General features: G+C 41.6%; 5 protein-coding genes and 1 non-coding gene across 6 annotated transcripts; 4 read left to right on the forward strand and 2 right to left on the reverse strand.

Moving 5' to 3' along the window:
- The first annotated feature begins 57,844 nt into the window (after positions 1-57,844).
- On the forward strand, positions 57,845-57,949 carry LOC119818212. Its single transcript, XR_005286096.1, has one exon. It is a non-coding gene; the product is annotated as a U6 spliceosomal RNA (small nuclear RNA).
- A 66,188-nt stretch (positions 57,950-124,137) lies between these two features.
- On the forward strand, positions 124,138-125,817 carry Foxq1 (forkhead box Q1). The gene has a single exon (XM_038335358.1). The coding sequence runs from the start codon at positions 124,615-124,617 to the stop codon at positions 125,815-125,817; it is 1,203 nt and encodes a 400-aa protein (XP_038191286.1). The 5' UTR covers positions 124,138-124,614.
- Positions 125,818-179,057: 53,240 nt separating this feature from the next.
- Positions 179,058-183,671, forward strand: Foxf2 (forkhead box F2). The gene is made up of 2 exons (XM_038332342.1): positions 179,058-180,231; positions 183,508-183,671. Exons 1-2 carry the CDS (start codon positions 179,058-179,060, stop codon positions 183,669-183,671), a joined length of 1,338 nt encoding a protein of 445 aa, XP_038188270.1.
- A 177,076-nt stretch (positions 183,672-360,747) lies between these two features.
- On the forward strand, positions 360,748-362,397 carry Foxc1 (forkhead box C1). The gene has a single exon (XM_038335339.1). The coding sequence runs from the start codon at positions 360,748-360,750 to the stop codon at positions 362,395-362,397; it is 1,650 nt and encodes a 549-aa protein (XP_038191267.1).
- A 10,902-nt stretch (positions 362,398-373,299) lies between these two features.
- Gmds (GDP-mannose 4,6-dehydratase) lies at positions 373,300-909,787 on the reverse strand. Its single transcript, XM_038334108.1, has 11 exons — positions 909,557-909,787; positions 805,782-805,826; positions 799,053-799,140; positions 797,687-797,796; positions 680,172-680,364; positions 679,057-679,161; positions 651,691-651,818; positions 494,986-495,104; positions 476,105-476,201; positions 373,866-373,934; positions 373,300-373,690 (listed from the first exon to the last, which is right to left on the reverse strand). The coding sequence occupies exons 1-11, from the start codon at positions 909,656-909,658 to the stop codon at positions 373,628-373,630; spliced, it is 1,119 nt and encodes a 372-aa protein (XP_038190036.1). The 5' UTR covers positions 909,659-909,787; the 3' UTR covers positions 373,300-373,627.
- On the reverse strand, positions 904,247-904,645 carry LOC119816992 (40S ribosomal protein S12-like). Its single transcript, XM_038334109.1, has one exon. The coding sequence runs from the start codon at positions 904,643-904,645 to the stop codon at positions 904,247-904,249; it is 399 nt and encodes a 132-aa protein (XP_038190037.1).
- Positions 909,788-1,153,433: the final 243,646 nt, after the last annotated feature.

Raw genomic sequence — 1,153,433 nt, forward strand, 5'->3', positions numbered from 1 at the left:
GGGCTGGAGAGGTGACTCAGGGCCTAAGAGACTGGCTGCTCTTCCAGCGGATCCGTGGTTGATTCCCAGTACCCACGTGGTGGCTCACAACCATCTGTATCTCAAGTCCCAGGAAATACAATGGCCATTTCTAACCTCTGCAAGCATTGGGGACATTTGTGGTGCACAGACATGTATGTAGACAAAACACCCATACATAAAAACCTCATGAGACAATGTTTTTAAATGTAAGGAAACATTAGAGACTGGGGACAGAGTGGGCTCATGCTCTTCCCGCTGGTGAAATCCTGAATCACCAATGTTCTGGAATTGCCAATAAACTGGCATCTTGAACTGACTGGTGATTTGGCATCAGGAATGAGTGTCTGTGGTTGGTATTACCAGCCACTGACACCTGGCAAGTTCCACCCGGGTGCTGTCACTGAGCAAAGCATGAGGCCTTGTTCACAAGAGTTCACATTCTGTCTCCAAACAAAGAACGGCAAAAGCAACAGCTACATCTCAGATTCTGAAATGGCTCCAGTGAACAAGGGGATCCTTTAGACGTGGGCCACAGTCTCAGACCCTAACAGGAAGCGGCTGTCTCAGTCCAGTTATGACTACTCTCCTATGGGCGGAGTCGGCATAACAGACAGGACAGACGGGATAGGAAGTACAACAACCCTTTCCACCAGTTTGCTCCCAGCAAGCGAGAGCACTCAGATGACCCTGTTATTATTTTAGCCTCTGTTCTGCCTCCAACTCAAAGTTGCTGTGTCTTGAAACCTATACATCATGTAATTTGTTAAATGCTTAGACCTAACAGATTCATTTTCCCCCTTAAAATGTCATAATAGTGTACACAAGTGTGTGTACAAAGGCTATCATTATACTGCTTGGATTCTTGTAATTATTTAATTACCACAAGTGCTGTTTATGGGAAGTCTGTTAATATGTAAAGCTCTCAGGGTGGGGAGTCAGTCTTAGAATACATAGTACTATCTAAGATAACATGGTTCTGTATGGAGGGTTGTGGTCATGTGACTGGACACCCAGCATCACACTGCTGCTCCATTGTCGGGGGGGGGGGTCTTTGGAAGGCTTTTAGTTATGAGGTCTTTACTATCTACTATAGTTTAGCCTGGGAATGTTCTTCAATTGTGTCAAGACTTGGTCCTCAGCTTGGTGCTATTGGAGACAGTAGGACTTTTAAGAGGTGTAGCCTTGTGACAGATCTTCAGGTTACCAGGGGTGTGACTTCACTGTGGACACTGGTCTCTTTATCTCTCTCTTTCCCACTTGACCATAAAGTAACCAGGGATCTTCTCCGTATGTTCCCACTATGCTGTTCTTTGCTGCCATCTACCAAAAGTAGTGTGGCCAGTCAGTCATGGACAGAAAGCTCGAATGCTTGGGTACCAAAATGACTGCTCTCTTCTTAAGCTGATGCATCCCAAACACTACAACAGCAGACAGCTAAGCAGCACTGCTTCAAATCCTGAACTTCCACAACACGTCACCAACACTCTTAGCTAGTGTCTCTCCACAGTCCTCAGCTTTCTCCAGAAAATCTTCAGTGCATCTGAGAGTATAAGAATGTCCATCCGTAAGAGTGAGGTGGGATGGCACATACGTGTTCTGTTCAGCTGGCAGACAAAGTCAGGAAAGACAGATGAAAAAATTAATCTACAGCCCAGAACCCATTGTTCAGTATGAGTTTTGAGACACGTGAGGGCTATCACACACACACACACACACACACACACACACACACACACACACCACAGGATCCACACTCGGAAACTTTGGTGATCCACACAATACTTCAATAGCCAGAAATATAAAATGCTAGCTTCCAGGCCAAGAAACGTACTTGAATGTGAGTTTTTTAGTCCTTGAAGAAATTGTAGTGAATATTAGAAGCTGGGAAGCACATAGCAAAGTGAACACGCGCGTGGTTAACAAACCCAAGGAAGCAAAATTCTTAGCCAACGGTAAAATATCCACCCAAATTACATGAACAGCTTACCCAGCCCCTGGAAACTTCAGACAAGGCCCTTTCCAAACAGAAGCTTTAAAGGGATCATCTCTACCCCCATTTTTGTTTGCTTAGAGTGGCTCTGGCTTGGAGGCTCAGCGCTATCGAAGGCATGGCTGCCGCAGAGGAGCTGGTAAAGGGCTCTAGCAGGTCCAAGCATAGCAAACACATGCCCAAGTGTGGCAAACATGGAGTCAACAGGTTTTGTCCTTTGTCTTTCTTTCTCCCTTCCTAAGCCATTAAATTACACTTCTAAAGCTAGCCAGTAAGGTTATTCCCTTATTTGATCACTTTGTTATGCCTTACTTATTCCTAAGACTGATCATCAAGGTTCAACTATCAAAATATCAAAGTCTAACTATCAAAATCCATTATTTTAACTAACCTAATTAAAATACCCAATTGGAACATACCAACGTGTCCAAACTCATTCTAACACAGATCTCCCCTTTCCCCCTTTTATATTTAACACTTGTAACGCTATTTGCTGCTGTTTCTGCCCGATTCAGATTCAGCCACCTTGTCTCTTTGCCTGGTGTAATAAAAGATCTCTTTGTGTTTGGTTTGTGCTTGGAAATTGGTGTTTGGGTGTGGTCCGTGCCTAATCTGGGGCCCAGCAGAGAGCACCCTGCAGGACGCGGGTCCCTACAGCAAGGACATCTGGATGCTGCAGCCTTCCAATTTCTGCCACCTCCAGCATCTGGAGCCCCAGCACGTCACTCAGGGCCTCCTCCAGATTCATAAATCTTTGATAATGCAGTTTGCTCCATTGTGGTACTGGGAAGTGAAGTCCTTAAGAGATGATGAGGCCATTAAAAGAGATTCCTGTTTTTCTCCCGTGAGCTCTCACTATGTTGGGACTAGAACAGTCCTCTATTTGTCTCTCCACATGTGCTCATGTGCCCTTCTGCTGACCACTAGGAGGTCAGGTGACCCAAGGCCCTTACAAAGGACATACTCTCCAACTTCCCTATTCTAGAACCCCGAGCAAACACAAACTTCCATTCTTTAGATGCCACCAGTCTCAGGTCTTCAGTGATAGCAAGAGGAAATAGACTGAAACGTGGGTTGTTTCTTCAAACATAAATCCCACTAAGTGTCTTATAATTCAGCCCGTGTGTCCTTACGACACTCCAAAAATATCAGAAAACACACCAAATTCCATGCGCAAACTAAGTTTCACTTAATGTGGGTAACCAACCTGCTATTTGATTATTTGGGGTTTGAATGTCCTCTTAGTGATCTGTTTGTTAAATCTGTGTGAGCTGTTTGATCCACAGCTTTAGTGTAGCACAAGTAACAAAACTTGCGTGCATGTAATGTACAGAATGTGATGGCTTTAAGAGTCTTACACGCTGTGAAACGTTTACTATAGTCCAAGGAATCAATGCACTTACTATCACCCACAGTTGCATGCGCATGCAAGGTGAAGATACCTAGGTCAATGTCACTCCCTGTCAGCGGAGGGGCAGGTATACATTGACACAGAATAGTTCTGCATTGACCGTTTCCTCTCTTACCATTACAGGCTTGCCTTAAGTTCAAATTCTGTACTTACCCCCACGGGGCTTACTCTAAACTACTCTTTAAAAGTCTTTAGTAGCATCCTTAATTAGTGCTGTCATGAGCCTTGGCTCACTTTGTCCTCACAACACTCCTGCATCCCATTCCTCTCGATCTACCTCCTGCCTTCTCCAAGTGCCCTCAAAACTGGGCTCAATGCAGGCCCTCCCTTAGATGCTGCCTCCCTCCTCTAAGGCTGTGTGTATGACTGTATTGGTGGCACATCACCGTAAAACTAAGTCTCTCAGAAACTCTGGCCATAGGATGGCAAATCTTTCTGAGACAGGCACTACTGAGCCAGGTGGTCCTCTGACAAGAGCTTAGAAAAGTCCCAAGAAGCAGAAGAGCCCTGCGGCTGAGGTAAGAGGCCAAGTCAGCCCTCAGGCATTTGACCTTGTGGTCGCACCCAACCAGAGGTTTCTGGAGTGGTCTGAGACCACTGAGCCAGGTCACCCCTTCTCCCAACTATGTCATGTCTGGAAATAGAACCACCGACACAGCAGAACTGTGGTTAGTTCTGTAAACTTAAAGAAAAATAGCCAGACACCATGCCTGACTGTTTCAGTGTTCTTCTGCAGTACAGTAGGACAGGGTGGGGTCCCGAGGCCTCTGGTAAACTGAGGTCAGCCGGACATGACTCCGTTGAGCTAATTCACTGTCAGCGGGGCTGTGGTCACCTAGCATTTCAGCTATACCAGACAGTCAAGGTGGCTCTTTCACATGGTTGGCAATTGATGCTGGCTGGGGATTGTTGCTCAGCTGGAGCCGCGGACCAGACAGCCAGCACCTGGGAGCAGTTGCGTTCTCAGGCAGAGGTCTCTGAACCAAGGGGGGTCAGGTAGAACTAGAGTATCTCCTTCAAGTCACCAGATGCACTACCGCTTTCCATTTACCAAAACAGCTATACATGTCTGGCAGGAGGAGGTAAATTAAGACTATCATTCCTAGTGGGGGAGTGGGGAAACAGAGGTTTGGGGGAGTGGGGAGGGAGGAAGGCTTTGGTGTGACTATCTTAGGGTCCTTCGCTAAGGCTCTAGTATCTCTGAGAGGCATCTCACTCAGAGTCCAGCTGTAACACACAGTATTTAAGGATGTATAATCCCATGTTGGTCATGTTAATGCTCAGTCTTTACAATCCTAAAAGTCACTCCACATACTGCCCCCCCCCCCTGCTTTCCCTTGGAAACCAGAGCGTAGATGTGGTCTAGCAAGTGTCTCTGTCTTGGACAGACTCGTCCTGGGGAAGGGCCCCTGCTTCTGAGGCTCAAAGCACGCCTTTCTGACAAGGGTTTATCCGGAAAACCTTCACTTGTCCCAACAACTGTGTACAATTACAAACCCCCTCGATTAGGTGCTTAATCAGCAGATCAATGGCATCACAGTTTCCTGATGGGGCGTTCGAGGACTATGCCCATCCCAATTGGAAAGACACACACTGCCAAGGCTGGCATGCTGGCCTCTACACACCATGAAGCCACTGTTGTGTGGAGACTGGGCCTATTGTCTCCTTTGGTTTTCCCTCAAGTCTAGGCAGGAATGCCCTAAAGTGCTGCCTGCTTCTTGGGTATCCAGAGACAGAGAACTCTGTGGCCTCAGGGTCTAGCAGCACAGACCTGACAGCAGTGGCTAAGGGATAAGAATCGTTTGTACACTAAGACTTGAAACAAAGCAGAATATTATTACACTTCAATCTATTAAGTAAAAAACAACTTTGAAATTATATTTTCTTTTCCTCAACAACATGAAAATATCATTAAAATTTTTTGAGAACTACAGCATCTGTAAGAACGTGTACAGGCAGACTTCTTTCTTGTAACTATCTGCTTAATGATATAACTTCTGCTGTAGTATTAGTCATTATAAGTCACCCAGAGATTATGTAAATGCATAAGGAAATGCACGGAGGTCTCTGGAAACGCTATCATTTTATGTCCTCGAAGTTTAGTGTCTGTGTGGTCCTGGGACCCGTGCATACCGAGGGGGGGCTGTAGTAGGATCTCACTTTACAATTCCAATCAGCAGATAGCAGAAAACTCCCAGAAGGCAAGCTCCAACCTTTCAGCCTGCCAAGGAACTGCTCATACTTTGGCATTTCCTTTGGTCTCTTCCCATGTGTATTTGAACTTCACAAATGTCAAAGCTCCGAGAGAAAATGAAGATCTCTTCTGTGAGCAGAACGACTTAGGGAAGAGGTGAGAACTGCCTGGAAAACTGGCTCGGCCACATCCGAGCTGTTAAGTTTTACAATATGACGAAGACACGGACTGCAGACTGCTTCGTGTACATTAGATAAAGCATGTAGCTTTTCAGAAATACTTTTGATTTTGATTACGAGAGCACAGGGGAGACCTAAAAAGCACATTGGAAAAAAAATGTGCATATATAATTTTATGTCTTTTCCCGCATTCCACATATGTATCCCATATAGATCCTACTTAGATGTCTCCCCTGTGTAGATCCCATATATGGCTAACAGTTGGCCACTAAAACTTTTCTTGAGATCACTAATTGAATTTACTTAATATATTTTATAAAGTTTATAGATGCACTCGCTCAGTTTTGTCGTGATCTGGCTCCTCACCTGAGCCATATGTGGCGAATTCTTCCAGCTTCATGGCTCCCCCTGAAGGAAGCAGATGCCCCTTCTTTGGTCCAAGAGCTTATTCAAGCATTGGGTTGGGCTCCTGGGGCTTCAAAAACCACTTGAAGCAGCCTGTAAGTCCTGCATTCATACGCACGGATGTGCACACCCATCCATACCTGCCATCCGATTCTCAAAGGGCTTGAGGTCTTAGAAAATCTGAGCACACAATTCTATCAACCAAAATCTTCATTTGAGCTATTATTCTGTTGATATTAATAGAGTACCTCAATACAAAACCTGAAATTGGCTCAGCTTACATTGTTTTATATAGTTCGCTAAATAAAAATTTTTCTGTAACAGGTTCTTTCTATGTACCACAGGCTGCTCTTTATTACATATCCAAGACTTTCCTGGAATTTGTCCTTTAGCCCCATCTAGCACTGAACTTCTGAACCTCCTATGTCTGCCTCCTGGCTGTTTGGAGTAACAGGCATGTACCACCACACCTGGCTTAAAACATATTTTCTTTTGAAGATTTGTTTATTTTATTAATTTATATGGATGGTGTTTTGCCTGAATCTATGTATGTGTACTGCATACACTACCAATGCTCACAGCGGCCGAAAGAGCAAACACATCAGATCCCCTGGGACTGGGACTAGAGAAGGTTGTGAGCAGTCATGTGGGTGCTGGAAATCAAATCATGGTCCCCTGCAAGAGCAACAAAGTACCCTGAACCACTGAGCCAACTCTCCAGCTTAAAACATCTCAATCATGGAATTGCTTAAGAAATAAAGAAGTTCAAAGTAGAACAGACTTTGATATTTATTTATGGTATATATCTCGGAAAAAATTAATAAAATTCTTGTTCATTTGAAAGTAAATACTTATCAGGTGCAAAGAGGCTTTTAAACAATTGGTTCTCTTTAAAGGTTTTAAGCAAATCCATGTACTTCACTCCAATCATTAATTTATTTACAAATTCTTGCTTTGGTTGATAATTGAGGGAGAATCAGTTTGACTTCTGTGTAAATCACCACCCATGACATCACAGCTTGACATCAGTTGATTTGTGACACACTCAGAAGAGAGGACAAGGTGCTTATGTACCTAGATAACAGGCATTGTTGAGACAAATTCATGTCAGTACTGCATGGACTTGTGTTAAGGAAAATGGTAAGTGAAAAATATCGTTTCCAAAACTAGGCGCATTGTGTTAGTTAGCCAGGTACCGAGAAGAGGCAGGCTCTCTGCTTCTGCATATATGTGGATGGTCGGTGCAGGGGTCTCCCCTAGGCTATGCCTTCATTTCTGAGGTTCCTGCTACCTGGTACTATATGCAGTTCAAAATATTAAATATAAGCCGGGCGGTGGTGGCGCACGCCTTTAATCCCAGCACTCGGGAGGCAGAGGCAGGCGGATCTCTGTGAGTTCGAGGCCAGCCTGGTCTACAAGAGCTAGCTCCAGGACAGGCTCTAAAAAAAAAAAAAAAAGCTGCAGAGAAACCCTGTCTCGAAAAACCAAAAAAGAAAAAGAAAAAAATATTAAATATAAAACTCTGAGAAATAAGTAACCATGAGATTTTTAGAAAACTTGCATTGCAATACAATGTTCTAATCATTCTTGATTATTGCTAATCTTATTGTGTCCAATTATAAAGTAAACTTTGTCATAGACGTGTGTGAAGCAAAAAAAACATAGAAATGGAAAATATAAGACCATGTATCTGCAGCCTCGGGATCCACTGAACAGGGTGGCCCATATTCTTTGTGGATAGAGAGAATGCCGTGTTAGCCTGGTAATTTTGATCTGACACAGACCAGGTTTCAAGTTGGCTACCCTGGAATGTTTCCCAGTGCCCGCGTGCTTCCTTGACTTCTCTGCAGTTATTGGTATAGAGTCCTCCCTGGTTCCCCATCATCATCACCTCTTTGTGTTACTGACAAAAAGTGCTGTTGTCATCGTCTCCCATGTTTCTAATTCTGACTGTTCCTCCTTTCTTGGTAAGATCCATATGTTTATATCTACAGTAGATGCCAAATAACTATGCAGTCTGGATGAAAGGGAGAGAGCCTTTTATAAAAACATGAACAAATACAAAAATGTAGGAAAAGAAAACAAGCTTCAGATACACATTTTTCTTAAAAGTTCTGGTTCAGAAAAGGAACTCTGATTTTTGCCAGATTTCAGTCGGTTGTTTCCATGACTATGATAAGAGATTATGCACCTCAGCTGAGGGTTTAGTGTTCTGGTTAACAAGCTGGCGCACTAGGTACCAGATGCGTCCGCCGCCAACTCTCAGAGCACAGCGCACTTGGGAGTGATGGATCTGCAGCTACAAGCCCGCTCTGCACCAGCCTGTGGGGTCCTGCTGTCTCCATCTACAGGAGAGGCCTCCGCCCAGCAAGTGACTGGTAGACTTTTCATCTTCCTTGACAATTAATGCCGGAGTGTGGTGTGTTTGGGTTTCAGGGGAAAGGTTTAAGGTACCAAGGGAGAGTCAGTCCTGTTGCATCATAAACACTAATTAGCTGGCATTATTTCCAAATAGCCTTTGATTAAAGTCTTTGAGGTAGTGACAGGAAAGAACAACATGGCCCAAATCTTCATTCATCAAACAAAACAAAGTCTGAACAGGACAGTCATCACGTGGAGCACAGAGGCAGAAAGACAGATCCACTAAGTGTGGACCATAGCTCAAAATCCTCTAAAGGCAAGCTGGGGAAATGTCCAGGCTTGGATATGGTAGGGGACTCCAAAGCATCTAGCTTTAGAAGGGCTTGGAATCATTCCTCAAAGATCCAACAGAAGCTCCGTGTCCTCCGCAGAGGAAGCAGATGATAAAATATGGGCCGGACTGCAAGACAGGGTCTCCTGCGGGAATACGTTTACTAGCCCGAAGCAGTGCAAACTGCAACCTGCAGAAAGCTACAGCTCCCACCTCTGCCCTCCTCTTCGGGTGGCCCTGCATTATTGCTTGCTCTCAGCGTCCTGGTAGCCCAGAGTCCTCGGCAGCTGCTCCAACTCACATCCACTTGGTCCACCTTGTTCCATTCCTCTCCTCGTGCATCTCAGTAAGATCAAGGGCAACGCTGATGGCACTAAATTATCTTCTAATGCAAAAGCACTCAGTCCTGTGATTGCATTAACTGGGTGATCAGAGCGAGCTGAGCGGGGCAATAAAGACCAGGAGAAGAGGGTTGGGAGGGGCTCAGGCATTGGTCCAGGGATCTTTAAACAGAGTCGCTTTGCCTTCTGGTGGGACCTAGACAGGATCCTTGGGTTTAGCCCAGCGCAGAAGCAGGGGCGCGGGGGTGGGGTGGGGGCTTCTTTATGCCAGACACTGTACTTGGTGCAGAGGATGAAAAGGGCAGGACACCACCCACCTGCCAACTGCCACCTCCACCCCATCCCGCTCTCCTTTGAGCTTTGGTCTAGCTGAGTCTAACAGCTCCAGGGATGTAAGAGTTGAGAAAAGTTCAGAGGACATTGATCCAGGCCTTCCGGCCAGATCTTTAAGGGGCTTTTATTCCTGGCTGTGTCTGCCCACTGCCAGCCACAGCTCAGAAGACAGCTGTGCTCTGTGGCTCTGCATGCTTGCACTCCTCTCTGGGGCTGGTAGAAGTCCCTCTCGTGCTTCTGTCCAGTTCCCTGAGAAAACAACATCTGTCTTCCCAGGTTGTGTTTGCAGGGAGAACCTTCCTTGTTCCACATAGTAAGGCATTTCCGCACAACCAGACTCAGGCAGCTTCCCTAATGAAGCCAAAAAGAGTTTGTCCCAGTCCAGATAAATGTCTGATTCTGCAGTCACCTTAGTCAGAGATTGAGCATCCAAACACATTAGATAATATTAAGTCAAGGTCTCACAGTTTGCTGCTAGTGATTAGCCTAACAACAGTGTGTCCACAGTGGGAGCGAAATCAAGTGAATCTGAACAGTGAACGAAGAATCCAAAAAGGGTAACGCAATCACTGTACTATGTCCATGCCACCAAAACCGACACGCTATTCAAGACTCACATAAATGCCTCAACTGATGGCGGAATAAACACAGGCAAGAAGTAAAGTCATTGTGCCTCTGTGAGTGTTGACCATCAATTCACAACTGATGTGCTCACGGTGCGTTATTGGTGAGTCGGACAACAAAATGTGAAGTTTATAAAGACTCTAGCCCTTACCATAGACTACTTCCCTTAAAGCAGTGGTCCTTAACTGTCGGACTGGAGAAGACACTTTGGTTGGCATAGTAGAGGTTGGGTGAGGGTGCTACTGGGTTCTAGGAAGGTCAGAGATGCCATGTCAACATTCTACCATGACCAGGGCAGATGCCCACAGTGAATTTTACCCTGCTGAAAGAACCCCCAGTGCCAAAGACGAGGGAATAGACTGGTTACTTTTATCATTGCTTTGACAAAAAAAGATGACAAATGCAATAGAAGAGAGGGAGGGAGGGAGGGAGGGAGGGAGGGAGGGAGGGAGGGCGGGAGGGAGGGAGGGAGGGAGAGGAGGGGAGAAGAGGGGTTGGTTTGTTTTGGCTCCTAGGCTGAAGGTACAGTCCATGGTGAGGACACACAGGAATACGAGGCCGTTCACAATGAACTTCAGAGAGCAATGAATGCTGGTTCTCTGTTTGCCCCTCTGTTTTATTTAGTTCTTGATAGCCAGGCTATGGCTGCCTCTATCCGCATTTAAGGAGGAGGGTCTCCACACCTCAACCCATTCTCAAAAGCCCCTCACAGACATACCCACAGAATATCTACTAAGTGACTCTAGATCCTGCCAACTTGACAACTGGTATTATTATCTACCCCGGTGACCAGCTTGTTCCGGAGGATCCACCGGGTATGTACAGCACATTGCCCTCACCCTTGTCTGTGCTTGTTGATGATCTCATCTCCTCCAGGTCCCTTGCTGAGGCTGGTTAGTATTCAATATGGGATTGTCTGTAGGAAGACCATGTTGGCACTCTGAACCATGACTGGATGCTGGACAGCTTTCAGTTTTTAACTCTAGGGGAATGTATCTCAGCATTGCAACAAGATAGTGGAGTTGGTAGGCAGAGTCCCATAAACCTCACAACTTTCTAAGCCCTTGGAGGTGTCAGAAGGGACCCAAGCCAGAGTTGGGTGGGATTTTTTTTTCATTTGCTCAGTTCAGATCAATAAGTGGACTTGTTGCCTAAGTTAGAGACTTAACCACATTGGACACATTACAAGTGATATATAACAATCCTTTTTGAGGGACACCTGTGGCTCGACATCTTCAGATTCTCCTAACGAGTGTCCTCAGGTCCAGGTTACCATGAGCACATCAAGGATTTGATGTGCTGGCTACAGCCCAACAGTTAGAGCATTTGTGCTATGTACAGTGAGAACCGGGACAGTTGAAGGAAGACAATGTACAGAATCCATGTTGCGCAGATAGAAGCAAGCAGAAGTGTGATGTGGACAGAGAAGAAATCTGTTATGTAGCTTGTGAGTCTCTTGTACCAAGAACGATCACTGTCTTACATGTAGGGGTTTAAAGAACGACTTATAAATATGGAGAACTGGGTATGATGGTGCAGGCCTATGATGCCAAAATCCTGCAGGCTAAAACAAAAAGATGAAAAGTTCAAGGCCAGGCTGAGGTTCAGAGCAATATCAAGGTCAGCCTGAGCAACTCAGTGAGATCCTTCGTCAAACTAAAAGGCAGACAAACACACAAGGGGCTGAGGATATATCTCAGTGGTAGAATACTTTCTGAGCATGTCCTGGGCCCTAACCTCAACTCTCAACATAGCTAAAAACAACACAACAGTAACAACAGCAACAACAAATCTCTAGGAACTTTTGGCCATCATTTTTGAGCCCCAATATCAGAAGCAGTGTCCCCTGGTGCTGTGTGGCAACAAGACCATTTGGTCCATAAAAGTCATGTGTCTTATTAACATCAGCCCCCACCCCCTTTTCCCAATCAATTTCCCTTTTTCTCAGAGCTGAGTTGGGTCACCAAAAAGTCTATTTTTTAAACTTTAATTCTTACTCATATAATTTCAAAGTACCATAATAGTGACTGGGATATACTGGTGTGTCTACTGAAACCCTCCAAAAACCCCATGACAATCAAAGTGGGGGAATGGTGAACCTGGCGAGATGTGAAAATGGATGGAAGCCCAATGAAGAGAAGGCACTAGGACGTAAATGTCTACAGGTATAAATCCCCTAAATACCTTGACTTTCTCCTCTAGCTCAGAACTTGGTTAACAATGAGACAGAAACCTCCTAGTGGACCTAGAAGCAGGAAAGAATCATTCCTCGGATGACAGATTTTCCCCTTTGCTCTAGGTACACTCTGCCTCTTGCTGGACCAGCTCAGGGGTTACCATACCTTCCCCCATAGGAAAGAAACAGGGCCTAGAACCCACTGAACTGCTTCAGCCGAGACCTGGGACAGATCATTCTCTGTGCCCTGACCCATTCTGAGTGAGTCAGCGCAGCTGGGCCCACCCTATAATCAAAGAATGATTTATTCCTGGTCCCTGAACCCACAGCAAAACATTAGATAACAGCTAGCCTATTAATGAGAGATGAAAGTGTTATTTTTAGATTAGGTTAACCCAGAAAAAGAAGTTGACTCAATTTTGGCTTACTGAGATGACCACGATATGTCTATTAACAGCTCACCTGCTTGTGTGTTTGCAGGGCACGGGTTAACACGCATGAGTCTATTCTCCTAAACTGTGGCATTTCAAAATGCACATGAATAACAAAGGTAAATGAGAGTCGCCTCTGCAGACCAGTACCTTTCTCTTTCCTCTTAGAAAATTTTCTTGCAATCCCTCCCAAACACTGAACCTCTTTCCTCTTAGAAAACGTCTTGCAATCCCTCCCAAACGCTGAACCGAGCCAGGCCCGTTGATGGCACAGGCTCAGGACGTTCCCCACTCTGCTAGTGCTTCACACTGAGCGGCATCTGCTTCACTCCTTCAGTTCTTCCTGACGGTGGCAGATGACACACAGACAGGATGACACCGTGTATGAGCGATGGCACTGCTGGGTGCCGGAGTAAGATTTTAATTAAGAGCTCCTTCCTCAACTCCCACATGGAGCTAACCTATAAAAGGGGGGAGGAATAAGGAACAAGATTGTCTTGTTGGAAAACTCCCTTTCCTCTTTGCTTTAAGTATTTCAGTCTCTCCGAAGAGAAAGTAGAAGGAGCAACGAGCCCATTTTACAGATGGGAAGCTGGACTTGTACAGGCCACCGTCACAGACAATTTCATATTGGTCCTGAAAGGAAAGCCCAGTCTTTCTCACTACAGTGTAGCTTCAGTGACATATATTTCATTATCTGAATAAATTAAATGAAGCCAAAGAAAAGCAAACAATTCTAACTCTGGTATTGGTTATTGATGAGGGACTGTCACTGCCTGCTCAGTCAAACCTCTCTGCTGAGACAGCTGCTATGGTTGAACAAAATAAGAAATTAGGAGTCTGATGGCAGCAGCCAAGCCTGCCAGTACTTCAGGGTCAGTATTCCAGAGCAAAACCCCAAAGGAAGCCGGGCCGTGGTTGCGCACGCCTTTAATCCCAGCACTCGGGAGGCAGAGGCAGGCAGATCTCTGAGTTCGAGGCCAGCCTGGTCTACAAGAGCTAGATCCAGGACAGGCTCTAGAAACTACAGGGAAACCCTGTCTCAAAAAAAAAAAAAAAAAAGAAAAAAAAACCCAAAGGAAATAAAAAAGTCCGCCATTCTTCCTTGCTCTTCTCCTAAGCCACACACCAGATAAGCCAGAAGCAGAGGCTCAGAGGCTCAGCAGCTGTCCCAGCCAAGTCATGGAGAAGTCAAGAAGGAAAGAGACATAGGAAAGTGAATAAAGAGACCACACACACACACACACACCACATACACCACACACAAATATATACACATCCCACATACACTCACACACACACATCACACCACACCACACACATACACCATACACACATATATATGAAGGGGAAGCCTAGCCAATCACCTTGTTTTGTAAGGCGTGTCCCCCTTCGGCTAAAGGCATGTCCCCCTTAGGCTAATATTAACTTATAAAATCTTGCGGGCCTGTGGCCCGCCTGCTCTTTGTTTTTCCTGCGCTCCTCGCTGGAACCTTGGATTTGTAAGTTCCCTTTTCTTTCCTTTATTAAAACTGAAATATATATATATATATATATATATATATATATATATATATATTAAACCTAGTCTGGTGAATCATAACTGCCAATCAACCACGCACCTTCCTATATACACACCCCACATATACTCTCTCTCACACACACACACCACACAAAGACTAAAAATAAATATATTTTTAAAAAAATTGAGACCTAGAAAATTTTTTATAAAATGTAGACCTGACAAATCATTTTACTCACCTCTACTGAGAAAAAACACATGTGATAAAGGCATAAATTTGTGTAAAAAACAAATGATTTATATCATATACTTTATTCCTGTGTGTATACTCTTTCCTACTAAGACATAACCCTCCAAGGAGCAGTCAAAGTTAGAAATAATAAATTATTTTGAAGAACAATCATGTAGGAGTGAGCTACTTCCAAGCCCACAGGCTGCATGTGACCAAGAGAAACCATACATGCAAAAATCACAAACGTTTTGTAAATATTTTGAGATTCTTTTGCAATTAGTAACTGGACTGCAAGATTCTCAAAGCGTGAGCTTTCAGATGTGTTGTTCATGTCAGAGGCTTTTAATATGTTTTTCCTGTTCCTATTCATAATTGTCAGGCATCTTTGTCTTCAAATCTCCAAAATGCTATGACTAAGAAAACAGTTCTATGAAAGTAAACTGTTTAATTAAAAACATGAAAGTTAACATAAAGATTCTATATAGCATCATCCAGAACTGAGGCAGAGAAGGAACAACCCTGCTTCTTGGCGCTGTATTTCTTATGTTCCAGTGCTGGGCAGAAAATGCTCACAGTGAGGCAAGCAGAAGCACAAGGATTCCTTTAGGCATGCAGGAACTGAAGAGACCTAAGCCTGACCATCTCTCTGCAAACACGATGAATACCTGGGCTTGGAAACGTTGGCTCCAGGCACACCCTGCAGACTACCCTAAACAGCCACCACTTCAGAGTTGTCCAGTCTGGGCAAGTACTTGACCTCAGTTAACTAATTAACTTTTCTATTTATTGAAACAGTATATATAGATACAGCTGGCCTCGAACTCATAGAGACCCAACTGTCTCTGCCTCTAACTGCTAGAATAAAGGCTATGTAAAACCATGCCAGGATCCTCCATCTTTTAAATAAGTGTGCTAGCCTGAGTACCTGCTTCCAAGACCTGTGATGATCTAATGAGATCATGAATATGAAGAGTCTAGTACAGAGCATAACTCAAAGTCAGCGCTGACAATACTAGGCCTTGTTATTCCTAGAATATATACTGAATGGCAATGTACAACATGTGACTTGGGCAACAGTACAGCAGTACCAGAGAAGCCCGTTGTTGATGAGAGGTTCACTAGCAGAAGCAGCGTGCTATGTACATATGTCGGCTTCCCTATTCTGTGAGCTCTGAAATTCGGTTGCCTTAGAAATGGAATGGGCTTTAGTCCTCTATTTGAAAAAAAATACTAAGCATACTGCTGAGAATTTATAGGAAAATGCAATTAATTAAGTACCATCTGAGCCACCCACACTACGAAGAAGGATTCTAGCAACAAAGGGGCTATTATTGCCAAGTTCCTGACAAATGTAATTTTCTGAGTTAGTTGGTTTTTTTGCTTTTGCTTTGGTTTTGTTTTTATTTTTGTTTTCTAGCCAAGGCCTGACCAGAGTTCCAAATCACATAGTAGGGAAAGTACCCTTTTCACAGACAAAACAGCTCTCAAAGCTCAAAGGAAATTGAAAAAACCTTCAGAAATATATCTCCTGGACAGAGGTATCAAGACAGATGTAAAGTGGGAAAGACTGGTCACTAAAGCTTAGGGTACAATCCAGGAGAATGTGCAATCAGAAGACTGAGGCAAAAGGTTTGCCTGAAGTTTGAGGCCAGCCTAGGATAAGTATCAAAACCCATTTCAAAGCAAACCAAAACAAACAAAGAAAAAAAGAAGACTCTGCACATGCTCCACCCAGCCAAGAATGTAAGACGTGCAAGACGGGGGATGTGCAAGTCCAGCCCCTGGGCAATGAGCTGGCCTGGTTCTTGAGGAAAAGTCTGTGACGTTCACAATACCAAGAGAGGCAGCACCAGTGGATTTTCAGAATGCAGAAATAATTAGGGAAGAAGCAAAGCATAACAGGGATAGTAATCTCAAGGATTTACATAAAATAAGGGTCCAAAATAAAGGATGTCCCCAAAGAGGACAAATGGCTTCACTAGATCAAACCCAACCTCCTTAATCTAATAACACTTGGCATAAAGGCTTGTGAGAAATAGATTTACGTGTCCTGGGTTCCATAGAGTCTTTGATGGAATAATAAAGTGACATCAGTTTGCTATAATCTTCTATGCAGAGCAAATTCAGTCATGGAAGACATTGTGGTAAAAAATAGTAATCATGAAAGATAAGTGTATACAAATAGGTAGATAGATAGATAGATAGATAGATAGATAGATAGATAGATAGATAGACAGACAGACAAATAGATAACTAGATGGATAGACAGACAGGCAGACAGACAGACAGATAGATAACTAGATGGATAGACAGACAGACAGACAGACAGACAGATGATAGATAACTAGATGGATAGACAGATCAAGACAAAATGGTCCAGCACACCTGCACATTCAGAAGGCGGAAGTCCAGAGACTCTCAGAGGGACTGGGTTGTCTGTAGAGAACACTGTAGTCTGGTGCCACAGGTGGTCATGCCTGTGCAGGACCACCACCTTATTCAAAGTCCAAAAGGAGTGAAAAAGATGAGGTAGAACTAAGCAGGCGAAGAACAGATGGGAAAGATTAGGCTTCAGAACAACAGCAGAAAGTCACTGACCACCATCAACACTAGAGCAGAGAAAAAGACATTCTCACACAGACGCTGGAGGGGAGAAAACATAGCAACAGAGACATGGGAGTTCAGACGTCTATGGCAGGCAGGACTACGGGCCAGAGTCCACCTCCTTCCTCAAGCACAGGTGGAGTTGTGCTCATTATCAGACCTTGGACACTAGACAGCACAAGACAGAGATTCCACAGAGGAAGGAAATAAACAAGGTGGGCTCTTGGACAGTCCAAACAATGGAGGAAGAGTTTATGTTAAGTGACAATGCAGGAAGAAACCCAAGCAACCCAGCCATACCCCTGAGCCAGCTGTACATGTTGGGAATCCAGGATCATCAAGGTGGCTACACTTGCAGAGTAGAGCAACGGAGAAGAGAATCCTGGAGAGATTTCCATGGCTTCTCTTTATTGTCCCTGCTCAGTGGTCAAGAGATCTGCAGGGGAGAAAGGTTCTGAGCATATGAGGGCTCCTGTCTGCTCAGACTGACTGCTAATCCATGTGGGGAGGTGAGGACACCACCTGCAGTGGAAGGAAGAAACAACAGAAAGGATCTCATGTGTGCTGATGAATACCCAACGTTCCCAGTGCCAGAGTGGAAAGACCGTGGCCACAAAGTGAACTCAGAAGGGAAAAAAGCCCCAGATCAGAAGCTGCCCAAGTACCACCTAGCTAAGTACTCAAACACTGTTCAAAAGATGTGTTTCCATGTAACTTAACTGAGGTTAGGACAAAGCCCGATTATATTTAAAGGGATACAACAGACAACTGTCAGTCTACAGAGGCTACAGTCCCAGTGTTGAAGACACAGATGTAGCTCAGTTGGTAGAGCATGTGCCTGTCATGCATGAAGTTCTGGGCAATTCTTACGACTGCATAATCCCAGAAGGAGGTGGCAGCAGAGGAATCAGATAGAGGTTCAAAGTTAGCTACAAAGCAGTTTCAAAGTCAGCCTTGACTACATGAGACTGTCTCATGTAGAATTAACATTAATTGTAAAAATTATTCCAATGTGTGGCCATGCATGGAACAATGAACAGACATGCCAACTCACTGGGATATATAGTCAAAGATGGAAGAGTTCTTTAGAATGAATAGACCCATATATGACACAGATTAAAGGATTAGCACATTAGGATATTAAGCTATAATATATTCTATATATTTAACTGTTGGAGACTGTGGACCCCCAGACCCTGAATTTCCTGTGACCCCACCTGCCAGAGTAAACAACTTATTTTCCTGTGCTTGCAGCTGCTCTGAGAAAACAACTTGTTTTGCAGCTGCTCTGAGCATGAGACCCTCAGGAGTTCCTGATGGCAGGGGAGTGGTTTCTGGGCTTGCAGCTGAGAGTTAGGGTGTGGAAGGAGACCCTATATAAGCTGCCTTGGAACACAATAAAGGGAAATTCTGGGCATTCTTAGCGTTACCCATCTCTCTGTGTGTCTGTGTGTACGTGTTTCAATCTCCAGCACCTTGCCCCACTCACGTACCATGGTAGCGCATGGCATGTAGAGCAGGTGTGACGCTACACTTAACAAAGTAGAGAAAATTACACTAAAATCCATAAAAACATTTTTAAACATCGTAAGTTCTAAAGAATACCCCAAAGTTTGAGGTATCTCTATGACTTTTGAAAGGAAGAGGACAGCACCAAATGTCATTATTTAGACTGATTATACCCTTTGTTGTCTGGTAATAATTATTGGAGACCCTATTTGTAAACTGAGAGTATCTAGAATAATAGTTCTCAACCTTCCTAATGCCGCAACCCACATTTGTGACTCCCAACCATAACATTATTTTCATTGTTACTCCATAACTATAATTTTGCTACTGTTGTGAATCATAATGTAAATATTTTTGGAGATAGAGGCTTGCCAAAAGGGTCATGACCCAAGGTTGAGAGCTGCTGATGTAGGGTGACTAACATGGGATGGACTTAGCAGGACTGGAACAGAGGCAGGAGGCTGCAGTTAATGACCATCAAGGACTATTTACAACCGAAAAGCTTTTGGACTTAGAGAGATGGCATGCAGCCTCTTGGACATCTTAGCTGCACGAGCAAAGGTGCAGCATGAACCTTCCTGAAACTGGGTTATACTCCAGAACTGCTCCCACTTTCTACATAGATGACTTTGACATCTCTCTGTTGTATTTGGTTCTCTCCCTGACAGATTCAGGGTTAGACTCCACTATCTTTCCCAGGTTACAGATAGCTAACCCCATCACATAAAACTGCACTCTCTACTGATCAATGGGAGCTAATATAACAGTGTAGCGGAAAGTCTGCTCTCCCTCCTTGAGGCAGACCATATAGCCTTCCAGAAGCAATATCTGTACCTGTGACTCAAAGCGAAAATGTCAAGCACTCTCTGGGGTGGGTGATGCTCACCTTCCAGGATGCACTCATGGTAGCGCAAAGCCAACTTTGTTACATGTGGCAAAATCCCTTGGAACTCTAAATATTCTAAGTCGTTTGCCTAAATACAGGTTGTTGCCAAAGAGAAAGCTGATCTCCTGCAAGGTAAGAAACCAACATCATGAAACCTTAATGTCCCAACTGGGTGATGAGAAACATCAATCCGAGGGCATTGTGCAAAAGATATTGGGTGTGTTGGGGCCTGGAGTGTCTTGACGTTTCAATGCTACTCTGTGCCTGGGAATAATAAGATTATCACAGATCTTGACTTCGTGTTATGACCTGATAGAAATCCAACCTAAACCTGTCCTAGAGCATGTGATAAACCAGAGAAGCTTAGAGCTCAGTTGTCACCACCTTTTCAAATAAAGACATCTTAATTTAAAAAAATTATAAGCTAGACTTCTGCCAAAGATTCAAACAGAACATCAAAAGGGTATGGAAAGGTGTTTTTCTGGGACCATAAAAGATAGGTCCCAGATTGGGGTGCAGCTATATAAAACCACATGGAAGAAGCTCCCAAGAACTGAAACAAAGCGTGGCCAGAGTTGAAGCTGCTTCCTAGTGAGGGCACCAGTTCCATTTGGAAAGAGATTCAAGATACAAATGGTTGTGTATAGAAGCACACCTCTTCTCTCTGCTCTTGTGTCTTGTCTTTCAAAATTAGCCTGTCCCAGCATGTGGGAAAATATATAGTGCATGCTAATCTCAGATATGAGTCTGGATCGTGGAAAATGGCCAAGTAAAAAGTGGCCATTTTTTGCCACTGACAATACCCTTTATCCTTCTGTTCCTTTTAGAACTAACTGGAACTCAGACAAGGCTCCCAGCTGAAGGCAACTCAGACTTGGCTATCTCAGCATACACGTGCCATTCCCCCATACCTGGTAAAAGATGCAGGACTGAGAGGTGAGAAGAGGCTGGATTTTAGCTTCAGAAGTCTTGGTATGATAAAATCAATGAAGGCTGAAATTTTATCCAGTAATATACTGACAGTGACTTTTAAAAGGCAGGGTCTACTGGAAGTTAGGTGACTAGGGCACTGCCTTTGAAGGGGACATTGACACCCAGTCCCTTTCATTTCTGTTTACATCCTGGTTACCTTAGGATGAGCAACTTCCTCTGCCATATGCCTCCACCATGATGCCACTGGCCCAAAGGCAGTAGGGCCATGTAACCATAAACGGAAACCTCCATAACTATGGGCCAAAATAAATCCTTCCTCTTGTTGAGTAATCCAGGTGTTTTGTTATAACAATGGGAAGTTAATTAGTACAGGAAGGCTATGTAATGATTCTGTGCTATGCTGTTTTACACACACACACACACACACACACACACACTTCATGGAAGTAGATAGATATCTTTGGTTCATTCATTAGCGATATGTGTCACTTTCTCAAACATCATTTACCTATCATTATTTTAAACAAGGAAGCTAATGAAAAGCCATGACTTCTTGTATCTTTAAGGAGAGAAAAGGACCAAGATTCCAGATTTTTATCAGTGAATTTAAGTTTATTTAAATTAAGTTATTTAAGTTATTAAGAGTCTTGACATTGTTTTCCACAGTCCACAAACAATTGGTTGTCCCTATAGGAAGCCTACACCCATTTTATTGGCCATGTAGCAATAGTATCAGTTTGGCAGCCACTCATTGACTTTTCTGGCTGAGTGAGAGATTCTCCCATCTGGTAGAAACAGGGACTCAGCTGAAGAAGCCAGTCAACGTGCACTCTGAATAGGATAAACACAATTCACTTGAGCAGACCCTGAGGAAACACCAAGAGTCCACAAGAGATGCGTACTGATGGAGTATATCCACCCTCATCATCAGAAATGCTAATCCCAGGTCAAGTGGGAAGCAAGCCCCAGGGACAACTCTACCAGAAGTTAGGACACGTGGATAACAGCTCTACTATCCTCACTAACAACCTGGGGCTGCTAAGATCAAAGCTCCGAGGGGCTCTCCCCTGCCTCCTCTGTCAAGATCCTTTCAAGTCTGGATTAATGCATTTCAGGTGTCTCTTGCACTATCTGAGTCACCTGGCCACCATCTGTACTATGTGAAGATTACTACCTCTTTTTCCAAACAACAGTCCAGTAAACTCTCAATTGGACTAAAGCACCCATGATTGGCAAAAACATCCAGGCTGAGTGGGGAGAGCAGCTCCCTAGATAACAGGGCACAAAACACTCTCACACGCTATTGCTGTCTGTGAAGTCCTCAGTCTTGCTCACTAATGCCCAGAGAAGGCCTGGCTGACACAAACCAGTGCAAGGTTGGATCCTGCACAGGACAGGTGCCTGACCCTATCTTCACAATGTGGCGCCATAAAACTTTCTCAAGAAAACGTCTCAGAGTATTGGGGTTGGCCAGCCAATACCAGACAGCTGCTAACAGGACAGGCAAGCATGAGCAAGGCAGCCAGAGCCTCGAAAGAAACCCACAAAGAAATGAGCCTCAACAACAACCATCTGGAGGAATAGTCAAGAGCCTTTGACTAGAGAAACAAGAAGAGTTCTCGCTGGATACAAATACACATTATCAAGGTGCAAAAATCAAGACTGAATGATACTGGGCTAAGAATAATAAGTCATTTGAATGAAATACAGGATAATATAAATCTCTAATATTTAGATGTGATTATGTATGTGTGTGACAATGTATATGTATGATAGCTTCATAACCAAGTCTGGATTGTTTAATTAAAGAAGAAATGGACTATGTAGCAAAGGACTCTGTATCTAACTCATATCAGATGTCTAAATAAGGCGGGCGGTGGTGGCTCACGGCTTTAATCCCAGCACTCAGGAAGCAGAAGCAGGCGGATCTCTGTGAGTTTGAGACCAGCTTGGTCTACAAGAGCTAGGTCCAAAACAGGCTTCAAAGCTATGGTGAAACCCTGCCTTTAAAAACAAAAAACAAAAATAACAGCTATCTAAATAAATGTGAAACGGATGACAGAATGACATACTGAAATTGTCAATAAAAGAATTCAAAAGCATTACAAATAACTATTTTTCTCATTCTTACTAAGAGGGAGTGTTTTTAAGGACAACCATGGAAATTATAATCAAATCAAGCCCAAAATGCAGGACTAAGTAATAATTGACAATACCAACCAACATGAATTAATGGTGTTTATAAACTAGTTCCCCCAGTTCCAGCAGGATACATGCTTTTCAAGTACTCATGAGACATTTATCATGGTAGCCTATACCATAAAATAAGTCTCAAACAAAATGTGCTCTGAAGGCACACTGGGATTAAATTAGAAATGTACAAATGGAAAGTCCCTAAATCTTTGAAAACAAAATAGTATATGTTAACTCACAGATAAATAAGAAAAGAGAAAAAAATCATAAAAAGTATTTTGGAACTGAAAGAAAATAAAAATAGCTCATAAAGTTCTGAGATGCAGCTATAGCTGTTTTTAAAGGAACACTCACGGCATGGTCATAAATGCACAGAGAAACAAAGACAGGAGAGCAATGGCACAGCAGTGAACATGAGGATGAAGAAGAGCAGGGAAAGAGGCAGGAGAACCATGGAGCCGGTTCTAGCTGTTTGTAGTCAGAAGTGAAGGTGGATTTTCTGCAAGTGGTATTGATGGTCCTTCAGATGTGACTGGATGTCTACAGATGGGTGTCATGGAGCATGGAAGGGAATCTAGTTAGAGGGAGCGTGTAAGGGAGGTGGAGGAGTGAAGGGCTGTGTGGGAAGCTCTCAACAGTCAACAGTGGCGGGAGTGCAGGGTGCCAGAGAGGAAACAGGAAATGCAGTCTACTGCAGAGTGGATAGACCATCCTTGCCAGAAGAAAAAGTGTAATCTTCATCCAGCAGATACTGGGCATTTCTGAAATTTTTCCAGCAAATAATAACATAAGTAAAATTAAAGGCTGGTGATGACGTTCTGTAGTAAACAAGCCAGTGGCAAAGAGGAAATGGAGTAAGGGGGAGAGAGTCTGATTGTGCGCGTCAGTTAAAGAAATATCGTACAAGCCACAGACTCGAAAGCCATGCTGCTTCAAGAATTTCGTGGTAGTGGGTTTGAAAGAATGGCAGTGATTGAAATAAATGCTTACCCTTTGGGACATGCTAAGAAAAATCTTTCTCAAAGAAATGGAACCACTTAAGCAAATCAAATTTGAATTTAACCCACAGGGGTTTGTCATAATTGTGATATTCAGTCCCAAGGAGTCAGTGTTAACTGTCAGTTATCCAGCTTAGGTAACAAAGACGAAAGAGAAAAAAAAAATCAATGAAACAAGAAGCAAAAGAGCACATGCCTTTGGGATGGAACTAGTTTTGCTTGCGGGGGTTATCCAACCATAAGTTTTGTGCTTATTTGCCTTAATGTTTTTGTGTTGTTAATAAATATATAAAAAGGCAGAATATAGCAGAGAAAAAGTAATAGAGGTAAAAATCTGCCTAGAATCATAATTTTTTTAAAGAAGGGAGCATGGTGGCACATGCCTTTAATCCCAGCATTCGGGAGGTTGAGGCAGGTAGATCTCTGTGAGTTTGAGGCCAGGCTGGTCTTCAGAGAAAGTTCCAGGACAGTCAGGGCTACACAAAAAGAAACCTCATCTCTAAAAACAAAGCAAAACAAAGTTCTTAGAAAAGATAGAGAGGCCTCTAATGGTGAAAACACCAGGAACCACTTATAGACACTGAGGACAGGCTGTCATTCCCCTCACCTCACCTCCACCGCCACCAAATATTCTTGAAATCCAAGAACTGGAACTGAGCACAGCGATTACTACAGAAAATAAGTTACAAGGGTATTGGGAAATCTTCAATATGCCTAGATTTTCAAACACGGGGACCTTCCAAACGTGGTGACCTCACTGCCTTCGTTTTTAATGTTGTCTCGGTTTCCTCATCTGCAAAACCATAATTCATCCGTACCACATACAGCTGTTGTTGAGAAAACTCAGTCAGAGTAAAGTGCCTGCCTGCCACGCGCTCACCACGACGTCAACTGCCTTTAGCGGAGACAAGAACGTTTCCAGAGACACTGTGATTCTCCGTTTCACTGCTTGTGCGCGGCTGGTTTCTTCATGTTCTCAGAAACCGACAACAGTCACATTTCTTTGTCGTCCCCTCAGAGAAGAGACAGGGAGAGCTGTGTAATCCTAAAGACCATGAAGCAAGCCATGCAAAACATAATAGACCCAAACGCCATGTAAACAGCTGCACGGAGCTCACAAAGCCTTTGCTGAACCCTATAAAGAGAATTAAGGCAGTGAAGCTGCAATTATGACAATTAAGTTTAATGGAGGCAATTAGGCCAACAAAAATAAATGAACATTCTTCAGATACCTTTCTCGCTGTTCTTAGGATTCAGAAGAACAAAATAAATATACAATCCCAAAGCCTCCTTCTTACTCAAAAGGAGGAGGCTTTCCTCCCTGCTGACTAGTGTCATTGGCACAGAAGGAGCTAGGCAAACTGCTTGGAAGAGGAGTCATCGCTAGTCTCTCCCTGGTGTGGACAGAATATTTACATTTTGGGTGTGCCAGGCAAAGAGATGCTCACTGACCAATAGCGGCATGACTGTTCTGGGGATAACCAACTGCCTTCTGCTTGGATCTGAGACCCACAGAGTGGGAAGGAATACACACTTGATAATATAACACTAGTCAAAAGCTGGGGAAGTCACAGGCCCTAAGGGAAACTGGACTGTTGATACTTTGCTAAATGGCTATGTAGTCAAACTGTCTCCTAAACATTATGTTTTACCCATAGGCTACAGGTGTTCTGAGTCTAGGTCAGAGAAGCTTCTCCCCCAGTCCCAACAAAGGGTGAGGTTAATGCAGAAGCTCAGTGTTCATCCCTAAAACGGATACCTACATCACTCCCTTGAGGGGCCAGGAAACATCTCTGAAGAGGGTGTGGGAAGACTGAAACGCTGTCTTCTAGGTATGGCATAACCATTGCAATCGTGAACACATGCACTAGAAAGATATAGGACTAGGAAGGTGACTGGCTGGGAAGGAGGGCATCAGCAAGAGTCGGGGAGAGATAAGAGAGAGGAACAGGGATGATATGACCAAAACATTCTATTCAAACACAATTGTCAAAAATAATTTTAAAAAGAAGGAAGTTGAAGGTGTATGACTCCTCCCTTGGGGGTACGGAGCTGGAACTAAGAGAGCAGAGCGGGGGATATAGTTAAGAAATGGGCATTGAGCAGCCCAGGGCCTCTGGGTAGTGGCCTTCCAACTGCTGGTAATCACACTGTTTTTATGCCTGGGAGAGATGAATGCAAAGATGCAATATGGGAGCCCTGGACAGTTATATAGGGGGCCTCTGACATTAGCCACAGAGGCCACTGAGGACAGCCATAGGGACCTCTGACAGCTGACCACTGATGCCCCTTCTGATGGGATTCCTGTAACAGAAAAGGTCATTTTGGTTCAACTACTCTGCTTATTAACATCTCTCTGCTACTGTGCTACCCTCTCCAGAGTACCTTAGAGGATACTCATGCTGACACCAGTCACTACGCAAAGCCACAAAGAGTGATCCTTCCTTGTCGATGGCTAAGCTCTTATTGGCTGGACCTCAGGGACTTATGGGCCTTAATAAGCAAGAAAAGAAATAAAAGGGAATCTATGATCTTAGCATGTCATATCCAACAGTGGCACACTCTGCTCATGTCTAGAAACAATGGGCTTCCCTGATGCACGGGAGTGGTCCTGGTTTAAATTAAGCATTCAACTTGCCTGGGCCCAAGTCTCAACTCTGCCACTTAGGTGAGCTGGTTAACTTCCTATGCTTCAGTCACAGCTCCTCCTTGTGTGGTTGTTTAGGCAGTAGAATTGTGTTCTCAGTATTAGATATACTTCCCTTCCCAACTAACAAAAATGTACAAAATATACCTCCAGAATTTATCAACTCTTAAAATGTTGTAAAGAGGATCCCTGCTCAGCTCTGTGGATGGGGAGAGGCACAGCTGACTGCAATGAGCCTCCAGGAGGCTGTGTCTGAGCAGGAAATCCTAACCCTGACAGTAGACTTATACCTACCTAGAGTGAATGGGAACCACTGGTTTTAGGTGCCCTGCAGATGCAAACCATGAGCCACTGGAGACCAGCAGTTCTCACCAGTGCCAAACAGCAGTGTCAGAAGACAGTTCCTATGCTGACATCAATGGCATGACAAATATTGAATAACTGACCTTGGGGTCTCACTCGGGTTGTGCAGGCCGGGGATAGACTGTGTGGCTATGAAGCAAATGCAGATAGGACTTCTATCCGGCCCAAGAGGGAACTTAGTTTTGATACAGAAAATACTGCACTGTGGTCATGAAGGCATAAAATTCATCACTGCTTCATTGTTAGCTCTGAAACCCAAGCTGTCAATGCATTCTGATAGTGGGGTTGTTTATGAATATGCATGTCAATGATGAGTGCCTTAAATGTTTCCCTTCCTTAATTCTGGCATTCCCCTGCAATCAGATTGATAACCACCCTAATTGTCATCATAGAACCTTCATGTAGTAACTGATGGAAGCAGATGCAGAGATCCACAGCTAAGCACTGGTTTGAATTCCTGGAGTCCAATCAAAGAGAGGGAGGAGCAATAATATGAGCATGATGGGGAAACGCACAGAGACAATTGACCTGAGCTAGTGGGAGCTCACTGACTCTGGACTGAGAGAAGGGGAACATGCATAGACTCAAACGAGGCCCTCTGAATGTGGGTGGCACGTGCGTGACTTGGGCAGTTTGTGGGATCACTGGCACTGGGACCAGGATTTATCCCTAGTGCATGAACTGGCTTTGTGAAGTCCATTCCCTATGGAAGGATTCCTTGCTCAACCTATATATAGGGAGAAGGAGCTTGGTCCTGCCTCAACTTGATGTGCCAGACTATGTTAACTCCCCATGGGAGGCCTTACCCTCTCTGAGGAGTGGTTGGGGGTAGGGTGGGGAGAAGGTAGAGGGAGTGTGAGGAAAAGAGGGAGGGAGAATGGGGATTGGTATTAAAATAAAAAAGTAGTTTTTAAATTTAAAACAAAGTAAATAAAAAAATTCTGTGACAAAGGATGGCTCCTAAATGGTTCTTATTCCTCCTGCTCACTACCCTCTTTTGAAGTCTCTGATTGTCCCTGCATAAGTAGTACAAAAGCCACCCTACAACCCCAGTTGGCCCAGCCTGCTTTCTGCCGGGCCTCCCTCCAACAAGACACCTGGGAGCTAAGAAAACATTGATGTGCACTGCCAACCCTGAACCAAAGAAAATGGGGTCTCCTGACTTCCTCTAGCCTCTCTTGAACTTGACAACTGCAGGCCCCCTCAAGGCCTTCAGAACTTCTGCTCTTCTCCACAGGACTGGTGGAGGTAGTTAAATTCAATGCATTCTTTTCAGCGGAACCATCTTTGCTTTAAAACTCCCTCTAGCCTTTCAACCATCTAGCTGCACCCGTCATTCATCCGACTTCCGTCTCGGAAGGTTGGCCACGAGGCCTGGGACACTACACGACTCGGGTACTGAGAAGGCTCTGCTCTTTAACTGGTTTCAGTTGTTTTGTGATTTAATACCTAAGCTGCACCTGACTTTGATCTACTGTCAAGCAGCAGTGACTGAGTGTGGTAACCTCTAAGTCAGCATAAGATACAGTCACACTACACCGTGCTCCCTCTGTCTGGAATCTCGTTCTTACCCTCCAGCTTCCTTATCCCTGGTCCCTTGATACACTTCACTTTGATCTACTGTGCTGTGGGACATGAAGAGAAGAAAAGGAAATGCTGGGGCCTGGGAAAGAAGCCAAAACTAATCTGATGATACAAGAGATGTGAAGTGTGGCATTGATTGTCCTTGCAGCATAGAGTTCCAGAAAGAGGCTCCTAAGAACAAAAGTTGTAATCCACTGAAGGTATACAAATCACATGTAACTTATATGCATGTCTCATATAATCTGCACATTAGGGAATCATTTTCCAAAGCAGAATAACGGAGACTGAATAAATAATAGGAAAGGAGTTCGTTTTGGGTCATGGTTGGAGAAACCAGGAAGTCTAAGAACAATCGGCATGGCAGCCACTCGCCCGTCTGCTGTGGATGATGGAAAGGCAGTTGTGCATCTACAGAAGGGGAGACAGAGACACAGAGTACACATTCACAACTATGCGAGCACACATTTACAACTATGCAAGCACACATTCACAATTATACAAGCACACATTCACAACTATGTGAGCACACATTCACAACTATGTAAGCACACATTCACAACTATGCAAGTACACATTCACAATTATACAAGCACACATTCACAACTATGTGAGCACACATTCACAACTATGTAAGCACACATTCACAACTATGCGAGTACACATTCACAACTATGCAAGCACACATTCACAACTATGTGAGCACACATTCACAATTATACAAGCACACATTCACAACTATGTGAGCACACATTCACAACTATGCAAGCACACATTCACAACTATGTAAGCACACATTCACAACTATGTGAGCACACATTCACAACTATGTAAGCACACATTCACAACTACGCGAGCACACATTCACAACTATGTGAGCACACATTCACAACTATGCGAGCACACATTCACAACTATGCAAGCACACATTCACGACTTCACTCGCACTGTGTTGCTGTAATTGTTCTTTTTCATATTAGTTATCACTATTAACCTCTTTGCCTGGTTTACAAACCAAACCTTATCACAAGCATAACGTACACATGGAGGAAAATCATTGTGCATGTAAGGTCATAGTATCCACTGCGATTCTTAGACAATGTCCCCTGGGGAGAAGGAAGACCATATTGCTAGACATTTCCAGGAGGCTGAGGCAACAGGATACAGTCTTAGGGTGAGAGGGCTGGAGGGGCTGGGGAAAGAATGGCAGTTATAGGGATAGGGATGGGGCAGCTTCCAGGGCAGCCAGAGAGGGAAAGCCCTTGAGTCTCAGAGGAAGTGACATGACTCTCCTGCAGAATGGCATCTGGCTTCACCAGGGTCCTTTGTGTCCTTGGGCTGCTGGGGAGGAAGAGGGCGATTGTGAGAAACTCGGATGCAGCAGCTGCCCAGTGAGCAGAATCTGTCTTCAGTCTGGTCTGGAATTCCTATTGGGCACCTTGAATAAATGCATTCAGCAAATAAAATATGGCACTTCCAGGTAAGCTAAATGATGATTAAATGAAAATTTTAAACTTCTAATAAATATCCCTCTTGCACCATCTAGAATATGATTACACATAAACACTGTTCGTGGTTTATTTGAAATTACCACTTATCTGAGCATTCTATAAAAATAAAGTTTCTAGGCCTTGTAGTAAGATCAGCTGCTTTGGATCAGACATTCAAAATGTGAGCTTCAAGGAGATTTCTTCTCCAAACCATAACAATCCAATAACCATTATTTCAATACCATTCCTCATATCAATTCATCCTCCCCCTTGGCATCTAGAGAACTGCCTGTGTGAATACTCTCCTCTGTGCTAGCTCCCTTCACTAAAACAAGCCAACAAACACCAAAGTTCCTATGTGTGCAATAACATGGACCCCACTGTCGCTGCAATTCCCCCATGGAAAGCACCTACTCTTTTTTATGATTTTTTTCATTCTTTGAGATTATAATATAGTCCTATCATTTCCTTCCTTCCCTTTTCTTCTTCCAAGCCATCATATGTATCCCAAACCTTGCTCTCATTCAAACTGATGGCTCCTTTTTCATTGATTGTTGTCACACACACACACACACCCCTAAATATATAAACGCAGCCTTCTCAGTCTGTATAGCATTCCTTGTATTTATGTTTGTAGAGCTGATCATTTGGTATCAGATAACCAATTGGTGTGCTCTTCCTGGGGAAGACTATTGCCCCTCCAGCATTCTGTGGTTGCCTGTAGTTTTTTGTCTAGCGTTGAGGTCTTGTGGGCTTTCCCCTTCTGCTGCTACGTTTAAAGCGTCTAAACTTTGGGGAGACACCCAAACCATAGCACAGATAAATCATATAACTTGCTTAGAGTTCTGAGCTAGGAAGCAGAAAAGGAGAGCTGCGTGCCCAGACAAGGCTGATGCTAATATATTCTAGGCTGCTCCGCTGTGTAGTCTGGCCAAGACTGTGCCACTGACGTGAGTGGCAGTACCTAACGCAAAAGCAAAGCACAACCCTCCACTGTCCCAGTCATTTTCTCCTCCAGTGCTTGCTACCAGGCAACTCGGGGCAGGGCTCTGCTGTCCATGCAGAGAGTGGACGAGTGAAGCCATCCACCCACGCAGCTGACAGGCCTCTGTGTTCTGCAGGCTCCTGTTGGAGGTGCCCTCAGGCTCAGGCCAGTGTGATGTCCAGGCCAGGGGAAGGTGCAGATTTCCCTAGTGTTTCCCCCAGTATTGCTCTTAGAAATCCTCCTCCTCTGAGACCCACTTAGGTGACTAACACAACCGTAACCTGTGTGTCCGAAGAAAGAACCTGATCCACTACAACCTACATTTCAAATCCCCTTAAGGTAGTTGGCTGCCTGAAGGGTTTTCCACCTATTTGGAAACCACAGATTTGACAGTGGTGGTAAAAGGCAGACGTTCCCGGGTAAGATTTTTAAGAATTTCAAAGTATATGCTGAAGGAAGAAGGAACAGTTGGTCATTTCCTAATAATAGCAATAATAATACTCCAAATAATAATCTGCTGAAGGTCAAAGCCAGATTCCAACCCTTTGAAGCCCTTCACCCTTCATCTATGGCCCTTTTGATCTCCTGTTTCCTTTAAATCTCCGAGTGATTAGCAGCTCATTCAAAATGTATCTTCTATGATATCTCTTAATTGTTGGCTTGCTTAGCAACCACAGTAAAGATGTAAAGGGCCACTGATGTCAGCCTCCCATTCCTGCATCTCCCAGGTGAGGTGACCTCACTCTCACCTGGACATCGGTGTGCAGGTGCCTCACACTCCCCAGCCCACCCAGCACGATTGCTGGACCAGAGCCATGGACCTCACTTCATATGTTCTGGTCATGTAGCACCAACGATTAGGCATCCAAACAACTCAACTACAAGTTCCTGTCTGCCATCCAAGATCCTTCCCACATGGTTCCAAGCCTTCCACAACTATCTGTGAGTTTCCCACAGCCAGACTTGGCAACTATCCTTCCGCTATACCACGGCTGAGCTTTGGCTTCGGGATCTCCTTTTATGTTCTTGTTTGTTTGTTACTCGTCTCCTTCTTCATATCCTGAAGCCCTTTAGCTCTAGCGACCTGAAGTAAACGTGTGTGTTCTCCACCAGACCTGTCCAAAGAAACACTCTTGGGAAGGTTCTGGAAGTTCGTCAACACTCTCCTGGATGTTGTTTAGCCAGGAGAGTCACTGCTGGAAGTCTGCTGGGGCCTCTTGAAGTTGCTCTCAAGGCCCTCTCCTGTGGTTCATCCTCTGCCTTTGGCCTCTGGGTACCCTTACCAAAGTTCACATGTCTCTTTCTGAACCTGGCCAGCCTCCTTAAGCTGGACTGTGAATTGCTTTCAGGCAGGGGCTTCATCTCATCTCTGTACTCAGCACTCTAGTATAGGTTTCAGCCACGGTCTGTTCCATACAATACTTGCATTCTCGTGGGTAGAGGCCGGATTCATGCACACATTACACATGGGTGAGTTTCTTACATATTGGCTCCTATCAAGCAGCAGTTCAAAGCATTGCCAACTACTTACAATAGCCAAATCATGAAATCAACATAGGTACCCATCAGCCAGTGAATGGGTAAAATACACATGACAGAATATTATAGAACTGTAAAGAATAAAAGAACAAAATTAAGTCACCTGTAGGAACATGGACAGAACTAGAGATCATTATGTTAAAAAAAAAAAAGTAAGTTAGACTAGGAAAACTAATGTGGTTTTTCTCTACATGCAAAATCTAGATTTCTTTTAAAGACATTAAATAGAAGAGGGACAATCAGGGAAGAAAAATGGACCAGAGGTAGGGGAAAGAGGACAAAACAAAGCAATAGAAGCAATGGATATGATCAAAGCACATTATATACAAACATAATATTAAGACAAAACCCATTGTTTATTTAAGTAATATATGCTAATAAAGAAAAAGAAACAAAATAAGAACATTGCCAAACTTTATCACTGTGACCACAGAATGTGCTTCTTCTAAACAGACGCACTACACAGAAGTACCAACCTTCATTTGGACATGTCTGTTGGGTAGATATGGAAAGTTGAGACAGATCTGACAGGACACAGGATTCAGAGAGCTAGGTATGGAGCCAAGGTCTTCATAGAGAACTAAAGGCAATGACAAGCCTGACATGCCCTGCCTATTACCTCATCCAACCTCATCTCTACAGGACAGGATTTTTTATTCCCTTCTTATATGTGGAGTGGAGTTTAAAGGCAAATCCCATAAGTCTAATTTAAATATTCATTGGCTTATTTCAATAATAATAACTATTAATGGCCTCAGTTCTCCAGTCAAAAGGCATAAGCTGGCTGGGTAAATCAAGAAACAAAATTCTTAGGTGTGTGGATTGATATCCGGGTCTTTGGTTCAGTTCCATTGATCCTCCTGTCTGTTTTTATGCCAATACCAGGCTGTTCTCAGTACTCTGTAGTAGAGTTTGAAGTCAGGGATTGTGATGCCTCCAGAAGTTCCTTTATTGTACAGGATTCTTTAAGCTATCCTTGTTTTTTTGCTTTTCCATATGAAGTTGAGTATTGTTCTTTCGAGGTCTGTGAAGAATTTTTCTAAGGTTTGTTGGGCATTACATTGAATCTGTGGACTGTGTTTTGGTAAAGTTGCCATTTTTACTATGTTAATTCTACCTACCCAAGAGTATGGAAAGGTATGGGGCCTTTCCATCTGGTGTCTTCTTCCATTTCTTTCTTCAAAGATTTAAAGTTCTTGTCATACAGGTCTTTTACTTGTTTGATTAGAGTTACTCTGAGATATTTTATGTTATTTGTGGCTATTGTGAAGGGTGATGCTTCTCTGATTTCTTTCTCAGCCCATTAATCACCGTATAAAGGGGGGTTACTGATTTTTTTTTTAGTTTATTTTGTATCTTGCTACATTAATGAAGGTGTTTATGAGTTGTAGAAGTTCCTTGGAAGCATTTTGGGGGTCACTTAGTAAATTATCATATCATCAGCAAATAGTGAGTGTTTGACTTCTTCTTTTCCAATTTGTATCCTCTTCATTTCCTAACAATGGATTCCAGGGACTGTCCCCAGTGCTTTGAATGACTCTTGGGAACATATTTCTCATACTGGGTTGCCTTGCCCAGCCTTAATAAAGGGGAGGTGCTTAGTCGTACTGCAACTTGATATGCCATGCTTTGTTGATATCCATGGGAGGCCTGCAGAGGAGAGTGGATTGGGGTGGGGGAAATGGGAATGGGAGGGGGCTGCAGTCAGAATGCAAAATAAATGAATTAGAGAAGTAGATAAATAGATAGATAGATGATAGATAGATGATAGATAGATAGATAGATGATAGATAGATAGATAGATAGATAGATAGATAGATAGATAGATGATAGATAAATGAGAGAGAGAGAGAGAGAGAGAGAGAGAGAGAGAGAGAATATTCAGGATTATCTGGCTCATGTTCTGGGGTGTGGAGTGAACACATTCAAAGGTACAGGTAAGCAACAGTGTGCATCTCATGGGAGCCTCACGCTGTTGGCAAGGGCACTGGCAGCATAACAGCACAAGTGTGCTTTGCTAGAGCCTCTTCATGGTGTTGTAAGCCCTGAAAGCCATCATGGAGGCCTTGCCCTCATGACCTCATTACATCCCAATTCCCACCTTAAGGCCCTACCTCCAAAAACCTAGGATTAAGTTTCCAGTGCAGGAACAGTGGAGAGAACTTCCAAAACAGGGGGCACCTTTCTACTGCCTTATTTTTAGGGTAACAGCAACACACTGCTGGGCACAGGCTACCTGATGCCATACACACACACACCCAGTGAGCAGAGCTGATATCCTTGGGCTTTTACCTGAGGTACACCCAGTATGCCTGGTCATCTGGAGGTGACCCTTCTAGGGTCACCCAGCACTAGACACTACAATCATTGGTTTGGCACATGCTATTTAATCTGCATCAGCACTTGAGTCTGATCCAGATAATTTTATAGGACAACAAGCCTCTGAGAGCTTAGCCTGGTCTTACACACGAGTCAGTCTTTCACATATACACAAAGAATTTCCATATAAAATATAGGAAACCCAGTTAAATGGGAATTTCAAATAAACCATGAATATAGTGTTTATGCAGAAGCATATCCTAAATAGTATGTGATGACTATTAGAAATTTAATTTTTTCATTTGATCATAAATTTAGCTTACCTGGAAATGCCACATCTTTATTTGCTGAATGCATTTATTCAAGGTGCCCAATAGGAATTCCAGACCAGACTGAAGACAGATTCTGCTCACTGGGCAGCTGCTGCATCCGAGTTTCTCACAATCGCCCTCTTCCTCCCCAGCAGCCCAAGGACACAAAGGACCCTGGTGAAGCCAGATGCCATTCTGCAGGAGAGTCATGTCACTTCCTCTGAGACTCAAGGGCTTTCCCTCTCTGGCTGCCCTGGAAGCTGCCCCATCCCTATCCCTATAACTGCCATTCTTTCCCCAGCCCCACCAGCCCTCTCACCCTAAGACTGTATCCTGTTGCCTCAGCCTCCTGGAAATGTCTAGCAATATGGTCGTCCTTCTCCCCAGGGGACATTGTCTAAGAATCGCAGTGGATACTATGACCTTACATGCACAATGATTTTCCTCCATGTGTACGTTATGCTTGTGATAAGGTTTGGTTTGTAAACCAGGCAAAGAGGTTAATAGTGATAACTAATATGAAAAGGAACAATTACAGCAACACAGTGCGAGTGAAGTCGTGAATGTGTGCTCGCATAGTTGTGAATGTGTGCTCACATAGTTGTGAATGTGCTCGCATAGTTGTGAATGTGTGCTTGTATAATTGTGAATGTGTGCTCGCATAGTTGTGAATGTGTGCTTGTATAATTGTGAATGTGTGCTCGCATAGTTGTGAATGTGTGCTTGCATAGTTGTGAATGTGTGTTCACATAGTTGTGAATGTGTGCTCGCATAGTTGTGAATGTGTGCTAGCACAGGCTGTCTTTCGCCTCAAATATTTCCTTTAATGTGGTCACCCTTCTTGTAATGGTGCGAGATCATACATTAGCCACACAATGGAATGCATCAGATAAACGACAGCGGCACCCTGAGAAACATTAGACCACCGCTGACCTTTGGAAGACGAGCCAAGCGCAAGAACTGTTTACTTCTAGAGTTTTCCATGTAACCTCAAGTAACCAGACCTAGAAAGGGAAGCCATCAGCACCCAGACTGTGGTGGTATCACATTGGCTGGCGGTTGGTTTGCTTAGTTCTCTCTGCCCTTTTTATCACACCAGCCTGGAATTTTTCCAGTCTACTTCGGTATCTTGAATTTCTCTCACACACTCCTTACGGCAGCCCACACCTGTTTCCTTTACACACTTTGGTCTGCATGGATGTGGGGCCATATTTTCCTTTGCTCTTACTCATGAGAGAAAAATTAAAGTTGTAACAAGTATACAAATAAGACAAAAATTACAACCTGCATCCATGACTCAGATGCTGCTTCTCTGCCATCTCATCCCCTGCACCACTGTGTGCACCGCTGGTTGCTTAACTTCCTATGTGTGGGAAGAAGCAACAGGCTTGGGAGACCATGACATTCGTGTGATGCCAGAAGAGGAGACAGACCTTCAGCTACACAGTAAACCATCTATCATTTGTCCAACCCATTCATTAGCAGTTTTACAAGTTGATAAAAAGGCCTTCTTCATTTTTTAAAGATTTATTAATGTTTTGTGTGTGAGTGTTTTGCCTAAATGTAAATATGTGGACCATGTGTGTCTGGTCCTGTGGAAGTGAGAAGAACACACCAGATCCCCTGCAACTGGAGTTGTGGGTGACTGTGAGCTACCATGTTAGTGCTGGGAACCGAACAGGGGTCCTCTGTAAGAGTAACAAGTGCTCTTGACTACTGACCCATCTCTCCAGCCCTAACGTGTCTTTTTCAAGGAGGAGGAGGAGGAGAATGAGAAGGAGGAGGAAGAAGACTGATTTTTAAGCAAAGCTATGTTTCCTGCACCCTTCCCCTTCTGAGAACTGGTGCACATTCCAGATGTGTTTTAGGGAAAGGCAGGACTACATCTTAGGTGCAGCCCTGACAAAGGTGCCTGGAGTCTGAGACATGCACGGTGTTCCCTTTCAAGACACTGCCCATGGAACACGCTCCACCCAGACAGTCTACATCTTGGACTTGCTTTCCCATACAGAAGTGCCCCAGTTTACAATCAACTTCACAATGATGTGAAAGATTTTAGTCTTCAGTAGAAACCATATGTGGAGTTGGGGATGTGCATCTTTTCCCAGACTAGCAATGTGATAGGTAGACCTGTGAGTCCCACCAACATGACTGCACAGAGCACCTTGCAACTCAGCAGGGGCAGGGATCTGGGGAAGGGTTGGATAGGTCAGGGGCATTTTCCCATTCGGAAACTTCCAAGTAGGATTTTATCCTAGAGTTACATTGTACATTGTACATTGTAACTTGATGAGCAGCTACATCCAAACAGCATGGTCTTGGATCCCATTGTAATGACTACATCCTCTATGTAGCTATTTAACTTTAACATAACATGGGGTCAAAATGATTATGTGCTCTCAAATTTTGGTTCAGCTATGTGCTGCTGGATGGCCACTTTGGTAAAAACTGTTTATCCATGCCACAGTTTCTTTCTCAGATGGCATGCAGTTTTGAAGACAGTCATGAGGACCAATGAGAGATCTAAAAGTTTAGTATGGGGCCCATTTGGTGCATGGTTTAAAATATTCATTAGTTTTTCTTACATGACTCCATTCAAATCCCATTTTCTTTTTAAATTGATTTTATTGAGCTATACATTTTTCTCTGCTCCCCTCTCTGCCTCTCTCTTCCCCTTCAATCCTCTTCAATGGTCCCCAGGCTCCCAATTTACTCAGGAGATCTTGTCTTTTTCTACTTCCCATGTAGATTAGATCCATGTCTGTCTCTCTTAGAGTCCTCATTGTTGTCTAGGTTCTCTGAGATTGTGATTTGTAGGCTGGTTTTCTTTGCTTTATGTTTAAAAACCTCTTATGAATGAGTACATATAATAACTTTCTGGATCTGGGTTACCTCACTCAATATGTTGTCTAGCTCCATCCATTTTCCTGAAAATTTCAAGATGTCATTATTTTTCTCTGTTGTGTAGTACTCCATTGTGTAAATATACCACACTTTCCTTATCAGAACCATCATCCACTGTGATCAAGTCGGCTTCATCCCAGAGATGCAGGGATGGCTCAACATATGAAAATCTGTCAATGTAATCCATCATATAAACAAACTGAAAAATAAAAACCACCCAATCATCTCATTAGATGCCAAAAAAGCCTTTGACAAAATACAACATCCCTTCAAATCCCCTTTTCATCACAACGTAAGTCACACTTCATAGAAGGACATGTAAAGTCAGTTTTCTAGACTTCAATAGTTTTCTCTTTTAATAATAACTTCTCTGTGTGTAAAACAAAAACCCAACTGGCACTGTAGCCATGTAATGTGACTTTGAAATGATGATAAACAGTTATCTAGTCTGCTATTTGAGTGTTTCTATATTTGGGGTCTTACTGTAACCTTTGAGTTCCAAAGGCTCATGTATTGAAACTTAATATTCAGCTTGGTGTCCCTGGGAGGCAGTTTAGGGAGTCAGCCTTGGTGGAGGTCCTTAGGTCACTAGAGACTGTGAGACTCTAGTGTTCCCCTTGTCTTTTCTATTTCCCCCAATCCCTACCATGATGTTTGATCCATTGTGTAAGCTCCTGTGATGTGCTGCCCCACCTCAGGCCCAGAATCAGCCAGGTCACCTGACCATGGACTGGACCCTCTGAAATTGTAAGCTAGAGTGAATCTTGGCTCCTTTTCAGTGGAGGAGCCCAGGCGTGCGTTAGTGCAGGAGCTTCTACCCACAGACTCTGCTGGGATCGGAGCAAGGAGCTGAACGCTGCCCTGAGATGGTGGGATGCCAGTCCTTGGTAGAGCTGTGCTGGAGAGATCACCCTCAGCTGCAGGACTCCCAGACATAGAAGCCAGGGACCCTGGTTTTCAAAAAGGCACTCCTCAGCGTCCATTGGAGTTCACATCTGTTGGGACCAATTAAGTCCTGGCCTTCAGCTGCTCTTCCCTGTCTAGAGCCTTCTAATTGAAGTTACTAGAAGCTGTGCCTAGCCTAGAGGATCAGAGGATGGGAATTTCACCTGTTGGCCATTGACTGCAGGGTATTTAAGCCTCCAAGGTGCTATTAAAGAGGGGCTTTTGGTACCAATGTTTGAAGGTCTGTGTGTCCGTCTGTCTCTGCGTGTGTATTCTCAACCTCCAGCCCCTTGCCCGAAGCTCGCGAACTGGGTTCCAGCGCATAGAGCACAGACGGGGGCCGCAGTGTAGTCCAGCCCCCTGCTAACTGAACAGCTGGACCCTAATAATTCAATACGAGTGAAGCTGGTATCACTCTGTGGCTAGCAGCCTGGCTTTCAGTGACCTTTGCTCTCAGGATTCTTTCCAAGCACTATGGAAGACAGAAGGGGAATCTCTCTGTACTGCAAGCAGCAAACTGTGTAATCCACAGAAATGGTGCCTTTTCGTCTTCCTATTTTAATGAGAAGAAATGCCAGACAAATAAACCTTACTAAAATGTTAATAGATAGCCTGAGTAGGAACCAAACTGAGTCTCAAAATGTACATGTTCTAGGACTTCTGGATCCTTAAAAGGCCACCTTCATCTCACCTTAACCGTTTAATAAAGGAATTAACACTTCCTACCCCTTTGATTAGAAATCTTTGATGTGTCAGGATGTGCAGCTTGTAAGAACAGCGGCTGGAGAGTGGAGAGCCCACAGTGCGGAGGACAAATGCTAAGGAGGTTACCTGCTTCAAGACCACATTGTTTTTAAAAATAAAAGCTAAACCCTGTAATTAGAAACTAGAGCTGTGACTAAGTCTCTCAGAACAGCCAGGGAACCACAGGAATGTGTCTGTGAAACTTGCCCATGGAGTGGTTCGTGCTGTTGTCAGGCCCACACCCAGCAGCGCCAACTGCTCCAGAAGACCCGGCTGTCTGCGAGAGTATGAATCGGGGGCTTAACGTGAATCTTCTCCGGCAGATAAAGCAGCTAAGCTTTGGGTGGCTGAGAGGCTGTGTTCGCACCTCTGCACCCAGGGGCATGACAGCGATAGCTTAAAGCTGGCCGGATACCACCATCGAGACGGGCAAAGGGCGCTACTAGAACCTCCTAGGTCCTCCTCCCTCAGAGCCAGTTGATAAACACTTTCTAGCATACCTTGTCAGGTGTTCAGTTTGGTCTAACTAAACATTCCAACTTCCAGATTCTGTCTGGACCTGTTTCCTCTTCCTGATGACCGACCTCTTATGTTGAAGGGGGCTTTCAGTTATTTTTATTTAAATATATGCTTAGGATGATTCGGTTTACAAATTCTCTACTTTCGATATGACAAACAAAAAGCTTTTAATAGAAACTGTACTTTGAGTGTGAATTTAGACCTAGCCCCAGGCTGGTGATGTGGTCTCATTCTCCATTGTGACGCTGGTTAGTGGCCGTATGAGATGGTGCCCAGTCGGTGTGTGATGACAGGGAACTGAAACTCTGCAGCATGCTGCCGCTAAATTGTCAAGGACAGTAAATGATTTATTTTCCCTTTACACTGGGTGAGACGTGGCCCATCGTAAGTGGAGGATCCGCTGCACAGCTCATATGCACACGTATGAATATATGATATGTATAATGTACACACATATGCATGTATGTATATGCACATATATTTGAAATTAATAAATATTTCATGGGAGAATAAAGGCCTCATCTGAAGTGGGAATCAGAATACGCGAATAACCATGCTTGCTTCTAAGCATATTCAGTGAACTCTTATTCTACATCCTGCCTGGCTTTTTGCCCAGGTCTCTAAATTCCTCTCATCATTTTACTGTTTGGTTTGTTGCTTGTTCTTTTTTCCTTCTTTTCTCTTGTCTTTTGCACTTACTTTTTCCTCATTGCTCTAGAAAATCTGTGACATACATAATGTACTATCTGATGTGTGATAATAAATAATCAAGCTTTAAATGGAGCATAGAATCTAGGCACAGAGTCAGAGGGGCAGGGAGAGACGGTAGGCAGAGGCAGACACACCACACACACACACACACACACACACACACACACACAGAGTAGGATTTACAAAGGCATTGGTCAAGAAAAAGAACTATATGAGAACCTACAGCTCATACTCCCCAAAGTTCAATTATAGCAGAATATTACATCACAATTATTTAAGAAATACATAGATCTGACAGAAATCAAAATAAGGGAAGATACTACAATAAAATTGGAAAACGACAACAAAGTAATTAGAAACAAACTGGGGGGTGGTGACGCTCACCTATAATCCCAGCACTCAGGAGGCAGAGGAAGGCTGATCTCTGTGAGTTTGAGGCCAGCCTGGTCTACAAGAGCTAGTTCCAGGACAGGCTCCAAAGCCACAGAGAAACCCTGTCTCAAGGGGGGGGGGGGGGAGAAAAAGAAACAAAATATACCTATACAACAATTCCCTTAATAAACTTGGAAATCAAATTTAAAATGAACTATATCTAGAAGGCAATCTGATAATACTTTTACGAAAGCAAACATGGGAGAGTAGGGAGAGTTCTGAGAAAGTTAAAGCAAAAAAAAAAAACAAATAGAAAAGTCCAGGAAGTGCAAGCAATAAATATTAGCTAAGAAGTTAATATAAATGAGAGAGCAAAATAATGGGAAAGATAAGGAAATTGCAAAGCCATTTATTTGGGGTGACTATTCAGATAAATAATCCTTCATGAACCTGAGAGAGAGAGATTTAAAACATAGTTACCAAGCAGATTATAAGAATAACTAAATAGAACCTATGACACTTTAGTATTAAAGTTGAAGCTTTAAAAGTTTAGCAAATTTTCAGAAAATATAAAATGCTACAGCTTATAAAATAAGAGGAATAAATATAAAATGTTCCTCCCACAGGAAAGACTTGATGGTAAAAGGCTTGCCATTTAAAAGCCAGCTGGCTGCAAACTGAAGCTATCTAATGGCTCTTGGGAGTTAATTTTAATATAACATACCTATAGTATATAAAATATGGAATTTCACTGGCTTGCTCACCCAAACTAGTGCAGTTTTAACAACAAAACTAATAAAATTAGAACAGTACCAAAATAACTTTACAGATGAACGGCACTTATGAGTCAAATTTCTGCTAAAATTCTAAGTAAAAGATTCAAAATTAAATAGATATGAAGTCTTGAAAGAATACAGAAGAGTTCAAGTTCAAACCAAAAATGATGCTTAGCTAATTATCTCTGTGAAGGAAATTCAACAACTCAATTGTTGGCCAATGTTATCCAAGAGACTCCTAAAACATCTAGGTTATTGATGTTGTCCTTGGTTGGCCCCCCAGAGATGGAAGGTAACTCCCTATTGCTGAAGACATCATGCTCTTCAGACACAGGGCCAATGGGCCCCAGAGCTGGAACTGACCTTACAGCCTCCTCCCAAAGGACTAGTTTTCTTGGTACTAGAAAGTGCCATCCAAGCTTCCAAAGGAGAGAATCATCTGATAGACCTACCCAGCTCTGATGCCTATGAGTCACAACAACCAGCATAGTAAAATAATTCTAAGTGTGCAGTAGTGGCACAAATAACTTGGTAGTAACCAACAGCTCTCTAATTGGACTTAAAATCCACTCAACAAGAAATCTTGCCTGGCATCGAAATCCAGTCAACTACCCAGGGTTAGTAAAGTCATGGATCTTGGAGGAGAACCTACAACCAGCACTTCATTAAACCAGGCTAATGCCCAATTGCACTCTATTTGTCTTTATACCCACAGGTAAGTCTTCTCTCCTCATCAAGAAAACTCCTCTTAGCAAGAGATGGAGAGCTCTACATAAAATCACTCAGAACGCAGAGTTGTGGAGCCCAATCCCAACAGATACATCTGCAACAAAACTCCTACACCTCAGCCTCCAGGAAGCACTGTAAAAGAGCAGGCAGAAAGACTGTAAGAGCTAGAGGAGCAGGAAGTTTGCCCTGAGATTGTGTCTCCTAGGAATGTCAGAGGCTACACACATAAAGTTCCACCAACATTTCTGCTTAAAAATAAGTCGAACAAAACAGCAGTGGGCATGCCAAAGTGGATAGAGACTTCCACAAGGCCCTCAACCCTACTCAAAAATCTACAGGCAACTAAAGAACGCTGAGAGTCAGAGAGTCTTCCCCAGGGAAGAGCACATCAATTAGTTATTCAACTGCAAGTGGTTAGCCCTTAAAACATATATACAAATAACATTAATATCATGTAGTCTGAGTAGATTGTACTTAAGAATATAGGTGCATGTTACATATAGAGGCACATATATAAATATGCATGTAACGGCAACTAATGAAAGAAGAGGCCATCAATTCGAAAGAGAGCAAGGACGGGTATAAGGGGAGAAAGGAAAGGGAGGAATGGTAGAACTATGCTAAAATTTCAATAATAAAAGAAAAATGTCAAAAAGTGAAAGCTTTTGTTTAAAATAGAAATGAAGAGAAAAGGAAGAGAAAATCGAGTATCTGTCAGAGGGATGGCGGGATGCCAGTTTAAACGGGGAAAATGTTCAGTATGTAATAAGGAGCACTCCCATAAACCCAAAAGCATCCCTGAAAACGGGGAAAACTGAAGTTACTTCATTTAGCTGCAGAAGTCTTCAGGGTTACCCACAACCCCCAGCGCAGTCCAGCACAGCCTGATACCTGAAAGAAGAATTCAGCCCACAGGTACCCTGCAAGACTCCAGGGGAGATTCGATTCTGCACACACAAATCTATGCACAAGAATTCCAGAGGGGAAGCTATCCAAACCAAATCAATAATTTGCTAAAGTAAATACCCAAAAGTTAACACTTTTATGAGCTGCTAAATTCATGAAAATAGCTACTAGGGAAATGCTGTATTTGTCACAGGGGCAAAATCCATAAAACAATTTAAAATCCAATAAGAAACACTGTTCATGCTATGTGAAGAAAACTGTAAAAAAAAAAAAATCTTACTGAGTGATGCAAAACACGGTCTGAACAAATGGAAAAGTAAACTGTTATTGCACGACAAGGTTGAGTATTATGAAATGCCAGCTCTTAGTAGGAAATATAATTGAATCATATGCAAAAATAAACATCCCAAAATAACAAAGGCAAAAGTTTTAAGCTTGGTGAGTCAAGTAAAAGTGGGAGGCTGCCCTTACCGGCTACTAAGTCACAGCAGAAAGTCACTATAACCCCATAGCCAAAATAAGTAACATTGGCATTGGGAGAGATGGCAGATTATAGAAACAACATAGAGGAGCCAGGACCAGATCTCAGTTGATACGAAAGCATAATAAGGAACGCAGTTGGTGTTCCAAGGCAGTGGGGAGAGGCAGGTTTATTGAGCAAATGATGCTGGCACAGACAGCGATCCATCTGGCAGAGACATTTTGGGTACCCCTCACACTAGGCATGAAGCAAACACAAAAGAAAGCAAAAGCTTAAATGGAAATATAGTAACGTGACAATGATCCAGAGCAAGCTTCAGAAGGGTATTTCAGAGTGAACAGGTAGGTTTTTAACAAACAGCAGAGGAGGGCAGAAGGAGGTGAGCTCAGGAGACACAGAAATAAATTTTGTCTAGCTTGTATGTAATATAGCATAAATATAGGTATTTGGTGACAGAAAACGTTCACTATGTAAGGGGGAAAGACAAGTCCCTTCTTGGCATCCATGTGGGACTGTGCTCAGGACTTCCTGCAAACAACGGAATGTACAGGTGCTCAAACCCACTGTACAAAACCCCTGGTGTTCGCATCGAGCCCACGAAAAAACTTCCCTGAACTTCACCTCCCCTCTTGGTGACTTGGACTGCATCACACAACGAAAATGCTGTGCCGACTGTTGTTATTCTTAGACAATAATGGCACGAAAGGTCTGCACAAGTTTAGCACAGACACGCTTGCACTTAGAACTTTGAGTTTAGTTGAACCTGTGGATGGAAGCCCGGCTGCACAAAAAAAAAAAAAAAAAAAAAAAAAAACCATAAATGACAACGAATCCTCTGGCACCAAGTATCTACAATGTCTAAAGAGAATTATAGACAGAGAAAGGGAAATGTCTATAATATACGCAGAGCTTTCATGAATTGCAAAGGTAGAGACGCAGAACCCCCAAGTCAAACAGGCAGTAGAAGTGAGATGACTTCACAGCACAAATCCGGATGGGCAGCAATATACGAAAAGATGTTCAATTCCCCTGTGGTCAGGGAAATGGGTAAAGATCAGATCAGGTATTACTCCTAAAAGGGCATAGCGTCCCCATAAAAACATGGGGTGTGTGAAGAGCTCTCTTGTGGCCCTAGTGGAAACATCAGTGAGAGTTGGTAAAGAACTCGGGGTCCCAGCAGAAATGACAATGGAAGCTGGTAAAAGCTTTCATAGGGTTCCAGTGGAAATATCAATAGAATCTGGTAAAGAAATACATCATGGTCCTGGTATGAATGGTAGTGGAAGCTTATAGAGAACACCTCCCCTAAAGTCCTGGTTAGGACATCAGAGGCTGCTGTTCTGCCAAGCATCCTGGCAATGCCTCTCTGAAGATACCTTGTCTTCTTCAAACCTAGCAGCTCATGATCAGCAACCCAGTCTACGAAAACTCTTAGTGAATTACAGACTTTTAAATCAATCATAATAAGGCTTATAGTAGACTAAAATGAAAAATGAGAAGAGAAGAAAGAGGGGAAATACAGATATTAAAAGAGATACTTGTACAGGTTTTCATAAAATATGATGGCAAAATATTATACAGTGTATAAAGAAGAGCTGTAGATCTGTTTTCTAGATGGCACCCCAGATCTGGAACAAATCCAGATGTCTGTCACAGGAGAGTAAACAGACCGAAGCATGTATGCTCATAAAATAGAATGTTGTTCAGGGTGGGAAATTTATAATATTGCAACAATCTGGAGGGTTTTCAAGAGTATCATGCTGTGTGAAAAACACTTAAGACAAAAGCAAAAATCATTTTTTGTACACACACGCACAAAGAGAGAGAGAGAGAGTTCTAGATGCAATAGACCAATCCAATCCACAGCGGGAAAAATTCCAAGGTCATCCTGGGTGGGGCTGGAGAGGAGGTGACTGGGAAGGGCAGGGAGGGTCCCCCTTTGTATTCTGTGTCTCTGTCTAGGCAGGGAACCAGCTACCTTTATCAAAACTCATCAACTGATATGCTCAAGGCCTTAGATGCAGATTGTGTGCAAAACTTACCAGTGAAAGAAAAACAAAAACACTGCACACTAGATAATGACACGCCTGCACGCAGTGTTTAGGGAGAAGCACACTCACTTTGTAGTTTCCTTAGATAGTTATCAAAAGATGAAGACGGTTAAACAGAGAGATAGCTGGAAAATTAAGTACAGCTTGAACGTCCACAATAGGATAGAGTCCAAAATCCAAAACCTCTGAGCATAATACCATGAGCAGAATTGCTCACTACATAGGAAACTTCATTTCATGTTCAAAATTATTAAATATATTGTTGGTCAGGTGGTAGATGGTACATACCTTTAGTCCCAGCACTTAGGAGGCAGAGGCAGGTAGATCTCTGTGAAGTCAAGGCTAGTCTGGTCTACAGAGCAAGTGCCAGAACAAGCCCCAAAGCTACAGAAAAACCCTTTCTTGAAAAACCCAAATATATACATATGTATTGTTCAATATTGTTTTAGAGTCTTATGTAAATGATGTTTATGAAACATAAGGAAATTTAGTATTCAGACATGAATCCTAAGTCCAGAGATTCATTATCATGCATATACAGATATTCCAAAATTTAAAAAAAGTCCTTTGTGTTTGACTCACTTTGTCACTTACGGCTAAGGGAAGGGGGCTCCTTTACTGGTTCAAGGGGTATCTACCAAGAAGACGAGATATAACAAATGGTTGGATTCTCCTTCATAATACCATGTATACTTTTTGTATATTTGTAGAAACTCCCTGCTTAGTTGCATGAACACAAAGAATGAGAGCTGAGACCTAAAAGAAAGGTATGAGCAAAGGAACAGGAAATATGCAGGGGTAAGTGCAAGAACAGCAGTCGCTGTCTTTGTTTTACTGTGCAGTTAAACCCGTAGGCCTTGGCCTTTCCCATACCTGAGAAACCAGAGCTGGTTCCTGTGCTCTTGGGGACTGTCTGCACACTTGCCCTGTGTCTGTCTGGGTCCTAGTCTTCTTAAAAATTCAACCAGGCAGTTAGACACAATTTGGGTGACTGTCTGAAACTGACCAACCATGCACCCAGCCCATAGTCACAGCAGGTAAAGGGTTTTGGAGAGGCCAAGTCTCATCCGTGTTTGTCTCCTAATGGAGATTCTAGGATTCTGAGGCACAGAATAGAAGGGCAGGGGCAAGGACTGTCACCAGGCCTCTAGGCTCTGGGCAGGCCTCCAAGAACTGAAGTCAGTAGCTGAAGGCTGCAACCTGCTTGACTCTGCCCAGAGGAAATGTGGTATGACTCCCATCTCTGCCCTCCTCAGTAACACCAGCTTCTTGAGCTCCTAACTTAACCAAATCCACGGAGGTAGCAGCCTAGGGCATCCAGCAGGTAAAATAAACAAACAAACAAACTTCAAAGGAGTTGCAAGGAGGCCACGAGGCTGCAGGCTTCTTTCTAGACATAGGTATCTAGGAGAGCAAGACTGGTTTCTCCTATCCCAACCCCAGGGCATGGGGAGGAGCCAAGATGACCCACAAAGGCTATGTGGATCTTGGGTGGGAAGACCATCGCAGGCCTCTGTGCTTATTTGTGACTTAGGCCCTTCTACATCTGGGTGGGTTAGTGGTCTCAAGAGTGTTGCCTATGAGTGCTGTTTCCCAGATTGCGCCAGTGGGCTACCCCTAAGCCGGGCTTGGTTAAGGCCATATACAATTGCATCCACATACTATTTGAGGTAGCAGTACATGACATCTGTAAGTAATGGGTCCTTTTGCACAGGTGACACCCCATGACTCTTGTCCCTGCCAAGTGACTGAAATGGCTTTGCTTCAGCACTCCTCACCAACAGCAGCTCCTCTAGGTAGCCTACCCGGGTGCCATTTTCCTGTGGTTGAATAAACTCAATAAGTTAAAACAAATATCTCAAATGGCATTCATATCTTCTACCTAAAGTAGTTGTGAAATTGGAAGCAACCTAGAGTATTTTAGCCCTGCATCCTGATCTGTGTAGCATAGGAACAAAGACCACACATTCAGGAGGAAGACTGGCTGAAGCTCCAGCCGACTGACTGTAAATGTATTAGCGAAGATAAGCCCCAGCCTTAGCCGGACAAAGAAGTTAAAGATATTGTTGACCTCAGGGGCTGAGAGAGATTTAAACAGGATGATACCAGTTGGGGGATAGAATACAATTTTACTATTGCTGGTTATTAAACATTAACACTTTAAAATAATTCTGTTTTTTTTTAATAATTCTGTAGTTTTTCTAGAATGCAAAGCAGCTACCTAGATAATATGTTTCCACCCCAATTAATTACTGGCAGGAGGGTGATGGAGCTGTTTAGAGTAGCTCTGGCTCATTAGGTGAGATGTTCACAGATGAGAGTCATAGATAAGAATATGAGAGAGGAAGAGAGAAAGGAAGGAAGGAAGGAAGGAAGGAAGGGAGGGAGGGAGGGAGGGAGGGAGGGAGGGAGGGAGGGAGGGAGGGAGGAAGGAAGGAAGGAAAGAAGGAAGGAAGGACAGCTATGATGTCACTACAGGAAGGATAGTCTCTTGACCATAAAAATGATACTTAAACCAACTTGGTTTTTGTCTTACTGTGCAGTTAAGAGCAAGAATCCAGAGAAAGTCTCTGAGTTGCATGACCCTGTCACTTATTAACTGTTCCACTTATCTAAACATTTGCTTGCCCGTGGCCCTTGGCCATTGTCTGCCCTGAGCTGGCCCTGCCCCTGTCCCAGGCTATTCTATCTCTAACTGTGTGGAGTACTGTGAACAGCAGGGGCCCAGTCTTGTCCTTCCTGTACCTCAGAAGCCATGGGGTTCTGACTAGTAACTGTCTAGGTATTTTAAGCTCAAACCTTGAGGCTTTCTGATCAGTCTCTTGACTTTTTTGTCTCATCATCTAGAAAGCTCAGTCTCCAAGACCACACACTCTCCCCATTTATCAGTTTCCACACACTTATGGGGTGAACTCTGCCCTTTCTCAAAGAGGAAGTAACTTAAGAGGTTACAGGGTGCAGCTTTCTTCCTTGTTTAATTCTTTAGTGAAAAGGCACAGATGTCTATACTGTACTATATATATAGTATATAGTATATATATATACTGTACTATATAGTGTTCTCTATACTGTACTATATATAGTATATAGTATATATATACTGTACTATATAGTGTTCTCTGATTAAATGGAACATGGGGGTGGGGAGGGGGCAACATCGCTATCATGCAAAGCAAGTAAGGATGCCTTCTGATGGGTGGTAGTGGAGCAGCTTGTAGAAAAATGGCTTCAAGCAGATGCATGAAGCTCTCCCACTGGCAAGATATGGGGCTTGGCATCAGAGTTAGCTTCTCAAAGGCCAGCCATAAAGTCAGCTGGTCCTAGGAAGTATCTAAAGACAGACTCAGATGCAAAGACCAAGACTGGATGATACCATTATAATGGGATACAGTACTGAGCAAAATGCTGGCCTGCCAATCAAAACATCTGCTCCCTGGAGCTACAGGATGCTTCCCTTACCTGTATTTTAAGTCAGATGTTGATACTGTACTTTCAGAAGAAATTTACCCAACCTATCTACATGATATAGTAGCAGGAAAAAGCACTTCTATTTTGTTGGAATGGTTTGTGATACCTAAGTGTCCTTTGTGTGGACAGTTAGTATTGCAGGCAGTTTGATCTCTGCAAGAGAGAGAGAGAGAGAGAGAGAGAGAGAGAGAGAGAGAGAGAGAGAGAGAGAGAGAGAGAGAATAAAGTGGCCTGACCAAAGTTCAAACTATACAATTTGGTTTTAGGGTATTTGTTCCATAACATGACAGACTGACCTCCCAAGCAAATCCACCTCCTTATAAGACTGCATAAGGCTCCTTACATGCCCAGCTTAGTTTTGGTTCTAAAGTAGGTTTTAGAGATATATTTTGACCAGGTAGTGTCTGAATCAGTGGTTTGTAAGAAGGAAAGTGCCATGCAAATATGTGATCTTGCCACACCTCTTGGGTAGGAACACATGCATGCAGTAGGCCTGTTCCATCTGTGTGTAAGATGTACATTACACACATCTCAAGACTAACACCTAGCAAACTCTTCGTCAGAACTGTGTGAGTGTGCAGTTTCGTGCACCGCCTCATCACAAGTGGATGTTCACTAACTGACTTCAGTCCCGAGTGCAGGAGTAGCCATCTGGTTAGGAGCTTAGCCAATGCCTGAGCAAGTGCCAAGACATAGCCTGTGCTTCCTTAGTATGATAAGAAAGCCAACCGTGGGCACTCACTTGCCACTCCACATCAGCAAGGCCTGCCCACCTTTGTGCCCTAATAAGAGCTTACGTGTTTGATAGTCTCACAGTGTGCCAAACACTTGGGTCCAAGACCCGTACATAGTTTGTTCAGCACCTAGAGCATCCTTGAGAGAGATTCACAATTGTCCCTTTGAAAAGGAAAGACAGATCAGCTCCACATGGTGTCACACATCTGCAACTCTAGCGCTAGAGAGGCTAAGGCAGGAAGATGAGCTGTAGAGTGAGGCCCTGTCTTGAACATAGCAAGAGATGGAGCAGGGTGGGGGAGGGGGCATGGCAAGAAAAAGAGACAGAGATTCAGAGACAGAGTCGGAGAAACAGAGACAGAGAATGAGAGACAGAGGCAGAGAACGACTGTTAAATCTTGAATAACAGCTGAGGGCTCTTTCTCAGAACAAGTAAAGCAGTAAACTGGACTTAGAACTCAAAATATCCTATAGATGGTCTTTCAGTCTCTTCTGGGCAAAACTCTGGAGCCACTGAATTCTCTAGTCAGAAATCAGTGATGATAGTATCTTAGCAACCCATCTACTGGTCTTCTTTCTTAAAAAAAAAATGCAAGTGACAAACAATTCTGAATAGCATTACCCACAAAACACTGGAACATTGATTACACATTTAGAATTAAATGAAAGCTATATTTAACAGGTTTATGGAATTCATATGTTGGTGACAGGATAGACCAGTGCATCTCAAGAAAGGGAAAGGGGGTGGATTAGCTCCCCAGGAAGTACCCGCGGTGTCTGAAGATATTTTTGGTTGGTACAATTAAGGATGGAGATGCTACTAGAACCCAGTGGGCAGTGGAATACAGTGTTGCTGTTCAACATTTGACAACACACTGAAAACTCCCCAAACAAACAGCTTTCAACTCCCAAAGGACAATAGTGTTGAGAAATCTCAGGAAAGAGATAGGCAGATCAGTTTGCATCTATGAGGAAGATAGATGGATAGATGGAGTGGGTGGCTAGGTGGATGGATGGATGGATGGATGGATGGATGGATGGATGGATGGATGGATGGATGGATGGATGGGTAGATGGACAGACAAACGGATGGATGAATGGATGGACAGGTGAGTAGATGGATAGGTTAAAAGATCTACTAACAAGACTGTGAGAAATTTCTTTGAGTCAGAAGGCTGATTCACAGTGTTTTATCTTCAGTTTTGGTGTAGTGCTGTTATTCAGTGTCTTGCATGCCTTTCTAAGCAGGCGACCTTTCTAAGCATGATCAGTCGTACTGAAGAACAACAAAGTATCTCATAGCAACAACAAGAATAATCACCATCACACATGCTCTCTGAAAAAAGAGAGGAAAATGTAAATGATTGCTTCGAGACGCTAGAACTTTTAAATTAGAAAATGTGAAAATTTTCATGGAAATAGAAGAGCTGGGAAGGAGAAGCGACTGTGTTTCTGTATCTTTAGACATGCTGCATTTGAGAGACAGTGACCAAAGGGTCTCTGGGTTGTGCTGGGAGTCTGCCTGGCCTAACGGTGAGGCCTGGGTTAAGTGACTTTGCCTCATAAAATAAGGTGAGGTATAATTGAGAAAGAAACTCAACATTGACCTCTGTACAGATGTGTACACACATGCAAATGCCCTCCCACACATATGTGCATAAACACATGAGCAAATAACACAGCACACAGAGAACTGAAAGTATATTTAATTAATAAAACAAAAAGGTAAAGATGAATAGCTGGTGATCAGTGGCATCAATTTTCTTTTATCAATAGAAGAAAGAAAGAATGACCATGACCAATTGAAATATTTAATTAACAAGAAAAATTATACTTCACAAATGTCCATGATACAAGAATGACCAAATATTGAAATTTATTTTCTAATCTTTCTGAAACTTCCAGAATTTGCTGGTTGTTTTCCAATGAAAACTGACAAAGCTGCAAAGATAGCTGGTTGTCATCACAGACAGCCATCCCCATCAATAGCAATATGGGCCTTTCTGCTTTCCTATTTGGATTAGATCCTACTGCTTCCCACAGAACTTCCACAAGGTGTTTGGTGTGAACTTGCCAACAGATGCTTACATTCTAAAGGCAAGAGTACAGTGATTCCTTAGCAAATTTGATTCTGTGCTAAGGAGAAAAATGATAACGGGGACCTGAGGTGGCAGGTGTGACTGACACTCCACACAGACTGTACCACTCAGGGCAACAGTCACCACAGGTGAGAAGTGGCACAGAGTGGCTTGCTTGCTGCCTTCCACAGTCTGGCCCCAGCATTCAGCTACATAAGCATCCTCTGTAAAAGTTGCTTCACAGTCAGAAACCAAAATCCAACCACGAGATTGCAAAAGTATTTCTACAGTGTAAACAAAATCCAAGAGTCTGAGTCAAGCTTACCATCATCCTAACTATTCTTACAGCTGAAAAGGAAGTTGTGAGTCTATCCATGCAGGCACCCTGCCTCCTCCATGGAGGTGTGATGTCAAACTTACTGTGTTCAAAAATGGATAGGCAGTCTTAAAATTCATGTATGACATATGACTTACAGACAGATACATATAACTCAAACAAAGAATCTTTATATTTATATTGAAAATAAGTTATATAATAGCCTCTGCCCAGGAAGAGAATATGGTTTTAGCAATCATTGATTTCAGCCACTACTCATATGTGCGCATATGCAGATTTGAATATACATGGATATATATGTGTGTGAATATATGTGTGAGTTCATGCATATGTGTGTATACACGTTCATAAATACACATATACATATACATATGATATACAATTAGTCAATGGGGGCAGCATCAGCAAACTGAAGTGCATAAAACATTCTGTTAACTCTGATCTTTAAAACAAACAAGTATCAGAGTCATTGTTATTTCATCTCCTATGTCACTTCCTTTCCATACTTGAGACCTTACATTGTGTTGCCAATTTATGTTCATAGTTTAAAAGCATATTAACTAAGAATGGAGTATAAATTGGGTTAATAATAATAATAACAACAACAATAATAGATGTAGGTGTCATTAAGCTTGTTTGTCATTTTCCAGAAACAAGTCCTAGCTTTAGGAAAACATCAATTTCTTAGCCAGAGCAAGAAAAAGAGCATCCCTGTGGAGGCCTGGCTAGAGATGACAGACACGACTGTAGCTCATTCACCATCTTAACATGCAACCTCCAAGGCCCAGGGAGGTGGGCTATAGACCACTGGATTGTGGGGCTTGACTTGGCCAGGATCCCAAGGATGCTGACTACCAGACAGAACTCTAAGAGGAATCTAGAGGGCACTGGAGCCACTGGAGGTAACACTAACTCGGGGTGGGGGGAGGAGAGGAGACATGCCTCACCTGTTTAGGGTCTCTGAGCTGAGCCCTGGTAGTAAGAAGCCCAGGGAAGAGCTACCAGAAGTATCCAGGGTGAATCCTATGGTTCTTCTGTGCCGCTTCCCTCTGAAGAGCCTGATGGCTCTCACTTTCACAGCCATCAATCACTCAACAGCCATCAGCATTGATGGAGCATCAAACACCAAGAGTACCAGACCTGAGAACATCAAGGCATCAGATGCCAGCACTATTAGAGAGTTCCCTCCCAAAGCCACCAAAATGTTACATCTCCTTTCACCCAAGTTCCTCCTCCTTAGAGCTTGTAGACGAATGACAGAGACTTCCAACACATAGAGTGATCTTCTCTTTATTCAGTCTCAGAACAGATAGCACCCTCCACTCTACCCAAACCGTCTTTATATCTTAGCATGGGAACTGCAGCACACAATATGCGATGCCCCAACATCGGCTCCTTTCCAGCTCCCATGCTGTTGCTGGGTTTTTGACAAGAAACTGCCCCTGTAGAAGTGGCCCTGGAAGAAAACATTAAAATTCAGAACACCTGTACCATTCTGATCATACTGAATTTAAACACAGACTCCGGGTGCTCTTTGACACGGAAATAAACACATGCTTTCAATCATGTCTCCTCATCGGTTGACCAGCCAGGTTGAAGAGGAGAGAGGGAGGCACGCAGAAGATTATCCCCTACATTTAATAGTAGAACTTCCCCCTAGATTTCAGAAAATGCATTGAACTAGACCACCTCCACTGTGCCTGTCGAGTCAGTCAGCCTTCTGTTACCAAAACGACAGCTATAACTACAACGGAGATATTGGACGCACAAGAGGAAAGAGCTGTCTTGGCCCGTGTTTTTAGAGGTGTTGGCGCATGGTTGGAGGGCCTATGGCTTTTGGGTCTGAGTGAAAACAGCAAATCACAGTAGGAGCGCACATGACCAAACACACAACTCAAAGCAGAAAATCAAAAGCAAGGAACAGGAAAGGAGTGTCCACGGTTCCTAAAGAGGCACTCTACCAGGTTCCAAGTCTTACGGGCTCCATCACCCCCCAGCAGCACTCCGCTTTAACACAGCACCTTGGCGCTCCAGACCCTAACTTCAGAGGTTCGAAAACAGATTTATGCAGCAAAGATAATTTAGGGCTAAGGCTTCAATTCAGTGGTAAAGCACTTACCTGGTGTGGCATACCACAACTGACTCTGCCAAGATGGAAGGAGAAAGGTAATTTTATATGATCTATTCCCATTGTATATAGTTGTATTTGGTTTCTGAATCTGCCTTATTTAGACAAAAGGGGGAGATGTTGGAGCAGCCGGCCCAATCCCTGCATTCAGGGGCGTGGCTGCCCCAGGGGAGAAAGGTACCTTTAAAAAGAACCGGGTTGGGAAGAGACGCCCCTGTTTTTTCCCCCACTTGACTCTCTGCTTCGTTGGAGCTTTGACTTTGTAAGTATGCCCCTCTTCCTTCTTTTATTAAAACTGATTTATTCTAAAAGGACTATTTTTGGTTATTTCAAATCTCCCGCATCACTTCCTGACAGATTTGTTAAGTGTCTTCTGAGGACAAACATCCCAGGGGGACACTCAGGCCTAAAAATCCTGCTACTTCTCCTCTTTCACCCCACACAGTGGCTCACAGAGTGGCTCACTTGAGCCTTGGGAGAGATAACAATTCATCCCAGGTTGGGCTAGTCTTTACCCAAGAACACACAGCCTGTGGTCCAGTATTGTCCCACCTCACCAGCCTGAAGAGGCTACCCTGGGAGCTGCAGTGTGTCTTAGACTTCCCACGAGACTAGATACTGGGAGGACCAGCTTGCCTGGCCATACTCACCATCCCGTGCTTCTAACAAAAGTCCAAGAATGCAAGTTTCAAACCACAGACATTAATATACAAGTTTCTATCCACAAAGCTATATGAATCTAGCCACAGGGACCCAAACAAACAAAGCAAGCCCATCTCTTACCCTAAACATTACTTTGCAGATTGTAGAGAAGTGACGTTGGCTGTTACTTTAGAAGGCTATTGGGAAAACGTGGATTACATGACGACAAGGTGAGTTCAGAGACATTTGTAAACTCCAGAGTGAACCTGGGCCACAGGCAGGCAGAGCCCGAGGATGACATGGCTTATAGTATCATCATTGTGTAATCCGACTCTCTGTCAGCACTCTGGTTCTAGCCAGCTTCACTGACTTCCAAATAACAATGTAATCACTCTGTAATCTGTGTATTTAAGAAGGCTCACACGGGCACGGCCCTTTGCCATTTCCTTGAAGCCGTCAGCATGGTAACATCTAGAACAAATCTTCTTCCCAGGAAAAGGCTTTTCGCCAGGGTTAGCATCATCGTGAGGGGCAGGCAGAAGCCCTTCGTTCACTGCTTGCCTGAACTCAGAGCAAAGAGCTAAAATCCTATCAGGAATTTCATATGGCTTCTTGGGAGCCTGAGGCAGGAGAACTGCCAGCTAAAGGCCTTCCTGGGAAGTACAGTGAGTACAAGTCTAATGTGAGACTTGTAGCAAGACGTTGTCTCAGAGTGCTAAGTAAGAGGGCTGAGGACACAGCTAAGTGGTAGCACGTATCAAGCCTTATGTTTGGTCCTCAGTGCTGAAAAATACTTTATAATTTAAAAGGAAACACAAAGAATGTATACAGCAGATAGCACACCTCATTGGGAATCCAGACAGAAAGAGTCAGCTTCCTAGAGTTTTGCAGACTCACAGCGTAGATGGGAGGATGACCAAGTGAATGTGGCCACACTCGTCTCTCCCAAATTAATGTCCCGTCTCTCTGTCCTTGTATTTCGTTTGAACTTACCCTTCTAAGTCTCGGGATCTAAGCAGACAAGGACCGTTATCAGGTAGAAGCAGGCAAGTTTGTCCTTTCTCTGTCTAGCGCCTTTATCTGCAGTTAATTGGAACCCAAGCCTTTAGAGGTTGGATAAGCCGTGTGGGGCAAGAGCTCTCCTAGTCTGTTGACGAACCTCTCAGGAACCTCTCTTAAGGGAGATCTTCATGAAACAACGCCCTGGGCAACCGTCTGCCACCTCTGCACAGTTCACTCTTCAGCTTGTGAGATCATCACAGCTAGATGGAGTCTTTCAGAGTATTTCCAACCTGAAATCTCCCAGCTCCCTCAGAGAAAGGACAGCCCTGAAGGTGACAATGCAGGGATCTTTCAAAACCTTTCACTGATGTTTCTAGAAGCCTGATTTCTATATGAGCACAAGACCCACCAGTGTGTGTCCACCCTGCTCCTTTCCTCTGTGGAGGAGGGAGGCATGGCCAGTTTCTTCTTCTTCCGCACACTGAAGTGTCTGTGCCCTGCTTATTTCCCTCTCCTCGGTGGGAACTGGGGAGGTGACAGAGAGAACACGCTTCTGCGAGAACTTCATTCCCTGAAACTGGGACTGACCTGAAAGAAGTTAACTTGGTCAGACAACAGTAAGCTCCCTGAGGGAGTCTGTCACCAGATCAGATACCAAATCCCACCCAACTGACAATGGAGATTGAGCTTCACAGAGGTAGAATACAATTAGCAATGATATAATTTATATGTAAACTGTTGCCACACAAAAGAGAATCTAAACGTTTCTTCTTAGGAAGGGACTCAGACAAATCAATCAGACAATTGAACAGAACCTTGCAAAGGCAGTAGTGGAAGAGCTAAATCAGAAAGATGGGTTAGAGTCAGGGATAAAGATGGCGCACATCTACTAAGAAAGACGTCTTAAAACTTCAAGACACGGGCTGCAACTAGGCAAGACCAGCCCATAAAATATGGAGGACAGCTCGTAGGAAAAGAGCTACCAGGCCACCTCAGATGTTAGCCAGTGCCTGTCTGTGAGAGATGGAGGCTTGAACAGCATGCTCAGATAGCTTTTCTTTTCAATGTCTGCTCTAAGGAAAAATGCAATCTAGCCTAGAAAAACTCACAAGAACAGCTGCACATTCCATACAGGTGTGATTTTAAAAAAAAAAAAAGGCCAGAGCAATCATGATTGGTGTTTTTTAATGTATCACCGTTTTCATGATTAATATCTATTCCTTTATTGGTAGCATCATTTTTATTTTCAGTAAAGCAGAGTCACTTACTTCATATGTGATCTTTTCTGCTATAGCTGAGGTCTGGTTCATCATCATGTCTCAACACCTAGTAGAGAGAGCCTGGTGCATTCAGAGCTCCTGTAGTACCACATACACAAACAGCAAACTCTGCTGTAAAGACCAAGTGGTGTGCTCGCTTCACACATATACTAAAATTGGCATGATGCAGAGAAGATTAGCATGGCGCCTACGCAAGGATGACATGCCAATTCGTGAAGCGTCTCATGTCTGTGGATATTAGATGTCAAGCAAAGGATTACCAGACTACAATCCTCAACCCAAAGAAGCTAGGTAACAAGGAGGACCCTAAGAGGGACCCATGGATCTTTCAGGCAAGAGGAAGTAGGCGGGATGTCCTGGGTAAATGGGGGGGACATAGATGAGAGGGGATGGGGGATGGGAATATGAGGGATCAGGATGGTCGAGTTGTGGGCTGAATAGAGCAGGAGAGTGATGGGGGAAAATATCTTGATAGAGAGGACCATTGTGGGGTTATGGAGAAACCTGGTGCCAGGAAGGCTCTTGGGAACCTACAAAGATGACCCCAACTAAGACTCCTAGCAATAGTGGAGAGGATGCCTGAACTGGCCATCTACTGTAATTAGATTGGTGACTGTCCTAGTTGTCATCATAGAGCCTTCATCCGTACCTGATGCAGAGATCCACAGTCAAGCGCTAAGTCCAGTTGAAGAGAGGGTAGAAGGATATGGGGGGGGGGGGTCAAGGTCATGATGGGGAAACACACAGAGACAGCTGGTCTGAACCTGTGGGAGCTCATGGACTCTGAACAGACAGTTAGAGAGCCGGAAATGGACTGGCCTAGACACTGTGCAACTGGGTGACAATTGTGTAGCTTGGTGTTTTGTGGGGCTCCTAGCAGTGGAACCAGGATTTGTTCCCGATGCATGAGCTGGCTCTTTGGAGCCTATTCCCTGTGGTGGAGTGCCTTGTTCAGCCTTGATACAGCGGGGAGGAGCTTGATCCTGTCTCAGCTTGATATGCCAAGCTTTGTTGATTCCCTTACCCCATCTAAGTGGAAGGGGAGGAGGGTTGGATGGGGGTAGGTGCAGGAGGAGCCAAAGAAGGGAGTGGGAGGAGAGGAGGAAGGGGAAACTGTGGTTGGTATGTAAAATAAATTTTTAAAATGATAAGAGAAAAAAAACTAAGTGATATTCAGTTTTTATTTTGTAGATAAAGTAGTGTGCCACTCATCTCTGCCCTCAGGGTGTAGCTGCAGCCATAGTCATGTCTAAATGAACAAGCATGCTCTGTTCCAATAAAAATTTATCCATTATAATTGGAAGCAGACTGGATAGAACTGGACATAGTCTGCCTACTTCTGTTGTAGACAAAGGTATTTGTTCTCAGTGATTTGAAAATGGGGCAGTTAATCAATAGTTCCCTAGAAACACAGGGAAGAAACCTCTTGGGGCTGAGTTGGAGTAATTTACCCATCCTTATAGACCGCCACTCTGATAAACTGAAGGTAACAGAATGCCGGAAGCCGGAGAGCTTTGGAGTAATTCCTATTCACGCTAAAGAAACCACTGAGCACCATATGCAGGCTCTCTAACTCTCTTGTTCTGACCTTCATATCTGTGGCTTGGGCTTACATTCCATACTTCAGGGGCAGAACTTGCTGTACGTGTCCTAACTTCACCTTTGTGGGGAGTGAGCAGCATTCACCTTGAGAAGGAGGAGGTCCCAGAACTAAAAACACCAAGTCCAACCAAGTGGGATATTTAACCACACCGACCATTTGGCAGCATGCCAAGCTACTGATGCCACAGATCTGACAGTGCCCATATCAACTACAACCAGAGAAGCACTTCTCACCAAAGTCAGAACCACTCTAGGAATCCAAAAGATGACCAGGTTGAAAAGAAATACTTAGTTCCCGATTTAGTATGAATGCAAAGCAATTGGTCACCACTTGAGCTTGGGTTCACTGATGGAGAGGGCCTACACATTTCTTCTGGAGAATGGCATTCCTTTCAGTAATATTGTATTCAAGGCCCAGCTAAGAAACCATTAAGGATCTACTTCCTGTTGATTTCTCCCAAAGTACTACCATTAGGTTCCAAGGACACAGCACTTTCCCAGGCAATAGTCATTAAACATCACACAGTACATAGGACCATGGTCACTATAAACTTAACCCACTGCAAGGACCAGCTACGTGAGCCTAAGAAGCCCTTTCTGACAGGGCGCCTGCAAAGTAATCTATGCAGCTCACAGACAGGGCAACTGCAGCTGCGTTCAGCACTGCCCACCAGTATTAAGATTTTCATCCTGGTCATGGGGTTCAGAGAGGTGAGACCCTGAGCTTCCCGGGGCTGGGAACGGCATACACTGGGAGCTGTCCTGAGGCACCATCCAGAATGCCTGATAGCTGTAAGGAGAGAGATTTAATCCAACCTAAAGTCAAGGCCGGCTCCACAGAGAAAATAACACTGGCTTTCTCTGAAGGGTCTTAGAGTTTACCACCACAACAAAAGGAGGCTTTTGTAGGTGGACAGCCCCGCATTATCTGAAGAACCTAAAGAGTATTTTAAAGGCTGAATGATGTACAGTAAGTTTCCATATAGCCAAAAAGCAGATGTTAATTATAAAATAAAGTCATCAGTGATATACACAAGTCATTTTTCTATATCCACGTCAGAGTGGGGACCTCAGGACACAGATACAAACTATAGAAGTTTGAAGAACAAAGAGCCCTCCATACTGTCTGAAGCTGGAAACATCAGGTAAGTCTGTGTGTGTGGCCAGAAGCTGCATGAGGGTTCTGGAGAGATGGTGCAGTGGATAAAGAGCTCGTTCCACAAGCCAAGGTTCTCCATGATCTTCCTGGCAGCCATGCACATTCAGCACACTGGGAGCTCTGGAAAGTTCTAGATGAAGAAAGTCACCATTTCCCAAACTTGTGTAAGGTAAGAGCATTTTGTTTCCTAGTGTGAACTTCTTCATTCTGATCTTTCAGTCTTCATGGTACCAAAGATGACTTTTCTACTCTATACACTTATCATATATATTCAGATGTAAGACATGAGGGTTTCACATATTGCATAATGGTTATAATAACTGAGGTGATCAAAACATGTGTCACATTACAACAGGTGTAAGAGCCCCAGAACTTCTTAAGCTTAAAATTTGTGCCATGGGTCACCTTCTCTGTTCCCCTTACTCCCCAGCAACCATGGAGCCATGAAAGCATGGCATGAGTAAAGTCAACATCTGAGCATGCTCTCTGCAAGCCTGTGAAGTCACGAATAAGGCAGGAGTCTGGCCAGTGGCCAGTGAGGGTGGCCCAGTGCACAGCTGCTCATTTCACTATAGATATCCCAGGATCCTTCCCTGACACAGTCTGTGCCACTCTGGGTTCCTACCTCACCCTTGGCTCCTTCTTGACTAAGCACAGCTCTTCCCTCCCTGGGGTTTATTTAAAAATCACTGAATGGCTCAAACATCTCCACCCCTGTTTTCTTACCTCTCACTATGACTTTGCAAGTTTCCAGGCCTACAAAACTGCAGCTGTCTTTGCCACCTGCCCATGCACCTTGTAAGTACTGCTTATCCTTTATCCTCAATAACAGCAGTTCTCAACCTGTGGGCCGCGAACCCTTTAGGGTGTTGCATATCAGATATCCTGCATGTCAGATATTTACGTTATGATTCAAAATGGCAGCAAAATTGCACAGCTATGAAGTAGCAAAAAAAAAATATTTTATGGCTGGGCGGTCACCACAACATGAGGAACTGTAATAAAGGGTCTCATCACTAGGAAGGTCGAGAACCACTGCTCTGTAACATCCTTTGCCTCCCCTTCTACAACTCCATCCCTGCAGCCTGACTCCAGGCCATTACCCCTCATCCCACCACACACACACACACACACACACACACACACACACACACACTCACACATACTCACCTGTTTCTAGCGTCACCTGTCTCATTTCCCTAGTTCACCTCTGTCAGAATAGTGCTAACATCCATCTCTCCTACATGACATGACCCTAAGACATAGTTCCATATCTCCATATATGCCTTTAAGTTTGATTCACTGTCATACCTGCCCCCATGGGCATGAGTACCCTTACATCCCTTGTCGGGGTGCCACCTCTTCTCCCTACCCATGGGCCTGAGGCTCAAGTCAGTCCCACCTTCTTGCCAGCATTTCTCTGCTAAAAGCTTCATTTTCTGCTTTACTCCTAGGATACTGAGCATACAACACTGTGTACTGCCGTGTTTTAATCTTCAGCTCCTAAAAGATAGAGAACACTCTCTACCTTAGCTCCTGCTTGCTGAGCACAGTAGGAACACAATAGTGTTGACAATGGGCTCTGGTCCCATTCACTCTACAGGGCTCTGTTGGCGAGCTGCAGAGTAACTACATCTCAACAGTGTATGTACTCCTGAGATCACGACTGGGAAGAAAATCGTGCAAGAAAAAGAATGGTTTGGTGACCTTTTCCATAGATAATCTCTGTAAGTACAAGTGTTTCTGGTTTTCTAACTTGCTAGAAGACAAACCAATGAAACCTGGTGTAACCGACAGCAGCTCCCCGATTATGTGTTTGGGGACACCACGTTCCAAGAGCATTATGAAATTATAATAGCATCATTAAAAATTGCAATGCTATTTTACCTTTAACCACTTCCCACGATACTACAAAAGGCAATGCTTCTCCTTTTCCTCCGCGCAGGGTCTGAGTCAGGTGGAAGGTACAGAGCACTCACGGCTCTGAGCATCACTACAGATGTTTCTGCATCTGCTGTGCTGCTTTGTGGTCCATCCGGAACAGCTGCCATGGTCTCACTTATCGGAGCTGCAGTTTTCACTGTAGACAGTCAAGATAAAGTTAGGAAAATAACAGCTGTTGGTGTGGGTGTGGAGAAAGGGGAACCTTTACACTGCTATTGGGAATGTGACCGGTACGGTATCCTGGAGAACGCTATGGACCACTATGTGATTCAGGAATCTCATCACTGGGTGCACAGCCAAGAAAATCAAAGCAGTGTGCTGGAGAAGCACCTACACTCTCAATAGTCATTGCAGCACCAGTCTCAAAAGCCAGGATGTGTGCTTAACCCTTAACGTATGCTGTCCACCAGCGTGGCAATAAAGACATTATAGTGTGTATATCCAATGGAACATTATTCAGTCTCAAAAAAAGAATGAAGTTGAAACACTCAAAGCTCAGTGAAACACACCAGATGCCGAAAGACAGCTATCACTTACCTACACTAACATGTGGACCCTAATGGTCTTTCAAAGAGAGTTGTAATTACTAGAAGCTGTAAAGAGAGAGGAGAGAGAGACTGGACAGTAGACATCAAAATAAAGACAGGAGTATAACATCATAGTTCACAACAACTTGTTAAATGTTTTATGAAGAATACAATTAGGTGTGTAGCAGCTCCAGACACAAAGAACAGTAAATAAACAAGGAAAGAGAGACGTTAATTACTCCTGTTTGATCAATGTGTTATGTGCATTCCTGGAGTTACCACACAATACAACAAACATGTGTAATTATTACTTGTCAACTTAAAAATGAAAGATTATAAACAGAAATAGATAAGCAATATAAATCAAGCAACAGAATTTATGGGGTTACACTGAAGCAGCGGCAGCAGCAGCTGCAGCAAATATTTGCTGGACTGAATATCCTTTTGGAAACACTGAATTTGAATGTCACCATGTACGTCCATAGCCAGCATTCTTTTCTGCACTTTCAATGAGAAAACTAAGCCAGGGATAGAAGTTTACACCTAGAATCTTGGTCCTTGGAAGGCTGAGGCAGGAGGGTTAAAAGTTTGAGGCCTGCCTGGGCAACCTAGCATGACCCTGCTTTGACTAAGCAGAGAAGAAGAAGGAGGAGGAAGAGGAGGAGGAGAAGGAGGAGGAGGAGAAGGAGGAAGAGGAGGAGGAGGAGGAGGAAGAGGAGGAGGAGGACGAAGAAGAGGAGGAGGAGGAAGAGAAGGAGGAGGAGGAGGAGGAGGAAGAGGAGGAAGAAGAGGAGGAGGAAGAGAAGGAGGAGGAGGAGGAGGAGGAGGAGGAGGAGGAGGAGGAGGAGGAGGAGGAGGAGGAGGAGGAGGAGGAGGAGGAGGAGGAAAATAAGAAAGTCAAGGATTACAGAAATAGAAAAACTTTATCCACCATCACTCAAGGCCACCCTGGCAGAAGATGGAGCAGATCAGGACTCTGATGGGTCTGATTAAAGTCTTGGTCCTCACGAGCTTCTTGCAGGTATCAAGAACAACAAAATGATCCAGGTACATTCCCACTCTCTTGAGCCCCAGTGAACCCAATGGGCAGACTTGGCTGTATCTTTGCACAGGGCACACGTATGTCAAGAGGTAGACCCTTACTCAGAGGTTTCTTCTTCCCAGAGAGAACAGTGTGCACAAACATGGCTACTTTCTAACTCTTGGCTGACAGCAATCCCCCAAAGACACCTGTGGTGGAGGTGGAGAAGGCCAGCATTTCTGACAGAAGGAACTCCAGGCCACTCTTCACGATGCCTTGGAAGAGGCAGACTCGGTGTTCTGGAGGCCTCTCACCCTGCCAAATGACCCACAGAACTCATGCTTCATGAGCAATGTGACATCGCCTGTAAACTTAAGTTTCACTAGACAAAGCTAGAAACAACCACATCCACTCTGTATCAAAGCCCAAGACCCTGAGGTTATGAGAGAATAGCAGAGAGAGACCTGTGGCTTTCAGAACTTTGTCCCAAGGATTAAGCAACCTCCAAGAGGTAACAAATGCTTTGGATGAAGCCCTTAGGGAACAAATATACAGATATATAATCACTGTAAAGAGTCATGATATTTTCAAAGCAAATATCTCTTGTAAAGGAAATAGCTAAATCAGAGTATCGAGCTGAATCTTGACTGGGAAACTCTGAGTTCACTTATAAAGGGAACTCTGATCATAATGTCGGTGATTCACTTGCTGAAAGCAGGAAGCTTGCTTTTAAGATCTGGACATCTGTGTCTTCATTGCTACCCGAGTTAATAGTTCTCCCGGTATTGTTCCTTGTAGTTCTACAATTAACCTTTAGTCATACCATTTTTTTCTTACATAAGACTTACACAGATTGTACATAAAGTGTGTGTATATATACGCAAGGCCTTTGATCTGGAGCCGCCATCCACACAGGACTAATGCCTTATGGTTGTGAAATTCCAAGGAGACCTGAAGTGCTCTGTGATGTTGGAGACAGAAAAATCATTATGTTTTGCTGTGTTATGCCAAGTAGCAGCGCTTTCAATTTAATTAATGGTGGTAAATGACTCAGTTGAGTGATTCTTTTAAGGATGACTGTTATATTAAGACAAATAGATATATTCCTAGACCTGTTAAGTACAGTGTATAAATGGCCTGAGCATTTGATCAAATTGTATGGTTAATCCTCTAATTGCCCATTGAGAGACTGTTGCAGGAATAATTATCATACCTGGTCCTATTCATATGCATTGCTAATCCCTTTAAAAAAATCTTTGGAAGCTTTTTGGCTCTAGTATATTCTGAGGCTGACGTATTTGTAGGTTTGATAGACATTTACGGTAAAATACCACCCAGAACACACATGTGTTTGTTTCCAAAGTGTTTTCTGCGTTGAATATAAGACTTCAAAATGTTTGCCTAACTCATCTGGACTGGATGCTAGTGCTTCAGAGACGTTAGCCAGGCTTTTTGCTGCTCTGAAGGAACAAGAAGATAAGTGAGAAGCAATGAGGGTTATGTTGGTCTTAACCCAAGAGGGCCAGAAAAGGAGATGTGGGTAGGAGAAGAATAGAAAGATTTTAAGGAAACGTGGGGGCCTAGCTCTGGGGACAGAAGAATCTGAGCAACAGAAGCAATGAGCACAAAGTTGGGAATATTTCTGGGACACCGTTTCAGTCCACTTCCCAGTGCCGTAACGAAATATCCGAGCCTGAGTAATTTACAAACGAAAGTTATTTAGCCCAAGGCTCTGGAAGCACAAATGTTCAAGGTTGGGAGCCGCATGTGACGATGGCCTCATGCTGTTTTGACAAGCAGAGGGCACCCATGATGGAAGGTTGTGAGGAAGAAGGTGAGCGGGCATCAGAGAGAGGGGGAACAGAGGAGGTGACTTGCTTTTAAGCAACCCATTCTTGGAAGATCCAACTCAGCCTGAAGAGACAGACATTAATTTACATTAAAGGACCTACCTCCCTCCAGCGCTACACTGGTGGCCAGGTTCCCATGGGTTAGGATGGTGCCATCTGCATGCAGATCACAGCAGACAGCTTTCTAAAGACTCCCAAAGGATGCCTGGGGACAAGCAATAATGAGGACCACCTGCAGTGATCCCAAATTAGACCACATAGACTTTCTCTACTGTGCATGAGCCCCAGTGGAAGTGATCCCTCAGCGTGGGCCAACAAGGTGGCCAGAGAGGATGGAGTCCAGAGAGGATGGAGGCTTTCCTCTGCAGTGCCCTCCATCAGAGTAGCAAGGACGCATGTGAAGAAGCAAAGGTCTATGGGTAGCATGGCGTGGATATTTGAGACTCTTATTTGGCAGTCACTCTCTTGTCTTCTTTCCTGTTCAGGGGACATTTGATCTGCATGTTCTGATGGAGGCCCAAACTTTCCATTTGATAATATTAGTCCTTGCCACCCTGGTATCAACACACAGGAGAAGATTTGGGCCAGTCAGTCCAATCCTGATTGTGACACAGGAGCTTACAATGCAAGAAGAAAGGTGGAGCCTGGTACCATCAGACCAGAGATCCCCTAGCCTGCAGAAGTGTCAGTCAAGTCATCCAGGCTAGCAGAGGTGACATCCATCCTTGACAACAGGACTATAGGGAAAGTGTTGTGTCCACATAGCCTTGTACCCAACCAGAATGTCATTTTTAAAACTGGCCCTAGCCTTGCAGTCTGTGATACTAGCCCATATAGGAAGGCTGTTCTCTTCCTTTTACTTGTGAAAACATAGGTTTTCTTCTGGAATTAGTCTGAATTTATTCCTGCTGCAGCTGAGAACTGGGTGGAAATAAGGTAGACAGGCATAGGGAATAGCTTAGCAACCTGGGACTCTGCTTGGCTTTAGCTATTCACACACCATTCTTCTGCAAATACACTTGGCAGCCTGAGACCTTTACCTACATGTACTATACTTACACACTCCTCTCCTAACAATGCAGCTAGCAACCTTCAACCCCCAACAGGCATCAAGCTACATGCCCTGCTCTGAGCAAGGGAGTAAGTGTCTTTTCCCATTAACAATCCTCAGACTCAGACTGATTGCATTCTGTCATTCTTCACATATGCCCAAACCGTGTTCTCCAAGAGAACTGTGAGGGAAAACACAGTATTTACCATCATATATGTACAAATCATTTGGCACATAAATAATTAAAATGAGATGTATTATGGGAAGGGGTATGCGCAATAGGAAAATGGTTATATAACTTAATCTGCCAATCAAAATAAAGACCACCAAAATTATGCCCTTTAATAACCTCCTAACCACCATAAAATGAAGCTCCAAATAATGATGAGGGCCCTTGAGGTCCCTCACTCATGTGGGCTATTGTGGGCCTCAACAGTGTATTCCTTTATAATTGTTAATCACTTTAATTTGAATAAGTTTCCTTGCTCCTCTACAGCCTATGTGAATCTCTATTTCATTCTCAAATAGGATGCCAAGAACCTGGAAGCACCGGGCCCTGCCTCAGGTCACAGGGAGGGTAGATGGCCCTCAGAGAAGGGGCAAGTGTTGAACTGCTGATCTCCTCCATACAGGAAACTTCAGGCAGGAAAAGCCCATTCTTTTCATCCAGTCAAGCAATCTTCAGTGAGTTCCAGGGAGAAGGGAGCTCAGAGCCCAAATCCTGTCTTGCCTGTCTATGTTCCGGAAGAACCAGGTCTCAGAGAAACTACTAAGAGAGCTGCTTGTCCTCGAGTGCCGCTCAGGGCAGTGTGTGCTCCGTGCCTTGGGGGTCCCATCCTGCAGGTGTGAGCTCCCCGTTTCCCAGGTCCCATTAATTCAGATTCATGACAGAGACAGGGCCTTACTATTAAGCCCCCAAGCTTCTCCATTCCCTCTTTCCCCAATGCTGCAAGTTGCCCCTGCTTCAGAGTCTTCAGCCAAGAAAATAGAAGCTGCAAATATCATGAAGCTTAGAGAAGCCAAGACCCAGGGCAAGATCGAGAGAGCATCAACAAGGCCATCAGGGAGGGGCAGACTGTCACAGACGGATGAGCCTCTGAGTGAGGATGGAAGCCAGCATGTGTGAGGAAGTGTGCTGGATACTGAATACAATGCAGAGGGGTCAGGGGCAAAAATTGTTCTTTTCCCGGGGACAAGCACCAATCTAGAGGCAAACCACGGTCTTGCTGGTTCATATGAACTCTGACGTTTGCGCTAATTGCAGACTCTTGGGAGAGTTAGTGTCTCTAGAACAATTACCCTGGGCACAATAGCGATTAGGCTTCATAGAGTGTGTCATGTGAGATTTGTTGTTTTATTTTATCACATAACTGAGCCTGCCCTTGTTTGTTTGGTCCTCTCTTGTCTTGTAAATGTGCTTGTCTGTCCACAACTTAGAACCAAGAGGTAACATTAGTTCAGCACAATGAGGCCTATGACAGATACCTTCTCAGAGACTTTGTCCACACACACACACACACACACACACACACACACACACACACACACACACATGCCTGCCTAGTTCTGTCTCCTCCTCTACCCACTAGACTAGTTTAGAGAATGGAAATACATATAATGAGTAGAATACAAGAGGAAATTAGGAAAAAGTTTCAGATCTGTTAAAAGCCTAATATTATGTAATATGAAATGGATAGATACTGAGAAGAGTTGAATTAGGAATTATGCAAGAGAAAAGTATAGTCTGAATAAAAAGCCCTTTATCACAGTTATGACATTAAAAACTGCCTACAAAATGACATTCCAAATAACTAAAAGAAGAACAGAGAGTAGTGCTGTGTGGGGAGGAATAAAAGGCCTTCTGAGCCATTTCCCAAGCACCACAGGCCTCAACTGAGCAGCCTCTGCCATGGAGTTGACAGTGGGGGGGAGGGTAACTCGGCTATTCCCCATGTTCAGCTCAAATGACCATTTGACTTTCAGAACTTCTTTCATGCCAGCACATGGCTGTGCTTCCTAATGTACAGGGAATATATTCCAAGGCTTCCATAGATGTCTGAAACCTTAGATAAAATGAGACCATACAAATACTATATTTCTTCCTCTACGTGCATAACTGTAATCAAGTTTAATTTGTAAGTTTGGGTGCTAGAAGAGAAATATCTGCAACTAATTAAAAATGAAATAATTACAACAGAGATAATAATGTTGCGTGACTACGGTTGCTCAGATCTTCCCCTTGCCATGCTGTGCCTGGCTCCTTGGGATACAGTGCACCAATGCCTCCATAATGAGAGGGAAGCGGCATGCAGCTTTAGACTGCCGACCTCACAGGATGCCATACTCACCGCTGATCGTTTCTATAATTTTCACTTGAGTTGACAGAGATAATAAGACTTCAGGACATGGAACCTCTAAGGAGAAGCCATTGGACTGTGAACAGGCAGAGGGAGCCAGGAGGGCCAAGAGGCTAGGGCTGTGGACCAGCTGTGCACAGGGGTCCTTAAATGTATGGAAGAAACACATGGAAAAGGCACTGGCAGAGCCACATTCTCCAACTCCTAACTCCCAAGTCACTCAACCCACAGCCAAGACCTTGAAGACCCACCATACTGGCACAGGAGTGTCAGGAAGAGCAAGGGAGCAGAAGGCCCTGTTATTGGTGCTGGGCTGGGGCTCATCTCTGACATCATCAGCTCAGCCCCCTCAGTGAAGCATCACTAGAGGCATCACAGGGTGACCTCATTCTACCACAAAGTCCTGACCGTAACCACACAAGCTGGGGCACTGCCTGAAGAGCTGCACCAGCCCACACCAGCGCACCAGCAGTAGGGGGGCGGAGGATCAAGTGATTTGCTGGGGAAGCTGATGGGCGTAGGAGCCGATGTCCTGAGCTGGATTGTCAGCTCTGATTACACACTAACCATATGACCTCTAGGCGGGTTACTCAGCCTCAATTGCGTCACCTCGAAAATAAGGGTGACCCAGCATGCTGCCCCGATGCAGCTGTTGTGGCCATGACCCAAGATGAGTACCAGCCTCCTCCTTGCTCTTGGACAGCAGCTCTTTTCTTGGGGCCTCCATTGTCTTTCTAAATGAGGACTCCCAAGACAGTTGCTGCCATGTCCTTCCCAGAGGATGCCTTGAAGATATTGCACGGCTGGCCTACAGTCTACCAGGGTTTATCTTCTCATAGTAAGGCCTATAATGGAAACGAATGGGTTTTTTAAAGTCTTATTTTTCTCTCTCTAATTATCCCTTTGAAATAATATAACATTGCCGTGACCATGAGATCTGATAGGGAATTGTTATTTTGAGATAATGAACTTGAAAACTGATAAGAAAGTAGATTTCGCATCACACGTACATAAAAATGGCAGGTATGAAAGATAAAGTGCATGTTAGTCAGATCAGCATGGCTTGTCCATGTAAATACTTATTTCAAAATACCTCGGTATATACTAACAACTCTCCTTCATGTTATGACAGCCTGTTGACAGCTTCATTGCAACATGACCAAGAACTTGAGCTACGGTCACCCAGGTAAGCACATGCATATTCCTTGCTCCATTGAAACTGTGATGTAATGTGTGTTTGCCGTCTTAATCTGCTAAGTTTAGAATAGTTTATTGCTCAGCAGTAGCTAGCTAACTAATGCATTGCCTAATAAACCCATATGTGCATGCACGCGCGTGCGCGCGTACACACACACACACACACACACACACACACACACGAGAATTCCTTGAAATATTATTTCAACCAGACAAGCACGGTACATTCTGGAGGAGTTCCCCAAAGTTATCCTGAGAGAGGCTACATCCTGCCATGATAACCATGAGTCCCTCAGCCAAGAGTCTTCAGTCCCTGGTACCCAAGGTACACTTCTCTCACGTCCAACTCTATTGCATGCCAAAATGCATTCTAGATATAAAAAAAATCATCTTTGATCTTCCATGTGTTTATTAAGGGAGGAAAATTATCAAGAATCTCTTTGCCCTTACTAAAATAAAATATCCTTGAAATCATACTAGAGAACAGAAGGGGTACTCAAATGTTATGATCCATGGAAAACCTGATGCACATGTGACCACCTGTGAATTGACACAGTAGTGCTTGCTGGAGACTTCTCTAAAGTATTTGTAATGCTGGTTATTATTTTAAAAGAACCAAAGAGCAAAAATGGATTGTGACTATGTTAACTTCGATGCCTTCAAACATCTGGGAGACTTCATAAGTATTGAAGTTAGCAGCCACTCAGCATTTACATGGTGCACAGTGTATATGACCATTCATAAACGACTAAACAGATTACGCCAGAGATCTACCATGACATCTCAAGTTCTGCATCCACCATTTAGTTAATCCCAAAATTCCTTGCCATCATTATGTTGTGATGAAACACCCTTGACCAGCAAAATGATTTGTTTGCCTGTGTAAAATGATTCATAAAATAAAACTTTATTTCTGACAGGCTATAAAATCTCATAACTGAGTGATCCTGTGGGGTGATAAAACGTGGTAGGTACTAACAGTGATGACTATTGGCCATGCGCAGCAGAGCTCAGAGCAGAAAAGGAAGGCACAAACCATCACAGTGATTTAGTTTGGGGGAGATGGTCTGCAATATGCATGACTAATGGTTTTAAAGTAGACTGGCCATCAGTTAGTCTAGACTTTGCTTGAATGTGTATGAACATCTTTATCACGATGTGATTTAGAAAGGAGAAGGGCTGCCTAGGGATTTTGAGGGAAAAAAAATGAAGCACTCACTGTACTTTGGATTTAAAAATAAAATCATAAAAATTAAAATGTTACCAAATCAAACAAGGGTCAGATGATTGCTTTTTAAGAAAATTTCTTGTATTTGCCTCTGTTTAGTTAAGAGAAGAGTTGTTCTTTAAAATTCACTGAACTCTCAATTCCCTCTCAATTTGGAGTTGGATTCTCAAAACAGAGGAAGATAAAACATTTAGAGATATCTATCTCAAGGCTAGACAGTCAAATTGCACTTGAAATATGAGACCATAGAACCATAGAAAAATTTAACAGGTGTTAATCCTTTTAAATTCTCTTGGCAAACTGGGACTGAAAGGGAATTTCTCACAACTGATAAAGAGTCTCTGTAAATAAAAGTAAGTAAAATATTGGATGCTTTTCTTTCCATTCTAGTTTGAAGAACTCAAGGAAGCTGCCCCCATTGTCCCACTGAGGGACTTACTAGAAGTCCTTGCTGCTGCACCAAGATGAGAACAAGAACCGGAAGACAGAAAGGCTGGAAAGAAGCCAGGGCAACTGTCTGTTTACAAAGGATATCATGATTTACCAAAGTAACTGTATGAAATGCATCAAATAACCACTGAAGCTCTTGTGAAGATTCAGCAATAGCTTAACATACAAGTTCAACTTGCAGAATTCTGGTATAATTTTAATACTTGAATAAACAATTGGAAAATTATTTAAAGTAATTAACAGCGACAGCAAACAATATAAAAGTCGGAAGAAAACATTTTGCATTCAAAATGTGCATGGTTTTAGCACTGAAAATTGTACATTACTAATGAGAAAATTTTAAAAAGCAAAATAGATGAAGAAACATATACTATGTTCATGGATTGGGAGATTCAACATTGTAAAGATATCGATTCACCCAGAACTGAGTTATAGATTTATAATTCCAAAAGGATTTTATAGAAATTAATAGATTATTCTAAAATTTCTCCAGGAGTTCAAAGGACCTAAAATAGCAAATCAATCTAAAGACATTGGACGCTTTATAACATCAAATTTCAAGATGTATAGGAAATCAGAGAAATCGGGTGCCATAAGCAGATAAGATGGAAATTGGTTTTCATTTTTTCCTAAAAGTATTAAAGCAGTTCAGTGAAGAATAGTGACAACTGGTCACAATACGGATGGAATTGTACTCAACCTCTTTCTCATACTATCCATAAAATTAGTTTGAGATGAATTATAGCCCAAAATGTAAAAGCTAAAACCATGAAGTTTTAAATAAAAAAGGCATAGGAGTGTTCATGTGACTTGGAAAAAAATTTCATAGAAAAAAAATAACATTAAATTATTTTAAAACTAGATTTCATTAAAATGGAAGACTTCTATTCATCAAAAGACATAATTCAGAAAATGCAAAGGCAAGACACACAGGCTTGCAGTATATAGTTGTGAAGTATGTATCTGGCAAGGATCTGGGCTCAGCTCATATAAATAACACCAAAAACTCAATAGTGGGTCATACATAATTTTAAAATAAACCAATTTCACTAAGATACAATTATAACAATTGAAACAATCTTCAAAACTTAAGTTATTATAAATATAAATGGACCCCAAAAAAGTAAACCACAGTTTGAGGACTTTTCGGTGAGCTGGTCCAATAAGTGAACCAGAAGCAGAGAAGCAACAGGATTTCCTCTGCCAAGCGTATGTGATGGAGAAGGGAAGACAGGAACCGTGCAAAGTTGCAGAGGCTGGGGCACGGCACTGAGGATGCCATAGGTTCCCTCTGCAGCACAGTAAAAATACTTTTTGAATTGTTTACTTATACTAGAAGTCTAAGGGATGTGATGTACTGCCCTGTGAGCAGGGGTTGCTGCACATTCTTTGGAAGAACAGACATCAGTCAAGGGTGGGACTGTCAAGTGGGGTGGATTTAGGCCTAACAATGAGGGCAGAGTTAGTTACACAACTCAGCAGATTTAAGGGCTCTGTGTGTTTTCTCCTCGTGCCTTTCACAACAGTGCCCTGTGATAAACAGGCATTAACATGATCCCTGTGTGATAGGAGAACCTGAGATCACCAACCGTGGAAAGCTGGGGGGAAGGACTAGAGGGATTCCGGGTCAGAGGCAAGACTTGCAAACACTGATCTGAGAGACCAGGAACCATTGCACTGTACTGGTGACCTCAAAAGCCTAGTCTAAGTTGTAAGCATTGTCTTCGCCCAACAACACAGCCCACTGTGACTTCGGTGGCTTCATCACCTGTCCAAGAGCCACAGCCGCTGCCATGACCTCCATGGGCAGAGAAAGGTCAGCACTGCCTATCAAAATCCTGAGAAAAGTTCCAAATTGGGAGTTCCTAATGCAGGATGTGTAAGCTGTCCACAGTTCTTGTGACACCTCAAAGCTGTGAAACCATGATGCCAGGCCACGTGCAGGGGGCTGCTTTACTCACAGATCAGGAAGCTAATTTGCATGGGTCAGGTGCAACAGGCAATAAGGCTCCGGAAGTGTGGAGTCTTTTTAATGAGGGAAAAATATTCATCTGGAGGCCAGATCTGGGCACTGGACTTGCAGGGGGTTCAAACCTCAAACTATGTCAATTGTGACCCTGTGAGCTTCTTTCTCCTCACCTGAAGAATGCTGATTGGCCCAATACACTGTGACTTTGTAGTCTTTCCTTTAAAGTGATCTCTCTAGGTGAGGATGTAACTCAATGATAGAGAAATTGCTTCGCATGTCCAGAAGCCCGGATGTAGACCCCAGTGCTGGAAAAAAAATATACAAAAGGTGTATGCATCTCAGGCGCTAAGAAATCTGATCATTTTCTACGTTTCATAGATAATAGCTGCTCTGGTCTCCAACACCCAATGTAGATCTTATCCCTAAGAATGAAGGGCAGAGCTCCACCCTGCCTGAAATGGCCTGTGTTCTGTCGGAAGATAACTGCACAGCCACTAAGCCCCGTGAGGAGTGGCTAGATTAGTGGGGCCTGACAGTAAGATGTGGACCTCGAGGATTTGATGCCTGGTGGGAATGACTGCGCTGTCATCTAACAAGCACAGCAAACCCCTCATCTCCAAGAGCTCTCTCGCTTATTTCTATTTCTTAGACCAGGAAGCCAGGCACAGACTGGCTCACACAAGGTCAGACTGCAAATATCAAGCAAAGCCAGATTCAAAAACCAGAGCCCTGCCCTGAATGGTGATGCTTTTGTTACCTCCTAAACACCAGAAGAGTTAGCAGGTGCCGACAGAAAGAACAGTCAACCCTCCATCTTCAGGGTTCAACCACATCCAAGGTTCCAGCGAATCCCAGATGAAGGCCACTGATGAGTAGAAAAATGCCTTGTCCTGCCCATGCACAGGCTTTCTCTGCCTGCAACTTGTGCACTGCAGGTTAAGCGTTATTCCTTCGCTTTCCACTGATCCACAGGTACGTGAGAAGTAGGGTAGGTGTGAGTTCTCCAAACTGAGTCATTTTCTAGAAAGGATATGAGCATCCCGGGATGCTCTGGTGTCCACGGGACTCCTAGAACCACTCCCCCTGCCTACACAAAGACTCATAAGAAGTGTCCTCAAGACCTGAGCAGACTCCCCCAGAGTTCCCGATAGATCAGCCTGTCAAGGCTCAAACGCTGTGTATAAAGTGACAGACCTGGGAAACTCGCCTCTGACTTTCCAGTCCAAAGTCTTTACAATCCTTTCTGCATCTCTCACTGCATCCACATCGGCCCTACCCATAACTGATCTTAGACTTCAGCTTCCAGAACCATGAATAAATGTCTTTGTTTTGTTATGACAGACCTAGCCAATTAATCACCTCTAGTAAATGTCTTGATGAGCATTTGAAGTAAGGAATGGGGGTGGGGCTGGAGTAATATCTCAACAGTTAAGAGCACTCTTACCTGCTCTTCCAGCAGACCAGGGTTCGATTCCCAGCACCCACATTGCAACTGACAACAATGTATAGCTAAGTCCCAGCATCCAAATGACAGCTCACAACTGTCTGTAACTCTTGTACAGGTCTGGCATCCCTTATGATGCTACAAGGAAAGCAGGTGCCGGATCTGGGATCTTATGATTCCGGGGGAGCAGCCAAGCTCCTGGCTCTGTACCAGAAAGGTGAGCTGAGGGTAACAGGGAGTTGTTTGTGTCGATTCAGCTTTAGGACAGCTCTGGCCAGGCTTCAAGCTGACACATGGGTGAAGAAGGTCAAAACAATAACAAACATCCTTGGTCTGAGATCACAGGAATTGCTTAATTACACACTGCATTGTGTTATTACAGTGTTCGGTCTTGTCTCCTGTTCACCAGCTCCCGCTGCCTCCCCGGGTGTGGCCTGCAGAAACTTGCGGTCTGCCAAAGGGTTTCCATGTGTAGTCAGGTTCCCTGGCCTCGACAGTGGGGTGACCTGGCAGAGAACTGCCACCAAAGCCAGGGCCAGAGGATCTGAAGCTGAGACGTGGAAACCCAGGTTAGAACACAGAGGGGCCTTGGGCCACAGTCTCGTCCTCCCCTGAGCAAATGCTACTTTATCTTATTTTCTTTCTAAACAAAAATGATCACTTCTGTGCTGCAAGGTTGCTCAACGAGGAAAGAGGAACTGTTTCTCTTCCTATCGTTTGCTGTTTACATAGTGCACAGAGGTAGCGTCTGGATGTAATCTACGGGAAACCCCGTGCTAAACTGGAAATTCTGGCTTCTTAAGTAATCTGTTAGTGAAATTGTGCGGATGAATAGATTCTCTTTTCATTGACTGTCAGCAGAATATTTGCTATTGATGAAGTAACTCTTGTACCTTCTTCTGGCCTCTACTGGGACCAGGCATGCATGTGGTACTCAGGCATCCATGAGGGTGAAATATATATACACATAAAAATAAGCTAATTTTTAAAAAAAAATGAAGTAAGGAGCAGGAGAATGTTTGGAAGGATTCCAAAAGCTGCATCTCCCATGGGTCATCACTACTCACTTATTGATGTGCTGATGTTCCTAATACCCAGAGGAGCCCTGTGCACAGGGACTGTTCTCATGGTATGTGATAGTTAGAATATGAAATGTCTCCCAAAGCTTCAGGCATTTGAACACTTGTTCCCTGGTTGGTAGCACTGTCAGGAGAGGCGATGGGGAGGCACAGGCTTGCTGGAGAAAGTATGTCATGGGATGGGGATACAGTTTTAAGAGCTTAAATTCTTTCCCCATTTCTATCACTCTCTTCTTGGGTCTCATGTTTAAAGGTGTGAGCTCTCAAGCTTTCTGCTCCCGCCACCATGGCTGTCTCTTGTTGCTGTGCTTTCCAGTCACAGTGGACTCTTATCCTTCTGGAATCGTAAGTCAAATCAATTATCTCTTCTTCAAGGCGTCTTGGTCATGGTGTTCTATCACACCAACAGAAACTAATATAGAATTCCAGGCCCCAAACTGGAAATCACGCTGCTGCTCAGTGATAGAATTATTTTCTAAGGGTTCTTTTATGATACTAGTGATGGGGCAAAAAGAGGTGCTCAATGGGGCCTCACTCACAATGTGACGTAAGCCTTGAGGGTCACTGAATTCCCTTCTCTCATGTGGGATCTCCCCACACAGAGAACCTGTCGACAGCTAGAGCATCCTCCTGTCTTCCCTGAGCCACATCTTCCCCATCTCCTTCAACCTCTAAAGATGTGCTTGGCTTCACTTTTGCACCGCCCTAAGGTCCCCTCCACCCATTTGCAGGAACAACTTCCCACTGGTTGCATTCCAAAGGGCAGGGTAGCTTTGCTTCTGGAAAGATTGCTGGAAAATAGCTATTTTCCTCTCATCTGTGGGCCAGTGCTACACGGAGGCAACACCATGATTGTTCTTAGGCACCAAAGTTCATCCGCTTCTGAGAATACTGACATCAGCCCACATGAAGTGTAGCACGTCATAATTTGTAAGACAGGAGAACATTAAACCTTCACATGACCCAGTAGGGTATTTTTTTAATCAGGAAACGTGGTTTAGTAAGGAAGTATAATCTGTGTGTGAAGACAGAAGATCTGTTGACTCATGGCCATAGTGTGACCACCTTTCAGTCCATGAGATGGACCAAATTATACACAGCAATCAATTATAGCACGATTTGTTACATGGATTTTCACTGTGCTGCTTTTGTCTATAAACAAATACTCACAAGAGAGCCAGTCTATCACTTTCCATTGTGAGCGTCTTCTTATGTACATTTTTGTGTACATATCCATGCATGTGCGCCAATGCTGCAGGGAATTAATAAGTAGTTTTCAAAAGGCTCATTCTGATGTCTCAATTCTGTTTTTTTTCTTGTTCCTGGATATTTCTGGCCAGTGTCTCCTTTAGAAAGACCCAGACAACTCCGATTTAGCCAAATCTGCACCCATGATTGGTACGTTTGAGAATAAAGGGCCCTGCGGAAACGTCAGCCATGGAGACATAATGAATGCTGCCGAAAACAATGGCAGCAAGTGTCTCCTCTTGTCAGATGCACTTCATCATCCTGTGAAGTCCACACATCCAGGTCCTGCAGAGAGTTGCCAGTCACAGATGCTGTGGGAAGAGGAGTAATTTTTCCATTCGAAGCATGAATTACGAAACAGAAAGAGTGCTAACAGTCGAGGCACCATATGTGAACCTCTCAGAGCCATGCTTCCTGCTGAGCTGAAGCTGTGGCTTTCTCTGTGCACCCCTCAGCAGCATCCTCACAAGCTGTGGAAAACTCTTGTCATCTCAAATTGTCTCTTCTGCATGGATGGCAGTCTTGAAAGATGCTCACATGGAGCATTCAGTACCAGGAGAGAAGTATGTTCACAGGGAAAGAATGCAAATCTATATGATGCAAAACCTCCTCTTCCCTAACCCGAAAGTGTCCCTTTAAAAGCTTTCACTGTAGTTGGAGCTGAAACCAGCACCCCAAATAAGTACTTAGTTTAGTTGCTTCCTCTTAGCAGCTTCGCCAAATATAATGTGTTTTCATTTCAAAAGGACAGACCTTTTGAGTCGCCTGAGGTCTTTGGTGGCCTCAGGACAGGGAATAAACTTTCTTTATGCCTATGGTCCGTGTTGCTGCTGCTCTTAGGAAGATGCAGTCATGCAGAGGACACTGGCAGAGGCTCTATGCAGCTGGACAGAGCTTGCTCGCATCTCTTACAGCACAGTCCAGCACTGAGCTGACACCAGCTCAGAACTGAATCTAACCCGACACCTCTAGGTAGATATAGTCAGCCAAACCTGTATATGAGGGCATGCAAAAACTACCAGGATCACACTCGACACACACAGGCATACATGCTCACACACACCCTTGCCCACCCCTCTAGGCTCCTCCACATTCCTGCTCATGCTATTGTACTGGGGTACAAAAGCGGTCAACATAAGGGATGGGCTGAATTTAATTGTAAAAAGTCAAACAATCTACATGATACAGTCAAAACTGCAGCCCCAAGGAAGGTCAGTGGGAACCTTCTCAGGTGGGAGAATAAGAGAGGAGAAAAGTCAAACACCTCAACAAACCGAAATGGCTCTTTAACTTCTCTGGATTTTTTTTTCCATTGATCTTCCCTGCTAACACAAGTCTTACCAAAGAGTAATGCAGCTTTTCTCTTTGTCAGATGCAGCCAATATCAAAATATAGAACAAAGCAATCCAGATAAAATGGGACCAGGTTTAGAGAACACCCAGGATCCTGTAAGGATCAGTCTACAGAATCAACTTGATGGATTGTGGAACCACCTCAAAAGTTGAGGCACACTTCTGGGCATGCCTGTAAGAGAGTTTCCATTAACTGAAAGCAGGAATACCACTTTGAATGTGGGTGACACCATCCCATGGAGGAACCCACACTAAATAAAAGGGGAGAGAGGAGAAAGTTGTTCAGGCATCACCAAGCCTTTTCTTGACTTGCTGATCTAGCATGATGTAAACAGTCTGCCACATGCTTCTGCCACCATGCCTTCCCAGCATGATGGAACAAAACTGAAACCTAGAGCTAAAATAAACGTTTCCCACCTTTTTAAAGTTGTTTAGGGCAGGTATTTTGGTGGCAGCAATGCAAAAGTAGTTGATACAGAGACCGTGGTTGCACTTCTTAATACGGTCATCAACACATCACTTGCTAAGCCCATGATGGTCTCATGAAAGTATTCTACAGACATTCCAGTACTTGGTATCACTGGTAGCAGGATACACGGATTAATGAAGCCTTGAAGGGAATTCTGTCCAATCCTCACATTATCAGAAGAAATAGATGAGTTCCAAAGATTGGCAATGTTCACACAGGGTCACTCGTGTAGCTTGTGCTAAACCCGGGGTTACAGCCTCGGTTCCTGGCTCCTTGTGGACTCAGAATCCCAAATCACTGTGGCATGGCCTGGTATAGCCAGCCTGCAGTGAACATAGTCTTGCTGTCATATCTAAGCCACATATAGGTCACTGTGCTGCCCCGGGGTTCCTGGATGATAAGACACCCCTCACACTTACTGATTTCCAGGGTACCCATTTGCCTTTGGACATCTTTGGATGTTGCTAGCTTTCTTAGTTTCTATCACAGAACTCCTTTGGATGTCAGAACTCAGGTGATAAGTGTTCCCTTGTCCACGTGCCAGGCAATCAGAGATCACAGTGTCCCTTAGTTTCTCAGTCCTTCTCCACAAAGCCTCATATCAGGCCTCTTTGAAACTTTCACCCTGTGTCACTATGTTCTTAAACAAGGTGTCCATAATTCAATGTCAATACAATCTACCCTAGTATCCTCAGGGGATGCAGTCTAGGACCCCCAGTGGAGTCTGAATCTTTGGGTAGTACATACCCATTGCATTCATTAAATTTTTCCCGCTGGTAAAGCTAAACTCATGAACTATGCACAGTAAGATATTAATTAAATATAACTATATATTATGATAATAGATATGGGTAACCTCTGTTTCTTTCAAAATACATAATTTTCCATTCATTATTTCCAAACTTTGGTTGACCTCAAGGAACTGAAACCATAGAAAACCAAACCATGAACAAGGGGAACTATTTTATCCTAAAAGTGCTATTAGCTCAGAAAAGAGAGGCCACTCAGAATCATAGGACACATTCCTCCATGTCATCAAAGATGAACTGTGTAAACACATGAGGGCCACCTTCCACTGCACCCTGGGTTATTTTCACACTTACTGCTTCTAAGCCACCTTCCATTCTTGGGTCCTTTGTACACAATAAAGAGATTCTATATTTTGCTTGTAAAATTTCATTCTAAAACAATATAAGAACTATAGGTAATAATACTGTACACTAGACATTTTTGAGAATATTCTTTATGTGCTACATACATACAAAGATGGGCATGTTAATTTGCTTGATTGCACATGTTCTGACTTAGCCTTTCCTCCTCATTCAGACAGTGAAGTCCTTTGAATCTTGATCTTGACAGTTCTTTCAGTACAATTTGTCACTAGGCAGGACAGTGTTAAGTCTCCTAGCACAACAGCCGTCTCCCCCAGGTTACTGGCCTTCATGTTGACCTGCCCCTGTTGGACATGTCCACTGAACCCATAGAAAAGTACAAGCTAGCCAGGCGATGGTGGCACACGCCTTTAATCCCAGAACTTGGGAGGTAGAAGCAGGTGGATCTCTGTGCGTTTGAGGCCAGCCTGGTCTACAAATAAGTACCAGGACAGTCAAGGCTGTTACACAGAGAAACCCTGTCTTGAAAGAAACTGAAGGAAGAATGGAAGGAAGAGAGAGAGGAAGGGAGGGAGGGAAGAAAAGAAAGAAGGAAGGAAAGAAAGAAGGAAGAGAAAGAAATAGAGAAAGAGGAAGAAAGGAAGAAAGGAAGAAAGAAAAGAAAGAAAGAAAGAAAGAAAGAAAGAAAGAAAGAAAGAAAGAAAAAAAACAAGCACCCACCCTGACCTCCAGCCCACAAACCTTCGCTACATTTTGCATACAAGTGTATTGTCACAAGGGACTGTGCCAAACACCTTGCTGACCCCACCATGGGTGCGGCATTTCCTTGACCTGCCAGTCTGATGACCACATTCAGAGAAACTGAATTTGCTTTAACATGACTGTGCCTGGGAACCTAGACTTGAGCATGTGCCCCACTGCCCTGCCTCTGGCAAATATCGGCTGACAGGCCCTGCCCAGCTTGTCAACTCTGCCACAGAAGAGATTGAAGAACACTAAATAGCTCAAGGGTGGGGCCGCTCATAAATATATGGAGACCTTGAGATCTTAGGGCTACAACTCCCCCAAAGCTTGGGTGGCTATGTTTCCCAGAAGCAAAACAGCACCCCCCCCCCATATCCCAGGCCCCTGTGGGAGACGGAGTAAGTGGGGAGAATGTTCCAAGCTGCTGCCCAACACATCCATTCCATCCTCCCAGGGAGAGTCTTCTGAAGGTCCTTGAAATCAGGTCCTAGTCTTTACCAGGAAGCACTGTTTGTTCCTCGGGGTCCATTGAATCATGGTACAAACTCATATGGCAGAAGGACCTCAGCACAGTAACGACCCCATGCTATTCATCTCAGTCCATCCAGAGACTGGGTCCAGCCCTCGGTCAATGCATATGGCCTTTTCAGCATCCCTTTCCCCACAACAGGGGTGCGACACCCGGCTGTGTGTTGAGACACAAACTCCATCCCTTTGGGTAGCTCTGGGACATGTGTGAGCATGGTTGTCCCTGAGGAGACAAAATGTCAGCTCCATAAGTTGAATCCAGCCGAGTCAAAACAGCTAGGTTTTTCTGTGTTCTAGCACACAATAGTTGATGTTTGGAACAAAGGCCGACAGCATTGTGTATACTGTGCACTTTTCAAAGCAGAGCTGCGAGTGTTACTTAACCTAAGAACATACATATAACCCATTCCTCACAGCTTAAAGACCCAAACTCTAAGAGGCCGAGAGATTTAGTCAACGCTGTAAACACTAACATTCACTTTCCTTCATCAGAGATACTGTTTTTTTCATGACAGTGATAGGGAAGAAAACTGGGGAGACTTTGGAATTTGACTCAAATAGTCATGGGTGTTGGTGCCTACTGTGAAGTAGGTGTTCTTGGGCTGACTGCTGAAGTGTTCTGGATCCTCGTCTCTTTGCCACAGCATCTCAAATCCTCAGGATGGTAGAGTCGGAAACGATGCACGCAGAGTGCTTGGCATGAATGAAGTTATAACTACAACACCACGGAGCTGTTAGTTGTAGTCTTCCATGGTGAGCTTACCACAAAATGTATACACCATGCAGCAATGTTCAACTTAAAGGCTGGAACACTGTGGTCCCCATGCCTGACACCAAGCAGTACCCACAGAAAACTGCTAAAGAGTGATCAAGGGAACAGAGTCCAAAAACAAGAGGCCTGAGGAACCCTGCTTGGAGGGGGGCAATTGAACTGTGTAGTTATCAACACTTCCAAATGTGTATCACAGAGCCCATTCATCCGATACTTGTGAGCTGCCTGGAGCCCTGTTCTAGAGTTAGTGGCAATCCAGCCTCCCCCTGAGGTGGAGAGATTACAGTCAGGGAGACAATGACTTAGAGCCTGAAGGGGCCTCTATTACAGCACTTGCCAATTTTAGAGAATACTCTGAATATTTTTCGCATGGAATACTGAAGTTGAAAAAAGCGATGATGGCACATGCCTGTAATCCTAGCACTTGAGAAGGAGGCAGAAGGATCTCAAATTGGAAGCCATCCTGGTTTACATAGGGATACCCTGTCTTTAAAAAGTGAAAGGAAAAATGAGAAGAAATTAACTGCCTTAGAAAATGCTAATTCACTCTTGGTATGCCAAAGAAAAATAATAAATAGGAAGGAAGCTCAAACCCATGCTATAATATGGATGAAATTTGAGAGCATTGTGTTAAGTGACATAAGCCAGTCATAAAGATTAATTTTTTTTTTTTGCATGATTAAAGTCTCATGAAGTACCTAAAACTACCAAATCCAGAGACAGAAAGTAGAATGTGGTGGTCAGGGCCTGGGGTTGGGGTACCAGTACTTAGGCACACAGGACAGAGGCTTGAGGTTTGTAGTTAGGTACACATACTGAATTATACTTCACTGAACTATGTGCTTCCAAATTATTAAATATCAAGTTCTGTGCTCTACGGTTCAGTAGGTAAAGGCATTTGCTTCCAAGTCTGACTCCCTAAGTTGGATCCCCAGAACTCACATGGTAGAAAGAGAGGACGCCCACAAGTTGTCCTCTGATCTCCACATATGTGCTATGGCACCCATGAGTGAGCATGAGCACACACACACACATTTAATTTAATTTTTTAGCAATATAGTCATATAGGACAGTGCAACGGCAATCCCAAGAAGGAAGAGTACCAGTTCAGGGTCAGCCTGAGCTACACAGTGAGATTCACTCCCAAAGTAAAACCTAAATTAAGAAAGCAAACTGTTACACAGTTATTATTCTCTAATTGCCCCTGGATGGCATGGACACTTCTTGCACACTGCCACTTCAGCAATCCCCAAGCTTGAGTCCTTCCTGGCCAAGCCGTTCAGTCATAAATGTCGCCACTTCTTATCCACCAGAGTGGAAGAAGCTTCAGGAGACACTGCACTTTGTCTGAGGCAGTGGCTTCTCTCAGGCATTAGCTCTCCTGAGAGGTGAGGTTGCCAGGAGGTGGCTCAGGAAAGTCGGCACACAACAGACTCCAACGGCCCTCGGCGGGGTTCTGGCCAGACATTTGGCAAAGGTTCTCCTCGACTGGCATTCTTGCACAATCCCTGCTCTACAAAATGTTTTCTTAAAGTACCTCTGCCCATAAACGCAACACAAACAACTTGTCCATGAGTCATCAGACTTCAACACACGCTAAGTCCATGTAATAATCTTTATGTAGTTTGTTTCTTAGTCATTGTCTGCTCCATTAGGCAAATACGCAGCGTGCATTTCTTTGGAAATAATCAGGGCCTCCGCAGAAACTGCAGCTGTAAATAGGCCAAGCAATAAAGAGTTCTACAGTGAGCTTCATTAGAAGGAATTTTAAAAGATAAGAGCAGGTTTGCAGTCCCGGGAATGAAGGCGCTCCCCAAGTCTAGCTAGACAATGATTGTCTTTTTATGACTTAGCTGAACACTCAGGACAAACACTGATGTCTTCCAGCTGAGGTCAACTTTGCGTAGGACAAAAAGCCACAAGCCCAGTGGGAAGAGAATGGAGCTCAGCTTTCTAACATCCTTAGGCAAGCTTGACCCCAGCCACCCCATTGTCATAGGAAAATATCGCTAGCCCCAGCAAAGAGGCTGCCAAGGAAGGACAGCAGCTGTTTTCTTAATACACGCAAGCAATGGGGTCTGCTCCTTGCTTACAAGTGGTGGGAACAAAGGTGTGCTGCTTCCATTTCTTCTTTCACAGAGGGCCATTTACATAGTGGTTCAATTTAACCTTCCTGTCTCACTACTGGGAGTGTGACCCCTGCATCTACTTTCCTCTCTTTCAGTCCAGTGTTCAAGAACCTACTGATTAACGCAAAACTCCTCGCCCTGCTGTAGAATGGACTTTGTGTCATATGATTTTTTTTACCCGACTGTCAGCTCACGTAAACGTCTGCTGTAAGCAGGTTAAGCCATGATATCTTATGCCAAAGTTATCTGTGGGAGTTGTACCAAGTAACTTTTCAGCTTTTGATATTTTCAACTTACTAAGTGTTTGTTAAGTGGTAGCATCAGTAGATAAGATAGAAAGAGAGCCAGCCATGGTGGTGCATGTTGCCAATTGAAAAACTGTAATTCCAGCACTGGGGAAGCTGAGGAGGGAGGTAACAGATTGTTGAAGTCAGCCTGAGCTACTTCAGACCCTGCCTCAGGAGAATGAACATTTTAGAAAGAGAGAATTACAGTGGATTTCCATCGGAAAATTCAGGACCTCAAGGGAGACAGACACTGTCACCTACACAGTATATTCATTCACACGTCCATACCCTCATACTCATCTTTGACACACACACACATGCTTATACACACTCACACATTCATATATTCAAACACATCATTCACAGGCATAATCTTATGTACACTCATATACTCCACACAAAATTACACATGCTTGCACTCATACAACACACTGCACACACTGCACAGATAAACACACAGAGATTCACACTCCCAGGACTACATGACTTCCCCCACACACCACACACACACACACACACACACACACACACACACACACTAAGCTGTTCTGCTGGGCAGGGTAAGAAGCAGACACCTCTGAGACTAAGACAGTCCCTGACTGTGACACTCCCTTCCCCTCTAAGTCCAGACTGACCCCTGAGCCACCGTCCCTTCAGGCAGCACCTACCACCTGACTTGATATGAAACCCTCCTTATCCATGAGTCTTCCTTCTTGAACCTAGAAATCTTAAGACAGTAAATAAAACACAGATGAATTCACGTAGTAGAATGTGGTTTACTTTTATAAATCTATTGTGGAGAGAAACACACATTAATATGAGGGATGGGTTACATAAGGCTTCTTCGGTGTCGTTTTGGTCATTCCTGTGGATAAATATTTCATGATGGCATTAACCTTGATGTCATTACTACATCATGAGACTGGAATGGAACTTGTGGTTCTGATATAGTGTGCTGTATAGGTGGTCTGAGTCTCAAACAGACAGAGAAGTTATAACACCCAGAGCTCTTAGTCACCTTCCAGAGTTCCTTGCATCCAGTAAATCCTGGCATCTTTAAGTAGCATCACCCACAATACCCTTTGCTAGAAGAGCGATACAGCCCAAAATCATGCTGACATGCAACTGTCTTGTTCTTCTTACCTGCTCCTTGCAAAGAATAGGCTAGAGAGTCAAGAAACAGGGACCTCTGCCCACATCAGCAGATGGAAAGTAACCAGAGATAGAGGAGATTTCATGATTCCAGGTCAAGGGTGGGTCTCTTGGACCTCAGAATGATCTCTTGAATCCTTCTGTCTCACTGGCCAGACATACCTATACTCAGTCCCGCTCCAGTGGAGCCCCTAATGAGTACCCAGGTTTTCCTGTATCTCTACCAGCAATACACTTGAGCAAACATACCTCAGGCCTTTGTGAGATTAGACAAGAAACAGAGGTGGGTATTAAATGGAAGCTGAAGTAAGCTAACTGAAAGTCAAATTGAGGAAGATGTGGTATAATCTTGCAAGATGTCTGCTCGCTGTAGCCCAGTCTTCTCTTTCTGGAAATTCCTGGGTTCCTCTCATCCTTTCAGATTAGGCTGGCTCAAGGGAAGCTTTGGGTGAACCTTCTTTTTTTTCTCCTGAGCTCCTTCTGAACAATTGGTACAGAACTGACTGCACCACCTAGCAACTGCTGCTCGGTTGACCCACCACACTGGAATTGGAGTTCTGTGAAAGAAGAAATGTTCTCCATCTTCCCACTTCCTCTTCAGTGTCTTGTTTGATAGGTGATGGGAGAGTGGTACCAAGCAGAGACCCAAACCAACCTAACAAGAGGTACCTGATGAATGCCTGCTCTCAAACCCCAGCCCAAGGATGCTATGGGAAAGAAAAGTTGAAAAACGTACCTGCTTTCTCCTAAGCAGCTTATGATTTATAGGGGAGAAAACAATGGATGGGGAATGTTATCAGGCAAGAGAGGGCACGTTTGGATGGTGATTGGTTATAGATAAATTTCTGAGGCAACCCAAAAAGGAAGGAGAGTGGTTGTGTAGAGAAGCCATGGAATACTGATGATAAAGATCTCCCAGATTTGGATTGTGGAAGGGCAGGCTTGGGTGGAAAGGGAACGGTTGGAAAAGCAACATGAACTGGGAGGCAGTGTGCCCAGTGGTTGTAACTTTCCCATTTTGTGTACCTATCACAGAGTACTTGATATTGGTGGAGGAAAAAAAAAAAAAAAAAAAAAAAAAGTGTACCTACTTGATTTATAATTCTGGTGGCTGAGGGATCTAATCAGCATGGCACCAGCATCCTGGTGAAGGCCCCTCAGCTGCACCATGACATGGTAAAGAAGCCATAAAACACAGGCTAGCCTTGCTTTCTAACAACACACTCTCACAGGGTCAACATCCATTCCTTTCCGGAGGAGAAACCTCATGACATCACCATTTCACTGTGCCCCACCTCTTAAAGGTCCCACAACCTCAACGCTGTCACACTGGAGCCCAAACTCCCGGCCCCCAAAACATGAGGTGACACGCCACAGCCACATTACAGCAAGTGATCCTAGTGGTCCAGCCTTCCTTTCAGCCTTTAAAGTTGCTGTCTTACCCCATCAACCCTGTGAGTTTGTCCTTCCCTAAGGATGCGCCCTGCCTCCCTTTAGCTCTATCACATGGGAACATCATATTAACAACCTCAAGCTATGTGAGGATTAAAGGGAAGCATTTGTGTGAAGCCCTCCACATGATATTGAATGAAAGGCTCTCCCTCCGTGGTAGTGATGACTGTGTGCCATGTAGGAATGAGCTCTGAAGACAGAAGGACTCTCTCTGCCTGTTGATCCTGAGCAACTCATCAATGGCAGACCTGATCATGCAGGCCTTGGAGAACCAGCAATGATCAAACAATAATTGGAAGGAAACAGGAGGCCCTGAAGGGATTTTCTTCCCCCACAGAAAAGAAGGAAGTGGAACCTATCATCCTGGCCAAAAGCTCAGGTCATTCTGAGATGTTCAATGGCCTGCTCGAGCTTCAACACGTTCTTCCAAGCACAGCGGCCTGTCTCCTGGGAGTTCTGACAAATAAGCGTTTCTTATCTCACTAAACCTTCTGTAGTGCTGATTGCTGAGTGGGTTTTGTTTTGTTCCTACTAACAAAGAGCACTGCAGTGGGTCATTAAACTTTCTTCTCTCCTCACCTTATTTGACTCCATAATCTATACCATCGGTATCTCAGCTCAAATGATATGATCCTGGGCTTCCCCCACCTTACTTCTTCCCCTCCTCTCTCTCTGACATTGAACCCAGGGACTCACACAACTTGGCAAACACTTGCTACTGAAATGCCTACCTAGACTTCCTTCCTTCCTTCTTTCCTTCCTATATTTATTTTCTTTCTTTCTTCCTCAAGTACTTCCTTCTTTCCTTCCTTTCTTTTCTTTCCCTTCCTTTCTCCATCCCTCCTTCCCCTCTTCCTTCCTTTCCTTCCTTCCTTTCTTTTTTCTTTCTTCTTTCTTCCTTCATTCCTTCCTTTCTTTTTTCTTTCTTTCTTCTTTCTTCCTTCCTTCCTTCCTTCCTTTCTTCCCCTCTGCTCCCACCACTTCTTTCCTTCCTTGCTTCTTTCTTTTTTCCTTCCTTCCTTCCTTCTTTCCTTCCTTCCCTCCCTCCTTTATCTCAGCACTAAAGCTGCCCAGGCTAGTCTTGAATTCACTCTATATTACAAAAAGGCCTTGAATATGTGAAGTTTCTTGCCTCAGCCTCCTGGGTAACTAAGGTTACAGGACTGTGACACTAAGCTCAGGGAGTTAAATCAATCACCGGTGACATATGGATATAGAATTACTGTAGATACTGTTGTAGGAAAAACACAAACAGCGGAGCCTTCCCACAGCTTGCTGTTTTGAGGTCTTTTTTCCATTCTGTTCTGTTCTCTTCTCCTCTCCTCTCCTCTCTCTTTTCATACACCTGCTACTTCCTTTAAAAGAGGCACAAGTAGGCATTTTTTGTCTCCTCTCCTCTCCACATATTTCTTTTGCTCCAAATTTTCATGATTCCCCCACATCATGTGAGTGCTGCTGTGTGCCATTATAGCCTGCAGAAGCTCTCCAAGTACAGGTGGCATTCGCTAAGTCAACTGTTAAATTGGCTGTACGAAACCAGGCATGGTGAGAGCATGTTCTGAGTAATAGGTAGTTTGTTGTTGTTGTTGTTGTTGTTATTGTTTTGGTTTGGGATTTTTGTTTGATGTTTGTTGTTATTATTTTTTCAACCTGAGGCAAGGTTGAGCTATCTGGGAAAAGGAATATCAGTAAAGAAAATGTCTCCATCAGTTTGCTTGTGGGCAGGTTTAGAGTGCACTTTCTTGACTGATGGTTGATGTGGTAGAAAACAGCCTACTATGGGTGGTGCCACCTCTTAAACAGGTGGTACTGGGTGTTTAAAAGGTAGATGAGGAAGCAAGGAGAGCAAATAAGAAGACAGCACTCATCCATGGGCTCTGCATCAATTCCTGCCTCCAAGTTCTTGCCCTGCTTGAGTTCCTGTCTTGGCTTCCCTCAGTGATAGACTGTGATCAGAATGTGTAAGCCAGAAAGCCTTTCCTCCCCATGTTGTTTTGGTCACGGCAGCAATAAAAAGCAAAGTAAGTCAGGGTGTTTACTGATAGAAATTGACATAGTTTATAACCAGTGATTGATCTATTGTTTGATCAATTTCTAGACAAAGGAAAGTTCAAAAACTATTAATAGAGTTCGCTGTCAATCATTTAGTGGTTTAACAAGCTGTGTTTGTAATCTGTGCCATCTATAAACATGAATGTCAAAAATAACTGAGTATTTCTCATCCAGAGTTTAAAAAGCACTGTGTGATACAGAATTGAGTTGTGCATATCTTGACTGTTGCATTTGCATCTTTTCTGGTTAAAGAGTCACAAAAGTGCCATTTAACATTCCTATTAGAACTGTTTTCTAAGGGCTAGTTGGGACCCATCCACCAACATCTGCCACCCCCCAAACTCAGCTGTGGGAAGGGACAGCATTTTTGCATTTCAGTCCCTGCATGAGACCTGCATGGTAACCCACCTGCACTGTGGATTCTGCCTCTAGCCATAAAATTTCTCTTTCAAAATATCATCATATAAAAGAGATCTCTGCATACTCATGTCTATTAGTTGCACGGCCCACAGTGTCTAAAATATCAAGTCAACCTCGATGGCTCTCAGTTGACAAATGGATAAAGAGAATATAGGATAACACAGGAATAATATTCAGCCATAAGAATGATTATACTCATTATATCATTTGTAGAACCATAGATGGCTCTGGAGGATACTGAATATGATGGTTGATCTCAGTTGTCAACTTGACTGTATGTGGAAGTATTTAAAACCCAAGCAAGTGGGCACACCTGTGAGGAATTTTTTTGGTTGGATTATTTGAGGTAGAAGAGCCACCCTAAATCCAGATTGTTTGAGGTCAGAAGATCCACCCCAACGTGGGCCACACCTTCTGGTGTCAGCCCACGTAAAGGGCATAGACAAAGGCAGCTTGTGCTTTTCTTCCTGTCTGCCCTGACTCTCACTGGCATCTATCCTGACCTGTTTCTTCTCTGATGATAGAACCTACTTCTTTAGGATTCCAATAGGAACTGAAAACTGGCATCTGTCTAGGGCCTCCCTTGGACTCCAGAACCATCTGCATGGGTCTAAACTACTGAATTCTTGACCTTTCTTTCAGGAGGCAGGACTTGTTGGGATATGCATACTAGTCTGTAAACCACTCTAATGAATCCCTAACATATACACATACATGTGTATACATGTTCATATATTCATATATGTATATATACATATATACACACACACACATTTGTTCATTCTCTGAGTTCTGTTCCTTAGAGAATCCTGACTAATACATTGTTTTCAGTACAAGAGGCACAGAAAGAAAAAATGTTACATGTTCTCTCTGACATGTGGATGCTTTAAATATATATGGGTAGAACGGGGATTACTACAGGCTGAGAAAGGTTAGGAGGATAGGGGGAGCTCGTTGGATGACAGGCGCCACAAAACACAATTGCACTGAAGGGATAAAATCCAGTGTTCTGTCGCATGGATGGGGTGGCTGTGTCTCACAACAACCTATCATGGTGTTTTGTGAAGAGCTGTAAGACAGGAGCTTGAGGCTTGCAAACAAGGATAAAGAGAAGAAAATCAGCACCTTCATATATTCAGCCACATTGCATGCACGTACTGAACTACCTCACTTCCTCACAAACATGTAATTGTATGTATTAAAACGTTTAAAATAGTTAAGGGGATGGAGATAGCTATCTTAACTTCATCACTGTGCACTAATGTCACGTGTGCAGTCTACTTTTCATGCAGCCCAGCCACAGCATCATCACACTGTTATCTCAGAAGCTCATGGGTCCCCAGAGGCTCCTTTGTGGGTGCTGCTATCCCTTGATTCCTCTGTTCACAGGCTTCAGCGTTTGAGGATTTCCCAACAGTGAGAAGCCTCGGAAATTGGACACCAAACTAAATACCCATCTACAGACAACAGACAAAGAAAATGCAGCTTATATACACAATGGAATTTTTCTGCCATAAAAAAGAATGAAGTTATGCCATTTTTCTGGAAAAATAATGAAACTGAATATAATCAGATTAAGTAAATTAAGGTGGTCTCAGAAAGACAATATTATAAGATTTTTTTCTCATTCCCGGACTTTATAGGTATATAAAATCGTGTATGTACATATGGCATAAAAGTATAAGCAAAATTATCTAGCAGAACAAAGGGGACTAACGGGAAGGAAGAGGCACAAGGAAGGAGAGACAGCAGGATATGAGGGCAATATGCTCAAAGTGCAGTATAGAGGCCAGCGAGGTAAGAGGGCAGAGGCACTTGCTGCTAAGCCTGAGATGACCTGAGAGAGTTTGATCCCTGGGACCCACGTGGTAAAAAGACAGAACCGATTCCTACAAGACATCCTCTGGCTTCTACATGAATGCCTTGTCACATGCAATCTACCCACACATACACACACACCACAAATAGATAAATAAGTAAACAAATATCATTAAAAATACTTCAAAGTTTACTATCTATTTGCATGAGAACTTCTGTTATGTAACTCTGTATAACAAAATGAAAGAGACAGTGGCGCATGCTGAATAGCTGTCCCATTGTGTCTCCCAATCATGAGTCAGTCTTCCTGTGTTCATTCAAACACGTGTATCCTCTTGTCTTCAGCTATTGGGAGTGCCATGTGCAAGAGCATGCTGCAGAACACAAAAGGAGACAAGATTGTTCATACTGAGCTTAGACACCTCCTCATGCAACTCTGGGGGCTTGGGCTTAAGAATTGCTTGTTAGGAAAAGGTCTCAGGAAAGCATACATAATCTAAAGTGGCTGTCAGTGTGTGTCAAAATAGTTTTCCCATTTAAAAATGTAAGACTACTATCTCATATTAATAAGAATTCTACTATCTTTAATCTACAGTTCAAAATTCTGAAAAGAGAAACTGAAAAAGGCACTAGAAGTTGCAACCATCTCCTATGTATGAGGACTGGGATAATTAGTAATGTTAAAACATCCATGCTACCTAAAACAATATACAAATTCAGTACAAAACTAGTAAAAATTCCTGCAATAGTCTTCACAGAACTATGAAGAAAACATCCAAAAATCACACATGGGAATGCAGAGGACTTTAAATAGTCAGAGCAATCCTGAAATGAAGAATCAGTGCTGTGGGCATTATGGTACATGATTTCAAATCTCACAGAATCCTATGAACAAAACCAGCATGTCACTGGGCTAAAAACAGACTCACAGACCACTGTAAAAGATGAAGAAGTCAGTCAACACATCTTCAGCCAACTTATTCTCAACAAAAAGCTCAAAAACATGTTTTGCAGAAAGGGTGATTTTTTTTCAACAAATGACGCCGAGAAAAGTGAATATTTGAATGTATAAGAATGAAACTAGATCCATGAGTCTTGCTTTGTTCAGAAACCAACTCAAAAGAGATCAAAAATCGTATTATAAGATTCGTGACGGTGGAAGAAAGGAAAGGAAAATATAGAAGGACAACATATAGGCCTGGGAAACAATTTCCTGATTAGGGCTTCAGCAACTCAGAGAACAAGAGCAAAAATTGATGAGTGGGATTACATGAAATTTAAAAGCCTCTGTGCAATAGTAATCAACAGTGAAGAGCCAGAATAAAGAATATGGAAAGCATCCTTGCCAGCTATTCTTCTGAGAATTAATATCCAGAATACATAAAAAACTCAAAAAAAAATCTTAACAAAAGAATCCAGCCAATAAAACGTCAAATGTCCTCAAGACGTATTTCACAAAAAATAAGCACAAATGGCCAATAACTATAAAAAAAATTGCTATGCATATTTAAGCTATCAGGAAACTACAAAACTATCTTATAACAGTGAGAATAGCTCTTATCAGAAAAACAGAAAGAACATAATACTGGTGGGGAGGTAGAACCTTTAAACACCATTGGTGGGGGTATAAACTAGCACCACCACTCAGAAATTTGCATACGGGCTCCTCAAAAATTAAAAACGACTATACCACTATTGGACAGAAACATGAAGGAAATACAGAAGGTCACCCACATACCTGTACTTATGACAGCTCCACTCACAGTCACTGAAGTATCTCACAATGGACATACACACAAGGATAGCCTTGGTCAAGGAACTTTTGTATAATTGCTACTTCTGAATACTTTCAAATGACTTTTTGGTGTGGGAAGTCCTTCTGTAAATGTGTTGCTTTTATTGGTTAATAAATAAAGAAGCTGTTCTGGCCAGTGGCTTAACAGAATAAAACTAGGCAGGGGAAACTAAACTGAATGCTGGGAGAAAGAAGGTGGAGTCAGTGAGACCCATGGAGCCGCCAGCTGGAACCTTGCCGGTAAGTCACCGCCACATGGCAATACACAGATTAATGGAGATGGGTTAATTTAAAATATAAAAGTTAGCCAGAAATACACTTAAGCTATTGGCCGAACAGTATTGCAAATAATGTAGTTTCTGCGTGGTTATTTCAGGGCTGAGCAGCCAGGAACAAACAAGCAGCTTCCGACAACAACTCTTCAAAACGTTTTTTATTTTTTTTTTATTTTTTTGAGATTATAGTAAATTACATCAATTCCCCTCTCCCTTTCCTCCTTCTAAAGCCTCCCATCTACTTTCCCTTGCTCTCTTTAGAGTTCATAATCTCTTTTTTTTCCCTTGATTTTTGCTATGAATGTCTTAGTCACTGTTGTACTGCAGTGAAGAGACACTGTGACCAAGGCAACTCTTGTAAGAGAAAGCATTGAATTGAAGGCTTGCTTACAGTTTTAGAGGGTTAGTACAAAGCCGACAGAAATGGTGCTGGAGCAGTAGCTGAGAGCTTTACATCCTGATCCTTGGGCGACAGGTGGAAAAGGAGACCCTGGGCCTGGAATGAGCTTTTGAAAAATCAAAGCCCACCCCAGTGACACACCTCCTCCAACAAGGCCACAACTCTTAATCTTTCAGAAATAGTTCTATCAACTATGGACCATTCAATGGGGGTCATTCTCATTCAAACCATCAAGAGTGTGTGTGTGTGTGTGTGTGTGTGTGTGTGTGTGTAGTCCTTACACCCACAGATAAGTGTAGTCCTCACCTTTCAACAAGAAAATTACCCTTTACAATACGCAGAGGTCATTCTTTTAAAAACCACAACCAATCAAACTGCAGAGTTGTGGAGCCCAGTCCCAACTAAAACATCTACAACACAACTCTGTACCTAAGGTTCATGGGTTATTGCAGAAGAGGGACAGAGAGATTGTAACAGCCAGAGGAATGGGGAGTTTGCTATGAGATTGTGACTCCTAGGAATGTCAGAAGCTACACCCATACAGTTTCTTCAACATGGCTGTCTTTGAAACATTTTGATGACATTTATGTGGTAATTTTCTCTTGGAAGTCACTGGAGCCCTGGGTGAACAATACCCACTTAGAACCCTTTGGTCTCCAACTTGACCTGGGCCTCCAGCCACGCAATGTTGGAAAAGTAAGACGTGCTGTTTGTGGTCTTTTTTGTAGGTTTGATGTGTAGTCTGCACACATGGTTGATTCCATCACCAAACGTACCTGCAAGCAGTGGTCAGTATTTAGTCATGCCTAAAAAGCAACTAAAAATAACTTGTTTTCTCTCTGCTCATGGAAACTATTCTGAGAACTAAGTTGTATAATCACCAAAACCTTCCTTGTGCCAAAAATGTTAGGTTCACCAGCAGCAAGGGAGAGACTCCAGTTCTGGCACTAGAAGTGACCTGGAACCATCACCACCCAAAGACTGAAGACCTCCTTACACAGGAGGGGCCCCAAGATAGGTGGCTTGTGGTGGAGGAGGGGGATAAAGGGAGAGGGCTTGGAACTGGACCTCAGGACCCTCCCTCCCACTTTGAGTTGCCACAGTGAAAGAAAAAAATGTAACCAAACCACTTTAAAATTCAAACTGTAAAGTCTTACACTGAGCCATCAAATACCCTCCAGGTCCTTGCAATATATAAACATAGATAGCAATTTACCAACATTTAGGAAAAAGGAAATGTGGCATGTAGTCTCTCTCTCTCTCTCTCTCTCTCTCTCTCTCTCTCTCTCTCTCTCTCTCTGTGTGTGTGTGTGTGTGTGTGTGTGTGTGTGTCCTTTCAAACTAAACACAGCCCATGCACAGTGGTCTCAATAGCTTACCTTGTCCCTGCTCAAACATCTCAGATGACATGTGATCAAGTCCTACCTGCGGACCCACTGGATAGCCTGTCCCACAGCTTACTTCACCCTCTGAGCTGTCTTTTGGGGTACCTAATATTACAACCACTATTCAGATTAATACGCTGAAGCTTCCCAAAGGACACATGGGTACCCCTAGGGTTCTAAGTGACAGAACTAACACTTGAACTCTGACCCTTCTGTTTGAGCTCAAGCTCTGGATCACCATGATAGATTACCAGCATCAGTCCCAGACTTCCAGAAAACTCACCCCAGTTCTTCTGTCCACAACTTCTTTCCTTTGCCATGGGTCTCAAAAACTTCCTCGAAATGCTTCAAAGTATAATTCAGAAGTCCCCTTCCGTGATGGTTAAGATCCTCTGCTTCACGCTCCTACTATTACACACTGGTTCTTATTTTCTGGAACCATTTATATAATTTAATAAGATCAATAACCCAAAGGAGAGCCCAGCATCCACGCTCAGAACTGACTCCGCCTACTGGATCCAGTTAGGAGTGACAGCATGTCCTAGCCAAGTGTTTGTTCCCCACGTCAGGCTATTCCTGCTTGGATGCTCAGATCTCACACTGATGACATGCTTCACAGAAGCTACATACACCCATGCCCACCAGTTCCTATCTTCAGGGATTAACTGATGTTTCCCTTCTCTTGATCCCTCACACCAGACTGAACACAAAGGCCAGCATACACTAGTCACCCTTGGACATAACTGCTCTCTCTGTGTCCAGAAACATGAGGCTTACCGACTTTAACCATTAGAGAACTGTTCTCAACACAAGATAGATATTACTTTTAACCCTTTTGCCACCCCAGGGAAACCTGACCCTCACTAGCACACCAACAGACAGGCTAAGTATAGCCTCAGTAACTCTCGCCTGTTGCTTTTGGCAACCAGATAACAGGTTGTTCCTTTAAGACTGTTTCTAATGATTCTGTGCTTTGGGTCCTAAAAATGGAAAAGGAATCACTGTGGGGAACTTTGCTAAGCTTCTTTGAATAGACTGATTCCACTTGTTCATTGAATAACCTGGCGTCCACTCATATCTTGTGTGTATGTGTGTGAGTGTGTGTGTGAGTGTGTGTGAATGTGTGTATGTGTGTGTGCACGCACAGGGGCATGTATTTATGAACAACTAAATATACATTTGCACACAGACACAGTGCATTCTGGTTCATCCCTAAAGATGTCACTGTTTTGTAGGAAGGGCCAATGGCTATCTGACAGAATGATATAAGCACATATAGTCATTGAGGGCACACAGGGGAGGTGCTGACTCACAAACAGAAGCGGTTTCCCAAGGAGGGGGTTCTGGCCCAGATGTCTGCCTGTCCCTAATATCCATGTACTGAAATGCTGGCCTTCAGTGCAGTGGTGTTGGGAGAAGCTACTTTGGGAGGTGATGGCCGTAGGGATGAAGCCTTTCTGGCTGAGCCTTATAATGACTCTAGTGAGCTCTCCTGCTCTCCTTCCACTCTGTGTATTGGGAAGCAGGCCCTCGCCATACTGGGCACAGACCTACCATAACCAGCCTCAGGGCTGTGGGAAAGGCATGTCTCCTGTTGATATGCCACTGTGTATGATATTTGGTTGAAGCAATCCACACCAAGGCAATGGAGACACCTAACTTGTACCTCTTACAGCTTGCCAGAGGAAGGAAGTCTACTCAAAGCTAGTTGAATGAACTAACAGATAAATGAACAGCTACACAGAGGGGTGACGAAACAGATATGCAAACAAGGACAGTAACCTTAAGAGCAGTTGCCCAACTGTGCTGAAGACAAACAGAGAGCTGGTGACTGCACACCCTGGGAAACACTTTGTACAGAGAGAGATACCACTTACTTGTCCATTCTCTCCTCCTGCTGCCTGGCATGTAGATACAACGGCTACCGCTCGAGCATGCACAGTGGATTAGGATGTGGGAAATAGAAGAACAGAAAGCAGGAGTCTAGATCTTTCTGGCTTAGAGTAGCAGCCATATCCAACCTGGGTTGTCTCCTTTCATCTTGTGGGGAAACAGCAAACATTTTGGGGTTGGGTTCATTGTTAATTTGGGCCTTCTAGCCATTACTAGCAGGGATTATTGCTAATCTTGTTGCTGCCTGATATCGGTAACAACAATGTGGTCCACTGCTTTCCCCCTAAATTAAATATTTGTCATGTGCCGAATGGCACTGATTAGTGGGACAACAGAGGCTGCTCTGCACCATGGGGCATTCCTGTCTGTCCTCCACACCACATTTCACCCTGGGTGGGGGGTGACCACAATAGAAGGTCGTACATTTTGCAGCTGAATAAGCAAACCATCCAATCTGCATCATTCTGTTCTGGTTTCTCAGGGCCTATTTCTGGCTTTTGTTCTGCCCCATTAAATACTGACGAAAACTCCATCCATCTTCCAGCCCACACAGAACCCAGAACTTCACCAACCAGGGCATCTTCTCATCACTGAAGCAATAGAAACATCCATACTCTTCCCCCAATGACAAGGTCCTTCTTGAGAATGATATTACTTTCATTAATGACTGACTGCATTTGTTAGGGTTATTTTCCCCCTTTCTGCTATTTCTGACACAGATCAGAAGAAGGGGTCTTCTGGGAAGACACAGGATGAACAAAGCCCTCTTTGGCCTCTGAGGTACGACTCACACCACTCTGAAGCTAGCCCTTGGAGACCACGCTACGCTATCTTTCTGTGGATATTTGTGTCCAGTGGCTTCTACTTTCTGAACACTGGGAGCATAGAGTTTGCAAAACATCTTTGGTCTGAGCCAGCTAGTCTAAACACCAAAATGCCTGGGCTCTCAGACAACAAGGAATTTACCCACAAAGGGTTCTGCTCTCAGGTTCCTGGGCAAGAGCCACAGGAGTTTTCCCATGATTTTATGAAACACTTATCTGGCTGTGGATTAAATTATAAATGTTTAAATGTTAATTTATGAATGACAGCAATCACTGTGGAAATAATCATTCCTTATTGCTAAGGGGTCTTTCTACTCCTTATAACACAGAGCAAGGCCGTAAGTCGACCATGTGACATCACACTGAAGCAACCCAGACCTAACATGAATGCTCCCTGAAATCCATGTAAAAATTCTCAAGTTTCTTCCGATTTTGTTTTTGCTAGATGTCAAAGCAGTGCAATGATTTAGTAGAAAGAGGCAAATTTCAGTTATTAATTAAGTTATTAAGGATCCAGCACCTCTGGTATAGCCAAACATTGGCTGACTATTCTCATGGTAGAAATGGGCGTGGGATGCTCACCTCTGGACACTCGGGGAACAGATTGAGATGGCACCTGCGGGATGCTCAGATGAAGCCAGTGTGGTTTCCCAGGATTCTGAATCTGTTCCAATCACAACTGGGAAGTAAGAAAGCACAGCAGCAACAGTTAACCATCTGTTCTAGAAACTGAAAAGAAGGAATAGACCCTAACCCTACATGTGGATTAAATAATAGACTTTCAGAATAAAGCAAGCACTTAATAATAGAAATAAGTGTCGCTCAGTACTGTGTGCCTAGAACTGTGCTGGACACGCAATCCGTCCCATGGGGACATATTAGTATCTTTATTTTACAGATACAGGTACAAGACATGGTAATAGAGACAGCAGAAAGCTCGAGAAGAATCCAGAGACATAGCGCTAGGAGGAAAGACCAGCCCATTGACTACTGTGGAACTTCCCAGAATAGACAGACCAGCAGGGGCCTACAGGGTGAGTGAGTGGCAGAGGTGCTTTGACACTCCAGGCAATCAAGTGTCAGACGGTGGTAATTATAAACAGCTCCAGGAAAGAAGAGAAACTGTAAGGTGTTTAGCAGAAAGAATGAAGAGGCCAAATCTGGGAAGCCTAAAGCAAACAGGCAAATGAAGGTCTCCTAGTGGGCTCCTTTCTGTGTTTGAACTATAGTTTTTAGGACTCTCTGGACTTCATACAAGGCATATGCTTCTTCACCTGTTAAAAACAAAAGGGGGTGGCAATTATCTTATATATGCAAGCTTCCTGTGTTTATCGGATTCCAAAGTGGCCTGCCTGCTGAAAAGGTTAAGGACCCACCTGCTCCAGACATCCCCTGCCGAGAGACAGATGGCCCCTCCCTGGGAGGCTGCACCTTTGGGTCGGGCCCCATTGCTAGCTCAGGGAGCCCTAAAGCCACTTACTCTGGGAACATAACAATGGTTTGAACCTCAGCTGGGTGCAATGGATGCAGCACCCCTGATTGGGCTGTGGGCTGAGATCCCCCTCAGGCAGGAAAGCTGAGACCAAACTTGCCTGAACACTCTAAGAAGGCCAAAGTCAGATTTCTGGCCTCCCATTCTAGTGTTTCACTCCCAGACACAGAGAACGATAGGAGGCATAAAAGGAAACAAGTGTTCTGAGATGTTCCAGGCACACCTGCTCACCGCCACCTGCACCCCACTCCGCCTCGAGCCTCTCTCCTTCCTGCAGAGACTCCTCCTAGCACATCCGCCCTCTGCCTTACTTGCTTTCTCCAGCTCTGTACACAGGATCCCCAAATGCCCCGTGCACAATGTGAAGCTGTACGCAGAGTCGGATCAAAGCAGCCTGGACTCCCTTAACTCCAACTGAGTCCCCAACCTCCTCCCCAAAGTCTCTGAGAAAGAACAGAACAGAGAAGAGTGACTGCTTCAGAAGAGATCTGAGTCATTATATAGCAACATATTCTTAATTCTTTTTACAATGTGTATAGGGGGAGGTAGCGATTAAAAATGGGGCACCAGGACTGGAGAGCTGGATCATTGGTTGAGAGCACAGGCTGCTCTTCTAGAGAACCCCAACTCCATTCCCAGCAACCACATAGTATTTCACAACTGTCTGGTACCCCAGTCCCAGGAAATCAGACACCCTATTCTAGCCTCCAAGGGCACCAGGTACATGGCGCACAAATACACATGCAGGCAAAATACTCATAAATATAAAAATAAATACTTTTTAAAAAGTAAACCTTCATCATAAAACATTATAAAAAGAAAGCGCTGTACACTGTACCAGTGTCCCTGTCTCCAGCCCGATGAGATGGCTCAGGTCATGGAGCAAGACTCCTGCTGTAATTTCTAGCCAAACAAGCAAATGAAGTTTCAAGTTTGTTTGGTTGTGGATGTCACTGGCCCTGGGGCTAGTCTTTGATAACACCTGAATGTCTAGGACTGACCAGTTCTTTCTGACTCATTCCACCCCTGTAGAGCCTCAGGAATCCACACAACCTCTTCATTATCGATGAAGCAAGGATAGTGAGTACACACCTCTTACTGGAGCGGGCACTGATGTTCTCTCTGTTTCATGGAAAGGTGTTGCAAAACATCGCTTCTAATGTCTTCTCGCATGAGTCACAGAGGCAGGAATGGAGAAACACTTCTGAGTGACAAACAAGGAAGAGAGAGAAGGAAGACAGCGCTGATGATGGGTTCTTGGAACACGACCTCGAGTCAGTTTACATGAGCAGAATCTACGTGTAGATCTCTGCACAGGGCGTGCTGCTCAAGGACAAAAAAAAAGCCATTCGCTTTCTTCTCTGCTGATTAAAAAGATAATATTCACATAAAAACGGAATAATAAAGTTGGATCCCAAGAAGGGAACACTGCCAGCATTTTAAAATATTTTGTTCCACACATGTCTCTTCTACCCAACAGGTGGCTGCACAGCAATTCTGGCAGCATGTGGGTGCTATCCGGGAAGCCACATTTTCTATCAGTGATCAATGATATTTTTTCTCTGGCTCCCCTATTTTAAAACAAAAGCAAAGACTTACAGTGGTCTGCTCACCAGAGACCCTGAAAGCCACTGAGAATGGGGCAACCCTTTCCCAAAGCTGTGTCTTAACTTCTTTCTTCTTGCTAAGACAAAATATTCAGATGAAAGCAACTCAAGGAGGGAAGGGTTTATTTCGGCTCACAGTTAGGTTAAAGTTCTTTTCTTCTGGTGGGCTGAAACTCCAGGCAGCTAGCCACATTGTATCCACAACAAAGAAGCAAAGAGCAACAAATGAACGCTAGAGACCAGCTTACTTTCTCCACTCACACACAGTCCAGGATACCCCCACTCAGGGACTGGTCCCACCCACCGTGGTAGACCATCCCCCCCAATTGATGTAATCAGAACAGTCTCCCACTGGCAAGCCTAGACGTCCATCCATTGACTGACCCTAGCTCTTACGAATTGACAATCAGTACTAATCATTACAGCCCCACCATGAGACATCACTGTACTTCCATCCCTGACCTTATGTTTTAGGGACAGTTTCCTCTTTGCACATCAGCCACATCATCTGTTCTTTAGCTCTACTTGGTGTTTGGTGAGGCAGAAAAATGGATTTGGACTTTGTTTAGAATTCGTGAGAAAATCTGAGCCCTGGGAAGTCTCTCCCTGATCAGCTTTGCCTGCCTGTCTTCTGAGCAGTTTCAAGGTATTTTGAACCATCTGAGGTAGCTGTCATTTGGTAACTGACTTTGTCTTCTGGTGTTTTCTGTTGAACAGTACTGGGGTGTTGTAAAACAGAGGAACTCCTGGAGAAGGCACTGGGAGCCAACTCAAAGTCAAGGACGTCAGAGCCAGGGAGCCTTGCTCTGACATTGCTGAGCCAGAGGCTTCAGGGAGATACGGTTAGATCTTCTTGTCTTAGGTTTGCTTCCTACCTGCTGTCACCAGTGTAGGGCCTGTCAGCTCAAGGAGGGAGCCTGGCTTGACTTTCCAGAGTGAGGAGTGTCTTAAAGAGACAGAACCATATCTAACAGTGATGCCGTGCCTGTCACTTTGGAAGATCCTTTAAGCAAATGTGGAGAGCTGTTGAACTATTTGGGGGGATCCCTAAAGGTTTGGGGCTTCCTTGAGCTGTTGGGGTTCTGTGGGACCATTTGGAACAGAGAGACAAGGGTGTTGAGATCTGCCATGATTTATATAATCATGAAAGCATGAAGTCTTCACCCTCTTGGTACCCCCTAGGGGAGAAATGTGGATGTCTCTTATAATCTTATACTTTTGGTTGTGAGCCTAGCTATTAATGGCTGAGCCATCTCTCCAGCCCATAGTCTCTTATAATCTTAAAATAATCTCTAAAACAGTAATGGGGTAAAAACCCAGTCTCTGCCCCTGGATCTCCTGAAGAGAAAACTCTGGCACAATCTGGGTTGGGGCATAGGTTATGACCCCCACGTTTGATAGCATCACAAGTGTACCTCACCCTGTCTTCCTTCTGTGTATGTCTTCATAGATGAGTTTCATATGTCTGCCCTTAGCCCATTGTTTTTCAACTGGGGTGTTCATCCCTTTTCTTGTTAGTCAGAAATAACTCGTTGTATATTCCTTCTGTGTATGTCTTCATAGATGAGTTTCATATGTCTGCCCTTAGCCCATTGTTTTTCAACTGGGGTGTTCATCCCTTTTCTTGTTAGTCAGAAATAACTCGTTGTATATTAAGGGTAAACACTTCTGCCATTTTCTCCCATGGAATGCACTGATACTCAGTGTGCTTTCACTTATGTTCGTTATTAGTGCCGTGATGTGAGCAATGGCTGTGTTGCATTCACAGCTGAGTCTCAAAGTCACAAGCGCTGCCTCAAGTCCACGGTGCGCATATCACTAGTAGTCCAACCATGTCCAAGAGGATTGACTGACAAAGGTGATAGCCACAGAGAAAGAAGATAAATAAGAGAGAAAACAGGCAGATAGAGTCTTCTAGCAATGTCTCCCCTGTTATGGGAAAGCTTCCCTTTCTAGGGATTTTCTCTCTGCAGAACTTTCTCTGAGACTTTCCCTCCCATGTTTTCCACCGTCTCCCAAGAACTGGAGTTCTACGAAGTAGGGTCAATTTATAAGGCCCAAAATACTTTCATCCCCAAACTTAAACCATTCTTTCCACTACAGTGTAGGATTCTATTACTAAACTAACACCTCAGGGTATATGACTCCAAAATTATCCCAAGAGGCCCTGCCAGGGGTGCACAAGACTGCAGGCATGATGGCTCAGTCCCAGCTACCTGGACCACGCCAGACACCTGTAGCTATCTGTTGCAGCCCGGGGCCTGGAGTCTACAGCATCATGGCAGTCCCTGTGTTTCACAGGCCACTGAAGTGTCTGCCATTGTCTTTGGTTATGAATAACAGTGGAGTTACATTTGAACTGATATACTGGATTCATTCTGAGTAGACTCCCTAACATTAGCACTCCGAAAGTAAGATGAGAAAGGCCCTGTTTCTAACTCACTAGGAGGCTAACGCCTACTCTCCTTTACTGCTACCTACTACACGTTCCCAGTCATCCACACCATGACCTTGAGCTCTGCGGGTTGTGGTATACTCTTCCTGTGTAAAGCCCAGCAAACTTAGAGGAAGCAGGATTTCCCAGGTTGTTCACTTTCTTTAAAGAACACTGCTGACCCTCCGTCCTTAGAGTCACTAAATGAGATCCACATTGTCACCTACTTAGCAAAGGAGGAAACTGGGGGTTAGGTGATTGAGAAGTTTCTGCATCCACATATTGCCAGCGCCCAGGTATGTCATGCTAGCTGCAGCCCGTCCGCTCTCACCATGTCACACCTTAGCCTGCACCCTTGGCTAAGTACTCTGTGCGCATTTCCCCCTGAATCCTTCATAGTGGCACAACTTGATCCCTGCTGATGCAAGGTCACAAGAAGCTACTGCATATATTACCTCATCACTGAGGGACAGGCAGTGGCAGGAACCAGGGTCCAACACGGCCCCGCTCCTTTCCAACCAGACTCTCACAGCTAGGTCAATGGAACGGAGGCCTCCGCAGGAGCTCTGGAGTCTGCTGTGAAAGAAGACAAAAATATTTGCACTACTTTTGTGACCCAAAATATTCAACTGAGAAATACTTCTGAAACTTTCTTTTCCTTTTTCATTTTCAGTGTGTCTGCGCATTCATGCGCATGCTAGAACTGCGACCCAGGGCCTCAGGGGAGCAATGATGCTTTGAGTAGGATTCCAATAACTCGAGGGATATGAGCAAGGATTAATAACTAGGACACAATCAACGGGGTAAAGAGATAGCTATGGAATGGGAAAAAATCTTCGCCAGCTATCCAGGGAATCAGGATTAACATCTAAAGTATACAAAACACTGAAAAGAATTACAAAAGCAGAGAACAAAAACCTGAACGGTAAGTGGGTAATGGGACCGAATAGACACTTTCAGGAGAAGAAGTACAAATGAACACTCAATAAATGAAAACATATTCTCTGTGTTCGGGGAAATATAAATTAAAGTGTATTGATATTCCCTTTATCTGTCAGCGTCAATGAAGAAAACAAACCACAAATGTTAGTGGGGGTGGAGTGGGGTTAAGATACCCTAATTCATCCCAGCTACCTAATAAATAAATTGCAATGCAAATTATTCCAGGAACTATGGAAACAGGTGTTCCTCAAAAACAAAACTCATATTTCCTACATGATCCAGTCACACAGCTCTTGGGTTACACTAAAAAGAATCAAAGTCAGATTACCATGGAGAAGCCTGCACACCCATGTTCACCATGGTATCATTCATGGTAACCAAGCTATGGACTCGGCCTGATTCCTATCGAAGGATAGGTGGATAAAGAATAGGTGCATATAACACAATTAAATAAAGTCTCAGCCACAGCTAAGGTTGAATATGTGTTGCTTACATGAAAATGGGTAGAACTGGAGGTCACTGTGTTAAGTGAAATAAGCCCCACAAAGACTTGTATCCTGTTTTCTTTAAGATGAGGAATCCAGTTGGGAAAATACATGAAAACGCAATGGGTGTGCCAGGAAAGACAGAAAGAAGAGTGAGGGGTAAGAAAGAGTCACAGTAGTGAATACAATAAAAATACATTGTATTCATATATGGAAATGCTAAAACAACTCATTTTGTACAACTATTATGCAATGATAAAAGGAAAGAATTCTGGATAATTTTTAAAAATGAAGTTAACACCCACCAACTCATTATGGAATCTGAACTTCAGAGGCCCTGAGCTTCCAACCCTCTTCCCTAAAGGCTTCAACAAGAAGGCTGCCCATGCAGGGTATCCACCTCCCTAGAGATCAGGCTGCAGCTCAGCTCACTTGTAAACATTTCTCAATGCAAATCAGCCTGAGGACTGCACCCACCTAAGAAAGAAAAATCACCTGTTGCTTAGGAACAAGCATCAAGATGCTCCCAATAAGCCCACTCTCGTGAAGGATTAGAATAAAACTCTAAGAAGAGCCGGCTTGATAAAGCATACTCAGCCTGCCACATTCAAGGGCATGAGACATGCAGGGCTGTGCCTCTGTAATAAACGTACCAGGATAGCCAGCCTGTAGCCATCAAGTTGCTTTCAATGAAGTGTCCCAAGCCTTCTGGCATTTGGGCTGGAATTACTGATTTTTCTGAATATGATCTTTGGATTATCCAGTCTAGTCCTTATACTTAACATTTCATAAAACTAATGACCAAGTAAGCTCAGAGACTTTCTCAAAGGCAAATATTTGGTCAGTAGCAAAAATTGTTCATAAGTAAGGGGACAAGACTCAACTAATACCCTCATATATATTCCCAACACTCATATCTACTTTTATCTAATCATCCCGCATAAACATGCACATACACAAAAAGGTACATGTATGCATATGTGTGTGTTTGTATACATATGCATGTGAACATATGTGTCCATGCACATATGTACCAACCTTTGTTGACTGAGGTTTCTCTCCCATCAGATCCCACAACCATTTAGTCCCCAATAAGCACACAGAGGTCTACATTAATTATAAACTGATTGTCCTCTTATCTCAGGCTCTTCTTATTAACTAATTCTTACATCTTAAAATTAGTCCATTATTCTCATATGTGCTAGCCATGTGGCTTGGTACCTTTTTTGGCAAGGCAGTCACATCTTGCTTGTTCTGTGTCTGGCTTCCTTTGCATTTGGGTGATGACTGCAGACTGAAACTTTCCTCTTCCCATAATTCTCATTGCCATGCCTCTACTTCCTACCTGATTACTTTCGCCCCACCTATACTCCCTGATGCAGGACAATTCTGTATTCTGACAATAATGTTTTAAATAAATGCTGATTGGTCAGTAGCAAGGCAGGAAGTGTAGGTGGGACAAATAGACAGGAAGTAGAGGTGGGACAATGAGAACAGGAGTATTCTGGGAAGAAGGACATTCTCTGCACAGTCCTGTCCAGACACCAAAGAAGCAGAATGTGACCTGCCCTGCTGAAAAAGGTACTGAGCCATGTGGCTAACATAGATAAGAATAATGTGTTAATATAAGTTATAAGAGTTAATAAGAAGCCTGAGCTAATGGGCCAATCAGTTTATAACTTTGTAGACCTCTGTGTAATTTTCTTTGGGATTTACCTGCTGTGGGAACTGGGTAGGACAAAAAACCCAACAAGCAGGCCCTCATGTTACAACTTCCTGCCTTGCTACTAGCCAATCAGCATTTTATTAAAAAAAAAAAAAGTGACAGGATAAAAGACCACTGTCCCACAGCAAACCTATCCAGGTATACCTACTGTGGTGGCTCAAATGGAAATGGCCCCATAAGCTCAAAGGGAGCAGCAATATTAAAAGTGAGTCACTGGGGTGAGCTCCGTTGTTTTAAATACTTAAGCCAGGCCCAATGTCCCTCTATTTTCCTGCTACCTGAAGATCCAGATGTACAACTCTCAGCTTCTTCTCTACCACCATGTCTGCCTGCGTGGTACCATGCTTCCCACCATATAATAATGGACTGAACCTCTGAACCGTAAGTCAGCCCCAATTAAATTTTTTCCTGTACAAAAGTTGCAGTGGTCACGGTGTCTCTTCACAGCAATAAAAACCCTAACTAAGACATCTATTCACATATAAAAAAATACATATCTGTATACACTTAACCCCAGTGCCTCAGACTACACACTGCATGCTTTATCAAGCTCTTTAGACATCTAGGTAAGAATCCAGCTCCAGGAACATGGAGCTTATGAAGCTTATGAAGAGATATATTGTGCACCAGGAGGGACCCCAGTCATTATGATGGTTGATTTAAATTCTGAACACAATTGGATTAAGGAATATCTGGGAGACACATAAAGCATATCACTCCAGGAGAGCATTTCTATAGACCACTGTACTATGAAGGCTGTGACCTAATGAATGGTTTAATACCTTGATGAATTCTTAACATGATAACATTATTAGCAGATATATAAAAGATAAAAGTTGGGACCTAATGAGAAGTATGTTACTAGGGGTGTATCTAAATCTTGCTCGGACCCATTTCCTGGGAGTTTCTCTGTTTACTACCCAAAGTGACGTGACACAGTCCCTTAGACAGTGTTTGAAACTAAAGGGCCCAATGACTCTGTGTTCAACCCCCTGAAACCATGAGCCAAAACAAACCCTCATTCAAACCTCAGGCATTTGCATCACAACCACACAATAGTTAACTGATATAGGAACCTTTCTTTTTATGCTTGACACCTACTGATACAGTGACACCTACAGAGCTGTCAAATGACAGAGTAGGTAACATCCCAGGGACCCACACAGTGGCAGTGCCTCAGAGATTGCCCTGGGGGTGGGGAATAGGAGTGACATATGATATTTATTAGGAGCAGGGATCCTCCATTCCTTCAGCTCTGGTATCCATGCCTATCTCGCCATTCAGGAATGAATGAAATAATTTATAGTGATTGCCGGATGTGCCAGCAAATAATACGTGCTAAACTAGAAGAATGGTAACCAGCCAGGGCTGAATTTGCATGTGGTGGAGTCATGTACTATCCCACTTCTTCCTTTCCCAAAATCCAGGTCCCCAGTTTCCTTCTAGAGAGTGAGATTTGTCATCCTGCAGCACCAGTACACTGGGTGTGGTAGGCAGTCAGTACCCAGGCCACTTCCAGGAAAGGGAAACTCCAAAACTTTCCCAAAATGCACCTTGCCTGCAAACCTTTGCCAAAGAGCTACGAAGGGATCTGGGTGTTTCTTTCCTGGTTCACACCAGCACTCTGTCCTGCAACACCTTCCGCATGTTGCTGAGATGTTTCCTAAACATTCTCACTTTATCCAGGGTGGCTCTTCCCAACTGCGTCACAATGTCCTACAGGGCAATAATCAACCCTTGTCAGCTGCTGAGAGAACACACTTACCCAGTAGAGGCTCGGGTGCTTTGGGGTGAGGCCCTGGGCATCGTTTCAGAGAATCTGCAAAGTCATTGTTCCCCCAGAAGCTCAGTACAGTGTGGTTAACAGTCTGGACCAAACTACAGAACATCACAGTTTCTACTTCTTCTCATTTCCTCTGTCCAGGTCAAGAGCACAGGCATCCTCCACCGGAAGCAGCAAGGCAGACAGATGGCTTCAGAACAGCCTGGTCCAGGAGAGACTGGAAACTTCTGGGGGTCCGGCATGCCTGACATGTGCCTAGTGCAAAAGTTCAGGTACTGTCAGCCCTCAAGTCTAGGGATATTCAAAAGCAGGTGGTAAGACACTAAATAAATAGCCATGTTCAAGGAGCATTAACTCTGGAGAAACAATCCCTGTTAATCACTCTCTTGTTCTACACAGTGGTCTCAACCTTCCTAATGCTGTGTCCCTTTAGTATGGTTCCTCGTGGTTAACACATGACCCCAAGCCATACAATTATTTCATGGCTACTTCATAACTGAAGTTTTACCACTATAAGAACTGTAATATAAGTATCTGATCTGCAGCTCCCAAAGGGGTCAGGACTCACAGGCTGAGAACCATTGCTCTAAAATCGTATGCTATGCAGCAATCTTCAGATTGTTTCAAAAAACGCTATCCTATTTAATGGAGTCCCTACTATGACTCTTCCTCCCACAGAGGGGCTGCAACCGTGGAGAGACATGGCAATTTGACAAGTGTATGCTGCTAGGAAGAGTTAGAAACCCATGTTCATCAGGAAGCGGTCCTACATGTGAATTTCCCGTCCCTGCTCACCAGCATAGCCAACTTGTGCTTTCTTCTCCTTGTTAGTATAAACCCAGGGCCAACACCTTCCTTGGCATTGTTCATGAGGACTGACTGTGTTGAATTATGTGAAGAGGTAAACATAGTCACCTCTTGGGACAGGGTGACATCTCTCACTCTGGACATTTTCAGTTGTTTCTGATACTTTATTCTGCCTGTGTCAGCTCATCCCTCAATGGGATTTTTAGACCCTGAAGGTGTCCTCAATCAGTGATCCACCCACACCCAACCAAAGATGTTTTGTTTTTGCAAAGTTACACCACCGTCCTTCTAGGTGGCAAGATGCTCTCTGTGACTACTCTATGCTTTCTAACCTAGCACTGACCAAAGAAAGGCATTCAGTCTCTACACCTTCCACCAACCAGGTCTAGCCATCATTTAAAAGATAAAGAGAAGCTGGGTGGTGGTGGTGGTGGTGCACGCCTTTAACTGCAGCAATCAGAAGGCGGCGGCAGGGGCAGGTGGATCTCTGTGTTCAAGGCCAGCCTAGTCTACTGAGTGAACCCCCAACACAGTCAGGACTACACAGAAAAACCTTGTCTCAACAAACAAACAAACAAACAACATAAACAGAACATCAGAAAGGACTCACAATTATTTGGAGGTGACCTTGGTTCCAAAGGAAAACTGTAGCCCCTTAAAACCACATTTGTGTATTTGAGCTTCTCCCATGCGTTTCTCCAGGGTATGAGCCACAGTCTCCACTGAAAATGCTACTTTAAAGAATCCCCTATAGGAGCTACCAGCAGCATTGTAACAGGACAGGGGCTGTCTTTTTTTATCTCTACTTGCCATCGATGCAAACTTGTCTGAAAAGATTAAGAAAATCCTCTCTTGAAACATACACATGCTGACCTTTGAACCCAGTCTCCCTGTGAGTAACTAATGTCTCTGGCGTGTACCACAAAGCTCCTTGGCTATGTCGGTGCCCTCCTCAGCAATCCTCCCGCCACCCTCTCCTGTGATCAGCCCTTGCAGTACATCAGGGCAGTAGCTCACCCAAGCATCTCAGCGCCTCCCAAAACCCCTGGGCTCTCACCCACGCCTCAGTGTTGAAGTCCAGGGACTTAACTCTCAAGAGTCCCCACACACAGCCAATGAGGGCTGAGTCTCAGAAACCTTCCTGCAGAAAAGCAGACAGTTCTCAAATAGATTTCTGAGGCCTGCTTAGGACATCCCTGGACTACAGGCCCTTGCTTTGGCCCATCCATCACCATCCCCCGCTCCAAGCATTTGTGCTGTGCCGGGGGAACCCAGTGTCACCCTGAAAGTCAGGAAATGGGTAGTGAGAGCTTGCCATCTTCCTGGGCACTATTTTAAAGGTGGTCATGGAGACCTAACTGGGATTGAGATGTCTGGGTTTCATTGACACTTTGTCGGTAGGTGTAAACAACTAGTCAGGAAGTTTGAAACGGGGCTAGTCCCTAAGCCCGGGACTCCTAAACTTCTCCTTCAATGGTGAAAATCAAGTTTGGCTTTACTTTCCTCAAAGAACTAAGACAGAGAAGCCCAGAATAAACAGGTTTCATCTGGCCACAAGCCAAAGTGTGGCCACATCAAGGCTTAGAAGTTGTCACCACACCCGAGTTTAGATGGCTGGAGTAGCATTGAAAACATAGTTTCCAGAAAGTTGAGACCAAAAATCTCACACTAAACAAATATTTTATCTCAGGAGAGAAGGTTGCTTCTGAGTAGACTTGCAGCATGTCGGCAGAGGGAAGAGTACTAATTCCACAGTGCTCCAAAAATAAACAGCATAAAGATTGAGCAACTAATACTACACTTTACCAAACATATTAAAGATCTTGGGAGCACTCCAGAAGGACAAGGGTTACCTACAGACTTGTATGAAGAACCAGCCTGACTGCCCATATAGCTCAGAGCTGCTTCTGGGAGGACACCTACGCACAGGCTTATCGGGCATACCACCAAAGATCACAGCAGGCAAGGCTGTTCCGTGGTTTCTGAGGCATCGCTGAGAAATGGAGTTGACAGTAAGACACAGGCAAGCCTGACCTGCATAGCTCTGGCGAAAGTTGCTAGAAAAACAACGCCCTTGGTTGTGCACAGGTGTCGTGAACAAGGACAAAGAGACCTTTCTCCCCACTGTGCCCAAGGCGTAGAGCGCAGGTGGGGAACTACCGGGGACTGGAGGCAGGAGGCTCTGACTAGAGGACTTTCCTCCAGTCGCCGAGTCTTCTGCTCTCCGGTTTCCAAGTCTTACACAATTCATCTGATCTAATGAGAGGAAAACCTTGCAGAATTACAAACAAAAGGGCGCAAAAGAAAGTGCTTTGTAAAAACCGCTCTGTGCTCACTCTCTGTGCACCGGGACAGACACTCGGGTTTGCTGTAAAGGCCCTATGTTCACAGCTAATATCAGTCTGACTCATACATGATGAGGAAAGGAAGCACAGTCACTCCTCAGAACTGCCATGGTCTCAGACCTGGCAACCCCTAGGGCCCAGATTTTACAACAAAACTGTTTATGATCACAAAAAAATGCTCCTTAGATAAATTGATAATGCTGGATCTCTACCAAGAAAAGCAAAGTGAACCTGGAGTCGCTCGCCTTAGGAGAAGTCCAGGACACTCGGAATGGAATTATAGCAAACACTCTAAGATTTCAAGGAAATTTGGGTCCTTTACAAGCAATGGCCTGCTATTTGCACACACCTTGTCCTGTATACTTTAAACCATCTCTAGAAGGCTTACAAGGTATAATATGTGGTAAGTGCTACATAGCTGGGTTGCTCCATTGTGTAGGAAAGAATACCTAAGGAAACATCCGCATGTGTTTATTCAAATATGATTATTTTTCTAGAATAACTTTAATCTGCTTTTATTTAAACCCATAGATAAGTACCTATGGATTTGTGGGCCTGATTACAAGTAAATTAGACTATGACTAGCTTCTATGTAATCATAAGCCCTACAGAAGCATCCTTATTTTGTGGTTGATAAAGAAGTCGTTCTTGTTTTCCTTCAGGGAGACCCAAGGTTGCCTTGTCTCCAGGCAGTACCACCAAACCCAGCTTTACTCTGAGTGTAACCTTGACAGTAACACGTGGATCGATATGATTCAGGCTGGTCTCTTTCCTGCTTTTCTTGAGCAAGCTTTTTTAAAAGTCACTTAAAATTTTTTTCGATTAGATTTATTTAGTGGGTGATACACACATGTCAAGATCAGAGGGCATCTTGTAGGAGCTGGTTCTCTCTCTCCACCATGTGACCCCTAGTGATCAAACTCAGGTTATCTGGCCTGGCTATAAGCTCTTTCACCCAACCATCCCACCATCTCTCTGATCTGGCATCCCACTATTTAATAGAAGCTACATTTTATTATTGCAATTGATATTTTGACAATTACATGGCTAGAAATAATAGTTCCATTTATATAGAATGGAATACAACCTGCTGAGTCGCATACTCAGTAGTAATTAGCAAATTCAATGAAGTTTCCATATTATTTGGAAAAAGATGGGCCTAATAAAAAGATCAAGAGTTGAGGCTAGCACAGGGGAGGAGCATAAGGCCAATTTGGCCTCCCACACAATTCTTTGTTTTGTGGTTCAAGTATCTCTCCTGCCTTTTTTACAGTCAAAAGACTGAATGAAAAGCCAATATATAGTCATAAATTTCTGAGCCAACTGAGAGTTAAAACATTATCTTCCAAATAGAACAGTTCCATTGACTGCTGTGGAGAAATATCCAGAGTATTTTGTCGAGAGAAGCACAGAGGGCTATAACTATAGTGAGTATTTGACCCTGTATACAGGAAGGAAATTTCAATAATGCTGTATTTCCTGAATATTTTAAATGGTCTGTGTCCAAAGATGAATTCAGCCATCTCCACATTTATATGTTGAGGTGGCCTAATCCCCCCTCCCCGTCCATGCCTGAGAATGAGACCACATTAGATAAGACTCATGAGAGAAGTGATTAAGCTTAAGTGAGGTCTTGTGGCCAAGTGTGATGACAATATACCCTTAACGCCAGCGCTCTGGAGGCAGAGGCATGCGGATCTCTATGAGTCTAAGGCCACCTTTGTCTGCACAGCCCGAACTATCTAGTGCTACACTGAAAGACCTTGTCTCCAAAACAGATGGGGGGGGGGTCTTTGGGGTGAGGGTGGACTCCGATCCAATGTGGCTGGTGCACTTATAACAGAAGATAAGGATTCAGATACGCACGGAGGATGACCCAGGAACAAGACACCACCTGCAAGGCAAGAAACAAGGCCTCGGGAAAACCCAGCCCTGCTCACGCTTGACCTTGGACTTCCGGATTTCAGAACTAAGAGAAAATAACAATGTGTCCTTTAAGCTACTAGTTCTGCGGTATTTTATGTGACAGTCCTTGAAAACTAAAATCTGTCATCTAATCGTTTCCCACAGACAGATGAAGGACGGCGTAGAGAAACAAGGATGAACACAAATTTTGTGAATATGCCTCCTCTCACAGTTTTGACTGTAAAACCAGGTCAGTAATACATAATTATGAAACAAGCTGGGGAGAATGAAAAAAAAAAAAAATAAAAGGTAAAGCAGCAGCAACTACTGTTAACTGAATATCAAGCTGGCAGCTTAAGCACTAGCGGCTAATTATCTCAAATAACTTCAGATTTGGCAATTTGACTATGTGGCCAACGGAATCTAAGCCCTAAGGGCCAAACACAGCGAGGAAGGAAAAGCCTTGGCACTCCAACTGCTTTTAGTTAGCACACTGTTACTGATTTAATTGGGATGATTTCCCAAAATAATAATAGATAAATTGAGATAAGTAAAAACACATTCTACGAGATTTTCAAAGAATTAAGTATTATATTTAGAATTGAGATTTTATACACAGGAGTGATGAAGTAAACAGGCAGTTTTGCCGGCGTGATAGGCAACATGGAAAAAAAAACATGAAATCAATAAAGATTTACTCCGCAAACCTTTAGTTAAATTAAAAAAAAAAAAAAAGACTGTCTTAGTCTCTGTTCCATGGCTTTGAAGAGACACCATGACCAAGGCAACTCTTATGACAGGAGGCATTTAGCAGGGGCTTGCTTCCAGTTTCAGAGGTTTTAGTATTCGTTATCATCACGGTGGGGAGCATGCAGACAGGCGGTGCTGGGGCAGTAGCTGATAGCTATATCCTCATCTCTAGGCAGGGAGAGAAAACTGAACTTAGCATGGGATTTTGAAACCCCAAAGCCCACCCCCAGTGACATGCTTCCTCCAAGAAGGCCACCCCATTCCACCAAGGCCACACCTCCTGATTTTTGTAACGCTTTCAAATAACTCTACTCCCTGGTGACTAAGAATTTGGAGACGTGAGCCTATGGGGACCATTCTTATTCCCGCCTCCAGAAATATCATGTATGTATTGTTTCTAAGGAGAAAACTTTCTTCCTAGTACTGCCCACTGTAAAGCCCTAGAAGCACCAGCTGTCCCAGGAGCAGTGAACATGGGTAGAGCCCATATTTAGCCTAAATACACTTTGACTGTTAGCAAAAGGGCTAGAGGCTGAGTATAGTTCCATCAGTAAAGTGTTTGCCCCACAAGCACGAGGACCTGAGTTCATTCTCCAGAATGACATAAAGGCAAACATAATTTCAACACTGGGGAGGCAGAAACAGATTGATCCCTGGGGCTTCACTTGCCAGCAACCCTATCCTAATGTGTGAGTTCTAAGCCAGATGAGGGCTCCTGCTTTAAAAAACAACATGCCAGGCGGTGGTGGCGCACGCCTTTAATCCCAGCACTCGGGAGATAGAGGCAGGTGGATCTTTGTGCGTTCAAGGCCAGCCTGGTCTACCAGAGCTAGTTCCAGGACAAGCTCCAAAGCTACATAGAAACCCTGTCTCAAAAAACAAATAAAAACAAAACAAAAAACAATAACAACAACAACAAAAAACTCACAAGGTTGATGGCAGCTAAAGAATCAAACCTAAGGTAGATCTCTGGCTTCCACAAGTGCATGCACACACAGATACATGTACATGCACACACATATCCGCACATACACACACACAATTCGGCATATACACATACACACCATATAAATACAATAAGTAAATGCAAACAGTCCTTAAATAAATAGAACATATCAGGTTTGGCATGGTAGTATCATGTCACTAGGAACCCACAAAGGTTGAAATGGATTTATACCAAATGTATTAAAGGCCTCCTAGCACATGATGATGCATATATAAATGTGGGTGTACATGCGTGCGAGAGCGCACATGTGCACACATGTGTATGTTGCACGTGCACTTGCCACAGAGAGTGGTGGAGGTCAGAAGACGGATTTGCAGTTCTTTCCCCCTGCTGTGTATTCTAGGGACGGATATCGGGTCGCCAGGCTTGTTCTTTCACCAGTGGGCCATCTCACTGGCCCCAAATTTTTATCTTTAATAAGGCTTATACTTTGAGTATCTTAGTTAGGGCTTCTATTGCTGCGGTGAAACCCCGTGACCATAAAGCAAGTTAGGGAGGAAAGGGTTTATTTGGCTTACACTTCCACAATGCTGTTCATCATTGAAAGGAAGTCAGGACAGGAACTCAAGCAGGGCAGGAACCTGGAGGCAGGAGCTGACGCAGAGGCCACAGAGGGGTGCTGTTTACTGACTTGCTTGCTCAGCCTGCTTTCTTTTAGAACTCAGGACCACCAGCCCTGGGTTAGCACCACCCACAATGGGCTGGGCCCTCCCCTCCCTATTGATTACTAATTGAGAAAATGCCCTACAGGAGCTCATAGAAGCCTTTCCTTAACTGAGGTTCATTCCTTTCTAATGACTCCAACTTGTGTCAAGTTGACACACAAAACCAGCCAGTACAACTAACCCCTTGTCAACTGGACATACAAATGCTTCACTATTAAGCTACAATCCTTCTTTTCTTATTCACTCCCAAGACCTCATATTAAAATCATAAATAATTTTAAAATTCCCAGTCTTTGAAAATTCAAACACATTAAAATTTCAGTCTCTTTAAAATATTTAAACTCTTTTAAAAGTTCAAATCTTTCATCTGTGGGCTCCTTTAAATATCAAAATTAAACACCTATTCAAGAGTGAAGAAACCAGGGCATAGTCACAATCTGAACCAAGTTAAACCCAACTCCAACAGTATAAATAACTCCATGTCCAGTTGTCTGGGATTCGCTCATGATCTTCTGGGTCCCTCCAAAGAGCCTGAGTCACTTCTCAGGCTCTGACCTCTGTAGCACACAGCTTGTCTTCTCGGATCCACTCAGCGGCGGAGTGGAGTGTGTTGCTGTTCTTGGTGGTCCTCCTACGGTACTGGCATCTCCAAAATACTGACGTCTTCTGCTGCAACTGGGCTGCACTTTGACCAACAGCCTTTCAGAGTCGTTCTTTCTGGTGCCTCAACTTCTTAGCATGACCCCATCAGTCCTAGGCCTTCAACCAAGGCTGAACCTTCACCAGTGGCCTCTCCTGGCCCCTCACAGTGCCAAGCCTCAGCTGCTCTCCATAACCCCTTCATGCCTTTAAAACCAGTACTCCTGGGTGAGCCTTACGTATCAGAGTCCTACTGGCAGCACAAGCTACAACTTGGGCTGCCTCTGGAACGCAGCTTCTCTGTGCTCTCAGGAAACGCTTTCCAGGTTTCACCTCGGTGCTGCTGGCCTCCTCTTAATCACCTTTAATTTCTTAGCTCCAAGCCGGGCGGTGGTGGCGCACGCCTTTAATCCCAGCACTCGGGAGGCAGAGGCAGGCGGATCTCTGAGTTCGAGGCCAGCCTGGTCTACAAGAGCTAGTTCCAGGACAGGCTCTAGAAACTACAGGGAAACCCTGTCTCGAAAAACCAAAAAAAAAAAAAAAAAAATTTCTTAGCTCCAGCTGACCAGCATCAGTTGTCCCTGCCACGTAAAGGTTTCCCTTCAGCAGTTCTGGTGTCTTGTTAACCCCAGCTGATTCTTCAGGCCCAACTAACCAGAACCACAGAATCTTAAATCAAAACAACAAATGGCCTGAGAGAGTCTTTAATATTCCCTCTCAAATTTCACAAACCAGGCCTCCGTCTTCTGCACTGCTCTCAACATTCTTATCTTCTAAGCTCCTAGGGAATGTCCCACCGAGGTCTCAACACTCACTGACTTTTCTAGCCAAAGTTCCAAAGTACTTCCAAAATCCTCCCAAAAGACACAGTCAGGTCTGTCACAGCAATGCCCCACTACGCTGGTACCAACTTGACTTAGGGTTTTTATTGTTATGAAGAGACACCATAACCACAAAGCAAGTTGGGGAGGAACGGGTTTATTGGACTTATGCTCCCACAACACTGTTGATCACTAAAGGAAATCAGGGTGGAACTCAAGCAGGGCAGGATCCTGGAGGCAGGAACTGATACAGAGGCCATGGAAGGGTACTGCTTACTGGCTTGCTTCCTCTGGCTTTATACCAGCAAGGATTACAAAGTAGAGCCCTGTCTCAAAAACAAAATAAACAAACAAAAACTTAGGTTATAGTTCAGTGTCAAAGTACACTTGCAGGCCCTGGATTCAGTCCCCATCACTGTGAGAAGAAAAACAAACAGAAAAAAAAAAAACAGGAAATGCAGTGCGGAAGACATAGTCAAACAAGGCGCTCACAGACTGACAAATGCTGATCTAGATGATGATTGCTTGGTATTTTATTAAGCTTTTCTTTTCCATCCTCCCTCTTTCAAATATGTTCCAAATTCTTTATAGCAAGTATATAAATGGATTCTTCATAGTTGTAAATGCATAGATGATAGATAGATAGATAGATAGATAGATAGATAGATAGATAGATAGTTAGATAGATAGATAGAGATAGATAGATGGATAGAAATAATTTTCTTCACAGCTCCACTACAACCTTTCTTTCTTTTTTTTTTTTTTTTTTTTTTTTTTATTTTTTTTTTTTTAAATGTTTATTTATTTATTATGTATACAATACTCTATCTTGTGTGTATGTCTGCAGGCCAGAAGAGGGAACCAGACCCCATTACAGATGGTTGTGAGCCACCATGTGGTTACTGGGAATCGAACTCAGGACCTTTGGAAGAGCAGGCAATGCTCTTAACCTCTGAGCCATTTCTCCAGCCCCCTTTCTTTCTTTTTTAACTTTCTTTTTTATTTATTCTTTGTGTCTTTCACATCACGCATCTCATCCCATTCATTTCCCCACCCCTTTGTATTTGCCCTCTGCCCTTGTAATCCCCACCCTAAATAAAATAAAATGTAAAAGAAAAATATAGAAAAATCAATCTCCTCGTGGAAGCTGTAGTGTGACACAGTGGATCACACAGTAAATCCTTTTATCTATGTAACTTTACTTGCAAGTGTTCATTGCAGAGCCATTGGTCTGGTTCGAGGACTCTAGCTAGTGTCTGCTACACTATCAGTGCTGGGCCCCCACTGGGACTCCTCTTGGTTATGCTGCTGTTGCCCTGTGTCGTGGAGATCTTGCAGCATTAGGTCTGCAGGCCTGGTCCCTTCATGTGCTCCAGCAGATCGCAGATGTGGTGGATGTTGGGGTGGGTCAACTCATAACCCTGGTTCTGGGCCTGGGGAGTTGCAGGGTTGGTAGGCCCACCAGCTCTCCCTTGTCCTGACCGTCAGGATGAGCTCTGCTGTGTTGTCCTGGCTAGTTCATCCCTTGCAGCTGAGAGCAAGGGGCAGGACCAGTTCTGCTTTCACATCCTCAGGGTGGGCTCTCCTGCACCTACCCTATCAGGGCCAGGTCTACTGTGCTGCCCAGGAGTGGGGTAGGTACCACTCTTGAATACTGCAGCTGCTGAGGGCCAGGGCCAACTCTCCCACTCTTAGGACCTCAGAGCCAGTTCTCCCACCTGCCTCAGGTGTTGATGACTGCAGGGAGAGGGGGGACCGTCTCTCCCATACCCATGCCATCACATGACAGATGAGCAACAGGGACAGCTCCCCCATTCTCACAGCTTCGGGGCTGGCTAGCCCACACCTCCACCAACAGGCCACCACAACCTTTCTTACATCATCTGCTGAATATACTCTGTCCCTCGGGACAACACAACTATCAGGTCCCACCAGGTTTCCAAGCAGGAGGCTTGTGACTTTCTCTTTCCGGAATAGAGGTTGGGGTGCTGGCTGTCGATTAGGAGTAAATGGCCGAAGGAAACGGCTCATTCAACCAGGGACTTTCTTTTCCCTTTCCTGGTTTACTTTACACCTGGCTACTTTTCTGGGTTAGACCCAGAAAATCCACCATCTGGGATTCCAAAAACAGTCTCTCCCTCCAAAATGATCTCCTTAAACTCGAAGACACAAAAAGCACCCAAAAGAGTAAAATCTGGTGACTGAGGATATTATTAGTATTAGTGCTAGTGTTTGTATTATTGCTCTGTGTGTCTGTGTATGTTCATGTGTGTGCTTGTACATAGCTGTGTGTGGGTATGAACGGGCCTATGCAAATGAGTGTGGAGGCTAAAGGCGACTTCTTGGGTATCTGCTTTTTTTGTGTGTTTATTCATTTTAAGACATGGTTTCTCACTGGCCTACAGCTAACCAAGTAGGCTGCCTGGTGAGTCCTAGGGATCTACCTGTCTCTGCCCTACCTGTCTTTGCCACCAGACCCGGCTTTATTTTCACGTTGGTTTGGGGAACTGAACTCAGGTCCTTAGACTTGCATCTTACTGCCTGAGCCATCCTCACAGTCTATAACATCGGCATGCCAACACTCTTCTGAAAGGTGAGAATCACTTCATGAAGATGCAGGCCTCTTCCCATGATAAACATCAGGAAAGGTCTAATTTTTAACTTACTCTAGAAATAGCAACCTCAAAGTTAAGAGTTTTAAAGACTAGAGTTAACTTATGGCAAAGATACTCAAAAGATGTCTATTCTGCTTTTCAAATTAAAAGTTAAAAAAACATTAGACAGTAATGAAACTGGACTAAATCTGAGCAATGAAAATTCCTCAGATCTGGTCAGGATTGAAGGCTGGATCAATGCCCCCAGGATCAAAGCTGGGATCCTATTGTAATAAAGAAGCCCAGGGCTTTCTTTGTTTCCTGGAGAATACCTTCCCACACCATGCTACAGTAATTAGGACTTTGTCTCTAGGTTCCAGAATCAGGTCACTTTCTCAAACATCTCTAACTCTGTCTTGCCCTAGATAATCTATTTTTCATCTTTTCCCATTTTTTCTTTAGCTGTTTTCTCTCATCTCCACTTGCATTCTGCAAAACCCACCACCTAGAAACTGGGCTCAGTTAGCCCAGTAATTCCAGTTCAATGGCTCCCCAAGAAGTTCCCTGATAGTTGTAGTCCCTGGACATGAAGCACAAACTGGAGTTGGCCTCTGGTCCACCCTAGGCAGAGACCAGGATTCTTGGATTCAAGCATACCTCCAGCCGGAGGACCAAAAGGAGGCTGCTCAACCAAGACAAGACAAACAAATGGGCTTGGTACTATTTAAACGCCTTTGAAAAGAAGTAGGGGAAGGATATGTAAAGCCACCTGGGCCTTACCCATTATCGCCATGCCCACACTGGTTTCTGTACCAATGCTTTCAAAGTCCTCAGCATCTACAAGATAAACTATCCCTCCAAACTAGAAAGATGTGGCCAGAACAGAGAGCCAGCCAAGCACTGCCCTTCTTCAGTGTTTTCACGGAATCCAGGGGAACAAAAGGGGCAGGCTTTGTCTGTCTTTGCAGAGCCCCTTTTCGGCTAACCCAACTCCTGGTCCCCAAGCCTGGCCCTCTCTGAGCCCCAGAAACTACTTAACATTTCATCCTGGGACTCCTGGCAGTAGCCTTTTCTTTATACCTGAAGCTTCTCCCTTCTTAGTCAAATTATACTGCACATTTCCCTGGGGTCCCAGGTCTCCAACTGAAGGCTGTTTTAAGTTTACCTTCCCTTTAGATTCAATATGACTGCTGACAAACGTTAATAAGAAAAGAAACCCAGTCGTTTCCATAATTCTGGGCTACATGTGTTTCATGTCCAGGAAGTACAATCAGCAGGAAGCCTCTTGGGGACCCAATGAACCAGAAGAATTATGGGACTAAGTGAACCCAGTTTCTAGGTATTGAGTCTTGTAGAATGCAACTGGCCTAAAACAGAGGAGAAGAGAAAAAACTGTTGAATGGCTCTGTGATCTTTGTACTACAAGGCTCTTCACTATCCTGATACATAAAAGAAGATGTCAGTGTTTCCAATGGGAGTCTATACCAGTCTACTAAATAAATCATTGTTTTAGGGATTAAATTCTTTTCTTTCTAGATTAATGTTTAGGAACTGGGAGTGAGGTGGGCTACCCTACCTGGCAACCACCAGTGATCCCAGACTTGGAATCTCCTCATGGCCTTTCTGGGTCTCAACCCTCCTAGATATATCTCCTCCATGAAACAGGCATGAGTCCTCCTGTCCTGCCCTGCCTACCCCCAGAGTTCAAAAAAGGACAACCTTCATTAAGAACGTCTTTTATCCCTGGCCAAAGCAATGCCTTGCCTCCTTGTTGGGCTAATTCCTCTTCCTAACTCATTTCTCTGGCCAGGACCTGAGAACCATCCGTTCTCAGGCTAGAGCTAAGGCAAAACCCTAGAAAGTAGCTCCTTTGCGGGACTGGAGGGAGCCTTTCCCCTCCACCAACACACACAGTTTTAGCTGCACACCAGATAGTAAACAGTAATGCAATCCATAACATAAAATATCAGATTCCTCCCTGACTGTCATCCCCACGGCATTGTGAACGCCTTTACAGCTTCTTGACCGAAGATGAGAGAAGCTAGTGTATGTTTTCCACACAAATGGTGGGAAGTAATAAAAAACTTCAAAGATACGCCCCCACATCTTCGCAGCCTCGAAGCTATTTGCAACAAAAGCAGGAAGAAGGAGGAAGCTGGCAGTAGGCAAAGGGTCAGAAGTGCACTCTTCCCGGCCCAAGGCCCCCTTTTCTTGGAGTATTGACACCAAGTTGGCGCAGGTCCGGAGAGTCGTGGGGATAGAAAGGGCCTCCTTTCCTGTCTGACACCGGTGCCATAGAAGCCAAGTCAAATCCTAGAGGATAGTTGAAGACAAATGGAGGTAAACATTCTTTGCTCTTGGCTGCGGCCCCAAAGAACACACGCCCTCCTGTGCTTCTTGTTGATTGCCAACCCCAGGAGCTGTGAGGCTGTGGGCTCTGTAAAGAGACTCAAGTGCAGGCAGAGCCTGGCACCCTTCTCGGAACGCGGTCTTTCCCGCAGAAGAATGGGGCATTGCCTCTCTCCCCAGAGCCTCCAGCCAGGTATGACAAAATAAAAGTGAAAGTCGGAGGCTGGCTAAGGAACAAGAGGCATGATCAACCAAAAAAGGCTCATAATTTAAAGTCCAGGGTTTTTCATTGTTACAAGGGGGAAAGTTAGCCATAGAAAGAAAATCATAAGAGGCTCCAAGAAAAGGCCAATGCAAAGGCTGTTTAGTGAGGTTTCTGCAGTTAAACGATTCAGCCATCACCGGAGGGGTTTGCTTTCTTAAGAACACCCCTTTTGGGTTTTAGCGGCTCTTGCTACCAAAAAAAAAAAAAAAAGAAAGAAAAAAACAAAACAAAAAAAAAAAAAAAACGCACGCCGCATGCAGTTTAGGATGGCGGCCAGACCTATGCAAAGTCCCAATCCCTCGGCCCAGCCCTTTTAGGTGTCCTCCTGGGAGTACCAAAATGTGTCAGTTCTACGGGGTAGAGTAGCACTCTCAGTGAATCCCCAAGGAGCAGAAACCCCCGGGGTGGCCACTGGGGGCCAGGAGCTCCTACCTGCGCGGCGGGACAGGCGGGGCGGCCGCACAGGCGCACACCCTAGCCGCGCGCTCGCTCCCTATTGGTGAGACCAGGAGGGCGGGGCCGGCCAGACCCAAAACAAACAACCTGCGCCCGGAGAGACTCTGTGGCCGCGCCGCCGCGTGGCCTCGGCCTGGTGCGCGCCCGGGGTAGCGGCGGCCACCTTGTTCCCCCACCCCGTGACCGTGGGCGCCCAGGCCCCGCCCCCGCCGAGCCGCCGCAGGGTTATATTGGGCCGGACCGAAGGTGGAGGCGAGATTCTGCTGCGGCCGGCCAGCGCGGACATGCTGCCCGGGACGCCGGCGGTGGCACGGCGGCTGAGGACGCGGTGGCCTCGAAGATTGGGTTCCATGGGCTCTCGAGGTTAAAGAAGTCTTATCCTCAAGAGTAGCGGGTACGCCATCGGACGTCAGCTCGGTGCCTGGAGGACGCCTGCCTGAGATCTGGACGTCCAACGAAGAAATCTTTCTGGACGCCTGGACGGATAGCAGATGCTCCGGTTTCTTCCTCCCAGAACGGAATCCCGAGGTTGCTCTGACACCCGCTCCGCCTGGTGGCCCCTCATCCCTCGCTTTCTTTCCGCCTAAAATCTCTAAACCTCGGAGTAAGGACAGTACTGCACCAATTCTGCTTCTCCTACCCTCAATACATACAGCGCTCATAACCCTTCCAAAAAATAACATTCCAGCGGAAAAGGACTTTCCTACAGAAAAGTGCCTCTCTCAGAAAGAAGCAGGAGCGGTACCCCCAGCCCGTGAGATCGCCACCCCGCGCGCCACTCGCTTCCTACGACCTCGCAGGAAAGGGGTACAGCGCCGGACGAAGAAGCACCAGCGCCGGCATGAAATTGGAGGTGTTCGCCCCACGCGCCGCCCACGGGGACAAGACGAGCAGTGATCTGGAGGGGGCCGGCAGCAGCGACGCGCCATCTCCGCTGTCTGCGGCTGGCGACGACTCCTTAGGCTCTGACGGGGACTGCGCGGCCAACAGCCCAGCGGCGGACGGCGGTGCGGGGGATCTGGAGGGCGGTGGCGGCGAGAGGAGCTCGGGTGGCGGGCCCAGCTCCCAGGACGGTTCCGAGGTGGCCCACGACAGAGCGCAGGCCTCCGCGACAGGGCCGTGCTCGGGCAGCGTGGGCAGCGGCGAGGGCGCGCGCAGCAAGCCCTACACGCGGCGACCCAAGCCCCCGTACTCCTACATCGCCCTCATTGCCATGGCTATCCGCGACTCCGCGGGCGGACGCCTGACGCTGGCCGAGATCAACGAGTACCTCATGGGCAAGTTCCCCTTTTTCCGGGGCAGCTACACCGGCTGGCGCAACTCCGTGCGCCACAACCTCTCTCTCAACGACTGCTTCGTTAAGGTGCTGCGCGACCCCTCGCGGCCCTGGGGCAAGGACAACTACTGGATGCTCAACCCCAACAGCGAATACACCTTCGCTGACGGGGTCTTCCGCCGCCGCCGCAAGCGCCTCAGCCACCGAACGACAGTCCCCGCGTCGGGGCTGCGACCCGAGGAAGCCCCACCCGGACCCGCCGGGACCCCGCAGCCCACGCCTGCCGCCCGATCGTCCCCAATCGCGCGCTCGCCTGCTCGCCAGGAGGAGCGCTCCAGCCCGGCGAGCAAGTTCTCCAGCTCCTTCGCCATCGACAGCATCCTCAGCAAGCCGTTCCGTAGCCGCCGCGACGGCGACGCGGCTCTGGGGGTGCAGCTGCCCTGGGGAGCGGCTCCCTGCCCGCCACTGCGTGCCTACCCCGCGCTCCTTCCCGCGGCGCCGGGCGGCTCCCTGCTGCCGCTCTGTGCCTACGGCGCGGGCGAGCCCACGCAGCTGGCGTCGCGCGGAGCGGAGGTGCAGCCCGCAGCACCCCTGCTGCTGGCACCCCTGTCCCCCGCCGCCACCGCAACCAAGCCATTCCGAGGTCCGGAGACTGGCGGAGCGGCGCACCTGTACTGCCCCCTACGGCTGCCCGCGACCCTGCAGGCGGCTTCGGCCTGCGGTCCGGGCCCGCACCTGTCCTATCCCGTGGAGACGCTGCTAGCTTGAAGTGAGCTCTGAGCTCAGCAGAGGGCCTGGGGTGGGATGGGGACTCCATTTGTTGAGGAGGTTGCTATGCAGGCTCCAAGGCTGTGCACCTTCCACTTTCCAGAGGGGTTGTTTGTTTTTTTGTTTGTAAATCTCCTTCAGACGTGCCTTAAAGTTAAGCATTTTGACCCAAGTGTTTTAACTTAGTCCGGAACAGTTTCCTTTGTCTTTTGTAAGGAGGATCGAAGCCGTTCTTTTCTATTTTTTGGCCAAGCCTGTCCTTTCCTGCATAAAAGCTTTCCTCTCCCTCCTACTCCTACTATTTTTGTTGCACTTTCCACTGATTTATCTTCCCCACCCTCAAAAAAGAAAAAAGTACATCAGGGAACCACTCCATAGGATAAATGATATGACTACTGTTTGGGTTTTTGGGGCCCCGTTGGGTGTGCGTATGCGGTGTTCACAGGCATGACTGAATGTGAGAGAGCTGTCAGTCTTCGGACATTTTCTTTGCTACCAACCAATGCTTCACTGTGCCAAAAAAAAGGGGGAAATGTTGTTGGGTTTTGTAATTAAATTATTTATATATTTTTGGAACCTGAATTGAAATGTTGCAGGCAACGGCTACAGCTTTATTAGTGGTTACCTAACTGTGGTCTTCTTGGGCCAAGCAATTTCTTTAAAGGAGAAGTTAACATTATGTTTGTGGGGTGCCAGGGTCACCACCACTTGAAATCAAGTGTGATTTTTATTTTAATATTATTTGTGTCTGTGTATATATTCATGTATAAATTTTATGAAACCCAGGCATACTGCTTGTTTTTTTTAATAAAATTTACAACTGATCTACAAAACACTTTGTGGTGATAGATTGGGGTAGAGATTTTTTTTTTTTAACCACAAGTCCCTCCCAAAAAAAATAGGTTCAGAGTTGAGTCTCAGAAAACCTCATACTGGGATCAAAATATTTGTGGTTTCATTTTCAGATATTGCTTTATGATATCCAGGGATAGACCTTCTATTAATAGGGTTCCCTAGATCAAAGACATGCAGGAGTTAGCACAAGACATAGATCTGCCTGTCTCGCTTCCCTAAGACACTTTAAGCAGGCCTGTTGAACTATGCAAAGAGCCTGTAGTCAGGTGAACATTTTCAAGTCAGTTGACTGAGGCTTGAAACTGGATCTTGGCATAAAATTAATTCAACACACCAAAATTGTCTTCAGGCAATTTTCAGGGCAACTTGAATGTCAGTGTTTTTTATCAAAACAAAACTACCTCTTAGTGAACTAAAACATTTGCCTGGGTGTGAACACGTGGGTGTGGACATTGATTTCTTGGTAAGCTCAAAAGCAACAGGTCCCTAACAGTTTGTGCATTCTGGAATTCTAAAGAACCCCATGCAAGCGGTGAGAAATCCAGAGAGAAGAAACTTGGGCTTCCTTGCCATCCCTTCCATTCTTGGGTAAATAAGGCCTGTCGTATCCCTGACAGGAAGATGACCTGGAATCTAAACATTTCAAGGTGAAGAAAGCAATGAGCCTGTTGGAGGGTGCTCCTTCTGGCACAGGCATAGAAGAAAGATCATGCCTAAGTCTAGCTGACGAACAAGTCTTCACTGATTGGGGCTCTAGCTACTCCGTAATCACAGCAGTGATACTAACAGGATTTAATTGTTACAAAAGGTAGACACTTGCACCAGCAAAGCTGATAATGAGATGAGAAAATAAAGCTGAAACAGATCAACACATGAGGAAAGGGTGGGCAGGTTCCCTTCACAGCAGTCATGTTCGGCACTGCTCCCAAAGGGTCCTCCATGAGTTTGAGAGCAGGGGGCGGAGGTTGGTTTGCAGTCACCTGACTTCTACCTGCCTTCTCCCCAGTTAGGCGCCCTACCTGTGCAGTGTGCCGCTGTGCTACAAAAGCTGATTTGATGATCCTGTCCCCATTGATACTTAAACTCTTTTTTTCCTCAGATGGTATGTCTTTTGTCACTTAGTAAAATCGCTGTTTATGTCAAAGAATACAAAGAACAATTTCAAAGAGACAAGGAAAGGTGGTATTTTTTTTTTTAAATCACAACTGTTTCTCCTACCCTCAAAAGAAAACAATCCATTTGAATACGCCATGAGTCAACACACTGTGGTCCCTCCTAAGCCTTTGTCCCTAGGGACTGAAGGGTTTTCAAAGGAATTGTCAGAGTCCTGATTGTGTCTAGGTTGGGCTTTTCATGGTCAGTTCCATATCCCCTACCACGACTCAAAGGAGAAGGCCCCAGAATGTGCTTTTTGGGGTGCTGGGCTGCCGGAGCCAAGAGAACAGCTTCCCTGCAGGGGTAGGGTGGGGCACTGTGCAAACACTTTCATTTCAGGGCACACTACAGTTTTGCAAGACCGAGAGACAGACCTTCTGAGCTGAAGCTTGGTCACTTTGCTGGTAGGATCAGCTTTGAGCTCAGCAACTTCAAACCCTCACGGGCAGCATGGAGGAGATCACAGGGCTTGGAGTTTCAGAAGCAGGACCAAGGACATAGCGCATAGTAGCCTCCAGTCCTCTGTCTGCCCCCTCCCACAATCACCCTCCACCACCACCACCACTCCTGTTGCCCAGAGCCCTGCCTGCTGCTGGGCCACGGCCATGCATAAAACACCAGCTAGTCGGACACCGGTGCTGACCCACTGGAGCTGATCCTGAGCAGACAGAGCAGGACTAAAAAGGGTGGGTGCCAGGTTTGGTTGAGGAAATGTCTTTTGAAAGCTGCCAAGCCTGTCGGGACGTAGGACTGCTGGTAAAGGCTCAAATGGGTTTTCAAAGAACTGTCCTAGTTCCTGTCACCCCCAGACATCTCAATTCCCAAACTCCTAGAAAATTCCAGGCAGGTGAAAGACTGAGTCGTGCTGGAGGGAAAGACCCATGTCCACTCAGTCTTCCTACCTCAGCTGGCAGCCAGGGACCAAGCTTGTAGAGGCACGGAGGTCTCTGGAAAGTGACATCTCCTTCCAGTCAGCCGATTCAGTCTTCCGATCTCTTGCACAGTACTGTTCTGGTCAGTCAGAAGGTGATGAGCTTGACCAATGTTAGGCCAAGAGTGCCCAGTGTTTAGGAGTTTCTGTGGCCTAAGTGAGCTGGGCGGTGGGGGATGGGGGCTTTCCACTATTGTGAGATGGTTCATTCCAAAACCCCCAGCTTCTGGATAAAGAGCGCAAGATCCTTCTAGAACTGAGTCAGGTTCTGACACCTCCCCCCACTCCCATCCAGTGCCCCTCCCCACAAAAAACCAAGCACCCCACCAGCAAATAAAGATTCTGCTAGAAGCTCAACAAAGCTCTCTAGGGTTAGCCTTGCTGGCCTGTGAGCATCAACAAGCAAAACTGACTGTGTCTACTCTCACCCACTCTGAAGTTTCACGAATTACATTTTTCTGCCTCTGGGAATGTATATCGACATACAAAACAAATCCACAGACTATGAATAGATTCATTTTTGAATCTAAGAAAGAACACTCCTTTATTTATAGAAAAACAGTGGCCTGTGGGCTGGCTATCTAAGTATTCCACTCTGAACGACAGACCTGGAGATCGCAAATCCCGAGTTAGAATTCCTTTTACAATGACCCAGAGATTTCAGACCCAAACACACTTTGGTCTGAATTTAGCTGAACGACATGAAATTGTCTCAGTTCACTTCTGCAACAATGATGAGCAGATTTCCCAACTGTCAAGTGGTTCTCTCATCGCCAAAAACTTACTCTCTGCTCCTTTCCCCATACTGTCCTTTTTATCCCCCACAAAGTGGCCGCTGGCATCTTAGGCCAGCCCTTCACTCCACTGTGCATGCTAGAGCCAGCACGGATTTCTACTCCCTTCTATTGAGTCCCATGGGTACATTCCTGCAGACTGCAACAAGCAGAATTCTGCTTGAAAGAGGGTCTTCAAGGACCTGACTGTGACCCAGAAGTCCCTCCTCTCTTGGGACAAGCAACAGAGTAAGTGTGCCTTCCCCACAGTCATCCCATGCAAGATATCAAGCCAAAAGCAAACAAAAAACAAACTCGGTTGTACATTGAAAAGAAAGTAAAATGTCTCTCCTTTTGTCCAATTTTTAACTTAAAAAAAAAGCTAACTCAATACGTTTACATTCACAGTACGGGGAGGGGATGTCCACTGTCACCCAATGTAAAAGGATTTTGCTTCTCTCTGTTACTATTTTATTGTAATTCTTTTGACCACAAATGCTGAGCTTTGCCTCAGTTCTAGAAATTAGACTCTAAAGGGTCTTTCTGTAAATATTTCGTGCTTTCCAACACCACAATATTCCTCTCTTAAGTAACAGACTTTATAGTCCCCTAATGAGACCATTAAACTTTTGTTATGCTTTAACAACATAATTTGTTAATTCTTAATGTTGTCAACAAATGGCCCTAATAAGTATCTTCCAAGAAGACCGTGATCAAAACCATAGAGCTGTAACTCGCCCCAGATTTGAGATCTCTTTCAACTTGGCAAAGATTCCGGGGTCACGAAGCACTGGGGACTGTACAGCTCTCGGCCCCCATATCTTTTCAGCATTATTGAGATGGGCGAGTGATTAGAAGCAAATGTCATTCCTGTCATTGGTCAATTCCTGCACAGACTGGAAAAAGAACTGAATCAGCCTTTGCTTCAGGGGACCTACAGCGAAACATAAGCATCCACATGGACCGTGCTTCCCTTGCCTCTCCTAGACCTCTCTGTGGCTCAGGAACTTTCACTCTGAGAGCGTGCTGCAACCAGGCCCTTTTATCACGCCTACCCTGTGCTCCAGCTAATGTGCAGATTCAGTGTCCCTCGCACGCATTTGTTACTTCTGATAGCCAATTTCTAATGATTGGGGGAAAGGTGGGAAGATTTTACAATCTATTAATGTTCAAGTCTCTCTCTCTCTCTCTCTCTCTCTCTCTCATACACACACACCATGCAACCCCCCTCTCTCTCTCATACACACACACACACACACACACACACACACACACACACACATACGCACACACATACACACACACCATGCAAAACCCACTCAAGAAGGAGATCAAAACAAAAATTCTAAGGAGGCTCCATCTGAACTTCAGCTGGGTCACGCTAGGGAAGTGATCATCCCTGTGGCCTTCAGTAGAACCACAGCTGGGAGAGTCATGTCTTAAACGCTTCTCACCATTGGCCTCCATGGAAACTCCCACACAGTGTCAAAGATGATAGGCAGGCATTTCTTTCTTTTCCCTACACTCAGTTGATTTAGGATCAAGTGCATGTTTCAGTGCAGCAGTGTTTCAGAGTATGGCAGCATTGCAAGGCATGGCTGAAGCTCTCCCAGATACTACAGCATCTATAGCGACCATTAGCATAAAGAATACTTCCATTTTGTCATTCAGACTTTATACAATGTGTATTTAAGTAATATTTCTTCCCAATGCATTCCTGAAGATCCTAACTTCCCATTGAAGTCTCGGTTTGGGGAGATAGGCATAAAACACTGGCATGCTACTTTCAGGGGGCAAGAGGCAGAAGCTAAGAGACTTTGGGGCTGTTTCCAACAGACTTCATCATTTAGGACTCAGACACTAAGTTGAGAGACAAGTCGGTCCTTCCTTTGTTCAAGAGGCAATTCTCAGGACTAAAGAAATGACATACCTTAAGACTACAGGTAGCACTCAGAAGCCTGAGGACATGGAAATACATATGTCCATATGCCTGTATAGATGAACTTGAAAACGTACTAGTCATTAATTGTGAGAAACTTTAGGGAAGATAAATCTGGGAATTTGAGAAAAGCCCTAAGACCAGCCCACCTATTAATCCATATTTAGACTTAGGAAAATATATTCAAAGTTACACAATTGTACCTACAGAATGAACTACTCTGGGGGTACTGCTATTTTTCTGGGGGAGCCTGCATTTCCCTTTGGTATCTTCTGGACCTAGAGTCCTGGTTTGCCCTTCCTGGAATAGATATCGGACAGCTACCTCCAAAGCTGGACGTTGCCCCTTGCCCACAGGATGCCAGTCAATGACCAGCAGGACTCAAAGGTCAAACATGAGTGGTATCTCAGTCTGCTCCTCTGTCATCACCGGGCACAGTGCCAGAAAACCAGGATGCTTTGGGGGCTTTTATCCTCTTAGAAAACATCCTTATCCCAGTGGATAAGACATTTCACAGACATTTCAGTACCCCAGCTGGAAGACTACAAGTCCCAGAAGTCAGCAGGAGTATGAAGCCAAAATGGAGCTCAATGGCACAGAGCAGAGAATTCTGCTCCCGGTGCTCACAGTGCTCAGTGCTCAGAAGGGTCTCCAGGGCATTGAAAGGTGACATCAGTACAGTCCACATCCTTGATACCCTGAAAAAGGCCAAATCAGATCCACAACTGCCAGGAGCTAGGACGAGGGAACTCTCAGGTGGTGGAGCTGTTCTCCATGTTGACTGCCATGGTTGTTCTGTTACTACACACCCTCCTGACACTGAAGTCACTTAAGTAACATAAGTGAGGGTGCAAATTATGCCTCAACCACTCTGACTTCTGGGAATGATAATGCTTGCATGGTGCCTAAACCAGCCATGTTCCTTACTAACAGTTAAATTAAAGGAAATAACCCTTTTTTGTGGAACTCAGTAAACTGGGTCATTTTAGGGAGTACTCTGGAAGTTAAAACCAACTCTCCCACACCTCTGAAGTTAGACATGACTCCTCACAGCCCTTCCAAACTTGGGCAAAGCTGTACACATCACCTGTGCCTATTACTCCTCAGTACATGGGTAAGAAGCACAGACAGGACACACACTCTTCTACAATGGTGTGTGGGCTGAGAAAAGACGGACACAGGAGCAGAGCAGACCATCCAAATGGGAAGATGCACTGCTTCTGAAGACAGGTTCCTTTAAAACAAACAAAAGGGCTCCAGGGATCCTTCCCACTTCCAAAAGCAGATCAAAAGCCCAGAACCCTGAAAGTAAGGAAAAGAAGGACCTGAGCATGAAGCAGCTGGGCTCTATGGCACCCCACATGTGATTAAACAGCCTTATCCATTCCTGCTTTCAGAAGGGAGCCCCCATAGGAAAGGCATCATGCGGATGTGCCTCCCTCAGATTCCTGACCCTACCTGAACTCCAGTTCTGTAACCACAGGAGTCAGAATGCTGCAGCAGTGTTGAGCAAGCATAACACTTTTGACCCCTCAAAGAAGTTACACCTAGCTAGCAATCTGAAACAGAATAATTATTAGTTGTCCTATTTATTAGATGAACCCTTTTGAGTAATAGCCTCGGGGGACATTTATAAACGCAATAAAAGGCCTCATCACAGTCAAAAGCACACGGAAGTGGCTCATTCGAGGTTTTGGCTGAAGCAAACCCACGAGCCCAGGAATGTTTCTCTAGATGTGTGGAGGGCCTCAGCATCTGCTTCAGAAACCCTGGTTCAACTTAGGAGTTCAAATCACCTGCCAGCTTGGGCCCCCTATAAAATGTATGAGCCCCTGTTTTCCAAAATGTAACCTCAGCATGCCTTCTGGAAGAAAAGTGGGGTCTGCTGACACTGGCTTCCCTCTCGAGCTATGTCCTTGAACAAAGCTGAAATACCTGAGCTCAGATAGGGGCCCCAGCAGCCTATCTTGCCCAGTGAGTCACAGGAAATGAAAACCACTGTATCTTTAGTCAGTGTTGATTCAGTAGAATCCAGAGCCAGCCCCCAGCAGGGCCCATGGCTAGTTGCTTGCACTATGAGTCATGAAAGAGAGCCAAAAACACTACCAAAGCCCTTTCATACACTATCCTATTGGCCTCGCCAATCCAGCTCCACCCCAACCCCTCCCACGGGAACCAGTTTGCTATATAACTTAAGATGAGCAGAAATTCTACTTAAGGGGGGGAGTGGGCAGTGAGGGTGATTGACACTGGCAGCCACCATTCCATTAAAACATGTCATCCCCTTCTCCCCTTTGCTAATAGCAAAGCCCAGGAGGACTGATGTGCTGGCCCATGGGGATTCTTTTTCTTTTGTGCCAAACATACTACCCTACAAAGAAACCACAGTTTGCAAAGATCAGCATCATCTTGCTGGCAACCTTAAGCGTTGTCTTATATCCTTCACTGCTGGGCTTGAATGATGCATGATCCTTCTAGGAATTAGAAATTAATAGAATTCACAAAATCAATATGTCACAATCTGCCACACATAAGTCATGATGGGTCACCTCCCAGTGACCATTAGTCCCTGTGAATAATACTAGAGGGTGTAACTGGAACCAATGTCTCGAAACTCCTTGGACAGATTATCTTGCTTTTGCCCACAGTTTTCTCAAGAAAGAAAGCAAATGCCGGACATGGTAGAACAATCTAGTCTAGATTCAGACGCCACAACGATGAGGGTATCAGGGTGTCCAGATCAACAACGCTGCCATCAGGAAGCCTGTCAAACCCAGTTCCTGTATCAGCCACTACTCTGACTCCTCAGTCCCTCCCCTCCCTTTCTTTTTGTCCTTTGGGAGGATGATGCCACAGCCACACTATCACCTAGCATGCCTTTAGCTGTAAGTCAGGAGGATAAAGGACAAGGGGGATTGGTGCACTCAAACATACCAGCCCCAAATCTCTGCTCTGCCAGGCTCAGGAAACACAGCAGTTTGAAAAAATGCTACCCTGGAATGGTCTGCTAGAGACATCTGTGCCTCTGCACCTTCAGATAGCATCACCATACTTTCCTAGGAACCAGGAAACCCACCCCAGGACCTGTGGGGTTCCTCGCCAGTGTCAAAATGATAATAAGAATGTATCACCTTTCCCCCATTCTTCTGTTCCTAAAAAATGATTTGAGTCACTAGTGCATCTCCCCTGGGGAAAAAGGTAACTCCCTGATCAGCAAATAGTTGGCAGTAGAGCATGTAGTTCTCTGGGATTGGGTGCAGGAGCGGGTGGCTGGCTAGGGGTAAGTGCTACAAACGAAGTCATACACCCAAGCTTCTTGGCTATGGAGCTGGCGGCCAGGGAAGGCCAGCACAGGGAAGGGCTAAGGAGTCCCAGTTTTCTGACCAGGAATACAGATGGAATAGAGAGCCAGACTACACCCTGGGTTGCTGAAGAACTCCCTGGCCAACAGATCTGTCTTCCCAGCCCCTCATTCAGTTGAGGTGCCTTCAAAACAACCACTCAGAAAAGAAGCATGGCACCAATTAATCTAACTGATACAAGTTACAGGGAGGGAAGCAAGCCTGGAGTAGCAGCGCCAGGGTGACTGCTAAGTCACATGTCACTAAGAATTCATACTTCCAGAGCTGAAGGCCACAAGGACATTCAAGATTGTGTGAGATGCTTGCTTCACAACAAGCTCCCTGGTGACTAGGGGGCAGGAGGACATTGGCTAAGGGGACAGGAGAACCTGATTCCTTGACAAGTCTGAGTTGCCATGAATTAGGCATGTTGGCTCCTCTTAGTGTCTTCACAAATAACCCAGAGCAGACAAAGCAGTTGACAGCAAGCAATAGACCTTCAGTCTTCCCTACTCTGTCCCATTAACACAAGAGATGTCCTCTTAGTGACTGAGCATCCCTACTGGGAACACTGACTTGGAATAGGGTCTCTGATTTGTAGCCTCTGCCAATGCTCATGGTGCAAATATTCCTATGGTGGCCAGTGTCAGGACACCAACAGGGGATACTCACTCCTGAGCATTTGACAGCTAGACACTGGCAGCACTCTTTCTGGATGTTTAATATCTAGACACCCTGGATGCACCCTTCCTGCAGAGCTGTGGCTACACTGAGAGCTACTGCAGCTTGCCATTGATATGGATAGGGGTTGCAGGTCCTGAGTTAGAGGCCTGAGCCTCATCCTTTGCTGTCATCCGGAGGTAGATGTCTCTGAAATCAGACCACTGCAAACTGAATCTGAGCTCTACCTTGTAATAGTTGTTATAAACTTAACATTAATTCTGTCACCTCTCTGTGCCTATTTACTCCCTGGTAATGGCCTTACCGTGTTCTTGTAAAAGCTGCTATATGCAAGGCGGAGAAAGCGGAGTCTAGCACACAGTGGGCACTGCTTATGGCCAGCTGTGAGGAACAACTGGGGAACTAGGACGGCAGGAGGCATGGATGTTCCTGGCTGTCCGGGAGGTTCTGCATTCCTGCAGCTGGTTCATTCCAGAAATCATTCTGGAAGACAGAGAGAGACTGATAGCTTCCTTAAACTCACAATCTTCCTACCTCAGCCTTTTGAATGCTGGGATTACAGATATATATATATATATATATATATATATATATGTGTGTATATATATATACATATATATATACACACACACACACACACACACACACACATACATATTCTAGGGCTGGTCAGGCATTCAGCCATTTTGTTAGCAGTGATTCTAAAGTCATGAAATAATATATCATTGTGGATTTAATTTGCATTTCTCTGTTCAGTAGTGACCACTTTATCACATACCTATTGCTCATTTGTACGTATTCTAATAGGAAACAGCTACTCCAAGGTTTTGCCCATTTTTAAGACCAGGTTATTTGTTTTCTTACTGTTTAATTGTTAGAGTTTTGTGTACATTTTAATAATGGATGTCATATCTTTCTTTTGTATCTATGGTTTGGTCATGCATTTGCAATAAAATAAAGACGTTCAATTGAATTCTCCAAACAGGAAAGCCAAAGTTAGCATAAAGTTCTTCTCTGGTCCTTACCTCAGCTGTAAACCTTTATGAGCATCTTACCATGTTCCAGGCATATAGCACAGGAGCTAAGGTATGGGTGTGGCATGGCCCTGGCCCCAAGGCTCTCGCCGTAAACAGACAAGCACAGTATGGCAGCAACAGGGAGCTGAGAGAAGATACAAGGTGTGCAACTGAGAGGCACATCACCCTCATGGCGCCAAGCATTCTGAAAGCACTTGTATTCATGCTGACACCAGAACCATGACTAAGCTGAGCTGGGAGCAGAAAGAAACTCTTCAGGTGGAGGTAACAGTGTGAACAGCGGCATGGAGCCAGAAGAGAGCACACACAGGCAGGGGACTACACATTGTCTACATTCAGAAGCTGTAGAGCTTGACTTCTGTCATGGGAAAGGAGGCAATGGAGAGAGGGGGAAGCAAGCTACATTTAGAAGGACCTAGGTATGTACTCTGAAGATAATGCAGTCACCAAGGTGCTTATAAATGGAAAATGACATCAACCCCACAAGACTAACACTGGCTGCTCTGTGAATTACAGCGTGAAGGGGGACAGAACCAGAAGCAACCAAGAGAGGCTGTCACATGAACGAGGTGAGTCAGGATGATCTGAATCAACAGGGCACCATGGGGATAAAAAAAGAGGCAGGTTTCGACAAGTGATGGAGGTACATCCCCAGGACTGGGAGGTGACCGGACATGGAGGTTATGAGGAGGACACTGGGTGGGCAGAGAGACAGCCATTCATACAATCAAGGCACCGAGCAGCTGACTCTCTATGTGGACACAGGCACAGACAGTTTTTCAGAGCCGTCATGTCATGTACAAATCAAAGGGGAGCCGTATGAAAACATAATAATTTTAACTATCAATTACAATACTTTTTAAACCAGGAAGAATACAGCATTTTGAGGAAAGTATGGAATGTCTCTGGATGTCATCTGAGTCATCAATACCCTATGCTCAGTGCAAAGGGGGCTTTGGGCACATATGCACATGTGTGTTATGAGATGGGGATTAATATCCTTGCTGAAACTATGAAGACGGTGCTCCTGAGCGCTGAACAGAACAGCCAAACATGCAAGAGTTTAAGACCTGAGTAAAGGATGAGAGTGTAGCACCCTTAGGATCTATTCATAAATAAGAAACGATTGAAGGGCGAGAAGCAAGAAAGGAGACTATGAAACCAAGCAGAAACCGCATGATGAGAGGACTAGAGTCTCAGCCAGGAGTTCCTAACCAGGTCCCTATCCTTCATCAGTGAGTTTGATCTGCAGCAAGATCCACAGTGACCTTGGGGAAATTACTGCAGAGAAACAAGACAGGAGCAGAACCAGATGGGGAGCAGTTAAGGGACAGGCTGGGCTGGGGACAGGAGCAGGGAACGGGATGGACCCTCTCAGGAGCACTAATGCAGAAGGACGCAGGAGACACTGGGGAAGGGGATTTGGGAAGGGTGGTATTACTGAGGAAAATCACAGATATGGTACACTGGTAAGACAGCAGCAAGGGAGAGTTATCGCGTGGAGGAGGGGAACTCACAGGAGATGGACAGAGGGGCACAAGGGAGTCAGTGGGAGAAAATGAGAATCGTGACATGAATGTCTGAAGATATCATATGAAACTCTCCACTTAGGGTAGGGTACTCATCTAAAACTGTTTGGAAATGGATACTGAGATGAGGCAGGGGAGTAGCAACATCCAGACGCCTGAGAGGGGCAGCAGGACTAGGTATGGGAGACCACAACAATCAAGGAATAAGGTCTGCCAAGAAGAGGACTAAAATAGTCAGCAGTAGCCTAGGGTGGCAGCTGGGAGTTCTCAGAGCCTGAGTAGACCTCTTTCTTGACTCTCTTGGCCTTCTGAGCTCTCAATTTCAGACTTAGCTGTAGGTTGCCTTGCAGAGACGCAGAGAGAGCGCCCTTACCTTCCCAGGGCTCTCCAGGGGACCTCTTAGAACAGCAAGAATAGCAGTCAGGGGCAGGAATGGAGACTTGTGGAATCCTTAGAGCTATGGTTTCTATGACAACAGTTAGATAACCGACCTCATGAGGAGGCAGCAGGAAAACAAAGGAGACTGATACTCATTTCATAAGCTGACATAAAATTAAAGCTCCAGCAGAATGCAGTGACACGTGCCTTTCATCCCAGAACTCAGGAAGCTGAGGTAGGTGGCTCTCTGTAAATTCAATGCCAGCCAGATCTACAGAAGGAATTCCAGGTTAGCCAGGGGTACACAGAGGAACTCTGTCTCAAAATCTACGATGAAAATTCCAAAGGGAAAACCAAGATGCTGGTGCTCACTATCTGGTTGCGTTGGAGGAGGAGATAGGGTGAGAGAACAGCAATAAAATTTGGGATGAGACTATCCTGGTTAGAGCCGAAACCCATACTTGATGGTTGTTTGGTGCCACATGAGGTACTTGATCCAACCTGGACTTCTGTTGTGTTTTGTTTGGTTTGTTTTCATAGGTGGTGAGTACAAGATAAACCAAAGTTGTAGATCTTACAAGAGGCACAAGAATCACATTAAGATATACATACAAATTTTATGTGTGATGTAGTATGTGTCACAAACACACAAACACACTACACAGTATAGACTGCATGCTCAACAAATGGTAATCAGCATTAATATTAGTAATACTACACCCTTAATGAAGAAATCACTGCTCATCAAATCAACTTATAATTATACAAATTACACAATTTACCACGAGGTAGACACTTGGAAGAAACGGTCCTTCAGGACCTTTTAACTAAATTACCTGGAATTTGATCTACAGGATTATATTATTTATGCTGCAAATCAAAGCCGTGTAGGTCTCTGCCAACATGCATATCGCATCAAGCATGCCAAGAAATATAAACCTCTAGTGTTACTGATTGTGCAATTAACTCATTTGGTCTTTAAGGAAAATACCCAGCATACTTAAGGAACTATGGGAGGGACACCAGAAACTCTAGGCTCTACACGAGATGTCTTGAGCCTCCCATAGGAATTTTTGTCTGTTGAGAGAAGAGGATGCATTGAAGAAATACTGCTGATATCGGAATATTATAGAATCCTTTAATTTTTTTTAAATTTTTTTCCTCAGCAAGCTCAATGAGCCCAAGATAAGCAGATTCTAACTACCTGTTTTTCTCTCAGCAGGACTGTGCCTTTAGGTTCATACTATTAAAGCTGAAATAGGCCCCATTAGTGCTAAGACTAGGCATGTGAGTCCAATTTTGTTCACTTGTATTTCTTTGCCACCGGAAAATGTCCATCTCCTCCTCACAATCTTCCTCCCATTTGCCCTATGAGCCTCCTCCGAAGATGTGCTCAGTGTTCTCTTGACTGGAAAAAGACAGTTTTTGATCCCAGGAGTAAAAAAAAAAGGAAAGCAGCAAGCTGTTTTCTGAGCCTTCCCTGGCAGCCTGGAGCCTTTTTTTTTTTTTTTTTTTTTTCTGTTCTCAAGGGGCACAAAGCCTCGCTTGGGCAGCAGGCCACTGGAGCTAGCAGGCTGGTCTATAAGATTGCCAAGAGCCAATGTGATCACCTCCAGCCAGCCCCATGCCTCTCACCAGGAAAAATATCTTGGAAGCCAAACCTGACGTGCATATAGCAAAAGCATAAGGAAGGAAGGATATTCACAGCAGAAATGAAGGACACAGTTCAAGTCCTTGTGGGGGAGGACTCACCAAAGAGTGGCAAGAAACTTTCAACGCTACCAAAGGAATGGCAAGCCGTTCAACTCCATAATACTGTCAACTGATTTGAGAAGAAATAAGCAATTAGAAAAAAAATTGTGTCCTTTCTAACTAATAAAGTCTGGTGACAAGTCAGTTTTGATGACTAATTTTAAATAAGTAAAAAACCAGAAATGGACAAGGGCATAGTTTGATTTACAACAAACAAACAAACAAAAAAACCAGAAACAATTTGGCAACTAAGCAATAAACATGTGAAACAAGGTTTATTTTGTAATTAAAATGCAAATTTAAATGATAATGACCTGCCATCTGTGCCTATTGGCAAATACTTAAAAGTTAGACAGAACAGAGAGTTGGTGAGGCTTTGAGGAAACAGGCAGTTCACACAATGTTAATGGGGTTGTAAATTGGAGCAACCTTTTCGCAGGGCAATTTGGCAATATCTATTAAAATGTAAAATGCACATAGCCTTTGACCCAGCAATTCCACTGCTAGGAATTTACCCTCGGGGTATGATCTCTCAACTGGGCACCAGCACACTTAATACCAAGGTGTGTGCCCGTAGTGTTTGTGATCTCCCCAAATGGAAAAGAATTTAATGCCAGTTTAAGAAGCTGGTTAAATCCCTTTGGGTATAACCACACAGTAGGCTGCCAAGCAGCAGCGAAGTGCCTGGGAGAATCTCCAGGCTGCTGTGGAAATGTGTCTAAGAAACACGGTCATAGCCAGGTTGTGGTGGTGCACGCCTTTAAATCCCCGCACTTGGGAGGCAGAGGTAGGTGAATCTCTGTGAGTTCAAGGCCAGCCTAGACTACAGAGCAAGTTCCAGGGCAGGCTTCAAAGCGACACAAAGAAACACTGTCTGAAAAACCAAAATAAATAAATTAATTAATAATAATAATAATTATAAAAGAAACATTGTCATATGGGAAAAACAAGTGGCAGAATAATACATTAGCATTGAATGGAACAATGAATCACACGAAGATCTTTAACTGTAGACCCACAGATACAGCATGCAGTAAGGAACGTTTGCACACAAAGGACAATGTAAGAAACTTCTGAGAAAGGTTTAAGTTGAAGGTGCCTTTGAGTAATGGTAGGTCCAGAGAGATCTGGGGTGTAGAGGACTGCTTTCACCTTTACCTTCTTATTCTAAGCTTTTTAAAAATTGTTTTTAGCATGAGTATACGGTGATTTATCATTTAAATCGGGAAATTGAAGAAAACCAAAGGATAGTAGGAATGAGACAGAGGGAGTGAAGGCCTAAGAAAGTGAAGGAGGGAGGAAGGGAAGGAGAAACAAAAGGGAAAGAAGTGGCCTTTTAAAACTCCACCGTCTTGCCGAGCCTCCCAGACCCTGGCTGTGGCTTCTCTCATAAACCAAAACAAGGAAGGGCTCCACGGTCGGCTGTGTCCCTTCGTCTCTGCAAGTCACACAGGGATAAAGTCTCCTCCAGCTTAGGCCCAGGCTGACTCCAGGAAGCCAGTGTGTTTCCTCCCCTAATGCACAAATGTGTGTTTTGCCTGATGTTTTTGTCTCTGTGCCCAGATCCCACAGTGATAGGCGCCACTAGAATACCCAGACAGAGGAATGGCCTGCTTCTGAAGAGAGGGGTCAGGCACTTGGAAGGTCAAAAGGCTAACCTTCCAAAGGTCATGGAATGAGACCTGAGCTTGCAGCCCTGGGCCAGGGTAAAGTCAGGCTTTCTCGTGTGTGTGTTTGTGTGTGTGTGTGTGTGTGTGTGTGTGTGTCCGCCCAGAGGGGATGGTTGAACAAATTACTTTCTTTCCTTCCCTTAATATTCTAGTAGTAGTTGACCAGAAGCTAAAGTTAACATTTATTTGAGGTAGGTTTTATAAAATGCGGCATTGTCCAGCATTTTTTTAAAGAAGTAATTTTTTAAAAAAAAAAATTGAGAATCTGAGGGCAGAGATATGGCTCTCAACAGCACACTTGCCCAACAAGCATGAGGCCCTGGGATCCATCCCTAGTGCCACAGAAAGAAATAATCATAAAAGTTGAGCTGGTTGAGGGGACTGGTGATGTTTAATTTCTTTTCTATGGCAAAGGGAGGGAGTTTAGAGCCCCTCCAGGGCCAAGATTTGTAAAAGAACCAAAGTCCCCAAGGAAAGCCACTAGAACGCTGTCCCTTGCCCTCTTCCAACCAGCTTGTCCTGGGTCCTAGGCTGGCACTGAGTCCTGGGGCCATTCCCGAAGCTTACAGAATATTCTGCTGCTGCTCGGCAGTTTAAATATTAACAAGCATGTAAAGCTACTGGGGGTAAAGCCTGCAGCCTGTAATAAGAAGCAAGCCTCGGCTGGATTCTGTAATTACCTCTTGCGCAACTCGAAGACCCAGTCACGGCTTCTGAGGATTACACACTTCCAACTTCTCTGGCAGGAGGGCGGCAACTCCACCAGGGTTGCATAAGCATTTCATAGCATGATAATTAGTCATTAAGAAGCAGAACAAAGGGCCATTGGACCAAGGTGCCACTCTAACAGGGTCTGTATTTGCTTGTGGCAAAGGAGAATTTTCTTTTTTTTTTTTTTTTTTTTTTTTTTTTTTTTTTGCACACTATTCCCTACAGTGGGCGTTGTTGGAAAGGAAAAAAGGTTTGGGGGAAAGGTGGTGCAGAGAAAAGGAGGTGAACTCAAGATGGAAACAGAATCCAGACCCTAGGAATGGAACACTGTAACTATCTTTCCTCTGGTTACAACTGTTTAAATCCCATCAAGCCAGCATGCTCCCCTGAACCCTATTCCTGGGCTGCTGAGTGGGAGGATTCCACTTTGGGACCTCTGTGCTCCTAGCCTCTGGTGTGCAGCAGCCTTCCCTGGTCAGCAAGAGAACTGTCCTGTGTATCCATACAGTTAGGATTCATCCATCCAAGAAAATAGCCAAAAAGCAAACACTAAACTCCCATTGCCCTGATTCTTTTTACTGAAATCATTACACCCATATATCACCCTTCATCACTGAAGCTTCTTTGGGCAGTAGAAGCAGTTAATACAGAGACTCAAAACTGGTCAGTGTGCAGAGATTAAGAGACGGTGGACATCTTTATCACAGTTCTTCTTCCAAAGGCTCTGCCTGCAGGAGCCAGAGGTGATGGGCGACTATAGTGAAACCATGCTCTCCGGAGACAAGAAAGCAGTCACACACACGAACTGACTGTGTCCATGACTACACGCACAAGACCTTCACACCATCAAGTCAAACAAAGAGCCCAGCATAAAGTGGGGAGATGGCCAGGAAACCCCACCACTAGCTGAGAAACTTCTGGTAACTGACATCTGTTGGTAAAGGTAGAGTTAGCTCTCTTCAAGATGTGGCCATGAAAGGATACCCATGATCCAATAGGTGGCCCTACATGCACGCATATACCGGCAGCACTCAGTGGACTCCTGGGTTTAAGAAAAACAATATGGAGTTGAGAGGGGCTAGTCGTGAGAAGGGTGGGGGAGAAAGTGGAGTGGAGGGGCAATGGGGGGTGGAGCTGACCAGAGCACATTGTACGCAGGTACAACATTCTCTAACAATAAACAAAACAGGCTTCAAGAACCGCAAGTTTAGACGCCCACTCACTCCACAGAGAAAGAAACTGGGGCCCAAGTCTCCAGGTGGAGCATTTTCTCACCAAAACTCAGGGGTCCTCGTAGAGACACTTATCTCTCCTTGCTTCTCAGAGGTGCAGCCTTTCTCCAGGCCTGCGAACTTTGTCAGCTTTGGCTGCGTGGATCAGTGCCTACCTGCAGCCTCAACTTGTTAGCACACTTGGAAAAGCCCGCCCTGCCCTGCCAGGCCGGGAGATAACCACGGCAACAGTGCAGCCTGCAGGCCAGTGTGAGGATCACAGGGCACACCTGGAGAGACACCTAGCAGGTAGAGAGATTGGCCATAGGTAGCATGGTCCTGAGGATGGGATGCCCAGGGGGCAGATAGTTGAGTAGCATTTGGGCTGACTCAATGGAGCCAAAAGACGTGTTTGTCATTCAGTCACACCTGTCTGCATTTACCAGGGGAGGTGATGTCAGTTCCCAAAGGACAGAGTCTTTCACTTTCTGGACCAAGTCTGTGAGGATAGAAAGTGGCCTGGGTCACATCTCTTCTTCCTTTGCACCGAGAAACCATCACTTCACAGTGTGCCACTCGGTGAGAGCAACTGCAAGCTAAGAAACAGAGAGCATCTTCTCACATTAAATTCACTTCTAAGTGTTTTACTAGATAATGTCAGGGAGATACCACCAATGCAGATATCTCAAAATATCCCTAAGAACCTACACAGAGGTGGAGACAGGATAATTAAACAGCAGGGGAATCCAGTGGGTGAATTAACTATGTCCCAAAGGTGCCAATGAATAGATCAGCGTCAACCTATAGGGAGGGCTCTAGAAACATCACAGAACCATTTTCCACCGTGGTTTCCAATGAATTGTACAGAGGCATCTTCAGAAGCGTCTCTGCTCACATCATATCTCAAAACGTTGTTTGGTTTGGTTTTTGTTGTTTTCTTTTTCCTTCTACTCTAAAGTTGCAGAAGTCTCTGTTCACTTCCTGCCCCCTCCCTGGCTTGTTTTTCTCCTTGGCACTTGGAACCATCGATGTCACACACGACTTCCTATCTCTGCCTAGTGTCTGAGTCCTCACTTGAAGGCTCTAGGAAGACAAGGGTGCCTTTCAGTGTTCATTCTCAGCACTGAGGCCCCTACCTGGCACATCCAAGGGCACCCAGTGAATCTTAGTCCCTGAATTAGCACATGGATGGAGACAGGGCATTCATCCACTTGGAGACAACATAAACCCAGACCCAGGAGGCCGGGGGATGCACTAGATGAGAAAACCAACAACCGAAGCTATCCTGGCAGGTAGTAACAATAGTCTAAAGCTAACATGATGGAATTTAACAAGCTCTGTAAATCAATCCCACACTTAAGAGTTCAGAAAACAATTGCATAAGAACAAGATAAGGAAGATAATAGGCCTGAATAAGAGCCTGTACAGAAATGACAGGGTCTTGGGTGACGGCCAGCTCAATCCGAGTCCAAAAGAAATCAGCCTCTCCTGAAAGTGCAATTCCTGGTGTCATCACTAATGAAAATAACCACGGTCTCGGTGTGCAAGTGTGCTTGGATGCATGCCTTCTCTGGAAGGCACATCTTTGTGTGTAGCAAGGTTGTCCTCTCTGACCTGCTTTGGAGGAGCAAAGACGAGAAATCCTGTAAACGTCCATTAACAAGGAACAGACTGAATTCATAATAAAGCTCTGCCATGGGATCTGTTTTCATGGGAGAACAGGAAGACTCCTACTGACTCGCTGATTTAGACTGACTAGGGAAGGAGAGACCTAAGAAGAAGAAAAGAAGTGCCCTTGGGTGGTAGTGGTGTGCTCACTCTTGGAAGGCAGAAGTTGGGGGATCTCTGTGATTGAGGACAGTCTGGTCTACAGAGGGAGTTCCAAGACAGTCAGTTACACAGAGAAGTCCTGTCTCAAAAAAAATTAACTTAAATTTAAAAAGACAGAAAAGAGATGCCAACCTATATTTACACCTCTGTCTATTGGTGTGGACAGTCCTGGAAGCGTGTGGGGAACACAGAGAAGGGTCCTCCACCAGAATCCCCAAACCTACTCCATCAGAACTGATTTTGTTCTGAGATTCTCAAATAATTCCTATATACATTAAAATCTAAAAATGTACTGTTTTATTTTCCTATTCATGAATATTTCTATTATGATAACTATACCTAGAATAAGATTTATCACTTTAACACACAAAAAAATTCTGCTTTCTTCAATAGAGTGCCACTGGGTATTTCAACCACACTCCAGGGCAGGCCCCAAGGCCAAAGGAAACAGAACTACACAACATTGTAAGATACTAGACCTAACTGAAGACTAAATTCCATCAGCAGCCAGTGACACATTTCTTCTCTAATGGATAAGGAACAATTTCCTCTATGTACTACTCAAAAATGCAAAGAGATTGAAATATACAAAGATTTTTTTTCTGAGCAAAATGTAAATTGATATAAAAAAGTCATTGGACAGATTGGGGCCTAGTGATGTTGAGGCAAGATAATTATGAGTTTGAGGTCAAAATTGAGAGAAGGAAGTTTGAACATTTACAAATATATAGAAAATATATGACATATGTCTAACTAACCAATGACTCAATGAAGAAACCAAGAATCTAAAAGAGAAATCAAAAACTATCGAGAGGTAGAGAAACAAAATATACCAACACTTGATGGGACACAGGGAAAGTAAATTTATACCCATATGTACATCCATCCCAAAGAGGGAAAGACTTTTCAAACAGATGGAAGGGCTCATTTTGGGCCTTGTTTGCATTCCCTCTGAGTTTGAGGGCACACAGCCATCCTGGCCAGGAAGGCACAGCGATGAGAGCAGCAGGCACTGCACACACTGCATCTGCCATCAGGAAGCAGGGAGCGACCAATGCCGGATGAGCTTCACCCTCACTTTCCCTGTCTTCCCTTTCTCGTCACTCTGAAGTCTCATCCTGTGGGATAATGCCACCTACTTCCAGGGGAGTCTTTCCTCCTCAGTTGAACCTGTCTCTTAGTTGATTCCAAATCCAGTCAAGCTGACAATCGACATTAACCAACGAGCATTTTAAGAAACTGGGAAAGTGCTGGGTGGTGGTGGCGCACACCTTTAGTCCCAGCACTCAGGAGGCGGAGGCAGGCAAATCTCTGGGTTCAAGGCCAGCCTAGGCTACTGAGAGAGTTCTAGGATAGCCAAGGCTACATATAGAAAGCCTGTCTTGAAACAAATAGAAAAATCAGGGAGGCAGAGGCAGGCGGATCGCTGAGTTCGAGGCCAGCCTAGTCTACAGAGTAAGTTCCAGGACAGCTAGAGACACACAGAGAAATCCTGTCTCACAAAAAAAAAAAAAAAAAAAAAAAAACAGAAACTAGGAAAAGAAGGGCAATCTGAAAAGCAAGCCAAGGTTGTAATGAATTAAAGCAGGATTTAATGAAATAAAACTTAGAAAAACAATAGAATAAAAAGTTGTTTCTTTGAACAGTCAAAAAATTAATAAAGCTTTAGCCAGACTTATGAAGAAACCAAGAGATGACTCTAATTATTAAAATGAGGAACTTCAGAGGGAGCATTCCCACTGGGCTCTTCCCTCACACCAGGACCTGAGAACACTGAGAGTCCATGATCATTGACCTGGATGTCAGAGTTCACACCATAAAATTATAGATGAGTACCGACCCTCATGACATTGAAGATGAAGAATCCCCTCAACGTGGGAAAAGAAAAGCACAAATGGGACTTAATCAGAGAAGAAAACTTAACGGTTTTAGAGGACTCATCAAAAAAGGTGAAAAAAATAAACCACAGACTGGGAGAAAATATGTGAACTATGTCTCTGATAAATGTGTGAAATGGCAGATGACTATGCAGTGTATAATGAGAGACATACACGAATCCCGTCTTTCATATGGGATTGTAACCAGAATACACAGTTAAGCTTCACTACTTGCTAGTAATGAATCTATACCTTAAATGTGCAAAGTATTTGGGCAGAAATTTCTCAAAATATATGCAAACAGTGAGGGTATGTAGGAATGCCCACTCTCCCTAGCCTTTAGGAAAACATACATCAAAGTGACGTCTCATACTCCCCAGAACAGAACTAAAAGTGCAGACACAAGGTTAATGAGGGAGTGAAGTGAAGGAGTTAGAGCCTACATTCACTGCTGGTGAGGGTGGAAAATGATGGAGTCACTATGCAACGTCGTTTGCACAATTCCTTATTATCAACATAAAATTACCATGTCTGCCTGAGCAGTTCCGCTTCCTGGTAGGTACCCATGAGAAATGAAAGTGCATGTTCACACAAATACCTGCACATGAATGTCCGTATTAGCATTGTTCATAACAGCCAGTACATAACAGTAGAAACAACCCAAACAGCCATCCACTGATGAATTTAAAATGTAGTAACTGCATAAAATGGAATTTTATTTGTCTATAAAAAGAAAGAAAATATTGACACATGTTACAGTATGGAAGAGCCACATGCATTATGCTAACTGAAAGAACATCACACGTTGTTTGTGTCTGTGCCTATGAAAGGTTTAGCGTAAGCCAGTCCACGGACACAGGATGGTGGTCTTCAGAGCCTGGAAGGAGGAGAGAGAAAGAAATGACGACTAACATGCACCGTTGCCCACTGCTGCTCTTGTTAGGGTGTCTGTGCCTTAGAATTTTAGAGCCAAGACAGTTACACAACTTGGAGAAAAATAATAAAACCTACTGAAGTGCACTTTAAATATATCGATTATGAATGTGCCTCTCTATAAAAACTACAGTCCAGCAGTGAACATCTTTGTACATGCATTGTTACACACGGGGTCCTTTGTCTCAAGGACAGACCCCCAAAGGTGAGGTTGCTGGATCAAAGGAACATCAAGTTTCCCCCCTAATTTTACATATTGCCAAGTTATGTTCCAAAAGCAGTGCATGGATTCACACTCAACAGCACTCTGTTAAGTTTCCCCTTCTGAGTTCTATGTGCCTTAATCTAATTTTTGCCAAGCAAAGGGCAACAAAAGTATCATAATTCTAACTGCGTTCATTTTCTATTATACTTCTTTTTCATTTATGTTGGAATTCTCTATGAATTACCAAACTGCATTCTCTGATTTCCTACTATGTTGCTCATCTTAACAGTTTATGAAAGCCTCTACACATTGGATATCTTACCTTTTATCTTGTGCACTAAAGATCTAGCTCCCTTTTGCAAATGACGCCTAAACCTCTAAATAGGTGGACACAGTCGGGATGATTTGAGAAGGAAGGAATAACAAGAACTACTGTGTATCATCTCTGTCTTTAAAACTCTACTTCCTCCCCCATCCAGCTCCTTATTCAGCCCTCCAATAAGAAAGTTCTCTTCTCTCACTCCCCCCCCCCCCGCCAAAAAAAAAAAATCCTGGCCAGCCTGAATCTACAGCCCCTTGAGTTTCCTGCTAATTTTTATTTGTTTGTTGGTTGGTTGCTTGGTTGGTTGGTTTTTCCAGACAGGGTTTCTCTGTATAGCAGCTCTGGCTATACTTGAACTCATTCTGTAGACCAGGTTGCCTTGAACTCACAGTGATCCGCCTGCCTCTGCCTCCTGAGTGCTGGGATTAAAAGCATGAGCCACCATGCTCGACTGCTAAAGTTGTTTTTAGGATAATTAGCTGGGCATAGGTGCTTCTAACTGAATTCAGGCCTCTTGATTTGTGCCATCCGTCCAGTCACTGTGGCCAGAAGTGAGGGGAGTCAAAAACACTAGTAGTGCTGATTTCACAGATCTGAATAGAGATTGGACACAGCAGTTATTCACAATTAAACCCATTTCCTGAAACAAAAGGGGATAGGCTGAATCTGTTCTGATAGCACTCAAGAACACAACTTTCTCACACTGGAAAAATAAATCTCGAACTTTAAAAACTGAGGGCCCCAGAGAGGTTTTATGTAGCTAGTTTATATGTACCCATTTTTACTGTATTTGAAACAAAACCAAATTTTGTTATTCAATTAATTTAAAAGATCAACAATAAGTGTTTCATATTACTATGAATAAAATACTATATAGAAAATATCTGTTTTCTAAAGGAAAATGCTAGTGAGACAGGTGGCATTGTCTTATATTTTCACAAATCCCTGCACTTCTGACTTAATAGAAGATGGCTCCCCATCTTCTCTTTCATAACAGTCATGTGTTTAATTTCCTGGAAGGTGGTATTTCCCTTGAAGTTCATGAAGATCATCCAGCCTCACACAGTCTGCTGGTGCAGGGCAGCACTCACCGGACTTCTCAGATAACATTGAGTACTCATCTTCGGTGTAGATCAAAACACTTGAAAAATGACAGTTTCTGGATGGTCAGTTACAATATAGTACCTGGATTGTTTATGTACAGTTGCAATGGAATGTGAAGCCACACCAACAAACTTGTTAACACTGCCATGTAAGAATCGATGGGTCGGGACTGGACAGATGGCTCAGTGGTTAAGAGCACTGGCTGCTCTTCCAGAAGACCTAGGTTCAACTTGCAGCACCCACATGGCAACTCACAGCCACCTGTAACTCAAGTTCCAAGAAACCTGACACCATCACACAAGCACCAATGCACATAAAGTAAAAATAAAAGGTGAAGAAGAAATCTGGAAATATTGGCTCACCGAAGCATGTAGATTTTTCCATATCTGCTACATTTCAGGGCACAATTTTTAAAAATAACATTTGGTAATATCATCATTTACTTCAGCTGAGAACTACTTCATTTTCAGGAGTCTACCAAGCTGACAACAGTCATCACACATTTTCCAAAATTCTAGTTTGTATTAGAAAGTCAAAATTCAGCTGTCCTTGGCATGACAAGCTCGTGGCTGATTTTGTTTGTTTGGGTTTTTTTTTTTTTTTTTTTTTTTTTTTTTTTTTGAGACAGGGTTTCTCTGTAGCTTTGGAGCTTGTCCTGGAACTAGCTCTTGTAGCCCAGGCTGGCCTCGAACTCACAGAGATCCGCCTGCCTCTGCCTCTCAAGTGCTACGATTAGAGGCCTGCGCCACCACCGCCCAGCTCATGGCTGCTTTCTAAGGAAAAGTCTGCCAAATCCTGAGTCAGAATAATCACAATTCTTCGGTCACTGTGCTAGGTAAAATAGTGTGCCCTGTGAAAACAGCAGTTGCACCAACCCCAGTTTAGGTAATGGCGCTCCAGCTGGAGATGGCAGGTAGCTAGACACAGGAAAGAAAGGCACAGTGGGAATTCCCACTGTGTAACTAAGCATGCAAAAATACAGAGCACCAAGGGCTGGATTTCAAAAAACAACTTTCATTTCACTACCAAGACATTTTTAAAGAAAGCTGGCTTGGACTTCTTGTTTTATTTTCCATTTTTGCTATGAGCATGTAGTTATACAGAATCCAGCGCGGATTTGTCAAGAGGATGTGTGGGAAGGCACCAGCAACATGACCCTTCCTTTCTTCTGCACCCTCTGCACAAATGTCAACTCGATCCACCCAGAATAAACCGTGAGACTGAGAAACGTTATTTACTTATCTGAATAGTTCAGTACTATATGTTTGCTCCTCAGAAGTCCCATAAAGGAAACTTCCTTCAGTGACTCATTAATTTGGTACCAGCTAAATATAAACAAAACTGTAAGCTCAGACTCCATTTATAATCTAAAAGTACACTTTTTCAGACAAACTGCTAACTCAGACTTACGTTCTTAGCTGGAGCACTAATCCCACAGATCCCGGCACTGGTGGAAAAGGCCAGTGTCCCATCTTGACTGGCGTTTCCGCCCAGAGACGTTCAGCCAGGCCGGCTGTGCCAGCTTCGTTGTCTTCTAGGCTGCTGCATCCACTTAGCCAGCCCATGTGATTAGATGACTACAAGGCACAACCCTGTCGTCGTCGACCTATACAGTGCTCCTGAGGCTCTTCCGGTCTGGTCTACAAATCCATAACAAATAATTAGGGGGTGGGGAGGATGAAGGAACTCATCATGTCTACATTTCAAATACTGAATTTCTTCTTTCTTGACACTCTGAACATGTGGTCCAAAAATAAAGTCACAGTTCAACCTTCATCACAATACAGCTTGACTTTATTTTCTGTTAACATAAGACACAAAAAGGTAAAAATTTAAGATCTGTAGAACTGGGGGGAAAGTGCCTTTGAGCATAATTTTCATTTCTTACCTACAGTTTGACCCAGCAGCCTCTTCAGACTGAATTTGTGCCTTCGTAAGTCACAGAATTCTCTGATACATCACTTTATCCTTTTCAATGTCTTTTTTTTTTAAAGATTCGTTTATCTTTATTTTACCATTAAGAGTGTTTGTGTGTATGTATGTATATTACATACATGCCCAGGTTCCATGGAGGCCACAAAGTTAGATCTACAACTGGAATTAACAGATTCTTTTGAGCCTCCACAGGGTTTGAAGAACCAAACATAAGGTCCTCTACAGGAGCAGTGCATGTTCTTAACTGCTGAGACATCTCTCTGGTCCCTTGTTTTCAGCATCCTAGTGTACAAGTTATGAAAGAAAATCTTTCACATCCCTCTTCAAAGCCAATCACACATCAATAAATATATCGGAAATATGCTGTGAACCTCATTTCATTTTAGAACAAAATGCTAGACTTTAAAACTCTAAGTCACAGATGAAATTGTCAGTTAGGAAAGTTTTCCAGTAAAAACAGTATACTAAAACAAAAATATTGTTTCCTTTTTCTTTTTGTAAGATGTTTTACAAAATATCCAAAATTGCATTTTGTATTTCTGCATCAAAGCAAGGAAACTATTGGGATTTGAAAACAACAGTTTATGAGAACTCTGGTGGGCGCAGGTGAGATGCCAGGAAAAATGGGGGAATGTTGACAGCAAACCGAGATCTGACAGAGGGCACACACGGGCATTACAACCCCTACTAACACTGAAACTTCTGGAGAGCGTAAGAATTGCAAATGTTCCTTCAGCCATCAGAGGAATGATATCACCATGAGCCACGCAGTCTCTGGAAACATCCACTGCGCTGTCCTGTAAATGCTGTAAATGGCGAATGCTGTTCTAGCATTCCTTTGAAAATACTATCAACCTCAGACTCTCTGAAAGGGTCAGAAAGGCCCCAGACAGCTTCAGGCTGCATCATGAGACGTTTTCTTTCACCCCTGTGGCCCTAGATAAACTTGTCCTGAAGGCAGGATCCAGAAAAAGAAGAAAGTCTTGGGAGGGGATGTGGGCTTTCCTGCAGCCCTTGAGGCTTCTAAGCAGCCTCAGGAGCTTTGATTCTTTGAACAGGAAAAGTCTGCAAATACGCAAGAGCTGTTGGGCCTTCTCCAGCAGCCTCAGGCTGAAAAGACAGTCAACAACAGCCCCACTCTCCGGCCCTGCTTCTCCGCAGCTTTCCCCTCCACTCCCAGGGACGTGTGCAAACGGCACCATCAACCTCTCACATGTGCACACCATTCTGGAGATGGGTCATAAACACTTGAACTATCTTGGCTCAATAATGGGGACATTTTGGCTCCAGACTGTGCTGAACTTTGCCCACTCCAGAAATAACCCGTAAGGCATTCCCAAGGCACCGAGTGATGCAAACCACATTTATCCACTCACCATAGACAGAACACTGAGTGCAAAGCGGCTCACCCTAGAGAGAGGGGATACGAACAGTGCTCATGACAAAGAACCCCCCTTTCCTGGTGCTTGAGGAATGGCTCCGAGGCTCATATGTAGCTCTTGTGTAGCGTGGAGCGTTCCTTTTTGCTCTTCCTCAAAACATGGAATTATGGGTAAGGTCTGGCCGATGGCTGTGTGCATCCCTCGTTAGTTCTGCTACTAGTAACAACTGAGAGCAGTAACCCTGGTTCATCTCATTTGCCGTAGGTACAGCTGTGGAACATTTGCATTGACTTTACACGGACTTTTCAGATGGCACTGTTACTCAGGTCTGTAGTAAGCTGACAGGGCCTGTGTCTGACCTGGTAGCACCGAGCGCCAGGCCCTCTCCCGGTCACTCTCACGGGAGTTTGCTCTCTGGATCCATTAGCTCTCGCGGCTAGAACAACAGAGCGCAGACGCTGCAGTTTAAACACGTAATTTATTTAGTCCAAGATTAAGGCACAGGCAGGGCGCTCCTCTTGGCTCACAGATGGAGTCTTCAGTCTGTGTCCTCACCTGGTCTCCCTCCGTCTGGCTCCCATCTCCTCTTCTTCCAAGGACATCAGTCACATTGTGGGTAGAAGCCATCCCAGCCTGCCCTAATTGCCTATTACAAGACACAGTGTCCAGACTTAGGCATACTGAAGTGCTGGGTGTTACGGCTTCAACAGACAGATTCGGGGGACTCAATTCAGCCCCCAGCACTAACTAGTTTTGGGGCCCATTAAATTCTTCCAGTGTGTGCCAGACAGCAGACCAATCTACCCTGTTTACCTTATTATTGATCCCATGTGGCCAAGATGGCTCGCACATGGCAAGGGCCCTAGAAATACGTTTTTGAAAAATATGAACATTTTATAAATGCATACATGTAGAAATAACCAAAGATTAAAACCCCGAAAGTTATTCTTAAGCCTTCAATCGCTTCCTGAGTGGTAACTCAAAACACCTGTAAGAATAATCCACTTAATGTCTTTACCCTTATTTTAAAGGGAAGAGAACTGAATGAACGATCAAAACATCCTTTTCAGGGGCGTCTACAGAACCACTTACCACGTCTCCAAGCAAGTTTATCTTGGACTCTGCTGTGCACTGACTAACTCCTTCCACATCGATAGGTTACTCTGCGTGTGAACACAGACTCTCACAAACCACAGCATGTGCACATTAAAGGAGAATGCTGCTTCGGTCACAATTCCCCACACATGCTATCACCAGCCAATTTCATATGCAAATGAGCTCTTTAAAGCGCAAATGCTGAAGCAGGAAATTGAGCAAATCTGGGTCGATGAGGTTTTTTTTTTCTTTCTCTCCTTCTCTCTAAATAGAAAAACGGATGCTTCCCAAGCATACAGGAAAGTGGGGACATTTATATCCTCTATTCTGTGAACTCATAAACATCTGTGTTTGCATCTGGCATTATATGGCTTGAGTATCTCCACCAAAAGTCTTCCCCACACCCTATCTAACTGCGAGAAGGAAGAGTATTTCAGAGTGTAGCCTGGTGAAGGTCAAAGAAAAATTCAGGGCAGAGGGGAGGATTTGGTTCTCTGAATCCAACAGAATGAACTGGAAAATTCCAAAGTCCAGGATTTGTCTCTGCCTGTTTTAATTCTTAAACAGCAGAGTTCTGAAATGACTTCACTGAGGCCAAGAGAGAGAAACAGAAATAGTGACATTGTGTTGGCCTCAGTGGGTCACCCTTTGCACACGGCACAAACAATCTCTCCCACCACGTTTGGGGAAAGCACAATTTTAGGAAATCCAAACAACCTGTGAACCCACTGACTTCCAGATGACCTCACCGGCAACAATGCAGCTTGAAAGGGATTGCGGTTGGAGAGGGAAAAAAGGAAAAGGCAAGGAAAACATATGGAAGGGAAGGGTGACAAAGCTGCCCTACTTGAGGAGACCTCAGTTTTTACATCCCTGCCTTGATGGATCTGGGGTGGCTCTAAAGCCTGGCTGTGGCCCCCAAATGCAGGCCACCCTATCCACCAGATGGTACACAGTGGTAATCTACATCACAATAGCCCTGGGTCAGATCCCACCTACAAGGCACAGGGGAGCACCCTTAAGGTGTTCTGCTCTGTCCCCAACACTGCAGGACACACTCACCGTGGAGTCCCTGGGCCTCTCTGAGAAAAGAGGCATGACTGGTCTTCATCATGGATCTCATGGGTGAAGATCCAGGCCTAAGTTCTCACTGTGGGAAGTGCACGTTCTGTTTTTGGATTCAAATTGTGGACACCTGGAAAAGCACCAAGCCTCTGACTTTTTTCTTTTGGTTTAGCTGTGTTCTGCTTCAAACTTTCACCAGCATTTCAAAACCCAAGTGAAGAAGGCTGGAATCACCACCCTAAACTATGTGGTTCCCATCAAAATGGGGGAGAGAAGGGTTTTTGAAATAAGCCTTTTTACACAGAAGTGGTTGGCAGTGAGAGAAGGGAGAAGACCCCGATGAGAGTCGCTGAGGGTGCTAGAGCCAAGCAACAGAGCAAGAGATGGCATGGGTCCCTTCAGACTGGCCCTCTCTGCCCTCTCCTTGTGTGTCTAGTTTTTAAGGGACCAGGTGAAAGACAGTGACCCAGCCTGGGCCAACCAAAGAATAGTCCCACCCACAGGGGCCAGCATTGGGCAAGGACCTCAGAGTTAAAATGGCGTTCACTTCTCCTCTTGCGTGGCCCTGGGCTGATCACGCTCTCGTTACACCTCAAGGTACTTTCAGATTTCAGTTCTTAAAAGGTGGCCCTTTAGGAAGCATTTTATATTTCACGATAAAAAGATTATTTGTAATCTTAGAATTGCCAAACATAGACCTGGATACCATTTGAAATAAGATACACGATGGAGTTGGGCAGAAGAAAAGAGAACGCATGTACATTCCACAGTTAATCAGTGTTTATATGCTGAGCGGTTCGTCTGCCGTTGTTGGACATTTTGTGACCAATGGCCCACCCTATGAAATAGAATCATAAAACAATTCCCCTCATCCCCCTTAAATTATACAAATTAAACCAGATGGTTCCTAATGCCTCAGAGGTACCAACAAGACTCATTTTCATGAACTCTGACCTATTGTTCCAGTTGTCTTCATCTGTATGCCAGAGATGTTCAGGATGCAACAGCCAAAGGTAGGAGACTCAGCGTGTGTCAGTTCTCTATATCCAATGCCGCTGCACTATGGGTGGAATGCTTCCTCCACTAGTAGGAAACTGAATGCTGTCTCCTCTCTCCCTCCCCCTTTCCCATCTGTTTCCTTTTTTTCTCTTCCTTTCTCTCACCCTGTGCGTGCTAAGAATGTGCTCTGTCACTGAGCAATATCCCCAACCTCATTTGTCCCACTTTCTTTGAAACTTTTTCAACTTTGCACCCCGCAAAAGACAAAGACTAAGAACTAACGCTTGCTGTTTCTCAAGACATCTCCTACACTCATGTTTCAAATTACATTTTTTTCACTCATTCAAAAACAATTTCCAAATGTATTAAGATTTCCAAAGTTTCATGGGTCCCGAGAGGACTAAATCCCAAGAGAGAAGGAGGACACTGCCATTGTCAAAGAGACACAGGAAATGACTGGTTCCGTCTCCCTCTTGGATTAGGACTAGAGTTTCTCCTCAAATGCACTGTTCTTCGGCCAGAATTGAAGACATGTGTGTGTCTCAGGGCTTGTGCACTGCGACTACGCTGTGTTCTAGCCGTCTTCAAGGAAGCGTGGCGGAGGAAATTACTTGACCATGAAAAGTGACCTCACTGAAAACAGAGAGAAGATGGGGACGAATCCATCATAAGGTTTATAACAGGACGTCCAAGTAGGGCTAGGTCTGTTGCTCAGCTCTGGGGTATGTGGCTAATAAAAGCAAGTGCTGGCCAGCCCCTTCTGTTTGTAAGTGCCACGGGCCTATGATGTCACGATTCATTATGCTCACAGGGGCTATTTGCTGCCTTATAAACTTGTAGACAAGGAAATTGTTAGTGAAGAGAAAGCGGGGAGGGTTCCAAACCTAAAATGCAATCACTCATTCAGCAGTTTCCCCCAAGGACCACCAATCCATTGCTGAGGATGTTTCCAGCCAAAAGCGAAATCCTGTGTCCAGAGTAATAAACCTTCCTGCCCTAGTTCTATTTTGAAAACTTACATTGTGTTGGAGACAGGCCTAGGCTAGGGTGAAGAATATTCAGTGTGTGTCTGGTTCCCTATTCTGGCTAACATGGGAGCAGGGGAGGAGAGATGGGGAAGAAATAAAGGAACCAGAGCCAGAGATCTCCACCTTATTGGTTGCTTGGGTGAGAGGGTGCGGGCAACCTTGCGGATGTAAGCTGCTCTTTTCTTTGTAATGCTTTTTATCACATTTTTATTTTATTAATTTTGAGGGGACCAAGCACATGTGTCACAGCCCACACGACAAGGTCAGAAAACAACTTTCTGGAGTCAGGTCTCGCCTTCCACTGTGCGTTGTCTCTGGGATTGAACCCAGCTCAGGCTTCCCAGCAAGCACCTTGACCTGCTGAGCCATCTCACTGGCCCGAGGCCAACTCTTTAAAACTTGATGCAGTCTGGTGTTATGAACGGCCACCACACACTAAATGCTTTTCAAGACATGAAAGCCAAAAGCAGGCTTTGCACACGGTAGGCATTCCAAGTCATTTACCATGTGAGTGAGAGGCAAGAGTTCTATCATCCTTAGACTACAGCCCAGAATAGAGGCAACAAATCAGCTATAACCCTCTAGGAAAAATAAATAAATAAAAATGGATGCCCCAGTCATTGCAGGAGCAGTCATCTTCCAAGGGCCTTCGGGAGTCTTCACTAAGCATCAGAAGTACTATGGAGGGGCTGAGGCATAGCTCTGTGATGGAGTATTCACCTGATGTGCACAAGGCTTATCTTCAACCCCAGGCTCCACAAATGTATATGTGCACACGTCCGTGTGTGACATAACCAGATAGAGCCTGTTTACTCAGTTATAGTGTACAGTTACATCGTCTCCTCTCCTTTGAGAAGCTAGTGCCTTATATTCAATATCCAACTCTAGCTCTTTAAGTCAAAATATAAGAAAAAAAGGATTTTTATTTAGGATAATAATTGGTATCTGAATCTGTCTTAAACTCACTCTCAACATAATAGTTAATGTTGAAATGCTAGGAACAGTCTCATTAAACTAGGGGAACCATCAAATGTCCACTATCACCAATATCGTTTTTTCTGTCTAGACATTCTAACCATGCAATAAAACATGAAACAAAAGGAAAAGAGGAGGTACAGCACTTGGCAGCGTTTCCCAAGGCTTACCCATTTAGAGCAGCACTTCTCTGGAATGCTAACAGAAAGTTTCTTAACTGTGAGGCAACCCAAAGACTTGAATAACATGATACTTGCTGTGACTCTCAAAGACCAGAAACATTACTAGGAATTTCTCAACTTTTTCAATATTGAATTGATTTAAGTTTTTGAAATTCTCATCCTCTGCTGAACCTGGTGATGCAAGCCTGTAATGACAGCTACTCGAAAGGCTGAGAAAGGAGGATGGCAAGTTCAAGTCCTACCTGGGTTGCAGAGTTACTTTGCTGCCAGGTAATTGCACTATTTTTGACATTTAGACATTTTAATTCATTAGCTCCATAAATTTCTCTGTCTCCCATGATCTAAAACAATTGCTAAAAACAAATTTCTAATCAGAAAACCCGGGTGTGAATCCAGTATTTCTGCTAAAACTTCTTATCTAGAAATTAAGTCTTCTCGTCTGTGAGTGGAGATTTACTTTACAATGTATTATAAATATTACATTAGCTAATGCATGAACATTGCTGAATGCTGGTTGGTTGCTGCTCTAGAGGCGGCGGGACCTGGGAAAAGGTGCTGGTAGAGGAGGCAAACAAAAGTCTCATGCAACAGCCATCTTTATTCAAAGCATCAGACAATTTACATTCTAAGGGTTAAGAAGAGTCGAGTAAAGTTCTTATGAGCTCAAGCTGTGTACAATCGCAGGACAAGCCAGATGTGGCACAAAAAAAGAAAAAGAACAAAATGTGTTTTTCCATAGAGGCATATAAATATTTAATTGAATCCGCTACACCTGGGAGAAGCATGAGAACACATTCCAAGAACAATTTTGTTTTGAAAAACTGAGGACACAAAGACTCCTGTGAAATACCACTTTTGCTATGAAGGTTGCTATAAGGTTGAGAAAGATGTCATAAAATAGGTTCTTCCTTAACCATAGTTGCGAAGCTGGAAACTCGTATTACCACCAAAAGAAGGGTTTGACCACTTGATACAAATAAAATAGAATAATTTCTATCTCGTGGTAAAACAATTTCACTTCGAGGAAACAAAAGCATGGTAAAGATGTTTATTAGAATTGACTTATAGACATCAGATACTGATATAATATAAACTCCATCAATAGGATCCCAGTGATAACTCAAATTTCTAGTGTTGGACATGTGTCTTTGTGGGCTTCCCTCTAGAGGCATTTCCTACTGGGTAAGATGGTCTTGAGAGTTAGTGCTTTCCAACCAGAAACTGAAACGGGTGTAGGAATACCTAAGGCAAACTCACTCAGCCACTGTTTCCATCCTCACCCATATGGCTCACAACTGTCTGGAACTGAAGCTCCAATCAATGATGAAATGCTAGGAACATTCTCATTAAACCAGAGGGGCCAATTAATTATGCACTATCACCAATATCATGTACTGCCATCTAGACATCTTAGACAATACAATAAAACATGACCTGCATGGGCACCGCAATAAGGTATAGATGCCTATACATAGGCACATGGATACAGGCATACACAAAATTGAAAATAAATATTTTAAAAGTTTAATTTAAGGGACTGAGGGAAGCTTGATCGTAGAGTATATACTTAGCACATATAAGGTCCTGGGTTCAAATCCCAAAATACCCTGATGTGTCTGTGTGTGTAACCTCAATGACTTTCTAAATAAGAAGTCTATCTTGTAACTCTTTTCAAAGAAACGTTTCTTCTGTAAGTGACTGGATATTGAGAAGGGGGTCTGCCATTATTTTCATTACCTCCTTCCTTCCTAAGTGTGGAAGCCATTTCTCATGCGCCCTTCTCCACCCCCATGTCCAGGGAATTCCCTGCTTAATGATCTCTGTCTTAATGAACTCTGTTTCACAAGGTAGATGCTTAAAACTCACTTTCCTGGGACCCTGCAGCTAGAGGCTTCACATGCAACCAGACTATGTCCATCAGACCAAGCCCCACCAATATATGTTGGCGTATTTTGAGCAGCATGAGCAACCAGGCAGTACATATGTCACTACAGTTTCCTTTCTGGCCAGGGTGATCTCAGGACACTAGCACAGTGGCAACGGTGCGGAACAGTGGTGGAAGGGTGGAAGGCTTAGTGTGTGTGGTACAGTTGGTTGCTGTTCCTGATGCTGCTGACTCTTCCAAATTTAACTGTTTGGCCCTCTCAGGGATCCAGAAAATCTAAAGATGTCTTTTTGGTGAGTATCATTTCTGCAATCTAGACAGTGAAGGTTGCTTCTAATAAGAATTCTGGCTGGAAGTATAAATTAGGGTTAAAGAGGTTGCCTTATATTTAAGGTAGTAGATTTATCCCCAGCATCAAACACACACACACACACACACACACACACACACACACACAGACACACACATACACACATGAGACAGACAGACAGACAGAATTAAAAAAAGAAAAAATTACCAGAATATTTTAATTTTTGGCCATTGATTTTCAAGTTATAAAGTTCTCTTTATATGTTAGCTGGAATTTGAGAGAGTTCTCCCAAATGTGATCTTAAAGTATCTTTTTTTATCATCCCCTTGTTCTAAATATGTAAATGTAAATGTGGGGCTGGAGAGATGGCTCAGAGGTTAAGAGCATCCAGGTTCAGTTCCCAACACCCACATGTCAGCTCACCACTGTCTGCCTGTAACTCCAATTCCAGGAGTTCTGACACCTTCACACAGACACACATACAGGTACGCCACTGCACATAAAATAAAAATAAATAAATCATTAAAAGTAGATAAATATGTAAATGTACTGCATTGTACTGAGTGCCTGCCATTCATTTGATATTAATTTTTTTGAAATTATTGAGACTTCTCTCTTTGTGGCCTAGGATATAGTTATCTTTATGAGTATTCCTTATATGCTCAAAATAATATATCTATTCTAGCCAGGCGGTGGTGGTGGCACACCTTTAATCCCAGCACTCGGGAGACAGAGGCAGGTGGGTCTTTGTGAGTTCGAGGCCAGCCTGGTCTACAAGAGCTAGAGCTAATTCCAGGATAGGCTCCAAAACTACAGAGAAACCCTGTGTCAAAAACCAAAAGAAAAAAAGAAGAAGAAAAAGAATATATCTGTTCTCTCTTCGTTATCAGTGTTTTCAACACAGAGTTCAGCTGGCAAGCTCCATGTGACACACAAACTACTGCTTCAAAGCAGGAATCCTGGCTCTCCCCATCTGCTGCCTTCATCCATACAGGAAAGCTCTCAAACCTGTCAGGATAAGGAGTACCTCACGAGAGTCAAACAGAAAATTTAACTGTCCCTCTCTCTTGCTCTTACTCCACCTTGCCCCAGTTTAGACAGAATCAAGGATATAATATGGGATAAATTTCTGTCATTAAAAACAAAGAAACCTCATGTCTTCCGTTCTGTTTTCTCAGTATTATCCATAAGCTTATCATTTCCTGTATTTGCTTGTTGAATAGCTGCTTCCTCAAATGTGAAAAATTCCCACATCAGGGAGGGCCAACAAATCCACAGTAAAATTCCAAGACTTATAAGCCTGGACGAACATACAGGATTATGCAGTATTTTATAAGCAGTGAACTGTTGCTAGGAGACAGATGGTCCTTTGGTGGTGTTGGTGCCTGAGCGAGAGAACATGAGAGACGCGGCACTCAGGAGCGTTGCCCAGGCTAGGGTGGCCTTCTCAGTGACAGAGCTGTCCAGTGAACTCATGGTTCATAAAGCTGGAGTTGCATGGCCATGTTTGACTGGTCGGTCTTTTTCCTCCCTACCAGAGGTGAACAGAAACAGACTTCCCCAGAAATCTTACGCAGCACCTACCGTAGATGCATCAGGCTCGATAAGACTCATTGTCCATTCTGCATGTGTAAATACATGTTTTATTCCCATGAGAGAGACTTAAAGGAGCTGGACCATTCCCACCTCCGGAAGGGAGTCCTGAGCCCTGCTCTTGCCCGTGATGGATTAGATGAATTGTAAACTAACTTCTCTTGAACACCAACACTGGTCCAGAGAGAAATGCACCTCAAAACCCTTCCCACATCCTAAAAAGAAGAGGGCCTTCATTCCACTGTCAGGAGGCAGAACTTTTTTCTTTCATTTTTAATATTTTAGATGCAAACAATGAAACAGAACTCTCACTGATGCTACTGTACTCTTGCAGAGGACCCAGGTTCGATTCCCATCACCTACACGGTGGCTCACAACTGTCTGCAGTCCAGTTCCAGGGAATTCAGCAACCTCTTCTGGCCTCCATGGGCATCAGATAGTCTTACGTGTTGGCAAACACACAGATATGATCAAATAAATCTTTTTTTTTAAAAAAAAAAAAGTATTAGATTTTTGGAACAGTTTCTAGACTGAAGTGGGTTCTGTGGCTAACAAGGTAGAAGAAAAGAAAGAATGTGGGTCCTTGATGCTATCCCTGAGCTACCAGCATGATCTGATTCAGATCCCCTGTGATGCAAGCTGCATCCTTCGGGCCAGGGCTGCTTGAGTGAGGATTCCTATTGTTTGCAGCCTAAATCGCATCAAAGGAGACATTCTTGTTTAACTGAGCTGAAACTAGACACACCCTTTCAATTTGGGAAGCATTACTCTATATTCTACTTTAAGACCACAACAAAGCTTCACTTTTTTGGGTGACATGGTGTCACGGTGCTGTTCTGGTTGGCCTGTAACTCACTATGTAGATCACGCTGGCCCGAAACTCACAGGGACCTGGCTACTTCTACCTCCCAAGCTGAAACAGAAGGTGTGTAGCACCATGCCTAACCTAAGATCCCTCTTTAGCCTTATCCCACCCTTGTTTGCTTTATGTCTTTAATGAGAGTTGTGATTCTTTCTGAACCTGCTCCAGGTTCTCCCCCAGCATCCTGAGCTCCAGGCCTGGGTGCATGTATCAGCATAGTTTGAATAGTGCCAATCCAACTCTTCATTGTAATAATCCCGAGACTTGGCCTGGGTGCCTTCAGAGTATAGTAAATCTGTGAGTTCGACTGGATCAGAGAAAAGCAATTCTCATACAAACACATGCCATTAAAAAAATGGGCTACCTCACAGGAGTGACAATGGGAGAGTCAGGTGACCTCAAAGGATCTCAAACTCAGTGTGCCATGTTGGGGAAGTCTGTGGCAATGTCACATGCTTGTCATAGGGTGGATGCCCACATAGAAAAAGAAAAGCCTCCAGGGCAGACCTTCTCCTTGTTTACTCCTTTTTCATTTAAGTGGCACCGAGAGAGGAGAAAGACAGTCCAAGCTCCCTCAATCTTTTGACATCCTTTGAACAATTCAAGATCATTCGTTTGGACCTCTGAATACTGGGCTCCATTTGCATCCTATCTTCCCATAGCTGGCTCCTCTTAGTCAGCAGCCCTCCTGTCAACATGACCTTAGGTCCAGGACCACCAGCAGCATCTAACTGTCTAGCACAGCACTGTCCTGTGCCACCACCATAGCACTTAATGTCTCACTGCTCTGGACTCAATTTCTCTATCTGCAAGGTTGGACGTATTTCTTGGAGGACCCTCATCTTTCAAATTTAAGCTTTGAAGACAGAGTCCTTGACATCTTCCACGAGTATTTCCCCCACTCCTAAAACACTGCCTATCTGAGGGCAAGCACTTAAGATGCATTTATGGGACATAAGAGCTGGTGATTAATGAGACCTCATGGGCCTGGCAGTTCTTCACCTCTAATAACACTGTCCCCAACGACTCTGAATACACACACACACACACACATACGGGCCTCATTCTTTCCTGTTACAGAGGGCTTCCTTCCTCTGAGAAGCCAGAAAAGTCACGTGATAACTACTAAAAGTACCCTTAATGCCACATTCCAGGAAAAAGGGGGGGGGGGGCGAAAGGCAGAGGAAGACCCTCCCATACTGCCTTTGCTAAGAAGCCCTGAGAATTACTCTGAGTGGTAGATGCTATTCTGTGTCTGTACTTGGTCAACCACTAAAACAGTAGAGTAGGCAGGGTTTATATGACCAGCTACTCCAGGTCTCGTGGCTGGGTGATTGCAGGCAAAGCAGGATGGAGTTCTCCTTATGACTATGAAAATGCTGATACCTGAAGAAGAAGAAGAAAGAAATATCAGGCAAACCAAAGGAACATGGTTTCTGTCTCTGGGCTTCAGACCCTCAAACTCAACCAAATTTGAGTGGTGAATGTTCAGAAACTATAACTACATCTCTACTGAACATATTCACACACTTTTCTCATTTTTACTCCTAAAAGTGCATTGTAGCAATGATTTACAGTGTTTATGTTGCATTAGGGTCTGCGAGTCATCTGGCTATGAGTTACAGTTGGGAGGGTTGCATAGGCTAACTGCAAATACCGCACCTTCGAAGAGCTTATGCATCATAATTACACATACTTATGGCACAATGTTACACTGTGATACAGGAATACATTGCGTGATAATCAAATCCAGATAGGGTTTCCATCACCTCGTGTCTTATCATTTCCTTGTGGGGAAACCAAACTTCTCTTCAGCTGGGTGTGATGACGCACACCTTTAATTCCAGCACTCAGAAGGCAGAGGCAGGTGGATCTCTGAGTTTAAGGCCCACCTGGCTTACAGAACGAGTTCCAGGGCAGCCAGGGTTACACAGAGAAACACTGTCTCGAAAAAAAAATCAAAACAAAAATCTTCTCTTCTTTTTAAAGCATAGGCTACATCATTGCCATCTGTGGTCACTTTACCATGCAACAGGTTACAAAACTTATTTCTCTTATCCAACTGCAACTTGGCACCTACTGAGCAGCCTGTTCCCCTTCCCCTTTCTCCTCTCTCTCTCCACCCACTGTCTCTAGCAATCACTGTCCCATTCTTCACTCCTGTGAGGTCACCTTTTCTAGATGCTTCTTGTGAATGAGCTCCTGTGATGATCTGCTTGTTTGACTTATTACACCTAGCATAATGTCTTCCAGGTCTATCCATACAGTCACAAATGAAAGCATTTCATCCTGTAGGGATGCACAGTGTTTCCCTATAGATTTGTCCAGTGTCATGCACTTAAGTCAACTCCACATCTTAGCCTTTAGGAATAATGCCGCAGTGGATGTGGGAATGCAAGTATCTCTTCCACATACCGAGTTTATTTCCTTTGGAAAGTACCTAGACGTGAGATGACTGTGTTCTACAGCGGCAACTGTTTTTAGTTTTCCAAAAAAATTGTCGTAGTGTTTTTCGTAATTGCTATACTAAAATTCTCACCAACGGTGCACACTGGTTACTGGACAGCAATCTGTGTCTTTGTCTTTTTGGTGATTGCTGTTCTAGTAGAGTAAGGTTGGATCTCCTTGTGGTTTGGATATACTCCCCTGATGGTTCATGAGGTTGAGCATGGCTTCCTACATGTGTTGGCCATTTGCATTTTCTCTTTTGCAAAGTATTTATTAAAGTAATTTACACACTTTTAACATAACTGTTTATTTTGGTTTTTGTTGCTACTTGAGTTCTTAATCAGACATACAGCTTGAAAACATTTTCTCCCATTTTTTCAAGTTGCCTCTTTGCCCCATTGATTATTTCCTTTGCATTACAAAAGCTTTCTAGTTTGATAAGATCCTATCAGTCTTTTTTTTTTGTTTTGCTTTTGTTGCCTATTCTTTAGGTATATATGAGACTTGAGCATTTAAGACTCCAGGTTTCTCTAGGATGTAATGAAACTGTACTCTATGAATACCAGCATGTCTAGAAGATTCTCTAGGTATGAAAGGGCAGTGAAAGTTTTGTCCTTTCTTCAACCATCCTGCTCTCTTTCAAAATTTCTGATTAATAGCAGTATCGAGCTCTATTGACCTAAACGTTTACTTTGAATCTTCCAATGACTCCACTTTTCTAGTTTCAGAGGCAAGAAAGGTATGGTCCCCTCCCTTTTTGAGAGGTTAATAATAGATCTGACAAGTCCTTCTAGGTACCCAGAAAAGGGAAAGTGAATCTAATCATGAGGAAAGGCATTGCAGGTTGTCACAAAAAAAAATTCAACAATGGACTTCAGAATATTTTTAGCTCTCTTGTATGCATTTTCAGAGTTAAATCGGTAGCAGTCATATTTAAGAGGAAGGTGGGTTTGTTTAGCTGGAAGGTAAATTCAATGATGCAAGTGAACTTTTCTGCATTGTCTGAGCCACATGATTTTTCTCCACTCCCATCAAATGAAATTCCACATCAACCCAAGGCCCGAAAAGCAGACTGAGGATGAATTCATGACAGACCTATGAAATCCCATCTGAAAATACACACCAAGCAGCTGATCTTCCTCTCCAGCTGTTTACCTCACCCGCTCTCCCTGCTTCTGAAATCCCTAAGCCAGATACATTGTGTGGGAAATCAGCTTCTCCCAGGATCTTTCCAAGAGCCTCCCACTAGCAGGAAGGTTTCCACGGGGGTGGGGGAGAAGAGGCAGGCAGAAAGTACCCCGGTTTACTCTCCATCCATCATGGCTGAGCCAGCAAGGTGGCTTTCCCATCTTGCAGCCAGTACCCTTCCACCTACACAGAGCCTTTGGCTAGAGGTGGGTGTAGGGTGTCTCAACCTGTTTCATGTAGTAGAACATTCTTCAGAACACCAACTACCCTTCCCACCCCTTGGCTTACTTCTCTTTCTGACTCTAGGCAAAGACCCAAATGCATTTCTCTCTCCCTATGCTCTATTCCAAACTCCATGCTTTTGCTCAAATTGGCCTGCTTAGGCGCCCACACTCCTGCCCAGCACAGGCTGTGCAGAGTTAGTTTGTTTTCAGGTTATCAGACATGATTTCTTTGGGGGAGGGGTGGCAGTATCCCTCTCATTGATATGAAAAGATGACAAAGAAACAGCTCATAGTTTCCCAGATTCTTAACATACTTTGAATCCAAAGATTTGAAAAGAGGTGGGTGAATGTCTGTCTTTAAAGCTATGCCTGAGCAGTTAGACATGAAGACTTTGGCCTCCATCCTAAAGAGGAAACCCAAGCTTGCGCAGCCAGGAAAAAAAAAGGGGGGGGGGGGAGCTGAGATAAAGAAGGCTATCCCTAGTAAGAGTTATGTGAATAGTTTATTTAAGTGGCTATTAAAGGACAAAGGACAAATTAAAATATGCATATGAATGGAAGTTAAATGGTAGTTTAACCCTCCCTGGGGAAAATCCAAAGTCAATGACCAGCGGTCGACCTACCGCGGAGAAGGCAGTCTTAAAGAAGGCCTGGGGGCCTGAAAGTCTTAAAAAAAGGTCATTGAAGCTTCAGGTGGATTCCCAGCTCCACAGTCCCCAGCGCTTCCGCCTTTCTTTCCCTAAAACATTTGATAGTCTGCGCCTAAAATGAAATCAAGAGGTCGCCTTCTCTCTCCCTCCCTGCCCCGGTCGTTCCGGCCTGAGCAGCGCTCGCTGAGGTTCCCTCCTGGTGCCCCGTGAGTCCTGCAACTGCCCTGGCAGTATGGGCGTGATGGGGGCCACTGCCCTTCGCAACCATAGGCTGCGGTCTCCAGCAAGGCCGTCAACAGAGGAGCGGCGACTTACAGTCTGTCTAGTCCCAGCTGTGTTCTGCCACCACAGGTCCAAGTCTGAGACGAACTGCTAGCCAAGGTCAGCCTCAGCAGAGAAGGAAACGACCAATGGACCGTCCACATCTAGTTTCTAGGTTGTACCCGGAGGCCCCTTGAATTTCGATCGCACTGGCATCCCCCAAGGTCACTCTCCTGTGGTAGGGTTAGCCCTTATTCGCTGCCCGGAGCACGTCAGAGTAGTCGTATTTAGATAGTGAGCAGGAGGACTCGGGTCTCCGTCCCTAGCCTACAGCAAACGACACTGGATCACCACGGGTCACCCGGTCCCTTTTCCTTGACCTTGTCTGGCTGCGCACCTGCTCAGCTCGGCACCCTCCCGCCTTGCTTCCCCCCCACCCCCCGAGCTTGCCTACTTCTTAGACCCTAAAACAAGGTGCAGGAGTCTGGTTAGGGACTGGCACCGGAGACAGAACCCAGTTCTCCCCTAAGCACTTCGCGCTTCAGGAAATCCTTGCAAGGACCCGCAGCCACAGGGATCCGCCCAGATTCGACGGAATCTGCTTCACGTCAAGGCCAATCTTCACCCAGCGCTGCTGCGGAAAGGAGGAAGCACTAAGCTTGCACAAATTCGTTTAATAATCCCACAATAACTCTATCTTCACGTATAGAAAAGTAACCTCCACCCCCCCCCCCACCAAAAATCTATTCAAGGGCAAGCAACTAGCGAAATGTCCGGTGCGCAGAAAACGGAAATGGAGACGCAAAACAAAATCCATTTACCTGCGCCCTAAGTCAAGGCTGCAGATCGTAGAGGCCTGGGGTGAAGTGGGTGAGGAGAGTGGTGGGAGACAGATGGCCTTTTATATCCTGGCTGGGGCTGGAGACCCATTAGGCCCACAAGGACTTGGGGAGCTCCTTGGAGCTTGTGGACCCTGGGGACACCTTGCTACTGTGTTGCCTTCCACTAGATAACCTAGGAGCTTTCTCTTTGCATAAAATGGAAAACTTTCCGCCTCAAGTAGAAAAGATTGTTTTGCAAGTGCCCGAAGGGGCCCACAACCCCTCAGGGTTCCTGGAGGGTCTCCCACTTCAGAACAACTGTGGACACATTTTCTTTCCCCGGGCGCTTTCGCGCTTTCCGGGACGGGCCTCAGGAGCGAAGGACTCTTATAACGCGGGCCTGCTGTGCGTGGCTTCACCCGCTTAAACCATCCCAGGACCCACAGACCAAGACAGGGCAAGACCCAATGCAACTGAAGTTGCCGCGCAGGCTTTTCTAACGGGGGAAATTTTGCTTTGGAGCCGCTGACCTCCTTGATCCAGCGCAGCTGACACAACCACCATCACTCCCGCAAGACTTTGCACCCCTTTACCCGACGTGCGCACGCACGCTTGCACACACACACACACACACACACACACACACACTGATACACGCGGAGGCACTATGCCCTGATGCACGGTGCCAGTACACATCACCCACTTGAGGTCTCTTCCCGGGTGCAACGAAGGAATCAGAGAACTTCTGAGGTGCTTCTTGGTCCCAGCCTCAAGAACAACCATCATGCCTCTCCGGAACTGATCTGGGCATTGAGTTCCACTCACAGCCTAGAAAGTCCATTCCTTGACGAGGGAGCTCCTTAGAACACACCGATAAACTCAAACGTGCACTTGAGAGGTTGCTAGGATGGGGGTAATCCCGCGTAAGAATGAAACAGCATGACTTAAAATAAACAGAGTTTTTATTGGATTGGTCCAAAAGTAACAGTATGGATGTGTATATATTTTTACAGTCATTGTTTCCTTTTTATAGTCACCTTGGGAGGGTGCGTCCTCATTATCCCTTAATTTTTATTATTTCTATTTTACGGAAAAGGGGGTTAGGAACAGAAGTTTGGAGATATTTAGCAACGGATCCCAAATCAGAAAGATCAGGTGCAATTGGCAAGTTGTAAACATAGGTCTTCCTGTCACCATCCCAGAGTCATTTGCCCGCCAAGGATTTCACTGACCAGGAAGGAATGCGTGCTGTTAGTGGTACTGAAAGAAAGAACAAGCACACCAACAAGTAAGTATTAAATGTATGTTCAGAGTCTTGACCTGGGCCAAGGGGTCAAGGGGCAAAGCCAATAAACGCCTTCTCCCGGCACTTCTCACATCTCTTTAGCTTCTCTAGCCAAGGCTCTCCAACAGGCACTTTCAGACTATGGGGAATGTTCTTCGGGATGAGTTACTGCTTAGAGATGTATCTGAAAACACTACGGCTAGAAGGATGATTCCAAACAACAACAACAACAACAACACACACACACACACACACTTATAGATATGTTCTCTAGAACAGATCTGGCCTGTGCTAAAGAAAGCAATGGTGATGGGGGAGGAGGAACAGGGCTAGACGCAACTAGGTAGCCCTTTCCCGGTGATAGGCACACACACACTTTACTTTCAGTAAAGCACTCTCCCCGACTCCATAGCCGGCGTGAAGCCAAACAACTTGGGCTTCCTTTAGACGGAGCACCACAATGGAGAATTCTGCTTGTGCAATACACACAGAGACCGGTGTCCTACCCTGATTTTGAACTGGGGGTAAAGAGGGTGCGCTGCTCATTTATACCCAAAATGAAGCATTTAGTCTTGAAAGAATCAGATCCTGAGGTGTGATGTGTAACAAGAAGGGTGTGTTCATAAACAAAACCTCCAGAGATGCTTCAACTATTTCAACAAGAAGTGAAAATAGCAAAAAATAATTAAAGCAAAAGAGATTTTTTAAAAAAAAAAAAAGATTCTTCAGTGCGAGGGGTGTGTGTGTGTGTGTGTGGTGCTGTTAGGGGGAGTCGGCATCTTTGCCTACTCCTATACCTCACTGTGAATTCTTCAAAATATTGAACACAAAGGAACCAACTTAAAACTCGAGCTCTTCACAAAAGGATTTATTGTATGTGAAGTTTGCCGCCGGCCTTCCTTCTTTCCTTTTAAGAAAGTATCATTGTGGAGCAAAGCCAGGTTCATTCTCAGACACCAGGACTCAGAGAATAGCCAGTGGGATACCTGGGTCAGTGGGATGCTTGGGTCTCTGGTTCAAGCCCAGCATGCTGGCAGAGTCTACTCCCACCTGCCTGGAGCCTCCACTTTGGGTCTAGCCTGCCCCCAAAGGACCCTTCACCGTTCCGTTTCACCTTGCAGAATTTCACCAGGAGACAAAAGTTGGGGAGCCAAAAAGTTTTCCTCCGTCAAAAAGAGTGACTTGGTCACTCAGGTCACGGAGGACAACAGGAGATCAGATGGCTGAGGTCCAGAAAGGAAAAGGAAAAGGACAGTCGCTGAGAAACCCACCGCAACAGGTTTGGGGGTGGTTAGTTCGTTCTTCCTTAGAGTTGGCTGGTTGGTCCTCCATTTGTTTTTGGTTCACTGATTTGTTTACCGTAAGACCGGAGGAAAGTTCCTTGAGCTCCCCGTGAAATTTGAAAACAAAGCCCTAACCACTCCCGCCCCCTCCACACACACCGCTTCTGCGAACTAAAAGCTAAGGCAACTGAATTCCTCTGAAAATGGAACTGGAGAATGTGCGCTAAGGGGGCGAACCGAACGCGAGATAAGCTAGTATTTGATGGCACGTGTCCACCTAGGGATAGAACTCGCGGACCTCAGACTGGTGCGTGGGCCTGGCGCCCCCCTCCCACCACCACCACAACCACCCACCACCTGGCTCCAAGACCCCACAGGTGAAGCGAAGCAGTTGGCAGATCACTGCGTGCTGTCCCTCAGGATGCTATTTCCAAGAGCCTGGCGCCACCCAGCGGAATCAAGATGAACTCCGGGCGCCTCTCAGCACCTAAGATTTTAAAGCACACAAAAGCCAGCAGACACTCCTCACTCCTCGGAGAACTCCAAAAGTCCACGCCTAGAATTTGCAGCTCACTACCTCTACCAGCAATGACACTGTGATCAGACCCTATAAGCATGTCAGCCAGGCTATACTTTCCTCTTTGACCCCCAAGAAGCAAAGTGTGTCCTCCCAAAATACAAACAAAGAAGCGTTCGGAGTTGATATTACTCGGAGTAGGGGTATAGGTTGGCAGGCGCCAAGACAGAGTCGTGGGGAAGGTGGGAAAGAGGAGGAGGAGGTCAATAAATCATCTGGAGGGATTTTTGGCTTTGGTCCTTGTTTCCGAAAGTTTCGGAGCGGCTTTGACGTTGGGTACATAGTTATTCTCTTTCCAAGCTCGCCCCTCCCCATTGCAGGATCCCTGGTGTCCAAGGATTGTGTTTGAAAGAGAGGAAGCATTCTTGAAGTGGTGTGTGATGGATTGTCTAAACCCTTCTAAGATATTCTGGACGGGGGATTTTGAGGGAACTCAGCCTCGAAGATCCCCTGGGAAGAAGGGGTGAGGGAACAACGCCCACACGCAATCCAATCCGGAGCCACGTGCAACAGAATACAGGGGGTGGGCAAGGCCTGTCTGGAGAGGAAGGACTAGGGACAGGTGGAAACCCCTATACCCTTGGTATTCAAGATTCCTAGTCTTTCAGGCTGGAGTCGTGGGCGCATCGGTGTGATTTGGTAGGGGGAGGAGGCCCTCAACACCCTGGTGTCAGGAGAGAGGGATGGAAGGGGCACGGAGTTAGGGGACACCCTCAAACCACTCTTCAGATCTCATCGGTTTCTCTGTCACTTTGCTACCTGTGGTTTGCCTTACTGTTGTTGATGTCCCTAAGCCCAGTGGGAAACCTAGCCAAAGTAGAAGACTGGCGGGGGAAGAGCTTAAGGATGACCAAATCCATGCTAAACACCTAGGTCTACCAGGAGGACCCCAGAATGCCCAACATCAGGACAAGAGGACCCCTCTGGGGTCCTCCTGGTAGTACCAGAACCGGAGGCCACCAAGCATCAGGAGCCTCCTTCAGGAAGGGTTAGATGCACGCCCTATGTGGACCGAGAAACTGAAGGCTAGGTTGGGGCAGAAGGGACTGCTTAGGCCCAGCTCTCCCAGACTCCATTCTTTCCCAGCACTCCTTTCCCCTTGGGCCAGTCGCGCTAGTCCTTAGCCCTCTGAGACTCCTAGGACCAAGGGGCAAGTCGAAGAGGGACCGCTGGCCGGGCGACGGTGGCAATGGAGGAGGGAGAGTCCCCAGAAGCAGCACTTCAGAGGCGGCGTCTGGGCGCCCCAGGTCCCTAGTCGGCCTCTGGGCGCCGAGCGCGTTTTATTTATCCCTACAGAGGATGCTGGAGGACAAAAGAAATATTTGGACGTCAGAACTGATTTATATTTTTGGAAGAGCTACGTTTCCTTTTCTGAAGAGAGGCGAGCGCGCCCCATATCCTGCGCTCGGTGGGAGGACTGCACCGAGTTTTGATGCGCCAGGAAGTTCATTTGCGCGGAGGCTTTGGGCCCGGCGTCCTGCCGTGATCGCTGCCCTCCCAGATATTTATTTATTTGGGGGGAAGGGAAGGTAGAGGGTGAGAAGACCCAGCCAGACTAGAGAAGAAAACCCGGCCCCTGGGTTGGGACCTCCAGGGCGCTTCCGCGAGAGCCCGCCCGCCCACAGCCAGCCGACCTCCCTGCTCCGTCAGGGGCGTCTGGGGCCAGTCTTGCAGCCTCCGTGTGTTCGGTGGGTGCTCCTGTAGCAATCCCTCGCCCATTGGCCAGTGTCCTCCCGGAGGGACCACTCCAGGCTGTGCAGTGCCACCCGCGTGAGCCCTAGTGGCGGGCCTAGCCACCTTCCTCCCCGAAGGCGGACAGAAAGGGGAATAAGGGGGGTGAGAAAACTCCCAAAAGAGACAGAAGAAGGGTGTGCGAGAATTCCCAAGGGAAGAGACACCCAAGGGCAAGGTGGTCACCCTGGAGCAGGACCTGGAAAGAATGCAGTGGTCCAGGGCTCTTGAGAGCGCCTGCGCTGTACACTCATGCACAAGAAGCCACCAGGTTCCCACAGATTTCCAGATAATTTCAAAGTTAGATCTTGTACCCTAAAGTCGGTCGACTTTTCTCCCAGCTGCACAAGCGGGCGCAGAATCAACATTCCTACAGGCACTGCACTCATACTTGATTCCAGGGTGCGAAGTGCAGGCCCTCCAGCTTCTTTTCCATCTCCCCTCTCCCTCTGGTGATGATCCGGCCTGTGCCTGCACCCCTAAACACAGCCGGCTGTGGAAACCTAAATGGCATTCGTTCCTGGGGCGGGGGTAGGGGAATGTGGGCCAGAGGACTGGCTCCTGAGGACATTCCCACATTTCAGAGTGCATCTGGCCATCTAGAAAGGGATAGAAAGAGGCCTCATTTTTTTTTTTTTTTTTTTTTGCATGGGGGTCTGATAGATTAGCCCTTCCGCCTCCAAGCACCTCTGACCTGGCCAGCTAGGTCATGGAGTCATGCCTACAATCAGGCCCAGGAGCTGTGGAGCTGTGGAGCTGTGGGCTGATCTTTCAGGAAGGTGGGCTATAAAAGAGTCCTGCCCCGAGCACACTCGCTTGGAGAGCTGAAGGATGGATCCAAATAAAACGTGTCTCTGGGCTTTTGTGACAGAGGCAGCTAGGAGTTCTGAGCCAAGGAAAGAGAGCAGACTCCAGAGGAGGTGTAAAAGGGTTAGCTTCACCTCTTTTCAATCCCTGCTTTCAAAAGATCAACCCTGGTCCTGACCAATATTTTAAAAAGGTCTCCTCGGCAATGGCGGCGGCATGCAAGACTCTGATCTCAGCTCCACCACACAGCAATGAGAAAGCTATCTTGGGCGCTCAGAAACCTTCTGCCCACGGTAACTTAGCACCTGTGGGGCATCTTCGTAGGACCGGCACGAGGCTTTCCCGACTCGGGTTCAGGTTGAAGGAAAGGAGGGGTGCAGAACAAGCCGGCTCCCCCACGACAGATCCTAAATGCCCCTGAACACCACTTGTGTAGATGGGTCTCTCCCATCTCTACTGGTTTAGTCTAAACCAATTCATGTAAAACCCACGAAACAAAGGAAGCGTGCTAAGAAAAGATGTAAACCGCAATAATGAAGAGATTTCCTAGAATAAAATGTAGATTACAGAACAAAATCAGAGAAACCCAATTTTCGCTGAGTTTACATTCCCTTGCTGTGGGGCAGGGGTGGGACTCTATGGGCTTGGAACGGGAAGGGAACCCGCAGCCCAGATGGAGACAGTTGACCAACCCAAAAGCCCTGGACTGAGGACTGTTCTGAGCTGTATACTTCTTGGTTAGCGAAGCACGTAGGCTGATCTAGAATCATTAAATGAATCATACCTGTACTTCCCCATTTTTAAAAAAAAAATTAAGATTTTTTTGTTTACAGGAAATTAAAATCTATGAAGGGCTCACAAGAGAGAGGGACCTCCTGGGGAGTGGTACCAATCTAAACAAAACAAGGGTTCAACGATGAGACTTCTAACCCACTTGGTTGCTAGGGCTGGGGCTCAGGTAGGGCATCTCCCTAGTCTGTGCCAATCCCCAACCCAGCAAAAAAATAAACAACCCTTTCTGCTAACCAGAAAGGGATATTAAGGCAGGGAGAAAGAATCTGACCTATTTGTTATCATATGTGTTCTTACCCAATAGATTTGGATACATCCGTGGTTGAAACACAGAGGTTTCCGGCAAAAAATTGAAAAGAGCACTAAATTTGGAGTCTTCCCACCACTCCATCCCTGGGCAAGTTGCATCCCGTGTCCCTAGGCAGGCCCTGACAAAGAACAGATTAGAAGTGGGATCTCCAAGAACACGTTTTTAGAGAAGACCTCTTCCTGCCCAACAGCTTCTTCACTAAGCTTCCCACCTTTCTGGACTTGGGAAGGGGCAGTGTGTAGATCCCTAGAAAGAAGTAGGCTTCGAGTTTGCAGGTTCCCTCATTGACCACTGCCTGAGATCTGCTGTTTCTGACAGATTTAGAGAAACTTGGGACCCTGATTGATACCTGGATAATAAAAGGAATTCTTCCAAAGCCTCTTGTAACTTAACCAGTTGAAACTAAAAATACATCAAGGGTGGGTTTTTAATTTTTAAAAAAATGGGAGTTACATATAGGAGTATCTGTAACACTCCTAAAGTCTCAGGTATCCATTATCAAAGGACCCCATTGGCTCCTAAACTGGGAGCTAATGGCAAGGAAGGTTACTAAACCTTGCCATGGTTTTAAAAGGTTTCCCAAAACTTTTTTAGACCAGTTTAAAGCAAGTGCCTTGGGGCCTGAGATACACAGACTCTCCAGGTACAGAAAACAGAACAGGTGTATAGCTGAATGACCACAATACTAAGTTCATAGGAGGTCCCCCAACCTGCTGCCCACCTATGAAGTGACCTCCCCCTCCCAAACTCCGTAAACACTCACGCACAAACACAGTTAGGAACACTAAAGTCGGCCAATGGAGCTCCTTTAGGCCATCCTCTACACCCAATTCCTACTTCATATAAATAATTATTTTCAGACACTGAAAAGTTCTGTTTAATGAGCACATATTTACTTCCATATTAAATCTTATCATAAAATTAGTCCAGGCAAAATGATGAAAGAGAATGAGTGGGAAACCAGCATGAAATAAATGGGGACTTGCACCCCAAATGTTCAGTCATCAGTCAAAAAGAAATTCTTAGAAAGTCGAAACAACTTCAACCCCCAACCCAATCAAAACATCCCTTCCGGAAAAGAGAGACTTGTTTCTTTTTTTCTCTTGCAAATGAGCGGTCCACTCAGTTCTGCTTGGCGGTGTTTTCTTAGCTGACTCTGGGCTACAATCGGGCCATTTTCGGACACATTCCCATGTAGGTACCAGGGGTGCTCTGGAGGAAGCTGTCGACGCCTGTTCAGCTAATTTAGGTTTTCTTTGTCTAATTACTGTGGAGCTTAGGGAAAAGGAGCCGGGCTCAGGGCAGTAAACTGACACTCGGGCTCTGTGTGTGGTATCCAGGCAGGGTTTGATGGAAAAAGCCTGCTTCCACTCAACTTCAGGTCACTGTCTGGGGCCAGCCCCCTCCCCCCGCACCCGCCCTTTCCTCTGTTCCTCAGACCCACCAGCACTCTGCATCGTGAGCAGTCACTAGGTACTAGGACACTGAGAGTTGGTGTACCCCCACCCCCACCCCGGGGGACCAGACTCCACTCCGCTCCACAAGACTCTTTGTTGCATCTATACTGGGGTCCCTACAGCATCCTCCTTGCCCTCCCACCTTCCCAGCCTCTCCAACTCACAGCAACCCAGTCTTCTCTGGGCCGCTGCAGAAGCGTGCACGGCTGTGCCTCACGTTTGCTCCCCAGGTGGGCATCTTTCCCTCTGGGCCTAGCCACCAGCTCTTGTGTGGCCAGGCCTGCTTCAGCCTCCAGCTCTCTTTGCAGCCCCTGTCCGGGGTCAGACTACATTTCCCCGCACGTGTAATCCAATAACTAACTGTCGGGTCTCGTTGGAATGATTTCTCCCGAGGGCCATCTCTCTCTGAGCCTACTCTTACCGAGATGAATAAGCCACAACTGGGGGAGTGTTCTCGGATGAAGTGAGCTTGGTCGTGGCTCGGAATGGGTGGGGAGGGGGGTCGCACCGGAAGACTGACGCTGTAAGCCCACTTGCAGCCTTGCGAACCTTCAGCTATCTCCTCACCTCTGAGCCTCTCTCTGTGTCTCTGTCTCTCTCTGTCTCTCTCTGTCTCTCTCTCTCTCTCTCTCTCTCTCTCTCTCTCTCTCTCTCTCTCTCTCTCTCTCTCTCTCTCTCTCTCTCTCTCTCTCCTTGAAATGGAAACAAGTCAGTGGAAGGTGGAAGCAAATTAAAACTAATCCGTTCGACTCAAGTATCTTGAGTGTCTAAAAGTTGGCCCAGTTTTCTCCACCCAAACCCTAATGCTCAGCTTACAATACGTTCTTAACTGCCCCGGGGCCATAGCTCAAGGGCACCCAGTGCTTGCTCTCTACTCTGAACTCTCAGAAGCCTGCATGTCCAGCCAGAGAGAGAGACCCAGGATTGGCACGTTACCTTGGGACGTCTGGCACCCTGGCGTGTGGCTGAGGGCGGCACTGTCTAAATGAAGTTGACAGATGGTGTCAGTTCGGGCACTGGGAATCTTGGCTAAGGAGGCTCTTCCAGGGCACCGCCGCCCCAAGACTCAGCCCCACATGGTCCTGAAGATGTGGAGGAGGGGCAGGGTGGGTCCATTCTCGGCGCGTGTGGGTGGGTGTTTCTGGGGTAGGAAATGGGCTGCTGGAAGGGACAGAGAATGAATCGCTGAAGTAAGGGGTAATCGAGCCTTGCCAAGGTTAGGAGTTCTCCTCCCAGCAGAAGGGGAAAGGAAAAGAGACCAGAGAAGAATTAGTACAGCGAGTAGGACCCGAGAGAGTCAGGGAGGCGATAAGAGCCGGAGCCCGCCGCCAGGTCCGGAGGGGGAGGAGTGACGCGGACCCAGTGCGCCCTCCCCGGGGCGGGCGGCGCGGAGCGAGGAGGGGGCAGGGCGGGGTGGGGTGAAGGGAGGGAGCGAGGGAGGGAGCCAGGCGGCCGCAGGGAGGGCGCGCCAGGGAGGAAGTCCAAGAGACAGAGAGAGGAGCACTCCTGAAAGAAGACGACAGGCTAGTCCCCGGGGTCCGGGCTGAAGTCTCGGCTCGAGGGCGCAGCTGTCCGGCTACGGACAGCGTCGCCTTGGTGGCCTAGGAGGTAGTTGCGCAAGGCGCCGGCCGAGGCTCGGAAGAGGGATGCGCGGGGCGTTGCCTCCGACCCGCCGCCGCCGCCGCCCGAAGCCCCAAAGGAACTGAGAGGCTACTCCGAAGCGCTGGCCCGGAGTGGCCCCGGCTGCGGCGCGGCCGGCGTACTAGGGCGCTCGCCCGGCTTGTGGGCCAACCCGGCTCCGGCGCCGCTGGTCCCGGTCCGGGGTCCGCCCCCCAGGCCCGGCCTCGCTCCAAGCTCCCAGATGACCACCGAGGGCGGGCCCCCGCCACCCCCGCCGCGCCCGCCGCCTGCCCCACTCCGCCGTGCGTGCAGCCCGGCGCCCGGCGCGCTCCAGGCCGCCTTGATGAGCCCGCCGCCCGCCGCCACCCTGGAGACCACCTCGTCGTCGTCATCTTCATCTTCTGCCTCCTGTGCCTCGTCTTCTTCCAATTCGGTCAGCGCCTCGGCGGGTGCCTGCAAGAGTGCGGCGGGTGGCGGCGGCGCGGGATCCGGGAGTGGGGGTACCAAGAAGGCGACCTCAGGTCTTCGGCGACCCGAGAAGCCTCCCTACTCGTACATCGCGCTCATAGTCATGGCCATCCAGAGCTCGCCCAGCAAGCGCCTGACGCTCAGCGAGATCTACCAGTTCCTGCAGGCGCGCTTTCCCTTCTTTCGTGGCGCCTATCAGGGCTGGAAGAACTCCGTGCGCCACAACCTCTCGCTCAACGAATGTTTCATCAAGCTACCCAAGGGCCTCGGGCGGCCCGGCAAGGGCCACTACTGGACCATCGACCCGGCCAGTGAGTTCATGTTCGAGGAGGGCTCGTTCCGCCGGCGGCCGCGCGGCTTCAGGCGGAAGTGCCAGGCGCTCAAGCCCATGTACCATCGTGTGGTGAGTGGCTTGGGCTTCGGGGCCTCGCTGCTGCCCCAGGGCTTCGACTTCCAAGCGCCCCCTTCAGCGCCTCTGGGCTGCCACGGTCAGGGTGGCTATGGTGGCCTCGACATGATGCCCACAGGCTATGATACCGGCGCGGGTGCTCCGGGCCACGCGCATCCACACCACCTCCACCACCATCACGTCCCCCACATGTCGCCCAACCCGGGCTCCACCTATATGGCTAGCTGTCCGGTGCCTGCAGGTCCTGCGGGCGTCGGTGCGGGAGCGGGTGGCAGCGGTGGCGGCGGTGACTATGGGCCGGACAGCAGCAGCAGCCCAGTGCCCTCATCCCCGGCCATGGCGAGCGCGATCGAGTGTCACTCGCCCTACACTAGCCCTGCAGCACATTGGAGTTCGCCTGGCGCCTCACCTTACCTCAAGCAGCCTGCCCTGACGCCAAGCAGTAACCCTGCAGCCTCTGCTGGCCTGCACCCCAGCATGTCCTCCTACTCGCTGGAGCAGAGCTACTTGCACCAGAACGCCCGCGAGGATCTCTCAGGTAAAACAAAGCTCCCAGGCCCGCTGCAGCCTTAACCTAAGGACCGGAGGCTACTGCGCCTTCCGTCCCCCACGCTGGGGTCTGTTTAAGTGGGATGCTGGGGGGGGGGGGGGGCGGGGTGTTGTGCACCGTATTCCTGGCTAGGAGGAGATGATTTGATCTTCCAGCATTCTCTGATACTATGGGCTGGCTGGTGGGCTCCAGAATTCGCCGACTGGAGAAGGGTGTGCCAAGTCCTAACTTTCTTGGCCTACGTTAGGACACTGCAGACTTTTCTCCCAATTAGGCCACACTCAACTCTGAAAGAAGGCATGTGACTTTTGGAGACCTTGGTGGAGGAGTTGGGTTTGGTTCATTTTGTTCTCCTAATTCTTTTCAAAGTTCATTTTGCCCTACTTTAATTTCAAAAGTAAATGGCAGAGAGAAAAGGTTCTTACCTGAGCAAGTAATGAAAGAAGATGGCAGGGAAAGGGAGAGAAAAGCTGAGTCCCAAGGACATTGCCAGTGCCTGCCAGTGACAAGGGGCACCAACGAGAAGTCATTAAGCACACACAACACAGTGGATCGAGTTAAGGACACAAGTTTGTCCTGTGCCTCAGGGCATGGGTGGCCTGGTGTGATACCCCCAAGAAATGTGCCTAGAGGCCACTTGTAGTGTGGCTGGTTTATGCTGTGTGGGTTGCAAATTATGAAAATTTATAGACTTGTGAAAAGTGGTGAAGGGTGGGAGGAGAGGGGGGAGTGGAGGAGAGAATTTTGTGTTTGGCTAACTTTATCTAGAGGATAGCACTAGACCCTTATTAAATCCCCTGAGGCTCCCACGGGTGCAGTTTGAAATCTGGGAGCTTGTCTGTCAAGGGCAAAACCCAAAGGTGCTGTCTCCCACACACTTCCCATCCCAGTCAGAACAGTCACAGGCTGATGCTTACTTTCATATATTTGTGCCTGCATGGGCAACAGGAGCTTGGGGAATGGGGACGCCAAGAAACAGCAAAAGATCTTGGAGAAATTTCCCAAATAAGCCTTTTAACTGGGGGTCTCAGAGGTTAACCAAACAAAGACAGTCTAGGCAGGACCACACGGGAGAGGATTTTAGGCTGACTTAACCCACAGAGAACAGAGTCTTGTTCAATTTTATGGGAATTTCAACAAGTAACCAATACAGATGACCCTCTCTCAGATTCCCCACCCCACCCCCACCTCCCGCCCAACGGGCTAGCTGTTAGTCTCCCTCCAACACACTGAGCTGGAACCTATTCCTCCCTCCCACCCTCGCTAGGCCTGCTGCTCTGGGCCCATCCTATGTCCTTCCCTTTGGGTAGACCTAGCTTACCTTGAACCCAGAAGGTTTGCCAGCTGTCAGCAATCCATAAATAAATCTAGAAACAAACAAGCAAATGCCCCGGAAAGAGATTTCTGACCCTTCTATTAAATCCATGTCCCATGCCACGCACTCTGGGCCATGCACAAAACCCCCAGAAGTGCCCGGATATGGCAGCTTAGCTCTTTAGCTTGGACAGAATGAGAACTGTCCAGCTAATAGGGCAGACCACCTATCCGTTGTCCCCGTGCCTTGTTGTGAGCAGCCTTTCCCGCAAGCGATAGCTTAGGCCTACCTGACCCTGCTGCCCTTTCTTCATCGAACTTTGTCCTCCTCTCTTCCTAGACTAGTCTCCCGATTTTGTCACCTCCAGTAAAGACCTCATGAAGGTGGTTTCAAAGAGCCCCCGCATTGTAAATGGGGACCCTGCAGGGCTTGGTTCTGAGTGCTGCCCACACGACTGCGGCCCATTGCAACTGGAAGGTCCCGCAAGGCCAGTCACTGCTGAGGCGGTGGCCCAGGGACATCTGGCAGCCCCCAGCACATACATCGCCATGCACACAGCGCGATCCTCCTTCCGCCGCACACCCGCACGCGCCGTGCCCTCCACTTTCAAGACGGTGGCGGAGGCGGCGTTCTCAGGGAGGCAGTGGCAGCTCGATCCGCCGGGGCCGAGAGTAGTCAGCGCTCACTGCGAAGCCCTGCGGGCCCCACAAGCCCGGTGTCTGCGGTCCATCCGAGCACCAGCGGCTACCTGGGGTGTAGGCGCGACCTGTGGTGCTCGCTGGCGGCAGCGGTGGTGGTGAAGGATCCGGCCGTTCCCCGCGCGCACCTGGGCCGCTTCTCGGGAGCCGAGCAGCGCTGAGCGGTCCCTCGTCGGCGCCGAGGCCGAGCCACACCCGCCGCTGAGCGGCCGGGTCGCTCAGCGGCGGGTGGCGGGTGCCAGCCATAAGACTAACGCGTCGCCGGCTGCACTTAAAGCTTTTCTTCTGCTTACAGCCGCAACGGGGAGCAGCATGGGGGGGGGGAGGGTGACACAGGCGTGCGGTTGGTGCCGATCACACCAACCGGGTGCTTGGGGATGGCCTCCCTCACAAACACACATCCACGCGGCGAGATGGGCACTGAAGTCCCAAGCCCACTGCTGCCTACCCCAACCCCCCGGGGCCAAGAAAGCAAAAGCAAAAGTGGGCGAGAGACCGGATCAAGCTCTGGGCAGCCTGACACAGGCCGTCCCCAGGCTCCGCCGCCAGTTCCCTCGGGGACTCCTAGGGCCTCTAGATGCCCCGGTCAAAGAGCGCTTTTCAGCTTCCTAAACTTCAGGTTTATAAACGGGTAGACGAAAGGGTCCGGGGCCTTCAGACTGAGGATGGGTAGTGGGCTGCTCACACACACACACACACACACACACACACACACACACACACACACACACCTCGGGCTCCTTCTCCTCCAGGGTATTGTCTCTGTCATACTTTGTGGATGATGGGGACAGCCCTCTTTTTCCAGTGTCTTGATCCGAGACAGGAAAAAAAAGGCACAAAAACAGAGGTGAAGGCTGCAGAGGTGTTGGCAGAGTGCTTGTGCCCAGTGCAGCCTGGATCGGGGCCTGGCAGAGAGGTCTCCGGAGCCCGAGAGGGAAGTGGGAATTCATGAACAGATTACCTCTCAAGGGGGGGGCGGGGGTTACTTAAAACCAGGGCAAGAGTCTTGGGACTTGAGGGAGCTCCGAACAACTGGGTTTTTGTTTGTTTGTTATTTGTTTTGTTTTGATTGTTCGGTTTTTTTTTCCTTTCCTACCGGTTTTATAGCCATATACCCAAAGGCCACTCGCTGCTTTTGCACCGCCAGCCAAAATACCACACATTAAATTGAAAATTTAAAAGTAATACACCTCACCACCATCTGGGTGACTTTTACTGAAAAGATTTTTTTCCTCTCCTTTCTTCTTCCAGTGGGACTGCCCCGTTATCAGCATCACTCCACCCCAGTGTGTGACAGAAAAGATTTCGTCCTCAATTTCAATGGCATTTCTTCTTTCCATCCCTCCGCTAGTGGCTCTTATTATCACCATCACCACCAGAGCGTGTGCCAAGATATTAAGCCCTGTGTTATGTGAATGGACAGAGGCCTTGAAGGCTGCTCTTCCTCTTCTCCCCTTTCCTCCTCTCCCCTCCGAGAGGGGCAGCTAGGAACTGCAATGGACTCACATTCTGTGCACACGGACAGGACGGATAGCAGTAAGTAACACACCCGTCACTTAAACAAATGCCCAGGGGAGCCCTTCTCGCAGATATTTGCCCACCCATGGAAGAGGACACTGTTGGCAAGGCAATACCCCAGAGGAGGGACAGAGAGCGCATGTGATGGTAAAATGTTACTACGTGTAAGACGTAAACTTTCAGTTTTGGGTGGTCATTGCGTTCATTGATCAGGGTCTGAAAAGGTGTGTGAGTGTGTGTGTGTCTGTGTGTTGGTGTATGCTTTTCAAACAGGCAGTGCTAAAAGCACAGTATTTCAAGAAAGCCTTGTTTAGTTGACTGGCCCAGTAGGAGATTTTGCCCGCCCCACCCCCAACACTCCCTTCGGATACAGGTGCCAAAGAACATTGTGAAGAAATGAAGAACCGACGAGCCTAGTTTAAGAAAGTGGCTCTCAGTATTGTGACAATACAATATTTTTACAAGGTTGTTTTTCTACCACCATATTCTTAAAAATATTTTTTATGATCTTTGTATACTCACACTTCGCTTGTATTTTAAAAGGAGGGTATATTTGCACTTATGTATACTTTTACAGTTTGCCAAACTATTTTGATGTAAGATTTTTTTTCCAATAAAATGTGTTTAACAAATAGTTGTTTTAGGGACCCTTTCCTCTGCAGGCACCCCGTCATGGCCACACACCCCCAGGCAGCCTTGCAATTCTAGACTGCCCACCCTCAAGTTGTATAACTGACATGAGGCGGAAGGTCTCTGCTTTGAATAAGCCCGTCGGGTCCTGACTGTGGGTCTTCTCAGGGAGACTTCTGTCATTCCTTTCTCTATTCCACTCTCACTTTTTCTAGGCAAACAAAAACCAGAAGGTGAAAGAAACTTAAACACACACACACACACACACACACACAGAGAGAGAGAGAGAGAGAGAGAGAGAGAGAGAGAGAGAGCCCAAAATTTAAAAAAAAGCCGCCAAAACAACAAAAGCTGGCAAGATACTGAAAGCCAAGGGTTGGATCTGAGGAAAGCCAAGTTTTGTGCCCCTTTGGTTTCCTTTCCTGTGTGCAAGAGTTCTGCCCCTTTGCTCCTTTCTCTGGCTGGAAGAAGTGAGGGCAGAGCCCTGAGCCACCACCCGGAGCTCCACAGCCTCCCACCCTCCTATCCAGGCTGCAGTTTGCTTTGGGTGGTGGTCAGATCAAAGGGACTCAGAGAGAACAGAATGCAGCACGGGGGGGGGGGGGGTGTTTAACTGGCACCCTCCACAAAGGCTTCCACGGGATTGCACAGCTTCTCCATCCTTTCTTGCTGGGTTTCCCAACCCTGAATGCTACCCACAGAACTGGCAGGACACAGGATGAAATGGGAAAACAGTCCAGCGAGGCAGGCAGATTTATTTCCCACCCAGAACACCCTTCTGTTGGGAACCGAACAAATGTTCACCTTTAATCATGTTGCGGCAATTTTCTCTTCAACCCAGGGCTGGATTTTTGTTTTTACTTTTGCTTCTCGAGTGGGAAACTCTTTCTTTCAAATTCACCACCAGGTATTTATTTGTAACTAGGGTAAGTGGTAAAAAAATTATTTTTTAAGTATTTCATTGCATCTCAACCTGAGGTGGTTTCCCAAATAAAACATCTCTTGTTTCAAAACTCTTAGCCATATTCCTAACGCTTAAGCTCTTTCTTGTATTAAAAACATCATCACAGAGTTAAACACGTTTCTGCATTATCATATTTGCATTTAAATAAGAGTATTTTCTCCATCCCCCCCCCCCCTTTTTGTCCTTTATTCTGAGTTACTCGGGGGCCTGCTATAAATTATGAAGTCAGTCTCAGAGTTTGCTCCGACCACAGTGCTGTGTTTACATTCCTTCCAAGGCAGCCGGCATGGTCGTAATTTATATCCTAAACACTTGAACGTAACTTGTTTATACAGAGAATGACGGGACCTCAAACTCCAGGCCGGCCTGGCCAACCGCATCCGGAGGATCAGCGCGCCCCCTGGTGGAGCAGGAGACAGGTGCATGAGGATCTGGGCTCAAAAAGCGCTAAGAAGCCTTGCTTTCAGTTGCTCATCAGTACAGACATTTAGAGCACATCATCGTCGGGAATTATGCTTTCCGCTTTTAGGAAACACTTCTGGTTCTCTCTACTGTGTCCTTTTAATCCGCAGTTTTATCCTGAAAGCTGATGGAGACTCATTAACCCTCCTGACCTTATTTACTATCTGCTAAGATCTTGACACCTTTAAGCTGCTAGAATTCTCCTCGATTAAGGTCACTGTTTCCTTTTGAGTCACAATTGTTTCTCAGCTGCCCCTCCTTCCTAGACACAAGCACACGGACATGTTGGTAGTCATTTCTTCTCATTTTTTTTCAAGTTAAAAAGTGTCTAAATGTTTCTGAAATATTGGTAAGACACCCTAAAATCAGTGCTACGGTACTTGTAAGAGTGAAGATAAATAGTAACTCAATGAGGAGGGTCTGAATCCCTCAGTTCTTTGTATGCGTTGGGGACCAAACCCACGTGCTAAACCCTTGCTCACCAACCCACACTGGAAACTGTGTTTCCAGTCTTCAGAACTTCCACTCATTGGCAAATGAAAATGATACGCAAGCGGATACCTGACTATTTTGTGAAAGAATATCTGGCTTCTTATGTGTCTCTTTTTCAGTCAGAACTGTGTAAACGAGGAAGGAAGGCAGCAGGTGAGGATGCCCATGCCAGAGCTGGGCAGTGGTTGTCAGTAAGCCCCACACAATTACCCAGCTAATCCTTTCTGCTTCCCCAGGAGGTGGGAGGTGGCAGTGCGTTTCCATCAGCACAGCAAATACCACCGAGATGAGCCAGTCGCAGAGAGAAGGGCAATGTGACTCACGCTTTGGAAATCTCCGCCCATGGTGTTGGCAGGTGTTTTTAGCCCTGCCTGGTGTATGTAGTGTATGGTTGATGGAAACGTGTGGTGTGGTGGTGCGAACTGTTCACCTCAGGTACGGGGAATTACAAAGGAAAGGATGGCATCCCACAGACCTGCCTAGTCAAGCCCCAGCGATCAGAAGACCTCCCGCTTGGGCCGATGGCCTAAAGGCTGCACACCCGCAACCAACACCAGAGACAGCTCATGGGCCTTCGGGGGCCGGTCCAGATGCTAACTATAGCGCATAGATCTTGGTCGAGTTTACAGATATTCCTTAGGCCGTGGACTTCAGGGGTCTGGCCCAAACCCATCCAGGAAAGCTTTTTTTTTTTTTTTTTTTTTTTTTTTTATCTGACACTGCAGACAACAGGAAGGGCAGAGGTCTTCTTTCAGAAGCAGTGGCTCTCGTCCTATGGCCTGGAGGCTTTGTAAATAAGGGGACTGCTGGGATCCAGTGGGTTCAGACACAGCTCAAGAGCTGATGTTTCTCATAAGCTCTTAGAGATGCTGAAGGTTTCCAGAGACCCCACTCTGAAACCCATGGCTCTGGAAAAACATTTTGGATAGGTTTGCCTGGTCCATGTTAAGGCTAAGTTAGTATACATCTAAAAAGCTGGGTCTTTAAAAATACTTTTTCTACCCCAAAGTTATCTCCCTCATTGATTACTAGGAAGCACTAGATCAAATTTTGGAACCTATTCCAAAAAATAAGATCTCATTTTTATCCAAATATATAAGAGTATTTGTTTTAGTCTAGCGGATGATACAAAAAAAAGAGTCAAGTGGCATCCCTTCAGCCCCCCTCCCCCACTTTAAAACAGAAAAATCCCAGAAGTCAACACAGAAGACAGTGTTGGACAAGCGTCCCCAAACAGAAGGCGGTTAAGGAAAGAATGCCTCTACTTTCTGTACACAGTTCTGAGAATGTAATAGAGAGACGGAGAAGCAGGGGCCTCCTGAAAACAAGCACTGAGGAGCCCTAGGCACAGGGGTCAGGCAAGAGCCGGAGGGGGCAGGGGAAGGGAAAGGAGGGGAGAAAAGAGAAAAGAAGGGAGAGAAATGAAAAAAAATAAGACAAGAAAAGGAGAAGTAAAAGAAAGAGGGAAGGCAAATCAGATCAACAGGAGGGGAAGGGAGAGAGAAAAGAGAGGAAGCAGGGAGAGAGACAGGAACAGAGGGAAGAAGAGGTAAAGGGAGAGGGAGGGCCAGGCAAGGCTGGGACTGGTGGAACTGGGAACATACTTCCAGCTCCAGCCCATAGGAAGAGCAGCCCTGGGTCCGACTCTGTCTCCAGAGGCCCCTGCTGTGTCTGGTCTCCAGCACCAACCCCTTGGCTAATAGGGCAGCACACTTGTTTCTGTGGGCTTCTTCCTGGATTCTGAGAAGGGGGTTTTCTAGCTGGGTATGCTCAGATTCTCTACAGCTGCTGCAGGTTCTAGAAATTCAAGAAGAACATTTCCTTTAGGAAGCGGGAGTCTGGTTTTATGAGGACTTTGGTCTATCTGGATGGAACGCTAGATGGCATAAAATGGAGCAGGATGCTTTCTTAAAAGAAAACCTGCAGATTCAAGGTTTGTTTTTGTTTTCTTATATTTTTGTTTTTCAAGACAGGGTTTCTCTGTGGCTTTGGAGCCTGTCCCGGAACTAGCTCTTGTAGACCAGGCTGGCCTCAAACTCACAGAGATCCACCTGCCTCTGCTTCCCGTATGCTGGGATTAAAGGCGTGCGCCACCACCAACCGTCTAGATTCAAGGTTTATTAATTACTGTGCATCATGGGGATTAATTCAGAAAGGCATCAGCTTATTTAGGATGGAAATATATTTTTTTTTCAGAACGGAAATACATTTTTGCCTAGCCTGCTTCTGTGAAATACAGTCTTACTTAGCAAGGGAAAGTACCTACCACTGATGTAGACATGGGGCCAGGGAAGGCCACAGCACACAGTCTGCAAGATCCCTGGGGGAAAGAAAAGAAAGCCCTAAAAGTTCTTTTGGGTTTCAAAGGGCTTCAAGGCCACAGCAAGACAACCAATAAATAGCTTACTGGAGGCTTTGTGTGATAGATAGATGTTATAGATCCTGTGCATCCAGGACTTGGTCACCAGGCCTCTTGCCATAAATGCTTATAACAACTGAGTTCTGAGGGGCAGTTGAGAGCTAATGCCCGGAATACTCTACTCCCATAGAGGCCCTACCACATTGCTTTTAAATGGGCCAAGTCTGGCCAGAATGGAGGGAGAAGAACAGCTGCTTCCTCTCTCTCTCTTGCTCTTTCCTGCTGGTCATTAGCTACCATTCTGGTCCCTCCTGCTACTCACTCTTAAGTAGTTCCACCCAGCACCAATCATGCGTGGGCCATCAGGAGGCAGTGTGGATGGACCAGTTGAGCCAGGGGACCCAGTGATGGTTAACCCGCACAACCTCTCTTCCAGAGGAAGAAAAGCAGAGTCCTTTGCTCTGAGAACAGAATTGTTCACAGGGTTGAAGTAAGAGCTCCTCAGATTCCAAAGACATCAGGGAACATAACAGACATTCACCCTCGAGGATGGCAGCATTCTGAAGACACATCTATACTCACAGATGGCTAGCAGGCTGTGTAAGCCTCATGAAACTGGGGGCAGTAAAAATGGTACCCATAGCTGTGGCACCCTGAGGGTAAGGGTCATCTCCTCTGGTAAGGAGTAACCTCTATTTTTTTAGAAACTCTTTTAAAAAAATATTTATTTATTATGTATACAGTATTCTGTCTGCATGTATCCCCACAGGCCAGAAGAGGGCACCAGGCCTCATTACAGATGGTTATGAGCCACCATGTGGTTGCTGGGAATTGAACTCAGGACCTTTGGAAGAGCAAGCAATACTCTTAACCACTGAGCCATTTCTCCAGCCCTTTTAGAAACTCTTTGGCATGATCAGAATCTTACTGATATTTTTCTAAGTCCTTCAAGGATGGCCATTGACAGATGAGGAAACCTCATATGCTAAGAGTCCCGGGAGGTCTCCTGATTATGAGGTAGCCTTGCATAGGTGTATACCTGCCTAGCAAGAGCTTTCATGATCAGGTACCCATCAACATCCAACCCATGACAGCCGTGCAGCCAAGACTGATATTGGCTTCTGCACAGCCATACCCAGCAGGCCAGGCATGCTGTCCATTAGTTCATAGACTTTTTTTTTGCTTTAGGGTAAATTCTGCAGAGAAGGAAGCACCATCCCAGCAGGCTGTCCTTAATACATTACTAAGACTTTGTAAAGGCCTTGTGGGAGTCAAGAAAATACACTAATTTGCATCCAGGACATAGGATAGTTGGACAATGGGCTCAGTGACCTGACCTCACCTTCTTCTGGGCCTGCCAGGTGTCAATATGCTAATTGGTATGAGACCCTAAAGTGAATAACAGATGTAAGGTCTACATCCTCAATTCACTAAGATAGACCTTATCTGCTCTGGGAACCAGAGGACAACAAAGGTAACGGGGCAGGACATTCCAGACCGAGCACGCCAAAGCTACCACTAAGAGAAAATACACCCAGTCAGGCACACATGCACATGCTAAAGCACAGATATAAACATACTAGGATGCTCATACACACAAACACACTCATACATACACTCAGATGAAGATGTGTAGATACTTAAAACACATTTTGTACATATACAAAAATGCACCTTGCACACAGACTTATAGACATACCTGAACATGTGTATATACGAACACACTCCTATACAGACATACACACATACCTGGACATTTGTGCACAGCCATACATGCACATACTCGAAGAGGTACAGACATAGCTAGGTACTTGTGCACATTCAGAGTTGTAGCCGTACATACACCCACACCTTGGCCCCTGTGCACACGCAGATCCACTCACACAAAGACATGCAGACAGATGGGAACATTTATGCACTTATAGGGACACATCCACACATATTACTCAGAGGAAGGTATACAGATAAACCTTTTTCCTGGTTCTTGGACCACCACAATGGTCTGAATCCCCTGAAACTATGCGCCAAAAAATAAAGCCCTTTCTCTCTTCAAAATAAAATGAAATTTGGGGATTTGCTGGAGGCCAGAAGTATAATACCAACAGGTATATTGAGCAAAGCAACTCCAGGGTGAGTGTGGGATAATGCTTTTGTACACTGTAAAGATTTATCAGTTGTATTGGTTTAATAAAATGCTGACTTGCCAGTAGTCAGACAGGAAGTATAGTTGGGGCAACCAGACTAGGAGAATTATGGGAAGAGGAAAGGCAGAGATGCAGTCGCAAGTCAGATGCAGAGGAAGCAAGATGAGAATGCCTCACTGAGAAAAGGTACCAAACCATGTGGCTAAACATAGATAAGAATTATGGGTTCATTTAATCTATAAGAGCTAGTTAGTAATGAGCCTGAGCAATTAGCCAAATAGTTTATAATTAATATGTCTCTGTGTATTTATTTGGGACAAAATGGCTGCAGGACCAGGTAGGACAGAAACTTCTGTCTACAGGTGGGTTCTTCAGTCCCAGAGATGGAGGCTAGAGATGGAGGCTAGAGAAACTAAAGCAGGGAAATGCTATAGGTTGAAGGTGAGGGATGATGTGTCTGCCACAAGCTGGGTTTGTGCCCAAGTATGGTCAAAAGCGAAGTGGTTAGGTGGGAACTTGAGCAGTTGGCTTCAGGAGAGGAAGCTTCAATAGCCACCAAGAAATGTGGAGCTGGGATGTTTGGTGCCTTTCCATTGTTCAGAGACTCTCTGAGTGGCCTGGGTTTGGGAGAGGGAGAGAGAGAGAGAGAGAGAGAGAGAGAGAGAGAGAGAGAGAGAGAGAGAGAGAGAAAGAGAGAGAAAGAGGGATTTCTGGACAGTGCAGGGACAAGCTAGAGGTTCCAACCAAACACAAAGTTCCCTCAAGCTGTGTCATTAGCCTGAGTGGTAGCAAAGCTTATGTAGGCTTGGGGTGGCTAGTTCATATCAACTTGACAAACTATCATAGTGAGAGAAGGGAACCTCAACTGACAAAATGTCTCCATAAGATTGTCTGTGGATGGGGCTGGAGAGATAGCTCAGCTGTTAAGAGCACTGACTGCCCTTCCAGAGGACCCGGGTTCAATTCCCAGCACCCACATGGTAGCTCACAACTGTCTGAAAAAACCAGTTCCAGGGGATCCTTCAAACCAATGCACATAAAGTAAAGTTAAATAAACCATAAGAAATATCTTTTAAAAAAGATTGTCTGTGGACACGCCTGTAGAGCATCTTCTTAATTGATGTGGAAGGGCCCAGTACCCTGTGAGTGGTGCCACCCTGGACTGGTGGTGCTCGGTTCTATAAGAAAGCAGGCTGAGTAAGCTGTGAGGAACAAGCCAGTAAGCCCTACTCCTCCATGGCCTCTGCATCAGCTCCTACCTCCAGCTGCCCTTCTGGGTTGAGCTCTTGCCTTGGTTTCCTTTAGCGGATTATGACTCCAGGTATGTAAGCCAAATTAACACTTTCCTCTCCAACTTGCTTTTGATCGTTTCGTTTAATCATAGAAATAGTAATCCTACCTAAGACAAGGTCTAGCCTTTGCTCCTAGGGGTAGAGGCTAATGGGTTGGGGCTCCCAGTGAGCAGAGGCCGAATTTACAGTTAGGACACAGGCCAGAACAACCGGAGGGAAAGCAAGCAACCTTCTGACTTGACCGGGAGGAATCAATATGGATTCCTGGGTATGGAGGACAGGGGCAGAAGCAGAACATTGATCTGTATCCAGCCTGAGAGCATGGCCCCCACCCCTGCATCCCTAGGAGAATTCCACAGCTCCAATGATTGGATGGATCCACACAAGCCACTCTCCAGCTTTATTGTTTCTCAGATCAGATCAGAGGGTGAGTGAGTCACTGAGGGTTTTTAATTTGGAAAACAAGGTCACATAAGAAAGAAAGAAACCACAATTCTATTAACAATTATGTGCACAACAAGGGCAGGGTTACAACTTTCCTTTTTCTTTTCCCAAATCAGCACTAACATTAGAGGAGGCTTTAAAAAACTTCTGAGCAGGCTCAAGTCTCCTGAAACAAACAAGAGGTGACTTTGGAGTTGGGGAGGAGGAGGGGGTAAGGTATGGATAGTTTGACTCTTATGTTGTATTTGTTGCTGTCGGACACAGGTGAAAACACTAAACCTGGCTGAACTTACCAGGATTTTCAGATAAGTTGGAGTACAAAGACTCTCTGGGCAAAAGGCATTAAGAACCCAAATCAAATACCCCACATGACAGAGAACAAATATGATGTTGTTGATGAGTTGAAATACTCATAGCCACTCTGGGTTGTTACTGTGCCCTCCAAGAAAACAGGAAACAGAGGTCATGGCCCTCAGGGAAGGGTGACTAGAAGACCACCCTGTGTCCTTAACTTTGCAGTTTTGAAAATCAGCCCCAAAGCTCTGAGCAGCAGGGCAGTTTGCTTTGCTTCCCTGCCCCCTCTGGCTTCATGGCAGGCTTGTACTGTCACTACTGTGTTTGATATTGGACTACAGCAACAGATAGCGTGGGGGTGGGAGGTCCTGCATGCCTTGGAGCTGTGTGAAAGTCTATCACATTTCCTTCTCCCTAGAAGCCTGGGCCGGTGAGAGAGAGAGAGAGACCAACACTGTAGCCACAGCCCCATGGGGTCCCCAGCTCCACTGCTGCCACTTCCCTCGGGCCCAATCCTGCTCCCTATTGTATTGTGTTCCCACCCTCAGCACTGCAAAAAGCCCTCGGTGAGCCCAGATGTGTCCTCATACACCTATATGCCTGTGACTCGGCTCAGCAGTCATAGTCAGGAATCGGCTGGGAGTGCAGAAGCCCTCCTCTGTCCCTGGAAAAATCACCAGCGCGTTATTAACTTCTGAGGCCAGACACATGTTTCCCATAGATTCCTCCAAGTGCGAGTGGCCACCGCAGAGGAACATGGCCTTTGAGGATGAAGAGCGTGTAATTAAGACATAATCTCTCCCGCTTTGTAATATATGAAGCAGTAAATGGCTGCCGAGGTTGAGTCGAGTCGGAACGTCAGCTTCCCTGGGTACCGAAATATCTGCAAGCTGCGCACCGTGCGCTTCAGGCTTTCTTTGAAGGTCGGTGCCGCTTTGCAACACAGAGCAGCTGCAGACACACAGTCCAAAGCTTTCCTTCTGGGCCCCTGGGCTTGGTGTTGGTTGATGGAGATTTACACTGAGGCCCACCTGGGAGCCCAGCTGCACTGACAGCAGACACAGGGCAAAGCAGACTGCAGTGCTCTCTCACAGATAGCATGGGGGCTTTGCTTTGACGGGAGAACGGGCTGGTGGTCAGGGAGTTTTGATTGTGTAAACATACAGCTTTCCATCAGAGCTTCCTGCATTAGGTGCAAGCCAGAAAAAAAAGGCTTCATGTGGGGTTTTCACGTTTTCAGAACTCTGCCTTTGATAGGTCAAAAGCCCTAAGCTTCTTGGATCTTTACATTTTACATGGGGGAGAGGTTCCAACAATTTTACATTTATCCTTGCAGAGCTAACAAGGGGCTGTGGCTGACCACCCAAGAATATGAGCTGTGGTCAGTCATCCAAGAATATGGATTTACATATCTTTGGCAATTTGGAGTCTCTATACTGAGATTCTTGCTAGATAACATAACCTTAAACTCTGGGGCAAAAGCAATTTTTGAAAACTTTTTAAATTGTTTTGTGTTTGAGATGACTCTTACTATATTAGTCAAGCTGGCCTTAAACTCAGGGCCCAAGCCATCCTCAGGCCCCAGGCTCCCCACTGGGTGAGTCTGAAGGCATTTAGCTGTATCTATCTAAAGCTAATGTCTGGGAAGGAATATCACAACGCCCAAGACATTAACTCAAACCGTCCATCACACCTCGCTGACTAACCCACGAGAAGCAGATATTTGGGAAGGATGGATGGCTCAGTACAGCACTGTGCTTCGAGGGGCACATGGGCAGAAATCTGAGGCCACAATGAAGGGACAGTACATAGGACAGTGATTTGCTGTTCACTGCTCCATGGACATGGAAGAGGCTTCCTCAGGTTGTGTTTGTTCCACTCAGAGCATAGCCCAGGTACCAGCCGTCTTCTGGCTAATGGAGTTCACAGGTCAATCGCAGCTGTCATCCAGGACATTCTGAACCGAGTCCCCTCCAGGTCAGCTCCAGAAACTGTTAAATAGCTCACATGTTACTTCCCTTCAGCTCTCCTGGCCCCCAGCTTCTTTTGTCTTGTGAAGGGCATCACCATAGCCACCTCTGCCTCCCTTCCTTTTCCTTCATCTTAGAGAGCTTCAGTGTTGATCTTTAGAGTTATACACTTGTCGCTTTGTGTATAGGTGGTTGGGGTGGGGAGGGAAGTGTGCCTGTATGAACTTAGGCGTGGAAGTCAGAGATCAACATCAGATGCCTTCCTGAACTGCTCCCCACCTTATTTTTGAGACAGGGTCTCTTACTGAACCTGGAGCTCCCTAACCCTGCTAGGCTGGCGGACCAGCACGCCCCCGCATCTGCCTGTCTCTTCCTCCCCAGCACTAGGGTTACAAGGGTCACTACAGGGGCAGAACTGACTCAAAGACAGCTGCCTGGCTTTTTATGTGGGCATTGAGGATCTGAACCCCGGTCCTCATGCTTGCAGGGCAAGCACCTTACCAACTGAGCTCTCTCTCTAGCCCTCTTGAATGTATTTTTGTTGTTTTTGTTTTTTGAGACAGAGTTTCTCTGTAACTTTGGAGCCTGTCCTGGAACTAGCTCTCGTAGACCAGGCTGGCCTTGAATTTACAGAGATCCACCTGCCTCTGCCTCCTGAGTGCTAGGATTAAAGGCATGCGCCACCACCACCCAGAGAATATATTCTATTTTTAATGGTCACATAATGCCACATAGTAGATATATAATGTCTTATACACAAAAATACATATTGTGCAACCAAGTAAGCCTACCTCCTCCAGCATACCTTCCCTTACAAAATGATCCTGTGCCTGTGTGTGTTTCCTTTCTTTTTGAGATTAATGTATGTATAAGCCAGCATTTAGATGTGCTCCTAGATTCACAGTCAGGTTGCACCCTGCCCGGGTCATCATAACTTGCAAATGTCCTAAGCTCGCCAGACTCACTGCCGAGCCTAGCTAGTGGCACAGCTGCAGTGGAGACTTGGTGGTTTCCTCTCCAGTTCCTGGAGCCCACAGGAAGCTGTCGCTCATCACCACTGCCTGGCATCAAGAGAGAGAGAGAGAAAGGCAAGCCTGCAACTATGGTTTCTCCCGAATGCGTCTCACTTATGCCACAGTGAAGTCAAAGCACAGACAGTCCAACCACTCTGGGAATCGTCTACAAGTAAATAAAGTTAACTTTTTTGTGTGTGTTCTTATTTCGATATGTCCTAAAATAAAGTGTAGCTCCCTCCAGCTTTGCAGTTGATTTTCTGGATTCTCATTCAACCGCTGGGAAGACCCTAAAGCTCTTGTTGAGTAAGTGATGATGTTCCTCAAAAAGCAAATCACTTCTTCCAGGGTAGGAAGGGGTGACACTTCTGTCTCAACTGTGACCTGTATATGTGTTGGGACATTATTCCTAGGGAGCTCTGCACAAATGTCTATCCTCCCCAGAGAAGGGACCAACAACTGACCAAAGAAAGGATACACCAAAATTCAACTGACTTGCTGAACCAATGAATTTTATTAGAATTGCTTACAGAAGCATGGCAAAGGGTGACTTAGAGGAACAAAAATGACTTAGAGACAGCTGTGATAACAAAGCCCACATAAGCATGGGTCACAGTTCATGAAGACTGGAAATGTGGAACACACTGCACAGCCCAGAACAGCTCAACACGGTAGAGGGTATCTCTCCCAGGAATCCAGGCTGGCTTCACCTTGTTCCAGAAAGATCTGGTCTGAACCTCTAGCTAGCTCAGATAGTCTTGGTGTGTTTCGCTGTAGGTCTTACGGCTTATATATGCTTGAGGGGGGAGGGCAGGCTAGCAAATCTTGTCAGTTTCAGGGACCTCCTGAAACTACTAAGTTGTTTACTTCTTGAGCTTAATGAGCCTCCTGGCAGGATGGAATGCTTCACCTTCCTTGAAACAAACATCATCTGTCCCATGAGCTTCCCTCCAAGGTAGAAGTTTTTATCCTTGAGACTGTTACACAACAGGCTTGGGGAAGAAAGAAACACAAATCAAAGAAATTCCGGTGCCAGGGCGCTTGCCATGGGGAAGAGGTTTCCAGCAGCCGCCTTTCGGAAAGTTTGGCTGGCCTTTCAGAGAGTGGAGGAAGTCGGTGTACGGAGACCCTTGCAGCCTGCCTTGTTCCTCAGCTGCCTTCGGGCGTCCCAGGCCAACCAGAGCAGAGCCGTGTCTTGTGCAGCCTCTGTGCCCTGTGGTGGAAGGGGAATTGTGTGCTGAAGGGAAAACCTCAAGCCATGGTTTAAGGCTTCAAACACAGTTCTGTGGCTTTGGGTTTTCTTACAAGAATCAGAAAAAAAAATACACTTTATTTATGTGTACACGCAGAAGCCATTGGATTTCAGTATAAAATGACAGTCTGGGGAGGGAGGGTGGCATAACAAACTCCATCTATGAGACTATTAGATGAGCCCTGAATCATGGTGGTACCATTCAGATGGGCTGGGGCACATCTTTGGCTTTGCCCTTTTAGGGATGGGAGAGCACTGAGTTCAGGCCTCCTTGTTTGAGTGCCCAGCATCCAAGGCCCCGGGCCAGTTGGCTACCTGGAAGTGGAGACAGAAATTGCTGCTAAGACAATCTGACCTGTTTACCTTACCACAGACCCTTCAGGGGCAGGAGCTGCCTGAGAAGCCTGAAGGGAAGAGCAAGAAGAACCCAGGCCCACTAGCAGAACAGCCTGTCCATGTGTGTGATCTCACCCAGGCCTCCCTTAACTTTTAGCAGAGAGGCCTCGGGCATGGTATAGAAAGAAAGGAGTTGAAACTGAGAAAAATGAAGTGACTTACCTAGCCAGGAGGCAGCTTACCAAAGGTCCAGGAGAGGTCAGGCTTACTTATCCAGGGCTTAGATTTCCAAGGTGAGTCCATTGCCTCAAGGATCCAGAGAGGAAGAAGGTTTTCCTGATGTCTGAATGCCACTCTCAGCAAAGTCGAATGAGCCATTCTCAGCAAAGTCAAGAGCTCTCAGAAAGGACCCAGAAAGTGGCTTAGTAACTAAAGTGCACTTGCCTTATAATCTCGATGGCTTGGAGTCTATCCCCAGACCCCATGTGAAAAAACAAAACAAATCAGGCACACACTCTTAATCCCAGACTCGGGACAGAGGCAGGTGGATCTCATTGGGTTCAAGGCCAGCCTGGTCTACAGAGCAAGTTTCTGGACAGCCAGGACTATTACATGGAGAAACCTTGCCTCAGAAACACCCCTCCGCACAGAAACCCAAACAAAGAAAGAAAAACACAAGTATGGCAATGTGTGCTTGTAATCCAAGCCTTGGGGGAGACAGAGGTGAGGTGGATCCCTAGAACTTACTGACTACCCAGTCCCAAGCACAGCTTACTTGGTAAGTTCCAGGCTAGTGAGAGACCCTTTTGAAAACAGTGGATGACTTCAATGCTGTCTTTTGGCCTACACACACACACACACACACACACACACGTACGCATGCATGCGTGCACACTCATAAACACACATGAAAGCCTAGTGGTTCTCCGCCAGGTGTATTATTGTGTACAAGGAATATCTGTAAGTGTTGAGAAGATTTTGATTTTAATACCATAGGAAGGATTTTAAGGTCCAGAGAGGCCCCCAAAGTACATCAAGCAGCTCTCTACAATAAAGGACCACGTGTCTTTTTGATAAAAGCTGAGACACTCAGGTCTACTGGGGTAAAACATGCAAACCTTATAAATCCTTTTAAGAAGTGCCATAAACCAGGTGTGGTGGCACACACCTTTAATCCCAGAATTGGGGAAGCAGGGGCAGGAGAATATCTGAGTTCAAGGCCAGCCTGGTCTACACAGTAAATTCCAGGCCAGCTAAGGCTACACAGTAAAACCCTGTCTTAAAACAAACACAAAGAGTCAGACATCTTTAAGGGAACCATGGCCTTCAGGACTAAGTTATGTTCTCCATCTGGTTCTCTTGGTAAAAGGTGTACTGTTGTTGGTGCCTACCCCTGGAGAACTTATTGCCTAAATACATGTGCCATGGCTCCTCAAGCCAGGGCTTTGCTTTTCATGGTTTTAGTTATCCACAGTCTACCACAATCCGAAAATACTACATGGAAAATTCCAGAAATAAATAATTCATGTTTTAAATTGCACAGCATTTCTGAATAGCAGGATGAAATCTCCCACAGTCCTCTTCCCTGCTGCTTGGGATTTGAATGATCCCTTTACCCATCATATTCACGCTGTGGAGACTACCCAGTCGGAAGTCACTTAACATCTTGGTTACCAAATGGGCTGTGGTGGCTCCACAGCGATTTTATGCAGGCAACTTCATCTTATTTAACAAGAGATATGAAAAAGTCATGGTACTGGTGACTTTATCACAATTACGTTTTCCTAATTTTTAGTAGTGGTCATGTTGTTATCTTCTTGTTGTGCCTAATTGATATATTTATCTTAAACATGCCTATTTAGGAAAAACCATATGCAATGCTCAGGACTGTCTGCACTTTTGGAAATCCATAGAGGCTCAACCCCTGAGCACAGGGAGAGTGGATTCTCAATAGTCTCTCCCGAAAGCACCCAGTATCTCACTAAAAGTTGATACACAATGACCTGAACTGTCACATGAACATAAAAGAAGAATCTGCACATTTCAGCAAGAAAAAAGACAGGATACACATACAGGGCACGTCCTGTGCCCTGAGCACAATGATTTTGAAAACGCTGAGACCTCCAGGGGCAACAGTTGTGTGCAGCTATGATGAAGTGATGTTCCCAGAGTTCCCTGGGTTTATGATGGCATGTTAGCATCCCTTCTCAGCGGCAGCTAGTTCATCGTCGTCCCATCCCTTCCCAGATGGAGACAGCTCTAGTTGCACAAGCCCATGGGGAACTCAAGAGCAGTCCCAGCCCAGGGACAGCTCTTCCTCCCCAGATGAAAAAGGAGATGTTTGTGACATGGCCGTTCCCAGCTCCACTGCTCTGGGGCATCCCTACATCTGGCAATACCAGAAACCACAAGGCAAACACAGAATAATTCAAGTCCTAACAAAGGAACAGTCCAGAAGGCCTCCAGCCCAGGAACCTACTATCATTTCATATCTCTTCCTTAGACTATCCCATTCTAAAATCTTCAATTATGGACGGGCAATTTAACTACCTACCATATAGACATATTAATCCCGTATACCAATAGGTTAAGTTTCTCCACAGCTGTTTTTCTTCATTAAGCTAAAGTTCTGAAACCTCAATTATAATTTGAAAAAAAAAAGCAAAACAAACAAAACCAGGAAATGGATGAACCATAATGCCTCTTTTCCAGGAACCTGAACAATAGACATGAGAGGTGCAATGAGCCAGCAAGGCTGCCAGGCTCAGCTGATGGAAGCCGCAGTCACAGCAGCTGTGCGTATGCGGAAGGAAGCAGGCTGCTTTCCCAGAAACCCCGACTTCATGTAGAATCTCCTGACTTTCAAAGGCTGGTTCATTCATTAAGCTTTGCGCCAGCTACGTAAAAAACACATCTGCAGGCTAAGTGTAAACAACAGGCCGCCTCTCTGAAAACTGGTCTATAGAGTTTAGCTTCAAACCAAGATGAACAGGTTTGAATGTTTGGTGCTTTGAATAATCTGAAAGGAATGTCCTAAATACCATTTGTTAATTGCCCCATCTCTGAACTTACTAAGAGACCAGCAAAAGAATAACGTCCCAGAAGGAAAGATGGTAGTGAATCAGAGCTCCTCGTTGTGCTCTTTACCAGGAAGACATCTTCACTGCCGGAGATGCATGGATGCAATTAAAACCGTTAACGAGAGGATCTGAAGATTAGACCATTCTCAGGCAAGTCATGACGACACTATGATGCCATAGGATCAGGACTTCTGGTGCCAACCCAAGTGGAAGGAGCATCTTGAAAGGATTAGTGAATATTAAGAATAGCAGGACCCTCTTTTCAATGCTCATGCCATAGGGGTTGGAATTTCCCTTCTCAGAAGTGGCTGCTGGGTGGCTGCTACATCACATCCTCGTTCTGCAAGAGCTTCCCAGCTTCACCAGAGAGCATCTGCCATAACACAGGGTTCTAACTTTGCTGTTCATAAATCAAGCTCACTCATGGGCTAAAGTTTACCTATGCCTTATCTTCCCCATAATGTCTCATTATGAAGCCCAGGCTGGCTTCGAACTCATGACCCTCCTGCCACAGCCTACTGAGTGCGAGATCATAGCTCTGGCACGTGCCCAGCCAGTTTATCTGCTTTTCACTTTGGACATCTATGCCACAGACCCCAGAAAAGAGAGATGAGACCAGCACTCACTAGTTGCGCGGTGAAATTAGCATGGGTACCCAAAGATCTATGGAGCTGTCAAATAGTAAAGAGTTCAGTGAAGGCCCCAAGCAGCCTGCAGTAGCATGCACATGGGGGTGGGGGATCAAGACAATCAACTCTTGGAGCCGTGGGGTGCCTGACTCTGGAAAACCATATAGTTTCCTAAGGAGACCTCTGAAATGGGAAGGTGTGGCAACCCCGATGTTGTTGGCAGAGGTGTGTCCATGAAAATGGTCACCTGTTTCCACACTGGGGCAGATTAGGAGACCTGATTGACAGGATATCAGGGACAGTCACCTTCTCCATTGAGAACAGACTGAAGGTGAAGGGAGAGAACGACAGGCACTCATGGTGCTGGCCCTGGTGAGCCCTAGCAAAGACTGGGCAACATCTACACGCACTGCCCAGACCATAGATGGCTGGGAAAGTTCTGTCACCAGCCAGAGGAGTGGGTCCTCACCACCTTCTGAACGGTTTCAATGTATTTGTCCTTCCACAAAGCTGGGGACCAGAGCGCCTGTCAAGAAGCTTCAATGAGATGCTTTGGCCAGGGGCTTTTCCTATCACGTGGCCAACATTCAATGTGCTTAGTTCAGAGTGCACTGTGCTGCCAAAGACCAGCTGCTGGTCATATCCTTGTCCTGATTCTTCCTCAAAAGCAGAGAGTGGGTCACGTCCCTTCTGAATTCTTCCTGGTTGCCAGACTATAGGACAGAGCTCATTCCCAGAGCCTTCAGAGAAGGAATCTCTTCTGTAAGGATAGCCACAGGGCTGGAGGTTAGCTCAGTAGCAGTGTTTGCCTAGCACAGGTGAAGGCCTGGTTTCCATGTAGTCCCCAGTATTATAGAGAGAAGACAGGAAGTGGGGAGGAAGAAAAGGGAGAGAAGCAAGGAAGAAGGCACAATTGGTGTGTGGCAGGGAGGTAGGAAGGGAAAGAAGGAGAGGAGAAGGGAAAAGGAGATTATAGGGCCTCAACCCTCTGCTGGAATCTCAGGCCCTGAGCAAAGTGGTGTGTGATTAAAAGTCTCATTTGATAGTGAGCTTTGAGGCTGCTCCAGACTCACTGGGATCCTTGACAAATGTGACTGCAGGAAGTATCCACCTATTCCATGTTCAGTTTGTCTCCTGTCACATATATGTCAAGAACCTACCCTGTCTGAAGGTTATAGTTAGCAAATACTTGCATGTGCTAGGCAGTAGAGTGAAGATTTGATTCCCCCTCTTAACCTCTCCAACTATTACCTGGTGGCTTTTCATAGAAAAGGAAACACGGTTTAGCAAGAGCAAGGAACTTGCCCAGAGTCACAGAACTAATTCCACACCAAGCGGCTGCTCGGTCTACATCAGGGCAGCCAGGTCTGCAAAGCTCTGAGGCCGCTCTGTCCACCTGCCACGTGCCTTGGGGTTTGTTGAATGCTTATATAACAGGAACCTCTCATCATCGTCCATAACACAAGCCACACAGTCGTTTTGCTGGCTGAGAGTGGGTGAGGGTGCGGAGCCATACCCCACAGCGTGCGTGGGCGCCTTTGGATGCCTGAGTCGCTCCCAGAGAGGTAGCCAGTTCAGCCAACCGCGGCCTCCAGAGGTAACCAAAGAGGCCCTAGATGTTGAGTGTACCGTGGAGAAAAGCCACTCTCCAATTTCTGCTCCATGTGGCTTCTCCTGGTTGGAAAAACCAAGGCTGTTGGTGTCACCCACTGCCAAAGAGCAGAGCTGGAGCCCTGGGGGAGGGACCACCCGCAGGAGGCCTAATCAGCGGCAGGCTTCCCAGCAATAAGGACACGGGGGCACCATGATGAGACAGTCACCACCGTGAAATGCCTCCCACCCTCCTCTAGGAGACCACAAGAGCAGCGCAAGGGCTTAGGCAGATTCCGCGGCTGCAGTCCGGTGGTACAGAGGTAACTCCAGGAGGCCTGGTTCCTACCAGGAGGCCTGGGTCCCTTACGGAGCCCAGCTGGGGCCACTGCCAGCCACACACACACTCCAGGTTTCCTGACACAGCTCAAATTCACTCTTCCAGAACCACATTAAGGGCCACGTCCTTTGGAGGACCTATTCCTTAGGGGTGGTATCTTCGGCTGCTTTTTACTTACAAAGACTTGGAAAAGGGGTGAATTTATCTGTGCCACAGGGCTTAATTGGTAGAATTTGGCTCCCGTCCTGGTCCATCACATACAAACAGCAAGATGCAGAGAACCACACTGTAAAAGAAAAGGACTGCCGGGGTAGGGCTCAGTGGTTGCCACTGCATGGCAACTGTGTCTCAGATCTTAAGCATCTCAAACAAAAGCAGGTCAGCTCCCCAGCAGCCATGTGCTGCGGGCTTGGTTGTTGCTTCTGCACAATTCTGGGCATTAGGCAGTGGAGGGGATTTGGAGGTGGAGGATGGGAGTCTGGGTACCAGTTGTGTTTTAAGAATCTTTGTCTTGGTCTTTCCCTTTTTTCGCGCCCCCCCTCCCACCCGGCTCATGCTGGGGACTGCACAGGTGAGTCCTCTCCTGGGTGTGCTGGACCTGGGCCAGTCTTCATACACAGCTCCTGGTCTTTCCAGGGCCCGTTTGCCGCTCTTTGTCTGCAGTGCTGCCTTCCATTGTGTGGCCATTAAGAGCCTCTGACTTTTCTGGGGACTCCACAATCTAAACCTTATTACCCATGTCCCTCCTCACCCAGGGCCCTCACTCCTCAGCCTCCCTCTACCCAGGTGCCACACCTCACCTTCATCCTCTTGGGGACTGTCCTCTGGGCTCTCCCTCCAGCCAGCACCAGAGTGGTGCACTGTGTATCTTGTCTTACACTTGTCATACAGCTCTCAATGTCTTGTATGCCCCTGGTCTCAGCTGGACTGGAATACCTTCCAATCTGGGCTGCAGGAAGGTATCTGGCCCTCAAGTTCCCACCCAGTGCTGAAGGGCCAATAGTAAGGTAGACACAGGTGTCTAACTACCAAAATTGGTCCCCCACACAAACGTTTCTTTGTAACTGTTTTTTGTATTTTTTTTTCCAGTTTGATGAGGCTCCCCCTTTTTTTCTGCCCCATAGGCATGCCACGAGGCTGAGGCTACGTGACGTGTCAGCTAACTTTTTGGAGGCAAAGGAAGCCTCCATGAAGATGCAGGGTGAACTAGAAAACACTGAGGCTGTCCCCAAGGGTGTCAGTCATCCAGCCCACAGTGGTCTCAAAGCCCTTTCCTGCACCCTCAGGACACTTCCCTCTGACACATACCTGGGGCATCCCTCATGAAAACTGGAGACATTCTTCAACATTCTCGTCTGCTAAATAACCAGCTCCCCCATGCAGTTTAGATGAGGGTGGCTGGAGGGCTTGCCCTGCAAAGATTGGCAAATTTTTCTTTGTAGGAGTAGATGGTAGTTTCATGTTGCAAAAAAGTGGTCTTCATGAATACATAAATAAATGGCCTGGTTGTGTTCCAGTAAATTTTGTTTACAACTGTGGGCTGGCCAACCCCTGCTCTAGGGTGTTGCTTTTTGATTGGATCCTTCAAGTGAACCAGAGAAAATTGCTGGCTAAAGGACTTCTGATGCCCAGGGGGTGTGGTTTGGGGGATACACGTATCTCCATATTACGATGCAAATATCACAGGGTACGAAGCAAGCAACAGGTAACATAACAGAAATGAGTCTGCTTTCAACAGGTAGCATTCATTGACCACTTACCAAATGCTGGGTGCTGTGGTTTGAATGTCCCTGCCCCCCCCCTCCTCCTCTCTAGTCAAGCTCATAGACAGTCCCGTCACAACTGAGTTGAGAAGTGGGGCCTTTGAGAAGTGATTAGGCTGTGAAGGCTCTGAGCTCATAAAAGAACTAAGGACACACACACACCCTACTCCTGCCTCCCACCGACTGTCCTTCTCTGCCTCTCTGTCTTTCTTCCTGCCGTGATGTCTTCTGCGATGCTTATGTGCCAGATGCAGCCCCTGGATCTTGGACTTCCAAAGCTTCTGTAACAACCAAATGAACCCTCCCTATGGCAGGCGCCATGGTATAACACCTCAAAACAAATGAACACTCTAACAAAAAACTCGGGAGGAAGGTTGTCCTTTAATTTACATAACACCCATCTGAAATGCCCATGATACTCATCACCCCAGTTACAGACAAAACTGGAATTCAAGAGAAGACAGCTGGGGCTTCCCAGCATGCATGAGGCCCTGGGTTCAATCCCTAGCACCTCATAAACCAGGCATGGTGGTTCAGACCTGTAATCCCAGTACTCAGGAGGTAGAGGCAAAGAGATCAGAAGTTCAAGGTCATTTTAGGCTAGAAGTGTATGAAGCCAGTCTGGGCTAGAGACTCTGTCTTAACAACAAAAAAGAAAGATCAGAGAGGGTGTGTTGGGGGGTACAAAGAAAATAAAGGGAACTGTGGCTTGTTCACAGTAAGGAGTGGCGGCTGCAGGCAGGTCAGTGAAGCTCCCTCCCTTAGGCTGTCCTGGTGTCAGACAGAAACCAGGTGGGGCTCCTGCCCCGCCCTTCTCCCTCAGCATCCAGAGCCTTCTGAGGATACCAAGTTCATGGGAACTTAGCTCCTGTATATAATACAGCAAAGTACCATTCGTGTGCTCATCTTTCCATATCCCGGAAAGCATCTCTGGGTGGCTCACACCACCTACTGCCAAGGGAATACTTCCACCTTTAGAGATAATGATGTTTATCTTGATGAACATCTCTGCATGTTTCATTTGGGAGTATTTTGGCTGACTCTGGGGGTGTGAGGTTGGCTGACCCTGGGGATGTGAAGCTGTCTGAGTCAGGGGGTGTCAGATTGACTGACCAACGTTATGAAGGTTGGCTGTGTATAACTTCCTCACGGTTTCCTAGGATTTGCCAGGGGTCCAGGTCAGTTGGCTGGAACCAAGCCAGCCTCAAGGGGTCTTGCTTCTAGTCCTGGAGTCAGTTGGCAGGAGATCCTACGAAGACAGACAGAGGGATGGACGTTCAAGGCACCCAGGACCCAGACTGTGAAATTGTCATGATTCTGCTTGTGCTACAACTGAATAAGGGCTTCAGGGCACTGTGGCCAAGGTCGGTCTACAGCATGAGGCCGATATTTGGAAGCCGTGAAATGAATCTTAAAAATCTTCATTTGCTGCAAGTGTGCCCTGGCTCTATGACCCCAAAGCCCAGCTTGCTACTCTCTCTGCTTAACACCTTGCAGTTGCCACACGCCTTCCCAGGTGACTGCTGCCCTGGCCATTTCCTTAGCCATCAGCCAATCTGAGGATCCTTGGGCCTTGTCTGAAATCTGAAGGGCTCTTGTCCTTTAACTGACTTTACTTTGGAGGTTCTGGCAGCTTGCATTTTGCTGTTTTGCGGGGATGCTGCGGTCTGCAATGTGCCACAGAAGTGTGTAGACACTTGTATTGCATTTGGTTGAGTTCCTGCTATGTAGGCAAACTTGGGTCTGGATTTCGGTTACCTCTTTAGACTCCCAGAAAATTCGGCTCTTTCCTCAGCCAGCTGAAAAATAGACCAGGTATCTTTGCTGCCCTCTAGTGACGATGTTATTTAGCAGGATTCAATTTAAATGTGATTGTCAAATTAGAATAGAGAAATTAGGCTAGAATTTTAAATTAGTTTTTATTTTGAGGCACCAAGGAATAGAGGTTGATAGTCTCTAGTTCTTTCTCTTTTGGGGGTGGTAGGAATTGCTTTGAGACAGGAGCTCACTATGTAGTCTCCGTTCACCTGGAGCTCACTATGTAGATCGGGCTGTTCTAGAACTCACAGACATCCTCTTGCTTCTGCCCACCCCCCATGCTAGGATTATGGGCCTGTGCCATGTGCCTAGCCTATAGCACTGGCTGCTCTTCTAGAGGTACCTGGGTTCAATTTTCAGCTCTTATACAGTGGCTTACAACTGTCAACGTCATGAGCTCCAGAGGATCTGATGCCCTCTTCTGGCCTCCATGGGCACCAGGCTCCAAGCAGTGCACAGACAGACATATGTGCAGGCAAAAAAAAAAAAAAAGCAGGAGAGCGCGCGCGTGCGCGCGCGCACACACACACACACACACACACATATATGATAATCCCTTATTTCATTGAGAGCCCAACTATTTATGTTGAACCCCAGTTCTGGCACTTAAGAGCTGTGTGATCTTGGGAATACTACTTACCCTCTCTGAACTAGATCAGTGATACTTGCTTTGTAAGGCACATTTAATGACCTGGCCACATGGAAGTGCCCAGGACAGTGTGCACACAGTTTTAATTATAAAAACCACTGTTCAGACAATTCTTCCTTCAAAAAGTTGCAGCTTTCCTCATGGGTCATAGCATTGCTTCTGCTACCCAGCTCAAAGCAGATTGAGCTCTTTGGTTTGGCATATAGACAGCTGCCCCCAGTTCTGGATACCTGGCTCTACTCCGAAGCTCTGAATGCTGTTTGGAACCGCCTGTCTGATTTGATTGGCTGACAGTTTGTTTCACTTAAGTAGCGTGTGTGCAGTGTCATTCAGTTCACGGAAACATCTCTTGTGTGTTTTGCACAGATAAGACTCTCTTTAAAATGACAGATTTTAAACTTGGGGCTTTTAAAACCCAGGGCTTAGCACTCTTATGAGCAAAACCAGCTGAGCGTCCGACAACCCAGGCTTTTCCTTTAAACTGTCCCAGTGTGCACACATCAAGAATTGGGTGCCAGCGGACAGAATCCTCTGAGACAGTGCCTTGGGCAGGTGCATGGGACAGTAGCTTAAGCCACCCCAACAAGCCAGTACTCACTCTCTTAGTCACCCACATGAGCCTTATGATAAACAACTTCACAGCTTGTCTGCCAACCACAGTATAGAAAAGTCATTTCATCGAGAAATGCCAAAGCCCCCGAAATTCTTACACTAGAGAAACAAAACTCTCTGTGGATCTCAGAAAGTTGGAAGTCATGTTAGTGACCTTGGCTGTCTCAAGTTGGTTCCTAAGAGAGATGTGGAAGTTTGGGGTGAAGGTCTGCCTGTTAGCTTTTGCCCAGGATGCCATACATGGGTTGTAGCTGACCAGTCCCACTTTCAAGCCCTGCCCCAGCTGCTGGCTGCGAGGCCTCATGTATGAGCCTCCCTGACATCCTGTCCCATACCCAGTGACCTGAAACTGGTCTGCTCACCAGCACACTTTGCCTAGAGAAGCCCCAAGAGCAGTTATTTCTCTCAGGCTCTCCCCACCCACTTTGCGCCCTAGGGATATTGCTGGTAGGGCTATAAGCCGCTGCAGCCACCATGGAAAGCATGGTGACCCCTCAAAAGGCTTAACGCAGAATTACCACGTGATCCAGCAATTCAGCGTTGGGTACACATATAAGATAATTGAAAGCAGAGACTCGAAGACGTGCGCGCACATCCAGCTCAGTGGTAGAAATGATGCAAAGACTCCTTTATGGATGACTGTTACAAACGGGTGTGTGTACATGCAAAGGAATAGCAAATGCCACTTGGTGCTAAAATAGGAGGCATACCAACAAAGCTGGCACATAGTAAACCCTGATGTTTGTTAGACAAGCAAGTCACAAGGATCATACTCTACATTACACTTATTTGAGGTACCTAGAAAAGCGAAACTCACACAAACCGTAGAGGGGGGAGTGAGGAGGCAGGGGGAGTCAGTGTTCAGTTGGCTTGGGAAAGTAAGACAGTCCCAGAGATGGGTGGTGGCCATGACTACACAGCAACACAAGGCGCTGATGCCACCAAGCTGTGCTAAGATGACGAACACCGTTCCTCCTGGAGGTCTGTGCTGAAGGGACAGCCCTCTCCAGCCCACTGGGGGCACACGGACCAGGTGAACCTTGAGGTGCAGGGGGAGTCTGTCTGCTGCTTCTTGTTCCCGTGTAATAGCAGAATTATTTTCTAGGAGATTGGCCAGAGGAACCAGAGCCAAAGAAGACACTAAAAAAAGTAATAGGAACACCCTAGACAGACTGGATTCAAGAGCAAACTGGATTCAAAAGCTTGTAGATCTAAAAGGAAGCCAAGGGCCTGCTTAAAGTTTGAGTTTAGGAAGCCAGGAATGCAGTCTCCAAGTTCTGCGAGTCCCCAAGTCAGTGGTGGGGTGGGATGCACAGAATAATTTGTTTTAGAAAGTTGTTCCTGGGTTTTGCAGAGCAATAGCTGGAAGCAGTTTCCTTTTGCGGCACAACATCGCCACCTCATGGACAACATTTATATGACACAGCTAGCCTTTAATGCCCTATCTCAAAAGCGTTTCTTTTCAGAAAATCCATACAGGGCAGTCTCATATTTGCAAAAATAGTTATTTGGAGCAAAACTGTATTCTCATGTTGCCTTGATTTTCCTCAAGGCTGAAACATCTTTTCTTGCACTTGATATCAGGATAGGGTATGGGTACCAGTTTGTGGGATTGTTTCTATCTAACCTAAAACAAAAGAGAGGGGAGAGGGATGGGGAGTAGAAAGAGGAGGAGAAGGAACGGGGCAGGGGGAAGCAAAAGAGGCCACAAATCCTTTCTATGCCATCTCATTCCTATCTCTGCTCGCCTCTACCGTGGCTGTTCAGGAGCGTGGCTGTTATGACCTCAGTGACCGCTTCTCTCTAGGACTCATTCTTTCTACCCAAGCACCATGGAGCTGGCTCCATCCTGGCCCTGGGGCCATCTTGGTCCTTGACTTGCCTGAAGCAGCCTACCAGCCACTCTTTTCTGGAACCCAACCTCCTTGCCTTCAGCTCCCCTCCTCTTCCGGCTCCTTCACACCTCTCTTGGCCCTCACAGCTTCATGCTCTCCTGCCGTCTTGTTTCCAACTAACAAGTCCCGGGCACCACCTTGGGTCAGGTTTCATCCCAACATGCAGCTAGGGTCTTCTCTGGCTCCTGCCTTAAATTTGCAGGGGCACACTAATGGCTCTCCAACTTGTAGCTCCCGCAGCTGCTATATGGACATCTCTAATAGACAGCCCTCACATGTAAGCACTCCAAACCTGATTCCCACAGTCCTAAGAGGCTTGAGACCCCACAAGCAGCTTTCCTGCTAGCACAGCCAGAACACTTCCTGCCTTCCTATTTTTCCTTTCCTTTCCCGTGTCCCTCCCTCTCTGCCTCACCTCATCTAATCCACCAGAAAATTTGTTCAGGTTTATATGCAAAACTGACCTGACTTGCACCCTGTTTAGCCATTCTGTGGTGTTGACCACCCAAACTGCTCTGCTTCTCACATCAACTATCCACAGAGCTTACTCTGAGTGTCTAGTCTGTTCTCAGCCTGGCAGCGGGGACACCCTACATCTCTGCATAATGCTTACAGGGGCTTCCACTAGGGAAATCCAGGCCTTTGTTTTACCTTCAGGGGCCAATGCAGGTGCATCCCTCAGCAATGGCTCCCAGACCCTACCTTCTCTAGCTGCTACTGTTTCTAGGCATGCCGAGGTGAAGTCCAGGAGTACTGCCTGGTCACCCATCACCAACAGGCCTCAGAGCCACTGTCCCTGCCCATTCGACTTCCCGTATCTTTTTTCTTCCATTATTTTTCTATAGAACCACAGCTGCCACATTGCTGGCATGATACCAGCTCCTCTCTCCCAGCCTGGAGCCACCCTACCTGAGGCTGACACTTTTGCTTGGTTTCACTCATTGCTGCAGCTTCGGAGTCTGGCATGCGGCGAAAGCTCCAACCAACAGCAGCTGGCAAATTCGTAGGCATAGTGGGGTGAAAGGAGGCACGTGGTCTTTGAAGCCAAGTTATAGATTTGAGTCCCAAGTTCATTTTTATTAACTAAAGATCTTGGAAATGCAATACAAAAAGCATAAGAGATCAAGCTCCATCATTCAGCGTCCTTCAAAGTTTAAAATGTCTGCTCTCCACAAAGCACTGTTTGAGGAGCTGCACAGACAAGCCAGAGCGGGACAAAGTTTCTGAGTTCCATGTCTGATTCAGAACTCGTGTCTAGTATATAGAAGGAATTCCCAGGGCTGATTCTGCTTTTATACGTTTTAGAAAATAAGACTTAGTAGTCAGGGGAAGTCTCCTCAGGCTAAGAAGAGGGATTGCTTCTTCAGTGAGGAAACTGGGATTGAGGGCCTTATTTATCACAGTGACCAAAGGTTCGTGGTCCTAATCTCTTGCAAGAGTTTAAGCTGCCCAGTTCTCCAGCTCCTGTTCTAAGAGCACACCCCAGTGACGGCATTCTCTCTGGTCAGTGTGTGCGTGGTGCCTAACTGTGGGTGTATGTCATCTGCACTTTGCTAGTGACCCGAGCTGTTGGACAGCTTTTCATTTCTTAAGCTTTTATCCTTTCAGGTAAAAATTTTAAACACTTCATGGTGCTTTAGGCATGAACAAGTTGGCCTGGCTTCTAGTTTGGACAGGTTTGGATTTAGTCATGTTCTACAGCATCAGACACAGTCTGAACAGAGCTGGTTTCGTGGGTGTCCCTCACCCCCCAATGGTAGAGGGTCATGAGCGTCCTTTGATGGCCTACTGTCCCCTTCCGAAAATCCCTAATCATTTTTTACGTCCCCATGTTTTCATGTTACACTGGACCCCACAAATCATGTCCCAAACAAACCCTCAAACATAGCCCCACAGATTTGATTCATTTAATTCAGGCTCAATTGCATTCATTGGTATTAGGAGAAAGGGAGCCATGGGGAAATTTTGAGTTAAATCAAATTGAATAATTTCCAACTTATCAGGAAAACATGCAGTCTTGGTTCAGACCACAAACTAATGCTACTTCTCGTTGCTGGTAGCAAGTCCTTGCCGTCACCACACAGCTTTCTATGGGCTTGTCACACTACAGTTTCTGCTGTCAGGAGAAGCTGCAGGTAAAGCTCTTCACAGTTGTTTCCAGTAATGTTTGTCTCACCTGGAGTAGCGACTGTTCTGAACTACTGCCTTCAGAGGGCAGCGGCTTCTAGCTCTGCGGTTAACGTGTTCATTCCTTCTTTCCCTCTCTCTGAGCCTCACATTCTTCAAGGCGCTCAGGATAACTTTTCCTAGGATGGGGTATTCGGGTTGTCTAGGTTCATATGTATGTATGGCTTTCATCAGAATGGCTTACAGGCTGTGCTCTAACTAGTCCAACAATGACTATCTACCTATAGATGGCCCAAACGTTCAGTAGTCATTCAGTCTGCAAGACTGGAAGTCTCTGCTCTTCTTCGACCTACACTGGAATCCCAAAGAAGCAGGCTCTAAAGGCAATGCAAAAATGGAGTCACCAGTGAGAACAAGGGCAAGTAGGCAAAAAGAGCGAGCTTCTGTCTTCCACATCCTTTATGTTGACTGCCAGCTGGGGGTGTGGCCCAGATTAAAGATGGATCTTCCCTGCTAGGCAGTGGTGGTGCACGCCTTTGATCCCAGCACAGAAGCAGAGGCAGGTAGATCTCTGAGTTTGAGGCCAGCCTGGTCTACAAAGCAAGTTCTAGGACAGTCTGGGCTACACAGAGAAACCATGTCTTGAAAAATAAAACAAAAAAGTAGATCTTCCTACCTCAAAAGATCTGTACTTAAGGTCTATTGTCTCACCTTAAATTACCTGGATTAAAAGCGGATCTTCCCACTTTAAATGATTTAATTACAAAAATTCCTCCTAACAGTGGGAACAGGTGTGGTCTCAGACTCTTTTACTGGTTTCTTTTAGGACCCCACTCCTCATACTGAATCTCCTGGCCCAGCCTTAGTACATGGGGAGGTGCTTAGTCTTACTGCAACTTGATCTGCCACGTTTTGTTGATACTCATGGGAGACCTGCCCTTTCCTAAACAGAAACAGAGGAGAAGTGGATTGGAGGGGTAGGACAAAAGACATGGGGAAGGGACTAGGTGGGGGAGGAGGGACGGGAAACTGCAGCCAGGATGTGAAATAAATAAAATTATAAAAAATAAAAGGAGAAAAAAGTTGCTCAGGTGTACCCAGCTGCTTGGGTTAATTCCATATGTAATCAAGTTGACAACCACAACACTCATCAACTTGATGCACATTCATATCTCCTTATGCCATGCTTAATTTCCAAAATGAAAACAATAACCCGAACCAGGTCATAATCGTGCCTATGTAACTATTCCTTGTATAAATTTTAGAATAGGTGGCAACATCCCTTGAGGGACGTTCTTTCGGTATCTCAACACTTAAATATGATAACCAGCAATATTCCCTTAATTGATGTTACGTGACCTGGTAGAGAAATCTAGGAAAGAAAGCACAAGTGTCTGGACAAACACATTCTTAACACTCTTGTCCGTTACAGTCTTCCTCTTTGCAGCGGCCATGTGGCCTCACTGGCATCTGTGACCACCTTCCTTTACCACCCATTCTGCATTGGACTGCACACCAGGGCCTGCCCCTCCACCAGACTGGTTTATGAAGAATTTTGCTTTGCAGTTGCTCTTATAGCGCCAGACTATTTTCTCCTTCTTAGAGGTGAGTTTTCACCCATCAGAAGGGCTGCATTCATCGTTCATGACAGGATCCCCAGCATGGCAGGAGCAGCACGAAGAAGTGAGGGAAATCCATGTCTCATGTGTGGCGCAAGGTGACCCATTTTAGAGAAAATAATAGGGTGCATGCTTCTGGACAGACCATTCTTCATTTTTCCCACCTGGACGTCATGGACAACGTTGTTTTAAAGGCTCCAAAAGAAGTTTCCATAGTGCGAAGAGCTCACAACAGGCGTCCTCCAGGGATGTTCCATCTTCGCTTGTGCTGGTGTTTCTCCAGGGAACATGGGGTGCCACAGTGCAGTACACAAAGACTGTGCAAATTTTGACCCCACTGACTTCTTGCAGGCTTCCATTCCCTAGTCTGAGCAGCCAGTGGATTTGGCCGCTGTCCCTTGCCAGTCTGATGCATCAGCAAAGCCAACTGTGATTTCTCTCTTCTCTCCTTAATGAGCTGTCTGCTGGGCAATTTGTGGATTGCCTGTTCAACATATTTTCTGCATTTTTCACTTATATCTTCTTTCTTTTCTTTAGTGAGTTCCTTCCTTCACAATAAAGTTAATCTATTACAGTGTAAGTTGCAGATATTTCCATGAATTAAGTTTTCAAAGTGCTTATTTCCTCTACAGTGGTGCTTCTTCTGTACCTCCTCAAATAGAGGGAATTGGAGATTTCTGACTCCCTTCAGCCAAGATTATGAAATTATCCAATCAAATTTCCTTACAGCATTTTAGTTTCTATAGTTATGGTGTTCAGGAAAAGTGATTGTTATGGTAAAAGTAAAACAGCGTCGTTCCCTGAGTGACAGCAGTGGGCAGCGGGCCACAAGACCATGGCGGGCCACGAGACCACGGCGGGCCACGAGACCACGGCGGGCCACGAGACCATGGCAGGCCACGAGACCACGGCGGACCACTAAGGCAGCCAGTCCCAAGCAGGGAGCCATGTGGCAAGTGAGAGATAGAGACCTATTAGGCATGCTTTGCAGAGAAAGTGGGTATTTAGTGGGTTATGGAGGGAAAGGGGGAAGGGGAGAAGGGAGAAGAGCAGCGAGAAAGAGAGAAAAAGAGAAACAGAGAGGGGAAGGGGAGAAGTGGGGAGAAGGGAGAGAGGCAGAAGCCACCTCTTCAGGAGAGAGAGATGGAAAGGAAGGAACTCAGGCTGGCAGTTGAAGGAAGATCTGCTTGCCTCAGTGAATGGAGAGGGAGAGGGAATGCGCTGGGCTTGTTTCTTAAAGGGACAGGACAGACCATTACAGTGATGGACTATCATGGACCTATCTTGACAAAAATAACTCTCGCCAGGGTAGAGGTGTAGGGATTTAGAAATATAGTAAAGAATATAAAGACACAAATGAAAATAATAAAACATAGAATAGTATTGGGAGGGAGTTCCAGTGAGCACTGAAATTTCTCTCTAGTTTAATTTCCAATTGCTTAAAATACTCCTGACCCCAAAAGGTAGGAGTAAGACAAAAAACTGCACTAACAATGATACAAGGAAATGAGCAGACCAGTTGAAGGTTGCAGGCTACATCCATAGTTAAACATTTTGTTGCTAGAGCAAAGCAAGTCACACACACAGCCTAGACCAAAACATTCTGTAGGCAAACCACTCCCTTGGTGGAGTCCAAAGTTATCTCCATAAGAGAACTGAAGCCTTAGTTGGATCCTTAGACTTTTGTTTGAGGTAGAAACTTCTCTATTACTGAAATACAAGGTCTGAATATTAGCCACACCTGTTGACAACAACCTTGAGAGAGCAGAACTCTCTGAGCTGAATCTAGGTGGGACCTTTGAGGTAGAAACACAATGACCTTGAACGACTAGAGGTAAGTTCCAACTCTCTGACCTTTGGCCAAGGTGGAAACAGGCTCACATTTTGGGCCTCTATAACGGGCAGCCACTGTGATAAACTAGGCTCCTATTGGGCTCCACATATCAGACAAGACTAAACCAAAATGGAGCCTACTATGTCTTATACCACAGAATCAAGCTAAACAGTAAGCAGGATGGCAGCACCCCATAGACCAGCCTTGACACAAGGAAGTTTTGTTTCTTGAGTTAGTACAAGGAAACTCCTTCTGCCTTCGACTCACAGAAGAGACCTGTGGCCTCCTGGCCAGTCTTTACCATCTTGCTTTATTCCCACTGCTCTGCTTCTGTGCCCCCACTGTTCTTCCAGCAGCCAGAAGGATTTCCTGTTGGGTTTTATAGAAACAGAAACTTACAAAGCATCACAGAGAGTAGCCATTTAGATCTACAACTCAGTCTGTTGCCATTTTTGACCTTCAACCATAATTAATTCCTTAACTCAGCTGGGTTTTACTTTCTTATGAGGTCTAAATTAGCACGGCACCACACCTGTATTAGATACTTTTTTTTAACTCAAAGAGGACACAATGCACTTTAAATTTGCTTTCTGTTTAAATATTAAATTCAATAAAAATTGACTTTAGGTGTATAGAGGCTTGTTTTGCATTGTTTTTATAGTGCTGGGGTTGGAACCCAGGGTTCTGTTCATGAAAGTGCTTTACTGGTAGCCTGCATCTCCAGCCCCACCAGCTAGAATTTTGAGTCACCATCATCACAGAAAGGTTGAACAGTCCTGTCACCCCCAGACTCCTTAGCATGATCCCTTCGTAGTCAATCCCATCCACTCCCTCTCCAGGGCAGCCCACTAATCTCTTCTTCATCCCATTTGCCTTCTCTGGAATATCACAAAGGAGTGACGTGGCACGCAGTTAGGGGCCTGACATCTGTCTTGTCAGCTTAACCGTGCTGAAAGGGGGTACCTGGAAAAATAAAACACAGAGAGGCTTCTCTTGCTTCACCGTTGTGCTGACTAGTTTTTAATGCCAACTTGATACAGGCTAGAGTCATCTGGAAATACAGAACCTCAACTGAGAAAATGCCGTCAGATAGCATTTTACTGATTAATAATTTATGTGAGAGGGCCTCACCTATGCCTCCTCTGGGCAAGTGGCCCAAAGTTATATAAGAAAGCAGGTTGTGCAAGCCTTGGGGAGCAAGCCAGTAAACAGCATTCCTCCATGGCTTCTGCTTCAGTTCCTGCCTCCAGGTTCCTGCTCTGAGTTCCCTCAGTGATGACAGACTGTGATGTGGAAGTATAAGCTGAAATAAACCCTTTCCTCACCAGGCTGCTTTGCTCATGGTGCTTTATCACAGCAGCAGGAACCCAAACGAAGAACAATTTTGATGGTTCCAGGCCCAAGTTGGGTGACATCACTTCTGTAGTGGGGATATGGGATGGAAATGGTGTGTGTGTGTGCGGGGGGAAGGAAATGTGTAGGAGAACAAAATACATTGTGGCCAGGAGGGAGAAGAGAAAACAGTGGGCAGGAGGGAGAAGAGAAAACAGAATAGATTTGGGGCCCCACAATCTCCTCAAGAGCACACTCTCAGAAACAGGCTCAGCACTGAAGAGAGGGGGAGAAAGGGGAGAAAAAGAGGAGGGAGGGATGAAAGGAGGGAAGGGTAGAAGAAGGGAAGGATTGAGGGAGGAAGAGAACATCTCACTGGGCTGTTCCACTTCCCACGGTGGCACTCTGGGGTCCAAATCATTAGTATACAGCCTCTGGAGACACTCTGTATCAGACCTACAGCAGCCTCCTTCACTGGGTAGTTACAGATACAGTCATATGTGTGTGGGCATCATCAACCTGCTGCCTGTCATGACTCAGTTAAGATTCTAATGGAGAACATTTTCTTCCTTTGTACACCAGTGGAAGGGCATGCAAGGTGTTTCCTCTCATTATGAACAAAGTTGCTGCGAACTTCTAGCTACAGGTTTTCATTATAAGAGCATGCGTTTTCCTCCCTCTTGGGTGTGCCCCTGGGGATGGGGAATCAGCCTCTTGTATGGCAAATGGTCTCACCTGTATAGGAGGAAGCTGCCTCCGTTTTCAAAGCTCTTGTCCTCTCCTGCCTTCCCTCCTGGAAGGCAGCGAGCTCCTGTTGCTAGTTTTCCTTGACTCTTGAATTTCTGTTGCTGCATTGTTCTGGGTTTTTCTTAACTTATTCAAACAGCTAAGGTGTTTCACTTTGGCCGCAATTTGCATTCCCCTAATGGCTTGCGTTATTGGCTGTCCTTTCATGTGTTTATCTGCAGTGTGTTAGATCTTTGGTGAGGAATCCCTTCCAGTCTATGCCGCATGTCATTAGGTGTTTTTTTCTTTCTTTTCTTTTTTTTTTTTCATTTTTTCAGTGGACAGACTGTTTTTGTTATACACCACGAGATCTGTGAGAGTCTATTTCTGGATTCTCTGTCCCAGCCCATGAATCTGCTTGTCTGTCACTGGGCCAGGACCACACTGTTTTTATTGCTGTAACTGTTTTACTGTCGTGAGAGCATATTTCATTGGTCTAAGGGAAGTCTTCCCTTCTTTTTCGAAATGGCGCTCAGTTATTTTTAAATATTTTTTTTTCAGTTCAACATTAGCACAATTTTTGTTAAGTTCTCCTCAGATACTGGTGGGGTGTTGACCTGAAGTGATGTTAAATGAACTAGAATAATTTGGGGGCAATGATTGTTCATGATACTTTCCTTCTAGCAGAAGGACAGACAGACCACACCTTTTGTTAATATCTGCATTCGTGTTAGATGGCTATCTTCCTTTCAGGTGTTCATACATGCATTATTAAACATTACTAAATCATTATTAAATTAAATACATGCATTATTAAACATTATTAAAATATTATTAAATCATGATTAAATGATTAAATTCATTATTACATCAGAAGTGCAAACAGGACACACCAGCAGGACTAAGGTCGGGCTGAAGAGGCCGCAGTCAGGGGTGGTTTGTATATCTGCCTATCTCAGCTTTTGGCTCTTACAGTATTAAGTTTGAGGATTAGCACAGCAGAAGGCCCCAGTACAGTTCAGGCGCCACCTCTGGGTGCAGCCCATAACTCTTGGCAGTGAACGGCCTCTCTCTCAGCTCATTCTTCACTGAGGGAGAACTGACCACTGGCAGAAGGGAGCCACGCTGCTACTGTGGATTGGAAGCCATCCAACATTTGTGACATACTGAACACTTTTTGAGATTTCATATAAATGTGGCCCTATGTGGAGACCGTTTGAAAGGAGCTACTTAGTCTGATCTGCAGAAGAATTTGGGGGAAAAATACACAAGACCCCAGCATGCTGCTATAGGGATGTTTGAACTCCTTCCTTTGCACTCAAAGTGACAGGGCCCTTCCCAGGTCCCTCTGCCTGACAATTACTTGCACAGTCTGCATCTCCCTTTCAGGACACTGATTTCCACTAACGGCTATCTTAAAGGCAGAAAGTGGCTCTTACCCACCAGACTGCAAGTCTGTCATCGTCCAAAGACATCAATGCCTCAGCTTCTTTTTTAAAAATTTATTCTCCTCTCATACATTACATCCTGACCACAATTACCCTTCCCTCCATTCCTCCTAGCCCCCACCCCCATCCAACTCCTTCTTCGTTCTCCTTCAGAAGAATATCAACCAAACATGGCGTAACAAGTTACAGTAAGACTAGGCACACACCCTTATATCAAGGCTGGAGGAGGCAACCCAGTAGGAGGGGAAGGGTCCCAAGCAGAGACAAAAGGGACAAAGACATCCCCGACTCCCATTATTAGCAATCCCACAAGAGCATCAAGCAGCACGACGGTAACATATGCGGAGGACCTAGCTCAGACTTGTGGAGGCTCCATCAGTTTCTTCAGTCTGTGGTCCCCTGTGAGCCTGCTTAGTTGATTCTGTGGGTTGTGTTCTAGGGGCATCCTCAACCCCTCTGGCTCCTACAATCCTTCCTCCACCTCTTCTGTGGGGTTCTCTGAGCTCCACCTAAGATTTGGCTGTGGGTCTTTGCATCTGCTCCCATTGGTTGCCAGAGGAAGCCTCTCTAATGACAATTACACTAAGCATTAATCTGTGACTATAGCAGAATATCTTTAGGAATCATTACATTGACTTTTTCTTGCCATTTGTGTTTGGTTCTATCCTAGGTCTCTGGGCTATGCAGCATCTGGTTCCTGGCCATCCAAGCACTGTTAGGCATGGGCTCCCTCTCATGGTGTGGGTCTCAAGCTGGACCAGTCATTGGTTGGCCAATCCCACATATCCTGCAGTACCATCGCCCCAGCACACCTTACAGGCAGGACAAATTGTAGGTTGAAGATTTTGTGGCTGGGTTGATAGTCTGGAAGCCTTGCCTGTTTACAGAAGATGCTGGTTCAGGCTCTGCATCCCCCATTACTAGGAGTCTTCCACGGGGTCCCCCTTGTAGAGTCCAGGGAGCTTCCACTGCACCAGATTTGCTCCTTTGAAGAACGTTGGTTCAATGGCTTTTGCTTCCTGGAGGCTTCCGGGAACAGTTCAAGTAAGAATTACAGCAGAATTTGGGTAAGAGTCTCCACCACAATGGAAGTTTAGCTTTCTTATGAAGAAAGTGAAGGTCACATAGCTTAAACAGGAAGGAAGTGTACACGTTCCTTATTTTTATTTTATTTATTTATTTACTTATTTGTTTGTTTGTTTGTTTGTATCATAGTTAGCTCCACAAAACAGCCAGGGATCAGGCTCCTTCTCTCTATGGCTTTGCTCCCCTTTGGGTGTCTCACTCATTTTCATTGTCTGACTTGAGACTATGGTGACATACCAGGCATCGGAAGATGAACACAACGTTTGTTGTCCTGCTTTCTAAAGGTCAGGAATCTAGACTTGGCAGAGTGAGTCCCACCGACTCCAGGACCCTTAGGAACTTTCAGAGGTGCTGTCGGTGGGATTCGTTCTCATATGAAGGCGAAGGCAGGATAGGCTTTGTGTAGGGCTCGGAACTGAAGGCCCTAGCCCTTCCTGACTGTGGGACACAAGCAGCCTTCAGTCCCTTTGCCCAAGGGCTTAAGCTAGAAAGGCTCTGTTTTTCTTATATTAAAAGAAAAGAAAAGAAAAAAAGTAAAGGGAGCATGCTGATCTAAGGCACAGCAGGCTGCCGCAATAAACTCAGTTACATTGCCATGTGAAAACTGCGCGGGAGGCTAAGGACACACCCAGCTAAGGATGCTCTGAGATTCTGCAGAAGAGAGAAAGGTGCTAAGGGGTCAGTGGCAGTCCCACTTAGCCAGAGATGGTCATAGACTGGGCGTGGGCTGGGCCCAAATGAAAAAGTAACAAAAGAACTCCCAAATCTCAGTGGCCAACTGAACAAAAGTGAACGCTTGCAGAGAGTGTTTCCAACTTTGGCACTTCTCAGACTACTCCCTCTTCGGCTTGCTTGCTATGACGGGCTGCTTCATATAGACCAACAGTGGATGGTTGAGTGCTCCATCCCCTCCAGCAGGGAAGCTGTCCCAGCACTGACACCCAACTGCTCCTACCCAGAAATGGTCTCAAATGCTTCTGTTCAGATTTCCGTGACCAGAGTGACTGGCATGTCCCATCTAATCACATTGAACACATACTGCAATCCCCTACCAGTAAACTTAGAAGAAAAAGAGGGCCACAAGAGTGATCTCTAACAGAGTGTGATGCTATGTGGGGCTTCAGCTTACAACAGAACATTCTTGGGCTCTGGGGGAACAGGACAGCTTGGCACTTACAGTGGTCCCAGACCTGGGCTCTTGTCCCAGCCTGAATGCTAGCCGATGCTGCCACTGGGGGTTTCCAGTTTTTGGATTCAAGAGTATTCATTCATTTATAGCCAAGCTCAGTTTTCAGTCTGAATGAGTTTGTGAATTTGGAACTCATCCCAAAGCAGGAACAAAAAGGATCACAGATAAATTACATTGTTTACCCATCAAGATAGACCACCCACTTCCTAATTACTCGGGTGCTTTGGTGACTTATTAAGTAACTTAGTCAGAAGACCTTACACACAGCGCACTTCACATGAAAAGCCCTGGCAGGGGATGCCAACACAAACACCAACATTTTTTGTATTTTCTGCCACAGCTGTTGTTTATCAGCATGGGACCCAATCATCTTTTTTCCTAAATGAGAATCATCCACTCAAGGTTTTAGTCTCGGATCACGGTATCTTTCTTGTGGCATCATGAGGTCTAAACACTCCCTCCCCATTTCCCGAAGAAAACGCCACACTCAGTGGGTGCTCTGTCCCATGTCACCCTTCTTCTCGTCATCTTGGAGTGAACTGTGACTGTGAAGGGCATCTGTTCACATCACACTGATGCTCCTCTTCCAGGTGTGGCTACTTGTCCCTCCTCATCTGCCTCGAGGGTGCCTCTGTTGAGGGGGATCGATTTTAGCTGATTGACGGATCAACTGGGTCTGGGTGGTTTCACGTTTTAAGCTTGTTATTCATTTTCTTGAAAGTGCCAAGTAGATTTCCCTGAGTGCCCTCAACAGCAGGCTCCAACCAAAGGGTGATTTTGAGATTGAGGCTGATAGAAGATATATTACCTTCAATATGATTCCAAGTTTGTCCTAAGCACCTATCTCACACCTAGCAGAGAAGGGAAGAGAACAGAGAAAGCGTGTACAATGTCTGTGCTGGCTGCTCTAACACCTCTAACACACGCCACAGACTGATTTAAATATCAGACTGTTCCTTCCAATCCTGGAGGCTTGAAGTTCCCATCAAGATGTGGCTATGGTTAATGTCTCCAGTCTTCTCATCTAGACAGTCACATTCCCTATCCCACGCTCCATGAGCTCCGTGTTCTAATCTAATCTTCCTATAAGCACACTTGTCAAATTATACTAGATCATTTCCATAATGACCCGCATTTAACTTCATTTAACCTTAACCTATAAAGGTCATAATTTCACACACAGTAGTTTCTAAGATACTGGAGTAATATCTTCAACATCTGAATTGAGGGGTATACAATCCAGACCACAACACCCTCTAAGTCACATGATATCATGAAATGGTACCCACGATGGCCAGCAACGACCATGTAGCCCCAGTTAGGTGCAAGGGAAGGCACCCGTTGCCTGCAGGGACTTCAGGCAGCTGCTCTCTCTCCCATTGTGACAGATAGACATTGGCCACAGCAGAGGTTCTTCCCCACACGCCCACCTCTTACCAGTGGACTGTCCAGTGCAAAGAATTTGAACCTCCAGATGACTTCCACAGAATTCCACACCAAGTCAGTTCTCACACACACTTTCTCATTTGTGTCATGTGATAAAGCCTGTGCTGAAGAGTTTTTGTCAACTGGTCACAACCTAGACTCACCTGGGAAGAGGGACTCTCAACTGAGGGACTGCCTCCATTAGACTGGCCTGTGGGCGTGTCTGTGGGACCTCTTAGCTGACGATTGATGTAGGAGGGCCCAACCCAGGGTGAGTGGTGCAATCCTTAGGCAGATGGGCCAGGTCGTATAAGAAAGATAGTTGAGCAAGCCAGAAAGCATCATTCCTCCACTATCTGAGCTTCCATTCCTACCTCCACGTTTCTGCCTCTAGATTCTTTCTCCAAGTTCTGGCCCTGCTCTCCTTTGATGGCAGGCTATATAGCCTGGAACCCACAAGGCCCTTGCTTCCTAAGTTACTTTTGGTCATGGTGTTTTATTTCGCCAGTAGAGAGCAAACTAAGAGGAAGATCATACACAAGTGTCCAGATTTTTTTGATTCTGTGCTTAATGCAAGCTAGACTCTTTTTTAGCTATGTCCTGAACTATCAATTACTGTCCAATTTGATGTCTTCATCAAAAAAAAAAAAGAGAAGATGCTGTGACTCAGGGGTGCTGATACAAAAAAAAAAACTATTAACCCTACATAATAGCTAGGAAAGAATGTTCCAAATGCCTGCCATAATCCTCATCCTTAGCTTACAACCTTGAAAAAAACTTTAGTCCATCAAGTAGTGGAATCTTTCAGATACCTGTGAAATCCTAGCTGGTATCAAGATCAGCTATATGATCCCATTATGAACATAAGCTAAATGCCAGTCAAGAGGGCTCCATATGCACAAGCTCTTGTTCTAGCAGTCAGGAGACAGAGAACAAGTCTTAACAAAGTCACTGTGGCAAGTAGAGTTGGCAGGAGTCAAACGCTAACAATATTTTCACCATGGAGTTTAGGTTAGTCGTCGCTTTCCATCCCGTGACCCTCAGAACCACAAGGAAACGGTACCAAAATGATCTCAGTAAGATACGGCATCTGCCGAAAGTGATGGCCATCTATCAACTCAGGGTCCTCTCTAATCTGTACACATAGTAATTATGTGTGTATATGTGTGTGTGTTTTAAATGGAACTAGATTTATTGAGTGCATATTTATCTATAGTAAATCTCTTTGCCTTAATAATATATCTTATTTATTGTATATTCTGCCTGTTTATGAAGCTCAAGGACTTCTTAATATTTTTGGCAGATGGATGAATGGAGAGATGGTTAGATAGACGGAAACTGATGGGCTTTTACATAAATGGACTTATGCCATAAATAGTAAGTTTTAGTCTGTTTCTTTTCTCTTTGCTCCTCTACCTGTTTGTTCTCTGTGGCACCTCCTCTTTGCCCTACTGCAAGTTGAGGACCTGGCACACGTTCTTGGCACTTTGCCCACGTGGTGGTTTGAGAGGAAATTGCTCCCAAAAGCAGTGACACTATTTTAAGAAGTGTGGCTTTGTTGAAGTAGATGTGGTCTTGTTGGAGGAAATATGTCACTGTGGGGGTTGACTTTGAGTTCTCCTATGCTCAAGCTATGCCCAGGGTAATCAGTCAACTTCCTGTTGCCTGCAAAAGGTAGGACTCTCAGCTACTTCTCCAGCACCATGTCTACCTGTACACCACTACGTTCCCCACCATGGTGATAACAAACTGAACCTCTGAACTGTAAGCCACCTCCTCTATGAAATGTTTTTCTTTATAAGAGTTGTTGTGCTCATGGTGCCTCTGCACAGAAATAGAAACCCTAACGAAGACAGCCCACATTTGTCTACCCATCTGTGTCTATACACTGTCTCCCAAAGACATACGTAGAGGCATCTTGCTGTTTGTGTCATGTGTGTAGAGTCACAGCAATCACTTCTGCATGCCTCACTTCTTCCCCTCACACACAGAGAAACCCAGCAGGGTAGCTGACAGGACAGCTGTCTTTTGTTCCTAGTGGCTGCATAAAGCTTCATAGTGTGGCTGTATCACAATATATCTGTCAAAAGCCTTTTAGTTCACAATGCCACACAATTTTCTGTAAGAAGATAATTATTAAATATTTCATGATACATACAAATGCCTACAAGTAGGGTGTCAACTTCACTAGCTAGCAAACACTATTCTTATTTCAAGGCTTAGAGTTTATTTTTTTATTATTTAATGTTATTTATTCATTCATTTATTTATTTGGTTTTTGGAGACAGGGTTTCTCTGTATAGTCCTGGCCATCCTGGAACTGAGTCTGTGGACCAGGCTGACCTCAAACTGATCCATCTGCCTCTGCCTGCTGAGTAAGGAGCTTAAAGGTGTGTCCTACCACTGTCTGGCTCTTTATTACTTTCTTGAGATGAAGTATCACCATGTAGTCTGGGTTCCACTGGAACTCGCTGGCCTTGGACTCACAGAGATCTTCCCACTTCTGCTTCCCGAGTGATGGGAGTACAGGCCTGCGCCACCATACCCCGCCTTAGCTTAGCATGTGCGTAACTGGATTCCTTCTGGCAGAACCAAAGTTCTCTGCAGGAGCCACATGTGTTAAAGACCTGAAGACAGCTTGACTTTGGCTGATTCTGCAGAGGTAGGATGTTGGGACATCGTCTTACATAGCTCAACCTCTGTATCTAATCTAACATCTTTATGGGTATTGTAAAACTCTTGGAATGTGTGGCCAAGGCTTAGCCTCAACTAACCCTAGAGCTGAGAATGTTGTAAGGTGATAGATACCTGGAGCTTGTGGAAAAGGTTTCCTGGTGTCAGGTGTAGGGGCGCACACCTGTAACCTCAGCACTCAGATGGCTGAGGCGTGAGGATCATGAGTTCAAGGCTGACCTGGACCACTTGGCAAAACTGCTTCAAAAGCAAAAAGTTTTCCACTCTGCCATGGCCTGTCCCCATGGTCCCCCACCAATACGTTTGATAAATGAATTAATTAATAACTTTCTTTCATTCTGTGACAACAAAAGTTCGTGTCACACCTTCCACAGTACAGCACAACACAGTGCTCCGGGTAACATTAGTCCACCTAAGTCTGCATTCTAGGCCCTCCTACCTTATATTGGCTTTGAACAAACTATCTGATGTTGTCTTTGAGGACAGAACTATGCTTTCACGACCGTTTGGATGCGTTAATTGCTACCCTGCTTTGGACTGTAGCAGACCGCCTACCACATTACATCCTCCACAGTCTCATCTTTTCTTCTTTCTGTGTTTCCTGCTTGCCAAGCTCTGATCTTTCTCACCCTCTCCTTGGATTCCCTAAGCCTTCCATTTTTTAATGCTAGCAAAATTATGGGGCTCCAACACGCATCCAAAACAGCGATTATTCAAGAGCAGGCTGAGAGAAAGTTTGCATTTTCATACAGTCACTAAGGAAGGGGAAAGGGCTTCTTTGGGAACTTGGGCAAGACCACACGGGCAATGCAAAACTGTTCTGGCCATTGTTGAATTACCACCCAAGAACAGGCAGGGACACTCACGATGGAAGTTCTACTCCTTGCCTTGTCTGTTTCTGGCATACTTCTGGAATGGGAAAGCTGGTGGAGAGCCCTTGAGAATCCCTGGGGCTGAGCCACCTCCATGTACAGGGCTTCTCTTCCCGCTTTTAATGGGCCCCATCTGGAACTCATCATCAGGAAGCTACTAGACCCCCTTGGCAGAGGTCTTTTCCTACCTGGTTTTATTCCTGCAGTGGTTAACACTTCTTGCCATGTTTCCAGGGCATCTCTTCTTGGTCCTTTTTCCATGTAACTGGTGAACTGGAAACTACTTCTTCATCCTGTTTGGACAGGCAAACTTCCCCTCCTGTGTCTTCACTGCTTCCTACCTACAGAGAAAAACCCAACTTACTCTAAATCATCTGTAACATTTGTTCCTTAGTGGAGATAAGTAGAATTGGAGGGAAAATGCAGCACAGACCTGGGGCCTTATATAAATGTTTAGGAACAGAGATCAAGTGATGACACTTATGTTCGGTGTTCCCACAGTGGGAACAAACTGTGAAGAATTTACTAAGTGGGGGAAAGGCGTGCAAAATGCAAAGGAGAAGTGTGATGTGAAGAGAAGGTGGTAACAGGACAATCGCTCGTAACTGTCCCCAAGTTCCCCAGTTATGCCCCTGTCACAGGAGTGAAACCAGCATGTCCACAGCCAGGCCCCACACCCCAGGAGGAGCCATCAGAGCAGATACATACACTGGGAGGACCACTGAGACAAATGCATATGGAGCTGACCCTCTGGTCTCTCAAAGCCTTCTTAGTACAAAGGGGATGGCAAGCTTGGGAGGTGCCAATTTAATACACAGATGGAGTATAATAATAAGAATACCATTGCGAGCTGAGCAGTTGCCCTTCTAGGTAGACTCTTGGGTGGGATTGATGTCCTTGACCAACATATGTTTACGACTATCACACTATGGATATTATAAGAACTTTCCATGTGTGTGTGTGTGTGTGTGTGTGTGTGTGTGAGAGAGAGAGAGAGAGAGAGAGAGAGAGAGAGAGAGAGAGAGAGAGAGAGAGAGAGAATTAAGAAACTGAGCCCAGGGACTCCTCAACACAGAGAATCTAAAATTAATGGTGCTTTGTTCAAACAGTAGTGGTTCTACTAAATTGACTGTTATATCTGAATATAGATAGCAAGGCATGTCTTAAAATCACTAACCCTTAGCATTATTCACAACAAAATGCATCATAGCAATGGCAGCAAGGAACTGATACCTAGAGGCGAGTCCATGAGTTAATTCAGATCACCAACTTTATCATCTCAATAGGAAAAGCAGCTCACGTCAACTTTTACACTCTGTATACAGTCTGCATTCCTACATGATGCCAAGTCCAGCAGCCATGCAAGAGCTGTCCCCATGTGTAGATCCAGTCTTTCAAATTTTATCTTTCTGTCTTCTGAAATTACATCTAAAACCTATCTAGTGGAAAGCCACTTTGACATTTCTCTGAGTAACTGACAAGATTTCTGCCTTATTTGTTGTGATCAAAACCATGACCAAAAGCAATTTAGGGAAGAAAGGGTTTATTCTAGCTAATAGTTTGTAAGTCTGTTATCCAGGAGAGTTGGGGCAGAAAATCAAGGCAGGAACCTGGAGGAAGGAACAGATGCAGAGGCCGTGGAGAGGGGCTGTTTACCAGATTGCTCTCATGGCTTGCTCAGCCGGCTTTCTTGCTTCATCCAGGACCGTTTGTCTAGGAGCAGCACACAGTGGGCTGGTCCCTCCACAGTCCAATCTGGTGGGGGCCCTTTCTCGACTGTGGCTCCTTCTTCCCAAGTGACTCCAGCTTATGTCAGGTTGACATAAAACACACTGGCACAATTATAGTTCAGTAATTTAACTACCCCTTAAATGTGGAAGTCCATATTCTTCTTGGGAAGATTTAATAAAGTAGTCTTTTGTCTATTAGGTGAAGAGTAATAAAAGACTTACCTAAATATTGATGTTGTTGTCTAAAGAGGCTGCCATCTCTGTAATCTTATCATAAAAATTTAATCTTATGTTATGCAGATTTAACACAAAGTTCTTTAACAAACATGTATATCTGCCTTGAAGAGTTTTCACAGAAAAACACAGAGATATGTGGGAATGTCATAAACATTATGTGTGTGTGTGTGTGTGTGTGTGTGTGTGTGTGAAGTTTTGCCACTTAGAGTAAAAATGTTCCCCCTTTTTATCCTCAAAAGTATAAAACAGTATTTTAAAGTGGCTATTTTATACCTAAAATATTTAGTGAATTGTCCTTACAGAAATTAGAGACTCTGGATTGTTGATGGTCAAATGTAATTCATGATTATCTTAAAACTCCACTTCCTAAATTTTATTTTTTCCCAATTATTAGCCCTTGTTTATGTAAAGTTGTGCTTTAGAGATCTTTTTCTTTTCAGATACTTCCTGCTGCTTGGATTTGCAATGCCCCTCTGCATGCCCCCCTCCTTCTCTTCTCAGACCCAGGGGGATTTCATCTGCATTTCAGTCAAGTCTGAGACAACAGTTCTGGAGACAAAAACAAAGCAAAACCAGACAGAAGAGGGAATGGAAAAAGGAAAACAGAGTAGGAAAGACAGATGGGAAAAAGAAGAGTGAGGGAGAGAGGGAGAGGAAGAAGGAGGAGACAGAAAAAGAGAAAAAAATTGTTTGCTTGCCTTGTCATTGTACCTTAAGAATTATTTCATTAAGTAGAAAAGGAAAGAAAGGTTTTCAACTTCTTTTTAAGGAACCATGCCAGTTGTGGTGGCACACACCAGTAGGATTTACTGAAGGAGGCAGAGGCAGGAGAATCACGAGTTCGAAGCTAGCCTGGGCTACACATTTGCTGGGCAGTGGTGGTGCACACTTTTAATCCCATCACTCAGGAGGCAGAGGCAGCTGGATCTCTGTGAGTTCGAGGCCCGCCTGGAAGAGCTATTTCCAGGACAGGTCCCAAAGCTATAGAGAAACCCTGTCTCAAAAAAACAAAAAAAGTCAGTTTTACCCTAATACTAAAACCAGACAAAAATACTACAAGAACAAAGAAGAAAATTACAGACTGATATCCCCATTAAGCATACAAAATTTCATACAAATGAACATACAAAAATTCTCAAAAAAACACTGGCAAACTGAATCTAAAATCATATTTAAAAGGCTCCTTCATTCATCATGACCAAGTTGGCTTCATTCTAGAGATGCAAGAATGCTTTAACATATGCAAATCAATAAATGTTTTCCATTAAATGGACTCAAAGAAAAAAAAATCACATGATCATCTCATTAGATACACAAAAGGCTTTGTCTAAATCTGATAGTCCTTCGTGATAAAAGTCACAGAGAGGCTAGGAATGGAGGGATCATATCTGAACATAAAAGTGTCTACATACAACAAACTGTAGCTCCATCACAGTGAGTGGAGAAAAACTTAAAGTGTCCTCATTAAGATTAGAAATAAAACCAGAGTATCCACTGTGTCCCCATATTTAGTATAATACTTGAAATCTTAGCTAGAGTAATAAGACAAGAAATGGAAATAAAGAGGACACACATAGGGAAAAAAGTCTAAGTAACCCTAGTTACATATGATAGGATTTTATACATGAACAATCCAAAAGACACAAGCACACACATACACACACACACACACACACACACACACACCTCACACAAAACACACACACCCTCTTAGAGTGGATAAATACTTTAAACAAAGTATTAGGATACAAAACTAAAACAAACTACCACAGGTGCCATATGTATGTCTGTTGTCTGTGTTGCAATGCCTGCTACCTGGGGCCATGTTGATGCCCATGATCTATGCAACTACAGGGGGCCATGTTGTGGTTCATAGTCCTACTGATGCCAGGGTTATGTTGCTCTGAGGGCCATGTTGACATCCTTAGCCTGTGCTGCCACTGCTGAGGGCTATGGTGGTGTCCATGGCCTATGCTTTGGCAGGATCTCTGTGATCTGTGCTGCCACTGGGAGACCATGCTGAGGCTAGTGATCTGTGTTCCCACTGGCTAAAATGGGCAGGGAAGCTAGTTTTGCAATGGTATTGATGACTGTAGACTCATAATTGAGAGGGAAAGACATGGAGGGCTTCTGTGACAACCCCTACCCCACCTCCCAAAAGGTAACAGCCTAGACAGAAAGCCATTAAAGAGAACTTTTGGGGATTCTGATAGGATGCTGAGGCGTGGCTCTCCATGGTTGATGGCTTCTGGCAGGGGTTGGGGTGGGAGGGTCTCAAATTTCTTTGGCGGCCTGGCCACTGGGAGTTTTACCATGCTTCTTCCGTGAGTATTTAGGCAACATAAATTGGACTTTTCTCTTCTTCTTCTTCTTCTTCTTCTTCTTCTTCTTCTTCTTCTTCTTCTTCTTCTTCTTCTTCTTCTTCTTCTTCTTCTTCTTCTTCTCCTTCCTTCTCCTTCGTCGTCTTCTCGTCTTCTTCTTCCTTCTCCTTCCTTCCTTCGTCTCCTTCTCCTTCTCCTTCTCTCTTCCTTCCCCTTCCTCCTCTTCTTCCGTCTGCCTGCCTCTTCTCCTCTTCAAGTTTCCCTCTTCGTTCCTTCTCTTCTCCTCTTCGAGTTCTTCCTTCTCCTCTCTTCCTCTTCATGTTCCTCTTCTTCCTTCTCCTTCTCCTCCTCTTCTTCTTCCTTTTCCTCTTCTTCCTCTTCTTCCTTTCTTGGAGGGAGGCCACTATGGTGGGATGGTGAACCTGGGAGGACTGAGGAGTGAGTGTGATGGGGTACATGATGTGTAAAGAAAAGAAAAAATAGAAAAAAGCCTAAAACACAAAAATAAGTAGCTTTTTTATATATCAATGATAAGCATACTGGAAAAGAAATCAAGAAAACAATCCCATTCATAATAGCCACAAAAACAAATTTAAAAATATCTGGGAATAAATATAGCCAAGGAAACCAAAGGCCTCTACAATAAAATCAGAAAAATTTGAAAAAAAATTGAAGAAGACACAAAAGATTAAAAGATCTTTTATGCTCATGGATTGGTAGGATTAATATTATAAAATGGCTATTCTATCAAAAGCAATCTACAGATTCAATGCAATCTCATTCAAAACACCAAAATATTTCTTCACAGACATAGAAAAACCTATCTCAAATTTTATATGGAGAAACAAACACACAGACACACACACAGAGAGACGCACAAGCAAAAAAAATCAAACAAACAAAAAACATACATAGACAGCCAAAATCCTGAACAAAAATAACACTGCTGGAGGTATCATCATTCTTAATTTCAAATTATACCATGGAGCCGTAGTAATAAAAACAGCAGTGTACCAGCACAAAACAGGCACATAGACGGTGGAGTGAGTGAGCTAGAGGACCCAGATATAATTCCACTTACCTCTAGCAACATGATCTTTGACAGGTTATGGTTTAACAGTGATATGTTTGTGTGTCAAACCGACAAAGAATAGACAGGATGGCTAATTGGCTGTCATCACAACTGCAGACCTTAACTGAAGGAATTGCCTCCCTCAGATTGGCCTCTGAATACATATGTGGGACATTTTATTGGTTGCCAATTGATGTAGGAGGACCTATCCCATGAGGCACTGATACATTTCTAGGTAGGTGTTATACTCTATGCTATAGATATAAAAGGCAGCTGAATGTGAGTCAGGGCAAGGCAGTAAGCAGTGCCCCTCCATGGTCTGAATCGGTTCCTGCTTCTGAGTTTCTGTTTGAGCTTCTCTTGATAATAGACTCTAACCTGTAGGAAGAACTAAACCTTTTTCTCCCCTAAGTTGTTTTTGTTCATGGTGTTTTATCACAGCAACAGAGGTGCAAACTAGAGCAGTATGACAATTCTATAATTAATTCCTTCAATATTTATTGTTATGTATATGCTTGTCTGTACCTATGTGATTTCACATCCATCAAATACAAACAGGTGCCTAAAGGGGTCAGAAGAGGATGTCAGACTCCCTGGAATTGTGTTTACAACCAGTTGCAAGCTATGCAATGTGGGTCATGGGGAGTGGACCCAGATCCTCTGCAAAAGCAATACATTTTTGCTACTGCGGGTTTATCTCTCCAGCCCTTCTTTAATGATCAAGAAGTTTCCGAGTTCAGTGGCATAGGCCTGTAATGCCAACTATTCTAGAGGCTGAGACAAGAGGTTTATAAGTTCAAGGCCTACCTGGGCTAGCCTGGGCAATTTAGTGAGACCAGGTCTCAAAATAAAAAGTGAGAAGAGGACTCATGACATAGCTCACTGGTGGTGCACATACCTAGCACACATATGGCTCTAGGTTCAGTCATTAGTACCATAAAATAGAAAGCTCCAAATAACCAACGGAGATGGAGCCAGTTCGTGCAAAACCACTCAAGACTGAAGAGCAGGAAGAACTTACTGATTTCTTTTAAAAATCAGACAGTCCAGTGATGTAGGAAAGTCATCTGTCTATGTGTTACTTTCATTGGTTAATAAAGAAACTGCCTTGGCCTTTTGATAGGCCAGCCCTTAGGTGGGTGGAGTAGATAGAATTCTGGGAGGAAGAAAGCAGAGTCAGGCAGACACTATGCTTTTCCTACCCAAGACGGATGGTGGATAGACTCATACTGGTAAGCCACAGTCAAATGGCGATACACATTAATAGAAATGGGTTAATCAAGAGGTGAGAGTTAGCCGGTAAAAGGCTAGAGCTAATGGGCCAGGCAGTGTTTTAAATAAATACAGTTTCTGTGTAATTATTTCTGGTAAAGCTAGCCAGGAGCTGGGGCTGAAAAGCAGCCTGCATTCCTTTTTGCAACAGTCCAAGACTGATGCAAGCCCTGTCTCCATCACCAAATATAACCTTGAGTACATCCCTTAAGCACCCCAGAGTTTTTCAAGTGTGTTTGCATGTGATGTACACTTTTCTATGCTGAGATGCATGCTCCTCACATCTTGGTGCCTCTAAAATCAACATGTTATATTTCACAGAATACCAAATATTAATTATAGTATTTATTCTTCATTAATGGGACTGTCTTAGTTAGGGTTTCTATAGCTGTGCTAAAACACCCTGACTAAAAGAAACTTGTGGAGGACAGGAGTTGCCTTTTGTTGGCTTGCAACTCTCAGGCATCATCCCTGAGGGAAGTGAGGGTATATATGACTTTCATCACTCTACTGGTTTGCTTCTCCTGGCTTTTTTAGTTTTCCTTTCATTTTTATATATCCCAGGACACCTACCTAAATTGACCTAGACCTTGCCACATCAATCACTAATCAACAAAATTCCCCACAGGCTTGCCTCAGGCCAATCTGATGAAGACATTTATTTTTCAAATGAGGTTTCCTCTTCTCAGGGATCCTAGTTTAAGTCAAGTTGACAAAAAGCTCAATGAGAATAATTAATCCTTGTCAATTGACATACAAATACATCACTTTCTTGTTCACCTTAGAGAGCTCATTTTATATCAATATTGCAATATGGAATATACCAGCCTTTAAAAGTCCTACAGTCCTCAAAAGTTCGAACACTTTAAAATTTCAGTCTCTTTAAATACCCAATGTCTCTTAACTGTGGGCCCCTGTAGAGTAAAAATTAAGTCACATACTTATGCCAAAAAGGAAGATGCAGGGCACAGTTACAGTCATTTCAAGGTAAGACCAAAGTTCAACTGTGTAAATCTCAGCGACGGATGTCTGGGACTCACTCATGATCCTCTGGGTTCCAAAGAGTTTGTGAAATTTCACTTCTTTGGATCTGCCAATCACAACATACAAAGCTCATCTCAGAGGCTCAGAGGTTCCACTCCATAGCTGCTGTTGTCCTTTGTGGACATCCCATAGTACCAGCATCTTCAAAATACTGGGGTAACCTTTATCAACAGCCTCTCCTGAACTCTCTTCAGAGACTCTGGCCCTATAACTAAGTCTCAACTTCTCTCCTTTGATCCTTGGACTTCTATTACAACACAACTGAGTCTACATGTTCACTAGTGGCCTCTCACTGTGCCAAGCCTTAGCTTCTATGATCCCTTCATGCTTTCAAAACCAGCATCACATAGGAAACTCTTACACATTAAAAAGTTCATCTGCCAGCACAAAGTACAGCTCCCTCTGTACCACAGCTTCTTTTGGCTGACCCTGAAGAAACACTTCTCAGTGTCAGTGATGCTGTCTGTCTGTCTGTCTGACTCTCTCTCTCTCTCTCTCTCTCTCTCTCTCTCTCTCTCTCTCTGCTTCACTTTCTTGGTTTTTGAGACAAGGTCTCTCTATATAACTCTGCTGGTCCCATAACTCACCAGTAGACCAGGCTGGCCTCAAACTCACAGAGATCTGCTTCCCCAGTGCTGGAATTAAAGGCAGGCACCACCATGCCCAGCTGATATCTTCCTAATCACTGCTTATTCTTCAGTCCCAAATGATCAGTATCATATGTCCAAGCAAAGCAAAGGTTTAATTTTAGTTATTCTGGTCCCTTGCTAATCACAACCAGTTCTTCAGCTACAGATGACCAGAACTACATAGTCTTAAATAAAAACATCTATATGATATGATAGAGTCCATTTTTAACCTAAATTTTATTTATTTATTTTGCATCCTTTCCTCCTTTTTCCTTCCCCTATCCTCTTTGCACCTCTCCCCAATCCATTCTTCCTCTGTTTCTTCTCAGAAATGGGTAGCCCTTCTATGGATATCAACAAAGCCTGGCATAGCAGGTTACAGTAAGACTAAGCACTTCCGCTTGTATTAATGATGGGCAGGGCAACCCAGTATGAGAAATTGGTTTCCAAAAGTCTGTCAAAACATTAGTGGGAAGAGCCACTGTTCCCACTATTAGGAGTCCCACAAGTAGACCAGCTATACAACTGTCTCAGATATGTAGAGGTCTTAGGTCAGTCCCATGCAAGCTTGCTGGTTGTTGGTTCAGACTCTGTGAGCTTGTTTCTGTGGGTTTTCTTGTGATGTCCTGGCCTCTCTGGCTCCTACAATTTTTCCCTCTCTTCAGTAAGGTTCCCAAGCTTGGCCTAATGTTTGGCTGTGGATCTCTGCATGTGTTTCTATTAGTTACTAGATGAAGGCTGTCTGATGACAATTGAGGTAGTCACTAATCTATGAGTATAGCATAATATTGTTAGGCATCATTACATTGACATTTTTTCTCCTATTGTGTTTGGTTGTATCCTAGGTCTCTGGGCCATCCAGCCTCTGAGTCCCAGCACCTCAGCAGTGTCAGGGGTGGGCTCACTCTCATGGCATGGGTCTGAGACTGAGCAAGCCATTGGTTGGCCACTCCCACAATATCTGTGCCATCCTTAATTCAGCACAACCCACAGGCAAAACAGACTGTAGGTTAAGGTTGTGTGGCTTATTAGTGTCACTGGAGATAGCCAGTTCAGGTTATGTATGCCCTATGGCTAGGAGTCTTAGCTGGGTTATTCTTGTATTCCTGGGAGTTTCCTTTGCTTCAGGTTTTTATCTGACCATGAAATGCACCCCCCTTTATATTTATCTCTTTCAGGACTCTACCCCACCACTCACCCCAACCCAATCTCTCATGTTCCCATCCCCACCCACCCCCCAGTCCAACTATAAAATTTCTTCTAATTCCCCTTCCCAGAGAGATCCATGCATCCCCCACAGACCCTCCTTATTATTATCTAGCCTCTCTGGGTCTGTGGATTATAACATGACTATTCTTTATTTTATAGCTAACGCCCACTTATGAGTGAGTACATACCATGTTTGTCTTTATGTGTCTGGGTTGCCTCACTCAGGATTATTTTTTTTCTAGTTCATCCATTTGCCTTCAAATTTCATAATGTCATTGTTTTTAACAGTTGAATAATACTCCATTGTGTAAATGTACCACATTTTCATTATCTATTCTTTGCCCAAGAGGCATTCAGGTTGTTTCCAGGTTCTACTATGAACATAGTTGAGCAAGTGTTCTTTGGTATAATTGAGCATCCTTTGGGCATATGCCCAAGAGCTGAATCTTGAGGTAGACTGATTCCCAATTTTATAAGAAACCACCATATTGATTTCCAAAGTGACTGAACAAATTTGCATTTCCACCACCAATGGAGGAGTGTTCCCCTTGCTCCACTTCCTCTCCAGTATAAGTTGCCATTCTGACAGGTGTAAGATGGAATCTCAGAGTCATTTTGATTTGCATTTCCCTGATGGCTAAGGATGTTGAACATGTCCTAAAGTGTTTCTCGGTCATTTGAGATCCTTCTATTGAGAATTCTCTGTTTAGATCTGTGTCCCATTTTAAAATTAGATTATTTGAGTTTTGATGTATACTTTCTGGAGTTTACTATTTATTTTGAAAATAAACCCTCTGTTGGATATGGGAGAAGATTGTTTCCCATTCTGCAGGCTGTTGTTTTGTCCTGTTGACAGTGTCCTTTGCTTTACAGAAGCTTTTCAGTTTCTTAAGATCCCATTCATTAATTATCAATCTTAGTTTCTGTGATACTATTGTTCTATTTAGGAAGTTGTCTCCTGTGCTAATGCATTCAAGGCTATTTCCCATTTTCTTTTCTACCTGAGAGAGTACTAAAAGGACTCTCAGACCTTCCCTCTGAAACTTCACAAGCCAGGCCTTTGCTATCAGCTCTGCTCTCAGCATGATATTCTAAGTTCCCACACTCATTAAACTCTAAACACTCAATGGCTTTTCTAGTCAAAATTTCAAAGACTTTTCACAATCCTCCCCCCAAAATCTGGTCCTCTAAAACCACAGAACCAAAGGAAATATATAGAAACTTTACACTTTATCACAGTGGTGATAGCCAACTCACACCTGACATTTAGAACCTGACAGTTATTTGCTCGTTGAGACTGAATGCCTCAATAGTCAAACAATCTGGACCCTGGAATTACAGAAGTGTCTGAAGAACTGCTAGTTCTTATTCCATGGTAAAAGCTAAATGGTATGTCACTGTAACCCTGCTACAACAGCTGAAACAGAAGTACTGACAATTTCAAATGCAAGCAAGATAGCAGAGAACAGAATGTTGTTCAAGCACTCTTTTTAGGAACTAAAAATGATGGATCCATGATGGAAATCAGTTTTGCAGATTAGCATAAAACTATACATTCTCACCAACATGGGAAAATTGTCCTCCTTTGCATTTATCTCAAGGAAATAAACATTAATAACAGATTTATTTATAACCAAAACTGGCAAAAACTTTAAATGTCCTCTGAAGGGTGAATTGACAAATTATGGTATATCCACACAATGGCATTCTACTTACCAATAAAGAGCACAAATTGGTGATACATGTCATTACTGAAATAGGTTTGGTGTACTTTGTGCTGAGTAGAAATTCCAGTACTGGAAGATTCTTTATTATAGAAGTCTATTAATACACCATTCTCAAAATGATGGAACCATTAGGTAGAGAAAAAGTTAGCAGTTGCCTAGCAGACTGGGAGGCAGAGGAGGAAAGGAGTGTGTAGTAGATGGAACTGTAGGAAAAGAACAGGAGAGATCCACTTTGTGAGAGAAAATAGCTTGAAATTTGGTTGTGACAGTGTTACACCAATCTGTATATGGGATAAAATTGCACAAGAGTTATACACAAGCACATTCTAATGAGTGCAGCTAAAAGCTGCCTAAGCTCTGGACTCTGTCTAAGACTTATGGGCTATAACAATATGAGACTAATATTGGTTTTCTGACTTTAATTTTGCACCCCACTTATACAAGATTTATTGTGAGGAGAGGTGAGAGAAGATGGAGAGGGGCTACCCAGGAGTCTCAGAATGATTTTGAGTTTATAATTATTATAAAATACAAGTTAAAAAACTTCCTGATAAAAATATCAACAAGCTATCATGTCATCTGCAAATAGCAGTACTTTAACTTTTCCTTTTCCAATCTGTGTCCCCTTGATCTCCTTTTGTTGTCTTTTGCTCTAGCTAGAACTTTGAGTACTGTATTGAATAGATGTGGGGAGATATGGGAAGCTTTGTATTGTTCCTGAGTTTAATGGAATTGCTTTGCATTTCTCTCCATTTGATTTGATGTTGGTGGTAGGCTTGCTGTATATTGCCTTTATTATGCTTAGTTATGTTCCTTGTATCCCTGATCTCCCCAAAACTTTTGTCATGAAGGGATGTTGGATTTTGTCAAAGGCTTTTTCAGCACCTAATGAGATGACCTTGTAGGTTATTTCTTTCAATTTGTTTATATGGTAGATCACACTGACAGATTTTCATATGCTGAACCATACCTGCATTTCTGGGATGAAGCACACTTGATCATGATAGGTGATACTTTGATATGTCCTTGGATTTGGTTTGCCAGTATTTAATTGAGTATTTTTGCATCAATGTTCATGAGGGAAATTGGTTTGTATTTCTCTTTATTTGTTGAGTCTTTGTGTGATTTGGGTAAATCTGTCACATATATGCAGAGGTCCCAGGTCTATCTCAAGATCCAATAATACCACTTCTGGGCATATACTGAAAGGATGCTCAATCACTCCATAAGAACACTTGCTCAAGTGTGTTCATAGCAGTTTTATTTGTAATAGCCAAAACCTGGGAACAACTAGATGTATCTCAACCAAAACATGAATAAATAAAATGTGGTACATTTACACAATAAATATACACAAAAAATAAAAATAACTACTCAGCTGTAAAAAACAATGACATCATGAAATTTGCAGGCAAATGGATGCAACTAGAAAAAAAATCATCCTGAGTGAGGTAACCCAGACCCATAAAGAAAAACATGGTATATACTCACTCATTAGCTGTAAAGAATAACCATGTTGATGCCCAGGGAAGGCCTGACCTTTTCAGAGTGAATACAGACAAGGGGTAGGTTAAGGGGGACAGGATGAAGGGAGGCAGTGGGAGGAGGGGAGCTGCAGTCAGGATGTAAAATAAAGAAAAAAGAAATGTAAAACATATATCAACAAGCTGATTGTCTAGAATCATGAATATATAAAGCTGTCCAAGTTCCTTTCAGCAGAGCCACATGTAAAGAAAAGTGTCCCAGTTAATACGAACCTTGACACAGCCTGAAGTCATCTGAGAGACGTACTAACTGGGGAATGCCTAGACCAGGTTGCTCTGTAGGCCTGTCTGTGAGGGATCAGCTTGATTCTCTTAATTGATTTAGGAAGGCTCAGCCCACTGTGGAAGGTGCTGTTTGTTAGGCGGATTGTCTTAGGTTAAATAAGAAATCTAGCTAAGCACAAGTGAGAGAATGGGCCAACAGATCATTTTCTTCTGATTTCTGCCTCCTGCTTCCTGTCTTCAGGTTTCTGCCTTGAGTTCCTGTCGTGACTTTCCTCAGTGATGGCCTGTGACCTAGAAGTTTAAGCCCTACAAACCTTTACCTCCCCAAGTTGCTTTTTATAGTTTTTTGTTGTTTTGTTTGTTTGTTTGGCTGGTTGGTTTTTTGAGAGAAGCTCTCTCTGTGTAACGGCCCTAGCTGTCCTGGAACTTGCTTTGAAGGCCAGGCTGGCCTTAAACTCACAGATATCTACCTGCCTCTGCCTCCTGAGGGCTGGGATTGAAGGCATGCACCACCACACCTGGCTTCCCCAAGTTGTTTTTCTTTCCTTTTAGGAAAATATATTTATTTATTTAATGAATGTTCGCCTGCATGTATATCTGTTTGCCACAGGTGTACCTGGTGCTTGTGAAGATTGGAAGAGGGCATCAGATCCCCTGGAACTGGGGTTACAAGTGGCTGTAAGCCACCATGTGGGTGCTGGAAATTGAACCCTGGTCCTCTGCAAGAGCAGTCAGTGATCTTAGCCACTGAGTCCTCTCTCCAGATCAGAGTGTCTGTCACAGCAACAGAGAAGCAAGCTGGGACGAAAGGCATCACCTTGGGGACTTCAGAGGAGTGCTTGTTCTTTATGTAAGCTCATCAACTCCCACCAAGCAGAAGATCAGATCACCACTGTCCACTCAGGGCTGGTCCTAGGTGTTCCTCTTAAGAGTAGGTATTGTTCAGTTTCCCCACCACAGCATCAATAAAAGTCACGACAAAGACTCAAGAGGGTGAGGAGAGAAAGGTAGACCTTGGGGAATGAGGGGTAGGTGTGAGGTTGCATGTATGTGTGGGTGTATAGTGTAGATATGAATGTACGTGTGTGTGGTGGGGTGTGGAGGTAATGAGAGGGGACATTGCTAGTCATGGAGTTTCAAGTTATCTGTTTTCTCCAGAGCTGGCTCCTGTAGAGGCCAGTGCTACCTTGCACCGGTTCAAGATTCCAGGTACAGTGCCTTGATTTTCATTCAGTTTTGTCTCAAATCTATGGAGTGTCTTTTCACCCCTTCTCCCAAAGGAGACTAGGAGTGGAGCAGCACAGACTGTGTGATGGACCACCACAGGGAAACAAGCTCATTGTTTTTTTTTTTTCTTTTAGCTTTTCTTCCCATAGTATTAATTAAAGAACCAGGACCATGTGAGGCCAGCTCCCTGAGCTAGAGTGTTAGAAGAGTCACAGGCAGCTCTCTAGCATCCTGTAAGCGTCAGCCACTGTGCAAGGTGCTTCCCAGCCTCATCTTTTCTTCTCATTTTGGTTTTTCAAGACAAGGTTTCTTTAGGTAGCCCCAGCTGTCCCAGAACCCACTCTGTAGACCAGGCAGGCCTTGAACTTACAGAGACACGCCTGTCTCTGCCTCCTGAGGATTGGGATTAAAGGTTTGCACCACTGCTGCCCTACCCACCTCATATTTTTCAAGAGTATTACCTAAACTTACAAATCTTGATAATTGCCTGCTGTGGTGGGGCGTGGTGGATCACAACTTTAATCCCAGCATTTGGAAAGGTGGAGATAGGTGAATCTCTGTGAATTTGAGGCCAGACTGGTCCACATATCATGCTTCGGAATGGCCAAGGCTACACGCAGAGACTCTGTCTCAAAAAAAAAAAAATCTGACAAGAAAAAAAAAATGCCTGCGAGAATACTTATACCAGGAAAGAGGTTAGAGTCAGGAGTATAGCTCAGCATTAGACCATTTACACAGCTTGAATGAGAATCTTATTATCCTGGTTATCACAATACCAAAAAGAGAAATGGAAGCAGATGTTTGAAAAGGTACAGACTCTGCAAACAGCACCAGATGTGCATTTTCACATGCTGGAGTGAAGCTAAGTCTGGTATGTGATGTCATTGTCATTAAATGTGTTCTGCACTGGGCATTAATCACAATTACTGAAAATTTAATCCCCCCATCCATGTCGTGAGGTTGGGCTTCTTAAAATACTCAAAAGAGAAAGAAGGAAGCCTTAGTGTCAGCAGAGAAAGCACAGAGCTGTTTCTATTCGTCCAGTTAAGCATGGTGCAAACTGACGACCAAGGGTACAGCTAGACAAAATCCCAGGGAGCGTCTGCAGAAAGCAGGCTGGAAACACACAGCATTCATCAAATGAGCGTTTGGCTGAACTGCACAGTTAGGTCCAGCTAGGCTGAATCTGGCTCATAATCCACAGCAGAAGGTCTTGTCTGGGAGAATTTCATAACCAGTGGCTCTTAGATGTGGGGTCTTAATCTTCTTAGGAAGATTGCTCAATAAAAACCTGAGGTGGCTAAGTGCTGCTAACCCTTTGTCCAAACTTTTAGCTTTAGATATCTGTCTTTATCTTTGAGGATGAGGTGGTGACAGAGCTGGTGCTGGCAACAGCGAGCAGAGGCAGTGGTAATGGTGTCGACGGTGATAGTGGTGATGATGACAATGGTTGTCATGGTGATAGTGGGAAATAGTGCTGGTGATGACAGAAGGAATGATAACACAACCTTTTGTGGTAGCATTGGTGTAGGGTATGATTTTAGAATGAGACACAATGACATTCCCTAACTCTCCTTTCAAAGGTCCCCAGTCTCAGCATTCAGCAAGCAGATCTCTTTGAGTATGAGGCTAGCTTGACCTGCAAAGAGAGTAACAGGCCATTCAGTGCTACATAGTAAAACCCTGTCTCAGAAAAAAGCTCTCCCCACCCCCCCCCCCAAAAAAAACTAGCTGCAGAGTTAAATATCAAATTAAACAGATAAAGCCTGGAGATTTCCAATCAGGCCCCACCCTCCGTTTTCCCACCACTCCCTGACTTCCCCAGAGTTCAATGACTTCTTTGGATTACATTCGATTTTGTGTTTTAAGCCAGCCTACGTTTTCAAGACATTTGTTGCCAGCCTGGTTTGGCAGTCTGTAGTGAAGTTAGATAATGGCTCTGTCACACAGAGTTTCGTGTTCTGGTTATATGCTCTTTTACCCTACAGAGGAGCAGCCTATGTGGTCTTTGGGGAGAACATTTGAAATCAGACACATCTGTTTGAAGTTATTCTGAACATAGAGACTCCAAGCCTTAGGAAAATGGAAAAACAATTTTGTGTGGTTTTCAAAGAAGTTAAGGAGCCAAAATCACTTATGTTTCTTAATCCTCAGCACAGCCACTAGGGCCCTCAATCTTCCATTTAAGTCCTTTCCAAATCAGTTACTTCCATAATTGGATCCCTTTAATCTTTTCCCTCAGCTTTTCCCTCAGCACAGTTGTAGAGTGTGTAGATACAACACAAATCTCTGATTTCAACAAAACTTACTGGCAAGAACCTTCCAATTTGTTTTAAAATTTACATTTCAGGTCATTGGATCAAAAGAGAAAATACCTGGAGAGTGGGTACAGCTTAGAAATTCAGTGACCAGCTTGAAACAATTTAAATGAATTTCATTCTGAGCTAAAGTTTTTGTTCATTCTCAAAAAGAAAAAGCCGACTCAAAATGCAAGCACATTAAAGTCTCCATAGAAAACACTGAAAAGGAACTATGGTACAGTTGCTTTTCTTCTCCACATTTAGAAAAGATGGAGTGAAAGAAAGAGGAAAAAGAGGAGGAGGAGGAGGAAAACCAATATTGGAATTTTTGTGCAGTGAATTTTCTGGAATCAGGACATGGTATAAGTCTAATTTTCTAGACCATCTACTCCTCCTTTAACAAGACCAGACAATGCCTGTTGTTCTGGAGCAGGAGTCATCAAAATATCAAATATTTTATTTGGGACAGGAACGGTGGTGCACACTTACGATCTCAGCACTCGGGAGGCTAAGGCAGGGGATAGCAAGTTTGAAGCCAGCATAGGCTACCTAGTATGACCCTATCTCGAAAAAAAAATAGTCTTCCTTTACGAGAATACGGTCCATGGCTGTGCAGGAAATCAATCTCGTTCATTCATCTAACACCAAACGACCTCACGCAGACAGTGTTCTAAGTCCACACTGAGGACTCAGAAGAGTGGTGGTTTTCTCTGTGGAACCGACTCCTAAAGATGTCTTGCGAGATTCTCTTCCACCTTTACGTACACTGTCATGCTTGCTGGGCAGCTCTATGTAAATACCAGCTCAATGCAAAAGTCTCTCCCCTCTAGCTACAGTCTGAATGAAGTCTGTGCCCCAGAGGCTCATGTGCTGGATGCTTGGCCCCAGGGTGACTCTGCGGGGCTGATGGGACCTTTAATAAGTGGGGTCCAGTGGGGTTGGATGTGGTCATGGCCTCTCAGCATGGGCTCTGTTCTCATGGATAGATTACTGCTCTCTCTCAGGAGTGGGTTAGGGGTCCTGTTGCTAGTTTGGTTCTTTTGAGAACCTGTCATTCTAAGTATAATCACTCCACAAACTCAGCTGCTCGTGCCTGCTGCCCATTCCTTCTCTGCTTCTCCTCCATGCTATGACACACCATTAAGGCTGCAACACCAGTGTCATAGTGTTTGGATTTCCCAGCCACTAGACTCACAAGCCAAATGCACAGCTTTTTCTCCTAGGATGTCGTATCCAGCCTCGAGTCCTGGTGCTTTCTCTTGCTATGATAAATACCATGACCTAAAACAATGCATGGGAAGAAAGTTTATCTTATGCCTCCATGTAGTAATCCATGGATGAGGGAAGTCAGGGAAGGAACCTGGAGGCAGGAACTGAAGCAGAGACATAGGAATGCTGTTTTCTGGTTAATTCTTCATGGCTCACTCAGCTTACTTTTATTTTTATTTTTTTTTTCAGCTTACTTTTAAAAACAACTCGGAACCACCTACACAGGAATGACACCACCTACAGGGGTATGGCTTCTCCCACATCAAGCACTAATCAAGAAAATGCCCCAGAGACTTTCCTACAGGCCAGTCTGATGGAGGCATTTTCTCAATGGAGATTCTTTCTTCCCAGATGACTCTAGCTTTTGTCAAGTTGTCAAAAATGAACCAACACGCCTCTGGTAGTTTATCATAGCAGCACAAAATGGGCTAAGATAACCCCAAACACATTCCTCTTCTTCAGCCTTGCAAATAATAAGAACAGGTTAAAACTGGCTTCAGAAAAGAATCACCATAAGGACATAGAGAACAAGGGGTCAAAGACAGGGGACGCATGCAGTCAGTCCCCAAGGGGACAAGAAGTTGGAACTGGAGATCACATAAGAAAGGCCAAGTCACACTGTGTCCCTCTGGCATCCAGTTCACTAGTTCGGGTAATTTCTATAAAGAACATGTCATTAAAGTCAATATCATTTATTTTAATTGCTTAGGTTTCTAAGTTTCATATATTAGTCCTCAACTCTAGGATATTAATTTGTCTACTATTTTGGAATTTTCATATCTGTCCTAAATACTCTACCTTTTCCAGTCATTTTGCATTTATTCCTGCAAATCCTTTCAAATTTAATTATTTGCTAATTTTGGATAATCTGTAGGTATGGTTGATTGATTGATTTTTCCCTTGGCTCTGGGTCATATTTTCCTGCTTTGATACTGCAAGTGATTAGGTGTATCTAGAGTAGATTATATTCCTGTGAGAAATGCTAACATTTAATCAAATAGGCAATTAATTCCTATGTGATTTTCTCAAAAGAGACCCTCTTGACCTTGACCTTCAAACAATGTGCCCCCCCAAATTATGAGCCCTGACATTTTGCCCAATCTTAGTGTTGAGTTCTGTCTCCCATGTACATGAAGAAGGAGCATGCCATGGGAAAATTTGCATAAATTAATGTGACTGGGTCTCATGGCATATTTTTTTCTGTCCAGTTGTAATCTGCCTTTGGTTCACTGTTCTGTTTTTCGAAACACCAAATAGGAAAAGAATATATAAAAGACAGTATCTAACAGGTTAGTGGCAGTTTGACCAGTCCTTATTTTTGGTGTTTGACATTTGCAGTTTGTTGTAAAGGCTAGGTACTAACATCTCACTTGTGTACAATTGGCAGAGTTTCCCCCACTCTTTGGACAGTGTATTCACGTTGCTAATAGTTCCCTTTGCTGTATGTTTGTTTTTTTAATTTCAGATAATCCGATTTGTCAGTTCTGGGTTATTAAAGTTTTTTTCAGAAACTTCTTGCTTATGCCTATGATTTGATGTGCTTCACTGTATCAAAAACTATCAAATTATATAAGAATACCATAAGAAAACCTTCTGTTCTTGAACTAAGCCACTGTTCTTTCAATCTGCTATCAAATATTCAAATAAAGCCGTCATACTAATTCATGCCTGTAATCTCAGACATCAAGAGGCTGAGGCAGGGAGGTTACCATAACTTTGGTACCAACATGTGTGCCCTACACAGTGAATTTCAAACCAGTAGGAGCTACAGAGTGAGATCATCTTTCAAACAAAAAAGTCCCAGAGATTCACAGCTAAGCACTGAACCGAGCTCCCAGAGTCCAGTTGAAGAGAGGGAGGAGTGATAATATGAGCAAAGGGGACAAGACCATGATAGAGACACCCACAGAAACAGTAACCTGAGCTATTGGGGGCTCACTGACTACAGATTGACAGCGGGAGAGCCTACATAGGACCAAACTAGACCTTCTGAATGTGGGTGACAGTTGTGTGGCTTGGGCAGTCTTTAGGGTCACTGTCAGTGAGACCAGTATTTATCGCTAGTGTATAAACTAGCTTTTTGAAGCCCATTCTCTATGGAGGAATACCTTTCTCAGTCTAGATACTGGGGGGAGGGCCTTCATCTTGCCTCAAAGTGATGTGTCAGACTTTGTTGACTCCCCATGGAAAGCCTTACCCTCTCTGAGGAGTGAATGAGGTTAGGGCAGAGAGAGACAGGGGAGCAGGAGGAGGGGAGAGAGTGAGAACTGGAATTGGTATATAAAATGAGAAAAGATTGTTCTAAAAATAAATAAATAAAAGTTTAATGACAAGAAGTGTTTTGGTAGCTGGGCGGTGGTGGCGCACGCCTTTAATCCCAGCACTCGGGAGGCAGAGGCAGGCGGATCTCTGTGAGTTTGAGGCCAGCCTGGTCTACAAGAGCTAGTTCCAGGACAGGCTCTAAAAAAGCTGCAGAGAAACCCTGTCTCGAAAAACCAAAAAAAGAAAAAAGAAAGAAGTGTTTTGGTAAAGGGGATTTTATCAAAATTAATAAGTTTTGCTCTTTAAAAGACACATAAAGAAAACAGAATAGATATTCAGGATCGAGATGTCTGTTAAGTCCATTTGATTCATTGCCTTCGTTAGTTCTTTTATTTCTCTGTTAGGTTTCTGTCTGGTTGACCTGCCCATTGGTGAGGGAAAAGTGTTGAAGTCTCCTACTATTAGTGTGTGGGGTTTGATGTGTGCTTTGAGTTCTAGTAATGTTTTTTTAACATATGTGAGTGCTTTTATATTTGGGCATAGATATTCAGGATTGAGACGTCATCCTGATGAATTGTTCCTGTTATGAGTATAAAGTGTCCTTCTCCATCTCTTCTGATTGATTTTAGTTTGAAATCAATTTTGTTAGATATAAGTATAGCCAGACCCACTTGTTTCTTAGGTTGGTTTGCTTGGAAAACCTTTTCCCAACCTTTTACTCTGAGGTAGTGTCTGTCTTTGAGGTTGAGGTGTATTTCTTGTAAACAGCAGAATGTTGGATCCTGTTTTTGTATCCATTCTCTTAACCTGTGCCTTTTTATAGGTGAATTGAGTCCATTGATATTAAGTGATATTAATGACCAGTGGTTGTTAACTCTGGTGTTTTGTTTTGTTTTGTTTTGTTTTGTTTTGTGGTAGTGTTTGTGTTTCCCTTCTTTGAGTTGTGCTGGTGTGCTGGTGGAGGGTTGTCAGATGTCTGTGTTATTGTGGGTATTGTTGGCTTCCTTGGGTTGTGGTTTTCCATCTAGTACTTTCTGTAAGGCTGGGTTTGTGGCTACGTATTGTTTAAATCTGTTTTTGTTCTGGAATATCTTGTTTTCTCCATCGATAGTGAAAGAAAGCTTTGCTGGGTATAGTAGTCTGGGCTTGCATCCATGGTCTCTTAGTGTCTGCAGCACATCTATCCAAGACCTTATGGCTTTCATGGTTTCCATAGAGAAGTCAGGTGTAATTCTGATAGGTTTACCTTTATATGTTACTTGAACTTCTTCCTTTGCAGCTCTTAATATTCTTTCTTTATTCTGTATATTTTGTGTTTTGATTATTATATTGCGAGGAGATTTTTTTTTATTAATCTATTCGGTGTTCTGTAAGCTTCTTGTACCTTCATAGGAACATCCTTCTTTAGGTTAGGGAAATTTTCTTCTATAATTTTGTTGAATATATTTTCTAGGCCTTTGAGCTGTAATTCTTCTCCTTCTTCTACCCTGTTTATTCTTAGGTTTGGTATTTTCATTCTGTTTCAGATGATGGTAGTTTTTTCCTTCTAGAAGACTATAAAAGAAGACTGCTTCCCCACAGAGACCTCCTTCAGAGACTAGCTACCCCCCCTTCTGTTCTGAACTGCAGACATGTTTGGACATTCCTGCTTACTGTGCAGTTGTTATTGTACTATTAAAGTGAACATGATCTACCCCATGCCAGCTTTTCTGTACCTCTGTCCGTGTCTATCCTTTCTTCATTCCCTAATTTCTCCAGTCTGATTTCCAGGACCAAGCTGTGGGGTCTGAGGTGACAGGCACCCAAAGTAGGGACAACTGGATTATTCTTTGGTCAGATGAGGGAATAATTCAAAGGAAAGTTGATGTGGGAGAGTCTTCTGTTTGTGTTGATTTCATTCATTAATAAAGAAAACTGCCTTGGCCCATTTAATGGGCCAGCCCTTAGGTAGGTGGAGTAGACAGAACAGGAAGAAGGAAGTGAGGTAGATGGCTCAGTCAGATGCCATGCCTCTCCTAAGTGAGACGGATGCCATGCCTCTCCTCTCTGAGACAGACGCGATGAAGCTCCGGCCCAAGATGGAATTATGCTAGAATCTTCCTGTTAAGGCACCACTTCGTGGTGCTACACAGATTATTAGATATGGGTTAATCAAGATGTGAGTAAGAGGCTGGAACTAATGGGCCAGGCAGTGTTTAAATGAATGCAGTTTGTGTGTTGTTATTTTGGGGCATAAGCTAGCCAGGTGGCTGGGAGCAGGGTGGGATGAAAAGCAGGCCTGCCTGCAGCTCCACACTACAGAAGAAAGTGAACAAATAAATGTAATGATAAGAACAAAAATAAAGGAAAGAGAGAAGGGGAGCACAATTGTAAGCATTGGGTACTTAACAGTCAACAGGGAAATGCTATCCAGCTTGCGTCTTTATGAAATTGCTACATTTGACACTAGTCTCTCTCTCTCTCTCTCTCTCTCTCTCTCTCTCTCTCTCTCTCTCTTTCTCCCCCCCCTCTCTCATAAACACCTACTATAAGCAGGTCACCAAACCCACAGGGAGCCCATATCTCAGAGATGTACAAGGCTATCTCAAGATATGTTTCTTCTGGAGAGATGGCTCAGAGGTTAAGAACATTGCCTGCTCTTCTAAAGGTCCTGAGTTCAATTCCCAGCAACCACATGGTGGCTCACAACCATCTGTAATGGGGTCTGGTGCCCTCTTCTGGCCTGCAGGCATACACACAGACAGAATATTGTATACATAACAAATAAATAAAATATTTTAAAAAAAGATATGTTTCTTCCTCCTCCATTTATAAAAACCTACCCACATGATCCATTCAAAGACCACATTGTTAAAGGTGTGATAAGAGAGTAGTCAGAGAGGTGACAGGTTCCCAGCATTGAGAAGGTACCAAGGACTGTGAGGTGCTCCCTGAAACCATACTTTTTGATGGGAGGGCACAGATTCTCATTTGTATGATATTCCTGATGAAATGGGACTCTAACTTTGCTTTCTGGATTCCAAGAGAGACACCCATGGTTGTGACCAACATAGTTTTGTAATCCAGAATTGATGTCCATTGGAGAAGGACCTTGGGCACAGGACAAAGGGTCTCCTTAAAGCAGTTGCACACCATATAGTTCTGTCAACTTTGTAAAACCTTTGGGACACTCATTAAGATTCTGTAAGCCCATTATAAAGCTGGAAGTATGATACAATAAACATTGACAAAATGATGTGGGATGTCCTTCTGTATGTTTTTTTTTTTTGATGAATAAAGCTGTTTTGGCCAATGGCTTAGCAAAGTAAAGCCATTGAAGAAAATTTGAAATTTTCAATTTCAATTGAAAATTTCAAATTTCAAGGCAGGAAATTTGAAGAGATATGTAAGTCAAAGAGATACCATGTAGCTGCCGAAGGAGAAAGATGCCAAGACCTTCCAGAAAGCCACAGCCTTGTGGCAATACACAGATTAATAGAAAACAGGTTAATTTAAGATATAAGAGCTAGCTAGAAATATGACTAAACTATTAGCCAAATATGTAGTAATTAATATAGTTTCTGTGTGATTCTTTAGGTTCAGGCAGCTGGGAAACAAAAGTACAGTCTCCATTTACAACAAAATTTGGATAAATATTGGAATCCTTGTATACTGCTGATAGGAAAATAAAATGTTCCAGTTGCTATGGAAAATTACATGCTGATTCCTCAAAAAGTTAAATATTAAATAACAATATAATACAGCAATCACACTTCTGGGCATGTTATATACAAGGATTAAAAGAAGGTGATCAAGTAGATATCTGCAATATCCATACTTATAGCAGAACTTTTTATAACAACCAAATCATAGGTGCAACTTGTATGTATCTATCAATTAATGAATAAACAAAATGTGGCATATGTAAAAAATAGAATATTATTCTTCCCTTAAAAGTAAGAAAATTCTTACATATTCCATAGCATTGTTATGGTTTGAATATGAAATGTTCACCATCATTGCACTAAGTGAAATAAGTGGGTCATAAAAGGACAAATGTGTGATCCTGGTTATGTGAGATACCTGAAGCTCAGAGATAGCCATTTCCAGGTGTGGAAAGAAGGAATTGGGGGGTAGTGTTTGGTACAAATTTTCAGTTTTACAAAACAGAGAATGATCAGGATGGATGCTGGTCATGCACACCATTGTGGGTATATTTAATAAAGTTGAACTGAAGACTTAAAAGGATTTTACACAATCTTAAAGCCCAAAAGAAAAAAATCAGAAAAATCTGGTCTTGGTCCACTGCTGAGTGGGATGGATTATCTACAAGTTCTAAGCTGAAGGCTTGAGAAACCGATTTGATTTTATTTGTAAAAAGCAAAAGAAACAAAACCGCTTTTCTTTCCTGTTCGAATTTGTGTGATTGGGTTGAGACTTGTTAAGATCTGGATGCTGGTGGTCGTACTGATCTTGTACTCCTTGCTGCCCAAACCATTACCTCATGTCTGCTCTCATCCCCACCATCACCCTCCACTCTTTGAAATTGGATCTCTCACTGAGCTGGGAGCTATGATTGGCTAGAATAGCTAACTAACCCTTGAACTCTGGAGCTCTCTGCCCCACATCTCAGCACTAGTTTGTAGCTGCATGCTGCTTTTGTATGTATCATTGGGAACACAAACTCAGATCCCCATGCTTATATGTCAGGCACTTTACTGACTGAGCCATCTCCCTAAAGCCTATCAATTGGTTTTCAAGGTGACCTCAGAATGCCCCTAATTCATTATTAGAATTGATCAGTTGTAGACAAAAATTTCTGCCCTGCCCAGGCCCACAGCCAATCAGTTCCAAAGAAACACACAAAGGTTTATATTAATTATAAACTGCTTGACCTCTTGGCTCAGGTTCATAATTAACTAGCTCCTACAACTTAAATTAACCCATAATTCTCATCCATGTCTAGCCACGTGGGTTGATACCTTTTATTAGTGAGGCATTCCCATCTTGCCTCTTCTGCATCTGGCTGGTGGCTGCATCTCTGCCTTTCTTCTTCCCAGAATTCTCCCAGTCTGGTTGCCCCACCTATACTTCCTGCCTGGCTACTGACCAATCAGCATTTTATTAAACCAGTATGAGTGACAAATCTTTACAGTGTACAAAGCAATATCCCACAGCAATCAGTGGGGTCATTTTTTCATTTCAGAGAGTATTGGTTGTTAGGGCTACCAAATATAATATCAAGATTCAGTGGCTTACACAAATGGCATCTAAACACTTAGAAAATTCAAAATAAATAGAAACAGGGCACAGAATGTGAGTTTCCAGGGACTGTGGGTGGAGAGGAATGGAGAGTTGGTATTTAGTGAGTGTAGTCTCCTTATGCTTCTGAAAACTGGAGTCCAAGATCAAGGCTCGGGCAGGACCGGCTTCCCCTGAGTCTGTGTCCTTGGCTTGCACATAGAATCTTTTCCTGTGTCCTTATATGACCTCAGTGTGTGTGTGTGTGTGTGTGTGTGTGTGTGTGGTGTCTTCAATGTCTCTTTTTCCAAAATCATTCATCACTCAGACTGGATTAGCATCCTCTCTGTCACAGTTAACCTTAATTACCTCTTGAAGGATAATTGCCTCCGCAGTTCAGTCACATTCTGAGATATTAAATATGGCATAATCAGAGGATCTGGGGACAGGGAACACAGCTGAACCCATAACATGGGTTGATGACCCTGAAAATCTGCCTGTTCATATAAATCCGGGTTAACCCAGACCCACACCAGCTATTTCTTTCTTTTTGGATATTGAGGGACATTTTTTTCAAATATATCTATCTGAGTGTCCTCAATGAGTGACAGGCATTGGTGGAGCCTCTTCAAGCCCTACCAAGTCAAAGTCCTCTCTTGCTTTCACAGTCACATCTAAGGCTGATCTTATCTCAGGGCTTTGTGGGCACAGCGCCTTTGGATTACCCGGGGCTCTTGAGAAAGCTGCATGTGTCCAGAAGAGGCTGAACTCCAGCCTTCTTTTTGGTAACCAGATTGATATATGATACTCTTCATCATCTTGTTTTTCAGCTTCAGTCATATATTCCCCAAGTCCCTGGCTGAATAAATACATTGCATTAAGGATGGGGGTACTCCATTTGCATACCATTGGTTCTCCTCTGGGAAACCCGAGAGGTCTTTGTCTAAGACCTAAACTAATGATTCTTGCTGGGCATAATGCTTGAATTCTCAAATTAATCTTCTTAGCTTGATAAAGGGCCAAGAAGTAAGTGTAGACTCAATTCCAAAATGACCATTTCCTAGCAAGGCGCTGGCAAAGCCAACTATCTGTGGGACATGGGAAAGGGCCCTTGCTTCTATTTTTGTGGTCTCCCGGAGGATAAAGTGTTCCTTTCATGTACACTTTGATGTCTAAATAAAAGGGCGCTCTTACATCAGTGTGCTTTAGCATGTACATTTCATAGGGGACTCTCTGTCTCCATGGTCCCAAACTTCAGTGGCTCTGCAAGTCTTGGAAAAAATGACCAACTCAAATCAGGTAAGGAGCACAGCTGGGAATCAAGCCTTGCCACCTGTCCATCCCTTCCCTACCCCCATGTTTCTAGACTACCCCATCAGCCCAGAGGCTAAGTAGTTTGCAGCAAAGTCTCACCACAGAAAAAAGTAACTCCCTGGGCATCCCCCTTCCCTGGAGGATAGTATGAAAGCTGGGTCTGGGGCAAGTTTTTCAGGAAAGCAGGAAGTCCTTCCTGTGGGATGCAGGGATGAGGGTCCTCACTAGTGTATTTTTGTGAGTGAAACCTGGCGGGGGGCGGGGGAGAATAGAAAAACTGTTTGGGCCAAGGGCCAGAATGAAGTGAGGAACTCGTGTCTGCAGGAAGCAGGGCCTGTGTGCAGATGACATGGACAAATCTAAATTTGTCTACTCGAGCTGTCCCAAATGGGCTTTCTCATAGCCATCCCATTCTGGAAACAAAGGCCCAAGGCAGCAGAATCAGAGCTTGGGAGTAAAAGACTTAGGACCTGTGAAGTCCCACCTTCCTGTGGTTTCCCAACCAAGAATCACCTCCCTCAGATGCTTCCTATTTCTTGGGCACCCACTGAGTTCTTTTTCTACCTCTTCTTCCACAGGGTTCCCAGGGCCGTGAAAGCGGGCTGGGGAGGGGATTTGATGGAGACATCGCAATTAGGATGGAGTGTTCTGAGGCCTCTCACTCTCTGCCTGTTGACCAGCTGTGGCTTTCTGTATTTGTCCCTATTTACTTCAAGAGGTACTTTCTCTAATGATGTCTGAGCAAGATACTGATCTATAGCAGAATATCACTAGAAGTCATTTTGTTGCTACATTCCATTAGCAAAACATTAGTGTTTTTTGCTGCTGGGCCTCTGGCCTATATAGTTTCAGGTTCTTGGCCACTTGAGCAGTGTTGGGGATGGGTTCCCATAGAGTGGGTCTTTAATCTAATCAGATATTGATTTATTTTATACACAAGCTTTATGCCACTGTTGAATAGCACATCTTATATGCAGGTCACCATCATAAGTGGCAGGTTGGTGTTTATCTTTCTCCTTTGGTAGCATGCAGAGTATGCAATTATTCCTTTCTATTTTCACGGTTTTTGTTTTGTTTTGTATTGTTCTGATTTTTTAAATTTTCAAACCAGGGCTTCTTTATGTAGCCCTGGCTGTCCTGGAAATTGATCAGTAGACCAGGCTGGTCTCAAACTCAGAGATCTTCCTGCCTTTGCTACCAGGTGCTAGAATTAAAGGTGTGAACCACCACTGCCATGCTATTTTCATATTTTTTTTAAATTTCTGCTATCTGTTTATTTCATTTTTTTTTAAAAAAATGTAATGTTAGTTTGTCTGATGTGGGGTTGGTGAAGATCTTTTTTCCTTCTGTAGGCTGCCATTTTGTCTTGTTGATGATGTCCTTTGCTTTACAGAAGTTTTTCAGTTTCTGGGGGTCCCATTTATTAATTGTTTCTCTCAGTGTCTGGGGTTATATTTAGGAAGTGGTCTCCTGCACCAATGCATTCAAGTGTACTTTCCATTTTCTCTTTTATGAGTTTCAGTGAGGCTGGCTTTATGTTGAGGTCTTTGATCCATTTGGACTTGAGTTTTGTGCATGGTGATAGATATGGAACTATTTTCATTCTCCTACATGTTGATACCCAGTTATGCCAGCACCATTTGTTAAATATGCTTTCTTTTTTGCATTTGAAACTTTTTGCTTCTTTGTAAAAAGTCAGGTATTTGAAATTGTGTAGATTAATATCCAAGTCTTCAATTCAGTTCCATTGGTCCTCCTGTCTGTTTTTATGCCAATACCAGGCTGTTTTCAGTACTGTAGCTCTGTAGTAGAGTTTGAAGTCAGGAATTGTGATGCCTCCAGAAGTTCCTTTATTGTTCAAAATTGTTTTGACAATCCTGGGTTTTTTGCTTTTCCATATGAAGTTGAGTACCATTCTTTCGAGGTCTGTGAAGAATTTTTCTGGGATTTTGATGAGCATTGCATTGAATCTGTAGGTTGCTTTTTGGTAAGATTGTCATTTTTACTATGTTAATTCTACCTACCCAAGAGCATGGGAGATCTTTCCATTTTCTGGTGTCTTCTCCTGTTTCTTTCTTCAAAGATTTCAAGTTATTGTCATACAGGTCTTTCACTTATTTGGTTAGAGTTACTCCAAGATATTTTACGGTATTTGTGGCTATTGTGAAGGGTGATGTTTATCTGATTTCTTTCTCAGCCCATTTATCATCTGTGTAAAGGTGGGCTACTGATTTTTTTTTGAGTTAATCTTGTATCCTGCTACATTACTGAAAGGGTTTATGAGTTGTAGAAGTTCCTTGGTAGATTTTTGGAGTCACTTATGTACACTATCATATTATCAGCAAATAGTGAGAGTTTGACTTCGTTTTTTTTTTCTGATTTGTATCCCCTTGATCTCCTTTTGGTGTCTTATTGCTCTAGCTAGCACCTCAAGAACTATACTGAGTAGATATTGAGAGAGAGTGTGGACAACCTTGCCTTGCTGATTTCAGTGGTATTGCTTTGAGTTTCTCTCCACTTAGTTTGATGTTGGCTGTTGGCTTCCTGTATATTCCCTTATTTTGTTTAGGTATTTTCCTTGAATTCCTGCTCTCTCCAAGACTTTTTCATGAAGGGACAATGTATTTTGTCAAAGGCTTTTCTGCATCTAATGAGATGATCGTGTGGTTTTTATTTTTCAGTTTGTTTATATGGTGGATTACACTGACAGATTTTCATATGTTGAACCATCCCTGCATCTCTGGGATGAAACCAACTTGATCATGGTGGATGATGGTTCTGATATGTTCTTGGATTCGATTTGCCAGTATTTTATTGAGTATTTTTGTATCAATGTTGATGAATGAGATTGGTCTGTAATTCTCTTTCTTAATAATATCTTTATGTGGTTTGGGTATCAAGGTAATTGTAGCCTCATAAAAGTAGTTTAGCAATGTTCCTTCTGTTTCTCTTGTGTGGAACAATATGAGGAGTATTGGTATTAGTTCTTCTTTGAAAATCCGGTAGAATTCTGGGTTGAACCCATCTGGTCCTGGGCTATTTTTGGTTGGGATATTTTTGATGACTGTTTCTATTTCTTTAGCAGTTACAGGTCTATTTAATTTGCTTACCTGGTCTTAATTTAATTTTGGTAAGTGATATTTATCCAGATAGTTGTCCATTTCCTTTAAGTTTTCCAATATTGTGGAGTACAGGTTTTTGAAATATAACCTAATGATTCTCTGTATTTTCTCCATGTCTGTTGTTACGTTCCCCTTTTCATTTCTGATTTTGTTAATTTGAATATTCTCTCTCTGCCTTTTGGTTAGTTTGGATAAAGGTTTGCCTATTTTGTTGATTTTCTCGAAGAACCAACTCTTTGTCTCATTGATTCTTTGTATTGCTTTCTTTGTTTCTGCTTTGTTGATTTAAGTTCTCAATTTGATTATTTCCTGCTATCTTGTTGTCCTGGGTGAGTTTGCTTCTTTTTGTTCTAGAGTTCTCAAATGTTCTGTTAATTCACTAGTGTGGGATTTTTTCCCAGCTGTTTTATGTAGGCATTTAGTGCTGTGAACTTTCATCTTAACACTGCTTTCATTGTGTCCCATAAATTTGGGTATGTTGTATCGTCATTTTCATTGAATTTTAGGAAGTCTTTAATTTCTCCTTTTATTTCTTCCTTGACCCATTGATGATTCAGGGCATCAATCAGAGCATTGTTTAATTTCTATGTGTTGTGGGCTTTCTGGTATTAGTGTTGCTGTTGAATTATAATTTTAAGCCATGGTAATCTGATAAGACACATGGGGTTGTTCCAATTTTTTGTACCTGTTGAGGTTTGTTTTGTTACCTAGTATGTGTTAAATTTTTGAGAAGGTTCCATAAAGTGTTGAGAAGAAGGTATATTCTTTTATGTTTGGATGAAATGTTCTATAGATATCTGTTAAGTCAATTTGAGTCATAACATCTGTTAGTTCCCTTATTTCTCTGTTCATTTTCTCTTTGACATACCTGCCCAGTGGTGAGAGTGGAGTGTTGAAGTCTCCACTATTAGTGTGTGAGGTTTAATGTGTGATTTAAGCTTTAGAAGTGTTTCTTTTACATATGATGGTGCCCTTTTATTCTGGAAATAAATGTTCAGTATTGAGATTTCCTCTTGATGGATTTTTCCTGGAAGTAATATGAAATGTCCTTATTTTTCTCTTTTGATTGATTTTAGTTTGAAGTCTATTTTGGAAGATATTAGGATACTACACTACCTTGTTTCTTAGTTCTATTTGATTCGAAAATTTTTTTTCCAACCCTTTACTCTGAGGCAATGTCTGTATTTGAGGTTGAGGTGTGTTTCTTGTATGCAGCAGAAGGATGGATTCTGTTTTCATATCTAATCTGTTAACCTATATCTTTTTATAGGTGAGTTCAGTCCATTTATATTAAGGGATATTAATGACCTTAATGATTGCTATCTCTTTTTATTTTAGTTTTTGTTGTTGGTGATGTTATTTTGTGTGTTTCCCCCTTCTTTGGGATTTACTGCTGTGAGATCATCTATTGTCTGTGTTTTTGTGGATGTAGCCAACTTCCTTAGGTTGGAGTTTTCCTTCTAGTACTTTGTGTAGGGCTGGGTTTGTGGCTAGGTATTGGTTAAATCTGCTTTTGTTATGGACTATCTTGTCCTCAAACTATTCTCTCTTTTAATTTTTTTTTTTACTTTTTATTCTTATTTAGAGGAGAGAGAAAGAAAGAGAAGAAGAGGAGAGAGACAGAGAAGGGAGAGAGAGAGAGAGAGAGAGAGAGAGAGAGAGAGAGAGAGAGAGAGAGAGCACCAAGAGAAGACAGTGAGAATCTAAGATGGGGAGAGGAGGGAAGGGGTCACCGGGAATGGGCGTGGCTTGTCTCTTAAAGAGATGAAAACCATAACATTCCCAGTCAAACTATTTTTATAATAAATTAAGTACTCAATGAAATTTTTTTATAGAGCCAGTATTAGCCTTATATCCAACACACACACGTAGACCAAGCTTCTCCAATGAACACAGATTCAAAATGTCTCAATAAAGTACTGGTAAATCAAACTCAAGAGCACATTAAAAATATCATTTATTTATCATGATCAAGGTGACTTGATTCTAGAGATTCAGAGATCATTTGACAAATGGAAATCAGTAAATATAATGCATCACATGAACAAATTCAAGGGCAAAATCATGTGATCACATCAGTAGAGGCCAAAAAGTCCTTTGACAAAAGCCAAGATTTCTGAAGAGATACAAATGTGTGGACTATATCACAAGTCAGCCAAAGCGATCCTGAGCAAAAGGAACAATGCTGGAGAATCTTCACACCCGACTCAATTATGTGGGAGAGCAATAGACACATTGGCCAGTGGGATAGAACACCCAGATAAGAGGCCATGCAGCTACAGCAACATGGTTTTTGACAAAGATCCCAAATGTGCACATTGTAAAAAAGAAAATGGATCAAAGGCTATGAAGTAAGGCCTGAAACTGACAGAGGAAAAAATAGGGTGAATTCATCAAGATACAGACACAAGCAAGAACTTCCTCAATAGGATTTTAGTTCCTCAGGAAATCAGGCCAACGCTTGACAAACTGGAACTCATGAAATTAAAAAGTTTCTGTACAGCAGAGGAAACAATTAATCCCATGAAGAGACAACCTACAGAATGGGAGGAAATTATAGCTACTGTTAACCAGAGTTCCCGGGAAGATGTGACAAGGCTGAGTGACTGGAACTTCAGGAATTGTAGAGAAGTTGGAATGCTCAGGCCCAAAGCCAGAGTTTTGGACCATTTTCCTCATCTTACACAGTCATTGACTGCTCTTCTCCTGTGAAAAAGCAAAGCATCCAATGCCTCTGCAGGTTTGTTGATGGCCCACAGCTGTATTTGAGAATATATCATTTATGACTTTCTTTGTTCTGTTACTATAAAAGGTTCATGAAATTCTTATCTCACTGAAACATGGTATTTGGAACAATCTGAGTCTCTTATGAGGTTATGGTAATTAATATTTGGCTCCATAATAAATTATCTCCATTTCCCGCTTGATTTTAGAAATGCTTCTTCATGTCAACATAGCTATATTTCTGATATGGATTAATATTTACAATATGTAGATAACTTTTAAAAAACTAGACAATAAGTTAAACAATACTGTTAATAAATGGGTTAAGGAAATGAGCAACTTTCAAACAATGACATAAAACTGGCTAATAAATACGGGGGAAAAGTCTGATTTCACTAGCTGTCAGAGAAACACAAATTAAAATGATATTGATATCTATCTTACCTCAGTCAGAATGGTAGTCATTAAGAAGAATAGCGTATGTTTGTAAGGGTATAGACAAATAAGAACCCTATATCCTTCTAGCAGTAATGTAGACCAATATAGCCACTGTGGCAATCAGTGTGGCGTTTCCTCAAAAAGCTAAAAGTAGACCTACCGTATGATCTAGCTATACTACTCCTGGGTGTGTTCATAAAATATTCCAAATAATGTGTTGTGGGATGTCTTTCTGTATGCCGTGAATATGTGTTGCTCTTATTGGTTGATAAATAAAGCTGCTTTGGCTTATGGCAAGGCAGCATAGAGTCAGGTGGAAAATCCAGAGACACAGAACAAGAAGGGAGGAGTCTGGGAGATGCCAGCCAGAAAATATGGCAACAATCCATGAAACTCATGGCAAAACATAGATAAGAAATACGAGTTAATTTATAAGTGGGAACTAGCTAGTAATAAGCCTGAGCCATAAGCCAAATATTCATAATTAATATAAGCCTCTGAGTAATTATTCAGGAACTGGCAGATGGGTGAGAAACCTTCATTTACATTAATATATAGGAGATTCTTAAATGCCAATTTTTACTTCAGTACTATGCATGATAGCTAAGATATGGAAATAACTTGGGTGGTCATCAACAGATGACTAAGAAAAATGTGATATGCAATTCATGCACACGTAACATATATATATATATACATATATGATATTTTCAGTCATGAAAAATGGAGTTATATTTACAGAGAAATGGATAGAACTGGAGACAATCATATTAAGTAAATTAAATGAGTTTCAGAAAGATAAATATTGTATGTTTTTCCTCATTTGTGTGTCCTAGGTTTTATGTAGTCACATAAATTCATCTGTTATCCTAGTTTGGTTTCTGTTGCTGTGATAAAATATTGATTAAAGTCAACTTGGGGAAGAAAGGGTTTATTTGGCTAGAACAGAGGCTCAAAGCAGGAACCTGGAGGTTGTAACTGAAGTAGAGACCATGGAGGAACACAGCTTACTGGCTTGTTCCCCATAGCTTTTTCACCATGGCTTTTGATACAACACAAGACCACCACCTACACAGGGAAGGTACCGCCCACAATGGACTAGGCACTCCAATATCAATTAGCAATTAAGACAGACAAGTCCATGAGCTAATCTGATGGGCACAATCCTTTAATCAAGTTTTCCTCTTCCCAGGTGCATCTGGTTGATCACTGAAGCTCACTATGACATATGTGCGCACAGATGACATGAGAACAGACCTGAAAGTATGCAGAGAACTCAGGGAAGAGAGGAGAGAGGGTGGGGGTCAAGAAGGGGCATGGGAAATGGTTAGTGGGTGTTATGCTCAAAGTACACTATATACTTGCATGAAAATGCCCTATGCAACCCAGTTATAAAATTAAATGAAATGATCTTCTTTTCATGCATTCTTACCAGAATTTGTTATTTGTTTTCTTGATAGGGGTTATTCCAACTACGGTGAAATCGCTGAGCAGTTTTAAAATGCCTTTCCCTCATAGTTAAGGATGTTGGACAGCTTTTAAAGTATTTATTGAATTTTTATATTTCACCTATTAAGGACTGCCTATACTAGTTTTTTGGCTCATTCATTGACTAGATGGCTGAGGTAAAGTGTAAACAGCGTGTTCACACCCAAGATGGACATACCTCCCATGACCTTCCATAATGTCATACAGAGAAGTTGGAGAAATATAGCCAAACACTTTTTGTCCTTCTCTATAATGAGAGATGGCACCCTCAATAGAGTAAGGTGAAAATAGTCTCATTCTAATGTTAGGTCAAAAATAGCCACCTAATATTCCATTTCCTTGCTAGAACACTCACTCTTAGAACCCCCAAGCCACCATATAAGAACTCTAGTTCTTCCCATGCTGTGGCAGGTCATTTGGATACCCTTCAGCCTTCAGGCCGGCTGTAGTAGAGCTATGTCTCCCAGTTGTGACATAGTTAATGGCCATCATGAAGCAGAGTTACTGTGCTGGCCTACAGAAGAAGTTGGCCAGAATCACAATGAAATGAGCAAAAGAATTGCAGCAATAGCAAGGTTTACAGCAAGGGTAGGTACGACAACTTCTAACAGTCCCATGGTAGAAATGGGGAGGGTCATCAGACTCTCACCTGAGGTTCAAGCTGCCATTCTTTCTCCATCTGCACCCCACCTAAATCCCTGACTCACAGAGTCATTGGGCATAAAACCCCTAAAAACACTGCTTTAAGCTATTAGGTCAAGGAGTACATTCATATCTCAGTATGTATGGGAGATTGTCCCCAGCCTGCACCTCTGCCACCCATGTGTATCCAAAATCCACCAATGTTCAAGCCCCTCCCCCTACCTTTCAAAATAGTGTAGTATTCACACATGGCTTAGGCATCCTTTTTATTTGTTTGTTTTTGAGACAGGGTTTTTTGCTTTGTAGAAATGATTTGACCAGGACTCATTATATAACCCAGGCTGGTCTCAAGCCCATGTAATCTTCCTGTCTCTGCCCCCTGAGTGCTGGGATTATAAGTGTAAGCCATTATACCAGGATTTTCCCACACATTTTAAATCAACTCTAGATGGTTTAAAATACTGTAAATATTGTGTAAATCATCATTATATTTATATTGTTTAGGAAATTAAAAGACAAAAATCTATGCATTTCCCCAAAATGTTTTAATTACAATTGAATTTGTTGAACCTAAGTATAGAGGAGTGGTTGGTATTTGCCATATTCCAATAAATACTCAGAGTGGTGTCCAGCCTCCTTTGCTAGTTTGCTACAATTGCCATAAAAATTACCATAAGGGAACCTCAGCTGAAGAACTACCTTCATCACACTGGCCTGTCAGCATGTCTGTGTTGTATTTTCTTGGTCAATGATTGATGTGGGGGAGTCCAGTCCACTGAAGTGGTGCCATCCCTGGGCAGGTGGTCCTCAGGTGTATGGGAAAGCAAGCTGAGCGAGCCAGTAAGCAGTCTTCCTCTGTGGTTTCCAGTTCAAGTTTCTGCCAGTGAGTTCCTGCCTTGGCTTCCTTCCTTCAGTGTTAGGGTATGATTGGGACGTGTAAATCAAATAAACCCTTGCTTCCCCAGCTCCTAAAATTCGTATGAATACCACTGGGTGACTCAAACAACAGAGGTTCCTTTCTGTACATTGCTATGGCTTGAGTCAAAGGCCACAGTGTGGACATGGCTGGTGTCTCCTGAAGTCTTTCTCCTTGGCTTGCCCATGATATCTTCTGGATCCTGCTGTACCTGGAGACTGCACTTTCATTTTCCGGCTGCCCAGACTCAAATAATCACACAAAAAACTATTAATTACAACACTGTTCGGCCGATGGCTCAGGTATGTTTCTAGCTAGCTCTTACATCTTAAGTTAACCCATTTCTATTACTATATTTTACCATGAGGTTCGTGGTTTGTTATCTCACATCCTGCTTCTTGGGCAGTTACATGGTGTCTCCATGACTCCACCTTCTTTCCTCCTCTGTCTCTGCTTGGATTTCTCACCTTGCTATATTCTGCCCTGCCATAGGCCAAAGCGGCTTCTTTATTAACCAATGGTAATAAAACATATTTATAGCATACAGAAGGGAATCCCACATCATCCTGCTGTAGCTCCCTCTGTTCTCTCTCTCTCACTTGGGCTTTACATTTACAGGGACTTGGCATATAGCATCATTCCTCATCAAAAAACTTTTTTCTTGTCCAGTTGACACAGTCTTGAAAAGCTACATACATTCGTGAGTTTTTAATCCATAGAATTGTCCTTCACATTTCAATATTTACTCTGTATTTTTGTAACTTCATTTGTGCCGAGACATGCTTTTTTATGGAATTTTTCACTTATCAAAATGCAAATTCTCTTGTGGTTTTATTTTTTAAAATATTTATTTATTTATTATGTATACAATATTCTGTCTGTGTGTATACCTGCAGGCCAGAAGAGGGCACCAGACCCCATTACAAATGGTTGTGAGCCACCATGTGGTTGCTGGGAATTGAACTCAGGATCTTTAGAAGAGCGGGCAATGCTCTTAACCTCTGAGCCATCTCTCCAGCCCTCTCTTGTGGTTTTAAAAAAATAAACAAAAATTAAAATGATGTGCTTGTGTCTATTTATACATGTATATGTCTGAAATCTACAAAACTTGGAAGAGGGTCGTGAGAAGGGAAGAAAGCCTCCAACAGGCAGGGGAAGTAGAGAGTGTAGTGAAGACCGTATAATGAGATAGCAGAAAGGAGAGGAACCTTTTAGAGGGAAGAGGGCAGAAGGAGAAAGAAATGAATGACAGCAATGTGATACTTAAGATGAAGATGCTGTGTTGAAATCCATTATTTTGTCTACAAATCTAAAAAAATATTAAGGAAAAGACACTTGAGAAAGAAAAAGCGCATCAGTACTGGGTGGGTGGACTATTTATCACCTTCTCCTAAACTGTAGCTAGATGACCACAGACTTGACATTGACACTACAATGGGCATAAGTAGACATCTGGAGACAGTCTGAAGCAGGATCTATGCACACACTTCGCCAGTGGATAAAATTGGCTTGAACATCCATAGAATTGGTGTCTGTGGGGAAGGGTGGTCTTGGAACTGATTCCCTGTGGATACAAAGGGTCACTATGCTGTTAAATGACCAAGCCAGTGCTCACGTGAGCATGTCACCTTCAGGTGTTCTCTCTTTCTCACTTGGGCTTTACATTTACAGGGACATGGCTGCACAGAGCCTTGGCGCATTTTATGAGGACCCTGCATCTGGCTTCTGTATGGTCATCAAGTTGGGTATGAAGCAGGCAAGGTTAGGAAAGGGAAGTATGTGGGTCTAGACTCTTCCCCCAACTTCTGCCACCTGAGGTTTTTGAGTTATTTCATTTTCTCTTTATTTTATTTTTGTTATTTTTGAGACAGGGCTTGTCTGTAGCTTTGGGGGCCTTTCCTGGAACTAGCTCTTATAGACCAGGCTGGCCTCAAACTCACAGAGATCTGCCTGCCTTTGCCTCCCAAGTGCTGGAATTAAAGGCATGCACCACCACCTCCAGGCTCATTTTCCCTTGGTATGAGCATCAGCCTGTCCCAAAGTCTTCCCTCCTCTTCCAGACTCAGCCTCCAAATGAAGCAGAGACCCAGGGCCAGGCTCAGGAACGCCATCTTGAAATGACTCCAAACCACCTGAACATGTCCTGCACATGATGCCAGATTGTCACCAGGTCCAGACTCACCCTTCATAGCGTGCCTGAGAAAGCAGAGAAGTCCTGCCTTATCCTAGTTATTAGTGCTTTATAGCAAGCTTTCCCTGCTCAAAGTGTTCAATGGCTCCTGTCTCTTGACTGGGCTCCGGCTGACACATTGCCTAAGTGTATCTTATTTTCCTCATGAAACCCCACCAGGTTCATCCCAATGCAGAGGAGGGATGACAAGCCAGCAGCAGATGAGAAACCCTGTGGTGCTAGCCATAACTGTGTAAGTAGATTGGCCAGATAAGCTGCCTTGTGAAAATGGACTTGATCTTGACCTTTTGGACTGGGAACTCAGGAAGCAGACCCTGTGGGGAAGGGCAAATTCCCATTCACACAGGAAGGGGCTTTCTAATCACTCTAACTGCAAAGACTGCCAGGTCTGCCTCTGCCCGTACAAGTGTTGGACAGAGGAGGTACAGGCTGAACAGTTACTAGGGAGGACTTTATGGGGAATTGAGATGTGATAAATGAGATTTCTAAGAATCCACTACTCTAGGATAATAAATGAAACGCAGAGTGAGGAATTGCAGTAAGAAAAACTAAATGAAAATGTTTCCCAGGCCCATCTTTAATTCAAAATCAGAGTCTCCATGACATTCTAACATGGTTGTAATTGATAATGTCATTGTAATGATGGCTTTTCACCATTTTTTGTTGTGTATGTGTGTGCATGGCATATACATGTGTATGTGCATGGCATGTGAATGTGTGTGCAGAGGTCGATGCTAGGGGTCTTCCTATATAGCTCTCCACCTTACATTTTGAGATGGGGTCTCTTACTAAACCTGGAGCTCACTGTTAGCTGCTTGGCTGGCAAGTGAGCCCCCGGGATCCTCCCATCTCTATGAGTATGAGGACTGCAAGTGAGTGTCTCTCCACCCAAGTCTCTATGGGATGGAGGGCTCCAAACTCACTTCTTTACATAGGAAGCACTGTACCAACCAAGCCATCTCTTCAATCTCAGTTTTTAATACTTTAGAAGATATCCAGCCAAACAAAGTCATGGAAAAATAACGGCACTGGTGCTTGAAACACAGCAAACACAAGGAGAACACTTAGGCGACTAACTGAAAGACAGTTCTGCTAGAATTTACACTTTTCAAGGCTCTGCAGCCTAATTTTCAATCTGATCCTAAACACAGTTGCTGCATTTTTAATCTCAGAAATACTGAAGCTGTTTAATGTAGACATTTATTATGTACTAAAGTCACCAAGAGACTTTTTAAACAGTTAGAATTAGAGGATTTAGATTTATGGTTCTATAAATGTCTTCTTGGGCTGTGGAAGAGTTAGCACTACTGAAAACCTAGCTGTCAACTTCAAGCCCATGTTTACACTGCCAGATAATCTTCTTTTTTTAACCAAGAAAGAATGTTTTCATCTCACTGATTTAAGAAAAATTGCCTGCCCCTTACATGGAAACAGTGATAATTTTACATATATACAGTGCTTGTTTTTTGTCAGATTCTCTGGATTGGGGGAAACAATTTGTTTTCTTTGTGTATTTCCTGTATTGTCCAAGGGTTGAATGAGTGAATTTATCAATAATATAGCAAGCAGAGCAAAGCAATTAATGGCAAGTAGATAGCAAAATGTCAGTAAATCAATTTATAGTATCTGGCCAACTCTACTGCTAACAAAGGTGATGTCATCCAAACTAGGGCTTTACAAAATTCAGCAGAAACTGACTGAGGAAGCAGAGGCAATCAGCTGAATTTCCTGATTGAGTTTCTCTCCATGGGTGGATACCCAAGTGTCCCTTCCAACTATGGCCATTTTTAAACCATGGTATAAACACCATGAATCTCTGTTGGAAATTGGCCACCTTCTAGCTGCTCTCCAGTGTTCATTTTAATAGCCTTAACTGGTGTTTTCTCCTCTTTCTTCTACACAGATAAAAGGCCAGCCTGACCCAGAACTGGGGGCTTTAGAATAAAAGGGTGACTCATGATTCCTTGAGTCTACTTTCAATAAACTTAGATAGTACATGAATGTTCAGAAAACGTGGACAATGGAAGCCCAACTCATGAGGGTAACTCTACCAGGAACTAGGCTGGGGGCCCTTTGCATGATGTTTTGACCAAGAATCTGGATTTATTTTGACTGTATCATGTTCTGCGAATGGAAACAGAAAATATTCTGTTTCTGAATGGAAAGATGGTGAACTAGTTCATTTGCCAGAGACTATTTCTGGAAAGAATGTTCAGGCTGGTGCTGAGCAAGCGGCAGTGATTGTGAGAGACCAGCATCACGGAAGAGACATCTCCTGTGATGCAGTGGGACAATGGGTCAGGAGGGAAAAAATCCAGCGTTCAGGGGTTTCACCTTGAAAAGACGCAGGTTCTTCTTATGGAAGAAAGACTATATTGGAGAGGTTTCCTGCCATTTGAAAGCACCTGCCTTGGAAAGTGTCTCTGCAGGGGCTGCATTCAGAAGTGGATGAAGCTGTGCTCCAACAGGCTAGGCTACATCTTGAGCCAGCAAAAGAGCTTGGCAATACCATCCGCATGGTTTCACAGGCATAAACAGTGCAAGACTGGCAAGCTCGTGCAAAGAAGCTGAGTAGGTGTATGGAGGGTTGGAGTCCCTTCAAAGAGGTCCCAAGAGGCCATTGTATGAAACGGTGAAGGGAAAGCCTCGGCTCCAATAGAGACCCTAGAAGTTTGAGAAGCCAGATCATAAGACTTCCACTAAAGAGAGCTATGGACATGGAGTAGAGCCGATCTCAGAGAGACTCTATATGGACTGGAAATGGCAGAGCTGAAGCAGGGACTTCCTAAGTCACTTGGAGCCCATAATATCACAGTATGAATCTAATATGCTGGACATGGAAGAGTAAGATTTAGTGTTTGCCTTTCTGGGTCTTAGTTTTGCTTTGTTGTTAATTGGGACAAATGGTTAACAGGTACACGCATATTTTCTGTTTTTGTTTTTGCAGCTTTTCTAGGAGTCTAAAATTATTTTAAAAATGGAAATCACAGGCTAGAGCTAAATCAGCGGTTAAGAGCACTTGCTGTTCTGGCAGAGAACCAAGGTTTGAGCCCCAGACCCCCACATGGTGGCTCACAACTATCTGTAACTCTAGTTCGAGGGTATCCAGTGCCCTTGTGCATTGCATGATTGTGGTACACAGACATACATGCAGGAAAGGCACTTCTACACATTAAATTTAAAACATCAGCTTATGCGACCAATTCAAACAGGAAGTTAACCAAGACTCTAAAGCCTCAGAGCAGGTCTCGGAATCTGTATCTCTCATAAATGTTTCCTAAAGATTTCCTGTGGGGGACTCTGTGACTAACACAGGCAAGGACACCTTCTCATCTGCAGCATCACTGAAAACCTTCACACTATTTTGACAGTTCTGTTGGCTTTACGTTTCCCTCATTTCCCCCATTTTTTCCACCTTTGCATACATGGCCGCTCACCTCATTTGTGCCCATGGTGCTGAGCATACCGTATCCCACCTGTTGCGGTTCTGCTAATTGAAAGAGCCCCGCTGACTCTTGAACAAGATTCTGTATCTTTTCATGGATGTGGAGTGCCCTCTGTATGTCGCAAGCATATTTTGTTATCGTTGGTTAATAAAGAAGTGTAAGTGTAGACTGCTCTTTCATTCCCAACTGCTCAGACCCAAATAATCACACAGAAACTATATTAATTACAACACTGCTTGGCCAATAGGTCAGGCGTTTTCCTAGCTAGCTCTTATATCTTAAACTAACCCATTTCTGTTAATCTGTGGATTGCCACGAGGCTGTGGTTTACTGGAAAGGTTCCAATCTTCTCCTTTGGCAGCTACATGGCATCTCCTTAACTCCACCTACTCCCTCTGTAGATCTTTGTTCAGATTTCCCACCTGGCTTTATTTGTGCCCTGCCATTAACCAATGGTAATAAAACATATTTATACAGAGGGGAATCCCACATCAAAGAAGCTGCTTTGGCCCAAGGCAGGGCAGAATATAGCAAGGTGGGAAATCCAAGCAGAGACAGAGGAGGAAAGAAGGCAAAGTCAAGCAGATGCCATAGAGCTGCTGAAAGAGAAAGATGCCAGGACCTTAACAGTAAGCCACAGCCTTGTAGCAATACACGGATTGATAGAAATGGATTAATTTAAGATGTAAGAGTAAGAGTTAGCTAGGAATACACCTGAATTCTGGCCAAATCGTGTTGTAATTAATCTAGTTTCTGTGTGATTATTTGGGTCCTGGAAGGCATGAACCAAAGCAGAGTCTCCGTTTACATTTTATTTTGTTTAAAATTTACTCTGTATCACTTCAATAAAATGGTTTGTGTGTTATTTGCCTTTTGAATATTCATAGCGATCTTTTTTCTCCACTTTACTGTTTCCTTTACAACCACAAATAATCCAATTGATCGCACGCGTGCGCGCGCGCACACACACACACACACACACACACACACTGTCTCAGTTCTCAAAGATGACATGAGTACATCTCCACTGCCACACAGCAGCCATCTCTGCACCCCTGATTCATGCAGGGAAAACATGGAATCAAAACAACACACGGTGAGCCAAGCACTGGGTTACCTCTTGTCATAGCAAAAACAATGAGGCCTTACTGTATCACCAGGAAACACTTGCTCTCCTGCCCCAGCTCATTCTATTATTTGTGCATGTACTAAGTGTTAGGAGGGAAAGAGTTTGCCAAAATCAGCAAACACTACTTAAAAAAAAGAAAAAGCCCTGCTATTTGGCTCTGCAAAGCTTCTCTACCCAAATTCTAAAGGTATTTTTCCCAGCCCAAGAGCTGCCTTGCAATTGCAGGGCACCTAGGCGACAGTCAGGGGTCTGGCAATTCCAGAAACAGCTATGGCAGATGGAGTTATGGGTACCCAAAGAGACAAGGAGGCTCCTTTTCCAATTTCACAATGTAGATGCATATCAACAGTATAAAATTCTCTTCAAGTCTCAGATATAAGGAAACAAATTCCACAGGAAAACATATTACCCAGAATAGCCTTGATCAAACAAAAAATGACGTCATTATCAAGCACTGACCCACCCACCCACCTACAGGACAATTTGCCTGAAGAAGCCACAAAGGAAGAAGAGTTCCAGCTATAATACAACATAGGGAGAAAAAGGTCAGATGGCTTGGGCTATGCCTGTATGGAGGTCCTACTCCTGGAGACCGTGCCTTTCCCATCGCTCCCTTCCAGTCCCTCACCTGAAGGACATGCATGGCCTTGAGGATGGCATTCAAGGAAGATCTCAACTGGGATGAGACATTTTCTCCAAAAATTCTCTTCTACCACCAAATTTCCACTTTCTACTTAGCTGAAAGTGGCGGTGCCTCAAGTTTCACAGAGCAGACAGGGTAGTCCAATCCTGTCCAGCCACCAAAAACACGCAACTGATTTTTTTTACTGAGGCTTATGAGAGACTCCTTATCAGGACCATTGCAACACCATTCCACCTACAGACCAAAGGAAGAGCTATGAAATACAATGGGAAACTCAGCTTGAACATTTTGAAGAGACATTGCGAGGTTCAATAACCCATGCATGAGTGCCTAAAAGGATTTTAGTTCTGCTGACTGCCCACCAGAGTGTAACTATGCAGTACATGTCAAAAGTATCAGCTAAGCTAGACAGTCAGAAATCTTAAAATACGGCGCTAACAACTATGCATCCCCTTCCTGGACAACTAGCCTTGATGTGTCAGAAAGTACTAACAATGTTCTGTGGCTTCTGGGGATCAGAGTTGAAACCCTAAGAACTACGAGGGCCCAGGCAGAGCTAGGACAGCAGGGGGCAACATTGGCCCACGCTGATGGACTGTCCCAACACCTGCAGTGACTGAAGAAGTCCTTTGTCTGGTGACAATCTTGAGCGAAAAGAACAGAGCAATCATGGAAACTCCTTTCATCCACTAGAAACATGGTGAGATGTCTCTTTAGCCTCCTAAGATCAAGTACAGGAACAAGACCAGGCGCAGACTAGAACATTCCCCATTTCCCTAGTCAGTTTGTTCTTGCCCAGACTGAATAAAGAAGATGAACACAACAGGTGTCCGGGACTTACCCAGGCCGCTGCAAGTCAAGGTCACTGAGAGGCATCGAGTGGCCAATAGCGTGGAACACCTTGCTCTCCAGACATGTTACTGGCTGCCTTTTCTAAACAAGGAAGGTCTTGGTGCTCAGGCGTCTCCTATTTTAGTCAAATTCCTCTCAGGTGTCTGCTCTAGGGGATGAGACGTGAGAAGACACTTCAGTGTCTGAGGGCAGTGCTCTGCGGCTCTGCTGTTAGACTCCAGCAAGTCCCCATGCAAATCCCATATGGGCCGCCTTCAAAGTGGTCCCCATGTTGCTACCAGCCTGGGTCAGCTTTTGTCTCCTCTTTTTTCCTGAAATGCTGCAGAAGCCTTCCAGCTAGTCTGCCTGCCTCTGTGTTCCTTTCAGTCTCAGCTCCACACAGGCACCAAGGGGACCCCTGTAAAATGGCTAATTAGACCGTGTCACTGCAGTGTTCAAGCTGACACTGGCTTCCCACCGTCCACACTGCAAAGCTAAAGGCCACCTTCCAATGGGCTACAAAGCCTTGAGGTTTGACCCTAGCACCTCTCTGACCTCCTCTTTTCCCGCTGTTCTCCCTCAGTCTTCCCCAGCCATTCTCTCCTCTTCCTGCCTCTTCACAGACTTTCCAGGTATGGTCCCTCTTCGGAGCCTTTGCCCGTGCTGCTCCCACGGCCTTTGAGCCTCTCCCTGACATATTACCTTGCTCATTCCCCACCTCTCAAAGACACACTCATGACCCCCATCTCCATCCCCTTTATTTTACTTGCTACCGTGCATCAGCATAGAGCGAACATCGATTTCACTTATGGCTCTTGTTTAATATCTGGTTCTCTTAACCAGAATGTGAGGACCAAGAGTGGAGATCCTGTTTTTATCTTGTTCAGTGAAGCATTCCTAGAGACTAGAACAGTATGTGGTGTCCAAACAGCGCTCAGCAACTCTGACTCCTTTTGCTAGTGGAATAAATGAATCTCAAATGAATTGTATATAGCAGAATATGCATAGCAGAATAAAAACGGGCCAAAGGAGGCCCAAAGTGTTGAGTAACCCAAGCCAAGATGAGCTTGATCTTTCTGCTCCCTCCCCTTTCCTTTCTTCTCAGCACTGATAATTGAACCTAGACCCTCACAGACACTAAGCTCTATTCTCTGCCTTATTTTTTACTTTTTATTAATCTCATTAAACTATCCAATAAGTTGTCCACTGAGTAGCTAGGATTGTAGGCCTGCTGCCAGTCCCAAACAGCTTACGCTGTCAGTCAATTCCATTTTCTCTGTTTAACAGAGTGCCCCTGAGTGTAGCCTAGATCCTACCTTCATGGTGTGTGAATTTATGGTCGCACCCTGTCTTGTCCTTCATGAAAAGGTGTATCCTGGCTGTCATGTTCCCAGACAACCAAGAGTCACTTTCTGCACCTGGCTTCCCTGAGTTGCCTTTGGCTTACTCTGGGTCAGAGTAGCTTTGTTTAGCATTTGGTCAGAGGCTGTGCATATGCCCCTTGAACATTCCTGGGTCCTCTGTGTCTGACCCCACATCCTGGACTGATGCCCCGAAGGTGCAGAAAGGGATGGTGCTGTCTGATATCTGAGCTCGTCCTTTCTGTTGGAAGCTTGGTCCTACCGACAAATGAGAACAGGACGATTGGGCCTTGGTATTCTTGTCCTGTTGTCCTTCATGGGGAAGAGAGACCCAGCCTTCTAGATCAGGGTTTGAGGCAAGACTACATCCCAACTTCTTGGCTCTGCGAGCTCAGAGCTACAGAGACGGTTAGAGCCTGCCATAGTTGCAATGCCAAAGTCTTGCTCTTCTTCCCAGATTGTCATAGATTTCCTTGAATAACTGGCCTCCCTTGCCACGTGGCCTTGGAAACATTGGTGAAGCGTTGTCAAAGCAACTCGTAGTCATTTCAGTTGTGGGTGGAGTGTGAGCACGGGATCCGGCCCTCAGCACATCCACGACACATGTCGTGTCTCTCCACTGACGGCCTTCACGTCCCCACTGCCTATTCCCTATAAATGTGTAGCAAATTGGTGTGCCCTGTCTGTCCTCACCCTAGCATACCGCAGAAGCTAGATCTCTTCCCGCCAATCCAAGTGTGTAATTTGGTATCTATTAGTCTTTACCCTCTCTCCTACCCTGCTCTGCCTGTAATGATCTCCACCCTATCCTTTCTTCAGTAGAATCTTTGAGGTTTGTGGAGGACAGTTGTGATCATCCCTGAAGACAGGAGGATTTTAAGTTCAAGGCTAGCCTAAGTGTCACAGTGGGACAGAAACTTAAAGAAATATGGTCCCCAGGTTCAGAAACTTAAAGAAATATGGTCCCCAGTTTCCATTTTTCTTTTAAAATAATTTTCACCAACTAAATGGCTGTTGGGCTGAGGACTGGTCTTGATGACGCCTCACTCTGTCTTTCTAGGAGTCCTGGCCCACCCAGGATCCTTTGTGCCATCCACACTGACTCTGGGTGGAGTTCTAGAAAGAGAAACCTGGACCTGCCCCTACCTCTCTGCAGGGTACCCTCCCACCTAAAATTCCATAGTCACTCACTGAGGAGCTGACAGCCAGGTGTACACTGTCTACAGAGCTAACAGCCACATGTACACTGACTGCAGAGATAACAGCCAGGTGGTCAGTGACTATGGAGCTAATAGCTACTACCTCCAGCTGCTGGGGACTGGAGGCGCAACAGGACCAGGATTCTTTGGAAGATCTTGAACTTCTTCACCCAGACACCTGCTCCAGGATGCAATAAATTGCCACACCCCATCATGGCTGCCATCCATAGCACTTAAGGGAATTCACATGTCTCGCCAACACACCAGCAGAGCAACTACCTACGGATAATGCTTCTTCTCCTTTACATATACCTAAGGTCTCCAGGTGAAACAAAGAAAGTGGCTGGAAGAAACTCTCTGCCTCCACCCAGGAGATGAGGAGAAAGGAAATACCCACTGTGCTATTAAAAATAGTCGTTGACCCAGCAGAGGACGCTGTTTCAGTACCCATCACCCACATTGGGTGGGTCACAATCACTGTAATTACAGCTCTGGGGGTATACCTCCACCTTCTGGCCTCGGAGGGCACTGCATTCATATGCAACACACACATACACACATACACACACACACACACAAACACACTTAAAAATTGTTCTTCCAGAGGATGTGGGTTCCTTTCCCAGCACCCACACGGTGGTTCACAACCATCTGTAACTCCAGCTCCAGAGGATCTAATGCCTTCTGGCCTCCCCAGGCATCAGGTATGCAAGTGGTACACAGATTTGCACGTAGGCAAAATGCCTATGGACACAAAGGTAAAGAGAAACCAAATACATTTAAAAATTAAAATAAGATATAAAAATTTTATAAAATTGGCAAATACATTTGTGCCATGAGCACCAAGAAAATGGAGGGAAGGTTTGGTGTGCTAGTAATCTAAGCACTGCCAAGGCAAGGAGTAGCAGACCCTTTTGGAACTGAGGAATTGAGGATTACAGAGGAAATTATTTTAACATCATATGACCAGTAGGTTTAGCAGGCATGGGACTACAGTCTGGCATATCTGCCTCCAAAGCACCTGTCCTTCCTACTGTATATTCTTTGTCTTCCAGTGAGAAGAGTGGCTATTTAGAGGGTCCTGAATTATCCTCATGGATGTGAAGAGCCATTTATAAAGTACAGGCAGAAGCATCTCCTTTTTTTTTCCCATTCAACTAGGCAGCCTTATTTATTTATTTTTTTAAGTTTTTTGAGATAGGGTTTCTTTGTGTAACAGTTCTGGCTGTCCTGGAACTCACTTTGTAGACCAAGCTGGCCTCAGACTCACTCTGTTCTGCCTGCCTCTGCCTCTGCCTCCCAAATGCTGGGATTAAATGTGTGCGCCACCACCGCCCGGCCTGTAGTCTTTTAAACAGGCTTGAGGATTAATTATCAGAAAACCTATTGCATGGTTTGAGGTGGTCATGGAGGGCTGTAATTTGCCTTTATTGATCCTCTCACTCAGCTCCCATCCCCTCCAATCACCATATAGTCTGTAGTTGTTTCAAATTTAATTTTTACCAAGCACACAGCCCCTTCTGCTGGTTGAGGTTTAAAATCTGGAGTCTGAGGCTCCTGGCCTTCACTGTCGTTTTGTCTAGAGAAGTCAGATGCTGTGGCTGGCAACTGAACAGACTGGGATCTGAATGGCAGAGTTTGCTTTGCTCAGAACTCCATGGAAGCAAAGACCATACAGGTTGGGCGAGTGCTTTTAGTTTCCAAACTCAGACTTTGAAATGCTCCACAATCCCAAACTTTTTGAGTGCTAAAATGACAGCCCAAGTGGAAAATTCCACATCATAAAACTTTGCTTCATGCACAAAATTATTTAAAATATTGTATTAACTTACCTGCAGGCTATGTCTACAAGGTATATATAAAACATAAATGAATTTTGTGTTTAAACTTGGTTCTTGTTGCCAACATATTGCACTATGTACATGCAAATTATTCCAAAATCTACGAAAAAAAATCCCAAATCAAAACCATTCTGGTCTGCAGCATGTGGAATAAAGGGTATTCAATCTGTTTTATATAGTATTTTTAACCGACTACTGAACTGTCATTTTCCCTATGAAATACAGCTTTCTTGTTATTTAATTTTAATTCTGCCATATGCCTAAACCACAAATGGTCACAAACAAGCACTCTCGGGACCTCTGAGCCCTGAGTTTTGACTGCAGAGGAGAGTCCCTCAAATGACCGTGCAGTTTTTCCGTGACCCCAGAGAAGAGTTCTTCAGCCTTGCCGGGAACTCCCCTCTGCCTCTGTATAAGGGGCCCACCATCCAGAGCACATGGTCACACTCGGCTCTGGAGCTCTGGCCAGAAGCAAAGGCTGCCAATTGTACTGTGTCGAACTTAATTAAGTAATAGTTTTATGAGGTGGGTGGCAATCCCCTAGGGAACAACTTAAGGCCACAGGATTTATTGAGCTCTAACTGCAAGCTGACAGTCTCCAGCATGCACACAAGAGAGCCTGTGTTACCAGAAAGTTAACATTGCAAGAGGATACTCTCAAAGTAAAGTGAGGGGCCACTCTCTAGCTGAGGCCTCTGCTCTGCAAAGTGCCAGCACATCCAACAGGACTTCAGATGGATACCAGCAAGCGACATGCACTTGGACAATGAAGAGGCAGAGTTCAAGATGAAGGCTCTTCCTCAATACTAAGAGCAGGCACAGTGAAGAGGCAGTGTTACTCTTGCAGAGAACCAAGGTTCAGGTTCTAGTCCCTATGTCAAGTGGCTAATGACACTCCAGCTCCAGGGGATTGATGTCCTCTTCTGGCCTCATGAGCACCTGCACTCCTTAGGCACTCACAGACACACACACACACACACACACACACATACACTTTTGAGAAGTAATAATATAACCTGGTGGTGCTGGCACATGCTTTTAATCCCAGCACTGGGGAGGTAGAGGCAAGGGGATCTCTGTGAGTTTGAGGCCACTCTGGTCTACAGAGTAAGTTCCAGAACAGCCAGGGGTACACAGAAAAACCCTGTCTTGAAAAACAACAATAACAACAACAATGAACAATAATAATAATAATCTTTTTAAAAAAGAGAATACCTTGAGCAGCAGGGTTTTAGTGGGGTGGGGCCTGGAGAAAGACTAGGGACAAGAGTAGTCAGGCAGGGATGAGCTAATTAAGTTTGACTTCTCTAACAGAAGGACCAGAAGAAAGCCCCAGTTCCGAGTATGCCTGCATCAGGACTCCTCCACCAGACAGGTAAAGAGCAGGGGGGGGGGGGGGGGGGGTGGGGGCAGAAAGGGTTGGCACAGGCAACAGCTAAAACACAACACCCCTTTCACCACGCCTAGTTTGGGGAATCATTTTTGTGTCTTGATTTTAAGACAACACAAAATGCTGTGCTAAAATCCCAAGGAATTGCAAACCCAAAGTCAAAAAGCCACTCCCCCTGTGTAGGGCAGGCCTATTTAGAACTGCCTTTGATGCCTTGTGTTTCATTTTCTGTGTCCTTCCAAGAGGTTGGTCCCTCTGCAAGAACCCAGGAGGAAAGCAAACTGAAAGCTTGGCGGGTGGTTTGGTCCCTGGCAGTGCTTCAAAGCCCCAGGCTGAGAGCATCTCTATCATCCATGACCCACGACTTCGAAGGATGCTGGGAGCATTTGTTTCCTTGCAACTTGTATGGAAAAAAAAATGAAGGCTCTGTGTAATCTTCTTATTAATCAATAGAATTGCTACCCAGGTCAAAACAAACATATGAAACACTCCAGGCACACGTGGGAGGAAAGATGCGTGTTGAGGAATCCTTGGATTTGCTCATGTATTTAAGCCAGTGCACTGGTTGAGAGTCCCTTGGACTTTTGTAGGAGCTCATGAGTGTTGAGGCAGAGCCCATCTATTCAAGTTTGCCCAAGGCTGTATCCAGGATTCACTGATAAGTTCGTATCATTTTGAAAGGTGTCTCAGTTTGGACATTAAATTATATGGCTACCTAGACCTGGAAACCTGTCCTCTAATGAAGGCTCAAACATCTAGCAAGGCCACTCAAACTGGACCATGACCAACTGTACCAGGAGCATCTGAGGACCAACGCTACCTCAACCACAGTGCTCACAAAGAATCGAGTGTCTGTCTAGTACAGATGACCAGGGTCACTGTGTGTTTTTCTTTGGTTTGTGTGCCACCCGGCTCCTGGCTCACCTCTGATAGATGGTGTTAACCTGATCACAGGAGACATTTTCCAGGTCTATGACTTGAAAATTGAAGACTTTGTTCTCCCTAATTCAGCGAAAGAATCCTTTTTAAATTTGCCCACTTGGTGACTGTGGAAAACAGCACTCCAAAATTCCATTTGGACCCCATGGGAGATATCTCAGGGGCTGGAGAGATGGCTCAGTGGTTTAGAGTTACTCTTGCGGAGGATCTGGGTTCAATTCCCATAACTCACATGCTGGCTCACAACCATCTTCAGCTCTAGTTTCAGGGCATCCAATGTCTGTCTGGTTCACCTACATATTCACACACATAAAGTAAATACATCTAATAAAAATTAAAATTAAAAAAAAGTCAGGTGTAGTGGTGTGTGCCTTTAATCCCAGCTCTTGAGAGGCAGAAACAGGTGGATCTCTGTGAGTCCGAGACCATCCTTGTCTACAGAGAGAGTTCCAGGGCAGCCAGCGGTACATAGTGAGACCCTGTCTCAAAATAAAACAAACAAACAAAAAAATGAAAGAGAGATATCTTAAAGATAGACCTAGGGAGTTACTTCCCAGAAATTCTGAAGAACTGGACAGAACTCACATGGAAGATGGATGAGCTTGGTTTATGTCACCCTTGAAGGGCCCACCACACAGCACCCTGTCTTATTATGTCACCCTTGAAGGGCCCACCACACAGCACCCTGTCTTATTATGTCACCCTTGAAGGGCACATCGGGTGCCCACCACACAGCACCCTGTCTTAGTGACTTCTAGGAAGACCTCAGCTTCCCTGCGGTTGCCAGTGACACCCTGGAGCATGAGTCACATAAACAGCTTTCCTTTACTGTGACCAAATCCACTTAGAGGAGAAAAAGTAACCAGGTACGATGCTGCAGGCCTGCAATCCCCCTGCAGCTCAGTGGGCAGGGAGAGGAGAAACATAGGTTCAAAGCCTGCCTCAGCAACAGGGTGAGTTCAAAGCCAGCCTGATCAACTTAGCAATGTCATTTCTTTAAAAAAAAAATAAATATAAAGGACTGGGGATACATTGAAGCAGTAGAACACTTGCTTTGCTAATATATGTGAACTATCAGTTCCTTTAGCACACTAAATAAATAATGTGAAAAATAAAATGAAGTACCTAATGTTGGCTTATAAAAAAACCCAGGAAATATGTGCAACGCCACACTGGCATTCTAAATCTAGGAAGAGTCTGTAACGACCCTATAATAAGCAGCTCCTTTCACATGTCCTGGATCCAATTTCTTCCTGTGTGGACAGAGAGAGCAAGAGAAAAGCCCCATGACTGGTCATGAGCCATCTCCATTGTGAAGAAGGAAGGGTAGAACCCCAGAAACCTGGCGCTGTGCTATATAGTCTGCTATAGTCTGCCAAAGGTCGTTGCAGCTGCATCAGAACCAACAGCATTCAGCCATCCCTTGCCAGCAGCCAGCTAGCCACCAGACGGCCTGTAACGGTGGCGAGGAGCGAGGCGGGGGGGGGGGGGGGGGGGAGGGGAGTCTACAAGGCAGGTGACTGAAGAAGATCAAGGTGGCCATGCTACAACAAGGAGGAGCCTCAAGTATGAGAGAATGAACCAGCTACAACAGGACCTTTATAAGGCTAGCTATGCAGTCGGCTGGTTGTCCTGTGGTCAGAGCTGTGTTAATACAATCCCACAGGCCAGGTGGCTTCTAAAGGGTAAAAGTTTATCTCCCAAAGATACAGCCTGTATCTTCTAGAGGCTGAAAGTCCAAGGCTAAGCCACGGACAGAGGCGAGGGTCCTCTTCCTGGTCTAAAAAATGGCCATCTTTTCACTGTAGCCCCACCTAGCAGAAGGGACAACGGGCCTCTTTGATGAAACACCATGGCCAGAGCGATTTATAGAAGAGGTCCTTTAGGTTTGTGCTTCCAGAGGGCTAAGAGTCCACGAGAGCAGGGAATGGTGGCGGCAGGCAGCAGGCATGGTCTCAGGAACAGGAAGATGAGAGCTCACATCTCAACCACGATAACAAAGCAGAGAAAGCAAACTGGAAATGGCAAATCTTGAAACTCTCAAAGCCTCCAGGGACATCCTTCATTCAACAAACAGTGCCACCAACTGGGGACAAGTGTCCAAACACCTGAGCCTAGGGGAAATATTCTCCTTCGAACCCCGACAACCTCTAATAACCTCCCGAAATGGCCCTTGTCTTAGTCAGGGTTTCTATGGCTGTGATAAAACACCATGACCAGAAAGCAAGTTGAGGAGGAGAGGGTTTATTAGCCTTACACTTCAGCGTTGCTGTTCATCCCTCAAGGAAGTCAGGACAGGAACTCAAACAGGGCAGGATCCTGGAGGCAGGAGCTGATACAGAGGCTGTGGAGAGGGTGCTTCTTACTAGCTTGCTCAGGCCACCTTCTTATAGAACCCAGGACCACCAGCCCAGGCATGGCACCACCCGCCATGGGCTCAGTCCTCTCCCATTGATCACTAATTGAGAAAATGTTTTCCTGCTGGATCTCATTGAAGGCATTTCCTCAGCTGAGGCTCCTTCCTCTGACGACTCTAACTTGTGTCAAGTTGACACACAAAACCGGACAGTATAGCCCCAACCATCACCTTTGGTGTTAGGACTTCAAAGTAGAAAAGGAATAATAGACCCTGAGACCGTTGCCCAGATGCCACCCAGCTCAGACAGAAAGCAGAATGGTGGGCACCAGGGACTGGGTAGAGGGCATTGGGAACCATTTCAGTTTTGACAGAAATTGCCTTGGAGATGGGTGGTAGTGATGGAGAGTCTAAAGCATGAAGTCTCTAATGCCCCTTTTCCGAAAATACTTAAGATGAAAAGTTTTATATTATACATTATATAATTTTAACACTAAAGAATAAAAACTGGCCAATTCTTACCTGTCCCGGTTTTAGACAAACACATTGGCAAAGGCCGGGTGAATATCCATGCCCACTGCCCCTCGGGATTACACGCTACCCTGGGTGTTTTTACACCTCCTGTCCCAGTGCCCTTTTGGATCCCTTCCCCAAGAAGTTCCCACATGGGCCTCTTGGCCTGCACAGTACCTGCTGGTCCTGCCAGGACTGTGATCTCAGGGCCTAATGGGTGGGGACCCTGCCCTGGGTAGGCGGTAGGCTGCATGGGCTTTGCCCGTTACCTCTGTTCATCACTCACCAGTGCCAAGGCAGAGCAAGTGTGCCCAAACTCCAGAAGTCACATACTTCTGAGGAGTCAGAGAATTCCTTAAACTCCACAACTGCCCTGACCTTCGGGCCTGTGTGAGAAGCAGGAGAAAGTTCCACAGTGTGGAAATGCCTGCATTCCAGTCTCTGGGAGCCCTGCAGCCTCTCACAGCCTTGGGTCCCTTGTTGGCACAATGAGAGGACTGGAATCACAGCTTGGGGGAGGCTTAGACAGGAGTATTGCTGTCTTCAGGAAGCCTGGCTACATAGTGAGTTCTGGGGCAGCCTGGGCTACCTTGTCTCAAAAAAAAAAAAAAAAAAGTGGCGTTGATATGAGTCAGGGGTACCACTGAGCTTCCCAAACACAGAAAGGGTTTGTCCTGTTCTGTCCATCCAATCCCTGTAGGTTCCCTGGGGGAGTATTTAAGGGGGCCATGCCCAAGGCAGTGTGGCCTGCCTGGCTCCTATCTCCTACAAAATGGGATAGAGACTCAAGCTTGCACTGCCTGAAGATCCTTCAGGGTGAGCCTCTGGCTCCCAGATGTACCATCTTCTCTGCAGATAGACAGAGTGACCCTGCAGGCCCCTCCCTTCCTGCCAGCCTGCCTGGATCAGCACTGCCATTAATTAGGCAGTGGTTTTATGAGGTGAATGGAGTCCTCCAGGGCTGAGGGTGGAACGGTAGATTTATGGAGCTTTCCCGTTGATGCAAGGCCAGCTGGGTCTCCTAGGGGCAGCCCCGTGGGAGGCAGATATCTGCTGACCTTTCTTCTTTGGGGTGTCATGTGGAATGCACTCCTGGATAAGCTCAAAGTGGGGAGGGTAAACCGTGGGGATGGCAGCAAGCCTGTCCGTGGCCTCTGAAATCCAACCTTCTCAGAAGGAAGGCTGAGGAACTGCAAGCTCACAGTATAGCAGAGTGGTTGCCACTCACCTGGTATGCCTGAAAACCTGCTTGTGGTCAGCAATGAAAAAGCAGAAAGGGAGAAAGGAAGAAGGGAGTGAAGGAGGGAGGGAAGGAGGGAGGGAGGGAAGAAGAGAAGGAGGGAGAGAGGGAAGAAGAGAAGGAGGGAGGGAGGGACGGAAGGAGGGAGGGAGGGAGGGAGGGAGGGAGAGAGAAGAGAATAGGTAGGTTAGACAAGAATAGTTCTGCACTTGTCCGGGCTCACACTGTAGCGTGGGTTCTAAGTAACAATGGTCTTCATTTACCAACAAAATCAAAAAGAGGATGTGAGCTTGTCACCCTGTTCAGGCCCAGCCTAAACTGTGGTTCTCAAAGCAGCCTTCTTCCTACAGCATCTCAGACCAAGTGTAACCATGGGCACTCTAAAGAGAGGACAAAAGCTCACGAGTGGCATAGCATTTACATATCCGTGCTATTGTGGGGGCATATGTACACACTCGTGCACGTGTATTTAACTACGCATACATGCGACAAGCTTCCAGAGAGGGTAGGCACTCCCATGTGGAGAATGAAAGTGTCATTGCATTGGCTGTCTGCTCCTGTGTGATGTTAAAGTGTGGCGTTGAGTGTGTGCGCACAGTTTTAAATGTTATTGGGCCACTCACGGCTTTTTGGAAGCAAGCTGACTCAGGGCCAGTCTGCATGGGTCTGCCCTGAAAAGAACCATTCTTCTCTCTGTTCCTCCCCTGCCCCCTCTACACACCCTCCTCCGGTGAAACCTGAGTGTTTCCTTTCCCAGAAGGTTTGGAGAAGCTTTTTCACCCCGCCAAGCCCTGCGGCTCAAGCAGGCCCACGTGATTCCTGAATGGTAGACCCAGGTCCCAAGGTGGGAAGCCGTTTGTCTACAGCCTCTACCGCTATGGCCACAAGCCCCCAGCTGCTCTCCGGGTAGAGCACTATTGTTTAAACTGCCAATCAGATGGAAAATGCCTGGGATTTTGAGTTTTCACTTCCAGAAAAGTCTCTGAAGCTTTTCATCTGCCCAGAAATCACTGCAATTTGGGGATTCAGTTTAGGAAGCACCCACATTCTCTCTGTGTAAAGGAGCTCTCCCCATAAAAGCAGGCCACCAAACCCCAGGATTTCTTTATCTTTGACACGGTTTTTGCTTTCAGCCAGAGAGAGCCCCTCAGGGCTAGACACTCTCTGCTTTTCCCAGTAGACATCATGGTTTTGTTTCCTAAAATACAAGGTGGGCCCTTAGGATCTGCAAGGGCTTGCATCCAGGGTGTTCCAGGATGCCAAGACTGCAAAACAGCTCACATTCTTTATGGAGTAATACAGTGCTCGCATAGAACCTACACACGTGCACTCGAGGACCTTAAATCATCTTCAGATGACTTGTGAGACCTGGCACAGTGTAAATGCTAAACACGTGGCTGTTGCTACAGTACCATTTAGGGATGATGATAAGAAGTGTCCTGGTTCGGCTTTTGTTGTTATTGTTTTTATCAACTTGACCCAAGCTAGAATTATCTGAGGAGAGGTAACCTCAATTGGAGAAAAAGCCCATGACGGATTGCCCTGTAAGCAAGTCTGTGGAAACATTTTCTTGACTAATGATTGCTGTAGAAGGGGCTGACATAGTGGGATGTTGCTACCCCTGAGCATACAAAAGCAGACTGAGCAAGCCTTGAGCGAGCCTGTAAGCAGCTTTCTTCCGTGGTCTCTGCTTCAGTTCCTGCCTCCAGGTTCCTGCCCTGTCTTCTCTCTGTGATAGATTGTAAACTGTAAACTGAGGTTGACCCTTTTCTCCCTAGGTTGCTTGTACTCATGGTAGTCTATCACAGCAGTAAAAACCCAAGGAAGATAGAAATCGGTCCCAGATTTGTAGAGTACAGCTAGGACAGACCTGATCATGCTCTTGGGGAGAAGATCAAGGGAGCATTTGTAACTGTGGGCCGGAAGAGTCTTTAAGTTCTTAGAGCTGAATGAGCTGGGAACTTGGGAGATAACTATTAATCCCAAAGATAGGAGGAGAAAGACCACCGACCCAAGACATCATGGCCAAATTAATTAAAGCAAGCAATTAATTAATGTAAGCTTTTTAAATTGTGTACACAGGCTGTCTCCCTTTAAGGCAGGTTCAAGAGGTCACCATTGGATGTGAGGAAGACAAAGCTTTTACAGCTTGGGGGAGGTGGTTTCAAAATGGATTTGGTGGGCAAAATAGGCAGGATTAGAGAAACAGAACAAGTTAGTCCCTCCTGAAACAAAGAAGTGGTTGCAAGATGTCTATAAACAACTTCTTGAAACAAAGGCATGATTGCCATTCCTGGAACATGCAATACAGAGCCACTTGTGGTTAACGTTATAGGTGGGGCATAGCCCAATCTTTGAGAAACAGGTTTAAAAAATAAATAGGAATTAACCTCATTTGTTTTAATTATAAGATGGCTTTTAAGCCCAAGATAGAGGCAGGCTGCTTCTTTAATAATATTGAGAAAAGCGCAGGTGATGAAAGTCTGGTTTATAAGATTTCAAAGTGGGGTTTGAGATTCCCTTAAAGACTCTCTACTAGGGCAGTTTGTATGGCGTATCTGAAATAAGATTCTGTAGTGTCTGTTCAGCGGGAGCCAAATAATCAGCTGTGGTCAACAAGAGACCAGAACCACAAAGAGGAGCCTAATTTTTATTGGGACAGTTGATGTTGGAGCTGAGAAATTAGCTGTAATTAAGAAGAAATCAGAATCGCTGAGGTGAAATCTTCTAGGAGCATCTTCTCAGGGTCAGGACAAAGATGCCTGTGGTCCAGAGGAAGGTGAGATTGCATCTCATCTGGCAGCGGAACTTGCTAATGTGAAGAATTACCTATGCAGTATTGGTTTTTAATGCATGAAAGGGTCATGGAGGGCAGCTAAGGCTTGGTACTGTGTAGCAGGACTGGAATCCCAGAAGAAGACTAGAAGAAACCATTGATGAAGATATAGCATTAGTTGTAATGGAGACCCCAGCATATTGGAGGCCATAGGACCATGGAAAGCCTACCACAATGATAGCAGCTGTAGAGGAGAATCAGTCTGAGTCCTTGAGATGATTACAGGACTGTGGATAACATAGCCGGAGAAGTGGAGCTGCCCAAGACCATTTGAGCCCAGAAATTCATGAGTCCAGGCATTAGACATGGAGTTATTTATACTTCTGAGATGACTTGGGTTTTTACTTTGATTCTAACTGTGCCCTGGTTCTTTTCTATTGCAATAGAAAGTGTGAAACTTATTCCAATTTTACAAGAGCCCACAATTAAGAGACTTGGAATCATAAAGAGAGTAAACTTTTAAAGTATTTGAATTTTTAAAGAATGTGGGACTCTTAAAAGTTGGAATGCATTTTATATTGTGATATTGATATTAATATGATATTTTCGGGATAAGCAAGAAAGGGAAGGTTATGGTTTAATAGTAATTAAATTAAATTAGTGTGGCGAGCTGATAAGTGATGAGTTGTCCTGATTAGTTTTTTGTTTTTGTTTTTTGTCAACTTGATATCAGCTGGAGTTCTATGGGAAGAGGAACTTCAAGTGAGAAAATACTCCTGTCGTATTGGCCTGTAGGCAAGTCTACGGATCATTTCTTAATTAATGGCTGATGTGGAAGGCTCCATCCCACTGTAGGCAGTGCCACCACCACCAGGCAAATAGTGCTTGGTGGTAGAAGACAGCAAACTGAGCAAGGCTTGAGAAGCAAACCAGTAAAAAATAATCCCCCCATAGTCTCTGTAATCCCAGCCTCCCCCCATGCTGCCAAAGCTTGACCCCCTCCCCAGGAAAGGTAAAAAAAAAACACTCCCACAGGCTATTTAAACTGCACCCCAGAAAATAGACACATAGTCTTCCCTCTTTCTCTCTGGTGGTCATCCTCCCCAGTTCCCACCACCACCACCCCACGCCACCATTTGAGAGCACAGGTGTCCAATTAAACCTGGATATCTTTTAATTTGGTCTAATTTGGTCTGATTGGGATTAGTTGCATCAGTGGAGAGCTCGTTTTAGGAAATATTCCTAACATTTTGAAGGTCCTGCGGGGGGGGGGGGAGGGCGGTCCCCAGGGGCTCAAGGCCACGTGTTGGAAACACCCTTATCCCCTCTGATCTCCACCAAGCTAAATAGGCTTCCAGGCTAGATTGGCTTAGTCTCGGTTGGCTCCCCTCCCCCCCTTTTTGCTCTATGTTGGTAGGGTTTTGGAGGACCCATTCGTGTTTACTTTTGTCAATTTTGGGGCTTTCTGCTGAAGTTGCAATTGTGCTGTGAAAGTCCAATCCAAGTGACTGAGCCTAACGTTCAATTTTCACAGCCCCGTTTTGGCTCAAGAGTTGTTCCAGTGGACGCACTGTGACATACTTGAGCACCACGATTGGACATAGACTTTTAAAATGGGCGCTTGCAATTCAAAGCCAGATCTACTATTGCCCCTGGGCTGCCTCCTACAATATCTTTTTATATTGGGAAGTCTGATACTATCTGTCCCCAGCAACCTTGACAATGGGGTGCAGTAGCCACCAGAGGGAACTCTTGAGTTTACCGTTCTTTGTGACCTAGAAAATTTTTGTGGCTGTGGGGATAAATGGACAGAACTCTTGTGTGCCCACGATTTTTGGGCACAGCATTCTCGTCCCTCCCTCAGTAGCCAGAGTCTTGCAGCACCAGTTTTGGTCACCAGGGTCATGGCGCCAGATTCCCAGTCATCTGGGAATTGGCATCCTGATAGTTCTGCCTTGACCACGCATCCAGAGGCACTGGCCTCTCCCCGACTTCCTCAAACTCTGGTTACCCAACCCCCTTCCTATTGAACTACATTCTCCACATTCCTCCCCTTACCTACCCCTACCTACTCCCTCCCCAGCCAAACCGGAAGTTCAAGGTCAATTTCCTCCCTACCAACCTTCCTCCCCTCCCTACTGCATCTCCTTACCACCCTATGCCTCTAACTTCTTCTTGGACTCCCTCTACACACTGGACTAACCCCTCCTAATCACACCCCCCCTCCTCTCATACCAGATTTCACCATAACCCTGCCCTTCTCTGCCCTCTCCGGGAAGTAGTGGGAGCCTATGGCATTATTAAAGTTCATGTTCCCCTCACCTAGGAAGCCTGGTAGCTAGGGGCTCAAAGACAATGATTTATCTGTAGGGTGTCTGTCAGTAGCTATGAGAGGTGAAAGTCTGGGGCATGGAGCATGGCCTGGGCAGCAGCTAGATTCTACAAATATATTCTTACACATAGATCACATATTACATACATTATTATATATTACATACATGCATTATTTAAAGCCATCTCCAGTAGCATCCTGATCACATTGATTTCACACGCTCCCCTGTTGCATTCAGAAAACATGACGAATAGTGAGGGCTTTGTTTTGTGTTGGGCTTTGGGAGTTTTGTTTTGCTTTGGGTTTTTCCCCCTCCTAAACTCCATGTATTTTTAATATAGCCTCTGGCCACACCTTCATCTTACCTCCCTAACTCTGGCTTCAAAGCCAAGAATGCCTGAAGGTGAGAAGGGACCCTACAGACTGAAGCCTGAATAAAATATGTGCTTAGCTCTTTCCAGTTTTCTGGGGTAATCAAAGAATGTGTGAGGCAATGAAGCCCAGATACAGACAGTTTTCAACCTAGAATGTGTGGGGCCCTGAATTCAAAGCCTAGGAGAGAGGAGAGAGAGAGAGAGAGAGAGAGAGAGAGAGAGAGAGAGAGAGAGAGAGAGAGAGAACAGTGCTCACCGGAGGGTCATGTGCCACACACCCCAGGCCTAGGCATCTGTGGGGATTTCTTCTTGTGAGTTGTTGATCCAGATACGTTAATCTCTTTATTCCTGCATGCAACAGTTCTTTTGAAGAAAACATTTGCATTCTCCTAGAATGAATATTTTCATTTATGGACCATCAAGCGTGGTCCTAGGGGCAGTCTCATTTCTGAGCTCCTGGAAGTTCCTGCTCAGGGCCATGCATGTGCCTCTGGCACAACAGTCTCACGCATTGCTTATTTCTGCACTCCTGTGTCTCTCCCACTGAGCCACTTCCTGGAGAAAGGCACAATCCTCGCCTCTTATCCTCAGCGAGGATCGCTGGTGGCTAGAGTGATGGGTGAATGAATGGCTATGGATTTCAGAGTCAAACATTGGCTCTTCTTGGGTGGGTAGCAGATAGAGACAGAGCTGGAACACAAATTAAGCTCCGAGGTCCTTTCTTACCACCAACTGGAAACAGCCCCCGGGCCCAGCAGGACATTTACACCATCCCAGGTGGCCCGCTGAGATCACCATTTGTGACAACTTGCTACTGGACCCATAACACTCAGCTGGCCATCTGCCTGTGCTTTGCTCTAGTTTTATGTCACTGTATTGCCCACTATGACTGTGCTCGCCATCCTCGGCATAGTTTTTAGGGGGCATGTGTGGGGAGAAGCAGAAAGAAAGTGAGAGAGTGAGGGAGAGAGGAAGAAGGAGTAAGAGATGGGAAAGGTTAAAGTGGCCCCATATGCTCACATGTTTGAACACCTAGCCTCAACTCGTTGTGCTACTTTGGAAGGTTGCAGATAGGAGGCATGGGTTTCAGAGGTCATTCGGTGAGCACAACCCATTGGGGTTATAATTTGATTTTCTTCCAGCCCTAGCACTCTGTTTCCTGGCTGCCAAAGGATACCTTTCCCCCCTCAGAGAAGAGAGTCTTGATGCCATAGCTGTACTTTCTACACCATGAGCCCAAATCAAGCTTTGTTTCCTTGAGTTACTGCTCTAGGGAGGAAAGGAACCAATACAGAAAATTGACACCAAAAAAATCGGGTGTTGTGATGAACGGGGCCATGTGGCCTTTAGACATGGTTTGTAAGAAGAAAGTAGAAGAGTTTGGACCTTCAGGCGACGGAAGCCTTAGGATGCTTATAGAACTTAATGTGATGTTCTAGTGGGAGTTTTGAAGACCAGAATGCCCACAGAAATGTAAACAGTTAGTGAGGTTTCAGACGGAAATGAGGAGTCTAGTAGGGATCGGGATAGAGAACATCCATGTTATATTCTGGCAAAGACTCTGGCTATATTCCACCCAAGGCCTCAAATTTTGAGTAAGGATGAGTTAAAAATTGATGAACAAGGGCTGGTGAGAGCAATTAAGAGCACTGGCTGTGCTTCCAGAGGTCCTGAGTTCAATTCCCAGCAACCACATGGTGGCTCATAGCCATCTATAATGAGATCTGGTGTCCCCTTCTGGTGTGCAGGTGTACATGGAAGGAATGTTGTATACATAATAAATAAATCTTTTAAAAAAATGATGAACAAACTTATTTCATCAGGGAAATGTCATGACAGGATAACACGGGTGTTGCTGTGACTGGTTACTGCTAGATCAGTTTAGCCAGATTGATAGTGAGAATGGAGAGGGGAGAGCAGAAAGAAGTAAAAAGCACACACCTGGGAGCAGAGCCTGTTTAAAGGAGCAACAAGGTGGACAAAGCAAGTGCATAGACAGAACAAGACAGTTAACTGTTAAAGACATTATCACCATTAGGTTGCAAGCTTTGGACCAGGGAAGGTAGGAAAGCTGTCTCCAAAGCAAGGTCTTGCTCACTGAAGGCCGCCAGGGTGTAAAACTGCAAATTCATTTGAAGGCAGAGAAAGTGCCTTCCCTGAGACTTCTGCTTCCTGGGTTCCCTGGAACAGGATTGCCTTGAGAAACTTTGTACTGGGTTTCTCCAGGCTGGCACTCAAGGTCACAGGAGGTGTGGCTACATCATAGATTGGCAGCAGAACTGACATTGTCCCCATGATGCTGGTTTTGCAGGCAGCAGAATCTGAGAATCATAGATCAACAAGGCTTATATCAAGTTTCCAGAAAAAGATAAAGCCAGGCAGTGTGTAGCTGTTTTGATTTTTCTGAAAAAGGACCTGAGTGACCAGTGAAGGTGAAGCCTAAGATACAATAAAGCTGAGACGTGTTGGAGATCCTAGGAACGGAGAATGTCTGTTGAAGATACTGACTGGAGTCAGCTCAAAAGAGAGCTCATTTATGTTGCAGGACTCAGAGGAGCCCCAGGTGCTGTAGGAGCCCTATTAGGTTTGACTTGCTTTATTCCAGTCCTTCCTTGCTAAAGCCTTATTCTTCCCTTTTGGAATGGAAATATTTACCCCATACCATGGAATGTGACTTGCTTTTTATTTACTTATTCATTCATTCATTTATTTTAATTTTATCAAGGCTTACAGCTAAGAAGTTGTCTTGAATCTCAGAAGAGGCTTCAAACTTACAAAAAGGATTTTAAGACTATGGAAATGTTTAGAAGTTTGACTGAATGCTGGTTTCATTCTGAGGTGACCGTTAAGCTGTGGGGTTCTGGGTTGAAATGTCATGGTTTGAATAGTAAATGTCTCCCAGAGGCCAACATCAGAACACTTGGTCATTAGCTGGTGGTGTATGTTGGAAGGTTGTTAGCTTTTGAGATGGAAGGCGTGGTTTTTGAAAGTGGGTCTCCACTGAGGGATTTAAACCTACCCTGCTTCAAACCTGCACTCTACACTTCCTGACTGTGTACACACCACTGTGGGTGGCCACTTCACACTTCTTCTGCCACTGCCAAAAACTAGTCCCACTTCCATCTCTTGCCATAGCGTACTATTCCTTTAAACCTTGAGCCGGAACAAATCTTCCCTTCCTTCAGTTCCTTCTGTGGGGTCTCAGCAGTGGCGAGACAACAAATGAAACACAGTTTCTGTTTACAACAAACGCAACACAGTTTCTATTTGGGACAAGGCAGTAGACTGTTACTTGTTACTTTGTCTTGAAGCTCATTATATATTGAAATGCTTAAAGTTTGTTTCTTTTTCATGGCTGTGTGTTATATCCTTATGTATGTTTACTACAATGTATTTAGCCTGCCCCCATGGATAGATACTTAAAATATTCTCAGTTTTCTGCTATTATAACTAATGTGTTGGGAAATGTTATTTTAAGGGGTGTTGCTTTTGTTTCTGCTACATTTATTTAACTCTGTGAAGCTGTGATTCTTTGTCTGCCTAAAACACCTGATGGTCTAATAAAGATCTGGATGGCCAATAGCAAAGCAAGAGCAAGGATAGGTGGAGCTGGCAGGCAGACAGTATAAATCAAAGGAGAAATAAGAAAGAAGAGGAGCATGAGATCAAGGAGAGGAAGACATCAGGGGCCAGCTACCCAGCTACATGATAAACCATGAAGAAAAAAGTAAAGAAAGGTGTATGGAAATAGAAAAAGATAAAAGCCCAGGGGCAAAAGGTAGTCAGGATAATATAAATTAAGAAAAGCTGGCAAGAAACAAGCCAAGCTAAGGCAGGGTGATTATAAGTAAGAATAAGCCTCTGTATGTGATTTATTTGGGAGCAGAGTGGTGGGCCCCTCAAAAAGCCAAAATAGTAAAATATCACAGAACACTAATGTTCATATTCTTATGATATTATATCTGCAGGACATCTCTTTAAGGCAGGGTTGCTGGGTTGGAAGGCTGGGTGGGAATTGTCTAGATGCCCTCCATGGATACCCCTAGTTCCTCTAATCTATATATCACCATGAGGTCTACCAGCAAAGTTCCAGCAGGTCTATCTCTGGCAGAGGATCCATGGTGTCTCCCTCTCTGCCTTCTTCCTCCCAGAATTCAGTTCTGTCTTTCCCGCCTACCTAAGTTCTTCCCTCTCAACAGGCCAAGGCAGTTTCTTTATTAATTAACCAAGAAAAGCAACACACAGACAGAAGGACCTCCCATACCACTTCCTTATAATCAAAAAACTGAAGCCACTTCAGGAAGCTGTAAGTAGCCAGGAACTGTCAAAATCCACAAGTGTCAGCCCTCAAGGTTGGCTTCCTGATCCTCCCAACCCCTGCAGCCCCAGCAGAACAGGTTCTCTGCGCTACCCTATCATGGCTCTCTGTTCCTTTTTTCCTCAGTATTGAGGACTAAATTGGGCCTTCCATAAGTCATGTAGTGAGGAGACGAGCAGGCCTGATTTTCGTCCTGCCCGGCTTCTGCACGGGTAGCTTATACCCAAAATAATTACACGCAAACTCTGTTCATTTAAACACTGCTTGGCCAATTAGTTTCAGCCTCTTATTGGCTAATTCTCACATCTTACTTTAACCCATATTTAATAATCTGTGTAGCACCACAAGGTGGTGGCTTACCGGGAAAGATCCTAACCTGTGTCTGTCTCAGAGAGGAGAGTCATGGCAAATGCCTGAGGCATCTGCCTGACTCTGTTTTCTTTCTCCCACAATTCTGTTCTGTCTACTCCATCTACCTAATTTTCTGTCCTATTAAAGGGCCAAGGCAGTTTCTTTATTAACCAATGAAAGTAACACATAGACAGATGATCCTCCTCCATCAAAGTCAGTCAAGCACTCACCTATTAAACTGTATCCTCTGCCCTTCTTTTTACCTTTGATTTAGAAACAGGGTCTCAACCGAGTTGCCCAGGCTGGCCTTGAACTAACCCTGTAGCTGGCTTGGAACTTGCAATTCTCTTGTTTCAGCTCTAGAGTAGCTGGAACTTCAGGTCTGTGTCACTAGGCTGGCAAAGGCTCCATTCATAACTCATGGACCCACATTTCTAGCCTTTTACTGGGGTAGTGCCTACATATACATAGAGACCACACAAAGACCCAGTGCTTTTTAGAAACTATGGAATAGGCTAACACTGGTCTCTTGAAATTCCTTTGTGTCCTCCAGCAACATAAATCACTGATACAACAGTACCCTAAGTTTTCAGGTGCCTCTTTTGAAGGGAAACTAACTGTCTCCACCCTTTAGAGAGCCCTGTGTGCAAGCCACAGGAGGGCCCATAGACTGATTTCCTGCTGACTTTTATGAAATTTGGGGCTTCTGCTTGTCAAAGGCTCCTCTGATCTACTGGCATGTTATAGTGTCAGAAACTTCAGGGTTGGAGGTGAAGCCCCAAACCATCTGATCCAAAGGGAGTCTATACCTTCGAGACTGGGGGCAGAGCAGGGGTGGCCTGGGCAGCTCCTCACACACCAGTCAAAGCAGACAAACTTGGGCAGAGCTGACTGCCAAATAAATGACTCTCATTTAAAGAAAAATTCCCAAGAGGGCTGGGGCTATAGCTCAGTGGTAAAGCACCTGCCTAGCGTATGTGAGGCTCCGGGTTCAAGCTCCAGTATTACCCCTTATGCAAATGGACAGAGGGAGAAAGATGGAGAGGGAGAGAGAAAGAAAGAGATGATGTCTGGTCTAGGAGAAACAAAGGTTCACCTATAAAAGGAAGAAATGAAATAGTCTGGCTCTCTTCTTGGTACCAACAGTGCCACTTAGAAACTAACAGAGACCTCAAAATTGTCGCAAGCCATCCCTCTGGATTGCCAAGGCAGGATTCCAGGAGCTTGGGTGGTCAGTGAGCTGGGGCAGAGGCAAGCAGCCCAGGAAATGTGGAAAGAAGTATTTTCTCAGACAGAACACTGCCGGGGAATGTTACTCCTGTGGGACAATTACTCCATTTAAACTGGGGCCCAGAGGTGAAGGAGCCCCTGAGACACTGAGGAGGGCTCAGCATGGAGCCAGTGTGTAGACTCCCTGGAGTAGAGTAGTCTCCATCGCAAATAACTGTTTTTATTCGCACACACTGTTTTTATAGTCACACATTTGACTGTACATTGGTCAAACTCAATTCTGGGATCTAGTGCATCCAAAGTGGCAGTGGGTTAGGATTAAGGTCTTAGTCACCACCAAATTTTGTTTTGTTTTTTCAAATTATACTCCATGGTCACATCTTTAAAGAACTGGCTCTTTTTATGTACTCCATGATAGAGCAAGAGATTTTTAAACCAAATAAACAAATACCCTCCCCCCCCATTGATTATCTTAATTTATGAATACAATGGGCAGGAACTGATCAAAGAAGGCCCCGGCTTTTGGCTTTCTTGTATACAAACTGGCTTCTGGCTACAACCAGCCTGAAAATAGAGTGTGTTCCCTGGCCAGTGGGTCAAGGATATGAAAAAGGTTTACAGCCAAAGGATGTGGCAGGGAGGCCTATTAGACACCCATGACTACAGTCATGGTAATCATTTCCTCTTGTCCGTGAAACCCCAGCCTCAACATCTTCATCAGCCACACCCATAGCAAACGACGATCGAGTCTGAAAAAACTGTCTGCAAGGCAATGTGGGCTTAAACCATCTTCTGTGAACTCCCTGTTGCAGGCATCCCCTCCTCCTGAGACAGGAAGGCTGGACTTTCCAGAGTTGGTGTTGTCAGGAATTGTTGAGTTCACCTGAGTCCACCCTCCAGGAATCTGGAGTCCCTGACTGCCACTTGTATAAATGTTCCTTCAAGGAAGCCATCTTAGAGACTTTGGGGGGAAGAGAGCAGGGAAAATATGACTACATTGCAGCCAGACCCTGGCCATCAAGGTAAGCCTGAAGATCCTTTGATCAAACACACTTACCTGTCCCCATTAACTTGGGAGCCCCTAAGTGAAACTCTTGCAAGCCATTGACTCTCTCTGACTCATGATTTAAAAGAGTTTGGCCAACGGTTATTTTGCCTATTGCTTTGGGCCTACAGAGACACAGTGTTTCATGGCAGGAGTGTGTGGTGCAGGAGCCTGAGACCCCAGTGACCCTTCAAGCACACCCTCAATGAACTAAGGTCTTCCTATTAGAGCCCACTTCCCAACAGCACCAGAGAATGGAGAACATGCCTTCAACACAAAGACCTTTTGGGAGAGAATCAAGATACAAACTATAGCTGTTTTACCCAAAGAACACCGTGGAGTTCGCAAAGCCTCTCTTCTGCTTTTCCAGGATGAAATGTGTATAGCAAAAATATAGTCTATTTTTGCTGTGCCACCATCACCATCGCCATTCCCACTTTTCCCAAACCCTGGCTACCATTCCCCTACTTTGTGTCCACAAGTCACCCTCCCAAGTCAGGAAGCCCTAGTTAGCAGCTCAGCAGGCACAGGTCCCACCTTCTTCTGTGCGACACTCAGTCTGAAGGGAGAGACTGGGTTGAGAAACTGTTCTTGGCGGATGATGCTGCAGTGTTCAGATGGAGGACAGAATCTGGATAGGACTTTAATAACTTCGCGTCTCATATACTTCCACTCTCAGACGCGTCCGGATTGTGATCTGCAAGCCAGAGCACTAGGAAACTGGAGCAGGAAAGGGGAAGGCAGCAGGCATGCGCACTCCTGCAAAGCCGTGAGACATTTGGGCATGCGCACACCTGGAAGGCCTTAAGACGTTTGATCGCAACAGGGAGCGCTCTGTTTCTGAGTTCTGCATCATCCCATCACAGCTTCCCAGATGTATCAGGTTGCATAGAAAGTTCAGTAGTCCGAAGAAACGGAAAGCCTGGTCCAGTCCCCCAAACCTCACAGTATTGTATTTCCTACTCTGTCCTTGGGGGGGGAAAACACTGAGACCTCCTTGCAGGGCATTGTAGCCCACAAGGACATTTAGAAGTGAATTACGGAGAGTTCCAGGCACTTGGGGGCTATCATTCCCAGAGAAGCAAAGGACGTATTAATAAAACAAAGTATGGGAGAAAATCATTTTAAAAGAAATGTGTCCTGTCTCTTAATTTCATCATTGGCAGTTACTGATAGCACACGAATCTGGAAATTGTGAGAACATACTTCTGGTAGTGCTGGCCCCTGACAATCAGTTGCTAGAAAATAGTTCCTGTCTTATTATCTGAGGTGTCTGAGAATTGATGATGTATCACTGTGTCTACTGGTAACTTTGTGTGACCCATAGTTTGTGAATAGCTGTAGCCCATGATAAGTGGCTGTTTCATAAACCACAGGTGTCCAAATTAATGTGGCAAATGCACTTACTTGCTGTATACTGTCCCTTCTTTTCCTGTTCCTGAAAGGCCCCTGGCTTTCTTTAAAGAGGGCAACAAACCCAAGCCATAAGTGCCTTTCCTATCACCACTGCTAAGACGTACATTCTAAGCACAGAGAGTGTCCAGGAAGGACTTCTTGGAAGATTTCTTAATGAGAGCTAATTCAGTTAGGTAATGAACCCATTTTACCTTTGCATGACTTTTTTACCCCCGGCAAACATGCATGAACAGGCGCTCCATGCAGCTGCCCTGAAAAAGAAAGCAATGCATTGAGGATGTGCGATCAGAAAGACAGGAGGTGCTGGTTCTCTTCTGACGTAAGAAGTTGGCCACACCAGTCCAGAATGCAAAAGGAACACTTGTAAGTCAATTCTTTTTACTGGGGATTTTCTTTAAATGCACTGGGGCTCACTTGTTAACCCAAGAAATCAGAGTAACCACTTGAGAAAGTTAATTGACACTTCTCATGTCAGGGATCTGGCCAGTGTTCCAATAACCTCCCATCTTTCCAGATGCTGCCCCAAGTAAAACATGCTCGATTACCTGATAACAAACAGCAAAACTCCCTTCCGTCTAGGGATTCCTGCTCACCCCAGATGTGACCCCTGGCCCTTTGTCCTGTCTACAGGATGGACCTGTTCCTTCCAGAGCTACAGTCCTGAGTTCCCACCAGTCTTTGCTTTCACGATGAGTGTTTCTCCCGTAAATCTTAATCTCGTTTACTTGTGTGTCTCCCGTTTGGATGGAGCCTCTCACCGCAAGGTTGCCATGTCACTTGGCAGTGATGTTTTCTGCAGGTTTCTACCACTTTCTCTCCATTTGTCAGGAATAGGGTTTCCAGTAAGAGGAAGTCTCTTTTTGATGCAATAAATTGATGTAAAACGAGGAGAGGACAACTTTGGTTGGGATGTATTTGCCTAGATACGTTTTCCAGCTGTCTGACTCAATTCCAAGAGCTTGTTCTATCTCTCTGTGCATAAAATAAAAACAAAGCAAGGTCTGCCATAGAAATCAATGGCTTTTAGGAGTGAAAGTGTTTGAATCTTCATCTCAGCCATGATGGCATCTAAGGAACGGTCTCCAGAAAAAGATGGTGCACATGCCAGTGTGTGTGTGTGTGTGTGTGTGTGTGTGTGTGTGTGTGGTATGTAGGTACTAGTGTGGATTATGAGTGCAGGTGAGCATATACACATGTGTGTTTAAAGGCTAGAGGTCAATGTTGGGTGCTCCTTTTTCTATCTCTCCACCTTCTTTTTTGAGACTCACTGAACCCCACAGTTGTTAATTTGGCTATGCTGACTGGCCAGTGAGCCATAGGAATATCCTGTCTCTGCCACATCCCCCACTCAATGTTGGGTTTACAGTCCTGTGTCGCTGAACTCAGCTCTTACATGGGTGCTGTGGATCCAAACTCAGATCTTAATGCTTACAGGGTGAGCATTTGACTGATAGACATCTCCCAGCCTCTACTTCCATCTTTTCTACATTTATATATAATAGGGAGTGACGCATTAGAGTTGGATTTTATGAAAACATTGCTGTTTGATTTCTAGAGGAGAATAGATGGCCAGAGATTGATAGATGGGTAATTATTGAGATGAAGAAAGAGAAATGTGGGGAGGGTAGATGGGTGGGCGAGTGGATGAATGGATGAATGAGAAGAAAGGGTGTGACATTAAGTCATAAGCGAACTGAGAGACAATCTAGTTCAAGTCCCTGCCACTATTGTGAGAGAGTGGAAGCTAAGAGACCAAGTGTTCCCTCAGCAACAACTGAAGTCCGTTCAGAGGTCTATGGTTGATACTTTACCTCATCCTCAATAAACTTAGGTGACTTATTATACAATAGGAAGTACTCCCCAAACTTCTGTGATTCAAAATAATAGTTAATGTTAATGTCCATAGGCACATCTGTCAAGCAGGCAGAGGCGGGGCAGCTTGTTCATCTCAGCTGTCAGCCTCAGGAGGATTGTTTGAGACCACACCCATCCTCACTTCCATTTCCACGCAAGTCTTCAGTTTTATACTACGAGGAAAATTCACTTGGTCCCTCGATAGCTCTCTGGTGTCCCCTGAAAAGAGATCTGACACAGCCATTAGCCCTTAGAAAAGGAAAGTGATACTCTTTTGGAAGAGAGAATGTTCTAGAAGGAGAGAATGAAACATAACCTGCAGTCCATGTGTGGAACTGCCCACACTAACCATATTGTGTGTCACAAATACTGAGGGGGGGGGGGTGGGCAAAAGCTCGGTTCACCTAGTAAAGCTTTTAACCGCTCTCTCCAGGTGGCATAGGATTGATCCGTCATAATGGCTTAGAAAATCCCAGCCCACAGCCATAGGAAGCCCTTGACATCTGTAATTCTGATTCTTCATCATCGAGTCTGTAATAGTGATGCTAAGAGTTGGCACACATGATACTATGACCATGCAGAGAACTGGCTTGAGAGGATGCTGCACTTCTAAGCTCAACAGTCTTCAAATGTTCAACCCATGGCAGACGGTTCCCTGCTATTTACTGTCACCTGACAGGAGATGTCATTTTCATAGGCTGTGGGTGTTGGAACCAAGGTAGTGAAGACTAGGAAGAGCTGACCAAGTCCATACCAAGATAATTTGGGGTATCCCAGGGCAACAAAAATAAAAACTGCACTCCCACTGCCTGGACAAGCTTGGGTGCACATCTGCTCATGCTATACCCATATGGGTTGTCAGGTATTTCTCCTCTATGCCATCACTTGGAACCTCAGGCAGTGATGGTGTCCCATGCTGTGGCCACAGGATGAGTGACACACATTCTCCTCAGTCATAACAGCAGGAAGAGAGACATATGCCAGCACCAGCATGTCTCTGCTTGAACAGAATACCAGACATTTCTACTCCCCGAATATTAAGTCAAATCAGCCACAAGTCTCTAGCTGCCAGCAGTACTAGGAAGTACATGCCCCTGTGTGCATGTGACTTGCACATCTGTACTAAACCAGACCACTTCCGACCAGAGTGTGGTCCAGAACCCAAGACCCCTGCATTTCTTAGGGTCAACTTGGTGCTGAGAAAGCTGGGGTCTGACTCAGTGGCCTTCGGTGAGCTGCTTCTTATTGAGAGTCAGACAGAGTCTTTATAAATAACTGTAGCTTTCAAGGGTCCTTACTCCTTGCCTGAGATCACTGACATTAAGCTCCTACAGCAGCATCTGGTACAATGTGAACCCCATAAAACAGTGATGGAAGTTGTCATTTTAAAGTCACATGGCACCTGAAGGTTATCACTTTTGTGTCAGAAGTAGAAAGTGTTGTTAAGGTGATAGACACACTGGTCTCTTCCCTGTAGATCTTGGACTTGTTCAGAATAACCCACTGGAGCCAGGCATAGTGGGTCAAATTCTTGTCACCTCAGAACTCGAGGGGCTGAGGATTGAGTGCTCCGGGTTACAAGACCACTTGAGAAATTCTCTTAGTTTTTTTTTCTTGTAACTGTGATAAACTATTCTGACAAAATGACTTAAGGCCAAAAGGCTTATTCTGGATGACAGTACAGGCTACAGTTTGTCATAACAGATAAGTCCCAGCAGCAGGAGCTGGTCACATTGCATCTGCCACCAAGAAGCAGATTGTTGACTGTCTACATGCCTGTGTTCAGCTCACTTTCTCCACTTTATACAGTCCAGGATCCCCAGCCTTGGGAATGGTGCCACCTACAGTGGATGTGCCTTCACAAATCAATTAACATAATCCCCCACAGGCATGCCCAGAGAACCATCTCCCAGAAGATTCTAGGCCCTGTCAAGTTGACAGTTAATACTCTCCACTAAAACTCTGCCCCTTGTCAACTTGACACCCAAATACATCACTTTTGAGCCACAACCTTCCACCTCTTTTCCCCATAGGCTCATAACCATGTTATAATGTAAATGCATTCAGACCAACTTTTAAAGTCCCTGCAGTCTTAACAACCCCAACACTTTAAATAGTCCAAAGTCTCTTAACTGTGCACTCTTATAAAATAAAAAACAAGTTACACACTTCCAACATACGGCACAAAGTAAACATTCTTCTTCCAAAAGGGAAGAATTGAGGCATGAAACAATCACAACAAAGCTAAACCAAAGTCCAGCTGGGCAAACACCAAATCCTGCAACTCCATGGGTAGGTATATTGGGCTCCTGATGACTCTAACTAGGCTCCAAAGGGCTTGGGTAGCCCCACCTCCTCAGTGCTACAGCCCCCAGCACACATAAATTCTTTCCTGGGCTGGTTCTATCCCATGCTCATGGCTCTCCTTAGCACACACAGTCCAAGAATCTGAATACTCTGTTCTTTGCACTGACACCGTGCTGGGCTAGCAATCTGTCACTCAGTCAATAGAAAAACTGTCACCATAGACAGGCCAACAAGTCTTCTGTTATGACATTACAGTTTTATCAATTAATTCAGCCCATGTGCTCCTCCATCATGTAGTTATGTCCAGATAAATCCGTGGTAAATGGAAAATGTCTCAAGCCAAGAATGCATCTAACACTTCCTCTTGCCACACAGAAAGGCCTGGCAACCTATTGTATCATGGGGTCAGTTGCTTCCCCTGGAGATCATAGTGCTGAGGAGTAACTGCTGCCCACCGGCTACTCAGCATCACCAGAGAGGATGGGACCTTATATGGCAAGTGCAGGGAAGACTCAAATTTTAGTATGAGTGCTTCCATGTATGTCTTGATTTTATACCATCAACAAGTTAAACCTTGGTTGAACAGTAAGGTGGAAACAGTGTATTTATTAAGTTCTTCCTCTGTCTTGGGTCCTATTCTCTATGCTTGGATAATGGAAAACGTGTACACACACACACACACACACACACACAAATACACACCTGCCCTGCGGTGCTGACAGCCTTTGAGTAAGTGTGAGGTTGCTCAGTAAGTCCTTTTGGACATGTGAGGGGATGAGAACACATAAAAGTGACCTGGAAGCTGCCCAGCAAATGCTGAGGTTCAGCTCTGTGCACAGAGGCACCAAGTATTCTACGTAGGTAAAGATGGACTCACAGAACCTGTTGTGACTGGCTTACTGCTGAGTCCCTGAGGAAGTGCATTCCTTCCTTCCTCAGACTGAGTTCTCCTAAAAGCCACAGTGAGACAGGCAACATTTACCCTTCTAGGTCCTTCCTTCTCCCTTACTCTACTCCCCTAACTTAGCTCAGGAGTCTTCTCAGAAGCCTTGGGGGAAATATAATCCCCACACCTGACCCTTCATCTGGGTGTTAGACAGAATATGGGCATTCTGATTCTGCCAGTGTTTTTATAGTGTGCCTCCTTAACACAAGGGACAGCAATAGAAATACCATCAGGCTGGTGGAGACAGCACCATGGACTGAAGCCATGCTGTAAAATGTTGCAAATGGCCAGGTGGCTCTCTGAGCAGAAGAGGACCACACGTTCCACCTGCATGGGACCCTTGGCGTGCCTTGGAGGAGCCGGGAAGCACCCATTTGCTCACCATCCCCAGCATGTCCCCAAGCGTCATGCCTGCAGCACATTCCTTTCTGCTCCAGCTACCGAGAGTGGATTCTGTCCGGTAGGTGAACCCTGACAGGCACCAGACTGATGTTTGGGAGGGCTGGCAGGCGGACCCAAGGGATAGAAAGCTAAGACCTACTAACCCAGCGACTCCCAGGCTGCATCCAAGTGTTACACAGATAATTGCAAAGAAATCTGTTCTCTCACCTATGTAGGCTAGCCTCAAGAATGTGCTTTAGCGCACATTTTACAAAAGAAAACAACACTTCCAGCCTCCCCAGACTGACTCAGTGGTTCTGGAATATTCAAAGGCACAAAATTAGCTACCAACAGGGCCAGACGCCCTGGCAACCTCCTTTTGTCTGGCCCAGTGCCTCTCTGTCATGGAAGGGGCTTGCTTTAGGAACAGCGCTCTGGCTTCAGTTGACATGTTCTGGATTCAGATACAGAGAAAGGGGAGACAATGAGGAGCAGTCAGTGTCAACAGCTTCACTCCCGGTGTCCTTTTGCTGCATCTTTGGGAGCGGAGTCTAAGGAAAATCTGGGTAAGAAATGCTGTGTATTTCCAATACAAGATTTCTCCAGTATCAGGAATATCTTATTGATCTTGACAACTTTGATATGACTTTCATTAGTTATCCTTGGCAGTAGCCAATGCAATGATGATTCAAGCTAGAAAATATTTTAATCCTCTAAAGCCTTCAGTCACAGGAAATCAAGCAAACTGGGAAACGTTAATTTATATTCATGTTTGGGTTGCAGAGAGGGAAGAGTAATAAATTTTTCAAGCATAAATACAGGATGGATCTTGAAAGTTCTGCACTAATAAAATGAATCCAGGCCCAGGTGATCATATATGCCAAGCCTTACATGGAATCTCCACAAAAGCAACCTTACAAAAACAGAAAGTAGATAAATAGATGCCTAGCAAGCATCTAACCGTTGTTGGCTGACCCAGTAGAGTAAAGGTTCATTTTAGTAGTGCTGGTCTCTTGTTAAACACAGCTATTTCTTTAGTCCCAGCTGACCAGAAGTCATAGGTTGTTCATTCAATTATCATACAACCTGCCTCCACAGGGTCTTTGCCTGTCTCTAAAACTTAACAAATCAGGCCTCCACCAACTGCACCTCTCAGCATTATTGTCTAAGTTCACACAGAACAATTCACTAAACCCCAAACACCCAACAACTTTTGTAGCCCCAAGTTCCAAACAGTTCCACAGCCTTCCCAAAACACGACCAGATAGCACACACCTCAATGCCCCACTCCTGGTACCAGTTTCTGCCTTAGCCTGCTTTCTATTGCTGTGATAAACACCAAGGCCAAAGCAGCTTGAAGAAGGAGTGTGTTTTATCTTACAGCTTAGAGTCCATTGCTGAGGGAAGCCAAGGAAGAAGAAACTCAAGGGAAAAACCTGAAGGCTGGAACTGAAGCGAAGACTGTGGAGGAACACTACTTACGGGTTTGCTCTCCGTGGCTCACTTAGTTTGCTTTTGATACAACCCAGGACCACCTGCACAGAGGTACCACAGCAGCTAGTGGGGATGGCACCCCCCACTTCAATCATTAATAAAGAAAATGCCTCCACAGACTTTCCTATGCCTGATGGAAGCATTTTCTCAGTTAAGATACAATTAATCTCAATTAAGGCAATTTCCCAAATGCCTCTAGATTGTGTCGAGCTGACAGAAACTAACCAGTACAAAGAGGACTATGCTTTCTGACTTGAATTTGAAGGACAAAGGTCTCACGGGCATCCAAAGCGGGGGGAGGGGAGGGGACACTGACATCACGCAGCCTAGAGTGACCCAACAGTTACCTGAACTCGGCTTTACAGAATTGGAGTTATGGGAGCCAAATGAGAAGCAGAGTTTTGAACTGAAGCTCTCATGGTGAACTCTGTAAGTCTATAAACGTACACCACAATTCTGAGTGCAGAACATTTCCCATGCACTCAGTTTTCTGATCGTAGAGAAATAGCCCAAGTACAGAATACCCACGTTCATCTCTTGCCTGAGAAGTGAGAATGACTAAGGTATGGGTTGGGGGACTTCACTCTACAGATTTAGTCAGAAACAAGGCTAAAAAGACTGGCTGTAAGAAAGCGAGAAAGGCTATGGAGCGCTTGCCGACTGTCCAGATAGCCTAGGTGCTATGCCCAACACTTGTTAAAACAAATCACGGAGGTAGCCTATCCCTCCCTGGATGCATTGCTGAAGTTGTGCGACAGACAGGAATAGTGATTCCTTGTCTGCCTACTTTCCATTTTGGCCCATAGAGAACACATGCGGTTGTTTGTGGGTAAGCACAGTTTGCTACCTACCAGCTAGCGAATAGCCTCAACTGTAGTTTTTCTAGACTCTTGATGTTTGATATGAATGCACCAAACCTGGTAAATGCCTTTTCTCTTTCCCAACCAAAGCACAGATACAATACCTGGTAAGTACAGCAGTGAACTCTGCAGTCTGAATCTGTATCAGGCTCCATCTTCTCAGTGATTTCAGCAGCACAGGGCCACTCCCCTTTCACTCGGTGAGCATTGTGCTGCACTGCCTCATTGGTCCTATTGCTCTATTGAACTCAATGGTCAGGAACATGTACCTTGGGTACCTGGATGTGTTTCTGAGTTGAATGTTACACTATAAGAGTTTAAGGACTTGCTCAGCTGCACTGTTGTGTGCAGGGACTGATTCAGAGAGTGACACCTTTCTCTTTCTTGCACCTAATACTGGGAATGGCTCACAGCATTGCAATTAGACTAGGTGTTCCATGTGGGCATTCATTCTGACACATTTTCAGATGAGCCCATCAGCCAATTTTGAGGAGGGGCCAGATAAGGTGCTTGTGTGTAGCTCGCTACCTATACCATAACAAATTTAATGGTCTTTGAAGGGTCTATGACAGACCAGGATGCTGATAACAGCTGTGGAATCCTTGATGATCACAGTTGAGGTCGAACACTAACTCATTACAGTATTACAGTTAAAAGAAGTCTGAAGCATCTTGGTACAAGAAAGGCCAACAAATGGGCCTTCCGGAATAAAGACTTAGGCAGATAAAACACCCCCACAGTAGAGTACTGGAGGAGAGAAAGAAAACAATAGCAGCATTTGGGCGGTGGTGGCACATGCCTTTAATCCCAGCACTCAGGAGGCAGAAACAGGTGGATCTCTGTGAGTTCGAGGTCAGCCTGGTCTGCAAGAGCTAGTTCTAGGACAGGCTCCAAAGCTATATAGAAACCCTGCCTCGAAAAGAAAAAAAAAAAAGAAAGAAAGAAAACGAAAACAACAACAGCAAAGAGAGGGCTGGGAGCTGGCTCAGTGCTCGAGTGCTTGCCTACTATGCATAAGGATAGAAGTGTGATTCCCAGTACTGCAATAAGATTTTAAAAACATATTGAGGCATCCATCCTTTGACTCACAAATTCTTAAGAAAATAAGGCCCAAAATGTCATTATAAGAAAAGTTAATACACAGTGGAGTGTCATTCAGCCTTTTAAAAAATTATGAAACCATGAATTTTTCAGGCAAATGGATGGAACTAGGAAAAGTCATCTTGAGGGAGGTATCCCAGATCCAGAAAGACAAATATGGTATGTATTCACTTCTATGTGGATATTAGCTGTTAAGTCAGTGATAACCAAGCAACAATCTGTAGAACCACAGAGCCACAGAGATCGGGTATAGAGTGATGGATTTGGCAGTGGGATGCAAAGAAACCTTGTTAAAGGGGGGGGGGGGAAGAATAGATAGTTATGGATGGGTGGGGAGCTGTAAAGGGAAGATCAAGTGAGGAAGAGGAAGAGAGAGAGGGTTGTGGGAGGGAATATGGGAAGAGACAGCTAAAATTAAGGGTTATTTGTGGGCTAATATAGAAACATAACACAGTAGAAGCTTCCTAAAATATATAAATATATGAAGGCAATCTAAATGAAATTGTCAAGTAATGGGAAAAAAAGAGTCCTAAATGACCATTTCTTGTCACCAAATGAAGCTTCCAATACCAGAACTGGGTGGGTTTCGTGCAATTGAATTGTTGGCCAAAAGCAAACAACCCAGGCTGTTGTCAAGACTGCAGGTGGAGTTCTCCATCCAGCCCACTGATCAGCTCTGTCCTGCCAGTTGCTCCCCAATCACACAGAGACTAATTGTTAATTATAAATGCTTAGCAAATAGCTTAGGCTCATATTTAGCTGCTCTTCTAACTTAAATTAACTCATTTCTATTAATCTATGTGCCGCCCCAAGGCTTGTTTACCTTATGTATGTACATCCCACCCTGTTTGCTCTGCGTCTCCTGGTGTCTCTTCCAACTTCACTCTTCTCCTCCCCAGCATTCTCTCTGTCCCCCAAATCCTGCATAACCTTAAGCAGACCAACTTTTTATCAGCAATGTGAGCAACACACCTTCACAGGGTACAGAAGGATGAGTCCACCGTACAAGGCTATGGCTTGCTTTCCACAAACTGATAGCAAGTACCCATTGTTGAAGATAACACCTACACAACCCATTGAATATTGAGGAGTCAAACTGGTGCCTACATAGAGCCTTCATCCCTACTTTCTAGCACATCTGATACAGGAAAGAGAAACATAAATACCAACCCAGCCACAAACCCTTTTAGCTAACAATGCTGCCCTGCCTGCAAAATATGCTAGGGTAATGGTGGCAAAGCTTGTGGGAGTAACCAACCAATATCTGAGTTGAGGACCCATTCAAATGGAACCCATACTCGACACTGCTTGAATGACCAAGAACCAGAGACTAATAGCCCAGGGACCTAGAGGAAAACCAAATACTACTGTTCTACTATTGGCTGAAAGAGCTCCCTTTTTTCTTTTTTGGAAGGATTCGGTTCCCTGCTTCCAGTGGCTCTACTAAAGGTATGTAGCAACAAGATTACTCCTAATGGCATTCTGCCATACTCATAAATCACTGCCTTGCTCAGCCATCATCAGAGAAGCTTCCCCTGCAGCAGATGGGAACAAATACAGAGAATCACAACTGAACAATGTGAGAGACCTTGGGGACACTTAGCCTTAAATAGGATGTCTCTATCCAAGCCCTCCCCTCAGAGCTCAGTGAAGCCCAAGAAAGAGGCAGCAGAAAGAGCCAGAGGGGTTGGAAGACACTAAGAAAGCATGGTTCTTTAAATCAACATGATCAAAGCTCATGAACTCACAGAGACTGAAGCACCAGGCACAGGGCCTGCCCAACTCTGTACCAGGTCCTCTGCATATATATTATGGCTTCCAGTTTAGTGTTGTTATGGTATTCCTAAGTGTGTGAAGGAGTGGATCTCTGATTTTTGTGCCTTCTCTTGGGATCTTTCTTTTCCTTCTGTGTGCTTGTCTTGTCCAACTCCAATGTAATAGTTTTTGCTTTATCTTATTATATTTTATTTTTGCTATATTTTGTTATTATATTATTTGTTATTATTATCCTTTAAAAGCCTACTTGTTTTCTAACGAGAGAAAGGAAGGGAGTGGATCTGGATGGGAGGGGAGGGGAGAGGAACTGGGAGGAGTAGAGTGGGAGGGGACACTCTAATCAGGGTATATTATGTGAGGAAAAATTTTCAATAAAAATGGGAAAAAGAAGTTCCTTCTCTGGTATTGCAATAAGATAAAAATAAAAAAGTTAAAGCATCCAACCATTGTCTCAAGATCATAAGAAAATGAGTCCCCAAATGCCATTTTCTCTTTCATATCTGACATGTTCTTCCTCCCTCTTCATATTCTATATTGCATCAAACTTCAACCCTGCCCCTAGTACTCTCTTTACCTTTATTGTAAGTCATAGGCTATTTTCCTCAATGTCTTCCTTAGGTGCTTCAAAGATCTCATTGTAGAAATATTTTATTTCCTTGATTAGGGTTGTTCTTTGGTGTTTATTTTGTTTTGAGGCAATTGTGAATTGGATTGTGTCCTTGATGTCTTCCTCAGCATGTTACTGAAACAGAAAAGGACTGCTGTTTTCTGTATGTTAATTATTATCTCATCAATTTAAAGAAAGTGGTTAGCAAATCTAAGAGTTTTTGGTGGGGCTGTTAGGTTAGGTCTTGTATACAAAATTATGTCTACCGACACGGCCCTTGCTCTTTTGTACGCCTTTGGTCTCCCTTCCTGTCTTATTGCTCTAGCTAAGACTTTTAGCACTATATCAAATAAGAGTTGAGAGAGTGGACACTTTATTCTGTTACTGATTTAGTAGAAATACTTTGACTTTTCCTCTATTTAGCTTGATGCTGGCTATAGGCTTGCCATATATGACCTTTATTATGCTGCGATATGTCTCCTAAATTCCTAATCTCTTCAGGATATTCATCATGAAGGGATGTTGGATTTTTGTCAAAAGCCTTTTCATTGAGACTATGTAATTTCCATCCTTGAGTCCATTTATGTGATATATTACATTTATTGATTTGTATATACTGAACCATACTTGGATCTTTGGATGAAATAAGCTTTATCATGATAAATGACCCTTTTGATATGATCTTGAATTTGGTTTCCAAGTATTTTGCTGAGAACTTTTGCATTGTGTCTACCAGACAGATTGGTCCATAAATTCTCTCTCTCTCTCTCTCTCTCTCTCTCTCTCTCTCTCTCTCTCTCTTCCTCCCTCCCTCCCTCCCTCCCTCCCCCCCCTCTCTCTTTCTCTCTCTCTCTCTCTCTCTCTCTCTCTCTCTCCTCTCTCTCTGTATCTCTCATGTGTATGTGTGTGCAATTTTCATTTTGGGCTAATACTGCCTCTGTTAAAGAGTTTGTCAGCATGCCTTCCTTTTCATTTGAGAAGGACTGCTTTACTGGTCTGCTAGAATTCAGTCATCAGTCCACCTGGGCCTGGACTTCTATTATCTGAGAGAGTATTATTATTATTATTATTATTATTATTATTATTATTATTACTCCAGTTCCATTCTGACATTTGCTTCAACTATTTTTTCCCTTCGAAGTTTAGGTTTTCCCTTTAGTAAATTGTCCTGGTGAGGAAGAGAAAGCATAGTTCTCTTGCCAGTGTCGATTTGGGCTGGGAACCCTTCTGTTATATGACAATGTGAGGCTTAGAAATTGTGCCACTATCTTTCATTTTTCAAAGGAGTCTTTAAAATTATATCATAGTCTTACATAATTTATGAGTCAAATACTGAAGTTTTTAATGTATAGGACGTTTTGCTTACATGTATGTCTGTGTCTACTTGGAAGAGTATGTCTGATCACCTAGAACTGGAGTTACAGATGGTTGTAAACAGCTACATAGGTAGTGGAAAACACGCCCTGCCCCCCTAGAAGGGCAACCAGTGCTCTTAACTGTTCAGCCAAGTGTACCTCAAATACTGCAGTTTTTATTGAATTAAGTTGATGCGTAGTCTTAATTTCTAAGTTCATGAAGAGCTCTTTAGAGATAGACCATTGCAGAAAATACTCACAGATGAAGTAAATTCTAAAGCCTCTTTTATTTTAGCATGCTGACATTATTTGTTTTCATGACCACTCTCATATTTTCTAGATGCCCATTGAAATTAGAAGGATGGTGCTTCTACCCATCAGCTAATGACAACGCGATGTTGAATCACCAGGGTGCTAGCACCAGAAAGAGCAGGCCTGTACCCTTTGACGCTTTCACTGGGTATGTTTGCTGTTGTCTTTGCGCATCCCTGTGCTCAGAAGAGCAATGGGAGATAACAGCATCACAGCCCCCTAGGATTTTTGTGAGATAGTCTGCGGGATGACGCATGCACCCCACTTAGACTCTTCTCACATTGTTAATCTGGGGACCCCTGTGTGCATTATAAAGACAACACAGGCATCACGGGACAGGAACAAGGTGTGCCAGGACTGAAAGCAAGCAACTACTTAGCCTGGTGCTTTTAAAGGGTGTTCCTCAAATACAGCCAGGTGGGAACCCAGGTCCTTGCTGCTCTTCAGCCCCAGTTACCATGCTGAGCCTCTCATCCAGCCATAAAAGGACGCATTTGTTTAGGATGATAATCCCCGCATGCTTAAGGGCAGGGAATTGGAAGGGTTTTGTTTGCTTTGTTTGTTTGTCTGTTTTTAGACAAGGTCTCTCTACATAGTTTTTGTAATGATCTGTCCTGTCCCTTTAAGAGACAACACACACACACACACACACACACACACACACACACACACACAGCCAAGGCAAGCTGATCTTCAGCTTCCATCTCTTTCTCCAAGAGGCAGCTTCTGTCTCTCCCTTCTCTCCACTTCTCCCCTTTCCCCCCTCTCTCTGACTCTCTCTCTCTGCTCTTCCCCCTTCTCCCCTTTCTTTCCATAACCCGCTAAATAAATATCCAACCTCACTCTGCACTGCTTGCCTATCCATGTCTCTGTCTCTTGCCCACTGCGTGACTCCCTGCCCCCGCCTCCGGGGACCAGCTGCCTTTGAAGACCTGCGGCATGGTCTCGTGGCTTGTCCCATCCATTTCAGTCTTTCAGCCACCATGCGGCTACCTGTCTGGGACTCGCTGCCCTCATGGTCCACAGGCCACTCGGGGGCTCCCTGCCTGGGACCCGGCTTCCTTCATGGTCTGCCATGGTCTCAGGACCCGCTGCCCGCTAGCAGCCACTCAGGGATCTGCAGCGTGGTCTCAGGGTCTGCTGCCCACTGCCACTGCTCGGTGACCTGCAGCGTTTCTGCCAATGCCCCCCTAGGGGAACCCTGCAGTATTTTACTTTACCGTAACAGTTCTGACCATCCTGGAACTCACTACGTTGTCCACACTGGCCTTGAACTCACAGAGATCTATCGAGGGCTGGGATTCAAGAAAGGCCTGCACCACAAAGCTTGGCAAAGGGAATTCCAAGAGTATTTATTCTCAGTCTTGAGTAACAGTCATACTTGTGTCACTACGTTTAATCTTCAGTTGAGGACTGTAACTTATTGACATGCATGTGTGCGTCCATGCATGCCAACAAGGAACCCAGGACTTTATACAGGCTGAGAGTGAACTCTGCCAGGAACTGGGCCCCCAGCTGGGTTTTTTTTTTTTTTTAAACCCTTTCAAAACAGGATGTTAGAAATGTATCTCACCCTTTCCTTTAAGCCAGCACAAAGGGGGACCTCCTGGGTGGCATGTGACTTTTGCATATTCATGCCTTCCAAACACTGGGTTTTCAGGATTTGTCTTTTCTAACTGAAGATGAAATTGTAGAAGGAGTGGGCAGCTGCTGGCTTTCTGACAGCCACCATTTGTTTTTACAGTGTCATTTAGGGGTCTACACTTCAGGATGGTTGGTTCCTTTGATGTAGCAAGTTTATGGGCTTTGCCAGATTTTGTGTCTAGTAGGGGGCTTTTCATGAGAATTCTCAAGTGAAGATGCTCTAGGTTGCTTCTATGCCGTAGTGTTGACAACATGACCAGAGGGCCAGTGACAAAATGTTTAACATAACACAATTGAAACTTCTATAATTTATAGCTCAAATATAATTTATGTTCTTTTAATGTTTAGCTGATTCCTGCTAAGACAATCAGTGTGTGTGTGTGTGTGTGTGTGTGTGTGTGTGTGTGAAGGTGGTGTAATAACAAAAATCATTCCTGATTTGTTTAAGTGTTCCCCAAAGACCTGTATGTTGAAGGTTTGGCTCCAACACGTGGTGCCAATGGGAAGCGGAGCCTAGTTGAAGAAGTGAGGTCATTAGGCATGTGTCTTGGATGGGATGTTGTGTCCTACCCTGTCCCCGTAGTCTGTTTTCTATATCACCTGCTCCCATCAGCATAAAATGTCCTATCATGGGCTCAAAAGCAATAGGAACAGTGAGCATGGACAGAAACCTTAGCAAATGAGCCCAAATCTCTCCTCCCCACATGCTGATCTTCTCTGGTGTTCGTCATGGGGAAGAGAAACTACGGATGGGTGTGTGACATCATCCAGCAATTAAAGGAAAGACTAATGTGGGAACAGGCCTGTGTCCTTAGTAGAGATGTACATATTCCAATTCTTCACGTTTTTGTTTCAAATCCTAAATTTCAACTTAGAGACATGTTACACAAATCACTAGAGAAGTTCACTTTGTCATTCAAAGAATACTGAGTTTTGGAACTGACATATGACCAAGTAGGCATTTTTTTTTAGTTTTGCAAAAACTGAATTGTAGATTATGTTATTAATTGCCAATTATTATCTTGTTAAAATTTTCTGACTCATTGGTACTGCTATGTAAGATGATAATAATCACTTCTGTGCAAGGTAGGAATGATTTGATTTTATATAAATCAGAGTCTCAGAAAGAAATGGCAGATTTCAGGTATTTCTATGATTTTTCATATGTTTAATGAATTACAAATGATGTTTGTTTGAATGACCAGTTCATTTGATTGCCATTTAGATTTTTTTTCTTGCAAAATACTCTGTGAGTTTGTTGTTCTTATATCCAGAAGGTTGGTCTACAGCTAAGAAATAAACCAATCACAAGAGGTGCTGTACGTCACCTACAGGGCCTCTGTCACCACTAGACCCTTAGGAACGTGTGCACTGTAGAGGGTTTGACATCCTGGAGGCCAAGCCCTCCTAAAGGGAGGTGTTTTGCCCACAGATTTGGATACTATATCTGAGTGACTCTTCTCATTGATGTGATAAACTACTATCTAACTCTGCTGCCAAGTGCTTAGGGACAGAGCTGGCGAGGAAAAAGAGGAAAAAGGTTGTTTGAAAGACTAGAGAAATTGGTATTCACGTCTGTCACCATCTTGGCCTTAACCCTGCATTTTTATATCTTTGTCTGCCTGGTAAAGGTCAAAGCACTTTTTACTTGACGTAAAAAATGCTTCCCAGGGGAGAGGGTTGCATCCATTTCTGAAGATGATTAATGCTCTCAGGGCCCAGATCTGTTGCTGAAGAGTCTGGGCTACAGCTTCAGAAGAAAGGGGATGTGCTTTTGAGGCCATCTAAATGGCTTTGAGGAGGGTAAATCTCAAGTTGATTTTTTTTTTTAAAGAAGGAAAAGCCTGTGGTTTGGCCATGAGGAATGGTTAATCTATTCTAGACCCATGAGTAGGGACTTGGTTTGTGGGCAGGGAAGTATATATGTGGACAGGAACAATGAAGAGAATTGTGTGATCTATTGCTCGGATTTGTTTGCAAAGAACAGAAGTCAGTAGAGTTAGTTTAAGCAGACAGAGATTTGTGACAGGATATGAAATGGTTTTCAGACACTGGGAAAGACTGGAAAATCAGATTCCAGACTGATCCTTTAAGAACACAACCCAATGCCGCCCTGAAGGACTCACCAAGCTGTTGCTTCTTCTCTAATTCAGCAGGCATCAACTAAGCAGGCAGTGACAGCCAGCACATCTATCCGCAGAACCTTACCACCTGCCAGAACAAGGCACCTGACGGTTCACTGGCATAATGCTGAAACCTCCGTGAGTAGAAAAACCGCAGTGGGTGATGATGCTCCAAAAGCTGCCCTGCCTGATGACTGCATCACCAGCAAACAACTTTCACGGGCTGGGCTTTCAACCCCCAGCAAAGCCAACTAACAGATGCAGCCATCACGGTGTGCCTTGTGCGCCCCTGAAGAAGCCAGATGCCAGCAAGCCATGCTTGTCAAGAGACATAAGATGTTCACTCTGCTCCTGCTGTCATGGTGCCAAGGTTTGCCCTTCAAAGGTCCCTCAAAGGCCCAGAGGGTAGCGGTATTTGTTTGCTTGTTTTAAAGTTTTTGTCTAAATCTTGGTGCTATTGGGAAGATGTGGAAATTTAGAGAGCTAGGATCTGTCAGGTAGTCATTAGAGAAATGTCCATGAAGTGGGGACCCCCCTCCTTACTTTCCTTCTCACGTTCAAGTCATGAGCAGCTTCCTTTCCCACATGTTCCTGCTGTGGGACACTGTCATACTACAGGCCCTAATGCAACAGCCAATCCACCATCTCCTGAAAACCCCTATTTAATAAGTTGGTTATCTCAGACGATTGTTACAGTACATGGGACTGTCTAATGCAATGGTCCTGAGACATGGGACCAAATCACCAGGGAGTCCCAGGTGCAAGAGATACGGGGAAGTATTGTAAGAACGCTCCAGGGCTCTGCCTCTCAAGGCATGAGGCACACCAGAAGGATGTCATGGCTGCTGATGTATTCAAATTGGTCACACCAACACTTTCCTCGTGGTATCTGTCACAGCTAATCTTGGCTGTCAACTTGGTAGCATCTGGAATAGACTAAAATGTAAGCTCCCGAGACTGCCTGTGAAGGTTTTCCTTGATCAGATTATCTGAAGCAGGAAGACCCAACCTAAATGTGGGCAGCACCTTCTGGTGACAACCCGGATAAAAAGACACGGAGAAAGGAAACTGTGCTTTGCCTGTTTTCTTCATCTCCGCTGGCAAGTCCATCTATACTGCTGCTGAGGCCGTCCTTCATCGATATTAAAATGAGCTTCTCTGGGATTCCAGCACAGACGGAAGACCAGCAGCTCTCCAGGACCCCTCCTGGCTTCCAGGACCAGATTGGGGCCGCTGAGCTATCAGGCCTCCAGGACTGAACAACTACTGGATTCTCATCCTCTCTATTGTGAGAAAGCCACCGTTGGACTACCAGACCACATCCTGATAGCCACTCTAATAAATCCCCTTTTAATGTATAATAAATATACATTTTAATGAATGTATTCATTTTATCAGGTCTGTTCTTTTAGAGAACCCTAACACAGTATCCTTAAACATGGAGCATTAATTGTCACTTATTTAATAAAAATTGGTGCTGGGCAGTGGTGGCACATACCAGCACTTGGGAGGCAGAAACAGGCTGATCTCCCAAGTTGAGGCCAGTCTGGTCTACAAGTAAGTTCCAGGACAGCCAGGGTTACACAGAAAACCCCTGTCTCAAGAAACAAAACAACAACAAAAAGAAAAAGAAAAAGAAAAAGAAAAAGAAAGAGAAAATTGGTGCTTATTTCTTCTCTTGAGACCAAAGTTCCATCAGCCATTATTTGTTTTTCTTAGAAGTTATTCATTATAGTCTGTGTTCTGTGTTTCTAGTTTATATATAATCCTTCTTGATATGTTGTAGATAAACCCAGATCTCTGCTCTTCTTTGTACAAGGCACCAATCTTATCCTGGGTGCCCCCCACATGACTCCACCTCACCCTAGTTACTACACAGATGTCCCCTGTCCACATATAAACTTGAGGGTTGCATTTCTAGCATGTGAACTTGGGGAACACATCCAAATCCTAGCAGTTCTGTTCTTAAATTTATTTATTATTATATATCTCCATTGGCAGGTGGAAATCACTAGAACATTATGCAATGCTGGAAGATCCAGGACCACTTGCCACCATGCTGGGGATCCCAGGCCAGTGTCTAAGAAGTTAGAGCAGTTACCCCACATGGCCTCAGGCCATCCCTGAGTGACAGTTCCAACAGCTATAGACACCCAAAGAAGGTCTGATGAGGTAGAGATCTCGCACAAGGCAGAGCTTAGCTAGATGTGTTCCTCAGGGTCAGATATGGTACTCGACCTCAAAGCTCATAAACCTCCCTGGACCAACAACAGTCACAGAGTCAACAAGGGACAAATAGTGCACTTAGAAGCAGTGTGTCCCCTCCAGACAGAGCCACCAGGCTGCATGCCCTCTCTCACTCATTGTGGTGTGGTATTGAGTTTTATCAACAAAGCATCAAAACTGAGGGTGCTCTTTTAAAATGCAGGGTTGGGGTGAAGCCCAGCCAGCAGTAAAGTCTTAGAGCAGCAGATCTGAGATCCTGGGTTCTCAGCCCAGCATTGCAATAACAGAAACAAGACAACAAAAACAAAATTATTGAAATGGGGTTAGATTCAAACAGATGGGTGGACTCGGTTCACAGAGGTAAAGGTGGAGCAGGCAGGCATTGTGCTTGCTGGTGCCCACACCCACTTCCTATCTGATGCTATCTACAGACGTCTCAATCCCTCTCCCAGGCTGGTAGGGGCTTCCCACAGCGACTGTCACGTGGGGTGCAGGTGCAGTACTGCCTGATATTCTAAGGTTTGGAACAGAAACTCAAGGCCTAGGTTTTTTTTTTTTAAATAATGACTCAGAATGTTTGGAAATTCTAGTGGATCCAACTAAACATGTCTGCAGAAAGAATGTGACCAGCGAGGCTGCCAGGATGCAACCTCTGGGTGAGAAGCCTGTCTCCTCAGAGGGCAAGGCAGGACCAGACCTGCTCACGGAAAGCCCCTAGCAGACTTCACAGGGAAACTCTACTCCACAGAGGCTGACAGCCTAGCACTAACTCAATCCACAGAAGCCTCAGCCTCAGGACGCATGACAAGCCAGCGCATTGCCTTGTAAGGTCGTATCTGCTGTTTCTGGTGCAGATGTGGCTGAAAATATATGAGACAGGGAGCAAGCACACAGCTTGATGTTCCTCCGCACTGGCAGACACCCTGCACCACGCAGGCTGCCAACAGCCAGGAGCTGTACAACTCTGAGACCCACAGAAGCAATAGGAGCCCTTGCCACCATCTGCAGCCTCTCTCTATGCGCTGCTCACTGCTTCAAGACAAGCAAAGTGACAGCATTGTCCCAACTGTTCAGGGACACATTCTGAACCCCAGTGGGTCATGGAAACTTCAGAGACAGCTGAGCTCTCTTTCTGTCTATGTATATGTCTATGATGAAGCTTAACAGCGATATAGCAATGGCCCATGATCTAAAGCAACGATGTGGATATAAGCTACCTCTCAACATCTTTGTGCACTTTATCTTTTTTAGTTAAGGAAAACTTCCTGGCTTCTCTTCGCCAACTGGGAATTGCCCAGATCAGTACCCTGGTGCCTTGGAATCACCATGATGGCAATTAAGTTATTGGATTGATGATGGCATGCCATTTAGCATTGAGTGCCCCAAAGTTCCTCAAGGCTCAGGGAACTCTGTGGAAGAGGATGTAGAAAGCCTGTAAGAGTCAAAGGTGATGGATGACCCTACGGAAACTGGTTTTCCAGATACCACAGGACTGATACACATATGATACACACATATACAGAGTCATGGCAGCATGTATATGCCCTGAACAGGTTCAAGCCAGATGGGCTTGCAACACTGTGATAGGGAACTGAACACAGGGCCTCGTGCAGAACCAAGAAACAATTTGCAATTGGTACCCACTGCCAAAGGGAAAATCAGTTTTAGCCAATAGAGTGTCAATATGTATATCAACAACACTCCAGGACAAACCCCATTTCCGGGAGTTTACCCAAAATGAACTCCAAGGAATATGCTTTGTAGATTTTTTAAATTTTATTTTATTTTGGCCTTTTTGTCATATTGTTTGTTCTGATTTTAATGTGTGTGTGTGTGTGTGTGTGTGTGTGTTTAAGAGAAAGAACAAGAGAGAGAGGAGAGTCTCCTGAGATCATAGTTGGGGGACAGAAAAGACATGTTCAAAACATTGTATTAAAAAACTTAAATAAAAATGTATAAAGAAGGAAAATAAATTACTGTAACATGGTCACTATGACACCTCAACAGTCTGTCTGACAACCAAAGTAGGTAATTGTGTAAACTGGGGACAAGATTGCTTTAAGATATGGTGGAAGGCAAGGTTTTCATTGTAGATATGAGGGAGAGCACAGCCAGAGGCATCTGGAAGAGTCCAGAACACAGAGAGAAAATATGATAATAGCAGTCAATGCATTACCAGAGCTGTATTAATAGCTTATCAGAAGTCCACTGATTAATGTTAAAACCCTGAACTTTTAAAGTCTTAATATAACAATAGCATAGCAAGAGTTAAAGAAACCTGAAACATGACTCGTTTTTACATACTGTCTTAATTAGAGTTTCTATTGCTGTGACAAAACCCCATGGTCAAAAAGCAAGATGGTGAAAAAAAAAAAAAAAAGATTTATTTGACTTACACTTCCATATCACCCACTGTTCATCATCAAAGGAAATCAGGACAGGAACTCAAACTGGGCAGGAACCTGGAGACAGGAGCTGATACAGAGGCCATGGGGGGTACTGCTTACTGGCTTGCTCTTCCTGGCTTGCTCAGCCTGCTCTCTTAGAGAACCCAGGACCACCAGCCCAGGAATGACACCACCCACAGTAGGCTGAGCCCTCCCATCAATCACTCCCATCAATCACTAATTAAGAAAATTGCCTACAGCCTCATTTTATGGAGGCGTTTTTCTCAGCCCAGCTCCCTCCTCTCTGATGACTCCAGCTTAAGTAAGTAGTAGTGAATCACTTCCTCAGACCTGCACAATTTGCATTTACACAAATTAAGTTTTGTAAGTTATGTAACTGTAAAACTTCTATTCTCCCATTCATTCATTATTTACCACAAAACGCAGTAGTTGATGGCTGAGAACAGCCATTGCAAAGCAAGTGCCTTTAAATGAAGGAACAGTGAAGAGTGACTTTGAAACCTGCTTTGTGAGCTTATCTCTATCATTGTGGGTTCACAGTCTGGTGGATTTTGAGGGCTATCTACTGAGTATACCTGATCTCTGTGGATTTTGACAGCTATCTACTGAGTAAACCTGCTTGTAAACAACTTTGCTTGGTTTTAGTTATTTGCTTCAGGCTTAACCTTGAAAGCAGGAAGCTAAATAAAGCTTGTTCCTGGAAATGCATTCCATTTGTACTTAGCATAGGTGTAAGCACCTTAAAGAATCTGATCATTTACAAGGCGACTGTCCTTTAACTTGCATTCCTTAATTATTTTTAACAGTTTAAAAGAGTTAGTGTTTTTTTTATAAGATTAGGATATCACAGTTTTATTTGTTAAGTTTGAACCTTTAAAATTTTGAGTTAAAAATTTAAAGATCATTAGCATCAAAATAAAACTTTAAGCCACAAATACAGTTCCTAGAAAGATTGGGAACCCATAGTTTCCTGATCCTTTCACAGTGCACCATTACAGAATATTAGTTTCTTGTGTGACATCAGTTTATTCAAATAGCCAAAGTTTAACAAGGTTAGCAAAGACTAAGAGACTTAGATATATACAACAAGTCAATTACTGTTAACCTGAGTAGACCTTGGCAATTTATAAAACTTATTTATCAAATATACCTTATTTATCAAATGTATGTTCTTTCTTTTCTAAAACTTTTAGAAATCTGGTGTTGAACGTTGCTAGCAAGGACCTAAGTAACCAAAAAAAAGTGGGAAGTAGAAAAGTATCAGATATAAAAGAATTTTGGGATTCTTTGCTTGTCCAGTGGCAGAAGCTGTTACAATCTGAAGAATTTGAAAATCAAGTAGGCCATTTTTTTTGTGGCCATTGAGCTGTACTGAGGTCAAGGCTTTCATGAAACCTCTGAGTATGAAGAGGAAAAGAGAAAAGGTCAAAGTCCACCAGAGAAGAGCTTCCAATAAGCTTTAGAAGGGAGCTAAGGGACAGGGGAACAAGGGTCACACACAGGAACTCCACTGGACAGAGGAGTCCAGCACCACAGAGGCTCAGAAGGGCATCAGGATCTTTCAGACTTAAGCAGCAGGCATCAGTGAGACAAAGAGAGAGTGGAGGGCTTCTCGCCAGAGGCAAGGAAACTCTAGGAGGAAACTGAGAACACATGGAAGGGCAGAAAGGGGGCAGAGAAAAAAAGTAAGTGTAGGAAAGAGTGGACGGAGGGAGAGACAGTCTTTCCTTAGGACTGGTGTCTGGGTGTCCAGGAGGGCTTAGCTTGCTCCAGGAGCCAGAACAGGAGATGCCCTGAATCACAATGGAGCAGCTTAGGAGGCGGAGGGAGCTGGAGACAGCCTCTAGAATGTAAAGTCAAATAAGGTGGTCGCAGAAGCCAGCAGGAACAAATGACCCATACCTACCTTAGGAAGGCAAAATCAGCAGCTTGGTTCAATTAGAGGACAGCCCCTTTGAAAGGGGTCCATTTATGCCCAACCCAAAAGTTTCAGCAGCAGATGTATAAACTGAGGACAGGACCATTTCAAGGTGTGATCGAGGGGAAAGTTTCTATAGTAGCCATGAGGGAGAGCACAGCCAGGGGCATCTGAAGAATCCAGAGCAGAGAGAGAAAGTAGTAGGCTGAACACAGCCGGTACACTGGATATGACCATGACGGGTAGTGAGGGAGAGGGAAGGCAAAGCAAACCAAAAGAGACGACCAAGAGAGAAAGGTCCAAGAGAGGAAGACAAAAGAGAGGACGCATGGCAGAAATGGCTGAGAAGCTGGGGGAGGGAAACCCATGAACTGGAGAAGTTTAGGGTAGGGATGGGGTGAAAACTGAGAAGAGCCACAAGGACTTGTAATACTGAGCCTGGGGGCCCAGCATGCACTTTGTTATGCTAATAAGCACCACAGATAGCATTTGTCCCCTCAGACAGAAGTGAAGAAATGGCTCCTTTAGTAGGGGTAGTAGAATCTGGGGGAGGGGAGTTTCCTTGTGACTAGTGAGTGATGGTCTCAGCATGGACATGCTGGACAAAAGGTTGAGGGGGGGGAGGGGAGGAGTTGGAGAAACTGCTCAACAGTTAAGAGTGTTCGCTGTTCTTGCAGAGGACCCGGGTTCCCAGCACACTCCCTGGACAGTTCTTGTAACTCCAGTGCCAGGGACTCCTACTGCCTCTGCTGGCGTCCCTGGGCACTGGCACACATGTGGTATACATATATGTCAATTATGAACTGTTTATTTCTGGACGTTTCCATGTGATATTTTTGGACCTCTGTGGAACGCTGTCAAGACAGTTCCAGAGCAAAGGGGTTCCTCAGATGTCCCAGCTCTAGTCCATCTTCAGGCCTGAGTAACCCAGAGAAGGCTAACCTCTCCTGGCTCTTACAGGCATCCAGATTAAAAGGGAAGTGCTTCATGCCTTGACCCTCAGAGGGCTCTGCATCTGGTCAGCAGCCCTGGTCCATGAACCAAATAGCTGCAATGTTAACTGTCTGTGAAAGTTTCCATCCCATCAGATCAAGATTGGATTTGGGAGGACAGAAAAGCAACCTCTATAGGGGGAAATTGCAAGAACGTGGAGCAGAGTCACAGCTGTCCCCAGGGCCAAGTCCAGCGGGAACTGCAGGCCCTGGTTTCTGAATTGGAGATTAGAGATGTCACTTGCCCAGCTAAGGCCCCAGGCTCCATCCCAACACCACAGAAAGGGACACAAGCTGCTTTTCCCACAGCACTGCTGCTGCTTGGGGTCTTTTAAGTGTCTGGAAACTGCCAGAGGCCGGCTCACATTTGCACTCAGTGGGTCCCTGCCTCCCGCATATGGAAGTGTTAATCATGGTCCCAGGTCAGCAGCTCAATAAACCAATAAACGCCCCCTTTCTCCTAATCCTCCCTCCCAGATCGCATCTCCACATGAACACCCCACCCCCACCCCCACTCCAGTTTCTCAGGGCAAAGCTAAATTACAAACCCCCCGTGCTTGCCCTGGGGTTAGCCGACCACACAGGAGCCTGGAGCCAGGGATGGCCTCCGGGGCTGCGACCCCTCCTGGACCTCCCCTCCCACCAGCTCTGTAGGTGTGGGTAGGTGTGGGAACCCAGGCCTTTAATAGCCCTAGAGGGCTTTGCTGAAGGAGTGGAGTTGGGACAATAAAACTTCCAGCCTCCCAGTTCCCAGGCTCTTTGTCAACCACCCAGCCATGTCACCTGACAGCTAATGTAGACTGTGGCTCTTTGCTCCCCTGAGAGAGGCTTAAAAACACAAGTCTGGTTTGTAGAAAATCTAGAGGCTGACAGTTCTTGGCAGTTCCAAGCTGTAAGCAGCTCACAGGAAGAAGGGAGTCGGAGCCTCCAGTGGGACTCTCAGGAGACACCGTTTCTACCTGGAAAAGGAGAAGAACCAGGCAGAAGAGCCCCATCTTCCTCCACCTAAGAGCCAAGCCTAAAGCATCCAGCCTCCAGTTAGGAACCAGCCACACCGGGCCAGTGTTCAGTCATAACACACCCACAGCCCACCAAGCCGCAGTCTGAGGGTTTTGGTCTCCATTGGCTCCTTTGCACAGAGCAAGGATTCCAGAAAGTTCTCTCTCCCAAGACAGTAAACCTAGATGCTCTATTTTGGTTTCTTCACATCCCGACCTCAGCCAGTGTGGTGGGGCAGAGCCCGCACTGTCTGCAGTCAGCCCCACTGGGAAAGAAAGGCTGCCCTTGTTCAGCTGGGAAAGTGGCTGTGGCTCCCCACAATTGAGAGGCAGTGTGATGATGAAACGCATTTCAACAGGCTTTGTGAGAAGCCTTCCGGGTGGGAGGTGGGCGAGGTCCAGGGGAGGAGGCTGCCAGTGGGCGCCTGCCAGTCCTGCTTTCTCTGAACTTCTGGCCCCAGTGGAAAGGAAATTCAAACTTTGTTTTTAATTTTTAGTATGACCCCACCACGCTGAGGGGTCAAGGTTCGGGGTTTGGGAAGCTCAGAGGTCCTGTGAGGAGTTCCTGAAATGGGGTGTTGGAGGTCAGTTCAGGAGCTGAGGGTCCTCTCTACTGCAGAATAATCCAAGGCACAACCAGAGGTGGTGACATCACTGTGTCCCTCTGCAGTCAGGAAGTGGGGTGAACATTCCTTAAGTGACCAATGTAGAGGGATTCTTACACCGGTACCTTCCCTAATGATCCCTTCAGCCCTGGCCTGCACTGCATGGAGAAGACGGGACGATGTGCGGTGCACACGCAGACACTCTTAGTACTGTGATGTAGTAGCTTACAGAGCTCAGTACGGTAACATGTATTTAGGTAGACAGCTAAAAGCGATGACATGTATGTGCTCGGATATACCAGAGGGTTTGCGTAGAATGTTCCTGGTGCTGGCACAATGAAAATGCTTGAGCACAGCATCCTCGGTACACAACCCATCACTAAGCAACCTCGTGGCTGTATATGGCTGCTTGTGATTTACCTAATGAGAGCCACAGTGTGTCTGCCCTTGGAATCTCACTCTCACTGGATGGGCTCCCACTTCCGAAAGTCTAACGGGCTGTCACTATAAAAGCAAGCGGGGGCTTTCAATGTGCATTTCCTCAAGATCACTCTGTGCAGTCTCTTACAGGACAAGCCATCCCGGAAATAAACAAAAGAGAAGTTAGCAAGAAAGACCCAGTCATGGCTCAGTGGATTGCTAAGTGCTATGGTTGACTCAAGTCTCAGTAACGTGGGCCAGGGGTACAACTCAGCATTTCCTCAGCTTGTCTGAGGCCCTGTGTCCCCTCCCCAGCACTGCATCCAAACAACAACAAACTAAAACAAAACCTTCCCTGTAATACAGGAGCAGGGTGCACTGTCTGTTCCTGGCACCAGGAGGCATTCAAGGAAAAATGAAGAGGAAGTAAACAGATCCCCAGACCTCAGATGGCTTCACTTGCTTTCAGAGTTAGCTTTTGTTACTCTTGTTTGTGGTTCTTCTAGGCAAGCACTTTACTGGATGGGGGTACCCACTAGGCTTGTAGTGTTATCCTGTTTTGTTTCCGAAAGGTCTTCCATTGGGAGCTCAAGGGGGACACTGGCATGAATTGCCATTGGAGTAGAATTTATTTTAAAAATGTATTGATGTCATACAGAGAAAGTGTGGCTGAGGCTCTAGGGAAAGAGTTCAGACCCCACACCAGAGATGGACAGCATGACAGAGAACTCTCAGAAGAGAAAATCAGGGCCTTCATGGCAGAAGTGGGCGTTTCTTCTTGTACCTTTGTGTGCAAGGGGAAGGTTTCACAGCACAAACTTGTAGCCAGGCTCTCTGATTCCTGAACAGAAGGCAGAGAAGGCAGGGAGCAGGAATTGTGATCAGCCACCAATACCCACAAAGTCATTTCTCCAAGTGATGCACCCTAGCACCTGGGAGTCTGTTGGGGACTTGCCTGCAATGTCTCCATAGGGCTCCTTGGGTATCGTGGGAAGGCTGGGGCAGGCATTGCAGTTTAAGAGCAGCTATAGCCTCACACTAAAGAGGACGAGTTAGTGACCACCACCCGAAGGCCTCGCTCAGACGGTCTGACTCTGCTCCTCCCAGACATCTTTAGATAAGGCTGTACTGGGCCAGTACCCCACAGGACCACTGTCTGCTGAGCCTGAGAGCCCTGCCACCCAGCGGAGTCCTCACCACTCACTGCAGATACCAAAGCAGGCTTCCAGAAGCTTCTGGGCTTCAGAACCTGTTCCTGGACAAACGGAACACATTTACAGTTGGCCCAAAGTCACTGAGAAGCAAAATCTTTAAACGTGCCTCAAAATGCTCAGAGGATGCTATTTAAATGCATTCTTAGCAAAGAAACCAACAGTTGAAGAGGGAGTGGAAGACCCAGGGCCTGCATAGGGCTCGCCAATGGCATCCACATCCTCCGCACCCTCGCCCTTGGACTCCCATTTCTGATGCTTCCCCTGCTGGTGAGAGAGCACCCAACCTAGAGAGCAGAGGACACTCATTCTTCTTCCGAGACCCTCACTGCTCAGGCCTGCAGGCTCAAAGCCTGAGCTCTGAACTGAAGTAGTGTGCTGATGGTGTCCATGGTCCTCCCAGTTGCAGAAGCCCCACCCACTGCTGTCCAACTTGAGGGAAGACCCTGGATGGCTATTTATACCCATTATGAGTAGCAATGTAGACTTGGCCAGTGACTGTGGCGGTGGCCCACGGCAATACCCTTACCCAGGACAAAGCCCTCCTACAAAGCCTAGGGTTTACAAGGTTCTAATGATGGGTTCCCAAGTCCCAAATAAGGGAGAATAGCTGAAAATGGTCACCAAAAAGTGAGGAACACTTGGTCATAAAACTGAGTTTCCTTGCCAGACATTTGGAAATATTAACGAGACCGATGTTCTGTTTTCATGTCATGGTCTTTAAAGAGTAAGAAATAAGTATGCGAGGGACGAAGAGAGCCTTGGATTCTGCTCATGTCCCCAGAAAGAAGGAACAAGGTGTCTTGAAGACAGAGGAATAAACACAAAGCACATCTTACGCAGAGCAGCCTAGGGCTGGCATCAGCACTGCTTGCTGATTTAGGTGCAGAGCGTCCTAATTAGACTGTACTGGTGCCTTTGACATGAAGGTGTTATTGCATATATAGAAAACCTCAAACAAAGGAACCTTGGGGTACAATCAATGAGACCAGGAGAGAGTTTGGGAATAGGCCATAGTGGGACAAGGGTAAGAAGAGTCCACCATTCTGCTTTCTTTATTATTTTTTTTGCTGGAATTTATTATCCATCCAAGAATAATGGATTATCGAGCAGGGTATCCCACCAACTCTCCAAAAACAATAATGCTACATGTCCAAAATTTCACAGTTGCAAAAACCCTGTATCCAAAACCTTTTGGAAGTCCTCCCCTCCTCACCTCATGGTAACCATCTCATACCAAATAAATCCTGCTGCTGTCACAGGCTGGTTGTAATTCTTTCCATTTCTTACATGGGCTCTGCACAGACCATAAATTCATTGATGAGTGAGTCAGATTTTGACCACAATCTTTTCCACAAAGGCTGGGCGAGGTATGATGAATTTAAGCTTCATGGTCATCTACAGGAAAAACCATATGAATTCTCTCTCCATAAATTGAGAGTGGGTCACTGAAAGAAGATGCCTGGTGGGTTCACTTGTATCCAGACCCACTGAACCTTGCATAGCTGTCTGCATGAACGGCCATAAATGTTTGTTCTGGTCTCGTCCACTAACCACCACCCATGCCTGTGGCTAGCTCACACCTCTTCTGACCTTAGAGGCCTGGTCCTAAAGTTGTTCTCACATACACACACCAGGCTTCCAGCTCCGAGACAGTTTGATTTCACCTTGAAATATTCAAGAGGCAGAAAACTGGTCAGAAAATATCTTGGAGAAATGAACAGAGAAGCTCGAAAAGAGAAATTGAAGTGGTGCTACTAGTCACATGACCCACGAAAGAGCAAGCCCTCTGAACTCCGACTGCCATGAGGGGATAGCAGGTAATCCCGGAAGACGAAGAAATCTTGCTCTAGAGTACATCATCCCCAGCTGAAGACTGAGCAGCGTTAAGACACGACTATGCAAAAAGACCTGAGCATAGCACATCAGAGCTACACAAGAGGAGAGGCCCCTGGTTATTCATTAATTGTTGTAGCAGAGAAACGAGGAGGAAGCGACAAAGGACCCGCGTGTCTAGAGGAAAGGTCCAGGGGTATCAGTGAGCAGACTGTCCTTCTGAATACATGGTGTCATACAACTGCTAACAGGACTTGAGGGGAAAATGACACACACACAGCACACAAAGAAGCAAAACACTGGAGCCTGACAGGGAACAAGGCTTTCTTTATTCTGCAGCTCATAACCTTGGTTCAGCCCCATAAGAAGACCGCAGACAGTGTGGAGCACCCCAAGTTCAGAGGAACACTGACACCTTGGAAGGCATCCAGAAGAGAACCGCAAAGCTGAGTTACAGGCTGCAAAGGCTGGAGCAGCCGAGAGGTCAGTGACATTAGATACTGAGTGAGGGCAGCAGCTGTAAGCCACTGGGGCCAGAGGACCTAAAAATAATGACAAGATCTCCCCCAGGAAGAAGGAGTGGAACCTGGGCAGCTACAACCCTCACCAACGCTCTTGGCCGAAGAGCCACAAAGACATTTAACCTGCAGCTGCCAGGGCCCTAGGTTGGTGGCCTCCCTTGTACCAGAATTAGCTAGGTCATCTGTCAGAGACCTGGGGTTATGTAGGGTGACAGCACAGACCAATGCGGCCTCTAGGACACAGAAGGGAGCCTAGAAAAGGATAGATGTGCTCAGCCCATCTTCAGCCCAGCTCTCTCTCCCTCGTGTCCTCTTTCCTTCCTGTCTTCCATGCTGTAATTCCCATGACCTGTTCCATCAGCTGGACATCTCCACCTTGGACTATGGAGATAGCAGCTTGTTGGGACAGAGCAACACAGGCCAGACCATGAGATCTAAGTGTGAAAGCCAAGTGGAAATAGGTACAGAAGGATGCCGGGGAGCGCTGTGCAGTTTTCTAGCTTTGAAGCCAATCTCATGGGGGATGGGGGGAGTAACTTCTAGGTACAATTTAAACTGTTCAAAGATTCATAATTCATCTTCAGCTGAGGCAATCTCTAGAGAATCTTGTTTGTGTGTTTTAGTTCGATAATATGATAGCCCTCTGTTGTCATGGTTTCCTCATCTAAAGGTTCTACCAAGTACCAATGAAACCAATCACAGATTGAAAATATAAGGCAAAATACCACAACTTTTATGCACTTTCTATTACTCCTGAACAATATGGCTATCGCATGGCGGATACATTGTGTTAGACACTGTAAGTCGGCTAGACATGAATCAGACAGGAGGCTACATGTGGCTCATCTACAAACATTATAACACTTTATATGAAGTCTTAAACATCAGAGGATTTGGGTGTCTAAGAGAATCCTGAATCCAATCCCCAGCAGATTCCCTAGGACTGACTGCACCATAAGGACCATAAACAAGCTACATTTCTGTGTTGAGATTAAGCGACTATGAAGAAAATCCTCTAGCCGCAGAGCCAGAGGAAGAGATGCCTAGTGTTGTCACAGAAACTGGGTCTGCCTTCCCAACTCCTGCCCCCTACCCCACCCCCCACCGTGTGCCATGAACCCTTTCCAAGTTCACTAGTAAAACTGAGGGTAACGAAAGAGATATCACACTGTAGGCAGCCATGAGTCTTAAAATCTCTCAGACCTGTGTCCACTTCCCTGCTTTGGAACACAGCCTCAAAACCTGCCCGTGTTGGATGTGATCTTGAGCCATCATCATTCATGATGTCAAATCTCAGGATAGACGCTCTGAGGAGCAGCTGCAGGATCCAGGTCGAGAGGCCAGCAAGGTTCCAGGGAACCGTGCTTCCCTAGGGCAGGAAGACAGTGAGTTGTGCTCCAGCAGCCTTTCTTCCTATCCAACATGCAGATCTTTTGTTATTCTGTCACAAGAGCCTGTGAGTCATGGGCACTGAAAAAGGTAATGTTTAGGCAGCTCATGCAGACTGAGTACCGAGTACTATAGGTAGACCCTTGTGGGAAGAAAAGCTCTGAAGCCACACTCGACCAAGTTGGCCCACCAATGAGACGCTGTGGGGTTATTAGGACTGCTAGTCACCGTTGATGAGCTCAGCCTGACAGCAGACCCTTGATGACAGCTGTGCTTATCTGTGAGTCAAGGAGAAATAATACTTTGAGTGTGAGAAGCGCTATTCCATTTGCTGGTGTGTCCTGGACTGAACAAACAGGAAGAAAGAAGAGAAAGCATAGCGCCAGCTTCATCCCTCTTTCTATGTCTGTGGATGAAGTACGACAGGCCGCCTCCTGGTCCACTGTGGTGTCTTCCCTGCATGATGCACTAAATCCCTTCTTAAAGCGTGAGCCCCAATAAATCTTTTCCCCTTGAGTTGCTTCCATTAGCTATTTTCTCACAGCAAGAAGGAAAATAACTCACATGGAAAATTGGTAGCAAAGAGTGGGGTTGCTGAAATAAATCTGACATGCAGTTCATAGGCCATCAGCACTAGTTTTCATAAAGCATATTTAGAGAAGTGAGCTAGAAAAATTCTAGAAGATGATAATCAGAGTTTAATGGGATACTCTTGTGAACAATGCAGACAAGTAGAAGTCTGGCTCACAGTATTTCAGAGAGAAATAAGGACTCTCACAATCCATTTATGTTACATTCTGGCAAAGAATAATCCAGCTATCACTGAAATTTTTAGTGAATCTGAATTCAAAAGCAATGAGCAAATTGTTTGACAAAGGATGTTTTGACATAAGCGTACTATCCATGCATGGTTACAAGCCACTGTTCTAAGCCAATCTACAGTGAGAGAGAACCAAAATTAGTGAAAAGGTACAATTTGGCAAGTCAAGAATGAGCTTAAAGATTCAGATAATGCTGGTGTGTTCAGAGAAAGAGATTGTGCCATTATAAAGAAACCTTGTAGCAAACAAGCTGATATCTGTGCATTCCAGGACAGCTAGGACTCCATAAAGAATCCCTGACTCAAAGAGAGAAAGAAACCTTGTGTTCTGCCCTTGAACTGAAGGAAATGTGCCCTGGGGGCAAAACCACGTCTATCAAAGACTCCAACTTGTGAAAATACAAGATAAGTATTTGAAAGAAGAAAGCCTGAGTTAAAGTTGAGAAAGCCAACGAAAAGGATTCCTTCCTCAAAATAAGCCACACCTAAGGAAATATTTCCCAGGTTCAGTAATGAAGGTACACAGAGTCCAGAACACCTCTCCTAGGAAGAAGTCAGATTATATCCCACACTGGCAGGAGATCTTGGCAGCATTAATTAATTACCTGGTGCTTCATCACAAAATGTCGAAGTTTTGGTATCATGAAGACTTCCATCAAGGTTCCAGGCTGCTATGAGGCCAGACAATGCGTGGCAGGGTCATTTTCCCTGTGGGCCATTGAGTGAAGTAAAGTCTAAGTTGCATGGAGACACCAGGATATTGAAAATACTCAAACTATGGGATTTCCAACAAGAAAGCATAGAGATTAAATGGAGCCAGCTCAAGAGAAAGGCTATGTATAATGTAGGTGGGTGAAGGCGTAAGTCACAAACAATCCCACACCAGTTTGGAATTATGATTAATAGAATGGTTATTTATTTAAAGGGGAAAAACTTACAGATCACGGTCCCAGCCAACAGCCCTCTGCACAATCAGCAAGTGAGCCTAGTCGCCAGAAGCAGAGCCGGAAGCCAGAGCACGAGTGTAGGGAAGTGGCCAGGTTTTTTTTTTTTTTTTTTAAGAGAGAGACCACGCCCCAATGGGCTGGTATCTCATCAGCTATTGGCTGAAGGAGCAGAAGGAGCTCCTGCAACAGGTGGGAGGCTGCCAAAGCCATTTTGGATTCCAGATGATAACCTTTAAAAATAATTTAAAAAGGAAATTCTGGCACATGTATGGCATGGACTCACCTGCAATAAAAACAAGAGCCTACCCCAGCACCAGTTGTCCAAACACTGTAGTGGGCACACTAGCCAAATCAGTTAAACATTGGATATGTAAAAATTAAGGGCAGACTGAAGCTCCGAGAGATAGATGTAAAATTACCATCTGCCTCTACCAGTCCTTTGCTCAATGTAACCAAAGTGATCCAACTAAAAATGTGCCTAATTCTGATGTCCACAGGTCTGTGGACACGGCTGACGAAGAGCAGGCTGAACATCAGCTCCATGCCCCTTCAGCCAGTTGTCCTGTGCAGTGAGTGATATAGATACACAAATGTAGCATCTCAGTGGAACTGTTTAGGAGGGGTTACACGGTTTGGCCTTGTTATAGGGGCTGTGTTACTGAGGGTAGAATTTGAGGTTCCAAAAGTCCATTGTATTTCCAATTAGCTTTCTCTCCCTGCCATATACTTGTGTGTAAGCAGATGTTTCTCTCCCAACTGCCTGGTCCAAAATAACCAACTCAGAGGGTGAATATTACTTATACATGCTCTACCAATAGCTCAGGCTTGTTACTAGCTAACTCTTACACTTAAGTTAACCCATATTCCTATATTTATGCTTTGCCATATAGTGGTACCTTTATCAGCATGGCACATTCATCTCCTGTTCCGTCTGCATCTGGCTGGTGACTATTCACTCTGCCCTTCTCCTTACCATCATCCTTAGTTTGATTGCCCCACCTATACTTCCTGTATGATTACTAGCCAATCATTGTTTTATTAAACAATTTGAGAGACAAGTTTTTACAGTGTACAAGAGGATTATTCCACAGCACTTGAGGATCAAGTGCCATTCCTAACTGCTTTCTGCCATGTTCCATACCATGATGGTCATGGCCTTTAACTCCCTGAAACTGTAAGCTTCAATACCTCTTTCTTATATGGGTTTCCTTGGTCATAGTGTCTTACCACAGCAATAGAAAGTAATTAAGACATCTATTAAGTCATAATAGAAAAAATGGCAGCAATATAAGAATCTGTCTATAGGAAAACCTGTAAATAAGAAGACATTTCCACCCATGGAACCCCAGCATCTTTAAAAGTGAAGTCCTAAGTACAAAGACAACAGCAAGATGATTCAATGTTGCATGAAAAATTAAGGTTGTATCAGTTGCGAAATAAAGGAAATTCAGAATTTTTAATAGTTATTTACTTTTGATAATTGTATTTATTCTTTGAGAAATTCATTCACATGTATAGAAAAAATGAAAAATTTTAAAAATGTTTATTTCTGTAATGGAAGCATTGCTTCCTCCACACCCCTTACAATACTGTTCAACATATTCTAATAAGGGTGGGGTGTAGACAGCAGTTTCTGTACCAACTGTCCTGGCAGCCATTCAGTCCCAAATAAACACACAGAGGCTTATATTATAAACTGTTTGGCCTATTAGCTCATACTTACTATTAACTAGCTCTTGAAATTTAAATTAACTCATAATTCTTGTCTATGTTTAGCCACATGGCTTGGTACCTTTTTTCAGTGAGGCATTCTTTTCTTTGCTTCCTCTATGTCTGGCTGGGACTTGTGTCTCTGTGTTTCCTCTTCCCAGAATTCTCCTAGTCTGGTTGCTCCTCCTATACTTCCTGCCTGGCTACTGGCCAAACAGTGTTTTGTCAAGCCAATATGAGTGACAAATCTTAGCAGTATAAAAGAGCATTATCCCACAGCAGTGGGGTTGGACCAGAAGGAAGGCAGCTCAATATCTACCTTGTTTTGTCTTTTTTATATTTAAATCATATTTGTGGTTTGTTTCTTCAAAAAAGAAAATAGAATTTAAATAAGGTCCCCAAGAGTGTTTTCTGACTTTTGAGTAAGGATTTATTTATTTTTTTTTAGATTATTTATTGTTGGGTCATTCATTTATTTCCAGCTAACTAGACTCCCAAAATAATCACACAGAAACTATATTATTTACAATACTGTTTGGCCAATAGCTGTCTAGCTCTTACATCTAGAATCAACCCATTTCCATTATTTTATATTTTATCACGAAGTTCATGACCTACTGGCAAGGTTCCAGCTGGCAGCTTGTATCTTTCCCTCTGGCAGCTACACAGCATCTTGTGACTCCACCTTCTTTCCCCCAGCATTCAATTTAGTTTCTCACCCCTCCCCCCTGCCTAACTCTACTCTGCCATATCACAGGCTAAGGAAGCTTCTTTATTCATTAACCAATAAAAACAACACAATATACAGAAGGACTTCAATTTACTTATATTCATTTTTGGTTTTTTGAGACAGGGTCTCTTTGTGTAGCCCTGGTTTTTCTGGAACTCACTCTGTTGACAAGACTGGCCTCAAACTCAGAGATCCGCCTGCCTCAGCTTCCCAGGTGCTGGAATTAAAGGTGTGCGCCACCACCACCCAGAAGGATTTATTAAATGTTTAATGATGCCTCCTTTGAAGATTTTTTTTAAGATTTATTTATTATGTACACAGTGTTCAGCCTTCATGTTTGCCTGAAGGCCAGAAGAGGGAACCAGACCTCATTACAGATGGTTGTGAGCCACCATGTGGTTGCTGGGAATTGAACTCCAGACCTCCGGAAGAGCAGTCAGAGCTCTTAACCTCTGAGCCATCTCTCCAGCCCCTGAAGATTTCTTTTATTGGTTGCCCAAGCAAAATGTTGACTTTTTTTTTTTTTTTTTTTTTTTTTTTCCATCCTATAACCCTAGTCATCCATTCAGTTTTACAAAATAATGAGCCACGGGACTGGCGAGATGGCTCGTGGTTAAGAGCACTAACTGCTCTTCCAGAGGTCCTGAGTTCAATTCCCAGCAACCACATGGTGGCTCACAGACCTCTGTAATGAGATCTGGTGCCCCCTTCTGGTGTACAGGTGTACATGGAAGGAATGTTGTATACATAATAAATAAATAAATAAATCTTTTAAAAAATAGTGAGCCACTTGGACCATGGGGAGAGGTCTACTCAAAAATTCAGGGCTGAAAACACGGGGTTCCCTTCAATGTATCCCCCTGACTTTGTCACATGACTTTGCTTGTGGAAACAGCATCACTTTTCTCCCAAATGCTTGGGTGCCCTGCATCTCAGACAAGTGGAATCACCCTTCCAGATCGTTCATAAACAAAGATGGAGGTGAGAAAATCGACAGTGCAGGAGGGCTGGCTGCCATCCAGTAAGGGAGGAGGTTAGCGTTTCTCCATGTCAGCCTCACCCAAAACACGTCCACGCCCTGTGAGCCACCCACATGCAGACGGCCACACTTGCTGACTCCAATTCTAGCTCTGTTGTTGAGAAAGAAGCGTGTGTGTCTCCAGTGCCTACAAGGTGTGCAGTGAACTCGGCAGCTGCTGGAACCTGTTGCCCTCTCGTAAGTTCTACCCTGAAGACACACTACTCTGCAGACCCAGATGCCCATCCAGTGCCTCTGGACTGCTCTCCTCCCAGACACGTGACATTGTGGAAAAGGAAGCTGGGTTAAGTCCTTCTATGAATTCTCCATTCCCACTCAGGGCACAGACCAGTCAGGGAGTCTCTGCAAGGTTGGAACTACATCTGACCCCTCAGGGACTCACCCTGCTGTTCCAGCTGTGTGCCCCTGGAACAAATTGCCCTGAACATTTGATTTTGTCCTTCAGGTTATGTTCCTGAATATTTTTGCTCTCATCCCACACAGGGCAATGAAGGATTTAACTTTTCCTTTTTAAATAGGAGGCTAGTTTTTCCAAAATCAGGCAATGTTGGTGTTTATTGTTCAGAACCCATCTGAAGAGAGCTGCAGGTTATTAAAGGAGGAAGAAACAAAGGTGCTATACTGGAGAGAGCAGTTTTTCTCAGTCATGTAGCATTCAGTAGTACTCCCATAGCCCTGAAGGTATGGAGGGGTGGTGGATATAAGGCAGTAATTCCATGGCCCAGAAGATGTGGAATGCTGGAGGTGACAGAGGGCAGTGGCTGCCTACATGAGCCTTTGCTCCAATCTGGTTGTATGCCTTCCTCCTTTTGCCTCCAAAGGTCAGTGGTACCCACTAGCATGAAGCACAGGTCCTTAGTGAGGAGACAGGGGTGGCATCCCCGACCTGAGTCTACCTCTTCCAGTCACAGCAGAGTTGTGAGATATGGATCAGTTTCCACACTGCCACTGGGTCCTTCTAGACCCTTCTCCCACTCAGATGTAACATCACTCCTCGTCAGAACCTGGAAGAACGGTTTCTTTTTGGTGGAATTTATAGGAGGAATTACTGCAAGCAGTCAAGCCCTGCTCTCCTGACTTTCCTCCCTCCTCCCTCTTTGAACCACACAACCAACATCTACTGACCACAGAAGAATGACCCTCATCAGAGTTTGTGTGACCAAACTGAGAAGTGTGAGCTCTGCTCAGAGTGTGTCCACACGCGAGAGTGCGTGTGTGCAGGTGAGCTGGGCTAAGAATGTGCGTGTGCACGTGTGTGTTGGGGGAGTTTGTGTGAGCATGTGAGTGAGCCTGCGTAAGTTGTATGAGTGTAGACTGAGTGAGTGTGTGTGTGTGAGTGTGTGTGTGTGTGTGTGTGTGTGTATGTGTGAAAGAAGGGAGGGTGTCTTAGTTAACAAGCCAGACTTTGAATTCATAATCAACTGAAGCCACCAACTCAAATAAAAACTATTTTTCTTTTCTTTTTTGTTTTGTTTGTTGGTTGAGACGGTTTCTCTGTGTAACAGTCCTAGCTGTCCTGGACTGGAACTGGCCTCAAATCAAGAAAGACTTTATAAGTCTGGTAGAAAGTCTACAGGAACATACCTTTAGGCACACAAGACCCAGCAACAGACAAGAAAAATTTCGAGTAAAAGATTGGCAGTGAGCTATGAGCAAGTGAATAAGTGATCTAGGAAGCGAGGCGCCTCAGTTTCTTGCTGAGAACCGGTTTGCTCCTGTTCACAGGAGGAACACTGATTCCTGTCTTCACTCAGTCTTAGTTCCCTGCAGTCAGCAGACTTGGCTCACCTGGCTTGGTGACTGTAACATTCTGTTCCACGAAGATGTGTGTGAGATTGTGTGAAGTGACCTTTCTGTAAAATACAGAGTAAACAGCATGTACAGGGAAAGTCCACTGTGCACCCCAGTCCTTTCCACACCCTCCCCTGCACACTCACTCTCGTTACAAAACTCAAACCCAGTTGAGAGTGTGCTGCCTGGTCCATGTTTAGACCTTACATCCCAGAGGGGTTCGAAGACTGTGGAGTGGGGCCGTGCGGCCACTTTGTAAATACTCCATGACATGGTGACGAGCTGCGAGTGACTGTAGTATGCACACAAAGCGAGAAGTGCCTGCCACAGGCTGACCCATTTCTCTACTTCCTTTTGCATGTGTCACCACTTCCCCAAGTGACAAAAGTGACCCCATGGCTAACTCTGTTTTACTGAGGAGGTGACTGTCCTTTACTCTTCAATCATCACTTGTTTAATAAATACCTACTATCTGCTGTGAGTGCTTAGGAGACAAAGATGAGTAGCAAAGAGATACAGGATGGAGCGATGGCTCGGCAGCTAAGGACTCTTGCTTCTCTTGCGGAGGAGAGGGTTCCATTCCTAGCATCCATGCAGAGGTTCATAAGTGCCTATAGCTCCAGGGCTGGGACATCTTATACCCTCCTCGACCACCAAGAGCACCAAGCATGCACATGCACACGTCAATGCATGCAAGACAAAATACCCCAACATACCAGCAACCGAAATGAAGAAGCCGGTGTCTTCCTGTGTTATAACTACAGAAGCTGGATTTCCCATACCATGGCCTTGTGTCGACGCTGCACTAGGAGCGTCAAGCTTTTTTTTTTCTTTTTTTTTTTTTTTATTTTTTTGGTTTTTCGAGACCGGGTTTCTCTGCAGCTTTTAGAGCCTGTCCTGGAGCTAGCTCTTGTAGACCAGGCTGGCCTCGAACTCACAGAGATCCGCCTGCCTCTGCCTCCCGAGTGCTGGGATTAAAGGCGTGCGCCACCACCGCCCGGCTAAGCTTTTTTTTTTTTTTTTAAAGACTTGAAAATTGCTTTTTTTATTCATAAAAATACATGTTTCTCAAAAGGGGCTTTAAAAGGGCAAACTATGAAAATCAATAACAAGAACAAATAACATCAAACTAAGAAAGCCAAAACCAAAACAACCAAAACAAAAACCTAAAACAAACAAACAAACAAACAAAAAACAACAACAAGTTAAGCTAACTAGCATTCTCTCACTGCAGACTGAAGAGCACGGACCCCCTACAGGCTGTGGCTTGCCTCAGAGACATGGTAGCCAGGCAGTCACCGATTGGAACAGCTTTTCCAAAATGCCTATAGTCTTTCCTCTTTGGGGACTTATATGTCATGTTACAAACACTGCTTGAAAGTCATAGTTACTGTGCATGGCATATGGCACAGACTGGTCATGCGGAAAAGGCAGTGGCCATTGTCACTACTAAGTGTAAACCCTTTGTTTCAATGGGGACAGGAACAAAATCTTGTTCCTCTCATTTACGAGGCCCCCTGAGTGCAGGACACACACTAAACATTTGATAACAATGCTATCATAGTTTTTTCATGTATGGAGATTACTAATAACAAGTATCACATTTCACAAATTAAAAGAGGAACATTAAGAATCCGTACCCACCAGGGGTGATGGTATATGCCTTTAATCCCAGCACTGGGCAAGTAGAGGCAGGCAGGCAGGCGGGTCTCTGTGATTTTGATCTACATTGTCTATATAATGAGTTCTAGACCAGCCTTAGATTTACCCTGTCTCAAAAAAGTAAAAATTAAAATTAAAAAAAAGAAAGGAAGGAAAGAAAAATAAAAAAAATAAATAAAAGTAAAGGTTTCAAATTATGGATGGAAACTTTCAAAACCATAAGACAAAATATTTTTTCCATGAATGTGAGTGTGTGTCTGTCTATAAATCTATTATTTATGTGCATGTCAGGGGACATGCATGCTCATACTTGCATATAGAGGCCAGGATGTCTCTGGATGTGGGGTGCCCCTCTGTATGCTGTGAATATGTTTTACTAACATTGGTTAATAAAGAAGCTGCTTTAGCCTATGGCAGGGCAGAATATAGCTAGGCAGAAAAGCCAAACTGAATACAGGGAAAAAGAAGGTGGAATCAAGGGAGATGCCAGCAGCCACCAGAGAAGTAAGATGTGAGGTAATTAGCCAAGAACCTCATGGTAAGATACAGACTATTACAAATGGGCTAATTTAAGTTATAAGAGCTAGTTAGTAATAAGCCTGAGCCAATAGGCCAAACAGTATGTAAAATTAAGCATCTGAGTAGTTATCTTAAAAGCAGCTGTGGGACCAGGTGAGATGAGAAACCTCCAGTTATACTCCCTACCTTGTTCTTTGGAGAGAGTCTCTCACTAGATCTAGAACTAAGCTGGCAGCTATCCTCCTGTCTCAAGCCCCCATAATTCTGGGGTTACAGACACATGTTCACATGTGACCATGCCCTCCGCTCTAAAAATCCCACTTTAGCCTATGTTTAGTTTATGTTCTTAAACACGATGTCATCTGTTTCTTCTGCGTGCTCTGCTGCCTACTCAAGGGAGGTAAAAGGAGAGGGAAGAGCTAGGCCGGAAGCTACACACCTGGTATCCATCCCACTTTGACTCCATGGGGTTCAAAGACAGGTGAATTTCAGCCAAGGCACCTCTCCAAATATTTGCTTTTGGTAGCTGAGGTTGAGATGATTATCGATGCCATGAAAAACAAGATCAAAGGGAAGTCACTGTGAGTCCCTAATCGTGGCGGCTCAGCAACTAGGCTCTCAGCGTGACCCCGGCCAAACACAGCTTCTGCTCAGTGGCAGTTCTTGATGAGCCTCTTGTGAAATCACCTGTGAGACAGCAACACAGCTGTTTCAGAACCTCAGAACCAGGAAGCATTCCCTGGAAGAACAGAGGGAGGCTCAGTCAGTTGCCCCAGATGAGGGGAGAGACATTTCCAATTTCCATAGAACTGTCATCCATCCCAGCCCTATGCATTGCTCTGTGGGAGCCACGCCCCAGCCCACACCCCACAGGCAGTGGCTCAGCACAGAGAGTCCTTGTGTTGGGTCTCAAATGACCTCAAAGGCCCATGTGGTCCTCAAAGTGGCACTACGGACAGGCATGCTCTCAAACAGGATACTGGGAGCCTAGTCCCGACCCCAACCCCCTCCCCCGCCCCCGCCTTTTTTCTCAGCTATGGAGTGAATGGCTTTGCTCTACCATGCTCTGCCTTACCACACTTCCAAAAGTAACAGGGGCAATAATGTAAGAGAAAATAAACTCCTTCCCTTTAGGTGTCTATCATCTTAGGTAACTGCTACGGGCACAGGAAACTCACTAATAACGCTGTAACCTGCAACTCTCTCCATCATCTGAGGTCATCCCATAGTCCCTTCTATGTGGGGCCCAGTAGCTTTAATATGTATTTCCCTGCTCAAGGCTATGCCACTGGCAGAAGACAGACTTTGTTCTGAAGTGATATAGCTCTTCTTTCCGGGCCTTCACAGAAGTCCCTCTAGGTGATGGTTTCATAGAGTGGGAGTTTTATAGCCTCAATCTCAAAATCCTCAGCAAGAGTTTCTTAATATAAAACTATGAAAAAGACACCTGAAAGAGACCTTTTCTTACCACGTATTTCTCAAAGGACAGAAACCCTTGCAACTACTTACCCCTAGTGCATCGGATACAGTCACCTTCACCATTCATTAATGATGAGATTCTCATCCTGAGGACATCTCTAAACCCTGTCATTGTGACTAGTTAATGAGCCTTAAAGCTAGGACCAATTGTGCCCACACCAGCAGGAGGTTTTGATAGTGTGGGAAGCTAAGTCAGGGAGTGGCATCACTATTTGGGTGAGATGGGACAAGAGGTATTCCCAAAATGTATCTTTATAGAAAAACTCATAGAAATGCAGTGAATTTTCATATGTTTTATGCTGGATAAAATATAAAATTAAATAACAACTAGATACCCATTACCCATAATCAACCAACCAATCAAATGCATGCTAGCATTACTAATATAATGTCAGTTTTCATTACTCATGGGTTTTGTTTATGAATCTGTTATTCACTATAAGTTATTTCTTACCCCCAAATAGAAGTTTATTCTGTCTTCACAGTTGGTTATGGACATATGACAGGACAGTTGAAGTCGTCCGAGGGTGACCCCAACCGAACCAGGCCACACCCTCCCCCAGGTTTCAGCTTTCAGGCTGCAAACACAAGTCCTGGCTGCTTCTGCCTTGGATCCTGTTTTTACCTTCTACACTTCTGGTTGGGCTTTCCCTGCTTTCGACAGCCCCCACCTGTCATACTGAGTTAGTCTAATGTCTCTGAGCCCATGAGGAAGACTAGAGTAGTGGAGATGCTATACCAAGAGGACCAGAACAACTCGGGGCATTAGCTTCAGCAAAGTCCTGTATTCTATCCCAACATCACTAAAGAAGATGAGTGTCGTCCGGCCATGACTTACACAGCATGCAGCTATGCAGCTACGCAGCTATGAGCTCCATGTGTCCAAACAGCCTGTGTCCAAGAGGAGCCTTCAAATGAAACCCTATAGGACAAGGTTACATTCTGATCAGCTGATGCAGATCTGAGCAAGTGCCTGAAGGAGCCTAACACTGTAGCTCCCTTAGGAACAACTATTGTGGGAAAAGGTATCCCAAATCCCCAGGGATGCACCCCAAATCCTCCCAGACCCCTGAAAGTGAAGCTGGTACTAAATAACCGTGAGCATGTGGTATGACCTAACATTTTTAAAAGGAAGATCAACGTGCAAATTAGATGTAGATTAGGAAACAAGGCCAGTACTATAATAGACCGATTATAATAATATATTGTAACAAATGTTATTAAAACCTTATGAGATGTCTCTGTCTGGAAATTTCTACATAATTTTTCAGGATACGGCTGAACAAGGAACACTGAAACAGTGGTAAGTGGGTTACGGGGTTGAGGGGGGCCTATAGTTGCCACTTTGGAGTGTCAGTTTGGAATCGGTGATTAAGGGCTGGACTAAGAGGGTCCAGATTCTTGCCATCTTATTCAAGTGGAATAAATCCGCAAATAGTGCAAAATAGAAAAAAATCTTTATTTCAAAGGCAAGGAGTAGCACATATCAGAAATATGCACTCATGAGTGACAGTAGATCCCAGGGACGAGCAAACTCCATGGCCTTGATTTGTGCTTGCGGTTTTTTAAAGGGGTTTAAGAGAGAGGAGTTCGGTTACTGCAGAGCGTAGTGTGAATGGGTCTCTTATTTGGATCAATAGGTTTGGATCACGTAAGCCTTTGCTCATTGCACATGTCTCTTCCTATGATGCATCTGATTCTAATCATACTCATGCCCAATTATGCATAGGCATGAGGTGATAAAATGGGGGATTCCCCCAAAGGGTCACTCAGAGGGCACAGTGTGTCTCATTGCACATGCACCCCAAACCAGTCTAAGACAAATTGGCCTCCTGCCTTCCATACCCGGATATGCTCTGAAATATGTTTGAATACGTTTTTGAGCATGGTTAGGAGAAGGAGAGTTATCCCATTGATCTGAGGGGAATGCATGTGCAGCCCAGTGCAGATGGGGGTCCTGGGTCTCCAGTGTACTGTCAGAAGTGATGTCCTGCATAGTTGTTTGTCAATCTGACACAAACTAGAAGCTGGGAAGAGGCTTGTCAGCGGAGAAAATGACTATTATATCGTGGCTAGGCCAGACTGTAGTGCATTTTCTTGATGAATGATTGACGTGGAAGAGCCCAAGTCACTGTGTGCAGTGCCATCCCTGGGCAGGTGGTTCTGGGGTATATAAGAAGTAAGCAATGCCTCCAGTCCCAGAACTTGTGAGGCAGAGGCAGGTAGATCTCTGTGGGTTCGAGACCAGCCTAGTCTATATAGTGAGTTCCAGGAAAGCCTGGCTTACATGGTGAGAGCTTGTCTCAAAAACAATAAAAATATAAAAAAAAGAAAGAAGGAAAGAAAGAAAGAAAGAAAGAAAGAAAGAAAGAAAGAAAGAAAGAAAGAGAAAGAAAGAAGGAAGGAAAGAAGGAAGGAAAGAAGGAAGGAAGGAAGGAAGGAAGGAAGGAAAGAAAGAAAGAAAGAAAGAAGGGGGGAGGGAGGAAGGGAAGAAGGAAGGAAGGAGAAAAGGAAGAAGGAAAGAACAATCTGTGAGTACCACCCGGTAAGCAGCAATCCTCTATGGCCTCTGTTCCAGTTCTTGCCTTGAGTTCCCTCAAAGGTGGGATATGATAAGGAAGTAGACATATAAACGCTTTCCAGCTTGAGCTGCTTTTGGTCATGGTTATCACAGCAATAGAAGGCACACTAACACGGGAACACAGCCCAAACCAAGTACAGTTCTAGGTCACTAAGCTGTTTTCTCTGCTGCCTGCCTAGCACACTGCTGTCAACCTTCCTAGTGCTGCAGTCCTCTAATACCGTTCCTCATACTGTGGTGACCCCAACCACACAATTAGCTTCGCTGCTACTGCATAACTTCAATTTTACTGTTATGAATTGTAATGGAAAATCTGTGTTTTGTTTTTTGGTTGTTTTTTTTCTTTTTCTTTTTCTTTCTTTCTTTCTTTCTTTTTTTTTTTTTTTTTTTTTGAGATAGGGTTTCTCTGTGTAACAGTCCCATCCTAGCTGACATTGAATTCACAGAGACCCGCCTGCCTCTGCCTCCTGAGTGCTGGGATTAAAGGTGTGCACCATCACCGCCCTACTGAAAATCTGTGCTTTCCGATGGTCTTAGGCAACCCTTGTAAAAACCCCCCAAAGTGTCACCACCCACAGGCTGAGAAACACTGCATTAGACGCAAGCAAGCAGTGCTTTAGTGTAGGTACTGCACTAAAACACCGTCCATCATCCGCAGGGAATTTCTGGTGAAACACAAAGACCAATGTGCAGCTCCAGTAGGATCTTCAGTGGGAAGCATGACCAACCTCCTCCATCCTTCTGCAGTTCCGTCCAGGTCCTAATGGAAACCGACAATGGCAGTGTCCATAGAAGGAAACTTAGAAGGCAGAGCTGCCTTCAGCTGGTGAGGAACTCTGAGACGTCCTTCCCTGACTCAAGACCTACTCAGAGACATGGTGCTAGAGGCTGAGCTGCAGCTCCATGCGAGAGCACACGCTTGGCAGGCACGAGGCCCTGGCTCCATCCTCAGCATCTCCTAAGGAGCATAATCAAAACCACCCCAATTTGTGATTGCTCTTTTTCCAGCTCCAGTTCCCCATGGCCAACCACTGACAATACGAAAAGGAAAGTTCTAGGAACACATAGTTGATAAGGCTTTTTTATTATTTGTTTTTATGCATGTGGGTGTTTGGCATGCATGTATGCCTGTGTACGATGTGCATATACCTAATGCCTGAGCTGGCCATAAGAAGATGTCAGGTACCCACAAGTAGTTGCTCGTGAGCAGCAGCCATGTGGGTGCTGGGAATCAAGCCAGAGTGCTCCAGAAAAGCCATCCGTGATCTTAACCACTGAGCCACCTCTCCAGGTCCCAGTTTATAAGTTTTAAATGTTTTTGTTTGATTGCTTGGTTTGCTTTGGTTTTTCAAGACAAGGCTTCTCTGTGTAGACCTGGCTGACCTGGAACCCACTCTGTAGCCAGGCTAGCCCTCATCAGAGATCCACCTGCCTTTCTCTAGTGGGTGCTGGAATTAAAGGTATGAGCCTTTATATTGTATTTATATTGCATTATAAATTCTATTAGATGCACAGGGTTATAATTGTTTTTTTGATTATCAGTTTTTTATCATAAGTATTTGTTTATTTGTTTGTTGTTTGGTTGGTTGGTTTTTTGAGACAGGGTTTCTCTGTAGCTTTGGAGCCTGTCCCGGAACTTGCTCTGTAGACCAGACTGGCCTTGAACTCACAGAGATCCGCCTGTCTCTGCCTTCTGAGTGCTGGGATTAAAGTGTTGGATGCCACCACCACCCGGCCCGTTATTGCTAATTTATAATTTACAATATTCATCATAAGAATGCACAGGCGGGAGAAACAGCACGGGTGGGGCGTGCTTTGTCCTCATTTTCTGGTATCCTTGCCTTGGAACATGTGCCTCCTGGAGTGAGGGGTGGGAGCTGCACAGACAGACTTTCAAGCAAGCTCACTGAATGAATGCTTTTCACCCAGCATCTTGACTCTCTTCTTTTGCGAGTCTGCTCGGAAGCTGGCTAAGGCAGCGTCTCAACACTGAGGTGGCGGAAGCATACGCAAACAGAAATCCCTCTAGTCGATTTTCAGTGAGAACCACTTTCATATGTCAAGGGCTTATCTCAGCGGACTCACCCACAGCTGTCGGTTGAACATAGCTTTAGCTGACGTCAGAAAGATCGCTCTAAAGAAGTGGTTCTCTGCAGGTCTTGACCCTTTTGGGGGTCAAACAACCCTTTCACAGGGGTCGTATATCAGATATCCTGGATGTCAAATAGCAAAATTACAGCTATAAATCAGCAATGAAAATCATTTTATGGCTGGGGTCACCACAACATAAAGAACTTACTAAGGGGTCGCAGCATCAGGAAGGTTGAGAACCGCTGTTCTAAGAGATAAAAGTTGTCTAGTCAAAAATACAAAGCCGGACAACTCCAGCTACTGCAGTTTGGCCTTCTTGGCATTTCCAGGTGCCACGGTAGGTTAAGAAGAAATTGTACTTCTATGCGTCCGTCTCCCTTGGCATGTCTCCCTACTCCCCATTCATACAGAGAAAAAAAAATGAAACATTCCAGTCACACTGATCTTATGCAGCCTTTAAAAAAGAAGGAAAAGAAGTCCATGTCTAGACTTAGCCTGAAAACTGGAGGGTACAGCCAATTCAGCATGGTTATTAAGTATACTCACTGGAAAATCCATCACACATACACACACACACACACACACACACACACACACACAGGCACACCAAAGCATAAGGTTCCCACCCCCAGCCCCCAGGTGCAGCATATTACGTGACGTGATAGCTCCCAACTCTAAAGAGATACATTAGTAGATTGAAATAACACATTTTTCCTTTGAACTGATGAAAAGATCCCAGGGCAATTTTGAAGGCTGGGCTGGGTGTTTGTGAAGAGTGAAGTAATTCACAAGAGGTTTGCTAGGCTTGTGCAAATACACCACGGGAGAGCGGAAAGCAGATGTGAAGCCAGGCTCCTTGGCTTCCTGGGTATGAGCTTTTGCTCCTTGAGTGAGTTTTCTGGAAGTTCTGCAGAGTCTACGTCCATCCCACAGATGCCCAGGGCACTGGGCAGCTGGGCTTGCCAGGCTTGTTCGTGGACAACACGTGCCAAACCAGAGAAAGCCAGAGTCTGACCCCTGTGTAACGAAGTCACAGGTAAGCGCTTGGAGTGGGTCCTAACTGCTGGCTGCAGGACAGCACTGGAAACAGCTCCTACTCAGGAAAGAAAGGAGTGGAGTGAGGGTTGTGATGGGGGCCAGGAGGTGTCCTCCCCTCCTTTTAACAACAGGAATGGATCTCTGGGACAATATTGGCAAAAACAGAAGAGTTCCCTGATTACAGTGGTTTGCAATGCCCTGTCCTTGCCTCTGCAGAAGTGGGCAGCGAAAAATATTTGTGTGACTCCTAGGGGGGAATGCAGATGTGTGTGTGTGTGTGTGTGTGTGCGCGCGCGCGCGCGCGCGCGCGCGCGCTTGCGTTCACACTTTCTAAAGTTATCTTTATTTTACCGTCTTTGAAAAATACCTGGGGGTGGGGAGAGAGAGAGAGCGATGACTCCAGAGTTAAGAGGACCCGACTCTCTGCAGAGGGAGCCGGGTTAGACTGCCAGCACCCACGTGGTTAGAGGCTCATAACCAACCACCTACAGCTCCAGCTCCAGGGGATCTGACACCTGATTTCCCCAGGCACCCGCACATAAGTGTTGCGCTTACACACATGTAGAGAAGACAGTCATACATATAAAATAAAGAAGTCTTTAAAAAGAGAAAGAAAAGGACAAAAGACCCCAAACTAACTGCCTAAAAGGAAACTGCTAGAAGCATAGATTAGCCTAGTAGCATAGGTCAGCCTAGAAGCATAGGTCAGCCTAAAAGCATAGGTCAGCCTAGAAGCATAGGTCAGCCTAGAAGCATAGGTTAGCCTAGAAGCATAGGTCAGCCTAGAAGCATAGGTCAACCTAGAAGCATAGGTCAACCTAGAAGCATAGGTCAGCCTAGAAGCATAGGTTAGCCTAGTAGCATAGGTTAGCCTAGAAGCATAGGTCAGCCCAGCAGCAGGTTTTCTTGCGGCTGCTTCTCTTGCCTCAGCGGTGCTTCATCAGGCCATCAAGGAGGCAAGAATTTCTCGCTGGAGACGCTCCCCATTAAGAGGGCACAAGGGTCCTGATACATCTGACAAGCGACAGGTCTGTCGAGCTGAAACACAAACCTGGGAAAGTACTGACATTGAAGGTTTCCTCTTGAGAGCGGGCAGGCTGCATTATGAACAACGGGATCCAGGGTAGGGCTGTGCTGTGGGTCAGGGATGGTAGTGACCTGCTTGTGCCAGGAGGGAAAGCCAGCTCTGCCTCCTCTTTCAGAAAGCTGGAGGGATGTCTGCTGTAGCCCAGGCTTCTAGCATTCCTAGCAGACAGGTTGAGCCAGGGGAGCACAAGTCAGGGAGCGGGCTCTGTGCATCTTCACACACACTCTGCAGCTCACAACGGCCTTTAATGGAATGCCACCAGGAAATCCCTGGGCAGGCACCCCCCAACCTTGACATCTGGGCAGGAGAAGCCATTGGCACCTCGTTCTGACACCTGACCACCCCCCCATTCCCCATTCCCCCCCTCCCCCCGCCGCCAGGTGAAGAGCTGCCCCAGCCCTGGGCATGTATCGTCAGGCTGCTACCTCAGGTCTGTTGCTCTGCAGACTCACTTAGCTGGCTCCTGACTTCACCTGGGATTCAGAGTTTTACAGTATCCTGACCAATGACCAAGATGTGCAAAGCAAGCCCCTGGAACCCAGAACCCTGGAAATCAGACAAACTGATCCGTCTTGGGGGCTGGATGTGGTGCAGTGGTAGAGTAGCGTCCTTGTGGGCATGGGGCCCTGGATTCTGGAATCCAGTGGGAGGGAGGAGCTAGCAAGGAAGGGAGGAAGTCAGCCTTCTGCAGGAGGGATTAAATTAGTCATGCCCTGTCCAACCTCTCAGTCAACGAAATAAAACTACAGCCACCCCAAGGTCGCACTGCCCCTCTGCCGTCCACCTGAGCAGAAGTCGCTTTCCCCGGCCAGTACTGTGTGCCTTGTGGCAGTTCTGAGGACAAAAGGAAAGACAAGCTGGTTGAGTGCACCCCGTCACCTGACACCAGGGACGCTCAGGAAGTGAGGACCCAGACCGAAGAGGCCCCAGGGAGATGAACCCACAGCTGAAAGCGGCCTTCCCATAGTTCTGGCATATCTGTTTTGTTTGTTCATGGCTCTGCCCTAGTTCAACGTTCTGTTGCTGTGATGGAACGCTGACCAAGATCACCCGAGGCGAGGGAAGCCTGAAACCTACTTCATCGTAGAACTCCCAGGCCACAATCCATCACTGAGGGATGTCAAGGCTGAAACCTGGGAGCAGGAACTCGAAGCGTTGCTTGCTCATTGGGTCTCCATGGCTTGCTCAGCTCGCTTTCTTATACAACCCAGAGGCCCAGCCCAGGAGAGGCACCACCCACAGCAGGCTGGGTCCTCCCTTGTTAATTATTAATCATGAAAATACCCTACAGGCTTGCCTATAGGCCAGTCTGTTGGAGGCAGAAGTTTCAGTTAAGATTCCCTTTCCCCAGCCGGGCTGTGGTGGCGCACGCCTTTAATCCCAGCACTCGGGAGGCAGAGGCAGGCGGATCTCTGTGAGTTCGAGACCAGCCTGGTCTACAAGAGCTAGTTCCAGGACAGGCTCTAAAGATGCAGAGAAACCCTGTCTCGAAAAACCAAAAAAAAAAAAAAAAAAAAAAAAAAGATTCCCTTTCCCCGCTAGCTTGTGTCAAATTGATGAAACCCTAGCCACCTTGGTGGCCACTGCTGGTCCTCATGGGAATAACGGTGGTCACTCTGCTGGCTGGCTCTTTGGTGGCACATGGAAATTTACAGCTGCCAGGATGCTCAGGAAACACCAGACAGCTGAACTGAGCTTGGCGGAAGCATCCCTGGCTGGGATACAGCCTGGCCAGGCTGAATGACTCTCTCCCCCCACCTCCTCTGTCCAGATATCTGAGTGGAATGAAAACAGCCCCCTCCTAACACAGATGCCTCCCTGAGAACACAGCCTGGAAAGGTGTGAGCTTTGGGGTCCGCGTGCAAGGGCAAGGGTGGTTTTAGAGAACACTAATATAGCCTCCCCTGAGACTCATTTACCTGAGGCTGCTCTTTGGACGTCCTTCCCTCTCCTGGCGTGAGGGCAGGGACAAACTCGGCCCACCCACATTCCCTCTCCATCCACACCAAAGAGACTGCTTGCTGCGTCGAAGGCCCAAATATTAGTGTGGGGAATGCTGTCACCTGGTGTGAAGTACCAGGGCAGACCAGTCCCAAAGCCCAAATGCGCAGCTTTGCACCCCTCCAAGCCCCTGGTGTCCATGGAAACAGACGTTCAGAACCAAGGCCTGGAGATTCACTTGGAACTGGTTTTGCCCACCTCGGAGACAGGAGCCACTAGAGGAGACCTCAGTTGGATACCACGGTGTTTGGTTATTCTGGTGGCTAGACTCTCTGAGGATACACCTTTAAGCCCGGGAAGTATGTTGCCACTCTAGACCCGGGTGTGTGTGTGTGTGTGTGTGTGTGGTGGTGGTGGGAACTGGGTTTACAAACAGGCAGCACAAAGGTTTTTTGCGAAGCCAACTCCCGATGTGAAGCATCTCGGACTTCCACATGCACAGTTGCCTTGCTGCCACTAGATGACGCCAAAGCTCCACCCCAGTCCCTGAAGCTGGTCCTTGAAAAGGGACCCGCCGCCTGGATTCCTGGGGGAAGAGAACGAAAACAGAGAGATGGGAAGGCGACAAATAACTTCCTTCGATGCATGTCGATGCATACCTAAACTCGCTGATTGCCGTCTCCACACTGAGGTCCGATTATAATTTATTTTGAGCCATAAGCAGACACACGGAGCGGCAGAAAACCTAACAAAATTTACATCAACTGCCTGGGAGAAATGTAACATGGAACCCTAACCAAACAGAACCAGGGGCATTCTGTGTGTCGAAAATTAGGTGCAGTGGGTTCTTTGAATGCCTTTTCCCCCTTAAATGCTAAAGGGCTATAGACGTCGTTTTGGCTGTCACTGAACACAGCAAACTTGATACTTTTCTCCTTTCCTACTCTCAGAATAAGACTTCTATTTAAGATGGACATATATAAGAACCCGGGCTCTTCCTTCCCCTGTAACATCCGAGCAAAGCTCCAACAATCAACTTGACAAGAGACTAGGCCTCATGAAAATTCCCCTGTTGAGGAAGCCAGAGTCATGTCTGCTGCAGACTCATGGACACACACACACACACACACACACACAGAAAAACCAGAAGAACAGCCGAGGTACTCAGGCTCCCCAGGCTGCCCCCCTCTTCTACCCCAACCCCAACCCCCTTCCTGCTGCCATGCCCCCAACAGATAGTATTCCTACAACCGACAGGAGAAGCCCCTGAGCCCCTCTCACATTAGGTTAATTCATTGCACCTTCATTTTGTGAAGCAGCAAATGTTATATAAACGATTTACCATTTTCAAGCTGTGATAACATCAGACCCTGGGGAGATAAAGAGCTTTCTGTGAAACCCAACACCCAGTGTTGGGAGTAAGCAAGGCTCTACTCCGAGGGAGCTGCAGGAGCTTTAGGCCGGTTTATCTCCTTCTCGGGGCGTTCCTTCAGGCCGTTCACACCTCTCCTTCCCCCACCAACACTGGCTTCATTCTCCCTCCAGCCCTCCCTTGTTCACGGGGGACTTTCTGGAAGGCTCTAGATGGGGATCTTGTGTCTCAAGTTGCAATCGGTCTCCCAATTCCATAGGCCTACTTTGTAATCAGCAACCGACACCAAAGCAGTGTTTTCCAGGGGCCAACACACCCTGGCTTTCAGAGCTGCAGTCCGCCTTTGGCAGCCTTTGCCTAAAGGGACCTAGCAGCAGCCTGAGCTAAGTAGCCACTGAGATATGTAGAGGACTATGGTCCCCAGCCTTACACAGCTGCTTCTGGTAAGTTTCAGTGACTACTTGGAATGTCACAGAACCTTTTTCCTCGTTCATCGTAATCTTTATTTTTAAAATTTCCTGTCTTTTGCAATTTCTCTTTTCAGAGTATTCTTAAGGTTCTCTCTCCACTGAGAATTCCATGAGTTCCCTCCTTTGGGATTTCAGTCAGATACACACATCAATGTAAACTGAGGCACACCTGGGCGCCTCATGCGGGGCCTTGTGTCTACCTGGCCACCAGAGCCGTGGAGTGGCAAGAATAATGCTACGTTCACACATAGGTAGCCTGAGCCCCTGGACACATCCCTGTCATAGCCACTTTACCTGGGGAAGGGTTCGTTTCCGGTCAGCTCTGTTCTGGCCAGCCGACCACTGTGTTCCATTGAGATTACGGGGACAAGCTGCTTCCCCCACAGGCCTTCTGCCTTCACTTCGTTATGTGTATTGGTTTGGATCTGCTTCAAAAAGGAAAATGGCCTTTCATACTATGTGCTGCATGTGGGCAGAAATTGGACCAGGCTCTCAGAGCTCTGTGCCTGGATGGAAACTATTCATAAAGAGCACCCACGCTCTCCCCAAGAGGGGGTGACGGACTTTCGGCTGGAACCTCTATGTCATGGCCCCAAACTGCAGCCCCACACTTAATAGACTAGGGGACCACGTACTTCCACATTTCCCAGAATGTTATTGGGAGGGATTCTCCTGCCCAGAAGCAAAAATGTCCCATAAGTTTTTTGAATTCTGCCAGGTATGAGCCTGACTTCCAAGGGCACCAAGGGGACCACAGATCTGCTGTCTGTCTGGGGTGCCACCAGCTCCTAATGGCAAGGGCTAATTTGGATCCCACACTCAGATCACAGTTGCCAGGACAGTGGACATGGATCTTGCTGGATCTCCACAAACAGGATCAGCTGTGCTACCTCAGTCTTGTGCGCTTCCCTTCCCAGGCCCAGAGTCTCTGGAATGAAAGCATTAGTATAAAAACAGCTTGCACTGATGTTCTAGAGACACCGTGGAGCTTCTGAAAACAGAAGAAAAGCAGGGGGGGGGGGGGCTGTTCCAGGGACAGAGCCTGGGGCCCTGGATTCAATTCCCAGACCCTCCAAAGCAAAGAAAGATGAAGGGTCACACTTGGGGGAAAAAAGCTCCTACTATCCCAGGAAAGTAATTCAGCTAGCCAGGGGAGCATCCTGTGTCCCCTGTTCCTAGTCTAGGGACTCCTACCTAGGAGACCCTAAAGCACACCTTTCAGATTCTTCTGCCTCAGATGTCTACTGACAAATCCTTCAAAACAGGAGAGGTTCACCCTTGTCCTCATTCTGTAAGAGACACTGGCGTCACAAACCACCCAGGCACATTGTACATCTGCTAAAGGTGTCTGTTGCCAAGCCTGATGGCCTGTGTTCCATCCCCAGCATCGACGTGATAGGACAGAACCAACTCAGGAAAGTTAGTCTCTGACCTACACACACACACACACACACACACACACACACACACACACACACACATACACACAATTAATTTATCAGTTCACGAAAAATTAAAATGTATCCTTCAGAAACGTGGACTTTATTTTGTTTTGTTTTGTTTTGTTTAATGTGACACACAAAAATATCAACTCCGCTTGTACTGGTGCATACACAAGATACTTTGTTGCCCATAGACAGTGTTGTGACCACCCCCCTTGATCTTCCTGGCCCCACCTTCCTTCTCACCTTCCACAGCTCCACATCTGCTTAACAGATTGTTCTAAAGGTGGTAAGAAGCTGGAAATGGGTCACAATGGGGGATGGTTACGAGAACCTAGGAAGATGTGCTAAAACCTGGTAAGATGTACAAAACTCCATAGACTTTCCTAAGAGCACATTTTTCAGCCCAGCATTCTTTTCCCCAAACATAGGCACGCTGCTTGTTTGGTGGGCTTATGGGAACACATTGCCAGGCGCTTCTGCAGCCAGCCCTTGACCTGTGTCTCATGCCGCTTGAATCTGCTTCGGAGTGCTTTCTGGGTTCTAAATGCTTTCTTAGAAAATGTCTGGCAGCGCCACAGAATGAGCTCCAACTCTTCTTTTATGAGATTTACAGCAGACTGTCAACACCATCTGATAACCGATTCTCCTGGAAATCGGCAGGGCTGTGGAGATATCATCGGAGTGCTGATGTACAAGCCGTCAAGAAAGGAAGAAACCAGGAAGAGAAAAGCATGCATCACCAGGGAAACCCAAAACTGGCCAAATTCAACTCAGGAAAAATGGGTTATACAGGTTTCGTTTTCAATTTCCATTTACAAGTAAAAGCTGTTATCATAGTGCACTAGCTATCTGATATTTATTTTTTTTGTTTTCTTTTGTGTTTTGTGGTGTTATATATGGAACCCAGGGCCTTCCACAAACCTAGGCAAGAGGTTTTTACCGCCAGACAAACCCTTAGTCAAAAAACTTTGTTTTTTTTTAAACTTTCATTGAATTTTCCCACCTCTATATGGATTCCTCAGTGCATAAAATATCATACACACACACACACACACACACACACACATACACACACACATACACACACACATACATGCTAGGGATTGAATCAGAATCTTAGGCCTCATACATCTCTACCACTGAAGTACATTCTACCAAATCTCTTAAAATTGCCAAGACAAACTAAAAACTGAAGTGAACAGTGCATTGTGGAACCTGAGCGAATCTATGAGCCCATTCCAGGAAAAAAAAAAAAAAAAAAAAAAAAAAAAAAAAAAAAAAAAAAGAAGCAGTTGGCATGAATGCCAGTGGTGTTTACTAGAAAACTAGCTGGCTTCCAGCACACAGTAGACAATGCACTGATACTAAAGAAAATGTGTGAGTGTCCTGGCCTTGCTGTCAGGAGCGCTGGCTCCACAGGCCTTCCCTGCCCACTGCCAAAACATTTCCCAGGGCCTCGTCAGCCTGCCTTTGGACACGTTCCTTACTAAAACAAATAGGTCTAACAAATAATCTTTGATAGCAAATACTCATAAAGACAAACAATGAAAACTACTATGTTGTGTGTCTTAGGGCAGCCGGCACGCTGTGGAATTACCACACAGAAGCAAAACAACCAGACTTGCCAGGCCAGCTCCCAGAAGTCAGTGGCTCATAGCAACGTGCTCCTTTTGGGTGAGTGATTTTTTTTTGGCTCTGGGCGATGGTGGTCTTCTCGTTGGGCAGTTACAGTGTACCTCTAGGTTGTCTGTTTGTGAAAGAAGGGAACCACCTAAAAACAAATTGAATAGTGGCACGCACCCTGGCAAATTGAAGGAGCTCGTCCCGTGGGCCATTGCTGGCACCTTATGAAAGCGTGTTTAGCGTTATCTAATCGGGTGCCTGTTTCATCACAGGGGAACCAATAATGTAAACCTTTGTGTGGAAGGAAGGAGGGAAGGAGCACCTAGCCGGCCTGGCGGCTCCCTGGTGACCCAGCCCCCACTCGGCCCAACAGTCAGGCAGGAGCTTGCCATCCCCGCGGCGGTAAGTGCGAAAATGACGGATGGGCAGGGGTACTGCGAGGCAGAAATGGCCAAGAGACTCGTTTCCTTTTCCCATCTGTTCCGGAAGGACGTCAGCGAGGTAGACTAAACACAGGTCCTGCTCAGGGTTCCGAGTGCGTGCCTGTGGCCTGTGTGAATATAGCAGCCGCCTGCAAGACCTTCCTCCAAGCTGTGGCAAACAAAGGCACTCAGATGCCAGCCGGCTGGACTTGAAGAGAAGCAGGGCAGTCCCCGACTGTCACATTAGTCAGCAAGGATGGAGGGAGGCTCCTCTGGCAGCCTGGCTTGGTAGTGGCCACAACCAGTACTGGCCAGCAGTGAAGAAATACTGGGTCAAGACTGAGGCTCATGGGCCCTTACAGGTCCTTGGGGGCATCACAGTAATCACTACACCCCAGACACAGATACTGGTCCATGGGAAAGCAGAGCCCCTGTTGTTCTTTTGAACAGGTGGTGGTGGCCAAGCACCTCCCTTCCAGCATTGCACTGGGCCCTGGACCTGCCTGAGGTTTTAGGGCCTCTTTCAGTCCTCTACCCCAGGTGTCTACACCCCATTGTTGGCTCAATCTTCCAGATCCAGACCAAGCCCCAGTTGAGCAGTGGAGTATTTCAGAGAAAAGGCTGTGTGCTGTTGACTCACCTTCTCCCCGGTCCGCCTTCCCCATTGCTGTGCCTGCTCCTACTCTCTTCTCCAGGCAACCAAAGGCTGTCACCAGCATCAGACGTTGCAGTCTTGGGAGGACTTAAGGTGGAGGAACTCAGTGATGAGCAGCTGCAAGGCTGGACTGAACCTTGCCACTACTGAGTAGGAGGATCCCTGCCTTACCGCGGGCCAGCTTACTCTCCCAAACCTCAGTTTCCCTCCCTGTGATTCCAACACTCTGATGCTTTGGGGGCCCTGGCATGAGGTCCTAAAGACAACCACAGCTAAAACAGGTCATGCCTTCCCAACCCCATTGACCTAAAGTTTGTAATAAAGATTGAGAAGAATATGTTCCAATCCTTGCCATGGGGTTATACAGCTTCCTAGGCACAAGGTCCTGTCTGGTTGGTCCCTGAGATGGGTAGCTAAGTGTAAAGACAGAGACGATGAGACTGGAGGGATAGCTCAGAGGTTAAGACTACTGACTGCTCTTCCAAAGGACCCAGCACCCACATGGCAGCTCACAACTGTTTATAACTCCATTGTATGGGATCTTGTAAACAGAGTCTGTACTTTTGTTTCCCGGTTGTCCAGACCCAAATAATCACACAAAACTTTATCAATTACAACACTGCTTGGTCAATGGCTCAGGTATATCCCTAGTTAGCCTTAAATTAACCCATTTCGATTCATCTGTTTATCACTAGGAGGCTGTGGCTTACTGGTAAGGTTCTGGCATCTTTCTCCTTTGGCAGCTACATGGTATCTGCCTGACTGCCTTCTTTCTCCAGGCGTTCAGTTCAGTTTCCCCCACCTACCTATATTCTAGGCCAAAGCAGCTTCTTTATTGACCAATGGTAATAAAAAAAATATTCACAGCATACAGAGGGGAATCCCACATCAGGATCTGACTCCTTTACGTGGCAAAACTGTAATGCACATAAAATAATAGTAAATAAATTTTTAGAAAGACAGAGACGCCATAGACGTGCAAGGAGGGAAATTTCTCTATTCTCCATTAGTTGTGTTCACTGGAGAAACAACCTTGAAGAAACTAAATAGAAAGAGTCACGCGATAGCTTCCAAGGAGGAGAAAATACAGCTGCTAGCAGGGTTTTCACCTATTCACCCAGGCTGGGGAGGCTGAGGAAGGGAAATCTTGAGTTCAAAGCCAGCCTGGGTAACTTAGTGGTGAGACACTTGCCTCATGTGTGCAGCCCTGGGTTCAATCACTATATAAATATATAAATATATAAATATGCATTTACACATGAACATACTTTATGGCATTTTTCCAGCTCATGTCCCCAATGTCAGCATCTCTGAAGTCATGTATAGGTGTGCAGATAAACTAGCCCAGCTCGAGTCTAGTGCATTTAAGGACTGACATGTGCAGGCATTCTTCCCATAGTTATCCAAATAGAGCTCCCCAGAGAAGTCCCGCAAAGGACACCTGCTGGGTGCCCAGCTGCTAGAATCAGGCCCAAAGAAAAAACAATATCCCATATCTATGATGACAAATTGCATAATAAATGTATCATTGATCTGAAATGCACTTTAAAATCGACATCCGAAATAAAGGTAAAATTTGCCATTTGTGACATTTAATAATTTAAACTTCCCTCTCTCGTTGGCACATAAACTAAGCATTGGCAGATGGCATGTTAGGGCCCAATGAGACACAGTGAGTCCACCTGGGAGGTTGTATATCCTGTTGACGGGTTAAGCTTCCCTTTCTCACGTGTAAGATGCGGATAATAGCATCAATGTCAGGGTCCTTGTGAAGGTTAAATGGATGCTTATTTGTAGCATTTGGCAGGATGGCAACATAAGTGCTCCAAGCATCTTAAGCATTCTTATTAGTGTGCTTCTTAGTGTCTGTGCTTGAGAAGAGAGAAATGGCCCATCGAACAAGTTCTCCTTTCATTGGTAGTGCTGCCCCAAAGCAAGCTTTGGGAAGGGGAGGAAAAACAGCTGCTTCATTTGTTGAGTGGAGAGATTTTCTAATTCCAGCTGGTGTCTTTGTGGCCTCAAATAAAAGGAGACTTTTCCTAAAAGTACTTTGGGGTGCAATTGGGGGTGTAATTCACGGTTGCAGCCAGGGCTCACCATGCCGGAGGTCCTGGACTCAATGCTCAAGCCCAAAAGGGGAGAAAAGCCAATTCTGGATTTGTTGCCTTATTGTATAGCTGAACCTGGTCAGCTACTGGTGTTAGAGAAAAAGGATTGGGGCAATCATAGCTAAGAACTACACGGAGTCAATGTCGCCTTTCTTTGCGCACATTTATTTCTATCTAATATTCTGAGGCCACTTACTTTTGTATTTGCTGTTGTTTCTCTTTTCTTAAAGCTTCACTTCCAAACTAAACAGCACTCACTAATCCGAATGCATACCTCCTCCGGTGCCAGCGCTGAGCCTGTGTCTCTGTCTGCGGTGTATGTAAATACTGGCGCGCCTCTGCATTGGTAAGGCCGTAGGTGTGCATGGGCTGTTCTCACGCAGCGAGTTCGGGTGTGTAAACGCATGCGGGGGTGTGAGACCTCACCAGCAGCCACCATCACTGCCACTCACTAGTCCTGTTCTTTAAACCGGTTCTTTGGAGGTTCAGTTTTTGGTAATTAAGACTAAGGAGTGTTTTAAAAACAGAAGTACATTTTCCTGGAAACCAGCAGTCTTCATTTGCAACTTTTATTGGCAGACCTGGCGGCCAGTAAATGCATTCCTTGGCATATCCCAGAAAGTAATTCACTCGGTGAAGCTGCTTTGCTTTTTTTTTTTTTTTTTTTTTTTTTTTTTTTTTTTTGTAAATGTGTACATCAACTTAAAGGGGCCTCCTGGAAGGAATGTGTCGCCTGTGGCGGAGAGCCCCGATCTCAGGTCACTTCCGGCTCTAGGAAGAACGTCCTATAAGCTATGTCTGGGGAGACAGATGCTCACCGGGATGGGACTAGTCTCGGGAGGGGGAGGGTGTCTCTGGGGAAGTGAGAGTTGCTGCCTGCGAAAACAGAGAACCGAGCCTGAGGGGGCTTCCTTCCAGCCGCAAGATCTTTGGTCAACCCGCTTTCCCCGAGAGGCTCCGGAAAGGAAGGCTCTGGAAAGGACAGTCCTCTGCCGGACTCTGGAGCCCCGGCGACCACAGAGGAGTCGCGGAGGTGAAGCTGCGGGCGGCAGGGGGCGCTCAGAGCACGCTCAGTGTCCGGGGCCGTTCTTGCTGCTTCGGAGGCGCGAGACTGGCGGTGAGATCGCGCGCCCAGCCGGGGAGGCTCAGGGCTGCCCAGTGGCCCGGGTCTCCACGCGTTCCCTCCTTTCTTGCCTTTGCCTACCCGGTAGCAGACAGAATGCTGAGGCGGAAGGAGCTGCGGGTCCCCACGCCACCAGTTCTGTCTCAGATCACCTGGGAGGGTTTGACGTTGAGCGAAACTCAATGCTAACATTTTTGTGTTGTGTCTTAAGAGGAGCAAACACCACAGCTTTAGCCCAGAGCCCCTTGACTGCCTCCCAGAAAAGGAGGGCTGTGAGGTAGACCTTTTGGGGCGCTCTAGGTCCCCACGGCTTGTCTCAGGGTACAGTGAGGTGCACTATGGGGAGCGCCCCAGAGCCTGGACCAGTGGGGACGGAAAGCGAGCTGGGAGCATCTGAGAAGGACACCCTGGGAGGCAGAAAGAAAGATTTGTTGTGGCACTGGTGCTTGGGGTTTTGTGCAGGTGACCTGGGTACCAGCCCTCAGTGTGCAAGGTGTAACCATCTTCACTGGCCTGGCCATGCCGAATCACTTGTGGGTCAGTCTCTCTGAGCACAGCATTTTCCCGCAAAACCTATGGCCCAGCGGTGTGGCTTCAGGAGCGTAAACTTTCCTCTACTACGCGGGGAAGAGGCCAGCTCGCACCCGGCAGTCTCTGAAAACTCCAGTTTCCAGGGGCTGGGAACCTGCTTGTATTTTACAAATCACCAGCGATGAGCGGAGGTTGGGAAATTAAGGGGCTTCGGCTTTCCCGGGCCCTAAAAATTGGCTGCTACCATAAGTCTGCTGGAAATCTGGATCATAAGGAACCAAGGCACGGGAATATACAAACATACATAATCCACCTTTCCCATCGCCCACCGTTTTCTTCTTCTTCTTCTTCTTCTTTCTTCTTCTTCTCTTCTTCTTCTTCTTCTTCTTCTTCTTCTTCTTCTTCTTCTTCTTCTTCTTCTTCTTCTCCTCCTCCTTCTCCTCCTCCTCCTCCTCCTCCTCCTCCTCCTCCTCCTCCTCCTCCTCCTCCTCCTCCTCCTCCTCCTCCTCCTTCTTTTAAGAGATGACAGTTTGGTTCTTTATCTACCTCTTCCTAGGCCGAATCTTATGTCGGCAGGCTCCAAAGTTAAAGATTCATTTTCCCCACGCTTTGTGGCCCCTTTATGGCTCCACTCCGCTCTGAACCAGGAAACCGCTCTAGAAGATTGGCACTTCCCCGCAGAGGGGTGACAAATGGGCCCACCCCAGGGGTTAAAGTGCAGGAGTGCAGGTGTTGGCGCTCTCTCTCTCTCTCTCTCTCTCTCTCTCTCTCTCTCTCTCTCTCTCTCTCTCTCTCTCTCTGAAAGCAATTAGAGAAACCAAGAAGACTAACCTTGAGAACTTGGAAGATGACATTAAATTATCTCGTACAAAGTTCCCGTGGAGGGCCACGTCGAAATGGGTGACTATCCGATTAATTCAACCATAGAGTTAAGCAATGTAATCATTTGTGTTTGAAGCAATCGAAAGACAAACGCTGCTTTCGTTTTTTGTAGGAATTATTCAAAGAAAGGGTTGAATTAGAGAGACCTCGTTAAGAACGAACGATCTGCTGTCAAGCCTTCTATGAAGGTTGTCAACCGGCCCGAGTCGCAGCCACCCAGGTGTTGCCCCCACCCCCTGCCTCCTCCCTTTGGTGAAAAGTCACACCAATGACAAACTCTACGTGCTGCCTGACGGTTTGATAACGGATAACGGGCTTTGACCCCAGGACATCCTCCCCTCCCGCGGGCTTCGGGTAAAGAAAAGGGCCAAATGGAGAACTAAGGAAATTCTCTAAATAGCTGAAAGACACCTCCAAACGGACTTTGCCCTACTTGTCTGTCGAGATAGCCTCGTGGGAAGTTTTCCATATGCACTTCTGGAACAATCGTCCGCGTCCCATTTCATCTTCCAGCGGGGATGCAGCGTCTACTGACCCCAGCCCCCTGAGAAGCCCGGCAGATTTGCCCCTTCTCTCAACTCCGAGACTAAGCAGGGCCACTGGGACCAGCACACAGGCGTCCTGACCATCCAAACCCACTCATGAGCTTCCAGGGTTAAACTCCCAGCCAAGGGAGCGAAACTACCCCCCTAAAGGGGCGAAGGAATCATACAGGAGGGCCTGGATTGAGTGGGTCCTGAAGGGCACCGCACAGAGAACCCCAGTGGATCTGCTTCTCGCCCTGTAGAAGTGTTTCTGTACTCGGCCCCTAGTCCAATCCCGACTCCCTTAACTAAAAGACGGAAAATAGCTTTTCCAGGTTCTGGTGACCCGCCTTGGTGCTGCTGGCCCTTGGTCCCACTCCCCATTCCTGTGGTGTCACCACGTCCCCGATCCGGGCATTCCAGGAGCTCTCGCCACATCCCGCTTCCCTGTGTTTTTGTGCAGGAGGGGTCCACAGAGGCCTTGTTTTTCAACCATTACCGTGACGTCATGCCCCCTTCCCAAAGTTAAGATCCCTGCGGTGGGGAACTGTAACCTCTCCGGGCGGGTCAGAGAGGGAATGGGGGTCGGCTGCTCCCAGCCATCAATCCGCCAAACATTCATTACCGCTGTCGCCTGCGGGGGCTTTCAAGCTGCCCATACCTAAGGTGTCAAAAAAGATACCCAAGGGGTTCTGGGGTATTTCTTCCAATCAAGTCACTGGTTGAAGGGGAGGCTGTAGACTGATTACCCGTGGAACAACAGAAAAGGGGTACTCAAACTTCAACTCGAACCCCACCCCTCAAGACAGCATCTTCACGTTCAAACAACAGCCAGTAACAACAATAATAAAATAGTGAGTGCTTGAAACACAATCAAACCGTTCACTGGAGGTTTGCTTCCGAGTAAGCATATAAAAACCAAATGCAAATATCTTTTCCTGGCGATTATCCAGAGCCAAACCATGGAAAGTTGATCTTTGTAAAACCGGACCCCCCCCCCCCCACTGCATGCCAAATACGAATTTCACAATGGTAATTTTTATACCAAAAGCCGGCAGGGCAACAGAGAACACCACTGCTGTTCGAGATTTGTTGTTCACAGAACAAACTGTTTACACTTCTCTGTGCTGGGGATCAGGGAGCAGCCGCGGACTGGGGGCAGGAGGGTAGTCCAGTACATTGTCTATTGCCGAACCCCGCCCGCTGGAATGTGGAAACCCCACATTCGGAAAACAAACAAGTTGCTAAAAGCTGCTGTGCTCATGGCCCCCGCATAGCCGGTTGTGCACACACAGCTTAAAAACCAAATGTCAAGGTGTCGAGGGCGATCACTTTCTAATTGTGCTCCAGCTCCAGTCGGACCCAGAACTGAAAGACACAGCTGGTGAGGCCGTCGGTGACACGAATTTAGTTTTTAAGGCTCAGGACTTTCACCATACTCTTTCCCGGTCCAAGTGCCTTTAGGAATCAACTACTGATTCCTAATTGTCCGCTCAGGAATCTCTGTACTTCCCCCCCCCCCCCATCCAACAGTGCCTTGGTCTTGCAAACTTCTGGGAACAGTGTCTCAAGTGAGCCCAAATGTGCTGGGGGCTAGGATGCAACTGTCTCCCGGGGTGTGTGTGTGTGTGTGTGTGTGTGTGTGTGTACGTGTGTGTGTGTGTGTGTGTGTGTGTGAGAGAGAGAGAGAGAGAGAGAGAGAGAGTTCTAGAAATACAGGTCTTCCTCTTCCCTTGATATAAATGCCCATTTTGGAATTGCATATACATGTATGTATGCATATGTTTAAGCAACACCGAGCTGTCTCTACTATATAAATGAGCACACTTGTCATCTACCAAGGGAGCTACAGTGGTGTGTGTGTGTGTGTGTGTGTGCGCGCGCGCGCGCGCGCGCGTGTAGAAGTGAGGGAGAGAAGAAGGATTCAAGCCGGCAAGCCAAAAGGGACGCCTAACAAGTCCTTGAGTTAAAGATGACCAGAAATCAGAGGGCCCGAGGTGTGAAGTGCTCACAGACACTTCTTCACTGGCTCTCAAACCCATCATCCCCCTGCTTCTAGTAAACGACCAGGTGTCCGCTCCGTGTCAGTTTTTTTTTTTCTTCAGCGGTTGCTGAAATGCAGGGTTGCTTTGCAGGCAGAGGGAGGCCCGTCCTCTCAGATCCTCCATTTTCCCCTCTCATCTTCTCCCCACCCCGTTCCAATCACCCAGAGGGCGCAGACCTTAGGTAGAATCACGAATATCAAGGATCATTCAGGGCTTATCTCCTCATAATCTTGAGCCGTCTTGTAGGTGCAATTTTTCCCAACACAGACTATCTTTGAGACAGCTGCCCCGGGATGGGTAGAGATGGCTTGGAGAAACCTTAAGCTGCTGGACATATTTATCTGGCTCTTTTCATCATCACGCCTACTAATGTCACCGAGTCCTTTGAACTTAACTGGCCCTTTGAAGCAAATTGTGCTGGACAGGACAGAGGGGTAGCGCGTGGTTTGCCGAGGAAACTTCTGGAGTCCTTCGAGCCCGAACTCTCTGGCTCCTTTAAGTCCTGGAACGCCCAAGAATCCCTTGTTCCTCACTGTGGCCTACACAATCTATCAGCTTAACAAACGTCTAAAGTTTCAGAAGGTTTCTTGTCCCCTCCTCTGACTGTGACTGGTGTGGGGCAAGGCACCGAAATACCGCCTTCGTCCTCACTGGAAACCCCACGGCTGTGACTGAACCTTCATAACCTAGAGAACTAGGGACTAGAGAACCTGCCGGCGGAGAACCGGTGGGACGTCGGTGTGACTGAAGATAGCAGGGGGAGGGATGTTCGGAATAGAGAGTCCAGGGGATAGGCGGAGGCCTGAGAAGTCCCGGGAGCTGGAGAAAACCCGACAGACTAAGGAGCGAGGCAGATCCTGTGCCGGAGGGCTCCGTGGAGGCCTGGGAACAGTGGACCCAAGAAGGGTCCTGGGGCCGGGGAGGACTCGGAGAGTCTGCGGGAACAATGGGAGCCTCGAGAATGGCAGGGAGTGAGGGGCAGTGTTTGGCAGCGAGTGGGTGGGTGCGATGGGAGAAGTGATCGCGATCTGCGGGCAGGGGCGCGGGCGCCGGGCCCTGGCAGCCGGCGCGCGTGTGGTCAGCCCCGCGGTCCTCCAGCCGCCAGGAGCGGGCCGGCAGGGCTCGGCCTCTGGCTCATTCAGAGACGGCTCTCGCCTCCCATTGGCTGCCGCCTCCGTGGCGGGGCGGGGCTCCGCTGCCCGGAAAAAAATGTAACTGCGTAAAAAAGTCCTCGCCTGGGTGACGGATGCTCAAAAGTTCAGAAGTTTTCCCAATGCTTCCTTAAGCGGCCGGCGCAAGAGACTGAGAAAAGGTGACGCGGGGGCCCGGGAAGGCGGCCGGCGCGCTGCCCCCGCCCCTGGTTATTTGGCCGCCTTCGCCAGCAGCCCCGAGCAGTGTCTCCTGGAAGGCGCAAGCAGTGTGGCGAGCCGGGCGCCTTCTTGTTTTTTTGGATTTTTTTTTTTTAACTTTTGTCTCTCTTTTTTTTTTTTTTTTTGTGCCGACTGCGCCTGGAAGTTGCTCTGCGCGTTCCTCCGAGGCGGCTTGCGGCTTCTCGTCCGGTCCCCTCCCAGTGCAGCCACCCTCCCTAGCTGCCCGCGCGGGAACTGAGGGGGGTGCGAGGCGCCAGACGAGCGCTGGGAGAGGCCGAGCGGCCCCGGGCGCAAGGAGGCGATCGCGGCCGAACAGACACAGCCCGGCGGGGCCCGCAGCAGCTCGGCGCGGCCCGGACTCGGACTCGGACTCGGTGGCCGGTGCGGCGCGGCCCGGCCCGAGCGAGGGTGGGGGGCAGCGGGCTGCGCCGGGCGGCGGCGAGCCGGGGCCATGCAGGCGCGCTACTCCGTGTCCAGCCCCAACTCCCTGGGAGTGGTGCCCTACCTCGGCGGCGAGCAGAGCTACTACCGCGCGGCGGCGGCGGCGGCCGGGGGCGGCTACACCGCCATGCCGGCCCCTATGAGCGTGTACTCGCACCCCGCGCACGCTGAACAGTACCCGGGCAGCATGGCGCGCGCCTACGGGCCTTACACGCCGCAGCCGCAGCCCAAGGACATGGTGAAGCCGCCTTACAGCTACATCGCTCTTATCACCATGGCCATCCAGAATGCCCCGGACAAGAAGATCACCCTGAATGGCATATACCAGTTTATCATGGACCGCTTCCCCTTCTACCGGGACAATAAACAGGGCTGGCAGAACAGCATCCGCCACAACCTCTCGCTCAACGAGTGCTTCGTCAAGGTGCCCCGCGACGACAAGAAGCCTGGCAAGGGCAGCTACTGGACGCTGGACCCGGACTCCTACAACATGTTCGAGAACGGCAGCTTCCTGCGGCGGCGGAGGCGCTTTAAGAAGAAGGACGCGGTGAAGGACAAGGAGGAGAAGGGCCGCCTGCACCTCCAGGAACCGCCGCCGCCGCAGGCCGGTCGCCAGCCAGCGCCCGCGCCCCCGGAACAGGCCGAGGGCTCCGCTCCCGGGCCGCAGCCGCCGCCAGTGCGCATCCAGGACATCAAGACGGAGAACGGTACGTGTCCCTCGCCGCCCCAGCCCCTGTCCCCGGCTGCCGCCTTAGGCAGCGGCAGCGCCGCCACGGTGCCCAAAATCGAGAGCCCCGACAGCAGCAGCAGCAGTCTGTCGAGCGGGAGCAGCCCTCCGGGCAGCCTGCCGTCGGCGCGGCCGCTCAGCCTGGACACTGCGGAACCCGCGCCGCCTCCACAGTCTGCGCCGCCGCCGCATCACAGCCAGGGCTTCAGCGTGGACAACATCATGACTTCGCTGCGGGGGTCGCCCCAGGGCTCGGCCGCGGAGCTCGGCTCAGGCCTCCTGGCCTCGGCGGCCGCGTCCTCGCGTGCGGGCATCGCGCCCCCGCTGGCACTGGGCGCCTACTCGCCCGGCCAGAGCTCCCTCTACAGCTCCCCCTGCAGCCAGAGCTCCAGTGCGGGCAGCTCGGGAGGCGGCAGCGGAGGCGGTGGCGGTGGCAGTGCCGGGGGTACTGGGGGCGCAGGCACCTACCACTGCAATCTTCAGGCCATGAGCTTGTACGCGGCGGGCGAGCGCGGCGGCCACTTGCAGGGCCCGCCCGGAGGCGCGGGCAGCGCGGCAGTAGACGACCCCCTGCCTGACTACTCGCTGCCCCCAGTCACCAGCAGCAGCACTTCGTCCCTGAGTCACGGAGGGGGTGGCCAGGAGACCAGCCACCATCCAGCTGCCCACCAAGGCCGGCTCACCTCGTGGTACCTGAACCAGGCAGGTGGAGACCTGGGTCACCTGGCGAGCGCGGCGGCGGCTGCGGCGGCCGCGGGCTATCCTGGGCAGCAGCAGAACTTCCACTCGGTGCGGGAGATGTTCGAGTCACAGCGGATAGGGTTGAACAACTCTCCGGTGAATGGTAATAGTAGCTGTCAGATGGCTTTTCCTGCCAGCCAGTCTCTGTACCGCACGTCGGGGGCTTTCGTCTATGACTGTAGCAAATTCTGACCCCATCCCCGGAACCCTCAGAGCTGAAGGGAATGGAACCCCAGAGCAGGAACAGCAAAAGAACCCAGCAATGCAAAATCGAAACTAAAAACATACAAAAATTTTAAAACTTGAGAAAAATTCATCACACCAGCGAACAGAATCTCTCCCGAAATTCAACTCACCAGCTCAAAGAAAACCTATTTTTCTAAAAGATTAATGCAGTGCCTCCTCCACTATGCCTTATCTAAGTAAGCAAAACGGTAAACTATTTTGTACAGACAGCAAAACCATGGTTTATTAAAGGACAGGTTACTGCAGATGCCACGTAAGTTTCCTCTTGCGTTCAGAGACTTTCCTGCTCCTTCGTCTTGTCCCTTTGCCTTGTCTCTCACCTGTAAGATAATATTTTATCATATGTCGAAAGAAGGGGGAAGTCCCTGTTTATGAAAATCGCTTTCTTTTTATTCATGGACTTGTTTTTAAATGTAAATTGCAACATAGTAATTTATTTTTAATTTGTAGTTGGATGTTACGGACCAAACACCAAGAAAGTGTTCCAAAAGCTTTTAAAGTTAAATTGCCTGAAACTTTAAAATGTGCCTTTTCTCTCGTTATAAAAAGGGAAACTGTATTAATCTCATTCTATCATCCTTTTCTTTTTGTTGATCATATCCATTGTTTGTTTATAAATAAATTGCCATTCAGTTTGAATAAGACCAATATGTCTGGATACTTTAATACAGCTTTAATATAAAGAAAAGATTTCAGAGCAGAAGTTGTAGAGTTCCCTAGCCTCTGCCAGATCTCTGAAATGTGGAGAAAACTTCCTCTAGTTCATGTCAAATTTCGCTAAAAGCATTTTTTGTTTAGTAGATTTTTTTCTACAGCATTTTTTTTTTTTTTTTGCAAAACGTACTATATAGTGAGCTTGCTTTGTGGCTATTAAAAAAATAATTTCCTCAACAGATCTGAGTTGGCATATGAACACAAATACTCCTCAGTAGCTACAAAACATGATTTGGCAATTTTAAGTTCATGAATCAGCAGCATGGTCACCACAGTGGCACCTCTGCGCAGAGATGCAGATGTGCATCAGGATGCTCTGTCCCACGCGGATTGCAGCGAGTGGTACACATACCTGTGAGCCAGATGCCGAATAGATTTTTTCTATTAATTTCATTCCTTTGTAAGAGGGAAATAAACTAGTTTAAAAATGTATGTACATAACTCGCCCACAGTTTCAATTCTTCATGTATCGCACAGAAGGATTTAATATAAATATACTGTGGGTTGGAAATGAATATTTAATCCTGGGGAAACTTTTAGAAGATATGTTTGTAGAACAATTATTTTTGAACATTTACAGCAATAAAGCAGAAGGAAGAGTAAGAAGGCAGAAAGAACATTTGTCTAGGGTGGTTTCTTTTCAAACCAATTTTTCTTGTTAATTTACAGTTAAACCTAGGGGGCAATCCGGACTGGCCCTCCCCCCCTTTTGTAAATAACCCAGGAAATGTAATAAATTCATTATCTTAGGGTGATCTGCCCTGTCAATCAGACTTGGGGAGATGGCGGTTTGATTACAGACATTCAGGCCTTCAGTTTGTTTTCGAGATAAAGCAGGTTCCTATCTGCCGCTCCTATCTAGAGGCAACACTTAAGCAGTAATTGCTGTTGCTTGTTGTCAAAATTTGATCATTGTTAAAGGATTGCTGCAAATAAATACACTCTAATTTCAGTCAAAAACTGCCTTACGTGGCCTCTGATTCTCTCGGTTCCCGCCGCTCAGAGCGGTAACCTAATAGCCAGGGAAGCTCGCTGTGGCGCTGGCAGGGCGTCTCCTCCGGGCAGGCCGGCTGGGGCTGGCCTCCCTGCGACTTTAAGTGTTTTCTGGGTTGTCCTAGCTTTGAGTGCCTTGGCTGCCCCCCTCCTCCTCAGGTTACCTCTTTCAGAGGATGGGGTGGGAAGGGGGAGAAGGTTGAGTCTATTTACAAATCTCTAGGAGTTGGAATCCAACTCTTCTTTGGGGAGTCCTGCGTGGAGCTGGGAATTATACACCCAGAGTGGTTGCCTGAGCTGGATTGTCTAGGCCTGCGGGAGACCTGAGCAGGTGACCGGTGGCCCTGTCCCCTAGGTCGAGCGACCCAAGACCGGACCGGAGGAGGCAGGCCGGTTCTCGAGACGTCCGTTTCATCTGTTTGGACTAGGGGTGGCGAGTGGAGACCCGCGGCCGCCCTCTGGCTTTCCAGCTGGGCCCCTCCGGGCGGCCGCGCATTTCGGAGTGGCGTCCAGCCCCGACGCCGGCCTCCGGGACGCCGCTCGGGGCCCGGAAGGCTCCTGAGCTAATGAGCTGTAATTACCCGCTGCGGCGGCCGGCTTCTGTTTGCGTTCGCAGCGGCTTCCTCCTCCCCCGCGCGCCCCCGCCCCGCCGCCGCCGCCGCCGCCCTCGGGTTCCCGCTCGCGTCTCCGCGGCCTCTTCCCGAAATAAGTAGTCTGTGGGGCAAATGGCGTCAAAGGAGACCCCCGCCCCCGAGCGTGAGTTGGATGGGTTTATCACAGTGGTCGCGGGAAGGTCCGGGGCTGGAGCGCGGGGCACCGGGGACCGGGGTCGCGGCGGCCGGAGCTGTGCCTCGATGGCCTCGGGGCGCCCGCTCCCTTCCTCGCCCCGCGGCTGGAGCTGGCTGCCCGCGCGGCCTCGCCGCTCCTGTTTCCTCATGGCTCGCCGCCTTTGTTTTGGAGACACACGTGTGTTTAGGAGCCTGGAGCGGGTGGAAAGGTCACAGTCACTTCATTGCTCACGGGTGACAGCGGGTCCCGCATCCTCGGCAGGCGCACGAGCTCTGTCGCATTGACCAGCCACGGCCCGGCCGCACCGACCTGTCCCAGGCGGCCTTGCCCGCACGCTGCGACCTAACGTGGAGTGTGACAGGGACACGGTTTACTTGAGCCACAGACCCCTGAGGCCAGAGGAGGGTGCGTGGGGATCAGCATGTTCGGGTCTAATTGCCTGAGACCCTCCGCTTAGGCCTGGCGGTCCTGAGGTCGTCTAGGCCGCAGCTAGCCGGGTCCAGGCCCAGGCAACCAAGGGAAACCTATCTGTCCTGGAGCTCTGTCGCCCTTGCAGTGGTACCAGGGAGGGAAACAAATGTATGGCTCCTAGGAGTGGCGTTCTGTGGGTGCCCCATGCTCTTCCTTTTCTGGGTCAGGTAGCTGGAGGAGCAGGTTCTGTGTGAGCCTGTGGCTCCCGAGGAGCCCCTCAGATATTTCCCTATGTTTGGAGGAGAGCTTCCTCTTCTGTTTGGAGGTTTGAAAAATTAATGAAAGATATTATGTTTAGGAAGGTGTTTATATTATACACACGTTGTTATTACTGCAAGAGTTGCCGCTGTAGTAGTTCTGAATCATGTGCTAGTTGAAGAAGAGGGCTACTCGTGATTTCAAAAAAAAAAATAGTCATGTGTAATATTTTCTATGGTCTATACACTTGCTTTCATATCTCGTTTGAGAGAAAGAAACTATTTCTGCCATTCTTTTTTGACCTGGGATGGCTTATTCCTTAGTGGCTTATAAGGTTGGTTTGCAGTTTTTCTGTTAAGTAAGAAAAACTATCAAAAACTGCTTGATAGTTAACAGATAGCCAGCATACTTGGAAATCACGCTGTATTAGTCCACTGGTGGTGTGCAGTACCCAGGTGACAAGTCTGCTCATTTTGTAAGTTGTCTCCGTAGAAATCATTAGGATAGTATTTTGTTCTGAAAGGAGAAGCAGAGGACATTTATTTTCTTAGCAATTCATACGCAAATGCCAGCGTGGTATGTGCCATGTAAAATCTTGCATTTGGCGTCCTACATGTGGTAGGAACACGTGCTGTTTTCCCGGACAGCGTAGTTAGCAGGCCCTTTTCAACAGGCTGCATGCAAACAACCATGAATTTTACAATTTATCATTCCACGCAGTTTGTGTCATTAATAATAGATGCTTGCAAAGTAATAAGGCTCGATTGTGTTGGTCCTCTGTGAGGGAGCGCTTGGCTGCTTTCTGCCTCTTGAGTGTCTTACAGCCCTTTTGGGCTTCCTTAACTTTGAAAGGGAAGAAGGCTGCACCTTTTTGCCCCCTCCCACCCTGGTTACTGGGATTCTCTGTCTTTAAGGTAGAGGGCCATATGTTTTGGTCAGAGTGGTGTAAAACCCCAAGGCCCCAGACTGTGCTGGTTCAGGCCACCTGGTCAGGCAGCCCTGGAAGGCCTAGAGGAAACCTTACTTACCAGGCCTTAGGTACTCAAACCACGTCCTCTGAGGCTGTCAGTGGCATCCGAGAAAAAATAGTTGGAGTAACAGGTTCTCTCTTTTTTCTTTCCCACATCTTGAATTATTGAGAAGAACCTTCGAGTCCCTACTCTAAAGCCTCGACCATGGGATATTGAATGGTGTTATAGGGCCTTTATTTCTGATTCCTGTCTACTCCTCTTATGACTGCTTCATGAAGCCATTAGCTTTTCCCACCAGCATATAAACAAATAGCCTGTTAGGGATAAGATTGATGAGACTAAGTAATAAAGCTGGCTAGGCAGGGCAGACGATGATGGAACCAGTCAGAGAGACTGGGGCTTGGGGAGGAAGGGACCGAAGGACATGCCAGAGGCCTCGGACTACTGCTTGAGGACCAGACGCAGAGCCCAGAGCCGAGGGTTCCAGAAGCTCCAGGCCCTCAGCAAGTGAAATCTGATATATTCAGATAGTGGACACTTGGCAGGAATGGAAACCCACAGAAATTTGCCAGAGGGACCAATTGCCAGCTTCAGAAATCCTACTGCCCTGGATTCTTCTATCCGGGCTGATACTATGGCTCAAAGCCTCCCCACCTCCCGACAGTTTTCCATGCTATGTGGGCTCTGCAGTCACAGCTGGAACTTCTCTGGGCCGAATTCCTCACCCCTTTATTTCAACACCTTCTTTTCTATACACCACCTGATTCTGTGTGTTTATGTCACTATCTGTTTGTCTCCCTGTCAGTGTATGCCATCCTTCCTCTTTCTCCATAGAAAATCTTTGGGTCCCCAAAGGGTCTCTGAGTGTGACGCCTGCACTCCCAGCCTGTACCATCTCGGGTGTGCTCATTGCTCACCCTCCACTAAGACTTCTGGGTGGTGGGCTGGATATGACCCTAGTTAGTGTCCGGGGATGGGACAGAGCCGGGGCCAGAGGACAGGATGGGCAGGTGCTGCATCCAAATCAGGTTGAGAAAGGAACAATACCCAATTAAATGACTTCCAGCTCCAAAACCCATCCAAGGTTCTCAATGTGATTAGGGGTGGAAAATTGAGCAAAATGTACCATGTCCATCTTATTGGAAACCAAAATAAGGCACGGGGAGCGCAGCTTCAGAGCGTTATTACCTCCTTTCCCATCTTACCTTGCCTCCAAAGAAACTCTGTTTTATATTAGTTTTTTGTTGTTTACTTGATTTTTTCCTTCACTGGTTTTAAATTTGTAGCATATTGAGCGTATTATAGGCAATGCAGTAGGATCTGGAATTTCCTTCCACATACATGAGGGTTGGAACTGTCCTTAAGAGGGGAGGTCTGGCTGCTATGATTTGAGATTGGGCCTGGCATTGCTTCCAGCTCAAAATTTCTGGGCCTGGGTTTGAGAGTGACTCAAAAAGTCATTGGGACCTTTCTGCAGGCTCTATGGTCTCAGAATAGCCTCTTCCTGTCTTCTCCCAAAGAGCATCCTTTTGTTCCACACTGCCCAGGGCCCTCCATGTCTGCAGATGGTCTGCCTCATTTGAACTAGTCTTTCAAACTTCTTCCAGCTGCCCCTGTAGGGGGCTCCTGAGAAGGGACTGTTGGCAAGCCGGTCAGTCCTTTGCCCTTAAGTGAACATTGCTTCACCTACGTGAGTGGGCATGGAAGAGCAATTTGTGAGCTCAAGACCAGCAGTGGGTGAATCGTCAGGGTTGGGCGCGGGGGCCTGGTGTTTCAGTGTAAAGAAGCATAAAGGAAGGAAGGGTCTTGGTTGTGTGTGTGTGTGGGGGGGTGGTGTTCGATTTGGGAAATGGAAGTGTTCAGAGGGCTTTTGGAAGGATTTAAAGGAGAGGAGAGAGACATCCTTCCATTTTCTACCCTAGGGTAAATGCAGGAAAAACAGCACATTTAGTGACTGACTGTAACTCTCAAGCCTTCCAAATTTCCATCATTATCAAAAACAAAACAGAGCCAAAAACAAACAAAAAAACCCAACCAAACAAAAACCTAAACCAAACCAACCAACCAAACAAACAAACAAAAAAACTCAGGTTCTTGTTCCCCTCCAGTGCAGGGGTCCCTAATGGCTGCAGGCCTGTAAGCTATCAGGGGTACGGTACAGGTTTCAGTGCTGCGACCGCATTCTTTAAAAAATTTGCTGGTAGAGGAGCGATGAAAACTGACCTCTGAGTTGGGTAAAATCAGCGCTGCAAGCTGCATAGTGGAGCCTAGGCAAGCCTGCCCCGGGGAGGCCGGTTTGAGCAGCAGTTCCCAAAGTTGAGCTCAGCCCGACTAAAGTTCTCAGGCAGCATGTGTTCTGGGCCTGGGAGATTTTTCTGGAGTCCCAGAAGCCACAGGGCAGCAGTGACGCAGGAGCCAGAGGTGTCCTTGCTGCCTTGTAAAGATGAGTTTATTATACTACCTCGGAAGGACACTAGTGATGGCAAGAGGCAGCCTGTTAAGTGTCCTGCGGAGAGCCTTAGGGAGACGCGTGCGCGTCTTGCCAAGTACAGGATGGGTACTAGATTTTCTGAAAAAACTAGGTGCTACGTTGACACCCCCCCCCCCACTGGACCCCAAGGAGCTCTCTATGAGGCCTCCTTGACCCACTCAGGCTCAGCATCCAGACAATCTGGGAGGTGCAGGAAAGTGATTTACAGCAAATGTATTTGGTGACAGTGGGAGAATGTGGCATTTCCTGTATTTGTCCGCTGGTTCCAGGGTAGGCCCTACCCGCCCCGAACACGCTCCGTCACTACCCCTTGGTCCCTAGTCCAGGTCCTCGACGCCAGGGAAAAGACCTCCACCCCCCCATCTCTTGGGCAAGTATACTCAGCAAGCAGCGCTGCCAGGAGGGACGGGGGCGGGGGATAAAGTGGCACAACAGGAAAGCCAGAAGGCCCTTCCCAGTCAGCTTCCTCGCCATAAAAAGCCAGACTCCAGTCGAGGTCCTGACCCCTTCCAAATATACATTCCCTCGCCCATGGCCCGCCACTGCAGTCCGACTTCGGGCTGCGCTGCTTCCTCTCGGGTCAGCCTGGGCCCAGTGCCTCCCTTGGAGAAGTCTGGCTGGTGGAGCCTTAGTTTTCAGTTGACTTCCCAAGCCTCCCAGCTTTTTGCCTCCGACTAGGAGGCTGTGGTTCTCTCTGGTGTCTAGGACAGGGCATATTTTAGCAGTCAGGGCTCTTTTCTTTTGAAGGACAGCGCTTCCTCACTACCTCTCCTCTGCGGGTTTAGGACTGTCGAGTTTGAGGGGGGTGAGGTTGGACAGGTGCATCCCCAGGAACCTTAACCAAAGGTTAAGTACAACCAGTACCAGCCCAGTGCTGCACCCCACTCCCTCTTCAAGGTCACAGCTAGGAAACCAAGAGACTCAGAACCTCCGTGAGCTGAGGTGATCAGCAGAAGACGGCCGCAGGTCGCTGTTCTTCAACAGCAAACAGCTTGGTGCACACAAGCCGAGCAGGCACCTTGGCCCAGGAATTCAGAGGACTGTGCACTGACTGGCAGCATAAGACCCCTTGACCCTGAAAAATGGACATTAGGGGATTAGACCACAGGGCAAGGAGTGAGCCAGAAAGATCAGGTGGTCTGCTCAGAGAAGATCCTTTGGTGGAGAAGAGGAAAGGTAGTGACAGAAGGTGGGTGGAGAGGGACCTTGGAAAGTTCTTGGGAGAGTCCACTCTGAATACATTTGGAGGGAGGAACCTGTCAGGTGGGGTGGGGAGGGAAGGGCATAGCATCATCCTGTAAGGGCAGCCAAAGGCTCAGCTACAGTGGCCACAGGCAGGCACATTTTCTGAATGCTTGCTGCATGTAGCCCAGATGAGTATACCGGAGGGCTTAAGGAAGCACGGGACCTCAAGGCTCAGTCTCCAGGGCTCTCAGAAGACACGGGACTGTGGGAAGGCAGGGCTATGGGGGTGGCCTAGCGTCCAGAGCTGCAGTGTGTCTCAGAATGTTATTCTTACTTGTGAAAGTTTTCAGTGCTCTCTGTGAGGAAAAACTCCAATTTTTGGAGCGGTACGGATGTCATAATAGGACATGTTGATCTCTTGTAAGACAAACGCACAGGAACATACAATCTTTGTGTAAAACTAGGGTGGAAGCTCTCCCCACCCATGGTGCCTGCTGAGTAGTTAAGACTGCAACAAAGATCCTGGAAGACATGAAAGAAGTAAATTTGGATACAACTTAATAGACTGCCCATTTTTAATCCCCAAATATGAAGACGGTGCCTGAATGCTTTTCTCCCCTTTTGTGGTGGGACTTAAGTTTTTAAATGATACCGGTAAGGTCTTTTCTTTATTTAGTGGTGTTATATGTATAAACGGACAGCCTATCCGCTAGACAAGTCTTCCACACTGAGATACACCCCTAGTACCCAGGGAATTATTTTAAAATGAAAGTTGACAGTGCTGCTTCTAGGGAGGATGGCATTCGTGTGTCGCCTGTCCCCTGACAGGCTTCTGTGGGGTTCTGAGACTGGCTCTGGAGAAGGTGATTAACGGCAACGAAAAGAAGCCCAAAGCAGCTCTGCTGGAATGTGCCCCCTCGCCTCACACACCTTCCCTTCATTTAGGTTTCCTTCTCCCATGGAAACACTGCTTGCCAACCTTCCCTTCAGATTGGCAGCCCCAACTCTGCCTGCTCCCTCTACAGTTACAGAAGCTGACAGGCCTAGCTCACAGCTTTAGAACTAAAGGCAAAGAGCAGCAGATGTGGCACAGCCTGAAGGGCACTAAACCAGTGGTGCCCTAGTACCCACGCGCTTGACCTCTCTCTGAAGAACACATGTGGACTTGCCTCTGGCATAACTGAGAGTACTAATGACTCTCTTAGTTTTTACAACAGCATCAAGCTTGTAGAGGTGCTATAATACATAAAAATATATACCCAATGCTTACAGAGTCGGGTGGGAGGAGAGGAGAAGTGTGAGGAACACACAAAAATCACTGAAATCAAGATAAGATAGAAGAAATACTTTAATTAAGTCTTGAAGATGACTACATGAAATTCAACACAGAAATTTAGATTCTGGACTTATACAGGAACTGCTATTCTTCTCCCTGTACGGAGCCCCCGACAGTGATGGCGAGGCACGAATAGTGACTTCTGTCAGAAACCCATGCTCATGCCCATTTAGTTCACTGGAGACACATGGGACTCCTGCCCAGGATTTCTCCTGGTCCGCCCTAAGGAATTCATTGTGGCTTTGGGATAGAGAGCCACACAACACTGAATTAGACACTGCAGGCCTGCGGGCCTTTGGAATGGCTTTTCTTGGGTGTTCAATGAGGGACTTAGGTGGTCAGAGGAGGCTTGCGCATGAAGGTCAAGGCCAGGAGCATGTGATTAGTTGTGAGACTTGAGAGTGTGTGCCATGGGACAGTAGACTTCTGGGTATGTTTGCAAGATTTGTGTGTGACAGTATGTGAGATGGCATGTTTGTGAGTGAATCTGTATATGTGAGTGGATGTATGTTTTAGGTTGTGGGTGATGATGCATGTTCATGTATGACAACGCATGTGTGTATGCCACCCCCCCCCCAGCCTTCCCAGTCCTACCACCTCCACCTCCCAGAGACCATCTGCTTCCAATTACCAGCACCCCATTTGGGGATAGAAACAGCAGGCTCTTCTTGGGGTGGCTTCTGAGAACTGGGTGGGCCAGCCTGGCTGCCCTAGTTCTGCTTCATGGGGGCTGAGGCTGCCCCAGTCAGCGTGCTCTCCCAGCATAGAGAGCTCCACAAAGAGCCCTCTCTGCCCTAGTCCTCCCCCAGATCATAAACCTGCCTGTGAAGACATTCGGAAATAGTTCGCCCCCAGTCCCATGCATGTGCAAAGATTGGAATGCCATTCGCTCAAGTTTTATTTTATTTTGCTTGGAAGGGGAGTGAGGGGGAGAAGAGTCCTGACCTAATTTGTTCTAGGCCAAAATACTATTTCATGTAAGAGTGTATACCTGCAAGCAGATCCTTGCTCGCCTTCTGGGGTGTTCTGTACACTTATGTGTCACCGGTAGCTGCACAGTGCACAGCTTAGAAATGCGGGCCTTGTAGTCAGAATTCCAGCACCTAAATGATAAACTCAGTGGAGCTGGATCCTGGGTTCTAAGTCTCTTTATCATAACTTCTAGCTCATGTTGATGGGGTTGAAACATCAGCATAACGTCTGGTATATATTAGGCACTGGATTAAATTAATGAGTCAAAATTCAGTTTAAAAAGGGACCTAGTACCAATGGGAAGAGGTTGGAAATAAATATTGTACAAAAGACCATAGAAGAGGCTTAGGTTAGGGGGCTTCTGGGTAGCCCAGGGACTTTCACATATAATGTTCCAACAATATTTACTCACCATCAAGTTTCTTCTTTTAGCAACCCCATTTCATGAGCCTTTTTTTTTTTTTTTGAGAGGGTGAGAGCTCAGTGGTTCTAATTAAAATCAGCAGAGATCAGAAGGGGTATGAATGCTTCAATTCAGCAGGGGATAGGCATGCCCAAGGCAGACAGCTAGCGAGGCCTCTGCTGAGGGCAGCTCGGTCTTCCCAACAGGAGCTTTTCCAAAGGAACCAAGTAATATTTCATCCCTACCTGTGAATTTTGTTATTGTTTGGGGCCATAACCTGCCTACATTATAACCTGACAAAAACACACACAAGCAACTCTGTTAGTGCTGGTTCATAGAAAGATCATTTAATAAGAAAAGAGAGAAACAATCTCAAGGCTCCAAAATTTAAGTTGTCTAGTGACATAATTTCAAGTAAAATGAATATGTGATTAACACTTTTTGATTTCCCAAAACCATTCAGAAGGGCCTTCGACAAAAGCAAAGTGGCCTTAGCTCTGGAGTGTCCCCTCCTGGTGCCTACAAATTTATAGCCCAGCTCTTAGCTGTGGGGACAACACAGGAGGTCAAGGGTCGATGGTCACAGGAGTGGCTGGACTCTGATTCGCTGGCTCTGCATGATAGGCCATGCCTCGGAATCTTTGCAGATGTGCTCAGGCGTTGGGGTTGGTCCGCATGAGCTCCACGTCGGCCTGCACCATCTCCCTCACCAGCTCCTGCAACCGAAATCCAGGGTGGGTGGTGAGGGCGGGTGGTGAGGGCGGGGTTTCTGCCACCCTCTTCTGCAACACCTCCTCCCAGGGCTCTGAAAGGTCTCCTGCCTGACTGCAGTCCACCAGCAAGGGTTCACAGCTAATAGCTGTGAGAACTTTTGTTGGAGACACAACTTACGTCAAAGGCAACGCGGGGCTTCCAGTTCAGTTTCTGCTGCGCCTTGGAGCAGTCTCCCTGCAGAAAGTCCTGTGGAGAGAGAGCAGATGAGTTGTGCTTGTGGAGTGCCCCTTTCCCAATCTGTCCCATCAGGTAAGATCCCATCCGATTTAAGTTGTCAGGAGGGCGACTGGGAAAACTGTTTCAAAATACTGCTCTTCTCAGCAAAGGTCGGGGGTAAATCAAGCCTGAATGTCCAAGACACGAAGCTCACACGAAGCTCACTGCACAATGACCGTTCCAGGTCCAAGACCTGGAGGACTCCGGCCCATCTGCTAGGTCTGGTCCCTAGAATCCACACTCCTCCAGGTCCGGTCTTAGGTCTACTGCCTCTGCCCTGTCCCTGCCTCCTGCATCTTGTCCTGGATTTGGAGTCAGGGAAACCCCGCCTCTGGTCTCTGGCTTTTGGGACAGCCTAGGCGGGCAGGCACGCAGGCAGGCTATGGAGCACTGAGCTTGGAGTAGCCTCCGCTCAGCTCTGGCTTTGATAAGGTGAAGACAGTTCTCTGTCAGCCAGCAGGGCACCCACAAACTCCAAAACCGAAACTTCCATTTCCCGGCTACTGCAGAGGGTCTGTTATAATCTCTTTCTTCCTTAGAAAATAGAGATTTTCTTTCTTGACTTACGGGACAAACACGGAAACCTCAGTTTCAGACCCTGTGCATCTGAGACCTCTGGTCAGCCCAGGCTCTCTCTAGCTCCTCTCACCTCCAGATGCTCCTTCAAGGCTGCTTTTAGAGGAGACTGCTGACCACTTTCTCAGCCCAGGACTGGACCTTACCAACATATACAGCTGAGGTCAAGCCTCCTGGTCTGCTTGCTCAGTTCTGACTTTATGAGGAGGGGAACACAAACGTACTGGATCTTCCTGGATATCTAGCAAGAGCAGTTCACTTTCGTTCATTTTAGATACTCTCCCTTGGAAGGAAGACTGGCAACTAACAGGAAACGGTAAAGATGAAAATCCTGTGTCTTCACCCTCACACATTTCTTTATTGTAGGTCTCAAGACTAATGGGCATTTCAAGATGGGTTTAAAGGGAAAAAAGGAAGGAAAGGAGGGAAGAAAAGGAAAAACCAGGAAAAGTCAGTTAGGTATATTCATGAGTGCATCTACTGCTGCATATGCGGAGATGCAAAATAACCAGGGACTGGGAAGGCAGGAGGGAAAAAGGGGATCTTTATAATGACAGATACGTTATTAGGATACTGTATTTTAGCTGTGCACTCTTAGACGAGTGGACCAGCTGCTCCGAGTGACAGCCACAGATAACTAAGCTGTAATAAAAGGCCTCTCCTGCACTTGGCAGCCAACAGCACTTTGTTCAGGATTTAAGATGGGTAGGCCAGAGTGTTAGGTACAAGCTATTTGTGCTTCCCACGGGGTGTTCACCTGGGCATTCCCAGCAAGGTGGTCTGGATTCCCGTTCCCATTTCCCTGCCTGAGTCTTTACTTTAGCAGAGGACATTCAGGGACTCTCGTTCTCAATCATCCATCATTGCTTTTTAGGCTTGAATAAATCAAATTCCCAAAGGCTTTGCATTTCACAATACGCCGAAGTACCCACTTCCTCCCCAGAGTGTTAACCAAAGTGAAGCAAGTTATTTCTGCTGGCCTAAAAGTCCATTTCCAGACTCCCTAGGAAGGGTAGGATACAAGAATTAGTAATTAGCATTTTTAGCACAGTGTTACCTGGAGCTGCCAGTGAAAGTGGAAAAACAAACCAAGTAATTTATTTCTCTTTACTCTCCCTAAATAAACTTGTATATACTTTTTACAATGCTTTTCTTTTAGTGTAAAAGCCACACAAAGATATTCCTTCTTTTTCCCCAGAGGAAGCTGTGTAGTTTGGAGTCATGAAGCAATGTCCACCCGCCCCTCTCTCAGTCCTCAGCTTCAGGAGAACATGGTTACTGTTGACTCACATACCGCCAGCAGTAAATCAACCAGCACAGCATGGATGCAATTCATGGCTATGAACATACAGTTAAAAAAAGCCCTAAAACTCAGTTTGGTTTCAAATGATCTCAGTAGGCTTGGGAAAGGGAGCTTTGTATTGTAATTATGTTTCCTGTATTTTTCTACAAGTAGCTCATAATATAAAAACAACCAGGCAACTACAATTAAGAAAAAAGAAAAATGGTTTTCAAAAACTTAGCAACAGACACTACTAAATACGCTGTAAAAGTATTTCATTGAAACCAGAGACAGGCCCAGCTAAACTTCCCAATCTAGTTTTCAGCCCTTTCTTAGACTGCAGCCTAGGAGCTTCCTTAGCCTTCTGCCAACACTCAGTCTCCCTGAAAGCTAATTAGATCAAGAGGCCTTGGGAAGGGAGGGAATGCGGTCCAATCAGAACACAACAGTGGCTCTTCCTGCCAGGTGTCACTAACATGGGTTAGTCAAAATGTTTCTATCTCTTCAGCTTTTCCTCCCGTTAGGCAAGTGAGCTCTCCGCCCCACCAATTCGGTGTGCTCTTTACTTCACTGTCCTAATGGGAACATATTACTAAACTGAGGGTGGTGGTGTGTGCCCTTCATCCCAGCACGCAGAGGCAGGCGGATCTCTGATCTACAGTTCTAGGCCAGTCAGAGCTACACAGAGAAACCCTGCCCCCCCAAAAACAACAACAACAACAACAACAAACAAACAAAAAAACCAACTTATTTTCTGCCATGGGATCTGGCCAATGATTTGTTCCATTTACAAGCTCCCTGGCTCAGGCGCACTTCAGGGGTGGCATGACAAGGCCTGTGTGTGAAGGCACACGGTGCTGGACAGGAGGGCAGACAGGAAATGCTCCTTTAAACATCATTTCCTCTGACCCGCAGAGAAGCCGGGGTTGGGAGGTGGACTCCTGCAGGGAGCCTTAGTTGCTGTGCTCACACACGGATGTGGGGAGAAAGAAACACCATGATCTGTACCCTTTATAGTTGAGTCTTTTAAGACATTTGAACTTCCATGAAGTCCTCCAATAGGGCCAAGCAACTCCTAATGACAAATGAAAAGAATGAGTTTATGTATGCTGCTCTCCACTTTGAATTATTTGGTTCTCCACAGAGCATACACTACTGTAAGACAACACAGGCAAAACTGGAATTAAGTGATGATTTTATGTAGAGTTTCTACAGAATTTTTACAAAGAACTTCATGAAATGGGTGGTCTGGAGTTTTTCTGGAAAAAAAAAAAACAGGCAACAAAGCTCTAAGAAAATTTAAAGCATTTTAATGTAAATATGGCATTTCCTAAATCTGGCTTCTGGTGTCTTGCCATTTTCACTGCTATTCCTTAGGTGAACTATACAGTTTCAATATGTAATTTATTATTGTCAAATTCAATTAGGCTTAACTAAGCATTTTACAGCAGCTAAACAGCACAAGGAACAGAGAAAGGCTGCAGACAAGCTCTCTCCACAGACCCCAGTTCCTTTGCCCCTACGAGTTGTCCTGCAGCAGGAGCACCCAGACATGGTGGCTTTTACGGCAATGGACATGCAAGCGTAGCCTGAGAAGAGAGCATGTTTTGTTGCAACTAAATCTCGGGCTTTCCTGGCCATTGGTCTTGTTATAGTGGATAGATAAAGCACCAGACCAAGTCCCGGGGAAGTCATTAGGCCAGTTCCTGAGCCCACAGCAGTTAACGTAATCCAGAAAAGGAGGGCTCACCCTGCCATTATTGTCTCCTCTAATTAGAGGCCACTTCTGTGAGCTCTCTGGGCTCCCTGTGCACTGCTGTCAAGATAACAAGACACCTTTCCGCCACACAGGTTCCTTTCTTCCCTGATGTGATTTTGATTGTTCTTACACAAATTAAGTCCCGTCAGTACACTAAACTGGATCATGCAGGATAACTCCAAGCTCACACCCTCATTTCTTTTTCTCCCCTTTCTCTAAGTTTGATTCGGGGAAATTATAACATTTAGATTGAATTACAAGTTGGATTGGGTTTCCTTGGCAGGTTTGTGGTAAGGTTTGTAGGAACATCTGGTGGGGCAGAGAGACTTTAAGAACATAAGAGCTCTTGGCAGGATGTTGTTAAATTTCTATGTACATATTGAAAGAAACTGATTTTTGAGCACCACAGACAAGAAGGTGCATAGACAGGGATATGACTAAGGAAAACCTAGCCCGATGGAAACCTTGGCTAAACATCTTCAGGAATTTAAGACATGGAGCTGTGAGTGGCACAAAAATACTCACTTTCCCCTACTGCTTTTCTAAGAAAAGCGAAACTGAAGACTGGCTTAGGTTCCAAGGGAATAGAAGAATGCCAATGAGTGAAGTCCTTGATCTGACTTTATGCTAATGGAGTGAGGAGCAAGCTTCCCTCCCAGGATAAAGCTTCTCCTGGGAAACACAGAACTGCTAAGAGCAGAACAAAACAACACAACTTGAGGAAGCCTTTGAAGTTGCACTGCATATCCCAACCAAGATTCTAGACAGGCAGGGAGGGGCATATGGAGGAAAAGGGAGAGGGTAGCCTGAAGAGTCCCTCAAATGCCCCCCCCCCCCCCCCCCCGCCTCCAGCCTGCAGTGCTCTCTGAAGACCTGTATAGTTTTAGCTCTCATATGCTGGAATTTACTCCTGGCATAATCCTACCCAAGGAGAGAGCTAACCTCAGAGCAGTACAATGAGAAGGTGGCTGGGCATTTCCCTCTCCTCGCCTGGACTGCTTTAGAATAGCAAAGATTGAAGTCAACACCAGGCCTCTCCTTTAATGACAAGGGGTGATAAGAGACAAGGAGAAAACAGCAGGTTGTCTCGTCTGTTCAGGAAGTGGGCTCAGGGGACTGTCCATCCAGCAGGGCTGACACAGTGCCCCAGAGCTAAACTGATACGGCTTCACTAAGCGCCATTCCAGAGTGTAGCACAGCATGGGACATAGAGAAGAGCCGCAGGCTCGCAAAAGCTGTTCCTAGTCTCTGCACAAAGGACACTCCAGGCCTACTGGCTATGGGCAGTCCCACATGGCCTTAGACTAAAAATCTACTGCTTGCAGCTCAAGACTCAACACTGTGCACTCTCCTGGTGGGCCCACTCAAGAACCTGTTAGTCGTGCTGCCTGTTCTTCTGGATGGTACCTCCTCTTACAGGATCTGTAAGATCCTGTGGTTCCTTCATTCATCCCATTTTTCTGTGAGAGACTATTCAACAGCTACCAAGAGGTACTAAACAAAGGAAAAGAAACATCTACTAACATGTGGGCCTCACACACTTATAAAAGAGTCTACCACTGTTTAGAACTTTCTGAAAAGTGAATGAGGATGTGTCTTCTTCCCAATGTATCTATTCATCAATATACCATGACATACACACATCTTTTCCATTATATTTTAAAAAATATAGTTAGTGCCAGGCAATGGGGGTGCACGCCTTAAATCCTGGCACTTGGGAGACAGAGGTAGGCGGATCTCTGAGTTCAAGGCCAGACTGCTCTACATAGCTAGTTCCAGAGCAGTCAGGCCTACGACAGAGAAACCCTGTCTCAATATACTATATATATATATACATATATATATATATATGTATATATATATAGTATATATAAGTATATAATAATATACACACATACTTAGCACGAGAGAAAAAAAAACTTGGGCAAAAATAAGTTCTACAAGTTACACAGAAAACATTTTTATCCTCCAAACCTGGGGATTTTTGCATACATAGAATCAAGTAGCCATTGGTCAAAAATAAGAGAAAAATAGACACCTGTACTGAAGATGTGCAGATGCCATGCTTGTTATTGTTGCCTTGTGATCATAACACCTGCTGACAGCATCTGCACTGTTAGACACTAACTTTCCTAGGATGATTCACTGAGCGCAGGAGGACATGCAGAGGTCTGCAAATAATCTTATACAGGGCCGTAAGTTATCTGAGTATTTTGTCAGAGGGGGATCCTGGAACCAGTTCTCTGAGGATTCTGAGGGATGAATGTATTGGGGGAAAGTATGGGCGCTCAGATTATTAATTTTCCTTTAGAGTTTTAATGAGTCTTGAGAAAGTTCTCTCAGGCCAGCATGCTTGACACATGGGTAGCTTTACCTCTGTGTACCAGATTACACACCCCAGCATTCACACTAACCAAACTGTACCATCTCCCTTAGCAGCTTGGAATTCTCCACTACTGCCTGTCTGCCCATTACTACAGAGCTTTGAATGGGGTAGAGAAATGGGAACCAACCCAGGAACACTCTTACCAGCCTGTATAACCTCATGGGACCCAGGCTTAGCCCATCTAAATGAGCAAGCAAAGGAAAACATTTCTAAGGAGCAATGTCCAGTAGCTTGAGAGAGTTACATGCTCACAGGTAGAGGTCTAACATACATGTTACAGGTGAGACTCTGAGGAGGTCTCCTTGCAATATCCATATTTATGACCCCTTTGTGCCTGTTCTATGTCTACAGTTGTAGTCATGGAACTTTTTTTTTTCTGTTACCATGGAGTTTTGAAGCCTAGTGCTTACAGGGAAAGTGAACCAAATGACTTACTATAACTGGAGCCCTCTGATCCTAATTCCTTCACTAAAGTTCATTGTAATCAGCTGATGGGGGTGGTAGTGGTGACTCACAAGTATAATGTAAGGGCCACTTAATGACAGGGAGATAAGATTGTTAGTGACTTCAGCATTCCAGGCTTCAAAGTCAGCACCATCTTCTTTGAAAATTACTGGCTACTGTTAATAACTAGATCTGGGGTGTAAAGATTTGTCTATGTTAGTAGGAGGTGGCATAAACCCCGAGGAAAGGAGATAAAGCACCTTTAAGTGGACCGATTAGGGACTGTTGTGACATAATTGGCAAGTGGCGTTCTGGACACAAGATGCAGGCTGCATTTCTTCTGCCACTTAGCTCTTTCTGCCCTCAAAGCACTTTGCAGAGTTCAGCTAATTAAACTTGAAGACATCCACAGTCAAGATGCAACTCAGGAGATTTTATATCTGCTTCAGAGGCCTCTTTCTAGAGATGAAAGTTTTCTACAAAGTGTCTTGGAGCTCAGAGCCCAACTCTGTTATCCAGCTTATCTTGAGCCTGCACCCTCTTATCCAGGAAGGCAACTGAGGCCATGGGGCATCCCGGATTGCACAACACAAAGGCAATTTTCCTTAAGCTTGCTTCCTTCTTGTTTGTTAGGCAATCTATCATCTTAGAGAAAATCCCTACCCTTATTTGAACACATACAGAAAAGAACATTGTAACAAATACAATTATCCTTACAATTAAAATGGGTTGGCTTTTTCTTTGGGTGTTTCTCAACTTATGTAGCACACTGAGGTCTTCTAATTCAGAGTCTCTCTTCACTAACTTACCTATCTACCTCTGCTTCGCCTCCTCCCTTGTCTGTCCCCAAGCTAGATGGAATTGACTCAAGAGGGCCACATCCACATGTTCTATCACTGCTTCCATAGCAGTTTCTTGAGGACAACTAACACAGAAGTCCCTGCATTTGGCTGCTTCTTCAGGAAACTTCTTGAGGAAAGACTTAAACAACTACCTGGCATTTGTGAGTTTCTTGAGAGCACAGAGGAAAGATAAGCATTAATTCAGATCCTTAGGTGTTCCACAGTTTGACTTACTTGTTTTCCCACCATCAAGGCTAGGAAAGTTTAGCAGGCTGTGGGGATCTACACTACATGGCTACCTGTTACTCTTCCTTTCATTTGTTTCCTGAGAAGAACAAAATCCCTATGTCTATCTGTTGAGATATTTCAGCCAGATATCATGAAGCCATCTAGTGGTAGAGTCTTGGACTAGAAGGAAGCATCTCTGATTTTTAGTCTAGCAGTCACAATGTTCAAAGGACCAAGCCCTCCAAGGAAAACAGTGTACTTATGCAACATTAATGTGAGAGGCAAAGAGACTTCTAAATAATGTGTAAGCATATGATGATATCAGTACATGCCAATGGTGGATAGAGGTTGACACAGAAATCCAGCCACTGTGTAACTCAATGAATATGTTGTTATAGAATAAACTCAGCCACAGTGGTGGAACAAGAGTAGTGGCCAAAGGGAGGATACTGACTGGCAATATGCAGAAGGAGACCTTGGGGGGAAATTAAATGAATGTTCCCTAGGTGGACAGAAGCATATTACAGAAGCCCATGCTCTTGTCAGAACCGATCTAACTGCAGTTAACATCTGTGCATTTCACTATAAATTTCATCTCAACCAAAACATTTTTAAACATTACTAAGAACACAGAGATATCACTGGAGGGAACTGGACTCCTGTCCAGGGCTCAATGAACTTAGCTGTTTCTGAGCATCTCTGAGTATGAGGTTCTAAATCTATAAAACTGAGGTAAACACTGTCTATGCTACAGGATGGTTGTAAGAATTAAGGCTACACAGAAACAGCTGCTGGTACCAGATTTCTCCCCTTGAAGTACTGGAGATCAAGCCCCATTCATGCTAGGGAAGCAAGCCTTTTATCCCACAGACACCCAGTCCCTGTTTCACTGTTAGGCTCAGGTCTTTGCCAAACAAATCTACTCAGGATTTTACACTCTGTTTTTCTCCAATTATTGCACGCATTTTGCAGCTTTGTGGTTTGTTGCCAGACACTGATTTTGTCAGGCACTGGGGAAGCAACTGTGGATAAGTCAAGGCCTTGACAGTCATGGCACCTGTGCTGGGTTGGGGAGATGGCACAGAGAAACAAGGAGGATATCAGCTAAGGGCGAGTGTGGTGCCAAGGCCGCAGAGGTGGGGACTTGACAAGAGTGGGACAACCCTGACAGGTAAGGGACATTCTAAAGAGTAACATCTGATCAGAGGTCTGAATGGTAAGAAAAGATCTGGTTAAGAAGGTCTTTTGGGGGACACCATTGATAGGAAGTATTTTAGGGAGCAGAGTTTCAGCTCTGAGGAGTACAGATCAGGGCACTGCTTGTGGATACATGAACAAGGGAAAGGGAGCTCATGGTGAAGTCAAAGAAGGTTAAAAAGACTTGTCATGGATCCCAGGTCTTCCTCCATAGAAGCCATGTTGTGCCAAGGCTTTATTTTCTGAACCATACCTGACTGTCCCTTAAGAGTCTAAGCCTGGAGAGATGGCTCAGAGGTTAAGAGCATTGCCTGTTCTTCCAAAGGTCCTGAGTTCAATTCCCAGCAACCATATGGTGGCTCACAACCATCTGTAATGGGGTTTGGTGCCCTCTTCTGGCCTGCAGGCATATGCACAGACAGAATATTGTATACATAATAAATAAATAAAAATATTAAAAAAAAAAGAGTCTAAGCCTGTGGGCCATGGTTAAACATTTGGCTGACTTAAATAATTTAGGTAGAAGCCTGAAGATTTTTGGGGGATGGGGATTTTCAAAAGCATGACACTGACTTCTAGCTGTTCATACTGATTTATGGGAGAGCTGATTTTTCTCTCTGTACTAACTAAACTCTTGTGCACAGCCTCTGCTCCTCTTTGATGCTTTGGCATGTAACCTAACTACTCTGTAGAGGCCAGGTCTGGGTTACTACAGTGAAGACTCAGCACGATACCTAGATGGCTTTGGGAGGCTAGGAACCTGGCTGCTATGCTCAGATACCCCCTAGAGTGTGTGTTAACAAGGTTGCTCGTCTTCTGGCCAAATGAGGACAGCAATAGCCTCTGAGGGCTGACGGAGATGCCTCCATTCTTCACTTCTTTTCTGGTTAGTGGAAAGTGGGAGCCCTGAACACCCCGAGGTGGCTACGGAGCCTTTTCCCTGACGAGCTCTCAGGGTGGGATACATTACTGGAACCTACTTTCCTTTAACGAGTTTCACCATATGGTGTATGTGTTTGTGTTAGTACATGTGTATCTTTGAAAGGTCAGAGAAGCAGTCCATTTCATTACCATCCTAGCATTGATAGCAGGGAGTCTGGACTTTGCTCTGGGTCCTGGAGAGTTTAAGCGCTAGAGGTTTTCACAGACATCAGTGTACTTTGTCTTAGATGAGAGGGGTCAAAGAAGGAAAGGAGATCAGTTAAAATGTCCAGGCCATAGAGGTGAAAGATGGGGTTCCTAGATGACAGTGGTGGTTGAGTGTGGCCATGCAAAGATAACTGGGGAAATAGAACACAGAAAGACTTATGGGTTGATGGGATGCAGATGAGAGAGCAAGGACCCTGGATTCTGGCTTAAAAGAGAACCTTCCCATTCTTTCAAAGGCATTTATAAATTTATAATGCTATGAGACATTCCATTATAGTCTTACGAGCTTTATTAGTTTCTCTGCTTCAAGGCAACTCCTTATTTCCAACATTATGAAACAGGGGCTCTCTGAAGGTTACTTCTGTTAAGCTGCTGATAACCCTTTCTATCATTCTTCATGGAGAGGCACTTTCTGGTAATGACTTGATATGATGCCAAAGTCCTTGAGTCTACTTATCACCCAGAGAGCAATTCTGCTTCCATGAATCCGGCTACTCATGTGAAAGGAATACTAACCTTCTTCTGTGACTTGAGCTGGCAGACAAGTGAGGAAAGGGTTAAGCTAAGCTGTGTCTACTGTGCAATACCAACACGTCCTACTTTTATTATTCTCTTCTTGCGGCTAGAGGAAGTCCGAGAGGTGGCCTTTCACATGACATCATAAAAGCCTGATTTATCGCCAGCCACCAAACATCTAGAAAATCATAACATCCTTTCAGGAAAATGCAGTGGAAAATAATCAGGCTGGCTTTGATGAAAGCTTTGGTGGGGACTCCAAGTGTGACACCCTGCACAGTCGCCCTTGGCAGGTGCTTTGTTTGCCCTCAGTGCTGGCCTTGCTGACAAGGCCGAGGGTCTGATCTAAATGACGGCCTGTGATGGAGTGCAGCTTCCTGTCCACAGACCAAATAAGTTGGGATCATAGTCTGCCAGCTTGATGAAAACAGCACTTCAGTGTATGTGAATATGCTTTGGAAATGACAGCTCAGTCCAGATGTGAGAAATTATTGACTATGAGAGTATAAAAAAAATCATGCCTTGTTACATAATCTACTGCCACATGCTCTGAGAAGCATGGCTGTCACACATCCTGTCTTGTACCAATGACCTTTCCTCTGTTTCTGTCTTTACTGATTGATTTAATGAATTATGATTATGATTTTTTTTGTTGTGCTGGGGATTATCTGAAAACCTCTTGCATGCTATACAAGAGCTCTACTGTGGAAGTATTAAGCTCTACGCCTGTCTTTAGGACACAACTCATCATCTAGACCTTTGCATCTCAAGACACTTTACCCAGAACAGTGTTCCAATGCATCATGCTCCTAATAACAAAAGGGGCTAAAATGTGATGGAGTAGAGATCTCTCCCCAACAAATGTTACAGGACATAAAGGGACAATTGAGTTCCTCATAGCACAAAGTATGCATTCAAGAAAGGGACACCTCCATATTGATTCTTTAAATGCTTAGTCATTTGGCAAAACTACCAAGCAGGAGCCTCTTGTCTCTGATACATATGATGTGTTCTGCAAATAAACCCAGGCAGGAAGGTCAGAGTAATTTAAGAGTCAGTATGGTTCTCAAATTATGGCCACATCCATTTTCCATAGGCCTATTAGTGGAAAAAGTTGGCCTATCTACACAGAACAAGGTAAGCTATTGAAGTCTTGAGTTTTGAGAAGGAAAGCTGCTGTAATGATTTATCCAAGGCCGAAAAGAGCTACTTTTCAGAGCTGAAAGTGGCACAGATGTTACTTTCACTAAGTTTTGCAACACAAAAACCATGCCCAGATTTAAAGACTCAGAAAGGAACACCTCTCTTGTGACCCTAAGCATTCCTGAAGATTGGTATTAATGTCTCCTTAGGAAGGATGAGCTCCCTGTGGTTGAGGTGCTGAGCCCCAGACTGACACACCAGACACATCAGTCATGGACACACAGGAAGCCTCAGTGCCTATCATTGTACCTTTGCAAATTTAGTTTTTATAACTGCTCTATCAGGCCTACAGTGAACCTGCCCAGATCATCCACACCTACCTAGGGCCACATGAGGAATGGTAATGCCTCTCAACTGCATGCTCTTGGCCTGCTTCTCCTTTACAGTCTGCTTTCAGAGCCTGTTCCAACACATGGGGCTGGTATTGATCCCCATCTGCTGCTGTCAGCTGAAATTCCATAGCGGCTGTGGTGTCATGCATCAGGCCTGCCCCATTTTCTTCTATCTGGCTGAATTGGTCAGTTCCCAGTATTGAGATTGAGTCAAACATAGTGACTAGGGAAGCCAAGTAACTTAGAACATTGTAAGCAGAGGGTGGTAGCTCAAGATGGGTTGTCTCCTAGTTTAGTAGTAAGGGAAGCAGGGACCATTTAGAGTCAAGGCTGATTTATTGAGCTTCTCATTGGATCTATCCAACCCATTGTACACTCCATGTTGTTAATACCTGCTAAGAGTCCTACATGGAAGGTAAGGAAACATATTCCCAGCAAATTAGATAACTTGCTCATTTTGACTTGGAATGGGGCCTAGACTCAAATCCAGGCCCAAATGACTGCAAGGGTTGGGCCTGCTAGCCTGTATCATATCAGGAATCTTCTCTTGGTCAGGCAGTTGGGAACAATATACAATCAAGTGTTCACCCCCCACATAGAAGCTGTGAGTGAGGACAAACTATATAGCCTGGAAATGAACTTAACTAAAAAGACCCAGTTAGAGATATTGTGATAATATACCTATAATTCTAGCACTTAGAGGTAGGGGTAGGAACCTCATGAGTTTGAAGTGAAAATGGGGTATATAGAGAATTATGGGCAAGCTTGGACCTTGTAATATACAAGACCCTGTCTCAAAAAAGCAAGGTCTGACAATGTAGCCCAGGGGTAGAAAATTTGCCTAGGAAGTATAAGGCTTAGTTCTCAGCACTACAAATAAAAAGAAAACAGAAAATGAATACGTTTTCACTCCACAGAGGTCCAGAAAAACCATGGTGCTAGTGCACCACTTGTATCAATTAGAGTAGGTCCTTTATGAGAGAAATCTCAGTGAGAAAGCAAGAGTGGGACTATCATGACACACAGGGCTGACATCTGTGTCTTATAGCTTGAAGAAAGCTTTGGATTGCAAAAGAAAAAAATAATTTCATCTTTCCCGCAAGCCAGAAATGAATGGTTATGTAGAGGTAGAAGAGAAAGCATCTTCAATTGGATTATTTCAGATTCCTTAGGCATTATCAGTAATTGTTATGATCTTGAACTTTGTATTTAAAGGCAAACAAAGACCAAGTCATTTTCCCATGGAAGGGTATTTCTCTGCCTGGCAGCCCCTGGTAATCTAAGGCTAAGTTGCTCCTAGTGGACTTTCTCCAGTAGAACTAGAATCTTTAAGGAACTGCTTGCCTTCTAGGTCCACAAAGAATACTAAGAACTGTTTGGCATGAAAATTTAAAGGGCTTGGAAAATCTTGGAATCTGACTCCATCAGAACACACTTTTCCTTGAAAATACTTCAACACAGAACTAAAACAAATGGCCTGGATCTTACTTATGCTATTACTATGACCATTCCTGACAGAAATAAATTACTACTGAGGATGCAGATTTGTAGTTTTCAGGGTCTATGTAATGAAGGAGACTGCACTATCAGGGGCTCTGCAGCTACGTAGCAGTAGAGCAAGTCTGAAGAATGCAAGGTAGGTAAGGCTTCAGCAAAAGCATTTTGACTTTTGAGCTTGGCTACTGAGAATTCAGATTTAGAAAGAAAGGGTTGCCTTAAATTATTACTACCCTATAATTATATCAACAGTTACCACAAAGGAGCCCCTAGTCTATTTTCTCATTGAATCCTGGCAACGTGTGCAACATTCATTTATCCACCCATTCATTTATGCAGCCAGTGGCCATAGAGATGTGAGTCCAAGTAGCTCAAAGTTAATGATGGAGACTAAGAAGCAGATGGTAATAAGTTACAAATGTCATGCTCTAGGCAAGGGGAAGAGCAGGGTGATAGAGCCAGAATGACTCTGACATGCAGGGTAGGATTGCAACTTGAAGAAGGTACATGAGGAGTAAGGAAATGGACACTGTACTGGGCAGTGACACTATCCTATGTTCGGCAGGCTATAGGAAGCACATGTGAAAAAAACCAACTTGTCAAGAACTCCCTCTGGGAAGCTTCTGGGATTTAGGTCCCGTTATAGGAAAAAGCGGAAGGGTCCACAGACTAATGCAGTGAGGGCACTCAGAAAAAAACATTTTCTAGTTCTCAAGAGGGTAGTGAGGTATGAACACGAGCCAGGAGGACATGGATAAGGTATCTAAGTGCAAGAATGTACCTCAAGGCCTAAGGAGGGGTCGGAGAGCCTTTTAGAAACTGCTATAATGTCTCGGGGGGGGGGGTGGCACAGGGTAGAGTGGAGCTCTCCCCCTTTGCTGGAAGTAAACCTCAGATGCACAGCAATTAGCACTAGCTCAGCATGGACTTTGTTGCCAGATATTTCTATGCAGAATTTCAGTTCTTTCTAGTATTTTCTGCATGACCTGACTTTCAATGGGCCTATAATACAATATCTGTTGATCATAAAGAGGCAAGATAATGCAAGTGGCTGATGTGAGCAGATATTTAAATATTAGCTACTGTATGTATATTTCTTTATGGCTTTACCAGAGCCACTAGAATCAAACTAACTCACTTGGAAGGACACTCAGGCTTTCAAAGCTGGGTTGTGATGTTAGCTTCAAATGTCTCTTCATAGAAGCTCTGCATTTCTAGCAAGCGGAAGTTCCTATATATATATATATATATATATATATATATATATATATATATATATATATATTTGTGTATAGAGAATTCTTCCAAACTGCAACCTCTTCTCCCTACTCATACATTTAACACCATAAAAGCCTGCTGAATCTGGGGTCAAAGAGACTTCGTTTGAAATTGCAGATTCACCCTTCACTGTAGATTTAGCTCATTTGTTCAACTACCTGTTTCATGGCATAGATGTTGACTTGCTGAAAACTTTCCACAGTGTGAGGCCACATACCCAGTCATCCCCACCCCCATGTCTCTAGTTCTAGCCTCAGCCATCTCCCATGCATACACCCAGTCCCACCTCCTTCCCTGTTATATACCCCACATAGGAAGCAAAGTCAGACAGGGCTGTGCCTCTAGGTAACTAGGTAGTCAGTATAATTCTTATGAGTTGTAGGGTGGGCTGTCTCAGGGGGTGTGGTCTATCTACTTTAAATACATTTTGTCAACCCCATGGCACTGGTCTACTTAGCCAGCAGGTGGCTCATGCCCCTTGTAGTGTCACTCCACAAGCAAAGAGAAACTAGACAGGACTAAGTACTGTAAGGGAAATTGAATACTGGTGGTCAGGAATGCTGCCTAGGTGATGAGGAAGCAGAGAGTGTTGGCTGACAGGATGCCAGAACTTCAGCGGAAGAACATGAACCTAGGGAGGAAGCCACTTGGGCTGGGCCCAGGGGGTGGGGACCGATAATCAGAAGCCTTGGATTTCAGAGTGCTGAGACTCTGACAAGGAAGTTGTTATGGATGATAGTGACTCCAGGGTGAGGTAGTGATTTATGGCTTTGCCAAGAAAGATCTGTGAGCTGGGTGTGGTACTCCATACCTGCTATCCCGACTCTAAAGAGGCAGAGGCAGGAAGCTGGTGAGTTGGATGCCAGCCTAGTACATATAGCAAGTTCTGGGTTAGCAACTTTCTCTTTCTCCCTCTCCCTCTCCCCCCCCCCCCTGTGTGTATGTGTGTGTGTAATATATTTATATATATGGTGAGGAAATACCTCAGTAGGAAAAGTGCTTGGAGCACAAGCTTGAGGCCCAGAGTTCAGATCCCCAGACACAGCTGAATAGTCCATTATAGTTAGTGAGAAATTGTCTCAAAAATAAAAGTGAAAAGCAACAGAGGAAGACATCTTACATCAACTTCTCACCTAAGTATAAACATACATGTAAGGTGAGCATACCCACACAAACATGTAACCACACATGCATGCATGCATGCACCAAATAAATCAAGAAAAAAACAAAAGAAAACAACTTGAAAAACTTCAAACAAACCTTTCTCCTCCCCCAAAGACTTTGGAATAAATTTCTTTCTCTAGACACCTGTCATACTCTGCCTACAGGTGGTCTTGGGGCCAATGTGAAGAATCCTTGTGACTGACCTCATTTTAGGAGACCCTGGGCCCTAAGATAATATTCTTTCTGTAAGGCATTCCAAGTTCTAGAAGAAGTCTCACTCATTTTGGTGTATCCCATAATTCCTTAGGGGCATAAGTTGGGGTGGTGTTTTCATGTTTCTTAGGGACAACCCATTCCATACCACCACTTTAGCAAAGGAAAATGGAGGGAACAAGCTCAGCTAATTAATGGAATGCAGAGAGTGCCACAGGAGACAACACCCAGGTCACGGATGAGGCAGGTCTTTCAAGAAAAAGATTTGTCTTTTGTTATAGGAAGGAAATACCTCTCAGAAAATCAGGGTGGTGTCTGGCACAGAAAGGACCTGCTGGACCCTAGTAGTGGCAGAACCTGAAGGGCCACTTTGATCCTTACCAGCTGACTCAACTTCCCAATGGGCAAAGATGGAGCTTCTGAGCAGGCACAGAACAATCCATCACCCTGAAAGGTAGGTAAGCAGCCCCGAGCATCACACTTCAGCAGCTAATCCCTTATGGCTTGTTTCTCTTGGACAGCTGTCCTCTGTCTCCTGTCTCTCCCTTTGCTTTTTACGTTTTAATTAATTATTTTTTATTACAATTTTTATTTTTAAGTTCTATATACTTTATTGTAAAAAACCTTGCAGATAAATAAAAACACATTTATTCTAACTATATAATAGTTCACTGTGTTATATAGACTTTGGGTCTGGTTAATTTTGGTGTGTGGTTTTTTTAAAATTTAATATGTATTATTTTATGTCTTTATTTAAATGATCATCCAAAGTATTAAATTTCATTATGACATTTTTTTTTCCTGAGACAAGGTTCCACTGTATAGTTCTGGTTGGCCTGAGACTTGCTATGTAGACCAGGCTGGTCTCAAACTCATAGAGATCTATCTTCCTCTATTTCACAAGTCCTGAGATTAAAGGCAGGCATCAGTATGCCCAGCTCCTCTCATTTTGACATCTAAAACAAAATTTGTTTTTGTTGATTCCCCTCTTTCCCACTTTCCTGTACTCCCTTATATCATTCTACACCAGTTCTCTTTTTTTGCTTCCATATCTCACGAAACCCTTCCTCAACATACTTTCCCTCCTGGTGATCTCCTCTCTAGTTTCATAGCCAGTCCAGAACATATACTGGAAAAAGGCAGCACAGTCAGTAAAAGTTGCTTGAAAAACAGGATATACACCCACCAAAGAATGAAATTAGATTCGTGGCTCTCATCCTGCACAATAGTCAATTCAAAATGATTAAAGATCTTAACCTAAAATCTGAAATACTATCAGATGTGGTGACACACACCTTTAACCCCAACACTCTGAGGCAGAGGTAGGAGTATCTTTGTGAGTTCTTCACCAGCCTGTATAGAATATAGTTTTAAAAATGGACAAACGAAATGACATGAAATTCAAAAGGGTCTGCACAGCAGAGACGACTATCAGAAGAGTACGCAGCTGCCCTATAGAACGGGAAAAAAATCTTTGCAAGCTCTACTCCAGTTAGAGGCTTAATATCTACAAGTAAAGAATCATGTATAAAAACTAAACACTAAAGCCTCCCAAAATACTAATCAAGAAAAGGGTTAATGAGATGGAAAGTTATCCAATGAAGAAAAGCAAATGACCAATAACTATTTTAAAAAGTGTTCAACATTCTTAGCTATTAGTAAAATGAAAATTAAAGTACTTTGAGTTTCCATTTCATCCAGCCATAATCGCTATCATTAAAAAGCAAATGGCACGGCAGTGGTGACACACACCTTTAATCCCAGCATTTTGGAGGCAGAAGCGGGTAAATTCGAATTCGTGGCCAGCCTGGCTACACAGAGAAACCCTGTCCCGAAAAAACCTAATAAAATAAAATAAAAATAAAGAAAAAAAAGAAGGAAGGAAAGAAAGGAAGAACAAATGCTGATGAGCAGTGGAGACAGCGATCCTTATTCACTGCGAGGGGAAGTGTAAACTAGCAGGGCCATTACAGAAACCAGCATGGAGGGCTCAGTTTAAAGGGACAGAATTACACATGGGTCAGTCTGCTTACATGTGTTCCTGGAGGCTCTGGCACATTTTGGGTCCTGTGACGCAAAAGGAAGCAGGGCCGCAGCACACTTCTTTCCCCAGACAGTGGAGGCACATCAGGATGTTCCCTTACTACCTCTTCCTTGGGGTGTCCCTGGATTTTCTGTTCCCTACACAGCCTCCCTCTTTTGTATGTCTCCTCTCTGCTTGGGAATCACACTCTAGACATTGGTGAACAGGACACACTTCATTTCAGGTGAAGTCTGGTTAATCTGTCTTTAAGAGTACCCCAAAGCTACTGGTTCTGTGAAACTCTTTCTGGTCCACTTGAAAATTTTGGATTTGTGAGAGAGAAAATGTATTCCTTCTTACAATCCCTTCAAGAGCCCCCTCCCCACTCTCCTGTAGTTATGCTCCTCCTGCTTCCTGTCTTCTTCTGGAGAATGAGGTCTCACGGTTTATATGCCACATTTATAACCAGAGCACCAAGGAGGCCTGATAACTGCTGGCAGTAGACACAGGGTCCTCAACCAGGCTGAATGAATTATAGTCTCTGAGGGCCTCAGGAAGAACATCCTTAGGTTAGCTGCATTATGAGGGCTGGGTAGTACCTTACTCAGTTTTGAGCCTACTTTGGTGTACACATGTGTATTATAGGGAAAACAGAACCCTCTTTAAAATGAAATCCAGTGCTGAAGGGATGGCTCATCAATTGAGAGCACTGGCTGTTCTTTCAGAGGACCCAGGGTTTAATTCCCAGCATCCACCTAGTGGCTCATAGCCATTTAATTCCATTTCCAGAGGATCTGACACCCTCTTCTGGCCTACTTAGACACCAGGCATGCACATTGTGCATAGACAAAAAAACACATGAGATAAAATAAAAATAAAAATGAAATCCATGTATCTAGAAACAAATGGAGAGCTTACCATAGCTTAGCCTCTCTCTCACCCCAGAGTCTCTTGTTCCTTTGCCCCAACTTCCAGGGACTTCTACATTGATCATCCCTCTATGGTCTTCTTGACATAAATGAAAAAAGTTGAGCTTTCAAAATCTTTTAAAGTACTGACTGAGAGGGAAGGAGAAAAACACTGACAGAAAGCACACTTGGGAGATGGAGCTTCAAGGATCAGCTCATCGATGAGCACCTGAAGCTCATCCCTGGGGTAGGTAGGCATCAGGTTGCCTGCTCCTCCAGCTCAGCCTCTACTAGGAACGCGCTCACCACACTTGAGAGACTAGGCAGACTGTGGCCACTCTGTTCTGGCAGCCACTGCTGTGCTATGCTTCCAGGTTTGTGAGCAGAGGCTACCTCGATGCCTCAGCCTGCATGTAAATCTGCTTCAGCATGGCCACGGCCTTGTTGCCTTTACCTTTTGCAAACAGGCGTGATATATGGCATAGAGCAGCTAAGCTAGGCCCTGGATGGGCTTGAGGTTAGTGCCACTACTTGTCCTTTGCACTTGCCTTCCTGACTACATTGCATGTCTACCTTGTTCTCTGGGTTCCTTGTTTACACTCTCTATTCTAGGAGGTAAAATTCATGCTGGAATCAATCCCTGAGAATCTTCTGTGTGGTGACAGGAGCTGGAGCCTTCTATACATTATTACTTTTATCCCAGTGTCCCAGGTAAGAGACTGGGTTCTCATGTACTGAGGCAGAGCAGAGTTGGGAACTAAGTGAAGGCTCGAGATAACCAAGGCTGTCTTTCTGTGACACTCTCCCAGGATCCCTTCATCGTCCACTACTGGCATTTTCATGTCTGTATCCTATGTTCTGTGTCTCTGCACCAGCTAATTCTTCTAGCTGTGACATTGGCTGTTGATGGGGAATGTGAGGCCTTGTTTTGTCACAGCTCATGAGTGGGGGCAAGTGGTGGTATTAATACTCCACTCCTCTCTTCTGCCTTTGTCTGCCTCCCCAAAGTGACCAAGAGCTCAGGAGGGCAGTGCGGACAGTGAGTTTCTAGTGGCTGCTGGTGTCTGGCTCCACCTCCTGTAGTAGCAGCTCTAGAAGTCACCAGGCAGGTTTCTGGCACTCTGCAAGTGGGCACCTTCTTGCTCCCAAGCCTCTTGCCTGGTGTCCGGGATCCCAAGTGCCTTGGGATCCCTACGCTCTCTGCTTTCCCATCATTTCTTGAGCTGCCCTGACAACCCCAGTTTTCTCACTGCTCCCTTTTTTCACTTATTCTCCAAGTCCATAGCTCTGCTCTTGGCTGTTGGAAGTCTAGGTGTTGGGTGTGGGCATAAATGTTAACAACACATTAGGGATAAGAGCTTAAGGGGGCCTTCTTTTTATCAATGGCTTCAGCTGTTACATCTCCTGGGAGTGTCACCATCTCTACCTTCAGCCTTATTTCTCCCAGTGGCAGGCCTGCATTCTTCTCGGCTGCATTCAAAGACATAACACCCCTAAGTCCTGATGTCTACAGAGGCTTTGATGTAGGATATAACCCCACTTCTCTCAGATGGCCCCTTATCTCCAGAAAGCTTTAGTGTTGAAAATCATTTTGTCACTTATTTGCTGCTTCGTCATTGGCTGTAAACTCTGTGAAGCCACAGCTGTTTATATTTTGTGTTCTCTATCCTCAGGCAGAGCTTTATGCATAGCAGGCATTTAACTGCAATTTGCTGACTAGATACAGGGATGACAGTATTAAGACTGATGACAGTACTCCTTCCATCTAAACACTCTAGCTCTTATCCTTAATGTGTTGTTAACATTTATGCCCACACCCAACACCTAGACTTCAAACCATGGCCAACTTAGCTCTTCTTGTGTCTTGCTATAATCTTTTCTTAGCCTTTTTTCCCTCAGACCTTCCTTTCTTCTCTTTTTGTCATGATGGCCCAGGCCCTCGGGTGCTCACACTGTAGCACTATATTCTCTTTCATCCCAACACCCCTGCTTGAGGGCCTGACTGTCTGAGACTTTGCCCATCTCGTAGTTTTTCTGAGTCCCCACTTAGAAACCTTGATTTCCTGGCAAATACAATCCAGACTCTTACCCTGACTTCAAAATTTCTGACAACTTGATTCCAACCTTCTTTCCCAATTTATTTTCAGTTCCTTTCACACCACATCCTGCATTCCTGATGAGATGGGTTAGTCAGGATGTAGCACCTTCTGAGGACTCCAACCTCTATGCTTAGATACTCACTTGGAGTAGTATTAATACCTGCTGCATTCCAGGTTCTAGGAGCTTGACACACCTAGCTAACAGTAATGGGTAGTGTGGAGAGATTGGTTCAATCCAGGCCTGAGGAGCTTGTTAGTCTTAGCCTTTCTCAAATAGCCACTCTGCTGGATCTCTTGGGATGGAGAAGTTAGGCCTTCTGCCCCTTTTCTGGCTTAGTTGGGCAGGAGTTTAAGGAAGAATGTGCTGAACTACTTTTAAGTAAATGTGACAAGAGCTAGCCAGGAAGCTGGGCAGATGGTAGAGGAAGATCAGTGTTCTACAAGAAACACTGAACAGGGAACTTCCTGAAATGGCCAGTCCAGCAAGCACATGCTGTTAAAATAAGATAACAGGTGACATGTAACCCCTCAACCAAACCTTTCACTTTCCAGAGCTCTTCACTTGTATGTGCAACGTGGAAAATGGAAGATATGGGAGATGCAGAGCAAGGGCCAGGACATTAGTGGAGTCAGGCAATTCTCAGGTTCTGGAGAGACATGGGTTTCTAGATGTATGTGGAGACAGGAATTCAGGCAGTGTTCGATCCAAACTTTAGATAACAACAAACCAAAATAAAACTTCAAAAATAGTGTCCTCTGCAGGCTGAAAAGAACAGTGTCCTTGGCAGGCTGGAAGTTGAAAAGCATCAAGAAAAATATTTTCAGATATACAGAGCAGGAAACAGACACCTGTCAACAACAACAATTCATTGTAATGAGATGCTAATGAGCAGTGACTGAACAGACAGCACAGTGTAGAGGAGGGAGAGCTCTTCAGGGATGGGTGTCCTTCTTCTGAGTCAAGTCCTGATGAAGTCTGGAAACTTTCTTAGGCCAGGGTGGAGAGGGACACAGTGTCACTCTCCCGTCTACAGCTACTACCATGCCTCTGTCTTTTCAGGGACAACCTGATGCTATCATCTCCTAGAATATTGGAGTCTGCCTGGGTTTGCCTTTCTACCTTTCTAAGGCAGGTGGTCTAAACAGCAGGGGATCCAGTGGTAGAAGCCCTCTGTCTTATTTATTATACAGTCAGAGCTAGGTCTGTGCTTCCTAAAGGGAACCCCACACAAATCATTTTCTCCTGGTTATGTGGCCTTCAGTCCATGTGCTGGGACGTGGTTTGTGGCACCCTCTTTTTCAAGATCTCCCACTGCAGTTCTTGGAAGCAACTTAAGCGTTGCCATGTTCTGTGTGACAGTCTAAAGGGCAGAAGGGCTGTATGGAATTCCACATCTGGACATTCGACATTGACCTTCTTTTCCAGTGTTCTGCAATCTGAGCTGTCCACTTGGTACCACGGGAGGCTCCCAACACCACAACAGTCACACAGCCTGTGTGAGAAGGACTAAGACAGCACATTTCTGCCAGGCCCTTGTGCTCTGCTCTCACTGTAAGGCAAAGCCTTGAACACATGGTAGGAATTAACAAGTAAGGTTTTCTATAAACAAGGAAAAGCATGGTTTCTCCCACCTCAATAAAACACATGGTGGTTTAGCCTAGAGAACTGCCAGCTCTGTTAAGTTTATAATATCTCAACTCATAAGTCAGTTAGCTAATTATAACTCCAAAATAATGAAATGTAACTATGAATAATTTTAAATAAAATACTTTTTGTAAAATAGCTGTGCTTTACTGGTTTCAATGCAAAAGCCACTATAGTGGTCCTGGGCCTACAGGCTGTTGATTGGCTTTTCTGCTAACTGCTGTGGAGGACTTACTGATAGTGAATCTGAACAGCAGCAAGTCTCCGACTCCTGCTGGAATCTGTACTGCTCTTTATTTCCTGACACAATGGCTGTGAATGCGACACTACACAGAACCTGGGAGAAAGAGCAGCACGTGATTACTGTTAAGGAGAAATCTAAAACCAAGAAAATATAAATTTCTTATACTTATACATTTCTTTCCTCAATTCCTCTTTGATTGTGAAGTTCCAGGAGGCATGCAAACAGCTGCCATACTCTGGGTTCCTGGGTGTGCCACATTAACCCCTTCTAGCCCTTGAGGCTCTGTTTTTCAGTAGTTTTGCTGTGTACTCAGGAAGTAAGCTTGGGGAACAAGAAGAAATGAGCCTACTACTGTTGGAGGGTTCTAGAAAGCCTTGCTGTGACTCTCCTCGAAGTCCATTTCACACCACATCAGAAACTCTTTTCAGCATCTGGGACAAGCTCATCAGGTCCACTGCTGCCTGTGGTTTGAATCCAGGATGTCTGAACGCCTAATAATTTCTTTTTAAAAAACTTGCTTTTTATTAATTCTTTTTTGTTTGTTTGTTTTCTTTTTGTGTTTTTGAGACAGGGTTTCTCTGCGCAACAGCCCTAACTATCCTGAAACTTGCTCTGTAGACAAGACTGGTCTTAAACTCACAGAGATCTGCCTGCCTCTGCCTCTCGAGTGCTGTGATAAAGGTGAGCACCACCACCCTTCAGGTGTTAATTCTTTGTGTCTTTCATATCATGCACCTCGATCCCATTCATTTCCCTGTCCCTTCATATCTGTCCTCTGCTCTTCCAACCCCAAAGATAAAATAAAATTTAAGAGAAAAAAGGAAGAAAAAAAGGAAAATCTCATAATGGAAGCTATAGTGTGGTGACACAGTGAATCACGCAGTAAGCCCTTTGTCCATGTATCTTTACTTATAAGTGCACTTTGCAAAGAGTCATTGGTCTGGTTCAAGGCCTTTGGTTTCTGCTACATTATCAATGCTAGGCCACCACTGGGTCTCCTCTTGGATATTCTGTTGTTGCCCTGTGTCATGGAGACCCTGCAGCTTTGGATCTACAGGACCGGCCCCTTCACATGCTCCAGAAGATCATAGATGGGGTGAATTTTGGGGTGGGTTAACTCATAACCCTGCTTCTGGGCCTAGGTAGTTGCAGGGTTGGACAGCCTGCCAGCTCTCCCCTTTCCTCACTACCAGGGTAAGTTCTTCAGCATTGCTCCAACTTGTTCATCCCTTGTAGCAATGAGCAAAGGGCAGGGCCATTTCTTCTGCTTTCATGCCTCAGGGCTGGCTCTCCCACACCTAGACCATCAGGGCCGGCTCTATTGTGTTGCCCAGTGCATGGGCCACTCTCCTCAGTGCTGTAGCTGGTGAGGGGCAGGGACAGCTCTCCCACCTGCTACAGGAGGCAAGAGGCAGGGGTGGGTGGAGAGCATCTCTCCCCTGCTACACCACAGTATGGCAGATGAGGGCCACAGCAGGGCCAGATATCCCATGGTCACATTCTTGGTGCTGGTTCACCTGTACCCCTGTCAATAGAGTCAGCTCTACTGTGCTGCCCAGGTGAGGTGCAGGGGCCACTTTCCTGAGTGTTGCAGCTGTATGGGGAGAGTCAGTTCCCTTGCCTACCACAGGTGGCAGGGGCAGGGAGGAGGACATCTTTTCCTTGCCCTTTCTACCACATGGCATTTTGGGGTGTGGCCAGAAATACCACTCTTACATCCTCAAGGCCAGCTCACCTGGCCCTCTGCCAACAGTGTCAGCTCTCCTATGCTGCCAAGGAAAGCAGGGCTCGCTTTTCTGAGTGCTGCAGCTTGTAAGGGGGCAGCAAAGAAAAAGGAGAGTCATTTCTTCACAGCACACACCACAGCATGACAGAGGAGTAGTGGGGACTGCTCTCCTATGCCGGCAACTTCGGGGCTGCCGTACCCATACCTCCACCAACAGGGTCCCTGTCTAAAAATTTCTTAACTCTAAATTTAATATATCTTATGCATGCCAAGAGCATTAAAAGTGTGGGTCTAGCCCCTCAGAGGACATTCAATCTCAAGCTTTAGTTTTCCTAGTCACGTGCACATGTAACTTGGCTCCTGCAGAACCTAATCTATTTACTGTGCCTTGCAACAGAAAGTGTGTCACTTAAGGTGTAAGCACACAGGTTCAAATGACCCTGCCCAAAGGTAGTTCCCTCGGTTCTTTCAAAATGGTCTCATCTTTATTTCTGAAGAAACGTTTACTGCATCCTAATAAGTTTTATTGTGTTTCAAAGATGTCTCCCAGATTTCATGTTCTCAGTGGCCTTGTTACAAAGTTTAACATGTCTTGTTCCTTCATATGGGTGTTTGGTGCTGAGGTCACAGAGTTTTCCACTTGACAGAGCACTCTGAAAGCAGAAGACTGGAACTTTAGAGCATGTTTCCTGGATGGTGGATTCTTCCCTTTCTGAAAGTAACTTTCTGAGTAACCACATATCTGGCCAACTGTGGGTAATTCATAGGTTCTGTGGGCCTCATTTGCTTCATCTGGAAAATGGCAAAAATGAATTTAATACCTGGGGCCTCTCCTAGCAATGGTCACCTGAGATGAGATCCTCTTCCTCCTCATCTGTCTCTGGAGCCTGCTCGAATAATGTTAACAACTGCTGAACGACAAACACTAGCAACTGTTGAATGTACCTACTCTGCACAGAGCTCCATTCAGACCTCCCTTGACCAGGATATGTGTGTGTGTGTGTGTGTGTGTGTGTGTGTAGAGAGAGAGAGAGAACAGCCAGGAGTTCGATGCTAATTAATTTATTTAAAAGAGTGCCCTATCAGGTGCCCCGTTAAAGCGGTACCCATTTAAGGCCAGGGCATGTGCCATGCATGCCATAGTCCATTGGTGACCAGGCAGCACTAGCAATGCTCCAAGATTTTCCTGCCAGTTTCTCTTCCAATTTGATCAGCAAGCACACAAGAAAACCCTCTTTTTTATTGTCTCTTGATAAAAAGCTTTGAAAAACAATGGCTGTTCTTAGTAGATGAAACCACAAAGGAGTGAATGAATGAACAGGAGTAATTCCAGCAATGCTGCACAGCCTGGGGGAGTCATGGCTAGTTCTGTGAGGAAGACTGCTGGTGATTTTTTGAACCCTTCATGAAAAGAAAATGAGGCTTGGCATTTAGCAGGTATACCATCCTCCTTTAAGTGCAAATCTGGTCTTGTTTCTGTGTTGCAGTGTTGGGGATCCAACCCAGTATCTTAGGCATACTAGGTAATTCTACCACTGAACTTGACTGCTAGCCCTCGAGCAATATATCTACATGATGACAGTTCTTGGCCTTCATGAGTACAGTGTCACACAGAGGTCCAGGCAGATCGAATATGTTGGACAGTAGCTGCAATAGGGCAAATACTACATTTTTTTTTAACACAGCCAAAGATAGTGCTAGACTTACAACAGGACTTCAAAAATACATGTAATAGGCAAATACGAATGGAAAGTCATCATGTGTTTATTATTGTTGAAAGTAGGAAGAGCACCACTTCAGGTGAGCTATGGATTCAGCACAGCCCTATCCAAAACCCTGGAAGTAAATAGAATTTACCCAATTTTATGTGGAATCCCAAAGGAATCCACAAAATAGTCTTTAAAAAAATAGAGAAAAGTTGAAGGCCTCAAATATCCTGATTTTAAAATGTATTTCAGTGACAAAGCAATAGAAACAGAACAGCACTGGCAGAAAGACATGAACATGCATGGATGGAATAGAAAGCCTGGTGAATCCTCACAAATGGAGCCACTGATTTACATCAGGGTGCAAGGCCACTCAGTGGGAGAAAGGTTAGCATTTCTAACAAATGGTGCTGGGATATCTATCCGCAAAAGAATGAGGTGGGACACTTACACCAGATATAAAGTCAAAGTGCATCAAAGATCTGAACACAAGACCTCAAATTAAAAAAAAAAAAACAAAAAACCTTTAAGTAATCATAAAAAAATCTTAGCAATGATTTCATAGATATACCTTTAAGTGTCTTGACAACAAAAGTTAAATGCATATTGTGAACTATGTCAGAACAGCCAATAGAATGAAATGAGCAACTCAGAGATTGAAAGAATGTTGCAGGATATTTGTGCACCGTGTGAAGATGTGTTGCAGTGATTGGTTCAATAAGGAGTTGAATGACCAATAGCTAGGAAAGAATAGGTAGGACTTCCAGGCACAGATAGGAACTCTGGGAAGAAGAGAGGCAGATTCTACAGAGAGACTCAGAGCAAGACAGGCATATAGTATGGAGGAGAGGTAATGAGCCACGTGGCAGATACATAGATTAATATAAACAGGTTAATTTAAGTTTTAAGACCTAAGTGAGAACAAGCTTAAGCTAAGGCTGAGCTTTTATAATTAATAAAGTCTCCAGGTCATTATTTGAGAGCTGGTGGGCCAAAGGAAGTCTGACTACAGAAGACAATCTTTGAAAATGGTATCCTCACTACATTAAAGATCCCTATAATTTGAGGACAGCATAGAACAACCAAATTAAAATTAAGGCAAAGGCCTTAAATATGCATTTCCCTAAAGACATGCAGAAGGACAATGGCAGGAAAACATGTTCAATATTGATACTCATTAGGGAAAACCAAATATCACAGTGAGATGCCATTTTTTATATGATAGGACTGCTACCATCAAAACAACAACCAACAAGAGCTGGCAATGATATGGAAGAATGAGAACCTTTGTGCTGCTGCTGGGAATAGAAGTTGTACAGTCACTATGCACAACAGTGTGGCGGTTCTTCGAGAAATGAAATATGTATATATGTGTGTATACATATATGCAAACATATATATATAAAACACACATATATATATATATATAATCTAGTAACTCCAGTTTTGCATTGATAACTTAAAGAATTAAAAGCATAGTCCAAAGGAGATATTTGAAACCATTATTTATAGTCATATAAATATTCATACTTATAACAGTTTTATTCAAATAGTCTGAATATATATACACAATAGAACAAAAGCAGGTTTAAAATGATAAAGATTCTGATACAGGTTACAGGAATGAATCTTGGGAAGGTTATATTAAATGGGATAAGCTAGTCACAAATGAACTCACACTCATGACTCCACTGGTATGATATTGCTAGAATACCCAGATTTATCAAGACAGACTAGAATGTGGGGGGTTTCAGAGGCTTGAGATGAGGAGGCAGGGGGTTAGGTTTATGGTTACATAGTTTCACTTCTGTAAGATGAGAAGAGCTCTGTGGAAAGATGGCACTGATGGCTGAAAAATAGTGATAATGTGCTTCAGGTCACGGACCTGTGCACTTAAAGTGAAAATGATGAATTTTATATTAGTACACTTTCCCCCATTAGTATTTAGCACAATGACAGTTATATCAAGGGAATTCAATACACTAAATTTTAAAAAGTCAAGTATAGAAATGAATACTTGGATTCGGGCTGTTTAAAATTATTTGTTTTATTTTTAATCATGTGTGTGTGCACGGGGGAAGGGGGTGAATGTGCCTATGAGTGTAGGCATCTGCAAAGACCAGAAGAGAGCAGCAGCTCCCTTGGAGCTGTAGTTGCATGTGGTTGTGAGCTACCTGTTCTGTACGCTAGACATAGGTCCTCTGTAAGAGCAGTACATACTATTAATTGCTGAGATATTTCTAGAGCCCCCTGACCTTTTTTCCCTTAACTTTCTAAGGTTACTCATATGCATATATCCCCCTTTTTATTGATTTTATTGAGCTATACATTTTTCTCTGCTCCCCGCCCTTCCTCTTCCCTCCCCTTCAACCCTCTCCCATGGTCCCCATGCTCCCAATTTACTCAGGAGATCTTGTCTTTTTCTACTTCTCACATAGATTAGATCTATGTATGTCTCTTTTAGGGTCCTCATTGCTGTCTAGGTTCTCTGGGATTGTGAATCATAGGCTGGTTTTCTTTGCTTTATGTCTAAAAGCTACTTATGAGTGAGTACATATGATCTTTGTCTTTCTGGATCTGGGTTACTAGACTCAATATGATGTTTTCTAGATCCATCAATTTGTCGGCATATTTCTCAGAAAATTAGAAAATAACCTTCCTCAAGACCCAGAAATAGCATCTTTGGGTATATACCCAAAGGATGCTCAATCGTACCACAAGGACATGTTTAACTATGTTCATAGCAGCATTGTTTGTCATAGCAAAAACCTGGAAACAACCTAAATGCCCCTTGACCGAAGAATGAATAAGGAAAATGTGGTATATTTACACAATAGAGTATTACACAGCAGAAAAAAATTACATCTCTTTTAACTAAAAAAGCAAAAAAGCAAAACAAAAAACCAACCCAGCCTTATTTATGTAAAATATTTACATTATTTTTGACATAAGTTAATTTAATTTTATTTTAAAAGTTTTATTTTGTATATGGCATTTTGCCTGCATATATGTCTATATACCCACTTGTAAGCCTGGCGCCCATAGACATGAGAAGATGGGATCAGATTACCTGGGATTGGAGCGACACACAGTTGTCTGCTACCATGTGGGTGCTGGGAACTGAACCCAGGATTTTTTGGAAGAGCAGTCAGTGCTCTCCACCACTAAGCCATCTCTTCAGCTCTGAAATCCTATAATATTATTTTGTGTGTGTAAAACAAGAAAGAGGAACATTATGATCTCTGTATACACTCCCAGATGGAACAAGCCAGTTTTTGATATAGCCATGGTTTATCATGTATATTAATGATAGTGTTTTCAGAAGCAGGGTCACATATTCATGCCATGTTCATTGCACTCTCATATTATAGATAGAAAAACTAAGAGACAGAGGTCACTTGACCAAAGTTACAGAGATGGTAGGTAGTGGTGCAGGCTGGACCCAGGTCACTTCTAGCACAATTTCTGCCAAGATACTGTACGTTGAATCTCACCTTTTTTTATTTGTGGTAGTTACTGTAATTAATAAAATTATTTTCAAGACTATTTGACTACTTTTAGGTGAGGTTAAATAAAATCTTCTGTAGCAGAGAATACATATCCGGAAGTTTGTGGTTTCATGCCATTGTTGCTTCACGTCTCTAGAAACTCAGTTTTGCTCTTGAGCCTTGGCTTTGGAGGTAAGTGCCAAGACAAAAAATAACATTTCAGTAGCAAAATAACTGTACAGCTGCACAATTCAGAAGAGTTATGGGTGCTAGAATTAGTTATTATTTCAGGTGCTAAATTATACCTTAACTCTTTCTTCCCCTAATTAATTCCTTATAAAATTGTTTAAAGTATCACTATTTTCTTTTACTTTATCTCCCATTCAGATTTAATACTACAAATCACAAACTTGGGCTGAAAAGGATGCCACTTGCAAACAGTGAGTCACTGCAGGTGCCAAGGAAGGGACGATTTTACCTTTGGAAGTGCAAGTTCACTCTTCCAGATCTAGGCTGGGTTCCTGGATGCACACTGGATAAATGAGATTCTAAGAGCAAGAGGACTGGATGTCCACCATGCACACTGCTGGAGTAGGGCTGCGGAGGCCCTCATGGAAGCCATCTTTACAGTGACTTACTTCTAGGAGCCATAAGGAGAGACTGACTGTGACTTCCCACTGTCTCATGCTAGCAGCCTGTGTGTGTGTGTGTGTGTGTGTGTGTGTGTGTGTGTAGGAGTGGGATAGCAAGCACAGGTGCAGCATTTCCCATAGTCCCAGCCCCCCTCCTGCTGCAGAGGGGGCCCTCAGTGAGGGGATTCCTAAGAAGGGTTGCTTCCAACAGAATGTCTGTCAGTTACCCGGGAGTCTGGTTCTTCTGAGTGATTCATGGTGTCTGACTAGGAAGCACTCATAGAGATCTTTGAAGCCCCTGGATTTCTGATGAGCATGAAGCCCAGCATACTGGGTCTCAATGGTATAGCTGAGTAACTGCTTCATGGATGTTTCCCAGCACTGGGAGCAAGAAGGATATAGTGCAGGTGTGTGTGTGTGTGTGTGTGTGTGTGTGTGTGTGTGTGTGTGTGTTCGCATGCAGACAGCCTTTAGTTTCAGCACTGAGTGTGGGGCTTATACACTTAGGCAGGTGCTGAAATGAGAAGCTGAGCTGTGGACAAGTATGGCTGGTAGACTCTGCATGACAGTTACCTCAGGGATCATAAAAACCAGATGAGCTAGTAGATAACTGCTATATAGCAACTCACGCCACAATAAAGATGTCAGACTTCTCTATTATTTTATAACATTGACTAGCTTAGGAATGCTTTCAAGCAGGACACTGATACCCTCCGCTGTTAAAAACAGACCTAGGCATTTATTAACTGGTATTCACACGGCTTTTTCACTGCCCAGGTTTGTGAAGCGAGACCAGATTTCCTGTCCTCAGAATTCCTTCAGCACATGGTGGAGGGAGGCAGGGCATTTCCATCCCAAATGACAGCCCGCGCAGGCTGTACTCACGCATTCCCCCCTCCCTCTGTCTTTCTCCTGCGAGAGTTAAGCAAAATTCTTGTCCATTAATTTTATTCATTATGTCTAAAGAAAAAAATTCCTGTAACAAAAGGAATTCTAGCCCTTCCCCCAGTCACTAACACCTTCCCTCATTTTTCAGTGGTGTGTCCTGGGGACAGAAGGCTTCAAAAGACTGTGTCTCTCCTCAGCCCTGCCTCACCCTTGCTGGGGCCAGCAATTTTAGAGCATTCTCATGGAATGACTCAGGGTGGGGACTTTGAGGAGTGTGTGTGTGTGTGGATAAATTTCAGAATGATTATCTAGAAAACGTGCCCCTGAATGCTAAAAGACAAGACTCTGGGGTTACTGCCTCTCTTCCGTTTGTACAGCCCACCATGAACTAACTTTGAACAGACTATGTTCTTTCAGGACGAAAGTGCGTACAGTGCTATTTCCATGTAGGGTTTGAGTAAATGCAGATGTTTATCTGGCAGTTGCTTCTTTAATGACACTGTTTCCAAGCTGAAACTGCCATTTGTCAAGTCACATATCACTGAATCTCAGAGTCCCACCAACTACTGGCCATTGAGCCCTGCCTCTGCCCAGCAGAGGCCAGACATACAGGTGCCTGCACATAGGGGAAACAGGGCATATGCATTATAGGACAGGTGGATGGTGATCGCCCTTCATCTGTTCATGATATAACACTCATCCAACATGACAGCTACTGGGCAATAATAACAAAACAGCAACTTCTTTAAAATTTTTTAAGGGTTGGGGATATACTAGAGTGGTTGAATATGCTTTTGTCACGAATGAAGCTAGATTCAACTCCTATCACCACATACAAACACAAAGGCAAAACACAAATGCTTGAATTTATGTAGCTCAGCTTTCTTCTCAGATGAGGAATGGAAGCACGAGGCTTAGAGCATCTTGAGGCATGATCTTCTGCTTGCACAAGTTGTCACTAACTGAGCTATTGGTTAAAAACACCCAAGGAAAAGGAAGATACAGGTTTGCTTAGAGAAGAGGTCCCCAGGCAGAGGCAATGGGCTAGTTTTGGGTAGGTAAATGCAGACAGTACATGCAGGTATGTTTTAGTTTAATAGAAAACCCAAACAACTTCTAAAAACATCCTTCTGAGGGTGTGAAGGGCCACCTGGTGAGCTAATAAGGAGTTCCTCACTCCTAGGGCACATATCTGACCCTGGCTGCAGAGATGTGTGAGCATCCCTGTGTCAGTAGAGGAGACTGGGAATGCTCCCAGCTCAGTTGGAAGGACTAGAAAAGTTCTTCAGTGGAGAACCTTGGGATTTTCTGCTTTCTCCCCAACTCCACTGTTGCCTGTTTTAGATATCATAGAGTTCATAATTCATTCATGCAATTTGATGTTCTTTAGTAACTTTTTTGCAACTATCTTTGTTTTTTTTTTTGTTTGTTTTTCGAGACAGGGTTTCTCTGCAGCTTTAGAGCCTGTCCTGGAGCTAGCTCTTGTAGACTAGGCTGGTCTCGAACTCACAGAGATCCACCTGCCTCTGCCTCCCGAGTGCTGGGATTAAAGGCGTGTGCCACCACCACCTGGCTTGCAACTATCTTTGTAAATTAATTTTAGGATATTTATCCTAGTAAGATTATTAGCAAGTTAATTTTAGAGCATCCACCCCAATAAGATCCTTGAGCAAAGTTTTCTTTTTAACTAAAGTGTATTTCTTGGGCCATGGCTTTCTTGTGAGGAGTCAAAACATAAGCATCACACTTTGATGTTCCTTTCCATTGCAGCCTGGTACCTGGATTTGAACATGAATTACACGTTCAACTAGATGTACAACTACATGTTGTACCCATGAACTATATTCAGTGTTCCTGCCGAGACAGAGTAGGGGACAACGGGTGGATACAGAGCAAGAAAGTGGTAAGCTGAAGCCAAGGGGTGGTCAAAGGGGAAGTGCTACTAGTAGCAACGAGAGTAGGTTCCTCCCTTTCTGATCCACTCCAATCCCACAAAGGTTCTAGTCACAACAAATGGATGTAAGGTAGTAGATATATCTCATTCCATCACGTATTACAATAAACTCCAGGTTACCTTAAAAAAAGTTAAAAATCTTCAGTTTCCAGCAAAAATCATTAATTATTATATAACCTACATTTTCAGTTTAAAATATAACAAACATTTAAATTCAGCTTATTTTCATAACAAGCCGTCCAGAAAAGGGAGTCTTAAATTGGGTACTCTGTGGTGCCCTACGAGAAAAAGCCTTTCTGCCCTGGGTCAATTTGGAGTGAATTAGCTTTGATGCAAACTCCGCACGAGTGTTACATTACTACTGGTTCTCAAGCAGGTGCCTAAGCACCTTGAAGAAAATGATGATTTCACTTGTTCACACATGAGCTCTAGCTTCCCTGATGCAGACTGCCGGGAAAAGCAAACCTCTGCTAATCACCTCTGGATAATAAGCACAGAGTAGGTTTCAAAAAGCCACCTAACCATGTGCTGATTACACTCCAAGAGGTCCTAATGGGCTAGAAAGCCCTTTAAGGTAAAACTAGGACTGCAGCTCCTACAGGAGTTTTACAATCCTAAAGTTTTAATTCTTTTTTATTATTTATTTCAAAATTGTGTATGTGTGTGTGTAGGTAAGAAGACAACTTTATGAAGTTGGTTATCTTTTTCTGGATTCTGGAGCAAGGAACTTTACCCATGGAACCATCCTGGATGCCTCACTGATAACATCATTAGGTTTTGCCTGTATGTATTCTGTGTGAGGATGTCGATCCCCTGGAACTGGAGTTACAGTTATGTGCTGTCATGTGGGTGCTGGGAATTGAACCTGGGTCCTCTGGAAGAGGAGTCAGTGCTCTCAACTGCTGAGTACATTGTTAGGTTTAAGTCATCAAACATCTGCGAACAACTAAAGGACCAATAAAACTGAAAAGGCATTTTAGCTTTATAAATCTGTAAAACTCAGGAGGTTCTGCATCTCTAAAGCCTTTTACAAACATTAACTAACATATTCAACATCCCTAATCCTACAGAATAGAAATGAAAACTCATGTCACCAAGAAGAAAGTCTGAGGGCCATGTCTTTGGTTAGAGTGCTAAGACAAAGTGTGATCAAATATGCCAATGATGGGCACGTTTTCATTTTGATTATTTCCTAGACCACACGACTAATAGCTCAAACTCTAAAAACATTTGGGAATCGATATTTTTTATTCTGATCATCAGCTATCTAGTACCTGAATCCAAACCACTTACTTGGTTTGTGAAATACGGGCAGTATGACATTACAGAGGATGTTGCTGTACACCTAAAATTCAAACCAAATCCTGCTCTGAAGTCTTTTTTAAGACAGATGTGGCCACACAGGAGGAGTGGTCAAGAATATTCACACTCAGCACCTGGAATCTCTCAGAGAGCTGCCCAGAAGATAAGCACATTAGGGACTTCCATTCTTTGCAGCATATTTCATATATTTGTATATAAATCAGTATTGGTCACACCATATGGCCTCTATTTTCCCCCACTGGGACCTTGAGATATGGCCTGAGGAGACCACAAGTCCCAGCAAGCAGTTTTCAGTCTCTATCTGAGTAGCACCACGTAAAAGATGAAAGCAATTACAGCTAGCGCCATTTACAGCCAATGCCTCTATGCAGTCCTCCTGGCTTCTGGAAAATTGCTAGCAAGCTCCAAAACTGGCTCAGAGTTTGGGCACAGGCGGAACAACATCTTTTTCAAATTATAAATCCATTTAGAATCAATTCTCAGGGGTAATGCTGTAGAGCACCGCATGGATTGCACAGCAGGTGCTATTAGATCCTGGTTGTAATCAGTGAGTGATGGTCCAGGAACCTGGGAAGGCTCTAATCATAAGCAAGGACTATCATCAGAATACTTAAACACTTAGGCAGCTCTGCATCTTCAAAGCCCTTTACAAACATTAATTAATTAATATACACTACACCCCTGTGATGTCGTTAAGTATTATTATCTCTATTTGACATATAAGGAAGCAGACAGGTTAAGTGGCTTGCTTGAGGCCACACAACAAACCCAGAGTGGGTCTGGGAATGTAAATTAGAAGCACCTGATCCACTGCACATTGAGCTGTGTGATGGTGGGGTCAGCAGGCTCACTTGTTCAGCTGCCCAGAACAGGTGAGCCTGTGGCCACAGGCAAGATACTCACTGGCATGCTATGGGAGGGGGCAAGTCCTCAGGTGCTGGCAATCCTTGTCCCACTCCACCCCAGCCTTATTTCAACCTGAAAGAATTGTCATGAGGATCGTGACAGAGAGCACCTGTGTCAGCAAACCACCTCTACGTCCAAGCGACAGACTGTTTGTACTCCAGCATTCCTACTGAAAATTCAAAGTCATATGCTAGCAGTACTTGAAAATGGGACCTTTTGGAGGTAACTGGGTAAGGCAGAATAATCATAAGCAGATTACTCGAATCACAGATGAATGTACTGGCCAGTAGTTTAGGGAGTGGCTGTTGTAAGAATGACCTTGGTAAAGACACTTGCTATCTTCAGAAGACAAGAAGAAAGAGAAGGCTCAGGCAGGTTCAGCAGCTGGATTACCAGATGTTAGGGCTAAAGAGTGTGTGAGTAAGGAAGGAGAAAATAGAGAAAAATAGGAAACATGGGCCAGAGATGTTCATTCTCTGAGAGTCATCAAAAGTAAAGCAAACTACAACAAAACTACCCGAAACCCACACTGAGGAACTAAAGGCATTGCTGAGAGGTGGCACTGGCAGGAGTGTGAGCTGGGCAGAAAGACTTGCCCTGGAAACATAGGTGCTGGTGTTGGGGGACTTGGTGCTGTTAGGTGCTGGGTGACTGGAAGGGACTTGGGAGAGCAAGGAGAGGGAAAGGAGGGAAGTAGCACCTCTGGTACCTTCTGTGTAGCAGGCAATTGACAATTGCTCTACCAGGTGAATATCAACACAAACTTCTCATGGACTTGAGAAACAATAGTGGCCAGTGCTCACAGAGCATTAGAATCAAGTCTAGGTGTCCTGGCTCAGATCCTTGGAGACCTGTAGGGGAGAGCTGGGAGGTGTGAACTTGGGAGCAGCCATAAGAATGGTGGCAAATATGGCTGTGAATGACTGGAACCTGGCATTCAGGTGTTAAAACTCACCCAAAATCACCACTGTTGGCTGAGGCCAGCTGGAGTAGGGCAGGTCTGTAGGAGGACAGAGGTGTCTGTATCACTAGTTTTCTGGCACATTCACTCTTAGGACTAGTCTAATGCTCTCAGTATAACTCAATGAAAGAGTCCAGCAGTAGAGATACGGATGGTGATGCCACAACAACCGGTTTATGTTAATATATTCAGACCGTCCCGACTAAGAAAAATGTCTAGACATTTTATTCCAGTGTTTCCAGCACTCGCTACGGGGGTGGGGTGGGTGGGGTGGGGGGGGGGGGGGGGGGTGGCAACAGGCAGCATAGGACTTGTTACGACTGCCTGACATAAACTCTGACCAGGTGCTGAGGGCCACTGGCTGCTCTGGAGAGAAAGGTTTGTGGAATTAATGAATGGGTAAAGATTCAGATGCAAAGCTTATATAAATCCCCCAAAGAAACTGTCAGAAGGTACTGGTTTTTATTTCTTTTAATAAATTCTTCCTGCTTCCTTTTCCCTGGATATTGTAAGAAAACTTTAATGCCTTTCTTTCAAAACTGGCCTTTCTCTGATGTCCTTTAGGGAGATGTCAAACCTAAAGAATCTGTGGCTCATAGGATTTACTGCTCAAAGCTTGGCATAGTGACATATGCTTTTGATTGTAGTGGAGGCAGGTGGATATCTGAGTTCAAGGCCAGCCTGGTCTACAGATCAAGTTGCAAGACAGCCAGGGCTATTTAGAGACAAAAAGGAAGAATTTCTTTCTTGGTCAGAACTCTGTGACCAGACTGCAGCTCAGCCAAGCACCTCACAGGTTTTCTAGAGTGTATACTGGGAAAGGAAGAGAGAGAATTTCAACTCCAGCCACTTTGCAATCTTTTCTGGCTTCTGGGAAGCACTCCTATAGTTGGAGCACTAGGAAGAAGGGAGAGGGTGTTGGCTCCAGAGGTAGTTGCTGCCTCTAGAGTTTAGCACAAAAGCACACCTGCACTGCCTCCTGTTCTGACCCACTCAAGGGAAATTTCCCAAAGAGCCTATCTCTTCTAGGACAGCACTGCAAAGCAAGCTCCTCTCTCATCCCTACAGCAACCATGGTATCTTACCTGAGTGGTCTATGGCTCTTTTCTTTTTCCCCCTATTTCCTTGTTTATGTCCTGCCAAGTACACTGGCCCAGCTGCAGTTTCCTTACTTGAGAGAAAAGCACACACTTGCCCCAGTGCCTTTGCACTGTCCTCTTTGGAGCATCCTCACTGGAGAGGGAAGTGGCTTGTTTCTCCACTTCCTTCATGGATCTCCTGCATCATCTCACTCTTAGAGAGGCCTTCCTCATCACCATTTACTCCAACTCATTGTTCTTTACAGAACATATCTCAAGTAGATATGTTACTTATAGACTTGTGGTATCTGCTGTCCCTTCAGGCTACAAGCATCCAAAAGGTGAGGGACTTTGCAAGCCTCAGCCTGAAGCAGTCCTAACACATAGTAAGCAGACAAACTTGGCAGATAAATGCTTGTATCTAACCAACGAAGAAATAGCATATACTATCTATTATAGTTTTTTAACATTAATTTATGGTAAGGTTGCTTGTAATAAGAAAAAAGGTGAGGCAAGAATAATAAATTTTACCATTTGTCTGTCTGTCTGTCTGTCTGTCTGCCTATCATCTATCTATCTACCTACCTACCTACCTACCTATCTACCTACCTATCTACCTATGTATCTACCTATCATGAAAGCAGGATTTTTTTTGTGTTTTTGGGGGGTGGCTAGGGAAGGAATGAGTGAGAGGGAAGAGAATGGAAAGGAGATGGAAAGGTATTGGGGAGGGGCGAATATGAACAAAGCACAATTACATGTATGAAAATGTCATATTGGAACCATTATTTTGCATACCAACTAAAAAATTACTGAAAAAGAAAAGAAAGTAACCCAGTTAACTTTACATGGGTGATTTATCAAATTAATTCTGAAACGTTACTTATCCTTTTCCCCAAGCCTGCTTAAAGGATCTTCAGAACTTATTTCAGGATAAAAATCTACTCAGTGAAAATCAGTCAAGTCTGCATTGGCCTTCTGCCCAGGAGATGTTTTTGATCATCATGTGTTTCCTGCTTCAAATGCTTGCTACCCTATGACTGCACTGTCCCGTGTGTCCAAGCATCAGGGGGTGGGGTGTTCTTGCATGGCATTCACTTCCATGAGAACTGAGATGAATGGGGAAAGGCTGTGTCTGGAAGTGGGAAATTCACTGGAGTTTTAACCCACTTGCTAGGAAGGGATCCAAAGGCAGGCAGATGGCTCAGCCAGTAAAGGCGCTTGCTGCCAAGCCTGATGCCCTCTAGAACTCACGTGGTGAAATCAGACAACAGACTCCTGCAAGCTGTCCTCTGACTTCCATGTCCACGCGCATAGAGAACACACAACAACAACAACAACAACAACAACAACAACAGTGCTCTGCCATATTGGAAAATTTCAGCTGCATGTAGATTACTCCTGTGGTTCCAGACTCACAATTGGGTCAGGGGATGTGAATATTTAATGTTTAAACATAATATTTAATTTGGAAAATCTTAGTTATTTTATAGCAATAAAGACTTCACAGGCAGGAAGAGATTTTTCATGATCTCATTGATAGCAAGAGTATAAGACACTAAAAACATTGTAAAACTGAAGTCAAAATTGTCTTCAATATGTTATTAATGTATTTTACTTCAGTAGTATGCATCACAATTCCGTATCCCATGACCCATGTGCTATGCAAATATATATACATATATATACATATATACATATGTATATATATATATGTATATATACGTATATATACGTATATATACATATATATATATATATATATATATATATATATATATCCTTCTGCACACACAGTTGGCTTTGCACTTCTCTAACACCCTTGGACAGGCCTGATTCATGAAACAGGTAACTGGCAGTTCATCTCTGATGGCTGTATGAGGTCATACATGTGTTTAATGGTATAAAATGAATAACCACTATGATTTTAGGTAACAATGAAAGGGAGAGTAAAATATTAATTTAAGAGTGGAGAAAAGACAGCCCTTCTTTGTTAGTGTACCAGTCAACAAAGAGTTAGGTAACATTATTAAGGACTTGCCAAGATTCCTTAGAGGAAGGAATGAGTATCAGTCAGAATGTTTCAGGAAACTTTGCAGTAGAGTGGGCTTCCCATCCTTTCACTGGTGGCCATATTTATTGTAACAGGAAATGGATAGAGATGGGTATGTTTGTATTGCTTATACAATGGATATATTGCTCTGAAAACCAGAATTCATATACACATGGGGCCATGTTTTAAATGTGGTATTCAGCATGCTCTGTGAAAAAGTCCCGACTTTCTAAATAACATCTTAGACTATGACCATACTTCCCTCAATACACCTCATCTAAATAGCACATTAACATATATGTTTAGTATGTTTGGATTTAGTATGTCCAGTTAGTTTAAGGCCTACAATAGGGTCAATGTTTCCATTTAGGGACAACATTTACAACTCCACTGTCTTGGAGGAGTTAGTGACCTCTGACATGCAAACATGGTTCAGTTACATGGACTATCAATGGGGCAGCTCTACTGACACCATGCAGGGCTTCAAGGTTTTGGAGAGCTTTCACATATATCACTATTGCTTCTCCTATGCACAGGGACAAGTATGTAGTTGGCACATAGACTGAGCACCTGTCCTCTGTAATAGTTCTAAGAACAAATGCCCTGTGAGTCATCAAGAGACCAAAAGTTGTTAGGAACCAGAGGGGATATCCAATGTTTATCTCGAAGTCCCCACATTACAGCACAATGCTGGCCCCTCTCCTATGCACCATCTATCACACATGACAGTCAGACAGGGCAGGCTTCCTCTCTTGTCTGGAGTAGGTACATTACATGCTCAGAGTTGGTGAACTGTCTGTCTTTGTATACTGTGTTGTTTGAATCTGAAGTCCCTCATAGGTTCATGTTTTGAATGCATTTTCCCTAGTTAATGATGCTAATCTGGGAAGCCATGGAGCCTGTAGGAGGTTAGGAAGTGAAGACTGGCTGGCAGAGTAAATGACTAAAAGTACGGCTTTGATAGGAAAAGCCACCTCCATATGCCTCTGACTCAGCCTTGGACTGAAACTCTCTGAAACTATGAGCCCAAATAAATCTTTCCTCCTTCAAATAGTTTCTGTTGGGTATTGTGGTCACAGTGATGAAAAAGTAACTAATATATTTGTCTATTTCCTTATTTTATAAGAATGTTCTTGCAGACTAAAAAGTTATGAAGACACTGAATGACTTAAAGATAAAAGTCCAGAATTCTTTAAACATTTAGAGAAGATTTATGACACATGTATTTATGGTTTTAGTTCTTGAGGCCAGTGTCCTTGTATCCCCGGCACTAAGCAAGCTAATGAGAATGGTGGGAGCTAACTTCTAAGCTCCTTTTCTTTGACAACATGAACTCAGCCAGACACTAGCCATTTATTCATCTGTCTAGCATTCCATGTAATCACCTCTTCAGCTGGCCAGTGGTATTTATAGAGCATCCTAAGGATAAGTAACCTTGGAGTCCCTAAAGAGCAATGAGTCAGAGCTCAGAAGCACAATTGGCATAAAAGAGGAATTTGAACAAGGCTAGAAAGAGCTTGGTGATAGTTATACCCACAACAGTCCTGCCCCTGTCCTAGCAGGGATTGCTGGCTATATTTAAGGGAGGGGATGGAGCTGGAAGAAACAAATCTCACCAACAAACTGCTACATGGCCAGACCTGAGTGGATCAAAGTCTGCTGTTTTGCCTTTTCTATCTGGAACCATAACTCAAGAACGAAATTGCCCTAGGTTTCCCCCTCCTCACCATTAAATTCCCTTCAATCATGGCAGGCAAAACACAGTCAAACTCAAGCAGCCAGATGTTATCACTACAGACCTTTCCTTATAAACCCATGCCGAAACCTGAGTGGTTGATGAGACCAGCTAAGCAGTTGTACCTTTGACCCAATTGCATTAAACTTGCCCTATCAATTTGAGCTTAGTATAAACACCATTTCCCAGAGCCCCTCATGTAGTCAGCAGCAAGGAGAAGCTGACTAAGCCTAAACATTTTTTAACAGCAATCTTGTCTTACAACACCAAGGGGATTTGCTGGGCATCTGGGGCTTTATAAAACCATATGAACATGCTGAAAGAATTAGAATCCTTTAAAAATGAAAAATTGATGGTGACAGTCCTTTCTGGGGACTAGTTGGTATAATGGCAACCTACAAGTGGGTAGAAGGTGGTCTGAAACAGTTTTTCATTTTTAAAAATACATTTTAATTACTTTTTTCTTTAATGTGCACTCTAAGGTAACTATTAAGATGTAATTGGGACATTTAGAGGAATGAAACATATTCACTGTACTTGTTAAGCTTCTTTGTAATGAAGACTGAAACTCTTCTCTATTTATGCCCCTTAGATAAAATTATCACACTTTGTTCCCACATTGCATGGGACTGACTCTCTATAGTGTCTGATCTAAATACAAGTTCTGGGATAAAGGCAGTGACTAGTTATTTATTTGTTAATATTTATCTTTTTTCTCTTTGGTAATGGGCACCAAATCCAGGGCCTGATGCATGCTAGGTTAGCATCTTATCACTGAGCTATACCCCTAACCCATAGAATTTTTAAGTGAAAGAAACTTAGATATTTTATAAAATTTTTAGAATACTTTAATGACTCATAAATTAATATACTTCAACAGGGAACTGGAGAAAAGGCTTAATACTTTATCTAGTACTTGATGCACAAGCACACGGACCTAAGTTTGGATTCTAAGCACCCCAAAAGCTGTGTGGCCTTGAATGCTTATAATTCTAGCACTGGAAGGGAAATACGGGATCCAAGAAGCCCACAGACCAGTCATTCTAGCAAATTGGAGAACTCAAGGTTCAGTAACAGATTTTGTCTCAAAGAACAAGGTGGAGTCAACTATTCAGAACACAGAGAATAAGTGATTGTGGGGTGCCAAGCCGCAAAAGGGGCATCTGTAACACAATCTCTATATTAAGTCTCAGAGAATACTAGAAGAATGGACAGAAAGACAGAAAGAGCCAGAGGGCCAGGACTACTGCTGTGTGACTGTTCTGGCTAGGACAGGGTTATTGTATCTATGAACTCTCAACAATGTAACTGCCAGCATGAGACCTGCAAAGAACACAAGGCTCCACCTCTAAATGAAGAGCTATTGGTAATCAGTGGTTGCTGAAAAGGGGGAACCAGTTTTCCTTCCTTCCTTCCTTCCTTCCTTCCTTCCTTCCTTCCTTCCTTCCTTCCTTCCTTCCTTTCTTCAGGGATGAGACCCCAATGTTAAGAGGTCAGTTGTAAATCTATGTAAATAAGGGCAATAACTGGACTCAGTACTTTGTGCATATATAGGTGTATAATAGAGAAGTAGAGGTCATGAATTTGAGAGGGTTGGTTGGTGGGGGACAGGAAGAGTTAGAGTAGGGAGGAGGATGGAAATATGGAAGCACAGTGTACTCAGATATAAAATTCTTAAATATAAAAATGTAAGGTGGAGAAAGATAGGGAGGACATCCTATGTTAACTTTTATCCTATATATGCCCACATAAGGCATAAATTACACACGCACGCACGCACGCACGCACGCACACCAGCACCACCACCACCACCACCTACTCCACCTCTACAAACCTGTAAGTAAGGTTATTTCAAAACGTACGTCCAAACTCAGAGTGCTTATTTACTTTTGTGGTGTTTGCATTGTATAAAAGATTATTTAGTCACTTGTGGCTTAGCTTTGAAACAAGCAGAATACTATCTATCATCTTTGGTTAAAGGGCTAAAATAGGGCACTGCTGAGTGTGACAGATAGTGTCCTACTTATTTCAAAGCTTACTCTTACAAGGATTATAAACTTAAAAATATCTATTGATAAAAAATCTATTGATGGTTGTATATGAGTGTTGTGCCTACATATATGTATGTGTACTACATGTGTGCTTGTTGCCTATGAAGACCACAAGAAGCAACCGATTTCCTGAAACTGGAGCTACACATGCTTGTGAGCTACATGTGGGTGCTGGGAATTGAACCCAGGTCCTCTGCAAGATCAGTGCTGAGCGAGCCATCTCTCTAGGTCTCTATGAAAATTACTTTAAAAATACCAGTTTGGCAAAAAAAAATCTTTGAGTTATAAATGTGAAATTCTAGAAAATAGGTAGAGCATGTAAACATTTCAAGAGACATATGAGTTGAGAAGGAATCCAAATATTGAAGCACAGTGTTCTCTATTAAGGGGAAAAATGCTATACTTTTAGAATGAATGATTCTTTATAATGATACTTTATTTGTGTTTTAATAAATAAAGTTTGCCTAAAGATCAGAAGGGCAAAGCTAAGCCACTAGAGTCAGGCAGTGGTGGCACACACCTTCAATCCCAGGGTTTGGGAGACAGGACAGATGGATCTCTCTGAGTTTAAGGCCACAAGATCAATGCAGAAATAAATCCAGGTGGTCATGGCCTACATTTTTAATCCCAGTATTAGGGAGTCACACCTTTAATCCCAGCACTAGAGGAAATATAAAATGAGAGGAGACAAAGAGGCTTAGTCTGTTTAGTCTACTTAGTCTGTAGTCATCCAGCCTTGGTAGAGGTGAGACTTCTCTAGTGGCTTGGCCACATTGCTTTTCTGGTTTTTGGACTGAACCCCAATATCTGACTCTGGGTTTTTATTATTCATGCTACAATTCTTAGAACATGCAAAAAGATACATAATTCAAAACTTAATAAATAGTGTGGGAGGTCCTTCTGTCTATATGCAGCTTTCATTGGTTAATGAATAGAGAAACTGCCCTGGCTTGTTGATAGGGCAGAACTTAGGTAGGTGGGAAAGACAGAACTGAATTCTGGGAGGAAGAATGCAGAGTCAGAGAGATGATGCTATGGAGTCGCTGATGTGTAGAAGGAGCTGTGGGCAGGCCTGCTTTTCATCCTGCCTGGCTCCCTCACAGCTAGCTTAAAACCCAAAATAACAACACACAAACTGTATTCATTTAAACACTGCCTGGCCCATTAGTTTCAGCCTCTTAGTAGCTAATTCTCACATCTTGCTTTAACCCATATTTAGTAATGTGTGTAGCATCACGAGGTAGTGTCTTACCGGGAAAGATTCAGCATGTCTGACCTGGCGGCTGGCTCCCAGGAGTCTGTCTCGGGTCGGAGAATCATGGCGACTGCCCGAAGCATCTGCCTCACTCCCAGCATCCTGTTCTGTCTACTCCACCCACCTAAAGGCTGGCCTATCAAATGGGCCAAGGCAGTTTTTTTATTAACCAATGAAATCAACACAAATAGAAGACTCTCCCACATCACTGATGGAGATAGATGAGCTGAGACTTTGCTAGTAGGCCATGACTTCATGGTGATATACAGATTAATAGAAATGGGTTAAATTAATATGTAAGAGTTATCCAGTAAGAAACTAGAGATAAGGGGCCAAGCAGTTATTTAATGAATACAGTTTCTGTGTGGTTATTCTGGGGCTAAGCTAACTGGGTGGCTGGGACAAACAAGCCGGCCCTCCATGCAACAAATAAATCCTCTGAATTTTGCCAAGTCAAATAAGTATAAAAGTATTAACTCATAGCTGGGTGGTGGTGGCACAGGTCTTTAATCCCAGCACTTGGGAGGCAGAGTCAGGTGGAGCTCTGTGAATTCTATAGCCTAGTCTACAAAGTGACTTTCAGGACAGGCAGAACTATACAGTGAGACTCTTACCTCAAAATCACACACATAAAAAGAAGAATCAGAAAAAGGGGAAAACAAGAGGGGTTCCATCAAACCTCAGACACTGGAATCAATAAGAGTCACATATTTGAGAGAAAGACAGTTCTAATTTAAGTCCATATTGTTCTAATTCATGAACAACTTTCCATAGCCTTAACGCGGAATGCTGAAGTCTAAGAATTGTCAGTGTCTTGCTGTCTAGCCAGAAGCACTGTAAATCAGGTGTAGCTCCACATCTCTGTCATACCAACAGGCAGAAGGACTGTATGTTCAAAGACAACTTGGGCTACCTAGAGGGATCTTTATACAAAAAACAAAATCATTACTCTAATCTCTAAAGAGGGAGTAGAAATCTATTCCAGGCTGATCAATGGGCTCTAGGCATGGTTACCAGGATTGGTAGAGATTCTGGCAAGTTCAGGATCTCTTTGGGGCTAGGCCTCCTCATGTCTGTGAATTTAGAGGAGCCAATATCTCAGGTTCTTTTAGGCTCATTGTAGTTCTGATCCCATGATATCATTACACAAATTCTGTCTTGATGGCCTTTACAATTGGTCATCTTTTAGGCTCTTTCATACTCTGATTCAGTAGACATCTGAATCACTATTTGGAGAAAAATGTACTTTGCAAATAATACCTTCTTCTGACATAGAAAGGAGCACACATGGACACTGCCCATTTCTGTGAGGTCCGAGGATGCAGCCCTGACATTCGGTAGCACTTTCAAGGAGCTCTAAAGCCTTCATGTGGAATTGAAGGCAGGACACACAGAGCTGCTAACAGTAGTTGTGAGATGAAAAAGAACATGGACATCACCTAGGGATTGAAGGTAGTGGGGTGGTGGTCGGTGGGCTTCAGAAATATACCTTTAGTACAAAAATGAGGTGATCTTGAATAAGACCCCTGTCTCCTGAAGAATCAAATAAGAGCTGTGCAATATGTTTCAACTCAGAAAAGATTTGGGACAGCCTAAGGTGGCCCAGGGAAGGCTGGGGCTTCTGCCAGCTGGCACAAGTGGACCCTGTTAAGATGGGGAGAGAAAAGGATGGCCTAGCAGCAGGCACTGCATATGCCTTTCAGGAATAAGTGAACAGTATTTTTCTTATCATGATGTGAAAGAGCTATTTCAAATAGTATTTTTATTTGACACATGATTTTGCTGTGTAGCCTACACTGACCTGGTACCTGAGATCCCCCTATATGTTTATATTACAGGCATGTATAGTACCTATCTGAAAAAAAAGTTTCAATTTTTTTTTTTTTTTTTTTTTGGTTTTTCGAGACAGGGTTTCTCTGTAGCTTTGGAGCCTGTCCTGGAACTAGCTCTTGTAGACCAGGCTGGTCTCGAACTCACAGAGATCCGCCTGCCTCTGCCTCCCGAGTGCTGGGATTAAAGGCGTGCGCCACCACCGCCCGGCTCAATTTGTTTTATGTAATATAACATTGAGAAGACGGAACATATAGACTTTCTGGTAAGAAGATAAAGCTTTTCTACTGAATGATAATTCAAATGAAATGTGGAACTTGTATTCCTAAGGCATAGTAATAAGGACCTTTTTTTGGTAGTGCTGGGATGGAACCTGGGGCTTTGTACATGATTGGTAAATGATCTGACCAGAACAATATTCTCAGTTTGTGTTTTATCTGTGTCAGTATGTGTGTGTGTGTGTGTGTGTGCGCGAGAGAGAGAGAGAGAGAGAGCACGCACGTGTGTACATGTATACATAAGAACATATAAAGACAACAAGTTTGCACGTACACAGAGGTACACTTGTGCAATATGGAGGCCAGAAGTCAACTTATGGTGCCATTCGATAGGTGCCTTCCACTTTGCTTTTTGAAACAAGGTTTTTCAATTGGCTTGGACCTCATCCATTTAGGCTAGGTTGCCTGGACAGTGTGCTTCAGATCTGCCTGTCTCTGCCTCAGCAGTGTTGGACCTACACAGGTATCCCACCATGCCTGTATTTTTTGGCATAGGTTCCAAGCACTGAATGCAGGTCCTCATATTTACATGGCAAGCACTTCACTAAGTCCTCATCCCAGCCCAAGGATGTTTTAAACAAACACTTTTAAATGAAGTCAGTTTCTTTACACTGGAATAAGTGAGAGAACAATTATATTAACATAAAAATTAGGATATCTTCTAGGTGGTGTGATAAGGAAGACACAAAATAAGGAAGAGCTAAGTTATTCTGCAAGATAGTTTTCTCAGGGGAACAGCTCCCTAGCACTAGAGATAACCATCTCTTGTGTCTTTTGTCTACAGCTATATTTTTAGTTTTCATTCTACATTCCACAATTCCAAAAGCTGAAGTCATCTGCAGGTCAGACCAATGCCTGCGGTAAGCACCTAGTACATCTTAAAACAATGCATCTTCACTCTGAAAACATGAAGACTCTTGCTCTGAGGCAGGATGCAATGAGCCACTCCTCTTACAAGTTGTTCATCTTTCTTTTGTGCTGCTGGGCGGGCTCTTGCTCAGAGCTCTGCTGTCACCATATAGCTGCAGGGCTTTTTGAAATTCTAGACGATGCAGTTCATTTCCATGTTTCTCATCTCTCAGCAGTGATGGAGAATGGGTGGGGGAGATAGGAGTTTCATAAGGCAAAGATCTGCTCTCCTACAAACCACAGGAACCTGCAAAGGCCCCCCCAAGCATCATTACTGCTCCAAGGTGTCAATCAGCCACCCTGAGCTTGCCTTTCTCAGCAACTTGTGACCAATAGAGTTGCCAGCCTGACGGCAGGCAGGCTTGTCACTCTGGATGGAGGTTACAGATATATGCATGTTGACACATGTGTTTAAAAGGCTGCTTTTACTCAGGCTCTGTTTGGAGTAAGCAAGCAAGTGCAGGCAGCTTTTCTGTAGGGCCATTCTTTTATTTGAAACACCACAATGACCAGAAAGAGAATGCCTTCCCTGTGGTCTGGAATACTACCACCACCAACCAACCTACAACCAGAGGGTACTGAAGAAGAGCATATGGTCACAAATATATATAAGTGTAATACATAAAGAAATATACGGAAGCATTGAATTACTTCTGTCAAGCATTATATCAATTCCTAAATGTGTATATGATAAATTAAAATAACTGACAAGGTTATAGATCTAACATCATATACTCCTCACTGTATTTCTATAGAAACAGAGGTTTTCCTGCAATAAAGTCCTCCATATAACAACCATGTTGTGGCTTGACAATGATGTGTGGGGCTAATCTGCATAGTATTAGCTAACTTGAAGTCATTGTTACACTAGGTTTTCCCAGATATAAAAAGGGTCAGTGGCCAAGACATGATGCATGCATGACAAGGTAGATAGGGCATCAAAAGATAGAGGAGAACTGGGAGGTAAAGGAGGATGAGTTGCAGGAAAAAATGGAGTATAAAAGAAGGAAAAGTGGCAAAAGGTAAGAGAAAAATGGAAGGTGACAGAAGGCAGTGTGTGATCAATACATGAGGGTCTGTAGGTATGCAGAAATAGAAGCAGTGTTCTGTAAGTTTCTACAGCAGTGGTAATTCTTAGATACTGAGTCTCCCTGAACTTTCAGGGCCGAGTCAGATATCCTCTGCAACAATATCCACCCTATAGGTAAAGTGTAAAAGGAGGCATTTCATAATGGCTTGGGAAGACAACACACTGACCCTGCTTTGGGTTACTTGATGTTGTATCTAATAGCTTTGACCTGAGTTACTCCATTTTAAAAGTAACTGCCAAGAAAGAATGCTGTATATGGCTCAACCAAGTAAACAATCACCATCTATCAGCACAAGAGGAGGCACACACCAATAATTTGTGCCAACAAACAATGATACTTATGAATATTTCAAATCATATTAAAAACACGAGTGTATTGATCACACCAGATGTAACACTCTCACCTGGGAATATAAAACAAACATCAAAACTGAGATGTAGCAAGCACACTGACCTGCCACCTGGTCACTTATCATGAGTCTTCATCAGCAAAATTGCCACACTGAAGGACCTGTGCCTTTGTCTTTAGGCCCTAGCTTGTGAACAGTTTCACATGCCTATGATACTCAGCTTACTTTAACATAACTTCAACACTGTTTGCCACCCAGGACAGTATCTGACAACTGTGTCTTGAATAGCTCTGTGCTTATAGTTTGTAAAACTTATTTTGTGCTCCTCTATAATCCTAGGGAATTTACTTCTTACTTCAAGATAGCTGCTCTGAACTGTGAAGCCTCTTTTACCCTGCCTTAGCCTTTCTGTAACTAACACACACACACACACACACACACACACACACACACACACACACACAGAGAGAGAGAGAGAGAGAGAGAGAGAGAGAGAGAGAGAGAGAGAGAGAGAGACATAAAAACACACTGTGAATGTAATGTATGATCTGAAAATACTAATAAAACTGGAATGAAGAAATCTACTGACTGCCAATGGCCGTTTCTATCAAATGAAATCACTAGTACTTGGTGATTTAGATCCAGTGAATTTGATAGAGTTTGTAAGTTTACTATAACTGTAATAAAGTCTAACATTGTATAACATACTATATCTGCCTATCATTTCTGACACAGTACACTCATTACAGCTGGTCTCCTTAGAAAATGAAATCTGATGTTGAGAGATAAGGAGTCCCAAAATGAGAGCAGAGAGGGTCCTTGGGATTAAAAAAGGAATGCATTTATTGACAGCAGTTGAGGTAGCACATAATCAGAAGTCAGGATCTGTTCTAAAATGGCACCTCCAGAGCATCTAAACACTTGGACACACATCTTGGGCCTGCTTTTTTTTTATAGATTATGTGGCCTGCCTCATGCTGCCCTCTTAGGATCATTTTTAAGGAAGCTGCCCAATGATCTTTTTGTGCTATGTTGCTTGGAAGTTGGAGTTGCAACTGGACAATATTGCCTGCTCTGCTTACCCAGTAACCCAATTTCAGCAGGGACCCTTAAGTAGCACCCAACTCCTCATTCTGTTTTCACTTGCAGCACAGAACAAGCCATCCATCGCCAACGGCAGCTGGCAGATGATCAAGCAGACCTACTACCAGCTTGAACTCTGGTGAAAACAAATGGAATCCAGCATTCAGTAAGGGGGCACTCTCTGGTTTCACTAACACTGACTCTAGTTTCTTTCTCTTGGCAATCAAGTCTGCTAACCCTTGGCATGATGAGGCCTCTACAGACTCACTCCTGCTGGGGCCCTAGAAATGATGGTGTCAAGTGGCCTCATAAGGTCCACTCCCCCCTTCCCACCATTTCATTGTCACATAGATTCTCTATCCTCATTTATCTTATCAAGTGATTAATCATTTTTTAAAAACATACCTAAATTTTTAGCTTTATAAAAGAGACAGAGGGAATGGAGGGCTGGTAAGATAATTCAATGAAGGCAAAGGTGCTTGCCAGGTAAGCCTGGAAACCTGAATTTGATTCCCAGAACCCTCTTAAAGGTGGTGGGACTCAGCAAAGCTGTCCTTCACCTCTATACCAGTGCTGTGATAGATACTCTCACATACATAGAGGCACACCTCCACACAAGAGAAATACAATTTTAAAACAACTACACAGAATGCACAGTTCTTATGCATTCTCTTCCCCTTGTCCTGCACAATTCCCAGGATAATAACATCTTGAATTATAATCTGTTTGTTATAATCGTTGAACCAGTATTGATGCATTCTTTTAAATAAGTTCATAGCTCACACAGTGTTACTTGTATTGCACAGTTCTGTGAGTTTTGATCACATATGATGTCATGTCTCATACAGAATAGTGCCATTGCCCCACGTAGCCCTGTGCTCTGCTTGTTCATCTTGCCCTTTCACCCCTGGATTTGGGCAGTCATTAGTTTTTTTATGCTCTCCTGTTTTGTCTTGTCATGCAGTTGGCATCATACAGTAGATAGCCTTTTTAGACTAGTTTCTCTCACTTAGAAATATGCATTTAATGTTCTCCCATGGTTTCTTCTTTTAGTGGTTGACAACTCAATCAACTAATGCAATACATCACATTAGTAGTCTAAATAACTATATGAATAAACAATGTACATAAAGTATTTGACAAACTCTTTTGTAATTTTAAAAGATTCTCAGAAAATTTGAAAAACATCAACAAAACAGCTTCAGCTAACATTATACTTAATAATAAGAAACCGGATTCTTTTTGTTCATTTATTTGAGACAGGGATCACCATGTAGCCCAGGCTGGCTTCAAATTTATAACGGTCCCTCTGTCTCTGCCTCCAAAGTGCTGGGATTACATATTTGCTTATCAATGAGTAGCATTCCTTTGTAAGAACACAGTTTGTCCACTCAGTCATAGAAGGGGATCCTCATGGCTTCAGTACTTGTCAATTTTAGATAAAGTTGCATTAAGATCATATGCCGGTTTTTACATGGAGATTAGTTTTAATGTAATTGGGCATCTACCTATCATGTCAATTGTGTTTTGGATAAAACATTTAGTTTTCAACAAAGAGGCAGCAGCACCATTTGCTTTTGTCAACAGCATTGAATGAGAGTGCTTACTGTCCCACATCTTTCCTAGAATTTGGTAGTGTTGAAATGTTCTGGATTTTTAGATTCACAGGTTTTCTGCTTCTCACCGATTTCTTTCAGGAACAGTGTTCTTTGTATTGTAAAAATTCGCCAGCAAAATCCAGGCACCTAGATTTTGCTCCTATGGTGTCTTCTAGATTCTATGTTAAGACCTATGATACATTTTCAGTTTGTTTTATAAACAACGTAAGGTCTGTGTCCATATTCATCATTTGCATGTAAATGTCCAAATCGCCAAGTAAAAATCACTCTAATGACTGCCTACTTTTTTCCTATTTAGTGACCTTTTATCCTTTGTCAAAGTTGAGTTGGGTGGGTTGGTGTGAAACTAAGTTTCTATTTTTTCTTTATTTATCTGTGCTTTTATTAGTACCAACTTGTCCTGATCATTTTAACTTTAGAAGTCTTGAAGTCTGGTAGTGTCAGTTCTTTCTTTTTTTTTTTCATGGTTTATTTTTTTATATTTAAAAATTTCCATCTCCGCCCCTCATCCTCCAACTGAACCTCCCACTCCTCCATGACCCCTTCCCTCCCCTCCTCCTCTCCCTTTCCCTCCCCCTCCCCTCCACCCATACCTCCCCTCCCTCCCTCTCCAGGCCAAGGAGCCATCAGGGTTCCCTACTCTATGTTAAGACCAAGGTCCTCCCAACTCCCCCCAGGTCCAGGAAGGTGATCGACCAAGCTGAGAAGGCTCCCACAGAGCCCGTCCATGCAGAAGAATCAGAGCCCAGCGCCATTGTCCTTTGCTTCTCAATCAGCCCCCACTGTTGGCCACATTCAGAGAGACGGGTTTGGTCGCATAGAAAGCACTCATTGGTGACTTAACAGCACACCTGAAAGCTCTGGAAAAAAAAGAAGCAGACTCACCTAGGAGAAGTAGAAGACTGGAAATAATCAAACTGAGGGTAGAAATCAACAAAATAGAAACACAGAAAACAATCCAAAGAATCAATGAAACAAAAAGCTGGTTCTTGGAGAAAGTCAACAAGATTGACAAACCCTTAGCCAAACTAATCAAACGGCAGAGAGAGAACACGCAAATTAATAAGATTAGAAATGAAAAGGGGGACATAACCACAGACACAGAGGAAATTCAGAGAATCATTAGATCTTACTACAAAAGCCTGTATGCCACAAAATTGGAAAATGTAAAAGAAATGGACAGTTTTTTAGATAAATACCATATACCAAAGTTAAACCAGGACCAGGTAAATGCTCTAAATAGTCCTCTTAGTCGCGAAGAATTAGAAACTGTTATCAGAAACCTCCCTACCAAAAAGAGCCCAGGACCAGATGGTTTTAATGCGGAATTCTACCAGAACTTCCAAGAAGACCTAATACCTATACTCCTTAAGGTATTTCATAATATAGAAACACAAGAGTCACTGCCAAATTTCTTCTATGAAGCTACAGTTACCCTGATACCTAAACCACACAAAGACTCAACCAAGAAAGAGAATTACAGGCCAATCTCACTCATGAACATTGACGCAAAAATTCTCAATAAAATACTGGCAAACCAAATCCAAGAACACATTAGAAAAATTATCCACTACGATCAAGTAGGCTTCATCCCAGAGATGCAGGGCTGGTTCAACATACGAAAATCTATCAATGTAATCCATCATATAAATAAACTGAAGGAAAAAAACCATATGGTCATCTCATTAGATGCTGAAAAAGCATTTGACAAAATTCAGCACCCTTTTATGATAAAGGTCCTGGAGAGATTAGGGATACAAGGGTCATTCCTAAATATAATAAAAGCTATTTACAGCAAGCCGACAACTAACATCAAATTAAACGGAGAGAAACTCAAGGCTATCCCACTAAATTCAGGAACACGACAAGGCTGTCCACTCTCTCCTTATCTCTTCAATATAGTGTTTGAAGTTTTAGCAATAGCAATAAGACAACACAAGGGGATCAAGTGGATTCGATTTGGAATGGTAGTGTCAGTTTCTGACTTTGCTCTGCAGTATTGTGTTAATTATTTTGGGACTTATGCCTATTTAAACTGTTATCAGTTATTAATATCCACAAGTTATTTTGAGGATTTTGATTGGTATTTAATTAAATATATAGCTCAAGTTTGGAAAAGTCTCATCAATATGTTATTAATTTTTTTTATCATTATTATGAATGCCTCTCCTTTTATTTAGATCATCTTTAACTCCATTAGAGTACTGTATATCCCCTTATATACCTCATATATGCTTTGTCAACTTAGATAGAAGCATTTCTCCATCTATTGTGTTAATGTAAATAATGTTTTACATTTTAATTTGCACTTGCTCACTGCTGTAATACAGGAAAATAAATAATGTTTATATATCAGCCCTGTGCCCTGCAGCCTTGCTAAAATTCCCTATAAATTCCATGAATTTCTTTTTATTCTTTAGGAATTCCTATACAGACCTTTATGCCATCTGTGAACAAGGACAGTGTTATTTCGTCTATCACAGTCCGTATGTTGTTTATCCCCGCCTCTACCTCCCAGAAAGGATTTCTCTTTTTAACAGCTCTGGCTGTCCTGGAACTTGCTCTGTAGACCATGCTGTCATTTAACTCACAGAGATCATGCTGCCTAAGACTCCTGAGTGCTGAGATTAAAGGAGTGTGCACTAAGCTGGGCCATTGTTTGTTCTTTTTTCTTATGCTACAATAGTACCAATGACTTCCATTGAAATGTTGAATACTAGTAGTAAGAAGGGATGTATTTGCCCTATTCCTGATTTTTTTTTAAAAATGAACCATTCCAATATTCTTTTGATGAATTTGTTTTGTTTTGTTTTCATTTTTTTGAGACAGGGTTTCACTATAGTTTTAGAGCCTGTCCTGGAACTAGCTCTTGTAGACCAGGCTGGCCTTGAACTCACAGAGATCCGCCTGCCTCTGCCTCCCTAGTGCTGGGATTAAAGGTGTGCACTTCCACCGTCTGGCTTCTTTTGATGAATGTTAGCATCTACATATACACTGTTCTCTGCCCCTTTACTCTTAATTTTTCTAGGAATTTAATTTAAAGTGTTTTTTTCTTTCTTTCAGACAAGCCTGAGAAGGGACAGTAGATACAAAGTCCCACTCCTAACCAAGACAGTATTTATGATTGAAACCTGCTAGGAATGGGAAAATCAGTTTTCACCAGTGGAGGGTCACTCGGTATATCAACCACACTCCAGGACAGGCCCCATGCCCAGAGGCAGCTAGCCAATACAAAGTGAATTCTGTGGTTTTTCTGTGTGCCTTTTGTTTTGTTCTTCTTCTTCTTTTCTTTGTTTCTTTCTCTTTTTTGTCGTATTGAGCTTCCTTTTTTACTTTGTCTGTTTTGGTTTTTGTTGTTTTTCCTGTATTTTGATGGGGGGGGGTGCATAGGTCATGAAGTTGGATGGGAGGATCTGGGAAAAGAATATAATTAAAATATACTGTATGAAAATAAAAGACCAGTCAGGTGTAGTGGCACACTCTTTTAATATTATCATTTGAGAGGCAAGGCAGGCCCACTTTGTTTATGCAGAGAAATCTTGTCTCAACAAAATAAAACTAAGCAATAACAACAACAAATAAAAATAAAAAGAAAAAGTTTTAAAAACAAAAATAAAGTGGGCTTCTTATAGACAAGCTGTCCTTGAAAATACCTCAGCTGCTTTTCCCTTGATTACCTCTCCATCTCCTTCTTCGCCTCGTCTGGTATGCCCACTATGCATATATTGCATCACTTACAAATATTCTATTCTCTAAAATTATTTTTGTTCTGTTCCTTCTGCTTGCTTTGAAATACTAGAAGTTTCTACTCATAAGCCTTTAGTTTCTCTATCTTTTTTGGCAGTGTCTGGTGTCCTCAAGAGCCCACTTTTTGTTGTAATGTTTTTTATTTCTGATACCTCAAAAAGAGGTATCAGAAATAAAAATAATACCTCAAAAAGAGGTATCAGAAATAAAAATAATACCTCAAAAAGAGGTATCAGAAATAAAAATAATACCTCAAAAAGAGGTATCAGAAATTAAAAATAAATAATACCACTTTTTGATGCTAGCTCTCTGGATTTCCAGATTTCTGCCTATATTACCCACCTGTTCTTTCATTGTCCCTTTTATTTTTTACCAATAGAGCACTTAATATATAATCATAGCAACAAATTTAAGGTTCAGATTTGATGATTAATTTATAGGTGAATATGTTTCTGTTGCTTGCTTTGCATCTTCATACTATGTTTACTGCCTTTTACCATGCCCAATAGTTAGAAAGCAGAATGGCGTATTTGGACGGAGACACTGGCTGAACAGGTGAGTTAGTGTGAGAGTGAGGAGTCAGGCTGTTTACTGCTGGATGCAGCCCTGACAGAGGTTAAGCTTTCTTACAGTTTCTTTGCTTTTGTCCTCCCCCACCCTTCTTTGATTTCTCTTCTTCAACATTCTGGAATAAGGCTGAAGTTGATGTTTGCCTTCTTTCAGGTCTGTTAGGCTGTGGCAGATCTCTCCTTGAGGGAAAGGTGGTGTTAGTCTAATTTTCTGTGTTCATGCATTTCTCCAACTGGGAAGGGGGCAGTAGTTTGTTCAGCAACCTCGATTTTCTGTTTCCATAAAGGGTTGCTGACTTTCAGGTTTTTACTTTCTTCCTTTGCTGAGGATATAGTGATGACTTCCTGTCCTCATATATGTTGGACTGAAAGTTGAAATGTAATCAGAAGACTTTTAGCATCACTTTGTCCTTAACTTAATGCAACTTGGCAAGCACACACACACATACCAATTACTCTTTTCCTAACATACTGTGCTGATAAAGAAAGGCACAATTTTGCTATGAATTAAAAGTAACAGCTGGGCGGTAGCTGCACACACCTTTAATCCCAGCCTGGTCTAAAAGAGCTAGTTCCAGGACAGGCACCAAAGCAATAGAGAAACCCTGTCTCGAAAAACCAAAAAAAAAAAAAAAAAAAAAAAAAAAAAAGAAAAGAAAAGAAAAGAAAAGAAAGAAAAAAATAACATATAAGACAGGGACAGGAACAGCCAGGGTTTAAATACAGTATTTTAACTTCCGTTTCAGTTGCCATAATTCCTATCAGGAGAGATTCCCACGTGTCAAAATATTTTTCCAGGTATTTTTTTGATCACGTGGAACCCATCATTAATAACCCCAAACAAGGGCTAGTGAGATGGCTCGTCAGGTAAAGGTGCTTGCTGCCAATGCTGTCGACTTGAATGCAATCACTAGACCCCATACAGTGGAAGAAAAGATCTGACTCCCACAAGCTGTCCTCTAACCTAGAGATACACGCACATACCACAAACAAGTCCTAAGTCTTTTTATTTGTACATACAGAGGAGTACAGCGCAGTTGCTAACACTATGAAAGCAGGAGTAATTTTAAAGGGAATTATGCACCATAACACATCCTGATACCCAGATATGATATCAGTGGAAAACACTGATTAAATGAGTGCCATTTGCTAAAACGACTCTCACTGAAAAGCACTTCTCAGAAGGTTTATGTGACCTAGTGCACACATTCACACATATTATCTCTTCTGACATACTGCTAATAAAGGAAGCACGGATTTGCTGTGGCTTTTGTGGAAAGCTTAAGATGGTGGTTCCCAAATACTTCTGTTCTGAGAGCACTGTACCTCAGATAAGTAACAGCTTGTGTGAAGCCCTATCTCAGCTCTGACTCTAAACTGGTGTACACAGGCCTCTGACACCCTGTTCTACTGTGGTACATGGATTGTTCCAGGCTGTGGGGGTGGGTGGGAAAGAGTTTTAAAATATAAATAGAGATCAGGACAATGACTATATTTATTTAGAGGTGACAACATCATTAAATAATTTAGGTCAGCTGATGCAAGAGAAGCCGAACCTTTAGAACAACTGGCATGGGACTCTCTCATAATTACCAGGCAAGGTGAGTGTGCCCTGGCTAATGCCACTTTTCAAATTTGATCTCTGTTCCCATACTGGCTAGTACTGACCTTGGGGGAGGTTCAGATCCATTAAAGGTAACCAGTGAGGATTATACTCTAAATATACGGGGAGAAATGCACATCTTTCTGTGCTGCAGGCTCTACTCCTGTTGGGCACCTCCAAAGGGAATTCAGTCACTGTGAGTTGCTACAGTTCAATGTGCACCATATTTTGATAACACACAGAGAGTGTTTTATTGCAGTCAAATAATATCTTGAGCTCTCACAACAGCAAACTGCAGGAACTTCAAAGGGATTCCAGTCCAACTGGAACCGTCATTACAAAACAAATTCTAGCTTTATTGTCAGCCAGACCACAAAGGGGTACAAACTGTGCCAAAGTAAACGCTCTTGAAATCTCCTCTGTATATTACCTTTGAACAATTAATTGGTCTCCTGGAGACAAGAGAGGGGAAAAAAAAGAAAGAAAACAAAATAAAAGATTGACAATAGAATATATTGTTCTTAGATGACATAGCATGGGCATAGACACATTACACAAAATCCTGCTACCCTGACCATTAATTTCAGCTAGTCTATAATTTCACATTTTAGGATCAATGTTGTATGGTGAAATGATTCCTACTTTGTAGATTATGTTTTTAATTAATCACAAAGTGGAGATTCTGCTACCTAGGAGAATATACAATATTTAATTTCAGGGGCCCATTGTCACCAAGTCTCGGAGGCGACTTCCACCGGTGAGGCATTTCTTGGAAGCTATTTGGCCATCTTTATACCCTTCATCAATCTGCCTCCTTCTGGTATCTTCCAAATGGATAAGACATGGCTCTGACAGTACAATTAGTGGGAAAAATGTGTGTCTGAAGCATACCAGGAGCTAAATTTCCTAAAGCCCTAACTTCAGCTACCATCATGTGCCCGGATGGCTACTTTCCCTCTCAGTCCTCCCAACTTTTTAGTACTGTAGGACCTAAGCCTTGGGTTGGAGGTCATTTCTGACCCTGCCCTGTGCCTTGGGTTTACAAATGGTGTCTGATGCCTACTTCCTGGGCTCTCTCGGAAGCTGACCCAGATCAAGCAATGTCACACTGATCAGGTCCTTGTTACTCTTGTGTTAAATAAAGGGGCTCTAGTGGCAAGGCTTCAATGTTGGTACACATTTATATACCAGAGCCACACAGTGGCTTGTCTAAGAACTATGTCTTAGGATAGATATCAGGCAAGTTTCAGAAAGCCTGCACATACGTGTGTCTACACCAGTATCTGGTGCCAGGAGGTTATCTGGAGAGTCTGTTGCTTCTGACATTGATACAGTGACCCTCTGAACAGGATTTATACTATGATCAATTACCCTGGATGATGTTCCTTGAAGAAAAGTCACATGGAGTTTGCAGATAAATTGATTCTTGATCTGCCCTGACATTCAACACATCCTGATGTGTTCTTAGAATGAGAAGAAGCAACATACATACTCATATACATACACACTTAAATATACATGTACACAGTTCTCATATATACACATGTTTTGGGCATAAGTGGTCCATGCAGAAGGGGAATATGTCTGAGCATCTGCCTTTTGACAGTTTCCTGCCACCCAGACATGCTGGTACCTGCCAGACTGTGGCAAAAGCTTCTGCCTGACTGGATTTGTGTGACATCACACTGTAAATCATGTCACATGGCTGGGTAACTTGCTTATTTCTCAATCTGCTGTGTTTTTGCACACAGATCCAAAAGTGGCACAGGAAGAAGGCAGCCTTCAGGGTTTAGAACTGAAGTTGTTAGAAATGATGGAAGGACTTGTGTTCAGAGTAAAGCAGGAAAATGAAGTGTGTGCTAGGTGAGGAGGCCAAGGTGGCAGCAGGGGTATACACAGGAGGAGCCTATTATTGCCAGAGAGGGAGTGGGCAGATAGGTGCCACCAGGACTCATGGCAAATCAGGCTATAGAGGGAACGTCAAATACCACCAGGCTTTCTGATCTGAACCATTACAATAAAGCCCTTCAGGGTAAATACAGAAAATTCTGTAAGTCTTTAAAAACCAAAACAAAACATAGCAACCAACCAACTGACAGTCAGTTAGTTTGCCTGTGTAGGAATATTATGGACTATCTGTCTTCAAGTCAGGGCCACTTCACTTACAAGTTTCTTGAGCTTTTGTATTTTTTCATGTATATTTAATGTTCTTTCTTTCAACTCTTTTATGTTTGCTAAAAACTTATATCTTAACTTCCCAAGTAGATGCAATTGTAATTTGATGCGATTCATTAATTTTAGTTTATAATTTATTGCTTTTCTTAATCAGTACTTTATAAAGGTTTTTTTAAAAATTGTATTTGTGTGTGTGTGTGTGTGTGTGTGTGTGTGTGTGTGTGGTGGGTGGGTGTTTGTATATTCAAGTAGAGGAAAACTTGCTGCAGTCAGTTTTTTCCTTCTACCATGTGGGTCCCAGGGATTGAACTCAGGTCATCAGGCCTAGTTCCAAGTGCCTTTGCTTGCTAAGTCATCTCCCTGGCCCAAGTGTACAATTTTATTCTAAGACAAACATGAAGCAAAGAGGACAAGGAGCTTGTCCCAAAGACCTTCTCACATTCTGCACCATGCCACACCTTTATTAGAATGATGAGCATACTGAGAGCCAAGCAAGTGCCACCTTGTCCCTTCCCCATCCTCCACCCCACTTAGTTGTCATCTCACTCCTGGCATTACTGGTCAAGCACACAAACAGAAGACATTCTGCTCGGTGCTCTTTGGCTGCTTTAGTCACTTTGCCAGCTGTCAATCTACTCTGACCTAGACCAGGCAGCAGACAATTCGGCCAGGAAATGTGTGTCCAGTGTTGAACTATAAAGTGTGTGTGAAATTTTCAGTCACTTAAATTCAATTAAAGAAAGCTCCTCTATTGTCCAAGTTGGTTCTGGAGCTCCCCAACATGGGGCTCTGCATGGATCCCCAAAAGCAGGGAACCCCAGATACACATGAGGCCCTGCTGGAGCCTGAAGCTGCCTTTATCAGTTACCTGTGGCTTCTGAACTGGCTCCTGTAGCACACATCTACCACACTGGGGTTTGTATTTGTAAAGGTTTACAGCCATCACAACCTAACTCGGTAACATTGCTGATGTCAGAGGCCCAGGTTTCTTGACGCTGGTGGTAGATTTTCTCATAACTTCAGTTAGTTCCTTGGGCAGCTGAGGAGAGGGAGCCTGAAAAGGCCAGTTCCTATAGCCATACTGATGAATTTTCTTGCATATCACCATAGAACCCTCCACCTGACGATAGATGAAGAAAATGACAGCGCCCCACCTTGGAGCACCGGACTGAGCTCCCAAGGTCCTGATGAGGAGCAGAAGGAGAGAGAACATGAGAAAGAAAGTCAGGGACCGTGAGGGAACCTCCAGCTGGCGACAGATGGGGAAGGTGACTGAGCCCCCACATTGGAGCACTGGACTGAGCTCCCAAGGTCCCGATGAGGAGCAGAAGGAGCGAGAACATGAGGGAGAAAGTCAGGAACGAGAGGGGTGCGTTCACTCATGGAGACGGTGGGACAGAACTAATGGGAGATCACCAACTCCAGTTGGAATGGGACTGATGGATCATGCGACCCAAACCCGTCTCTCTGAGTGTGGCCAACAGCGGGGGCTGACTGAGAAGCAAAGGACAATGGCTCTGGGCTCTGATTGTTCTTCATGGACGGGCTCTGTGGGAGCCTTCTCAGCTTGGTCGATCACCTTCCTGGACCTGGGGGAGTTGGGAGGACCTTGGTCTTAGCATAGAGTGGGGAACCCTGATGGCTCCTTGGCCTTGAGAGGGAGGGAGGGGAGGTATGGGTGGAGGGGAGGGGAGGGGAAGGGGGAGAAGGAGGGGAGAGAAAGGGAGAAGGAGGGGAGGGAGGGGGGAGGAGGAGGGAAGGAGATGGAAATTTTTAAATATAAAAAAAATAAACCATGAGAAAAAAAAAAAAAGAATGTGGCTGGTTATTTTAATTGCTTTTGAGGAAAGAGGGTTGTGATTATATAGAAATGACATGACTTTTGGAATAAAACCCGAAGAGAGGAGAGGTATTTTGTCTCTCTCGTCTTATTTTTAAACTTACTTTTTGATTCCTTTATGCATATTTAGCTTTGAACCTATACGTAATGAAATGAGGTCAGTAAAATCTTGTTTTTTTAAGGTAATTAATCAAATTATATTCCAACTCCTCTAGATTATCAATAAAACTGTTCTACATTGAAGCACAGTAATCTTGGTCCTAAGACAGTGGGTTTTGACAATCAGTGGCTAAAATTGTCTTTACCCATTTCTTAGCTAGGAATTTCAAACTAATCATCTATTCTTTAATTTCCTCTTCTGGAAAATGGGAACACTAAGAACAGTACTGAACAGTAGTGATGCTGACATGACTACAGAAGTGGTGTGTAAATACTAAGTTGTGGGCAGTGAAACTCTCATGCTGCTGCTGGTAGTGGGAAAGGGCAGGGTCACTTTGGGAACTGTTTGGGCAGACTCTTCTTACCAAGTTACAAATATCCTTCCCGTGTGTACATACCAGCAATCCTATCCACAAGCACGCACACCAGAGGAATGAAAATACATGCTAGCACAAGTCTTGCATATGAATATACTCAGCACCAATGTTCAGATCCCAAAAGAAAACAGCCCCCAAACCTTCAGGTTGTGAGGGCGCAAACAACATTTAAGCACACATGTAAATACAAGGTGACTCTCAAAAAGACATGTATGAAACACAGAACATGCAAGAAACATGCATAAAAGACAGAAGATACAGGCTACATGATTCCATCTCTATAATATTCTTGGGTGGTTGAACTGGGGAAGACACTGCTATAGAAAGGATAGAATTTTCTGTGTAGGACAGGAGAGGGTATGCAATGACGTTAGGCAAACATAACCTTGCTTAAACCAAATGTGTGCACTGAAAATGGGTGATTTAACTTTAAGTTAATTATATCCAAACACCTGAAGGTTAAATCAACACCTGTACCTGGCAGCAATGGAATATACTTGGTAAACTGCCAATTAACTTATAGTTGGTGGTCACTGAGATCAAAGGCCTGTGCCTAAGTTAAAACAGGCGGTTACTGAAGCCACATTGTTCTTAAGCCTATATGTTGCTTATGTCCTGCAAGCACTTTGGACACAAAACTGCCCTAAAAATTATTTACGTGAAAGTAAAAACAATCCCCACCCAAACCAGAGTCATGGAACCTAATTATCATATATAAGCTCCCCCCCCACACTTAGATACAGAGAGATATAGGAATGCAAAGTGTTATGATTATTCTTGAGTTTTAGTTACACAAACAATGTGGTTCTTGTTTTGCTAAATGATTTTAATACACTTAAAACTTCTCATTATTAAAATGTATTAAAATGTTACTCGACAGTATATTCTTTACCTCCTTTGTGTTGACATTACAGGGATGCTGACATTTCCAGACTTAAATGGGGCCTATATACTAAAATATTATCCACTCATTTTTGTGTGTGTTTGCATGGTCATGCCATGGTTCACAGATATCCACTCTTTGACTTGCATTGACAGCGGATTGAGGGTGTGACATTCACCTGAAAGAAGAGGACATGGGAGGTACTGGAAGGGCCAGGCGACAATTTCAGGCACTAAATCTCAACAGGAAAGAATACGGCCATTTCACTTAACATCTGTTGACTTCAATAATTTCTTAAATGTTAACACTCGATGACAGTTTTCAGCACATTGCTGGATACTACATAATTTTTTTGTACAGTATAGAAATGGACCTAGATTTCTCTCCCATGCCCAGTGACAATGCTTTAAGGCAGAGGGCATAGTCATTTTTAACCCACAAAGCCAATCTAGACTGGAAACTCTCTGGAGGATTCTGGTCTGCCTTGGTATTGTGTGGAGGTGGTGGAGGAAGACACATCAGTCACTCTTATTACCAAGCCTTTCCTGGCTGCAGGCAGAAGCTGCAAGCTGAGGGCTGAGTTTCTCAAGCTCTGCACTCTGAAACCCGAGATGACGCAGCCTCCTTCCTGCACAACAGCGTAGAGTGCTCATGGCATTATGACTTGTCTAGTTCCCACAGAGGGAGGAAGCCTGCCAAATATTTGTAATCTGTGCTTAAGTATGCAATCAGGGAAGCCACACCCAGAAGCAAGTGCGTGGCTGCATAATTACAAGACTCTTGCTGGAAGATCAGCTGGAAAGACTTCTAGAGTAGAAGCTAATGAGTGTCAACAGGCTCCATAACACTCTGCCTCTTTTCCTCTGCAAAATGTTTTTCCTTGGACTCTGGTAGTCATGAAGCTTCCTACTGCCCCACTGATGATACACACTAGCTGTATGTATACACACAGCCACTTAATAAGGTATCTGTACGTAAAGGTTGTAGACAGACAGATGTTCCATGTTGTTTTGTATTTGTGCCCCAAGACTGTTGGATGGGCTAGTAGTGCAAATGATCCTTTCCTTCCTGGTAAGAAAAACATTTTGGCATATTTGCTATGGTAGTTTCAGGTAAGGTCATACAACATACTGACACAGATGGCTCTGACATCAATTTGACATCAGAGCTAGCACTGCTAGGGTAATCATGAAGTGCTGGAAAAGTAAAGAAATGGATAAATGTTGTCACCGCAGGTTGTATTAAACACTTATTAAGAAGTGAGATTACTACATTGCATGCAAGAGTGAAACTCTCAAAGAATAAAACCGTATTTTTGTATATAAAAGAAAAGCATTCTTTACTGAAATTGGCAGAACTTTAATTTTAGAGCTATGGGCATTTGTTGAAATATTAAGACATATCATTTTCTTCATCTTAAGTATTTGAGTAAAGAAAGATTAAAAGTTTGGAATCCCAGGCAGGATAGGAACTATGTCCCCAGTTGTAGCAGCATAGCTACAGTGTGCTCCAGGATGGAGGCTACCCCATTTGCAGGCTCCAACCTCCTCACCAGCAGGAAATTCCTCCACAACAGAAAACTGAACAGTTTATGCTATCAAGTCTTTCCCTAAGCGGTGAACAGCTAGCTAGCACAAGCCACAGACTCTGCTGCCTCTCATAGGCTCAATGCATTTCTGTGTCAGAATCTGCTCAGGCTCCAACTTCAGGGAAAGAGAACATGTCTATTACTAGGTCTTGGTGTTGTCTAAGGTCAAACAGGTGATGAGTATCAAGGTCAGGGTTTGGATTCAACCCCAGGTGTTGTGAATTTCAGTCCTGAACTCTTCCCACAGCATTCCAGGCCACCTTCCCAGTAAGGTGTAGGGTCAGTGTTAACCCTAGACAGGGTGAAGCACCACTGTATCCCAGGAACCAACTCAGACCTTAGGAACACATTAGGCAGGGTCCTGACACACTCTCCCAGGAAGGGTGATGCCCATGATGGATACAGGTGTGACATCGGGAGACTGTTCCATGGAGGCTTCTGACACAGACTGAGGGGTGAGGAGTAGCACTGCCTCCAGCTTTCTGGAGGAAAAGTATGTCAGTGCCCTAAGGCAAGTGGAAGGGTCAGAGTGGGTGGAGAGGGGCCAGTGGGGTGAGAGGGTAGGAGCCAGGCTCAGCCCTGGAGGCTAGGTAGCCTTGGCAACACTGACCTCTGTGGGATTCCTTTCTGGGAGAGACTGGAAGTCACAAGACATCTGCAAAAGGAGTACTAGGGTCTCTTTTTATTTTAAAAGCATTGTTTTGGCTTCTGCCTTGAGAATGCACTGTTAAATGCCAGGAGGGCAGTGAGGATTCTCCCAGGAAGTCCAGGAAGATGGGATGGCAGCTCCATCTAGCAAGGCTGGAAGAGGAAAGAAAAGCCTGGGTTCTGGATTAGTTTCTAAAGGAGAAAGGGCCGAGTTTGCTGATGGATAACTTTAAGAGTATTAAAGAGAGAAAGAGGACTCAGAGTTGACTTGGGTTCAATAGAAGACAACCACACGTCTGGGAATCTGCTACTACTCAGGCATATCACCTCCGGTAGTCTCAGAGAATCTGCAAGGTTCGCCTTACTCTGTCGTGCAGATTCAATCAGACACAGGTCTGTCCACAAAGCTCTTGGCCTTCCTGTGAATACTCAGCATATGAAATGCAATAAGGAAGAGGATTCTAAAAAGCAATGACTATCAACCTTCCTAATGCTGTTATCCTTTAATACAGTTCCTCGTGTTGTGGTGATCCCAGACCGAAAATTATTTTTATTGCTACTTCATAACTGAAATTTTGCTACTGTTATGGATTATAATATAAATATCTGTGTTTTCTAATGGTCTTAGGAGACCCCTGTAAAAGTGTTGTTTGATCCACAAAGGGGTCACAACCCATGGGTTGAGAACTGCTGCTTTAAAGCTTGTAATAAACTCGGAGGAATGGGATGCTTGGGATACAGGAAGGGTGGATATGGGAGCAGGGAAGCATATATCTTAATTAAGGGAGCCATCTGAGGGTTGTCAAGAGACTTGACTCTAGTGGGGTTCCTGGGTTTCCAGGGAGACGCCCCCAGCTAGTTCCTTGGGCAGCTGAGGAGAGGGAGCCTGAAAAGGCCAGTTCCTATAGCCATACTGATGAATTTCTTGCATATCACCATAGAACCTCCACCTGGCGATAGATGAAGAAAATGACTGAGCTCCCAAGGTCCTGATGAGGAGCAGAAGGAGGGAGAACATGAGAAAGAAAGTCAGGACCGTGAGGGGTGCGTTCACCCATGGAGACGGTGGGACAGAACTAACGGGAGATCACCAACTCCAGTTGGAATGGGACTGATGGAACATGAGACCAAACCGGACTCTCTGAATGTGGCCGACGGTGGAGGCTGACTGAGAAGCCAAGGACAATGGCGCTGGGCTTTGATTCATCTGCATGGACGGGCTCTGTGGGAGCCTTCTCAGCTTGGTTGATCACCTTCCTGGACCTGGGGGGAGTTGGGAGGACCTTGGTCTTAACATAGGCTCCTTGGCCTGGAGAGGGAGGGAGGGGGGGTATGGGTGGAGGGGAGGGGAGGGAAGAGGAGGAGGAGGGGAGGCGATGGAAATTTTTAAATATAAAAAAATAAACCATATTAAAAAAATAGCTCCAAAAAACAAAAAAAAATAATATGCCCTAGTACAGCTGATGACCAGAACAAACATAAGAGTACTGTGACTACGCTACCTAAAACTAGTGTGTATGTGTTTTTGTGTGTTTGTTGGGGGGCGCTAGGATGAACCCAGAGTCTTGTATGAACCAAACACTTGCTACTGAACTACTGTTGTGCTAGGCACATTTTTAGTCAGGGGAGAGAGGAGGTGTGGCCTGTGGGGCAGCCCGTATTTCAAATGATCACAGAAGAACTCATGACCGCTTGCTCTTCTTCATCATCCCACTTTGTCCACGCCCAATACTACAAACATGAGCCAAGAGAGCTCATAAAATTACTTAAGTACAGGCCTTTAAAACTACCTCTCAATGAATACCTGAAAGCTTTCACTAGCTATTATAAAGTTACTTTTTATTTTCTGAACGATGTACCTTATGACTAATGTCAACTAGCAATGGAGCAATTGAGGGACACTCCCCCTGAATTACAACTCAGGCAGAATTGAAATTCAAAGCTAAACATAAGCAACTGGGTATTCAGGGCAGGTATGTTCAGGCATCCCTGAGCAGTGAACCCAAAGCTCCCTGGGCGCAGTCATGGCATGACACAAGTCTTTTCCTTATGCTTTTGTTTCCTTCATGATTTCCCTTCCCAGGCTTTTGCCCAAGTTGTTATTCTGCTACAAGTAAGTATGACTTGAGCTGTAAGGTTACATACAGCTTTAGTTTGCAGAGCACAGGTTTATCTATATAGTAGAATCAAACAAGCAGGCACTTCATAAATGTTATCTAAAAAATTCCAATGAAGAAGAGCCACGATTTTTTGAGTCTATACTTGCCTATATACTTGACTTATCTTTTATTTATTTATTTTATTTATTTATAAATATTCAAATTCACTTTCAACAGCATAGAGACCAAGTTGAGATGCTGGTAGGTATATTCAAAGCATGACTACAAATAATAAGACTGCTCTGGTTACACAAAATAAAATTGGGCACATATTTACACATACAAATGAACTATGAAATCATCTTGGAAGCCTAGGTTATACCAGTTTTGGTTCTAGATATTTCTGGGCTACCTCCTTATCTTCTTTAATGGTGAGTCTACAAGTCACACTGAAAATCGGGTTTAGTACTCCAGAGGAAAATGATGCTTCAAATAGGATTTCTTTTTGTTGTTTGCAAATATTCTGATCCTTACATATAAAGTATGAAAAGATTTATAGTTTTCAATGTGCTAATTTTAAAAAAATCAAACTTTTCTTGGGGGTCATTTAGTAGGATTAAAAACAATGAAGCTTCTGGAGCAGGTTATCACCTAATGTCACAAGAATGTAGAGGCTGAAGACTGACTACTATTTGTGGCTTCATTTCTGACAAAGGCTATAAATTTCTAAGAGAGTTTATGTGAATTTCTGACTTCTATAGAATTTCTGAGCCAATGGATTTTTCTACAATAGTATATGAAATATTAGTCCATTGGTAATTTCACCCTGTAGAACAACAGATATCTTAATGCAAAGTGTGCTCTGACCGGGTCTAGCAAGGCACTGTATTTAACATGAATGCTTTGCTTATATTGTTTGTTTCAGAAAGTTAGAGGTGACGGGTGACTGTGGCATACAGAAAACACATTTTCAGAAGACTAAATATTGGTCATTATAGAAAGACCTCAATATACTGGTAGATGATGCCCAACAGACCTTTCTTGACATGAACATTCACATATGTGGCTATGACAAAAGGAAGGGAGTTACTCTTAGCAAAAATCCTAAGAGAACCTTTTCTGCTCCTCTGATACTCTTGCACGTCCTGTCCTGGGATCCAGGTTTACTCTGGCACATATTTAGAGCCTTATCATGAAGATACACAGTGCTGAAGCAGCCTGTGGCCTGGAGGCAGGCTGAACATGACCAAATAAAATGTACTTTCCAAGCTGAAGCTTTTATGAGAAAACCAGAGTGCAGGGCAGCAAGGTGTGTTTAGTATGTGAGCAGCCCAGCATGGTCTACACAATGAGTTCCAGGTCATCCAGGACTACACAGAGAAACTCTACCTCAAAAAACCAAAAATAATAATTAAAGGGCCATCTCTCTCCCTGACAAATTTCTTCCGTTCTTTGCTAATTCTGGCTACTTTAGCTACGTTGTTTCTCCTTCACTGAAGTAAAATCTTCCATTCACAATAGCAGAAGGGTTAATAACAGTAATTGGGATATTGCTTTGACAGGCTACTGACAATTTCACAAACCTCATTTCCACTCTCCCATAAGATAAGGCAAGGAATAAGGTGGGATAAGAACTTTTTGTGCACATTTCACAGATGAAGAAAGTAAGTAAGGATGTAAAAGATTATAGCTCAGTGGCAGAGTGCATAATTAGCATATACAAGCTGGTGTTTGAATTTCAGCATATGCACAAAGGTGGCTGGATATACATTCTGCAATGAGCAGCTAGAAGTGACAGAACCAAAGCCCAGGCATGTTGATACTAAGTCAGCTACATTCTGCCCCAGAATGACTTTCTCTCCATTAAAAATAGGAGTGGTTGAAGAACAAGCATTTAAAAATATAAATAAAGACTTAGATAAGGACCAAAATATTCCTTAATATAGAAAAATGCAAAAGCCTTGGAACACTATAACCCAATTCTTTAAACATGTGGTTTTCCTAATGTGGTCACTAGGCCCAGTCAACTGAAGAAACATTACCCAAATCACTAGGAAAACCGGGATTTGTGAACTGCAAAGACTGTGGATATATGGGTAGAGCAAGCTCAGAAGTGCTGATGTGGAGTAGACATAAAAATCAAAGCAGCCACCAAGTAGAATGGAGTCCACGGCCATTGATAAGACAGTTGTTTCCTCCACCCACGGTCATGTTTTTAGTTATGATTGCTTAGACCTTCTTGTCCAAAACAACCAGCATATTCTGGCTCCCGTCTTCCCCAGGAATTCAGTATGACTGGGGTGTATGAAACATGAACTAACTACAGAAAGTAACATACCCACAATAAAGGTATCTTTAAGGGGCAAGTCATGAATGTTACATTGTCTGTGGCCACATGTGAACATTATTTATGCATGTGAACTAAGAGCAGAGGCAGAAAGGAAACAGGGGCTTCTCCTAGCCTGAAAGAGTTGGGGTTCCTTTCTTCAGCTGGTGCTTGGCTTGCTTCCTCCTGGGGAGATTAAAGCTTTGGTAAGTGGTTTATCTTGGCTAATGTATACTTTAGTTCTGTGTATATAGACACACACATATACACACGGCAGTGTTTATATAGGATATGCATGTGAAATATTCCTGGAGATGAGGCCTGGAATGGGCAGTGACACCTAGGAAGTTGGAACCCAAATTTTTAAAATGTGACCTGGTTTCTCTGAAGAGCCCTGCCCTATGTCCTACAAATACATAGGCAGGTACATAAGAAATAGTTTTTTCTTTACTGCAATACAATTAGTAGGGTCTGTCTTCTGTTTCCGGGAGGAGCGGGACAGTTTGTGGTAGCATCCTTTCATCTCTGAAGACTTTAAAGACATGAGTAGGGATATGAGAAGTTCTGGATATAGCTTACTCAGGCTGCTGCTTTAAATCAATGCAGAAAGTTGAGATGGATGAGAAAAAGCACTTGGTGCCAGGAGTCTGACACTAAGACAGGTGGTAGTGGAGACTCTGAGCCATGACTCTGTGTATGCATGACCCCATACATCTAAACAGAGGTCAGCAGTGGCTGGACATGCCTGTTAGGACACTCAGGGTCTGGTTTCTTCCTTTCCCCATTCCCTTCCTTTCCTTTTTCTTTGTTGGTAGGGAAGTGTATTTCCTTGGAAAGGGACAGTTAAATTCCTTTTTAGGACTCTGAATGCCTAAGGAGATTCTAAAAGCATTTTGGACATGTGGCTAGAAGATTTTATATATATGTTCATGACAACAGATAGCACCAGTATCTTGAAGAAAACTTAGAAGGAAACAGAAAAATGGCTCAATTATTAGAAATGTTACAAGGTTAGGGGGTAGGGAGACAGCACAGTCAGTAAAGTGCTTGGTATATAAGCACCCTGAGTTTGGATACCCAGCTCCCATGTTAAATAAAAAGCTGGCATAGCAGCATATTCTTGTAATCCCAGCACTGGAGAGCCAAGGAAAGAGGGATCCCTGGAGCTGCTGAGTCCAGTCCAAGCAGCAAGTTGCAGGTCCCAATGAAAGACTTTGTATCAAAACAAAACAAAAGCAAAAGGCGGATGGCTCCTAAGGTAAAAATATATAAGGTTGATTTCTGGCCTCTACATACACATACATGCATGTAGGCGACACACACACACACACACACACACACACACACACGCACACAGAGTCAAGAAATGTTACAAAGATAGAAATATGTGATAGGATCTGGTTGTCTGCTTAACAAGACCTGCTAGTCTGTGTACAGATTAAACAGCATGTGCTCAGACTCGTTAACTGTTTAACTGGTTGAGTGTGAAATTCTGAATAGCCCTTCTATCTAGTAACTGATCAGAGAAAAAAGGGAATGGAGAAAAAGAAGATAGTGTTTCAGGCTAGAAAATGAGCCAGAGAGAACATCAAAGAGGAGCTGGAAAGATTGCTCAGTAGTTAATACACTTGTTGCTTACAGAGAGGACCCGAGCAAGGTTCTTCTGGGCTCTGTATACACATGTGGTAAACATACACACACACATTCAGGCACACATATATACTGATATAAATATTTAAGAAAAGAAGAAGAGCAGAGAAGATGAAGGTAGAGAAAAAAAAAGCAGGCAGAAGGACCTGCAGGAGTGAGGTGTAGGGTAGTTAGAGGCATGAGATGGACTGGGTTAGAAGCAATGTTGGCAGGGAGTGGACTATCTTACCAGGACTGCCAGCCCAACCAATCACTGACATTGTTGGCTCTGTGGTTAGTCATGGATGTGGGTAGGACTGGCCTGAGGAAGGCTCTAGGAGAATCTGTTCTCTCACATTTTGTTTCCTGAGGCTGCCCATTTCACAGCAGCTATTCATGTTACTGGGACCACTGTTTCTGACCTCTTATCTTTTCTCACTTGACTCTCTTGGCTGCTTTATAAAAGGTCCCTGTGGTTACTGAAGTACCCTTCATCACACGTTCAAAGGCCTCATAGATGCCAGAATCCATGGATGGAACTTAACCCTATACTTTTAGAGCATTTTCTACTCATGGATATCTGTGAAAAAGTTTGTTTACATTTTTATTTTATTTTTTTGAGACATGGTCTCAGCTTATGCTGTCCTCAAGCTCATGATCTTTCTGCCTCTAACTCTTGAATGCTGGAGTCACACCTGGCTTATGAGATAATTCTGTTTATACACAGTGAGAGAGTACAACAAACCAGTAATGCACCAGAATTGTCCTAACAATGCACTGTAAGCTATTTGACAACTATTCCTCAAATTTTTCATTTAATACTTTTGGATTATAAGAGGCCAAGAGCAGGGGGAGTTAAACTAGACAAAGAAATGAAGCCACATTATAACCAGGGCCACATGAATATCAAGAACCATTTCCTGGCCAGAGATCCTTCACAAGATCCCACGCAGATGTCTACTGCCTTTACCACACAAGGTAACATCATGGTTCTTAGATTAGGTTGGAGATCAGGGTGGGGACACTGCTCACCACAGAGATCTGGTGCAGCACCTAATAGGTACAGTTTTCTTCTTCCTGGTGTGGCTCTGAAGCATAGCTACTTTCTCAAGCACAGTGGTAGCAGGCCTGAGGCCACCAGGTAGGGTCTCACACCATGTTACATAAACTTTTGTGAATTCTACAAGTCAGACAACTTAGCACTCTTTATCTATGGGGACCCTCCCCTTAAACACTTGAGCTCCCAGAAACATGAGGCAGCCCCAACTTTCCTATTTTCTCTCTCTATTCAGACTACAAGGGAGAAGTTGGCTGTTTAATTTGAAATACTACGTCAAAAAAGAAGCATTCCTTAAACAGAAAATCTGAACACTAACTTATTTACATGATAAAAATTTAAAAATTATTATTTTAAAAACATCTCATCTGTGTATTCAACTACCTTTTAAATATAATTTATCTATTTGTATTTTATGTACATTGGTGTTTTGCCTGTATGTATGTCTGTGTGAAGGTGTCAGATCTCCTGGAACAGGAGTTATAGACAGTTGCGAACTTCCATGTGTGTCCTGAGAATTGAATCCAGATCCTCTGGAAGAGCAGTCAATGCTATTAACCCCGGAGTCATCCCTCCAGCCCCACTACATTCAACTACTTTTATGGGAAGTTTTAGTTTTGTTCCAAATTGCATTATTCTGCTTGTTGGAAAAAAAACCCTATAGTTTCTTAATTCCATTTTAATAGTCACAGAAGATATCACAAGAAACTGAATTTAGGTTCAGCTCAAATGATCTCCTTATACCCATTCAAGGAAGAGGGGAAGAGAGAGCTTGCAGCAAGCTTCATGGAATCCAAATCATGAGCTTACCCTTGGTGGGCAGCAAAGTTACAATTTTTGAATCCTAGTGACTCTAAGCAGAGTCAGCAGCCACTCAGGGGGGAGTCCACATTACAGTTTAAATATTTGTGGCTGGACATAAGAGGATGAGATCAGAGATGACCTGGGTATGGGGTAAGACTAGGGGAAAGATGGGTACATAGGACAATGGTGCCCACTTCTGGTTACTGCCAACTTGAGCTGTGTTTTCTGATGTAGACACCATACACAGAATGGACTGGGATGGCAGGGAGTGGGGGCAGGGGAGCCACATGTTATGAGGTCCTCATCCTTCCTGGGGCTATGATGACAACCTGAGCAATACTTTATCAGGCACAGAAATGTGGAATTCAAAGATCCATCTCAGATTTCTTCTTGGAAATCTGAGATCCCGACCATACTTTGAGAGATAATTGATGGAAAGTAGGAGTAAAGAGGGGTCAATGGTAACTTACCCCATTCATAAATCAGAATAGCAAAGTACATAAAACCCCAGCTTAGGCTGGGGCCAGTGCTATGGCCCAGACCTGGTACCCCTCAGAAGTTTGCTGATGAAGCATAAGGTAATCCCTTGTACAATGGCTGGAGGTCTGTCTGTACCATGCTCACCACCCCAGTCCTGCTAGTTTTCTCCCTCCTCTTCTCTGCTCACAGAAGGATACCCTTATTCTCAAAGGTGCAATCTGGACTTGTGGTGAGCTCGATTTATAATTAACCAACTGACTCTTATGCAACTTAATCTATATTTATTATTAAAATGACAGCTGCATTTCTTGGCTGTCTCACTGTATATATGCAATGTTCTCTTCTCAAAGTGAATGAAATGAAAGCCACAAATCTCTGTCCTTCCCTGATGTGTATTGTCTCACCATCCTTGGCCTAGTTACACACTTCCAGAATGGAAGACTCAGCTATCTCAACAGTCCCTCTGGAGAGTTCAAACTTAAATATGGATACCAGAAAATGGAAGGATCTCCCCTGCTCGTGGATTGGGAGGATCACATAGTAAAAATGGCAATTCTACCAAAAGCAATCTATAGATTCAATGCAATCCCAATCAAGGTCCCATTAAAATTCTTCACAGAGATTGAGAGGACAATAATCAACTTTATATGGAAAAACAAGAAACCCAGGATAGCCAAAAAAATCTTATACAATAAAGGTACTTCTGGAGGCATTACCATCCCTGACTTCAAACTCTATTACAGAGCTACAGTATTGAAAACAGCTTGGTATTGGCATAAAAACAGAGAAGTTGACCAATGGAATCGTATAGAAGACCCGGATCTTAAACCACAAACCTATGAACACCTGATTTTTGATAAAGGAGCCAAAAGTACACAATGGAAGAAAGAGGGCATCTTCAACAAATGATGCTGGCATAACTGGATGTCAACCTGTAGAAGAATGAAAGGTTCTGCAAAATCTTAAAGGATACATACCCTATCGTTGATAAATAAGTATTTTTGTTGATCACAGAATTAACAATGAACTAATTTGTTGTATTTTATTTTGCCATACTAGGGCATCAAATCTAAGGCCCCTAGAGTAGAGCTCTGGGACAACTCTGCCCTAGTCCATACTAAGAAGAGAGACAATTCATTGCTCTGATTTATGACTGCAGGTTTTTGTGTTCCAGATTACTATCCAAGGAGGTTTCTTAATGCATTTGGACCAAAGCCCATACACGCAAGGAGGTACTCAAGTGCCAACTGACGCCGCATGGAGATATAGATGGAGCCATACACCCCAGTGAGATGCAGAACTCTCTCTTAAGCTCAAGATGGCTGGTGGATGTGCAGTGGGTTCCCTAGCTGGGCAATATCCTGTGAAACGACAGAGCTTGAGTGGGAACGCACCATCACAGGACGGTGCACTTTATGCCCTGTCTCTTTCCCTGCCTCTGTCTCACTTGCTGCCCCTAGCAAAGCAAACACTTTAGATACTAGTTTGTAAATAATTTTACCGAGTTCACCTTTTTCTTTTATCTTCACTAGTTTCTCTCTTGAATATGATAATACAAAATATTCAGACATGCCCTGTTACTCCAAAGAAGCTGGCAGTTCATACAGAGATTTTTATTATAGAAAAAAAAAGAAAAAGAAATTAAAAGTTGCTTTTTGGAATTTCCTATTCTGTTCTGCGTGGAATTTGATTCCACAATTTTGTGAGCTGGGGATGTAGGACAATGATAGAATGTATGGTTAGTATTCACAAGACCCTGAGTTCAATTCATAGCCCATCTGCATTTTTTAGACAAAATAGTCCCCCACCCCAGTACTTTACATAAACACAGAAATAGCCTTCCCCATTCTACAGTAAGTTGTGGCGCAGCAGGCTGGCCACTGTTCTTAACATCTCTGCCAGCCTGTAACACCAGGGTGTACACAAGGTTCATAGTTTGCCTTTGAGCATCACAATGTTGTGGAAATAGCCTAAGGTTTACATGCACTCTAGGGAACTTCAGTAAGCACTTCAGCAAACACTTGGGAGTATACCGACCATTGAGGAACCCATGGTTTTCTTGGTACTCCTCAGCACACCTCTCCTCCTCTTTCCCCACTTTTGATATGGGTTTCTTTAAAAATTAATTCAAAGATACGGTCCTCAAAGGCCAGAAGCATGTCTCTGAAAGTCTATGGTCTGGCGTTCTCTTGGATTATCATTCACAGACTTCACCATGCGTCAGTTATCTGCTGGATTGTGAGGTACTGTGGAAAATATGATAGCAAAACAAGGTATGGTTTTGGCTGTAAAAAGTTATCATTTTTTTAAGGGAACAAGATCAATATTGATGATGCCACTCATAAATAGCACAAGGCTGTCTTCAAAGATCGAAATGGGAGATGTTGGCTATAAACTCAATAATGTGATCCAAAAGAGAAGGAAGGTTATAGGAGGTAGGACCAGCTCTAGTATAAGAACAGAAGAATCACAGGCTAAAGGGAAAGTCCTGCCTGGTGGAGAGGAGGTATAGAACTTGGAGGAATTATGGAGGGCTCTGAAGGCTGGCAGAGCAATGTGTATGTCAGAAGGGAATAGGTTGAGGAGTGGAGATAGTAGGAGAGAATGAGCATGTGCAGAAGAAAGGTCAGTATAGTCTGAGTTAAGATTGCCTGTTGGAGAAAGAGGATAAAAACTGCATAACTAAATAGAAAGAAACTTCAGGAAATCAGAGGTACACCAGAGAAGAGGACCTGGACAAGTGAATGAGGCAAATGAACATTTCTTAATTCCTGCTAATTTCTCTGTTTAGGATTTATGGGCATAGACATTGTGTCTGTCAGATTTCACAGCCAACACGAGCACATGTGTAACTCATGAGAGCAGATCTTCTTTCATTTCATCTACACACAGACAAGTCTCCCTCCCTCACGTTATTGAAGGTATGAAATGAGGGGCTAGGGAAATGGCTCAGTGAGTAAATGCTTGCAACCATGAGGACCTGAGTTCAGATCTGCATGACTCATGTAAAAACTGGTCATTGTGGCACCTGTCTATAGTTATAACTCCAGTGCTGGGAGGTGGAGATAAGAGGGGGCCTAGGAGCTCACTGGCAGCTAGTCTAGCTAAAATGGTGAGCCTCGTCTCCTTGAATAAAAAAACAAGATGGAAAGCAACAGAAAACCCAAAGTTGATCTCTGGTTTCTACTCACAGGTGAGTGTATCTACACACACACACACACACACACACACACACAGAGAGAGAGAGAGAGAGAGAGAGAGAGAGAGAGAGAGAGAGAGAGAGAGAGAGAGAGAGAGAGAGAGGAAGTGAGCAAACAGTGCCTAGAGCGATATATGCTCAGTAAAGGCTGCATATTGGATCTTTTATAGTCATTTCCAATGTCTGAAAAGTGATCAAGCAGGAAGGAATTAACTTTAGCTTAGTCCCTGCCTGATGGGGCTTGCTTTGGAACTAATATTCTAGAAACTTGATTATGAAAGCTCTTATTCTGCTGTTTTTAAGAGATGGGCAATGTACCTTTGTTTGACCTAAAGGTCCCTTTAGAACTGAATCTTGAAGTGGGTTTAGGATAACTGATGTGTGGTTAAAGTGCTGGGCACATCCCATAAAGATGTTTCCTCTGTCCTTATCTGTGACTTTGGATAATGAGGTGCTGGTCCTATAGAGAATACTAAATTTCACTGAAGAACCAAGGTTGAATAGTAAAGGATAATTCTACTAGTACATTTTGATAGCCTGTCACATGCTGGATCTGGCCCTGGAAACACAGTGGAAAAGCACGCAAAAACAGCAACTGGGACATTGGCTCTCAGACTCCATGTAAAGATTTCTGGAACATTTGAAACTACAGTGCTGGGGCTGCAAAAGCTCAGGTGGCCATTGAAGCCTATGCAGGGAAATGTGCCTGTGTGCATGGACATTCTTGGCTACATCTGACTGGGTCCCCCTTCCACTTTCAATATCCAGGTAATCAATTTGTGTTTACCCTAATCCCATTTTAACAATCCAGAAGTGCCTTGATGATACCTTAAAATCAAACCTTTGATCAGTCCTTCAGTAAAATATATGCATCCTTAACAGAATGATAAAAACATAGTTAGTAGGCATGGTGGCACATGCCTCAATCCTAGCACTTGGAGGCAGAGGCATACATATATCTATGAGTTTGAGGCAGTGCCTGGTCTCTGCTCTGCAGCAAGTTTGAGGCCAACAAAGACTACAAAGAAGACCTATCTCAAAATATAACAAAATGATAAAAACCAGCCAATGAATAGTCTTGTGTCAAATGTTATATAGTCAAATGAACTGTGAAAAAATATTTGATACTCTTAAGTATCTTGGAATCATGGTTGAGGTCTACAGAAGGCATGAGCTGTAAACACAAGTCTCATGGGACTGAAATAAATTACAGTGGTTTCTAGAGAGGGGCTGGAAATAAAGAGGATAGAAATGATGATGAAATTGAGGTCCTGGGAGATAGCAGGCACAACCAGATTATCCATAGCTGAAGCAAGACACAGAAAAGCACAGCACATCTGTGGGTGTTGGGCAATGGAGAACAGGGTCAGTTTGTGGGTATGCTGGATTCATCAGGCTGATGATTCTGAGAAAGGTTTGAGACAGAGGCCAAGTCAGAGTTGGAGGCTGGTACAAAAATGAGAGGCGAGGGGCAGTAAGTGACAAAAAGGCAAAAGATCAAGGTCAGGTTAGAGGAAAGGGTGATGAAGGAAGTAGAGGCAAGGGATGCACTCAGTTGTCCTGCCTGTTTCTTCAAATCTGGAGCTTATGAAAGAGAATAATTAACTGAAAATAGTGTGAGGTCACACTAAGGGATTACATGTTTTGAAAGTCATTTGCATTCACCTGTAATCAGTAACACAGAAAACATAGAAAGATAGGGGAAACACTGAAGGATATGGGAGCCCCCTTGGAGGCCTATTTTCTAAACACCACGGACACTGACAGTTCTCCAGGAATAAGGCTCTTCTTATTGGGATACTGAAGGATGTGTCTGGCCATGATACCCGCCTCTCCCCCCCCCCCATACAGGATTTCTCACAATTTTGGTTGTTCTACTGAATATTTACTATACATTTTTTTTTCGCCCAGAATATTAGCACCCAAGGAAAGCATTATGCTAATGACCCTGTGCCTGGACATCATGCTGTTGAACAGACCTGAAAAATCAAAGGAAATTACTTTAAAGCAAACACTCATGCCAATACTTTAGGGGAAGGCGAGGAAGCACTTGGCATCTCTCACTGGTTCCTAGCTTGTAACTTTCCAAATTTGCTTGCTGTCAACTGAACTGGGCATGGAACCACTTACAACTGGCGGTTTGTGGATAACAGAGTAGTATTTTAGCAGTTAAGTGGATCTCAGATTTCAGTAACTCTCAAATGTTGTTTACTCAAAATTTCAATATTATTATTGGTTGGGAATAGAAGGAATTAAAATTACATCTCCACAGTACCACCAGAACCACATTTCTGCTAACCATAGTTACGTGACTTTAAAGAAACAAAATCAAGTTGTAACATTTTAAGGTAAAAAGATTCTGATTTAAAAAAAAATATTTATCTGTCTGTCCACCTATTTACACAAGACTTAAAGATATTTCTTGGTAGTGAAGGCTTAGTGACAGACTGAAGAGACACAAAATGAGAGGAGGAACTAGAGGGCAGTTCTGGCAAAAGCCCTGCTTCAGAGCCTTGTTACCCTTTGCTGGGGAAGGTGCTGGAAAGATGTAGCCATGTGTCTTTGTCTCCCCCAGGGTAGTCCTTGCACAGGCTCTGCACAATATGCTGGAAACACACTGCTGGCTTCCTATCTGCTCTGTCTCCGCTCTTCCTGAGAGACACATGCCATCAGTATTCAGATGTGGAACTCAAAACATATATGGACGATAATTTTATATATAGTAACTTAGGGCAGATAAAATATTTTTGTCCATATTTTAGGTATGTTATTTTAAAAAAACAGATTTTCATTGTAAGTGCTGTGGTGCAGATGCCATTAAAACAAGCTTCCTCGAAGAAAAATGTTTTCAAGTTCAAAGCATGTTCCTGTATTAGACTTCTCTTACATTCCACATGGATAATTAAGTATTCTTAACATTTTTAAATAAATCATATAATACAGAAACAGCAAAAAGAGAATAAACAAATGCACTACTCGTTCAACTTTAATGGCACAGAGATGAGGAATTCTGAAGTATCAGGAGACCATATACCCTCCTAAGAACAGACAGACAAGAAAAGACCTATTTATTCACCATTTTTAGAAATGCTTGAGAAAGAAAACATGGGATCTTTATGTATCTCAAAGCTAGGAAGGAAATAACTCTAAGTCTTTAAATTTTCTGACACTTGAGGTGTCATCCTTCTGCAAGGCAGCATTCCCTTCAAGCAGTGAAGCATGTTTAGAGAAACCAAAGGGCAGACAAGGGTAAAAGGAGGGATGCTGGGCTAGGCTTATAATCAGAACCCTCTTGGGGCCTTGTCAATCTAGGAATAGACTCAAAGATGAACATACCACAAAGTGGGTCTGAATCTCCTCTGCACATGGATAAAAAAGTCACTGTGGCACGAAAGAACACACTAACAACACACTTTAGGGCTGGAGGCAGCACTCGAGAGGGTGCCGTAATATCAGATCACAGTTGGGTAAGGCTTTAGAACTTGGGAAAACATGTTTGGGTTTTCTTCACACTATCTACTATAACCTCACTAGGTGAGTGCTCTTTTATTTTGTTTTTGTTTTTGGCACTGTTAGTGATTAGCCCAGGGTTGTAAGCATGCTGGGCAAGTGCCCTATAACTGAGTCCTAGAATATCCCCAGCCATATAATTTTTTAAATTGAAAGTTCAGAAGTTATGCTAGAAATCCCAAGGGGCACCTTAAAGAAAGACAGTGACAAGAGGTCGCTTGACCATACCTCTTGGACACTGGAAACTCAAGGGCCAGAGTGTGGTGGTTATATAGTCATATTTTATGTCCCACAGATCTGGTTTTCTTTTAGTTTCTATCTATTTAAAATTCTCTTACATTTTATTTATTTGAGTGTGTCGTGCATGCATGTGTGTGTGTGCACACACACACACACACACACACATACACACACACCATGGTCCCCATATGGAGGTCAGAAGTTGGCAGGCTGGTGGCAATCACCTTTATCTGTTGAGTCATCTCACTGGCCCTGAGCCTTCCGTTCAATGTAACTCAGAATTAGCTCTGCTCAGTAAGAAAATGTGTCAGACACACACTGAAAGGACAAAGAGCCATTGTTGGGCCTTGACACTTCCCACTCTCAGAAAATTCTTCAGAGGCTCCAGGCTTGGTGCCTGTGCTGATGGTGATGCTGATGATGCATGGCCAGCTGGGATCACCAACTGCACAGGTAGTTGTGACAAGTTTGGTCTGAGTATGGTTTGAAGTTTCAAAGTACTAATGAGATGCCCCAGAGACTGAGCAAGACAGGACAGTCTTCAGAGAAGTAGGAGAGCAGCTCTCATCTCCTTGGTGCTTGTGAGGCCCTAGCCAGAAAAACTGAGAAAGGGGTGGGCAGCAATGTCCCCACTGCTATTCCCGAAGGCCTAAGGTGTAGAAGAACAAAGATTTTAGGCAGCCCAAGTAACATGGAAGAAGGGAAAGACAGACTGGAAAATGACTGTGCCATACAGTACATCCTTGGAGAAGTCATTTGGCCCTTTATTAGAACAGTTTCCTCATCTGAAATGAAGACAGTAAAGATAATGTTCTTAGGTCTGAGGTAGGAAATTATGGGGAGGCTCCTTGCTGCAGAAGGTAGGGAAAAGAAGCCACACTCTCATGGCACAAACCATCATCTCCACAAGGGTCTATGTTTAGCCAGGTGGCTTGATACCTTTTCTCAGTGAGGCATTCTTACCTTGTTTCCTCTGCATCTGGCTGGTAACTGCATCTCTTTCCTCTTCCCAGAATTCTTTTAGTCTGGCCATCCTGCCTATACTTCTGCCTGGCTACTGGTTAATCAGCATTTTATTAAACCAATACAAGGGACAAATCTTTACAGTGTATAAGAGCATTATCCCACAGCAGGTTAAGAGAACTTACAGAAGATCCAACACTCACTTGGTGGCTCACAACTAACTGCAACTCCAGTTCTAGGAGATCTGACACCTTCTTCTGACCTCCATGGGCACTACAAATACACACACACGATACACATGCATACATTCAGGCAACACACACACACATAATATACAATAATAAATTCAAAAATTACATCGAAATAGGCACTTGAGATTTGGGGAGAGAGAGAGATAATCTCATCTTCCTCGTTATGACTCTGCCTGGCTCAGCTGAGGCAAAGCCTGAGAACAGAGAGTCAGTGTCTTGTGTGGCATCTCTTGCTTAACTGTATATTCATTTATAGAAATGCCCAATAAAAATTACATCTATATACAAAAAGATATGAAACTCCAAACCTAACAAGTCAACCCTCTTGCAGAAGGGCTGCTCATCTGTACCCTGCTTGTCACCTTGCCTTTGTTTCAGAATGCCCAGTTTCTATTCTACTGTCTACCAGATGAGAGGAGCCTGAGCACATTCCCAAGACACTTTACCACAGGCTGGCCAAGGCACCCAATGGGTCTACTTACAGACTTGCTAAAGAGTCCATCTGTCTCAGACCAGATGCCTTAATACATAGGCAACTGATTCCCGATTTTCTTTTCTTTTTGTTTCTTTTATTTTTTCCGGGGACAGGGTTTCTCTGTAGCTTTGGAGCCTGTCCTGGAACTAGCTCTTGTAGACCAGGCTAGGCTCGAATTCACAGAGATCCATCTGTCTCTGCCTCGCGAGTGCTGAAATTAAAGGCATGCACCACCACCACCCGGCCCTGATTTTATTTTCTATGTATATCTATGGTGTTCATTCAGAATTAGATACCCAGTGGCTACCTCTTCTTCACCTGTTGTGGTATAAATATGGCCATGGTCTCAGTCTAATAGAGCTGCAGCCTATTAAGGGATTATATGGGGTCACTGCATGTGGCCTTACCACAGAGCAGCCTACACACATCAGCAAAACATGCTAATTCCCTGAGTTCTTCCTTAACTCTGACACCTTGGACTATGAGAGGGGCTAAGAGCAGGGAGAGTCAAGACTGTCTATAGACTTCCAAAATTAGATCATCAGTTTAAGTTTCAACTGGCAAGTAATTCAGTAACAGGAAGTGAGGTCCAACATGCAAGCAGAGGCCTTTTGTTCCATTGGGAGAAGACTACACCAAGCTCTTCTATGGCAGTGATATGAGCTTATAGAGGGTTTAACTACAAAATTGAGAAGGGCTGGCCACAGACCAGAAGTAACTCAGGTATAAGTAAGATCAGCAAAAATATATATTTATGAAACAAGAAAATCTATGAAAGAGTATTCTAAGACAAATAAAACCTTGGGACGGGAGAAGAGAGAAGCCACATGTATTCCTCCAATCTGATTTTCTAAGCATGGGGGACTGGAAGGAATGAAGCCCCCTACCATGATACACACAAGGCTGAACTGTGAGCATTTTCCCCAGACAGAACCAGATTTTAATCTTGTTTTCAATGAAGTTAATGGAACTGAAAGGGTTAGGGACAGCTAAGTCATCTCCATAGCTCTGAATGTAGATCAAGGGCATACAGCTCAACAGCAGATGCTTGGATGACCTTGAAGCTTGTAGACTTGGCTTGTCGAAGTTACTGCTTTATGGGTGCGAGGACAAACCCTGGCAAAGTGTGCACTTAACAGCTCTCCATCTGAGTCTGAGGGACCACTTTAAGAACTAAGGTGGTAAGGGAACCCTGATGATGGAGGAGTGTCTATGTATTACTTTCATTTATTAATAAAGAAACTGCCTTGGCCCTTTAAGAGACAGAAAATTAGGTAGGCGGAGTAGACAGAACAGAATTGTGGGAAAGAAAGGGGAGACGCTTCAGGCAGTCGCCATATGCAGTCGCCATGCCTCTCCTCTCCGAGATGGACGCAGGTTAAGATCTCTCCTGGTAAGCCACCCCTCGTGGTGCTACACAGAATACTAAATATGGGTTAAAGCAAGATATGAGAATCAATCAATAAGAAGCTACAGATAACGGGCCAGGGGCCAGGCAGTATTTAAATGAATACAGTTTCCGTGTAATTATTTTGGGTAAAGCTAGCCGGGTGGCGGGACACGGCCCCACCGCTCCATCTACACCCTGATGGCTCTTTGGCCTGGAGAGGGAGGGAGTGGGGGTTATGGGTGGAAGGGAGGGGAGGGAGGGGGTGGAGGAGGGGAGGAGATGGAAATTTTTAATAAAAAAAAAGAACTAAGGTGGTGACCATCTACAAAATATCACAGTAATTCTATTTAATTTATTAGTATTTCCTGAGGAGAAATGGGTCCTGGGTCATTTCCTAAGAACCCATGAGAAATACTAGGATTTCTTTTTTTCCCTTGTACACTCCCTTGTACACTGTATAGAAACACAGCCGCTCTAACTTTAAGCTACAATGAAAAACTCTGGTGGGAAATGAAAGAGAAACCCATTTTGGCTCTGTTCACACTGAATTGCGTATGTGGCCCATGGTGTTGCATGCCCCTTAGCATTTTTCATATATATACAGTAAGAGTAGGTATTTTTGTTGATCACCTTGTTTATCTCTACAGGATCAGTCTATCTGCCCCTGGACACCAAGCTGTCTGTCACTCTCCTTGTATTGGAAGTTACTTGGGAAACTTCCAGAGAGCCATCTTTTCAGCCAGTTTTGGGGAAGCATAGATTGAGGTCACTGTTGGTTACATGGGATGAGCTGAAAAAAAGGAGCTTTTTCTGGCATGGAAAATGCCACTGTGAGCATATAAGGCTGACATGACATGCTGGCCATCTGATGCCTGCTTTGTGGTACAATCAACAGAGCACGCCCTACAAACCTTGTCTAAGTCCTCATCTGAGCATGGGATGCCTGACACATCCCATGACAGTGACCTCCTCTTTAACCCTTTCTAACACTCAGAAACAGACCCCAGGACCAAGAGAGAAAAAGAGATTAGAGGTTTGAAGCATTTAACAGACAGAAAAGATGATGGACAGTTTGGCAGATTAAATCAGACTCCTTTGAGTCCTTTTCTTTGATAGACATTACATCAATTCTCAATAATATCTTTGATCATACAATCTCAAAGCATTTTATAAACACTAGTTTAACTGCCTACTATTTTTGTAAAATTTAGAATGATCACTCTTCATTTAGATGCTGGAGAAACTGAGATGATGTATAAAGTTGAAGATACAGGTAACCAAACACAGAACTTTGCAATGCTGCCTTCCATTTCAGCCCTAATTATATTGTCCAAAGTATCATTCACTGTTTCCTTCAGAGGAATAAACCAACATTATTGCCAATGGTTTCATAAAAACCCTACAATCTTAGCATACCTTCCTAGCAAAGTTGGAGTGTAAACTGTCACTCAAACAGATAGAATATGCAGAGTAAATGGTGACTTATCACCAACCAATGATGTCTCTAAAGGTGATCAGAAATAAAGTTAAACTGCCTGACAAAACTATAAAGATGTACAAGAGGAAAAAGTTCTTTCAGAAAAATAAACTCTCTGTCTCTCTCTTTTACACACACACACACACACAGAGACAGAGAAAGACAAACAGAGAGAGAAAGAGAGAGAGAGAAAGAAAGAGAGACAGAGAGAGAGAGAGAGAGAGAGAGAGAGAGAGAGAGAGAGAGAGAGAGAGAGAGAGAGAGGATATTTATAGAAAGCAAAAGTATTTTGTTAGGTTTGGATTTCAATAGAGGTTGGTAGAACAATATAAATATTATGTAGTTGGGGGAAAGGTAAATAGAAAGTAGTATGAATCAGAAAGTCTGACAAATATTCAACAGTGAATGGGGAGAGCAGATATGTAAAGCTGTTTGAAAGCTATACCACTGAATTGATGCTTCTTCAAAAACATAATGCTGTGGCTGGGCAGTGGTGGCGCATGCCTTTAATCCCAGCACTTAGGAGGCAGAGGCAGGCAGATCTCTGTGAGTTCGAAGCCAGCCTGGTCTACAAGAGCTATTTCCAGGACAGGCTCCAAGGCTACAGAAAAACTGTGTTGAACAACAACAACAACAACAACAACAACAACAACAACAACAACACAATCCTGTAATCATAGACTACACAGAGCCAGTCATTGACATGAGCATGAGAAGTCAGAAGAACCATGGTAGACTCAACATGAGCACTCTTAATGGATAAGCAACTAACTCTGTTATGTTTTGCAGACTGAACAATGGAGTAGGCATTAGTCTTTTCCTAGGTGAGTTAAATGAAACTATGATTAGAAGCACGGGCTTAGCCACTGCTCTCTGCACTGACTGGAATGTCCTACTTTTCCAGTGGATTCCTGTGCTATCTTTTCACCTCCTTTCTGGAATCACTTACTGGTTGCTCAGCACCACATGTGACAACTGGTAACAAACCCTGGTTGCTCTCGGCATCCACCAACCACCCACACTGGGATCCAGGGCTTGGGCTATTTGTTCAGAGTCTCCTCCCTGTGGCTGCCTCCCACTCCCCTCCTCACCAGCTGAATGAGGAGACAATGCATTGGCATAAGCAACCATCCCATCTTTAAGACAAGTGGGAGGTGCTGATTCACCAAGACAGTATTTCATCTCTCCAACAGGAGAATAGAATTGGATCAATGGCCTTCCATATGTCCCATACTCACGTACTAATACATGTTCTGTAAAACAGATACCAAAAGGGAAATTATTAACTGTTTTGACCCATATCCTCTCCATTCATTTGATCAGCAGATCAAATAGGGCTATTTCTTTGTGCTTTCACTATAAATTAGCATTTTGACCAGATACTTTACTTAGAAGTCACCTAAGATGCCTTTTGTATGTATGATATTATTGGTTTAGTACCCTCAATCGTCAAAGTCTTCAAACACATTGTCAGGCTGTTCATCTGTTCTCATAATGTGGGTGTAGAGGCACTTTGCTCTGATAAAATTATAGCATAGGGCTGGCTTTACTATTGCTGCCATTAGATGTTCCTATGAAGAAGAACCAAAAATCAATCAGGTTGAGCTTATGAGAGATGGCTGGAATAAATTAAAGAGAAAATTTCAAGGATCAATGTAGGGAAATTATTTATGAAGGTCAGAATTGAAGAAAAATGGGGAGGATAGCTACAAAAAATGCTAGGATCACAAAATGAAAGAACTATCTGATAAGAATATATAGGCAGAAAGGTTTAAAGATGAAATCAGGATATATAAAAGTTGGATGAACACACACACATACACACACACACACACAAGCTTGAAATGAACTTCAGCAGTCATTTGATTACAGAAAGAAAACCAGAAGATTTTTTTCTTCCTTCTGGTATTTGGAGTTTCATTATAATTTAATACACTGCTCTGAGTGATTTTAGTGACACTGGAGCCGACTGGAAATCACGAGAGTGGCTCACTGTTGATGTGTACACACTTTTTCATCAAGGCTGTCACTGTCATTCTCCCCCACCAGGTGAAAATGGCACATCCTACTCTGATGGGGCAAGTGTTCTACAAAGGGGTCAGCGGGTTTTGCCTCAGGTAGTGAGAGCTTCACCAAGAGGCTGACATTTGTACAGTACCTCAGAACTAAGAATTCACTCACTTCTACAACGTGTCCACTGAGGTTGTATCCATTGCTATGTCACAGGGGGAAGACAGAAGTAAGGAAAGGTCAGGAGCCTTTAGAAGATCTACTAAAATATGAAAATTGAAAAAAGGTATTGAGACATACACTATGTATTTACAATATAAGCAAATAAGATATATTAAAATTATCATTATATTTTTCTTTCAAACACAATTCCAGTAAGAAGCTATAGTACTTTCTAATAATCCAAACTGAAATCTCATTCAGAAACAAGTAACTCTTATCAACTTATCTCACAGAAAACTTAGAGTCCCCAAGTTCCAGTTGATGATAAGAACACTTTTGTCTCATCCATTTTAAAATGGGAACAGTCTAGTTTTAAAATGCAAACTATCTTTCCAACATCACTAATAAACTTTCACCTGGAATCAAATTCATTCTCAACAAAATCCCTATAAGGGAAACTTTTTATTATGACATCGAGGAATATGTAAAAAAGAAAGTTCAAAGCATCTTTAGCATGATTATCTTGAAAGGACTATTAAGGACTGATGCTTACGATATAAACAGTTCTCTCATGGAAGGAAGGTTCTCTTCACTCTGTCTTTGAATTTCTAGAACAGCTGGAAACTGTTTAAGAATCTGTCTCAAACACAAAAGTGTTTAACTAACTTAATGGGACAAGTGAGAGGACATTCTCTGGGATTTGATCACATCAGGGTCAGATGGCAGTTATCAAAAGGCAGGCTGTTGGCCTCAGAAGCTGCTATGCTGTGTGCAGTGTGAAAGTCATATGGCTGGCTTGAAGGGAAGGGAAGGGAAGAACAAAAGGAGACTAAATTAAGGAAAGAAAATATAGGAGGAAGGGAAGGTACAAAAGAAAGGGAGGGACATCTAGAAGCCAGAGGTGCCAACTGAAGAACTTGCTTCAGGCCAGGTAGGAGGTTACGCAACGGTGATTGGTGTGACCGGTCTCCTTTCTAAGGGTTTCTGGCAACCTGCATCTAACTGCTGGTATATAATAATGGCATCTCCTAACCAACTAGAAGCAGCCTTCCTTTCCCTTCCTGACTTCAACTCAACTCCCTTTAGACAAAAATTCACCAAACCTACTTTCAATTTCTGTTTCATTAGGAACCTGGTCCTGGGGCTTTGGAGTTATCTTCCTCTGACTTCATGAAGGCTTGTTACCATTTGTATGTGCAAAAGTGGATATTATGAATCATTCATTGGACAATGAGCTACTGTCAATGTCTTACCTTCCTCCTTAAAGTGATTTCTTATAGGCTTTCTGAACAATTAATAACCATCCTAGTAATTAACAGAAAACCTTCCATTGAGTTTCTAGAAGGAACATGGTCCTGTCAACAGTCTGACTTTAACCAAGTTATAGATTTCTACTGCTCTCTTTTAAATGGTAGGAGTTCATGCTCACAGAATGTAGAAGTTCTTGTAATTTGTTATAGCAGCGATAAAAAACTAAGCCCAAATTTTGGATTATTGAAGGGACATCCTTAAGGCACAAGTATGGACATGCTGTATGAACACTGATGTTCATAAGTGAAGAGAGTGGTAGTGAGTTAAATACTGAGAGGATGTCACTCAGCTGTCCTGGGTGATGGCTTTCACCCAACATGGACATTAAGGCAATAGAAGGTACAGAAGAATGTGACCATTCATAAAGTTCAGGAATACACAATGTAGGCAGAATTAGAAGAAGGTGAACAGTCCAACACGATCCTACCTTTTACCACAGTCCTTTTCTTACCACTGAATCAAGAAGCATAGATCTGCCAGTACTAAGTAGCTGGTATTTCCCCCTCTGTTATGCTGTCTAAGTACAAGGTAAATATTTAAAAGAAAACCTCAAGAGTTGAAGACCAAGTTCCAAAAGGTGTCTTTTTATAACTACTGACCGCACAAGAGTAAATGATGATGATAAGGATAATTATTAACAAGCAGACTGAAGAAAAAGACAATACAGAGCACAAGAAGCTAATGTTTATACAGTCCTTTTATTTTCAGAATTCTAAAACACTTTCAGCTCAAACTGAGCTGGGTTATTGTCCCCATCTACCAGCTAATAAAAACTTTGTTTAGCCCTTGAGCCTAAAGGCAGAGGATAGCAGACAGTTTTGGCTGATGCTATACATCTGAGATACAAATGCTTGTGTGTGTGTGTGTGTGAGAGAGAGAGAGAGAGAGAGAGAGAGAGAGAGAGAGAGAGAGAGAGGGAGAGGGAGAGGGAGAGGGAGAGGGAGAGGGAGAGGAGAGGAGAGGGAGAGGGAGAGGGAGAGAGGGAGAGGAGAGGGAGAGGGAGAGGGAGAGGAGAGAGAGGAGAGAGAGAGAGAGAGAGAGAGAGAGAGAGAGAGAGAGAGAGAGAGAGAGAGAGAGGTTCTTTTTGAGACAAGGTATCTCTACATAGCCTTGGCTGTCCTGGAACTAGCTATGTAGACCAGGCTGTCCTGAAACTCACAGAGATCCACCTACCCCAGCTTATTGAGTACTGGATCAAAGACTCATCTCCTTTCCCCCATCTTCCAGAAATATTCTTTTTCTTTTCTTTTCTTTTTGGTTTTTCAAGACAGGGTTTCTCTGTGTAGCTTTAGAGCCTGTACTGGCACTTGCTCTGTAGACCATGCTAGTCTCAAACTCATAGAGATCTGCCTGCCTCTGCCTCCCAAACACTGGGATTAAAGGCGTGCGCTACCACCACCCGGCACAGAAATGCTTTATTGGGGAGGTCATCTTATGGCTTCCACTCATGACTCTTGCACATCTGACCCTAATCTTGACTTCTTCCTTTACCCTAGGCCTTCAACCCTATCTGCCTCCTTGTTCTTGCCACATGGATATCCTCAAGGCACCATGAGTGTGACAAAGCCAGTCTTCTCCTTGACCTCTTTTTTGGGCTGTCCCCCACGCGCCCATCCTCTGGTACTGGTGTCTCCCTCTGCCCATACTGCTTTTCCACATGTGGCTGTTCCATTTGATTTCTAATCCGATAGCCTCATCTTTGCAATGGCCTACTTTCCTCACCTCCATTGTTATATGTCAGTGAAAGCCTTGCTATTCTTTCTCTTGGAGATCTGTAGCCTCTACTCTTTGGCTTCAGGATGTTACAGTTAGAACCAGTTTCCATGAAAGGAATTCACTCTTTCCATCAGATCTCTAAAACCTCAGTCATATACAACATATTGCATTTTTATATATCAAAGTGATATTGAGAAACTGTGAAGATAAATCAGAATTGCATTTAAAATATCTACAGGGGAGACTGAGAGATGGCTCAGCGATTAAGAGTACTGATTACTCTTCCAGCAGACCAAGTTTCCATTCCCGGCACCCACATGGCAGCACACAGCCACCTATATCTCTAACCTTAATGCCCTCCTCTGGCCTCTCGGGGTGCTAAGTACACATAAAGACAAAACACCCATACATATAAAATTAAATCTTTTTAAAAAAAAATCTACAGATTCCTGCAATGAACACTAAAGCCACTCATGTTCACTCCCAGATTGGCTTTTAGTCTAGCATTCTCACACCAGTTTTTATGCAGCAGGGCACACCTGACTCAGCCAAGGAACTAGCCATTTATCTCTGCATGACAAAACACATAAACTCAATTTTGCTGTCAAGCACAATGCTTATCCCTGAACAAAGGTCAATGGAACCACATGTTGAACACTCTTGTCTATGAAGCAGATCAGAGCTTGCCAAGAAATAATCATTTGTGAATATTTCACCTTGAAGCCTTATGGAAAAATAGCCAGATGACATCTCAACTTCGCTAGTAGATGTAACATTAAATGGAGAAACGAGACTCCTGAGCCAAGGGTTCAAGGAGCAAGGCAAGAGAAAGCATACAGAGTAAAGTAGGATAGAGCCCAAAAGAGATTCATAGGTTATATTTAGTAGACTCAAGATAGTTTATACCTGGACAGCGAAGCTGTTTCCAAATTAGACCTGGGTGGATGGTTCAGCAGTTAAGAGCGCTAGCTGCTCTTCTATAGGCCCTAAGTTCAATTTCCACATGGCAGCTCACAACCATCTATAACTGTAGTCCCAGGGACCCCACTCCTTCTTTTGGTATATGCAGACAAAATACCCATATACATAAACAAATTAATATTAAATAAAACTGTTTCCAAAAGGAACAATATGATTTGAAAAAAATTACATTTGGTAAAGAATAATTATCTTTTAGCCTGGTGGTGGTAGCACATGCCCATAACCCCAGCATTCTGGAGGCAGAGGCAGGCTGATCTCCGAATTCAAGGCCAGCCTGGACTACAGAGTGAGTTCAAGGAAAGCCAGGGCAACAGAGAAATTCTGTTTCAAAAACACAACAACAACAACAACAACAACAAAATAATAATAATAACCTTATTGGAAGGATAAAACAGATAGGGTAAGAGAAGAATACTGCAGTACTGCAAACAATATTCCTTATAAACTCTCTATGAGTCAGGCAGTGGGGCTATATACCTAGAATCCCAGCATTCAGGAGGCGAAGGCAGGTGGATCTCTGAGTTTAAGGCCAGGCAGATCTAGAGAGCTAGTTCCAGGACAGCCAAGCCCCCCTCCACACCTGTATGAACAGAGGTTTTTTTTTTCTTTGTTTTGTTTTGATTAGTTAACTTAGAGGTTACATATGGTAGAACAGAAAGTGCATTGCTGATTTTAAAGACCAGCAAATTATATGTGTGTTTAAATTTCAGAATAATTGTTGGGCTGAGAAATATGGTACAGGCAATAACCTGGTCACAGACTGATCTCTCATAAGAAATTGTAGCACTGTAGGGTATTCATATGCTATGGCTGACATATGAAGTATTCGTCAAAAGGCTTTTGTTGCAAGGCTTGGTACTACACTGGATGATGCAATTATTGAGAGCTGATTGGATCTGGAGCTCTCCCATCTAATCAATCGATTCTTTCACTGGTAGATTCGTAGCATTATTGGGTGGTCGGGGCTAATTAGGGGAAGGGAGGCAGGCCACTTGTGACATACCTTGTCCCAACCCTCTTTCTGTCCTCTTTTCTTCCTTTGCTTTTTCTCTCTGCCTGGTTGCAATATGAAGAGTAGTTCTACTTTAGCTCAACCTTTGCCATAGTGCTTTGCTTTACCACCAACTACTCAGAAACAGAGTGAGCCAGCCATGGGCTGAAACTAGGAGAAAGAATAATCTTCCCTCCTTTAAATTGCTTCCCCTGCCCGTGTTTGTCACAGCAATGGAAAGCAGAATAATACATCAAAGCCTATCTTAGCATGAGCTGAACTCCAGCTAACTGTTCTCCCTGCAGTAAATAGGCAAATGGTAAAACAGAATCTGAAAATTATTTTATAGATGTGAAGCCTCAGTATTAGGATTATAAATGAAGATAGTTTTTACCTGAAGACAGACAGACACACACACACACATGTATATATACATACACGTACACACATATAAAGGAACAGATTGCAAAGGAGTTCTCTACTGATGCAAGTCATAAAAATACTGATAATAAGGATATCAGCTAAGTTTAAGAACAAATCAAAACAAAATTTTAAATAATATATAGCTGTATAGATAGATTTTTGAGTCTTAATGATATTATAAGAAAAATATATGAGAGAAGTTGAAGACACTATACTTTGTATACAATTATAATTGCCATTTCATTAGATATGAATTACTCTCAAGGGGGCCAACTGCCAGCAAATGATCACAGGCGTCAGCAGGAAAGGTATATGTCCCAAAGGGTTTTCAATGCGATTTTATGAAGGATAGAAAACACACAGTGGAATATTTGAGAATCAACTAAGGAGATTGAAATTTAAAGCTCTTTTAGTTAAGTCCAAGGAAGGAAAGGGGCAGGAAAGGGCAATGTGATTAAGGAAGGATATAAAGATTAGAATGAGGAGCCTAAGAGGGAGGCTTAAAAAAAATAAACAGTGATTTAGAGATATAAACTATTTATAAAATCAAGCAGTGAGAAGCCCAAGAATAATTCAGAAGAGGAAGCATTATGATTGGGCACTACTGACAGCATTCCAGCCACCATGGCCATGTAGTTGTGAAAACAGAATGTGGCAAAATGTTAACATCGCGAAGGACCTTCCAGACCAGCAGCCTTACTTCTTTTCCAGGTCCAGCAGTGCCGGAAGAGACACACTAGCCATAATCAGGTCTCTATGCCTCCTCTGACCTCAGCTCTCACCAGGCAGAGCAAGGAACAAAAGCAAGCAGGAGTGGAAGGGGGTATGAGAACTTTAAGGTCACAGGATCAGGACCTAAGCCATGGGTTGACCACCACCAGGGCTGGAGTGAGGGACAGCACAGAGGGATCTCATTTCCTGCCCTAAGAGCCAAGTGTGAGAAGGCAGTGAGAACAGCATTGGAGGGAAGGGGAGTTTCAGGACAAAAGGCCAGCTGGGTGAACACAAGAGGTTTTTACACCAGGTACTTAGAGACAGAGTGGAAGGATGCTTGAACTGCTACTTATACACATCCTCTGATGACAGATCAGATTCCTGAGGTCTGGAAAGTGTTACGTACCATTATTCTAAACAAGGCTATGAGATAGAGCAAGCAATTATAGGCCATTTAGCTTAACATCATTTACAGAAAAATATTAGGAAAAGTTTATGGGGGGCAGAGGGGACAACTCGGCAAGCATATGGTAATTTGATTAGGAACAGGCCACATGCTTTCACTGGAGCAAAGCTGGCTGGCCCGATGGACTTCTTTGAAGTTACTGCCTTCTTAGTTTTATATATTAATCCACAGATCTTTTTCTCAATATCTGTAGTAATTAGAAATGAATTGAAGATGTCTAAATAAAACAAAAAACAATCATAACCAAGGACATAAAAACATTATTGGAAGAAAAATGAAAGTTAAGTATTAATGCTCTTGTGAGAGAAAAATGATAATAAATGTCACAAACTTTAACTCAAGATACTTTTCTTTTTCTTTAAAGAAGAAAACACTTGGTAAAAGAGATACCTTTTTTGTTTTCTCCATCCACATAGTTACGTTCTTTGATTTTGCAGCTATATTAGAAAATATTTAGTGGAGTCTTTCTCTCTGTCCTTTGAAATGATTCTGAGTAGGGCCATCCAAATTATTCTGATCAGTGAGATATCAGTAAATATTAATCAAAAAGAATCACAGTAAGTACATAAGCAATGAGGTTTAGTTTCTTTAGCTACTGATGCTTGGGTTGGCCATTTGAAGGCAGATGAAGAGAGGTAAGGAAGTACAGGCAAGAGACTAGATTTGTAACCCCTGTGTGAAGGCCAACCTGACCATTTGACCTTGAACAACTAGGGCAGTAAACAGAAGAGAGCTGTTTGAGAGCTGTATTGAATGCACACTCAGTCTACTTAAATATATATTAAAATTAAATAACAGAAATAAATGGAAAGTCAAAAATAAAATGACCCTTTCAAAGGCATAGCCAGATTATATTTGAGTGGTTTCAGGGGCAAGTCAACTGAAATTTATAACTGTTTTGCATGATGGCATCAATAAAATACATGAAAAAATGATTGATGTTCACCTATTCCTCCTTCCTTCCAAAACCACTCAATTCAAACTTAAATGAAAAGTCTGAAACTATGTAATTTCTGAACAAAATGAGGAGGGAGTGTCTGAAATTCACTTAAACAACAAGAACGTGGCATCTGAAAAGAAAATTATAAAGAAATAGTGGATGAGTGGATTCTGAATCAAAATTTATATTCAAATTTTTACTAATGTATACAGAACAAGGGCATTATTAAAAAATGCAGTACCATAACCTATATACATACACACAAACACACACACGTATAGGAATACACTACAAATACATATCCAAAGACAAGCACATACAAATTTACCAGTCAGTCTAATATTATCATCTCTTCACCTGTCTATAATCAATCATCTATCTATCTATCTATCTATCTATCTATCTATCTATCTATCTATCTATCATCTATCTATCTATCTATCTATCTATCTATCTATCTATCTATCTATCTATCATGTATATATAATCTAATCTATGTAGTTTAAACCTCTGCTATGTACCCAGAAGCCTCTTGAGTCAACATGCAACAGAGACACTGCACAATTACCCAGTCAACACTCTCTCTGCTAGGTAGTTTTAAACTCTTCTTTGTGGTATTTTTGTTTTCTGTGGCTCCTCTATGAATGTGTTCTTTAGAAGGCACACAGCACATGAATAAGAGAGAAATCTTTGCAAATGTTCAAACCACTCACTGGAAGAAAACAAATTCTGGTTTTATTTGCTGTTGAAGCAATTAATGATAAAGGATTTTCATCATAATATTCTTACCAATTGATTCTTTGTGTCACTATGTCTCTGGTATCCCTAGGGACTGCTAACGGCAATTAAGCACTGAATGGCATTTATCTGAAGCATTGGTTTTAATGGGATATATCCAAGTAACTGGGGTTTATGAATTCCACAAGCTACAACCACAAAAAGTAGCATCATTTAAGATAGTACTTCATCACTGATGCATGACATGTATTTGTGTTCTATCATTTTATTTCAATGTCCTCCTTTTAATTCCCCCACAATGCTATTTAAGATCATCCTTAGGTGAGATATAGTATCCCTTATCAACAACACATCTTAGCAAAGAGTATCATATAAAATGATATAAATGATAAAAACAAAGACTATCTCTGTACTATCTGTCTTTTCACATTTCAATGACACTACCCCTACCAGGAATAGTAATGGAAGGGTGATAGGATAAAGGACAAAGAATATGTTTCTACAAGGGTTTGACAGCAGTTTATTTGAAAGATGATAATAAAACAAAAATGGGGAAAACCACGTCTGGTCTTGGGCTTATCCTCTAACTTATTAAATATTCCTTTATCTTTACAAGTCAATAAATTGAGAAAATCAAAGCATTTTTCTTCTTTTAGGATGCTATACCAGTGTGACTTGAGTTTCACTCTTAATTCTCTTTTCTATGATGAAAAGGAAAACCTAGATTTTTAAAACCTTAAATGTGTATTATGTTCTCAGTAGGCTGTTTGCGAAACGAATGCTGGTTTGATGCATTTTCCATTATGGCAAATTAAAATATTTTGTAGATTTATTCTTAAAAAAAAAAGAAGAAGAAAACACTTGCCGGGTGGTGGTGGCGCACACCTTTAATCCCAGCACTTGGGAGGCAGAGGCAGGTAGATCTCTGAGTTCGAGGCCAGCCTGGTCTACAAGAGCTAGTTCCAGGACAGGCTCTAGAAACTACAGGGAAACCCTTTCTCAAAAAAATCAAAAAAAAAAAAAAAAAAAAAAAAAAAAAGAAGAAGAAGAAGAAGAAAACACTTGAGTTCTGGTCCTTCACCTCAATTCTTAAAGTTCTCTGTTGAAAAACAAAAAAGGAAAAAGAAAAATGGATTTCAGCTAGTTTCACCTAAAACAAAACAAAATACTTTTTTTTTTCTTTTATGTGCACTGGCCTGATCATTTGATGTTGTTAAAAATCTGGCACAAGCTGGGCAGTATTGACACGCGCCTTTAATCCCAGCACCTGAGAGATAGAGGCAGGTGGATCTCAGTTAGTTTGAGGCCAACCTAGTCTACAGAATGAGTTCCAGGACAGCCAGGGACTGTTGCACAGAGAAAAACAAAAGACCTGTCTCAAAAAACCAAAAACCAAACCAAAGCAAACCAAACCAAACAAACAAAATCTGGCACAAGAGGATGGATACTAGGATAATCTCTCCTTTTGGAATTTTTCAACTTAAAAATTTTCAAAGAAGATATCTTTGTGGTTTTGTAAGTATTAGGTCAGTATCAATTACTCATATTTCTTTTATATGTTTATAACACTGAACAGCAACTAAATCTTAAGAAATAAAATTAAAAGATAAAAACCAAGAGGGAAAAACTTTGATATTGAAATATATAATTTAATGTATACTTTGTATAACACACACATTCATACATGCACACACACACACAAAGTAACTGAAGCCTGGATGACCCTTTCTATATTCCTATGATTGATCTATACGGGTTTTTGATTGTGACAGTCTACTTTTTCAGACTGATGGATGACATTTGCATATCTACCACATTTATTGAGGGCAAATCAGTCTGCTTATTATTGCATTATCAGAGGCTAGTGGTATGGGGTAAACATGTAAGGAATGAGTAAATAAGAAATGACTACAGCCAGAATATTAGATATTTATCCTTTCAAACACTATATTTGACTCCTTTCATCCTCAAAAAATTCTTTCAAAGAAATTTATAATTAATCCTATTTTTAATAATGAAGAAAGAGAAACACTAAGAAATTAAGTAACTTGCCTAAGGTTATATATACATCTAGTAGCTGACAGGTGCTAAATGCAGAGTCTTCTGGTCAAAGGCCCACGTTTGGAATATTGCTTTCTCTCAGAAATAAATACACTGGGGCTGCACTTGCTATTCTTCCAGGGGATCTGGGTTTGACTCCTAGCACCCACATAGCAGCTCATTCCTGTTCCAGGAGACTCTTCTTTGTCTTCTGACCTCATGGGCACCATGTCGTACACAGACATATACTCAGACAAAACACCCATACACAAAATAAAATAATAAAACCAGAAATGAGTGCATTGTGCAATAAACCTAGTGTGTCACTAAATGCATGTAAGGAAATTTCATGTAAGGAATGAGTGTTTTAGTTTCTTTTGTTTTACAGGTCTGGGCATGGAAAGTGGGCTTTGTACAGGCAGAAAAGGCTTATTTACCAATGAGCCAGCCCAAAGCATTGGTCCCAAGTATCACAGAACTCAGGCATCTGTCCTGCCATCACCGAGTTCTCTGGAACTCAGAGGCGGTGAGAAGTGGAACGTTTAAGTTCCCAGCCTAAAGCCGGGCGGTGGTGGCGCATGCCTTTAATCCCAGCACTCGGGAGGCAGAGGCAGGTGGATCTCTGAGTTCAAGACCAGCTTGGTCTACAAGAGCTAGTTCCAGGACAGGCTCTAAAGCTGCAGAGAAACCCTGTCTCGAAAAAAAAAAAAAAAAAAAAAAAAAAAAGCTCCCAGCCTAAGCTTTCTGTGGTAGCAAAATTCCTCAGTATCCAAAGGAGTTGTAAAGACTCAGAGGTAGAGTACCAAAAGACATGACTCCACTCAGCTCTAATCACAGCTGGAGTCCTTGATCCAGAAGAAAAACCTTGCACACCCTTCATGCTAATACAGAAGCAAGGTTTAAGGTTTTGTTTGACTGTCCTGAAACTTACTCTGTAGACCAGGGTGGTTTTGAAATCACAGAGATTGGCCTGCCTCTGCCTTTAGAGTGCTGTGACTAAAGGCTTATGTCACCACAACCTGGCTAAGGAAAGGGCCTTCTTAAGACCAGCCCCCCCCCCCCACTTATTTTTGTTTTGAGAAAAACAACCACATAATGCTCTATTTTCTGTTAGTCTTGCTTTAAGATATCACTGTTCTTTCTGATAGATGATGTATGTGTGTGTGTGTCCTTATTACTTCTTGTTTTGCTTTTAAATGTTCTTTATGTTATTTAGTTTTGCTCATTCTAGAGCCAATTCTCTATAAGACAATACAGTCTATACTTTAAAAAAATTAAATGAATGAATGCATTAAGTGTTAATTATTTGGGGGATGCTAGTAATTGAACCTAGGGTCTTGTGAACACTAGACAAGTATCTATCACTGAGCTACATCACCAGGCCTAGGTTATGTTTGGCTTTGAGTACCTGTACATGATGAAGATCTTTGGTGACAGATGACCAAAGCTGATGAAAACAGAGTTTCACAAGTTTGCTAACTTGTGAAAAGAATACAAAGAAGCCTAACAGGAGTTTCCAGGTCATGCAGGGCAGACTGAGACTGAGAAGGAGAGAGCTGTTTTGAAAGAAGAATCGGTGTTCTTCCTGCCCTTCTTAGAGTCTGCTCATTTCGCGTGTCTCCCCTGTTCCAGCTGCCAGCCTCCGAGGGACATAGTGCTTCTCAGGACTCAAAGGAATGAACTCTTATGGCTGACAGGCTCCACATTTGGAAAAAGCTTGTTAAATGCAGTCACCTTTCAACTGGAAGAACACTGTCACCCTGGAGGCAACTCCACAGAAAGCCTGTCACTTCAGGTTGATCCAAGTTTCAGAGAACTTGTTTTGAGGAATGGGGTTAAAAGTTTAGTTTCACTGTGGAAAGAAAGCATGCCCAATTGACTATGAGGGTGAAGTGCAGTGAATGAAGAGAACGCAGCCGAGAGGCTCAGAAAGATAAAACAGAGAATAAGATCTATAACTCTGTAGTGTAGTAAAGGGAGTCAGCCAAAGGAAAGGGGCAGCAAGCGCGCATATGAAATCAGACACCACTTTTATGTTCAAACAATGCTGGTGTCAAGAGAGTTGCAGAACAGGTATGATGATAACATTTGAATGAACAAAGAATGGGAAGGGAAGGGATGCAGCAGGGCAGGAAAGGGGGTCGGTGGGGATTCAAGAACAGTCTTGTTAGTCAGAGGGTCCTCTTCCTGGTCTACAAATTCCTTTGTTCTGGGTCCTATCAATCCTACACCTTGCCTAAATGAGAATGACAGACAGGCTGTTCTTAATGACTTCCTAGTTTCTGAAACTATTTTGGTGTCAGAGAAAGAGCCATGTTTAAGCTATTGTGGGAACTGAAGTTTCTGCTGGTATGGTGACGTTTCCACTCTGAAGTGATCATCTTTATTTGTGAGAAAAGAAATTTGTCCCTATATATGACTTGTGAAGTGTTATAGAGAAATGATGCCCTTGCAGTCCTTCAGGACAGGGGAACAAGTGGCAGAGGAGGTCCTTGCTGTCTCAGCAGCAGCACGGCTAGTATCTTCCTCCCCCAGGGACAGGCACATCCTCTCCTAGGCACACCCACTCACCATTAGCTAAGAACAATCATTCTCTGTGTCAAGGCCTGGCCACGCCCTGTGGGGGACAATGCAGGACTGCATGGCACTACCTGTCCTAAGCCAATGTTCACTTCCTTTGTACAGATTTCTTTCTGTGTGTAAGAGGCACACGCCAAACATAGTTCTTTTGAGGGGGCCAGCATAAAACAACACATTTTAAAGAGTGGCCAATGACCATACACTTCACTTTCAAACTGTCTTCACTGGCTTTTCCCAATCTCTGAAATTTATATGACACACAACCCAGAGAAAAAGGGTTCTAAAGGTGCTATTCCACAGCCACTCACTGTACACATCCTGACCCCCTCTCTCTCTGAAGATAGTGCTTTCCATCATCTTTAGAAATTCATTTTAGACACCTTTGGTTTTATTAGCATAATAAATATGGATATATCAAAGCAATGATATCATTATACATTCACATAAACTTAGAACAAAAAGATGTTTTGTATTAACAGTAACAGTATATACTATTGACACTAACAATCTAATTTCCCTTTTTAAACAATTATTGTGTATATGTGTGCACATATTGTCCAACACATGCCTGTGGAAGTCAGAGGACAATTTTCAGGAGTTGTTTCTTTCCTTCTATCATGTGGGTTCTGAGGAGCAAATTCAGGTCATTAGCCTTGGCAGCAAGCACCTTTAGCCACTGGGTCATTTTCCTGTCCCCTAAATTATTTTCTAATAGGGGATCTTCTCTATTTAAAAGTTTATCTGCCCATCTGCCAGTCAGTCAGTATAAACAACTATCCTCTCCAAAGTCTCAATTCTCAAAGAATTTAGAATCTGGCAAAGGAAGGAAAACATGAAAACAAATGATTATAACAGGTCCTAAAGCAATGGTTCTCAAGCAGTGAGTTGTGACCCCTTGAAGGTCAAATGATACTTTTATAGGGGTGGTCTAAGACCATTGAAAACACCAATATTTACATTATGATTCATAACAGTAGCAAAACTGCAGTTATGGGGTAGCAATAAAAATAATTTTATGGTTGGGAGTGGTCAACACAATATGAGGAACTGTCTTAAAGGGTTTCAGCATTAGGAAGGAAACCACTATCCTAGAGTGTGCAGGTAATTACAGAGACAAGGGAGAAATGTTAGTGGTAGTAAAATATTGGCTAGAAAAGGATCTATGAATAGGATGGTATTTGAGCAGAGCTTTATGGTGTGGGGGTAGTCTTTCAGATGTGTGCATATGACTTTGTACCAGACACATAAGCATGTTAGTGATTTGTGTGAGTGTGCACATGTGGCTAGTAAGACAGGTGGCAGGTAAAAATGGCCTTGGTCCCTAGAAACCCTTCAGATCTAGGGCTTGTTAAAGTAGACATCTTGTGGGTATCAGAGATCATTTCTCAGAGAAGACCAATGGGATGAAATAATGCAAACTATGATCTCCATTTCTGGAATCGACTATTTTCTTGGGTGTGTTTTAATCTTGTTTTCCTTTACAGAGCAATGGATTTTTGTGGTGAGAATGGTATCTCAAACTTAATTCTCCTTGTTCTCGTTTGGGAAGTGCTCTATGGAGTATGCCAGAGAGGCGTGTTACAGAGCTTTGAAGGTTGGCAGCAGGCATTCCATGAGGGCATTTTCCCAGCCAGCTGGCCAAGTGTGGTCACACACTGGGTGGTGAGGGAGTCCTTACCACTTCGGTTGGTCGGTAGTACTTCAGATCCACAGTCACATGGACTTGGCCGGTCTCCTTACATCTGCCCACTTCGTTTTCATTCTTTCCTTCCCACCTGCAAAGAAGACAAACAATCAGTTCTTGATTGCTTGGTAACATGTGGCCACACTGTGGTGCTCAGGATGGCTAGTCTGTCTTCTCCCTGCAGGAGGGCATAAGCACATTAACAGCAGGGGCAGGCCCACCCTCAACCTTGTTATTAGAGCAAATTGTGGCTTTCAAAAATTTGTGCATTTGTTTGAAAGGAAGTTTCACCACCCCATTCTTCCTTTTAAAGGAAAACCAAGATGAATCCAAAACTGAGACTTTAGACATAAAGTACACCCTATTTGTTGAGCAGTTCCATACCTTGCTGGCCATAGTGTTTATTCCCACATTATGTGGATGTGAAGGAAACCTCATCACTTCACCACAGATGAGGAAGCCTCTCCAAAGTATACAACTAGTTCTTCATTTCTTGTCCTCTAGCTGGGATGTTCCTGGACTGGGGCTTGCAGCACTAAACATTTGAGTTTGACAACAGGAAGGACAGACCATTACCCTCCAGGTGTACACTGTGGAGGATACATAAGCTCCTTGGCTCCAAGAGCAGGCTTCTCATAGGAAGCTCTATTTACCTGCTTTATATACTCATTTTTCATAAATGGAGCAACTAGAGTTGGACCTGGTGGTGCACATCTGTAATTCCTGCTATTTGGAAGGCAGGGTCCTGAATTGGGAGATCTTAAATTCAAGGGCAGTGTTGTAACCTCCTCAGAAAAGAGAAAAAAAAGGAAGAGAAAATCTTTGATTTACTGCTGACCTTGCGATATCTATAATATACTATCTAATAAAAGAATACACCATATAGTTTAAGTTATTTTTACATATTTTTTGGAAAGAAAAGAAAAGAAATGAAAAAAATCTGAGTAGCCTGACTTCAGTGTTTATGCTTAGAATGAGTTTGCTTTATCAGCTGAGATGAACACAGGACAATTTTGTGTGCTTCCCAGATCACTAATAAGAGGACCAAAGGGAAAAAAAGAACATTCAATGGTTACTTGGCTATGTCACAGGTGCCTCTGAAAATGAACATTAAATACCGAAGAAGGTTGTATTTCAAGACAGGATGAGTGCAGACTGGGCTCACAAACTTTATTTTTGATTATTGATGTGAATATTTTGTCATCACCTCTTGACAGCAGAGAGGAACTATTTGTCTATTGAAGGAATATTTAGCTTGCTGGTTTGCTGAATTTCCCAGGGAACTCAAGGCAGATATAAAAACCATTCAATGACACAGAGAATAATAGCACACTGTATTGAACTTTATAAATTATATAAGCAGCCATTTCCCATAAATTCTCTTAATCAAACAAACAGAAGCATTTGGTAATCTACTTATTAGGCTTAACTTCTTTTTTTTAAATTTTTTTCAAGACAGGATTTCTCTGTGTAACAGCCCTAGCTGTCCTGGAACTAGCTCTTGTAGGCCAGACTGGACTCGAACTCACAGAGATCTGCCTGCCTCTGCCCCTCAAAGGGTGTGCGCTTCCACCGCCCGGCTAGGCTTAACTTATTAATGTTGGGCAGATAGTTTGACAAGTAACATAGAGTAGAAAATTTCAAAGCAATTTGTTCTGAAAACTCACATCAAGACAGTGTGCAGGTGTCTGGGGCAGAATAGAGACCTTACAATGAAATGGCTTGATGCACTTACAACCCTCACTGCCTCTCTGGAGTATACCTCACATTTTAACTAATATCTACTACAAAAGAGGATATTTGGTTGTCATAATTTTGGGGAAATCAGACTCTAACTCTGAAGTTTATTATTTTAGTAGAATTTTCTCATGCCTTAGACTTTCAATAAATAAAAGAACATGCTCTATTTATTAGGTATCTTTTAACTATATTTTTGGTCTACATTTCATACTGTACAAAGAGAAACAGTTCAAACACACAGATACCTCCAGGAAAGAATCTCCAGCTGAGCCAAAGGGTTAATGGAAACAACACTCATGACATTTCCCCCATTTGTAGCTAAGCATTACATCCATATCAAGCAAACTGACTTAATATGTATACTTCTCCTGACTCCATTTCTTCCTCATCACCATTTTTTTCTTCCAAACCACCATTTGAATATGTAAAACCCATCCTTTCTTCAAGGGCAGTAAAAGGCATCAGCTGGGCTTTATGCCAAGGTTAGAGCTGTTTCTATGATTCAGTGGATTTGGCCATGGCATCTTTTATAGTCATGAAAGAAAGCATTTTTCTAACATTTGTTTATTTACTTTGTGTATATGTGTGTGTGTGTGCACGTGTGTGTGTGTGTGTGTGTGTGTGTGAGAGAGAGAGAGAGAGAGAGAGAGAGAGAGAGAGAGAGAGAGAGAGAGAGAGAGAGAGAGAACTCCCGTTTTGAGAGTTGGTTCTCTGCTTCCACCATGTGGATTCAGGGGAATCAAACTCAGGCCATCAGGACTGGAGGCAAACACCCTTTAAACATGATGCTTCTTTGCATCTTGCTGGCCAGTATTTCATTCTTATTTTAGACAAATTGTTATAAACAAGCATTGAGAATTGACTACTGTTTCTCTGTGGTTGATTTGCTATCACAGCAAACACTTGAGGCTTGTAACACTAGACAAAAGGACAAAGGTTGAAGGAAAATTACTCCTCTCTTTAGGAGCTTATCAAGTGCAAGTCTATAGGCAGACTTGGGTTAATGTGACTTTGGCATTTTTGGGTCCAAGAACCCAACAAGCTTTTCTTGTGGCTGTCTGACTACTGTCTGCTTGGATTCTATCTTATAAACTGTTAACTACAGTTATAACAGTCTTGCCCTCCATAATTGATTCAGTCATACTGAAAAATCAAATGGAAACCATGAAATGGGTCATAGCACAAAGAGTTCAAAGAAACCACCTTCTCACCTGCACTAGATCTGCAGGAGGCCAGTAAGCAAAGTTTCAGTCAAGAGCCAGAATCAGTTAGTTATAATACAAGAAACACTTGTGTTAACACACAAACAGTAATAGCTAACTTGTCCTAACAAGTGAAGCTGTAACTCAAAGCAGAACTTCAGTGTCAAAGAAATGACCATGTCTTGACAGGGAGTAGAAGATTCAGCTAATTAACAAGAATTATTACCCACTAATTTAGATTGGCAGCTCCTTAGGCAGGGATCCTATATAATTCAATTTTAAAACTAAATTGTCAGTTCTTAATAAGCATTACAAAAAATAAAAATAAAACCAGAAACAAGAAGAGTAGGAAAACCACTCTAATGAACAAAACGAAGTTCTATTAAAACCTAATCAATTAATATTTTCTCCTGTGGTAAACCCACTGGCAAGGTACCCATTTTCCTGTAAACAAATCCTTATCCATGTTCCTATAAGCAGCCCTAATGAAAACCATTCACATACACACACTCGCACACACACTTCTGAAAACAGGAGAGACTAGATAAAGAGGAAAGAGGTCAGCAAGACTGTCAGAACAAGAAAAGGTAATTGGGGTGAATAATAAAAAAAATCACTATACTCGTGTATAAAATGTTATGGTGAAACCCATTATTATATGATTATGTATAGTAGATGCTAAAAATAAATATAAAAACTACTAACTTATGAGGCTAAGGATTTCATGTGGCTCAGGGGTACAATCACTTGAATTTCATGTTCAAGGTCCTGGGTTCCATTCTTAGCACAGTAAGAAATCTACTCAACCAGGAGTCCTGTTGAGGTAACAAGAGCAAAGAAATCAATTTTAGGACTACTGCATCTGGTGACTGGAGAAGCAACACTTCTCTTTAGTGACTGAAAAGTCCCAGAAGCTCAGTATTTAACTTCCAGATAGGATGTTTCATGTGGCTACAGAAGGAGTAGGTGAATCTTAGCTTAGGAAATGACACAGAAGAACCCTGGGAGATCCACCAGAACTTGAGAGAAATGATGGCTTGCTTATCCTGCAGGTTCCTTTCAAAATCAGTAAATTCATGGGGGTTGAAAGAACAGGGAAGAGACTAAAAGAATCCAATGTTGGAAGCTAGATGACAAATAGATAAGTGTTAGCAGATCAGCAAAAGTCAAGGTGGGAGAGCTGAGAATGAACCCCTTATGCATTTGCAGAAACCCCAGAATGTTCAGGGAGTGCAGCTGGCGTCTCATCTTCCCTTTCTGCCTCACCCAGACTGGTGAAGGTCACTGGTCCAGGGAAGGGTAGGTCTAGACTCTGAAAACTGAGGAAATATAGTGACTACCAAGGGCTGAGTTTCTTGTCCATGTTCCAACAGGTGGCAGTCAGGTAGACCGGGAGGTGTCCCCTGGGCATCAGAGACTTCATACCTAAATGAAATGGCCCTGTCAAGTCACCTCATAGTGACACAGACAACTATAGGTAAGGTTTAACTATGTCTTCAAAGCTCTCAATTAGCTTCGTAGGCCCCAATTTTCAAACATAACCAGAAAACCAAAGATTATCAGACCAGAAAAGTGACACATATGAGAAAGGCTGAACAACAACAAAACAAAACAAACTGAGGAAATAGAATAAGTAGAAAATTAAAAACGAAACCAAACCAAACTTTCACATATAAAAAAGATAACAAAAATATAAAATACTATACTTAGAAAAGGATAACCTGAGGGCTGGAGAAATTGCTCAGCAATTAAGAGCACTGTCTGCTCTTTCAGATGATCCCTGTTTAATTCCCAGCACCCATATGATAGTTCACAACTGTCTCTAACTCCAATTCCAGGGGATCTGACACCCTCACACAGAAAAATGTGCACCTAAGACAAAAATAAATGAAGATTTTCTTTAAAAAAAGTACAGCTTGAAACACAAGGGATTTTATAACTTGAATAAGAAAACCAGGAACTCAAAATTGAAAAGATGTTGAAAACAAAAGTTGAAGAGATTTCCCAGAAAATAGTACAAAAAGATATAGATATGAAAAGACAGAAGGAGATAAGAAAATTCAAGAGTGCCCAGTATAGTTGATTGCCAGAAAGACTACACTTAAGAAATGGAGCATGGCAAATTATCTTAAGGAAGAAGGAAGTTAGGAAAATTTGAAGACTGCTCAGGAGCCCAGTATAACAGGATGTCTAGGAAGAGAATGCAGAAAAATGGAGCAAAGTAAATTATCTTGAGATAAATCATGAAAATCAACCAGAGCAGAAGCACATGCAGACAAAACATGGCTCACATCATAGGTGGTGTAGACCCAGCTTACATGGAGTTTCAGGGCATTGGGACCAAGGGAAGACTACAGTCACCTTTCAAAATGAAGAGACAGGCTGGGAGTCCTAGAGGCTTGGCTTAACACTGCAAATACAAAGGCAATGGAGGAGTGCTTTCAAAGTTCTGAAGCAAAATTATTTCTGCTCTGGAAACATGAGTGGGTACATTGCTAATTCTAAAAACAGAGTGACAGAGAGTTTGAGAAACACCAGAGTTTTGAAAATGATTCAGCAAGTAGGAGTTGCAACTAAAGGGAAAAACTGTGAGTCCTTTAGATAGGTGTGAAGGAAAACTGCGGATGCCAATACTTTTAACAGCCCAGATTGGTCAGATCAGAAGGTCTCGCCTGAGGAAAACATGGCAAATACACTAACACGGGTGATCCAAAAACTTAGATAGGCAATTTAGAAAGTTAGAACAATGTTTAGGGTGACATTAGTAATAAACACATAGAAAATGAGCCAAAAAGACAAAATACATCTAAGAGCAGTATGGTAAACCAATAATAATTGTTCATAAAAGCAAACGTGGTGAAAGTTTTCTGGAAGTTTCAGTCATGAAGACACAGAATATTGAGCTAACAAAAATCAAATCATAGAGTAGTATGAAAATGGAGTTTTGGGGCATGTGTAGGAAAAGAGAACAATGCTATCATGTTGGACAAGAATAGCCAACAGAAAATGCCTTGAAGGGAAAAACCAAAGATCCAGAATCACAAGTCATTTGGAAACATAGATATAAATGCCATGATAACCAGTTGAAAGAGTGAAAGGCACAATAGGATTTTAATAAACAAAGAAAAATAGAATGAGATAAAAAAATTACCTTGCACTAAATCAAGACAATTTACCAGAGCAGAACAAGACACACTTCCAACAAAAAGACTGAAAGAGTTCCCCAGTAACACAACAGATGGGGCTGGCTGGGAAGATGGAGATGGAGGGAGAGAGAATGATGTGGACTGTGACAATTCTTGTACAAAGAATAGAGATTAAGTTATGTAATTAAAACAAAAACAAAAAACAACAAACAATTTGTAAGTTGAAGTAAGAAAGCCATAAAAAATAATGAGCTTGACAAGTCTTAGGTCATGACGAGCCAGCTCTTGCTGGCAACCCTACAGAAGAAGGCACTGTAGAATGTCTACAATGAGCTTCATCCTGATCTAGCCAGAACTTTGCTCCGGGCACAGGCTTTCTGTCCCATGCCTTCCTCACCATTCTGACTTTCTCCCAGGTCTCTTGTCACTCTGCCTCTAATATAGGGAAGGTTAATGTCTTTGGAGGCATCAGCATTCTGGCAGCTGTAGTAAGAAATGTTTTACAGGTGGGCAGCTGAGTTTGAGAGAAGCCCGGGGAGAAGCTGTCTGTAGGAGAGAGGCCAATGGTAGAGTGTGACCCCAGAAATCTAGTAGAGTGGCATCTGCAAGTGGGTGATCAACAATGTCGAATGTCAGTGGCCAAATATGAAAGAGAATGTAGTATTGGTAGAAAAGCTGTTGGCACAGAATGTTGGGATTTTGAAAGGAAGTGAAAGAGGAACTTTGGGCTACCTATTATCAAGATAGCGCGGAAGGGCAGGAGGGCAGTGTGGGTTAACTCGTCTATTTAGCACTATGCAGATACGAAAGTGTCAGTCACATACATTCTTTCCCATTGCTGCTGAGAACACCCTCTTCATTCATCCTCAGAATTCTCCCATAACATAAATGACATAATTTTTAATAAGGGTTTCTGGCAGCAAGAAGTCCAGCTGTTTATGTGTGGTTAATAAACGGCAATGACAAAATGTAAAATTTAAAACAACCTGAATATACAAGGTGGTTCCTAATGGTTAACAACTGTCCTGCACTCTTTGTTTCAGGTCCTTAAGAATGTTAACTGTTAAATCTTGCCAGCTGTCAGGCCTATAGCATTATCTGCAATTGGTAAATGGCAGAAAGAAGTTCCAAGGATTGAGTGACTTATGGGAGCCACAAGAGTAAGAGGTACTGTAAGCAACTCAGCAAGGCCAGGTCTTGGAGATTGGGCTTGAACTCACATGCCTTTCTTCCTGTGGCTGGCAAAAGATGAGGGGCTGCTGCCCTATGATAAGGGCACCACATTTTGTGTGTGAGAGCAGGTCATGCCCAATATTTTTAGTTAAGTGGTCCATCCTTTCTCATGTTCTATCTCTAGCACTGAGATACTGTTACAGAGGCAAACTCTATTTAAATCACCGTTTCTTATGCTTTATCTCCAGGAAATACATCATACTCATATATGCAAAAAGGTGAGTGCTTATAGAAACAAGGGCAAGATATTAAAAGAACAACAGACAAGTGATGATTCTCCTCGGCTGATACTGGCAGTGAGAATTCTGAGTGCTTTGCCCTGAATGTACCAGACTGCTGAACATGCTCTGGCTGTTTGTTTCACTTTTACTTATTTCTCTTATTCGGTTGGGATGTTATTACCCACTCCAAAGGGCATAGGGAGAGTGATCATGCTTTATAAGAAAAAGAAAAATGTCAGTCTTGCTACAGGACTGGGAGGAGGAAAGCTCTCAGTCACAGCACTGGCCTTAGTACATATGTATATGTACAATCCTATAAATCATGTGTCTTCCTCCCACCTCTATGAATCTGTGCCCCAGTCACTCTGCTAAGCCAAGTACTACACCTGTGACCTGTCTTTCAGGAGCTAAGAGTTTACTGTCATACAATCTCCTGAGTGAATTATGGCAGGAGACAGACAGGACACTGTCAAGGCCCAGAAGAGGCCCCTGACAGATGGCTGACGTGAGGGTGTTGGCAAAGGAAGATGTCTGAGCTAAGAGCTGAGAGATGTGTGGGTAGTAGCTGGGGAGAGAGAGAGAGGACTGTAGGAGCGGTAGCTCTTTGTATGCCCATGTGGTCAATCTGGTCCACCCAGCTTACCGGCTTGACTGGTAAACACATAGTTCACCGGTATATGCTGTCGGGCATTTTTCATATGACCCAGCCACCTGAGCTGCTTGCTTTCCCTCATCTCAACTGCCATCCACACCTTCCATGTGGGCAAGGGTTGGATTCAGTCTATCCTTCTGTGTACATCCCTCTCATCTTGATCATATCGACCTGACTTCAGGATTGATATGTGGTATTTTTGCATAAGGCCACATCAATATGTTCATATTTATAAATTATGTGTTTCTATTAACTGCCAGCCAATTAAGAGTCTATTCTTATCAAGGACAAAAAATATCTTCTGATTCTCTCTGAGGAGTGTGACTTTAAGAGAAAATGAGGAGGGCAAGGGCATAGGCATTGAGTGTCTACATGTGGTAGGTATGTGCTGGGAGCCAGGGAGTCATTTACTTCAGGACCTGCTAGATTTAGCCAGAATTGATCCTCTACCTAATAAAGTGAAGCCACTGTATAGGGACTAGAGTTAGGGCTACCTAAGCAGTGCGTCCATCACCTAAGGCTCAAAACAGACCTTAGATACACCAGTGACCACATTTTAATGGGTTAAAACTCCAAGTAACTTAGATGTTAATAGAAACAATAGGATCTAGATTTCTGAGGGAGGAGAAGGGGAGAAGGGAATTGCCCATAAGCACAGCAGGCACAGAAGGCAAGCACCATGAGGGAAAAGGCTTTTCTGTTAATGGTAGCATGGAAGAAGCTAGAACCTTTGGTTATAACCCTGTGTCTTATCAAATCCTGTTCATTTTATCTTTTGAATCAATCCTATTCCACCTTCTCCATGCCTTGAACTGAATTCAAATTCCTATCTCCCCTTCTTAGTAGGGTAGCTTGCACAGTTAGGGAGGTAGCATGGTGGCTTCCTATAATCTTACCACCATGCCAGAGTGAATGTTGCTAACCATGAACTTAGAGAAATTAGAGTAATGATGGGCAATGCTGGAAGGACTTCTGGCCTAGGCTGGCTTTGGAGAACATCCATTTGTGTTCAATTACATATTTATAGAATGACTACCATGGCTGCTGCTGTGAACACTGAGGTTATGAGACAGATACTGGTCAACTCCTTCCAACTGCAGATCCAAGGAGGCAAGGAGGAGCTGAGCAACTTGGGAAAGGTGTTAAGGTTTAGGGGATTTGCTTCTAGTAAAAGTACTTAAGATTAAAGTACTCTGGGAAAACTGCCCTTCACAAACCCTTTAGGTCTTACTTTATTTCACCAGAATTTAGGCTCTTGAAAGCCTTCAAAGCAAGTACAGCTTCTGTGTTCTCTCTGCATTCAGTTGGTGCTCCCTGTTCCAGAGCTGAATAAATCTAACCCTACTTCCCTGTAAGTACTATTGCTGAGTCTTTGAAAAACTCAGAAGTACTCTATAAGATTATAAAACGATATGCCAGGAAGGATGAAAAGTGCAAGCAAATCAGGGTGCATCTGTGATATAGACAGAAGTTTCTGTCCCACCCAGTCCTATAGCCATTCAGTCCTAAGTAAACACATAGAGGCTTATATTAATTATGAACTGTTTGGCCAATTGCTCAGGCTTATTATTAACTAGCTCTTACAAATTAAATTCACCCATAATTCTTGTCTATGTTTAGCCACATGGCTTGGTACACCTTTTCTCTGTAAGGCATTCTCATCTTGCTTCTGTGTCTGGCTGGTGACTGACTCTCTGCCTTTCCTCTTCCAGAATTCTCTTAGTTTGGTTTCCTCACCTAAACTTCCTACATGGCTATTGGCCAATTCTCATTTTATGAGTGACAAATATGAGTGACAAAACTTTACAGTGTACGAGAGCATTATCCCACAGCACTGTGGTAGCAGTGTGTGTGCATGTGTGTATGTGGTATATTATGTATGTGTATGTGTGTAATGTATGTGCATGCAGGTGTATGTATGTGTGTATGAATGTATAATGTAAGTGTACGTGTATATGTGCATGAGTGTGGTATATGTGTGTGTAAGTAAATGTGTGAGCATGCATGTGCATGTACATATGTGTGAATGCATATGCATGTTTATATATGTCTCTCTCTATGTGTGCAGTGCTAAGTATACAACCCAGGGCCTTACATGCTAGAAAAGTGCAATACCTACCAGTACTTACCTATACTGTAAGCCCTTAGAGGTGTCTCTTGAATCAGAAACTGCACAGTCAGACCTTGGCTCTTCCACTCTTGATGGGAAGGGCACTGAATATCTTGCATAGCTTTGTTTCTCACTGAAACAGTACCCTAGTTCTGGAACTAACCTGTGGGCACATGCAGCCTTTGTCTACCACACACCTTGCAGTCTTTCTTGAGGAACAACACACTGCTATTGGCAAAGGTTCTGCTCCCCACCCATTCTAACTATTGACTTTCCACAGAGATGTCCATCACAGACTTCCTCCCTTGGCCAGAGGACAAAGCCTGAGATCCAGTCCCACATTTTGGCTATGGAGACTAGCTTACAAATGAGCACAAGACAACAACTGTCCCTTTTAGTCATTAACAGCAGATGCTTATGTAGAACTTAAGCTTGGTCAGGCATTGACAGATGCTATTAATCTGTTCATTTTTTATATGACCTCTGTGGTAGACTCTTAGTGGCTCTGTGTTACAGTTGGGAAAACAAGGACAGGGAGGAAAAATAGTTGTCCTAGAAAGTCATTAATCTGGGATTCCAGGCAAGGAAAGTGGCACTATGCCTGGCTTACAACCATAGTATGTATTGAGATAGGGAAGAGCTTTCAAATACAAGTGAACAGGCCATGAGATAAGTTAAGTATTCTTGGGAGAAAGAAGCCTCCCTAACCTTTGTGGACACACTCTAAGACTGCTGAAGAAGCCTGAAGCCAAGATTGCACTGAATGCCGAATACTGTATTGTCCGACACATATACACCTATGATAAAGCTTGTTAGGTGCAATAAGAGGTTGGCAACTATTAAATAATATAGAATATATATAATGAGATTCTATAATAAAATTGCCAGCATTTTATAGCCATTATTAAGTAAAAGAGGGGTTACTTGAGCATGGCAGTTAATCTGACGGCCAGCGGTAGCTACTATATGACAAGATGGTGGGAAGCATAGAAAGTGCAGACACACTAAACAAAGAGATGATCTGTGTCTTGTCAGGATATATCGAGTGAGATTTCACCATGGTACTTACACTTCTGAACTGTCTATCTGGAAATTTTCACTTACTACTTCAGATCACAGCTATTTTTCCGTTAGCAAAACTCAGATATTGATATTGCAGGCAAGTGGAGACAACTGAATTCCTGAAGTCCTATAAAATCATGTTTCTCAAATCATTCAGGACAGCCATCTAAGATTTGTTTAGACCCTAGGGTGCCTTCTTTATCTAGTTTTTCCCTAGATTTTTAAAAACTATATGAACACTGTTCCCAAGAAAGGCTAGCTGTTCCTTTAAAAGCTCACAGCAGACTAGACTCAAACAGGTATTGTTGCTTATGGTTCCCTGAGATTGGTATGCTGATGCATGGGGCCCAGGAAGACTCAGAATATAGAGACTAGAAAAGCAAACATTAAAAATAAATTGTAGAAAAAAAGTTTTATTGTGTGAGCTTGAGATATAAGTTTACATATTTTAGGCAAACTACAGGTTGAATGTCACATATGTGAAACACCCAAGACTAGAATTTTGGGCACTCCTTTGGGGGGATTCTAGAATATTTACACACATATAAAATATATACTGGGATAAAACTATATTCTGAACTAAAAGTTCATTTAGTTTTTATACACATATTCATAACCTGACATAAATTTTTATTGTGCAGGTATGTGGGGGACACCAATGTAGAAGTCAGATGACAGTTTTTAGGAGTCATTTTTCCTTCTATCACGTGAGTCTTCAGGAACTGAAATCAGCTTGCCAGGCTTGGCCACAAGTCCCTTTACCTGTTGAGTCATCTCACCAGACAATGTGATGGCAATTAAAAAAATATTTTTAGGATAGCTATGTTCAATGTGACTCCTCGTGTGAGGTCAAATGTGGGATTCTTCTCCTGCTTGAAGAACATATGTTAGAGAACATATGTTGTGTTTCTAGACTCTCAATTCAATTGATAATTTAGAAAAGACTAAAACATGTGTGAGTCACATATTGTCAAAATGTTAAGAGTCACTAGGGTGACAGGCTAGAACCAAGGAGACTTGTTCTAAAGGAATACCTCATATCCATGCCCCTTTTCCGAAAGAAGGTGATAAAGCTATGGATTTCATCAAAGAGTTATGAACAGTCAAAGTCAATGTGTAGGATACATTAAAAGTTGCTATATTTTGGTCTGTCATCTGAAACACCAGACAATGGTGGTTGATAACACTTTCAAAAGAGCTCAGTGCCCAGAACATCTAGCAGAGTCTAGTACCACTGATTATACTAAATTATTAGGCTTTCTCTGTTGAGAAGCCAGTACTGGCAAAGCTCATCCTAGGAGGATGGAAAGGGGTCAGAGAATGACAGGAGGCCAGTCCCCAGTGGAAACTGTTTTTGTTTAGGATTTTAATACAAATCTAAAGATTATGTTTGGGAGTAGAGTATGTTTATTGTATATGAAAGCTATTGGGTCCTATATCTAAGACTAAACAGTAAAAATACACACACACACACAACACACACACACACACACACACACGAAGCTTAGAAGATTCTGAGTCAAACTAAGTTAAAAAGTTCTTTGTCTTCTGAATATGTTCTTGTAGTTCTTCCTGAGTGGCTTGTCACACAATTTTTTCCCTAAAAAAACTAGACCTTAGAATAGCATCCTATTTTGGGAAAGACAACATGATGTCAAGAAGTACACACTGACTCCGCAGGTCTGCAGGACAGAAGACTAGTGGTGACTGTATTACGGTGTCATTTCCAGGGCAGAAGGGAAGCTGTCCTGCAGTTTTTTTTTCCAGAAAAGTGTCTTAGTGGGAGATACATTTGTAAGCTTGCTCTCAATTAAAGATGTGTTTAAGATGACTTTTTACCACAAAGCATACAAGCTAATTATAGTATTTGGGAAACAGAGAAATGTATGGTGTGAGGAAGTGGCAGGAGCTCTGGAGAGATGGCTTGAAAGTTAAGAGCATTTGATGCTCTCACAGAAGAGTTGGGTTTAGTACCCAGCACCCATATGGTGGATCATAACCACCTGTAATTCCAGTTCCAGGGCATCCAACACCGCCTTCTGACCTCTGTAGGCACCAGACACACATGTGGTGCAAATCTGTACATATAGGAAAGCATCATACACATAAAATAAAAATAAATCTAAGAAAAAATTTCAAAAAATAAAAGTATAGGATAGAAAGCTAAAATCCCCCCAGAGTGCCGCCACATGGAAACCATTCTCAAAGCCTGACATATTTTCTTGTGATCTATCACATGCACATCTGCAGGCTATGCAAATTACATCTAAACTTGCATCCTGGCTTTTTTTCATTGAATGTCACTATAGCCATGTTTTTTTCATCATATTTGTGTTCCCTCAGCACTATTTTCATTAGTTACATAACAAATTAACTTATACATTTCCACAATGCTGCCTTAGAAGTTTCTTATTTTCTATTTATAAAAAAATCAATTAGACTGAAGTTAAGTTAGAAGTAAAAAATGTATAACAGATATGTAGTTTGATGAGTTCTATAACCACCACCACAATCAAGATTCCTTTCATTCAGAAGATTCTCAGTCACTCATGCCATATTTAGACACGTGTTTCCCAGGCTGTAATTTGGTGAGACAAATGCCATTTACCCAGTAGTCATGCTCGGGTAAATATTGCTTGGCTTTCTGGCATACCAATTCATTTTCTTAGGGTATGATTTAAATCATATAGTGTGTGTTTCCTTGTGTCTTATTCTTTCATTTGGCCATAACTAAGATTTTTAATGATTCACTGATATTATACACTAATAATTTATAGCTCTTTTTCATTGAGTAGTATTACATTTGATTATCTACATATTGGTTGATTAGATATTGGGGGAGATAATGTATCATTAAAATAACATCGCTATGCATATTTACTATAAGTTGCTATGTATTTATTTTCAATATTCTCCAAAAAAACATCAAGAACTGCTGGTGGCACTGTAAATATTGGTTAGTTTTTATAAGAAAGCAGAACTATTTCTCAAAGTGATTTCACAGTACTGTTACTTTCAGTACTTCATCTTTTCATCACCATTTAGCATAGTCAGTTTCTGTATTCTGGCCATTCAAAAAGGAGAATTTTGGTGTTAGTTTGCAGTTTCAACATGCTTTGCTCAAATATCCAATCACACTGACCATTTTTTTTCTTGCACAGGTTCAAAAATTCAAAAATTTGCTCATTTTTTTCTAGTGCAATGTCTTTTTTCCCCCTCATTGGAAACAAGGTTTCGAGCAGGTCTTTTTGCCTCAGGCTTCTCAGTTCTGTGACTATAGCTGTGCTCCACAATGATGGACTTGAGTTATCCTTTTTTTGTTGAATTATTTTAGTTAAAAGTGTTAGATATAAGTATTTTTGTTTTATGTAACACACACACACACATTCTTTTTCTGCAAGACTATGGCCTCAACTTTTTATTTTGTTAGTGGTCATATTCAAAGAGCAGAGATTTTTAAACTGTACCACTGATTTTATGAAAACCACTGTTTTCTCTTTTAGTGATGGGATCAAATCCAGAGTTGGCAAGTACTACTACTGACCTAACACCCTACCCTCCATTAAAAAAAATCATGCTTGAATTTTCTAGCTTAAGAAATCTTCACCTTTCTTCCATATTGACCTATAAATTCAACAGGAACATGTACATAGCATAAATGCCATAGAGTAAGCTAGTAAAATATAATATATTTGCTATTTGAAAAGGTACCATAACAAAACTAAAGCAGCAAGGCACAGTCTATGATACTACTACACATAACAAACATGAGAATTCATTAACCAAAGCTGGATTAAAGGCTCAGTGGCTAAAATCATGTACAGTTCTTGCAAAAGTCCAGCACCCATACTGGGAAGCTCACAACTACCTGTAATTCCAGCTCCAGGAGACTCAATGCCCTTTTCTGGAGTCTGAGAGCATCTTTATTAAGCTCTGTATTATAAAGTCTAGGTCTTTTAGACTCTTAATAAAGTTATCAACTGGGAGGGGGTACATTTTTAAACTCATGGTTCACTATGACTTAAAAGGGGTCAAAGCAGTACTTGACCGATAGTCTATTAGGGACCACAATCCTGTATTGTCATGAATTATACCTAGTTTACCAGTTAAATTAAAAGGTTAAGTGTAGCCAGGCATGGGGGTGCACACTTTTAATTTCTGCACTCTGGGAGGCAGAGGCAGGTGAATCTCTGTGAGTTCAAGGCCAGTCTAGTCATTACAGAGAGTTCCAGGATAACTAGCGCTCTGAAGAGAGACCCTGTCCCCAAAACAGAAACAAACAAATAAAAACAATAATTAAATAACTAGTAAAAAGGTTAACTCTAGTTTCTTTTATTCATCATGGCCAGAAACCATAAACTTTTTTGTTTTAAAAAGGAATCTTGGAAAATAGTTTATTTGCACCTTAGAAAGTTAAACATATTACCATACAACATACAAATTTTATACCCAAATATAACACATGAAAGAAATGAAGGCAGGACCAACATAGGCATTTGTGAATTAATTTCACATTAGTGCTACTGGCAGTAGCTTACAAGGTAAAAATAATTCAGTTATCCGAGCAATAGAGAAATGGATTCACAAAATTTGGCATATAGCCACAATAAAATATTCAGTCATTTTTTTTTTTTGAGACAGGACTTCTCTGTAGCTTTGGAGCCTGTCCTGGAACTAGCTCTTGTAGACCAGGCTGGCCTTAAACTCACAGAAATCTCCTGTCTCTGCCTCCCAAGTACTGGGATTAAAGGCATATGCCACCACCACCTGGCCAATCTTTTTGTGTTTAAGAAAAAAATCTTGCTAGATATATAGCTCAGACTGACTTTGCACCCCTAGTATTCCTGACAGCTCCTCGAGTTAGGAAATTATAGGCTTGTATCACTACATCCAGCTCCTTATCCATCTTTTAAGAAAATGAAGTGCTACCACATGGATGAATTTTAAAGCATCATGATAATTAAAAAGATAGAAACAAAAAGACACATGTGAAAGATTACACTGCCAGGAGCTACCTAGGAACAAGCAAATTCATAGAGCAGAAATTACCAGGTAGGAGAATGAAACAAGGAGTTACTGTTTTTATTTGTTCTGGAAAAGATTGGAAATGGATAGTGGTGATGGTATTATATCACTATGACTGTAATAAATGTCATCAAACTGTATATTAGCCTTAAACCGCAAAAAGAATTCTCCATAGTGATTTATCACAATTGTTTTCATATTCCAATAAAATTTTGTGTGATGCCACAAGCATGAGTAACGCATGCACTGCACTGGGAGAGCTTGAATGAAGAAAAGCACACCAACTGCTGGACACAGATGGGATCTGAAGGCAGGCAGCAGCAATGTATCAGTCTCGGTTTCCAGGGGTTGGTGTCTTATTGTATTTAGGTAAGAGAAAGTCATTGTCTGTAGGACATGCAAACAGGTACAGCACGACAGAGTACTAAGTCACAGTTACTCTTAATGGCTCAAGGAAAAGAAAAGTATAATTCACCTGAAACTCTTCTCTAAATTTTTGATGGTTTCTGACTCTTAAAATAAAATATAAGCTGTGCAGTGGTAGCACACACTTTTAATCCCAGAACTAGGAGGCAGAGGCAGGTGGATCTCGGAGTTTGAGTCCAGCTTGATCTACAGAGAAAGTTCCAGGACAGCCGGGGCTACAAGAGACATCTTGTATAAAAAAAAAAACCACTTTGTGCGTGTATGTGAATATACATATGTATATATACTTATATGTATGTATATATGAAAGTGCTGAAAAATATTGAGTAATGTTTTCACATTGGTCTCATAAAAGGATAAAGGTAGCTGTAGTAAAGTCATTATACAAGACAGAATTTACCTTACCATAAATTTGAAGTTCAAAAAATAAAAATAAATCTTTTTTTGGAATTATGATTAATAGAATGGTTATGTATTTAAAGGGGAAAAACTTACAGATCACCATCCCAGACAACAGCCCTCTGCGCAATCAGGAAGGGAGCCTAGTCGCTGGAAGCAGAGCCGGAAGCCAGAGAGCGAGCAGAGGGCAGTTGCTGCTTTATTATTATTATTATTTTTTATTAAAAATTTCTGCCTCCTCCCTGCCTCCCATTTCCCTCCCCATCCCCCCACACCCCCCACTCCCTTTCCCCTCCCTCTCCAGTCCGAAGAGCAGTAAGGGTTCCCTGCCCTGTGGGAAGTCCAAGGTCCTCCCCTCTCCATCCAGGTTAGGAAGGTGAGCATCCAAACAGACTAGGCCCCTCCAAAGCCAGTACATGCAGTAGCATTGGGATCAACCTACCCCAGGACCCAGCAATACCACTCTTGGGAATATATCCAAGAGATACCCTATCATATTACAAAAGCATTTGTTCAACTATGTTCATAGCAGCATTACTTGTAATAGCCAGAACCTGGAAACAACCTAGATGCCCTTCAATGGAAGAATGGATGAAGAAAGTGTGGAATATATACATATTAGAGTACTACTCGGCGGTAAAAAACAATGACATCTTGAATTTTGCATGCAAATGGATGGAAATAGAAAACACTATCCTGAGTGAGGTAACCCAGACCCAAAAAGATGTACATGGGATGTACTCACTCATAATTGGTTTCTAACCATAAATAAAGGACATTGAGCCTATAATTCGTGATCGAAGAGAAGCTAAATAAGAAGGTGAACCCAAAGAAAAACATATAGTTATCCTCCTGGATATTGGAAGTAGACAAGATTGCTGGGCAAAAATTGGGAACTTGGGGGTGGGATGGGACGGGGCTAAGGGGAGATGGGGAGAGAAAAGTGTGAAGGGGAGGTTGGGGAGAGCTTGGGGGAATGGGATGGTTGGGATAAAGGAAGGGTGGATATGGGAGCAGGGAAGTATATATCTTAACTAAGGGAGCCTTTTTAGGGTTGGCAAGAGACTTGACTCTAGAGGGGTTCCAAAATGTCCAGGGAGATATCCCCAGCTAGTTCCTTGGGCAGCTGAGGAGAGGGAGCCTGAAATGGCCCGATCCTATAGCCATACTGATGAATATCTTGCATATCACCATAGAACCTTCATCTGGCGATGGATGGAGATAGAGACAGAGACCCACACTGGAGCACCGGACTGAGCTCCCAAGGTCCAAATGAGGAGCAGAAGGAGGGAGATCATGAGCAAGGAAGTGAGGACCACGAGGGGTGCACCCACCCACTGAGATGCTGGGGCTGATCTAATGGGAGCTCACCAAGGCCAGCTGTACTGAGACTGAAAAAGCATGGGATAAAACCGGACTCCTTGAACATGGCGGACAATGAAGGCTGCTGAGAAGCTAAAAATAAATCTTGAGAAGACTGGTTTAGAAGCTGATAAAGATTTGACATACTAACTGGAGTTGGATATAAGACTCATAAAGGACCTCCTATATTGTTTTACAAGAGACTAAGAGAGGGAGATGGGAAGCAGAATCAAGTGGAAGAGCATGAACTACAAAAACCCGGTGAGCAAGCAACAAGCAACGAGCAGGTGTACTTACACAATGGTTTTTCCGATGTGCATGAATGATTTCTCAACAAATTCACGGACGCTGTGAACTTCCCCAGTGGCTATAACAAAGTCCTCTGGCTCATCATTTTGCAACATTAGCCACATAGCCTAGAGAGAAAGAAGTAAAGTCATGTGAGAGTTACTTCATGATCAGGGTGGGAATGGAACAGTATCAAAACACATGATTGGATATGGAACTTAGAATTAGAAAATGAGTGTGAATTTAATGTAGTATTCTAATTACTGAAGATAGCTCTCATAATTTAATATACATCAGAAAAATTTGGAGAGCATTTTGGTGTGAACACTTGGCCTGATCATTGGCTCAGGGAATCTTTATTTTCAGCAGGCCAGGAGATTCCTACACAGTAGGTCTCCAGACCACAAGTTAACAGGAAACCATATATCAATACCCAATGAGTAACCTTTGTATAGAATATCTATGCAAGAATAATTCCAGAATTTTTTAATTGTCCTTCATGCCACAGATGGCAGACAAAAAAAAGTCTTTTAAAATCCTCAAAAGTAGAATCCCATTTCTAAAAAATTAAATGTAAAACACAGCAGTAAAAAGAAACACTGTTAGTAGAGTCAGATAGTAGAAACTACTACATTTGAACAAGTTGTCAACATTGGATATCCAGCCTTGGTAGTGTGACGGAAATGTACATACTGAGAGTTAGAGAAGACGGCTGGCACAAATGAAGCAGCATTTTGAACCATGGACTAGGAGCAACTGCCACAATTGACTCTATTTGTTTAGAAAAGCACTTATCAGTAGTATGTAGGCCTACAGTTTCCACAGCTTAGAATTACATATCAACTGTACAGATATATGTATATATGGGGATATAGATTATGGGGCTGGAGAAATGGCTCAGTGTTTCATTCTACTCACTGCTCTCCCAGAAGACAGGAATTTGATTCCTAGTACTCATACCAGGCAGCGCCAACTGCCTACTCCAGTGTTCCAGGGATCTGACCTGTCTATCTTCCATGGGCATCTGCACACATGTGTATACACACACATACACACACACACACACACACACACACACACACCCCAAAAATATTTTTAAAACATAGGTGTATCTGGTATTCATGTACGAGCATAGGCCTGGGACTTCTTGTAGGCCATAATTGATCATGTGCCTCATAACCTGGAATGTATGCTTTTTCCCACTTTGTCTCAAAAAGTTGACTCTGCTGCCATGTTCTGGACCAGGGTCCTGAGTTTACCGGTTGGGATAAGTGCTGTCTCACTGTGAACCAAACACACAATGCACTGTGCCCTACCTGGTCTCAAGCTGCCCTTTAGAACCGTTTTACTTCTCTTAATTAGGTGAAAACCTGCAGCATGCCAATCACACACGTGTGCATATGCATGCATGCACATATACAGACACCCACAGACAAACACATTTTGGCTTTTATCAAACTATTTCTAGAGTTTTAGGGAAAAAAATATGTTTCCAGCTACAATTTCTGTTTGAACATTTGTCTGAGGGACTAGATGTGAACAGGGTAAAAACAAACAAGTGTGTTTGACTCAGATTTTGAATCTAAAAAATAACAGTTTAGTCGACACTCCAGGACCACTCAGCTGATTTTTGTCTTCAAATCTGTGAGTCTCAGTCTCTCTCTCTCTCTCTCTCTCTCTCTCTCTCTCTCTCTCTCTCTCTCTCTCTCTCTTTCTGTCATTAGCAAAGGATTAGAAGAAATGAAGGGACAAGAGTGACTTCAGGTTGCTGTAGGTCTGTCTATATGAGGCCATGTCAGGTCCTTAGGACTTGTATGTTCCTGGCAGGACTGGTGATCAGTGGGAGCCTCTTGCTTTCAAGGGAGCCAGAACCAAGAGTCTGCTTTTTTCTTTCCATCAGACTATCTGGGGCCTTTGACCTATCAATTTCTAGGCATTTCCTCTACAGTTCAAACTGTGCCAGATTCCAGTCTGGGAATGGGGAGGGAAAGGATATACAATTCCAGATCTATTTGTTATTGCTAAAGAGTTTACTGGTTTTTAACAGAGGGATAAGGCTTTGTTTAAATTTCCACAGAGCATAATTAATGATTATTGACTGGTAAATGAAGAACAGGTGACACTTTGAATTAGAAGATAAACGATCCTGTGTTCTAGTGTGATAATGGGTTAGTAATTTGCTATAAAGTCGAGGCCCAGTGCATCCCCTCCTAATGCCAGATCATGTCCCGGAGACAAAGGCCCCTGTGTGAGAAGGACAGAGCCCTCGCCTCCGTGTTCAGCTGCACACATGGATCTGCTCCATTTGTTCTTTGATGAATGGCACAACCGAGGCGAGAGTTCACCCATTCTCACCTTCCTGTTCACATGTGGGACCACACGACCCGTGACAGGATGGGCCATGGGCTATGAGCAAATCACCACCTAGCTTTGACTTTTGAAGGAAGAAACAGTTATGAGGCTACATGTTTTAGATATCAGTGGCCTCTTCTGTCTTTCAAGGAAAAGCAGGAGTCATCTGGCATTCTTATGGTGCCCTTTAAGGATGTGACTGACTTAGCCACTTCCTCAGATATTATTTACTTTCATTCTTGACCTGATTACCAGCCCCACACACATGCATGGACACACACACATGTACATGTGTGCACGCATGCACACGCATACGCGCGTGCACACACACACACACCCTTCTTGTTTTTTCATCCATCATACAAGGAGAAAAGCAAATCACTTAAGGGATATACCAGAGTAAGATTCTTTCCCATGGAAATGTCCTTCAGCAGCAAGAGAACAATACAGTTTTCAACTCACTTCTCAATTTATTTTGCATTAAAGGCCCATGAGGTTAAGGGAAATCTGATGCTGTACAATTGATGTTTGACAACCAAGTTGAGATGAGTGTAGATATTATATTTGTAATATGCTTTCCTGCAACTGTATAATTAACCTATGTGCTTTACAAATCTAATTTTGAGAAATAAAAAGCAACTTTACATTTGTAAGTTTCAGACAAAAACACCTTTTCATAGTCTTCCCTTCAGCTCTTCAAATGATAAATATGAACACAAGAGGTTCAGGAGCCCTGGTGAGAGGCCAGTCTTCCTTGATCAGTAGGTTGTCAGCTCCAATGACTGCTCACAGTGGCCCAGTGAAGGAGAACACTGAAAGTACATCACCACAGACGACTGACTACACTGATTCCATGCATGCCGTTTGGGGTATGATGTGTGTTTGTCTTAAAAATCTGGATCCTACAATTGCTTCCACTTTGTCATTAATCTCCAGTTCAGTATCCAAGCCACGAACACTGATTAACTGAGCTGGCACCATGAATAACAAGATTGGTTAATCAAGGTGATGTTTAACTATGTGCATCTGACTGCTGCTTTGTTAAGCTTGATATTTTTGTGCTTATGGGCCATTTTATTTATTATGTGTGTATTTACATGCTAATTGTCATGAAAATATTAATTATATAGATATATGCATGTAATATAGGGGAGAAAATCTAGGAAATAATTCTAATACAAATCATCCAGGTTGAAGATACAGCTCAGTCTAGAGCATTTGCACAACAAGTTCAAGACCGTGGGCTTAATCTTCAGTAACAAAAAGATCAAACAAAACTGACTAACCTACCAACCAACTAAACAAAAATCTATGGTAAAGCAATGATTAAGAAAAGGTAAATTTGCTGGGCAGTGGTGGTGCCTGCCTTTAATCCCACCACTAAGGAGGCAGAGGAAGATAGATCTCCAAGTTTTAGGACAGCCTGATCTACAAAGGGAGTACAAGGACAGCCAGGCACACACAAAGAAACCATGTCTTGAACCTTCCCTCCTCCCCAAAAACAGATGAACCTGAACAAAGAAAAAGTAACTTTTGAGACAAAGGAGGCCACATGAAACTCCTCTCATGTCTATTTTATATTTTGACTTTACTTTGTTGAAGTTTTCTTCACGGCAGCCTGGTAGTCACAGCCTATATTGGGACCTCAATGGAATAAGGTATGTCAAACCTTAGGCTCTTTATAACTCAGGAAGAAAAGTCTCAGAATTAGCTTAAGATAGTCCACAGCTAAGCACTCAGCGTTTGAGCACACTTAGACACAAATCTAGCTTGTGGCAGATATGCCATCACCCCTTACCTACATTCTATAAAACTTTCCTGTCCTGCCTGGGGTGTGCAAGACTTCTCTGGCCTCTTTGAGACCTGAGACTGGTGAAACCACTTGCGAGTTGCTTTGTTCAATATATGTTGTTAGACTTTTTCAGTTCAGGGAAGAAACTTATTATGGGGGAAAGGGGCAGCAAACTTACTACCTGCTATCACTTTCTAGGTAAGCTTTTGGTTGTAGTCAGTCCGTTATCAAACACAGGGAAAACAGAATTTCTCTTCTTACAGACATAGTCACGGTGCAAAAAGATGTGCAGGATGGGTGCAGTAATTACATCTGTTTCTAGAAGAATCTACCACAAAAGGATATTGTGTGTGGAATGTACTGCCAAATGAATATTTAGGTATTGCAACAAATTCCTACAGCTGTGTGTATTTGTTTGCAAAAGGGTCTCAGAATGGCCTGGCACTCTCTCCATGTAGCCCAGGCTGTTGTGGTACTGGAAAGAGTCCTGTTTTGTCTCCTGTTAACATCATAGGAATGCACCACCATTCCTGGCTCTACACTTTCAGTTTCTTTGTAAAGTTCCATATATCCCTTAAATTGCCCAATCACTGGTTTATATGATGGAAAAATAATTTAAAGACGGACACCGATGATGGAGAAGCTCACTTTCTGGTCGCTATAATCTAACAAGTGTTCTAACTTGGCCCCAACACCACTACTGTCACAACACACTTCCCAGAAGTAGCTGTTTCCTGGAGCACACCCAGCCACCTACCTCAGCCAGGTGTTTCCAATTACCTGCTCCCACTCAGGTAAGCCATTCTAGAATTAGTGTCTGGCTCAGTGGGGAAAATTTAGTAGCCCTATGAATGGTAGAGGAAATTTCTTTACACTTATGAGCACCTAATTGGCTAGCTCCTTGCTTTAAGCTCCTGGTTACAGTATGTAAATCTCTTCAAATCCACTTGCCTTTCAGTGACCATACTCATCAAGCCTGTCTAAACCACCGGAGTCTGACCTTGAGACTCAACTTCTGGGCTGGTTCTACATTCCTTTCAATAGTAGGTCCTGGTGTTACCATGAAGTAAATGCCATGAACTAAATACAGGGCAGTATCAGCCCAAATATAATAAAGACTTTATAATTTTCCATCTGCCACATTACAAAAGCAAGAGAAACTAGTTTTAATGTTTTATTTAATCCAATATAATGAGTTTCTTACCCTGATATAAACATTATCCAGGTGTTCCACATACCTTTACTATTTTCTAAATCTTTGCATATAGCATAGCTCGAATCAGAAGAACTCTCTGGCCACATGAGAGCATGTCATGCTGCACAGTGCAAGGCAAAGGGTAGGCTTCAGATTAAGGAAAGAAGGTTGGCCTACTATATATGACACCCTACCTGAATCCTGCTTGCACAATAGTGCTAAGAGACTGCAGGGCTCTAGGGAAGAAGAACACTCCTGGAGAAATAATCCCACCTCTCCCTCACCTTCACACACTGTGTCCACACCCTGACTTCTGCATCCATTTCATCAGTCATGCTAACCTAGGAAAGCAAATGAACTTGAAAAATAGCATATCCAGGTTAACCTTTATTGGCAGTGGCATTTGCCTGCCTGCCTCAATTACCCACAAATTGGCAAGGATAGCATATACCGTATTTCCTGCCAGAATACCTGTGATAAACACCCAAAAAACATTTATGGGTTTGGTGATATGTGATAAAGGTGGCAGGAATTCTCAAATTTTAGCATACATCAGAATCATATGGGAGATGAAAAGAGATTGTTAGACCTCTTTAGCCCAGGAGATTCTAACTGAAAGGCCTGGATGGCTCCATAGAGCGTTCAGGCACAACAAATTCATGGGAAAGCTGGCATGTTGCTCTGAATATACTCAGAGCTCTACTGTGGGCAGTCTTAGCACTAGACTGCATGGGATTCAATTACAGATGGCTGCTTATAGGTAACTGCTGGTCAGCTAACCTGATGCTCAGTTAAAGAGTGTCCTATCTTATAGGGTTGTTTTAAGACTAAACATTAAAGTGTCTGCAAGTGTGTCCAGGACATAGGAAGTGCAAAAAACAAACAACAACAACAACAACAAAAACCCCAAACCTATTATTTATTAGCAGGAGACAGTGATGACAATGATTATGTAGCTTGGGAGAATGACTGGTCCAGCCCCATGACAAAACTCTTGTACCCATAAATGGCAAAGGGAAGGATGGCCTATTGGGTGGGGTGAGTTAAATCCCAAGTCAGTTAGTCAGAGCCACAGAATTTTATAGCTGGAAGGGGCCTCATAGGTGTTCTCATTCAATTCAACTCACTCTAAAGATGAAGCAACTGAAACCAGAGAGATTAAGTGGCTCGCCTACAGACACGCACACACTTCAGTGTGGAGCTGGAGCTTTCTGCTTTCTGGAGCACTATGATAAAGCATAGGGCAGGTGACAAACTGTTGCAGCCTAACCCAGACAGCAGGCCAAGCAGTTAAAACATTTATGAACTATCTGCTAGAAGCTAGTCTCTGGAGGTGTTCTAGGAAGGGACACACAGAACAGATGCTGTGCCTGGGTTCGGAACTTTTGAAACTTACATAGAAAAGACAAACTCCTTGTGGTGTCTGTGAGCCTGAAGTCATGGCTCCTTTTTAAATAAAGTTTTCCTTCCAATGAATAATACTGGCCCCACCCACCACTCCAGCTGAAGGTGAATAAAAGTCACTGAACCAGGTGACTGTCACTGTGCTTCCTGACTAACTGACCTCCTTATAATGAATGGAGACCTGACAAGTCTGGATCAATCATAGTGTCAAAGATGCCTGCATGAGACATAGACAGCACAGTGTCCACTGAGGCTGCTGGAGCCTGCTTCATACGGATTCAGAGGGAAGGTTTGCCCAGGGGTAGTAGGACCAGCACAAAGGAGGCAACTTATAAGAGTAGAGGAGTCAGAATGGAGAATGAGAGCAGAGGACAGAAGCATTGAGCAAATTAAGTCTTACTCTCTGAGTCTGAGACATATACCCAAGGCTCCTATGACAGATCTCTTTCTGATTTGAGTTGGTCTCTGGACTGTGTGCCAACAAAATCAGATGAAGACAGCTAGAGGCCAAGCATGAGTTATGGACCTGCAAGCCTATATCTTTTCTAAGAGGCAAATGGAGGATTCAGTGGGGAAGAGTTGCCAACATGAAAGCAGGGGTGCTGCTTATCAGTGTGTTAGTGTCTGTGACCATCCTTCAGCTCTTGTTTAATAATAACAGCAATAGTGAGCAAGGCTGACCACCATTTTAGTAACTGGAAACCTAGTGTCCCATTTGATTTTACTCATGGAAACTCTTCAAATATGTATTCTCAGAGAGTCCAATTACAAAAGTCACATTGTCAAGTTGAAAGTCACTCTATTAGTACTCTTAAAAATACTCTTGTATAGAATAGCTGTGATAATTCTTTCTGTAATTTTATTTGCTGAATTTGAAAATGCCCATTATAATAAGTAGATGAGCTCTGTTCTTATGGATGGTCAGACTGCTCTACCTGCTTTGGTTTGGCTTGTGTTCCTCATGTCTGTTACAAAGATGCCTAGATGCGCAGATAAAAAGGAAGCCATCCACATTTAAGAAAATTTAAGAAAATACTGATCATAACAGCTGTGTGTGACACAGGAGAAATTATCCATCATTCAATACACATACACACACATACACACATGCCCCCTCAATAAGAAAAAAAAATCCATACTAAATAAAGCTAAAGAACAAAACAGCTCATTTTATTCTCCAATATTTAAAATACAAATAAAAAGTTTGTTCTACAAACACAATTATTAAAACATACACAGAAGATCATAGGAGACTTTAAAATTTTTAATTATATATAACTAAAGAAAACAGAAAAAAGCCTACAATAAACTAGCATTATCAAAATATGCTTCAAATATTTTAAAACTTTTTATAGCTAAAAATATTTTTAGGGAATCTTTAAAAAAATCTATAATTTATTAGATCATGGGAAGCTACTACTTTTATTTTTGGTGACTAAAATTTTAAGTTTGACCAGAATCAATGATTGTTCAATATTGTTAACCAAAAAAATCTATAACCACATAACATGGTAAGTAATGTAGCCTAGGCAAATGTTAAAGACTAAGATCTAAGAAGACTCTTTTCTGTTAATATAATAAATTTTTAACATTAATTTCACGTGAATGAACGAACAGTATCTTCATTGTTTTCTTGAACACTATTTTAGTGTTGTATTTTTTTGCTTGTGTCAAAATATTGTTCTTTTAATATATGAAAGTATTTGCATAGTGCTTTATTACAGATCATCAGATGTTGGCTGGAGGCAAAATAAAACAGAGACACTCCAGTTGGGAAATCTCACTAGTAATGAAAAGCAAGAATCTTTAACACATTCAGTTTTCCTCCCACTTTTTTCCCTCAAGTATACAGTGATTTATTTGCCTCACAACTGGTGATATTAAATGCCAGAGGAAAAAACAAACAAACAACTAAAAGAGATAAAACTAAAGCCTTCACTTCCTTAAAAACGAAACAGAAAGCTAGTAAGAAGAATGTAAAAACTCCAAGGGAGCTCTGAGATCTTGACATAAATCACAAGTAACACAACGGAAATCAATTCAAGAAAGGCTGAGGGAGCCCGTCTTTCAGCCGGCAGAGACACCCTGGTAGTGTCTATCAAGTTAACCGTTTCTTTCTGTGTTGTCACACACTGCTTGCTGTTCCCATTTATCTTAGCTGCCAAAGGTGAGGTGTCCACAAGCAAGAATCGGAAGTAGTTTCTATTCATTTTTTCTCCTCCCTAATACTAATTATCTTGTCGTTTGGTACTGACTGAAAAGACAAAATGCCCATTCTTTTGCAGAAGTGCAGGCTCTGGCTGATGGGTTACTCACGATGAAACTGAGGGCTGTACCCAGGCTGTGGTTGGGACAGCGCAGCTCAGAGCTGGCTGCCAGGCAGGCTAGCGAAGGCCACGCTCACACAGTGAGCAGCCAGACCAGCCTTTCAAGTCAAGTGTTGGCTTGTAGACACATCAGTTAATCAGCTATGAAATCACCACCACAATGTACTTATTGATCACACAGGGCTAATGACGCAACTCTTGGCCTGGAGAGGATGTGTGCTTCATTCTCTCGGTCTCCAACCTTCAGAGAAAGAGCACTTTGAGCAGTGTTTATGAAAGGCAGATACTAACTGTGATCTGAACCTTCCTGGGGAGTTGGGCGATGTTCAGTCTTCCAGTGGTGTGCTCTGCACCCAGCACATTCACACTCGCTGCTCTCAAAGAACTAGAGGGCGTTTTCACCCCATTATACTTTGAAGGAAAGTTTTCAAAATGCCTCAAACTGTCTGTACTCAAACAAAATTTTAATGCTATTTCTGTAGATTTTAGTCTTTGCTTTGAGATCCTAGAGAATGCTGATTACTTTATGAAAGAATAACATCAAAGATAATCTACTTACTATTCTAGAAAATTAAAAATCAATATTTGCAAAAGCTGTCAATTTTGTAGTGGTCTCCATGTCTCCAGACCATTGGCACACTTTCACTGCTCCTGAGAGTGAGGTAGTAGATACACGTGATAATTATGCTGCACAACCTATTGTTTCGATAAGCTTTGTTCTGAGGCAGGAAAGGAAAAAACAAGGCAGGTGAGGGTGATGAGTGCTGCTGGACCTGCTTTGAGACAGTCTAAGGTGGAACATGGGTCATTCAGAATACAAACCCAGATGTCTCTTCTCAACTTACTAGCTCCAATGTTCTGTCCTCTAGAGTGCATCCTCTCAGCTACAATAACAAAGAACCAATTTGGTTCTGAGTGGAGTAAGTGGATGGTGCAATTAGGCTGGAGAATCAGCGAATTAAGTCTTATAGATAAACTTTCAGTATATCAGTTCTCCAAAGACAGAGAAATAAAGCCCCATTGTCTCGCTTAGGGTAATGTGGGAAATGCCCCATCCCCCTTCAGTGTGCACTTCTTGCTATAAGGCTTGGATACAAACTGAGTGTGCAAATACTAGAGAGTAGGGTCAGTGTGAGAACAAACTTGTTAAGTGACAGCACGATGGAAAGGGGCAAGGAAGGACTAACCATTTGCTCTGAAATATTCACAGTGCCGGTTACTACAGGGCTCAGGATACACACACCAGGAGGAGACAGCGCCACCTGCTGGTGCTGCCCCTGCAGGCCCCTGCCAATAGGAGAGTCTCTAGGCGCCAACACTCTTGACTGTTCTTGTTGTGCTCTATTTCGTGCAGTACAACCATAAGAGTTGGAGGTTAAGTGTGAAGAAAATGCTGTGTTTATTTCTCTAAAATAAACTTATTCTCAGCGAAAAAGAAAAAGAAAAAGAAAAAGAAAAAAGAAAGCAGCGCCGGCAGCTTAGGAAGCTTTCTGCAATAACGAATATACTTATATACATGATAGAAGATACTTGTTACACCTGTGGGACAACTTGGAAAAGGAAATGTAAAAACATGAACTCAAAACAAAACTGTGGATCTGGGGAGATGGCTTATTTGAGCATCTGAGTTCCTTTTTCAGCACCAATATGAAAAGTCAGGAATGGTGGCATGTGTTTGTAATGGAAGTGCTGGGGGCAGGGGCAGAAACTGGAGAATCCCCAAGGTTCATTGGTCAGCTCATCTAGTAGAACAGTGAGTTAGCTCTAAGTTCAGGGAAAGACTCTGCCTCAAAAAGGAAGGTAGATAGATGGTCCCTGAAGTTGACCTCTGGTCCCCTCACACATGTATTTATACATGCATGTGTATTTATGAATTTATGATCCCCCCGGGGGAGAGAGAACATGTACAGGTGATGTGGACTGAGACGGCCATAGAGACGAGAGGTAAAGCATGTGGGTGTGTTCATCCATCCAAATGGAGTATTTTTATAGGAAAATGAATGGACATGAAGGGACAGTTTCTCCATTACATTGTAGATAGAATTCAGCGAGGTTTGTGGCTTGGTAGGCTTGTTGATTTAGACTACTTCCTTAACTTATTTCACCAAGATTTTCTTACACAGGTTAGAGGGTTTTAGATATCCCACCCAATAAAATATGGAGAGCACTTTGTGATCTATCGAATATTATTGCTATTATAAACAATAATATTATTGGATAGAATTCCTGGGTTATTATCTGAGAGATCAGTGTTCCATAATGATCCTCAAGATATGATGTGATAATTCCCTGGGATGTTATCATACAAAACATAGAAATACAGTATTTTTCAGAGCACTAATTCTTTAAATATGCATTTTAGAAAATAATCTGGGCCTTTAACATTTCATCCTTAGGAATTTCTGCTCCCTGCCAAAAATGGGTTGGGTAGCATTAAACTTTGAAAACAGCACAAACCTCTGGTAGTGTGTGTGTGCGTGCGTGCGCACATACATGCATGTGCAGGTACATGTGTGCGTGTCTCATATGCAGCTTTCTGCTGGTTCATGAAAATAAATTTGTACTGTTTGTATTACACAGGGAGGTGTTTCTAAGTGGGTAGCCTTGTTTTCTCAATGGTGAGCTACAATATTTGTTAATAAATGCCATTCTCTTGCCAAAAACACTTCTAAATAGTAAAAAACTGTATTTCCACCTTGGCATCTCAGTGAGGAAGAAAAACCTGTAATTAGAGTCTAAACAGAAGGGTGAGCAAAAGATTTAAAGAAATCAAATCCCTTAAAAGGTAGATACCATATTAAACCAACCCAAAATAAAACAAACAAACAAAAACTTTAAAAACTGATCCCAAGCTTCAGATTGTGCTGTTTAGAACCAGACTGTAATGTAAGCATACCAGAACCCTAATGCCATACTTTAGTCAACATTATTTTCCTAATTATCTTGGCCTAAGTGTTTCCAAGCTTTACTGTTTATTTTGGCAAAAGGCCTCTTAGCTCCTCCACTATCTTCCTAGAGCTGGGACAGTGTTAACAAGGTTAGGTAGGAATACAACCCATTAATAGGCATCAATGGCTGTGGTCTGAAAACTTTTCAAACAGATAAGAAGGCAACTGGGCAGCCTGAACACAGAAGAGAATAAAACTAAGCCTCCTAAGTGTTCTTTTGCCATAGCTCTGGTGAGAGTAGTCAGGAGGCTTTCCTCAACACTCTTGTGAGAAAATCAAGTAAGTTCACTCTATTGTTTAAGTTTACAGATGGAGAAACTGAGACAAGCTTAGAAGGCTGACCTGCAAAGGGTCACATGGCGACTGAGCAGGAACACAAGGCAAATTTCCTGCTCCCTCGGCCAGTTTTCCACCCCATCTACCCGTTGAAATGAAACAGCAGAAGCTTAGTTTTTGATAAGCAGTTCCATGAAAACACATCCTGTGCCAGATTCTCTCTGGTGCCCAAAGACACTCCCTGATGGGGTTGAGGGCCCACAGAACCCTTTAACTCCTTCACACCCTGGGAATAGGGCCTGGAGATAGCAAGAAAGCTAGAGGCCTTGGGAAGGCTCTCCGAGATTCCATCCAGAACTCTTCTTTATTCTTGTCCCATACCATATTTCTAATGCCAAAGGCTGAGGTGTGGAATTCTTTGACGACTCCTTTGACATATGCCTGGTCCCCTGATTAGCTTCTTGACTTCAGTCCCCAACTGCACACAGTCTCACCATGGACAGATGGCTATGTTTTATGAAAGCTAAATGAAATGGGAGGTTTTGTCTTTATAAAGAAATCCACTCCTCCCCCAGGCACAGCATCAGGATGCTAGACTTTGTAATGGTGATGATTACTGTGATGGCTCTCCCTCTCCCTCTCCTCCTGCTTTGGTCAGAGAAATTAGTTATGAACTTAAGCTAATGAAAATGGTATCGCTGGAGAACTCCTGAGAGCTGGTGGGTTTGTTTGTGCTTTGGCAGTAAGGAAGGTGGGCTGCCAAGAGGTGTTCTTTCCAGCTGGGGACAGTCTCAGTGTCAGAATCCACACCTGTCCCCTAGATCAAATGGTGAAGAAAGAATGCCTTCAGAATCAGAATGGAAGCCAATAAAGAAATGGGGCAGTATATTTATATCTCACAATCAAACTCTGATAACTTTTTCTACTGAACAAATAGCCTTGCTTTGAAAAGTTCCTTCTCACTTTTGCACAGAACCAGCGAGTCTGAGATAGTTCAGCCTGCAATGGATCCCTTCCTAAAATGCAATCAGCTTGATTTTTTTTCCCCACAAAGGGAGTTGAGTCAGCCTCACCAGAACTTCTGGCTACATGTGGTGTGTATTTCCATCTACCTCGCTAAAAACAAACAAACAAACGAACAAACAAACACAAAAAAACAACCAGAGTTCTATTAGAAACAAAATTTCAAACTGTAACAACTGGTTGATCCCCCAACTACATTGAAGTACATCTGGGGCATTTCAGCAATGTGGTCTTATAGGAATTCCCTGAGAAATTATTTCCTCTAAGGAATCTGACTCAAATGTAAAGTTGAGCAGGGACCCCACACTATCTTTTCATACCATTAACTCACTGAGCACTGAACTTTATCCAGGTACGTTGAGAATAAAATTAAGTTTATAAAATGCGGCTTTTTAGGTAGATTCCATATTTAGTAATACTTGTTTTCCTACTTTTCTGAAATTCTTTACTTAAGAAATATAAGCCAGAATAGGGAATATGATTTTAGAACTGGAAACATTTCCCAGACCCCTCTTCCATTTTGTTAAATGTATAAGAGAAAACATTATCTTCAGCATATGTAATTATGAAGAAATTGTTCATAGATATCTCATGCATTGCAAATAACAAGAACCTTTAAGTGCTAGTACTGAAGAATAAAGGGGCTTCCTATCTGAGAAGCTTAAGTCCTAGTTCATCTAAAGTCAATTCAGAGTGTTTCAAAGAAGAAATGACAGATAGGACTTAACTGTACTCTTCCCATCTTTTTGAATGTACTTCAGATAATAGCAAAAGACAAAAACAGAATGTGCCTCAGCTGGACCTCCCTTGAATTCTTCTCTGAGCTGCCACTTCTCCCTCAGTCCCAGGGCTGACCTCTGAGTCAAGCCAGATGGGACTGAGAGAGACGTCAAGTAAGTGCTGAAAAGGTGACTTGAGGTTCTGGCAGCTGAGTCTGGAGCTAGTTTCTTTGCAAACTCTCTGGGGGGTTGCTGCTTTCCAATTTCTTAGGAATGTTTAATTCTCCTCATCCCTTCACTGCATCTCCTCTGGAGAGGTCAGGGAAGCCTGTGACATCCCCGGAGGGCACTGCCTAACTAAATTAGCATGAGATAACTTTGGACTCTCTCCCAAACACGAAAATACAAGGGAGGGAATTTCATTAAAAGCAGAAGACTAGGTGATCCAAGTTAATCCCAGCTTTAAACTGCTGTAGCAAAGCTAGCTGTTTATATTTTGACTTTCCTGTGACAGTTCATTGATTGCCATGCCATCCATGTGAAGTATGCATTGACCACTGGTGGCCAAACCTTGGCTTTGTAATAGAGGTATAAATGGAATGTACTGGTATTAAAATAGATATATGGCTTATTTATATGTTACTTTATAAAGCAGAAGAGCCAGAAGTTAAAAAAAATAAACATTTCATTACTTTGGTTTTTAAATATCTTTAAAATCACAAAACAGAAAACTTTCATAGATAATAGGAGTCATTAATTATATGTACGAGTGTAAACATAGGAATATCTAATGTCAGTTTAGTAAGGCATAAAACATCATGGGAAGTCCTTTCTGTTAAATCTAGAAATATTTGAAAGAATATACTGTAACTATTTAAAATGACAACACAATAGATATATAAACCTAGTGATTTCATCATTTGCTTCTAAAATTTTAAAAGTTATATTTAAATTTTTTGAGATAATTATGATATTATATCATTTCCTTTTATTTTTTCTTCCCTCCAAGCCCTCCCATATATTCTTCTTTGTTCTCTTTCAAATCATGGTCTCCTTTTCTTTAATTGTTGTTTCGTGTGTGTGTGTGTGTGTGTGTGTGTGTGTGTATTTCTAAATATATAATTACAACCTGTTTTGTCCATATACTGTTACTTGTATGTATATACTTTTAGGGCTCATCATTTTGGTATTGGATAACCAATTGGAATGATTTTTCTGCAGGGAAAACTATTCTGCTCACAGCATTCCTTAGTTGCCTGTAGTTCTTTGTTTGGGGTTGAGGTCTCATGAGTTTTCCCCTTTCTATATTTGGTATGTCTTTTGGTATCATCCTTGTTCAGCTCATGTTTATACATCCATGTTGGTTTGACTTCATGGGTATAGCTACTGACATTTGTAGGAGACACAGTCTCCCAGCAACTTACTGTTCCTCTGTTCTTATAATCTTCTCACCCTTCTTCTGAAACAATCCCTAAGCCGTAGGTGCAGGAACCATATTGTAGATGTATCTGTTGGGACTGGGCTTGACAATTTTGCATTGTAAAAATTTTGATTTCATAAGTAGCAGGTGTCCACAAGATCTGAGAGATAAAATGCTGAAGAATACAAATTTGATGTATATCTTGAATTTTCATCTACTAAGAAAATGCTATATCTACTAATTCCTTAATGAAAGGATGTTTTTTATTAGCTACTATCTCATGTATGGTTTGCCCTGTTTTCTAGTAAGTTAACCACACTCCAAAGAATGACCCCATGGCCATGAGTACACATGATTATATGGGCAGCATAAACTGGCAACAGGAGGCAGAAAAAAAGAAGACAGAAATTAGGAGGAGATGGAGGTGTATGTGGGAAGCACAGGGAGTGAATATGATCAAAATATTGTATGAATGTATGAAATGCTCAAAAATAATATTACACTTAAAGCCCAAAGACAACAATCAATTTTGGAACTGGCTGGAAAAACCTTGCCATGGCAATCAAAAATATATTGTTTCTTTTGAATATTTGTAACTTGTGAAAACTGAATTTATAACTATTATTTACCTACTGACAATTTAAAAGACATATGCTTGGGTTTCTCAATTTTGTAGTTAAGACATACATGTTTGTATATGTGTGAGTGTAAGCGGGTATACAGATGTAAGTGTGGGTACCAAGGAGATCAAAAAAAGTGCATTGGATCCTGTGGAATTGGAGTTACAAGTACTTATGAGCCACTTGACATAGGAGTTAGCCTCTGAACCCAGGAGTTCTGCAACAGCATCAGGTACTCTACTGCTGAGTCATCTCTGTAGCCTCAACGTTTTCTATTTTGGATGCCTTGACTACTATAAGAGACAAAACGTAGTAGGTACAGGTTGAGGGAAGTCGCTTACTCAGATTGTTTTGCATTCTATAGGCAGCAAAGTGTGTAATGATAAAAATCGCTTGCTGTATGATATTATACTAAAGTTAGCTGTCTACTGGTATAATTAGTTCCTAGAAACATCCTCTTTTGTGATTCGGTGATCCTGTGTACTATGCCAACTAACACTTAGTGATAACTAACATGAAGCAACACACACTACACACTGGCAGCAAGTAAGTGAAAATAAAGAGGAAGCAGATCTTGCTTCTAGAAGCCTGAGTACAGTAGAGGTATATAGTCTACCCTGTGAGTAAATAAAATTAAACTGTCTGAATTTAAAATATCAGAAAGAGAGTTAAGAAACTCCTTCAATTCAGGAAAGAAAAGGGTGTTTGAGCTTATGGTGACTTACTTCTCATATAAAGTACAAGTTAAAGACACACTGCAGAAATAAAAACCCAGGAAATACTGGGATGGGACTGACTGTTATTCCTGCTCCCTCCATCATGGATATTTTGGAACTGTTCCATTAATTACTTAATTACCAAACAGGAAAACTGAAGCTGAAGCTTCAACCTTATTTAATATCTAACAAACCAAAAATCCATTGGCTCAGATAAGTGAAATCTATATTTTTGATGATTTCATCTTTTGTTAAGAATACTAAATAAAATCTTTAAGCATTTCATAATTATCTGCTTAATTTTTAAAAGTGGTTATTAACTTTACTATGTCATGGGTCCTTTTGAGAATAGGGGAAAGTAAAAACTCCCTCTTTCATGAAAACGACATTAATGTGGAATATATACATGGGTATGTTCCTGTGTCGGATTTCATGGGATTGCCTTATCTCTTTAGACCCTGTGTTACAAATTTTTGAATCATAGAAGTAAACCATGATTTCCACTGTACCTTGCTGAAGACCAATTTTAAGGTACTAAATGCTATGAGGGCTCAAAGGAGTATGAGAGATAGTCTCATGGGGGAGACTTGACAGGTACAGGCTAAAACTGGAGAAACTGTCCACAGGACTGCCCGGAGTGGTTGTGGGATGGCAGCTTCCTCCTCACAGATCTGGAGGCTGTGACATGACCTCCAGCACAGCGGAAAGACAGTGTATGGAACAGTGCTTGCTTTGTCAGGGGAAGCCACTGTGTAAATGTTAGTTGTTGGTTTTATGAAGTCAAACTTGCCTTCCTGTTTTAAGAGCCAACTATTGAATAGCAAAGCAAAAATTTTTACTGAAAAAGTGAAAGCAAGATGTCAGAGTCTTAACTGTAATCATTTAAATGTGTCTTCTTGATGAGCACAAAGGATCATTTAATCAGACTAAGCAAAAGCAACCAGTCAACTGTTCTAATAATGTTTCTTAAAAACTGCGATATAGGAGGAAACAGAATTGCCTAAGTGCAAACTAAGTTGAGTCTTCCTGAGTGCTTGACCTGGCGCTCAGCCTGTGGTTTGATAAAAACTTTGACATGGGCTTTTCTCCTCATTTTCAGACAATACCAGGAATGTTTGTTCTGTGAAAAATAAGTTACTCAAGTATCCTTTATTAGTTTCATATACTATGTAAATTAAATTTAAGTGAAAGTGACATATTTTAAAGACAAAGCCACTTTTAAATGCAATTAGTTATTATATTTTATATGCTGAAAATGTTCCTGCTTCTCCCTCCAAAACATCATTTTTTTTGGAGATAAGACCCTCGAGTCTCAATGTACAACTACTCGGGAGCACAGCAGCTACTAGACCAGTGCTTCTTAACCTTTATAATGCTGTGCCCTTCTGACATAGTTGTTGTGGTAACCCAAAAGGGGTTGTAACCAATAGGTTGAGAATCACTGTACAGATAGTCAAAAGACACCACTTTCACATTTAACTGTAGCTGTTGAGGATGGCTGTGCTGGGACCTACTGTCTGCTCTTCCTAAAAGGACAGAGGAAACACGAGGAAGGTCAAAGCTGTTTGGATCCCAGCTTTGTTACTTAGTGATGGGGATGCTGGACAAGTCATCTCACTTGTAAAGTAAGGGTAATAATGTCTCTTTTATAGGTTAATTTTTAAAAATAAAATAAAAAAATGTAAAGTTTCTATAATGGTGGTTGGCATATAGTAGTGGATCACTGAAGAGTTACTACAGCTCATAGTTGATGCTGTTCTACCAAACTACATAAAATACTGTATAGTTAGAGCATGTTGCTCTCTTAAGACTCTAGAACCATGGGCTACTTCGAGTAAGAGTCACAAGGAAAAGCAGCAAAAGAAGACAATAAATGGGACATGCTAAGGACAAGGAAAATGACTATGATTAGGAAGTGCTTTATAGCACACGTGGAGATAATCTGAAGAACACAGCTTCCTGAGTTATTCTTTCCTGCTCCAGAAAGAAAGGAGAGATGATGGTTTGATTCTATATGTAAATAAAAAAAAAAAGACAACTTTAAGTGCAGCAGGAATTTCAAAATTTCAGTGGGTAAGCCCCAGGAGTGCCCACTAAGGGACAGTTAGACACTTTATAAATCACCCTTAGTCATAGAGTGGAATTAAAAGAGCCTGAGAGAGACTCGGTGGACAAGGTTCCTCCTCAGTGCTGCACCTCTACTGTCATGCGCTGTGCTGTCTAGACATCACTGGGGATAGTTTATAAGCACTTGGACATAGTCAAGAGTTTGTAGAAAAGAGAATTCAGAGAGACCTGAGACATTACCAAAGGCCCAAATAGTCATCATTTTGTCTGTATTCTTCTGCAGGTTCTAACAGTTGGTTTCTGGAAGGGGGGCTCTGTTGAACACATCATCTTTACACTCCAACACAATATTTCTTATAAAGTTGGGATACATTTTCAGAGTGAAATAGAAAGTAAAAATATTGCACAAGGAACTTTTAGTAGTCACTAGTTGGGACTCACATTGAAAAGCAACATTCTTCTTTCTCTGTAAATGGCAGTGCCTGATAACCCTTCGCTGCCGAGGAAAACAGAGGATGGGTGTGAGCAAGACGCCAAACCTGTGTTCAGAAAAGTCAGAGAACTCGGGCTCTGCTATGAACTCAAGAAAAGGTTAACTAGGTGAGGGGAATAACTTGTTGATCTGGATTAACCACAGTCTTCTCAACAGTTGTGACATTCTTGGAAAGCATCACCATTTAACCTAGTAACAATGCCTCAAGTAAAGCTCCACTCTGAACAAGATTATTAACCAAAGCTCAGGGTGCAGAGTACTCAGTGATATCAAACTGCTAGTCATAAACTATGTATTTGCACTGAGTGTCTCATGAAAGGGTTCAGTATCTGGGGACAATAAGCAGAGTGATAAAGAGAGAGAAAGGGGGCTACCTTTTGGGCAGGTGTATATGTATAGAGGAATATCAACATATATGAAATGCTAGTCTTTCCATGTGGCATGAAAAATGAGCATCTCACTATGGCACAGGCCAGATACCAACTTAATATGTACTGGGCAGTCTGGGAGCTACTGGAAAGATGGCTCAGTTCTCCTGAGTTGTACCTGACACATGAGTGATGGAGGAGAGTTATCTGTCTATGTTTCTTTCATTGGTTAATTAATAAAGAAAACTGCCTTGGCCCTTTAAGAGAACAGAAAATTAGGTAGGCGGAGTAGACAGAACAGAATGCTGGGTAGCAGGAGTGGGGAGACGCTTCAGGCATTCGCCATAGTGAGTCGCCATGATTCTCATCTCCGAGATGGACGCAGGTTAAGATCTCTCCTGGTAAGCCACACCTCGTGGTGCTACACGGATCACTAAATATGGGTTAAAGGAAGATGTGAGAATTAGCCAATAAGAGGCTGAAACTATGGGCCAGGCAGTGTTTTAAAAGAACACAGTTTCCGTGTAATTATTTCGGGTGTAAAGCTAGCCGGCGGCCGGGTGGCCCCGCCGCTTCACACTACACATGAGCTCTAACCACTCCATCCCTGTTAAAAGAGTAGGGGATAGCCAAGAATTCAGTCTCCTTGGGAAGCAGAGAGAGATTAACATCACAGGATGTGGGCTTATTTTTGAGGTTCATTAAATCCCATCACAGTTTACAAGCAATGATTTTAAATATTTACCAGCAGGTCAAAAGCTCAACTAATTCTATACTATAAATTTTTGAACACAAAGGAGAAAAACTGAATTTCTGAGTAGTAGCTTCAATTTAGAGCACAGAAAATCCAAAACTATATGAGATCAGTATTAGGATAACATAAAAAAAATCAAGTAAAGGAAATCTTGAAAGTAGAATCCCATAGCCATTGTCGTTTTCTTCAAACTTCTCAAAGTACATTGTCTATGCTACAGGAAAGACCTTATAACAGACAAATCAAAACCTGAAGACTTCCACATCCTTTAGCTTTTCTCTTAGCTGTCTCACTAATACAAATGTAGTCACAGAATGAAGGACAGTATATCATCTGGTGTGGAGAGATATACTGTCTTTCCAACTCACTTGTGCCTCATCACCCAGATGTGACAGGGGAGCCCTGCTGTGGAAATGACATGCTTGTTTTACATCATCTATCATGTGATCATCCTGCATCAGTGAGTTGATAGGAGATATGGAACATATCTCACAAGTTAGAGAGGCAGCCTCTTGGATGAATTATGTGGGTTATTCCTTCACAGCTGTAGTTAGTTTTCATATTTTATAAAACAAAGCATGATGCAATCTCTCACTACATTATTAAAGTGGATTAGGGTCTATCAGCATCCTCAAATGATGACTGCGTGTAAATGTGCCGACAGAGACAAGCGTGTGCACCAGCACATACACTCTGCCTTCCATCTAACCATTAGCTAGGAAAGATGTTTCAGGCTACGGTCACATTGAAAACATATGTGCAGCAAGTTCTTGTTCAAAAACTTACATCAGAGAAAAAGAGCCAGACTCTCTTCTCAGATTTTCCTTTGTAAAGCAGCAGAACTGGAGGGGGCGGGAGGTTAGCTCTGAGATACACTGCTTTCTAAGCTACTGTGCACAGTACTATGGTTTCAATAACAGGCCAAAAATCAAGTCCCTTCCTTACTACATCCACCTTTCTGTACCCACCACTCTGATTAAATCAGGGATACAGATCATTTAACTGTAAGCAACACAAGGTTTTCCTGGTGACGGAAAAATCAGTTTCTTTCATCTCATTTCACAGCTCCATGGTGGATGTGTAAGAAGGGATTACCTCTTTTCTGTCCCTGGATAGCCAGACTGTGGCATCAGTCCATCTCTGAATAGCTCTATGTGCACAGATGTCCAAGTGATGTGCCTGGACCCTGGCTAAGCAGACCAGAAGAGTTTACTGTCTTGATACACTGTCTTCCAGGCATTCTCTTAACTGCAGTTTTATCTTCTCAGTTGACCCCAACTTGTATTAAGCTGACAAAAAGACTAACCAGCACAGGCTTTCCTCAAAGATCAAATGTAGAAGAGATATCCATTTAGTTAAAACACATAATAATATATATAAAGATCATTTTAAAAAGTAGCAATAAGTTCTAGGGTCCCAGAAAATTCCGCATATTGGCCCCATTCATCCACAGAATAGCTTGGATATTCTGCTAGTGTGTGTGTGTGTGTGTGTGTGTGTGTGTGTGTATGTGTGTGTGTGTGCGTTTGCCCATATGGTTTTATGGGCATCATGTGCATGTCTCGTGCCTGAGACCAAGAGAGTGTCAGATTCCTTGGGACTGGGGTTACTAATAGTTGTGCTCTGCTATGGTTATGTGAATGCTGGGAACTGAACACTGGTTCTCTTTAAGAGCAACAAGCAAGTGCTCTTAGATATGAGCTTTATGAGTAAAGTGAGACCGCCTTAGTCATCTTTATTCTCAACTCAACTGTTTATATTTGGAGATAGATGAAGGGCCAAGACTATGGCAGTGTCCATGATAACCATCATACAACCATCACCCATTACACAGGGTGGCTACTAACAAAAAATAGATGTTTGCTTACATTAGAAAAGAGAGAATTCTCTTTTTACTCTGATGAAAAATTAAATGAGTCTGCTGACTTAAAATATGGTAATTCTTTGGCTTGCTAGAAAATTATCCCAAGTATAAAAACTGAATTGTCTATAAGACTGACATCTAAATAGACATGTCCAGCTTCCTTGTCTTATACCTAGCAGGGTCTAAACAATATTTTGAAGCCCATGCATATATATATCTACTTACACACACACACACACACACACACACACACACACCCCACACACACACACCAAAAAAGGGTGAATAAAATTGAATACAGGGAAGGATTAGGTGAGAGTAATCTATTTGTGTTTGCATAGCATGTACAAGGTCCTGAGTTTTTTTTAAATATGACCAATAGATGGCTTTTTCAAGGGATAGTTATTTTTTAACTCCTCTAAATGTTCTATTAAAAAGTATTTCTTTTCTATGCAGTGTAAAAGAAAAGCGAATGCATACTTGGAAGGTTTTATGCTCGCAGTCTTCTGAGTGTTACAGTACATATTTTATCACATCCCTTTCTGTGCTTGCTGAATTTTTTCATTGGACTAATGTAAACTGGCTGAACTATGAGGTCCAGTCCCTTTATCCTTTGCTACATAGAAAACTATGACTATTCAAGGCCTGGAACTAACCATACTCTAGGGACACAGACCCGTCCTAACCATTTCTGGGAGAGCAATGAATAAATTCCTCTTCTTTATTTTATTTTGAGGTTGGAGAGTCATGATACAGCTGCTGTTTTTCTTTAAATAAATTACGAGGAAGTACAAAGAACTGCAATTTAACCTAAAGTGTTCCTGCTATCGCGACACTGCACACAGAATCTTACAGTGTTGGTCTGTGATGCAGTAGTGTTGCTACTCAAGAGTCAAATACTAACATCTCAGGCTCTGCCTCAGACCTTCACTAGACAGATGCCAAAAGGCTGCTTTATGCCCATCTCCCTGGCACTCAATAACTCTTCAAGAAAAAAAAAACACCTGTGAAGTCAGGAAGCCCTGGGATAGGTGGTTAAAGACAGATGTATTTCCTTCTAAGTCCTGGAAGACACAGCAGCAGAAATAACTGGTACATGAGAGGGCAGTGGTCACAGGCGGTGAGGTGTCAAACAGCCACCAGTATGAAAACAAATGGCTTTGGAAGTAAGTTCTAGGCATCTCTTAACTGGCAGGATTTGGCATGAATCTTCTGCTGGATGCATGCCCATCAGGTGCTAGGTACTACACGGCTTTTTCACAATCCAAGTCCTCCCAACACCACTGAAGAGGTGACACTGTTCCCATGAGATGCGGGAGAAGCAGAGGTCAGATGCACCACTGTGCTAACATCGCAGGGCAGCTTCTATCCAACCTAGAGATATGATAGCACTCAATTAACACATGTAGCCTCCTTAAAGCCCACATTGTCACAGGGAAGGAAGGTGCGAAACTTTGGTTTTTCATGTGGGAAATTCCACAAAGAGAGCTGGTTGTGTTTTTATTTTATAATATTTCTGTATTTCTTCTTGGTGTACATTCATTTCATCATTGAAGGCTGACGGAGCTTTGTCCTGAGAAATTAAGTATGCACACATATCAGCTCCACCTGAGTGCCTCCACTTGAGCAGTGCTGTAACACCACTACTCTCAGATCAGTGACACTGCTCTTTCTAGGAAATGGGGGATGATGAGTAGCACGCCTCTCCTCCTGGAGGACCATAATGTACACTCAGCAGCCATGGGCAGCAGACAAAACCCAAGTTTGATTTGCTGTTCTCTGGGTGAAGCTCACATTTGTGGGACATTCTTCTTTGGAGAATGGAGGGGGGATAACAAGAGAGAACAACATGCCTTCCTTGTTATAAGCTGCAATCTGTTCTCTTTAGCCTGCACAGGGGGAATAACGAACCTGGGAATTAAAAGCGCTAACCCTGTTAAAGAAGCAATATTAAGCTTGGCATAAATATGGCTGAAATAATCCAGACAGTTTTATGACCTTACACCCCAAATAAAGGTGAAATGCTGAATTCTTTCCCTAGAAATAGAGGTAAACACAGCTAACAGATGGAAGAGCTGAATGGAAATTTCAATAAAGAGGACCACAAAGAAGCATTTGTAAGCTCAGAGGTGCATGCATTAAAAAAAGAAGCTGAAAAATGGAACTTTGTTTTATTTTGATAGAGTGCCAAAACAGTACTGCATTCCTTAAAGAGCAGAATAAAGGATCGAGTTAGACTGGCCTTCTCAACACCTCACGAAAAGCCCCCTTGGGTCTCATTTTGCTGGGATGACTATTTATATGACAGGTAAGGGAATAATTTTGCTGGATTCTGTTACACTAGGGCCTCTGTGACCCCTGGGTCAAAAGAGCAAATGCAAAAGTGACAATGTGGATAATTGCCTGTTTAGGATAATGGAATACTGATTGAAGTCAATTATTATAACACCTGAAAGATAAATGAGCTGATGTGAAAGGTTCAGGGGAGATGGCTGCAGAGTGAAGCAGCAGGCACCACAGAGAGGGGTGGTGCAGCAACTGTGGAATGCTGGAGGGGGCAGGTTTCCTGACCTAGAGCTCCCTCCAGCCTGGAATAGGCCAAGATCTAAAGCAGGTTAGTTTGTAAAACATGCTGTAAAACAGAAATTCAGCCCAATGCCCCAAACTGCAGGATTAGAGTAACATTAGTTAATGTGGCCCTCCATTAATTTTCACTATTACCTCTGAAGGCCTAGACTTGCCCCAAATCTATTAGTTTTGTCTGTCACTGGAGGGAACTTTCCCTTCCTGGCAGCAGGAAAAAGCCTGCTGATGTAGACAGCCCAGACCACTGTGGGCCTGGACTCTACCAGCTCCACACCTGGAGCTCTGCTCTTGGAATTTTCTTTTCTTCTTTCCATTTCTCTCTCTCTCTCTCTCTCTCTCTCTCTCTCTCTCTCTCTCTCTCTCTCTCTCTCTCTCTCTCTCTCTCTTTCTCTCCCCCTCTCTCCCTCCCTCTTTCCCTCCCTCCCTCCTTCTCTTTTCTTTTCTTTTCCCTTATGAAAGAAAAAAGCCACAAATGTTTTTCCAACCTCAACACCCCACTGCACTCCCAGTTCTGATTTCTTATTGCCAGAGCCTGGCCCTCTGGCCCTTCAAAGGCCTGCCAGTCACCTTGCAGAGCTGGCACTGTGTCCAGGGCTGTTCCCTGAACCTGGTTTAAAGGAATGGGGAGTGAGGAGTGACACTCACGGGATCTAAGGGGTAAAGAGCTTCAGTCTGTTTACAGATGATAACAGAAGTGGTCACCACTCTCTGTCCCCACAACCTGATTGTGGGTCAGCCTTTCTAACACTTCTCTAGGTGGTCATGCCACAGGCTTTCTATTTAAAACTCAAGATGCTACTTTCTGGGAAACTTCAGGGTCTCTAAGCCCCCAGAACTTCTATCTGAGCCCTGAAGCCCTAAGCCTTTTAATCAGTCCTGTGGCACTGCATCCTGATAAGGACAATCAGCATGCTTGTGGAGTTGCAAGTGTCCTTGTGGCTTCCAGATGACCTCTCTCAGAGTTCACACCCTTGGGGAATTAACAGCCTGAGATTCAGTGGGGCCTCCTTCTCTAGCTCCTATTCAAAACTGACCACAGATAAAGATAACCTTTTGGTTAATTGAGACTGTGAGTGACTTGAGAAGTTTCTAGAAATGACTTAAGTAGGAAATATATTGACTGAGTCTGTAGCTTTCCAGTGAGACATGATGCACCTGTGTTGCAGATTGTTTATTTACACTGTGAAGATGTGTCACTCTGGTTGGTTGAATAAAGAGCTGAATGGCTAGTAGCTAGACAGGAGAGGTAGGTGGGATTTCCTGGGAGAGAGATGAGGAGGAAGAGTAATCTAGGCCCCCTACTTCGCCAGCAGATTTGGAGCAAGTTGGATCTGCTATACTAAGAAGAGGTAACTAAGCCATTTGGCAGAATACAGATTAAAAAAATATGGATTAATTAATAAGAGTTAGTTGGGGAAAAGCCTAAGCTAAGGCTAGACTTTCATAATTAATAATAAATCTCTGGGTCATTATTTGTTGGCTGGTGGTCCAAAGATAGTCCAACAAGAAAGCTTGCTACACACCTGACCTTTACAGACACCCCCATCTCATGCACACATCTGTGTAAAAAGGAATGCCTCTGACAGGAAATGTTAAGAAAATGTTCTTTTGTTGTCTTGTCCCCAGAAGAACAGCAGCTAAGCTGAAGTTGAGCAAATTCACAAATCTTCCTCTAAGAGACATATAATGAAAACACAACTATCCAAGTTCAATTCCTTTTTTAATTTGTTGAGGGTCATAGATTTATTTAAACTAACTCTCTGGATTTTCATTGCTTGAAACTCTGTAGGGGAGTTGGAGCATCAACAAACACATCAGTCTGTTACCAAAGCTGCTGGAAAAATTATCCTTCCCCAGTCTACCCTATGGCTTGTGACTTCAATTTTGAATTTAGTATGAGCATAAAACCCTCCAACAATTCTTGTAAGCCAGGGGCAAAGAGAAAGAAGTGTGTGTGTGTGTGTGTGTGTGTGTGTGTGTGTGTATGTGTGAGTCTATCTATCATCTATTTATCTATCTACACATATTTATTTTTCCCACATGCATGTTTGTGCACCATTTGTGTTTCTGGTGCCCTCCAAGGGTGAAGGCCAGAGGAGGGTGTTAGGTGACCTGGAACTGCAGATATGGCTGTGGGTTCTGGAAATTGAATCCAGGTGCTCTGGAAGAACATCTATTGCTTTTATTTGGTAAGTCACTTCTTCACCCATGAGAAATAATCATATCTTTAGGATAGGTGGGGATAGGGGCCACAGGCAAAAAAATAATTATGTTTCATATACGCTTCCATTTGTGACCTGTTGCTGGCATGAAATATTTTTTTAACTTCATATGTGAATACAAGCTCTATTTTCTAAATAATGCGTTCTAATCATTTGGACATGTATGAATTTGGACAAACTGCTTATTTCTCTGTGTGCTGGTCTGTTCACCTGTAGAAAGGGGGCAACAGTGCCCCAGATTATTGTTAGGATTAAACCATACTGTTTAGCATGGTGGGAAATGCAGGATGTATCTAATAAATGGCAACAACTGCTATGGCCATCAACATGCCCAAGAGGCAGAGGTGTTGTTGAGGCTTCTGAGCAGGATCCCTGTGGGCTTGTGAATTGAAGGGCCAGAGAGGTGTCCCCTCTGCCTTGAGATTCCCAGCAATATTTGGCTTATTCATCACACCCATCGCTTTGACTGTCAGTTGGGAGACTATCTCCATCTTGTTTCCCAGTCTGAGAAGTGGAAAGTTCTACTATGGAGCCTTCCTGTTATCTGCGCAACAAGAACAGAAGACTGCTCCTCCCCTCTGCCTACATGTTGATATCAACGTGGAAGAGTTCACTGTCTCCTCCACAAGCTGTATGTTGCATGTTTGCCTGACAATTGATAGGATGACAGTCCAGAGAAGGCTTGCCATGTCACTCAGGTAAAGTGTCACTTAATTGTAGACACTGGATAAACCTGAGGCATCTTTTATATGTACAGCCAGGAAGGTGTACTGGGGTCTACACATTTTGATGTAGTCCAACTTATCCATTTTTTTTTTTTTTAATTGTCTTGTGTGAGTTTCAAACTCTCACATCAAGGAATCAAACTTAAAACCAAACAAACAAGGAAACAACAACAAAAACCTAGAACCAGATTTTTCTTTCCCTTTACATCTTACTGGAGCACTTCCGTGGGAAGTGAGTTGCAGGTAGATGAATACTGATCTGCATAGTAAAATCCCCATGCTGACAAACACTGCCCACAGTGGGAAAATCGCAGGCTCGAGGCAGGAATCAGGGAGGGAACATAAAAACCTGCTGGTTAGAAAAAGCATTCTGGTCAGGCTGGTGGTGAAGGCCTTCAATTCCAGCACTCTGGAGGCAGAGACAGGTGGATTTCTAAGTTTGAGGCCAGCCTGGTCTACATAGTGAGTTCCATTATAGCCAGGACTATGTAGAGAGACCCTTTTTAAAAAAATCAAAACAAACAAACAAAAAACAAAAGAAGCTCCCGGTTAACCCAATGATAAGCAAGTTATCTCCTGCTTTGGGATTAGAGGTGGGTCTCCAACAGGGGGTCTTTGGCTCTGCCTGGCACTCTGGTTTTATGGCCTTCCTTGGAGGTGACATGTGTGGACTCAGGTTCTAGGTCAAGAAAGCTCAGTGTGGGCTCCGTTGGTGCTAGTAAACCTTTCTGGTTGTTTGTTCTCTCTACAGCGGGTTCCTGGTGCTGTTGTTACTGAGGCCTTGGTAAGAGCTGCCATGTTTTGTATTCCAGGCTCACTTTGTCCTACCTCCTACCTATTCCCTAGAGGGACTGTCTACTTGACCTCAGGTGGATCCAGTGCTGTGGCTAGAGGTCAACTCCAGGACAGGCTCCTTCTACTGTTCCAGGCCAACTTTTATCCTAGGATAATGTCCCCTGGTTCCCTCATGTAAATCACTTGGTGGATAAGCCCACTGAATTGTCAAGGAATAACATCCTGCTGTGATTCTCCTCAGGAATGAACCCTGCTGGTTAGAACTTCCTTTCCTTTCAACTTAGTACTGGAGGATGAGTCACCAGATTCGAATATTCTTAATGGTCCTGGGGCCTTTTTACAACTTTAGATTGTAGGAATAACAATTTAAAAGTGGCACAATCCTTTCAAGCTAATCCTCCCCACCAAAGTTGATTTTCAGAGGAGCCCAGATGTTCTGAAATACTGATGAGCACAGTGTAATGGGCTAACTTCAAATATGAATCGCAGCCCCTGGGCCTAGCTGCCAAGGTCAACAGACTGCACAGCAACATGCTGTTGTGCTTGGATCAAGAGGATCTGAGTCTTGAGGCAGCCTTGAAACACCAAGGATTTTATTACGAGTAAAATTAATTCAATGGAATTCTATTGAACCTTCGAGGGGTTGGGGAGAGAACTCAACTTCTTTAGTCCACACACAGGATTTGTCCCGATTCTCTAATTCACTTCCTCACTCCAACTTAGTCCAAAAGAAAAGTCTAGCAAAGACCCAATCAACATGTAGTTTAAGACAAGAGAAAACAAAGCACTGAAGGCTCAACACCTAACCTAGGTGAATACTAAGAAATTCTTTCCCCAGCTCTTACTGGAGCTCAAACTTTGAGAAGATTAACTTTTCCTTACAGAAAACTTATTTACTATCTCAGAGGCCACCAAAAACTGCAGAACCTTAATCTCCTAATAGTTTCTTTCAAGTTCCTGACTTTTATTGGTCCTAACAATTACTCTAAATTTAGATTTTTATTGGCTAGGACCAATAAAAATCCACATTTAGAGCAAATGGGACCACATCAAACACAATTTTCACATAACCCACAGGGGGATGAAAGGTCTTCACCATGAGACTCTGGACAGAAATGCCTTAAAGCTTCATGTCTGAATTTCAGTGCTTGCTCAGTCTAAATCTTGACAAAAGCAAATACCAGAAATTATTAGAAAGGGATAAATAAGGGTGAGATGGCAATATAGATCATAATAAAATGAATACTGATAAAAACACTTTTACTAAATTCCTACAGTGTGGTTGGTGTACCCCCACCCACAAGATATTTTACTACCTTCAGTGCAAGCCTGTGAGAGGTGTTATTACTTCTGTCAGAAAGAGCAAAGAGGAAGGGCCTGGGAAGATGGATTTTAAACAGCTTACTAGTAGACGTATCTTTTCTGTGTGAGGTTGTTCTCCTGAGGTGCCTGAGCTAAAAACGCTGATGTTTTAGTTGTTTACACACCTAGGTATGTGCCAGGAGATGGCACATTCTCTGACGGTAGTGCAATGCTTTGTCTCCTTCATGCTCACCTCAGTGAGAAGATACTTATTATTATCCCTATACCTTGGAAAGAGCTGTTTCACAAAGAAATGACCATGCTGCTAGACTAGATACAATTTAGCTATTTTAAGCTGGCCATCTGGGGGCAAACAGATGGCTCCCAGTTAAGAGCACTGGCTACTCCTCCTGAGAACTCAGGTTTGTCTCAAAGAAGACACACAGAAGTTCACAAGCACTTTTAACTCCAGTTTCAGGGTATTCGAGGCCCTCTTCTGTCTTCCATGGGCAATGGGCACACAGTGGTACACAAACACACATTCAGGCAAAACATTCATATATACGTATATATATATATATATACGTATATATGAATAGTTTATATATATTTATATATAATAAAATAAAACTTTTAAGAAAGCTGGCAATTTTAAAACATAAAGAAAATGAGAAAATACAGGCTATTTGCCAATGAAATTTATTCCATCATACCAATGAGATCAGACTCATAGCAAAAGGTTACAGGCTTTTTTGCTGATTTGTGACAAAAAAGGTGTAATATGTTAAGCTTAGTTTGGGTAAATTATGAGGCCTTGTCCTTTCCAGTCCTTAAATTCTGACGATGGGGTAGGTTGTTAGGATTTATATCCTTTAATCCCATCACTTGGAAGACAAGAGGCAGGTGGATCTCTGGGATGGAGGCTAGCCTGGTCTACAGAGGGAATTCTAGTACAGCTAGGGCCACACAGAGAAACCCTGTCTTGAAAAACTAAAAACCAAACCAAACCAAACAAACAAAAAAACTAAGACCAAAACCCTAAAAACCATAAGACAGTGGTAAGTTAGATCTGTTGTAATTAAAGGCAGATTCCTTCTTGCTTCTTTCCTTTTAGTTTTGGTAGTGCTATGGACCAAATCCAGGTCCTTACTTCTCATAGAGAAATGTTCTACTACCAGCTCCTAAATGGTACACTTTGTATGTTATTGGTGGGCTTAGTATAATTATCCATTTAAAAAGGAAATTTCTAAGCATGACATTTGACAGTACATCTGTACATGCTCACAATCCCTTTCTTGCCATGGCCAAGATGGTGCATGTCTTCTGCTTTTAGGTCTATCTGGTGTTGAAAGCAGAGCAGAGACCATTGTCTGAACAAACAAAAGGGCTGCAGGGCTGCCTTAACAGAGTTGCCTTTAAATTTAAATAACAATTTTAAAAAACGAAAGGTTTCTCAGGATGTAGATTGCTGAAGAGGAACTCTTGTACACAAGGCTCTGTTCTGAGACTTGTACCCTGTGTCACCTCTTCTAGAGAATACAGAATAAAACTACTCGATGTTTCCATAGAATTAGGCTCAGGCGTCTTTTGGATGAGAAACTTGACTAAGACAGACACAGGCAATTAATTCTTTGATTTACCACAAACACATCTTTGCGGATGTCAACAATGAACCAAAACAAATTTAAACTGCAATCTCCCTTGAACATTACTACGCAGAAAGCACTAAGAGAAAAGGTTTCCACAGCATGTTTGGTATGAAAATAATCTGTATTATAATTTATCTCTTTAAAAAAAAGCACAGAGGGTGACTCTGCAGTCTCATAGGGCAAGGATAGAAATAAAAATGTTCTAGATAAAGCTGCAGTGACATCTCTAAGCCCCGAAACATCAGTCCATTGTTTCCTAGCAGGGAAGCTATATTAGACAAGCAGGATTAAGGAAATAATTCACAAAGTTCCTTGTTTGGCTACAGCAAATCCAGATGGTTTAAAATTGAAAAATAAGACTGAATGATGTTTTTATTTGTACTCTTAATAAATCTTGAGCATGAAATTAAAAATAAAGAAGCCCAGAACTATATAGTTAGTGGGCTAAGAAAAATGCTGACATTTAGCAAGAAAAAATAGTTTTATCAGATGGGTCATAAGTTACATACAATTGGATGCCATTACAGATCCAACCACTCTTTTTCTACAGAAAGTACAAATCTGAGCTGAGGTGTTTCAGGAAGTGTTCCTTGGCATTGTGTAGAATGACAAAATGACTTATGAAAAAAAGAGATTTGCATTATTTTCTTATTCTCATTCTTCAGAGTGCAAGTCTAAAGTCAGTACTTCTTTAGATTTTTTGTTAGAATGTTTGAATTATTTTGTGATTTCACAAAAAGTAGTTAAATAAATTTTGGTTTGGGAAAAGGTCAAAGTTTCAAATACTTTCTGAAATGCTCTCACACATACTTTTGGAATTTTATATTATATCTTTACAGGAAGTAGTACTTTTAATACTATTAAAAAATCAGAATACTGATAATTCTGAAAAGCACTGAAGATGCTGTATCCTATAGTGTCAAATATTCCGGCAAGATTTAATTCTTCATGTAAGATATGTCTCATATCTGTCTCAATAATATTCAAATTTGATTTGATCTTTAATAAACAGTAAAATTAAATGTATAACAGGAAATTATTTTAAAATCAATTTCTTTATGAATTAATATCAATGTCTGAATTGTGTACCTATTTTCTATTCCTATATACTGGGAACCATAAGTAAGTTCCTTGGGCAAGAAAGAATAACAATTAAAAAAGCTTAAGAAGTCATGTTCCAGAAGGATTGGTCAGTGAGACCACACAACAGTGAACCAATTCATTTGCTAAGATTATATTCTGCTATAATAGAGGAACCCTGAAATCCTGCTTTATTATGGCCCTGTATAACATAGATGCAGCTACCTATATAAGTGATATTAGTTGCCACATTAAAAAAAAGGAGTGACATGACTTTAATGTTTTTAACAAAATATGTCTAAAATAGTTTTAATTTTGGTAGTTCACATAATTATTAGATATTTTACTTATTTATTTTTGTATGAAATACAATCCAATGTATATTTTACATTTATTTACATGTCACCAGATTGGCCTTATTTTAAGTGTACAACAGCCAAAGCTGGCTGTGATTACAGCACTGGAACTTGAAGGCAGTCCCACCAAAAAGCATGCCCTCGCTGTTCTTGCTCTTGGTTCAGCTGAAGTCACACATATTTTTAATTATTTTATGATTCATGCATAAAGCTTTTTTTTTGCCTATATGCATGTCTGTGCACCATATGCATGTGTGGTGCCTATGAAGATTAATACAGACTCTCTGATTCCCCCAGGGACTGAAGATACAGGTGGCTGTGAGCTATCATGCAGGTCCCAGGAAATGAACCCAGGTTCTCTTTGAGAGCAACAAGTGCCTAAGTATTGAGCCAACTTTTTAGATCCCTAGCTGGATATTTAAAAAACATATTCCATGTGTTGACTCAGAGGTCAGGGCTCTTTTAGCCTGTCAATCTTTCTACATCTAGGGGATCAGAGACTTTTATTTCCAGTCAATGAACAGGAAAAGAGAGGAAGAAGAAAGACTTGAAATGATCAATGCCATTCTGATCTAAATAATTACCAGGAAATACTTCTGAGGGAACAGCCCAAAGGAGCATGGATCATAGAAAGCAAAACCTGTGATGGCTAATCTTGATTGTCAACTTGACATCACTGGGAAGAGGTTGCTGCTTGTTTGAGTTAAGTAGTATGCTTCCTATGGACTAAGATCAGCAGGGTATCAAAAAACCCTTCTACTGGCTTTTACTGTGACAGCAGGACTGACATATTCCAAAAAAGATATCACACTGTGGAATTATTATAATTAAGACAATATGTCAATAATTTGTGCATTTATTATTTATAATGATTTAAAAATAATTCTACTGTAAAATAAAACAAAGGAAAAAATGACTATTGATTCCTCAGAAAGAAATCAGAGAGCTGACTGACCATGGTGTTTATGACACTTGAACTGACACACTACAGTCTTCCCATTGCTCCACAACTCACGCATAGTGATGGATCCACTAGCAAATACAATCCTGCAGTTACTTATGACTCTCCACACTCACTTGGGCAAAACAAAATGGAAGTTTCCCACTTAATAAAAACAAAAGACTAATAGACTTGAACATTTACTGCATTTTTGGGGGCATGCCTTAGTCTCCCCCTGGCCAAGTTGCTATCATATAAATCAGACCCTTAAGTTATCATTGTTATAGTAGCAATAAAAATAATAATAAAAGTACTGTGAGGTCAGAAAATGTCAAGAACAGACAGAAAAATGGGAAAGGCATAAAACAAAGTAGCAAAGACCACTGAGGATTGCGAGAGTTCAGGTACTGTACCTCCAAGTGTACTCAGCAGGAGGGAGCCACCACTGCTGTTTTATTTAATGAGCCTCCATGTAAATCCTAGCTGCTAACCATGCCATAAGTCCATCTTGGAGTACGAGAGGCCCCTTCTCATTGGTGCTCTACCAGCCTGCATGAATGGGGAGTTCACTTAAAATAACAGAAAAAAAAAAACAAGCCTTGAAATAGTCATTTATCTTTAAGTTACCTGTTTTTACCTTAATTGTTTTGATTTTTTTTAATTTTATTTTATTTTTTTTGCAGAACAATTAACATGTAAAGTCTCTCACTACAGATATATGAAAAAGGAACAGCTAGAGAGCTGAGCATTCTTATGCGGGTAGGGGGAGTAAAGTTATTTTCCTGGATACCAAAGAAAGAATTTAGACCTAGAATCCAAAAAGCTGTTCAAAATGCTTGACTAGAGAAAAGAGACTATTACTTGAAATGTCTTTCTTGTAGTACCGCTTCTCCTAAGGTCTTGGTGGCTGCCATGGTTTTAAAGCAGAATATGCATAGAGGACTGAAATGCAGATATTTGTTGGTGCCTCAGGCTGGGCTAGTGGGGTTGGGGTGGGGGGCAGCACAGAGGAGGAGGAGAAGGTGACCTTGGGGCAGCTGGGCCAGAGGCCCAGTTTTGATTCACATTTTTGTCTATCCTTGACAGGATGCTTACCCTCTCTTTCAGCCATCTAGATGTCAGGTTTTAATATAAGATACACAGAGGTCAGAACAGGCAATGAGGAAAGATTTGGAAAATAAAGGCAGGAGTAGGCACTGAGGAAATTGTTACAAGGCATGGAGACAGAACATGGACTAGAGAGGAGCAAGGCCACAGTCTGCATTGTTCTGCGTGATCAAGACATCAAGAAATTCTTCTAAGCATCTTAGTCAGAGTTCTTACTAAGGCCTCATTTTCTAGACATGGCCATTGGAACCACTGACCATGAGGTTGGATTCAATAGCCAGCTCCTCTCTTCTGTGGAGGCTGACCCCATGTTGCTAGGTATCCCGTAGGGACACAGTTGGTCTTTTCAGAAAAACCAGTCTTGGTCCAAAAATTACCAGTTCCCACCATGACCTGAAAAAGATTATTCAAGAATTTCCAAGAAGTTACTTACTCTCTGTCAAAGGAACTAGGAAAGAGGCCAAATGATGATGATAATGATGATGATGATGATGACGATGACAACAAATCATTTTTGAGACAGAGTTTTGCCATTTTCAAGAAAGCTTCCAATATGTCAGTATTTGGGGCATGGACTGACAATAAGCCCCAGCTTTATGGACACTCAAGTTCTTTTTTTATATAAATCAGCAAAGAGAGATGTATGAAGGTTAAAAAACCCAAGCAGGGCCAATGCAGAACAATGGCATAGTTGGCTTTCAAACTTAGTTGTTTTGCTTTAGAACCTAAACTCTATCAATAGTCTAGAAGCAAGCCAATGCATTCACTGTGGGAGGAAGAGGGCTGGGTGTTGGGAGTACAACATGAACGTCCTGGCACTCACATTCCAGGGAGACCAGAAATGTTCAACACTCAGGATTGCCTTTCCAACGGAAAAGATGAAAAACCTGTTCTTCCACCCAGAAAGCTGAGATTTGGAAGTGATTAATAGCCTGATGATCTGTATTATCTGCTGGGCCAGGCCATATCAGGCTCCTACAACCAGGACGGGAAGTGGCTAGTAATCTAAAGGAAGTGGCTAGTAATCTAAATGACCCTACAGCCAGGGGCTCCACCAAGCTCTCTCAACCGGGAATGGAGATACCTAATAGTCTAAATTACCCTTATATTATCTGTATAGCCAGAGGCTCTCCCAAGCTCCCATAACCAGGACCAGAGATAGTTAATAGCCCAAATGACCTCAGTGGTATCTGTATGACCTAGACCTGGTCAGACCCTTCCTTAGGCCCTTAAGCTAGTACAGATAGCCTATCTCTAGAAACCATCTTCTTGGAAGAAATGAAAGGTACCCTGAGTGAAGTTTTGCTGTAATTACACTTCCTTGTGCATCTAGGATGGTATTAAACCTTGAAACTTTTTTTTCCAAATTACAATGTGTTTAAATTTGTTGATAATAAACCATTTGGCATCAGACTTCCCAAGTCTGAACCAGGTTGACAAAGTCAAAAAAAAAAACCAAAACAAACAAACCCCAACAACAACAAAATACTAGCTTGTCTACCTGTTTGAAAGGAGACAATTTTGGAAGTCATATTCTCTATGAAATTTCCAAATTTTCCAAAGTGTAAAAGTTTTTAATAGTAGTTATAACCAAAATTAAATGTTGCAGGATATTTGATCACATTGTGTGAAAGGTGCCTTCTGGTTGGTTTAATAAAGAGCTTAATGGCCAGTAGCTAGGCAAGAGAGATTAGATGGAACTTTCAGGGAGAGAGAGTAACTGGAGATGAATCAGAGGCAAGGGAAAGACACCAGAAAGACATGAAGAGAGTCAGACACACAGAATGGAGGAGAGGTAAAAAGCCAAAAATGTCATATGACAGAACATAGATTAATAGAAAAAGGTTAATTTAAGTTAAAAGGGCTATTTGGAAACAAGCCTTAAAAAGGTAAAGATTTCAAAATAAGTCTCCATGTCATTATTTGGGGGCTGGTGGTCCTAAGAAAAAGAAAGTCTGACTACAGTTAAATCTGAGTTTTCATGTGTATTTACAGGTAATAAGGACTGTATGTGTGTGGTTTTAAACAAATTCTCAATTCATGAACAACAATCCTAGGCAGAGGTCCTGCTGCTACCCCCATTTCACCTCTTGTGGCAGGATGAACATGGCCCCTCAAATGCTCTGCACTTTAATCCTCAAAGTAGTGAGAATGTTATTTCATATGACTAAAAGGGATTTGCAGAAGTGAGGAAAGATTTTAAGCAGGAGAGATGACCCTAGTTGTCTTGGAAAACCCAATGTTATCTGGAGCTGTAAGAAGCTTGTCAGGGTCAGCAGGGCAGAAGAGGCAAAGGAATGACTGAAGCAGAGGGTGAAGGATGTACTGTGAATAATGCTGGAAAAAAAACCAAGGGAACAGTCTCCTCTAGAACCCCAGAGTGTATCCAGCTCTGCTATAGACCTTGGAGTAAGCTTGTGAGATCAATTTGAACTTCAAACTTTCAGAACTGCAAAATGAAAGTTTGTAGGGGTAGAAGAGGGGATTCTGATGGTGTTATGGGTCATACCTAGCACCTGGATATCACAGGCTAGGCATGTACTACATTACATATCCCTAGCTCTGTGTTTCTCTTAGCTTGCTTGGGTTGCCCAAACAAAATAGCTTACATTGCGTAGCTCAGTAAAAGGTATCCAAAAGTTAGTTTTTCACCGCTTTATCAGGCTAACATTTCAAGATCACATGGCTAGCTGGTAGCGGGTTCCAGTAAAAGCCCTCTCCTTGGTAAATATCATTCTTTGTGTCCTCTTACAGTATGTCTTTGAATTTTTTTTGAAGGCTTCTGACAAGGTCACTGATCTCGTTATGTAGGCCCCCCACCTTCATCAATTCATTTAAATGTACTATCTAAAGGATCCAGCTCCAAATGCTGTTTGACTTGGGGAAAAATACAATTCAATCAACAACAATGATATTTTGAATCACTAAATATATGGTAATTAATTACAGCAGTAATGAAAAGTCAATGCCCTTCCTTCTTTTAATAAAATAGATTAATTCTTTCTAGAATAAAATGTACATCTTAGTAGTTTAATAAAGGTGAAGGTTGAACTTAAGTTTCTTTACTGTTGTCTATGTTACTATATTGTATTAACTAAGCTTAGAATTATAGTACATTTTGTAAGATACCATATGCTATCATAATCTAGTAATATTTTAAATTAATTTTTAACCTATCTAAAATATTACATGTACATACTATAAAAGTTAACAGTGCTACACCTTAATAAAAAACCAGAGATCCCCTTTTCTTTGTTTCTTTTACCCTGTAGAACTTTCAAGAGTCCCCCTGTAACATAATTTTGCTAAATGATATATCTACTGTATTTGTCCTGATCAATTTATTTATATACTGATTATTATCTTCCTAATGGAATATTAAGATTTTTTTAGCACACACATATACCCTTCCCCTTAAAATGCACTTCTCTCTTATTCTCATGTTTTTGTTAAGTCTATATTCAGAGTAGCAACTTTTAATTTCTAAGTATTGCTTGCTCCCAAATCACATAGCATATCATGGTGTTTCTCCTTCATTTAAAAAACATATTCCTGTTTCCAACACTCTTTGAATGGTAGGGATTTTTTATTTTAGTTTTCTTCTACATCAGTTTTCTCACATCTTCTAACTTGTTATAAAACACATTTCTGCATAATCTTCTATGTCCTTAAACCCATCAGAGAATAATTTTATTATTATTTCTAATCTCCTGGAGATATCAAATCCTTTACTTTTAATACTGAGTGCTTGACCCAGGTCTGAAGCTTTCGTCTTTTTGGAATACTCTTTAACGTCATCCTAGGCGTTTCCTTCTCTCCAGGTTATCTCAGTTATTCCTGGTTATACCTTCATTTGTTTTACTTCATTTACTTCATTTGTTTTACTGGTATTATTCCCTTGTATAGTGTTGTAGATTCTTGAGCAGCTTTTTCAGAAAAGTATAATGAAGTTTATCACTTTAAAATAATTTCTATTTTCAAATGTCAAATATCAGTTTAAAATTTCAGATTAAAAATCATTGCCAAAATTTAGATGATTTTCTTTTACTGGCTTCTCATTCAATAATACAATGCTATATTTGCTCTTGATCATTTTTTGGACATGATATTTCTAGAAATTTAAAATTTTTTCTGTTTCTAATTTCTAATTGGTGAATTTTACAGTAATGTTATTAGCTAAGAAATCTGTGTTCATTCACTTCATTGAGTATTCCCTAGCTACTATTATATCAAGATTTATAATATTTATTAATAATAAATAATATTTATTCATAGTCTTGGACAGTTTCTTTAAAATTCATTTAATAATTTCTTATTTTCCATTTCTTTCCTAAATTTTTGTAATTTAAATTACCTTAAATTGTATTTATTATTGTATGTTTATGAGTGATGTGTATGTGGGCATGCATGTAGCACAGTGCATATATGGAGGTCAGAAGGCAATTGTGGGAGTCAGTTCTCTAATGTTTATGTGAGTTTTTGAGAACAAACTTAGGTCAACAAACTTGCCTAGCAAATTTCTTTACCCAATAAGCTATTTGTCCAGCCCTTTGTGTTTTTATTATTATTAATTATTATTATTAGTTTGTTTTTGAGACATGTTCTCTCATGTAGCCTACACACTCACGTAGCCTTGAACACCTTATATAGTGAAGATGACCCTCAACTCCTTATTCTCCTGCCTCTACCCAATTTCAGAGTTTTCAGGTGTTGATCAGGACACTCCAATCTCTCAGGAAATTCCTATAAAATGCTTTCAGGTCCTGGTCATTTTCTACAGTCCTCATATCTTTAGTCTTCAGGCCTTTCTTCATTCTATTCATGTGTATTCTTGTGACATCTCAAGGTCCTTTCGAGAGCACTGTAGTGAATTTCCTGGGAATTCTCAAGTATCCTATGATCTATACTAGTCTTAAAAATCTTGATAAAATGATATATTTTCAAGATGGTATTAGGAAACATGAGACAATTCAAGGGACACAGATACAGGTAAACCTAAGTCTAAGAGTTCTAGCTGACTTCAGAATAGTTTTAAGAAATTCAGGTAAACTCATAAATTCCCTTTTAGGCAAATGTGAACTAGAATAGGAAGATATAAACATTTTCTTGACATAAGTTCATGAGATGAAATCTGACTTAGGACTCAAGCTATTTAAGAAGTTGTGAATGGTATCAACTCTAGGACATCTGTATGTTCTTGAGCTATCCCAGAAAATGTTGGGGCTGCCCTCTGTGCAGAGATGCTTCTCACTTTAAAATGGTGCGAATGCAATCAGTTTCCTTCACATTCTACCTAGAATTTTAGATTTCTTATTTTGTGTAGTATTCCTTATAAACTCCACATCCATAGAAACTCTCTGCTAGCACATCTCACCTCTCAGAGCTTTTCTAAAATGCCCAACTTAAAAGCAAAAATGTTTGACAGCTTGGTATCCCAAAATGAAATGATATCTTTATTTAGATAAAAGCATGATGTACCTGAGTCTAGATGAGTTCCCAAAAGATGGCAGAAGATGAAACGATAGGAAGGGCTTTTTAGGCTTGAGACTAGTTTAGCTTTAAATGGAAAGAAAACGGTGACATTGGGGATTCAGCAGGGCACGGTGGCCCATACCTTTAATTTTGCTACTTTGAAGGCAAAGGCAGGTGGATCTCTCTGGGTTTTGAGGCTCCATGCCTGTCATGACTATGCAAAGAGACTGTCTTACATTAAAAAAACAACCAAACAAACAAACAATAAAAACTGAAGTAAGCAGGCAGGTAGGCAGACAGAAAAGCACATGTTTTTCACAGTAGAGCAAATTTAATAAGGAAAATGCTTACCAGCTACTTTTCCATGCTGTACCCACACAATGGGTGATAAACTCATGGAAACATCCACAGTTAAACAGATACAATCCCAATTGTGCTTGATCATTTATTACTACTCTGCTGATGACTGCTCAGTTACTTCACTGAGACAAACCTTGTGCTATACAAGCTGAAGCGACACAGAATATTTAAATAAAGAAGGACATCTGCATCTGGAATTCTATGAATTACCTTTTCTTTTCTTTTATTTAGGGGTAGGGTGGATATCAGACCAGGCATGCATGCTGGGCAAGTGATCAATCACTGAGACACATCCTACCACTTCCCCAAATGCTCTTAGCAATCAAGCCATCTTAGGGTTTCACAGTTGATGCTCTCTTGGAAATTTGCCTTGGGATAACACAGCCCCTCAAATTTATTTCAATTGTGAAATATTAAATTCCTGAATATATTTGCTCCATGGTGACATAATAATTAATTGATTACCATATTATTTCAATTAAAATAACTAACATATAACATTAATTTGATGTATTTTTCATCCAAAAGCTGCCTTTGTTTTAGAACCAGGAAATGGAAGCAGAAAGCCAGGTTTCCCTTCCTCAGCACTTCCTCAGATTTGTTCCTTCTAACTATAGTTTATTTGATATGCTCATTGGGATTTTTCAACCTTTCACTAATAACATGTCAGAAACAGTTTTCTTGCTTCTGATGAGAAGTGTTTATTCAAATTGCTCAAGAATGTAGGAAGGATGGTGAGAGTCTATGTACAACAGAGGATTATGACTAATGTTTACAGCTACACAAGGGAAGTCCTGGGAATTCACCACGGGGGGGAAAAGGGATCAGGAATGCCCTCCTGCGTTTAGGCCAGACACCATCATAGACTTGACTCTGCTTATGTTGACTTTCTACTGGAGCCTTTTCTTGGGATATCCTAATCTGTCTGGTACAAACACAATGGCAAGTAAGTCAATACAATCAATATCCTCTTCATCTGGTCACTAACACTTTAAACACTCTTAGATTCAGCAGTTCACATATGTTACTGTGTTACTCCCTACTAGGGTCCTGTGAAATAAGTACTATCTCACTTTACAGATGCAGAAAACAGAAGCACAAAGAACTCAGACCTACCCGGCATTTCACAGCTTGGAAAATGCAGAGTCAGTATCTGTACCTGGGAAGTCTGGTTCCATGTTTATGCTCTAAAGAACAATGACTCCAAAGAACACCAGGGAAGGCTACAGTGGGGACTTCTACATGATTAGAAGACCATGCCCTAGCACACACCAGGACAGATTTGCTAGCAGGCCAGAGATTTTACATTCTGGTGACAGTCAGGGCACTGGGGTTTTCTGTTTCAATTTTGTCTCTTAACTCATTTTTCTGGTTCTAATGCTAGGAATGTGACAGTTATTTCCTGGTTTTACACATTCATAAGTCCTTTTGGAATCAGGCAACTTCTGAACAAAATAGCTAAAGAAGACCATGCTGCCACATTTCAGCTCTGGTTCCACTCCGTCTGTATTACTGTCAGACAAACATTCTTTCTGTAGTTCCAGAAACTTCGATAACTGTTATTACATAGTGAGGGAGTTCAGTGTTGCCTAAATTTGATTTACTGTTTTATTTTATTTTGCTTATTTTATTTCTAATTGCACATCTCATCCCCCCCCCCCCCACACACACATACACCCACACACACACCACATATCCTTCTGTCTTTAGGGAAAAACTTTAGGCCTATAGAAGCTCCATGGAAAAACTCACGTTCACATGGTAAGTGATATAATGGATAATTATAAAAGCAACCAAATTTTAAAAGAAGTACAGAGGCAATCTTTTTTGCTCCTTGTTCATGTACAAGATGTCAAATCTGCCGAAGCAGAAGTCCTGTGTAGGCCTCTGGCCTCTGTGAGAGTACCTGGCTATACTAGGGCTGAAATGTAGTGAGGCATGTACAGGACTCTTATAAGAAGCAGAAAACATCCCTCTCCTCTAGCAGCTCTAAACATCTAATACTCCCTTTCTTTGAGTGTGTTATGAATTTGGGATCCTCCAGATGAATGTCCTGTAAATGTCAAACAGAGGGCATTGTAAAGTTCTGCTTGCTAACACATTCTTTGCAATCGGATCCCCTCCCCCCTTTTTGGCAGTTGATGCCCTCTGGGAGTATGCAGCAGTTTTGTTGACAACCATACTTTGAGTGTGAACTACAGGCTATGACACATCAATAGCAACACAAACCTGCATTTTGCTTGCTTCAAAACATGCTTCTTAAGGGTGCAGCCATATGAGTTTTGCCAGGCAATAAGCAGAGCCCACTTAGAAATGCCCTACTTACTTCTGTCATACATACAGTATTCAGGCTGGAAACACTCCACGACCAACCAGACACATTCAGTGGCCACTACCGAATTCTAAATTAAAATCCCTAAACTTTCACTCCTGTCAACCCTCAGGATACCTTACAGGACAAAGAAGAGCTAGAGAAGTGACAGAAGTGCTCTCTAGCAAAGACCTGTGATGGAAAGCAGGCAGGCAGATGGATAGTCATGTCCAGGATGCTGCCCTTTCAATGTACATGTGCTGAAAAACAGATTTTCTTTAAAATCTTGGACTTAGTATAAACTCAATCCCTAATGATAAATGTGAATGCCTAGATACAGAGCAGGCTGAGAATAGCTATGAAGGCATAAGCTTTAGCATGAAGTACTTTAGGAGAAAGTGAGGCACATTATTAAGGTCTCAAACTTAAAGCATTTAAGTCAGTTAACTAAGATCCAATTTTGCCTTGAAATTGTGATAACTCTGATCAGAATATTAAAAACAGCTATTTATTTATTTTCTTTATTTATTGTATGTATGCATATATCTGTACATGCCACAGCATGTTTATGGCAGTCAGAGGATCACTTACAGGACTCAGTTCTCTCATTCCACTATGTGGGTCCCAGGGATTGAACTCAGGTCATTAGGCTTGATAGCACTGTCTTTATCTGCTGAGCCATCTCACTATCCAAGGAACATTTTTTAAAAGTAGATATTGATTACTTTTCTATGATAAAACACCTTGACCAAGGAAACTTATGAAAGAGTTTAATTGGCTTATGGTTCCATAGGATTGAGTCTATGATATCACAGTGAAGCCAGGGCAGCAGGTGGCTTGAGCAGCACTCAATCTTGAACCACAAGGAGGAGGCAGAGACAGAGAGCATATTGGGGATGGTGTGAGTCTTTCTGTATTATTATTATTTTCCTGATTAAGTTTTGATCATGCAGTGTATTTTGATTGCTTTTATCCCTCTCTAAACTCTTCCCAGATCCTTTCCCCCTCCCTATGTTCTTGCTCTCTCTCAAAAGCAAAAAATAAAAAACAACAAAACCCTCATGAAAATGAAAATAGGTAAAAGACATTAAGAAAAAAATATGCCACAACAAAACAAAACAAGTGAAACAAAAAATTCACAAAATAACATGGAGTTTGTTTTGTGCTGGCAAGAAAACAATTAGTTAATCCTGGGCAAGGGCCTGCCTTGGAGTGTTGTTGATATAGCCAGTGATGCGCCATTGTAGAAAACTGACTTCCCCTTTGCCAAAGGTAATCAATTGCAAAAAACTTCTTGGTTAGAGGTGCAACCCCATGGCCACTGCCCCTCCCAGTGCTACAACCTAAATGGCTTGAACCTGTACAGGTCTTGTGCTTGCTACACAGTCTCTGTGAATTCATATGTACATCAGTCCTGTTATGTCTGGATGAGACTGTCCTTGGAGTTATCTAGTATCTTTTGCCTTTACAGTCTTTCCACCTCCTCTTTCACATAGATCTCTATGTGAGGGAGAGGGGTTGGATGAAGACATCCCATTTAGGACTGAGTGTTCTAAAGTCTCTTACTCATCGCATATTATCCATTTGTGGGTATTTGTGTCAATTTCCATCCACTACAAGAAGAAGCTTCTCTGATGTGAACTGGGCAAGGCACTGATCTATAGGTACAGCAGTATGTCATTAGACATCATTTTGTTGCTATGTTTCATCAGCAAAATTATAAATGAGGTTTTCCCATAGGCCCATGACCAATCTAGTCTCAGATTCTTGGTCACTTTAGCAGGGTCCGGTATGAGTTTCATATAATCCAGTTTTAAAAAGTGGTTGGTTATTCTCACAACATTTGTGTCACTATTGTACCAGTATATCTTGCAAAGCTTGTAGTTGAGTGATATAGAATATTACTTTTCCCCCTGGCAGTGAGTGAGTACTTTCCAGCACCATGAATGACAGTCAATAGTGGTGAAGCTTCTAGCTAGGCACCAGTTCAACTTTTCAGTGTTTTATGTATCTTTTGAACCTCAAAGCCTGTTCCCTGTGACACACCTCCTCCAAGACCTTACCTCCTAATTCTTTCTAAATAACTTTACAAACTGGGGACCAAATACTCAAACACAGGAGACAATAGGGGCCATTCTCATCCAAACCAACATGGTAGGAAAATTATGATCAAGCCATACTTTCATTTTTATTTTATGGATATGTGTATGCTTATGTGCACACACCTGGCACATATATAGCATATGTGTAGTGGTTGGTCAGAGGACAACTTAAGGATTTATTTATCTCCTTCTACCATGTGGTTTCTGAGGATAAAACTTGGCTCTTCAGGCTTGGGGGCAGATACTTTTACCTGCTTAGCCATTTTACTGACCCCAAGACCCTAGGAGGTTAAGAAGATGAAGTTGAACTGGTAAGCTATAAGGAGGAAGAAGATTAGATTCAAAGAAAAGACTCTAGAAAGATGGTTCTGGAGAAATGCACATTCTATGCACTAATAACTATTAACATAACTGACAGGCATGAGGAAAGTTCAAGAGGAGAACTACCAAACCACCTTCAAGCACTCTATGCCTACTTGTGCTGATTAGAGGGCACCTTCTCTGAACAGACAGAAACACTGCTGCATCCTTATATTTACATGGGCTGGAGATTAATTCAGGTCTACAAATTCTTCATAGGTTCTGCTAGGTCATGCATGCCCCATTTGTTTTTGAAAATAAAAGTTACACTTTGATGAGATTCCCCAGGCTAGTTCTAGAATAGAGAAGACCAGGAGAATGATCATGAAGTCAGCTTCTTGGAGCTGCCTACACCCTCTCCTTTCCTCTCATTCAGTGTTTATTTTTGGAAACCATTCCATATGAGTGTTAAGGTCTTTATCATAAAGTAAAGGTGTCTAATTTAAGTAATGGGATATCTAGAAATAATGAGTCTTTTGGTTCTGAGGAGCCTGGGTGTGAGTTCCAGCAACCACAGGTTTGTGTTCACAATGTAGATTGCAATACTGGTTCTTTGCCAAAGTCCTTAAGACTCAGTTTCCTCATCTGTAAATGTGGAAAATAATAGCAGTTTTTTTCAGAAGAGCTATTTTGAGAACCAAAGAGGTGCCATTTATAAGAAAATGGCACAAAATTCTGTGGATTTTTACTATCATTAATTTCTTCAGGGTACTGCATTGAAATCAGCTCTTCTGGAGGGGTAAACAGATACAATAACTTGACAGCAATAAAATAAATGGAAGTAATTCTGAATCTGAATGCAGTCACAAATGTGGGCATCCAAGGACCTAGCTCCACCAAAGGACATCTTGTTATTAGAGGCAACTCTTGGGAAGAACAGAGGAAGAGAGCTCTGGGGATTGCAAATCCTCAAGTGCATGTCTGGGCTTAGAACTCAGAGGTGATAGATCTCAGCAGCCAGCAGTTGCTGCTCCACACTTGCTCCTAAAAGTGACACTAGGAAGACACAATCTGTTTTTCTGTGCTCCCAGGAATGGCTCAATACTAGGCAGTAGTGAGAACAATGTTCACAGTTTCTAAAACCAGTATTCCCTGTAAAACTCTCTCTTTCTTTGAGATTTATGTTGAAATTACTTTTCAAGAACGGAGAAGTATGTTTTGTGAGGTAGCAATGCAAGACAGTCTTTAGGGTGAATTTTCAGCTTGTTTTTTTAGGTTTATAAAAGCAAGCTCACAAGAATGAAAATGGTATCTTGCTGAAGAAAGCTCAGTACCATACATTTTGTTGTTGCTGTTGTTCAAGTTGCTGATCCTGGTAGCTGTTCAGTAGATAATTGCTAACAGTTTTGTTGGACCATGAGTATCAGAGATTCATACCCTTTGAACAGAACTTAATGCAGCAATAACGGTTTATTGCTGTATAAAGCTGTCCAGCTGGAGTGGAAGCAACCCACAATATTTTCCATGTAAAACCCTACTCACATGATGCTGTCCCAGTCCCACTTCACTCTCATCAGCAGACAGGGCAAATGAAGCAGATGTCTGCATGTGAATTTTCTCAGGGCTCATTTCAAGAAGCTAAACAGTCATCACACCTGAGCAAAGGAAGCCTGCCTCCATGGTGGGCCATGCAGAAGTGCCATGCTCCAATAATATTGTAGTATGTGCTCTCAGTCACAGAAGGTAGAGAAGGAGAGTCCTCTATCTTCACAGCAAAATCTCATCTACTTTCTGGAGTGACACTATTTATTAGTTTTGAGAAGACAGTGAAGAAAGATGAGATTTCTGACCTTTTTGAATTCTACATTCATTTCATATCCATCCACATGTTCATATTCATCTCAGAATAAGGTCCTTGTCTATTGCTACCTGCCCCCCCCTTACACTAAGTCCTATAACGCTGATATGTGCACTGACCTTAAAAAGCCGGCCAGTTCCAGCAACAAAGTTGGAATTGCACATTTAAAGCAAATTTTGTTAAACAGAGACTGTATTTGCTTAAATAGGAAAACAGAGATGCAGAACCACACAAGGAAAAAGAAACAAGAAAATGTTGAACAAGTTTCAGTAGCTGAGTCCAATACAAAATAAAATCTGCTGTGTAAAGAGCTTTGAAACCCAAGTCTTCACTTGGGAATGTGAACTGCACATAAATTAACACTGTTGCATTCAGTACACAAATATGCAGATTCTATTTAGTCTTAGGTCTTGCATACAGTTGGTACTCAGTAAATGTTATCTGAACTGAAGCACAAGACAGAATTCCATGAGATCAAAAGGAAAGAAGAAAGTTCCTACAAAGCATGCATTATCTATAATAGGCATATCTCAAACTAATAGGCAGGAAGTATATTTAAAAAATGTTTTTGCTTTAGGTCTAAAAGATTTTCTTTTCTAACTATGAAACAGCTGAAATCATGTATCCTCAGCCCAACATAATTTCACGCCTAATTTATGGAAATAAAATACGAAAGGCCTCTAAGAAGGAGAGGGCAGGCAGGAGGGAGAGGATAGTGTGACATTAAGGCAGGGACCTGTTCACTGTTGTTTGGCAGCGTCAAGGCAGCGCAGAGGCTGCCCTACAGGGCGGCACAGTGAGATTCCAGCAAAAACATGTGTAGTGTGAGGAGGAGGGGGCTCAACTGAATGAACTTACTGTTACCTTTCCCCCCTCTCACATAAGTCTTTTTCCTGATACTGTCTGAATCTGAAACATCTAATTTAATCCGTTGGAGGGCCAGTCTTCCTTTTATTTCCTGTCTGTACTGTGCAGTCGCCTGTTTCAATTATGACTTTCTCCAGCTCCTCCATTTCTCGTGCTCCAGCTGGCTCAAAGTGCACTTCCTTGGAAGGTAAAATGCACTAACTGTGCTGATCGGAGACTGATAGCTGGAGAGCCACAATATTTAATAGCTGCGCTGATAAGGAGGTTTAAAAAAATCCATTTTTGAGCCTAAACAAAAGGATATTATGTAGCTGTACATTCAATTAAGATCTAGTTAACTTTTTTTTCCCATTATGTGGAACCTCACAAAAGCAGCCGACATAATTCATAGTGTTATGGCAAATTTCATCAGCACTGTGCATTTGAGCAATGTTTCCCTCCTGCCTTGCAGTCAGTTACTGCTGATTTGGGAGCAGCTTGGTGCAATTATTTCAAAGCCAGAACTGTGGGACTGATACGGTATTCTTGCAAAACCTTGGCTGGCTAAAAATAAGACTGTTTTGTAGTCAAGAAGGGAAAAAAGTTTCTGAGTTGTAAACACCAGTCAATGTACTTCTTTTCTGCTTTATGAAAACCACAGTTTTTTTTCTTTCTCCCCCCCCCCCCCCCCAACTCTCCTTTATTCACAGCGCAGTTTAATTATAGTTTAATCTCTTTCAGTGAGCAGCCCGGAGACCTTATTGTTCAGCTATGGTGTTATCAAGGCTACAGCTACAATTTATGGGAAGAAGTAGAGGTTTCTTTTAGAAAAACTAAAATGCTTCCTCCCCCACAAATAAATAAATATAATAGTCACTTTATTACTAACTCTCACTGCAAATTTTTATTAGGCCCCAGAGATGCCAGTCCAATAATTAAAGAAATACCTGTGAGGTGTTGATCAACACTTACTCTGTTTAACTCTACTGGGTCAATAAATCTGCAGGAAAACTTTTAAGTTAACAAGATTGTTTGGGCCTCCAGTTGCTGGGTGGATTTGGTTACATGGAAGGGAAATGAGGTGGGAGAGAGTGGAGGAGCATTCATAAGCAAAAAGAACCCTGCACACACTGAGCCACAGGATACAGTGGCTGTGCTGTGACTGGGGAAGGAAATTCATCAGTACTTTTCTTCTGCTGCTTTTAGCTCATGTGTCATTAGTGTCTCTGAGTTTGAGTAGACACTATGAAAGAGTTGCCAAAATCTTAGGTGATTCACTGAAAGGGTAAGCGAAATGTGGTTGTTCACCAAAACAAGCCAGATCCCCCAAGTATAGACCACTACTAGGCTGGAGGGCTGGAGAGAGCTTGTTACTTTTTTTGTTTGTTTGTTTTATAGTCCTCATTTTGTAACTGCTTTATGGTCAATTTGATTTGGAAATGCATGTACTCTGAAGAAGCAGGAACAATAAAACTCTTCTTGCAGTTTACCAGTGCTTATAAGCTCCTTGGAGGGTTTAAGCTATCACACCCTACACGGTTCTAATGGAAGACGCTGTGATGCTCTGCACTGCCCCCAGCCTGAAATCATATCCAGCTGGTGGCTGAAGGTCCCTGCATACCAGGACCACCTTGGCCTACTATGAGGTTTGACATCACTGCCGTAACTTCGTCTCAACACCTCCTCTCCTCTTGATACTCTCTGCTTTCCTCATAGATACTTCTAGGATTGTGTGTGGAAACCACAGCCTTTATGCCAAGTTTGCTAGGGAATCTGACCTTCAGAGCACACTGTTCCTCTCAGCTGCTGCCAGCAGGCTGACAGGTGCTTCTTCTATCACAGAGTACTAAATTCTTCTTTAGCTCCATATATGCTTTCACTTCAAATTATAAAATTTTATTTTTACATCTTGTGAGTGTTTTATCTATTTTGTGTTTTAAAACTTTAAAAATGCTTACTACCATCTGTTTATTTCCAGTGATAGCTGAAATGTTACCAGAATATCTTTTTTTTTTTTTTTTTTTGGTTTTTCGAGACAGGGTTTCCCTGTAGTTTCTAGAGCCTGTCCTGGAACTAGCTCTTGTAGACCAGGCTGGCCTCGAACTCAGAGATCCGCCTGCCTCTGCCTCCCGAGTGTTGGGATTAAAGGCGTGCACCACCACCGCCCGGCCCTAGAATATCTTATTTAAACCTTCTTATTATATTTTAAATGCATGTGTGTATGTCTACATGTGTGTGTCTGCATGTGTGTCTTTGGGTGTATGGGCACACACACGCACATGGTAAAAGAATGTGCCACAGCACTTATGTGTATCAGAAGATATAACCTGCAGGAGTCAACCCTATCCCTCCTCTTCCTTGTGTGGAACCCTAAGATCTAACTCAGGTTGTCAGGTTTTACCCAGCGAGCCATCTCTCTGACCTGCCTTAACATCTCCTTAACACTTTGTCAGACTTCAAGGCACAGAACTTTAGAAGGATTTCCAAGTGCTTCAACAACACTGAAGACTTTGTCTGAGCGAAAACACTAGGCTAGGCTCCAATTATCCTGTATTCAACATTCTAAATAGGTCAAATGGCTTGTATCTTAAAGTAAAATGAAGATAGGTATCTTAGTAGCTAACAGGAAGGGCCAATTAGCCCTCATTTTATCTAATTTGTGAGGTGATAGGTCTGTCTTCAAGTACACACAATGTATAATTCTGTCTTTATACTCTTTATTTTAAATTAATTTTTGAGAATTTCATATCTGAATACACCTCCATCCTCTTCTTCCCCTGCAACTCTTCCCATGCCCCCTTCCAAAAAGATGGCCTCTTCTTTAATTATTGACACACACACACACACACACACACACACACCTGCTGAGCCCATTTAGTACTGATCATATATATACTTGTTTAGGATTGGATAACCTATCAGGGGTCTCGTCCCTGAGGAAGATTGATATTCCATTTTTCAGCAGCCATTAATTTTGAGTAAGGGCTTGTGAGATTTTCCTCATTCATACTGGCATATCAACTGGTGTTGCTACTGGTGTTGATTAGGTGATTGCATTTTTGAAATTTCATGGGTATAGCTACCCTGTCATATGTAGAAAACACTATTTCACAGTAGATGTCCTGGTCTTCTGGCTCCTTATACTCTTATCACCAACTCCTCCGTAATGCCTGAATCTTAGATGTAGGTACTGTGTTGTAAGTGTATCAAATGAGAGTGGGCACCCCATCATCAGTTTTCCCTGCATCTCGACCAGTTATCTTTATAACAAGTTCTATAAGCAACTTACTTGCTTAGTTCTTTCAGATATTCAATGTCACATAAATTTATTTTTTTATGTATTGATTTTTCTGAATATGCTATTTTCCTGTTATATTTTCTTACTATTTTACATGCATTTAAACATTTTAAGATATGCTGATCCTTTATTGAGTACGATAAGTGGTTATTAAAATCTGCTTTCATGTGTTGTCAGACTCTACATATGTGCTGTTTTTTACAGGGTCACAAGTATTCTGTCCAACTACTATATATAATTCCCATTAGGCATTCAACAGTAACAGTAGTGCTTCTCCAAGCATGATCCTGTAACTTCTGGATTTAGGATTGCTTTTTACCTAACCTCCCTCCTTGCTTCAGCCTTAAACCTATGCCCAGATACTATAAATTCCACAAAGGGCTGTGTCTACTTCTCATACTTCTTTTTGCAATATATTATAGGACACAAAAGATGTCATGCATCAGGAAAGAGTCTTAAAAATCTATTATTTTTTTGAGACATGGGTCTCAAGTACCCAAGCTAGTCTATAACTCACAATCCTCCTGCTTCAGCCTCTTAAGTGCTGTGATTACAGGCGTCTACCACAATACTTAGCATGTCTGCATTTATCCTAATTTTAATTGAGCAAAGGTGTCAAAGTCATTCACTGGAGGAAGAGAAAACATTTCTGGCTGAAAAGAATGTTGGTCCACTTCACCTTGCGTAAAATTAACTTGAGATAGATCACAGACATACATGGCAGTGGTAAAATCATAGATACTAAAGGAATAGAGCCATATCTCATGACTGAAAGCAAACCCAGGATTTCTTAGGAAGGATCACAAAGAAAAAAATGACTGACAATCTGACACTAAAAGCAGTTCATCAGGAGAACACATAAAGAAGGTGAATAGATAGTTCAGTGACTACAAAACATTGCCACAGCTGGAAAAGAAAATTGTTTTCTAGACTGTATAAAAACTAGGTATTGAAAAGGGAAGGCTAGGAGGCCAATCATTTTCTGAATAAGCGCTGCCATTTGTCCTGAGAAGTAGAGTCAGAAGTGTTGACAGCACAGTAATTTGTTCATTTGCTCAAGCATATTCCTGGTGCCTGTCTCTGTTAGAAAATCTTCACATAGCAGATAAATATGAGGATGTAGGGGAACATTACATTGAACCTATATGTATATTCAACTTTGAAGTATCAGTTTAGAAAAGTTAAATAGGAGGAAGCTTTCATCTTAGTCACTGAGAAGAAAGTGGAAACCCTGGCCCAACTTTCTGAGAGCCAGGTTAAGTTTGCAATAACTGATCATATTCAATGCTCCCTGCTCTCAGATATATGTGGAGGATAATTATCCCAAAGCAGATGAATTTTTAGCTTAAAAATATATTATGAGAACTAGTAAGTGCTACCCAATGTTATTGTTTAGAAAAAGATTAACTAACTTTGTTGAGAATTTCAAGATTTCCTTTTCTCTGTACACACTAAAAGGTAAGGATGGCTGGAATGCCATCAATTATTAAGCTGAACTCAATCTTACAACACAGTGATAGAAGTGAAAGTTTCAAGTGGAAGTCTAAGTGTGCTCATTCATACTTGTACTGATGCATGCATACTCTTGTCTAAGTAACCACACACAAACTGTGCATCCATATCTAACTGTATTTATTATGTATCTCCATTAGGTAAGTTAACAGCTTTAGGGCCTTGTCTTGTCTTTTTCTTTCCCTGAGATGCCTTTATACCAGTGTTTTCCACAAATACATCTGGTATTTCTTTATATCTTGGATTAGCTAAAGTCATATCTAAGAAAGAGGGATTTATGTTTTTTAAAAAATATATATTAATTTCATTCTTCAAGTTCCTCCCTTACTACTCAAAGTTGATGACATCTTAAATGAAAATGGTTGGTTGGAATCCAATCAAGAATATAAAGGCAACTGAACAAATAAAACCATGAAGTAAGTGTAAAATATTAGTGTCCAGACATCTGAGATGTATGTGGCTAGCACGAAACTTCTACAGCTGTACAGGTCTGGAGCGCAATGCTTCCCAAGATTTAACAGGACCATTACCAGTGCAACTTTTATTTGCTTAATAAATTACATTCTAAAGCACAATAGCCTAGGTTCATAGCTGTAAAATTGCCAAATATTGTCAATGACCACTCTCATCATAAATAACAAAATAATCTATGACTCACTGGATTTTTGATTCCCAGGGCAATTTTTTCTTGCCATTACTCAAAATGTAAAAAAGTACCTCTTTGTGGATTTTATAGAGGTTATAAATTACTCAAAGGAGATGACATAGGACAGATTTGTAGGCCAAGTAACAGGAACCAGCCAAGCACATGTGTAAATGACAGACATAGCAAGAAAGGGGACCAGTGACGAATACAGAACCCTAAGAAGAAATGGTATTTTGAAGGGGGGAAAGTGATAGGACAACCATGTAGGGAAGAGTAGCCACTTGGTGAGAATATATTATTATGACTGAACTGACCTGGTAGCTTCAAAGCGGGGAAATTGGGCCCAGACTTGAAATAAGCCCCACAGTTTGAAAATTCATAGAAAAGAAAATATCAGAAACTAAACACTGGCTATCTTACTGTCCCAAAGATAAATATGGAAGTGTGATTCTTAAACACTGTAATGTTTTTTAAATGCAATAAAGAATTCTTCCTCTTATGTAGCAAAGATATATGGAGCTTTTGCTCTATGACAGCACCTAGGTCAGGACAGTATGGAAAATTAATAGGGAAAGTACTGTCCCCTACCAGTGGAGGTTCTTATATTCTGAAGAGAGAACTGGCTGTAACAGCTTAAGATGTGTCCCATGTGTTCTCCAAAGGTAGGTCCCTGTGGTATGGCAGGCAGCATGCAAGAAGTGTCTAAGATCTCACCAGAAAACAGGTGGGCTAGGCAGGAGGGGAGAAATGGGGCAGAGAAGCAGTGCTTCTGACAGGTGGGACAGATTCGGTGAAGTGGCATGAAGAGCCTGAGAAGAGGAGATAAAAGTGGGGGAAGCAGGAAGGTACATGTGTGAAGGGAGAAACAAATCAGGGGGCCTCCTTAGCCAAGTTGGGGTCAGTCTTAACTTATAGACAGGCAGTCCATTGACAAAACTGTACTGAATTTAGAGGGATTATTCCTTCAGTGATGTGCCTAATTTCTTCATGATACCATTTAATGGTTAATATTAGGGATCTTTACCTTTAAGAAGAACAATTGTGGAAACTCTAAACATATCTCTGCAGCAATTATGCTATTGTGTATGGTCACAGTCTCTCCCTCTCACACTTGAATCTCCATGAGGATGTTGGATCCTCTGAAACTGGAGCCACAGACTGTTGTGAGCTGCCATGTGAATGCTAAGAATTAAATCCAGGTCCTCTGGAAGAGCAGCCAGTACTCTTAACCACCGAGCCATCTCTCCAACTTTGTTTAAAAGGAAGGTGGTAATGCTTTTAAGGGATTACTGGAATTTGGTGTCTTGCTTCTTGCTACAAGCTCTTAGAACAACATGTACACCCTCCTGCCTCACTAGAAGACTCTATCCTCGACATTACCACACAGTAGGTACTCAGCATTTAATGATGGTTCTGCCTTCATCTACTATTCCCATTCTGCTGTTATTCTTTGTACAAGTTTGCTGACTGATTGAAGTAAGGATTTTTTTTCATAGAAACATCAACCTTGGATAGCTAATACAGATTTGTTGGAAATTAGGTACCTAATTTTAAAATTTTAAAATGCTCTGCCTTAGCCGGGCGGTGGTGGCGCACGCCTTTGATCCCAGCACTCGGGAGGCAGAGGCAGGTGGATCTCTGTGAGTTCGAGGCCAGCCTGGTCTACAAGAGCTAGTTCCAGGACAGGCTCCAAAGCCACAGAGAAACCCTGTCTCGAAAAATCAAAAAAAAAAAAAAATAAAAAAATAAAATGCTCTGCCTTTATATTTCAAAACTAGAAGTTTGACAGTTATTTAATGAATTATTACAGCAACAGTGTAGCTATTATATTCCAAGAAGAAGAGTAAATATATATGAATGGGATTATCTTTCTACTATGGTGGGAATTATAGTTGAGAAGAACCAAGAATTACAACTACTGACTGATGAATGCTAGAGGCATCTGCATTCATGCTGTGGTAGTACAATGGAGGGGAGTGCCAGTTTTGAATGGTGTAAGAGGTAGAGTTTTAGCAGAGGACCTTGCATAATGATGCTAAGATCACATAAGAAGAGGATTTGAATCAACAAATCAGAACCAGATGATGAGACAGAGGATTCTAGACTTTCTGTAGCTAAAGGTATCATGAGAAAAAGAAAGAAAACTAAAGGTTTCCAACATTGTCTGCTGTAGATCCACTGAGGAACTCCAGGAAGAAAATATGAGGGACAATATGAAGAGGAAGAGGAAGGAAGAAGGGGAAGATGAACAGAGGAAGTCCAGGGCATGGAGAGACCATAGTTAGCCAGAGGCATGGGCATGTAGGACAGCTGAAATGCAGCCCTCTTTCCCAGTGTCTTACATGCAGTCTACAAACCAGCACTGAGGAACCTACACAGCTCAGCACTTTGTTATGTTGGTAGATGTTCTAATACTCAAAGGAAAGAAAATAGACTGCATTTAGTGGGGGGAAAATAACACAATCTGATGCAAAGCAAATAAATAAAGAAAACAATCAAAAAATCCCCAAACATTAAAACAAAACAAAACAAAACAAAAAATCCACACTGGGAACACAACTCTACTTTAGTATTTTTCAATAGTGTTCTCAAATTTATTTTTTATATAAGTCTTTTTAAGTATGCTTCAGCAATGAGATTAAAAATAAGTACAGTGATCTGGGGAAAATAATGACTATGCTATTCTAAAAGCTATTCACTGCAAAGGTTCTTAGAAAAAGGATCAGAAGTGAAACCTGGAACTCAACAGCCAGAGGAGGCTACTTGGGAATCTGTTATCTTTAAGCTCTGACTAACTTCATCTAATAAACCGTTCAGGCTAATTTGGGCTTCCCTATTGCTTTGAAAAGTTTACATGGTGTCCCAGGAGAGAGCGAGAATCATAAAATGCCTAAAGCAGAGCCCTGGGAGTTATTAGTTCTTGATAGCTAATAATGTTATGGCTGAGAATGCAGAGAACACTCCAGAGGTTTTAAAATGAGCATCTTTTCAAGGATTACGACATCCCCAGGAGATGTTGCCAATCTTCCAGGGAGAGAAGAAACAATCTGTTTTTCCTGTAGTCATCAGGGCTCTAGTAAATCGTGCTCTGAATATGTGGTTTAACATAGCCTTTCTCACCCCTAGAGTTCTCTTAGCATAAAATAACTAAATACAGAATTTGTTGTTTTATCACTGCAAAATAAATTACTGGGAGGAAATCACAGAATAACACACATTGTTTAACATTAACAGCAATATTTGGTTTCACAGAAGGAAATAAATGCAAATTATAAAGTTGAGTACAATGGAAGCAGCACTGTAATCCCAGAATAAAACAGAGCTACAAAGCAATGTGGAACCTACTCACCCTTTCTGTTTCCATTTTTATTTTAGCAGATTCTGACATGTTAACTAGAAAAATCTAAGACTGATGGTGTGATTTTAAGTCAGATCAGAGTGTCAGTGCTGCCCTAACAGCCCAAGAAAAGCTGTAGCCGCTGAAGAAGGCTAGCAGTGTGGGAGCTGGGACACATTCCTTCTCCTGCAGCGAGACAGGAGCCTCTGCAACAGGAAGAAACAGCCCACAGCCCAGGGACTACGGCTACAAGATCTGTCTCCTACTTCCCAAGGACATGCACATGCACATTTGGGGACCTTAAAGTCTAATGGGACTTATGTGAAGTCTAACAATGTTTTTAACATTTAATGCCCAAGATAAGAGTACCCAGAGAAAAAAATGACTGCAGCTGCTTTTGGAGCACTTGGGACCACCCAAGCTGTATCCTCTATGTTTGTGGATGTGCCATGAGGTGAAAGAGCAATTTAAACATGTGTGGGATATTATGAAGACTTAAATAACTAAGACAATATGAGGAAGCAATGTAATGTATATAGTTCAAAAGAACTATGAGGTAAAAGAACAAATTTCATCTGGAGGTACTTTATGCATTTATGAAATAATAGTATATGGGTGTGATATGCATATTTTGTTTATGATAATTTAAAGTTATACATTCATTTTTAATTAAATTCTACTGAATTTTGAGGCAAAACATTTAATTTCCCTAAAAATTACTTGCATAAAGAAAATGTTCTGTTTCAGCTTCTAAACTTTGTTAGATAAAATCAATAAAGTACTGTTGTCTATTTCATGATTTTTCTAAAATATCTTGGTATTTTTCCAATTAAAAATAATAGAATAAAGGATTTTGAATTCAATTTATCTGTACTAGGAAAAAAGAGTGTTTATATTAAATCAAATGTAGGAAAAACAAAACAAAATACCAAGAAATACTTGAGGACAGTATAGGTATGCAATAGAACACCATAAATTAAAAGACAAAAATAGGTTATAAAATATCCCTTTTTAAACATGTGCTACAATTGCTTTAAAACACCCTCCTCTTTAATGTTAAATAAATTTTGTTGTTTTCAGTTCCTCATGAAGATAGTATATCACTTTCACACATAAACCTGGCATCCCTTTATATGGGGAAATACTTCATGTAAAATATTTTCTTCCTGATGGACAGATATTTTGTCATTAAAAAACCAATTCATCTGCTTAAGAAGTTCAGTAGTTCACCTTATACATAAGGCTACATGTCAATAGTTTTTCTTCAATGAGGTATTAAGCACAAATAAAACAGAATAGGTGACAGGTCCACAAAGCAAAGCATTAGGAGCATCTTCACGCCTGTAGAAGGGTTGTGGTAGAAGATATCAGGGTTTTCAATTTTCCTGCCACTTCTAATAAAAGGCAGTTTTCTGGTCTTATTCTCTGACTGCATGTGAACTAACACCTGGACATGGGCAATGGGTCAACATGGCCCTAAGATTTAACCTTCTACATGGTTATTGAGGGCATGGAATAAGCCATCTTTGGGAAACAAAATTTGAATTTGTTTTTCTCTGTGATAGAAAACAATTTGAATTTGTTTTTGTGATAAGTCACATACTTTCAAACATCTTTTTTAAGAAGAACCAGTGAGGGTACTCAAGTGAGGTTTTTTTTTTTTTTTTAAGTAAACTGATTCCTATTCACATAGAATGAGTCTTTAAACTCCCTTTTTAAATCTAGCTAGAAAAGAACCCCAGTAGTAGGGCAGTGAAGACATGTCCTACACTAGCTGGCTGTGCTGATGCCAGTCATCTTGGAGGCCCTGGTCTATTGCAGACCTTAATTTGGTTGGTATCTAGCTTTGTTTTCACATTTCCAATTTCTTCCACAAGAAAACTTGGGCTAATGAAACATCACAGAAGAAAGAGGAAAAGTAAGAACATTGAATGAAAAAAAAAAAAACTTCCTCTGTGGTACCAACGTATTTCTCACTTCTGACAAGCCATGCTCCCTAAGAGTCCTTTCTGTCAACAATAAGAAATGTGTGAGTCCCAGAAGCTAAGGTTTAGAGTCTATGTTAGGGTACATACTTAATATGTGCGCAAACTCTGTGTTAAACCACTGAAGGGAAGGAGGTAGGTAAGAAGGGTGAGGGGAAGGGAGGCAAAGAGTGTACCTCATGATATACCAAAGGGAGTTGAGTAACTGTGGTTGGGGCTTGTGCTCTTGGCCCTGTTTTGGTAGGAGAACTGAGAAGGGTGGGGGTTAGAGGAATGGTAATAATTAATTAATTAGTTAATTAACTCATCCATTTGCTCAGTATTCAGAAGAGCCTGCCTGTTCTTAGGAAAGCCCTGGGTGACATATGAGTGATGTCTGTGAGCTCTGTCATGTACCAGCAGCAGTGACCACTATCTCTTTTCATCACTATAACATCATAGGCAAATAGTTTTATAACTTAGATGAGGAAACTAGGTCCAGAGAGCTTAGTTAGATATCTTAGGTCATGCCAGATAAAGAACAGACTCCAATTTTATCTCATTCCAAATCTCAGGATTCCCTGATCACTATATACCACAATAGCTCCTCAAAGCAACAGTTACATATATTCACATCCAATCATAGCACTTACTGTTTCTTCTTTTTCCAATCATGTTTTTTCACTCTTTGAGAATTTCATGTTAGAATGTAATGTTTTTTTTAATCATATCAACTTTCCTCCCCAAAACTCCTCCAGAAACTCCATCTTGATACCTCCCCCATTTCAACCTAAAGTACTATCTTCAAGAGTATGTGCAACCTAACAGAGGTCACAATCCTAAAGCAAACCAACTTTCTTTCTTGCAGTAGCCGTCAACTGCCACCAGCCCTTCAACTAGTAGTGGGGACTAAGAAAGATATGTAATACGGTAAACTGTTACTGATAATTCAGAATATACTGTAAAACATTTTAGTATATATTCTACTTTTTATAATTTTACAATATAATTATACAATGAATAACTCTTTAGTATTCCTATTATAATTAACCAAGGATCACAGAATTTTATTAAGACTTAATGAGTTTACACCGCCTGTTTCAACTAATGTTGGGTTTACCCAAATGATGTCTGAACTCTACAAACTTCTTTTCCTCCCTCCCTCCCTTCCTCCATTTTGTTTTTCAAGACAGAGTTTCTCTCTATGGCTTTGGCTGTTCTGGAACTCCATCTGTAGACCAGGCTGGCCTTGAACTCACAGAGATCTGCCTGCCTCTGCCTCCCAAATGCTGGGATTAAAAGAATGTATCACTGGGTTTTTCATCCCTTTCTGTTTGAAAATCTGCTTGAAAATATAGCAGCATACAAATACTTTTAAAGTTGTTGCTGTTTGTTTGTCTTATTTTTAAGTTGTCGAAGTTTCTCTTTTTGTCTGCTGACCATAAGGCATTCTTTGACAGTTTCAGAAGAGAGATAGTGATAGAGTTTTAGAAAACTTAGGAAAGTGCCAGAGGGAAACAAGCCCAGAGGCGGGGGTTATAAGAGTTTAACATTTCATGAAGAAAACATGTTTTTTCTTCCTTATGAAGCAGCATCAAAAAAAAAATAAGTAATTAGTAAATTAGTAGTGATCACATCTAAGAAAAGTAGCATAACTCTCCATAAGCTGGCACATATGTATGTATACTTAATCCACTTTCATATGTTCCCCACCCCCAAAACATGATGCTACCAACAGATTGCAATCTAGAACATGCTTTCCTGTTCTAATACAAATGGGTCTGCATTTTCTTTTAACTTGGCAAGGTTAAAAAACAGACTCGTCATAAGTGTGTAATGTCTTGAACCAAAATAGACTTCCTTAATGATTTGTTTTCTCCAATTTCACCACAAAATGTAATACAGCCAACAAAAGAACTATTCTTCCCCTCGTATAATAACATGTTATTCAACAATCATGTAAGAAAACCTATACATAAGACTGCCAAGGGTATGAAATTGAGTTTCTAACTGAAATATTTGGGAAGAAATCTTTTTCCTTCCCTAAAAAGTTTTACTCTGAGGGTTTGAACGAAATGATATAAATATCTAGGAACACACAGTTTTGCTTTACTACTGTAACATGCTTATGAAGTAGTTACAGCTTACTTTGTAGTGTGGGTCACTGAAAACATTAGCCATAAAACATGTAAAAGTACTAACAAATGCTCAGTATGCTATCGACTCTGCAGCAAATCTAATGAGTTAACTGTTCTTGTCTTTGTGAGGTTAAACAGCTCTTTATTTGGTCAGGGTAGAAAGGCACCTTGGGTCTGTGGGGAGCATGTTCATCCTGCTTCTCCCAAAGTGTCAAGGTGATTGTACCTCAGAAGATGGGACAGTACTGTTAGCAGGAAAAACAGAAAGCCTGTCTGGTACAGAAGATTATAATAGAATAATGTACTCAGTCTGTTTCTTTCTCGCCTTTAAAAGAGAACTACAAAGAGAAATTGTAATGTTAGGACTCTGAAAACAGAAAAACAAAACTGAAAGCGCTAGATTTCGGAAGTACATATATACCTCACAATCAGCAGACCAAGAGAGATCTACAGGGACTAAAGAGTATAAATAAATATGACATCTGAATGGACATGGATACATGCCTAACTGTAGTATAAGTATGGCAATGAGTGCTCAGAATACCAAATAAAAAATGTCCTCTAGATCTGGTACATTTCTACAGAACCTAAGTAATCCTATTAAAACATACTTGCCAAGGCAAGGGTTTAAAGACTAGAGTATCAATGACAGATTGCTTGAATGATTCAAAGTCAGATTTTTCTCAAAGTAAAAATTATTTTCCCTTAAGAAAATGAGAAAAGAAATGCTGGCTATTTGTAGTAAAAACGCAAATACAAGTACACATACCTATAGAAATGTATTTGCAAACACACACATATGCAAATAAGTGCCATTTTATTTGTTTTTTATTTTTTGTATTTATTTATTTTTTCATTTTGGAGTTAGTTGAAGGACTTAGGCTTAAATCCTAGACCAGTGATTTACTATTTACATGGCTTTATGTAAATTATCTTATCCCTCTATGTCTCAACCTAGGGATCTAACCACCTATTTTACATAGCTACTAAGAGAAACAGCCTTAGCACAGGAAAGATCCAGCAATCAATAGTGGAACTACTCGTAGCTATTCTTTGCATAAACTGAAGCTGGATCTAGTCAATGCACTTCACAGTATTTGCGAAAAGTCTCTGGTTGTAACTTGCCATATCGGGATGGTAATGCAGAAGAGATTTCTTGTTAAAAGGCCATTTCTTCATGCCCATTTACACATCTGTACTAGGAACTAGGCTTCCCATAGCGTCAGACTATAGGAAATGAGTGCGGTAGGAATAATGATACTGTCACTCCATTATGAAAATGAAAACAGAGGAGAGCAACTACAGACTAAGATGCTTCGTGCTAAGACGAAATTAATGCTGTTAAACTTGAGTATTTATTTTGGTAATCTTTGAAACAATAAAATTTAAGAATTACATAAAAATTTCTGTCTGGAGCAAATATGAAGGTTCTTTGATCACAAGACTGTTATTTTATGAGAATGCATATTTCTTAATGATTAAAGTATATAAGTTGTGCATCTTTAACTTGGCATTAATTAAATAAAACTTAAAGTCTTAAGATATATTTAGCAGAAATTACAAATGGGGAAAGAATTTAGAGTAGTCACCTGCCATGTATTATTAAAAGAAAAAACATAAACTATATTAGTAAAAATATGGATACGAAATCCTTTGGTATTAAAAACATGCACACAAAAAGCATTGGATTTCACAATCAAAATCCAGTGAGAATTTTATTCTTTGGCAGTCAAACAAAAATTCCAGGAAAATAGTTTAAATTCCCTTCACCAAGTTCAGGGGTAGCTATTAGACATTAATTTGCAAGTGTGAGAAATAAAATTTCTGTGTGAATCACATCAATGACTGCTTATGTACGCTATAAGGTTTGAATTTTTATTTAATACATAAATATGTAATTATTGAATGTTGCAGCAGTCCAAGATTTATTTACTTTGTACAATTTCAGGTATACACAATTCTATATAGCTATATTATAATTCTAACTAAGACACCCACAATTCCACTTAAAATTTAAGGCAAACAATGTATTTACAGGGAAAAACAATGTTCCTGATGTTTTCAAGAAGAAAGAAATGTTTACAGGTGGGTAGCTCATTTGCACCCACTGGAGAATAAGTTTATTTATTTTCTAAAATTCTGATAAACAACATAATATACACAATGTTCTGTAAATATTAAGTCTGAAACTTTGAAACATGCAATCTCTTAAATCACTATTTCCTCAGTATGAGTCATCAGTGGGTCTCTACCTACACCCCATGAGGATGAAGCGCTGTGCACAGCTCCTCAGTGGCTCTGCACACTTGGTTATAAATGGGGTTTAAGCTCAGACTCATCTGCCTTTAACTTGTAAAACATCAGAAAGTTGTGGAGTTGGTAGGTTTCATATAGGGATTTAAACAAAAAAACCTTGTAGAAAGTGTTTATAAGAAGGTACTTATTATGATTTACATTTGTGGACTATATATGGATACATACATTATACCCAATTACTGCTATCTCAGAGAGCAAGGTTATCTTGAGAGAAACAATCATTACAGCAAACAAGAGAGAAACATTCATTTTCGTTGCTGGAGGAACAGCATTTGCTCCTTGTACCCTGGCAAAACTTCAGACTCCCTAGGATGTCAGAAGATAACAGGTCTTCCCAGAGGCTCAGGAAGAGCCTGAGTTAAATAATTCTAAACCATGAATCCCTCATCCCTATCCCTGGCTCTTTTAGAGCTAGGAAGCCAGTTTTAGTACCAGAATGTCATGGGCTCTAGCACAGCCAGCTGCCCGATGCTGGCTTCAAGCAACAAGCCCTAGCAGGCCAAGATAGACAGCCGTGAGGAGGAGACTGAAGGTTTTTTTTTTTTTTTTTTTTTTTTTTTTTTTTTTTTTTTTTTTTTTTTTTTTTCTAATGAAATCCTGGTATATATAAACTATAGGAGACTTGGTGAAAAGGTAAAATAAGTGATTGTCCACATTCCAAATGCCTTAATGTATACACCGTGTAACCATCACTCACAGACAGCCCGGCTGCAAACAATTTTGTTCTTTCTTTCCTTTTAAAAATCACACTGAGGACAGAGATGTTTCTCTAGTAAATGGTATTTCAAAACTCTGTCAAAACATAACTATGACATAATACATTTTTTCTGAAGAAATCATGAAAGTTTGTAGTCTGAAATTTGAAAGAAGACCTGGTTTGTTCCCCAATTAGGAAGGAAAGCCTTTCAGATTTTACTACAGTGGCAAGCTCAGTCTTGGAGGGGAAAAAGAGGCCAGTTCTGCAGGCACATCTGTTTCCAGTGTGATGCTGGTATGCAAACTATTGTCTGTTGGAAGTGTGTTGTGGTAACGTTTGCCAGGGTTAAAGGCTGGGTCAATTTGATCAAGAAGCTAAAATTAGCTTCTGTGTGTTTTCCTGAAAAGAAAAAAAATACTGTAAAGCTCTTTGTTTTCCTTCAAGTGCCGTTCTCAGATTTCAGCTTCTTGTGTGTAAACTACCAGGAAACAGACGGCCATGACAACTGACTTCTTGTTCAAGAAGTCCTGTGTAATAAAACGGTGCCACTCTCCACGGAGCAGGACAGATGCAGAAAAGACTCGCTTTTGACATAATTCATACGTTTCCACACAAAATATCAATATTACATAATTACTTAACATAGATGCATTCAAGATACATTCTAAAATGTGTGATGGCTTGGCAAAGCCCAAACACATTAAGAAATTCATTCTGAGAACTGCGAGTAGGGTTAGTTCATATATTCCTGGTAGTTCTGACAGTGCTCTGATTATTTTCACAGGAAGTAAGTTTTTTAAGATGAGAATGAGGAGAAAATATATTTTAAAATACTTCAAAATCAACAATAATTTGACAAAGTGGAGAAAAAAGGAATCATGTAAACATGTCATGTTTATTTGATAATTTATTTTGTTTCATTAGATAATTCCAGAAAAATATTAAGTTATTTTCAGATAAGCAAGATTACTTAAATTTTTTTTTGAGAAGTTAAAATTCCAACAAGCAGAAGAGAGGAAAAAAGCAGTGAAAAAGAAGTTATTTGTTAAGGGCCCATGGACTATGCTATGTGGCAATGCTCCCTTTTAAATCACTGTCTAGGGAAGTCACTGCTGCTAAGGGGCAATTTGTATTACATACTGTGCAAATCTAATACATCTCCATGATAGTGGACTGAAGTGCCTGGGCCCTATGCACAGCTAAGGGATTTATATATAGTCCCACGCTTTCTACAACATTGTTCCCACTTCCATCTGTGGCCTGAGCTTCAGTCTGTTGCAATCAACTATTTATATGCCTGCATATATCCACATCTTTAAAAAAGGCTGTTATTCCACAATTCCTGCTGCATTTCAGAAAAGTAACACCATGTTCCCACGCTTCATATATGCCTGCATATCTTTCTGCTTGTCTCCCCTGTGAGACTCTCGGGACAGCAAAATGCTTGCAGTAAAAGTGTGGGTAACTGAATTAGGATCAGACTCCCCATCCCGTATGAATTATCCAAATAGCCATTTTTAAATATGCAAATTACTCACACTCAGGGCTTCCCTTCCAAGTGCAAATAAAAGAGTAAGGATGGGAAGAATAAATGGTATTAAAGTGTTTTAAGAGTCTGATGTGTTTCAAATACTCAGGACTTTTAAGCTATTATTAACATATTCATTCTCAGCAATGATTTGATGAACTGAATGGCACACTGGACATTTGTTGTCTTTAACTCTCAGATATGATTTTAGATGTCAGTGTATGTGTGGTGTTTCCTAAATATGTGGTGGAAAAAAAACACATAAGAGCTTTTAAAACCTTTCCCCCCATCTAAATGCTTTAGATGCAAATAAGTAAATCTATTTATGAGACCAGTCACCCCTTCAGAGCTGCAAAAAGGCCACGCCTTGGGTCTTCTTTCCATGTACCAAAGCAAAGCACTAGCTGAAAATATTCCTGATGAAGTTTAACTTGTATGAATGATATCCTTCAAAATACCCTAAGTTTTGCAAGAATACATTCATAGGGTGCACAGCTTTTACCAATTTTATAAAAAATCTCTTAATTCTATGAGCATACAGCAAACCAAATGCAATAAAAAACTTCATGTTTGAAATACGGCAGACAAATACATTAAAAACTGGCCCCGTTAAGCTATTCTGCAAAAAGAACAAGTTTAACTGGCAAGCTACTTAAGAGTATCTGTTGAAAGAGGAGCAAGAGCTTCTGCATGTAGGGTTATGTGATGTATATTGACACATAAGTACATCATTTACATTAGCAAAATGATTGCATGCAAATGCAAACTTCTAAGATTACTGGACTGTCCAACTGTGCTGTCGGCACACATCAGTGATTATTAACTAAATTGTGAACACCAGCAAACTTTTAGCAGGTATTGTAAAGATAGATATTTTGGAACTCCAAATTAATGAGGCAGTTAAAACAGCCTCACTTTATGCTATACATAATACTCAACTGTGTTTTCAATTCTGAAGTCCTATTTGTAAAATCAAGGCCCTATAAAAGCTTCAAATTGCTCTGTGAAATGGTTTCTGATCTATGATGATAATTCCATATTTTTCAATCACAGGAATCAGCCTTGGGCTTCTCTTTCCTGCAACATTTCCTGTAACATTCCCACATTTTACATCTCTGTATGTAAGAGTCTTTATTTTACACTTTCAGAAGCATAGCTTAAAACTGATGCTGACTATCTTACTAACCAACAGTGGCTGGATAAAGAAAGTTTGATCAAATACTTTATACGTGAATAAAATTTTAGCTTTTCTTTCAGAATTCTAAAGGCCTTGTTCAACTCATTTGCTTCTATTGTTGGTAATAGGAAGCACTCATGTTGGTCTGCTTCTTGTTTGGTTGGGTATTACCTGTGTTTATCTTCCTGACTTTTTTGTTATGCATAATAGTTGAAGGTATGGAAGGACATGTCTCATTCATCTTCAGTAGATTTCCCAGGGCCTTTCAAAGGTTTGTGGGGTTTTCCTTCTATGACTTTAAGTCAGAAATTTGAGTTACCTTGATTTATTTACTATGTACTTATCTCTACACTCAATTTTTATGCATCTTTTTTATGTCCTGGCATAGTTTTAGCTCTACCTGCCCATGTTTCTGTGGAAATATTTATTTTAGCAATTATATGTTTTGCATATATTCAAGAACTCTCTTGTCCTTTGATTACTGCTTTTAAAGTATCTAATTCTGTGTAATGAAGGCTATGTTCTGTTAAATCTCTCTATGGATATTAATAAAAATTGAAACAAAGGGTAAGGTAGGCTGAAGATCTCTGTATGAAGCTGCACTATGACAATATGAGATGTCAACTCTCTATTATACTGAAGACCCCCAAAGAGCAGACAAAACACTTAGTTTTAGTTGTGGCCTATGATGGTTTTACCCTCTGTGCCTTGGCATCTTTTATTTTCCTCTATCTTCTATCTCCTTGATCCTCATGATGTAGACCCCAAACAGCACCATATGCATCACCTAGGAACTTCCTCAGCATGCAAAGTCTCGGCGCTATCTGAACTGCCACTATAAAGTGTGAAAATCTGACAAGTGCTGTTTTAAATTACAGCCTATATTCTGTTTAATACATTAAAATAACTAAATTGCTCTTTTTTGAAAAAATGGATAAAATCCTTTGTCTGTTCTTTTTGATATTATCAGTATAGGAAGCTTTTATTCTTTTAGCGTGTTTTGAATTGAGCCTCTAGAGTTAGAAATCAATGCATATGTTGATTCCACTTCCTAACTGGAATCCTATCTCTTTTATAAAAAATCTCTCACATCTCCTTAATTATTCTTTTGAATACAATTTTTTGGAGCTTTCAAGCATCTGAAAAGAAAACTTTTTAAATGTTAATTTAAATGTTAAACGCCAGTGTATAAGTGAGTCATACAACTGGCAACAGAGGAGGCCAAGAAATTATCAAAGATGTAGTGCATACTACAAAGATCACATAACTGTAGATATTAGGTAGTATAAAGTCTCTTAAAGATAAGATGAAAATGTAGTCAGCAGGAGGAACAAAAGAAAAAAATTACCTAAATCAATGTTGTACAGGAGTGCTCACATTACAGAACAAGCTCTCCAAAGATTAAACCAGGTGCAAGTTTAAAATCAGTGTTTCTCAAATAACTTGGATGGCCTTGGAAGACATTCTTGTAAAAGCTGCAGGTCACTTAAGAGGATGAAAGGTGACAGTAGAGGTGACACCAGAGAACTAGGAAAAACCTGCTTTAGAAAATGAAAACTGAGAAAAAATGGTGTACATATTTCTCAATGAATATATATACACACAACCATATATAAATATGTATACATATGTGTGATTTTTATAATTTATTTTTTGATTTATGTGTATTGGTGTTTTGTCTCCATGTATGTCTGTGTGAGAATGCTGGATCCCCTGGAACTGGAGTTACAGATAGCTGTGAGTTGCTATGTGAGTACTGAGAATTGAACCAGGGTCCTCTGGAAGAGCAGTCAGTGCTCTTAACCATTAAGTCATCTCTCCGCCCCCACATGTGTGTAATTTTAAAAATCTATAATCATGCTTAAAATGTATCATGAGTAGACACTGCTCTAAATGGTTACTTACCAATGTTGCCCCTCCATTTCATTTCTTCAAGTGTATGAATACATGCGTGTATGTGGTTGCATATGCCCATGGACTCTAGAAGACAAACTTGTACATCATTTCTCAAAAGCCATCTATCTACCCTGGTAGGTATTGTTTTTGTTTTGACAAGGTCTCTCACTAGACTGGAAGTGACTGAGTTGGTTAGGCTAGCTTGCCAGTGAGATTCAGGGGTTCCATCTGTCCTCATCTTCCTAATGCTAGTAAGACAGCATGTGCTACCATGTTTGGATTTTTAAATAGGTTCTGTGGATCAAAATAATGTTTACATGCTGGCATGGCAAGCACCGGGCTGAATGATCTCCTCAGTGCCACCTATTTTTATTATTTAGTGAATGAATATTCTCTCTGGGAAAGTGAGGGAATCATGTCATATCATATTCTAAGTAACTTTAGATAGAATCACAAATGGTGCTTAAAACTTCAATATTTCAAGAACCACCCCTGAAGGGGGAAATGATGTAATTATATTATAATACTAAAAAATTAAAACCATTGCCTGCATGCTGTTTCTGAAAAACTTTTCCTGTCCTAACACAGGCTGGTTGGGCTCTTTTGGCATGCACATGGGTACCACTGTGTCTTTTCCCTCAGCTTCTGGTTTTAAGAATTATTTTTCAGGGAGCTGTGATCATTGCTCAATCCATTAATCCTTTCTTTTAGATTCGCACTGCCCTATATGATAACCATTTAGTATTTTTTAACTTTTCAGTATAGCTTTAAATTTAAAACTACATCAATTGAAATAAAGTTAAATAGTCAACTATGTTATTATAATATAAATACATGAAGTGTCTAAATTTTTCATGTGGCCAATGGCTGCCATCTGCAACAGTGCAAATACAGAAATCACATCATCTGGTAGTTTTCTATTTAGAACACTTGTTGTGGACTAGGGATTTTCAACCTTGATGCTATTGGAATTTTATATAAAATAACTTTTAGTTGTGAGATTTTGTGTGTCTCTTTGTGTGTGTACATGTAGGCAATTTTTTTTTGCTAGGACCTCTCACATACTAGGCAAACACCCTATCACAGAGCTGTACCCCTAGTCTTCATCTTATGTATTTTAGATGTCTTAGTAGTCTCTACTCTCTACAGGTAAAGTGACTTTCCTCATTAATAACAGTAAGATATCTGTACACATTGCACCACATTGAAAACCACCACTCAAAACATGTTAACATGAGGAGATGTGTCCATTTATGTGTGTATGCACATATTCAATCACACTGATGATAACCAGTCATAGTGCCTGGCATACCACAGGGATTCAGTGTACAATTAGAAGTGAGAAAGAACAGATGGGCAGGAAAAATGCAAGAAATTGGTATTTTCCAAACACCCCAAATTAACAATGTTCTCTAGTTAAAGCAACAACAGCAACCAACAGCTAACAGAGACTCTTTGGTATAGTTATCTTTACCTAGAAAACAGAGCATTATAAAATATACTTGGTATCTTTTTAGGAATCTGTATCTGAAAATTATGCGCAAGATAGTAACATTGTCTGATATTGCTGTAGAATTAAGTGCCATCACTATGGTGTCTTTGATACTATATGTAACTTTTTGCACTGCTCTGGAGTAACTTACACAAACAGTCCATGAAAGTTCCTCCCCTTCACTCAAATCTAGAAAACTATGGGGCATTAGCACTTAGGCTCTTCAGAGGAGCTTCACAAACACAAACATAATCTTGCTGGCTTTATTCTGCCAATGCCGAGCATGTTTCCAAAGGAGACAACCCAGCAGCTACTCTGTTGAGGACATTTGTAAATTGTATCCTGATAGGCTACAAAAGTTACACTACCACTACAGGATTACAGGAAGTTAATGGCTTTCCTCCCTCTATATCACACCACTGGTCACACTGGCCTCCTGAACATGTGCTGGATGGTCCAAAATGAACTACTATGCGTCTTCAATTTATACTTCTGGAAGAAAAGGATGATTCAGTGACTGAGTCCTTTGACCCCTTGGTTGGGTGATACCATCATGAAAGCCTTGGCCTTGTACTCTTCATGTGTTGCTTAATAGTGCGCCATTTCTCAGTCTCCAGTAACATGAGGAATTACAATTAATTCCTCTTACTGGACTGGGCAGTACGAGCTGTGAAATGCCAAAGAGAGGCTAGTTTTAAAGTCAATATGTCCGGTATGATTATGAAGTAGTCAGCTAAAGGATTATGGGAGATGGGAAAGTCCCAGAGGTGGCTTTTAGGGCAAATACCACTTAATAAGCTAAAAACAACATTTACAGAATGTCAGGCCACTAGGGGTAGTAAAAATCACTCTTTTTTCCTAGCCTGCTGAGGATTCATTGGTGTAAAAATGGCCAGGGCAAGGCAGCACACTGCAAAAGCAAATGTCCCATCTGTGGCAGACTGGTTCTTGTTTTCACTAGAATCTATGAAGTCAGGGTACAAGGCTTTAGGGGCAACTTTTACTTGCTCAATTTCTATCTCTTCATGAATTTTCAACATAATTCGAAGGCATAGTTTCATTATGGTCACAGCTGATCTGTCACACAACAAATAAACAGTTACAAGGAAGCTGGAAAATTTGAGGAGTAAATTATGACTAGTACTTATACAGTTGGGCTTGAACTAAATGAGGGTCAGAGGTTCCACTGAGTTTCATCTTATCTTTTTCTGTCTTAAGGAGAAACAGACACACAGCAGCCATTGTGGAAGGACTGCTGAACAGGCATTGCTACACAGTAACAATCGACTTCGGGGACTAACGATGTTTAGGATGAAAAAGCAAAAGGAAAAGGATGAAGGCAGAGAGGGCCAAGACCACCTGAGCTGAAAAACCATCTAGTTAGCATCTCATGGTTGGCTTGACTGCAAACATTTGGGGTTCAGGGCGACTAACCACGGGAGTATACAGCATTTCAGAAAGCACATTTATAGAAGGTCTTTAACTCGAACATGAACTTTTCATTCTCTCCCTTTGAGCAGAGCTGGCCTGCTCTAGCCCAGGAGGTGTGAAGCATACAGTGAACTTTATCAGACAGTCTCTGTGGCGACTCTCCAAATCACACATTTCCCTAGCAGAACATTCAGGCCGCAGGAGGAAGGAAGTCTTCTGCTACTGAAGATCATTAGCAGGGCTGAGTACAACCACTGTCAGTTGCTTCGGGTTGGCCTCTGATCACTCATACAAAGGACGGAAAATTGCTGGCGCCGCTGGCCCTGTGCCCAGCCACCAGGCAGCGCAGCAGCAGCCTACGAAAGCCACTATATATATCGTCACACTGGAAGGGGGCAAAGGGTGGCATGGACCCTCAGGCATATTAATCATCAGGGGAATTGATCAAATGTCACCACCTTCTGTGCTTCACTACCAAAACTCCATGTATAGGAAACTCCTAGAAAAGGGGAGGCCCAGAATAACACTGAATGCATGAAATGTCCTCCCTTCCTTCATATGGAAAGCTCATCTCTGAGGTGTCAGGATAAAACATGAGAACAGCAACTGTCCTTGGAGACCGGCAAGAGTGATTCACTATTTCATGGCACAGAGAGGGGAGGAGGACACTGCAATAAAACTTTATAAGGTGAAATCTAAATCCTGAATGTTCTGAACCTTAAAAAAACTTTTTTTGTTTTGTTTTTTTTCTTCCTTTCGTTTCCCCTCCCCTTCCTGAAAGAACATAACACAATGTAATTAAATGGTAAATTACTCAAGAAAGAAATGTCTAGACTCATGAAAAAAAATCTGTGCAGAGAACAAAACTTTACACCCCACACATATTTTGGATGGCCTACTTCTTCCAGCAAAGTTTAAAGCTATAACCAAGTTTGTTTAAAGAATAATTTTCATCAGATGAAAGGGTAGTGAGTTGAAAAAATGTCACAATTCTAGGGTAAGATAATTTATGGATACAGAAATTAACACCAAAACCGAGTTGTTCCTTAAGTAAACAAAGCAAAATTTGCAGCTATGGGTGAGCTTTTCTATTTCTAGTCAGTCTCTAAACAGGAAATGTGTTGTTCTGAAAATCACAATGTGTGCATTCTACCTAATCCTGGGAACACCCCAGCATTCCTCCTATTTATTCATAAAGGAAGATGTATGTATACCAACAACTGAATTTATAAGGCAGAGCTTGGATCTTGGCTAAAATTTACAATAAATAAAGTAATAAATTTTATTTAATTACCTTTATTTAGATAACTTAGAAAAGACTAGTATTTTAAAACATAGTGGTTAAAGCTGGACATAGTGGTGCACACCTTTCACCCCAGCACTTAGGAGGCAGAAGTAGAACAATCTCTGAGTTCAAGGTCAACCTTGTCTACACAGCAAATTTCACACCAGACAGCAGAATACAGAGAGCCCTCAATGTGTGTGCGTGTGGTTAGTTCATATGGAAAACAGGAAAGTTATAGAACTGAAGGTCAAAATGATTCGAATACTTTGAAATTAAACCACCTTGTAGTGATTTCATCAATTAGTACAAAATATAAGATATTGTATTTATTAAGGGCCTACTGAAGGTATAAAAGCATTCAAATGTAAAAGAGATTCAATTTAAAATGCTTCCAGTAGAAAGGCTGTTCTATTTTAAGGTATTAATTTCCATCTGGCAGAGCAGAGCCAGATCTACAATGCTGAACTTCTGAGCAATTGCTCTGAGGTCCCAGGGTGCCAGGGGTTACTGAGTGTCATGGGCACCATGATACATCTTCTGTCCAGTGGCTCCAGTTGGGATCCATCCTGTCTTAGTGAGTGACATCTATGTGAGAAGTAGCAACTCCCTCTTTCATTAAGGAACAGAATACTACAAAAACCCTTTATTTACCGTGCTTTTGTAAGATTTAGTTTTAATCAATAGCACACTTACAATCTGAACATAGGACACTATTCTTAAAGCAAACTAATTGAAGAGCAATTAATTAAGTTATACCCCATGTAATAATTCCTAAGTAACTTCTTTTTAAAAACCAGATGTTGCATTCATATGGTTAAAACTTCAAAAGTTAACAAGGCATGTCCTTGGGACTCTCCCCTGATTGCTTCTCTTCCTGTTGCAACCAAAGAGCCATAGTTCAATTCTTGTTCTATTCCCCATTTGGCACTATACGATCTGCATGCTAGCCCAACCTTGCCATTTCAATTTTTCATCTCTGAAAGGAGTTTGTTTCATGAATATCCTTTTACATTTTGACAGCTGTAAGAAACCACATTATAAATATGTCATCATTTAAAATTTTGAATTTAGACATTAGCTTTCTATTGATGGGGATGGGCTCTCCTTCTCTTGGCTAGAAAAAAAATCAAAAGAAAAACCCAGAAAAAGGCCTTGGGTTTTTAAATCTTGCTATAATTCTGTTCTGTAGCTGTCATTCAAAGCCTGTATTTAGTGTTTTCAAACTTTAAGTTTGTTCCTTAACAAAACGTTGTCATCTATCAATCTGTCACATACATTGCTGTATCTTGTGTTGATTTTCTTGTCTTCTAAGATAAAGTTTTTGCCAGTCCTCTAGGTGTCAAGTGGAAAAGGTAAGATAGTAACCACTACTATCTATAAGAGGTTTTAATGCTATCTAAGTAGTATATCTTTTTTTTTTCAAAATATTTATTTATTTATTTATTATGTATACAATATTCTGTCTGTGTGTATGCCTGCAGGTCAGAAGAGAGCACCAGACCCCATTACAGATGGCTGTGAGCCACCATGTGGTTGCTGGGAATTGAACTCAAGACCTTTGGAAGAGCAGGCAATGCTCTTAACCTCTGCAGGCAATGCTCTTAACCTCTGAGCCATCTCTCCAGCCCTAAGTAGTATATCTTGAGGGCCCAAATATAAAACACCTGAGCTCGGCTTTCCTGTGGTAAGCTAGTGAAATATTTTAAAGCTGTTTCAATATCAGGGCTTTTATTCAGAAGTACTGAGTTCAAATACAGAAGCTGCCATTTGCTGCCTGTATTTTCCTAACAACTCTTTTTAATCTCTCCAGTCCTCAGTTTCATACATAGGAATAAGACACCCCAACTTATAGCTCTGCTAGGAGGAGTGAACGAGGCAACATACTACTTTGCAAGAGGTGACAGTTCCCAAATTCTTGAGTTAAAATATGTATTTATAAATGTGTTATCTAGCTATCTTTTTATTCATTTATTTATTTTTGAGACAGGGTCTCATCATGTGACTGTGGCTGAACTGGAACTCACAGAGATCTGCCTGCCTCTATATTCCTCCAAATATAAATAGAGAGTGCCAAAGGCATGCTCTACCACCCTGACTCAAAGCATGTATCTTACTTACTAGGAGTACTGGGAGAGAAAGTGAGGGAAGGTGGAGAATTAGCAGGCTAGGGCTAAGTGCTCACTGGGCTAACAACCAGAGCAGCAGTGTTATGGAGGACATGAGGAGTCAGCCAGATGAAGGACACATAGGGACAATGTACTTGAACAGGGCAGAGACAGCTAAGGCTGAGGGAGGAACAAATCCCAGGGCAGTGGTCTACATTTTCTATTCTTAGAGCAGAAGAAGCAAACTCCTAACTTGTGGTGAGTGTTTATACAAAACTTTGCTTTGCTTTTACAGGAAATAATGTGAAATAAAGTTGAAAATAAGGGATATTTCAGGAAAACATGGTGGCGCATGTCCTGTAATCCCAGCACTTAGAAGGCTGAGGAAAGAAGACGGCCATGAGTTCTAGGTCAATCTGGTTGCACATAACGAGTTCCAGGCTAGCCTGAGCTACAGTATAAGATTCTGTCTTAACAAACAAATGAACAGTAGCAAATCAGGAGACAATGAAGTGTGATCTAAAAGACAAAATAATCCATCTAATATCCTCATCTAAATTACTAAATTAGGCATGTAACCATTTAGTCTAGATGACCTATTTTATAAATTTTTATATATAAAAAATTATTCTTAGCCAGGTGGTGGTGGCACATGGTTTTGATCCTAGTGCTTGGGAGGAAGGGGCAGGAGAATCTTTGTGAGTTCAAGGCCAGCCTGGTCTAAACAGCTAATTCTAGGACAGCAAAGGCTACACAAAGAAACCCTGTCTTGAAATCATTACCTCCCTGCCAAAACAAATTAGCAAACAAACAACAACAACAAAAAACCCTTAATAATAAGTGCAGGTTGGGGGCAGAATTATCACTTGAATAGTTAATAAAGACTCATGAATAAAATTTTAATGAGTGCCATTGACTGTGGCAATATTTTAAAGCAGCAACTGGCAATATGGTAAAAAGTATTATATCCAGGAAGACGACGTTATCAATTTAATGTTCAAGAGGGCCAGGGCTTTTGCATTTACTTTATTTTTATGCATTAAAAAAACAATTTCAATGTCTTATCAGGCTGAACAGATTCAAATATCTTTCCCCAGTGGTTTTGTTATTTAGTTGAAAACAATGTTTAAGCCTGGACTCTGATTTGACATATAAAGGGCAGCAGATGCCTAAGAAGTGCTTGCTGAGGAACTACAGAAATCACCATCAGCTTACCAACTGCTGGGCTGTGTTAATAAACTGTAAGGGCTCCACCTTGCTTTTTCTTATTCTGACCTGTATTTCTGGTTAGGTGTGCGGCACAGTATTTTCTATTTTGTTACTAGGTGAAGGCATTCCAGAGTTTTACTGAATTTGTAAAACAGAAAGTGCTGCTGCTCATGTCTTTAAACGGAAATGCAATCTACCAGTTATTTCAATTTGCAGAAAAAAGTGTCATTTAGAAAGTCATTTCTGAAAGGGAGACAGGGTAAAAGTGTTTGATAAACTGGTTTACACTAATTTTTGCTTCTTCACTGAAGTTTTTAGACTCCTCCTTTTCCCCTCTTACAAAATTCTATGGCTTCTTGCAAATCCCTCATTCTTCTAAGCCAGCTCTCCTTCAGAATTGAGGACACCTGAATTACATAAATCACTATCACAAAGTTACATTTTCTATGCAGAGCATGTGCTGTCAGGAGGAAGGTAATGAAGAAGAATAGCTTGACAGAGGGATTTAATGGGATCCAGCTGCAACTCTATGCTACTTGCTGATAAGGCTTTGTCTTAAGTTTACAATAGAGAAAGTTTGAGAAAAGGCTAAAAAAAATCATACAGAGGAAGTGAAGTCTTCATATTTTATTTGTTTAATTTCCTCTAACTCTTGTGACTATGTCCATAACAGGTTTAACATTCAGAATGTTCTACTGTGGTATTTTAAGTCTTTTAAAACTAAAATTTAAATAACACTAAAATAAGTAGAAATAGTGCATTGTAGGGAAAAGATATTTAGTTTATTTAGGCACACTACTTGTTGAGAATAAGATAAACTTGGAAAACAGAAGACTGTCAAATGTTTAGTATATTTGTTTATTCAAGGAAGGGGAGAGAATGACCTTTGATTATGGAAGGGAGGTACCTATTTCTTTGTAGCAGATTGTTTGATAACATAACATTATATAAATGTGAATGCAAAATCCAAAATTTTTATTTTATCCTGGATTTTATTCAGGATTCAGATTCCAGTAAAATGCACTGCTTTAGCTTTCTAATCTGTCATTTGTTTAATAATATTACTCAAAGTGAAAACTAGCGTGGGAATCCCTGGACACAAACCTGGCTTTTCTAAAGACAGGAATGCACTAGGATTAACCCTTGTCTGCTAGAGAAAGATGCTGAGAAAATTCTCTGTAGGAACCAAGCAATACAGATTAAGGAAAGGAAGCACATCAGCTTTTGACAGGAGATACTCATACCTGCTCAGCGGAACACTGTAGAGGAGCCAAAGAGTTAAAGCTAAAGCTGAACTCAGTTTTTTCAGGCTAATGAAGCCTTTCTGGCCAGGAGTTCCTTTCCAGTGACAGGGAAGAGGCCCAGGATGCATCCACACTGGGGCTTTGCATTTTCCCAGAGCTCTACACAGGACTTGGAACTCTTGGTGCACTGTTCAAAGGGAGGACATTCTGGTTCAGTTGCCACACAAGTTCTCTGAAGGGACTGATGAACACAAACAATGAAAAAACCGAGTAAAGGTTAGAAGCAGGTGCCAGTCTGAAGGCAATGCAAGCTATAAGTGCACACCTCCCACAGACTGAACTTAACAGGAATGTTTAGTCCTTGCAAGAAGCCTCCAGACTCAGGAAAAGGTAATAAAATGAAAAGGGAGGAGGCTCTGCTCTCCTTTCCAACAAGGCTCCTCCAACATCTCATGTTACAAATTTGCAAACTAATTACTTAGAGCCAGACATATTTTAAAAAGTTCCCTTTCCAGCTAAGTGAATACAGATAGACTTAAAACAGAGTGGTTGGCTCCAGTCTTAGATAAGGCTTGGAATTTAAAAGTTTAATTAAGGGGAATCCTATTTTCCATGTAGTTCTCTCAAACACTAGAATTATTGAAATTATTCCTAACAACTTAATTGATTTAGCAAATACCTCAAGTAAAGATTATGAAGCAATTAGTTTAGTCTGAAAGTAGTACAGAAAGTAGAGTACTAGGGATAACTTTAGCTTCCCTTACCCAATTAATTTATTTCTTGAAATCCAGGGTTTGACACTTTTTCTTAAAAGAAATAAAATGTCAAAAGCATTTTGCAAAAGCAAAAAAAGCATGCTCATTTACATAGGATGATTCTGCATTAAAGATGGGATAGGGAGTAAGGGATTCATTCCTTTTATTTCTCTCCCTAAGAAAGAGGAAGGGGGCAAGGGCAGCATTTGGTGACTCATCCTTTGGAACAGCATTCCAAGTGTGATTTACTTAATATTGCCCCATAAATCATCTAATGCAGCAATAATCTCAAGATCTGCATGTAAACACAGCTATTAAAAATATTACAATTACTCTGTTTACTTAGTGTTCATAAGGTATATCTCATCATAGCTTCTTCCCTGAGGTGGGGCATCCAAAGTAGCGTCCAAATTACATACCCCTCTAGGAATGCTGAGCCTACACAAATGCTGTAGTACCTACATATAATGACAATTGTGTGGCTAGGAAAGAGATGTTTAGACCTTTTAAAGCTATTTTTTTTCTGGTACATAAAGTTGCTGTACTGGTTTGAAAGTCTAAATCATTTAGAATCAAGTTTGGCTGTGGCTTCAGTTGGCAATTATTAACCATTGCATTTTCAGCTCCAGAAAAAGGAAACGGGGGTATTCTCTTTGACTGCATTTGCTTCTGAGATGTGCTCTGTAACAGTCACAGGCACTTATTTTTAAACAAAATTGAGCAGGGGACCTGGATATGTATGTCTTTTGGTAATACTTACTTTTGGCTCACAAGACTTAACTTTGTATAGTGTGGTAATCTGTAACTGTAAGCAATCATCCTCTCTATTAGTATCGGGTTAAACACTAAAAACCACCTACAATTACTAGCATGATCCCTAACCTCTATAAGGTGGTAATCCAGTATTGGTTGTTAGCTGTCAAATTTATTTCCCTTTGGTGAAATATACCCTGTATTTAATTAGCAGCCATTCTTGATATTTTATAGAGCTGAGCCCAAGCACGGTGGCTTTAACATTTAACCTCTGACCCTTAAATATTTACCAGCTTTTAAAATGGTTGTGTACAATTATCCCTTCAAGTATATCCCAGATCCATCATTCTGACCACTCTGGTCAATTCCAAGTCAAATGCACTGTTCTAACTAATGCTGGAACCGGACAGAAAATCCTGTTGTTCCACCAGGAGCTTCATGAGGCAAAGCTGAAGGCACTGGCTGCTGTCCACGTGCCATAGAAGAAACGGCCAGCTGTTAAGAACACATGAGGAGACTGCATCACAGGAAAGTTGTACCAGTTTACTGCTTTGGGAGCTCTGGACAATCCACTGAGCCTGGTGGGGATTCTTAGAATCTGGGCCATTTCAATGCAGGCATGAAAGGGTGTATCTGTAACTATTTTTTTCTTGTTTGGGAGGTATACTTTTTAAATTGCCTAGAGTTTTCCTAGGCAGCAGGATGCTTTATTAAAGGCATTTCCACGAAGGAACTGTTTATTTCTACATACATATAAAACTTCAATAACACCTATACATAAAGTAAATTTTCTTTGCAAGCTAGAATTTTAGAAATGAATTTTAATCAAAATAGGACAGGTGAGGGAAAGGCCCTCATTAGAAATATCCAGTTTAAAAAGAGAAATGGATGTTGGATGCTGTTATGCTGACATGTAGCAAGGTGTCACACTCAGAAGGCATCCCACCTGTCCTCGATTTCAGAATAACTTTTTAAATAGGTATGAAATAAGAACAGTAGCCATGAAAACAGCCTTCAAATAGCAAATACACCAACAAGATGTCAATTAGGTTTTTTTTTTTTTAACAGAAAAATGCAAGAAAGAATTAGAGCCAGAAAAATAGAAGCATGTATCCAGATACACTTCTACAGCCCTGATCTGGTACAAGGAAGGGAAGAAGAGATGTGTGTGCTGCTAATGAGGGGCCATAGCTGAATCTAATTGAAGCCAGATGGTAGTTTTTGGCTACTTTAAAGCTTGTCTGGGTCAGTGGCACTTCCACAAAGAACACAAATGGAGGTTCTAAGTGTTGAGGGTCAGCTGATCCAGAAGCCTACTTCCTGGAAAGAATCAAAATCTGCATGTGAGTCAACTAGACTTAAAAAGAAAATAGAAACCTGTAAACTAGCGGTATTATGTGTGTGCTGACTGGAATGGCAGGGAGTTATTTGGGTTAGTTAAAATACTTCAGTCACTGTCTGGTGCTTCCTAGAGGTGCTGGTTGCACAAAACTAGATATATTTGGGAAGAGGGAATCTTAACTGAGAAAATGTTACCATAAGACTGATCTATAGGCAAGCCTGTGGGACATTTTCTACATTGACTGAGGTGGGAGTGTCCAGTCCATTGTGGGTAGTACTGGGGTGTATGGGAAAGTCGTCTGAGCAAGCCATGAAAGCAAGCTAGTAAGCATCATTCTTCTATGGCTTCTGCTTCAGTTCCTGCCTCCAGATTTCTGCCATGATTTCCTGTTCTTACATCCCTCAGTGATGGAGTGCGCTCTGAGATTTGTAATAAACCCTTTCCTCCCTATGCTTTTGGTCATGGTGTTTTATCACAGCAATAGAAACGCTAACTAAGAGACTGGATGTGGCTAGCAGTTATTCTTTGGTGTGGTGGACTACTGTATCATCCCATAATACTGCATATATAGTTCAAGTTCAACTAACTAGAAAATATAACAAATTAATGAGTCAAATTTATTTTGTGTGTTCCCAAGGAAGACGCATTGGGAAACACTGCACAGAATTTAGGTATCAGAAACTCAATGATACATTTTAAATTCTCTGGGATTCTTTTGAAAGTATTAGTAAGTAATGTCTTAATAATGGGAAAGGCTCTATGCAGTAAAAAGACAAGGCTGCTAAGTCACAGCAGTTGTCTTTGGGGAGTGCTAACATGCTGGAAGTGCTAAAAAGAAAATAGACTCCAGTCTTCTATAATCCCCTGCTTTCAGAACATCCTGAAATATTTCAAGGCGTTCCTTGCTTGGCCTTAGTTCAAAGGTGAACTTCATGCAGGCAGGAGGCCGACTAAGTATATTTCAGTCATTTTAAGAAACACGATACTGGAAAATAGTATGATTTCTTTGAAATTCTAACCAAAAAATGAAACTTAGTATGAAACTCAAAAATTAACAAGTAGCTGGCAATAAAATGCTGAGGATTCTGAAAATATTATTTCTTACTTAAAATCAATATTATAGCTAATTGAAAATCACTCAATCTTTTTTTAAATGAACTGCTTTTTATACCCCCAAACAGTTTCTATTGGTCATTAAACACATTTCCACGAACAAGTTAGGGTAAAGTTACTAATAAGAAAATAAATAAGTTACTATTTTGCCTATGTGCCCTTACAGCTGCAATGTCACAAGCATAGGACTTTCTCCATGCTCATGCAAGTATAGAGTACATAACTGTGTAAGGTACAGAGATAGAGGGAGGAAGCCTGAGATAAAGCCTGACTCAGGTATTTCAGTGGTCTAGGGCTAAAGCCCAGTTCTAAGCCATCATTGCCTCATTCCCACTGCCCAGGAAGTCCTGCAGCTACCACACAAGACTGCTGTGAATGCCGCTTCCTCCATTTTCCATTGTGCTAGTTCAGGAACTTCCTCCTATCTGGTCTGCACACTCCCAGGAGTGCTGTTCACATTTGGGTGTGACACACACAGGCCCTTTCTCAGGCTTATCTCCCATTCTAACTATTCTCTACGGTGCATAATTAGGTTTCTCTTCAAGAGAACTTTCTATTTCAACAACTTTCTATACAATAGAATTATGGTTATTTCCTTTCTTGCTACTGACTATTTTTGAAAAGGTAGCTTGCAAACTTCTTTTCAGAAATCTTTTGTCGTCTCTCTGTTAAGGTGGCCTAGGTATACCCACTCCCCTTTCTCTAAAGGAAATTCAACCTGAGTGTTCTTATCCTCATGCCTCACATGGGCTACTCACGGGTCTCGTCTGGGAACATGGGAACAATTCCATTCCTCTGATTTCATAAGTGACCCAACTCTAGCCAGGGAGATGGAAGAACAGTTCTATAGGGACAAGAGGGAAGGTCAGGTCAGATACTCCTGCTCTTCCAAAGGAAGAGTATGACTCTCACTATCCCTACCAGCTGGTCTATGGCCATAACAAGGGCCACATTGCAAACAGTAGATAGAAAAGGCAGTCTAGGTCCTATGTAGCTCTAGAGCAGTCAATAGGAAGGACAAGTCCAGCTCCAGATGTTATATGAGGTAATATATATCATATGATTAAGGTCAGAGTTCTGGTCTTAATACATTCTTGCAATTGAAGGAAACTAAATATAACCTAACTTCTAAGAAGGAATCTAAGTCTTGCTTTCAGATGCTGCAATAAGATATAGTGGCTCACATTTCAGGGTTTTAACAAAATAGCTAATCCTCAGGCTGACGTTTGCCTGAGTAGTAGAAGACATATCATAAGCTGATGCTCCCATACCCAAGGGGGACCCTCGAAGTAGCAGAGATGCTAGGTTCCAACGGACATGTCTATTCGTGAACAAAGCAGGCAATACTTATGTGAGATAACAGAGACAGCTGTAAACGCTGTCATGACTACATGGAGTTCTAGATTAGAAAAGAGCCACATCAACGAACAATAAGGGAGGGAAAACTGCAAGACCAGAGATTAGGCTATGGAGGGGCTCTCTCCAATACAAGAGGTTTAATGGCTAAAGTCAGCCTGGCTAAGAAGAAGGTGGTTTCTTATACTGCTATATCTTATCCCACAGGCCTTTGTGGTTCTTTCAGAAAAGGGAAAGGAAGAGAGACCCCCACATGTGTACAGACTGCAGGGAGCTACGCAGTCATCTTGCTAGATTCAATCTTTCGTTATCTTAAGCAACTTTTTTCTCATCATGTCAGTAAGCTTTATTTTCAATATGAGTATACAGATATTCATGACAGCAAGAATGATAAATTCAGTGGGAGAGCCACTCACCATGTTTTCCTTGATAAGATGGACAATCAGCATATATTCCAAACACCATGATTTAAAATGTCACATAATTCTCAAATCCAAGCAAAAGAAACAAAACTACAACAATGGAGTAAACCAAGACATAACTCATTTTAAAATTTTGAATATTTCTCTGTAGAGGACAGAAAAGAGGGGCAGGCTAAGTTGAAAGTGATGAGGGAATGGTTTAAGAGGCGTTAAGTTCTCTGCATACTCTAAAACTCATGACTCCAAACCTTTATCTCCTTTGTGAATAAAAAATGCAAGTATACACCATCACAGAGCATGGCTGCATACATTTTCAAATACTTAGGACATTCACAACTGTGTCTTCCAGGATGTATCAAATTCATCTGAGTGGACTCTACTAAAGCAAGAGCACATACAGAGGCAAAACAATGCAAGTGGAAAGGACCTTTTTTAATAATGAAGATACATAAAAGTATTTGGATTCATTTTTGACACATTAGGGATGCACATCAGAGCATCATAATGCATTTATTGGAGATGGGTAAAATACTTTAGGAGGCATCTAGAAGATGGCAAGAAAGGTGACAGGAGCTCAAGAAAACAGAAGCTATATGGGTAAGTTTGTGGGTTTTTTTTAAAAGTTTATTTTTATTATTTTAATTTTGCATATGTGTGGGTATATGAATGTGAATGCAGGTGTCCATAGAGGGGAGAGGCATTGGCTCCTTCTGGAGCTAGAGTTAGAGGTTGTTGTTCACCAGCAGATGTGGATGCTCTGGCCCTCTCTGTAAGAGTACATGTCCTTAAATTCCAAGGCATCTCTCTAGCATCTAGTTTGTGGTTTTAAACAGGTAATAACTTTCACATTCTGAGTTCTTTCACACATTTTCTACCCTTATTAGCTTTCTCCATAAAATCCCACTCAACATGTCAACTTCAGTATAACCAGTAGAGAACATGACATCTTTTATGTTGAACATGTGTTAATCCATGTGTTTCCTAGACAGGAATATTACTAATGACTACCTGTCTCCTGTAAGGATAGCTTCAAATACCAGAGTCATTGTTAATTCATTCCTTTTGCCCTGCACTAATTACTTACTTGATGCATTTTATGCAATATCTCTGTCAATGTGGTTTGAGCTTCTAGTGTGTGCCACTTGCTGTTGGGACAGATGTGCTGCTGTTCCCAGAGTAGAGATCTATGAGAAGGTCAATGTTTTAGAAGAAGGGACATGTGAGGCAAGATTTATGAAAGAGACATGAAGATACAATACACAGACAGAGAGGGTGGTAAGCCACACCTTGTGTAGGGGAAGCTTCTCTGAGGAAGTGTCAATGAAATGAATTCCTAGGCTAGGAGATGGAAAAAAGTGTGTGGTCCAGGTACCGCTATAGATTTAATCTTGAAGTGTGCTACAAATCACATCATCATCTAATCTGCATGGCTCCTCAATGCCTGTGGAGTGACTTGTAGACTTCTTGCCTCTGCTCCAGTTCTCTTTATCAAGCACCAAATCTTTTCTCATTTCACCATCTCATCCTGACTGCTTCCAGTAAGGGCATGAGGCTTAGATGTATGTTCCATCTTGTAGTCTCTGTTCACAGCCCTCCTACTCTCTCTATCTCTGCTCAGCAGTTCACAAACCCAGAATTTTAAGGGTGTATGACTCACTCTTCATTGCCTTTAAATTGGAAAGCACTCTGTTCTAACTTTGATATCCTCAGTACTGCTCTTGACAATGACTACTCTCCACTTTGGGACATTTACTTATTCAGTTTAAAAAAGTCCTCTCTCTTCCAGTTCTCTTACTTACTCTCTACCATGTATCCAGCAGTTTGCCTGGCCTAAATTTGTAGGCCAGGATAAAGCATGGCTCTTTATTCATGTGAGTTGCTTATCTTCTGATTGAATTGTTAAGCAAATACTCAGTGAGCATTTACTATCAGATACACTGGAGGTCCCATGTCTGTTAATACTTAACAAATAGATAGAAAAATTATGTAAATTTCAGAAAAATCTAATACAAACCTGGTATGCATAAAGAAATATGACTCATGTAAGTATATAGGCTATATAGTTTTATAGTCACATCTCTAAGTGATGGGTGCCAATGTGCAGACAATGCAAGAAAGAAACAACTTAATGACTTGATGTCTATGTCAACCTTTCATATAGAAAGTTAAACAGGATAAAGAATGAAACAATGTTATTATTTCTTCTATTCTCTAAACTCAGAAATTTGTTAATGGGAATATATGTGACGTTTATTTGCAACCAGCGTTTGAATCTCCAGTAAATGTCTCAAGTAATACAGAATAAAACACTCACTGCAAAAACAAATCATAGAATTACTGTTGCTCTTTTCCATTGAATTTGATTTTCTTAATCTTTTCTGTTCATTCTGAAGAGTATGCTCCAAGAATTACCTTATTATATGAAGATAAGCAATAGATGAGATGGGAGCTCTTTGCTATATTATATAAACCACATATTAGGATTATTATAACAGTTTTGCAATCTTTTCTCTCTGGCTAACAAAGAACTTTTCAAACCTTTTCACAGGGCAAGATCTGCTCAGAAAAGGTAGGTGTTCTTTGCAAAATATGAGTTCATTTTTCATAAGAAGGAAGTTAAGTCTTAAAGCGCTTTTGTGCCCAAAGACTTTGCCTGTATATAAAACACCATTTGTTTCCCCATCTGTGACTCTCTGTGTGGGATGTCAGATCCATCCTCTTCCTACTGGTACATTTCAATGCTACTTGTAGGTCCTGATCCTTCTGGGGGTTACTTCCAAATAGTGCATGGGCTGGCAGAAAGCAGATGAAAGTCTCCTGAATAGTTCTTCCTGTGCCAAGTTGCTACCGGATATAATGCATTCCCAGACAGTGTCTATTACCCCAGTTGTGTTCATTACAAACTCATTACTATGGATATAAGTGTCAAAATACCTGTGACAGTGAAGCTCCTCTACCCAAGCACAGTAAAACTTTATCTCAGTCACCAAATACTTCTTATCTTTGAAAGTTCTCAATTAATTTACAATGCTAGCTTGTTTATCACAACTGGAAATGGGCCAGGTCTTCAGGGTATTTGATGAGCTTTACAATAACCCTGAATGCACCTGCTAATTTTGCCTCTGGGTAAATAGTTGAAAACTCCTCAACTATTTCCTCAAATTGGGTGGAAACAAAGAAACACGAGATTTTTTTCAAGGCTAGATTAGGGAATTGGAGATGCATTAATTCAAAAAGTGAACAGGGTCAAATGAGGGCTAGGAGGCTAATAAGCACAGAGCACACAGCAGAAAGCTCCCAGCAGGGTAAGAGTTCACTCAATTTATCCGGCGATCTATTCCAGACGCAGTCAATGATACATTATTGGATCCAGACCTGCAACTGCTTCCTAAGACCAACCCTGCTGGTGTCACTGCCCTCCCTTTGAGAAATATTGCTGTTACTCAAACCTGTGCACAGGGCGGGCTTGCTCAGCTGGCAACCCGCTGACTTTTGTTCTCCAGGATGTGATGCTCTCTAGCACTCCCCTCTCTGCTGTGGGAATTAGGCAGAACCACCACCATGCAAACCGCAGAACACCCAAGTTGATCCTACTTGACGAGATTTTTAGTACTTTATTACATGGAAAGCCAATCTCAGGGATAAGAGACTATAAACAACAGCAAATGCTCTATTCAGCAGGCTGCACAAGGTTAAGGACTTCGAAGGGATTTACCAGGAGAGTTGTGGACAGGGATAGCCCATCAATCACTCTTTTTTACACATCAGAAAAACTTTTTTTTTTAAAAAAAAAGAAAAGAGGAAAAAAGGAATTGAGCATAAGACATTTTCATTAAAATATTTTGAAAACCTGCATGAATGGTCTCAACAGTAAGGACAAGACTGAGTGATTACTGTAATTAAGACTGTCTTCTTTCACTTACCATCAATATGGACAATTGTAAAAACAAGAAAGCAGGTATTTTATTGCAACAAGAAAGTTTCAGATGTTTGCTCACACCATTTCACCATGAAACAGCATTTCCTCTAAAACAAACAAGCAAACAAACCTGAAAACACAAGTAATGTTGGGCCAGAGAAAAAACTCAGGGGTAGAGGGTTTGTCCACTGTGCATGAAGTCCTCAATTGACCTTTAGGATTGCAGAACCAGCTCCACACCCCCCATTGCTCCCCGAAAGGAAAGAAAAACAAAACAAAACAACAACAACAAAAGAAATCCTGCAACTAGGAAGCATCACATGTCATGAAATGCCTTTGATGTCCATAATACCTTCTTATGAATCAAAGTTTTTAAATGAGCAAACATCAGGCTGCTGAACAGACCCCACACCAGAGCCACAGATGCATGCTCTCCAGCCTGGGCAGTTTCTAACCCAAGGAAGAACCATCTCCTTGCTCTTCAGGTAACAGGAGTTGAATAACAGCTGTCTCCAGGGCACCAATGAGGGACAGACATCAGGATGTGTCTTCCTGGCTAGTGCCTTTTTACTTTGCTCTGAGCTACAGCTCTGGAGACATGGAGAACTCAAAACCATATGTCTATACTTCTTATCCCGAACTTCTCTGGAAGCTGAAGCTTTAAGGGCTCTCAAAATGTCCTTTGAATGGGCTCAGTGCAAGTGTATAGTATTAAGCTGAGAATTTGGGCAGAAATAAACTTCCCAGTCAAAATTCTTAGAAGTCTTTTTTTTTTTTAAATCGTAACAGTAAAAATCTTTCTTGATAAGGACTGAACTCAAGAGATTTTCCTTTTTGTTGTTGTTTTGTATTAAGGCGAAGTCTCAAGTAATCCACACTAGCTTCAGTGGAGGATGAGTTGAACTCCTGATACTGGGATTACAGTATAGCCAGAGAAGAACTGGGTCAAACCCAGCTCTCTACCAACTGAGCTATATCCCTTCAGGGTCAAAATACACAGGAAATTTTGGTCTCATTTTCATTCTACACAGTGAAACAGTTTCTGCCTTATGCCAGACGGCAAACCAGTTAAAAGAACCATTTCACCATTTCTTTTATTTTCTACAGGCTTTTCCTTTAATTAAAAGATATAGTTCTCTTGATTGGAGAGATGATTTAGCAGTTATGAATACCAGTCGTTCTTCTAGAGAACCTGACACAGCAACTCATAACCACCCTTAACTCCAGTGTAATGAGATCCAATGCTCTCTGTTGGCACTGTACACATGTGCTACACAGTCTTACAAGCAGACAAAACAGTCACACACATAAAATTATTCAAGAATACATTTAAAAAAGATACAGCAAGCTGGTCACGGTAGCTTATGCCTTTTAACCCCAGCACTTGGGAGGCAGAGACAAGTATCTGGTATAGAAAGTGAGTTCCAGGACAGCCAGGATGCTACACAGTAAAACACGTCTCAGGAAAAGAAAAAAAAAATGGAAAAAAAAACAAGGAAAGAAAAGATACAGCCACACAGTCTGCCTCTTCTCCTCTCCTCGGTCCCTCCCTCTCCTTCCTTTCCTGGGATCAACCACTGAGCTCTACTCCACTCCACCACACTGAGATTCACTGAAGCTCTTCCTGTATTGCTCTTGTTTTGGTGATTTGGTATTTTAATTTTATCTTCTTCCTTATTTTTCTCTTGAATATTTTAACTAGCTCTCCTGTTTGTTGTTTTTCTTGATGCTGGTATAGGTAGATGGGCACTGGGAAACTGAGACAGTAGGGCAGTCTGTTTATCACTTAGAGAATTTTGGTTTTGTTGAGAGGGAAGAGAAATGTAGGTGCCTTGTGAAAATTCCTTTAACTTTTAATCCTCTTCATCAAGTGTATATATAGGATACTGAGAAGACAGCCATATTACTGTTAAGCTGGGCAAGTAGCCCCCACCCCTGGCATCCATCCCAGTCTTCCTGGCCTGGGAGTTGCTTTGGTCTGGACTCTAAAATGGGCTCCCAGAAGAGAAATGCGTGGTTTTTGGGTCTGCATGGGCTCCCTGCTTTCCTGTCTCCCTGACATGAGCTAGGCCACCCAAGAGCATTGTACTTAATAAAAGGATGGGCATTTTGATTCAGTTTGATTTGACCTAACTGGACTTTTATTGTGCCGGCAGAGCTGCCCTTTTCTTATTTTTTCTTAACAATTACCAATACCAAGCACAAAGTATCAGGCCTTTTTATAAAAGCTTGGCTCAAGATTGTGTGTGTGTGTGTGTGTGTGTGTGTGTGTGTGTGTTTTCATGCCGTTATTTGGAGAATGACAGAAAACACGAATTCAAGCTTTCCAGATTACCCATTCAGAGCTATCAAGCCTACCCAAATTTCAGATATTAAGAGACTAAACAAAACAGTGATTAGTTTACTAAATAGAATACTAAGAATTGGGTATTGATTTTAGAGTAGTTTAAAATTCAGTTAATTTGAAACATGTACCTAAACAGCATTATTATCAGCTTGATTTACACATAGGTGGTGAAACATATAAGTCCCATGTGGATCAAAACTACTTATTCCTTTTACAAAATCCCTTGAGTTGAATGAATGAGTCATGCATGCAAGGTGTATTTTTTTATTTTAAGTTATTTCCCCTACTCTGATATCAGTGCCAAAATATTTCTTCAACTCAGTCCTTTAACACGATTCAGAGGCAGACAATGCCACCTCTGTTCTTAGAGCATGGACACGGTCAAGAGAGGAATAATATAATGATGCCATTTGGAGCAGAGTGCTAAAGTTGTGTCAGCATTTCCATTATAAAAAAAATCCCTTTTCAAGGATTAATATCTCAGTTGTAAAACTTCACACTCAGGAAAATTTGGTGGTAGAAATTATTTCAGTCTGTAAAACTAGAAAACATGTTCTTCTTAAAAGTCTTATTCATAATGTATATCATTTTAAACTTAAGTGAATGCTGACTCTGTCTCTCTCTGTGTGTGTGTGTGAATCTTAATGCCATTATTTTATAGATTTCAAGGGAAAAATACCATCTACCAAATCAGGATTTCAGACTTAAATTATATGATATTGTGGTTATAAATACCAAAACACAACAGTCTAGTGACAAGAAATTATGCTATCTTTCAGCATTAATCTGAAAGGTAATGTCTATCAGTTTTCAACAGTGGTTCTCTGAAAGATTTTCTCCAAAGGGACACATGGCAATATCTGGAGACGTTTGTGGTCACTTCACCAGGAGCTGCATGGTGCTCAAGTAGGTGCTATAAGCCACATTCAAATCAATCCCTTACTATCCGGGAATGCTCCTTCATTGTGTTTCATTTCCTATTTAAGTTTAGGAAAGGAGACATGAAAGCCTCATATTCATTTTCCCTGGAATATTTCTTTCATCATACTTTCTTTTTTTAAAAACATAGAGATGACTAGGGATAGGAAAGAGAAGATGAGCAATAGTGCCTGTATGCTATGGTTATTCTTTTCATTTTTCTTAGATAAAGGGGAAAGATTGAGAGGCCAGAGTGTGGAGGAGTCTGAAAAAGTTGAAATCCTCATTCACAGCAGATACCTATTAGGCTTTTAAACACCTTGAGTTCCTCCTTGGTTCATGTATGACAGACTCATGCAGGATTTGGTGTTTTACATATATGTTCCAGGAACTAGCTGGTGCTCTACTTTGTGTCAAGCAAGATCTTGGTTGGATCTATGTGTCTTAATAAGCTACCATAGAGAAAGAAGACACAGGACTAGCACAGGCAAAAATGTTAAAGCAAACTCCCCATTCTATTAGTGGACATCAGTGCCAATGTTGGTCAAACCATGAATCAAGGCGCATTACAGGGAAGAAAGGCTTCCATAATAAAGAAGTTGGAAGCTGGCTGGGATTGTTCAGTCAGTAGTAAACAGAATGCGGCTCTATTTTAGTGAATCAGAAGCTCATAGTTCATAAAAGGTTAATTTCATATACCAAGAGTATTAGAATAATGTTAACTACTTTGTCATTTACACAGTGTAACAGATTTAAATGGAATAAGACATCTCTTTTATTGAACAAAATACAGCTTAACTAGCAGGGGACCAACTAGCAAATTGATATGGAAAAGTACACATAAATTTAGTCTTCCAGAAATAGGAAAATTTGCAAACTGAATTTAAATTCAGGTTTTAAAGACTTTTTAGACACAATATCATCTATCCTTTTTTCTACAGTCTACTATGATGTACCAATTCCAAGAAAATACATGTATACATGAATTTGCAAGGTGGGGCACTGAATTTGTAAACACCCATTCATAACTACATTGTGTGTCTGTGTCTAGTCTCTTAACTGCAAAGTAAATCTCCACAATCATGGCTGAACAATGATCTTCTTAATAGTTAGGATTATCTAAATTTTGTAATTGGAAGACTGTCTCAGGAAGTTAGTTTTATATTTTACAGCTAGGATTACCATGAGCCAAACATAGTAGCTGACATGATGATGCTGAATGTGTGTTTAAAGTGTCTTAACTATTTTTACCCACTGATTTTGGTGAATACAGCTGCTTAATGAAAACCTTTCTAATTCATCAGGCCAATGCTACAGCACAGAATTATACAACCTACTTGTAGAGACTAGATACTTGGCCCTTGACTGATGTGCTCTGAGGCTTTTTAGAAAACACTGACTCCATTAACATCTTACAAAGTCTGATGGGAACAAAGGAAACATTTACCTAACTCCATTCTAGTACAACTAACCAGGTCTTCTATTTTCAAATTTTGAAAATAGATGGTCTCTGAGCTGAGCTTTGGTCTGGTTATGGTAAGGGAAGCATAGGATTGTTCAGGCAGTATTTTCCAATTCAGTGATTTAAGAAAGTTGACTTCGCTATGCTTACCCTGGGTCTGGGCTAATGGTAGATGCCTATTTCAGTAAACTCAGCACTATGAATCTTGGAAATTAGAACTCTGGCAATAGCTAGTTAATTTTAACATCACAGTAGGAGTTAATTTTCAAAGTCCTTCTAAATTTCTTTCTATGAGCATGCCTCTTGAGGTTAAAAATATCATATTCCTTTGTATGGGTTTGAGAACTTCAACAAGAAATGCAAGCACCTGGACAACTCAAGAATGTATGCTTCTGCTTTTATTCATTACAAGGGATAAGATGTATTAGTGTTATTAGTTATATCTTATAGTAGAACTTATCCATTGTCCATGATATAAATATAGCTGCAACCATTTTACAGTCTAGTAACTGCTGTTAGAACTGTATTTCTGTGACTTCAATCAAAATACACTAAGGTATCAATGCTCTTCCTGAAGGTACATCAAACCAAGCCTAAGGTGAAGCCCTACCATACCAACCAGCCACTCCATATGCTCACAAATCCTGGAGCACAACATGTAAAATTCTAGTGTACATGTTTATAAATATCACTGACACCCTTTAGAAGAGCAAAGTACTCTTAAATTTATGAAAATCTATATCGCACTGTATAAAAGTAAAGTTATGGAGCTGAGCACTGGGAGTCCTATCCAATTACCCTACAACTCCAAATAACTGAATATAAAAACAAAAACGCAAATATAATGTAAAATCACTAAAAAATAATAAAATCTAGAGAAAAGAACTTATATGTTACCCCTCATTTCTTGCAAAGTAAGCTCACATGTAAGTTCAGATGGACTGGGTTAACAACCACTATTTTTAATGTTAAAATGCCCCAGGGAAGTTATAAACGCACCAAATATGTTGTTAACCTGACTTTATATTGTGTGCAGCTGTATGGCTTTCTACCAGAGGCCAAGCTTCCTAACTGGGCCAGCAAAGTGAAAGAGGCTTTCCCCCCAAATCCTTTCAATAACAATGCTTTGCTTGTCATTACAATTACATTTTTTTTTTCTACAACTTCACACTAGTATTTGGTTAAGGTTTTACTTATTTCCAGTTACTTAGTTTGGTTTTCCTTTTTGCTGAGAAGAGCATTGTATGGTACTAAAAAGTGATAAAGGAGGCAAAGAAATGATGGAGGACTCCCATTGGCTAATAAAGAAACTGCCTGGCCCATTTGATTGGCCAGCCTTTAGGTGGGCGGAGTAGACAGAACAGGAAGAAGAAAGTGAGGTAGATGGCTCAGTCAGATGTTACGCCTCTCCTAAGTTAGACAGACCGCCATGCCTCTCCTCAGAGAGAAGCCAGATGCGATGAAGCTCCAGCCCAAGATGGACGCACACTAGAATCTACCTGGTAAGGCACCACTTTGTGGTGCTACACAGATTATTAGATATGGGTTAGTCAAGATGTGAGTAAGAGCCTGAAAATAATGGGCCAGGCAGTATTTAAAAGAATACAATTTGTGTGTTGTTATTTCGGGGTATAAGCTAGCCGGTGGCTGGGAGCTGGGCAGGATGAAAAGCAGGCTTGCCAGCAGCTCCTCACTACAAAGAAATGTATTGAACAGGGCAAGAGAAAATGTGAAATGTTTATTTCTAACACCTTGGGACAATGGATGTGGAGTTCCTAGAGTTCTTCTCAGGGTGAGATGAAGGAGACATTGGCATTCCACAGCCTTCTGAGATCACTGCTACAAAGAATCATCAGCTGACCAGGAGAACTCAGCAAAGATAATAGTTTTTACTTATTGTCTATATGAGGTTGAATTTATCTAACCATTTTTAGTGATATAATTTATTTTTAAATGATGTATATATGTGTGTGTACACGCACACTCATGCATGCATGCAAGTGCCTGAGGGATTCCCTTGAGCTACAGAGGGCTATCAGCTGTCTGATGAAAATACTGTCTACGTAAGTCAGGTACTCTGCAGAAGCAGTACTGAGCCATTTCTTGCGTCCACATCAAACTCTTAAAAATAGAATTTTAATGGGTTTATATACAAGCATTTGCAAGGGATATTAAAGGGAGGAAATGTTCTCCATATTTCAGTGTTTTACTTTGTTTGCAATGGGACCTTGATGAAATCAGAAGCAGTGGCATCAAGTTCTCAAATACCAGCTCTATGGTTTGCACTGCACTAAGTCCTCTGTGATAAAACACTTCAGTGAAGCCCTGGTTTCCTAGGAGAGACTAATTGCCAAGCATGCTATCACACAGTTCTTGTTATAAGCTAGGTGTTATTCTTTTGGTCCCCGCCCCTTTCCACGCCCACTCCCAGCGACCTCTGGTCTCTTGGAGTCATCCTGAATCTCTTTCCTCTCTCTCTTCTCACTGCCCCCTTTTGCGTGTGCACACGCGCCCTCCCTCTCTCTCTCTCTCCCCCTCCCTCCCTCTCTCTCTCTTGCTCTCTCTCTCTCTTTCTCTCTCTATCTCTCTTTCTCCCTTTTTCCTCCCTCCCTTGACCCTCACTGTGGAGCACCCCCTTCCCTTAATAAATAATCCTCCCACGCACGTGGTCGCGTCCTGGGTCTCCCTTCCTCCGGCTCCGCGATACACCCCACTCCGCAAAAGAAGAACATCACTAGGCACTACAATTGTGCAGGAAACTGGCCATAGACATTGATACCTTATCAAAAAAAGTATTCTGACTAGGAACCATGTGTTGTTTTAGGGACGCTGACAAACATGGTGTTTTCAAATGTTCATGCTTGGACAATAATCCCCTACAGAGTATCATTGAAAATGTCCTTCATGACACACAGCAGATAAAACAAAGCATTTCTTAGGAAGAAGGTTAAATTAAACTAATCTGTAATACAGTAATCAGCTAAAACTTTCAGTGAATTAATTTTGGAAAAAAGAAACTAACAGTTTAGCTACAAGAATCCACAACACAACAGTTAAGCTTAGGCCTCATTATAATACTTATTTCTAAACTCACATTCAATTATTTGTTCTTTATGGAGGAGAAATGGTCTCTTCTGCAGACTAGGATGGCCTAAAGTCAGGATTCTTTTGCCCTAACTTCTTAATCTTGTGAGTATAGATATCCACAAAGCATGGCTCTTATTTTTGATTACGCTGAAGAGAAATTAACTTACATGACCTTTCTAAGTGGTCCATCAAAGGCAAGAGCCTTATGAAAGAGCTGGCAGCATCTGAAGTCACTGAAGAGGCAGAGGCAGGTACAAGCCACAAAGTCCAGGGCCTGCCCAAGTCATTTCTACAGCATTATGACAGTCACAGTTGAACTCAATCCGATCACTGCACCACATGCAAGCAACAAGCATACTGAGTTTAAATTATTATTTTTATTTATTTATTAAAAGCCTTCAGATACATCCTATCTATTTTATTATATACTTTTTGCAGTGCTTGGGATGGAACCCATACGTTACTGCTGAGTTATATACTTAGCTCACTAATTCAGACCTTATTTTACAAAAAGAAAGCTTAAGTAAAATGGTTAAGGAGAGGGAAATCCTGTTTTATTTTATTTTCAATTCAGGGTTTCTCTGTGTAGTTTTGAAGCCTGTCCTGAAACTAGCTTTTGTAGACAAGACTGGCCTTGAATCCAGAGAGATCCACCTGCCTCTGCCTCCCTAGTTCTGGGATTAAAGGTGTGCGCCATCACTGGAAATCCTATTTTAACCTGGATTAGATGCTAACAATCCACATGACCCTCTATTTTGGCATGAAGGCTGTCTTATGATTTCTATTATATTTTACCACAAGGCTTGTGGTTTGTTACCTTACATCTTGCTTCTTGGGCAGTTACATGGCATCTGCCTGACTCCACCTTCTTTCTCCCTGCATTCAGTTTAGTTTTCCTGCCAAGCTATATTCTGCCTTGCCACAGGCCAAAGTAGCTTCTTTATTAACCAATGGTAATAAAAAAATATTCACAGAACACAGAGGGGAAGCCCACATCATTGCAGACTTCCCGTTTTTGGTGGTGAATAAATACATAAAATTATACTTGAGAGTGAAAGTACAAAACCCAATGTGAAGCTCCACAACTTCCATTCCGAATGGCTACCCGATTTGTACAGAAGCTTACTCAGTTGTGTAGTCTTTGGGTCTGGTTAATTTTTGTAAATTCATTTTTATTTGTTTGCTTGATTTATTTCAATTTACAACTTAAAAAAATCATAAAGTTTGAAACAAATTAAAATAAAACTAAACATATAAAACTACAGGCCTGAAAGGGTGAATTTAACTGTATATGGATTACACCTTAAAAAAACCTGGCCTTAAAAGGTAAACAGCTGACAGTTTTTACTAATATATGTATGATGCCAAAAATAGGAAAAGGAGAATAAGTCTTATGTTGTCAACTAGGAAGAAAAAGAGGGCCCTCAGGTTTGGATTTTATAATTTGATGGGGAGGGGAAAACCCAAAGGTAATTTTAGAAAATTTAAGTTCTCCAATATGCTGAGTTGTACAGTGACCAATCACAGATGAAAGAAGATAAGAATCTGAGCATTTCTGTTTTTACTGTGATTCCTAAACAAGGCAAGGTGCCTTACCTCATCCTATGCTGCTAGCTGTCAGTCAGTTAGCAGGAGACGCACACATACAAATCTTGGCCCAGAGCCACTGATGAGGCAATGAAATATCATCCTTTTCAATTCAAGATCGTAATTTACAGAAACAAGATATGCCTTTGCTATGCTTCTAGTTACTGTACTGTTAAACCAAATAAGATGTCTGGTTCTGAGCTATGTCACCAGAGAAAAGATTTATGAATCATCTGGAGGGAGAAAAGCATAAGGTGAAGATATCCTCAGTATGCCAAGTAGCAGAAAGCCAGATGCCTCTGAGTCTCTGGACTAACATTTATGTATGAAGTGGTCACTATAGGAAGACACAGACACAGATACACACACACACACACATACACACACACACATATACAGTACACACAATGAGCAAGTAGTACAAGGAGCTCAGGGTCTAAAGAAACAGCAAGGCCTACTCTGGCATCACACTCTTGAGTTTTAGGTGACTACACAGCATATGTAGGGGTGTCATGGTCCTGTATTTTAAAGGAATATGTTCTCAAGGAAGTTCTTGACCATCCTGATAGAATTCCTTAGATTTCCAAGTATGAAGCATAGGTGCTAGTGACAAAATGTTATTATTGCTTTCTTAACCCTCCCTTTTAAAGGGATATTCCAAGAGACACAAAGGAATTGGAATTGGCTGATTGTCCTCTCTCAAATCCCCAACTTAATGCTTTGCCCTCTTTTGTGTATTACAGACAATGTGAATCCATTACACCAGTCCCCAAGGATAGGTGAGCCAAGGGTCTTGGAAGCCCAGTTTCCCTCTTGACCTCATTTGTGAAAAACAAACAAACAAACAAACAAACAAACTAAGATTACAAAGACATAGCACATATTATATTATTTCATTATTATATATTGCAAGAGTTATCTCTGCTAAGTAAGAGCTGAGGGTATGGGCAGATGGCCTGTGCAATCATGATGACCTGAATTCAGACCCTGCACTCATGGAAGAAACCTGTAATTACTGCCGCTGGGGAGGTGGGATCAGGAGGATACCTGGGTGCACTGCAGTCAGCCTAGCAGTAAGAAAATATGGAGAATGGTGGAGTAAGACATCAGATGTTGACCTCTAGCCTCCATGCATACACATGAACACAATACATATCTCATCTTCTGTCCCGTCCCTCCCCCACCTTCATAACCATCTCCAATTTAGTTACATTAAATATTTGAGCATTTAAGGGAATTTACAGAAAATAACTTGAACAAAGAGAGGTGACAGTGATAAAAGTACAGACACAGCAGCACTAGGACTCCATAGGACTCATCATATGCCACAGCAATAATAATATTTTATGTGATGACTTAATTTTGTTTATGTAGTTCAGATGCTGTAGGTGATCCATTGGAACTGAAATAGAAAAAATATTTTTAAAAATCTTTTAAGCTAAAATTATAATTCTCCTTTTACATAAACACACTTTGAATGACAGGCTATGAAGACTAGAGGCTGTGCTGGCACGAATGTGGCTCCAGTGCAGCAGCATCACCAGATACATCTGCCAGACAGACCACAGCTCCCTCCACAAAGAACAGGTACAGCATTCCAAGCTAACTCCAGAATTTTTTGAATTAGTTACAATAGGTTAACTCCTCCATAACAGGATTCAGTGACTGATGAATTTCCACAGCTTGCTAGAGCTTGCACTGACTAGTCCCTGCCAAACAATCTCTCCCAGCTGCATGGATGGAGCAATACCCAGGACTGACAACCCTGTCAAATTAATTTGAAAACACATAGCATTCTACTCATATAGTATTTCCCTAGGTAAAAATTCAGAATTTATTATTATTTTGTCCCAGTGAGGTATACTCTTCTTTAGGATAAAATAATAGCTATAACATGAAAACCTCCAGTTGGAGAGCAAGCTATAAATCTTAGTCACCGTGTTTATAACACTCTGTTGAGAGTCTTTCCAGGCCGTTATCTCTTCAAAATGAAATGCCTGTGTAAACAACTTATACAGGGCGCAAACTCCCTGCATCTAGAAATGAGACTACTGCAGGCACAGATAATTCACTAGAGGTGGCGATTATTCAGAAGCCAAAGTAGTTACATTATTTTACTTTTTAACATGTTACTCAAACAGGGAAGAAGCAATTTCAGCAACCCCTTCTGGACACTGTCTCCTCCTTTGAGACTCAAGTGCCTGTAGAGAGTAAGGAAGTTCCTGAGATCTTCACTGGGTGATGTAGGAATTAGCTCAGGAGGTGTTGAACTCATACACAACCTAGTGTTTTTTTTTTTGTTGTTTTGTTTTGTTTTTAAACATGTAGAGGGAAATTCTTCACAGGAAAAATTCCAGCAAGTAAAAGGAACATGTTTTCAAGTTTCACTTTACAGGGTATACTTTTCCAGCCTAAGTACACTTTAATGTGTGAGGGAGTGGGGTTGGAAACAGCTCCAGCTGAAAAACTAATGGATCACGTAACTTGGCCATATACTGTATGCTCATATGGCACTTCTAAACATAGAAACACTTTGTGTGTGTGTGTGTGTGTGTATTCCAGTGTAAATAGGTTACAAAACAACTTTCTAGTGAATTTATTTCGTACTTCTAAATTTACATGAAGTACCTGGCTGTCCTGTTTGTCTGTCTATTTTTTTTGAAAAAAAAAAAGTAGTACAGGAATAAGATATTTTATTTTGTTACTAATAACATAAAGGTTCTGTACCTCCAAATGTTTTTTTAATCTTATAAATCCATATTTAAACACTAAAGAAGTAGAGATTGATGTCTTCAGAGATGGGTTTAATCAGTGTGGTAGTTAATCTATAAATCTCTTTCTTTGCCACCACTACAAACATGTTTTTATCAATAAATGCAAGAGTTATCCATCTATCTCAAAATTTTCAAACTGTATTTTCTAGTATGTGCTGTAGGAACTCTTTCAGCCAATAGCCTTTAAGTTACCAGCTCACTTGGGCATGGCCTTATATACCACAAATGCCAATATAAAGTGCAGGCTCTCTCTCTTCCGGCTGCTGGATCAGTTCCTGCTTCTCTGTTCGTGCAGAGGACTGTGATCTGTGAGTCTACCTCTAAATAAATAGCCATTTATTATACTCAATTCTAAGCTAGTGCGGGATTTCTTTTTCGCGTCCTTCTTCAAGTATGTGTCATTTAACAGACACTAATTAATTATGAACAAATTAGCCAATGAACCAGCGGTAGGGAAAAGGTGGCCACTTTAGCTGAAATAATTAAATAATCAAAGAAGGATGGGTCATAACATTTTATTTAAAAATACAAATTAAGAATCTCTACAAACTAAGAATTGCATTTTCTAATTTGTCATCAATTCAAGATGAAATCCAAAAAGATGAAATCTGCAAGATTTTTATCATTATTTATTGGTATTACTTTATAAGAATTCCATCTGAATCAATTTTTTGCATGAGTTTTGGAAGCTATATTGATGCATATCTTAGAAAACAAGATATACTATTTTTAAATGATTTATTTATTTGTTTAAATGTATATCTATGTGAGGTGTCAAATGCCCCAAAATTGGAGTTATAGATAGTTGTGAGTTGCCATGGGGGTGCTGGGAATTGAACTCAGGACCTTTGGAAGAGCAGCCAGTGCTCTTAACTGCTGAGCCATTTCTCCAGGCCCCAAAATAGAGTATTTTCATACACAGTTCTTGGAAGTATGTTTTAAAACAAATGTCAATTAGAATAACCATGACAACTGGAAAATAAGCTAAATGATACTCAATTATTAATTCCAAAGATTGAAATTATTTTCAGTTTTAGTATAATAAGATGTTAAGCCAGGCAGTGATGGTGCATCCCTTTCATCAGGAGGCAGAGGCAGGCAGATTGCTGTGTTCTAGGCCAGCCTGGTCTACAGAATGATTTCCAGGACAACCTGAGCTACAACAGAGAAATCCTGTCTCAAAAATACCAAATCAAACCAAAACAAAACCCAAACAAACAAAAAAACAACCAGCAACAAGAAAAACAAACAAACAGAAAGAAATGTTAATTGGACATCTCATTTATCAGATAGCTAACCCTGTGACACAGAGCTTACAATGATGAGAAATTTTCTTTTCAGTGGTGGGAATGCCGTTCCTATGCAGAAGGAAAATACTCATGCTATACATTTCTGGTTTTCGTTCATTTAATGGGGCAAAGGTAGATTTGCTGGTGATGAACTCAGGATAAAATGAGAAAAATGTGAACCCTGACCTTTTTAACACCACTTAAAAATCAGAACCAGACCTGTCAACGTACTACCACACTGCCTTTAGCTTAACAAATTGGAAACCTGATCTCCCCTCATACCAAGAAGAACAGAGCTTGTCAAAGGCTAAGCTGTTGCACACTCTGATGCTGGTAGGTCACCAGTTCCCTGCAGACCAGATACACAAAAAGACATTCACCACAGTCCACACTAGCATGCATCTCAGGTTTAGAGCACTATGGCTTACAATTGATTCCTCTGCTGTGTCTTTACATTTCCTATGGCAAATGTACTTAACAAGAATCACTTTTACTGTTGGGTCGTGGGCATTTCACCATCCATATTCTAGACTTGTTTATTAAGCTTTATACTGTTAAGTATACCAAAATCTAACATCTTAGGGAGCTGGCTCTATTCACCTACATGCAGTGCGTTTGAAGGGCTTCCAAAGCAGAATATTTTTCAGAGTCCCTCACTTTGTCCTTGACTAGTGAGGAGAATATCCTTTCATTTTACATCTGCATCTCCAGACTGGTGGATCTGCAATGGCTGCAAAGCACAAGGGAAACGACACTACTTTGTATAATATCTAATAAAGGAAAGTTGCTGCAAACATCTGTTGGCCTCTGTTTTTCCAAATGGGAAAACCTGGGGTGAAATTTTACAACAAAATAAATCAGAGTGATAAAATTCACGTTGAAGAAGAGGAGGAGAATAAAAGACATTAAAATATATCCTAGTCTTCATTTGATTAAACTTTAATCTAATTATAGAAAGTAATTGCTCAGCTCTCTACCCATCAAGAGACCTCAAAAGGCTTAAGGAAAAAAGGAAGGAAAGAAGGAAGGAAGGAAGAAAAGGAAGAAAAAAGAGGTTAGAGAAGAAAATAAAATTGTGAGTTAAAGCACTTGGAGGCCAATGGCTTTGAACCTGGTCTCCGTCGCCATTCCACCCGGAGAAGCTGTCGGCAGCAGCTGAGGTCTTGTTCACAGAGCCCTCATTGTTCTTAAGGCAGCTAGAAAAATGCTGTATTATATCTCCTCACACCACACACTCTGTGCACAGCCCCAGGAAAGGGCGGCCGAGAAAGTGCAATCCACAGGAAGAGAAATGCACAGGGATGTAGGCACAACTCCTAATACCCACCTCACCCCCAACCTACACAGAAAAGCACATTTTCTTTCTTTCTTTCTTTTTTTTTTTTTCTGGTACAAACTACCCAAACTCAATTCCTGGCTAGCAATCTGTGGTAAAGGATGTTATGATGGTGCATAATTTATAACCAGAAATTTCTGATTCATGTGGGATTTGGGGCATTTCTTTGCCCTTTATCCGCTGCCAGTGCAGGGAGGTGAAAGCCGTCAAGCAGAGGCCTATGCCATCAGGCATGCAGGAGATAAACACAGCATTTTTGAGAGTGCAGTTATTCCACACCTGTTTAAAATGTTTATATAGTAATTAGAGATTAATGCTTCTTCCAGACCAGATAAATATTAGACTATGTGTGTGTATGTGTACACACATGAATCTGCAATGCTGCAGAGAACAAAGATGGTATTGTATTAAACTCACTTAGTGAAGGGCACACACTTTTAAAAGGCCCGAGCTTCAGAGAGTTTACATTACAGCAGGGGGAAAGGCTTAAAAATGTTAAGTGGTTGGAGCTACTGAGTGCTATACAGAAAGCAGGTAGTCAGAAGTATGAGCTAACTGCAGCTAATCGTCCAGCTTTCCATGTGTAAAGGGGGAAGGTCTCGGATCTGAAAAGTTCCTTGAAGTCCAATAACAAAACCTATTGAAACCAAGAAAAAGAATACAATGGTACTTTAAAAATTACAGTTACAGTATATTTTTGCTTTATTTTTTAATTTCAGGAAAGGTAATATAATAAAATGTATATGTTAAGTGAAAGTGTTTAAGAATATGGAGTCATGATAGGGCAGCTTGATCCAAGAAGGCTGCAGGCCTGCCACAGATGCAGGGGCTCCTGAGGGCACTTGCCACAATGCCTGGACCAGCAGAGCAGTAACTTGTTCGTGGCTTTTCAAGGATGAAAATCACCCAATTCACATGACACTCATCAAATCACAACATACACAAATTTCCTGCTTTTTAATACAGTAACTGTTCTATTTACTTTTCAATCAACAAAAATAAATGAACCACTGTTTTCATATTTATGCAAAATTAGGCCCCTAACAAACTGCATGAATCTATGTAGCCACACTTACAAATTTACTTCAAATAATCCACAGAGATTCTAGCTTTCTTCAGATATTAATTCTGGTGAGTTCTTCAATAAATGCAGAAATAACTTTGAATTTGAAATGGATGTAAGTTCTGACTATGTTTTAACATTAAAAAGAGTTCATCTAACTGCATTTTTTGTTTTAAAGATTTTTATTACATTTACTTTATGTTTCTGCTTTGCCTACATGTATGTCTATGAATAATGTGTGTACAGTGATCATAGAGGCCAAAGAGGGTGCCAGAGCCCCTGGATTTGTAGTTACAAATATTTGTCAGTGACAATGTGGGTGCTACAAGGGCTCTTCACTGTTGAGCCACCTCTACAGCTCTAATAACTACAGTTTCTTAAAGAATAGTCTAACTTCATTAAATAAGGGTGATCTTGGAAATAGTTTGATAAAAAGGCATTTTATTTTGGAAATGTTAATCAAAACATTTATACTACTGTAAGGTACTACAAGCATGAGTTTGACAAAATACAAATAAGATTGTGTCTGACATATCTGATAGTGTTTGCAGGCAAACACACACATAACTCATAAGGATCAATCTGGAATCCATCCATCTGGACTCCAGCACACAGTGGACATGGTGGCATCAAGACACATCTGCATCCTAATGTCCTAAGCCTTGATAGCTCTTTTTATCACTAGGAAGAATCACTATAGATCCACAGATCTTCATTCTTTGAGTAATTCTGAACTATTAATAAGAATGTCTAAAACATCATAAAGATTAGTTCAGAAATCAAAAGCCAGAGAAAACTAGTTAGAATAAAACCTGAACAAGGCTGAGAAGTACATTTATTAAGAAAACACATACTTTGGAATAATAATATTAAAGCATAGACATTTTAGGGGTATAAAACCACAACACCTCATTACCTGCAGGTGTTACCTGCAGAAGGACCAAAGCAAAGGAAGGTCCTAAACATACTTCCCTCTCAGCAGCTGGTCAGCCTTCACTACATAGTCAACCCTGGCTAGTCAGGGATACTGGGAAGTTTTTCTCCACAGAGAAAGTAAATACGGGGCAATTCTCCACGGCCAGGAAGACAGATGTGACGTGAGTGGAACGTGCCTAGTTTCCTCATTTAATTAGAATTTATGGAGCATTTTACTCAACCTAGAGCCAGGATTAATGGAATGACATTGAAAGTCACCATTTCGAGACCACTAAGGTGCCATTTCTACTTTATTTTATTTAATGGTTTTTAAGATTCCTTAAGAATTTTATAGATAAATATTTGTTATAGCTAAAGATTTGTATCTGTGGTATCAAAGGTATCAGAGGGAAGATTTACTCCCAAATCACTAAATTCAAATTTAGGAATCTTTACTGTATGTTGTGCTGTGAAAATTATAATAAATGTTTGGTAGCTCTAGAACATGCCAAATGAGACTGAAAATTCAGAGGTTCAACATTCATGTGCAGTTCAACAACTAAGAATCTTATAAAGAAAAAAACTGCATATTACCTGAAATCAAGAGAAGATTCTGTATGCATATTTTATGTTTTAAATGTTCATATATTTTAAGTGACCATTTAGAATTTATATCCACTTCCTATCTAAAAATATGGTAACTTACAATCTTACCTCAAGAGAAAGCTGAAGTGCAAAGGGAAAACAAAAATAGGAGTCTGGAGTGTACTTCGCAGTGAAGAAGGGTTTCCCAGAACTGACAGTCTTGGTGTTGGAGCTTGTGAGGTCTCAGCTGCTAAAAAGGTGGGCAAGCAAGGCATAGCCTGCTGTGTTATGCAGTGCACACTGTTGGGCTAAAGGACAACACCAGTTCTTCAGGAATAATTTTTTTCTGACAAAAGAGTATGTGAAATCTTACAGGACCAATGATTAACACAACTGGTAAGGTTTCCAAAGTGTGTTCCTAGATGCTCAATCTTTCAATCGCTGTGATTTTGTTGTAGTTTTGAAATCATATTCCTAAATCAGAGATACAGGCATTCATTACAGCCTAGGGTAAGCTTACAAGGAAGATTATGGGGATCTTATTAAGAGGTAGGATCACGGTTTAGAAAGCAGTGGGCTGTCACTGTGGCATTTTCACGGCAGTAACTTCAGATGGTTCTTGGTACAAGCTGAAGAAATATCAGACCCTGCTCCTTGACAAAGGCCTGGTCTGTTTCAGGGCTCAGAGACATAGTTGGGGACAGCACACAATCTGGAACCAAGTGGGGAGGGGGGTGGAGATTGAAATAACAAAAGTTCGAATATGGGAAACTATCCTCAGTGTTAAAGAAAAGGAGAAAAAGATCTACAGAAAAACAAGCAGCACTTAATCCAGTTGAGGATCGCAACACTGGAAGGAAGCAAGCCTTCTGTTTTTCTCCAGTGTGCTTGGGAGGTTTTGTTGTCAGAAGCACATGGAGAAACCCCATGGGTAGGAGCAGTTGTGTGCCCTGCAGAGGAACTTTCCTCCATAGCATGGATCTGGGCCATGGTACAATTACCAAAAGATTGATCTCTGCTTTTCTGTGTAGAACAGAGAATGAGGCCACAGCATGCATGCATAGACAGTGATGTTGCCAGACGTACTGCTTGTGTTAGTTTCTTTTTTGTTGCTGTGATAAAGCACCATGACCAGGAAGACACAAGAAAGAGTTTATTTTGGCTTAACGTTCTAGAGGATTAAGAATCCATGATAGGAGACCAGAAGCAAGGAGGATGAGGCAGGAATCTGAGTGCTCATATTTCCAAACTGCAAGTATAAAAAAGAGAGAGAAAGGAAAGGAGGAAGGGAGGGAGTGAAAGAAAAAGAGATGAAGAAAGGAAAGGAGGGAGGGAGGCCGAGAAGGGAAACACAGACTAAGAATGGTGAGAGCCTTTGAAACTGCAAAGCCCACCCTCCCAGTGACTTACTTCCTCCAGCAAGATCTCAGCTCCTAACCTTCCCCGAGAGTACCACTGAAAGGAGATCAAGTGTTTAAGTGTCAGAGCCTATGGGGGACATTTCTCACTCAAAATACCATACAGCCTTTGGTACTTGAGTGTGGAGATTTTCATCTCTACTTTAATTCAGTAGCTATCTAGAGCAGTTTTCCCTTTTATTTTTTTATTTTTTAAAAAATATTTATTTATTTATTATATATACAATATTTTGTCTGTGTGTATGTCTGCTGGCCAGAAGAGGGCACCAGACCTCATTACAGATGGTTGTGAGCCACCATGTGGTTGCTGGGAATTGAACTCAGGACCTTTGGAAGAGCAGGCAATGCTCTTAACCTCTGAGCCATTTCTCCAGCCCCCAGTTTTCCCTTTTAGAAGAAGTAGTAAACCCACCTGGTTTCATCCAGTCCTTCCTTGTTCCTCAGAGTTGGATGACCAGTAAGAAAACTCAGACATATCCTCCATTAGCTATGCCAGCAGACAAGTCAAAGATGGGTACTTCTCCCAGCTCCAGTCTTCTACAGACTTTACCTGTGCAGCCCTTAGAAGCAGCAATATCCCGGGTCACTCAAACCACAATCCTAATAACATCCCCGAAGATATATGGGGCTCAGTTGTAGAGCATTTCAAGATAAACTACCACAGTGGTTCTTTGATGGCATCTGAGGAATCTCAGGCTGGATGTGAGCATGATCTCCACAGTTTGTCATTTGAGGGAAAAAATAGTTTGCTGCCAATTGCCTTCAGATATGTATTTCTAAATATATTCTTCCTTACATGTATTTCTGTAGTAGTGCAATTGCTTTCCTTACATCTAAGACATAGATATACATTTAAAAAGTCATGCAGTAATTACAATCAAGATAAATGCAAAATATACATTATTAGTGAAATAATTTAAAATAAAAAGTTTTAAAAATATGTAATATTTTTAGAAGACAGAAATGATATATTTTGATAAATAACTTATAACCAGAAATAAGGATAATAGCAACTAGAAAACTAACAATGTCATATTTCCCACATGTTGGAGAAGTCTTGGGTGTTGCAGACATTCACTACGTTGCATCTGAAACAATTTGGTTTGGGTGGTTTCCCAAACTAGAAAGCAAAGGAGGTCCCCTTTCCCAAAGGGGTCCATACATCCAGAGCTCTGTCCACAACCCATATACAAACCATTATCTAATCACCAACAGCATCCACAGGAGAGTTAGTAGAAAAGGCTAGCCAGGAAAAGGAGTAGTAGGCAGACTGCTTTGGGTCCTTCCAGCTGGGACCTGTTTTTGACTTCTGGGCCTCACTGTTTGAATCTTTTGGACATTTTTATTGCTTGTTGTCTCAATAATAATGTGCAAGCATAGTGCTATACTAAAACCCTAAGTAAACATATTCAAAGAATAGGTTGTTAGAGAAAATGGGAAAAAAAACAGATTAATTTTAAAGTGAGAGAATGTAGTATTTTAGTTTTTAAAAACATACCATTAGAAAGTATTAGTTGCAGTTGAAAATCATTGGCAAATAGTTATGAAATGAAAAGCTGAAAAAACTTTTGGTAAGTTGCATACTTCATTTTCCTTCTTTGTTACAGAAATCACCACTTCATGAAATTGTAAAAGGTTCATCTACCAATTTCTAAAAGAAAATCCTAGTCAGTTCTGCTTAAGACACACTTCTGCTATGCTCAACACAAGGCAACTGCAGTTCTTAACTGCTGTGACTAATAAAGAAATTATTTATGTATCATTGCATGTGAACATAATCCAGATTGATTGAGAGTAACAATATAAGACAACTTCCTTTCTCTTCCTCCCTTCCTCCCTCCCTCCCTCCCTCCTTTCCCCCTCTTCCTTCCTCCTTTCTCCCTCCCTCCCTTCCTCAATCCTTCCATTCTTTCTCTGAATAGGGACATCATCAGTCTACTAACATTGAAGTCAGTGGCACAGAGGTGCTGGCACCTTTCATGCTCTAGACTAAGGCTGTTAGACAAACGAAACATATCATTCTAGCTGCTTCTAGTCAAACATTCTTTCTCTTAGAAATAAGCAATCACCTTTCCCAGAGCCTCCCTTCAAATTGCCAGTCCCTCCAATTACCAGCTTCTCTCTTCTACCTATAAATGACAATGCCCTCACAACAACCAAAATGAATGATGACCTTCATGCAGATGTAGGCTAACCGGGGACATCTCCTAGGTTGAATGGTAGGGACAGCTTGTTTTTACCAGGGGAATAGAAAATATTTTAAAATTTTAACTATAATAACCCATTTAACATTATATTTAAGAATTCAATACCTATTATTTATATTTCTTTGCCTATGACTTACATAACAAGTGACATATTTGCCTAATATTCAGAGGAAATGATGATTAATGTTTTATGGAAAAGTTGAAGAAGTGAATACATTTGTTTGTAACCAGACTCCTTTTAAAAGTTTTCGCCTATGCTCCTTCAAAATTTACTCTTTTTTTGTGGGTGTGTGTGATAGTTCTGAGGATAAAATAGCCCACATTTGCTAGCTACATGTGACAACATCCAAAAGGGGTACAATATATCACTGAAACAGCTCGCAAACTGGCTAGTCACATTATTTATTACGAGCCACACATGTGACAAATTATTTAACTCAGTTGATCCTAATAAGTCAAAGAGCAAGCAATTAGCTAACTCAGTCAGAGGGCTGTTTGTGGCAATTTATAGATGCGCTCAAGCTGTCCAGGCACTTCAAAGCCCCATTAAGGCGAAACCTTTTAATGACTCGCTTGAGATGACAAGCATTACACAGCACATATGGCAGTCAAGAATTTGGCAGCCTATTCTGTTACACTCGCCTCCACCACCCCTAACAGCTGTTTACGTGTTTGCAGGCTATGCTCTGCTGCTGTAAGCAGCCTCAGAACTGCAGAGCCAGGATGCTCAGGATTTCCAAGAGCAACAAGTGTGGTATTATTGCATCACAGAGGTTTCTGAAAACTAGTAGACTTTTAATTTCAGTGGCTCTGTGTGAGCTGTTTCAGGGGAGAAGAAAGAGACTTGAGGACAATGAGGGCTATACCCACAGCAAGTCTCCTACTCCACTATCTCACACATTGTCTGTCACTGTCTGCATAGGCAAAGCCAGGCAGTAAAAGTCTGCCTCACAGGGTGTCAACATTAAGGAACCGAATGTTAAGAAGATGCTTTGAAGATCAAAGGGTGTCTGTGCGAGGCCTCAGGGTCATGACTACCGCAACACTGACTCTGCACATCACAGGGCGAGTACATTTAGACCACCCCCTACAGTTTTTCTAAAGAAAACGTTCACTTGAGATGGGCCCACATCCACATCCTTCACTACCAACCAAGCCCAGAAAGATACCTATATAAGGTTACTTTCCCTTGGAAATGGTACACACCCCAAGAGCAAACAGAGAGAAATGAAAGCAGCATGCTCACTTGGGAACTTTCTCATTGCCTGCTATACTCAGGAAGCACTGAAGAAAGCAGCACTGAGAGAGAAGGACTGAAAGTTTTCTAAGTAGAAAGCGATTACATACTGAGTGATAAAGGGCCTACTCTGTATGTGTAGATTCAACCCTCTTTGTGAGGCTTGTGTCGTGAAAGATAAGCTTAGTGGATAGAACTGGTGACAGCAGAAAAACATAACACCCTACCTTGTTAAGATGAGGCCATGATTTACTAAAACATGCGGCAACCTCTTCTGAAGTTGCAGTAACCAGAGCCCATTAAGGCCTCTTATATGTCCACTTCAGTCAAATGAAGCTACCCATGACTGTACTTTTATGGTTAAGAAATTACTGCAGCCACATTGTAACTACAGTTTGTAGAAGAAAGGTGACTAGTATCCATAGCAGGATGGTAGACATCCCGAGACAGCAAGCTGAGGGGTGTGACACCCAAATGGTCTACACTGCCAGGAGTTACTAAGTTTTAGACTTAAATTTTCACTTTGGTTTGATGGCATTGTGTGTATGTCTGGTGTGTATATGTGATATGAATTAAGGAACTCACAAAGGCCAGAGGCATCAGATCCCTTTGGATCTGGAGTCATAGGAAATTGTGAGCTACCTGACGTAGGTTCAGGGAACAGAACTCTGGTCCTCTAAGGAGTAAAATGTGCTCTTCATCTCTGAGCCATGTCCAGTTCTATGTCTTCATGTTTTTTAAAAAGAAAGAGAATCTATGCTTGCAGTGCTAAGGAAAATTTCCAGCTGTGGTGTCTGTTGGGCTTAGAGCTGAAGTGGTAAAATGAAGATGGCCTTGTAATGAAACGTAAGAGGGATGTTTTGCTGATTTACACATTCTTTTATGTGAGGATATAATTTTCAGCACAGGTGGAAATCTATGAGGCAGTTTGTTAAAGAAATTTGACTCAGTTTTTTTTTTTTTTGGGGGGGGGGAGCTGAGGTATTGAGCTGGTGGGATGCTTAGGAGGTTGAAGGACACCATGTGACCAAGGTCAAGCCAGGGTCATAAGCTTTCTCCCTTTCTTAGCAATGTGTAGACAACCACTGAGAGTCAGTCACTCTGAGGACTGATGAAAGGAAATGCTTTCTGGAAATCAACTCACACACAAATGCAAGCATTCCCAAAGGCATTTTGGTTTGCTCACTTAAACATTTTTGGGAATACACTGTAAGGGAAAACAAACAAAAATGATTAGTTCTCTGATGCACAGGGATCTCTGATCAGTTTAACATGTTCCTTGACTGGGCAAACCAGATCCAAAGGTCTTGGTAGGAATGATGTCCTGGTGGGATCTATGACTGGAGACCTCAGCGTCACAATGTTCTTCTCTTAATACGTTTCATAGACATCAGAGTATCAGATCTGGGGTAGGATTCTCACAAGCTGATGGTCACAGGGCCAGTCTTCTCTTTCCCTGCATGTCCTTAAGAAAGTCATGCTGCTGGGGCTGACTATCAAGGCCACTTTTGGGGAGGTCTGACTATGGAGAATTCTGTAGTCTCACAGCCAGAGACACAAAACGCGGTCTCACTTTACAATAGGATCCCAGATGTCCAGTGGAACTACCCATGGGGAAAATAAAAGGGACCTAATAAAAAAACATAAAGACTGAAGGTATGTCTTTTTTTGGACAAAACTCTCATTTTTTCTACCTAGAATGTAAAGCTCATTGGGGTAGGTAGGAGTACAAGTAAGACAGACCCAATACAGTTCACTTGTAATACACTCAGAATGACTCATGAACATAAAATGTTTGGCAACTACATTGCTTGCTTGTCCATCAAGCCAGCATGATGCATCTCTATCTATTATGAATATCTGAATATTCATAATATGAATATATGAATATTATGAATAATATGAATATTATTATCTATTATGAATATCCTGGGATGTGGTGGGGACTTCAGGGGCCTTCATGTATTCTGAGTGATACTCTGTTTGCACAGTGTAACCGTAGAAACTGGAAGATTTTAATGTACAAAAAGAAAAAAGAATACTCTCGTTTGGAAAAAAAGTTATATTTAGGTGGTTAACCATCTCTCTCCTCACTTCAGTTCTGGTCTCATGATGTTATCTTCTTGTTTCCAGAAGCTGAGACAGACAACTGTCTGCAGAAATGCCATCTCTTTAAAAAATCCTTTCCTTGCAAAGCAATGAAAACTAATCTATTCCCTGGGCATGTGGCTCCCATTTTCACTACCACAAATTTCATGTTAACATTCAGAAACAGAAGCAGTAGCCATGGAGAAATTCTTGACTCTAAAAATTTTCCCCAAGAGGTGCACAGACAGAGACATGACTTTTAGTTCTGTGGGGCTAGGCTAGAACATTTCTGCTGGCTATATAGAACTCCACTTGTGGAAAAATGGAATGTTACATGTGAAGTCTGAGATGCATATGTTAATGATTTAAACAGATATCATTTAATCCATAGAAACATGAACTGAGGCATTTACAAAAGCATATTTTCTAGAAAATCTTGTGAAGAAAATTATCAAATAAATAAAAATACCGCTACGCTAATGGAATAAAATTTACTAAGCCTTAAAAAGGTGATGCTTTCCTCACGGGCTCTCCAGTAGACAAATGAAAGGGTTCACATAACCAGCCTTTCCACAATACAACTAGGGTTCACACCAGCTCACCCACACGTAGCTGGCATCGGTGAGTGTAGTTTTTTCATACACACAGCACTCCACGCAGTCAGGGGCCAGAGCCTTCACGGCATTCCTTTCACCGTCTTTCTCTAGTGAGGCAGGGGAAAATCTTAAAATCGCTGGTATTAAATAAAGATTATTTCTAGCATTCACTGTAGATGTAGAAAACAATTAACTAGTTACTTTTTCTTTAAATTGGCTCCAAAAACTTAAAAAAATATTTATATATAAGTGAGAAAGACTTCTGACTAATAAAAATGCAAAGAAGGTCAAAGGAAGGGCCATAGAAATTCTCAGAATTCTAGGTAACCTTAGAATGAAGAACCGATAAATGGTACTGGCCTACTAAAGATACAAATTGGATTCAAGTGCCTTCACAGACAAAATAAACCAAAGTTAACACTTCTATAATACAAAAAAAAAAAAAATGAAAGCCAGCATGTCTACAAGCCCAGCACTCAGTTTCCAAATACTGTTGGTAACTCAGGTCTATAGAAGCACTATTTATTCCTACCTGTGTTAGAGTCATGTGAACACTGAAATAATTATTTATCACTATTAGCTAAAGGTATATGCTTAGAAATCTTAAACTAGAAAAAGTATATAAAATATTGATCAAATATTAAAATAGAAACCAAGGACAAGAATACAAAAAGAGCATTTTTTTTAACCTTAAAAATTAGACTACAGAAAACCAAAATCATTACTGAAGTACATCTCAGACATAGCAAAATTGGAAATTTTAGAAATGTGTGCTTTTCTGTTTGGTAAACTGTTGTGAGAAAACAAGGTAGGAAGAAAGAAGGAGGACATTAAGAAATAATGAAGAGCAGTTGGGAAAGCTGACTCTTCCTAATAAAAGAGAGCTAACGACAAGATCAACTTGGGACACACACCAGAACATGCAAGAGTCAAAAACAACAAAACCCCCAAACAAACAAACAAAAAACCCAAATGAAATAGAGAGGCTATGCAATTCCAATATCCTAGCCCATTTACAACCAAACCCATCTCATCCCACCCCTGTCTTGAAAATAAACAAACAAACAAAGAAAAGGGAGAAGGAAGAGGAGGACAAATAAGAGTGGAGAAGGCAAAGAGGAAAAGAAGATCCGAAACCTAAGTAAAAGCTGAGATGGCGAGGAAAGTCTGTTACCCCAGTGCAGATGGGTGGAGAGAAGAGAATCCATAGACACTTGGCACACACAGCAGTGAACAACAAACAGAGTGGAAGGTAAATGAAACCTGAGGCTGTGAGTTGCTGTCTCACAGACAGGAATGTGTATGTGACACACACACACACACGCACACGCACACTTAAAAAGACAGATTGGAAATTGAAATGACTTATTTTCTAGGAAAAAATAAAAGTTGGAGGTATATCAATACCCTACAGTCTTGCAAGGGCAATACTGATAGAGTCAAAGTAATGTCTCTTAAGGAATAATGTGTTCTACATAAAACTGTAAAAAATGTAATGACAGTTAAAGCAAGGTAAACAAAATAGATGAAACTATCAAAAACAATTGCTATGTTTCACTAAACCTCTCATCTTACATCATAGGTTTTGAGCAGAATTAGAAATCAGCTCAGAATCCTACAGAGTTCACTGGAAATAATAGGATTCAGATTACTTAAATGATCAAGAGTGATGGCTTTCCTGCAAGCAGCACAGCAGGATGAAACAAAAGACATCACTCAAGATCTGGCAAGTTGGCCAATAATCACAGAACGATCTGGTAAGAATTACTGGTAGAAGCAGGCAGACAAAAACGCCCAGAACTACAGACAGCAGGGCAACCCAAAGTCTTGCAAGTCATTGAAAAGGTTAAAGGCTTTTCCTCCACACAAGCTTTTATGCCAGTGAACCATTGTGAACAAAAGATAATAAAAAATGATTATTTTTGATTATACATACAAGCAGGTTTATTTTGGGTTAAGTGTTTTATTTTTAGAACTACTTTTCTAAGTCAACCAAGGAAGGTATTTGGCTTAAATACATGGTGTAGCATTTTCAAACTAGAACATACAGTTTATGCTGTCTAAATAGGGTATTTTTTGCAGGCAAAAGGGGCTGAGAATTCTTTGCAACCTTTGGTCTCCTAGTGGTTGTGTTTTCATTTAATATTTTCCAAAATGGGCTCTTACTGTGTAGCTTCAGTCTCTTCCTGGAACTTGATGTTATCTCTCTTTGCTTCTCTCCATGCTTCTGAACTGGACACAAAAAGAACTCTGGCACAAGTATTTCTGACACTAGGGCCATGATGCTTTTAACCATCTTTTAAAATGGAAATACAAGCATAAAATCTCCTAGAAATACTAATATTGGTAATACTGAATGTGTATGAGGATATTTATACATGTACACACACATACATACATGTACATCCAAGTATGAAGAAAAGACTGGAAATAAAAAAGTCCCTGCCATCAGAGGAGTTCTTAGGACAGGATAACAAATGAATTAAAATATTTTTTCAAAGTAGACTGACTATTACCCTGGATCCATTAAAAACAAGAGAGCTGAAAAATTATGGACTTCATAAATGAACTTAAGAACTCAAAGTTCTGTCCTAAGAAGGGCAGGTCCATTAAAAATACCTAACTGAGAATATGTGACCAAGATATAAGTCCTTCTTATCTTCCCTTCCTCTCCTCTTTCTTTATTCTCTTGTTTGGACTGACATTTAAACCATAATATATTTAATCAGTCCATTCTGAACCATACTGAGCTTTAAAAGTTGATCTAAGTTTATCAAAATGAGATCGATGCACATGGCCTGAGAACTGTAGGATCATGTCTACCAGCTGTCATTTATTAGATCCCAACTTAGATCTATATTATCCTTTCAGCTAACACAGTTATTAATCCTAGTTCATAAGTACTGTTTTAGTTACAGACCTCTTTGGCATTCTCTTGAAGATATTATAAGATGATGTCTAACAATATATTTAGAAGGCTATGTCAACAAGATATAACAACAAAAACATAAATCGCAGGTCACCCAGTACTTTCCATCTTTTTGGCTTAGCTCCTGCTTTTCCCACCTATAAAATCAAGTTTATGATGTCTGTCTTGACAAACAGGTAAGGACTTTATGATCTTCAGGGAAGTTCCTTAACAGTAGCTATCCTGTCAGAAGAAAGATAAGCTACTAGCTAGAGAAAGAGAATATTTTCTATACATATGCAGTCTGTGACTCTGAAAATGTGCAAATATTTAAGAACTTAATTTCTTATCACAGCTGTATGTTTGCTTTAATTGTTTTTCATTTCTGGGGATAAAAGCCACCCTCATGTATGCTAGGCAAGTGCTCTATTATTCAACTGTCTTCCAAGCCTCTACCTCTCCATTAATGTAAGTAATTTTTATATATTATTTGGTGAATTTTTAAATGATGCTAATAAGGGAAATATTATATATCTTAAAAACCAATTTAAATAGAAATAAATTTCATCATACATTACAAAACAGTAGACTCTGAGGGCTAGAAGAACTCTAAGAAAACCTTGTTTACTGAGAGAATTTAGGAGAGTCATTAACTTGCACATAGACAGTTAAGAGGCAGATTCAAGTCTGCCAGACAGTCTCTGATGTTCAAAGACTGTTTCTTGGACTTAAAAAGCACACAGATTATTTTTTATACTGATCCAAGTAATTTTCAAAATTTTATCATTAAAATAATAATTCTGAAATTTCAATGTTATTTGATCTAAATACAAAATGATTACAAATGGTGACTGCATATATTATATATTCTACATTATTTTTAATTACGTATTTAAAATTATTTTATTATTTTAAATTATAAGCATGTATCTATGTATGGGTATATACATATGAGAGCAGGTATCCACAGAGGCAAGGGTAACAGAAACCTTTGGAATTGGAGTTATAGATGGTTTGTGAGTCACCTGATGTGGATGCTGGGAATAACTTGGTTCCTCTGAAAGAACAGTATATGTGCTTAGCCACTGAGCCATTTCTCCCACTGCTATATTCTACATTATTGACTAAATAAAATTCAGAAGACAAATAAGATATCATATACTTACTTAAAATATTTTACAACTGTTACCCAGTTTTAAGGATTTCTTATCCAGAATTAATGAAACAGGGCCACCTATATGATATTTAATCTACAGCTTTTAGTTAACAAAGATTTTTATTTAATGAAATTAGAGAGTCTCAAAGAAGAAGACCTCTGATCACGTGTAATATTTCTTGTATTATTACATACGTGAATATGTAGTATGCAGGCACTTGAATACTTAATCATCTTCATTCCACTCCATGTGCCTTACTTTCCCCATCAACTTGTCCAAGCACCATGTCAAATATCTATGTGAAAAGTTTCAGAAACTTACATGAGAATGTACCTTGGGAGAATGACCCACAGATCAGAAAGGTCATAAGAGGAAGCAGCACATAGGAGGGAAATATATATAATTCAAACAATCACATTTTAAAAAGTATAAATTGCAAAGATTTGGGGGATTAAATGGTGCACTGTCTCCCAGGGACAGTCTACAAATAAGAATGGAAGTCAGTGATGTCTTAACTCAATTGGCATTTTTACCAAGGGGCCAAGCTAGTGCAATTTACCAAATATGGTAGGGAATGTGACAACATTATGGATACTAGCATTTACTTTTGGGGATAACATAATACAGTCCACAGGTCAGACACCAGAACCCTCAGTCAGTAAGTGATAACTGGCTCAATGGAATGCAAATAACCCATTGGTTGATGTTAGTGTCATTTTCGTTTGTGAATGTTCACAATCACTCTCAGTCCCTGGAGGCATTTTACTTGCTTTTCTGGGGGCATAATCTGTGGGTAGTATATATGAAAAGGAGTTAATTATGAGTGTTTCAGTTAGCAAGGACTTGCTCATTAAAAAGTGTGCTTAGCTATGGTGTTCTAAGCTGCTGGACCTCAGAGCTAATGACTTCTACATTGCTTGAAGAGAAGAAAGTCATTTATTAGCAGATACTCAAAATTTATCTAAGTCACAAAGTTGTGGCCCTCATCCATCAATTCAATGCTCAATGTTAAATTCTGAAATGCTGACTTAACAATTGGAGGAAATCATATACAAATGGCTGAAAATGGTTGTAGTACTCTGATAAAACAGGAACCTGTTTAAGCAATCTGGCACCTTTCCTCTGAGAAGTTAAAAGGATGTTTCAAATAATTTATGGATTTGTGGGGATACAGCCCTTGTTGTAGAGAAGTAGGGTCAGAAGGCTTAGAGCACTTGACCTCAAGATGCCATACTGGACTTACGGTTCTGGAAAGCGTAAAACTAAAATTTATTAGAAAAGCCTACATGGAAATTAATTTGCAGTCTAGTTATCACCATGCCATGAAGATAAACATAATTATTTCTCATTTTGAAGTTGAAAAAGAATTCTCCCACTCGCTCTCTAGCTCTGCTGTTTATCTTTGCCATATATCAAATAAATGGGTCTATGAAGCCAAGGAAAGAAGAAAAGTGCTTAATCTGGATCACATGTCATTTCTCATACCAAGGAGAATAGGAGAAATGGTAGAAAATATCTACAGTGACACTGGCTGGAGACTACAAAGGTGACAGGACATAGCAGTGTTTTCACAGTGTAGAAACAACTGGCACTCCAATGTGTGCTAGCTAAATCCACGTAAAACCTGAGAAAGCTTGGGAAAGAACTCTAGACAGACATAAAAACAATCATAAATTTAGCTTCATTTTCCCCCCAAATGGCTTTGCTTGCAGGTGGCAGGCTAAAGCTCCTTTAAGAGAGGTTTTCCTGACTCAGTGGTAGCAAAAACAAAAACAAAAACAAAACAAAACAAAAACAAAAAGCTGGTTTTGAAATTTCAGCTTTCTGGGCTATGCGGCCAGAGCAACCTCTGGCTCTTTCAGGAGGCTGAGCATTTAAATGGGGTTTGTAAGCAGCATGTTACAAACTTCATAATGGCTTGACATAGACCCACTGCATACTTGGAATTGAAGCAATGTGTACAGTTTACAGAGGCAGTGAACAGACTTCTACCATGTTGGACTGTGCAGAGCAAGCAGGCAGGGCCATATACACCCTAGTAATGCAACAGCTTATGTTTTTAAGAAGTGCTTAGCATTTTAAGAAGCGCTCCTGGACAGTAAATAATTATAGATACACAATAAAGACATATTCAGGTGGAAAAAAAACTCTAAATGAGTAACAATGTTGGTTAAATATATGTAGGCTTGGGAGAAAGAAGAAAAAGAATATAGACAGTTATAAAAAAGGGGAAAGTCTTTAAAGAGACAGAATATAGATAGTCATAGATTAAAAGGAGTAAAGAAAAGTAAAGAAAAATAAGCCACGTAAAGATGGAAAATTCACAGAGTCTGGATTATGTATATTATTGTTTTTTTTTTTAATTTTTGACTGTGAAAGAACTAAGTAACCAACATATATACTTTAAAGGTATTTTGTCTTCAAAATTTTGGTCTAAGGATTTGTTGCTTTGGAAAAGAGGTTCTTCTTTTGTTTCCATAGAGTATGAGAACCTGTAGATTCATTCTAGGTTAATGTGATTTGATTGACCAAGACCCCCCGAAAGGTTGCCTTAAACACCACCAAAATATTACTTTGCCCAACTGCTGACTGAGGTGAACCTAGCACACAGGATACACCATGAAAGATGAGATTAACACCATCCCAATCAGCAGGAAGTATTCTAGAGAACTACACCCAAATTCCCAAACATTGTTTATAAATGTTTCTTTACATTTAAAGGGGGATATGCTATAGAGATTTGCATTGGTATGAATCTTGGCTGATTGATACAAATTTAAGGTCAATTTTTTATACTGTGTATATGTTTCTGCTCTTGATTAAGGTGTTGTGATTATGTAGAATCATCTATAATAGTCAAGCTTCTAGTCATGTTAGTTAGGTTTTCTAGATATATAGAGATATATATCAGATAGATATGTCTTCTTCAAACCTTTCAAAGACTTACACTGGAGTCTTTGATGGAGTTGAAGAATTTATAGTTCTAATTGTAGTTTTCTTTGAATATAAGTTAAAACCTTCCATTTTATTTAAATAGAAAAGGAGAGGTGATGTGGGATTCCCCTGTGTATGCTGTGAATACCATTGGTTAATGAAGAACTGCTTTGAGCCTATAACATAGCAGGGCAGAGCAGAGGTATGTAGGGAAAACTAAACTGAATGCTGGGAGAAAGAAAGAGTTGGACAGAAGCCATGGAGCCACTGCCAGAGACAGAGATGCTGGAGCCTTGTTGTTAGGCTATGAGTTACATGGTAAAATATAAAATACTAGAAATAGGTTAAATTAAGATCTAAGAGTTAGCCAATAAGAACCTAGAGCTAATGGACCAAGTAGTGATTTAAATAATATGGTTTCTATTTGATTATTTTGGGTCTAAATGGCCGGAATGATCAAGCAGCCTCCTTCAACATAAAGGTTTGGTGTATAAACATCATATGGGAAATTTAGGAGGCTATTGCACCATTGTCTTGTGGCTGTTAAAGTTCTCTGTGTCTTAGGATAAATGAATGCTGTCAGTCCCTGGCTGGCTGATTCCCTGAAATGGCTTTGTCTTTTTGTTCTCTAGTACTACCTCCCCATGTAGCCTTGCTCTTCCATTGGTCCAGAAAGTGATGACCTTGGCCTTGCACTATAGATAGGGTTCTATCTGCGGCACAAAGATGAACACAGTACAAGAAGAGGGGCCAGTGTCACTGTTTCTTCTTGTTCCATGTCTCCAAACAAAAAAACCTCCTGGACCTTGGGTTGCACTGTCAAAGACCATGAGTGACTCCCAAACTGCTCTCAGTACTGTTGTCTACAGAAATGCCAAGGGCTGCCATCTAGTACTTCTGGGTGAGTTTGCTTCTTTTTGTTCTAGAGTTTTCACATGTTCTGTTAACTCACTAGCGTGGAATATTTCCATCTTCTTTATGTGGGCATTTAATGCTATGGACTTTCTTCTTAACACAGCTTTTATTGTGTCCCATAAATTTGGGTATGTTGAATGGTTATTTTCACTGAAGTTTAGGAAGTCTTTAATATCTTCTTTTATTTTTTCCTTAACCCATTGGTAATTCAGGTGAAATATATATACATATATATATATATAATATATATACATAATATATATTTAAATTTCCATGTGTTTGTGGGCTTTCTATAATTAGTGTTGCTGGTGAATTCTAATTTAAGATTCCATCTTACACCTGTAAAAATGGCCAAGACCCATAAGAACAGAGAGGAGGACCAATGGAACTGAATTAAAGACCTGGACATTAATCCACACACCTTCAAACACCTGAGTTTTGACAAAGAAGCAAAACATAACAAATGAAAAAAGAAAGCATATTTAACAAATGATGCTGGCATTACTGGATATCAACATGTAAAAGAATGAAAATAGACACATATCTATCACCATGCACAAAACTCAAGTCCAAATAGATCAAAGACTTCAACATAAAGCAAGACATACTGAATGTTTTAGAAGAGAAAGTGGGAAATAAACCTGAATTCATTGGCACAGGAGACCACTTCCTAAATATAACCTCAGCAGCACAGACACCGAGAGAAACAATTAATAAATCGGACCTTCTGAAACTGAAAAGCTTCTGTAAAGCAAAGGACACAGTCAACAAAGACAAAATGACAGCCTACAGAATGGGAAAAGATCTTCACTAACCCCACATCAGACAGCGGTCTGCTCTCCAAAATATAAAAAGAACTCAAGAAATTGGACACCAAAAGAACACATAAACCAATAAAAAAATGGAGTACAGACCTAAACAGAGAACTCTCAACAGAGGAATCTAAAGTGGCTGAAAGACACTTAAGAAACTGTTCATCATCCTTAGTCATCAGAGAAATGCAAAGCAAAACAACTCTGAGATTCCATCTGACACCTGTAAGAATGGCCAAGATAAAAAACACTGATGACAACTTATACTGGAGAGGTTGTGGGGTCAAGGGAACACTTCTGCATTGCTGGTGAGAATGCTAGCTGGTACAACCCCTTTGGATGTCAGTGTGGCGATTTCTTAGAAAATTAGGAAACACTCTTCCTCAAGACCCAGTAATACCACTTTTGGGTATATATGCTCAATCGTGCCAGAAGGACATGTGCTCAACTATGTTCATAGTAGCTTTGTTTGTTATAGCCAGAACCTGGAAACAAACTAAATGCCCCTCACCCGAGGAATGGATAAGGAATATGTGGTACATTTACACAATGGAGTACTACACAGCAGAAAAAAGTAACACCACCTTGAATTTTGCAGGAAAATGGATGGAGCTAGAAAAGATTATTTTTGAGGGAGGTAATTCAGACACAGAAAGACAATTATCACATGTACTCACTCATAGGTGCTTTTAAAACATAAAGCAAAGAAAACCAGACTACAAACCACAATCCCAGAGAACTCAGACAACATTGAAGATACTAAAGATTACATAGATCTAATCTACATGGGAAGTAGAAAAAGACAAGATCTCCTAAGTAAATTGGGAGCATGAGGACATTGTGGGAGGGAGAAAGTGGATAGGGGAGAGGCAGGGAGGGGAGCAGAGAAAAATATAGAGCTCAATAAAAATCAATAAAAATTGATACAATCAAAATAAAAATAAAAAAGATTAAAAGTGTATTAGAAGAATCATGGGGGAGAATGAAGGTGCAAGATGGCAGAGGGTAGAGAGGAGTTACTAAGTTACAGATCAACTGTTAATGATCATGGGAGAGAAGTAACTGTTAGTTTAGCTGGGCTGCAAAAGCATCCGTAAACAGCATTTACAGCAGTGACAATCTAAAGGTGGCAGGGAGGATTTGCGAGGATAAAGAGCCCATGACAGTAACTAAGATGACAGAAAACAGCAAGCATCCTCTCAGAGTGGCTGGAGGGAAAGAGTATCTCAGGGGACAGTCAGACCTCAATTCAGGGAGGACGGTTTTGAAAGTAGCTTTCCAATGCCAAGTCTGTGCTTGCCTCAATGGATGCTTGTGCCTAGCAACTGTTTCTTGGATTGCGATGCCAATGTACACCTTCTTTCACCCCTGTTTAAATGTGACAGTAACTTAGTTGGAAAGAAATCCAAGAAAACTAGGATGAGGAAAAGGAGGAGAAGAAAAGAGGAGGAGGAGGAGGAGGAGGAAGGAAGAAGGAGGAAAAAGAAGAGAAGGAAGAGGAGGAGGAGAAGAAGAGAAGAGGAAAAAGCCCTTTTATACAAAAATAAACAATTAAAATGACAGAAACTGCCACATTGACCTCTGTTGAGCAAAGAGGTTTATTTAGAGCTGATTGAACTAGCAGATACCATTTAAAGACCCAAGCATGTTTCTGTTGTCACATATGCTTCTGTCCTCAGTCCCTCTCTATGCATCACAGAGCCCTCTGTAAACTCATGCTAAAAGAATGAGACTAGCACTCCTTTTCATTTTTTCCATGTCCCCTCAATAATATTGGTCTATCCAAAGTTTAATTACCTGGCTACAAAATTGTGCTGCAAATTGTTTTTATTTACATGCAAAGTTGTTTTCTTCTCATTTTTGAACATAAAAGGAACATTACAAAATTAAAAAAAAAGAATGGCTAAGACCTAAAACACTGATGACAACTTATGCTGGAGAGGATGTGGGGTAAAGGGAACACTCCTGCATTGCTGGTAGGAGTGCAACCTGGTGCAGCTGCTGTGAATATGAGTATAGTGATTTCTCAGAAAGTTAAGAAACAACCTTCCTACTCTCTCCCCCTCTTCCCTTCCCCAACCCCACCCTTACCCTACCCCCACCCCCATGCTCCCAACTTCTGCCCGGCAATCTTGTTTGCTTCCAATTTCCAGGAGGATCTATGTATGTTTTTCTTTGGGTTCACCTTGTTATTTGGCTTCTCTTGGCTTGTGAGCTATAGGCTTAATGTCCTTTGTTTATGTCTAGAGTCCACTAATGAGTGAGTACATACCATATTCATCTTTTTGGGTCTGGGTTATCTCACTCAGGATAGTGTTTTCTATTTCCATCCATTTGCATGCAAAATTCAAAATGGCATTATTTTTTACTTCTGAGTAGTACTCTAATGTGTATATATTCCACACTCTTTATCCATTCTTCCATTGAGGGGTATCTAGGTTGTTTACTGGAGAGAGCTTGGGGGAGTGGGAGGGTGAAGATGGAGGAAGGGCAGATATAGGAGCAGGGAAGAAGATATGTACATTAAAGGAGCCATTTTAGGGTTGGCAAGAGACTTGGCTCTAGAGGGGATGCCAGATGTCCTCGGGGATGTCCCCAGCTAGGTCCTTGGGCAGCAGAGCAGAGGGTGCCTGAACTGGCCTTGCCCCACTATCACACTGATGATTATCTCAAATATCACCATAGAATCTTTGTCTGGCGACAGATGGAAACAGAAACAGATCCTCATCAGAGCAAGGTCTAGTTGAAGAACAGAAGGAGGGAGAAGACAAGCAAGAAAGTCAGGACCACGAAGGGTTGGTCCACCCACTGAGACGGTGTGCCTGTTCTAATGGGAGCTCACCAAATCCAGCTGGACTGGGACTGAATGAGCAAGTGATCAAACTAGACTCTCTGAATGTGGCTGATAATGGGGGCTGACTGAGAAGCCATTGATAAAGGCACTGGGACTTGTTTCTACTGCATGTACTGGCTTTTTGGGACCCTAGTCTATTTGGATGCAAAGCTTCCTAGGCCTGGATATGGGGGGGGGGGGGAGGGGCTTGGACTTCCCACAGGGCAGGGTTTCTTGCCTTCTCTTAAGGAGGGAGGGTGAGGGAGGAGGGTGAGTGGGGGAGCAGGAGGGGAATGGGATGAGGGGAGGAAGTATAAATTTTTGAATGGAAAAATAAACAAATAAATTTAAAAAAAAACAAACAACCTCCTTCAAGGTATATACCCAAAGGATGCTCAATCGTACCACAAGGACACATGCTCAAACATGTTCATTGCAGCATTGTTTGTCACAGTCAGAACCTGAAAATAACCTTAATGCCCCTTGACCAAAGAATGGATAAGGAAAATATGGTACAGTTACATAGTGGAAAAAAATAATGGTATCTTGTAATTTGCAGACAAATGGATAGATCTAGAAAACATCATATTGAGTGAGGTAATCCAGACCCAGAAAGACAAATATCATATGGACTCATTCACAAGTGGCTTTTAGACATAAAGCAAAGAAAAACTAGCCTACAGTTCACAATCCCAGAGAACCTAGACAACAAAGAGGACCCTAAGAGAGACATACATGGATCTAGTCTACATGGGAAGCAGCAAAACACAAGATCTCCTGTGTACACAGGGAACATGGGGATCATGAAAGAGGGTAGAAGCGGAGGGCGGAGGAAGGGAGAGGAGTGGAGAAAAATATATAGTTTAATGGAAACAACTTAAAAAAAAAAGAAATGCCAAGGGCATGCTGAAACTAAGCCACTAGGCTGGGAATCACAGCATGCTATTCAAAATAAATGTTTCTATAATTTATTAAAAAAATTCTTACTTGGTTATTGGTCTGAGAAAAGAAGAAAAGTTATGATATTCCTCGTCTACTTTTCTAAAACAGTAAATGCAATGCCAAGAATGTCCCCTAAAAATATAACATTAATTTCCAACTTCAAGAACTTAACATACTGCCATCAAGTTCAATCTCCATCAGAAATCCATTAGGGTATACACTTTTAGGACCTATCAAATCATTCTTTCTCAGTTGTGTAATTCTGTTGGAATTTTACTGTAACAAGCACTAAAATATCAATGGAAAAATGATAATGACCAGAATTGGCACAGATTTTATTCTGTAATAAATCAAGTAACTTCATCACATATCAGAGATGGAAAGGTAAACACAAATTAGAAACCCTATTTCTGTGAACACAGAGTCTTTATAGTAATACACTTCATTTATAGAGGCTTATAAATTTGACAGTTTCTTCATTAGTATTATCCTAAATAAGAAAATGTATGATTAGATTACTTGTTATGTCATTTTATAGTCCACAAAGATTGTAGTATACAACCACTAGTTTTTTCATTTTGTTTGTACTTAAAAAAATCATGATCAGAACCTGTACTTGTTTTATTTATCAATGTCAGTGACTAAAGGAAAAGACTGAAGTCTTACATATGAAGTCATATCTAATTCTTTCCTTCCCTTCCCATGTGAAACTTCTCAAACTTTATGGTTTTTATTCTATAGGCTGTTTTCTATGTCCTTTCCATCTTAGATACACTTCATTTAATCAAAATCTCTCTCATGCATTATCACAAAAGCTGTGAAACAAAACCACTCTCTTACCTGGTCTCCTAAGCTCTCAGGGATCCACGGGGCAGGCATGAGGGATGCTAGACAAACTGGTACTAAGAATACCTTTGTTATTATTTTAAAACAACTATTTACTTTCTGGAGACATTTGAGCCTCTAATTGAGCCAGAGACTAATATTTGCAAGTTTCTTGCCTCTTTGTGATTGTGGTTAGGGCTTAAGATGAGATAGAACTGTAGTCCTGAAAATGAAGCAGTTAAGAGACAACAACTGCAGGGCTAGGGAACTTGTTATGAATGCATATTCCTTCTAGAAGTTTGGGAAGCAGTGGGCAAGGGTGGCAAGAACTGAGATATCGTCAGAGTTTATAGTTGGCTAGATCAGTACCTTCTATATCAGTACAGCTCTAGAAACTCAGATTATTATCAATATGCAGGACCTATTCTTCAATAATAAAGCTGATTATAGTCAGTGATTACCTTCTAAACTTATTAGACTTCTGAAATTATTCAAAATTTAGCATTATCTGAAGGAAGATTTGTTCAATGTGATACTATAAATCCTGTAAAATAGAATCAATGTAGTAAAAATGCAAGAAGCATCTATTATTAAAGTGTACTTACATTTAAATATGGCATTTGTTTCTTCTGAGAAACAACATACAATTGAAGAACAAAGGCACAACACCCAGACCACCTTTATCTAGAAGTTGTCTTCCCTAGACTAGAAAACAATTTGCCACGAGAATTCAGAATCTGCTGGTGTGCATTTACATAATATATCATTACTAAAGTTTTCAATAAACATACCTTTAACTAGCGTTTTAGCACCCTATATAAATCACTTTAAAAAGTTTTAGATCCAACAGACAACTCCCAATTTAGCAGGGTACCTTTGGGCCCAATGGAGTTTGCTAAAGGAAGCTTTGCTATTTCTTTCTGCACATAGCTGACCTCGGCCCATTTTGGTCAGCTGCTTGCTCAGTCACGGTCTCTCAGTCACAGCTACAGTTGTCCAACTTCTGCTTCCCTAAATAAGAAAACACAGCTTTACTTCTGTACTGTGCTTCATCCTGACACTGGGGCTCCCTTTTTTCAGCTACCTGTGGGTTCCACATTAGCATCTTGTTTCAAGAGTTCAGGGATAAAAACATAGCTGCTAAATCCCAGGGAGGGCAATGAAAGTGCAAAGCCAAATACTGGTTCTGGCTTTAGTCCCCTCCTCCCCACCAACCTACCTGTTTGGAGAGAGAATGCAGAGGCCAGTGGGGAAAAGGGAAGCTACAGCAGGAAGAGAACCAAGAAGTTCTTCACCTTTTCTCAGACAGTCTCCCTTCAAACCTGTTCCATCCTTTTTTATTCTCAGTTGCCATGTTGGACTTTCCTCACAAACTGAGTCCTGTTTTCCAAATTGGCCAGTGAAGAGATTTTGCCATGCTGAAATCATTCCCAGAGCTAAATCAGGAAACCTGAGGCAGCCAGGCAACCTTACAGCTGGCTGGAATGCAGCTTGCAATAAAAGGCACTGTGAATAAGGTGTATTGAAAGTAAATTGGATTCGTGTGAAGGGCCGTTTATTCAGAGGGGGTGGATGTGGAAGGAGAGGAATTAATGAACATAAGAAATTAAATTAGCTCAGCCAAGCCCTTAAAAAACACACTGAAAAAAAAAAAAAAAAAGCATAACCTGCCACGAACTTTTTTTTTTTTTTTCACAGACCTTTGGGTTTATTTCTGGCCCAAAGGAAGCTCCTGGAAGGAGGTGCTCCTGACTCAGGCTAGACTGGGTAGAAAGGGGTTCTCACACAGCATTTAGATGGGAAGAAGACATCATTGGGAAAGTCAGTCTACACAGTGAGACAAGAAGTCACCAGAGCTGATAAAAATATGTAGGATACCTGAGAAAAATAAACTTGACTTTTCATTTTAATTCTAATTTTAATTCAATAAATTGAAAAATTGTGACCTATCACATTCTTGAAAAATTATTGGTCTATTTAAGAATTTAACACTTTAAATGACTGTAATATTTTACTCATACTCCTAACCTGATCTGTTCAACAGAAATATACAAACACCACTTTTCAAAAATACTAGGTAATATAAGATAGGGATAATAAATTTGTATTTAAAAATTATATTTTATATAGGAGATAGAGCTCTATGAAGTTTGAGATCTGTTTAGTAGTTTACTTATTCTAAGAATACATTATTAGGCATTCAGCACCTAGATATTGAAATATTTACAGAGTTGACCTAAATCTGAAATGTGAAGAGATAAAACCTGCCATTCACACCTTATACTACCCATTTCTCTCTTCATCATTTCTACTGAGGTAGTCATATATAATACAATGATATTCTAGTCAACGGGATAAATGCATGATGACGGCCCCGTAAAATTATATGGCCCTTGGATGTGACAGCCATATTATTTTGTGAATATGTACTCTAAGATATTTTCAAGGGCAGAATTGACAAATGACACAATTCTCAAGTCCTCGAGTGAGGTGTGACCATGATATTTCTTGCTGAGCCACAGTTCAGGCTCTGAGATTAACGGCTGATTTAATTATGGCTTCTAACATCAAGGAGCATAATCTATAAGGGGAGAGTAAAACTATGTATAAGAAAGGAATTTCCCAAGAGACACACTAAGGCACAAAAGAACTGAGGTAAGAAGGATCTTGGGCTAACAGACACTTCCCTAAGGAGCAGAAGTTAAGTACAATCTCTCAAACTCAGCACTTTGAGCTAGATCATCCTTTCGTGTTTGGAGGATGTTTAGAAATGCTTGGCTTCTATATACTAGATGCCTTTACCTCCCCACTGCACAAAGCAAAAATGAAAAACAAAAGTGTTTCCTGATGCTGGATGCCCCCAGGATGTGAAAATACTCCCTTTGGAGAAACAAGGTCATTACTGAAAACTCAGCTGGGAGGATAACCAGAGAGAAGAACCCGGTTCCCACACTAAGAAGTTAATGTGTAAGGGGACCAAGAGTGGACAGGAAGGAGGAGGTGACTCCACTCCAGGGCACCATGCAGAAGAGCCAGATGTTAACAAACCTTCTGAATTTTTCAGCATGTTAAGTGCATTTGTGCTGTGAGGAGAGCAGGAATGAAAGGCAGATGTCAAGGTATGAGGGGGAAATTGCAGCAGAACTAGGGTATGAAGGAATCTATATGATGCCTGGCACCATTTGCACTAGGTAGCAATGTGAGGAAATCTGAAATGGGGAATTAAACCATCAGGTTTATACTTCAGATGATGGTATGGGTTCTGTGTCATCAAAAGAGTCATCTACAATTACCATAACTATCAAACACCTAACCTTGAGACACAGAGGTTAGAAGTCTGTGTCCCAGTCATAAATGTCACAGGGATGAACAGGGAGATGAGATTTGAGTGTCTTTGCAAATGGAGCTGTGGTGGTTTGAATGAGAAATGTGTTCCATAGCCTTGGGGACTTGAACACTCAGTCCTCAGTTGGTGGTACCCTTTGAAAAAAAGGTTATGAAACCTTTAAAAGGTGCAACCTTGCTGGACAAAGTATGTCAGTAGAAGTGGGTTTTGAGGACTTACAGCCTTACCTCACTTCTAGCTCCTTTGCGTTCTCCCCTGACCCCTGCATTCTGCATGTGGTTGAAGATGTGATCTCTCAGTTTCCTGTTGCAGCCACTTACTGCCACGCCTCCCCTACTTGTACATACCTTTTCTATAGTATTCTCAGTTTAGAACAGTATTATAGCCTCAACATGAAAACCTCACAAGTGTTTTAGGTGCTGCAAGTATGACTGGAATGTTTATAGAGTGAAAGTGCACATACAAACTAAAAATGGTAATTATAGTTTTCAAAATACAATAAAAAATAGGTACCCTAATTATTTTAAAAAAGGTAAAGTCAATTAAAAGAATTAAAAAATAAAAGTTTTAGAAAAAAAATGAACTGTTGACCACTCAAACATCAATGGGAAACTGAAACATATAAAATGTACCTATAAGTGAGTAACATATTTATAACAGGAATAAGTATGTATGTGTGGACTTCTAATTTTTAATGATTGCAATTTATCCAGATCTATTCTTTAACAATTATATTGGTTCAACCTAGGTTGACTGCTATGAAATCTGTTTTGACACACAAAGCTTACCGTGAACTAGCTAAAAACTCCTTTGTAGCCTGGCTTTGCATGTTTGATGCTAGTTCCTGAAGAAAAATACAGGCTTTCTGAATTTCAGTAAGGGAAATCTCCGTACTCAGACAGCCTTTTCACAACTTTTTCAAATAATAACACCAAAGAAGGGGCTGCTGTAGACTTGATCTTCATTGTCTAGAGTTATGAATCCTTACACTTGTCTGTACTGTAGTATGCCAATTGGATTGTTGGACAAACAGGGCGGATTCAGCTCCTATTCTAGTGTATCTCACAGTGTGGATGAGAAAGATCATGCTGATTATACAAATGAGTCAGTTACAATTGGGATGAATGCCCTGAAAGAAAGGAACTGATAGAATGTATAAACAAGGGCTTCATGAACTTTCACACCCCTCACAAATGCTGCTTTTACCAAGAGAGTAGAAAGGGGCAGTGGAAGCACTAAGTTAGAAGGAAAGCTTGCTGTCCCCACCCCAACCCTCACTATTGACTCTTCCTTAGTTCTTCTAACCAAACTATCTGTGTAGCGAGTGGTAAACAGGCCAGGCAAACAGTAAATAGTCACTGATGATGTTTTTCTTTTCTAAGCCGTAGTTTTACTTAGTGTGTTGTGTAAGCTACAAATGATAACTATACCTTTTGCCTTTTGAATGGCTTGGTTTGATACAGATTTGCTGGAATACTTACATCTAGCTTTATGATTAGAAGAAAACTTTTTAAAAAGGCACTACATGTTCTGGCTACATGGTGAGGAAGTATAGAGAACCATTGTTCCGATGCTCAAGTTAAGTAGACTAACGGTGATCCACAAGATTAAGGAATAGCTTCACTAAAAAGGCAAGCAGGTCACCAAGATGCATACTAAAGCTACACTAAGCCATGAGAGGATACCCTCAGGCCATGTTAGGAAGTGATGAAAGAAAACAGAACTTTAATAAGTTTACTATAAAAAATATTACATTTCAAAGCCCAGACTCAATCTCCTCAAACCTCAGTAGAACTGTAGCTTACCCTGCTCTGTAAGCATGACCTCATCTTGTTAAAGACAACATCAGTTGGGATTGGCAGTGAAGAAGGGGTAAGAGCAGTCAGCCCTCTAGAGCCATAAGGAGACCCAAGTCAGGTGTTAGGCAGTCAGCTACAAGAAAAGAAGCCCCTACCACCTACACATATGTTGCTAGCAGTGCACAGACACTCTATTCTCTGCATATAGTGTCCTTTACCTAAAAAGAACAGCATGGAGCCATATTGGAGCCAAAAAAAGTTGCTATAGGGCCTATTCAACATCCAGGGCCACTGGTCCAGTAAATATAAAGAAAGCCTGGAGGTGTGGGCACTCTCTTCAGGGCTCCAACACAAGGTGGACCGCCACCCAAGAACAGGCGGTTTAAATGCAGACACTGAAAATTTAACCACTACTACCATGCAAAGTCTATAATGAATAGCATAAAAATATTCTGTGAAGGAAAAAAAATTAGATAGCTGATATCGTGTTGCAAAGAAATCATCCAAGAAAACGTGTCAAGTTTCATAAATTATAAAATTTCTAAGTTGTCATACTGAAGTATAATATAAATATGAAGACAGTCATATAATGAGCCTATGATAATGCAATTTCATAAATGAAGCATGAGGTGTAAAGCCAACTTCTACTCATTTTTCAGCGAATATACAATATCATACATAATATATGATAAGGGAGTTCAGAATAGTACAAGGGAACAATGAAGACAAAAAGTCTTTTTGTCAGTTCTGGTTATATACCTAAACAAACCTTTATTTTTTTTTAGTCTTTATTTCCATATGTTACCAGAGTAGAAGTTTATGATTTAATTCTAGTCAACAATGTTACACTGTGAAGATGAAAATGTAGGCTGTTACCTGCAGAGAGCTTAGATATGCAGCGTGACAAAAAGCTGTACTAACTTGATGTGATCCTAGGAAGTCGGGCCATGTCCTTAAACATTTACTTCCAATGAAAATATTTCCACAGTAAACACCAAAAAGAGAAATAAGGGCTGGGAAAATGGATCAAAAGGTAAGAATACTTGCCATGTAAACATGAATACCAGAGTTCAAATCCCCAGTACATATGCAAAAACCACACATAGCCCTGTGTACTTATAAGTCCAACACTGGAGGACAGACACAGGCAGATAATGAGAATTCACTGGGTAGTCAGTTTAGCTGAAATGGTGACTTTAGGTTCACTGAGAGACTCTGTCTCAAGTGAATAAGAAAGACAGAGGTGGAGAAAGAAGCACACACACAGAGAAAGAGAGAGAGAGAGAGAGAGAGAGAGAGAGAGAGAGAGAGAGAGAGAGAGAGAGAGAGAGAGCAAAGAAACCTATCATCAGCAGAATCAAACTGCTTTCCCATTGAGTCAAGTGACAGAGATGTAGGATCCTGGTTCTTGGGACCTCAGCCCCTCACTCCTGAGGCCAAACGTGGCTGGAGTCACCACAAACCCAAAGATTCCAGGCTAGAAAGCGCTACTGGCAATTAATACATATCTCTCTTCTCAGTTAGTGGAATTAATTCTGATTTTGAATTTAACAAACTTTTAAGATAGTCCTGTTAGACATTCAGCATACACTGTGAATCCTAACAATATATGAGATAACCCTTATTAAAGCTACACCAAGATTCATAAACTCAGTTTTTCACCTAACCATGATTACAAAATATTAAAAAAGAAAAAAAGAGAGAGAGCATAAAATGAAAAGACAATTCTAGGAACTATGCCACCATTTCCTTCAGATCAGCTAAGGATTATCATTAGTGCTTACATGGATTAAAAGCCAAACAAATAAAACAGCTAACATATCTACCAAAATACTATATAGACTATAAATTCTGTTGTTCCTTTTATTAGATGGTTTTAGAGGCTGTCAGAGAAATCTGTGGTGCCTCAGTATGGCAAAACAATGACACACCAAACTGTCCCACATTATCTCAAAAGAGAAGTCAGCCTTTGTGATTCCTGTTGTCCTGTGTGTTTTAAATGCCACAGAGACACATGAAGAACACTCTGTCTCTTGAGGACTCAAATGGGTTAGCAGATTCATGAACAACTGAGTGATTAATAATGCTACTAAGTCCATATGCACAATAATGGGAAGAGAGCAAGGAGCACTGGAGAACTAGAGAACTTTGGCTGAGGATAATTTTATCTAAGTGGAAATATCCCCAAAATAAATATGAAAGAATAATTTAGTGGTGAGAGTATTTGGAAAATACACCAGATCCTTTGTCAATTTCCTAATAATAAGTGGCCCGAAGTTCTAGAAGCATAGAATTAAAGCCTAATAATTGAGGACTGAACAAGCAAGGGCATTTAAAATGGACAATGTAAACAGTTTATTTCTCTAAATTTCTTGACTCCTAAAATACACTCTTCACTCTGTCATAGGCTTTTCAACTTCACTTAAAATAAAATACATATCAAGAGACATTGATAAACATGTTATTTATTGACTAAAGCAAAAAAGCATGAAATGATAATCCTTTTGAAAAAATCTAGACTCATGAAAATGCACATTTGTAGTCAAATATTTCTAGATAATTAACTAACACAAGAGCCCTTGAAGAGAGACTTTAGAAAAAATATTATGCTGTTAGATCCTTAACAATCGCGAATGATCCACCAGTGTACAGTAATCAGCAGAGGAATGTGTAGAATATTTGGGAAAGTGCTGAAACTTCTGTAGAGCTCTGATTTAACCTCAATATGTGATTAACTATATGGAACAGAACCACTAAGATACTACACATGGTCAGCTGTGACTGGAGAAGTCCAAAAGACTAACAAATTCCCACACAACAGCCTTTAGATGCTTTAAGAAAATTTCTGTAGTTTAAACTTCAGGAGGATCAGATGTCTTTTTGGGGGTAAGTTGAATTTCCACTGATAACAATTAATGTTGACATAAAGATATGCTTTATAAAATTATAAATTCTAGTCACAAAGAATCTTATTTCTCCTAGCAAACCATCTGGCAAAGTCTGCATCATAATCAGTATATTTACTTTATGTTATCTGTAGTTTCTAGACAGGTGATTTTCATAGCTCAGCAAGTGTACAAATCACCACAGAAAGATTGTTAATATCTTTGATGCATTCCTTGCAACTTCTGAATCAAATTTTTAACCAACAGTAGTAAGTTTTATGTTTAAAGTCATACAACAGCATGGCTATTACATATAGTTTTGAATAAATTATTTTTCATTTCTATATCAATGCAGTACTGTGTACATATGGAGAACTAACTCAGATTAAATACACATTTTCATTTTAATTCTTCTATTAGGACTTAATAAAGTGCCTCTATGGATGGTGATGTGGAATGATGTAGGTCTGGGAAGAACTGGGAGAAATTAACAACCTGAACCCCCCACTTATCAAAGTTAGCTTCTTGTGAAAACAACACAGAAACAAATGAAAAAAGTTTAATATACACAGTGTCCTTTGTCACTGTTATATACATCAGTACAAACCACACATCAATCTCAGAACATTAGCTTTACAGTAATGAAACATTTATTTGGCTCTTGTTCTTCAGTCTTCTAGATTTAAAAAAAAATTTATAACCCATTACACTTTCCCCTTTTAAGCACTGAATGTACAAAGCCTAAGGGACTTTATTTTATTATTTTATTTATTTTGTTTCATTGGAAAAATCCCATTTTCTGCATAGTAGATAAAGTCCATCCAAAAGCGCTGATAGGTGCCTCCCTTTTTCTACCCTCCCAATCCTGAATGCCTTTCTATCTGCCTCCTCCATGTTCTTGGGTGGGCAGGAACCTGGGAGACATGGCCACCAGGCAGCCGGCTGCTCTCTTGCAGCACATCTGGGCTTTATATCAGGCCTTTAATTAATCCTCAGTGAAAGCCACAGTATGACATTTTGACTGGGCAGGCTCCAGCTTTGGACAGGTCTTGATTTATTACGACTGAGTCTCAACCAACTTTGATTTATTTCTGTTTTGGGGAGGAGGGCAGGCTCAGAACAGAAAAGCGCTGTTGATTGTTGAGCACGTGATGTCAGGACAAGACCTCCAGACTTCCTAAGGCCGTAGGGCACTAGGGGTGGAAAAAAATGGCCTCAGAGAAAGCAGTACTTAAAAAAATCCAAGATTTAACTAACACGAACATGCACAGAATAGAATAAATATAGTCAATGGTGAGAAAATAATGGTCCCTGCAATTGTTGACTGACAGGTTCAGTACAGGATGCTCAGTCTTACTCTGGAAAAGGACAGCCTGAAGTGAGTGTAAGTCAGAGCCTCATTTGCATTTTAGAAGGCTGGGTAGGCACTCCTTAGAATTGGGGAGATGTGAAACTCCCATTTGCCATCTCCAGGAGGACCAAGGCTGCTTCTTCTTTTTCTTCTTTTTTTTAATCTCAGATATCTTTCCTCAGGCAGTAAGCATATGTCAAAATAAGGCAGGATTATTTGATTAAACAAAAAAAAAAATTACTTGACTTAACTAATGAATTCTGTCCCGGATAAATTTCCAGACTGAGGCTTTAACAATGACTTGTGCCTACTGCCCCATCCTTGAACAAGGCCTACCAGAATGGTGACACCTTCTCAATCATGATAAGACCACAAGGTTTTCAGAGTAATGTCCATTGATGGCTCTTTACAGCTTTCCCAGGGCCTCGATAATGCCTGGTGTGCTTCAATGTTCTTTATGACTACAATATCTTGGTTTGTAAATTCCTACCTGTTCCCTGGCGATGGGTGTATATGGAATAGGGATGTCTCCATTGTTACAAAGAGCACACTGCTGATGGCAGACAGTGCCGGAAATCTTTAGACACAAATTTAGGTTCCTGCAAAGTGAGCCAGTGCAGGAGAAAATTGACTATAAGAGAAAAGGCGAGGCTGAGAAAGGATATAGAGGTGGATGAAAAGGAGGAGACAACCCCGCTCACAATACAAGGGAAAGCAGTACAGTTAAGTCCTTTCATGGGTACCACATATGTCCTAGATAGTTTATCTAGCCAAGATGAGCCTCTGATTCTCAGGAACAAAGTGGGGATCACATACTTATTTTGCAGAGTTGTTGGCAGAACTCCAGGAAGGGCCTGTAAAACTTTTTCTACACTTCACACAGGGCTTTGTTAGTGTTAAGGATTCAGGCTGCCACATTAGGATGGAGGACCTCAAATTACCTATGTTTCTGATGCAAAATCAATACATAGCCTTTGGGTATGAATATTGGTGTGTGGGAATGACTCTACAGGGTATCCATGCAACTGTACAGGGTATCTCTGGGAAGAAACTTGGAGGCAGCAGTGAATTCCTAAGCTGGGCCTTAGTCCCCAGAGAAGCATGAGTCTTTAGTAGACACTCCTTAATCTATGAGGCTGATTTTTGCTGGAATCCTCAAGTTTCTCTTGGTCTGCAGACAGAAACTGGGAGCTAAAGACAGTGATACTCATGTCTGTGTCTGCAAGCACACACCCTGACATCAGTTTTCTATGGGTATTTTCTCTCCTTATTTGGTTAAAGGTGTCTTGGAACCATGGATTCCCCCCAACCCCTCCCTCTGTATGTGTGTGTGTGTGTGTGTGTGTGTGTGTGTGTGTGTGTGTGTGTGTGTGTGTGTGTGTAAGTGTCTATCTTAAAAATATGAACCCACATAAGCACAGAATCAGATGCCTTACAACTTCCCAGGACACAGAGGGTTAGACTAGATAACAGAGGCTGAGTATTAGCTAATGCAGTGCCACAGCCCAGTTCACAAGTCTTCAGTGCTGAATCCAAACAAAAACCTGGAACCAGTCAATATGATGTGATCTACAAAGACAGATAAGTTCCTAAAAATACTTTAAAGGAAGTTTTAAGTAATTCAAAAATCAATCTCTACCATAGACTTATACAAGAATAAACTAAGAGATGTGACATGAATACTCCTAGAATTGTTCCACCTCAAAGAGATCTTTAAAGCATATGAATACTCCCTTTAGGACACACTTTCTGGAACTCAGAAAGGAACCTCTAGATTCAATGCTTTGGACTTCCAACTGAGAATGCCCTGTAACAGCAAATACTCAAGTTAATTTTTTTTTTCTCTGAAAGGTTTTTCCTTGCCTACCTATAGTCAGACACACCAGAGTAAGAAACTAAAAATCAAACATCACACCAGAGCCAATAATAGCTTTCTCCCAGCCTTGACTTTTCCCCAGGCTCACTACTTACCTTCCCTAAAGCATACGCCCTACCTACTCATAGTGTCAGCAGAGTCCTCTTCTTCCTCTGCTGTTTAAGGCTAAACCACCAGCAGTTCACTGACTTTCATGGTTTATATACCTTCCATGCATATTAATAAGTTTGGCTACCTTTTCTTATGCAAACGTGTTGTTCGTTTTCTTCAGCACACTTAATTATTAGGAATATTCAGAGGGAAGGTTTGAACTTTGCTATGGTGCATTTCTTTTCCCAAATGAACAGACCAGTTGCTCCATAGAGCAAATCACAGTGACTTGTTGAGCATTACTAAGCAAGTCAATTATGGACCTATTATGAAGGATGCTTTCTGGGCTCCCAGGAATCTGGCAAAAATTTACAAAATGTACAAGTCAAATGGGGTGAAAAAGAGTAAGACGTGTATCTATATGTAAAACAATTGACAAGTGTGTGTGTGTTTGTGTTTGTGTTTGTGTGTGTGTGTGTGTGTGTGTGTGTGTGTGTGTGATGGGACCCAGGGCCTCTGGTGCTAGACAAGCATGCTATCACAATGCTATGGCTGAAGCCCTACATTGTTTGTATAGGTATCTCACATTTTTCCACTTTAAAGTTTAACCTAACATAATTTAAAAATGTATACCAGTTTTGTTCTAGACTTCTCTAGAAATACATATAATCTCCAGGACATTTCTTTGGGACACACACAATTTGAATTGTGACATTACTTCAGTAAAAGTGGTGCTACCTTCATTTTCATCAGCAAGGTTCACAAACATGCAGAGGTATGCAAAGCTTAGTGTTCCTGTCTCTCTTATCTATTTCCAGTCACCTGTTCTAATTATCAATGTGGCACTATGCTGTTCCTTGTGTCAAGATTACTGAAGTCCTGGAGAAGCATAGACTTCTTCATGCTGCTTGCTCACCGATAGTTAGACACTTAAGAATATCTATCTTGCCCTGTTCTTCAAAACGTTAAGTAACTGAAGATTATAGCAGAAATCAGGTGTCCTGGGCTAAAACCTTAGATTTGACTTAAGGTTAGCCATAAAGGTTAGGCATGCTAGACCCATGGAAGTGACAACATGTACCTCCTTGTGTAAAATGTGCCTGGAGAACATTGAAAGGATGAGGCTGAGCAAATGGAAAGTCCATCAGAACTACATTGAAAACTTAGATGTGTGCCACACCAGTAAAGTTATAAAAGCTTATAAAAATGTCATTAAGAACAAAATGAACATAAGACTTGGAAAAGGTCCTTTGTACCAAAGAGAGCTTTTACAAGCAGCATAGTCAGGCAGTCTTCAAATGGAGTAGAACAACCAGGGAGAAAGGTGTTGCATAAAAGTCTCCAAGGAGAACAGCCACTCGGTCTATTTGACACTGAGGGGCCGCACATTTCTGAATTAACCATCAGAAAGAACAAAGACTAAAACATAGAGTCGTTCTTACAGTTGATTCTGTCAGCAACTAGATGTTTTCTTAGGTACTTTACTTAAAAACTCAGGGCTGAGAGATAACTCAGGGGTTAGAAGAGCCTTACTGCTCTTGCATGGGACCTGGGCTCAGTTCCCAGCACCCACACAGGATGGCTCACGACTGCCTGTAACTTCAGCTCTAGGGAGCCCAATGTAGTGACAGTACATTGTCTGTACAGTAGTCTGTATTTTAATAAATAAAGCTTGCCTGAAGATTAGAGAGTAAAACAATCCCACTGGTCAGCTTTACACACCAGGCAGTGGTGACACAAACCTTTCATTCCAGTAGCCACACTAGTTTATCACAGAAACCGGGCAGTGCATGCCTTTAATCCCAGTGGTGCACGCCTTTAATCCCAGTCCTAGAGAGGGTTATAAAACAGGAGGAAACAGCTCTCAGGAACAGTTACATTCTGAGATTCCTGGAGGCAGGACTGCCATTTCAGACTAAGAGACTAACAGCCAGTGTGGGTGGCTGTTTTGCTTTTCAGACCTTCAGACTGAACCCCAATCTCTCTCTCTCTCTCTCTCTCTCTCTCTCTCTCTCTCTCTCTCTCTCTCTCTCTCTCTCTCTCTCTCTCTCTCTGAGTTTGTTTGTTTTGTTTCTTTTTTTCTGGTTTTATGAGACAGGGTTTCTCTGTAGCTTTGGAGCCTGTCCTGGAACTAGCTCTTGTAGACCAGGCTGATCTTGAACTCAGAGATCCACTTGCCTGTGCCTTCTGAGTACTGGGATTAAAGGCATGCGCCACCACCACCCAGCTATCTACGTTTTTATTAATCATGCTTTAGTCCAACCCACTCTGGTTCCCAAAGGTACCTGCTCTCATGTGCACATATATAATTAAGAATTTAGAAAATTGTAAGCTCCTAATTACCTACCAAGATTTTGTTGAGAGCCGTAAACTGCTATGTCTTGGACTAGTATCCAGAAGTCTCTCAATGAGATTCCCTAGTGACTGCTTTTACCCACAGACAATATTCTAGAAGGCTGAGGCTTTTAACTGCATGTGGTACTGGTTACAGTCACTCCTAAACTTCCTAAACATCCCCCGTGACAAGACTGAAAAAATTTCCAAGTGCTCCACAGGGATAGGGTGGAGAGCTGGGGTCCATCAGCTGGTTAATGGAGACAGGGAGAGAATCAGTGATGTGATCAGCCACAGAGAAGAGGGAAAGTTGCACAACCTAGTATTTGACCTGTCAGAAAGAAAACTCTAAATAAACAAATATCCAGCATTCATGATGGCAGGTATGTCTCACAAGGCACCCTAAGTATGTTAGTTTCAGTGTTAAATTTTACTGGTTTCAATACTTAAAGCAAAAAAAATTTATAAATATTTTCAAAAACTAAAAAATATCCATTACTTATTTAAAAAATATTGGCGGATGGGTGAGTTAAATATAGTAGTAAAAACAATATCATGCTTTGATTATTTTTATTAACATTTATGTGTGTGTGTGTCTGTGCACGCATGCGCGTGCGCACACACACACAACCTCTAAGGAGGTTAGAGGCATATAAGATTCCCCTGGAGCTGAAGTTACAGGCAACTGGGAGATGCCCCATGTATCAGGTCCTCTGCAAGAACCACACATACTCGTAACTATTGAGTCATTTCTCTGGCCCATTTTATTATTTAGTACTTTGGTGTGGTTGCCAGAAGGTTTTCTTTTTTAGTACTAATAATACTTATTATTATTGATAGAGATCAAACCCTGGGCCTCCAAAAGACTAAGTATGCATTTTACCACTGAGTTATCGCACCGCTAGAATATGTAGCATTACATAAAATTATGTTTCTTACAGATGTTGCTTAAAGTATATTTCTATCAGAGAGTACTTCAAATAGCAATTTTTATTCAGTGATGTAAACAAAAATAGATGTCAGCTCAACAGCTCAGATTAACTGGTGAAAGTTGTGGGAGTGGAAGTGGGGAGATGGCATCAGGCTATATAAATTCTTTGTCACTCAGGAAATGTGCAATGTTAGAACATAAAAATGTACTCTGTAGCACAGAGTACTACAATCTGTAACAGGCATTTAAAAACATTATTTATTTTATGATGCCTACATGGAAAGGCTGTCTCTTAAACTGAAATCACAACTTTAGATTATACATCTTATATAATACAGAAGTCTAATTGACCTGTCCATTGGTGAGAGAGGAGTGCAGAAGTCTAGTGATTATTTCTGAAGAGGGAAAAATCAAAGTGGTTTTTCTGAAGCGGAAAGAGTGACAGCAGAAAGTGAGTACCCCGAATCAGGCTGGAGGATCACTACAGCACACAAGCAGCTGGCATCAGTCCACACAATCAATGGCACCTCCATATTTATAGTTCAAGAAGAGAGCAGGTGCTAAACTGAAAGATTCAGGTTCCATGCAGAGTTAATTTGTGAAATTATGTCCTTATTCATTCACCTAAAAAACAAAACCAACCAACCAACCACATGATGAAGTTGATACCGGCTGGGTAATATGACAGGTTTCCTTTAGAACAGTTAAGTATTTAACTTTAAACATTTGCGATAGAAAAACTCGTTTGATGCTTTCCAAAGAAAACCAAACAGACAAACATAGATGACTGGGGTATAATTTAATGGTATAGCGTTTGTTTCCCATATGGGAGGCCTTGGGTTTCTTCTCCAGCATCCATCACAAAAAAAGGAAAAATAAAAACAAAAAATATCTATCTCTGAAAATAAAATTACAAATGGAACTTTCTTTGCTCTATTCCCTGTAAATGGATTACAACATTCTGTGTTGCACATAGCTAATCTAAGTTACATTTGAATCTTAATCACTGAAACACCTCTCTAATGGTTTCTGATATGAGATAGTCTCACATAGCCTGGACAGTGAGAAGCAAATGGAGGTCTGGGACAGTTGTTAAGCAAGGGAGTGAACAAGAATCACACTTTATATGGGCCATAGGAGATTAGGACCACGGGAGAGTAGCATTTCTAAAAGGAATCATCTCTGCAAGCATGTTAACATCTCACAGGAAAAACTTGAGCTGTTCTATCTTTGGACCATTAATACAGGATGCTGAATATGCCACCTCTCCAAACACCTACAACTTAAAAGAAATTCTCAAAACAAAAATAACAACAAGAAAAAACAAAAACAAATAAAAACCTGGCATATTAAGTGTACCCTCTGGGTTTGAAGAATGTTTCTCATACCAAAATAAAAATTTAAGTATAAAGAGACAGAAGTGGTCACTTAGATGATAACTATGCTTTATATTGTGTTATAGTTGGGAAATGGCAGCATAAAAATACCTTTCTATTTTAATTCCCCTTTGCTAGTTCTTTTCTCCTCTTTAAAAATGTGGAATCTGTCAAAAAGATGAAAAGAAATCATGAGCACATGGTATGTCTTCTATGCCATACTGGTTTATTTTCAAGGGAAAAGAATTATAGCCAAAGAGGATGCTGGCATGTGCATATAATAATGGTATACACCATTCTGACTTGTAATATGAACTGAACTATTAAAGAATTTAAATGTTCCTTATTAACTTTTATTAGCCTCAATTTTTAACTTTTCCCCTCTCTCTTAAAATTAAATCTGAGCTTCCTTCCCAACCTTGTCCACCTCTAAGCAGCATTAAGATTAAGCAGGGTCTTCACAATATCTAGACTAATTAGGCTATAGGGGAAACAATACCTCAAAACGTGCGTTAAACATTTTAAAACACCATCTTTGGTAGAATAAGAGCTTTCAAAGCTTTTCACTTTGGCACTTACGATTCCTATTGTTTAAAGCAAAGATCTACTTAAAAGTTGGGGAAGGTTTCCATTTTGTAGGTCTTCCTGTATGATAGGTACTGGGGCAAACACTATCCATTCACTATCTTGCCCAACTTTAAGGACAAAGACTTGTAAAACATATTCTTCTGTAGAGATTTAACTTGGAGTTAGAACACTTGGCCTAGCATGACCAACATCCTAGGTTCCATTCCTAGCAACAACCACAATAAAAAGAACAACCCCTCATCTGCCATACAGATGAGTAAGCAAGGGAGAGATCCCCGACCAAGATCTATGGTAGATGGGAGAGCTAGGCCTGAGGTCATGAGAATGGGACAGCTGGCCTGGCACCACATCTGCTGCAGTATTCTAGAAAGCAGGTCCTGTAACTTCATGACAGCACAGTAAAGCTGACCTTGTAAGTGGGGGCATGGGTGAGCCTGCTCTGGGGTTTTGAGAGTGAAAGAGCTGGCCCCAAATTCATCATCTGCAATGTGGTGGCATGGACTAGGGAAAGATGCCCTCCCCACTCTAGTCCCTTACTGCCTGTGGCAGACTAGAAAGCTGACCCTGTCTTTCACCAGCTGCAACACTTGGGAGAGTGGCCCTTCACCAGGAAAGTGAGCCCTGCACCTCACATGAGCAGATGGTAGAGCTGACCCTTTGATGGTAGCTTGGTGGTGTGGGCAAGACCTCCTGCACCCCCATAGCCTGTGGCAGGTGGGAAAGCTGGCCCTGAAGTCAGGAGAGCAAAAAAGCTGTTCCTGTCTCTCACCAGCTGCACCTCACTTGGGCAACACAGGAGAGTTGGCTCTGGTGGTGCAGATATGAGGGTGTGAATGAGCCAGCCCAAGGGTGTGAGAATAAGAGAACCAGCCAGCTCTGACCTTGCTGCTTACTGCACAGGGTAAGCTAGCCAGGGTGATGTTGGAGAGTTCACCCTGGTGGTGATGATAAGTGATAGCTAACAGGCTAACCAACCCAGCAACCACCCTGGCCCAGAACCAAGGTTATGAGTTGGCCACCCCAACATCCATCCCATCTCTGATCTGCTGAAGCATGTGAAGGGGCCAGTCCTGCATACTCACAGCTGTCGGATCTCCATGACACAAGACAATAAGAGTCTATCCAAGAGGAGTCCCAGTGAGGGCCCAATATCAATAGTGTGGCAGAAACCAGAGGCCTTGAACAAGACCAATGACTCACTGCAATGAACACTTGCAAGTAAAGGACTAAAGGGTGTACTGTCATACTATAGCTTCCACGATGAGATTTTTCTCTTCTTCCTTTTTTCTTTTCTTTTAAGTTTTATTTTGTTTTATTGTGGGGTGAAGGAGTATGCAAGGGCAGAAAAAGATTTGAAGGGACAGGGAGATGAGTGGGACCGAGATTCATGATGTGAAATTCACAAAAAATCAATAAAAAGTAAAATTAGAAAAAAAGAAGAAACAAACAACAGCAACAACAGCAAAAACAAAACTCCCTCCCCAATACTGATCTAAATGTGAACTTTAGAGTTTGTTTGTTATGATTCAGGGAGGGGAGGGAGGAAGAGAGAAAAAAAAACTCTTGGATGTTTGTTTCTAAAACAAAGATGCTATAATAAAATATAATATTTCACAAAATGGAAAACAAGGATCAGAAAAAATTAGTATCTGTAGAACATCACAACATTAAATTACAGACTTGTAAGCTGTGGTTACACTTTTTTGGAAATAAGTCAAATGATCAGTTGATCTTTTTTGTGAGGAATGAAGGGCCAAGGTAGCATTACAAACTGCTTTTTAAAAGGATTTATATGTATGTGTGTATTCAGGTAAGTATGCACATGTGTGTGGGTGCCTGCAGAAGCCAGAAGAGGGTGTCAGATCTTTTAATCTGTGTGGTTAGAGAGTTGTGAACTTCCCAAAATGGTTTCTGGGAATCAAATTCCTATCCTCTAGAATAGAAAACTCTTAACAGTTGTGCCATCTCTGCAGCCCTATAAACTGTTTGAAAATAAGGTTGATCTCTCTTCTGATGTATAGAATGTGTACTCTGTACAATCCTTTCATTATATAATTTGCATATTTTTTAGTATTCATTATTAATTCCAGCCTTTATTGTTAATGGACCCTAGTTTTGTTTCCAGTACTCACACTGGGTAATTTACAATAGTCTATAATTCCAGTTCCTGGGGGAATCCAATACCTCTGGTCTCTGTGGGCACCTTCACACATCTGCACATACCCACAGACAGATACAACATATACATATGCGTACAGTAGAATAAATATTAAAAAGGTAATATATATTCTAGTCAAAATCCTCTTCCTTAAAGAATAAAACAAACTGAGTAATTCTTTTTGAAAAGACAATATTCTAGCTACAGGGGAAAAGCAGAATAATGTATGAAGAATGACAACATGCAATCTTCTACCTCGGAAACATCAGACTTTAAAGGAACTTGTAGTGTAAGTTCCCATCACTGCTGTTGAGCTGCTAGACCACCAGTGTAACACCAACTCTCAGAAAGCCGCAGGGTGGCCTTGCAAAAGTACACAAAGCAGCACAGGAACAGGAAACAAGCCAGATGGTTCTGCTGAGAGAGCATTTTTTCCCTGAATAAATCCAAAAAAAGTATTAATAGGTCAAATACAAAAATACAGAGAAAGTAAAATAGAAATCTAGTCGGAGATGTATATAAATGAAGCACAGTTGGTTTTGCATTATATTACAATCTGCATTGATAAATACATGTTAGGAGAAGAAGTTACACAGTAGATTAATCCTATAGTAGGTTCTATTGACAGAACTTTTAAATATAGTCTGAAGTAACTGCAGTGTGTTCTCTGGCTTCTTACACACAATGTAAAATGTGATTATCCCCCACTATAAAAAGTCTATAGTCAGGATGACACCTGACACAGAAATCTAAGTTTGATGGAGGAGAGTTATCTGTCTATGTTTCTTTCATTGGTCAATTAATAAAGAAAACTGCCTTGGCCCTTTAAGAGACAGAAAATTAGGTAGGTGGAGTAGACAGAACAAAATTGTGGGAACAAGGAAGTAGAGTTGGGGAGACGCTTCAGGCAGTCGCCAGAGGGAGTCTCCATGCTGCTCCTCTCCGAGATGGACGCAGGTTAAGATCTCTCCTGGTAAGCCACACCTCGTGGTGCTACCCAGATTACTAAATATGGGTTAAAGGAAGATGTAAAAATTAACCAATAAGAGGCTGAAACTATGGGCCAGACAGTGTTTTAAAAGAATACAGTTTCCGTATAATTATTTCGGGTGTAAAGCTAGCCGGTGGCTGGGTGGCCGGACGCAGTCCCGCCGCTTCACACTACATAAGTTGGTTTCTTAAGAGGAAAAACATATGCCCAAGGCTCCCTTATCTATATCTGTGCCACAGAAGGCATTTGATCTTGGGGACCTGGTTTTGTGTGCACAAACTCACTGTATCTTTTAGAGGGCACTCCTTCCATCTCTTCAATTAGAAGCTGTGGAGCACAACACCTGGCTGCTTAGATGCCCCTCCAGCAGATTGGCATGAGACATACATGTGGCTAATGAAATCCTTGACCAAGCTGTTGCAGCTCTGTGTCCTTCTTTGTTCTGACCCTGGCCACATCTGACTGCCTGGCCCAGGTAGAAAGAACATAGGAAAAGAAGAGTTACTCTCTGCCTGTGATCATAGGAATAATCCCAAACAGATTCCTGGCATCTCTGAGTTACGTACTGGCCACTAACTACAAACTTTTGGACTTCATGCATGCCTCTATTGACATATGAAGCAATTGTCATGAATGGCTACTGGGAACATTAGATTGTGAGACTTTGCTTTATTACAAACAAATAGTGGCTCTGAATACTGTAAATCTATATTGTCAGCAGAAGAGTCTGAAAGACAATGCAAGGCTTCTTCAGAATCTGATTTAGACAAACACATACATACTTTAGAACTGAGGAGCAAACCAAGTGCACTGAGCTTGCAAGGCAAGCCCTCTCTACCATTGAGTTAAAACCCCAATGACAAAAGCTGTTTTCTGCAAAGAAAAATAGAGTTGTTCACAAATGCAGCAGTGGGAAGGACTTCCCTGCTGCTCAAAATTGGCTGATTAACAACCTCTGAAAAGTCAAAGCTGTGCTGAAAACCTCTGGTTCTTACAGGTGTGAAAACTGTCTGAAAATACCTTTAGTAGACTATTATCTATCCAGTTCTGACTTGTGTATTCTAGCCTTCTATTCTCATGTGTACTTTTACTCCATTCTACTTGGAAAACACAGATTCAGGAGAAATAAATGAGTACCTGTATATAATAAAATGCTTTGGCTGCCACTATAGCTGATGAACAAAGGTATGGGGTAAGGAGGTTTACATTTAAATAACTATTGGACCTGTCACAGATATGCTGCTGGCACTCACAAGAGAGGGAGAAAGGAAAAAGCAAGGGAAAAAAAAGAATGAAGGGAGATGAAAAGTGTAAATGATTTAGACACAGGAAGAAAGAGCAGCTAAGGACAGAGAAGGTCAGCATCTAGGGAGTTAGGAGAGATTCCACTAAAGTGTCTAAGCCACTCTGCTTTCTTTGAACCTTATTAGCCTTCTACGATCCTAGGGTTCTATGCCATACATACTTAAGCCAGCAAACCTGTAATTCTTCAGGGATAATTTTAATAAATGACTCACCGGCCCAAGCCACTCAAGGATGCTGTCTCCCAAAGGCCCTGACAGATCGTAAACCACAATGTAACTTTCAGCTCAACTGACAAAAGGCTATGGAATTTAAACCACCCTGCCATTTCTTGAACCTTCTTCAATGTTTTGTTTTAAAGATAAGAATCAAATGAGTTCTGTAAAACTTGTATTTCCTGTACCGAGGTGATATCTTCCTCAAATTATATGACTGTACAACTATTAAGTTAATACTGAAGAGGAAGTCTTCTGTTTAAAATGTAGGATTTGGCCTTGTAACTTCTGCCTCTTCAAATATTTCACAGTGCTTCTCATTCCATTTCTCATGTTGGAGTTGAATAAGGAGAGAACTTAGAAGGTCAATGACAAAACAGGTCATTAAAAATTATTATAATTATTTGTACACCTAGTGAAATGTATACAGTTGTGCAGTGGTCACCATTTAAAGTCAGAGAAGTATGTTGGAGACGTGGTTAAGTGATTAAGAGCAGTTGCTGCTCTTGAAACCAAATGGCAGCTCACAACCACCTGTAACTTGAGTTCTAGGGGAGCTGACACCTTCTTCTGACCATTGTAGGCACTGAACACACACACACACACACACACACACACACACACACACACACACTAGTGCACATCGTCATGCAGGCAAACATTCACACAAATAAATGGGTATTTAAAGTCAGTGGAAAGAAGCTTTGAAACCTCAAAAGGATAGCCAAGATACCAAAAGTGGACCTGAAAACCAAGCACTAAAGACTCAGGAGATAGGTATGAACCTCAGCACAGGCACCAAGGAAGGTCTTCACGGAAGAAAGGGTAGCTTCTTACAGTGACAGTCCTTTGTTGTTTCTGTCCTAGTTAGAGTCAACGGTTTCTAGGGAGAAACCAAATGCAAAAATGCAAATCACAGGAGATCAAAAGCTAGGATTATAATATTCTATCTGAGTTTAAGAAAAGATCTGATGAGAACTTCCTGTATTTATGTTTAAACTTGAAATTTTTAGATATAGTTACAATCAACAAGTTATTACTGACATAAAGGAGACGCTGTGTGAAGAAAAGAAAAAAAAAGAAATGTGAAACTTCTGGGATACTAATGTTTGTCTTTTCTTAGTAAATAGGAGGTAGGTATTACTGTGTCATGTGCTTGGTGGCTAGAGGTGGGAGGCCACAATCATCTGCCTGGAATGCCTCCTGTCCCCTCTAACACAGGTGCCCAAACAACCTTCATTATGTTCTGTGAGTCAGTGGCGTTGTGACAGACTGAGGGACTGGACCTGACTTTTCAACATGTAGGAGTCAGTCCATCAGCAGGAAATGAGGTGACACCCACCAAGAACCTCATTGAAAACTGCAGAGCACTCCTTTCTTCTTTCTGTACAGCCTGCTTTGTATGTTACCCTTCTGTGAAGTAAATCTAAATAGAAATATTCAAGGCTCCAGGGACATTGCTCTAAGTTCCAATTCATACTCAGGTATAGCACAGTCCTAGATGCCATCCCCAGCACATCACACACAGGATTTCTAAGTACAATGGTATTTATGTTTAAAAACAATGCCCCTAGCAAGGCAGTGGTGGGGCACACCTTTAATCCCAGCACTCGGGAGGCAGAGGCAGGCGGATCTCTGTGAATTAGAGGCCAGCCTGGTCTATAAGGGCTAGTTCCAGGACAGGCTCAATGCTACAGAGAAATTCTGTCTCAAACAGCCCACAATAAAAATAAAAAGATAAATGAATAAACAAACAAACAAACAAACAATCTCCCGCAAAACAAAGTCCCTTATTAGAAGGCAACCTGCTCCCAAATTTAGTGTGTTGGAGTTGACAAGAGATGAGGAGAGAAGAAAAGCAAAGCTAAAGATTTCCAGTAAACCTGCAATAGGAACCTGTGTCTACCCAGTAGGATTCTCCATTAACTGAGTGCCTTGGGAGCTGAGCTAGTCCATCAAAACAGAGGGTTCTAAACTGCCTCATGGTACATTATCAGGCACAGGAGACACTAGATTTCGTGCTATTATTGTGCTTTTATTTTATATTTTTTTAAATCAGGGCCAGTGGATCTTGCATTTTTATAGCTTTTTGTCTGCTCAGATAACAGTAAAAATAAAAATAAAGTCTAATACTTGAACCTAATTTCTAATTTTCTGCTGTTAGAAGAATCTGGCACAGCATAATAGCATATAGTTAAAACTGCATTTTCTTTACAGCAGGTTCTTAAACTTATTTTGCTGGAAACCTGGAAACCCATCACACTTCCAGCAACAAAAATGTGGTAAAATCATGTTCAGTGAAATTCCTTAGGCCAAGAAAATCTCTATAATAACACATATCTCATATGTATATCGCATTTTATACAATTTAAAAAGGATGACAATTTAGAAAAAGTCATATATTTACTGGAATTTGTTCTGTACTAAGCAAGTTGGCTTTCAAATAAAGTTGGAATTCAAAATAAAGATGAAAAAGATTGAGGTCCTACCTTAAGGGTTCCCTAAGAAATAATACATAGTCCCAAGTCAATGGAAGACCATTGTGACTCAAGCAATCCTTTAGGGATAATCTATTATTGACCATCTTATGCCTATGCATAAATGGGCATGTATATGGTTAAAATCATATTCAATATGGAGAAAGAATGTGCAAAGTAAGCAAAGGTTTGTATGATCTACACCTGTCAGTCCAAACAGAGAGCCACTTGAGTTATATCCTTAATAATAATTAATTTTTAAAAATGCCCCAAACAACAATCAGGGTCCTCGACTATCTTCACTCTTGTGGCCCTCACTTTGCACTGTACAGCTTTGCTTTGAATAAAGTCTCGCTGTTACGTTGCAATCTGTATGAAACTTTACTGCAATTTGTGTTAGCCTTTATTTCATTTCTTTAAAGGACAGACCAGGAACCTGGAAATATTGTCCAGACCCAACCATGTTGTTGTTATGATCACTGATGAGCATGAGAAGAGACATTAGGAGTAAATAGGAGCAAAAATAAAGAGTGTTTCTTTACTCAAGGGAATGTTTGGCTTAGGGCATTTTGGTTTTGTGGGTTTGGATAAAAGAGTACAATTAACTGTTTGTATTAAAGGGTCCCCTGAGGCCAAGCTCAGGAACCTGGGCACAGCGTGGGCACTCTAGTGGTCCAGAAACCAACAGGGCAGATCCCTAAGCCTCCCTGCCAGGCTTCATGAGGACACACCATGTAATTTAAGTAAATGATTTCCTGCAATAAAGGTGACCATAAGTAGAATGAAGCCAAATTATGTCTGACAATGAATTGAAAACAGGGATTTTGCCTTTTAGTTTTTGTGAAGGGGACAGAGAAGGAAAAGAGAATAAGAGAGGAAGAGACAAAAAAGGGAGAGAAAATGAAACAGAGCAGAGAGAAGAGATATTTAAAGAGACAAATTTATAGTATTTGTATGTATACAGATCATGAATATGGAAGACAGTATTGATTGCAAATACATTTTTCCCTTTCCACAATGCACTAGTGTAAAAGTGAAGCACTGAATGCTAGTATTCGGATATATTTGCAAAAATATCTGCACGCTTAGGTGGTATCCTATGTAATGAGGATATTCCATCTACACTGCACAAATAATCTTGCTATTAAAATTAAAGAGCTTTCATTCATTCATGGGAAAAAGTAGATATCAGGTGAATGAAGCTGAGAGTAGGGGATCTAGAAAGGTGTTGGAGGCCTATATACAAAAATGAAAGTGGAAGGTAGGTAGATGGGAAGAGGAAGCAGAGAAATCTTTATACAGAAGATGTGACTGTATCATCTAAGTGTGAAAAGAACATTTACATTTTGCCTGGAGATTAATGTTGAGGACAAGAACCACAGTTCTCTTTAGCATAATAGGTCAGGTTTATGTGTAATGGTATGACAACTTGTTCCATCAATGGGAATGGCTAGGGGGCAAAGAACAAGTAATGTTAAATGCTACTCATAAGAACTATAAATGCCATTTATAGTTTCCTAACCCCTATCCATAGGCTCTATGACTACAAGAATCTGCATGTGCTTTTCTATCTCCTTACACTCACATGAGTATACTTGTACACCCAGATACATACTTCAAGAACTGCTCTTTAAAGATTTTAATGCATCTGTATTTGTATATGGTAAGTGTGTATGTATATTCAAATGTATCTCTATATCTGTGCAGATGTGCTGTGTGATAATGCTTTTATACCCTGTAAAGATTTGTCACTTGTAAAATGTTGATTTGCTAGTAGCTAGGCAGGAAATATAGGCAGGGCGACCAGACTAGGATAATTCTGGGAAGAGGAAAGGCTAAGTCTGCAGTCACCAGCAAGTTGCAGAGAAAGCAAGATGAGAATGCCTCACTGAGTAAGGTACTAAGCCACATGGCTAAACATAGATAAGAATAATCATTTACACTTTTGGGTATATACCCAAAGGATGCTCAATCATAGCACAAGGATATGTGCTCAACTATGTTCATAGCATAGCATCATTGTTTGTCATAGTCAGAACTTGGAAACAAACTAAATGTCCCTCAACTAAAGAATGGATAAGGAAAATGTAGTACATTTACACAATGGAGTACTACACAGCAGAAAAAATGACATCTTGAAATTTGCAGGCAAGTGGATGGATCTAGAAAACATCATATTGAGTGGGATAGCCCAGACCCAGAAAGACAAATATCATATATACTCACTAATAAGTAGTTTTTAGACATAAAGCAAAGAAAACCAGCCTACAAATTACAATCACAGAGAAACTAGGCAACAATGATGACCCTAAGAGAGACATACATGGATCTAATCAACATGGGAAGTAGAAAAAGACAAGATCTCCTGAGTAAATTGGGAGCATGGGGACCATGGGAGAAGATTGAAGGGGAGGAGAAAGGAAGGGAGTAAAGGGAGCAGAGAAAAATGTATAGTTCAATAAAATCAATAAAAAGAATAATGGTTTAATTTAATTGTAAGAGTTAATTAGTAATAAGTCTGAGCTAATAGGCCAAACAGTTTAAAATTAATATGAGCCTCTGTGTGTTTCTTTGGAACTGAATGGCTGCGGGACCAGGAAGGACAGAAGTTTCTGTTTACACAGATGTGTGATGGCCAGATGTTGACATACGGTATTAACTCAACAGCTGGGATTATAGGCAAGTGCCAATCCTGCCTGGCTTTTATGTGGATACTAGGGTTCTAAATTCTGGTTCTCATGCCTGCATAGCATGAGACTTATCCTGAGTCCTGGTTTTTAAAAGTATTGTCATGTATTTAATTTTATATGTTTAATATCAGACTAAAAATGCATTCACCCTCACAGTCACATGGTAAATAATCCATGTGAGAAATAGAAAAGAACAAGTGCCTTTCATCAAGATTACAACTAGGTTGGGGCTATGGTTTTGATTTGGGATCAGAGCTAATTCTAGGCCTTTATTCCCAACCTATCAAAATCTGACCATATAAAAAAATTATGACTTTGTATATTTTTCTTAGCTTGGTAAACATAATATATGAAAGTTTTTAATTTTTTTCCACAGGCTAGGATGTAGCTTAGTTATAGAACACTATCCCATCAAGTACAAAGTTCCATCCTTAGCAACATATACAGATACACAAACACACTACACAATATATGTATGCACATTATTCTTTATGTACACATACTACACACACACACACACACATATATATACTTTGCATGCACACACACATACACACACAAACTTGCACACACTATATACACCATGCTCTGAACATACATACACACACAACTACCATATATATACACCCACATATACCATGCTCTGTATACCCACATACACACACATACCCTTCATTGGAAAATGAAACCCAACTGTACAGGGAGCTATTAAATGAAGACTTTGAAAAGTACCCCAAGAGCACATCTTTATTTAGAAGAATCACAAAGTTTCTATGTTTTTCTAACAAACTCACAGACTGAAAATATCTTTTGTCAGGTTCCAGAAAGGTGTTACCACTCAAGGGAAAGGAGCCCTCTTGTGTTAAGAGTGTAATTTTATAGCTCCTGCCAATGAGCTTATCCAGTATTTTCTAGCTAGAATCATGTTCCAGAATATTTTATAAACATAAACCACTGTCAGAGCTTATTAATCAAAAACTGTTATCAAAATCTTTATGTAAGCACCTGGCACCACTTTGTAGAGTATTATTAGGTATCTATACTTGTTTTTGTTGTTGTTGTAGTTATTATTTTGTTTTGTTTTGTTTAAAGGGTACCTAGGTCAAGAAAGTTCGGGTCCCTACCTCAATCTAAGCAGGGCATGCAACACAGTCAATGTCATGTATCTGAGGTAGCCATCTTAATATAAAAAAAATGCTTAACTTTGTATAATAGAGCTTTTTCCTGAGTCTTATGTGACTTTAAATAAAGCATAGAAAATTGTGATTAGGTGCAATTAGAATTGTGACCATGGCATTTCTCAAATGAGTCTATGTTGAAGGAAATTAACACAAAGGCTCCTTCTTTGACTATATTCCACCATCTTTCTTACAACACAGACAGTGGGAGTTGGCTTGAACAGACTGTCCATGATCAGTACACTGCACACTCACTAGAGTTCTTTCAGTATTCGTGAAGGAAAGAAACATGAAAACATCCAACGGGCCCAGTTTGTGAAACAGATGAAGTCCTAAATGAATGTGAGCACTGCCAAGTTAAGGACATGGGACTGGCTATACCTTCCCCAGTCTATGGAGATGGTGACAGTGTGTGTGGAAAATGTTATCTGGGAAATTGCGAACTGCAACTTCCCCCAGCTTCATCTTTCTGGATATTTACAGCCTGGTTTATTCCACTACAGAGACCCCTACCCCCATAGAGATTAGCTAAACCTACCTCCTCATTCAGTTGTATTAATAACCTGCATCCTTATTAATGCCATAAACCTGCCTTTTCAATTTAGTTAGATGTATAAAACAAACTTGCTGAATTTCCGAACCATTGGTGTGTTTCCATCAGAGCACAAAGCCCATCCAATCCCAGATTTTCTGTACATGTATCTGTCCTTTCTTCATGACTCACAGCCAGTCAGGTCAATCCCTAAGCTGCACAGGTCACACCAGACCATTGAAATAGTAAAGAAAATAAAAACATGGAAAGTTTCAGGGATCTAGTCATGTTTTATGAGAAATATGAAATCTTGATATCTTTGCATAAATTAAGATTCAAAACTGAAGACCATTAGCACTACAGCAATAGTAAATAGTACTTTTTAAAATGCTGTATTATTTGATGTTAATTATGGTATAAGGGAGGTCAGCATTCTGCACACTTCAAAATGTTTATAAAAAGAAACTGGAAAAGTTGTAACAACTTATTCATTTGGAATGGATCACAATTTAATGCAGTTTTAACATTTTTTCTTGAAATTGAAAGGTATTTTGTCCACTTCAATTATTCTTAAAGCATTTTAGCCTAGGGAACAGGACTGTAAGTAGATGTGAATGAGTCAGATTCAGCAACAAGAAATGACTGCATAAATTGATATAAAATGTTTATGAAACAAAGAGAGTATGTATAATATCCCCAAATTTGTAGCTAACATTTTTTAGAGCTGTCACATCCTTTTCACAGATGAATAAATTGAGGTATAACTGGTGTGAGCAGAGCAGCAATTAACCTTACTGTTGGGATCTACCATGTTGAAGCAAGAAGAGAAATTGTTCTCGACACCTATATGAACAACTTCTAGATTTACCAACAGTTTTATGTTTAAATGAGAGGAACTGTGTGCAATTAATATGTGTAAATGAGATATTAGTATGACCTGTTGGTTCTACACCTGCCAACAGGCTGATCATCTGTCAGGAAACACATGTTTCTTAAACAAGTCATGCTCCTCTGTACTTTTATGACTGTTGCCTTTATTTCTGGTAAAAAAAAAATGTAATTGCAAGTCTCTACAGTAATCTCATTTTAATAAGCTTAGAACCAAAAGAAATGACACTACTTCTTTAAATAAAATGGAGCAAACTACAAAATTTTAAATAATGCCATTTCTTTTTTCAGGAACCAAGTAATTTAGACTTATTTGAGAACATCTAAATGAGAACTATAAAACAGCTTCTTACATTAACAACATATGTTACTGCTGGAACCCCACAATCCTCCATACACAAAACCACTTGTCTTGAAGAACAAAAGCCTGAGCTGTCACAGGGCCCTACTGAGTGAGAGTGACTGGGTTGTGTGCCATGTGACACTGTCCCATTTTTTATTAAAAGACCTAATCACCGTAATCACAGGTGGATCTTTTCATATTTTGGCTTTGGGGCATATTGTACTACACCGACTTGTCACTTACAACTGTGACTTCATTTGAGACAACCTTTGATAAGTATTTAAGCCAAAATGTTTATAAGCTTTTAATTCTTTACATGAATACAAACAGGCCTTTGTGTGAAGACCTGGCTGTACCTCCTAGATGGGGTACTTGACCCTTTCAAGTGTGAGAAGGACACAGGGCTGCTGGTTCTAACAAGCTTCTCTCATCATTTATGTGCATATTACCACTCACATTGCTTTATATTGGATTTTTTTGTCTAATTAAAAATGTCATTTCTCTGCCAGGAGGTGGTGGTACACACCTTTAATCCCAGCACTTGGGAGGCAGCAACAGCTAGATCTCAGTGGGTTCGAGGCCAGCCTGGTCTACCAAGTGAGTTCCAGGACATATGGACTGTTACACAGAGAAACCCTGCCTCAAAAAACAAAACAAAACAAATGAACAAACAAACAAAAACAAAATGACATTTTTTCACTCCTACCGTAAAGGATTATATATATATTCATCTCAAAGACATGGTGATAAAGAATGAAAAGAAAGTGTAACTTGGACAAGGCGCTTTCAAAACATGGTGGAGCATCCACGTGACTATCAAAATTTAATGAATTTCTGAGTTCTGAATATAGTCAGTCAGTCTCTCTCTCTCTCTCTCTCTCTCTCTCTCTCTCACTCGCTCAAAATAAAAAAAAATAAATTGAATGAAACTGAGTATATTTGGTCCCTGAAGCAGGTGCATTTAGAGATAGTGTTCTCAGCATTTCTAGTATATGCAGGAGTAACAGAATGCTAGACACCATGAATATTATTGAGAAAACAACATGCTCATTGTTATAAAACTTGCCTCCATTTAAGATTTCAATTCTCCAGCAATGGATATTTAAAAGCATGGTAATCAGAGCAAAGCAAATTTTGTTTAAAAGAAATAAAAAAGAAATCTGCGCTATTTGCATGTAACTGAGTGAACAAAAGCTGGCTTAAGTTTATAGGAATTCCAAGACTGGAAACCTTTAACTTTACCATAATCAACTCTCTAACTATACCGTGTTATTTTGTAACAGAACCAGGATGGGTAAAGTTCAGTGATGTGCAATGGCGGGAAGTACGTGGGCTTACAGCCAACCATTTAGCATCAAACCTAGAGCTCTGAACAGCAGTATTCAGAGAGGAACTTGAGAGACTGCATACTAAAGGTCTTAGTTTAAGTAATCCAAGATTGGATATTATTTGTTGAAGATATGAGAACTGGTGGTATTGTGAATGTTGTGGTGGGAAAGGAGGGAAATATGAAACAAGTCAGGTTGATAAAAACTTTAGAGAGCAAATAATAACCTTCCAACACTATAAACACCAATTTACACATCCATCACAGTACTGGCCAGCACTTTTGTTTCAATCAAATTAAAAGAAAGTTTGGGAAGGATTTCTTTGGTAAGCAGAATCAGCATGCCCAATCTATGCTTCTGAGCCATGCAGTCTTAAACAGAGTTTAACATGTTTAACCATATTTGTGCCAGCAGAAGCTTATGTCTGACCACTTCTAGGTCAACCTTCTCACTGCAGGCCTGGCATTAAAAGTATCAACTGATGCAGGCAGTTTTAATGTAATGAGTCAGGTCCTACCTCTACATAGTCCTTGGCATGGCCCCAGTCTCGTTTGGCATCCAGATTTCCCAAACTGAAACATTCCAGTTGTCCAAGGTAAATCTTAGCTACTGACCGGCTAATTTTTCGAGTAACAAAATTTGCTCCTAAAAAGAAACAAAAGATGTATTATCAGTAGAGTACATTTGACATTTAACAGTTTGGTGCACCAAACCCAGTATCAGCCTCTGGGCATTTCTTTCATCCTATCTCCCCCCTAAATATAATAACATAAAAAGGAGAACGATCATTAGCTGTCAGTTAGACAAGCTAAGAAGCTCTAACTCTAAGTGTCATATCAGCTCTACTTTCATAACAAACCTTTCTTCTTTGGAGGATGTCTTAACATTCCTAATTTGCTGTTCCAATGTGTAACCCAGGCTTTAGGCCAAAGAAAAGCTATTGGAATGCCAGCTGTTAAACAGAAAATTCTAAAGGATTGTATAAAGGGAAATGCCAGAATGGAAGACAGACATCTAAGACCACCCTGTTTTTTTTTAAACACAAACATCATATATTTCCATTAATAAGGCTATGCTAGGACCCATGGGAAGAGGAAGGGAAGGAACCATTTACAGGGTAAAACTAGTTACAGGAAACCCAACAGGAATTGCCTCGGACTGCCTTTCTCTTAACAAAATAAGTGGTGCTCACTCTCATCCAGAAACCTGCATATCCAACAAAATATAAAATATGATACAGTTCCAAGTCAAGAGTTTCTCTGTACCAAACTTACTGCAAGGTCATTTTCCAATTTCATGTAAATGTCATCTACAATCATGGACTTCTGTACAAATTTTAAAAATATTTTGAAATGTTTGGATAAAATGTACCATAAATTGGCAAAAGTATTGAAATTGTTTTAATTTTCAGTTTCTTAATGATAACTTCCATTCACCTTTACTTTATTATTTCTTCCTTACTTATGGAAATGGAGTCTCAAATTAGATATGGTGGTACAGACCTGCAATACCAGGCTACAATGGGCTATATAGTAAGATCCTTTACCAACAAACAACACACACACACACACACACACACACACAATTTAATACACAGATTGAAAACAAAAATTATATCTACCCATAATTAAATTTGTATGGGGAGAAGGTAATAGGGAAGGGGGAGGGAGAGAGCGAGGTATTACGAGAGATTAAGAGAGACTGAGGGAGTTGAGAGAGTGGGGAAACCTTTTGTTGACCAAGCTCCTTCTATGCCCTGGGCTTAAGAGATCCTCCTGTGGCCCCGAATAATTAGGATGTGTGTGCCAGGTATCTTCCTAACATAAAGAAAGTATTTCTGGGATGAGTTTATTTAAGTCTCTGTATCTAGGTAAGGTTATGAGAAAGGCCTGCTAATGACTTCCTATAGTTTAGATACATGGATAGTAACAACATATGTCAAGAGCTTTGCTTCTATTCTAGGTGCAGACAGAAAATGAAGGTAAATATGACAAAAAAATTTGGGCTTCTGAAGAAACTGGCATAAGAACAAGGGGGATATTTCTAAATATATTTTCTAAACTTTGGCAAGGACATAGACTACAAGTTTAAACACAAGCTCTAAACATTCACAGTGATCTTGTATCCTTAAAAGCACGACGAGAATGCCACGGAAAACCAAATGTTTAAACACTCCTAGCTCCTCATGAGGGCATTAAGAAACAAAAGTTGGGGGAAGTGATGCAGAACACACATCCCAGCCCTCAAGAGGTAGAGGCAAGTTAGGCAGTGGTGGCACAAGCCTTAATCCCAGCACTAGGGAGACAGAGACAGGCAGATCTCTGTGAGTTAGAGACCTGCCTGTTCTACAAGAGCTAGTTCCAGGACAGGCTCCAGAGCTACAAAGAAACCTTGTCTCAACAAGAAAAAAAAAGGTGGATATAAGATTAAAATTTCAGGCCAGAATGAACAGCTTCAACACAAGAGAACTGTCTGAAAACAACCTGACAAAAACAAAAGAAATAATTTTCATCTTTCCATGACAATTGACAAAACACAAAGGGCCATCAAGACAGAGCCTTTTCAAATAAAATATTTAATGAAATTTTTTGTTTTGAAAAAATTTAATATTCTATGGGCCTGTATAAACTTAAGTTTATAAGTAAATACAGGTTTATGTCTTCACTGTCAGAACTAAGTTATTATCTCAAAACACATGAATACAACAAGTGATATCAAATGATTAGAGTAAACACCCAATAAGAATTAGTGAGAATTTTTCTATTATCATTAAACTAATGTTTTTTGGGGTCCAAAGAAATGTCTGACTTCATTTGACTTACCTTCCATCCAGGATAACCTGAGCAATCACTCAGCAACAGGAAATAAATATGCATGGCCTACTGACAGACAGTGCAAAGAAGTGGGCAAGTGTAACCACGCTGAAGCACACTGGGTGCCATTTTGCAGACAGAGACTGCACATACTTTTTCCAGTCACCCAAACCTAAATAATCACACAGAAACTGTATTAATTGGAACACTGGCTTATTAGCTCAGGCTTCTTATTAACTAACTTTTACATCTTAAATTAACCCATTTCAATTAAATTTACATATTGCCACAAGGCTGTGGCTTATTGGAAAGGCTCCAGAATCTGTCTCCGTCTGCAGCAACATGGTGACTCTGATCCCGCTTTCTTTCTCCCAGCATTCAGTTTAGTTTTCCCACCTACATATATTCTGCCCTGCTATTATTTATTAACCAATGATAATAAAACATATTCACAGCACACAGAGGAGAATTCCACATCATTTGCTTATTCTAGATATTTTATATAACTCTTTTGTGATCATTTCTTTTATTTAGAATAACAAACTAAGGTTGATACATGTTGTGCCTTGATTCAGAACATCATTACAATTTTATGGTTAATGTTCTTCTGTAGGAAAACAATAAATTTTATTTGCATGGCCATTAGCAGATGGACATAGAGTTTCCATAGTTTAGGTATTGTGACTAAATCTGAAATGGACATTTCTGTACAAGGTGTTGTGTGGTGGACATATATTTAATTTCTATTGCGACTATACATAGGGGTTAAACTGGTAGATCACACAGTTGATTTATGTTATAGCCTATAAGGAACTGTGAATTGTTTTTCAAAGGGGCTGAACAATTTTACATTTCCACAGCAGTGAATCAGGTCTCTGACTCCTTGGCAATCTCTCCAACACATACTGATTATAGTATGTGTTCTTTGCTACAGTCATCTCAGTAGGTACTGGATTGGCTTTGACTTGTCTTTCTCTAAAAACTAAACAATTGTTAAAACAACAATTTTGTTTTTATATGATTATTGGACAACCATATATCTTCTCCAGAGAAGGTTTTAACTGGATTGCTAATCTTTTAATTACAGAACAGAAAGGTTCTTTATACAATCTGGATCCTAGTCTCTCTATGAAAACATTTTCTCACTGTGCATACTACAGTCACTCTTCTGGTGGTGCTCAATAAAGTATATATTTTGTATGGGTTGGATTTTACTTGCTCCTTTTTTTCTCTCTCTTTTTTGATGAAGTTCAATTTGCATATTTTACCTTGGTTATATGCAACACTGTGATTCTACTCAAGGTTTTGTCTAATCTAATGTAGTGGAGACATTTATCTTTTCCTTTTATGCATTTGGTCTGTTTGTCCTTATGTTTAGATTTGATTGTTAACTAATTTAGTATCTGGTATAATGAAAAGGCCCAGGTTTCATCATCTGCATACAGATACCCAGCTGACCTACTGCCTACTGGAAAATAATTCTTCCTCCACTAAACTGTCATCTTTCTGAAACCCAACCACAAAAGAGAGTTTATTTCTGACTTCAACACCACTACTATGACAAATGTCTATTAATACATTAGTAACAACACCTTACTGACTGCATGTTCTTGGTAAGTTTTAAAACCAGGAAGTATAACTTGGTTCTTTTAAGGACTGCCTTAGCTATTTTCTTCTCTTGTATTTTCACATGAATTTTAGGATCAACTTTTGAAGGCCCACAAAAATGAAAATTGTGGCTTTGATGGATTGTATTTAAATCTATAGCTAAATATAGAAAATACTTTTACTCAGTAAGTACAGGAGATACTTTCTATTTATTTGAGTCATTAAATTTCACAAGTAATTAGTAGTTTCCAAAGAAGGAAAAAGTGGTATTTCCTTTTAAAATCTGTTTCTAAGTACTCGTATTCACCTTGATGTAACTGTCAATGGATTTTTTAAGTTAATGTTTAAGCTTTAAGATTACTTTTGTAATCATATGCTTCACTAGTTAAGCCTTAGGAAAAGCTTAAAATGATTTTATTTATTTATTTGCTGCTTTTTACTTCATTTTTAAAAAATACTTTGAATAAACCTTTAAAGTTAATGGAGTAACTTTTCCAAATTACCATTGCATGTATATCTGTGATAGTTTTTATCTTTCTTCTGCTTTACAAAAATCATTTTTACTATGTCTTTTGTTTAAATTGGTTTTATTGAGTTATATATTTTTCTCTGCTCTCCTCCCTTCTCCTCCCCTTCCCTTCTACCCTTTTCCATGATCCCCATGCTCAAAATTTACTCAGGAGATCTTGACTTTTTCTGCTTCCCGTAGACTAGATCCATGTATGTCTATCTTAGGGTCCTTTTTATTGTCTAGGTTCTCTGGGATTGTGATTTATAAGCTGTTTTTTCTTTACTTTATGTCTAAAAGTCACTTATGAATAAGTACATATTATATTTGTTGTTCTGGGTCTGGGTTACCTCACTCAATATGATGTTTTCTAGATCCATTTGTATGCTTACAGAATTCAAGATGTCATCTCCCCCCTTCCCCCCCCCCCCCCGGGTTGCTGTAATTACAGCTTGTAATTACCCGCCTACTGGGGCGTGGCCTCTTACACTATGTACCAGGACACAACTACAGAGTCAGCCCCTTCTCTCCTTCCTTCTGGTTTTCCTTTGTTCCTTTGGATTGTTTGGATCTCATCTCCATCCACCATTCAAACAGAGAATCCTGATTAGCAAGTTTTCCCCCTAAATAAATATCTCTCAGTTTTTAGCTAGTGTGGGATTACTTTTAAGCGTCTGATCGTTCTGCCATCACTGTGTAGTACTCCGTTGTGTAAATGTACCACATTTTCCCTATCCATTCTTCGGTCGAGGAGCATTTAGGTTGTATCCACATTCTGGCTATGCCAAACAATGCTGTTATGAACATAGTTGAGCTTATGTCCTTGTGGTACAATTAAGAATCCTTTGGGTATATATGCAAAGTGGTACTAAAGGATCTTGAGGTAAGTTGTTTCCTAAGTTTCAGAGAAATTGCCACACTGATATCCAAAGGGGCTGTACCAGTTTGTGTTCCCACCAGCAATGGAAGAATGTTCCCTTTACCCCACTACCTCTCCAGCATAAGTTGTCATCAAAGTTTCTGATCTTGGCCATTCTTACAGGTGTAAGATGGAATCTCACAGATGTTTTATTTTGCATTTCTCTGATGGCTAAGGTTGTTGAGCATTTCCTTAAATGTCTTTTAGCCATTTCAGATTCATCTGCTGAGAGTTCTCTGTTTAGGTCTGTACCCCATTTTTTATTGGATTATTTGTTCTTTTGATGACCAATTTCTTGAGCTCTTTATATATTTTGGAGATCAGCCCTCTGTTTGATGTGGGGTTGGTGAAAATATTTTTCCATTCTGTATGCTACCATTTTATCTTCTTGACTCTGTCTTTTCCTTTATAGAAACTTCTCAATTTCAGGAGGTACCATTTATTAATTGTCTTTCTCAGTGTCTATGCTACTGGGGCAATCATGTATAATAAAGGAACTTTTGGAGGTATCACAATTTTAAGCTTGTCTTAAGAAAGTTTAAAATTTTATTTTTAAAATACATTCTTTCATTGTTATTCTTTATCACATTGCTACTAAGAATTTAGGACATAATTATATAAATTTACCAAGTAAGGTCCGAGACACTGGAATCTATATAGGTAAAGAAGCTCTATGAGGTTGGATAGAATAAGTGTCCAATTCTTTGCCCAGCCTGTCCCACTATGTCCACAGAGGTCAAGAGAAAATGTTCCTGCTCCATCCAAGAGAATGACCTTTAGTCCCTGTGAATTAGAACACAATATAGATAATGGAACCTTGATGCTTATTCTAAATAAACACTTTACCTCTAAGAACTTTAACATTGACAATCATAGATAGGAAGAATACTAAAAAATGTTAGCCCAAATGAACCTGAAGTTAGTTAGTTAGTTGTTAGTAAATGGCTGTATTATCTGGTATAAATCATCTAGCAGGATTAAAGTTATGGAATCCTCTGTTAATGGCTGCATAATAATGTCCTTCAGCCTCAGGACACATTAATATAGCTGAAAAGGCATTGTAGAATACAAATAATTACAGCAATGTGAGTAAAATAAGGACAAGAGCTGGGTTTAATGCAGGTAATAGGACTACTGAATAATACATGTTGATACTACAATTATTACAGTAAAATGGTAATAGTACCTACAATTAAGTTTCATTGAAAAGTTCAAATTTCTTCTTTCAGATTATCTTTTAGTTGTGAATTTGGAATAATGAAATTGAAAAAAGGTGTAAATAAGCATTCATTGGCAATAGCTTATGTAGACTCATGCATGAACCATTAATAAGCATATTTTTGAATCACATGAGGTTACCTCATCAATAAAAAATCATTAATCTAGAAAAGAGTGTACCCATATAAATATATAATCACAAGAATCAAAGAGGGTTTGAAATCATGAGATTTCCTAGTACCAACAAAATAACAGAATTTCTATTCAGGCAAGATAGCAGGCATGAAAACTGCCACATTAAAATACAAATATATTCTATGTGAAATATAATGACTCATTTTTAATTTAACATTTGTGATACCAGCATTTGGGATTCTGAGGCTTTGAATCCTCAATTCTAGGCTAGCATAGGTTACATGGAAGGAAAAGGGGGAGGATAGAATAGAGGAAGTGGTACATAATTTGCTGGATCTCTAAGTTATAAAGAGAAATCTGTAGGTAAAGATTGATATGAGATCACAGACTATGGATGCACACTGAGGAATCTTGTCTGCAGAAATAAAAAAGCACTTCAGAACCTAGAAACACTCCTTAATATCCAAACTGAAATGAAACCAAAATCTTTGAAATGGGACCCTATAGCAAAAGGATCACACTCTAATTTAGTCACTGATAACTATAATGCTTTTACTTTCATTGTAATATTATATAAATTCCAGCTTCTTAAACTTGTCAGTATGTGTGTAGGGGCATCTATCTGAGCAGTAAAAGGTTTCTATAAATGAAATGACTAAAGATTGATTAAAAATTAATTGCATCTGCAGAGGAAATGGTTCAGTCAGTAAACAGATATTGTGCAAGCATGAAGAGCTAAGTTTGGATTGCTGGAACTCATATAAAAAGTCAAGGGAGGCAGCCTACTTCTGTAAGTATAGCACTGGAGGAAGGAGGAATGGTGGAGATAGGCAAATCTCTGAAGTTCATTGGCCAGCCAGTAAAGCTGAACCAATGAGCTTCAGACCCTGTTTCAAAATATAAAAATGTAAAACAACAAAATAAAAATATACAGTGTTGATCTTAGGCCTCCACAGACACTCCATACACAGTTATGCACACCACATTCACACTAATACACACACACACACACACACACACACACACACAATACATAATGAATCTGTGGTTTTTATTCTATATTCCATCACGAATTTACTGCAGGCTCAATTCTGAACACATGATGCATACTTTGTGCTAAACAAACTGTCAGGCCACCTCATGTCAGTGAATGCTCTCTAAAATGACTCCAAGACTGTTCTGAGACTCCTGTGTGATGAACCGCAGTGTTTTTACTACACAGCTAACGTTATGTTCTTGCAGAAACAGAATAGCTTAATTACAGAAAAGATGGGCCTTTAATATTTTTCTGGCATCATTCCTCAGAATTATTAAACTAGTATTTTTGATTGCATTGTATGAGAATGATTACAGAAACCAAGTTTGAGCCTTACATCTGTGTGCTTATGGGCAGGGCTAATTAGACTTAGTGAGTGGAGGAGAAGAGGAACAGGAGCAGGAGAACAACAATATGAAGGTGGGAAGACAAAATGGGGTTTCAGAGAAGCTGAGGGGAGGAGAATAAATATGATGAAAATACATTGTATGCAGGAATTAAATTCTTAAAGTTAAGTAAAAATATTAAATAAGAAAAGTAAAAATAATAGAGGGACAAGTACTACTTGAGTAGCTTATTTTTCATTAAAACTGAATTTTGGCTTAGAATTAGGACAGAATTTCCAAAAATTTAGGAAATACCCTTCTTATGACATTTTAAACTATATATTTATGTGGAGTGGCATTCTCAGTATTAACAAGTTTGGCATTAAAATACTGCTCAATTCTGAAAAACACTGAAGATACCTTTCATTCAAATATCTGAAGATATCCTGCATTATCAGATTTTGTAGTTGGGTGACAGAATTTTAGTTTCTTAAGCTATTCTCAATTTATTTGTTATTGCTGTTGACTTTGACTAATGGTAGACTCGTGCCTTCAGTGAGACTTTCTAGCTAGCAACTGCAATCTGAAAAGGCCGGACGAGATGAGGAGAATGACTTTCTATGAAAGTCACTGTTCACTTTTCATAAAAATCAGGAGAAATTAAGACAGAGTCTCATGTCTATCTTTAACTCCCACACAGGGTTCTGCTCTTTTAGCCACTGTCACATGAGAGCATTCTTTAAGTATATGAGCTCTGAGGTATAGCAGTGAGAGCATGAAATGAAATGCCATGTTGATGTTCGGGAGCTCCCTGCCTGCCAACAGAAAGGGAATGTCAGGAAGATAGACCTCCAGGAAGATGACCAGCCCTGTAGTTCTGGGGAGTTTAAAAGGTCATGCCACCTTTGATACATTTATTTATTTTTATTTTCACTTTGGAGATTCAGAAACCTGTTTTCTATGTTTTTATATGCTACACCCATATATAAGAACATAAAACCCATGTGCAAGGCTAAAATTTGTTTCATTTTTTGTCTATACCATACTTATAATACCAAAATGTATAATTGCAATTACTTATAATGTTTCACATTCCAGGCAACTACACTTTGTTTCTTATGAGCTTCTGAGCCAAAGATCATGATGACAGTGGTTCTGCCCTGGAGTCTGTCTCATTCCTGTGACAATAGATGACCAGATGGCTGTGAAGCTAAGCCAGTACCAACACATCAGAAAGTGGGTCAGATCTTAAATCACAACAAATTCCTAGTTTCCTGTCTTTGTTCTTACATCTGATCTTGACATCAGTGTATACACATGTGTAACTGCATATGCACATACATATAATATTGAATGATCCAAACTCTCTAGCATGATGTCATTGGGTACATAATGTAATATCCTTGTAGTCACATACATTTTAAAACAAAAGCTGAAGGGAAAGAAGTAAAAAACTAATAAAAAACATAACTTAAGTGACCAGTATTAAACCAGAGACACTGGATTGTCTTTCATGCATCAATAGTATACTCACTGAAATCAATGAATTTGATTATCTTCATGCATATATGGAGACAAATGTTCATGTAGGTAAAGAATGAAGAAGAGGATAAGGAAGGCTAAACATATTGGGATAAATAAGAATTAAATGCAGCATGTGAACACAAGAAACCATTGTGATATAAAGCTAATTTTCTTCAAGCTTGAGTTTTGTCATAATTTTTCTTTTTGGTTTGGTGGTGGATAAGTACATAACAATAAAATATATTGGAAACAACTGAACTTCACAGCTTCAGCTCTGAATGTCATTCTAACTGCACAGAAGTTCATTAAGTTGCATATACTTTGGGTCAGGTTAATTTTGATCTGTGATAGTTTTATTTCCAAGTATTTTTCATAAAAAGTTTATTGAATATCAGTAATAAATCACAACATTCTACTTCTATAAAGACGTTTTAAAGGCAGTGATGTGGGATTCCCCTCTGTATGCTGTGAATACGTTTTATTACCATTGGTTAATAAAGAAGTGTCTTTGGCCTACGGCAGGGCAGAATATATATAGCAAGGTGGGACATCTGAATTGGGGTGGGGAAGGAGGAAAGGCAGAGTTAGGGAGATGTATTGTAGCTGCCAAAGGAAAGAGACACCATGTAGCTGTTGTAGGAGAAAGAAGCCAGAGAAAGAGCCGAAACCTTACTGATAGGCCACATCCTTGGGTGATAACACATTATTAATAGAAATGGGTTAATTTAAGATATGAGAGCCTGGTAGGAATACACCTAAGCTATTGGCCAATTACTATAGTTTCTGTGTAATCATTCCGATCTGGGTGGCCAGGAAGCAAAAAAGCAGTCTCTATTTACACACAATGTGATACAAGACACTCTGTGTTGACTCCCTAAACATAGTGGAGAAATTGTGATAATTCTTATGCTAATCAAAATGACTAGATTTCAAAAGTCTGTTTTTCACAGGTCCTAAGATTGGCCAATTTATTCCCTAATAAAAATCACAATTATGAGTATTCTGTAATATTAGCTGTGGAAATATGAATATATAAGCAAGATTGTATGTACACGTGAGTACATACATGTATTTGTAAAATTTTATCTGTCAGCACAAAAATCTTATTATAAGAAATAGTAGTTTTATAAAAATTCTATTCCATTGCCCATTTAAAAGTTTTCTGAAGCTACATAAAGTACAAAGTTTGCAAACAAGAAGTCATTCCAATTCATCCTGAACCCCATGTGAACCTCTGGTTTGGGCCTGAGTTTCCTTTGTGGCAATCTCTGGCTACCCCACTGAGAACAGCCTGGGCTGTGGCTTGGTGTAGACAGGGTGTAGAAAGAAGAGGCACTGAGAAGGTCATGACTGACTGAGTACACTACTGAGATCAGAGAGACCATACCTCATTTTGCTCACCAAGCCTTGCCAAGAGCAACACAATTTAACTGCAGGTACTCACAATCCAGCAGGCATGTTTAAAAGAATCCCTGGCTTGAAAGAGGACAATTCACAATGTGCATTTTTTAGGAGGGGTACTATCTTTTGATAAGTACTTATAAGTATGTGCTTAAAGTACTGTTCAAAGAATTTTGATATTTTCACGACATTTCAACAGAAAGATAACTTAAATCCATAAACCCTTGTTTAAGAGTTTCTTAACTTTGCTATTGTTGACCTTAGGTACAGCTAACACCTTATGGAAGACTATCCTTTACATCCCCAAGGAGACAAAACCACCACCTTAGTCAAACAAACATCCCTGCTCAATAAATTCCAAGCAATCAAAACAAATTTACATATAAAAGCTACTTTACTGCTGTTTTATGTTGTTCCATTCATTTTATGCACTAATCAATCTCTCAGAGGGCTGATGAATATAAGATCTTTAAATTATGACTATACAAGGGTAAATTTTCATCTTTAAATTAGTGTGACTCAGTCTGGCCCGGGGAGGAGGGTGGCAGCTGAGATTATACATTTGGGAACCATCCATTTCAAGTCTGGAGACTGGTTGAGACCACCAAGAGGGAAGTGAACAATAAAACAAATGATTCACAAACCAAGTTCATTGACACTGGCCCATTTAGGGTCAGAAAGACCGGAGAAAAGTCTACAAAGCCTGTGTCTAGGGAGTGCCCCAAAAGCTTCTATGTAATGGGAAAAAAAAAAAAAAACAGATGGTGAAGTGACCAAAGGTGACTCAGGCCTGAATCCGACAGCTTCTGAGGAGTCTGGAAAAACTCCTGGAGAGGACAGGGGTAAAGACAGGATGAAACCAGAAGAGCCTTTTAAGTATCTTCAAGTCCTGGACTTTATCCCTATCATCATTGTGTGTGGACAGGGAAAGACTAACAGTCTAGAATAAAAATATCTCTAGACAATATGCGTAGACACTTTTTTGAAAGCTTTTTCTACAAGGTACTTAAGTGGGTGATTGTGGTAATATTTTGTCTGTGCTATAACAAATAAAGCTTGCCTGAAGATTAGAGAAGCAGAGCAGCCAGCCACTGGTTCTTACCTCTACTAAATTCTCAGACCAAAGAGGTGATCCTTTGACTAAATGCCATGTGCTCCTGTCTTCTCCAGCCTTACATTCCTCTCTCTGCCCAGCCATATCCCTTCCTGTCTCCACTTTCCTAATGCTGGGAATAAAGGTGTGAGCCACTACTGCTTGGCTTTGTTTCTCTTTTAGACTAGATCAATCTTTTGCAGCCCAAGGTAGCCTTGAGTTTACAGAAATCCACCTGCCTCTGCCTCCTGAGTGCTGGGATTAAAAGTACGTGCCACCACTGCCTGGCCTCTATGGTTAACTAGTGGCTAGCTCTGCACTCTGATCTTCAGGCAAGCTTTATTTGTTACAGCACAGGTGATGGTTTCCAGAATGAAGAGAAAGTAACATATTTGCATGCTGATAGGGAAGACCTAGTGAGGAGGAAGAAACGGAACTGGTAGAATTGAAAACCCTTGTCACCAGAGGGTCAAGGAGGGGGCTGGGAGAGGAGTAAGGTTCTGCAGACAGTTCATTTCTAGGCACCTGAAAAGGCAGAGAATACACACATACAAGCATGCCATACACAAAAGATGACTGAAGGCTTCTATTTGTTCTTGAAATCTAAAACACTCTGTTTCCCTAGTACATAATTTCTCTGCATTGTGACTACTGTATTTCTCAAACACTCTTAATTAAGCAGCTCTTCTGTATACAGTCTAGTAGGCCACAGAGTAGTTAAGTCATTTACATACTGCACCACAGGACATCACTATGCTCTTTCCCTTTTTGTCTAGTACTACTGGGGTTGTCCTGACTCTTCCAATCTGACTGCACCATTTTTATTACAGAGGGACAGCCTACTTGTGTTGGCCCAAAGAATTTTCTATCTTTTTATGTGGCTGAGAGAGCAGCTATAGTCAAGGCAGGAACTGTATGAATTTTCCTTGGGACTTTCTCAAAGGGAATTAAAAGAGACCCATTTTCTTCTACATTGAAGAAAATGAAGGTGTTGGTGACACTAGCTTTGGCTTCATAGAAACAGCTTGGAAAAATTAGACTAAGATTAAAACTACAAACACACACACACACACACACACACACACACACACACACACACGCACATGCACTTAAAGAGAAAGAAAAACAAGCCAGCAGACAACACTCAAGTTTCTGGCTCTAACCAACCTTAATGCCATTGTTATACTTGAAAAACATCCATACAAACCTGTTTGATATACTTAATTAGTTATTTTCCATAAACCTAACATGAGTTTTTGTATTTGTAAAGCCAGAGTCTTAGAAAGATCAGAAGTCCAAACTTGATGAGCAATTCCATCTGGCCCATCCCTTGAGCATTTTTCCTTTTGAGATTCCAGGTGCCATTCTTGCCCCCACATTTCTTTCTTCAACATCTCTACTAAAAATCCGTATTTTCTAAATAAAAATCCAGCTACAATACTCTTTCTTGAGTGGCCAAAGAGGGAGAATAGTCCCATGTGATCTGTCACATTTCTCCTCTCCAGTGTCTCTTCCTTATTATGTGCCCCTTAACAACTGTGCCAAGTGGCATAGATATGCCAGTCATGTCTTTGTTTGCAGACATCTAGGCAAGAAAGTCTCTCTTCTAGACATGCTTTTCTACTGGCAGGAAAATTTGTGTGCACACTGTGCCTCTTTCTGCAGGACAACTCTGTTATCATCTCTGTGGGTATCCCAAACTCTCCCACAAGGCGTAGAGTTGCTCCTACTTCACCCTCCTTGGCCCTTGCAAAAATTATATACCATCAAGCTTTAGTTTTCTTGTCCCAACTGCAAGTTTTTAATGACAAGCATTATATTGGTCACTTAGACTGGTGTCTGGCATGGTCCCTAACACATGATAGGTGTTCAGTCCCCCTTCCCTTAGCAAGGAGAGAAAGGATGTAGGTCCACTCAGTGGTTTAAATAGTAAGAAATCTCTTTATAAAAACAATATACAGTGAGCCTGATTATTTCGTCTGTGACAGCTCCAAATTCTCAGGCATGCTTAAAGTCTGAGTGGGTACGCTTGTTTCTCAAGGCCACACTTCAACAAATCAATGGAGGGTCACTGATGTCAGGTAATAACAAAGAAATTCCCTGGCTATATCAGGCAGCTTCTGTCCATAATGAACACACATACATTTACTGTCTGCCTTCCTATGTGTGGAAATCTCTACACAGGACCTTGCCCTCCCCCACCAGACTGTAAGAATCTGGGGACAATCTAACACGAAGGAGTTTTTCCTCATAAGCAGATTCAGTATACCTAAGAGTTGAAAGTTCCTCGGATTAATATAGAGATATAAATATCATCTTGTGGAATCAAGTCTTTTTTTTCCAGGAACGACATTAGAATTAAACCAATGACTGACCACATATCATTTTATATTTGTGGCTTATATTAGAATTCATATGGCTATTTCAAATAATGACAGTGTTTATATATTTAGTTGACAGTGTTCAAACTTAAAATTCTTTGACTAAAATTTTATTTCAGCTTCCATTTGACTTTGGAAGCATAGTGACATTTAAGAAACAAAGCAGGGCTACTTTATGTGAATTTCATGTTCAAAGTAACTGTAAAGAAATAGCATTGGCTTACAGCCATCCCAGCATGAAGACTGCAAAGTAAGAAAATCTTCAAAAGGCCTTTGATTCAAATTCTTCATCTGATAGGAAATTAGGACAAATGTCTATAAAATGGCAACTGTGTCTCCTTCCACAATAATCTTCCTTAGCTCTTTTGATATGGTTTTATTGTTCTTTCCTTTCACAGAGAAGCAATGCATGCAAAATCCCGATGGCAAATGAGTATAGAGGGAATTTATTCTCCCAAGGAAAACAAGCAACATTGTATCCTCTCTAGTCACTGTTGCTAGTATACTGGGACTTTGAGTTTTTAAAGGGTGGCTTGATTCTAAGAGCAAGAATAAGCAGAAATAAAGGCTGACCACTAAGTATTATGTGTAGGTAGGCAAACTGTTCATATGAGTGTGTGTGTGTGTGTGTGTGTGTGTGTGATGTGTGTGTGTGTGTGTGTGTGTGTGTGTGTGTAAATAAGCAGAGAACAAAAACAATATGAAGGTAATTTTTGACATTCCTACTTGTCATATGGTCTTTTTCTTACAAGATCATCTAGCACTTCTTGAGGTACCCACTTCTTTGGGCTTCCCATTCAAAGGCCGAAGGAGAGAGGAATGTACAGGATGGTGCATATAGATCTGGCATAAGCAGTAACAGTAGCTGCAACAAGCGAGTAAAAGAAAGGACTCTATTTTTAAAATAATAATTAAGGAGCAAACAAAATAAAACAAAATATCTGTAAATGTTTTTAGGGCATGCCACAGGTTTGCCATGAAATGGTTTGAATGCAAACCATCATACACTACCTCATGTGTTAAACACTTTGTTCTCAGCTGGTGGCGCTAGTTTTGGAGGTGGTGAGAACTTTGGGAGGTAGAAACTAGCTGGAGGAAAGCTCTTAACTATAAAATATCCAAGACTAATTGCTTGTCATTGAACCACCTGCAGGGAAAGCTTGTCTCTATAGGAAACTAATACTCCCTCTCTCAGTAGCCATTGACCATAGGCAGTTCTTTATCTAGGAGAGAGACCATGTGGAATTTCCCAACTGTGTTGGCAGATCAACTGGCGTCATTATATTGGTGTTGTTTGGGCAACATTACTGTTAAGAGTTCACTTCCTTGGCTGTCTCCCCACAAGTTAGTAATCCGCAGGTACACTCTGCTTTAGCAATTTTCATTCTATTTTAGCATTAAAAAATTTCATCAGGTGGCTGGATGAAGACTCTAGGATAGAAAATCGCTTTATTGTCATAAAAGTTAATTTACCATTAAAATAAATTCTTAAACATCAAAAATTATCAATCATTAGAATCAGCCCACATCAAGAATATCTGCAAAAAATACCTAAAAGTTAAATATGCCTCTCACACAGCAGAAGCACAGATAGTATTTTTAGCATGATATACATTCACTAATTCTAACATCTTAACTCTCTAACTACCAATAAAGAAACTCTCAAAGCTTTATGCTTTTCTCAGGCAAAACAAACTGAATAAACTATTTATTCTGTTATTTATTTCCTTACTTATTATTCCTATTTATTGGTTTGTGTTGAATTTATTTTTGTGGTACTAGTAGCAGAACCCAGGGCCTTGAGTATGATAGGCAAATACTACCACTGCAATATATTCCAACCTCTATCATTCTGCTTTACTATTATTGCATTTTAAGTTGTGAGGAGACACAAGTTGAATCTATAGCTCTAGGTGGGAACCTAGTAGTGGTCATGGCAGTATGCTAATGTGCTAATAGCTTCACTTACACTATTTCCTTTAATGCCCATAACAACCCTAAGTGAAGTCTATCATTATCCAATTTCACAGATGAATAAACCATAACTCACAGAGGTTGAGAAATGAATATAAAGGCACACCTTTAATAAGAAGCAGGGCCTGATTGAAACTGCGCAGAAGACAAGGGTATGTATCTCCACCTGAGGCAGCTACAAAGAGGAAGAGCTAAGGGTGTGGACCAGTGGTAGAGCAAGTGCTAGCAATACTTGAAGTCCAGGGTTCTAGTCTCAGCACACAAGAAACAGTAGATGAGGATGAAGTTTCATAGCAAACACTGAAAAAGAAACCTTAGACTCTAAATTCTAAAAAGAAAGCCCAATATACATTTTATTTCAAAAGGCGATGTCAAATAGCAGTGTAAAAGTGAAGGGGAAATGGGTAAAAATAGATGAAGAACTCTAGTTAGGGAGAGGGAAGAAGATATATACTGAAGAAGGAGGTGGGAGGGTAAAACAACAGTAAGGATTTCTGAAAAAGTCATAAGAAATCATACTTTTACACACACACACACACACACACACACACACACACACACACACACACACCTATATAGTTTAAATAAAAATTTCCCATCTTGGTTGACTGATCCCCTCAAGAGCCACAGGCCATATAACAACAATAATTTAAAACAACACTAGGCAAGAGAAGCCCTCTTTTGAATTGTTTGTAATGATTGTTCAAGAACCCCCCGACCATTTATTTTATTATTTTTTTTCTCATGGTTTATTTTTTTTATATTTAAAAATTTCCATCTCCTTCCCTCCTCCTCTCCCCTCCCTCCCCTCCTCCTCCCCCTTCCCTCCCCTCCTTCTCCCCCTTCCCTCCCCTCCCCTCCACCCATACCTCCCCTCCCTCCCTCTCAAGGCCAAGGAGCCATCAGGGTTCCCCACTCTATGCTAAGACCAAGGTCCTCCCAACTCCCCCCAGGTCCAGGAAGGTGATCGACCAAGCTGAGAAGGCTCCCACAGAGCCCATCCATGCAGAAGAATCAGAGCCCAGAGCCATTGTCCTTTGCTTCTCAGTCAGCCCCCGCTGTTGGCCACATTCAGAGAGACGGGTTTGGTCGCATGATCCATCAGTCCCATTCCAACTGGAGTTGGTGATCTCCCTTTAGTTCTGTCCCACCGTCTCCATGAGTGAACGCACCCCTCTCGTTCCTGACTTTCTCCCTCATGTTCTCGCTCCTTCTGCTCCTCATCAGGACCTTGGGAGCTCAGTCCAGTGCTCCAATGTGGGGCTCAGTCACCTTCCCCATCTGTCGCCAGATGGAGGTTCCCTCACGGTCCTGACTTTCGCCCCCCTGACCATTTATAAGCTGCTGTGATAGCCCTTGGTTGCCCCAAAGAGGTAGAAGGTAAGTTCCTATTGCTTAAAAAAGCATGACCTTCAAACACAGAACTCAGAGGTCCCTAGGCTGGAACTGACCTAAAAACCACCTCCCAGAGGACAGGCTTTCATGGTAGTAGAAGGCACCATGCAAGCTTCCAAAGGAAGGAAACAAACAGAAGCCCTACTCAGCTATGACACACATGAACCACAATAATGAATAGCAGGGCACAATAATCCTAAAAGTGAGGTAGTGGCAAGAATACCGTGGCATTAAGTAACAGCTCTCTAATCAAACTTATGACCCCTCAATATGAGGGAAATCATGCCTGGTAATGGAAACCCAAGCAATTAACCAGGGCTAGTGAAGTCATAGATCTTAGAGGAAAATCTGCAAGTACTATATTAATTAGAATAATACCTGACTATATTCTAAATATTTATCCTTATATCCATAGGTAAGTGTAATTCTCACCATTCATCAAAGAAATTTCTCTTTGTAACAGACAGCAATCACAGAAAACCACAACATATCAAAATGCAGAGTTGTAGAACCCAGTCCCAAAGGAAACATCTACAACAGAATTCCTTCACCCAAGGCGCAGGAATTATTACAAATGAGAGGACAGAAGATTATTAGGGCAAGAGGAACTGGACGTTTTCTGTGAGATTGTGTCTCCTAAAAATATTAAAAACTACATCCATGAAGTCTCACCAACACGGCTGTCTAAATATTACTAGAACAAAAATGGCACCAACGTACATGATTATGTGGGAAAAGGAATGCCCATGAGGCCTCAGCCCTACACAGAGCACTACAAGAAACAAAGGAATACTGAGAGCTGGAGAAAGTCTTCCCTTGGGAAAAGCACACAACTGGTTATCCAAATCACATAGTCAATCCGAAAAATATGCTTTATGAGAAACATTACATGGAATGAGCAGGCTGTATTTATATATTTAGGAACATACACATACACAACAACAATTAAAGAAAAAGAAGCCAAAATTTTGAAAGAACAGGGGGCAGGAAGTGTAAATTGATGTAATTATATTATAGTCTCAAAAACAATTTTTAAACATTATATAGGTAGTAATTTAAATCATAACCATAGGCCCGAGATACAGTTGCATGGTAGTGTTTCCATTAGCATGTGTGAGGCCCTAGAGTCCATACCCAGCACTGCACAAACTAATTTATATCTCTATATAATTTATATCTGTATACGTCTCAATAGCTAAAAGGCCATGTGGCTATTTCTTTTTTTCTTCATTGTGTTTTTAAAATAAAGCCTTATCTTCTACACAAATAAATTTCATAGGACCATTAATAATAGTACATGAATGGGTATAAACAATATTCAGAATTTCCTAAATGATCTTTCATAGATAATTTTGGTATCTGTTTATTATTCTTTAATTCTGTTTTGTTTTCTACTTTCCTAGTTCAGATAGAATTGGCTTACTTGTCACAATCCTCCGTACAAATGGCTTTTCCTACATTGAAAGTAATTCTCCAACACCACTTCCATTTTTATCTTTTCAGAATTCATAAGTGTCTCCTGACTACACTAACACAGTGAATCTGTAGCCATGGATTTTGTTGCCTTTATTCATTATCGTCCTACTCCTACTCAAGAGTGACTAGAATCCACTGCAGAGCTGAGTCCTGCAGAGTTTTACTTTGAAAGTCGAGAAGAAAAGAAACTAACACCCTTCAAAACATTGCTGAACATGGTAGAAAAGGAATGAAAAGAAAAAGTAAAAAAGAAAAGAAAAAGCAAGCAAAGAATGCCTACATGTACAAGGTATGTTGTTAAGATTTTTCATATACGCCCTTATTACCTGCAGAGGGAACTGATAAGACATATGACCCTCATAATGTCCCTGTCAGGTATGGTCATTCTTTCCATGTGTAAATGAGGAAACTGAGGTCTGAGAATGAATAACTTGTCAGAGACATAGAACTTTCAAGTAGCCTCAGCAAAACTGTCTGGCCATCCTGCAGGAAGATGTGACATCAATTAACAGTTTGGTTTCAAATAAATGTTATGTACAAATTATGAAACTTATGGAGGAAAACACCTTTGATTCAATTAGACAATTGTATAAGTATCATCTTGCTTAGTGGCAGGGAAAATTTTGTTTGATGGTAATAACCACTTCTAGTAAAACAAGGATGGCTTCAGTAGCCTTTCATGGATAAGCAATTATACTGTATCAATCCACAGAGAGTAAGATGGGCCAGACAGCACTATAATCCCCAAAGGTGCAAGTCATCTGTGGACTATCACAGGAAACACATAAAATGGCAAATGAGATGATATCACTTTGTACTCCAACCAGAAAGGCAAGGTTAGTAGCCAACAATTAACCACTTGTGAACAGGCAAAATGGTTATTACAATCAATAAGGCCCCATGGAACTCCAATAGGAGGTTACTTCATCCCCAGATTTCAAAACGGGTAGCAATTATTGTCCCCACCACCACCACCACCAGTGAGTTAAGGTTCTGATACTCGCCTATAAAGGAAATCACAAAGCACCTTTGATAAAAGTACAAATAAAACATGGAGCTAGTGACACTGTTTTGCTTGTTCCTTGGTATTACTATACTAGCATGACTGTAATTTGTAAACTGTCATTCTGAGGAGGATTTTACTCCAGGGTATTACTCACATGGAAAGACAGGGTGCTTTTTAATACTATGCATTGTATCATATCATAAAGCACCAAATTGTCATGAATTGTAAAAATTTTTGAAGAAAAACTCTCATTTGTAGGAAACAGCTCACACTTTATTGCTGTAATTTTATGTAGTAAAAGATTACCTGCAACCTGTTTTAATGGTTGTTTAATAGCAAATACAGAGAATTTTTTTTGTTGAAGGTAATAGCTAATGATAAGTGTCTTATGAATCACCAGGTGACTAAAATGAGAGCTCCATGTTCGAAAGAGTAGGACAAAGTCCTGAAACTACAACTCTGCTGACTGCTTTCCTGAACTAGGTCAGCCATGTATGACTCAATGAACCATGGCCAGAATAGTCTTGTATACAGCTATAGAAACAAAAGTGTTAAATACTTGCTATAGCTCCATAAAAGATTTCTACACAGTGAAAGTGTTCAAAGAAAAAGGAACAGTACCTTATTTTTGTTTGTTTGTTTGCTTTTAGACAGGGTCTTGTTACGTAGCCTTTGCTGCCTTGGAACTCACTTTGTAGAACAAGCTGACCTTGAACTCAGAGATATGCCTCCCTCTCCCTCCAGAGGGCAGGGGCTAAAGGCATCCAACTCTAAATTCTACTGTTATAAATGACATTCATATAGCTTTTCCAAAAAGATTTTTTATGTGACGCTGTAGGGCACTGGTTTCTTACGTCAACTCATCTGCTATTTTCTTTGGCTGACTTTGCTGTGTTTTTGTTATGAGGGTCTCTTATGTACTGTAAGATACCCAGCAGAGCCCCAGCATCTACCTACTTAGCAAGTATCAGGCAGTTGTGACAGTCAGAAATGTCTTCGAACACTGGACATGTTCCCCTGGGGAACAAAGTCACTCTCCTAACCTCTCACTCCCCTAGTGTCACCAAGAGTATGAAACTAATGTTTAAAGCAAAATATTACCAGTATACTTTAGAACTAAACAATGAGGAAATTATTTTAAAATCTAATATAACTTATGCAACTGGTTTTGTACAGAAATGGCAGCTTAAAAATTCTGAAGATTAACTTATGATAATAGACATTTTACAAAAGAGACACTCAGCAACTCAACAAGTGCTCAAGACTACCACTAAAAACCACAAGTTCATGAACCTTAAAATGTCACTGAGGTGAATACTGGGTTTAGACAGATATAGATGATTTCTTATGAAGCCCATATTTAGAGGAATGTGCTATATCATCTAAAAATGGCTCAAAATCCAAACAGTGGCAGCACACCATCCATTTGTGGGTAGTCCTAAACTGCTAATTATCTTAAGTACTTTATGAACTGGGTATTGCCTCATGATTTTTAATGCATTTTATCAGTTTTATTTCTTTTATTGACAGCTTAATGATACTCTAGTCATTTGTTTCCAATCACATTTATATTTCATTAAAGCAATGCCTTATGGACTAGAGAGATGGTCCAGTGGTTAACAGCAGTTGCTGCTCTTGCACAGGACCCAGGTTTCATTTCCAGAACCCACATAGTAGCTCACAAGCGTCTGTAGTTCCATTCCAGCTCCAGAGAATCTGAACTCTGAGGGCACCAGGAATGCAAAGCTGCAAGCCAATGACAGACTACCTCTAACAAAAAGCGGAAGGTACTTGAGAACCAACAACCACAGTTATGCTCTGACTTCCATACATGTGCCAGGCACACATATACCCTCTCTCACATAAATACATTTGTATGCATGCATACATACATTCATACAGATGATTTAAATTCTTACATACAGATTCTATGCCTAAACAAGGTTCATACGGCTTCCCTGATTAGGTAAGTGCTCTGCCATTGAGCTATACTCCTAGCTCCAAATTCCCTATTCTTAAGCATTTAAAGAAAAGAAAGAGTGGGAGGAGAGTAGAATAAGCATGACTGCCACATGGAACCTAATTTTTCTCAGGTCAGGGATGCCTTGGGATGAAGTCAATCACTGTATGTTATTCACCACTGATAAATTAACTGGCAGTCGAGGAGGGAGGTACAGTTACTCCAGCTTCACCTCCTCCGTCTACTACCTACTCTAGTGCCCAGACTTTCCTAATGACAAAAGTCAGCATAAGAAACACATCCTCATCAATCAGCTGAACTGAAATATAGCTTCCATATCTCACAGGGCTGATGTCTTCAGAGTGGGAGTTTAGTTGAGCCACACTGGGCAGTGGGCAATATTTACCAGGAATACTCCTGACCTAAACATTCTTTTCCCGGATGGACCCTGGCAATTCTTACTGAAGATTCAGCCACTCATTAGCTGAAGGATGCCCAAGCCTCTAATTCTACAGTCACATTGAAAGCAAAAAAGATCATCCAATATCACATTAATTTCAGCCTTTAATTATGATGTCATAATCATCAAAGTTAGGAAATCCAGTTTAACATAATCACTTAATTTTTTCAACCTTTTGAACTTGGATGTAGGATATATATGGTTTTGGTTTCTTCCTAATGTTAATGTAAATACATTTTATTTTGTTTGGAATAAATTTCTGTTTATAAATGAACAAGCCATGACATGTCAAAGTATTCTGCAGGTGTACTAATTAAAAACAGTGGACTGATTCCAAGACATAGGTGACAAATACCTCGCTTTTCCCTTTCAAATGCAATGAATAATAGCAAATGTAAATATTGTTGCTAGATTTATTAACTAGACTTCATTATAATATTCTAATTTATAGAGCAGTTCCAAGTACAAGAATAATTTTGCAGATATGGCAGAATGCACCTGTAATTCCATCACTTGGAATGTTAAGGCAGGAAGATCATATAGGCCATATGGTGGAGTGAGTTCGGGTAGGGTCAGTGGTGGTGGTGATGGTAGAGTAAACTACTAGTAAATAGTGTATTTGAAAAAAATCCAAGTATCATTACGTATATGACAGTGAATGAAGCAAAGAATCTTTCCATGTTTTCCTCATGCTTTAACCTATATCATTAATATCCTTAATGATGGAGTCACAGCTTGACTAACTCTAGCTTTTCAAAGAAACCTAACAATAAAGAAAAAAATTTACCTATGTCAATTTTCTTCAAGAAACTAAAAAGCTTAGATAATAAACAATATTTTTTCTGAATAAATAAGTAAGTTTGTATCTCCAGAAGAAAGGTGGTCATCACAACTATGAGAATGGCAAAGAATATACTGTATTTGTGAAAATGCAATATATAGAGATGCATATTTCCACTGCAAGAAGTAGCCAGATACAAGATTTCAAGTGTGGTAAAATCATGACAGAGGGAAAAGTTTTTTAAATATATGAGCACATGTATTTATGATTTATTTATGAGATAAATTAATAAGGGAATAGTATCTATATTTTAAAAATGGGATATTCATTAATAAAAATACCCATTAATATTTATATTCATATAACACACATAGCAAGAATCAGTCATAGAACATGTTACTATATTTTCATGTCCTATGGACTGACAGTGCTAAGATCTTACCCATTTCTCACTAACTTGGAGAAGGCGCTAAAGTGCCCACATTTTGTTTGAGCAACATAAACACACTTGTTCCTAATGGAAAGAACTGCTAGATCACTGGGTTCATTCCCTAGAATTTATTCCCAACTATTTGTCTTATATAATCACCAATAATTCTATCTCAGATTTATATTACAGTTCTCACAACATAAATGTGTTTTTAAATACAACACTAAAATAAAAGAAATCAAACTGGGATGGAAAAAAGACATAGTGAAATTAGAATGAGACAATGTTAACTTAGGAGGTAGCTGCTGTAGTGGGCAGGTCTTTGATCATACACTAATGATGATTAACTTTTCTTTAGATCACAATGCCTCTTCAGTACGGCAGGAAAACACAGAAGAGCTCTAACCAAATAGTACCTCACTAGCACAGTAGGACTACTGAACACAACTGACTCTGGCACTAACTCCTGGAAGATCAGTTTGTTCTCTGAAAGAAACCCACTGCAAGTTTTCTAGATGTCTATTAGATGTTCCTTAAAGGCTTAGACAGTAAATATTTAGGGTTTTCAGGATACAGGATTCTAGGGTATGAATACAGCCATAAACAACATATAAAGTTATGAGAATGATTGTATTCCAACTAAACTTTGTTTACACGCATGCACACACACACACACACACACACACACACGTGAAAGAACTGGACGTGGTTCATAAAGCACAGTTTGCCAAAGTCTGGTCTTTTACATTAAAAAATAGCAACTTTTTCAATCATAAGCCACCATAAAATGTTACGGTACAGTCAAAAGAGACTGCCAGCAGTTTTCAGAGGAAGAAAATCTTATTTCTGACCAAAATACATCAGCCTGAGTTCTTGTACTTGGTGATTTGTGATTGTATCTCGGGTTAGGTTGACATTTTCCACCGCTCCATCAAGCAAAACGTGTGTCCCCTGTGGTAGTAGGTTGCAAAGCTAAAATGAAGTCACCTTCAGTGCCATCCTAAACTGTAGCTCCACATATTAAGAATTTTAACAGTGCATAATGCTCTTCAAAGTACATCAGACTGAATCAATACTACAAATAGTCTGTGTTAGTTTTAATTATTGCATGTGTGGAACCATTAAAATAACATTTATTAAAAACTCTCCTATAAATTTTTACTGTTTTCTAATTCTGATATTCTAATTTTAAGTCAGTAAAGTTTTATTGAAATAGGGGATACTCATTCTTTCTTTAAAAATATTTATCTAATGTCTATTACCATGATGGTATGTCTTCAGATGGTAGAGCTGTAGAAACACGATGTAGTCCTCCTATAAGAGAGTTTCAATCTGGCACTAATGACTCATTAGAAAACAATGCTTAATCTTTAAAAAAATTACTTTCATACTAAATTTATTTTAATTTTAAGTTTTAAAATGCTATGTATATTAGATTTCAGAAGTTTTATCAAAGCTAGTATTAATATAAATTCTATTTTTATTATTTGAATATATAAATTGGGTTTAAAATGGAATAGTACTGATTTCTGTATATATAATAAAACAATAAACTGGTTCATATTAGAAGGTCAAGTTTTATTTAATAATCTTTTTTTCCCGTTTTTCAAGACAGGGTTTCTCAGTAGCTTCTGCACCTGTCCTGGAATGCATTCTGTAAACCAGACTGGCCTCAAACTCACAGAGATCCACCTGTCTCTGTCTCGAGTACTGGGATTAAAGGCGCTCTCACCATCGTCCAGCTTCTTTAATAATCTTAATGTGGAAAACCTTTTGATAATTTTTATATTAGTCTCTTTATATATCTGTCTGGCTATCTGTGTTTGTGTATATATGCACAGGCAGACATGAGTATGTCATAGTATGTGTGGAGGCTAGAGGACAATTTCTGAAGGTCAGTTCTCCCTTTCCACTGTTAGTTCTGGTGGATCAAACTCAGGTCTAAAAGTTTCTAAAACAAGAGCCTTCCCCTGCTATTAAGATGCCCAAGATCAAATCTAACAAATATTTAACAGATACCCAAGACATAAGGGTAACTATCTTTGCAGATTTGAAAACATAAAGAGAATGTCTGGGCATTATAATAGTGACTCCAGTGGTAGGAAGCTTAATATAAATGAGGAAAGGAACTCTTTCTTTACCTCTTATAACATTTAAATTTTTTCTTTGAAATTCATAAATATTATCTCTTAAAATTCAGAAAATAATCAATATAGAAGAAAAGCCTTCATTTATAGGGTGCAAATAGAGGACTGGCAGAAGCATAATATTTAAATTGTCTTTTTATTGTAAACCTAAGAATGCTTTTTCCTCTCTTAACCTGACTTAGAGCAATTAACATTTACATTTATGTTCTGTGTGTGGTAGGAGAAATGGGTCAGATTGAAGAGGAAAAAAAAATACAGAAACACAAGAAAATATACAAGCATGTTTGTGCGAAGAGAGACTGCATTACCCTTGCCAGGAATATCCAGAACACAAAACTAATTAAAGAAATGATGAGTATGTGTGTATTCAGAGATGACAGGTTGGCAATCATGCCTTAACAACCCATCATGGGAACTGCTAACTTAAGCAATTATAAAATAAAAATATGTGATGCTAAAGACACCTTTATAAGCCTGTCACTTTAATCTTTCTCTATGACTTGTTGGTTTAATTAGGTGAGTATGTAGTCATATAAAATTTCACTGAAATACTTATAAGTATTACTAGTTGTTGGGCAAGAACCAACATTTAATATTGGGCTTCTTATTTATTCTCATACTCTAAGACTAAGTGACCATTAAATGTAATAAAATGTTTCTGATTTAGATGACACAAATAAGTTGTACTTTGTAAAGACTGATGTTGTGGGTTCTATTCCCCTCAGAACACACCTGGCGTGTTAACATTTCTCGTGTTTCACTCGGTCAGAAGAAGGGTGGGAGTACAAGTCTTCTCACTGAAAACCTAATGCTGATGGCAGAGAAATTATATGCCAATAGTCACAACGATAACTAAGCTGATGCAAACAAATACAACTTTCAGGAAAACAAATAAGCAAAACAAATAATGCTTAAGGACTTATTTCAAATTGCTTTTAGAATACATTTGAGAAACAATCATTTCTGGTGTCTCTTTAATATAAAGGGAAGATACTTAATTTTCAACTGGTTGAGTCTAGGTAAACAGTAATGAATGACAGAAACCACCAGCAGTTTATTTCCCATACTTGGGTTGAAAACTACTAACAAAAACAGTAAATTTGCACACAGTCCAGCCTTTCACAAAGAATTTTAAAAGTTCTTATAAATTAAAGCTGGATTTATATTTATTTACCACATTTATAAGAGGAGTAGACATAAACTTTTCAATCTATAGAACATTAACAGACTATACATACACCATTCTCTGTTGGTAAAGTCTAAAGCCCTCCTTTGAAAATGCATTCACTCACCTCTTCTAGGACTCTCGTGATTGAAGAGAATGCCATTCACTGCAAAGAGATTATAAGCCTCGCGGAAGTTCACAACAATCCAGTAGGCATAGAGTTTGGCTGCACCTGTTGGAATAATTTGTTAAAGACAAAGTTTACTCTAAAGGACTGTGCTTTTCATTCACCTTAGACGAGAAATAACTGACAGAGTATTACTACTTATAATGCATCAAAATGGCTAATATGAACCACAATCCAAAACACAGTGTGCCAATTAATCATGTGCATTAGAAATAAAACTCTTTCCTTTGTAACATTCATAATTCTTTTACCATCTATTTATTCAATTATACTATAGAATATAACAAGTTCATCTTTCTTAGCTCTATTTCACTGTGTCTTTCACTGTGTCTGTCTGTGTCTCCCCCACTCCCTCATGTACACATGTGAGTACACGTGTGTGTATACACACACACACACACACACACAAACTTTTAGAAAATTAGAAAGAAGATATTTGGGATTTTTTTTTTCTTTTTGAGACAGGGTTTCTCTGTAGCCTTTGGAGCCTGTCCTGGAACTAGCTCTTCTAGACCAGGCTGGCCTCGAACTCACAAAGATCCACCTGCCTCTGCCTCCCAAGTACTGGGATTAAAGGCGTGCGCCACCACTGCCTGTCGATATTTGGGATCTTAATATTGTTTTTAAAATGTTATCATATATATCTTTCATGAATTTCTTAAAAATGTGGTACATATAAGTGTGTTTTTTCCTCCTGGGTTTGTACTCAGAGAAATTTTCATGGGGAAAAATAAAAAACAAACAAAACAAAAGCTCATTGCTCCAGCACAATCTCTAAACAGCTTAGAAAAAGAGTCATATTGTGTCTAATTTCCATTTAAAGTGATCTGTGTAGAAAGGTTGGATGAACAGAGATTGGTGAATGGGGTGCTAATCCACCTGGAGGCAATGGCAATAATGCATACAGTATGTTTCCCAACAAATCCAGCCACTTTAGTCTATAAATGGCAATCTTACACCCAAATGACCAGGTATGACACATATACAGAATGAAAGCAGAAACATCCCCACAGCTGCAGAGAGCTTTACATACAGCTGGGCACATGTGTCCTTACCATATGGTGACCTCGGATAGAAAGGTGTGGTCTCTTTCTGGGGTATTTCCTGCACTTTTCCATATAGTTCACTTGTTGAGGCCTGGTAGAACTTCACAGAATTTATAAGGCCACAAGTCTTAATTGCATCCAGAAGCCGCAAGGTGCCAATTCCATCAACATCTGCAGTGTACTCTGCTAAGTCAAAGGAAATCTACAAAGAGAAGGAAGGTGGAGATGAGTGCACCTAAGGCCATCAGTGAGGGATGCTGGCAAGGGTGACAAGCACAACAGTTTTACAACCTGGCATTTTATGATAGTAGGAAGAAAGTAACTGTTATTTTGTAACAGAATTTCCAATGTGGATATCATCTCTTTCCAGTATCAAATAGCTGGAGACTACGTCAATATCTATTCAGCAGTTGTGATAAACATTCTAACACCCTTGCTTTCCTCATCATTACCTGTATCCCTGGGAATCTTTGCATGATGGGGCAATGGACTATGCTTCAAAAGGTATTCATTAAAAATTCAGCTTAAACCAAATTCTTGTGGGTAGGGGTCAGGAAAGTCATGGTTTGAATGAGCCCCAGTGGATGTTTGTGCACCAAAGGCTCAGAATATATACTTTTTAAGAGCATGTACTTTATACCATAGCTTACTTTTTTTTTGGTTTTTCAAGACAGGGTTTCTCTGTCACTTTGGAGCCTGTCCTGGAACTAGCTCTTGTAGACAAGGCTGGCCTCAAACTCACAGAGATCCACCTGCCTCTGCCTCCCCAGTGTTGGGATTAAAGGTGTGTGCCACCACCACCTGGCCATAGCTTACATTTAAAAGGACTCTTTTGCTTTTGTTTTAAAAAATAAGGGCACAAGAATAATGGTGGTATTTATAAAGTATATGATTTTATTTATTTAACTGTACAGTAACAGTGGATGTAACAAAATGCTAATGCTTATATGAACTAGTTTCAAGGAGGGTACTGAGATATAATTCAACATAGTCCAGCTTTTCAAAATGGTTTTTAAAAGGAAAGAGTTTTGTTCTTAGTTAGGTTTGTATTTCTGTAATAAAGAATGATGTGGAATGTCCTTTTGTATATGTGTTGCTTTTATTGGTTTATAAGCCACTGGCTTAGCAGAGTAAAGCCAGGCGGGAAATCTGAACAGAGATATATAGAGTACACAGAGTCAAAGAGATGCCATTAAGCTGCCAAAGGAGAAAGTTGCCAAAGCATTACTGGTAAGCCACAGCCTCGTTGTGAAACACAGATTAATATAAATGGGTTCATTTAAGATGTAAGAGCTAGTTAGGAATACACTTGAGTCATTGGTCAGACAGTGTTGTAATTAATATAGTTCTATGTTAATATTCGGGTCTGGATAGTGGAAAATAAAAGCACAGTCTGTCTACAAAAGAACATAAGTAAAAAAAAAAAACCTGGGAAGGAAAGAATTTATTTGGCTTATACATCCCAATCACAGTCCATCACAGAGAAAAGACAGGTAAGGAATTCAAGGCTGGAACCTAGAAGTGGAAACTGAAACAGAAGACACAAAGTAACACTGCTTACTGGCTTGATATCTATGTCTTACTCACCCAACTTTCTTAAAGAACCCAGGATCAAAAGCTCAGGGTTGGCACTGCCCACGGTGGGCTAGGTTCACCCATATCAATCATTAATCAAGTAAATAACACTACTGATCTGCCTATAACCAATCTAATGGAGGCATTTTCTCAATTTGGGTTCCTTTCTAAGAAAACTTTAGTTTGCCTCAAGCTGATAAAATAACTACACAGGACCACGTGATTTCTAGGTTTATTTCTTAAATAACTTCTATAAATGATAAGTAAATGAACCTTATTTTAAACCTTTTAGAAAGATGAGGTTTTAAACCTTATCACTGTCATATCATTGTAGTATGAATCAACCTTAGTCTTCATGTGAAAAACCTCTCAAAAGGGTAAGACCATTCATTATTTCCTGGCCACTGAATATCCCCTGAACAGAAGTCATGGTTTGTACATGGGTATATGGCACTGTCAAAAGCTAATCACTTGCTCAATAAGAACTCTACCCTCTACATCCATAGCATCTGTGGCTATATGTAAAGTTAGCGGGCAGCCAGAAAATTAAAAAGAAAAACTGTGTATTTCATTCACAATGTTTAAAAAACCACAAAAGGAAAAAGTAAGACCATTTTAGACCCCAACCCATTGTGTGTGTGTGTGTGTGTATGTGTGTGTGTGTGTGTACATGCATGTGTGTGATGGATAAAAACATATATGAATGTAGACATCAGGCAGAGTCATAAGGAGATGTTGTATCTTCGTTTATGGCTACACACCTTATTCTCTGAGGTAAGATACATCTGAAACTCTTGTTTTGAACTGTCCCTACTAGGCAGCAAGTTCCCCAAATCTGTTGATCCTTATTCCCCAACACTAGTCTTACAGTAGACATAACCATACCTAGATTTTATATAGGTGCATGAGATTTGAACTTAGGTCCTCTTGCTTGCAAAGCACATCTTCTTACAAACTGAGATATCACTCCAGTATTTTATTGTATTTTGACAGGGTCTCACTATATAGACCTGATTGACTTGTTTACCAGGCTAGCCCTAAATTAACAGCAATTCACCTGCCCGTCTCCAAGTGCTGAGATTAAAAGTATGTGCCACCATTCCTAGCCCATTTTATTCTTTTTATATAACACTTTATAGAGATACATAAAATGTACTATAAAATGGTTTACAGAGTTGCTATAAAACGCTCCATTTTAAAGTTCACAATTTACTGGTTTTCATAATTTACAGCATTGTGCAATCATCATTACCATTTTACTTCAGAACATTCTTATCACTCCCAAAACACTCTGCAGCTATCAGTAGCCATTTCCAAGCTCCCAGCTCCTATTCAGACCTGGACAATCACTGATCACTCTTCTTTTCCTTTATCTATTTACCTACTGTAAACATTTCCTAAGAATAAGAGTACATAATATGTGGGCTTCTGCAACTGGTTTCCTTCTCTTAATGTTTCCATCTCTCTTAGATATAGTTACCTAGGTGTACAGGTGCTGGAATATGTGGTAATACCATGTTTAATGATTTCAAAGTTGCCACTCCATTTCACAGTCTCCTCACTCACTAATACAGATAAGGGTTTTGATCTCTCCACATCCTAACCAGCAATTTTTGTGGTCTTAGTTTATAGTTATACTTGTGGTCTAAAGTCTTTTCTCACTGTGCTCTTGATAAACATTTTTCTCGGACTACAGACACTACAGTCTTATATACTTAATGAGCATCAGTAAAGGTTGAATCCTTTGCCCATTTTTTTTAAGATGCACTCCTCACTGGACTGTGCACAAGTCCCCTGCCAGATACTTAACTTGAAAACTCTTCACATCCTGAGGGTTTCCTTCTCATCCTTTTAAACAGTGGCTTATGAAAAAAATGTTCAATTTATTGATTTTCCTTTGTTATGTATGCTTTTTGTGTTATATTTTGAATAAGGTAAAATTAATATATACTCACATATTATATTCTATGTTTATAAATTAGTTCCTTACATTTATTTTTATGATTATTTTATATTAATTTTGTGTTTAATTAGGGGTCCAACTTCATTATTTGCAGATGGAAATCCAATTGTCCCAACACCATATCTTTGAAAAGGTTATTATATTTCTGTTGAATGGTCTGGACACAGAGTGTTTTGTTCGCAGGAAAAGCCATGGTCCTAAGTTGATTGGAACACATACTGAAAGGCCTCAGGACAGGAGTGTCAACAGCTTTATTGAAACAATAACAGTGTTATTTAAGTCCACAGTGTTGGGCAGATATCATTCTAAGCAGTTTGAATGAACACACGACGCAGATGGAAGAACAGGTAAGCATTTCATCTGAAACAGAGAGCGAACAGAAAGCACAGAGTCATATGGTAAATGTAACATGGAGAACACTGCACATGTGTTCTACTCTCAGTGAACCAAGTGTCCCTGCAGATTCTGTAGTACAGGAAGGAAACTGTTTGACTTGACAGAAACAGTGGGACACCACTGAGAGGACATACTCATGGAAAAGTTTTGAGGTTAGGATGATGGCAGCACATGCAGCAGAGAATGATGGGGGAGGATGGCTGCCTATCAGCAATTTTAAAATATTTTTACATAATTTTTATATAACTCCATGTAAAAGAATGCATATATTTGGTAGTCAAAATTTTGTAGAATGAGGTTAGTTTATAAAGACAATTGTTTAAAAAGTACTTTTGAACAAAAAGTAACAATTAAATGTCTACACCAGTCATAACGGTACTTTACAGCTTCAACTTTAAAAGGTTAAAAGTATGGTTCTCAAAACATTAGAGTTCTGGAGAGTTACAGCCTATGGGCCAATTCTGGCCAGCTGCCCACTACGAAATAAAGTTTTTTTTTATAGGACACAGCCACATTCACTCTTTTACATGTTTTCCATAGTTTTTCTCATGCTACAATCTCACTGGGCTTAATGAATTTGTTTCATAGAATGAGATTCTCACAAAGTTTAGATTATTATCTAGCCCATTATAGAAACAGCTTTATGATCTCTGAATTAAAACTATAGTTATACCTAATAGCCAAAGGAGGTGGTTTAAAAATTACTGTTTCTTTCCTATATTCTCAACACTGGCTACAGGACTTCCAATTTGAGGACTGCCACCACCAAGCGCATTATCTACCATACCATAATCTGCCATACCTACTGCACACCCAAGTGCAGCAAATGGTTTCCACTGGAGATTATAGGGCTTCTTGTGCTTGAGACATAGGATGTGGGCATCATAGTACTAGCTCAGTGAAGACATAAATTCAAAATTAAAATACACATATCTTTAAATTTTGACTAGAGTCATAAAAAAGAGCTGCATTTTTTAGAAGTGTGGTGACTGTGAGCAGCATCTTACTGGTAAAGAGAACAAATAAATCAGACTGCTATAAAAGAAAACAACATAGGGAAAAACCCATGTCTACCAAACACTGCCCTAACTCTCTTTCTAGAACAGCTCTTCATCTGCTTCCTGGCCTAACGTTATTCCAGATCTCCTCACACTCCACTGGTGGCAACCTTCCAGTTTGTAATGCTGTTCTAACAGGTCCAGGACACCTCTGCTCCAGGCCCAGGGCCTGTGTGCATGTTTGGGAGAATTAGCTTTTCTCCTACCTACACTCTAGGCATGTGACCACATCACTAACCATCTCAGCATCACTATGCACACAACTCCAAAGTCCTAAGTTTGCTTTGCTTACTTTGCCGAATACCACCTTAGTTAAACTAATTCAAGATGTTCTTCCCAAAGCTCTTTGTCTCACTGTTTCTCTCTCCATATAAGTGGTAATATCTAAAACAAAGCTTAGGATTTATTCAACTATTTCCTCCCTTCATAGTTATCAGAGATCCAAGTCTCCTCACCACTTCATCCTAGCTTCCCAATGTTCTCTTCATGGAAACTGACAAAGTTGTCTCAACCCCTTCAGATGATTCTCTCCCTACTCATTCTAGGAATGATTAAGTTGACCTCTCTGGCCATCTTGCTGTTCTTACATTAAGACTAGCCTGTTCTACTTAAAGTCTTTCCTCTGCCTCCCCTGCGAATGTCTCTTTGTATCTTTCTAGTTTGGGTTTTTTAAGACAGGGTTTCTCTGTGTATCTTTGGAGCCTGTCCTGGAACACACTCTGTAGACAGGCTAGTGTCAAACTCACAGAGATCTGCCTGCCTCTGCCTCCCAAGTGTTAGGATCAAAGGCGTGCACCACCACTGCCTGGCACCTTCAGGTCTCTTAAGCCCTCTAACATAATGGTTATCCTAAGGCTGCAACCCTTTAATATAGTTCTTCGTGTTGTATGACTCCCCACCATAAACTATTTCTGCTGCTACTCCATAACTAATTTTGCTACTGTTATGAATTAAAATGTAAATATCTGATATGCAGAATATATTATATGTGACTTCCCACAAAGGGTTGAGTACTGCTCTAAAGGAAGCCAACACTAATTCCCTATATATTTATCTACAATATCATTTCTTCTTTGCAATTGTTTTTCTGTTTGCTTATTTATTACCTAGCTGTGTATATGTAAGCTCCATGACGACAGACTTGTATCTTATTTGCAATATCTCATATATCTGCAAAGTATTTGAAGATGGTATACAAATTAACAACATACATAAATATCTACTGTGGGATAATGTTTTCTCACCCTGGAAAGATTTGTCACTTGTAATGGTTTAATAAAACGCTGACTGGCCAGGAACCAGACAGGAAGTATAGACAGGATGACAAGACTAGGAGACTTCTGGGAAGAGGAAAGACTCAATCCGCAGATGTCACTCAGTCGCCAAGGAAACAAGGCATGTAGAAAATGAGGTAATGCCACAGCCATATGGCAATACATAGACTAATAACAATAGGTTCATTTAAGATATAAGAGTTAGCTTGGACTATGCCTGAGCCATTGGTCAAACAGTGTTGTAATTAATAAGGATGTTTGTGTGATTTTTCGTGTATCGTAAGCTGGGAAACCAAAACACAGTCTACATTTACAAAATGATGCTCAAACGTTTGACAAGAATTTCCACTGAAAGCCCGAGAAAGTTAAAAAAAAAAAAAAAAAAGGATTCTAGACAGACAGAAGAACAGAGTCAAACATGGCTTCTTGGTAGCAGCATTGTCTGAAGTAGGCTCTGGCAGCAAGCAGAGGCACAGATCCTTTAACAAAGGCTTCCTGACTCATCATTAACAATAAAAACTGAGTAGCTCTTTTAAGAGGCCCTGCCACCAAACCTTTAAATGGTGTTTATAAGCAGCTGGTAGCATGCCTCTTGGTCGTGGCATTGACCTGGAAACTCCACAGAGTTGTGGGAAAAAAAATCCTGCCAGTATCTCCACCATGAAACTAGACTCTCAGAAAGCTGAGAAATGGGGTGGAGTTGGCCACCAAAGTTGCACGTTTAATCTTAGCCATATCACGTAGCAAATTAAAAACTCATGTGGTCAAAAAAAGATAGAGATATACAATAAAGCCATATTCAGATAAAAAACTCTAATGGTTTACAATGTGTTTAAAAATATACATAGACTTCGGAGAGAAAAGAAAGGGGATAGAGAAAGTCCTTTAAAAAAAGAAATAGTATAAAGTATCTTGGGGTAACTCTAACCAAGGAAGTGAAAGATCTATTTGACAAGAACTTTAAGTCTTTGAAGAAAGAAATTGAAGAGGATAACAGAAAATGGGAGGATCTCCCTTGTTCTTGGATTGGGAGGATCAATATAGTAAAAATGGCAATTCTACCAAAAGCAATCTATAGATTCAATGCAATCCCCATCAAAATCCCAACAAAATTCTTCACAGACCTTGAGAGAACAATAATCAACTTTATATGGAAAAACAAAAAACCCAGGATAGCCAAAACAATCCTATACAATAAAAGTACTTCCGGAGGCATTACTATCCCTGACTTCAAACTCTATTACAGAGCCACAGTAATGAAAACAGCTTAATATTGGCACAAAAACAGGGATGTTGACCAATGGAATCGAATTGAAGACCCAGATATTAACCCACAAACCTATGAACACCTGATTTTCGACAAAGGAGCTAAAAGTATACAATGGAAGAAAGAAAGCATCTTTAACAAATGGTGCTGGCATAACTGTATGTCAACCTGTAGAAGAATGAAAGTAGATCCATTTCTATTACCATGCACAAAACTCAAGTCCATATGGATTAAAGACCTCAATATTAATCTGACCACACTGAATCGGATAGAAGAGAAAGTGGGAAGTAGTCTACAACACATGGGCACAGGAGACCACTTCCTACGTAGAACCCCAGCAGCACAGACAATAAGAGCAACAATGAATAAATGGGACCTTCTGAAACTGAGAAGCTTCTGTAAAGCAAAGGACACTGTCATTAAGACAAATAGGCATCCTACAGACTGGGAGAAGATCTTCACCAACCCCATATCAAACAAAGGTCTGATCTCCAAAATATATAAAGAATTCAAGAAACTAGACTTTAAAAGGCTAATTAACCCAATTAAAAAATGGGGCATTGAACTGAACAGCGAATTCTCAACAGAAGTTCGAATGGCCAAAAAACACTTAAGGTCATGCTCAACCTCCGTAGCGATTAGGGAAATGCAAATCAAAACAACTCTAAGATACCATCTTACACCTTTCAGAATGGCTAAAAATCAAAAACACCAATGATACCCTATGCTGGAGAGGATGTGGAGTAAGGGGAACAGTCATCCATTGTTGGTGAGAATGCAAACTGTGCAACCACTTCGGAAATCAGTGTGGCGGCTTCTCAGGAAACTGGGAGTCAACCTACCTCAGGACCCAGCAATTCCACTCTTGGGAATATACCCAAGAGATGCCCATTCATACTACAAAAGCATTTGTTCAACAATGTTCATAGCAGCACTATTTGTAATAGCCAGAACCTGGAAACAACCTACGTGCCCCTCAATAGAAGAATGGATAAAGAAGGTGTGGCATATAAACACTTTAGAGTTCTACTCGGCAGTAAAAAACAATGACATCTTGAATTTTGCATGCAAATGGATGGAAATAGAAAACACTTTACTGAGTGAGGTAACCCAAACCCAAAAAGAGGAATATGATATGTACTCACTCATAAGTTGATTCTAGCCATAAATAAAGGACATAGAGCCTATAATATGTGATCCTAGAGAAGCTAAATAAGAAGGTGAAGCCAAAGAAAAACATATTGTTATCATCCTGCATATTGGAAATGACCAAAATTGCCGGGCAGGGGTTGGGAGCACGGGGGTGGGGGTGAGGTGGGATATGGGGAGATGTGGGGAGAGAAGGAGAGGATGGGGAGAACTTGAGGGAATGGGATGGTTGGGATGGAGGAGGGGTTGTTGGGGGAGCAGGGAAGTATATATCTTAATTATGGGAGCCAATTTAGGGTTGGCAAGAGTCTGGACTCTAGACATGTTCCCAGATGTCTATGGAGATATCCCCAGCTTGTTTATTGAGCAGCATTGGTAAGGGTGCCTGAACTGGCCTTGTCCCATAGCCACACTGATGATTATCTTGCATATTACCATAGAACCTTCATCTGGTGATGGATGGAGATAGAGACAGAGACCCACATTGGAGCACTGGACTGAGCTCCCAAGATCTTGATGAGGAGCAGAAGAAGGGAGAACATGAGCAAGAAAGTCTGGACCGTGAGGGGTGCGTTCACCCACTGAGATGGTGGGACAGATCTAACGGGAGATCACCAAGACCAGTTGGAATGGGGCTGATGGAACATGCGATCAAACCGGACTCTTTGAATGTGGCTGACGGTGGAGGCTGACTGAGAAGCCAAGGACAATGGCGATGGGCTTGGACTCTACGGCATGGACAGGCTCTGTGTGAGCCTTGTCAGTTTGGATGTTCACTTTCCTGGACCTGGGGGGAGTTGGGAGGACCTTGGACTTACCATAGTGTAGGGAACCCTGAGGGCTCTTTGGCCTGGAGAGGGAGGGAGTGGGGGTATGGGTGGAGGGGAGGAGATGGAAATTTTTAATAAAAAAAAATGAAAAAAAAATAAAGAAATGAAAACACCAAAAAAATAAATCTTTAAAACAAAAAAATAAAAAGAAATATGGATGGATATGGTGGCATACACCTTTAATTCTAGCAACTGGGAGGCAGAGGCAGGTAGATCTCTGAGTTTCAGGGCAGCCTGGTCTACAGAGTGAGTTCCAGGACAACCAAAGAACACAAAGAAACCCTGTCTCAGAAAAGCAAAAATTAAAATTAAAAATTAAAGAAATATTTTTTTAAACCATGTAAACATGGAAAATATATAGAGTCTGAATACTGTAGGTTATTGTGTTTTCTTTGAATTGCTTGACTGCTGAGGAAGGAGCAACAGCTGCTAAAAGACTTTTGATTATAAATGCTTCTGGATTAATTCAACCTATATATTTTAAAAATGCCTAAACTCAAAATTTAAGTCAAAAGATATGTTATATTGGAGAAGAGGTTTTGCTTTTGTTTCCACAGGAAATGAGAGGCTGTTCTCAGTTAAGAAAAATCAGGTTTGATTGAGGAAGACCCTCTGAAAGATATCTGATAGGAGTAGATGACCCAGATGATCCAATGCTTCTGAGTACCTCTGCTGCAGTTCCTCTGAGTTCTACATCCAGCCTCAAGACTACTTGCTGAGATGATCCAGCTTCAAAGAATACTCTAGTCAAATTTGATCATAATCCTAAATTTTCTTTGGGTTCCCATAAGATTATCAGTGCCCCCAATCAGCAATAAGTAGCCTAAAAAAACTATGCCCATATCCCCAAAACTGGATTATGGGTGTTTGTCTTTTATGGATAATAGTCAGGAAAAAAGAAGCTAAACAAAAGAGATTAGATTCACAGTTCTTGTTTTGAAAAGAAAAAAAGGGGGAAGTGCTGTGGAATAATGCTTTGTACCCTGTAAAAATCTGTCACTTGTATTGGCTTAATAAAACAGTGATTGATCAGGAGCCAGGCAGGAAGTATATGCATGGTGAGCAGACTAGAAGAATTCTGGGAAGAGGAAAGACTTAATATGCAGATGACAGCAAGCCACTGAAGAAACAAGGCGTATAGAAAATGAGGTAATGCCACAGACATGTGTAAATACATAGACTAATAGAAATGGGCTAAAATAAAAAGAGTTAGCTAGGAATATGCCTGAGCCATTGGCCAAACAGTGTTGTAATTAATACAGATTTTTGTGTGATTATTTGGATCTGGCCATCCAGGAAACAAAAGCACAATTTTGGTTTACAAACATCAAATTCACAAATAAAAAAAATAAAACCACAAAAACTAGAAGAAAAGGAAATTGAGCAAGTTCAACAGGAAAGCAATTTCCATTAAAGCAAGAAAAAACTATGTAAAAAAATGATGAATGAGGATTAACCTTTCAGGCCCCTCAACAGAAGATGGCAATATGGTGGACTTTGCAGACAGACACATTTGTTGTTTGCCTCTCCAGCCCCTTCTAACTCCATGGCTTTTAAGTTTGACCTCCTCTGACCTACCTAGAGGTACCTCAGAGTCACTGTAATTTCTGCTCTCTGTTCAATCCTCCCTTCTTGTTTTCCTAGATCCCTGTCTGAATCTGGTTACCTGGAATTGCTGATTTCACCCAACCATCTCTAGAGCACTGTGGCTAGGGCAGTCACTACACTGGACTCTGGACATCCTTCAGCAAACTGGCCTGCAGGCATCCTAAAATCAGTTCTGTTGCGGTTTGTTTTTCTGGTTGTTTCCACTACACAAAAGCATATCTGTGATAGAGATATGAATAACTTACATTGGTATGGATCTTGGTTTATTAATATAAGTTTAAGGTCAATCGTTATATTTAAATTTCTGCTCTTGATTGAGGTGTTGTGATTGTGTAGTTCATTTAAAAATGTAATGTATAATTAAGAAATATAGGTTAATAGATAATCCTCTATAATAGTTAAGTTTGTAGTCCTGTTAGATTTTCTAGATGTAGAGAGAAGTATTTCAGATGGATAGGTATTCTTCAAATCTTTAGAGACATTCAGAATATGGCATTAAAATGTTTTAAAAATTTAGGACTTTTCATAACAGTGAGACATGGCCATTTGGGCAAGAAACTGTTCTTGCCTGGACTGCTGCATAAACTGGACATGATGAACCCACAGAGAGATGACTGCTGAACTTGACTAAAGGTGAGATGATCCTTCAGGGTTCCTGCTTCATGAAAGAGTCTGTGAGACATTTTGCAGGATACAGAAGAAAGTGACTGAACTGTCCTTGAAATCTCCTGCTTCGTGAAAAAGTCTTCCGGATACTATGGGCCTTTAGGCTGAAAATAGATGCCCAACGACACAAAAGTTCGGGTGACTGTCCAGGCAGCGAGATGTCTCTATCAATTCTGAGTTTTGGAAGTTGTTTATAATGCACTTCCAGTTTACACAGGTAACATTACATCCTTCTGAAGTCTTTGGTGGAGTTAAAGAATTTATAGTCATAATTTTCCTTAGTTATGATAAAAGATAAAGTATAAATAAAAATTGTAACTGTAATTCTTGCTTGATAAATGTTTTGTTATGTAATTTTACAATGTTAAAGTTAAAGTCTTCCTTTTTGTTTAAAAAAGAAAAGGGGAAATGATGTAAGAGTTCCTTCTGTTTGTGTGTTACTTTCATTGGTTAATGAATAAAGAAACTGCCTTGGCCTAGTTGATAGGGCAGAACTTAGGTAATCGGAGAAAACAGAACTGAATGCTGGGAGGAAGGGCAGAGAGAGAGAAGCCATGGATCCTCTGCTGGAGATGGATGCCGGTTAGAATCTTGCCAGTAAGCCCCAGGCACGTGGCCATACACAGATTAATGGAGATGGGTTAAACTAATATGTAAGAGTTAGCCAAGCCGGGCGGTGGTGGTGCACGCCTTTAATCCCAGCACTCGGGAGGCAGAGGCAGGCGGATCTCTGTGAGTTCGAGGCCAGCCTGGTCTACAAGAGCTAGTTCCAGGACAGGCTCTAAAAGAAAAAAAAAGCTGCAGAGAAACCCTGTCTCGAACCCCCCCCCCCAAAAAAAAAAGAGTTAGCCAAAAAGAAGTTAGAGTGAATGGCCAAGCAGTGTTTTAATTAATACAATTTCTGTGTGGTTATTTTGGGTGTAAGCTAGCTGGGTGGCTGGAACAAACAAGGGGCCCCTCTCCTTACCTGTTACAGAGAGGCTCCTAAGAAATCTCACTAGAATGAATAAGAAGCTTTTAAGATTGAAGTTTAGTACCTAAGGCCAAATGACATCATTATACAGCTAATAATAGAACAAACCACATATGGAGCAAATTCAACTTTAAAAGTCTCAATGGGGAGATAGCTCCGTGGACAAAGTATTTGCCATGCAAGCTTAAGAACCTGGCTCTCGCTTCAGCATCCACAGAAGAAGTGTGGGTGCAATGGCCCTTTGCCTGTGATACCACCACTGGAGAGGTAGAGAAGGGATTCTTGTGACTTGTTGGCTAGCCAGTACAGAAGAATCAGTGAGCTCCAGGTTCAGTGAGAGGTGGAGAGTGTCAGAGGATGACACATACACACACATACGTGAATATACACACTTCAATGGACTACTTGAAATTTTCTAATTCCATGTCATCTCAGAGAAAGTGATTTGTCTGTAAAAGAACTCAATGTAGTAAAACAAAGCGAAAAGACAAGAAAAATGCTTCCTCTAACAAAAGTTTCAAGAGAATCTCATGATGCCTTGTTTGGAAATGTCTCAGACCACACAAGTAGTTGCAGTGTGCACTGTTTACAGCTCCTCTGCCAGAGAAAGTTATGAATCAAAGAGGGCAACAATAAAACATTGCTTTCCATCTTAAGTTAGTTTCTATTAAACAGGAGTAAGTAGGGATAGCTAGCATTTACTTAATATATGGGACCACATACAAATCTTTTGCCAGGGCTGGTAGTCAAGCAGGTGTGGGTCTGACTATGTGGAGAATAAGGCCTGGTTACAGGAAACACAGGCTAGGAAAACAGAACCTGCCTCCTACTACCCTGCTTGTTCTGTTGTGGGTGTGGATGAATAAGAGGCAGGAAAATGATACAAAAGGAAACTGCAGGGGCTCCCTGGTGAGAGGGTTACAAATTGTGGCCATGACACTGAGACTTAAAAATAAAAATAAAAAATTATGGAGGAAATAGCCACATATGGAACTGGATATGATGTGAAAGCTGTTCTAGTAGCAGCAGTGACCTGTGGGGTTGAGGATTAAGGATGAACAGCATGAGTAAAAACACATTGGCCATGCATGTTTCAGTAGTGGCCATGTGTCAGGATTGGAGAGCCCTGGGTTTACATATATGTGAGTAAATGCTATTCTGTAGCATTCTGTCTATGTGTCTACAGCTTATCAAGGGGCGCTGGAGAGACTATGGCTGATCAGAAGGCAATACCAGTTGAGCATGGCTTACTCACTGTGTGCTGTTTTCTCAGCCTACACTGAAATTCTTATAGCCCAGATAAAAGCTTACAAACCACAAATAATTTTGTATGATATTTTTCTTACCTTGTTGCAATTACAGTATTGTTTAAAAGATTTATAATTACATACTTATAATTTATAATTCATATATTTATAATTACATATAATAAAATATGAACGTGTTTCCAACATCATATGTTAATCAAGCAGTTATAAATTCCAACCAGAAAAGTGGTCTCATCTGCTTGGCCTTTCTATACTGCATCTCCCCAATACTAAAATCATTATTCTAAATTCTAAAATCTCATTGAATCCTACTTTTCTAAAAGTCCCTCAGAGATTCCAGATAAAGTTCAAATATCTCAGTTTGGTTAATTGAAGTCAACAAGAAAAATATGTGGCCATGCTTTAAGGCCATAACTTAACACTGCCATTCCTAAGCACATAATAATGAATTTAAATGGAGAAACTTAAAAAGAATTGGCTGTGTAGCCCTGACTCTAAACAGCAGAAGCTAAGGAAACAAAAAGCTATAAACACATTAGAATCTGGATAGGAATTAGCCAAGGTGGGTAGCAGGACATCATGGCTCAAAGTGCCAGGCTTTAGTAAGGGCTGAAGTAGATCGTCTAATGCACAAAGGCAGAATAGTTATGAATGCTTTGATCTATCTATCTATCTATCTATCTATCTATCTATCTATCTATCTATCTATCTACCTACCTACCTATTGATGGGATAGGAGTCCAGTGATACGCCCAGGCAGTTCTGGATCTTCTGGGTTCAAGTAATCCTTCTGCCTCAACCTCCAGAGTAGTTAGGAAAATACACATACACTATTGATTTAATATAAACCTAAATGTTTCAAAGACACACACACTACCATTACCACCACTACTACAAAGCATATAAACATAAGCACACATACAAACAACAAAAACACAGAAATAAGTATCCTTAGACAAAGCTTCAGGTAAGAGTCTGTTCTAAATGCCTGTTTTTACTTAAGGTGGAGGCACACAGTACAAAGTGGGTGTGGGTCAGACTCTCCTACAGGCTATGTAGTCATACACTTAAAATGTACAGAACTGAGAGTATAGATAGAGTGGAATAGAGGAAGGAATTAGCTGGATACAGACTCCTAATTCTTTTCCTTTTCCTTTTGGTGATGACAATCACCGAACCAGGGCCTTATTCTTGCCAGGTAAGTGATCTTCCACAAAGTAATATTCCCAGAACACAAGTTTCAAAAAGTGACATCAATGTTAAGAACAATAATCAGTAAGCTCTGTAATTAAAGACTGATCTAGAAGAAATAAAACTTCTAAAAATGATTTTAAACTTTAAACTTGCTCTGTAGACCAGGCTGACCTCAAAAATCACAGATATCTGCCTGTCTTTCCCTTCCAGGTGCTACAGTTAAGGAATGTGCCACCATAGCTGACTAGAAACAATTTTTAAAACAGGCCAAAATGAAGAGGAGATATCTTGCATATCACCATAGAACCTTCACCTGGCATTGGATGGAGAAAATGACAGAGCCCCACATAGGAGCACCGGACTGAGCTCCCAAGGTCCCGATGAGGAGCAAAAGGAGGGAGATCATGAGCAAGGAAGTCAGGACCGTGAGGAGTGCGTTTACCCATTGAGACAGTGGGACAGATCTAACGGGAGACCACCAAGTCCAGTTGGAATGGAACTGATGGAACAGGGGACCAAACCGGGCTCTCTGAATGTGGCTGACGGTGGAGGAGGACTGAGAAACCAAGGACAACGGCAATGAATGTGAACTCTACAGCATGGACGGGCACACTGTGAGCCTTAACCTTCACCTGGCGATGGATGGAGATAGAGACAAAGCCCCACATTGGAGCACCGGACTGAGCTCCCAAAGTTCTGATGAGGAGCGGATGGAGAGAGATCATGAGAAAGAAAGTCAGAACCATGAGGGATGCGTTCACCCACTGAGACGGCAGGACAGAACTAATGGGAGACCACCAAGTCCACTTGGAATGGGACTGATGGAACATGCGACCAAATCGGACTCTCTGAGGGTGGCTGATGGTGGAGGCTGACCGAGGAGCCAAGGACAATGGCGATGGGCTTGGTCTTTACGACATGGACGGGCTCTGTGTGAGCCTTGTCAGTTTGGTTGCTCACCTTCCTGGACCTGGGGGGAGTTGGGAGGACCTTGGACTCAACATAGTGTAGAGAACCCTGATGGCTGTTTGGCCTCAAGAGGGAGGGAGTGGGGGTGTGGGTGGAGGGGAGGGGAGGGAAGGGGGAGGAGGAGGGGAGGGGATGGCAATTTTTAATAAAAAATAAATAAACTGGAAAAACAAACAAACAAACAAACAAGAATCAAAATCAATTATCAGAAACAAAAACATAAATCAGCAAAGCTCAAGTTATTAGAACTGAAAAATGGGACATAACTACAAAATATATCCAATCGTTGCTCAGCAAGAAAAGATGTCAAAGACTCCTGTGCTCTTCTGAACCACAGCTTCCAGCAAAAGCATCCACCAGCAAAAGCAGGCCAAAGCAGACAAGTCTGCTGAAGAGAAAACAAAGGGAGGAAGGGTCCTCAAGGGGGAAAGAGATGGGCTATGAAAACTGGGTTTGGCCTTTGAGAAAGGTGGTAGAAATTTACCAGTGCTGAAATGTGCTGTGAAGAAGATAGGCAAGTTAGAATTTGTACCTGGCTTGAAGTGTTTTCCTGGCATTTGAGAAATGGGCACATTTCCACATTCTAAATGGAATCACTTTGTTCTTTCAGGACTTCATGGTGCTCAGCCTGGTACAGTGGCATATTTATGACCGAATAAAGAATGGTTCTAGAAAATGAGCAATTGCCTAGAATTTCAAGTTTCAAAATTTATGTATAAGAACCTTGCTTCTTTTCAAGATTTATTACAAAGAGTTGAGGTCTTAAAGAACAGGCAATGCGTGACTGTTATTCATGACTGAGAAAATGACCGTTCCTGGAAGTTTACTAAGGTCAAATGAGAGTTTACCACCCTCTTTCCCTACTACAAGATACTCCTGACTTTTTTTCAAGATTAACTACCCAGATAAGTGGCAAGGCAGTATGACTGGTATAAATGCACATGGTGCGCGCGCGCACACACACACACACACACACACACACACACACACACACACACACACACACACACACACACAGAGTCAGACTCAACAGGGACAAACTGATGAAACTTATGACTTTCCATGAACAAGGACCCATAACTTATATTACATAGTTCTTGCTCACTCAATAAACATTTATGGTGAAATTCCCAATGTCATCATATTGTTCTAGGCATCAAGGCACATCTGAAGGCAGAAAGAAGAGTCATGGTCCTCTAGAAATATGTTCTAGTGTAAAAAAATGAACAATACAAAGCAAGAATTTAAGTAAATTTGGCAATAATGTACAGTATCTAGAAAAATAAGGCAAAAGAGTAGGGAATATGGTATTACACTTTGAAGTGAAAAATCCACTACTATAAAAATTAAGCATAATAATAGCAAAGTATGAAGCACAAAAGTAACAGCTGTAGCAGGGCCAGAGCCACTGTAAGCACTCACAAGCTATGGGCTGGGCACTGGGTCACCTTTCTCAGAAGCACTCTACCACTTCAAGACTGCTATTATATCTATTTTATATCTGTAAAAAATGAAGCTTAAAATGAAGAAACTTGCCTCTGGAACCACTGATAGGTAGTAGAACCGGAATTAACATGAGAGAAAAACAATAAAAAAGAAACAGCAGAATCACTGCCAATTTATACACTCTGGTAAATAACATTTTCTACTGAAGCATACTTCCTACAATGAGCTAGACATAGTTAGCTGGTGGCCTAGGTTTTCTGTGGGATAGGATATAAGCAGTATGGTATAGAAAAGATAATCCAGGTACAGAACACGCAAGCAACAACAGGAGGATGTTTTGAAGCAGAGCCTCACTTGAAAAAAACCATGCTGACAGTACCAGCCAGAAGGACAGCCCAGGAAGCTCAAAAGAGACTAAGGGGGACTTCACAAAACGAGTGAAGAGAGGCATAAGCTCTGAATTTTCTTACATTCCTAAGAATAAAAAATGATAAAAATGTTTCAGAGTGTTTACTCATGTGACAGACTTGCATAATGTAACACTGAGAGATATGGGAGCTTAGGAAATTCAACCAGTACAATATGGTGGTTAAGACAGCGTTTTTCGAGAAGGATTTTGTAATTAAAGAGGAAGAAGAAGTAAATGGAGCTGGACAGGCAGAACCCTGGCGCTACAGACCTGTGAGGTGGTGGTGGGAAGCACAGCAAAGGCAGTGTGTAAAAAGGCTATGCAAGCTCCTACAAAGAGTGGACCAGCTGCTGCTCAGTGGTCAGACTAGAGAGAAATAGAAAGAGGACCAAGGATTGCTCTGGAGGAGGAGGGTCTCAGAGGTCTCCAAAAAAGAAAGAAGAAAGGCTTTTGGGTTTTTTTTTTTTTAAGACTTTTACCTTCACTCCAGAGGGAAGCTTTGTCTTTAAATCAGTGAGAAAGGAAACTCACAGTAAGCATGGAAGAACCAGGAGACTGTTTAGTATTCAAAAACTAAAACAAAAAAAACCCAGTGCTCAAATACCACTTCTCCCAGGACTTTTCACACAAAACTGGGAAGAAAGAATGGGAGACAGACAGCAAGACAGGTTTCCATGGAGAAAAAGGGGGCTAGACAGGTGCAGTGGGTAATAGCTACTCACCAAGCTTGAGGAGGCCCCTATTTGTCTGTCAGAGTCCAAAATGATGAGACATTTATAACACAGTCAGCTACTTCAGCTGTCCAGTAACTAGAAGCACTTATTTCAGCAGGAAATGAAATGACTTTCCAGATATTTGAAGGTCACAACATTGAGATCTTTCGATGTTTATATTTCTAAAATTCTCCCTACTATCTAAAGTAGCAGAAATAGCAGAGCACATGACTCCTAGTGTGACAAGGCTATGGCTGTAAACATTAATAACTAACACTAAGACTGCAGAAAGATTTATGAGCTTTCTCCCACACCGAGGGCATGCCAAGCTCTGTACTGAACCATGACACAGAACATACAGACCTAGTGGCTCCCTGAGTACATCTGCCAGGCAAGGGTAAGTGTGCCCTGAAGCTGAGATCTGTCCTCAGAGCCACAGCATGCTTGGCTCAGGCCTCATCATATCCCTACAGCCTCACATCAGGGAGAAAGGTTAAATGTACAGAAAACTTATTGAATAAGTAAAATATAAAGAAGGCTATTTGTGATAAAGAGAACACTAAAAGAAACATAAAGAACAATTACATTTTGGAGGGAAAAATTCTGAGTAAAAGCAATCTATGGAAGTACCATACCTTCCAGTGAAGAATCATGACCATAAATGTCCAAAAATCTATACTCTTGTGGATATTAAAATGTAAGTATATATGTTTAGGATGATTTGGGCAGATCAAACAAAGAAAAAATAGGAAAACAGAAATTCCAAATATGCCAGTACATTTAAGGCTAATTCTTCCAAATACATGCAAAACCAATCAGCAAAATCAAAGAATTTAAAAATCTAATGCACTGAGTTAGTTATTTCCTTCTCAGTTTTAAGATAAAAATATAACAAGACAGCAGTTTAAAATATTGTACGTATTGCATATGGTTTCCTATATTCTGTTCAGTAGTAAGCCAAACATGATAGAAAATATGCCAGAAATCAATGTCTACATAAGGACCAGTGAGATGGCTCAGCAAGTAAAGGTTCATGCCACCAAGCCTGAGGACATGAGTCCAATCTGTAAGACTCATAGAGGAGACAGTCAACTGTCACAGGTTGTTCTCTGGCTTCTACATGTAGTACCCAAACATGCACACACAATAAACAAAAGTTTGATGGTGGAGCTGGGCATGGTGTCCAGTGCTCAGTGAAGCTAATATAACCAGGTTACTTTGGTTAAAAAAATAAACATGTAACATTTCTGGATTAGAGCAGAGATGCAAGACTTGGAATCACTACATAGTTACGGCTCTGTAGTAGTGAAAAAAGGAGGATTAGGTCCTGGCAACAGATCAGCCTTGCAGAGTGTTCTTTCCATAAGACAGACGAAGAAGGCCTGTGTGGCCACATGACTACTTGTGGTCCTACAACAGAAATACTCTGTGGTCATATATGATGTAGTCCATACTCTACCTAAGCGAAAAATGGAGCTGAAGATAGGGGCCTAGAGCTTAATTACATATAAATACCCTTGCATAGAAAATGAACAAAAGCCTTTTATTCAGGCACAGCATATGGCAGAGAGCATTACTTAGAGGGTAGGGCCAACTTATTAAATTGCTGCCATGAAGTTCATCACACTAATGGCAGGGGGTTTGTTGGTTGGTTAGTTTCTGCATTTTGCTCTTTGTTTTTGAGGCAAGGTTCCAGGCATAGCAGGCTGACCTTTAACTAGTTATGTAGCAAAGAAGAACCTTGAACTCTGATCCTCCTACATCTATCTCCAAATGAGTGCTAAGATTTGTATTGTGCTATCATACTGGGTTTAGATTGTGGCAGTTTATACAAGTTCCTCATAAACATACCCTAGGCCTCCTTTTCTGTCCTTAGCATGGCATCCAGAAATGTCTGCCAAGTCTTTGTCCCGAAGCTGGTAGCACTTTATATTAACTTTGAGGTAAAGTTGAATTCTTCACACTAGAGGTTCACTTCGTCCCTTCTCTATCCATTCAGTTGTTAAGTAACACGGACTCCTATGAAAAGCTCAACAGGTTCCATAGTACTGATGGATGGATGACGGGTATACAGGGAAGTCACAGGGAAGCTTATTATTTAGAGAGCTGAAGAAAGGGATATCAGTTTCATCATGGTACACATACATACACATACATACAAACAACAAACAAACAAAGTAACACGAAGAAACTTTACACTTGAAATAGACCCCAGGGTCTGGTACATGTTAAGTAAGTGCTCTAACTGGAATCACATCAAAGTACCAATGTACGTTCTTGATCTGAATAAACATTTTCTTCCATTTTCTCCACCCCCTTTTTATTGAAAATAGAATTTCCCTTTCACATATTATGATTATGAAGGCCCCTGCATCTATTCCTTCCAGTTCCTTGCCATATCCCTTCCCATATAGCTCCATTTCCTTTTTGTCTATCATTAGAAAGAAAACAGGCTTCTAAGGGATAATCATAAAATATAAAATCATAAAATATAATAAAATTATAAAACAAAAACTATCACAATAGAGTTGGGCAAGAAACACAGACAGAAGAAAAAGAGCCCAAGAGAACGTACAGGAATCAGAGATCCATTTGTTTGCACACTCAGGAATTCCATAAAAATACTAAACTTGAATCTATAATACACAGAGGATCTGCTTCACTTCTTTCCCTTTGCATTCTAACATCAAATGCTTTGAAAAGAATAATCTTGGGCTGATGAGATGTTTCGGGCTCAGTTAAGAGTGTGTTCTGCTCTTTTATAGAACCCAATTTCAGTTTCGAACATCCAAATTGGGTAGCTTCCAACTACCATAACTCAAGTCCCATTTTTGGCCTCTGCAGGCAACCTGCACTCATGGGCATATTTCTCAACAATGGCACAGAAGGTGGAGGTTTATCATCACATACATTAAGAGGCCATGGCAGACATAAGTTCAGAACTATTTCTAATCATTTTTTAAGTCTCAAACATTACTGGAAACTATTTATACATGTTTTCATTGTTTTATTAGAATTAATGCTAGAAGATTCCTTAAGCCTATGCTCTAGAGCTCAATCTTCTATGATTCCTTCATTTTAAGATCGGTTTGACTTGCCATGCCAGAAAAGGCATTCCAACTATTCATACTTAGCCCCAGTGCTAAGGGCAATGTGATGAGAACACACATTGCTATGAACTTCTGCCCCAGTATGGTTTGGATGTCAAACATTCCATAGGCTTATGTACTTCAACACCTGGCTCCTAATTGGTGGCATTGCTTCCTGAAGTGTGGACTCTCTGGGAGGTGGAGTCTTGCTGCAAGAAATAAAGAGCTAGTTCCAGGACAGGCTCCAAAGCTACAGAGAAACCCTGTCTCGAAAAACCAAAAAAAAAAAAAAAAAAAAAAAGAAATGAATAACTGGGAGTGTGTGTTGCAGGTTCTACCACAACTCTGCTACAAATCTGAGCATTGTGTCCTCATCCGGTAGGGTGTGAGAAAGTCACCTTACACTCCTGCCAGAATGAAATTGAGACCAAATACACTCCTCCTTCCTGGATTGTTTCTGTAAGCCACTGCATCACAGCAATGAGAAATTAACTACCTCCCCCCAGATCCACCTCTCACCTCACACTATTATTTAGTGGGTAGGATATAATAAATGATGGTTGTTTTTCATTCTCAACTTCACACAACTTACACCCACATAGGAGAAGGACCTGTGGGCAAGGCTGGAGGGAATAATTTCATTATCTTAATTCAGATAGGAAGAACTGCACAGTGTCAGGTGCCACATTCCTTGAACTTGAAGTTCGGAACTACAAAAAAGCAAAGCAAACACAGGCCTTGATACTTTCATTCATTGCCCCTTGCTTTTGACTATGACTGGCTGCTTCAAGTCCCCGTCATGTAAAAACAATAACATACTGTAACCTAGAATTATGAGAAATAAAGTATTTTTCCCTTAGGTTTCCTTTTGTAGGGTATTTCATCACAGTAGTAAGAAACACATCTAAGATTGAACCTGAAATCTTGGCTTAAATACATCTTTTTTAGCACTCCAAGAAAGAGAAGGCAGCAACCTTTAACATGATCCATGACAGCAGGTGCTCTATTGCCATGACTGTGGGAAGCTTACAGAAGGAATGTTAGAGCTGGTTTTATCAGTATATGTACACTCAGGAATGTGAACAATTTCTATCTTCCTTCAGTTTACACATAGAATCTTTGGTTCTCAAACACAAACTTCCACTATCTATTTTATTGTTAGTTTTACACACACACACACACACACAGAGAGAGAGAGAGAGAGAGAGAGAGAGAGAGAGAGAGAGAGAGAGAGAGAGAGATTGTCATAACCCTAACCGATCTACATACTATAGCTTTCCAACTTTTCTTTTCAATTAAAACAAATACAGATACAATCATGATATAAAGATGGTTTCTAAATATAGAGGATTACACTCTTAGGTGATCTAATCTTCATTTCTGAACACAATTCAGGGTTTTTCATCTTACCAAAAGGGAAATGACACACTAGATTCATAATTTGTAAGCTTATCATTTATACAGTGTCAGAAGTAAGCAACAAGTAACTTTTTAGTAAAGAAGTATGTAACAGAAAAACCTAGAGGTACTGTGAAGGGTCTGCAAACATAAAGACATGGATAAAGCAAAAAATCTTGACATTAAGAAACATATAGTATATATGGGACATATATGTGCAAAGAAAAATATCAAAACCTATTTAAGGTGCAAGAAGAACTAGAAATGAACGATAAGCACACAGATGAAAGTGAAGAGGTCAGTAAGTATGTCACAGGGATTTTAGAACCCACACAGAACTGTGCTGAAGCTGAGGCCTAATAATGGACAACCAGGCAGGGAAAGAGCACAAGGAAGAGCCATACTCAGAGACACAGAGAGTTGCCTTCAGGAAGAAACATTGGCTGCATGTATTTGTCCTACCTACTTTAAAGATCAATGGAAATTGCTACAGTCACACAAAAGTAAGGAAATTTTTAGTAGCAACTCTGAGAAGAAAGCAGAGAAGGGTATATTCCAAGAAAGAAAACTAAAGACATTCGGTAGGACAAAAAGCCTGATTTGGCAAAAGTAACCAGTGCTGAGCTGGTTTTCATATTACATAGACAGATGCTGAAGCATTCCACCAAAAGCCCCTAGAACAGTGGTTCTCAATCTCTGGGTCTCGGCCTATTTGGTAGACTAATGCCCCTTTCACCGGGCTCACTTGAGACCATCAGATAACACAGGTATTTATATTACGATTCATGACAGTAGCAAAATTACACTCATGATGTACCAACGCAAATAATTTTATGGTTGGAGGGGATCATCACAACATGAGAAACTGTATTAAAGGTCAATGCATTAGGACAGGTGACAACCACTGTTCTAGAATAATATACAAGCCCAGGAAAGCCTCAGCCAAGTTGTATTCTTGGCATAATCCAGGAGCTACCACTAAGATATCTGGAGAGGACAAATGAACAAATAATGTGGATGTACCACAAGCGGTTTACAGTATGAGACAGCACACACAACACACAGGAGAAGCAGGAGATCTGCTCATCTCAACGCTACATACCTTTCCATCTTTTATACTATGACTTCAACTGTGACCTGTGACTCCATCCCCAATCCTTAAGGTAATTTCTTAGAATCTATACCTAGTTATTATGAGACCTTGAAATGTTATTACAGAAGAATACATACACACACACACACACAGACACACACAGACACACTCAGATAAAAGTAAAGAATTCCATTATATAAAAGATGAAACAGAAATTCAGGACAACCAACAGTTTCAATATATTATCTAAACATATCTCTATCGAAACAGATGCCCTTTTTCACCAATGTTTCACACAATTATTTTTATTCCACCCTGCTTAAACAGGGGTAGAAGGAAGAGCCAATGTTTCACACAATTATTTTTATTCCACCCTGCTTAAACAGGGGTAGAAGGAAGAGCCACGGCCCTGCCAAGTGGGTTGATGACTTAAGTCCCAAGATTCTCCCCTTTTCCCACTCAGTCACCATAGGTGGGAGAAGAAGGTATTAAGTGGAAAGTAAAGCGCTGGGAAATGGTGTAGGTGACTCTAATGAAGCCCTGAACATGGAAAAGAAGCACCAATTGCTGGTGTATTTTCTTAAAAATGCAAGACTTCATGACCCTAAATTCTCTTTCAGACACCACCCACCAATATTCAGAAATGGGAACTATCCTGTTCACCATCCTGTGATGTATTCTTGGCTTTGTTTGTGCCCAGGAGATGAACTTAGAAGGAAGGTTCATCTCTGGGCCAGTCAAATTCTAGTGACCTGATCCTCACTGACCATTTGTGGGACAAAGTAAAAATATTTCTACTTCTGCTATGGGGACTCCTCTCAGCTACCAATTCCAAACAGTTCATACCCCCTTTGTAAAGAGGGGTATGGCATGAAGGATTGCTGCCCAAAAGAGGAAACACAGTATCCTGAATGGGAGAGGAGGCAGGTGAACAAGCAAAGTATCCTCAGGCAGATCTCAAAAGCCATTGGACTAAGAGAGAGAATAAAGAACAATGGACCACCACAAACTCAGAAACTAATACCCTACAGTGGAAGAAATATGCTCACTGGAGACTGCAGGAGAAGTAAGGAACAGGCAGTGCAATCAAATTCTTAAGAACCAAGTTTCATCTCAGAACACCTAGGGAAGGAATGAGAGAAGCAGCAAGATATGAGCACTCCATACAGGAAAGCACAGGCTGTGGAGCTGGTCAGACAACAGATGAAGAATGATCACCTGTTTTCAGAACCTGCTGTGGATCAAGGTTCCAGAGAGAATCCGAGTTCTAAATATCATGCCTAAGCTCCAAACTCCTGGAACAAATATAAACTCAGAGTTCATGAGAGAAGTACTACAGTTTCCAAGAAGCCAGGGAGGGGTGACCAGGGCAGGGGAACAGATATGTGACAACAGGAGGGAAAGGACAACTGGAACCGCTGAAGAGGGTAGGGACCATACAATTCTTGAGGGCAGGCATGATAACCTAGGTTGAAACAGAATGATATTAACTGTAAAAATTTACTCAGACATTACGTCAAAAAATGCAAAATATAATTTGGGAAGGACTATAGCAAAAAGAAAAATCCAATTAAATTATATAATGAGTAGTAACCAATTAAGGTAATAAAAAATAATTAGTTTAGACTGAAATAAAGTATTTGTGGATTTAAAGGTGATTTTTGAAGTCAAAGAGAAAACACATACTCTAATAAAGTCATTAACACATACATGCTTTGTGTCCATTTAGAATTCCAGTAGAAGCTGGAAGACTAGCGAAAGCAAGCCCAAGTTCCCTTCATCTTGACAATGGTATGTTAGACGACACTATAAAGTTCTAGGGGAAAGAATGAGTCAAATATTGCTATGAAAACCACCGACAAAGTACAATAGGAATGCAAACCTCTAGAACTGGAGGAAATATACCTTGAGAAAACAGATTTGAAATCTAGGAGAAGTAGTACAGGCCTTTAAAATCTCGTCATTTGGGAGGCTGTGGAAAGAAAATGACTGTAGGTATAAACTACCCTGAGTTATATACTGAGTTCCAAATCAGCCTGGCATGCAGAATAATAAGATGTCTCAAAAATTAGAAAATCACAAAAGACAAAATAAGAAAGAAAACTAGATCTTTGAGATCAAAAGAAAGAAGTGATAAAAAGGAACGAAAGCAAAATATAAATCTTCAAAAAATGAGTGCAGTAACAGGAATTAGAACAAATATACCAATGTTTCAAAAGTATATAAAGGTTTCATTTAGTAAGATGCAAACATGAATTAAGTATTAAAAAATAATGATATGCTACTTTCATGGCACACATCAAAAATAATATGATACAGAAAGTCTACAAATAATCAAATGCCAATAAAAATAAAGTAAAAGTAGCATTAGCAACATCTAAAAATGTCATTCAAAGTGCATTAATCAAAGTACAGGTTTTTTTGGGGGGGAGGGGTTGAGACAGAGTTTCTCTGTAGCGTTGAAGCCTGTCCTGGAACTAGCTCTTGTAGACCAGGCTGCTCTCGAACTCACACAGATCCGCCTGACTCTGCCTCCAGAGTGCTGGGCAGTGTTAATTCCAGAACTCCGGAAGCAGAGTCAGGTGGATCTCTGTGAGATCGAGGCTAGCCTATTCTATAAGAGCTAGTTCCAGGACAGGCTCCAACACTACAAAGAAACCCTGTCTTGAAAAACAAAAAACAAAATACAAAACCAACAACAAAAACCCAAAAGTTCATTAATTAGGAAAAATATATTTATAAAATGGAATATAATGTAATGCTTAAAAATGTGGACTACATGAGTTGGATAGATGGCTCAGTGGTTAAGAGCTGGGCTCCCAGTTACCAAAGGGTAGGGAAAACAGGGTGTACATAAGTCATGAACAGAGAGCTCAAGAGAACACCAAGAATAAAGAATAGAGAAGTTCTTTCGGGCACTGGAAGCCAGGCCAGAATAGCTACACCATGTTGTTTCTAACACAGAAAAGGAAGAGGTGACAAAGAGCCAGACAAACCCTATGAAGTCCTGCAAAGTTAGGGCCTGATTCTCGATGCAAAAAGGGGAAGGAAAAACATGTGCAGTGTTGTGGGCTGTATGCCCTCTCTATTTAAACAATATTAAATCTCGGTATAAGAAACAATGAAAGATGTATAGCATACAGCCCCGAGGTCCCCGCTCAAGAAAAGCTTATAAAGAGCATGCTGAAGTTCATCTGGAAAGCAACAGTCCTCAGTTAGGAAATCAGTTTGAACTACAGGACCAAATGACTGGAGATATAGTTCATTCGGAATAATGTTTTTGCAGCATGCACAAAGATTTAGGTTCCAAGTCTAGCATGATATAAAATTGGCATAATAGTATACACTTCTAATCCCAACAGTCTGGAAGTAGATGCAAAAGGACCCAAAATTCATGGACAGCCCTAGAAACATAGATAGAGGTCAAGACTAGTCTGGGCTACTGAGAATTTGTCTCAAATATAAAGGACAAACTATCAAGAGTGGAAAAACAACTGTGCTTTATGCTTATACACACAAAAGTTTAAGTGTTAAAATGTACATTAATATTTTACTCGTAAATACTTAAATCTGTTATAATATCCCTGCCATATTTCATTTTTTATATAACCCTTCTTTATACAGGATACATAGTATTTGCTTCATTTGCTAAAACAATCTTCAAAAGAGAATAAAAGAAAAAAAAGTAAATTAAAAAGTATACCTAGCGATATTAGTAATACCAGAAGTGGAAAGTCAGGAAAAGAATCTTGAAAGTCATGCTTCCTGCCTAGACTCACTCCTTTTCCTCCAACAGGTACATGTGGCCACCACACAATGTTCTTGCAGGGCTTCTAATACGTCAACGGTTAGTGTTCCACTTTGCCCTCACACTGGCTGCAGGGATAAACAAAAAGACAGAGGGACCCATCTCTTCTCAGGGCAACTGGATAGGTCTCAAGCACTGTTAAGTCACCTGCAATAGTCCACTTACTAATATGTTCTTTCAGTCATCACCCAGAGTTAATTCACTTTAATCAACCACAAAGAAATCTTGCATCCATTAGGATATTCCTCCTAAACTCTGCTCCCATCCTTCCTCCAGTCTTAACCACTTTTCTACTTTGTACCTCTACTACATATCTGTATTTTCCATAACATGTACATAGGACCATTTGTGACCGCCTTCTTTTGTTTTCAAGTTTTACCAGCATTCCCTTTTAAGAGCAAAATATTCCACTGTATACCAATATATAACATATTTTGTTTATTCACCTACCAACTGAACATTTGGGTCATTTCCCTTTTTTAGTTGCTAAGAATAACACTGCTATAAATATTTTTGTTCAAGACTGTGGAAGGGCCTATGCTTTCATTTCTTCTGGTAGATACCTAACAGTGGAAATGTTAGATTATATGATAGCTTCTTATTAAATTATTTGAGGAGTTGCTGTTTCCAAGACTGCCAGTATGATTTACCATTCTTGTTAGCAGAATATGAAGATTCTATCTCTCTAGTTTACCAACACATTTTGATTTCATAACATCTGAATCTACATCTATTATAGTGAATATGAAGTCACAGGTTTACATCAAGTACTTCAGTCAGCTTTCTATTTTATTAAAATGAGACAGTTAACCTCCAAACAGTTTTTTTCAATATTACTACTATTTATGCTTTCAACTGAAAAAAAACTTATTATTATAAAAAACCGAATCCCTACTAATATCATATACATGAAGAAGGTGCTGGCTATGCAGCTTTATTTCATAAGTTTAAACCATATGAGATCTAAGCATGCCAGGTCGCATATCAAAGAGAGGCATTTTACCTAGTTACAGAAATTAAATTCAACATGCGCTTAGTGACTAGTACCTGTAAAGTACCATGCCTAAAATGGGTCTCAACACAAGAGAGTGTTTTTGTTTATAGAGAGGAACTTCAAAATAATGCCATAAAAATCTATTGCTCTCACCATGGTATAGGAAAGTTCTTGGTGTACAGGTTATGTTTCAGAGTTGGGATTTCCTAGAATCGATTATTAACTATCTAAAGTAGGGGATAGGAAGAGTAAGAATATATTTAAACTCATAATCCATGTCTGAACATATAGAATAACTCTGGCTAGCATGAAGCCATTTACTATAGTACATGGCAATAAACTACATGTGATATTAACGGATGCCAAAGATGATTACTCATGAGCATTGAACCATCCTAAGTCACAGCTGACATGTTGTTAATATTCTTAGCATACCTCTGAGGTAAGGGGAGGCTATATAAAATTTCAATTTTGCAAACTAGGAAGCCATAAACAAAATAATTTACTTAAAATGTCAACAAATCAAAGTCATGCAGAGTTCAGTCCCCAATGTAAGCATTCTGGTCATTAAACAGTAAATTTAGAATGCACTTGTCATTTAAATGACACCCAAAAGAACATTAAAGCAGGAATCTCAGAGGGGAAGCAGCAGCCGATTCCAAGGACACTTGACAAAAAAAGACTTCCTAGAAATAAGGAGCTGCAGCAAGGAGCTCTTCCCTTCCCTAACTGAAAGAATTTTCTTTATAATCTCAAAGAAGGAAGAGTAGAAAACAGAATTTAGCAAGTTGTTTCAGCTTCTAGTTTGTCTTGTAATGTGTGGTTTTGTGCACTTTTAATCACTTTGACACAAATTAGGGAATCTCAACTTAGAAAATATCTCTATCAGATTAGCATGTGTGTGGGCCTATGGGGCATGACTGTGACTGATGTGGGAGGGACTGACCTACTATGGGCAGTGCCAGCCCTGGTCAGGTGGCCTGGAACTGTTTAAGAAAGCAGACTGAACAAGCCATGGGGAGCATCAGTAAGCAGCACTCCTCCATGGCCTCTGTTTCATTTCTTGTCTCCAAGTTTCTGTCTTGGCTTCCTCAGTAATGGAATGTGACCTGAGATATATAAGTCAAATAAACCCTTTTTTCCTCAAGTTGCTTTCGGCCAAAGTGTTTTATCATAACAACAGAAATCTGACTAAGACGATGTGGAAAGATAAAATTACTTCAGGAATAATCAATACTTTTCAAGGCACTGCCTCAGAGCAGAACCAGGGCTCATTATTTTAAACTGCTATTGTATTCAATTCTATTTATTATGACCCCCTTTCCAATGCTGTAGATATGAAAGATGGTTATTAGGCCTTAAGTTTCTGGCACATATAAAAACATATTTGTGCTTTACTATTTAGATTCCCATGCCATTTATTGATGCGACCTGTATGTCCGCTTTAGTGCTGGAGCACTTGTCTAGCATGTCCATTGCCTGGGAGCAATCTCAAACATGGAAATGAAAGAAAATGAGGGACAAGAAGGAGATAGAGGGAAGATATGAAGAGAAGCAAAGGGGAATGAAGGGAGTGGGGAGAGGATGGGAAATTGGCAATATATATTATGCCTAATCAAAAACTATCCACCTAGTAATTACTTCAACTTAGAATTTATCCATTTTTAAAAACTTTTGTGACTAAATGCAGACTTTAAAGATTTCATGTCTTAAGTCCTTCTTTAGAATACAACATTATATACCAAGGTTATCTGACAGACACAGAAGACCTAGTACAGATTTTATCCTATGAGGGATCAGCCTTCTATTCCTAATGACTAAAGTTTTCTATACTGTAAGCTGTAAGATATAACACTATACATGTCTGATAAGTAAGCCAGGCACCTTTAATGAAATCCTGAATACTTTCTTCACTGGCTTCCAAAACCTGTGTGGGAAGAGAAGAGACAGAACTAAAGACTTCAGGATGAAACAGCAGATGGTCAAGCAGACTCTCCTTTACAAAAGTTTTAAGTGGGTTTTGTGTCTGAACTTAATATTGCTCTTGTGAAAAAATATATGAGCTATTGTTTGACATTAGCTGATGAAACCTATCTATAAAACACAGAAACTAGAATTAAACTAATAAAATGTTATGTATTATTAATACATACACTTCACAACTGGGTAAGTGTGATTTGTAATGAATACATAGTTTATAAGTAAGTGAGCATTCTCTAGCACTTAAGAAGCACTTAAGGGTACTTATCAACAAAGTCCTATTTTAAGTAGTTTGAACACTTTCCCTAAAATCTTGTTTGCACTATTAGTTTTCTTAGTGGAACTTTTTCAGAGAATGTTATGCTGAGTTCTAATAAAGAGTGTGTCTGGAATAGCTCAAAGCCTGACTCAATGGGGCCAGGATTAATAAGGTTTTAAATTACCTCAAAATACAAGGACTCATGCAAGATGTTAGGTACCACTAGGATTCAGGGAATTCATCTGTACAGTCTAAGCTAGAGGTAAGAAATTCTTGTCAGAGTCAGTCTATAATGGCCACTTACTTCTCATAAAACAACTGCTTCTTTATGATTTCAACTCTGTAAGGGAAAAGGCAGAGACAAATTTATGTGTTCTGGAACAGACAGAGACTGGAGTTACATCCTAAATCACCTGGCATTTTGACATGTGAATGCTGGTTTAACAGTTTTAGTTTCTGCTGGCCTCTTTTCCACCAGAAATCTTGATTTTTTTTTTTTTTTAAAAAAAGCAGCCTGCATACATTATGCAGTATGCCACCTTCCTTACTCTACCAGGACTATTTCACCTCATGATGTCATGCTAATCCAGTTTAAACCTAACCATTTGCCTTCTCCTTTGCCAAGCAGTGCTCAACCTCATGGAAAATCACAGAGATACACCAACTGGCCTCCCCTTAAATTCAGGGCTTCAGAACCGGATCCCTAACACCACAGGCTGTTTCCTTGGACTGCATTTGACTGATGCCCCTTACAAGATAACCTGTTTCCACTGGTTTCTGGATACAACTCAAACTGGCCTCTACCTCTCTGTCTATTAAAGACACTTTTAACTCTGGTTATCACCACAGAATTCACACCACAGCATAGATCTCTTCACATGGCTACCACTGAATCTCTTGATGCACAACTCTAACACAACTCTCTAGCACAACCGTTGCTACTGCCATAGGCAGGCATGTCCTTCACTTTCCTCCACCAGCTTGTCTTCTGCTCCATTTTCCTGAGAGCACAAGAGAGATAAGGAAACCATAAAACCCACTGTTTTCTGGGGTTAAAAAAATCAGGTTGTAAATTTCTGCTCATACTAACAGATTTCTTAACAACTACCATAAAATAAGAATTGTATATATTGATATGAAAACCTAAAAATTAACAGTTTGTATTTTTTTTACTATTTTATGTGTATATCCTCTATGTTACTTTACAACAAAAATCTTTCAACATCATCACATTATACTATTTTGGTTGTCCTTAATAACTTCAACTATTTTATCTATTATATATATATATATATATATATATATATATATATATATATATATATATTATAGGAGAAAAACAGTAATCTGCTATGTAATTACTCATCTTACAAATTTTCCCTGAGTTAAGGAAAAGTGGCATAGGACCTTAAGGTTTAGGAGAAAAAAAAAAAAGTAGTGCCCTGTTTTGGCATTATAAGACAACGAATCTCCAAAGATGCCCTTTGTGTATATTTTATGGCTTCCAGTTTTGTGGTTTTTATGGGCTTCCTCTGTGTGTGTATGTGTCTTTTCTATATGTCTTTCTTGTGCTTTTCTTCTGTTTGTTTTGTCCTATTCCACTTTGTTTATTTTGTTTTACCTATTTTATTATCATTATTCCTTAGATACCTGTTCGTTTTCAAGGGATAGACAGAAAAGCTGTGGATCTAGAAGGGAATATAGGAGGGGAAACCCTAATTAGAAATATATTGAATGAAAAAAAATGAAGAAGAGGTGGAGGAGGAATAAGTTGTTAAAAAGAAGAAAATGTAACATAAGAAATTTTCATAGAGTGCTCCATGTCTCCATGTTCACCTAAACACACAAAAGAAAATATCAAATGCCATGAAAACTTCCAAACTGATCTGAGCAGGTTCTGACAGGGTAGTGATTTCGCAAAACTCTCATGCTTTAATACTTACGAGGCATGAAATAAAGACAAGTGTCTCCACTGCCATGAAACCTCACCCTTGAGAAATTGCTTGTTTTCTGCTTTGGGAAAGTGAGGACATTGGTAGTGTTGAGGAATATAAAGTGCCCTGTTGAGTGATCAAATAACTAAAGTAAAGTAACAAGCCTAACACACTCTGAGTTTTCCTATAATTAAAAGATAACATTATTGTACATTTCTAACTACAGAAATATCTAGAGAGCATTCTCTCTCTGGTTATTTGCATTGAAAATCTATTTAAAATTCAAGCTTTAAGTTCACGGATTTCCTCTTAGTGTGGGAGGCTAGTAAAATAAAAAAAAAACTAGATATAAACATTAACATATGTAAGAAATTAATTGGAAGAAGACTGGAAACACTTCCCACCCCAGGGCTATATGTAAGACCATGACATATGAAATGTGCAAATTCTGGAGATCACTCATAAAGGGTCACTACTCTTATAACCCAAGCTCATTTGAGTTTTGACTTTCTCTCTGCTCTCTGCCCACTTCCTCAGAATAAATTGTCTCCATTTTAATCATTATCCATGTGTTCTTAGTCCAATTCTTTGTTCTGTGACATAAAAACCTGAGAATCACAGCAGGCGAACTCTACACTTTGATCCATGCCTATAATATTGCTATTTCTAGTTTTTATCTTTCACATTTAAAAATATTACATGTTTTGATGCTGCATTCACCATATTCTTAAGTTGTCTTGAGATTTTCTTCTTTTCATAAAAGGGCCTGACTTTTTCTTTTGAAGTTTGAAGCTGTTTACTCCCATCTCCTTATCTACTTAATTACCATATGAAAAGCAAGTTGCTTAATTCATAACACAATTTGAAAAAATAAAAACAGGAAATAGTAGTGAGTGCTACCAGTACACTCATTATGCTGTATCCAGAGCTTTTTAATTTTTATAATAATTCAAATATTGTGAGCATCAATATCCTATACTAAAAGGGGAAAAGGGTTAAGTGTAAATTCAGTTTCAATTCTTGGTAGACCAGTAACATTTGGAAATATACATTTTTCAAAATATCTCTTAAGGTACAGTCACAAATTCTGAGGATTCTATGCTCTATATTTCCTAACTGACATTCAAATGAAATCAAACAGGATATTTTTTCAATAATTATATATCCAGCTTCCAAAGACTCACATGAGGTGGAGGACATACAAACATTACCTCTAAACATAGGACCAAATTTCAGAACCAATAGAAATGAATTTCAAATACCTTAGGTCTTGTTATTTATGGTAGTCTTGAAGGCTGCTGAGGATGGCTATTTCCTCCCACTCAAAAAAAAAAAAAAAAAAAAAAAAGGAATATACCTCTGGCCCTAAATGTAAAAATGGCATTCTAGTCTGTTTCAAAGATTAGAATATTGTATACGATCGTCTCCTTAATCTAGCTGATTAATCCAGCTGGGCCTGTCAATCACCTACCTGATCAACAGATCATATCTCAAAAAGGCTGATTCACCCAAAGTCATGATAAAAGTATGAGAGAAATAATTATTTTTTCAATGAGATATTGTTCTTTTCCTTGCCAGAAACCACTCTTTTGGCAGCTGCTTAAAGAGCAGTGCAATACAGTGTTTTCTTTTTCTTTTTCTCTTTCTCCCTTTCTGTCTTTCTGTCGTTCTCTCTTTTTCTGTATCTCCCTTTCTCTCTTCCCTTCCCATGACTATGTAAACTGGACAAAGAACAGCTTTTCCCTCTGTCAAACGTCTACATTTTCAAATTTCATCTGCTTTCTGCTTTTTCACTTAAAAAAGATTTTATATCTGTTATTTGTGGTCACTCCAAAAATCAGCTATGGTATAGAAAACACAGCTTCCCATGACTCACAGACTCTATACAAATATACATCACAATTAAGATGAAATGCCAGTCATTAAACTTAAGGAGACAGAAAAGAGCTGAGCTGGTACCACCTCAGCACATTCTATTGAAATATGCTGAATGTTTTTTAATTTTATTTAATTATTGTGTGTGTGTGTGTGTGTGTGTGTGTGTGTGTGTGTGTGTGTGTAATTGTATGTGTGTATACAATTCCATGTGTGACCACAGGAGGCCAGAGAGCCATAGTTCAAATGTCTTCCTCTACTGTTCTTCATGTTAATTTTTACACTGTTTAAGTGTGTGAGTATGTATGTATACCATGTACATACCCGGTACCTGAGCAAAATAGAAGACATCAGATCACCTAAACTGAAGTTACAGGCAGTGTGAGCCAGCTGATATGGGTATTGGGAACAAAGTCCATGTTCTCAGTCAGAATTGCGAGTGCTGTTAACTACTAAGACTTCAGGCCACGTTATTTTTACAAGACAGAGACTTCCACTGAAACTGGAGCTCACCATTTTGGGAAGGTGGGGTACTAGTAAGTCCCTGGTATCTGGTTGTCTCTGCCCACAGTACTAGGATTAAAGATATATACTAACACACTCAACAAAGACCCAAATTCAAGTCCTCATACTTAGCAAGCACTTTATGCATAGAGTCATCTCCTCATGCCCTGTAGCCTCAAATAAATAAAAAAATCTATGAATGAGACTTATCAAGGGGATATAAAAAGAAAAGGAAAAGAATCTTCACTTGTATCCTTTTCTTTTTGTCTAGTAGGAACTCCAGATAAAAGCCTAGGATTGCTTCATGGAAGCATGAAAGCAGGTTCGAGAGGAAGGACATATAAATTGTAACACAACAATATATGTTATATACCACAAAACACACACACACACACACACTAAAAAGATAGCTCAGTGCTTTAAAGTGCTTGCTCTACAAGCAGGAGGGCTGGAAGTCAGAGCTCAGAAGCCATGGAGATGACGATTAAAGAAAATGCTTTAGAAACACCCATTCCAACCCAAATAAGGCAAGAAAAGGATGGAAAAAAGATCTAAGAAATATTTAACATACAAGAACAGAATATTAAAAGGTTTTATTCTGACTAGGAGAATATAAAATTAACTTAAGTGAAATTCCTGGGGTAGAACAGGAGTTGGGAGCAGAGGTAGAGAAAAGAAAGGATTCCAAAATTGTCAACTCAAAACTTTCAACTAACGTTCATTTTTTAGTGACCTCAAAACTGCTTCTCAGGAAATCAGCTCCCCTGAGCCACAGGGAAACTAGAGACGAAATAAATGAAAGTTTAAAAAAAGAAAATTTTCTTATTTTTCTTTCCTGATTTTTTGACATAGGGTTTCCCTGTGTAGCATTGGGAGCCTCTCCTGGCCCTCACTCTGTAGACCAGGCTGTCCTCAAACTCACAGAGATCTGCCTGTCTCAGCCTCCTGAGTGCTGGGATTAAAGACATGCACCATCACCATCACCAGGCTTCCTGGCTGGAGCGATGACTCACATGTTAAAGACTAGGCTTACAACCTAAAATTTCCTTATTCTTAATTGACCTAATAAGTAATAGTTCACAAACAAAAAGCGAACAATCTGCAGGGTGGCTACAGGTTACAGTATGCAGACAAAAGAACCATGTCCTAAGGTGGGAAAAATGGAAACATTCTGTTATGAGACATTCATCGTACCTATGGAGTAATAGTCTACTTTAGAATGGACTTAGATTACCTGTAGCCATATATTGGGTAGCTTAGAGCAACTTTTGATATGTTTTAGAATGTAATCATGGTAAATGAAAATCCAAGAAGGTAAGGGGAGGAGGGGAGCAAGAAACTGTAATTGAAGAAATAAAATTCAAATAAAAATATATTAGATAACAGTGTAATGTGCTACTTTAAATGTGGATGGCTAGACAGATCAATTAAAATTCAGAGAATGACAGAAGAAAAGAAACAGCACACAACTCTATGTGAACTATAAGAAACTCAATTCTGGGCCAGGAGGCAGCTGAGCTGGTACAGGTTCCTGTTGCCAAGACTAAAAACCTAAGATAATTTCCTGGGACCTACACAGAAGGACAAAAGCAATTCTCTCAAGTTGTCTGACCAATACATGTGTAGGTATATTGATCTTTGAGAAAACAAAAATTTTTCAGGGATAGAACAAGTATTAGGTAATAGGAAAGCGTTAATTCTACAAGAATCCTTAAGAAATATGCAAAAAAGCAGCAACTCATGAGACAGGAAGTGATGGTAAGCAGAAAAATACATAAACTTATTAGTAGGGACAGGGACTATTCACACCTTCCTCTTCAGTAATTTACAAGGCAGGTAACAGATTTCCACTAAGGATTAAGGATTCATTTGATGTGAACATTGTCAGTCAACAAACAAGATCTAACCGACACTTATAGATTGCTTTACCCAACAAGCATAATTTGCTGTGTCTTCGTATTTTTATGAAACTTTGTTAAGAAAGACCGTATCTAAGACCATTTAATAGCATAACAGTTTTTAAGATAAAGATTAAACTATGTTCTTCAATTATATTGGAATACATTTAGAAAATATCTGAAAATTTAACAGCACATTTATAAATACCAAGCAAATCAAGGGAAAAAATGAAGAACATTTGAAGTATTTTGACCTAATGAAAATAAAATCAATGTGTCAACAATTTATAAAATGCAGCTTGAGAGATGGCTCTATAGATAAGAGCACTGACTTTTCTTCCAGAGGACACAGGTTCAATTCCTAGCACCCATATGGTAACTCACAAACATGCATAACTCAGTCCTAGAAGATAAATGCTCTCTTTTGGTCTCAATGGGCACACATGCACGTGTTACAAAGACACACATGAAGGCAAACACCTACACACATTTTTTAAATATATGAAGGGAGAGGAGAGATGGCTCAGCAATTAGGAGAACTTGCTGCTCTTACAGAGTGTCTGGGTTCAGGTCCCAGCACCCATACAGGAGACTTAACTCATGCTCCAGGGTTCTGTTGCCTTCTTCTGGACCCCATGGGTACCCACATGTAGTGCATGTGCACATCCAGAGAGAAATATAAGAAATCTTTTTATATTTATTAAATTGAGAAAAAACAGTAACTATAGAAAAATCTGTAACAGTAAACACCTATTACAATAGAAGAAACAGCAGAAATTATTTATCTAAGATTCACCCTTAGTAAATGAAAGCAAGGGGCTTTCCAAAGGAATGAAAAGAAAGAAAACACACACACACACACACACACAAACAAAACCCTGCATCAGCATTGGTAGAATCTTATTTATAATCAGGCAAAAGTGAACAACAAATATGGACAATTGCAGTTGAATAAAGAAATAGTGGTATATCAACAAAATGGAAATATGACTCCCCAATTAGCAACTTCCAGATTCTTCCTTTTTGATCTGTCTTGAACAAAACAATTTACAGTCAAACAGCCATTTAGTGACCCATATACCACCAATGGACATTTCAAATACTCATCAAACACCTGAAGAAAACTATATGACTTTACCTGCTGCTTGCTCTTACCCCTAAAGTGTAGCCCTAGCCAGACAGCTTTAGTTTGTACCAGGTGTTTTGCTAATGCAAGCCTGGATGAACTCTAAATAACCTCTTAACGATGTCACATAGGCAAGAGGAGGAGCTAGTCCTCTTGTGGCCTAAAAGAAGGACTACTATAATTCATGCAAAAAAGACAAAGAGACAAAACCTTGACTGGTATAAACAGGACCCCAATTTGTATGAGACAAACACAAACCTTCATTTGCCTAAAATAGTTGCTGTTATTGGTGCAAACGCCCCTTCTTTGGCTACGCAAGAAGGCTGTTTAGTTCACTTGGTGAGTGAGTTGAGAGAAAATATTAAGCAAATGAAAAGGCTTCGTTCAAGTGGTCTTTCCTTCCCCACTTTTAGGAGTGTGGGCTGAGCGAAAAACACAAACAAGAAGCAGAGAACACAGGAAAGTCACAGCTGATGCAGCATAACAACAGTGTACCAGCTCCACACCAGGCTGAAGAAGTTGAGGTAGAGTTAGGTAACTGACAGACCAAGCTGCAAAAGCAGCATCCCTTTTAAATTAATTTAATACCTTAACTTGTGATAACAATATTAAATATTGAACACATAAAATACTTTTATTTCAATGTATAATTAAATAATAGAAACTTTTATCAGCTATATTTTATATATTAAAAAGGAACAAACAATAAATATCCTCTCAATTTACTCAAAATAAAAGACATAAAACTCACAAATGAAATCAGATAAAGACACTATAACAACGTTTTTTTAAAATGGAGATATTTACAATGATTACTGAGAAAAAACTGGATTTTGTTTAAATTTGATTAAAATTAAATATTATTTCCAGTCAAGTTCTACATATGACGCTACCCACTATTAAACAGATGCCAGTTACTATGATGAATTATACTGCAGCAATCCTTATTGCAGCTGAAAAGTTACATAATCCATGCACAACAACAACAACAACAACAACAACAACAACACTGTTTTCCACGTAATTAATTTATCAACCACATAATTAATTTATTTGAATCACTGTGGTAGCCAAAGGCTGAGCTAAATAAAATAAGTTATTTATACCTTACAGTGTCACTGAAGAGTATCAGTCCATTTGAGTAAAATGTGTAATGTTTAACCAAGTCTCCAGCTAGGAGTACTGTATGGATGGATGGATGGATGGATGGATGGATGGATGGATGGATGGATGGATGGATGGAATACACTAGTCATGCTGACAAACAGCTGAAGTAAAGAAACTTGCAAACTCCTTTTTTTTGAGAGGTAACAATGACCATGTTACTATCTTAAAACAATGCTTTAAATCTTAGTCATGCTGTTTTGCAGTTAAGATGTCTTTATTCTAGAGCTGTTAATCCAAAACAAGTCTGGTCCTGACCAGTCTACATAAACAATCTGTCATTATTTTACAAAAATGTCAAAAAGAAACCAAGCACACTAAAACATATATAATAAAAACTTACAAAAGGAACAAAGTCCCTTTGGCTATTAACTATAGTGATTTATCATCATTCCACAAATATTTGTTAAACACAACTTTATAAAAGACAGTCACAGGCTTAGTGAACTTGTTTAGTGGGGAAGTGGGCTTGCTGCTTTTCTAGATGATCAGAGTTCAGTTCCCAGCCACCAAGTCAGATAGTGCACAATAACCTGTAATTGGCTTCCAGGGGATTTGAGGCCCTCTTTGGACTGTGCATGAAGCTTATATACATACATACATACATACATACATACATACAGACAGACAGACAGACAGACAGACACAAACATACACACACATATGCACAAAGTACATAAAATTTTAAAAGGTAATAAGCTATAAAGAATACTAAGGTGAGATAGACACAAATATTCTATAACATAAAAGTATTATCTGAGCCGGGCGGTGGTGGCACATGCCTTTAATCCCAGCACTTGGGAGGCAGAGGCAGGCGGATCTCTGAGTTCGAGGCCAGCCTGGTCTACAAGAGCTAGTTCCAGGACAGGCTCTAGAAACTACAGGGAAAACCCTGTCTCGAAAAACCAAAAAAAAAAAAAGTATTATCTGGATTTAAAACAACTGAGAATATCAAATCTAAAACGTATGAATATACACATAATGAAGGGACCTTAGCCAGCTTGAGTATAGCAAACATGACTATAGCAGGCCTTGTCCTTCTCCCCATTCGCTCTGCCTTGCAAAAAACCATTAGACGGCTTTCCTGAAGCTAGCCTTCAAGAACCATTTCTATTTGGCCACTTCCTTCAATTTGAGGCTGACTACCGATGTTCAGCTATCAAAATATTGAAGTCCAAAAGCTCCCTTTGGCTCACTAATTAACATGCCATTTTCTTATGGGCCATGTCTGTCTGTCTTCTCTCTATCCAGAGTCAGTACTTTGCATCTCTGAAACAAATATCCCCTCCCCCTCTCCCTTATACTTTCCCTCCTCTCTCATCTTCTATGTCCTGTCTATGTCTCTTATTCCCTGCCTTCTGTCCTTCCTTCTGGGGCACATAAATCTCCTTGGTGCTGAGAACTTGATCTTGGGGGGTCCTGAGCCAATACTGTTCTCTTACAAACAAAATACCTTCTGTCTAGAAAATGATTGTGCCTTACCAGTAGGATGGCCATGAGACTATACTTTGAAAATTGTGTGGCACTTAACTGAGAGCACAGGAAGGTAAAAACTGGTTAGGAGAGAGCACCTCGGAAGCCCTTAAAGGCACCATAACAAAGTAAAGAGACACTCATGGGGAGCACCAAAATAACAGATGGTATATGAACGCACAAGGACCACCCCAGAGTTAAGATTTTAAAGGGCTCCTTCACCAACAAAATATTCAAGTCGAAAATTGGCCTATATTGTCACTCAATCTGCAGAAAAACTGTATTCATTATTTCCAACAAGGAAGAAGGCTTTGCGTTTATTTTAAATCTAAAAAGTTTAACGAGACAGCATGTTCCTGTCATCCACTAAATTCCTGTGATGCTTGAAACCAATAATACCATTCCAATTTTTTTGATTTGATATTGATGCTTCACTTATAAAGTTCTATATAGTTTTATTTATTGCTTATTTTTTTGCAGTTTGGGCAACAAAATCACAAGCTAAGCAAGGGCTCTACCATTTCAAAGTGTTAACCTTGACAATCTATTTTTAGTATAAGCAGCTTAACATGTAATCTGTTTCAAATTTTTAAGGTTTACTTTAATTCTTCAAGAACAGAATTACAATGGCATATTCAAGTCATATCTAAATAAAAGAACCTCACACAATAAAATTATAGAGAGCTATCTATTTTATAATAGTATTTATTTATTTATTTATTTATTTATTTAGGTTTTTCAAGACAGGGTTTTTTTCTGTAGCTTTTGGAGACTGACCCGGAACTTAGCTCTTGTAGCCCAGGTTGGCCTCAAACTCACAGAGATCTGCCTGCCTCTGCCTCTCGAGTGTTGGGATTAAAAGCGTGCACCACCACCGCCCGGCTCCTATTTTATAATAGTTTTGACATAGCATAAAATCAATTCTTTTAAAAAATATGTAGTTCAGATGCTAGTGAGATGACTCAGTGGATTAAGACGCTTGCCACCAAGTCTGAGTCGCACTAAGACATTCACAAAACACATAAATAAATGTAAAATGTTTAAATGTATAATGCAATATTTTCTCATACATAGACTATATTTCTGCCAACACAATCAATTTTGGTACTTTTGTCACACTCAAAATAAACCCACACCTTTTATCAACAACAAGCCATTTCTCCCCAAGTCCACAGTCTATAAAAACAACACTAATCAAGGTTTCTTCTTTTTAGATTTGCCTGTTTGAGATAATTCATAAACATGGAATCACCTATGCTCTTTACTATTAGGCATTTTTACTTATAATGTTTTTAATATATATCCAAGTAGTATCATAAATACCGTACCCTTTGGTAGCCCAATAATATTTTGTTGTATATATGTACACATTTACATTGATATATTAGTCCAAAGATAGGCACTTAGCTTGTTTTTATCTTCTGGATACTATGCATATTCTTTAAACCATTAAGAACATTCATGTACAAGTTTTTGTATGAATATAGATTTCAATTTTTTATGTATATAACCAGTAGCAAAATGCCACACAGTAACATCTGACCTTCTGAAATGTCATCAAAATGACAGAATGATTCCAAAATGCCTAAAGGTCTTTATTCACACGAGAAGTATAGAAGTGTAGTACTCTTTCCACACTGGTCTTCCCATTTCAGTACTCCTAGTAGGCATGACGTAGATATCTTCTCATGATTTCCTTTGCATTTTCCAGTTTTTGTTCCTCATTGACAATAGTAAGAAATATTAATGATTTTTACTTTACATCCTTAATTTTGGCTGCTCACTTATTAGTAGAAACAGCTTATAATCTACTTCTCAGTGGCACCTATATATAATATATAATACAAGATCATGTCACCACCATTTAAAGGTAGTTCTGTTTCTAATGCGCATGCCCCTTAATTCTTTTTCTTCTGTAGTAACATAGACTAGAACCTCCACACAGAAGAGAAGAGAGGAGCCACAGCCCTATCTCACTCCTTATCCCAAGGGAAAAGCATCTGGTTGGTATGTCACTACTAAATCAGATGTCGGCAATAGGGATTTTGTCAGTATCTTTTATAAGCTAAAGAAATTCTCTTCTGGCCATAGTGTGTCGAGTATCAAATCATGACACAGATGTGGATTATTTATTTTACTTTTTTTGAAAATTCAGTTTTTTTCTGTCTTCTCAAATTATTACAAGCTTTTCAATTCTTTTTTTCTACAAACATGGTGTACTATATTATCCAGTTTTAAATGTGAAATAAAACTTTCTTTCCTGAGATAAATCTCATTGTTTAAGAAATATATTCCTTATCGTTACTAGAATTGGTTTCTGAGTATTTTCTACAGAACTGTTTCATTTGTTCAGTGTGATTCTGGTATTTGTTGTCTTTCCTGTGATGTCTCTGTGGATCTTGATAGCTGAAATTACATGTTCAATTTAAAATCCTAAATTAGCAAGTACAGAAAACTGCTATGGAGTCTTCTAACCTTGTTTATACAACTAATTCAACAGAGATTTGTGTTATCTATGAGAGAAAATGACACTTTAAGAAGACTACCTATAGGAATAATTAAGTCCATACAAAACCATGAGAATTGAAGACATTATTCATAAGTCAACAAGCAATATATACACGTAAAGCTTACAGTTAAGAATAAAAAGTATATATATGAAACAATTATAAAAATCATACAAAAAACCAGAAAGATACATCAACTAGAATAAAACTTTTCAAACTTTTTAATACTTCCTCAGACCTATACTTTAAATTAGGAAAAGTAGAAAGCTTCAATTTTAAAAACAAAAACTTATTTTTAGGGAAGCAGAGCTTTAGCTCTGAACGCTTTACAAAGTATTAAAATAACAACAGTACATTTTCACAATGCTTTACTGCAGTGTGGGAAAACACTACAATGGATCCAGATGTTTTTAAAAATCATAATCAGAGAGCCTTTATTAGCAAAAATGCTTAATAGATATTTAAAGGTGAAAACTATTAATATTTAATAAAAGTCAAGAGAGTGGTTGTTTTAAAAGTTTCAATAAATGCCTAAAAGGACAACCTAATAAAATTAGGATAATAAAGGATTATCCAAAAATAACATATCTACAGGAAGAAATTTTGCTTAAATCATACATCAATAGATTTATTGTTTTCCTTAAATAGTACATGTTGTGTCGCTTTGAGAAAAAAAAAAGTCCCTTAACCCTGGGACTGAATATGTGCTTATCTACTAAGCATGTCTGGAAAATAAAACACATAAAAAAAGTATTTTTAAAGCCATTTTCCTCTATCTTTCTGTGGCTGCTCTGCCCCCAACTGAGATGGTCCTGGGCTTCCTTCTGCTGCAGCTGCTCCTCCTCCATTTGGCTTTAATCAGGTGCAGAGCAGGAACTCTGCATCCTGTTGCTTCACTCTGATTAGGAGGAGTCAAATTCTACAAATCGGCATGTTTCTGCTTGTAGTGATTCTATTTGATGAATCATTTGCTTTTAAGTATTTGAAAAAGGGCCATTAGTGAAACAGCAGCCCAGCTTGTTGCTAGTTTCTGGTCTATTTATAACAGCCACTCCAAAGAACCAAATGTTGATCTTCTTCATCTACTGAGCATAAAATTTAGGAATTCAACAGAGAAGAATTGGATAAATAGTGGCTAACTCTGAAATAAAAAAAACATTAGTCACCAACAGCTGAGACCCAAATTTTAGTGGCTTTAACAACAATAAAATAATCAATTAACAATGAAAAAATTACTTCCTTTTCCATACTACCAAGAAGCATAAAATAAATATTTAAATGCTTAGTCCAAAAATATATGGACTCAATCATTATCAACCAGATATGAAATTAAAGATACAAAGTAAAAAACAGCAAAAAAATGACCAAGAAAAATACTTATGTTTTTCTTCATCTTTGGTCTTCTCTTTACCTCAGTTTATAAAACTCAGTTTTCTAGATGAAGCTAAGCTAACTCCCAATTCATTGTAGATTATGGTTTTTTCTTATTTGTTGGTTTGTTGAGACAAGCTGCCCTGGAACTTGCCTTGTAGACCTAAATGGTCTTAAATTCATAGAGATCCACCTGCCTCTGATTCCTGAGATTAAATAGTGTAGCACATTTATAGATATGATTTTAAAAACATACATCTGGGTGCATTGGGCATGCAGCTATATCAATTAATAATAATATTCAAAGCAAGTTCTCATCTTCACCTACCAATAGAAATCTGCCCCACTATACCACAGAAGGCTTTGTTCTTCAGCTACCAGATACGGTGACACTTGCAATGCACATGCTACCAGAGAAAAGCCAAACATCCTTGGAGAGGACAGTCGAGATTTGGAAGTTGCCAGATGGTAGTCACACTAAGAGATGGACATCGTTTCTTTCTCGACATGATGAAATTGCTAATATCAAATGGTCTTTTAGTAACCCTATGAAGCCCAAGGACAAGAAAAATTGGGCCTGATATTGAGGAAAAGCTTTCAGTTAAACCCACCTAAAACCTCACTACAGACAGTGGCAGAAACAGCACATGTAAGCCACAGCAACCTCAGGCAGATAAAGCATAACAAGAACAAGGAGCAAAGGAACCAACAAGGAGTAAAATTTAAAAACAATCTCACTGTATAGTGAGTAAGGGGTTTACATCAGACAAACTGGAAGGGTGTATCTCCACAGTGCTAAATGGAAATGGATGGGTGTAGGACATAAGCCCAAGAACAGTAGCACCTGATTGGTATCCATCCAGGTCTTTAAAGACAATTGATAATTAACTATTGATAATTCTGAGGCATTTTTCTATTATTAGTTTATATTTGTGGAAGGAAAGGAGTAGTATGATGATGTTTTCCAATATATAAAATAAGATCGGGATTTGATATTTTTAAAAATATGTTTAATTGTCACTTTGTGTGTACATATGAACACCATGAGAGTGCAGTGGCTACGGAGTGAGTCCAGAAGAGGATTATCAGATCCCCTGGAACAGACAGCTGTGAGCCTCCAAGTGGATATCCGAAATAGAACTAGGGTCCTCTATAAAAGCATCAAATGCTCTTAAGCACTGAATCCCCAGCCCCATGTGTCAGTAATTTTTTAAAATATAATATTGTAACAGACAGAGAGGCTACTACAGAGATCCACAGCTAGTCATCAAACCGCAGAGAACAGTGACTGCAGAGTGCCCAGCTCTGACTAGTGCACCCACAAGTCAACCTATGTATCTAAGGCTCTAGGAATATCATGAAAGAAGGGACAGAAAGATTCTAAGAGGCAGGATGTCTGCTGTAAGACACTGTCTTCTAGACATTAGAGGGATGCTGTATTCATGAAATCTCAACAATACAGTTAACAAAAAAATAACCTGCATAAATTAAGACAAAAACTGTTGACATGCCAATATGGATAGGAGAAATTTCACACATAATCAATGGCTGCCGAGAAAGGGAGAATCAGTTTTCTCTAGGGACAAACTGCTTGATAGGTTAACCACATCGAAGTGGTCATTCCTAAACATGCCTATCATGTCTACAGAAGAGCAACCATAACACTAAATGGACTCAGGGGAAGTGAGAAGTGAAAGAACATAAATAAAATATTTTCTAAACAAACAATTTTTTAAAAGGAGAAATCATAAATAAAATTCACTAATCAAGTCCACCAGTAATTACAAACACCACAAAGTAAAACTAACTTCACTTAACAAAATTAAATTGATCTTCTTAACTACACAATATTTTTAAAGTATAACACAGAGGAAGAAATGTAAACTAAAATATGTAGTTTCAAATTTCATTCTATTAACTGTGTATCTGATTAAACTGAAGATACATAGTTCCAGGAATATATTAAGATTTTACTTTATATGTGTAACATCAACATCAGTGAAATTTAAATATCCCAACCATACAACATTAAAACTTTAAGCACACAAAAAGAAAAACCCAAAGTTCTAACAAGTTTAAAGTTATGTAAATACCTAGAGCAGTGTTTATCAACATGTGGGTCACGATATCAAATTTTACATTATGATTCATAACATTAGCAAAATTACACTTATGATGTAGCAACGAAATAATTTTATGATTGGGGGTCACCACAACATTAGGGACTATATTAAAGGACTAGAGCATTAGGAAGTCTAAGAACTACGGACTTAGTAGATACTTGTCCCTTAAAAACTGTATCCATATGGTCTATTGCTATTTTTCTTGACTGCCCACCAGAATCAGAGTGTAGGACAAGGTGGATGGTAAGTACATCATAAGCTTCAGTTTCAGGATATGGAAAACCCATCTGGAACTGAGCTATAAGCAAGCTGGAAATTTCTTCCTTGCTGGCTAGTTTTCACAGTACTAGAAGCCGCCATACAGGCGCTTGAAGGAGAACTGTCATCACTAACTTTACTCAGCTGTGGATCCTGTGTGCTACACTAACAACCTTCCATGCAAGATAGGCCCACATGCTTCAATAGTGCCATAACTATTGGGGCAGTAACCAACCATTTTCTTGATTTTATTTGAGAACAACTTCACCAGAGGGAATTCATGCCTGGTACTATGAACATGTTCAAGAACTCATGGCTATGGATGTCACAGGCCCTAAAGGGAGTTCGTACTGTTGTTTTGCTGAACTGGACAAGGACTCAAAATACTTCCTAAATATTTATTATGATCATACCCATAGACAAATGGTGCCCTCAATCTAGATCAGAGAAGATTTCTTTTGAGATGTGGGTACTGAATACAGAAACCATGTTCAAGATACTGAGAATAAATAACTGTTAAGTGCTCAGTCCTAAACAGGACATCTACACCACCTCTTCTAAGTAACAGGTAACATCGAGAAGAAACATATAAGAGAAACATATATAAGAAGAAAAAATATAAGAGTTTGATGATAGCCTGCACTGAGCCTGCACAAAACGGAGTCTATCAACAAGGTTATCAAAGTGGCTATTAATGGATTCTGAGAAAGGGGAATTATTGCTTTTAGTCAGTAGTAGGTCTACCATGCTCTGATGGATAGTTTCACGTTCACATCCACGTGGACAGCCTTAGGTAAACTCAGTGGGTCACGAAACAAAAAGATATGAATGTGGGACAGGGGCTTATAGGAACAGGAGGGAGATGACTCAAGTAGGAGGGGGATAAACAAGGGTGAAGAATAGTCGGAATGCATCACGTATATGTATGAAATGGTCAAAGAATAAAAACTGTTTAATTTCACAAATGATTCTTAAAATGATTTATTATTGTTTTCTATAATTTATTTCCTTTAATACACAGATCCTGGGTCTCACTGTTAAGAAAGTCTAGACATTTGGGTGCGGGCCTTATAATCTCTGTAAAGAGTTAAGAAGCTGTGCTCCTAGAGGTGTTTGGGACACTTGTTAAATAGCTGATTTGGCTTTCACTTAACACCAGACTGAAAACTATTCTCAACTCACAGGGAAATTACACTACTCCAAATATGTGTGTGTGTGTGTGTGTGTGTGTGTGTGTGTGCGCGCGCGCGCGTGTGTGCATGTGCGTGTGTGTGTGTGTGTGTGTGTGTGTGTGTGTGTGTATGCTCTCAGATTTTAAAAAGAAAAAGTTTTAAAAGGCGAAGACATTATTTATAAAAATAATTATACCAGTAGCAAAAAAGCAAGGGATAGAAAATTTTCATGCTGTTAAAAAACTATTGACAACTTAGAATGTTTTAACTAGCCAAAACACCATTTTAAGATTATAGGAACATAAAGATGTTTTCAGACAAAAGCAGAGTCTATAATTCAGATATTTCAAATCAGGTGTTGTGGTATACAATCTCAGCACAAGACGTAGAAGCAAGATTTCAGTCAGTTTGAGTTAGTCTTGGTTACAGAATGAATTCCAGACCAGCCTGGGCAACAAAGTGAAACCTGCTCTCAAATAGACAAACAAATGAAAAAAATGCAACAAATATTCCAATATTGACAAGAAAATTAATGTTTTAGAAACATACTAAAACAAATGATCATTGCATTCAGAAGACAAAGAAATAGAATAAAATAGCTCATTGAAATTAGAAGATATTAAAGTTGTTTTATTTTCAAAAGAAATGAAATTTTTCCACTTGTATTTAATGTTAGTCCACAAATTAGAGTCTGACATAAAAAATATTGAAAGAACTAACAAAACTTAAAATGCCAGTTTAGTTCTCTAAATCTGAAGACAATAATGATGGCACATCCAATAACTATTTCCAGAGCATCTAGTGGATGGCCAGGATATGACAATTCTGTTGGGAGTTTGATTTAGAGTTTTTTTTTTTTTTGAAATAAAATTTACAAGTCTTAATAGAGACATCCACCATGCACTACATCCACAAGAACTTATTTTTGCACTTGAAAACATTCAAATCAAACAATCATGTAACTAGACAGATGCCACTATTAGCCAAGCAAATGAAACTGACATTCTGTATGAATGATGAAGATAAAATATTCTACTGTTTATAGCTTAACCTCTAGCTTAAGATGTTCTCTGATGAACTGTGTATGTTTCCATCTGAAGCAGTTAAACTGAAAATGGGAAAGTTTGTTCCTACTCCTCAGAAACTTCCACAGGAAATGAAGAATGAACTCCAGAAATTACACAATTTGACCAGTCATAAAGTATATTATCAAAATCCTCTAACCCCGAAATAATGTATTGCTTTTTAAAAAAGACTTAAAATATTTACATATTCTTCATAATTTTGACAACAAATGAATACTTTAAATTAATCCTAAGATCTCAGTATATTTTGATCAAATCCTCAGTTTGTTATATTTTAAATATGAAAGGCTTAATATTCAGAAATTTAGTTCAATGGTTGCCCACTAAAAACTGAAAAGCAAAGGGAAGTCCAATAGTCACCACCTGGTCCTGGGTCACAGACACACTGGGGTTGGCCAACAAGTGGCTGTCTTTATCTTAAGGTGTAGAAAGCATCCTATGTTTTCTCACTTCACACCCAAAAGGCTCCACAGTGCCTCAGTTCCCAGGCATTCACCTTCACTCCCCATATTCGGCCCCATCTGTTCTGCTTTCCCAGCCCTGGACTAACACCTTCACTATGCACCATGAATTATTTAAGTAGAAAATAAGGATAAGGTGACCTTTTTCAAACATAAAAGTCAAGTGAAATGGCATTTATAATTCAAAAGCAAGACAAAGTTAAGTCACAGATTTTTTTCTTAGCAAAAAGAACATTATTTTTAAAACATCAGCACCTCAGAGTTCAGTTTTAGTTTCTCTCATTTGCTACAGATGCTAGTTTATTGCAAATATCATTTTTGTCTTTGTAGAATTTGTACATGCCATAAGCAAAACATGCATTTTAGAATTAACATTTTCGTCACTGCTCAACAGTACTTTCAATATTTCCTAGGAATTTTTCCCTGTGACTAGTTCGAAAGCATAGCAGGATCAGCTTTAGCTAGGTAAATGAAATTGTGCCTATTAATCATGTCTAAATTCGTTACTTTGTAACACAAATTGAATGCCTTAATTACTTTATTGAATACTCCCTACATAAAAACCTTTACACTAATTCTGAGATGTTATCAAGAAGTAGGACTGTGAGAACTGCCGATATATAGCTCAACAGTAAAGGTGTTTGCACACAGGCTTGAGAACCTGAGCTTAATTCCCAGAACCTATATGAAAAGTGGAAGGAAAAAACCCCCCAAAAATAGTGTAATTAGCAAATAAAGAGGCTATCATGTACACTTTATATATTTTATGAATAAATTTATCTTACTAATGATGGACTTAAAATGAAAAGTTCAAAGCCCAGAAATTGTCTAGAAAATAGGAACATGTTAGAAGAACACTAATTCTGCTGCAGCAATCACATGGCTTTCTATCACGGCAAAACACATGGAACGTGCACTAGAATCCTTTTCTACACTTGTGTCTCACCAAAAATCTAGCATTTATGGCTCTCTGAACAAAGGTTTTAAAAAGCTTCAAATCATTAGAGAAATACAAATTCCTGGGAGAGTATGCATAAAGGTAGCTATTATAAAAGGTCTACTTCAAAAAGTCTTAGAAGAAAACATCTTATTTCAATATACTTCGTTTTTTATTTCTATTTTAGCAAATTTTAAGTATAAAAATACTTCCATCTAAGCCAACAGTCTCATTCTTTTTAGAACAATTATGAAGATTAGCTTGCTTAGCATCATGATGTGGATATAAAACACCTTTCAAGAGGAAAAGATCACTTAATTGAAGTTAAACATGTTTCAGGTTTCAGAGTGGAGAAAAGGTAAACGTAGTTTTATATCACAAATCATTTACCCTTATGATTATCTTCTCTACCAGAACACCAAAATTAATTTCACTGGACTTTCATTTATGCTTTATAATGGGAAAAAATGACACATTTCCAAATTTAATTAACCAAAACAAAAATTCCTAGGATACCCCATGCAATTCTGAGTGGACTGAACAATACATCTCAGCCATTTAGGACAAAAGGTCATTTGGAAGGGATGTGCCTTTAAGGGCTTACAAAGGCTTCGTCTCCAGTCCTGTAATGAAAAAGGAAGCACATCTCAGTGGAGGAAGGATGCCCACTTTAAATAAGGAAATGGGTCTGCAGGATGCACACACACTGCTTTCTGTCAATGATAAGCACAGTCTACAAAACCAGCCCCAGACGGCTTGAGCTTTCATGCAGAAGACCCACAGAGCATGCCTAAAATAAACAAAATGACAAGCAATGTGTCCACTCACCGTTTTATTAAATGATTTATGTCTTCATAACAGGGCTAGTAAATACTGAGGACGATATTCCAGTTAAGAGCTGTAATTACTGGTGTGATGACTGTGTGCCAGGATCAACGCCAATAATGTTTTGGAGAGAGAGGCATACTTTAAAGTTTATGAGGATAATTATGCAAGATAAATGGCTTTGCTGTGCACTGTTTTTTTAACCATGGGGAATAAGAAGGCAGAGATTCCCTAACACTTTTACACTAATTAAAATATTAATTATAAATTGTAAAGCATTTTATTTAGGTTTAAAACAATAAATCTGCTATCATAGCAAATACACATTTAGTTTAATTTTAATAATCACCTTTGGCTTCTTCAACTTCTGTGTGTCTAAATATCTTCCTCTTGCATGCATACAAACAATTTCCTCAGATGTTCTTCAACTATGATAAATCCTCATCTTTATTGAACCGCTGTGGAGATGACTGTATGCTCTATCAGCTGCCTTGGTTGAGTCACCCTCATTGCCTCTCACTGCATTGTGACTTATCACCTCAACTAAAAAATATGCCAAAACAAGTAAACTGTGGGGCTGGCAAACCCGAAAAGAATCTGTGCAGTGTACTAGCAATTCCTAAAAATTGCCTCTGTGATGAAGGGACATGGTTCATAAACTCTTCCATCACACTCCTTAGTGTTCATGGAGAACTTTATAAGTCTGGAAGACCATTCATCCTGAAAGACTTATATCAAGCATGGTTTTTACTATAAAATAATTTAACAGTATTCTTGGTGGATCTGGCGTCAATTTGGATTGTATTATAAAATAGGTATGTGCATACATTTACAATGCTTCACTGTGACAGTCCAAAAAAAGAGAGGGAGCCCACCTTAAGACATTTAGCTATAAATGGGATAGCAGCCCTTTAAATAGGTAATTTTCATTGCATATTAACTTAAATGTAAGAATATTTCTAATTACATCTGGAGGGTATATGAAATACTACTCTTTACATAGTGTACTCTTAGAGGAATTTATCCTGGTCCTAATCACACCCTCTAAGACTGACAGCGTGCCTTCCATCAAATCATTAAGTTGTTTACCTCCCTATGGGATGGCAAGGATAATGCGCTATGGGAACAGTACAAACAGGTATCTGGATGACACATGGACCCATACGGACATTCAGACAGAGCCATGTCACTTCCACAGGATCCTTTGTGCACGAGTCAGCGGCTGTCTCTGTGGGTTGTTGTCTCTCTTCCATGAGATCCCAAAACATTCAATTTGGCCTTTTTAAAAGATCACTTCAAGAATGGAAGAAAACAAGAATAAACATACGCTCATTGTTTAAAAGTATGTTAAGGATACAGTGTAGTAACACCTGTGTGGGCTTCTGACGTGAGACAGCTAAGACAAAAGACAACTGAGGCAAATGTTGATTTGATGCTCATGAAGCACCTGAAGGGGATTTTGGAGTTCTTAGTTTAGCATCTGAGAATTTGTAGGGAGAGGTTAAGAGGGGGCACACAATTTCAAGTGGCCCATTTTCTATTTTACATAAACCTTACTACTTTACACGAATAAATCTTTCTAATTAATTTCATATATAAAATGAAAACAAAATGCCTTATTATCTTAAATTTCCCAAGGATTTGCAGTAATTTGTATAACTGACTTGATCACTGTAAGTCTTATGGATCTAACTTCTCTCTGGGGATCTGTGACATGTATACCAAGAAGAATTTATAACACTTACTATAATTGTTTCTTTGCAATTCTTACTTTCTGATGGTAAAGATAATATGTATCTTTACAAAACAGTACACTTGCCAAAATATGTATTGGCTCCAAACAAGTCCCTGTGCATTATATATAACATAGTAAAAGTGCTATAAAGTTGTACAGTAAAATGTGAATATATTTTAGGTCAAAGCACACTGTTGAGAGATGCAGCATTATACAACCCACATTTCATTGAAATATGAAAAGCCTAAGTAAGACATGAGTATTATCGTTAGGATGCAACCTGAATACAATAACAGTTTCTCCAATTGCTTTATTATAAACAAAATCAATTAGTACTGTGTCAACTTTCTCACACGTAAAAATGATCATATTACACCCAATGCCAGGGTCGAAAATTCAAATGTCTATGGGGCGAATAATGTAATATAAGTAAGTGAAACAGGCCAGGTGCAGGCTATGCTAAACTCAATGTTCTCTGCTCTAATGTGCATAAAGGAACCTCCTGTTAAAATGCATCTCCTGATGTAGCAGATGTTGGTGAGGCCTATAACTCAGTTTTTCTAATAAGGTCCACAAAGAGGAAGAGAACTAGAAAATTTCTCCTTCTCCATGGGGCCCTGCACTCAGGAAGGTCACAAGGCTCCACACTTGACACTCACTCACTTAGTCTACTCCCCAACCTTATGCATGTTCCAGGAATTATAAAGAGCGATGCTACAGAAATGAACTAACAGATAAAAACACCCACTTACTAGAATAAACAGAAGAAGCCACTCACTAGGATAAGCAAGTGAACAGTTTAACCTAGTACTGAGTATCTGGAAAAATCACAAAGTGGAAGTGTGTGTTAGAATGAAAGATGGGACACATTTAAGTGGGATGCCAAGACAAAGCCTCCTTCGGGAATATGACAGCTGAATACCTTGAAAATGATAAAGAAGAAAACAATCAGGTCAGGATATATGGGTTAAGAACAAAGAAAACAGAGGCATAAAAGCAGACTGCAAGTACTTGTGGATTGGCAGACAGGCCAGGGGAGTGAGCAGCAGTCTGTAAGCAGAGCACAGCACACAGAGGTTCACAGTGTGCTTTTGATTTCTGGACATAGTCACGATTATCTGGCCTCTGTAGAGTTCATAAACAGATTAGCATATTAAATAAATATTTTATGAGTTAATTATTAGCCATTTTGTCATTGCTGAATTCATTTTGATAAATAACATTGGAAGTATAAAATTGGAGGGCGGGAGGAAATGTTAGTGTATGTATTTAGTATAAAATAATAGAGAAAGGAGAAAAAGAGAGAATGAAAATATATAGCCAAAATGTTTAGAGAAAATGTGCATATATAAAGATTCATAATAAGTGAGTAAAGATGACAGATGTGAGAGTCTCTAAAAAACCAAATAAGGAATAAAATTGCAGCAAAGATAACACTCAGTTGCCCTTCATCTCTGATTTGGTGTCACTAGTTCATAATCAGTAAACTGTTTCTAGGGCAATGCCTCTAACTCTGTGTTACATAAGATTAAAAGGAGAGTAATCCAGGTTAAAGATGCTGTAACAGGTAATAAACTTATTTTTTTACCCTTATGTATGGAGTACATATTATAACATGACATAATATGACAGCTGGAATATTGTGGGATAATCTTCACTCTTCCCAAGTGTCCACAAAATTTCATGGATGCCATCTTTATCAGTCCTGATCATTAGCATCATATTATTTTACTACCCACTTTCTTCCTCACCATTACTAAACATATTTTCCCTTAGCTTATTGTATACTCAGAATCACTAAGGCCCCTTAATCATTTTTGAAATAAGGTCTGAAATCCATCCATTCATTAAAAATTAACTGTATGCCTACCAGATATAATTTTCAGTTATTGGATACAAACATACAGACATTCATACAAGAACAAATAACTTCTTCCCTAAAAAGTGTATAAAAATAAACATCCAGATACCAGCAAAGGGAAAGACAGGGATGTGCTCACAAGGCATCTGACTTAATCAACAGTGTGAATGGCAAAACTAATTCACAGCTGATGTGTCTCCCCAAAGTCATGTGAAAATTTAATACAAGTCATATTTTTCAACATAATATAAAATTCTATTTACTGATTTCCTATCAATTTATTGATTCTTATAAAACAGTGACACTGTGAAAAAAACCCAATTTGGAATTTTTGCTTTTCAATTTAAAATTTTTTTATTTCATAAGAAAAAATTTATTATGTACAAGACTCAAAGTATATAGTAAAGCAGGATTAATCACAAAATGAGGCTGGTCATTATATTCTACTGTGGAATGTTTGTGATTCACATATTTATATACTGAGCAAAAATTATTTTAATTATTCAAGCTTAAGTTCTGAGTTTTACACCAGACATGTGTATGTGTGTGTATGTGTGTGTGTGTATAAAAATATTTGTCTAATTTAAAGATTGGTAATAGCAATGTCCAGCGGTGTGCATTTGTGAGAACAAGTTTCACCATTACTAATATGTGATATTAACCAACAAAACAATATCTTTTTTACTAGCTTGTTTTGTGTGTCAACTTGATACAAACTAGAGTCACCAGAGAGGAAGGAGCCTCAGTTGAGGAAATGACTCCATGAAACCAGCTGTAAGGCATTTTCTCAATTAGTGATCAATGAGGGAGGCCCAGCCCTGCCCATTGTGCATGGTGTCATCTCTGGGGTGGTGATCCTGGGTTCTGTAAGAAACCAGGATGAGAAAGCCAGGGGAAGCAAGTCAGTAAGCAGCTCTCCTCCATGGCCTTTGCATCATATACCATCTCCAGGTTCCAGTCCTCCTTGAGTTCCTATTCTGCCTTCCTCCAATGATAGATTATGACCTAGAAGTGTTAGCCAAATGACACCTTTCCTCTCCAACTTGGATTTTTGTCATGGTGTTTTATCGCAGCAACAGAAACCCTAACTAAGGCACCTTTTAAAGGTCATTTCATCCCATGTTCATACATTTGCAATCTGAGTTCATTTACCAGTTACTTTCTGGTGGTTCTGTTCTCAAATCACAGTGGTTTTCCTATGTTTCTCATCCATCTACTTTATAGCAGCCTTCTCATCTTTTGCCAATTTCTCCCTTGGAGAATAACTAGCACAATTCCAGCGACAACCGAAAATATCACCACCACATTAACAGCAATGATATCAGCCGTTAGACCCTGCAATCACATTTTTAAGAATTCTGAATTAAAAATCATAAATGACTAAAAAAATAAAACCCATTGTTAAACTAATTTACAGGTATTTATTCAAAGATAAATGTATATTAAACCATATGAACAGATGAATGAATTATCATTCAAAAAAAGATTGAAGTCTTTAGAATTCTGTATTATCGGTTCCTGGATAAAGTTTATCTTTATTTCCTTAATTTGTAGTTTAAGTCAGTCTTATGACCAATGGAATGATAATTACATAAACAATAAATCAAGAATTGATGTCTCATTAATCAACAATAACTGCTGAAAGATACCAAAACCCCAAGCATACTGTCACAAATAAAGGGGTTCCAAAAGTAAGTCATACTATATTTAAACTAATAAATGGAAGCAATGATACTCTCAAAAACTATGAAATTATTTAAGGAAAGGCACTAATTATTTTTGTTATAGAGCCCAAGGAAAACTTTGCAGATATTCTGAAAAGTGGAAACATTTAGAGCTATAAGGTAGAACAAAGACTGATTAATCTCTGTTTCTTGGTATTTGCATCTCTCAAAGGGTGACAATGTTGACCCATAATAATAAACATATAAACAAAAATGTACTCTTGGGATAAAAGACACTTCTTTGGGATTTAATCATCAGCAATCATTGCTACATTTTTATGCATAATTTGTACTACAATGAGCCTAGATAGGATGCCTCAGAGTCAAATGTACAAAGGAGTGACTCTGAAACCAAGTCACATGTTAGAATCTCTAGGCAGACTTAATCAAATATAGATTACTGGGTTCTGATTATAGTGAGTCTCTTTAATAAGCCCTGAAATGAAGCAGAGCTTTGTTTGGGGGGTTGGGGGTTAAATGCCAGGGTGAATCTGAAAAAGGCTATCTACTAGCAAATGCTTCACAGGCATTATCTGAAGCAGAATGCTGTTAAGAACTTGTATATTTATTTTTATCAAACACACTTTAATTCATGAGTTTAAGAGGATACAAAATATAATCAAATTTGTATGTATTCATTCATACCCCCAAAACACACTCTATCCAGGTGTAATGGTTCAAAGCTATAATCCTGGCACTCAGAAGGTAATGCAATTGATTTGCCCTGAATATAAGGCCTAAGGGTCTGGTCTATACAGTAAATTCCAGGCCAGGCTAGGCTATAGAGTGACAACCTATCTCAACACATTATCCCCAAATAAATCCTTTTAAACAAAAACTGAGCACTGACCTTTTGAAAAGCTATTGTGAAGCATATTCTTTTGTGTTTCCTTTAGTTAGAGGCCAGTCTGGGCTACAAAAGCTGTTCCAGGACAGGCTCCAAAGCTACAGAAAAACCCTGTCTCAAAAAAAAACCACAAACAGATAGATAGATAGATAGATAGATAGATAGATAGATAGATAGATAGATAGATAAGCAAGCTTTTGATTTGCCAACCTGGCACAAGCTGGAGTCATTTAGAAGAAAGAACCTCAAATGAGAAAATCCTCCAATGAGGAAAAATCCTCCAGAAGACTGGCTTGTAGGGAAGTTAATGATTTGATGTGGGAGGACCCAGCCCACTGTAGTTGGTGTCAGCCCTAGGCACATAGCCAAGGCTTTATAAAAAATGAAGCTAAATGAGCCATGAGAACAAACTGGTAAGAAGCATTCCTCCATGGTCTCTGCTTTAGTTCCTGCCTAAGCTCCTACCCTGATTTCTCTCAATGATGAACTGTTACATGGAAGTGCAAGTTGCTTTTGGTCATGGCATTCATCACAGTAATTGAAAACAAACTAAGATATGTGTGTATTAACATATATATATATGTGTGTGTGTGTGTGTGTGTGTATACACATAATACATGTAATGTTCATTTTTTAATGAAGTTATATTAGTTCAGGTGATAACACTTCAAACCCCAATATCAGGTATGATAATCTTACATTCAAGACACTGGCTAGTATTGTTGAAGAGATGCCCCAAATAATATGACATTGCCGCTATCCTTGGTTTTATCCCAGAACCTGAAGATTTGACTCACTTGCTCAAGGTATCACATACTTTGGACACAGGACTTGGCAGAATCCAGTTGGAACTGACCTGAAAGCCTTCTTCTGACTGGTAGCTCTCAGTATCCAAAAGTGCCATGGGAGCTTTCACAAGGAAAAAGTATTCAACAGTCATACCCTGCTGTAAAAGCAACAAACCTCAACAATGCCCAGAATGACAAGATGACCTTGGTGCAATAGTAGTACTTATATCTTGAGGATAACTCACAACCATCTAATTTAACTTAAGGTCCACTCAACAGGAGGGAATTCATGCCTAGTACTATAAACCTAGCACACTGCCCAGAGCTGCTGTGACCAGAGACCCTAGAAGAGACCATATTACTGCACTTCTCTAAACCAATATAATTTCTAACTGCATTCTAAATATGTATCTTTGTATGGGTGGACAAGCATAGGTTTCACCTCTAATAAAAAGAAGCTTCTTTTTGCAGCAGTTACCATAAAGAAAGTCATAGCATCAAAATACAGACAACAACTGATGATGGATAGGGCGGCCACCCCCAGTCAGTGCATCTACAACACAACTGTTATATTAAGGTTCAGGAAACATTATGGGATTGGAAAGATTATAAGAAGCAGAGAACAAGAATTTTGGAAGTTGCACCATGAAATCTCAAAAATATGGTTGCCTAACAAGAGGCTCACAATGACAATACCAATTAATACGCCAGAATGTATAGAGAAAAAAATCTCAAAATGTTTTATCCCCAGATGAGAAGCTCTAGGCAATTAATAGCTTCTAACAAAGGGAGAAACATTCTGTCCCAGGGATGAGTTCCCTGATACATTATCCACTCCCAAGCAATTAATCCTAAACACAGACATACAAACTACACTAATTGGACTCCCCAGGTTTTATTATATATACATTTGTGTGCCTGTATGTGTGTGTAAGACTATTAGAATATTATTGAAAGGTAGGGGAGACAGAAGAGTGGAAAAAATATAAGTGCAGTACTCACATATAAAAATCTCAAAAAAATTTAATTACAGTCTTTAAAAGACCAAAAAATACCAAACACAGGAAAGACAGTTGAAAATTAAGGTCCAGTTGAGGGGTAGTGTGGAAACCTAATATAGTAGAAGCCTCCTAGAATATATGCAAATATGAAGACAATTTAAATAAAATCTCCAAATACTGGGTACACAAAAACTCCAGTGGGCCATCTCTTGTCACCAAATGAAGCTTCCAATACCAGGACTGAATTACATCTAATTGAGTTGTCGGCCAAAGGGGTTCCATGGAAATCCCCAAATAATCCAGGTTGTTGTAAAGACTATAAGTTGCTCTCTACAAACTGATAGCAAGGCCCCATTACTGACGATTTCACCCACACAACTCATTGAACATGAAGAGATGGAGCTGGTACCTACATTGAATCATCACCCCTATGTTCTTGTATCTTTGGTATTGGAAGGTATTCTGTAGGCTATCAAAACAGAAACGTATACACCAACCCAGCCACAAAGCCTCTGATCTGTAATGCTGTTCTACTTACAAAATATGCTAGGGAAATTGTGGCACAAAGCTTGTGGGAGTGACCAACCAATGTTTGATTTGACTTCAGGCCCACTCCACTGAATGAGAAAAAGAAATAAAAAGGAAGGACCTGACTTCTCCTAGGTAAGGTGGAGGGAAGGTACTGTAGATATGAGGCAAACCATAGCCAGAGGCAGGGAAATCTGGGAGAGTCCAGAGTGAACATGACCCTAAGAAAGGCCATGGGAGGAGAGGGGGAAAGCAAGGAGAGTAAAGAATAACTTTAATGTGGGTCTCTGTCTCTATCTCCATCCATTGCCAGATGAAGGTTCTATGGAGATATGCAAGATATTCATCAGTGTGGCTATGGGAGAAGGCCAGAAAAAAAAGAATAACTTTTAAAAAGTCCAACTAATGAAAATGCCTAGATTATATAGGAAAGGGAGTTGGGGAAAGGGCAGAGCAGTCCCTGGGCTAGAGAAGTTTAGGGTGGAAAGTGGAGTATGCCAGCCATATCCTGTAATAGGTTAGCTCTGAAAGATGCTGGAGGAACCTGATTGCCAGCTCTGCTTTGATTGCTAAATAGGCACCTCAGCTAGCCATTTGTCCATTTATCTGTTGTGGGGGAAGGTTGGTTAAGACCAAACAACCAAGGGATGGAACCCATACCTGACTCGGTGACTAAGAAGCTGAGAATAGATAGCCCATGGAACTAGGGTAAAACCAAATACTACTGTATTATGTATTCCCAGGAATACATAAGGATGACCCCTAGCAATAGTGGAGAGGGTGACTTAACTGGCCTTCCCCATAATCAGATTGGTAACTCCCCAACTGTGATCATAGAGCCTGCATCTAGTCATTGATGGAACCAGATGCAGAGATCCACAATTAAGTGTGAGGCAAATTTCTGGGAATCCAGTGGAAGAAAGAGGGAAGAGAGAATATGTGAGCAAAGGAAGTAAAAATTATGAAGGGGAAATGTACAGAGATAGCTGCACCAAGTTTGTAGAAACTCATGAACTCTGGACGTACAGCTGTGGAGCCACTATGGGTCTGAACCAGGCCCTCCATATATGGAAGAGAGTTGTATAGCTTGGTCTATCTGAGGGGCCCCTGGCAGTAGGACCTGGTGCATGAGCTGGCTTGTTGGAGTCCATTCCCTACGGTGAAATGTCATGCTCAGCCTTAATGCAGAGGGGAAGAGCCTAGTCCTGCCTCACCTTAAAGGGCCAGGCTTTGTTGACTTCCCATGGAAGGCCTTACCCTTTGGGAGGCTTTGATTTCTATTTCACATATTTGTGGCTCTAGTGGTTCCATTAAACATCTTATTGACTTCTGTATCCCTGTCATACTCATCACAACACTACACTAAGTCAGAGCTCATAGTTCTGTTAACAACATCACTGCAGGCTTAAATAATTGGGTTCTTTAAGAAAAGAAAACACCACAGAATGGTAGAGTAAATGAGGATTTCAAACTCTTCTCTGGGAATCATCCCATTATTGACAATGTTGGCTTGTGGTCTGTCTCAGCCTTCAGTTTAATATGCCATGAAGGCTTAGATGACAGTATTCTTTCCTGACTTTAATAGTTAAGAAATTGAGTGCCTAATGAAAATTTAGTCAACCCTGAACGCCCTTTTAAAGTCAATGAAGGAAACCAGGGAGACTTAATTAAGTGGCAAAATAAAGTCCCTTTAAGGAGGATTTATGACCCTGCTAAGTAAGGTATTTAAGATAACAAGGTGTTGATAAATTATGTCTTGGCTGGATAATCATCTAAATATATCAACACAAGACTATGAATCTGTGTTCATAAACACACATCCCAGGAATAAATTAGTTTATTGATTCTTTCTGAAGCTTGCTAAGCGAAAACAAAAACATTCCTCTCCAGAGCCTTTCTACCTATTGGTCCTAAGGAATCTAAGCCATGTCTCACCTCCTTCATAGGAAGGCCTTCTAGGCAAGGCGTTAACTGTACCACAGAGGTAACATATCACAGTATTTGTCAATTCCAAAGAGCCTTGCATAAGGCAAAATGCCAAAGGAATGTTAAACAATAGGATTATATATACTCATTAATGATAATTCTCATCTTACAAATATCAGGAAATAAATATTGGATATAATGAAGGTAAACACTTATCCTCACCTTCAGGGTTCTATGGGGAAAATAAGTTGTAAATAAGGGGAAAACAAGCAGCTTTCTTGAAAGACTTCAGAGCATCCTGAATACTGTTTTTTTTTTTTTTTTTTTTTTTTTTGGTTTTTCGAGACAGGGTTTCTCTGTGGCTTTGGAGCCTGTCCTGGAACTAGCTCTTGTAGAATACTGTTTTTTGTACAATGAAACCTGACACACAAACATTATACTTTAAATTAATACAGTTCAGCTTATGATACAGAGCATGAATCAGTAAGTACCCACTAGATGCCTCAATTTCTATTCATCCTTCATAGGATTATTTTCTAGAGATAATCAGACACTGCAGAATGAGCAATTTGAACTGGTGAGGGGAAAGGAAAAAGCCTTTGATAGCCACACTCTGGATCACACATAATTTTTCTAACAAAGGCATCACCAGTGACAGAGCTAGGAAACAAGCCAAAACTTAAAAAGTTTTGTGATCTGGTGTAAACTTGCTCCGGCCACTTCAACTTAAATTTGCTGTGAATTTTCAGCGTATGCTTTCCGAACATTGTTTTTTATATAATGAAAAGGTAGGAAAGAAATTAAAATCCTAGCAGAGAACAACAAATAGCCTAATAGGGAGGCAAGCTTGATTGATCAATTCTGTGGAATTAGCCAGAAGGCTGTTTTGCTATGCTAAAAGCTTTTGAATAAAACTTGACTTTTGAAATATGCTCGTTGAAGATGTATGCCCCTCCTTAACCTAATGAACATGGGATTCTGTCCATTCTGCTCCTGGAACAGACAGGTAGCATTCAGACACGACTTCCAGCCATGCATGAATTCAGTAAATAAACCATGGTGTAAGTGAGTGAATTTCAGTCTAAGATGCAACCTACATTGCACCTGAGGAGAAAACTGTACATTACGATTCAATTTTATCGTGTTTGTTCTGTTTCTAGAAAATCCTATAAATTAGTGACTTAACATAAAGTTAAATAAAGCACTGATCAGTTCTGTCACTCTTGTGAATTCTAAATGTTGTTAGTAACTTACACATTATTTTTAAGTAGACTGAAGTAAAGACAGAAAGTCAATGGCACATGAAAAGAAGAGAACAGAGGAAGAGGAGAAGGGGAGAAACAGCAGAAAGAAATCAGGCAGCATAGCCATGGCTTACAGAGATAAAAAGTTACCATGCCTTCCACAATATATCTGTAGTCTACCTGTCTCAGTAAGCCATGCTTTTAAAGTTAACCTTGAACTTGGAAATGAAAAAAAAAAAAAGGGTATGCACAGCTCACCAAAGAACCTTTATAAATTAAAGTTTGAAGTTGGGCTTAGCCACTTTTCATTGAAGGTCGGCTCCTTCCTGCCCCCTTCCTGACACAAAGCTGGCTTTGTCCCCAGCCAGGCATCAGCTGCACAGTACAGGGCGTACATGTTGAAAAGCAGCTGTTTGCTGACAGATTGTGAGCTGGGAAGTTAAAGCTAAGTGAAGTGGTTAACCCACATCCCTTCCCCACTGATAAAGTGCTTTGATAAGCAAGCTATACTGGCAAAGGCTGGAAAGGCTGCCAGGAGGACCCACTCCCAGGAATGAATGTCAGCTTGTTTAGGAGCCTGTACTTTCACATCGTGTTCATTTGGCATTCACTCCTGGTCCCGACTCTCCAGTGGACCTGCCTGCTTCAGTGTTCCTTCAGCTAGCAGTAAGACCAATTCTTTGATATGTCATTGTGTGTGTGTGTGTGTGTGTGTGTGTGTGTGTGTGTAGTACACGAAAACTTTTTTTCATATGCGCTTTCTCAAAAGCATTCTTCCCGATTCAAACTCTCTCCTAGATGTAAAGTATTAAAGAAAACACTATCCCTGAAAATGTTCAGCAGATCACTGGCTGCATAGTAACACAGAGACAAAAACTTCTCTCTAAATTTTTATTAACAAAATGAAAGTTTAAGTTGGAAAACTATGGTTAATTTGGAATTTCAACTAGTTGGGCAATATCATCCCACACTAATCTTAACAAATGTTTTTCTTTAAAAAATGTGCCCCTCTTTTAGATTTGAGGAATAGAGAAAGCTCAAATTATTTTTTCCCAAGACAGGGTTTCTCTGTGTAGCATTGGAGCCTGTCCTGAAACTAGCTTTGTAGAACAGGCTTGCCTTGAACTCAGAGATCTGCCTGCCTCTGCCTCCCAAGTGCTAAGATTAAAGGTATGTGTCACCACGCCCAGTGAGAGCTCAAATTTTAACAGACTTTTTATCAAATCAATGTCTCTTGCTATGATTTGAAGTGAATCTAGAAAATTCATGTTGAAATTCAGTTGCCATTGATATGACATTGGATGTAGTAACCATAAGAAATAAAGAAAAGGGACTGATTTAGTTAAGATAGCAAAACAGTGCTTTGTTACAAAAGGAAAAACTCTTTGAGATTCCCTTCACCACATTACAACATAGCAAGAAAGTCCTTCCCAGATGCAGCTCGTGAATCCTAGACTTCCTAGCCTCCAAAACTATGTGCTAAATAAATTTCAGTTGTCTGTGATTTACACACTCCGTGGTATACTTTTATGACAGTACAACAGAGACAAAGGCACAATATCATCTACATAATAGTGCAGAGATTGGTGGAGGAGGGAGGGCAGAAAGCCACAACCATGGAAGGGTTCAAAGCAGCTTCAGCAGTGCGACGGATCAATTATAAGAACTTATCAGTGCTAAGGAATAGCAAGTTCCGTGTTTAGCATTTATTTGACAGAAATCCATTAAAGAATTTATAATTTTATATGCAAGAATTTTTAAAAGAAATAATCAATTACTATGTGAAATTAGAGGTGGTTTGCTTCAGAACATGTAACAGGAACTACTCAGGTGCTGTACTTAGCTTGTGATCAGGAAGTACTATTGTTTATAACAAACACATGAATAGCATTATCTTTATATTTAATTTTCATATATTGTTATCTAGAAGAGACATGAATTAACTTTAAAGGGAAACCAGAAATGATTGCAGAGATGTAGACGATTCTGCAGGGGTAGAATCAAAGGCTCCAGACTGGACTAAAACTGTTCTACCATCAACTATGCATCTTGTATTAAAAAACCAAACAGGAATTTTATGCTATTTGTAGCTGTTGTGAAGAGTGATGTTTCTCTGATTTCTTTCCCAGCCCTTTTATCATCTGTGTACAGGAGGGCTACTGATTTTTTTGAGTTAATCTTGTATCCTACTACATTACTGAAAGTGTTTATGCGTTGTAGAAGTTCCTTGGTAGAATTTGGGGGGAAGGTAGAATTAACATAGCAAAAATGGCAATCTTACCAAAAGCAATCTACAGATTCAATGCAATGCCCATCAAACTCCTAGCAAATTCTTCACAGATCTCAAAAGAACTATACTCAACTTCATATGGAAAAGTAAAAAACCCAGGCTAGCCAAAAACAATCCTGTACAATAAAAGAACCTCTGGAAGCATCATAATCCCTGACTTCAAACTCTACTACAGAGCTACAGTACTGAAAACAGCCTGGTATTGGCATAAGAACAAACAGGATGACCAATAGAACCAAATTGAAGACCGGGATATTGATCCACACTGACTAATTAAAAACCCAAACACCTGATTTTTGTCAAAGAAGCAAAAAATATCAAATGAAAAAAAGAAAGCATATTTAACAAATGGTGGTGGCATAAATGGATATCAACATGTAGAAGAATGAAAACAGACCCATATGTATCACTATGAACAAAACTCAACTCCAAATAGATCAAAGACCTCAACATAAAGCCAGCCACACTGAACCTTACAGAAGAGAAAATGGGAAGTACACTTGAACACACTGGCACAGGAGATGACTTCCTAAATATAACCCCAGCAGCACAGACACTGAGAGAAACAATTAATAAATGGGACCTCCTGAACTGAAAAGCTTCTGTAAAGCAAAGGACATGGTCAACAAGACAAAATGACAGCCTAGAGAAGGGGAAAAGATCTTCACTAATCCCACATCAGACAGAGGTACGCTCTCCAAAATATACAAAGAACTCAAGAAATTGGTCGCCAAAAGAACAAAGAAACCAATCTAAAAAGATGAAGTACAAAACTAAACAGAGAACTCTCAAGAGACGAATCTAAAATGGCTGAAAGACACTTAAGGAAATGCTCAACATCCTTAGTCATCAGAGAAATGCAAATCAAAACCACCCTGAGATTCCATCTGACACCTGGAAGAATGGCCAAGATCAAAAACACTGATGACAACTTATGCTGGAAAGGTTGTAGGGAAAAGGGAACACTTCTGCATTGCTAGTGGAAATGCAAGCTGGTACAGTCCCTTTGGATGTTAGTGTGGCGATTTCTTAGAAAATTAAGAAACAACCTTCCTCAAGACCCAGTAATACCACTTTTGGGTATATATCCAAAGGATGCTCAATTGTGCCACAAGGACATGTGCTCAACTATGTTCATCGCAGATTTGTCTGTTATAGACAAAACCTGGAAACAAACTAAATGCCCCTCAACCAAGGAATGGATAAGGAAAATTTGATACATTTACACAATGGAGTACTACACAGCAGAAAAAAAAACATCTTGAATTTTGCAGGCAAATGAATGGAGCTAGAAAACATCATTTTGAGTGAGGTAACCCAGACCCAGAAAGACAATTATCTCATATATTCACTCATAAGTAGTTTTTAATCATATAGCAAACAAAACCAAGCCAAAAATCACAATCCCAGAGAACCTAGATAACAAGGAGGACCCTAAGAGAAACATACATAGATCTAATCTCCAGGGAAGTAGAAAAAGACAAGATTTCCTGAGTAAATTTGAGCATGGGGACCTTGGGGGAAGGTTCAAGGGGAGGGGAGAGGCAGGGAGGGGAGCAGAGAAAAATTTAGAGCTCAATAAAAATCAATTTAAAAGAAAAGAAAATCAAACAGGAGAAGCAGGACAGTCCTTCTCAGCTGAAGCAGCTTGTCTGCTTCTATGTCCAACCAACTTACTAACATCAGATCATAGTAACTGTTTTCCAAACAGATTTTCCCCCAACTATCCATGCCTCCTCAAGCTCAGAATTAAAGAACAAAATAAAGAAAAGAAAAAGAGGCACGGGATTTCCTTTCTTTAGGGTTTCACTTCCAAAATTCCTATATCACAAAAAAGCTGCATAGAATAAAACTGTGTAACTTTTCTCTTGATTTGCATTTTCCTGATAGCTAAGGAGGTTGAGCATGACTTTGAGATACCATCTTATACCTGTCAGATTGGCTAAAATCAAAAACACCAATGATAGCCTTTGCTGGAGAGGTTGTGGGGTAAGGAGTACACTCCTCCATTGCTGGTGGGAATGCACACTTGTGCAACCACTTTGGAAAGCAGTGTGGCAGTTTCTCAGGAAATTCGGGATCAACCTACCCCAGGACCCAGCAATTCCACTCTTGGGAATTTACCCAAGAGATGCCCAATCATACTACAAAAGCATTTGTTCAACTATGTTCATAGCAGCATTATTTGTAATAGCCAGAACCTGGAAAAAACCTAGATGCCCTTCAGTGGAAGAATGGACAAAGAAACTGTGGAATATATACATATTAGAATACTACTCAGAGATAAAAAATAATGACATCTTGAATTTTGTATGCAAATGGATGGAAATAGAAAACACTATTTTAAGTGAGGTAACACAGACCCAAAAAAATGAACATGTGATGTACTCACTCATAATCGGTTTCTAGCCATAATTAAAGAACATCGAGCCTATAATTCATGATCCTTGAGAAGATAATAAGAAGGTGAACCCAAAGAAAAAGATATAGTTATCCTCCTGGATATTGGAAGTAGACAAGACTGACGGGCAAAAATTGGGAACATGGGGGTGGGGTGGGATGGGGGCAAGGGGAGATGGGGAGAGAAAAGCGTGAAGGGGAGGATGGGGAGAGCTTGGGGGAATGGGATGCTTGGAATACAGGAAGGGTGGATATGGGAGCAGGGAAGCATATATCTTAATTAAGGGAGCCATCTTAGGGTTGTCAAGAGTCTGGACTCTAGACGTGTTCCCAGGTAGCCAGGGAGATGCCCCCAGCTAGTTCCTTGGGCAGCTGTGGAGAGGAAGCCGGAAAAGGCCAGATCCTATAGCCATACTGATGAATATCTTGCATATCACCATAGAACCTTCACCTGGCGATGGATGGAGATGGAGACAGAGCCCCACATTGGAGCACCTGACTGAGCTCCCAAGGTCCTGATGAGGAGCAGAAGGAGGGAGAACATGAGAAAGAAAGTCAGGACCGTGAGGGGTGCGTTCACCCACTGAGATGGTGGGACAGAACTAACGGGAGATCACCAAGTCCAGTTGGAATGGGACTGATGGAACATGCGACCAAACCAGACTCTCTGAATGTGGCTGACGGTGGAGGCTGACTGAGAAGCCAAGGACAATGGCGATGGGCTTGGACTCTATGGCATGGACAGGCTCTGTGTGAGCCTTGTCAGTTTGGTTGCTCACCTTCCTGGACCTGGGGGGAGTTGGGATTTACCATAGTGTAGGGAACCCTGATGGCTCTTTGGCCTGGAGAGGGAGGGAGTGGGGATATGGGTGGAGGGGAGTGGAGGGAAGGGGGAGGGGAGGAGATGGAAATTTTAAAAAAAAGAACCAAACTTTTCTCTTGTTCATTTACTCACAGTTACAAAAACCTCAGCCTTAAAGTATGGTTTCCCTTCTAAATGAAGTAGCATTATTTGCAGAATTTTTGCTCTGTGCTCCTAAGTATAAATGTTAAAAAAAGAACATTGTGTAAAAATGTATGCACCAAGGGTATAAAAATGTACATATGTACATGTGCCTGAATTCATAATTTCTAATTACTGCAAAGCCTGATTTAGAAAGAAGAAAAATTTACATTTACAAGTGTCTGAGTGCTGTAGTATACCCAAGGAAAAACAATGGATAGAAAAAAATGAAACAGAATCAAATGTAATTCAGTTGCCTATAAAGAGATATGCTAACCAACAGAGGATCACAAATGATAATAGCACACAAAAAGATAATGGCAGAACCTATGGCATTTTATTCTCAGAACAATTAATTCAATCAATTAGTTTTTCTGACACATATTTACAGGGCCATCTTGACAACAATGGAATTTTGCAAGGCTTACAGAAAACAAATAAGTGAAGTGTTTCAACTATTAAAAAAGTACCTACTAACACACATTTGAAGAGACAGAAGATGTAACCCATCACTCTAGCCTCACATTCTTGGGCCTGCAAGAGATGTGATGAACTGGGAAAAGTGAGGTAGAAGTCCTCAAGATTCAAGGCTGTTTTTTGAATACACTACTTGATACAATTTTAAATACCAACTTGCTTTAAGTACCATAACATGGCTTTGGACAAATATACAAATTTGGAAAATATTAGAGATGTTTTAAATAAAAATGATGCAAAGCATGGAACTACAACTAAGGTGAGAAGAGACAACGGTAAGAAAAGCAAAAGTACCTTTATAAAAGCATATAAATATATTGATATAGTACATATTTTCTCTCAGAATAGACATATGCATTACATATATTCAACCTTTCAAAGGAAGTCACTTTAATGGATAAGCTGTCTGGATCAATCAATGTAACTTCTCCAAACAAGTAGCTATATGGGAAGAGGAAAGGATTAATAAAATTTCAGGGACATCTCAGTGAAGTAAATTTACTGGGGAGTTTCTCTAAAATGACTGAGGATAAAGAATAATGTTTTAATCTGTATTACACTCTAATCATTCACAGAATCCTCTTATCAGGAGTTACTGGTTCTGCAGGTCTTAACGATCCCCAGGAGGGTGGTCCTTGACCACTGGCAGCAGTAGCCTTGCTCTGTCACTAACATCTAAGTTTGCAGCTGTAATAAGTTTCCAAAGTGTTTCACGGCCAACTCTCAGAAATTACTGCTCATGTAGTCTGTTATCATCCCCAGGGGGAAAAAAGAAGATTTGGTAAAGTATACCACTGAATGTCCTTTAAAAATTCCTTCAGTAAAATGTGTTAGAGAAACTAAACAGATGGTAGCATCACTATTGTCCGGTCCTGTATGTTACAGTATAGCCTTGCTAACCAATCTCCATCTACTTAAAATATATCCGCCATCAGGACTTTCCAAATTGAGGTGATGGTTTCCAGTCTCTAGGTGATAGCAATTCAGAGGTTGATGAGAGCAGGCAATCTCCACAGAAGAAAAACTTGGAGAAAAAGGCCCTTTTCCACATTGATACATTGAAGCAGCTACTGTAATTTTAATCAAGTATGTTTTTGAAGTATGCTAAAACTGAGTGAAATAAAAAATGGCATAAATAAGAAAGCAGATAAAGGAATACTAGAACGGATGTGGCAATGTGTGTTCATCATTTTACTTGGATTACCCCCAGGAGGTGGAAACAAGAGGCTCATGAGCCTGAGGCCAGACGGGATTAAACAGCAAGATCTTGTCTCAGAAAAAAAAAAAAAAATCTGTAACCAAAAGAATTACTTTAGAATAAAATAGGCTTTATTACACAGCAAATTAAATTAGTATCGGTTCATATGACCAAGGAAGATAGCTACAGTAATTAAAGTTGTACAATCTGAGTAACAGAAAAAAATTGTGAACAAGAAAAAAAGAGATTTTAGGGATCTATGAGGCAATATTAAAACATTTCTATAATTCGGTTTCAGGACTAAGGAATAAGACCAAAGAACGAAATTTCCCATATATGGCAAAATTACCATTTTAATTCATAAATATCAACAATGTCCCAAGAGGGATAATACAAGATAACCATACCTGGACGTATCAGTTTAGCTGCTCAAAACCAGCCACACAGACAACTGCCAGCTGTTTTTAGCCTGCTGTTCACAGCACAGCATCCAAAGTCTTCTGCTGTGGGACAATGGTCTGTATCCTATCAATTGTATTTTAAATAAACGCTGACTGGTCAGTAGTCAGGCAGAAAGTATAGGTGGGGAAACCAGGCAGGAAGTAGAGGTGAGATAACAAGAATTCTAGGAAGAGGATAGTTCTTTCTGCAGTCCTGTCCAAACACAGAAGAAGCAAGATGTGACTATGTCACTGAAAAAGGTACTGAGCCATGTGGCTAACACAGATAAGAATAATTGACTAATGTAAGTTATAAGAGTCAATAAGAAGCCTGAGCTAATGGGCCAATCAGTTTATAAGTAATGTAGACCTCTGTGTGATTCTTTGGGACTTAATGACTGTGGGAAACGGGCAGAACAAAACCTCTGACAACAGTCTTCCAACATGCTATCACATCTTACAATGCCTATGGTATTACACTGACCAAATCTTGTTGTAAGGATGTCAAATTACTTTCCTTCTTATGAACTACATGTATCTTCTCAACTTCATAATAAAAGTTTTGCACAAATGACTACACTGTTCATGGAGTAAATATGAATTTGGACTTCCCTCTATTAGTTTACTTATTGTTAATCTTAAAGTAAGTCTTTCTGGATTATGCATACATCTATGGATTAAACAGTAAATTCATTACAACACAGTGATTAGTAGACTGAGTTTTAAAGCCCAGTGTGTTTGATGATTAGTTCAGAATTTTTCTAGCTGCTTCAAAATAACCACTTAAAATAAAACTTTTATTAATATTATAAAATTGAATACTTAGCAGTCTCTACCAAAAAAATGCTTAAGAGTTGTTGAAGCTGTAAATGTGGATTGTTTGAGCTATTTGTTCATTTATTTATTTTCTTTTCAGACAGAGTTTCATATATCCCAGGTTTGCCTCTAGCTTCTTATATTGGTGAGGCTGATACTAAATTCTTGATCCTCATGCTTCCACCAAAAGTGTGCTGGAATTATGGGTATATGTCTCTGTGATTTAGTTGTTTAGAATATTATTATTATCACAGTCATTAAGTACAATATACTATTCTTGAGAGTGAAAATGGTATTATATTCTAATCAAAATAAAGGTTTAAAATAATTATTTGAAGTTGCTTATAACTCATTTTGGGCATTACAAATCTTTACCATAGGCCCAAATAAAAAAGCAACAAAAGGACAGATAAAGAAAGGATGTATGTGGACTTAAACTATTTCATAAGTCATTCTTCATCTTTGAAATATACTAAAAACTTTTCAGATACTTTTATAGCTATGAGTTCTGACTTTAAAACCTGAAATCTTAAACCACTGCAAGGTTGTTGGCTTGGGTTATTTCCTACTGCTAAAAGTTTGGCAGCTGAGTAAAATCGAGAACTATATGTTAATCATTCTTGACCACAGTTATGCACAGATCAGCATAAGAAACCAAAGGACTACCAGCAATATTCCCTGCATTGGCTTTGGAACAATTTCCCATCTGTGGTCACAGGAGGGGGCCTGAGAGAAGAATCTTCCTAATGCTAATGAAGATAGCATTGCAAAGGCCCACATACCAAGCGCACCAGCCCTTTCTTGGGTCTCTGTCTCCCCTCAATAAATATATAGTATCCCTTTGTTCCCAGGGTATAGGCACCATGACTTTTTTAAGGTATCAAAACTCTTGAGTGTTTGTATTTTACATAAAAAGGGTTCAACATATAAATGGCCTATACACATCCTACTATATACTTTAAAAAAAAAAACTTTTATCAGAAAATGGTTGGTTACTCCCCAAAAAGTCCAGTAATTATTTTAAGCAGAGACTGTTTGTTCATTTCCTAGCTGCCCAGACCCAAATAATAACACAGAAACTATATCAATTAACAGGGTTTGGCCAATAGCTTAGGTATATTTTGTCTGTGTTAGCCACGTGCCTTGGTACATTTTACCAGTGAGGTATTCTCATCTTGCTTTTCCTGCGTCTGGGTGACAACTTTAGACTGAGTCTTTCCTTTTCCTAGAATACTCCTATTCTCATCACCTTGCCTATATTTCCTGCATGGCTACTGGCCAATTATTGTTTTATTAAACCAATACAAGTGACAAATCTTTACAGGGTACAAGACCATTGTCCCACAGTAATTACTGAATCCATTATGATATATCTTGCCATTCGATCACTAATGTGGCTCACAAGGTTCACAACTCAGTAAGAATGTTGATGAATTTACCCATCCCATGTATCCTGTAAAAAAACAACTTCCAGTACTGGAAAGTATATCCAGCAAGGAGGAAGCATCTTGGTTAGTATCAACTTATTTCTCCATGCCCTGTGATTAAAGTGTGGCTGTTGGAAAACCAAGGGCAATGGCAATAGCCTATTTTTTAAGGGGTCTGCAGGACCACCACTATCCAAGAACTTGAGGTAAGCTATCACATTCTTGGCATTTATTGGACTTATGACCCACTCAACAACAGAAAACATGCTTGGGAGTATAAATTTGGTAAAGAATCCATGGTTGGGAAGCTCACAGGCCCCAGGGGTAAATTTACTAATAATTTTTACATACACATAGTATCAAACTATCCTCCAAATACTTACCTCTATCTCCATAGATTACTAAAGCTCCCAGAGCTCTTCAGGAAACTTTTGTTGTCTTTTTCTTTTCTTTTTTTCTATCTATCTTTCTTTTTCTTTTTTCTTTCCTTTTTTGGTACAGAAACTTATAACTAATCAAAGTACAGAGAATTATTGTCAGTAAAGTACACAGTGGGACATTTATATCACATCCCTTGTCCCCAAGGCTCAGAGCCCACATCAGAAGAGGCAGAAAACTTGTAATAGTCATCTTCCAAGAAGAACTAGAGAAAAGCAGTGCCTTGCTGGCCTGACAGAACCACTGCACTCAAGCTCATAGCAGATGTAGTTACCTGAAACAAGATCTATACAAAAGCAAGTCAGTCAGCATGGTGGGGGGTGGTAAGAGGTTGAAGTGCATCACCCTAGCTCAGGAGTTACTGAAAACTGATGCATTCTGTGGGAGGAAGGGTCAGTTTTCTTTATAGGTGTGGCACCTGGAATGTGGACCATGCTCCCGGGAATGACTCTTCCCTGTGAGTATATGGACACCATAAATTAAACTTGATGGGGTGGAGGTAGAAATACAAAGTTGGGAGTATGTGGAGAAGTAAATGTGGGAGGAATTATGGGAAGGCAGGGGGAACAAATATGATCAAAATATACCATATGCATATATGAAATTCTCAAAGAATAAAATCTTTAAAAAATCTCAAGGGGCTGAAGGGATAGTTCTGTTAAGAGCCCTTAATGTTCTTGAGAAGACCCGGACTTGGTTTCTAGCACCCACAGGGTTCCTCACAATAATTTGTAACTCCAGTTCCTGGAGATCTAGTGCCCTCCTCTGGCCTTCACAACATTTGCACACAGGTCATGCACATCAATTCACATAGGCACACATACATACACACTCAATAATTCATCACTAGATCATTTATAATAATGCAATACAAATGTAAAGGTGAGTTATAAAGCATTGACTATGGATGAATGAAAAGAAATGCAACTTCTTTCTTTCAATTATTTTCCATTCTTGGTTGAATCCAGAAATGCAAAAGCAACAGAATCAGAGGACCAACTGTATCCCTTCATTAAAATTTCACAGAGCTATATAAGAAGATCTAATTAAAAAACAAAGTTATAAATATATTAGGTATTATTGTATTGTTGACCTAGAATATTTGCTTGATTATGATGAAAAATAAAAAGAAGAGTTCTGTACACTTAGAAACACTGTGATTGAAGTAGTTATTTCTGAATATTCTAAGAATTAATGACAGATATTATTATTTTGCACTAGAATAATAATAAATTTTCCTGTCTTAGTGAATGCATGAATAAATTGCATTATAAATGTTTATGGCATGTTTTCAAGGTTAAAATCTTTCATGTTTATTTTTAAAATGTGAGAATCAAATTACAAAAATAATAACTTTCTTTATTGAACATACAAAGCACTAAGATTCCAGGTATAGTGTTCTCTTAATCCTAAAAATTTAACAACACTGTTCTAAAACTTACACTGAAGATGAGTCATAACAAGAAGAACTTGGAACAAATAATGCAGAAAATTTTTAATTCTCAGCAGAAATTGGAGACAAATTCAATAATTTCCTCGACCTACCTTCATGTATTAACAGTTCCTTCTCATTTGAAGAATCAGATGTATCAGAAACAAAATATTCAACTTTCTATAAATTACAGCTATTAGTATCAGTCTGCCAGTCTGCTGGGTTTTTGTTTTGCTTTGTTTTGTTTTTGTCATCTCCTACAAATATGTATTTGCCCTAAAAGCCAAAAGCAAAAGCCATGATACTCAAGTGCAGGAGAACAGAGAATCTGCATGACAACTCCCTCCCCTCATCCTGCCATAGTGCTTATAATTTAAAGGATACTAAATAAGTATGTTTTCATCTGAAAGAAGACAAATCACTCCCCATACAAAATATTTGAATATGCTAGAGTTGAGATTAGCCTAGTATTTTTGCATCACTTCTTGCTGTAACAGTTTATTCTATAACTTAATTATACACTGTGAGGAAAATCTTTAATTTGTTTTGGACTTCATTTACCTAAAGTAGGGGAGGTTTACTGAAGCCTTTAGTTTGCAAGTAAGGTTTTTAAAAATCCATTTTAAAACTTCAAAGATCAAGAATAAAAACCCACAAAGATTAATTACCATAAACACAGTTGTTATACTTCTCATAATCATATACTATGTATATAAAGAAATAAAAACAATAAAAACTAAAAATAAAACCAATAGTATAATCAAACTGATAAACAGGATATATGAAATGATGAAGAGACTGGTAGCTCTGTAGTTATGCTCTATAAAGTCAGCTCTTTCAGACATATCCCAAACTCAATTAAAGGAGCCACATGGTTATCAGAAACACGAAAGTCAAAACACAATTTCAAGAGAACAAAGCACTTGTGGAACCCAACGTCTCAACAGCCCTAAATAACATCTCACCTGTCATTATGTCAAGCAATTTGGCCTAATTCCATAACAAGACAAAAGTCACTTTTGTTGTGTATTAAATGTGCTTGCAGAACCCCAGGAAAGGCTGTTTGAAGGTTAGAAATAGGCCAAGTGTTTAAAAAAAGCAGCAATGAATAAAAATTGTTACTATCTCTAACAATACTAGTCAGAAATAGTGATGAATTAGCATATGTATTAGTCTACTACATATACAGGTGATTGACAAATTATATAAATAGGTTATATACAAATAAAAATGCAAGGAATGGATAATTAATTTTAGACCACATGGAAAAGATATCTCACAAATTTAAAACACTAACAACTGGCACTTAATAAAGGGATTTTCAAAACACAAATAATATTTTTCATCACCCCAAACCCAGATCCTGTCATAAATTATATTTTATATCAAAGCGATACTAAAAGGTAATTCAGGTTTTGGGACTATTTTTGGCATGCTACATTTTTTAAATTTAGGTGTCAAAATCTAATAAAGTATACTTGGCATAGGAATAAGAAATAACAAGATCAAGAAAAGTTTAAAAGAAATCAAAATAGAAGAGGCAGGGGAAGTACAGAGAGGGGAGAAAGGAGAAAGGTCTATCTTAACCAACCCCAGTTACACATTTGAAACACACTTGTTCTTTGATGAACACTTCCTACTGGGTGCTAACTGATATTTTGCTCATATGACATATTTAGCAATCTAGGAAGTCTACGTAAAGGTTCTCAGAATAGGGGTTTTGTTTAATTTGTTTTGTTGTTATTCAAAATATAAAATAAATGGTATGAAATTTAAAATGTTAACTATTATGTATTTTAAAAGCTATCAAAATACTTTTGAAAAGCAAATCATGTAGCATTTCCTTTAAGATATAGCAATTTAATGGAAGAAGAGACAGAGCTAAGACCAGGGCAGTACTCAAATATACCAAATGAAGCCATTTTCACCTGTATGTTTATCACAACATCAATACTAACACCACTATAAGATGAAAGACACACAATCTCAAATTAGGCTCTGGAAATAGTTGGGGCTCTCTATTATGCAGCTGTTAGTCAGTGGCAATGTTCTTGCCCTCAGCAACATTTTAAAGCCAAGATATCCTCAATCTTGGCTTCTGAGATGCTATAATTACTTGCTTCTCCACCATCCATTCTTACCATACATACTCTTTCTCTCAAATCCTGATTTCTCAATGCAGGTGTGTCAAAGGGATGCCTAGCAAAAGCACTATATGACAGCATCTCACAGGACACTGCCTGACTGTTAACTCTTGACTGGCTCAACCTCTATCATTTTCCATTAACACATAACATAGTCACTCTTAAGCAATGCTACCCCATTCTTGCTTACCCATGGAATCTGTGGCCTTACTCCAGAGAAATAAAACAGATCACTCCCAAGTAAAACCAAGGTACGGAACCCTTTATTTTTTCCAATAACTTGCTTTTGTCCACTGTCCAATTATCCACTGTTGTTTTGAAAATTCTGAGCTCCCCAGAGGGTGTGCCCCGCCAACCCACAACCAAGAAGTTAATTCGGTCAAAACCAGAATTATAAAATGCCAACCTTATTTCAATTGACTCCAATGGCTAAATTAGAATCCTTGTTTACTCATTTTTCCTATACTGATTTTGTTTTCTTTTGTTCTCTTACTCAGGTGAATTGACCTAAACTAACAAATTTAAAGATTCTTTTATTTATAGGGGCAACAAAAGACAGAGTGAGTGAAGTACTTAATAATTCCTTTCCTTGAATCCATCTGCCCTGAATGGGTAATAAATTGCTTAAGGACAAAAGCAATGCCATACAAAAGTGCAAACCCACACAACTACCCAGTATTCAACAGGAACTCAATTAAAGAACAATAAAATAAACAAAGGATATCAATGATATAGTAGAGACTGGATCTTTAGCAGAGAAGAAGCACCCCATCTTCAGTTAAATTGAACTGGCTATTAAAAATAAGAATTAAGAATATCTTGCATTCATAAAATTAAAATTCTGACTTATCAAGCTTCAACCCTCTAGGAATAAAACTAAAAGATATATGCCTCTGTTTCTCACCTTCCGTGAGACACACTAATGTGACACTGGGCAGTCCACATCACACACTCAGGCCTCGTGTTCATTTCTGAAATGCAGATACTTCCATTAAAGCCACAAAGAAAAAGAAAATACACAAATATGACAGTAAATTCTGCCGCTGATTGTAGAGCTCTTTTTGATGAAGAAATTAACAAATAAGTTAGAAAGTTTACGCCAAGCAGGAGGCTGTATGTTGAGTGTGTCAGTATATGTGTTTGGCTATGAATATATTTCATATTTTAGATATTGGGCTTGTCCTTTACTTATGCTCTAGAAAATAGTTACTGTCAAATTGTTGTTTAAATTAATGACATCTTAAAAGCAATTATGTAGTGCTTACAACTTAGATCCCCTAAAATGGTCACAACCTAAAATAAATATGGAAGAAGCATATTTAGTCTTTGTGGTGGTTTGAACAAGAATGGCCCCCATAGGCTCATATATTTGAATGCTTAGTAACCAAGGAGCAGCATTATTTAAAAGAATTAGGAGGTATGACCTTGTTGGATAAAGTGTGTCACTGGAGCTGGGCTTTGAGGGTTCAACAATCCATGCCAAGCACAAAGTCTCTCTCTGCCTATGGATCAGGGTGTAGCTACTAGGTACTGCCCCAGTGCCTGTCTGCATGCCACCATGCTCCATCATGATGATAATGGACTAAACCTCTGAAACTGTAAGCAAGCCCTAATTATTTTCTTTTATAAGATCTGTCTTGGTGTTGGTGCCTATTCACAGAATAGTGATTAAGATGGACTCCAACCCTGATAGTTTAGTTCTCCAAGGTTTCAGGAGCCACTTCTCATGATTCATTGGGAGGAATGTACCCACAGAGCATCATAGTAAAGTACCAAGGTTATTTGTTTAAATAAAATTGGTCAAACAGAAGTAATGTTGCTATCAAAGACATGCTGAAATTTCCAATTCTCTCCAGATCTAGGAACATAGCCTGTGAGTTCTGTTTTCATTGTGGCAGGGAATAGATTGTGAAGCTGTGGTTTATATTTGAATAACTAATTTCTGCAAACTGCAGTTTAAGGAAAGATACTGGAAGTCATCCAAAACCAATCTTCTCTCAATTTCATCATTTTAAGACAAGCAATAGATCCCTCACACTGTGTGGAACAAAATCAATAAATGCCAAGAACAATAGGCATCATTCTTTCAAAGATCACTGCATTGGACTGCAGCAGAGGCAAACACAATGAAGTATCTGTAAGCTGCTAGAACAACATTTTTCCTTTTTTGTCCACTGAGTTCTAATGTGAGTCCTATTTTCCTGTTCTGAATGCCATTTCAATAAACATTTGAAATTTCTATAGATGGTCAAATCCAGACACATCTACAATTTCCCAGCTGTAAAAATTAGCTAGAGCTGACCTTTGATGGACAGATCAGAATCATCATGACTGGAAGCATGTTGGCATCCAGCAAGGCACTAGAGCAGTACCTCCGAGCTATATCCTGATCCACGGGCTTGGATAGCCTAAATACATGTATTTATTTTTTCCTTTTAAGCCATTTGAGCTTCTATGATACTTCCTTAGAAATACATCTAATGATTTTGTTTTCAATAGTAAAACATTTAAATTATATAGGCAATGCACAGGGAAACTAATATGAACCCCACACTAACTTCTGTGATCACTTTGTGCTCAAAGTACCACAGCCCCTCACAGGAAATGGCTAGGGTTGGGGCAGGGCAAGTTCTCTGAATATACCTAGCTACTCTCCACTATGAGGGTCCCTGAGTAGGTAAAACATTTGTCTGCAGATAGAAGTCACTCAGCAGGCGTCTGGGAAAGTATCTTGTTTACTGTTCAAAAATAAAAAAATGGCGTTTCTGGTTAGGAGCCTATTTTACAACTCTTATTTGTCAAACCATATTTTAGATTCTAATCTCACAAATTCTGAGAGTTTGAAAAATTATAAAGCTTACTTATTAAATAAGCTTAGGATCTATTAGGAACAGTGAAACTACTCTTTTCTCATGAAATACTGAATAGTCCCCTCCCGCCCCCCGCACACAAACACACATATATACAGGTGGAGGAAAAGCGCTGAAACTATTTTTATGAAAAAACTATAAAATGTGTAAATATCTACCTTCAATAAATATTTCTATATTTATACATGGTTGATTAAATATTCATTTTGATTATGTCTCCTGTTTTTTGTTAGAATATGCTATTACTTATGTCAGAACAGTATCTTTAGCATATACATGAGTTGTTTTGCTTTGGTTTGGGTTTTTCAGGTCAGAGCTTGTCTGTGTAGCCTTGGCTGTCCTGGGACTTACTTTGTAGACCAAGTTGGCCTTGAACTCATAGAGATCCACCTACCTCTGCCTCCCAAGTGCTGAGAGATTAAAGATTGTACCACTACTGCCAGTTCCACTTAGCAAGTTTTTATAATTGAATAAATTCTACCCATAAAGCAGTGAAGAACAGTGGAAAGTGAAGATGAGATGCTGACATTAGTACATTTCTGTCTTACTGGATTTTAACCTTAATTCCTGTGTTGAACAGTGGAACAATACTGTTAAAAACTATTTGGGAATACAAATAATAGAAATTTCAAATAATAATAGGAACACCAATTTTCTGTAACATTAAGAAACTCAACAATGTCACTGTATAATATCATACACATTCTCCATACTATTTCAACAAAACTAATGCACCCTTTATAATATGTGTTAATCAATGTCAGATCTCAGAGATACTTGTGTTTTTAACACTTCCTTCTGAAGATAGATAAAAATAATAGTAAACTGAGGGCTTCTGAGGAAAACAGAAGTGCAAACTGCAGACAGGAGTGTCCTAAAAACAAACCTTTCCTCTGAAGGCACGTATCATATATACTGTGCAAAAGCCCAGTAAGCCGTCAACTTTATTCACTGAATAGAATGTCTATCACTTACCCTGACTGTCCAAGTCACACAAGAGGGACTTAACAGGGCGACTGTGGTATCAACGACTATATTCTACATTCTTTTTTCAAATTACCTAGAAGTTCATTGACTGTCCTGGAGGCCTTTGTTCCCCTAATGTCTGAACTCCTCTACCTCTGTAGAGCCTCTTCTCTTGGGTGTCAGAGTTCCAAGAGATTGCCTTTTACCTGTAAGACCATCCATGCATTCCCAAAGCACATGCTGCCAGGCTCAACAATGAGCATTTGAGCATAGGCCTCTGCCTAATGTTCGGAATGAAAACTTCCCACCATTTCCCTCCTCTATTCAGTGGGGTCTCTGGAAGTTTGAAATTGATATGCTTATCCCTCAGAACTCCTCGCTCCTTCTCCAAACAAAACAGCATCACATACCCACAAAGATAGGCCTCCCAGCACCACTCATGTTATACAGATGTAACTACTAGAAAAAATATTGGCTTCACAAACCAGCAGTGTAACTGGTTCAGTGCCCTGTTCAACCTTACCCTAGCCATAAACACAGGAGACAGAGCCACAGGGAAAACAACATCATGCCTACTATGAACCTGGAAGCTCCTTGCCACCTCTGAAGAAGCCAATATGCAAACACTAGCATTCACAATGGATAAAAGAAATGTGATAAAATGCAATCAATAGGTTCTCCATATCCTACACATGTACATACACAATCAAAGACAATTTATGCAATTCCAACAGCTATTCTCAAATTAGCACTAGTGGTAGAATGGAATCTCTAACAACTTTCCCTGGTACTCTTAAAATTATTTCCAAAATCAGGAAAAGACAGGTAGCATCAAGTAAGGCCCCATCTCTCTCCTTTTCCTAGTCAATCTACTATTCCAACCCTGCTTTTTGAGTTTTGATGACTTCACCTCCAAAGAACAGGAGACTGCCAGAGCAAAGCAAAGACAAAGACAAGAATCTGTTGCTGCCAGCTGTTGACTTCTCATGACCTAGCATGACAGATATCACAGCAGTCTCTTCACAGTTGTTGCATTTTCCCATACAGGCTCTCATGGGTGCCTGCCTCACTTCAATGAGGTTTACAAAGCAACGTTGCTAAAAGTTCAATTTGCTCTCTGGAAGTAAAAATACTAAATGAAAATATTTGATAGTCTTCATTTTAATTGCTAAAGGTGAAAAGATAATCAGAACATTTAATCCAGTATTGCCAAATCAAAAAGTGAATGTTATCAGATATAAAATCAATCTACTAAATGATACCTAAAAATACATTTTACATCGTAACATCAAATATTATATCATAAGCCTTTTGTTTTCAACACACATATGCTGAAATGCTTTTTAAAATATTTTTCTGTTGACTGCAGTTCCTGTCCTGCCTAGACTTGCAGTCGTTCAGCACCAAAAATAAAAAAACACACAGAGGTCTACATTAATTATAAATTGACTGGTCTAGTAGCTCAGGCTTCTTATTAACTCTTATAACTTTTATTAGCCCATTATTCTTGTCTGTGTTAGCCACGTGGTTTGCTACCTTTTTCGGCAAGGCAGTCACATCTTGTTTGTTCTGTGTCTGGCTTCCTCTATGTCTGGGTGACTACTGCAGACTGAATCTTCTCTTCCTAGAATTCTCCTGTTCTCTTTGCCCTGCCTCTACTTCCTGCCTGGTTGCCCCACCTATACTTCCTGCTTGGCTACTGGCCAATCAGCATTTTAATAAAAATAATACAAATGACAGGGTATAGACCTTTGTCCCACAGCACTTCCCCCCCCTTTTTTTTCAAAACAAGAACTCTGAATCGAATCAACATTCTAAACAAAGGCAAACATTCATAATCCATTTTGGGGGGATGTGGGTATAGTTTTCCAGGCTACTTCCTGATGATTGGGGGTGCTGATAATCTTAGGGGGACCTAAAGAAATCTTTGAATTATGGTCAAGTCCTAGCTAGAATATTCTGTGAGGCTTGACCATCTCTGCCAGCAGTCTTGAGACTCTTCTGGATGTAGAACTCAGATATCTGGGCCATTCGCTCCTATCAGAAATTTCTCATGGGGTCTTCCTTGATCAAACCTAATTTTTCTTAGCCTAGAATGTGTTCACAGCTTCTCACTTCCTGTGGACACAAAAGCAAAACCTCTTTTCCAAAGTAAGATACCTTTCGACTTAAATGCTTCTTAGTAGCAGCAGATTCTCAGGTGGGCTCTGTTTGCTAGATGCAAGCACATCTCATTTAAGAGCAGCTTCCTGACTTAGCTTTAGCTGCAAAAACCTTGCAGCTCTTTTAAGAGACCTTGTCACCAAACACTTAAATGGTGTATATGAATTGCCAACAACATGCTTCTGGTGGTGTCAAGGACCATGAAACTCCATAAAGTTGTGGCAATAAACATGGCTCCAGCCAGTACCTCCACCATAAAGCTAGGCTCTCAGAAAGCTAAGAAATGGGTTTATCCACCTGTCAAAAATATAGCTTTAAACCTAGCCATACGTTTAGCAAATTAGACTCATGTGGTCAGAAAAAGGGTGATATGCAGTAAAGATAGATTCAGATTTAAAAAAAAACCTCTAAATGGTTTATAGTGTGTTTAAAAATATGTGTAGGCTTGTGAGAGAAAAGAAAAAGGATAACGTCCTTAAAATAATAAATAAAGAAAGAGAGTAGTTGGGTATGGTGGCACACACCTTTAATCTCAACACTTGGGAGGGAGAAGCAGACAGATCTCTGTGAGTTCAAGGTGCAGTGGCACACACCTTTAATCTCAGCACTTAGGAGGCAGAGGCAAGCAAATCTCTGTGAGTTCAAAAACAGCCTGGTCTACAGAGTGAGTTCCAGGGCAGCCAAAGATACATAGAGATACCCTGTCTGAAAAAGGCAAAAATTAAAAATTAGAAAAGAAAGAGTTTAAAATAAAGCCACGTAAAGATGAAAATACACAGAGAGTCTGTTAAATTGTTTGATAGGCAAGGAAGGAGCAAAAACTGCTAAAAGATATTAGATTATAAATGCTTCTGGATTAATCCAACATATATATAATGCCTTGACTTCAAATTTTAAGTCAAAAGGTACATTACTTTGGAAAAGAGATTTTGCTTTTGTTTCCACAGGAAATGAGAAGCTGTGGATTCATTCCGGGTTAAGAAAAACTAGGTTTGATCAAGGAAGACCCCCTGAAAAATCTCTGATAGGTGCAGATGGCCCAGATGTCCGAGTTCTACATCCAGAACAGCCTCAAGACCGCTGGCAGAGATGATCAACCTTCACAGAATATTCCAGCCAGGGCTTGACCATAATTCAAACTTTTCTTTAGGTCCCCATAAGACTATCAGCGCCCCCAATCAGCAGGAAGTAGCCTGGAAACTACACCCACATTCCCAAAAAATGGATTGTGGATGTTTGTCTTTGTTTAGAATGGTCTGGACAAAAAGCTAAACAAAAGTAGTAGAGGCGGGGCAAGTAGAACATGAGAATTCTGGAAAGAGGAAAGAGTCAGTCTGCAGTCATCACCCAGACACAAAGCAATCAAGATGTGACTGCTTCGCCAAAAAAGGTACCAAGCCACGTGGCTAACACAGACAAGAATTATGGGCTAATGACAGAGCCCCACATTGGAGCACCGGACTGAGCTCCCAAGGTCCTGATGAGGAGCAGAAGGAGAGAGAACATGAGAAAGAAAGTCAGGACTGTGAGGGAACCTCCACCTGGCGATAGATGAAGAAAATGACTGAGCCCCACATTGGAGCACTGGACTGAGCTCCCAAGGTCCTGATGAGGAGCAGAAGGAGAGAGAACATGAGAAAGAAAGTCAGGAACGTGAGGGGTGCATTCACTCATGGAGACGGTGGGACAGAACTAATGGGAGATCACCAACTCCAGTTGGAATGGGACTGATGGATCATGCGACCAAACCCGTCTCTCTGAATGTGGCCAACAGTGGGGGTTGACTGAGAAGCAAAGGACAATGGCGCTGGGCTCTGATTCTTCTGCATGGACAGGCTCTGTGGGAGCCTTCTCAGCTTGGTCAATCACCTTCCTGGACCTGGGGGGACTTGGGAGGACCTTGGTCTTAACATAGAGTAGGGAACCCTGATGGCTCCTTGGCCTAGAGAGGGAGGGAGGGGAGGTATGGGTGGAGGGGAGGGGAGGGAAGGGGGAGAAGGAGGAGAGGGAAGGGGGAGGAGATGGAAATTTTTAAATATAAAAAAAACCATGAAAAAAATAAAAAAATAAAATATAATAGTTCAATTAAAAAAAAGAAAAAAAAGAGTTAATAAGAACCTTAAGCTACTAGGTTAATCAGTTTATAATTAATATAGACCCCAGTGTGTTTCTCTGGGGCTGAACAACTGTGAGATTGGGTGGGACAGAAACTTCAGTCAACACATTCCTTGTGATAACAATGGAAAGGCAGGTGGGGAATTACATCTTTTTAAAAAATGTTTGATAACATTGATCTCATTCAACATCCTAATTTGAAAATAATAAACCTGAGGCTCACAGGGTATTGTAGTACACACCTGTAAACAGCACATGCAATACAGTGAGGGAGGAGAATCTAGAATTCCAGGTCATTTAGGGATGTGTAGTGTGTGAAAAAAAAAAAAAGCTGCAATGTGGTTCACAGACACAACTGTCTCATTTGCTTCCTGGTAAAGACTTCAAACCCAACTATCCTTCATTACAAGGTATCTTTTCAGAGGTATAATTATTCTCTAACAATCACTAATAGCCATCATTCATCATTAGAAATGCAAAATAGATTCTCCAAATTACCTGGCTAATTCAGGTTCTAAAGACAAATCAGAGAGTGAAGTTAGAAACTAGGAACTGTGTTTTCCATTAATATAAGATGAGATGTCGCAAAATATAAAGACTTCAGCACAAAGTCAGGCACTTAATAAATGCTAATATCTTCCATAATCACTCTTCCTTAAAATCTTATCCATATGGCTTAAGCCTAAATCAAGACCAGATCTCCCAAAACAATAGAAAATCTCTCATCAAAGTTAACTGGTGAAAGTAGGATCTAGCATTAAATAATCTGTAATTCTTCAACTATTTATGACATCTCAAAGAAAGTACAAATTATAAAACAACCTTAGTTGTTCTAATAGTTTACATTACAGAATTAAATTGGAAGAAAACATCAAAAACAATACTTAAAAAATAACCAGCTCAAACTAATTGCAACAAAAATATGTCTTCAGAGTTTCAACTGAACAGTTCTTCTGATATTTTAGTTAGTGCTAAGTGTTTGAAAAATGGCCTACAAACCTTCCATACAGCTAGATAGATGAAGGCCATGCCTATGGCTTCAAAAAGCAAAATCCACCTTAATTTTACAGAAATTCTTCAGTTTCTCACATGTTGTGGAGACATGTGAATATTCTTAAAGTAACTATAGTTTTCTAGGGAAGTCTATCAAGCAATTTCAAAATTATAATATACTTATTATTTGGTATTGATTCCTAACAGATACATGCAAGTGGAAGTATGTTATTATCAAAACACACAAATCAATTGGTAGATAGGTATTTCAAATATCCTACACTGATAGAAAAGATTCTTGACTTGAACAAAAACAGGGAAGCTAAAATAAATAATATTCAAAATATAATAAATTTTAAGTGACTCAGTCATAATTGTTTGTCTCCAGGGTAGTTCTGGGTAGAGAAAACCAAATTAACATGTATTCCATCAAATATTCTCTATGTGCAAAGAATAAAGTACACCACATTTTAGGTAAATGCAGGTGACACTTTTCTGGTTACAGTCTTCAGTCCAAATTATAAAGGCTACATTTGGTCCTTTGTGTGACTTAGCTTTCCTTTACCCTCATAGATAGTTTTCTTACATGATTTTTCTTTCCAAACTCCAACATCTATAATGCACTGACAATGAATTTCTGGATTTGACAAGTTTAAGGAAGGGGAACAAATGATTGTCTAAATCATAAAGATCATAAGCCAATGATCACAGGCAGTCCCATAAACAGATCCTTTCACATCAACTGGTTGGGCTCACATCTGAGAAGTTGCTTATTTATTCAAGTGGCAGATGGAGATCCAATTTTTCAATCTCTAAAATAGTTCCCAGATTCTAGATTAGTCAATTACCCTTCATTTTTCAAATAGTAGCTGTAACAAAATAATCCAAATAAAATTCTTTACTTCAACTTTCTAATGAGGGCTAGTTTATATACAGTTTGAAAAATCAAAGAGTTATCCCCTGCTTCAGAGACTTTCAACATTACTAAAAAGAAAGAATCACCCTTGAAATTACTCACACAAATCTACGAGCAAATTTAGAAGTCAATAAAAAGAAATTTAGCCACTCTTACTTTTTTTTCTTTTAGTGTTATACCTACTTTTATACTAAAGTAACAACCTAAGACCAGTACCATTTCCAAGTGTTCCTTTTCTCTAACAGTGTTTAGCCAATGTTGAGGCTTAAATTTTAAAGTCACAGTTTTTTTTCTGAACTACTTAGAACTTTATAACAAAGTATGTTAATCAAATTTGCTTTCTCACTTAGTCAAGTAATTGTGAATACAACATCCATCTTCAATTAAGAATGTTTCCTCGACTAAATGCCTACGCACCTTACCTAATAACATTTCAATAGTTACAGAATTTTTTACCCTTCTTACTTTTTTCACACTCTCATCAGAAGAAAAATCTACAACAAAAAACTAGACATATTTGGTGGTCAAATAATGACATATTTAAATTTAAGCTGCCTATTCATTCATTAATCTTCTGGTCCTAAAACAAAAAAGCTCTCTGAGCTTATCTCACAACTAACAAAATATGCATATAATTCAGCAAAGAGAATGAATCTAAGTGGAGGACCCAATAGTATGCTACTACTGATCACTTCTTTGTTTGGTGGTCTATCTACATGAAAATTGGCACTGTCTAAAACATATATGCCTCTTCTTAATATGATATCAAGAAAAACATTTAACTAATAAAAAGTCTATGTCAACCTCAAGTCTTAACTGTTCCACCATTATGCAACTGGAATCTTGAGTATGTGTCCACCCTGATACTCTCAGGAACAAGCAGACTGTATGAAAACCCCACACAAGTGACCATTCCACTTTTCATCTTTCTACAAACAGTAAAACTTTTTTTGTTCTAAGACATGACTCAGAGAAGATGATGATTCTCATATCTTGAGTTCTCATTCTAATACAATACAAATACTTGACTGTGGCCCAGGACCTTTCAAAGTTCACTGGAAAAGTGGTGTCTCCACTTAAGTCAGGAGGGAATGGCTTACCAAGAATCAATAGCATGCTGCTACTCCTCTCTAAAATTGCTACTTAGTGGTCACCCAAGGGGGATATGAAACTTCATTAGTAGAAAGTGCTGCTCAGGGCCTTTGAACAGTTTGATTCAAAAAACAAATTTTTTTCTCATTTTTTTATTAAAAATTTCCATCTCCTCCCCTCCTCCTCCCCCTTCCCTCCCCTCCCTTCCACCCATACCCCCACTCCACCCCTCTCCAAGACAAAGAGCCATCAGGGTTCCCTTCACTATGTTAAGTCCAAGGTCCTCCCAGCTCCCCCAAAGTCCAGGAAGGTGAGCAACCAAACTGACAAGGCTCACAGTGAGCCCGTCCATGCTGTAGAGTTCATGCTCATCGCTGTTGTCCTTGGTTTCTCAGTCCTCCTCCACTGTCAGCTACATTCAGAGAGTCTGGTTTGGTCCCCTGTTCCATCAGTCCCATTCCAACTGGACTTGGTGGTCTCCCGTTAGATCTGTCCCACCGTCTCAATGGGTGAACGCACTCCTCATGGTCCTGACTTCCTTGCTCATGATCTCCCTCCTTTTGCTCCTCATCAGGACCTTGGGAGCTCAGAATTTTGCATGCAAATGGATGGAAATAGAAAACACCATCCTGAGTGAGGTAACCCAGGCCCAAAAAGATGAACATGGGATGTACTCACTCATAATTGGTTTCTAGCCATAAATAAAGGTCATCGAGCCTATAATTTGTAAAAAAAAATCCTAGAGAAGCTATATAAGAAGGTGAACCCAAAGAAAAAACATATAGTTATCCTCCTGGATATTGGAAGTAGACAATATTGCCGGACAAAAAATGGGAACATGGGGGTGGGGTGGGATGGGGGTTGAGGGGATGGAGAGAGAAAAGTGTGAAGTGGAGGATGGGAAGAGCTTGGGGAAATAGGATGGTTGGGATATAGGAAGGGTGGATATGGGAACAAGGAATTATATATCTTAATTAAGGGAGCCATTCTAGGGTTGGCAGAGACTTGACTCTAGAGGGGTTCCCAGGTGTCCAGGAAGACGCCCCCAGCTAGTTCCTTGGGCAGCTGAGGAGAGGGTGCCAGAAATGTCCAGATCCTATTGCCATACTCATGAATATCTTGCATATCACCATAGAACCTTCACCTGGCATTGGATAGAGAAAATGACAGAGCCCCACATAGGAGCACCGGACTGAGCTCCCAAGGTCCTGATGAGGAGCAAAAGGAGGGAGATCATGAGCAAGGAAGTCAGGACCGTGAGGGGTGCGTTCACCCATTGAGACGGTGGGACAGATCTAATGGGAGACCACCAAGTCCAGTTGGAATGGGACTGATGGAACAGGGGACCAAACCGGACTCTGAATGTGGCTGACAGTGGAGGAGGACTGAGAAACCAAGGACAACGGCGATGAGCATGAACTCTACAGCATGGATGGGCTCACTGTGAGCCTTGTCAGATTGGTTGCTCACCTTCCTGGACTTGGGGGGAGCTGGGAGGACCTTGGACTTAACATAGTGAGGGGAACTCTGATGGCTCTTTGGCTTGGAGAGGGGAGGAGTGGGGGTATGGGTGGAATGGAGGGGAGGGAAGGGGGAGGAGGAGGGGAGGAGATGGAAATTTTTAATAAAAAAGAATGAGAAAAAAAAGATTGACTAATATCATATTTTATACGTTTAACATCCTTGGATTCTTTTTTTTTTTTTTTTTTGAGGTTCAACCTGAATATCAGAAAAGCAAAGCAGCCAGTCACTGGCTCTTACCTCTACCTGAGTCTGAAATGGTGATCCTGCCTCCAGAAATCTCAGAATGAGACTGAGTCTGAGAGCTGTCTCCTCCCATTTTATAATCCTCTCAAAAGCTGGGATTAAAGGCCCTGTTTCTATGGCAGCTAGTGTGCATACTGGGATTAAAGGTGTGTGTTACCACTGCCTGGTGTGTAAGACTGACCAGTGGGGATGTTTTGCTTTCTGATCTTCAAGCAAGCTTTATTTATTAAAATACAAAAGTAATACACTACATAGTATCATCTAATTTGAGCTAGCCATCAATGAGGTTCTTGGGTCAGTAGAAGCTTGACCTCTCCAAGTCCTGTAACTAAAGTGGCTGATGTTTTCAGCAATATCTTCTTCTTTTTTTTTTTCAGCCCTTGGATTCTTAAAAGATATTATTGGATAAACTCTTTTGACATTTACAGTTAAGTAAAGCTTTTGTTTAAACTAACCCCACAGGAATTGAATATCTATGGACTTAGAAATTAATTCTGGAAGTGGATATTGTGGCACATCCCTATAATCCCAGGCAGAAGAATCAGATGAGTTCAAAGCCATCCTGGTCTAAATGAGACCATATCATAAAACGTCAAGTAATGGTGAAGGAGGTTCTTCTGTTTGTGTGTTGCTTTAATTGGTTAAATAAAGAGACTGCCTTGGCCTTTTGATAGGGCAGAATTTAAATAGGTGGTGAAGACTGAACAAGATCCTGGGAAGAAGGGCAGACAGGCAGGTGCCATGAATCTCCGGCCTGAGAAGGATGTACGTTAGAGCCGGTAAGCCACAGTCACATGGTGATACACAGATTTAATAGAAATGGGTTAATCAAAATGTGAGAGTTAGCCAATAAGAGGCTAGAGATAATGGGCCAGGCAGTAATTTAATTAATACAGTTTTCTGTGTGGTTATTTCAGGGCTAAGCTAGCAGGGTGGCAGGACGTGGCCCGCGTCCTTTTACTACAAAGTAAAATACAATAATGAAATAAATAAAGTAAAATAAAATTAATACAGGAGCTTCATGGGAAGGTGACTGGGACCTCTTAATCATACAGCAACCTATGAGTCACACATGCCTCTCTAACACTAATAAATTCTTCTAAGAAAAAAAAATTAATTGATTGACTGGTTCAGGCATCGTCCATTCTACTTCTCTGCTAAATAATAAAATGTTTCCAGAAATTAGAAGAATGAGATGAGCCTAAAAAGGAGATTAAATAAAATATCACATCATGAAATATGAATCTGCAAATGAGCACACATAGAAGAAAAGGTCATTGCCACACTAAGGGTACAAGGCTACATTAGGTATAGTAACAGAAGTTTTTTTTCTTGTGTAGGATTGATGAGACTATATAGGGATGATAGAGATGGTACCAGTTCAATAAAAACATCTAAAATGCTTATTTTATAAAAGATATTTATAAAAACAAAGGTTGGCTAGACATCACATTTTCTATAAAATGACAATAACAGGAATCTATTTTGCCCATAACACAGAATTAATATAAAGATTTTATTCTTTTTATTTGTTTGTTTTTGCTGTGTTCCAGACAGGGTCTCACTGTTTATCACTGGTTGTCCTAGGATTAGGACTCACTATGTACACTAGGGCAGTCCTGGAACTCACAGAGATCCACCTGCCTCTGACTCCCAAGAGATAGCATTAAAAGTGTGAACCACTGTGCGTGGATTAATATAAAAATTTTAAGAGATATAAAATATAAAATTTTTTTGAAAACCACCATGTTCCAGTGAAAGTAGATGATTTCTCCCATCATAAGTGTCACCTTGGTTACAAACTCATTATTCCAGCCTCAATATTTCCAAAGTTAAAGCCTTTTGGCTATGTAAAATAGTTTCATGCTTTCTCTTTTTTGTAAATCTTAGGATTTTTATCTTTGGTCTACATAAAATATAGTATGTATTTATCAATTCTAGGGATGACATAGTTTTCTCTAAAACTGGTCATCTCTGAATACATATTTGATTCTAATAATGGGAAGAAAATCCAAGTTTTATGCCATCCATTCCCAGTGGTTCTCATCTTCCCAATGCTGTGACACTTTAATACAATTCCTCAAATTGTGTTGACCCCAAACCATAAAATTATTTTTATTGCCACTCTGTAACTATAATTTTCTGTTTGAATCAAGATATAAATATCTGAAATGCAGGATGTTCACTTTGGGACCCCTGTTAAAGGGTCATTCAACTCTCCAAAGCAATTATGACCCCACCAGAGTATTCCGCTAGGTGCTGCTGTTGGCACTACTCTACACCTTATCCCACTGCTGAGATAATGCTGATGAGATGAGTAACGAGAGGAGAATGGTGGCACATGGGAAATGAGTAGGTCAAAGGACAGCCCACAGTGTGACTGTAACAAGCGTGTTAGGGCTGGCCCTTCTTCCAAAACAAGTTTTAAGAAGTTCTTAATCCCCAAACAACTTACAGATGAATTTCTACTGAACTAATATGGAAATGAATTACACTCATAAATGATTTTCAACCATACTCCCAAATAGCAAGTCTATCAAGTGTCACGCTTAGGAACATTCAAAAACTACCCCCAAAAGACTGAAACTACTTAACCTATACTGCACTGGATTTACTAATGAATTTAGAAAAAAAAATTTAGAAATTAGGAACAAAAATTATATTGACCAGAAAGACCCAATAACAAGTATGCAAATATACGAGGATGGAGCTAATACTAAAAGAGCACTGAAAAGCAAAATATTTTCCAACAGAATCACACTGAACAGTTACGGAACTGAAGAAGACTGAGTAGGTAGTAGGGAAGAGAACAGAAACTGAAAACACAAGAGCAGAAAGAAGATAGAGAAGAAAGCCCTTACTAGAAGCTACTTTTCATGACTGCCTTATTGCTTTTTGCTGTGTACTGTTCATGCCCTCTTAAAAGTTACTCTTGGATATAACTGGTAGCAATTCTCTCCAAAGAAAATTCGGTTAGCTTCTGTCAGGAACCAAGTGGTCCTACAAATTCCTAAATGCCTGTAACTAAATCCTAGGCTTAAAGGTTTACAGACTCGCGAAGAAAGGGTGTTTAGCTCTCAATAGGCTGAAGGCTTACACACAATCACACCATCTCAGAAATTCCCTGCACCTTCACTCTGCTAGCACAAACAAGTGTTCCCGTGGCTCCCTGAGGGTGATGAGGGGGCTTAAAGCTAATTTTCCTTAAAACCTGATTTTGTTTTCCCCTTTCATCACACAAGACTGCCAAAAATGAAGTTTCATTTGCCAAAAAGGACAAATGCCCCATGATTTACACAGCCTCCAGCAGATGACTTATCTCCCCTACATTCCCATTAGTATCTGCAGATAAGAGCTTTCTATCTCTTCAGTTTTCAGTTATTTGTTATGACTTTTTACTTTGTTTGAGACAGGGCCTTGCTATGTAACTCATGGCAAGCATGTGTCCAGCTTAGTTTCTTAATTATCTTAGATGGATTGCAAATAATTTCATAGGGTGCATTAATAATTGCTTTCAAAGAATGACTTGATCCAAATAAACATACATAATATTCTTCACAATAAAACAAACCAATAAACTTAAACTTCTATGCACAAAAAGTACTGTAGTCAACAAAGGAAATAGTCTCAAATGTGTTGTAAATAAGGAGCAAACAAATACAAGAAATTCTTATACTTAAAAAAAATACATGTCTACAAAACTAAGACTAGCATATTCTTCTGATAGTTGTAAAGCTACTTTATACTGAGAACTGTTCTACTATTAGGACAGCAATCATAGAAAAATACTTGTACTGATGTACATTCGAAATATCAATAAATCTCTTAATTTCAAAAGTAACATTCTATTGAATAAATAGAAACAGATTTTTTAAAACTTAGACTTATAAAATGAGCCACTTTCATTGCTTTCTCGGATTCTAATCACAAACTAAAACAACAAAAACAACCCTTGTTTCTCAGACTTAATCGTGGTAGCATAAAATCCCAGATTTTAGAATGGCACTTTGATTTACACTGATACCACTTCAAATTAAAATAAATATCTTAAGACATTTGAGCTCTTTCTATGTTTATAATAGCATAAAATAATTTGAACAAACCCTCACAACCAAACCATGTTTTAGAGTACTAAAGGATTTAGCTGACATTTCAAGGTCTCATCACTTATTAGTTCAAACTATCAGAACTTAAGAGAAAATGACACTATATTCATTATGGGATTTAAGTATAAAATACTGCCATGATAAATATTTGGAAATTCTAAGCTTTTATAAAAGCACACTTTATGTACAATATCAGCATTCATCCCTACAGGGTGTACAATGTGGACTGCCTCTAGGGGGAATTTATCTCATTTCATTTTCATTCTACATTCCACTTTTGCATTGCCAACTAAATTGCTCCTTGGTTTATAGTATAGAAGACTTCATAATGTTTAGCTGAATTGCTTACTTTTAAAGCATGCTGATAGAAAACCCAATGTGGTCTAAAATATCCACACCAGATGTTTGGATGGATGTGAAACCAACACATATCAAAAGGAGATCCAAAATACCATTAGCTATATAAAACACAGGCTCATACATTTAACAAGTTCAGTAAATCAAAACATATTAAAACTCCAGGAGAAATGAATTTAGTTCTTATATTTTCCTTTATACGATACTCAAATTTTCTCCAGTTTTCTTTGGACTCCCAGGAATTCATTAATGTCAGGTAACTACAGGATACAAGAACAGTTTAAGTACAGTTAATGTGACTGGACATACAAGAGGGCAGTTTGGAATGGTCACTAAAACAGAACAGGCCTTTATCACAATAATCTTAAAGACAGTAGTTTGATAAAAAGAACAAAGAGAGTTATACTCTTGTTTGCATGCTAGTTGTGCTACATCTATATAAAGTATTTCACTCTGAGCTTTACTCCTGATGAAGGCAAAAGATGTGCTGAACAGATAAGAACTAGGAGACCATGACCTTTAAATCTGTGACAGTAAGAACAAGCCCAGAAAAATAGGACTGCACAGCTTTGAACAGAAATGGTCAGGCAGTGCCAGAGTTGGGGAGCAGGCTGTCTATATCTAAAAACTGCCCTTTCCAAATATTTTAGGAGTTTAAATGTAACAGCATAATTAAATTAGTTTCATATGAATTCCCAAGGTAGGTGAGCTGGGGAAAGGGTATAGAAATAAGGATAGTAGACATGCTAGAGAGAGAAATAGATATTCTTTACCCAGGTTTACTTGAGGATTGAACAGACTGCCATTACATGTGGTCATAGTGGTAAGTTAGCTCTCAGGGTATATTTGCTAATCCTTATTAAGTATCTACATACCATCAAGTAGTCCTATCTCAGGCAGGCTGCTCCCTCTGTACCTCTCTCCTTTGCTGACCCCTGGTACCCTTTTCTCATCCCTCTCTCATCCTTAGGACTAATCATCCTCTCAATGCATATCACACAGTGCTTTTTGTTTCCTCCGGCTGCAGTGATGACTGGCATTAAGGTGTGATAATAGAAGATGAAAAGGTCATTACGATCTTAACATTCTTAGCATCTATGTAGGGCCTGGGATAGCTTAGTGCCTGTCCTGTCATAAACACTTCAATTGAAAGACAAGCATTCAAGTATCAGATGTGGAGAGTCAGGCTTGCTCACACTTAAGACACTAAGATTCTATAGCATTAGCAAGTACAAGCGCACACAGTAATGTCTTATCTCTGGTAGTCCTAAAATGTATTTGAGCTTTCTCTTAGAAGCAGAAAAGACTCAAATCCAATGCATCTCTTTCCAAAGTAAAAATGAAATTTCATCCAGAAACTCTAAGGTATAAATTAGACAAACATCAGGGGTTGGTTCGCTTTAACCAAAAAGCACTATGAACCATTAGGGCACACTGGTAGATAAAGAAAGATAATTTTAAATTACCAGAAAAATTGAGGGATTACAGGTATAAAACTGATAGTTATGATTATAAATTAAAACGGTCATCATTCTGTTTTCTGGGGTATATCTTGAACTCTTTGTTGAAACTGTATAGAAGGCAAAACAAAAAACAAAAACCTATAGTATTCCCATCTAAGTTAAATACTTCTGACAAAACCAGTCTTTTGAGGTCACTAAATTAACTAAGAATTAAGTTTATACAAACTCAGTCTCTGTCATTACTATTGGGTTTTTAAATTTTTCTTATTAAAAAATATCATAGCATATGCTTTCTCATGTTTAAAACAACACAGAGAAATGCTGGAAAAATTACAAATAAGCCAATTTTTTTTCTGCAACACTGCTCCACTTTCTGTAAAACAAGAAAGAACAACAATTTAAGGAAGAAAAGCAAGGGTATCTCTGAAAATGAAATATACATAGCTGGGAGGTGGTGGTGCACACCTTTAATCCCAGCACTAGGGAGGCAGAATGAGGGGATCTCTGTGAGTTCAAGGCCAGCCTGGTCTACAAAAGAGCTAGTTCCAGGACAGGCTCCAAAGCTACAGAGAAACCCTGTCTCAAAAAAGAAAAGAAATAAAAACAAACAAACAAAAAAGAGAAATATACATAGCATTCCATATGTTAACACAGACCCAAGATAATCCTCTGAAACTAGACAAACTAGTTACCACCTTTAACTGTGCCTATTCCAGATGATCAAGGAGAAGAATCAAAATTTTAAAAAACTAAAGAAAACATTTTAATTATAATGTTTAATATAAACAAAGTTAAAATTTATTATTCTGAATGATTTTTAGAGGTGAATGACTCATGTAAAATATGCAACCAATAAAATAACCTACTGTACAGTTTCTAATAGAATCTTATTCTCAAAAATTAAATATGTATCATGATTTCATATATTTCAAAAATATTTGAAAAATACTAGAAAGAAAAACAGCAAAAGAAAACCTCACCAGCAAGACATAGGTCCTAATGTTAGATTCTAGGCAACTTTTCCACCAAAATATAATGTTTTATTATTTTTATATTTAAGAAATGCCAAGTGAGGCTTCTCCCCAATTTTGACATAATCTGAAATCATGTAGTACCTTACAGTCATGATTACTCAAGTGGCAGTAGTACCACAGATGTAACTGCTTCACAAGGTTTCTGCTACTTTAATGTGATGACACATCTTGTGTTATGTATCTTAGTCTTCATGGCGCTACAATTCAATGTTACCACATATAGTAAGGAACTAAAATAAACAGAAGAACAAATTTAGTATTAAGAAGTAGCCATCTGTCACTAGAAAAATGCCTACAATTCTGTACTTTCTCGTAAAAAACATGAGATGAAGAGAGTGCTCAGTTGTAGCATATGTGTATTGCAAACATATGCTAAATACCAGTACCAAACAAATTTTAAAAATTAATTTTGCTTATTTTTGAGATATGAATACAAGAATAAATCATGATATATTCAACATTTTGATAGAGCTGCATGAACCCATCAGTAAGAAAGCACCAAAGTAGTAAGAAAGAATTTTATCACAGTTTCATCAGAAAGCTGTCAAACAATGATGCAGCTGAGAATCAGTGATGTCACAGAATGTCTAAAATATAAGGTGCCATTAACAAATGTGATATTTTATACTATATGGAACATTATCTTCAATCTATCTGTAATATAATAGACCAAGAATTATATATTTACAGGAAACTTAGAAGGTCACTTAGACTAATTCAATTTAGTATATGTATCCTTTCAAAAATATATTGAATGTGCCAGATGACAACTTTTTATAGCGTTGAAATTTTCCCAGCATTGTGAAAAGCATGCAATACAAGAGGATTTCTCAAACACATCACAAATAGACCCATAAAAAAGAAGTTGCCCTCAACAAAACTCAAGATTTATGTTCTGTGAAGGATATCACAAAGCTAGTATAGAACTGGCAAAGTGAAGGAATGTACTTATACCACATACAACTGATAAAAGATTAATAGGATTCCTACGTATCAGCAAGTTTAAAAAGCTGAAAAACTGAATAGGCAGAGGCTAGGGAAATGCATGTCACAAAAAGGAACAACAGAACAATGAATAATCTCTAAGTGAATTTGATGGAGGAGAGTTATCTGTCTATGTTACTTTCATTGGTTAATTAATAAAGAAAACTGCCTTGGCCCTTTAAGAGACAGAAAATTAGGTAGGCGGAGTAGACAGAACAGAATTGTGGGAAAAAGGAAGCAGAATGGGGGAGACACTTCAGGCAGTCGCCATAGTGAGTCTCCATGCTTCTCCTCTCCGAGATGAACGCAGGTTAAGATCTCTCCTGGTAAGCCACACCTCGGGGTGCTACACGGATTACTAAATATGGGTTAAAGGAAAATGTGAGAATTAGCTAATAAGAGGCTGAAACTATGGGCCAGGCAGTGTTTTAAAAGAATACAGTTTCCGTGTAATTATTTCGGGTGTAAAGCTAGCCGGCGGCCGGGTGGCAGGACGCAGCCCTGCCGCTTCCTTCTACATGAATTCAACCCCATTATTAACCACAGACACACTAAGTAGTATTATATATTGCTCCTCCTGGTCAGTAAAGACTAAATGCTAATATTAAAATGATGCATAAAATTTATTAAAAGTAATTCTGAAATGAATAAAATAGTCTTTCTCTAATTTGTTTTCTAAATTAAGGTATTTACACATCTAGTTATCTTAAAGCAGAGCATACCCATATAGAAAAATGAAACATTTTATAATTTCTAGATAAATATACATATTCTTTTTATCTTTAGAACTGGGCTTTGTTGAAGAAAAAACATTATTTATAAATGTGAGCACTCACTGTTCAAGCACAACCCAATCAGGGAACTCCTCATTGTGTGCTTCAGAACTAAGAAATCTGTTTTTAGCTGATGTAAACAGCTACAGCAAGCCGGGCGGTGGTGGCGCACGCCTTTAATCCCAGCACTCAGGAGGCAGAGGCAGGCGGATCTCTGTGAGTTCGAGACCAGCCTGGTCTACAAGAGCTAGTTCCAGGACAGGCTCCAAAGCTACAGAGAAACCCTGTCTCGAAAAACCAAAAAAAAAAAAAAAAAAAAAAAAAAAAAAAAAAAAAACCAGCTACAGCAATAGTTTGCCACTTTAAGGAAAATGACAAGTTGAGTAAAAGCTGTTAGGTCAGATCGCAATCATGAAGAGCAATACATAGTTACTTCTGAAGCACATCTCAGTAGTTTTCTCTCAATGTAAATCCATGTTGCTTGGTATTTCTGGGACTAATGTAGAGAGGGAAAGGGGGAGGATAGGAGGATAGGACAGACAGACAGACAGACACACACACACACACACACACACACAGAGAGAGAGAGCCAGGGAACAATGAAAACCTGACCTTTGACAAATAAGGAGGAATTCCCAGCTCAAATAGAGAGGCAGCAGTACTAAAGCATCTATCTGTCTCACCAAAGCCAACAAGCCATTTGAACTCATGTTATCAAAATCTGAGACTGACTCTGTATTTTAGCTGTGCCTGTGCATATGCACATCTAGGGCCTATTTGAGTTAGTGTTTGTCAACTGTAATATTAAGAAATATACATACATACATATGAGCCAAGCAAGTTGTCTCTTTCAAAACAGTTACCAAACACAGATATTTTATGTATTAACAGTATACTTAATAACAGGCGGCACTTTAGTAATACTATTCTATGCAAAAAACAAAGAAAATAATTTTATTTGGAAAAAAGAGAAATCATTAAGTTTGCAAGTTACAGGTAATAAGTGAACAAAAAAGGAACAAAAATTGTAAGATTATCCCAAATCAAAATATCAGAGACTGATACAGATTACTGGATGTTTTGAAATCTCAAAACTGTTTTAATATTTTACTATTACAAATAATTGTATACATGAGCTCCGATGGAAGAGAGACTATACCATTGCTCCTGGGGAGAGCAGAACAGATGGTTCCAGTCAAAGTCCTCTACAGACTTAGCTACCACCTATCTGCTGGGGGAGGCGCCAGGGTCAGTCACAGCAGGATGAATGCTTCTGAGAAGAGAAAGGGGCAGCAGCTTAAATCACAGACAGACAGGTGACTGGATGAGGGGTGAAACTGCATGTAAATTATATTTGGCTTTAAATATAAGGGTTTTAATGTTTTATTAGTAATAAATCCACCTTCCCCCCCCCCCTTAAACTGCTGTCACAACATGTATTAGTGGCCCCTAACAAATGCTCGAAATTGCTGCCATCATTATTACACAGGAAAGGCTTTGAAAGAATTCCAGACAATCCATCCATGTCATACTTTGACAAAGCAAGCGAGAGGCCATGAGTAGAGAAGACATAGCTCTGAATAAAGAGTAAGAAAGCAAGCCTTCACTCTGACCACAGTGCTGCCGCACATAACCAGGCTGTTTGACCTAGAGCCACTCAAAGGACAAACTTAATATCTTTGCAATTTAGTCAACTAATATACAAAATGAAGGAATTAGACTAGGATATTCCACTTGACGGAAGGTAGTCACCAGTATAGGATAATGATAAAAGAAGCATGTTTTAAAAAAATAATAAACTATCAGCATTAATTGTAGCTGATGACTATTTTCAGGTCCTATGTAAGTAAGAACAAAACAACAAAAGTATTAAAACCTCCCAAAAAAGTGGAGTAAAAACTTCTCTATTTTTATTTTTAAAACATCAAACTATAAAAGAAATTATATAACTGTTATTTAATGGCTTATTTTTACAGTTGCTCTTTAATATAATGAAATTTCAGTGACAAAGCAGGTAATCTACTTATGGTTGCTTTAGCTTTTGTTGTGGACAGTAAAGAACAAAGACCAAGCTGAAAAACTGCAAATAATTCAAAGCTTTAGTTTAAAATATTTAACCTCCATAAGACAACTTCTGAGAAGGGAAGAAAGAGGAATATCTGATTTTTGAGTTTTACTTAGAGCAATCCTTACACAAAACTTTAAAATCTTCACAAGACTTATAAGAAATCTCACACAAAGTATACAGCATCAAATATCTTAAGAATGCCTTAATTAGAGACAATATTAAGTTGAGCATAATAGTGATAATAAGCTTTTAAGAACTTAAGGACAAGTTTGCCAGCTTTATTAGATGAAATGATTCGAACTTAGAAACAGAATTTTCATAACAAAAATAACGCAATCTATGGAGTTTTGTTGGGAACTTTTATTTGAGAATATAAAGTTTAAAAGGGTTATAGTAAAGACGAAACTAAGTCTTATTAACTGATGTAGTTTGTTTTCATAAACCATAGAAATAAATTACTATTCCTCATTCAAAAAACAAAAATCAGTAAGTTGGAGGTGTACCTTGAGGAAAGAGTGCTTGCTTACCATGTACAAGAGCCTGGGTTTAATTTTCAGTATCATGAGTCAATCAACCAGCCCAAACCAACAGAATTAAAACTAATTCTTAGCATCTTTGGGAGTGGGGGAAGGTGAAGGGAGTTTACAAAACAACCTTTAAAAAATTTTTAAATTTTTACAGATTGCTGTCAAAAATAATCTATAATCAACCAATACACTTCACATTATAAACTCCTATTGAGCAGACATTCAATAAAGCCCAAATACTGCCTTAAAATCCTGCAAATTAAATACATACTTTAAAAGAAACTAAGTATTCACACATATTTCTTTCTTCTTTAAAATGCATTAATAACTCATTAAGCAGAAACTTCTGGAAAATTGTAATTGAATAAAAGTTATCTACAATATTTAGAGGTTTTGTTTCTACAACCACAACCTCTTCTACTGGAGCATGAAAATAGCTTATTTACTTGTTTATAGTTTTCCCTTATGACAAAAGTTAAGCCACATTACATTCTCTACAATAGTTACAAATTTTTTAAAAGATATATACAGATATTAAAGTTAAATGTAGAAGCAAGTTAATGTTGACACTTAAATTTATTCATATGGCTAAATAAACTTATGGAAATGTACATACACTTATTATCTTAAAGAAAACAATTCAAATAAATTTTTAATTTGTAGAAAATATTTATAAACTAATTTTCTCTTGAAAGATATTTCAATAGTAAATGTGTTGCTGATAATCATAGAGCATTTAAGTCTAATTTGTTTTCTAAAAAAAATAAAGCATGATTTTCCAATCTCATAATTTCTATTATTCTGCATTAAACATTTAAAAAATATAAGACTACTTTTAAAATAAAATTAAATATTTCTGAGAAAATCACTTTATACTAAACTTTGCCAAGATAAAGGACATCGAGCCTATAATTCGTGATCCTAGAGAAGCTAAATAAGAAGAACCTTCACCTGGCGTTGGATGGAGAAAATGACAGAGCCCCACATAGGAGCACCGGACTGAGCTCCCACGGTCCTGATGAGGAGCAAAAGGAGGGAGATCATGAGCAAGGAAGTCAGGACCGTGAGGGGTGCGTTCACCCATTGAGACGGTGGGACAGATCTAACGGGAGACCACCAAGTCCAGTTGGAATGGGACTGATGGAACAGGGGACCAAACCAGACTCTCTGAATGTCGCTGACGGTGGAGGAGGACTGAGAAACCAAGGACAACGGCGATGGGCTTCGACTCTTCAGCATGGACAGGCTCACTGTGAGCCTTGTCAGTTTGGTTGCTCACCGTCCTGGACTTAGGGGGAGTTGGGAGGACCTTGGACTTAACATAGTGAAGGGAACCCTGATGGCTCTTTGGCCTAGAGAGGGAGGGAGTGGAGGTATGGGTGGAAGGGAGGGGAGGGAAGGGGGAGGAGGAGGGGAGGAGATGGAAATTAAAAAAAAAAATGAGGAAAAAGAAATAAAAAAAAGATATTCTTCCTCCAAATAATATTTTTTAAAGAAACTGAATCTTTTAACCTTAGGTCTTATTTGTACTTAGTTTAGATTAGACCACATACATAATTTATACTACAAAACAATGCCATTTAAAGGGTAATAACAGAATGACAGAACTTGGCTTTGAAACAGATCTTATAGATCATGTGATGAAACTCTTCTTCACTCCCACCCCATTCAACAGATGAGGAAAATTAATCCTGCCAAGGCTAGGTTTTTTATTCAGTCTTACTTTACATCATATAAAAATTGTCAAGTATAGTTCTCTTGTTTTTCATCTCCTTTTACACACACACACACACACACATACACACACACACACACACACAAGCTCATGCGCTTGTGAAATACCGTATTCTAACATTTACAAAGTTTTGTGTTTCAGTATATCAATGACAGCTGTATGTCAATAAGGATTAAGGATTTTATTATGCAAACCATGTTTTAAAATTTATATAAATTCTTCTTACAGTGAAACTCTCAGTTTATATGTCAACCTTGGAGTTATCTGGCAGATTTATGATGAGTTCCTAATAGATAACTATGAGTTTTCAAAAGTTATGTTCAGTTCTTCTAATGTTCTAAAAGTTATAACAATCAATATTTTTATCATATACTGATATTTCACTAATATATGTTTATATGCAACAAATTATTTTACTTCATTTTCTACGGCTTTATTTGTAAAGGCCTACAATCAGTAGAATTTAAATAAACTACAGATATCCAGTAAGAGATTTGATATGTAGCAGCAAACATGTGTCTTTAGTTTAGGTTTGACTAATGCAGATGGAAGAGTGGAGAAAAAAATAGAGGAAGCACATGACAGCAACAAAGTCTGTGCCAGTGAGAAGTCAAAATGCTATGTGTAGATTTGGTCCACGGCGCTAGTACTTTGAAAACTCGAGCCCAGAACAGAATAGCACACAAGACATCATATGCTGAACTAGGCTCAAGACTCCGTCAGTAAGCAAAAGAAATATCCCTGAGAAGTAGTACGTCAAAGCATGAAACCTCAACCTTTATGGCTGCCTTCCTCACATGTAAGTAAAAAAATGTAACTCTTGCCTAATAGTTGATTTTACTAAAAGAAAATTTCAAATGTACAAGTATTTTCTATATGAAATGCAAGAAAATTAAACAGATGAGTTAAAACAATCTGCTAATTTCAATTTTTAATATAAATGAAAATAAAAATAATATGAATGATTTCTACTAAATCAAGATGAGCATGTGTGCTAACATTAAGAGTTCCTTTAAGAGAATAAGTTTTAAATTTTACTGAAAGGAGTTTACAATAAGAAATATTTAGTATTTAATTGATGCTACATTATAAAAAATATTTTACTGGTTTCTGACTAAGATCTTTAATTAGATATCTATACCATCATTAAAATACATCTTTTCTATAATTGTATACCTATAAATACTTCCCAAACATATTTTACAATCAACATACTTTAAAAAAGAAAATCTATTAAACACATCGGGAAATAAAAATGACACGCTACCATTTCACACTTTGGAAACCTATATCTGTTTTATGGATTAGTCTCTGAATCTTGGGCCAATAAAGTTGAATCATCAAGACTCACAATAACATGAGATGCTTTGACCTGACAGAATACTCAGTAAGAAACTGAGGGAGGAAGGCAAAATAGTATGTGCTGAAATATGAAAGAATCTGTCACAATGAAAGGGCGCATTCTTTATGAAACCAGTTCTCAAAAAATACAAATACTTAGCATTGAACCTGTAAATGTGGGTGTTTGGTACCCTGGACCCAAAAAACAAAAGAAAAGAAAAGAAAAGAAAAGAAAAGAAAAGAAAAGAAAAGAAAAGAAAAGAAAAGACAAGACAAGACAAGACAAGACAAGACAAGACAAGAAATGCAGTTTGGGCCCAAAATTGAACCCTATAATATTCATATGTCCTTTTCCCACTGCTCTTTAGTACTTGATGAAAGATAATGAAGATAAGGAAAAAACAACAGCAGTTTATGATTACAACCCCCCTATCAATTTATTTTAAAAAGTATTTATCATTTTAAACTATTTTATATCAAATAACGGAACACATTTGGAGTAAAACAAGAACAAAAAGCTAAGAGTAGCATTTAAATATTCGTTAGCATAAATTAAACAATAGAGTATACTACATTTTACCATCAACTGCAACCCTACTTATTTAAGAACATCAAATGTAAACCTAATTTGGAAAATCAGTTAAGACAAATATTACATAACCTATAATGTTATAAAACATTTTCAATTTTCTAAGATAAGGTAATGTTTACTCATGTAAACAAATTAAAAGTGGTCATAAATTAAAATTTGTTGCAAGATGCCAATAAAACATTGAAATCTTCCTTTATGACTCATGTAAAATCCATTTTAGTTTGAAAAAAGCATCAAGTTACTTATAAAATGTATCCTTTTAAAAATTGTATTTAAGAGGCTATAAGTAAATCAAAATATTTTATTAGTTATCCAACATTTAACTGCTCATATAAAACATAAAGTATTATTAGGAAATATTAATATACCAATGATAACATTAATAAAATCAGCAGTTTGTTTTTATGCAGAGAACAATGTTCTTCTGTTAGTAAGCAATAGAAATCACTCATATTTGGCTGTGTGAGACGTAAGTCTTTTGAAACCAAGGAGTTTGAGGAAGTGGTGTTGCAATCCTGTCCTTTTTATAAAAACCATGGCAAAGAAAAGGTCAAATAAATAATACGTAAGATACCATCCTACTAAGAAAAAGCATATATTGTTAACCTAATGTCTGCCAAATGACCTAAACATGTAAAAATACGGGTTACCTATAAATCATAATATGTTCTGATTAAAAGTTATTTTTCAAGTAGCATATGGTAATTAAAGCTCATTAACAAACATTTGTTATTTCATTAACAACTTACTAAAGAATTTGTATTCAACTGTAAATTCAAACAACTTATATTTGGGTTTTTTAATGTGTAGGATGATGAAAGTTCACCTTACTATGTTTTACTAAATTAATTAAAATTATCAAGTAATTTTATGAATTCAAATAAAAATCTATGTAGTTTTTATGTTCCTGTAGCCATGCTAAAAAACAAAGCAGCACAGACCTTCCTGTGTATTCATATTAACATTAACACAGTAGATAGTTTGAGAGAAAAGCTAAATAGATAAATATCACTTCTTACCAATACATGTCAGAGAAAAATCATTTAATCATTAATAAGAAATAAACAGCAGCCAAAATATATTTTATGCATCATTAAAACCTCCGTGAAGCCATTGCAGTCCCTAGCAATGTGATGCTGGAAACCACCTTCACCCTGGCCACCACATTCTCTCCTGACCTAACTCGGCTAAGGCAGCTAGAGGGAAAAAGGCAACACTCCCAAGTAAGCCTTTATTAACTCTGAGAAATAAATTATATTAAGTGTTACTTTTTGAACTCAGAAATGAGGGAAGGGGTTGTTAAGATATCAAATTTACTAGGAAAATAATTATGTGAGAAATAAGTTGCTGTCACAAGAGAGACTTGCCAGATACTGCATTTAAGCAAGTTGTTATACACACCTTTAGAATCAATTTTATGATACAGAAATTACTCTATGATACTAAGTCGTCTGGGGATATAAAAAAAATTAAGGATGGAGAAAACGTTTTCTCGAACAACAATGCCATTTCTTGAGCGGTGTTTGTAAGCAGTAAGAAACCACCGTGATTAGATTGTTCAGGACTTGTTACAAACTGCTCTTCTCTAGCTCACTTCCAGGCTGCAGTCTCTAATAAGCATGCTTCCACTTCCTCAGCTCCTCGTGTCTGTGATTTTACTAAATGCAATGCTAAAACTTGAAAATTACCTAGAAGTTTGTGAGAACGCATAGAAAGGTCGTCAGAACCAGACACATATTAAATATTAATTATAATGATGACTGTCATCCTCTACAGTGATTATGCCATTATATAGGAATGATAATTAAGGCATAAAATGACTTGTTAATTGAGAACGTGTTCTGAACAAACACATTTGTACTTGTATATTTAATAGAAAATTCAGCCTGGAGACTGGGCCATAATAAACTGCAGTTCTATTTTCTAAAATGCTGACATTTAAGCAAATGTTCCCATGGAATGTTTGTCTGATTCGTGGACTGACATTTCCTCTTTGTAACTTGCTTAACTAAAAAGGAGCCATGCAGGCCAAACCCTACAGTACTCGTAGGCAAGAGGCCATTTCTTGCCACTGAGACTTTCATAAAGTTTCTCTTTTACTTCCCTCTTCCCTGACAACACTCCTCCCTGTCTTTTTATTTTGACATGCATAATATCATAGCTCTTCCAGTCATCGTACAACAGAAGACATACCTGAAAAGATTAAGATTTCCCACCTGGGATCTGTCCAGAAACTCAGTGTATTATAGTTCCCCACATCTTCCTCCATCCTGCCATGCTTCCCTTTTACCAATAGTAACTTTCTTTCTTATTTTAGATTTACTTACAGAAAGAACCCAGGGAGCTAAGCTGATGGAAATCAGTTTGTACTGTCACTAATCTTTCATTCTGAAGACAAGGCTGACCTCCTTTGTCTGTGACACTTTGCTGCCATCTATGTGTATAAAAAAGCATAACAGTCATTCATACTATAGAAACTTTCCTTAGGTCCCCAAAGGAATCCTGTTTCTCATCTACATAAAGGAGAGTCAGCAAAAATCTGCCTTCCTATCCAAGTGCAAAAGTTTGCTGGGAATTTCTATGACTTCCTCTGTGAAGCAAATACATTAAAAATTATTTGCAAAAGTGTACTATTTAACCTAATATTTTATCACAGCCAATAGTTTTTCTCCCAAATTATTGACACTGATAAGTTTACATTAATGTAGTAACTTTTAAAGAGTTAACAATGGAAAAGGATAAAAGTAAAAGACTGCAATATTAAACACAATTAGGTAAATACTTTCAATAAAATAAGTTAATTTTTACAAAAATTTCCATTCAAATGTCATGCCGAGTAACAGGATTAAATGACCACTCAGCCAAAACACTTTTCATTACATTTAATATAAAGTAAAAAGAAAAGTAGTATTTGCTCCTGTGATTTAAAAATAAATACTGTGGTGTAATAATCATTTTCCTGATAATCAACACTGAAATGCTTCTCTCCAGAGCAGAGATTCTACCCCAGAATCTCTCAGCCCGGCTGTGAGTGATCTTAACTAATGAACAACAGACTTACACTCCAGAGTGAGCGACCTAGGAGTAGGAACACAAACACAAGTATCCTATCCCCCAACCCAACCACAGGACAGACACTGACTGAGAGTCAGGACAAGGATGGTCCTGAAGAGTGTACTTTGAAACTTGGAGGTCTGGTTTGTTGATATTACTAAAAGAGCAAAGCAGCAGGAAGAGGGGCACTGGCCCAGAGTCCTAACAGTGCCCCTTCCAACTTTCCAACAGCATCTCTCTGCAAAATTTCACTTACTCATTAATACTATAACAATACAAAAGCTAGCTCATCTTTGAAATGCAACATTTTCTAAAGAGTTCTCAAGTTCTAATGATTAACTTAACAGTTACAATAGACCAACCAAGACTTCATACAGACTTATAAATAAACTAATTCTAAATAACTGCATATTTAAAAATAAACATGCCAAAGATACATAAGTTGTTATTATTTTAAAACAATAATTGTCTATTAATCTTTGATATTAATGTTCTTAAAAGTATATACCACGTAACACACTAAAGTTTTCTTGTTGCTGATATTGATAAATTATCAATTAACAATTTACATAAAAATGAAAACAAAAATCCTTATGTATTAACTTTTGTATCAGAAAAGGTTTCATTTTATCTTTTTATACCAATTTTAAGGACTCAGCTTTAACAGAATAAATTTTATAAGCACTACAGGTACTAAAATAATAAAGTAAGAATCATGCTCAAAACCAAATACTATCAGATCTTTTAAAAGAGAACTTAATTCCTCAACTATGTTCACTAATCTGAGAAGAAGGAAAATATATCTGCCTTCAAATATTATTTAAATTATTTGTACACTCATCTAATTAGAAATCTTAAAAATTCATTTTCATTCATCATCAAAGTAAAAGAAAAATTAGTTTCACCATCAAAACATTGACTAATGACTTAAAATTTCTTTCCATTAGTAATTACAAATTCATCTAGACATGGACATTAAGACAGACATAAACATTTAGCTGTTTTAATTAATTTCATCTTAATATGCATAAGCTGTACTGCAATACTACTTTAGATTTTATTTAGTAAATAAAAAGCTACTACTATAAATAGATTAAGGTTGGAAAAGCTAACAAATACACCTTTGTGTGGTCCATTAATTATATACAAAATTCCAAACATTATTAGCTGTTATCAAAATTACAATACCACCTAGATCTAATAAAACAGAACAATCTGTTTGAACAGGGAAAGGAGAACTTTCATAGAGTGTTCCCTCCCATAAAAATTCTTAATGGACTATAAAAGACTTTTTAAGTGGTTTTAGATTTGAATTCAATTGCTTAAATCTATAACAGTCTTCCAAAAAAAAATGTGAGCCAGATGACACACAGAGACACCCACCAATGGTGTACATGCCTACCTACCCTCATGCATATACGATTTTAAAAGGACAGATCTCATCCTAAAGATCATGAAACTGACTAGCCAAATAAATATTATTAAAGTTTGTGCAGTGTCAACACAAATGTTAAATTCTAAAATGAAAAGGTGTTCTTACCAAAGTTTTCCTTATAATAACTAACATGATTACCAAGAATTTTAAATATTAAAGGGACTGTGCCTACATGGAAGAGGGAACAACACTATTCAGAAAAAAATGGGGGCTGCAGAACAAAAACAAACAAAAGGCAACTGTGCTTGGTCATATCAGAGGGTTATCGCCTACCACAGAGATGTTGTTCGTGTCACCCGCTTACTTCCTCTGTAGAGGAAGCCACATTTTTGAGAAACACACACTCAAGCGTGCATAGACCCACAGTGCACAGCAGTCTGGATGAAAAACAACAAACCCCGAAGTTCTCAAGACTGCGCTAACGGCTCTAACAAACTGTAGCTTTCTACTACTTAGGCCTCAGTGTTATTTCAATATTCACAATGTGCTAACAAACTGGAGAATTTATTGTGCTGCTCTGAACACATTCAAGAACTGTATATGATAATACAACAATTTTCTCACATACTGGTAAGCAAAATAAGTTATCTTCAGAGTCTTACTATTTGTAATTTATAATAAGTGGACAAATTGTAATTATTTAAGATGAGTTAATTCTGTACATTCCTACTTTCCCTGTACACTAATTTATTTTAGTATTATTCGTGTGCTCATTCAGCACCCTCCACTGTATTTGGAGAGCTTCCTAGTTAGAAAAATCACACTCATATGGGATTAATTATAATCAGTTCCCTCCAGCAAGGAAAAATGCCTTTAATTCAACCTATTACACTGAAACTTCATTTTTCACAGTAAATGATAAGAATGACAACAGAAGTAACACTCCTATCATAGCTAATGGCACCCATGTCCTGGCCCCATCTTTGGTCATCTCAGCTTAGTAGCACAAGAAGAGAGACTGGAGTCAGTTCTAGGTTCAAGGCTAGAAAGAGTTTGGCTGCCCATCAATTGGCAATCTCAGGCAGGCACTTGTGAAACAAGGGCATGACCTGGATTGTTGCCAAGAGCCCTGCCACCTCAGAATTCTATAGCCCATGTAATAAAAAAACAAAGGACCCCATACATCATTTCCCTTTTTAGAATATGCTATACAAGGTTATGTTTCAGCACAGGAACTATAGACATTTAACTAAGGAAAACAGTCTTGCCTATCATTTCAAACTACAACCTTCACCCTATGCAGAAGCAGCACTGACTAGCATGTTGATTATTGAATTTTAGCCCCATCTACTTCTCTGGATAAAATGACTCATATTAGTCTGAACTGTGAACAGAGAGCACAGGAAGATTGGGGGTAGGGAGGTGGAAGAATAGGCAATTTCCATTTCCTTTTCTCATTGCACAAAGCACTCATTGCTGACCTACTCACTAAGAATGATGGTACATACTGCAAATGGGTTCAGCAGGGCTCTTGGCATCAAGATGAGCTTTCAATAAAGGTTGGTATAGTCAAGAAACTGAAGCAGTGTCTAAGGACTGATACACTCCGGTGCAAGACCAAAGGTTCACAGAACAACAACAGTAGAAGAGACTACAATCTAAGGAATGCAACTCACTAGAGAAAACAGGCTTAAGCCCTCGTCAGGTCATGAGATGACTAGGACTTGAAATCATGAAGATCCCAGAGATCAGTCTTTGGAGCGATATGGCAGGCCATTGGATGTGAAGTTCCAGAATGTGTCCAGGAAACTCTAGTGTACACCCTTGGTTTAAGATCACTTTTCAGTACCACAGTTATCATGAGGAAATCCCAAGGCACTATTATATTTAATCCCTATCCAGATGCTAATTGCAACTACCCACCACCACCATGTACCCTGTACTGGGTCTAGTACAAAACAGCCACTAGTGAAAAGAGACAGATGACCACGTTCATCCATGGTGACATAATGAACTCTACCATGCAACTGTGTGGACCACAGAGCCAGGCCCTGACTCACATTTTAAGGATGTCTCTTCTAACCGCAATAGCAATGTTCCCTGTCTACTCATTTTCCTGATCGCACCTCTCTGCTAGGATTCCAGAGTCCAAAATAAATAAATGAATGAGTAACAACACAGGAAAACAGCTCCTTTATGATGTTGTGGAGTTTTAATGGTCTACCCCTGTTCTATAATAAATGTACAATAAAGTACCATGTTGCTATAGTTTTGTTTTGTGTTATTACTAGGTCAGTCATATACTAACCAAGGCAACCTTCCTTTCCCACCATAACGAATCCTCTCGGTGAGCATGCCACTTGTTCCTTCTCCCATGAGATTCAGGCTTTCTGGGATAAATATAGCAATTAGTTATCTAGTTGTAAATTGCAACTCAGAACCTCCAGGAAATAGATGACAAGTCTTTAGCTTGTTGAATTAAATTGTTTAGGGCCCTTTCCCAGGGTCTGCCAATGTAATTCCCATGCCTGTTTTTATTCCTGATTTTGTTTGCTGGACTTGTTTTTCAATCTTATCTCTCCCTGATTCTGACTTAGGGACTGGTCACTACTACAACTAGCCCCTTGGCTCACAGCAATTCTGCTTTATGACTAGCTTCCTGAGTCATAAGCCCTTTGGGCATCTCCATTCAGAATATACCAGCTGATCTTCACAAGTATGGAAAAGAAATGGCAGCTCACACCCACCTGGTCTGCTCTAACTTAACCCTCTTCAACCAAAGCAATCAGGACTCCTTACTGTTATAGAAAAATAAGTAACTCAGAGAACTAAAACGGAAAGTAAGAAGGATAATTAAAGGATTAGATGAGGAATGCAAACTATGGAGTTAGTCATGTTGAATAAGAGAAAGTTTGAAAAGGATATAATGATGATCTTTAGCGCTGAAAGGGGATTTGAAAAATCCTTCTCAAAACTGAACCAAGAAGACTGTCGACACCACAGACACAAGAGAAGAAGTATGCACAGAAGAAACACAGCAATGTGGGGGAAGGCGTTACTTTATGAAGACTACTTAATGTCAGAACTACCACTGGTAAAGATAATTGTTTTCTTTATTGGTCTTTAAATTAAATTATATAATATGAAGATCTGAGTTCTCATCCTGAATTTGGCAGTAACCAAATGTACAATTTGAGCAGATGACCTCATTTGTAAAACTGAAAGTCATATTAAATTATTTTTCAAGTTCATGACTGCCTTATGACTGAATAATTTTCACATGTTTGAAAAATTTATGTCAATTCCAGCATGACATTGTGAAGCAAATGCAATACACACTGGACTAGGTTCACTGTGGAAAAATCTCATAGATACTATGACTGTTGGAATGATACAAGATCAAAGAAGCTGTGAAGAAAAGTAGACAAATTCCCAAAACATAACTATAAATGCTGCAATGATAAGAAATACTAATATTCACAAGGAATTAAGAAAAAAACTAAAAAGGGAAAAAAAACCCAAAAGGTTCCTAAAACTTTTTTTCCTTCTCAAGATGGGCAGAACTACAAACTGTATCATTTGTTCCTGTTGGGATGATGTCATCATGCTAGGTTTAACTGCTTTAATAACTGGTATATTGCAGTCATCTCTCACTTTCTCCCACGTAAGATCCAATCAGCCTTTCAATGAACAACTCCATGAGTCATAATTTTACTGTTTATGATTCAGAAAAATGTCTTCAGTCAGTATTTCCCAGACTGCTGTGGGCTCATTCCAAGGAGCAATTTCATCTTCATTGGTTTCCTACAGGAAGCCAAACCAGCTTCCTATTATTTTATTTTCCTTAGTTTTAGCATTACCATAGCCCACATCAAATTCACTGGAAGTGTGAGTGATAGAAGAGTTTATTCTGTACAACGTGAGTCCAACACAAACAATGCCCAGTCTAGAAGTCAAGAATTCAAAATTAAATGCAAAATGTGCTAATATTAGAACAATCTTTTAAAATACTACAAAGTAGCATTTTATGTTAATCTTACTGAAAGCATTACACCAGTCAAAAATAAATTTTTATTTAAAAAATTGTAAGCACAGTAAATACTTTAAAGATATTAACATAGGCTAACATGGAGAATTCATTAAAAAATAAATATTTTAATCCCTTGATAATAACAAAACAAACCAATATGTGAAACCTGAAGTGTAACAAACACAGAGTGATCCAAGGACAAAGTAGCATACCGGTGAGCGAGGTAAGCTGTGGGTACACTAGACACTGGCCAGTATTCCCAGCGTCTACTACCCACAGCTAGGAATCAACTCTGTAGCTCACAGCAAAGGACTGGGCTAAAGGACATGAACTGTATTCATGCTTTGTCTTGAAATATAAGGAGAATTCTGCAAAGGACCAATTCTCATAGGCTATTTAAAAGGGCTTCTGAGTGGGAAGAACTGGGGTACACTGATTCACTCACCATTCTTGATTACAGGTGTTAGTTATTAGGGACTGTAAAGTCTCACATTGTCATGAACTAATGACTAGCAGAACTATTTGACATCAGACTTAGAAGCTGGTACATTAAAAGGAAAGTCTAAGGCAAATACATTTAAAACAACTACATGAATGAGCCAAGACACCTGAAGTGCTAGAGAAATGATTCCCAAAATGTGACCTTCAGACTAGGCTAAGAACTAACTGGATTTTTCTAAAAATCAAAGTTCTCATCTTCAGCCCGGCCTTCAGAAATCAAAGACTCTGGAGATAAGGCCTAACAATTTTGAGGGGGTGACAACGTAAGTTTTACTATATTATTCTCTCTTCCTTCCATCAGGAAATTCCTTGAAAATAATTCACTCACTATACATTTCCCTCTTAACTCTTCAACTACTAAAACCCCTGTGTTAATCTGTTCAGTCCTACTACAGCTTCTTCAGATGTTCCTATTCAAAGTCCTTAGTCAGATATGGGGTATGGCTAAGTAACAGAACACTCCTCTACCATGCCTCCGGACCTGGTTTCCAACCCCAGCAATGCAAAAGCAAATTAACAGAAACATTACAAGTAGATCTTCAGCCTATGGTGAAGGCCACTGATCTCTTTCTTGTCCTCTATCCCCTTCTTCCTAAGAAGGTCTACCTTTTCAACTTACGTGGCATAATTCTACCCACTCCCTCTTGCCACCTTGGTTCCTGCTATCCTACTTTGCCTTCCCATACTACAAGGCAAGTTCCCTACAGCCTTCTATCCTCCACACATGCACTGCGGCATATACAAGTTCACACAATACACATAAACACGCATCAGACATAAATAAATACATGTTTTTCAATCTTAACTAAGCACCATCCCTGACAATTTACTGATCCTTTAAGAAAAGCAGCTAAAATACTGTAAAACAGATGAATTCAAATTTATGTTAATGTAGAACAAATCAAACCAACTGTCTCTGCTTACAATTTTTTTTATAGTACAACCGCTCCAGAATGATACCCAAATCCTATTGTGCTCACTACAATTCAAGAAAATGTAACATACTGGAGAACTTCTAATATATTTTGGAGAATGAAAAAGACAATTACATTTGATACTAAGATGGTAGGGTGAAAGTGACTATAAATAAAAATACAAATTTCCCCATCTTCTCATCACGCTAGTGTATGGTTTGTAGAGGTTCTAAACCATCTACAATCAAAAAAGAAAATTTCTATAACTTAAGGAAATTACAAAGTGAAATGGTAATTCCCAAACAATCCATTTCTGTCTGTAATAGACTCTTGTGATAAGAATATCAAAAGAAGTATGGAAGATAAGCTAACTGCTTCAATTAAAGGAAATCAGGCCCTGGAAGGATAGCACTAGTGCTTCTCTGTAGAAAATAAGATAATCTCTCAAACACAAAATCTAAGACATGCCTTCACCATGGAGAAACAAAAACTGAAAATCCCTAGGAAAACAGCTCCACTGCAAAGGGCAAAAATGTAGCTCTGGCATGTATTTAGCATGTATGAGATCCTGTATTGCATCCACAACACCCAAAGAAAAAAAGAGAAATATGAGAAATCTTTTTTGTATTTCTAAACAGTATAGGCAGATAAGAAATGCCTTTATAAATCTTCATGTAGATGTCAGAGGAAAAAATGGCCAATCTCAAACTGAAAAAAAATAATAGTAAGTTCATACAATTCATTATTTGTTTTTTTTTTACTCTTAGGATGTATTTATTTTATGTGTATGATTGCTTTGCATATGTATACTGCATGTGTTTCTAGTGCCTCAATAGGTCAGGAGGGGTGTTAGATGCCCTGGTGTTACTGATGTTTGTAAGCAACCATGTGGGTGCTGGGTATCAAACCCTAGTACACTGCAAAAGCAGTCAGTGCTCTTAAATGCTGAGTCCAAGGGCTCTGCAACCCAAGGACTCACCTTCAACTTTTAAAATTTGCTGTTTTATGAGTAGGCTAATTCCGCTGTTCATTAACTCAGGTCCTGTTCCTGCCATAAGCAGCAGATGTGTAGAAAGCAGCAATATTGCCCCCATTCTGTACAAAATTAAAAAAAATAAGAGAAACATAAAAACACCATACCCTAATAAAATTGTTGTATATGTTTTTTAACAAGAGAAAAAAAATATGGATAGATATTTGTGGAATTTTTTTAAACTTAGAGCTATTTGTTTTTATTCCTAAACTCTACTAACCACTTGACTGAATAGGTATCTAAACAGAACAATTCAACTCTGGTTTCAAATTTCATTCACCCAAGGAAGCATCAGGGCATAGTCAAAAAAAAATGAGTCAAGCAGAAGCTGGAAGGCTGGGAAGACCTTCTCAAGTTTACTATGACTTGTTCCAGAGAGAAGGACTAAAGAAAGATGGGCAAAGCACCAGATAATTAGAATATAGGGAAGAAAGCAACATTAAGAGTGTCATAATAAGAGAAAATGGCAAAAAAAGGCTTACTTTTTTCACAGTTCACAAAAAAGTAAGCTAACTTCAACATATAACTGCAACCCAAAGAATATAATTTTTAAGGATATATTACAAGAATATCCATCAGCCCAGGCATATAGTCATTACCAAAAATAACACTAAAATAAAGATTTTAATGAGCTACACTGTCTAACATTTTAAAAAATACTTCTCTCACAGATATGAAATGTCTGAACAGGCGCTCCTGAATATAGGGAACAACCTAAAATTCATGCAAATTGTTACTTGAAAGATTTCACTGTTCTTTGGAGTAACAGAAACCTCAGCTTAAAATTATAAGCATTTTTATTAGGATAAATTACAAAACTAACACAGAAGACTAAACTTGATAAGAACTAGTGGTTGCTATGGTATTGAGAAACAATAAATGTGGTGAACAGAGGATACTAAAAGGACACAGCCAGAGAAGCAAAGGCAATGAGAAGAGCTTACCTTGACATGGCTCTGGGCACCAAGATTGTAGATCTCTGTAGGCTTGACTTCATTGATGATTTTTACCAGGCAGGTACTGTCGGTGAGGTCACCATAGTGTAACTTCATATCTTTAGGATTTAGAAAAAGATCATCAGATATGAGATAACATGAGAAACAATTCTATAATAAAACTGAAATACATGTTATTCATGTATGAAAAAGAAGGTCAAACCAGAAATGGTCCCAGGTGTGACAGCCCATCTCTGCAATCCCAGTACTTGGACCACTGAGACAGAAGGATCTTGAGTTTGAGGTTAGCCTGATCTACTTAGCAAGATCCTGTCATGTGTACCAATTCCTGTGCAACAACACAAAACAGAAACTTTGTATTTGATGGTTCTTGAGTGTCAGAGTACAACTTTTATCTTTAAGAAACATATAAGATATAAGGATAGTCTGTGTGAATTTGTAATAATAAATTCAAATAGCCTTGTTTTAAAAATGGTAATATCCTGAAGATGTTAGACAATTATCATAGGGCTCTAAGAATTAAAACATGTATTACATAAAAGTGAAACTTGAAAAAAATATGACCCTGGAATAATGTATATAGCATCTCTAAAGAAATCTAAAACACAATGATAAATGAGAAGACACCTGTGTTGGGATAACTTTTTTGAGGTAATTTTGTTTAGGTACTTGTTATGGAATGTTATTTTAAGGTATGTTACATTTGTTTAGGCTGTGAAATATTTCTTTAATGATGCAAAGATTTGTTGCATTCTTTTATGTTGCATTTGTTTAACTCTGTAAAGCTATGTTACTTTCTTGTATAAAACACCTGACTGGTCTAATAAATGGCTGACAGCTGTGCAGAGAAAAAGGATAGGTGGGCTGGCAGGCAGACAGAATAAATGGAAGTAGAAATCTGGGAGAAGTTAATCCCAGCACTTGGGAGGCAGAGGCAGGCGGATCTCTGTGAGTTCGAGACCAGCCTGGTCTAAAAGAGCTAGCTCCAGGACAGGCTCTAAAAAAGCTGCAGAGAAACCCTGTCTCGAAAAACCAAAAAAAGAAAAAAAAAAAAAGAAATCTGGGAGAAGGAGAAGATGACATCAGGGTCCAATCACACAGCTACAAAGCACTAATCAAAGTTATATCTTGTCTATTTCTCTTAAAGCCATCTCCTGACTGTATTACTCTAATAATCAGACCAATATGGCACTAAGCCCGGAGCAGGTACAAGGCATGTTTCCCTAGCTTATAGGTCAGGTGTTATTCACTGTAGTAATCCCAGGTGAATAATTGTGACTAGATGAGCTATGAATAATGATATTTGAAAATATCTAAAAATAAGAAGCAGCAAAAAATTGAGAAAGAAACTTACTTCCTTCAATATGGGCCTGTGGATTCTTATATAAATGTTCAATTCGACCTGTATTAAATGAACTGGATCGTCGTACAATTCCATGGACCTGAATTTTAAGTAAAGAAAGACAAATGTAAATTATAAATATAAGAGAGAATTGATAAGAAACTTGGAAGTTCATTTGCCTAATGTATGTTTTTTTAAAGTATAAATAGTACTTCAAGATGGAATAAATTAAGAGAAATAGTACCATTGTTTACTTTCTGCCTAACTACTGCCTGTGTGCTACCAGTACACTGTTTATGACCTTACGAAGGATTTTTACTGCCAATCTCAATGTAAGTAATTAGATAATTACAAGGCTTCATGCATAGTTGCATATACTCAAGTTTGTCTTCTAAACCATACACAGTCATACTGATGACAAAAATATCTCTGGTTTGAAAGTGAAGGCAAACTTAAGGCTGCAGCTGTGAAACCGCTTTTGACCTGTTTAACACAGAGCATAAGATTTCCACAGTTACCCTGGATTTACCAGTGCTACTTCATGCTGTGGTATCAATTTCGAGAGGCATAGATAAAATCAGAGAGCAGTTGCTATTTTGTGAGGCTTTGTTGAAAAGTTAAAAAGCCAAACTATAAAGATTAAGAAAAAGATTATATATTACTAAACTTAAGACATAAAAGACCAAAGATTTAAAAAGAAGAAGAAAGACTTTTTAAAAAAAATCTTGATATGGCCATGGTCAATGTGAAGGGATAAAATCACTGAACAGCGGAGCATACCTGTCTGATACTAAAGAAAAGACCACTGTGTCTGACACATGAGAGAAATTGCTCCACACTTGGTCCCACTTCCTCCTTGTGTCAAGATTTCTCCCTCTGTGCTGCCAATGCTAACATGAGCTTATGTCACCAACTGCTGAAGTTCCAGTTGCACTGGTGGCAGTTTTAATCCTGAACTTATTTTGGAAGTGTTCTTCTAATGTTGGGTAGATTCGTTTACAGCTGAATATACTTCTATATTTTTAACTCAATCATTTTCTGTCTATTTCAAACCAAAATTAATCCCTGGAATGACTCAAACATTCCAAATGCAAAGGGAATTATAAGCACATAAAGCTTTCTTTCAAACAGAAAGAAATGTCATTGCCGTTTTATAAGGCATACACAAGAAACCGACTTCTGCTAAGGATATGACATGCCCACGATTAATAACTCTATTAGCTAACTGTTTTTGCCAAGAGAAAGGCACTCATCAACACCATTTTCCAAAAGAACAAAACTCAAAAAAAGTTGGTAAATATGAAAATACCTTATAAATGTAAACTTGGCTGACATTTTAGGAAGTAAACATTAAAATTTAGGAAGCATTAAATAGAAATGTGTTATTATTAAGTTTATAATTAACTGTATTTTAAAATCTGAAATTTTTCAAGTTGCTACTGGATTATAAAGTCAAACTGATCTACAATATTAATGAATATTTTTAAGTAAGAGACAATTTTTACATATGTACTAATGCATATGAAACTTGGTGTTTATAGTTATTCCTATTGTTCAAATTTCTCTAATATAAGTGCTCTGTTTTATTCAGTAGAAATTTTCTTTGTTCTAAAAACAATTTATGTGATAATTAAAATATAGTTATTATTTGGGAAGCCTTCTCTTAATTACTAAATTCTAGAGAAAGCACATATTCCAATGGGCAAAAGCACAGAGAAATGTCCTAAACATACAAACTTGCAAGGCTTTGATAAGAATATTCTACAATCTTAATGTGGACACCAAGTCAGAGCAAATAAAAGCAATGACTTTAATGTCACACCTAAAAAGACAAAGCACTAGTTTTTGTTTTGTTTTTCTCTAGTGAAAAAAAAAAAGTGTGTTTGAATTTCCACTTACTCCCAAATTTGGCATGTGTGTAGAAGGGAAGAAAGACTTGCCAAATACTTAATCCATGACAGAAGGTATTATTCTAAGAACTAATGAAAGCTGAGTCTGTCTGCTTCTGAGGCAGGTGAAATACAAACATTAAGACAAGCCAAAATGTGCGCAAACTGCAGAATCTAGTTAAGAATTTGAGATTAGCAGCTTTCCCTTCACAGAAAGAAATAGGTAGGCCCTTTTTCAAGATATGGGAAGAAAAGGAGATGTGGATTAGGAAAGCAAACAGAGAAAGCAAATGACCTTTACTTAAATTTAATCAGTACTATTATCAATTGTGCTAGCTAGGAATATCTAAGTTCCTCAGTGGAAGAGGATATTTTAACATACAAATTTCATGTCCCAGTCAACTGTCAAAAAGGAAAATTTCAAGTTCTCTCAATATCAAAACAAAGAAGGTTTGATTCCAACATATTGAGTTCAAAGTAGGTGGTAAAACAAAGAAAAGCTTTCTCAATAGTTATTAAGAAGAGTTGTGATTCACACCACTGGATTCCAAATTCTCCAGTGTCTAAATTGTTCTTGGAGGAGAACAACTCCTAGGGATGGTTAGTGCCATTCATCTTTGGAAAGTATGGGTCACCTAGATTGTATTAGCATCTGACATTTACATAGCAATGACCACATAGCAGACACTGGCCTTTACTGGTAAGGCAAATCTTCACAATCACCATACCACAAGTGAGAGCACTGCCTGACACACCTAGCTTACAATATGGCAGTCAAAGGACACTTTGACTTGTTCTATGCTGCCAGTGTACAGTCCATTTTGAAAATGAAATCTATACAAAGAACGGCCTTTTCTCTAATCAAAGTACCAAGCCTCTAAAATAAAATTCTCACAGAACAAGGAAGGAACAAGAAGAAGACCACACTCTAAAACTAAAGTGCACTTATTTCTTATTTAAATTCTGACATGCTGTCTTGCTTGTAAGGTTATTAAAGACATATTATCTTATATTCACAGATACATGCTAGATTTTGGTGAGTTCAACTGAGTTTTTTTTTTTTTTAGTACTAGTCTTTATATCTCCTATTTTTCTCTGTGCAAAGTAAGCACATTGTAGTGGTCACCACATGTTCTCTATATAAAACTGTGGTACTGAGAAGAAGGTACCTGAAATTAGAATGTACATCCATAGCAAATTTCACTTCTATTGATTTTCCTTTTTCCCTGAAAATGTGAGAGGATGCAAAGTTCTTGGACCCTAGGCAAGAAAATATGCCTGCTTTCAATGTTGTAAAGAGACTATAGTACCTTCTACAACATGTGTCCCTGGCTTGTCACCATTCACTCTCTGTTACTCCTCTATCAAGAGATAATCTCACAAAGCTCCACTGGCTAAGTGTTTCGCACATGCTCTCTCACCTCATACTTCAAAAAATCTTAGACAATGGACAGATGTGCTCGTCATCCCTACTTATAGATATGAGAGAGAGAGAGAGAGAGAGAGAGAACAAAACAAACTCTTAGATGGGTCAAGAAATTGGACTGAGGACCTGAGGACACAGAGGCAGCAAGAACAGAGGATTTGGACATAAGCTACCCAGTAGCCAAGCCCCAGGGATGAATGTTATGAGAACTAGATTGCTTATTCAGCTCCTTGATCTGTGCTAGTCAACAGGGAATAAAAGAAAATAAACTTTTAGCTTTAGCAAGCTACAGAATCTATATAGTATATATAAGGTATAAAAAGTGTCTTCAGGGTAACTGCAGAATGAACAAGAGAATCAGACATGGTGGAATATGCCTGTAATCCCAGAACATGGTACATAGAGACAGAAACATCATGATTTCCAAGCAAGCATGGCCTACTTAGCAAGACCCTTTCTCAAAATAAGAACAATAATAATGTTAACTATAAAAAATAATAACAATAAACAAGTATGGATGTGGTCACTTTTTCAATGTTTTAATCTTTAGTATAAGTCAAGAAGCAAACAATAATAAATACTATTATTCTGAGCATCTTCTCAGTAAGAACTGAGGCAGAAATATAGCATATAGATGACCCTCAATATCCATAATTTCTGCAACCATGAAGTCAACAAACTGCAGTTGTATCCATCTGTCCTGAACAAAGACAGACTTTTCTTTGTTTCCTCATTATTACAGCTAGTTATGAAATGTTTGCATTGCATTGGCTATAATAACCATCTTAGTGTATAAAAAACAATATGTACAAGCAATACACAAATACTATAATATTTTATATATGTAACTTGAGTGTCCTCAGGACTTTTTATGTGCAAAGGTTCCTGGAACCAATCCCCTTGCAGATTATCAAAAGATAACTGTATTTTACTTGATTACTTTGGAGGACTCATTCATATGTGAACAGATGCAGAAGGTTCAGCAATCACATAAAACATGTTCCAAGCTCCAGGAATCTACGTGAACAAAGGAGTAATTATATCTTACTGAGCATTCTGCAAATAAATGCTATTCCTCAGGATCTAATTCTCATCAGAGACCCAGCCTCTCTGTGTCTAGTGCTGGGGTCTGAACTCTCCTTCGAATCCCTATCATGCCAGCCTCCAAAAGGACCTGAGGTGGGTCCACATTAAGGTTGAGAGTCCATTGAAGTAGAAGTCTGTATTCATCCAAAATTCCTGTCAATGATCTCTGGATTCAAATGGGGTCAGACATAATCCCAGGCATTCAACTACACATTCTATTTCTGTACTGCTCATGGTCTTGAATCATCAAGAGCTACAGCTGATAATTCTGAAAACTTTCCAAGGCTTTCCTTAAAAAAATCACTCTAATGTTTGCTGTGACCTAAGCATAGAAAGAAAAGGACCATTTCACCATCAGACTCCTCCTAATAGATCATTCTACAATTATATCATCTCTTAAAATTGAGGAGAAGCAGTTCACTAAAATACAGCACACATGAAGCCTTTACTCTTATCACCCACACACAGCCCACACTTTTGCCATCTTGTGTGGAAGACTCCTGTTTGTCCTATGTCCTACCTTGTCCCTTGCCCCTGAATTACTAGTTATAGTTTAACAATTTATGGATCTCACTATTCTCATAACATTTTATCTGTGATAAATTTCTCCCAATTAACTGTGATTTGCCAAGTAAGTCTTCTGCTGTCTTTCTGTAAAAAGCAATCAAATCTGCTCTTTTAACTTCAAGTGCTAATAAAATTAAAACACTTGCAGCTTATCAGGCAGTCTTAAATTCTCATTGCATCTATTTGCAAATCTTGCATCCTCCCCGTCCTCTGATTCCTGGTAATTCCTCAATGAGACACCTGAATAGACTTTACTTTCCCATACCAGTCTTCCCTGTCTTCTTCAATAGGACTAACAGCAACACGTGTGCAGCCCTCCTGCCTGCAAATGATTAACGCCTACACAACATAACTAGCCCCAAGGCCTACCCACCCACTAGTCCACTCTCTATAAGAGCATACAGTCACACATACAATTTCTTGTCTTCAGTCTACATTCAGTCATTGACTGTTACTTTCAATTTCATGTCTACTCACTGTCTCACAGGTGCACCTCAAAGTACATTTCAACACCCTTGTGATTAGAGCATCACTCAACATATTGTCTCCATTTTCAACAGTACAATGTTTTGGCTTACCCAGCTTCTTATCCTGATTCCCTGGCAACTCACTCCCGTTGCTGGCTACCATACATCTCTTAGCAGCAGGTCCTACATATTTGTATAGCACTTCAGATGTATCTCTACCAAATCTTTCTGTTATTCATTAACATATTAACATATTAACTTTGACTAGATAACAGCCTTTTTCAAAAACTAAAACTTCTGTACTACTTATGGCCTTCTCTAAAATGCTTTGTTTTGTTGAATATTTAGTCTCTCGATTACTATAGCAATCTATTCTTACAGACATATGTGTACATAGGTACTCCCATAATTACATAATCTTACTTTGATACTGCAAGATATAGAACTACTACAAAAATAAAATAAGGTTCTAAACACTGCTATGATTTATTAAAGTCAAAGCTATCAGAAAAATATTGACTTCCAATAAGAAAACTAATTCCATTTTCATCAAATCTTATTAACAAGCTAAATTCTTTGCAGTTCTTTTCCATTTGTTCAACTGCACATTTTTATATAATATCACTACAACTAACTGAAGTAAAGAGAACATGTAAAACTATTAATACAACATTGTCAAAGCAAGCCAGGATATGGGTCAGTGTATAAGTTTTTATTCTCTATAGATCATGCAGTTATATAAAACTCCATCTGGAAAATGTTTTTGAAAAGTACAGTATTTGCTAAAGTAATCAGATTTAATACAATTTTTTTCTAATGATATTGAAGAACAAATCACAATGATAACAGCACCAATCATGAATCACACAGATTCATCTTCTATAAAATATACAGCTGCCTATTAGAGAGCAAACACCTCCAGGTGTAAATCTTTCATACAAGCTTGCCAAAGATCGGCTTGGTTTTTATTGCTCTGTGCAATTTCCAAATTAAGTGACTTCATCATGAGTGGAACTTTTTAATGTGGCACATTACATCATACATTAACCCTAAAACTCTTAAAAAGTCAGGCTCACACAGGCTGCTGCTTTATCAGAGAACAAGGGAGGCATGCAGAACAGCAAAACCCCGTGTGCTCACCAGCAGATAGACAGCACAATGAGTTGGCAGCATCACCGGCGCCACGGCAGAGTCGTGCTTGGATTCTGATTTGTTATCAGAGTTTCCGTGGAAAGCACACACAGAGGAAGCAAAGCAGCTGCATCCTAGCAGTCCACGGCAACCCCAAGAGCACTGAGTCACTCACCTCGTATCCTTTCTCCAGCAGGAATTCTGCCAAGTATGAGCCATCCTGGAAAGAGAGGGAAAATTGAGAAGTGTTAGACCTCTGGTGGCTGGTACAGAATCCTTATCTACATTAAGGGTTTTGAGACCATCTTTTGAAAGTCAAGTTGAACAGAATAAACATCATAGCAACCAAAATAAAAACAAAACTGATAATGACAACACCAGATGGTGTTCCACTATTAACAGAGCAGACATTATGTAGACCCATGTAGACATCACTGAAGACAGGAAAAAAAATCAAAAACCAAGAAAATAATCAGAAACAGAGAGCACAAAGTTTCAGAATCACATGGGTTTGGGTTTAAGTTTTGCCACTTACAGACTATGTGAAATATGCAAATATGTTAGCAAAGCAGAATGCCTTGGTGCCATAGGAATACAACAAATTCTGGTGGGGATGATATTTTAAAAGGAAGCTGGCAAGTTCAATAGGAGACAGAGCACAAGGTGTTGACATTACTGAGAATGACTCTACTGAATTGTGGAGAAGGCTGGAAGTACTATGCAGCACTTCATGGGAGGTGTCAGGGACCAGTTAGCTGCTAAGCTATAGTGCTATAGAAAGGCACTGAGTTTAGAGGGTTTACGGGATGGGGTTCCGTTAAAAACCACTTTACCATATATGTGTGCATACATGCAAACAAATTTCTAAAGAGGAAACGGTTACTTCTTTGATAAAATAACAAATGCTTCACATGAGTTTATCTTAAAACATGCAGTGATTCCTACATTAAGAAGGGGCTAGCTGAATAAGCACTGAGAGTCTCAACTGGTAATAGCAATTGTTTTAGAAGTTTCTAGATGAAACTTTCTAATTAAAAGATTTCATGTCACTTTACAAGAAGAAAAACTATGACAGATATCTGATTAAACTAGTCTGAGGCAAAGAGCTGAGCTATTACTATTTGAGTACTAGCGTCTCTCAGAAAAAGAGATAGGTTCTACATTTTATAACCAATCTCATAATTTCTTTTCAGATTTTTGCCCCGATGGGGAAACCCTTCAATCTAACTCAGACTTAAATGTAAAACTAAGGCTCCAATTAACACAAATTTGTTTTCTGACAAGCAGCTGTAGTATTTGTGTTTTCTTAGGTTTCATAAGTTTGAAAAAGCTTAAAATATCCCTGTGAGGTTCAGAAATCCCTACCAGTTATTCCAGGGGACAAAATGAAGCAAATCTTAGTATTGTCATGATCTGACCTAAAGCTGGAACGAGACACCCTATGGGTCATGAAAACAGCAGGGCTGCCGAGTGAGTGTTTACAACGTTAATGCACAAGTCCTGCGGGAATTCATGAAGAATGGCAAGGCCCGGCATAAAAAGGGCACATTCTGTGGTCCATTAAAAACTCCAACAGATTTTCTTCTGACTTCTTGACATAAATATTCTAGTTTATAGACTCATGGTGAGAAGAGAGTTTGGCTTTTTCATCTAAACCTTACAATGTGTATAGGTTTTATACACATTTAGGTGTTAGCTAAATCAAATCACAAGGCTGACTGAAGCCAGAATAAGCCAAGCTGGACTACATGATCACTGGAAGGTTTTGTTTTATTTAGGGGGCAGTATTTCTGTGAATGAATAGATAACAAAACAGTATTAAGGAAAACAGCGGCTTTGATAATAATTTAACTAAAGATTTCTAGAAAGCAGACTTGTTTTTGTTATAGTATTGTTACCTTGAAGCAGCCAGCACTACATTTTCCTCACTGTATCCACATGGAATAAAACAGAATGCTTTATGTTCTAGCATACTCATATAAAATGTGTGTGTGTGTGTGTGTGTGTTTCTGTGTGTTGGGGCGGGGAGGTTAGTAGTAACTGTTCTGGACCTGGGTAGGGAGAGCAGTGATTATTCAGAAAGATGATGTGAAACAGACCTGACCAGGACTGAACCCTGTCAATAAGGTCTTGTTCTTCTCACCCAGGCTGCTCCTCAAACTTTCCAACCACATTGGAACATTCTGAACCAGCAATGGCACTCACTTCCTCCTCATTTCCTTGCCAGGCCCCTCCAGTGATAGGGCCCAGGCTGCACAATGAGTGGGAAACGAGCCGAGCAAGGGCTCTTGGTCTCTAGCCCAGGAGCTCAGCTGGCCTCCCCCTCATCCTCCCCACTGGCCCTCGGGGACTCCTAGGAGACATGGTATCTGAGCATGCAGCAAACCAGCAGGATGGCTGATAGAGAATGCTCCAATCAGACTAATGACTAAAATGTCATACCGAGAACCTGAAAGTAACATTAAGTTCTGACAGTTGACTCCTGAAACCAAAGGAAACGGGCTGGATCTGCTTATTTGCTAGAACCCAGTGTAAATTCCAGCCAGGTTCAAAATTTGTCAAAGGGGGGTGGACATTTTAATTGGAGAAATAATGTCCCAACTGTGACCTTTATAAATTTAATTCTTCATAAAGTTATTGGCAGTATCTATTTAATATAAAATTCCAGACCATTTGGAACAATCACTATGGTGTATTATTCTCAAGACACAGAAACGTCTTCTGCTTTTCTCTCATACAAGAACTCAGCGAGGAAGGTAAACAGCCATTTGGCATCTCAGGTAACAGATATAATATCACACAACTAGTTACAGATGAAATCAGGACTAGAATCCAACTCTTCCATTATCTGAACTAGAAAATAATCTTCCTCACTCTTTCCCCTGGGAGCTACCAAAACATATCAAACCCCAACAAAGCTGGGCCGTTAAAGGGCACATTTTCACACTAACTTGATTTGGCCCTTTCTCATTACAAGATGTTTTATAGATTAAACAGTAATTCCAGTTTTAATCAAGTGTTCCCCACACACTGAAACCCTGTAATTTTAAAATACTCTAGAGCTCAGAAGAAAAAAAAATGTGGGTGCCTGAGATTTCCCAGGCCTTGGCTCTGGGCATATACATGCCCATGGGGCAGCACAGTGCTATGTGCTGCGCACCATTTGACGCCCTTCGTAAGACTAAGATGGAGGGAACAACAGTGCTGAAAAGATCAGCCACACTCAGGCATGTCACACTCAGGCATGTCTCATCTGCTGCCCATGGACCTTATGAGGCGGAGGATACAATTAATGTGGCATAAAACAAAATAAGCATCTATTAAAACATTATGACATGCCGGGCGGTGGTGGCGCACGCCTTTAATCCCAGCACTCGGGAGGCAGAGGCAGGCGGATCTCTGTGAGTTCGAGGCCAGCCTGGTCTACAAGAGCTAGGTCCAGGACAGGCTCTAAAAAAGCTGCAGAGAAACCCTGTCTCGAAAAACCAAAAAAAAAAAAAAACCAAACAAACAAAAAAAAAACATTGACATATAATTCTTGGATTTTTTTGTAATTAAATTGCAAATGGCTCTCAATCGTGAACTCTGTGCATGCAAATTGACAATATCCTAAGGTTGAAAACTCCTAGTAGGAGACAGAATACAACATAGGCATGAGGAGAAAGTGATTGCTTGCATAGCCTTATAGTCTCTTTCCCTCCATATGTTTTACTTATTATACAAAAGAAATAGCTTTTGCTGAGGATTCCCAAGAGTTTGAAGCCAGCCTGGGCTACAGAGTAGATTACAGGACAGTCTGGACTACACTGTGAGACTGTCTCAAGCAACAACAACAACAGTAATATACACACACACCACAAAACATCTTTTAAGCTAACCACTACTACAATATCAAGGTATGCTGTACTTACAGTAAGAGCTATATCACATCAATTAATAGAGAAGGATGTTGTTTGAAATCAGAATAAAATTTTCCAGTTATTTAATCAGTGGGCTATGAAGCATCCAGGAGTAGAATATATTTAACAAGTACTGAGACCTGGCTCATGTTTGTAGCCATCACTGGATAATATCTATGTCAAACTCGGCATTCAAAAGACCATAGGGACCAATTAATCAAACGCTCTTGTTTTACAGATCAGGAAATTGAGATTCAAAGCAATGAAATGTTTAGTGTAAAGTCACACACTGAGAGAGTAGAACCTGCATGTCCTTACATACCAAAACATAATAATAAAAAGCAAGTCTCTAGAATATGAGAGTTCAGAATTCTGCACTAAAATCTAAACAACACAGCATGAAGGTGGATACATGTCATCCCAGAACTCAGAAGACTAAGGAAAAAAGATTTCAGGAGGTAGCCTGGATTACACATGAAACCCTATCTCAACAAAACTTACCTTTGTAAAAGGAAAAAAAAATACACTAGTGAGTACAGCTGAGCAATAAATAAGATATTTAGTCTAGCACATTATTGCATGAATAACAAGAAGAAAATCAATTATGGTGAATACAGGAGTAACTGACTGAATAGTAAAAAATACTTCAAACAGATATACCCATCTAGTAGTCTCTAAAATTCAAAATTATTTCTCCATACAAGGTGCTATCAACAAAGACTAGACTGTAACTTCCACTTACTTCCTTGTAGAGAGGACCACAGAAATTCAGAAGGGTAGTCAACTACTCTGAACAAAAGAGGTGACTATTTCCAGCCAAGAACTTCTGTAGCCATCCTTCTTTCTATACCAGGAAAAGTGCCCTCTAGGCAGGTGCTCAGGAGCTTATACATGCTAAGAAGGAAGAATGGCTCTGTGGTCAAGTCCTGGATTCCCAGTGTTGCATGGTAAGTGTAAGGTTAATATTAATACTCAGTTTCCAGAAAGAGGCAAATCACCTCCAGTCATCCTATACATTGTCTACCATAAACCCAGTAGTCAGCAAACAAAGGAGAAAGCCCCAATTATATCTAATATTTGAATCTATCAAATAGCAAACACCTTTATCAAGAGTAGTCCTTTATGTTTTGTGTTTTTATTTCCCATATGTGGAGTGTGTGTGTACAGGCACACGCACATTGCATACACAACACCAGATACAAAGTTAGTTCAATGTCACAATTTTTTAAAACATAATCTTTTGAGGGAGCTAAAACACTGTAAGAGCTAGAGGACTAGGATGTCTGCTGTGAGATGGTATCTCCTAGGATTGGCAGAGACATTACAACTAGGATATGAGAACAGTACGGCTGCTAAAGCAAGACCCAAACAATGACAACACAATAAAATGCTAACAAGAGAGGAATAACTCAAAGGGCCCTGCAACTACACAAAGAATTATGGGCAATTAATGTCTATTGAGAGGAGAACTAGTCTTTCCCAGAGATACTACATGGTCAGCCTTGAGATTTCATACATACAAGCAACACGAAATGGACTCAGCAGGTATATATATATGAGCATAACAATATATATATATATATAAATGAATAAAATATATGTGAGCATAACAATAATAATCAATGGGAAAAGTCATAAGTTTGAAAGGGATTGGGGAAAGAATGGGAGAAGTAGAAGGGAAGGGGAAAATAATGTAATTATACTTTAATTAAAATTTTAAAAATACCAAGAAAAAAATGCTTGCCCCCGAAGGAGCATGAAAAGACTTTTAGGGTGATCCGATTACTGATGAAGCATGTCTTTAGTGGTGTCCATACAGTATGCTGTCAGAATTTATGTACTAACACCTGAAAAAGGAAACTGTAATCCTTTGGTAAGCCTCCCAAAGCCAGTTTTGGCCTCCCCAAACCACTGATACTTGTTAAATATTTTGAAACTTATGCATAGAGTTAAGAAAATTAATCAAAATCAAAAAACTATTCTAAATATTAATGATTACTTCCCCAGGGGATAAGATTGTTAATAGTTATCTATCATTTCTATTTTCTTTTGTCCCAGGGGTAAGATCATGAGTGGTTTATTTATCTATCTCCTCTCCATTATTTCCAGTGAACATATCATACTTTTATAATAAGGAATATTAAGAATTTATACCAAAGCTAGTTCCAGGACAGGCTCCAAAGATACAGAGAAACCCTGTCTCGAAAAAACCAAAAAAAAAAAAAGAATTTATACCAAAATTTTATAGTAATTGTAATAGTGTATATGCTCTAAGGTGTGTAAAATATACAAAACTATCTGGATGTAAGACTATTAAAATAATAACAATGACATTTAAGAAAAAAGGGTTGCAGAGTTTTTGTGGTAGTAACATTGCATATCATTCAATTTGGGAACTGTTATTAGTTTTTAACCTTTAACCTATTTTCCTTGCAGTTTCTATCCATTATGTCAGTTTATTTTAAAAGCATCTAGAAAACATGAATCTACCTAATTTTTACCTTTCACAAAAGCCAGTCAAAAACTGGAATAATTTTACAGGGTTTTGGTCAGCAAAGAACCTGACAGCATAGTATGAAACATATGTTCCTTCTATTATTATTATTGTATATCTTTAACAAAGAAACAAACACCAAATGTAAACTCCAGGCATATTTTGTATAAACACAAAACATTAATTCCAAAAGACTAAAATAGCATTCTGTAAATCAGCAAGTTTAAGTAAAATGAATTAAAGGGGAAAAAAAAACAAGGAGGTAGAGAGGAAGCCTTTATTAATAAGAAACGGGTAAATTATAATCAAATGATTATGAGAAAAGCAAAACACACCAATACCCCAACACATACAGCCCAGAAATGTTTGAAAGGTATCAAATGCAAAACTAAAGGCAGTTGCTAATAGCATGCATATGGGCTGGGTCCAGGTTTCATTGCCACAGAATCCTATCTACTGCTGTTCCTTTTTATGTTCACTTTAAGCCTATTGTTCCTCACTGTATCTTTGCACTCCTGACCCAAATTCCTGTCATTCATGTTGATGTGTTTGTTTGTTTTTAAATGTCATTTATTATGTATGTGTGTGCCATGATGCAGATGTGGAAGTTGACAAACAACCCTCAGGAGCCAATTCTTTCCTACCATTTTGTGGAATCCAAGAATCAAATTCAGGCCATGAGGGCTTTGTGCAAGCTCCTCTCTACCTGTCGAGCCACCTCTCTGGCTCTGCAAACAGTAACAGATATAAAAGTGAACACTTACACAGGCCTTGGAATATGTATGTCATGTGTGCTTGAGGTGTTCCTCACCTCGTCACTGTTTATATTCACACAGAGTATCTATGACGACGCCACTCTGATTATCTCCACTTAAAAGAAGAAAAAAAATGGTAAATTCAGACTAATTTGCTTAGGGTCTTTTAGTGGGATGGTCAATCCTGAGTGTCAACTTGACACACCTGGGGAGAGAGAACCTCAAACTGAGAAACTGCCTCCATCAGACTGGCATGCTGGCGTATCTTTTCAACATTTTCTTTATTACTAATTGATGTAGGTGGGTCCAGCATGCTATGGGAAGTTCTGGATCTACAAATATTTTAACATAGAACAGACTCCTAGAGACTACTAGTAATTGAAAGGAAGCAGAATTAGTGGATATCAAACACCACTTGAGGCCATAGGTATAATGACATGGAGGACAGGAAGGAAATAAGAGATTCAATTCCTGCTTTATTGCTCTGTGAAGTATCTGGGCAGCCAGGCATTTCCTGGCCTAGATAGCATAATGTCTGGCTAGGTTCTCCAGCTTTCACATGCATCCGCACACTTACATGTGGATAGGATGAAAATAATAAGCAGTAACCTGTACAGTTATCTGATACGTGTGGTAGATGGACAGGGATGGGAAAAGCTTTGTGGATAAAGAAAAGCTATCTTCTACAGTGGATAGCACAGTGCCCTGAAGAAATCCATTGCCCTACCTGAGCATGAAAAAGAGCCAGAAAAAAAAGGGGGAATGTAAGAAGTATATCCACCTAGCAAACAAGCTAATATAGCTTGTTTTGTATTGTTTTGTTTGCTTATGACATCTACAAGGTTACTAGAATAACACAAAATGAGAACCAATGATTATCCTTCCTCATTTTGGTGCACACCTGTTAAAAATGTTGTTGCTAAAATGTTACGATTGCTTCCAAAAGGAATCATTATAATTATAACTGTTCTTTTTAACTGATCTCTTTGAGACCTATAATTAATTTAGTTAATCCAGTTAAGATTACACTTAAATATATACAGATTGTGATATAAATGTTAATTTGGGCTCCCTACTATATTTCGGATCTGCTTTATTCCTATGAAATATCTACTATGTAGAAAACATAAAAACAGTAATTAGTAATTAATAAATAGTTAAAGAAAAAGTTAAACAGTAACTCTGAGTTGTGGAGTTGAAGATATAGTTCAGCAGCAAGTCACTTCAGCATGTGGAAAACTCTAGGTTCAAAAACAAAAAAAAAGACATGTTATACTTTAAGCAAATTAAAATTCATTTAAACAGCCAGATGCGGTGGCAGCCACCTTTAACTCCTGCAGTAGGGAGGTAGAGGCAGGTGGATCTCTATGAGTTCAAGGCCAGCCTGGTCTACAGAGTAAGTTCCAGGTCAGCCAGGGCTGTCACACAGAGAAACTCTGTCTCAAAAAAAAAAAAAAAAAAAAAAAAAAAAAAAAAAAAAAAAACAAATAAAATAATAAAATAAAATCACAAAAAGAAAGATGATATTCAATTATGTGAGTGTAAGTATAATGCAGAAATGTGTTAGCACATTCTACTCAGAAAGCTTCAGGTGACAGAACTAACGCTAACAAGAACAGGGGGGGATTCTATGCCAAGGGTGCAAACAAAGAGTATTGATTTCTTTGGAAGTGTAGTTCTGAGACAGGTTCAGCTAATAAAATTCAATTTGGGTATTTATTGTCAGGGTGTAGAAGATTTAGCACACATTTTGAAGAAAGGCAAGGATGTGGTTCCCAGCAGGGATCTCAGTGACACTAAGTGCTACATTTCCCAGCAGGTCAGAGACTTGAGCTGAAATAGAAGAGTTGAATTGACTTCAGTGCTGAAGCTAACAAGCAGGTGCCTCTGATTCACACACCCTTTCAGTCTATTCGCATAACACTTCAATGTCTAGCCACTGCTTCTGCTCCCCAACTAGCCTCTCCGGGAACTGCAAGACATCTGGGATATGATACATTTTACAGGCTTAGGTCACATATCTAAACTACCTAGCCTTATAGGTATGATTCATTCAACTTCACACACACACACACACACACACACACACATATTACAGCACATATATTTAGTATTTATTACTGAAGCATTTATTATTCAGTAGTGTGCTATTTGTTTCTCTCTAAATGAGACCTTCTAAAATATTATAATTACTAATTAATACTCCATACCATTTTCACACATATATTTAACAATATCTTTTTGAGTAGTCAAGATATCTTCATTTTTCCAGATTGAAAAAACTGAAATCTGGACCAGTCAGATAGTTCATTTCTTATCAAACTTGAGACCTGAGCTTAACTCTGGAACCCACATAGTATTAGGAAAGAGCCATCTCCCACAAGTTGTCCTCTAACCTCTGCCATCTCCACATCATACACACAATACATATATTTTTAAAAACATTTTAAATAAAAATTTAAGTTCATAAAAATTAAATCCCTCAAAGTCATAAAGAAAAAAAACCTTAGCATAATACAAACCAAGTTATTGCATCCTTACTACAATGTGATTTCCACAACATATCTGCCTTAATCAAAATCAAAATATTTCAACCAGAATAAGATTTCATAGCACTTTAAGCCCCTACTCAATGAGTAAATTTATATGAAAATTTATGCAAAGAAGAAAAAAAAACAACTGAATTGTGTATCAAAAAGTCATTTTTCTATAAGATTCACATGACTTGATGGTTTGTTGTTGTTGTTGTTGTTGTTGTTGCTGTTTTAATAATTTAATTTTATGTACATTGGCATGAGATCCCCTGGAACTGGAGCTAAAGACAGTTGTGAACTGCCATGTGGGTGCTGGGAATTGAACTCGTGTCCTCTGAAAAAGCAGCCAGTGCTCTTAACCATTAAGCCATCTCTCCAGACCTGTTGTTGTTTTTAATAACCTATTTGACTTTGGTAATAAATCATTCACTTTCATAGCTACATTTATTGGGGATGGAAGGACTGCTGAGAGGCTAAGTAAACTGGCTGCTGCTCTTCTAGAGGACATGGGTTCAATTACCAGCAGTCACATGATTGTTCATAACCACCTCTAACTCCAGTCTCAGGGGATCTGACACTTTCTGGCCTCTTCAGGTACTGCACACAGAGTGCACAGATACACATGCAGGCAAAACACCCAAACACATAAAATAAAAATAAAAATAAAAACTTAAAAAATAATACATGTTCATGCAAGCTCAGTAATTCTTCTGCCAAGTCTAAACTAACATCAAATTCAAAAGTACATTTACAGTTCCAGGACAGGCTCTAGAAACTACAGGGAAACCCTGTCTCAAAAAACCAAAAAAAAAAAAAAAGTGCATTTACTTCTTTGCTCATGTTCTCCCTCCTTCTGCTCCTCTTTTGGACTTGGGAGCTCAGTCCAGTACTCCAATGTGGGTCTCTCTATCTCTATCTTCATCCATCACCTGATGAAGGTTCTATGGTAATATGCAAGATATTCATCAGTGTGGCTGTAGGACAAGACCAGTTCAGGCTCCCTCTCCTCTGCTGCCCAAGGAACAATCTGGGGACATCTCCTTGGACACCTGGGAACCCCTCTAGAGTCAAGTCTCTTGCCAACCCTAAAATGGCTCTCTTAATTAAGATATCTACTACCCTGCTCCCATATCCAACCCTCCTCCATCCCAACCAATCCATTCCTTCAAGCTCTCCCCATCCTCACCTTCTCCCTTCTCTCTCCCCATCTCCCCTTATCCCCACCCCCCAGCCCCTGTGCTCCCAACCCCTGCCCGGCAATCTTGTCCACTTCAATATCCAGGAGAATAACTATATGGTTTTCTTTGGGTTCACTTTCTTATTAATTTCTCTATGATCACAAATTACAGGCTCAATGTCCTTTATTTATGGCTAAAATCCAATAATGAGTGAGTACATACCATATTCCTCTTTTTGGGTCGGGTTACCTTATTCAGTAAAGTGTTTTCTATTTCCATCCATTTGCATGCAAAATTCAAGATGTCATTGTTTTTTACCACTGAGTAAAACTCTAAAGTGTATATGTGCCACACCTTCTTTATCCATTCTTCTATTGAGGGGCACCTAGGTTGTTTCCAGGTTCTGGCTATTACAAATAGTGCTGCTATGAACATAATTGAACAAATGCTTTTGTAGTATGATTGGGCATCTCTTGGGTATATTCCCAAGAGTGGAATTGCTGGGTCCTGAGGTAGGTTGACTCCCAGTTTCCTGAGAAACCACCACACTGCTTTCCAAAGTGGTTCACAAGTTTGCATTCCCACCAACAATGGATGAGTGTTCCCCTTACTCCACAAGCTCTCCAGCAAAGGCTATCATTGGTGTTTTTGATTTTAGCTATTCTGACAGATGTAAGATGGTATCTCAGAGTTGTTTTGATTTGCATTTCCCTGATCACTAAGGAGGTTGAGCATGACCTTAAGTGTCTTTTGGCCGTTTCAACTTCTTCTGTTGAGAATTCTCTGTTCAGTTCAGTACCCCATTTTTTAATTGGGTTAATTAGAGTTTTAATGTCTAGTTTCTTGAGTTCTTTATATATTTGGAGATCAGACCTTTGTCCGATGTGGGGTTGGTGAGACGGTCGGACTGATCTAATGGGAGATCTCCAAGGCCAGTTGGAATGGGACTGATGGAGCATGTGATCAAACCGGACTCTCTGAATGTGGCTGACAGTGGAGGCTGACTGAGAAGCCAAGGACAATGGCACTGGGTTTTGATTCTACTGCATGGACGGGCTTTGTGGGAGCCTTGCTGTTTGGATGCTCACCTTCCTGGACCTGGGGGGAGCGGGGAGGACCTTGGACTTCCCATAGGGTAGGGAACCCTGACTGTTCTTTGGCCTGCAGAAGGAGGTGGAGGGGAATTAGGGGGAGGGGAGGGAAGTGGGAGGATCGGAGGAGGTGGAAATTTTATACACACACACACACACACACACAAAACAGTTCAATGCAGAACAAAACAAAATTAGGATAAAACCAATAAAATTTGAAATTTTTTTTAAAAAAGTACATTTACATAAGCTGGAAAGCAATACCAAATGTACCAGTACTGACAGAGTTCTTTACATTCTTTCTAGGTTCTATATTCAAATAATATAATAGTATTTAAAAATAAATGTATTGAAACAACAGAAATATGTGTAAAGATCATAGCATTGACTTCTACCATGAAAAACTTCAATTTTAATATAAATTCTCATACTTACTTAATAAGGTCACAAATTAACTTTTCCTTTCTTGAAAATTTCAAATTTAGCTCATTCAAATCAGTGCAATCTCAGTGCAAAATTTAAAACTGCCATGTTTTCTCTGTAAGTACTGAGTATCTTGCAAACATTCCTTTCTTTTAAAAAACAAAAATAATCATCTGTAAGGACACATACTGCACTGAACGTTGTAAAATCACCCATGATTCCACCAATGAAACAGTTTATCTGAGCTAATGGGAGCTCACCAACTCCAGCGGGACTGGGAAGGAACAAACATAGGTCTAAGCTAGTCCCTCTAAATGTGGTTGACAGTTGTATGGCTGGGGAAGACTGAGAGGCCACTGGCAGTGGCACTTGGATTTGTCTCTGCTGCATGTACTGGCTTTTGGGGATCCTAATCTCTTTGAATGTATACCTTGTTCAGCCTAGATGTAGTGGAGAGGGCCTTGGAACTTCCACAGGGCAAGGTGCCTTACCCTCTCCTAGGATTAGATTGGAGTGGGGTGGGAGGGTGTATGGAAGGAATGGGAGGAAGGGAGGAAGTAGGAATTTGAATTGGTTATTTAAAAAAAATAATAAAAAAGATGTTTAAAAAATAAGGGTAGCCACCAGATGTGGGATGTAGGGTGGGACACAGGGCAGTTGAAAGAAAAGAATCTCTACTCTATGAATCACTAGTCAGTCACTGTCAGGAACCACAGGGTTTGGGGTGACAGTCCTCTCTGATATTCTGCCTACCATACCAGCCTTCTCTGAAGTCTCCAGCCTGTGCCTGCTAAGATTCATACAGGCCGTTCTTCATCCTCAGCTATCCTGGCTGGCCTGTCCTTGGCATACTCACTCAGCACAGCTCATATAACTCTAGGTGCTGTTTCAATCTTTGCCCCTGCAGGAAACCCTTCCTCCTGCTCCAGCCAAGTGAGAGCCCAGCTTTGAGAACCCTGCAAAGCACACTGGACTTTTCCCACAACCACTGTCATAATAGGCTATGTTTCAACCTTTGGTAGCAAAGTGGACTATCTGCTTTCCCTGCTAAGCTGTAGGATTCACAGAGGTAACACCATAACTACTATATAATATATTCATTATGACTTTACACACTTGCAATGCATTCACTGATCACAACTAAAATTCAATGCCCTGAAATTTCCAAACGTATAAGTCCTAGGTCTCCAAGCAGATGCACCAATGTCCTAATAATATTAGAAATATAAACATCAAAACTGTATTATCAATCACTTGGCCTCCTTGTCTTCAAATATGAGAACTCAAATTCTTACCTTTAGCACTGGTGGTGCTTTATCTGCAGGACTACACAGGCTAATACCACCTGTAAAGTACTCTCAGACTCATTGCTGTATTCACCTACACTGCCAAGGGCACAGCCCTGGATCTTCCTGCTTCTACCATCCAGGCTGCAACAGGCCTCTTTACTCCATACTAACAATCATGTACCTGATTTTTATTACCTATATAAAAGGTTTTCTTTTTTTTTCTTTTCCTTATTTTGTTTGATTTTGTTTTCCCTCCAACTGAATGTATTTTCCAATGATACTTACATAGGTATCAAATGTAGGATGGAAGTGCCACTCAATGGTAGACACTTGACTAGCACATGAAAAGACAGGTTTCAGAACCAGCAGAAAGAAGGAAAGAAGTGAGGGAGGGATGAAGGAAAAGGGGGAGGAAAAGGGGGAGGGAAGAGGGATATTCAATAAATGCAAGCGCTTAGTATGTAACGTTCTAGTTACCAGGTGGAGGAGCAAGGCTTATCAAACTGTAGTTTTGGAACCAGGGCCTTATGTGAAGAGATTACAATTCTTTATAGTGAAGGAATTACAGAGTTATGGTTCTTGGTTAATTATTTCCTCATTCTCAAAAGCCTAACAAAATGAAAACAGTCATTTTAATATGAGCATTTCAGATTCTGGTTCTAATTCTTCCTGCCATGTTTATTATTCTGCTCACTCATGTGTCAGATATCTGCTGATGTCTCAACAAGTATTCTGGATGCAGAGCAAAAGATGAGAATCATTTCTATCAATAGATGCAACAACTGTCAGCAGTAATCTGAACTGAACAATCACTATTTACCATAAGCAGCAAGCTAGGAACAGTTTCTAAGTATTAGCACTCTGAACAACTCAATGGGTCCCATGATTATTCCAATTTTTAAGGATAAGGACATGACATCTATCTATACACCTACGAAGAGGTGACTTCAAAGTTCAAAACCAGATGGTCTGTGTACTTTTGATGATGGTCATTCAGGTATAGCCACAAGAAAAAAAAATGCAGTAGAGACTCAGTAAAACAAAATTTACTATTCTTAAAGGTCCCACACAGCAGACGGAGAAAACACCATTCAGAGTCAGATGGAGAACTACTGAAACAATCAGAAAGGACAGGATTAAGAGGCAAGCCAAGGCAGTGCCTTTTCTGGATTTCCAGGAGAGCAAGGTTGGCAGAATGGGAAGCCAAAGGCTGACTAGTGTTAAGAAATCCTGGTGGGCTCTGAGCCATGGGGATAGCATCTACCTGCCTGGCACTTGGCCCTGGAAAGAAGATGGCCTCCTCAAGTGCCTAATGAGAAAAAGGCTGTTCTGTCACAGTTCCCCATCAAGGACATTCTCTCAGTTGAGTCCTGGCTGTCTCTAACCAGTTAAGCCAGTTAAGCTTGGGAGAAAAAGTTTCTCTTCCACCAGAAAAATTTCAAGAGAATTTCAAGAGAATTAACAAACACAAACTGCCTAACTTCAAACATCCCAATACCACAACTGTCCTCAAAACAGTGTCAGTGTGATACCAGAGCAACCCAAAGTAGGACTAGGATGGACACAGTGAATGCACCTGGAGAGTAGAAGGATCCACAAAGAAGGTAGCACTGTAAATAAATACTAAATGAAAAGTGGGACCCTGAAAGAGGATAAAATAGAAGAAATGCTTTCAGGAAGACAAACTGACCTACATAAAGCAAACCTGGTCATTCCTGGGAGCTGTAAATACTGTATATTACTGGACCCAGTATCCTGGGAAAACAGAAGACAAGGATGGAGATAAAGGTTTAAAGAGGTATGAAAAGGTCTACATTTTAGCTTATCAAGAGTTTATTGAGTACAGTCTAGGTATACCAATAACAGACCATTTGATACCTTGACTACATAAAAAGTACTAAATATTAATTTTTAAAAGATAACACAATAAAAATACTTGCAAATACACAAATATTCTATTTGAGATCAAACACTGATCTCTGGTAATCCTATGAAAGATGCTCAGTGCCATGCTTTGGATTTGGCTTAGATACGAATGTGTTCCCAACAATTCATGTGATGAAAACTTAGTCCTCAGTCTACCATTGGTGAAAGGGTTAAGAGCTGCGGTCTAGGAAGAGGTGTCTTAGAAGTACAGGTGGTGACCTTAGAAAAGATTAATGGGGATTTCACAAAGTAACCTAGCCTATTCAAGAACAAGTTGTTACAAGCAAGGCAATAACAAAAGCTTGCTTGGCCTCTTCTGTTCACAATCAGTTCCCTTTCTGTTTCTCTGCAATGCAGTGATGCAGCCAAAGGAGTTCTTACAGGAGGACAAACAGATGAGGCCACCTAATCTTAAACTTTTAGCCTCCTCTTGAGGAATATTATTTTGAGGTGTGTGACTTTTTTTATGCTGCATTTGTTTAACTCTGTGATGCTGTGATTCTTTGCCTGTCTAAAACTCCTGATGGACTAATAAAACACTAAACGGCCAATAGTGAGGCAGGAGCAAGGATAGGTGGGGCTGGCAGGCAGACAATATAAAAAGAAGGAAAAAACGAGGAAGGGGGGGGGCAAAAAAAACAAGGAGAGAAAGACTCTAGGGGCCAGCTACCCAGGCAGCTATGGAGTAAGAATGAAAGTAAGATATACAGAAGTAAGAAAAGAAAAAAGCCCAGAGGCAAAAGGTAGTTGGGATAATTTAAGTTAAGAAAAACTGGCAAGAAACAAGCCAAGCTAAAGCCAGGCATTCCTAAGAATGAGCCTCCGAGTGTGATTTAAGAGCTGGGTAATGGACCCACCCAAAAAAGCCAAAAGAGTAAAACATCGCAAATAGCCTCCAAAACTATGAGCTAAATGAGCTTATCTTTATAAGCGCATGCCTCAGGTGTTTTTTGTAGCAACAGAAAATAGACTACCACACTTATCTTCACTAGGAATTATGGAAATGAAAGTTACATTTTACATTCACCACATTAAGCAAAATGTAAAATATCTACTAACACCAGCTATCAGCAAAGAATCAGCGTGTGTAACATATTCTTATGGACTGTAAATTGGCAAGACCACTTTACACGACAACAGTTATTTACTTTCCAGTATTGATGTTGTTCATACCTTAAAATATAGGATATGGGCCTGAGAGACATGAAGATGGCTAAGTTCCTAAACAAGGATGGTAACAATGAAAAATCATCAAACCTAGCAAGTTAGCTCTGGTTAAGTAAGACAAGAATTGAATTAATTTAAATATTCTGTAGCTCTAAGGCTCTGCAATTCTGTAATATCTAAAAAGGTCCATGGCTTCTTCAGGCAATCCACTATAATGTACTTCTTCCCTTAAACAATCATTTTTAATTCTTTCCCAAATGTCCTTCTAATAGAATATCAGAGTTTTTTTCTTAGTTCTTAACTAGAAATAGTTTCCTCCATATGTAAAACAAGTGTCTTTATTCTGAGAATACCTTCCTGCAAAGTATTACTAGCTCGTTTCCACCTAAACATAAAACATACATAGACTTGGCTGTTAGACAATATCTGCCAAAAATCACAATAACAATTACCACTCTCAAAGAGGATGAGCTGATCTTCTGAAGACGTAAAGATACTTGGTAGACAGGAAGAAAGATAAACTCTTCACAGAGGGAATGATGTCCCCACGTAGAGAAAGAGCAGAAAGCAAAAGCTGCTGACAGATGTGTTTAAACCAGCACTGAAGAACAGAAAGCAAAAGAAAATGGGACCCTATTTGACTTGTTCTTCCCAAGTGAGTCACCTGGACTGAAGAGGAAAACAGAACTATTTAGAAAATCGTTCAGTTTTGATGAAGCCTATAGAAAAAGTAACCAGTTGGCCAAAATGTAAAAGTGATGGTCTAAAAAAAATCATGAATATAATCAAAACAGTAATCACTGAAACCTCTGACATGGCAAGTTCTGCCAAGAATGGAAAAGCAATACCCGCTTGCCCTCACTCTGACACACATGTTGAGAGTCCTTAATTTCAGTGGTACATGATACTGGTTGCCAGCCCAAAAGAGATGCATAAGACTCTAAACTTAAAGTTTCCAGTGCCTTGTTCCAGAAGGATATTTTGATAATATTCCAAATGGGGAAGAAAAGACTACAGACGTTAGATTGCTATAATTTTGGAACTTTGACATTAATTATCTCTAGTCTGGCGTGAAGGCACTGGAAACCTCTGCATCATTCCCGGATCATCATGCTGCATCTACTACATTTATGAATTTGCCCCCACCAACCCATATGCCATCATCATCCACCAAGAGAATGGCAATAATCTTGCTCGTTTCACAGGGTTTCATTTCTTAATGAGATCCTTACAAAACAAATCAAACTAAAAACACGAAATTTTTCTCTATGATTCTCCAAGAAATATTAAAATGTATCCAAGTTTAACAAATACTGTAAGTTTACAGCAATTTTTTCCTGATCACACTAGATAAATCAGCAACTTAGAAACTAAAAGTAGCTATATTTTAAGCATAATGAAACAGATGTGCTTCTGGCATGTTTTTTTAGGTATTCAAATACAAATTCAATTTGAAATATGCTAGAATACCCAATGTAAAAGAATGTGGTGTACAATCCTATATAAGGGTTGCTATATGCTAAATATTTTCAAGTGGAGTATCAGTACCATAGAATTAAACTCCTTGCCTCAACCCAGTGTTCAGAAACACATTTTTACAATTCCTGGAAGCATTTTCACATTTTTGTCAGATGTTGAATGAGCAAGAGGGTAAATAACTAAAAATCATTTTTGGAGTAATAAAACTAAGTTCCTTCCTAGAAGGGCTAATCCAAAAAATTTAAATGCTGATATGACTAAGACGAGTGTGGTAAATACAGATTTGTAGTGTGAAAACCTCCAGTTAATGAGTCTTTCAGTGATTCAACATGTACTTCAAAGTCCTGAGTAGGGCAGCAAAGTATAAACATGAGACTTAAAAGCCTCCCCAGGTCTATGGGTTTGGGCTCATAACTTAGAAAACTAATAGTACTGACAGCATGGATTCACCAAGACATCACTTCCTGGTGGATTGCTCCACTGTGTGAAAAGCAGTAGCAGTCAGGGAGTAAAATCCCCAAACCCGAGTGAGTCATGGGAGCACCACTCATGGATGAGCATAACACTGTAGTGAGCCGTGGGAGCACCACACATGGATGAGCAGAACACTATAGTGAGCTGTGGGAGCACCACACATGGATGAGCAGAACACTAGAGAGCACAGAGGTGAATAACCAACTACTCCTCTGCACTCACTGAAACTCAGCGCATCCCAGGCCCAGATGCCACTGCACTATGAACAGTGCTGTTATAGAGTCACAAAATGACACCTGGAGAAGCCGTAGAGGACAACTCAATGCCATTATTTAACCAATAGGAAAATAAAAACCCCAGCAATATAAAACACAGAGAAAAAATCACAACCACAACTGTCCTCTTGCTTGCCTAAAATTACCTCAGTATATTTCTGAATAATTAAAAGAGAAAAGTGAGATAGTTTCTCATCAGTTGGGAAAAAACAGTGATACAATGAGATCAAGAACTGGAGCATAGCTATAGCTCAGTGGCTAAATGCCTGCTCGGCATGTGCACGGTCTGTGTTCCACTGTCAATCATGCAAATGGAAATAATTTGGAATTTTAGAAATAGAGCAAAGAGAACAAGATGTATCTTTTTAAAAAAAATCAAACCACTAGCAAATATTGATTCATTTATACATACTTCCTCCTACTTAAAACCTAATAGGTAGGTAATTTAACCACAACACTCCTGTGAACAGGCACACAATAAACATGTGCGAAAGGATTGTGTAAAATCCTACCACAGAAAGCTGTTCTAGCCACCTGAATTTAGGACCCTTAAAAGAAACTGGGCAGTGCACAAGTGGAGCAGCTGTCCCAACACAAGCAGTAACTGAGCTGAAAATATTCCCACGCCAGTTCTCCTGAATGCAGCCTATTTTATGCTTTTGCGTGGATTCAAGGAAACAGAACTACTATTTAAAAGTGCATTTACAAAGAAGCCTTTTAAACCCGTCAAAATAAATTACTTTGAAGTATATTTCACCAACACGCCTCCAGCTTTCCCTATTTGCTGGTCGACAGAACCCAACTGCAACTATTTTTAACCACCTTTACAAGCTGTGGGGAGACTCGGGACACAGCAGATCCCAGCTAGAACTGTGGGCATTAACTAAGTCCCATGGCTTGGGCCATAGAGTTTTCTTTTCTCTTTTCTTCATTTGTTTTACAATCTGTCTTAAAATTACCATACATAGAAGTGGAAGAAAAACGTTTTTTGGGTGAATGTGTGCTTGTGCGCACGCATGCTTACACACACACACAAATTCTACCACATTAATAATGATGTGCTTGAAACAAATACTGAGAGACCACAGTATTCTTACAGTTTGTAATGTATCACTTTTTCAAAATTTTTCTATATAACAAAATATAAAGACTTGAAGTTTCTTTCCATTTGGAAACATGTACATATGCATTAGTGCCACGGGGAGCTAACAAGGATGACAATAAACTGAATAGCTTCTAATCAAAATTGAAATACACTTAAATTTTTCAGTGAGTGTGATGTTTCTGGTTCTTAAGCCTACTTCTCAAACTTCCACAAATCTGTCTCCACAGTTTCAAGAGTGGAAAGATGAATGACAAATTGGTTTTTACCATTTACTGTATCTATTCTTTTGGTTTCCATTTAAATCTACAAAATTAGGGCATAACAATCAAAACTGGCCTCTGAAATTACTTCTACCTATCATAAGCAAGCAGTTACTCTGGATTAAGAAGCGTTAAAACTGAAACTAAAGAATCTTCGAAGGACTGGATGGTTCTGCAACGTTATAGATATTGACCATATACTAAGTCCTAATTATAACTACTAAGTAAATTTGAAATTTTTTGGTTGAGTAAATTTTCTAAGTGTTATAACTACCTCTATCATTATGTAATACTTAATATAGGTTATTGCTTTCTGGTCCACAAAAATGTACGTTGACAACAGTAAATTCACAGCTCATAATTAGTTGAAAAATGTTGAATATGAATATGATAGGACTGCATCACACTTGCAAACTTCTGTTAGAGATACCTGAACTGCTACAGCATCCTCAGAAGTACTGAGGCATAACATTTGTATGCATTTGTCTAGGTATAATAAAGGTAAAGTTATCTGATGGGGGGTGGAGGGATGGCTCAGTGGTTAAGAATGCTTACAGTGCTAGCAGAGGACTCAGCTTGGTTGCCAGCACCCATGCTGAAAAGCTCACAACCTCCTTAGTCTAACTCCAGTGGATCTGACACATTCTTCTGGCCTCTAAAAGCACCTGCACTCATATGTTCATAAGCAAACATTCACACACACACACACACACACACACACACACACACTTAAAAATTAAAAAAAAATTAGACAGCTTCTGGCCTCTAAAAGCACCTGCACTCATGTTCATAAGCAAACATACATACACACACACACACACACACACACACACACTTAAAAATAAAAAAAAAAAATAGCCAGCAAGATGGCTCAGTAAGTAAAGGTGCATCCCATGCAACCCTGATAGCCTGAGAATGGTCCCCAGGTCCCATGGCAAAAAATAATGTGTTCCCCAAAAGTCATGTCTGCATGACCACATGTGCAGGTGCACACACACACACAAACATACATACACAAATAAATAATTTTGAAATACATATTTACCTACTGTGGCTTTATTGAATATCCCCAGAAGTATTATGGTTACATAGTCTCATGAATCAATCAGAGCAAATTTTAAGTGTATAATGTTTTCAATAAATTTGTTAGAAATCCAGTGACTAGCTACATAATCACATACAAAGAAACTACATAATTAATTCAAGATAGCAGTAATAATTCCTATAATCATTAGTGAGGTGACAACAGATGTTCTTAGTATAACTCCTTATTCATAGCAATATTCAGGTATTGTATTATTATTTTCTAAGCAATTTCTAAGCACATAAACAAACAGCTCTTGAACTCTAAAAACAATATACTCACATTTATACAGGTTTTCCATATTTAAAACTATTTAAAAATTTTAAAAATTTTATACTATTTTTAAACTTTTCTTTAATCAATTCATTTAACATCATTTTAAGTATTGACCATAAGCACGAGATAGAAATGGAGTAAACAAATTTTGCAAAGATAAATTGAAATAAATATGTAATTACTAATTATACATATATATATATATATATACTCCTTAAAATGGACTTTACAAATAATTTTGAGAAGCACTAATTTTAATAGGTATTTATTTAACTATAATGTCTCCAATCTAAAGTTCACATTTCCTAGGAGGAACCCTGTCATAACTAAATGCCAGAAAGAAGCTTACAAATCAATGTCATAAACATTTCTTTAATATGAAAACATCAATGTAATGAAAATGCCTTCCAACGGGTAAGGGCTCACATGTGACATCAACAAAGTCTGGCACATAAGTTGGACAGGGGTGGGCTGCTGGGGGGAGGCAGGGGCGTGAGAGAAGGGGTGTTGGGAGAACTGCCGATGGAATAGAAAATGAAATTTAAAACATAAATTAATATAAAAATAATGATTTGGGAAAAAAAGAAAAAGAAAAGAAAATGCCTAAGTCCATAGCTGTTTGTTTTTGTTTTTGGTTTTGTTTTTTACTTTTTTAGAATGTGGCCTTATTCCTTGCAGAATATTTAAAATGTCTTTGTTAAAAGAAACCTAAATTCAGGAGTAATTTTCTAGAAAGGCTGTTTAATTCAAATTAAACTCAGTTAAGGCTTGGCCAACTTGTAAAGTATTTAAGAGGCTCAGAACCGGTTACTGCTACAACCCAATGGAATAAAGAGAAAAGCCAAAAAGGATCATCTTGCTATTGATATAACTATTTACATAAAAACTCAAGTTTTTTAAATTAATTAACTATAAAACTGTTACTCAAAAGCAAGTGCTTTCAATTTAAAAGTGTTGTCATCATTTAAATATACTGGGGGAAAGAATCCATTTATAACATATGAAATTTGAATGTATAAAAACAGAGTAAGCAAGATATTGGTAGAAAGCCTAACAAAAAAAGTAAAGGAAATTTTTCTTAAATTGTTCTCACATGTAATAAAACTTTTAAAGTACTTAAAACATTTAATAACACTGTGATGTAATATTTTCCCTATGAGGACTCAACATTATGAATATACATGCTATACTCTAATTAACCTTTAACTGCTGAGTGAGAGGTTGAGAAAAAGTGACAAGATTATATGTTCTAGTCATGTAAACAGGCAAGAATAACCTGAAAATTATGGGGAAAAGATGGAATTATGCTAGTGATGAAAATTATGTGCTATAAAAATATGATATATATGATATAACAAAGACATCAACAATTCAAGTGAATCCTAGAAAGAGTCACAAATAGTTACAAGAATTATATATAATATAGGTAGCATCTTCTAGACAATAGGAAAAATTCGATTATTCAATAAATAACACTGGAAATGGAGTTTGGGGGAATATGAAAAATTCATTCTTCACATCAAAATGAATTTCAGATACAGTATATGTTAAAAATGATGTCATAGACTAGAGAAATGGCTCAGCAGTTAAGAGCACTTGTGGTTCTTCTAAAGGATGAAATTCAGTTCCCAGCACCCATATCTGATGGCTTACAACCACATGTAATTCCAGCTCCAACGGATCTCATTCCACATCTGGCCAACTGGTCACCTGTACAAATGTAGAAATCTCACACAGATGCATACAGATAAATAAAAATAAAAAATCTTTTTAAAAAGAAGAAATAAAAGGCCGGTCAGTGGTGGCACACGCCTTTAATCCAGCACTCGGGAGGCAGAGGCAGGCGGATCTCTGAGTTCGAGGCCAGCCTGGTCTACAAGAGCTAGTTCCAGGACAGGCTCTAGAAACCACAGGGAAACCCTGTCTCGAGAAACAAAAAAAAAAGAAAGAAATAAAATAATTAAGAACTAGAAAACAAATTGACATATGAACAAATAATCTTAAAGCAGAGAAAATTTTAATCAGCTCTCAAAATCCAGATATCAGGAAAGCAAGAGAAGACTGATGATTTAACTAATTACAGGAAAACTAAAATTTCTATACAATTAAAAACAAGAGACACCAAAAACTTAAAAAGTAAGTCACAATGAGAAAAATTAAAGTCCACATAAACAAGGAAAGAATCACAAGAAAGGCAACTGATAGTAAACAAACAGTTGTTGATGAAGAGTTGATAGCTTATGTAGACGCTTATACAGAAGTGGACTTATGAACATATATCCAAAGCTCTAACTTCTCCTTAAGCAGAAATAAATATAAGTCAAAATGAGGTAGCATACTTTCCCAAGAGTGACAAAAGGATTTTCTTCTGTTTTTTTTAATATGGAAACTTATTGTAGGGCAAATGTGACAAGAGGAACCTCCATTGAAAGAAGTAGAAAGATACAGGATATAGGAAAGTCTTAACATGCACCATAACACAAGCAAACTTTGAACTCACAAGTCTGCATTCACTGCCCAGGTGCTAGGATCACAGGCACGTACCATCACACCTCGGGTTTATAAAAAAGATTTTCAATTTTTCTCATTTGGTCTTACACTTTTATGTAAAACGTAGAAAAATATGTATTAAGGCTACTTTTAATGTTTGCATACATAATCAGTCCTAATTATGTTTCCCAGTGACCCATACATTCCCAAGTCACAACTATATTCTTGAAATTTTAAATTAAAAAGTTTTTATATTTCATGGTAGACGTTATTTACAAATGTGGATTCTTCTACCTCAATTTCAGAAATCCTACTTAATATCAAAATAACATACTAAATTCCTTTCTATTCATATTGTTGTTAATAATATGTATTTATATACAAAAGTAATGTTCAAAAGGTACTCATATTCAAAATTAAATTAAGATAGTGGTAAGTGGTTAAGATCTCTACTTCAGATATTGGCATATAAAGTAGGAAAGAAGGGCAATGACCACAAGTATGCACTAACTCTTTTCCAACTCAAATTTAGTAAAAGATTTTTCCACCTAAGCTTATACCACTTGCTTCCAGACAGGCACAGTCTGGTGTTACCCAAAACTTGTAGTATTAACTTTAATTTTTAGAGTGTTAGAACATTAATAAAAAAAACCAATGCAACGCAAAAGATGCAGTTATATAAACGATCAAGGCACCAGCTAAATATTTTCAAAGTATTTATCATCAAGGACCTTAGCTTCTGACTTAACCCAATTCTCTGATTATTTTTGTCTGGCTATAAGCAAGTTCAATAAAAGCCTCTTACTGAGGAGATGAATAATGACAACATCTAAGATTTAGCTTAGATTAGTATGGTAAAAAAAAAAATCTAACCACAATGAAATTCCCAAAGTTCAAAAGTTGTTTTTCATATGGATAGACGCAATATCTTAAGGATGACAGATAGACAAATGTTCCATAATATTTCTTTATTTTTGCATTATAATGCATGCAGTCATACTTTAATTTTTTATTTTATGTGCATAGGTGTACCACATGTATGTGTCACCTGCAGAAGCTAGGAGAAAACTGCATAAACATTTCCTAAACCTTTTCCAAGGTAAGGTTATTTTTGAAAGATGCTTTCCTTTCTTTCTTTCATAAACTCTTAATAAAGGTTGTCAACAAAGAAAGACACTAACTCCCTTAAATGAGCCTTGCATACCAGTGTCACACAGCACAACATTATCATAAGAAGGATGTTTATTCTTACAAATACATTAAAGATTATCTTAGTTTGACTCTCAACCTTGCATATGCTGCAAACCTTTAATACAGTTCCTCATGTTTGGATGACCCCTAACCATAAAATTATTTTTGTTGCAACTTCATAACTGTAATTTTGCTGTTATGTATCGTAATAGAGACATCTGTGTTTTCCAATGGTCTTAGGTGACCCCTGTGAGAGGGTCATTCAGCCACACAGGCCACAGCCTACACTTCTTCACTGCTTCCCGCTAGTTACAGTTAACAGACAAAACACCACAGGAACTGACTCCAAAAAAGATAATGATTTCTCTTCCTAACCTGACAGATAACAAGGGAGCAAGAAAGTTGGACAGTCTTCAGAACTGAAGTAGATCCACAGCCTGACATAAAAGGTAATTACTATCTGGGTGGATGTCTTTTGGAGATGGAACTTATGAGCGCAAATACTTTTTTTTTTTTTTTTTTTTGAGACAGGGTTTCTCTGTAGTTTTGGAGCCTGTCCTGGAACTATCTCTTGTAGACTAGTCTGGCGTCGGACTCATAGTGATCCACCTGCCTCTGCCTCCTGAGTGCTGTGATTAAAGGTGTGTGCCACCACCACCTGGCTCTCAAAAACACTTTTTGACCTGTCTCATAAATGACCTTTCTTTATTAAGATAAAGTATTTTACTTCCTTACCACTAATATATGACAGTACAACATTAAAACCTAATTGTTATGACTGACAAGAAAAAAATTAGTGTGTTCCAACCACTAGATAATGTGCTGTTTTAGATTTTTCAATTCAGAAATTGTGTTTGTGAGAGTTCCATATTAATGTAGCCCTTTGGCTATCATATGCTTAAGAAAAATTAAATGCAAAAGTACCCTAACACCATCCCTGCTTACTCAGAAGTTCCATCCAGCTGTTGGCTCATTCTTCTAGTGAAGAACAAGACTCAGTATCTGAAGAATGAGTTGTCAATATTCCACAAATGTCAGTTAAAATTATGTAAACAAAATTGCATATAAAGATTATAATGTAAAATATGCATTAACATACTTATAAAATCACACTGAAACATAAAAATATAAATAACAAAAGAAACTTTGGATAGCCTATGAGTTTTGACGTGGTTTTTAATTTTATTTTTTTAACAAATCAAGAAAGGCAAGATACTTTAAAAGGTGGCCTGCAGTGAGCTGGGTGATAGCTCAGCCTGTTAAGCGCGTGGCGCTGGTGCAAACAAGGTCCAGAGTTCGAACCCCGAGTCTGTGAGATTAAGGTGGAAATTTTTAATAAAAAATAATAATAAAAAAAACAGTGCAAAGCATTGCTAGAAGTGAAAAAAAGGTGGCGAGGTGGCGTGCTTATGAGCTTTGCCATCAGTTACAAAATTTCTAAATAAACAGCATAGTGCTTTCTTATTTCAAATCATTTCAGTTGATACCACTTTCTGGTTCACGGTTCAGAAAATTAAATACATAGTACCTAAAAACTGGTTCTCCCACACACAGAAGCTGCATGTCATCATTTCATGGGAGGAAGCTATAGACAGATAAACTACCAGTCACTCAAAAACCATCTTCCAATGATGATGCATATAATTACTGAGAATTTAAAATGTTCTCACCAAACAAATGGAAATCTAATGAAGATCTGTGCTGCACAGACTCAGCCCACTGCACATATCAATAAGTAAGAACTGAGATAAGTGAGGAAGCAAATGAAACTCAAACACTAAAACAATTACTGATTTTTTTTTTTTTTTTGGTTTTTCGAGACACAATTACTGATTTTTACGAGAAACCTGAAACTTACTGACTTAAAATTTAGCCTTAGAATATATCTTTGGTAAATATGAAAATAGGATTGTATTAGCACTTCAGTTGTATTTTACAATCAGTATTCTAAAACTTCATTATATAGCCTATAAATTATTTCTTTATATTCTAACATTAGTAAAAACAGTGACTATAAGTCAAACTTATCACTATTAATGGGCAAATATATACATATATGATTTGGGATAAGTTTTATGTTTATCTCTCAGCTTGAGAGCTTTTTAATTTCTACTCAATGTTTTTATTTTCCTTACACACATCAAATATCTCATGCTTCCTTCACTATCTTCTTAAAATAAAAAGAAAGTAAAAATCATTCAGGATTTTAAATAAAAGAACCAAATGCCATGAGTTTTCTCTGCTAATGTTATAGAAAAGAATAAAATCTGATCACCAAATGGCCATCAGAGAAACACAGCAACAGTCGGTCAGACCACTTTGCTCAGGCTGTGCAGATAACAGACTTTTACTCTTTATGCTGCAAAATGGTTTAGCTCTGGTGAAAAATGCTGCAATGATTAGCAGAAACACTAAAAACTCCACTGCTAACCACAGGACAGCAGAGTATGACTTCTTTATTTCCTGAACATTTTAGAGCACAGGACCAGGCTGGAACAGACATTCTGGGTCTCACTGGCTCTCAGGTGATACTGTTCATTTATTTGGACAGCAAGGTCCTACTAAAACACTCAAGTATATTCAAATTCCTTAGCTTGTTGAGTGTAGACAGATGCTCTCATTTCTGTGGTGAAATGAAAACTTCAGGTTTGATGGAGGAGGGTCATCTGTCTATGTGTTACTTTCATTGGTTAATAAAGAAACTGCCTTGGCCCTTTAATAGGACAGAAAATTAGGTAGACGGAGTAGACAGAACAGAATTGTGAAAGAAAGCAGAGTCAGGCAGATGCCTCAGGCAGTCGCCATGCCTATCCTCTCTGAGACGGATGCAGGTTAAGATCTTTCCTGGTAAGCCACCACTTTGTGGTGCTATACAGATTATTAGAAATGGGTTAATCAAGATGTGAGAATTAGCCAATAAGAAGCAAGAGCTAATGGGCCAAGCAGTTTTTAAATGAATACAATTTGTGTGTTGTTATTTCGGGTGTAAAGCTAGTTGTGCGGGAGCTGGGTGGCGGGATGCAGCCAGCTGCTCCCATCACTACACAGGTTCACATGCATTCTATGTGATCCTAAGCAAGAGTAAGGGGTCAGAAGTCAATAGCTCAGCCCAATGAGCAATGGCAGCTAGTCTACTGACCTGAATAGAAACAATTATCTTACTTGTGGCTCATCCATCAGTGTACAGGTGTTACCTCCACCAGACTAGGGTGCAGGTACTTATCTTGGCATGTGAGTAAATATTTTTGCTGCCAAAAGAAAAATCTACACACAGAGGAAAGAGTTGCCAAAGAAATTAGGGCTTCAGTAATTATGAAACCACAAGGCAGTAGGCTTCTTACATCAGTCAGAGATGAATGGGGACACTTGCAAAAGTATTTCACCATTAGTCTGATTTGTGAAAAAAAAAGCCATAGAAAAAAACAACAGGAATTTTTAAATTCCTTTATTACCCAATACAATTATATGTTTCAGCCTAAACTAATGCTGGCAGTGTTCCCCGGGATTCTTTCATTCCTCAAGGGTAAAATGAGAAGCAGAACAAATATGGGCAGTCTATGTTAGCCTTCCCTGTGTATCTTAGAGAGACATCTCTGTTTGGAAATGGGCATTAAAACCTGACTGCCAATATAGTTTTGATTCACTATTGTCTCAAAGATAGTGGCTGAAATAAAAACAAACCTCGGGCCCCAAAACCACATCAATACTTCCCTCCTCATGAAAGCACCATTCTTTCAACTCCCACAGTGGCCTTTTCATCACCTTTCTGGTTCCACTTTTTTTCCCTTCATATGTCAGCAATGTTAAACACACACACACACACACACACACACACACACACACACACACCAGAAGCCAAAAACTGAGTTCATTTTAAATTCAAATACCAACCCCCTAACCAGATACTGATTCTTTAAATAAAAAATACTTTCATGATAATGGTAATATCTGTAACACAAAGATAAAACATAAATATTCCTGGAATATTTGATTTTATCTAAAAAATAAAAAAAATAACTAAGCAAGTTTTCCATCAACTATAATGAATAACATCTAGATGTCAAAATAAAATGGTGGGCCCCTTCAATTATATGGATGTGTTAACATCCTGAGAGTCTCAGTATAAAAACCTCCAAACCTCAGTAAGAGGCATGAATCCAAATTGTTTACATAGTATAAACTGCTTTAAATAGTTAGTAACCACTTAATTACTACTAAATTGTTACGACTTCCCTCAGTATTGGTGGAAAAGGGGGAAAGTCCAAAGAGGAGATTGGGAAATTCTGTGACCAATTACCTTCAGGATTTCAACCGTCACTTAGGCCTTCTTTAAAGGCTCAAGCCAGCACACCCATGTAGAAGGAGCGGTGGGGCTGCGTCCCGCCACCCAGCTAGCTTTACCCAAAATAATTACACGGAAACTGTATTCTTTTAAAACACTGCCTGACCCATAGTTTTAGCCTCTTATTGGCTAATTCTCACATCTTCCTTTAACCCATATTTAGTAATCTGTGTAGCACCACGAGGTGTGGCTTACCAGGAGATCTTAACCTGCGTCCATCTCAGAGAGGAGAAGCATGGAGACTGCATATGGCGACTGCCTGAAGCGTCTGCCCTTCTCTTTCCCAGAATTCTGTTCTGTTTACTCCGCCTACCTAATTTTCTGTTCTATTAAAGGGCCAAGGCAGTTTTCTTTATTAATTAACCAATGAAAGTAACACATAGACACTCCTCCATCATTTCCCCTTTTTCTGTTTAAACAAAAAAGAAAGGCTTTAACTTTAACATAGTAAAATTACATGTAACAAAACAGTTATCAAGCAAGAATTACAGTTACAATATTTAGATCTATTTTATCTTTTATCATAACTAAGGAAAGCTATAACTATCTATTTATTCTTCAACTCCACCAAAGACTTCAGAAGGATATAATATTACCTAAGTAAACAAGTCATATGTAACTTTCAAACTCTAGAAATGACAGAGACAACTCGCTGCATAGCTTTTTCTTTCTAAACTGGCATAAACGATGAGTCTGATCAACTCATTCCTTATACGATGGGACATTATGACACTGAAAACCTTTAGTTGCTTTCCACAGACATGCTGCTTACACTGGGAATCACCATGTTAGTCTTACAAAGAGAGAGGTCACTGAAAGAAGAGAAGGAAGAAGCATCAGTTATGATCTAAAGAAAACAAAGATTCAAACAAGGTCTGACACATTCTCCTACGGAATTAATTCTTTAAAAAGTAATAATAGTAATTCCTCAAAGATGATTTTTCAAATCACAGGGGGAAAACTATTAAAAAACAAACAAAAAATTGTAATTCAGTTGCAGCTACTTGTATAAGCATATGAAGAATTGGTGTAACACAGGTGAAACTGAAATTACAAAAAACAAAAAAGACTACAAATAACTTCTCCAAATACATACTTCTAGTTAATCATACAACCTGAATTTTTAAAAAAAATTCTTTGAATCATTTTAAATAAACATTTGTCAAAGGTTATTATGCTAAATTTATTTTGAAGAATGACTTTTAATTTTATATTTGTGTTAGTTTCAGGTATTGATGAAATGAACTATTTATGTGACTGACAATTTATGAGAAATCATGGTATCCATTTCCATATAAGATTTCCTTATAAGTCAAGAGACAGATTCCCCCAGGAAACTTCAAAAGAATTTTGGGTTTGATATGTCTATTTTGCATTAGATTTGTTTGTTTGTTTTTTATTTGTTTTGTTTTTACCTATTAGGGTACTCTTGAGAATCTAGAAATGCAATTTTAACCCCTCATCTCCATCACACTCCTCAGAGCTAGTGTTCTAGGATAGAATAAGAACACATGCAAAACTACAAACAAGAGCTTTACTATATTCCACAGAAAAAAAAAAGCACTCCTGTTTGGGGCAGAGTTACCATTTCCTAAATTGTCCCTCAAATACAAATAGAGCTAAAAGATTGGATTCAGAGGACTTCCTGGCTGTGACTTGGGCTGCTAAAAGTCACAATAAAAAGAGAGAAAGACCTCATTCAAGCAAGTCACAAACTACAGGAGTGGCTGTCAGTAAACTCAAATACAAGATCTGCCACAGATAAATGACAATATAGCTAATTCACTCAGAAAAAAATATCTGGCTCTGTGTGTGTTTTATACCATGATATGTTCACCAAGAAAAATAGTATTCTGCCAAGGAACATCTTAATGATACAGGAAATTGTCTATGTTTGATAAGGTCACTGTGTTCATAAACAAAATCTCTTGAGACTAAATTGGCTCCTGAGTCATATAAGGACATACATTTCAAAAGCCATTTAAAAAAATATAAATGTAGTCAATTTTCTAACGAACAAAAAGAATAGCTGACCACAGTGTAGACACCTGGGGTCCAGTCCTATGTACACCCCCAAATGCACTGCATGTCTCTAGAATCCTAAGTCAGCCATAATAGAGAAGGCCACTTTTGCATTAGTAAAAAGGTACTGACTTGGCAGGTTCATTGGTTCTTAAACTCTTCTCACATGAAACAAAATGCTAGGGTGCATAAATCAAAAGTGTGGTTTTCTACAGCTAAATCAAACAGTAGGTATCTGTCCTCAACGTTTTTTTCTTGTCATTTTTTTCTTATACCTTTGGAACATGAAACTATTAGTCTGGTTAGAAAAGCAGAAATTTATTACTAACATAAAAGAGCAGATTTGAGTTTTTATTTTTCCAGTTTCATGTGTTCAAGATTGGAATTTTAAACTTCATACTTAAAATAGTCATAGTACTAGTAAAATTATTGCTGGTTCAAATAACAGAATCAAAAATACCAGGTTTTCATAACATTCCAACAAATAAAAAGTAAACATATCCTCTATACATCTCCCTTATAGCTGACTTCACAATCTGATCTGGAATCCACGAGTTTCAGAGCTTCTAAGAGAAGGTGTTGGTTACAGGAAATATCAGTTCCATCCACACTGAGCTCCAGGCTCTTGAGCCACTGCAGCTTCCCTCCCCCTGTCATCCTGTGTGCCAGCACCACTCCTTTCCATCACCTTACGTGCTCTATCACAATTTGAAAATGATTGTTTGTATCTAGTTGTCTCACTGATCCTAACACTACCATGCAGGAGTGAAACTATCAGAAAGAAGTCTAAGCAACCTCTTCAGATGTTAAATTAAAATTGGTGATATTTACCTTAGAAACCATTGTAAAATAATGAACAATGGTATAGAGCCTAGTGACCGTAACTGCCTAACAATGACAAGCACTATAAAAATCACCTACAAGCCAATAGAAATGCTGAAATGTGTGGCAACTTCACATTTCCATCAAGAATGCCCACACCAAGCTAGTCAGCCTGCAGGGTGCAGCCCTCTAAGAACTCCCCTAGTAGCTCCTATCTCCTTGGTCACACCACAAGTCTCATATACTTCCACCACCGCAACATCCAACCATACCAAATTGCACAAACTGTCTTTTCATCAATCTCTTAATACCTTCAGAATTATATTTTGAGATTTTCTTTTTGTTTCTCCATCCACATTGTGGGCAGTTATCAAGTACTTTTTAAGTTGGCAAATGACTAGCTAGAAGTCTAAAGAGCTTTCTTTAGAATATTTATAAGGTCTCAGGAATTTTGAAAATGTACCCAAGGTAAATGTGACCAATTCTGAAGCAAGTGACCAAATAAAGCTGTGGCTCTATTTCATGGGCATCACTGCAAATCTCTGAAGAGTAAAGACAAAGTTTTCTGAGTCATTATCTTCTATTTTTCTAATTCCTTTCCTCCCTTTTTCAAAACATAAGATTTATGAGAAATAGTTATGTTTCAATTCTTTCTAATTTCCCCTGAGTTTTTACAAACTGCAGAGTAGATAAGTAATGTGAGATGTTTACCAGAAAAGAATCCATGACCAAAACTGCCTTTACACCTGGACATCGTACCTGTATAATTTCAAGTTTGGGAGCCACAGAAAGAATCTGTGAATGAAACAAGACCACTTGACTGCTAATGAAATGTAAGCCCCAGAGGGTGGAACCAGAAACCTCACATAATTTAAATATCAACCGTCAAATGGAATTACAAATAAGTATTAAGCAATTAGTACAGTATATTTATATGCTGATTTCACAGAGGATAATCCAAGAAAAACTGCTAAATATGACTTTACCACACAAATAACAAAATTAACTTCTATTATGCTTTTTCTTTTCCTTGATGTTCTTTCTTAAGATGAATGAGTCCATTACATTCTTCAAATACTAGCCAGAATACATCAACTGCTTATTTTAAAAGAAATTCCAAAAATGGAATAAAGACTCGATGTCTAAATATAAGTTTAATGCATGAAATAAAAAATTAAAATTATTAAAAGGTAATCTACTGAATATTTAAAGGAAAAAAGGTTTGTTCTCAATTTGTGTACATTCCTAAGCATTTATAGTAAAGAAAAAGACAAAAATACTCATTCATATTTTAAGTTCTATCTGGTATATTAAGAAGATATATGAACATAGTAAGGATTATAACATAAATACTAAAAACTGTAAGATAGATTGAAAAAATAATTGAAAAAGCATTCTGGGATACAGATAAATCTGATTGGTAATTCTGTTTTATACTTCACAAGCTATAAAGTCTCTAAAGATAAAAGCAGAGTTTACTTACTATTTCATATCTAGGATAACCTCAAATAAAAACAATGTTCAACTTATTCAATATAAACCAATGCCAAGTTAAAAGCTAGAAAGTACGTTAAAGAACTTGGTGGAAGGAGTTACTACAAATATAATGAATTGTAAAAGTTAATGGAGAGCTAGAGAGATGGCTCAGAAATTGAAAGTACTTGTTTCTTTCCCAGGGGACCCTAGTTCAGTTCCCAGTAGGCCACATACATAGAGCTCATAATACGGAATGTCAGCTCCAAAGGATCCAGTGCCCTCTCCTGGCCTCTGCAGGCACCTGCACCTTTAAAGCATTCACATACATACATACACACACACACACACACACACACACACACACACACACACACACACACACACACATATATATGAATAAAAATAATAATAAATAAATCTTTTAAAAAGTTAACAGTTCAGATAAAAATACCCTTTCAAAAAGACTAAAAAAGTGTAGCACACTTTCTTTTGGGCCACCAAACAGCTCCCAAATCATGACATGGACACAATATTAGTTATGAATGCTTGGCCTTATCTTTGTCCTATTAGCTCTTATAACTTAAGTTTACCTGTTTCTTTGCCTCTACATTTTGCCTCAGGGCTTTTTAGCTTTCTTTCATTCTGTATGTCCTACTCCATGTCTGGCTGTCTGGCAGCTGCCTAGCCCCAGGTGTTTCCCTTTCTCTTCTCCCTTCTCTCATCTCTCCTATTTATTTTCTCTGCCCCCAAGCCCCACCTATCCCTCTACTGTCTAGCTATTGTCCTTTCAGCTTTTTATTAGACCAATCAGGTGCCTTAGGCAGGCAAAGCAACACATCTTTTTATATCATTAAACTAATGCAGCATAAATAAATTTAATACATCTTTACATCCTTAAACAAGTGCATCATAAACAAATATACCTTTACATAGTTAAAGTAGTATCTGCAACATAAACAAATGTAACACATCTTTACACAAAGTAATATTCCACAACAATAACAACAAAAAAGTTCATTTAACAACTTTACAATACTTTAAATCCACTAAGTGCACACAGGTGTGGGCAGGAAACACAAAACTTTGTCTTCTTCAACAGCAGAAGTAATTAAGAGTAACTTATTTCCTCCTTAACTTTCCTAAAAGACTTCCAAATACCTAGCATTATTAACTCATATAGTCTCTCTAGCATAATATAACTACCATATACAGACTCAAGAGACAGAATATCAGAAAACTGCTGCTTGAAGAATCCTGAGATGCTACAGAATGTGCTGTCTGAGGACATCGCAGAAAAAAGAATTCCACTTTCTCCATAAAATATTAGGAAAATATGACCTTCTGATCCTTCCTTTTAGGTTCATTTCTACACACACACACACACACACACACACACACACACACACACGCATGGATCCCCTAAACTAACTAAAGCACAATTGTTTTTAAGGCTCACCATTTGTTCAGTTACCTTTTTTTGGCAATAACTTTTATCTCACACTAAAAAAAAATTATTGTACATCTGCAATTCAAACTCCAAGTGCTAAAACTGGAAAATATAAAGCAGTGAGTAAATTCAGAAACTTATAAGCATTAGCTAAGGAACTGACATTTTTAATAAAAGGTATAAAGCACAAAAATTGTCACATGACTTTAAAAGTTCTCAGCTGCTCAGTCAAATGGAGTTACACACACACACACACACACACACACACACACACACACACACGGGGTAGGCTAATTAAAGAGGATATGTAGATTAAATTAACGTATTTGTATAGCATTGTCTTCAGTCCATTCAAGCCACTGTAACAAAATACTAACACATACTAGTATCTACTAAACAAAAGTCTCATTTCTGTAGGCTAAAGGGCTCAAGATGAAGGTACTAGAAGATTTGGGGTCTAGTTAAGTCCAGCTTTCTTGTTTGCAGATGGGGACATACTTACTTACTACCTACACACTTACATGATAAAAGTCACAAGACAGATCTATGGGCCTTTTTATAAAGACACTAATTGCATTAATGACAGCAGAATCTGGTCCCAAAGAGCCCATCTCATAATAGCTTCACACTATTAATGAAGTTTAAAAAAATTAATTTTCAAAAAATACAATATTTAGATCATAGCAAATATGGAGCTTCTTTCACAAAAGAAAACAACAGAAATCACCACCACTGTGTCCCAGCTATCAGGTAAGAAAGGAAGGTAGGGGCATATTTAGTTACCTGACAAAACACCTAAAATATAATACAAAATGTTGTTAAATAAAAAGTGGCTATAATTTTAAAACTCACTTAAAATTAATTCAGGAACCTAAATTAAGAAATAAAATTATTGCTGGGCAGTGGTGGTGCATACCTTTAATCCCAGCACTCGGGAGGCAGAGGCCAGCCTGGTCTACAAGAGCTATTTCCGGGACAGGCTCCAAAGCTACAGAGAAACCCTGTCTTGTGTGTGTTGGGGGGGAATAAAATTATGGTGAATGTCCCAGAAACAAGACACAAATCCAGAAGTAAATAAGTTGGCAAAACTGGAAATGCCATTATGCAATCTACTACAGTGTCCAATGAAGAGAGACAGAGACAAGGAGAGACTGACAGATAGTGGGATAGACAAAGGAATAAAACACTATCTCTTAGAACTAAAAAGACGGCTCTGCAGTTAAGAACCCATACTGCTATCACAGAAATCTAGAATTATTTTCCCAACATGAATGTCTGTTGATCTCACAGCCACCTTAACTACAGCTTCAAGGCATTTGATGTCCATTTATACTCTGCAATAATGTGGGCACATGCACAGAGAAGCAAAATAATTTTTAAAAATCTCCAGTATAAGAACATAGTATATGAAAACAAAAAGAATGTGGAGAATTGGCTGAGACAAATAGATCTAATATATTCAATAACAATAATTTTGAAGAAAAATAACAATTAAAAGAAACAGCAAAGAAACCTATTTCAGCATGTTGCCTTTCCTTAAGCTCTAATGCAGATAAACCGTTAGACAGAAGTAATCATAGAGATGTCAACACTGACTGACTGTTTCATAATACTTTAGAATAACCATATTTTGACATAATAAATAAAATTTTTTTAAACAGGGCCCTTATCGTCTAAAAGAACATTTTGTAAATTTATAAGTAAAATAAATATTGTATCTGGGAGCTTCAAAATAACCAAGAGTATAGATGAAATAATATTAATCATGCATTTATAATTATTGAAGCAAAACAGATGATTGATATGCTGGATTCACTATACTATTCTATTTTTATATTTACATTGCAAATTTTAAAATCTTTGAAATAATAGTCAAACACAGTCTAGTTCACCCTTCCCTTTCTGATTTGCCATTTTGTCAGCAATTTGATTTTAACCATCTCACCTGGCCCTTCTAAAGCAAAGTAGGGAGAATGTTAAGAAAGGGGTCACAGATCTAAATGCAAATCAGCTTCAAGTCTAGAAAATGCAGACACCAAAAGTACACTCTGGCTCCATGGTCTACAGCAACAACTCAATTAGGTTACACCAGCCAACGCTGACGAGCCTATACACTATACATTCTTGCCAATTCACATAGACCCTACAAGAATTCATCACAATTTGATGTTTCCAGGGGTGTTCAATCCTATCATGTTACTTTACATCAAACTTTGATACAAAGACAGTTCCTGAGATGTTCTCTAAAAACAGCCTAGCTCATACCTTACTCCCAAAAATAAATATAATCACATTTATGAAGAGAAAATAAAACTAACAAAATGCTGTTCCTATAAGTGGATAGCTATCACAAGAAAAATAAATGTCATGATCATATTAAAGATAAAACATTATATTATCTAAAATAATACATATAACATATTATAGGCATTGTTGTGGTTGTGCCTTTAATCAGAGCACTCAAGATGCAGAGGTAGAAGGATCTCAGTGATTTCAAGGCCTGTCTGGTTTTCATAGTGACTTTCAGAACAGCTAGGACTAAATAGAGAGGCCTTACCTCAAAATAAGTAAGTAAGTAAATAAATAAATAAATAAATAAATAAATAAATAAATGTAATGTAATGGTGGTAATAACAGCAACAATGCCTGGCAGTGGTTGCAAACACTTCTAATACCAGCATTCAGGATGCAGAGGCAGGAGGATTTCTGAGTCAGAGGCCGGCCTGGTTAATAATAACAACAACAACAATATAATATAAAGACAGAAGCAAGTAAAACTCTACTATTCCCACTTGAATGCACAAAGATTTCTACAAAAAAAGTAAAAAAAAAAAAAAGAGTATATATAGCTACCCAAAAGAATTTAAGGAAAAAAAAAAAAACCAGGAGAAGTAAGAAGTAGAAAATGACAGGATCCAGGTATGGGCACGGTAGTGCACACCTTTAATCCCAGCACTCTGCACTCCAGAAGCAGAGGCAGGTTGATCTCTGTGAATTCAAGGCCAACCTGGTCTACAAAGCGAGTTCCGGGACAGCCAGGGCTGATACACGAAGAAACCCTGCTTCAAAAAAACAAAAAATACATAAGTAAAATAAAAATTGAACATGAGAGAACTAAAAATGCAAAAAGAAAATTTAAATCCAGACAGAAAAAGAGACAAAACCCACACAAGAAAAGGTCAAAGGAACAATCTATGTGACAGAAAAATCTGAAATACTTTCTCAGATTACAGAAAAAGAAATAGATGTTCTACAAATAATGCAGAAGGCATCACAAAAAGTGACAACATCTAAAAATAGATAGATAGATAGATAAATAAAAACAGGTTTTCCCATCCCTATGCTAGTCAAGAATGCATAAAAGCAAAACTAAGAAGGCAGAAATAAGTCTACACTTATCTGTAATGATGGACATTACTAATATTTACCTCTTCATTAAAGACAAGTCTGAGAGGACAAGGTAAGATGCCATCTCTGAAAATAACCACATCAGATATCTATGAACAGATAACAACGAAAACAAGCGGTGACAATATTAACGTAAGACACAGTAGAATTCAAAGCAAAAGTATTATATGAAAAGCTAATTAAGACATAATAACTATAAATTTCTGTGTAAAATATCAGTGTACTGAAATAATTAAAAGGATGAAAAGCAAAGCTTATTAGACAAGCATGAGAACCTTCCAAATCTCCTAGATTCCAAAGAGCAAACATCTTCCAGTCTAATGTGTTCCATAGGGAATCCTTACAAACCACAGAGAATCATAATTCACATGCACACAGGCATACATATACACATACATATATACCTTACTTTTAAGCATCCACAGAGCATTTTTAAAATTGCGAATCTACTGAGACACTAGGAAAACCCAAAGTCCCAGTATACAGAGACATATTCTCAATTTCAAAAACAGTAAAATTAGTAACTAATCTTAAGTAAAATATATTAGAAATTTCATAATACTATCATAAAATGAAAATATAGGTTATTTCCAAAACAAGACTGTAATTTATAGTTAGCAAATATAATCAAATAGAAACAAAAGAAAACATACAGCTTTGATGCTTGCTGTTCTTACTGGACAGATTCTTCCTGCTTACTCCTATACTAGCAATTTTCTTTCCAAAGGGAGAGAAAATAATTCACATAAAGATATTATGGGAGTAAAAGCACAAATCCATAGATTATCACAAGATGCTTTGAATAAAAATAAGAAGGGAGGGTTGAAAATGTTAATCAAAAAGATGATCCCTACTTTAGAATGAGCAGTTTTCAGGCACCTGCATCCAGATGGTGAACTGATAACACTAACACACACCAGATGCTTTCATGTTTTCATAGGGCATGGGAGGGAAGAGGGCGGACAAGGACATAAAGCCAGGAATTTATAAGGGTCCAAAAGACTAGACACTGGAGAGGCAGAAGACAGTTTAAATGCATCCATTTTTTTCTTAGATAATTTAATTCTAACTGACTAGACATTAAATTAAGCTCCAAAGAGAAGGCCAAATGGAAAGGTCTACTTTACATATATTAAGGGAAGAAATCCTAGCTAGCAATTCTGAAAATTAAAAAAAAAAAGGCAAATCTACGTGACTATCATAGATGCTTTTCTTATGGCTATGATAAAATTCACTGACAAAAGCAACTTAAAGGAGAAAGGGTCTATTCTGGCTCAAAGTTTGAGATTCAGTCATCATGGCGGGAGACTCACAGAAGCAAGAACTGGAAGCAGTTGGCCACATGCATCCACAGTCAAGAAGGAAAAAGCAATGGATAGCTCACTTTCTCCTTTTATGCAGGCCAGAATCCCAGCCAAGCAATCAGTGCCAGCCACAGCTGATGGGTCTTTGGACCTCAATTAACCTTATCAAGATAACCCCCAGAGAAATGCTCAAGGCCTATATCCAGGTAATTCTAGATCTCATCACAGTTAGCAAGTGGTATTAGCCATCACAGTGACCTACTGCAGTGACAGTTTCAAGGGGAAATACGTCATAGACACTGGTATTATAAATTATATGAGTGTAAGATAACATTTCATTATTTTCAGTAGTTATGAGGTACCTGAATGTGTCAGAAACCAAGTAACATTTCCTCCCATTCTAAGATCCAGAAAGAAAATGTTGATATTGCCAAGAATGGACACAGAGTTTATAGAGATAACAACTGTCCAAATTAGTATTGCCACCTCAGATCCCAATAAATCATTGTTGGCAGGAGCCAGTCTTAGTATTAGATTATATGCTAGATGAATTACAGGCTCCAAGATAATGTTAAGTAGTCTCATGACTTTAGGCAGTTTCCTTTATTCAATAATTGTACTTCATTAACCATTGTGATAGCTTGAATGTAATTGACCCCATAATCTCATATGGAATGGCATGATTAGGAGATATGGCTTTGTTGGAGTAGGTATGATCTTGTTGGAGGAAGAATGTCACTGAGGAGGTGGGCTCTGAGTTTTCCTATGTTTAACATACCACCCAGTGTCTCAGTTGACTTCCTATTGCCTGAAAGATGTAGGAATCTCAGCAATAAAAACCTTAAGGTAAGCATCTACTCTGTTATTAAAAATTGGAGGCTCAGAGTACTCAAATTTCAACAAAATACAAACTAACATACTATCACTTCAAAAGATTTCAAAAGTGAAATGAGTACATGTTTGTGAAAGGGCTTTTTAATAAACAAAACATAAAAGGATACAGCATAAAGGTCATAAATTCATGGAGACCCAGAGACATATAACATAGCTCTTGGGAAGCTGAAGCAGAAGGATCACATTTTTGCAGTCATCCTTGGCTACTTATCAAAGCATTATCTTTAAAAGAGAATAAAATACATAACTGATGTGGGATTCCCCTCTGTATGCTGCGAATACCATTGGTTAATAAAGAAGCTGTTTTGGGCCTCTTGATAGGGCAGAAAGTAGGCAGGGAAAACTAAACAGAATGCTGGGAGAAAGGAGGCAGAGTAGAGAAAAAAGCCATGGAACCGCTATTGGAGACAGACGTGCTAAAACTTTGCTGGTAAGCCATGACCTCATGGTGATGCACAGATTAATGGAGATGGGTTAAATTAAGATGTAAGAGTTAGCAAATAAGAAGTTAGAGCTAATGGGCCAAGCAGTGATTTAAATAATATGGTTTCTGTGTGATTATTTTGGGTCTGAGCCACTGAGCTTCTGGTAACCAACAAGCAGCCTCCTTACAACCCATAACAACTTCTTCTCAATTCTTAATGCCCACTCACCTCTCTTCAAAAGTACCTCTTTTCCTCAGAAAATGGCATCTCTATTTATCCAAATGACAAAGGCACTTAGGATTGATTCATTCTTGATTCCTCATTACTTTAATTGTGGAAATCCAATTCATTAGCAAATCCTATCAGCTCAATTTCTAAACAATAAAGATAAGTCTAAATTTCTCCATCTCTTCTGCACCCAACATCTTTTCCTAGACTACTATAAACATATTAATTGTAATTCAGCTTTAATCTCTACACAGCAAAAACACAAAACTATGAATGAAATCACACATCCATTCAGCAACAGCACTCAAAACAATATACTGACTCATGTACAAATTAATGAACTCCTTAGGAACTGGTCTTTTTATGATTTAGTTTTTTTAACTTTATTTATTTTTATTTTAAGTACATTGGTGTTTTGTCTGCATATATGTCTATGTGAGGGAAATGATTCCCTGAAACTGGAGTTACAGAAAGTTGTGAGCTGCCATGTGTGTGCTGGGAATTGAACTCTAATCCTCTACAAGATGAGCCAGTGCTCTTAACTACCCCACTGCCTCTCCAGCCCCTAGAGACTGCTCTTTACTCATCTGTTCCTTACTCACTTGATCACTATGTACCTGGAATCTGTCGGTGCCTAAAATATGTTAAACAGGCTTTTGCATTCATTAATCCTCTGCCTGAAAAGGTCTTCTCTGTTTTAGGCTTCACTGCAGATGTCATCTTAAGAGGCACCCTTGACCCCAAATTATCTTTCTACACCATCCACAGGGACTCTTGAAAGAAAGCAAGAAAGCAAGGAAGGAAGGAAGGAAGGAAGGAAGGAAGGAAGGAAGGAAGGAAGGAAGGAAGGAAAGAAGGAAGGAAGGAAGACAGAGATATTTATCTATATATAATATACATATATAACATACAACTCTCTCACACACACACTTTTACATTATTAGTCTACCATGAATCTGTTATTATTTTTTTAAAAATACAAGGAAAACTAAATTTCTTTAAAGGCACAAATTTAAAGAAAACACAAAATATAAACCTAAAAACTTAACAATCTGTATCAACAATGGAAAAAGCTTTATCACACAATAATGGCCTATGACTGTACTGTATGTATACCACTATGAACCAGCACAAATGTCAGAAGATCAGTCTATGATGTTGCCCCAGCTTGCCATGAAGCATTCTATACACCTAACCTAGGGCTCTCTAGAACTAGTTCTCATTCATATGTTGATCTGTACAAACTCTGTTCTGAACAATGATGCTGCAACAATAAATGAAACACAGAAGAAATGGGTCTGATTCTGTGTAGTGCCTTTCAAGTTCATGTGCATCATCATTCCCCCAAAATATTAGTTGTTTCACTGTGCACTCTTTATATTGTATAATTATGAAATATTGTAATCAAAATAGCATCATTAAATTTGTGTTCACATCCAGACACTTAATTTAAGGCTCCAGCAATGAGGAAAAGTGAAACATCTTCAGCTCATCTGGAGCCAATAACAACACTCAACAGCCACAATCTTTATCCCAAACTAAACTGCCAGGTTGTACGCTAAGTATGTCCTACTGGCACTATCCTTCCTGGAAGGCAAGTTCTACATCCACAACCCAAATGATTAGCTAAACACTCAAAATTTCTCTTAAGATATAATCAATGTCTCATCTTTGTCACCCTAGAAGAAGTTACACTCATAAATACATAGCCTAATTTTCATTTAATCTCATCAGTTATTTTTTTAAAAAATGAGGTATCATATATGCCATTCTGGGCCCTATCTACATCAACAACAAATCTGAGATTGTACCCTCATATCTAGGACATACTCATCTTCATTCCACTCCCATTCAACCAACTCTTATCTCCCTTACTGAACAGGACTACCCTCTAAGTCAAACAACACCATATTCATAAAACCACCTGTCTCTACTCACAAAAGACCATCACAGCTGGGCTTATTGACTATTAATATTCCCTCATTGAAGAGAGGACAAGGGGAGGGTTACTGGACCCTTCAATGAGTATCAAGCCACTTATCCCAGACAATTGTATACAATTCTGCCCTAGTTACATGTGTCCTCAGAGTCTCAAGATGGGGTTAGAGTAGGGAAAGAGAGCTCAATATATGCAGCTATGGAGAAGCCATCATTCATTCTAGGTGAATATTTTTCAAAATGGTTACTTTGGTGTTCCCCATGTTCCTGTCAGTAAATTCCTATCCCCTGCTCTGTAAGTAAAATCAACAAACTCAGTGCCTGCTTTTGTTTTTCATTGGGACCTTAGACTGTGCCTATTGTCCTCTGAGAAGAAAATTCTCATATTGTTGGTGATGGTAAAGCTTGATAGTCAACTTGATAAAGATTTATTTATTTTTGATTTTATGAGTCTGTGTTTTGCCTGTGTGGATATCTGCTCCATGTGCATGCCAGGTGCCCTCAGAGGCTAGAAAGGGATATTGGAAACTCTGGAACTGGAGTTGTAGACTGCTGTGTAAGCTGAGAATCAAACCCAGCTCCTCTAGAAGAGCACTCAGTGCCCTTAACTGCTGAGCCATCTCTCCAGCCGCCGATGGAATTTAGAATTACCATCAATAACAATCTCTGGACATGTTTCTGAAGATTAGGCTAACTGAAGTGAGAAGCCTACACTAAATGTGGTAGGTACCATTCCATGAGCTATGGTCAAGGACTAAATTAAAAAGGTGAAAACTAGATGAGCAGCAGCATTCAACTCTCTGAGAATCTCACTACAGATGCAATATAATATTAAGCGTAAGCCTGAAGATCCTGCCACCACTATTCATAAATATGAGACAAACCCATCTTTCTTAAGATGCTTTGTTATCAACAAGTATTATAGAAAACTAGTATCTGGAGTGAGGCTTTGCTACAATAAACCTCACCATGTAGCTTTTAGCTTTTTGAAACTACTTGTTAGGAGGGATATGGAACAGTTTGGAGCTCTGGGCTAAAGCTTGGTAAGCTATTCTCATGAGATGTTAGCAAACAAGAATGCTGAGGAAAGAAAAGTCATGAGGTTTCAGAAGGGAACCGGATTTTGTCAGGAAATGGGCTAGGAGCCATTTGTGATATTTTGGCAAAAAATCTGGCAGCAATCTTCTCATGCTTTAAGAACAAATGCATAAAATATGCTTAATACCGAAAGTGTAAATTTTAATGTGAAGCTTCACAGTTTCCATTCTGAATGCTTATTCTAACCATATAGAAACTCACTAATTTATATAAATTTGGGGCCTGGATAATTTTGGTGTGTGATGTTTTTATTTATTTATAAGTGCTCTTTATAAAGTAAAGTTTGCCAAAAAAAATTTTAAAGAATTTGATGAAAAAAAAAGAGGTCATGAATCTGAAAGAGAGGAATTAAGGGGTAGATGGGAGGATTTGGTGAGAGAAAAGGGAAGGAGGAAATGATATTATATCATAATCTCAAAAGTAAAAGAAATAATTTTAAAAGAAATTGAGTGAGACTGAATTTGAAAGTTGCGGACTGATCTGAGGACAGCACTCGGTCCTGTCATGGTTACTGTCCACTGCTCTCATGCAAATCTACCGTGAGAAAGCAAGAGTAGAGTAGAAAGGTTTAAAACATCCATGAAGTTTAGTGAGGAAAGTATGCAAGGAAGCATCAAGATTTTAGGAAAAGTACAGCAACTAAACATCTATGGCTGCTAAACAGGTTAGCGTCCCTGCACAGAAGCAGGTGCAGCACCATGAGGAGTGTCCTGAGGGAAAGATCCCACATCCCACACATGAAATTGTGAAATTCATTTGAAAGAAGAGAACACGTAAACTGAGATGGAGCCGAAGAAGTTTCCTTATCAAAAATATCGTCTGGGAAATTGTTTCCTCAAGGTCAGCACACAAATGCAAAAGTAACTGTGGTACAAGAAGAAAAGGCTCCATCCCAAATTGTTAACAAAACTTAGCAGTGTTGTCTATATGGTGCTGATTTTGTAGGCAAGAATAATACAGGATTGAAGATTTCATGGAATCTTATACCAAAAACCCCAAGAGTCACTGAGGCCAATGTGTAGCATGGTTGGAGTCCAAACGAAGAGGCCCTGAGAAGCCACTCCATGAATCTGGGAAGGCAATGGAGACACCATATGCCAAAGCATTGGATATCTGCTGTGGAAAGCAGCAGGCATGGAACGAAATCAATCCAAGAAAGAGGTTATTTGTGCTTCGGGCAGAAGAACTGGAAAGGTGGAACTACACGAGTTCTTTGGCACCCAGATCATTCTATCATGAGCACCAGGTTCTAGAAATGGAGCTGTGAGAGTTGGTATTTACCTTGTTGGGTTTCAGCATTACTTTGTTCTCAACTTTCCTTACTATGGCTCCATTCTTTCTTTAGTCATTAATTGCTTTAAGTCTCAGATGAGATTTGGACTTTCAACTTTTAGACAGTGTTAGGATTGTTAAAGACTATGAAGAATTTTGAAGTTGGACTGAATGAATTTTGCATTATGAAACAGCCATGAGCCTATGGAGACAAGGAATAGGAGGTTATAGCTTAAACAGTATGTGTTTGGGTATCAAATTAACAACAACAAAAATGGAGCTGCGATATTTAATCTTGATTGTCGATTTGATGGAACTAAAAATCACAGAAACAAAGCTCTCTGGGTAGATAGAAGTTTCTGTCCTGCCTGGTCCCACAGCCACTCAGTCCCAAATAAACACACAGAGGCTTATATTAATTATAAACTACTTGGCCTCTTAGCTCAGGCTTACACTAGCACTTACAACTTAAATTAAGACACACTTCTTGTCTTTGTTTAGCCACATGTCTTGGTACCTTTGGTAAGGCATTTTCATCTTGCTTCCTTTGCATCTAGCTGGCAACTACATCTCTGCCTTTTCTCTTCACAGGATTCTCCTAATCTGGTCACCCAGTCTATACTTCCCTTCCTGGCTACTGGCCAATCAGCATTTTATTAAACCAATTTGAGTGGCAAGTCTTTACAGTGTATAAGAGCATTATCCCAAAGTATCTATGAGTATCTAGATTAGATTAATGATGGTAAGAAGAGCCACCCAAAGTGTGGGCAATAAACTTTGCCCTATAAAATTAAGTGTGAGAGCTGGATAGATGATTCAGTATATAAAGTATTTACCAAAAAAGTATGAGGAGTGGAGTTCAGATCCTCAGTACCTTAATCCTAAAAATAAGAAACAATGAAGGGATCCCTGGGGCAAGCAGGCTAGTTAGACTATCCAAAACAACGAGTTCTGGATTCAAGTGAGAGACTCTGTCTTAATATATTAAGTGGAGAAAATCATTGAAGACACATTATCAACTTCTGGCCTCCACTTGCAAGCACACCCACACACTTATACACACATTCATGCATACCACACACAGAAAAATATAATAAATGTGTGTACAGAAAGAAATACAAAAGAAATGTAGAAAAAACAGCTACTGATTTTTAAAGTTGCAAAAATTATTGCAGTGTTTTGATGTATAATGTTATTAGAATATTGTTTATGTAACAATTCAAGAACTACTACCAATGTTCATGTATTGCAACCAAAGACCAGGCCCATCATTTAGAAAAGGCAATAGCACCAATTAATGGAACCTGGCATAAGTCTGCCTATTGAATTAGGCAAAATAAGGCCAAAGGCATTGTTTAGAGATTTTTATTAAAAACACCTGAATATCTAAAACAACCTAGATGAGTGGAATCTGTAACAAGCCTCTACAATTATACAAAACACTGTTCTAGCTTATCTTCTCATAAATTAAACATGCTAGAGGAATTTCAGCTCTAGGTTTGGTATTCTTTCCAGGTACCTTTAAGCATTTGCTCTAATACACACTGAAGACCACTGTCTAAGCTTGTTTTTATTAATTTAATTTTCTTTAAGATCCATTCTGTCAAGAAAGAACTTAAAAACCACACACCACCTACCCAGGTTTACTTATCCAGATTGAGTTACAGAGGTGAAGGCCTAAAATCACTAACTAGGAATATACTAAGACTCTATAATAGGTGTTTTAAACTAAATATGCATTTCTTTGGCTATCACCACCTTTCACACACACACACACACATACATACACACACAAATATGCATGTATATATATGTATGTGTGTATGTAAATATACACATACACTAAATATACACATATATACACATATATACAAATATGTACATATAAATATAATTGTATGTCATATGTAATTGGTTATGTAATACATTTTATACTTTTAACCAGGTGAAATATACCTTTAAATATTAGTGATATCCAATATTAAAAATTATTTTTGCCAGTTTACTAAAACATCTTAATTGATGTATGCTCTCTCGATATTCATGTGTTTATACTTTACCCTGTACCATTTCTGACTTATAGACGTTACAATGTCATCACTTGTTATCAGAGATGGTCTTCCTTCACCAGGCACATTCATAAAAGTAACAGAGGGAATCTATCATGAGTAGAAGAGGAAGGAAGATCCGAATGGCCAGCTGGTAAAGCATTGCTGTCTCTAAACAAGGAGGGGCCTTTTCATGTCCTAAATTCTTCTTCATCTGTACCCTATTTGTCTGAGTCGATTCTAAGTAACCAGGAAGACCTGTGACTTGCTTGGACTCAATCATGTGTCAATCATTTATGTATCTGACTTACCTGTGGTGCCCATTAGCCACAATAAAAGGCTTACCTCTCATCCAAGTAAGCATAAGCTACTTCTTGTAAAGGTATCAAATCATTCCACAAAATTCAAAATGGAAGCAGCAGCACCAAAAGAAAGAAAAGAAAGAGGATAAGGAAGAAGAGGGGGAGCAGGAAGAAGATGAAGAACAAGAACAGGATATTTGATTAGACTGTGAACCCTAAGATTGCATTAGTTACTGGAAGAAAAAAAAAACTGTTTCTAGTTGTGGTGTGACTCAGTCCTCGTACACACCTTTATTCTAAGAACTTTCTGTTTGAATCTTGTAAACAGGATTAAATAAAGTCAACCATAGGTCAAGAGGCAGAGCAAGCAACAAGTTGACAGGAAGTGAAGATAGGACCATTAAGAAAAAAGCATAGAGAGTAAGAGCAAATCAAGAAGACAGATAGAGAGGCACACAGAAAGTAGAAGGGACATTTTAGTTGTAGTGAAAGACTCTAAATGCATTTGTAAGCCCCCTCAACCCTAAGACATTTTTCTAAAACCTTATACTCACTCTCTCTTGGAAACAGACAGTCGCCCACATTCACACATGCAGGACTGCTCATCCTCCTGTGTCCTTGTGAATAATCTTCAAACATAACTCCATTCTGGGAATTGAGGCAAATACAACCCACAGATATTGACTCAGTTCCTGGTGTATTGATTTAGTCACTGGAGCAAGGTCAGGATGGACCACAGATGTTCTCCCTTATCTACCTGATCACGCAGCTATTCTCCTGCCCTGGAATAGACCAATCACTGCTAATAACCCTTTGAATAAGCCAATCCAATAAGTTGGAAAACAACCTTCAGGTTCCCTCCCCCCCCCCCCCGCGCGCCCTGTATCTGTGGCTTTTTGCTTTAAAAGATGAACTGTAACAGCTATCGGATGTCCTTCATATCCCAAACCTGAAGGACCCTGTCATGACAGAATAAAAATCCTCTTGCCTATGCATCAATTGTGCCCATGTGACTGGTGTCTGAAGCAACTCCTCCCTGATGTTTGGACTTCTAGTCCAACAGGAGGAGGTTTTGAGAAGGCATAGGAGAAGGGAGAGGCTGCTGGGACATTGGCAGAGGAGGGAGGTAGGCTGGATCCTTTCTCTGTCTCTCTTAGCTAGCAGGCTTTGACACCAGCATCTGGCTCAAGAGTCTTCATTGATATAATTGAACGATTGAGATTTTGTTAAAACAACAAAGAGGAGAAAAAAGCCTCAAGTTTCATGTCGAAAACAGTTAGATCCACATTGTTTCATTCAATCAACTGGAGCTTCTATCCTAGAAGAATGATGTTCACTGGGAAAGATCTGACCAACTTTTACAATAAAAATATTTAAACCCTGGGCTGTACCTGTTTCTCTTTATAGGGGACAATATATACTGGTATCACATTAGAATAAATGAGCAATGGATTTTCAAGCTTAAGTTGTTTTATTCAAATGGGACTGTTTTAATAGGGCATGGCGATATATGCCTTCAGTGCTAGCACTAAAAGGCTGAGGTGGGAGAGTTTAATGACCATCTGGACTACATAGCAAGACCCCATCTCAAACAAACAAACAAATAAAGAATTGCTATCAAAAGGGTTTCCCTTTTTGTTTGTTTTTTTGTTTTGTGTTTTGTTTTTCAAGACAGGGTTTCTCTGTATAACCTTAGATGTCTTGTAACTTGATTTGCAGACCAGGCTGGCCTCAAACCCAGAAATCCACTTGCCTCTGCCTCCCAAGTGTTAGGATTAAACGTGTGTACCACCATATCTGGCTTCAAAAGGGTTTTCGACACATGTATTAGTTCCTTTTTTATTGCTGTGATAAGACATCATGCCTGAGGCAATTTATAGAAGGAAGAGTTTATTGGGGCTTAAGGTTTCAGAGGGTGAGTCTATAACCATCATTGCCAGGAGCATGGCAGCCAGACATGACACTGATGCAGTAGCTCAGAGCTCAAATTTTAATCCACAAGCATAAGGCAGAGAGAGAGAATAATTGAGAATAATGTGGGTGTTTGAAACCTCAAAGCTTCCTTCACACATATGACATACCTCCTCCAACAAGGGTAAACAAAAATACAGACAGAAAAGGAACAGAATGGATAAGAAAAAAAGACAGAGACAGAACCCAGGTAACTGGCTGTTAAGAGGGGTAAAGGAACAGAAAACTATTTAAAGAATAAGTGTTTATGACCTGGGCAACAGGAACCTAAGTAAAGCAAGTAATAGACCTGGGAGTTGGAAGAGAAGGACTGCTTAGGAATGTGGGTGTTAATGTTTTACTATTATTTGAGATTTAGGGAGAGCACTCCAGGTATAGTTACCAAGTAGACAACTAGAAATTGCAGGTGATCTTATATTTGAAGCATTAGTTTCCTGATCCATTAATGGCAATTCCCAAATACACATGATTATGAGAATCAACTGAGGACAAAACTATTCAAGGCAAAGATCTCCCAGTTCCTACCCTAAGAAGTCATAAGTAGATCTGGGATGAAGCCCAAGAAGTCAAGAATGAACCACTGCTATTCCTGTCTGCTCATACTGCAGTTCGTAATATGCAGCCATTGCCATCAGGATGCATTTACAAAGCATATTCACTTTGATGGCATTTGCAGAATGTGAAACTACACCTCTCTGGAAGCCTGGAGACATACTTCACATTTTAAAATAATTAATTCTCAGTCTATATTCCACTGGTTGTGTGGAATGGCTTTGATATGCTTCTAGATTATTGATGGCTGAAATCTCCAACTACTTCAACACAAAGATAGTTCTGCTGAAACTTTCTATAACCAGGACAACACACAATTCCAAGCCAGCAAGCAGTTCTTTGGATGGAAACTATGATGCTCAGCCAGAAATGGGAAAGTTTGTGGCATGAAGGAGGGGTGCTTTACAGATACCAACAACTTCTGCATGTAGTCAAGTCAGCTCCTAACTTTCAGGCTTCCCACAATTCCTCTCTCCATTTCCTCTCATAGAGGTAAGCATATAAAAGTCAGGAAATCAACCTGCAACCTTCATTCCAACTATAAAATGTTTTAATTAATAATTTATTTCTGGAGATAAAGAGATAGAGGAAGGGGTGGAGAAGCATGGAATGGAAACCTAACACTATGAACTACAAGAATTCTGGGGTTTTTTAATGTCTTCCATCAGAACGAAGAGTATCAGAGGACCCTTAACCCAATCTGGGGTTTATCTGTGAGTAATACTCAAATTATTATTCAACCCACTATGGGAGAGTGGTAAAAGGCAAACCGTTAGGCACTCATTACCTATGACACAAAATTCAGTTTTCAGTTGTGTGTTGCTTTGTGAGCCTCATTCTCAGAGATGAGAACACCATGGGTTTAGAAACTGTATTTATGTTCAAAGTTTCCCTTGTCATGAAGGGCAAGGTAGAATTCCTACCCGGTGCTTCCTGAGGGCACTGTCCTCTTGGCCAAGACTCCAAAAAGCTGTCATGTTAGAGAAGGGAGGCCGGCTAGCTTAGACCCGAAATAATCATAAGGAAACTGTATCAATTAAATCATTGCTTGACCCATTATCTCTAGCTTCTTATTGGCTAACTCTTACATATTAACTTAACTCATCTTCATTAATCTGTGTATTGCCACAGGGCAGTGGCTTACAGGCTAAAGTTTCAGCATGTCTGACTCTGGCTGCAGCTCCATGGCATCTCTCTGACTATGCCTCCTTTCTCCCAGCATACAACCTAGCTTTCCTGGCCTAGTTCTGTTCTTCCCTGCCATAGGCTCAAAGCAGTTCTTTATTCATTAATGGTAATCACAGCACACAGAGGGAACTCCCACATTACTGTCAAGATACAAGGGAAAATGTAAAGACAAGTGAAAACAGTCATGTTTAAATGACAGAAGAGTATGTTGCCCTGAGTCCCTCTTGGGCCAGGTGACCTTGCTGCTTCTGACCTGCTGCACATGCTGCTGTTTTCTCACACAAGGATGATGTTCTCAGAGAGGAAAACACGTGCACCTGGCTCTCCCTCTGCAGCCTCAGGAAAAGCTTTTAACTTGCTGCTGAAGCACAGCAGAGTGATTCACTCAGGCTTAAACACTGGCTCGAGCAACATTCATTCCCAGCCTGAAAGGAGGGTCTAGGGATTTGTGGAGCCGTTTTGACTGTCACATTTCTGGGATGCTAAGAGTACTGGTGGATAGAGATGGGAATGATATAGGTCTCATGACATCCAGGACAGCCCAAGACTATCCAGAATTCACTATGACTTTCTAAAGTCTTGCTGAAATTCATGTGGGTAAAAGAATGTATTTATAATTGTCTGAGAATAGACTCTAACTTGGATTTTACATAGACATGAAGTATTGCAAAACATGACTTTTAAAAAAAACTGAGTATTTTATTACAAATTTGACCATCTCAAAATGATGATATAGCCAGCTTAAAATCCATACCAGAAGAGTAAGCCCACCCTGACACCACCTGCAGCACCAGAACCTACATGCTGGGTGACCCAGAGACCTAGGATAGAATCAAACATGACTGGAAGGAAAAACATGTCAATGTAATGATGCCTAATGATATTCTGTTATACTCATAGATTGGTGCCTAGCTCAGTTGTCATCAGAGAGGCTTCATTCAGCAACTGCTAGAAACAGATGCAGACCCACAGTCAAACATTTAAGTGGGGCTTAGGAAATCCTGCAGAAGATGAGGAGAATGGATTGTAGGAGCAAAAGTGGTCAAGAAAACCACAAAAAAAAAAAAAAAACCCACAGAGTATCAACTAACTTGGGCTCAGAGGGGTTCACAGAAACTGAACCAATAACCAGGAAACCAGCATGGGACTGACCTGGGCACTCTGCATATACGTTACAGTTGTGTAGCCTGCTAGTGGGACTACTAATAGTGGGAACAGGGACTGTCTCTGACTCTTTTTGCTGGCTCTTGGAATCCTACTCCTCATTCTGGGTCGCCTTGTTCTGCCTCAATACATAGGGTGGTGCTTAGTCATACTGCAACTTGATACTTGTTTTATTGTAATCCACAGAAGACCTGCCTTTCATGAACAGAAACAGGGGAGGATTGGATTGGGGGATGGAAACAGAGGGGGGTGAGTAAGGAACTGGGAGAAGGGGGGGAACTACAGCCATGAGTTAAAATATATATATATATATATATATTTAAAAAATAGTGACACAGGCTGGAGAGATATCTCAGTGGTTAAGAACACTTGCTGCCCTTGGAAAGGACCTGCCTGGTTCAATTCCCAACACCCATAAGCTAGCTCACCCCACCAGTAATATCAGTTCCAGAAGATTCAACATAACAGTCTTCTAGCCTCTGCAGGCACTCAGTACACACACAGCCATGCAGGCAAAGCATTCATACACATAAAAATAGTTTTTTTTAAAAAATGATACAACCAACATATCACTAATGCTAGATGAAGAGCGACCGGCGTCCAAGCATATTACCAAAGCGCTCCAGGGTGGCAGCACATTGCACAGAAAATGCAGTGCTCTGGGCCAACAACTTTATTTCTCTTTTGTGTAATAAAAACATTAAACAGATTTATTAATAATGTGCAACGGTTATTATCTAGGGTTTGGGAATTTAGCTCACAGGTACAGCACTTGCCTATCAAGCACATGGCTCAATCCTCAGTTCCAAAAACAAGATATTACCTAAAATTCCATTCCATAACTAGAAAAGTGGCAAATTCCCACAAAATGGCCACATGAACACCAGAATAATGGAAGCTTAGTGAATCTCTAAGAGGTTTGGGGGAGACCTTTGTTAATATCACCTGTCTTTATTAATTTATCATGATATAAATCAAATTACTTGGTTTCCATGTCCCAGGAAATCCTGGCCTGATCAGTTTTGTCAACAATTTGGACTGAAGAGGTGGAGGAGGATCCACCCGCCGAAGTCCTCTACAGTCTACACACTTGATTTCTTTTATAATTAAAATCTTAACTTTTAAGTTCACAGCAATCTCTGAAGCAATATACCAACTAAAACTGAAAAGAACATTAATGCAACAAAAAATGACATTACAACAATGCAAAAAAATTTAAAGATCGGAGACTCTTAAGCTGTAGAAAATGACATCATGATTCTTTTTTTAAAGATTTTATTTTTTTATGTACACTGGGGTTTTGCAAGCATGTATGTCTGTGCAAGAATCCCAGATCTCCTGGAACTGAAGTTACAGACAGCTGTGAGTTGCCATGTGGGTGTTGGGAATTGAACTTGGAAGAACTGTTAGTGCTTTCAACTGCACAGCTATCTCTCCAGCCCCTGACCTCATGATTCTTAAAGATCAAAGTTAACTCCTCATAGAGCAATGTTACTATTAATCTCTACATAGCATTGGCAGTCAGACCCATCACTTATCACACGCAATGTAAGACAATGTCACCGAGCCACACACCCAGTCTGAACAGTTTAATAACTAACACACACACACACACACACACACACTTTTATTTTAAATGCAATACATAAACATAATAACATTAAACTTAAAATTAAAGCATTTTCTACTAATTTTATTCTCATCCTTATTAATCAACATGTTCCAGATCCTAATTCCTTTATCACTATAACAAGATGGTTCCATTTTCATACCAAGCCAAGGTCATTAGGATTGAAAATGGTTACTGCACACATACTCTCTGGTTGTGTTTTCCTAATCATGGAGGAACAGGAAAATTCAAACAGGTCTCTATATACAGTTCACAAGCAGAACAGTTCTTTAAAACCACATTAATTTCCCTGGCAAAAATAAAGACCTTAACAAAGATCCATTATTTTGACTTCTTAGTTACTACTTGACTAACCATGTACAAAAGGGGAAAATTAACATAGACAACTGGATATATAAAGACTTTTAGACACTGTAACACTGCTTCTGCCAAGTACAGTAGTGATGTTTAATAAACATCATGCTGCTAGCAATAGTCACTTCTTACACTTTCTTTGGAATTATCAACCTTCACTATGAAGCAAAAGAAAACATTTTTAATAATATCAGTAAAGACCTTGGTTTCCTTTCTAAGATAATTATACTTACATAGAGTTGATAGGAAAGACTTTTACAAAAATACCTATAATACATGTAAATATGTATTTATATGTAAGCATTATTTGTAAATATATAGCAATAAATCTAATGATTCTGCCTAAAAATTTAATGAACAGGAAAGTGGACATCAAATTTTTGATGAGATATGTTACTTTCCAGTAGGCTTTAAGCTTATTGGGAAAAAATTAATTCTAGGAATTCTGAAGTTAATAAATAAAAAGTATAAAAACCAAAATGACTCTTTCTTGGTCTGCTAAAAGGAATATACTTGAACTTTAATGTATACATGTGCTAAAACAAAGTAAAAACTTTTCTTCAGATTTTCTCCTGACATAGTGGGAAGTTATATAGAAACTTTCTATGGGATAAAACTTGAATATTTAATTCTTTAGAGAGCATAATAAATCCATAAAACTGGCCTGTTAATTTTCTAACTACAATGTACCTTCTTTATTTTCTAAAGAACATATGTATAAAAATTATATAACATAAACCAACCCACAGTTTACACTGAGAAAACATACTTAGGGCTAGAGATGTAGCTCAGTGAGACTGCCTGCCCACATGCATGTGGCCCTAAATGCAAACCCCAATACTGAAGGGAAACCTCTGCCTTAGCATTCTGAGACTATGTGGAAATGTAAATAAACTCGACAATGGCTCATATCAAATGCCCTCCCTGAAGCACGGCGACTGCAGAACTTAATTAGTGAGGACTAAACACTGCAGATGCTATATACTGGAGCCACCTGGTGGTCTGCTTTCCTACAGCACTAGTAAATACCTTTCAGTGCCTGCCACACAAGGAAGATTCTCATTTACTAATAGGTAGTAACAGTGAGCATCACAAGCCCCAAAAGCATGCAGAAGCACTAAGAGTAGTAACGTAGAAAAGACATTCCCCAAAAATCTAAACTAGGCTTCTCCAAGTTGTGTTATATTTTTTCAACATGAATCCAAACAAACTCAATACATATATACATACATACATACATACATACATACATACATATTTTTTAAAAAACATCATAGGATTACCTATGGATTATTTATTTATTGCCTAGTTCTCAGAAGTTCAGGACAAGGTTAATTTAACTCCAAAAAGATGGTGATCCTGTCAGCAACACAGAAGTAGGTAGTGCACTGATCTCTGTAACTTTCTGGGCACAGGTTCAATTTGCCTGTAGACACAACTACTTAAAACACGCTAAGGCAGGAATATAGTCTGAGCCCCAAATTTCAAGACCAGCCTAAGTAACATACCAAGAATCAATTTATTACACACACACACACACACACACACACACACACACTCAACACTTTCAAAGAAACAATTGAGTTTTGTGTCTACTTGGTCAATTAAATCTTTATAAGAACAGAAATGGATTTAAGCATACCTTTATACCTTTGTCTTCACACTTAACTAGTCTAACAGCTGGGGTGCCTTATATGAGACCTATAACAATTACAACCATGCTAATAATATAAAATTTGATTTCCTAGAACAATCCAGGGATGCCCAGGCAAGATGAGTCCACTGGTGCAATAGTGGCAAGTCTGTTATGGAAGTAACTGCTTTCCAACTGGATCTGATGTCCAATCCACAGGAAGGAATTCAAGTCTTCTACTACAGACATAGTCAAAAGCCTGTGGCTAGGGAGCTCACAGTCCTCAGTAAGAAAGCTATTGCTGGATTTTGCTAAATGGACTTAATGTGTCTGTCAAACAGTCTTCTAAATAACTATGTTTGTGAGCACTGAACAGTGCTCCATTCAGCTTTTGCCAGAGAAACGTCTTTTCACAGTTGTTAGTGGTAACTTCAGGGACTCAAAACTGGTCAAAGTATTGAGAAGAAAGGGCTGTTGAATGTCCAGCCATAAATGGCACATCTACATCATGCTGTCCAATTCTCAGGGAACAATAAGGAAAATGGAGTAGAAAGAACATAACAGCTGGAGGAAGTAGGAAAAGTGTGAAAACTGATTTCCAGGTATAACATGGCAGTGTATTCATGTGCATGTGTGCATGCATTTGTGTGTGTGTGTGTGTGTGTGTGTGTGTGTGTGTGTGTGTGTGTGTGTACCACATATCCACAGAAGCCAAAAGAAGTCATTAGATCTCTGAACTGGAGTTAAAGGCAGTCATAAGTCACCAGACGGATGGGCTAGGAACTGAACTTGGGTCTTCTGCAAGAGCAGCTATTGCTGTTAACCACTGAGCCATCTCTCCAGGCCTGCCTGTTGCACTCTTGAGAGCTTACAGTCATTATGAGTATCTGTACAAGATTAGGCCTGCTAGCCTTCAGAGGCAAAGATTGATAAAGGGTAGGTATTTTACTCAATGGTACAGCCACTGGTAAGGTGCATATGCTTCTGCAAGCAAGCTTAATAAAATTCATATGCACACACACACACACACACACACACACACACACACAAAAGGGAAATAATTAGAAAAAAGAATGAGATTAGCAGGAGTAGGAAAGGGGACAAAAAAGAGGAAGAAAAACAGGGTTGATAGAATTGAAATACATTATGTACAGGTATGAATATGTCATAATGAAACCTATTATTGTGTATAACTAATATATGCTAAAAAAAAAACATTCTTTTAAAAAGCCAAGGACTGGTAAACCTTTAAACTACTAAATAAGTGAAGTCGAGCAGCAGTCTATAGCCTCCTACAACTTCCTCATTCCTCTTCAGTGTAGAATCAATAAACTCCACATTAAAGAAATGCAATTAGGAAGCTCACATAACCATTATAGGCTCTACTCCCACCTCTAGATGTACTGGGATGTGTACAGACACAGATGCCAAAGGCTTCCCTCCAGGCTCCTCTCAAAGCACTCCACATTCCTGACTCATCCCAGAGAGTCAAAGACCACATAGCTCATTGAGTGGAAATGCTGAGTGGAAAGAAGTCTTCATCGGATGCCTCTCTATCCATTGCCCAGCCCAGGTCCTCAGTACAGGGTAGACTGCTATTAAAAGACTCGTTTCCTGAGGAAAGCAGACAGTTTCAGGGAAAGACCATTTGGCTGGAAGGAGGGGTCTTTGTTGCCAGCTGTTTCTGCAGCTCTACTCCCTGTGTGGTCTCCAAAGTTGCTAAACCTGACCACTTCAGGGGCCAGGTCTATAAAAACGAAGACATTTCCAGTAAAAGGCATGCTTGGCTCTGCTCTGCTCCCCTTCACAAGGGAACACTGTTGCTAGAGAAGCTCTGGCTTTGCTGTGAGCATATCAAATGTGGGATGGACACTTGACATTTACCCCAGTGAAAATCTAAGTATCCTACTTCCTGGAAGCACCCTATCAGGATGGCATAGCTGAATTTTGCCACACTTTCTAACTGCAAGGGCTACTTGACACAGTTCAGCATTAGATCAATGTCAGAGCTGTCATAAAGTCTAAAAGACTGTGTGAATAGCCAAGTACAGTTACCTACACAGGTGAAGGGCCACTGCCTTCTCACAAGTGGAAGATGCCCCTGTGATTCTCACTTTCTTAAGGTTTGATCCAGAAACAACAAAATACTAGTGGAAGGTAAAACACACCAGAATCAGAAGGCTTGAATTCAGATGACAATAGTGTCATTTATGAAAGAAATGCTGCACAGAATAACCTGTCTAACCATCCTTGCCCATCTATAACCTGGAAACAATGCATGCGCGTGCACACACATGCACACAAACACATTCCTGGGCTCTCTCTAAGTAAGTATTTGAAAAAATTTGTGAAATTCAGTAAAGGAAGCCACCACTGGGGCAGAGTCTGAGACCAGGAGAAAGCCAAAGAACCATCCCTCAGACTACCTTGGAATGAGAGACAGAAAGGGGAAGTTATTAACTCAGGCTTGGTAATGGTTTTGCTTTTTCTACAAAGATCTATATACTGGTGAGATCACAGTATCTTTATTTACAAAGATGAATCTCTAATTTCTTTAATGCTCTTCGTTTTCTATAATAGTGTGTGTGCATGCCTGTATTTGTGCGTCCATGTTTGTATGTGCATGTGTGGGTCTGTCTGTCTGTCTGTCTGTCTCACAGGACAACTTGCAGAAGCCAGGTTCTCTGCTTTCACCATTTAATCCAGGGATTAAACTCAGGTCATCATGCTTGGCAGTAAATATCTTCACCCTCTGAGCCATCTTACCAGCACCAAATCTCTAATTTCATCTTCATACTCTATACTTGAAAATAAAATTTTCTTGTTTATAAAGGCTTTAAAATCCAACACTGTTCATTTCTTATTGAACATAATGGTAAAAATATTTAGACTATCTACTTGGTGTTTTAACTTTTATATCCATAACATATACTGCTGTTTATTCAATAACCAATATTTTCCTAAAAAGCTATTCATTAAGAAATGAATTTAATTTTATGAGTGACAATAAAAATTAAATAAAATCTATTAGATCTTAATACAAACCTAAAGTAAATTTATTTCTCTGACACAACTCCCAGAGGGACAGAGATCTCTATAAAATGTAAATCAAATGTAAAAATGTAAATACTACTAATTGCGTATAAAATAAAACACAAAAAAATGTTTCCTGGTTACTTTTCCTCCCAATGGCTCCCCCCCACATACACACACACTTCCTTCTATAGACATTACAGCAATGTGCGCCTTCCTAGAACACAATTTGCTGCCTGATACATGTCCTCTAGACTGCTGGGCCTTGTCTTCATCTTCATTTCCTATAACATCTTTTCAAAAAGACTTCTTCTGGGGCTAGAGAGATGGTAAGGTGCTTCAAAATATTTAGGACCTGGGTTCTAGTGCTAGCACCCAGATGGTAGCTCACAAACAAATATAACCAGTTCTAGAGGATCTGAACTCCTGAACAGGGACGCTCTTATCACTTGCTAACCACTTTTTAGTCATGCCTAGAATTAGCACCCAGTCCAGAGCAGATTCAGAAAAATATCTATCAAACAAATAAAATCTTAAAATATAAATGGCAAAAAAGCCATAAGCCAAATAGTAAATGCTATTCTAACCATGGCAGACTAAAAGCACTGAAAGATTTTATATATATATATATATATATATATATATATATATATATATATGAGAGAGAGAATGATATGGGGGTATGGTGCCAGCCATTTGAAAGCCTAAGTATGTGGGCCAAGTGGCTCTACTCATCTATTAAACACGTATTTAATGCACATTTACTGTGTGTCAGATGTTATTGTAGGATATAGAAATTCTATCAGTAAACACATCACATCCCTACATTTAGGAAGCTTAACCCTCTATGAGGAGACAGACAAGAATTCAAGGAACGGTAAATGAACAGCATAAGTGAAGCCAGCTACAGAAGGGGGAAGAAAAGTGGGGACAATGATGTGACAAGAACAACTGGCTATAGGGTTTCAGCAGACCAGAGGAAAATGTTGTCTTTGTCTTGAGTTATGAAGTCATTGGAAGTTTGGGAAGAAAAGGTGATATGACCTAGCTTACAACTTAAAAGCTACACTAATCACTGTGTTGAGAGAGTCTAGAGAGGTAAGGGCAGGACACTGGGGTACTTGAGGAATATAGCACTTCTTCTCATTACCAGACAATTTTACGGTTTTCTTCGTAGTTAGCAACTAATTTCCACATGTTGGAAATTTCCAGGAGTCTAAAACCTGCACGAATGATTAGACTATTATGTTCTGTCACAATCAACCAAAATATCCTTAGATATACATACAATGCAGGTACTGAATAGCATGGCTAATTAATATCTGAAAAGATTTCCAAATGAAGAATATTACCAGGGATTTTAAAATACAGCATTTTAAACAAATAAGAGGATGATATCAGGGAGAGGGAGAGAGGGGGGAGGGAGGGAGGGAGGGAGGGAGGGAGAGAGAGAGAGAGAGAGAGAGAGAGAGAGAGAGAGAGAGAGAGAGAGAGACTTTTCCTAAAGGAGAATTGCATTAATGACAGATCTTCAAAATCATCAAGCAAAAAAGAGGGAAGGACCATGGATTTTTACAACAGATATGTGCACCCATGAGGAAAAGGCCACAGCTTTTGGGTTCTTCCCCAGCAATTGCTATAAGCAACCATAGAATGTGTCACTGAATGCAGCAGCCTTTGGGCAAGAACTAAAAAAAATTAATAGTATATTCTGAGTATGGAAAGTGACACCCATAGCTCAAGAGTCTGATGCTATATGTGGATACCATGAGTCTTAGCAATTGCATAATCTTAGGATGAATTCTGTGATCTCATTATCAAGCCAATAGCAGCCTGGCCACAGGCCACCACAACATACTTAATTACAACTGGGCAAATTAATTAGTAAACAAGTCAGCACAATAGCAACTACCTCTCTGAACTCAATATCAAATTATATATACGCTGTCAAGGTTATGGATCTACAATGTTGAATATGGTGAGTTCATATGCTGTGCTCTCTTATGTGTTGTAAAGAATAAAATCCAAATAATTTCAGCTAGTGGTAATTGTATTTAAAAATTTTATTTGGGGGTTTATTTTTAAATTTCCTATAAATTCTCTGCCCTCATACATGTACACATGAACGGCCTACCCCAGTTTCAACATTAATTTCATTTTAGCATAAACAAGCTCTTAAGATATTCTGCCTAGCAGGGTGGTGGTGGCACATACTTTTAAATCATAGCACTCGGGAGGCAGAGGCAGATGAATCTCTGTGACTTCGAGGTCATCCTGGTCTACAAGAGCTAGTTCCAGGATAGGCTCCAAAGCTACAGAGAAACCCTGTCTTTAAAAACCAAATATATTCTGCCTAACTTCTGATGTACCAGTTCTGATCTTATATAACCATTTCTCAAATACTTCAAGCAAAAATGTTATTTGAACTAATGGAAGAGATAAATGTACCTATGAGGGAGAAGGCAAAGCTCTTCAGGGTTCCTCGGGTGCCTCTCAAAGTTAAAGGCTAAAATGTCTTCAGCTTTATGTGATAAATATGCTGGAACCAAGTTTATACCGTGAGCTCTCAACTGTTCAACTCAACATAATGACATACAGTTCCGTAACAAGACTAAGATGGGATAAGACAACGTAGATGTTACTTAAATATTTTAAGAATAAAAAGAGATAAAAAATGTAAAGCTATTATTAATCTTACAGAAACAAGTTTTAGAAGGGGAAAATCTACAATATTTGTTTGTGTTCAACTTAGTATTTTTCCAATGCTACCTCATTCAAATATTATTACTGTCATTCATAATAATAATGTGAATTCATATAACCTTACAATAAACAATCACATTATGACAAAGTCAGAGTTGCACTTAGCTGACTGGATTGGATAATTTAGAAGTGACCTTAACTATCATATAATACTATTGCCAAGTTCCTCCTTTTTTTCCCTCCCCCTCTAGTTGCCATTCCCCCCCTCCCAACAAACAACACTCTCTAACCCTAGGTGTTCTTGAATACTTAGTTTCAACTCAAACACTGTACAGCTTCTGAATATCTGCTTGCCTTAGTCTGGGAATCCAGAAACAGATGTCACAGAAGCTGCAGGCAGACCCTGACCTTGTAGCTTCTGGTCTGGTACTTTCTGGCACAGGTAGGGGATCCAGGAGGAGGTATACTTAAATAGAATAGACTACTTCTACTCTAAAACCCCTCACTAATCTAACAAAGATAAACTGTGCCCTTCAGTACAGACTGAGCGAAGTAGGTGTAGCAGAGATGGGGGTGTACACACACACACACACACACACACACACACACACACACACACCAGGAGAAGCAATCCTGCCCTCTCACACTTGACAGAGTCTGGAGAAAGTCACCTGAGTCAAGTAACAAAGGTGCCTGAAGAAAGGCTGAGCCCCCCATTTACCATGGGAGTTCTGCTCTATTTTCATTTGAAAGGTTTCTATGAACTGTTCTTGTGTGTTGTGAATGGTTCAGACTTGTTAACTTTATAGGAATGTGTGTTCATAGGAAGCCTGTTAATCAAATTGCCAACATAAATTACTTTCTCTCATTTTTGAAGGCCTGTCCAATTAATAAAGGGCTGATGCTTATGTAGTAGAGCAATTTTAGACCACTGGGGGCTGGAAGACAGTTAGCATTTATTGATCCAATATAGTTTTTCCTGTCACTATAAAGACATTTGCTCAATATTAAAAGAAAAATGATGGTGAAATTGGGAAAGAACATGTAAGAAAAGAAATTTATGAAAAGCAATTCCTCAATTTGAGAATAATACTGCCTTCCCTGTCAGGCCCTGAAGCCAGCTGTTATTTAAACTTGTGCCTAGTAAGAGTCAGCAGCTGAGAGGCATATATTCACAGGAAACCAGGGCATTTATGATTAAGTTCCTGTTATTGACTTACTCTTAGACAAAGTGCCAAGTTTCTTTAGAATGGGACAGTAGGCCCACTGTGAAAGCTTAGAATTAATACTGCTGTGATATTTAAATAAAGTTTTTGTTTTTTATGTCAAGAATTCTAAAGAGTTTTAAAACAATGTTTTCTATAATGATATGGAGAAAGTGGTTAACTTAAAAAAAAACTATTGTGAATCAATCTAGACCTCTATTTTGCTTTTTTCCTTATAGGTAAGGAGAGAAGAAAGTACAATTTCCCTTGGGAATGAGTATTTTTATACTATCTGACTGTCAAAACCTCCTTAACTGGAATGACATATTCCTAAGGAAGCATGCATCAGGCAACTACAAAACTAGGCCCTCAGCTACTTGAATGGGTTTTTGTTCACAATATTCTCCAAATTCTAGAATACATCATGTATTAAATTCCAATCACATATTCAACATTTGTTTCCTGGCTACCTTTAGGCTTCTGCCTCAGAGGTGTATCGCAAATCAGATCCATTCTCACCAGGCCCCCAGGTCCAAATTACCAAAGCATTCTAAAATCACCCGATCACTGTTGCCCTCTACAGCTCACCATCTATATAGTGAAGGGGAGTTGTGGAGTCATGAATCAGGCCACAAATCTCTTCTAACTTAATTAACGTGTGCTTGTTTCCACTCATATTAGAATAGTGCCCAAACAGCTCATGAAAATTTTACGAAAATTTTCCTGGATTCTTGAAAATGTGGTACCTAAACATTGACACCTTTCCAAGCACGTTTTTAGGCTGGTGCCTCTACACCTGCTATTCTCAATTCCCACATCTGACCCCTGTGTCATCATGCAGAAGCCTTCCAGTGTTGGACTGTTTATTTGTTCATTGGACTCTTCTGTATGTGTGAGGTAGGTTAGTGATGACATCAATTTCTTTAATAGATAAACTATAACACATGTGCTCCATTCACTGTGAATCAGTTTGAGTAGGCTGCCTTTTTCAATCAATTTGTCCACTTCTGTTGAAACAGTTTTGCAACCATAAGAGAAAAATTAAAAGCACAAATAACACAAATATGTTTATCAGTGTTTCCTCTTGAAGCAAAGTGTACTTGTCTTTGATTCTAAATGGTTCTAGAATTTTATCTTGATGGCCACATTAACCGACAAACTTCAGAGGTGCCTCTGAAGATACTGAGATGTGTTCCTACTGCCTGGCAAGTATACTTAACCTTTTGCATGAACTTTTCCACTTTCTGAAGTGCCCATTCATCTGTTTAGTAATAAATATGGAAAAACAAGTAATAAATATGGAGAAAAAGTTAAACACAATTGAGTAGTCATTCTCAGCAACTTCAAACCTACCACCTACTGTTCCCTAGCCATGTTCATATCACATTTTCTGAATGACAAAATGTAGAAGATAAAACAGCAGTGGTCTGTTTTGATGGTGGTGGTGGTGGTGACAACAACAATGATGGCTTTTTTATTGTTGTTTCTTTGCTTGGTTTTTGCAGTGATATGAACTGAGCCCGCCATGTACAAGGCTCTACCAATAATCTACATCTCTGCCCTGAAACAGTTGGCCCTTAAACTTTAGCCTACATCCAAATCACTCAATAAAATACAAATTATGTTCACCACTCTGAGTTGTGACTCACTATGTTTGAAGAACAACCTTGAAATTGTTAAGACAACCCCTAGGCTTCATTCACTGTTGCTGATCTGGAGAGTAGAGCCTAGAAGCCACTGTTTTATTGTATTTTCCAGATCCTTCCATAGGAACAGTCCATCTGACAGCCCGCTGTTAATCCAAACACTTCCTTACCTGCAATCTGGAATGACACTACCAGACACCAAGATCCTAAGAAAAGGATAGACATTAAGAAAACTCCCCTCACAGAATCAGCTGACTGAAAGTATTTGGTCATGCATTGAGGTTAGAGAGAACCATGAAAATAGGAGCTTTCATCACTGGGCATGGCAGAACCTCTAATCCTAGCACTTGGGAGGCAGAGGCAGGTGGATCTCTATGAGTTCAAGGCCTGTCTGATATCCAGGACAGCTAGGACTGGGTAGAAATACCCTGTAGAAGAAGGAGGGGAAAGAGGTAGGAAGAAGGAGGAGGGAGGGAGGGAAGAAAATAAAAGGAAATAGGAGTTCTTGTAAAGTTAGGGAGAATTGCATATAAGAACTCAACAGAAGCCATCTGCAGTCAAACAGAGCTATTGATCTCTGGTGTCAACAATTATCAGTGACTATCTTTCTATCTTCCAGCCTCCAAGTACCTAAACCTGTGCTCCATATATCACAACCATATACCAGGTAGCAAGAAAGAAGAAAAAAAGAGAAAAAAAATCTCCTAACATTCTTTTCCAGAAGTTTTACAAGGTACTTTCTCTTCTGCTCATCAGCCAGAATTCGGTCAAAGAATTACAGTAACTACTGGAGAAACTGAAAAATGCCATCTTTTAACTAAGAATGATCAGACCCCCCAAATAATGACGATTGATTAATAATGATGATGGTGGTGATGATGATGACAATAAGAAGAATAAGAATTGTACTTACAAGATAAAAAGTAAGTACACTGGATGGTTTTATGTCAACTTAACACATAAGACAACTTGACACAAGCTAAAATCATCTGAAAGAACACCTCAGTTAAGAACGTATAGCCCCAGCAGCACAGACATTAAGGGCAACATTGAATAAATGGGACCTCCTGAAGCTGAGCAGCTTCTGTAAAGCAAAGGACACTGTCACTAAGACAAAAAGGCAGCCTACTGACTGGGAAAAGATCTTCACCAACCCCACAACAGACAAAGGTCTGATCTCCAAAATATACAAGGAACTCAAGAGACTAGACTTTAAAATGCTAATGAACCCAATTAAAAAATGGGGCACTGAACTGAACAGAGAATTCTCAACAGAAGAAGTTCGAATGGCCAAAAGACACTTAAGGGCATGCTCAACCTCCTTAGCAATCAGGGAAATGCAAATCAAAACAACGTTAAGATACCATCTTACACCTGTCAGAATGGCTAAAATCAAAAACACCAATGATAGCCTTTGCTGGAGAGGATGTGGAGTAAGGGGTACACTCATCCATTGCTGGTGGGAATGCAAACTTGTGCAACCGCTTTGGAAAGCAGTGTGGAGGTTTCTCAGGAAATCTGGGATCCACCTACCCCAGGACCCAGCAATCCCACTCTTGGGAATTTACCCAAGAGATGCCCAATCATATTACAAAAGCATCTGTTCAACTATGTTTATAGCAGCATTATTTGTAATAGCCAGAACCTGGAAACAACCTAGATGCCCTTCAGTGGAAGAATGGTTGAAGAAAGTGTGGAATATATACATGCTAGAATACTACTCAGCGGTAAAAAACAATGACATCTTGAATTTTGCATGGAAATGGAGGGAAATAGAAAACACCATCCTGAGTGAAGTAACCCAGACCCAAAAAGATGAACATGGGATGTACTCACTCATAATTGGGTTCTAGCCATAAATAAAGGACATCGAGCCTATAATTCGTAAAAATCCTAGAGAAGCTATATAAGAAGGTGAACCCAAAGAAAAACATATAGTTATCCTCCTGGATCCTGGAAGTAGACAAGATTGCCGGACAAAAAATGGGAACATTGGGGTGGGGTGGGATGGGGGGAGGGGGGATGGGGCGAGAAAAGTGTGAAGTGGAGGATGGGAAGAGCTTGGGGGAATAGGATGGTTGGGATATAGGAAGGGTGGATATGGGAACAAGGAATTATATATCTTACTTAAGGGAGCCATTCTAGGGTTGGCAGAGGCTTGACTCTAGAGGGGTTCCCAGGTGTCCAGGAAGACGCCCCCAGCTAGGTCCTTGGGCAGCTGAGGAGAGGGTGCCAGAAATGTCCAGATCCGATTGCCATACTCATGAATATCTTGCATATCACCATAGAACCTTCACCTGGCATTGGATGGAGAAAATGACAGAGCCCCACATAGGAGCACCAGACTGAGCTCCCAAAGTTCTGATGAGGAGCGGATGGAGAGAGATCATGAGAAAGAAAGTCAGAACCATGAGGGATGCGTTCACCCACTGAGACGGCAGGACAGAACTAATGGAAGACCACCAAGTCCACTTGGAATGGGACTGATGGAACATGCGACCAAATCAGACTCTCTGAGGGTGGCTGATGGTGGAGTCTGACCGAGGAGCCAAGGACAATGGCGATGGGCTTGGTCTCTACGACATGGACGGGCTCTGTGTGAGCCTTGTCAGTTTGGTTGCTCACCTTCCTGGACCTGGGGGGAGTTGGGAGGACCTTGGACTCAACATAGTGTAGAGAACCCTGATGGCTGGTTGGCCTCAAGAGGGAGGGAGTGGGGGTGTGGGTGAAGGGGAGGGGAGGGAAGGGGGAGGAGGAGGGGAGAAGATGGCAATTTTTAATAAAAAATAAATAAACTGGAAAAAAAAAAAGAAAATGCCTCCAAGTGGGTGCCTGAACTAGTCTTGTCCTATAGTCACATTGATGAATATCTTGCATATTACCATAGAACCTTCATCTGGTGATGGATGGAGATAGAGACAGAGACCCACATTGGAGCGCTGGACTGAGCTCCCAAGGTCCAAATGAGGAGCAGAAGGAGGGAGATCATGAGCAAAGAAGTCAGGACCACGAGGGGTGTGTCTACCCACTGAGACCGTGGGACTGATATAATGGAAGATCACCAAGGCCAGTTGGAATGGGACTGATGAAGCAGGTGATCAAACCGGACTCTCTGAATGTGGCTGACAGTGGAGGCTAACTGAGAAGCCAAGGACAATGGCACTGGGTTTTGATTCTACTGCATGGACGGGCTTTGTGGGAGCCTTGTCTCTTTGGATGCTCACCTTCCTGGACCTGGGGGGAGCGGGGAGGACCTTGGACTTCCCATAGGGTAGGGAACCTGACTGCTTTTTGGCCTGAGGAGGGAGAGGGAGGGGGCGGGTGGAGGGGAAGGGAGGGAAGTAGGAGGAGGAGGGGTGGAAATTTTTAATAAATAAATATATATATAAAATAATAATGAACTGAAATAAATTGTGATGTTCTCTGCAAAGAAAAAGAAAAAAGAAAAAAAGAAAATGCCTCCACAATACTGGGCTGTATGCAAGCCAGTAGAGCATTTTCTTAATTAGAGATTGATGTTGGAGAGCCAGCCCTTGGAAGGTAGGGCCATCCCTAGGCTAGTGGTCCTGGACTCTGTAAAAAAAAAAGCAGGCAGAGAAAGCCATGGAAAGTAAGCCAATAAGCAGCACCCCTTTCTGGCCTTTGCATCAGTTCCTGCCCTTCAGGTTCCTGCCCTCACTGCTTTGGATGATGAACTGTTAACTGAAACTGTGAGTGAAATAAACCCTTTCCTTCCCAAGTTGCTTTTGGTCATGGTGTTTCATCACAGCAATAGTAACCCTAACTAGAAGAGTAAGCAGGTAACTGGTAGTCCAAGCCACAAGGAGAACAAAACACTGAACTTATTCACTCTAAGCTCAAGGCTTAGAATTGCAATAAAACTTACAAAGTTTTTAAAATATTTTTTATTTAAATTAACCTTTGACTTGTCACCATTATTCCTGTAAATACTCAATAAACATTTGTTAAAGGCATGAATATATCCCCAAGAGATTTTAGTATAACATCATAATATCATCATAGTATCATCATATATAGCGTATCAAATAAAACCAAGTCTCACATAGAGCCCTCTTCCCCACCCCACAAAATACTCTTCTGGGAAAACTACAAGATTAATAGTGCCTACAGGCAATTTTAAAGGACAATGAGGAACTGTTATACCAATACATTCCTCAGGGGAGAAAAAAAACGAGCACTATTTTTCTAAAATAGAACTTCTAGGGCTGGAGAGATAAGTCAGTAGTTAGGAGTGCTAGCTGTTCTTCCAAATGACTTGGCACCTACCATGGGCAGCTCAAACTGCCTATAATTGCAGCTCCAGGGGATCTAATACCCTCTTCTGGCCTTTGTGTTCACACACCCAGCAAACAGACACATAGATACACATACCTATGCATAAATTAAATAGTAAATAATTAATTAAATAGGATCTGAAGCACCAGGAAGTTGATACATATGTGTTTGCTATGAGACAGTAATAGTCCAGGCATGCAAAATACTTGGACAAAGAAGCAAGGCAGGAAAGTTAGACAGACACTCACTGTCCCAGATCATTAAGGACTCAGTCACCATTTTCAGGAAGCCAGTTCTGTCTCCAAGGCATCACAAATGAGCAACATGGTTAGCTTATTTCACTCAGTAGTTCAGATTTCAGAAATGGCAAAACCATCACAAAGAAAGATTAAGCAATTCATTTAAGACTAATTATCAAATCAGTGGCAGCACCTTAGATATCAGCTATTATTCTTGATTCCCAATGCAAACATATAACAGTCATACAGAGCCATATAGTATCATACATAGTGTCTATATAACTTTCCTAGAAATTTGGATGACTATGTAGAGATGGCAAAGGTAGATTTTGGTCCACTGATTCAAGGATGCTTAGAAGGAACTCTACATATTAACCAAAACATTCTGCTATAAATTTATAGGAGCCAAACTGTGGAAGAGCATAGTACAGCTCAATTACCCAAAGGGAAATAAAAGCACACTAGAAAACAGTATGTCCAAGGTGTGGAAACTTAAAAGCTATAATTTTAGACCATGTTTTACACTTATTCACATTGTTGTTAAATATCATTGAATCCTTAAGCCTGGACTACAGTAAAAAAAAAAAAAAAAGCTATAAAAGATGACTTAGAACATTCAGTTTCCCCCTCTTTAAGGAAAAATGAGGGCATAACTGTTGTAGTGAGATTATCTGCTGTTGTCAATTACCCAGCAACTTGCTGCTAGCACCTATGCTAACATGAAATGCTAAGACAAGGATGGGAATCTTGCTCAACTTTATCTCAAGCTTAGTGAAGAAGCCACTTCTATTGTTCCAAGATCATTATTGTAGGTTTTCATCTCCCCAACTGCTAATAGTGTTCCTCTTTCTCCAAATGAGTACCAGTTCATTATAGAAAAAAATTAAATCAAAATAATAAATAAGCCAGCAAATCAATATATTATCTTATACAATATTCTACTCTTGATATTACTTCCTAATTTTCTGGTGTTAAAATAAATACTTTGTATTTTAAATGACAGCAGACATTTAGAGTTATTATATGACAGGAAGTCTTCTGATTTGTTCTTATTGTAACTATAAAGGAACATTGGTAGCCTCACAATGAGCCTCACATGAAGGAAGATGCTCCAAGTAAAGGAAACCACAAAGTCTGGGCCACAGAACAAGACCTAGTGGTTGGTTTTCTCAGATCTGTGACTAATCCCTAAACTGTCCGGCTTGCTCACCTTTCCCCTCTAGGGGGAGCAGTGCTACACAGCAGAGAGCTGTCCCTTAGTAAAGACGAACTGTTTCACAACTGCAGGAACCAAAGTATTTGTGATCCAAAAGGCTGCAGGTGCTAAGGAAAAGGATAAAGGACATGATTTGCATCCTGTATCTAATGCATATTTCAAACACACAATATTAATACATAATTAAAAGATTAAATTTTAAAAAAGCTACATTAGTTCTGGCAAAATGGCTCAGAGGGTAAGAGCTTACCATGCAAGTCTGACAACCTGAGTCAGAAGAGACTCCTGAAAATAGCCTATGATCTGAACACAAGCTCTATGGCAGCACACACACACACACACACACACACACACACACACACACACGGGGAGAATAAATACAACTGTTACAAAAGAAAGAAACTTATATTTAGAAAAATGAACCATTCATTTATTGAAACTTCTAAAAACAGGATGAGTGGTTTTTTAAAAGGACACAGTAAATTAAAAGTGTGGGGAAACCCTACCTTGGGCACACTTTCACTTTATTTACACGATTTATCACAATGTTTAATGCAGTTCAAGTGACTTCAGAGAAAACAAATGATCACTGAGTAAGCTCAGTACATGCTACTACCATCACCCATAATTATGAAGGCAAAATAAGAGCCCAATAACCCAGGAACACATGAAAACATAGCTTATGACACAGTATGTCATAAATTAATGCTAAAGGCAATCATTGTTGCACACTACAAAGAAACAGGAATTTCATATAATTGAGTTTTCTACCTATTAATTGAGCATACTACTTTTTATTTTCTATGGGCTGCACTCTGGGGATTAGAATCCCACGTCTGTGGTTTAAAGCTAGCCAAACTTACTCCTAAGTGCCTCTGTTTCTGTACCTATTTTAGTACAGCAGGAAAAAGATGAAAGAAATTATTCTAATAAGGAACTTAGGATGCAGCCTGATATCAAGAAAATGATCAAGAAATGTAGTTATTACTACACGAAATAGTAGTCAGGATTTGTTGACTATGAAGTGTTCTAACAAAATCCCCATTATGTTTAACCATCCCATCTTAGTCCAGCTCCCAGCTCCAACTCTAGAGTGACTCTTAAGCGGATGAGTGAGGGAAGGACAGATTGTTCAATATCTACCAATGAGATAAAGGAAGTCACTGGAGGATATTAAGAGGTTTTATAATTCCAAAGTGAGTCAAAAAGCAACATGACCATGATAAGATACAGCAGAGGTGGCATTCCTTTACGCCTTCATTTCTGATATTAAGATTTGAATATAAAATGTCCCCCATAAGTTCATATTTGAATACTTGAACCCCAGTTGATATTTGGGGGTGTTTTAGAAACTTTGGCAGTGAGGTCTTGAGGGATGTAGATCACTGTGTGAGTAGATCCTTAGAAGACACATTTTTGGCCACTTCCTGACTCACTTTCTGCTTCCTGACCCACGATGTGAACTGAAGGTCCAGCAAGGCTTCTCCATCTTGATGGGCTGAACCCTCAAACATCCTCAGGAAAGTAAGTCCTCCTTTTAGGTGCTTTTGTCAGGCAGGCCGCTAAGGTGACAAAATCTAACTGGTAATCTGACTTCTATATATTGCACTCAGAAATACTTCCACCTCTTTGTGCTTTCCCATAACACATGTAGTTTCCACTAACCGATTCATCTATTTATGTCTTTCTCATACATGCACCAAAAAAACGAGAGGAAAATGTCTCTTTAGCATGCATATACAATGATCCTTTCCAGAGTAATAAATTCTTGGGACCCTTACCATCACGTGTGTTTCTGCCTATGGTGGATATATGACAAACACTAGTTGGAGAAGGAATTTCATTCCATAGCAAAACAGACAAATAAGAAAGCTTAATAATGTACCTTAAATTTAAATCACTAAAGCAAAATCCATATCAATGCAAATTATTCATATCTATATCAATGCACCTACTTTTCAAATAATTTGCTTGTTTTTAATGTGTTACTATGATACTGTTAATTACCCTTTCTCTTACAGTTCGTTAATTTGCATTTTAAACCAGGTCAATTCAATAGTAGTATCTGTCTGATACATATCGAATAAACAATGCTACCCTCTGTAGTGAGGCCCCCTACCACCAAAAGCTGCAAAGGGAAAAGCTGTAAAGCTCCCAAGAGATACAACAAGCTGGGGGGGGGGGGGTGCTTTCAGTTAGCATCTCACAATAAATCCTCCATGCTGTAGGGTCAGAGAACTAGTCTAGAAAGAAAAAAAAAAGGCTACCAAGTTCATGCCTCTCATCATTTAGGTGAGCCAAGGGGAACCACAATTAAGCCCTGTAAACCCTAATATGTGTACATTCCAAAACTGTAAACTTCCTGTCACTTTTCCCCATAAAATCACCTAATATTTAACTGAAGTTTCAACAAAGGGCAATGATTTAACTTATTTATTCTATTAAATAAGTATAGTAAAGTTATGTGGGAGTTAATGTTCTAGTGCCTACTTATTTTTCATTATTTTCCCTAATTCAACTGATTAAAAAGCCAACTGTAGGTGACATTTTCTGAGTGATGAAGAAAAGGCCTACTGGCCCAAGCATGAATTTATTTTTTAGGCATGCGAATTTAATTATGAAACAGCAATACCTCAACTACTAAGTTCTTAAGTGGTTCTAGTTTTAGTTATTTTCTACGTGGGAAAGTTGCAGTTCAAGGCCTTTCCAGAATTAATTAAGTATACATATGAACATGTTGACAATTTAACATCCTCACAAACTTAAATGAAACATGGGCACAAATAGCATTTGCAAGAAGACCACCTCAAAGAATTTGCATATTCTCTGAAAACTGCCTGCCTCCAAATTTATGTTCGATAAAGAAATAAAAGCTGTAAAATCACCATAAAGATTGTAATTTCTGGGGGTTAGAGACATACCTCAATGGGAGAAAACATGCTTAGCATGTATGAAGCCCTGAGTTCAACCCACTAAAGGGACTCAGAAGACTGTATTTATAAACTTCTAAACTTACATATGTAACAATTAATGAATAAGAATCTGTGAATTTGAGGCGTGAGAAAGACAAAGAAGGAACTGAAGGGAGGAAAGAGAGGGTAGGAATGAGGTAAACACAATATTCACATATGAAAGCCTCAAAATTTAAATACAATAAAAGTAAATTATATGATCTAAAATGTTTTTTCAGTAATACAATTGGTGAAGTTTATAATATGAGAGGAAAAAACAGAAACTTATTCACATTATAGAAATGCCTAACAAACAACCAAATTACTTTCTTACACTGCTACGTGAAGGAAAAGAAACCTCAGACTGTAACCACTTTCAACACATCAAACAAGAATCTGGTGCTGCCCCTTTAAAAGGCTGCCCCATAATTAAGGACAAAACAAGAAAGTGAAAGCTGAAGAGCCAGGCTTTAGTAAACAGGAAATGCAAAAACCATGTACCATCCCACCTGTGTTATTCTCCACTGTAAGGAAACAACAGATGTGCAAGTTTCTGAAGGGGCTGATGAGCAGGAAACACCTAATATTGAGCTTTGAGTCAGCAATCAATCACAGCACCAAAGGGTCCTAATTTTCTGGAAGTCACTAGACCAGCACTTCGGGAAGTATGTTCTGGGACCCAGTTCAGATCTTCTTGGAGTTCATTCTGATCCTCTCTAAAGCAAGCACAGTTATTTCCTTGGGAATCTATCTACATGGGCTCTCATAAAGCCTGAAGCTCTCTCTGAACCAAAAGCATGCCTTACTCCTCACAGCTTCGATTCTCACAGTCTGCCTTCCGGACCTCAGGTCTCCACTCATGCATTCATTCACTGACTCACTTATTACAAAGCATCAGGCATCCTACTCTGTTTACTGCTAGATGAAGGAATGTAAACAGAACAAAAGATCCCCCTTGAGGCACGTGTAATGTGGGGGGATTACAGGCGAGGAAATAATGATTACAGCAAAGCAACTGTTATAGACGTAACTTCCAGGCAATTAGAACAGAAAAAGGAAAGTCTATACTGCCTGAAAAGGTCAAGACAAGCAAAGCTAAGTGGTACGCTTCCCCGGGGCAACGTGGGCACAGGCCAGGTGGAGGAGAGCACTGCAATGGTTAACTCTGTATGTCAACTTAGCTCTCATACCCACACCACTGGTTCAACACAAGCCCAAATGCTGGTGGGAAGGCTATTTTTCGAATACATTAACATTTACATAAGCAGATTGTCTCAAGTGAAATGCTTTAACTGGAGAGGCAAGATTTCCAGAGATACAGGGAGCAGACCCATGAACTCCCCTCTGGGTCTACAACATGTCAGCCAGTTCTCCCTTTCCCTACCTCTAAGGCAGAAACCAATACCTTAAAATAAACGTGTCTGTTTCTGTATGTACAGAGAGTACTGGTTCTGTTTCTCTGGAGAACTGATAATCTGAGTTCCAGAAATTATCAGTAGTACAAAATGGCTAGATTACAAAGGGTTCACATAAAGGTGCTGGGCTTCCCTTTGGGACAAGGAGCCTTAGGCAAAGGAGTGACATGATCAGATGGTCATTTCAGCTAGAATTCTAATGGCAAATGAATAGAGAGAAAAGCTAAAGAAAGAATGACCTGGTAAATGGTGACTGTAATAACCAGGATGAGATACAGAAATTGATTTGGACTAAAAGGACCAGCAGTGAAGCAACTGGCAGAGCAACATTAGCAGGATAAAATGAATAGGACTTGCTGACGAGACACAAAAGGTAGAGAAAGAAAATGACTCCAAGGTTTTTGACTATGGCTGGATAATGGTGGCTACTCTGCATTAGGATGGATGAGAATAGCAAATGGAAGGACTCATTTGTGGAGCAGGAAATACCTTCATAGATACATGGAGGCATTTCAGCTAAAGGTTTTAAAACTCAGAAACAAAGTTAGACTGAAAGTAGTTCTGAGGTATTCACAAGATAGACAGACTGCAGGTATACTCTGAGAAGCAAAATAGAGCATGGAAATAGGAACAGGACACTGGAGAGTGCCCACTTTCAAACAGAAGCTGAAAGCAGACAATGAGGTAGACAGTAAGTCAGTAGGTAATAAATAAGCAAGGGGAAAAATGTCAGCAATGACTAGAAGTGTAACAAAGCAAGGAAGATACAAGTTAAGACTATTTCAACATGAGATGTAACCAATAATCCTGTATGATAACATTATAGGGTGTGACGGGAAATGTAAACAAACACAGTGAGATAGAAGGAACTGGTCACTGTGGTTAAAGACAGTAGGCTGTGGAATAAAAGCTGAGGATAGCCTTGTGTAAATGTCAGTGCAGCTCATCATGTTGACACAAATGCTAGACTACTGAATTCTATTTCAGCTCCACTTTTAGGATAGAGATCTAAATTACAATACTGACCTATGGGCATCAGACCTAAAAACTCGGCACTTTCATTTGAGTCGTGATATTGGGAATCCTATCAATGTGTCAAGAAGTTAGAAACTATTTCAATTTGTAACCAAATTATTTCAAACTTAAAGAACTCAGTTTATGTTCTATAAAATAAATTATTCTCAAAAGAATTTATTGCCTAATTTTTAAACATTTTATATATGCTTATAGTTATGAGGCAAAGGGATCAGCAGTGAGAGCTATTCTGTACACAAGTTTGGTGCTGTATCACCAAGAAATGGTGATAAAGAATAAAGCTATAGTCTAGCATCTGCTGACTAATGTCACAGCCTGCATAGAAGCATACTTAACTGGATAAGCAAAGAAAAAAGTAGCCAAATCTTCCTCTCAAATTATAACCATTTCTTCAGGAAAAGAACTGTGGATCAGGGTAAACTAACATCCAGAATAATTCAAAGTAAATCACCCTTAAGTAATAATTATGTGCCAGATTGTGACTTTTATCTCCAACCATGAAATCGATTTTACAAAAGAAAAAAAGAAAGAAAGAAAGAAAGAAAGAAAGAAAGAAAGAAAGAAAGAAAGAAAGAAAGAAAGCAAGCAAGCTAAGACAAGGTAGCTAACAATTCTCTCAATTCCTCAAGTCTAAGAACTACTGACAGAGAAAAGATTTCCATGCACAAGTATCCATACAACTTCAAACACTGGAGTTAACGACCACCCTTGGTCCAGCTGGTTTTGTTAAAGACAGGCACAGAACAAGCTGCCATTATAACTTGTACTTTCTCCTGCTCCTTCACCACAACCCTCTTCTGACGTACATTTTAACGAGTATTGTGTACAAATGATGACTCATCTGCTAACCCTTAGATTTTCCAGCTTGCACTCAGATCAATATTTATCATAAACCAACACTGATGATCAATACCACAGCACAAAGTTAGAAAAGCACCTGCAACTATCCAGGAAGATAGAATCAGAAGGGAATAAGGAAACGATGAGAGGGCGACAGGAGAGTGCCAGTTTCCATCTGGTCCGTGACCTACAGATACCACATATGTTCCTGCCAGAGCTATCAAAATCAAATTTCAATATTTGTTCCATAAACTTTTCTGAAGTACAATGACCACCCACTGGCAATCGCACCTGGACCACAGGAAAGCAAGGCTGCCACTTCAGCTCTCTAGTCACTGCTACTTCTTGGCAGGTAAACTTCACCCCCAGAAGATAAGCTGCTCCCTCTCCAACCCCACAAGGCCTAACCTAAAAGGGAAAAAGAGGCTTAAAAGGAGAGACAGCAAAGTGGGGACAACAAAAAGGCAGAGAAAAAAGTAATCAGTAAGAGAGACCAACATAGTGCTCTGTAAGCAATGGAAGAACAATACTAAACAGGCTGGTGGTTACATGATTTATACTTACACCCTCTACTAAAGCTTTCCAAAATGTTACTGTGGCTATGTAACAGAAGGCCAATTATCAAGAACAAGAAAATGACAGAGAAATCCAGAAAGAATCTTGTGAAGTTCTTCCTCTTCAACCCTCCTGGAATAAAGGATCCCTAGTTTTCAACATGTAGTAACTAGATAATATATATAGCATCTTTTGTTATCCATAGGGGATTTGTTCTAAGAAATTCCAGGTATGTGTGCATGTCAGTCTGTTTATGTGTGTGTGTGTGTGTGTGTGTGTGTGTGTGTGTGTATATATATAAATTAAACATATGTTTTATATATGTTTAATCCTTTTATATAAAGTGATATAGTATCTACATAGACTGAGCACATCTTTCTGTATACTTTAAATCTAGCTTTAGCTTATTTACAATGCCTACTACAAAACAAAGGCTGTCTCAACAGTTATGTTACCTTGTGTAGGGGACAAGGAAAAAGTTTCCATGTTCAGTATAGAGGCAATTTTTTCTAAGTATTTTTGTTCCATGGTTAACCAAATACACAGATGTAGAAGCCAAAACTAGAGAGGACTACTTGTATTTGATTTTATACCAAACTGAGCTTAGATGCAAAATCCTGATTTCTAGGGAAGTTTAGGATTTCCTCTCCAATAGAGACCAGAAATGGAGTTCACAAATTCTGAAAGTTCAAGAACACCCTGACTTAGCAGTATTCCCAGTTGGAGGGTGGTGAAGTGGGCCATCTGGGACCGTGTCTCAGGAAAAGAGGGAGAGGGAATCTGTCAGAACTACCGAACTATGAAATCATGATTAGTATGTGGACCTGAGAGTCCAATTTTAACCTATAACTATCTAAAAGAATAAAAATGCAGCTAAATTCTGGCATTACTATGTGATATAATTAAATTTAATTAAATATGTTAATACAGTGGTTAAAAGTAATAACTAAAACAGAGAAATATATCAGAGCAATATTCCCAACAACGAAGTTATCATAACTTCTTTACCATGTAAAAATATGGAAAAACAAAATAAGAACATCTGGAAATGTGGTCTTCAGGAACTTGTTTTAAAGCATTTGGATATATAAAATGCCAAAAGCTAATGAGCCAAGTATGGTTCTAAATAACATCATATCACTCGAATTAGCACTAAGTCATTAAACACAGTAACATATGGACTCGACCATCCAGGGCAGTGCAGGGGCCAAAGGAAGTTCTGTGGATTTCCCTGGCCCCTGGGCCACAGGCATGGAGCGCCCTGTGGCGTCTTGCTCTCATCAGTACTTGCTGACTCTAGGAGGAGCACTTGGGAGATATTCCAGACCTACTTCAACACATATATTCAATTCCAGGCCAGTAATAGTTCCTACTTCTTCAGCAAAGAGTGGCTTTTCTTTTCTCTGGAAAGTACTAGAGTCAACAGTCAAATTGCCAAAAAGAAAAGCAAAGTGTGCTTTAGGAATTGGTTACAAATCTTGAGAAACAGCTGATTCTGGTGAGATTTTGGCAATCCCCAAAGATAAAATGAGAGGAAACTAAGCTCAGCAGAAAATCCTCATGATGGGGCTAGACGGAAAAGGCAGGTGGGTGACTATTAGTCACACTGGAGCTGAAAGACTGAGGTAAGTAGGGCAGGACTACTACTGCCTTGGGATCCATGGCCCTTTGGATCACAATGGCAGCTGAATCTTACTAGTCACAGAAGCAGGAGAAAAGACAGGGCCCAATCCCCTTAGGATAGACTGATGGATGAGAAGAGGGAGACATGCATGCGTGTGCGCATACGCATACACACACACACACACACACACACACACACACACAAAAACACGTACGCAACTTGTTGCAGAGAACACCAGGCCCCTATCTGACGCAGGCCTCCCCAGTTTTTATTTTCTCAGTTCTGTGCTCCATTTGTAGGCAAGGTGGGGAATGTACCTATGCCATTAATCACAAACAAGACAAAGCCGTGCAAAACTTTTCTCAGCACTTGACCCAGGTCTGTGAAGAGTCCATATTGTGAAATATGAAGTAAAAGGAAAACATGTAATTCCTCAGACCTCCTTTTCAGTACCAAACATGAAGAAAATATATGTATCAATCTCAGCAAAGTACAATTTACCTCCACTAACTTATCCTATAGAAATAAGGATGACAGATACCTGCCTAAGAGCTCTTGGTTTTACTTTGATATAAGCAGCAAGATTATGTCAATATAAATGTCATTCAGCTTCATACTGGAAATCTTTCTGCCTCAGCCCCCAAGTGTTAGAATTATAGGCATTCATCACTATGCCCATCATGGTAAGCAACTTCATTTAATGGGAAAAACTGCTCAAAGAAGAGGGAGAGGTGGCTCAGTGGTTAAGACCACTAGTTGCTCTTGCAGAAGACCTTAGTATTGTTCCTAGTATCCAAGACCATTTTCAGATACAAATCAAACACAAGTAGTCACATCTAGGTATGGCTTCTACATCTGTGTATTTAGTTAACTGTTGAACAAACATACTTAGAAAAATAATTGTAAATGGCAGAAAAAAAGAGGGATGTCAAGGGGTAGCATATAGCTAGCATAAAGTCTAATACACTAGAAACCCCAAAATGACAGATAACAATGTTTCTATTTTCTAATTACAATTACATGTGATACTTTCACTTCCTGGTAGAGATAAGGTTTTATTTACTTCCTGGCACAGATAAAATATGGTGTATAGAGATTCAGAAATTTGTTCAAGGCACTCAGAAACACTGAGTCAAGGATTAAACATTCATCTTGTTTTCTTATGATTTCTCTTAGGACAAGAGTTCAAACAGCAGAAACAGATTCTTTGCCTATTATCTTAACACGATCTTCTTATAATTAAATAGAACATAGAAATTGTTAAATTTTAGACCCGGAAAAATGACTAAGCAAATAAACAGTGGTCACATGGGCCAGATAAGCTGAGTTTGACTCCTAGAACCCACATAAAGGTTGAATAAGAAAATTGCCACCATAAAGTTTCCTCTGATCTCCAAATGCATGCCCTGGCACTGGCACATGGACACATACACACACACACACACACAGAGAGAGAGTTTTAAAATAACAGTTGAGACCTAAGAGGTTGCTCAGCAGTTAGAGCTCGGCTGCTCTCCAAGAGGACCTGGGTTCCATCCCCATCACCCACATCACTCAGCTCACACCACCTCTATCCCCAGCCCCAGGGTTCTGATGCCCTTTTCTAGTCTCTGTGAGTACCGGCATATACTCATACACACACACAAACATAAATAAAAATGAATCTTTAAAAAAACAACCCTGTCACATTACAAAGATAAACTTTCAAAGCATCCTTAGCTGCTCTACCTGGAGAGAACTACACAGCACCCCTATTGCTCTGCATGGGCTCAACTCTGTAACAAGCCTCAAGCCTTCTTCCTTCTACAGTACATGAAGTGCAACCTCAGACCATGATGTTTCAGCAATGAAACTGCTGCCTCTACCATGACGGCCTTCATCTGCCTCCTCAGTAGAGCCAAAGACTCACTTCTTCTTCAGGGTCCCATCAAAAGATTCATTCCTAAAATCTCTCACAAACCAAAGTATTAACTATGATCCACATCGCTCAATGTCCTACTAAATTTTAGATATTATACATGCTATAAATTTTAACCTAAAAGAAAATTAGTTATCTTCCCTATATATATTTACATTTATTTTCAGAAATGTATATTTAAAGAGATGATATATGAAAAACAAAACTCTCATAAAGGCCAAGTGATCTGCACTTTTCAAAGAGCAAAACAGCAATTTCAGGTTTCCTAGACTCAACCTTAAGCACCCTATTAACCACTGTGTCCTACACTGGAAGTATCCTAAGGTTTCCAGGGTGGCTTCCAATCATTTCCCTGGCCTAGATTAAAAACTTTATTTTAAAATATTCTCTAGTTATTAGTGATTAAAGTAAAAATTCTCTCAAGTCTGGCAAAAGTACAAACTTGTGATTATGCTTAAAGTAGTTAAAACCTACATGTTCAACAACAATAAAGATTAAAAGCCGTCTCAATGGACAGAAAACTCTGTACAAGTTAAAATAACTCAAAATCCCTTAAACTAGTCAAAATAGCAAAATAGATGAGAAAAGAAATGTAAAACTAATATGATGCGGTATACTATAACCTACTGAAAAGCTGAAAGAAGGAATGGGATTCTAATACTTGCCCTACTCCATTTCAAAACATATTTAAAGCCAGAATACACAGAATATATACCATGTAATAAAATTAACTGAATGTCTATATCAACATTATAAAAAAATGTGGGGGAGGGGACAAAAGCCCCTGGTCAAAATAACAAGATTTGTCACTTCCTAGAAGCACCCTAAAACTTTATTTCAGTTTCAAGATACTGACAACAACACAGTAGTCTGAATTTTCCTTCCATGAATATTCATATCCTTAGCATGGCTGCAAAATCAGAATTGGAAGGACTCAATGGGGCTCTTGACTCTACTAGCTTTATGGCCTTCTTGTAGAGTCTGCCCAGCATGACAAAGGAGAAAAATGAAACCTACGTAGTTAGCTATTTAATGCTGCCCAAGCACTTTGTATGTTGCTCAATATCAAATGGTCTCCAGGAAGAATGAAGTTTTATACATGAAGTAGAAACAGTGCCCTTTCAGACAGTCCCAGTACCCAGTGCTCGACTTTACTCTAGGTCATATACTCGTGAGCTGATACCGTCTGTATTTTATTGTAGTCTAAAACAATGTCACCAGGGATTTAAGACAAGCACCCTACCTCTAGGAAATCTTTATCAGAGTTCTAAGAATCAACCAAGTGTTTTTTTAAACTTTTTTTCTCGGTAAACCACCAACGAGACGGTTCCTAAACTTTAGTTTAATGGCAAATCCATAACATATTTTTAATCTGTTCTTTGAAAAAATGAAAAATGGATATGTGGTTATATACATGTCTGATAGCAGGTCCTTATTACAATTTAGTGGATAAAATATCATTTTAACTAAATGACTGGCAGCAGATAAATAATCTATCCTTCCTAAAGTTGTTATTTTCTTGGCCACTATATCAATCTCAAGCTTTTTAAAACCTGCCTATATAAAAAGCAGAAGCTCTTGACATTAAGAATTCCTATTCCTTCATTCTCATTCTCTCAGATGCAAAAGCCTATGTCTCAAGAAATATCTTATCCCTAGTCCTACAGATCACTTCTGAAACATCAGACCCCAAGACCATCATCACTTCACACCCATGACATTTACTGGCCCACATATATCAAGTCCCAACCGCCCTGTGTTGCCTGATCCACTTCCGTGTGTTCTAGAAGGATCTGAAAACCAGTTCCTGATCTCCTTCACAACAGTCAGCCACATTATAATCCATCACTTTTTACCCTACCTCTGTCAAAGAACTCACTGGGAAGCAATAGAAACAAATCTACTGCTAAATGAATTAGAAAAGATATCCATGAACGCCAGCATGCAGACTGAATTGCTAATTCAGAGGCTTCACAAGCAGAAGAACAACCACAAGCTCATGCAGAGTAGCCCCCCAAGGTACAGTAAGTACTATGGCAGTAATGGAACCTCCAAACCTTCAGCATCCTTCCTTCCTCCTGTTTCACTCACTGCAAAGAATGTTTTTTCCTCCTGTCATGATACACCTATAACCCCAGTTATAGTAAGTGTAAGTAGAGAGATTGAGAATTCAAGATCAGCTAGGGCTACACACAAAGACCCTGACTAAAGCAAAAAAGAACTCCCTTTGGTAGAATCCAATGTCCTCAACAGAAGAAAAACTTTCCTGCCCTTCTCAAACAAACATTACAAACAGAGCAGAGATCTGCTTGCACTGACTGTACCCTGGCTGTTGTTACTTTAACTCCACTGAAATTCCCACATAACTTCCTGGATGTCAAATCAAAAGGCACTTTCCAGGCTTAGTTCTTCCTGATGTTGTGTGAAGCACTTGTAAATCTAGCTCCCTTACAACTCCGTCCTGCAGTTCTTTTATGGATAAAATACCAACAAGAACTGAAAGCAGGTACTCAAAGAGGTACTCTACAGGAATGTTCAATGCATCATTATTCCTGAGGGGCAACAGGTGCACACACAACAACCCACATGACCATCGACAATAAACAAGATGTGGCACATTTACAATGGAATACTATTTAGTCATCAAAAGGTTCTGACCCCTACTACAACATAAAAACATAACTGCTATTGTTCCTTGCCACCCAAAATCATGTTGGAACCTAATTTTTCAATATGGCAGTAGGGAAAGTAGAGCTTAGTAGGCAATGTCTGGGTTGTAGTGGCACAGCCTTCATGATAGATGAGTGCCATCTTGATTTCAGGAGACTAAACTAGTTACTACAAGAGCACATATTTATAAACAGTTAAGCTTCCTCTTGCTTCCTCAGATGCCATGTGATCTCTCCTATTCACACAAGCTTATTTTCCTCAGTGGATTAAAGCAGCAGCATATGGCCCTTACAAAATGCAAAATCTATACTTTCCAGTCTAAAACTATAAATCAAAATAAACCTTTTCCTTTAGAAATGTATCAGGTCTCATGTTGTGCTATAGCAACAGAAAACAAGACAAGACACTTTCACTCAGTCAAAGAAGCTATACACAAAGATCATAAATCACATAACCAGTGAGAATGAGATTACATTTTAGAGTTATAGAAAATATTAGGGAACTAGACAATGATAGTGGTTATGCAACATGATCATGATAAATATACTTAATGCATCACTAATAGTAAATTTATATTATTATATATTTCCCACCCCCATAAAAAACCCAAAACATTCATGTCTCCCTGTTCCGTATTAATCATTACCCTCTCATCTTCTTGAGAAACACAGCTCTACAGTACATTTGGCAAAAGGCTTCAGTAATAAGCCGCATTGTAAATCCTTGAGGCTTTGGAAGCCATAATCTCGGCTGTAGCTATTCAACTCTGTCAAAAATGCATAACATCTAGATTTGGCCCAGGGGTTCTAGTTATCTGTTTCCTTCCAAAGTAAGACACCCATAATCCCAGTCCTCTTTCACCCAGTACACTCTTCCCACAGTTTTACAGAGGTGACAGTAACTCCAAAGTATTCAACATGCATTCAGTGGGACCTACCATATTCTAAGCACTGGGTTAAGAACACAGTAGTGAAATGGCCCTACTCATGGACACTGACAACTTAAAAATCACTTGTGCTAGATACAAACATAGAAGTAAGGCAAAGCCCTTCCGTCCCTCTTCAGACTTCACTCTAGTGAATCCAGTGGGCAGGTAGTTCTTTTGATTCTCCCTTCACAATCTTTCTTGCTCCTTCCTAGGAGGTCCTACTTAAAAGAAAAGCATTTTAAAATGCCTTTGCTTCGGCTTTATTTTGTTCATTTGGGAGAAGTTTCTTTGGTGGCTCTGGATAAATTGAATCCAGGGCCTCACACATGCCAGACAATACTCTACCACTGAGCCACATCCCCAGCCCTAGAAAAACATCCCATGGTACCCATAGCAGACTCCCTTTAATAAAATGTGTGGCTAGACTACACTGGAATGTTTCTAGACTACATTCCAAAGTCAACATCAAAACTCGTAAAGATCAAAACATAATTTAAAGGACTCAGGAAAATCTGGAAAGATCTGTTTTTTTACATTGAAGGCAGAATATATTTGCATAGAATAAACACAAGAAAAACATCCTCAAAAATACTATCAGTGACATCAAAAATTAAGAAAAGAGTTAAAATTAGATAATGCTTCTAAAAAAAACAAACTGCAAGAGGGACTGGAGAGGTGACGCAGTGGTTCAGAGAACTTCTTGATCTTGCAGAGGACCCAGAAGATACCCAGCATCCACATGCTGCCTATCAGCTACTGTAACTCCACTAACCCTTCTGGCCTCTGAGGATATCAGGCATGCATGTGATACCCAGACATGCATACAGGCAAAACAATCATACACATAAAATAAAAATAATAGACATTTTTTAAAGTAGCAAGAGAAATTATTTGGTGAATACATTTGAAACATTAGATAGCATGCTTTCTCTCTCCCAGGGTCAAAGATAAGAGACTATATCTAAGCCTTAGTTGATATTACCTAACTAGGTAATTCAAGGAAGTGATGACAAAGACTCTTCTGTAAGATGGTTCTTCGTGCCACAGAGACTAATACATCAGATTAAACAGTAAATATTTCATCACAGGAATACTTAGTTTACTATCCACTCTTCTAAATAGAGAAAAATGTACATCCAGTCCACACTAAGTATCTGAATTGAGGGCTGCCTCAACATAGCAGAGCATCCCTAACATGCAAGGCCCCCAGCATCAAGGAGAAAAAAAGCACTAAACACCTAAGTCCAGATCTTAACATTCTGTTCTTAAAGGAAAGCATCAAAGAGAAGCTCAAGTGCCCTACAGAGACCCATAAAGAGCTGTGTTACACTGTTAAGCTAGGAATTTCTGTTCCACAATGAGCCAGGGGAGGCAGTTTTTCAAGGGTATGATACTTAGAGTTTCTATTACAATGATGAAACACCATGACCAAACACAACTTGAGGAGGAAAGAGTTTATTTGGTTTACACTTCCACATTTTAGGCCATCACTGAAGGAAACCAGGACAGAACTCAGGCAGGGCAAGAACCTGGAGGCAGGTTCTGATGCAAAGGCCATGAAGGGGTGCTGCTTATGGCTTACTCCCTATGACTTGCTCAGTCTGATTTCTTATAGAACTCAGAACACCAGTGCAGGGATAGCACCACCCACAATGGGACGGGCCCTCCCCATTAATCACTAATTAAGAAAATGCCTTACTGCTGGATGCTACAGAGGTATTTTATCAACTGACGTTCCCTCCTTTCAGATGATTCTAGCTTGCGTCAAAATGGCATAAAACTAGGCAGGAGAAAGGGCAATCTCCTCTGCAAGTCTCATAAGCAAAAGTACTGGTCACTTTTGTTCTGTGCCATCTTTTCAAGAACACTTATAAAGTTGATAGCCTTTATGATAGAGTCAGTGTCTGTCTCTGAAGCAGAGAGATTTCTTTTCTATCTAAAAAAAATAGTTAATGTTTCCCTTTGGCAAAGACTGAGCAGATTTACTGGCTGTCTGTTTTCTGTTGCTGCGATAAAACACCATGACCTAAAGCAACATGAGAAGGAGGGGCGGTTATTTCATCTTACATCTTACAGTCCATCATGAAGAGGAGGCAGGGAAAGAACCTGGAAGCAGGAAGGAGGAATGCTGCTTACTGACTTGTTCTTTGTGACTTGCTCGGCCTGTTTTTTAATAAAACCCAGCCCCCCCAAAACAGGCTAGGCCCTCCCACACAAATCATTAACCAAGAAAATACCCACAGAATCGTTTACAGGCAAACCTAACTGAGGTATTTTCTCAATTGAGGTTCCTTCTCCCAAGTTGAAAAAAAAAAGCAGCAGACAAGCAGACTCCCTGTTTCTAGATAGGCATGGAAGCACATGCAAGTAACTCAAAATACATAGAGCCACTTGTTTCTACTAGTACAAGATCAGTCTGGGAAACACTAGATTCCATATCAATAATAATCATATAATTGGGAGTTTCCTAACCTCAGATTTTCTCAACTGTGGTGCATAACCTAAGAACAGGCACTGCATCTAAGCTCACCATGCCACCCTGACAGGTCTCATAGCAGGAGAAAGGTATGGAAAAAACTGCACAGATATGAGTTCATACTACCCAGAGGGTGATAAAAAAAATGTTATTTTTTCCCTGACTCTAATGTCTTCTGTCATCATACATAGAACTGTAGGTTACCTTGTTAGTCTGCAATTGTGAAAAAAAATATCAGAATTTCAACAACTCTTTAACAAGCTAGGTTCCTGTTAACTCTTCCCCTTTGAATAACTCCACTCAAACAGAAGCATGTTCCATATTTGTGTTTTGACCTATGGGTCTCTTCCAACCATGAATACATGTTAAAAGAGTCCACTATAAGTCAATAAAGGGACCTACATTTATCAGTATTAATCAGTGAAAAATTCAACTGGCACCTGAATATACCTACAAAATTCCAATGTATTATGGTTAAAAAAGTGTATAAATTTTGGGTTGGTGAGATGGCTCAGTGGGTAAAGGTGCTTGTCACCAAGTCTGTGAACCTGGGTTCAACCCCCAAGTCCCACAGAGTGAAAAGGCAGATTCTACTTCCCCAAGTTGTCCTCTGACCTCCATATGTGAGCCATGCTTACACAACACCCCATCAATACAGTTATAATTAAATAAATGTTTAAATGTGAATAAATACAGTCTAAAAATAAAAACTATTTTGTAAAAAAATCTATTCAGCCTGAGTATGCATCTAAGAAACACAGAAAGTTATGTCTTAATTTAAAAAGAGGACTAATGTAGCAAATTAGAGGCTTGTTCATTCTGCATTAAGGAATATGTTTCTGTTAAATATGACCAAGCAACTCATTCACACTGCAACCAATCCTAATGCACAAGAATTTATATCACACTTTGAGAGTAAATTTTCTAAGTACAGTTTGTGGATATAAATATTAAAATATAGTTTTTCAGCTTAAAGTTAAAAACAATTAATATGAAGGTCTGAAAAAGTATTCCTCTCAAATTCACACAGAGTAACTTTTCAAAGGCATCATCTGAACAGCTCAAAGGAAAAATGAGATAAACATCTTTCAGCAAAGAAAGTCTCTGTGTATAAAATCATCAAACTCTAATCCTGTAAGACACCCTTCTATACAATTGAATACCAAAGTGATATTCTGGAAAGCAGTCATTTCAACATGCAGATTTACATGTGCAGTTGAGCTACTTAAGGTAAGTGACAAGATTTGGTGCAAAAACTGTTTATTGGTTTGCCAAAGACAAAGTCTGTACACACACACACATAGACTGCCATCCAGATAGTCTCCAGACTTGTCTTGAAGTCAATAAATCTTCCATTTCTAAGGTTCCTACACATAGCTCATCACAAAATACTGCTGTACCCCATTCCCTTTCTTTTACAATTAGGTTTGTTCTCCTTGTAATTCAAGAGCTGACATTCCTGCCTCCATTAGTTTATTATTTTCAAATTCATTCTGCGAACTATATGCTAAAATTCATTTCAAATATTTTTCCATCCTCTCAATCCTATCTTGAGAACTTATAAAGTTAAGATTTGCCATTTCATAAAGTTTCATAAATGTATATATAATCATTAATAATCAACATTTCAAGTATGTGCATCAGTTAGTGATGTGGGTACATTTAGTCCCATCTTAAAAATGAGGAAATGAATCATTCAAGAGACCAATTAGATTAACTAGGAACACTAGGGAGGTGGTACACTTTCTTTACTTAACATGTTGTTGAAAACAGGATTTGAACCTAGATTTCAACCTGAGCCAGGACTAAGTTCTGTTTGTTGTATGTGTCTCTGACAGTGTATTGCTTATGTCATCAAGTTAATCCCTTCTGTCTGCATTTCTAGGCCTTTTTATTATAACAAAATAATTAGTTATAACCCATCAGTGAATGTGGCCTTTAAATTCTGTAGCCACAAGATGGCAAGTCACTAAATGCTTTTCACTTGGCTTAAAATCCATGTATGCCATTCAATTTATGTACACTTGTGTCCTATACAAAAGTGCATGTGATCAAGTAATGGAAAAGACCTCCAATGGGAATCACTGTTATGAATGGGAAATAAGAATAAAACCAGTAATATCTTTAACTACTTACCTATGCAAAATATTCCTGATTCTAAAAGAAAAAGAAAACAGCACACAAGTAATCCCTCAATGGCACATCCTCACACTGGACATGGTGCCACGCTCCTGTAATCCATGTGCTCAGGAGGAGCAGAAAGAACTACCCAAGCCCAGCATTCAAGGTCACTTGGGCAAACTCAATGAGACCTTGGGTTTACTGTTTTTTTAATTATGTGTGTGAGTGTGTTTGTCTATTATATAGTTTTGTGCTTGTGAGTGTCCCTCAGAAAAGGATGTCAAATGCCCTAGAACAGGAGTTACAGGCATTTGTGAGCTTCCTGACAGGGATGCTGGGAACTGAACTCAGGTTCTCTGCAAGAGCAGTATGTGCTCTAACCAGTTCCCCAACCCTTCACAATAAATTCCTTCTCAAACATGGCATTATAATCATAAATTGCCTTGGTAAAAGGTGCTCGATTCAGCCATGCCTGCTGATGAAAGTCTATGATTCCCATCACTGAGGAAGGAGAGGAGGAAAACAGCAGGTTAAAGGTTCACCTGGGCAACTTAATGAAAGCCTTCTTTAAAGAAGAAAAAGTAAAATGGACTTTCAGTTGAAGACCTCAGGGGAGATCTCAATTAACCTTTTGCATTAATGGTATTTTAAAAGATGTTTAAGGGCAGGTCTTCTTGTAATACAATAATTAATTTCTTACTAGCATGGCAATAAAATTATTCATCTCACAGCTACCCCGGGGATAAGTCTATCAAGTCCTTGAAAATAAAACCACAGTTATTTTGTTCATTGCCACATCCCCAGCACCTAGCTCTACACCGTACACCTCTATAAATATGTACTAAAACTCTCAACTATAATAACTTGAGTTTCAAAATGTTTATATTTTTAAATAATTCATAGAAAAAAGAGATAACAGGAATTTTGAAAATCCTCTTTTACCCTCCCCCTGCAAAACACACACACTTTGTTTATTTGGCATATTCTACAAAGACAACAGCTCAGATTTTTCACTTGGGTCTCACTAACAATTTCTGGCCAAATACAATTCTTATGTGTTTCTTCTTAGTTTATACATTTATGTATAATGCAATGAATAGTTCACTGGTTCCATTTTTAAAATTCTCCTGTTGGCCATATCTTTGAAACTGATACTAAAAGATTGCGCTGCTAAATATAAAAATACCTATTTTTTTTAATTTTACACAAAACTGTAGTCAGTATACAATGGTAAAGTCACAGCACTTTATACTACAGTCTAGAAACACATGGTAGCCTTCACATTGCAAGTTAAGAAACTAACTCAAGAAATGGTAAGGCCACACAATTAGCTGGAGTTAAAACCCAGCCTCTGACCCTCCATACACAGCACTTCATTACATGTAATGTAAAGACACATAGCAGTCTTTGATAAAACAGGACAATGCAGAAGATATCCCTTTCATCTCCAATTATAATAAAACTTTCATCTGAGGACTGCAAATCCCATCAATAAGATTTAGAGTGGAAGTTACTGTTCACAATCCTCTTATGAGAAGATAAGACAAGATCTGCTTTGCATGTTTATTCCACAAGGCACACTGGACACAAGTCAGCTGGCCTAGTTATCTCCTTTCCCTTCTGGCTATGCATTCCTCATGAAAAGCAAGACTTACTGCCATTACCTGTCATTAAGCTTCCTTTTCTAAAATTTGAGAAAACAGTTATTGTTATCTCTGGGATGAAAGATAAAGCAAAGACCCTTACTATGTAGCAAACTTACCAAAGCCATGTGGCCTAGAATTAGTAACACAGCAATTCAAATTCAAGTTGGTCTTGAAACCCAACTCATTCTATTCCACTCTGCAACAGTCTCCATCTTCAGAGTTTATTATCAACATCTTCATTCCAACGAATTAACCCACATAACTCAAATATCTGTGCAATAAATTATCCACAAATAAAATTAAATGGAGACATATAATCCAATAAATGACCAGGTTTATTTAGTTACTATAATCTGCCAGTCTATACGTGATAAAGACTCTTGGAGAATGGGAATGTAGCTTAGTCCATGAGAGTGCTTGCCTAGAATGCAGTTAATGCTCTAGCACTACAAAAACCATAGACCAGGTATGCAGTGCATAGCTGAAATCCCAGTACTGGGAAAGGGAAGTGGAACTAGAAGCAGGAGCATGAGGAATTCAATGTCCTCCTTGGTTACATAGTAAGTTTGAGGCAAGCCTGAACTACACAAAACTCAATCTCAAAAGGAGATTTGAAAATATATAAATTTGATATACAATTTGATAATTTAGTTATCTACACTTAGAATTTATTTACTGATAATAATTCTAAACCTAGCAGAAAATAGAAATATTGAGATTTCTACTTGAATTCTGACTTTGAAAACTGACTCAGTGACATTGGGACAAAACTCTGTGCCTCCACTCATCCATTGCTGGTGGGAATGCAAACTTGTGCAACCACTTTGGAAAGCAGTGTGGCGGTTTCTCAGGAAATTCGGGATCAACCTACCCCAGGACCCAGCAATTCCACTATTGGGAATCTACCCAAGAGATGCCCAATCATACAACAAAAGCATATGCTCATCTATGTTCATAGCAGCATTATTTGTAATAGCCAGATCCTGGAGACAGCCTAGATGCCCTTCAGTGGAAGAATGGATGAAGAAACTGTGGAATATATACATGCTAGAATACTACTCAGTGGTAAAAAACAATGACATCTTGAATTTTGCAGGCAAATGGATGGAAATAGAAAACACTATTCTGAGTGAGGTAACCCAGACCCATAAAGATGAACATGGGATGTACTCACTCATATTCGGTTTCTAGCCATAATTAAAGGACATCGAGCCTATAAATTTGGGATCCTTGAGAAGATAATAAGAAGGTGAACTCCCAAAAAAAGATATAGTAATCCTCCTGGATATTGCAAGTAGACACGATCGCCAGGCAAAATTGGGAACTTGAGGGTTGGGCAAGACTGGGCCAAGGGAAGATGGGGAGAGAAAAGTGTGAAGGGGAGAGCGGGGGAGCTCGGAGGAATGGGGTGCTTGGGATATAGGAAGGGTGGATATGAGAGCAGGGAAGCATATATCTTAATTTAAAGAGCTACCTGAGGGTTGTCAAGAGACTTGACCCTAGAGGGGTTCCCAGGTTTCCAGGGAGACGCCCCCAGTTAGTTCCTTGGGCAGCTGAGGAGAGGGAGCCTGAAAAGGCCAGTTCCTATAGCCATACTGATGGATTTCTTGCATATCACCATAGAACCTCCACCTGACGATAGACGAAGAAAATGACAGAGCCCCACCTTGGAGCACCGGACTGAGCTCCCAAGGTCCTGATGAGGAGCAGAAGGAGAGAGAACATGAGAAAGAAAGTCAGGACCGTGAGGGAACCTCCAGCTGGCGACAGATGGGGAAGGTGACTGAGCCCCACATTGAAGCACTGGACTGAGTTCCCAAGGTCCTGATGAGGAGCAGAAGGAGCGAGAACATGAGGGAGAAAGTCAGGAACGAGAGGGGTGCGTTCACTCATGGAAACGGTGGGACAGAACTAATGGGAGATCACCAACTCCAGTTGGAATGGGACTGATGGATCATGCGACCAAACCCGTCTCTCTGACTGTGGCCAACAGCGGAGGCTGACTGAGAAGCAAAGGACAATGGCGCTGGGCTCTGATTGTTCTTCATGGACGGGCTCTGTGGGAGCCTTCTCAGCTTGGTCGATCACCTTCCTGGACCTGGGGGGAGTTGGGAGGACCTTGGTCTTAGCATAGAGTGGGGAACCCTGATGGCTCCTTGGCCTTGAGAGGGAGGGAGGGGAGGTATGGGTGGAGGGGAGGGGAGGGAAGGGGGAGAAGGAGGGGAGGGAAGGGGGAAGAGGAGGGGAGGGAGGGGGGAGGAGGAGGGAAGGAGATGGAAATTTTTAAATATAAAAAAAATAAACCATGAGAAAAAAAAAAAAAAACTCTGTGCCTCTTACGGTTAATAAGTGTTCTGTTACTTCAACAAGTAATGCATTTTGATCAAAATGTAGAACACTTTCACCAGTACCTGACACAAAGTAAATGTTCAGCACACATTCATTATTATAATCATATTTATTACCATTACTGTTAGTACATCAATATCATAAATGGCAACTTTAAACTGTTGTTACCTATTATATATCTATAATCCCAGTACCTGACACAATTAACCATTATTACTAACAACTTCTATAATAAATCATAGGATATCTGCACTAGTGCTAGGCCTCCTTAGCCTAATTCCCCAGGGAGAGGTGAGTGCACTATCTACCCATTCTGCATCCCCACAATGCAGGACAATCAGATCCATAGACCCACGATGCAGGACAATCAGACACGATAGGGAGTCAAGTCAAAGAAGGAACTCAGTTTATTACTGTGAGCATCAGCTTATATAGGTTAAGTGACATCCTGTGATGTGGGGGTACTTCCAGCCAATGAGAGACAGTCAAGCACTCCCTCTGGCTGGAAGGGCGTCTACCTAGATTTTCCTGTCTCATCCTCGCTGGGTGGCTTTGACTATCTTTCAAACTCTAGCCAGGCTTGTCTCTGTCCTACAGGCCTCAAGGTACAGACCCTGAGATAATTTTGGCCCAACACACAAGAATATAACCTCTTCTATAAGAAAAGATAATTCAGTCACAGAGGGGACCCTAAATTAGTACTTAGATATTTAAGAGAAAGAAAATTTTTTTTCCAAAAAAGTGAATAGATCAAAAGTAAAGCTTGAAAACAAGGGAACTGCAACATTCCCAAAATTATGCAAGTGGAAGCAGCCTAGGAGCAACTTGTAATGACTACACAATCAAGTATCTGCTTCCCTTACCACACTGGATGTTGGTATGAACACATGATCTCAAAACTCACAACATTCTCCAGGTGTAAAGTCCCTCCAACAATGTACTTCTGAGGGGCCGTTCAAGAAATAACTGCCTCTGAGAATCACATGAATTGCCTACTGCCAACCCCACTTCTGGTTATAAATCTCCCAACCCCCAAAAATATAAGGGATTTCATTATTGTCTAATATTCTTGAACTTTGGCAATAAGAAGTTCATAGGTGAGAAAAAGGCTCCTCACTAGTACCATTTATGGTAGTTTGCATGTAATTAGCCCCCATAAGCTCATTAGGAGCTGAAACTTTGTTGGAGTAGGTGTAGACTTGTTAGAGGAAGTGTGCCACTGTGGGGGTGGTCTTTGAGGTCTCCTATGCTCAAGATAAGCCCAGTGTCTCAGATCACTCCTGTTGCCTGAAAGTCAAAGATTTTCAGCTCTTTCTCCAGTACCAAGTTTGCCTGCATACTACCATGTCACACAATGGCGATAATAGACTAAATCTCTGAAAATGTAAGCTACCCCAATTAAATGTTTTTCTTTATAAGAGTTGCCAGAGCCGGGCGGTGGTGGCGCACGCCTTTAATCCCAGCACTCGGGAGGCAGAGGCAGGCGGATCTCTGAGTTCGAGACCACCCTGGTCTACAAGAGCTAGATCCAGGACAGGCTCTAGAAACTACAGGGAAACCCTGTCTCGAAAAACCAAAAAAAAAAAAAAAAAGAGTTGCCCTAGTCATGGTCTCTCTTCACAGCAACAGAAACCCTAAGATACCATTTTATCTCTTTATCTTTAGAGCCCTTAAATGGAAACCAAGAAAAATGGCAGAGCTTCAGCATGCCTTTCAGAGGTCACAGCATTCCACTTCCCTGGTCTATCTTTTCTGCAGTTTTCTGTACTAGCTGATCCATCACCCAATGAGCACACAAAGCACTTCCACATTTACAGACATTTTAAAAGTCAAACTACTAGACAAACACATGTAATCACAACACTCAGGAAACTGAAACAGGAAGATTGCTATGAACTTAAGGTCAGTCTAAGCACACAATAAATTACAGGATTGCCTGTACTGCAGAGTGGAACCCTGTCTTTTAAAGAAATTTCTTTAGACCAGCAAACCTAGTTTCTAAAACTAGGTACCATCTGTGGTCATGTAAGACAATCTATACAAAGGGTTCTCCTGAACCCTTGTCTAAATAACCTACCAAGCATCCATAATACTGACAGGTAAACTGCATGCCTCACTTCTCATATAAGATTTCTGCCAAGGAATCATAGCCAAATAATTCTGGTTTTCCTACACATCTAGTGATGGTTTTTGTCTAATAAAAAGATTTAGAACCTGTTTCAAAGGATAGGCAAGAGCCAGAACAATAGCTTAATGAGAATGCTCTATTCCCAGCACACCTTCGCCAGTACACACAAATAGAGGTGTACATTACATAGGTATATTGTAGACTTTATAACAGAAAGCCACCAGGATAATAAGGACAGGTAAGATAGGACTGTCGTGGTCTGAATATATTTGAATGCTTAGTTACCAGGGAGTAGCATTATTTGAGAAGGATTAGGAAGTATAGCCTTGTTAAGGTAGGTGTGGCCTTATTGGAGGAAGTATGTTACTGGGGATGGGCTTTGAGGTTTTAAAATCCACATCAGGCATCAGAATCAATCTCTCTCCCTCTCTCTCCCCGTCTCTCTCTCTCTCCCTCTCTCTCTCTCTCTCCCTCTCTCCCTCTCTCCCCCTCCCTCTCTCCCCCTCCCTCCCCCTCCCCCTTTCTCCCTCTCTCCCTCCCTCCCTCCCTCCCCTCTCCCTCCCTCCCTCCTTCTCTCCCTCCTTATAGATCAGGATGTAGATCTTAGCTATTCCTGCAGCATCACACCTGCCTACCGCCATGCTTACTGCTGTCATGCTCCCTTCCATGATTACAACTGTTAGCAAGGCCCCAATTAAATGTTTTCCTTTATAGACTTTCCTTGGTCATGGTTTCTCTTCAAAGCAAAAGAACAGTAACTAAAATAGTGTCTTTTATAATCTGTGAAATCAAATCATAAACTAATAAAACATATTAACTAATAAAAATTGACCTTATTTTCAACTGTGCAATTCTGAAACCAAATACAGAGGAAGCTATGCCAAAGAGGGTCTAGTCAAAAAAGTTCTGACCACCAAACAAGGTCATGCATAAGCAATGAATATCTGAGTGTTACAAAGATGTGGGATTCCCCTCTATATGCTGTAAATACCATTGGTTAATAAAGAAACTGTTTTAAGCCTATAGCAGGGCAGAACAGAGCTAGGCAGGGAAAACTAAACTGAATGCTAGACAAAAGAAAGCGGAGTCAAGGAGAAGCCATGTAGCCCTGCTGGAGACAGACACCCGAACTTTCCCTAGTAAGCCTCAGCCTCGTGGCAAAACACAGACTAATGGAGATAGATTAATTTAAGATATGAGTTAGCCAGAAATATGCTTAAGCTATTGGCCAAACATTACTACAAATAATATGGTTTCTGTGTGATTATTTTGAGGCTGAGCAGCCAGGAACAAACAAGCGGGCTCTCTCACAAATATAGTCTCAGTTAGACCCCTTTCTTTGGTCCCCATATCTTAATTTAGAATTTGTATAGTTCAAATCCTAAAGATTTCTAAATACTCTACATATCTTCAATCTTTTAAAATACAAATATTTTGCTAAAATAAAATTTTAAATGCTATGTAGTTTTTTCCTTGAATACGGGAATAGACTCCACTACTTATTAAAATCTTCATTTATTATACAAATTTGTAAAATGCTGTAATATACATTTTTGTAGTACAACTCTTCACTCTGATTTCTGTGGCTCATAAAGTATCTCTTTCTTGGTATTAATGGGGAACAATGTTTGTTAGAGGCTTAAGAGAGCAAAAACCAACAACCTAGCATGCAGGAGTCTGAGATTCAAACCCCAGTGCTAGCACAACTTGTAGGTAGCCTATGAATGTCACATCTCTTTCTCCTTCCCTATTCTGTGACTGTGATAATTTAACTTTAGATCTACAGCCCCAGTATGTAAACCAAGGGAAGTTTGTATTTGTGTAGACAGGATCTCGTGTGACTCAGACCAGCCTTGAACTCACTCTGTAGGCAAGGATGACCTTGCTCTTATGATCCTCCTGCCTCCATCTCTCAAGTGAAAGGATTATAGACATGAGCAATCTAGAAATTAAACCCAGGGATCCTAGCATGCTAAGCAAATACTCTTCCAAATGAATTACATCCTCAGCCCTGGGGGAGCAGGGACTAATTCTGAAGCTAACATACATATAAAACCAGACATGTTATTTTGCCTTAAATGTGTATAAGTCCATTAAGTTAAGTTATAAGTCATTTTTCCCTAAATGTGAACTTGTTCATTAGGTATGTGCTATCCAATTCTCCTCTGTACCCTAACAATTTCTTGCCTATACTCAACCAACTACCCACAGGAAATTAGGAAATCACTGAAAATAGAAATCAACACCATCCAATACATTTTGAAACAAAGTTATATGGCTTGAATAACCTAACTTTATGTCAAGCAGCCTACTCTATCAATGCAACACTCACCTATATTTCCTGCCATCATTGTACAGACAGGTTTCCAGCTCTTGACCTAGACTATGTAGTCTACTGTTTAAAACCAGTGAATAAGATTGGCCCACATAGGCATTTTAATCCTTGGTCCACAACTGGCAGGACTAGTTAGGATTAGAAGGTGTGACCTCATTGGTGGAAGAGATGTATCTCTGGGGACAGGCTTTGAGGCTTCAAAATTCTCTGCTTGTCTCTCTCTTTCTCCCTCCCACCTCCCAGCCTGCCCCTTCCAACTTCCAACTTTCAACTTAACTGATCAAATGTGAGCTCCTAACTGTTCCTGCCACCATGTCTTTACTCTGCCACCATGGACTCTGGCCCTCTGAAGCTATAAGCCCCAGATTAAATGCTTTTTTTTTGAGCCAAAATTTTTATTTATTCATTTGTTGCACTTGAAGTACTCTTTGATGACATCCTTGGCCTGAGATTCTTTGCCATAGTCCTTAACCACCACACAACCGCAACCAACTACTTTCCATGGCTTTCCCTCTCGATCAATTTTACAGAGGCCTACCCATTCCCCGAGTTTCTTGTTGTCATCAACCTTAATTAGGTTGATTTGGTGCTCAGCACAAAGGGCCTCCACCAACTTGACATACATAGGCTCATCACTGTTGGATGCAAGCACACAGAGATGGGCTTGGCGCTTGTCTAAGGCTTTGGCAGCTTCGAGGATGCCACGTGCAAGGCCATCGTGGATGAGGGCGGTCTTCAGCACCTCTTGAAGAGCAGTGTTGACGTCCATTACACCTCCAGCAGCAATGCCTTCCTCGGCCATGGCAGTGGATTACAGGTGAGGGCGAATCTTGAACGCACCCGTGGCTCCGCTTCCACGCAACTTGGCGGCGGCCAGATTAAATTCTTTCTTAAGATGCTTTGGTCATAGTGTTTTATCACAATAGAAAAGTAGCTGAGACACATGTTCTGTCTTCAGTGCTTCACATTATGGATTCCTGGAACCTTAAATTAGTATTCCTCTCAAGGCTTAGCCAGACCTCAACCACCTCCTTAAACTCTCAGAGGCTTGCTACTAAGCGTAAGGAACCTCAGCATGTCAATGCTTTTATATTTAAACACCAATGATAGAATTACTATTAATCACGCTACTATTCATAGGATAAGGCTCTCTCTCCCCAAGAACAACATAGTAATGTTCTACTTGCTTCTCTCTGGCAGGGAACTGCTTAAGACAACAGACATTTGAAAGGGGATAATCTACATATATCTGAGCCACTCAGTTCTCTAAGTCTCAAGCAAAAAGTGCTTTTACTGTCCCTCCGAGAGTTATAAAGAGTCTTGTCAGAAGGCATTTCTATCTTCTTCTAAAAGTTACTACAACTTAAGAAGAGGTGACTCAGTGTTACTGCTCCTGCAGTTCTAACACCCACATGGGGACTTGCAACCACTTATAATTCTAGGTTCCAGGGCATCTAACGCCTTCTCTGGCCTCTGTAGCTCCTGAACATACATAGTGTACATGAAAATCACACAGGAACATAAAATAATAAATAATTTTAATTAAATAAATAAAAGATTGTCTACTATGCCAGACATAGTAGCACATGCCTGTAGTCACAACATCGCCAGTGGGGCTGCAGAAGGAAAACGTAAGAGTTTGGGGTCAGCCTGGGAGTGACAGACTTTGACGAGGAAACAAACTAAGAATATGATATCATCATATCACTTGCCTATCAGTTCTGAAGTGACTTTCAAAAAGGCTCAAAGATAAATTTTACAACTGTCCTCAAGCCTGGATTAGGCATATTATTTCCGTCATTCTCCTGAAGGTTCCTAGTCTTTTTATTTGATTCTGAAGGTGCTTATTTGTCTATTTTCAATGCACAAGATTAAAGCCAGGGCTTCATGCCTACTAATCACCATTAGCACCAACCTGCAACCTCAGTTCATCCTTTTTCCTCATGGATCCAATGATGTAGATTTTATTGAAATCACCTCAAAATACTTTTTGAAAGTGACAGGGCAGAGCAGTTTAGTAATAAAGTCTGTGCTACTGCATAAGGCCTTGGGTTTTACCCACTATACCAAAAACTAAAAAAGAAAAGAAAAATAAAGAAATCTTTTTTAGAAATTGTGTAATTTTATAAGTGGTACAAATTTTTTTGAAACATACCAACTGTCCCCAACTCCCCTTTCTACACATCTGCATCTACTGCTTACCTAGTCTCCTCTACTTCTAGTATTCAATGCCTTCTCCTGAACGGCTGGAGGAATGTCTTAGTTAGGGATTATATTGCTGTGATTAACACCATGACCAAAAGCAACTTGGGGAGGAGAGGATTTATTTCATCTTACAATATTCAGGTCATACCCCATCACTGAGGGGAGTCAGGGCAGGAACCTAACGGCAGAAACTGAAGCAGAAGCCATGGGGGGAATACTTAATTTGCTTTCTTGCTTAGCCTGCCTTCTTATACAACTCAGGACCACCAGACCCACGGGAAGCACCACTCCCACTATGCCTACGGCCTGCCCACACCAATCATCAATCAAGAAAACCCCTTATAGACTTACTAAAAGCAATCTGATGGAGGCATTTTCTCAGCTCAGCTTCCTCTTCCCAGACAACTCTAGCTTGCATCACAAGGGAGTACTCACTCATATTGTAAATTCCCTTACAACCTTGGGTTTTATGGGTTCTGTCTTCTCATGTGCATTGTATTCCACCCCTCAAAAACCTTTGCAAGTACAGAATATAACTTACAGACCTTTGTACCACCAGTGGCCTCAAAACAAACCTGCGTAGTGCAGACACACATTGAAGATGTGTTCTGTTAATAGGGAAAGTAAGTCAACAATTTTTCAAGGCCCATTAAAAGCCATGTAGGCGGTAATAGTGTGGAAATGAGATTTCTGCCTTAAAGCTGTTTACAAGCAGAAATATGTAAATTATCTACAGAACCAACAGGAATAAGTATGTACTAAGGAAGTTCCTTATGTGGCTCTAGTTGGCAGGATTAATGTGAGAACACTGAAGCATCGAGTTAAGATTAAAAAAAAAGAGTAGGATTTATTCATTCACCTTCAAATAATGGCTCCAATGAGGTAGAAGGCAATGATACTCAAAGAACAGCAAGATCATTTCCTTGAGCACAATCGAGGACAGCAAACATTGCTAGACAATGGTGGCAAGCTTTGGAAATGGCTGGCAGGGAGCCTGAACAGCAATGCAAAGCCAGAGCATGGCTTTCTCTGAAGGTGATACAATAGGGTACATACTTTGGAAAAGGAGACATAGCTATTACTGAGTCATGAATAGACAGTAAGGGAGAGCTAGCATAAGAAGCTGGAGAGTAAGACTACAAATAGAGAGCCAACAAGACACCTTGCCTGTCCGCATTACTCTCAGGTAGGAATCTGAGAACCATTTAAGACCTTCACATGAAACCCTAAGTGCCAGGGCAAGGCCACTTGACTTAACTACCACACACAACCCCACAAAGGGCAAATGTATGTGACCTACTAAAGATAATATAACAAGGTGGCTTAGAGCAACAGAGTGTCTCTTGAAGAGTTCAGCTCTCATGTTCATTAGGTATATGACCAAAAGGACACAATCTCACTTGATTAGGTATAAAACCCCCAGGAGAAACTACAGAGGAGGGAGCATAAAAACACTACTTCCAAGTCTTCCTGGACACTCAGTACCAGAAAACCAGTCAAATACAAGCACTCTTGTCTCTTGGATGAGGATATATAGAATGCCTACAAGAGTGGGTAGCTCAGTAAGTTCCCAGCCAATATTATTAAGAAGATGTACAATAAGGCATGGATCCTTGGATTAATGTCACAGTCCTTCAAGGATCCTTGGAACCCAAGGTAAGAGTCACTCTCTTAGAAAATATGCCAAAGGAACAGAAGAGCAATTCAGTTCATCAGCAAAGAGCGGCAGCTACGGAATTTAGTATAGTGCTGCAGGTACACCAGGATGCCTAGGCAATACCAGCAAGCAAGAAAGAAAAAAAATGCAGAGATATGTGGCAGGGGAATGATGGGCAGTACACTAGAACGCAGAAGGATCTGATTTTCAAAACTGAGAGCAAAGCAGGTGTTTGAAGTTTGAAATGAAGTGAGAAACCAAAAACTTCTGGTCAGGAAGTGATATATTGAACACAGAGCTTCGGGACAACTCTTGCTTGGGCGGGGGGGGGGGGGTGGTAAACACAGGACACGACTGCCAAGCCTTCCTCTCCATGAAGAATCTACCAAACAACAGTTTTCAACTATCTAATAGGATTCCACTCCTAAGCTGCACTGATTCAAAATGCTGGCCACTTAAATCGATATAAGCCATACTAATATGGCACACAGCATATTAACAATGCTAAAAAAGTCTACTGAATGTAATAAACATCTGAGCTTAAATATCCATACTTAAGCATCAGTCTGAGAACTTGAGGAAAGAGAACCATCTGCAAGAGATCTCTAGCATTAAAAAAAAGAGGGCATCTCCGGGGACAGTTCAAGAGCAGAGCATCTCTTGTGGGGAGAGGGGGTTCCCCAGACTTGGTTTTCTTCCTCAACCTTTGATCCTTTCCCACCCTTCTATCTTACTAAACATTTATTCATTGTAAGTACTTTAAATGGGATGAAATAAAAACTGAAAAAATAATCAGTATCCAGTATTGAAACAGTTTAATGTTAGGGGACTGTGTATCTGCTCCCTTGTAATACTAGAAACCTTTGAGACCAGGTCAGTCCCAGTAAGACACTGCTTACCTGTTGGGCCTCAGAAAATGCAAACTCCTAAGCCTCAAATTGTACATCTAAAAATGGAAATAAGGACTTTGTTGTGAAAACTAATACTGAGTGTTAACCAAGTGAGGACGATATAATAAGTATGTAGATGTGGTGCCTATTAGCTGTTATTATCATCTTTGTTTTAGTATTACTTTGACCGCCATCAGAAGACATTACTTCCACACCGTTGAATTTCACACCGCGCCGTTTGATAAGGCAGTGGTTGGCCCTACCTGTTGCAACACCTCTAGGAGATGACTACCATAAATTAACCATGTTCAGCAATCCACATGGCTCCCAACATTCAAGGCAGCACAGTCTAATTACCTCACCCAAGGAGTTCATGTCTTTGGAATTAGAAACGCTAGTCTCTAGAATTAGAGACTTTGAGACCAGTCTGTCAAGATACGCCCCCAGAATGTGTGAAAACACGACTCTCACAAGTTTGTATGGAGGAGGGAAAAGTGTGTAAACATGAAGAATAAAAATGATCTGTAACTCCTATTATCTCTTCTCCACCCGGAACTCTGCTGGTAAGGGGTAACCAAACCACAGCAGCCGCTGGTGTCCCAAACAAGGCAGATGATCAGGTGAGTGAGGGTGAGCGAAGTGACTCCACACAGTATTGACAGATCACACTGGCCCTTTTCCTTCCCGGCACCAGGCTCTGCAAAGTACGATATTCCCTCTCTTGGGCTCCGTGGAAGAAAAGACACAGTCACCCAGAGGACAGGTGTGACAGAGTGGTCCTGTGCGCAACTAGAGCGAGCCGAGAGCCACGCTGCCCAGGCTGCAGCCGGCTCAACCCCCGCGGCAGCACACATCTTCCGGGACGCGCCGAGCTCAGTTCCCCGTGCCTCGGCGGCCCTGCGCGGGGACGCGGCCCACGTGCCCCGAGGCCACAGGCCGCTCGTCCCCGCCCCGCACTCACCTGGCCAGTGATGCCCGTGATGAGCGCCACCTTCCTGGGCTTGCCCATCTCGCTGTCCCCGGAGACCCGGGAGCTCGGGCAGCTAGCGGGCGCGTGAGCCATGTCGCCGCGGGCGGGTAAGAGTGCAGCCGAGAGGAAGGCGGAGTGGGACGGGCAGCGGGCCGGCAGAGACGTGGGTGAGCGCCCCAGTCGTCTAACAGAGCTGCAGCGGCCGCCACAGTCTGACAGGGCGCGCGGGAGGCCGGGCGTGGAGCGAGGGGCGGGCCGGCCCAGCCGGGGCGGGCGGCGGGAGCCGGGCTGAGGCCTGGCTGGCGCCGCGTCACTCGTCCTAGCAGCGACGCGTCAGCGGCGCCCCCTGCGGCCCCGCCCCCACCGGGGTCTCCACGCTGAGCCACGCCTCCCCGGGAGGCGGGGCCTGAGGGCGCCGGGCTCCTGAAAGAGGAAGGATGCCGGACTACGACCGGGTAGAGGGTGCTGTCCGACTGGGCCTTGGTCTCCAGGAATCCCGATATCGCCCGATGATTCCGGGAGGAATGACGAGCTGACCTTTTCGGTAGGAAAAAAAAAAAAAACTCTGAATTCCAAATCCAGGCATCAGAAGCCTGGGGTCACCGACTTTTTTATTAAATAATTTCTGAAACCCTGCTGCTGTGTCTTTGTGAGAAGTCAGTTTTACATTACTTGAGGACACTAGCGTTTCAAGGCTCCTAAGTGGGGTTACAGATGCGGGGGATGACTAACCGCAACCGCAACCTGGCTATCCGAGTCTTCTGGTACTTTCCTAAAGTTTAGAACCAGTTTGGAGGTTCCCAGTAACTCCATTCAAAACACTATTTACTTTGAGGGCTGGCAGTTCTCAGCAGTCGAAGTTTCTGGCCCCACCCGACTTCCTGCATAAGGAAACAATTGAGAAAAATGCACAGGTCAGTAAACCTGTGCACGACCAATGTTAAGAGGTGGGGTGACTGCTGTGTCTGCTGAATTTGCTTCCGTTTGATAGATTTGTGTCACACTGACTGAGAAAAGGGGTCTGGCAAAGGACTCAGATATGGAAGAGTAAGGGAAAAACACACTGGCCCCCACTGCCCTGTTTGTTTCTCCGATAAATAGCTTCAAATCGTCTTCCCAGATGCAATCCGAGCTACCAGGACAGTGCGCAGTAGAAAGAGCAAGGTGTGAAGAGTACGACGCAGATCTGGAGTCCCAAGACCAGGTGCCCAGACTCCTCGGAAACTTTCCACACTTTATACATAGGCTTGTCCGCTTTAATGTTTTTGCCTTTTCTCTGGTGCGTTCTCTATGGAAAACGAGACCCAGAAGTTGGAGAAACATATTCACTGAAGCAAGAAATGTCTGAAGTCTAGATGATCTTTAAAGATTAAACTTTTATGTAAATGTGTTGTAATGCAAGGATAAATAATTCAACACTTTAAAACTTGCAGACAAAAACTGATACTTAGGGAAAATGGGGAAATCTGTCTGATTTGTCCTGCAGCTCTGACACCTCATGTCATACCAATGATCACTGTCCAGTAAGGAATGTAAAAATAGAAAAAAAATCATAGAAATCAAATATGTATTGGATGTGCTGGGATGTGGCTTAGTGGTAGATCACTTGTCTAATGGGTGAGGCTCTGGGTCTGATCGCCAACTCTACAAAGTAAATAAATAAAACCAGTATGTTTAGGGCCTGAAAATGCAGAAAATAGTAAAGAAAATATTTGCAAAATACCTGAGATGAAAAACAAACTGTGTCGCTTACACAAGCAAACTTTATTGCTATTCTAGAATCTGGAAACTCAAGATCAAGGGTTCATTTCTTCTGAGGCCTGTCTCCTTTGCTTGTAAATGTTACCTTGGATCTTCTCATGATATTCTTCCTCTATGTGTGCTTGTGTTTCAAATTCCTGTTGTAAGGACATTGGTTATATTTGATTAGAGACTACCTTAATGACCTCATTTTACCTTAATTATCTTACTAAAGACGCTGCTTCACAGCCAGCAGCCTGGCTTGGTAGGTAAAGGTACTTGCCCCCAAGTCTGTCTTCCTGGATCAATCATCCAGGTGCACACCATGGGAGAAAAGAGCCAAGTCCTGCAAGTTGACCTCTGAACCCAACATGGTATACATGCTCACATATTTAAAAAATATTAATAAGTGAAATGATTAAAAATAAAAAGTATCCTCTTTACAATTACTTTTTCATTTTATGTATTTTTAAAAGTTTTTATTTTGTTTTGTGGCTTTGGGCTTATTCCTTGGTTTTGTTTGTTTTTGTTTTGAGACAGGGTCTCATGTAGCCCAGGGCTGGCCTACAAGTCATTACATAGCTGAGGATTACTTTGAGTTTCTATGCTCCTTCCTCTACCTCCGGAGTGCTCAGGTTAGGACTACTACAGCCTGTTTATTTGGTCCTGAGGATCAAACCCAGAATATTTTGTATACAAGGCAAATACTCTATCAGCCGAACTAGCCGCCAACTCACTTTTGTAAAAACTCAATTTTGAGGCAATGAAGTCTAACACTTCAACATATAAATTAATAGAGGGACACGATACATCTCATAACAGACAGAGGGGGAAAAGGAGATTTTTCTTGTTGGTTTGGAAGTATGGAAGACAGCTCACAGTGAACGCCATTGTTGTGAATTTTCCCAGTGGCCTTAGGGGAATGTGCACAGTCAGCCCAGGGTCTGGACAACATGAGATTGCATTAGCCAGAGAGGAAGTGTGTTAGTCTAGCACAGTAATTCTCAACCATGGGAGATTTTGTAACCCAGAGGACATTTGACAGTGCCTGAAGACCTTTTTTACTGTAACAACCGGAACTGCACTATTGGTATTTGGTAATTAAAGAATAACTCTGTCGCTGAACATCCTACAAAGTACAGCCCAGCTGACCCAAAGTATGAACACCGCTCATCCCTGGTATCCATTTATTCTGCATCCATCTCCTCAACCAGATTTGTATGATGTACCAAGAAGTTAAGACTACAGTGGGTGTGAGGATCAATCTTATTTTTAATTTTTTATTTATCCCAGTTCCCCCTCCCTCCCCTCCTCTTACTCCTCTCCCCATGTACTCCCTTATCCAACCCCCATCTACTCCTCAGAAAGGGTAAGGCCTTCCATGGAGCGTCTACAAAATCTGGCATACCAGATTGAGGCAGGACCCAACAAACCACTCACCCCTGTATCAAGGCTGAGCAAGGTATCCCTCCATAGGGAATGAGCCCCAAAAAGCTAGTTGATGCACTAGGGATAAATCCTGGTCCCAATGCCAGTGGCCCCACAGACTGCCCAAGCCACAGAACTGTCACTCACATTCAGAGATCCTAGTTCGGTCCTATTGAGGTTTCCCAGCTATCAGTCCAGAGTCAGTGAGCTCCCCTAGCTCAGGTAAGCTGTCTGTGGGTGTCTCCATCAAGATCTTGATCCCTTTGCTCGTATAATCCCTCCTCCCTCTCTTAGACTGGACTTTGCAAGCTCTGCCCAGTGCTTCGCTGTGAATCTCTGCATCTGGTTACATATTTTTATTTTTGTGAGAAGTGGAAGTGCTATGAATGTGTGGAGCTCTCGTGGAGGTCAGAGGACATCCTATAGGAGTCAGTTCTTTTGCTCTACCATGTAAATTCCAGGGACTTTACTCAAGTTGTCAGGGTTAGCAGCAGATGCCTTATCTGTTGAGCCAACTGTCCAGTCCTGTGATGGCTAATCTTAATTGTCACCTTGATTGGATCTGAAATCCATTTAAAAGACTTTCTTCTAGGCTGGTCTATGGGGGTATTTCCGGGAGGGGTTAGACGAAGAGAGGAGACCCTCCCCCAGAGTGTGTGGCACCTTCCAGCAGCCATCCAGATTTAAAGAACTCCATGGAAAAAGCAGTGCTACTTTGCCTGGCCTCCTTCTGTTCTTGCTTGTGAGTGCATCTATCTTGTTTTTGCTGCCACTGCTGCTGCCATCTTTTGCAGATATCAGAACCCAGGTCCAGTCCTGCAGTGTGGTTGGAAGACCGGCAGTTCTCCGGGAATCCTCAAAGCCTTCAGCTGAGATTTCTGAGGCATACACCTTCATGGACTGAAGGGCTATCAGGTTCTCATCCTATCCAGCATGCAGATGACCATTCTTAGGCTACCTAGTCTCTACCATGTAAACCAATCTAATAAATCTCTTTCCATCATATACATCCATTCTATTGGTTCTGTTCCTTTAGAAATCCCTGACTGATGCAATGCTTGTATCTTAAAAAACATATATAGACAAGTCTCCCTTTGTTATTTCCTGAGTAACACAGTGTGACAATCACCTACACAACATTTGTGATGTATTAGGTATTAAAGATGATGTAAAGGATGATATGCATAGTTTATACACAAACACTACTCTACTTCATACAAAAGACTTGATCATCTGTGGATTTTGATATTTGGAGGAAACTATCTGGGATGTAGGGGTATCCTGGAACCAGCCTCCCTTATTTTATGAAAAAGCAACACAGTTTTGCCTGTGTACGGTGGCCACGACTACAGTAAGACACTAAACAGTTCCACAGCCCCAATCAGTGCCCCCTGCTAAATTTTCATGGCCACACCACTTCCCTCCCACCCCTCTCTCTAACTCCTAAACTACTCGTCTGGTCTCCATTTCTAAAATTTTATTATTAGGAGAGTATTTATTATAAATTGATCTTAAAGTCTTTGGGGATTAGCTTTTTCACTCAGAGTTCCCTGTTGTTATGTTTATTAATAGTTGCTGTGGAACTCTGTCCCCTCTTCGTTAGCAGGAAACCCTTACAAGATTGTCCATTAATATTCCCTTGTGAAGAGGAGAGAAAACTCATGTGTTTAGCACAAGGGGCTAATGAGATAGCACGCTAGACACCTGTGTCTCTGAGCCTCCTCAAAATGCATAAGCCATTAATGATTATGGGAGTGGGATGGTGGCTTTTTTCAGTAACGTAGATACCTTTAAGTCGTCAGTGTTCCTCTAGGAAATCCTTTACCTATGTTCTCATGAGTAAGCATAAATAAACTCTTTAGTTTACCAAACTAGGTTTTGATAGAATAGGTTTGGTCTGTTGTTGTTCATCCTTGTCTGAGATAAACAGATGTATATTTGTATCTTCTCAAGCCAAGTTAATGCAGCAATAGTTCATTTGTTTCATTGTAGTATAATATCCTATCATATGGATTCACCATACCTTAACTACTCATCTATTTCTGGACTGTGTCCACACTGAGGCTCTTATCAATGAAGCTGCTACCACCATTCATGTATTGGTTTTTGTGTGAAAGAAAGTTCATTTCACACAAGGTACAATTACTAGGTATTATAGTAATTACATTTCTTTCTTTCTTTACTTTTTTTCAGGGGAGGGGTTTGAGACAGGGTTTCTCTATGTAATAGCCTTGGCAACACCATTCTGGAACTCATGCCATAGAACAGGCTGGCCTCGAACTCACAGAGAATCGCCTGCCTCTGCCTTCTGAGTGCTGGGATTAAAGGAGTGCACCACCACTTCTTTCCAGGACAGGCTCCAAAGGTACAGAGAAACCCTGTCTCGGAGGACAGGGGGACAGAGTGCGCTACCACTGCCCAACTACATTTCATTTTTTTTAACGGACCTGTTTTCTTGCAAGGATTCTGTAAACATGGAATTTACTGTAATAAATGCCTGCCATGGTTTAATCTTGTCAACTCAATGGGATTTGAATCAAATAAGATACTCAGAATATGTGTGTGTGTGTGTGTGTATACATATATATCATACTTCTTTATTGATTCTTTGGGAATTTCACATCATGCATCCCAATCCCACTCCCAGTCCCTCCATATCTGCCCCTCACCCTTACAGCATCCCCCTCCAAAAGAAAACTAAACAAACAAAAACCAAATTAAATAAAAACAAAACAAACAAAACAACAAAAAGCAAACACCTCACTCCTCTGTCTCTCCCACCTCTGCAACACCTCTTCATTTGTCCTAGTGGTCTTCGAAGCTTTCTTGTTAGGACCACCTGTCCACAAATAACAACACAGAGATGTCTTATTTATTATGAAAGTTTGGCCTTAGCTTAGGCTTTTCTCGAACTAGTTTACTTATAACCTAATTAACCCATGATTTTCATCTATGTTCTGCAACATGGCTCAGTTACCTCTCCTCCGTATGACATGTACAACCTGCTCTGAATCTGCTGGTATCACCCCTTTTCTTCTTCCCAGAGTCCTCTGTGCTCCTGGATATCCCACCTAACATCTGCCTGCCTAGCTATTGGCCATTCAGCTCTTTATTAAACCAATCACAGTGACACATCTTCACACAGTATAGATAAATAGTTTGCAACATAGCGACATTGGGAGTTAGGATGTGTCGGGTAGTATACCCTTTCATCCATTGCAGTGAGTCATTATTCTGGTTCAAGGCCTCTGAGACACCATCATCACTGGCCCCTTACCTTTGAAACTCCTCTCGGATATCTCGCTTTTGCCTCGAGTTATGGAGATCCTGCAGCTATCAGCTATCATTCTGCAGGACCAGTCCCTTCACGCATGTGCTCCTGCAGGTCATAGGTGGTACAGATGTTAGGGTGGGCCAACTCAAGGCCCAGGATGTGGGTCTGGTGGTAGCTGAGCTTGTCAGTCTGGGCTGCCGGGATGACCTCCCTTGGGTGAAGAGTGCAGCCAGCTCTCCTGCCTTTGAAGCCAGCTCTCACACGCCTGTGATGAGGAGTGGGGTCATCTCTTCCAAGTGGAGGGAAGATGCTCTCCTGTGGCAATGTCCAGTCAGGGGCAGAGCCTGCTCAGCTCAGCCTTCAGATTTCAACCAGATGTTTCCTATGGCCCCTTGTGGTTACATGGACCATGGATGTTGACATAGACTCTGGCTGCTGCAGGGCCACTAACCTAGTCATGGCCCTAGGCAACAACTTGGGCCAGGATGTCACCAAGCCCCCAGGTAACAAAACAGGCCACCCAGATCAATAATGCCCTGGGTGGCAGCACGGTCCTTGAACACCACCATGGTCACAAGTGGTGGCCAAGACCCCAGGCATCCTTGTGGTCTTTAGTGACAACATGGTCATGGATGTCAACACAGACCCCAGCTATGGTAGGAACATTGACTCAGACATGGCCCTTGGCAGCAGCATGGGCCTGGATATCACCCTGGCCCTGGGCATCAAGCAGGCTTCTCACATCAGCCTGTTCCTGACCACCTTCACTTCTTCCATTCTGCCTCTTTCCATGACACATGAATCTTTCTGCTTCTCTTTCTCTACCTTCTCCACCATATATTTTCCCATCATAATGGCACCTACCCACCCAAACTGTGAGGACCCAGGCTAGCCTGTGGGAGTCTTTCACCCACCTAGGCCCAGTCAAGATATTCAGATTTGGGAGGAGTAACAGAGAAGACACCGCATAGTAGGCAATGTCTTCCGAGCACAACCTAGATATAAAGAAGTTTATGGAAAAGTCTGTGCTGTTTGCTTACCAGCCTTCACTTCTTACTGGTGAGTGTATCTACCCCACTGCCACAGTTGTTGCTGCTATTGTCTTCTGCTCTTGCAGCCAGGATACAGCTTCTCCAGGAATCTTCCAAGAAAACATGGACAGAACTGCTGAGACATTCAGCTTCGTGGACTGAGCAGCTACTGGATTCTCAGCCTCAGACAGACATTGGAAGTATGTAGCTCTAATTAATTGTTAGAAAACCCATTACTAATATAATCCCTTTCTGCTTGAAATACCTATATCTATAGCAGTCTGTGGGTCAGGATTTAACTCCTGAATGACATGGTGCTACAAAAGAGTTAAACTCTAGACTTGCCTGTTTTAACTATGACTAAAAGATTAATAAAACAGTCACAATGTATGTGAGCTTCATTGAGATGGAAAAATTAGAGCAAGTGAAAGCCTGCAAGAAAGACACAAATACCACTTCCAGTTGCCTTTCTTCCCCTTCAGGATTATGCCAGTTTTCTGTTTCGGCAAGAAACAGGATGTAAGGGCAAGATTTTGAGATAAAAATTATCTATGATCAATCTCTGCTGGGCATGAGACAGCACATAGCTGCTCTTCTACTCCAATAATACAATTATATTACATCCATCTTCCACAGAGAACACAATAGAAGCAGCAGGCTACAAGCACCCTGTAATTCCTAGAGACTTCCTAAGATCATCTTGACTTAGTAATCTACCATCCTACTAATGGACTTACACAAGTAAGTATTTGTTTTGGTACTCAGTTTTGAATTAATTTTTATTTATTTTTTTTTTGGATCTCTTTATGCTGTTCAAGCTGGTCTTAAACTCCTGAACACAAGTGATCCTCCTGTCTTGACCTCCCAAGCTGCTTGGATTTTCAACACATGCCACCACACCTTTGGATGTGGATAATAAAAAGGAAGGAGACCTTTATTTATCTTACACAGCTGTTCATACAGCTTTCCATTGGGTAGCCCTCTAACTTCAGGCAAATGTCTATTGAAAGTACAAGATCCAGACCATATGCCTCTGTGTGTCTATCTCCTGCAAGCATGTGTTACACCTAAACTCATTTTGTCTCCTGCCTCTTCGTTTCATTTAATTGAAATTGTTTTTTTTAAAAAAAAAAATGGATCAATGATTTCCAAGGTAAAAGAATGTAGGAAAGATTTCCATTCTGATAATCTTAGTGTATCAATGCATGTGAGTAGCACCTTAGACTTATTGCTGCAAGGTTCACTTTGAATATGCTCGGGAAAAGCTCAGCTTCATTTTTCCATCCATGGCAGAAAACCCAGAGGAGAAAACCGTATGATGTGTTAAGTCTTTTTTGGCTCCTATTTTCAACATTCTCCTTGTAGAATTTGAGAATATATCCATGTCCACGCCTCCCTTTGTGCCATTAATTAAAGCCCTGCCCAATAAAAGTGGATCTCCAATAACATAAAACACCAGAGATGAAGTAATACATTGTTCCTTAAATTAGATGAGGTAATAAAACACCCTCGACTGCCTGTGGAGACTTGCCAGGACCTGGCTACCAGACTGATCACTATAATATGTCAAAACTGCCTCAAGGCTAAGATATTGGTCTCATTTTAAATTCTGAGGCCCCCTCTTGCCAGGGAGACTTCACCATTTTCTACTAAAATGTTTAACATGTTAAAGATGCTGTCATAAAACTCAGGCTCTTTCAGTTGTGGTCCACTGCACCATGGAATGGCTTCCTTCTGGTATTTGACGCCCAGTATTGAATGTGTCCTAATCTGCAGCTAGGATTATACAGGGAAGCACCTTGAATCCTATGCACTACGGAATCTGATAGACTTCCTGGGATGATCAATAAAGAGAACTTCAATCCTAATGATTTTTTTTGAATATTTTATATAATGTGTTTGTTTGAAGATTTAATTACTTATTTGGTTTATGTGCTTGCCTTCCTGGGGTGCTTGTGTGCAGGAGGCCTCAGAGGTCATAAAAGGACACCAGATCCCCTAGAACTAGAGACATAGGAAGTTGTGAGCCACCATGCCTGGTGACAGAACTGAACCTGGGTCCTCTGCACGAGCAGGAAGTTCTCTTAACCACTGACCCCTTTCCCATTCCTATAGTGTAGCTTTGTTTTGCTTTGGTTTTGTTGTTATTGTTTTACTTGCTCCTCCATCCTGGAGAGCTTCTTTTAACTTGTGGGCTCATGCATTCTGGGAACTCACCTTAGGACAAGAAAGTGCTGAATTGTGCCTTTGTTGTGCCCTGATCATTGGTGAAATGACTCTCTTTTGAGATGACAGTGGGTAGAACCATGACATCATCCTCAGACACAGTTTTGGGGTAACTTAGGTCAAATTCTCAGAGAAAATGAGCTGTGAAAAAGCGAAGCGTTCTCTGGAAACTCTACCAAATAGCAGTAAACAATGTTGAGGCCATAGCCTTCAGCCACGGGCATCAGAGGGGATAGTGGTGACCAAATCATAACCTTCAGTCACCAGCATCAGGGGAGATGGTGCTGACCAAATCAATGTCAATTGCAGTCCTGACAACATGACCTTGGTCACAAATGATCACTGGATCATCACTGCAGCTTGACTGCAAAGGATTCTGGGAAACACTAATGAAAATGTGAACAATGATGAGACTAAGTCAGCAGGATAATTCCATTGTCCTTGTCAAAGAGTGAGGGGACTGTGGAAAGGGTACACCCCTAGCCACAGAGACACAATGGATAGGATTTCTCAACCTGATAAGTCCCTGTCACCTACTCAAGGCAAAAATCCTCCCTTAGTGTCATTACCAGGAAATGCAGGATCCCTTTGGCAGGTTCTTCGTCTTCTGGATAAAAGAATTGAAAATCAGACTCAGAAGGAAAATTGAGGACAATATTATTGGAATTTGAGAGGGAAAAAAATGTCACAAGGCAGACAGCTGAAGATTTTGGCAGCCACCAGGAAGAAAATGGTATAGAGGAAGAGACAAAGTCACGTTTACTAAGATCAACATTAAGGAAACAGGATGGCATCAGTAGTCAAAGCATTGGCCTGACTGGGAGGTTTCTTCAAAAAAAATGAACATGCTCTGAGTGCCAGGGCAAGCTGGTAGAGGACTTTTGTCAGAACCCCCCCCCCCAATGGGAGAAATAGGGGAAAGAACCCCTTTCCCATAGGATGGACTTAACAGTGACTGCAAGCAATTGCATGAAGGAAGGGGCCTAAGGTGTTTATTATCTTTAGGTGTGCTGTGTTGCCCTTCTCCTTTTGAATTCAGAATGCTCTCTGTGGTTGCAAAACAGAAGTTTCTCCTCATCAGAAGAGGCCTTAGGTTTTCCTAGAGTAAATGAACCTCCTGCTCTCTCTAGGTGAGAGCGTTATCAACCACTGACCAGATCATTTCAAAAGGGAGTTACTGACAGGTAACCATAAGACAGGCTCAGGCTCTGGAGCCAGGCAAGGAGGGCAGGAGGTCCTGGGAAATTAAAGAAGATTCATGGAGTCACAGGCAGATGTGGTATGCTTCATTTATTCTGGGCAAAAGTCTCAAGGACATTTATACAGAAGTCACACAAAAGTAGCATCTTGCAAGAACTGTTTATATACTGAATTATACAACATGTTTGTTGTTTACTATGGTTCCCCAGATACCCAGTAACTGTCACCTTCACTAAGTCATTCTTCATATCCATACCTATGCCATTTTGTCTAAACCTTTATCGAAGCCTTATAGCCTCTATTTCCATTATTCTACCCCTTTTAGACAGCAGACATTTTATAAGAAAGGGCCCATAGGATATTCTTTTTACCCATAATACAACAGTATAGGGAAGAACAACATATAACAATCAACATGTAGAATAATGAAAATAGATCCATATCTATCGCCATGCATAAAACTCAAGTCCAAATGGATCAAAGATCTCAACAGAAAGCCAACCACACTGAACCTCATAGAAGAAAAAGTGGAAAGTATACTTGAATGCATTGGCACTTGAGACTACTTCTTAAATATAACCCCAGCAGCATAGACACTGAGAGAAACAATTAATAAATGAGACCTCCAGAAACTGAGAAACTTCTCTAAAGCAAAAAACATGGTCAACAAGACATAGGAAGCAGCCTATAGAATGGGAAAAGATCTTCACCAACATCAGACAAGAGGGCTGATCTCCAAAATATATGAAGAACACAACAAATTGGTCATCAGAAGAACAAATAATCCAATAAAAATAATGGGGTACAGACCTAAAAAGAGAATTCTCAACAAATGAATCTAAAAAGTCTGAAAGACACAAGGAAATGCTCAACATCCTTAGCTATCAGAGAAATGCAAATCAAAACAACTCTGAGATTCCATCTTATACCTATAAGAATGGCCAAGATTAAAAACACTGATGACAACTTATGCTGGAGAGGACGTGGGGTAAAGGGAACACTTCTCCATTACAGGTTGGAAAGCAAACTGGTATAGCCACTTTGGAAATCAATATGGCGATTTCTCAGAAAATTAAGAAACAACCTACCTCAGAAATAACACTTTTGGTTATATACCCAAAGGATGCTCAATCATACCATAAAAATAAGTGCTCAACTATGTTCATAGCAGCATTATTTGTTATATTCAGAATCTGGAAACAACCTAGATGCCCTGTGACTGAAGAATGGATACAGAAGATGTAGTACATTTACACAATGGAGTGCTACATAGTGGGAAAAAATGACATCTTGAAATTTGCAGGTAACTGGATGAATCTAGAAAACATTGTTTTGAGTGAGGTAACCCAGACCCAGAAAGATAAATAAATAAAAAATATGTACTCACTCATAAATGACTTTTAGACATAAAGCAAAGAAAAAAAATCAGCCTACAATTCATAATCCCAGAGAACCTAGAAAACAAAGAGGACACCAAGAGAGACATACATGGATCTAATCTACATGGGAAGTAGAAAAAGACAGGATCTCCTGAGTAAATTGGGACTGTGGAGATCATGAAAGAAAATAGAAGGGGAGGGAGGAAAGGGAGGGGAGTGAAGAAAAATATATAGCTCAATAAAAATAATTTAAAAAAATTCAAAAGCATAAGAGATGTGAAACATTCTTAAATAAATAAATAAATAAATAAATAAATAGAAGTCATTTCTATAGTTTTGGAAGTTTCTTTTCTGCACTTCCTGTTTACTCAAATGATATTTTATCCTTCTTGGGTCTTTGATGGAGAATGAAGACTAGATAGTTATAGTTTTATAGTTTTATGGTTTTGCTTGTCACCAAATTCAGAAGAGAAACTTACATGAGAGATATAAAGTTTGTAAGGTTGAAACGCATAGAAACTTAAATTATCTAAAAAAGCAGTTTTGAGATCTAAAAAGATAGTTTTCAGATGACAATACAAGTTATAATAAAAATGGTTTACGTATGAAACTTTAAATTCATCAAGATAAGAGAGATAATGGAATATTTTCTCTGAATATGCCAAATACAAATGAAATATAAATATAATTTTTTTTTTGGTTTTTCGAGACAGGGTTTCTCTGTGGCTTTGGAGCCTGTCCTGGAACTAGCTCTTGTAGACCAGGCTGGTCTCGAACTCACAGAGATCCGTCTGCCTCTGCCTCCCGAGTGCTGGGATTAAAGGCGTGCGCCACCACCGCCCGGCTTATAAGTATAATTTTTATTTGATAATTGTTCTTATTGTAAATAGTTTTACTATGTTAAAAAACCTTTCCTTTTTATTTAGACAAAAAGGTGAAATGTGGAAAAAATTCTTTGTACACTGTAAAGATGTGTCACTCTGGTTTAATAAAACTCTAAATGGCCAATAGCTAGGCAGGATTTTGGGGGTAGAGAGGATACTGGGAAGAAGAAGGTAGTGTCACCAGGAGAAGCAGAGCAACCAGGATGGGTGCTACGGAGATGAGATAATAAAGTCACGAGTCAGAAAGTAAATGAAAAGAAATGGGTTGATTTAAGTTTTAAGAACTAGTTAGAAACAAGCCTAAGCTAACAGCCAAGCTTTCATAATTAATAATAAGTCTCTGTGTCATTATTGGGGAGCTGATAGTCTGATGAAAAAGTCCAACTATGGCCAAGATTCTAGACCCTTTTGGTTTTTTTCCTCTCAAACTCCAATAAAATTATCTCTCTGATCCATTCTTAAGTTGTTTTATCTACAAGACCAAGAAATTTCAAAAGGACCTTCCTTCCCCCCCCCCCCCACCCGTGATGCTAAGACTTCCTCATGCTTAATTGGCATGAGAGAGGCAAGGACGTCAGAGTTGTCCAAATAATGCTTTCCCAGAAAGGTGACTCTTTAAGTTTGCTTTTCCATTCAGTGTCATAGAGCAGGAAGAACCTGTTATCTTTGCCTTCTCTCTAGTTCCTTGACATGGTGTTTTAAACTATAAAGAGAAGCTTATAGAATACCTGCTCCTCTCTTCAGCATACTTGAATTGACTTGTAGGAAAGTAATGTGTTTGAAAAGAAAATTGTTGGTGCTGTCTCAGGAGGTCCCAGGTCCAGGGGACCTTTGAGAAAGAAAGGATTAATAAAGCCACTCTGCAGGCAAGACTAGCATAAGTGTTTCTCATCTGTTGTCTCATTGTAGCTTGTCATGTCCTTTGAAGGAGTCCTGTAATGGAGAGTTGATAAAGAAGCTCTATTCTGATTTCTCTGAGGATAGATGTTTCTCTCTTCATGAAGCCTCTTGAGATGAATATTCTGGGCTTCCTCACAGTGTGGGACTCCCATGACATTTAGACTTCCCACATCATAGGTGGCCTTCCAAAGGCAGATGTTTCTATGTTATCTCCTTTTCTAGACATGGTTTGAAGTGGACAAAAATCAATTTTCTGTTTTAAGCATTTCATTCATAATTATCCCAATACTTGGTATTATCTCTGTATTAGTTAAGCTTCACTGTGATCAAATACCCTGATAAGCAACTTAAGAGAGGGGAAGGGAAGGGCAGTGGTGGCACATGCCTTTAATCCCAGCTCTTAGGAGGCAGAGGCAGGTGGACCTCTGTGAGTTTAAGGCCTGGTCTACAGAGTGCCTTCCAGGACAGCCAGGATTACACAGAGAAACCCTATCTTGGTAGGGAAAAAAAGAAGAAAGAAGGAGGAGGGGGGGAAGGGGAATGCTTTATTTTGGACCAGAGTTTGAACGAGTCCAGTCTATCCTGACAGCAAAGGCACAGTGAACTTCAGGGCTGCAACAACTCTTATTTTGAGAGACTAGGTGCCAGAGAGTTTGGGGCAGATGCAAGACTGAGTATAGCCTTTGGATGCATCTTTCAGTGACCCACTTCATCCAGCTAAGCCCATCCTCCAAAGCTGTAGTGAAAGTGTTCAAATAATAAGCAGGTGGGGGTCCTTTCAGGTCCAAACTGTGTGATTTATTTAACTATTTGTCAAATCCAAAGTTAAAGTCAAATGACCACTTGTGTGGCAGAGAATTAACTTCATGGGACCGTTGTAACAAAACTTGCTGAACTGAAACTGAACAGTATAGTCTAGAAGTCCCAAGTTAAGGTGCCACAGGATAGTCTTCTCCTTGGGGGCTCTAATGACGTCTCTTGGTATTTTCCTAGCATTTTTTTTTTTTTGCTGGTAACCTTAGTTCATTTGGCTTGTTAAACCTATGACCTTTATATCTGCCTTTGACGTCAGAAGGTATTCTCTTTGTATGTTTAGATTTCCCTCTTTATATAAGGACTCTATTAATATTGGTTTTGGAGTTTCTGGTAACCTAGTGTGATCTCATCTTAACTTCATAAAATCTAAAAAGGCTATTCCCAAATAAAGTCACACTTATGGGTGCCAGAGGGTTGGGACTTGAATGTATATTTTGAGGTCACTTAATTGAACTCACAAATGGCAAATTTACCAAAGGATTGATACAGTTTTGAACACCAACTTCATTTGGAAGATTATAATGGCAACATATTAGAGAAGAGCCCGAGGGCACAACTAGGAAGGCTAGATTTAATTACGAAAGGGTTCAGATGAGAAAGAAAAAGCGTAAAGAGACCTGGTATGGCTTTCTGAAGAAATGTAATTTTGGCTTGCCAAGAAAACCATAAGGGAGAGAATAAAATGACTCCATATTGAGCACTTACAACGTGGCAGCCACTGGACAGAACACTGTATATATTGTTTCAGTGTTCCTCACAACCTTACGAAGTTGGAAATGTCTCTGTTTTCTAGATAAGGAAATTTGAGCACAGGAAAATTAAGTCACTTGTTTAAAGTTTTCTTAGCAAATAAAAGGCAGTGCCAAGAATAAAACCCAACCCATGTCTATTTTACAGCAAAACCATGTCTTGTCATTTGCAGAATAAACTGCTTAAAGTCATAAACTGCTTAAAGTCAGTAAATAATTACCGTCTGCTTGCCGTATGCTGACTCCTTTCAAATAAGGTGCCTGTGGTGTGCGCTTCCACCCAGAGCAAACACTTTGAGCAAATCCCATCTCAGAAAACCAGGTGTCTGAGCATTTTGGTTGGAGGTGGGACTGAGTTTCACCTTCAGATACAGCTATCACATAGATTAGATCATTCCCAATGCGAAAGATCCTACTTGAATGTTTTAGGACCAGATGGTTAAGAGTGATAGTTCATTTAAATTTGCAAGTTTCTGATGACTTGTGAAGTTGGGCACATCCTTCTAATGGCTGTCTGTCCAATTTTATTTTAGTTTCTCTGAATTGCCTTATATCTTTTGCCTATTTTTCTATTGAATGGCTTAATCTATTTATAACATTATATAGCATTTAAAGTATTTTAAGTATAATAGATTTCATTTTCTGTGTTACAAGTATTCTCTCCTATTAAGTTTTTTTTTCATTTGTTTTCTTTTTAGTAACTTGTTTAAAAACACACTCCCCCCCCCAAAAAAAATTAAATGACTGCTTGCCAGCCTTTTCTTGTTTGTATTTTTACATAAAACATAATAATGTTCTCAAATTGACAAAAGTATCAAGGCCATGTATTGATTAGTTTGTCCATCCCACAGTGATTTCATATTTCACCTTAATTTATCTTAAACTGCAACTTATAAATGAATTTATATGTGACTTTTCCATTGGCTTAATTAGCTACTCCTGTTCAATATGAAGTTTAAAATAAAAGCCGCATCAAGGACTTGCCATTTGTCATAATACCCCTTATCTTATAATATCTCTGAATATTAGTTTTCAAATTTTATTTTCTATTATGCATTTTTCTCTTCCTAAAAATTATCAGAATCTTTCTTGGAGTGTACTTAATAGTACGTGCCCAATATATTCAAGTTCTGGGTTCCTTGGCCAGTCCTTGGCCAGCCCTCTCCTGCTTTTCTCCTCGTCCCCACCCCAAGAAAGCAGAATCATCATTCTAAACTCATTACATTGGGATTTTTCATAGCAAAAATAGCATTATCTTAATTGGATAATATAACATTTACATAAGTATTTATAAAATTGCTTCCCACCCATTTAAAGTTTTTGACATAGAGTGCTTTTTTATTATTTCTGTTTTATAGGAACTATTTTCCTATTTGCTATTGATTGCTGGTGGAGAAAAAAACCCAACAAACTATTGGTTCATACAACTCTGTTCCTTTGTTTGTTTGATTTTTCGGAACAGGGTTTCTCGTGTATCCTGGCTGTCCTGGAACTCACTCTGTAGAACAGACTCTGTCTCCTAAGTGCTAGGATTAAAAGTCTGTTCTTTATATATTTCTAAAAGCCCTCTCTGATCTAATGAGCTAGTTTAACCTGTGTTGTCTTTATAATGCTGATAACAGTTGGTTTGCTTGCTTGCCTGTTTTGGAGTTTATGTTGAACTCAGAGCACAGGATCAAGCCAGCCATCATTCCAGCATAAATGGAGGACAAGACTATAGAGAGTTGATGGTTGCTGAGAAAGGGAGAAACATTCTCCTTTGGGGTCATGGCTACTGGTAGGTACCCATGTCCTAGTGAATGGCTCCACACTCATGTGCATGTAGAAGGCACCATCTGAACTTAGGGGGTTATTAATTTTATAAAGGAGGACATGGATTTGGAAGAGCAATGGTAAATGGATATGATAAAAAAAACCACTTTGTACAAACACACTAACTGTTCAACAAAGGAACGAAAAGTTATCTTTTAAAATCCCCATTTGTAAAGGTAATGGGTACTTTAGTCTTAAACAGGGAATGGTAATAATCTAAGGAATTTCAGTCTCCATCTTTTTCCTTTCATGAACACTTTCTTACATCTTAAACATATAAAGCTGTAAACTTTGGACTGCATCTTGCTAAGAGGAACACTGCAAGAGTTTTATGTGTTCATGGCAATTGTTTTCACTTACTTGTCTCTGTTATCTCATATCCAAAGACAGAATTAACAAAATTCGTGGCCACTTTGTCTACATATTTTAAGTTCCTGAATACTGTAGGGTCCAGGGCGGCTTGGCTATATTGCTACCATGACAGGCTCAGTAGAGACCAACCAGAAAGTAGACCTTGTTTTTGGTTTACCCTAAGGCAACAACTGACTCCAGGAAAGACCACAAACTGAGACCATCCAGGCACTACCAGAAAACAGGTCAATCAGCATCCAAGGGGAAAGTACCTAATGATTCAAAGGAAATACCTAACATTCCAGCCACTGTAAATAGGTTTACCAGATGTCTGTTAGCCCAGCACATACCCATTCCCTTTCACCTAGACAAATGTCAGCCAATCAGGGGTTCTAAACCTTAGAAATCAACCTCTGCTATGATTAAAAAAAAAAAAAAAACCCATCCCAACTGAGTTGAGGGCTCTCTGATCGTACTCTTGTGTCAGACACACAGAGGGTCCAAGTGCAAACTTGTATAAAGGCTCTTCGCTTTTGCATATAGTTTTGGATTCCTTGGTGATCTTTGGGGGATTCCATGATCTGGGTATAAAAAAATACTATGCCTAATATTAAGATATGTGCCTATGTATATAATCATGTCATGTATGCTAATAGAGTTTATTCTTCTTACTATTGTTCTTTTGAGAAACAGGTATTACAGGTTCTTATATTTGTCAAGTTGAAGTAAATACAACTCTAACAATTTGAAACTTAGTGGGGAAAGTGTTCATTTTGAAAATCTGCTTAAAGATTTAATTACAAAACCACTGGGCCATCCTACTGGATCTCACTGCATAAAAATAAAACTTCTCTTTTACATGTATTTGGGAAAATAAATTACAATGTATGATGGTTGAAAGAAAATGGCCCCCAAAAGGAATGCCACTACTAGGTGGCACAGTCTTGTTGGAGTAGATGTGGTCTTGTTAGAGGAAGTGTGTCACTGTGGAGGTGGGCTTTGAGGTCTCATATAATGCTCAAGCCACAGTTTTAAGACAATCCACTTCCTGTTGCCTGTGGGTCAAAATGTAGGGCTCTCAGCTCCTTCTCCAGCACCATGTCTACCTACAGGCACTATGTCACACCATGATGATAATGAACTAAACCTCTGAAAATGCAAGTTATCTCAACTGAACGTTTCTCATTTCTAAAATTTACTGTGGTCATGGTATCTCTTCACAGCAATGGAAAACCTAACTAAGACAAAAGGTAAACAAATGACCCAGTGACCCAAAAGCAAGAAGATTAAAGACAGATGGAAACAGGTTTATCTTACTTCCATCCTGCTTTTTGGTTGTGCTCTGGGTTGAAAAAAAAAAGCAATGCATCTTAAAGCCTGTTGGGGAATATTATTTTAAGGTGAGTTACTTTTGTTTATTCCAAAATAAACAGACTTAAACAATATCTATCCACAAATTCAACCCCACCAACCCTACAGAAAGTACTAGAAGGAAAACTCCAAACCGAGGAAGTTAGCTATATCCACAAAATTACAAACAATAGATAACCCTACACCAGTAAATCCCAAAGAAAAGACACATAATAACACTACCAATAACAAAAACAAAAATATCATGAACGAATAATCATTAGGCATTAATATCCCTTAATATTAATGGACTCAATTTGTTTATTAAAAAGACATGGGCTAACAGATTGGATACAAAAATAGAATCCATTCTTCTGCTGCATACAAGAAACATCAAACAAACCCCTCAACATCAAAGACAGACATTACCTCAGAGTAAAGGGTTAGGAAAAGATTTTCTAATCATATGAACCTAAAAAACCAAACTGATGTAGCTATCCTAATATCTAACAAAATAGACTGCAAAATAAAAGTAGTCAAAGAGACGAAGAAGGTCATTTCATATTCATAGCAGAAAAATCCATCAAGATAAAGTATCATTTCTGAACATTTATGCCCCAAATACAAGAGCAACCACATTTGTAAAAGAAACATTACCAAAGCTTAAATCACACATCAAGTCCCACACACTAATAATGGGAGACTTCAACACTCCACTCTCAACACAGGACAGGTCTGCCAGACAGAAAATTAACAGAGAAATAAGGGAACTAAAAGATATTATGATTCAAATGGACTTAACAGACATTTATAGAACATTCCACACAAACACAAAAGAACATACCTTCTTCTCAGCACCTTATGGAACCTACTCTAAAATTGACCACATACTCGGTAACCAAGCAAACCTAATAAATACAAAAAAAGAGAAAGAAAATGGAATAACCCCCTGTATCTTACCAGATCACCATGGCTTAAAGTTAGAATTCAACAACAATGCAAATTACAGGAATCTTACAAACTCATTGAAACTGAATAATGTCCAAATGAATCACTTCTGGGACAAAGCAGAATAAAGAAAGACATTAAACACTTCCTAGAATTTAGTGAAATGAGCCACAACATACCCAAACCTATGGGATACTCTGAAAGCAGTGCTAAGAGGAAAGTTTATAGATGTAAATGACTACATAAATAAATTGTAGAAACTCCATACTAGTGAGTTGACAGAACACCTGAAAACTCTAGAACAAAAAGAAGCAGACTCCCCCAGGAGGAGTAGATGCCAGGAAATAATATAATTGAGGGCTGAAATCAACAAAATAGAAACAAAAAGAACAACACAAGGAATCAATGAAACAAGAGTTGATTCTTTAAGAAAATCAATAAGATAGAAAAACCCTTATCCAAATTAACAAAAAGGAAGAGAGAGAATATCCAAATTAACAAAATCAGAAGCAAAAAAAGGAAAATAACAACAGACAGTAAGGAAATCCAGAGAATCATCATGTCATACTCCAAATGCCTGTAATCCACAAAATTGGAAAGTTTAAAAGAGATAAGCAATTTTTACATATGAAAATTAAATCAAGACCAGATAAACAATTTAAATAGACCTATGACCTCTAAAAAAAATAGAAGCAGTCATTAAAAGTTCCCAAACTAAAAAATCCCAGGACCAGATGGCTTCAACGTAAAATTCTACCAGAACTTCAAAGAAGAGCTAATACCAATGCTCTACAAATTGTTCCACTCAATAGAAACATAAGGAACACTGCCAGACTCCTTTTACAAGGAACAGTTATCCTGATACCCAAAGCACAAAAAGATACAACAAAGATAAAGAACTACAGACCAGTCTTCCCTGTGAACACTAATGCAAAAAATATTCAATAAAATACTAGCAAACTGAACCCAAGAACAAATCAAAAAAATCATCCACAATGACCAAAGATGCAGAGTTGGTTCAACATATGGTAATCTGTCAATGTAATCCACCATATAAAAAAGCAAAAAGAAAAAAAAAAAACCACATGATCATCTCATTAGATGCTGAAAAAGCCCTTGACAAAATCCCTTCATAATAAAGGTCTTAGAGAGATCAGGGATACAAGGAACATATCTAAACTTAAAAAAAAACTTACAGCAAGCTGATAGCCAACATCAAATTAAATAGAGAGAAACTTAAAGCAATTCCATTAAAATCAGGAACAAGACAAGGTTGTTGTTCATTTTCTCCATAGCTATTCAATATTTTACTCAATGTTTTAGCTAGAGCAATAAGACAACGAAAAGAGATCAAGGAATACAAATTGGAAAAGAGGTAGTTAAACTATAAGTTTTCTCAGATGTTATGATAGTATAAATAAATGACTCCAAACACTCTATCCAGGAACTCCTACAGTTAATAAACATCTTCAGTAATGTGGCAGGATACAAGATTTAACTAAAAAATCAGTAGTCTTATTGCAAAGAGGGGCTGCCTGTTCATTCTGGTTACCCAGAACTGAAATAATCACACAGAAACTGTTTTATTTAAATCACTGCTTGACCCATTAGCTCTAGCTTATTATTGAATAACTCTTGTATTAATTTAACACATTTCTATTAATCTGTATATTCCCACATTACAGTGGCTTACTGGCAGAGATTTAGCATGTCTGACTCTGGTGGCTCCATGGCTTCTCTAACTCTGCCTTCCTTCTCCCAGTATTCAGTACAGTTTTCCCTGCCTACCTAAGTTCTGTCTTATCAACAGGCCAAGGCAGTTTCTTTATTCATTAATGGAAATCACCGCATACAGAGGGCACTCCCACATCATAGCCCTCCTATACACAAATAATAAATAGGCCAAGAAAGAAATAAGAGAAATATCACCTCTTACAATAACCACAAATATAAAATATCTTGGGTTAACTCTAACCAAACAAGTGAAAGATCTGTATGAAAAGAACTTTAAGTCTCTGGGAAAAAAAAGAAAGAAAGAAATTGAAGAAGGCATAAGAAAATGGAAAGATCTCCCATGCTCCTTTATAGGTAGGATCAACATAATAAAAATGACAATCTTACCAAAAGCAATCTATAGATTCAATGCAATACCCATCAAAATTCTAACACAATTTTTTACAGACCTTGAAAGAACATTACTCAACTTCATATGGAAAAACAGAAAATCCAGAATAGCTAAAGCAATCCTATACAATACAGGAACTTCTGGGGTATCACCATCTCTGACCTCTAGTAAAGAGCTATAGTAATAAAAACAGCTTGGTATTGGCATGAAAACAGACACATGTATCAATGGAATTGAACTGAAGACCCTGACATTAATCCACACACATATGAACACCTGATTTTTGACAAAGCCAAAAAGGTACAATGGAAAAAGGAAAGCATCTTTAACAAATGGTACTGGCGTAACTGGATGTCAACATGTAGATGATTGGAAATAGATCCATATCTATTGCCTTTCATAAAATTCAAGTCCAAGTAGATCAAGTACCTCAACATAAAGCCAATCACATTGAACCTTATAGGAAAGAAAGTAGAAAATAATCTTGAATGCATGGGCACAGGAGACTACTTCCTAAATATAACCCCAGTAGCACAGACACTGAAGAGCTAAACAGAAAATTCTTACCAGAAGAAACTCAGATGGCCAAAAGACATTTAAGAAATTGCTCAACACCCTTAATCATTAGGGAAATGCAAATCAAAATGTTCTAAGATACCATCTTACTCCTATTAGAATGGCTAAGATACTGAGGACAGCTTATGTTGGAGAGGATGTGATGCCAGGGAAACACTCATCTACTGATGGTGGGAGTGCAAACTTGTACAGCCTTTCTGGAAATCAGTATGGTGGTTTCTCAGAAAATTTGCAATCATTCTATCTCAAAACCCAGCAATATCACTCTTGGGCATATACCCAAAAGATACTAAATCATACTACAAGAACACTTGCTCAGCAACATTATTTGTAATAGCCAAAACATGGAAACAACCTAGATGCCCCTCAACTGAAAAATGAATAAAGAAAATTTGGTACATTACACAATGGAGTATTAGTTGTTAAAAAAACAGTGATATGAAATTTGCAGACAAATGGATGGAACTAGAAAAAACAAAAAACAACCTGAATGAGGTAAGCCAGACTCAGAAAGCAAACATAGTATGTACTCACTCATAAGTGGATGTTAGATATAAAGCAAAATATAACCAGACTACAATCCACAGCTCCAGAACAGCTAGAGCTTTCCTCCAGTAACTGATGGAGCCAGTGGCAGAGATCCACAACCAAGCACCAGGAATCCAGTCAAAGAGAGAGGAGGGGATACATGAACAAGGGAGCTCAAGGTCATGATGGAGAAATTTACAGAGACAACTGAACCAAGCTTGTGGAAACTCATGGATTCTGGCCAGACAGGTGTGGAACCTGCATAGGACCCAACTAGGTCCTCCATGTGAGGGAGACAGTTGTGAAGCTTGGGATGTCTGAGGGGTCCCTGGCAATAGGACCACAATCTATCTCTGGTGCATGAGCTAGCTTGCTAGAACCTATTCCCTGTGAGGGGATGCCATGTTCAGACTTAACACAGACAAGAGAAGCTTGGTCTTGCTCCAACTTAATGTGACAAACTGTGTCAACTCCCCATGGGAGTCCTTACCTGTAAGTGGGACTGGAAGAGACATGGCCTGGGGGTAGGTGAAGGGAGGTGGGAGGAGGGTTGGGAGAAAAAACTTTGGTTGGAATGTAAAATGAAATTAAAAAAATAAGTATAAAATAAAATAAGAACCCCTCATTAAAACAAAAATGACAAATAGAGGGGGAGGAGCAAGGCTAGGTGGGGCTGGCAGGAAGAGAGAAATCTGGAGAAGTAACAAGAGAATAAGAGAAGAAGGGCGTCAGGGATGAACCATCTAACCACCCAGCCAGCCACGGAGCAAGAGTGAAAGTAAGCTATACAGAAGTAAGAAACAAAAAAAGCCCAGAGGCAAAAGGTAGCCAGGCTAATTTAAAGTTAAGGAAAGCTGGCAAGAAATGAGCCAAGATAAGGCCAGGTGTTCAGAACTAAGGATAAGCCCTCCAGGTGTGATGTATTTGGGATCTGGGTGGTGTGCCCCCCAAAAGAAACAAAAGAATAAAACATCACACTACAAAGACTAAATGCCCATTATAATAAGACAACTCTTCCACAGTAATTTGGTTAAAAGACATAGAACAAACCTTACTGATATTTATAATAGGTATTTAAGATTTAAAATCGTATATGTATGATTTCTATGTTTCAGCTGCAGCTTCCTTGTTCTCATTTAGATTATAGTTGCTTTATTAAACAATGTTTTCTTAATTTTATAAATCAAAATAATACAAAAAAGAAAACAGCAAGTAAGAAAAAGATATATAAAAGTTATAAAAAAATGGTTTTAGTAAAGAAGTAATTCTTCTTTACCAAACTACATGTTTACATGATATGCTATTGTTAAGTACTCAAAAGTTCTAAACTTTTTGCTAGGCAAAAATATGTAAACCTTAAACTTTTTGTGTGAAAATAAAATGGACTGGCACACACACACACACACACACACACACACATATATATATCACACACACACACACACACATCACACACACACACACATATATATCACACATGTGTGTGTGATATATATGTGTGTGTGTGTGTGTGTGTGTGTGTGATGTGTGTGTGTGTGTGTGTGTGGTTCCTGGGCTCTTTTTCCCAGACTGGGACTAAGATCAAAGGCCTCATGAATGCTAAACCTGTAGTGTACCTTTTGATTAGACCCCCTTCCCCAAGACTACTGTCTGCATAAAAGGAAACTTTCAATGTGGGGCTTTGAGCACCGGACTGAGCTCCCAAGGTCCCGATGAGGAGCAAAAGGAGGGAGATCATGAGCAAGGAAGTCAGGACTGTGAGGAGTGCGTTTACCCATTGAGACGGTGGGACAGATCTAACGGGAGACCACCAAGTCCAGTTGGAATGGGACTGATGGAACAGGGGACCAAACCGGACTCTCTGAATGTGGCTGTCAGTGGAGGAGGACTGAGAAACCCAGGACAACGGCAATGAACGTGAACTCTACAGCATGGACGGGCTCACTGTGAGCCTTGTCAGTTTGGTTGCTCACCTTCCTGGACTTAGGGGGAGCTGGGAGGACCTTGGACTTAACATAGTGAAGGGAACCCTGATGGCTCTTTGTCTTGGAGAGAGGTGGAGTGGGGGTATGGGTGGAAGGGAGGGGAGGGAAGGAGATGGAAATCTTTAATAAAAAAAAAAATTGGTAACCAAAAAAAAAAAAAAAGGAAACTTTCATTCACAAAACAATCCCCTTGCCTTGTGAACAACCTTAGAATGGACCTAAGTTGGGGTCTCTGGCCAACTCTTTCACAAGCCTTGCACCACTTCTCTGTGTCTAGTCACTTGAAATCCATCCTGAAAGAATCTGGTTAGTCTTAAAGCCAGCATAGATCTGGCCCTGGCATCCATCTCAAGCAACAGCTGGTCTGTTTTGGTCCCTTCTCTTTCTCTGGTCACAAGCCTGAGATTGTCCTTCATATCATCTAGACTGTAAGGTGTAACTGAAATAACAAAAACACAGAGACAGACAGATATTAGGATTCAACCTAAAGATCAGAAAAGCAAAGTATCCAAGCCACTAGAGAGCTCTTACACCTGTGAAATCTTCATACTGAAACAGAGCAGGTTCCTGTCTCATCCAATGTTATATTTCTCTCTAGTGCTGGGATTAAAGGTGTGCATCACCACAGCGTCTATAGCTAACTAGTGTGGCTGCTGGGTTAAAGGTGTATGGTACCACTGCCTGGTCTGTATGGCTGACTAGTGTGGTTGTTTTATCTTCTAGTCTTCAGACAAACTTTATTTATTAAAACAAATAATATACTATTGTATTTCCCCCTTTTGTCTAAAATTAAAAAAATAGTTTTAACTAATATAAGAAAAAGTCTATGCAACAAGTACAATAACTATATACAATTTATATAGGCAATAAATACATCAACAATGTCTAGTCCATTTGCATTTGACAAATTAAGGGAAAATACTCCATCTCTATACTATCTTGGTGGTCCAAAATCTTGTACATGATTTATTTTCTATCCTAACTTGCTTTCTACGGCAAGTAAACAAGGAAATCTATAACTATCTAGTCTTCAACTCCCTCAGAGACTCAAGAAGTAAATAATATTGAGTAAGCAGGAAGTGCACGCAAGAAATTTCCAAAAAATGTGAGAAATGGCAGAAACAGCTGGCTGCCTGGACAGTCACCAGAGTTCCTCTGCAACATCGGGGCATCCATCTTCAGCCTACAGGCCTAGCATAATTGACAGACTTTGTGTGAAGCAGTATATTATGAAGAACTGTCCTTATTTGTCTTGATATTGTTAGGCAGTCACTTTTTTGTGTCCTGCTTGTCCAATTAGGATAGCATACTGTCAACAGTTGAGGCAAGGGTATTTTCTTACCCAATGGCTTATATTTGCCACAAAGAAAGTAAATTCCATGTGGCATTTCTTTGATGCTCATTATCTTATCTGATGTAGATGGGACTGCCAGGAACAGGCATGTCTTATTGTCATTTTGAAAAAGCCTATGTTATTAAAAATTTTGTTGATCTCTGAAATGTTTAAAGATGATCTGTTTAATCTGTATATCTTGAAATTAGATATGAATATATCTTGAAATTGGTTATCTTTGAAAACATACTTAATGTGACTACAAGTTCGATTATAATAAGCGACTGATTGCAAACCTGCATTTTCTTATTATTCTAAACAGTTGGTAATAATATTTTTCAAGGACTAGAAATTTATATTCCATTGTTAAATAAGTTTCATAGGTATAATACCTTGAACAAGAATAGAAATGAATGTACAGTATGTTTTATCAAAATTCATCTCAATATACAAAATTTGTATACAATATACAAAAATTTAATCCAATGTTAAACATTTAATACTAGTAGTTGCTTTTCTAAAGTAGATTCAGTAATCTACCTTTTTATCTTATCATTTCTATATCCTTCCTTTTTTCTTTTCAGAGTATATTTAAAAATTTACCCTTTTATCCTATCATATCTATATCCCCCTTTTTTCTTTTCAAAACAAGAACATTGACTCTAATTTCCTTTGTTTAGCTTTTTTCCTGACCACTACCAATACAAACTTGTAACCAATCCCCCTAAACAATGACAAATATACATAACCCAATGAAAGACCCAAAACCACCCATCCCTCCCCTTGGAAACGTGGGCATTATGTTCATAAATGTACTTCTTGCTATCTGTGGGTGATGGCATGTTTAAGGGATCCTTTAAAAAATTGGGTTAATTGTCAGGTCCTGGGAGAGGTAGCTATATCATTTTTTGTCTCTGTGTAATGGGAAAGTACAAGGCTTGTCTCAAGTCCTGGCTAGAGTAGTTTTTTTAGGCTGAATCATCTCAACTAGCCACCTCAAAATTGTTCTGAGCAGTTTGTAATTCAAAGCCAATCTTTAGATGATGTTTTTCAGCTTATTGTTGTTATCAAAGTCCTGGAGGAAGCTTTTTCGGGCCCCATCCTTCCTATGGAGACTTTAAAGATTGTTGTTAGGCATGCTCATGGTTCACTGCAGAAAACTGATAGAGACTCAAACTCAAAATCATATACAAGAAGGTAGATGAAACCTTTTTCTAGATTAGTACTCTATATGATTATTAAAATATTATTACAAAGAGTTTAAAATGTATATGTATTAATCTTATAAATCTTATACCTTAAGAAAAGTTGTAAAGAGTCAATATAAAACCAAAGGATTACGAGATTAGTGGCAATATAATAGTTCTTAAATATTTGGTTTCCTTTTTTTGTAAAAGCAAAGAACCTTTATTCTTACACAAGTTTTCAAACTTGGACTCTCTGTATGTCCAACATATTGGAGTGATCCAAGAGCACCGAGCTCAATTGGGGTGGAGTTTTTGTAGTAGCAAAGGTGGGGGTGAGGGATTTCTAAGGTTCAGGACCCTGGTTGACTGACATTTGTCTAGGGGTGTCCTGATGAAAAGTTCTTGTGTGTATGTGTGTGTAGATAGGTGATCCTATCTACAATGGTTAGAATGTTAGGAATTTCCTTTGGATGGTCTGTTCCTGGGTGGAGCCTGGGTAGTCTCAGTTTGTGGTCTTTCTTAGAATGAGGTATTGCCTTAGGGTAAATGACTGAGACTGAGCCTCTGTTGAGCTTGTCCTGGCTGGGTCCTACATTTCCTCCTTCACAAGTACCAATGACTGGACACAGTCATGGGTCCCACTTGCCCATGGGTTTAAGGAGCTATTATTAGGACCTAAGAATTATTAGCTAAAAGATGTTTCCAGGACAGAGACCATCCTATAGGCCCTGTAGCTCTGATCTTTGAGTACAACCAAATTGTAATTATAATCCTGAATGTCCTCTTTGATTCCATGGTTCTGCATAAAGAACCAAGGTGTCTTTTTATTGTAGAACCATTTTAGTTAATAAATGCATTAACTGACAATGCTGGGCCTACTTTTGTGTGTGTTTATGTCAATGGGCATTATAGGTAGCCATTTTTGTCCTCCATGCCATAAAGTTCCCCCATCTCAGCATTTCAACTTATTCTGGGCAGGGGTCATGGGACAATGTCTTCATTTCTGTAACTACTTCAAACTGACATTGGGTGTTGTGGTCAGGGCCCAAGAAGGTTGAAAGGCTAGCCAAAGTTAAGGAGGGAGTTCAGGCAATGGGGCAGTCATCAGAAGCATCTGGTTTGCAGACTCTTTTGAAGAGATAAGGAGCATGCACATCAGCTGGACTGGACCACATCAGCTTTCAGCAAGTCCCAGGACTTGCAGTCATTGAGAGAAGGTTGTAGTTAGTTACTGACACTTAGTTAGATGTGTCTGCCAGCCAAGTGGAAATCTATAGAGATAAGTTTAAACTATTGAGCAACACTTTCAAAGGGTTGGTGGGGTACTGTGAGGCTTCCGTCCTTCTCCTCTGTTGTCCTCCTTGAAGTCAAATGGATTTGTGGGGCGAGCATGCAAGCGATGGACCCAGGTTACCATTCCATCCACCTTTAGGGCTGTCGGGGTCATCATCAAGATGACAAACGGTCTCTTCCAGCTTGGCTCTAGGGTGCCCTGACAGTGGTGCCGGATGAGGAGCCCATCTCCTGGCTGATACCTTGAGCTGAATTATAGTCCCAGTGTGGCTGGATGGTGGGGAAACTGATATCTATGAGGGCAGAGTCCATAGTTGGCTCCCCCACTGGGCCAGAAACCAACTTCAAATATTTGGTTTTCTTCTCTACCATATCAGGTGGTTCTTTTGATATGAGACAGAGAGTATGGATTTCACTATAATTAGCCTGCTTGGGTTTAGAGAAGGATAGAGACACACTACAACTTCAAAGCCAGTTTTGATTTTTAACTAGACTAGTACTACAAAAAGACCATTTGTATTAGATATCTGTAGAGAACAGGAGAAACAAACATTTGGGAAGATTTATGAAATTTTATCCTGTTGGAAATGTGATATATCAATAGGCCAATTACTCTTGAGAAAAAATTTCTGGATGATTTGTCCTTTTTCTTCAGATATCTCATTTGTCCAGTTGTCTTCAGATTTCTTAGCTGGATACTTTTATTCTCCTGAAAAGACAGAAACAAAACCCTACCCCAACCCTAATTTGGGGGAAATTGTCTTTTAGCAAGTTATATCTAATCAAATGAAAAGCATTTGTTAGTTTTACAGGTTAGCTTAGATTAGACAGCCATGGTGCTTAATGAACTATCATATCTTCATCCCATTCATGCTCTGCTTGACCTGAGATAAAGTTCCAATCCCCCAAACTGAACATTTACATCCTGAAGAGGCCTATTTGGATGCCAAGATTCTGACGAAATTATTGTTACATCTGCACCTGTGTTTACTGGACCTTCAATGACAATGTCATTTAATTGTATTTTTAATTTTGGTCTTTGTTCATTTATGGAAGTTTTCCAAAATACTCACTTTATGATTTCTCCTGAATTTTTTTGTTCTCCTTTCTATAGTTGTTCTATTATCCAGAGTAGTATGGTTTCTTAGAATAGGCATTAGGTTCTTTAATTGTTCTGGGAAGGAGTTTCTGCTTTGATGGCAGGAATTGACTGAACTGGATTTGGCACAGAGATCTGCCAGAGGAACTTCATAGAGTTTCACAATGGCAAAGGATTATCTTGAATATCCTCATGGGCCTACATTCACTAGTCCAGTGCCTGCCTTTGCCACACCTTTGGCATAATCTAGAAGGGAGGGGAATTCTGAATGGATTATTCTTAGAAAACACATTGGTCCTAGGATGCTGTGAGCTGTGAGCCCCGAGATCCTGAATTTCTTGTAAAAAAAATTGTTTTCCCCTGATCTGAGTGCCTACAGCTGCTCTGAGCATGAGACCCTCAGGAGTTCCTGATGGCAGGGGAATGGTTTCTGGTGCATTTAGTTGGGGCGAGGCTATCCCAATATAAGCTGCCCCTGGGCACAATAAAGAGGGGCATTCGTGGGGCATTCTGGCATCAATGATGACTTCTGGCTCTGTCTCTCTGTCTGTGTGTCACTGTGTGTTTCAATCTCCAGCTTCTTGCCCAGTTCATAAGCTATATTGTAGCATTTGTGAACTTGGCATCAGGATGACAGCCTAAAACCCACAGGAGAGAGAGAGAGAGAGAGAGAGAGAGAGAGAGAGAGAGAGAGAGAGAGAGAGAGAGAGAGAGAGAGAGAGAGAGAGAGAAAGCACTCTGAAAAAATGCACAGTAGATTGTTCTGAAAAAGCACACATGGCAGGGGGCTGCTTGAAGGCAGAACCAGCCAGTCCAGGGCAGATGAGTCCTTGGCGGTTGGAGCCTAGGGGCTCCTGGAGTTTGGTTGACAGCTGAAGACTATTTCAGAGAGGCTACAACAGGAAAATCCCAAACTCACTCAGAGACTTGGGGAAAAAAAAATCCTAGCTGGGTAGGGCTGGAGCCCCACATGCAGCTCCAGCCAGTGCCAGTGGCTAAAAGCCACAGGTAAATGGCTTTTTCATGAATTTGAACATAAAATGTTGGGCACCAAATGTAACACAAATAATAGAAACCCAGAGACAGATATTGGAGTTCAACCTTAACAACAGAAAAGCAAAGCATCCAAGTCACTAGGGAGCTCTTATGTGTTTGGAATCTTCAGACTGAAAGAGAGTGAGTTCCTGTCTCATCCCACCTTATATTCCTCTCTAGTGCTGGTATTAAAGGTGTGTGCCACCAGTGCCTGGCCTCTATGGCTAACTAACATGGATACTGGGATTAAAAGTGTGTACCACCACTGCCTGGCCTGTATGGCTGACTAGTGTGACTGTTTTGCATTGTGGTCTTCAGGCAAGCTTTATATATTAATAGACAAATAATATATCCACTATAGTAAAGGAACGCACACCTGCACAGTCCCACTGAAGACCTTCTGTCTAGATTTCAGAAGAGTTCTCAGCCCTGCATTTCCACGTGGAGACAGCATGGTAATCACATCATGTCAGAAGTTCTCTCCAAGTAAATCTTCCAAGTACCCTGCTGCTTCCACTTTTGGTCCCCTTCAGCCTTGGCCATAGGTTCTATCCCTCCTCTTTGCCATCAGGTTGCACTACTCCTTGACACCAAGTGTGCTGTGTCTCATGCACTTAACTGAACATTCTCTTGAGACATTCATTTATTTTTTTAGCTGGGCGGTGGTGGCGCACGCCTTTTATCCTAGCACTCAGGAGGCAGAGGCAGGCAGATCTCTATGAGTTCGAGGCCAGCCTGGTCTACTTAGTGAGTTCCAGGATAGCCAGGGCTACACAGAGAAACTCAGTCAAAAAGAAACAAAAACAAAACAACAAAAATCAGGAACATTCGGTTTTCTTTTAACGTGCGTATGTGTGCATGCGCTACACTGTAGTATACAAATGGACAAAGCTTACAGCAGTCACTTCCCTCCTTCTAAAGATTGAATGCAGTTTTTGGGAGCCCTGGGCAAGTACCTCACCAGCTGAGCCAGCTCACTAGTCTGAACATTCTCTTTCTCATTGGAGACTGCAGCAGGTACACTAAGGTTTTTGAGGGAAACAACCAGACATAACAGGAAAAACGAGAGCACACTTACTATGCGGGCCTGTGGTCCTGCTGTCTATGATTGCACTGCTAGCCCAAACTGAAACCTGACTTACGTTTGTGTACCCACCCCCTTTGAACCACCATTACCAGGTAGGTAAACCCAGCTTCTCTATTAGCCACATGTAGCTCTGCTTATTGAAAACACATCGTTTGTGGGGTCAATTCTATTTGTCTCAGTTTTCAGGCAAGAGAGAAGGCCAAAGGGGTGGTTCATAGAGCACCAGCCTACGGTCCTTGCAGAGCTAAGGGGAGGGGAAGCCAGGCCACCACAACAGACAGAAAATGCCAGAGCTAAATGAATAGGGCAAGATGCAATCAGGGTCTCTGAAATTTAACTTGTCAGGAGAGGTTCTGGGTTGTAACTCTGCAGTATGCACAAGACCCTGTGGTGGATCCTTAGCACTGTAAAAAGAAACCAAGTAAGATAAAATAAGATTTCAAGATGGATTACTGCCAGATTATTAGGACATGATTACCAGAGGTGGCCCTGGAGGCGAAATACGAAGCCAGGCAGTGATTTTTTTAAAAGGGAACATTTGTTTGCATAGCTTGTGGCAATTTTTCAAAAATTTATTTGTAGTCATTATCTATACATCAAAAATAATATTAGTGAATTATCTTGTTACATTTTTGTGTATTTTTTTTATCAGATTCTTAGCTGTATCTGTCTCTAATACTAGTCAGCCATATTACCATAAAGAGTTTGGGTTTTGGTTGGCATTATTGTCGTAGATTTTTCTCTCACTAAGCTGCCTGCAATCTTCAGAGTAGCATCTGTGGTTAAGACTTTGGTAGTGTGGGGGGCAGCATTTAAACTTCAGTTGATCTTCTCTGTGGATCATACTATTTCAGACTAAGAACGTGCTCTCCCCATGGGACATGAAGTACTGGGTAAGGTCCAAGCAGGCTCCCTTAGTTGTGGATATTTTCGGTTCTAATTATTTTGATACAGAAATGTACAGCTATTTCAGATCAGATATGTCCACCAGTGCTGTCATCTGCTGTCATAGCTCAGCTCTCACAGCCTTGAACTTTTCACGAGCCTCAGAACTATGAGAACTCGGTAATTCTTGGTTGCTTGTTTGTTATTTGTTGGTGATACTCGAGCTCAAACCCAGGGCCTCATATGTGCTAAACTCCACACCAGCCCTTCACCATGACATCTCTGTGCCACTGGCCATGGCCCCTGACTCTTCAAGAATCTGATCTACACTGTCCCTCCCACAGACTTTTATCTGACTTCTTTTATCCGTCTTTAATATTTAGTCTGCCTAATTTCAGGGTGATTTACCCAATTTTTGGTAGTTTAGGGGCTAAAGTATGTAAATTAAAAGCCCATTGTATAAGGCAATTTCATAAAAGTCCAAAACAGAGAAAAAGCACACACTTAATGAAATAGAGTAGCTGACAGTAATAACTCTCCTAGCAAACCCCATACTCCAACGGCTCATCATGGTGTTTCTCTTGAATGCCCATCTGAGACCTTTCAGTCTCTGGGCTTTGGCCATGCAAAACTGATGAGACCACGGATATGAGTGGGGAGAGCCAGAGCCCTTCACAAAAGACTAAACAGTTCTGAGTAGAAGGAACTCCCCGTATGCATCTGGTCTCATCATATAGTCCAGCTGGCAGGAAACTTGCCATCCTCAAGTTTCAGCATTCCAAACGCAGGGATTAGAGGCTCATGCCACCATGCCCAGACTCAGTTTTCTCATTAAAACTTTGATCCTCATCCACACAATTGTTCTTCGCCATACCCTGCAGTTTGCCTAATGTATGGGGAAACTCAATTAGCTTAGTTTGGGTTCCACATCGACAGACTCAACTAACGAAGACTACAAAATACTGGAGGAAAAAAAAATTCATCTTTAACTAGCATAGATGTTTTTCTTATTCTTCTGTAAACATGTAATGCATGTACAATGATTTACAAGTGTTTATTGTGCCTGGCACTCTAAGTAATCTCGAGAGGACTTCACAGGAAGATGTACATGGATTCTGTCAGTATTATACTGTTTCACACAAAGGACTTGAGTATCTATGGGTTCTGATATCCGAAGTGTCCTGGGTTCAACTCCCTCAGTCACTCCCATTGACACCAAGGACTTATTATTTTGCTACTTCCATGAGTTGAAAATTTTGAGAAGCCCTCCTGATATACTTTGGTTAATTTGTTCAAATCCTTTATATCTAAAATGCACATATTGGTTATCTTCAACTTAGGTTAATTTTAGAAATTTGGTCGTTTATGCATGAGGAACTCCTACCCTTGGCTGCCCAGACCTAGGACAGGGTGACAAACAGGACTAACCTCTTGTTGCTGTGTTTCAGTTAGCTACTTATCCACCCCTCTTCTGGCTCTGAGGATAAGGGCTTTGCTTGGCAAGAATCGGCTACTGTTGCCAATGTCCTTCCCTATATTCATGCCATCTACTGTGAGGAGTGGTTAAAAATGAACTCCCCCATTTGGCATGGAATCTCATCTTTTCTTCCCTGCTTGGTCTCTTGAGTGAGGGTGGGGGGCAATAAACCTGCTTGTGCACTTACCATGGCTATGAGGTTGGGTCGCCTCTGTACACAGAATCATTCTTCTAGCAGTGATGACAACACGTTTGAATCATCTAGGGAACTTTAAGAGTACACCAATAGCTGGGCTGGGTCAGATAAGTGGATCTGGAAGCACTAGGGCTGGTCTGGGCACCAATAAAGCTTCCAGATGCTCCACACACAGCCAAGGTTGGGCTCTGCTAAACTCAGTTGTTTTTTGCAACTGGAAAATTAGTTGTTGATTCAGCAGAACAACAACTAATTTAGAAATCTTGTCAATGGCATAAAATTATCCTTTGTAATCCTGATAAAAAAAACTTTCAAGGAATTCTTCTTGCCTACCAATTCTTTACAAATTCTTCCCCCTTCTGATCCCTAAATCCTACATGGTCCTCGAGGAAATGGCTGCATGTCTACCTCATCACATTCTTATGAGACAGACAAGGGGAATATGACTAATCTACACTCAGCCACAGCGATGCCAGAGTCATAGGCTCACTCTTTCCCTTTTTAGCATTTCTCATCAGCTCACTCCATGAATATTGATGGGCTGCCAATTAGGTGCAAAAAAGGCATACTCTTCCATGTCGTGGTTTAAACGATGCTTAGGACACTCCTTTGGCTTTCACAGTTCTATATTCCGTTTTTCTTGAACTAAACCTAAGGGAGTGTATAGCGCCTTGAGAGAGGTTCGGAGTTTTACACTTCGGGATGGTGGGGCCCCATTAGGAAAGGTCTTAGGGCAAAGAGGAAAGCTCTTGTCTAGTGTGTACAAAGTCCTCCTTTCATCCGGAGTACTAAACAAATGGGGAAGTCTTAAACGCTGGTACCTTGGACTTCGTAAGGAGTGGAGTTTGTGAAATACGGCAGGTGGCATGTGGTATAGCAAGGCCATATGTTAGATTAGTTTAGCATATGGAAGAGGGGTAGATTATGGCAGGTTAAGTGTAATTCTAGTTAAGGCAGGGGATCCCGTGAAAAGACTGCTTAATAGTTATTAATAAGAGCCTGACAAAAATTGTTGATAGAGGAAAGAAATTAGAACAATGATTACTTAGAGTAGAGAAAGCAGAGATGAGAACAGTTCAGGACAGTGGTAATATATTCTTGCCTTTATATTTTTTGTTTATGTTTCAATGGTGCTAGGGATTGATCCCAGGGCCACACAAATACTATGGTAGTGTGAGTATAATTGGCCCCAAGAACCTCAAAGGGAGGAGGTGTGGCCTTGTTGGAGTAGGTGTGGCCTTGTTGAAGGAAGTGTGTTGTTATGGGTGCAGGCTTTGAGGTTTCTTTTTGCTTAAGCTTCGCTCCGTGTGACATTCCATTTTCTGCAGCCTTCTGATCAAGATGTAGCCAGCATCATGTCTGTCCCCATAAGCCATGCTTCCCGCCATGATGATAATGGACTAAACCTCTGAAACTGTAAACTGCCCCCTTAATTACATTTTTCCTTATTAGTTTGCTGTGGTCATGGTGTCTCTTCACAGCAATAAAAGCCCTAACTAAGACACATGCTAAATATGTGTTCTACCTCTGCGCCACCCCATGGGCCCAGGTAGCTTGATAAGGATTTGGAGCTACGGAGTTGTTTGTAAACATCAGTAGATATATATGTAAGATTTGCATTACATTATATGCAAATTCAATATAACAAACACTACAAACAAATATAGAACTCAATTAAAAATCTGCATTTTTAAGTGTTGAGAGTGCATCAGTACCTGTAATCTACTTTGAAATGTATTAAGAGTGAGAATGGATAGAAGGATGAAGAAGAGGGAATGGGGACTTGGGTGCATTGCTCAGTGAGTAAAGCCTTTGCCGTGTGTTAGGACCAGAGTTTTGGTCCCCAGAACCCACCCAAATGCCGGGTGGGCATAGTTAACACCTCTCTTCCTAGAACTTGGGAGACAGAGACAGCAGATCCCCAGAGCAAGTTGGTCAGCTACTCAAAATGGTGAACTCTCCGTGAGAGACCCTGACTTGATATATAAAGTGGAAGGGGATTGAGGAAGACAATTGACATCTGGTCTCTATACACAGACATGTGCATACCTACTAACACATGTAGATACAATCATACATGTAAGCATGTATACATATATGCACATATACCACAAACACATGCAACAAAGAAAGGAAGGAAGGGAGGGAGGAAGGGAAGGAGGAAGGGAGGGAGGGAGGGAGGGAGGGAGGGAGGGAGGGAGGGAGGGAGAGAGGGAGGGAGGAAGGGAGGAAGGAAGGAAGGGAGGGAGGGAGGAAGGGAGGAAGGAAGGAAGGAAGGAAGGAAGGAAGGAAGGAAGGAAGGAAGGAAGGGGAGGAGACAAAGCAAGAGTAGTGGCATGACCATAGCAAAGCCCAAAGTATGCTTTCAATGTTGGCTTTAAAATTCTTCTAACTTTACTATAAGACTCTTTAAAAAAAATAATAATAACAAAAAGTTGAGACCATGTGTCACAAGTAGAGCGAGGCCAGTACAATTTTACAGCGTGAGTTGGTAATTGCATGGCATAGGAATATGAGCAGAACTGAATGCAGGAATGTGGGGACACAGAGCAGTGCAGGTTGCTGTGAACTTCGGTGACCAGATCACCAGGCAAATACATGCAGGTGCCATTGACTGAGACACACTTTGCAACAGGTCCTGTCATAGGAATTTTATGGAGCTTTTTATCCTCACAATCACTGCTGCATAGGAAATACTATCAGATCCATTTTACAGGGGAGAAACAAAAGTTCACCCTGGTTAAGTAGTAAAAGGATTAAGGAAGTTAGGTGAGATTAGATAAGGAAAGTTATTCTGATTTGGAGGTGAAAGTGCATGGAGAGAATTTTTCCTAATTTTTATGTATTTAAGGTACAAAATACGGTGTTTCTGTGGACTCTGTAAATGCTTTCTATTCAAGCAAATCAATTCACCTTTTAAAAATTATTTATTAATATTGGGGGACACACAACACATGTGGAGGTTGGAGGACAACTTTGTGGATTCCATTCTTTCCTTCCTTTATATGGATCCTAGGGATTTAACTCAGGTCGCTAGGCTTGCAGAGCAAGGGTCTTTACCATTGAGTCGTCTCACCAGCCTTAACACATCCTTCCGTTCCCATTGTTCCCTACCTAAACCCTTGGGTTTGTAGAGCAAATATCCGAGATCTGCCCTCTTTTGGCAATTTCCAGTGTAGAGCACAGAGCGGTATTGTTCTCCGTATTAGCTGTTCTGTGTGCCAGATCGCCAGGTTGACTCACCATACATAGCTGTGTGATGTACTCTTTCAGCAACAACTTCCCACTTCCTCCAGTCCTGCCTCTCATGAACACCACTCGACCCTCTGTTTATATGTATTCAGTTTATGATTTATTAATCTCACGGCTCTGGGGATTAGACCCTGTGAGCCTTGAGAAGTCTAACTCAAGTCCTCATAAATTAGAAACATCCATCCGTTTCCACTGCTCCCTCTCCCTAAACTCACCCTATTCAATTGGTTTTTGGCAGCACATGTCAGTGAGACTATGTACTAGTTTTCTTTATGCCCTTGCTCGTTGCATTTGGTGTGCTCAAGGTTCACCTACGCCATCACAGACGATACGATGACCTCTTCTAAGGGTGAACAGTATTCCATTATTGTTCCAATATACATTACATTTTCTCTGTCTATCTACCAAAGGACAGAGGTCCTTTGGTTATTGTGAATGAAACTACAATGATCCTCCTGAGTTAGCTTCTAGGGTTTTATGTTCTAATTCCAACAGCTTAGTATTTTCTGCCTTTTGAGGCCGCCATAAAGTTGTTTCTTGATTTCTTTTTGTTTGTTACTGGTATGAAAAAAAATGTAGCTGAGCTTTGTGTGTTGATTTTGAATTTTTCAATTTCAGTGAATTAGTCTGCTGATTCTATTTTTTATAAAAAGCATTTTATATAGTTTTTAGGTTTTATTTTTAGCAGATAAGATAATGTCATTTGAAAATGGAACCACTTTACATTTTCTTCTTTTTGGATACCTATAATCTACCCTACCCACCTTGCTTTGGATAGTATTTCCAGAACTATATTGAATAGAAATAATAAGAATAGCTTTGAGAGTAAAGGATGTCAGCTGCCCCCCCACCCATTGAATATGATGTTATCTGTGGTCTTTTCATAAATATCTTTCATTATGTTGATGAAATTGCTTTTACTTCTACTGTGTGTGTAGCGTTTGTTTTGTGTGGTTATTTAACTTTGTCTAGTGCCTTCTGAGCCTGGTGAGTGAGCCCATGAGAGTGAGAGCTTTCATCTTTCATTCTGTCTGAGTGGTGCTTCATACTGATGGATTTGCTTTGGCACAATCATATCACATTTTAGGGGAAGGTTGCATGTGATCTTAGTGTCCAATCTTGATGGTCTGTTGAATTCAGTTTGCTAGTATTTTATGAAGTTTCGTGAGATGCAGGCATTCAGCGGGAGACAGGATGTATGGATTTTTGAAAATACAAGGATAAAGTTGGAGATAAAGATTTAATGATCAGGTAGACTCAGGGTTTGAGAGGTAGCAATCTGAAAACTTAAAAAGGATAGCCGGACTGAGGTAGACAAATGTGACTTTGAAGGGAGGAGTTTAAAAGTGAAGAACACAGAAACAGAATGCTGGATTAGGCCCACTGCTGGAATATGAGGAAAGGGGGTACCAGTGAGTTACTGAGGCCAGTGTTTGCTCTAGTGCTCAACAGGGGTGGGAAAACAAAAACAATTCACAATGGTAGTTGCGAGCCTGAGCCCTTTGGTGTCTATCAGCAGTTCCCACTACTGACCGCCCTGATCCGGGGCTTAACTTGCACTTGTATTGGTCTACCATCATTGCTCCATCCTGCAGCAGCTGCCCTCCTCCTTTTGTACTTTCTTCTTTAGCCCTTCTTCCCAACAGCTTGGCCCCTGCCTGTGGTGATTTTCAGCACAGTAGACAACACAGATCTTAACCAGCAACATGAGGTACTTTGAGGTTGTAGACTGCAGAAATGGAACTGTCTGTGGCTCTCAGTTGAAGACCCAAACAGCTTCGCAATCATGGCAAAAGTCCCTGCTGTTCTCTCATGCTCAAGAGCACAGCATTATTTCAATTCATCATGCAGCTGATTAGCTACACATGACCACATTTTTGCCATATACCCATACAGTGCTTTTTTCATTTATGTGGTTCGATAAATAGAAGAAGTAGGAGTAGAATAAAAATATTTGGGGTATTGTCATAAGTGGAAGGAAGTAATTTGAAAAAAAAATCCAACCCCACTTCTCTAGGGAAGGCAGGGGGATTGAACTATGCTAAGAAATTTCAAGATGGGACTGCAGAGATGGCTTACAGGTTAAGAGCACTGGCTGCTCTCCCAGAGGACCCAGGTTTCAATTCCCAACACCCACATGGTGTGGCTCACAACCATCTATAACTCCAGTTCCAGGCTATCCTAAGGACTCTTCTGGCCTCTGGACACCAGGCTTGCAAGTGATACACAAATATACACATGCAAGCAGAATGATCCATGTGCATTGTTTAAAAAAAAAGAAAGGCCTTCTTCCATTGCCTGACTAGTGACCATTGTGATATAAATATTCACAATGCTCTCCACCCACTTTTAGCAGTCTGCCAAGGGACTAAGTCGCATACAAATGATTTTAAACAAGTTATCCAATGAAAAGGAGTGTTAGAGTGGGGGTGCTACCCCTGCCCACCACCAATTACAACACTCAGTAAAACAGGCCCTGCACCTCACCTAGGCAGCACACTAGAGACAATCCTGTTGGCAGAGGTGTGAGTGAGCCAGCCCCAAAGATGTGAGCATGGCAGAGCTGTCCCCACTACTCATTTGTCAAGAGGAGGCATGGGTGGGGGAGAGATGCCTTTCAACAACAACACCCGAGGCTGGTGGGAGAACTGGCCCTGAGGTCCTAAGAGTGGAAGAGCTAGCCCTCCCCTCATCTGCTGCAGCACATGGGAGAGCGGCCCCTACACCACGCTTGGGCAACACAGTAGATCTGGGCCTAAAGTAAGTGTGGGAGATCTGACCCTGAGGCCTTGAAAGCCGACATATTACATGTATATTTAACTTTTAAATCAAAGTTTTATATAACACATATACATTCATTTATATTTGTGAATATTTTTTCAAAGGCATCAAAGAACTGCTGAGTTAAATAGAATTAAAAGGACAAAACCCTGAAAAAAAAGAGAATTATATAGGCATCTGGGCTGATATTATACAATCATTTTTTCCTTCTTAGGACATTAAATTTTTTTCTGCATTGAGAAAGAAAAGACTTCTGTAGAACGGTTGGAGGGAAAATTAGAACTAAGAAGTAGAAATGCTAGCTAGAAGTAGTGGTGCATGCCTTTAAATTCAGCCCACAGGAGGCAGAGGTAGGCAATCTCTTTGAGTTCAAGGCTAGCCTGGTCTACATATGAGTTCCAGGACAGTTAGAACTACATAGTGAGAGCCTGTCTCAAAACAAAAACAAAAACAAAGAAAGTGGAAAAGCTGCCACAGCTATGCTTGTTTCACACCAAAATTACAGGGTAGATGTTTATATTTATAGGAAAAGAGCTGGGAAGTGAACCCAATGCTTTTGGAATTTTCTCAAAGCATTTACTGAATTCCCAGGTTGTCCTGAGATGGTGACTAGGAGTCATGTGACTTTTTAATATTTCTTTAATTTTAGTTAACCTTCCTCCTCTGCCCCCATATTCCCTATTTCTTACCTCTCCCTTCCATAACCTTTCTACCATAACTACTTTCAAGGGTCTCCTGCCTCTGTTTCCTGAATGCTGGAATTGCAGGTGTGAGTCATTGTGTCTTGCTGAAAATAGTGTTTTGGGGGCTGATACTGTGGATTCAGAGAGGTTTAGTATGCATAAACTTCTAGGCTCAATACCCAGCATAAAAAATATTTTTTAATTCAAAACTGGTCTGATTAATATAAGACATAGCCTCCTCTCTTTGATCACATGCTGATCTTCTTAAAATCTCTCCAGAGAATTCATACATCATTCCCTAGGATGAAGTCTTCATGGCTAAAATCTCAGAGAATTTGTCTCACCTTGTAAAGCACAGAATTGAGTTTTATTATGCTTACTTAATATGCTAAGTCATATCAAATGGCATGGGAAGCATTGCCCAGTAACAATGATGTTTAATCTTTTTAATACTATATTTGTACAGGTATATGATACTAATATAATTATTAGCTGATTATCTCAGGTATTTTGCCACAGAGGTGGAGAAGTGACTAGCACAAGTAGTCAAGGATTTCTAGAACTTGCGTGGAAAATGTCATAAAACTGCTAACTCAAAATCAATCAAGGAAGAATCAACTGTCTGCAACTACCTGAATTTATGAAAAAGGATAATTTCATATGATTTGGGCTTGAAACATTGGTTTCTCTTTAATGTTTTGTTCCAGATTCAAGGAAACCTTTTCTCTTTTCATTTTATTTATAAAATAATAGACTGGCCTCTAACATACAGTCTTTCTGTTTGCTTCCTGACCCTGAGATTACGTTAGAGTTTTACAACATATACCTGGCAAATTGGATTATATTTACCGGAACTAAAGCAGCTTTGCAAACAGATACGTCTTACTATGATTGTACCCGGAGTTTTATGGTAGGTTCTGGTAGCCTTGGCAGGCTAGAATTGGTCACCCATACCAAGTTGGTAATGAAGATGAGCTGAGCGATGGTGAAGAGCAGAGAAGAGACAAAGAGGACTTGTGACTCCAAGTTTGTCTTCAGGGATCTGATATGAATTGCAAGTTTAGAGGGAAAAGTGGGGCAAGGAGGAAGAAGTGCGAATAATTAGGCAATCCTGGTCAAGGTGCACTGATCCTTGTCTCAGGTCTGATTCTGCTAGGTGGTCTGGGGATATCCTTATTGCTCTCATGGGCAGGATCAATCTTGTTCCCAGAATCCAAGGAATGAGTCCAGGGTGCAGCCTCACCCTCATTGATAATGGTCTTCACAATGGGGTGGAGTTCCGCCCTTCCTGGAATCCATGGTAAGTACTTAATGCAGGTTTAGGACCAAGTCGTCCCTTTGTGTCTCCAGGTGCAAGGAGGATAAGCCAAGTTAGGTAGCCATGAACGGTGAGCAGGTCTCTACAGCATGGAGGAGGAGTCCGGAAAAGGCAGTTTCATGGTTACCTTTGGTAGAAGTGAGGGCAATCATGACAACAGACAGTAAAATGACCTCTCAGCAGAGACCTGTAGAGGGCCTTTCACTAGATTCTAGTGCTGTTCACCGTTGGGGGTGGGGTTGTTATAGAGCTGTAAGGTTGACTGGATCTTGCTTGAATTTCACTTTCTAATATATGTGTTATGGCTTTTTAAAAAGTCGGGTAGGAGACCACAGCGGGTCACTACAGGTGGAAGTCTGGTCCCTTGGTGGGTGAGAGATGGATAGACACACCGTGCAGAGAGAGTTTGGGTATAGTTTATTTAGTGGGTTATGGAAGGGAAGGAGAGGGAGAGGAAGAGAGAGAAACAGAGTGGGGGAAAGAGAGAGGGAGAGATGTTGTAAGGAGGCTGCTTCTTTGTTTCCCAGCTGCCCAGACTCCCAAAATAACTATAAAGAAACTGCATTAATTAAATCACTGCTTGGCCAATTACTTAAGTGTATTGCTAGCTAGCTCTGACATCTAGAATTAACCCATCTCCATTATTTTAATTTTATCACATTTTATATTTTACCACAAGATAAAGTCCATCGTCTGTCTCTGGCAGGGCTATGTGGCTTCTCTCCTAACTCTGTCTTCCTTCTCTCAGTATTCAGTTTAGTTTTCTCTGCTTGGCTCTGTTCTACCCTATCAGGCCAAGCCATTTTCTTTATTAACGAATGGTATTCACAGCATACAGAGGGGAATCCCACATCAGGGGAAGAGAAGAGAGATGGAGAGGAGAGAGCCCACACAGGCTGGAGGAAGATCCACTTGCCTGGTGGAAGGGTGAGTGGGCGGGGCTTGTCTCTTAAAGGGACAGGATACCCAGGTGATGGGACAGACCATTACATTCCCATCTCTTTCTTATAATAAGAAAGCGGGAAGTTAGGCTCAACAGGTTAAAGGAATTGGGACAACGGATTCTCAAGACTGGTTCCTTCTTATTTGTGAGCGTTGGGCAGGGGGGGGCTGAGAAGGCTGGGTGCTGGTCACATCCTGGGGTGGCTGGTCTCTTTACTCCTGTCCAGGGTTTGTGCTATAAAATAGTCCAGTGTCTCTTAGTCCTATTTAAGGTATTGGCAGAACAGAGGACAAAGCTAAGATTAGGAAGAATTCTTTTTCTTTTTATGATCAGGGAATTGAGAAGGGTGTATCTTATCTGTTTAAGGTGGAACCTTTAATTCAGCTCCCTGGAACTCGCAAGAATTTTTGGGTTTATAAAAACATGTTTTAAATAGCAGCATATTTATACCAGAATGACTGTGACAGATATTTTTTCATAATGAAAAGTATCTTTAAGACTATAAAAGGCAGTGTGAGAAAGAATTTTGTCCTGCCATCTTTATAACCTCCAGATATACAACTTAATAACTTTTAGTTTGTATTTTACTGAAATTTTTCTGGTGAGGTTGTCCCTTTAAACCGACAAAACCTCTCAGTTGTCAAACTGCATCAGAGATTTTTCAGAAGGATAAAATTTTACTTGAGTTATTGATTAAAAAATAACAGAGAGCTTACTTGGTTGGCACCTAGAGCTACTCCTCAGGGTCTTCTATGGTGGCTGAGGGTCGTATTTGCCTTTTGCTGTTTAGCGCAGGGCCTGCCAGGCTCCAGAAGGTCCTGTGGGCTAAGAAAAGACTTCCTTGACCTGAGCAACTAGGCTGTCAATTCCAGTGATTCTGTCCACTGTCTGGAGATCTTCAGTTCAGATGAAAGGCAGTTTCGTCCAGTGGTCAGTGCTTAGCAGTTAATGAAGTGAATTGCAGATGGACATTATTTTGTGCCCATTTGTCTTTTGTCTTCTTTGGAGGAAGTAGAGTGCTGCTGCTAGGAGCCAAGGTGTCTCTGTTATGAAAGTCCTTTAATAATTAAATATTTAAATGCCATATTCCCCAGATCTCTGAGCAGTTGAGGGATGTTTACTGGGTATAAATGAGTTATAACTACAGTATAGAATCTGCCTAGAGAGCTGGGTCAAGCTTGACTGTACTGGCTCTCAGCTTAACAGGTAAGATTCATACTTGTAAAAGACAAGAAAAATCTGCTTGCAATAGAAGCTTAACGATAGAACTGTTAATAGTAGAGAACAGCGTAATATAACAGTAAACATACATGCATTTAAGTCACATGTATGCACACACATAATCATACACACACAGGAATTGGGTGAAATGGATGCTTCTGGTGGGCCCTACCAAAACCATGCTACTGCACAAAGCATACATGTAACAGAGTCAGTAAGAGGAATTTAGAGACAAAAACATTAAGTAAACTGTGAGACTAGGCAGGGAATACCTCAATAAAGATGGTGGAACTTGGTCACCTGACCTGGCCCTCAGTTAAGATGGCAGTGAAGTCACCTGACCACAGTTAAGATGGCAGTCACCTGACCTCAGTCAAAATGGCGGCAGTCGCATGTTGTATGAAGAAGCTATGTTTTTTGAGCAGTGGGAGTTTTAAATATAATAGCAAGAGAGACAATAGAAGCTGTGTAGAACATACATTTAAAACAGAATTACATCCGTGTAGCCACATCATTTACACATTCTTTCATATATGAAGTAGAGAGGAAAATTACTCAGCACCTTGATCTGCTCTGTTGCCGAGCTGCTGTGCCACCAGCAGCGGCAGGGAGCAAAGGTTGGAACTGGAAACAGCTGCCTCATGAATCATGTCGCTTTCTGCAGGAGCAATGGTAGTGGTGGCAGGGATAGACTAGTAGGAATGGGAGTGCGGGTGGGGAAGGGGCTGCCCAGTGAAAGGAAAGGCAGACAGGCAGGAGATGCTGGCAGGCAGGTCGGAATGAAACTGCTCAGGGAAAGGAAAGCCGAGCTGGCAGGACACCAGCAGAGTGTTTATAGGCAGGTGACTGATAGTTTAGAGGGTTTATTTTTCATAGCTGAAAACGTGAAAGCAGCAAAAACAGAGTAGACCTCAATCAAGGATGGCAGGGGAATTTCTTCCCTCTGAGGGTGGGGTCAGTAGTTGAGGCTGTCCAGGGTTGTGGGGACCACTTATGAGCGGTCCAAAAGGGTAAACAAAAAAACAAAGCAAAGCAAAACAAAACAAAACAAAAAAGCCGAGGGACCCCAGGTCACAAAATGAATGTAATACTCAGTGTGTGCAGTGCCTGGGCAGCCAAAGTTACTCAAATGGCAGGAGGACCACCCCCGGTGGTCTGGTCATGTTTCTAGCTAGGGGAAGCAACCAGAGGTGAATGTCAGTGAAAGCTGACTTGAAGAAGGGAACCTTACCATTTTCAGGGATGGTTCAAGCTCAGGGTCTTAACAGGTGGGGCAGAACGTGGAGGGAGCCTGGCCGAGTCACACAGCACCAATGTTATGGTTTAAAAAATGGTGGGTATCCTGAGCAGGGCTGTGGCGGGTGACCTGAGGTCACAGCAGAGCCGTCTTGGCTTCAGTGGGTGAGGGATGGATAGACATGCCATGCAGAGAGAGTTTGGGTATAGTTTAAATAGTGGGTTATGGAAGGGAAGGGTAAGGGGGAGAGGGAGAGAGAGAGTGAGAAAGAGAGAGAAACAGAGAGGGGAAGAGAGATGCAGCAGCCCCCTCTTCAGAAAAAGGACAGAGGGAGAGAGACCCAGTGGTAGAGAGAAAGTGGGTAGGGCTTGTCTCTTAAAGGGACAGGATACCCAGGTGACAGGACAGACCATTATAGTATAGCTACAACTCTCCAGACCAACATTTTCAGTTTTTCTCTTCTCTTCTTTTCTTTTTTAATCAACCAAAACTTAAACTACTCCTTTTCCAAAGACCTACAAGCTGACAATGTGTGGTAGAACCTCCACAGAAATTACCCTCAAAGTCCTGTCTGTGTAGCATTTGTGCCCGCTGCCCATGAGCCGCTCAGGCAGTTCATCAAAGCAACCAATACCGTCACCAAAGGCATGAAAACCCCACCCCAGGAATATAGAAGACAACTGCCATCCTTGTCCTGCCACTGAAACGTGCACTGGCTGTCCTGTGGACTCAAGGGCGGCTGCGTTTTAAAGCACTAATCTTTGCTTTTCTTCTTGAGTCCATGTAAATCTCTGTCATTAAGTGCTTACCCACACATGTAATCCAGCTATCGTGTGTGTGTGTGTGTGTGTGTGTGTGTGTTTCTTTTTTGTCTCCTTAGCTGGCTTGGCTGAGCTTTCTCAGTGAGTTCTGTATGGATTTAACAGAGAAAGAACCAAAGTGTTATGCTTTGGTGCTGGCAAAACCTGGGTTGTTTAATAAGAGATTGGGTATGGGCTTAGCCTCTGGGTACCTTGGGGGAAAGAGTTCTTTGTTCAGAAGGTCAGTAGAGGCTAATAGTAGAGTATTAAAGGGTCAGCTCTAACGGAGGAGCAGAAGTATTTACAGCCTCAGTTAAAGACTCAGCTGTGGATGTGTTTGCTATCTGAATGACAGTGGTCTCCCAACTCTATTCTAAGTGTCCTAAACCAGCTCTAAGCCATTTGTCTCCCCCCCCCCCGCCACCATTTTCTTGTTAGTCTTGATTAGTAGGAGTAAGAGTTCTCTAGGATCACCAAAAGCTGCCTGCATGCCTGTGTGGGAATTTCTAGTGAAGACTGACAACCTCCCTAAAGAAACCATCTTTTCCTGTCTGGATTTCCGGTCACCTATCTCAAGACCTGAAACCAAAGGAGATGCTCATTAAATGCCACTTAAGTGGATTCCCTGAACACTAACTGATCAGTTTTTCACAATCCTTCCACAGCAAGACTCAAAACTAGCTCAGAACAATCCAAACGAGGCAAAGCATAGGAGAAAATGGAAAACAAAACAAGCCAACCCCTAAACACACAAAAAACAGAAACATCATTCCTCTCAGGCCAAAGCTGCTTACTTACTGTATTTTAGCCTGGGCAAGTTGGCTTCTGTCTTTAAATATGCATATTTTTGCTGTTTCTGCCTCCCAGATCACATCTAAGGGGCCCAGGTTATTGGAGTAAATCTTCACTACCATTTTAAGTTAGAAAGATCAGGAGTCAGTGGGTTGACTGACAATATACATATTAAAAGAACAATAAAGACAAAATTTACTTACACATGCCTGTAAAAAGCCAGGGAAAAGTCTTGATATAAAAAGGGTGGGGGTGGGGATGGGGTGGGTGATAAAGAGGGGGAGGAGGTACAGTGGGATGGTAATTTCAATGCTTTCCAGAAATCATGGAAAGTGCCATCGGGCTTTTTCATGCTAATGGCATGGACAATTTTTCATGGTGGCCGATTTCACAGGGAATTCCCTAAGAATGGGGTTAAGAGTGGCGGTGTTTCTCAGAGGGTCTGCTGCAGTAGGAAAAGTGAAGCCCAGATAAGATTCTTTCTGCACTTTTGTGGCTCTGTATATTTTCACCTTAAAATAATTTTTATATAGCTAGTGTGAAGATCTGAATGGTTCTCCACAGTAGTGTGGCTTAGATCGCAGGGCTCTATAAACTCCAGGCTTGAAGGAAACAACGTGATGTAGTGACTCTCTAAAAATGCAGAGCAACGCAGCTGGCGCCAGCTAAAGGAGGCCGAAGCGGTGATCACCTGAGCCTGAGATTTGGAGAACAACCTGGAAGCACAATGAGACTAAACAAGATATAGTCTCCATAAATGGGGCATAATATTCTGTTTCTCAAAAACTTTATTCAAATGTAAACTTTCAAAAGCTGGATATCTTATTTTTGTTCAGAATAATGAGGTATGCATCCCAAAATGGACTGAAATATTTTTGTCTTCCTCCCTCCCTTCTGCCCTTCCATCCTCCTTCTGACTCTCCGTCCCTCCCTCCCTCCCTCTCTCCTTTCCTTCCTCCTTTTATTCCTCTCGTTCTCCCTTCCTTCCTTCCCCCACTCACTTTCTTATTTCTTAAATCCTACCCTTCACCAAGTTGTTGAAATTGTTGATGGCAGAAAATCACTCCTAACTCTAGGGCCAGACATCCCATAATTACCTAATTATCAGCTTGTTGAGAACACTGATTTTCCTCAGGAGGGTCTGAAGTGTTAGAAGTCTCCAGTCTAAGCTGAGGTGTGTGCATGTTTTAAAAAAGAATTTTCTTTGTTAAATATTAATCTTGTGAGACAGGATATTGTTATGGGGGCATTCAAGAATATTTGCCTTTAGTTTTACTGTTTGAAAAAATTTATTGAGTGCTATAGAAGCCTTTGGAAAGGGCTTATTACTGAAAGAACCGCAGGGTTGAATATTCCTTTTCCAAAAGCAAAAAAACACAAAAATGGCGAGAATCCATACAAAGTCCACAAGACTTTGTACACAAGCAACCTGGTTCTATTCATCTGCAACATAGTATTCCTGCAGCAGCCATACTATGGACATTCCAGCAACATGCCATGTGTTTTTGGCCCTTGAAATGTTAGTTTTACTATTTCCCCTCTATTTTTTATGCTGGAGTTCTTTAGTTTGTATACCAGTTTTAGAACAGTTCTGAAGTTTTATGGGATAAGGCTTGCTTGCCATTTTCCACCCCAGAAGTTACTTTATTTGAATACCAGGGTGTGTTTCTGCTTGAATACTGGCATAGACTATTGGAAAAATAAAAGTGTGAAATTCAATTTTATTGCTACCAGAAAATATTAGCCATAGGGTGGAAATGTGAGAAACCTCCCACTTTGCAAGAGGAAGCCAGGGTATCACCCAACTTCCCAATGAACTTTGGTTTTTCCTACTGGGCAAAGATAATCTATGGAGCTGTAACAATGGCTGCTGTCAAAGGCTGGAGAAGGCGATATCTAGGCTCATCTGGAAGCTACAATGCCAGTGGCTGCTATAGACTGAGGAATGATGGGGAACCTCCTTCAGCCAATGGCCTTTGAGAGCTTTACCAGGTTGGGTGTGGCCTTGGGTACCAAAACGGTGTGGGCCCCCTCTTTGGCATTCTCTTCTATCTCTCACCTTGATGCTGGGTTTGGTTCCTGTTCCCAGTCATGTAGAGGCCTGTGATTTGTGAGTTTCCCCTAAATAAAACCCCTTTATTAGACTCAATTCTGAGCTAGTGTGAGATTATTTTATTCGTGTTTGCCCTCAGGGGAATCTCAGACTTCTAGGTGTATGCAGGGCTATAGCTCTTCCAGAGCTAAGGGTCCTAATACCTGAGGCTACATGAGGACCTTGACATTAGAGAACACAGTCTGTCTTTGGTCTGACCTGCTGTCCCTACTCTACTGTCTAATATTGAGGGAAGCAAAAGTTGCTAAAGACCCACTCTGCCTACCTATGACTTCTATATGGGTAGAGCCAAGGGATCCCAAACAACTGACTGGCAAGAGATAAATTTTAAACTTCATTTGTTAGGTTTTATGTTCAACTTATAGAGGTTTTTGGAAATATTTTTTCATTAAAATTGTGCTCCAAAGTCAAATACGTTGTATAGCTTATAATAAAAAATAGTATCAATATGTGAGGTAACAATGGTAAAGCTGAATGTAGTTATAAGGGAATTAAGGTTGCAAATCAGCTGGCTCTACAATAGGGAGGGTGTCTCAGATTATCCCTGTTGTCCCAGTGTCATCAGCAGGCTCCTAAAAAGTGGCATTGGACACCAGAAGATCACATGCCAAAGAGATGGTGGAGAAGGACTTCACCAACTGCTGCTGGCCTGGAATATGAGGAAGAGTCAGGAGCCAGGCAAAGCGGGCAGCCTGTAGAAGGCAAGAAAGGCAAGAGAATATCCAAGAACCAGGGAAAGTGGGCAGTCAGTGGAAGCTGAGAAAAGGCAAGAGAAGACAGTCTACATCTTGCTGAAAACCTTGACGTGTGAACTGCAAGATATGTTTTTCAAATCACGAAGTTTGTGGTAACTTGCTACAACATTAGCAAATTAATAGAAAGCTATATTGAACACTTTTTCTTTTCTTTTTCTTTTTTTTTTTTTTTTTTTGGTTTTTCGAGACAGGGTTTCTCTGTAGCTTTGGAGCCTGTCCTGGAACTAGCTCTTGTAGACCAGGCTGGTCTTGAACTCATAGAGATCCGCCTGCTTCTGCCTCCCGAGTGCTGGGATTAAAGGTGTGCGCCACCGCCGCCCGGCTGAGCACTTTTTCTTATTTCTATCTCTTCTGCACTATTTTTCTTCTTAAAAATAGTAACTTTAAATTTTTATTGTTTATCTTTAATATTTTTCAATGAATATACATATGCATTTCCCTCCTGTGTAGATAAATGGTAGCATTTATTATACCTTCCAGGATAGTGAGTGTCTCTAAAGAAAGAACATAGAGAACACATGTATGTAAAAGGGGGTGCATGAGAGGGCCACGTCACACAATCACAGGGGCTGAAAACCTATAGAACATAAGTATGTAAAAGGTGTTCATGAGAGGTAAACTGCCTCACACAATGACTAGAGCTGAAAACCTCCACGAGTCAGAGAAGCCTCGGGTGTTAGGAATATTTTCCTAACACGAGCTCTCCACCGATGCAAAATCCCAATCAAGCCAAATTAAAACAAGCCAGATTAAAAAATATCCAGGTTTAATAGGAGTTCTGCACTCTCGAGTGGCCCCGAGGGGCCGCAAATGCGACCACCGGGAGGAAGGGAAAGAGACCACGGGTTCCTCTTTTGGGAGTTCACTTAACTATTCTGTGGGAGTGGTTCTGAGCTGCTGCCCCCCAGGGAGGGGTCAGGACCTGGCCTGTTGGGATTTGGAGTTCAGAGTGCTAACTCTCAGGTTCAGGGGGCTAGGATAGATGCTGGGGCCTAAGCTTCCAACTTAACAACGGGCTTGGTCTAACAAGATGGAAAATATGTGATTTGCTTTTTCATTTTGATTTTATAGGTGATTACAGTTAATGGGATTGCAATGAATTTCAGAACAGACTTAAACAGTGTTAAGGCTATGATAGACTGGGAAATTTTGAAGTTGAACTGAATGCATTTTTTGCATTATGATATGGCTACAAGTTTCTGGGGGCCAGGGAGTGTAATGTGGTGGTTTGAAAAAGAATGGTCTCAATAAGTTCATAGATTTGAATGCTTAGAGAGTGGCATTAGGACATGAGGCTTTGTTGGAGTAAGTGCGGCCTCATTGGAGGAAGTGTATTACTGGGGTTGGGCTTTAGGGTTTCAAAAGCCCAAAGCCATTCCCAGTGTTCTGGCTTTTTCTGCTTTGTGAATCTGGACATAGAACTCTCAGCTCCTTCTCCAGAAACATGTCTGTTTGTATGCCGTCATCCTTCCTGCCATGGTGATAATGAAGCTGTAAGAAAGCCCCAATTAAGTGCTGCTGTGGTCATGGTGTCCCTTCATAGCCATCGAACACTGACTAAAGACAAGATCCACAATGGAAGTCATTCAGCAATAAACTCTTACCAGGCTCTGTATAAAAATCCATTCTGAAGTAGAGAAGAGGTTCTGTGGCAGGGAGGGCAGGAAGAGCAATAAGCTGCAACTCCTCCTCAGACCTGCAGCACATCCCAAACTTACCAGCAGCCTAGAGTTGATTTATATATATTATCTTGAAGCTAGGTATTCAATTGTATATGTCATCTTATCTACTTGGAAAGATGAGATTCACTGAACCCTGGCATTTGAGGTCAGCCTGACCAAACACAGTGGTCCCCTAGTTCTTAAAAACAAAAACCAACCAACCAACTAAACAAACAAAAACAAACAAACCCAACAACAAAAACACCAAACCAGTAATCTTGGTATACTTTGGAAGACACTTTTATGGTTTATAAAGTTAATATTGTACCTATCATTTGACACAGCAATTCTATCTCTAGGAGAAACAGAAGTCTCATTCATCATCATCAATGCCTAGACAAATCAAATATTCATGAACTGGTGAATGGATGCCTAAATTTTTTATGTTTATATCATGAATAACTTCTCAGGAGTAAGATGAACAAATACTGATACATATAATTACTTGGCTAAATCTCAAAAATATGCCAAGTATACATAAGTGGACACCAAGAGCACAAGTTGCATAATTGTATTTTTTTGCAATTCTAGATCATTCTAAAATCATCTATGATGTCAGAAGCAGTCTAGGGGTTGTTGGTGGCTGAAGGTTGATGAACAAACACAAGAGAGATTTCTAAGAGAAAAATGCTGCCTATGTGACAGTGGTGGTGGTTCCATAGTTGTGAGCATTTGTCAAAAGTCGCTGATCTATATAATGAAAACACGCACATTTCATTGCGTGTGATGTACAATTCAATACCATTCTTTTCTGAATGCCATTCATTCTGGAGCCACTACAGACATGACTTTGTGTTAGGTCTCAAAATGTCTCCACACATTATTTTCACAGATAACCCTTAGCACATTTTTTTGAAAAGTCAGACTAAGCAGTGTATACGGGCTGCTGGGAGGAGGAGGCAGGATGGTGGCTGCTCAGGGTTTTGAGACCAACATGGACAACAGAGTAAAATACTGTTATGAACAAATGAACACAACCATGTGTGCAGTGTGTGATGGCTATTCTTGCTTGTCAACTTGAATACATCTAATCCAGATCTGTGAGGTAGGGAGACACACCTTCAATCCAGACTTTTCGAGATGTGAAAAGGCAGATCTTAAATCTAGATCTTGAGGCAAGAAGATATACCTTTTATTCAGATCTGTCTTGTTTTGTTTTGTTTTTCAAGACAGGGTTTCTCTGTGTGGCTTTGGATCCTTTCCTGGAACTTGCTCTGTAGACTGGACTGGCATTGAACTCCCGGAGATCCTCCTGCCTCTGTCGTCTCCCAAGTGCTGGGATTAAAGGAATACACCACCACCACCACCTGGCTTTAATCCATATCTAATCTGGGTCATTCCTTCTGCTGGCAGCCTATATAAGGACATGGAAGAAGGAGGCTTTTAGTCTTTGCCTGCCTGCTCTAATCTTACTAGCAAGTTTTTTCCTTCACTGGCATTAGAGCCTTCTTCATGATTCCAGTGATTACTGCAGGCCAGCTAAGACATCTAACCTTGTGGACTGCACAACTACTGGATTATTGGATTTTCCATTCATAGCCAATCATTGTTGAATTAACTAGACCACAGCCTGTAAGTCAATCATCTATCTATCTATCTATCTATCTATCTATCTATCTATCTATCTATCTATCTTTCTATCTACCTACTTACCTTCTCATTTTATCTATTGCTATATATACATATAAATGTATATGTATATATTACACACATATATTAGAGAGAGAGATTCATTTTATAAGCTCTGATCAACTCAAAAGAACCCTGACTAATACCGTGTGCTGTTGGCAGAAGTAGGGGAGAAACAAATGGGCAAACGGGCTGGTGAAACATTTAAGTGGAAAAATAATCAGGTGTTAATTGTACAACAATTGTAGGCACAGGTTTTTAAAGGAGGTTCATGAATGCATAAAGTGAAATCCATCAAAAGTGACCAAGTAAACATTTTAGAAAGCATCAAATAAATAGAACAAAAAAGGCCAAGCATATTTGTGGTGCACAGACATACACACTGGCAAAACACCTATACACACAACGTTTTTAAAACTAATTAATAAAAAAACTATTGATTAGCAGTGAGATGACAGCGAGAATGTGCTGGATTATGTAAACAGGAAGGGGAATTGTAGGGATAACAAGAACTGAGAGGACAAGGGAACTTCGGCTAGAAGTAGACTAGAGGCTATCAGATAACATAGAACAGCTCATCTCCCAGGAGGCTGAGGCACAGATGCTCTGCAAACCAGGCCAGACTGTTCTCTTGGAGCATAAAAAGCAAAAGAATAGAATAAGAGACGAGAGCTACAACATAGCGTGTTATGCGCGATTGTCCTCTGAGCCAAACAACTTTCGTGTTGGGGAGTTCAGCTGCATCCTTTACAAAATGATTATCCGGTGTGGGCTTGTTAACTGTTAACACCCAATCTTGGAGAATGTAGAGGGTCACCAGACCCTTACCTGAGCTCTCTCTGAGCATCTGGCCTCTCTCTCCCACCTGTTGTATGCAACTCTACCTTTTTTTTTTTTTTTTTTTTTTTTTTTTTTTTTTTTTTTTTGCAGGGGCCTTAGGGCGAAACTAGAGTTTATTGATGGGGGTGGGGGACAACAGCTGACTAAAGAGGGAGGTAGCAGCTATGCCTCCACATGGAAGCCCTCACTCCTGTTTGATAAGGGCTTTCCAGGTGTGACACAGGTGTGTATGGGGATGGAATCTACACCTTTGTACACAGCACTTCCCCTGTGGTCTGCAAGGGAGTCCAAGAAACTCATTGATTCTTCAGAGTGAACTTCAGTGGTATTGTACCCTGGTTTGTTACTGAAACTTTAGAAGATGAGGCAGATACTGATTGCATCTCCCCATGGGAAGGAGATTTAGCAAAACAGGGCAGGGACAGAGCAGGGCCAAGAGAGCCTGCTAAAGTGACCTTGGGCATTAAACACCGATGGAATAGATACTGAAGGAAAGAGAGCTGAGTGGCGATATAGACTATGAAAACTAGCTGGCCTGGTTGTTGGCTTTCACATGGATTCTCCTGTGTTCCTTTCCTGCCTGCCCCTGAGAGGTTTTCTGTATCAGGCAATCCTATTCTTCTAGCTAAGTCTTCCTTTGGGTACTTGGATTGTAGATTTTGCCCAGGTCCGGTGACTTTGCTTCACACGAGGCATCTAGATCTGGTTACACCTTTTCAGATTATTTCAGGGCTCTAGTTGTCCCTGCTGCCCTTGCCCTGTGCAGCTCTTGCCATTGTCGTCTGTGCTGCTTGGAGTCCATGTGAGAATACTTCAGTTCTATCAGATTTTCGGCTTGCAGAATGCTATGTAGACATAATTTGTTCTCTTCTACAGTCTCATTGTGCTTTGTTTATCAGGTTTCAGAATATAATCACATCCCACGTGGTCTGAGTTTCCCACAAATGAGCTACACAGATGGCCAGACTCCTGAGCTTCAATGAGAAGTCTTTTTGAAATGATGTCTTGAGCCTGTGCTGTCAGTTGCCAGTGCTGAGCACCAAGTGCCAAGGAGGGGGCGGGGATTTTGTGGCTTCTCTTTTCTGCGATTGCTGCTGCTGCCCTGGGTGCGGCCTTTCCCCCAGATGTTTGGAGGATATATTCCTTTTCTAATAGCTATTTTTCAGCTTTCCCCCAAATTATCCCCTGAAGACTTTAATGACCTTGTCTGCGTGTCAGCACCACGTCGTCTTACAAACCTGGACTGCCTTTCTTTGGAGGAATTTATCATGTTATTCATGGGGGGATTTGGAGCTTGATAAGATAGGTCAAAGGTCATTGACTAGATGGTTCTGTACATGTCTGATCATGAAAAGTCTGTTTCATGCTTACCTTGGAACACAATTTAAACACCTTGTAATTTAAAGAGTTTATGTCTAGGTGTGTCCAGAACTTAGGTGGTTTTAAATGTTTAAAATGAAAATGATGGGAAGTATCAGTCACATTACACACACACACACACACACACACACACACCCCTCTCAAGGGTGGCACTCGAAAGTAAAAATAAGGATAAGAACACTTCAATTCTTATATTTTCAGTAGGCAAAATGCCACAAGGCAGCAGGGAATGTGGAGAGCACACTCTGAATGAACTCCATGTTACCCACATGTGCTTGGATTGCCCAGGGATGCTGCTAATTTTTTTCCCAAAAGGATTTAGAATGAAGCAAATTTTGCATTAAATAATTAATTTCTTCTTTAGCTTGCCCTGGTTTTATAGGCGAGATTAATTTTCATCTGTTGTGAAATGGAATAGGTTTCCACTCTGCGAAGTAGACTTTGGGCTTTTATGCTGGGACTGTTCTCCCGTATTTCCCACGGTCACACGGCAAAGCCTTCCTCACTTCAGCAGCCTGGGCAGCCCCTCATCTCTGCATCTCACTTTGTGCTCGCACAGTCCAGTGTCAACGTTCTGATCTGTGGTGAGCACAATGATTCTCTTCTATCACTATTGCTGCAGTAAAATGTACACAATAAAAGTATGCTAGTTAGACAGCTTTGAGTGTATAATTCAGTTGCATTGAACAGATTTACAATGGTGGGGACTATTGCTGTCCCTACAACGTTTAATCTTTTAGTCTATGAACAGGAAGGTCCTTCTGTATATTTGTCTTCCTTCATTATGCAGTGTTTTGCAGTTTTAAGTATAGCAGTCTTTCACTTCTTTGGTTAATGCTCAGCTCTTTTGTTCCTTGGATGCTATGTAAATGGAGTTGTTTTCTTGATTCCCTTTTCAGATTGTTCATTGTTAATTCTCAGAAATGCAACAGATTTTGGTGTGTTGATTTTATACCCTTTCACTTGGCTGAATTCATTCATTAACTCTTTGAGTTATTTTAGGGGAAATTTTACATTTATTGTGTGTGGGGTGTGTGTGTGTGTCTGTCTGTCTGCTATCTGTCTGTCTGTGTACATATGCACACACATGCTTTTGGGCACTCACAAACTATGGCAGGCATATGGAGGTCAGAAGGTAGCTTGAAGGAGTCAGTTTTCTTTCACTTTGTGGATTCTGTGCATCAAACTCATGTTGTCAGCCTTGATACCTTCATCCAGTGAGCTGTCATACTGGTGTGTGTGTGTGTGTGTGTGTGTGTGTGATCTTTAGGGTTTTATAGTCATTCATTAAAATATACATGTAACATTTATAAAAATGATTATATAAAAACCACAGTGAAACCCTCAATACAATTTTAAGTCAGAGTTCCCAGAGGCTATATATTTTTTAAATCTGTGAAATAATTTAAAAATTTAAGAATAAACTAAACACACATAGGGGAAGAAAGAGGAAGACACACAGAGAGACACAGAGAGGGAGGGAGACAGAGAGAGGGAAAGAGAGAGAAAGAGAGGGGTGTGTTATATTCTTGGATTGACTTTATGAGGAAATCTTAAACCAGCTATGGCAGCTGCCGGTGCCAAGGGGAGAATTTTTGCCACCTCTGGCTGCTTCTGCTATAAGTTATTCACTTAAAAATAAATATAGATAGCAAAACATATGCAACTCAATTGTAAACAAGGTCATAACCTTTCAGAGCCATTCCCAGGAAAGAGAGCAAAGCAGCAGCTGCTGTGAGAGCTCTAGTCTGTGATGGTGAACCAAGAGTAGATGACGGTCAAAGGATCTGGAGTGACCGCCTCATGCGTGTGGCACAGAGCAAGGCACTTAGGACAGGTGCAATATGACAGAAGGTTCTGGTGTATTCTGTAGTTAGAATTCACATTTTATCAAGAAGACCTGCATGGCCATGCTGTTTGTGGGGTGGTATTTTTTAACATCTTTGAGCATGGTTGAGCATCTGGGCATGGAGGACTGTTGACTGAGTGTCTGTGAGAACCTTTACATTCACCGTAACCAAATATGTGACCAAGGACCCTATGTCTTAATGGCAAGTGGCACAGGGCAGAAGATGTGCAAATCTAGTGTATGGGCAATTAATGGCCCTTTAGGGAGGTCCATAGATTCCAAAGGCATGAGAGATGTTGAAGACCCTAAAGTAAAAGAGTAGGTAGGGGTGAGGAGAGAAAGCTCCTGCTGTGTTGTAATTTGGATAGATTATAGGGCAATGATCCAGTTTTTAATGATAGTTTTAATGAGAATGCCCTCCTCCTTATAGGCTCATATATTTGAATGCTTGGTTCCCAGGTGAACTGGTGAGAAGGGTTAGGAGATGTGGCCTTGTTAAAGGGGCCTTGTGTCCTGGTTGGGGAGGTGTGTTGCTGGGAGCAGGATTTGAGGCTTCAAAAGCCCACACCAGGTCCAGTCTCTCTCTCTCTCTCTCTCTCTCTCTCTCTCTCTCTCTCTCTCTCTCTCTCTCTCTCTCTCTCTCTCTCTCTCTCTCTCTCTCTCTCTCTCTCTCCCCTGCCTGTGGATTGGGATGCAGCTCTCAATTACGTTTCCAGTAACATCCCTGCCTATGTGTTGCCATGCTTGCTGCTATGATTATGGACCAAACCTCTGAATCTGCAGGCAAGGCCCCAATTCAATGCTTTCCTTTATAAGAGTTGCCTTGGCAGGTCCACCTGTGTCCTCATAGTCCAGGCAGGCAGAAGACAGTCACAGGTCGACCTGGAACCACGATGGGCAGGTGCCATTATGATGAACAAATATATGGTTGAAAAATGAGAGAGAAAGAGAAGCAGACCAGTTCTTGAGCTATGAAAAGATTCAGACCCGAAGAAGTAAAAGTGGTGAGGAGCAGGCTGATGGAGGAGCCTGCTTGCTACCTGAGGTCATTCAGCCCTAGGCTGCTGTCAAGGGGCATGTCTGGGTCCATGGTTCTTCCCCAGCCAGGGTCTGTGTTGACATCCGTGGCCCATGTTCCCACCAAAGACCACAAGGATGCTCGGGGTCTGGGCCATCCCCTGTGACCATGTTGGTGTCTGAGGGCTCCTGTCATCTGATCTCATATGTGTGTGGCTTGAACCTGTACAGGTTTTATGCATGCTGCCATAGTTTCTATGAGGTCATGTGTGTATCAGTCCGGTTGGTTCTGGAAGTTACTGCATCCTTGGAGCCATTCATCATCACCTGCTCAGTGGAAGGAAGAGTGCTTGTTTAGCATATGACAGGCCTTACGTTTGATCCCCACAAAAGTGAAACCCTTGGGCCTGAGCTGAATTAAAAGCTATAATTCACTTGCCAACCTAAATGACTAATACATAGTCATGGATGAATTCAGAATTATTTGGAGGCATAGGATTCAAGCATCCATGTGTTGAACACATGTTGGTTGGAATCTCAGGTGTTAAGTCCTGATGATAGAGGTTGGCCCTAGTTAGTGTACTATTGCTATGATGAAACACCATGACCAAAAGCAAGTTGTGGAGGAAAGGATTTATTTGGCTTATTTTTTTTATATCCATAGTTCATCATGAGAGCAAGCCAGGACAGGAACTCAAACAGAGCAGGAACCTGGAGGCAGGAGATGATGCAGAGGCCATGGATTACTTCTCATGATTACCCACCCTTTTTTCTTGTATAACCCAGGACCCAGAAGATGGCCCTATAGAGCCCAGCGATGGCGCTGTCCCTGATGGCGCTGTCCCTCCCCCATCAGTCACTATTAAGAAAGTGCCTCACAGGCTTGCCTGCAGCTTGGTCCTCTGGTGGCATTTTCTCAATTGGGGTTGTCTCTTCTAAGATTACTTTAGCTTGTGTCAAGTTGACATAAAATTAGCCAGGATGTGTCTGCCAAAAGGACAGACACAGAAAGAAGCTCAGAGTATCCATCTTTCCATGGTAAACCCAAGAGTCAATCAATTTGATGAAAAACAAATGAACAAGCCAGCAAACAAGATGAGAGAAGATGTTTGGTGAGAACTAGCGATTCCTCTGGGCAATGAAATAGATTAAAGAAGGGGCTGGCCTAACTGCAGCCATTACATCTCAGTTCCGCTATGGAGTTGAGCTTGACTTAGAGACCTAATTTGAAAACAGAAAGTAGAACAGGAGCAAGCCCCGTTAACTCAACTCTAACCGTGGCGGAGGTACAGCATGTTGAAAGAGCTTTAGAACAAAAATAAGACCAGATCCAAAGTAAACTGGAATTGCAGATTAAACTACTAGAGACCAGTTCACAGTCCATACCAATGGATGAAGACACTTGTAGATATCTTAAACTGGAAAAGAGACTCCCCCCCCCCACACACGTGAAAACATACATGCTTGCAAAGAGGCAAGAATAACAAAATAAACATGAAGACAAGTGAGCAGAAAATACTGAGTTCCTTTTTGACAAACTCATGCCTGTCTACCATGTGCATTGCTACTGTTCACCCTATCACCTTCTTTGTATTCCTTTTCTCCTCCTTTTGGTCCCCATCTTTGCCATACGTAGTCTCCTTTCTGCATTCATGTCTCTTTTGTTTTGTGACACAAGGTCTTACACTGTACTCTATGATGGGTTCAAACTTACTATGTAGCCCAGGTTAGCCTTGAGCTTACAATAATTCTCTTGCCTCGGTCTCCAAGTGTTGGATTATAGATGTGAGCCACTATACCAAAAATATGTGTGTGTGTGTGTGTGTGTGTGAGAGAGAGAGAGAGAGAGAGAGAGAGAGAGAGAGAGAGAGAGAGAGAAAGAGAGAAAGAGAGAAAGAGAGAGAGAAAATGGTTTATAACATTTAAAACCTACTGTGTGTTAGGAAAGACACATGATGTTAGTGTTTCTTCATCTGGTTTAATTTTGCTTAGCATGGAGATCTCCAATTCCATCCATTTTCCTGCAGAGGACATATTTTTGTTATTCTTTAGGGCTGAATAGAACCCTGTTTTTATATGTGTACATTTTCTTCAATCATTTATCTGTTGATGAGCACACAGGCTGTGTATAGTGCTGCGGTGTATGCAGAATCAGTACCCATGGATGCTGTCTTTGGCTCCTTCAGCTGTGTACAGTTGCTCATTTGTTCTTTGAGGAACTTCTGAGCTGTTCTCATAGTGGCTGCACTAATTTATATCATACCCACAAGTTCTCTTATCTCTCCCCCTCTCTCTACCTTTCTGTCATTCTCCACACACTCTCCATCTCAGAGCAGGGCCAATTAAAGCATTCAGGTTCACTTCTTAGAATCATATGGCCCAAAAGGAGACGTCTGATTCAGGCCAGCTTCAGCTAAAGACTTTGCTCTATGGGATCTGTTTGGGCCTGCTGCTGCCTAGGGTCCAAGGCTTAAAGGAACATTCCCCAGCAGCTGGGCAGTGCATTCAGAATAATGGAAGACTTTAGCACAATGACCCACAAAGGGACACTGTGCAAAGAGGAAGCAACTGTAGAGCCACAGTCCTAAATGGGATGTCTTCGTCAAGCCCCTCCTCTCAGGGATCTATGTGGAGAAAGTGGAAAGACTGTAAAATCCAGAGGTGATGATGAATGGCTCCAAGGAAGCAGTAACTTCCAGAACCAACCGGACTGATACACACATGACCTCATAGAAACTATGGCAGCATGCATAAAACCTGTGCAGGTTCAAGCCATACACAGATGAGATCATATGACGTTATCACCTATGCCTGTTTATTTATTTGTTCATGTATTTATGTTTGTGTTTGTGTTTGTGGTGTGCATCTTCCTCAGTCATTTTCCACCTAGCTTTTTTTTCGAGACAGGGTTTCTCTGTAGCGTTTGGAGCCTGTCCTGGAACTAGCTTTTGGAGACCAGGCTGGCCTCAAATTCACAGAGATTCGCCTTCCTCTGCCACCTGAATGCTGGGATTAAAGGTGTGCGCCATCACCGCTCGACCTCCACCTAGCTTTCGAGACAAGGTCTCTCACAGAACCAGAGCCAGCTACAGTAGCTTTCTGGTGAAACCCAGAGACCTGCCAGTCTCTGCTTCCTGGTGCTGAGATTACAGATTCACACCACTGTGTCCAGCTGTTGGATGGGTTCTCGGGATGTGAACTCGGGTCTTCAGGCTTGCACAGCAAGTTCTTTATCAACCAAGGCATCTCCCCATCCTTTGTGTTCTTAATGATAACATGCATTTGAGAAACAGAGGAGCTTGAGCTGGTTATGCAGCCCATTGTGGAGTGTATAGCATGCATGAAGTCCTTACTTCAATCCCCAGCAAACACACATATATAGAACATGTATACTTATATATTTACATATAAATAAGCGATTTATGTCCTAAATATCAGTATCAAAATCTGACACAGAGTTTTCTTTTAAAGTACTTTTTACATTTCGTTATGCATGTGTCTGTGTGCACACGTTGAGGTTAGAGGCAAAATCACAGCAGTCAGGTCTCTCCTTCCACCATATGGATGCTGAAGATCAAATTCAGAATGCCAGGCCTGGGGGCACGTATCTGCACGCACTGGGCCATCTCACTGGTTATGCTATGTAGCTTTCAACAGGAAACTTTTTTTAAACGGGAAAAGAAGTACACGACTTCTGGGTTGGGAGTTGGTGATTTGTTTTTAGCAGGGCTGATCCTTGTTTCAATCTATTGAAAGCCAACACTTAACAGGAGTTTAGACTGTGTGTGCAAGCACACGCATGTGCGGGTGCCTGTGTGTGGGTGCCTGTGCATGGGTGTGCTTGTGTTTATGTAGGTGCATGCATGTGTCTAGGCATGTGTGTGTGTATGTGAGTGTCTATGCATTTTGTGTGTGCATGGCTATGCTTATCTCTGTGTGCACATGCGCACACATGTATATGTGTGTGTATAACTATATTCTTATTTTTCTTAGTCTGTATGGATTTTGATTTAAAACATATAGATGTTCTTCAACTCATCACAGGCTTAGATCCTGATCTGTATTGTTTAAATCCAAAGCATACAGAACATTTTCAACTTCCAGGCATAAAGCTCAGCTTTCCTGCACCTGAGGTGTGGATGTAGTTGGGCAAAGTACCCCCCACCTCCAGCACAAAGCCTGTGTAGTAACAAAATTTCGTGTAACTCACGGAGCACAAAACCAAGACAGCTGTTTGGTGCAGTTTGCCGCACCATAAAGCTGGAAAAAAAAAAATTGCTTAAGGTGAACCAAGGTGAGTGAGGAGCTGTCTGGGTGTCTCCTCATAGCTGCTTATTCTCTTTACGTTATTTGGAAAACTTACCCCTGAAGACTGTCTCTGAGTGTTACCTTGTTCCCAAGCTAAGAATGGTTTTCACATCCGTGAGTGTAAGCATCCACTCTGCCCCCTGGTTCCCAAAGTCCCAAATGTTTACTATTTAACCCGCCAAGAAAAGCCTGCCAACTGGCTGCACAGAGAAGGTGACTAACTCAGCAATGCCCGTTGAGGGGATGGGTGAGGCAAAGTGAAAACTCTGCCTGTACAAAAGAATAGGGAAGTCCAATCCCAGCACTCGGGAGGCAGAGGCAGGTGGATCCTCCATAAGTTCGAGGCTAGCTTGGTCTACAGAGTGAGTTCCAAGATAGCCCACTACACGGAGAAATCCTATCTCAGGAATAAAAAAAAAAAAAAAAAAAAAAAAAAAAACAAGTAAACTTTGTCCCTATGATACAATAGTATTTTTGTTTATATGTGTCTTTGATAATATGATGAGGCTGGGTTTATCTTGTGGGTGGGATTCAAAGTCATGATGTCTGAGATTGTTCCATTTAGTAAGCAAAGAAAAACAAAACAAAGCAAAACACAGATAAAGACATATCAAATAAAAAACACAATATGATTGTATTCCCCCCTCCTCCTCCAGGGGTTGGGGGGAAACCCTGATTTGAATTACTGTCATGGGTATGCCATGTACGTAATCCCGGAGCCATAGGGGACTGTTTCAACCAGTCAAGATCCAAAAGCTTGGGTGCTTCGCATCCATATGCTGCTCTGTGTTTTGCTTTTAGGAAAGTTCCCATACAGTTCCGAGGCTCTGTCCTAGGTAAGGTAAACAGTGGAGCTTTGCTAGCTGTGGAAGAGATAAAGTGTCTATCCATTTAACTAGTGCTTGGAAACCAAACAAGTCCCATCCACTTCAATGTCGTGCCCAGAGCCAAGAGAAATAGATGATCATCAGGCTTTACAAAGGGAGTTCACAGTAGTCTCTGATATGATGGAATAATATCTTTGAAAGTTTCAAAACACAGATAAGATGAACTCATTTGTATTTCTTGGGACTTACTCTTTTGAAACAATAAGTCCTAGCCGCTGGTATGCAGTCAATACTGCCACCTGCTGGCTGCACCGAAGAAGGCTGTTTTGTCAACGTCCCAGAAATGTGATAAAACCGAGTCACTTGGCAGGGTGGTGTAAACTGTCATGCCAAAATTTAAACTCTTTTATTTTCTTTGACAATATTGTTAACATGCCTTATGTTAGACTGTTGTTTTCACACTTGTGAGTGTGTGCTTGCAACACACATCCAAGGGACGTTTCTGGCGTGCTTATGTTTAAGCTTACCGGATATGAAGCTTTGTGGTGTTTTTGTACTGTTGTTGTTTTTCTCCATCGTCCCTCTTCTACACCCGGACCCCCTCCCCTGTCTCTTTTAAAGAAATAAGGTCCAGTTTGGCTGGCCAGGCTGGCTTTGTGGCCTTGGGCTGATGTGATCATCCAGTGTATCTGGAATTGTAGGCATTCACTGCTGTCTGACTGTTGATTTAAAAGAATACGCACACAGTAGAAACACATGAAGGAGAAGAGGCTAAACACACTAACCAACTGTCATGGCGGCAGGGGTCACTAAATGTTTGATAGAGCGGACTGAAGTGTGTGAGGGCTGTGATTTCTGATGCCTTTGTGTAAGCTCTTCATTGACACAGAACGTTATCTTAATATTCTTAATAGTGGCTTAATCATAAGGGCACTCAGCTTTTTATTTGTCTGTGCTCTTTATGGACACCTTCTTCTCACAAATATGTTTGAACCACGCTTGACTCAGAGGAGCCAGTTGAACCGAATGTTTTTCCTTCTTTTTCTGGAGCACGGCTGCTCTTCCCATTTGTCTTTGAGCAGAGTCCTCATGAGCAATGGAAGCTGCCTGGGAAAATATATGCATGCAGCATCCTTGCAACTGCAACAGTTGCAAAGGACTTTTAAACCCTTTCACAAACAGTGTGGACTTGGGGGGTAGTTCAGAAGTAGGTCACTTATCTAGCATCCAAGAAGCTCTTGAGTTTGCCCTCAGCATCATACACCGATATACACACACCAAAGAAACTCAGACCCAAACACAGACACCAGTGATTCAGGAATTCTGAATGTGTGTGAACTACATATGTAGATATCCTTACGAACAATGACTCAGGTAGGTTTCCCAGTATATGTAACTAGAACTACAGCCTATGTCCCGAAGAGACGGGAGCCTTTACTCATAGAGTTCAGCAGTTCAAGTTTCAAAAATGAAAGTTCCCACTCGAGCAATGATTATAAAACCCTAAAAGCAATAGAGCATTCAAAACCCCATTATAGGTTCAGACTTCAAAATAACTTTTATAATATTGAATGCTGAATGCCAATAACTGTAAGTGTGGTCATAGGGATACACGAATGTCATATTTTGATTAAAAGCTATTTTGTTCCTCTCCAGAAGGCTGCACAAGCGATTCTCAGTGCTTTGTCTCCCTTGACTCTAAGTTTTAAGGTCCTTGGAGAGCTGCCAGGCGTTCTCTGTTGTTAAGCTGCAGTTTCTCTGTCCATGGCTTCCAGACCACCACCCCCGGAAGACGGGGCTGAGGTTTTGATCTTGGAGACGCAGTAACGGTGCCATGTCCCACCTTATTTTGTCAGAGAAGCAGAGGCTGCCTGGCTGGCTGAGGAAGTAGGCTCTAGCTTCATCTTGTTCTTATGGGGTGAATGCTCTTATTTAGGAATAATTGGATTGAAACATTTTAATTGTTTGCCTTTGTTGTTAATATATTAGTTAGTCTACTGCGCTCCTACTATATTCTTTTTCATTAAATTCCTAGATTTTTAGAAATTAAATAAAAGTCCATCATTTCTTCCTTTGCTTTCTTCCCTTTAATCCCATTGATGCCTACCTCGCTCTAGAAATTATAGCTTCTTTTTCTTTAACTGACTGTTGAACACACACACACACACAATATAATATGTTTCATCCACTTAGTGTTACTTGCATGTATATGATTTCAGGGCAAACCACTTGGTTCTCGATAACCAGTTCTGGAACTCATCTTAGGGAGGACTTTTTCTCTTATTCTCAGTGTTCTGTAGCTGCTTATAGTTCTTTACCTAAGGTGCTGCCCCATAAGAATTCTGCCTACAACGCTGGCATGTCTATTGGTGTTGTGTGTCTTCAGGTCTTATTTAGGCAGCCATGTTGCTGAAGAATCATGGGTGAAGCTTCCTTGTCAGGTTAAGAAGGCACAGACTTCTCTGTCAGCCCCCATTATCAGCCACATTCAGAGTCCGGTTTGATCACACGCTCATTCAGTCCCAGTCCAGCAGGCCTTGGTGAGCTCTCCTTAGATCAGTCATACTGTCTCAGTGAGTGGACGGACCCCTCGCTGTCCTGACTTCCTTGTTCATCTTCTCCCCCTTTCTGCTCTTCAACTAGACCTTGGGAGCTCAGTCCAGTGCTCCAGTGTTGGTCTCTGTCTCTATCTCCATCCATCACCGGATGAAGGTTCTATGGTGGTATACAAGATATTCATCAGTGTGGCTATGGGACAAGGCCAGTTCAGGCACCCTCTCCTCTACTGCCCAATGGCACTGGGATTTGATTCTACTGTGTGTACTGGCTTTCTGGGATCCTAGTCTGTTTGGATGCATAGCTTTTTAGGCCTGGATGGAGTGGGGAGGGCCTTGGACTTCCCACAAAGGTAAGACTTTCCACTTCAAAGGTAAGACTTCCAAGTTATATCTAGCTCGGGTCCTCTACATCTTGTCTCTGAAGTGCATGCCACTGAATTCTTAATTTAAAAAAAAGCGTATTGTAAACAAGTTACAAATAAAAAACCACCACACACTGAAATTAGTAGACATAAAGACTCAGTGAACTTTTATACACAGCATAGAGTAGCTAGGCGGTGGTGGCGGACACCTTTAATCCCAGCACTCAGGAGACAGAGGCAGGTGGATCTCTGTGAGTTCGAGGCCAGCCTGGTTTATAGAGACAGCTAGGGCTGTTACACAGAGAAACCCTGTCTCACCTCCCCACAAAAGGGGGTAGCTATTTAAAATGGAAACTGTGGAGCTTCACACTGGATTTTATACCTTCTCTATTGAGAGAATTTTTTAACTTGTTCATCATCAAAACCAAAAAGTCATGACAGAATTAGAACTAGAAAAGCAATTAGCGTTCCATTCTCTTTTAGACTCATTTTCACTCCCTGTATTCGGCTCTTCCTTCACTTAGTTTTCGTGATGGAGTTCCACTATGTAGCCCAGGCTGGCCTTCCACTCCGGAGCTCACAATCCTTCCGCCTCAGCTCCTGAGTCCCTAGGAATGCAGAGATGCACTTCCTAAGTGTCCCATATATTTTAAAACAATCCTTTAGGTCTAAACATTTCAAAAGTTTATACTGCTACCATCATAAAATTATACTGCATGCTAATGTAGGAAATATACAAAATAAATCAATAGCCTGTGTGATTTCAAAATGGGGTTTTCATCAAAGATTGAATTCATGATTAGATATGAGTGCTGCATTTAGCTGTTAGGTCTGAAGGGGACAGAGGTTGTATCAGGTTGCTGATAGCTGAGGAAGAGGAGGCAAATTAATAGAAACTCCAGTCTCCTGAATAATGCCTCGTGCTTTCTGCTGTTTACTTAGTGATGGTGCCAAGGGACACAAGGACTTCACGCATGTAAAGCCCACTATGACCAAACCTTAGCCATTCTTTACAACCCTTTGCAGAATGACCCCATGAGTGAGTCCTCTTAACCATCTAGTTTTTGAGTCATTCAGTCATTCGAATGGCTTGTTCAGTGGCTCACCATTTTGTGTCTCCGTGCTTATCATGAAATTTTATTATGGCAAAATATGCTAAATATGTGGTCATAGAAAGTACAGTGGTTGAAAAGGAAGAAAATGTTGATTTTATTTATTTATTATTGGTATTCTGAGACAGGGTCTTGTAGTCCAAACTTTTCTAGAACTTGCCATAATCTTGTCTCTTTCTCCCAAGTGCTGGGATACAGGTGTGCACTACTGTGCTCAACTTCTTGTAGGTATTTTGAATCTTCTTTTGGGAATAGACTGAAATTTCATCACCCTGGTTTTCTTTGGGGGCAACTGTCCAGGGCTTCTTTCAGTGTGGAGAAATACCATGCTTTGTTATATGAATTTGTAGGCACTGTTCTAAGGCAAACCTAGAGAATTTGGGCTGCAATATTTTGATAGTAAGCTCATGAGAATGACCTGATGGGCAGCCAGCTGTGCTTCCTCCTCAACCTTTTCAATATATTCAGGGTCTCTTTCTTCCTCCAAAAAAATGTGCTTTAATGATTAAAGAGTAATATTGAATTCTTCAAAGCAGCCTTAGATTAGGCGGATTGTGTTGTAGAATATTATTTTAAGATGTGTTATGACATTCTTTTATGTTGCATTTGTTTAATTCTGTGAAGCTGTGTTACTTTGCCTGTCTAAAACATTTGATGGGTCTAATAAAGAGTTGATCAGTTACTCGCTAGGCAGAAGAGAAAAATAAGTGTGGCTGGCAGGCCGAGAGAATAAATAGAAGGAGGAAAAGAGAGATTGAGGAGCGAGAAAAAGAAGAAGGAGAGGAGAACATCAGGTGCCAGATACCCAGCACCACAGCAAGCCACTGAGTAAAAAGTAAAGAAAAGTATATAGGATAGAGAAAGGTATAAACACAGAGGCAAAAAGTAGATAGGATACTTGAAGTTAGGGAAAACAGGCTAGAAGAATGTCAAGGCCAGGCATTCATAAGAAAGAATAAGACTCCATGTGATTTATTTGGGAGGTGGGTGGTGGACCCTCCAAAGTGCCAGAGAGCAAATTAAACAACAGGATTGTCCACAGACAAGTGATCCCCCCCCCCATGTAGTTTATGACAACAGGCGTAGGTTCTTAGTGTTACTGCATAGAACATAAGGTTTTTGGAAACTGGTGATATCAAGTGGGAACTGAGTAGCAAGCCCAAATGTTAGTGCCACGTCAATGCCTCCCCTTCTAGTCTTAACCACTCCCTGACCTTAGTTACTGTGGTTATAGTTTGGCTAATGCTCTATTCTACACCTGCCGGCTTCTCTTCTACAAAACAACCAGAGTGACTTTGAAACAAATTTCAAACATGTAAACCACACAAAATTCCTCATTTCAACAGTTTTATGATGTCAATTCAGTAGTACCAAGCACATTCACATTGCTGTGAGAGTCCCACACACCCCATTTCAGGGTGTTTTCATTTTTTTTCTGAGTTGAAACTTTGCAACTCCCAAACTCAAACTCACAGTCTCCTTCCTCAGTCTGTAGAAAACACTGCCCTAATTTTTTTTTTATCAGAAAAAAATTTTCAATTCTATATACTTCACAGAAGTAGAGTCAGGCAGTATTTGTCCTCTGTAGATAGCTTCTTTTTCTTAGTGTAGTAACTATAAAGCTCATTGTGACATGAGCCAGAACATGCTTCTATTTGTGGCTGAGTAATATTCCACAGATGCCACATTCGGTTTACTCATCTGTGGATGGGCAGGAATTGCCTCCACCTTTTGCCTGTTATGACTAACACTGCTGTGGCTGTACACTTGCCTATTTCAATGTCTGCTTCCAATGTTTGTAGTAATTCTGTGCGTGCCTTTGGGGGAAGCACCTAATTATATGCATGCCCTGCAGCTGCAGCAGTAGCATCTCACCTTGCTACAGGCAAATCAAAAGTCCTTCATTTCTCTGTATCTCTGTAACATTTGCTAGTCCCTTCCTCTGTGTGTGTGTGTGTGTGTGTGGTGTGTGTGTGTGTGTGTGTGTGTGTGTGTGTGTGTGTTGTCTGGGGAGGAAGCTTAGGGCTTTTTGCATGCTAAGGCTATGTTCTACCATGGAGTTATACTCCCAGCCTGTATTGGTCAGGGTTCTTGAGAGGAACAGAACTGGAATATCTATCTGTTTGTCTGTCTGTCTTTCTGTCTGGTGCAGTCCATCTGTCTGTCTGTCTGTCTATCTATCTATCTATCTATCTACCTATCTATCTATCTATCTATGATTTATTAGCATGGCTTGTAGGCTGTGGTCTAGCTAGTCTGAAAATAGCTGTCTACCAATGTAAAATCCAAGAACCCAGTAGTTGTTCAGTCCATGAGGCTAGACATACTAACTGGTCTTCAGTATACATTGGGATTACAGAGAAGTGTGTTCTAATGTCAGTGGGGGAGTAAACTGTCAGGGAGAACAGGGGCAAGCAGGCAAAGAGCACAACACTGCCTTCTTCCATGTCCTTATATGGTGTCAGAAGGTGTGGCCCAGCTTTAAGGTGGATCTTCCCACCCCCAAAGATCCAGATTAAGGTGGTTCTTCATACTTAAAAGGATTTAATTAAGAAAAAATTCCTCATAGGTGTCCCCAGCAGCTTGAGTTTTAGTTAATTCCAGATGTGGTCAAACTGACACCAAGAATGGCCATCATACAGCCACATGCACCCTTTTTGAAAATTAATGACATCTTAATGGCTATGAAAATTCTGGTAAGCTTTGTGCCACCCACTTGATAGCTAATCTTGTACCTTTGGAGGAATGTCCAATCAAGTCTGTGCCATTTCTGAATTATTTGCTGTTGTTGAGTTTTTGAGAGAAATAAATTCATTTTTACTTGTTTACTTGACTTTCAAGACATGTTATTAAATTGCACTGTCAAGTTGCAAAACAATTGTCAAGTTTTGCCCCTTGTATATCAGTCTAAATAGGATATTCATGTAGATGATTTTATTTCACAAATCCTGAGGTTATTGATGAGTGATTTAATTATTTGATCTAGACATACTCTGTAATATGCCTCCTGCAATATCCAAGTTTGTCCTTTCCCTGGGAATGCTGGACTTGGCTGACTGTCTAAGCCTCCGGGCTTGGGCAGGCTTTTCTACCATAGATCAGGTCAGATCTTCGGATGTCTCCAAAGAGAGTCTTTGCACTTTGCAAGGATGTTCACTAGCTGTGTTTTTAATAATGTCAACATTCTATCATCCAATTTTTTTCTCCTTTCACAATCCCACACTTTAGTTTTTATTATGCTTTTTTGTACATGAAATTGATTCAGTCCTTCTATAAAATATGAGAAAAGGCTTAATAAAATGTTCCACTTAATTCTCTTTTATGAAATTGGGGGGAGGAAGTAATGACTGAGTTACTAAGTCACAGAGGAACACATTCCCTGGCCTTCTTTTGACTTCAGAACCTGCTTTGGTTGCTGTCATCTCTGAGTTTGCTTTATTGGTGTGGACTGGTGGTGTAAGTGCCCTGCTCCATTGCTATGGCTACTCCATGGCTCTGGACTTTCACCTTTGCCAACAGAGAAAGAAGAGGAAAGAGGTCAAAACTAATGAAACTCAAGCCAGTTCTGTGTCCAGCATGCTGTTGTCTTGGTTGTTTATCTGCCGGTCACTGCTTTCTCATCTGTTCAGGATGCAGGCTCGCTGGTTGGATGACGTGTTTCTGTGCTTTCTTCCTGTTAAAGACTGGATAGCCTACCAAATGCACATGTGGTCATATTGGGAGACAGATCTTTACTGAGGAAACCAAATTATACTGAAACCATGAGGATGGGTCCTATCCAATAGGGTTTATGTTCTTATATGAAGAGGAGACAGCACTTAGACATTGGCAGAGGGTTGACCACGTGAGGACATAGAGAGAGGATGCCATTTGTAAGTAAATGAGCTGGCACAGAGTGTAGAGGTAGATTCACCCTTCTGTTAATCGGGGAGGGTTATAAGTCTTTGCCATGTTTCACATTAATGAACTATATGCTTGGCAGAGGCTAGAAGCTCAGGATAACAAGAAGTGGGTACCATGTGTCCCTAAGGGCTGACTCCTACTAGGTTAGGCTGGGTAGCTCTACTCAGCTGTCCATGGCTCTATTAAGTACAGTCCACAAAGCTGCTACCCATATCCCTCATGCAACACAGCAAAGGGCTGCACATTTGGATGGGGAGCTTTGTCCCTGGGTAATAGAAAAATAGGCTCCAATACTCTGACCTCTGGGCATGTCTATGTTATGGTATTTTAAAGTTACATTCATTTCTCCTCTAGAGTAAGGGAGTTTCTAGAGACTCTATCCTTTGTATTGCTCTGTCTTCTGCATGTAAAATAAAGCCTGATATTCCATAAATACTTATTAAATGAGAATGTAAGTGTAGGATGGGGAAAAAGTGTATGCTATAGATAATTTAAACAATTAGTTTAAGTAATATTGTTGCTGAATTCAATGCAAATCCCATGTTTGTGTTATTGTCCCCAGTCCTGCCCATCTGCAGCACCTGTTTCAGTGTGTACCTACCAGCCCACAGGAAGGAGCATGATGTGTTGTGGGTGCCACAGGGTGTCTGTTAGGGCCAAGCAAATGAAGTGTTCTAAGAGTTTTGAATGGAATGGTAGTTGGGGAGGGGATGAATAATCTATTTTTTATTCTCCTTAACATACTCCACATAGGTGATATTGCTGGAGTACTCATCAAATCTTAGAACCCTCTAGTTACTATTGACTAGGTAGCTTATACAGAATACATGTCTATTTCCCAAGCTTCTGGAGGCTGGTAGTCAGAGAAGAGAGCACCAGCATGGTTGGATTCTAGTGAGGACTTGGTTTACAGATGCTCGTCTTGTGGCTTCACATTGGTAATGGATCTCATTCAATAAATAAGGGCACTACTTTGACCATGAGGGGCCCCCTCCTGACTAATCATCATCAGAAGGTCTCACTTCTTATGATCACTGTTTTTGTTGGGATTCTAACATAGGAGCATGGTAGGACACGAATGTCCCCCCATAGAAATTCATGATCAAGACAGATGATAGAGGACACGGTCTCAGGATCAGCAGTGGTCCAGAGATCATAGTGATGGGAGCTACTTCCTAACCCATCTGAATAGCAACATTTACACCCAGAACCGACAACTCAAGACTGTGTAGAGACAGTGCATTGTTCATGGGTCTGAAAATGGACACAGTCATTCTGGTAAACCATCAGTTTCTTTGTGTAATTTGTGTGCTGTCCTCTGACCCAGGATTCCTTGTCTTAAAGTTGTGCAATGTACAACTTTCACAACAGCAAGCGGTGGCCCAGATTCAAGACCACAAAATGAGCTGCTGGAACATCTGGGAAGAGGACCTCCTGCTTGCCAGGTAGTTCACAGACCAGGGTTTGTCACGGCAGCACTTCATGGAAAACAGAAAACATAAAGCCTTTGTATGTCATGGGGCTGAGAAGGAAAATAACTATTCCACTGGAGAAGCCCTCAGGTCTGGAAGGAGGATGGGTCATTGTGATCCCATCAAGGCGCCAAAGCTGTGCCTGGAGGAAGTGAGAGCATGCAGGAAGCCAGTCTGGAAGGATTGGGTCCCTAAAGCCATAGCTCATTGAGGCTGGTGATAGATGGGGACCCAAGCTGTGGAGGACACAGCAACATGGAAGCCTGCAGGGAGAACCTGGTGAGCAAAGAGCAGCTCTCTTTGGAAGGACCCCACCTGCTTCTGCATGGGTTAGCAGAAACCAGATCAGCCCGGGAGACCAATGGGCTGTCTGTTCCTCCCTCCTTGTGAAAGAGCTCCAGGACCCCTAGATAATTTAGGAGGACAAGAAGGTGCAGGTTTGTGATCTGGAATTCCCGCCAGTCTGCAGGTGGAGGCTTGAACAGGGTCTGATTTAATCTGGAAACTGAAACAGTTCTTGCCTGATGTGCTAGTTTTCTCATCCATTTCTGCACCGCAGAGCGACTCCTTCCAAAACGGGGCCCGGGTTTGTGGCTGCTTTGTATTGCCGTGACCTGGCGATGGATCTGCTATACTGGCTGTTCTTAGTAAACATTGTCAGACAGTGCCAACAGCGGAAGGCACAGAGGGTTTGTGAAGCCAGAAAGTGGCAGAGGAGAACAACGTCTGAACTCCAAAGGGAACCCTTCCTCCACCTGCCAAAAGCAGACTCCTCAGATCATCCGATCCAAACAGCTTTTTAAGGATACAAACAGGGGGAGGCTGTTGATTGAGCACAGATAAGTATTCTGCAACACCTCAGTTTGCACTACATCACAAACCTTGGAAAATCATGAGTCCCCAAACTTCTAACTCAGGTTTCACACTGACCTACGGAATAACCTATGCACTTGCGGATAATGGTCTGGTGGGAAACAAATTAGTTAACTTCTCAAGAAGTTGCACACGAGGCTACAATTCATAATTATGTCCTTTATATAATCCATCTTGGACTCATTGATTTTTTCACTAGAGTATATGTTTTACTATTAAAACACATTGTAGGGGCTGGAGAGATGGCTCAGAGGTTAAGAGCACTGGCTGCTCTTCCAGAGGTCCTGAGTTCAATTCCCAGCAACCACATGGTGACTCACAACCATCTGTACTGAGATCTGGCGCCCTCCTCTGGCGTGCGGGCATACATCGAGACAGAATGTGGCATACATAATAAATAAATCTTTAAAAAAAAATAAAATACATTGTAGATGTTAGTTCATAAGGAAAAAAGAAAATAATGTATTTCTAAAATTTAAGAGGGGTCTATTGAAAATTTAACAATTTAAAAAGAGTTGGTTTTTTTTAATTTAATTGCCAACCAGGCATAATGGTATAGTCCTTTAGTCTCAGCACTTGGGAGGTAGAGGCAAGGTGATCTCTATGAGTCTGAGACCAACCTGGTCTACATAGTGAATTACAGGACAGCCAACGCTACATAGTGAGATCCTGTCTCACAAAAAGAAAAAAAAAGTCACTTTTGCTAAGAGAGATCTTGGCCTTGTCATTTCTGTGGTATTTGATAGATTTCCAGTGAAATTAAAAACCATTGCTCACAGTATGTGCTAGTCCCTGGAATGGAGACTTGTGAGATGTCTAGTTGTGTCCAAGGACCAAGTTGTTAGCCTTACAATAAGCAAATGTAGACACGCTCTCTCCAGACAGGCTCTGCCGTGTGGTGGCTGGTGGGATGGATGTACAGCCTCAAACCAAACAAGCTGCAAAGGTTTTAAGGAAATCTTATTTTTTAAAAGTTTATCTTATTATTTTAATCAGGTGTATATATGTGTGTGGAGAATTGTGTGCTTGTGAGGACTAGTATCTAGAGGCCACAGATATCTGATTCTCCTGGAGCTGGATTTACAGGTGACCTAACATGGGTGCTGGGAATCCCACTCTGGTCCTCTGCAAGAATGGCCATGATCTTAACCCCACCAAGTCCTCTCTCCAGCACCCTCCCCCTTTAAATTTTATTTTTATTTAAGCGTGTATTTGCATGCCTGCCTGCTTGTCTGTGTGTGTACAACATGGGTGCAGGTATATGTAGAGGCCAGAAGATGGTGTTGGAGCCCCTGGAAATGGAATTAGAGAGAGTTGTGACCCACCTGATGTGGGTGCTGGGAACCAAACCCAAGTCCTCTACACACGGAGCAAGTGTTCTTAACTGATGTAGATTTCTCCAGCCCCTCAGTCCGTTTTGTTTTTTAGGTTTTCAAAAAACATTTTTAATTATTTAAAAATATATGTGTGTGTGTATGCAGGTAAGCGTCCATTAAGTGCATCAGATCTCCTGGAACTGGAGTTTATAAGCAGGTTGTGAGCCACCCTACTTGGCTTTGCAAGAGCAGTAACCACTGAGCCACCTCACCAGTCCCTTATGCCCTGGGTTTAACAATCTCCCAAACCTTAGCCTATTCTTGAAATGAGGTCAGTGTTTTCCAGCTGTATTAGTGCATTTCTGTGCTTACAGAGGCGGTTTTAGAGTAGCTATGAGACAGACCCTGGAACATAGTTACAGTTTTATGCACCTGTAGGGAGTAAACAGCTCCACAATTGACTTATTTATGGTTACCTCTGTATCAAAATGCCCAAGACAATAGCATTTTCCTGTCCTTTTGGCTATGGCCATGCAACTTGCATGTGGCAGCTGGCTCTTGAGCCCTTCATTTGCCGTCTGAACCAGTCTGTTTTGTATTGCTGTAAAAATGTCCCCCAAGGCTGAACAACCTACAAAGTAAGACTTTCATCTGACTCGTGATTCTTGTGTCTGAAGGGTTTAAACCGTATGGCACCAGCCTCCTGGAAGTCTCCTTTGGCTATGCCACACCATGCTTGACCATGCAAACGGAGAACTGATCATCTTCGAAAAAGAGGGACCATGTATGTGGACATAAAGGAAGAGTGTAAAAGGGGGGAAATTAAACTTGCTTCACAACAACCCACTCTCTCTAGGGAACTAACTCACTTCAAGAAATTAGCATTAATCCCATGCGAGAGCGACAGCATCATGGTGCAATTTCCTTTAACTAGGATCCACCTCTAAAGATCCCACCATTTCCCAAAGTCACTACATCACTGGCCAAGCTCCCAGCACATGAACCCTGGGAGAAACAACATCCAAACTGTAGCATCTGTCCCTAGTTACAATGGATATATTTGTCAGATGGTTCCTCCATCAGTCTCGATCCTGAGTGACCAGGACAAGCAGAGCTGCTCCTCCGCATAGGGTACATGGACCTTTGAGATAAATAAGATGGGATACTCAGATTTTTCTATTGCTACAGTCCCAACAGATGCAATGAACAATATATTTATACATGCAAAAGTACGTGTATATGTACAGAAGGGCAGAAAATAATTAGAACAATGAATGTGGAAGGCATTCTCTGACCTTTCTTTTCTTTCCTGGGCACAAGCATTGGCTTCTTTTGCAGATAGACACTTTCACAAAGAAACATGGAAACAAACGCCCCTGGCTGTTGCAAAGCCTGGGTCTCAGGACATCTCTGTACAGTTGCCTGCATGTTCTCTCCCTTTCTTGTCAGCCAGAGGTGAAGAATCAGGGAAGCCTCTGGGCAGTAGGGATGGCAGACAGAGCACAAAGGCCCCACAGGACTGCATAGATGAAAAGTCCTCCTGTACCTGGCCTGGCCCAAAAATGTACTGCATTTGAGGATAAAAACAACAACAGCAACTTTTATTTATTAAGTCTCCGAGGTTTGGGCGTTGTTTCAGAAGTTAGCAATACTCAAATATATCATTAAAATAGAACATGTCAATTCCAGCCTCAAACTAGTGAGTGCCACACTTAGTCGGAAATAAAAAATTATTCTCAATAAAGTTAGATACATACACAGGTATACATGTCAACTGTGCATATTCTTAAAATTGTTAGTGTCTGTATAACGATGTGCATTCTGTTGCGTATGTGTGGAAGTCAGAGGACAACTTTGTGGGGTCACTTCTTTCCTTTGTTTTGTGTTCTAGGTCATTAGACTTGCGTTAGTCGGCAACAAGCACCTTTACCTACTGAGTCATTTCACTGGCCCAGCATATGAACTTTATCCTGCTCATTTTACAGACTCCTCAATCTTCTTTTGTGGCACTAGCCAGTGCAATTAGACAAGAAGAAGAAATTGTGAGATTTAGCCATTCCAGTAGCAAAGGGAACTCTGGCTCATTAGTAACACCTCATACCTGTGGAGACTCAGTATGTGATAAAGGGGCATGAAGTCGATGAAGAATTGATGGGTCAAATAGCAAATGTGGTTGAGCCCACAAGAAAGGTAAATAAAACTGGGTCCTTGCCTCAAAGATTGGCTCCTTCTAGCTTGTAAATTAATCAAAACACTCACTGTAAATGGCAAAAACCAAAAATCAATACTGTGTGAGAAGAAAATAATAATTCAAAAGATCTGGGGCGATACCTCAGTTGTTGTTAAGAGCACTTGTTCTTGCCGAGGTCTCAGGTTTAATTCCCAGCACTCACATAGCTGCTCACAACCATTCATAATTCTAGTTCCAGGGGATTTGATGCTCTCTTCTGGTTTCTGCAGGCACCAGGCACACATAAGATGCATAGACATACATTTAAGCAAAACACTCATGCACAGAAAGTAAAATAAATAAATCTTAAAAATCTAAAAAATATTATTGGAGTGGGGAAGGTCTTTCTAGTTATGATAAAAAGCTAAGAAGCTGTAAAATAAAGATTGTGAAAGTAAAACATAAAAGTAACTCGGACAGCTCAAAAGGTGCACGGCTGACTAGGAAATCTTTCACAAGCAAACAGTGAATCTCTAGCATTTAAACCCATCCTTCAGGACCAGTTGGAAAGTTTCAACAACAAAGTAAAAATGGAGAAGGGATAACTACACGGGATCCAGTGGAGTGAAAACAAAGACTCATTTAACAAGTATCCTACTTCAGAAAACATTAAAGCTGTGCATGCTAAAGCCGACTATCACAGCGAACTTCCCTGTCTGTTCCCACCATGCAGCTTCAGCATTTTCAACTCATGACTAATCTTGTTTTATCTATTCTGTTCCCCTTTGTATTTTCCCCAGAAGCACCTACTCCATCTCTGGGACAGACAAAGGATTAAAATATTGAGGGACTGGGAAGCCTGCTCAGTAGTAAAGTGCAAGCAGGATGACCCAAGTTCAGATTCCTGCACACACATAAAAACACTGACCCAAGTGGCACTAGGGCAAGGATGGAGATGGTGGGGTCCTGCCTGTTTACTGGACAGCCAAGCTGGCCAAAATGGTGAGTTCTACATTTAGTGAAAGAGCATGTTGCAAAACCGAAGTTAGAGCCCAGAGAGATGGCGCAGAAGTTAAGATCCCTTACTGCTCTTACAGAGCACCCAAGTTCCATTCCTGAACCCACATGGCAGCTCAAAGCCATCTGTAACTCCAATTCCAGATGGAGATTCAGTTCTGCTTTTGATATCCATGGGCTTCTGCACCCACATGGTATATATATACACACACACACACTCAGACAATACATGTAGGCATAAAAATGATTAAATAAATATTTTAAAAAGAAGAAGAAAGCAGACAGCAATAGAAGATAACACCTAATAACAACTCCTGGCTACCACATAAACGAATTGACACAGTTTGTTGGAGAAAAAGTAAAACCATAGGAAGTCTCTTATATTGTTAGAGGGGATACAAATCAGTTATACTCTCCAGAGAGGGCAGTTTCTTCTTATCTATTAAAATTATAAACCTGTTGATGCGCAAATTCCATCTCACGGATGTTTTAAGTGGCTATATTTATAAATGTGTAAATATATTTACAAAGTTTGTAACTCCCAATGGCTGGACATATCTCATAGGCTAATACTTTTTAGCTATGACAAATAGGGTGATTGCTGATATGAGGTGCTCTCTGAGGTGCATTCAGAAAGGAAGTGCAGATAAAGCTGTTTTGAACCTGGTTTAAACACTGTACAGTGCAAACATGTATCAAAGCATCACATGGTAATCTACATGTTATCAGAGAAAATTAATTTAATTAAAGGTGTCCTAAGAGATAAAGGGCATCATGCATATATTTGTCACTGTTGTCTGTATGTTGCCAGTACAGAAAAGTCAATGGGCGTTGGCTTTAAGATAGATGTATCCTTTGGGACTGGGCTCCACAATTCTGCATTTTGATTGACTGTGGTTTTCTGTAGTGATCTCATCTGTTGCAAAGAGAAGTTTCCTTGATAAGGAGCAAGGATTACACTTACCTGTGGGTACAAGGACAAATGTTTAGATTGCTGTTAGGCATTATGTTGGTCTAGTAAAGTAGTGGCTGTAGGCTCTCCTCCAATATCCATGACTTTACTAGCCAAAGTGAGCGGTGGAAAGCCCATAAGACCTCAACTCTACACAAAGAACTATAGGCAAGAGAAGAGCACTCCAACTGGTTATCTAATACAAATGGTTGGCTCTGAAAACATGCAAAAAGTAACACTATATAATTTAACATGTTATATTTAGAAATATATATGTATATACATGGGTGCATTTAATAACAATTAATAAAAAAACAAGGCCATGAATTTGAAAGTGAGCAAAGAGGGGCATATAGAAGGGTTTGCAGGGTAAAAGAGAAGGGAGAAATAAAATTATATTAGAATCTCAAAAAATAAAAATGTAAAATTAGATAAAAGAAACTATTTCTCTAATATTTGAAATATTTTTTGATAAGAGGAGGCTCCTGAAGCCTTGTATTTGAAATTTTAGATGGGGGATTCACAAATGAAATGTCCATGCAAATATTCTCAAAGCCCCTAATCTCCAAACTTGGAGGCTCTGGTCTCTTATTTCAGAGAAGGGATATTTAAACTGAGCTTTGGTTGTGACCTCTGACCCTAGAAAGGACATGTGCCTCCCCCTCTATCCAACTAATACAAGCTATTTTCCATATGTTGAGCATTGTGCCAGGTGCACTGGGATCGTTGTGAACAGGACAGACCTGCTTCCTTCCCTCTGCAAATCTAGCAACGTGGATGACTTTACATAGTGAGGTATGAGGGACACCACAGCAGCATCCTTACAGGGATCCCAGGGTATTCCCAGAGAGGGACAGCATTTTGGAAGAGTGATGGTTACCCTTCATTGTTAGTTTGACTGAGAATCACCTAGAAAATAGGCACACCCTTGACTGTGTCTAGAGGGTGTTTCCAGAAAGAATTAACAGAGGAGGAAAGACACGCCCTGTATGTGGGTGGCATTCTCCAATGGGCTGGAGGCCCAGAAAGGATAAAAGAGGGAAAGGAGAAAGCTGGCAGAGAACCAGTATTCCCTCTGCTTCTGGAACCCCTGGGATAAGAGCAAGCAGCCTCACACTTCTGTCTTTGTGCCTTCCCCAGCGTGACTGACTGTGCGCCTCAGACTGTCAGCCAGAGCAACTCATTCCTGCTTCAGGTTGCTTCATCGAGTCTGAGCTGTGACAGTTAGCACGAGGGTGGGGATGAGTTCCGGGCAAGAGCCTGTGTTTAAACACGTTGCTGAAACCTTTGAGGATGAGAAAAAAACTCTACAGATATTTTGGCCATATATGTGTGAGTTACTGCAAACTGTGTCTCTGCTCTTTGCTGTTTGCCTGGGGTTCGGGTTAAACTGTCTGGCCCGTGGGGTTATCCTTGTCTGTGGTACACTGGCATCAATTCTATGCCACTTTTTCAATGAGCATAGCAAGAAGTACATTTTCCCATCCAGTTTGCTCCCACATAATCTCAAAATGTAGTACAAATAGACAGAGCAGCCTGTACCTGCCAAGATTTCTTTTTTAAAAGAATTTATTTTTAATATTTATTTATTTATTTATTATGTATACAATATTCTGTCTGTGTATATGCCCGCACGCCAGAGGAGGGCGCCAGATCTCAGTACAGATGGTTGTGAGCCACCATGTGGTTGCTGGGAATTGAACTCAGGACCTTTGGAAGAGTAGGCAATGCTCTTAACCTCTGAGCCATCTCCCCACCCCACCCCTTGCCAAGATTTCTTATGCTCAGAGCTTGGGATATATTGGCCCATTTCACCTTACTTCCAAAGAAGGCTACTTCACTTTCATTTCTGGGCAAGACAAACTCACATGCATGGATTCCACAGGCGTTTCAGAATACCTAACTTCAAATTCCAGAATGTTCTATCATGTGTCCTCTTCTTTTTGCGACAGTCCCAGTCAGATGCCGACGGCCTGAGATGAATGTGGGAAAGACAGGGTATGCTATATTCCACAAAGGGTTTATTTTCAAGACAATGCATTATGGATAAATCACTCTTGGGTAAATTTTAGTTAGTGGCCTTGGGCATTTTTGCTCGAGACAAACCAAGCAGCCTCTTTCCCAGAGTTGGCACAAGGTTGTATTGGGAGTAGGTGTTTGCAAACTGGTCTGCTTAGAAGTCCCTCATTAGATGAAGTCTGTGTTAACCACCTCCCCACAAAAGACAATCCCTTGCCAGCTGGCTTTTAGCCCCTTGGTATTCTCACCCTGAATGGGTTCTGGGGAAGCTGGGTGCTGAGGACACAATTTTCTGTTTCTCACCATTTCTCTGTAACACACCAAGGCCCCAGACAGGTCACTTCATGCATTGGGGCCTGAGGTGTTTGCAGCAGACGATCACTAAGATCCTCGTAGTTGAAGCGCTCTGTGAGTGAGTCTTTGGAACAAGTTCGCAATCCTTAGGCAAATAGAGCAGGGGTTAGAAGTTTATTTAGTGCAGCTTTTCACAGGGAAGGGAGCTAAACTGCAAAAGCCTTCCAGTCGCGAGTTGCTGTTATTTACACCAGCTGACTGTGTGGCAATAATAATCACTTGTTTTGGCTCATCTCAAGAAAAATAGGTTAAAGGGAGGTTTGGGTGCAGGTCTGGAGGATTGCATCTGGTGAGTATGTCCCTGCCTCCTCAATGTGCTTCTCTGAAAGACCACTGTTCCAGAACACCTGGGGTTTCCGTCCATGAATATCATGTTATTCTCATTAAGCTTAAGAACATGCAACAATTATGTAGAAGTGTGCATGTGGGGAACATTCAACACGCTCCACAAGGGAATAGGTATACAAAGCTGGCTTTGAACTTGAAAATCGGAGCCAGCCAACATGTCACAGGTGAGAACGCGTGAGTGAGGGGGCGATGACAGTTCTGGAGCCATTAATTCACTTATCCTTAGGTACACTCAGGCAATTGTTCTCAGTTTCCGGGTGGCTGGAGGGTGTTGGTCCTTAGAAGCACGTGCCAGACCCGCAATGCCAGCCAAGAAATGCCTGCTCAGCCGCCCCCCCCCCCATCCCCGCCCCTGTCTCATGCGTCATCTCTGCTCCTCTTTCCACTTGATCTCCCTGGCTTCCTTTCAAGGTTCCCTGTGCATCACTGTGACAAAAGTACCTGGCAGGAAACGTGTCAGGTAGGAAAGTTTGACACTAGCTCAGGGTTTAGAGTATTTGGTCTGTCATGGCGGGGAGGGCACAGTGGAGTCTGTGGTTTGGGAAGAGCAATGGTGGGAGAATGTGACCGTGACTATTCACATCACGGGGAATGGAGAGTGGCTGGAATCTAGCCAGGTTATAAGCCTTCGAAGACCCACTGGTAGGCCTAACTTCCAAAAGGCTCCACAACCTCCCAAGACTGTGCCCTCTTCTAAGGATGAACAAGGACCCACAAAGGACATTTTAGCCTGAAATCTTAATACATCCCTACTTGCCTCCTTTTCTGGGCATTTTCTCCCGTGTCCTGGGTGTGATAAACATGGTCAAAAGAGGAAATAGTAGTTAAAAAAAACATGAAAATGTACTCTCTTACTGTGTTACAGCCACAACAGAGCATCCTAGAAAGTGCAGGCACCATAGCTAGCAACATCCTGTTGATATGTGTGTGTTATTTTGTGTGAGATATAGGCCCTTTGCTGGTTGGAGAGTCTTCTCTGAATGGTGCATGAGTATAAAACTGTGACTCAGGCACTGACGTGGAAGGTAATAAAAGGATTTACTGACTGGGATAGAAATATTTTGTATCTGTGCTAGAATCATGTGTCCCTTACACACACACACACACACACACATACACACACACACCTCTCTTCATTCTTAGTACAAACCAAGCAATACACCCAGAACACATATATACCCAACTCATACACAACATATATATATATGTGTGTGTGTGTGTGTGTGTGTGTGTGTGTGTATGTATATATATTATATATACATACACACACACACACACATATATATATATATATATATCCATTCCTTGCCACATATACTCTACATCTTTGTCTTCCTGTATACACATACATCAGAAGCCACACTATAATACACAACACATACATATACTACACATTCAACACACCTAAACACATATGCACACACACACTAGATGGATGGAGACAACAGAGCTCTTAGGAATACACAGCCAAGGGTTGGGTAGTTTTCCAAATTACTGTTGCCATGTTCCAGGTCCTGGAAACCTCTGCAACAAGAAGAGAGCCTGAAATCTTTCGTGTAACTATTTGCTTTGTGATTCTAAAACAAAGAAAACGAAAACCCAAACCAGCCATACATTCAGCAATTGCTGCTACCCTTTAGGTTCCTAGGCACAGGCTTATGATTCAAAATTTGCAGTCATCAGAGAAGGAGAGCTTCTTCATGCAGCCTCAGAATGGAGAAGGCTTTTCTTCCACCATCACATATTCTTCTGGTCCAACCAATAAAGCACGAGAAGCCATTGTGAGAATACCAACCTTCCCGACAAAGGCCAAAAGCCAGTCCACGGAAATCTTCCCCCACCCCAAGGACCAGTGTGTGTAACGAATTTCCACGGCAACGGTATTTTATGAGCATGACTCACTTTCTGTTTTTCAGAAAGCGGTTCACTCTGCCCATCTCTTTCAGTACATTTCCATTTGGTGTGGTTTGGCCGGTGAGCGGGATGCGGCGGTGAGCTGCTTGAAGCTAGACTCCCCAGCCCTGGCGTACCTGAGGCCCACATGTATGGCTGTAATTGCAAACAGCTGCCCACCCACCCACGGAACAGTGAGCAAGGCCATTTTTAAAAACAGTAAAAATAGCACGCCCTAGGGGCAGCCAGTTCATTTGTTGATTCAAAAAATATTTGCCACCAAAAAGAATGTTGTGGACACATACCGCAGTCAGGGTTTCAAAGAAGCCTCACATGGTTAACCCTGGTAATTAATAACAATAACAGCAACAATGCAGCGACCATATGCATATTTACTGAGCATTAACTCTGGGCCTGGTGCTGCTCTGAGTACTTTGTGTGCACTGACTCAGTGAATCTTCGCAAGGCCGTCCTGTCACGTGGAGAAAGCAGGTGTGGGTACAGGGACTTCTGAGCTGTGAGGAAGACTTTGCCTGGTCCAGAAGGCTCCTCTTTGTAATTCACATTTTACACATGCCTACCTGCTTTTCAGTCTTGGGAAATGAGACCAGAGTCTATCTGTCTGTTGTATATCTGTTTCTCTGTCTTTCTGTATCTTTGTGTCCCCTCCCCCATTTTTGTTCTTGAGACAGTGTTGTCCTATATACCCCAGGCTGGTATCAAACTCCAGGGCTCAAGTGAATGCCCTTTTTCTGCCACTGGAAGCATGGGTACGTGGCTATTTTTTTTTTCCATTTTAACAGACACATAATAACTATGCATGTTTATAAAGCACAACGTGGTGTTCCAATACACATCTGTGATGTAATCATAAACTAGAGTGAACATTGTGTCTGTGGCATAATGGTCAACTAGAACGGCCATTATAGAAAAGACAAAAGCACCAAGTCCAAGCAAAGGCTTGTATTAGCTACCTTTCTTGTTGCGATACCAAATACCTGCTAAGAAACAAGTTAAGGGGAGAAGTATTTACTCTGGTTCAAAGTTTGAAAGGCCAGTATGGTGACCACTACACCCTGTCTGTGGTAGTGGGATGATGCATTCGATTGCTCGCATCTCAGTGAATCAGGGTCTTAGGTCAGAAGCAGAGCTGTTTTACAACCCCCGTCTAACCCTAACAGCTATATTTGTGCCATCTAGGCCAGGGACGAAAGATTTTGCAACCTCCCAAAACAGCACCATCAGTCAAGTACCAAATGTTCAAACACATGAGCCAGCGGATAGCATTTCACATTCAAACCATAATACAACCATTAAACAGGGAAGTTACTATGGGAGTTCCAGAGCATTTACACTGCACTGGAATAGGTCAGAGTAGGTAGCCCTTCCCAATTTGACCTCAGATCTATTCTTTCCAGTGCTGGTCTTAATAATCTGATACTTTAATTGTCCCTGTGTCTTTTACAATGCCCTCATGAAGAAGACTTCTTTTAAATATATATAATTCCTTAAAAAAATCTTATTGATTCTTCGTGGATTTCACATCATGCATCTCCATCTTACTCATGTTCCCATCCCTTCACATCTGCCCTCTGCCTTTGCAACCTCCCCCAAGATAATAAAATAAAATAAAATAAATTTATAAGAAAAGAAAAATCTTGTTGTGAAAACTGTAGTGTGACGCAGTGAGTCACACAGTACACCTTTGGCTCATATGTCTTTACTTGCAGGTCTTCTTTGCAAAGTGGCTTGGGGGGCATCTTTCCCTCACCTTGTCTACCCCACAGCAGATGAGGGGTACAGGGCCTGCTCTCCCACTCTCATGTCATCAGGGCAGGCTCACCTGTGTTCCCTCCAGCAGGGTCAGCTCTACTCTGCTGCCCAAGTGAAGTGCAGGGCCTGCTTTCCCAAGTGCTGGGCCAGCTTTCTTGAGTGCTGCAGCTGGTGAGGGAATGGTTCAGTTCTCCCTTGAGTTGCGGCCAGTGAGGGGCAGGACCAACTCCATGCAGTCCTATCATTTCAACCTCCAGTGGTAATAGTAGTCATGGATGTCAACACAGACCATGGCCGTGTCAGGGCCTCAGGCATAGACTTGTCCCTTGGTAGCAGCCCAGGCCTGGACATCAACATGTCCCCAGGCGGCAAGCATTCCACCCACTCCATCCCACTCCTCACCAGCTTTACCTCTTCAGGTCTGCCTCTCTCCACAGGACGTGAACCATCTCTCTCTCTCTCTTTCACACTCCACCCTGTATTTACTCACCACGATAGAGCCACAAGGTGCTGGGCAGCCCAGTCTCCTCCCAGCCAAGAGCAGAGAGCCCCAGGCCAGTACGTGGGTATCTGTCTCTCACTCACCAGACCATTGTTTTTGGTGAATCCTACGGGGAAGGGCAGCTAAGCAAATGTTTGTAATAATTAACAGCTCTGCCCCAAGATTTCCTTAGTATTTTTCTTTGTTTCTTATTTATGAAATAAGGCACTTAAGTAAGGTTGTCTGCCCTACTTGCAATATGTGTTAATCACCTACTCACTATGTCAGAAAACTCGGAGAAGGTGGGTTTAACAGAAACTAGTAAATGTGTGGAGGCGACGAAAGATGACCAGAGCTGTGGCAAAGGAATAAAAGGGTTTTCCTGGATCCTAGGGAATTTTTATAGACACATGCAAACCAACCAGAAGTTTTTTTTTTTTTTTTTTTTTTTTTTTTTTTTTTTTTTTTTTTTTTGAGACAGGGTTTCTCTGCAGCTTTAGAGCCTGTCCTGGAGCTAGCTCTTATAGACCAGGCTGGCAACCAAAAGTTTTATAAGCCATAGATTTTTGTCAGCTCTTAAGGCTGGTTGCTACTAGGACATAGGGAAGTACAGGAAATATAAGTTATGTGTGTTGACTGTGTTGCTGCAGAAATCATCTGACTCATTACAAGTTGATAATGGTTGTGATGAATGAGAACAAATAAACAATAAATATGCAATTTTATTAAAGTTCCTTACTCTCTGAGATAGAAAAATTAGTCTTTAATCTTGGTTTTCAACTTGCCTACAACTGGAATCAGCTAAAACCCAAGCATCTGGGCATGCCCCATGGAACTTTCTTGATTGAATGGAGGCAGGAAGACCCACCCTGAGTCTGGACCACACCTGCTTATGACAGGCCATATAGAAGAATGTGGAAGAAGGAAGCTTTTGCTTTTTTCCCTACTTTCCCTCACTATCGCTGGCAAGTTCATCTATCCCATTCCTGAGGCATTCCTTTGCTGGGATTAGAACCTGGTCTTTTAGGATTCCAACTTAGACCGTGTGGGTTCTCCCTTTTTCTCATGGTCTGTTGGCCACCAGGCTATGAGGATAAAGGGAGCAGGGCTTGGCTGGTTGTGAGTATGATGGAAATAACCTTCTGGGAGATAGCTTCAGTGAGACAGCTCAACTTTATTCCACGGAGCGAGGGGAATATATAGGAAGGGGATAGCAGCTGGGGCATCACCTGATAGGTGCTCATAGTACGCTTTCTTTAAATTTGGCAGCAGGGTCCCATCATATGGATGGGAGCACAACACTTAATTATCTTCCATTTTGTGTAGAGCTCAGAGAGCCGTCCAGACTTGGTGGACTGCAACCTTAAGCAGGGCCTTCCAACAGACTGAAGACCATCAGCTCTCTAGGAATTCTCATGAACTCCAGCACCAAACTTGGACTGCTGTGGCATACAGTCTCTTGGACTGATCAGTTACTAGATTCTTGGCTTCCCTATCTGGAAACAGCTATTATTGGCCTACCCAGGTCACAGCCTATAAAATACTCTAATAAATCATATATATATATATGCATACATACATACACATACATATATGATGTGTGTGTGTCTTTATATGGATACACTAATATAGGTGGTAAAACTACTTAAGTAATCTACAAAGTTATGTACACTAAGAATACTCAGGATGCAGCCTACAAGAGGAGCATAGGAAATCCATTTGTCTACTCTGCTGGCCTGTGAGAGGCTTAGCTTTTCCCACATTAACACTGGATTTTGTAGTGCAGTGTTCACCTGCATAAGCCAAGTGAGTGAAAGGTTCTGGGACTTTTTGGTCAGGCCTTTGTTGTTGCTCTTTCTTGACTTTTGTTTAAATGAGCCCTTGGCTTCAGTGTTAGACTTTAATATAACTTTTAGCTCTATTCATGCATTTGGGGATGATTTGCAAAAACAAACCAACCAACAAACAGCAGAATAGTCCACAAGGCAGCAAGATGTCTTGGTGACTTAAATACCCACTTCACAAAACAAAACCTTCTTCCTGCCACAAGCTTTTTAACCAAAAAATTAGGACTCTGAGAACAGAGCACTGCAGGTCTTAGGTGCTAAGCTGAGGAAGAATGGAGTTGACTGAGGAAGGATGGAACCGCTAAAGGTAGAAAGGGGAGTAGCAGTGTCTGCAGCTGCCTCTTGGGGCTTCACTATGTAACCTGGGATGACCTCAAACTCACTTTTCTTCTCAGCTTCCTTAGTACTAGGGTTGCAGGCATGTGTGTACGCTCAGCTCGGAGACTATTGTTTACAACTGCCGACCAAAACATTCTGACCAAAAGCAGCTTAAGGAGGAAAAGGTTTACTTCAGATTACTTCCTGGTCCATCATCCAGGAAGTCAGGGCAGGAACTCAAAGGAGGAATGTGGAGGCAGGAACAGATGCTGAGGCCATGGAGGAGTGCTGCTTACTGGCTTCTTCATGGTTTGTTTACTCAGCCCTCTTTCTTACACCACCTAGGACTATTTGGCCAGCATGGCACTGTCCATAGTGAGCTGGGCCCTCCCACATACTGTAAAGGCAATTCAATAAAACAAAAACAAAAACAAAAAGGAGCAGAGAGAGTAAATAGAGACATGAGCTCACCTGTGATAGTACAATGGATAGAAGGTGTGTGCCTATGGAAGGCACACACTCAGCAATGTGAACCAGATTTTCATTTCAGTGCCTACACATTAACATGTGTATTCAGTTTTTGCTTGCTCAGGTTCATCTCACTAAGGCAGAAAATGTACACACGCACAATGGAATACTATTCAGCCACAGAAAGGATGAAATTCTGTTATTTGTGCCAACATGGGTGGAGCTAGACCTCTTATAGTACAGAAAGTAAGCCAAGCACATAAAGACAAGCATCACACCATCTTATTCATATGTGGATTATAAAATAGTGGATCTCACAGAAGCTTAAGAGTAAACAGGTGGTTACCAGATCCTGGGGAGAGAAGGGAGGAGGGGCAGGGAGGTGTTGATCAAGGGTACTGAGTTACAGTTATAGAGGAGAAAGAGGCTTGACATTTCCTCAAGAGCAGAGCAGTGGCAGATGGTAATGTATATTTCAACACAGTGTCAGACGACAAGCCTATGAGGAACTAGATATGAACGCTTTGATTCAAGCATTTCACAATGTGCACATGGATGGCAACGTCACACGGCAGTCCTTAATGTGTATTTTTTTTAAAGAATCAATTAACAATGGTGCAAAAAGGAGGACACTCTAATAAAAGCCAATGCAGACATCATTAGAGGGAACTCCACTAAACTATACCCCAGAACTGAAGCAAAGCAGACAGGCAAGCAGCATCAAGGAAAAGCTAACCATGGTAAAAGTAGGAGTGGGAGGTCCCCAAAAGGAGTCAGGCACTTAAGGCACACTCCCGGTTTGTGCAGGCACCTCCCTGGCCAGGTGCCATTCCTCAGTCTGGGTAATTTGTGTCTGTTCTGGCCATGCTCTGTTGAAATGGAATCATAGTATCTTATTCCCCACTCCAAACACAGAGCTGGTGTGAATGGCTTTCCCAGTAGCCTTAGCCAGCAGACAGAATGAAGAATGTGATGCAGCTCCAGCTCCAGGCTGGTGAGCCTTCAGGATAAGCAAACACATTAGAACTCAAATCATGTGGACCTTGTGAAATCACATGTGTGCATATAGACAAGCATCATATGCATACATGTGTATGGAGAAGAGTGCTTGAGCCACGTTAAGGAATCCATTAAGTCGGGGACAAAGGATTGATGACAAAGGAAGGCGGATCTTAACGCATACACATACTTAACCCGTGCATGGCCAGAAAGGTGGTGGCAGATAGGACATAAGTTGCACACACTCGCTCTGATTTGAGAGGTGATGTATATGGAATATGAAAGAAATGAGTGCAGGAGGAAAGCAAGTATGGTCCTCTTTGGGTTAGAAAAGACATTCATGCCACTGCCTCTTGCAGCATAATCACTAATATCTAGTAATTATGCATGGATAAAAGTCAATCTAATTTGGTAGGGAAAGTTTCCTTGATTTGAAACCAAGTAGACTTTTTTTTTTTTAATAAGGAGATCATGGTTTGGGCATCGTGGTTTCTAAGTGTAGGATACAAAAATCACTAAGGAATGTAACCCAATCGGATGAATAAAGTGGTCTCTACCTCTTTATCAACAGTGACAGTTAGGGGAACATTAATCTTTAGATGATGATCCTAAACTTGACAGCCAGCCTGCTTGTCTGGCTTCTCCCTTATAATTCCTTCTTTTTAGAAATGAAACCACACATCCACCAAATGAGTGGGTAACACTGAAATGAACCAGGCAAAAAGACTGCTTATGAAGGCACAGATACTACTTTGTGTTAAAATGAGAGGGCTAATTAAATGCCTTCACTTACACGGAGTAAGAGACAGGGACGGTGCTGAATATCACCGGTAAACAAAAGGCATTCTGGGATCACGTCGTTTTCAGGAATGTGCTGGTACAGACTAATGTCAGCTGCCAGAAATGAAGATGGTTGGCATGTGTGGTCCAGGAAGCAAGCCAACGCTAGGTTGATGAGGGACAAAGCGAGTGGCTCTAATTTGATCCTGGCATACTTCTCTCTACAGTGCTCCCCCGCTGCTTTTGACCTTGGTACCTTGAGAGATGTTTGTAGCCTGTGGTCACCCTCTGGATTGGGTCCTGGTTTCCTAATCTCCTCTCGCTGGATTGAATTCCTGTCATATTCGTCGCCGTTCAGTCCTAACACATCAAGGACAGACAGTTAGTGCTCACAAGTCCTTCTCCCTTCATGCTCTTCTACTTTGATCTTCGGCAAATCAAACGTTGGGAAAAAGCAGGTAGTGGTCCAGGCAATGCTGAGTAGGGAGTGATTAGCTGCCACGTCTGAACCACTGTGGGCAAACTTTGCAAGAGTGTCCTGTTCCAGGAATGAGGCAGACGATGACCACGAATCGGGGAAAATTGGTCAGCAACACTTGAGGCTTTCTCCGGCTGTGGGGGCGTGCGAGCAGTAGGCAGGGAACCAAGCCCTGTCTCTGCGGGTCTGCCCAGGTACGTGCTCATAGGAATCACATTCGTATGACTGGTGTCGGAATTTCTCTACTTATTTCAGGAACGCAGGCTTGAAATCAAAGCTGTATAGAAATTATTTTTTCACATTTTGTGGTTGGAGTAGTTACCTTGCTGTGAGATTTGGGGGGAAGAGACAAAAATAGACGAATATAAAATTTGCATAGAGAACTTGGTTTCTTTGTCTGAAAGGAAGGATTTCTTTGTATTTCTTAGTAATTTGTTTTTATTATGAACTTTTCTCTTAGTGTGGATGGACAGATGTCATTGTGGATTCTAGGCTAAAGAGGATTTTGCTTAAAATTAAAGAAATTCTGAAGAGAACTTTTCCGAACCAGCTAGATTTTGTTTGGATTCACTCTGATGTTTCTAGCCAGAGTACTTCCTTAGCCAACCTTTGTTGGTGAGTTCTATGGATGTTGACTTGTCTGGGGTCACCAAAAGTCATTTGACTGATGGTGTTACTCTGGGATCAAGCAATATTCTAGTGATATGAAAAAATTTTACATATCTTTGATAAATCTCTCTTCTTCCCTTAGTAAGTTGTCTACCATTGAACTACATCCCCAGTCTGACCTTTTCACTTAATTATTCATTTATTTTTCCAACATAAAGAGTTTATACTTTTAAGATTTATTCCTATTTTTTATTTACATGTATGTCTGTGCGTAAGTGTCTGAAGAGGGCATTAGGATCTCTGGAGCTGAAGCTATAGAAGGTCACTAAGTCACCCAGCGTAGGTGCAGGGAACTGAATTCGGGTCCTCTGGAAGAGCAGCAAGTGCTCTTGATTACTGGTCTATCTCTCTAGTCCTCAGATTAATCTTTTATGGGTATGTTATCCAATAAATTATTTTTCATCATGTTTCCTGTTTATTATAAAAATTTCATCATGGTTTTGTTCATTATTGATGCTCAGATAAATGGACTGAATCAATATTAGGTCATAGGTGGTGTATACACCAGGTAAGCTGTACGCTAGCCTTTATATTATCTGAAAAACAGTCTTCAAGGGCACCATCTCCTGAAATATACTGGGTATAGAAACAACGCAAATATGCAAGAGTGGAGTATATAGCACAGAGTAGAACTCTGCCTAGCTTGTGAGGACCTGGGTTTCATTTCTAGCAGGAGAGAGAGAGAGAGAGAGAGAGAGAGAGAGAGAGAGAGAGAGAACACACAGAGAGAACAGAGAGGAGAGAGAGAGAACACAGAGAGAGGAGAGAGAGAACATCAAACATCAATAATCAGCCTACATTTTCTGAATAAAAAAGCTTGAAATGTATTCATGTCTTATGCACACTGGATCTTCATTATGCTTCATGTATGCAAAGCTGCCTATTTGATTAAAAAAAAGTAATCCCAAATTAATACCTGCAACGCAACAGCACTTTGGGGCTCTCCCAGCAGCATGTGGCTATGCATAGGTCTAACCTGAGGCTGGCTGATACCCGGCGTTCTTGTTTTCCCTTTCAAACTGTGCGCATGTAGCCTTTTCTTGGCTATTGGTTGGTTTATTTATTTGTGCTGGTGGCAGTTTCGCTGTGTAACATGGTCGGTGAGCACCGTGCTGAAGTGTTGTCCTGTTTCTCAGTGCAAATGGCATGATGTGTCTCACTGAGGAGCCGTACGTGTTAGAGAGTCTCTGCTAGGTGTAAGTTGGGACATTGCTGGCTGTGAATTCAATGTCAACGAATCAATACATTTGAAGGAAGGAAAGGCATCTTTATATAGAAATACACAACAATTAAGGCTCTATCTTAGTCAGTTTATAGACACGTGACTAGAAGAATGTAGCAACCCAACCCTGTCTCTGAAGATTCTAAATGCTTGTGCATCTAACCAAACATGAATGGAAACCATTTAAAAAAAAAAAAAACTGTATGTGCTGAAAATGTAGAGATATTTTTCGTCATTATTCCATGAACAATATTGTAACACAAAGATTATATACACAGCATTTCCATTGTATTAGGTATTTTAAGCCTTCTAGAGATGACTAAAACCCAAGGAAGGAAGTGTATAGGTTATAATCAAGTGCCATGCCATTTTATAGACAGGGCTTGGGGGCTTGAGCATCAGATTTTCATATAATCCAGGGTTATTGGTTATTTTCCTCTAGGGGAAATGGGTCTATAATTCCATGTACCATGAATAGTAAGAACCATATATGTTGTATGTAAGTATGTCTCATCTGCATCTAAGTAGCACCGGGGCGGCTCTGATGATGTTGTGAATCTGGGCACACAGCACCCATGCTCAGCTGCGGCCACTGCTGCCTTCTGCTCCCTAGAATATAATTCTAATCCAATAAAGTTAAATAACATTGCTGTTTGTGGTGTTCTTCAATTCTTATTGTTATTGTCCTAGTCTTATGGTGATTGACATTTGTGATCTCCATGGTAAAGATGCCCTGTTTGAAATGAGCATTAGAGCAAAGCACAAAGGTACGTACATCATAAAAAAGCTACAGCAAACCCAAGTTTGAATATCTAAGCTGGCTATGCCGTGGGTTCTAAAAGCAGACAGAAATCTAAATCAAAAATGGATCAGAAATCCCAGGGCATCTTTCTGTAGCCAGAGAAAATGGAAGTGAGACACAATAGCCTAATTCCTTACAGCTTATGTGGACCTTATTAGAACATAAGTTTAAACAACTGTTTGCTTGTGATTTAGACTCAGCTACTTAATAGAGGAGTAAGTTACCGTCTGTTTACATGACGAATTAGGTTGCAGTTTGTCATTATATGGAGTCAGCTTTAGGCCAAACTTAATTCATTTAAGCAATGGTCATTACCCCTACTCAGATTTCAGTATCTGAAGCATCTGGAATCTTAAAAAGTCAGTATCGGACAAGACCAGGAAGTCTGAGTCTTCCTTAACTGGGAAGGTCTTGCTTAACTCCAAGATCCCATGTAGCACCTGGCACCTAGTACATACCAAATTGGATGACCTAGTAGAATACTAATTAAATGCACAGCCATAAAGCTTATTAAATTAAAACATCTTACAATTAAGTAGTAACTAAGTATAATGTAACAGCGGGAACAGGGTGCCTTCAGGGCAGACACTGTTTCAGATATTTAGAGCCTTCGTATCGGTTTCAAAACCTATAAAGCACACAGAAAAAATACCATATATGTCCATAAAGCTCCACAGTGTTCCTGTGACAAATACTAGAGTTCGTGTATTTTATTGGTTTGGTAACTGACAGTCATAACTGTCAATAAACAACTGAAATAACCTTTATTAGCTAAACATAAAATCATAAAGTAGTGCCCAGGGGACAGACAAAAAATTTAAATGCTGATATCATGGCTTGGGAATTATTCCATGATTAAAGTAACTTCTGTCAAGAGAACAATATTTTCCAGCTGTTTCCAGAAAAATTTACCATTTATATTATGCTTCATATTTTTGTTCGGTAATAGAAGCAATTTGGCATTATAGTTTATTCTGCATTTGGGCATTGTGATGCTAAGGAATGAAGTTTTTTATTCAGCCGGTTGAACAGGGTATAAATGCCATTTTACTAATAGGAACTGGAAATTTAATAATATGGTATTAAACTGTAAGTATAAGTGAAGACAGTAGTCCTAGCTCATTTTATTGCCTACATAATTATGACCTATTAATGGAATTTTTAGTCAAAGGAATGTTTTACTACGGGATTTATTTATTTTTTTTAAATAAGAAGCTTTCAACAGAAACACGGAGGAAAAAAATGAAGAAACGTCGAGACACTGCAAAGATTCTTTTAATAAAACTATTTTCTTTGTATTAAATAGGAACTCCTCAGAGAGGTAAAGGTGCTTTATTCAAGACATGAGATATTTCCTTACTCTTTGTGGAAATATCAGTCAGTGTAGGGGTAAATGTGAAACTTCATGCGACCTTAATCATACACATGCACGCACGCACACACACACACACACACACACACACACACACACGCAAACACACACATTCACACACAGATATGCGCACATGCATATTGAATAAGAAATGTGTAGTACATCTGGGGAAACTAAAAGCATTTGCATAAAATGAAAAATAAAATAAGACAGAAACTTTTCCTACCAAGCAGACACAAGCCGGATGCCAGAAAGTGTCCTAGCAGCGAGGGGCTGCGGAAGGTCCACCTCTGTCACAGGGCCAAGCATGTTCCATGCAATGTGGCTAAACAGATGTACAGTGGCTGAATTAATTCCTTGTAAAAATAAAAATGGTAATTTCTCTCGAATTTTGGCACGTGGACGGAAATGTGGCTGGCTGGTGGCAACGTGTAAAAGCAGGGACTATTTGCTTTCTTATCGGCAGAATCACAGAATTTTTGCCAAAAGGAAGAAAAATGTGATGTTACAAATGAGCACTGTTTGATTGATTAAAATGAGAAACATACTTGCTTTGCCTAACTACTGTGTGTGTAAACATCTTCCTGCTATAAACCTAAAACAACAACAGCTTCCCTTTCTTTTTCAGCCGTTGCACATTCTCCTGTCTCTTGGGGCAAGGTCCAACATGTGCCAGCTGGACCGCTATTTACTCCAGGTGCAAATACCCACTCTGACGAATCTGGAAGGCAAGGAGAACTAAACGCATTCTTTCAGAGATTTGCATTTGGGAAATTAAGCAGAAAAGAAATCTTTAGTTTTTCCTCCTGCCTATTGCAAGCAATTTTTTTTTTATGGAACTTTCGCAGCAATGAGCGATGCCAGATTAAAGAAAGGTAGATGCTCTTTCAAAGTACCTCTTTTCGACAGACATACCTTATGTGAACACAGGGACCACAGGCACTTAGGGATGTGGGCATGGTGACTATTTCTTGGCAGAAAAACGTTTCCAGCAAGCGCTCACTCTCCTCACGTCCACTTGAAACAGGTTCTAGAGAGCCAGCTGCTTCCAGGTGATGGGGCCTTCATGTACCTATGCATGTGGAAGGCCACGGGGAGCTGCACACAATACGGTTATTATAGGACTGGCCTTCTTAAAATGCAGCCCGGGGGGCTCATGATGTGAATTATAGGGTGTCCTACTGAAGTTCTGGCATCTGGTTTGGCAATTATCTTTTTACAAATGTGGTCTTTCGCGAGCTTGTGACCCAGTGTGACACGGTGAAATGAACACGAGTGGCTCACAGGTGCTTAAGTTGCAACGGTGACAAAGCTAAGGGGAAGAAAAGGAAAGCTGGACACGGCGAAATTTAATAAAATGTAATAAATATACAGAAGGCCTATCTATTATTGTTTGTCTACCTGGAATGTGCCACGTGGTGACCTCCCCACCCCCACGTACACACAGAGTTGAAAAAAAGAAACGTGAGTCCTTGATCCCTGGAGCCCGTAAATGTGACCAAAGGGTCTTTGCAGATATGATCAACTCATGGGTCTGGGGATGAGAACATTCTGGATGAGGTATATAGATCTTAAATCTAATGACGAATAACCTTGTAAGAGCTATGCAGAGAAGAAACAGTCAGACACAGAGGAGGCCACGTGACCGCTACAGGCAGATGGGAGTTGATGTAACCTCAAGCTACAAGATACCAGGGGCTACATCCACCAAAGGAAAAAAAAAAAACCAAACCAAACCAAACTAAAACAAAACAAAACAAAACCAAACAAACCAGGAAAGGACAGACTTTTCCTAAGGTTTCTGAGGCAGTGAGGCTCTGCCGACTAGGTGCCAACTTCTGTGCTCGGAGACAACAGATTTCTGCTTCGTGAAGGTGGCCATGTTAACTTCTCAGCATTGCAACCAAAATGCCTGACAACCTAAGTGGGGAAAGGCTTTATTTTGGTCCAGAGTTTTAAAGGGTTCATTCTGTTGTGTGGTTCCGTGTGCTTGGGAAGGAAATTATGTAGAGGAGCCTGTGGTAGACAGTTCTCCATTTCATGGTGACAAGAAGCAACATGAAAGGAGCCACAGACTACAGCCCCTCCCCAAGGCCTTGGTACCAGTGACCTACTTCTTCTTTCAATGAGTATTTAGAAGCCACCTCGAATCCCCTAGCCAACACCCTGGCGTACTACTGGTCATCTCTCACCTGTCCCTGAGCTCTTCCCCACCCCTGTGTCCCTCAATACCTCTAATGTCCTCCTGGGTTTCATTTATTGTAGGATCATTCATTCTTGTCTAGCAAATGATGGTGATATGAATAAGACAGGAAAGCTTTGAAGGGATGTGTATAAAGGACAGGGCACATAGTAAGTGACCAAGGAAAGTGGACACTTTTCTCTCTTGCTCCAACTTGCTTTTTTTAAATATTTATTTATTATGTATACAATATTCTCTCTGCGTGTATGCCTGAAGGCCAGAAGAGGGCACCAGATCTCATTACAGATGGTTGTGAGCCACCATGTGGTTGCTGGGAATTGAACTCAGGACCTTTGGAAGAGCAGGCAATGCTCTTAACCGCTGAGCCATCTCTCCAGCCCCTCCAACTTGCTTTTGAGCATTATTGTAGCACTTATCATAACGCACGGTTTCACGGAATAATCACTCTCTAGAATTTTCCAGCCACAGCCTGAAAAAAGCCAGGATGAGAGCATCAGGTCTCTTGACCAGTTCTCGCCACGCTTTTTAGCAAGTGGTCACTGCCCTGCGAGTGTCCTCCAGGATGGAGGAGCTCACGTCAATGAAGAGGGCACTACCTAGTCCTTTGCTTTGGTCTGGGGAAGAGAGACAATGCCTGTAAGGGAGGAGGGAGTTAAATGCGAGAAGAGATGCCAGGAAGGGAAACATGTGCATCTGTGCAGCACCAGGCACACTGCTGTGCTTCTGAATTACATCCGGTGCTGCGGTGGGAAGTGGTTTGAGGGGCTGACGCTCTGTGTACCGGGGGCTGCCGTTGCAGAGTCCTTCCATGCCCTCGCCTAACTCTCAAGACTCTCCCAGGATGCCCTCAGTGAAAAGGAAACTCACCTCCCAGGAAGTGTCCTCAAAGGACTCCAGAAGGGAGGAAGCAAGTGCCACAGACTAAGAAATGAGTGCCACTCCCAAGGGTGAGACTTGAGGCAAAAAGCCCATTTCAGACTGTCTTAGATGACCCAGAATGACCTCAGGATATCTTTAGAGGCAGCTCTCTTTCGTCCATAGTGTGTATGGCACATGATTTTGGGTTGGGGCAAGGAAGTGGGCTTGTTCTTATTCTTAGCGGTTAGTTTTTTTGTTGTTGCTGTTTGTTTTTTGCTTTTAATGGAAAATTAGATCAATCTGCTGAAGCCCAAAGGGTTTCAGAAAAGATAAAAGATGGATATGGGTCTAGTAGAGTGCTTAGGAGCCACTGCTGGATCGTAGCCATAGAGATGATAATCACTACCCTTCGCTCTTCTTCTTAGTCCTGGTACCTGGGTCCAGACTGTGCTCTGAAGAGGAAGGACGTGAGAAGTCTAGGCAACTGTATGGAGATGAGTGTAGACAGCACCAAGCAGACATCATGACTTTGTGATGTTTGACTGCCTCATGGTGCTGGTTAGTTTGTTGTCAACTTGAAACAAACTGGAGTCATCTCGGAAGAGGGACGCTGAATTGAGATGTCTCTGTTAGTCTGGGCAAGTCTATGGGGATCTTTTCTTGATTAATGATTGATGTGAGAGGGCCCAGCCCACTGTGAGCAGTGTGGTCTCTGGGCAAGTGACCTTGGGTTTATGAGAAAAGCAAACTGAGCAAGTCATGGAAAGCAAGTCAGTAAGCAGCCTTTCTCCAGGGTTCATGCCCCTACTTCTGCTTGAGTTCTTGTCCTAACTTCCCTCAGTGATGGACTGTATGACAGAGATGTGTAAGCAAAGCAAACCATTTTCTCTCTAAATTGCTTTTGATTATGGTATTTACCACAGCAATAGAAAGCAAACTAAGACACTCACTTACAGACCTGGACATGGTGGGTATAGGCGAGGCACAGCCACTTTTGTTATTTCATTACTGTTTTTATTTTATTAATGTTATTATTCCTCTACCACTAAAGGAATTAATGAATTATCAGCTTGCAAGTATGACAGATTTTAAACGGAACAGTTATGGTTCTAAATTTTAGATACCCTGAATGAATGTCTCTTGGAACAAAATCCTGCCCTAGATATCTGGGTATGTATTGAGGTTACAGACATCACATGGACTATTCCAAGTATTATGGTGAAGTAGATGTGACAGGGTCCCTTGAAAGTGTCCTCGGTGGTGAATCAGGTAGTGGGAGGATCCTAGTTTAGCTGCAGAAGTGGCCAATAATGATGAGAGACTGCACATGGCAGACATAGTTAGAGAACTAGCTCAGGGCCATGCTCGGCACACCTATGAACTCCCTATCACTTGAGTTTATAATTTTCAGTCTGCTTTGTTAGGTCTCTTTGCCTTGAAGAAAAATTGCTCTTTTCTGACAAAAACCCCTGAAGATTTTGGCATATGACTTTGACCTCATAGTAAATAAATTACTTCGTCAGGCTTGATTAGAGGGTCGGGGCAGCTGCAAGGAAGAGAACATAGGTGAAATGGTCAGAGATGATTTTTCTCCATGAGAATCCTCATGTTTGTTTAGAAGTGAAGAACTCCAAGGTTATTTCATGAATTTTCATGGTGGTAATCACTCAGTTATTCTTGGGCAAAGTCAACCATCCACAATTCTGCATAACCATCAGAGATAATGTCAGAAAAGTCTAAGCAAAAAGTATTTCTGGGCTTTTGCATGCACCCAATTTTGTTCCAGATACGTAGACCACACTGACACAGTGCCCAGTGGTACCATCATTTAGCCAGCTCATGGCTCCTTGCTTCAGTGAGCCTTGTGTTGATAATCGTCATTTGGGCACCATTTCCCTAGCTTCATGTCAGGGCAGTCCAATTATCTACTGGTGCATATTGCATCTGTGGCTGCCGTATGGATTGTGTGCTATTGGGAAATCATTTCAATGTTTCAGATGCTCTTGGGGCCTGAAGCCATTTCTCAGATAATAAAATCAAAATCCACAAAAAGCTTTCACTTTCTACTCAATGATGAGCATAGTCTCTTTGGCCAAAACTAGTATGATTGCATTATTTCTATACTTCTCTGGTCATATATCAAAGGAGACTTCCTGATTCATGTACCTGGAGGTGACTGTCTACATCTCGTTTCTTTTTGTTGTTGTTGTTTTGTTTTGTTTGTTTGGTTGGTTGGTTGGTTTTGCTTCTGATCAGGCAATGATCTAAAATGAATTCAAGGTGTTTCTGGCAAGGCTTGCCCATGTTCCATGTAGGACTTCACTGTAGCCTTGGTTCACAACAGACAGCACACACACTCTGTTTTGCACGTGCCACACCACACAACCCCAAGAGCATTGCTTGGAACATTGTGACTCAGATTTGTGCTTGTATATTATGAAGCGCAGTGTTTAGCTGTATTACAAAAAGTTCTGCTTTTACAGAAACACAATGACTTAATTCCAGAAAACAAAACCTTTTATATTTTCTAACATCACCTCTCAACTTGTAAGTATAAAACTATTATATCTTTGGATTGTATTATGTTAGAAAATTTGATTTTAGGAACCATTGGATTTGCTAACTCATGTTTCATCTTAAAAACCCGCTAAATTAATTTTGGCTTGAGATTAGGAAAGAATTCTGGAAATTTCTGAAATGGCCCTAAACATACTTCATATTTATTTATTTAATATTATATATTTAAGTTAAACAGCATTTTCTCAGCACTGATGACTAAAAAAAAAATCTAAATTTGATTAGTAATGAAAACTGTTGAAGATGCTCTGCACCTTGCACCATCAAACACTTAACCAACATGTCATTTTTATATAAAAATAAATAGCTCTACCTTTCTCCACTACATGAAAAAAATGCTTTTATTTTTACTAGATGGTAAAAATCACATGTATACCCCAAATCATTTCAATTTCTTAGTGTTTATTATCAGTAAATGTATGATTTATGTACTTATTTTATATAACTGTATAGCATGGGGTCACATAAAAATTCTCAGGGGAAGCCCAGTGGGGCGTAGCCGGAGTTTGAGATCCACTCTCTGACGCTCTCCCGGGTGTCTCTCACAGCAGCTCCCCTGCTCTTGTTCATGCTAACTAGAAACTGTACTGCTCCAAGTTAGAAAGCAATTATCCTGAGGTGGAGCTCACAGAAATGCCTGCTTTATGACTTCTCTTTAATAGAGAAGAGTCTGAGTTTGGGAGGATTTAGAAAAATGACTCTAAGAGAAGAATAGCTACTAACTTTATTGCATATATAAGTTATATATGTTAAATGTGTCAAGTCGTTTTCATTTGGGCTTTTTGGCAACCTAAAGTTCATAGCATAGGAGTTTGGAGAATTTAATTTCCTTGCTCAGGGTTTTATAACCAGAACATGACGGAGTCTGGATTTTAATCTGTGGCCAGAGGATGCTACAGCATTCCTCTGTGTCTTTTCAATGAGAGAGGAGCAACATTACTGGAAATATGTCATGAGGTCTTGCCAGCCACGAGAAGCTGGAAACAGCAAGATTACAGGCCCTGAGACCTACTCTCTGTAAGGGAAAGGAAGAGGGAGAAGAGTGTGGCTCAGTGGTCCAGCACCCCCTTAGCCGACAGGAAGACCTGACTTCTCTCCCTGGCTAGGATGGGGGGGGGGCAGCTGAAAAGCTGTCATGTCTATGTTAGTTCGACCCATCAACTGTCTTCTGAAATCCTTACTCCCTCGTCTCCCCATTTTTCTTTGTCCTGTTCTAGAAGAACGCAAACCCTTTTAGGAGCCTTGTTGAATACTCACCAACATTTCACAACTTTGAACAAACTAGCTGTGGCTTCTTTTGAAAAATATCCTTGTATTTTTGGTTGTGAGTCTAGCCATTAACGGCTGAGCCATCTCTCCAGTGGGAGGAGGGGAGGGAGTGGGAACTGGGATTGGTATGTAAAATGAGAAAAGATTGTCTTCTAAAACATAAATAAATTAGAAAATATTCCTGGGTAGCTGGGCCTGGGGTAGCTTTAACAACTCTTTAATTTTTGCCCACAGACTGTAGAAAGGAAACTGAAGTCACTGGAGACAGAGGGGCAAAGTCAAGGGCTTGGGGCTGGCTCTGGATGACAGTGGACTCTCGCTCCAAGGACCTTAATTGGCTGATAGAATGATTGCATTGGCCAAGGGTCCAATTAATACCCAAGATTTGAGGATTGGTTTTCCAACCTCGGTTGGATGAGTTTCCTGGCAAGGAAAGGCTACCACTGTGAATTCAATTCACGTCCGTAACTCCGCACCCACTCTATAATGTAAGGAGATCACTGTCTGGTTAATTCCAGACGAGGCTCTGTGAGGAGATGAGGAATTGGGTTTTTCAAATTTGAAAGAAAAAGAAGGCTAAGTGAGTGTGAGTTTTATGCAGTTACCTTGATGCTCCATCTTGTGGAAAATGGACTAAATCCCAGCAGCACAGCAGGCAGGATGGCGAACTGAAGTACGGTTCGCTGGGAGGCTTACTCTTGCAGGGAATGGTCCAGGTCCAGCGGGCCCAGTGGAATCCCAGTTGGAACTAGAAACCGAAGTCACACAGCCCTATGTAAAAAGTGGCATAAGGTGGCGCTGTGTTAGTGAAAGCAGAGGCAATATGGAATCTATAGGGCAAAGGGTGGGGCCATGGGTTTGGTTCATGGCTCGGAAATATGCTAGCTGTGTAGACATATTTCTAAGGCATGAAGTAGACACGATAACACCTCCTTAGAGTTTTGTCACAGTCATCACAGTAGTGAACATATGTAAATGTGTGAGGACATCCAACTACTGTTCGAGCCTTTGGCTTAACCAGGGACAGCTGCAGCCTCTTGGTCCTCACACGACACGCCTTGGTAACGAGCCTGTATTGGAGAACCACAGACAGCCTCTTGCTTTGCTTCCAAATAACAGCAAATTCCAGCGCAACAAACTTGAGAGCGTGGAGCTGCTTCCCACTCGCTGAGCATCTCGGCAGACAAGCTGCGGCAGAGGCTGTTTCGCTAGTTCCTCCCCCTGAATGGACTGCGGGCTGCCCATTCAATCCCAGCTCCTGTTTCTAAGGCTTCCTCATTTCCTTGCCCTTTTTCTGGTTTACCAGATGGAATGAAGTTCTTATTACAACATCTTTCCCTTCTACTTACTTTGACCTGATTTAAAAGTAGCAAGTCACTTTATTTGGGCTACAGCAAAGAGCACTAAACCAGATGTCGGGTGACTGAGATTTCTGAAAGATATTCTTCCCCTTGTCTTCAACCAGACACGTGATACATGAAGTAGGAGTCCTTGGCATCCAGCCACCGGCCTCTGCTACAGCTCGCGTACTCAGTCATGCCTCCGATCATCCAGAGGGCCAGCTGCTTCAGCATCTGCCTGCTAATCATTCTCTGGTGTGTCACCCAGCCTGCCTGACTCCCCAGTCTTGTGGCTGCAGGTGGGTCATGCAGTAGCTGAGAGCGGATGCTCCGCTGGGGAGAAGCTGTGGGTACTGGACTTCGTCAGAGACCAGTCCTGCTCTGTCATACTGTTTCTAAAAGAAAGCAGGAAAGTTCAAGACTTGGTCCTTTTCTCCCTGACTTCTTAAACAATCATTGTAGACAGACGGCAGGATGCTCTGTATGAGTTATTGCCACCCCGGGCCTCTTCCAAGGACAGGTGTTTCCAGTGCTGCAGGGTAGCATGTTGTCCCGGACAAGGAAGAGCTCTGGAGTTCCTGCCCTGCTTTTCATTCACCTATACCATTCACACATTTTGTTTTGCTCTCCAAATATCTGGCTTTGAAAAAAATCAAACAAAGTAGAAGCATGTTTACTCATTTAACTGGTGGGTACTTAGTGAGTTTTTATTATATGGTAGGTACCATCATGGGGCACTGTGGAGAGAGGGCTGAATGAGAGCAGTCATAAGCTTCTGTACCCAGCTGTTTGTTGGTGGAACAGTCAGGGAGGAAGTCTTGGCAACAGGAGCAATACCAAGGTAGGCATCGGGCACAAGAATGGCTCCTTGAAGTCTGCAGAACTTTCTACAAGGGAGTTTAGCCGTGACATGGACCTGAAGGATGAGAAGGAGCTGGTAGTGTTTGTTATGGTTTGAATATGATATATTCCCCACAGCCCCATGCTTTTAAATACTTGGTCCCCAGCTGTTGAGGCTAGTTTGGGAAGTGGTAGAATATTTTGGAAGTAGGCTCTAGCTGGCAGCTGTAGGCTACTAGGTGGTGGGTCTTGAGGGTTATAACTTGGCCCTGCTTCTGATCCATCCATTTTTCCAATCCACTGAGATATGAACAAATTATATCACAAGTTCTTGCTGTCAAAGATGAACCAACTTAGCTGCCATGGTTGTCTGTGTTGAGCCAAAAAAAAAACCTTTCCTCCCTTAAGTCACTTAGTGTGCATTTGTAAAGATGCTCAGAGAGGAATAGAGTAGAGACATGAACTCTATCTATGTAGACCTGAAAGAGGTCACCTAAGGGTGGTAGGCTTTGTGAAGTCTGAGACAAGCTTGGGTTTCTCTGGAGGCCCACTAGGGACTATCAGGACCCTGACTGGTAAAGGTCTCTTGAGGTCAAATGAGGGCTGGTGGGGAGCTGTATTGACTCCCGCAGATCCTTGATTGCTTAGTAGGATGTTCTGGATATATCTAGCTTCTAGATCAAGCTCTCTTGCATCATTTGAGGAAAATGGCTGCTGATAGACCTGGTGTGCCCATTATGTGACCCCGTTATAAAGCCAGGAGAGTTTCTTAGGTCCTGGAGTATGTCTAAGAAACAAGTCAACACCTAGGATTCAGGCTCCAGAGATATGGCAAAGAAACCCTGCAACCTGCATCTCTCTGAATGTCAGACCAGTCGGGCGTGGACTAAGTCCACCTGGTACCCAGAATTCTTGTTTTCTTATCTGCCACTGGCATCTCCCACTGTCACTGGATTGTAAGCAAATCCAAGGATGACTAGTTGTTGTTGTCTGCATGGGCTAAGGACATTCCCTAGAGGTTGGATTATTAGTGCTACAAGCAAGAAAGTTCTGTGTAAACAGAAACAAATCAGTTACGCCAGAAACACTGACTGTGTATCAAGCATTTCTGTGTTGTATGATTACATTTGCTAAAGAGACGTGTTGAGGTAGAAACTATATTTCTATTTTGAAGAATTAAAAATTAAGAGATCAGATATGTTTCCAAGGGTCTGGATTAAAGTTTTGTTGTTTGATTTAAAGCCAATATGTTAGTTAGTCACTGTTATGCTGATTATTTCAAAGCTTGGTGACTTAATCAATGACCAAAATTCATTTTTATTCTCTTTTTTTTTTTATTATTATTAGTAGTAGTATTACAAATTTTCACCTCCTCCCCTCCTCCCATTTCCCTCCCCCTCCCCTCATTTCCTCTTCCCCTCCCTCTCCAGTCCAAAGAGCAGTCAGGGTTCCCTGCCCTGTGGGAAGTCCAAGGTCCTCCCCCCTCCATCCAGGTCTAGGAAGGTGAGCATCCAAACAGACTAGGTTCCCACAAAGCCAGTACATGAAGTAGAATCAAAACTCAGTGCCATTGTCCTTGGCTTCTCAGTCAGCCCTCCATGTAAGCCACATTCAGAGAGTCCGGTTTGATCACATGCTCCATCAGACCCAGTCCAGCTGGCCTTGGTGAGTTCCCATTAGATCGGCCCCACTGTCACAGTGGGTGGGCGCACCCCTCATGGACCTGACTTCCTTGCTCATGTTCTCTCTCCTTCTGCTCCTCAATTGGACCTTGGGAGCTCAGTCCAGTGCTCCAATGTGTGTCTCTGTCTCTATCTCCATCCATCACCAGATGAAGGTTCTATGGTGGTATACAAGATATTCATCTTCATCAGAGTGGCTGTAGTATAGGGCCAGTTCAGGCGCCCTCTCCTCAGCTGCTCAAGGAACAAGCTGGGGAGTATAATTCATGATCCTAGAGAAGCTAAATAGGAAGGTGAACCCCCCCAAAAAACATGTAGTTATCCTCCTGGATATTGGAAGTAGACAAGATTTCCAGGCAAAAATGGAGAGCTTGGGGGTGGGGGTGGGGGTGGAATGGGGGTAACGGGAGATGGGGAGAGAGAAGTGAGAAGGGGAGGATGGGGAGAACTTGAGGAAATGGGACAGTTGGGATGGAGGAGGAGTGGATATGGTACCAGGGAAGTATATATCTTAATTAAGGGAGCCATTTGAGGGTTGGCAAGAGACCAGATTCTAGAGGGGTTCCTAGGTATCCAAAATTCATTTTTTAAAGATGCATTTATTTTTATTCTATGTGTGTGGGTATTTGCCTGTATGTAGGACTGTACTATGTGCTTACAGTGTCCTTGGAGTCCACAAGAGGGTGTCAGACAACCTTGGAACTGTCTTTACAGACAGTTGTGAGCTGCTATGTGGGTGCTGGGAACTGAACCTTGGTTCTCTGGAAGAGAAACCAGTGTTCTTAACAACTAATCTCTCTGGCTCCAAAAATTTTGTCTTTATTTTTCTTCTGTGAATCAGGAATGATGAGCAGTGTAGCTGGATAACTCCAGTCATATTCTTTTATGAGGTAGATATGAAGTGGTCAGCCTTTGTGGTCTGAGACAGCTCGTTCATTCCTGGCTGCCCTGACCTGAATAATCACACAGAAACTATGTTAATTACAACACTGTTTGGCCAATGCCTCATGCATATTTCTAGCTCTTACATCTTATATTAACCCATTTCTACTAATCTGTGTAGCACCACAGTGCTGTGGCTTACCGGGTAACGTTCTGGGCAACTGTCTCCTTCAGCAGCTACAAGGCATCTCCCTGACTCCACCTACTCTCTCTGTATATCTCTTCCAGCCTTGCTATATTCTGCCCTGCTATAGGCTAAAGCAGCTTCTTTATTAACCAATGGTAATAAAACATATTCATAGCAGACAGAGGGGAATCCCACATAATGGGGCTATGGTCATCTCCAGATTGGACAAGAGCTGGAGGGTCTCCATGTAAGATGGCACCCTTGGCTCTTCTCATGTCAAACTGTCTATGGAGCTTTATGAGTGTTTTCCCAGCATAGCGCTGATGTCACTTACAGTGAGTGAGCTGTACAGAAGACATCAAAGAAGATACCTCATTCTCTCTTTATATGACCTTAGGAATCATGCTTTTCTGAAAATATCTTGTTGTTTACACAAGTAAGTCCTGCTCAGTATGACAGGGAACTACACAAGAGGGAGAATAACAGGAGACAAGGATGGGTGGGGTCATCTTGGAGAGTGAATATCATAGTCACTGTACCTTTTGCAACTATAGCTACCTCCCAGGGCTCCATCTAAGATTTAAGGGAAGTATCTGAGTGTTGTGGGATATAATTTTTTTAACTAAGTAAAGATGTATTATAGTTGTGCGTGTTGCAGAATAATTATTTAACTATGTAAAGATTTGTCACTCATATTAGTTTAATAAAACTCTGATTGTCCAGTAGACAGGCAGGAAGTATATTCTAGGAAGAGGAAAGGCAGAGACACAATCACCAACCAGATGCAGAGGAAACAAGATGAGAATGCCTTACTGAGAAAAGCCATGTGTCTAAACATAGACAAGAATTATGGGCTAATTTAAGTTGTAAGAGCTAGTTAATAATAAGCCTTAGCTAACAGGCCAAATAGTTTATAATTAATATAAGTCTCTGTGTGTTACTTTGGAACTGAACAGCTGCGGGACCAGGTGGGACAGACACTTCCATCTACACCAATACTCACACTTGTGTGGCAACTGCTTTATTCATTGGGCCATCATCTCAGTCCTCAAAATACTTTAAAGTGTACACATGAACATAGATGGCCATTGCTTGGAACTCCACTTAGGAATTTATTGAAAACTAGCCTGTGTGTTCAGATGTTTCATCAGGTGAAATGTCTACTGTTACTAATAGACACAACTGCATCTAGAATGATACATTATGTTGTGTGTGCAAATATATAAGCCATTTCCTGGAACTAACAGAAGGGAGGGGAAATAAGAGAGGCTAGGAAACCAGAGATGCCAACAGTAAGTAAGATGTTGGAGGGAAGATGAATGGAAAATACTTGGGATGAATTTTCCCCAGTCCTAGTGCAGCATTGCTGGGTGGTCTGTGTTAACTGAAAGGGATTGGAACAGAGCACTCGCAAGCCTTTCTGGATCTTAGCTACCACATTTGTAAAACAGGGGGCCATACTTGTGCTTACTCTGTAGCGCTAATGGAAAAAACAAATGGAAAACGGCTTGAGGAAGTGTAAAATCTGAAGCCAGAGGAAAGTACTCTTGTCCATTATTCTAACTGCTGGCTCCAGAGAGGCATGTGGGACTGACTGGTGTTGCTGCTACCAGACTGCGTAGGTCTGGTGCTTCCACAGGCCCTGCCCTCCCCCCCCACCCCACGGCACTAGCCACATGTCTTGCTCCAGTTGTCCAACACCTTGACCACTGTGTTTTCTTAAACTCCGCTTCCATGTGCTTCTGGAAGAGCGTGGTTCTGTGGGTGGAAAGAAGACTGCTGGCAGGACTTTTTCACTTGTGTCTGCTTGCTTATGCCTGGATGGGAGGTCAGGTGGGGCTAGGTGTGCACAAGGTCTGCCACCTGGAGCTGGTGTGCATACAGAACTGGCACCAGGCCATAGGACTCCAAGAGACGCAAGCACAAAGGTTCCAAAAGCAGTGAATGAAACTTGCACGTAAACCCCTAACACTTTTTTATATTCCTGTCACATCACCGAGGCCCCAAACAGGAGGAGAACGGAGTTTCTTTGACAAGCGTTTCTTTTCTACTTCTTTTCTAATAAAAATTATTCCCAACCTGTCCAGAGCGTCTGGCAGCCATTCATGTGTCAATAAGAGGCCGTTTTATGGTGCAGGCATGAACAAACTCCATGCTAAGACCTTCAGCTCTGTGTGAAAAATGAATTCCTCCTTCTTACTGAAGCACAGCTGAGAACTTCCAGCTGCAGCCCAGTGACACTCAAACCTGTTATCTCTGCTGCCAGAATGGTGTGCTGGTCAACAGGTAGCAAATCAGCCTGCAGAGGAGAAGGCATCACACCTCTGCGAACTGTCCCCTTTGCCAAATTCCAGGGTGTAGATAATCTCCCAGATGAGACCAGTGTGCTCATGTGATAACCTGCATGCAGAACCAGGAAGAGAGTCGACAGCTGGCCCCATGCTTCAGCCTAAGGAGTGCCAGGACACCAGTAAATCTAAATTTATTCATCAAACACATCTGAAACAAGCATCTACATAGCCAATTAACATCACTGAGTCAACACCTTTCTAACTGAACTCAGTTCCATCTTCCACTGCGTCTCATCTTAGTGGATGGAGACACCGCACCGTTGACTTTACAAACCAGACCCTGACACTAGTGGAGTATTTCTTTCAGTTTTCTTCCCTCACTATCATGAACAAACCCCCAAGGTCAGCTAACAACATTCTGAATATTCATAATCAGCTCACTCCCCTGTAGACTGCGCCACCATTACTAATGCCTTGGATTAGGCAGAAGGGGAGTTTTTCTATGTTTACTCTTACATGTATACACACACACACAGAAACACACATGCATATTTACACACATGCACATATACACACACATGCAATTCACTTCCTCTAGTATTGACCAGAGTGCTCTTTGGAAAATGCAAATATGAGAGTGTCACTCCTTTAAATGGCTTCTCATTGGTTTGGGGATTGTAATAAAAATTCACAGAACAATCTGAAAAAGATCATGACCATGACTGACCCCGTCTGCCTCTTTAGCCTCATGCTGTGCTGTTCTGGCCATGTGTCCCTTACTCCTTCTGCCCCAGCCACAATGGCTGGCGTTCAATCCCTCAAACATGCCAAGCCATTTCCCACTTGCTTTTTTTTTCTCACAAATTGTTTTCTTCCTAGAATTACTTGATGTGACCAGCTCCGTCTCAGTTTTCAACCTCAGCTAATGTCTTTGAAAGAGACAGTCTCAAACTTCCCAACCTGAGATGATCCCTTCCCTGTCATTCACAGCATCCCAGTCTGAGCCCACACTCCCTACAACAGTGTGTGAAGTCCCAACTGCCTCTCCCGCAGCCAGCATTGGCTGTCATCAAACTTCCACAAGTTTGACATTTTCGTTACTTCATGTCCTGTATTGCTCCTAAGCTTGAGAATCTGAAAATATGTTTAGAGCCCATTGGAATTTTCTATCCTGCTCAAGCATTTGTCTGCTTTTGTATCACATTGTTTTATCAGTAGTGGGGCACTTGGTTGGCAAGCTGTGTGAGCTGTGCAGGCTGGGAGTGTCTTCTCCTGACCTCTCCCTTATTTTTCCACTCTCTTCAAGAAGTTCTTTGATGAAAAGTTCTGAATTTTAGGGTTTCAAAAAACTCATTGCTCTCCTTCAGCTGAGAGAGTGCTTCTAGGTTTTCTCACATTTCTGCTGGTAAGGGTATGTCACAGTAAAAAATGTTTTCCAGAATGATCCGTTTGAGAAGTTCATCTTTTTGTCATTCCTGAAAAAGAATTTGAGTAAACACAACAGTAATTTCCTCTCAGCACACCGAGGAGAACCCTCCCTTATGCTTGGTTTTGATTATTGTTGATGAGTTAAACTTCCGTGTAATTTCTTCCCTTTATGGTTTTATTTGCTTTGTTTGTGTTTGGGTTTTGTAAAGTGTCTCCTTATGGAAGCCTGGCTGGTATAGGACGAACTCACTGTGTAGCCCACGCTGGCTGAGAACTTGGAAATTTTCCTCAGCCTCTTGCGTGTTGAGATGACAGGGACATGCTACCACACTTAGCTCTTTGAAGGTTTGGGCCTTTTCTTTCTGAGTCTGACCCTAGCTCTCCAAACTTTATATAAAAATGTGCTCGTTCGCCAGGCGGTGGTGGCGCATGCCTTTAATCCCAGCACTCAGGAGGCAGAGGCAGGCAGATCTCTGAGTTCGAGGCCAGCCTGGTCTTCAAGAGCTAGTTCCAGGACAGGCTCTAGAAACTACAAAAACCAAAAAAAGTGCTTGTTCATTTCCAAAATAGTAAATAAGAATAGCAGATTTGTCAGATTTTATTTTGTATACTTTCTTGTGATTTTATGCTTAAAACCTTGGCCTGATTGATCTTGCTATTTGTTTATCATTCCTCTACCAGACACAGAGGCATACCACCTACATTCCTCTTTAAGGATAAATTTGATGCCTAGCACTGGAGAGAAAGATCAGTAAACACCCTTTACTTTCAGAGAGCTGCCTCTTTGGTCATATCCAAGGTAGCTTGCAACCAGGGCCTAGGTGAGACTCTCAAGGCCATCATGGCCCAGTGTTGCACATCCCATAGACAGTTTTCTCACCAGTGTTCCTCACTGCTAGGCTGCATGGATTTTGCAACAGCTTCATTGTCGTTCACCTTCTCCTTCTGCTTAGTCTTGCTTCCTCTCTCTTCCTTTCCACGTTGTTGATCTTAACAAACAACCGATATCCCAAAGTTTGGTCTTTTGACTCCTTCCAGCAGCCTCAGTCTGCAATATATGTGTCTATGTGTATGTACTGTGTAGGTTGGCTCTGATATTGTTTATGATGATATTAAAAATTAAATTTTCAGGGGGCTGTGGAGATAGCTTAGTGGGTAAAGTGCTTAAGTGTGAAGATCATTCATGATCCAGCTCCTCAGCACCCACATAAGGGCCACTGTAATTTTACCACTTGGGAGGCCACGACAGAATTCCCAAGGAGAATATGGCTAGCTAAACCAGCTGAATGGTGAGCTCTGGCTTCAAGTGTGAGACCCTGCCCTAAAATATAGAGTGGAGAGTAATTGAGGAAGAAACCCAAAAGTCAGTCTCTGGCCTCTATACACATGTGCACACTACACATGCACACATACACACATACATTACATATACATACAAATATTAAAGTCAGGTAAATTAAATTTAGTAGAATTTATTTATGCAAGGACATACTTTATGAATACAGCAGTTCAGATTGAAAACAGTTTAAAAAGTTCCACTTCACTCTATGTGCAGGCTTCTTTATAGCCAGAGAAAAACAAATATATTCAAAAACAGTCTGATTGGCTGCCGCTAGCATTTGTTGTATATGGCAGCTTTCAGACTATGATTGGCTAGAAGCTCTGATTGGCTCTGATTGGCTGAGACTCAACTGCTTCTACTTCTAGCTTGGGCACAGTTCTCTTATCATTAATGCAAACTCATTACATGCTAAGTTACAGAGCAGGGCGCACAGAGAAACCTCTAGGCTAAAATTAAAATATAGGTGGAAGTGGCTTTTAGCCAAACTTAATTCAATTTCACAGTACCACGCTCCCTCCTGTGTTTATGCTCCTTGGAACTTTGTTGGGATTTTTTTTTTTTTTTTTTTGAGACTTGTATTGAAGTTGTGTTCTTTTTGAGAGTCTATGGGAATTTATTATTGGGTGGTGGTGGTGGGGTACCAGTTGCCTAGGGGCATGGTGGATTTAAGGGCAGACTGAGTTAAAATTGTCTGTGTTCAAAATATCAATACATCTGTGCATGAGAGGGGATTGTAGTTAAGACAGGCATGTTTTTAACTTTCCCTTTCCTCACTGAGTTTGTTCCTGGTCGCAGCATAGAAAGATGTGGCCTTGCAGACCTCACTCTCTGTGGCCGTCTCTTCACCTTGGGTGGGCTCAAGGCTTAATTTCCTGTTTCTCATGTCACTGTGTAGCTCTCGGATGGAAAGGAAAGGTCATCGGAGTTCAGTCCATAGCTTCAGAAGAAGGGTTTGGATCTTGGTTACTTTCTGTGGTTCCCAGGCTCCGTGTCTTACTTTGAAACTGGAAACTCCAGGATGGTTCCAAGTTTCAAAGTGAGATAGACTCCTCACTTTATTGCCAGCACGTTGATTCATTAAAATGTTATTTTCTTTTGGTTTATATTTATCCGGCCTTCATTTATTTTCCTTTTCTGAATGGGGGCTGGGTCATTGAGGGTTTCTAAGACCTCCATAGAGATGGAGATAAATGTCCGGAGTCATAATGAAGTGGGCTTACATGGGAGGGCTGCCTGCAGGGCGGGAGGGGAGTGCAACAGAGAGACAAGATGATGTCTGTGGATTGCTACACCAGGAACACAAAGGGGCTCAAGGAAGCATGACTCAAAAGTCTGTGAGAGGCACACAGATGAGAGGCCAGCACCCACAGACACCAACAAAGATAGTAGTTTTGCATGTCCAAAGACCAGAGACTAGAAGGCCTCCGATGGGCATTCAAGAGGAACCCTGAGATGAATCATTGTGGGGAAGGAACGGAGTTTACTAGGGGTGCTATTAATGCCATGGACAGACAAAAAAAAAAAAAAAACAGCATGGCAGGAGATATGAAAAGAGTTCAAGGCCAAACACCAAAGACAGGCAGCACGGCGGGGAGGGGACTGTAGACAGGTATTGGGGGCCCACATGGCTGAAGTGGGAGTCTCTTCCCATCTATTTCTGAGGATGGGGTGGTTGCATAGCAGGGTTTGTTTCTTCCCAGGAGGAATTCCTGTAGGAGGCAGAAAAGGGATAGGAGCAAGGATGCACACTTTCTTTAATGTAAATTCATTTCCCTGAGGAACCCTGGCACCTGGAAGTCTGCTAGTTGGAGATTCACAGGCAATGTCTTAGTAGGTGCTTCTCAGTCTGTAAAAGGGGAAGGGTTGCTGCATGTATGTATTTCTTCTTTTTGAGACAGGGTCTTTTACTGAACAAGGAACTTACTGATTTAGCTAGGATAGCTGTTCAAAAGCTCCAGAGATTCTCCCGTTTCTCTGTTTCTCCAGACCTAATGTTGCAGGTATCTACCACCGCATCTAGCTTTTACATATTGAAGATAGGAATTCAGGTCGTTACCTTGAGCAGCAGGCACATTAGCAACTGAACCATCTCCCTAGCTTGCAGAAGTTTTAATTTCTTCCAAGTTTCCAGGTGATGCTGCCAGACTTGGTACCCTGCTTAGAGAAATACTATGTTGAAATAATGAGACAAATTATAACAAAGCTACATAATAATGACCAAATTTTATAAGGAAGATGGAGGGAAATGCAGATCTGGGGTTTTAAAGGTGTGTAGGTTCTCATTGAGTTGTGCCATCCAGCTTCTTCTACGCAAAGGCAGATGAGAAATTGCTATTGGGTTTTTGTTGGTATCTTTATGTCAGCATTACATATTTTAGTAGTTGCTAAAAAAGAAATATAATTTTCAGTAACCAAATAAACCAAAAATTTTAGAGTTAGATATATTAGACGTGTGTGTATGTGTGTGTGTGTGTGTGTGTGTGTGTGTGTGTGCATTATAGAAGTTGAGAGATGAGCTTATGTCAGTAACTTTTATATCACTATAATGAAAATTACTCAAAGAAGTTAACTCAAAAGTGGGAAGTTTTGTTTTGACTTATTCTCTGGAGCTCCCAGTCCACGAAGAAGTTGCCCCTTTGCTTTGGGCCTTTGTTGAGGCAGCATCATGGCAATGGAGAGAGATAGAGCAAACCCACACATTCATAAACTAGGAAGTAAGGAGGAGGAGGTTAGTGTGGTGGTGTTTTGTTTATGATATAACAAATAAAGCTTGCCTGAAAATCAGAGTGCACATCTAGCCACAGTAGTCAGCCATACAGGCCAGGCAGTGGTGACACACACCTTTAATCCCAGCAGCCATACTAGTCAGCCATAGAGGCCAGGCAGTGGTAGTGCATGCCTTTAATATGAGCACTAGAGGGAAATATAAGGCGCATGAGACAGGAACTCACTCTCTTTTCAGTCTGAAGATTTTGTAGAGGTAAGAGCTCTCTAGTGGCTTGGTTGCTTTGCTTCTCTGATCTTCAGGTTGAACCCCAGTATCTGTCTCTGGATTTTTATTATTTGTGTTACAGACTAGGAATGTGTAATTCCTCTCATAGGCATATTCTCAATGACCTGAACACCTACCTGTCTTGAGATTCTACATGCCCAAAGCCCACAGTACCTTTTCCTACATCCTGCAAGTCTTGTTTTTGGAAACCTGAGTAGGGTAGCAGGGAATGAAGAAAGGACAGACCTCTGTACAGAAAAGCTGGGATCCGATGGACTATACTTATTCTGATGGAGAGCACCAACTGCAACAGCAACCCAGGATTTCAGTGAGTTTGTTTCATCCACCTGAGTGGAGGAGGCAGGCTTAGGGCTTACAGCTGAACACAGAAAGCAGTTTAACTAATCAGATTAGGGGTCTCTCTGTAGGAGATCAGTCTCAGGCTGTAGGAAGCTGTGGTTGATATTTTCTGTACACACTGGCAACATTTGTACTTGCACTAGAAGAAGGCTTTGCCATCCCTGTGAACCTCCCCCACATGTTCACTCCTTACAACCTCCTAATGGCACCACTCTGGGAACAGAGCCTTTAACCCCTGGATGCAAACATGGGAGCACTTACCATATTCAAACCATAGCAAAGCTTATATTGGATAGTCAAAAACTGCTAAATAATCATTATTTTGGTATTAATAAAAATTAATTATGATCATGAATGGTCAAAACACATTACATTTTTTCAAAACCAATGAAGGGGAATTTTTCTATTAATGGATTAAGTAAAGAGGTCTCAAGAGATCTGAAGAAGGTGAAGAAGTGACTTGCTTGACAACAATTTTCTTAAAAATTGCCCAATTTTATCTTGGTTTCCAGCACTCATAGCTGCAATCAAGTCTAATCTAAGGTAGTCTGGCTTTCTTGGCTAAATAAGTGAAAATTGTACTCCAGAAGGAAATTAGAATACAAACAGAAAGGGCAATAAACTTAAGTCAAGGAATTAGTTTTTGGTGGACTAGTTAAGTATAAGCATACTAATGCATTTTGACAACTTTAAAACATAATTAAAGAATTAATAAAATTCATACTTATTAAATCTTTGGAACAGTCACTTAATTTTAAAATAGAAATAAATGTTTAGATAAACAGAAATTTGTTAAATTCATAACTGTTGTTAATATTTCCAGCACAGGGCCTTGAAAATGGGACGGAGTTCTACTCCACACCTTACAGTCTTTTATTTTTAGTGGTGATTTACTAATTTTCCTTTAGCATTAAAGTTTAGGAAAACTGCATAAATACTCAGAGAAACTTAAATTTCTTGAAAGTAATGGTCAGTAAAATGTAGACACCAGGTGAACATACTTCCTCTGTGCACATGATAATGACATTGAACATATGGGCCAGGTGAGGGCCCAAGTGATCTAAAAGAGAGAAAGATAGTGTCTATTGAACATCGGACATGTTTTCATTGAGACAATCCCTTTTTGTTGATAACTTTCTGCTTGTGTAATCTCCATGGAAGTTCTGCTGGTTGCCTGTAGCTCTTTGTTGAAGCTCTAATCCTTTTTTGGCTTCTAAAAAAAGACATGATTGATTATTACCTGTGACCATTCTTTAATTCCACAGGAGAACAAATGAACTATGCATCCACTTTAGTCTTGGAAATGCGTTTGGCCAAAAGGAGGCTTCCTGGCTGTGTGCCAGTAACTGGCTTTAGGGACCTTGTTTAGGCAATTTGCTCAATTTTATAAAATTGGCTTGGGCTGGAGAGATGGCTCAGGGTTAAGAGAACTTACTGCTCTTCCAGGGGACCCCGGTTAAGTTCCCAGCACTTATATCGGGCGCTCACAATGGTCTCTAGCTCCAGTTTCAGGGGATCTGACTCCCCTCTTCTGGTTTCTGCAGGTACCAGGCAGCATGTGGAACTTATATAGACAAAGAGGTACATATATACATAAAATAAGAATAAATCTTTTGTTAATTGCCTCAACTTTAGTCTGGGGATAAAGTTTATGAAAGGCAAGCTCAAGGAAGGACTAGGATTCCTGAGAGGCCGTGGTGTGAACAATGACGAGAAAGAACCTGTCCTGCGTGTTTACTAATCTGATCAACTGTATCAAGCCACTGAATCGAAAGTCATTTTGGGAAGCCACTTGGCAGGCAACCCTAGAATCTCCTGCCTCAGAAAACTAGCAGGTAAATGGTGATTTTTAACCCAAGTTTTATTTTCTTCTTTCTCTTTTGCTTTTTTTTACTCCCCTCTCTTGCCTACTTTCATTTTTGGCTATTGAAGATTTATGCCGTTCAGCACTCACAGAGGATGTTTTCATAGGCTCTAATGAGGTCCCAGCAGTTTTTAACAATAACAGGACATTACTGCTCCTAAGATATATTATGTGTTTTTCCTCATCTTTCTCCCTTGAATGAAATGTAGAGAAGTATGCTAACTCCCAATTCCCATTCCTTTACTATGACAAATGGCCCAGTTACTTAATAAGGCTAACTACCTTGCTGCGATTTTTATATAGTCAGTTAAATAGCATCTCAAGAAGAGCACAGTTCCCACATGCTTTCTGTTGGATTACCTGAGTTCGCATGAACAGCTGTTTCTCTGTGGCTGTGGAAGTCCTGTCTAAGGCTACCCTTGCCACTTCTGCGTCCTAAGGATGGCGTGTGCAGAACTTGCTGATCCTTTTGAGAGCTGCCCCTGAGAATGCGCCAAGTCTTGATCCATTTTGTTTTGTTATCACAAAATACCCGACACTGGGCCATTAATAAGGAAACAGGGTCTCACTGGCTCAGAGGATGCCCTGGGTGTGCTGCAACACAGTGGCTGGACAGGTGCATGAAGGAGGGATGGGCAGGTGGGGAAACAAGATTATGAAAGTTGAATTTGGCTTTTACCAAATTCATATTGATAAAGTAACCCCGTCCCACAAGACCTGACACATTTCCCCGAAAGCTTTGATCCCTTCCCAAGGTGAGGTTCAGGAAGCCACCTTCAGAGGCGCTCAATAGCACCAAATGGAGTCCAATCTTTCAGTCCGTCAGCTCTTGGCAATGGAGCCCAATCTTCCAGTTCATCAGCTCTTGGAGAACAAACAACAGTGCCAATGTCCTCCCACTTCTTGGGTTTTGGGAGTCGTCCCCAGTGTCACCCATGGCTTCAACTCCATGGGACACATGCACTTGCAACAGAGACTCACTCCCTCCTCTGAGCCGTCTGGGAAAACCAACCTTCTCTGCTCACTGTGATGCAAGCCCTAACTGCAGAGGTTTTTTTTTTTTTTCTTTTTCTTTTTTTAAGGGAAAAACACTTTCAACAAGAAAGTGTCTCCGCCTTGCGTGACTTAACTTGGGCAGTCCCGGCATTTGTGCTTCTGTGGTGACTGCTTTTGGAGCCAAGTCCAGAGGTATTTTTTTCTTCTTAAAGGTCAGACAGATTAGACATAAGCAAGAAAGGAAAGGAACCAAGACGTGGTCCACAATGTAACGGAGAGATTCCAAAGAAATCAGGCATTTTCCTCTGAGGAACACAGACTGTAGGGAAAGCTTTACAAGGGCAGGTGGGGGTGGGGTGGGGGTTGGGTGGTTCCATGCAGGAAAGCTCACAGCCTGTATTAGTGTGTTCTATTTTGGTTTTGAGCTAGCTTCGGAGCTTTGGATCTGTGGCTTTCACTCTGCCCTGAAATTAACATGTTATAAATGGACGGGTTGCGTCTCCCACCCAGCAAAGGAACAAGCTTGAAAAACCATTCTGGGAAATGTGCTGAATCATTTGTTCCAGGCACAGAAAGTCACCATGCTCTGAGAAATAGACCATTGGAAAAAAAAGTTTTTGGGACAAGCACCCTTGTTCAATGGCTCTTACCTCACTGCTCATGTTATTTGGGTTTGGTTTCTACTAATAAAGTCTCTGGAGAGACTATCTGGAGGCAGCTTTTAAAAGGCCTTCCCTTTCTGGATTCCTCTGGGACAGAAACCACAGAGCCATTTGATCTGTCTGTGATAGCTCCGTTTTCCGGGCAACCACTTTTACTCTTTGCACGTGTGTATGTATACACACAGACACACACACACACACACACACACAGACACACACACACATGCACATACACATACAAACACACATACAGACACAGACACACAGAGAGAAACACAGAGAGAGACACACAGAGACACAAATAGACACATACATACACACAGACACAGAGACACAGAGACACACACACATGCACATACACATACAGACACAAAGACACATAGACGACACACACAAATGTATGCTGATAAGTTCCAGGAGAGCTGACGGTATATGTTGAATGCCGTGTGCTCTGTAGAGGTCTGATCTCCAGTTCTGTGCAGCAGATGCTCTGTTTCACAGTCTGGCTCTAGAGTCCCATTCTAGCCGTGGCCCATTACACCCTCAGGCAGAAGGGCGGTGCTGATGAGGCTGTGGGTAGCTCCAGGTCCTGGGTGCTCGACTTCGCTCAGCCATCCTTTCATCCTTTAACTTTTTCCACATGAACAGCCTGTCCCAAAAAAGGGATCAAATGGAAAACTTTATAAATACTCTAAATGATGGAAACAGGAAGTGGAATAAAAATGATGTAGCTATTCACAGAAACCATACTATCATTTTTTTTTTCTCTGTAAATATATACTGTTCATTCCAGAAAGGGCTGCGCCTAAAGAAGGAAAGGCACAGTCACAGTGACTTGGTGGCTGCTCAGGAAAGTTGCCTTGGGTGAGTGGAACTCCTCAGGGAGGTGTAGCTGGGACTTGACTTCAGGGCCAGGGAAACTTCTGGGGAAAAAACAGCGTCATTTTCTACATCAGAGATGTCAAGGGATGCCTTGTGGAGTAATAGCTGAGCCCATTTTTCTGTGGCTACCACAAACTGCTCTAGACCAGTTTTATTTTATTTTAGCTTTTATTGACTCTTTGTGGATTTCACATCATGCATCCTGATCCCACTTACCTCCCTGTCCCTAACCATCCACCCTCTGCCCTTGCAACCTCCCCCACCCCGAAACAAAGCCAAATTTAAAAGAAAACCAAAAACCAAACCAAACAGAAACAAACAGAAGAGGGAGAGGTGACGTGTCACGGAGGCTGTAGTGTGGCCTGTTGAGTCACACAGCTGACCCTTTGGTCCATTCACCCTGACTTGCAAGTGTTCCTTGCTAGGAGTCATCACCCACTCACCGGTCTCACTCAAGGTGTCTGACTTCAGCTAAGCCACTGCCACTGATGATGGGCTCTCACTGGGGCTCCTCTTGGATATCCTGTTGCTGACCTGTGTCATGGAGATCCTGCTACTTTGGATCTGTAGATTGGTTCCCTTCACATGCTCCAGTGGTTCCTAGATGAGGTGGATGTTGGGGTGGGCCAACTCATAGTCCTGATTCTGGGCCTGGGTGGTAGCTGGGTTGGTCAGACAGCCAACTCTTCCTCCTCCTTACTACCTGGGTGAGCTCTCCAACATTGCTTTGCCTAGCTCAGCTTGTAGCAAGGAGTGGGCCAATTCTCCTGCTCTCAGGTCCTCAGAGCTGAGTCACCCACACTCACAACAGCAGGGCCAGCTCTACTATTTTGCCCAGGTGAGGTGCAGGGTCCTTTATTGATTTAATAAGATGCTGATTGGTCAGGAGCCAGGCAGTAAGTAGAGGAGGGGAAACCAGAACAGGAGAATTCTGGGAAGAGGAAAGGCTCAGTCTGCAGTCATCACCCAGACACAGAGGAAGTAAGATGAGAAGGCCTCACTGATGAAAGGTACTAAGCCACGTGGTTAACATAGGCAAGAATTATGGGCTAATTTAAGATGTAAGGATTAGTTATTAAGAAGCCTGAGTTAATAGGCCAACTATTTTATAATTAATGTAGACCTCTGTGTATTTCTTTGGGACTGAACAGCTGCAGGACTTGGGGGGCGGGGACAGAAACAAAAACAAAAAGTCCACAAATGGTGTCAATGTGGATAACTACATCCACATAAAACCTGAGAGAGTTTGGGAAGTAATTCTAGACAAAAAAACAGAGTCAAGTATGGCTTCTTGGTAGCAGCATTTTCTCAGGTGAGCTCTGTTTGTTAGAGGAAAGCAAGTCTCATTTAAAAGAGGCTTTCTGAATTAGCTTTAGCTGCCAATACTCGCAGCTCTTTTAAGAGGTCTTACCACCAAACACTTAAATAGTGTTTATGGATAGCCAACAACATGCTTCTTGGTGGTGGCAGGGACCTTGAAACTCCATAGAGTTGTGGCAATAAACATGGCTCTGGATGGTCCCTCTGTCACGAGGCTAGACTCTCAGAAAGCTAAGGAATGGGGGTAGATACAGTTGTCAAATCCACAGCTTTAATCCTAGCCATATTAATTAGCAAATTAAAGACTCGTGTGGTCAGAAAAGGAGAGATATACAGTAGAGATAGATTCAGATGAAGAAAACCTCTAAATGGCTTACAGTGTGTTAAAAAATATATGTAGGCTTGGGAGAGAAAAGAAAAAGGATAATGTCTTTAAAATAAAAAAGAAAGAAAGAGTAGTTGGGTGTGGTGGCACACACCTTTAATCCTAACACTTGGGAGGTATAGACAGGCAGATCTCTGTGAGTTCAAGGATAACTTGGTCTACAGAGGGAGTTCCAGGATAGCCAAAGATACACAGTGAAACCTAGCCTCAAAAAAACAAAAATTAAAAATAAAAATAAAATAGAGTTTAAAATAAATCCACATAGGGGAAAAAATAAATCCACATAAAGATGGAAAATACACACAGAGTCTGGATATTGTATGTTATTGTGTTGTCTTTATATTGCTTGATGGCTGAGGAAGGGACAAAAGCTGCTAAAAGACATTTGATTATAAATGCTGCTGGATTAATCTGACATATATATTTTGAAAATGCCTTGACTTTAAAATTTAAGTCAAAAGATATGTTACTTTGGAGAAGAGGTTTTGCTTTTGTTTTCATAGGAAGTGAGAGGCTGTGGATTCATTCTGGTTTAAGAAAAATTGGGTTTGATCAAGGAAGACACACTAAGAAATCTCCAGTAGAAGCAGCTGGCCAAAATGTTTGAGTTCTACATTCAGAACAGTCTCAAGACTGCTGGCTGAGATGACCAAGCCTCACAGAATATTCCAGTCAAGACTTGACCATAATCTTAAATTTTCTTTAGGTCCCCATAAGATTATCAGCACCCCCAATCAGCAGGAAGTAGCCTGGAAAACTATGCCCGCATTCCCATAAAATGGATTATGGATGTTTTTCTTTGTTTAGAGTGTTGATTACAAGTTGTTATGAATAATGGTCAGTAGAAAAGTTAAATAAAGGAGATTAGATTCAGAATTCTTGTCTTGAAGAAAAAAAAGGGGGATGGCATCTTTCTCTCACCCATGGCACCACATGGCAGATTAGGTGGGGGCAGTGTACCAGTTCTTTATAAAGGAAGAAAGTTCATTTGCTCATAGTTCTGTATTAGGTTGGAAAAAACTTTTCCCTCCAAATCTCCACTTGGCATTCAGTCTGTTGTAAAATGTTCCAACTGGAATATATATGAAGAAAAATGTCCTCATACAGATATATAGTTGTAAAGGGGAGTATTTAAATAGTCTTTTGGATGGTCATAAACATTTTCTTTAACCCAACATAATTTTAGAAAAAGCTTTGAACAGGGATGCCATGCCTGGTAGATATAATGCAGATTCCAGAAGTCATGGCTTATTCAAAGAAAATCTAAGCTTCATGGGTGGGATACCACCCTCGGAGTTGTTGGACAGGAATACCGCAGAGGCCTTCCCACTCCGTACAGGTTATGATAATTGTCTTTGGTTGCTCATCAAAACTGGATGAGAAGGTCCTGTCACTGATGATACTGCACACTTTAGTTGTAGAAAAACAAGAAACCATGCTGGAACTCAACAGGAAGCTTCCTCAGTGCTGGCTTCCCTTTGCAGTGCCAGAAGTGGCTATACAGGCAGCTGGGAGAGAAATGTCAGCAATCAACTTACCCAACCTTAGACCTTGCTTGCTACAATACCAAACTGTCAGGCAAAATGTGCTTATCAGTGCAATATGGCATAACTGTTAAGGGAGGGAAACCAACTGATATGACTGAGTATGAGCTAGGAAGGAGTTCATATCTGGTACTGTGAACTTCATCAAAGGTCTGTGACTGAGGAAATCATGGGCAATAGGGTTGAACCTAATAGTCTTGTTTTGCTAAATGGACACCTTTTCAAACTTCCTGCTAAATACTTATATGGATCTCCATAGACTAATACTGTCTTCAGTCTTAGTCAAATAAACTTTTGTTTGTAGCAAGCAGTGGGTAATGTAGAGATCTGTGACCAGTGAGGATGCTGAAAACAAGTGACTGCCAAGTGCTCGTCCCTAACTGGCACGTTCACGTCACCCACTTCAAGGCTCAAGGAACAATGTAGAAGAAGAGGTGGGAAAATATAAGAGCCTAGTGGTGGAAAGGAGGGCCATGAAATTCTGTCTCCTGGGAAAGTCATGGCTGTGACACTCAAGAACGTATAACAACTGTGGTTGCCTGCAGAAGGCCTGAGCAAGACTGCGCCCATAAGAGCCAGTCATACAGGAGGACTTACCCCACCCTTCCTGGGATACTGGGGGAATAGGTAATCATTGCTTTCAGCGATGTTGCTACAAGTGAGTTATTCAAGCTCTAGTGAATACCTTTATAGCCATGCCTAAGTGGGTGGTTCTGCCCCAAACCAGCAGATCACAAAGTAAAACTAAAAAGACATGAAAATGGGTGGGATGGAGGACTTGTGGGAGAGTTGTGGTGTGGGGAGAGAAGAAGAGAGAAGGAAGGTATGAGTATGATATATGAACAAAACTATTGAAAGAATAAATTAAGACAATACACAAATGATACTTTTTGTTTATTTTGATGCAATATATTACTATATTTATTCCCAGTCTAACCTCAAACTCACAGCACTTTTCCTGCTTCTGTCTCTCAAGTGCTAAGACTGTAAGCATGTGCCACCATGCGTAACACAAATGATAATTTTTCAAAGGTTATTTGCAAAGTTGAATCTAAAGCAACATTTGGTATTTTGCTATATTGCTTTGGCCTGCATGTCTTGTGTTAGTAGCCATATAGGAGTCAGTAATAATACTTACTGGTCACTCTGAAACTGTTTCATGGTGTTTCCCACGCTTTCAAGATGCTGAATGTTTCCCTTATGAAACTAAAATGTCACATTCCTCAGTATCCCTCAAGTATCCATCACTGCCAATCTTCTTATAAAACTTCCTCAGATTTCAGCCGGCCATGGTGGCTCATCCATGTAGATCCCAGTACTCAGGAGGTTGAGACAGAAGGATAGTCTTGTGTTTGAAGCCAGTTGAGCTACACAGTGAGTTCCAGACTATTTTGGGCAAAAAGTGAAGTACTATCTAAAAAAAAAATTAAAGAATAAGATTTAAAAAGTAATAAAAATGCAAGTAAAAGAATTACTAAGCTGTCAGACCTCTTGGGCTTATGGTGGTGGGCATAAGTTTTTCAAAATTCTAAGTTTTTCTCCATGGATCATATTCAATCACTGCATGCAAAATTGACAGTGCTTTACCCTGAAGTGACAGGTCCCCTGCACTCATTTCAAGGTAATTTCTGCCATGTATTCAAGTCTAATAACCACTAGACATTGGGCACAATCAATCATTTCTCTACTTTGAAACTGGCTTGTTGCTTTTTACAGGGTATCTGACTCTCCTGGTTTTCTTTTCTCTAGCTGACCACAGTTTTTAACCTTTGTTGACTACTTACACACCTTTGGTGGGCATGTTCTGGTTTGTGACTTGTGTGGTCTCTAGATTTGTAGATGTTTAGGTGATTGCCCCAGTTTGGTGGTTTGTAGATACTTCCTGCAGCTGGATCTTTCTGTCTCAATCTCTCTGCCTCTCTCAAATCAGCCAATAAACTCCAGCCACTTGGGGAATAGCTCCATTTGGAGATCATATAGTTGTTTGCAATCAAAGGTGAGCACAGCAGAATTCCTGATGGCATCTCCCCGGTCAGTCCCTCCCTGATGTCAGTAAATGACACCAACATCAAAGCCTAGAGTTTAAAGTAACTTTGGGATATGTGAATGGTGTGTGTGTGTGTGTGTGTGTGTGTGTGTGTGTGTGTTAAATCTGCGTGGCACACGCATGTGAGTATATGGGTATGTAAACCCATATATGCACAGAGAGGCCAAAGCATGATATGGGGCATCTTTCTTAGGACTTTTGACCTTACTGTTTTGAGATAGGATTTTCTATTTAGCCCCAAACTCTGATTTTAGACTAAGTTTACTAACTAGAGAGCTCTTAGACTTGGTCTCTCTCTGTTCCATACTGCCAGTGGTAGGGTTGTAGGCATGCCCAGCCATGCTCAGCTTTTCTGTGGATGCTAGAGATTTGAATTTGGATCCTCATGCTTACACAGCAATCACTTACATCTCTCCAATGCCTAAAATGATTTAAGTTTTTTTTTTTTTTTTAACCTCTTAAATCCATCTTGAATCGCATCCCTGTTCATGAAGCCCAGGGCCCTTGTTCTTGGCCAGGATGTCTTCATGAGAGAAAAAAAATAGAATATCTAGTAGCAATCTCTTTCATAGGCATCTCCAACATGATTATTTTACAGTGTGGTCCTTGGTGTTGTGCCATCAACTTAGGAAGTCTTACAAAAGAAAGTCTTTTGTAAGTAGGAGCCCCAGGAACTTAAGACTGTCTGTGATAAAAGGCACATGCTACAGTCTTCTTGAGGAATCTGAGGAGACGTTTCTGTTCCAGATAATGGGAAGAGTGATTTGTATATTGGTGGGATTCCTTGGTCATAAGTAGGATTGTCAAATAGTTTATCATCTAAAGTTAAGACGCTCTGAGGAATGAAAGGGTACTCTCTCCATCTTCATACTGGGGCAGTCAGAAGCAAACAAAGGCGCATGTCCATTCTAGTTAGAATAGAGGAGTCCACTGTAGCTGAATGCATGGGTAAGTGAGGGCTTTGCTGAGAGGACCAGGGCATTACAACCACAAGGGTAAGACTTCAGCCATAAGTCAGCAAAAGTTGGGTCTGGGAGCCAAGAGCTTCCTCTGTGTTCTTGCTGAGTCGGCCCCCTCCTTCCAGGCCAACTTGCCCTTTCCCTAGTCCACGTGGTTCTGCTCGGTTCCAGAGGTTATATCAGGTTAAACCAGAATACCACCATTCCGCCTTCAGTTTATTAGCATTCTTTAGTTTATAAGCCCACATTTACAACACTTATTAAAACAATATTGAGAGCCACTTGATGCTTCAGTGACACAAATCAGAAATCCAAGTCTGGATAGCCAGTTACATAAGTATTCACTGCAGACTATAAATTTACCTGTTGATTTGATTGTGCAGAATTAATAGGATTCTTACTCACATTGAGAATGTGTAACATCTTGGCCATTGATCATGATCTTAATCATCAATGTAAAAATAGTATCCACCTTAAAGGGTGGGAGTGAACTTCATGGATGGAGGAAGATAGGGCAACTGGCCAGATGTGGTTATTGCGCAGGTCCTATTTCCCAAAAGGACTTAAAAGCATGAGTTTGTAATGGCTGCGGGAGTCATTTTCCTTAGTAACATTCAGTAGATTAAGAAGGCATAATAAAGAAAAGAGAAAAATCGAGGTGGTGAGTGGGATTAGCATAGTTAGGGACAGCAAGGTCCTTAAGGCCAGAGGCTGACAATAGACCAGAATGGTCAGCACCGCAGGAGAGGATGGTATGCGGGGAGGAGGGAGAGGGGGAGTAAGAGTAGGAGAATGGAAAGTTGTTTACACATGGGGAGTTTGCATTTCACATCTTCAAGGAGAGGAGCGTTTTGAATGTCAGTCAGTAGAATCTAATTTAACAAGCATACAATGAGTTAGGAAGAATTAATGCCAATAAAAGTTTTTTAAAGGAAGCAGGTCTGGGGCTGCCTTGGGGAGGCCGACCCTGTCCCTCTAGAGGGCACACAGAAGTCTGGGTTTAAAAGAGTGAGCCTTCTGGTCCTTCTTCCCCCCCCCAGTTTGCTTGAAGATGGGTTTCTGGAGTGGAAAAACAAATTTGAGAACTACCACCTTGCTGGCTGTACTCCTGCACACGCGTTAGCTGGAGGGCTTGTTCAAAGTGCAGCCTCCCAGCCTCGCCACCCTCCCCCAGTTCCATTCCTTAGCTGTGGCGAGACACAGTCTGCATTTTGACAAGCGCCCAAAGAAAAGTGGGTTCTTGCAATCCAAGAACTCTGTTCAAGATGATTCAGCATGCGCAACGTTCAGAACTATTCTAGGTATTTGGAGAACAATAGGAAGCAAAAAAAAAAGAAACAAAGACCCGGGCCCTTTCAGCTCATCTTCCATAGAAAGAAGGCAGGCAATTAACACAATAAGTGAGAAGATTAGATGGTCTGTTAGTAGGTGAGGAAGGAGAACTAGACCAAAATGTGAGTGATAGACTCATGACCCAGGCAGGCTGCCCTATAAAAGCGAGAGGATAAGCATTGGTGCTTAGAACAAAGGGATGAGTTTGGAAAGCAGGGCCAACAGAAGCCCCCGTTCGATAGGATGGAATATATATGGGAAAGAAGTGTGAACAACTCTAAAGATGCACACCATTTACTGAGGTGGGGGTGGGGGCTGATAGTGCGAGAGGGAAGCCTGTGTCTCTGCTTTCAGGCACAGGCGAGTTGAGATGTTCATTAGACATCTAGTGAGTCTTTGGGATAGATTGCTGAAGGGCATGTTAGAGATCTGGGGCACAAATATAGATCTGAGGGGTAGGAGAAGACAGAGATGTGACCTCCTCCATATGGGGCCATAGAGTAGAGGAGAGGAGTTAGAGGAGACTGGATTGGAAGGGAGGGGAAACAGGAGAGAGGGTGTGTAGCATCTTGAAATCCAAAGGAGGAAAGCCAAGCAAGGAGAAAAGAGTGGTGGGTGGCAGATAGAAGCTGCTAACAATCACATAAGAGGTCTGAAAATTGGCCAGGGAATCTCTTCATGTGTGACTAATTAAGGACATTAGTGACTTTAAGTGGAGCAGTTCCAGCAGAGTGATGGGGACAAAGACAATTGGGTTTGGGTCAGAGCAAGGGAAAGTGGTTGTCAGAACTAAGCTAAGTGCTCAAGTGTCAGTAGAATAAGGTCGATTCTTCAGAAACTAGACCTTGGGCATATGACTGAGGGTCATAATAGCTTCAAGTACAAAATTATTTACTCATCGTCTACTTCAGACTGAGGCAGACTGTGTGCTTGCCTTTGGGGGAATGTTGATTTACTTGGACCTACACCTCCTATTTCAAGCCAAGCAGTGAACAGTGGTCTATGGACTGTGTGGAATTCCAGGTGCACAAGGAGGAGGAGGATGGTGCTGGCAGCAGGGATGTGCTGGGGGTTTTATTTGGTGGCTAAACACTCCTGAGGTATCTGCAGCCCTTCCAGCCACTCGCTTTATAAGCTTAATTAGTATATTCAGCTTTATAAGCTTAATTAATATATTCAAAGCTCTGCGTTGTAGGCATTGTGACCCTAACACATTTGAATACATTTACGAAGGCAATGAAATAAGCAACTTAAAATCCCAGCAGTATCCAGTAAGAAAACCCAACCACAGTGATGCTATTCAACCTCATTCTGGTCCCCAGGAGAACCCAATGCAAGTGGTGTCCGAGGAGTTGGGAACAGTGTCTCTAAGCCCTCACATAATTTCTAGCCTTTGAGAGAAGAGTTCCTCAGATAGTCGGTCCCCAACACCAGCAAGCTGCTCATTCACTGTCCCAATGTCACTATTTCCTCAGAGTCCTCTGCCACAGGGGCTAACAGTGTCTTTGTTTCCCAGAATGCACTTTTCAGGTCGTCATCTTCTTCTGAAATCCCGGTATGTCGTCTTGGGTCAGATGGCGGAGTAAATGAGTGTGCTGTTGTGTTTAGCTAGAGATGAACGAGACGAGTTGGGTGTTGAGAGACACCCGCATCTGTTCCCTCTGGAGACAGACCCCAGCCCACGTGGCCTAACCTCTCTTTGTGCTCCTTTGTTTTCTTTCAAACTTGTCCTCTTTTTCTTACCCACATCTGCCAGCCACCAAGGATGAATGACCCTGAATTCATCAGCACCCCGTTGGGTAAATTATTTCTCTAATTACTTTGTATCAACATTATAAGCTAAATATTCAGGGGGCTTACTTCCCCCCTCGGGATGGTTTCCAAGGAGGCTGAACAGGCTTAGAAAAACACCCATAAATCCCTTTGGATCAGAGCCGGGCCCCAGGGTACTGGACTGGGCAGGTGCGGGAGCAGGGAGTTGGAATGAAGGAAACGGCTGGGGTCCAAACCAGAAGTCACAGCGTGTGCAGTTCCTCTTATCCTTTCTTTCAGGTACATTTCATGTCTTTTCTCACAAATCCAGGCCAAACTTGTGGTCAGAGTCTCCTCTTGAAAGAGAGAGGAGGGAGTGGCAGTAACTTCACACCACGGTGTCTGAGCACAGCTGTCCCAGGGATGTCTCAAGCTTTCCTTGTATCCCAGGAGGATTTACTTCCAGCCAGTGAAAACTGGAGCAGCTCCTCACAAGCAAAACAGAATCTGCTGTGTGGACTGTCGTGTTACTCCTGAGGCATTTGCCAAGGGCCTGTCTTGGATGTGTGTGTGTGTGTGTGTGTTTGTGTGTGCGCGTGCACGTGCGCAAAAGCAGCTGCATTAACCAGATGTCCTTCTAGGAAGGAATATGAATCCCATCACATCCTTGGCCAACCTCATCTTCCCTTCAGGTCTTTCTGAGACCTTGTAAAGGAAGCTTCATTATGTGTTATTCTTTACAGGGTCTGTGTAGTGTATTTTGTGTGTGTGTGTGTGTGTGTATGTGTGTGTACGTGAACCAATTTGAGTTTATATATGACTATTTTGTTTCATTTTGGCAGTTCTGGGGGGTGCGGTCAAACTCATGGCAAGTAATCCATTAGTAAGTTATATCCCAAGCCCTTGTATTATAATTTATTTAAAATTTGACCTATATATTTTTAAATTTTGATACTCTATTTAAGAAGTAATCCAAAAACACTTGATGGTGATACTGCAAGACATCATCATAATGTCCTATGAGAGTAATGTTGGAACATCGTTTACAACATCAAGGGCAATTGTATCTATTAGGGATGTAGTCAGTTGGCCCTGTGGACAGGACTAGAGTCCACTGAGACTAAAAGATCTAAGATAATGTTAAGACTTCCCGACCTTGCATTTCCACAGGGAGTTCTATCTCTGCTGTAAAGAACGAAGCAGAGTGGTTATAGCAGCATTGTTCTTTGTAGCACACTCTACCTACAAAAGAAAAGATGTACAAACAGTGACATACTCAGAACATGGCAATGTGGTATGAAAAATGCTGAGTGAAAGTTGATATCTCAAAAAGCTACAGATTCTTTGATTCCATATATATAAGTTTAAAAGTAGGAAAACCCAGTCTACAGTAATTGCCTAGTTTTACCCTCCTTTGCCTAAGTAGCTTTGACTTCAAATTGAATATCTCCCATTTATTTACATTTTAATCTCAATAACTGCATGCAACCTTGCTATCTGTAAGCCAGCAGCTGGAAGATTTTCAGAAGGTTCAAAAATTTAACATCCCTAATCGTATTGACTAAGAAGGGTCAGGGTAGGAATGTGGGGTTCTAGAAATATGTCTCTCTGAGTCTGGGTGGGCCTGTGAATATGAACATGTATGAAAAAATAGATTTGCATGGTACATTTTGCTACTTGTAAATTATATCTAAGTTAAACAGCTTAAAAGAAAAGGATGAACAATACAGAATCCCAACCTAGAGGAGCTCATAGCTAGTAAGAAAGGAAAAAGTTTAAAGGAACTATTATCTTCAATGTTGCCTCAAAGATGAAATACTACAGGGTGAGTCAAAGAGACACCCACAAAGCATGGAGAGGGACAGAAGAGAGGAGAGAGGGAAGGAGGAGAGAAGTGGGGAGAAGAAGAAGAGGGAGAGAGGGAAAGGGAAGGATTGTGGTCTAGGAGATGTAAGGGATTTCTGGAGGGGCACAGCTCCTGCACCCAGCATAGGTGATGGCATCATCGTGTTGAGGAAGAACTAGTCAGAAGGTCACTGCCACGGGGGATGTTTCAGTGTTCCTCCTCTGTGACATTTCTGTACCTCTTGATTTTGTCAGTGGACTTCATAGTCCTTGAAAGTTCTCTATTTTCCTGCCTTCAGTGATACTTCCTTTGCCTTCCTTTTGCTTCCTTCTTCTCCTTCCCTCTGCCTCTTCATCTTCCTCTTCCCCCCTACCTGTCTCTTTACTATTATATTTTTCTTTTTTTCCTGGCTCCCACTCTCCAGTCATGGTCTATAAATGTGCCTGCCCTGCAAGGACACCCTCTGTTTCTCTCTCCCATTCTTTCCTCTGGCTAACATCACCTGCCCCTGCAGTAGTCTTAACTGCCTATTGCCCAGATAGCATTCATCCCACATTTGACATTCCCAACTTACATTTCCACCCTTAACTCTCAGAGCAGAGTGTGTGCATGCCATCTGGATTCATACTACCATTCGGATGTCCTGCAGACAGTCCAAAATCTAGAACCGCTCACTCTCAGTCCTTGTGTCCCTCTTCCCCTAAAGTCCTCTTATTTGTCTCCATTTCTAGCAACTGGTCTGTGACTTCTGCCTTTCCTAGCATGCTCAGTCAAGTAGCCTTCTTGTGACCATCTGTCCTCCTCTGTATAGATGTTCCCACAGCACATTTCATGCTTCAAAGGAAGGCTGCGGACAGCTTTAGCAAGAAGCCAGCTCTGCTGGTGTTTGGTGGAATTAGGTTTAACATTCTCTACTTGTCTAAGAAAATCTGAAATTGCTTCAGAAATGTCCTGTACTTTTCCACAGATAAGTGTGGATGTTAGCATTAGGACACCTTGCTAGTTTGGTCATGAAAGACTGTTACTATTAAGGAAGGAAAGAAAGAAGTACGTTGAATATATTAAATTTGCTCTTGGGCACAAAGAATCTAAAGACTTCTCTTTATTTTCTGACGCTATAACAAAATACTCAAGACTAGGTGACTAATAAAGGATAGAACTTTAGGGTGGGGGAGATTGCTCAGTCAGTAAAATATGAAGATGTGAGTTTGGATTCCCAGTACCCAAAAGCTGTGTGTGGAGGTCCCCATTGTAGTCCTAGAACCAGAGGACTGGAGAGAGTAGATCCCTGGAACTCATTGACCAACCATCCTATCCAATCAGTGAGTGATCTTGTCTCAAAAAACAAACTGGGGAATGATTGAGGGAGAAACCCAGCATCATGCTCTGGCCTTACTGTGCATGTGCACACACCAACCTAAACACACATATATATGACACACAACATGCATTTACATGCACACAAATAGAATGGCTCTGGGGTCTGAGAAGCATCCTAAGGTGTGGCAGGCATTCCATGGAGTGAGCAGGTGGACTGAGGCCTTCTTTCCTCACTTTAGACCATCACTGCTCTCGGGACTGTGTTTTATTCTATCCGCCTCCCAAGAGCCCCAGCCTCTGTATGCCATGAACACATATAATTAGAATCATGTGGGGGATTAAGTTTACAAAACACCAACTTTTAGGAGACACATTTGAACCATAACAGGCTTTAACGAAGTCATGTAGATATGGCGTCTCTCTGTTCCTCTGCCCTCTGTGCCTCAGTTTTGCCTTTGTACTCCCTGGCTTTGTGCTCTTGTCAAGTGCTGCAGGCTCACATTACTTTCATGGCTGGTAGAAATGTCTTTCCAGTAAACTTCTGCAGAGAGAGTCTCTTTGACTTGGGTTGGCCCGTTAACTCACCCTAAGCCCATCATTGAGGCCAGGCAGATGGAATGCTCTGGTGGTCCAGTATGTGTTCCAGAGCCCATGAGCCGGGTGTCCAACCAGCCCTCAAAATACCTGCGCCTGGTATAGGGAAGGTCCCGAGGGTATTCACCTCCCCAGGAGAAGTGAGGTACTGTTTGCAGAAGAAAGACTTTTGGCTGGGCAGAATAACACATGCCTATCAGGAGGCCCATGGAAAGAGAAGTTATGGATGCCACAGAGCTGGCAAATGCTCCATGGTCTTCTGGACCTACTCCTGGCTTCTTGATTGTGGTTTAGCCTTTGATTCACTCCATCTGTCAGCTTGTCTCTCCTGTCAGCCACATACTTCCTAGTAAGCTAGTCATTGTCAGGGGATCAGGCGCCAAAGAAAGGAGCCATTGAACCTGTACTTTCAATTCACCCTCTGTCTTTACCTGCCATGCCCTGTCCTGTGCTGTGGGAATGAGGAAGGATAGTACAGCCAGCCCGCTCTGGCCAGTGTGCTTGAATCACCTGTAAGTCATGCAGAACAATGCTACAGAGGGCTCAGGTTTCCAGGAACTTCAGCTCACATATCCCTCTTACTCCACATGGGATCTGGCCCAGGGCACTGGCTCCCACCTCCTGTCCTTCATCCCTCAATGTTGTTCAAACTTTATGGAGGTTTTTTTTTTTTTTCAAACTTTATGAAGGGGTGCTTGGAGAAAAGAAAGAGCTACTTTCCTGAATCCAAAAACCTAGATGAAGTGTGGCAATGGGGAGAATTCTGAGGTAGCCGGGTGCCGCCCCGTGTCTGTGTTTCTGGTGTTACTGTGTTTCTTTGTTGGTATCTGGTGTTACTAAATACTGCCATATTTCCAGTCCTGGCTATGCTGCTACATGAAATTGCATGCTCATGTGTCCCTGGCCCCTGACCAGGTTTTGGGTTTTCTAATCAGTAGAATAAGAACCTGGGACAGAAACAACCCTTTTAGTTTAAAGAGCGCTATCATGGTTCTAAGACATTTTGTTAGGGAGAAAATCACAACACACACACACACAGACACATGCACATATGCACACAACACACGCACACATGCACACATGTGCACACACATGCATACACATATGCACAGACACATGCATTCACACAGAGATACACAGACACATAGACACCACATAGGCATGCATGTGCGCATACACACACACACACACACACACACACACACTGAAAACACTGGGGTATATTTGATAAAAATCACTACCCACCATCTAAAACATCCAGTAATTTTCTAGTAATGTATTTTCTGAGAAGGGTATGGGAGGCCGAAGTTTCTCCTTCTTACTGACTCAGTGTGTTCTATTCTCTGAAATAGAAATCAGCCTCTTCTAAAGCTGCTGAAAGCTTTATTTCATCTTAGCACACACCACACCTAACCTCAGCAGGACATTGTTTCCTTGTCAGGGGATGCTGAGTGGAGAACGCCAATAATGGCTCAGTTGTCCAATGTCTACTTACTGGATTAGCAGAGTTAACAAGTGATATCTTATTCCTGGCTCCTCAGTTGAAACGTGATACTTCCAAAGGCGTAGAAGCCGTTCCTACTTGGTGACCTTCCTCCTTTCAGGGAATGAACATATTTACTTCTCTCAGCCTAGGCTTTTCTCCTCCCCGTAGGATAACCCAAAACATCTGGAGATGCTGTGGGGTCTTTCTCAAGATGAGTACGTGTTCCCTTCGGCTTCTATATCGTAGGAGATGAATCCTGACAACTAGAAATTAGAAGCCAGAGTTACGGTGATGTGGGGCCGAGCGACATCTCCCTGCTCTCCCATGTGTCACACATTGTCTCTCCCTTTCTCCCTTCGCTCTCTTCCCTTCTTTTCTTCATTTTTTTTTTTTTACCTTGAGACATTTTTCTGGTCCTTGAGAATGTAAGGCTCAGAGGCTTTCCTTTCCCCTGTTTCTAGTCCAGGAAGAGGCTACCTGGCGTGGGCCCTCACATTATGAACTCTGAGCAGGCTTTGTCTGGGCTCTGCTTTCAAGCTGGGGCTACTGGTTAACGGGGCAGGGTTTGCCTCATCCCTGGAGACAGCTGAAGGTTAGCAAGCCTTGTCTCTGCGGAATATAAACCACAGCTGAAGACCTTGACGGCATTTGGAATTGGCCCTTTGAGTCCCCCCGCCCCCAGTAGCTGTGTGCAGTTTCTGAGTGTCGTCTCTGATCAGTCATTGCCTTCATTCCAAGGTGTCCTTTCTGTGTTCAGTAAAAGGGCCCGAGTGTCTGCACACTTATGCTCTAGGACCGCTTCCGGTTGGGAGATAAAGAACTAGGCCCAACAATGTCAGGGTTCCCTCTTCATCGCCCTTGAGTCTCTCCTTGAAAGTAGTCACTGGCAAGGCTCTGGAAGGTTAACTTTCTTTATTCTCATTTGAGTGTCCGCGGACCCCAGACATTCCAACTGCTATAGTGAGCCCGGAGTAACAGCAGGACATCGTAAGGATGACATACATTGGTGAGACATATTTTTCCTTGGGATGTGGAGCGTGGTGGTTGTCTGCATTAGAGGAGAAAAACAAGGATGGTGTAACAAGGAGATAGATGCAAGACACCCGTGATGAGGTGGGGAGACTCGAGGGAGTCCCCCCTGATTTAGTGGATTGTTCTGTAGGTGGGGTGTAAAGTATTAACTGTTTACAAGACTCACGTTTCCATGTATGAAAAAACCAAAACCAGAAACAAGAAAGCCGAGCACGGGCTGTCAACCCAGCTTCCCTCTTAGCTCCACACTGCTTTAAAATGGATCATTGGGTCTTGGAGGAAGCTGTTGTCCACGAGCACTGGTAGTCCTGGAGCACAACGTGCCTCTCCAGCTGAGCAAACAAACCCAAAAGAGAAAATGTACCACGTACTCCGTACTCCGGTTCACAGTCCCAAGACAAGAAGGCCCCCTTCCCGCCTCACTGCCTCCCTCCCTTCGCCAGGGCTGGAACCCCGGCTTTGGCAATGAGGTCCTTAGTCAGGGAAGAGGACCTGCTGCCCTGGAGCTGCATACAACATAAAGAGATTTACAGTCTTCTACTCCTGAGTTTTATTTAATGAAAACCAGAGGTATAAAAATGAGGCAGCAGAAAACACCATAACAGGAAATAGAAGGGGGAGCAAGGGGGGGGGGGAGACCATGCTCTGCATGCAGAGTGCACATTTGCACGCAGGTGCTCACAACTGCAACTTTTACCAGCCACACTCCTGGAGGTGACTGGAGAGTGAGTGAGTGGGACCGGCTGGTCCGTGGTCTGGGCTCCGACTCTAGCACCCATTGAGAAAGGAACTAAGCTTTGTTGACATCGAAGGGTCTTGCCAGATTGCTTCTTTTGCTTGGAAATCTTTGCATATTCAAAGACCCATTGTCATATTTATTTCTGGTTTTCCCCACACTTCTCAGGAAGTGGCTGGGTTTTAAAATGGCCTGGTGTTAAAAGCTTCTTTATGGACAGTGAACTTGGATGTGTCTGTGTGTACCAGGGAAAATAGCCATACTTTTTTTTCCCCTTCCAAGTAGCTAGTAATTTAGCTAACCCTGGTGTTGCAAATCCTCACCCGTAGTTTCCTAGTTGGTGTTTTTTGGGCAACTCACAAACCTTCCTAATGACAGAATACACACTGGATGGGTCTCCTTTTATGAAGAATAAGTCCCGACGTGGATGCCGCGAGCACGTCTCCTCTTTCAGTATACACACCTGGACTTCGATTCATCGGCTAAATTCAGGTAGAAGATATCAGGTGCTTATAAAAATATCCTAAAGCCATGTCTAACCTTTAAGTGGGAAGAGTCTATATGTTTCATTTAAACATTTGCCACTTCTTTTTTGGGGGGAAGTGGGGGAAAGTACTTTGTTTTCCTCTCTTGGGGAATTACCCAGAAGCAATAAAATGCTAGTTTATAACTGAATATCCCAGTTTACATCTCGTGGAACGAAGCAAAATAAATACAAACTCTAAAAATATGGTCATGGCCCATATATTTTAAAAAGTCTTGCCACCATGGGCCAATTCAGCCCAGATATGTTTCATGTTTAACCAAATGGGGTGGGGAGAGTTCCCTTCAGGATCAGTCTGATTCCCTCATGAACAGCTTGGTTTCTGGAGTATGCTCTCTTCAGGAAAAAGAAAGCAGAGTCTTCTGTCTTCCTTAGAAACTGTGAAATTAACTGGGCGGTGGTGGCACACGCCTTTAAACCCAGCTCTCCGGAGAAAGGCAGGCGTATGTCTGTGAGTTCGAGGACAGCCTGATCTACAAGAGCTAGTTCCAGGACAAGTGCCAAAGCTATACAGAAAAACCGTCTCGGAAAAACAAAAACAAAGAAACAAAAAGAGAAAAAAAGAGAGGGAGAGAGAGACAGAGAGAGAGAGAGAGAGAGAGAGAGAGAGAGAGAGAGAGAGAGAATGCTGAGACTAATTCATAGGTTCCTAGGGATGGATACTTTCTTCTTCACCTGACTCTACTCCCTCCTGCATGTACCGCCCCCCTCGATTTTTCTCAAGTTTTATTTTCCCTTAGAGTAAGGATGTAGTTTCTTGGAGCAGATTCCCCCCTCCCCTACTTACTACTGCAGGGTTACAAAGGGAATGTTTCCAGATCTGGATTTTGCTTCAAAATTATCTGGTGAAGCGAGGTAGTGGGTGGCCTCAGGAAGGGAGGGTCTAGGCAGAACTAGCTTGGTCACCAACTAATTGTTATTGAAGCCTGTTGGGGGTTATTATGTCATGTTTTTGTATATGATTGAAGTTTTCTATAAAAGATGTTTCCTTCGGTTCTCCCTAGGATTAAAAACATTTTCTTTACCAGGCTCTGGTTTGCTGATCCATAATTTTCTCCTCTACATTTTCAGTGATTTTTTTTTTCTGGAATAGTCATCTTTTTTCCCCAGTTAATTATCTCTGACAAAGAGATCCCAGGAGGACAGACAATGCTGGTTATGCTGTGTGTGGTGTTAGACGGACCCCAGCCCAGCTCTGTTGGACAATGGCACCGGTGGGGCTCATAAGGGCATAGGCTGGGGGCAGGGGTAGGTTTTGCTGCTTCCTTTCCTTCCCTTCCCATTTCTCATCTTCTTCTAGTTTTCCTCTTTGGATACCATTTGGCTCTCTGTCTCATCTCTTCCAGAGGTAGTTGTCCCAAAACTGTTTCTCAAATTCAGTTTCTGCCGCTGTAGGAAGGTGGGTTAGAGCTGTATACAACTCTCAGGTATCCACCTGTTATGCTTTGAAAAAAGTCTTACCCCTTTCATGCACTGAAACATGTAGCCCCGGTCTGACAAGGGAGAGGCACTCCGGGAAAGAGATGTTCAGGGTGTGCACAGGATGTGTTATAAGGACTGAGGGGAGTCGGGATGCAGAGGGATGCTGCCTTTTCAATGTCATTCCACACCACAGCTTCCTTAGAATACATAAAGCTGACTGCTGTTTGCTACATAAGACCCAGATAGCTCACAAAGCACATGATAGTGTCAGAATTCCCAATGACATCAGTATGCAAGAATGACCGTCTACAGCCAAAATTGAATGTTAACACTTCCAAATTCCTGTAGTTGAGAGAAAATGACCAAATGCAATAGTGTAACAAAGACCTGATATTCATATGCAAAAGACACGGGGTCCCTAAACATTTAGCCCAGGTGAATTTACAAGGAAATCCAGTTACTGACAAAACTAACAGATGCCCAACTCCTTTAATAGGTTTGTGTATCTGGACTGAGGGAGACAGTGGCCTAAAATCATTCCGATTTGGATAAAATCCAGAGGGATGAGGATGTGACAAAGAAGAGTCTAGAAAGGACAAATTCGGAGGAGTCAGAAAAAAAAATAGGGGTTTATAAAAACAGAATAGCTGGCAGCCTCTTTCAGAAGGACAGGAGATGATGGCAGGGAGCCCTGAGGTAGAGCAGTAGGCTCCTTGCTGTTCTCAGTGAACATGGGCAGAGGTGTGAGGCTCTTCAAGGAATCTTAAGTGGGAAGTGGATGGGGGAAGGAAGGGAAACAAAGCATGACTGCCTTACTGGTTCCCTTTCCGCTCTCCTCCTGTTTGCTCCAGTAGTGGATGCAGCTGTGGAAGGGCTAGACCAGTGAGGTAACTAAAGTTCTAGTGCCCCAGATGGACGATCAAAAAGCACAGCCCCAGGGAACTGCAGAAGACTCAGGAGAGCCCTGGGAGAGGAGTCTGGGAAAGCAACCCCGTCAAGCTGTTTATGAATTCTAGGTTTGCCCCTGAGCTTTGCAGAATATGATCTGGCTCTAATCAGCACACAGGCTTTTGAGAACTCGAGTTGCAGATCTTGGGTTTAGGTAAAAGGTTAGCCACTGCATGCCACACAGGGAGGACACATCCACCTACTACTGCATGGCTTTGAAAACTGAACTGACCTCCAAGCCACGGACAGAAGACTGTGGTTTAGAACTTATGCCTGCACCTGTGTGGTTTTGACTGTTTCCTGAAACAAGAACACCAGTGTTTTCTATAGGATCCAGGTAAGATCCTGAGTTGCATCCATACCAGCCAAGAATGTCTAAGAAACAATCCCTGGCAGGAAAAGAATAGGACAGAAGTCTCAAGTGGTGAACGGTCATCCAAAGATGCTAATGAGGTGATATAAATTCTGGATCATGGGACAGAGATTTTAGGGAAAACATTATTAAAATAATACAAAAAGCAATTATGAATACAGGGTAAAAATGAAAGATTAGGCTGAAAAAATGATAACTAAAATAAAAAATTGCTGGACAGGCTTATGACTTGTTTTTTTAGCTTAGCTTATTTAATTATAAGCCTATATTATTTTTTAAATAATAACTGCTTTTAATAACTTATTTGTAAATTTCTGAAAATTAAGCAATCCACTGTGACAAACTGGCTCCAGTCAGCCCTTACAAAACTGACACATGTCACGAATGGTCCATCATAAAGAACTGTGAAACATTCCATGCTGTAGAAACTTATAGAACCCAGTATCAAAAATGAATGGTGGTGCATCACATGAGAGATGAGTGTAGCTATCTCACGGTCCAGCAAGTGTACCTGGGTACTGCTGGAGTAAGCATTGACCTTGAGATGCCCTGACTCATGGTCCAGGGACCTTACCTGGGTACTGCTGAAGTAAACATTGACCTTGAAATGCCCTGACTGACAGGGATGCATACACCACAGTCCCCTCGCCCCCTCTCTTTAGTCTTTCCCATAAGACTTTTTTTTAATTCCTAATTTTTTTTCTGATCCTATAGCTCACCCTGTGGCACCAAACATGCCCTTGTTCATGTTTTTGTACAGACAGTAGTCAGGTTTAAAATCTAGACTTACAAATAAAATCTAGACTTACCGCATTTTTTTTCTTTCTCTCTTGGCCCATTGCTTGTCCCAGACTTCTCATAATCCCTCCACATATGTTTCAGAATTGCCTCACAGCATCCCTGCTCTTAGCAGCCAGTAAATCACAAAGGAGATGGGGACTGTCACGTGTATTTGGCAAGGCCAACCTCTGGGACAATGTAAGGTATCTGCTTTCTTCTGGGGGTCAGAAGCATATCATCTGTCCTCATATCTCCACCTGGGGTGACCTTCCTCCCACCACTTAATTGCCAGAGCCAGGGTACCCCTGTTACAGAGAGTAGAAACAGTCAGATAGTTAGAGATGATGTGATCTCCCCCCACACCCCACTTCGTTCTCAGATGGGCCGTAGATCACACACGTGATGTCATTGGTATCCCTGGGTCTCATTTGGGAACCACTACTTTTTATGCCTTTAGAATACAGCATGCTTATGTCAATGAAAATCATCCTCAACTGCAGGAATCTGACGCAATAGCTAATTTCTCTTCATTTGCACAGCTGTTTTACCTGTGCTGACAATTTCTTCTGAAGAAAAATGTTGCCCCCCGTGGGACTGGAGCTCTTTCAGCTTTGCCAGCATTTCAGAAATAAATGGAGTGCTAGCGCACAGGCGCTTTCGGTGAGCCACGGGACTGCCAAAGTGGCGGGTCCTCCCACAGCCTCTGGGATGTGGAGGTGAACCTTTTACAAGCCGTGCCTAAGGCTGAGGCCGGAGAGAAAAACAAGAGGAGCCCTGGCGGCGTGGAAACCGCAGCTGCGGCTGTCCCCGTTTGGGACCTCGTATTTTAACTTAGAATGGTTGAAATTCTTAATTACGTTCAAAGTGGAATCTGACCTCCACCGAGGCATCCTCACCATGCCCTTACGTACAGTTTAAAGCTGTCGTTGGAACTTGGGTTTGAAGGTGAATTTGTAGATGGTTGAGGTAGGCAGTTTGGTTTACGTATCCACCGAAAGGGAGACTGTACCACACAGTGGGAGGGGTTCAGAATCACTGCCGCTTGACACCATGTTTCTTTCCAGTAACATGATGGTTCCCGATATTTGCTGGTTGAATTTGTTACTTGTTACTTTTTAATGGACAACGACATGACCACAGTAACGAGGTGGAAACCATCTTTAACATTCTGGATTTGTATCTTGGCCTGAGTCTTAGCCACAAGGTGGCTCACACTCTAGCTTCTAGGTGTTTCAGAACCGGCAGACTTGCTTACTTCTTCAAATCACTTAGGGCATTTGTGGTCTCTTTAGTGGGTGAGCTTGCCTCCTAAGATGGAGGATGTTGGGAATGAAAGTCACTGTACTAGTAAACGGTGACCAAAGGCTGCATGTACCTGTGGTCCTCGGCCGGACGGTGGATTCAGGGTCAATAGTAACTCTCTGTTAGTTCCAATCCACTGCTCTATGACTGCAACTGGTATCATCTAGAGAGAAAAATCAGCTCAGAATTGAAATTATTTTTTCCACCCAAATACAAAGAAGAAATGTGGTTTTACTCTAACTTATTTTTAGCCATTTGACATTAGTGAAAGAAAAGTAGAGTAGACACTTGCCACGTGGCAGCTACTATCTTTCTCTGCATTTTAAAGCCCTCAAAATCAACAGATTTTGAACAATGCTTTCTCTAAAAGGAGTAGAAGTTGGTTTCTGAGGGTGGTGGTTTTCTGACAAAGTCCCCTCTTTCCTGTGTGCCAGAGCTAAATACACAGTTCACCAGCATGACATTGTCCTTTCGGAAATTCAGGGAGGGTTTTATTAGGGACAAACTAGGAAAAACCCCTTATTCAGAGTAGCAATAGATAATAGTTCTGAGTTGATATATTTTTGGATAACTTGCTTCTTGTAACACTAATCATAATTTCAAAGTCTCTGACTCCATTTAGTCTTAAAGAGATCCTATAGTTTGGATGGGGAGGAAATAAATGGGTTTATCCAATATTCCTGTTTGTCAATCTTATTATTGCACAAAATATGACTATTTAATTTCAACTGGCTTTAGTATTGCTAACAATTATCATGTTACTATAATACCTGTGTTTAAATGGCATTTATCTATGCAAATATAGTATATTTCTACTATAATGATATAGCCTCTTTAAAAGAGAAAAAAATGCTAACTCTAGCTCATCTTACTTTAGGCTATATTGGGCCCAATATAATCATAGATGTTTTAGCTGTGAAAAGTTAAAATTGAAGTTATCATTATTATATAAATATGCCTACATATATTACTAAAATTCTAGGACAGAGTGTATTGTTGCGGTTACTGCTGAGCTCTGAAGCACTAAGAAGAAACTTCCCTTTTATTCACAAAGCACCCTATGCTTTAGAGTAAAAACCCATAATACCAGCATTTGCCCTAGAATAGTTCTGTTTTCCATGGAGAATTGTCCAGGAAAGGCATAAGAAAAACAGAAAACTCCGGTAAAAAGAAAACATACATTCGAGCTGTACATTTAAAACAAAGCAGATAGCTCTTCCCAAAGCAAAGGAAAGACTTGGTCTTTGTTTCTCAGAAAGGGACGGTTTGAAGCTAGCTCAGGGATGATTTCAAAGTAGTGAGCACATCCGAGGTAGTGATAGATTCACTGTATATTTTATAGCAGCATGGAATTTAAAAAATGGGAACGCCTACAATATTATTTCATCTGAAGCATAATAAATATAGAGAGCAAGGTCGCTGGAACCGATGATTTAAACAAACAGTGCAGTTCAGCAGGCATCCAACACGAGGAGGAAAAGGTTGAAAAACAGCATTAATCGCCTCGGTGTTTAAAACATTCTTCCTCCGTGATTAACATGAAGAACTAAGTAAGGCTGGTTTGCATTTTTCTTTTGGGTCAAAGGAAGTCACTGAGATATAATTTCATGTCTGACTTTGAAAACCAGGGGCTTGGTGTTATCATGACTTAGGCCATGTTTTTGATGGATTATCCTGGGAAAGAGGAGTTGCTACAGTGCTCAAATCATTTAATTCTTTAGGAAAGCAAGCCCATCGTTTCTCAAGCTTCAGATGGAGTCTAAATGGCAATTTCTGAACAGCAAGCTGGGTCTGGAAACTGGGCTTAGGGGGTGTTGGTAGCATTCTGCTTCAAGGTAAATAGAGTAGGCAGAGTTAAGTGAGGAAGCCAGATGGTGAACTTCTGGCAGAAACTGTCATGTTCCTCCTTGCAAGGAGTATTCTAAGGGAGGGAAAGATTCCAGACAGAGGTCCAAGGAAGCCAGCTTTACATCCTTCAGTCCTCATCGTTGCTGAAGGCTAAGGTGAAAAGCTTGAAGCATGCCTCAGTTTCTGTCTGTGTCAGACCTAATATTTTTGCTTGTCAATTTTGGTGGACAAGCTCTAACTACCTAATTTTAATTAGCATTCGTATCACTAATAATTATCATGTTTCTTTAGCACCCATGCTTACACTGGTATTTATCTATGCAAATACAGTGTGCTTCTACTGTAATGAATAAGACAGATCGAACTCTTCGAAAAGGAAAGGATTACAAAGTCTAGATCATCCGACAGTGATTTGTACAGATGACTCAGTATCTTTCAGAGTTGTTTCCTTATCAAGCAATAGGAACATCAAAGCCACTTTTGTATATGAGATGTGGAAAGAGCTTGGCATACAGTAGGTGTTCCCTAAGTAATAACTACATTTGGGTCTCACCGAAACCAACGATTGCCACGTGAAGACAGACCTGGGTCCATTTACCTCAGCATGACCATACTGTTTGTTCCAGGGACATGGTACAAGGCAGAGAAGGCCGGAATCAAAGTCTAATTTTCACTCCTTACTTCAAGAAATTCCTACAATCACTTATCCGGAAAAAGATCAGCTCAACTGGTGGGGGGGGGGGAAGCTTACTTATTAGAACATGAATTTATTCATCAAAACTTACTTCGAAACAACCGTTCCATTGAGCCCACCAGCCCCAAGTGATGATTCCTCTACCAATTTCTTGCCCCTAAAGAGCTGCCTTAAACACCTGTACCCAGAGCTCTAAGCTCTGTAAACGTTCCGTTCCTGACCTCACCCCCCCTAAGACTGCAGAAATTCTGTGAAGGTGGTAGCCTTTGTTACCCTCCCGAGTCCAAATGCTTAATTTGCAGTTAATGGCCGGTGATGTTTTGAGTTATTAGTTACTGTTGTCTGATGGGTTTTGAGCTCCTTGGTTTGCATGTCTTCTGTGTGGGGGCAACAACAGCAACAGCTTCTGTGATACACAGGCCATGCGTGACTCTGGTTCTATTAGGTTGAGAGTCTTATCTTTTAAAAGTTAAAGTTGAGGCTATTGTAACCCAGTGGTAAGGCATTTCTCTGACACATGGGGGTCCTAGGTTCAATTCCCAGAATGGCAAAGAACAAAGAAAAATGATAAGTGAAGTCTAACATTTTGCTTAATTTTTAAAATTTAGAATAGAATTTCATTTTCCATCAGTTTTAAATGTTTTAAGATTTTATCTACTTAAAATTTTTATTTGAAATTGGCAATATATCTATAGATATTTACATTGTACATGAGGCATGTTATGAAGTCAAGACAATTAACATACCTTTGTTCACATACCCAGGAATTTTGAAGTATGCAACATGTTTTCATAACTATAACTGTAATGCTGAGCCACAGACCTCATAAATCTGTCCCTTGTGCTTAGTTGGGAATTGTCCCCGACAACGATTAGCTCCCTATTCCTTCTTGCCTCTCCCATCGCTGGCAGCCACCATTATGCTCTCTGCCATGAGTCTGACTGTTGTCGATCCCATATACAATTGATACCAACCAGTGGTTCTCTTTGTGTATCTGTTTTATTTCAGTTAACTTAATGTCCCAGGTTCATCCATGTTGCCATGAATGACAGGTGTCTAAGAGTAATAGATAGTGATATATGTATATATATATATATGTATGTATGTATATGTCCCATTAGATGAAGAAAATGTGATGTATGTGTGATATGGGCGTGTGCACACATACACACAGGCATGCAGGCGCGTTCGGTTTCATCCCTTGGCTACTTCGGACTATGCTGTAGTGAATATAGGGGTGAAGACAGCAGGCACACCGACTGTAGTCCGCTTGGATGAATATGCAGAAGAGTATTGCTGGACCTAGGGTTTCTCCACCCTTTAGTTTTTAGGAACCTTTAGGCCGAATGGTTACACTGGGTACAAGCTCACTAGTAGTATACAAGGGTTCCGTTCTCCCTGCTTTCAAACCAAGGAGAAATATAACTTGCAGGTGGGGTGGGGTGGGGCAGATGGTGGTGCCATACGGGTTAGGTTGTCTTTTGTTTGCTGTGGTCTGAAAGCTTTATGGAACATTCTAAAATGTTTAATTCACTCACCTACTGGGCATAGACCATCTCTTTGTCCCACTAAGACAGAAACAAAGTCCATGAGCAGTAGATGCCACGTTAGTTGTTATTCGAGGTAGGCTATTTGCTCTGCCACCTATGTTGGCTGGAAGGGCAGCCATGCCCTTTATTCTTATTCTGTGACTTGGAGCAGCTCCTGTTCCCTACCATGGAACAGCTCAGTTTGTGTTCATGACAGCCATGGCAGAAGCTGCTCACCACTACAGCGGAACAGGAAGGAGACAACGACAGAAGAACGTGTCAAGCCTACTCCTAGTAACCCACCTCTGCTGGCTAGGACCTGCCTCCTAAATATTCCACAGCCTTCTTAAATAGCACTGCGGTAATGCCAGCCGGGCAGCAAACATCCAAAACCCAGCCTGTGTGTGTGTGTGTGGGGGGGGCATTTTGCATTCAAACCACCCCAAATATTAAATCAGCCAAATTATCTCCATCGGGCTCTTGGCAGTAGCAAACTCTCAGGGTAATGAAGGGAAAAAAGACCTGTCTTCCGTCTCCCCCCAAAGCTGAACAGCAGGCATATTTTTAATGCGTGTAAATTCATAAACTTCTCTTTCCATTCTCACACAGCACAGACTGTGAACTCCGTTTGTGCACTCCGGAAGAGGAACAGTGAAACAATGTTCCAGATACACAACAGACACTCTTACAGCTTGAGCGGGGCTCACACATTACCTGGGATCTCCTTATACTAAAACTGTCTTATTTATCTGAAAACCAAATTGAAGTCCTTGTCCTGTATTCTCTCTGGCAACCCTCCTAGGAATTATGAAAGTGTGCTTGAATTAAAGCCAGCTTTTTCTGCTTGTACTACTAGAGTATTCCGAGCATGCCATAAACTTGCCTGTGCTTCTTAAATTGATTTATTAAGTTACCTGTGTGGTGTGGAGCAGTATCCAACCAGACTAGTAAGGAACTACAAAGGAGCCCCTGTCAAGCAGAGGCGAGTTTGCTGTGGGAACGGAAAAGGCAGGAATTAAATTGGGTCTTCGGAGTTTAGGCTTCGGGGAGGGAATGGAGAAGAGGCTCGCGCGGATGTTAAGTGTAGCGGCTGAAAATAACACTCAGCTGTTACAGCTCTTGGTTTAGAATTGTATCTTTCTGTCGTTCTTGCCAGGTCTGTGCCCGGAGAAATGCAGTCAGCGAGTCTCGTTTACGACACCAGGCTGATTGTGGCCAGATGTTAATCTGAGTGTTTCTATATTTTTATTGCTGTTATATTATCTTTAAACTGCTGAACAACGGTTTGTAATGAGACTCCTAATATACAGTAGTCAGAATCATCAAGTTACAAGTCCGGGGAGTCCCTGTTGAAAACATTTTCGATGCTTTCCACCCCTTTCAGAAATCCATTCATTTATCTCGGTATCTCGTAGTTAAAGGGTCCTACATTCATACTCTGAACAAATAAAAAGAACTTCTGGGGAAAATATGTCGGTGTAGCTATTGTTTTCATTATCGTCCATCATGTTCATATTAGTGTGGGAAAGAGCCCTTTTCTCTTGGAAAGGAAGTTTTCCCGAGAGGCCGCTGAGTGGCACCACACCGGTACAACATCGCCCTCCACTGTCTGCTATAGGAAACGCATGCTTTCGTGCGTGTGTGCGGAGAAAGCCTTAGCCAGGTGTTTTAAGTAGGTCTCTCAAACTAGAGGAGGTTCTGCGGGCTGTTGGGAGCACAGGTGTGAGAACTTCAACAGAAGTGATGGGTTGGGCTTGGAGTTTTAGTTTTCTAAAAAGCAAAACAATAAGTGTGCGCGGACTCCGGATAGGGATTCAGAAAGGGATTGAAAATCCTTCCTAGTGAGTTTCAGCATGGCGTTGTCACGAAGGATGTAAAACTCGCGTCTTGTTTGTTCTTCCTTACGTTGCAGCAGATCGTGACAGAGAAAAGGAGAGACCCAAATTCAGCAGATTCAGGAGCTGGATGAGTGCTGGCTCAGGTCCTGCAGCACCCAAGCGTTTGCTGTACCCTCGACCAAGTCCATTTGGCAGGGCAGAAATGTCTGTTTATTTTATAGTTTCTGAGGTCTGGGAGCAGCACCTCCTCCCCAGGGTGACTACCACTTAGACTGGCCTCTGGAGTCGCCTCCTATTCTAACCATGACGCCGAGTAAACACCCAGCATTAGGGAAGTGTTGCTTTCAAAAGCCTCTGGGTCCCCTGTTGCATTTTGCATATCTGAAGCTTGAAGTACCATGTCTACAGCCTTTTATTCTAGAGTCTCTAAATATTTCTTCCAGTACAACACTGCTAGATCACCAGTTCCGATTTTAGTTGGTGTTGGTGGCAAAATGAGTTCTCAAAGTGTCCCATCAATGTCTTGTTTTAAGGAAGTGTAGCGGCTGAAAATAACACTCAGCTGGGCTACCTGCCGAAGCTTATTGTTCTCCAGATCTGTTTTACTCAAGAAAATGTGTGAAGTCACACCCAAGAAAGATGAGTAGTTAGTTTGGGCATGTGAAGCAAAAGGGGAGAATTACAGCTCGGGTGTATTCGGAAGGAGGTCAGAGTCCTCCAGAACTCGGAAGACGCTGCTGGATCAGGCTGCGGTCACGGCCAGATCAGCAGACTGAAGGCTCGCTGTGACATCTTAGTTCTCTTCATAAAAGGAAGACGCGGATGGCATCGCAGGCAGTCTCAGCTCTCATCGACTCGAAGTCTGTTGTGTCTCTAGTGATCCTCCTGAGCTTTGACTTACGAGGGGAAGCGGGGAAGCGGCATGAGACAGAAGCCAAGCAAAGCAGATGGGCCGCTTTAAAGGCCCGCAAAGCATCTCCCCAAGCCGTGCTGTGTATAGCCAAACACTTCTGAAAAACTGTGGCAAATAGATATAAAGAAACCAATAGTTTGCTGGGCAGCAGGCTTTGAGAAATCTCGTTAGGAAACCCGGTTAGAAACCCACTGCCAAGCCTCGTCTTTCACTTAGACTGTCGGGTTATTTTGTCATTGCAGCCCAGGGGCATTTAGCCTCCGCTCCTCCAAAGGTGCCGCACATGCTTCTGTGACCAATTTCCATAAAGTTCACTTCGCAGTTCAAACTTTATTAAGACTCTTGACAAAAACAGCTGCTAGAATTGCAAAGGAATGTAATAAAAAAAAACACACAGAGTCAGAAACAAGCAGAGTCTATAAAAGCAATATCCACGGAGGCCAACTCCCCTTGGGGTGCAAACTGATCCCAGAGTCTGTCCATACCATGTGGATCCCCAAATGGGCAGACAGCAGGACACCCTGGCCCAGCGGAAGCTCCCTGCCTGAGGCTGTGGTCATCGCTCCACTGAACACGGAGCTGAGGTCAAGGCAGGAAGCCAGTTAAAGAATAGGGCAAGGGAGGGAAGGCACAGTGGTTTTGAAGAGTGGGGACACACTGGAGCAAGTTCGTTTTCTGCTGGTTTTATTATGCAATAAAAAATTGCCAACACATACTCATTTTCCAAAGAGAAACAAGACATGTTTAGCTGACAGTAGTTTCCATATTAGCACGCACGGAGAGGTGCACAGTGGACTTAGTTGGGCCCTGTGACTCCCGTGGCAATCTTAGGGTAGACTGCAGATTAGAGTAGAAATTAGCCGAGTGTTGACTACTCACTATTAGTAAGCTCCTTTGATTGGGGAAGCTGTCCGATATATAGTTCATATCCTATTAATACGACCTCTGGCATTGCAAGGAAAAGGATACATTCACCATTATTGCTTTCCTTGTTCAACTGTAATATGTAGAAAATGGAAAATTAGAAAATATGGTTTCCTCCCTCCCTCCATTCCTCCCTTCTTCCCTCTTCTTTCATTACAATTATTATTATTATTATTATTTTATTTTGAAACACTGTAACCCAAACACATGATCTTCCAGCCTCATCTTCCCCAATGCTGAGATAGACTCAGCCCTGCCTGACATTTTATTTCTGTGGTTTTGACGGAAGCCATAGACGAGGCATCTTGAAGAGGTTAGTTTGATAAAGGAAGAAAGTAAGTAAGAATACTAGCCCCTTCCCTTGCACTGCCCCTCAACACACATGCGCAGTGTGACAGAGAGGTCATACAGAAGGTGCCAGAGAATAGCGTCTAATCTGCCGTGCGGGTATGGTGGAACCTGGCCCAGGGCTACAGATGAAGAATTCTTTGCAGGAACTTGGAGGCGTGCTTTAGTGATTTCAGAGCTAAGGGAGGCACACTCTGTGATGGTCTGAACTGAGTGAGAGTCCCTGTGAGGGGTACCACATGGATAGAAATGTGTGGTCACTCAGTGTCCCCTAGATATGCATGGCCAGGGCCCACCTACATCATTTTCTTTTTTTTTAAGATTTATTTATTTATTATGTATACAACATTCTGCCTCGATGTATGCCCGCACGCCAGAGGAGGGCGCCAGATCTCAGTACAGATGGTTGTGAGCCACAATGTGGTTGCTGGGAATTGAACTCAGAACCTTCTGAAGAGCAGCTAGTGCTCTTAACCTCTGAGCCATCTCTCCAGCTCCCCTACATCATTTTCTAAGCGAATGGCGGTGACGCCTGTCCTCCTCCAGAGTGAGTCTTGTCCTTGGGTAGAACAAGGCTGAGACCCTGCTTTCCATCTAGCCCTCATTTATTCATTCATCAAACACATGGAAGCCTGTTATGTGCCCGCTGCTGTGCCAAGGAATAAAGGAATGGGCATGTATCTCTGTTCTCCAAGTCTCCAGAGGCCAAAGACAGAGGAGAGTGTTGTGAGCTGTGTGGGAGGAGGGAACGTAGGGAAGGTCAACTAACTGGGCCTAGGGCTCTGAAAGGCTTCAGAATGAGGAAACAGCAGCTAAGACCTGAACTCAGTGGACTTAGTCAGGCAGAAAATGGTTTGGGAAGCAACTCCTGTACACCTGGGGGCAGAGTGGGACCTGGGGAGTGAGGGCATCTGTAGAAGTGTTGTTAGGGCAGAGAAAGAACAGCTTTGGGGAAGAAGAGGCTGGCGGGGGCAGGAGTTGGGGGAAGTAGGCCCCCGTGGAAGGACAAGGTAGATCTTCATAAGACTCTGGCTTTTCTCCACCAGCCTGAATTATGCAAGAAGGACCAAAGCCAGCCTCCCAGAGGTGTCCACTGTTCCCCAGCCGCTCATCTTGACTAAGGGTGAGTGAATGGTTCTGTTGTTTAAATTCATCAGGGTGAGAGGCAAGCTGAGTGTATTCACGCTGTCCTCTGTTGGCAGCAGGGCTAAGAAGGCACAAAGAGAAGCCCTCCCCCTAGGTGGCAGGGATGTGAAGATGCACACTTGCCTTGGAACCTGGCTCCTCAGTCTTGCTATCCAGGGCAGAAATGGACCTCACTCCCATGGAGAAGTGGCTGCACAGAGTTCTGATGACCAGAAAGAGTACCACTGGGGCTGAGGTGGCAGGTGACTCCATCCCTTCCTGCAGCCACAGCCTTGATGGACATCAGGCTAACAGCATGTGCTTCTGCTATTTAAGTTTTCCACTTTATTGGGATATAAGTCACATCTCATAAAATTCACCTGCTTTTAAGTATACAATTAAGTATACATTTTCAAAATGTAGTAAAATATATGTAACAAAATGTGCCATTTTAGCAATCTTGAGGTGCACAGTCCTGTGGCATTAGTTTGGCTGCAGTGCTGACGGTTAACATCACCATTTCTATTTATAACAGATTTTCATAATCACACACATGCTCTGCTTAACCCTTTCCTCGTCCATTTTAACTCTTTTCTTTCTATTGTTTTGTTTTGTTTTTTTTTTTGAGTCCTGGTCTCGTTGTGTAGTCCTGGATGTCCTGGAACTAGCTCTTGTAGACCAGGCTGGCCTCAAACTCACAGAGATCCATCTGCCTCTGCCTCCCGAGTCCTAGATTTAAAGACGTGTGCCACCACCACCTGGCCTTTACTCTACTTTCTATCTGTATGCTTTCCTGTGTTAGTGTTCCTTGGAAGAGGAGCTACAAAGCAGTGGTATTTTTGTATGTTTGGCTTCTTAGCTTAATATCTTCGAGTTTCATTCATATAGACTATCAAAATTTATTGTTTTTTTTTAATGACTGAATAGTATCTCATCGTGCAGGCACTCTGCAATTTGTTCAGCCATTCATTTGTCGATGGCCCCGTGGTGTCAAGACTGATGCACAATTCTCTTTCCAAGTCCTAGCTTTTGGTGCCTCGGAGATCACATGCTAATTCTATGTTTAGGTTTGCGGGGGATTGTTACACGGTTCCCACAGCAGCCGCGCTGTCCCAAGCTCCCTCCAGTCATGCGCGAGGGCTCTGATTTCTCCACACCCTCGCCAGTGCTCCTTTCCCATGTTCAAAACCACATTATTGCAGTCATCTCAGAGGATATAAAGTGATATGTCCTCGTGGCTTTCATTTGCATGTCCCTTGTCACCAAAGACACTGGCATTGCTTCACGGGTAGAATGGGCATTTGTGTCTCTTCCTTGAAGACACATCTGAGACCTTTGTTTCCATCTCAGAATTTGGCTGTCTTTCTGATGTGCTGCTTCGAAATAGTCTGGATAGTAAACCTTATAATAGGAGATTAATATTGAGGATATTAAGCTTTAATTGAAGCTCCTTAACAGAACTTCCAGAGATTTCCTTCCACCTGTAGACTTCCACTCTCTGGGAACTGTTCCTTGATACTTTCTTCAAAGGAGTTAAGTGGATTGTTCCTCCCTTTTTGCCATAACTTTCCTCTATTCAAACGCATGGTCCAGGTCCCTGGAGTGTGGGAAAAAAAGGGACTTCAGTGTGCTTGGATACCACAGAGCTGTCTCAATCAGCCCTTCTCACAGGGGCCGTCTCTTCCTGAGGGCATCACCCTGTAGAGTTCTAAATTCCTCATGGTTGAATTAATCATTTCCCATCCACAGAGGCTACTTTTCAAAGTAAATATTCCACTCATCTGCTCACTCCTGGGCAAAGTCCCGGGCCCTTCCCAGCCACATCTGCTTGAGTTGCGTGTCAGGTCGCCGCATCCCAGGCAGAATCACCCTGCGCATTTGCAGCGCCTGCCTGGCTGTTCTAAAGCCCTCACATCTCCACCTCTTCACAAGGGGGCAGAGATGCATGCCGATGTTTTAAATTAAGTCAGGATGTGGGAATTTATCCTGCCCCAAGATGACAGGAGCCTCCAAGCTGTCACTGCAGAAATGTCACTCACAGTTCCCACCAGAGTCCAGCTCTCAACTTGGCTGGGCTGTCAGGTTACATAGTGGTATCACCTAGACTCCCTGTGTCCCTTCTCAGCTCCATTTGCCAAACTTATCAGCAAGCCTCAGACTTCTGAACTATCCCGAGGACAGCAAGAATTCAAGGTGGGGCCGGGGAAACAGCCAGAGTAGTACGTGCTTTTCTTTCCTTTAAGTTTGTTACGGAAAATTCCAAGTACATGCGAAAGCAAAGCCTGAGTGATCCTCCAGGGAGCGTCGAGGACTATTATCCACGTGCTCGTGGTCAGTTCTGTTCCAGTCTCATTTCTACTCACTTCCCCTGCCCAGTGCCATCTTGAAACAAACCCCAGGGTTTATGCAATTTTATTCATTATGGTTTCATATCATTTCTCTAAGACATAAGAATTCGTGAACACACAGGCATGAATCCAGTGTCACATGTCACCCCTTATTGCCATTCTCACGTCCTGTCTGGGCTCTCATTTGGCGCGGACTCAGCCATGTCCTTTGATTCTGCTACTCTTGTTCCATTTGCATCAGGAATCCAGAGGAGGTACGTGAACTGCCCTCAGTCAATATCTTTAATTTATAACTTCTATGGTTTTAAAATTAGCCACTTCTGGCCCTCGAGGGCCGGGGAGCACTTCATGTATTCAGAAATGTAGCTCTCACCCTGGTGGAGGCCCCTGAGCAAAACTGTGCAGGCATTGGTTCTCAGGCACTGTTCAGGTGCGGGAGCTGGGGAAGCTTGAGTGAGATATTCACGTCATAGCAGTTGAAGATTTTATAATGTGAATATACGGTCAGTGAAATTAAAAGGTGAGTTCAAGAGTAAGGAAAGAAATGAGAGAAAGACAGTCAACCAGACAGTGTAGAATTTACATGGGGCTATAAACAGGGTGGAAATATAGGATCCTGAGAAATACCAGCATTGTGCCTCTCTTATGCAGGTCGAGTGGACAAGGTACTGAGCATGAAGTCCTTGTTCATTTGCCATATTTCAGAACACAGCATCCTTTGCTCATGGATTTTGATCCTCTGCCTCAGTCCCCGTCTCTTGGCACTCAGTAGTGCTAGGTTGCAATTAAATTCATTACAGACTTCAGGGTGGGTAGGCTGAGCCTCCCTGATTCTCTTGTGGGCACTTATCACTTCTGAAGGTCTTTTCACATTTATACCATGTAAAAGGCGTGTCTAATGTTCCCAAACTTTATCTTGGCTTTAAAATTCAATGGGCATTCTTATTTGACTAGTTGGCTTTTTCTTACACTTACTATTTGTTGAGTAAATACGTCAAGTCACCAAAGAACTGCAGTCAACTGCAGCTAAGGGGACAGCTAATGGTGTGTAGGTGATACCATATCTCCTGGACAAACAGATTATCTCTGTTAAAAATCTAGCGGCTATACTAGATTTTAAAAATAAGCTCTCGGTGCAGTTGCAGGTTCACAGCAAACCCAAGCAGCAAGTACAAAGCAGTTCCGTGCCTCATTGTGCACAGCATCCCTGCTGCCTGCACTCCAAGCAGGCCAGCACATTTATTATGAGCGATGACCCCACACTGACATGTCATTATCCCCTGGAGTCCACAGTTTGTGTTGGGGTTGGCTTTTGGTGTTGTACAGTCGATGGGTTTGGAAACATGTCGAATGGCAGGTAGCCACTATTGCAGGATCCAGCAGAGTGGGTTTTGGCTCACTCATCTTTCCCATCTGCTAATCTCACCCATCAGTTTTCCAGGACCTAGGCTTTTTAACTGTGCTTTCCAGACTCTGGCATCTTTCATGCTTTTCAGACCACTGGGGCTCTTGAGTTTCCATCCTTAGACCATTTTAGACCTTCAAGAATTCTGGTCCTGAAATCTTTTTGTGCCTTATTTAGTCTCCAACTGTACCTCTTTTTCTTTGTCTTGGTGGTTGCTATTGTATTCACGTAAATGAAGGAATCGCGGGGGGTGGGGGGATGGAGGCATACAAATGGAGTAGAACAGAACTCTGAATAAAGGAGCATATGGTAATCATATGGGGAGGACATTTTGATGCAGCAAAAGCCATTATCCTCTGCCCTCAGGCTGCGAACAAAGGTTGTTGATTTGTGTGGATGGGAAGTACTCTATTGGAATATAGTTCTTTATTTTAATTTTATAATTGCAAGTTCTAGCGCTAAATCATCTCACACACAAATAGAGTGGAATAACAATTAGTTCATTGAAATCTGTGAGTGGTTTAAAGTTACCAGCTTAAAATTCAGTAAAACATATGAAAATCTTTCTTACTTATACAAATTAAGACCAAAAGGTTATGTTGTCTTGGCCAAGTACCCAGTTGCAAAAGTTGAGGGTAATTCAACCTCACGTAATTCCCCATCTCACGCTGGGGTGATGGATGTCCATGACACTTACTTTATGTTGACGCAGAGTGGCTAACCTAAGCACAAATGTTTGATAAAAACAGTGTCTATAGCAGGCTTAGAAATATGAAGCTTCTTCACTATTTTAGAGTTAACATTTATAGCAGGGCGAGCTGGAGAGGGAGGGAGAGAAGGAGGAGCAGAAGGAGGAAGAAAAGGAAAGGAAACATTTTTGGCATTCATTGTCCATCAACAGGCGATTTTCATTAAACCGGAGTTTGGATCAACGCAGGGAAAGCTTGATAAATCCCTGATAAGGTGCCAGATGTTCTAATGAACTTTCTTGGGGGTTTTGCCATTTCAAGTTGATGTGTTTTGCCCAAGGGCCAAGATTGGGATGGTCCTCACATCTGATGTTGATTCTTCAACCCTCCCCCATGCCTCTGGACATCAAGTACCCACTGGAGAGGCAGTAAATTGGACCAACCTAATAGGAACTGTAGTCAAGCCTGGAAGCAATATTCTGGCTCACATTTCCAGAAACAGTGTCCTGAGAAATAAAGGGTTCTTGGGATCTTTTCGCTGCTCAGCAGTGGGGAATACGCATCTCTGATAAAATGCAGGCCACTCTCTAAAGCACCTCCATACTTTCAAGGCCGCTTCCTGGAGGAACAAATAAGAGGACCACTCACTCAGAAAGTACCAGCAATTGATTGAGTGCTGTCCCAGGCTTTGGGATTTAGAGATAGATTCAGCAGGGTCTCTCTCCTCAGAGCTTTCAGGCCTATGGAGTGAGATTCATGGATAGTATCAGTACCCGGTGACATGACAGGCACAAAGTTCACACCGTGCTTTGAAGGCTTGGAGACCTTCAGAGCTTTGTGCTTGCTAAGCCAGTGTTCTACCACTGAACTGCACATACCCATAGTCAGTCACTAGAGACTGGGAAGCACAAAGGGAGAGTGGGTGGAAGGAGAGGCGTAGTGGGTAGAAGGAGGGGCGTAAAGGGGCATCAAAAACAGAGTTGGGAAGTCATTTCTGGTTAACTTTGGCATGTAGGGCAGCAATTAGTGAAAATATCTATGCTCTATTTCTAAATAGACTGTAAAAGAAGACCAGGAAATTCCTAAGACAACTGATGACTGGAAGGACAGAAATGTTTATAATCCAGTGTGATTATTAGGCATGATATACATACATCGAATAAGTATGATGTACCTCATAAAGGCTCACAATTAAAAAAAAAAAAGAATTGGGCTGGCCTTCATATTGTAACAACAGAAAGGTAGACATATCATTTGTTCTCTCATGCCCTTCTTAATGCTACATTGTCACTACAACCCTCTAATGCAGTAATAGATCATTAGATCTGAGAGGAAGCTTGGTCCCAGGATCAAATGCCTAATTCGTCTTTATTTTATTTTTCAGTGCTGTGGCTCAAATCCAGAGCCACGTGTATTCTAGGAAAGAACTTTACCATTGAGTTACATCCTCAACCCACAGATTATTATTATTATTTAATTTAAAAAAAGCCAATAGAGTTGTCTGGAAGTGACTGCTTACAGCCCTGGGTTGAAAAGGATTCTGAGCTCACAATGGATTTCACAAGAGGTAAATTAATGATGTCTCCATGGCCACGCAAATGGGAAGGGATAGCGTGCCATATATTTGCCAGTTTTCATTTTTATGGATAAAGAAATGGACTACTCACAATCTATTGGTTTGTACAAGGCCTCAGGTGTAGCTAGTTGAGTGGAGTATCAGCTTCTGAAGACTGGGACTCCTGCAGTCACCAGAGAGAGCAGCTGTGCAGCTGTCAGTGTGTGTGTGTGTGTGTGTGTGTGTGTGTGTGTGTGTGTGTGTGTGTGGTCAACTCCTGGCACACTGTAGATACGGATAGACATGTATGGCCCTAAACGAACCTACTGCCCACTGGAGGCATTTTCTTGGACGTGGATGAGCAGGACATGACCGAGTAGAGAACGCGGAGGGGGTTGCTTACGGAAGAGGACTCCTTGCATGGGTGGCAGTGATTGGTCACACTTGTTTCCCTCCTTGTTCAAGCCTGTCTTATCTTTAACACTGAGCCCTTCTCAAAACCAACAACACGAAGGAGAGAAAAGCAATTGGTGGATCATTTGAATCACTTGCTTTCCAGCTTGATTATCAGTGCTGTAGAACAGAAAGAGGCAGCAAGGGCCTTGCCTTCTCCCCTCCAGATTCCAGCCCTTTGTCCCCTGTGAAAAGGCACCTTTGACAGGTATTCCTCTTCAGTATTTAGCAACGATATTTCTTTCCAGAAGTTATTTCTCCTGCTGTATCTTTAAACCAGGCAATTTCCCCCACTATTTAGAGACATTAGGGATTCTAAGATCTGAACTCACTGAAAAGAACAGCATATTTGGGAAGAAGAAACAGTTTCACCATGGGGGTCTATGAGCTACATAAGAAGCAATATTCGAGGCCCAGAATAACCAAAAGTAAAAGCAAAAACGAAGAAGTTACACATAGAACAAAGGGCCAAGATGCATGGTAACGGCCTTGTGGGCACAAAGATACAATTGTTGAGCATAACTCATGGGTTCTGTACTTTCGAAGATGGAAATGAAATTTCTGAATTCTATCCTAAATTCTTGAGAGGTAGTTTCCGGTAGCTGGTTAAATGATGCAAGCGCGTGGTTTTTCAGGTGTTGATCGTGAACTGAGCTCTGCCCTAATATGTGCCCCTAACTCGTTCCTTTCTCTCCGTAACCTCAGCTCACGATCACTTCCTAGTTCAGAATGCTTTGTTTGCCACTGTGTGGCCTGATTTTAGTCACTCCTTGGGGCATTGACCGAACACTCTCTTGTTAAAAGCTTGAACTCACAGGTCTCCCGCACTGAACTTCTATTTCAATTTTCTGAACACCCATCACATTTTCCTGATACTTGCAATGTCACCCGCGGTTTGTGTAACGTGGGTGTCTTGGCTACGGTTTGTGATGCAATGAGCAGATTTGTCTGAAAGTGCTCACGGAGTCGGATTAGCTTGCATGGCCTGGATGGAGGCCTCTATGAGGGCTCAGGCTGGCTAACTTTCAGAGCAGCTGGTGGGAATTTAACCCTTTGTTGGATCTGGTCCTTCCTGCTTCCATCTGTCCGTGAACTTCTGTCATTTCGGCTGCACCTGGTGAGAAAACGCTAAAATTTAGCATCTGTCCAGACAGATGAGATCTGTATCCTCTCCACTCTTCTGCCCTCAGCATCCAGCCTCTGCCTGGCAGATAAGAGCCCCCATCTTGTTGTTGGGTTGTAGTGAACAGTTTGATAAGAGACAACCGGTTCGGCTTTTAGTAACTTACTTGCTTGTTTTCTGTCAGTTTGGTATTCCTCTCAGCCTCCAGCCATGCATCTCCACTGCTCTCAGGGCTGCTCAGAAAGGACAAGGTCACCTGCTGGGGGACCCGCTTACTTCCAAAGAGCGGGAGCTCTCACCATATTCCGCCTGGTTCTTCAGCCTGGAAGCGGTAGGTACTTTCTTACCCGAGGCGCTGCTTTTCTGCGATTCTATTACTCAAGGTCAACAGCAGTCTGGAAATATAAAACAAAAAAATTTGGAAGTAAACAATTCATAAGATTTAAGTGATTTGCTACTTTTGAGTAGTTAGTGTTAGAAAAATCTCACTCTGTCATGTTCTGCATCTGAACATGACCATCCCTTGTCCAGTGTATGCAAGCTACAGATGTTCCCCGTCTGTTAGTTACTTAATATCATCTTGAATACCTGATTAACCATCACAGTATTGCACTGCTTGGGCATAGATGGTGGACCCAAAGCATGGCAGAGCTGGCTATTTGTATATAAGAGGCTATAAAATATTTCTTTTAAGTATAACCCTGAAAGCCTATATCAACATTTGTAATATAATATATAATAAAAAAAAAGTAATGTCTGTGGTTTCAGGAACCAACTGGGAGTCTTTAAACAAAGCCCTTTTGGATAAGTGGAAGTGGCTGTGTTGTCATGAGGCAAAGCCGGCTCCTTTATACCCACCTGACTTTTAGGAATCTGGGCATAAGAAAACTGGAATGATTTCTTCTCCTGAGTGAGGTGTGCCATTACCTCTTTTGAGTTGACTCTTCATTCTATAACTTTAAAAATATGTCTTAAACATTTGGCTTTGTATAGGAGTGGTATGGTCATTGTAGACATGTTAGATAAGCAAATAAAATGGGGAAAATGTTAAAAACAGCATGATTTCATCATCCAAAGATAATCATGATCTACCCTGTTGTGAGGGACATGTCTGTCCCCACTGTCCTGATAACCTTTCAGAGACCTGGGTGCTGGTGTCATCCCGGGTGCTGGTGTTGCCCCGCACAGGTTGCTGTCACAGGTAGGAGGTTTGTGCTCTTAAGGTGCTAGGGGCGTTAGTGATGGACACCCTCTTTTCCATTTGTCACGGCACCCGGTGACATGTTATTTACTCCTTCATTTGGGACTCTGCATTAAACAAGGTCCTTTCCTCCTTTTTGCATATGTAAAATGTGTGGTGCATACACATGTATGCATGTGTGTGTTTGCATGTATATGTGTGTGTGTGTGTGTGTATACATATGCACGTGGAGGCAGAGGTCCTCCCGGGTGTCTTCCTTAACCACTCCCCGCCTTATGCATTGAGGCAGAGGTCTCTCACCAGCTAGTGCTCACACTGACTCTTCTGGCTGGCTAGTTTTCTCAGGTAATTTTCCCTCTCTGCCTCCCATGGATGTGCTAGGATTATAGGTCAACCCACATGGCCACCCAGTTTTTAGGTGGATTCTGGCAATGCAATTCTGTCCTCACCTGTGCACACCCAGCGTGTTAGCAGAAGAATCATATTCCTAGGCTCACATGGCTCTGTCCATTGATCCTATCAGTTTATAAAGGTTTTTCTGTAGTAACTTTTAAAACTAAACTTCCTTCTAAACATTCAAAAACATTAGCAAATTTTAACAGATTAGCAGCGTCCTTTTTTCTACGTTACCGTTGCTTTCTGAGTTTTCCATTATTAGCTATTCACTTGGAGATCTCACCTCTCTCGCTTTATTAGTTGTGAACCCAGGAAAATCATGTTGCTAAGTACTTTAGTTTTTCTTTAAGAAATATTCTCAAGGGGTATATTTCTGAATCAAAGGTTATGTGCATTTTTAAGATTTAAATACGTGTGCCAGGGGCTAGAGAGGTTCAGGCAGAATGGGAAAAGTGTTGCCTAAGAACAAGGACCTGGGTTCAGATCCCCAGCACCCCTGTTAAAAGCTTGCTGTGTGGTGCAAGCCTGTATCCCCAACACTAGGAAGGTAGTGACAGGAGAGTCCCTGGGACTTGCTGGCCAGCCAGTCTAGCTGAATTTGCAAATTCCGAGTTCAGTAAGAGAGCCTGTCTCAAAAACCACAAAGCAACAACAAAAACAAAACAAGAAACAACTCAAAGACTACCCAAAAATATAATTTAATAAATAAGTGGAAAGTACTTGAAGAAGACACCTGACATTCAAGGCCTCCACATGCACACACAAACATGTGCACCACATACATGTGTATGAGCATGTACACACACATATACACAGCATACTTTTTGCTCAACAGCTTTTCAGAAAAGCCTTTCTAATGTTCTCACAGAGATCTGTGAATGGTCCCTTTATCTATGATGGCTTCTTACAATATATACACTATTGCAAACTAACAGAAAACATTCAGAATTAGGGATGCACACACACACACACACACACACACACACACACACACACACACATATTACAGGATAGCCCAGAAAATGATTGCGTTGCAGAGCTGATTATTGGTCTCAGCTCCCGAAATGGAGTTGCACCATGTAAAGAGTCAGGCGAAGAACTGGGATTCTCAGAAGGCAGAGAGAGCAAAGGGGAACTGCAGCAAGAGACTGCTTCTGTGGGCAGAAACAGATGAGACAGTAGACAAGGCTTGCAGACCAGTTTGAGTGATTTGGGACACAGGACCAATATTAGCTAGGATGGGTAGATAGCATCTCAGGGTGTGGTTCCCAGTACAGGATGTGTTTAGGGTATGGGTTCTATGTGAGTTGGCTGCATGTGAATGTGGGCTTTCTGGTCTCACCACCTCCAACAGGTTAGAGCTAGCTAACTGTTTTGTGGAAAGAGCACATCAGATCAGTGAAGCCCTGTGTGTAGAAGCAGCAGGGTACCAGAAATGAAGCGTGGTAGATGCAGAGCAAGGCTTGTTCATAGATGGGAGTTGTTGAGAGTATGTGACTGAGTGTATAAAGTCTTTTTGTGTCTTGTGAGGTTCTCAAGCTTTGTCACCTTTGTCACCAATGCTGGTGGCTCAGGATCCCCTTTACTACTTGTACCTAGGTGGGACTGAGGGTTCACCCTGCCTTCTAACTCCAGGATCAATTAATCACAGCAGGAGTAGCCTTAGAACTCATTAAAGAAAAAAACAAACAAAAAACCATTGACAATATTACCCAACTGCCAACTTTTATTTACCAGAGGAGTCCTTGGAATATCTTAAGATGGGAGTGGGACAGCTTGGTATTTAGAGTGCATTTTCCCTCACCACACATTCTATTTTTGAGGCTCTTATACATTTTATGCAGCCAAGGCTCTTTGCCAAGGATTTTCCAGCACCCCCCATACCGCCATTTAAGGATATGGGCTCAGTGTCTGTAGTGCCTCTCCTGGGTTTACCCTCTCTGTGAAGAACATAGCTAATTGATGGTGAATTTGACCACAGAAGCCTATTATTGGAAGTGATTGAATACAGCAGGATTTATAGACTAGACTTTTTTTTCTTTTTCAGGAATTATAAGCTAACCCCAAATTACAGCAGGAATTCTTAAAACTCAATAATTAAAAGCAAAAAGGCAGTCCCTATGGAAAAGAACCATGTGGTCTGGAAGCTATCTTTTAAATTGAAGCAGAGCGAGTAACTCCCAAGAATTATGGATACAAATTGGCTATATGTGATCAGTAGATCGTATCTGTTCTAATTGTTCTCTGTCCTGTGGTTTTTGCCTGGTGAATAGGACACTTGGGTTGGAAGCTCGGTGTTGGGGGCTGCACTGTAGCAGTGGCGAGGACAGGCTTCAGGTTTGGGGGATGGGTAGAAAAACAGGAGAGAACACAGACATAGAGAAAAGGGGAGAGGAAAGAGAGAAGAAGAGGGATCGGGAAAATAAGATGTCAACAAGAGAGTAGGGAAGAGGAAGGAGGGGGACATGGGCTGAGAGACACACAAAGACATGAAGGGGCACAGAAATGACAAATGAAAGAGAGGGGAAAAAGAAAAAGCCAGATGGAGAAAAGGTAGAAAAAAGGAAAAAGAAGAGGGAGAGGAGAAAGACAAGGAGGAGAGGAAAGGAAATGTGGAGGAAGGAAAATGAGAGTGGGCAGATTGAGGACAGGGAATGAGGTGAGAGAAAGGAGAGAAAAACAAACTGAAGGTAGGAGGAGGGACAGGGAGTTCCGAGATGCACACATCTCCACAGACAGAAGCCTTACACACGCAGACCAAAGGCAACATATTCTTTTCTGTGCAATGTTTTGATTGTCTGTGGGAATGATTGATGTGAACCTGAGAGGAATTTGAACTTGACCAGCAAACAGCCAAGAATGATGACCTTATCTCCGACTGAGGCAAAACCCTCTAGACCACAGTGATTAGGAAATCGGTGGTGGCAGGGGGCATGGTGGGGGGAGGTCTCTTGAGGAGAGGCTTTCCCACAAGAGTACTGACACTCTGGAGTTCTCAATGGATGAGAACTATGGCAAGAATGTGCATCACGTTTAGTGCCTTTTGTCCTTTTCTCTGATTTGGAGTAAAAGTAGCACACCAAGGGATGTGAACCGCAAGTAAACACGTGTTCTCTAGGGAGCTGTGTGGAGCAGGGCCCACTGGCCTGGCTTGGGGAATGTTGAGCCGGTTCTCTGTTCCCAGCTGCCTCTTTCCCAGAACCTCCATCTGAAGTCGATGTGGCACTTATTACAGAGGACAGGGTGGCTTGGCACACGCTCCTGAGTTCAGTTCTGGCCTGACTGAGAGGGGAAAACAAGTCTTGTAGTCTCAACCCTGTCCTCATGGGCATCTTTCACACAACCCACTCACATGCTTGCACACACAAACACACTTCCATGACAAATCATTGCCTTGCTCTGTTGAGAGTTGAGCAGCTCAGCAAGGTCCCAGGTAACGGGAGCAGGATGGAGAGGGAGATGGTAGAATCCAAGCCTTTCTCAAAAACAAAACAAACAAACAAACAAAAAATAGTCTCTCTGTTTTTATTTTTGAGACAAGGGCTCAACATGTAGCCTGGATTGCATTTAAACTTATGTGCATCCCAATATTTATTCAGTAAGGAGTCCTTTGTGTTTGATTTCCCTCTTGCCTTAGCTTCTCTGCATCCTGCCCTCTAAGGAGCAAATGCTGTGAAATATAAGAGTTTCATGAATAAGGTAACCCCATTCTCTAGAAGGGAGCAGAGCAGTGTATATATAGGACCATGTGTATGTGCATGTATGTGTGTGTGTGTGTGTGTGTGTGTGTGCATATGTATGTGTGTATGCATGCACCATAGGATTGTGGTACTTCCTGGTAATGAAAAATCTCAGAAAATCTCATAGCTCTCCTGTATCTTTCTAACACACGAAAAATACTTGTATTAAATCAGATTTTCTCCCCCATGTTCTCTTCTTGGGGAAACAAGTCATTTTTGATCCCAGGGCAAAAGACAGAATGTCCCCAGCTCTTCATGTTTGTAGTCAGGCCCCGGCACAGGGCAGACCTTCTCTGGCTGTCTGGTTGAGGGTTGTGTTTTTGCCGCCTGCTGGTGAGGCTAGAGCAGGCTTCTCCACAGGGCAAGGTAACTTTCATAGGGCACAAAGCCCCAGCCTAAGGGGAAGGGTATAGAAAAGGTTTTGTGGATAATCTTTTCCCCCTCTTTAGAAAAAAAAAAAAAACCTCCATATTGTAGATGCAAGGAAGAATTGTGTTTTCTTTGAGTTTTCTTTATAATACAGGTGGGTTGTGTCTCACAGGCTTTCCTGACTGGCGTTGAAGGTAAGTCATTTTGACTCTAATGAGATGTTCACTGTTACCTCCCCAAGAGAAAGTGACAAAGGAAAAGGGTGTCTGGGAGAAAGTAAGCAAGATTTACTGAAGCTGATTCAAAAATTGTTTTCTCATGACTTCGAAGCAGGCAGAGAATTCTCTGAAGATCACAGAGCTTGCCAAAGTCTTCTGTTTCCAGGCGGAATTTGTTTCAAGTTTAATGCTTTACTTTCAGATGGTTATATTTTAAAATCAAGACCTGGGGGTGTGGCTTGGTGGTTGAGCATCTGCTTCACACTCTCAGTGCCTTGAGTTTGGTCCCCAGCATCTCTCACACAGGAATGGTCTTGTACTAAGTGGCTATTGTTCATTTATTTATTTGCTTATTTATGCTGCAAATTTTTATTGGATTTGTCTCCACTGACCATCATTTATTATTTATTTGGTATATAAAATAGATAGCACACAAAAATTATATTTTCATTCATTTTATATCCCCATTTTCTCATAACAGCAACAAAGACACAATCTCTCTTCAAGCCTCGCGTTATTCTTCCATTATTTCAAGCTGTAGTGCTTATCTGCTTCTTGTCTCTCTTCAACACGAGGCAACACATTTGTCCTCACCACCTCCCTGCTCTAACACTGCGAATCAAACCCAGGGCCTTGTACAGATTAGACAGGTTCTCTACCAGTAAGCTGTAAATGCAGCCGTAAAAATAAATCTTAAAAGATTAGTTACCCCAGGACAGCCTGTACCTTTAGAGCATTCGCAAAACCAATGATTACTTAAGCTCATTAGTTTTCATTTTAGGTGTGTTTCCACCACTGAGAAGCTTGTTAAGTTCTTAACATAAATGAATCTGTTCACTCTTTTTCCATGACTGCATTAGCTGTGTAACTATTAGCTGTGCATTAATGGCAAAAATACAGAACTTGGCACTATGTCGTTAGTATCACCCACCACGTGGTTGGGAATATCTGCTTGAAAAAGTGCCATTGTATTGAAATTAAATAATCACTTTCATGAAGTGAATTTGTGAATTTAATAGGAAGAAAAAGCCAATTAAAAAACCATGATCTAGCTGCCGACCTCCATGAACGTGTATCAGTGGACTACGGGGGAGGTCCTGGATGCATGGTATCTCCAACCGGTGAGACACTACATGGGTCTCAGGGTAAAGTATCTCTGAGCTGAGGTGAATCTAGGGCTTAGAGAGAAATGGTCCCCACATTCATTTCATGAATTGGTCTTTAAAACAGCACCGAGGCTTCCAACAGTGTATCAAACAGCTTGAAAACCTCCCGTGGGCTCTTCGAGAGGTCTGCAATGATGTCCTCCTTCCCACTTATGAGCTGATATCAGAAGCTCCCTGCAGGACAGCTGTAATGTCACCACAAAACTGGTGACAGACACATGGCATTTTCAGAACAATCTGATGTCCTGTTTATTATTATTATTATTATTATTAAATTTTCACTTTATGAGTGTTTCTGTGATACTATCTCAGATGTCAGTGTATTTGATATGGACTCTGAAGCCCGAGAACACACAAAGTTGAAAGCAGTGTGTTAGGGACAGAAAAACCAGCAAGCCTGGGGTTCAGCATGGATCCAGGCCACACCTTTATGTGGCAGGAGCTGTATTTTAAACACAAAATAATTCTTTTTTGTTCTCTGCGCAGTCCTTACAGAAACAACTCTGATTTCCAGGACCCCTTTTCTGAGCTACTGAGGCAGTCTTGCCCTACCTGAACATTGGGGCTACCCTGGCTTTGACTTATGTATTGTAAAACTATCCCTTAAGAATAAGAAATTATGTCATGCTCTGAGTTGACTTAGGACTGTAGATTTTTGTTGCTTTTTATAGGTGTTATTCATCGGAGTTAATTACTTTCAAAATTTTGAAGTTCTTATAGCTAAATATTAAAATACGCACTCAAAATTATGGAGCAGATATGGGCATTTCTGAGTACACATGATCAGAGCTGTCTGCCTTTTGTTTTTGTTTTGTTGTTTTCTTTCTTGGTGCTAGGAGTTGAAATCAAGGCCTCGTGTGTGATAAACAGGCACTATACTAATGAACAGCACCCTTTTAGTAAGATAAAAATGTACACGATCAATTGAGACTAATTTTCTCCTTATTGGTCTCAATAGTTTTCTGACTTTGAGGTTTCATTTGGAGTTACATGGATGTCCCCAGGCTTGGCAGCTCTGCCGTCCTAGACCACAGTGATACTCGGTAGAAGGTGAGAGAAGGCAGAGGATGATCTGGACCATTCCTAGATCTGCAGGAGATTTCCAGCTACACAGACATTTTGATAAAAAGAAAGAAACTTCCTGAGAAAATAAAAACATACACAATCTCGCTGGATAAGACTGTGCCTTCACAGATGTGCAGCTTTGTTGGGTTGGGTATACTGGGTTGTCTGGAATTGAGTCATCAGCAAGTGTTGATTAGCCTCTAAAAGGTGGGGAAGTGCCTGTTTCTCCCTGGGTATAGGGAGAGAATATCTTCCCTTCTGGGCACTTCCCTTCCTAAGTTTATTGTTGGGTAAGACCTTAACCAGTGCTACCTGAAACCACCCTCTGTATTCCCTCCCTTTATCTCCTGTCTCCTGAGTAGCAGCAACAGGGCTCCATGGATCACAGGAAAGTCAAAATCCTCTCTCTATCTTCAACTCACCTTCTGGTTTCAATTCAAGGATCATTGCATCCATCTGGGTTCCTATCTCAACAGCAAGAATGATGATCCTAAGAGGAACATTTGTTTGGAAGAGGGACTAATGCAAGAGTTACATTAATGTGAAGAATATCTTCTACAAATTCATGTCCACCAAACACTCATGGGTGTAATTTTATTTGGAAATAAAGTCTTTTAAAATGCAATTAAATCAAGGTGAGGTCATGTGGGAGAAGGGTAGAACCCAATCCCAAGATACCTAGTGTCCTTACGAAAGGGGAATTTGGACACACACACACACACACACACACACACACACACACACACAAACAAACACACATCATGGGAAGAAGGAGTGAGATTGGTATAACCAGTCAAGTCAAGGAATGTCAGGTATTGCTAGTAGCTACCAGAAACTTGGCAAAGGGCACAGTGCTAACCATCTCTGGAAGATCCTGAAGGGACTAGTTTGCTCTCCACTTGGATTTAAACTTCTGGTTATAAGGATGCTGAGAGAATAAAAGACCATTCTTTGAGACCGCAGAGTTTGAGGTGGTCTGATAATGTAGCCCGTGGAAATTAATATAGGAATTTAGATCCCTTAATTAATAAATGTGAAGGGGTCTTATTCAGTTATCTATGCTATAAAACCAAGCACAGACTCCATACTAGTTAGATTCCAGTAGCATTTAATCATCTTGTTGAAAATCGTGTGTGTGTGTTGGGAAGGGGGCACTGCCGTTGTTATTCATTTATTATTCTTTATCCAATGACTTTTCCCTATACACCCATTGCAACAAGAACGAATGTGTCGTTGCTTTACTTCCTGGCAGATGATGAAAGCTAAAGGCAGTTCACGCTGGAAGAAGACTGCACACCCACTCCTTACCCCAGCGGGATGCTACAAGGAGTGGATAGTCTTAAGGACGGGATTAATCTGCTTTTTCTTCATTGTTTTCCAGCGACTCCCAAAAGTCTAAACGCAGCTTTGCTCTATGCTTTGTCGTTCCTTCTCCTCTCAAAGTTATCTAGTCTTCCCCCTGACAGTGCTGGCCAGAGGGGAGCATGAAGAGTCTGGAGAGCATGGGCTAGAAAGGGAAGGAGTGGAGGAGAGAGGCTGGTCCACTGCTCCAAGACCATGGTGATTTATCTGCCAAGTTTGAGAGCTCTCACCAGCATGCCTGGGGGCCTGGGAAAGTCTTTGCACAAGGGTCTTAAACCAGGGCCTTTCTTTGACCCAGAATCCCAACAAAAAAAGGATTTAACGTATGCATATATTTAGAAAGTTGCTAAAACTGTAAGTCTGCTGAGGATAAAAAGTACTACAGTCATTCAGAAAATTGTTGGGATCTCCCAATGCCTGAGTTTAAATAGTCCAACACATGCCCACAACAGAAATGCTGGAACCATTCAACAACAACACCACCACATAGAAGAGCCCACAGTAACACACTTTTTCATAGCCTCCAGCATATAAAGAGCTCACATGATACATAAGGATATTGTGATATGTTCATAAGATAGAATGCTGCACAGCTATGTTAGCAAGCAACATAACACTATCAATGACTACCATAGCCACAATGTGGTCAAACAGCAAAAATGCAAAAGGTGCAATGCCTACACATAAAACACAAAGCCAGGAAAACAACCATGGCTGAAGGCATATTTTAGGGTGCTGTTGGTAGTGGTGTGACTAGGGCCATGAGCATCTTGGTAGGTGCTAGTAACATCTGTTTGTCAGTCTGGTGCTGTTGACATAGCAACATCTCTGTTTGAGAGCTTATATAGTTTCTCGCTTGAGTACACAGGATATCTGTCATCCATTTGGGACTCTGTGGGTCAGCCACCTTTTTCTACCTCCCAGCCAGGCCAGTAACACTCAATAGAACAGTGTAGACACACCGGAACAGTGAGCCATGCTGTTAAGGACTTGGAAGAAACCATTCTAGAACATTCCTTAGACACATAGACTTTGAGAGGACCCTTCGGAGGGCAGCATAGATTCTTTTTTCCTGTTGCCATAAACATCTTCCTGAGCCTTGGGGAAGTTCAGTCTGTGGGTTGAGCTCAATCGGAGCTACTTTTTGGACCCTATATCAATTTGGGTCACCATAGGAAATTACGACGTGCTCCATGTTAATAGCTTGATGGGAAGTTAATGAGGCGTTTATTGATAAAGGTGACAGTCGAGCACAGGGAAATGATGACAAGGGTTACTATGGTTACAGCTGGGGCCACTTTACTCTTATATATAATGGGATAAGGGTGGCTAGTGGTTACCTTGAGAAGAACTGTCATCTCAGTTCAAGAGTCCCAGCCCAATATTTGTTACTGTAATGAAATACCTGAAACACTCACTTTTTGAAGTTAAGAAAGAGCTTTATTCAGGACACAGTTTTAAAGGCTGAAAGGTCAATATTCATTGGACAGTCTCATTGATTCAGTCTCTGGCAAGTTCCTTGCTACTGTGGATGGCATCCTGCTGGGAGCAGATGGGAGAGGAAAGAGCATACTTCAAACAGAGAGTAAGAGTGATTCAGAGGTTGTGCTCATTCTTAAAATAATTTGCCCCCTGAAAGGCCATGAGTCTTATGGGATCTACTTAATCCCTCCCAAATATGACTGCCCCAAAAGCTTAAAGGCTGAGTCCCCTTAAAAGTTCTATACCATCCTCAATACCACCAGCCTGAGGATTAAGTATCCCATCATGAACGCTCGGGGGAGGAACCGCATGTAAGCCATGGAAACCACCATGCAGCTCTCAGGAAGAGGGCTGAGGATAAATAGCCTAACTTCATCCTCCATGCCCAATCCAGCTAGAAGGCAAAGCATAGAGGCAGGACACAGGTGAGGCCTGGGTGGTATGGAGAAGGCAGCAGAGTCAATGAGTAAGGGCAATTGGTGTGTGTGTGTGTGTGTGTGTGTGTGTGTCTGTGTGTCTCTCTCTCTGTGTGTGTATGTGTTTGTGTGTAGTGCTAAAGACTGAAGGACCCAAACCTAGGGTTTCACACATATTAGACAGGAGTTGTACCACTGGGGCACACCCCCAACCTCAATAGCTGATTTGTGAGATGGAGACAGGGGCTGAAAATAGCAAAGAAGGGGTGAGTGATGGGATTCCAGCCCCCGGATCGCCCTCACAGCCTTTCTCTTCAACATGACAAGCTGCACCTGCATTGCCAACATCCCAGTGAGCATTGCAGGACATTTCTCGCCTTACATTGTTCTCAACCTTAAAAACAAGGAAGAGGTGGCAAGGGCATTTTTATGGTTATGGTTCATGTACATTGAAAACATGAGTTATTCTCTTGGGGGTATGAATTAAACTCAGAAATATGCCCACATAAGCAAACAGCTCAGTGAGGTTTTACATCATGGACATGCCTGAAGAGACAGACATCAGGTTTTGACGTCTTCTAGAACCTTGTGGGCACTCAGCCAACAAGTTAGACATAGAGCCATGGCTGAGGCTGGGGTAGAGAGGGGTATGGCAGCCCCTGAGAGGGTGGAGAGGTATAAATCAGACCCACCTTGGTTCTGGTGCTTTTGGGAAAATTATGGGTTTTCCTGGGGAGAAAATGATTACTGAAATATGCTTGCATAGAGTTCTGGAAAGGAAAGAAAAACAAGATAGTCAACTGGTTTGGTCTGAACCAAAGATTACCCAGGAAGCACTATGCCATATTTTATAAAAAAGTTTATAGCAGTTCGTTGTGTCTGGTCTCTTTTACTTATCTGAATGAAGAATGAAACATTCAGAATGTCACGTGTGGACATGTTATGCAGAAATACTTAGCATTTTGGGTGGCTTCAAGTGAAAGGGGATGTGTTTGCGGAAACTGAGCTGAACTCTTGAGGCTGACAATGGACTTAATAAAACTGTCCAGCTTGATTCTCCCTACTTTATCACCCGAAATGTAGTAGAACGAGTCAGAAGAAAAGTAATCTAATACATAGTGCCACTCCATCAAATCCACTGTCACAGTGGGCCGTAGGTTTAATGATACTGACCAGACTTTACAAGTATTGGGTTCTCTTGGCCCATTAATAATATTTAGGGTGTGTAGTAACCACAAATGAAGTTACGGTGGTGAGGCCCTATAATAACGAGCCCTCAGGTCTCAGGGCTTTTCCTACTTCTGGTTATGTTTTCCATATAGGATTACATAATTGGCTAGAGAATGTATAATGGTTTGGATGTAATAATGGCATAGTCTGACTTAATAGTGGTCTCTCCCTCTCTGAAAACCAGATTCATCCAAAAACTTTAAAAACCAAATAAATATTCCGTCAAGTGATTACTACATTCCAGTTGTCATCTGGCTTGTAATGACTGCTTGTCAGTGTTCTGTGATGGCCCAGGCATAAAATAAATCTTGTCCCGATCCTCTGTGTCAGCACAGGCATTAAAGACCATAAACCATCGTCTGCCTCGCCTGTCAGTCGCACCAATGTCCTCAGCCCTGGCTAACATAAACCTGGCTCCCTGGCCCCAGCCGTTGCCAGACACACATTTTATGCTTGTGTTTCCCTAAGCCAGATGAAAGTGATTATAAACTACAAGGGCTCTTTTGATAGGCCCTTTTAATAGCCGTGTTATTTTTGATGGGGATGGCAGGAGTACTGAACACAAGGTGGGTGAGAAGTGGGCACTGTCTCCTGACCCTTGCCCACCAGGGGACACCTTGAGGTCCTTTCTGTGTCCGGCCGAGGATCTGTCTCCCACACTTCGGTGTGCAGCCCTCCCTCTGTCCTTCCACTGGGAAAGAATGCTCGACACGCAAGCTATTCCAAGCAGCATCCTTGATGTCTCGTTTCATGGGTTCGCTTCACACCACAGTGCGCCTGAGCTGTTAACTCTCATACCTCAGTTGTTTGTCTTGGCAGCTCCCCCTGTTTTGCTAACTTGGCAGAAACAGGCCAAAGCAGCCTCCCTAGCACACAGGGGAAGAAGTAACATCTGTCATCCCCTGGCCAGTGCGGCACCCCCCTGAGGCCTCGGGCCAGGGCTGTAGGGCTCCTGTCCTTCATTTTCCTCTTTCTCTGAGCTGCAAAGAAAATGCTCAAGAAAAGATTTTACACAGCCTTTTGGAGAAACTTTGATGCAAAATCCATGAGCGAGTTGGTATAGCTGAGTCAGCACTGTGGGCCGCGTGGGAGATAACGGGCACCTAGGACCGCTGTTTGCTCTTGGTCACCTCTGTGAGGAAGCCCTTGACACACTACCTACATCACAAGAAAGTGTGGGAGGTGGTGTGATTTCCATGTGTCCATTTGCCATGGTTCCTGGTGCTCACTCAGGGCCCAGGGACAATGGTGCAGGCAAACTCTTCTCACAATTTCAGAGCCCGGGGCCCATGAAAACAGATGCCTATTACATGATACATCACATGGTAGCCCACAACAGTTGCAGCTCCAGTTCCAGAGGATCTGATGCTCTTTTCTGGCCTCCGCAGGCACCAGGCACACATGTGGTACGCTTACATACATGCAGGCGAAACACTCGTAGTCATAAAATAAAATCAATCAATTAATTAAAAAAAGAACATGTGAAAGCGAAAGCTCTTAAATAAAGCAGTGTTGTACCGGGTTTTTACTTTTGGGACACCAACCAGCTCCCAAATCATGACAGAGGCTTATTATTAGTTTTGAATACTTGGCCTTGCTTAGGCATGTTTCTGGCTAGCCCTTTCAACTCAAATTAACTTCTTTCTCTTCACCTTTTGCCTCGGGACTTATTAGCTTTCTTACTTCTGCGTCTGCCTGGCTTCTTGCCCCAGGCATGTCTCTCATTCTCTCCTCCTTGTGTTCCTGTTCTTCTTTCCTCTCTTGAGCCTCAATTTCTCCTCCTATTTACTCTCTCTGCTTGCCAGCCTCGCCTATCAGTCATTTCTACTGCCTAGCTAATGGCTGGTCAACTCTTCATTAGACCAATCAGGTGCCTTAGGCAAGCAAGGTGAAAAAAATGCAAAACATCTTTACATAATTAAACAAATGCAGCATAAACAAAACAGACTTTTACACAGTTAATATTCTGCAGCAGCATAAACAAATGTAACATATCTTTGCCTAGTTAAAAAAATATTCTACAACAGTGTTGCTTTAGACACAGAAATTCGCTTTTGTTTTACTTCTGTGCATTGCATTTTGATCTTAGAATAACCCCATAAACTCAAATTTGAAACATTTGTGACAAATTCTTCTGAGAATAGCATCAATGACCATAAATAGATCTATCACCTCTTGTGTAAGTATTTCTCATTCATGTGACAGTACTATTTAGCCAGATCTATCACGTTGTCATTGAAAGGTTCAGTCTAAACAAAAACTTCAGTGAACCCTAATACTGTTAAAAAGTCTGCCAAAACAAAAAGCAAAACAAATCAGGAAACATCAAACATTAACTTCTGGTTTTTGAAAGGTAGCCCTTTTAAAACTTTACTAAGAGTGGGCCAACATTCTAACAAAGTGTAATTGCTTTGAATACAAAACATAAAAAATACCCTTACAAACATTTTATTAAGGCCAACTTAATTATCTATAAATCTTTTCTTATAAGATGCAGTTTTATAAGCCTCACATAAATTTATATCTACTCTCCAGACAATTTGTGAATGTCTCTTAAGGGTGTAATCATTGTGTATCTATTCATTAAAACATAACATCTAAAAGGCAAGAAGAAATATGAAAATTTTGAATGCCATTTTGCTACATTGTAACTGCAAGTGTTTATATTGCATTGAATTACATAGTCTATAAGAAAATTTTCTGCTATAAGCATAAATATTTAGTTGAACAAGCTGCTGAACACAAGAAATCTTGATTTTTTGCTGAACAAAAAATCTTGCCTTTTTTGAATAAGCATTTTAGTATGATAATTTCATTATGTGGTATTCATACCAGATTGGATATTAATATATGTAATTCATAAAATTTATTATATAATTAGCAATGGATTAATGTTGAATAAAAACTTTTTCATTCTAGAATCAAAATTAACCTATCACATCATAGATAAAATAATGTATGTTTCACAGACATCAAAGTCCTGACAGAAGCCATGTAAAAATGTCTCTCAACATCTATCTTTCATATTTACATTTTAAATTTACCTAGCAAAATGCAGTTTCAAAATTTTCTGAGAAAAAAAATGTTTTTTTGTTTTAAACAAAAGCTCTTCTTAACCATTTAGTTATCTTTAGATACAAAATGGTAATAGCTGTCCCTTTTTTGGGGTAAAACTTAATGGCATGGTCCCTTTTACTTGAGTAATATAATAGTTCATTCAGATCCTAATGTTAATGTCTTTAGGAGCTATATCTCCTGTAATTATAATTTGAGAAGGAAATTTAACGAGATCTTTGACAAACATATTTATTGATCTTTGAAAAAAACATTTATTTGTGTGTGTGTGTGTGTGTGTGTGTGTTTGTGTGCACATAGTGTGCATTTGGAGATCAGAGGAGAGGTGACAACTTGTGGGAATAAGTTTTCCATCCATCATGTGAGTCCTGAGGATTGCATTTAGGCCTTTAGACACAGGAACAAGTGCCTTTACCTTCTGAACTATCTCATTGACCCCTATATTCATCATTTTATATGTAACACAGTCATAATAAGAAAAAAATCTCATAAAAGCAACTGCACATTTGAGTACTCCTAGAAAATCCCTTAAGGATACATATATTTGGTACCCCTTTTCTAAAACCTCAGGGATCATTGCTGAAGAAGGGGTGGAAAGAACGCAAGACGGAGAGGTAGTGGGTGACTACATGAGAACGGGGTCTTCTGGACGCAGCAGGGCAGTTCCTTTATTGAGAATCTCTCTCTCTCTCTCTCTCTCTCTCTCAATCTCTCTCTCTCAATCTCTCTCTCTTTCTCTCCTCTCTCTGTGTGTATATTCCCTCCCTCCTTCCTTCCCTCCCTCCCTTCTTTCTTTCTTTCCTTTCTTTCTTTCTTTCCTTCCTTCCTTCTTTCTTTCTTTCTTTCTTTCTTTCTTTCTTTCTTTCTTTCTTTCTTTCCTTTCTTTTTTAATCTGCTAATATCCAACAAAGAAGTTTAAGTCCAAGACAATAACCTCTTATAACTGTTACTTAATTCTTTGGTACTATTTTCAGTAATGTAATTAATTTATCTCAAATCAATAAGACGGAACGTTTGTATAATTCTTATGCCTTTGTTGTTTAAATTCCCATTGGCCTAGTCATAATTTTGACTCAGAATCTGTTCATCTTGGTGAAAATATTCTGAATGTTTTGAATAGTTTTTGGTTAATATTCAGTTCTCTGGATTAGAATAATCACCACTCACTCTATGATGTCCTGTCCGCTATGGCTTTTAATTCTATTGCACTTAAGCTTGATAAAATAAGACATTTCATATTTATCTAAATCAGTGCTTCAATTATTTAAATGTTTCCTCTTAGGACTGAAGAAATGGCTCAATAGTTAAGAGCACATAGTTCTCTTTCAGAGAACCCGTTTGGTTCCCAGCACCCATGTGAGAACTACCTTTAACTCCGACTTCAGGGGCTCTGAAGCTCTTGTCTTGTTTCTTTGGGTACTTGTACCTCTCTACACCAACATCCACATATGTAGGCAATTGAAATAAATAAAATTAAAGACATGGTGAATGTTTCCTCTTTCTACGCTGTAAGGAAGACTGTATCCACAACATATCACATATGTCACTCCATTGAAAAAGTGAAAAGAAGACGCATTGAACTTTTGCTGCGACAAGATGCTAAGAAGCCTGTGTGTACAATGGGATGTGAGTGATAACTGCTGACAGTCTTCAACTAATGTCTGAATCGATACCGGCTAGAGATGCTTGCTTCTTCACCAGGCACATCAGGGTGCTGACGAATTCACCTTCCTCTGTGCCAGGCACAGGGAGATAGCAAGAAAAATAAACACGTCCACTGCTCCTGCATCTTCAGGTTTTCCTGCTGGATGACTAGATGGTGCACCATGGAGACATTCCTAGACATCATCCCTGGAGTAGGATAAGTAGCAACAATCACATAAATGTGATAATGTGATCCGTGAGTGACAGCGTATCCATCTTCTTAACTGGATTCTAAGAGGCAGCAGCAACTTCCTCAAAGAACTCCATTCACTGGGGTTAAAGGATCTTGTTTTTATAATTTTTATAACTTATTTTTATAATCTACGAACAGACGGGCATGGTGTTACGGACCCCTTAACTAACAAGCTCCTGTGGACACTTTTCTCTGGCATCCAGCATAGACACAGGAGGAAGTCCACAAGCTAAGGACCTGAAACTTGAGCCTTGTTTGTTTTATACTAAACTTATTCTTGACAGCTATTCATTATTCGATTTTGATTCCTGTTAGGTTTTCGCTTTGATCCTATGTGTGCCAGGCACAGGGAGATAGCAAGAAAGATAAACACTTGAGTGGATAAAACCAGTTCATGTAAGTCAGACTCCATTTTAGGTATGGAGCACTATGCTGGGGTAACATGTCCCTGGGGCACTGAAATATTGTTGAGAAAGTAATGACTCAGATAAGGATAACAAGCAGATTATTTCTAATTCTTTGCTTTTCATAGAATCTAATTAGTTTAGTGAAAATCTAGATTGACAGGTGATGGATCATTAAGTAATTTCTATTATGGATCATGACGTAGTTTTTGGCATACAATCAGAATTTTAAAGAATCAAGTAGAATTGCTTCAGCAAATCCCTCACTGTGACTTGTTTATGGCAACTGGGTTTCTTTATTTTTCCTTATTAATTTGTTTTAGTTAAAGTTAAAGAGATTCATTATGACATTTTCATACATATGCATTCTGTACTTTTCTCATATTGACCCCCTCATCAGCCTTCCTTGTCCTCTCCTCTGGTTTCCTTCCCACCCCCATAGCTTTCATGCTATATTAGCTGGTAGATTTAAACATATAAGTTCCACATATAGGATAAAACTATGTAATATTTGTCTTTCCACCTCCTATTTTCATTCCTTGCTCTTTCCCTTCCTTTAGACTTCTTCCCCAACATGGTTCACTTTCTAGTTTCATCATGCACACACACACACACAGACACAGACACACACACACACACACACACACACACACACACACACACTCACAAATAGATTTGAGGATTTGTCAGTTAGGTTTTGACACAGGGTTTTACTATGAAGTTCTGGTTGACCTGGAACTCACTATGTAGACCAGCCTCAAACTTATTAGAATTCTCCTGTTTCTATCTCCCAAGTTCTAGGATGCCAAGTGTGTACACCATGCCTGGTTTCTATATGCATATTAAATCTAGTTTTGCCATGAGCGAACATAGGAGACACTGTCTTTCTGAGGCATATTTTGCTTGAAATAATGACCTTCAGTTCTATACACGTTTTTTTGTAAATAACATAATTTCATCCTTCTTTGTAAACATGTTTCTTTTAATGTTTTTGTATAAAATCAGAATTAATTTTAAAAGTTATTGATGAGTTTTTTCTTCAACAAGAAGGAATACACAAAAACAATTTTAAAAAGTGACATGCACATACAAATTGGAAATTTTTGATAAGTTTGAAAAAGGCAGACAAGTTCTAGAGCCCCACTGTAGGGCACCTTTTCAGAATTGCTGAGTTTTACCAGATTTGAATGAGTTTTAGGAGTCTCTAATTGAACAAGCCAATAATAGTGAATAATTCTTGGTCATAGAAATGTTGAGTATGTCTGGAGATGCAAGCGGTTACTACTGTCTTGCAGAACTGGCAGATTTTGCATTTTTTTGTAAATGGATTGAATTTATTGAGTGTTTTTAACTGGAATGTTGTTCCTATAAATGAAGATTTTGCTGTTTTCTTTTGTTTGAGTGATTAGGGTTGACAACAAGAGATGGGAAGGCTCCTGGGGATCATCACACTTAAAAGACTTTGCCATGCTTTAATCCCTCTCTTCTCTCCCTCTCCCCACTCCCTTTCTACTGCTCTCTTTAGACAAAATTTCTGTTCCAGTTGGTTCCACAGACATTCAGTCCCAAAGAAATACACAAAGGCTTATATTAATTAAAAGCTGTTTGGCCAATTAGCTCAGGCTTATTATTAACTATCTCTTACAACTTAAATTAACCCATAATTTGTGTCTGTGTTTAGCCACGTGGCTTGGTACCTTTTCTATGTAAGGTATTCTCACCTTGCTTCCTCTGTGTCTGGCTGGTGACTGCCTTTCCTCTTCCTAGAATTCTCTTAAGTCTGGTTGCCCCACCTATACTTCCTGTCTGGCTACTGGCCAACCAGAGTTTTATTAAACTAATACAAGTGACAAATCTTTATAGTGTACAGGAGCATTATCCCACAGCGGCTCTCTTCCTTTTCTCTTCCACCCTTGATAAACTCTATTTCCAACATTTGTAAATTATTGGTTACTGCACTGGTTCAAGATGTTAAAAATCTCCAATGTGCCTATTTTGTGCAAGTTATGATAATTTTATTTTTTAAAAAAACATTGTGATAGGGCCTGAAAAGATGACTCGGTGGTTCAGAGCATTTGCAGCTCTTGCAGAGGACCCGGGTTCCGTTCCTAACACCCAGCTCAGGCAACTCACAGCCGCCTACAATTCTTGTTTGAGGAAATCTGACACCTTCTTCTGTCCTCTGACACGAGGCATGCATGTATATTGTGTACATGCATACACTGACACACAAATAAAATAAATAGATCTTAAAATTATAACATAAGCTACAATATAATTATATATTATCATGATAGAAAGCAAACACGACTTTGACGATTTCTCCTTTGGAATATTTTAGGTCTTCTTTTTGCCAAACAAGTAACCAATTTGGGTGTTTTTATGCTTTCTGCTTTAGTTTGTTTCTTGTTGTACCTTGATGAATGACACCCCAGCCATGCAGTTGCAGCTAACCAGTATCCCCTCTGATTGGACACGCGTGGGTTTGAGATTGATTAACAGGGAGACAGTGGGCCTGAGACCTTATTCTAGCAATGGGTTTTCAAGTGGAATGGAGAGAGCCAGAGGACAGTGTTGATGCTGAATCGACTGTGTGCTTGCGGGAGGCAGGAGACAGCGGATAACTGAGGGAAGATGGAGACAGCGGATAACTGAAGGGAAGAGTTCAGATAACCCTTCAGAGCAGCTGCAGGAGAAACGCTCACACACTTCCACTTTCACACACTTCTGTCAAAGCCCTAGATGCCCGGAGATCTCCCATAGTATCCTCTTGGCTGGGGGTGTCCTATGGTGCTAGAGAATCTTTGCTTGCCAAGGTGATTTTTGCTCAGGGCACCCTTCCCCGTCTCACGATAGAAGGTTTACTTACATTACAGGGCTGCCATTGAAGTCTGTCTTGTGAGCTCAAGACCCAGTGCGGCCCCTTCACATGTTTTCCCCAACCCTGAGTCTTTTTTATCTGCTTTCCACCCAGTACTGGAGATTTCCAGGTGTTAATTGCAGAGGCTGTGTTGGCATTAGATTTAGGTGGGGCATGCTAATCGCAATCTGGTTGGCTAAAACACATGTTGGCAGTGTCTCTCTGAATGTCTCATGCCAATGGAAAACAAGCCCACTGCCAAGCCCCATTCAGTGAGAGTGCTAATGAACTTCCAGCAATTGGCCCATTTGTGTTAGACCTGTTAGCTGGAGCCAAAGTTTGTTAGCTTTGATTTCTAGCCAGCTTTCACACGTGCACACACGTGCACCCACTACATGTACCCTACATCCTCCCACCACACACACACGTGCACACACACACACACACACACACACACACACCCATATTCATGCACATTCTCAGAACACAGATTGCCCATATTTTTACTCCCCTGCTACTCACCTACCCATGAACCTACCTTTCCACCACCTTCTGGAAATCTTTTACCTTCTCCCGAAAAAGGTATTGGTGGATGTAGTCTGGAAACAGAGGCAGACTCTAGTCTTCAAAGAAATATAGAGATAGTGTACCATTTTCAAAACAGGAGTCTGCCATCTTAGATGCCTATGTGTGTAAAATCTGGGCACACCCGAGGGAACAGACTATCAGAGGTGTCACCTTGTACTCTGGGCAACTTGTGTATACTTTGTGTTTGTGTGGCTAGCTGCAAGGAGGCTGCACAGACTAGCACCCACCTGAGAGGGGATGCATCCCAGAAGAGAAGGGGTATCACAGAGACTCGCCTTCTCTGCTGTTTATCCATGAACAAAATGGGTTACAATGAATCCAAATATTTCCAGAGTCGCTGCAACGGTTTGAATGAGAATGAATGTGTGGCCCCTGGTTGTTGGTGCCATTTGGGCAGGGTTAAGAGGTGTGGCCTTGCTGCAGGAAGCATGTCACTGGGTGTGGATTTTAAAGTTTCCAAGCATTGTGCCATTCCCAGTGCTCTGTCTGCTTCCTGCCTGAGCATAAGAAGAAAGTGCTCAGCAGTCTACTCCAGCTTTTGAGCCTGCTGCTTGCTTGCCCTTTCTCCCCATCGTGATGGACACCTCTCTCTGGAACTGTAAGGCTAAACAAGCTCTTCTTTTGTAAGTTGCCTTGGTCGTGGTGTTTCAACAGAGAAGTAACTAATACAGTATCTTAGTCCATTTGCTCAGCTGTAGCAAGACATCCCAAACAAGGTAGATTATAAACAACAGGCTTACTGCTCACATTTGAGAACTCTAGATGTTCATGAACCAGGTACCAGCAGATTTGATGTCTGGGCTGAGGTGGGGAGCTTCCTTCCTTCACAAGTGGCTAACTTCTCACTGTGCTCATGTGTGCTTGAAGGGATGAAGAATGTTTTTGTAGCTTTTATCAGCATCACAAATATTCTGCTTGAGGCTCTGCGACCATGGCATGCTCACTTTCAAAGCCCCAGCTCTTAAGCCCACCACATTGAGAATTAGTTTCAACACACGAATTTTAGAGGGACACACATATTTGGTTCACAGTACTGGGATAAGAAATGATGTCACTATGGACGGAATGGATCATTGCACGAAACGGGGATTCTTCAAAGAAGAAAAGCCTTTGGCTGTAACTTAGATAGTATAGTGAGAGCCTGCTAATACATTGATTCTCAGATTGCTGGTGGAGCCAAAGAAGAGATTTGCTGCCCCCAGGTCTCGTTCAGCATCATGTTTTCTATGAAGGCATTAGGAGCACATTGGGCTCAGCACTTTCTTATGACCATCACATGCTACATAATTGACAGTATTTTCACACTACATTCATCCACCCCATTACTAATCCCCCTCCACTACATCCCAAAGCCATGCAGCTCCTGCTGGAGTTAGCTGTGGACACTGTTTCTTAAGGATCAATTGCAGACATCTTCTTAAAAGTGTGTTTAGGTGGCTATGCTGGTTTAGAAAGAAGAGGGTATGATTCAGAGAAGGAAAATGTCTTGAATGAGAAGTGAATGAACGCTGTGGTTAGACATCAACAATGTACACAAAGATGTGAGATGCTGAACACATTTCCAAAGGGCAGACCAGGATGACAGAGGGAAAAGCCATTTCAGGAAGTATTTATTGGGGCAGCAATGGGAGAGGATGTGTAACCTCTTAACTCACTTGCTCGTTAGAGCTGCCACAACAAAATTTTGCAAGCCAAATAGCTGTCTCTAGTCCTCTTGACCCAGTCTTTTCCACGCCCATTGACTAGTGTGAGTGGAGTTTGGTGGTGAAGCAGAGCAAAGGTTTGGACAGTTCTGGGCTGAGACAGGGTAAAAAGAAGAAAACACTGGCAGGAGATGAACTAAGAATGAGCTACGAAGATCAACAGGAAAGGAAATTAGAGCAAGAGGACCTTGGGAATATCTCTACGAAGTCTACAGCATTTTGGGACATGGCTGTGGGCTTCCCACAGGATGTGGGATAGAGGCTTTGCCAGTTCCGTTTGAGTCTCAGGGGATCTGGCAAGCCCAGGTGGTTCTCACATCACACACACTTCAGTTTACATTGTTGTGTTCAAAAGTATTCACAGGAGATAAAGAGCCTCAGACTCTTCATGCCACTGTCGATGCAAACCAGGACACAGCAAACAGCCAGGAGCTCTGGTCACACTCCACCCATGTGCTCAGGCCATCCGTAGTTTTCCAGTGCTGCTGGCTGTGCCATGATGCCAAGAAAACAAAGGTACAGGAATTAGTCATCTCCTTAGAGGGATTTCATAGAGGTCCGGTAACGCTCCACACCTCCAGCCTTCTCAAGCACTTCTCTAATCATCTTTTCTCATGAACAATCTGTTTTTCATTGCCTGTGACTGATGGGTCTGACCTGACCTCAAGAGTTTGGAAGGAATAGTTGGACTGAGACTCACAACAGAAGTTGATGCTAGTCAGGCAGAGAGAGAGAGAGAGAGAGAGAGAGAGAGAGAGAGAGAGAGAGAGAGAGAGAGAGAGAGAGAGAGAGAGAGAGAGAATTAACTATTAATTAACTTTAGAGTAGCAAACCTAAAAAAGACACCCCAGATCCACCTCTCTCCGCCTCTGACTTGAGATGAAACCTGAAAACTGATATGGATGCTGGTCTGATATGTTCTCATCAAAACATATCTGCATGCCGTGAAAACACAGGAATGTGCATCACATTCTCTCCTCTTCCTTCTGGGTAGGAAATGTGCGCACGTGTGTGTGTGTGTGTGTGTGTGTGTGTGTGTGTGTGTATGTGTGTGTGCTTTATCTAACTTATTTATTTTTTATTTATTTAGTAGAGAAAAGCTGGAGTTCACTAAGAAAATGATGTAATATAACTTAAGCCTGTCATAATGTAACATAATAGTTAGAGAGAGACACATGTAGAGAGATGTACACTCCCAAGGGTTGATGTAGTTTTCTCAAGAAACCCACCCCTCTGCTGTATAATAATGAGGATACTGTGAAGAGGGTGGATAGATGTTTTCATAATGATGTTTGTGGAAGATTTTTTTATAAAACAGAAGTCTTAATAGTGACACACTCCAACAGTAATTAAGAACATTGAGAATACTAAGATTAAAAACTATATATTTTATGTGTATAGGTGGTTTTCCTAAATGTGTGTCTTTGTACCATGTGTGCGCATTGACTGAAGAGGCCACAGCAGGTATTGAGTCCTCTTGAACTAGGGTTACAAATGACTGTTATCTGTCTTATGGGTACTAGGAATTGAAGCCAGGTCTTCTGGCATACAGCAGGCAGTATTCTGAACTGCTGAACCACTGTTCCAACTCCAAATTTTAAAAATTTCCATCTTACAAATGTTCAAAAGCAAACTCACACAATCATTGCTTTCTACCTCCAGCACAGCATTTGGTGTGTCGTGTGTGATATCTGACACCTCGCCTTATCGTAGGTGTTGCGCTAAATGATTTGCAAGTATGATTATAGCAGACTCACCTAAGCTGGGACACTGTATGTATGCAATATGAACTATACAGTGGAATCCACCTGCATGGCTTCAGTGGGATGTAACCCCATCTGTGCTTGCTCCAAGCCCACACCTTTATGACTGAAATATGAATGAACTCAAGCTACATGGGATGCATAGCTCCTGTGTGCCTTGATCTCCACTTCCAGTAGAGCACTTGATGATGTCCACCTCACAAGTGATCACGAGGATGGAATGAGCTGATGTGGGTGACATATTGGGAGCAGTGCTTGGTACACGGGAAGTAGTCTCTGAACAATAGTCCTGGAAATAATTTTCACCGAGAGAAATTAATGGGAAAATGATTTTTTTTATGACTCATGGAATGGCATCAGGCATTTGCCTCTGGGTCCAAGAGCAAAGTCCTCTTACTTCAACGATTTCCCCACTACTCTGTGCAGTACTTAAATGCTGGCTGGTCTCTTGAGGCACAAACAAATGTTGCCCAAGAAAGCATAGAATGTCTCTGAGAGACCACTGATTAGTAAAGTCCCCAAGGAACCTTCAACTGTATGTGTCCGAGGTAAGAGTTAAGAGGTCTGAGTTTGGGTGAATGCCTTGGCCCCTGGGCCTCAGTTTTCCACCTCTTTAATAGGTATATTTTGTTCTGCATTTGTGATTTGTACAAGACAAATGGGAAGGTACAAAAAAAAAGTACATGGCTCATTCTCACTTGAGGTTGCTCTGTTCAGAAGCGATACTTTAATCGAGAATTTAGGCCACACGAGGGAGAAGTGGCTATAATAAGTTTTCCATGGTTGCCAAGTGTTTGACAGATGAAAGGTAGTTTTCAGATATAATATACCCTGTTGTATTTAGTGATTGACAGTCTTAAGCTGCCATAATTCAACAGCAGACAGCTTGTCCTAGGAATGCCATTGGGACTTCTGAAGTAGAAGGAAGCTGAAAATAACTCTCATTGGTCAGTGTAACTAACATTCTTTCCCAGTAGTCTCCAGGATAAGTCCTTCTGGGTGGTTGAAGGCAGTGCTTAAGGAAGGCAGGACCCAGGACTAGTTTGCCTACAAAATATCCTCAATGTAAAGTTAGCTGTACATCTCTTGAACCAGCCACTTTGAATGGCTCTGTCATTAGGAAAGAATTTAGTGGCCTTAAACTAATGCAGGCTACTGGCTTCTGGAGGATTTCTAAGCTGCAAATAACAAGTTTAAGCAGCCTCCTGAGAAGTCTGAACAATGCTGTAAGCTCTGAAGCCCCTGATAAAAATGTATCTGCAATAGAAGTCATGGTGATTGGACTTAAGTTGGCTGAGGTTCTCTTAAGAAATGTTAACTCCATACCTGGTATAAACACCCTCTCCTTTATTCCACTTCCAGGGATGAGTCTTTCCTTCTCATTTCACAATGTCCATCACAGGGAAGACATTGCATCCATATTTCTCCAAGGGAGAAGATGGAGATAGTCCATGGGGAGGTTGGTTTTAATGGATACGTGTATATAGCAGAAACACCCGTATCAACTCAGAACACTATACTCTGAAATGTAACTGGAGTTCCTCGGTGGGGATCTAAAATGGATTTTCTTGGTTATTAAATATTTTTTATTTGTATTTCATACCAATGTAAATATAAATAAGACCAAAATCATTATCAGACATATTAACATACATAGCATAGGATTTATCATCTTAACTCTTTTCTTTGGTTAACTACATTAGGTTCTGAGTGACACTAAAGGTGTTTATAATGTGGTGTAACCATCAGCACCACTGCCCATCTTCCCTAACTAGCACCCTGCACCGAGTACCATTGCCCATCTTCCCTAACTAGCACCCTGCACCCAGCACCATCATCCATCTTCCCTAACTAGCACTCAGTACCCACTTAGCACCTTTCATTTTTATTAGGGAATACATAGCTGTTGAGGATGACAGATCACCACGGCACCGAAATATACAGATAATCCCCTCGGAGGGACAATAACGTGGATTTCATCTACGTGGGAAGGTCGGTCACGGAGCAGGCCCCTTGGGAGCCCAGGCAGAAGGATGGAGAGCTTAAGTGAGTCTCCAGCCAACCAGAAGAACACGACCTAAATTTTCTTTAAATCTGAAGAACAATGTGGAGGAGAGTGCGCTACTTACATTTATGCAGCTGGGACCAAAATGCCTGAAAGGACAACTTAAAGGAAGAAAGATTTATTTTTGTCCTTGTTTTTCAGAGGATTCTGTCTGTGATCTCTTGGCCCCATGTATCATGACAGTGGGAGCATATGGACAGGGGTACTGTCTCGGGTGGATAGGAAATAGGAAGACATAGAGGGACAGGGCACTACATATAATCCTTAAAGTCACGTCCCTGGTGATCAACTTCCTTTAATCGGGCTTCCATTTTGTATTCAAATTATGAAAAAAGACAACCCCCCTGTTTCCATTGAAAGTCAGGAGACTGCCTGGGGTCTGGGCTACCACCTGGGGCCATAGCAGAGTGGGGGGGAGGCAGCACAGCCAGAAGGAGCAGGCAAGCCAGTGGGAAGTCACTTAGATGATAGTCACTGCCTTGATAAGTCACCAAGCTCTTAATCCACAAGCAGATGAATCTCTTTATGAAGGCAGTCTTCTGGATCCAGTCACCCCACACATACCTTTGACATGTGAATTTGGGGTTTAGGTACCAACGTGTGAAGTTTGGAAGAGAACCATAAACCATCACTAACCCTGTCATGAACCCTATGGGGACTGAGGAATACACAACACAGTTCCTATGCAAGTTTCACGAGTTGACCCTTTGAAAAGAAAAGCGCCTAAAAATTTGGGTCTTGCCATATTGCCCCTTCCCAAAGAAGTGGTAGTCTTTGAGAGAAAGGGAAAGAATTTCTCACACCTCTTTGGGTGAGTTTCTTCCCCCCAAAGCAAACATCATTGCTTTTCCAAAAATAACCATCCTGCCCATGGATTTGTGCCTATTTACGCTGGGTCAGAGGCATAAAGAGCTTGGCAATCAGCCAGGAACACTAAGACTAGAGTGTCCTTGGAGCAGGGCGACCATTCTCCTGGCTGGACAGACTTTCAGAGAAGAGGCAGAGACTCTCAAAGAAGAGGAAGGAAGCGGGAGATGGAGCTCAGAACAGGTTCATCAGGTGCCGAAGGCTTTGGCTTGGATAATGTCCTGGGCTGTGGGCCTGGTATCAAGTAGCTTAGCAGGGCCAACTATGGGTCCACTAGCACCACAAAGAAGGGTGTGTGGCCAGGGTGCAATATTTCTGGGGAGTTCAAGACATTTAGAAACGATTTTCTGAAAACTGTCTAATGTTTCTTGTTTTTATGATCTGGAATTGTCCAGGGAGCCTTGTGGGGTTCATGAACTCTCTCAGGGTGTTGAGTGTACTGTGTGTAGAAATTGTGGTCAGCAATCAGGAACTCATGGAGGCTGACCCTTCCCAGGGTCCCCAACATTGAGAAACATCTTTCTGTGTAGGACACACACACACACACACACACACACACACACACACACACACCATAAAAGGAAACTGGAGAAGAGCAGAAAAAGAAGAAAAAGGGGGTTGGAAAAGATGACTCAGCTGTTAAGGGCACTGATTGTTCTCCCAAAGGACCAGGATTCAATCCCAGCTAACAGTCAGTAACCCCAAGTTCTGACAGTCTCACACAGACTTACCTGCAGGCAAAACATCGATGCATATAAAACAAAAGTAAATAACTTTTTTTAAAAAAGAGAGAGGAAAAGGACTCATGAAAAATGAATGGTGAACCTATTGTATAACACTTGCTTTGCTGAATTTTAATGTCCTCTCAGGTTGGGTTGTATTAAGAACTGTGTGAAGGAGGCTAAGTATTTGTTCAAGGACACAGTTGAGGGTGTGTCTAACCACTGTTTCTTTGACTTCAAAGGCCACAGTCTTTTAATTCTATGGTGTTACAAGATAGCTCAAGCCCTCTCTGATCATCTTACACATAGCTACAGGAAGGATGCAAATGATAGCAATATTAGATCATTTCAAGAAGAAATGAGTATTAAGAAAGCTACAGAAATAAAAATTTGAGAACTGTATCAATAATAATTGTTGCCTTAATATGGCAATAAAATAGTTGGAATTTATGTGTAAAACTACCAAATGCACATAAACATACAGTTAAAAAAACTCCTGTCCTGTGGAGCCAGCTGATAACATCTGTATTCTACAGAAACAGAGATGGAGAGTCAAAGAGTTTAAATAGTCTGGTGCTCATGCCTATCACCCCAGCCATGCGAAGGGCCAGAGTTTGGCGGTGTTCTGTGAAAAGATCAGCATCGTGTGACTTCTTCGACTGAAAGATCATAATTCCTGTTCCTAACCAGGAACAAGAAAATGATTTTTAGGGTCTGGGAAGATGGCTCAGTGGGTAAGTGCTCTCTCAGATGGCCCAGGTTCTATTTTTAGCACCCATGTGGTAGCTCACGACCATCTGTAGCTCCCTTTCTCAGGCAATCCAATGCCCTCTTTTGGTGTCTTTGGACACGAGACATGCAAGCAAAGTATTCATATGCATAAAAGAAAAATAATAAATCTCTTTTAAGGTAGACTTTTTAATATGAAAACAGATGCAGATTTTCCCAGTCCATGGCCCTCAAGAGTCCTAATGAAATAATGGGTTGTAGGGGGTGCGCATTTGGCCTTAGGGAATATGTCGCCGGCCCCTCTAAGCCCCAGGTGGTGTGTGAGTGACTAGCAACAGAGCTGCCCCTTGGCTCTGCCGTTTCAAGTCTCTGCTCTCACCTCCTTACTGCAGGCAGAGAGATGAGTAATCTGAGTTATGTTTGTACTTCACCTTGGCAAATTTAAGACTCACCCCTGTATCTCTTGGCCTGGACCTCCCCACTAAGACTCAAACTTAGCTCACCTTTGAGATATTGTCAGGAGATGTATTTCCATCTGTGCATATTCTAGACAACTCTCCTTAGGAGCCCAGGGCTTGCTGAGTTCATTGTCTTAAAGAGGATGTAACTCCCATCCCACACAGGGTGAAAGCAAGCAGGCATTTTGACTCTTCCACCCTCCCTGTCTCTTGTCCCTGCCTTTTTTCTTTCTCCACTACTCTCCTTTCCCCTCCACCCTTCTTCCCTCTCACCCCTCCCCTCCTTCCCTCCATACTCTTTCTCCCTCGTTATCTATCCTCATTTCTGTACACCCTCTTTCTTCCTCACCCCTCTGTACCTCTGGATAGCTCTCTCCTCACCCTCTACACCCTTCTCTATTCTCTTTCACCTCTCATCTCTTCTCAACCTGGCTTTACTGCTTCTATGCCCCTGCCTCACCCTTCCGTATCCCTCCCTCAATCTTCCTCCCTGCATCAGGACCCCCATCCTTCCAGTCTAGAGTGTTGGGTAGTCTAGCTCGCTATAATTGACTTCACTCTCCTTAGTTAAAGCAGGTTTGGGTAATCCCAAATGAGTCCCTACCTGCAGGTAGAATGATCTTAATCCACAGCACCAGAGGGTCATGGTTATTTCCCATTGTCTTTGTATATTGAAATATCACATTGTACACCATATGCATACTGATTGTTTGTCTGGGCGCTATGATAAATACCTGACATGAATAACTTAAAGAAAGGAGTGATTTCAGCTCCTGCTTTCAGAGGATTCAGTACCTGGTTGCTTCATCACGTGCTCTTGGCAACAATACCACAGTGACATACAAAACCATGTATTGGGGGAGATTCTTGACATCACAATGGACAGGAAACAGAAGAAAAAGGGAGCTAGAAAAAGATGCAGTGTAAAAACATGCCTGAAGTGACTTATTACCTCAGGCTAGGACCTACTTCAGAAAGATTCTATAATCTCACAAAAGAGTGTCACACTATTATTTTACTTGGGGATCAGCCCTTCAATACATAAGACATCTGAGGAAAATTCTTTGTATCTAAACCGTAACAACAGGCTTATACTATTTATACATGCTCAGAACCATCGGTGGCATTCTTTTGTTTGCCCTCAGGAGAACATGGTGTTCCTGTGGCTTAAGACCCTGGCATCTTTGCAGCCACCTCCTATGTGTTTCAATCCTCCTAGCTGAATGTCAGGCCCACCCCAGCCTCACCCTCAGACAAGGCCCTTCTCAAATATTCATCTGTGCCTGGACAGTGATTTCCTCCTAGGTTTACCTAATTGAGCCCCATCCCTGCTCGCTCTGCAGGCTCAGCAGGGGAGCCAGTTCTTGAATTTGCCAGTGGGCCAAATTCCAGGCTGGAAGACCTTGGTCCCTCTTCTACTTTGAAGTCCCGTTCACAACTGTAATTTAACTCCATTCCTGTCACATGGAGTGACTGTCCCCACCCTGGCACTGTGTGTCCCACACAGGCACAGACTGTTCCTGGGTTTGCACTCTGTATTTTCAGATTGAAAAAGAAAATAACCAGTGAGAGCTTAGCGGAGTAGGAAATTGTTGATGGCACTTCGCGATCACTGTGCCTATGTAAAGGCTGGCCATTCGGTCTCTGATCGCACTTACCCTTTGTGGTTTGCCAAATTTAGAAACAAAAAAAGAAAGAAAAGGAGAGAGAGAGAAAGAGAGAGAGAGAGAGAGAGAGAGAGAGAGAGAGGTAAACAGCTGTGCTAAGAACATCCTTAGAAGTGCAAACCTAAAAGAAAAAATTATATTAAAAAAGCCCCTAGCAAGTAAACCTGTAAAATCATTGATAAGATTTGATTCCACAGATACTGATTTTGAACATTTACCCAGACTTTTTAATTCTTCCATTTTCACCATTTTAACCACAAGAAAAAGGCAGGCATGGGCACATTCTGCATGAGAATCCCCAACTGACTTTCCCTCTGTTCCTCTTTGGTTGGTTTTCTTTTGGCTTTCTTGGTACAATTGGACTTTACCTGAGAATGCGCTGAGAGCAAGCCGTCCCAGGAGATTGGAGAACACCAAGTTTAAGGACAACTTTGCGTGAACCCCAGCTCTGAAGTGTTTTGAAACTCAAGATGATTCACCTCACAGCCAGCTTGGCGGGCTCTTTAGGATTTCTGTTGTTTTCCCGCCGCTGTCATTCACATAACCTACCTGAGACTTCAGGAACAAATTTAGTAAATGAAGCCAAATTTGTCATCAAGTGTCTGGTTTCCCCAGCCTGCTAGAGATGGAAGGTAATCCCTATCTGGAGCTACTCACTGAGTGGAGATGGAGCTTGGGGCAAAGCTAGATTTGTGTTTGCATTGTCTACTCAACGTCTGCATTAACATTTTTAAGTTACACGAAATTTCCAAATGCAGTGGGAACAAGACGTGATTATATATCTGTGGGGAATTTGGCGATACTGTAAATCAGCGACTCTGGCTCCAAGGACTGACCTGACAGCCCGGCCTTTACATTTTCAAGCATAACTCAGCGTCAGCCCTGGCTTCATCCATGACTCTTCTTCCCTGAAGACCACAGAGAACATCTTGAGAGCTTTTGGATTACAGTTTATTAAAATTCCTAAATCATCTCAAAAGGAAATATGACCCGAGAAAAACAAGCCCATTTTAAAAATGCCAATCAGAGTAAAGCCAGGTGTTTTACACCCAACAACCAACTGTGAATTGGGCTGCCACAGCAACAGTAAATAAACAAATAAACAAACCAATAACTAAATAAACCAGAGGATTACCCTCAGCTTTCGCTGGCTTTAAGTCACTTTTGCATCACCATATAACAAGCATATTGTACTTAAGAGCATGTCTGTACATTCACTGTGTAACTTAATATGGAGAAGCTCAAGGCTGACTTTCAACATCTGTAGCAGACATGTCAGCAATTTTCCTGTGAATTAGGACCTGTCTGAATTAGCAGGCTGCTTAGACAGCCAGTTTGGATAATTCAGACCCAAAGTGGTACCTCAGGTCTGATTTATTTTCTTTGGCTCTCTAGGTAATTCAAGTTACTCGACAGTCACCAATGGACGGTCACTCACGGGAAAGTATGCTTCTCATGTGGATGTCTCCTTCCTCGCAAGTGTCTAAGTGAGAGGGTGAGGCACCCCCTTCCCTGTGATGGAATGAAGGCTCACATTTTTCTTTTCATTCTTGAAATGCAGACAGCAGTGGGAACCTCACGAGCCCTGGAAAGCCCCTGGTGGCAATTGTGGGATGAAATGTCTTAATTGACGAAAGAGCCCCTTGGCTAAAATCTCATCTTTGTAGAACTTGTCACAAGTGTTCAGTTTCAAGCCAGAAACCTGCCAGAGTGAGGGCCAATCACTAATGACAGAAAGATTAGGAGGGTGTGGATCAGTTGGCTGCTCCACAGTACATAATGAGACAAAATGCTGGCGAGTCAACTCAGGGCAGTTGACCCCTGGCCAATGTGTAACAGGAGGGGACCACAGTATCAAATGCCTACCACTTCACACTGGCATTTTGAGCACAGAAAGCAGCAATTTATCTTATGAAAATAAAAATGTGGAACTCCAGCGTATTCTCTTTTGCATATCCACACTGTTCAGACACTGAGGAAGGAATATGGAAGAATGAGAACAAGCAGATGATTCCACATCGTTGACTTAAGCAGTTCTGTGGAACAGACTCCCCTTAGCCCACTACATGGGGATTATATCCCAGCTATGAATTGTCTTCGACAACAATCCATGTATCTCTGAATTATATGTGAGGGTAGAAGCAAGCTATTTCTATTCAGGACAGCTTAACAGGGCGGTGTTAAGGACAATTCTGATCATGCCATGCTTCAGTGCGTGGTTCCACCCTGTTCCTGGTGTTGAGACTGGTTGCTCATAGCTTTGGGTTAGAAAGACAGAGCAAGGAGCGGTTCTCATTCACCTCCCTGCAGCCAGTTCTGTGGGAAGAAGTCAGGAGAGGAAGTTAGCGGAAGGAATCGGATCCAATCTATTCATATTATACTATTCTTAGCCTAGAAAAGAGGTTAGAATTTGGCTAAGGAAACTTTCTGAATACTTATATAGTCACTTTAGTCAATGAGAGTCTACATACACAACTCGGTCACATAACCCAAGTGTGTAGGATAGAGGCTTTTGTAAGCACACTGTGTGATATTTGCATATGATGCCATGGTTCCCAATAGTACATTTATCACAATGGCACTTGGTTGCTTTGTGACACAGCTGAGTCTTTATCCCTGTCAACTGAATTGTGATAGGGAAATCATTACTATGCATTTTCACTTTCTAACTCCCTCTCACCGAGGGGATTCTGTCTGGGACTACCCCTCCTGTAAGTATTTACTGGACAGAGATAAAATCATGGAGAGTGGTGGGAAATCTGGAAGCAGCTGGTTGATTTCCACAGAGATATAGGAAAAGAGAAAGGGAGAGATGGACCAGAGGTATTGATCAATTCATCAGTTAATCCTGGCATGGAGTAATTTAGAGAGAACTAGGAGAGAAGCTGTAGGGAGACTTGATGTTTTTCTGTCTACTTAGTGACTGCACATAAATCTACTGATGTTTAAATTATTGTCTGTCACCCCATGGCCCCTCAGTCAGTGCCCCACCAGCCACTCAAGCAGTGGCCTGGAGATCCAGCACTTCCGGTCCTCCAGATCCAGCACTGCCACTGCTGCAAATTAAGTGTTTATCATTCTACTCATCAATACGGTTCAGAAGTCAAAGGTTGGGGTGAAAACCTGCTAGCCCAGAGAGGCTGAGTAGCAACTAACTGACCTTGCTTTTTGGTTGGAAACATTGAAAAGACTCATCTTTTCCATCTTCCCAGAACCAATGGGATGCCCAAACTCTTGTCTCCATTCTTTTCTTCCTGTGAGTCTTCTCTATCCAAAATGCTGGCTTCTCTGTGATCAATTCCTGTCAGCTAGTCACTGGCTTCGTCCCTGATTCAAGGTATAACTTTATTGGGCAGTCTTAAGACAGTCTGGGTGCGATAAAAATATCCCACAACTGAGGCTGACTTCTGATTGGGACATTAAAAGGAAGGGAACTGGGGGGGGGGGTGGGGAGGGATTAACTTTCCTGAGACTGTTGATCATTTGTTTCACTGATTAATTAACAGAACTCAGTTTGTATCTTAAGGCATTCTACCAAAACAGTTTCTATGGCTTTACTAATTTAAATTGTTTTTGCATATATATTCATACCTCACTAAAACAGGCATGGAAGCTGCAGAGTTGTTGTGAGTGATATAGGTAACAAGCTGTGTCTGAATGATGCCGAACATCAGTGGAAAGCAAGCAACTGTGTCAAAGACCTACATGCCCAGATGACTACATTGTGCTGAGTTCAGCTTCCTGCACTAGAATCTAAGGTGATGATTATGTTAATATTCAACAATCTAAGATCTGGGCCCACTACATCACTAGAGTTAGAGCCCCTGTACAGTTGCTGGGATGGCTAAATTGAAGATAAACGTAGTCATGTATCACTTAGGGATGGGAGAAACCTGTTGCTAGGAAACTGCTGTTGTGTGAACCATACTTACACAAACCTAGGTAGACTACTGCATACCTAGGCTATGAAACACACGTGCACGCACGCACACACACACACACACACACACACACACACACACACACACACCCCTGCAGTCTATTCTGTTCTTCTAGGAGTATAATAAACAAAGCAGTATGCAATTAGATGAGGCACATGAGGAAATAATGCCAAGAGACACAGGAAACAAGAGATGGCCGAGGCCACTGCTTGTGCCTCACAAATGGCCTTACAGCCATCCATCTTTCTAAACAGAAGGCGCACATTCTAGACCAATGTGTAAGCTACAGTGTAGTGATTGTGTAAACTTTGCGTCATGGTTATCACGTATCACACCGAGCATTCCTGTTGTTGTACCTTCGTAGTGCTGATTGTAGTGTGCGCACACCTGTGCTAACCACACGCAAGAGGAACGAATTGGACCACAGAGTTTTGGCAGCCCTGACGTCACTAGGCAATGCAAATTTCCAGTTTGATTATGATTGTCTGTGGCCACCCACTGCACATGCATCCATTGCACACACACACACCCATTGTACGCACACCCACCACACACTGAAATAAAGTGTCTTATTATAAATCTTGTATGTGACTAAGGGGGGGCAGGAATTTTAACCTGAAAACAACACAGTTTCCTGAAGTTAAAACAGCTGCTGTTTTCCAGACGCAAAGAAGACAAAACAACTATCACAAAATGACGCCATTGGTCCCACCAATGGCCATGGGTCCACTCCCATCTATATGAAGTGATTTTCGCTAACACCTAAAGAAAAAAAAATCCTTTCTAGGCATAAAACAGGTTTGGTCATGAAAATATGCCACCTTTTGCTGCTGATTGAATGTGACTTGAAAATTCATGACCTCACAGGCCACTCGCTTCCCTTGTCAAAGTGGCTAAGTTTGACTCTGGAGGACCTGTACAATATTTTCAGTTTGTATAATAAGCAAGTGCCCAGTGACATTCTCCATGTGGATTCCAGGATGCCACCACTGCCTGGCCTGCTCTGCCTGTGCCCCGTTGTTCACTGCCCACACCCTGCCAAGTGTTGCCACCTTTCTTGATGACAGTGTTAAGCAATCTCAGAATGATACCATGCTTAATCTCAAGATGCTGAAAGGCTCATTTAGAGTGTCCTGCATGCCAGTGCTCAGTGAAGTCATCTCTCTTAGAAAGACAAGCAGACCGGAGTTTTATAGACACTGTAGACAGGGAGCCAGCAGTTTCTGCAAAATCACTTGGCTGTCCCAATTTGTCTCATCCTGGTGAGTTCAGCTCTGAATGCAATGGGGTTTGACATCATGGTCACCAAAACATCAAGGGGTGTAACATGTTTTTACCTCAAGATCCCATACAACTGGCTTTGGCTACCAAATGCTGTCACCTACTAGGCATAGACAGTGGGATTAGAAGTTGGTGTATAAGAATTCCCCATAGGGCTGATGAGACGGCTTAGCAGTGAAGAGCATATACTACTTTTCCCAACATCCACATCAGACAGCTCACAAAAGCTCATAGCTACAGTCAGGAGGACCCAACTGCTCTGTTTTCTATAGGCACACACACTCACATGCACATAAGCACATACACATAATTAAAGATAAAAATAAATCTAAAAGAATCCCTCTTGGGTTGTGTATATCATGTATCCACATATACAACTAATAAAACCCTAGAGTTATCTTTACTAATGATTTCCCCTGTTTATTTTATAACCCATCCCTGGCCTCTCTTGGGCTAGTCTCTTTGTTTTTCAAGCCTGTCTTTTATGTTTCTTTTAGCTGGAGTTGATGCAAAAATGCTAAGCAAGTGTTAGGGCTTGAACTGGAAATGTTTCCCCACAGGCTTCTATTTTGAGAGCTTCTTTCTTTGTTTGTGATGCTTTTAGGGAGGCTGTGGACCATCCTGGAGTTGAAGCCTGGCTGGAAGAAATAGGTCCTCGACATCGGGCCTCTGAGGGTTCTGTCTGTCCTTGGTTTCTAACTTGATCTTTGCTTCCTCATTCACAGTGATACAAACAGCCTCTAGCATATGTTCCTGCTTCCACAAACTGGATTATTCCACAATGCATCCTTCATCAGGATGCACGAGACCTCTGAGACCGTGGGCCAGACTAAATCTTCCCTCCCTTAAGTTACTTCTGTCATGCATCTGCAGCAGAGATGCAAAGCCACAGGGGTGACATGGAGAAACAGTAACGCACACACACACACACACCACACACACTGGCTTGCTTTGAACCAGCTCCCCACACCTGATATTCATGACCCCTCTTTTCGTTTAGTTCTATGGTATTTCATGTTCCTTTCTTCCTTGTTAATTCAACCTGTACAATTCAATGTACATTACAATTTTAAAACTGAGAGCTTATCTAAGATAAGGGGAATATATTTGTTTGGATGTAACAAAACCTGGAAGTGTTTGCATAGTAATGTGTTTGAGTCAGATAGCAAGACATTTTAGTGTAGCTGGAAGGGAACTGATACTCTGTCTACCTGTCTTCCTGCTGTTTTCATCGATGCTGTAGAAGTTTCATCCTTACAGTTAGAAGACGGCTGCTGAGTTTCCAGGTGCTGCATTTGCATCCTAGGAGAAAAGGAGATGAAAGAATGAAAGGGAAGCAGAAGGCTGAAGTCGGGCAGAGGACTGGATCTTCTAGGGATTCCCCAGACATCCAGCCTTTAGACGTCCACTCCCATCTCTCAGTCACCCTTTGCTGTACAAATCCTCCAGCTTCTATACTGGAGGAGGGAGTGTCAGGCATCACGAGAACTTAAAAAATTATTATATTATGGTTTTGCCTGCATGTATGTCTGTATCTGCAAAGCCAGAAGAAAGAGACAGAACCCCTAGAACTGGAGCTATAGACTGTGGTAAGCCATCCCGTGGGTGCTGAGAATCAAGCCTAGGTCCTTAAGAAGAGCAGAAGACAGTGCCTACTTTGTGTGGGCTTCTATACATGTTGGGGTCATCTAGAAGAAATACATATCTTAGCTTCCTGAGAGTGGCTAAAGGAAAGTTCACGTAAAGAAGGATTTCCCACATCTAGGACAGTGTTGTGTTCAGTTCATCTGAAACATTCTGAACTTGCTCTCTGGCCCTGGCCTGGTAGCTGCTAGTGCTTCTCCGCTTTGCACAGTAACTTCTCATTATGGGGAATTTCACTTTATCAGGAAACCGTTGAAAGGGATTACTAGAAAAGTATATATCCACTATTTACATTTTACTGCGCTTGTATTATCTCATCCCATCTCTCTCTCTCTCTCTCTCTCTCTCTCTCTCTCTCTCTCTCTCTCTCTCTCTCTCTCTCCCCTCAAGCCATCTTATTTCTGGAGACATTTAATAGTAAATTCAGATATCAATACGTTTCTTCTTAAGTACATCATTAGCTGGAGTTTTACAGCTTTTCTCTTTGTATGTGCAATCATCCTAATTCATTATTTGCAGAATATTGAAAAATATGTAGCCCAAATTTTTTTTTTTTTTGGTTTTTCGAGACAGGGTTTCTCTGTGGCTTTGGAGCCTGTCCTGGAACTAGCTCTTGTAGACCAGGCTGGTCTCGAACTCACAGAGATCCGCCTGCCTCTGCCTCCCGAGTGCTGGGATTAAAGGCGTGCGCCACCACCGCCCGGCCTGTAGCCCAAATTTTTAAGAATATATAAAGCATTACCATCTGTAATTCCAAAATATTTCCTGTGGTTCTTTCTCATCAATTTCTCCTCGTTCTAACCAGATCAACCTATTGTTATGAATATTTTGTTTGAATTTTTTGAATACAGATTATTTCACCTGTTCTAAAATGTTAGATAAATGAAGTAGATACTTATTTGGGTGAGACCTCTTTATTGTTCTGTAATTATTTTTGAAAATCATTTTTATTGTCTTGTGTACCATAATTTTGATGTTTTTTCCTATAAGACTATGAACCTAATTAAATTCAAGTAATTTGTTTTCATAGTTGATTTATAAAAACAATAGCAAAACCTCTCCAAGCCAGCAGGCATTTTGGCACATGTCTTTAATCCCAAAGCTTGAGAGGCAGAGGCAGGTAGATCCCTGTGAGTTTGTAGCCAGCCTGGGCAAGTTCCAGACCAGCCAGGGCTACATAGTAAGACTCTGTCTCAAATAAAAAAATCTCTACAGGTGAGAAAAGGACAAAAACTCTCACGGAAGTGCTGCCCTTCTCAATGGCAAAGCACACAAATCTCGGGAAATAAAGATTTAGTTCTTGATCCACAAAAAGGGAGTCAGAACCACTAAGTGCACCATTGCAAATGTAATGTGTCTCTCGGAGAGATAAATTAACAGCAGCAGGGCACTAAAGTCCCCCACCACCAGGCTTTGGCCTGTGAACTGTAAGTTCAGGTTTGTTTAGCTGCTTGGTGGTGCTTAGCCATAGTAGAGTTGTTAAATATTTTATGGTAAGTAAATGTACTTGAGACCTTGGGCACCATTCTGGCCCCTGCCCTCTGACACATTTTTGTTCTGGTGAGAAGGGGGATGGCTGAGAATGCACATAAAAATATTCCCAGTTAACAGAAGCTGAAATGAATTAAGGACATAAAGAACACACATGTTTGCATTTAGACATGGTATATGGCCAATTTTTTTTCATGAAGAGAGCCTTATTACTTTTGCTTTAAGCAGTATTCTAAATGTTTGACATTTGACAAGGGGAATTTCCCTCCCCTTCTCTCCTTTCCCTACAGTATATATTAAACTAATTGCTTTGTTTTAACAAGAGGGACCCTGTTTCCCCAACCATCCTCTCAACCCACAGCTCGACGTTCAATGCATGGATTTTGGGGGGAGATAATTGTACCACAGTATGATTTAGTGCATGCTGGCTTCTGCACATCAGCTCTTCTCTGTCTCGGGAACATTTGTAACTCTCAAAGGATCAGGCTCCCATCATGGAGAGTCACATAAAACTTAAATTTGGCTCAGAGTGTCCTTATCATTTGTAATTTCCATAATGCTCTCAGAGTCACCAAAAAAAAACCCTCTCTCATGTTTCAAGGATGGACAATTTACTATGTTTCACGGATAAAAATTCTCTGAAGAGTAAGGTAAGGAGGGCCAATAGGATTAAAACCGCCATGGGAAATTGTAAATAAAATCTCTGCCGCAGCCTACAGACCCTACCTTTACACGCACTCGCTTCCTTAAGTGCTTCTCAAGAGCTCTTCACAACTGAAGTAAACATGCACCAGCAACTGTGATGCTCAGAAAAATGGTCTTCCTGTCATGGACAGACCGGGAGCTACAGCCAAGGACGAAACAGCCTTTCCATCCTTCAGGCTTAGATGCCTCCTCCCTGAACAACTCTCAAGGACAAGAATGTTTCACGTCTATGGCATTCCAGACAGACAAGTGGTTTGTTTGTTTCCTTCTACCCTCATTTCTTCTGATATTTGGAGGGGGTTACTTTGCCCAGCCCTTTGCTATCCTCAAACAGAGGGACTACACACCATTTCTTAAAACATATACATGTCATATAACGTTCATATCCATTATAGTGTATCTTTTGTGCTTAAGATGTTTTGTGAGCCTCCGAGTTTGAGGACTAGGTGTCGGCTCACTGAAATCACTGTGCGGTTTTAACATGAGAAATTTCAACCAATAATCATGGTCTTTGGCCCTTATTGGTTTTAGAGAGTTCGTATCCACATTGTTTCTCCTCCTCTGCCAGTGATTCTCTTTCATTCCTTCATGTGACCCTTGGGCTAGAAAGCCCAACAATTAGTCTTGTCTTTGACTCCCAGGAAGAAACAAGGGCAAACGCTGGGCTTGGATTTCTGTTCCACTCCCTCCATCCCACTGACAAGTTCCTTGTCCTCTCTGTGAGATGACACAGAGTACGAAGAGAGTGAGAATTAACATTTGTAAAGCGCTTGGAAACAATATTCAGTTTGTGAGGAATACCACCAAGTATTTGTGTGTGAGGCCTCTTGGTTTGTTTAAATAAAAACAGTGCAGATCTCCAAGCCACAGGAAGGAGCCTTGTACATGCCTCACACTTCGGGAGCACAGGGAAGCAAAGTGCAGAAGTGACACAGTGAGAACGGGTGTGTCTCTGTGGGAATCAGCTCATGATGTGACTTTGGACCTTCTTACCTTTCAAAATATCTTCTCCTTGGCTCACTGAAGCCTGAAATCCCAATCATACTGACCCATGCCTTTGATGTTTGCCGGCCGAGGACTTTGTCCTCGTGAGGGGCAGAACGCATTAAGCTTCTCTGGACACTGTTGATCCTTCAATGAGTTTACTAGGTCTTTTCTGAGAGGGGTTTTCACTATGTAGACCCAAAAAAAAACGAGGCAAGAGAATAGTGGGTGTCTACCTTCTATATAGACAGCAAGAAATAACAAGGAAGACTGGACTCCTTGCCTGGGAAGAGTGGCCTCCCGACACAGCTGGAACAGAGCAGGCCTTTCTTCTCCAGGTGTCCACGTCAGGTGGGGAACTTTGAGGCCAGTTCCACTACTTTTTAGTTTGGTCTCTTGGGCAAATTCTTTACATTCAACTCCAGACTCCTGGTTTTCTATTTGAAAACATGGATCACCATGCGGCCTTGTGTTCAGTTATTGAACATTCTTGTGAATGCCTCTATACAGTGTGCACCCAATACACCATCCCCAGTACTGCTTACTTGAGGTATTTAAGACACCTTTGACCCTCAGAAGGCATCTGGCATTAGGAAAAAGGCAAATTTAAAATAGTCACATTACCTCAGAGTCTAGAGCTCCCAACAGAATTTCTTAAGTGAAAACTAAAATTGATGAATCACTCAATGCTGATTATTTCCCAGGAAAATTGTGAGTGACTCACAAGCTCACTTTAGGTGGCTCCCTAGCTAAACAGATCATCCAAATTGGCACTGTCTACCACCTCAGAACACTGGGATTCTGTCATTCTCAGGCACCAGAGGAAACTAAGCAGTGACAGGTCTTTCCCTCTAGTGACACTGAGCATTCAGATGTAGGAAGTGAAAAGTGACCAAGGGGATCCGTGAGCCATGTCTACGCATGAGACTTTCTAAGCCAACAGGGTCATGCCCAATGTGTTCACCAGCCAGCTGCTATTTCCCCTTAAAGAACACCAGTTCTTTGAGAATGGTCACAAGGAGATTCAGTTATCTGCCATTGTCATGGGTCATGATTTCAGGGTTCTCAGCATATACCTGGGACTGTGGGTCATAGTGAGCCCTATAGACAGATACTGGGTACTCTTATATACACACCTAAAGCCTAATGCTTAATTTGTAAATTGATCATAGTAAGAGATTAACAACTGAAACTAATGGTAAAAAGACTATTAAAAATTTATTATAATATAGTGTAGTGTTAAAATCTATTTAAAAGTTATGAGTTATGCATTTGGGGGATTCTTCTGTGTGATATTTTTAAGCTGTGCTTGACTTCAGGTGATTGAAATGGAAGTCAAACCACAGATAAGCAGGGCTATCATAAATCTTAAGAGTCACTGCTGGGAAAGGCACTGGGCTCCTTCAGTGGTGTTCTTCCTAGTGTGTGTTCAGGCAGCCTGGGACTGTGGGCTCTGAGGACTTTGCCAGGACTCTGCCACTTATTAGCTACAGCTTCTGGGTCAAATCCTTTCGCCTGTCTAGGTCTCAGTTGTCTCATCCATAAAGAGGGAATAAATGTTCTCTGTAGCATTATAAGAAAACTGCATATGTAAGCCTTTTACACCTGTGAAATACAATAAACCAAGTCTGTTTTAGTTGAAGACCAAGTCTTGTAAGGTTCTCATGTAACACCTAGCTAGGTGTCATTGGGTTAAAGGTTAGAATGAAGCACAGTTTCTGGGGAACAGAAATAAACTGGGGCACTCTTCCCAGCTCTTTGGTATCATGGAGTTGGGAAGATGAGTAAGAACGGTTTAGATAGGAAGTGTTGGAGCAGGGCCATGGTGTGGTTCCTTGGATGCTTGTCGGTACTGCTAGGACCAGCTCACTTCACAGCAACCAAAGGCAGGGAAGTCCGTGTGTAAAGCTAGCCCTCTGAGCTTAGGAAGAAGAAGGCTTCTATAGAGCATTTTTTAAAACCTTTTTAAAAAAATAACCTTATTTTATATACCAATCCCAGTTCCCTCTCCTTCCTGTCCTCCCACTCTTCCCCACCCCGCCCCATCCACTCCTCAGAGAAGGTAAGGCCTCCCATGGGGAGTCAACAAAGTCTGTCACATCACTTGAGGCAGGACCAAGGCCCTCCCTCCTGTCTCTAGACTGAGCAAGGTATCCCTCCATGGGGAATGGACTTCAAAGAGCCAGTTAATGCACTAGAGACCATACTCCTTCCACTGTTAGTGGAACTGTCCATGCCACACAATTGACACCCACATTCAGAGGGCCTAGTTTGATCTTATGCTGGTTCCCCAGCTGTCAGTCCAGTGAGTCCCCACTAGCTCTAGTAAGCTGTTTCTGTGGGTAACTCCATCATGGTCTTGGCCCCTTTGCTCATAATATTACTCCTCCCTCTCTTTGACTGGACTCTAGTAGTTTGCCCCAGTGCTTAGCTGTGGATCTCTGCATCTGCTTCCATAAGTTACTGGATGAAGGTTCTATAATGACAATTAAGGTAATCATCAATCTGATTATAGGGAAAAGAAAGTACAGGCACCATATTCACTATTGCTTAGATTCTTAGCTGGGGTCATCCTTGCACTTTTCTGGGAGTTTCCCTGGTGCCTGGTTTCTCTCTAACCCCACAACGGCTCTCTCTTTCAAGGTATCTCTTTCCTTGCTCTCCCTCTCTGTCCTTTACCAACTCAATCTTCTGGATTCCTCGAGTTCTCCTACCTGCTTCCCTTCTCCCCTCCCTATTTCCCTATCTTCTCCCCTCCTCCCCACCTCCCCTGAGGCTGCCAATTTTCTAAGGAGATCTTGTCTACTTCCCCTTCCTAGAGGACCCATGTTTGTTTCTCTTAGGGTTCTCCTTGTTTCCTGTCTTTTTTAGGTTTGAGGACTGTAGGCTGATTATCTTTTGCTTTACATCTAATATCCACTTATGAGTGAGTACATACCATGTTTGTCTTTCTGGATCTGGGTTACCTCACTCAGGATTGTTTTATCTTGTACCACTCATATGCCTGAAAATTTCAAGATATCTTTGCTTTTTACTGCTGAGTAATACTCCATTATGTAAATATACTACATTTTCTTTATCCATTCTTCAGTTGAGGAACATCTAAGTTGTTTCCAGATTCTGGCTATTACAAATAATGCTGTTATAAACATAGCTAAGCAAATGTCTTTGTGGTACAGGTCTGCATCCTTTGGGTATATGTGCAAGAGTGGTATTGCTGGGTCTTGAGGTAGATTGATTCCCAATTTTCTCAGAAACCACCATACTGATTTCCAAAGTGGCTGTACAAGTTTGCACTCCCACCAGCAATGGAGGAATGTTCCTCTTATTGGGCATCTTCTCCAGCATAAGCTATCATCAGTGTTTTTGATCTTAGCCATTCTGACTGGAGTAAGATGATATCTCAGAGCCATTTTGATCTCAGAGCATTTCCCTGATGGCTAAGGATGTTGAGCAATTCCTCAAGTGCCTTTGGCCATTAGAGATTCCTCTGTTGAGAATTTTCTGTTTTAGATCTGTACCCCATTTTTAATTGGATTATTTGATATTTTGATATCTAGTTTCTTGAGTTCATTGTATATTTTGGAGACCAGCTGTCTGTCCAAAGCGGGATTGGTGAAGAATTTTTTTTCCACTCTGTAGGTTGCCATTTTGTTTTGTTGACTGTGTCTTATGCCTTGTAGAAGCTTCTCAGTTCAGGGGGTCCCATTTATTAATTGTCAACCTCAGTGTCTGTGCTACTGAGTTATATTCAGGAAGTGGTCTCCTGTGCCACTGCATTCAAGGCTACTTCTCCTATTCAACTTATATGGAAAAACAAAAAATCTAGGAAGCCAAAACAGTCCTATACAAGAAAGGAACTTCCAGAGGCATCAACATCTCTGACTTCAAGCTCTACTATAGAGCTGCAGTAATGAAAACAGCTTGGCATTGGCATAAAAACAGACAGGTGTAACAAGGGAATCAAATTGAAGACCCTGGTATTAATACACACACCTATGAATACCTGATTTTTGACAAAGAAGCTAAAATTATACAATGGAGAAAAGAAAGCATCATCAACAAATGGTGCTGGCATAACTGATGTCAACATGTAGAAGAATGCTAGTAGATCCATATCTATCGCCATGCACAAAACTCAAGTCCAGATGGATCAAAGACCTCAACATAAATCCAGCCACACTGAACCTCATCGAAGAGAAAGTGGGAAGTACACTTGAAAACATTGGCACAGAGCCTTTCAATAGAACCCGTACTACTCTTACAGTCCCCTTCCTAAGGCAGGGTTTACTGTGAATCCTGTGTGCCTGTCAAATGTACTTTTCCTTCTGATCTTCTTTGAGACTCTTTCCCTTTTCCCATCAGAGACCATCCCTCTGTCAGCGTGTGTCTCCATGGAGTGTTCTGAGCACAAGTGGAACACAAACACTCTCACCAGCACCAAGGTGTCTCTTAGAACATGCTGTCAGAACTGTTGGCCCATTGCAAATAAGTGGCCTTCCTCATGTCATGACTGAGATAGGAGAAAGACCTGCATTTTCTGTACCCTGCCTGCCTCAGGGGATGTGTTCTGAGATGGCCCCTGGCAGCCTGCTCTCTTGGGCATGGTGTTTGCTAGGTCTACTGATCTCTCCTGCCCTTAGCCATGGCTTTTAGCCCTCAATCACAGTCCTTCCTTGAGTGAGAGACGGCTTCTGGTTTTTGGTTTTGTTCTGTTTCTTACAGTCTTGAAGTTTTCATACAGTGATGGGTCATTTTCCACCCAATTCTTTTGGTTAGTCGTCATCTTTAAATACCCTCCAATGACAACTTCCCTTCCTTCATCTGTGGCTTGTCAGTGTGCTTGATGACATCCCATTGACAAATCCATAGATTGTAATGGCTTCCATTTCTGAAAGATTTGGTCAGATGCAGTGTCTCAAACATTTCTAGACATCTATTAACCTAGCAGTGTAGCAAGTGTACACCTAGAGAAAAGAGCGACTCTTTGGTAGGACTTGTATAAACCGGCATAAGCCTTGGACACTTACTCCAAGGAAGTTCTGCAGCTGTGCACATTCCTCAATTTTTTTTGTTATACTTTTTCTGGGTTTTTTTTTTCCTCTTACTTATTTTGAGCTGGTGGGCAATCCTTCTGCCTCAGTTTACTGAGCAGCTCAGTCGGTAGAGCATGAGACTCTTAATCTCAGGGTCGTGGGTTCGAGCCCCACGTGGGGCGCCATTCTGTAGTGGGGAGCTGTGGGCCGGCTTCCCGCCACCAGGCTCCCAGCCACCAGCTAGCTTATGCCCCAAAATAACAACACACAGATTGTATTCTTTTAAACACTGCCTGGCCCATCAGTTCCAGCCTCTTATTAGCTTATTCTCACATCTCTTGCTTTAGCCCATTTCTAATAATCTGTGTAGCACCACAAAGTGGTGTCTTACCAGGGAAGGATTCTAGTGTATGTCCATCTTGGGCTGGAGCTTCGTTGCATCTCGCATCTCTCTGAGGAGAGGCATGGCGGTCTGTCTAACTCAGGAGAGGCGTGGCATCTGACTGAGCCATCTACCTCACTTCCTTCTTCCTGTTCTGTCTACTCCACCCACCTAAGGGCTGGTCTATCAGATGGGCCAGGCAGTTTCTTTATTAATTATCCAATGAAATCATCAGATAGATAGAAGACACACCTACATCAAATAATTCATAGCATATAAAAATTCTGCAAAATATAAATTTTATGTCCATAAATAAAGGTTTCTTTGGATTAAAAATCTATGTAAATAATAAGAACTATTTGGCTCCTGGATAGGTTTTCTGACCACCAGGCTTACTGGGCTTCTCATGCTTGTGTAAAAAAAGTCTTGGGTCATGGTAGGTGCTTGCTAAAAGCTTGTCTGGGGGTAGTATACCTTAGTTTCTTTGGCATATATAGGCACATAACATGATCTTATGTTTGCTGAGGTCATTTTAGTTGGACAAACACTTCCGTGTTTACACCATCTGTCAGGCTTGTTGCATTACTTTATGGTTCAGGCAGCCAACAATCATATCTTGGCATATACATACATACATATACATATGCATACATACCAACATACACAATATATAATTCCAATGTACATGAAATATGAACTACATTTTAGAAACTTTGTTTCCTGGTTCAGTATAGTTTTCACCTTCATTTTCTTACTCTAAGTGAAGTTGGACATCTCTTATATAGTCAGGAACCATTTACACACATGCTTTTTGGTGGATTTTTTTTATCTGTAATCTTTTCCTCTTTTTCCTTTCTTGGTTGTATCTTTTTATTACAGCTTTGTGGGGACTCCTCCTGTGTTAAGGAAGTTATAAAAATGTTTTTTTTTAATGACTCGTGAGGGTGTTTCGTATATTCTTGCTTAGTGCTTTGATTTTGTTTATAGAAGTCTTTCCTGGGAATAATTTAAAAAATTTATAACAAGATACACCAATTTTTTGCTTTTGTGGCTTCTGTATTGTGTGCTACAGAAAAGAATTTCTTTCTGAGGTCTACTATATTATATTATCATGGGTTTGGGATTTTACCAATGTTTTTCATTATTTCTGGAGAGTACATATAGCATTTTTTTTGATAACACATCAATATGGCAAATGCTACTAATTGATGTGATCACTAGAGTTGAATAACCTTTGAATTCTTGGTGTAAGTGCCTTTTTTTCTTTACATTCTGTTTACTAATTGGCAGGTAAATGTTAATTGATTCAGCTCTTCACTGCTGAAATCCGACATCCAGAAATGGAACTCTTCCTCCACACTACACGGAAAATGGCTTTAGGGCAGTGTTTTAGACTCAGTTCTGGCTAATTACAAAGTCTCAAATCCATTTTATCATTACAGTAGTAGGCACTGCTGTTTTCTAATCATTAATGTGGGCATGACACATACTGCTTGTTATTATTTGGGTAAGTGTCCGTCAAAGGTCCATGCACTGAAGACTTGCTCACCAGCCTGCAGTGCCATTGGGAGATCCTTTCAAAAATGGGACCAACTGAAAGAAATTAGGTCACGGGGTGTGCCCTTGAAGGGGTTCTTTATGCTTCTGTCAAACACCCAATAAGGTCATTTAAGGGAGGAATTTTTCTTCTGGTTCCCAGTTGCAGAGGGCTTTGGACTATCACGGTGGGGAAAACGCGACAAAGGCTTTCTGGGAAACAGTGTTAGAAATGATTCGTATCACAGCAGACCAGGAGCAGAGAGCAAGACAGGAGCCAGGGGCTGGGTACATATTTCAAAGGCCGGCCTCCAGTGACCTATTTTGGCCATCCGGTTCACTTTGTAAAGGTTTGGCAAACCTCAAAGTAGAACTACCAACTCAGGCAGAAGTATTCAGACACCAGGTTGAGTGGAACATTTTAGATCCATAACTGGACCCTAGCCCATCCTCTCCTCAGCTGCTTATTGCCTGTCATGAGCTGAACTCCTTTCCTGTCCTAAGCTCCATTATGATGAACTGCACTGCCACAGCCCCAAAAGAAACAGGTCCCTGAAGTCCTAAAGTGTACAGAAGTCTCCCTGAAACTGTGAGCCAAAATTAACCTCGACATTTCTCTCTCTCTCTCTCTCTCTCTCTCTCTCTCTCTCTACATCAAACACAGTCTCTCCTCGCCCGTAGGTCTCTCTCTCTCTCTCTCTCTCTCCTCTCGTGCTAGGGATTAGATGGAGAGCCTTGCATATGTTGAACAAGCACAATCACTGAACTACATCCGTAACCAGTCTTTTTTTCTCCTCTGGAAGTTGATTGTTCCAGGTGAGGTGTTTTGTAACAGCAACAGAATGCTGACTACCACATTGCTGGGGCCTTCATTATGTATTGCTGCAAGTTTGAACTCAAGATTCCTAGTAATCGGTCCTTCTGTCAGTACTTCCTTACCCACCCATGAGCCCTGGGCTAGTAGAATAGAGCTGAGACCCGGGTTTCATTGCACCTCACTGGTAGTGTATTTTGGCCCATGAACACACCAAGTAAGGGGTTGCCCCTCCTTAACAATTTGGCATATCCGGTCCTTGTTCATACTTCTCAGGTCTCACACCTGATTCTACCAGAACTTTCTGTAGCACTTCCCAAGTATGCTAGATGACAAGGGCCCCAGTGTTCTCACTCTCAATATCCCCAATGCAGGTGATCCTTATTTACACTATTGTATATATTTTCTCCGTGATAATTCATAAAATAAATCGACTAATGGCTTCTTTAATGTGATTATTTTGCAGAAATTTTGTTATCAGTGTTATACTATTTGCATATAAAGAACATGAATTTTCTAAAACAATATACATGGCATTGGAGTTTCCAATTCTGTAACATTTATTAGCAATCTGTGAAACTAGCTGGCATAGTGGTATCTATGTACAGCCAGCACTGGACGGTTGAGGTCAGAGGACCTTGGCTCTGGGCCAGTCTGAACTATATACCAAGACCATGAAAAAAAACCTCCATGATAGGCAGGGGGAAATCTGTCCAGATTAGGGCACTTTAAAAGTACCTATAATAATCATTTTCATTCTATATCAATTAATCTTGATAGATTTTTTTATGTTTGGATGTCAATTTTGATAGTGAATACACATTTATATGCACTAATATATGAAGTTTTATTTATTCATTGTTTATATAAAGTTTTATCTCATAATTCAATAATTTCCTTCTGTATTTGCATTATCATTTCTAATTCTTTATATTTTTATTTCTCCCTTCATTGTTTTTAGTGCTTTTGATGTGAGTTTTAATAAAACTAGCACTTGGGTTTGTTAATGGACACTATTAATTTTCTATTTTTACTTTAGTAGTTTATGGCTTTATCCATAGAAATATGCTCTTTCTGACTTCTTTCAGTTCATTTGGCTGTTTGTCCAGGTTCTCGGTTTTTATACTTTATTTTTAACTGCACAAATAGCAACATATATATTTTCTTTCATCGTTGTCTTAATTATGCTTCATTAGTCATGACCCATCTTGTTTTCATTAACATTTTTTAGTTTAAACCTTAGTTTATATTTGTATATTTATTATTATTGAATATGGTGAATAACTAGACTGAGCATATAAACATTCATTAACATGGTTTTCTAAATATCCTATGATTTGAGGCTTGATTTTTCAGTGGTTGAGGAATTAAGAAAATCTTTAAAATAGCTCTAAATAGAAGGTTCATTTCTAAGTAGTAGTTTTCAGTTTCTATTTTTATTATTGGTGTCTAATTTTACTGTATGGCAACCACAAAACATATTTTCCCTTTTAAAATTATAACAAAGAGTCTGATGCATAGCAATCAGAACGTCCTCACTATTTGTTGCTTAGGTCTTCTGCTATATACTGTGTGCATGTACGTACACTAGGTGTGTCCACATGAGGTTTACCATGGCATGACGTTGAACTTCTGCACCTTGCTCCGTATATCTCCTGTGCATTACTCTAGCATGTGGTGTTGTGTTTTGTGAAGTGAACTCACAACTGTTATATGAGTGTTGGGGACTGCAAGCGCCATTGTGTTAATGTGGATTCCTTCGTGAACTCTAAGATTTCTCCCTTTAAGCACATTTGTTTGAGTGCATATTTTTTGTTTTACTCCGCAGTTGTTTTAAAAGAGGAACCATGCAAGCCCATGAAGAGACAAAGCTCTGGTTTTGTCATATCTGTAGGGGATAGGACTGAAATCCCTGCTACATAGTCTGCTTTCCCAAGCCTCAGAAAAATTGATTTCATTTACATATCAGCAACTGTTTGGGAAACATATATCTTATACATATATTTGACATATATATTAGAACAAATTAAATAAAATCTAAATAAATAGATACATAAAAGCTGATTATTCAAAGCTGATCACCCAATTACACTTGAAATTTTCTTCCCTCCCACCCTCTACGATTTAGACTTCTTCTTTATCTTTCTCTTTCTCTCGCTCTCCTCCTCTTCCTCTTCCCTTCTATCTGTGTTCTGATGCGCACTTCTTAAACATTCTATTCAAGGAAGAGACCTCTTTCCTCCTGCCCTCTAGCAACTATCAAGCTCTTTGAACTTGAGGACCCTTGAATCACTTGGGATTGGTTTGAACTGACAGGTAAAGGGAAGAGTCCACACTAGCACCTTTGGCCTGCAGCCCCTGCAGCCCCTACAGCCCCTGCAGCCTGTACATTCTAGAGCTTGTCATCATCTTTGTTAAAACAGACTTTTCTCCTTTTACATACCTATACCAGTTCCCATTCTTTTCCTTCCTTCCACTACCCCCACCCAACACCTCATTTACTCCTCAGAGAGGGTAAACCTTCCCATGGGGTGTCAACAAAGTCAGACACATCAGTTTGAGGGAGGACCAAGGCCCTCCCAGCGATATCTAGGTTGAGCAAGGTATCCTTGCAAAAAGAATGGGCTCCAAAAAGCAGTTCAAGAATTAGGGATAAATCCTGGTCCCACTGCCAGTGGCCCCACGGACTACCCAAGTCACACAACTGTCACCCACATTCAGAGGGCCTAATTTGGTCCTTTGTAGATTACCCCACTATCATTTCGGAGTCAGTGAGCTCCCACTAGCTCAGGTCAACTGTTTCTGTGGGTATTGACCCCTTTGCTCATATTATCACACCTCCCTCTTTTGGACTGGTCTCAAGAAGCACAGTGCTTAGCTGTGGATCTCTGCATCTGCTTCCATCAGTTGGTGGATGAAGGTTCTATGATGACAATTAAGGTAGTTATCAATCTTACTGCTCTAGCTAGAACCTCGAGTACTATATTGAATAGATATGGAGAGAGTGGCAGCCTTGTCTTGTTCCTGATTTTAGTGGAATTGCTTTGAGTTTCTCTCCATTTAATTTTATGTTGCTTGTCGGCTTGCTGTAGATTGCTTTTATTACGTTTAGATACATTCCTTGTATACCTGTTCTCTCCAAGACTTTTATTGTGAAGGGGTGTTGTATTTTGTCAAAGTGTTTTTCTGCATCTAATGAGATTATCATATGGCTTTTTTTCTTTCAGTCTATTTATATGATAAATTACGTGGACAGACTTTTGTATGTTGAACCATCCCTGCTTCTCTGAGATGAAGCCAATGTGATCATGGTAGATGATTTTTTTGGTGTGTTCTTAGATTCGGTTTGCCAGTATTTTATTGAGTATTTTTGCACCAATGTTCATGAGGGAGATTGGCCTGTAATTCTCTTTCTTAGTAGTGTCTTTATGTGGTTTGGGTGTCAGGGGAGCTGTAGCCTTGTAAAAAAGAGTTTGGCAACACAATCCTTGTGTTGCTATTGTGTGGAACAATTTGAGAAATATTGGTATTAGCTTTTCTTTGAAGTACTGGTAGAATTCTAAGTTGAAACCATCTGGCCCTGGGTTTTGTTTTGTTGTTGTTGGGAGACTTTTGATGACACGTCTATTTCCTTAAATGTTATAGGTATATATTAAATTGCTTATCTGGTCTTGATTTAATTTTGGTATGTGGTACCTATCCAGATTATTGTCCACATTTTCTTAAAGTTTCCAATTTTGTGGAGTACAGGTTTTCAAAGTATGACCTAATAATTCTCTGGATTTACTCAGTATCTTTTGTTTTGTCCCCCTTTTCATTTCTGATTTTGTTAATTTGGAAATCATCTCTCTTCCTTTTGGTTAGTTTTGATAAGGGTTTGTCTATCTTGTTGATTTTCTCAAAGAACCAGCTCTTTGTTTTATTATTTGTATTGTTATCTTTATTTCTATATTATTGATTTCAGTCCTCAATAAGATTGTTCCCTGTCATCTGCTCCCCGTGACTGAGTCTGCTTCTTTTTGTCCTAGAGTTTTTAGGTGTGCTGTTAAGTCACTAGAGTGAGATTTCTCCACTTTCATTATGTAGGCATTTAGTGCTATAAACTTTCCTCTTAGTACTGTTTTCATAGTGTCCCATAAGTTTGGGTATGTTGTGCATTCATTTTTGTTGAATTCTAGGAAGTCTTTAATTTCTTACTTATTTCTTCCTTGACCCAGGGGTGATTTGTAGTATTGAGCTCGGCGGGCAGGTCTGCTTTTCATCCCGCCAGGCTCCCGGCTGCTGGCTAGCCTATGCCCCAAAATAACAACACACAAATTGTATTCTTTTAAACACTGCCTGGCCCATTATTTTCAGCCTCTTACTCACATCTTGACTAACCCATATCTAATAAACTTTGTAACACCACGAATGGTGTCTTACCGGGAAAGATTCAGCACGTCTGACCTGGTGGCTGGCTTCATTGCATCTCTCTCCCTAAGGAGAGGCATGGCGGTCTGCTCAGAGAGGTGAGGCGGGGCAATTGTCTGAGCCATCTACCTCACTTCCTTTTTCCTGTTCTGTCTACTCCACCTATCTAAATTTTGCCCTATCAAAAAGCCAAGGCAGTTTGTTTATTAGCCAATGAGAATCCTCCATCAGTGATTCAGTTGAGCATTGTTCAATTTCCACGTGTTTGTAGGCTTTCTGCAATTAATGTTGTTGTTGAATTCTAACTTTAAGCCATGGTGATCCAATAAGATATAGGGGATTATTCCAATTTATTTGTGTCTGTTAAGGTTTGCTTTGTTACCAAGTATGTGGTCAGTTTTAAGGAAGGTTCCATGAGGTGCTGAGAAGAAAGTATATTCTTTTGTGTGTGGATGAAATGTTCTATAGTTGTCTGTTAAGTCCATATGAGTAATAACAACTCTTATTTCTCTTATTTCTCTGCTAAGTTTCTGTCTGGCAGACCTGTACATTGGTGAGAATAGCCTGTTGAAATCCCTGTATTAGCACATGGGGCTTGATATGTGATTTAAGTTTTAGTAAAGTTTCTTTTACATATGTGGGTGCTCTTGTATTTGGGGCAGAAATGTTCAAAATAGAGATTTCATCTTGATGGATTCTTCCTGTGATGTGTATGGCGTGTCCTTCTCCATCTCTCTTGATTGATTTTAATTCGAAGTCTATTTTGTTGTTAGGATAGGTACAGGTACACCTACTTGTTTCTTTGGTCCATTTGATTGGAAAATCTTTTTCCAACCCTTTACTCCGAGGTAATGTCTGTCTTTGAGGTTGAGGTGTGTGATGCAACAGAAGGACGGATTCTGTTTTTGTATCTATTCTTTTAACCTGTGTCATTTTATAGGTGAATTGAGTCTACCAATATTAAGAGAGATTAATGACCAGTGATTGTTAATTCCTGTTATTTTTTTTCAGTGGTTGTATTTGTGTGTTTCCCTTCTTTGAGGTTTGCTGGTGTGAGATGTGAGGTTACCTCTTGTCTGTGTTTTTGTGAGTTCAGTTAACTTCCTTGGGTTGGAGTTTTCCTTCTAATACCTTCTGTAAGGCTGAATTTGTGGATAGGTATTGCTTAAATCTGGTATTGTCATGGAATATCTCGTTATATCTTATTTTCTCTATCTATGGTGATTGAAAGCTTTACTGGGATAGTAGTCTGGGCTTTGCATCCATCATCTCTTAGGGTCTGCAGCATATCTGTCCAGGGCCTTCTGACTTTCAGAGTTTCTATTGGAAAGTAGGGTCTGCCTTTATATGTTACTTGGCCGTTATCCTTTGCAACTCTTAATATTCTTTCATTATTTGGATGTTTAGTGTTTTGATTATTATATGGTGAAAGGTCTTTTTCTTTTTGGTCTAGTTTACTTGGTGTTCTATAAGCTTCTTGTACCTTCATAGGCACATTCTTCTTTAGGTTGGGAAAGTTTTCTTCTATGATTTTGTTGAATATATTTTCTGTGCCTTTGATCTAGACTTCTTTTATCCCTATTATGCTTAGTTTTGGTCTTTTCATGGTATCTAAGATTTCCTGGATGTTTTATGTTAAAGATTTGTTGGATTTAGCAATTTCTTTAACCAATGAATCTATTTTCTCTATTATATCTTCAACTCCTGAGATTTTCTCTTTCATCTTTTTTAATTTGTTGGTTATGCTTGCATCTGTAATTCCTGTTCATTTACCCAGATTTTCCATTTCCAGAATTCCCTTCATTTATGTTTTTATTGCCTCTATTTCAGTTATGAATTCTTGAATTGTTTAAACTGTTTGCTTCACTTGTATGATTTTTTTCTTGGTTTTCTTGACTTTCTTTAAGAGATTTATTGATTTCTTCCAATATTTTGTTTGTTTTTTCCTTCATTTCTTTAAGGGAACTTTTTATTTCCTCTATAAGGGTCTCTATCATCGTCACAAAGTTAAATTTAAGGTCATTTTCTTCTGATTCTTCTGGGTGAGGCTGTTCAGGTCTTCCTGTTGTAGAACTCTTAGGTTTTGGTGTTGCCATATTGCTCTTTAGGTTGGTGCATGTATTCTTGCATTGGCACCTGCTCATCTCTTCCTCCAATGGGTGCACATGGGGCCTGTGGCTTGGGTAACCACTCTTCCCTGGTGTAGGTGGGGCTGTACCTCTGGTAGTCACTGGTGCAGCTCTGGGGCTCCTCTTCAGGTTCACTTGGGCCAAGGCTCTAGTGGTTGCAGATGTGGTGGAGGATGGTAGCAGGTGTGGGAAGGCTTCTCTGGAGTTTCTGGGGTTTGGTGGTAGGTGGTAGGGTGTGGGATATGCCTCCTGGTCTCTCTAGCCAGGAACCCAGACACTCACCTCTCTAGTGGCATTTAGGGTCAAGGCTCCAGTGGTTACAGATGTGGTGGGGGATGGTTGTGGGTGTGGGGATGCTGTTCCCAGGTCTCTGGGACTTCACTTGGTAGGGGTGGAGTGTGGGATGTGCCTCCAGGGACTAGGGTCTATAGAGCAGGGCTCTCTAGCCAGGAATCCCAACACTCACCTCTTCAAAGGCAGTCAGGGCCAAGGCTCCAGGTTGTCATCATTTTTTTTATCTTCAGTGCCATTTGTTCTTGCCAAGGCAGCAAAACCCAGGTGAGACTAATGTCCCAATCCTCCCAGATCAGATGCTCCTAGAGCAGCTTTGGTCCTGCCACGTTGCACAGAGGAGCAAGGCCAACCTCTGAATGCACACAGAGAGAACTTTACATTTCACCCTAAGACATGACAGTTATAGTGTAAAAGGGTGTGTTCTGGAGATTTTTAAACAAGACTGGATTGTTGTAGATTTTGACCATAATTAGTAGCATTCCCTTTATGATTGCTTGGTTGCAAAGGCCCCAATAAGGAAAATGGCTTAGGGTAGTTTTTTTTCTTCAGTGCAGGAGCAACTAATATTATATATGTTTTGATATTTTAAAATGGAATGTTAACTGTTGGAAATTTTACTTTGGAAATTAAAAAAAATTATTTTATGTGTATTTTGCCTGCATATATGTCTATGTATCATGTGTGCTTCTAGTGTCCCCAGGGGTAAGATGATGATGTCTGAACCCTTGTAACTAGGCAGTTGTGTGCTACCGGGGATGCTGGGAACCAAACGTGGGCCCTCTGAAAGAGAAGTAAATGCTTTTAACTGCTGAGTCATCTCTCTAGTGCCCATATTTTGGGACTTTTAGTAAGAGCAAGATATTAAATTAGGAAAGGGGAACATCCAAATTATTGCTATACTTGGTGATATAAACCTCATCACTTAGTTATCGTTAACTCTTGGATCATTATAGCAGTGGAGCCAGACAGGGCTGAGAGAGTGTCTGTTTGGTCACTTGTTTAAGCATGGTCAAGCATCAAGATATGATGTTTTGATCAGGAAAGGGCCAGCAGAGCTCACTTATTTGACCAGGCTGGCTGGTCAGCAAGCTCTAGCAATTTCCCTAAGTCTATCTTCCCAGTGCTTAGATTACAGATCTGCACTCCGGTGTTCAGATTTTTGCATGGGTACTGGGAGTCTGCTTTAGTTATAGCTTCTGTTACTCTGATAGAGCACCATTGTGGTTCCCTTTTGATAGATCATTGGCCATTTGTCTCTGAATGGGGGGAGCAGAAGGGAGTGAGTAGGGTCGGAAGGCTTGTGAGTCAAAGGAGATAGCTCTCCAAGGCGAGGGGGATATAAAGGACTGGGACAGAGACCGGGTCATCTCCTAGTTTGCATTAAAGAGCCTGCTCCTGTCATAAAGCTCTTAGTACAAGTCAAAGTTACCATGTGGAAAACAGGGACAGAGCTCTCACAGGGACTATGCCAAGGTCACTCTTGACATAAATGAGGCATCCAGGCTTAGGGACAGCTTTTAGGTAAGGTCAGGCCTTCAGTTCTAGAGGCTTTCTCCAAATAAGGGAAGGCATAGAGCAGGAAGTCTCGCTAGGGAGGGAGTCCCCATATGGCTGCGCTTGGAGAGAGCTCCAGGCAATGGTAGACCGCAGCCTCTGACCACCAAAGCCTCCAACACACCATGGCCAAAAGCAATTTGGGAAAGAATGTGTTTATTTCTGCTTAAGATTCTCAGGTCATGCGCCATTCTGAGGGAAGTCAGGACAGAAACTCAAGGCAGGAATCAGGAGGCAGGACTGAAGCAGAGGCCACGGAGGAACATGGCTCCTCGTGGTTTTCTGTAGCTCTGCTTTTTTGTATAACTCAGGGCCACCCGCCCAAGGGTAGCACTGTACCGCATGATGCTGGGCCTTCCCCCATCAATCATTAATCAAGAAAATGCCCTGCAGGTTTGTCTATAGGCATTCTGATGGATGAAGGCATTGTATCAATCAAGGTTCCTCTTCCCAGGTAACTCCGGTTTGTGTCAAGTGGGAATAACAACAGGACAGCGTCCATGCACAGGACTCCATCCTTGGCCAGCACATTCCTTACTGACTGCACCGCCAATTGTATTACCCCAGAAATTTTATTTTAGGAGTCAAAGTGATTATTTAACGTATTTTAATGTTCAGCTTTTCATTACTGACACATTCCCGTGGTTTCTGAGATCAAACAGAGATGTAAAAGGTAGCAAAATCTATGCTCAACCTCTCCTCCTACTTTTTCTAACTACCATTCAGTTCCCATAAAACACACATTTTCTGTCTTTTATCCAAAGTATAAATATCACAGTTTTAGTTAGATTTCCACTGTGATAAAACACCATGACCAAAAGCAACTTAGGGAGGAGAGGGCTTGTTTTACCTGTGTTTTCTCATCACAGTCGCTGAAGGAAGTTAGGGCAGGAACTCAAGGCAGGACCTCGGAGGCAGGAACTGAAGCAGAACCCATAGAGGAGTGTGGCTTACTGGCTTGCTCCTCTTTATCTACTCAGTGAACTTTCTTATATACCTCAGGACTCAAGAACTGTGCCACCCATAATGGGATGAACCCTTCCACATCAATCACTGATCAAGAAAATGTCCCCACAGACTAACAGATGCATTTTTCTAATTTCAAGTTCTTTCTTCCCAGACGACCCTGGCTTATATCAAGTTAACAAAAAAACCAGCCAGCACCATCAGTAAATATAAGTGTACGTTCTTATCTCTCTTTTCAGTTTCACACAAAAGGAACAGGATTATCATTTTTTTCTTTTACTTTTCATTTCCTACAGTATTGTGTGTCTGGCCATATTATCACATCTGTGTTGAAAGAGTCTGCTATGGTTTGGATCATAAATGTTCCTTAAAGGCTCACATATAAAGATGTGGTTTCCAGATGATGGCATTTGTACAAGGCATTGATGCCTTCATCAGATAGGGCTTCCTGGATAGGACGTTGGTGCCACGCCCCTGGGACTCCAACCCCTCCTGTGTCTCTCTCCCTCCCAGCTACCTTACAATGTGCAGCTTTGCTTCTCACACACACTTCACCATGATGCCCTTGCCAACTGGTCCCAATACAGCGGAACTGACCAACCATGGACTGAACCAGAAACGACGAGTCGAAGCGTGTATTGATTACCTCTGGTACCCTTGTCACAGCGATGGGAAATTGACTAGCATGGATCCTCTTCATTAAAGGAATAAAAAGCAAAACAAACAAAAACCAGTCACACCAAACCTGCAGTCCACATGGATGGAAATTCAGGTTGCCTTCAATCTTTGTTAATGTGACACTGAGTTATTTATAATTATAGCGTTGTGCACCCATGTAAGTTTATCTGTAGCTAAAGTTACAGAAGGGGGTGAGAGGGTGAACACATTTGTAATTTTGACAGCTATTGTCACAAACCTTCACTAGGGCTGTCACCCCTTGCACTCCCGCCAGTGCTGAACATGAATGTGCATTCTCCCAGTACAAAATATCAACAGTTCAATAGCTTATGGGATTTATGAAAAGCGACACTTCGCTCTAGGTTTAATCTGCATTTCTTTTATAATAGATACAATTAACATTTTCCCTCATTTCACATATTCTATTTTCCTTTTCCTATGAACTATCTGTTCATATCCCAAGCTCCATTTTCTATTGGAAGTTAGTCTTGGTTTTGTATTTTTAACCCAACTGAGAAAAATTAAGCACTATAAATTATCTGAGGTCTAAAATACTCCCCGTCCATTTTTAATGTTATAAAACTTACAATAAGTCTGCCATTTTAATTCTAGTAAATATGTCTTGTTATACTACAAACTAGTCTTTGTTCAGGCTGGAATTAGAAAATTCAAATCTGGCTCATATGTACATGTGAGTGCATATAATGATGTCCTTCTTGTAAAGTCACATGTGGCCATAAAACTTGATGCCAAAAAGGGAAACCAAACTCAAATGGGGTCTCTAAGACACAGCTATTTTGAGGCTTAAATGCAAAGTCCCAGCTTAGCCTTGGCCTTGTTCACTTACTGGGGATAGCATCTAATTATTTTAAACCCACTTGCTGAAGAGTTTACAGTCTAAATCATTAATCTCCAGCAAGATTTCTTCATCGACTATTTGGTGCACAGTGTATTGTAAGTATAAATTAAGCTCCATTTAATTAATAATTTTCAGAAACATAATAAGCATCATGAAGTAGGATGTCAGAGCTGGACAGACCCTCATTATCTTGTTTTTTTTTTTTTTTTTTTTTTATAAACTCTTATTTGGCTTTGGTTTCTTACCTCTCCTCCTTCAGTTTTTCTTTGACTTTTGAAACATTTTCAGCACTTTGCCATTACAACATACGGTCCACTTGGCTTCCATGTCACATGCCCAAAGTTTTTCATGTGTGACTGTCTACTCCAAAAGCTAATGGTCTCTAGGATAGTAGAAATTCAATTTTTTTCAGGGGGTAGATTGAAGATTTTTCTTAGAAGTGGTCTGAAGTTCCTGAGACCCACCCATCTGTAGATTCCGGAGAGGACACAAAGGCAGGGTGTTGGGGGTGGGGTGGGGTGGGGTCTTCTACTTTTCCCGAGGAAAGGGCTGCCCTGCTTTGCAGCAAAGTTAATATTTCTGCATAGCTTTGCTACATCCTATTTCCTGAGGTCATAACAGTCTGGGTTCCAATTACATTTTTAGAATAATGAGCCTGCTACAGTAAATGAACATTTTCGAGAGCAATCAAATCTATTGAATGTGCCGGCACCTAATAATTCTCTCCTTGGCAGGGGAATGAGTGGGCATTTTGGATGATGAGGTGGGGTTTGTGAAATATGATAAAGGAAGAATCAGAATATGAGGTGGCTCTCTCCCTGTCTCGGGGCCTTTATTTAATTGAGGCATCAAGATGATAAAGGTGATGGGTCTTTTCTGCAAATGGTGAGGCCCCTGACTCTGAACCGCCTCAGGGTTGGTGCTAACCTGACCTCAGAAGTCATCTGTTCTAAGTTTGTCTCCTTTCTCCTTTTTTAAAGTTGTAACTGGTATCAAATGTCACACGAGCATCATGGCTTTTGGATTAGGGCTATCACGTTGAATGGAGTGGGATTGTGTAGCCTGGGTTGAATGACTATGTCTTAGGAAAAGATAGTTTTAAAATGTTAAAAACTGTGGTTTATGACAAAATACACTTTATGCAGCAGCGCTCCCTTTGGCTTTGTGGTATTTTTCATATGGTTTTTATCAAGGCAACTTTGCAACTGGATGTATACAGGGCCAACTGTTCTGCTAAAAAGGCAGAGAAAACTAGTTGGCAGTTGGAGCCATCGGAGTAGCAAGACCTAATGGAAGAATCTCCTCAATAGGAACTGATGCAGGACCCCAGCCAATGAGCAAAGAGGAGGAAACTTAAGGTGTCACCATCCCGAGCAGCTGTGCACATTGCTGTACACTGTCATTCTGGTTCTGTAATTTTCCACATAACCTTGCACACATGTCCTACTTCTTCTGTATTAGGGAGACTCCCTAAGCTCAGTGAAGTAGCATCTTCATTTGCAAATGCTGTTCTGAGGCCAGATGTGTCACTGTTGCTGGGAGAGGTGTATAAGGCTTTGGGTACTTGATATTGAGTTGGTGGGTGTGTTTTCTATTTCCACTCAAAACAACAGAGCAGAAACATTTGTATTCATGTGAAATATACATGAGTATACATTTCTAGTTTTAGTTACTTTCCCCTGTTAAGAAAAGGAATTAGAGAGAGAGACTGGATATCCTGTAAAATGTTCCATTGATAACTGCTTGCTCTCGCTAAGGACAAGCAGCTTAGAGAAGAGTGTAGTAGAAAATTTGATATACACGCTTCAAAAGGTAGAGGATAAATCACCTAAAAATTCAAGATTGACAGGTGAGTCGATGTTTGGCAGTTCGGGAATCATTAAGATGCCAAAATACCTTCCCCAAAGGATCAAATAAGTGACTGCATCATGTATTCTAACTACAAAAGAAGGAGCACCCTGTATGGTGGACCTCTGAGATCTTCAGGCTAACACTGGTTAGCATGGAAGGCTGTCAGCTTTAAGAGGTGCCTTTAACAAGACTAGACCATGGAGAAATCAGCCAGACTTTGTGGTGTATGAGATGTCAGTGAGGCAATACACATGCAGTAGGAATTTATGTTGAACCCCAGTAGAAATATCAGAAGGTTTCAAAGGTCCTGAGTGATACTGGGCCAACCACATATGTAGCATGACATTGAATACCTGGCAAAAGAAGGCTTTTACCAGGAAACCAGCACCTGGTAAAGTTAAGACACCTTGCCACGAGTGTTTGGCTACTGTCCACTAAAATTGGAGCCTCTTAGTCATGGTAAGAAGCTCTCCATAACCGCAAAGGGATGGCACATCTGTGATCCAATGCTGAGTATAACAGAAGAATGTAGAAAGCTGCATTGAATAGGTAGCCATATCTATCTATCTATCTATCTATCTATCTATCTATCTATCTATCTATCTATCTATCACTAACCACAGTCATTTAATCTCCATAGCTCATCTTTCAGTTCCTAGCGATAGGTGATGTATCCTCTGGATGAGGATCCCATGCAAAATTGAATAAACTAAGCAAGAAATAAACAATGAACAATAGTTGCCCTGCAGTTACTTTCAGGGTGGGACCGAAGTGAGTGCAGTTCTCCATTAGGCTGGATTGTGAGTGGCATCCCTGCTTATCCACTTTCTGTGGCCCAAGGTAGGAATGTATAGTGACAAATGGCTTTAGCAGCTGAATGAGAGCAAGGGAAGACAGGGCGAGATCCTAGACAAAGAGGTCTGAATCCAACTATAGATGCCAAGGTCAGACTCAAACAATGGTAGTTTTATAACCCGTGTTGTTGTCCATCATGAACCGTACCCTAAAGAAGTAGCTAAATCACTCATCCCATTGCAGTTGGCCAGCATTTGTTATTAGTCCTTCAACCACTTGGACAGAGTAGCCATAGTGGCCTTAAGTACTAATATTTTCCTTTAACAAGGCCAGCCCAGCTACTGTCATCGGTTGGTGTTCAATATCTCTCAGACATGAGAGCTATCCAATGTCCTCAATATGATTCTCTTGTCTCCAGGAGATGGCTAATCTTCATTGTCAAATTGACTAGATTTAGAGTCTCTTAAGAGAAACAGGGGAGAAGACCCTACAGGTCTAAATGTCTGCTGCAAAGCCCAACGACCTGAGTTCAATCCCCAGGAACGTCCTGCTGGAAAGAGGAAACCAATTCCTTCAAGTTGTCCTTGACTTCCACACGCAGGCTGTGCCTGTGTAAGTGCATATAAATAGACATAAATAAATATTTAAAATATATTAAGAAATATATCTCTGCGTACGAATATGAGAACATTTCCTGAAAGGTTAGACTGATGAGGGAAGACCCGTTCTGGATGTGGGTGGTTCCAGACTATAAACTTTAGTCCTGGGCTGAATAAAAAGGAAGACTCAAGCTGAGTGTTAGCATCATTTTCTCTTTGCTTCATGACTGTGGGCAGAATGCGACCTGTCGCTTCATGTTCTTGGTGCCATGCCTTCTACAGCATGATAAGCAGTAACCCCCAAACTGTGAGGCAAAATACAAACCTTCCCTTTTGAAAGGTGTTTTGGTCAGGTATTTTCATCAGTGCAATGAGTAAAATTAATACAGGTCCTCTTTTCTCCTGAAAAGCCTTTAGTTTGTCTCTCTTAGGGTGGATGCCCCTTCTAGGCGTGGGTTGTCTCACCTGCCTTCAGAGTCTCGGTAAACACCACTCTCCGGGTGCATGCAGAATGCTTGATCCTTACAAGCATGGACCAATGCATTGAGCACTGACTGCAGAATATGCTTCTGAGGAAGAAGGCACAGATACATCCACTGGCTGTATCACTTACTAGTAGGCCATTCAGAAGTAGCAAGCCTCATAAAACACTGCAATAGTCTTAAAGACCGACCTGAAGCATGAACTCAGGAAGCACTGAAGTGTGGAGTGCCTTCCTTCAGAACAGTGTAAGCACCAAGTCAGTAACCTCTTTCTAGGGCTTGACTCTGAAATGTCTCCCACAAGTTCATATTTTGAATGCTTGTTTCCTAGCAAGCAGCAGTATTTATGGAAGGTTGTGGAACATTTAGAATGGAGCACCTAGAGATGAGCCTTTGAGGGCTGTACCTATTCCTCACCTCAGCATGCTCTTTGTTTCCTTCTCTGCTCCCCAAGAACTGTCTCTGCTACATGTTCCTGCCATGACAGTCTGAGATGCTCATGTTCTGTCTCTGCTTTTCCAGCTGTGATTGGCTGACACTTCTAAAATAATAGTGAAATAAGTCCTTCTTCCCTTGAGTTGTTCCTACCAGATGTCGTAGCAATGCAGATGTGGCTAATATGCCCATATATGATTGTATTTCTATAACCTGATGAGTAAAAGCTGCTGTTGCACAGTGAAGTCAGCAGGACTCTGCCCAGAGCTCAAGTGATCCAGCCCAGCATCCAAATAAAAGTGGGAACAGGAATGTGGATGTCACTCAACTTAGAAGTCAAGCATTGAGCCACATCCCCAGTTCACAAAGACCACCATGACAACATGATTCCAAGATGGAGGAGTATTGTGTCTAGATGAAGAAGAGGTGCTGAGCATCAGCAGCCAACTGCATTATTGGGGACTGGAACTCAACTCTGTCTACCAGTCAGAGTTCACCACAGAAGCAGAACACAGCATTTGGTCAACAAGTCAAAGACTGTGGCAGAGAATCTGTTCTATGCCTTTCTCAGAACTTCCCAAGGTTTGTTGTCTTTTTGTTGTTGTTGTTGTTGTTGTTGTTGTTGTGTCTTGGGTTATATCAGTATCACCTTGGCTTCTACCTACAGCTCTTTGTGGGTTTCTCCCATGTTCATGTCTCTGTGGCCAAACTTCTCTCTTCACAAGAAGCCAATTGTTTTGGATTAGGGTTTAGCCTAGTGACCATATCTTAACTTAGTAAAGAAATCTTAAAAAAACAGAGTCATTTTATTTAGGCACTGGAGGATTAGACTTCAAGCCATAGTAGGCCATACAGATTCAAAATAGATCACTAAGGAGGAGATGCTACTTGATAATCTTAATACCCCCAGGGCAGAGGTCTGCAGCACAGACATCTGGGAAGCTTACACCAGCTGGAAGGTGATGCTGACTTGGAGGATATACTATAGGAATAGAAAAACTTTAAACCAATTCATCTACAGAAGAAACCCCAGATTTCAGACTGAAGAAGTATTGCAAGCAAAGCTTCTAGAAACTGCTACAAGAAACGGAGTCTTCAGGAAGAACCAAAGCCTCCTCTGTCCTTCCCTGGCCATTGCAATAGGCAGAAGCTAACAAGGGATGAGCTAGAAAAGCAGAGCTGTAGTTTGCAGAGTCCCCACCCAGCATAACAGTGCAGGGTATGCTAATTACTCCTTACATTCAGCTACAATTCCCTTGAATGGGCCCTTGTTACTTAAAGAGTAGTTTGTAAAATTACCTTGCATCAAAACGTGTATAGTGCCTATCGAGCTCCTGAAACAGTCAGGTAAAGGCCACTGGATCCTCTGCTTCCCAGGAAACATGGTCAAGATTAAGGAAGACTTAGGAGCACCAAGTCCTGAAAAAAAAACAAGCCCACCTGACTCCAGTGTGCCAGGACACCTTATCAATCTATGACCTTTGAATAAATCCAACATAAAATCACCATAATGTGAAATACCATGACAACACGCCTCCTCCAGAAATTGACAGTTTCCATACTAACGGCCACTAAAAGCAGTAACTTGGACAAAATTCCAAACCAAGAATGATTTTAAATTGTGGGAGAATTGTTTGTACAGCATCTCACTGTGCCAATAAAGTCACCTAGAATCAAAGGACAGTCAGTGATTGGCTGATGGGGATTAGCCATAGAGTTCTTGGAGGACTGAGGAAGTGGGCTAGAGAAGGACAAGAAGAAAGAAGAGGGATTTCTGAAGGGAGTTACAGGACTGGTGGCTCGGGTAAAATATATGATGACAGCGTCAGCCAATTGACTCTCCCTTCTCCTTGAATTTACCAGGTCTTTATGTAAATTTTCGACTCCCGAGTTTTTACTATACTTGAACAATTTACATATGTTATGCCCGGATCATGGAGTCTCCCCAAAACCAACTAGGAGACTGAATTCTGTATGTAAAAGCGAAGAGTCTTTATTCTTATACAAGCTTGCAAACTCGGACCTCCATGTGTTCAACGTATTGGAGCGATTGGAGCACCCTGAGCTCAGTTAGGGTTGGGTTTTTGTAGTAGCAAAGATGGAGGTGAGGGATTTTTAAGGACTCCTGATTGGCTGACATTTTTCTAGGGTGTCCTGGTGAAAAGCAATGGGTGTGTGCTGGAAGGTGATCTACCTACAAAGATTGGAATGTTAGGAATTTCCTTTGGAGGGTCAGGTCCTGGGTGGTGCATGGGTAGGCTCAGTTTGTGGTCTTTCTTGGAATCAGATATTGCCTCAGGGCAAACTACTCAGACTGAGACCTCTATTGAGCTTATCATGGCTGGGTCCTACAAGATATTCATTACACTAAATACATCCAAAGATCTCAATGAGAACAAAAACAAATGCATGAATTAACTTAGAAGACACAAATCATTTCCTGAATGAATTCCAGGAAAACACAAATAGCTAAATTAAGAAGCCAGTTCGGGAGCTGAAAGTAGAAGGTCAATTAAAAGATAGAAATACTAAAGAAAAGCCAAACTGAAATAATACCTAAGAAGAAAAACGCAGTAATCCAAACAAAAACTTCAATGGAAAGTCTTAAAAATATATTGAGTCATATACATGACAGACTATCAAGGCCTTTGGGTAAGATAGAGGACTAGGATGGGTCAATTAAAATCACTGACAGCTTTTCAAATGTATGGATAGAACATATAAGATCAGTGAAATACTAAGAAAATATGAAATTTACAAAATATTCACATAGAAGGAGAAGAATAAGAAGAATTTGTGTTATTTTTAAAGCAAGTGGAGCACTGGACTGAGCTCCCAGGGTCCAGTTCAAGAGTGGAAGGAGGGAGAATATGAACGAGGAAGTCAGGACCACAAGGGGTTGGTCCACCCACTGAGACAGTGTTGCAGGGATAGAGGTGAGCCACCCTGAGAACATGAGAGTGTGAGAGCTGGCCTTTCCCACCCCCTTTCTGCCTCATGGGGGTATGGGCAAGAGAAAGAAGCACCCCCCTTTGTCCCTCACCACCTGAGGCTGGCAGAAGTGCTGGTCTTGGGTCATAAGAGTGGGAGAGCTGGTCCTGCCCCTCACCAGCTGAAGCACTTTGGAGAATGGACCCTGCACCTTGCCTGGGCAGCACAGTTGAGCTGTGGGTGCTCTGAGTCAGCCCCAAGGGTGTGAGAACTGGACCTACCCCTTGCTGCCTGTGGCATGGGATGAGCCAGCTGGGGCAGTGCTGGAGAGCTTTGCCCCCGTAGTGAGGATGCAGGAGACATGCAGGCTGACCAACTCTAATACAACATTTTATTACTGGTCCCTGTGTCATTTCAACAGGGAGCAACAGGAAGCATGCAGAGGTCACCTCCTCTGTGGAGAAGCCTTCCTTCATTAAGATACCCCACAGTTGGTCTGCAGCCTTTACCTGGGTCAGCACAGAGGCTGAAAGAAGTAGCATAGGAAAATTGGGTACTGTCTATTGAGACTTTGCTGTTGAGTGCATTTTCTGAAGAAATTCTGCAGACCTCGACAAAAAAAAAAAAAAAAAAAAATGTCTCCAATGAAAATGAAATGGTGTCAAGATTCACAAACTATGCAGCTAGTGGCCATCCGACAACACTGAACTCCATATATCCTGCAGCTGTGATGTTGAGGACCATCGTGGTGTGGACTCGAAAAGCTGCAGGAGGAAGTCCATTGTCTAGACCTGGCTCTAGCCAAAGAGAAGTGGGGAATGGTGGCATAGTCTGCACAAGCAGCTCCAGCCAGTGGGATCTCCAGACAGGGAACTGGAGTCAATGGGGCCTCTTTGCAGTAAGACCCTGTTGTCATGGTCCTTATAACAGTTTTTGTGATTCTGAACACAATTGCCTTCTACTTTAGTTAATTTTTAAAAGCTTGTATATTTGCATAAACATACAAAGATACATGCAGCTGTGTGTTAGTCAACTGTCACTGTTACAAAACCTGAATTAAGACACATCCTTTATTTTAGCTCACCATTTTGAAGGTATCAAGCCACAACTGGTTGACTCTAGGGTAGATTGAAGGGTGGCTGGCATCACATGGCAGATTCTATTTACCTCATGGCTAGGATCAAAAGAGGAACAAAAAAGACCATCATTTCGGCATTCCCACCGAGAGCACATCCCAGAATGATCAAATGCCTCTCATTAAGCCCTGACCCTTAAAGATCCTATCATCTCCAAGGACCAAGCTGAGGACTCAGCCTTTAATGTATGAGCTTTGGGAGAATATAGAAAGCTGCTACTATCTTGGTATCTGTAACTGATCACAAACCCATAATTGGGACATTTAAAGTGTACGGTTCAATAGTTCTTAGCCTATTCACAGTCACACAACTATCCCCACAACTATTTTAATCATTCCCAAAAGAAACCCCGAACCCACTAGTAGTCACCCCTCATTTTACCCTCTCTCAAGCCCTGGCAACCACCAATCTATTTCTGTCTCTATAGATTTGCCTCTTCCTGACATTTCATACTCAGTACAAGGGCAATCATGCTATAGATGGTGTTTTCTGACCAGCTTCACATACTTATTTTGATATCTTCAAGATTCTTGATGGTTTTCAGAGTTGCTTTTATAATGGTTTAGAAACTGCCACAGAGGGTAACAACACTCACTTCCTACAGTTGTTATGGGGACAAAATGAGTTAACATATAAAATAATATAACAATGCTTGATGGTTACTGTTAGCAAATTATAAGCTGTTTGGCTCAGCAAATACTCAGAGGTATTTACAGAGATAAACAAGGCTGAATGTCTATGTTCTGGCCAAACTGAAAGGCGAACAGACGTTCAGAAAAATATGAGCATTTGCCTAGAAGGAAGTGGTGTTTACCAAGGTACTTGATGGGAACTGAAGTTTCCCTGGGGTTTCTTTCTGTGAAAATCCCACACTTCACTATGTTCTCTCCTAACAGTTTCAGGGTAAGGTCAACAGGCAGTCGTTTCTCTCATTTTACAGTAGAAATATATATATATATATATATATATATATATATAAACACTTGAAGTTGTTGAATCTTATGTTTCACTTCAACACACAGACTCACCAAACGTGTTCTACGTGTCGAAACTAAAGCATATTTAATTTGTGTTTTTCTCGTCTTACAGATTTTTAGACTCAAATTAGCCCAGTGAAGTCATATAGTAACATTGTAGCACTGAGAATGGTGATGATTAAAGCATCCTTGTGGAAAAGTGAGTAGACACCACACAGTCTCTCAATCTGTACTCTTCTCCCCCCTACACACACACACACACACACACACACACACTTTTTAGTGCTGGGATTATAGGTGTACCCAGTTGGTACTCTTGATTACTCTAAATCTTCTTTTAAAACTTTCATTACATTTTAATTTATTTTTTGCGTATGCACACACATGAGGGGTATGTGTGCAAACACATAAGTGGTATGTGTGCACACACACGAGGGGTATATGTGTACGCTTATGTGCATGCACACTCACTATGGTTCTCATGCATAGACAGATGACAACTTGTAGGAGCTGGTTCTCTCCTTCTACCGTTTGGGCCCAGTGGAGCAAACTCAGGTTGTTAGGTTGGTGGTGGATGTCTTTATCTGCAGAGCCTCTTGCTTTCCCATTTATTCTGTTTCTAGCTGGGGTTTCTGGGAGACCTTTATTTTCCTGTGCAAAAGGTCCCACCTCTCCTCCATAAAAGAACACCCCAACATCAAGTAGGTCTTTAGGAAGGCAGCTTGACCCTCTCTGGAAGGTCTGAAATGAGCTCATGGCAGGGCAAAACCAAGACTGTGGTTCTTTGAGCCTTTGGAGAGCAAGTTACACCATGGCTGGCCAGGTGCGACTGACAGCCCCACCCCAAAACTATGGGAATGGTTTTGTATATGTATGGATAGTCAGCTTATCTTGACTCTGATTTGTTCTGCAACATCTCTGGTTTTCTACACCCCTGTCTTGTCTTCTGGATATCCAGTGACTCAATAAAAAATAGGTTTTTTTTTCTTGGTCACTGAGAGGGAATATGACTACCTTTCATAGCATCTTTTCCTCTTATTTTATCCCATCATTCAGAAGGGTGGTTCTCCTGGCATATAACTTTTTAAGATTTAAAAGTTAAAAGAATATTAACCACGTTGCACAAACTGCCGTAATCTCATCAAACGTTATATTACCTTTAGAGTAACTGAGTTTTAGATAGGCGACTTTGTGTTTTGTAAATGAAAAAAAAAAAAAAAAAAAAAAAGACTGCATCAATGTATTTCCGACAATTAAACTGAAAAGATGCTGTTTCATGGGTGCAGAGTTTATGTTCGGGAAAACTCAAAGGTTCTGAAGATGGAAGGTGCTGGTGGCTGAACCGGCGTGTGAACGGGACTTACCATCCCTGAACTGCACGCTTCAGAGTGGTTAGGATGGTAAAGTCTCTGCTGTGCTATATTCTACACTCAAGGATAACGAACAAGTTTACACAAAGATGCTGAGTAAGATGTAAGCATGAATAGCATTGTTATTTAGTGGTTTCTACACTGAATCCCTGTTTTTGGATTTATAAAATGAGATAATATTTTCTCCCTCACAGAGCTATTACCGTCTTTAAATGAGAAACACACATAATTGTCTCTCAATAGCTACCCCTTCTATTTTTAATTCAACCAATAATGGGTCCAAATTACTTGTAAAAATTTCTTTGTATTAAGGATGAACAAAATCTTTTTTTTTTCATTTTTTCCTGAAAACAATGCAAAACAAACAAACAAAACAAAACCACAGCACAGCAAGGTATGGTAGCACATGCCCAGAAACCCAGCACTTTGAGAAAAGAGACGGAAGAATTGCAAATTTGAAGCCAGCCTGTGTTCTATAGCAAGACCCTGTCTCGAAAACACAACAACATAAAGAGTATTTGTGTTTCCTTTGAAACAAAGTATTCAAATAAATATAATGAATATTTCTATAGCATTTACATTGTATTATGTTTTAGAAATATTAGAGAAATGATTCAAACCTTAAAATTCAGGAGAAAATATACATAGGGTCTATGTAAATGATATACCATCTTGTACAAGATACTTGAGCACACGAGGATTTGGTTACCCAGAGGTTTAGGAACCAATCCTCTAAAGACACTGAGGGACATCTGCAAACAAAATTACAAAGTTAACCAGTCCGTACTACATATATAAACCTGGCGTTGCTGTAGGCTCGAACTTCTGTCCAGGATACATGACTCCATGTCATGGGAATTGTGGCCGGCTTTCTTTTCCATGGACTTCCCAAATGGGGTGCATGCTGCTCTCCCTGCCCCTGTGTTTTCTTACCATTACGATAGATCGCTCAGTCCCACTGGCTCAAACTCTGCTCCCAGGCCTGAAGTGCCCCACAGCTCCATGTAATCCAGTGCATCTTTGTTGCCTCTGTGAAGATGCTGTATGTGGCCCTCCTGCTCTCCTTAACGGTCTAGGAATTCTGCATCCCAGGGTTGCCGCCTGGAATGTTCTCTGTCCACGATCCACATCTGTAACACCATTACATCCGCGAAAATCATTGGCTTTGAGATGAAGTCATTTGTGTCAAGTACTAATAAAAAGAATAATGAAGCTAAACAATTCGTGTTACTATGCAAACCTGATAGCAAGAACTACTACAAAAGACTCTTCTAGAACCATGTCAGCCTTGCACAAAAACACTTCCTGAGGACTTCTGCCCAGGAACCTCCAGTTCTCCCTAGGGCTGGCACGAGCTTTGCACAGTCTTGTTAGTTAAAAGTAAACGACTCAAAATAGCCCATGAAGCTCTCCTCATTTTGCCTCTGAAAACTTCTGCTTGTCTCACCGCGTTTGAATGTGCTCACCCTTTACTGTGACCCGATGTTCCTGTTGAGGTATTAAACTCCCTAGCCTTAGAAACTTTCCCTCTTTGTCAGTTAGGCTGACATTCCCATCCAGGATTTGATCAGACCTCAATCTCAAAAAGCCACATGCCACATATCACCCACCTGCTCTGTCTGAAATGTAGTTTCCTCTCTGAGTTATTTGATTCCTACAAACATGCTTTCAAAGTATACTTTCTTTTAACTTTTCTTAGCTCTTGAATTTTCAGTGTTAAAAATATTTTTGCAGTTTCAGATTTTTCTTCTCCCACAATTACTCTGGGATTTTCTAGTTGACTCTTCCTGATAATCAGGTGTCCGAGGTGGCTGGTTATATTGGTATCTCCCCACTTCTTAGGAGGCTATGTGCTTCAGCTCCTGTAGGCTCTACACAGAGGTCCTGGATTTGGCAGCATTGGCTACTGCTCCAGGTGAGGCAGACAATAGTTGGGGTAAGGAATACTTTAGGCTTCTTGCAAAGCTTTGTCAACTTCCCAGAGGAGGTGACGGCTAAGCTGAGGAACAAATGACTTGTGTATCAGGACTAAAACACCTATTCTATTACTGGCAGTCAGGATCTAAGCTGGAGGTGTCTAGGCTGTTGGCCTCTTACCAAAGACCCAAAGTAAAAACTGATTGCAAAATGTCTGGAAACTTTACTCAAAGTTTATTCAAAGTAGAGTGATCGTACAGGTCCCGTATACTGATGAGAGCAACAGCAGGCCGCATTAGTGAGAGTCCTGATTAGTGTTTAGGGCTCCCTGTTAAGGGGTTTAAGAAAAGGAAGAATTTGGTTGTTAAGGGGTGTGGCCTGCTGGTTCTACTTCGATTGACAGGCTTGGATTACATAAGTCTTTGTTTCTTGTGTGTGTTCCTTCTCACAAGGTAATTAATTTTAATCATATACATGCCCAACTATACACAGGCATTACATGTAAACAGAATTTGTCCCTATAAATTCACTCAGAGGACACAGTTTGCTTTATTGTGCATGTACCTCAAACTAGCCTAGGCCAGATCAGCCTCCCTTGGTTCAAGCATGCGGGTTGTTAGGGGTAATAACTTCTTCCCATTGTGTAAAGCAGGTGCAGCCTCATATTGGGGGGACGAAATCCAACTTACTGACAAGTTATTGGATCTATTCTTCAGTGATAATGTTTCCTTCTACTTCATATAAACGAGGTTCATAGGTTGCCACGTGCATTGCTGGAAGGATGGTGCATGTACCGTCCAAAACCAAGGAGAATCCCAGGGTACTATGCTGCTCCCAATCGTGGGTGAGTCATTCCCAGAGAAAGAGAAGAGATCCCTGGGAGGTGGTGTGAGCGAGGTGAGCAACCGCATTTAAATTCACCTGTCCCCATGTGTAACGCCACATGGGACAGCTGAAATCTACAGCATCCTATACTCCGGAGGTAAGCAATGGCCCCAGTGAATCCCTTCTCCAAAGAGGTTTCCCTGACTATTCCATCACACAACTTCTTGAATGGCTATTTTATGCCATGCAACATAATTGTAATTATTACAGTCAAAGAATTGAAGGTCTAGTCATTCCATATTTGCTTTCCTCACAGATCTGTTGATGCACAGGTCGTGACACTCTGGAAGTTTTATATAATGTTTGCTACCATTATCCTCACATGACCAGATATTGAATACTTGAATGTGACTAGAACGGCTTGTGATTTGCTTATTTCTTTAAATTTATTTTTGTCATGCTGAGAATGAACCCAGGGGCTGGCACGTAGAAGGCAAGGGCACTGCCACTGAGCTACACCCCCAGTCCCACACGTGACTTTGATTAACTAAGTTTAGAGTGGCCACACAAGGTTCACAGCCATGAGGTTTCATCGTGGTTCTGGCCCATTGCTCCACCAAGGCAGATACCAATGTCTCTATGTGGTTCTCAACCTTCTTAATGCTTCGACCCTCTAATACAGTTCTTCATGGTGTAAAATTATCTTCATTGTTACTTCATAACTGTAATTTTGCTATTGCTGTAAATTGTAATGCACATATCTGATATACAGGATATATGATAGGCGACTCCCGTGACAGGATAATTCGACCTCCAAAGGGTCACACAACCCACAGTTGAGGACCACTGTGCCTGATCTCTACTGTGTCTAGTGTGGAGCTTCCCACATGGGCATTAAACACAGGTGAGCACATAAACGAATCTAGCTAATCTGAATCTGAGTGGAGATTGTAACTGAAAGCGAATGTGATATATAGAGAAGGCTCTGGCCCCACACCCTCAGCGGAACATCCCCTGATACCTTTCTTCCCTTTCTGGGCCATCTTTTAGCAGAGTAATTTAGGCCACCGACAGTGATTTTTCCAGAGTGTTCTATATACTGCAACATTTCCCAGGCACCATTAAACCACTCATTTCACACAGAGCAACAGTTTTTTAAACAATGAGGAAATGAACAATTTGATAGAGGCCAAATAAAACTGACAAAGGAATATGGGATGGGTAGGGAAAACCCTATGAGGCTACAGACATCCTCACGGAAACAGGCACACATTTTTTCCGGCTATTCTCAAAAGTGAGTAAAATCAAAATATCAGGGAGCAAGATTAAGTTGGTAGAGTGATACTGAGAAGCTTCTAGCAGAGAGCTTGCTCCCGCAGATGCAACACAATCCCTCCAGAACTCAGGGCTCCCTTCCTGTGGAGGGTCAGTCGTAATTAGGGTTAGCGAATTCCAAACAGGACACTCAGCTGAATCTGAATTTTGCATGAGGAAGTTCGTTTGGAATTGAAATTTTGTTGCATTTCTTGCTTTTGCTTTTTTTGCCCTTAGGTTTTGCTGTTGTTGTTTGCTAAATCTTGCAGCCTATTTTAGAGCGTGGAAGCAGTCAGCCTTGGAAGATAAAAGTGGCTGACCTCATTGTGTGCTTTAGACCTCAGACTTCAACACTCAGAAGCAGCTGGGGGATTTTTCTCTATTTCTCTGACTTTTCTATTTAGTTTGCTCTTCTCAGTCAGATTCCCAAAAGCTAGACTAAGTTTTAACAATTTTCAGACCATAGGATGGGTTTTACAGGATGACTTTTTCAGTCCTGAGAGTTCATGCACCCTTCAGCGGGCAGAAACAAAGGCAATAGTCATGTAGCTGTCAGTTCCTGGGGATGAGCTTCTACCATTTGTCCCAATAAACTTTATAACCTCAAGGCCTAGATAGTCACTGGCTCAGAGTTGGTGACCAACTAAAATTTGCCATTCCCATGGCTATGTTTCCATTGGTTCTTGTGAGAAATGCAGAAGGCCTGAGCATGTGACCATGTGTATTTCATCCTTTTACTCCTGTTGTTTTTTTGGTTTTATGTTTTTTTTTTTTTTGAAGCATCGCAGACATAACAAGATGGCGATAAATGCCCTTGAAATGGAATCAGCTGATTAACTAGCATGCGCTTCCTTTCTATTAGGACAGACTTATCCTGAAAAGGATTTTTTTTATTATTTTTCATATCATGGAAATTTGGATTTGCTAAACACCTCATAACCATGATTATTATTTTATTACTTTTCTATTCCTCTGGGCTTCTTGTTCGCGGTACACAATGCTGGCCAGTGTGACAGATCTTGGCATTAGTAATTCCAAACCTCACCAGGCTCTCATCATCCAGGCCAGCACAATTACATGAGAACGTGTGATTCTGGCTGAGTTGGGAAAGTGGATGTAAATGAAGCAGACAAGGTAGAAATGAACCGAACAACAGCTGGGCAGGACCACGGCCAGGACTCAAGTCCAGCCTGGCTCTAGCCAGTCCCTCTCCACTGCCGGTGCCTCCACAGCAGCGCCTGATGGTCACAGAACAGCTCACAAGGCCAGACGGGCTGATGTCCCCACACAACCTTCACCCCTCCAGATAAGCAGCACCAGGGCAGGTTGTGGGTCATTTTTCCAAGCCTTGGGCTAAATTTGGGTCTGGCTTGTAACCCCTGAAAACGATCCTATGTGTAAACTCTTAAATAATCTTTAAAAGTCTCAGATTTCTTTGAATTTCCTACACAAAGTTCACATACAAGAATTCCAGCTCGGCCATGGTTGCCTTAATTAAATTAAAGGTAGCAGGAAAATGAGACTAGTAGCCGTCCAGGTGGGAGAATGTTTGGGTTTAAGGTATGCTCACTCTTTCCGGGACCTCTAAGATAGATTTTATGGTTTTAATCAAAAGTATAAGCTTTCAGGATAATGCTGAGAGATGGTCCATTGAACTGCATTCTTAAACTATGAAAAGACATCCAATCGCCCTACAATCCCTATATTGTAAAATTTTATGTCTCAACTATATTTAATTTTCCATCACCCAAGCTCTTGGCTGGACTTTTACATTTTCTCAATAATGACTTTTCCTTGGCAAGTCGTGTTAAATTTAGTAGAGGCTGTGATGCAGAGCACCTCTGCCCTAGGTCCCCTCGGTGGGGTCATTTCTGAGGCTGTCCTGGGGGCTCTTTCATCGTGTTCGCATCCCTGCATCTCTGTGTTCTTAGGAGGTGGCTATTTGAAAACCCACCCAAACAGCCCCATCAGGCCTTTTATACCCAATACTTTATAGTTCAAACTGGTGGCTACACAAAAGTGACCTTGTGAGCTTGCAACAGTACTGGGGAGTGGAGTTTGGGATCTATTCAAACATTTGTTCCAATATCTCATCCTGCTTGCATGTTTTATGTCTTGTGTATTTATTTATTTATTTATTTATTTATTTATTTTTGGTGCTGGGAACTGAACTCAGGGCCTTCTGCATGCCAGCAAGAGCAGCGCCTTTGAATTGCAACCACAGCTTTGCTTAGATGTTTTATAAGATGAAAATAGAAACAGTCATTGTTTGCAAAGAGCATATATATGGCTTCAGTATAGGGAAAAGCCAAACCTCCTCCTCTGTCTCACACCTTCCACAATTAGATCTTTTGTGTCTTGCACAATGATTACACCAAAGAGGAAGAATATGCATGGAGACAAAGTTTGAAGATTTTCAGGTTCTACTAGGAATCAAAGCACAAAAGAGCCTTGCATGGGGTGTTCTAGCCGCAGGTTAGTTCTGAAGCATGCCGTGAGCTCCTGGAGCATCCTTCAGCCTGCATCTGTCCCTGCTTGTCTCCCCCATGTTGAACCTCACAGGTTTCCTGACCCACACTCGGAGCTGATACAATTTTTCCTCTGATAAAACACTTTGTTCCTCTTATGCATTGTCTGGCTGTATATTCCTGCTCATCCTGTCCTTCAAGTCCCGGTGTGGGTGTCACTCCCAAGAGAAGCCTTTATCTTCCAAACCTTGTGCTCCAAGGCTTCTAAGCCTCACCTCTGTTGCTGTCTAGTGTGGTGTCTTACAGGGGTCTGTTTATTAGAACCTGTGAGCATACTCCTCCCTGACATGCATGGGCGATTTCATAAACATGCAGCCACACCCACAGAAGCACACGAGGCACATGTACATTGGAATAGGCATACCAATTTTAGTGCATGTTCACATGCCATTGCAGATGTGTATATATAGTGTGTGCACTGCATGGTTGGAGACATTGCATATTTCCGCACAGTAACCAAGATCCTTGCTCATAGTAGATAGTCAGTAACCAGCCATTGGGTAAGTAGTCATCGAGGACTAACACACTGAAGCATGCACTTGCTCTTAGAATCAGCTGCTACAAACATTTTGTCAGAGCTTCTCTATTCACTTTTATTCCAGCCAAGTCTACTGATAACAATGTGGCCTTTGAAGCCCCGTTTCTTCCCTACAGTTCTCCAGACGTATCCAATCAGATAAAGCACAAAGTTTCTGTCAAGGACAAGGTAATTCCATCCCCCCAAAGAGTTTCCATCAGAGACTCAAACAAATAAAAATGAACTTCCCTTTCTTGAGCAAACACTGTTTCTATTGATAGTGGTCAACAAGCATGAAGAGAGACCAGCACACACCACAAGTGGAAAGTTGGGTCCCTGCTCACTGTCCAAAATCAACCCACAATACAGATGGAAACAGCAGAATAAAGTAAAAAATACCACGAACCACATGCAACTATAAGGATCAAGAAATGTCAACCTCATGGGAACTGTAAATATAGAACAAAATGAATACATACATGCATATTCCCACATACATGAATAAATAGACAATAACAGGTAAACAGATGGGTGGTTAAGAAATCTAAGTGGGGGCTGGGAGCAGACACCAGCCTGTCTATTTAAGACTGCTGAGACAACAAACAAATGTATTCACCCTCTGCTTGATGATAAGAAGGAAGTAAAAGCTTGCATTGTGGCCGAAGCCTTTGCCACACTAAGTCCTTGGTAAAGATCTCCAGTGCCACCCAGTGTTTTCTAGGGTAGGAATTGTTTGTCTCATACTCACACCCATTAATGCAAGATCCAATACACTGTGCAAAATAATGGTGATGATAATATCATCTGACATTTATTTTGTACACTTCATATCTCAGTTGGCCTGTGTGTTTGAAGGCATGTTACTTCCACACCCTACCTGCGAGGCTCTGAGCTGCCAAATCTTCCCTTACTCATGGCAACTCCCAGCCCCAAGGGCTTTGGTAACGTGCTAGACTCACATGCGCCGGAACAGTGACTCAACTGTGCACGGCCCTTCCAAAGGCAAAATTCCCCTGTGCAACTCTGAGTATTCCCCGAGGCACATTTTTATGCTCTACAAGAGAACGTCTTTATTTTTATCAGCTCAGAACTTTCCTCCAATGTTCTTATTTCTCTTTATAAAATGAATCTAAAGACCCTTGTCATGGGCTGGAAGTAAAAGCAACACCTGGGGGGGATCTTGCTACACGGAAATATGTAAGACCCTCTCCCCAGACCGAGGAGGCTCCCAGGAGTTTTTGTACATATACAAACTGAAGCAGCTATGTTACAAGCACTTTACAACCACTGCACATATATGCATGCACTGTACATGTGTTTGGTATATTGCTATACATAGTATCTATATACATACACACATTCAGACATATACTAGAATGCTTTGTACAGTGTTACCTATACTGAACACACATTATAGTTCATTTTATGTATATTGAATACACATAAAAGTATTTATATTGAGTCTATATAAAAATATTTAACATATACAGGGAATTTAAAAACATTTTCTTTATAGACGTAGTTTCTACTCTAGAAGTTCACCCCATAGAATTTCTTAGATTTCCCAAGTTACTAAAAACTAATTTTCTTTTAAACTGGCAAGAAGTTGAGAAGAGGGCTTTGCTTTTGATATGATACACTGTAACCACTAGAACATTGGTTCTGAATGCCAAGAATCACACTGGACCTCAAAGTATCACTGAATGGGAGTACCAGGGAAAATTATGAGCTAATAACTGTGTGCTGTTTGGAGTAAACACAATGCTCTAATTCCTGGGTTACCCTGACTACTCTAGGGCTGATGTTTTGTTAATAGAATAATATGCGCTGACCGGATTGTCTTAGTCGGTGTTCTATTGCTGTGAAGAGATGCTGTGACCATGGCATTTGATTAGGGCTCTCTTGCAGTTTCACGGGTTTAATCCATTCTCATCATGGTGGGAAGCATGGCAGCATGCAGGCAGACATGATGCTAATCATGGTGGGAAGCATGGCAGCATGCAGGCAGACATGATGCTGGAAACGTAGCTGAGAATTCTGCATCTGGATCCACAGACAGCAGGAAGAGAGAGAGTCACTGGGCCCGGCTTGGCCTTTTGAAACCTCAAATCCCACCCCCAGTGACACACTTTTTCCAACAAGGCCACACCTCCTAATCCCTCCCAAGTAGTGCCACTACCCGGTAAGTAAGCATTCAAATATATGAGCCTATGGGGGTCTTTCTTACTGAAACCACCACAGCTTTCTTTATATGCCAGAGAGGAGACTAGAGAAAGCAATGATCTCTGATGTCCTGTGTGCTCTCTTGACCACAGACATTTTATGTGATTTATAAATAGAAGAGAAATGTTTGTTACATTTTATTGGGTAGGGTACATGTAAAGTTTACCTAAAATATTAAGAAAGAAGAGTGGCTGAGGTACAGAAATTCATGGTGGCAAGGCCAGCAGGGGAGTGGAACCCTACTGCCTCCTCCTTTCTGAAACTCCAGTTTTGCTCAGTGTCTTATACCTCTCTCCCACATCCAAGGTTCCCACCATCTGTGTGACATGCAGAGCATGCTCAGTAAATCATTCTGAATTTAAGATATCAACGTCATCTATCAAGAGCTATGCTAGTCTGTGCAGAAATGTGAACTGCCACTTCTGAGAGCTGTTTAGTTAGACACGATCTCCAAAAGAAAGAGCCCTCCCCCTCATCCGCCATTGATGAATACTTATTACCCCAGCACTCTGCAGGCAAAGGCAGCAGAGTCTGAGGCTCCTTGGGCTACAGAGGGAGGCCCTGTTTCAAACAAAAAAAAGGCAAGAGAGCTGGGATGTAACTCAGTGATATATAATGCTTTCTACCATTTGAGATGCAGCGGGAAGCCACAATCTCTCTCTCTCTCTCTCTCTCTCTCTCTCTCTCTCTCTCTCTCTCTCTCTCTCTCTCTCTCTCGCTCACTCTCGCTCTGTATCTTTTTCAGTCTCTGTCTTTATCTTTCTATCTCTCTAACTCATGCTTCCAAACTGAATTGTTAAACGTTGAAAAAAAAGCTAAAATTATTTTCTGAACCAACAAACAAATGGATTTATCTTTTCAAGCCCCTTTATTTGCTTTGCTTGTGAAGTTGAATCCTTTTGAACCAGACACAGCCTAGTCACAGACAGCATGTAGTTCAGCAGATGACCAGTAACTTGGCCAGGCTAGCAAAATAGCTCTGAGACTAAGTGTCAATCAACTAAACGGACAAAGCTATAGAAAGGTACGACAATGTCGACAAAGTAAATTCTTACATTTCCCAGATTCACTGTTGGATCAGTGAATCTACAGTTTTGAAAAAGACTTTCTTGATAAAAAATAACACCCCCCATTAGACATATGATTGTCATAGAAAATCTATATAACACAGAAAAGCATAAGAATTCCTCATATCTGTCACCCTCCTTTTTCTTTCTTTCCGATTTCCTTTCTTTTTTAAAAAAATAGGTTCTTGCTTTGTAGCCCAGGTTGGCTTTGACCTTTCAATTCTCTTTTCTCCTGAGAACTAAACATGAGCCACCATTCTTATATTTTAAAATATATTTTTTCAGCAGTGTAATCTCTTATCCCACACATAGTTTTTGGGAAGGGCTGTGTGAATATATGTGAATATGTGTATACTCCCATGGGAGGGAGTGTGGAAGTCAGCATCAGGCACCATCTCAGTGACACTAAGTCTCTCACTTGCCTGGAACCCATAGAGTAAGTCAGGACTGGCTAACCAGTAAACAGGGATTCACCCAACTGTTTTCCTGAGTGTTGGGATTACAAGTGTGTATCATTACACCTTTCTTTCTTTCTTTCTTTCTTTCTTTCTTTCTTTCTTTCTTTCTTTCTTTCTTTCTTTCTTTCTTTCTTTCTTTCTTTCTTCATGAGTTCTGGAGACTAAACTCAGGCCTTTATGCTTACAGGTGAGCATTTAGCCAGTGGGACTATCATCTTCAGGTGTGTGGGGCTACCCTGCCAACAAACACAGCTTTGAAGAATTAGCATTGAACTACCCTCTGTAAATCTTTGTATTTCCCCATACACGTCATTTACAGTTATAAAACCAGACTCCTTAGGTTCTTGACCTTACACTGTGGCTTTTATCAGACATTGTAGCATGGAGTCTTTTCCAACCCTAATAAACGTACTTTGAAAATACTATGTCAATGACTGTACATATGCATGTAAAAATATATTACAACAACCATCTGTTGATATTCTGAACACACTCTGATTCATATCCTTGTGTGTGAGTCTTGCCCATATTCTGATTATATTCTTGGAATGCCTCCCTAGAAAGCAGAAGAGGCTTTGCAAAGCCCGGCATGGCACTTGTGGCTTCCGGTGAACCTATGAAAGTGTGGGTGCCCTCACTCACTCCTGCCCATCTCTGAGGTGGTTATCCAGCAACACCAACCTCAGGGAGCCTGGAGGCCTTGGCTTCAGGTCTGTGAAGTCACTGAGTGTCTTTCCTTGTGTGTCTTAAATTTTAAGGAAAGAGGACATCTTCATTGTTTGTATCCTAAGCCAAAAAAAATTAAAAGGACAGGGGCTGTATGTTCCTTGAAAGAGAAAGCAGTTCATTTTCCAGCTGTCAGGTTGGTCTCCATCCTACACTCCTTTAAACACGAAGATTGTTCAGGATCACAAAAGGTGCTTGATCCTTATGGAGAACTTTCGTGTCTGTCATTGAGACAGGAGTGAAATGAGAATCACATTAAGAAATCCCTTTTTTAAAAAAAAAACAAATACAGTTCTACTGGGCCAAGGGCAAAAATGTTCCTTTTGGTAAAAGTCAGAAAATACATCTTACCTTTATGAAATGAGATGACTTAACCTCAATTTTAGTAAGAATGCATTCATATATATGTGACCTATATATGAATTCTCATATATATTTATATATACGTACACACATATATATATAAACACATAGAAAATGCCTAGCAATAAACCACATAGTAATAGTGTAGAATCATATACAGAAGTGAGTAGTAACTTGGATTTCACAAAACATTTTTCCAGTCATCATTTCTTTTGATAGACAGCATATTAACCATGGCTAAATTATTTCAATTTGTTGCTGAAATCACAAGGCTTGGGTTAAGGGCACTGTCCAAAGTCATGATGTTAGTTTAGTGGTTACTGACAGGCTCTATTTGCATCCTCAAGGCCCCCTATGAACTAGTCAGCTAATTAATCAGCCTTGCTTTCTGTTGATCCATTCTCCCCTCCCCCTCATCGAGATATCATGACAGTAAATGAATCGGTTTTGCAGTTGAGCTTGTGCACATGTGCAGGCAAGCAGGTCCTGTTTATAAAAGGTATCAAGGTGGTTGATGGTCACATTAGGGATAAGACTAGTTTTATTCTGCAATGGACCACCACAAATTTGTATTTAAAAATTAAAATTGCAGTGCCCATGAAATGGATCAGTGGCTACAGACACTTTGCCAAGCATGACAAGCTGAGTTTGACCCCTGAAACACACATAAAAGTGGGGTGAGAGCATTGGTTCCACAGAGTCAACTGCTGATCACTATACGCAGAGCAGGGTGCCTGTCTTCCCAATACACACACACAATGATAAATAAATAATCTAAAAATTAAAATTACAGACTCTTTACTATTTCTTTATCCCACTTGAAATATTCAAACTCTAACCTAATATTAAAATGAGCACTTTTCCTCATCAACACTTCTTTAAAACTATAAAGGGAGGGTATACAATGAAAAATGTAATGAAAATAGGTGCAAAGTCAAAAGTCAATCAAACAAGCCCCCACTCCTGCACTGGGTTATTGCAGATGAGCGATGAATAGGAACAGCTCTGTGGTTGTAAAAACAAACCCCCAACTCAGAAACGCAAACTTCGAATGTAGCTTAGAAAAATGTGTGTGAATTGTCAATAAAAGCTTCAATTTTCTGAAGGCTAATTTTATCTATATTAAAATGTATTTCATATAGAGACAGTTAATGTGGGAATGTTTGCTAAATTTCTACTGTAATTTCAGCAAAATCTTTAAAATAGTTTGGGAACAAAACCATGCAATGTGGACTCTGCTCCGCTGTGAAGGACCACGTGTATGCTTCCTGATGGACGATGGCACTGTCCTGTCCTCAACACTGGTCCTGCCTTAGACCCAGCATCTAAGTGAACTGGCCAATACAATCTTGCACACAGCAGATACAAAGGAAATGGATACAAAAGTCTTTCTGACTGAGGTATGTCACCTCTTCAAACTAGACCTGATGTGAAAGTTTCAGACCATGAAAACAGATTGGCTGCTTGGTGTCCAGCCTAGAGCAGATACCTCTCCATTCACCTGCAGCAGCCATTCTGAGTAGTCCACACCAGACCTGCTCCACTCACAGCATGGGCAGAATCAGCCACTTCGATTTTCTTTTTAAAAATGGGCTGTATTATTTATATGTAAGGTGTACCATATGTGCTGAGATTTAGGTAGATAGGTAGGAAGATAGATAGACAGGTAGGTAGATAATTAGTAGAAGAAAGCAATTAAAAATCTTTGTTATCTTTCATAGCTCAATGTTTTTATTTTCCCCTTTGTGTGGTAAGAGCCTCAAAAATCTTTTCTATGGATTTCTAGGAGGCTTCCAGAGCTGGTTACTTCAGAAGTTCTGTGGCATTTGCTACCAACATTAGGCCTCATGTTTTTTTGCTGTTTGTAGCTTTCTAGATATATCTTGGACCAAGCTTCTTTAAAGGAATCTTCTTCCCACTCACCCTTTCTCTGTTTCTGTTTCTTTCAAAATTCAAAAATTAGCTGCAGGAATAGTCATTTGTCCTTACTGCTTGCCGTAGGATCGCTGGCGCCCTCTGCAGCTGGAGCAGGGTGGGTACCAACACTGCCAATGCTTCCTGTTCACTTATTCGGAAGCTTATTTTAATTAGTGCACATAATTACAGTCAACTAAATGTTT

This window comes from Arvicola amphibius, chromosome 6 (assembly GCF_903992535.2).
Source record: "Arvicola amphibius chromosome 6, mArvAmp1.2, whole genome shotgun sequence".
Lineage (NCBI taxonomy): Eukaryota > Metazoa > Chordata > Mammalia > Rodentia > Cricetidae > Arvicola > Arvicola amphibius.

Bases quoted from the DNA above. Each gene is read 5' to 3' on its own strand.
- Foxc1 (XM_038335339.1), top strand. From the start codon at position 360,748: ATGCAGGCGCGCTACTCCGTGTCCAGCCCCAACTCCCTGGGAGTGGTG.
- Foxf2 (XM_038332342.1), top strand. From the start codon at position 179,058: ATGACCACCGAGGGCGGGCCCCCGCCACCCCCGCCGCGCCCGCCGCCT. The intron at 180,232-183,507 runs GTAAAACAAAGC...TTCTTCTTCCAG, and splicing joins CGCCCGCGAGGATCTCTCAG to TGGGACTGCCCCGTTATCAG.
- LOC119816992 (XM_038334109.1), bottom strand. From the start codon at position 904,645: ATGGCCGAGGAAGGCATTGCTGCTGGAGGTGTAATGGACGTCAACACT.
- Foxq1 (XM_038335358.1), top strand. From the start codon at position 124,615: ATGAAATTGGAGGTGTTCGCCCCACGCGCCGCCCACGGGGACAAGACG.
- Gmds (XM_038334108.1), bottom strand. From the start codon at position 909,658: ATGGCTCACGCGCCCGCTAGCTGCCCGAGCTCCCGGGTCTCCGGGGAC. The intron at 797,797-799,052 runs GTAAGTTTCTTT...TAAATCCTAAAG, and splicing joins ACAGGCCCATATTGAAGGAA to ATATGAAGTTACACTATGGT. The intron at 679,162-680,171 runs GTAAGGACACAT...TTATTCCAACAG, and splicing joins CTATCCGAGGTCACCATATG to GTGCAGCCAAACTCTATGCC.